Here is a 1153433-nt window from a genome sequence, read left to right on the forward strand (position 1 = left end):
TCTCGTGTAGCACCGCCCGCGCGCAGCGTCTCGCGCCGCTCGGTCCTCCCGCCGGGAAACATCCGCGAGAGCAGCGGCCGCGGAGGCCGCCACTGCGCCTTCCCTTGCCTCGCTCCCGCCCTCGCGTCCGGGCCCGCGCTCCGGTCAACGTGCTCTCGCAGCCTCTCCGGCCCCGCCGCCCACCCCCGGGCCTCCGAATCCCCCAACCGTCGCGCTTTGCCTCGGCGCGCGGCCCGCCGCCTGCTTCCGGGGCGGGCGGACCAGGCTCCTGGTGCCGGCGGCCGCCGCGACAGCGCCCCCGGGAAGCCGAGGAGGAAGGAACGAGGAGGTGGAGGTGGCCGCAGGCTGAGTCGCGGCCGGGATGTCCGGGCAGCCGCCGCCGCCGCAACAGCAGCAGCTGCCGCCGCCACCGCCGGCAGCCGTGGCCCCCGTCCCGGGAGTGGTCCTGCCGGCGCCCCCGGCCGTCAGCGCCGGCTCCTCTCCGGCCAGCTCGCCCGGCGGCGGCGGCTTGGGGGCCGCGGCGGCCGCCCTGCTCCTGCACCCGCCGCCGCCGCCGCCGCCCCCGGCCACCGCGGCCCCGCCGCCGCCGCCCCCGCCGCCCGCCTCGGCGGCCGCCCCCGCCGCCGCGCCCCCCGCGCCCCCGGGCCTCGCCGCGGGACCCGGCCCGGCCGGAGGCGCCCCGGTCCCCGCCGTGGCGGCGGGCAGCAGCGCCGCGGCCCTGTTCCCGCACGGGGACTCGGCCCTGAACGAGCAGGAGAAGGAGCTGCAGCGGCGGCTGAAGCGCCTCTACCCGGCCGTGGATGAGCAGGAGACGCCGCTGCCTCGGTCCTGGAGCCCGAAGGACAAGTTCAGCTACATCGGCCTTTCTCAGAACAACCTGCGGGTGCACTACAAAGGTACTGGGCGTGCGTCCTGCGGTGGGAGTGGGGCCACTGACCCGACGTGTCCGCCGCCGCCTCCGGCCCTCGGCCCGCCCCCGCCCGCCCTCCCGGGGCTCGGTGCCCTCCGAGGTGACCCGCCGCCCGCTCTGCTCCTGCGAGGGTGGGATTGGGGTCACGGTGAAAGGGGAGACATTCTTGGAAGCGGAAGGTGAGTGTAACGCGCGAGGTCTAGTGCAGCTGGTCATACTAGGCCAGGACTAGCACACCTTGAGGGAATCCAGGATGACAGGACAGAACTCGCTTTCTGATTTCCGTTTAAGATAAACCTTAGGGCTCATGGAGAGGAATCTATGGCCTCGGAGTTGGGTTACATTGTTCTGCAGGTGATGATGGGTCAGGCGTTCTCTTCTAACGTGGGAGGAGAGAGGCACGATTCCGAGGTATGATTGCTGATGAAGGGAGAGCGGGGGGGGCGGGGGGAGGAGAGATCTGTGGAGGATTTGGGCCAGAATTAGGCCAGATATTGTCCAGGGAGACAAAAGGACCAGGGGCCCAAGTTCAGCACCAGTGTGTCTTACTAAAAGCAACCGGCAGCGTAGGGGAGGTGAACCCTCGGTAGTACGCGTTTCTTAACGCGAGCAGAAATCTACCACTGCTGTTCGGAAATGCCCTGTTTACATGCTGGAATTACATGAAGTCCTGTTGTAAACAGGGGTTTTTTAAAAATTTTACTTAGGATTTTAAAGGAAATTCGCTTATGTTTTATACCTGCAGTTAAAAAAAAACAAACCTTACGTTTGTGCTTGTTTCTCTCCTCCCTCACCTACCTTTCTTATTTTAAAACAAAGCGTTAAGATCAGGTGTATATAAAATTCTAAGTTGCTATGGGAATTTTTGAAATGTAATCCAAATTAATAGCATGCCTCAAGTTTATTTGTTTGGGGGGAAAAGAAAAATCAACCTAATGTATTCATCTGTCTAGGAACAAATCAAGTATTTTAGGCCCCAAATCTGAAGCAGGAGCCTTTACATTCAAAGCAGCCTCATTTTGATTGGCTACAAAGGGAGGGTCTTAATCAGATGCTAGTGACATGGATTTAGAGGGTATAAGCAACCTTTGTGGTTAAAGTATACAGAATTGAAATTTGAGAAGAACCTTGATAAATAAGTAACTATTTAATCAGAAAGAATGGTCACAGGAAATGTACCAAGTGATTTGGCTGCAGAAAATCACACACAAAAACAGGCCTTGTTGAATATTCCTTTTTATCCATAGATGCAGAGAAATGCTTTCAATTTAAAAATGTTAGGTTACATAAATGGCTGAAAATTATCTTTTTTTTAAGGACATTTTTGTTAATACACTGGGAAGGCTATTATTTATTTTGTGTTTTAGTTTGTATGAACTGTTGTCTGTTGTGAAATGTTACTTCTGATCTGGCTACAAGAAAGATTTTTGTTAGACTTGACAAGCTCGTATTTTAAATTTATGGTGAATGGTTAATAATTAGCGTAAAAAACCAAAGGTAGAAGATAGGGAAGATTATGGAACAAAGAATCCTAGCTTTCAGGAGTCCTGCAATCATTTGTAATTTTAGGCATGTTACAAGATAGGGCCTCGGTTTCTTCCTCTTGAGTAATGAGGGAGTTGAGCCTTCGTGGTTGGTAGGGAAATTTCCAGCTCTGAATTTCCATGATAACTAAGATTTGTGATCACAGCTAATTTAGTATTGTAACATACCTTTTTTACTTCTACTAACTCCTTTTACATAAAATTGATGATTTGGGTCAGAGAAAAGTGCATGGTCATGTGAAATTGGTTGGAGTTTGGAATATTTACGACACTGCTGACTCAATTACTTTTCATGTTGGCCTTTTCATTACTTTTTGTTGTGTAATACTAAGATTCACTTTCTGGAAACTTCACTCTTTTGTAAACATAAATCATCATCTCTGGAAGAACAGATGTAGTTGTTTGTCATACTTTTTCTTTTCTCTCCCTCTCTTCTGTCTCCCGTTTGTCTCTCCCTCCCTCCTTGTCACACACACACAGTCCCTTTTCCCCCTTCTACTGCTTCTTCCTCTTGTTTTATTAATGTGTGGGGTTTTTTCCTGTTGTTTTTCTGTGTGCCTTCCGAGTGGACCACACCAAAAGTACCCAGCTGCTCTTCCCAGAAATAAGGGGAGCAAAGGGGAAGTGTCGTAGGTAGTTGGTAACAAAACTTTGAAGTCAAAGAATACCCAGAGTGAATTTTGTTTAACTTGTTATCATGCTGCATTGACTTTACCTAAGGATTTTGAAACACTATTAAGGTTAAAAACTACTGTACATTAAGTATTGTTGATAATTACAGAATGTCAAAAGATTGATGAAAACTGTTTTCTGGAATTCTGAGGATTTTACTTACCCGTGAGGTAGAAATATCTTAGTCTCCTTTGCTTTGAACATACTCTCTTTTTAAGATGTTTTTCTTCTAAGTTGGAATTACTGTTTTTGGAAGCCATATGGTTCCTTAAATGATTTGTGGGATTAAAGTTAAACAATGCCAGACATGCAAAGTTGATTGGATTGCAAAGGAATAGCAGTGTATATACTGTATGTTAAAAAATTTTTAGACCTTTTGCTTAGCAGTTACACACCAACCATTGATACACTCAGGCATGGCCCCTTTTATTTTTAAAATCCTTGTCATCTTTGAATAAGTACCAGTGTGACAATGTTAGAGTTAGTTATAACTTTACTCTAGCTTAAAGCATTTTAGCGACTAAGGACTAAGGATTTGATGTCTAAGTGTTCACTTACATCTTGAATTTTTATATTTGAAGTTACTGCTGTTTTGGATACTTTACACAGCATTTTGATAGATACCCACACACATACATGCACGTGTGTTAGTGGATTTGGACTAGATGGTGGAATTCTCATCTTAGATGTGAGAAAGTGGGAGCTCTTGCAGTTTAGATTTCCCAGTCACAAGTAAGCCAGAATTGAAAACTAATTTTTATCAACTCTAAATGTAGTGCTCTTTTCACTATACCATTTATACTACTGTTTAAATTTGTATGAGACTTGTTTTTTCAAATAGATAAAATCCAGTCATCATATTTAGAACTTCTTGAAGAATAATTGACATTAAAAGTACTTCCTCTGGGGAAAAATGTTATCTGGCACCCACTTAACGCCATGGAAAAGTCCAGACACCTTGATGATTTTAGGGCTGCTTGGAAGAAAAGCAAGATCTGTGAAAGTTGGGAATGATAAGCAATGAAATAGTGAATTGCATTTTTTAACTGATGCGTCATTAAGGGTATCTAACCAAATGGGTTTATCTTTTGGTGTGCCTAACTTCATGCCCTCAGTATCACCCATCATTAGGTCTTTAATACTTTCTAAATTTAATTTTTTATCTAATTTCTTGCACTGAAGGTTGAACAAAATCTCAACAAATATCTGCTTGCCTACCAATACAAAGGTATTTTAAGAATTATGGGGGTGATATAAAAATGTTCCTTAAAATCAAACTGAACTTTTCCCATGGTTCTTTGGCCAAAATTTGGGAAATTTAGCTTTTAAAATGCCAGTTGAAAACTGCAAGAATTCAGTGAATCTAATAAAATCATACTTAGAGGAAAGTAGATAGTAGTAATGGTAATTTATTGAGTAATTGCTCTAATGCAGATTTTTTGTTAGGTGCATTGCATGTATGCCTTGCTCTCTACTTTTATTTTTTTATTCAACAAGTATTTAGTGAATGTTTACTTTGAGCCAGGCTCTGGGCTCTCAGGGGTGAATAAGATACTGTCTTTGAATTCAGAGAGCTTGAGGAACATGAATGCAGTACGGAAAGTGTTGTGAAGAGTACCAAAGTGTTGTGAAGAGTACCGTGGGAGACCAAAGGAGCGTGCCCCTCAGGCCGACACTGGAAGGGATGAACTTGATGTGTCAGGGACAGCTTCTTGGAGGGGATGAGGCCAGTGGTCGGTCTTAAAAGTTGAATAGGATATGGGGGGAAAAGGAAGGTCTGGTCATTGCAAGTGAAAATGCACAAGCAAAAGCATAGAGGAGAGAATTTTACAGTGTATGTTTGAATCTATAAGCAGTGTTTTGATTGTTGGAATTTAAGAGTGTGTGACAAGTAGCAGCTGGGAAAAGATCATGAGGGGCCTTACAGGATATTTTTTTGAGCTTAGATCTTATTCTGTAGGAGATGAAGAATCTTCAAAGGATTTTAAGTAGGAAGTGACTGGCTCATATTTTCATTTTTGTAAGATTATACAACTAACGAGAGGATGAACTTAAGGGGTATGAAACTGGAAATAACAAACAACTTAGAAGGCTGGTACAGCAGACCCTATAAGAAGGACCTGAACTTGGACAGTGGTAAGGGTGCAGCAGAGCAGGCATTTTTGTGTTAGTTTTAAAGTAACCCTGACAGGATATGACAGAATGATGGAGAGGGAAATCTAAGATGACCACTTGGGTTTCTAGCTCTGTTGGGTTCTTGTAATGAGCCAGGAAACAGTACAATGTATTTGGAGATAAGTAAAAATGGGAATCTTAACTATGTGATTTGACTTCGTGGAAACCAGAAGAATCCAAGGAAATAAGCCTTAGAGAAAAAACAGGAACAGGCCTTCTGGAGTTAAGGTGGCTCTAAGTAATCAAACCGCTGGAGTTTGTGACCCTCCACTTCATTCTGCTGTTAAAGTGATGCAGTTACAGTGCTACTTCCTGGTGGTTTTCTTCAGTTCCCACTGACCGGCTTCTCTTCTATTTGAGATTCCTGAGGGACTTGGCAGATGGGCCTAGCTAATTGCCATCTCTCTTAGTTGGGGTAGAGCTTTTCATTACATACTGTGGTGTGAACTGCTGGCCTTCACATCAGGTGCTGCTAACCTGTGTTGAATCCAGCTGTCAGGGTGGGAGGGTAGATGTGAAATAAAGAACATCTTCCTGGTACAAGGATAGTGTGGGCTCCACCTCTTTCAGTAGGGACACCTGTGTGAGGCAGTTTGTCCTAAGGTATGTGGGCACCCACCATAATTGACCTGAGCTTGGGAGAGCGGTCTAGGTCATGACTGATTTGTGAGTCTTTCTCTAGTTGGTAGTTGAACTTGGAGTCCATGAGAGACTAGGTAAAGTGGGAAGAGCAGTGGGCCAGAGGTGGAGCCCTGAGCAACACCAGCATGAAAAGACGGGATGGAACCCAAGAAGGAATTGTTAAGAGGTACCTGGACAGGGGGGAGAGGGGTCACAGAAGCTGAGCAGGGAAGTATCAGAAATGAGGAAGTGATCTTTTAGTGTCAAATGCAACAGATAGGTTTAGTGAGATAAGCACAGAGAATTTCCACTGGATTTGGGAATAGACCATTGTAAACGTAGGGAGTGCAGTTTGAATTGAGTGATGGGGGCAAAAAGAGGTAAAAACAGAGAGGATAGTGAACATCCATGACTCCTGAGAAATAGGAGGAAAGAGATTAGGAGGACAATGGTGTTTAAGGCGGGTTTTTTTTTTTTTTTAATATTTGATAGTGAAGTTACAGTGTACCTGGAGATCAGCTTCTAATGTCCAGGAAAACCACCAGGAAGTAGCACTGTAACTGCATGACCTAGAAGATGAAAATCCACATAATCAAAATTATCCCTAAAAACCCTATTGGAAAGTTACCATGTTAGAGACTGCTGTATCGTTTCTAAGTAAGTTTCGTTTCAGTTTGTGTGGGTAAAACGGAGTGACATTAGAGTATGAAGTTCATCCAAGATAATGGAGTCCCAGTAAATGTCTACAGATTTCATATATATTTGGACAGTTATACTCCCCATATTCACCAGCAGCCCCAGTGCATTACTGTCAGTGATTTATAGCACAGAGGCATACCAGTTTATGGAAAGTATGTACATTTTGGAGATGCTGTGCCCCTACAGATGGAGGGGAAGAAGAGTAAGAGGGTAAGGGTGAAAATACCATCTTGGGGGACTGATGGCATGTAAGGGCTTGGAGGAAGGAAAGTGTCAGGAGCATAGGTTGATTAGTCTTGAGGAAGAAAGAGGTGCACCTGCTGTTTCTCTGGTATCCGTGGCAGAGGTGAAGACTGGTATGGACGCAGACCAGTTGGTAATAGAGTGGAGAGTAGAACATGACCATACATATAATGGTAAAGTTCTGTTTCAAGATTAAGACCGGGAAGGTAGTTTGCTCACTGATTTCAAGTAGAGGACAAAGCTCAAGGTGGATGATGAAAAGGTGGAGTAGCCATTGATGAGAATGGGGAACAAGCTAACTTAAAGATTTCTGAGTATGTTGTTGACAGCTGTGGGAGAACCCAGCTGACATCATGAATTCGTAGCACTGGCTACTGGCATAATTGTTGAATTCAGCGGACACTAACTGCCCAGAGCAGGAGTAAAGAAAGTGGATTATAATACTGATCTGAGGCTGTGGATTTGAGGTGGGTATGGTGGAAAGATAGTCATATGAAGGAAATCAAGGATATTTGATAACTTTTAAGTTAATTACCATGTAGCTTATCCTGGAAGAGTAAAAGGGGTAAAAAAACCCTAAGAAAAGGGTTCAGTGAATTGGAGTTCCCTTGATGTTGTTGAAGAGGAAGTGTAGGAGTGAAATCATTAGAAAGGGGGGAAGACAGAAGGTCACATCCTAGAGGAAGAATATAGTCATTTCCGCTATAATGCCACAAATGTGTTAATGGAAAAACCATGTTTTCTGCAAAATTGTGAATATAAAGTAATAGGGCTAATGGGAAAAATAGGGCTGGGGAAGACCACTTAAACTATGGAACTTCATAACTAGAGCACTACAAAAATAATAGTTCCAATAAAATACAAGCTATTCAGTTTCCACTGGCATTTGTGCCCAGTATCATACATAGGCTGCTGATCCTTTCCAGCCTTAAACCCAGGCTTCCTTCTTAGAAACATAAGTGCTTGACAACTGTTTAATCAGAAACAAGAATCTGACTCAGGGGGCTAGCCCTTTTCATCACCTTTTTTTTTTTTTTTAACAGAAAATGCATACTTTTAGCTATTAGAATGGCTAAAATCCAAAGAGAACCTGACAGTGACTATTACTGGTAGAGGATACAGAGCAACTGGAGCTCTCATACTGCTGGTGGGAATGCAAAATGGCACAGCCACTTTGGAAGATGGTTTGGCAGTTTCTTACAAAGCTGAACACAGTTTTGCCATATGATCCAGCAATTAACTGATCTGAAAACTTATGCCCACACAAAATCTACCTGTGAATGTTCATAGCAACTTTTCTCATTATCACTAAAAACAAGATGTCTTTTAATAGGTGAAGGGGTAAACTGTGGTATGGCCATACAATAATGATAAAAAGAAAAGACCTACCTATCCATGCAAAGACACATACAGATGTTAGATGCATATTACTAAGTAAAGGAAGCCAGTGTGAAATGATTATATATTGTGTAGTCTCCATTATATGACATTTTGGAAAAGGCAAAAGTGTAGAGACAGTAAAAAGATGAGTGGTTGTCAGGGACTTGAGGGAATGGGGAGAGGGTGGGATAGGCAAACCGGGGGATAGATTTTTTAGTGCAAAGTATTCTGTAATTGTGGACACATGACCCTATGTATTTATCAAACTCATGGAATTTTACAACATAAACAGTGAATCTTGATATGAGCAAAATTTAAAAAATATTTAGGAGGAGGGGGGAACCCCAGGATAGAATGCAAAATGTGACAAAACAGTGTAACTGTATTACAGATGTATGAATCAACCTCAGAGAAGAGGGAGGAAAAGGTGCTGACCTAAGTAACTTTGAAAATCAGTGGAGTCTGTAAAACTAAAGGTGAAAGAGACTACACAGCACTGAATTCTTGTTCATGAAGTTGTATGCTAAGGGGATGTATGAGTTAACAATTTTGATACTGTTATACATGTATATTGGAACTTTTAAGTAAATAGATGGTAGGGGAAGGCAGATTTCTTACTGGTGGAGTGGAATTTTACAGATAAGCAAAGGGAGGAGGCTGGAGTGATCCATGTTGTAGTGGATTAGAGTTGGAGACATCAGTATGAACTCAGGTTCTACATGTGATTACATATGGAAATACAGATAAGTGTATTTGCAGGAGTTCAGCATACATACATGTATTTCCTTGTCATCAGTGAGACGCCCAAAACAGTGACATCCCAATAATAAGGAGCATACCTAGCATCCAGAGTTTCAGTTCCAAAGCCACTGGCTGATGAAAGGAGCTGGGCTCCTTGGAGAAATGGCTGATGCCAGGACTGTGGCAGGAAATACACAAGATGTGATCCTCCAGCATCTTGTAGTGCCAGAAACTAACAAAAAACATATAAAGGAGGTATGTCAGAGCAGCAGAGCAGCCAAATGAAAAAGCTCCCAATGGCAACAGTTTGAGCAACAAAACAAAGTAGTGTTGAATTATAATGCGAAGTATAAGATAAATATGTGTGCGTTACATGAGTCCATGCTGATAAAAACCAAGAGGAAATACCTTAGTACTTTTTTATCTGTACTACACTTGAATATTCCCCAGAAGGCTTACTATAGGGGCAGATGTCCTGTGGCTGAAGCCTCTGAGAATTGGGCACTGCGGAATGTACTTCTGTTGGAATCCAGTTTTTTGGCTTTGAACCTTTTGTGTATTGCTGTTTTTCTTTTTAGTTCATTAATGTACTAGGAGAAGCTGTGCTATGAGCAAAATGACTTCTTTATTAATGCTCACATCATTCCCATATTTATCAAGTACATGTGAGCTAATTTGTATTCAAAAAACGTGCTTTGTAGCAAAACAGACTTTGTGAGAATTTAATATTTCTGAGGTGGAGTAGTTTCAGGTGATGTCAGAATCTAGAGTGTAGCTCCAGGAAGGAATGATTGAAGTTTTAGTGGAAGTTAGTGGGAATAAAGATGTCTAGGAATTAAAATGCAAAAACAGTCAAATAATCACAGGTAAATGCTAAGTGTGAATATTGTGTGGGAAAGGTACGTGTTGCTATGAAGGCATATAAAAGAGGTTAGAGGAAGAAACACCGAGGAAGCAGAGCTTGAGCTAAGTTTTGCAGTCTGAGCATCAGGGCTAGCTTCCAGTGGGGGCGGGGGTTAGCTTAGCAAAGAAGGCCGCTACTGTGAAGAACTGGAATAGGCATCTGTGGCTGGAGCTGAAAAGAAGCAGGGGACAGGATCTCACAAGGTTTCAGGAAGTTTATCTTTTTCTTAGGCCGAATGGGAGGCTTTTAAGAGGGAATTTTAGTTGTATTGAGGGATAGCGAGCGATACAAGGCAGTCTGATTTGTATTTCCAGAAAGGCACTCGGCTTTGTGTTAGAGACTGGAAAGGAATGGGGTGGGCTTGCAGTCAATAGATTGTTTGAATAGAAAGAGCTAAACTTGCTAGATTTAGAGTTTTGAAGTAATAAACGTATTGCTTCTTGAACAGTGTTAAGAAAATACTTAACATTGTAGTCGGTGTGGTTTTAAAAGTTTGATAATATGAGGTTGTTTTTTTGTTTACAGAATTTAAGGTAACCTTCCTGCTCATTATTAGAAATAGGCCCTTCATTCTGATACTGCTGGTCTTTCCTAAGAAATAGTATGAATCCTTTTAGTCTCACATCTAAATTTTTTCGTAGGTCTTTAAATTTAAGTTTAATTTAGAGAATTTTTCTATAGTGTTTTAGGAGAACATAATAAATATAATGGAACCTTGAAGGTTTATGGTTGTGTAGTTCTTTACAGTTACTTTTGCATGATGGAAAAATGTAGATTCTAATTCATACGAGCATTAATGCATGGTTCTGCTAACTTGGAACAAGTTATATAACCTCTGTAAGAATTTCTCCATTTTTAAAGTGAGGTTAAATAATGCCTGTCTCAGAGATGAATGAGAAAAATCTAATTAAAAGCACCTGATACTTTGAGGGATTTGTTTGCTCTCAAATATTAGTTTTCTTTCTCTCTTCCTGTAGAAGTAGCAAGAGTACATGTGAAGTGATCCCAGAATGTTCACTATAACTGACTCGTTCTGTGGGTTCAGAAATTGTACTGGATCAGGCTTCTTGAATTAAATCCCAGTACAAGTCCTGGTTTGGGTATTCTTGCACCACAGTATCACCCTGGGAGGGTTTCTTTATCTTTCCTTAATGTCCTCAACTGTGAAATGATTAATAAATAGTGTCCACTTCATAAGTTGTTTTGAATGCTAATGAGTTAATAAGTACAATGCCTTTGGAACAGTGCCTTTCACATAATATTAAATGTATGCTAACTATTATCACTTATTATTTTTATTAAGTATACCTTGAGATGATCCCTAAAAATTTTTGGTCACTTCCAAGAAAACTGAAACCAAAATAAACCTAGTTGATTTATTAACTTCAGGATTAATCAGGGTTTTCTTTAGGTTTATTTTTAACTGTCTAAATTTAAAAAATGCATTTAGTTTAGATGACCTTTTCCTACACAACTCAATTATTTGAACATATTTTTACTGAAAAGACGTTTTGCTGAAACCATAATTTATTTTTAAAAAGTGACTGGTATTATTCTGCAGATTTGTGCTGTTTCTTTTTTCTTCTACTTAGGTCAGTATGAATCTGTTGCCTACGTATGTTACAGCCATTTTAGGGGCATCTATGTATTGCTGCTTTAATTTTTACCTTCCTAACCAGCTTTATTACCTTCCAGTGTCACCAGGCTGAGAACTTGTGTCTGCCCATAATACATACACATCTGTGGACACATTTTCTTGGTAATAAAAGGGACTGACTGAGTTCATTAATTTCTTTTGGGCTGTGTGAGCATGTGCTCACAGCATTGCAAGTGTAAACTTAACTTTAATGGTAGGGTGTACATTGGTAATTTGGTAAAGTGAGTGGTAAGGGAAGATTTGATCTCATTGGTATGTGATGTGATGGTTATTGTATAGCTAAGATAGAATTTTTGACTTTTAAAAGAAGGTATTTCGTTTTAAAACAATGGTGGTAAATTTGAGAAGGGGATATGCTACCCATGAAGGTAATGTTATAGTATGACTAAAAGATTACTGGTAGAAGATTGTATTGGGTGAAGTATACCTAACACGGACACCTGAATAACAGTTTAGAGTTCTGCTTCTCATACAGTCTGTTTGGGGTTATGGAGACTTGTCTCTCCCACTCTGAGGACTTTGTGACATGCTATTTCTGTCTTTATTCTCCTGTGATTTTATGGGCATGTTTTCCCTTGCTTACTTGATACTGTTCACATTCTGTCTTTCAAAGTAATTTGTGTTTTGGGCAAGGGACAGGGGAGGTGATTGTGAGTGAAGGAAACCCTCTGTAATTAGAATTGAGAAATCACTATTTAAAAAGTTTAGAAGCCATTATCTAACATTTCCAAAAGATGTCTGCAATGGTGTGGTGTTCTATTCCTTTTTTTAAAAAAGAAAGAAAGAAAATACAACTAGAGGTTAGACATATTTTTCAGTCCGCTGTAATTGACCAAAGAAATGTTGTGGATCAGCCTTTGTATAGGATTAAAGATAAGAGTATGTCAAAGAATAATATTGTAAATTCTTAAAATAAGAAAGCTGTTTTGTTAATTCAGTCTAATTGTATAAAATTATACAATTATATATATATATACACACACACACATATATATATATATATACTCTATGATACAAATGCTTCTGGTTTAAATGTAAGCCATTTGGCAAAAGAGTTGCTTAGGAATTTTATAAATTATATGCAAATCTAGATCTAATAAAATTAAGATCATAATCTTACTCATTAAAATATAGTCTACTCTGAAATACTTTAATAAAACTATTAATAAAATATTTATTTGCAAAAGGACTGCTTTGTTCAATGTGTTCAGTTTCTGAGTTTATCAAGACTAATAGTAGTGTGGGACTTACATGGCTAAATTGGGTTGCTTTGCGTATTGGATTATGATAAATGTTTCATTCAGTCTTTAATTATATCTGCTGATAAGAGCAGAAATGTATGTCATTCTAAAAAAGCATATTTGTTCATCAGTTGTTTAAGATTTTCATTTGAATATCTCCTTTGATTTTTGTTTCCCTTTCTGTTTCACATACAGGTCATGGCAAAACCCCAAAAGATGCAGCGTCAGTGCGCGCCACGCATCCAATACCTGCAGCCTGTGGGATTTATTATTTTGAAGTAAAAATTGTCAGTAAGGGAAGAGATGGGTAAGTGTAAATTTTAGTGAGAAAAATCATTTGCTATTCTTGGATTATGATTTTTGTTTTGATTTATAATGTTTATGATGTAATTGGAAAATTGGAATCTTGGAAATTGTCGTAACTGGAAAAGTGGAATCTGAATATTCCAGTATAGCAGGATGGATCTGGTTGTGCTTAAATTAGTTGAAGCTAACGCTTGAGCTGGTGAAATTAAGCAAGTGTTTTTGGTAGGTTTGTCACTAAAACAGAGAACTGGAATTAAACTAGAGACCCTGACTCATTTTTTAATGCCTTTTTTTATACTGCCTTTTTCTGAATTGTGCTGAGAAGTTAAATTAAATCTTCTCAAAGTTAATTATCAAAGCCAAAAGGTGATTCATATGTATTTTACAGGGGCCAGAGCTTAGAATTTTAGGTTTAGATCAGAAAAATATATGTTTGCATGCTCTCAATTGGAGGTGATTCCCATGGTTTAGGATGTCGTTGAAGCTCCCAAATGAGAATTCCAAATAGATCCTGGAACCAGATTTTCTATCACTGCTTTTCAGCTTGGGATCAGTGTGTAGGGTGCATATATCAGAGTGTATATAGCAGTGTGTATATAGCAGAATCACTTATGGAACTATTAAAAATATAGTAGTTTGGGCTTTACCGCCAAAATTTCTAAATCAGTATTTTAAGGTATAGAACTTGGCAAGATCGGCATTTCTGAGAAAGCTCCACAGGGAATTTTGCTGGTTAAGAACTAATTACCTAGAATCATTGGACCTGTCCTGTCATACTTCCTGGTAACTTCTCTACAGTATCAGAGATCCTTTAGAGCATCCATAGTCATTTGTCCAGATACCAAGATAAAGTTATTAGGCTGTGTAAGTTAACTTCTATTTGAAGTGAATCATTTAATCCCTTTAGCACTTCTTGTATGTTTAATTGATAAAATAAATGTATTCAGTAGAATATTCATTGAACTTTATTTGCGGAATATTCTCATCAGCAGTATGGAAAGTAGAACATGAAACGTTGGAATTCACTGATAACTTTTTATTTAACTGCCTTAGTTTACCCAGGGTGATCAAGCCAAAAGTAAAATTAAAGAAGTCAAATATAAAGTGGTTGAGAGACCCCTGATGGAAATAGGCACGTGATCTTAGCCATTTCTAACTCTGCTCTGCATACTCAGTAAGCCAGTTCCTTTTGTCCTTTGGCTTACATCATCAACCCCATACTGCTGGGTGTTGCACAAGATGATTCCCAGGTTCCCTTTACCTGTGTCACTCTATGTATTCTATCTTTGCATGATCTTGACCTTGTATTTTTATGGCTGCAAATATACTGGTGAATCTCAAATCTAAAGCTACCTCTGCAGTTCTTCCCTTGAGCTCTAGACCAGTATGTCTGAACAGATGTTTACATTTGAATGTCCCACAGGCACTTAAATTTAGCTTGTGTAAAATCTTTTTCTCAACACCAGCTTAATTAGTGGTTCTATTGCTAGAAACTTGAGAATTTCCTGCATTTGACTTTCTCAGTCCATCTCTGTGGCCTCTGCTTAGTCAGGTCTTGCTAACTTACTGCTAAAATACCGAGGTGGTTGGTCTCCCAGTTGCTCCCTGGTTTGCTTTTACTCCAGCCTGTAACTATTGTCAGTAGTCTGTCTGATACAGAACTGAATTGCGCTGTCCCCTTCTTGAGATCTTTTAGTATACCTGTTGCTTTGCTGATAAATCTAAAACTTTCTGTTGTGACTAACTCATTTGTAATTTTTCAATCTTACCTCTTGGTTGCCAGGATTCCTGATTCTCTTTTTTTCCTTTTGTTTTTAAATTAGTATATATTTATAGTAAAAGCATCATTTTTAGTGTGCAGATCTGAGTTTTGACAGATGTGTACTGTTATGTAACCACCACTAGTCATTACATAGAACAGGTATGTCACCCTGAAATACAATTCCATACCCTTTTTGTAGACAGTCCTTCCCCATATCTAGTTCCTGACAACCACTGATTGTTTTTTTGTTTCTATAGTTTTCCTGTTCCAAACATGGTGTATAAATGGAATCATATAAACTGTAGCCTTTTACATTTAGCATCTTACACTTGGTGTAACATGTTTGAGACGCATCCTTTTTGAGTATATTAATAGATAAGTCCTTTTTATTGCTGATTGTATGGTGAAACAAACACTGAAATGATATCCATGCTTTAGTTGAAGGACATGTGGATTTAATTTTGGCTATTAGGAATGTAACCCCTATAAACATTTTATGTACTGATTTTTATGTAAATACAAGTTTTCATTTCACTTGGGTAAGTGTCCAGGAGTGAGATTGTTGTGGATCATTTTTTAAATGCATTTTTAACTTTATAAGAAACTGCCAAGTTGTTTTGCAAAGTGGCTGTACTAGTTTGCATCTCCACCAGCAGTGTATGAGAGTTCCCATAGCTCTGTCTCCCCAGTAACACTTAATATTGTCAGATTTTTTAATTTAACATTTTTAGCCATTATAATAGGTATCTAGTGATTTTTTTATTCATTTTATTATTAATCTACAATTACATGAAGAACATTATGGTTACTAGACTCCCCCCTTCACCAAGTAACACTCCCCCCACAAACCCCATTACAGTCACTATCCATCTGCGGACTAAGATGCTGTAGACTCTCACTACTTGTCTTCTCTGTGTTGCACATCCCTCCCTATGCCCTCATCCACATTATACATGCTAATCATAAGGCCCCCTTTCTTTTTCCCCACCCTTATCCCTCCCTTCCTGCCCATCCTCCCCAGTCCCTTTCCGTTTGGTAACCATTAGTCCATTCTTGGGTTCTGTGATTCTTCTGCTGTTTTCTTCCTTCAGTTTTTCTTTGTTCTTATACTCCACATATGAGTGAAATCATTTGGTACTTGTCTTTCTCTGCCTGGCTTATTTCACTGAGCATAATACCCTCTAGCTCCATCCATGTTGTTGCAAATGGTAGGATCTGTTTTTTTCTTACAGCTGAGTAATATTCCATTGTGTACATGTACCACATCTTCTTTATCCATTCATCTACTGATGGACATTTAGGTTGCTTCCATTTCTTGGCTATTGTAAATAGTGCTGCGATAAACATAGGGGTGCACCTGTTTTTTTCAAACTGGACTGCTGCATTTTTAGGGTAAATTCCTAGAAGTGGAATTCCTGGGTCAAATGGTATTTCTATTTTGAGCTTTTTCAGGAACCTCCGTATTGCTTTCCACAATGGTTGAACTGATTTGCATTCCCACCAGCAGTGTAGGAGGGTTCCCCTTTCTCCGCAACCTTGCCAACATTTGTTGTTTGTCTTTTGGATGGTGGCGATCCTTACTGGTGTGAGGTGATATCTCATTGTGGTTTTAATTTGCATTTCTCTGTTGACAAGTGATGTGGAGCATATTTTCATGTGTCTGTTGGCCGTCTGAAGTTCTTCCTTGGAGAACTGTCTGTTCAGCTCCTCTGCCCATTTTTTAATTGGATTATTTGCTTTTTGTTTGTTGAGGTGCTTGAACTCTTTATATATTTTGGATGTCAACCCTTTATCGGATCTGTCAATTATGAATATATTCTCCCATACAGTAGGGTACCTTTTTGTTCTATTGATGGTATCCTTTGCTGTACAGAAGCTTTTCAGCGTGATATAGTCCCATTTGTTCATTTTTGCTTTTGTTTCCCTTGCCTGGGGAGATATGTTCATGAAGAAGTCACTCATGTTTATGTTCAAGAGATTTTTGCCTATGTTTTTCTCTAAGAGTTTTATGGTTTCATGACTTACATTCAGGTCTTTGATCCATTTCGAATTTACTTTTGTGTATGGAGTTAGACAGCGATCCAGTTTCATTCTCTTACATGTAGCTGTCCAGTTTTGCCAGCACCGTCTCTTGAAGAGACTGTCATTTCCCCATTGTATGTCCATGGCTCCTTTATCATATATTAATTGACCATAAATGTTTGGGTTAATATCTGGGATCTCTATTCTGTTCCACTGGTCTGTGGCTCTGTTCTTGTGCCAGTACCAAACTGTTTTGATTGCTGTGGCTTTCTAGTAGAGCTTGAAGTTGGGGAGCGAGATCCCCCCAACTTTATTTTTCCTTGTCAGGATTGCTTTGGCTATTCGGGGTCTTTGGTGGTTCCATATGAATTTTTGAACTATATGTTCTAGTTCGTTGAAGAATGTTGTTGGTAATTTGATAGGGATTGCATCAAATCTGTATATTTCTTTGGGCAGGATGGCCATTTTGACAATATTAATTCTTCTTAGCCAAGAGCATGGATGAGGTTCCATTTGTTAGTGTCCTCTTTAATTTCTCTTAAGAGTGTCTTATAGTTTTCAGGGTATAGGTCTTTCACTTCCTTTGTAAGGTTTATTCCTAAGTATTTTATTCTTTTTGGTGCACTTGTGAATGGAATTGTTTTTCTAATTTCTCTTTCTATTAGTTCATTGTTAGTGTATAGGAAAGCCACAGATTTCTGTGTTAATTTTGTATCCTGCAACTTTGCTGTATTCCGATATCAGTTCTAGTAGTTTGGAGTAGAGTCTTTAGGATTTTTTATGTACAATATCATGTCATCTGCAGATAGTGACAGTTTGACCTCTTCTTTACCAATCTGGATTCCTTGTATTTCTTTGTTTTGTCTAATTGCCATGGTTAGGACCTCCAGTGCTATGTTGAATAACAGTGGGGAGAGTGGGCATCCCTATCTTGTTCCCAATCTCAGAGGAAAAGCTTTCAGCTTTTCACTGGTCAGTATGATGTTGGCTGTGGGGTTATCATATATGGCCTTTATTATGTTGAGGTACTTGCCCTCTATACCCATTTTGTTGAGAGTTTTTATCGTGAATGGATGTTGAATTTTGTTGAATGCTTTTTCAGCATCTATGAAGATGATCGTGTGGTTTTTGTCCTTCTTTTTGTTTATGTGGTGGATGATGTTGATGGATTTTCAAATGTTGTACCATCTTTCCATCCCTGGGATGTATCCCACTTGGTCATGGTGTATGATCCTGTTGATGTATTTTTTAATTTGCTTTGCTAATATTTTGTTCAGTATTTTTGCATCTACATTCATCAGGGATATTGGTCTGTAATTTTCTTTTTTGGTGGGGTCTTTGCCTGGTTTTGGTATTAGGGTGATGTTGGCTTCATAGAATGAGTTTGGGAGTATTCCCTCCTCTTCTTTTTTTGGAAAACTTTAAGGAGAATGAGAATTATATCTTCTCTTTATGTCTGATTAAATTCTGAGGTAAAATGATCTGGCCCAGGGGTTTTGTTCTTGGGTAGTTTTTTGATTACCCGTTCAATTTCTTTGCTGGTAATTGGTTTGTTTAGATTTTGTGTTTCTTCCTTGGTCAGTCTTGGAATGTTTTATTTTTCTAGGAAGTTGTCCATTTCTTCTAGGTTTTCCAGCTTCTTAACATATAGGTTTTCATAGTAGTCTCTAATAATTCTTTGTATTTCTGTTGGGTCTCTCGTGATATTTCCTTTCTCATTTCTGATTCTGTTGATGTGTGTTGATTCTCTTTTTCTCTTAATAAGTCTGGCTAGAGGCTTATCTATTTTGTTTATTTTCTCAAAGAACCAGCTCTTAGTTTCACTGTTTTTTTTCTATTGTTTTATTCTTCTCAATTTTATTTATTTCTTCTTGATCTTTATTATGTCCCTCCTGCTGACTTAGGCCTCATTTGTTCTTCTTTTTCCAATTTCGATAACTGTGACGTTAGACTATTCATTTGGATTTGTTCTTCCTTCTTTAAATATGCCTGGATTGCTATATACTTTCCTCTTAAGACTGCTTTTGCTGCATCCCACAGAAGTTGGGGCTTTGTGTTGTTGTTGTCATTTATTTCCATATATTGCTGGATCTCCATTTTCATTTGGTCGTTGATCCATTGACTATTTAGGAGCGTGTTGTTAAGCCTCCATGTGTTTGTGAGCCTTTTTGCTTTCTTTGTACAATTTATTTCTAGTTTTATACCTTTGTGGTCTGAAAAGTTGGTTGGTAGAATTTCAGTGTTTTTGAATTTACTGAGGCTCTTTTTGTGGCCTAGTATGTGGAACATGCTCCAGAAGAGACCACATACTAGGCCACAAAAAGAGCCTCAGTAAATTCAAAAACACTGAAATGGAGCATGTTCCATGTGCACTTTAGAAGAATGTGTATCCTGTTGCTTTTGGGTGTAGAGTTCTATAGATGTCTATTAGGTCCATCTGTTCTAGTGTGTTTTTCAGTGCCTCTGTGGCCTTACTTATTTTCTGTCTGATTGATCTGTCCTTTGGAGTGAATGGTGTGTTGAAGTGTCCTAAAATGAATGCATTGCATTCTATTTCCTCCTTTAGTTCTGTTAGTATTTGTTTCACATATGCTGGTGCTCCTGTGTTGGGTGCATATATATTTATAATGGTTATAGCCTCTTGTTAGACTGAGCCCTTTATCATTATGTAATGTCCTTCTTTATCTCTTGTTACTTTCTTTGTTTTGAAGTCTATTTTGTCTGATACTAGTACTGCAGCACCTGCTTTTTTCTCTCTGTTGTTTGCATGAAACATCTTTTTCCATCCCTTGACTTGTAGTCTGTGCATGTCTTTGGGTTTAAGGTGAGTCTCTTGTAAGCAGCATATAGATGGGTCTTGTTTTTTTATCCATTCTGTTACTCTGTGTCTTTTTATTGGTGCATTCAGTCCATTTACATTTAGGGTGATTATCGATAGGTATGTACTTATTGCCATTTCAGGCTTTAGATTCGTGGTTACCAAAGGTTCCAGGTTACTTTCCTTACCAAGAGTCTAACTTAACTCACTTAGTATGCTGTCAGAAACACAATCTAAAGGTTCTTTTCTATTTCTCCTCCTTTTTCTTACTCCTTCATTCTTTATATATGAGGTATCAAATTCTGTACTTTTTGTCTTTCCCTTGATTGACTTTGAGGATAGTTAATTTAATTTTGCATTTGCTTCCTAATTAGCTGTTCTACTTTGTTTACTGTGGTTTTATTACCTCTGGTGACAGCTATTCAACCCTAGGAGCACTTCCATCTATAGCAGTCCCTCCAAAGTAGACTGTAGAGATGGTTTGTGGGAGGTAAATTCTTTCAGCTTTTGCTTATCTGGAAATTGTTTAATCCCTCCTTCAAATTTAAATGATAATCTTGCCAGATAAAGTGATCTTGGTTCCAGGCCGTTCTGCTTCATGGCATTAAATACATCATGCCACTCCCTTCTGGCTTGTAAGGTTTCTGCTGAGAAGTCTGATGTTAGCCTGATGGGCTTTCCTTTGTATGTGATCTTATTTCTCTCTCTGGCTGCTTTTAGTAGTCTGTCCTTATCCTTGATCTTTCCCATTTTAATTACTATGTGTCTTGGTGTTGTCTTCCTTGGGTCCCTTGTGTTGGAAGATCTGTGCATCTCCATGGCCTGACAGACTATGTCCTTCCCCAGATTGGGGAAGTTTTCAGCAACTACCTTCTCATCCCTTTCTCTCTCTCTTCTTCTTCTGGTATCCCTATAATGCGAATATTGTTCTGCTTGGATTGGTCACACAGTTCTCTCAATATTCTTTCATTCTTAGAGATCCTTTTTTCTCTCTGTGCCTCAGCTGCTTTGTATTCCTCTTCTCTAGTTTCTATTTCATTTATTGTCTCCTCCACTGTATCCAACCTGCTTTTAATACCCTCCGTCGTGCTCTTCAATGATTGGATCTTTGACCTGAATTCATTCCTGAGGTCTTGGATGTCTTTCCATACCTCCATTAGCATGTTGATGATTTTTATTATGAGGTCCATATCATTTAAATCTTTCTCCGGAGTTGTATTAATAATTTTACTCTGGACGAGGTTCATTTGGCGGTTCATGTTTGTATATGGCGCCCTCTAGTGTCCAGAAGCAGTGGTCTCTGGAGCTGCTCAGCCCCTGAAGCAATGTTGGGGGTCGCAGGGGAGTGGTACTGGTGCCTGGGGGGAGGAAAGAGCTGTTTCCCTGCCTCCCCACTGTTGTGCCTGTCTCCACTGCCTGAACCAGTGGGCTGAGCCCACAGGTATAAGTTTTTGTCCCAGATCAGCCAGATATGGATCCCTGCTTTCCACAAGATGCCAGAATCCCCATCTCCCCAGGAACTCTGCCAGTATTAACTTTCCAACCCGGTAGTCATGCGAGTCTCATGAAAGCACTGTGAAATGTAGGTTTGTGCTCCCAGAGCAGATCTCCGGAGCGAGGTATTCAGCAGTCCCAGGCCTTCCACTCCCTCCCTGCTCCGTCTCTCCTCCTCCCACCAGTGAGCTGGGGTGGGGGAAGGGCTCAGTCCCAAGCCACAGCTCTGGTACGTTACCCCGTTCGCTGAGGTCTGCTCTTTTCTCCAGGTGTGTGCAGCCTGACGTCCTCTTCCCTGTTGCTCTCTCAGGGTTAGTTGTACCAATTAAATTTTCTAATTGTATCCAGTTTTAGGAGGAAGCCACTGTCTCTCCTCTCATGCCGCCATCTTTAATCCCATCCTCTAGTGATTTCTTATTGTGGCTAAAATTTGTATTTCCATGATGACTGATGATGTTGAAGAATTCTTAATTCTTACCTGCTTTTTATTTTAAAACAAAGTAATTCCTTTATTTTGATTTTAATCATTTGCTGTGGAAGTGATTAAGAAATGACTTTCAAGATACACTTGAAAGTACCGAATTGATAGCTAAATAGATGTTTCTTAGGGCTGTTCTTATTTTGTCATTTACTCCAATTAAATTCAAGGCTTTTATACCTCATCTCTTTTTTGAGTAATGGGAGCTCTAATTGGCATCCAGTTAATGTCCATTTCTACTTTGCTGCAACCTTAGCCTTGGAGAAATAAGCTGCAGAAAATGGAAAGCAGGATGCTAAACAGAGTTGAATCAACATAAAGTGACTCGAAAAAAGAGGGATGGAACAAATTTTTTAGATTAAAAAATACTCCTAAGGACCTAATTTCTCATCAGAATTGGCCTCTGTAGAAAATCTGTTGGGTAGATGACAGTTACGTAGCCCCATGAGGTACTGTTTGTAGTTCTTGGACCGTATCCGCTGGCTCATATTTCTAGTTCTATGTGCAGCCCTTCCTTTCTTCTTACATTTACCTTTCTTGTCCCTTTTCCCTGTTAGCTTAACTAATTACTCCACAGTTCTGGTTTAAAGGTACTTTATTTGTGGCACTTTCTCCTCCTCTAAATAGGATTGTGCTTTTCTGTGCTCCCTATATGTTTTGGGCAGCCTGTAATTATATCTATGCTACTTCAGTTGTCTGCTTACTGCTAGCGTATAACTACAGATTCAAGGGTAAGGGACTACATTTCTGTAACTCCAGTACTTAATTTATAGGTGTTCATATGAATGAATAAATGATGGATGAGTAACAGTACCTACCTCTTCTATATTCTTGGAGAAAGCTGTGGTAATTCTTTGGTCAGATTCTGTTTATTTTTCTGGTAAACTTTCTGAAGTTTACCCAATGCTTTTGGAAAGGAACAACAATTCATTTATGGAAGAAAAGCAAATCTTGTTCTTAATTTTGGCCAAATAATGTCTTTCTGGAGATGTATTCAAGAAATAAAAAATTCCTTCCTAAATCCTAAAAGCTTCTTAAAGAATGATTCAGAAAGAGCACTGTTAGTCACCTCTCATTTTCAGTGATAAGTGCTCATCTGAGAGTTTATTATACTGAGATTAAAACTGAATTTTCTTTTAAGCAGTATGTCTATCCAAGATTAGGACAGGTAAATAAATACTTGGAGAAATTGTCATTGCAGCAAATTTTGTCATGAAATGATAAGAATTTTGGCATGATGCGCATTATTTCTAGGTCAGCCTTGGAAAATTAGGACTATTACCATGATGACTGTTAGTTGTGTATCTTTATTGCTTGAGAAATAAGAACTTGAAGGAACTTCTTTGTTGAGTGAAAGAAATAATGTAATAATGGAAATATTTTTTTTCTGCCTTGAATTTTCATTTAAACATAATTTTTTTGTGTATGTTCAGAATAAGCTCAATTTATTAGGACAAAATAAACTGCCTGAATTTTATGATTAATTTAAAAATAAATTTCTAAATGATCTTGCGTCAAAAGAATTAAATCATCTTATCTGCATACCTTTCCTTAGGAGACACATTTAAAGGGTATATATTTGTGTTTTTGTTAATGATTGTTGACTGACTAGCTGAATTTCCAAAAGCAGCCTCTGTCTCATGAATGTACTTTCAGTTCAGGAATTTCAAGTTTTAAATTATGCATACTAATAGAAGCAGTGGAGATCTATTTCATTTTAAATGTGAGAGGTAATAAATTTTTTATTTGAAAAATTTTAGAATTATAATTTAGTATGAGTGGTATGTTTAGCTCTTCAAACAAAATATTGATGCCACTGTGCCAGCAATTCAGGAGAAACCAGCAAGTAATCCAGTGCCTCTGTTCTATTCCTAAATTCTGCTGATAATAAAGTGCAGTCTTCAGAATGTTCCTTTTATGCTTGCTCACTTTCTGGATTACTTCTTGGAGTGGAAAAGAAAGGCCTTTCTTCCCACTTCAGCTTTAAAAGGCTTTTAAAAGTTCTTTCCTTCTAGTTTCAGTTGGTGATAAGCAGCAAAAGGAAATACAGATGGAAAATGTGACCAAAGACATCAAGTAAGCAACATTTTAAGTTAACAGATACACTGAACACATATGTGTCAGGCATTGTCAGCACCTCAGCAGCTGACTGAGGACAAGTAAATTATTTTATTCATTTCTGTCTTAGCCATAGTCCCTAAGAAAGGACCTGACACTTAGTAGAAACTCAGTAAATATGCTAATGGAACTGAATGTGGGTCCTGACCCTCAAAGAATGTTGAATAGAGTGTTGGAGGGTGCAGTGAGAAGGGCAGGGAGCAGACATACGCAGATGACTCTAGATTAAGACATTGTATGTCGAGTGCTTTCAGAACAGGGGAGCGTATGAGAGAACTGAGGAGAGAATGATTCTGACTCAAAGGAAACAGATTGATAAAAAGTAGTGTTTGATAGGCCTATAAAAGTGAGCAAGATTTTGAGAGCCTTTGTTGGGGAAAAATATTCTGGGCTGTGATAAATGGCAGGATTAGTCTTATGGGAGGAGTGGAACTGGATGGCATCTTTGGCTAAGATAATGGCTCTGTATTGTTGGAGATTTGCAAGATTACAGTGAAGAGTGTACAGAAAAATGGAATCCAACATTGGAGTCCCTTAATGTAGTTCTAAGGTGAAATATTCTATAGGTAGTAGGGAGCCTTCAGTCTTTTTGGGCAGGATAGTGATAATACCAGTTTTAGAAAGACAGTCAGGTGGGGAGGGGATGCGGTACATGATGACATTGTGAAAGATGGCTAGAGATAGGAGTTAGGTTATGATGTTGTTGCCCAGGGATAGATTGTGATAGAGAGTAAAAAAAAAAATAGCAGAGGAGATGGTTTAATTTGTTGGCCGCCTGTTTAGTGCCAGATACTGTGCCAGGAGCCTAGGATTTTCAAGGATGGATTGGCTGAGACAGGGTCCCCACCCTCTGGAATTTTTCAGATAAAAAGGGAAATGAACATATCAATAAATAACTAAAAATAGTATAAAAATATATAGTAATAGACTTATCAACAAAGTAGAGAAGAAGTATGGGTGGAGGAAGTGACAAACTACTGGAAGATGGTGTGGCAGGCGGGGACACCTCCGGAAAGTTTGCATGCAGTTATGGAAGGGGAAGACTTAGTTAGACATAAGTCTCTCTCACTTCCCCTGACCTGCTTCTCCTTTTTCCTCCTTAGACTAATTTCCTAGGACCTCCTTCACAGGCAGTCTATGAGCAGAATTTTCAAAGATGAAGCTGTTTGAGAAGCTGATGAGTTAGTTACTTTTGCACGAAATATAGTGGAATACTAGGGGATTGGAAATAGGGAGATTAGAATATTGGTTCTGCCACTTAATAGTTCTTATACTTTTTCAACAAACTCTTTTTTTCTCATCTGTGAAATGGAAATAATAGTACCAACCTCATAGGATTAGATTAACCATTTAAAGCATTTAGATTAAACCATTTAAAACCTGGTACGCATACCTGATGGCTATTGCTGCTGGAGCCAAAAAAAAGCAGCAGTTTTGTAAGTAGAATGTGTCTAGAGATGACCATGAAGGGACACCTAATGCTGATGGGTGTTACCTTTTATCTTTTAGGTGCTAGTTTAAAAGCAAGGGAATGGTAATGATTGAATTTGCATTTTAGAGAGATTACTCTGATAATAATATGGAAAATAGAGACTGACATCAAGAGGGCCAGTTGGGCTATTACGATTTTCAATTATCTGTGTCTTAGAGCTAGTGAGAAAGTAGACAGATTTACCAGTTATTTATGAGAGCAAAAAAAACTTGGGCTAGGATGGTGAGAGCAGCTGTGAGATGAATGACTTCCAGGTTTCTGCCTTCGACAGTTGATAAGATAGATGTTGCTGTGACCGAACAAGATAAAAAATACTGGAGGGAAGGAGCTTTGAAGTTGCAGATGACTGGAACACTGAACTGTTGTGGGACATTCAGATGAGTAATGGTAGGGCTTTGACTAAAAGTAAGAGGGATTTTTGGAGAGAGGGCAGATTTTGGGGTCTTCATAATGTAAATCGTTGAAGCCACGGGGTTTGATCTGATCACCTAAGTAGGTCATGTAAAAGGGAAGAGGGCTTAGGGTGGACACTTGACACACCAAATTTATAGCATATATATAGGAGAAGAGTCTCTAGCTTAAAGCTTCTGAGAAGGAATGGCCAAAGAGTTAGAAGGAAAGATTCTAGAGAATGTTGTGTGTTGGAAGCCAAGGAAATAAATTGAAAGGAGAACTGAAATGTGCATTGGTTTGTCGTTTAGGAGGTTGTTAATCCTTGTTAGTTTCCTTAAAGTTAGCATGGAAGCCGGTGTAGTGCATCAGAGTTGGGTATAAGGAAGGGAGATAATGGATCCAGAGGATTGCCTAGCCGTGTTGCTCTTAAGCAAAATGTTAATTCTTATCTATTCAGCTAAATATTGCACTATCAGTTGAAAAATTCAAAGAGTACAGAGAAATACAAGGAAGAAAAATTATGACCTTATATAATCACTGTTAATAATTCAGCTAGCTGTTCCCTTCCAGTTTTTAAAGTATATATACTTTTAAAATACATATACTTTAAAAACACAAAGGTACATTCTTAAAAAATTTTAATTATACTTCTCTTATAGATTTTTACATCCTGTTTATAATTGACTTAGTTATATGTATTTATTTTTATGTATTTCTTACATAGTTATAAGTATTTTCCTATAAGATTAAAAGCCCTAAGAATCATTTTTCTTTTTGTTTTTTTTGTCCTGGGTACATATAACAAGGCACATCCATGGCTATTCTCCTATTGCCTTTCTGTAAATACTTTTTTATGTATAAAATCTGTCTCTATTTCCTTAGGAAAGATTTCTTGAAGTAGAATTATTGGATCAGAAGAAAGGGTATACACATTTTTAAGACTTGTGATACAGTGGGCAGATTACTCTCCAAGAAGATGAGTCCAACTTCCAGTTGGGTGGGAGGGACTTGGATGTATGTGTAAGTTGATGAGTGGAAATTACTAGTGGGTCCAAGGAAAGACTGAGAAAGCAAATTCCTTTGCTGAGGTGGTAGAGTTGGGGATTTAAATAGAAATTAGGAATGTGGGATAGAATATGGAATTGATCAGAATATAATTTCTGTACTTCGGAGAGCCTGTTTTGACAGGCTTTTTGCCTCCAAACTGGGTTAGACTCTTTTATCTGTTCATAGCACCTCTACTTCCTCTTCATAGCTTTTTGTCATATTCATAATTACTTAAGATGTGTCACCTTTGTTATTAGAGTGTTAGCTCTACAAGAGCTCAGACTTTTGTCTTTTTCACAGTTTAATCTATGCTGTCTCACACGTAGATAGTTACTTAGTAAATATTCATTGATCAGGGAAGTAAAAGTATCGAGGAGCTCTGAGATTTAAAACCATGAATTTATCGTGCCAGCAGTTTACATGCATAATACTGTTTTCTCTCTACTCAGCTTGTCAGGGAGGAAAGTTGAATTGTATGGTTGATGCAGGGTAGGAAATCATAGGTTAGGTAAGGCTGGAGGAATGGTTGCTATAGTTGAGGTTACTGGTGAGGGAGCTTTTAAATGGACAGCTTTAGTTCAGCCTGGGTAGGAAAGAAATGAAGACAGTAAGGAACTGATAGACAAAATGGAGAGATTTATATGTTCTGTCTGTAGTGAGGTCTAAGAAGACATGTGGTGGGATTTCCAAGGTGGAGTTGGCTAGGTTGGATGTATCAATGAAAGACAGCTTACAAGAAGAAAAGTAGGCCAGATTTTTGGTCTGTTTTGTTCACTAGTCTATCTTGAATGTATAGGTACAGTGTAGGTGTTAGATAAATATGGTCACCTAGAGGAAGTGAGTAGGGATAACATCTTTTCTTCTGTTTATCCCTAGTCCTGTGCCTTGTACAGAGTATAGGTACTTGGCATTTATAGAATGAACAAAGTGAGTGTTGGATTTTGTATACCTCTTTGCCTGTGATTGGAAACCACCGAAAGTGGTGGCAGCTGCATTTTTGGCGGTGAGGAAAGTGACTTAACAAAGTACCCAGTGAATGGGGAAAGTGACCTAGAGATTTATTACTACTATCACATTTTAAAAATAATTCCTGGGTTAGTTATCTTCAGTGAAGTTGAAATCCCAAGTCAACCTTACTTCTTACTCCATCAGTTATTTTATCAAATACATGTGGACTTTTTTTTTTTTTTTTTTTTTTTTTTTTTTTTTTTATTTTTTTTTTTTTTTTTTTTTTTTTTTTTTTTTTTTGAGAGGGCATCTCTCATATTTATTGATCAAATGGTTGTTAACAACAATAAAATTCAGTATAGGGGGGTCAATGCTCATTGTACAATCATTAATCCATCTCAAGCCTAATTCTCGTCAGTCTCCAATCTTCTGAAGCATAACGAACAAGTTCTTACATGGTGAACGAATTCTTACAGAGTGAATAAATTCTTACATGGTGAACAGTACAAGGGCAGTCATCACAGAAACTTTCGGTTTTGATCATGCAATATGACCTATAAACCATCAGGTCAAATATGAATATTCATTTGATTTTTGTACTTGATTTATATGTTGATCCCACATTTCTCCTATTATTATTATTATTTTTATTTTTAATAAAATGCTGAAGTGGTAGGTAGATGCAAGATAAAGGTAGAAAACATAGTTTAGTGCTGTAAGAAGGCAAATGTAGATGATCAGATGATCAGGTGTGTGCCTATGGACTAAGTATTAATCCAGGCTAGACAAGGGCAGCAAGACATCCACGGATGCAGAAGATTTCTCTCAAAGCAGGGGGGGTGAGGTTCTGAGCCTCACCTCTGTTGATCCCCAAATTCTCACCTGATGGCCCCCCTGCGACTGTGCCTGTCTTAGGTTGTTCCTCCCTTGAGGAATCTTACCCGTCTCTGGCTAACCAGTCATCTTCCGGGGCCATACAGGGAAATGTAAAGTTGGTAAGTGAGAGAGAAGCCATATTGTTTGCAAAGGTTAGCTTTTTACTTCTTTGCAGATTTATGCCCTGTGGCTTCTATGCCCAGCACTTGTCTCGAGGTATCTTTACCACCTGGAGGAATTATGATACTCGGTAACTTCGATATGAGGCACGAATTCTATTTAAAGTTTGTAATTAGGAAGGAAGAAGAAAAGCTATAGATGTAGCATATGAAGGAAACTTGGGAGGATTGATTATTTCTTTGACATATCTTCTTGTATAGTACCTTAAGTATGTATAGGTTTTAAACTACTAACTAATTTGCACACACATATTGACATAATAGGAATACGGTGACATAAACAAAGCAAATCTATAATTACCAGCCATCTCCAGTGAAGCCAAGAAAACCATTTAGGCACCCTAGGCATTTGTGAAAATTTATCTATGATCTGATGGATATTTTCCAACTGTACTTGAACCATCAGACAAATTAAAGCAGCCCATTTCTGGGATCTGTTCACATCCCATATGTTCTTTTAACCATAGATAGTCTATAGTCATGAGATTTTGGGGTGCTACAACTTGCACCCCTCCCAACTCCTGGTTGAGTTCCAACAGTACAGATCCAGTCAAATTCGTTGTCTCACTGTATGCACATGCCAGCCTAGACATCTCCCTCCTCCTTCTCATGGCAAGTCCAGGAGATGGTGGGCTGGATGCAGCCACAACCGCAGCATCGTCCGGATCCCTGTGGAGGCTTTTTGATGATCATCCCCCGGCACGAGTCCTCTAGAGAGTGCTGATGCCGGAAGCTCCTCCTCATATCGTATCTTAGTTCATTTTCTGGGTATCCAAGCTAGGCCTTGATCTTCTGCGTAGAAACAAACAGACCCTTTGCCCACACTTTGACATGCCCTCTATACCACTGTGCAGAACTCATTGGAGGTCAGCACACAGTAACTGCTTTTTTTTTTTTTTTTTTAATTAAGAGAAAGGAATATTATCAGAAAAGAGTACCTCCATAGCTGATCATCTGACACCCTTTAAGTGATCAACATTAAGGATATTTAAAGCATGCGTTGATCTTTGATTTACCAATAGTTTTATCCTGTTAAGGAGTAATCCCCCTTTTCTTTCTTTCTTTCTTTTTTTTTTTAATTTTTAATCTACACTTACCTGAAGAATACTATGTTTACTATGCTCTCCCCTATATCAGGTCCCCCCTAACAACCACATTACGGTTACTATCCATCAGCTTAGCAAAATGTTGTAGAGTCACTACTTGTCCTCTCTGTGTTGTGCAGCCCACCCTCCCCTTTCTCCCTCCCCCCCATGCATGCTAATCTTAATACCCCCCTTCTTCTTCCCCCCCCTTATCCCTCCCTGCCCACCCATCCTCCCCAGTTCCTTTCCCTTTGGTACCTGTTAGTCCATTTTTGGGTTCTGTAATTCTGCTGCTGTTTTGTTCCTTCAGTTTTTCCTTTGTTCCTATACTCCTCAGATGAGTGAAATCATTTGGTATTTCTCTTTCTCCGCTTGGCTTATTTCACTGAGCATAATACTCTCCAGCTCCATCCATGTTGCTGCAAATGGTTGGATTTTTCCACTTCTTATGGCTGAGTAGTATTCCATTGTGTATATGTACCACATCTTCTTTATCCATTCATCTACAGATGGACATTTAGGTTGCTTCCAATTCTTGGCTATTGTAAATAGTGCTGCGATAAACATAGGAGTGCATCTGTCTTTCTCAAACTTGATTGCTGCGTTCTTAGGGTAAATTCCTAGGAGTGGAATTCCTGGGTCAAATGGTAGGTCTGTTTTGAGCATTTTGATGCACCTCCATACTGCTTTCCACAATGGTTGAACTAATTTACATTCCCACCAGCAGTGTAGGAGGGTTCCCCTTTCTCCACAGCCTCGCCAACATTTGTTGTTGTTTGTCTTTTGGATGGCAGCTATCCTTACTGGTGTGAGGTGATACCTCATTGTAGTTTTAATTTGCATTTCTCTGATAATTAGCGATGTGGAGCATCTTTTCATGTGTCTCTTGGCCATCTGTATTTCTTTTTTGGAGAACTGTCTGTTCAGTTCCTCTGCCCATTTTTTAATTGGGTTATTTGTTTTTCGTTTGTTGAGGCGTGTGAGCTCTTTATATATTCTGGACGTCAAGCCTTTATCAGATCTGTCATTTTCAAATATATTCTCCCATACTGTAGGGTTCCTTTTTGTTCTATTGATGGTGTCTTTCGCTGTACAGAAGCTTTTCAGCTTAATGTAGTCCCACTTGCTCATTTTTGCTGTTGTTTTCCTTGCCCGGGGAGATATGTTCAAGAAGAGATCACTCATGTTTATGTCTAAGAGGTTTTTGCCTATGTTTTTTTCCAAGAGTTTAATGGTTTCGTGACTTACATTCAGGTCTTTGATCCATTTTGAGTTTACCTTTGTATATGGGGTTAGACAATGGTCCAGTTTCATTCTCCTACATGTAGCTGTCCAGTTTTGCCAGCACCATCTGTTGAAGAGACTGTCATTTTGCCATTGTATGTCCATGGCTCCTTTATCAAATATTAATTGACCATATATGTTTGGGTTAATTTCTGGGGTCTCTAATCTGTTCCACTGGTCTGTGGCTCTGTTCTTGTGCCAGTACCAAATTGTCTTGATTACTATGGCTTTGTAGTAGAGCTTGAAGTTGGGGAGTGAGATCCCCCCTACTTTATTCTTCTTTTTCAGGATTGCTTTGGCTATTCGGGGTCTTTGGTGTTTCCATATGAATTTTTGAATTATTTGTTCCAATTCATTGAAGAATGTTGCTGGTAATTTGAGAGGGATTGCATCAAATTTGTATATTGCTTTCGTCAGGATGGCCATTTTGACGATATTAATTCTTCCTAGCCATGAGCATGGGATGAGTTTCCATTTATTAGTGTCCCCTTTAATTTCTCTTAAGAGTGACTTGTAGTTTTCAGAGTATAAGTCTTTCACTTCCTTGGTTAGGTTTATTCCTAGGTATTTTATTCTTTTTGATGCAATGGTGAATGGAATTGTTTTCCTGATTTCTCTTTCTATTGATTCGTTGTTAGTGTATAGGAAAGCTACAGATTTCTGTGTGTTGATTTTGTATCCTGCAACTTTGCTGTATTCCGATATCAGTTCTAGTAGTTTTGGAGTGGAGTCTTTAGGGTTTTTTATGTACAGTATCATATCATCTGCAAATAGTGACAGTTTAACTTCTTCTTTACCAATCTGGATTCCTTGTATTTCTTTGTTTTGTCTGATTGCCGTGGCTAGGACCTCCAGTACTATGTTAAATAACAGTGGGGAGAGTGGGCATCCCTGTCTGGTTCCCGATCTCAGTGGAAATGCTTTCAGCTTCTCGCTGTTCAGTATAATGCTGGCTGTGGGTTTATCATATATGGCCTTTATTATGTTGAGGTACTTGCCCTCTATTCCCATTTTGCTGAGAGTTTTTATCATGAATGGATGTTGAATTTTGTCAAATGCTTTTTCAGCATCTATGGAGATGATCATGTGGTTTTTGTCTTTCTTTTTGTTGATGTGGTGGATGATGTTGATGGATTTTCGAATGTTGTACCATCCTTGCATCCCTGGGATGAACCCCACTTGGTCATGGTGTATGATCCTTTTGATATACTGTTGAATTCTGTTTGCTAATATTTTATTGAGTATTTTTGCATCTACGTTCATCAGGGATATTGGTCTGTAATTTTCTTTTTTGGTGGGGTCTTTCCCTGGTTTTGGTATTAGGGTGATGTTGGCTTCATAGAATGAGTTTGGGAGTATTCCCTCTTCTTCTATTTTGTGGAACACTTTAAGGAGAATGGGTATTATGTCTTCTCTGTGTGTCTGATAAAATTCCGAGGTAAATCCGTCCGGCCCCGGGGTTTTGTTCTTGGGTAGTTTTTTGATTACTGTTTCAATTTCTTTGCTTGTAATTGGTTTGTTTAACTTTTGTGTTTCTTCCTTGGTCAGTCTTGGGAGGTTGTATTTTTCTAGGAAGTTGTCCATTTCTTCTAGGTTTTCCAGCTTGTTGGCATATAGGTTTTCATAGTAGTCTTTAATAATTCTTTGTATTTCTGTGGAGTCTGTCGTGATTTTTCCATTCTCATTTCTGATTATGTTGATTTGTGTTGACTCTCTTTTTCTCTTAATAAGTTGGGCTAGAGGCTTATCTATTTTGTTTATTTTCTCAAAGAACCAGCTCTTGGTTTCGTTGATTTTTGCTATTGTTTTATTCTTCTCAATTTTGTTTATTTCTTCTCTGATCTTTATTATGTCCCTCCTTCTGCTGACTTTAGGCCTCATTTGTTCTTCTTTTTCCAGTTTTAATAATTGTGATGTTAGACTATTCATTTGGGATTGTTCTTCCTTCTTCAAGTGTGCCTGGATTGCTATATACTTTCCTCTTAAGACTGCTTTCGCTGCATCCCACAGAAGTTGGGGCTTAGTGTTGTTGTTGTCATTTGTTTCTATATATTCCTTGATCTCTATTTTGATTTGTTCATTGATCCATTGATTATTTAGTAGCATGTTGTTAAGCCTCCATGTGTTTGTGAGCCTTTTTGTTTTCTTTGTAGAATTTATTTCTACTTTCATACCTTTGTGGTCTGAAAAATTGGTTGGTAGAATTTCAATATTTTGGAGTTTACTGAGGCTCTTCTTGTGAGCTAGTATGTGGTCTATTCTGGAGAATGTTCCATGTGCACTTGAGAAGAATGTATATCCTGTTGCTTTTGGATGTAGAGTTCTATAGATGTCTATTAGGTCCATCTGTTCTAGGGTGTTGTTCAGTGCCTCTGTGTCCTTACTTATTTTCTGCCCGGTGGATCTATCCTTCGGGGTGAGTGGTGTGTTGAAGTCTCCTACAATGAATGCATTGCAGTCTATTTCCCTCTTTAGTTCTGTTAGTATTTGCTTCACATATGCTGGTGCTCCTGTATTGGGTGCATATATATTTAGAATGGTTATATCCTCTTGTTGGACTAAGCCCTTTATCATTATGTAGTGGCCTTCTTTATCTCTTGTTACTTTCTTTGTTTTGAAGTCTATTTTGTCTGATATTAGTACTGCAACCCCTGCTTTCTTCTCACTGTTGTTTGCCTGAAATATGTTTTTCCATCCCTTGACTTTTAGTCTATGCTTATCTTTGGGTTTAAGGTGAGTTTCTTGTAAGCAGCATATAGATGGGTCTTGCTTTTTTATCCATTCTATTACTCTATGTCTTTTGATTGGTGCATTAAGTCCATTTACATTTAGGGTGACTATTGAAAGATATGTACTTATTGCCATTGCAGGCTTTAGATTCGTGGTTACCAAAGGTTCAAGGTTAGCTTCTTTAGTATCTTACTGCCTAACTTAGCTCGCTTATTGAGCTGTTATATACACTGTCTGGAGAGTCTTTTCTTCTCTCCCTTCTTATTCCTCCTCCTCCCTTCTTCATATGTTGTGTGTTTTGTTCTCTGCTCTTTTTAGGGGTGCTCCCATCTAGAGCAGTCCCTGTAGGATGCCCTGTAGAGGTGGTTTGTGGGAAGCAAATTCCCTCAGCTTTTGCTTGTCTGGGAATTGTTTGATCCCACCATCATATTTAAATGATAGTCGTGCTGGATACAGTATCCTTGGTTCAAGGCCCTTCTGTTTCATTGCATTAAGTATATCATGCCATTCTCTTCTGGCCTGTAGGGTTTCTGTTGAGAAGTCTGATGTTAGCCTGATTGGTTTTCCTTTATAGGTGACCTTTTTCTCTCTAGCTGCCTTTAAAACTCTTTCCTTGTCCTTGATCCTTGCCATTTTAATTATTATGTGTCTTGGTGTTGTCCTCCTTGGATCCTTTCTGTTGGGGGTTCTGTATAATTCCATGGTCTGTTCGATTATTTCCTCCCCCAGTTTGGGGAAGTTTTCAGCAATTATTTCTTCAAAGACACTTTCTATCCCTTTTCCTCTTTCTTCCTCTTCTGGTATCCCTATAATACGAATGTTTTTCCTTTTGTATTGGTCACATATTTCTCTTAGTGTTGTTTCATTCCTGGAGATCCTTTTATCTCTCTCTATGTCAGCTTCTATACGTTCCTGTTCTCTGGCTTCTATTCCTTCAATGGCCTCTTGCATCTTATCCATTCTGCTTATAAATCCTTCCAGGGATTGTTTCACTTCTGTGATCTCTTTCCTGACATCTGTGATCTCCTTCCGGACTTCATCCCACTGCTCTTGCATTTTTCTCTGCATCTCATCCCACTGCTCTTGCATTTTTCTCTGCATCTCATCCCATTGCTCTTGCATTTTTTTCTGCATCTCTGTCAGCATGTTCATGATTTTTATTTTGAATTCTTTTTCAGGAGGACTAGTTAGGTCTGTCTCCTTCTCAGGTGTTGTCTCTGTGATCTTTGTCTGCCTGTAGTTTTGCCTTTTCATGGTGATAGAGATAGTCTGCAGAGCTGGTACAAGTGACCGCTGGAAGAGCTTCCCTTCTTGTTGGTTTGTAGCCTTTTCCTGGGAGAATAGCGACCTCTAGTGGCTTGTGCTGGGCAGCTGTGCGCAGACAGGGCTTCTGCTTCCTGCCCAGTTGCTTTGGGGTTTATCTCCACTGTTGCTGTGGGCTTGGCCTGGCTGGGGCTGTTCCTCCAAAATGGTGGAGCCCCGTTAGAGGGGGAGCAGCCAGGAGACTATTTATCTCCGTAAGGGGCCTCTGTGCTCCCTGCTGCCCAGGGGGTTAGAGTGCCCAGAGATCCCCAGATTCCCTGCTTCTGGTCTAAGTGACCTGTCCTGCCCCTTTAAGATTTCCAAAAAGCACTCTCCAAACCAAAACAACAACAGCAACAATGAGAGAGGGAACAGAAAGGAAAAAAAAAAGAAAAAACACGCGATTTTTTTTTTTTTTTTCCTCAGGTGCCGGTCCCAGGCACCCGCGCACTGGTCCTGCTGCCCTGTCTCCCTAGCACCAGGGTCCCTGTCCTTTCAAGGCTTCCAAAAAGCACCCACCCACCGGTCCCGCAGGGAAGGAACGCTCAATATTCTTTGTCCTCAGGCACTGGTCCCACGCACCCGCTCACCAGTCCTGCCGCCCTGCCTCCCTAGCACCGGGGTCCTTGTCCCTTCAAGGCTTCCAAAAAGCACTTGGCAAAAAGAGAGAAAAAAAAGGGGAAAAACGCGCGATTTCTTCCGTCCTCAGGTGCTGGTCTCAGGCACCCACCCACCGGTCCCACAGGGAAAAATGCGGGATATTCTTTGTCCTCAGGTGCCGGTCCCAGGCACCCGCTCACCAGTCCCGCCGCCCTGCCTCCCTAGCACCGGGGTCCCTGTCCCTTTTAGGCTTCCAAAAAGCACTCGCAGAAAAGAGAAAAAAAAAAGGGGAAAAACGCGCGATTTCCTCTGTCCTCAAGTGCCGGTCTCAGGCACCCGCCCACCGGTCCCGCAGGGAAAAACGGGGGATATTCTTTGTCCTCAGGCGCCGGTCCCAGCCACCCGCTCACCAGTCCCGCCACCGTGCCTCCCTAGCACTGGGGTCCCCGTCCCTTCAAGGCTTCCAAAAAGCGCTTGTCAAAAAGAGAAAAAAAAAAAAAGGGGAAAAACGCGCGACCTCCTCCGTCCTCAGGCACCGGTCTCAGGCACCCGCCCCCAGGTCTCGCAGGGAGAAACGCGGGATATTCTTTGTCCTCCGGCGCTGTTCCCAGGCACCTCCTCACCGGTCCCGCCACCCTGCCTCCCCAGCAACGGGGGCCCGTCCCTCTAAGGCTTCCAAAAAGCGCTCGCCAAAAAAAAAAACTGCTCCGGTTTCTCTCCACCCGCCGGGAGCCGGGGGGAGGGGCGCTCGGGTCCCGCCGGGCCGGGGCTTGTATCTTACCCCCTTCACAAGGCGCTGGGTTCTTGCAGGTGTGGATGTGGTCTGGATGTTGTCCTGTGTCCTGTGGTCTCTATTTTAGGAAGATTTTTCTTTGTTATATTTTCATAGCTCTATGTGTTTTTGGGAGGAGATTACCACTGCTCTACTCACGCCGCCATCTTGGCTCCCCGCGCATGTGGACTTTTTAAGAACTTTTTTTCTCCTGTTATAAGGCAATACATTCTTTATTTCCTTCAGTTATATGCTTTACAAAATCTTCACCACAAAAAGTGTAGTTACCATCTGTCATCATACAAAGTTATTAAAATATTATTGGCAGTATTCTGTATCTGTACTTTCATCCCTGTGACTTACTTATTTTATAATGGAAAGGTTGTGCCTCTTTATTGCCTATTTTTGCCCATTTCTCCATCCCCTTCTATGTCAACCATCATTTTGTTCTCTATTTTAGTATTTGTCTTTGTGTGACTTAATTTCACCCAGCATAATGCCCTCTAGGCCCATCCACATTGTGAATGGCAAGGTTTCATTCTTTTTTATGACCGAGTAATAGTCCATTGTGTATATGTACCACATCTTCTTTTCCATTCATCTATTGATGGACTCTTAGTTTGTTTCCATATCTTGGCTCTTGTAAATAAGACTGCAATAAACATAGGGGTGCAGATACCTTCTCACATTAGTGTTTTTGTTTGCTTTGGGTAAATACCCAGAAGTAGAATTACTGGGTCATATGACAATTTTAATTTCTTGTGGAACCTCTATACTATTTTCTATAATGACTGTACCATTGTACAGTCCCACCAACAACACAGCATGCAAGGGTTCCCTTCTCTCTGTGTCTTCACCAACTCTTGTTATTCTTGTCTTTTTGATACTAACCATTATGACTGGTGTGTGGTGATACCTCATTGTAGTTTTGATTGGCATTTTCCTGATGATTAGTGGATACAGAGCATCTTTTCATTTCATTTGTCTGTTGGACATTTGTATGTCTTCTTTGGAAAAATGTCTATTCAGTTCTGCCCATTTTTTTAAATCAAATTATTTGGGTTTTTGCTGTTGAGTTGGTTGAGTTCTTTAAGGGTTATGCATTCACAATGCAAAAGGGGAAGTCGAACTAACAAGTCCTGTGGAATAGAAAAAAAGAGGCATAACTACTTTAAAAAAGTATCTGTAATCCCACCACTATCTGTAATCCTACCACCCATAGTGAAATACAGTTGACCTTTTTGGTATATTCTCCCAGCCTTTCCTTCCTCCATTCAGACAAATTTAAACATTAAGGAGAAGAATTGGTTTAATTTAAGGTATCTTTAAATCACAAAGGAAATTTAAAAAATACATTATTCTCCTGCATACCACTCACTACTTATACTTTCACCTTAATATAGGTTTCATTTAAAGTTCAGAGAGAAAATCCCAATTTTATAATGTCTTGAAGGTATCCCTAATCTTACAACATATCTGTAAAGTTGTATAGCTTTGTTGTAATGAGTATATTGCCTGAAATCATTTTTCAGTTTTTCAGAATCAGAACAACAGTCTATAACCAGTGTATTTATGTTTATTTCAGATATATTAGTGTTTGCTGTTCGCCTGCTGCTGGAATCATTTCCAGAGTAAGGAGAAATAGCCTTTTGGTCCCAGACCTTTTGACTTAACTGAATGATTTGGCAGAGTGGGTAGGCTTTCCTGGAGTGTTTGAAATGTTTCAAATGATTACAGAGTAGTAATTGTTTTTAGATAGAAGCATAGGCTGGTTAAGAATTGAGCTTCATCCCAGTGTTTCTCTTCTTGTGATTTAAACATTACAGAAAGTTAAGCAGTTTTCTTCTCCAGCTCTTTCACACATAGACAAGAATTAATATAGTGAGCACCATGTACCTACCACCTAGAGGTTAGAGTTGAGATTTTGCTGTATTTGCTGTGTGACAGTTGTGTCCATCCATTCTCCTGTCTTATTTTTTAATGCATTTCAGAGTAAGTTGCAGTTTCCAAATTAGTTTTGCTTAGATTCTCTAATTTTACACTTGTGTCTCTTTCTTACTCTTTGTTTGTAATGTTATTGGCATAATTTTTCATTTACCTTGTCCTAAAATATAACTGTACATTTCTAAATTAAAATAACTATATATTTTTTTGCTTGATTTTTTTTAAATTTAGATATAATTTACTGACTTTACCTACAATTTACCTACTTTAAAGTAGGTAAGGGTTTCCTTTTCCTATGCATTGGTAAACAGATGTGTGGCCCATGCTTTTTTAATACTTCTTCGTTTTCCTTAATGTCCTATTTCTGTGCCAGGATCCCAGCCAGGGTACCACTCTGCATTTAGCAGTCATGTCTTTTTAGGCTTCTCTAGTCTGTGACAGTTTATCAGACTTTCTTGTTTTTAATGACCATAGCAGTTTTGTAGGGGCTCTGGTCAGGAATTTTGTAGAATGTTCCTCAATTGGGATTTGTCTGATGTTTTTCTCATAGTTAGACCACGGTTATGGGTTTGGAGGAGGAAGAGCTAGAGGTAAAGTGCCGTTCTCATCACATCATGCCAAGGATATGTAGTATCAACATGCACATGGATGTGAGCCTTGATCACCTGGCAGAGGTGGTGTTTATCAGGATTCTTCACTATAATGTTCCTCTTTTTTCCACTTTTCATACTGTACTCTTTGGATGGAAGTCATTATATGCAGCCATACTTAAGAAGTGGGGAGTTATGCTTCACCTCTTTGCGGGCAGAGTGTCTACATTATTTATTTGGAATTCTGCATGGGAGATGTATGTGGGAAGGTTTTTAATGACACTTAATTTCATTCATAGATATGACTATTTAGATTGTCTACTTCTTCTTGTGTTACTCTTGGTACCTTGATTTTTGTCCCTAGGAATTAGACAATTTTCATCTAAATTTTCAGATGTAGTGGTTTAATGTTTAAAATATTCTTTTACTATCCTTTTAACATTTGTAGGATTGTAGCAGTGTCCTGATTTTTATTCTTGATATTGAGAAATAATGCTCTTTCTTAATCAGTCTTGCTAGGAGTTTATCAATTATATTGTTCTTTTAAAAGAACTAACTTATGGCTCTGTCAATTTTCTCTTTTGTACCCATTTTCTAGGTCATTAAGTTCTTTATTCTTTCCTTCTACTTTCTTTGCACTTAATTTTCTGTTGTTCCTCCATTTTTGAGATGGGCTCTAGGTCACTGAGTCTGTGGGGCCCTCTATGTGTTTTTAGCTGTACATTTCCTCTAAGCACAGCTTTAATTGCATTCCAAAAGTTTTGATTCATTGTATTTCCCTTATCAATGAGTTCAAAATATTTTCTAATTTCCATTGTGATTCTTCTTTGACTCATGGGCTATTTAGAAGACTAGTGCTTAATTTCAGGCATTTTGGGGTTTTACTGTTTCTCTTTTTTGTTTTTTATTTCTAGCTTAATTCCACTGTGGCCAGAGAAGTAGTCTCAATGATTTCAGTCTTTCTAAAGTTAAGACTTGCTTCATGCCACAGCATACGATCAATTTAACCCTTCTAGGGCACTTGAAAAGATGTATTTTATGAAGTCATGGTGTGTAATAAATAATCTATATCTGTAAATTAGGTCAAAGTTGTTGTTTGGTTTGTTGAGATCTTCTACTTTCTTCACTGAGTTTTTGTTTGCTATTTCTCGTTTCCCTAGAGAGAATATTAAAATGTTGCACTGTGATTATAGATGTGTCTATTTCTCCTTTTACTTCAGTCAGTATAGACAGGTATTTATATTTTTCTTGTGGATATAATGACTCATTATTGTCAAATGTCCCCTTTATCTCTAGTAATGATCTTTCTTTTGATCACTGTTTGCATGACATTCTTTCCATTCTATTTTCAACCTTACTGTGTCTTTATATTTAAGGTATGCCTCTTTAAGCAGCATGTAGTTGGGTTTTTTTTTCCATTTAGCAATTTTTTAATTGGTGTACTTAATCTGTTTGCACTTAATTTAATTATTAATATACTTGTGCTTATTTTTGCCTACTATTTTGTGTCCTCTCTGTTTTTGTCTCTTTTTCTTTCCTTCACTTCTTTCAGATTACTCAATTTGGCGATTATCCATTTACCTTTTTATTCATTTATTTAGTTGTTTAATCTATTATTTTCGTGGCCACCTTAAATATTACACAATTTTTTATTAATAAGAATGTTATACGCCGTGCCTCGGGGAAGATGGCTGCGGGGGCGAGGTGAAGTGTTGGCATTGGAAAGCGGGGGCGGGGGCGGAGTGATGGCCCGCGCCGGGCCGGATAAAAATAACAATATTTTTACTAAACAAAATACTGATTGTATGATTTTATCATAGTTTTTTTTTTTTGTCTTTACAATATACCCCACTAGGGATAGATATTCAACATTCTGTGCTTGAAAGTCACTTGAAGTAATTTCTTTGTGTTTTTACCACCAACTTGTCATATTACTAGTTTCACTTTTTAAAATTTTTATTCCCTTTTTAGAGATTGTTTTTTTCTTTTTGATTTTTGTTTTCTTTAATTATGCAAAACATTGAAACACATTGTTCCAAAATAAAAACTGTACAAGTAGATACTTTACTAACGGCTCACTTCATCCATGTCTTTTTCCCACCTGCCCTCACAAGTAACCATTTTGACTAGTTCTTGGTTTATCTTTCCATTATTTCCTTTAGAAAATAGAAGCAAATATGCCATAGAAAACTGAACAGTTATCGCAAGTAACTGGTGACACTAGTTCCTTCTAGATAGGGGAAGTGGTTAGCTGGAGACAGGAGTGAAAAGAAACTAAACGTTTTGTCCCTTTTGAGTTTTGTTTTTTTTAGTGGTGTCTATTTTCTTTGCTCTTTTGGGGGGAAAGGCTAATATATTTTTACATATAGAAAATTATTTTTATATGAGTACATGTAGTCCCCTCCGTATAAGGTACTCTGTTGTAAGTGATAATGGAATTAGCTAGTAACCTCTTCACCTTTTCTTCCTTCTTTCCTGGTATCTATTCTTTCAGCATTTAAAAATTTATTACTGATTTACATGCAGTAAAATTACTTGTTTGGTGGAGGGTGAATAATTCTGTTAGTTTTGACAAATGCATGTAACTACCACAATCAAGATACAGAACAGTCCCCTCACCTCCCCAAATTCCTTCATGATGCCCTTTTAAAAAATCAAATCCTCCTCCCACCCTTGATTCCTGGCAACCACTGATCTGTTTCCTATTGTATAGTTTTCCTTTTGAAGCCACAGTGCCATGTAAGTGGAAATATGGTATAAATGTAATCTTCTGGGTATGGTTTTTCTTCACTTTACATGATGCATTTGAGATCCATCTAGGTCACCAGTGTACCAGTAGTTCATTCTTTTTCAGTAAACTCTCCTTCTCCACTTTGTTAATTATTTCTATGTTGTAAAAGGATACTACATTTGCATACTGTACTGTTACCTCGTCATGTAGCATTAGTTCTAAGTTCCGTTATGTTTAACACTCACCACCACACCTTATATGATAAACATTCTCTTAGGGTTTTTGGTTGTCTGAATCTCATTCTTTATTAGAGAGCTCAGAAATTGCTAGTATGAATAATATTTAAGTCCTTTCTGGTTCATAACTACTTGTTTATGACTGTTACACCCCTTACACCCATTTTATTTGAAGGTTTGATTGGAAATAAAATCCCTGGTTTGTATTTTCTTTTGAGCTCCATGGACTTTAATATGAAGTACCATTGTCAATGTCTTATGCCATTTTTTTCTTCATAAGAAACTTGGTCTTTTGCTTGGATATCTAAAAGATTTTTCTTTAAAGAGCCAGTACTAGAATATATGTTGTGTTAACCTTCATATATGGCCTTAAATAATAGGGTCAAATCTTTTATTTTAGAAAAGTTTTCTTGTATGAAAATTTTTGTATTTTTGCCCTGTTCCATTACATAGGTTTCTTTTATGGGGACTCCTAATTATGAGTCCCCATAAAAGGGATCTTTTCTGTATCATTTGCTTACAAAATGTTTTTCTTTTCTTTGTTTATTAAAAAAAAATTTATTCCATTTTGTTCCTTCTTTTCCTGTATGGGGGTCTGTTCACGCTTGTGTTCCATTCAGTTTGTTTTCATTTCTGATATAATTTTTTTCCCTTTAATTCGTATATGATGCAAATAAAAATACTACTTTCCCACTTATTTATACTAATAATTGGAGACTTCCTATGAAAAGGTCTTAAAGACCCAATGTGAAGTTTAAGTTCTGACACTTCTGAAGAGAAATGTTATTGCTGAAAGACCAGAGAATAAAATACACCCCCCGCCCCAGTCTCCATACTTTTTATAGGTACACCTCACTTGGTATGATGGATAGTACATGTAAAGCTTATAAAAGTGAAGCAGTTTCTTACTAACTTATGTGCATAATTTGGAGTTGATGTTTTTGTTAATCAGTTTTGTAGGGCCATGCTGAAGAATAAGAGGATTTTAAATGAGTATAATATAAATTTTATCAATGATAATTTCAGTTCATTAAGAGTCATAAGTAACTTAGTGCCATTGAGGTGAAAAGTAGGATGTATTTTATGCACATAATGTGATGGATTATTTTTTTCACCCTACATTTAACACTGTAACAAGTCCCTTTAAAAAGTCAGGACACCAAGTTGTGCTTCTGTGTTGTGATAAACTACAGATGAGATTCTTTGACGAAGAGCTATTAGAGGAACTGTCAAAACTACTAGTATTCTGCTTTTGTTGATCTTAGAGTTTTATTTAATTATTACTTAAAAGACAGGCTAAATGCAGGTGGAGAAAGACAAATGCCAAATGATTTCCCTCATTTGTGGAGTATAACAATGAAGCAAAACTGAAGGAACAAAATGGCAGCAGACTCAGAGACTCCAAGAAGGAACTAGTGGTTACCAAAGGGGAGATTGTGGGAGGGTGGGTGGGGAGGGAGGGAGAAGGGGATTGAGGGGTATTATGTTTAGTACACATGGTGTGGGGGATCACGGGAAGAACAGTGTAGCACAGAGAAGGCACACAGTGACTCTGTGGCATCTTGCTGCACTGATGGACAGTGACTGCATTGAGGTATGGATGGGGACTTGATAATATGGGTAAATGTAGTAACCACATTGTTTTTCTTGTGAAACCTTCATAAGAGTGTATATCAATCATACCTTAATAACAAATTAAATTAAAAAAAAAGACAGGCTAAATGGATAGCTGAAGGCCAAAGGTGCTTAATTTAAGGTATTGTGTATTTATATAGCTGTTTGAGAGGTAATGGGAGAAATATGCAGCTGGAGGGTTGATGCATATTCTTGTGGATTTTCCAGAGGCAAGAAGTAGAGCCTGTTACTTTTTGTTTTCCATTATCCTGCTTTGGGAAGAGGTGTGGAGGGGTGGCAACATAGAGAGAATTAACAGAGTGGAAAGGAGAGTTTACTGAAAAAGGAGGTAGCTGCTTTGCTGTCAGCATAGAGTTAAATTTGGAACAAAATTTTGTGTCACAGACAAGTCAAAATTAATGCTTTAGATTTGAAGAATAATTCTGAGAAGTACTTCTGTTTTCTGTTACTTCATTGATAAATTTCTTCAATTCTCTTGGCTCAGATAATTAGTGATTAGTACTTAATTTGTAATATTTTGGGTGTGCCTATTCTTGAATTTCTTTTTGTTTATTAATAGTGGCTGTTCCAAGAATGTACATGTTTGGATATGGTAAAGTTGTTGTGGCCACAGAAGGAAATAAGGACGCTTGGAAAGACATTTGTTATACTCAGGCCCCAGAGGAGGGGTCATACATGCCAATCAGGATCACAGGGGAAGCACCAGGTTTTGGTCAGTTAGCAGAAGACAGCAGTGGGCAAAGGCCTAGGCCAGAGTCTTCATTGGGGTTTCCTTGGGAAAGACAAGTCAGGGCGGGGTAAACAGTTTAGGATTGTCGAGTTTGAACAATTCCAGTGGGCTTTGGTCTCTTGTCTGGTACCTGACCCTGGGGTCACTTAGAGTAGGGGAAATTCTAGCTTGTATTGTTGAAAATTAGCTAAGGAAATGGCTGGGGCTGTAGACTCAGAATTGGTTGATTTGTATCTGAAAGGCATGGTTGGAGCAAGTCCTTTGCTGTCTCTCAGAAACGGCTAGCCTTGCTGCCTAGCCAGCAAGCTTTTTAAGATGTCCAAACATCATATAAAATACAGAAAATAAAACATGACTAGCACAGTGGCCAAGTGAAATTTCATCTGTTTATACTCTGATCTTATAATTTCTGAGGTGTTCATTATCTTTTAGAACCTGAGCTTTCTAGACAGTTGTTTTTCTTTCGTTTACTTTTAAATCAGTTCTTAAACCTTTAGGTTAGTGGTTGCCTTTTTCTTTTAACCCTGTAATAATGCATCTTTAGAAAACTCAACTGAAATATTTTCACAAGAGCATCTGCAAGTTCTGATGAAATGTTTTTGGTTTAATTTTCTAGCACAGCCATATAAATCACCGGTTGGGTATATATATCAGCAGTTCACTTAATGATTGGAAGTAGTTGTCCATTTTTTCTTCCACATGAAGAAGAAATGGATGTATGATCTTATCGTTTTAAAATGTTTAAAACTGGTAGCTATGAATCATAGATTCAATGCCCCGAGTTTCTGTAATAGAAATAGGTAGATAAACATACACCAGTGTATCTTGCAGCAATAATTATCTTTTGGTGCTCTTAAGAGCCTTTTTTCATTACAGTCATGCCATTCTGCCATTTGGCAGAAATAAAACATTTTATTCCAAAGGTATTAAGTTATTTTCAAGTCTTGTGAGACAAAAAGATCCCTCTTGTAGCTGGAGTAACATGAAGAAACTATTAAAAATTTGACATTTTAAAATTAAACATCAAGTAAGGAATTTTATAGATAACCATTATGCCCATTGGATAAATGCTTACTGAACAGCTAACATTTAATATACTTTGAAATTTATTTATTTCTGAAATGTAAACATTTGTATTAGGAAATTATGTTCACAAAATTGCTTTTGAGTTTCAGCTAAGTCATTGGTTTAATCGATTAGCTTATAAATTGAAAGCTAACTCCAGTCTTATAGGACAGAATTGTCCACCTCACCAGTCTTTTTGAAACTGCTAAAAATTAACATTTTTCACTTGAAAGTGCCAATCTACCCTCCATATTTATCCTTTTGGAAAACATTACTACATTTCCAACAAATGTACACCCTGTTTTATAACACTAACCTCCCCATTGTCTTATGTCTTTACATTTTATTAAATAGTACTTTTATACCAGTATTTATAATGACCACATAGGTTTGTTTTGTTTTTAAGGCTTTAGGGACTCTTGCAGGGCCTGGCCAAAGTTTGGTGGCTTCTCAGTTGCAGAATCATCTCTTCCTCTACCTATCAAGTTTGCACAGTAGATACTTGCAAATAGGTTGTGATGTGTGAACCTTTTTCTTTTTTTTCCTCGCAGTGTTTTTAAGCATACAGTATATTAAGAATATAATCCTTCATTAAATATACTGGAATGTTTATCCTAACTTGTTTGCTCTTTATATTTGTTTATGGTGATTTTTCCCCCTAATTAATAGACTTTGCTTTTTAGAGCAGTTTTAGATTTACAGAAAAAATCAAGTAGACAGTATAGTTCCCGTGTGCCTCTCCATCCCCCACAGTTTCCCTTGTGAAAGGCATGCCTTAGTATGGTACATTTAAAATTGGTGAACCAATATTGATACATTATTATTAACTAATGTCCATAGATTACATTAAGATTCACTCTGTGTTGTACAGTTGCATGAGTTTTGGCAAATATGTAATGTCATGTATCCACTGTCACAGTGTCGTGCAGAATAGTTTCATTGTCCTTGGTGCACCTGTTTATTCATCCCTCCCATCTTTACCCTCCATTGCCAAACTCCTGGCAACTTCTGTTACTGTCCATAATTTTACCTTTTGCAGAGGATCCATAATTTGAACCACAAAGCATCTATGTAGCCTTTTCAGACTGGCTTCTTTAAAACTTAACAATATGTGTTTTAAGATCCCTCTGTTTTCATGGCTTGATTGATCGTTTCTTTTTATTACTGAATAGTATTCCATTGTATGGATGTATCACATTTTGTTTATCCACTCATTGAGGGACATTTTGGTTATTTCTGGTTTTTGACAGCTAGAATAGAGCTGCCACAAACATTCATGTACAGGTTTTTTGAATGGACATAAGTTTCCAGCTCATTTGGGTAAATGCCTAAGAGAACGATTGCTGAATCATATGGTAAGACTATTTTTAGTTTTGTAAGAAACTGTCAAATTAACGTCTTCCAAAGTAGCTATACCACTTATATGCCCACCAGCAATGAATAAGAGTTGCTGTTGCTCCACATTCTCATTGGCAGTTGGTATGCCAGTTCTTTGGATTTTTAACCATTGTAAAAATGAGTGTGTAGTGGTATCTCATCATTATTTTAATTTGCAGTTCCCTAATGACATATGATTTTAAGAATCTTTTCATACACTTATTTGCCATTTGTATAGTTCTTCTTTGGTGAAGTAAGTATCTGTTCAGATTTTTTACCCATTTTTTAATTGGGTTGTTTTTTTATTGCTGAATTTTAAGACATCTTTGAATATTTTAGATACAAGTCCTTTATTGGATACATGTTTTGCTATTATTTTTCTCCCAGTGTGTGGCTGCCTTCATTCTTTTAACACTGTCTTTTGAAGAGCAGAGTTTTTAATTTTAAGCCAACTTACCAAATTTTTTTTCACAGATCTCTTGGTTTTATATTTAAAAGTTAACACTGGGCCCAAGGTCACCTGTGTTTTTTCTGATTCTGTGTCCTAGACATTTTATTTTGTGTTTTACATTTAGGTTGATGATCCATTTTGAGTTAATGTTTGTGAATGGTGTAAAGTCTGTGTCTAGATTCACTTTTGCAAGTGGCTAATTGTTCACCATATTTGTTGAAAAGACTCCTTTTTCCACTCTTCTGTTCCATTGATCTATTTGTCTTCTCTTATGGCAGTAGCATGCCGTCTTGAATTCTGTAAATTTGCACTATGTCTTCAAGTTTGGTTATGTCAGTTCTCTGGCTTTGTTCTCCTCTTCGATATTGTTTGCCCTTGTGGATCTTTTGCCTTTCCATATGAACTTTAGAGTCAGTTTGTTAATATCTGTACAGTAACTTGCTTGGCATTTGATTGGGATTATGTTGTGATCTGTAATATCAATTTATCAATTTGGAAAGTACTGACATTTTAACAATACCAAATAATCATCAAAGTTTGGTAATTTTCACCATAAAAAATCTTGTACTGGTTTATATCTTGCTAGATTTATACTTACGTATTTCCTTTTTCTTGGTGCTAATGTAAATGGCATCATGTTTTTAATTTCAAATTCTAATTGCTCATTGCTAGTATATGGGAAATTGTTGCTTTTGCATATTAACCTTGTATCCTGCAGCCTGCTGTAATTGCTTATTAATTCCGAGTGTGTTTTGTCAGTTTTTTGGGGATTTTCTGCATAGACATTCTTGTCAGCTGCAAACAAAAACAGTTTTATTCTTCCTTCCCAATCTCTATACCTTTTATTTCCTTTTCTTCTCTCATTGAGCTTCTAGGACTTCATTATGATGTTGAGTAAGAGTGGTAAAGGAGGTTTCCTTGCCTTGTTCTCAGTCTTAGTGAGAAAGCATCTAGTTTCTCACAATTAAGTGTGTTAGGTGTAGCTTTTTTTGTAGATGTTCTTTGTCTAGGTGAGGAAGTTTCCCCTCTATTCCTAGTTTACCGAGAGTCAATATGAATGAGGGTATTAGGTTTCGTCAAGTGGTTTTCTGCATCTGCTACAATCATACGTGATTTTTTTCTTCTTTAGCCTATTGAAATGGATTATATTGATTTTCAAATGTTGAGCCAGCTTCATATACCTGGAATAAATCCCACTTGGTTGTTAGATTTTATATGCTAATATTTTGTTGTACTTTTCTTACATATGTGTTCATGGGAGATATTTGGTCTATGGTTTTCCCTTGTGATACCTTTATCTGTTTTTAGTACTAGTGTAATCTGGTCTCATAAAATGACTTTGGAGCCATTGTATGCTTATATTTTCTGGAAGAGATCAACTTGTGTCATTTATTTTTAAATGTTTTATAGGATTCACCAATTAAACCATCTGAGTTTGGTGTTTTCTTTTTGAGAGGTTGTTATTGATTCAGTTTCTTGAATATGTAGAAGCATATTCATTCAGATTATCTATTTCTCCTGCTGTGAATCTTGGTAGATAATGTCTTTCAAGGAATTTTTGTCCATTTCATCTAAATTACCAAATTTGTGGGCGTAGAGTTGATAATATTCCTTTATTATCCTTTTATTGTCCATTGAATCAGTAATGGTATAATTACTGATAATAATTGATAATAATTACTCATTTCTTTCATTCTGATATTAGTAATTTGTCTTTTCTCTGTTTTCTTGATTAGCTTGGCTAGAGGTCTATCAATTTATTGATCTTTTAAAGAACCAACTTTTAGTTTTGATAATTTTCTGTTTTCCTGTTTTCAATTTCATTGATTTCTGCTCTAATTTTTATTATTTCTTTTCTTCTGTTTGCTTTAGTTTTATATTTTTAGTTCCTAGTTCCTAAAGTGGAAACTTAAATTATTCATTTTAGATAATAATATTCAGTGCTGCGAAGAAGACAAGTAAAGACTCTATAGCATCTTAGTACGCTGATGAACAGTGACTGCACTGGGGTGTGTGAGGTGGGTTGATAATATGGGGAATATTGTAACCACAATTTTGCTCATGTGAAACCTTTGTAAGATTGTATATCAGTGATATCTTATTAAAAATTGAATAAGATATCAGTGCTGCAACTTCCCCCTGCATACTTTTTTCACTGCATCCCACAAATTGTGGTGAGTCATGTTTCCATTTTCATTCAGTCCAAAAATATTTTAAAATTTCTCTTAAGACACTTTTTGCAACCCATTTTTTAGAAGTGTGTTTTTAATCTTAAATATTTGGGATTTTTCAGCTATCTTTTATTGATTTCTAGTTTAATCCTATTGGAATCTGAGAGCATATTTGTATTGCTACAACTTAAAAAACTCGTTCAGGTGTTAAAAGTCTTATGGTCTAGAATGTGGTCTGAGTGAAACTTCTGTGAACTTCATTCTGCTGTTTACCAGATGAAGTATCCTGTACATGTCAATGAAGTCTAATTGGCTAATGGTGCTGTTGAATTTGACTATATCCTTACTGCCAGTTACTGATGCAGGTTTGTTGATGTGTCCAATTATAATAGTGTATTTAACTACTTTTCCTTGCAGTTCTATCAGTTTTTGTCTCAGATCTTTTAGTATTTTGTTATTGGGTCCATAAACATTAAGGATATCCTTTGAGAATTTTTAAATCCTTATCATTATGTAATACTCTGCAGTAATTTTCTGTGTTCTGAAATCTGCTTTGGTTTAAATTAAAATGTATTCATTTACATTAATAAATATTAATACTTCTTTTGATTAGTGTCAGCATGGTATTTCTTTCTCCATCCCTTTACATTTAATATATCTGTGTCTTTATATTTAAAGTGGGTTTCTTGTGGACAGCATATACTTGAGTCTTGTTTTTTTATCCACTTTGTCAGTTCTGCTTTTAAATTGGTGACTTTTAAAAGAAGTCACATTTAAAGTGACTTCTTATAGTTGGGTTGATATCAACTTTATTTGTAACTTTTCTATTCATTGCATTTGTTCCTTGCTGCTTTTTAAAAAATCTTTTCCTTCTTCCTTCACTGGTTTTAATTAAGCATTTTTTATGATTGCATTTTTTCTCCTATCTTACGATATCAATGATAGTTCTTTTAAAATTTGTATTGATAATTGCCCTGGAGTTTGCAGTAGATATTTTCAGTTAAAATATAAGTCCATTTTAAAATAACATTTTATCACTTTACAGGTAGCCTTATAACCGATTATAACCAATTCCTCTCTGTCATCTCTTACAATAATGCTCTCACTTATTTCACTTTAACCATAAACTGTAGTTACTGAATTCACTGTTACTGTCATTAATTTGAAATTATCTAAGATTATGAAGAAAAATCAAAGATGTATCTTCATTTATTCCTTTGACTCTCTTTATGTAGATCTGAGTTTCTCAACTGTGTCTTTTCTATCTAAAGAACAACTTAAACATTTCTTTCAAAGCTTGTTTATTGGCAGTTCTCTCAGTGTTTATTTGTCTGATAGTCTTTATTTGTCCTTAACTTTTGTGGGATAATTTTGCTGGGTATCAAATTCTAGACTGGAAGTGTTCTTCTTTCAACGTTCAAATATTTTACTCCAGTCTCTTCTTCTTTGCATAGTTTCTGAAGAGAAGTCTAATGTAATTCTTACCCTTCTTTCATATAGGCAAGGTAGTTTTTTGTCCTTTAGCTTTTTTTTTTTTTACAAGATTTTCTCTTTGACTTCCTACAGTTTGAATATGATATACACCTTAGGTGTTGGTGTTTTGGTATCTGTCATAGCGTTTTCTGAGCTTTCTGGAATTTTAGTTTGGTGTCTATCATTAATTGTAGAAAAATTATCAGCCATTATTACTTAAAATACTTCTTTTTCTTCTCTGATATCACTGTTATGTGTGTGTTCCACCTTTTAGAGTTTTCCTGCAAATATAGTTGTACATTCTATTACAGGTTTTTAAAATTCTTTTTTCCTCTGGGGATTTCAGTTTCTACTGACATAACTTCAAGCTCACTGATTGTTTCCTCAGTTGTGTTTAGTCTAATGATGACCATCCAAACCATTCTTCCTGTATGTTAGCACTTTTTATTTCTATCATTTGTTTTGATTCTTATAGCCCATGGCATATTAATCACAGTTGCTTTAAATTCTTAGTTTGATAATTCCAAAATATCTACCATATCTGAGTTTGGTTGTTATGCTTGCTTTGTCTCTTTAGAATGTAATTTTTCTTTCTTCTTAGCATACAGTGTAATTTCTGTTGAAAACTTACATGATTTATTGGGTAATTGGAACTTAGGTAAATAGATACTGTGAGGTTTTGTAATTATCTGGCTAGGAGTTAATATGTGTTTAATGTTTGCTAGGTGTTTGTATTGTTTGTACGTGTCAGAGGCTTTAATTTTCTCTACTTCTCTTATTTTTGTCTTCCTTGTTTTGGGTTTCCCTAGCAACTCCTTAAATAGAGTCTGTATCTTACAGCTCTCTAAATTATAATCTACGGTTATTATACCAGAACCTTGTTGATGTGGTGGAAAGGTACTCTGGAAATGTTCTATAATTCTATGGTTACATCTCAGTTACAGTGGACCAGAGTACCTAGCCTGTGGTCTTCAGGTGAGTTCTAGCCTTTTTTCCCTCCCCCCTTACTTCAGTCAGGAAGGTTAGCTGGGACTGGAGTTGTCTAATTGCCTTTTCTCTAGGTTGAATAAGGCTCTGAAAAGTAGTTTTCCTTGAAGGCAGGCCTATGTTAAAGAGAACAGATTGCTCTGGGCATTTCTCAAAATAGTAACTTTTCCTTTCCTCATGCCCAAAACTAGAAAGGATTTTTTTCCCAGGTGATAACTTGGTAGGGCTTCTGAAGGAAAATCTCATATGAGAATGTAGAGGCTTCGCCAAGACTGGTCCCCATGGGAGTTTTAAAGCCAAGCTTGTTTACATTCAGCCTGCAGTAATTCATGAGTTACCTTTATAAAATAGTCTTACCAGTTACTATCTTCAGAGGCTCTTGCTCCTGGTAAGCTCTGATTCTTTGTAAAATGCACAGAGAGTTGTTGCATTTAAGTTCAACTTTTTTTCTTGTTGAGTGTGGGATTCCATGCTCTTTATGTATTAGAGCTAAAACCAGCAGTTCTTATCTACATTTTAATGAGCATTTTGAGACGTAATTCACATACTATAAAAAAATTTACCCTTCAGAAGCATATAGTTCATTAGATTTTAGTATAGTCACATAATTGTAACCCTAACCCCTATTTAATTTTACACCATTCTCATCACCTGAGAAAGAAATCCTATACCCATTAGTAGTCACTGCTCTCAGTCCTTGATAACCGCTTACCAATTTTCTTTTATGGATTTGCCTATACTGGACATTTTATATAAATGGAATCATCCATTTTTTGTTTCTGACTTACTTATCTTAACATAATATTCTGAAGGTTCATTTATGCTGTAGCATTTATCAGTATTCCATTCCCTTACGTTGCCAAATAATGCTCCATTGTAAGGATATATCACATTTTGTTTATGTACTCATCAGTAGGTACAACGCCTTTTTGGCTTTTACGAATAATACTGTTACAAATACTTGTGTAATTTTTTTGTGCGGATCTTTTCATTTCTTCTGGATAGATTTCTAGGAGTTGAATTGCTGGGTCATAAACTCTATGATTACCATTTCAAGGAACTGTCAGACTGTTTTCCATAGTGGCTACAGCATTTTACATTTACACAAACTGTTGAAGTTCTAAATTCTCCACATCCTTGCTAACACAAGTCTTATTGATTCTAGCCATCCTAGAGTGTGTGAAGTGAGATCTCATAGTGGTTTTAATTTGTATTTTGCTAATAACTAATAACATGGATGAACATTTGTTTATCTATTTTGGAGAAATATTTACGTTCTTGCCCATTTTTTAGTTGGGTTTTCTTTTTATTGTTGAGCTGTAAGAGTTGTTTATATATTCTGGATAGAAACCAACTATCAGCTAAATAATATGCATGTGTTTTCTCCTATTTTGAGAGTTGCTTTTAACTTACTTTTCAGTATCCTTCAAAGCACAAAAGTTTTAAATTTTTCTGAAGTCTTGTCTTTTTCTTTTTTTGCTTGTCTTTTTGGTGTTACATCTATGAAACCTAATCCAAACTCATGAAGATTTACTCTAATATTTTTGTCTAAGAATTTATAGTTTTAGCTCTTAGTTGTTTAATCTATTTTGAGTTATATTTTTGTACATGATGTGAGGTATTGATCCACTCTCATTCTTTGGTATACATACATTCACTTGTCCCAGCTCCATTTGTTAAACTATTCTTTCCCCCACTGAATTGAATTGTCCCTCTTGTCCAAATCAACTGACCATAAACGTGTAAGAGTTAATTTCTAGACTCTCAATTCTACTGCATTAATATATGTCTATTCTTAAGCCAGTTAATACACTCTTGATTACTGTGAGTTTATAGTGAGTGTTAAAATTGGGAAGGGTGAGTCCTCCAATTGTGTTCTCATTTTTCAAGATTGTTTTGGCTCACCTGGGCCCCATTGCATTTCCATATTAATTTCAAGATCAATTTGTCAATTTTTGCAGAAAAGAAAATTAGACTTTTGATAAGAATTGCCTTGAATCTTAGATTAATAAGGGGAGTATTGCCATCTTAACAAGATTAACACTGCTAATTCTTCCAGTCCATGAACATGGTTTTCTTTCCATTTGTTTTAAGTGTTGTTTAATTTCTTTAAATAATGTTTTCTAATTTTTAGTGTTGAAGCCTTGCAATTTTTTTGGTTAAATTATTTTTAGATATTTGGTTCTTTTTTAATCTATAGTAAATGGAATTGTTTTCGTAAATTCATTTTCAAATTGTACATTGTTAGTGTGTAGAAATAAAACTTATGTTTGCTTATTGAACTTGTATCCTGCAATCTTGATGAACTTATTAATGTTAATAGCTTTTTGGTAAGTATTTTTTTATATACAAAACTGCTTATGTGAATAGAGGATATTTACACCTTCCTTTACAATCTGGACAATTTTTATTATTTTTCTTGCCTTTTTTCCCAGGCTAGACCCTCCAGTACTATGTTGAGTAGAGGTGAAAGAGGATATCCTTTTCTTATTTATGATTTTAAGGGGAAAGTGTTCAGTCTTTTGCCATTAAGTATGATGTTAGCTATGGGTATTTTTCATAGGTGCTTTTTATCAGGGTAAGAGGCTCTCTTTTATTCCTAATTTGTTGGGTGGTATCAAAAATGGGTGATGGATTTTGTCTCATTCTTTTTCAGTGTTGGCTGATTGTATGGCTTTTTCCTTTATTTCATTATATGGTGCATTTTATATTGGTTTTGTTTGTAAACCAACCTTGTATTCCTGGGATAAATTATTCTTGGTCATGATATATAATCCTTTTTGTGTGTTGCTGGATTTGGTTTGCTAGAGTTTGCAGAGGATTTATGCTTCTATGTTCATAAAGGATATTTTCCTTTCATTTTCTTGTGATGTCTTTATCTGACTTTGGCAACAAGGTAACACTGGTTGTCGCGACCCTTCAGGGACCGAAGCAACACGCCCAAGGTCTTGATTCTTCTCTTGGCTTTATTGTCTAATCTCTCACGGTGGTTACAGCAGTTGTCGGGAAGCTCTTCTCCCTCCCCGCGGGCTCCCTTATATTCAGTCACCCAACCAATCCGGGACAGTATCGTGCGTGACCTTTAAGCGGATAGGTGTCTCCCGCCACTCTAAGCGGGCAGCACGAGCTGTGCACGGGTACGGAAGTCAGCTGGGCCAATCCCCAACAGGGAAGAGGGGAAAGGGTGGTGAGCAGGAAGCAGGCGCCATCTTTAGGGCGTTGTCCAGCTAGAGTGGGGCTCAGCCTCCGCCGTAGGCCGGGCCCCCACACTGGTCTTGTAGAATTAGTTAGGGAAGTGTTCCTGACTTTCTGAGAAGTCTGAGGAGGATTGGTGATATCTTCATATGTTTGAAAGGACTCACCAGTGAAGCCATCAGAGCATGGGCTTTTTGTGGAAAGTTTTAAGATTGCTTATCCAGTTTTGGAAGTTTATGATTCCCTAGGAATTTGTCCATTTTAAGTAGGTTATATAATTTTTTGCTATATAGTTCATAGTATTTTCTTGTCATTCTTTTTATTTTCTTATAATCTTTTCATAGTTTGGCAGTAATATCCATTCTTCCATGCCTGATTTTTAGTAATGGGAGTCTTTTTTATTTCTTGGTTAGTAGAACCAACTTTTGGGTTCATTTCATCAAGTCCATCGTTTTTCTGTTCTCAATTTATTTCTGCTCTGATCTTTATTATTTCCTTCTTATTGTCTGCTTTGGGTTTATTAGTTCTTTAATTCTAGTACCTCAAGGTGTAGAGAGTTGGATTATTCATTAGAGATGTTTCTTTTTTAATATAGGCAATTGCAGCCATAAATTCCCTCTATTTAACTGCATCACTTAAGTTTTGGTGTGTTGTGTTTCATTCTCATTAATTTTTAAGTATTTTCTAATTTCCTTTGTGATTTCTTTATTGCACTGATTTTATGAGTGTGTTCAGTCTCTACATTTTGTGTATGTTCCAAATGTCCTTCTGTTTGTGATTTCCAGTTTAATTTCCTTGTTGTTAAAGAATATACCATGTATGATTTCAGTTCTTTTACATCTATTGAGGCTTATTTTTTTGGCCTGATATATATCCTGGAGAATCTTCTGTGTGCATTTGAGCAGCATATATATCCCACCATGATTGCTGGAGGTTGTATAGGCATCCATTGGTTCAGTTTGGCTTACGGTTGTGTTCAGGTTTTGTATTACCTTGTCAATCTTGTGTTAGTTCTTTCATTTATTATTTAAAATGGGTTATTGATGTCTCCAACCACTATCAAGAATTATATTTCTCCTTTTAATTCTTTAATTATAACTTTAAATATTTTAGGGCTCTGTTATTAGGTTCATACTGGTGGATAATTTTTATGCCTTGATGTACTGACCATTATATCATGATAAAATATATTGTAATACTTTTGTCTTAAAGTTATTTTGTCTGCTATTAGTATAGCTGTTTCAGCTTTCATGTAGTTACTCTTTCCTTTTTCCTATCTTTTACTTCAACACATTTGTGTGTTCAAATCTAAAATTTTCCTTGTAAACAACATGTCATTGTATTAAAAAAAAAACTATTCAGTGAAACTCTGCCTTTTGATTGGATGATTTTATCCATTTCTTTTAGTTTTTAATCACTGATAAGGTAGAACTTAATCTGCTAGTTTGATATTTATTGTTTATATGTCATGTCTTTTTGTTTCTGTGTTCTTCCATTGCTTCCTTTTGTTTATAGTAGATATTTTCTAGTGTACCTTTTAATTTCATTGTGGTTTCTTTTCTGTACATTTTAGTTATTGGTGGTTACTGTGGAGGACTACTTAGTATCTTAAAACAGTATAATTTGGATTAATAACAATTTAATTCCAATAGTATATTAAACTTTGCTGCATAATATCTCCATTTTTCTCACCTCTCTTTTTTGCTATTATTTTCATAAAACTATGTCTTTATACAGCTTAATCCAGGGAGTTAAAATTATTACTTTGTCTTTTAAATTAGGTAGAATCAAAGAATTACAAACCCAAATAGATTTACACTGTCTTCTGTGTTTACCTCTACAGTTGTCTTTAACTGCTATTCTTTGTTTCTTTGTGTGGATCTGAGTTACTACTGTCTCATTTGCTTTCTTTTCCACCTTAATTTCTTTTAGTGTGGGTGTGTTAGTGACAAATTCTGTTTTTGTTTATTTGGAAATGTCTTAATTTCTCCATTTTTGAAGTATAGTTTTGCTGGATATAGAATTCTTGGTTTATGGTTTTTTTCTTTCAGCTTTTTTACTATGTCTTCCCACTGCCTTCTGGCTTCCATAGTGAGAAGTGTGTTGTTAATCAATTGGGTTAAGTAAGTAGCATTTACTATGTAAAGCATTAACAGCAGCACTCTTTCGTGGAGTTTGTGATGTATAAAGAGGTAAAACATGACAAGAAGCAGCAAAAAATTGGGGGGGAGGAAAACAGGGTTTTAAAAATTGTGTGTTGAGTTGTTAGCTTGTGATAAATGTACTAATTCAATCAAGAATATAATATATTAAAGGTGGATTTTTTAAAAAGACTTTTATGGTACTCATTAATACAGTGCCAAAATGTATAGGAAAAAGCTAATAGCAAAGGTACTAAAATAGGAAATAGAAAACAGAAAAGAATGGAGAGAACAGATTGGAGAAGTAACAAGATAGTAGACCTAAACCTTCCTATAATAGGAATTACACTAATTAGTCCTCTTAGTCTCTTTTCATTTGATATTTGGCACAACTATTATTTGCTTAACAATGTGTAATTTGAAATTACCTGTATTGTTGTATTAATCTGAAACATCTTGGTGTTCATTTCCCTTTCTAGATGTATAATAGCACAGTAATAAATTTCTTGTCCATGAATTTAAGCAAATCTTGCCACTCTCTCACTGCTGTTGAATTTGAGCTTGTGTTTGTATGTCGTGTAACACCTCAAACATTTACCAGCTTTGTTGGTTCAGTGTGTTATGCACCACACCCATCAACATCTGGTGTTACAAATTTTCCTCTGCAAGTAACTCTTCTTCCATCACTTCACAATAACTTAACTAGCTGCAATCCTTTAACCACCCACTTCCCCAAGTAAACTTCAGGACTTTTTCAGTATAAAGTGCCGTATTTATGGTAGCATTTGTTTTTGTTAAGAATGTAACATTTAAAGACATTTTTATTTAATTTTTCAAGTTTTTATTAGGCTCTTTTTTTATGTGTTACTGATGAAGTTTTGGAATGCTGTGTCTTAACTCTGTTTTTCTCATAAATGTTGTGGGTTTTGCATGATTTTATATATAGTATGATTTTAAGGAACTCAAATGTCATGGTATAGCATGGGTTCCCCTCCTCTCTGCACTTTGATATTTTGTTCTGTGGTCTTCTGGACTTTTTTTTGTGAGAAGTCAATGAATTTTCAGTTTGGTATTTCCTATGAAAGTAATACATCTTTTTTTTTTTTTTAGCTGATTTCAATGTCTTGTCTTTATTCTTAGTTTTAAGCAATTCAACTGTGATTGGCACCTAGGTGTGCTTTTCTTTGTATGTAACTTGCTGATGTTTGCCATGCTTCTAAAGTCTGTTTTTTCTTTTACAGAGTTTGGGGAATTTTTCAGTTTTTTTCCCCCATTCTCTTTTTTTTCTCCTCGTGGAACTCTTGTTACATGTATACTAGGCCTTTCAGTAATACCCCAGGGACTCTCTTTTTATTCTTTCAGTATTTTTTCTGTGTTTCAGATTAGTTCTGTCTTCCTGTTCACTCCTTTGCCATTTTCAATGTGCCATTAAGTACATCAGTAAATACCTACTTCAGATATTTTTCAGCTCCAGATTTTCCATTAGGTCTTTGTGATTGTTTCTTTGTTGAAATTTCTTGTCATTTCATTCAGTACAAGCGTATTTCCCTTCATATCCTTGAGCATTATAACAATAGCTGCTTTAAATTCTTTATTATTTAATTGCAGCTGCTTGACTATGTCAGGGTCATTCTCTTCTGTTTCCTTTCTCTTGAATAGGGGGCATGTTTTCCTGTCTTCATGTCAAATAATTTTGAATATACCTAAAAAAAATTTTTTTGATCACACTGTCCATTGATTAATGTCAACTAGAATGAATTGTGTTCTAGTTGTATATTTCATTGGGTTTATTTATATTTTTGGTATATTTTAGAATTTTGTTTTGCAGCCTCATTTTGATTGGAAAGCATAAATTTTTCTCTATCATTCATCTCTCCTTTTCTGTACTTTTCTTTATTACTTATGTCCTTTTTTGTACTTGCTTTCTATTCCTGAGCCTCCTTATAGAAACCAGGTCTATGTTAGAATATCCACATTCTTTCTTCAAGGTGATAACGGGAATATTGCAGATAGGTCCCTGATCCACTCAGCAGCTGCATTCAGGTGCTAGTCAGGAGACTGCCGTGCTCCCTCTCCCCTGAGCTAGGCCACAGTGTCCAGTAAGCTTAGCCAAGACAACAGGTGGTATCAGTAGTTGCTTATCCTCCTCAGGAGCGGAAGCCTTTTTCAGTCTTGGGCTTTAAGCAGTGAGCAGGGCTGATGCTCCTTGTGGGGCGTTTTCCTCAGAAAGGGGAACATTTTACACAACAGTGAGTCTTCATAGACACAGAGCTTTGCAAGTCATAGTTGATTCCCTGCTCAGAGGGTTGTGTTTCTTCTCAAAGATTTTCTTGTGCCTTGTTTACTCTTTTTTTGTTTGTTTTTAATATTTACATTGTACATTGTATTTTGAACAAAGAGACTGAATCAAAATACAAACTAAATTTAGTCTTCTTGACTAGACATTTAAGTGTTTACTAATGTTTTGTCATTCTTGTTTCACTTGACACCTGCTGTTATTAGTAATGTTGCTTTTGTGAATTAACACTGAGTTTTAATACGTGCTTGAACAAAAACTAAGTTATTATTTTTAAGATTTTGTCTTTTCACATCTTTATTTTTACATAGGAATTTTAAAACCATTATTCCCAGTTTTAAAAATGTACTTGTAATCTATCTTTAATTACATACATGTATTAATTTTAGAATGTTTGCCATTTTTATTTGTCATGTTATCCAGATATGTGGTATACCAATTTGTTTATGATTTTTAATATTTCATTTGGGAGGGGGCTAATAAATTTTTTTTATTAAGGTATCATTGATGTATAATCTTATGAAGGTTTCACATGAGTAACATTGTGGTTACAACATTCACCCATATTATCAAGTCGCTGGACACCCCATTGCAGTCACTGTCCATCAGCCTAGTAAGATGCTATAGAGTCACTACTTGTCTTCTCTGTGCTATACTGCCTTCCCCATGACCCTACTACATTATGAATGCTAATCATAATGCCCCTTAATCCCCCTTCTCCCTCCCTTCCCTTTGTTAATTGCTAGTCCCTTCTTGGAGTCTGTGAGTCTGCTGCTGTTTTACCCCTTCAGTTTTGCTTTGTTGTTATACTCCACAAATGAGGGAAATCATCTGATACTTGTCTTTGCAAATGGTAGGGTTTGTTTTCTTCTTATGGCTGAATAATATACTGTTGTGTATATGTTCCACATCTTCTTTAGCCATTCATCTACTGATGGACACTTAGGTTGCTTCTATATCTTGTCTATTGTAAATAGTGCTGTGATAAACATAGGGGTACATATGTCTTTTTCAAACTGGGCTCCTGCATTCTTAGGGTAAATTCCTAGGAGTGGAATTCCTGGGTCAAATGGTATTTCTATTTTTAGTTTTTTGAGGAAGCTCCATACTGCTTTGCACAATGTTTGATCTAATTCACATTCCCACCAGCAGTGTAGAAGGATTCTCCCTTCTCTGCATCCTTGCTGGCATTTGTTGTTTCTTGTCTTTTGGATGTTGGCTTTCTGAACTGGTGTGAGGTGATATCTCATTGTGGTTTTAATTTACATTTCCCTGATAATAGCAATGTGGAGCATCTTTTCATGTGCCTGTTGGCCATCTGAATTTCTTCTTCAGAGATGTGTCTGTTCAGATCCCCCACCCATTCTTTAATCGGGTTATTTGCTTTTTGGGTGTTGAGGTGTGGGTTCTTTATGTATTTTGGATGTTAACCCTTTATCGGATATGTTGTTTACAAATGTATCCTCCCATACTGTAGTTTGCCTTTTCATTCTGCTTATGGTGTCCTTTGTTGTACAGAAGCTTTTTAGTTTGATGTAGTCCCATTTGTTCATTTTGCTTTTGTTTCCCTTGCTTGAGGAGATGTGTTCAGGAAAAAGTTGCTTGTGTTTATATTCAAGAAATTTTTGCCTGTGTTTTCTTCCAAGAGTTTTATGGTTTCATGATTTATATTCAGGTCTTTGATTCTTCAAATTTACTTTTGTATATGGAGTTAGACAATAGTCCAGTTTCATTCTCTTATATGTATCTGTCCAGTTTTGCCAACACCAGTTGTTGAAGAGGCTTTCATTTCTCCTACTGTATTACCATGGTTCCTTCATTGCATATTAATTGGCCATATATATGTGGGTTTATATCTGGGCTCTCTATTCTGTTCCATTGATCTATGGGTCTGTTCTAGAGCCAGTACCAAATTTTCTTGATTACTGTAGCTCTGTAGTAGAGCTTGAAGTTGGGAGTGTAATCCCCCCAGCTTTATTCTTCCTTCTCAGGATTGCTTTGGCTATTCAGGGTCTTATGTGGTTCCATATGAATTTTAGAACTATTTGCTCTAGTTTGTTGAAGAATGCTATTGGTATTTTGAACTAGGGATTGCATTGAATCTGTAGATTGCTTTAGGCAGGATAGCCATTTTGACAATACTAATTCTTCCTAGCCAAGAGCATGGGATGAAGTTCCATTTATTAGTGTCCTCTTTAATTTCTCTCAAGAGTGTCTTGTAGTTTTCAGAGTATAGGTCTTCCACTTCCTTGGTTAGGTTTATTCCTAGGTATTTTATTCTTTTTGATGCAGTTGTGAATGGAATTGTTTTCCTGATTTCTCTTTCTGCTAGTTCATCATTAGTATTTAGGAATGCAACAGATTTCTGTGTATTAATTTGTATCCTGCAACTTTGCTGAATTCAGATATTAGTTCTAATAGTTTTGGAGTGGATTCTTTAGGGTTTTTTTATGTACAGTATCATGTCATCTGCAAATAGTGACAGCTTAACTTCTTCCTTACCAGTTGGATGCCTTGTATTTCTTTGTTTTGTCTGATTGCTGAGGCTAGGACCTCCTGTACTGTGTTGAATAAAAGTGGGAAGATTGGGCATCCTTGTCTTGTTCCCAGTCTTAGAGGAAAAGCTTTCAGCTTTTCACTGTTAAATATGATGTTGGCTGTGGGTTTGTCATATATGGCCTTTATTATGTTGAGGTACTTGCCCTCTATACTCATTTTGTTGAGAGTTTTTATCATGAATGGATGTTGAATTTTATCAAATGCCTTTTCAACATCTATGGAGATGATCATGTGATTTATGTCCTTTTTGTTGATGTGGTGTATTATGTTGATGGATTTTCTAATATTGTACCATCCTTGCATCCCTGGTATAAATCCCACTTGGTCATAATGAATCATGTTTTTGATGTACTTTTGAATTTGATTTGCTGATACTTTGTTATGTATTTTTGCATGTATGTTTATCTCAGATATTGGTCTGTAATTTTCTTTTTATGTGGTGTCTTTGCCTGGTTTAGTATTAGAATGATGCTGGCTTCATAGTATGAGTTTGGAAGTATTCTCTCCTCTTCTACTTTTTGGAAAACTTTAAGGATTATGGGTATTAGGTCTTATCCGAATGTTTGATAAAATGCAGTGGTGAAACCATCTGCTCTAGGGATTTTCTTCTTTGGTAATTTTTTGCCTACCAGTTCAATTTCATTGCTGTTAATAGGTCTGTTCAGATTTTGTTTCTTCCTGGGTCAGTCTTGGAAGGTTGTATTTTTCTGTAAAGTTGTCCATTGTTTCTAGGTTATCCAGTTTGTTAGGATATAATTTTTCATGGCATTCTCTAATACTTCTTTGTATTTCTGTGGTGTCTGTAGTTAATATGTCATTGTTGAGCCGTACTTGAGATCTTTATTCCTGTTTTATGATTTCTTTATTGTGACTAGTATATTTATGCACACTTCTTTTCTCTAGCTGATTATTACTAGAAGAGAAATTAAAATCTTTTCCTTTTATCTATTCATTTTGCCAAAATACATAATTGGTTCTAAAATCTTTTAGTAGATCTGTAGTTTGCTATGTAATAATCATAGCAAGTACAATAAAGGTTATTTCATATCTTCATATTTATGTTGGTTATTTAACTTTCTTATTTTATTATCTAAAACCTTGACAGTAATGTTTAGCAGTTGTAGGCATTTCCATGTTTGTGATTTTAATGGAAATGGCTTCGTGTTTTGCTGTTGAGTATCTTGCTTATTGTATTAAATTTGGAAAAAAGTGTGTCATATTTAAGTGGTTCCATTTTATTTCACTTGAGTTTTTATTAGGAATGGTAGCTGAAATTTGGTAAATGCCTTTTTAAATTTTGATACAAACACAGTTAATTAACCTCTTAACAGATTGGATTGAGTTTGCTGTTTATTTAGTTTTCCTTTTTGCTTCAATACTTAACAAATGTATTGCTTTATTATTTTCTCTTGTTTGAACTACATCAGATTTTATTAATACTTTATGAGCTTGTAAAAATGAATCACATACCATAAAATTGCCTTTTCCTCTTGTACTTTGTGAAGATAATTTTATTCTTCTGGTTTCATAAATTAGTAATTAAGAGTCCCTAGTTTATTAGGTCAGTTTTGTCAATTTGCCAAAACACTTGTAGAAAACCAATATATAGACACCATATGATACACGCTTTTTCTTTTATAATTTTATTATGTTATTTTGTTAAGTATTTGAGATGTTTTTATATGAATTGGACATTTTTTCCAAATACGTATCCATGTCCCTTTTTGTTTTGTGAGTTTGTGGTCTAGATTTTTACTGTCCTTTTGAAAACACATTTGTTTCTTATTTGATGTTTCTTATTTGATGTTTCTTTTTATTCCCTGTAAGTTATCCTGTGCTTCTTATTAGCAGTCTTAATCCTAAATATTTATTTGTAGATAAGTTGGAAAGATTTTATAATTGTAAGAGTGCACATCATCACTAATATTTTGGGTGTATTTGTGATTGATTACTATAGGAATTTGCTGTGAATCTAGGCTTTATTGTTGCTTAATATTGCTCCTTTAGCTCTTTAATGAAGTGTAATATCTCTTTTGTAGCTACCTTAACTTGGGCTTGGTTCTGATAATGTTTGAGTGTGTTTGGTAATTTACATATATACGACTATAATAACCTGCTTTTCTTTCCTTTCTTTTTTTTTTTTTTAAACAGTTACATGGGAATTGGTCTTTCTGCTCAAGGTGTAAACATGAATAGACTACCAGGTACTGTCTATGTTTTTAATCACCTGTGAGTTCAAAGTGGAAGCTGAATAGTTTTAATAAATTTAAATGTTATGCTATTTATAATTATATATTCCATGCTTTTTTGTGTTTTGTATTTTGGTATTTTTAACTGGTAGTATATAGTCTTACCATCTGCTTTAAATGTCTTAATGTGGTTGGTTCTGCTTGCTACCCAACACACTTGTGGCATTCAACCTTTTTTTTCAGTTCTTTAATATTCTTGGAACATAGGCTTATATTAAAAGTAAACTAAAGAAGGTATGAATAAGATGGCAGAACTGTTTCCCAGAACCATTGATCAGATGGAAGGGATTCTTGCATTACATTTTCTAGTATCCTATTTATAAATGTTAAAAACTAATTTTGGGGAAAACTTTCAGAAAATAAAAAGCAAAATAGAAAAATTTTGTGTTAAATTGGGTGTCTGTGTGTGTGTTTAGACTAAAAGCAAAATTCCTTTTGTTCTGTTAACAAAGGAAATATGCTTGAAAAGTGTCTTGCTGTTTGTTTTGTAGGAGTTCTCTCTTTAATATGTGTGTTTTAGTGTTCTGTGTGATGTATTTAATTTCCTTAGTGTTGTAAACAATATTGTAATATAGAAATTATGTAGTGTAATTGTTCAGAATTTCAGTGTACATTTGAGAATTTTTGTACTATTTATTGTAATGATCTTGTTAGCATGTCATCTTAGTGAAAAGCTTTAGTACAGAGGAATCTTACTTTTCATTGTAAATATACCAGAACTTTCTCTTTAGGCTGGGATAAACATTCATATGGTTATCATGGGGATGATGGACATTCATTTTGCTCTTCTGGAACGGGACAACCTTACGGACCAACTTTTACAACTGGTGATGTCATTGGCTGTTGTGTTAACCTTATCAACAATACCTGCTTCTACACCAAGAATGGACATAGTTTAGGTACTAAGATAATGGTTTGCATGTAAAATAACCAAATATTGTAATTATTGTATTTACAGCATGGTGATATTATGTAATTTTCCTTTATAAACAGATGCCTCTGGAAATGATTTCCTTCCCCCTTCCAGGTGGAAGTTGAGGAAATAGTATCAATTTGTATTCAGTGAAGGCCACATTGTATCGTATATATAGGAATAACTGTAGAAATGCTCCCTGTGGTCACATATTTATTCTAGTAATAGAATGCTTAGTATTTTCTGCTTAGCTTTAAATAAAGCCCTTCACAGTATGATCCAATTCTCTAAGTAACAGGTGCTAAAACAAATAGGGCTTTCAGTTTTTAGTACAGTATGGGGCTCATAGCAAAGGACGGAAAAGCTACCAACCAAATGGACATTGACATACTAAAGTACTAAAGAGTCAGGCCTCCCAACGAAGTTTGATAAAGAATAATTGCAAGTCAGTTCTGCAAAAGGAAGCAGAATTAAAGCAAGCAAGTAACAAAACTTCTAAGGATAAAAGACAAGTGGCAAAAATGAGAAATAGATTAATGAAAACTTGAAGAAACCCGTTCATTTCAAGACTAAAAGAAAATTGGGGTTTTTAATTGAATATGCTCCTGTGGCACTTCAAATTTAAACTTGTATATGATTGTTATATGCCTTTTTTTTTAAGAAGTCTTGTTTTTGTGTTTTGTATTACAAAGTATGAAGGATAGCAAGACTGATCCTTTAAAAAATGAAAGGCTTCACATTACTTTTACTGTTTGAAATGGCCTTGATTCATAGCATATTGTTTCTAATGAGGTAAAGGGAAAGGAGACAAAAACCAAGTCAACCAAGAAGGCAGACATTGCTGTTTGCTTATAAATAGTACTTAAAATGAGACTGCAGAGCATATGCTTATATATATAGTGGGTGTTCTTTAATATATATAACACAATAACTCTGTCATTTCAAAGTGGAAAATTGTAAGTTTCTGGCTACATTGGTAGTAGGTATTCTTTTTAGTGTCTCACCATATTCTAATGTAAAGTTAGTGTCTTCAAATTTATATTCAGCCTAAAACTTTCCTTTTGATTATTAATATTGATTCTGAAGTCCTGTGTTATCTGACTTAAAGGCTGTCCCAAGTCAAAAAAGATCCTTATATTCTCATCAGTACAAGAATGTTGATTAAGGATGTAAGGATGCCATCCAAAAAATGTGTATTTGTGCTTTGATTGTTGTGACCATCTGGTTTCTAGAAGGGTACAGCCCCTTGAGCTAGTTGTTAGTATTCTAGCTCTGACTTAACCACAGCAGTCAACTGGGATAGTCTTAGTTGGTAGACTGCTTAAGATATTTCAGGTCTTAAACCAGGAGAAGTCTTCTTTTAAGTATGACTTTGGTTCAGAAATGCAGAAGAAAACATATTTTATAAACCAAGATTAGTCTTGTTACAGTTCTTTAAACTTTATTCCAGAGAAGAAATTTTATTTGAGAGATGGGAGGATCATAGGTAATGTGCTTTCATTTTCTTTTCCTGTTATATTTTCACAAACATATTAAAGTAAACTTTTCTCTTGAATAAGAAAACTATTTTAAAAATGTGAGATGCTTTTCAAGAAAAGACTGCATAATAATTGAAGCACATTCTAATTTTAAGTAAATCTGGAACATTGGGCTTCATTCATTCATGTATTTAATATTTATTAAGCACATAGAAAGGCAATATAATAACAGTGATAAATATATGGCTTCTTTAGTTGCTGGGGTTTGTCTCCTGGCTTAGGCCATGTGACTTTATGCAAGTTACTTAACACTTCCATGCCACATTTGTCAAATAGGATCATTTATAATACCTATCTTATTGAGGTCATTAGAGTAAACTGAAATGGTGTACATGAAGTTCTTAAGTGATTGCCTGGCACATAATATTTACTAAGTGTTGTTTACTATCCTTATTTGCCTACTTTTGTGCTAGGTGCCTGGGATATAGTGGTAAAACATTAGCGAGCAAAAATTAATTCCTTTCCAATAGAGGTCAGGAAGCTATGGCCTATGGGCTAAATAGGTCTGTCTGTTTCCTTAAGTAAAGTTTCATTGGAATACAGCCACACCCATTCATTTGTGTTCTGTGTATGGCTACTTTCCTGCTATAATGGTAGAAATGAGTAGTTGCAGCAGAGACCATCTGGCCTAGAAAGTGGAAAATATTTAGCTCTCTGGCCCTTTATAGAAATGGGCTTATCCTGGTCTAGATTCTAGCATCTAGAAGATAAAATATTGTTCAGATACTGTTCCTTTCTACTTCCCAAAGTGGATAATTTCTACCCAAAAGCTGACGTATCTTTAGTTTCTGTCTCATGAAGGTTTTCAAAATACATATTTACTTACCATTAAAGAGAAATGGAAAGGTTTTTACTTGAGAAAATAAAGGAGAAACATTTCAGTATGTAGGTTAACTTAATTAAAAAATTTTTTACTTTGTTTTATTGAATATCATTCATTTTTTGGAGGTTGCTTTTCAAAAAGCCTCTTGGTAAATAAGGAAATTAGAAATGTGAAAAGGTTGTTTTCTGTGTAAAATTTAAATAATTATATAATCTTGTTAAAGTGGCATCTTTTTGTATAGCCTTTGGTAGCTATGTTTGGTCATGTTCAAAAATGTTATTCTATGGAATTAAGTTGGATTTTTCATTACAGTTTTTGGTAAGAGTAATTTCAGTAATTACTAAAAAAAAGGAATTTTTGCTAAAACAATATAAATTTAGACAATCTTTGTAATAGACACCTTTGAAAAAAGTTGATTAGGCTACTATGTTATGAAAATGGTAAAGATAGGGATGGTAGTGTTCTACTAAAATATTCTATTCACTATTGTTTTCTGTATTCTTTTTAGTTTAATGAAAGTTTTGGAATAAATTTTCATATTTGTTTGACCCACAGTCACTTTGCTTTCTATTTATTAATGAAACTAAAAGTACTAAGTATGTCTTATGGGGAGTGGAGGAGGAATCTCCAGCTTTTCTCTCCTTTTGACAAAACAACCTGAATTTGCTAGTCATACTAGTCATTTTAAAAGTCATAAAAACAGGACTTTAACTACAAAGCATGAGTTTTACACATTCATTTAAAAATGTATATATATAGTAGAAATTTATAGTCTGTCTTTTAACTTTATTACTTTAATAGAGTCAGATAATTGTATTTTCTGATGGTACAGCACAATTAGTCAAGGAATCTCAAGTGGGAAAGGCCTTAAGATAATCTAAAGGAAATGCCCTCATTTTTTAGATGGTGATCAGCATCTTAGAGGTAGTGGTTCTGGTGTGGGTTTTTTGTTTTGTTTTAATATGTGTTCAGATTGGAAGAATTGAGATTAACCGATCTACCAACACCACTTCCTTCTGTTATTCTAGAGCGCAATCTCTTTAAACATATAAATAGGTCCTATGGAAATGATTGGTTTATTTATTATTTTATTTTCAGCTAAGTAATATATTTGAATATTTAAAGGGAGATTATGTAATTGTCACTTTAGGATGCCAGTAGACTTATTCCAAAGATAGTGCCATTTTGCAAGTGTGTTTGGAATGTGACTGCTGAATTACTATCAGAGGACATTCAAGAGAAATTTTCGAAGGATAAGTCTTTATCCTTTAAAGGAAGAATTGATTTTTTTCCCCACAGTAATCAAAAGTTATTTAAGAATGTACCTATATAAGAAAAAATTTTTAACTAATAGAAATACTCTACTGCCCATTGTTTCCCTTTTCTTCTGTCACAGAATATCTCTTCTTTCTCTCCCCCACCCAGCCCCCCAAATTACTAGGAAGTCAAAAATCAGATGTTTACTAATTGGCAGCCAGTTTTTTTATGTTTTCTAACATAGCTTTTAAGATAAATCTAAAACCATTTTAAAAATCCTGGAGGCAATAGCAGTCCCCTAGAAATAAAATTGTTGTGTGACAAGGATAATAATGATCTTGAAAGGAGAAAGCATCCATTGAGGCCTATGTTAATGTTATTGAGAAAAAAAGAGTCTTATTATTCTAGATCTTAGGTTTATAATTTTTTCCTTTAGAAATTCAACTTGTCACCTTTGAAAACCATCTTCTAATGCCTTTTTTTTTTTTTTTTTTTTTTTTTAGGTATTGCTTTCACTGATCTACCGGTAAGATATAATTTTTTGTAAGAGTAGTTCTGCCTTCTTAATGAAAAGAAGTGTAAGGAAACTTGTGGAGAATGTTCATATTGCAGTCTTAACTTATATTTAATAAGTTCATACACCATGCATAGAATGGAGTTCCTTTCTCTAGCCACTGTTGGTGTGGACCTTCAGAAATTAAGCTCCAAATTGCACTGGACACCATTGTACAAGGGAAACTTCATTGTACTAAAAAATAAATCAGAATTGATTACTTAAAATACACTTTTTAATGTACCAAATTAAAAGTATCTTTCTTTGGTATTGTTGGACTTTTCAGTTCACCAAGTGGCTGTACAATAACTGTAGTCATTCATTAATTCAGTATATACTGAGTGGCTGCTGTGTGGCAGGTATTGTGGTTGGGATACAGCATTCAACAAAACAGGTAAAGGTCTCTGTCCTCTTGAAATACTCAAGCTGGAGAAGTAAGGGAATAAGCAATACATTGAAAATAAGTAAATTAAAGCATATTTTTAAAGGTTTTAAGCACTTTTTAAAGAAAGAGAAAAAGTACAATGTGGGAGTATGAAAGGCAACCTGGGTGGTGCAGCTTGCCCACCTTTGCCAAGGTAAGACTTGAGCAGAGACTTTGGAAGAAGTGAGAGAGTTAACTAAACTAGCATGTAAAGCATGAATGTTCCAGGAAGAGGGAACAGGTAGGGAAACAGTACTAAGGCAGGGGCACATCTAGAGTGTCTGAAGAACAGCATCTAGTGAGAGCCGTGAGGAGGCCGAGAGTAGTGGGTGAGTCTGAGGACGGTGGAGGATAGTGACCTAGATTACCTAGACTCTGAGGGCCTTTGAAAAGCCTTCAGTATTTCCTCTGAGTGAAATACAAAGATATTGCAGTTTAGTTTTAACAACTTCAGTTTTTAAAGGATCACGGACTGCTGGCTTGAAAAACAGCCTGTACTGGAGAGTAAGGGTAGAAGCAGGCAGACCTGTGTGTGAGGAGGCTGCTGCAGAAAGTTAGGCAAGAGGTGATGGAGGCTCACATCATTAGAAGTGCTTTGATTTTAGGTGCCTTAATTACCAAATCTAAGACTATCAGTTATAATACGCATCACATACAACACTGAGCAGAAAAAACACTATGAACTATGACACTATACTTTCTTATCACTTACAATTTTTAGTTTATTTTTACTGGATGATCTCCCAGGGTTTTTAAATATAGATTTTTAAATCAGTATCACTTGTTGCACACCTAAAAATGATGAAATAAGCAATATAAATTAAGGTATTGCCCAAACTTAATGTTCAGAGTCCAACCTTTTAGACCACTGTTTTAGAGTTGATGTCTGTGTTTTTCTGTGTGATACTGTCTTCTGTGTCCACAGGAACACTTCTTAAGAGTTCTCCATTATGTCTCTGGCATTTGGTCCTAAACCTCTGATCATATTGTGCAGGTTTTGATGCTATCACTTCCTTAATATTACCAGAAGGCATTAACCAGAGGTTTTCTGACACTGGGACTCTAACATTCTTTTCTCAGTTAGTCAGTAAGTGGCTTGTTGACTAACATGTCTGAGAGGTTGCAATTATCCAGCTGTTTCTCCAGGAAGAAATTCAAGTCCCAGGTTTATGGTGAGCTTATCCTTTAACAAATTCACACCTGTGCAGGCAGACAGCAACCTCCTGGCAGCCTCCTGACCAGATGCAAGGCGCCATCACTTGGAAGACACATTCCAGTTTCAGAGATGTTCTGAGAGAGCTGATAGGAGACTCAGGCAGAGAATAGACACCCAGTCTAGATTATTAGTATTCCTGAAGTATCAAAGTTCTAATAGAAGACAACTTTGCCAAGCCAAAAAAATTCAGCGTCTGCAGCTCAAAATTGCTCTCAGCAAGAAGCAATATGTAATAAGCAGCAATGGGACAAGTGTTTATCTTGTTGAAAAAAAATCTACAATCTTAGGGTTTTTGTCTTATATTTATACCAAAGTAAGTTAGTATTAAAGAGAAAAAAAGTAAAAAAGAACAAATAAAAAAATTCAACTGAGATCCAAGAGAACTTTCTGATGGACTGATGTGAAAATGTGACGAAGAAGATCTTACTTCAAAAGTTGTGGCCTGAGGAATTGAAAGAGTGGAAATGCCACTTACAGATAATGGAGAAGGCTGAGTATAGGTGAAACAAGTTTTTGAGGGGGGAAATTTGGAGTTCAATTTTGGGTAAGTTAAGTGGAGCCGTCAAGTATACAATTGGCTATACAAGCCTGAAGTTTAAGAGCGTGGTCTGGGCTGGAGATGAAAGTTCGGGAGTTATGGGCATTTTGGTGTTTAAATTTATAGTCATGAGATTGGATGAGATCAGCAAGGGAGTGCCTGTAGGCAAAGAAAAATGGGCTAATGGCTGTTTGGAGGCATGCCAAATTTGGGAGGAGGGAGGGAACCAGAAAAAGGAGAAGCAGCCATCAGTGAGGTAAGAGGAAGGCTAAGGATTGGTGACCTCAAAAGCAAGCCAAGAAAATATCTCAAGAAGGAAGGAGTAAGTCGGTTGTGTCCAGTGCCACTGTAAGACATCCCAGAAGCTGAGGACAGAGAACTGACTAGTGGATTTAGCGGAGTGGAAGGCACTGGTGACAAGAAGGTTTCAACAGAGTGAGTGATGGAGAAATCCTGATTGGAAAGGGTTTAAGAGAGAATAGGGAGAGGGAGATTATAGAGTGTGGACAACTTTGGAGGATTTTGACCATAGTGGGAGTAAAGAAATGGGAGGTAGTAGCTGGTGGTAGAAGGTGGGAGGCAATTAGGGGATTTTCTGGTGATACAGCAGGATGCTTGTTTGCTCATGAGAAAGACTCAGTGGCAAGCCAAGAAAAGAATGTAGTATGGAGAAAGGGAAAGTAAGGAATTGATCATACCCTTGCGTAGACAGGTGGAGGTGTGATTGAGTGGGTAGGTGGCCGTGGGCGGGGGGGGGGGGCGGCAGAGCCGGGGTGTGGACGCTGGTAGGTGGGTTGATGTGGTTCGGAACCACTGCACAGGCTTTGGTAAGACTGTTCATTTGGGTTGGTTAGAGGGCTTGGCTGTGTGTGTTTTTCCCTTTTTTTTGTGGCACTAAGCAGATGAAACCAATTTACTAAAGCAAGCAGATTTTTTTGTTTTGTTTCTCATGGGTAGATTAGTGATGATAATTTGGAAAAAGGCTTAGCTTGTTATAGACACGTTTAACTGTTTTTGTGTTGCCTACTAGTTATTTTTTGTCCCATTTTAGAATCACCAGTTAGGTTTTCTTGCCATGTCTGAAATTAACCAGTGGTGATGTTCAATTTTGTAACAGGTGAAGTCGTGGTTACTATGGTTGTTAAAAAAAAAGTTTCCTTTCAATATAGTGGTTCTGAGAGTTCCTCACTTTTATGACTGTGAGATCTTCTGGGACTTCCACATGAAACATATCATTCTTCTACTTAACAGAGCAGAAAAAGTTAAGTCTTTCCTCTAAAGGCACTCCCAGACAGATGTTTAAATGTTCTGTGCCTGTGATAGCTCTTTAGCCGGTTGGAGCATTAAATCCTGGTAGAGAATATATTTATGGGAAAAAAAAGTGTGTTCCACCTATCATAGAACCTAGAGTATTTATTCAGCTTTGAGAACCTTAGATCTTTTTCAGAATGACTTTTCTTCCCCAGCTCACCTCACGAGTTTGAGAAATGTCCATCTATAAACTGACTAATTCAGGTAAATTTCTTTCTTAAAGAAGCTATCTTATTTTAAATGATGCTGCTTTCCATTGCTATAGGCTGATTTGAACTACTTTCTAATAGATACATTATTTTCATTTTCATTAGAATAAATATTTTAAATGTATTAGGTCAGAACTGTTACTGAGAATATATTATTGTATATATTTAGCTTTTGTATAGTATTTTTACTATCTGTCTTAATTTTTCATAGCTTCATAGAAATGGGATCTGTTTTCCTGTTCTCTTCATAGAGACTTGCTGTTCTCATTTCTAATTCTACATGGGAATGACTTTTTTTAAAATTCAGAAATAGTTTCCTAGAAAACATTGTTTTATATAAGTTCATAATCTAGACATATGCTACAGCATGGATGAACCTTGAAAACATGTTAAAGAAGCCAGACCCAAACACCACATACTGTGTAATTGCTTTTATACAAAATGTCCAGAATAGGCCTATTTGTAGACTCACCGAGTAAATTAGTCATCAGGAGTTACAAGGATGGGGGAATGGGAGTGACTGCTAATAGGTACAGAGTTACTTTTTGGAATGATGAAAATGTTGCAAAATGAGATAGTGGTGATAACTGCACTCTATAGGGGTTATACTAAAACCAACACTTTGTTACATTCTATTTTTAGAAATCTATACTCCAGCAGGTTAAAATCTGTCATTTTTATTTATAGTTTAGCTAGTTAAGGGCTATGTCCTTAATCCCTTTCCCTGAAATTCTGAAGTTTTAAAGTTGAGTAAGTGGTATAAAAATAATAGTTACTTTGAGCTCAAACTGACTTTACCATTTTGTTATTTATCATTTTCTGATTATAGATATAATATATAATGTTAAATATTTAAATAGTAAATGTTTATAAATAGGGAAATGTACAGCAGAGAACTTCCTCTTAATCCCAACCTCTATATATGATGACTGTATTAATTTTGAGTATATGTCTTTCCAGATCTGTTTCTGAACTGTTAGGTGTGTCCATTATTTAAATGTTTACAGAAAAGATGGGATCATAGTTTATTTTTGTCATTTTATGTTTCTTCTCAAATTGCTGCTTGAGAAAATTAAGCTAATAATCTTTGTCCTCCTGTATTGTGAGAATATGTTTTCATATTTGGAATATTGATCCTTTCTTTTATATGTGTGATACTTTTTTTTCCTATAAAAGTCCACTTGTCTTGATATTTTATGACGTTTTGTCACAGGGTAGTTTTAAATATTTTTATGGCATAATATTATCAGAGTATTCATGAATGTTGACTTTCTTTATAGTACTATTATAATTTTCCTGAATTTGTCTGGAATATTTAGCTTAAACCATTTTTAAAGCGCCTCTGTTTGGACAATGCTGAATGTCAGAATTATAAACTCAGCTTAATGAACAGGATTGCTTTTTGATCTTATTAATATCTTTATTAAGAGTATTTGGCTTTATGTGCTTTTGATTTATAGCGTATTTGGTAATGTATTGTCATGGAAAGACTACTGTGCTAGAAGTAGAGGCAGGAGTTTTTTCCTTTATTGTGTCATTAACATGCTGTGTGCTTCTGAATAAATCCCTGCAACTTCTTAGGTCTCAGTTTTCTCATTTTTGAAATGAGAAAGTTTCAATGTAAGCATCTCACTTGTCTTCAGCTTAGAATTCTGTGAACCTGCTCATTTTGTTGATTATTAAAACTTGGTACATTTACATACATTGCGTTACCATTTATGGCCCTAATCTAGTGTGACTAGTGCTCACTACTTTGATGCAGTTACTCTTTTGTTTCTGATTTTGGTTGCTTGGTTGATCAGTTTTTAAGTATACCCTCTTTTTGCTGTGAAATCTATGTAAGCATCTTATATTTACACCCAGGTTATCACCTCTTAATCTTTGCCTGATTTTGTACTGAAAATATTTGCTAACAATTTAAAAAAAGAAATAAGGCATAAATACAGAGAACAAAGATAAAGTAGAATTTGGAGTAACAGGAAGAAAAATCGAACTCAGATTTGGTGTCAGATAAACTACTGTTCCAGTTCTACTGCTACAGTGTAGAAGGACCATGAGCAACTTAATTTACCCTAAATCCTCCATTTCTTTTTTATATAGAAAATCCCCACTCTTAATGGCATGGTGTTTTGCTTATAGTTAAGTTATCACATCCCTTTATAAAAATGTCCCAAATGTCCAGATAAGTGGAATTTGGTAAGCTTAAGATAGTACATGCCCATTTAGAATTGTATTTCAGTGGTAACTAGCTTTCACATGCAGTTTCTAGAAATGGTATCACATATACATAAAAGGATAAACCTGAGTATGTTTAGACTTGAACCTTTGAACTACTATGTGACATGCTTAAGAGTAAAAATTGTGCCTTTGTTTATTAGAAGCATAATGGCCCATAGTCTCTGAATAAAATAGGTGCCTTAGGTTATCTCATATTTTTCTTGATCATTGGATTACGGGAGGTAGTATTTTTCATCCAGTATACAATGGGTTTTAGATAACTTGCTTTAGTTTTCCTCTCTTAGTTTTTGATTGAGACTTTAAAATATTCATGAAGTAAATTTACAGTTCTGTTACTTTAAAGTCAGCATATGAAAGAATGGGTAAGTCTTTAACACAAAGGGATTTGATGGTTAGTGAAATGTGTTATCTTACAGCCAAATTTATATCCTACGGTGGGGCTCCAGACACCAGGAGAAGTAGTTGATGCCAATTTTGGGCAGCATCCTTTCGTGTTTGACATAGAAGACTACATGCGAGAGTGGAGAGCCAACATACAGGCGCAGATAGACCGGTTTCCGCTCGGAGATCGAGAGGGAGAATGGCAGACGATGATACAGAAGTAAGTCAAAAAATCTGAATTGACATGACTCAAGTATATTTTTTATAAAACATTACTCTTCAGGTATAAAAGAATATTTGTGGATACTTTTTAATTTATATCCTCATAGTTTTAATGTGTTACTATATTTTAATCTCTGTGTAAAAACTAATTTACTTAAATAGTTAAGATAATTTTTTATTTGGTGGTATGTGTATAGAATTTTATTTTAGTCTGATATTAATTTAATGAAGGAAATAAAGTGATACTAGGTCACCTAAGTTAAATTCATTTGCTGTCCTCAGTAATAGGATTTAATGATTTCCATAGGCTATATGATTCAACTATTAATAGTGCCAATGCAAAAGATAAATTCAGAAAAATTAGATTTTATAATGCTGGACCTGTGATTTTTGGACAGGAACTTGGCTGTGCTGTTCAGCAGTAGTTCATATATTCACAGGGAGAAGAATGATTGCTCAGTAAGAAAAGCCGAGTAATGGTGTATGTAGTTCATGTGCTGGAATACAGGCTTGATACATACATATCTCATGTCAGGATTTATCTAGTGAGTGGGTTACTCTGTAAGAATAATACCAGCTATTTTTGCTTATTAGGATCCCTTTTTTACTAAATATTTGTATTTTATCATATAGATTCAGGGAGGTATAATTGCCCCTGTTCTAAATTGGAAAATCTGACCAAAAACCTCCAGCTTAAGAAAAATCTTAAAAAATATCTTAGTAATTATATTTAATGCCATTTACTTGTATATGTTATCATTAGATATTTAAGAGAAGGTAAAGGGAATGAAGACATAGGAACAGTGGATAAGGAGTTTGGATTCCTAAGTTCAGGACTTATTAATAATAGTGGTGGAGGATCGGTAGCAGCAGAGCGAACAGTGGGTGTTAGGAAAATTGCTATGAAATTAATAACCTTTATCCCAACTCATTCTTTACCAAAATTTTTCAGCTTATTTTATTACGGAGCTTTTTATGAAAAAGAATAACGTTATGGAAGTCAGAAGGAAAATACAGTTCCTATCACAGTCAACTTTTTCAGACTGTGCCTTTGCTGAAAGGCTAGAGATGACACCTGGATGTCAGTACTTAATGGTAGCTTTTAAAGCTTGACATTGAATAAATTAAATTAAAAATTAAATATCACTAAGTTTAAATAGTCATTTCAGTACTGTAGCTTAACCCAAGAAAATAGCAGTCTTTCCGATAACATCAATCGGACATAATTCTTCTTAAATGTCTGTATAACTGCTTTGAATAATCTTAAATTAACAACTTAATAGATTCTTGGAGGAGCTAATGAATGGAAAATGTGATGATGATTCCAAAAACATGCTTCTTGCCTAGAGCTTTTATCATCTGGTATCACAGAAGCCTCTGCACTAGAATTTTTGTCCAGCAAAGTTGAAAGAATAGTGAATCCTGACTCAGGACCTTGTGGTGCCATGAGTTAGAGTTTGGGTAGGTTGCTCTCCTGGGTCACGTCCCCTTAATGCTTTAATTATGGTTGCCACTGAGAATCATAGTAGGATGAGGAAACAGTATTTATCCTAATTCTACAGCCAGAGTTCAGTGAGGGCTCCCACTCCCACTTGACGAAGTTGACACTCATCATGAGCTCCTAGGAAGTCCAATTTCAAAGGTTCTTCCCTACCCTCTTAACTTAATTTGAACAATCAGATGAAATTAAATAAAAATCTATTTCTTAGAGGTATCTCCACTCCCCAACTGCTGCCTGCTCAGTCCCTCTTTCCTATAAACAGCTGCTTCCTGTCATTTTTCTAGTAGGCCCTTAATAGTGTCAAATGGAGGCAGGCTTAAGGGTTGAATATTTGGATATATTGGATATATGGGTTAATAATGTTGAGTCAACAGTTTCCTAATATTTTGTGGTTAGATGTAAATATGTGTTCTGATCACTTGTTGGCTTTTTAAAAAATTAATTTGTTCTTTGAAGTTTGTCATTTCCTTGTAAATCTTATTTGAGTAATCAGTCTACCATATACAGTCATACTAAATTGATTTAGATTAAAAAGCCAACTTCTCCCTATTATCTCCCTAATAGGCTTTGTTCTGGACCTTAGTATTCCTCATGTTTATACCTTATCATCCCATCCCATGTAATTAACTGGTGGATATAAAAGGGTTGAACTCTGAACACAAAGAGTTAACCTGTTGTTTTTAAATTGTTCTGTTTAGAAAATGCTAACACTTTACTGGGATAAGTCATGGGAAACAGGTAAAACATAAATTACAGTTATTAGGATTGAATATAAGGATGAGGAATAATAGGAAAGGACCTGCAAATAATGGGGTGCCAAGAGTCAAGGGAAGAGTTATTTAATGTCCTTGATTCTCTAGTAATATTTACTTTTAGGGAGAGTTGTTTCAATATAGCATTTACAGTTATCTTTTGGGGAATACTGCATGAATACAGCAAAATGTTTTTTCAAACTTAAATCCTTAATTGCTTCAAGAGGAGAGGTTGGTTTTGTAACATCAGAGTAGACCTTGTTTATATAAATTGTAGTATGAAGCATGTATTCTCTCAACTAAAAGATGTGTGTTTCTTCTTTTTAAGAATGGTTTCATCTTACTTAGTCCACCATGGGTACTGTGCCACAGCAGAGGCCTTTGCCAGATCTACAGACCAGACCGTTCTAGAAGAATTAGCTTCCATTAAGAATAGACAAAGTAAGGACCCTGTGGAGCATGGTTAACACTTGTTTTCAGATTATAGGTCTCATTATATTGATTTTTAGAAAATTTAGTTTTTAAATTAAAAATTTTTTTCAAATATATTAATGTAAAGTTGATACCTCTGAAAAAGATTTTCGTTGATATTATTGAAGATTACCTTTAAAAAAAGGGTCACATAGGACTGTGTTAGTCTTCTGAATGTAAAAAGCTATACTTTTGGAGAAGGTTCTGTAAGAAGTATTTACATTTTTTTCTTAAAATGTTTTCTTGAGCTTTGAAGAAGTTAATACTCAGTAATTTTTTTTAATTGGCAAAGTAGTCTCACAATTAGAAGTTAGTGGAGATAACATGTGAAAAGAAATTTAAATATTTGTGTTTAAATGGATAGTATTGATCTTAAAACTAGGGCTTATGGCCAGAGCTGTAGGGCCTGTTCTAACAAGGGCGAATCAGCATGATAACTGGCCCACAGTTAGCTATCCTAATATTCTGACAGTTCGTCAGTCAGGGAAAGTACGGACTTGAGAGAATAGGCATAAAAGTAAAACACGTGGGTGAAATCGTGATGTATAGAAACAATTTTTTTACAGGTCAAACTGCTGTAATAACACTGATTACATTTTGCTGTGGCTAATTATATGCTTGTCTGTCATACTACATTATAAACTCTGGCAAACAGGAGATCACATGTATATTGTATCCTCATCATCTAATTTAACAATGCTAATGCCCTGACACACAGGGAATGCTAGCATTCTTTTAGTACTGGATTCAAAGGTTATATTTGATGATACATTTTGACTATAATTTCTTTAATGTTTATTTTGGTCTTTATTTTTTTTTAATGTTATTGATATGGTTGACATTAAAAGTTGTGCATATTTAGTGAATGTAACTTGATGAGTATGGAGAAAAGTATGTATCTATGAAACCATCACCAGTGTATACTACAAAGATACCATATTTTTAATCTTAGTGTTTAATACTTTAATATTGCTTAACAGATGTTTTTCCTATATGTTAATTGTGATTTTTTAAGTATTTGTTTTTTTATGAAAGCTTGGTTTTCATGAAAGTACTTATTTTTCTAGTTTTTTAATGTCTGAAGTTTTTCCTCGATTGCCTAATTGAAACTATAATTTTAGGATTATATACAGTAATTAATACAGTAATTTATTTAAAGATCTTTTTATTAACTTTTTTTTGATGGTCTACTAACTTTATGTTTCTATCCAATTAGTCTCTTGCTTTCTTTTTCTAAATAGGAATTCAGAAATTGGTGTTAGCAGGAAGAATGGGAGAAGCCATTGAAACAACACAACAATTATACCCAAGTTTACTTGAAAGAAATCCTAATCTCCTTTTCACATTGAAGTGAGTTTAATAAAACATGGTATATTACATTTATGTGTGTGGTATATGTAACCAAAATTATCTTCATGTTAATAGTCTCAATTTTTATTTTACTTTGTTTCAAATGTTTGCATATAATTTTGTAATGTATTAGTACATGTAAGTAACAGATTATTTAAAAAACTTGTATTGAGGACTGTAAGCAAATGGCATCTTTTGCTGTATGTTTGTTCTTCTCTCTTTTTATCTCCATGTTTTAAAGTGTGAAAATCTTACTGAAGATGGTACCTATTTTTCTTCCTGTAGAGTACCTTTTAATAAGTCTGTGGACTTTAAAAAAATTGTGGTAAAATATATATATAACATAAAATTTGCCATTTTTACATGTAGTTATGTAGTACTAAGTACATTTGCCTTGTTCTGCAACCATCACCAATATGTCCCTGGAACTTTTGTCATTATTCCAAACTGAAGCTCAGTATCCTATAAACCCTAACACCCTTCTCTCTCTCCCCCTATCTCTTAGCAACCACCATTCTATCTTCTATCTCTATGAATTTGATTGTGACTACTCCAGGGTACCTCATATAAATGGAATCATAAAATATTTGTCCTTTATAACTGGCTTACTTCCTTTAGCATAATGTCTTTAAAGTTCATCCATGTTGCAGCATGTGTCAGAATTCCCTTCCTTTTCAAGGCTGAACGATATTCCACTGCACATATACGTCACATTTTGTTTACCCATTCATCCATCAATGGACATTTGGGTGCTTCCACTTTTGGTTATTGTGAATAATGCTGCTATGAACCAGGGGTATACAAATATCTGTTGGAGTCCCTGCTTTCAATTCTTTGGAGTGTGTACCCTGAAGAGGAATTATTGAACCATATGATAATTATATATTTCATTTTTTGAGTAAATTAATCCTTACAGTTCCATAGCCTCATACCATTTTACATTCCCACTAACAGTGTGGAAGAGTTCCAGTTTCTCTACATCCTCACCAACACTTTTTATTTTCTGTTCCTTATTCTTTTTTATAATAGCCATACTAATTTGGCTTTTTAAAAAAATTGAACCCTCGTTGTTTTAAACTTCAGGTGTTATTAAGCTTTTTTATAATAGCCATCCTAATTTGGCTTTTTATTTTTATTGAATCCTCATTATTTTAAAATTCCGGTGTTATTAAAATTCAGTGCTTAAGATTGCAGCTCTTTAAGCACTAGAAACCCTTTGTAAGCCAAATGTCAGTATTGTTTTGCTTTAGAGTAAAAGTTGAAATGTGGCCCATTTTGGTTAAGAAGTTGCAAATGGTATTAGAGATGAGGAAGGGTAGGGAGAAAGGCTCTTTCTTTGTATTTATCATATGTACATAAAAGCACATCATGTTCTTACATATTCTTTGCTACCAAGTGCAAATATTATTTAAATTCTTTTAGCTAAAAAATGAGGTCTATTTTTATTATTTGTTATAGCGACAGATTTTCATTTTCTTAGTAAATAACATACTCTCTTACATTACACTATCATTTTTTTCTGGAAAATTTTAAATTCTAAGCAATACAACATATGAAATGATATTTCTTATTTTTAGCATATTACCTAAAGATCAAACTTAATGGTAAATATAAGTTCCTAAAATATTTCCTTTGAGAAATCTGTTGGCTATTAAATAAACAGCTACTTGAAGATTATCTAAGTAAATTTGTCTTGTCCTTTTTAGAGTGCGTCAGTTCATAGAAATGGTGAATGGTACAGATAGTGAAGTACGATGTTTGGGAGGACGAAGCCCAAAATCTCAAGACAGTTATCCTGTTAGTCCTCGACCTTTTAGTAGTCCGAGTATGAGCCCAAGCCACGGGATGACTATCCACAGTCTAGCTTCAGGCAAAGGTGGTACTGCACATTACTCTGGTGAGATTCAATCTTATCTTTAAAATTTTACCTTTCTATGTTTTTGAACCCAAATAAAATTTTAAAATCCATACATTCTACATAACTCTTTTGCACATGTGTATACTTGGTCTCAAAGTAGGTGCATCAGATTTGTGTGTTTTTAGTACCAGGGAGTAACTTGAGAACTGTTGCTGAGAATAGGTTAATAGCAGATCTTCATAAACAAAGGTCAACATTGCAGTTGTCTCTAGAAAGTAAATCATAGATATTTGGTAAAGAAAAGGTAGTTGCATGTTCTAAAGAAGTATAAATGTGAAGGTGGATATCTTAGGCCATCAGTCACCAGACCTTGCTGGACCGCCTTCTGTCTCATTCTTTCTCAGCCAGGCTTCTTGCAAGAGTCTATTCACCCAGTTCGTTTTCTCCTAATCCCTTTTTGGCTCAGCAGTCTTACTCTCTGAGGCTTTTGGTGTTCTTTTAATTAAAATTTTCTCTCCTTTCTTGGCTTTCATGACCTCACTTCTATAGGTTTATTTCTGATCCTTCTCGGTCTTCTTTCTTGTCTCTTTAATTCTTTTTTCCAAGGTGTTACCTTTCCTCTGTGCATTTAACTTTCTAAAAGTGATGTCATATACTGTTTCCTTTCCTTGCATAGAGTAAAATAACACCTTTGTTTTTTCTCGGGCAGCATATACCTTTCTGTATTACTCTCTCTTGGTTTATTTATACTACCATTCACAAAATGAGAGTGATCTCTTATATTTATGTGGTTAGCCAGCACCTTTCTTGACTATCATATAGTCACTGCAGGTACAAATTCTTAGCCTCAGTGTGTTCTCATGTAAAATGGGGGCTGATGATAATACTGCCTTTCAGGGGAATTGTAAGGATTAAATAAAACCCCTAATTAAGCCTTCAGTAAGTGTTAGAGGAGATGACAGTCACAGCTTACAATTAAATACCTTTGTATTCTTCCCAAGAGGTTATCTGTTTACTAGTTAAGTAGTCCGTTGACTCCTATATTACGGAAGTTTTAAATACAAGATCAGAATATGGGTTCATTACTTGTAACCTTACAGTGAGTTAATATGTTTCTATTTTCATGACGTGTCTTTCTTCATTTTTTTCCAGGTTTTGAAAGTTGTAGTAATGGTGTAATATCAAATAAAGTACATCAGTCATATTGCCATAGTAAACACCAGTCCTCCAATTTGAATGTTCCAGAACTGAATAGCATAAATATGTCAAGATCACAAGTTAATAACTTAACCAGGTAAATGATTTCCCTAGCTTTTACATCACTATAAGCAACCTAACTGTAGGTGTCATCATTTTTAATAATTTGGAAACATTGCCCATATGGGACCTGGGAGTTCCTAGGCCCCGAGAGAAGAGAGAGGTAGGGAGTCGAGTTCCCGAGGCGTTTCCGTCTCCCAGGATGCACACAGGCTCTTCCCTTCCTTCGTCTTCCTCTCCATTCCCTCTCCCCGCTGGTGGGCTTATAGGGACAAATTCTGGTCTTTCTACCACCACAGACCTATTTAACATCTCATGTTAACATATGATCTGTTTACAGACAGCTATTTTTTTCTCTGTACGTGGAATGTTATTTGATGTAAATGTGTAGAATATTTCCTGAGTTCCAAATAACCAGCTTTACAAAGGATCTTTTCTGAGAGCCTGTCTTTAGGTACCTTGCATATAACAGATCATGGTTGCATCATTTAGGAAACGCACACAGCATGAATACTACTGAGGACCTTTTGGGTGTCAGTTGCTCTGCCGGGCATGGTCTGGGCCTTGGAAGAGCTTTGAGAGAAGAGACGTCTTTATCAATATACTGTGACCCTTGATATGCTCAGGTTTAATATTCATTGAACCTAAAGGTTTGTGAAATGTAACCATTTGAATTAAGTTCTAGTGTGTGAGAGCAAGTTCTTACAAATTCAGCCTGCCTAAATTATCCAGAATCTGAATCTCAGTTTGGTTCAGTACTAGTAGAATAACTTTTTTTTCTCCATAAAAATAATTAGTAGATTTTATCAATTTGATATTGGTTTAGTTTTATAACATGAATTGATCGGTCACACTGCATTTCTGGGGAATGTTCATCCTTGCACAATTCTCTCACCACAGGAGAGAGAGGCTAAGTTGTAGTGTGGAATCTTAATGGAAATACAATTCTGGAGAAAGGAGTATATGTAAAAATCTGTATTTGCAAATTTGAAAGTCCCCAAGTTATCAATCACAAGTGACAAGGATTTACTGAAGAAATGGTGGTGTGAGGTACAGGTTATAGTGGAAGCCCACAGAAGTGGTATGAGAAGACCAGTAGAAAAAAATGACTTGATGATTAGGTCAAGGTAGTTGTTCACAGTAGAGATGACATATTGGGAAATACAAAATGAGAGTACTGTATTATAATAACATGTATGTAAGTTTAGAAAGTTAATGAGTCCTTAGTGTTTTATTGCATTTTATGGTACATTAGTACTTTTTTGCTGTAGAGGGTTCTGCCACTGTTTGAAGGTAGGATGGTTGTCAAATTGGGGGTTTTAAATACTATCCTCATGGCAGGAAGTTGCTAAAGAGACAGACGTACCTGAGTTCAGGGAAGCAAGCTTAAAGGAAGGGGTGGTTGACACACCATCCTCCCTGTGTGCTGTGTCAGTCACAAGAAGAAAGTAAGCTTTTAAACTCCCTTAAACTGTTTAGCAGTTAACTGTTATTTTATAGTTGGTAATGGCTTTCCTTACAATATTGTGGATTAGGCAAAGATGATATTAACTATTAAAACCATTTTACAGATGTAGAGCTGAATACTGAAAAGTAATGACTTTTTTTTAAGATTGCTAAAGTAGCTAGTAAGTTGCAGAACTGAGACTACTTCCCAGGATTTCTGACTTCCAGACTTGGACATTTTCCGTTAAACTTCACCCCATCTGAAATGCTCTTTCCTCGCCCTCCTCCTCCAATCCTGACTTCTGTTCAGGCAAACTGTCAGAAGTCTGTTTCAGATGTTACCTTTTCCAGGATGTTTTCCTTGGTACACATCCCTGCCAAATGTTGTGTCTCTCCCTGTGACTGACTTTCACTGTAGCACTGAGCCTCTGTAATATAATAACTTCATTAGCTTTTCATAGGCTCTTTGCTCCTGGAGGGTAGAGACTGGAGCATTATATCCTTAGCATCTAATATGGAACATGGATCAGAGGCTCTTAAATGTCTGTTGAATGAAAGAATCCTTCTTAAATACTGTGTTGAATTGTCCAAAAGGTATAGTATATTTATTAACATCATCAAAAGCTGTGATTTTTAAGGATTTCCATTCAATCAAACACTATTTTTAAAGTTTGATTTTTCTTACCAATTCTCAAAGTTTTGTCAAGATAGTAATAAACAAACTTCCCTGACTGACAAAGGAGTCCTAGAACCATTGATCCCTTCTTCCTAGATCTCTGTTTATGTTACAGGTTCTACTGATAGAAATGTGTATGCACCCAGGCACCCATAGTTCCATTCCCCCCTAAGCCCAAGTGTTAACCACTGCTTACCTCTGGGGCATTATGCATAAAGTGCTTTTTGCTTATTTGCATTAAGTGTTTTTTTTATTCCCCTACCAATGAATATAGATTGCCTTTTTAATGATAAAAGGTCATTTTTATTTAAATACTCCTGAATGTGTATCAAGTGTTTCCTCTGGGTTACATAGGAGAAATCTTATAGATTAGATAGATATTCTCTGTGGATGAATCTGAAGGGCATACGTGACAATTCCAATATGTCCAGATACAGTTATTGTACATAGTTATTCCTTCAGTAAATGTGAAATGAGCAAAAATTGGAAACATCCTACATATCCAAAACAACATTTTTAAATTAAGATTTGGCAGTACTTTAGAATCTTTAGCCAATAAAAAAGCCTGTGAGAGGAAAATAGTGTTGGGTACTGGAAAGATATGAAGAGGATGTGACTGGGTAGTTTTTAAGATTATTTATTTACCTTTGAAAGAAGGTATATTTTTAAGGAGTGAAGGCAAATAATAAAATGTTGAGACTACTAAAGAAAAATAATTTAGAAGTGAGCTGAATATGAGGGCAAGAAAGAGGTGACGTTAGTTCCAGTAGGAGCTTGTTTGGGGAGTGAGGTTTCCCCCTACATACTGGAAGTGAGTGCTGACATGAGGGGCTTAGATTTTGGGGCAAGAGTTGATTAACAAAGAATAAAGTGCAGATCTGAGTTTGGAAACTCTAGTGGTAGTATATGTTGAAGTCTGATTTCTCCATATGGATATCAAGTCATAAACCCACTACATTTTTCTCCCTTATCTCAGGAGTACAAATTTGTTGAGTCAGTTACATACTTGGCTTTGAATACATTCAAGATTTAGCTAACTACCTTTTGTTCAGATTGTTATTGCCTTGTGAAGTCAGTTTATAAGTAGGCTATGTAGTTGAGTAGTCATTTATTCTAAACTAAGCTGAAAGTGTGCTATTTCTAAAATTAGGTTTGTTTTTTCATTTTCAGTAATGATGTAGACATGGAAACAGATCACTACTCCAATGGAGTTGGAGAAACTTCATCCAATGGTTTCCTAAATGGTAGCTCTAAACATGATCACGAAATGGAAGATTGTGACACCGAAATGGGTCTGCAGTGATACTTCTTACATTTTTAATAAAAAATGATGACTACATGGTTATGTTTTTATTTGTACTGATTCACAGCTGATGAGCATAAATCAAACTTAAAGATGTATGTGCCATTGGATTTGACAGTGATATGTTAAGTCTCTTAATTTCTTGTGAGAATGGGTTGCTGGAGAAAGTAAAGTAACTTTTCAGCGCCTTCTGAAGTTAAGTGCTAAACAGTTTTCTTCACTGAACTCTGTTTTGGCTCAATGCTAGTACTGTCATCAGTGCTGCAGTACTAACGTATTTATCCCTTAGGATATTTAAAGTTGGAGATATGAAAAGTTTTTACACTTCAGTATAGCCAGTAAAGGCCAAATGGATAGAGCGGATTTTATAAATTCTAATCAGACACTTTCTTAAATTCATTTACTCTGAGTATATGTGACTGCGCATAGTTCAGTGCTTGGCATAGAGTTAAGTGCTTGAGTATGGCCTCCCTCCCCTGCCCCTCAATTATGTGGCTGAAGGATACATTAGCATCATAATTTTACTTTGTTGACAACTTGTGGAGTGAATTGTACCATAAAGTTAAACCATCAGCAAACTTTCCCATCAACTGAAACATGAAAATTATTGAAGCTTATAAATTCTCATTGGTCAGAATTCTGTGGTAGCATTAGATTTCTTATTATTTTGAAATTAAAAGGTATTTTTTCAAATCATTAGAGTATAAGAAACTACGTTCTGTATACAAACTTATTCTTTTATTACTTACACAACTACCTTGTTGAGGATTATGTGTTCCAATGTATAATTCACTTTTTGAAGCAAGGAATATGATTAAAAAGGCAGGTTAGCTCTATAGGTAAGGCAATCACAATATTCAGTAATTTAAGCAAAGTGACTATAAGGAGTTCTAGAGCCAGATTACCTAGATTCCTGGATTTGAATTCTGCAACTGCCATTTACTAGCTATGTAACCTTGGACAAGTTACTTAAGAGCTTTGTGCCTCGGTTTCTTCATCTGTAAAATGGGTATAATAACTGCTTCATGGGTGATAGTGAAGATTGAGCTGATCTCTAAAGTTAGTAACACCAAGTAATGCTTAGTAAATGTTAATGATCATCATCATCATTGGTGATTTCTATGTTGTGATTTATAGGGTTACATTATTTGTCAGTGATTATTGGCAACCAAGATAAAAACTATAAAATTATTTTGTAAAAGAGTTTTTTTATGGGAATCATTTAGCCTCGCAGTCTATAGGAATCATTTTACTCCATCTATATTCTCTGTCAGTTAAAGTAGCCTGAGAAGCAATTACAAACTTTTTTCTGTTTTTCCTAATGCAGTTTTAGACAGTTGTACTAGTCATGAAATTTTCCTTGACATATAGGTAACATCCTAATACTGAAAGGCTGTCACCTGACTTTGAACTGCATGCTACATTTTGTATTCTAGACTCTTAAAGACCTAGATAAAATACACCTTTTAGCTGTAAATTCCATATTAAGTTAAAAACCTGCATATATAGATTAAATACTAGGTAATAGTTACTAGATGAAGTAAACAAAGTTTTATAAGCAGCCTATGTTCATTTCTCCGTTGTACTCCATTTAGTGAAGTCGTGAATTACTTGTTCACTTTGCTTACAGAAGTTGATTCGAGTCAGTTAAGACGCCAGTTGTGTGGAGGAAGCCAGGCCGCCATAGAGCGAATGATCCGCTTTGGAAGAGAGCTACAGGCGGTGAGCGAACAGCTGAGGAGGGAATGTGGGAAGAACACAGCAAATAAAAAAATGCTGAAGGTAAGTTTGTTTTGCCTCAAAAAATTATAAATGTGTCAGTGTACTAAGATGTAGTTTTGTAACTCATTGAGTAGTGCTAGAAATTCCTGTTGAAAACCTTGGATGTGAACTTCCAGGCATCCTGCCTATTTAAGAATGAAGGTGTTTGGTGGGGTCAGTCAGCTCTGTTTCACTTTGAGTAAGAACAGGGAGTGAATTCCAGGTCTGCCGCCTATCGGTGTTACATGCCCTTTGTCAGCTCACTTTCTTAGTCTTATTTTCTGCTGTAAAATTGGCAAGGTTATTAGAAGAAATGTGTATAATAAAACCATAAATTTGAGTTAGTTTATTTTACTGAACAGTCTTCGAGGTTGTAGCAAATTGAATGTACAGTACATGCTTTTGTTCTTCTGAAGGATTAGGTCATCTCTCAAAGCCCAAAGAATAGTTAAAACACATTTTCATGTCTATTTTTGGTGGATGTTTATGATGTATAGGAAGATATGGATAACATTTAAAACAGTTTAGTAAGCCACAATTTTGTGTTCTCAGTTGAAGATGGAGGAGTTTTCCCTACCTTAAGTCAGCATTGCATTTCGTTGTAGAGATGTTTCGACTCTTTAAAAGTTTCTTTTCCCCATACTCATAAAAGTCCCAACAGCCCTGTAAGCCTATGAAACATTAACCCAGCAAGTAAGTATGTGTGTGTCTTTACCCTGCGTTAGGTTGGGCTGAGAGGTGATTGGTTATAAACATTTTCTCCTGAATATTTTCAAAGAAGTCCAGAAAACAAAGGGGAGATGTACGTAGTGGCCATGAGACTGTGGTTAGATGTAGTGAGAAAGGGCAAGACTCCTGCCATTCCTCTGGACCCAAACTGAGAGAGAGTCAGTGCAGACAGCAACACCCAGGATCAACAAATTTGACCTAAAATGGTCACAACAGGACAGCACCTGTGTAGACATACCTGCCTGGTCTGCAGGTCAGGGAGCCTCCTTAAACACACTTCCTGTTACAGCTGTGTACAGCCGTGTAGTGTAGCAGGGGCTGAGGTGGGAATACAGGAGCCGTACTTGCTACATTTAGTACTACCTTTACTAGGTAGCACAGCTGTTGTTCTAATGCTGACCCTGAGCTATCAAAAAAAAGTTAGGATTTTTATGCTAAAGAAAGAAAACTGGTAGATTGTATAAGCAGTTTTTCATTTAACAAGTCAAATCAGACCTTCATATATTTGGAAAATAGCTGTCCATGTTTCCCTTGTAAGACTAAGAGTTCCTTAGGTCAGTCTAGATTTTTATTTAACTTCTCCCCTTTTAAATATGTCTAATGCATGCAACACATTGGTATTCAATGAATGTTTAATAAATTGAAGTTGAACTCATATGAAAAGTGTAATTGATTTTCCAACTGTGAATTTTCATCACTGTGCTACTCAGAACCTTTTCTCATACCAAGAATGCTAAGAATAAACTTGTCAGCCTTTCTTAAGTTATTTTAAGTATCTAAAGTTGTCCTTTTGGGAAACTGAGTACTTCTTTGCTAGGTAGTGAGAATGTTTTAGGGGAGTGTTTCTCAACATTTCTGGCATCTACACAATTGAAAAAAACTATTTGAAGATTCCCAAAGAGTTTTTATTTATATAGGTTATATTTATTGATTTTCACCATAGTAGAAATTAAAACTGAAGCTAAAATTATTAATTAATTTAAAAATAATCCATTAAATATTTTTATGAAAAATATCTTCCTATTTCTTTATGAAAACTATCTTCCTAAAAGTAAAAAAAATGAGAGGTGACATTATTTTGCATTTCATAAATTGTATTTAATGGACAATAGGCTGGATTCTCATCCCTACCTCTACATTCAGTCTACTCTCATACCACACATTTCTGTAGGCTCTGGAAAACTGTACTATGTAGTTGTGAAAGAATGAGAAGGAGAAAAGAGTAATATTTTAATGTTATTATGAAAATAATTTTGACCTTCGAAACCTCTGAAAAGGGTCTTGGACCCAGGGTCCCTGGACTATACTTTGGGAACTGCTGTTTTAGGGGATATTTGGGAATATGAGATGTTTTTAAAAATTCATAGACTTTTAAAAACTAGGTCATGTGACTCTTTTCTTGTTACGACTGTATGCCAGTTGAGCATGCATGATAAAGGAACATGTGATTTATGTAGTGCCTTTGAAAATTTACAGTTTCACTCAATCAGCTTACTGTCTGGTTCTAATTTACATGAAGCTTGAAAAATGGCATCACATGGCCTTATTCTCACAAATGTTTATTCCTTGATTATATATTCAATTATGTGATGATGTAATTCATCTTTTTCATCTAAATAATAGGGATTGCTTTGGTTTTTGTTCCTCTGACTACTAAGCAAATGCCAGCTGCTTTAAGAGTCTTTCTCAGTATTCTGAGCCTTTTCCGTCCCATTTGCCAGACTTAATCTTGACCTAAATAGGGGTGAGTTACTGATCCAACTTTTATACATACATAAAGAACAAGGCTAGAGGTTTTGAGGACAACATGAAGAGAAGCTTTTCTTGGCCACAGCTGAGAAGGTTTAAAAGTTACTTGTTTTGTTTTTGTTTTTCACTTCAGGTCACATGTGATGGTAGTGATGTATTTTTAGCTTTATTTTTAAACTTTTGCATACTTTTGAATCATGCATATATATAGAGAGAGAATGATTTGGTTCAATTTGAAAGTAAGATTGACCTAAGTGCTTTACTGTAAGGTACACATGTGTTTTGCATCCTCGCAGCCGTGGAGAAGCAGGCCTTGTGCAGATGGTGGGGGGCTCACTGTGGAACCACGGGAGGAAGTTCCTGCAGCAGCCCCATTTCTCTTGACTTTTCTTACCAGTTTTCTCAGACTTCCTTTCTCATTCTTGTTGTCTTTTTATTCCTTACTTGCGATATTTTCAGTTTTGTGCATTAAATCTCATGTGGATATATTGTCATCCCTAGTTAGTAACTGTAGTTGTACTATTTGCATTGTTTTATTATATATTTATTATATATCGTCATAAAAACTTCTAGTTTCTGGCTCCTTGATACTCTGTGTTGCTGTATCAGTTCAGTTAAGCATTGCTCTCTCATTAGATACTGTATTTGCTTTTGCTTTTATTCATGTGCTTTAGCAGCACCTCTATACGTGTAACTTTATGTTTCTTAAAATATTCCAGTGGGCTAGAGTCCTAGGAATAGAAATACTGAGTCAAAGGGTATGATTGTTGTGGCTTCTGCTACATATTGCTGAATTGCTGTCCAGGAACCTGCCAACATTACCAGCAATGATGATGGAAGGTGCCATTGGCACTGTCTTAATCTTAACCTCAGTGGGTTCAACATCAGTCACATCTTAAAATTTCTTATTTGCATTTCTTTGGTTACTATCACCAATTAAGTTTTATAGAAGGATTTAAAACATTAATGTTGCTTTGCTGACTTTATTACCTTTAGAAGGGAAGATAAAGTTCTAGATATTTACTACTGGGGACTTGATGTTAACCCCTCTTTTTTGTTTTTAAAATTTTATTAGATTTTTTGCTTACAACTTCACTCTCTTCTCAAGCTCTGTTTCATTGTGTTACTGTGTGGTCCTTCTAAAATCAAGTCTAATCCATACCACTTTTTTATTTATAACATTGCCTTCGTAGAAAAAATTCAGATTTTCTTGTGTGATTTTGGGAGGCACTTGAGGATCTCACCCCTTATACAAGGTTCCAGCCAGGCCCTTTCTGTTCCAGCCAGGCCCTTTCTTTTCCTCAGCTTCAGTTTCCTTAGACCTGGAGCCAGTTTTTGTGATTGTACGTGTGACACAATACATTGTATGTTAATGAGCTTATTTGTACATGCATGTATGTGCTGTATGTATGTAACTACCTTGTTTATTTACATGTCTGTCTTCCTTGAAAGACTACATGAGCCCTCGAAACAGTGATGAGGTCCTGGTGATTGTTCTGTCTGCAGTGTCTCGCAGCTGTGTCTAGTAAATATTTGCTCAATTGTACTGAAAATATTAGACCAAAATTTTAGACTTTTTTCCTCTTAATATGAAAACTGTGTCTGATAAAGGAAGTACAGTCCTAGCTGTGCGATCTAACTTGTCACTGTCTCAGTTTGCTTCTCTGTAAGGAAGTGTTCATGACAGTATGCACCTCATACAGTGATCCCCGTAGTGCTTGAAACATTGCCCCACCCAGTATTCGTGTATAAAAAAGTACTACCATCAGTACCTTTTTCTCTGAAGTTCTTGCTTTAAATACTAGAAGGTCTAGACAGAATGATCTTGATTTGAAATGTGGATCTGCAACATTGCACCTTTTAGGTAGCATGTCCATCATGATATGTAGACACAAGAGGATAGTTTTGTGCATAAAGTTTTTGTGTATAATTACTCCTTGCACAATTACTTAATATTTCTAAAATGTATCTGTTCTATGGGGATGGTACCTTTTAGGTGGCAGTGGGGTAAATTAAGTGTTGAGCAAAAGTTCAGTCTTTAGAAATAATGTGATTGATTAGAATTAGTGTTATAGAATATCACACATTAATATTCTTTCCACCAGTAAATGTGGATTTGGGGGAAACCAGAAAATAGAACCTAGTCACTGATCTTCAGAGAACTTTCATTATAATTGGGTGGGCACAAAGTCCAAGGTGAATGAAACACTCATTAGTATATGGTATTTTAAAGGCCCATGTTCCCTGTCTGGTAGCCTCAGACCGCGGCTCAGCTTTGCTTTGTGGACAGTTCTTCTCTTTAATCACCGCAATATAAAGGCCAACTTGGATGTGAAAGGGGAAAAGTATAGGCCAGGAAGCCTTTCCCCTGCCTGTGGTTTCAGAACACTGCGAAGCCAACTAGGGGAACGTGGGAGCAGCTGTACTTCAGAGATAGTATTCTTTAGGAATTTCAGTCTTCCACGTTTCAGTAATCAGCATTTTTAAAGTGTTACTGAATTCACTGATTTACCTCTTCATGTATGACTTCTGATTTGGGAATGTGTCCTGTATCTACTCGTTTATATCTGTATTATATTACTCTGCATTAGGGCATCAGTTTTTATTTTATTTCCCCCCCCCCCCGGCTTTTGTTTTATTTATTTATTTAAAATATTTATTTATTTATTTTGTTGTCATTAATCTACAATTACATGAAGAATATTTTGTTTACTAGGGTCCCCCCTTCACCACATGCCCCCCACAAACCCCATTACAGTACTGTCCATCAGCGTAGTAAGATGCTGTAGAATCACTACTTGTCTTCTCTTGTGTTGCCCAGCCCTCACCGTGCCCCACCCCACTATACATGCTAATCATAATGCCCTCTTTCTTCTTCCCTGCCCTTATCCCTCCCTTCCCACCCATCCTCCCCAGTCCCTTTCCCTTTGGTAACTGTTAGTCCATTCTTAGGTTCTATGATTCTGCTGCTGTTTTGTTCCTTCAGTCTTTCTTTGTTCCTATAGTCTTTGAGTTTGAGGTGAGTCTCTTGTAAGCAGCATATAGATGGGTCTTGCTTTTTTATCCATTCTATTATTCTGTGTCTTTTGATTGGTGCATTCAGTCCATTTACATTTAGGGTGATTATTGAAAGATATGTACTTATTGCCATTGCAGGCTTTAGATTCGTGGTTGCCAAAGGTTCAAGGTTAGCTTCTTTAGTATCTTACTGTCTAACTTAACTCGCTTATTGAGCTATTTTAAACACTGTCTGGTCATTCTTTATTTTTCTCCCTTCTTACTCCTCCTCCTCCGTTCTTTATATGTTGGTTGTTTCATTCTGTGGTCTTTTGTGCTTCCTTTAACTGCTTTTGTGGGTAGTTGATTTTATTTTTTGCCTTTAGTTAGTATTTGGTTGGTCTGCTTTCTTTTCTGTGATTTTATTTTCTCTGGTGACATCTATTTAGTCTTAGAAGTGCTCTCATCTAGAGCAGTCCCTCTGAAATACCCTGTAGAGGTGGTTTGTGGGAGGCAAATTCCCTCAACTTTTGCTTGTCTGGGAATTGTTTAATCCCTCCTTCGTATTTAAATGATAGTCGTGCTGGATGCAGTATTCTTAGTTCAAGGCCCTTCTGTTTCATTGCATTAAATATATCATGCCATTCTCTTCTGGCCTGTAGGGTTTCTGTTGAGAAGTCTGATGATAGCCTGATGGGTTTTCCTTTGTAGGTGACCTTTTTTCTCTCTCTAGCTGCCGTTAAAACTCTGTCCTTGTCCTTGATCTTTGCCATTTTAATTATTATGTGTCTTGGTGTTGTCCTCCTTGGGTCCTTTCTGTTAGGAGTTCTGTATACTTCCATGGTCTGATCGATTATTTCCTCCCCCAGTTTGGGGAAGTTTTCAGCAATTATTTCTTCAGAGATACTTTCTATCCCTTTTTCTCTCTCTTCTTCCTCTTGTACCCCTATAATGCCGATATTGTTCCTTTTGGATTGGTCACATGCTTCTCTTAATATTGTTTCATTCCTGGAGATCCTTTTATCTCTCTCTACGTCAGCTTCTGTGCATTCTGGTTCTGTGGTTTCTATTCCATCAGTGGCCTCTTGCATCTTATCCATTCTGTTTATAAATCCTTCCAGAGATTGTTTCATTTCTGTAATCTCCCTCCGTACTTCATCCCTTAGCTCTTGCATATTTCTCTGCAGCTCCATCAGCATGGTTATGAACTTTATTTTTGATTCTTTTTCAGGAAGACTGGTTAGGTCTGTCTCCTTCTCAGGGTTTGCCTCTGTGATCTTGGTCTGTATCAATTTCTTCTACCTTTTCATGGCGATAGATATATTTGTGGGGAGCTGGCGTGTGTGTTGGGTAGGAGAAAGTCTCTTCTTGCCTGTTTGTGGCCTTCCTCTCCTGGGAGAACAGCGGCCTCTAGCGGCTTGTGCTGGGCAGCTGCGTGCAGACGGGGCTTCTGATCTTGCCCGGCCGCTATGGAGTTTATTTAGCTTTGCAGTTGCTGTGGGCATGGCCTGCCTCAGGCTGCTTCTCCAATATGGTGGAGCCGCGTCGGAGGGGGAACAGGTGGGAGGCTGTTTATCGTGGTGAGGGGCCTCTGAGCTGCACTGCGGGGGTTCGGGCGTCCAGAGTTCCCCGGGATTCCTGGCTGCTGGGCTAAGTGTCCCGGGGCACTTCCGTCCAGCTGTGGGGTCCCTGTCCCTTTAAGACTTTCAAAAAGCACTCGCTTTTCTTTGTCCCAGGTGCGCCGGCTGCGGGGACCCGCTCACAGGTCTTACTGTCCTGTTTCCCTAGTTTCCAGCACTCCACGCATGCACTGTGTGTCTGTGCTCCAGTGTGGATGGCTAGGGCTGGGTGTTTAGCAGTCCTGGGCTCCCTCTCCCTCCCCGCTCCGACTCCTCTCCTCCCGCTGGGGGAGGGGCGCTTGGGTCCCGCTGGGCCGCAGCTTGTATCTTACCCCCTTCGCGAGGCGCTGGGTTCTCATGGGTGTGGATGTAGTCTGGCTGTTGTCCTGTGTCTTCTGGTATCTCTTTTAGGAAGAGTTGTCTTTGTTGTATTTTCAAAAATATATGTGGTTTTGGGAGATTTCTGCTGCTCTACTCACATCGCCATCTTGGTTCTCCCCAGAGCATCAATTTTTGGCAAAATAATACCACTTACTGAGATTAGCATGAACTAACACTGGTAATTTCACAAAGCCATCAGTCCTCATTTGACTATGAAATAGGACCTCTTGAGAATCGCTATTATACAAATCTTGAAACTGATACTTAGAGAGATTGTCACTTTCCAGAGTCCACACAGCTGGCTGCTGAGACAGCCTGAACTTGAGGTCATTGTCTAAAACCACTGTAACCTGGGCCCCCCATGGAAGACAGAGTCCCTGATTGAGGAGACTGGATCAGTTACTTTGGAGGGGTGGCATAAGGGTGGTTGAACTGTTGAATGTTCCTGGAGGGGAACAGTTTAGTTTTATTTTTTTGAGTACTGAATTTGAGATGATATATAATGAAGTATCCTGATATCTGTTCAAAATGTATATATACGGAGGCCCTATTCTTTCAGTGTCAGATTCCTATCAATGATAATAAATTGTAAAAAAGCATCTGAAATTTTTTCTTCCTTTCACCTTAACCAGTAGTAGCTTATTCCACAAGAATTCTTTTTCTTAATGTCTAATTTTTCTAAATCATAAAATATTTTTTATTTTGCTCTTCTGTATGCATTATGGGATGGGGGAAGATGAATGAGAGTGGCTGTTTACAAGAAAAAACAGACTAGGCTTTGTTGCCTATCTAGCTAAAAAATGTATAGCCTCAAAAGATGGGAAGTGGGTTCAGATTTCCAGTGGTCCTAGTGCCTTAAAGCCCTATTTTACCTGTCTCTCAGCTTGTTACCATGATGAGCACAGTAGTTCATTTGAATTAAAAGCCAAGTTGCTGTGTTTTCAACAGGATGCATTCAGTTTACTGGCTTATTCAGATCCTTGGAACAGTCCAGTTGGAAACCAGCTTGACCCAATTCAGAGAGAACCTGTGTGCTCAGCTCTTAACAGTGCAATATTAGGTAAGTGAAGCCCGAAGGCGCAACAGCTAGCTTCTCTGAGTATTTGAGGTGGTGTTTATGCTGTCATTTATGTTTTGGTAAAATTGTAGGGTAACTAACCTTTTCTACATTTTGAAAATTAAAAATAACCTCAAAATGTAGAAACCTTCCTCCATTATCTCAATTCCAGATTAAGTGGATTCAAATGGAATAAAAAATAGTATATGGGGCTGCACCTTGGGAAGTTTAGGAAATTAAAGTCTTTGCTTGTATGTAATGATTTCTGGCCTGAGCACCCATATCACAGCTCCCACCTCACTGAAACTACAGGCACTGGGGGTGGGGGCTTCTGGGTACCGTGTGAGTGCCCCATCAGCACCACCCTCGTGGTCAGGTTCTGTTTGCATTACAGTTGAGCATATTCAATTACTTGCTCATAACCAGATGGAAAGGGTGGATGAAGAAAACAGCCCTGTAAGCAGTGAGGCTCCGCCAGGGGCGAGTGCTAAGTGAGGAGCTGGAACCCACTGTTTCCCTGGTTGGTTGCTGTTTTGTGAGGAAGTCACTAGCGTTAGTTTGTGTACTGAACAGATACTTTTTATATATGAATTCTGTAACATTCTGTACATTTATATGTAAATTCTTTAGCATTGTTTATATAAAACTGTCTTTTAATTCCTGGGCAGTTCTTTTCAAAGGTTAGGTAATAGTTTTTTCTATTATCTATAGAAATTTTAGTTTAAGTTTTTCACCTGACTTGACAGTCTCATTTCCTGGATAAAATGGAAGCCTTTTCCGTGTGTTGAGTGTGGGGGGGCTTTTAGCAATATATTTCATACTATTGTAGGTAGATAAGAGTAGTACCAGAGAGAATATTTAGACAGGAAGACTTATAGAGGGCCAGGGCCTTGCTTGCGTAGCTCCAATGTAAAGGAAACAAAAATCTTCAGATTTGAGCCTTATTAATCTGTTTCTTTGCCCTTTACTGTGTGTTAAGATCTGATAACTGAAGTCTTGGAATAGGGAGAGTGTCCTTTGCATTGTTTTCTTAAATTTAGAATTTGTATATAATAAATAACTTGAATTTTCTTTGGTTAGTATGTTGTATTTCCTTTGGTAATGTGAAATTCATTTGGCTCTATTGGTAAAAATAAGAGAATTTTTAGTAGCCATGCTGGAATTGTACAGCAAATTATGGTCTGTTATAATTGTCTTTTTGAAATTACTACATTATATGACTTTAAAGCATCTTACTATGCTGATAGACAGGAATTGCAGTTGAGGGGTGAGGACTTGATAATATGGGTGAATGTTGAAACTACAGTATTGTTCATGTGATACTTAAAAAAATTACTGTATTGTAGGTAATCATGAAGAACTAATTGGTTTGTATTTAGGTAACACTCATACTTGGAAAGAATTTTTGAAGAGAGGTTACCAGTTTCTTACAACAGTTTTTTGTATCTTGGGTTCTTCAAGGGAATGAAATATTTAACTACTAAATTCTTGAGGACCATTATCCAATATAAATGTATTCCTATACTAAGTTCATGTAATTCCTGCAAAATTAATGACAAATTATTAAATTATTGTGGATATATATTTATAAATGAAAGTTTCATCTATAATTAGTGGCTAGTTATTTTATTAATTGTATGTAATTCAGTTTACATACATGATGTCTATAACCAAAGTACCCCCTTGGCCAGAAGGTTACTTACTTCCCTGTGGAAACACTGAAATGTTTTTGAGAGGATGTTTCGATGTTTCCTTTTCAGTGTTTATTCCATTACAGTGATTTTGTGTAAAAATTAAATTGTTGTAGAGTCAAGAAAGAATTAAACTATAAAGTTAATCCTGCTTAGAGTCAGCAAAAAATGTTTACCACCACCAAAATTCAGCTAACTTGTTAGTGTCTTGCCACATAGTCTAATAACGGTAGCCCAGACTCTTTTCCAGACCATACTTTTCCACAGATCTGTGTAACCTTTTCTTGCATCTTTATTCTTATATCCTTAATCCTATTCTATTTCCTCTTGCACCTTCAAATCCTGAACTTGCTTCCTTTGTTTTTGCTCTGTTCTTCCTGGAACCTTTTCTTCCTTCCAGCACACTGCAACCGCAGAACCAAGAGGGGAATTAGATCAAATGGAGCTTTCCCAGCCATATGTCACTGTTTTTGCCATTTAACTATGCCTGAGAAGGACTGATTATAGTCTTTTTATTAATTGGGGGCTACCTATATTAAAATTTGGACATCTCTACACAAGGAGAAATTACCAGCTTGAATGAATTTAGCCACTTACACCATTAGTTCATTTTTTCATCTCTGACAAAGAAAAATTTTGGTAATTACTATATTCATATGACTGTTTGGTGGAGAAATCTCTGGTATGTAGGACCCTGAAAACTGTACTGGCGATTTTTTAAACATTTGACCCATCAGTTGTAAGTCAGCCCCTCCAGGGCCACAGGGTGGTCTTGCTCAGTTGCCATTCACAGTCACATCAGCACTTGCTCCTTCCTACGCCAGTAACTCACCAGTATGCCTCAAAGACCATTAGGAGCCTCAGTTGGATCTTATCCCCAGATGGGAAGAATCCTTCAGTAAAACTTCTGCTGAAAACCTGGTGTCTGTTTCTGTTAATGTCAACTGACCTTGGTCAAGTGGAAGAGAAATACTATTTCTTACTCTTTGCTGCAAATAGGAGGTAAGAAATTACACCATTCCCATTACAGTGAAAATGTAAGTAAAATTTTTGAGTATCTAACAAACACTTCATCAGTCTAATTCTGCAGGCATTTTTCTTATATGTGTATCTCCAATACCTGTATTATCTACTTAGAGTAGCGTGTCCACGGTGTTCGTTTGCTCAGAAACCATCTTTGCTAGTTCAGCAGCATAGGCATTGGTAATTTTGTAAGTAATGCTGATGGAGGGATTTTTAGGAAGCATTTTGCTAATTGCTATTTCCACTTGTAATTTTTCCTCAGAAGCCCACAATCTGCCAAAGCAACCCCCTCTTGCCCGAGCAGTGGGGCAGGCCACACAGTGTCTGGGACTGATGGCTCGGTCTGGAACTGGATCCTGTGCGTTTGCCACAGTGGAAGAATACCTACATTAGCTATGCATTGAAGGAGCTCACACTCACACCGTGGCATATAGTCAACATGGAAATAGACCAGCTCTGCTGATTTGGAACTTAGATTTTTTAAATTATGTCCTGGGGACAGGTTTTCGTCGCTTTACATGGCTTCCTAGTTCACAGCATGATGCAAATGATTTTCTAACTCGGTGTTAGGAGAAATTATTTTCCATCTTTAACCTCTTAGTTGTCTAAGAGTTAAATATCACTGAATTTCAGACATTTAAATTGATCATTACAAATCCCTGAAAACAATTACCTAAAAGAAACCAAAAAATCCTGCCGCCTTTGTTGGGGAAAGAAGAGGGGGAAGGAAATGGAACAAGTTGTGTTGTGTTAGCATGTGGGTGATGTAAACTTCAAATTGGGAGCTGTTCCGACCCCCACTCCCACATAAGCATTCAATCAGTGTAACTTGCAAAATGCATAAACATTGGACAGTTTGAATTTATAGTGTTGATGGAAGAAATCATTTTTAATGTGTACTGTAAAACTTGAAATACTCAGGAGCTGAGTGAATATGTTTGTTGCTACTTACAATCCCAACCTGTTAGTCCCAGTAGTTTTGTTTTAACATCGTCCTTTTCAACTTCATTTCCTGTTTAACTACAGACAATTTGTTATAGACTCACAAGTTTAACTGTTGTATTATAACAGTATTACATGTCAACAGTGTGGTTATGACCTTTATTTATATAAAAACCAAATATTTAGTCAATTTACTGTGTCTTAATTTAATCTTTGTACACCTTCCATTTTTAAGTGCTTAAATGAGTACTATATTGCAATAAAATGTAGTGATATAACCAGCCATTAAAAATTTACTATTACAGACGCTAGAGTGTCAACTGAGTTTATAATATAATATATATAGGTACTTGCATTATATTTACAATATAAACTAGGGCAATTTAAACAGATGGTTTCTAAAATAAATCAGCTCTATGACCTAAGACTGCCTTCAGTTTACAATGGCCTCCCTGGATCAGGGTCAAACTTGGTATTGTGGGTTGATACAGAAAGAAAATTAACAAGTTGTTCAAGACAATAACCATTTCCTTTGGTGGGCTATTCGGTACACTGGGGCCTGAACCTCTTTAAGAATAGGTATTTGGGGAGAAAAAAGCAGATTTATGCAGTACTTGTATCAGACAAAATAGACTTCAAAACAAAGTAATGAGATAAAGAAGGTCATTACATAATGATAAAGTGGTCAGTTCAACAAGAGGATATAACCATTATAATGCACACAACACAGGAGCACCAGCATATGTGAAACAAATACTAACAGAATTAAAGGAGGAAATAGAATGCAATGCATTCATTTTAGGAGACTTCATTCAACATACCACTCACTCCAAAGGATAGATCAACCAAACAGAAAATAGTAAGGACACAGAGGCACTGACCAACACACTAGAACAGATGGACCTAACAGACATCTACAGAAGTATACACCCAAAAGCAACAGGATACACATTCTTCTCAAGTCCACATGGAACATTCTCCAGAACAGACCACATACTAGGCCACAAAAAGAGCCTCAGCAAATTCAAAAAGACTGAAACTCGACCAACCAACTTCACATATCACAAAGGTATAAAACTAGAAATAAATTGTACAAAATAAAAAAGGCTCACAAGCACATGGTGGCTTAACAGCATGCTCCTAAATAATCAGTGGATCGATGACCAAATTAAAACAGATCAAACAATATATGGAGACAAATGAACACAACAGCACAATGCACCAACTTCTGCGGGATGTAGCAAAGGCCATGCTAAAGAGGGAAGTATATAGCAATCCAGGCCTATTTAAAGAACAATCCCAAATGAATAGTGTAAAGTCACAGTTACTGAAAGTGGATAAAGAACAAATGAGGCCCAAAGTCAGCAGGAGGGACATCATAAAGATCAGAGAATAAATAAAATTGAGAACAATAAAACAACAGAAAAAATTAAGAGCTGGTTCTTTGAGAAAATAAACAAAACAGATAAGTCCCTAGGCAGACTTATTAAGAGAAAAGGAGAATCTACACACATCAAAAGAATCAGAAATGAGAAAGGAAAAATCACGATGGACACCACAGAAATGAAAGAATTACTAGAGAATACTATGAAAATCTATATGCTAACCAACTGGATAACCTAGAAGAAATGGACAACTTTCTAGGAAAATACAACCTTCCAAGATTGACCAAGGGAGAAACAAAATCTAAACAAACCAATTACCAGCAACAAAATTGAATTGGTAATCAGAAAACTACCCAAGAACAAAACTCCTGGACCAGATGGATTCACTGCTGAATTTTATCACACATTTAGAGAAGACATAATACCCATTCTCTTTAAAGTTTTCCAAAAACTAGAACAGGAGGGAATACCCCCAAACTCATTCTATGAAGCCAGCAACATTTTTAATACCAAAACCAGGCAAAGGCACCACAAAAAAAGAAAACTACAGACCAATATCCCCGATGAACACAGATGCAAAAAATACTCAACGAAATACTAGCAAACCAAATTCAAAAATGTATCAAAAGGATCATACACCATGATCAAGTGGGATTCATCTCAGGGATGCAAGGATGGTACAACATTTGAAAATCCATCATCATCCACCACATCAACAAAAAGGACAAAAACCACATGATCTCCATAGATGCTGAAAAAAGCATTTGACAAAATTCAACATCCATTCATGAAAAAAACTTTTAACAAAATGGGTATAGAGAGCAAGTACCTCAACATAATAAAGGCCATATATGACAAACCCACAGCCAACATTATACTTAACAGCGAGAAGCTGAAAGCTTTTCCCCTAAGATGGGGAACAAGACAAGGATGCCCACTCTCCCCGCTTTTATTCACACAGTACTGGAGGTTGTGGCCATGGCAATCAGACAACACAAAGAAACAAAAGGCATCCAGACTGGAAAGGAAGAAGTCAAACTCAGTTTGCAGATGACATGATATTGTACATAACAAACCCTAAAAAATACACTCCAAAACTACTAGAACTAATATCTGAGTTCAGCAAAGTTACAGGATACAAAATTAATACACAGAAATCTGTTGCATTCCTATCCACTAACAATGACCTAGCAGGAAGAGAAATCAGGAAAACAATTCCATTCACAATTGAATCAAAAAGAATACCTACAAATAAACCTAACCAAGGAAGTGAAAAGACCAATACCCTAGAAACTACAAGACAGTCCTAACAAAGTAAAGAAGACACTAATAAAATGAAAATTGAATTGGTAATCAAAAAACGACCCCAACTTCTGGGTAGGAAGAATTAATGTTGTCAAAATGGCCATCCTGCCCAAAGCAATATACAGATTCAATGCAATCCCTATCAAAACACCAACAGCATTCTTCAATGAACTGGAACAAATAGTTCTAAGATTCATATGGAACCACAAAAGACTCCAAATAGCTAAAGCAATCCTGAGAAGAAAGAATAAGGCAGGGGCATCTCCCTTCCCAACTTTAAGCTCTACTACAAAGCCACACTAATAAAGACAAGTTGGTACTGGCAAAAGAACAGACCCACAGACCAGTGGAACAAAACAGAGAGTCCAGATATTAATCCAAGCATATATGGTCAATTGATACATGACAAAGGAGCCATGGATATACATTGGGGAAATGACAGCCTCTTCAACAGCTGTTGTTGACAAAACTGGACGGCTACATGCAAGAGAATGAAACTGGATCATTGTCTAACCCCATATACAAAAGTAAACTCGAAATGGATCAAAGACCTGAATGTAAGTCATGAAACCATAAAACTTAAGAGAAAAACATAGGTAAAAATCTCTTGGACATAAACATGAGCAACTTCTTCATGAACATATCTCCCCGGGCAAGGGAAACAAGAGCAAAAATGAATAAGTGAGACTGTATCATGTACATCAAAGGACACCATCAGTAAAACAAAAAGGTATCCTACAGCATGGGAGAATATATTCATAAATGACAGATCCAATAAAGGGTTGACATTCAAATTATATAAAGAGCTCACGTACCTCAACAAACAAAAAGCAAATAATCCAATTAAAAAATGGGCAGAGGAGCTAAACAGTTCTCCAAAGAAGAAATCCAGATAGCCAATAGGCACATGAAAAGATGCTCCACATCACTTGTCATCAGAGAAATGCAAATTAAAACCACAATGAGATATCACCTCACACCAGTCAGGATAGCTGCCATCCAAAAGACAAACAACAACAAATGTTGGCGAGGCTGTGGAGAAAGGGGAACCCTCCTACACTGCTGGTGGGAATGTAAATTAGTTCAATCATTGTGGAAAACAGTATAGAGGTTCCTCAAAAAACTCAAAATAGAAATACCATTTGACCCAGGAATTCTGCTCCTAGGAATTTACCCTAAGAATGCAGCAGCCCAGTTTGAAAAAGACAGATGCACCCCTATGTTTATCGCAGCACTATTTACAATAGCCAAGAAATGGAAGCAACCTAAGAGTCCATCAGTAGATGAATGGATAAAGATGTGGTACATATACACAAAGAAGAAAACAAATCCTACCATGTGCAACATGGATGGAGCTAGACGGTATTATGCTCAGTGAAATAAGCCAGGCAGAGAAAGACAAGTACCAAATGATTTCCCTCATCTGTGGATATAAAAACAAAAGAAAAAACTGAAGGAGCAAAACAGCAGCAGACTCACAGAACCCAAGAATGGACTAAAGTTGCCAAAGGGAAAGGGACTGGGGAGGATGGGTTGGAGAGGAGGGATAAGGGGGAAAAGGGGGCATTACGATTAGCACACATAATGTAGTTGGGGGGGAACAGGGAAGTCAGTATAGTAGCACAGAGAAGACTAGTAGTGATTCTGTAACATCTTACTACGCTGATGGACAGTGACTGTAAAGGGGTATGTGGTGGGGACTTGATGATGGGGGGAGTCTAGTAGCCATAATGTTGCTCATGTAATTGTACATTAATACCAAAAAAAAAAAAAGATTAGGTATCCGTCTATACTTAGACATTGTACTGTTTCACAGCTGCTTCTCTTTATTATTATTCCATATTCTGTGACACAAAATCTCATCAACAGCACCAAAACATCTGAGAGATGAAGGTGTGTGAGAGCCGCAGGTGACTTTTCCTGGATGTCCCTTTCTCCTTTTCCCTCTGCAACACTGCTGGGTGGGCAGATGAGGTTCCCTGACTCCTGTAGGTGTTGCTTTCAATTAAATGGAGAAACACAAAAAGAAAGGAAAACAATTCCTTTTAAGCTGCTTTTTCTTCCAGGACCCCTGTAGATCTCAAGGTCTGATTCCAATCCAGAAGGATGACCTGTGGTGAGGTTATACTGACCCTTTGAAATGATTCATAAATGCTTTATTAAGTTTTCAGAAAAATCAACCCTCTAAACTCTTAAGTTCTGTACATACAAGTTCTCATTCTTCATTAAGCTTTGATTTACTTCTTAGATGTTTTCATCTTTCTAACCATCCACCGTCTTTTAAACCTCTTGGCATCTTGTTTTTTCTGGGTTCCTAAAGTAGAAAGTTTTGTACACTAAGAGAAAATTCCTTAAGTACAAATAATTAAAAAATGTCAAGGCTGTCTATATGAATATAAATACTAAAATTAGGCCTATTAAATTAGATTGTATATTAGATTACATGCTACTTGCTGACCTTTTTTCAGAGGCAGTGTTAAAATACTTATAATTACAGGAACAATGTAAAAAAATTTGATACTTCATAATTATTTGAGTACTTATTATTGCCTTCAAAAAGAACATTATTTAATACACTTGACCTCTGAATCATGCAGGATTTAGGGACTCTGAACCACCATCCCCCACATGGTGCTGACAATCTGTGTGTAACTGACTCTCCCAAAACTTCACTAACAGCCTTTTGACCAGAAAGAAGCCTTACCAGTAACATAAGCTGTCAATTAACACACATTTTCTGTCATACATATTATTTCCGTCTGTATTCTTACAATAAAGCAAATGAGAGACAAGTTTTTTTTCAAGTTGTCAAAAATCTCCCAAGATTATTTCCAATATTAACTATTGAAAAAAACCCACGTGTAAGTAGACCTGTACAGATCAGACTGCATTGTTCAGAGGTGAACTGTATATAAAAGAAAGAAAACTAGACCTTACCCCAAGCATTAGTCAAAAACTGGACTGCAGCTTTTTTCACTGGTGACCTCTTGTTGTCAAGAGACAGGAACTTATTTACTGGAAAAGAGAATCACTTATGATTTCTTTAGTTTGCAGTAAAAAAAGAGAAAAACAGTCCATAAGGAAATTACCGGTAGTTCTGCTGGTTCCTGGACCGTACAAAGAATTCTGTATGAAGGCTTTGGCTGCTTGTTGCCTTGAATCTCTCAGATCTTGATCTTTTAGCCTTAGAGCTAAGTAGCTTTTATTCTGGCTGGTGATCAACACAAAAGGTCAAATGAATGAGGTTGATAACACACTCGCTTTCAAAATATTTTTATTAGTTGTCTCAAAAAGTGAAATAAACCCAAATCCTAATCTTATACACAGATAAGATAATGAACCAAAACTAAATTCTAGGGCTGTTTTGTAAGAAATAGATTAATGATCACATTTTATTAGAGGAAATGTTAAGTATCAAAATGGGTTTCCCCACAGAGGATCCAGTCTGGAACTGGTACTAATTAAAATATTTTCCCACATAAGCCAAAACTTGAACTCTTCAAAAGGTCACTTCTACATTCTACATGAAAGGAGATGACTTCTTACCCAACAGATTGTACTTTCTGCACTTGAGCTTTCTTGGAGTTGCTTCCTTTTTCACATTCTTCATTTTTCTTTTGCAGCAAACTAACTGAAAAATTGAGTTTCATTTCTAATTAGCACTTACATAAAAATAAATCAAGATATTTACTGGAATTCACCTTAAACATCCACTACACACCAGTTTGGTTGCAGTTTTTATTTCAAAGACATACAGGGAGCAGGCCCAAGCTCAACCTGGCCAGGCCTCATGAGCCCACACTCTCTTATCATGTAGTAAATTTGACTGCAAATACCAGCAGATGAATTGTAACACCTACAGGAGCAGCTGTTTAAATTAGAACAGTTCATACCTTCTTTCAACTTTCCTGGTGATTTCTTTATGCTAAGGAAGAACAAAAAAAAAAACACATTGGAATGTCAGACAGCAAAGATTACTCAACTTGTTATATAGCTGTAAATAAGATAATCCCTTTTCATTACCACTATCCTCAGTTTTTACACAGGATGTTTCTTTCATCAGTTTGGAAAAACAAAAGTCACTGCCCAATGGGCCACCATCAAGTCCCAATCAAGAAGCTAGTGGATGTTAGGATGGGAGTATGTTCTTAGAACTCAGGATCTGAAAGCTTATCGTAAGGCTTCCAAAGATGCAGACTGCTGTGGTTATCAGAATTACAGTGACTTAGGAATGAGTTATGTGATACAGTGTTTATGATATTAAATGAAAGGTGGTAAGCCTGCCTCATTTTATCTGGAGAAATCACACATGATTAATTCAACAGTTTGGGCACAAGACACAAGGAGTAGCCTCAAGAAGTCTGGTCTAATGGAGAGACAAATATAAACTGACAGTACAGTAAGAGACGCCTATAAAAGCATTTGCAGAGCAGAGAGCTATACAGAGGAGGAAATGATGGGCGGGGAGAGTGAGAGAAGGGAGAAGTGACATTTGATCTTGGTTTTGAAAGATGAAATGCCATCAAACATATTTGTTTGTTTAATGGATTCAGGATCTGAGTAACTCGTTGGAAAAGTTCTCATACTGAAAGATTTGCAAACCTTTGGCCAAGATAACAGGGCTAAACTTCTGAAGATTAAGCAACATAGAGGAGAAATAAGAGGAATGGGAGAAAATATACCTAGAAGTTTAAATTTGGTAATTTTTGATTGATTCCATGGGATGAAGCTTTGGATGACTAGAGCATCTGGCTTTACAGTCAGTGGATGCCAGAAGTTCCCATGAAATGGGAACAAGGGGTGAGGATGGCTTGGCGGCAGTTGAGTATGGGACAAGTTGAGTTTTAGGAGCCTGTGGATAAATGTCTGCTGCTCCACTGAATGATAAATTTCAAGACACTGTTTTATTCACCACCATCTACCCTACTCCTAATACAATGACAGTGCAACAATTTAAAGAACATACTGGGATAGGAACCCAGAAAGTAGAATTAGCTATGGAGATGAACACAAAGAAATGGCAAAAGACTGAAAACAAGTGGTGTATTTACCTCTACCTTTCCCACCAAATTGAAATCATCTACTGTGCAGCTTTTTAACTTCGGTTTTATTATCTCTTCAATTATGTGGATTCAAATAAACACCATTTTTATAATGCAAAGATGGTGTATGTAAACAAGTAATATAACAAGATCCATTACTTACTCAGTCTGTGAAGCTGTAGTTAACTTCTCTAGAATAGTATCTGGAAGGAGTTTTCTTTTCTTAGATAAAGACATTTAAAAAATGAGAGTCAGGTACATGACAATTATGCCCTGGGCTGCTTCTGAAGTTAGCCATTTTAAGGATAGCCTTTTATCTACGCAAATAAATGAATCAGGCTGAACACCGCCTCCCCTCTCTCAGCTCAGCTGTGGGAAGACTGGGATCACAAAACCCAAAAGCTATCCCACATTCTTTGGAAGAGCTGGTGAAGACTGGAAAGGATGCCCATGTGTTCCAACCCTCAGGTCATGGACACCACTGAAAGCAGCTAAGTCATGTCCATCTGGAGTCCATCTCCGTGGCCAATCTGCCCAGCATCCGACAGCAAAGCAATCATACTGTTTGTACAGACCAGTTTACAAAGCACCTCGTTTAATTTCACAGCACCCGGTTTCTGATAAACTACCTCGGCGGGACTAAATGAGTGTCTCGGTGAGCTGTCAGAGGCGGCATTCACCCTAGGACTTGAAATTCACACCTCTTCCCACTCCCGTTTTCCAGCTGGACAGCAAATAGAAAACCCTTGTCTTCTCCGTTGTCAGAAAAAAAATTGGTACTTGCACCCCCAAATCCTACCAGCTTCGGCCTCAAACAGGGGAACTGTACCCCGAGCCTGGCTCTCTGAAAGGACGCGCCTCTGCCCGCTAACCTTCTGTTCGATGAACAGCTCCTCGCGTCGCTTCCTCTTCTCCTTCAGGAGCGTTTTGTCCCTGCGGAGAGGGGGACCCGTCAGGGCGGGGAGAGCCTAGCGGGGGGAAGGGGCTGCCCCTGGGTCGCCCGCAGGCTCCGAACCTGCGCACCGACTCCCGAACGCGCTGCTGCTCTTCCCTCGCGTCCGCCTGGGCGCTGGCGAAAGTCAGCTCCTCCGGGGCCTCGTCGTCAAATTCGTAGGCCCCGTCCTCGTCTTCCCGCAGCGGTTCGGCGGCCGCGCCGCTACTGGGCTGCGGGAGCAACAGGCCGTGCTCCGCCGCCGCCTCCAAGGCGGGCGGGCCTTCATCCACCGCCGCCGAGACCGAAGCCGGCGCGCATGACACGCGGGGCCGGAGCTGCACCATCGCCACGCAGCGTCAGACCGTCTGGCTCCGGCGCGGAAGCAACCTCGGTGCGTATCCGTGAAGAGCAAGTGGCGCGGGCTCCGGCGCCCCCTGCTGGCGCGGAGGCCCCACTGAGCTGCGCAGACCCGGGAGACAGCGCCACGACCGGGGCAGGCGCGTGCGCAGAGCATGGAGGCGGGTCCGAAGGGAGCAGGGGGCGTGTTCTTCCCCCAGGCGGGGAGGCCGGTGCCTCCGCTTCTTCGCGGCAGGGCCGGCGCTGCTGCTGTGAGAGCGGGTGCGGAGCGGGCTGGCTGCCAGCCCGGGAGGATCCCTCGGCTACCTCCTCGGGCGGGGTGTCGAGAGGGTTGGCTGGGTCCCCGCGCCCCTCGTGGCGGACTGGCGCGGGTTGCGACGCCTGGGGCCCATAAATCCGGTGGCCGCAAGCTACCGTCGCCGCCTCTTCTAGCACCGGGATCTGCTTGGTCGATGCATTTAATGAGTATTTGCAGATTTGGTTCTCGCTCCCCGAACAAGTGGCGTTTCAAAGGCAAGAAATGCGCCGTAGCGGCAGGACCTCGAAGTGTCACCGCCCAGGACAGACGCAGGGTCAAATCAACTCTCGGAGCCAGGCTTGTGCCCGGGTGCCGTTTCGCAAGCTTTCTTCAGCACCAGCCCCCTGCCCACGCCTCTGTTTTCACTCGTCACCGCTGCCACCTCCTGCCTGCCATCTGATAAACCTTTAGAACGTAAGCTGCTGTGCCCCCACGTCCTCGAACAGGGCTGGCTCTCGCAAGCCTGAATCTTGCGAAAGAACGACTTTTTCACGATTACTCGGCGAATGCAACCCTAGTGCTGTTTATATTTGTTTTCCAAGTGTATTTCATTTCTTGGCCCACATGGCCCTTGGCAATTGCTGTGCTGCTTCTCCCACCCGTTGTACAATAGCAAACGAGTTGAACAAACCAAGCTGCTTCACACTTGCTATGCATTTAGACATGCTGTTCCCCTACCGACACTACCAGAGCTGAATTTCTCTTAAAGTCTCTCAAGCCCCATAACACTTATTCCATCCCCACTCTGCCCATCTCTAATTGCATTCTCCTCTGAGTCTGGCACACATTTCTATTACTGTAGCTTCCACACTGTATATAATAGATTACACAACAGTTGTCCCAGCTGTACTGTGAAATCCTTGAGGGGATGGTCCATGTCTTCCTAATCATTTTATTTCTAATGTCTCTCATATGGTAGATGTTCAAATATTAAATTGAATTGAGTAATTCTACCTCACATACACTTTGTGTTTTCAATTCTCTTCATCTTGTCTAACAAAACCAAAGCATGAACAGAAATGTCAAAACACAAAAACAAAAACAAAAGCTGCTGATACCAAAGGCCCAGTATGAGAAGAGCGGGAAAGAACAGCTCTGAAATATCTGGGCCTTGGCCAGGGAGAAATTACTAATTACAAATATACTCAGACTCCCTGAGGCAGTGTGCTGACTTCCATCATTGCTAACCCTAGGAAAATGTATAGAGCTGACTTTGAGAAGCCCAAGGACAAACCTACTGAAAGTGAATGATGGTATTTCATGAACAAAACTGCAATGGTACTTAAGTATTACAAGTGTACCCGGGTTGACTCGCTCATGTGAAGTGTGAAATTAAGTCCTAAGGGTGTTTGACTGGTCCCTCAGATTCCTCATGGGTTATGAACATCGCTTTTGCCCCTGTGAAGAGCCTTTGGAACTTATTAGAAGGTACGACTTGCAAATACAGTACAAAGTATATGTGATAGGGTCGTGCCTATTTCTATAAAAGCCAAGAGCATGACATTAAATGAAATTTTATAAGGGGCTGTGGTGATGTGGACCAGGTGGGTAATCACCCAGACAGCCACCTGATCTGAAGGCCCTGTTATGTACGACTTCCCTGCACTGTTTATAAAGACCTGTCTTCTGAGTCAGGCCACACGGCGGGCATTCCAAGGGCCGACAGTCCTGCATTAGGTGGTAAGGCTTCAGGAGAGAACTCTATTCTCACTGTTTACTCCAAGGTAGCATAAGCATACTTTTGTTTCAGTCCCCTGGGAAAAACTCCCTGCAGAATTCAGTGTCTGGGAAAGCTTGGCAGCTCCCGCAGGGACTGTGTGGCTCCGTGTTTATGACATTGAGAAACAGTTGGCCATCACCTCTCCCTGTCCTCTCTGGCTGCATAAATTTTAAATTTTAGGCAGCTTTGTTTATCCTTGGAGTACATATATTTGCATTGTTTTTTTTCTCACCCTGATTTTCTACATTATTACTACTCTACTCTTCCTTCCTTGCCTGAGTTCCTGTTGGAAGCTAGCCCACCTACTCTGAGGGGAGGCAGCCCAATAAGGTAAATACTGAAAAGAAAAACCCCCAACAAATCCATCTCTTGGGGTAACATCTTTACACACTAAATTATTTTCTGTAAAGAGGGACTTAATTTTCCACCAAAACTTGTACAAAAATCACAAATACCAAGGTTTCACTCTGTACTTCTATCTTTGCCCAAATAGCACAACCACAATAGGGAAGAGTACGTTTTTTAGACAATCGAATTACAAAACTTCTTCCCTCCCAGACACATCAGAGGTATCTTACGTTTACATTCACACCAAATAACATGCATTAACTTTATAGTTCTCTCACTTCTCCCTCTAAATACTTATACATGTTGCTTCTAAGAACCCATCATTTATCATCAGGTTGGATTCCAGCCAGGGAATCAGAGGATTTTTTAGATTTTCCAGTCTTCAGCTCACCATCTACAAGATTGTTTCTCCTCGATTTGTGGCCTGGTACTCAGACATAACAGTATGTGATCTCTTCCTTCTCCAGGACAATCAAGAAACATTTTCGGTTTCATGAGGAGCAAGGGCTTCAGGAAGAGTCGTACCACAGGGCCCCTGGAAATGAAACCTGGAAGAGAAGGGCAAAGACAGGAGGGTCCTGAGCAACATGACAGGGCTTCTCCAGCAAGGCACACGTTTCTTAGTTATACCCAGAGTAAAACCGAGACCCAAATTCTCACACATCTAGTATTCCAGACTTTTATTCCCACTTCTTTCATCCAGTTTCTGACAATGCCAGAAGTAGACATTTCCCCATGAGTTGCCCCTGTGGCCAAGGGAACCTAAGAAAACAAATTGCCTTGAATTTAGGTGCTATAAATATGATCTTAAGGGGCAGGGAAGACATGATTGTAAAGCATATTTCATGATTATATTGCTGAACTCATAATTGAAATTTTAAGTTTCACAAAATCTATCTGCACTAAAACAGATTCATCCGTACTAACAGCAGGAGAAGAACCACCTCATGCACTGTGCAGGCTGCGAGGATTTTGCCTGCGTCAGCAGGCCTCAGACCATCCATCAACGGCTCTCAGGACAAGCTCTGATTTATAGTCAGAAAATAGGAGAAAAAAAAGGAAAGGACAAGCAAAGACGAGGAACAAAGAAGATGCAAAAGATCAGTGATTTCTGCTTCCTTCAAGGGAAAACACTTGGGAAAGGAAAAAAAAACAACTAACTCTGAGTAAGAAATAAAAGCAGAATTTTCTAGTGTAATGATAATAAGAAAACCAACTGAGCACAATTAAAATGGCAAAGGCGTTTACTCAATGCAATTCATCATTCATAGTATTTATTCTGGACACAACACAAATCGGGCATGCCTTAGCCCTCAAATACCCTGTTATCTCGAAAAGGTGCCCCCAGTGGACATCCTGGACCAAATGGCATCTCCACTCCTGCCACTGCAGCAGGACACTGGACACTGCAGCCAGAAAGCTCCTTGCCTTCACAGTGGTTACGGTCCCTCAAGGGCTTTCCGAGAATGGGGAGCCAGGCATGCGGAGCTTGAGGCAATTCGCATATCCTCAACTTCCACCTGTTCTCTTTCCTAAGAAAGTGGCTTCTGGGTGCTCCCTTCCACATTCACCCACCTCCCATTCACAAAAGCAAGCTGTGCCCCTCACCAAATCTCAACAATGGTGCCTTATCCCAGGACGGGGAAACTTACAGGGTGCCAAACAGAGACCCATGAAACATGTGAACTTCTGAAGACTGGCAAACAGATGCAAGCAGGCCTGCTGTGTTCTTACTCTCAATAAAACTGAAAGAGGATCTGAGAGGACTGCAATTAACAGATCACTGCATGTGATACAAAATTACTCTGTGTATTTTAGCCTGTAACTTGGAAGGAGGTCCAAACTCTGAGAGGCAATGCCCTAACTTCCTTTCATGCCTGGGAGGAAGCAAACTAAGCAGAAACAGAAAATTACAACTGACCTAGAGAAGGTGAAATTTAGCTAAATCAGGTTAAAAGGAAATATTACTCCAATTTTTGCTTTTCTCATTCACCTAGAACAGAAGTTGGCCAACTTTTTTCTGTAAACAGCCAAAGAACAAATATTTTAGGCTTCGCAGGCCAGGCAACAGTCACTGTTGGAGCGACTCAATTTTGTCATGATGCAAAAGTAGCTGAAGACAATACACAAACCTGTGGCCAAGGCCGAGCTCCAGCAACACTTTATATACTGATACAGCAGGTCGGTGAATTTGGCCTACCAGCAGTAGTCTTCTGACCCCTGACCTAAAGTAAAGTTCAACCCAATTCTGTTACACACAAGATGTAAGAGAAAAATCCACCGTTGTTAAGCTGTGTTTAAATAAACCACTCAATCCCCATTTCAAAAACTTGAGTAGGAAGAAAGGGCATCACCATGTCTCCTCTAAACGTCAGCTTTGATGATGCTTAGATAAAAGCACTGATGGCTTCACTGGTCAGTTATACACTGGTCAGAAGATTCCCAGACTTAGCAGTACAGACAGCCTCGGCTCCACAAGGAAGCCAATGAACAGACAGTGGTTCTTGTGGTAGGTGCTGGTCGATGAAGAGCTTGTCCAGTTTGAGCAGTTTCTAACAAGAAAGTAGCCTGTTTGTCTGAACAGAGACATCGGAGGTTTGCAGAACATGAAGCTTAAGAATTCTGTTGAAGAAGAGTGGCAGCTGAAGCAGGTCTGTGATTTTAGGAGGCCCAACTTAAGAAGTCATTTTATTACATGCCCAGAATTATTCTTGACTTGCAGGAAAAACTACAAAGTTCAATTTCCTTTTACACAAAGACATACAGAGTGGATGCACAGCACCACTGGGCAGTCCAGGGCATGAGGGGGAGAGGCCAACTCTTACCTAGAGGTTGTAGAAACACTCGAGCTTTATTTCCTTCTATCTGCATTTTCTTATTTTTCTACAGTGATGGTTTGTTTTAATTCTTTATACTTACTAGAGACAAGCTGGAGATCAAATGACTGAAAATAAACCACCATGGAAAAAAACAGAATTGGGGCTGTAGGTCATCTCCTCCTGCAGAAACTTGATCCTGTCCCCATCTTGGAGCATTCTTGTTCTTTCCAGAAGAGGCTTGAGTTACCTGGCTCTGCTATTACTTTGGATGATGTATCTAGCTCAGGTGCTACACATATGGGCCATGAGGCATATTAGAGATTTAATGTCTATTTTTCAAAGGATAAGTTAGAAGATAATCTAATTTTTAGTAGAACAGTGTTACTGAGATATAATTCACATATAGTCTATTCATTTATAATGTATAAGTAACATGTTTTTAGTATATTCAGAGTTGTACAACCATCACCACAATCAACTTTAGAACATTTCCATCACCCCAAAAGGAAACATGTGCCTGTTAGCAGTCAATCCGCATTCCTCCCTACCTCAACCCTAGACAACCATTGTTCTACCTTTGGTCCCTTCTGATGGGCCTATTCGGAGTTTTTCGTATAAGTGGAATCATACAATATGTGGTCTTGTCTGTCTGGCTCCTTTCACTCAGTAGAATGTTTTCAACATTCATTCATATTGTAACATCAATACTTCATTCTTTTTATGGCCAAATAATATTCCATTGTATGTAAATACCAAATTGTGTTCATCCATTCAACAGTTGAAGGACAGTTGGGTTGTTTCCATATTTTGATTATTAGGAGCAATGCTGCCATGAACATTCATGCACATGTTTTTGTGTAGACATAGGTTTTATTTCTCTTGGCTGTCTACCTAGAATTGCTAGGTCATCTATTAACTCGGTATTTAGAGGAACTGCCAGACTATTTTCCAAAGCAGTTGCACCACTTTACTTTCCCATGTGAGGGGTCCAATTTCTTCACCAACACTTGTTATTTTCTGATTTTTAAATTATAGCCATGCTAGTTAGTCATTGTTCATCTCATCATGGTTTTAATTTGAATTTCCCTAATGATTCAGCAGATTTTCAATGTGTTTATTGACCATATGTATGTATTTGGAGAAATATCTATTCAAATCTTTGGCCCATTTTTAAATTGGTTTGTTTTTTTATTATTGAGTTGTAAGAGCTCTTTATATATTCCAGATACAAGTCCCTTATCAAATATTAGACATGCAAATATTTTCTCCCAAACTGTGGGTTGTCTTTTTCATTTTATTGATGGTGTCATTAAAGTACATACATTTTTAATTTTGAGTAAGTCCAATTTATACATTTTTCTTATGATTCTTGTGTTTTTGATGTTAAGGAGGCCTTGACTAACTCGAAGTCACAAAGATTTACTCCTATATTTTCTTTTAAGAATTTTACAATTTTAGCTCTTATATTTAGGTTTAAGATCCATTTGAGTTAATTTTCATTTAATGGTATAATGAAGGGGTCCAATTTCATTCATTTGCATGTGGCTATCCAGCTATTCTAGCACCATTTGTTAAAGACTATGCTTGCCCTGACTTTCTACCACTTTCAAAAATTGGTTGACCATGAATATGAGGATTTATTTCTGGGCTCTCAATTCTATTCCACTAATCTATATGTCTATCCTCATGCCAGTACCACACTCTCTTGATAAACTAACTTTGCAGTAGGTTTTGAAATTAGGAGCTGTGAGTTCACCAACTCCTTTCTCCATTTTGTTTTGGCTTTTCTGGATGGATCTCCTGCATTTTCCTATGAATTTCAAGATCACGTTGTCAATTTCAGCAAAGAAGCCAGCTGCATTTTTGACAGAGACTAGGTGAATCTTTAAATCAATTTGGAGAGTACTACCAACTTAATATTAAGTTGTCTGATCCATAAACATGGATGTTCTTTCATCTATTTAGGTCTTCTTTCTTTCTTTCCACAACACTCTGTAGTTTTCAGAGTAAAAGTTTTTACATAGAAGGCAATTTTTTAAAGGATGTCTTCTTAGTTCCCACCACTTACATGCAAATGAAGAACTACAGACTGAGGACATAGGCTGTAGCTGATTAAAAATACTGAAGGACACTAGGAAGAAAGCTGGCAAACTCAACTGAAGAGGATCATGTCTCAGTGTGTTCTACACAGTCTGTGGCAGGTTTTTTTTTATCCCAGTGAAGACTCAGGACATGGGTTCTCATCCTGGCTGCACATTCACACCACCTAGGGAGCATATAAAAATCACGGTACCCAGGTGTGGATAAAGTGAAGTTTCCTGTGGCCAAGATTCTCACCTGGCTCTGGTCGGTTAGCTCACTACACACATGTGGGCAATATGTTGCTACTGACTCTATATAAAGTGCTCCACCCAGTGCTCTGGGTGACACAGTGACATGGCTGCTGCAGGGCTGCAAGGCTGCAGGAGAGCAGAGGCTGGAGTGGTAGCAGCGCTGAGGACAGAGACTGAGATGGCTGCAGGGCAGAGATGCTCTGAGGCAAAGACTGGCTTGCTGCATGCAGACTCACTCTGAGTGGATGGGATTCTAGTGACTGACCTGCCACCGTGGGAATAAAGCTGGGTATAAACCCTTCCACCCTAAGAATGTTCCATAGTTATTTTTTGGTGTCATTGAATCCATAGTGAACTTGTCTGGGGCTGAAACACACTGGCAAGACAACTGGTGACCTCTGCGGGATTCACTGTTGACGGAAGAAGACAGACAGGCTGCCCTCATGGGAAGAGTGTTCCAGCGGCTGCACGTATGGATGGGGGGACCTTTGAGTGTCCGCCAGTGGATGTGTGGTCTGACGTGGCTTGCCTCCTAGAGGACTGGGCCCCACACCAAGACTGAAAGGGGTGGAGATGACACCTGAGGCACTAGGGGTGGTCCTCGTTATAATAAGTAGGTTCTTTGAGAAACAGAGCAACCCATGAGACTGCAGGGACTGTGGGGAGTTTTCTTCTCACAATATTGAGAAAGGCCATAAGGGAGAAAGATGCCCTCCCACAGGAGGCATGAGAAGAGGCAGCACGAGAACGTGAGCTGCGAGGTGCTTTGAGGAGGTAAAAAATTTGCTGGTGACTAAAATGGCATCACTACGAGGTGCTGTGGAGATGGTAAAGGATGTCATGGTAGCCTGAGAAGCAGCACAAGAGCGTAGGCTACCAGGTGCTGGGGCGCAGGTGAAGAAGGGAGTGGAGCCATCAGCCCCAGAAATGGAGGAGTGGAGGTTTGACGAAAAGATTGGGGTGGAGGCCCTGCGGGCACCGGAAACATCAGCCCCTCCTCAGTTGAAACCCCACCAGGTTGAAAGCTGGTGGAAATCCCGAAAGAAAATTAACACTCAGCAAATGCAGGTTCCTCCAGGAGAGGTGCAGCCCCCTCCCAGGTTGGGGAGCACTCTGTGCTGTGCTCCTGTCCTCGGTCTCAGGCAATGAAAGCACAAAAGGATATACAGTCTGCTACTCAAAGGAAGAATTTAAAGGGCCCCGTGAAGGTCATGATGACCCAGATGTGGGCTGATGTGATAAAGGCAGGAGCAGACAGAGAGGAATTGAATGGAAAGTCAAATACACTTTTACTGGAGCTGCGGCAACAACTGAGACAGGAGCGGTGGTTCCAGCTGCTAAGGACCAAGCAGAAGCCAGAGACAAAGTGCCAAGACTGGCCTGTATGTCTGCAGGACTTTCTGCTGGAGAGGCTGGAGAAGGTGGGTAGTAAAGCCCATCTATGGTCCTTTTGGTTAATTCATTTGAGTAGAACTGGTTTGAATACAGCCAGAATGACCACTTGGTGGCAATGGATCTCTTCATGCTTGAGGGTTATTATAATTTGTTATTTTTGTAAGTTGTTTATTGTACAATGTTCCAGCTTCCTTGCACAGGGACCATTACAGAAGATTGAGGGCACGTAGATTGAGAGGTGAGAATCCTGGAGGGGTGGAGTGCGGATAAAGTGAAAGTTCCTGTAACCAGGATTCTCCCCTGGCCCTGGTCGGCTTGCTCACTCACACATGTGGGCAATATGTTGTTATTGACTCTATATAAAGAGTTCTGCCCAGTGCACTGGGCTGCCCGGCTGCAGGAGAGCAGAGGCTGGAGTGGTAGCAGCGCCAAAGACAGAGACTGAGATGGCTGTGGGGGCGGAGAGGCCCAGAGGCAGAGACCAGCTTGCTGGACGCAGACTCACTCTGAGTGGACGGGATTCTAGTGACTGACCTGCCACCGAGGGAATAAAGTGGGTATAAACCCTTTCACCCCAAGAACATTCCATTGTCATTTTTTGGTCTCATTGAATCCATAGTGAATTTGCCTGGGGCTGAAACCCATTGGCAAGACACCAGGCTACACCACAGACCAATCCCATCAGAATCTGATGGGTGGCAGCCAGTCCCCAGGATTTTTAAAATATGCAGCTGAGGTGAAAGTAATGTCAAGAAGTTTCAGTGAACTTTCATATTTTCTTTGTTCACATTTATTTGTCAGTTATTTATATTCTGTCTTATTCTAGAAAGGAATTAAGCAGACAGACAAAAATAGATAAACTAAGTTAAAAGTGAAGACAGAGAAGCCTGGGTGAAAGGGAAAGAACAACAAAGGTAAAGACAGAAAACGGCACATGGGGGAGACCAGGGATGCCTGCTCTGCTGACCCACATGTTCCACGCAATTTGAGAAACGGGAGCAGGCTCGTAATGTGGCTGAAATACAAATATTCCTGGCAGTTGGACCAACGAGGAGTTCGCCCAGGTAGCCTCACAGTGAGCAGAGCGGGGCCTGAATCCCGCAGGCACCTCCCAGCTCCACGAGCCGAGGATTGGCGGGCCCGCCTTGAGTGCCCCCTGACTAACCCAGCTTAAACATACGCGAGAGCCAAGTCTAAGGAATCGAAGAGTTTTCCAAATGTGAGAGAGCAAAAGCCCTATGGCAAACACCCCAAAAAGGACACAGGTGCCTTAGGCTACACACAGAATTTGTCCTTCCATCAAAGCAAATAGAAAAGATGAACTCCATTGTGTTTTTTTTAAATTTGTAAATAGGTGAAATCTGTTCAGATAGCTGTGTCTAAACTTGCTCAACACCTTCCATCCCCCACCTGGGGAGTCCTGTACCTGAATCTGTTCGTGGCGGGGGTGGTTTCCATGTTAAATTCGGCCACTGGCACCCCCCTGGCAGACACCTGGGGGGCAAACATGGCTGCGGGATAGACCAGGGAGGAGGTCCCCACCTGCAAAGCAGACAAATGGAAATGTCAAATGATGACTGCGCTGTGGATCAAAAGGGATGTTTTTCAGAAAACCTTACCTGAAGTCGGGCGGTTTGTGCTTGAGGAAAGCTAAGCAGGATGGGACAGGTGGAGAGTGCCCAAGGGACAAGTGGGCCAGGGAGGAGGTGTCCTTTGGGTGATCACTGGAATTCAGGACAATGTGCAATATGAACAGGAGAATTGTGCACATGAGCAGAGTGGCAAAGAAAAGACTCATTTGTCACCTTCTGGGGGTTCCTTTTACTTTGTTTCTGCTCTTGGAAATAAATAATCCATGTTCTTTTTTTTTAAGTTAGAAAATTCAAAGAAAAGCCTCTACAGGTCATTCATAATCCTACTACCCCCATATAACCGCTGTTCACATTTTGATGTATATTCTTCTGAGGTTTTCCCTATGAACAAATGTTTATGAACATTCTTTACAAGAATGGGAAGACCAGTGTATATTTTACAATATAAATAGTTATTTTCTCACTTAACCATCTATCCTGAATACTGACACTATACTCAATATTGGGATGCACTCAATAACAATGGACTAAATAAATGCCTCATGAGAAAGTGCCTTTGCTTTTAAAGACACATTAAAGAAACTGAAATATGTATACCCTTTGTCCAGTTAATTCTACTTCTAGGAAATTTGTCCTAAGGAGATAATCTGAAGAGCATGCTGGGAGGTATGTCTAAGGATATTCACTATAGCATTGTTTAAAATATCAAAATTTGAAACAGCCTAAATGTTCAACAATAGAGGATTAAGTATATCACTTTATGCCCATACAATGGAACACCATTTCATTAAAAAAAAACAATTATTTAAATATTTATTATTTAAATTATTTAATAATTAAATTAGAAAATAATGCAGGTTTGGTTGTATTGACATGGCAAGTGTCAGGTGAATCGCCTACAGGCCACGGTTTGCTCAACTCTGCTCTAGAAGAAAACACACCAAAATGCATGGTATTTTCTGGATTGTGGAATTGTTGGTGATTTCTAATTTCCACTTTATAATTTTATACTTTTTTATATTTCCTCAAATTTAATAATGAGCATGAACTACTTTCAAAATCAGAACTAATAACATGATCTTTTCATTATTTGTTTGGGGGAAGGCTTTGCAAAGCCCAAGATAATCTTCTTTTATGGTTTCATATTTTAATCAATTCTCATTCACTGTTTCTTAGGTTTTCTGTAAGGGACTTCAAGACCTCTTTAACACACACCTTAAGAGAAGGAAGGAAGGGGAGGAGGAGAGAGGGAGAAAATAACAACAAATTCCATCCCAGTCCTGGTGTTTCACAAAATCGCCAGGATCGGGGAAAGGTGTGACATACCACTAGACATAAGTCACAGAGAGCCAGCTGTCGGTCAACCTCCTCCAGGATGGCAGGATCCAGGTTTTCTCCAAACCACACCACGTGCGGTCGCAACAGGCCCCTGCACCCTGCCTCTTCACACCTGTAAGAACGTTACCCTTAATCCAGCCCAGGACCTGCCCTGGCAGGGGTCTGCCGCGGTGGACCAGAGGAAGGAAGGGGCCGCCCCAGATCCAGTCTACCCAGACAGGTCACTCTGAGCCTTCTTATTCCCTATCCCTCACCTGCCAGCCCATATGAGCTTGTCCTAATTTTAACTGCCCTTCCAAAGTTTTTATTTTGTCTGGAGGCATTGGGTTGATTTGTTGACAAGTATGTTTCAGCCAACCTTGATGTTCTCTTTCTAAACAGTGTTTAAAAGGAAACAACAGGCCCCAAGTGGAGTCACCTGTGCTAAGCCCCATGTCAGCAAACCAAAACTTACACCTAACCTAACCTCGGTTTCAGCCTCTCCCAGGAATGTGACTTTTACCCAGTCCATCTGGAATTACCTGGTTAGCACTAGTGAGGTCATCTGCCTGATAGACCGCCTCCCCCCATGGGAAGGTGACCCTGCCTGAAACAGTCCACTCTATGCTGGAATAACATCCTTGCTCCACCTCCTTCTGCCTATAAGCATCTTCCATTTGTACAGCTCCTGGAAGCTCCTTTCTATCTGCAGAGGTGGGATGCTGCCCAATTCATGAATCATTAAATAAAGCCAATTAGATCTTTAAATTTACTCAGTTGAATTTTGTTTTTTAACAACAGCTTTCTCTTCTCCAGTTACTGTGCTCAGTTACCCAGACCTGGGAGAAACTAGATTCAGATTTACCGCCAATGCCCCATCATCCTCTAATTTCATCAACAGCCCCCTTTCATTTTCTCTCAGGTTCACCTCTCTCTTGCCCTGTCAGTTGCCAAGTTCTCCAGGGCCATTCACTAAAAATCTCTCATCTTGCACTCCCTACTACCTCTAAGCCATCATATATATGCCTTCTAAAACAGTCTCCCCCAGATGCAATTTTCTTCATATTAATCTCCTACTCAAGAATCCCCCAGGATTGCCTATTCTTTTAGATTGAAACTTTAGAAATTAGTAATGAGAACTCTTATTAAGAAAATAAAAAGCATCTGTGGCTAAATAAATCCGTGAAATATGAACATAATATAACCATTTCTTAGAGAGCAACAATGTACTTGAGCATATTAAAGGCTCTGAGAAGTCCTGCACTAAAGCAAACATTTAACTTTGTTTAACCTAGTTTCTATATTTACTTAAGCACATATCTTTTTATTCAACTAATGCCTATCAACCTTACATGGATCTGGTTCTCTATGAAACACTTTTGGAAACACTGTTTTAATGTGTTTTATACATATATGTACACATATACAAATATTCTGTTTAGTCCTATAATTAAACCTTTGCAAGACCTTTTACTGCCTCCATAACCCTGGATTAGTAACTCTGACAAGGAGGGGGAGGATGAAGACGATGACAGCAAACCCTTATTGGCCAGCTACAGGACGCCAGCCTCTCTGCTCTGCATAAACTGGATAAGCATCTGTAGCACAAACCGTTACGGCAGAAGCTTTCCAGACCTCAAATTCTCCTGCCACAACACAAAGCAAAAAGGGACTAGAGCAAAGCAGTTCTCTTGAGCTTTGTTTGGCTCAGTCTTTGTCCTTTTGTCCTTGGACTTGTAGGGCTCAGGGTTGGTTTCGCATTTGCGCACCTAAGAGGCATCTCACCACATGAACTTCCGTTTTGATTCCTAATTTTCTTTTTTGCAATCTAGGACACCAAACACAGATCAAAGCTTTTTACCTACCGGGGAAGTTCCTCTACTGGGATTCTGGCATCTTGAGTTTCAGGTTCTGGAGCACTGAAGTACATAATATGAGAAAGAAAGATTGCCATTGGTATAATCAAAGAACAAAGAAATAACATAACTCAGTAAGTTTGTATATTTGCCTGGCAGTAAATGGTACAAAACTCCTAATTAATACATGCTGACTTCAAAGGGTGCCAGAAAGACAGACACCAAACATTTACCAGTGGTTTTACCTCAAGAGAGAGAATTTGTATGTGGGGAGGGGTGGAGTCGCCGAGGTGCTAAGGAGGAGTTTCACGGTTTGCTTTCTATATGTCATCAAAATTTGAATCTTCTGCAATGAAGATGATTAATATATTAACAATGAAGATTAATGTATTATATTAACATGTTACTTGTATAATTTATACTGATTTAAAATGGCCAGGTAGAATTTTTCTCAATATTCTGAGGCTACTTAGTTTTTTTCCTAATTATAATAATAGTACACGTTCATCATAGAATTGTTGGAAAATTCAGAAAGCTATAAAGAAGAAACCAAAATCATCCACAATCTTGCCACTCCTGATAATTGCTGTTAATATTTTGTTGTATTTTTTCTGGGCTTTCATCTATATACAGATACATCAGCATGGGGGTATGTGTGCGTGTGTGTGTGTGTGTGTGTGTGTGTGTGTGTGTGTGAGTGAGTGTATGTGTATGTGTGCAAGCATGTGCTTTAATACAAAATTGGGATCATTATATAGAGCTAGGCCCCGTGCTTTTCATTTAACATTATAAATTATGAGCAAAATATTCATTTATCATATGGCTGCAGTGGATCTAATCTTATTTCTCATAAATATCTATGGGAATCTTAGATTAATTAATCAGTTTGCTCACAACTATGTTCAACTTAAAAGAGAAAACAATGTGCACTTATTCTGCAGTGCAGGATAATTACCCTTTTCCTGATAAAGCTGGACAAATTGGACTCTTGTAATTCTCAGCCACAGCACCACAAGAGGTACATCGAGTTTTAAATAAGCTACCTGAAAAACACAAGCTAATCAGCACTGGAATTCAGTATAATTAAGAGCAATCATCTCCATATCTAACAGAGTACAAGATAATTGAGTTTGTATATGTTCACAGTGGGCCTACCCTGGGTATCATGCATGGGAACAGTGGGGCACGCAGGATTACTGCACAAGCCAGGAGCACCTGCCTCCCTGGACTCTGTCATCTGGAGGAGAGAGACAGATGAAATAACTTACTACGTGACTCAGGAGCCCTCAGGTTACCTCGACTTTTAGGTAGAACTGAAGTGGTCAACAGACCAGATGAAGCCAACCTACACCCGAGGGCATGATTGGCTTAAGTATGTTACTAATAAAACCTCAGTAGCATGGGATGTGTTTACAAACCTTAATTTCGACTTAATAAAGCTTGAGTCTTTTATACAAATGCAGCTCAATAAAAATAATCAACTAATAAATGAAAAAAAATTAATGTTAAAACTAGCAACGATTTCCTGAGCAAAATCCAAAGTGGTGACCACAATTCCCTCAGTATGCACCGTGTGCCCAGAACACACCACAGAGGACACACCGCAAACCCAGCTGAGGGAAGGGCAGGGGGAGATCCCGGGGAGAAAAGGAGCCTGCTAACCCAGTAGCTCACCCAGAGCACCTCAGTGGTGTGAGACAATATACATATTCACCAGTTTCAGTATTTATTCAGCCATTTATTCCCATGTTAACATCTCTGAAATTCAGGCACATCCTACAGGTGATGGTGGATGTGAGATGGCTATCACAGCGCACATTTTCACGGCCTCGCCAAAGGGGAACAATGATGACTGAATCTGGTGTCACTCTCTCAACTGAACCGCTGTACTCCCAGTAGCCTGGCTGGTAACCCCAGGATATTCCAGGTGACCAACATTTTAAGGGCCATTGGAGGAAGGCAGTGAGTCCTAGTTGTCCAGAACCATTCTGCTGACATCTTTTGGTAAGACCAAGAAAGCCCTAGTATCAAACTTGCAGAATATGTGTCAGCAGCCTGGAAGAGACCCTGAGAGATAAGAGGGCATCCTGTTAGGACATGCCACATCACCAACCCCCTTGATGGCCCAGAGCATGCTACTGTGTGGGCAACACAGTCAAAGAAAAGGTAGAGAGTGAAAATATCATAAACACTTCATTTCACTCACATTTTATTTTCTATATGCATAAGAATGATATAGTTTCTAAAAATCTGTGTCTAAGTAAGTTTTAACAAGCCCTTTCTGTAAGTGTAACAATTCTAAGGAATAATAAAATACCATGGTTTAGCCACATTAAAAACATGATGCATCTTAAAATCAATGGCTTCTCCATTTTGATGAAATATGAGTTTTATTTCTAACCTAAATTAGAAGAGAGTTCTCACCACCTGCAACTCCAAAAGTCCCAACTAATATGCACATATTATCTTAGCTAATCCTTAAAACAATTGTTAATCCATGAAACAAGTATGGCCATTTTATGCATATTATATGGCAAGTGACACAGCCTACATTCTGACACTGCAGAGAAATGAGAGGAGCCGCATGGAAGGTGGCGCAGACCCAGCAGAAGGTGCCAAAGAACTCGGTTAGTAGGTGGCTAACTGTTGCTTGGACACAAAAGACAGACGGAATCCAAGTGACCAGTGCCCGAGGATCATTACCAGGGTGACCAGAAGCCTAGGCCAAAATGGGCAACTTCACCGCACGCACACAAAAACATTCCCCTTGGCTCACTGCTTCTGGAAGTTTCACATTAGAAATGCACTCCTTGAGATTGAAGTTCTAAGACTTTTAACTGCAAATATCTTCCGGAAGTAATCCTTGTATGCCTGTTTCTGCTTTCGTATAACTGGAATTATTAGATTTTTGGTGAGAGCAAAGATGGGAGAAGGTTAAAAGATAAGAGGGAAAAGGAGGGTGCCATCAAGAGCAGAGAAGAGAAGCCCCAGGGACCCAAGACAAACTCCTTGGGCACCACGAACTTAGTGGGCTTGCTGCAGTGATGATCACGGAGCTGGCAGCTCCCCAAAGGCTCAGGGCTGACCAGAAGCACAGCCCCAGTGGGGAGAGCCAGTTGGGGACAGAGGGCAAGAAAATGGGTACTCCTAGGAGTGCCAAAGTCTTCCCATGTGGCATCCTGCTAAAGCCACAGCTGTTCAATGGCCCATACCTCCCCTTTTCCTGCAGCCCCCCTGGGCAGTTGTCTGGGAGCACAGCCCCTGCCCCCAGAGGAGCTCGAGGGAGCTCATGCAGCTGTGCAGACCAGCACTGCTCCAGTACAACGTGCAGGCACCTGGGCGTCTTTTCAAAACACAGATTCTGATTCAGCTGGGGCCAGGTGGGGAGTTGCAGGGCAGGGGTTTTAAAGTCTGGTACCCCTCCCCATGGGAGGCTGAGGGTCCCTCACCATGGATTTCCAGAAGGTTCTTGGTGCCAGCCTTGCGGTGCAGCTCATCGATGTTTTGGGTGATGACCGTGACCCGTCGGCCCTGCTTGCCCAGCCGGGCCTCACACTTGGCAATGGCAAGGTGCCCAGGGTTTGGCAACTTGCTCTGCATGACCTCGCGCCGGTAATGGTAGAACTCCCACACCTGGGACGGGTTCCGGGCAAAGGCCTGAGGGGTGGCCAGGTCCTGGGGGAGAGAGGAGGGAGGAGGCAGGGAGGAAAAGCAGCAGTGATGCTCCTCTCCAGAACACGGGCAGCAGGGGCGCCGAACCTGGGGGGTGGCAGCGAACACGGGGAACACCCGAAGGCATTTTTCTCTGACTCAGAGGCAGGTGGCTCTGGGAGGCTGCAAGCTGGGACATGTCTGCTCAAGGTTCAGCAGTGTGGCAGACGTAGGACAGGGGCCTGGCCACCAGCCTGTGTCCCCATCCTGGAAACAAGCAGGGCCTTGAGAAATTGGTTTTAATTCCCCCAATTACAAGACAGGGACACTATGACCTGCCCCATTCACCACTCAAGTGGATTATGAACACAAAGTAAAGTAATATGCAGGAATGTAATTTAGGGTGAATCTATTTTTTCATGGAGCCCCAAAATGTACAAAGGCAATCCCATGTAGCCAGGCAAAAAGTGAAGTGCAAAATGGCCAAGGTTAAGAAACTCGGTTTTTTGAATAATCATATCTGACCTGATTGTTTATAGTTCATGATGCGTGATCAAAACCAAAAGTTTCTGTGAGATGACTGCCCTTGCACTGTTCACCATGTAAGAACTTATTCACTATGTAAGAACTTGTTTGTTATGCTTCAGAAGATTGGAGACTGTTGAGAATTAGGCTTGGGTTTGATTAATGATTGTGCATTGAGTCCCCTACACAGAATTTTATTGTTGTTAACAACCATTTGATCAATAAATATGAGAGATGCCCTCTCAAAAGAAAAAAAAAAGAAACTCAGTTTTTTAGCTATAATAATAGCTACACATACACAACTACACATATAAAACAGTGTATATATTAACAAAACATATAAAAATATATTTCAAAGTACAAGTTGTCTTCTAGGAGAGACAAATCTCACCTATGGTGAAAGAGGGCAGAGTAGCAGTTGTCTGGGGCTGGAAGCTGATAGGGAAGGGACACAAGGGAACCTCGGCTGTGACTGAAATACCCGGTATCTTGATTGTGGCCGTGGTGGCATTAGGCACTTTGTGTTCTACTGGTAGTAACGTCAGCCTTTGTTTGGGAGTGGATGGTCCGTGCTGCAGATTACCCACTTTGACCCTGTAACTTTCTTCCTTCCTCCCCTCCACTTAGAACACAAGTGGCCTGAAACAGTTTACAGGTGGTGCATGAACCTGCATATATGTGTCCTTGGAACAGAGCTGAGGTTAAACACACTCTCTTGACTTCTCTGCTTCCACGCAAGCTCTGCGCTGCCCTGACATACTGCCCACCCCTCTCCAAGCTCCTCCTCATACCCTCCGAGCCCCCAGGCCCTGCTTCCCCGATCCAGGGCTGCTGTCTGTGTCCTCTTTCCTGTGGGATCCTAATAGCCCTCTGCTCTTCTTTGTCCCCTGCTTCACCTTTAAGGTGATGATCCCCACGTCCACATCCTGAGGCCTTGTCAGGAGGGCAGCAGGGAGATGATAAAACACCCTAAATATTTCTCTGCCTGAGACACTTATAAGAGGAGGAAGGGCAGGCAGGTGCATTAAGCCTTCAAGTAACAAGAAATTACCTACTAAATGTGGAGGCCATATATTGAAGTAATTATTTATGATTGCCTTCATTCAATCAACAAAAATGTATTGAATATCTATCTGTGCCAGAGTTCTGGGAGCTGGGGATGGAGCAGTGAATAAAGCAGATAAAATTCCCTGCCCTCCCAGCCCAGAGATTTCCTGGGCCAGAGAGGAGGAGAGGGGCTGCAGAAGGCCTGGCAGGAATATTCTGGGCACAGAAATGTTCTACATTGTGATGGTGGTGGTGGCTACTTAACCCGACACGTTTGTTAAAAGCTGCTGAATTGCACACTTCGAATTGGTGAATTTTATCATAGGTATATTATACCTCAATAAAAGCTGAGTTAAAAAAAAAATCCATGCCCCCATAGAACTTACCTTCTAATGGCCTTTATATAAAGTTTTGAACATGAAGCCCACACCCTTCAAAAACTCAACTTTGGTGTTAATATGAGAAGTTCACAGAAACTAAAAACGTATAATACTTGATCTCAATATCTGTAGAAAAGTAATGAGTTAGGCTAACCAAGGCTTTCAATTCCACTTTAATTACTAGAAGAATTGAATTGTTATCTGAATAAGTGTAATCTATACACACAAATCTAGAAAGTAAGGGAAGTGGCTGCATTGCCTAAACCTGAGACCTTGATCACATGGACTTTGTGTTGATGCCAAAATGAACAGGAGCAAAGAGTAACAGCTGATTTCACACCTTTTTCCTCTGGGTTTCAGGCATCAGTACAGCTTCTGAGTCAAACTCTGCCATGGCTTCAGTCAGCAGAGCGTGTTAATGTTCTGAAAACATCACTAACCTGGGCCTGCCACCTTCTCCAGTAACCTCCGGCTCCTCTGAAAGTTGGAACCCCACTTTCAGCACTCACGCCAGCCCCTGAAATGATGACTACGTGCTTTGCTTTTGCAAAAAGCTTCCGAAACTCGGCCACATCTAAAGAGAAAAATCAAATCTTTATCAATCCAGTATACCATTTGGACATCTACATCCCATATCAATTGTCTAAATTTTGAAATTTGACCTTGTGTGAAATTATACTTTAAGATACCCAAATAAGGGAAGAACCAAGATGGCGGCATGAGTAGAGCAGTGGAAATCTCCTCCCAAAACCATATATATTTTTGAAAATACAACAAATACAACTAATCCTAAAAGAGACTAGAAGATACAGCACGAGAGCCAGACTACATCCACACCTGCAAGAACCCAGCGCCTTGAGAAGGGGGTAAGATACAAGCTGCGGCCCGGCAGGACCCGAGCACCCCTCACCCCAGCTCCTGGCAGAAGGAGAGGAGTCGGAGCTGGGAGGGAGAGGGAGCCCAGGACTGCTGAACACCCAACCCCAGCCATCTGCACTGGAGCACAGACACACAGTGCATGCGTGGGGTGCTGGAAACTAAGGAAATAGGACAGTAAGACCTGTGAGCGGGTCCCCGCAGCCAGCGCACCCGGGACAAAGAAAAGTGAGTGCTTTTTGAAAGTCTTAAAGGGATAGGGACCGCACAGCTGGACGGAAGTGCCCCGGGACACTTGGCCCAGCAGCCAGGAATCCTGGGGAACTCTGGGCGCCCGAACCCCCGCAGCGCAGCTCAGAGGCCCCTCACCATGATAAACAGCCTCCCACCTGTTCCCCCTCCAACGCAGCTCCGCCATATTGTAGCAGCAGCCTGAGGCAGGCCACGCCCACAGCAACTGCAAAGCTAAATAAACTCCATAGCGGCCGGGCAAGATCAGAAGCCCCGTCTGCACACAGCTGCCCAGCATAAACTGCTAGAGGCCGCTGTTCTCCCAGGAAAGGAAGGCCACAAACTGGCAAGATGGGACTTTCTCTTACCCAACACACGTGCCAGCTCCCCACAAATACATCTATCACCATGAAAAGGCAGAAGAAATTGATACAGACCAAAATCACAGAGGCAAACCCTGAGAAGGAGATAGACCTAACCAGTCTTCCTGAAAAAGAATTCAAAATAAAGCTCATAACCATGCTGATGGAGCTGCAGAGAAATATGCAAGAGCTAAGGGATGAAGTCCAGAAGGAGATTACAGAAATGAAACAATCTCTGGAAGGATTTATAAACAGAATGGATAAGATGCAAGAGGCCACTGATGGAATAGAAACCAGAGAACAGGAATGCACAGAAGCTGACTCAGAGAGAGATAAAAGGATCTCCAGGAATGAAACAATATTAAGAGAACTGTGTGACCAATCCAAAAGGAACAATATTGGCATTATAGGGATACCAGAAGAAGAAGAGAGAGAAAAAGGGATAGAAAGTGTCTTTGAAGAAATAATTGCTGAAAATTTCCCCAAACTGGGGGAGGAAATAATCGATCAGACCATGGAAGTGTACAGAACTCCCAGCAGAAAGGACCCAAGGAGGACAACACCAAGACACATAATAATTAAAATGGCAAAGATCAAGGACAAGGACAGAGTTTTAACAGGCAGCTAGAGAGAGGAAAAAGGTCACCTACAAAGGAAAACCCATCAGGCTATCATCAGACTTCTCAACAGAAACCCTACAGGCCAGAAGAGAATGGCATGATATATTTAATGCAATGAAACAGAAGGGCCTTGAACTAAGAATACTGCATCCAGCACGACTATCATTTAAATACGAAGGAGGGATTAAACAATTCCCAGACAAGCAAAAGTTGAGGGAATTTGCCTCCCACAAACCACCTCTACAGGGTATTTCAGAGGGACTGCTCTAGATGAGAGCACTTCTAAGACTAAATAGATGTCACCAGAGAAAATAAAATCACAGAAAAGAAAGCAGACCAACCAAATACTAACTAAAGGCAAAAAATAAAATCAACTACCCACAAAAGCAGTTAAAGGAAGCACAAAAGAGCACAGAATGAAACAACCAACATATAAAGAAAGGAGGAGGAGGAGTAAGAAGGGAGAAAAATAAAGAATGACCAGACAGTGTTTAAAATAGCTCAATAAGCGAGTTAAGTTAGACAGTAAGATACTAAAGAAGCTAACCTTGAACCTTTGGCAACCACGAATCTAAAGCCTGCAATGGCAATAAGTACATATCTTTCAATAATCACCCTAAATGTAAATGGACTGAATGCACCAATCAAAAGACACAGAATAATAGAATGGATAAAAAAGCGAGACCCATCTCTGTGCTGCTTACAAGAGACTCACCTCAAACCCAAAGACTATAGGAACAAAGAAAGACTGAAGAAACAAAACAGCAGCAGAATCATAGAACCTAAGAATGGACTAACAGTTACCAAAGTGAAAGGGACTGGGGAGAAAGGGAGGGAAGGGAGGGATAGGGTGGGGAAAAAGAAAGTGGGCATTATGGTTAGCATGTATAATGTGGGGGGGGGCATGGGGAGGGCTGTGCAACACAGAGAAGACAAGTAGTGATTCTACAGCATCTTACTATGCTGATGGACAGTACTGTAATGGGGTTTGTGGGGGGCACGTGGTGAAGGGGAGACCCTAGTAAACATAATATTCTTCATGTAATTGTAGATTAATGACAACAAAATTAATTGATTAATTAATTAAAAGGAAAAAAAAGATACCCAAATAAAAATCATTCCTGTGCCACGAAGACACCTTCCATGCAACCAGATATACGAGGGTAGAGGGTCTTAATAAAGAAGCAGGGGCTCTGGGCACACAGCACCCACCTTGAAGCTCAGCTCATCTCTGCCTCCCATCCATCAGACCCTCTGCTGTCCCGGGTTCCTCGGCTGCTTGTTGTGAACAACAGTGCCTTCCCCAGGGCAGGGCTGTTAGGAAGACTTAGAAGGGCTAATGGATGAGAACTCATCTTTCTTCATAAAAGTACAAACAGGCTTGGGTGTGTGAGGCCTGACCCAAGGCCTCTGGACCCCACCTTACTGAATTCACTTCCCTCTGGGGATGCTGCCAATCCCAGCTTCCCTCAGCACTGCCAGCACGGTGAGCAAATGCTCTCCCCCAAACCTGGACACACCGACCTCTTCCTTTATAGCTCAAATAAAAGCTGGACTTTTCAATAAGATGTCACCAGAAACTTGGGTAATAGGAGGGAACTGTACACAGAGAATAACCCCATAGCAGGTCAAGAAGCAGGGGCGGCCCTCCAGGATCAAAGTCCTTGCCCTGCACCTCCGGGCATCCTCCTGCCTGACCTCAAGCCGACAGGACAGCAGCCAAGACTGAGGGCTCACAGTGCCCCAGGCTCTGCACCACGCACTTTACACGGATCACGGGTGGAGTCTGCCCCTGAAACAAATGTCCTCATCACAGGATAAGACTGAGGAGCCAGACCTGGAGCTGCCACAGCTTCTCTAGGGCAGCAGCTAGGTGAGGGCGCGGCATGTGGCTGAGAGCAACACCCTTCTGCCCAGGCCCTGTGGCTCTGCAGGCCCCCATGCAGGGGGTAAGTGCTGTTGCATGACCCTACAGCCAAAGAGGCCCAGAGCTGAGCATAAACTGCCAGGAGAAGAGAGGCTCCCTCTTCTGCCCTCCGCCTGGAGAAGCCAGAGCCAGACCAGCATTGCCTTGTGGCCCTGGACACAGACATCTCCAGGAGTGGCTGACCTGGGCGGGATTTCAACAAATGCAGCAGTGAGGTCCTCAGCTGATGGCCAGGCTCTCTATTCTGTCTCCCGGAGGCAATGGCAGCCAAGGTCTACCGTTGGCCTGAATGGGTGTCTCTGAGAGCTGGAACCGGTAACAGGCGGGGGCTGAGAGACACTGAACTTGAATATTCAAGTGCATGTGACCTCATTTTGTAACAACAGTCTCTCCCCTCCTCCCTTCCTCTCTGACCCCTGGTTAGAATGAACAGAGTAACAGCAGGCTCTCTGAAACCAAGAAGCCGGACTCAGGCACCCTCTGCGGCCACATTCCCAAACCTCTCTGGAATCACAGTTGCAGTAGCATAAGGCTCAAAGGGCTGAAGACGGCCCAGACATCCTGTTCACTTGTCCTATAACCAAACCTGCTAAAGCTCAGCTGAAATTCACGTCCCCTTCACGGACAGACTGGTGTGAAAAATAAGGCCCACTGAAAGAACAAGAGGTTTAATAAGAAAATGTACAACTACTTTTCTAGGAACTATTATCTATGACTCCTGGGTTTGAATCCTACAAACATCCTTAGGACTTCAAAGTTCACCCACAAAATTTTTCCCAGTTCTAAAGGTCTTTTCTACCCCAATGTAAACCTTCTTAACCTACTGGTAAATTCCTATGTCAGAGTGATTTCTTTTAAGGTACTGTGTTAAGCAATTTCTAGAAACAAAAAAAAGGCAACTCAGGCTTGATTCTTGGAAAATAGAATTTAAGACATAATAATATTAATGGGGTATAAACTATTTTAAAAAAATGACATTTCCTAATTGATAAGAAAAACACACCAGCATGTTTTGTGGCTCCAAACCCAGATGGCCCCCTTCTGGGCGAGGTCAGGCACGTGCTTCTGGGTCCCACCACAGCCTCTAGAAGCCTGCCCTGCACAGCTGGGAACAACAATGGGTTGGACAGCCAGCTGGAACTGGGGCTTTGGGGCTCTTTGCCATTCCCGAGGTTGGGCAAAAATGAAAGGGGAGTTACTCTGCAAGAGCAAACTTAGGGCATTAGGAAAAGTTATCCAAAAATTCACAATGGGCCAAAAGAGTTCAGCTTGGCCTCTCAATGCCACAGGGAAGCAGTTTAACAAGCCCATCTAAGTATCATTTACTATACCCATCTGGTAGACTCTATACTCAAAAAGGATGGAGAGCCCGGATATGTTAACCTGTAGGCTTCTGTCAGGTAGAGATACAAATCATTTCTGTCCAGCAAGAGGTTTAACCCATATTGCCCTGTACAATAATCACCAGCTTTCCTCCCCTGCAGAGAGGTGATGGGTTTCAATACAACTCATGGGTGAAAAGGGTAAATGCAAATATTCTGGAGAAGCAATAAAATGTTTTAAATGAACTTGACTATTAAGAGATAATCCCTGCCCCTGCCCCGCAAGGACCTCAACTAAGAAAAAGAGAACAGAGCGACTTTCTCCACAATCTTGCCTAGAACCCACTTCAGCACAGACATGCCCTTTCAAAGTGTTGGAACTTTCAGGCACTTTAAATCCCACTGGAGATGAGGAGATGGCAGGCTAAGGAAGACCTACTTGAACTCGGTCGAGCCATCGCCGGGCAAATCTTGGCTTGTGCGGAGGCCGGAGACTTCAGTCCACAACAGAGGTGGGAAAGCAATCGTCTGGGGACAACCTGGAGAAGTCGCATCAGGCCTTCCTCGTAGGACTAATTCTAGAGAGGGGCTTTGGGAAAAACACAAGAGCAAATAGAAACAATCAGAGAATACTTGTATTTCAATCAATGAATCAATCAATCAACGTTAAGAATGCCCTTCACAAACATCTTTCCTAAGAGATCCTCATGTCATTCACCCTCTACACCAACTTTTCTTTGTGTGGCAAGTGCTCCTAGGTGCCCTGGAGTGGTGATTCTCGAAGTGTGGCCCCCAGACCAGCAGCAGCAGCTGATCTTGCTAAAAATGCAAGTCACGGCTCCACCGCAGACCCACCGAGTCTGTCTCCCTGTGACTCTGCTGAACGCTCGAGTCTGAGCACCCCGGCCTTAGAGGTTTGGGAAGGGGTTAGATGTGAGAATTCATCTGAAAACCAGGTTCTGCTGCTTTAAAAAAAGTATGAAAACCACTGGCCTTTCAACTTTTGGTCAAAATGCTGTTTCTATGAGAATGTAAATTCTGACAACTGAACTAGGCAGAGAAGGTAAGTACTATGATGACAAATAGAATTAAGATGACATCATGCCAAAGAAACCTGTGAGTCTTAAAGCACATTTAGTAGATCTTTATCTATCCCTGAGGAATTTTATAAAAGAAAAACAGAGAAAGGCAATACATGGATCAATGGCATCAAAGAGTTATTGGCAGAAATGAATTTTATCTAGTGGGACAAATTGTTCAAAGTGCTCAGAATTACAGGTCTGTAGATATATAGGAAAAGTACAAAAATAACACATTTCCCAAAACTTAATAGTCCCTTTGGATGGGCAACCTATCAAAATTATAAATGCATTTTCCCTAGTCTGGAAATTTTTATAACAGTGAGGCTTCCATACGTCCAAAACCTTATCTGCAGGGTTGTTCATTGTGATTAACAGGAAGAGACTAGGAACAACCTAAATGTCCACCTGCAAGGGACAAGTTCAGTAAACAATGGCACAGTCACAATATTCAACATGGCTGCTATGAAAAGGAATCTATGTATGAGTCTGCCCATATGACATTCTGGAATAGACAAAACTCTGGGGACAAAAAAATGTATCAGTAGTCACCCAAGCATGGAGGAGTGAATACTCAAAGGGGCGGGAAATTTTGGGGGGTGACGGAACTCTATACTAAGAAAGAGTTAATTTTACTGTCTGTAAACTATAATATAGTTTAAAAATAAAAATAATAGGTATAGGGTTTCAGTTTTGCAAGGTAAAAATGGTTCTGGAGATTGGCTGCACAACAATGTGTAGAGAAAATGTAATTTCCTATGGTCAGGATTCTCACTTGACCCTGGTCGGCTTGCCCACTACACACGTGTGGGCAGTACGTTATTACTGACTCTACATAAAGAGCTCCACCCAGTGCTCTGGGCTGCACGGCTGCAGGAGAGCAGAGACTGAGATGGCTGCAGAGGCAGAGAGGCCCAGAGGCAGAGACCAGCTTGCTGCATGCAGACTCACTCTGAGTGGACAGGATTCTAGTGATTGACCTGCCCCCATGGGAATAAAGTTGGTTATAAACCCTTTCACCCCAAGAACGTTCCATTGTCACCTTTCAGTCTCACCAAATCATGCGTGAACTTGCCTGGGGCTGAAACCCACTGGCAAGACAAATGTGAATGGTACTCTTAAAAATGGTTAAGATGGTAAATTTTATGTCACGTATATTTTAGTACAATTTTTAAAAACTCAATGAATAAAGTCCAATTAAATGTGGTTTGCTGACTGATTCAGTATTTATAAGCAGACAGCTTGCTAGCTTCAGAAGTGAGTGTTGGGGGCAGCAGAGCAGAGGATATTCAGAGATCAAAAACATGTCTGGAAGATGAGACTCAAAAACGTGTTAGTGCCAAATCAGATTATTTAATTCCATAAATCATTCCAACGTTCAGATTTCACGTTTAAAAAAAAAAGAACAGAATGCAGACCCTCTCTCTAATCTGATAGAGATCTCCAGAATGTAATGTTGACGGGAAGAGTCCACTGCTAATAGTGCTTGGTAAGAGAAAGGGAAGAGGATACAAGTATATGCCATAGTACTTTTTAGCATTTGGGTTAAAAAAAAAAACAACTGAAGAATTCCCAAGAAATTAGTAAAAAAGAATTGGAGATGGGGTCGGAAATATGACGTATGGTGACAAAAGTGAAAGCAAGGATTTTCAACACGTGTTCTATTTCTTTGCACGGTCAGTGCTCTCCGGCCAACGCCCAGTGACACACCTGCAGTCCAGCGAGCTGCAAGGAGAGAGCCGCCCACCAGGAACCCTGCAGGGGTCCCAGCAACGGTGTCCAAGAGGATCTATTATAGGACTTGTGCTTGTGTCAGGTAAGGCTGGGAGGGTTCATGGGAGTGAGGCTTGGTTCTGCACTGGGCACTGTCAGGAAACAGGATACTTTGTTCGGATATTTTAGGGAATCTTACCTAAGTGGTAGAGGGAATAAATTGAGGTCAGATCTCTGATGGGTCAAGACCAGCAGGCCCTCATGTTAACCAGGACAGGAGGATATTTTTCCATTTTTGTGGTTTAAACAATGCTTTTTTTTTGTCTGGGTTCAGACCTAATTATGGAGTTGTCTTATTTCTGTCCTGATTCACTGTTGTTACAGAGTAGGTGGGTAGCCTTGTCTAAAGTTGGTGTTCTGAGAAACTATTTGTGTTCAACCAAGGTCTATCGGATTGTGCCAGGCTGAAAACTAAATGTCCATCAACTAATAAATGGGTAAATAAACTGTGGTTCATCCATACAACACTAGTCAGCACTAAAAAGAACAAACTGCTAATATATGCAAAACAAGTTTTAAAGTATTATGCAATAGCAACTTGACAGTGGAAAACCCTGGCAGACAGTACTTAGGTGATCAGTGTTAGTATCACCAGTAACAGGACATAAGACTTCATCTGCCTCTTGCTATGATGCAATGAGAAGGGCAAAGTGTTGTTTTCCCCAGATATATGTTACCTCAATTTAATTTTAAGAAAACACCAGACAAACCCCAATTGAGGGGGGCATTCTACAGCCAAATGGGCCAGTACTTTTCAAAAACATCATCAGGGTTATGAAAGATAAAGGCTGGGGGCTCGTCCCAGATCAGAGACTAAGGAGCCATGACAACTTACATGCAGGATGGCGTCCTGGATTGGATCAGAGATGTGAAAAGGGACGTTAGTGGGAGAACTGGCAAAGTCTGAAAGAAGTCTGCAAATTTTCTAACAGCACTGTATCAACGTAAATGTACTAGGAAAGCTAGGGTAAGATGTTGACCTTAGGGGAAAGTGGGTAAATAGTATATGTGTCCTATTTTTGTAACATCTCTGTAAACCAAATTATTAAAGTTGCTTTTTTTGAAAAAGAAAAGCAATATGCTAAGTGAAAGAAACCAGACACTTTAAAAAGGCTACATTGAGTTTGAGACCATTAGGATATTGCCATTTAGGAAGGGCACACTACAGGTACAGAAATCACTTCCATGGTTTCCAGGGGCATAGGGTGCGGTGAGGAGGGCCAGGAACTTTTTTAAGCAATGGAAATTCTGTCTTCATTTTGTGGTGGTTTTTCAAATCTTGTAAAACAGTGTAATTCAACCGGTAACTTTTACACTATATAAGTTGTATTTCAACAAACCACACTTAAAAAAGAATAAGTAGTGTGCATGTTGACAAATTTTCATTGTAACCTATCTCTGCTATAACCAGAAAGAGTGGACAAGATGCTTGGAATACTGGAGGGGAAAAAAAAAGTTTAGAGAAAAATGACACAGTGTTGGTCTCCAGAATAACTTCAGGGGACAAGACCCTCTGGCTGCCTAGAGTCATTTCTGCAAAAGAAGAATGCAAAGTTAAGAGCCAAAGGGAACACCAAGAAAGGCCTCTGGCTGACCAGCTGCTGCAGGAAAAGGTGAGCAGACTCAGAAATGCCCACTGCAGCCCAGCAGGGCCGCTCAGGTGAGCATCTGCAACCTGTAACAATGGGGAAGCCTGACACCATGGAAACAGCTCCAGTGATCTATTTAAAGGAAGCATGGGGAAAATGACTTGTCATGATTTTCAGCCAGCATGGGCATGATTAGGTTTTGACGAACTTCAATTTATTTGGAAAAACTAATTATCAGGAACATCTCAGTAAGGGACAAGTGTTACTACAGTTTTTTTTTCATTATGGAAAAATTTAAACATATACAAAAATAGAATGATATAGTAATCCCTTATGTTTCTATCACCCAGCTTCAATAATCATCAAGAAAAGGAATTTTTCTCAAATCCATTTGAGGCTGTAAGTACTTTTATAGGTGATAATTGTTAACTTGCGTATCTGGATGAAAACTGCAATTCAAGTTCCCAATACTGCCTAACTTTACTAAAAATCTCCTTACATGTTGCATGAAGTTACTTATGCTATCATTTTGAGCTTAATATGTATCCTTCAGTTATTTCTCTCAAAGATGGAAATGTTTAAGTCCACTGTTGCTTTGTAATATTTAAATCTGGAGACATCAATTTGATCCCCAAAATTCATTTCTTCTTATATAGGTGTTTAAATGTAAGGGAACCTTTCTACTTAGTGTCAAAGAATCCTGAATAAACTGTCGTATTTCTTCTCACACAGGAAGAAATGGGATTTTAAGTCATTAAGAATTTGAGTTAGGGATTTTAAATCCAATAAACAGAGGCATTCCATGTAAAGCAGTTGACTACACTGCGGTTATAGTTCTTCTCAATAAAGGTCTAAATGATGGGTCTTCTGCTGGATAGCTATGAAAGGGAGGCAAATCCTCATTCTATTCTGAACATGAGTGTTGAAATTGTGAATTTTAAAGAGGTGCCCCAAATTTGAGAATATTAAGGAATTTTTAATTGTATGATTGACAAGATTAGGACTATATTATCTGGACTAATTTTTCATCTAAGCTTTTCTATTTGATGTTTTCATTATTGAGTAAGACTTTCAATATAACACTGAACTCAAAATAATAAAAGAAAAAAGTTGTATTTGCCCATGTTTCAACATTTCCAAAAATTGCTAGTTTCTAGAGTTTTTGCCTAGGAAATGCAGTCAGCAAGTACTTTTTGGGAAGATGGCTTTATTTCTCAGGTGAACTGCACTGTCTAATGACATATACATGTATTTATATGCATATATCCACATTCATGGATTATATACAATTAAAATACTTTCTAAACATGTATATCCTATTTCAAATCTTGCATCATACTAACTTTTTAATGTATTAGTGGGATCTAAGTTTTCTATCTGAAGAAATAAATTAGTGAGATAATTTTAGTCTCATGGGTTACAAGACCCACTCTATTGCCTGTTTTATTAGTCAACATTTTACATGATTTTTTTTTAATAAAATGAATGTTGGAATTGTTTTGCCAAGTTTTCCATCAATTTACAAGATATTCTCCAAGTCTCTCAGAAAATGTGAAAACAAAGTAAAGTAGAGATTAAAAACAAAATGTTTACATTTTTTAACAGCACCACCTGAAATTTATTTCCCAGATGGGGAACGCTCAGGGCATGAGACTATTTTCAAGCTGCTACAACAAAGTATTTATTGGATGCATCCTCTACACCAGCACTTATCTGCTTTCCTGATGGGTTGGGGTGGGCAGTGGCTCCACCTTGCACAAGCTTACAACCCTGTTCAAGTGGAAAAGCAAGTTCCCAGGGGGTTAGAATAAGGCCACCACAGTGCTGTCGGAGGACGCCAGAACTCGTTTATCCAGTCCAGAAGCCTTCAGGGGTGAAAACGCCTTTGGGTGAACGCACCAATTACTCTTCCTTGATTGTATCTCCAGGGTGGGAAGACAGGACTCAAGGAAAGAAACTCATTTATCAGACAGGCATTGTGAGCTACAGGTGCCAGAATGTCCCACGGGGTGACTTTACGCTGGAAGAACAGCAGTGTCTTTTAACCAGGCTTTCTTGTGAAACTTGTAACTCACCTACCAAATCAGAAAAAAATGAAAAAAATGTGTCTACGTTTCCTGTGAAAAAGGACCATCCTACCGATTCTGAAAAAGGCAATAAATGATAGGTTCCCTTAACAATTCCAGAGAAGAAAATTACAAGTATTAACTTATAATAACATAAGCACATTGCAGAGGAACTACAGAAACTTAACACCGGTGAGCTAAGCAGATGCGGTGCCCCAGGCCCCAGCTATCAACATCAGCAGCCTCATTCCCTCCCCCTTCTACCACCTGCTCTTGTCAAGGTCACGAGTGACCTCCACCTTGCTAAACCCAACGTGATCGCAGTCCTCCTGCTTGATCACGTCCAGCCTCTGACTCATCTGTCACCTCTCCAGGAAAAAACACTTGGTTCTCCTGGCTGCCAGACACCACCCTCTGGTGGTTTTCCTCCGTCCTCTCAGATATCCCATCCTCCCAGGGTCTCCAGACCCCATCCCCCCTCCAATGACCAAGAGCCCCCTCCCCAAGCGCCGCACAGCCAAGCCTGAGCTGGGGAACTTCCCCAAACCTGCACCCCGCAAAGCCTCAGGCACCATCCTCGGGGCCCCACTGGTCCGGTTCCCACAGCTCATACCCTAGTGGAGCCAAGCTGTCCGCAAATTCTGACCGACGCCCCTTTCGGCTTCGTCCGAAGTTGACCCCTCCTCCCGTGCCCACAGCCAATACCCAAGCCTAGGCCACCATCGGCTGACCCGCCCCCCGCCCCCAGCTGCAGCAGGGGCCACAGGAACCCTCCCGAAAGGGGGATCTGTGCTCCGAGACTCCACCTTCCCGGCGGCCTACCGGGCCGACGTGCTCCGGCCGCGTTATTTTCCAACCGCGTTTCCGGTCCCCTCCCCAGTCTCTGGGGCTGCTCCAGCCCCCGCGCTGTGCCCTGAAGACCGCGGACCTCGGGCCTCCGTCCGCGAAGCATCCCTGACCGGGAACTCCCCGCGGTCCTCCCGCGCGCCCCCCGTGGCCCCGCAATCACCGCCCACCCGGAACCCGGAAGCGGTTGCGCATGCGCATCGTGGGCGGGCCGGCCCCACCCCTGGGAGCCCAGGGCCGCTCTGGGCTGCGTGCTCAGTGGGGGCCCTTGGACCGGAGCCGGCGAGGCCGCGGACACCCCGGCCCGGCAGGAGACGCCCCTGCAGGCGGCGGGAACGGCAGCGGCGGCCCTGGCGCGGGGCGGGACGCGGAGGTCGGGGCTGCAGCGGCCCCTGCCGGACACCCGGGCGCGGCCGGGCTCCCGAGACCCGCCGGGCCAGGTCGTGTGTATCATTGGACGGGTGTTCCTTTGCTGCTCTTTCTTTGGGGTGCTGCGGGGCGGCGCAGGGGGCAGCGCCTTGCCCCCTCTGTGTGAGCTTCCGGGATACACCGTGAGTTATTACCCGCGTTCCTCACTGGGCCTCAAGTCGGGTCCCCCAGCGTCGGGACAGAGCATTTCAGACGCTGGGGCTGCTTTCCCGGAAACGGTATTTCCAGAGATGGTTCTTCGGGTTTCCAGGCTAGCCCAGGGAATTTGAAGGCTGGTACCAAGATTCTTACCTGGGTGTCCGAAGGAAACATTTTCAGGGCCTTTAGGACTCGGTGACCCCATAGCCCCATGTGTCTGATTTTCCTTAAGATCAGTCATCTTTTCTTTGACTCAGGCTTACCACCAGCACTGCTTTTCCTGGAAGGAATTTCATATGGCAGGCCAATGAATGGGAAAGGGAAGTGGTTTAAGAACTTGGGTGCAAAAAATGGTAGGTTAACATTGTTTTCCCAACTCAAGTGTCAAACACTTGCCACAGTTTAGCTGGAAATTCAGCCCACTTTGGAACCCTTTGCTCCTGTGAGCTGCACCAGCTCCTTGGCGGCTCACAGAGTCCAAGAACATTGAAGGAGGGCTGCATGTCCGGTTGCTGTTTTAACCCCAATATGTGTATGGCCCTTACTTCATGCCACACATTTCTAGGAACTTCACATATATTGACTTATTTATCTTCCCCACTACCTGATACAATAGATACTGTTATCCTCGCTTAACAGGTTGGGAAACTGAGGCCCAGGAAGGTCAAGTACCTGCCGAAAACAGAAAAAACTGTTAAATAGAACTGGGGTTTGAACTTGTACCTTGACTGTAGATACCCCCCCCTCCGCATACTGCCTCTCATTAAAGTGTTGTTCCATTGCCTTTGTGCTAATGGTATTAATCATTACTTTTTTTTATTAAAGTATTGATACACAGTCTTATGATGGTTTCAAATACACAACACAGTGGTTCAACATTGACCCACGTTATCAAGTACTCACCCCTCCATTGGGGTCGCTGTCTATCAACATAGTAAGGTGTTACAGAGTCATTAATTGTATTATCCATGCTGTACTGCCATCTCCGTGATCCACCTATATTGTGATTGCAAATTATTGTGCCCCTTAATCCCCTTCGCCCTTCCCCTCATCCTCCCTAAACCCTCCCCTTGGGTAACCACTAGTTCCTTCTTGGTGTCTATGAGTCTGCTATTTTGTTCCTTCTGTTTTGCTTTGTTTTTATATTCCACAAATGAATGAAACCATTTGGTATTTGACTTTCTTCTCCTGGCTTATTTCACTGAACATAATACCATCTAGATCCATACATGTTGTTGCAAACGGCAGAATGATATTCCATTGTGTAAATAAATGTACCACATCTTCTTTGTCCATTCATCTATTGATGGACACTTAGGTTGCTTCCATATCTTGGCTATTGTAAATAGTGCAGTGATAAACATAGGGGTGCATATGTCTTTTTGAATCAAGAATCTGTTTTCTTCGGGTAAATTCCTAGGAGTGGAATTATTGGGTCAAATGTTATTTCTATTTTTAGTTTTTTGAGGAACCTCCAAATTGCTTTCCATAGTGGTTGCACCAGTTTGCAGTCCCACCAACAGTACAGGAGGGTTCCCGTTTCTCCGCATCCTCACCAGCGTTTGTTATTTCTTGTCTTTTGGATAGTGGCCATCCTAACTGATATGAGATAATATCTCATTGTGGTTTTAATTTACATTTCCCTGATGTTAATCGTTAAATGTTTATCCTTTCCTCCATTCAGGCACTGAGGCCAGGGAACGGGGAAGGCACAGTGGCCCTCACTGCAGCCTACCATGGTCCGAAGCCCTCTGCCATCACCCACAGATTTGGCCACCTTGAAGGCAGGATACTCCATCCAGGTCCAGGAGCCCACCACCCACAGCTATCCAGCACACCACCACTCAACCCCGTCCTCTCTTCCACCCTTGGAAGAGCGACTTCCTCAGCAGTGTCAGGCTGCCGCTTAAAGCATCAGCCACCAGCTTTTCCATCCTTCCGGCAATTACAGCTTAATTTCTAGATGTCTTGTCCTGAATGTTCTTTTTCCATCCCATCCGTAGTAATTCCTCTCTTACTTTCAGTCTCAGCTCATTTGTCACTTCTTCCAGGCAGCCTTCTCTCCCCCTGCTCTCCCTACCACCAGTCCTTGAGACTCCTTGTCCCTGATACAAGCACCGTAGCAATTACCCCAGGGATGATGTCAGATGTATTTCTGCTTACTTGGTTAAGTGTTCTCTTCCCCACCAGTCTGTGAACTTCCCTGAAGGTGACCTTTTGTCTCTATTTGCTCACTGTGATATTTCCAGTTCCTCACAGTGCCTGAGAGTGGACTTTCAATTGACCGATTCCTTTAATATATATAAAATGAATGAGTAAATAATTTTCCAGGAAAAGCAGCCCCAAACACATGGAATAATAGCTTGCCATCTACCAAAATGCAGAAGCGAATTGTTTTGTCTTTCATGTTTCTTATAAGTCCTTAGAGGCATAAAACAAACAAACAAAAAATCTAGTGATAACTCACTCGATTTATGGAGGTTTTCCTGGGATGACTAGGTAGGTGATATAAGAGTTTAGGAGCAGATACACTAGAAAGTAATATTGTTTTCTCCCTTGAGTGAAATTCAGACATGCCAAGCTATACCTCTAGAAAGAGACTGTCCCCCAACCCTGACTTTTAAATCTTCTCCCATTACTCACTTAGCTGATAATCATGCTGTCCCTCAGGGGTGGACTGTTGTTCTTTAAGCCTCTTGTACAAATATAAACATGGACCTAAACATCTAGGCTTGGTGTCTTGTACTGATGGATTTTGACATAGTAGAAGACTGAATCTTTCTAAGGGTTTTTTAACTCAATACGAAGAGAGAAGAAAATAGACATCAAGATTACAAAAATAGAAGAGATATAAACACAATGCAGAAATTGGGCAAAATCCTGGCCTCACTAGATCCTGTATTTTCCAGCTCCAGCCTGTTTCCAGAACATGCCAGTGTAACGCTTATCACAACCCACTCTGCCCCCATGCATCTTGGGCCCCATGGAGAGAGGCAAAGAGAGCGAGGCACTCTCCCCCAGCCTCTTAGGTCCTGCAGGTTTTAGTGTGAGTGAGGCCTGAGGGCTGGTTAACACCAGGAATGGCTCTGCCCTCAAAGGGGTGCCCACACAGCACCCGAGGGCTTCGGCTCTCACCTCAGACAGCGCATCTGCCTACCACATGCTGCATATGATACCGCAAAGGTGCACACAGCCCGCACTTAAGAGGAAAAATTGACATGAATAACTGAACCGTGAGATGGAGACAGGAAAGAGGGTGGGGGTGCAGGTGTGGGTGCGTGCTCTGTGGCAAGGAAACGAGGAAAGCAAGGTCATGAGGGAAAGGCTGCATCAGACAGCAGTCTGGAGTGCCGAAGACACTGTTCTTGTTCATTGGGTGGTGGGCTGTGGGGAAGCCAGTGCCTGTATTCTTAGCACCCAAAAGACCTATTCTTTCTTTTCATGTTTAAAACATCCAATTTGCTTTCTGGGTGTTTTGGTGGATGCAATACTTTCTATCTTTTTAAAGATACTGGAAGAATGACAGTGATTCCCCACTGGCCCACTTCAGATGGTCTCTCAACTGGGTCTTTCCATGTCCACCCAGATCTGCAGTGTAGTTCCCCCTTCATGCCTCCTCCCTCTGTGATAGTGTCCAAGCTCTCCACATACACTTGTGGTCGCCGTTGAACAGCAGATCGGTCACACCTGCTGGGAAGGGGAGGCAAGGGTTGAGTTGGGGAAGGCCCATGCTTGAGGCCATCTCGCCCTGGAGAACCCTTCTCCCTGCTCCTTGGTCTCTATGGTCCTGCAGCAGTTAGATGGAAGCCCCAGCAGGGCCCAGGTGCTGATTCATCCGTCCTCTTGTGGGAGACCTGTGACTTTGGAGAGTTCTTTAACCTGGTTCCCTTGACGCAGTGGAAGCCTCCACTGCTACATCCCAGTATGTTCGAACTTTGCTCGCTGAGGCTACCTCATTCCTGGTAGAAAGCGCATGGGACAGGACCCTTTCCACGAAAGCCACCAGCCAACTCCCCTCACGTCCAGCCCATGAAAAAGGTGCATGAACCCTTTCCCTGCCAAACTCCAGAAAGGAAGGCATTTCCAGCACAGCCCTAACTCTGTGCTCTGCCGCCTCAGGCCCCTCCAGCCACATCTCCTCACCTTCGGGCTTTGTCAGGCACATACTGGACATCAATTCCTGCTTCCTTCTCTAAGGGGACACGGGGCAAGCTCCCTGCGTGCTTATGGAAGCCATCCTCACTTGGCTTGAGGTGAGGGCAAAAGCTTCCCTCTGCCCCCCGACCCCGTGACAGTGCAGGAAAGACACCCGTGTTTTAACAACTTTACCCAGGGACTTATTCCTTTTAATATGCCTGACAGTGGGTGCTTTTATTTTATTTTTTGGTTGCAATAAACAGCTCTACTGGGTATCTGTTGTAAAGGTTAACTCTCCCTCTAGGAACACAAAGCATTTTCTAATAACCTTCCATCAGACTCTTTAACAAGTTTAATATGATCTGAAGAGATGTCAAGGCAACCGCCCCTAATTACCACACGTTGCTAGACTAGTGGTAACAATTAAACCTCCTCCAAAAACAGGAAGAAAAAAGCTTGTGGTTTCAGTTTAATTCAAAAGACATTTGTCCATTTTTATTATGTATTCTGCATATCTTTATTTTGTAAAAGTGTATTTGATCACTTGCTCCACCCAGATTGTGATAATCATTGGGGTGTATATAACTCTACAGGGCTTACAAATCCAATGTCCATCACTTCTGTCTTACCACCCTGAGCCTTGGAGTTTTGACCTCTAAGATGGGGCTAATCCCATTTTTACTGGATTGTCGTAAGGAATAAGTGAAATAAAATATGTAAAATACTGCATATAGTGCCTACTCTACAGGAACACCGATAAGCAGTTGCTGTTAATCGCTTACTTTCCAAAACTAGTTCACACAATCACCTTAAAGATTTCATTTTGAAAGAACGTCAAGTTATAACCAGTTATGCACCCCCTTATCCTTATGCTGTTTTATCAACCTCCTTGAAAAAGATACAGTACATCAACCCTCTTGGAAAGATAGGAAACAAATATTTATCGGATTCTGAATTTTGCTTTATGGCGATTAGGTGTGATTCTGGGACCAAAACCATCAGCAGCCCTTGGAAGGTTGTTAAAAATGCAGAACCTCAAGCTCATCCCAGAACTCTCCATCAGAATCTACATTTTAAGAAGATCCCCGCGTGATTCCCATGAACTTCAAAATTTGAGAGGTATTGCTGTTTTTTTACCTACCAGTGGATGGAAAATTATAGTCAGAACTTGAAACCAGGGTGGTGCAATATGGTGCTATATAAAAAAGTCAGAGCATCCTTGTTCTTGCCGAATGGAAAATTTATCTGTTTTCAGCTGGAACCAAAATCTAGAAATTATATTTCTCATCAGAAAGAGCAAATAAAATACATAGCCTTTATTTCAGTGCCTGCAACGGGTACAGAATGCTGATCTACAGAGCAAAGAGCATTAAAGTTAGGAGGGAAATGGTTCAGAGTGAACTTAGGCACTTTTCCCTGGATGTTAAGTAATTAGTGACTGATGTTTATGATTTTTCTTTGGAAGTATCATTGATAAAGTCTCCAGTTAGAAAGAGCTCTGAATTCTTTTAAATGTCCCTGTATTTTGCCTTTCTTCTGCAACATGTGAGGGTTTCATTTGCTTCATATCTTTTCCTGCACTTGATACTGTCAGTAGTTTTAAAGCTTCTCTTAGGTATATGGTGCCATCTCACTGTGGTTTAAATTCACTTTTCTCTAATGAATAGCTATCTTGAGCATCTTTTCATGTGCTTACTTGCTATCTAAGTCTGGTGAAGTGTCTCTTCAAATTTTTTTTATATTGGGCTGTTTGTTTCTTGTTATTGAGGAGTGAAAGTTCTTAGTCTGACATGTCTTTTGCAAATATTTTCTGTGGCTGTGGCTTATCTTTCCATTTTCTTGCAAGCATCTTGCAAAGAGTAGAGATTTTTTAGTTTTGATAAAGTTCAGTGCACCAATTTTTTCTTTCATGGCTTGTGATTTGATTTTTCGCCCTAAGTAATCTTGGCCTAAACTAAAATCACAGAAAGATTTTCTAGAAAAAATGAAAGTTCCTATGGCCAGGTTTCACACCTGACCCTGATCAACTTGCCCACTATACACACATGTGGGCAGTATGTTATTACCGACTCTACAGAAAGAGCTCTTCCCAGTGCTCTGGGATGTGCGGCTGCAGGAGAGCAGAGGCTGGAGTGGCAGCAGCACCCAGCACAGACTGAGATGGCTGAGGGGGTGGAGAGGCCCAGAGGCAGAGACAGGCTTGCTGCGTGCAGACCTGCTCTGAAGTGGATGGGATTCTAGCGCTTGACCTGCCCCCGTGGGAATAAAGTTGGGTATAGACCCTTTCACCCCAAGAACATTCCATTGTCATTTTTCAATCTCACCAAATCAAGACTGAACCTGCCTGGGGCTGAAACCCACTGGCAAGACAGATTTTTTTTCTATGTCTACTTCTAGAAGGGCATTGTCTTATATGGTAGCCACTAGTCAAAGTGTAGCTACTTAAATTTAAATTACTTAAAATCTAATTAAATAAAATTTAAAATTCAGTTCCTTAGTCACATTAGCCACATTTCAAGTGCTCACTAGCCACATGTGGTTACTGACTACTGCACTGGATAGTATAGAGTAATCAAACACCTCCATCATTGTAGAGGGTTCCATGGGAAAATTTTACAGCAGCAGTTTAATAGATTTAGGTTTTACATTTAGGTCTGTGGTCCATTTTAATCCAGCAGCCTCACTCCTGGGTATTTCGACAGAAATGCAAACATATGTCCACAGAAATGCCTCAAAGCTAAGGTTTATAGCAGCTGTATTCTTAATTACCAAAACCTGGAAACAACCCAAATGTCCATCAACTGTGAATGGATAAACAAACTGTGGTACAGCCTTATAACAAGTTAGTACTCAGCAATAAAAAGGGATAAATGGATAAAATGGAACATTATGGCTGAATCTCAAAAGCATTATGATTATTGTAAGTGATAAAAGCCAATACAGGCGGAGCCAAGATGGCAGCATGAGTAGAGCGGCAGAAATCTCCTCGCAAAACCATATATAATTTTGAAAATTCAACAAATACAACTATCCCTAAAAGAGAGACCAAAAGATACAGGACAACAGCCAGGCTACATCTACACCTGTGAGAACCAAGTGCCTCGCGAACGGGCCTCCCCCCCATTTCCCCTCTGATGCCGCTCCGCCATAGTGGAGTAGCAGCCTGAGGCAGCAGGGCAGAGCTTCTTTCACAGCAGCTGGGCAAGAAGTAGAAACCCCGTCTGTGTGCAGCTGCCCAGCACAAGCTGCTAGGGGTCGCTGTTCTCCCAGGAGAGAAAGGCCACAAACCAGTAAGAAGGGATGTTCTCCCAGCTGACACATGCGCCAGCTCCCCACAACTACCTCTATCGCCATGAAAAGGCAGAAGAATTTGATACAGACCAGACTAACACAGACATCCTCCCCTGAGAGGGAATCTGGGGAGATAGACCTAACCAATCTCCCTCAAAAAGAATTCAAAATAAAGGTCATGACCATGGTGATGGAGCTGCAGAGAAATATGCAAGAGCTAAGGGATGAAGTCCAGAAGGAGATTACAGAAATGAACAATCTCTGGAAGGATTTATAAGCAGAATGGATGAGATGCAAGAGGCCATTGATGGAATAGAAACCAGAGAACAGGAACGCATAGAAGCTGATGCAGAGAGAGATAAAAGGATCTCCAGGAATGAATCAATATTAAGAGAACTGTATGACCAATACAGATGGAACAATATTTGCATTATAGGGGTACCAGAAGAAGAAGAGAGAGAAAAAGGGATAGAAAGTGTCTTTGAAGAAACAACTGCTGAAAACTTCCCCAAACTGGGGGAGGAAATAATCAGTCAGACCACAGAGGTACACAGAACTCCCAACAGAAGGGACCCAAGGAGGACAACACCAAGACACATAATAATTAAAATGGCAAAGATCAAGGACAAGGACAGAGTTTTAACGGCAGCTAGAGAGAGAAAAAAGGTCACCTACAAAGAAAAACCCATCAGGTCATCATCAGATTTCTCAACAGAAACCTTACAGGCCAGAAGAGAATGGCATGGTATATTTAATGCAATGAAACAGGAGGGCCTTGAACCAACAATACTGTATCTAGCATGATTATCATTTAAATATGAAGGAGGGCTTAAACAATTCCCAGACAAGGAATTTGCCTCCCACAAACCACCTCTACAGGGTATGTTAGAGGGACTGCTCTAGATGGGAGCACTCCTAAGGTTAAACAGATGTCACCAGAGAAAATAAAATCACAGCAAAGAAAGCAGACCAACCAAATACTAACTAAAGGCAAAAAATAAAATCAACTACCCACAAAAGTAGTTAAAGGAAACAAAAGAGCACAGAATAAAACGACCAACATATAAAGAATGGAGGAGGAGGAATAAGAAGGGAGAGAAATAAAGAATCACCAGACAGTGTCTATAATGGCTCAATAAAAAAGTTAAGTTAGGCAGTAAGATACTAAAGAAGCTAACCTTGAACCTTTGGTAACCACGAATCTAAAGCCTGCAATGGCAGTAAGTACATATCTTTCAATAATTACCCTAAATGTAAATGGACTGAATGCACCAATCAAAAGACACAGAGTAATAGAATGGATAAAAAAAAGCAAGACCCATCTATATGCTGCTTACAAAAGACCCACCTCAAACCCAAAGACATGCACAGACTAAAGGTCAAGAGATGGAAAAAGATATTCCATGCAAACAACAGGGAGAAAAAAGCAGGTGTTGCAGTACTAGTATCAGACAAAATAGACTTCAAAACAAAGAAAGTAACAAGAGATAAAGAAGGACATTACATAATGATAAAGGGCTCAGTCTAACAAGAGGATATAACCATTATAAATATATATGCACCCAACACAGGAGCACCAGCATATGTGAAACAAATACTAATAGAACTAAAGGAGGAAATAGAATATAATGCATTCATTTTAGGAGACTTCAACACTCCACTCACTCCAAAGGATAGATCCACCAGACAGAAAATAAGTAAGGACACAGAGGCACTAACAACACACTAGAACAGATGGACCTAATAGACATCTATAGAGCTCTACATTCAAAAGCAACAGAATACACATTCTTCTCAAGTCCACATGGAACATTCTCCAGAATAGACCACATACTAGGCCACAAAAAGAGCCCCAGTAAATTCCAAAAGATTGAAATCCTACCAACCAACTTTTCAGACCACAAAGGTATAAAACTAGAAATAAATTCTACAAAGAAAGCAAAAAGGCTCACAAACACATGGAGGCTTAACAACATGCTCCTAAATAATCGATGGATCAAGGACCAATTTGAAATGGAGATCCAGCAATATATGGAAACAAATGAAAACAACAACACAAAGCCCCAACTTCTGTGGGATGCAGTGAAAGCAGTCTTAAGAGGAAAGTATATAGCAATCCAGGCACATTTAAAGAAGGAAGAACAAACCCAAATGAATAGTCTAACATCACAATTATCGAAATTGGAAAAAGAAGAACAAATGAGGCCTAAAATAAGCAGAAAGAGGGACATAATAAAGATCAGAGAAGAAATAAAATTGAGAAGAATAAAACAATAGAAAAAAATCAATGAAACCAAGAGCTGGTTCTTTGAGAAAATAAACAAAATAGATAAGCCTCTAGCCAGACTTATTAAGAGAAAAAGAGAGTCAACACACATTAACAGAATCAGGAAGAGAAAGGAAAAATCATGACAGACCACATAGAAATACAAAGAATTACTAGAGAATACTATGAAAACATATATGCTAACAAGCTGGAAAACCTAGAAGAAATGGACAACTTCTTAGAAAAATACAACCTTCGAAGACTGACCAAGGAAGAAACACAAAATCTAAACAAACCAATTACCAGCAAAGAAGTTAAAGCAGTAATCAAAAAACTACCCAAGAACAAAACTCCAGGGCCAGATGGATTTACCTTGGAATTTTATCAGATATACAGAGAAGATATAATACCCATTCTCCTTAAAGTTTTCCAAAAAATAGAAGAGGAGGGAATACTCCCAAACTCATTCTATGAAGCCAACATTACCCTAATACCAAAACCAGGCAAAGACCCCACCAAAAAGGAAAATTACAGACCAATATTCCTCATGAATGTAGATGCAGAAATACTCAACAAAATATTAGCAAATCAAATTCAAAAATACATCAAAAGGGTCATACACCGTGACCAAGTGGGATTCATCCCAGGGATGCAAGGATGGTACCACATTCAAAAATCCATCAACATCATCCACCACATAAACAAAAAGAAAGACAAAAACCACATGATCATCTCCATAGATGCTGAAAAAGCATTCGACAAAATTCAACATCCATTCATGATAAAAACTCTCAACAAAATGGGTATAGAGGGCAGGTACCTCAACATAATAAAGGCCATATATGATAAGCCCACAGCCAACATCATACTGAACAATGAGAAGCTGAAAGCTTTTCCTCTGAGATCGGGAACAAGACAGGGATGCCCACTCTCCCCACTGTTATTCAACATAGTATTTGAGGTCCTAGCCACAGCAATTAGATAAAACAAAGAAATACAACCAATCCAAATTGGTAAAGAAGTTAAACTGTCACTATTTGCAGATGACGTGATACTGTACATAAAAAACCCAAAAGACTCCACTCCAAAACTACTAGAACTGAATCGGAATACAGCAAAGTTGCAGGATACAAAATTAACACACACAAATCTGTGGCTTTCCTATACACTAACAATGAACTAATAGAAAGAGAAATCAGGAAAACAATTCCATTCACAATTGCATCAAAAAGAATAAAATACCGAGGAATAAACCTAACCAGGGAAGTGAAAGACCTATACCCTGAAAACTATAAGACACTCTTAAGGGAAATTAAAGAGGACACTAGCAAATGGAAACTCATCCCATGCTCTTGGCTAGGAAGAATTAATATGGTCAAAATGGCCATCCTGCCCAAAGCAATATACAGATTTGATGCAATCCCTATCAAATTATCAACAACATACTTCAATGAACTGAAACAAATAGTTCAAAAATTCATATGGAAACACCAATGACCCCAAATAGCCAAAGCGATCCTGAGAAGGAAGAATAAAGTGGGGGGAGCTCACTCCCCAACTTCAAGCTCTACTACAAAGCCACAGCATCAAGACAATTTGGTACTGGCACAAGAACAGAGCCACAGACCAGTGGAATAGAATAGAGACTCCAGACATTAACCCAAACATATATGGTCAATTAATATACCATAAAGGAGCCATGGACATACAATGGGGAAATGACAGTCTCTTCAAGAGATGGTGCTGGCAAAGCTGGACAGCTACATGTAAGAGAATGAAACTGGATCACTGTCTAACCCCATACACAAAAGTAAATTTGAAATGGATCAAAGACCTGAATGTAAGTCATGAAACCATAAACCTCTTAGAATAAAACACATGCAAAAATCTCTTGGACATAAACATGAGTGACTTATTCATGAACATATCTACCCAGGCAAAGGAAACAAAAGCAAAAATGAACAAGTGGGACTATATCAAGCTGAAAAGCTTCTGTACAGCAAAGGACACCATCAATAGAACAAAAAGGTACCCTACAGGTTGGGAGAATATATTCATAAATGACAGAGCCGATAAAGGGTTGACATCCAAAATATATAAAGAGCTCATGCACCTCAACAAACAAAAAGCAAATAATCCAATTAAAAAATCGGCAGAGGAGCTGAACAGACAGTTCTCCAAAGAAGAAATTCAGATGGCCAACAGACACATGAAAAGATGCTCCACATTGCTAGTCATCAGAGAAATGCAAATTAAAACCACAATGAGATATCACCTCACACCAGTAAGGATCGCCACCATCCAAAAGACAAACAACAACAAATGTTGGTGAGGTTGTGGAGAAAGGGGAACCCTCCTACATTGCCGGTGGGAATGTAAATTAGTTCAACCATTGTGGAAAGCAGTATGTAGGTTCCTCAAAAAGCTCAAAATAGACATACCATTTGACCCAGGAATTCCACTTCTAGGATTTTACCCTAAGAATGCAGCAGCCCAGTTTGAAAGACAGATGCACCCCTATGTTTATCACAGCACTATTTACAATAGCCAAGAAATGGAAGCAACCTAAGTGTCCATCAGTAGATGAATGGATAAAGAAGAGGTGGTACATATACACAATGGAATATTATTCAGCCATAAGAAGAAAACAGATCCTACCATTTGTAACAACATGGATGGAGCTAGAGGGTATGATGCTCAGTGAAATAAGCCAGGCAGAGAAAGACAAGTATCAAATGATTTCAGTCATATGTGGAGTATAAGAATAAAGAAAAACTGAAGGAACAAAACAGCAGCAGAATCACAGAACCCAAGAATGGACTAACAGTTACCAAGGGAAAGGGACTGAGGAGGATGGATGGGAAGGGAGGGATAAGGGTGGGGAAAAAGAAAGGGGGTGTTACGATTAGCATATATAATTAGCACGTAGGGGGGGCATGGGGAGGGCTGTGCAACACAGTGAAGACAAGTAATGATTCTACAGCATCTTACTATGCTGATGGACAGTGACTGTGATGGGCTTTGTGGGGGTGGACTTGGTGAAGGGGGGAGCCTAGTAAACATAATGTTCTTCATGTAATTGTAGATTAATGATAACAAAATAAAAAAATAAAATAAAATAAAGCCAACACAAAAGGCTAGGTACTGTATGATTCTACTTACGTCACATTCTGGAGAAGGTAAAACTTGGCATAAAAGTCAGCTGTACTCCAGGGGATGGCAGTGGAGTATGGTACTGAATATAAAGGGGCATGAGAAAATTTGGGGAAAAGAGAAATATTCTATATCTTCAGTGTCATGGGGGTTGTATGACTATATGCATTTATCAAAACTCGTAAAACTCTTCACACAGAAATGGTGAAATATTACTATATATAAGTCATATCAATAAAACTGAATTTAAAAAAGAAGACCTCAGAGTATTTCATAAGTAAAGAATGAGAACACAGATTTATATTCGTTATCTATCACTGTGTAACAAATTACTACAGAACTTTGCAGCTCAAAACAGACATTATTTCAGTTTCTGTAGGTCAGGAATTTGCAAGCAGCTTAGCTATGTGGTTCTGGCCCAGGATCACTCACGGAGTTGCAGCTATTATGTCAGTTAGAGCTACTGTCATCTGAAGGTTTGTCTGGGGCTGGTGGATTTTCATGCTAAACTGCTCCTATATATTCTTGACCTACAGAAACTGAGATATGAGATAGCAAATATTTGCTGTGTTAAGCCACTAAATTTGGGTTAATCTGTTATGCAGGCATTGACACATAATGCACATATCAATACCAGAGTGAAAATGGGAAAGGCCCAAATCAAGAGAAATAAATTAGTGCCCGTAGTAATTTGGTAGGAGAGGCAGCCGCCTCTCACCTCTGAGTTCACCTGGGAATCTCCAAGGTAGGGGATGAGGTTCTCAAATACACAGGCATAAAGACAGGTTCCCCTGATGTTTTTGAAAACGAAGGAGAAGTCAGAATAGGATGAAAAGGAAGTAATGGATACTCTTGGGACTTTCCAAATGCTCAGGCTTCCACCCAGGTGCAGGGTCCTCTGAACTTGTTCGTCCACCACAAGATGACAGCCTGATGGTAGAAGGTACCACCAAGAATGTCAGTTTTGGTGAATGGGCAGAGGAATGGGAGCTCAAAAAAAGAAAGAACAATAAATACAGAGCTTCTGAGAATGAACTTTCCTAAGGGAAGAAAACTTCAGGACCTGAGCAGGACTGAGCACAGGTCTGGTCTGGAGCAAAGCGCCATCTCCAGGTAGAGTGTAATGCTCAGTACATGAGCCTGCCCCAGGCCAGTGTCTAAAGAGGAATGAGCCTATGTAAAATAAAACCATTCAGCTCATGAAACTCTGTGATGCTGGTGGTTAAGGATCCATCCCGGCGGCCTCTAAGAATGTAGGAGGAGAAATGTACGTAGGAGAAATGACATGTGAACAATGGCCCGAGAGACTGTTGAGCTATGATGGGGCTTGAGTTGTCTTTCTGAAATGGGCAATCGCATAAAGGGGTTTGGAGATGTCCATAAATACAAGAAAGAAGACAAACACCAAACACCTGGAGGGGGAAAAAACCAACAACCCTGGGATATTGTAGTTATACAGATGTGGGCTATTTAACAAAATAAGTGTTTAAGTAGTAGAGTGACCTTTTTTGTACTCTTAGCTGGTGAGGTCTGGGATGTTACAGTTACAGAAGAATGGCAGTCTGGGTCTTAATTTTAAGCAAGAGAAGTCAAATTCTGGGTGGTTTAATCAGAAAAAAGTTTATTTTTAAAAGATATTGGATAAATAGCTATAACTATGATAACTTGTAAATGGATAGCAAGGTAAAAAGATGTAAATTGTGACATCAAAATATAAAATTGGGGAGGAGGAGAGTAAAAATGTAGAGCTTTAGAAAGCATCAAACAAGTTGTTATTAACTGAAAATAGACTTATAAATCTAAGTTGTTTTATGTAAGCCTCATGGTAACCACAAAGCAAAAACCTACCGTAGATACACAAAAGATAAAGAAAAAAAGAACCTAGTTGTACCATTATAGAAAAGCGTCAAATCACAAAGGAGGAGAGCAGGAGGAGAAAAATAGAACAAAGGAAATACAAAAAAGAACCAGAAAACACTCAACAAAGTGGTAATAAATCCATACCTTATCAGTAATTACTTTGAATGTAAGTGGACTAAATTCTCCAATAAAAGACATAGAGTAGCTGAATGGATAAAAAAAACAAGACATAAAATTTACAAGATGCATCTTTTACAATGATGTAAATATTAATGTATCCAACATAGAAGCACTTAAATATATAGAGCAAATATTAGCAGACCTAACAGGAGAAATAGGCAACAGATACATGAAAAGAGGCTCAACTTCACTAATCATCAGGGGGAATGCAAATCAAAACCACTGTGAAATATCACCTTACACATGTTAGAATAGCTATTGTCAAGAAGACAAGAAATGACAAGTATTGGTAGGATGTGAAGAAGAAAACGGAACCCTTTTCCCTTGTTGGTGGGAATGTAAATTGGTGCAGCCATTAAGGAAAACAGTATGGAGATTTCTCAAAAATCTAAAACTAGAACTATGATTTGATCCAGCAACAATATCAGTCATACTTCTCACTGGTAGTCAAGGGAGTCACAAGGAAGGAGAAAAAAAATGAAACTGTAGTATGGGTTTGGAATTGGCGGTATTGGGGAAACCATATAGTTTTCATTAGATAGATAAATGGTGATGATAGATGACCAATTAAAATAAGGAAAAGAGAAAGGAAGGAAGAAAAGGACAAAAGGAAGGGGATGTAATGTAAGTGTGTGTATGTGCACATGCATGTATATTTTCCCCAGTTCTGTCCCCTGAAAGACTGTGAGCGGCAATAACACACTTGACACAGGAAAGAACAAGATGACCCTGGATCGTGTTATAGTGCCAGGAAGCAAGAACATGCTAAAGAAAGGTGGGGACATCAGAAGGACACAGGAGCCGGTGTGGAGGGGCTCCTGACAGGCCAAATCTGCAACAATTTGAGCATAAAAATAAACAATGACAATAAAGGATGATAACCTATTAAATAAAGTAGAAAACCATAGAAAGATAGATATACAAAAAGATATCTACCTACCTACCTATGCACATACATATAAACTTAGTTGGGGAACAGGTTATCTATAATTTCCAAGGTGAACATCACCAGTAATGGACAAACAAGAATTATAGGATACAATCACTTCCCAAACCTGAAAGTGATCATGAGGAAACATCAGAGAGACCCAACTTTCATTCTACAAAAGCCCTGGACTGTTAATCTTGAAAGTGTCAAGATCGTGAAAGCCACTGAAAGACTGAGGGACGGTTCAGACATAAGGACACTAAAGGAACATGGCAGCTCAATGCTCCGTGTGATTGTGACCTGGATACTTTTGCTATAAAATTCGTTGTCGTGTCACTGAATAAACCTGAACAGGTCTGAGGATTAGGCGGTAGTGATGTTACAAGGTTAATTTCCTGATTTGGGATTGTTTTATGGCCATACAGGAGAATGTTCTTGTTTGTAGAAATATACATGCTAAAGTATTTGGGGATTATGGGACATCAGATCAACAATCACTCTCAAATGGTTTAGAAAAAGGTTATTTGTGTGGTACTCTCAATTTTTCTGTGTATCTGTGATTGTTTCAAAATGTAAACTATTTTTTAAAACATTAAAAAAAGATACTGGACTGTCACTCTAGTCATAATTGCTCCCTCCCCCAAAACCCAGAAATAAGGCAAATGTCCATCAAGAGGTGAATGTATAAATAAACGAAGTATATCTATAGACATGATAGTACGCAATAGAGAGGCACGGACTGTTATTAACACATCAGCTACTTGGATGCCTCTCAGAGACACTATGCAAAGTCACAAAAGGCTGCCTTCTGTGTGATTCCACATATATGACATTCTAGAAAGGACAAAAGTCTAGAATTAAAGAATAGATCAGTGGTTTCCCAGGGGCAGAAGTGGGGAGGGTACCATGACAGATAGCAGGAGGGAAAACTTTGAGATGGCAAAAACAGTCCTGATTGTGGTGCTGACTAAATGAATCTCTACATGGGTCAGAATTCCTAGAACTGTGTACTTGAACAAACCCCAGATGGGACTAGATTGAGCTGAAGGTTATACAGTTCTATAAACTTACTAAAACACATTGAGTTGTTGAACCATACTGTGGGAATTTTATGGGAAGTAAATTACACCAGGAGGAGTAGAGGGTAAGGAGAGAGGGCTGTACATGTTTGGAAATGTTCAGATTAAAAAGTTAACTAACAACAAAAGGGTCCTGGGTAGCTCATGGTATCCTGGTCCAGGTTGGGACATCCATCTGGGAAGAGTGCTCAAATTCCCCATGTGGAACTGCTGTGAAGGGACACTCCTGTGGCCAGGAACCCCATCTGAGCTTGGACTGTGGACTCTTCACTTTGGGTACCAGTGCTGCCATAGCGCCACTCTCTCTGCTGCCTGGGAAGCTGGGCCTCTGCGTCCTTTGCCACTGTCAGAGTTCCTGTTCGTCCTTTGTGTCATGAGTTAGTTTTCCAAGTCCAGGGCAGGCCCCCCCATCATGCCAGGCCCCTGTCCTGTGGGTGTGCCCTGGAAAAGCAGGTATCTTGTGATTTCCTCTTCTAAGGGGGGAAGGCAGACTCTGCCTCCACCCAAACCCTGAGATGGGGGAATTCCCCAGATATTAGAAGGGGGTAACGAGAGAGTCCTTATACCCTCCAAAGAGAAGGACATGTCCACTATGACAATAAGCAGCATCTCTTTAAAGTGTTGTCTTACATGGGCCTCTTCTGATCTAGAGATGCCTCACCTTACAGCAGAGCACCTACACATTTTCCTGAGCACTGAAGAGGCTTGACAGGTGTCCCCTTGTCTTCTCTGCTTCCACATACACCACTAGAGTTCTTAGAGAGAGCCCTTATGCCCTCCAAGCCTTTGAGCATTTTCTGCTCCAACATGATTAATAGCACAAGCTTTACTTTCTACCTTCTTGGTCAAAAAAGACAAAAGGCAATGGAGACTCCAAACTTTCTGACATACGAAGCTGGCTTTGACTCACATCCGGTTGTTAGAGTAAGCCACAGGAGATGGGAGAAGGCAAGTTCACAAGGGTCCACTTCCTTCCGTGTATTTGCCCTTTGGCGAAAAACCTCATGGTGGAAAAGGGATATCCTCCTTTTCTTAAATTTCACAGAACACCAAAATGGCACCTATGTGAGTCATTTCTACGATGGCTATGGGCTGTTGTGCTTCACTTTCCTGGCCAGTTATTACTACAGGAGAGAATTTTATGGTACTTCATAGGTCCTGAGTGCTTTCAAATCATTAATAACTTATTCACCCCTGAATCTTTAGGTTAATGTTAATGTCTTACATTTCAAGTACAAGCTACCAGGACATAGAGGTTAAGTATCCAGCCCACTGTCAGAGGGTGAGGCATTGTCAGACCTGGGATTGTGTAATTCGTTGCGAGAGGCTGTACTTGATACAGGCCACTTTAAAAGTCAATGGAAAGAAAAGAATTAATCAAGGGCTAAGCTGCTTTGTTTCAAAGCTTGGCTGAGGGGAGGGCTGGCCAGGAAGGGTCAATAATCTCTCTGCGATAGGAATTCTCAATCAATCCAGTTCATCACCTTAACCACAGACACTAAAACCGTCACTCAAGATATTCGTCCCTGGGTTTGTATATATTTACACTCATTCTAAAAGTGACCTTCTGATGGCTGAATGGAAGAGGTGATTTAGACCTAGGGTCACTAAAATTGGTATTAAAAAGAAAGAATTTTAGCTTACTGCAGTAGTCATTCCTTAAATGCGATTAGTAGCTAATGTTCTGCTATTCTTTTTGTAATAGGAGGGTCAGTTCAAAATATATTTGACAAAAATGCCATTCCTTTTTGTAGGACTGCAAGGAAGGTTAAAAGCATGAAAGGAATCCCAGGCCAAATCCACGCAAAATCAATAGTTGCTACCTTGGGGCTTTAGCATCAGGATAGTGCTTGTCTTGTAATATCCCTTCTTATATTCCTCAGAGGGGCTGAAGGAAAGCTCTAGGAGGGAATTCAAAGTCAGTTTCCTTTGCCTTTCAGAGAACCCTATAATTAGGCAAAAGCAATTTAATGAGATAATCTAAGAAAATAGGTCATTCTTCAGTCTCAGTAGAAAAAGCTTCTGCCCACATGGACTCCTTTGTTCACTCTTGGATTCCTCTGGGCACCAACTCGTTTTCCTAAGCTCTTTGCTGTTGGTTGTTTATTTCTGAGGCAGCACAAAGCAATATTCTAGAGAAGGCAAGGATGTGGTTATTTGACCCAGAGCAGGTGGGAATGGAGTCTGTTGAGTGTGGCGAAGCAAAACCCATCAGCTAAACTATTGAAAAAAGGTCCTTTTCCAAGTAGATGACTGAGTGATCCTGTTAACGGCTCAAAAAGAAAATAAATTACCTTTGGGTTCTGCCACATTTCAGCATCCAGGCCGCAAAAGGTAAACAGGTATGGGTGTTGGAAAGAATATTTTAACTGGAAGGCTGGGCTGAGCACAGCCAAGCTCATTGATGTATTTTCCTGGCTGGTTAAATCAGAGGACTGAATAGATCATTTTCAAACTTTTTATAAGATGCAAAATCTTCCCTTTAAATGATACCTTCATACAAATCCGATATGTAGGATGTTCCAGATATAAAGATGTATGTGAACAAGGATTACTACAGAATAGAAGCCACAGACTGTTAGCTAAGTAAGATGAATATTCTATCTCTGGGGATTACATTTAGCATCCAATATAGGTGATATGGAGCATTTAATTAGGCCTCGTAACTCCTCTCCCTCTGACAAAATATTAAGGGGGAGGCAAGAGGAGGGATGGGAAATGTTTCTCTTTAGGCCAAATAAGGAAAACAAAACAATTCCTTTTCTATTTAATTTTTTTTGTATGCGCTAATGATAAGATAACCTAAAAATAATTAACATGTGTTGAAGATTTACTATGTGCCAAACACCACGTGAAGCATTTTATATAATGCTTTAATCAAAACTTCTATTGCAAGAAGCAGAGACCTACATCAAACTGGCTTAAGAACAAGAGAAATGTTCTCACGTGAAGCTGTGATCAGGAGGGTAAAAATTTTCAGAGATGGTAAAGTGCAGAGAAGTCAGCTCTTTTTCCTTTCTTTTGGTATCGTTCTCAGGTAGGCTCTCCCCTGGTAATGGTAAAGATGGATACCAGCAGTTCTAAGATTTTACCAGTAGGAAGAGAATGTCTCCTTCCCAGTGGGTCTAGCAAATAGGGACTGAATCTCATTGGTTTTGCTGAGCTAATATGTCCAAAAAAACTAACCACTGGGGCTTGGAGGCTGGACGGTGGTGATAGGTCACACATGGGGCACATGTCCTCCTAGGGACTGTAGCACGGCGATGGGCTAGCCCCACTTATGTAATACTTACGAACAGAAAAGGGTGATCACCCAAGAGAACTTTAGAAGCTATTGGAAGTCAAAGGGGAAATAGATGCTGAGGCAGGCAAACAACGGATGTTACTACAGAAGTCCATTTTGTATATGAGGAGACTAAGGCCTCATAGCCGGTGGTTCAACTAGGCCTCAGACAGCTCTGAGGAAGGATGAGGAGGCTTCACTTTGGAATCATACAGGTTTGAGTTTAAACTGTGGTCCCACTGCTTATTGGCTCTGTGGTCTTGGCTAAGGGACGTAATTTCTCTGAGCCTTAGTTTATTTGTAGAATGGACTAATAAGACCTGTTTCGGGAGTTACATAAAAAAACACAACTGGTTGGCACACAGTGAGCTGTTTGTGATAGAAATAGTAATAGTTATAATGTCATCACTAACATTATTTTCAGCCTAACCTCAGAGCCTGTAACTCTAAAAATATAATGAGTATATTTTGGCAAGAATCACTAGCAAATTTAGAAATATGTAACCAACTTAGGGTCAAGACATTTAAAATAAAATTAGACATTTGATTAATTTTTATTACATGCTTTCTGCTATTTTCTTGTGGGCATCTTTCTGGTGGAAATATATATCTTTTCTCCTATTCCACTTTTAAATCTTTTTAAAAAACAGGATGTCCTATTCTGTCGCTAGGCAGCCCTAAGCCTAGGGTGATGGCTTGGATCTCCTGTTGGCTTATGTGGTGAATGGCTTTCGCCTGTGAGCGAGGTTTTCACTATGAATCCTCACATCACCCAATCTCAATTCAATTTACTAACACCTAAGGCTGACAAACATTGGATAGAAAAACTTCTAATAATTAAAATTCAAACCATGTACAATCAGTTTTGAGGTAAAACAACAGATACTGTTCCTTTGTCAGGCTACAGCTCCTTTATTTTGAACTGTGCCGGCAATTGCTCCTCTATAAGGCGACACGGAGGCAGGGCTTATGGCACTATTACATTTACTCGTCTGTTTTTTCCTGAGGATATTTCCTGAGGGACTGGGGAATGCACGCTATTCTCTGAAAAAAAAGTAATCTTAATTATTTTAAAAAAGATCTCATTATTTTGAGAATTAAGGACTATCTGTTGACTTTATGTATCATCCTGTTTCAGTGATAAATATTTCCACTACCAGTAGCAGTTTGTTACTGTTGAAACTGGTTAATCTTCAATCACATGTCATCTTGGGAGCCATGATCAGTCACTGCTTGTGCCTGGCACTCCTGCACCTGAGGGCCGAGTTCTGTCTCTGGCCTTTCACCTTTGTCTCAGCCCGCATCTCCTGCAGGGAGAAAGGGATGCTTAAGGGCCATCTCCGCCTCAGCTCCGGGTGGGTCAAGCAGGATGCTAGTGGCTCTGAGCCCAGCCCCGGGAGATCGGGGGCGGGGCGACCTGAGGACACAGACATCTCTGTCTCAGCTCGCAGCCTGTGCTTGGAGGATGGGAAGGCTCCGGGAAGTAAATCAGGGAGAAACACAGAGATGACCAAGGGAGTAGAAGAAAGTTGTTAGCTCACATACTTGGAGGAAGGAAGCCTGAGAATAGTTCTAATTAGAGATTTTTAACATCAACTTTAATCAAGCAATATTTGAGAGCCCACCATGCCCTGGTGAGGGTTGCCCGGGAGCAGTGCCTATAGCAGTTCCCTCTCCGCTGAGAACAGAACAAAGGCAGATGGGTCTGCGTAGCAGAAGAGTTTGAAATTAGCCATAATGGAGAATTTTCTCCATCACATAATACGAGCTGTTAAAGACTGGGATGAGACGGCCTGCCCGGGCAATGGAGGGACCTGAATTGTGCCTGGGGCTGGCTGGCGCAGATCAGTTCTGGGCGGCTAGAGGTGTAGTTTACAGCCATCTATTGTTAAGTAAAGCCAGGGTTGAGATGTGGTTGTGCTGTTTCTCTCTGTGATATTTTGAAACTTACTTTTTATAAATACGACTGGGAAACCTCTCAGAAGTGTTAAACACAGGTTACTCTGAGAAAAGAGAAGTGAGTATCTGAACTGTGGTCGAGAGAAATCAGAGTGGAAAATACCGGGAGGTTTAAATAAACGTTTTCAAGTATGAAAAAAGTAGTCAAATGTTAAAGGGAAATAGCAACCTGAGGACGATATTGAGATTATGACCAATGACAGAGTAGTTGCCACTTAATTATTCATTGAAATTAGATGAAATTGGTTAGAAAAACATTAAAGCCTCAATAGATAATTGGATTTTTAAAAATTCATTAAACTGGATTTATATCTGGCCAAAAGATGAATGAAAAAAATCTGACCCAATTGCTTACAAAGCAAAATTAAATTCAACCCACTTACTATTCAATTCCTTTCTTTAAAAAAATCAATTAAAAAATAGTAATTTCCATGGCTGAAGATACAGAGATGTTTACTGCATTATCCTTAATCATAACTAAAAGAAGTTCAACATTATCCACAACTACAAGAAACTGTTAAGTAACCAAAATGTCTAATGATAGGTGAATTTTTTATAAATTATGGTATAACAACTCAGAATATTGCACAGTAATTATGTTTAGGGTTGTAACGTGGAAAAGGTACTGTCGATATTAACTGAAGAAAATAGGATATGCCTACTTCTGCCACTTACTAACTCTGGCTACTGAGAGACTCAGTTTCTCATCTGTAAAATGGGTGATAATAACAGTATCTTCTCCATAAGATTGTTTTGATCATTAAGTGGAATTATGTACATGAAGTGCTTAGCAATGTGTCCGGCAAGTAGCAATTGCTCATTCTTATTTTTTTCTAAAGCTGAGACAGGGACCATGGATCTGTAGTCAGAGTAGGGTGAGGGCCTCCGGAGGGGGCAGGGCAGGATATTTGCAGTCAGAGCAATGTAACTACATGCAAGGAAACCCCCCTGCTAAAACTCTGTGTTAAACATTGAGCTCTAGAATCATTCTTCAGTGAAATCAGTTAATGTTCCCCAGATAAAGAAGAGTAGCACATGTTTTATTATGCTAACTATTTATAATCATGTGTAAGGTTCTCTTTAGCATACTAAAAGGCTCAGGCCTATGTGCTCTTTCCTCCTTCAGATCTGATGAAGTGATTTGGCAAACTGGGCAACTAATTTAGCAAGTAAGCCCAGGCGTAAACAACACAGTAAAAGGCAGGAAGGATTCCACCTTAAAGATAAGATTGCATTTTAATACCCAAGAAGTTAAGACGTTAGAAATTCTTAACTTACTCTTTAGCAAACAATACCTCAGCCCACTTTGGGGGCTGAGCAGGTGGCCTTGTTTCATATGCTCCTAGACCAAGATGCTGGTATCTCAGAAGTTGCTTGTGTTAAGTTAATTCTAAATACTCAGGGACCACTTAACAAGTCCACACCCCTAAGTTTTTTTCATGTTCTCAGAAAAATTCTCAGCTGCCTATAAAACCCCCTAGACAACGCACCAGTACGGACTCTCTTGTCCCCTCCTGGAGTGAGCCAGGAGCTCTATTCTCTCACTTTATTTCTAAATAAAAGCCTGTACTTTGCTCTCCTACCTAGAGTGTTTGTGAAGCTCATTCTTCGGCTCCGCAAACAAGAACCCCAGCATCAAAGCCAGATATAACCTTGCGTTTAAAGAGTCATTACAAGATTTCAATCCAAAAACTAAGCTTAATTAGAGAAAACTCTGGAAAGAAGTAGATCAAAAGCTGTGGTTATCTCTCTGAGTGTTCAGTTAATGGGTTCAAATATGGCTGAACTACTATTGTCTCTGTTTTACTTTTTAAAATATATTTTCTGAGGTTTTTCCCTTGGGTATCTCTACCACCTTTATAAGGCATGGTAAGGTCAGGTTCTTTTTTTAAATATATATGATTTAGTTTGCAGTACTTTCCAAAGATGAGAGAAATAGATTGTCAGTAAAGTTCCAGTAGAAATTGCAAACATTATCTGGCAGTAAACGCTGTGACTTTACTGTACTGACACGCAGTGGACAGTCTTGGGGTGGGGAGGGAAGGGTTGCCGTCGCCCCCATTCCCAGCTCCCCACCCGACACTCACCTCATTTTGTTATCTAGGTCACAGGAGGCTACAGCTGAGCTGAAAACGGGCTTTTCTGTGTTTGTAAAGCTGTCTGCACTGCCCCTCTTTGGCTTCTTGCATTCTTTTCTCCAGCAAGCAGAGACCAGCAGACAGGTTTTCCAGAAGAAGCCAAGCTTTTATATAACCAAAAGCCTGATTCATCTTGCTTGACTTAATGCCTGAATGGATTTTTCTTTTTAAATTTTCAAAAAACCCTGGTCTCTATCCTTGAGAAAGCAGTTAGTAATTAAAAAAATAGTTTTTATATTCCTTATTTAAAAAATGAATAAAGTAAAGGGGAAGAAAAAAACCAACCAGTATTTTTTTCTTCCCTCGGGACACCAAGGTCTATGAATCGGGTGGGTGACGTCCATGCTCATTGTCTTTGCACGTGTGTGTGCGACACAGGGTCTGCTGGGAGGGAAGGAAACGGGTCAGTTGTTGCAGAAAAGAAGCAATTGCCCCTGAATTCTAATGTTCTGATATTCATTTCAAGGACAACTGTGAATAGGGCTTGAGATAAATATGCTCCAGGAACCTCCCATGAGTTTATACACATCTCACAACCAGAAAACATTCAGAGCCTTCCCCACCCCTTTGCTTCCTTCCTCTCCTGGTCTTTCAAAAGTTGTTTGATTAACAGCCATGACGTACCATCCCCACCTTCTGCGGCCTGCTGCCCTCCCACCCCTGGGCCAGAAAGAAAGCATCCCTTCATGAGAAGAGTAGCTGTGTGTGGCCCACAGCCCTCTCCTCCTGGTCAGGAAGATGGAACTCCCCGCTTGAATGACGCTGAAGGTTCCCTCCACCCTCCGCCCCCCCCAAGTCTGCTCTGTGAGGCTGCCTCTGAATTGGGGCTCTACCAAGATCAGGCCCAGGGGCATATGCAGGCTGGCCCTCCCGCACCTGAGCTTATCTTGGCCAGCACTTCCTGGGTCTGCTTACTATATACAGAACAAAACTGAGAAGGAAGGTGGGAGTCTTTGCTGCGACCATGGAAAATACATCATGCTAAGATTTAAGAATAAATAAATGTGCCCCACCCCGGGTGCAAAATGTCAGGCAGGAGTTTGGAGCGTTATTCTCCAGAGAAGCTGAAAGGGAAAGGCTTTGCCTCAGAGCAGGGTGTCTCAGCTTGGGCACTGTCAACATTCAGACCAGGTAGTTCCTCCTGGCGGCAGGCTGTCGGGGCGCCACGGGATGTTGGAGAGCACCGCTGGCCTCTTGCCACCCCTGGAGTGTGACAACCAGAACTGTTTCCAGACATTGCCGAATACCCCCTGGCTACCCCGGGTTGCCAGATAAAATGTAGGATGCCTAATTACATGTGCATTTCAGATCAATAATGCGATATTTGGAACTCACTTGTACTAACACATTTTTTGTTGTTCATCTGAAATTCACATTTAAGTGGGCACACTTTCTTTATTTGCTAAATTTGACAGCCCTACCTGGGGAACAAAATGCTCCCAGTTGAAAACCACTACCTTCCTGTTCTCAGCAAGTGGGGTCATCTTGATGCGTGCGGTTGTTGCCAGGCAGACGGTTGTTGCCAGGCAGATTGACTACCTGATCCATCTGAAGGCCTGGGAATGGCATAGTTGAAGCCCTGACTCCCTCCCCTTTGGCAGCCACTGCCGCCTACTCCAGCTCCAAGGACTCTTTCCGGGAGCAACTGACAGGGCCACAGATACCACTTCCTCATACTGATATTTGGGTTTCTGCCAAAGAAGGACCAATTCCTCCTAGAATAAGGCATGCCCCACAGTAAGCCTTGCCCAATGTATGCCAACTGCCTGCCAGCTTTTTTTGACACCTCACTGTTAGATAAGCATGGACAACCAGTGATAGAGGAAAACTCCCAGTATGTCAGGGAGAAACTACAGCCTACCCTGCCACTCCCCATTTCTTTCGTTTAATAGAATGCCAAATTTATACAATGTGGTAATGTGCCCAGTTGTAGATAATGAGTTACCATTGGTCCAAGCCACCAATGAATCCTATTCTCTTTGGGGAGCCAAATGACCCAGGTTAGAGAAATCTGTTAGGGGGTTTCTGGAAAAGCTTTTTTTGCCTTGCTGATAGAGCATCAGAAATGGCCAGTGCTATCTATTCTATCCTTTTTTCATTCTGTAAAATACAGGTGTGATACTTGGAGTTCATGAGGAAAAGGGCAAAAGGCTATCTGTAGAGATACCAGCCCTAACCAATGCCCAATATCTACATACCACCATATTTTTGTTATATGAGAAAAATAAACTGCTCTTTTTTTTTGCTGTTGTTGTTTGTAGCTGAAATATTCCCAGATACACAGACCAAAGAAATTAATTTAGGAAACAGAAAAACAAAAAACCCACAACACACTCGTATCTATTTAAATATCCTTAGAGAAACTGAGTATTAATTCATTATTCCTCCAAAAGAGAATAGTTTCATTTCTTATTTATCTTTCCAGTGTTTATTTATACAAATGAAGATGAATAGATATTCTTATTCCACTGAAGGTAGCATACAATATACATTCAATCAAGTAATATATTTTGTACAGTTCTGTACCTTTCCTTTATCACTTAATGATATAGCCTGTAGATAGATCTCTTCACATCAGTAGAGATCTCTCCATTCCTTTTTACAGCTGCATAGTAGTCCATCAAATAGGTATACCTGTGTTTATTTAACACAGTTGTTTATTTAACTAGTACTTACTGCTAAATACATGGGTTGTTTATAATCTCTAGTTTTCACAAAATTATCCCACAATCAATAAACTTGTACACACGTTCTTCCATACTGTAGAAGATTGTATACAATATACTCCCAGAAGAGGGATTTCTGGGTCAAAGGGAAAATATGTCTGTACATTTGATAGATATTTTCAGATTCCTCTCCATAAGGGGTTGTATGGTTTTTGCACCAATAAAACATAGGTGTGCCTCTGATGGACAGTGACTGCATTGGGGTATGGGTGGGGATTTGATAATATGGCTAAATGTAGTAACCACATTGTTTTTTCATGTGAATCATTTTTTTAATAAAATAAAATAAAACATAGGTGTGCCTGTGTCTTCTCAGCCTGCCCAACAAAGTCTGGTACCAAACTTTTAGATTTTTTTTTTTGATGAGGAGTAATCTGATAGGTGAAAAATGGCATCCTGGCACAGTTTACATTTATATTTTTCTTATAAGTGAAATTGTTCATATTTTCTTACATTTAAGGGTCATTTGTAGTTTGTTCTATAAATTTCCCATCTCCTTTGCTCTTTGTTTTTGTTTTTGTCTTGATTTCTAGGATAGAAGGATAGAGGGATAGATGATAGATAGACAAATGATGACATATAGCTGTTGATATTTATATCTATCTACATATATTGGGGAGTTAGTTCCTTAGGATCTAATTTACAAATATTTTCCCACTGTCTTTCAATTTCTGCTTTTGATGTTTTTGCCATATAAAAGTTTTTGTTATTTATGTTGTTAAATTTACCAGTCTTTTCTCTGATGACTTGTGAATTTTTAATCATAATTAGAAAGGCCTTGTCTATTTCTTAGTGAAAAATGGATTTACCTTTTTTCTTCTCAGGTGATTCTATCATGCAACAGAGGTGAGAAACACCAAATAATGAAGAAAAGAACTTTTCTTTTGAAATATAGTTGATATACAATCTTATATTGGTTTCAAGTATACAACACAGTGGTTCAACAGTTACCCATATTCTTAAATCCTCACCGCCACTGTGCAGTTACTATCTGTCAACAGGAAGATTACAGAATCATTGGCTATATTCCCCATGCTGTACTACCATCCCTGTGACCAACTTATATTATGATTGAGAATTTTTGTGCCCTTTTATCACCCTCACCATCCCCACCCACCCACCCCTACTCCTCCCCCATAGTAACCACGAGTCACTTCTCAGTGTCTATGAGTCTACTGCTATTTTGTTCATTTTGTTTTGTTTTGATTCTATGTTGCACAAATAAGTGAAATTATATGGTATTTGTCTTTCTCTGCCTGGCTTACTTCACTGAGCATAATACCCTCTAGGTCCATCCATGTTGTTGCAAATGGCAGGATTTCTTTCTTTTTTATGGCTGAATAATATTCCATGTGTATATGTACCTCATCTTCTCTATCCATTCATCTATTGATGGAACACTTTGGTTGCTTCCGTATCTTCACTGTTGTAAATAATGCAGCAATAAATATAGGGATGCATGTATCTTTGAATCAGAGATTTTAGTTTCTTCTGGTAAATTCTGAGAAGTGGTATTACTGGGTTGGGTGGTATTTCTATTTTTAGCTTTTTGAGGAACCTCCATACTGCTTTCCACAGTGGCTACACCAATTTACATTCCCACCAGCAGTGTAGGAAGGTTCCCAAGAGAAGAACTTTTAATCATTGTGATTGAAACAATCATTTGCTGCTTTTTGTGTGTTTTTCAACCAGATCTGCAGATCAGAACTTTAAAGTACAAGTGACTTCCATGTGTGGTACAGAGCATTTATGTTTTCGTTTCTAGCTTTAAATGATTAAGATTCAAAGGGAAAGTCTATTTTTTAGAGTTTTTCAATAAGCCAGATGGGAAACAAAAGGGTAAGAATAAGATGCAAAGATTAGGCTATTGAATATTTCTAAGAAATTGCAAGAAAGTAGGGACCTCTGCTCTTTGAAAGGGAATAGTGGACCTGCAGCAGAACCCCCTTGGCCCTGTGATGGTGAGCTGAGTGCTGTGATTAATTTCTCAGAGGGAATCGTCTCCAAAAGAAACTAAGGGCACAACTCACGGATTCTAAATAACAGGGATTGATTTGCTTTTCCCTGGTGAGACTAACACCAAGACTTTCCCTGTTCTCTTCCTCCTATTGATGTCTTTGGCAACACCGAAGTATTGGTTTCCAGAACATAATTTTTTGCCTGGTAACTGCTCTAAAGGTTTTTTTGTTTGTTTTTGTTTACCAAGTAGGTGTGGGGCCAGGACCACCCACAGGCTTACCTCTTGTGAACACTTGGGACTTTCTGAAAAGTGTATGGATGACATTTTAGATATCCTGAGGGATCACAGTCATTCCAGGCTGGAACTCCTAGAGGAGTCCCTCCATCTACCCAGGCACCAAGAACCCCTCCAGCTGGAACTGAGTAGAAGTTGGGGAAGACTTAAGTTATCCTAAGGATTTTGGACCTTAGCAAAATATTTCATTATAATTATGATGTTTAAGCTCATGGCAGAACCTCTGGTGGGTGGTACTGGACAATACGACTGGCTTAATTTGGGTTGGGAAATGGTATAGGGAGTGGATTTTTAGTCTTCCAGTACTTTGGCATGAATGGGAGAGGTGGGGTGTGGATCTATGTTTTGGGAGGCCTGATTCTTATGCAATATGGGGGACTCTTTTAAGAAAAAGAACAAAATTATGAATACAAAATTAGATATGAAAGTAAATATTTAGAATGAAAAAAGAAATCACAAGTCACAATTTTATAAAGACGAGAGGCACCACAAATATCACAAATCCAGAAATTAACATTAATTTTAAGGTTAATAAGTTGCTTGAAAATCTAGTCTTCTACCATGTTAATTGGAATTTTCCTTAATTGCACATATTTCCTTAGCAATGAAACTTCACTTGAAGATGTAGAGCTTGATCTTAAGTGGAACATTAAAAGGACAGTGCTTTCTGCATAACTCTGTCCCAAAGAGAAAGGCATAAAGGAATTACTTGTCCCAAGTCACCAATCTGATGAGGGAGTGCTCCTCCCCTGAGGAACAATGATGGGGAAGACTGTTTAGGGAAAATCCCTCCCATAGAACAGCGAAGTGGGGGATGAGCAGTCTCTCCTACTTTCTCTAGCTTTTGTTCCCTAACCTATTAGGCTTAGCCATTAAATTCATGGTCCAAAAGAATAGGGTTGGCACCGCTGGGGGAGCCACAGTTGATCAGGGGACTCCTGCCTCCACCTGCCTTCAGAACCAGGCCCTGCTCCTGGGCCCCTCTTGGCAACGCTAGCCTGCAGCATTGACTTTGTTCTCCGAAAGTTTCCCCAGCAGCTCGGAAGCCCAAAGGTGGATTGACTTTAAAGCTAATGAAACTGAAGGTCCAGGGCTATCAGTTGTGCAAGGCTCTCTGAGGCTGGCTGTTCTGTGTTCTGTGGAGAAAGCTCCTGGATCTTTATTTGCCTTCGCAAAAACCAACGAAGATCGGGGCCTTCATTTACTCAAGGCATCTTTCTTCCTGGGGGAAAGTGGAATTTGTTACAGAAATCATGCAAAGAGAAAGATAATACTCTGCTTCTGACATGCAAAATAGCATTATGCCACAAGATTTCAGTCTTGGGAGGTGCGCTAGGGCATTAGGAGGGGATTTTCTAAATTCCTTTATCTACCACCTTCTCCTTCACCCTGAGACCAAGTATGTTTTTTTCCTGATAAAGTCCTACTGCCTCTCTAACTCCTGAGGCACCACTGGCACTCAATCAAAGCCCCATTGTGCATCAAAGGATACTATCAAGAGAGGGAAAGACACCTTGGACATTGGGAGAAAATGTCTGCAAATCATATATTGATAAGGGATTAATACCCAGAGTATATTAAGAACTAGCACTGACTAGCAAAATCCCCCACAAACATCCCAACTCAACTCAAAAATGGACAAAAGACTTGAATAGATATTTCTCCAAAGAAGATATACAAATGGGCTTACATGGAAGTAATGCTTACATGGAAGGATGCTTAACATCACTAGGGAAACAGAAATAAAAACTGCAGTGAGACATTACTTTCCACCAAGTCGGATGACTAATATGGAAAAACAAAACAATAAATCTTGGCATGGATGTGGAGAAATTGCAACCTTCACACAGTACAAGTAGGAATATAAGCTGCAGAATGCAATTTAGCAGATCCTCAAGAATCAAAGCACAGAATACCAGATCCAACAAGTCCTCTGCTGGGTGTATATCCAAAGGAATTCAAAGCATGGACTCAAATAGACATTTGTACACAGTGTTCATGGCAGCATTATTTCCAATAACCAAAAGGTGGGAGCAACCCAGGTGTCCGTTGGCAGAGGAGTGGCTAAATCATACAATGGGATAGTATGCAGTCATAAAAGGGAAATTCTGACACATGCCGTACACTGATGAACCTTGAAGACATTATGCTAAATGAAAGGAGCCAACCCAAAGGACAAAGGACAGATACTGTATGAACATACAAGGAGGTACCTCAGGCACACTCATAGAAACAGCAGAATGGAGATTGTCAGGGTCTGTGGCAGGGAGAATGGGGAGGTCGTGTTTAGAGTTTCGGTTTGGGAAGATGAAGAATTTCTGGAGATGCAGAGGGGTGATGGTTTCACAACATAAAGTACTTAATGGCACAAAACTAAACAGTTAAAAATGGCTAAAATGGTAAATTTTATGTGTTTTTACCACAATAAAAGAAATGAAAAAGAAAAGAGTCAGCAGATCACTTTGGGAAAAAAGAGAATTCAGTCCTATTGATTCTACTGTGTAAGAATCTCTCAAACAGACCTGCTCTTTCCCTTCCTTGCTGGTCCTGGGCTGACCCAGCTCCCGGTCGGGTCTGCCTAGATTATTGCTATGGCCTCTTCATCGTCTCTGGGGTTCAGTCTTACTCTTGTCCCTTCAGTTCTAGGTGGAGCAACCAGAGACCCTCAGAAGTGTAAATCCAGTCGAGTCAGCCCTCTGCCCACTAGGTACTACACTGAGGAAGGTTAGAGGATTGCAAGCAAAGGAGGGCTGTGATTAGATTTATACTATTGAACAAACACTGGTTTCTGTAAGGAAGTCAGATCTGAAAAAAGACAAAAGTGTTTCTCAAACTTCAGTGTCATCAGCACTTTTTCCTATCTTCTTTCACTTCACATGTTTCTAAGGTTAATCCTTGTAACTTGTAGCATGTATCAGTACTTTGTTCCCTTTTATGGCCAAATAATTTTCCATTTGTGGGTAAAATTGTAACATTTCCAGAGTATCTCACCTGGCTTTAGGGCATTTGCATATCTTCAGGGGTGGAGAGAAGTTCATCTCCATGTCAATGGGTAACAACTACCTGCGCAACCGAGGGTGTGTCTGAATCTGAGAGGTTAAGGGGAGGGGCTTGCTTGCTTGCTTCTTCAGGAGCAGAGGAGAGAGGTGTCCCTGGTCTGCAGTTTGTAAGCAATTAATGGGTTTTAAACTTTATTCTCCCTTTGACTGATTTCGGTTTTTAGAGGTATTTTGCCCCTGGATTTTCTCTCCCCGGACTTACACCATTATGTGGATATACTGTCTTTTACCAGTTTGTCTCCTGATGAACTCTTGGGTTGTTTCCACTTTTCCAGTTTTGCAAATAATGCTGCTATAAACATTCATGTACAAGTTTCTGTGTAGACATATTGATGCTGGGGTTCTTGTTCATGGAGCTGAAGAATGAACTTCGCAAACACTCAGGGTAGGAGAGCAAGGTAGAGGCTCTTATTTAGAGAGAAAATGAGAGGACAGAACTCCTGGCTCATGCCAGGAGGGGACAAGAGAGTGCAGGGTGGTGCCTTGTCTAGGGGATTTATAGGCAGTTGAGGATTTTGGGGAGCTGATAAAGGGCTTAGGATGTGGACTTGTACCACCTTCCCTGCCCCTAAGGTGGGCTGGGTTGTTGTCTGTTTGCTAGAGCTGTTTACAGTGAAGTCATGGGTTATGCTGAGATGCCCTTCTTTATTTGCGGAACACTCAAACATTCCAGGCCAAGTTGCTCCTGGCCTTTTGAGCTTTAACTGCTCTCACTGAAGATGTCTATATTCCTAGGTATCTTAACCCTAGAGAATTAGTGTGACCTTGACTTTGCATAATGCTTAAAACAGTTTTGATAGGGACTTCTTTGCACATTGTTACATTGCTCTGACTGTAAATAACCTGCCTTGCTTTTTTTGGGGGGAGGCCCTCACCCTACTCTGCCTAAACCCAACATGTTTTGTCTCTCTTGGATATACACTACCTAAAAATGGAATTGTTGAGTCATATGGTAACTCTGTGTTTAATCATTTGAGGAACTGCCAGAATGTTTTTCAAAGCAAATGCACCATTCTGCATTCCCACCAGTAATGTAGGAAGGTTTCTACTTCTCTATATTCTGGTTAACACTTGTTATCATCTGTCTTTTATTATAATCATTCCAGTGGGTGCAAAGTAGTATCTCCTTGTGGTTTTGAGTTTCATTCCCTGGTGTCTGATGGGAGGGAGCAACTTTTTATGTGCTTATCAGCCATTTGTATATCTTCTTCAGAGAAATGTCTGTTCAGATCCTTAGCCCATTTTTAAATTAGGCTGTCTTTTAATTTTTGAGTTGTAAGAGTTCTTTATATATTCTAGATTCAGTTCCCTTACCATAGATATATGATTTTCAAATATTTTCTCCCATTCTGTGGGTTATTTGTTCACTTTTCTGATGATGTCCTTTGAAGCACAAAGCTTTTAATTTTAAGGAAATCTAGTTTTTTTCTTTTGTTGCTTGTGTTTTGATGTTATATAAGAATCCTTTGCCAAACCAAGATCATGAAGACTTACCATGTATTTTCTTCTAAGTGTGTCATAGTTTTTGCTTATACATTTAGGTTTTTGATACGTTTGAGTTAATTTTTTTAGATGGTATGAGGTGGGGCCCAACTTCATTCTTTGCCATGTTTTATCTCAGCACCATTTGTTGAAAAGACTATTTCTTCCCTCCTGAATGGTTTTGATACTCTGGTTGAGGCCAAGTTAACCATTGCTGTGTGGGTTTATCTGTGGACTGTCAACTCTATTCCATTGATCTATATGTCTACCTTTTTGCTACTCCCACACTGGCTTATCATTTCTTCTTAAATGTTGTTACAGTATTTCATCAAATGAATGTTGACGTTGGAGATATTAAAATGTGACAAAGAATAGTGTTTATTTTATCTCAATTTCAGAGATGTTAAGGTCTTAAAACTGACTTAATATACTGTGTGGAGAAACTTTCTCTGTCCCCACCAACTGCTCATCATAGCATTTATACTGTTGTGACTATATTCCTCTAAGAGCCTTGGTTCTCAAAGTAGGGCCCGCAGGCTAACAGCATCACCATTACCTGGAACTTATTATAAATGCAAATTATGAGACCTCACTTTAGCTCTACTGAATGAGAAATCCAGAGTTGGGGCCCAGCAACCTTTTTAAACAAGTCCTCAGGGGGATCCTGATGCATACCACATTTGAGAAACTCTAGTACATAAGGTCCACGAAGGCAGGAGCCATACCTGTCTTCCTACTATTGTGTCCCTAGTACAGGGTGGGGGTGGAGTGGTGGGGAGAGCAAGTGGTGCTTGGCATGGATTGACAGCCAATGAATGTTTGGTGAATAAACAAATAAATGAAGTGGTGTGACTTGCCCAAGGTCACGCAAGCAGTAAATGAATGTTTAGAGCTAAGTTAAATTTTGTCTTGCCAGTGAGTTTCAGCCCCGAGCAAGTTCACTCTTGATTCAATGAGATAAAAAATGATGATGGAACGTTCTTGGGGTGAAAGGGTTTATACCCAGCTTTATTCTCCTTGCTGTAGGTCGAGCTCAGGAATCCTCTCCACCTCAGAGCAAGTCTGAATGCAGCAAGCCAACCTCTGCCTCCGGGCCTGACCTCTCCACTCCTGCAGCTGTCTCAGTCTCTGTCCTCAAGGTTGCTACCACTCCAGTTTCTGCTCTCGTGCAGCCATGCAGCTCAGAGCACTGGGCAGAGCTCTTTGTATAGAGTCAGTAATAACATATTGCCCACACGTGTGCAGTGGGCAAGCTGACCAGGGCAGTGAGAATCCTAGCCATAGGAACTTTCATTTTCTCTACACCTCTTTCCACCTTGGTTCCCTGGTTTATGGTGTGAGGTTGGTAGGAATAACCTAACTCATTCAACAAACATGTTGAGAAATTCTGTGTATTAAGTATTTTTCAAAATTGGCAAAATATTCTAGCTTTGGTAATGATTTTGGAGGCATCAATGGATAACTTTTTAGAATAATTGAAAGAACTTAGTAAAAAAGAATGGGGAAAAGTTGGACTTCATTAAATACCAGGGGGAGCCTTGTGAAGAAGAAAATAGCAGACCATGTAGGGCAAGTCAACCCAGCATAAGGATAGTTATTATTATTTAGAATGAATTTGTTCATAGTTGCCCATAGTGTGAATTCCTATAGATAAACCCTTCATCCCCTTGGATTTTGTTATCTGGATATTTTCAATTACCTAAGCATAATACAATCAGTCTTAAGACAGCAACAGATCTTTAAAGAATACATTTATTGGCACAGTCGCAGGGGGCCCATCAGGTGAGAAATTGGGAATCAACAGAGGTGAGGCTTAGAACCTCACCCCCCCTGTTTTGAGAGAAATCTTCTGCATCCATGGATGTTTTATTGCCCTTGACTAGCTTGGATTAACACTTAGTCTACAGGCACACACCTGATCATCTACATTTGCTCTCTTACAACACTAAACTATGTTTTCTACCTTTATCTTGCATCTACCTACCACTTCAGCATTTTATTAAAAATAATAATAATAAAGAGAGAAATGTGGTATCCACATATAAATCAAGTATAAAAATCAAATGAATATTCATATTTGAACTGATTGTTTATAGTTCATAATGCATGATCAAACCGAAAGTTTCAGTGATGACTGCCCTTGTACTGTTCACCATGTAACTTATTCACTATGTAAGAATTTGTTCTCCATGTAAGAACTTGTTCGTTATGCTTCAGAAGATTGGAGACTGACGAAAATTAGGCTTGGGGTGGATTAATGATTGTGCATTGAGCATTGACTCCCCTATACAGAATTTTATTGTTGTTAACAACCATTTGATCAATAAATATGAGAGATGCCCTCTCAAAAAACAAACAAAAAAAGTACAGACTTCCAATTGTAAAATAAATAAGTAACCAGGATGTAATGCATAGCATAAGGAATATAGTCAAAATATTGTAACAGCTTTGTATGGTGATAGCTGGTAGCTAGAATTATCATGTATATAAATGTTGAATCACTGTGTTGTACACCTGAAACTAATGTAATACTGTGTGTCAACTACCCTTCAATAAAAAAAATAAAATAAAATAAAAAAAGAATACATTTATTGGAAAAAGCAATTTTCTAGTTTTCTGAAATAATAAAATTCAGTTAATCACAAAATAAATGCATGACAGCTAGGGCTCTTCATATGTTTTGCACAATAGTTTTAAGTTCTAAATGGGAAATGGAATGAGAGATTAACTCAACAAAGCACATTGTTCTTCCAGAGCTTTGAATGGTTGTGTGTAGTTCATGATTTTATTTTCATAACTATTAGAATAGCGATACTTTTCCTATCAATCTGAGAGTATTTAAAGTATATTCTAAGGAATATTAGGTACAGCAGTAGAAAACTGCTCCTGTGAGTTTTATTAGGTTATTTTAGGAAGGCAAAGGTTATCATTCCACAGGAAACTGAGTGACTGGAAGGCAGAACACACTGTTCTTGATCAAGTTCTCATCTGCACGTGGTCTCATTACTGAGGAAAAGCCTTCTGTATCCAACTTTAATTTTATAATACTGCTTTAGTAGAAGCTCATACACTGTTCTGCTATATCCAAAATAGATCCAGTTCTGGTATAAAGTGCCAGCACGTTGTGGGTGTCCAACAAGCAGCATATGAATTGAGTCAACCTTGAGTTCTCCCTGGAACCTCCCAACATTTCTAACGGGGCTTAGAGGGCAGAACATACAGCTGTTTTGTGTGGACTGGTTGCTGTAAAGCAAGGCAGATACTACAAAGAGAAGGCAAATTTAAAGCTACAAAGCAAAGACTTTCAGATCCAAGTCCAATGCCCAGCCAGTTATTCTAGAAATAGCCTACCATTCAATAAGAAACAAAAATTATTCTCTAAAAATTTTCAATGATAAGATTTTAATTGAAACTAAGATTTAGCAAATTATTGGATTTAGATAATTTGAGGCAAATTGTTTAGCCCATCTTTGGGTAAAATTGAAGTATTTCTGGAATCTCTTGCCTGGCCTTACTGCACCTCTGTATCAATAGGTATTTCTAAGGGGAGCAGAGAAGCAGTCCATCTCCATATCAGTAGGTGATTACAAGGGTTGGGGGAGTGAGGGTATATCTGGACCGGAGAGGTTTGTTGGGGTCCCTTTTTTGCAGCTGGGTTACAAGAGACACGGGTGAGCAGAAGTGGACAACTGCTTGTAAGCAATAAACAGGTTTCTCCCACTGTATTTCTCCCTTTGACTGATTTCCTCTTCAAAGGTAATTTGCCCTGGGTTGGGAACATAATTTCTCCCCAGAGTTATGCCATCCATGCCTCAGATTTCTGATTTTGAGAGTAGGGATAATAATACTTATCTTGCCAAGTTCTTGTGAGGGTTATGTGCATCCAGAGCTTTGCAGAATGTCTGGCAAATATTCACTGTCCAACAAGTGTTCATAATTACATACATATATTTCTTTCCTTTGATGCTCATCTCCACAATCCCTTATCTGCAACTCCCAAATCTCCAAAAGCTTTGAGAACCCCAAGTTTGATGATATGACCTGGCCTGAATTAATAAGAGGCTGATCTCAGGCTTCATGACCCGCTCAGTGAAAATAGTAATGTTCTGCTGTAGACCTAGTAATGTATTATCTCGCCTGAGGGGGCTTGCCCCAGGGCAAGTTCACTCTGGATTCTGTGAGACTGAGTAACAATAGGAATGTTGATGGTGAAAAGGTTTATACCAAGCATATTCTCACAGTGGCAGGTCGAGTGCTAGAATCACATCTGTCTCTGGCAAGTTCACAATCTGTCTCCATTTCTGCCTCCAGGGCCAAGCATTGGGTGGAGCTCTTTATATAGTAACACTGACAATAATGACCCATTGCCAACAGGTCTGTAATTATGAATCTACACAGTAGGCCAATTATATCATCAATTAGATTAAGGTCAGGTGAAGATCCTGGCCATAGGAACTTGCATTTTTCCTAGATGTATATACCTTTCTAAAATCCCCAAATTTTAAGTTCCAAGTTACTCTTGACCCCAGAGGTTTCAAATAAGCAATTGTGGGCCTATTTCAACATGATGCCAACACAACTCAGAGAAAAATAAACCAACTTTGGATTCAGACACCTGGCTTTGTAGCCAGGCCTAGTCATCCACTCTGTGGCCTGGGGAAAGCTACTTACCTTCTTTGAAGGCTCAGGTAGTTGATAGATAAAACCTTCTACTGCATCAGGTATGATCTTCCTCAAATACTTGTGTTCCCCTCACTCCCAGGAACACATCTTTCTCTTCATTCATCTTCACCAGCAACCACTCATTTTTAGAGACTGCCACATGCCTGAATTGCTCAAGGCAACTCTCTGTGGATAAAATGAAGGTTCCTGTGGCCAGGATTCTTACCTGGCCCTGGTCAGCTAGCTCACTACACAGGTGTGGACAATAGGTCGTTATTGACTCTATATAAAGAGCTCCGCCCAGTGCTCGTGATATGGTGGCACAGCTGCAAGGCTGCAGGAGAGCAGAGCAGAGGCTGGAGTGGTCACAGCACTAAAGGCAGAAATTGAGACGGCTGCAGGGATAGAAAGGCCCAGAGGCAGAGACCAGCTTGCTGCATGCAGACTCATTCTGAATGCACGGGATTCTAGTAATTGACCTGCCACCGTGGAAATAAAATTGGGTATAACCCTTTCACCCTCAAGAACCTTCTGCTGTCATTTCTTTGGTCACATTGAATCCATAGTGAACTTGTCCAGGGCTGAAACCCATTGGCAAGACACCCTCCCACTTCACTGCATGCTTAAGTAACTCCACCACAGGTGGGTAGTTAGTGAGGCAAATGAGAAAGTTCTGTGGAATTCTGAGAACTGAGTGAATGGTTCAGTTAAAGGAATCAAGTTGATTTGTTGGTATTTCCTGTTTGCCTTCCTCTGCACCTCTTGAGAGCCTCTAGCAGTCTGATGAGTTAGCTTCCCAAAGACCTACTGCCCCACTGCAAAAACAGTATAAATGCACAAAGGTGTGAATGGCTGATGGCTTAAGGTGTTGTTGGTTTTAATTCACTGCCTTGCTGTCCTGCCAATGGGTTTCAGCCCTGGACAAGTTCACTACAGATTCAGTGAGACCAAGGAATGACAATGGAACATTCTTGGAGTGAAAGGATTTATACCCCACTGTATTCTCAGCAAAAATTTTTTACCTCTTCAGCAGCACCTCGCAGCTCACGTTCTTGTGCTGCCTCTTTTTGTGCTCCCTGCAGGAGGACATTTCTCCCATACGGCCTTTCTCAATATTGTGAGAAAAAGAACTCCCCATCTTTTGCACTGCCTCACGGATACTCTGTTTCTCTAAGGAATTCCCTATTTTGCTGAGGGCCAACTTTACAGCCTCAGGTGTCACCTCCACCCCTTCCCAGTCTTGGGGTGGGGCCCAGTCCTCTAGGAGGTGCGCCAGGTCAGACCACATGTCCACTGGGGGACACTCGAATGTCTCCCCATCCATAGGGGCAGCTGCTGAAACACTCCTCCATGAGGGCAGCCTGTTCTATTTCTTGGTCAACAGTGAATCCTGCTGAAGTTGCCAATTGTCTTGCCAATGGGTTTCAGCTCCAGACAAGTTCACTATGGATTCAGTGAGACTGAGGAATGACAATGGAACATTCTTGGAGTGAAAGGGTTTATACCCACTTTATTTCCACAGTGACAGACTCAGAGCAAGTTTGCATACAGCAAGCCTGTCCCTGCCTCTGGGCCTCTCTATCCCTGCATTCATCTCAATCTCTGTTCTCAGTGTTGCCACCACTCCAGTCTCTGCTCTCCTGCAGCCTTGTAGCCATGTCACCATGTTTCCCAGAGCACTGGGAAGGGCTCTTTATATAGAATCAATAACAATATATTGCCCACATGTGTGTAGTAAGCAAGCTGACCACGGCCAGGTGAGAATCCTGGCCATAGGAACCTTCAGTTTATCCACACTTGTCAATAGGTTTCAGTTCCAGACAAGTTCACTATGGATTCAATGAGACTGAAAAAAAATGATAGTGGAATGTTCTTGGGGTAAAAGAGTGTATTACCCAGCTTGTTCTTCAGGTGATAAGCTGAATGCTAGCATTATGTCTGCATCCAACAGTCCGCAGGTCTGTAATTGTCCTTCGACTCTACCTCTGCCCAGAGCACTGGGAAGGCCTCTTTATAGAGTGACTCAGTCACTAATAGCTTATTGCCTACAGTTGTGGAAGCAGTAGCCTGACAGCAGGCTACTTACATCATCATCAAGTAGTTTAGGTTCAGGTGAGGATCCTGGCCATAGGAACCTTCATTTTATTCACAGACACAGGATATATTTTCACATACTGCTGTATGTTTATGTAGAGAAAATGAAAGTTCCTATGGTCAGGATTCTCAATGACCCTGGTCGACTTGCCCACTACACACATGTGGGTTATATGGTATTATTGACTCTATATAAAGAGCTCTGCCCAGTGCTCTGGGCTGTAGGAGAGCAGAGACTGTAGTGGTGGCAGTGCTGAGGACAGAGACTGAGATGGCTGAGGGGGCAGAGAGGCCCAGAGAGACTGGCTTGCTGCATGCAGACTTACTCTGAGTGGACAGGATTCTAGTGATTGACTTGCCACTATGGGAATAAAGTTGGGTATAAATGCTTTCACCCCAAGAATGTTCCACTGTCATTTTTTTTTCAGTCTTTTTAAATCCGTAGTGAACTTGTCTGGGACTGAAATCCATTGGCAAGACAGTGATGTCGACACGATTCTTTGCTGACCGAGGACCAGAACAGGCTGCCCTTATGAGAGGGGTGCTTCAGCAGGTTGCACCTATGAATAGGGAAACAGTTGAGTGTACCCAGTGGGCATGTGATCTGAGGTGGCTTGTCTCCTAGAAGGCTGGGACCCACCCAGGAATGGAGGCAGGTGGAAGTGACACCTGAGGCAGTAGAGGTGGCCCTTTGTATAATAAGCAGGTCCTTTGAGAAACAGAGTGCCCATGAGGCAGTGGGAACTGTGAGTTGGCCATTTCCCAAAGTATTAAAAAAGTCTACAGATGAGAAGAACGTGATCCTGAAAGAGATACAAGAAATGCAGCATGAGAATGCGAGCTGTGAACTGCTGTGGATTCATTGAAGACTGAAATGGCATTGATATGAGAGGAGGCAGCACAAGAATGCCAGCTGCGAGGTGCTGCGGGGGAAGTAAAAGGTTTGTTAAAAAAATGAAATGGTGTTACTGTGAGGTACTGTGGAAGAGGTAACAGCCATGAAGGAGAAGGATGCACCCCTGCAAAAAGTACAAGAGGCAGAGAGAACATGAGCTGTGAGGGGTCCACTGGAGGAGGTAAAAGATTCTTTACAAAACGAGACAGCAGCGCTACAAGGTGCTGTGAAGGAGGCAAAGGCCATGTAGGAGAAGGACATACTCCTGAGGGGAGCCCTGGAAGAGGCAGCCCAAGAATGCCAGCTGTGAGGTATTAAGGTGAAGGTAAGAGAGCTGTTGAAGACTGAGCTATGAAGCACTGTAGAAAAGGTAAAGGGTGTAGCAGAGGAGGACTTGGGGGAGTGCAGAAAAAGTTGCCATCAGCCTCAGAAATGGAGGAGCTGGGGAAGGACGAAGGGGTGGTGCCAGGGGCACTGACCCCTCCTCTATTGAAAGCACACCCAGTGGTTGTAAAAGACACAGCAACCCAGGGTTCCTCTAGGAGAGGTGCACCCCCGACCCCAGGTCATGGAGCACACTATGCTCCACCCCTGTACTCAGGCTGAGCTGGTGGATTTGGGCTCCCAGTTTCAGCAGAAGCCCTCAGAGTCGATATCAGCTTGACTTCTGCATCTTTGGGACTTAGGGGTGGGGATGGAATTGTTCTGTCTGATGAGAGTTGGGAAAGCTGGCTTCCCTGACAATTCATTCTGTCTCAAGGCAGCAATTACAAAGTGCACATCAGATCCTAGGAAATCACTCCCTCCTCAACTGGCTTATGGCTGCACTCCATGCAGTGTGGCCCAATCAGGGTGATTTACCATCCTCCTCTTCTAGAAGGCAGATATATGCTGAGCTCCAAAAGGCATTACAGGAGCTAGGCATCAAAAATGCCATCCATAGTCCAGAGAATTATGGCCCAGATGAGGAGCCTTTTACTGCAGGGATGAGAAATGTGCTACGAATGGCTCCCACATCCCTCTTTGGGCCTCTAGTGGCTATCCTGGCCTCTCAGGGCAGCCCATAAGTGAGGTTACCTGTACAGTACCAAACTTGCAAAAGGCTGAAGCAACTAGAGCATGGAAAGAAATAATGTCTGCTATTCAGAGGAAGAATTTAAAGGGTCCCATGAATGAAGGTTATGAGGACCCAGATGTGGGTTGATTTAATACAGGCAGGAGCAGACAGAAGGAAATTAGGTGGGAAGTCAAATAGAATCTTACTGGAGCTGTGGCAACAACTGAAACCAGAGCAGCAGTTCCAGCCACTGAGAACGAAGAGGCAGAGGCCAGAGACAAAGCCACAAGTCTGGCCTGTGTATTTTTAAAAAAATTTTGATATCATTAATCTACAATTACATGAGGAACATTATGTTTACTAGACTCCCCCCATAACCAATTTCCCCTCACATACCCCATTGCAGTCACTGTCCATCAGTGTAGTGAGATGCTGTAGATCACTACCTGTCCTCTCTGTGCTGTACAGCCTTCCCCATGGCCCCCCCTCACATTATGCATGCTAATCATAATGCCCCCTTTCTTTTTCTCCCCCCTTATCCCTCCCTTCCCACCCATCCTCCTCAGTCCCTTTCCCTTTGGTAACTGTTAGTCCTTTCTTGGGTTCTGTGAGTCTGCTGCTGTTTTGCTCCTTCATTTTTTTCTTTGTTCTTATACTCCACAGATGAGTGAAATCATTTGATACTTGTCTTTCTCCACCTGGATTATTTCACTGAGCATAATACCCTCTAGCTCCATCCATGTTGTTGCAAATGGTAGGATTTGTTTTCTTCTTATGGCTGAATAATTCCACTGTGTATATGTACCACCTCTTCTTTATCCATTCATCTACTGATGGACACTTAGGTTGCTTCCATTTCTTGGCTATTGTAAATAGTGCTGCGATAAACATAGAGGTGAATATTTCTTTTTCAAACTGGGCTGCTGCATTCTTAGGGTAAATTTCTAGGAGTGGAATTCCTCGGTTGAATGGTATTTCTATTTTTAGTTTTTTGAGGAATCTCCATACTGCTTTCCAGAATGGTTGAACTAATTTATATTCCCACCAGCAGTGTAGGAGGGTTCCCTTTTCTCCACATCCTCACCAACATTTGTTGTTGTTTGTCTTTTGGATGGTGACAATCCTTAGTGGTGTGAGGTGATATCTCATTGTGGTTTTAATTTGCATTTCTCTGATGACTAGCAATGTGGAGCATCTTTTCATGTGTCTGTTGGCCATCTGAATTTCTTCTTTGGAGAACTGTCTGTTCAGTTCCTCTGCCCATTTTTTAATTGGATTATTTGCCTTTTGTTTGTTGAGGTACATGAGCTCTTTATATATTTTGGATGTCAACCCTTTATTGGATCTGTCATTTATGAATATATTCTCCCATACTGTAGGATGCCTTTTTGTTCTGTTGGTGGTGTCCTTTGCTGTATAGAAGCTTTTCAGTTGGAGGTAGTCCCAATTGTTCATTTTTTATTTTGTTTCCTTTGTCCAGGAAGATATGTTCATGAAGAAGTTGCTCATGATTATGTCCAGGAGATTTTTGCCTATGTTTTTTTCTAAGAGTTTTATGGTTTAATGGCTTACATTCAGGTCTTTGATCCATTTAAAATTTACTTTTGTGTATGGGGTTAGACAATGATCTAGTTTCATTCTCTTACATGTAGCTGTCCAGTTTCGCCAACACCATCTGTTGAAGAGGCTGTCATTTCCCCATTGTATGTCCATGGCTCCTTTATCATATATTAATTGACCATATATGCTTGGGTTAATATCTGGACTCTCTGTTTTGTTCCACTGGTCTGTGGCTCTGTTCTTACGCCAGTACCAAATTGTCTTGATTACTGGGGCTTTGTAGTAGAGCTTGAAGTTAGAAAGTGAGATGACCCCTGCTTTATTCTTCCTTCTCAGGATTGCTTTGGCTATTCGGGGTCTTTTATGGTTCCATATGAATTTTAAAACTATTTGCTCCAGTTCATTGAAGAATGTTGTTGGTATTTTGATAGGGATTGCATTGAATCTGTAGATTGCTTTAGGCAGGATGGCCATTTCTACAATATTAATTCTTCCTAGCCAAGAGCATGGAATGAATTTCCATTTGTTAGTGCCCTCTTTAATTTATCTTAAGAGTGTCTTGTAGTTTTCAAGGTATAGGTCTTTCACTTCCTTGGTTAGGTTTATTCCTGGGTATTTTATTCTTTTTGATGCAATTGTGAATGGAATTGTTTCCTGATTTCTCTTTCTGTTAGTTCATCATTAGTGTATAGGAAAGCAACAGATTTCTGTGTATGAGTTTTGTATCCTGCAACTTTGCTGAATTCAGATATTAGTTCTAGTAGTTTTGGAGTGGAGTGTTTAGGGTTTTTTTATGTACAATATCGTGTCATCTGCAAATAGTGACAGTTTGATTTCTTCTTTACCAATCTGAATGCCTTGTATTTCTTGGCCTGTGTTTTTGCAAGACTTCCTGCTAGAGAGTGAGCCATCCTTGCCTGAACCCACACAAAAAGATGATTGGAGGACACAGTTTTACTGAGGGGAAGGTCAAGGTACCTGCCCTCAGGGATCACAGAGGACCGGAGGCCACATGTTGAAATGTCTATCCATTAGTCCCCAGTGAACATACAATGTGTTCTGACTCTGGTAGACATAGGGCCTGAATGTGTACTGATTTATGGCAACCCTGAGTGGTTTCCTGGGTCCCCTGCTATTATAGATGGATATGGGGGTAACGCTATCAAAGTGAAACAAGCCCATATCCTTTTGGGAATAGGGCATCTACCCCCAAAGGAGTATAGTGTGTATATCTCTCCCATCCCTGAATATATTGTGGGGATAAATATCCTGCAGGGCCTATGGTTGCAGATCACTGAAGGTGAATTCAGACTGAGGATACATGTAGTGAAGGCATTTCTGAGGGGACATAAGCACCTCCCCAAAGCTTTGCCTGAGCCTTGGCAGGTGACTAATACCAAATCATACAAATTGCCTGGAGGGCATAAAGAAATTGGAGAAACCCTCCAGGAACTGGAAAAGGTGGGTATTATAAAGCCCATCCATAGTCCTTTCAGTTCCCAATATGGCTAGTGAAAAAGCTGGACAGCTCCTAGCATATGACCATGAATTACAGAGAATTAAATAAAGTCATACCCCTATGCATGCTGCTGTCCCCTCTATTGCAGACCTGTTGGATACTCTCAGTCACGAACTAGGAACATATCATCGTGTTGTAAATCTTGGTGATGCCTTCTTTTGCATTGACATTGAGCAGGAAAGTCAGGAAGAGTTTGCCTTCACATGGGAAGGACAGCAATAGACTCTGACTGTCCTCCCACAGGGATAACTCCACAGCCCTACCATCCGTCATGGACTTGCAGCCCAGGACTTGACTACACGGGAGAAATGCCAACAGTGCGGCTGTACCATTATATTAATGATGTCATGCTCACATCTTATTCTCTTTCAGATCTAGAAGGTGCAACACCTCAATTGGTACAACATCTACAGGAGAAAGGATGCACTGTGAACAGTACCAAGGTTCAGGGACCTTGGTTTGTCTGTCAAATTCGTGGGGGGTCATCTTGTTGGATAAGACTAAAGTTATCCCAGAAGCAGTTGTAGATAAAGTCCAGGCCTTCCCTATCCCTACAATGGTGGCATTGTTACAGGAGTTTTTGGGTCTTCTGGGCTACTGGAGAGTGTTTATCCCGCACTTGGCACAAATTCTGAAGCCCTTACACTGTTTGGTACAAAAGGGCATCAGGGGGGACTGGGATGAGACGTGTGCATCTGCCTTTACTACAGCAAAATGGGCAGTCAAGGCTTTGCAAGCCTTGAGTGTGATAGACCCATCAAGGCCCTCAGCCTATAGTTGACTACAGACCCAGGTGAGTAATTGAGAGTGATCAAGGCACACACTTTACTGGACATGCACTACAAGAATGGGTACAACAGTTAGGAATCAAATGGAAGTTCCATGTGCCGTACAATCCTACTGTGGCAGGCATGATAGGTACAATAGTTTGTTAAAATCTGGACTGAAGTCAGACACCAGTAGTCTGTGGGGATGGTCAGTTTGCTTATGGGCAGTGCTATAGCTTTTGAAGCAGAAACCCCAAAAGGGAGCATTGAGCCCCATAGACATGCTAACGTATATTGCTGTTTCCCCTATACAACTGCAAGTTCAAACCAAGGAGGAATCATTGAAGCTGAGGTTTGGTCACCAGAATAATATCTTGCTGCCAGCACCAACTGCACTAAACCCTGGAAACTCCATGGAGTGAACATGGCCTTGGACGTTTTGACACATGGACCAATGATGGCTGGCCTTTCTGGAACCTTGGGGACAAGTCCTGGGAGCTGTTGTCTTACCAGTGGGTTTCAGCCCCAGACAATTTCACTGTTGATTCAATGTGACCAAAGAAATGACAGTAGAATGTTGGGTGAAAACGTTATACCCAACTTTATTCCCACAGTGGCAGGTCAATCACTAGAATCCTGTCAACTAAGAATCCTGTCCACTCAGAGTGAGTCTGCATGCAGCAAGCTGGTCTCTGTCTCTAGGCCTTTCTACCCCTTAGCCATCTCAGTCTCTGTCCTCAGCACTGCCACCACTTCAGTCTCATCTCTGCTCTCCTGCAGCCTTGCAGCTGTGCTACCATGTCTCCCAGAGCACTGGGTGGAGCTCTTCATATAGAGTTAATAAGAACGTATTGTCCACACATGTGTAGTGAGCTAGCCAACCAGGGCCAGATGAGAATCCTGGTCACAGGAACCTTCACTTTATCCATAGCCGGCCTCCTGTATATTCCTGAAATAACAGCAAAGTGGCCCGCAAAGATCACAGTAGTATATCCTAAATGGCCAGAAGGTAGAAGCATCTTACCAGGGAATTTTGTTTTATCATTATGACCAGTAGCACTATATATAGAACCCTGAGTAACTCCCATGGGGAGAGGAGTAAAGGTATGGTATACTAGCCCTGGACGGGACCTCCTTCCTGCTACAGTCCTATTACAGGACCACTCTCTTGCATGCATCCTCCCTGATGGACAAGATTTGCCTATGTTGGTGCCATTAAAACATGTGTCTTATTTCCCTTAATGTCTTTGTGGATTGAGCACACACCCTAGCAAAAAAGTTGTTAACTCGCTGGGGTGCATGGAACTCACTATCAGTACCACTACAAAGTGTGAGTCATGAACTCATCTGAGTAGAACTGGTTTTGAATACAGCTGGAATAACCTCTGCAGGCTTAAGGATTATTATAATTTTTGTTACCTGCATCAAAATTTGTATCATAATTTTCATTATTATCTCTTATGTTGTTGTTATTCTCTGTTGCTATTGAGGGGAATCTGGTTACAGTGTTCCAACTTTCTCGCACAGGGACCACTGTGGAAGATTGAGAGCGTGTAGATGGTGAGGCGAGAATCCTGGAGGGGTGGACTGTGGGAAAAATTGAAGTTCCTCACCTGAAGCTAAGCTCCTTGATGATGTCACTGGCCTGCTGCTAGGCTACTGCTCCCACACCCATAGGCAATGAGCTATTATTGACTGAGTCACTATAAAAAGAGCTCTGCCCAGTGCTCTGGGTGTAGACAGAATTGGGGGTGGATTATGGATCTGCAGACTGCTGGGTGCAGATATTATTCTAGTGCTCAACCTACTGTCTGTGAGAATAAAGCCAGGTATAACACCTTTCACACTAAGAACATTCTGTTGTCATTTCTCGGTCTCACTGAATCAATAGTGAACTTGCCTGGAGCTGAAACCCTCAGGCAAAACGCATGCTCTCCAGTAATCTAGCTTCTAAGTCCTGGACCAGCTATGTCATCAGTGAAAGAGAATGTTTCTGGGACATGGGACAGGCAAGCAGCCCAAACAGAGGAGAATCACCATTTTATATATCTCATCCAAACTTCTCTTTAGCAAATATGTAACTAGTGTCTGTGATCTATATGATACTAACTTAAGTGTGGGAAATAACAACAGACCTCTATTTTCATTTTGGGATTGAGGGACATGAGTGTAGTCATGCCTACCCTCTCCTGGCCAAATTTCTGAGTACACAGCTGAAGGGAGCTCTAGGCTGAGAGACGCTCCACAGCGTAACAGCCCTGCTCAGGAGCCTGCAGGCTGGGCCAGCCACAGTTACTCCTCTCCAGGTGAGGTGAGGAAAGGAGGTGTGTGCTAACTGAGAGAGCAACAAGACTATCCCTTCATTCAAAAACCTTCCTGGGGACCCTGATGGGGGCAGCACACTGGTCAGTAGCCTGGAAACACCCACCTCCCCAGGACCCCTGACCATCCCAGGATGTACAAGCGGCACTCAGTGTAGGCATGCAGAGACCAGGAGTGAGGTGGGGCTCTTCCTCTTCTAAGTGTTCACAGCACTTTTAGTCATGATCTCACTGATTGTTCAGAATGAACACCTGGAGCAGACTTGTTTCCACCCCATCGTGTAGAGGCCGTGGAGTAGTTAAGCATAGAAACTTCAAGTCAGGTCTAGCTCATTGTCTTGGTTCTGGAATTCATCACTATGTGACTGGATAAATTCCTTCATCACTTTGAACGTTGGTTTCCTTGTCAGTTAAATAGACACATCCATCTCACAGATTGTGGAGAAGAAATGTGTAAACTGTCCCAGAAACTGACACATAGTGTCTGATGACTGTATTTACTGCCATTAGATAGGGAATCTCAGTCACTCAACGTCCAGCCACTGACTACAGCCAGTGTGTACCTGTGTGGGCCAGGCTATACCTCAGATCTCGCTTTCTGACTTCTGGGAACATAAACACTATGCACATTCATTCAGCACCCCCCAACCTCCCCAAAATGCACAGGATTTTATTCCATTCTGGACCAATGAAGAACACTCGGTTATTGTAGTTTTTGGGTAACAGGCAGGGTCTGTTAACCATCCTTCGCTAAAACAATCACAGCAATCATTGAAAAATAGTTTTCAATGTTCACAGCCAGTTTCTAGAGAAAATAAATTGTCCTCCAAATAAATTAGTGGTTGTGTCAAATTGCCAAATTAAGAACCATTAGGATTCTGCTGTGGCTGTTGGTTAAGATTAGAAAGTACTCTTTATGGTAGACTTGGCTTAGAAAAAAATGCCCTTCATACCTGCAGTGCTTGCTGGCCACAGGAAAAGGAAAATTGCTGGCACTGGGCCCTGGACAGGCCTCCGTAGAATGCTTAAGCACAGGCTGGGGGGGTGGGTCACAAACTACTTCTAAGTCAGTCTTTCTAAGCATTTTAGTTAACCAAGATTTTGGTGAATTCTGATGGCATGGGAAGTAGGATCTTTCTCACCAGGTTCCCTGGCCTGTTGTGCCCCAGGCTGGTTTCAAACAAGGACGAAACTCTCCCTGTCCGCTCCCTGTGGGACTTCTGGAGTTTAGTGCATCACTTCTGCCCCTGTCTCTTGAAGGCCCTTGTCCACAGGTCAGGAGCATGAACACATGTCTCCACCCTGAGACCCCTCCAGCCAGAGCACTCTCTCTCTTCTTTTCTTCCAGACTTCCCAGAAGCCCCGATTTGTGGCTCCACTCATGTCCCCCCTGCTCATCTAGCCCTTAAGATCTGATGCCACGGCCCCAAGTCAGCAGAAGGAGCTTCGCCAAACATCACTGATGTCCTCCTGGTTGCCACATCTGAGGGGAGTTTCTCAGCCCTCCTCTGTCTGGCTCCCCGTGTGACATCTGACTGCATTCACCGCTGTTCTGAGTATCTTCTTCCCTTGTTGCCAAGCCCCTGGACCGTTGTGGTTTTCCTTCTGCCTCTGTGACTGCTCCTGGGGCAGCTTTGCTCTTTTCTCCACAGCTTACCCTTAAATGTTGCCTTGCTGTTTGGCTTCTTACTCCAATATCTTAAAGCCTGCCATACCTGTACCTCCAGCCTCCGTCTCTGCTGGTATCCCAGAGCCTTGAGTAAGGCATGCTTCTCCCTCGCCCTAACTTGCTCATCTGCAAATGGTGGGCTGGATGATGTTTTAATGCTTTAAGGTGTAATTGTGTTTAGGCAAACCATGACACAAACGTTATGGTCGCAGAGCTTCACCTTGGCTTGCTAGAAGAGGTCTAACCTTGGAAAACTGCCAATGCTCTGCCATGCCAGGGTTTTAGCTTTTCCTAGAGGTGTGCCTGTGACTGGGTCGCACAGTTGAAGTGCATGACATGTGTGACACATTCACACATGACTGTCTATACCTATTAATATCCCTTTGGGGGAAGTAAGAATTAAAGCCATAGTCCCTCTATTATCCAATAAAAGTGTACACAGGTTTGCTTAGAGGATCCCTGCTTTATATTGACTTAGGTTGGCAAAAGCAAAGTCTTTAGCTTTCCTAGCACAGGAGAGTTTTATTTTTATTTTATTTGATAAAAATGAAATTCAGAATATTAGGTGGGGCCTCTTAGGAACCTCTGACTGATTCAGCTCATTGGTAAATCACATGGTTGAAATAAAGATGCTTTTGGGGCGAGAAATCATTCTGCCTCTTTTTTTACAGGGCCAACTAGCTAGAATTATAGCAAACAACTCCTTTGACATCTAAGATTCTGTCTGGTAAAAATGATAATACTCAATGAGTACCAGCGCAGATTTTGTGAAGGAAAGTCATTCAGCAAATAAAGACTTGGCCTGACAGTGAGGCATGGGCAAGGTGCTGTGCTCACCTTCAGAGATCTAGTTTTGAAATTAGTCCTCACCCCCTCTTCCTCCCACTTTCTCCCAGACTTTACTTTCATCTGTGACCTGTGTGCCCACTACAGGCTTTAAAGTTTCCAGATACTGCTTTCTTTTTTTTTTTTAATTTTTTATTAAGGTATTGTTGATATACACTCTTATGAAGGTTTCACATGAAAAAACAATGTGGTTACTACATTCACCCATATTATCAAGTCCTCACCCATAACACAATGCAGTCACTGTCCATCAGTGCAGCAAGACAGGCATTACTGTTTTTGATGCTCAGATTGTCACATTTTGGGACCATGCAAGCCCCTTCAACTTGGCCTCTGAGTCCTCTTCATATAACTCGGTAGTCGATGAGAGCTTTCTTACTCATTTATTAACATTTTTAAGGAGTAGAGAAGATTATAGGTATTAAAATCTCATTATTCTATTTGTCTGATAGGTTTATTCAGAGAAACTGAGCCAGTTTACCCTCTCCTTTTTTTTTTTTTTACTATCTATTTTCCTATAATTGTTTTATCTCTTAAATTAATTTTTAGGGTATAACATTGAGAAATAAGTATCTGTTGTTTCAAATGTTTCATAAATTTTTTTTTTTGAGAGGGCATCTCTCATATTTATTGATCAAATGGTTGTTAACAACAATAAAATTCTGTATAGGGGAGTCAATGCTCAATGCACAATCATTAATCCATCTCAAGCCTAATTCTCATCAGTCTCCAATCTTCTAAAGCATAACGAACAAGTTCTTATATGGTGAACAAATTCTTACATAGTGAATAAGTTCTTACATGGTGAACAGTGCAAGGGCATTCATCACAGAAACTTTCGGTTTTGATCACGCATTATGACCTATAAACAATCAGGTCAAATATGAATATTCGTTTGATTTTTATACTTGATTTATATGTGGATCCCACATTGCTCCCTTTAGTATTATTATTAGTTTTATTTTTAATAAAATGCTGAAGTGGTAGGTAGATGCAAGATAAAGGTAGAAAACATAGTTTAGTGTTGTAAGAGAGCAATTGTAGATGATCAGGTGTGTGCCTGTAGACTATGTGTTAATCCAAGCTAGACAAGGGCATTAAAACATCCACGGATGCAGAAGATTTCTCTCAAAACGGGGGAGTGAGGTTCTAAGCCTCACCTGTTGATCCCCAATTTCTCACCTGATGGTCCCCCTGCAACTGTGCCTGTCTTAGGTTGTTCCTCCCTTGAGGAATCTTACCCGTCTCTGGCTAACCAGTCATCTTCCGGGGCCATACAGGGAGATGTAAAGTTGGTAAGTGAGAGAGAAGCCATATTGTTTGAAAAGGTTAGCTTTATACTTCTTTGCAGATTTATGCCCTGTAGCTTCTATGCCCAGCATTTGTCTTGAGGTATCTTTACCATTTAGACTGCTTTCTTTTAAACATAGAATGCAACTGGTGTTTGAGAAACAGTGTGGTGCAGTGGTGATCACACAGAGCTGAACCCAGTTTGGGCTCAAAACCTGGTTCTAGTACATACAAGTTCTGTGACTGTGGCTACGCATTTAATTTCTTTTTGCCCCAATTTTGTATGTAACATAGGCTTCAAAGTCTAATCTCTAGAGACTTGGACATTTACAACTTAGGGAGTGGTTAACAGTTGGCCATTCTGGGTTCCCAAACCTTCTTTTCTGTGCCTTATCTATCACACCTTGGCCTCAACACACCACAACCATGCGCATGCTCACTCTTTATCCTGGAACCCAGCTTCTGCCCTGCAATTCACTTCCTTTCCCACCCTGAGATTGAGCTGGAGCCCTAGAGCATCACTTACCTGCCGCTTTCTCTGAGCCCAACAGTGATCCTCTTGGTTCTTGAAAGCGTAAGATGTACCAAACCCCAAAATGTACTCCCACCCCAAAACATATTTCAAAAGCCTATTATCAAAAGCCCCCTTCCCTTGTACTTTTAGCCTTTTTTGTGTGTGCATTTTCTTTTCTTTATTTTTACTTTTTTATTTTGCTATCATTAATGTATAATTACATGAACAACATTATGGTTACGAGACTCCTCCTATTATCAACTCCCCACCAAATACCCCATTACAGTCACTGTCCATCAGCATAGTAAGATGCTATAGAATCACTTCTTGTCTTCTCTGTGTTGTACAGTGTTCCCCGTGCCCCCAGACACATTATGTACGCTAATCATAATGCCCCTTTTCCCCCCCTTATCTCTCCCTTCCTATCCACTCTCCCCAGTCCCTTTCCCTTTGGTAACTGTTAGTCCATTCTTGGGTTCTGTGAGTCTGCTGCTGTTTTGTTCCTTCAGTTTTCTCTTTGTTTTTATATTCCACAGATGAGTGAAATCATTTGATACTTGTCTTTCTCCACCTGGCTTATTTCACTGAGCATAATACCCTCCAGCTCCATCCATGTTGCTGCAAATGGTAGGATTTGTTTTCTTCTTACGGCTGAATAGTATTCCAATGTGTTTATGTACCACCTCTTCTTTATCCATTCATCTACTGATGGACACTTAGGTTGCTTCCATTTCTTGGCTCTTGTAAATAGTGCTGCGATAAACATAGGGGTGCATATGTCTTTTTCAAACTTGGCTGCTGCATTCTTAGGATAAATTCCTAGGAGTGGAATTCGTGGGTCAAATGGTATTTCTATTCTTAGTTTTTTGAGAAACCTCCATACTGCTTTCCACAATGGTTGAACTAATTTACATTCCCACCAGAAGTGTAGGAGGGTTCCCCTTTCTCCACATCCTCGCCAACATTTGTTGTTTGTCTTTTGGATGGTGGCCATCCTAACTGGTGTGAGGTAATATCTCACTGTGGTTTTAATTTGCATTCCTCTGATGATTAGTGATGTGGAGCATCTTTTCATGTATCTGTTGGCCATCTGAATTTCTTCTTTGGAGAAGTGTCTGTTCAGCTCCTCTGCCCATTTTTTAATTGGCTTATTTGCTTTTTGTTTGTTGAAGTACGTGAGCTCACTCTTTATATAATTTGAATGTCAACCCCTTATAGGATATGTCATTTATAAATATATTCTCCCAGACTGTAGGATGTCTTTTTGTTCTACTGATGGTGTCCTTTGCTGTACAGAAGATTTTTAGTTTGATATTGTCCCACTTGTTCATTTTTGCTTAAAATTCCCTTGTCCAGGGAGATATGTTCATGAAGAAGTTGCTCATGTTTAGGTCCAAGAGATTTTTGCCTATGTTTTTTTCTAAGAGTTTTATGGTTTCATGACTTATATTCAGGTCTTTGATCTATTTTGAGTTTACTTTTGTGTATGGGGTTAGAAAATAATCCTGTTTCATTCTCTTACATGCAGCTGTTCAGTTTTGCCAACACCAGCTATTGAAGACACTGTCATTTCCCCATTGTATGTCCATGGCTCCTTTATCGTATATTAATTGACCATATATGCTTGGGTTTATATCTGGGCTCTTAGTCTGTTCCATTGAAGAACAAGTCTATGGTTCTTTTCTTCTGTCAGTACCAAATTATCTTGATTACTGTGGCTTTGTAGTAGAGCTTGAAGTTGGGGAGCAAGATCCCCCAACTTTATTCTTCCTTCTCAGAATTGCTTTGGCTATTTGTGGTCTTTTGTGGTTCCATATGAATTTTAGAACTATTTGCTCTAGTTCATTGAAGAGTGCTGTTGGTATTTTGAACTAGGGATTGCACTGAATCTGTAGATTGCTTTAGGGAGGATGGCCATTTTGACAATATTAATTCTTCCTATCCATGAGCATGGGATGTGTTTCCATTTATTGGTATCTTTTTTAATTTCTCTCATGAGTGTGTTGTAGTTTTCAGGGTATAGGTCTTTCATTTCCTTGGTTAGATTTATTCCTAAGTATTTTATTCTTTTTGATGCAATTGTGAATAGAATTGTTTTCCTGATTTCTCTCTCTGCTAGTTCATCATTAGTATATAGGAATGCAACATATTTCTGTGTATTAATTTTGTATCCCGCAACTTTGCTTAAGTCAAATATTAGATCTAGTAGTTTCGGAGTGGATTCTTTACAGATATTTATATACAATACCACGTCATCTGCAAATAGGGACAGTTTGACTTCTTTCTTACCAATCTGGATACCTTTTATTTCTTTGTGTTGTCTGATTGCTGTGGCTAGGACCTCCAGAACTATGTTGAATAAAAGTGGGGAGAGTGGGCATCCTTGTCTTGTTCCCAATCTTAAAGGAAAAGCTTTCAGCTTCTTGCTGTTAAGTATAATGTTGGCTGTGGGTTTGTCATATATGGCCTTTATTATGTTGAGGTACTTGCCCTCTATACTCGTTTTGTTGACAGTTTTTATCATGAATGGATGTTGAATTTTGCTGAATGCTTTTCTAGCATCTATGAAGATGATCATGTGATTTTTGTCCTTCTTTTTGTTGATGTGATGGATGATGTTGATGGATTTTCGAATGTTGTACCACCCTTGCATCCCTGGGATGAATCCCACTTTGATCATGATGGATGATCTTTTTGATGTATTTTTGAATTCGGTTTGCTAATATTTTGTTGAGTATTTTTGCATGTATGTTCATCAGGGATATTGGTCTGTAATTTTCTTTTTTTGTGATGTCTTTCCCTGGTTTTGGTATTAGAGTGATGTTGGCTTTGTAGAATGAGTTTGGGAGTATTCCCTCATCTTCTACTTTTTGGAAAACTTTAAGGAGGATGGATATTAGGTCTTCACTAAATGTTTGATAAAATTCAGCAGTGAAACAATCTGGTCAGGGGTTTGTTCTTAGGCAGTTTTTTGATTACCAATTCAATTTCATTGCTGGTAATTGCTCTATTTAGATTTTCTGTTTCTTCCTGGGTCAGCCATGGAAGGTTGTATTTTTCTAGATGGTTGTCCATTTCTTCTAGGTTATCCAGTTTGTTACCATGTAATTTTTCATAGTATCCTCTCATAATTTTTTGTATTTCTGTGGTGTCTGTAGTAATTTTTCCTCTCTCATTTCTGTTTCTGTTTATGTGTGTAGACTTTCTTTTTTTCTTGATAAGTCTGGCTAGGGGTTTATCTATTTTGTTTATTTTCTCAAAGAACCAATTCCTGCTCTCATTTATTCTTTCTATTTTTTAATTCTCAATTTTATTTATTTCTGCTCTAATCTTTATTATGCCCCTCCTTCTACTGACTTTGGGCCTCATTTGTTCTTCCTTTTCTAGTTTCGTTAATTGTGAATTTGGACTGTTCATTTGGGATTGTTCTTCTTTCCTGAATTAGGCCTGTATTGCAGTATACTTTCTTCTTAGCACAGCCTTCGCTGCATCCCACAGATTTTGCGGTATTGAATTATTGTTTTCATTTGTCTCCATATATTGCTTGATCTCTGTTTTTATTTGGTCATTGATCCATTGATTATTTAGGAGCATGTTATTAAGCCTCCATGTGTTTGTGGGCTTTTTCATTTTGTTTGTGTAATTTATTTCTAGTTTCATACCTTTTTGTGATCTGAGAAGCTGGTTGGTACAATTTCAATCTTTTTGAATTTACTAAGGTTCTTTTTGTGGCTTAGTATATGATCTATTCTTGAAAATGTTCTATGTGTACTTGAGAAGAATGTGTATCCTGTTGCTTTTGGGTGTAGAGTTCTATAGTTGTCTATTAGGTCCATCTGTTCTAGTGTGTTGTTCAGTGCTTCTGTCTCTTTACTTATTTTCTGTCTGGTTGATCTGTCCTTTGGAGTGAGTGGTGTGTTGAAGTTTCCTAAAATGTATGCATTGCATTCTATTTCTCCTGTTAATTCTGTTAGTATTTGTTTCACATATGTAGGTGATCCTTTGATGGGTGCATAGATATTTATAATAGTTATATCCTCTTGTTGGACTGACCCCTTTATCATTATGTAGTGTCCTTCTTTGTCTCTTGTTACTTTCTTTGTTTTGAAGTCTAATTTGTCTGATACAAGTACTGCAACTTCTGTTTTTTTCTCCCTTTTAGTTGCATGAAGTATCTTTTTCCATCCCTTTACTTTCAGTCTGTGTATGTCTTTGAGTTTGAAGTGAGTCTCTTGTAGGCAGCATATACATGGGTCTTGTTTTTTTATCCATTCAGTGACTCTATGTCTTTTGATTGGTGCATTCAGTCCATTTACATTTAGGGTGATTATCGATCGGTATGTACTTATTGCCATTGCAGGCTTTAGATTTGTAGTTACCAAAGGTTCAAGGGTAATTCCCTTACTATCCAAAGTCTAATTTAACTCACTTCATATGCTTATTACAGACATAACCTAAAAGTTCTTTTTTTTCCTCCTTTTTCTTTCTCCTCCATTCTTTATATGTTAGGTATCATATTCTGTACTCTTTGTCTATCCCTTGATTGACTATGGGGGTAGTTAGTTTTATTTTGCCTCTGCTAGTAATTTATTGTTCTACTTTGCTGTGGTTTTATTTCCCCTGGTGACAGCTATTTAGCCTTAGGAATACTTCCATTTATATCAGTCCCTCCAAAATGCACTGTAGAGGTGGTTTGTGGGAGGTAAATTCTCTCAGCTTTTGCTCATCTGAAAATTGTTTAATGCCTCCTTCAAATTTAAATGATAACCTTTCCAGATAGAGTATTCTTGGTTGGAGGCCCTTCTGCTTCATCGCATTAAATATATCATGCCATTCCCTTCTGGCCTGTAAGGTTTCTGTTGGGAAATCTGATGATAGACTGATGGGTTTTCCTTTGTATGTGATCTTTTTCCTCTCTCTAGCTGCTTTTAAAAGTCTGTCTTTGCCATTTTAATTATTATATGTCTTGATGTTGTCTTCCTTGTGTCCCTTGGGTTGGGAGATCTGTGCACCTCCTGGCTTGAGAGACTATCTCCTTCCCCAGAGTGGGGAAGTTTTCAGCAATTACCTCCTCAATAACACTTTCTATCCCTTTTTCTCTCTCTTCTTCTTCTGGTACCCCTATAATGCAGATATTGTTCCATTTGGATTGGTCACACAATTCTCTCTATATTCTTTCATTCTTAGAGATCCTTTTTTCTCTCTGTGCCTCAGCTTCTTTGAATTCCTCTTCTCTAATTTCTATTCCATTTACCATCTCTTCTACTATGTCTAATCTGCTTTTAAATCCCTCTATTCTATGTTTCATTTCAGATATGGAATTTCTTAATGATTGAATCTCCATCTTATATTCATCCCTGAGTTCTTGAATATTTTTCTGTATCTCCATGAGCATATTTATGATGTTTATTTTAAACTCTCTTTCAGCTTTCAGGAAAATTGGTGAGTTCAGTTTCATTTGGCCCTTTTTCTCGGGTTTGTGAGATTTTGGTTTGAACCAGGTTCCTTTGATGTTTCATGATTCTATGTGGTGTCCACTAGTGCCCAGAAGCTCTAGTCTCTGGAGCTGCTCAGCCCCTAGAGTGAGGCTGGGGGTCACAGGGGAGCAGTGCTGGTGCCCTGTTTCATGAGGTCTGCTCTGTTTGTGAGGTCTGTATGCAGTCTGGTGCAGCCTTCTTTCCTGTTGCTGTTTTAGGGCTAGTTGTATTAACTATATTTTCACACTATATGTGGTTTTGGGAGGAATTCTCTGTCTCACCTCTCATGCCACAATCTTGAATCCTCCTATTAGCTTTTGTAGTTATTTTTCTCCTTGCAAATGTCTTAACCCCAGCTGATTAATTTATTCAGCCAATCAACCCATCAACCAGTTTTCCCAAACTCCACAACCCCTCACATCCACTATGGGAATTCTGCTCCTATTTAGTTAAAAATGATGTTTTGGCAGTGGACTTAGGGATGTGGGAGCACAGAGGAGGAGGGACCTCCAGTCTAGCTGAGGGGTACAGGGATGGAGTAGTAGGGGAAGAATGCTATCATGGAAGGCTTTTCAGATGAGGCCACTGTGTGGTGAGTCCTAAGGTTAAGTGGCAGCTGGGCCTGGGAGGAGCTGGGGATGCAAGAAAGGTCTCCCAGGTGGAAGACAAGCAACTGGATTGGAGGGAAGGCATGGCTCCTTCTGGGAGCTGCAGGGCCTGACTGCAAACCTTGGTTCCACTACTTCCTTGTCGCATGACTATGGGAGTGGTAGACAGAAAAATGGCTCCTCAAAGCAACAAATAATGGCTCCTCTAATATCTGTTCCTGTCTAATGTTCCTATCCTGATATCTGTAAGATAAATTCCAGCCAAAACAAGCAGGCGAAGAGAGGCAACAGAGGGCCAGGCAGTTTATTTGAATGCAATCCCAGGTGAAGTTCACCAGCCTGTACAGACACAGGCTAGAGAAGTCGCACTCAGCAGGGCAGGCAGTGAGCTTTTAAAGAAGGTAGGGGGAGGCAGAGCTTAGATTTACAGCGGTGTGAGGATTGGCTAGCCTAAGGCACATTTTTCAGGTTGGGAGGGGGCAGCAGCCAGGGACTTCGGCATGTCATCAGTGTGACGTGCTCACCCCTCCCCCTAGTGCCTTCAACCTTACATTTTAGCCTTTTGGTCATAATGGGTAATGATTTGATCTGGCTACTTCTGGCTGACAAGGGGCGTTGTGGGGGTGGGGGGCGGGTTTCATAGCATGTAGTTATATTGCTCTGACTGCAAATATTTTGCCTTGCCTTCTCTAGAGGCCCTTACTCTACTCTAAGCTCATGGTCTTTGTCTCATTTTTTCTTTTATAGATAGAGACTTTAGCTGCTGCCAGGGAAAAGGGGCAATGACCGCTCTGGGTGCTTCATGCTGAGAAGGGGCGCAGTAAAGGATGCAGCTAGGTCTCCATCACTGGTCAGTTGAGAGGGCCTCAGAAAGTTGGCACTTTTATTCTGACGTGCTCACCCCTCCCCCTAGTGCCTTCAACTTTACAATGTGACTGTATTATCTGACACGGCAAAAGCAACTTTGTAGATCTGATTCAGTTAAATATCTCAAGGTGAGGAGATTATTCTAGATTATCTGAGTGAGCCCAGTGTGAACTCAATGGTCGTCGCAAGAGGCAGGAAATTTTTGGGCAATCCAATCTGTGGAGATCTCCCTGGACACTAGGTGGGAGGGTTGTGAGCTCTGATCAAGAAAGAATTGACAAACAGAATAGTTTAATAAAGCAGACCACACAGTCAAGGAGGGAGTGTGGGAATGCTCCAGAGGTGAGCAGCGCAGTGGGGTTCAGGTTGGGTGGTATTATAACTAGAGTTGAAGTAGGGGTGGAATATTCAGCAGGTTAGGTGGGGTTTTCTCAGAATAAGGAGGAGACTTCTAGGAAATGGGGTGACACACTCTTTTTGTCCCTAGATGGTCTTCCTTGGAACTTGTCATGGTGCCAAGGGATGTGATGTTTAGTGTCTAATGAGCATATAATGGACTTTGAGGTGAAGTCAGGGTCAAGTTCTCCTTCATGTTGGAACCAGCCAGTTTTGGCAGGTCTGGTATCTATACCCTCCCTCCCCACATCCTGTGAAAACATTTTGCATAGAGTGTTTAGAATATAATCAAGCCTCTAACTGAATATAAACACCAGCCAAAGTCCCCACCCCTCTCCCTGCTTCTGTCTACCTACTGTAACAAAATCAGAAAGGAGAGAAGGAAATATGTTAATGGAAACATAGGGTGAATGGTATGACCACATGGCAAGGAATATGGGCAGCCAGTAGAAGGTAGAAGAGGCAAGAAAATGGATTTGCCCCTAGTGCTCCAGAAGGAACCGTCATTGTGCAGACACCTTGATTTTGGAACTGGTTTTGGTCTTCTGACCTCCGGAACTGTGAGGTAACTAATTTGTATTGTTTTAAAGCACTCTGTTTGCCGTGGTCTGAGAGCTGTGTGTCTATGGATGGCTTTGCCAGGCCCTTGGCCCGCTGGCTTCCTGGAGTTTTCTGCTATCAGGGGTACCTGAAGGGGTGGAGGGTGAAGGGAAGCTCAGTCGGTGGCTGAGGCCCTGGCTCCTGGCAAGCAGTCCCTGTCCCCTGGTCACCGTGTTCTGGTGACGCCTTCCCTCTCCTTGCCCTGGTAGGCTTGGTGGCAGTAACAGCTTCCGGTGTTTGTTTTCTCTTGGTGCCGTCTCATCTTTGCTGCTTCCTTTAATCCTGCCTTCAGCTGAACACTTGGGAGTGTGCCCTCTGTCTCCTGCGGGCCCCAGTCAACACTGTCACTAAACCTCAAATAGGTTGGTGTTGCTGGTCTACCCAGATCTAGTAGCCAACACCTGCTGCTGCTTGTGGGCTGAGGTGAGCACCCCCTTGTCAGGGTCCTAGCCATTGGCTCTGTTTCTCCTGTATTGTCTATTTGGGTTCTTATCTATTTATTACTTCATTTCTAGCCTGAGTTTATGCTTTGTAGTGGAGTAGGAAGAGCAAAAGTTTAGACCGCTATAGGATAGCATAGGATAGCTGTGTGACCTTGGGCAGTTACATAACCTCCTTGTGCCTCGGTTTCTCATCCCTAAAATGGGTATAATAACATTACCTTATCCGATAGAATTTTCCTAAGGCTTGACTACATTTATGTGTCTAAGGCATATAGATGGGGGCATGGCACATAGTCAGTCTCAATAAATGGTAGCTATTATTATCTCACTGGAGAAAGGATTTTACTTGGAATTAAATGACAAGATTTGAATTCAAGTTCTGCCATTGAGTAACTGGGTGACCTTAGAATGGTCACGTGTAAACTCTTCACATCTAAGAGTCTCCATTCTTTGCATGGGATTAATAATGTTTGCTTTACTCAGTGGTGGCCAGAACAAAATGTGAAGATTGTGAGAAAGGTCTCTGTAAACTCTAAAGCTTCACAAACAGGAGGGTGGAACCCGCAGAGTAGAAAGGGCTCCTTCCTGTCATCTGTAGGCCTTGACTCTGGTTCCAGAGTTATCATCCCCCTGGGAAGGCTTCCCAAAGAGAATGGGTGTTTCATCTGATACTTGTGGGAATATAGCTTTACCCAAGGAAGAGAAGAGAAAGGCAGGATGGTGGTTGCAGAGGCCATCTGTGGAGGGTCTGTGGTGTGGGGTGGGGTGCAATGTTTTCAGCTCTCTGGAGGTGGGACGCCTGTCGAAGCCGGAGGCAGCACTCCTTGGCTGAGACTGAGGGTGTGTCTGATACCCGAGGGACAAGGAAAGACAGGGCCCAGAGCAGGCCTGGAATATTCATACGGCCATCAGTGGAGGGAGAGCGCAGCCTGGCTGGAATGGACAGAGCTGACAGGAGCTGTAGAGACCCCTGCTGGTGGCCTGAAGGGCCCAGCCCACGTGGGACCCTGCGGAAGCCTTTGGCTGTCACATGGGATCTGTGAGTGCATGTCCTGGTAGGTGGCCCTCTCTAAGCCAATATTTGGAATGCTGCCTAATGAGTGGAGCCTCCTCCCTGCTTCCCAAAGTGGTCCTGTTCTGTGGGCATTTCTGGTAAAAAGCTGCAGCATGATGACTACTACTACCTGGTTCCCTATCCCTGGGACTCTTGACTCTGGCCCTCCTTATGTAATATACCCGGTTCTCCTTGCTCTAGTTGATTCCAGGAAAATCCTGCCAGCTCAGCATCCACAGAGCCACGTGGCTCCCCTGTGAACTTGCTGGCTTCCTGTAGAATGGCCCAAGGCCTGCAGGACAGCTGCCTCAAATGCCACCCTGTCATTGAACCAAAGACTGTTTATGAAACTCTCCCAGCATCTCTCTGCCCGGGGCATTCGTGCCAGCCTTTGAGTGACCTGAATACGATTTTGCCCGTCTCCAGGCTCTCCTCCCTTCTCCTCTAACCCTTTTCTTTTTCTGGTAAACACACTCTTCAGAGCTCTGGGGTGCTGAGATGATTCCATGCTCTTCCTTGGGTATTTTTAGGCACTGATGGAATGACCCGCTCCCCTTTCCTGGCATATTTTGTTTTGTTTTTGAGTTTACAGAGGCACCTGCAGGCACTGTGTGACCCTTCTGTCTCACCTGTCATGTGGCCTTAGTCCGTCAGCCCCATTTTGGACGTGCTGCTGTCAGCCTGGGAGACCTAGAGTGGCAGCCCCTCCTGCAGCCCAGGCAGGTTAGCATGGGCCCTGGGCTGTGGGCCCCAGGGGAGCTTGGCTCTGGCCGTGCCCAGCCCACATCTCTCAGAACAGGAAAGGACAGCCGGAGTTCTGGAACTGTAGACTGAAATACCAAATCAGGGCACCTGAAAGGTAAGGCTCTTACTATACCAGTTGGGATTTCCCACCAAACAACTCGCCTGAAAACCCAGTTTCCACTTAGTAACAATTATGCAGAGGCCTATTTTTCAAGCCTACTAGGGCCCCACTGATGAATTATTCAGGGAACAGAGCAGAAGGGACACTTCCGACGTGTGCACTTCAGCAGGTTTTCTGACCCTATTCTGCTTGGATGGAAAAATTTTTAATATTTCTCTGTGGAAATTTTGTTTGTGGAGTATGAGATTTCTAAAAATACCTATTTCTAAAATAGTAAAAATGCTTTTAACCTTCAAGAGTTCATTAATTATTAGGTGAAAAGTCTCCTGGTATTCTTAAGGAAAAAAATTCAAAGACCCTAAATAACAACTTTGCTTCTGATTACATCATTTAGCATTCAGTCAGCTAAAACAGAAATGTGGTGATAGGAAGTAGCATATAAATGTTTGCATTTATGTAGAAATTCAGAAGACAATATTCTAAGCTTTTGCTAGGCAAAGGATGAGATCAGTATAACAATACTATTTAATGTACTTTGAACCTTGTTACAGGGATGTATGATAATATGGTACATTGTCTATATCTTTGGGAGGCAAATCTCAAATACCCTTATCAACTATTGTGGTTGCAGTTGCAAAAAACCCTGAATGGCATGTACTGCTGGAGACAGAGAATTTTTTTTTTGACGATATGTTCCCGTTGCATGGTATGGTGATCACTTTAATGACCTCCATGTCCTCAAGTCATATCTTAATGAGAATGTGCTGGCTGAATAGGAAAAAGGAAGCTACATATCAGAGCTTGTGAGAAACACACTCACTGGTCCAAATTCATTAAGTGAACACAGAGACAAAGAGAACAGCGGAGCGAGGCTTTAATGAGGATCTTGCAAGATCAGGTGTCTGGTGGGCAGGCACACCTGGGGAGTTTGGCGCCAATAATTTATCTCCTAGTATGTGAGTCCCCCTCCCTGGTTCCTCATTGGCTGAGTACTACAGGGTTCACAGTCTTCCCCGGACATGGCCTAAACCTGTTATATCTTTCCTTTACATTTGTCTTAATTTTATTGGTAGGTTTAAAAAACTCAAACAGGTATTGCCAGGCCCTTATCAATTCCCCCACCCCTACTCTCAGCCCGGACAGCTTCCACCGCGTGGCCCTTTGTTAATACCTTACTGTTAAAGTGTTTAAACATCCTAGTAGGAATAAATCACATTTAGGTTTTATACTCTTTCCTAACAAGCTGGACAAAAGTTCTTAAAGAATTTCATTATTAAAACATTCATCTGGCAAGTGTAAAGAGGATGTGTAAATTATTCTGTCATTATTGGATTGGAATATTTCCTTCAAATGGTTTATGAGACAAATTCAGATAATGCAATAATGAAACTTTTATATCACCCAGTTTTAACAGTTATCAGTATTTTGCCAATCATGTTTATCTGCCTTCCTGTTTAAAAAAATATATTTTTCATTATTTTAAAGTATATTTCAGATAAAATAAATGCTTATGTGATGGCTAATTTTGTGTTAATTAGGTTTGGCTACTGTATTAGTCCGCTTGGGCTGCCATAACAAATACCATAGACTGGCTTAAACAATAGCAATTTATTTCTCGCAGTTCTGGAGGCTGCAAAGTCCAAGATCAAAGTGCCAGCAAGGTGTATGAGCTATAGGATTTTTACATATTGGATATGTTTGATTATTAGTTTTTTTGGTGTTCAGATTGACCCAACTGTGGCCAGGAAGAGCCCCTTCAAATTAGTTTCTATATCATTTTGCCATGACCCCGGAGTCTTTGATAGTGGCTTTGATCTCAGGTATAACAACACGTTCTAGACTTATCTTGAATAATTCCTGCCCTAGATCTTGATCAGTTGTTTCTCCGAGGAACCCTGGAAATGGTATTGAGAAACTATATCTAGTGCTAGGGTTAATTACTGCTACTGAATTGTTACTGCTTCTCTGTCTAATGAATAATATTAAATAATTGAAAATATCTTCAGTAATGAATGAAACTAAATATCTCTTAAATTACTCAAAGGCTTTTTAAGAGGTACTTTTTTTAACTAAGTAAAAAGACAATAGTTGAGAAAACAGATTTAGCAGAAAATAAGTGTTAGTAGAAATCAAACTATCAAGTTGGATAGATGAATGTTTTATAAAAATGGCACAAATACTGAATTACATTTATATATCTTGCTGAGTGTCATATTTCTTCTCATGTTATTTTATTCTTTCTAATTACAGTGGTTTATTCAATTTATAATATTATTAATTATATGATTACATAATGATATAAATAACATTGGTTATATAGTTGTGTAATTATATTAATGATTATTTAATAATATTATTTATTAGTAAAGGCCCAATATAGGCAACTAAAAATGAATGGCACTCATAAATCAGGTTAGAGTTCTTTGTTAGGATTTGGGGCTCAGAAAATATCCTCTTTCTAGTAGAGAATGGTGACAGCTGGATTATTTGACCAGTAAGTTTTATTGAATTCCTGCTCATTCATTTGCCTTCTGATTGGCATTTGCCCTTCCTTTTGAACTGCTTTGCAGGTAAAGAAGTTCATTGGCCCACAGACATGAATATTTCAATTGGCTAGGTAGTTGAATTTCTTATGGCAAAATTATACATAGGCATTTTGATTTATACATCTGTTTTCCATGACTTTGGTCTATGTGAATCAATCCCCTGAATCTGATTACTAGATGAACTGGAAAAACTGAATTGCTGGACATTCTCAGACCAAACTAGGGACTGACAACCCCACCAAGAATCCACCATCAGGAGGGAGGCCCTGCCTGTAAAGCAGACTACCTCTCTTTTTGAGGTAATACATTATTTTTGTCCTCCATCTAAAACATCAAATGGAGCATTAACTTTATTTTCTTTGTTTCTAGTCAGTTTACCCTTTTTTTTTTAAAGTATAGGCTTGATTTTGTGTTCTAAGGCCCTGCATTTTTCAACCTCATTCCTCCGTGGTTCTGCCTCAGAGTCTTTTGGTGCCACTGTTTCTGCAGCCTGGAGCATCTCCCTCCCACCTGAGCATAATTACTCCCATTCACCCTTGTCCTCAGCTCCATTATCACCTCCGCAGGGAAGCCTCCCCAACCCTCAGACGAGGAGGTATCCTTCTGCTACAAGTTCCCAACACACACTGCGCCTCTCCTTTCCAGGCTCTGTCACAGTCTGTAATTAAACATGTATTTGTGTGGTAACTAGGTCAGGGTTGAGAGAGAGGGACCACCTCTGTCATGTCACCTTTGCATCTTCCGTGCCCAGCACAGGACCCCGTACAGCAGTGTCGGTTACCGACATCAGTCACTGAGAGGATGACTGACGTCTCCTAGGAGAGGACAGGAGTGCAGCACACCAGGAGGCCAGCTCACTCAGGCCGCCATGGTGGATACTCTTCCTCATCTAGACTCTTCCTTTCTCCACCTGCTGCTCAGCACCCCTCAAACCTGGCTTTTAGTGGCATCCTCAGCCTCACCGGCTGGTTTATCCATGGGGTGTCACCTGTCATCCTGGGTCAGTATGTGCTGTAGGGTGGTATCATGTGTTCCTGGGGTCCCCATCCATGTGGTTTTCTACTCTTATCATACTGGCCTCTGGTTTCTGACCAGCTTTCCTCCTAGAACCCCAGTTTTCTTGAACATGCCATGTCCATTCTCTGAGCCTTAGTTTTCCTTAAAATATAGGGCTTGTAACTCTGGGGGGAAAATCCCAGGCAAATACCTTTGAAACCAAAATCAGTCAAAGGGAGAAATAAAGTTTATTTCTTTCCACATGTCTCTTGTGACCAGGCTGCAGAAGAAGAGCCCCCCACCCAACCTCTCCAGTCCAGATAAGTCCTTGCTGGCCTATGTAATGACCTACTCATATGGAGATGGCTACTCCTCTCCATCCCCTGGAAACGCCTATTCTATTGAGATGCACTGGAACCAGGTAAGAGAGTCTGGAAATACTGCAATTTTACCCACAGGCTTATAGCGTGCTCTTCTACGGCCATGCCAGGGTGCTTGAGGAAATAAGTAGAGAACACAGGAAGTAGAAAAAGAGAATCTGACACATCTAGATTTGTGGAAAGCATCCGTAGAGAGGTGATATTTGAGGTGAGAGCTAAAGGACAAATGGAAGTTACTTAAAAGGTACTTAAAAAGGCATAAGATGATGGACAGTGACTGTAATGGGGTATGTGATGGGGACTTGATGATGGGGGAGTCTAGTAACCATAATGTCGCTCATGTAATTGTAGATTAATGATAGATAGATAGATAGATAGATAGATAGATAGATAGATAGATAGATAGATAGACAGACAGATAGACAAATGAATGAATGAATTATTTTTTTAAAAAGGCATAAGATGACTATGCTGGCAACTAAGTTTACCCCGACAGGCAGTTTATGGAGCAACTGCTATGTTTCTAGAACTGGGTTGTTAGTTTGGCATGTGAAAAGGAAACATATGTTCCCAGCTTCATGATGACACTTGAGTTATAGACCACTTAACACGCGTCGACACGGGCTTCTCTGCCCCAAGTGATTTCCCCACAATGGGGAAATGTGGAGACATTTTTGGTTGTCCTACCTGGGAAAGAGGGGTGTGCTATTGATGCCGGGGTTCTTGTTTGCAGAGTCTAAGAATGAACTTAGCAAGCAATCAAGGTAGGAGAGCCAGGGAGAGGCTTTTATTTAGAGATACAGTGAGAGGGCAGAGCTCCCGGCTCATGCCAGGAGGGGACAAGAGAGCCCGTAGTGGTGCGTTGTCTAGGGGATTTATAGGCAGTTGAGGACTTTGGGGAACCAGATAAAGGTTTAGGGGTGTGGACTTGTTAAGGGGTCCCTGAATATTTAGAATTAACTTAACACAAGCAACTTCCTGCTCTGATGATTTCTTCTTGAGATACCAGCATCTTGGTCTGGGAGAGTATCAAACAAGGCCTCTTGCCCAGCCCCTAAGGTGGGCTGAGGTATTGTTTGCTAAAGAGTAAGTTAAGAATCTTCTTAAACTTCCTGGGTGTTAAAATGCAATCTTATCTTTAAGGTGGAATCCTTCCTGCCTTTTGCTATGTTGTTTACAGCTGGATCTGCACGCTAAATTAGTTGCCCAGTTTGCAAAATGACCTCCTCAGATCTGAAGGAGGAAAGGACAGCACATAGGCCTGGGCCTTTTAGCATGCTAAAGTGAATCTTACACATGATTACAAATGATTAGCATAATAAAAACATGTGCTACTCTTCTTTTTCTGGGGAGTATTAACCCTATTACTGAAGAATGACTCTAGAGCTTCATGTTTAACGCAGAGTTTTGGTAGGGGGTTTTCTGCATGTAGTTACATTGCTCTGACTGCAAATATCCTGCCTTGCTTTTTCCCCGAGGCCCTCATCCTTAAGCCCATGATCCCTGTCTCAGTATTGGCATCTAACAGGTCAAGGCTGCTGTTAATCATCCTATACTACACAAGACAGCGGCCACAACAAATGTTATTTGTGTTGAGATGGAGAAACCCTGATACAGCCAGAGCAACTGGTCAGAAACACAGTACTGAACATCACCGAGTGCCTGTGCTTTGAGCCCCATCCTCACCCTTGGCTACCCTGCCTCTCTATTACTGTTTGTTATTTAGTGTCTAACTAAGAGGGATGCAGGGTTAGTATGCCTTTATTCATCCTTTCATTCTTTCAGTAACATTTGTTTTTGACTGTACAGGTACTTTGCTAAGGATGGGGCGGGGGGCGGTGCTATACAATCAAATACGCTTCAGATTCTCCTCACTGCCTAGTGAGGGAGACATGCAGATGCTAGTCAGTGATTACAGGAATGGGTGATAAATTCAAACATATGGCTGCTGCACAAGGAGCTGTGGGGTACAGAAGAGGGAGGTTTAGGTCAGAGTGGGAGGGGGAGGGCTTAGGAGGCAGAACCCGACTGAATCCCAGCTCTGCCACTTACTCGTGTTTCGGACCTAGCCCCCTTTAAGGCAGCCCTGGATGTCCAGCTTGTCCAGGTGCCGCTGGAGGGAAATGGGGGCGCTGAGGACCCACTGTGACTCTCACTTCCGGAGGGCGCCTGGGTTTGGGTGCAGACGGGCTACGTCCAGATCTGGCTTGGGCACCAGGACTAGCTGCCTGCCCTGAGGAGATGGTTAAACACCTCTGAACTCTATTTTCTTATCAGTGAGCTGAGGACAGCGGTACTGTAAGAATATAGTAATTTATCCTCCATTTGCCCCATGGTCCCAAGCACCTAAACTGGTGAGAATTATGCCTGGGCTTGCCTGGATCTTTACTGGACTTACCCCGCCTTCTCTCTAAACATCCCGACCCTCCCCCAAAGCAACAGGCCAAGCGGATCCACCACAATAAAAGGCACCACGCAGCTGCTCTCTCTGTCTTTGTCTCTGTCTCTGTCTGTCTCTCTCTCTCTCTGTCTCCTCTCTCTGTCCCACTGCTCTCTCTGCTGCTCCCTCTCTCTCTCTCTCCCCCCACACTCCCTCTGGGGCAGCCACTCTCTCTTTCAGATAATAAAGTCTCTTCCGTGGGCCCGTGGCTCCTGAGTCATTCTGGGTAAGGAGGGTCGCAGCGAGATATCCTTTCAGGTACCTGTTTTGAATGTTTGTTTTAAGGCCTGGAGATAATGTCTGTAAAGGACCTTCCACAGAGCCTAATAGCAATTGTTATGCCATAAAATGGTCATTATTACTGCTAAATATTTGGCTTTGTGCTCTGGAACAAAGAGGGGCTATTTAACATTGCCCTTGGCTGCTGGACTAAAAAAAAAAAAATCACAATTAAGTTCAGTCCACATTTTCCCTCAACAACAACTCTATTTTAAAAAATACTAAATATAAAGAACAGCATAAAAGTGCACAGATTTTAAGTACAGACCTTGTTAACTTTTTATAAAATGAACACACTCAGTAACCAACACTCAAAGAATAGAACAGAAGCCCACCTCGCACCCGCTTTCAGCCAGCCTCCACCACGTTATTCAGACTTCTATCACCATCACTTAGTTTTGCCTGTTTTTGAACTTTCTGTACATGGAATCTTAGGGCATGACACTCTTTTGTGTCTGGCTTCTTTCACTCTGCATTATGTCTAAGCCTTGTCTATATTGTTACTTATAATTGGATTTGGTTCATTTCTCATTGCCACGTTGCATTCCACTGTGTAAACGTATTGCCATTTATCCCCTTTTAATTGCAAACTCCAAAAAATAATTTTTAATGTAGGATATCTAAACAGTTTTCTTCACTGGCTACTTAGCCTTTATAATACTCATATACACCAAAAAGTTGAAACTGCTAACGGTGGGACTTTGTTATTACTGGCAAGAAAACAGTTAAGGAACTGTGGGTAAAATTGTAATATTTCCAGAATATCTTGCCTGGCTTTAGCACATCTGCATATCAATAGGCATTCAGAGGTAGAAAGAAGTATGGCTTTAGTGCATTTGCATCATTCCTCAGGGGTGGAGAGAAGTTCAGCTCTGTATCAATGGGTAATCACCTGGGCAAGGAGGGCTTATCTGTACCTGAGAGGAGAGGGGAGGGCCGGGTTTTGGCTTCTGCTGGGGCAGGAAAGAGAGAAATGGCCCCACACTGCAGTTTGTAAGCAATAAACGGATTTTAAACTTTATTTCTCCCATTGACTGATTTCGGTTTTTAGAGGTATTTTGTCCCGGGATTTCCTCTCCCCGGACTTAGAGGAACGTAGGGGTCGCTCGTGAGCTCATTCTCTCTGAGTCCAGCAGAGAGCCAATTCCTAGCTCTTCGGGAAAGAGAGCTCTACACTCAACGATCCCATTCATAGGGGAGTCCACTAATGGACATTTTAGTGTTCTTTGGAAAGCTTCTCCGTTTCCAGCTGCAGTTGTTTCTACCTGTCTTCCATGTCAAGGAGAAGGAAACTTCCAACCTTAGAAACTTTAAAAAGAAATCTTTAACCTGCCCCACTTCTTGGGGGAGCACAGCTAATTGAAAATATTTGCTTATTTGCTTAAGTTCATGAGAATGACATTGCTTTGATACTGGGTTCCTAGCTTCTCTGTATTTTGTTTGTTTATTTTATTGAAAACCTCAGGATGATATCAGGTCAGAGGTTGGCTGGCCCAGCTGTTGTGGATTATTTGAGTTGAGCAGCTGGAATTACTTTTCAGATATTTTGGCAACAAGGGAATCCCAAATGTATTTTGGCCCAAGTAGTTATACACTTCTTAAAAAAAAAATGTAGTTTAGAAAGAAACTTAATCTCTAAACCCCCCTCAAATAGTGTTTGTAAAATGATGTTTTGTTCCAAGAAACCTGTAAGACGTTAAAAATCCTACTCAATCAACTTTCCCCTGCCAGAAATAGAAAAAGAGTGACTGCCAAGATTAAATGAAACTTCACAACCACTTTGTAAAACTGTTTGGCACTATTTCTCAAAATGGAACATTCATATAACCTATGACCCAGAAGTTTGGTTCCTGGGTTTATTATACCCAACGGAAATCCATGCAGAGGTGATACACACTAAAACACATGTACTGGCAAGTAAGTTCACCCCAACAAGCAGTTTATGGAGCAACTGATGTTTCTAGAACTGGGTTGTTAGTTTGGCATGTGAAAAGGAAACATATGTTCCCAAGCTTCATACTGACACCTGAGTTAGAGACCACTTACACGCGTAGACAAGGGCTTCTCTGCCCCAAGTGATTTCCCTACAATGGGGAAATGTGGAGACATTTTTGGTTGTCCTACCTGGGAAAGAGGGGTGTGCTATTGGTGTCTAGCAGGTCATACCAGCATAATTTCTAACAACCCCAAATCATAAGCAAGCCCAAATATCCATGAAGAGTAGGATGAATAAATTACTGTATAGTCATATTATGGAACTGCATAGCAATCAAATGAATGAACTGGAGCTATGCATAACACCCTAGATCTCCAAAACAATGTTGAATAGAGGAAGTCATATGAAAAGAATACACAGTATATCACTCCATTTATGTACAATTTTTGAAAACTATCAAAATGAATCGTTATTAGCGATGAACATAGTGGTTAATTTCGGGGAGAGGGGACGGGATAGCTATAGAGGGGGTTGGAGCAGGCTTTCTCAGGTGCTGCTAATGGTCCACTTAGGGACCTGGGGAGTGGCTATACAGATGTGAGTACATTGTGATAATTCAGTTTCCACTTTTCATTAGTGGACACATTTTTAAAAGTACATGAGTAAGTAAGTAAATTAAATGCCTTCTTAATCATGAATTTTAATATTTTAGAAGAGCAATTTAAATCTGAAAAAATACATTCCTTTCCTCCAAATTTCATCCCCATGACTTCATCTAATTAGAAGGGATCCTCTATTATAAAGTACATATGGTGTATTTGAATCACTTGGAATACCCAGCATGGACATCAATAGAACAGTTTAGATTAGAACAAAAGCAGTTAATCAATTAGTTTCCTGATTACAGAGTAGATAAAGATTATTGTAATTCTCTTCATAGTTTTCTTATAGTTCACTTAAAAATTCACTTCTCTGTTAGATACAAAGATAGAATTCATCTTGGACAACTCACATCTTTTCTAGTACAATATGTATTTCTAAATCTTGACACAATCTTGACATGGGATTGGAACTCAAATATATGTATGAGAAGTTTCCAGGCCTTCAAATGATAAAATGTTTTCTGTATATTTCAGTTTGCTTACTGATGAGTTACATGTTCCTGCTTAGAGTAACTATTTATTGAGCTTTTGAAGGAATAAAACCAACCACCCAAGTTTTCCTTCCAAAGTCTCTTTTTTCTTTTTCTGTCATCTCATGAATGCTAATGATGTTGGCAATGTGTCCAACAAGGGCACGTTTGGGGGAGTTAGGTCCTCACACAGTGGATATAGTTTAAGGGCTTACATTGTTCTCAGAGAAAAAGATGTGGTTACCAAGTTTTGGAGCCAGTTTTCAGGGAGTGTTTTGCTCAACCATTAAACCGGTGCACAGGTATTATAAAGAATATGCAATGGTTAAAGGGAGTCTCAGGGAAGAAGAGTACAGCCTCCAGCTTCCAGCTCAAACCTGGACTGGGCAGTGGTACACTACAGCCACTTACTTGTGAGTACATTGAAAAAACAAAGCTATTGAATCAGTGACCTTTTCAGTATTTCTTCTCTTCTGCCCTATGGCACAGACACTTCCAAATAGTCCAGCACAGGCCTGACAGTTATTAACTGCTCATGGATGCATGGACCCAAGACAATGGATACTGGCTTATGAAAACTGAATGGGATGTTGGATACATATTAACACAAACAATCCCCTCACTTTTCAGATAAGGAGCGTGCAGGCCAGAGCAGCCAATAGTAACTGACCGTAATGTTGGGGAGAGGCTACAGATGCCCTTTGCTTACCAAAGGATAACTGACCCTCTATTTGGTCAAATCTGGCTGTTGGCTGCCACACTACTGAGCAGAACTTTGGGTACAGAAGCTGGTCTGAGAATTAGAGGCTGCAGTAAAGGCTTTCTTAGCTCCTGTCATACTGCTGCCTACTCGTACCTGGTGTGACTGACTTAGAAACCTCTTATCTCATCCTTCCATCCCAGGTCTCTATTCCAAATATACCCTAAGCCTCTATTCCAAAGCTGGGTTTTCAAGTTACCATCTCAGATGTTGCCAGTTAAAGTCCTACATGCTTATCTCTGTAAGAGTTCTAAATTAAAAAAGGTGTGATTTCCATGTGTGTACCTTTCTCCATTCTAATGTGTTCCCCTTCAGCTCTGGACAGATTTGAGGTGTTTCAGTTACTACTCTGAACTATTCTGACTCTTTCTACAACATAAAATAAAACGTGACTGCATTTATGTTTCTGCAGTGTAGGCAAGAAGAAACAGGTCATCTGCTGGGCACTCAGCCCAAGCAGCATCTTTTGCAAGTTGAAAGTGACTGAAAACAAAAGTTGTCTACTGAATCCTGAGAAGTTAAACAGCCAAGTAATTAAAAGTGAAACTGGTGCTTCTACCTTTGCAGACCCTTGAGTAACATGGCAAATGCCAGCTCTGGGACAACCCCCCGACTTTAATATAGGTGCTCAGTGGTCACTGGCCATGAACCCTGCAAGAGCACGCCCTGGTAACTAACACAGGTGCCACCATTGACAGTGGACATGTCACCTCCATGAATGCAGGTCTCATTTCAAAAAGGAACCAGAATTTGATTGGCAATTCTGGGTGTCTTCAAAGAGTGTTTGAAATTAACATATTTAGCTACCCAAACAAGATGAATTTCCATTAGTCTAAAGGGAAATGGGACCTTAGGACTAACCCAAATATATATGTAATGATATTAACTCATTGCACAGCCATCCATTCTTGAAACAAACACATAGGTATATGTTTAAAGATTTTTCATTCTGGTGTTGGTGTAGGCAAAACTTTATGTTATTGATCAAAGATTTGGGGATTTTATTAAGAATTTCAGGAAACTAAAGCCTTCTTTGAGGTAGTAAGCAAAGCACAGAGATGTTGGTCAAGGCTTAGAGGTTCCACCTTTCAGCGTTGGCAAGGACTTAGGGAAGTGTAAATTGGTACAACCTTTCCAGAGGGAGGGTAGTTTGCACGTAAGTTTCAAAAATTATTAAAATGTAGCTATCCTTTGAGTAAGCAACCTAAGTTCCAGGAGTTTATGCTTAAGGAGATAGAAAGACAAGTATATGTATAAACAAGGCTTTTCATTGCAACAATATTTGTTTAAAGGTAATCTGGAAATAACTTAAATATCTATGAATAAGGGCTTGGTTAAGTCAATTAGACTTCAACCATTCTCTGAAACATTATTGTCTTTAAAAGTATTGATGTAGAAAAATGTCCATTAAAAATATTGAGTGAGAAAAGCAGGCAATAAAACAAAATTTTTAAATTTTGTTTTTGTTTTTCTTTTGTGGGGTCAGGGGAATGAATATGTATATATGCAAGTGTGCTCCTATGTACGTGTAAAGAAAAAGTCTAGAAATACATATGCCAAAGTGCCAACAGTTATGGAATAATGAGTAATTTTTTACTTTCTTCTTTATGCTTTACTTTCTTTTTTGTATAAAGGGCAGTTTTTTTTGGGGGGGAATTTCAAAAAATAGAGACAAGTATAAATACAACTACCACCATATATCCACAGCCCAGTAGTGACAACTATTAAAATTGTATTACATTTGCTTCAGGTCTTCTTTAATAAAAGAATTAAAACACTGAAGTCAAAGTTGCTATGGCAATTCCTTCTCCCTGCCTGAAGAACCAACTACTATCAGGTATTTAGTGTGTATCTTCTGTATGCATCAGGGTTCTCCAGAGAAACAGAACCAGTAGGATGTGTGTGTGTGTGTGTATGTGTATGCACATATATGAGGGTGTGCGTAGGATGTGTGTGTGTGTGTGCCTATAATGAGATTTATCATAAGGAAATAGCTTAACTGAGAAGTCTCAGGTATGCACAGGGTGAACTGGCAGGCTGGAAGCTGAGAAAGAGCTGATATCTCAAGTCCTAGAACAGGAAAAAAGCCAAAGTCCCAGTGTGAAGGCAGTTAGGCAAGAAAGAATTCTCTCTTATTTGAGGGACAGTCAGCCTTTTTGTTCTATTCAGTCCTTCAACTGCTTGGATGAAGCCCACCTGCATTAGGAGGGACAATCTGCTGTACTCAGTTTATCTCAACAGTTAATCTCAACCACCCCTCACAGAAACACCCAGAATAATGTTTGATCAAATATCTGGGCACCCTGTGGCCCAGTCTAGTCAACACATGAATTAACTATCACAGTCTTCCCAAACTATTGTTTACAGTCTTGTATTGAGGTTTAATTTGCATGCAATGTTAATGTATGGTCCTATGAGTTCTTTCAATCTCTTTTAAGCACACACAAACCACATACATAGCCATAAAAATAAAGAATTGTAATTTAAAAATCAATATAAATGTAATTATATGTTTATTTTAATCAATATGATATTTGGGGGGCCAATCCATATTGGTATGTATAATTCAGTAATAAATAGATTTCAGAATAAAAATGCAGTTTATTCCTTTACTATGGTGTAGGATTTAGTTTAAATATACCATTCTATTTACGGACATTTAGGTTTTTTGAATATTTCTCTACCACAATCAATTCAGCACCAATTTTATCCTTGCATGGCTCTTCTTGTGCAATGGTGACAGAGATTTTCCCAGGAAACTGGATCACATGTTTAATTTTCCTCCATACTGCCAAATTGCTTCCACAATGTATGAGAAGCCCCATTTGCCCACATCCTGTCCAACACTTGATATTTTTAGATTTATTAATTTTTGTCAGTCTGAAGGATGATAAATAGAATCTCATTTTGGTTATTTTGCATTGTCCTGTTTACTACTGAGATGGTTTAATGGCCATTTAGGTTGCCTCTTCCATTAATTATCTATTTATTATTTTTACTTACCTTTCTAATGGGCTGTTTGTCTTTTACCTAATTATTTGGTGGGATGAGTTATGTGTTCTGCATCCTATATATTGCAAATGTCTTTTCCCCGTTTGCATTTATCTTTTAACCTTGGCTATCATGTCTTTTCCTTTATGGCATGTGTCTGATTTAAGAATCTTTTCTATAATCACAGATACTGTCCCAATATTATCCTCTAAAAAGTTATTTGCATGAGGTATGAGCAGGGATCCAATTTTATTTCTTTTTGGATGTGAGATATTGTGTCAGTCACTTATTGCTACATCACCAATTACTCTAAAACTTAACAGCTTAGAACCACAAACACTTATTATCTCACAATTTCTGAAGGTCGGGAGCAACTTAGTGGGGTGGTTCTGGTCAGGGTTTCCCAAGAGGTTGCAGTCAGATTTTGGCTGGCATGCAGTCATTTGAAGGCCATGCTTTCGAGGTGGCTAACTCTCACGGCTGTTGGCAGGAGGCCTCAGTTCCTCCCCCTTAAGGCCTCTCCACAAGGCCTGCCTGAGAGTCTTGATGTGCTAGCTAGTTTTCCCAAGAGCAAGTGATCCATTTAAGAAAGAGAAAGTGTGAGTAAGCAGGAAGGTGCAGTGCTTTTCATGACACAGTTTCTAAAGTCACACATTGCTATTGCCATTTATTCTCTACTTAGAAGCAAACCCACTTCTATTCACCATCTAGTCCACACTCAGTGAGAGGGGAATTACACTCCACATCTTAAAGGGAGAGTATCAAAGAACTTGCTGAAATCCACCGTAGTATAAAAAGTCATTTGTCCCATCCCTACTTCTAAAACCTACCCTTCCTTACTGATCTATAATGACACATCTATCATGTTTCAGGTTTATCAGGTTTCCATGCAAGCACTTCTCTGTTTCTGGACTCTGTTCTAATCTATTGATCTGGTCCTGCACCCACATTACACTTTAACTTTACAAATCTTGATGTGTGATCTCTCATGATAGCTAGCCAATAAACCACACCTCCTGTATACAGAGCCATGGCGTCCCCAACTCTTAAATCTAGGTTGGCTTGGTGACTTGGGAGGAGGTAGAAGTAATACTATGCCAGTTCCTGGCCTAAGCCTTGGACATGTCAGCTCTGGGTTAGTACTGTTGGGAGCTCTGAGCCACCATGTGACTAGTCTGGCTACTCTGCTGGAGAGACCCACAGGGAAAGACTGTGTAAAGGGGGAGAGGCCCCAGACTCCCTAGAGAAGGAGAAACTGGGCCATCTCAGTAAGGCAGCTGACTCCAACCCTGAGCTGTGTGAATGTGACTACCTGGGTGACCACCTGCAAGGACAGAAGAACCAGCCAGCTGAGCCCATCCCACATGCAGAGTCACAATGGTTGTTTTAGGGAGGTTTGCTATACCCCAATAAATAACTAAAACAGCTCTCCATTCTGGCTTTTCTTTTTCAAAATTATTTTATATTGAACTAATAATTGCATTAGGGGAAAGAATATTGAGTCTTTTTGCTTGTGTATTCTGCTTTTCTTTTTCAACGAGTATTATTTGGAAAATGAAGTCCTGAATGTCATTTGCTTAATTTATTCTTAGATTCAGTATAATTACTATTGCTATTTTGAATGAGAAATTTTTCTACTACATTTTCTAATTGGTTATTGATGGTATAAAGGAATGGTAATTTTTAATGCTGATCTCATACATAGCAACCTTGCTTAAAACCCGTTTATTTTTTCTGCAGTTTGAAGATTCTCCAGGATTTTCAATGAAGACAATTTGCAAATAATGAGCATTTAATCTCTTTTTCCTTGATGTTTTGCCTTTCTTTTCTTGTCTCTTTTCATGGGCCAGAACTTCCAGGAGAGATAATAGGCCCCCTGCATTATACCAAAACTTAATAGGAATATGTTCAAAAGTTTCATCACTATGATATTATCATAGGTTTTTTTTGGGGAAAATGTTTTATTACGTTAAAGTAGTTCTTTTCTATTCTTTGTTAAAAGTTCTATTATTTTTTAAATGAATGAGTGTTGAATCTTATTGCCTGCATTTTTCTATATTTGTTGAGATAATCATATGGTTTTCTTCCTTTTAATATCTTAATCATTTATAGTAATTTGATACATTTTTCTAATGTGTGTCATACATATTTTTACAGGATAAAACCAATTATGCTTTTTTTTATATACTATACTGCTAAATAGATATGCTAGGCTTCATTTAGAATTCTTGTATTCATATGTTTTATATTAATAAATGATATTGGCCTATACTTTTCATTTGTTGCTTTTTAAAAAAAATATTGTCCTTTTCTAGTCACATGATCTTATAAAATGAATTAGATAACTTTTCTTTTTTCTACTACCTGGAACTGTTTGGTTGACATAGAAATAATCTGTTCCTAGAAGGTTTGGTTAAACTTGCCTATTAAGTAGTCTGAACATGTTGCCTTTCTTTATAAAGGAGAGATATTTGACCAGACATTCAATTATTTTATTTTAGTACTTACTGGTATATTTAGATTTTCTATTTCATCTTGGGTCACTTTATAATTTATATTTTTCTGTAAAGTCCATTTCTTGAAAGTTTTCAAAATTATAGACAAAAATTTGCTTATAGTCCTTTTTGTCCCTAATTTGCTTCTTTTTTTCTAGTCAGTCTTTCTAGAGATTTGTCTATTTTGTTTTTATTAACAATCTTTTGGTTTTATTGGTAATTTTAATATTTTTGGTTTAGATTCTATTATCTGTGTTTTATATTATTTCTCCTAAATTCTTTTCTTTCTAGATTATTTTCTCTTTCTAGATCATTCAGTTGAATTGTTAACTCATTCATTTTCAAATCTCTTTTAATTTCATCATGATTTCTTTTTCAATCCAGAGATTTTTTAGAATGATATTTTTTATTGTCAAATTTATGCAATGGGAAATACATATCTACTGTTGGTTTCTATTTTTAGTGTATTGTGGTGAAAGAACATGACCTGCATGACATCATTCCTCTGGAATTTGTTGTGATTTCCTGTGTGGCCTAACAAATGGTCAAGTGTCTAAACGTTCTGGGTGGGCTTTTAAGAGATATACATTCTTTATTTGCTGGGTGAAGCTTCTTTCTAAATACCTATTATTGTTTCTAAAATAATATATTGCTTTCAGAATAAATACAAACTTTGATTGTTTGGAAAATATCTATCTTTCAGGAACCTCATCTTATCAAAAAGGGAAGAAGAGTTCCAGAAGGAGAAGCTGAGTAACATCCGGGGAAACGAAGGGTGCAGCCTTGACCCAGTCCTGGAAAAACCAAGCCCTGTCTGCAGGCGGATGGATGTTAACACTCTTGCCCTTGGAAATTCCGGAACAACAGCTTAGGGCGGAGTGAACGTCAGCTGCGCAGGTGACACAGAAGTGGTCCCTGCCCAGACAGCATAGTTAACGGCTGCTGGTTAATTGGGCCCTTCCTGTTTTGGATATGTCCCCTTTGCCTATACTCAATAGGGGTTTTTAACTTCAGATATTATCTGCTTAGATTGGACTGGGTTGAAGTGAATTTAGGTGGACTGAATATTCATTTAGCTTGGCCTGGGGTTGGCATTCTACGTAAGGGTGGCTAGGGAAGGTCTCTGCCCTATACCCAGACCTTCTTTCATTCCATGCGAGTCCTTGAGGGTTTATTTCTCTCTTTTAGCCAGGAGAATTGTCACTAGAAATTCACTGAGGGCAACTTTCTTTCCACTTCTTTCTCATTTTCGTAGTTTGGACCCTCAGAAACAGGCTTTCCTCCTCAGGCACTGTTGCGATGCTCTTCAGCAGCCGGGGCTCCTTTGCTCTATCTTCCTTCATCTTCCTGCCTGTGATTACGCACACTCATGAGTGCCCCTCCGCTGCCAGATGGTCTTCCTTTGGTTGGGGCATAAGCAAGCTTCCCAGCTGGAGGCCAGAGAACCCAGCCAGTGTCAGCAAGTGAGAGACCTGATGGAGAGATGGTCCCCAGTCCCTCAAGAGCCCGAGGGCCCACAGGCCAGCCATCCCCGGCTGCGTGAAGTCCTCCCGTCCTCCCTGGCTCACCCCGATGTGTACTGTCAAATGCAGGTCTGCCTCGTTTGACGGCCCTTCACATTATTGCACTTAGCAGGTCCTTCATATTTTACAGAGTGAAGGTGTGCAACCCTGCATCGAGCAAGTCTGTGGGTGCATTTTTCCAACAGTGTCGTTCACTTTGTGTCTCTGGGTCACATTTTGGTCGTTCTCACAATATTTCAAATGTTTTCGTTATATTTATGTTGGCGATCTGTGATCAGGAATTATGATTTGCTGCAAGCTGAAAAGATGGGAAGCATTTTTAGCAATAAATATTTTTAAATTAATGAATGTACATTGTTTTTTTAGACATGATGCTATTGCACACTTTAATAGACTACAGGGTAGCATACATAGAACTTTCATAGGCACTGAGAAACCCAAAAGTTCATCTGTCTCACCTTATTGTGACATTTGCCTTACTGTGGTGGTCTGGAACCAAACGCACAACATCTCCAAGGTATTTCTGTACTATTTTTCTGAGTACCGCAATCAGAGGGAGTGGAATAATGCTCCTAATTTGAGTTGTAAATTCTTTCTCTCTCCAATAGTATTTACTTTCTGCCAGACTGAGGGATATTCTTCTGGTGTGCCAATCTGTGTATGCAAGCATTGTGTTAATGATTTGGTATGCTAACTAGTTTTCCTATGTGCTTACTGATCTGCCTGGAAAAAGCTCCATGTTTACTTTCTATTTATTTAGAGCAATTCTATCATTTGTCTCTATGCCTTAACCCTCTGACTGAGGCAGCAGAAAGTTACACAGAACAATATTATTCTAGAGAAATTGTGGGCATGAAGAGGCCAAGTGCTCTATGTTTTTTCACATATCCAGAAGCAAAGTTTCTCATTTTTTGCATAAGTTTGGATGCCCAAGTCCCTGTGTATTTACTTTAAACCCATGCCCAAATCCAGGAGCTACATTTTGGTGGTGGTACTTAAAATAGTGTGTGTTTCTTTTGGCTTGGTGAGTGACACAGGTAAGACCTGTTGCTGTACAACCTAGTTGAGTCAACTAAGGATTCTAGAGGACTAGTAACTAGAGGACTGGTAACTAGCTAGACACATTTAGACTCTGTCCCTCAATAGTTCATTTACTCAGAGTTGGAATTGAAGACAAAAGACATTTCCCAGCATGTGACTAGAATCGCTAGCTTGTTTAAACATTTCAGTGTTTTTTCTTTATTTTAATTGTAAGAAAAAAAGGAAAATACAGGAATGTATTAAGAAGTGGTTTTCATATAAGCCAGGTGGAGAAAGACAAGTACCAAACGATTTCACTCATCTGTGGAGCATAAGAACAAAGCAAAAACTGAAGGAACAAAACAGCAGCAGACTCACAGAACCCAAGAATGGACTAACAGTTGACAAAGGGAAAGGGACTGCGGGGTGGGGGTGGGGGTGGGTGGGAAGGTAGGGAGAAGGGGAATAAGAGGCATTACGATTAGCACACATAATGTAGGGGGTGCACAGGGAAGGCAGTATAGCACAGAGAAGACAAGTAGTGACTCTATAGCATCTTATGCTGATGGACAGTGACTGCAATGGGGTATGTGGTGGGGACTTGATTATTGGGGGAATCTAGTAACCACAATGTTGCTCACGTAATTGTATATTAATGATACCAAAAGAAAAAGAAAAAAGAAGTGGTTTTCATTTCACTTAAAATTATTTCTTCTTAAAAATACAGTTGTATATTATATGGTCAATTAATATTTGATAAAGGAGCCATGGACATACAATGGCGAAATGACAGTCTCTTCAACAGATGGTGCTGGCAAAACTGGACAGCTACATGTAGGAGAATGAAACTGGACCATTGTCTAACCCCATACACAAAAGTAAATTCAAAATGAATCAAAGACCTGAATGTAAGTCATGAAACCATAAAACTCTTAGAAAAAAACATAGGCAAAAACCTTTTAGACATAAACATGAGTGACCTCTTCTTGAACATATCTCCCCGGGCAAGGAAAACAACAGCAAAAATGAACAAGTGGGACTATATTAAGCTGAAAAGCTTCTGTACAGCAAAAGACACCATCAATAGAACAAAAAGGAACCCTACAGTATGGTAGAATTTATTTGTAAATGACAGTTCCGATAAAGGCTTGACGTCCAAAATATATAAAGAGCTCACATGCCTCAACAAACAAAAATCAAATAATCCAATTAAAAAATGGGCAGAGGAACTGAACAGACAGTTCTCCAAAAAAGAAATACATATGGCCAACAGACACATGAAAAGATGCTCCACATCGCTAATTATCAGAGAAATGCAAATTAAAACTACAATGAGGTATCACTTCACACCAGTAAGGATGGCTGCCATCCAAAAGACAAACAACAACAAATGTTGGCAAGGCTGTGGAGAAAGGGGAACCCTCCTATACTGCTGGTGGGAATGTAAATTAGTTCAACCATTGTGGAAAGCAGTATGGAGATTCATCAAAATGCTCAAAACAGACTTACCATTTGACCCAGGAATTCCACTCCTAGGATTTTACCCTAAGAACACAGCAATCAAGTTTGAGAAAGACAGATGCACCCCCATGTTTATCACAGCACTATTTACAATAGCCAAGAATTGGAAGCAACCTAAATGTCCATCGGTAGATGAATGGATAAAGAAGATGTGGTATATATACACAATGGAATACTACTCAGCCATAAGAAGAGGGCAAATCCTACCATTTGCAGCAACATGGATGGAGCTGGAGGGTATTATGCTCAGTGAAATAAGCCAAGCGGAGAAAGAGAAATACCAAATGATTTCACTCATCTGTGAAGTATAAGAACAAAGGAAAAACTGAAGAAACAAAACAGCAGTGGAATCACAGAACCCAAGAATGGACTAACAGGTACCAAAGGGAAAGGGACTGGGGAGGATGGGTGGGTAGGGAGGGATAAGGGGGGGGGAGAAGAAGGGGGTTATTAAGATTAGTATGCATGGGGAGGAGGGAGAAAGGGAAGGGCTGTACACAGAGAAGACAAGTAGTGATTCTACAACATTTTGCTATGCTGATGGACAGTGACTGTAAAGTGGTTTATAGGGGGGACCTGGTATAGGGGAGAGCCTAGTAAACATAATATTCTTCATGTAAGTGTAGATTAATGATAAAAAAAAAGAAAGAAAAGGGGGATTACTCTCTGATAGGATAAAACTAACTGTAAATCAACGATTAATGCATGCTTTAAATATCCTTAATTTTGATCACTTAAAGGGTGTCAGATGATTGGCTATGGAGGTATATTTTTCTGATAATATTCCTTTCTCTTAAAAAAAAAAAAGCAGTTCCTGTGTGTTGACCTCCAATGAGTTCTACACAATGCTATAAAGGGCATATCAAAGTGTGGGCAAAGGGTCCGTTTGTGTTTATACAGAGGATCAAAGCCTAATTTGGCTACCCAGAAAATGAACTAAGATACGATATGAAGAAGAAGTTCCAGCATCAGCACTTTCTGGAAGAGTCATACCAGAAGATGATCATCAAAAAAACCTCAACAAAGATCCAGGTGATGCTGCAGTTGTAGCTGCATTCATCCCACTGGTTCCTGGACTTGCCATTGGAATGAAGAAGGAGATATCTAAGCTGGCCTGTGCATACAGTAAAACAACAAATTTGACTGGAACTCAACCAAGAATTAGGAGAAGTGCAAGTTGTAGAGCTCCAAAATCTTACAATTACAGACTATCTACTGTTAAAAGAACATATGGGATGTGAACAGTCCCCAGGAATGGGTTGTTTTAATTTGTCTGATTTCTGTCAGACTCTTCGTTTCACTGGAGATGGCTGGTAATTATAGGTCTGCTTTGCTTATGTAACTGTATTCCTATTATGTTAATGTGTGCATGCAATTTAATTAGTAGTTCAAAACCTATACATGCTTAAGTTACTCTACAAGAAGATGTGTCAAAGAAATAATCAATCTTCCCATGTTATCTTCCATCTGCTACTCCTATAGCTTTTCTTCTTCCTTCCTAATTACAACCCTTAAATAGAATTTGTGCCTTGTATCGAATTTACGGAGTATCATAATTCTTCCAAGTGGTAAAGATACCTCAAGACAAATACTGGGCATAAAAGCCACAGGGCATAAATCTGCAAAGAAGTTAAAAGCTAACCTTTTCAAACAATATTGCCTCTCTCTCACTTACTAACTTTACATTTCCCTGTATGGCCCCGGAAGATGACTGGTTAGCCAGAGACGGGTAAGATTCCTCAAGGGAGGAACAACCTAAGACAGGCATAGTTGCAGGGGGGCCATCAGGTGAGAAATCGGGGATCAACAGAGGTGAGGCTTAGAACCTCACTCCCCTGTTTTGAGAGAAATCTTCTGCATCTGTGGATGTTTTATCGCCCTTGTCTAGCTTGGATTAACACTTAGTCTACAGGCACACACCTGATTATCTAAATTTGCTCTCTTACAGCACCTGACTATGTTTTCTACCTTTATCTTGCATCTACCTACCACTTCAGCATTTTATTTAAAAAAATAATAATAATAATAAGGGAGCAATGTGGGATCCACATATAAATCAAGTATAAAAATCAAACAAATATTCATTTTTGACCTGATTGTTTATAGTTCATAATGCGTGATCAAAACCAAAAGTTTCTGTGATGACTGCCCTTGTACTGTTCACCATGTAAGAACTTATTCACTATGTAAGAATTTGTTCACCACATTAGAACTTGTTCGTTATACTTCAGAAGATTGGAGACTGACGAGAATTAGGCTTGGGGTGGATTAATGATTGTGCATTGAGCATTGACTCCCCTATACAGAATTCTATTGTTGTTAACAACCATTTGATCAATAAATATGAGAGATGCCCTCTCAAAAAAAAAATACAGTTGTATGCACAACAATGTTTTAATGCCATTGAATTGTACCCTTCAAAATGGGTAGATGCTATGAATATGTTGCCTCAATAAAAAAGACAAAAAGTAGATATGCAATATATTTTTGGCTTTTTAAACAAAATATCGTGTTATAAGCTTTTGTCCATGCTATTACAGGATGTTAGAAGATGTTTTACTCCCCATGTGATCATTCATTCAACAAGGATTTATAATGTTAGGAGTGAAGTACCAAGTACTATTTTAGGCTGCTGGAGATACAGCAATACATGTGACCAACGAGACCCCTGGACCCAGGGGGCTTCTGTTCCAGCCAGAGGGGCAGGCAAGGGTCAAGGACACAAACTCGGGATTATGGAAGTGCTGTGAATGGAGTTGACAGGGTGGTGCGACAGAGCTACTGGGGCGTTAAACAGAATAGCTACCACCATCGGGTGGGGAGGATAACTGCATGAGCTGAGCCCAAAAGGCTGAGAACAAGCCAGCAGGTGAATGAAGGGCTGAGGAACAGCATTCCTGGCAGTGAGAAGAGAAAGTGCGAATGTCCGGAGGCAAGAGAGAACCAGGCAAGGCTGCAAGATCAAGAGGAGGTGAGTGGGATGGACACAGGACTGGCGCTCAGCTCAGGAGTGAGGGGTAGCAGACAGACGAAGGAAGGGGGCAGGAGAGAGAGCCTCCTTGGCTGTGGTGATGGGCTCTGTCTGTATACAAACACAGGAGGAAAGCAAGGCAGGGTTTTAAACAAGTCAGTGACATGGCCAGTGCTTTTCAAAGCTTTCTTTGATTACTTATGGATCAGAGGTGGAGAGAGTTGTGAGACTCAGTCCTGGAGGCTACTGTAGGAGTCCAGGGGCCAGAGGACAGTGGGCAGTGCTGTCTCATGCCCCTTGCCCATCCCCAGGGGTGACAGCACAGGCACAGCACTGCTTTTCCTGGCCAGCAGCTGGATGAGGCCCTCCTTGGTGTCACTGACCTTTGTCAGCAGAAGGGGATAAAGACATACAGGAGAGAGGCAAGTGTGCTCCTCTTTGCTAGATGGCCAAGGGCCCTGTTGTCAGGAGGAAATAGGAGCTGTGGTATCTCACATAAGTTCAAAGGCAGCCGGCTTAGTGGTTTGCCTACTGTGATTTTGGAGTCAGATAATTTCAGTCAAATGCTTCCCTTTATGACCAACCTTAGTTACTTAACTTTTTATGTAGCAGTTTATTTTTAATGGGAATAATTGTACTCACCTGAAAGAGTTATGAGGCATAAATGCATACAAGGTGCTCAGCTTTGTGCCTCATATATAACAAGCATACAGTAAATGGTAGCTATGATTAACCACAACAAAAAGAATCCCCAAAAACGATTTACAGGTACTTTGAGAATTCTCTACTAATGAAAGTTTAGGAGTGCATTCAGCACTATGCATATTAGAATTATTTAGCAGAATTGTTCTAGGATCTTTAGTAGTCTACTCAATGTTTTCAACTTAGCAAAGCTTTATTTCTACAATGAGCAAAAGTATTTTATTCCAAATATTAAAACTTATAAGGATATTGGGTATTTATGGATACTCAGCTAAAAATAACCAAAGCCCATTTTTACTTTGTATCAAAAGGAACAATAAACAAAGCTAACCAAGATTTTCTTTTAATTTTCATTAAAATATTAAAATATTTCCAAAATAGTGGAAGCAAATCAGCTAAATTACTTACAGGGGCTATGTAGAACAGAGAGATTAAGGTAGAATCCATCTGATTTTTTGAAATTTCTGTAATAGATGTAAATGACTTTTATAATGAAAAGTATTTTAAATTATCTTTAAACCAACTTACTATGAGAAGAAAGTACATTTTGTCATCATCTTAGGGCTGTGAATGAAAAAATCAATCCTTTCCATTTTTATTTCGAAAAGAAGGTTTATATAGCACAGAGAAGACAAGTATCAACTCTATAGCATCTTACTACGCTGATGGACAATGACTGTAATGGGGTATGTGGTAGGGACTTGATAATGGGAAGAATCTAGTAACCACCATGTTGCTCATGTAAGTGTATATTAATGATAGCAAAATTAAAAAAAAGAAGGTTTAGAAGGTTCTTTTTTGAGTCACATTACAGTTATCTAAAATGACATTAAAATGGGCCTAAAATCTTCACCCACATGCAAATAGTAGTGGTTGGCAGCTAAATCATGGATTGAGGGGAAAGAAAAATTTTGGTTTATTTTCAGAACTGCTTTAAAATGTCAAAATTGTCAGTTGTGTTGGGATTCAGGACCCAGGCTTAAGGTCCCACATGAAGAACATGAAGAATGACCGCAGGATGTTCCTGAGGGCGTCGTGTGCAGAAGCACAGAGGGTCAAGGTTTGTGTTATCAGAAGCTCAGAACAGATGGTTGCTGAGAGGAATCCTCCCATGCCCATTACTGATGAAGCAAGACCTGCTGAACTAGTGGGACATAAGGGTTCACCCAGCTTCTCTGCTAGCCCTACCTGGGCAGTCTCCCCAGTCCTTCCCACTCACCATCCATGTCCAGTTAGCTCCCAGGCCCCGGAAATATTGTCTCCTTGTTTTACAGCATAAAATGCCCGGTGTTGCCTCCAGTACCTGCACCCACATCTCAGGTCACCACGGTTATCTACAGGGCTGGTGGGCGCACCCCTTGCACCCAACCCTCCGTAATGGGTCCTGCATGATGGTTCTAAAATGCCAACCTGATTATTCACTCTCTGCTTTGTCTTTTTTTTTTTTCTCCAGCTTCCTTCTCTCTTGGATATTCTCCTTTCTTTCTTCCTGCTAACTCCAGCGAGATTTTCAAAACCTGGGGTCCCTCACCCCTCTCTCTGCAGGTTTCAAAGACTTCCCATTCTGAGTTCAAAGCCTTCCTTCTCCAGTGCCTTAACCTTTTTTACACATAGCACTTGGCACCTTCTAAGAAGTTTGTAAATATTAATTCATACAATCCTCACAATAAGACATAGTTATTAGAATAACATAGAAGCATTTGTCCAACAGGTATATTGAGTGTCTAGTGGATGCAGATACAATTTTAGGCACTGGGGATTCAGAAGTGAACAAGACACATAGACTTCTGATCTCAGTGAGTTTATAATCTGTTGAGGATTATAGTGGATGATTAAACAGATAACCAGGTATATAATATGATGTGAGGCAGTGAGAGGAGCTGTGAAGAAAAATAAAGAGAAAGGGATGACATATGACTGAGAAGTCATTTTAGATTCACTAGTTAGGAAAGGCCATCTGAGGAGGGGACATCTGAGCACAGACCTGAATACAGTGAGGCATGTGACTGGGTACAGGGTGGAGGGGAAGGGGTTCAGGCGGAGGAAAGAGCAAGTGCAGAGATCCTGAGATGAGAGCAGGCTCAGCGGGCAGTCAGGAGGCCAGTGTGCTGAAGGCAGCGTGTGGGGTGGAAAGTGGTCAGCAATGAAATATGGGAGGAGGGAATTAGGTCCGGTAAAGGTTTTGAGTCCATCCTGAGGACTCGGGGCGTTATTCAGTGATAGGTGTCAAGCCTGGGGACATGCTCTGACTTATCTTTTAAAGGTCCACTCTGGCTGTTGAGTGGAGAGCAGGTTTACCAGTGAGGAGGCAGGTGCTGTGGTCCCGGTAGTGGGGATGGTGACTTGCACGTCCCCACCGAGGCAGAGAATCTGTCAGACTCTGGCTGCATTTGGAAGCAGAGCAGACAGGATTTCCTGACGCTTGGCTATGAGCGTAGGACAGTCCTGGGTGGCTCCAAGGCTTCTGGCCAACTGGTGGGCTGCTGGTACCATTTGTTGACATTTGGGAGAGAAATCATTTGGGGGGAGGGTTGGAAATGAAGTCTTCCATTTTACACCCCTTAATTTGAGTTGCTGCCAGGATTCAATTTTGTCTCTAATGAAATGGGGATAATGTTTACACATTTCTAATGAGGATTAAATATGATCATTTTCTTTTGATATTATGTAAATAGAAGGTTTGTGTTTATTCACATTAAAGCAAAGGGTAGAGTTTCCTTTCAAAGACTCCCTCTGATGGGCCAGATTGTGCTGTCTTGTGCAAACCCTCGTATCAAGAAATGATGTTGGTAACAGACTCACTCTCCATATTTTATTTAACATTTATTTGGAGCTTATTATGTACTGGACACTATTCAAAGGACCTTATGAAAACTAGCCCCTCCTTTGTGGTGTATACCATTATTACCCCCATTTTACAGAAGAAACTGTGGCACAGGAAGGTGAAGTCATTTGCTTAAGATCCCAAACCAGTAAATGGCAGAGCTGGAAGTTAACCCTAGTGCCAAGCTGCACGTGCCCTTCTCCATGTGAGTGGTGCCATCTCTGACATGTGACCTGGTCCCCTGACAGCACTGCCTTACTGTGGGCCCTGTAGTTGTTCTGTCTGGGTTCTTACAAAACTTCTCCTGAAAAGAAGCCTGTCAGTATTGATGGCAACACCCCTTTTGTCTCAGATCTTCCCAGGCCACTGGCAGTCACCCCAAGCACTCATCTCCTCTGTGTCTTTCTTCTAAAGCCCTTAGGTCAGTCTCCTCCCCGCATTGTCACACACAAGCGTTTTTGGGATCCTGCCCTCCCCACGCTCCCCGCCTCCTGGCCAGTTGTTACAAGTTGTTCCAAATCCTTGCAAGCATCACGTTTTCCACTCATGCGTTGAAGCACACCACGTGCCACATTGCACTGAATGCCGACGACAGCAGATGAACATGACAGGAACCCTGACCTCTCCAGAGACTGAGCTAGAGGCCGGATTCTAAGCCCATCTGCCTTGGGTCCCTCCTCCTAGCACCAAGTGAGTGCAAGGCGGACATTCAAAGAACATTCATTCATTTATTTAGCAAATGTTTACCGAACGCATACTACATGCCAGCAGGCAACGTGGTAGATGCCCAGCATATGGCAGAAAACCAGACGTGCGCAGGGTTCCCACTGCTCCAGGGGTGCAGAGAGAGCCTCGGCCTGCCGCTGCTCCTCCGCGACCGTTCACGAGGGGGGCAGAGGTTGGAGGTGGGGGACAAGGGGCGGAGGCCGCAGGGTCCAAAGCGAGAGGTAGAGAGGCTGGTGTGGCTTCTGGCGACCTCTCGGTCTGGAAAGCCAGACGCGAACCCACACACACCCCAGCCGCTTCGGGGCCCCCCTCCCCGGCTGCGGCGGCGGAGCACAACAGCGTCTAACTCCAGCGCCCGCCTCGCCCGGAAAGCAGAGCTTGTCAAGACAAGATTGTCGGGGAGCAAGGCGGCCGGACGCTGCGTGCGCGGCCGGAGGGCTGGCGCAGACAGCAGCGGACTCTCTCGGGAGAGAGGACGGCACGGCTCACCGCCCAAACTCCGGCTGGAGCCTGGATTCCAGTCCCAGGCCTGTGGCTTACCTGTTGTGTGACCTTGCGCAAGTCACTTAACCTTCTCACTTAACCTTCCTTAGTTACATCATCGGTTAAGTGGGTCTCTGATAATCTTAGGGTGGGTGCGAGATGAAAAGAGAAAGCCTGGGAAGCTTCCCCAGCATGGTTTCCAGCACGTAGGAATCGCTCCCGGAGCGGAGGTTGTAATTACGCGTTCCGACACCTCTCTGGGTCTCCGGCCTCCCCCGCGCCGGGGCACCCGCTGCAATCTTCCAAGGGAACGCGACTCGCTTATTGGGGCGCGCCCTGCCTTGACAGATTTATTCGTTTGCTTGGGGCAGGATTTGGAAAGAGGCGAGGAAAGGGAGGAGGCGGTGGAGGGCAAAGAAAGGGAAGAAGTGGAGGGGCAGGAGGCGAGCGAGGCGGGGCCGGGGAGGAGCCGGGCCGGGTTCCCGGGCCCGAGCGCGGCGCGCACCCGGGGGCGCGGCGGCCAATGGCGCGCAGCGCTGCGGCGGGGGCGGTGCAGGAACCCCGGCGCTGACAGCCCAGCTCCCCAACTCCGCCCTCCGCCCCGCGGGATCCCGGAGCCCGAGCCGGCCTGGGGCCGAGGCCGCCCGCGCCGCGCCGCGAGCGAACATGGCAGCAGAATGAGGAGGCTGGGGCCGGGTCCTGGCCGCCGCCGCCTTTGCCTCTGCGCTGCCGCTCGAGCTCCGCGCCCGGCGCCCTACGACCCACAGGCTTAGCCGCCCTCCCGGTGGCCGCCGGCTTATTTCACTCGGAGCGCGGGGCGCGGAGGAAGGGGACCCCGCAGCCGAGCCGGCCGGTGCTCGGGCAGGGTGGAGAGGCTTGTGCGTGCGACTCGCCGGCTGCGGACACGACGCGGGAGAGAGGGTCCCTGGCTGCCGCGGCGCGGGCGCGGGCATGAGCGCGCCATGGGGCGGCCTCGGCGGGGCGCACGGAGCGAGCCGCCGCTGCGGCGAGGGTGCCGCCTGAGCAGGGGCTCCGCGGGGTTTCGGAGCCTCGGGCGCCCTGGCGAGGTCCCTGCCGCCGCCTCAGGGGAGGACAGGAGCCCCGTGTGGCGGGCACTGCAGCAGCTACAGTACTGAGGCGCCCCGAGCAGGCGCTGCCTGCAGCTCGGTGCGCCCGCGGCACCCGGGCGCCTTGCCCGGTGCACCCCCGCTGGCGCACCGCGGCGAGTCGAGGGCAGGACTGGCTAGAGGGGTGTGCGTGCGCCTGTCGGACGGGAGAGCCGAGCTCGAGCAGAACCAGGCGGACCTGAGCAGCCATGCTTCCCGGGGTGGGCGTGTTCGGCACGAGCCTCACGGCCCGTGTCATCATCCCGCTGCTGAAGGACGAGGGCTTCGCGGTGAAGGCACTGTGGGGCCGCACGCAGGAAGAAGCGGAGGAGCTGGCCAAGGAGATGAGCGTCCCCTTCTACACCAGCCGCATCGATGAGGTGCTGCTGCATCAGGACGTGGACTTGGTGTGCATCAACCTGCCGCCGCCGCTCACCAGGCAGATCGCGGTCAAAACCCTGGGTGAGCTACCCCCTCCCCCGCTCCCCGCCCGCCGGCTCTCCTTTCCTTCCCTGCTGCGTTTCTCCTCCTCATCCCAGAAGCTTACACGGCATCCACGCTGACGCGGGTACCTGAGAGCCCACGTCGCAATCGGAGCACCCTCCTTCCTCACCCCCCGCCTTCCCCTCCTCCGAGCCTCCCTTCCCCCTTCTGGCACCACCTGGCCGCGCTTCCCCACGTGTGTGGCGCGGAGGCTGGAGAAGGCGTGTGTTCCGGGGATGCGAACGAAGCAGATCAGCTGCTGACAACTGGGGAGGGGCTGCTCTGAGGGAGAGAAAACTAAGCCCCCAGCTGTGTGTGTTGGGCCCGAGAATGTGCGTGCTCTCGCGCCTGTGAGAGGCGAGTGCGCGCCTAGAAACGCCAGAATAAAGCGCCCCGTACGTGACTCCGGTTTTCCTGGGGGCTATAGACTGATTACCGGACGTTCAGCAGCTGTGGCGCCCAGCTGGGATAGTTTGTTTCTTCCTGCTGTGAGTTAGTTTGAGATCAGAGATGTGACAATCAGCTGGAATTATTTCCTCTTGACTGAAAGCAAGGAGGGCAGGGGTGGTTGGATGGGGCTGGGGATCTATTGGGACGTCTCCAGGGGTTCATAGGTTGCATAAAACCAGAGGGATTTGACTTCTGCGTGCAACAGGCCAGGAATTGTTTTCCTTGTGCATTTGGAGTAAGAGTTCTAAAATTTTGGGGCAATGGGCTCAGTAGTTGCAGAGGCACAGACGCTTTGCATAGGAAAGGCTCAGTGGTGGCCAGTTCCACGTGGAAGCCTTCAATGGTTCCTCTTTACGTCCTGGAAGGAATAGTTGCTAGGCTTGGTGTTGACAAGTAAACTGGGGATGAGCTCACTTCTGCCCACCCTCCAGTCCCCCCACCTAATCTGGGTAGCCTAAACAATCTCAGAGCACCGAGGATCAGCGTTGCTGCCATGCCCAGAGGAAAAAGTATGTATTTTGTCCACATATACTTAAGTCAGCCCCAGGAAGATGGCTCGCTCCCTACTCGCCAGAGAAAACGTATTGGCCACCCTTGAAAGTTGGAATTGTTAAGGAGTGAGGAAAGAGACAGAGCTTATGGTACAGGCTGCTATGTGGGAGAAGAGTTAGAGGGAAGGGACAGGGCCCAGAAACCAGTGGTAATTTAAGTAATCTTGGGAAGAATGTTTTATTTAAAAATGTTTAAATCCAGGTATGGATCTAGGGTAGGTGAAATGTACATGTATTTTAATTCTGTCTTCAGAGACCTATGACCAGAATGTAGAACTCTTTCTCCCTAGAAAACCATTTTCTTCAGGCCATCTGCTATTGACTCAGATGGGACATCTTACAGAATTCCTAGGAGGCTGCTCCAGTTTGTCAGCTTTCACATGTATTTTATTACATTTCTGACCTTTATTGCCTGTTTTTTTGGCCTTGAATTGAACATCATTGGTTCTAGCCAGTGTTTCTTTTTTTCTGTTTGATCTAATATATATGTTGGGTAGCTAACCACTGTGCTTACAATGAATCTGTGCATATCAGATAGATTACAACCATCCTGTAGCATAAATCTACTAGGACAATGGACATAAAACAGGTCCATCTTGAGCTCCATCTCTACTAGAGAGCTTATGACTGGTCATATGGGAAAGATCTTGTAACCTTGACCTTGTGTCTCTCTAGGGCAGGCAGCACAGCAGCCCTAGAGCTTGTCTCCAGGAGAGGCAATTGGGGGAACAAGGATTTGCCTGTTTTTCTGATCATCTCTGGTACTTTAACCATGAATGTATTTGGGGGTTCTGGCTTTGAGAATATTGGCATGAATTACACACTTCCGGATGCTTCTGTTCTTATTTTCAGAAATTCTTATGATTTTTTTCCCTTGATGACAACATGAATTTTCTCTTCAAAACCAAGCCTAAGAGGCATAAGAAATTGATGTAACTTAATAATCAGGGCTCAGGAATAATGTTTCATTCATGTTTTCATGGTAGGTCTGGGGCTTCTTTCTTCATTTTCTTCTTAAACTCCTGGTTTTGCAGGTCCTTTGTAGCAGTTGGTGATTACAGAAAACGTTGGGGCCTTGGAGTTTGATGTGGCTCGGCTTTAGTCTTGTTCCAGACTTCATCTTCAACTAGGAAATACCCAGAGGTCACTTTCTTTTACATTTGCTCTTTTGAGTACATAACAGGAGTCTTGTTGGTTTGCTCTGCTGTCATGGTTAAAGGTTCAACACACAACACAGGAAGTGAATATCCCAAACAGCTCTTGGGCTGCGCTGGCCGGTGGGGGCGTAGAGATGTTAGTGTTTGCCTGAAATTGAAACAAGTCCATCTTGACCAGTCCTGGTGAATTGTCCTTCTTTTAACAGAGGCCTGGGCTTTAAGGGGCTCATCCAGCAATGGCAAGGGATCTGTGGCCCTTCACCCATTCTTGTAACTGGTCACAGGCCTGTCAAGGTGAGGGGCTGGTCCAGGGACCATTGAAGAGGAATGAAACTTGGAATCAGTTGAATCACACACAGCCTCCTTTAATTTCTAAAAAATTGCCTTGAAATCCCTACCTTGGTGAACTGGGCATTTCTCTGTTGTAGAGTCTTTCCTGCAATGTGCAAATTCTACAGTGTCCAGGGCTGCCTCTTGTTAAGTACCTACTGTGTGCCGAGCAGTGTGGTAGGTGCTGCATATAAAATAGTTCATTTCACAATGAAAACAATCTTCTAAGATGGATATCAGCCCCATTTTACAAATGAGGCAACAAAAATTCCGAGACCTGAGTCAAATGCTTAAGGACATACAACCAGAGATTCGAACCCCCTGTTCTGCCTCCCCCAGAGTCTTTCCTTCCTCTTCCATCTGCTAAGCCTGCTCTTTTGCCTTATAGTTCTTTCTCCCAGATAATGGCAGTCTGGGTGAGATGGTTGCAGTTATTGTTTACTCCTGTTTACCCTGTCCATAAAATTAGTTCCCAAATCTGGTTGATGCCAACTCCTCAGTCCCTCTTGTATCCATTCCTTCTTCTGCACCTTGGCTTCCTCCACAGAAGGAATGAGGCCCTTCCTAGTTTCTGAATTCGGTTCCATCCTGCCACTCCTCATCCCGCTTCTGTCCACCATCCACTCTGCTGACGGCCTTAACCTTGAAGAACTGCAGGCCTGGTCCTATCACTGCTCCCCTTTTCATTACTTCTAGGAAAAGCTCCAACTTCTTGGTATGGCAGGGGAGATCTGCTGGTGGTCCTGGAACCCTAGGGGCTTCAGCTAAACTGCTGTGTTTCAATGAACGGACCCTGTTCAATGGTATGTCCATGCCTCTACGAGGAGCACCCTCTGCCTTGTGTTTTGTGATGGATGCCTGTTCATGTTTCCACACTCAGTCCCTGGGTCTCCCCCTCCCAGAAATCTTTCTCTTCCTCAGTCCCAGCCCTGTGCACCTTTCTGTGCTCTCCGTGGCATGTGCCCCCATCTTTTCTTGCACCTGTTAGAGTGCACTTGTTTAAAACTTAAATTTTGTTTAGTTATTGTGAACAGATTATATATTCACATGGTATAAATTTCAAATGCTATAAAAGTGCAGAGTGAAGAATAAGTGTCCTCCAGTTCCCTGTCCTTCAACTGGTGGTGATCACTGACCAGTTTTTTTTTGTGTCTCCTTTTGAAGATTTTCCTAGGTATGTGCTGGCAAATATGTATGTGAGAACTTTTGAAATCTTTTTTACACAGTTGTTAATATCCCACATGTATTATATGCTATATATACCTTTTGTCATGCAACAATATTACCTTGAAATTTTATGTATACACACACATACTCCTATACATTTATATGCTAAGAACTTAGAATATGAAAGTATCCTTGTTCCTATTTTTGGCTGCATAGTATATTATTGTATGGATAAATCAAAATTTATTTAACCAGTTCCTTACTACTCAACATTTAGGTTGTTTGCAGTTGTTTGCTTATACACACATGAAAGGAATAGTCTAGAGCATGTGTCATTTTGCACACACGCCAGTCAGCTTTTTGGGTAAATATGTGAACTACTGGTCAAAAAGTATGTGTTCATTTCCTTTAACCAAAGACATTGCCAAATAAATGGTTATCTGAAGTGACACTGCTATTTGTTGATTTCCTTGGGTGCCTCTCTCCAAAGGCTCCTTGACTGCCAGGTTCCTGAAGGCAGACAGCCAAAGATGGTCTTGCTCACCTTTGTTTCCAGAGCAGCACAGTGTGCAGGACACAGCACAGCTCCCCAGGCAGACGTTGGGGTCAGTCAAAACATGTCTCCAGTTTGCCCTCCTGCAGTGGGCCACACCCCCTACACTGCAGGAAGCCACCCAACTGCTGCTCTTGTTTCTTACCCAGTCTCTTCTCCATACAACAGCTAAGGGACATATGTATGTGGCGCTGTCTCATTGTCTGGCCAGAAGCTTTCAGTGGCTCCCATGGCCCTTGAAATGACATGCAAGCTCCTCACCATGACTCACTGGACCTACAGTGGCCCTCCTCTTCGGTGACTGTGCACTCTCTTGGGCTCACTACCCTCCAGCAACTTGCGCCTCTTTCTGTTCTTCAAACACTCTAACCCCTTTCCTAACTCTGGGCCTTTACAAACTGGTTCTTCCCTCTGCCTGGAAGGGGTTTTGTTGAATGGCTAGCTTGTCCTCGCTTTCAAGTTTCAGCTGCAATGTTAAATTGGGGGAGAGGCCTTTCCCATCCTCTCCTCCACATTAAAAGTCTCCCTCCCCCCACCCCGATCATCCCTCTGCATCCTCTTTATCTTCTTGGTAGCACTCTGCAGTTTGGGATGCTCACTTTTATTTGCTTGCTATTAGTCTCCCCAATGAGAATGGAAGTTCTCTGTGCTGGGACCTGTGTCTGCTTTGCTCTTCAGAGTGGCCTTATCTCCCCTAGACAGTGCCAGGCACTGAGTCACCTAGTAGGCACACTATAAATCTTAGTTGAATGACAAATGGAAGCCTTTTCATTGAATGAATGAATGAATGCTTGGGGAAGGCAGAAGGTTATAAACAGGATGTGTCCAGCATGCAATAGCCTGGTACCTCTCAAACTTAAATGTGCTTCGCATCATCTAAGGATCCTTCAAACTGCAGATTTCAGAGTGGGACCCAAAATTCAGAATTTCTTCCCAGCTCCCAGGTAATTTGGATGCTGTGGCAGCCAGACATGGAGTTATGATGGCTGTCTGCCCTCGGGAAGAGAAGGCGTCCCCTGCTATGAATAATTAACCCGCAGGGCAACTGTGTTCAATTACCTGTTGCCTGTGTATGTAATGTGACATCTGTGTTCATGGTCTTGCCCTGGTTTTGGAGAGGGAAGCGTAGACTCTCTTGGGGGAGCCCCTTTGGGGGATGGAAGGCTCCTTTGGGTTGGTGAAAAAGACTGTTAGGCTGTTGAGCTTTGATCCTGCTGCACATTTACTTGCCCCAACTTGTTTGGCATTATTAGCTGAGGACCTGGAGCGGTAAGCCCTTTCCTTCCCACCTCACAGGGTCAACAGTTGCTCAGGGGTGAGGAGAGCTGATGGGACTGGCTGGAGAACGGGAGGAAACTGGGTGGAGACATGGCCCCCCAGGTCGTGATTGCCACACCAGCAGAGATATAGTGGCAGATAATCAAATGTGTACTTGGACTTGATAGGAACCCGTCTGAAATTCCAGCAAGCCTTGATTTTCCGGTTCTTTTCTGAAGTCTCTTCTGGATCTGTTTCTATCTGAAGACGGCATTGAAAAGGTGACTGTGTTTTTCTCTGAGTTTCTGCCCCCAAGCACTGGGTGACAGGATTTCAGTCAATCAGTTTGGTGGAGGGCTGAGCAAGCCCCGGGGTGTTGTGTAAATGAAAGAAATGGCTTTCTTTTTTTGTGAGGAAAAGTCAAGCATCACAAATCTTGTTTCATCTGACTGAGTTAAGGCACTGTTGAGTGGTTGTTTTGTTGATGATATCTGGCTTTGAAAATGTACAATTCTGCAGAAATTAAATTGGAGTAAGAAGGAGCCAAATAAAGAAGTTGGACATTCTGATACCTGAAACTGGGGAAGAACCAAAAAGAAAACAGAACAAAAGTGAAAATAAATAGCATAAATTTAGGGTTTCACTGATAAAGAAATACACAGGCAATTAGTTATATATTTTGTTTCAGGGCAATCACAGCCAGCAAAGCATACCATCTATAAGGTGTTGCAACTCACAAAAACTAGCCAACAATAAGAAAGGGTGGCAGGGTACAGCTTCATAAACCATCCTTCCTGCCCCTCAGTTTTCTCATCAAGAAAATGGGGTTAAAGATACCATCAGGGGGGTGCTGGTGTGACAATTACCAGGAGAGGGAGTGTGCAAAGACCTAGCGGGTGGCCCCCCAAGTGTCTGCATGAGCTCAATGAGTGTTAAATTACCTCTCCTCAATGTGATCAATTCTCTTAACCTATTTGAAATAGTGCTTTTAAAGATTTTTTTCATACTTTTTGAAGAGATGATTTGCTTCAGTTCAATTAGAAACTACAGCAAACTTTTCTTCTTTTTGAAAGGAGTGTGCGTAAGCCTTGCATTTTCTAAATGACTAATGACGTCAAGCACCTTTGCATAAACCTGTTAGCCAGTCGTGTATCTTCTTTGGTGAAATGTCATTCAGATCTCTTGAGTGTTTTTAAATTGGGTTGTTTGTCTTCTTATTATTGAGTTGTAAGCATTGCTTTTGTGATTTGATCACGTTGTTAAGTTAGGGTAGAATTTTGTGGCTTTCAAAGGCTTCCCTTTATTTTTTGATTTTGGAACTAGACACAGCGGAACTAATTCTCCAACCCAAGTAAAATTAGCTTTGCCAAATATTCATTGAAGTGGTTCAACATTTAGAAGAGCGAGACAGCCATGTGAGTGGATGCTGATTACTGGGCTCCAGCATTGTTACCCTGTCCCAGTAACGCACTGAACCTTCCTAGAGGGGCATTTCCAATCTGAAGATTCTCTGAGGTGGTCCAGGGTCTTTCAAGCACTTATTTTGCCTAGTGTTTAGAGAGTGTTGCTCTTTTCTTCATTTATTTTTATTTTAATCAGTGCCTTAGAATGCCTGGCACTGTGTTAGCTGTGGTGAGAAATGCCCCAGATAGTATGATGTGATGTTTATTCTGGAGAGAAGGTAAGCATGGGCAAGCAGCCAGCAATGCAGTGAAATATGTGATTAAGTACAGCATGAACTCTTAACACAATAATGCCAGGAAATGTTTGCTGAAGGCAGTCGTGTAACCCCAACGTATCAATATTGGATTAAGGGTCGGCAACCTGGGCAGCTGCCCAGTGCCAATCTATAAAGGGTACTAAGACAAAGGGGAAAAATAGAGAAAATGTTTGAATGGGATTCTCCTTAGAAAAAGTGCTGTGTGTGACTGGGAGATTCGCTGCAAAGTGATACCTGGGCGGGGCTTCCTCGCATAGGTGGCAGATAGTTGCTCCACTGTCTTCTGGAAGGGCTGCCTCCACTGCACTGCAGAGCTGTTGTTTGGCTGAGTGGGAACTTGAGTTTGAAGTTAGAGATAAAATGTGTGGGGCCTGTGAGGAAAGGTCACACTGGTCCCTGGTGTCCTTACCCTCAGGCAGCAAGGGCCCCTGAGGAGGGGGCTCTACAGGTAATGGATGCTGCCTGAGAGCTGAGGGAAGAATTCCTGAGGGCTGGAATGGTCTGGCAAAACCTTTGGAAACAATGGGGCTTATACCGGACCAAGAAGAGGAGGTAAGCATGAAATAACTAAAAAGGAAGATGGAGAGGGCTCTGTGATGTAAAATCCTCTTCAAGGAACCACTTGGTTTGTAGCAACATTCTGAGGAAGATTGTGTTTCCTACGATCAGCGGCTGAGGATAGCTAGAGTGGTTGAAGCATGTCCAAAATAAAAAAAATTTTTTTTTCTTGTCTAAAATTAAAAAACATTACTTTTTAATGTTTTAAGGCCAGCAAATCCTACCCTCCCCTTTCATCAGTAGTAGGTCCCACTTGTATCTTTCTCTCCCCTCGGATCCCAAATGGTGACAGTCAAATATGACACAGCTCTGGGGCAGGCAAAGGAAAGAGCTTGCAGAATGTCTGGAAAGAGCCCTGTTGAGAGAAGCACAAATGGCCACCTTACGGGGTGTGAAAGGAGCTGCAAAAATTGGTTCAGCAAGAAACATTGTAAAGAGAAGCTCCTGTGTGATTAAATTGGGGCATGCACTGGGGGAGAGGAGGGTCAGCCTAGGAGAGGGGAGCTGGCCGAGCTCAGCTCCTGGTTTTGTGCTGTGTCAGAAAGTGGTGACTTTTCATTGTACAGTTGAGCCCCTACATGGTCCAAGGGTCAGTGCTGGGCTGGGCTCTGGTTTACTGGAGAGGATGATGGATGTCCCTGGAGAAGGACACTCAGTGTCTGACGTGTGGATGTGCTTGTCAACACCAGGAGGCAAGGGTTCATGGGGATTATGGTTGTAAGGCTGCTGCAGAGTAGCCTGCGGTCATTGGAGGTGGTTTCAGGCAAAGGCCACTGTGGAGGAACAAAGAGTTAGTTCCTGACTTGGGACCCAGTAGTCAGTCAACAGTCACCTTGAGTGGTGAGAGCACAGGCTAGCCAAACGTGACCCGTCGCATATCTCCATTGCTCTGTTTCAAAAGGAAAAGTGCCTGTTGAACTTGGTGTCATCCTGTAGAAAGCAAAGTGAGGCACCCAAATGCTTTTTCATCAGTGGAGACGTTGACCAGTTTTAAGAAGCTGCCTCATCATGCTGTCTGGGGTTGGGCCCTGGCCTTGCCACATTCTGCATGGCTATAGGGCCCCCACATTACTCTTCTGAACCTCAGTTTCTTCATCTGTGAAACATAGATAAGAAAAGTACCCAACTCAGGAGGTGGTTGACTTACACAAGGATTTGTTGAAAGTGAGTGCTCAATAAACACGAGAACCTTGCTTAATCAGAACTTATGGTGGGTTACTGTCCACTCATTCTTCCCTTGAACAAACATTCATTGAGCATCAGCTGTATACCAGGCACGCTCCCAGTGTGCACTTTGCAATACAGTAGCCATGAGCCACATGTGACTCTTTAAATTTACATCAAGTAAAACTAAATCAAAGAATTCAGTTCCTCAGTCTCCCTACCCACATTTCAAGCATTCAGAGACCACATGTGGCTGGCTGGTGGCCACCATATATGTAGGCAGTGCAACATGAAATGTTACCATCATTTCAGAAAGTTCTGGGAGACACTACTAATCTTGAGGCTGGAGGTTCAGCAGTGAACATGGCTTGATTTAAACATGGGTTTTTGAGAATCCAAACTCTTGGGTGTGTATCATTTTCTCCCAGAGATGGGATGATAGGGAGCAACACTGTGGGTTGAGTGTTGCATAATTCATAAATGAGATTTAATGAGGTATAGGCATGAACTTCATTATAAATTAGTAAACCCTATTATTAATAAGGAGGAGACGTGCCATGCAGAGTTTCTCAAAATCCCCATCAGATGTTGGGAATGAGCAACCAGGTAAATGACCCCATCCCCATGGCGGGGGGGTATCTCAGGTTCCTTAGGGCGCAGATGGCACAGATGGCCTAGAAGAGGCTGAGGGAGAGCAGGGCAGGAGTGCAGCCCTGACTTGCAGGAGACATTTCCTTAGCCCTCTCAGAAACCCTGCAAGGTTTCCCTCCTTTTGGCCAATGTAGGGCCCAAAGCTCAGAGAAGCAAAGGAGGGCAGATGGGGTGCGGTGGGGGGACTAAGTGCAGGCCTCTCAGGCCTTCAAGAAGCCAGGAGAAAGCTCCCAGTCAGTTCCTGAAGCCTGGGCGAGGGAAGACATCGGCCTTCCCAGGAAAGTGCTCTCTGCTCTTCTGCCAGCACACCGTGACCCTGGGGAAATGAGCTTCTCCTGGGTGCCTCCTCTCTCCATCCTCCAGCCTTCCCTTCCTCCAAGGGGAAAGGCTAAAGAGGTCCTAAAGCACGAAGCCTCCAGGGATAGGTAATTCTGATTTTACTCATTGTTACAGCTTTTCATTTTTTTCCTTTAAGTCCCCTTAAGTTTGTGAAAGCAATCTCCATGTTGTGTATGCTCCTTGGGGAATGGGGACTGTGAAATTCCAGCTAATGAGCCTGGAGGGAGAGGTGAGCCTGCATTGTGTGTGTGTGTGTGTGTGTGTTGGGGGGTGAGCCCACATGTGCCGAGAGTGCCTCCCACAGAATGTCTCTTGACCAAAGTCAAGGTCAAAGTAAGGATTTTAGATTCCCTCTTATTTAAACTTGTCTTTACCAGCTCCTCTCATTTTCTCCATGAATATGAATGATCCAAAGTGGGTGGTAGAAAATGAGATTCTTTCCCCTGCTCTGTCTCGTCCCCCTTTTTTCCAAGAGAGCTGGGGCACCAGATGACATAAAAGTGGGTACAAGCATTTAGGGGGAAGAATAATGCCACGTGTCTGTGTTCATCTGAATTTCTTCTACACCACCTGCGTGGGACCTTTGTCTACATGGCACAATGCCGCTCTCAGAGAACCCAGGGGACATAGCCTGTGTGACTCAGTGTGCACAGCCATTCACATGGAGGGCACAGAGGCACCCCAGGGCACCAAGGGGCACTTGTCGAGCTGAGGCCGAGCTACTGGTGCCTACTCAAATGCAGTGGGCCACTGCACATGGCTGCGTGCATGGCGGGTTCCGTTTCTAGATGTGTACCTGGCAGCTGACATTGGCTTTTCTCCTTTCCAGCCCGCAAACCCAGTCAGGACCAGGCTGATAGGTGTGTTCGTCACTTCCAGGTGCTGGGAAGCCAGTGAGATCGCACTGACCACATCCGCCAACAGGGATTCCCTGCTTGGTTATTTATTAGTTTTAGGCTAGTTCTACATTTATATTCACTACCCACTTATTGAGTGCCTACGATGTGTGGTGACCTAGCAATATTCCAGGTCATGGGTGGGGTGAGAAGCAGTCATAGATGTGTAAGACCTGGTGTCTGCTCTGAAAGAGGTTATAATCTACCCAGAACCTGCCCATCACTTTCGAATGAGAAGAGGAGCTAATGTTTATTGAGAAGCTACTGTATTCCAGGTCCAGAGTCAGGCATGGTACGTGTCATCTCATTGCCATCTTGCAACTAACCTGCAAGGTGGACATTTAACATCTCCATCTTATAAGTGAGAAATTCAACTGTGCAGAGGTTAAAAGTCGCATGTCATTGATTTTAAGACATTTGTTTTCATGCTTTTAACATCTGGAATAGGAACATGTCTTACAGTCGAGGTCATGTCATAGTTTAATTGGCAGTGGCTTTTCTTTCTTGGTAGTAAGTGAAATAATCCTGTTTGCAGTGGTGTCTTAGCTCCTGTGAAATGGGGCATTTTGTCATGTTCTTCCAGCTAAGAAGCAGCAGAATCTGGATACCACACAGGCTTGCCTGACTCTTAGCTTGTGTGTTTGCCAGCGCAACGTGCTGCAAAATCTCTTGTGCACACGCTTAAAGGCTGTGTGATTTCCACAGATGCGGCAGGAGGGGGAGTGATGACTGAATTGGGGCTCATGTCATTAATTCCACACCTGAGGGGGACAACAGCGTGAGGAACTGCATGTGTCAAAGAGGGTGTTGGAAATTGGAGAAAGTGTTGTCTGTCTTCCCTCTGCTGTTGTTTATAATTCATGTTTCAAAGAGGCCAAGAATAAATGGCAAACGGCTGTATGGATAAGACAGACACAAGAGTGATATAGTCCTCCGTGCCGGTGTGTTCTGGGCTGCATGTGGCGCTTTTAGCTGCGGGAATCCATCAGGGATGTGAGCGGTGGTGGCAGGTGCGGTGGCCTCTTTACTGTCCTGGAGAATCACCATGGCAGATGCAGGCTGACTCCCTCTCCCGCATGACTGGTTTCTGGGAAGGTCCCAAGTGCAGGCCTGTGTGTGTTTATCGCTGTCACTGTGCCCTGTGGTCACCCAGGTCTCTTGCCACCACAGCTGACCTGGATTCTGAAAGTGATGCTGGGACTGCAGGAGGAAGAAACCGCCCCACCCCTGCCGCATTTTGCACACATGCTGCGCACATTTTGACTTGATCTGCATGGCCCCCACATGCTGAAAGAAATCTGGTCCCACAGTGGGCTCTGACCAAGTCATTTTCCTGAGCAGCTGCTGTGGAAAGGGGAGATGTGGAAGGGGGCCTGGCTGGGTGATTCAGCATCTCATGGAAGGCTGTGTGGAACAGCATAAAGAGGACATACCTGGTGGTCAGGACACCATGACAGACCTTGGAGGGTTCCATCCCCTGATGCCCAAGGGAAACTGCGTCTCAGAGGCATTAAGTGATTGTCAGTGTTCCCACAGCTAATTGTTGACAGGCGAGTCAGGACCAAACCTGGGTCTCTAGAGTGTTCCTTTGACCTTATCAGATCTTTAATCACTTGGGGCCTGTGTTTCTCCAACAATGAGGAAAATGGGGAAGTTGACTTCTGGAGAGCTCTCCTAAGGAAATAACCTCAGATAACAACTGTGCAGAAACATGCACACACAAGTGTTCAGTGAAGCTTTATTTATGTTACTGCAACACTAGAAACAAACAAAAGCTCCACACTAGAGCAGTTAGGGAAATATGGTAAATACAGTTGATTAAATAATGAATAACCATTTGAATTATGTATAGGAAGCCAGTAGCAATATGGGAAATTTTTTTATGTTATAATTATAGTGAAAGAAAAAGGATATACAGGTATTAGGATGTTATGATGATAGCCTTGTTTAAAACACACATGTCCACACACCCCCCCCAACAAAATTAAAGTCCAGTAGGTCATAAACCAAAATCCTAATGATGGTTAGTATGGGCTTGTGGGAGTATGGGTTTTCCTTCCCTCTAAATTTTCCATTCTTAAAAATATGGTTTAATGGACAAAAATGAATTTACTTTCCAAAAGAGAAAGACAGTTAACATGGGAAAAAAAGTGGTGGGGGTGATTGTCCAGTTCTTCTGTGACGCTTTGATTTGGGACAGATGCGCCTAGGTGCTGACAAGTGTCTGTGGTGTGCATAGAAGTCCAGCCTTGGCCCAAAGGGAAAGTCAGTCTTCTAGGAAGTGGAAGTGGGTGTCTAAAGGTCTAGGAGCCCTGCTGAAGCCAAGGGCTCTTGGCTGCAGGGTAATTTGTTGGAAATTCTTACCTTGCATGGTCCAAACCCAGACACTGCTGGAAAGGGCTGGTGCTGCCCTGTCATTTTCCTCTGCCTCCTGCCTGTGCCCCAGGGTAGGGGTGAAGCTCCTTTGGGCTTCAGCCTTGCAAAGAAAGGAAGGAATGGTACACCTGCACCACTCCCAGTTTCCACCTCCCCATTACTTTGCAGAGAGCTAGCTGTCTGTCAGCCACGCCAGAGCTGGTGTGGGTGCTGAGCAGCTTCAGAACCCACACTGCAAAATTCATCACCACCTGCTGGGACTTCTTTCTGGGCTGTGGGGACGGTGACGTGGCGCTGCCGAAGGGGTGTTGGCTGGGAGCTGGGACAGGTGTTTCTTGTCTGGGCACCACAACTAATTAGCTGTGTGACCTTCAGCAGGTGACCTCACCTCTCTAGACTTTCATTTCCATAACCATAAAATGCTGGTGCCAGAGACAGTTTAGGAGTCCCTGCCAGTTCCCACCCCATATATCTCTTCCAATAACTCATTTTGAAAGCTTGGCACTGACTGGGCAAAATTATTTGGTTTGGTAAATATGTTTAAGTGCTGTTTTATTGCTGTTGCTGTCATACGGTTGATGAGCTTGACTTCACATTTTTTTTCTTAATCTCATGTGCAAACATGCACAGCTTTCCTTTACACCATAAAGCTTTCTTCTCTTCATCTGCAAGGGATGAGATGGCTTCAGGGCCAAAGTGGCATGACTGGTGTGGCTTAGTGGGAAGGCTGTTTGCCAGCAGTGCATGTGTATGTGTGTGTATATATGTTTACATATGCACACATGTATGTACAGGTGTATGTATGTGTGTATGTGAACACACATGCCTGCCCATGTGCATGGTACCCTAGATGGTGTGGGTTTTTTGTTTTAGTGTGAGTGCTGAGATTGCATCTGTGTGGGTAGCTGTCAAGCTAGTAATTCAGTGGGTTCTTTGTCATTTCTGGGCCTGAATTTATGTGCACTGTGGGTGTTTGGGGTTAGCTTTTTCTGTAGGTGCCTTACTAAGTGGACTGTACTCCCCTGTACTACAGGAAGATGCAGATTTGGCTAAGAAGAACGACTGCGTTGTCAGCAGAAGATCAAAGGGGTATCATTCTAAGCAAGTCCTGGCCAGAAATTGTGCTGGGGACAGTTTATAGGAGGCCAAAGGGAGGGAGATGATAACATCACCCTGTCATTCTTGAGCAAGTGGCTGGGTGCAGCCACTTTCCACGCCCATGTCCACTCAAGACGGGCTCCTCTGCATGTAGTCACCCTTGCTAAAAGGTGGAGCATGCACCGTGAATAAACTCTGGGTGGGAAGCCTGTTGTTACTGATCATAACCCTGGCAGAGGAGTTCGTAGACCTCACCAGGTTTGTGTAAAGATAAAATCCAGGGAAGATCTTGGAAGAAAAATAACGCTGTTTACTTCTTCCATCTTTTCTTCATTACCTCTTAACTCAGACTAGACCCACGCCATAAGGCAACACTGAGGAGGCACAGTAACAGCATCATCTTAGACTCCCGCAGCAGTTACATGAAAATGCCCTGCACCGTGTGACGGTTGGATGACCCAGATTTCACTTTAGATTTGCTGATAGTGCCTGTGGCTTTTTTTCTCATTCCTGAACATTTTGCGGAAGACAGGAAACCTTGATGAGGTCCTGTTCCTGATACTCACTCACTCTGTGGCCTGACACAGTCTCTTAATTTCACTGGTCTCAAGTCCTCATAGAGCGAAGGGTTTGTTTCCAGTGGTTTGCAAGCCTGGCTACAGACCCTGGGAAGGGTTTGAACATCCTGATGCCTGGGCTGTGTCCCAGACCAATGGCATCAGAGGCTCCAAGGGCAGGAACTAGTCACTGGTATTTTTAAAAGCCTCTCCAAGTTAAGGAACTTTATTTAAAACAGTGCTTCTCAAATTTTAATGTGTTGTGGATCACCTGAGTGCCTTGTTAAAACTTGGATTCCCTAGGTCTGGGGTGGGGCCTGAGAGCCTGCACTTCTAACAGGTGTCCAGGGGGTGCTGATGTCACTGGTTCATGGACCAAGCTTTGGGTAGCAGATTTAGAATCTACATCTTAACCATAGTACAAGGCACAATAAATACCTTCGCAAAAATGTGACATGAGCAATATACTATAGATGTGGACACAGGAAATCAGGGATTGCTACACAGAGGTCGTTGCATTTGAGAGACCCTTGAACAATAAGAAGGCTTTTTGGGGGTGGTGGTAGAATGAGTGTGAATTAGGGAAACTTCTGTTTCTCCAGAGAAACAGAATAGGATATGTGTGTATTTATGCATATATACATATACTAATATGTATGCATATATACATATACTTGTATATATGTGTACATATACACAATATATGTATAAACACACACACACATATATATATAGAGAGAGATTCAAGATGCTGAGTTATGCAATTGTAGACACTGACAAGTTAAAATCTGTAGGTTGGAATAGCAGACTGGAGACCCAGGGAAGAGTTGATGTTGTTGTTCAAGGCTGAAGGCAGTCTACTGGCAGGATTCCCTCTTTAGGGGAAATCAGTGACTGTTTCCATTAAGGCCTTCAACTGATTAGATGAGGCCCACTCACAGGCTCATCTGCTTTATTCAGTCTGCTCATTTAAATGTTAATCTCTTCTAAAAATACTTTCACAGAAACATCTAGAATAACATTTGACCAAACATCTGGGTATCATAGCCTAGCCAAGTTGAGACATAAAGTTAACCATCACAATGAGGGGAAGGAGTCCAGTTTCTTTTGGCCTCTGTGAACTTTAGAACTGCAGCTGAAGAGGGAGGAGCTTGTGACCCAATGGAAGACGAATGATTTCTGGGCACTTCTTATTCTTTGCTGTTGATGTTCCCACAAGTCCTTGTTCTGCTATAAATGTACAAGAGCCAGACTCAACAGGCCACAGAACCGGTGTCAGCTCAGCTACGGGTCTCTCTACCCACCTGCACTCCTGCCCCTGCTCATGTGTGGATACTGGAACCCAGACAAGTGTCTGGATGCTTCCAGTTGCTGGCCACATACTCAGGCGAAATGAATTAACAGGGCAGAGTGCACAGGGAAAACCAGGTCTGGAGGAAAACCTGTGTGTAGTGCCTTGGAGCCGACACTGTGTCTTATTCTTTCCTGATTTGAGTCATCTGGAAAAAGGGAAGATGAGTGGGCACAAAAGCAACTAAATATCTATAAACAGGAAGCGTGCTGTAGTCCCAGAGGGTCTAACATTTTCTGACCCTGATCCACAGGAAGAAATACATTTTACATCATGGCCCATGGATGTGTAACTACGTGTACATAGATATAGGTGACGTGTGTGTGTGTGTGTGTGTGTGTGTGTGTAAGTTCTATGATATGGCACACTTACTTCATTGGCACATGATTCACAATGATACTTTTTATTCTGTTTCATTAAGAAGAAAAAAGCTGGTCCTGTCCTATTGAAATGACTTCATGATGCTTAACGGATGGATGTCTGCTGTAAAAATGAGCCCCAAACCCTGGCGGAGCGGAAAGAACTTGGGGAGTCTTGTGATCCGAAGCAGCGCCAATCTAGGAGAACTTAGCTGATGGAGATGTGCTGTGCTGTCCAACATGGAAGCTGCTGGCCTTAGGTGGCTATTGAGCATGTGAGATGTGGCTAGTGCAGAATGAGGAACTGAGTTGTACATTTTATTCCATTTTAATTAATTTAATTGTAAGTAGCTGCATGTGGTTAGTGGCCTCCATGGTGGACAGCATGGGTTTGGGGTACTGTCCTGCCTCTAACTAGCCATCTAACTAGCCATGTGGGGGTGAGTCCGCACCCTCACCACCCACAAGGCCTCTGTAAACTGGGAAGCTGGACTCAGTGATCTCTGCCGTGCCAGCCAGCTGTACCCTTTTGGATTCTGGTGGTCAGGAAAGCTAGGCTTGGAATTTACATGGGGCATACAGCTAATTATGTGGCCTGGGTGGTGTTACAGAGAATGTGCTTTGCATTTTAAAATGCTCCTTAAGAAACCTTTCTCTTCTTCCCTTTCAGTTACATAATTGCTCACCTGTGTGACTTGACAGTTTGAAAGGAGAGATGCTTTCTGCTTAATGAAATCTTAGCAGCCCATCTTCATGACTTGCTGAGCTCTGTGGGTGGCATTTGCAACCCGAACATGAGGTGCTTGGCATCAGCAGTGGCTTTCTTCTTGAGTAGAGGAACCCTCTCTCCAGACAGGTGTAAAGGTCCAGAGGAAGAGAGCAGTGGAAATTTGGGCCCGTAGGTTTACTGTCAGGATTGGTTTATTTTGTTTTTGTTGTATGTGGTTTACAAAGCTAGTTGATTACATTTGAGTCTCTAACAATTGGAATTGGAAAAGTCTCATGATTTCGCTGACCTCAGGGCCCTGCTGGGAAAACTAAGGGACCCAGGTAAGGATGGGGAGATGTGATTTCTTCCTCACTCTCTGAAAATTTCAGATAATAAGAGTCAACCTTGACTGAGGCGGGGTTTGGCAGGGCACATACTTGCCCTTTGGAAAGCAATTTCTTCTTCCAGCTCCCCATGGTAGATGGACCGAAGGTGAGTGGGGGAAACGCTCAAGCCCGTTGATTTGTGCTGAGCCCAGAAGTGATCTAAGATGTTCTGCCAGTCCACTTGGGCTCTGATGAGAGAGGTAAGAGGGACAGAAATTCTCGGAAGGGCCCTAATTCATGACATTTAGAAACTGGAACAAAATAACCCACTCTCATTGCAATTAAATGGTCCCAGGCTACTAGGAGCATTTATCTTGTTTACTTCTCATTTTCTCTGTGCATAGATAATGAGAGTTTAAAAAGTGAGGCAATGATAGCATTGCAGATGAGCTAAGTCAGATCCCTCCATACATACATGCAACCCCTTTTGTCAAAAGTATATTTGTCATATGCGAGGCATCTCAATTCTTACCACCTCACTCTGAGGAAGTGGTGATTTTTATTTATAGATGGAGAAACAGAGAGGTTAGGTAACTTGCCCAATGTTACACAGCCAGAAACTGGCAAGGTCAGAACTCAAACCTGCCATTTGGCCAATTAAACTGCTCTGTGCTTCTCTGCTTCAGGCCTGACAAGCTGAAGGTGGCCTGCTGTGCCCAGGGTGGGGGTGACTCATGGCACCATCCTTGGTACACACAGATGGCACTTGAGGCCCATGTGGGCGTCCTCAGTGTGTCGCTCGGAGGGTGGGCGTGCTGATCCCTGCTTGCTGGCTTTCTTGGTGGAGGCTGAGCCTGGCTTGTGTGTTTTCTGAAAGCGCTGTGTCAGGGGCGAGGTGGAGCGGTGGAGTAGAGGCCTGCTTGCTCTCTGAAGTGGGAGCGAGGAAATTCAGGGTGAGGGAGAGAGTGTCCCCCACGCATACCAGATGAAGGAAAGAAACAACAGCTCACCACTCATGGATGCAGCTGACAGGAAACAGCTGCCGAAGGGGCAACGGGCAATGTGGGGGCAGAGCGGTACCTCCCTGCTCTGGGGGTGGGAGGTGTGAGCTGGCAGAGGGTGGGCAAACCAGTGGGGTAAGGCTGGCCTGCCTCCTTAGACTGCTGGGCTCCACAGGAGGGGTCACAGCTGCGGTGGCTGACTCGGGAGACCCAGGACTGTGCAGTTGGCATTGTGGCACGGGTCTGCTCAGGGCTGGCCTGGGCGGGCAGGCACCCCGTCTCCTGTGTGCTGGGGTGCCCTCCCTCATCCCCGGCTGCTCAGCTCAGTGGCACAGCAAAGCATAGGCCTGGGGGTGCTGAGGGCTGCCTCTGATCGTCAGCAGAGCAGCGCTGACGGAGGATCCACCGTGCACAAGGTGCTCCGCAGGGGCTGTAAAGGAGACTCAGAACTCTGCAAGGTGGATCTGGCTTCCAAAGCATCAGGCTGGGAAATCAAAGCTAGATATTATGCAAAAGGAGAGCGGAACGCAAACTGTCAGAGCCAACTTGACCCTGCCTTTGGCCCCTTGACACTGCCCCACTGCGGTGCTTCTCAACTTCAAGCATAAGGAGCTCAGGATGACCTGCTGTGGCCCAGGCCATTTGTGACTCATTGTGTGCCACTGATGCCTTTGGTCCCCACAGACAGGGGCGCTGTTGGTGTGCACCACCCCGAGAGGTGGGAAATGAAACCTGAGGGAGCTATGGCACCCCAGAGGAGTGATCCAGTTTCCTTTCTCTCTCCTTTGACAGCTCTGTCCAACACTAGTCATTTGGGGCCTCAGGAGAGGGCTGCTGGAATTACTAAGTTGGGCTCAGCAATGATCCAGCCAATGTGTAGTCTTAAGTCTTTTAGAAGCAGAGAGAGTTGGGGTCCCTGTCAAGGTGTTTACAGTCCCTCAGGGAGATGCTATGATCTAGAGGGCTGGGCAGGGCCAACCTGGGCCGATGGCCACAGGAGGCAGCCAGGGTTTGGGGCACAAGGGATCCCAGAAGCAGTGAATGTTTGAGCAGAACTTCAGTGGGGAAAGTGTTCCTGGTAAGGAAGCAGCATGTGCAGATAGGCAGCTGCCGAACAGGGCATGGTGGGTTCCGGGGTCCGGGCGGGCTTGAATTCAGGCCTATGGGTGCAGTGATGGGTAGGGCATGAAGCTGCAGACGCAGAACAGCACTGACTGCATGGCTTCACACCAACCCAAGGAGTGGAATGTTCTCCAGGCAGTGACGAGTGACAGGGTGAGCCCCATGTTTAGAAGACCCCTCAGGTGGCAGCGCAGGAGACCTAGAGGTGGTGGGCAGCTGAAGTACTGGGACTCATTGTGGCTACTGAGAACATAAACAGAATAAATGTGGGCACTGGAAAAGTTGACACGCTGAGGGCAGGCCTGAGGACAGAGGAGGCGGGGGTAGGAGGCTAAAGGAAGGGTGAGCTTCCTTTCAGTGGGCTCTGGGATGGCTGTGTGTGTCACTGACAGAAGAAATAAATGTGAGTGTTGCTCTGACGCCCTGGAGCTATGACGCATGCTCCAAAACAGTGGCTTAAAACAACAGCGAAAACAATGACAATCCTTTATTTCACTCAGCGACCTGGAGGTGGATAGTTCTGGTGCAGGGTCCTCCATGCTGCTGCAGGCAGGTGGCGGGTGGGCCTGGGGTCTTCTATGCACCTGTCTGGTACCCGGCTGGAAAGACAACCTCAGCTAGGGCTCCTTGGCTTCCCCACTACCTTCAGCCTCATTTTTGCACACTGCATTTTCGGGATAGCTGGACTTTTTACATAGTGGCTGGAGACTCCTAGGGTGAGTGTCCCGAAAGAAGCCAGCAGATGCTGCTGAGTGACTTGCTCACCTAGGCTCGGAAGGCATGCGGTCTCTCCTGCCGCATTCTGTTCACTGAGGCTGTTACAGAGATCCTGGGCTCAGGGTGAGGGGACAGAGCTGCCCTCTTGGTGGGAGGAACATCAAGGAATCTGTGTATTTTCAAACTTCCCCCGCAAATGTAGAATTAAATTCACCAAGGCCTGTTTTTCGAGGGGACCGAAAAGTGGTATGACTGTCGGGAGCACTGAGTGTGTGGGCAGACTGAGTTCTCCTCTCTCAAGAAGGACGTGGAGACGGACCTCGGAGTTAGAGATGTAGGCATGTTCTTTAGGGATGTGAGGGTCTTTGCCAGAATCAGCTGTTATCTTAAATTGATATTTTGTTTCTTTAAGGAGCATATTTGTATCCCACGTCTGAGCTCTGAGGGAACGGACTTTGGTGGGACCATTGCTGATGAAGGTCGCCCCCAGGGGGGGTTTGCGCTGGGGCCCTGAGGGAGGGATACTGGGCTTCAGAGAGTCGGGCCAGCATGGAGGGGAGGTGCATTTCAGAACTGATTCTGTGAGTGGTGAGGACGTGCTTGGATCCGTAAGCCCGGCCCCAAGGTGAGCTTCGGTGCGGGGAGAGGGCACCGAGTTACGGGAGCTGTAGTGTAGGTGGCAGTGGCCAGGGCGACAGTGATGAAGGAGGGTGTGAAGGGCAGCCCTTCTCAGCGTTGCACTAGTGCCCAGACATGTTAAAATATAGTAATGGTAGTAGTAAAGATAATAACTATGGCAGGGTCTTCTGGTTGATTGGTGTGTTCATTTCCTGGAGCTGCTGTAACAAAGTACCACACACCAGGGGGGCTTGAACAACAGAAATGTGTTGTCTTCCAGCCCTGGAGGCTGACGTCCAAGATCCAGGTGTCAGCAGGATAGGTTCCTTCTGAGGCTGTGAGGGAGAATCAGTTTCATGGTTCTCTCCTACCTTCTGCTGGTTTGCTGGCAATCTTGGTGTTCTTTGGCTTGTAGATGCATCATCCTGATCTATGCCTTCATATCCACCTCACGTTCTCCCTGTGCATATGTCTGTGTCCAAATTCCCCCAGGGACACTCGTCATCTTGGATTAGAGCTCACCCAAATAACCCAGATCATTGGCAAAGACCTTACTTTCAAATAGGTTACATTCTGAGGCACTAGCCGTTAGGACTTCAGCATCTTTTGGGGAGACACAGTTCAACCCATTACAGCTGGTAAAGATGGGACAAACCTCTGGGTCCTTCCTGCACGTCCCTTTCTTCCTCCTGTGTCTCTTTGGTGAATAAACACTGGTCTAATCAATTGGCTGCCGCCACGGCTGCCCCTTGGGCTCTTCTTCTCACCACTTCATGTCACTACTTTGAAGAAATCACATAAAAAATGCTCCCTCTCATCCACTTTCACTTCTCTTCTTTTGTCCAAGGGGTGATAGGACCTTCTGCTGGCAGCCTGAGTGGTGACAGCTAGGACAGTACAACCCTCACAAAACAGTTCTGCAGGACCTTGTTTGTATCCTCACACAACCCTATGACGTGGGCATCAGAACCATTTATAAAGGAGGAAGGTGGGGCCCAGAGAGCCTACATCTCTGTTGAAGGTCACACAGCTAACCAGGAGGGCCTGGGACTGAGGTAACGCTCAGTCTGTCTCCTCTACCATCCCAGATTGCCTTACGAGTTCAGCGGGGAGTATTATTGATTCCATCTCCATTTCAAAGGAGTTTAGAAGTCGTTTGTAAGATGATATATAATAGAAAGAGGGCTTAAAAAATATGGATGAGGAAAACAGAGCCGAGGGACTAGGAAGCAATCGATTTGGTTTGGATTTTAATTGTCCTGAGTTCAAACATCCTTTTGGATGAGCCAGAATTGCTAGGCTTGTAGGATGGGATAGGCTGATGGAAAAGATGAAACATCCCTTTTAACCACTGACCCCAGTCCGAGCTCCAGAAATCGTATCTGGACCTTTGCAGTTGCCGGGACAGAAAATGCTTCTTGGTTTCAACTGAAGGCTGTTGGTGAAGTAGCCCAAGCTGATGATTTAAGAGCACTGAGAACAGAGCCGGTGAAAGCCCTGTTCATTTTTCTTTCGAGAACCAGTCAGCAGCCATTTCCAAAGAACATAGTTACAGAGTCCAGTTTGGAACCCCATTGATGATGTCTTGTTTACTCTGAATCACGTCCAGCTGCAGGAATTAATACAGATGATTGCTAACACTTGGTGGGAGATACCTGCTCTCCATCAATAACCCCAATGCTTCTAGCATAGGAGGAGTATCAAGTGTGGCATTATTCAGACCCAGGCTCCAACCCAGCTCTCATTCCCTGGGCATGTAACTTTTTCTCTGCATCAGTTTCTCAATGTGTTTCTGAGGATCCTGCATTGTGAGTGGACAAGGGACCTGTTAAAAATGGAGACTCTTGGGCCCCATCCCACAATATCAGGAACTACTAGAAAAGCCAGGTCCCTTGGTTGGCTCTCTGCTGGTGGCAGGCTTATTAAACACCCCCAAACATTTTCTGTGCACCTGCTCTCTGAAGGACAGGTTTACATGCTGTCAGACTTCCTAGAGACCATGCCTCCATTTCAGGCTCTGGAAAATTACAGCCAGTCCAGGTCACCCCTCAAATCCCTGGCAGGTCCCGATTTGCTCCCGGCACATCTGACTGAGGATCCGCAGGAGGGAGCCCGTCGGAAGGTTAAGGACGCCTCCAGGCTTTCCCATTCTCCATGTTGGCAGATGTGTCCTTGGTCTGCACAGCTGTGCGCTGTAGGCGATGTTGTCCCTCTGCCTTGATCTTCCCATGTGGGCCACTAAAGTCACCTGTTAGTCACGGAAACTGGGAGTAGTGGGAATATCCCCCGTGTGTCAGCAGAATGAATTCCCCTGCACAGTGCTCCCCAAACTCCTCAAGCACCCCAGAGTGGGGGAGCAGCACAGTTCAACACCTCCTGCAGGGACAAGAGGTCTCCTCTTCTTGTTTGAAAACTCTGTGTGAACTTTTCATTCTATTTGGTGTTCCTGTGATTGTCTGAACATGAACCTTTATTCCCAGGAGACTGCTATGTGCCTGGTGTGGTTGGGGAGCAGAGCAGGGGCCCCACTCGAGGAGGCTGTCCATTAGGACCTAACCTGTTCAGGACTGGTCATCTGCAGTAGGAGAGCCATCCAGATCTGTCTATATATTATTGAGGTTCTTGCTTTTTTTTCTAGAAAGGATTGGAGATGGCTGCCATGGGTAGTTTAAAAATTAACCTGTATTCAATGGGCAAAAGGTAGTGGAATAAACCTGATCTGTCATGACAGTCTCATTACTTTTTAAAAAGCTGAAGCAATCTCTAAGAAGCCTCACTTCCTCTTGACCCTTGAGATCTTGCTGAGGGATGGGGCAGCTGTGCTTTGAGCCACCTCTGAGACCCGTGTTCATCTGGGGACGAAGTAGTTGCCACGCTGAGCTGGGCTGAACAGAGTCCCTAGCCTGTCACACCCAAAATCACACCCAGCTGTATTTAAAGAATGAATGGCAGTCAAGCAAGGAATCGTTCCGCTGAGCTCCTGTACCGTCTATTTGAAAATGCTGCCCACAGAGGGCTGACCAGGTAGATGTTCACCTGCGATCATTGGGACTTTGAGGGGAGGGTGATGAGTGTCCCCTGCCTTTCAGCAGGGCTCAAGCCCGTGGGTGTATAAACACAAAAGTGCTTGCAGGATACCAGGCATTTGCCTTCTGTGCTCTTCCTGATCTGTGGTGTTTCTTCGTGTGGGTGTCTGTGCCAGGTCTAGCTGAGACATTTCTTTCTGTTCTGCATGGACTTCCCTGGTGCAAACAGAGCGGCAGGCGGCCAATGCAGGGCGCTGTTGATGGGCAGTAGCAAGACTTTGAGTTTGCTACTGTTTGGGCTTAATGATGCTCTTTGCCTGCAGTTTCAGGCATTTCCTTGTCAATCTGTCAGCCTTTGGTGGGACCTAATGAGGATTTTCTTATTACATAACATGTGTTTGTATCTTGGGTATTTCTACAGCCAAATTCAGGCAGGAGATGAGGGCTTTTCCACTCACGGTAGGCTTCTGCGTAGAATAGTTCTCCACAGCTTCTTTGAGCCTGGGCTTGGCTTCCCTCTCAGGAAACAAAAGCCTCGATGGGCGTCTGGAATTACCCAGGTGATTCCGTGATAGGGACTTCTGAGAGAGCCAACCCCGAGTGTAAAACTCAGTCCAGATCGGGTTAGAAACCTGACCCACTGCTCACCTCTCGGGGTGTCCCTGCTCACTGCCAAGCTTCTGGAGTCCTTAAGGAGCTGTTTAGGTGCTTGCCTAGACAGGAGTGTGTGTGTGTGTGGGAAGAGCCCCAGTATGACAGAAACACATGCTGAGAGATTTAGATCAGAGGGCCTCAGATGACAAACCCTAAACTCTAGTGGGAGCTATAATATTAGATGGTATAAAATCTCATTCAAATGCATTTATGATCTAGTTGAGGTTTTTCATGTGGAGCCAGCCAGAGGTTCACTGTGAGTGACAGTCAGAGGGTGAAGCCAAGGTCCTGGGGTCTGAAGGACCCCCTCCCAGACTCCTTCTGTGATATCCCACATGGGCCACCTCTCACTCCCTCCTGCAGCCTACCGAAGAACTGCAAGTATTGGCCTCAGTCCCTGGCTGTCAGCTGTCATCTCTGAATCACACTCCTGGGCCTCTCCTCTCCCCTGGGAGGTAGAGGGCACCAGTGGCTGGAGCAGTGGAGAGGGTGAATGTGAGCGGGCATGCACTCTTGGGCAGGGGTTGTGCTAATTCTCTAGTGGAGTTAGTGGGTAGCATGACTGGTTCTGAAAGAAATAGTCATTGAAACACCAGGAAGCAGGATTTGGTGACGTGGTGGTGAGCAGGAAGCCCTAGTATCCTGTAACTCGTGCTCTTTGGTCCAGCAAGTGTTGCATGTGTGCCTCTGCAGGAATATCTGTGAGAAGCAGACATTGGCCTTGCTGGTTCCCGTCAGCTTGTTTTATCAGCTTGATGGGCTTGTACGCATCCCCTGGGCCTGCCGTACCGGGCACCACACACTGCAGGGCTTAAACAGTAGCGATTCTTTTTCTTGCAGTTTGGAGGCTAGAAGGCTGAGATTAGGGTATTAGCAAGGCTGGTTCCTCAGGCCTGGGAGGAAGCATCCATTCCAGGACCTGTCCCTCGCTGTGTGGTTTGCAGTCCATCTGTGTCATTCCTCAGCTTGTGGAAGCATCAATCTGTCTCTGCTTTCGTGTTCAGTTGTGTTCTTCCTGTATGCATGTTTCTGTGTCTAAATGTCCCTTTTTATAAGGACATCACTCATATTGGATTAGGGTCCATCTGAGTACCTCATTTTACTTGATCATCTGCAAAGACCTCATTTCCAAATAAAGTCACCTTCACAGGTGCTGGGGGTTAAGGACTTCAACATGGTTTTTAGAGGGCAAGGAGGACCCAATTCAACCCCTAAGAGAAGTCAAGGGTTTTTATGTCCACTTTGTGTGAAAGACCTTGAGAGCATAGGTTTTGGGATCTGAAAGCTACCACTTAACTAGCTGGGTGTCTGGGTGAGTTGCCTACCTTGCTTCCGTGTCAGTAAAAAGGGGCAAATCTTTAAGAAGTGGTTGACAGAATCCAATTAAGTCCATACATATTAAGTTCTTTAAAAAACACTGGGCACACTGTAGCTCTCACTAAATGTAAGTTGCTACTCTTACTACCTCTACTGTTGTTTGTTTAAAGTTGTGAGAGCATTGTAGTAATCAAAGATGCTGCAAAAAGGGGTAAATTGAAAGGAGGAAGGATGTTACCATCTGAATTGCTAGATGTATACATCTTCAAATGACTAAATAATTGTCCCTTTCAGGTAATCTGCAAGGATTTTGTTTTGAATACTGAAAAAGTTGTATCTTTGAAACTAGATTTATTCGTTTAGCAAACATTTCTTCAAGCCCTGTTGTGCACAAAACACTTTAGTAGATGCTCAGGTGGATTAAAAAAACGACTAAGATTGTATCTCTGGGTTTTCAGGGGCTTGCAGCCTAGTGAGAGATACACAAAGTGATGTAATCACAGGCAGTAGCAGTCATTGTGCGAAGTGCTGAACCTGGATTAACCTGTGCAATCCGCTGATGAGATAGATATAGAGCCACCATCCCTAATCCTCAGTTCTGAGTCCAAAAAACCCAAAATGACAAAAAAAACCAACTGAAAATTGAACTTCCTCTTTGGTTTGGTGCAAACTTCTTTGATTACAGACCCTGAGCTGAACTGATATGAGGCAGTGTATTGTGTTTTGTTTTATTTTTTACCCATACATCATGTGACTGTTCACACATTGCTCTGCAGAAAATTGCTGGGGATGATACGTAATATCCAGTACATGCACCATGTTAACCTTTCTAAAATCTGGGACATTCTAACTCACATCTGGCCCCATCTTGGAAAAGGGATGGTGGCCTGTACGATGAGGTATTTTACAGACAAGAAACACTGAGGTCCAGAGGAGTTAAACCATGTGCTCAGGTCTCAAAGCACTGAAGGGCTGGAGGCGGCCGTCAGAGCTGGCAGCCGGGCTCCAGGGCCCCACGTTGTCACTGTGGGATTCTGAGCTGGAGGATCAGGATGGGGAAGCACTGAGGGCAGACATCTTACCTACTGGGCCTTCCCACCCCTTCCCTGTCTTTTTAGACTCCTTTAATCTGGGACATACCTACAGAGTGAGAAAGCTAACTCTGCAAGCCTTGAACTGGTCAGCCAATGGAACTGATATTCATTAAGCCTGTTTTGCTTACAAGTCACAGACATGAGCCCCAGGAGTAGGCACAAAGGGGCAGGGGTGGTGGGAGAGGTGCGATGAGGTACAGGGGCCTCACACCGAGGGGCTGTAGGGAACCAGGGCATTTTCTCTGTCTCCCCTCTAGGCTTCCCTTTTCAACCACTGACTCTGTTTCCCAGTCCACATGTTAGAAAGCCTGGCTTTGTATCTTCTCAAATTGAGATGATAGCCAGACTGAGCTAGAGTCTCTTCAATCCAGTACACGTTCCCGTGTGTCTGCTTCCATTCCGTGTGGGAGAATGAAGAATTGGGGTGGGGTTGGGGGTCTGTTTGGAGAACACACGGCATGTAGGCACCCTTCCTCCAGTGATGCGTTCGATCCAGTCTTTCCAGTCTTATCCTAGTGTCCGGTGTGCCTTTGGGGTGAACACCCCCCAACCCTTGATCCTTTACTGCGTGGGTCTGTTGCCTTCTGTTTCCTTTGCTGATTGGCATTCCCGCTGCCCTGGGATGGTACTACAGCCTGTTTGCCTGGGGCCATGGCCAGCTGGCTGCTTGGCCGTGGGCCGCCACAGCTTCCAAGTGGCTGGCTTCAAACTGATGGGCGACTGCTTGACTACTTCTTGGAGGGCTTTGCTGATCAAGGCTCGAGATGCCTGTGGGGTGACCCCGTGTTTATCAAGATGCTCTGGACTTGACCTGGCATGCTCCACGACTTCTTGTTCATTGATCCAGAACTGCTGGCCACTCCTCCCTGACTTCATCAGGCCCTGCCACACAGGCCACTCCTTGGGCTCAGGCCTCCACACTGCTGGCCTGTTCCCCTTTCCACAGGCCTGTGGGTCATGCCTGAAGGCCATGGATTAGGGCCTGGTCAGTGCCAGGGCCAGAAGACTCTGGCAGATTCAAAAAGGGAGCTTTCAAATCCAGACTTACCCAGGAAAAGTCACTTCTGCCTGTGGACCTCTTTCCTCATCTGTATCCTGAGGGAATGAACCAGATGGCCTTTCAGGACCCTGCTGGTCCTGAGAAATTTTCTGATGTCCCGTAAGAACTCTGGCAGGAGTTGCCAAGCATGTACAAAGAATGAGCATCACAGCTTATAAAGAAGATGGTGTATGTGTCCAATTGGGCCAGCTACAAACGAGAGCTTCTCTGACATCAAGGCCTGGTGGCTAAGATCAGCAAGAATGATCCTAAGGCAGCCATGGTCTGGGATCCACATATGTTGGCCTGAATCTTGGTTTACTTGTGCAGGCCCAAGACTGTCAGCGTTAGAAAGGCCTATTTGAAAGGACCCTTGGCCCGCATGTGCAAGCTGGACTGTAAACAGTTCTGTATGTCAACATCAAACTTTCCCTAAGCGCTGAACATGGCTGTGGCTCAGCATGCCTAATCTGTTTGTGCAAACAGTATGGTTTATATTGAACACTCGCTTTCCTTCCGGGAGCCTGGAAATTTGCTACATTCCAGGCAGAGAGTGCCTGCATGACCGGCCTCCAGGAAGAAATCCTGGACACCAGGTCTCTAATGGGCTTCCCTGATAGATACGCCTCACAGCTGAGGGCATGGCTGGCCACTGAAGGAGTGGAGCGGGCCCTGTGGGACTCCGCTGGGCAAGGAAGCTTGTGCCTGGTGCCCTGGACTTTGCCCCACCAGCCCTTTCCCTTCTCTGCTTTCATAATCAGTTGTAACCTTGGGTGTGACTCTATGCTGAGTCCTGTGAATGGGCCTTCCAGTTCACTTCCTACCAAGCCAAGCCTGGGGGTGTCCTGGGGACTCCTGACACTCAGGGACTTTAAATTGATTGAGAGCAAGTAGGGATAAACCCCACCTGCTGGGCGCTCCCCCAAGGCTAATGCACGGCACAGAGTTCCTCTGTTTGTAGAGGAGACTCAGCATGGTTCAAACTTGTGAAAGTTGTGTCCCGAGCACTAATGTTCCCACCAGCCCCACGTGGAATCCAGCTGTTGGACTGTCCATGGCAAAGCCAGACTGTTTGTGGTCCACACATAAAAAAAATAAGTGAGGAATTCTTGGCTCAGCTTGGCATTTCAGAGCATGGGGGGAGTTCTCTGAAGCAGTTTGGCTGGCATGTTCCCCAGCAAGGAAACTCTGGCAGTAAGCTTCAGGATTCTTCATCAAATGAGGATGTAGATTCTCTAGAGCCAAGTCAGGAAAATTAGTTTTATATAAGTTGGGAAAAAATTGCTGATGGAGGAAAGATCATCTGTGAGAAAATGCAAGGTCTTAACCTTCTCATATTTAGACTGTTTGGTGAACTTGGAATAGAACCCACATACATTCTTCTGAATGCTTTATGTAAGGAGTCTATTTGGAATCAATTCTCTTCTGGAATATAGAGTCTTACACCCTTTGCAGCAAGAACTGGGAATCTGTAAGCAAGTGAACTACTGTGTTTGGCTGTCAAATCTCTTATGGGCCATGAAAACCCAAATCATGGTATTTGATTCTCTTAAGCAGCTCTCTCTTCTGTTTGCATGAGCCCTGTCAATATCTTGGTCTCTGCCTTCTGGAACTGTGAGACAACACACTTCTGTTGTTGGAATCACCCAGTCTGGCACTTCGTTACGGCAGCCCTAGTGAGCCAATAACCCTTCCACCTTGAATCTTTGACCCTTTGTAATGATGGTAAAATAGTGATTTGCTTAGCATCTAGGAGGGCCCATAGGTTCTAAGAATAACCCTGAAACATTCCCTTTCAGATTAGTAAATTCTTGCCAATAAACTTTGATACCTGGCACAGGTGGGCCTAGAATTTGGGACGCCCTGCTGCTTTGGGCCCCTAGAAGGAGGACAGAGAAGAGCTGGTGTGTATAAGAGATGTGCTGCTGCCAGCTGGTAAAAATACATGCTTCCAGCCTCTAAAGGCCCTTTTCAGTGTCAGCAGGATGGATTAGCGGGAGTGTGCCAGCCCTCACCCTCTTTCTTAGGGCCCATTTTCTTGGGAGACTTCCCTGGCTATAAGGAGTTGGCCATCTGCATGCATGGGTTTGGGGAATAGATGGAGCCTGCACATGTGATTCACCACCCGTCTTGGGGGTGGGGGTCTCTGCTGACACTGCCTGAGAATGTCACTCTGGGATCAGCAGGTGGCCACAGCAGCCTGGGTTGACCCTTGGCTGTCACCCAGTCTCTCCTGGCTTCACCCTCCTGTCTTGGGACTGCAGCTCTGGCTCTTCCTGGGCTGAATGGCTCTTCCAGCAGGGTGGGCCTCCCGACACTGTAGCCTCCAGCTTAGAGGTCAAGTCACCAGATGCTATAATTACCCACCCTACAGTGGTCCCCATGGTTCTGAAAACAGGACTCTCTAGTTTGACATTTTTGCTTTATTCTCCTGGGGTAGACTTGGGCTGCTCCTTAAGATTTGATTTTGAAGTCACAGGGCAATAGACCTGTATTCTGGGGTTTTAAAGGTGAAGTAAATTCTGTTGAATGACATGAGCATTTCAAAGGCTGTCCCCTGTCCTGTTCCGTCCCCACAGCTGTGGCTTTGTTATCTTTCGGTTCTTGGCTTTGCTAGGATGCTAGCAGTGTGCTTGCTCACGAGGTGGGTAAACTGGTAGGTCCCAGCTCCAGCACGGTGGCCTCTCCCTCTGCTTGTCATGTTTAGTCCCTGCCGCCTTTGCTGTCCCCCTTTTGCAGCTGAACATTCTCTACCCTTCACTGTGCTACCCGGAGTGATTCCTTTAATCAAGGCTGTTTCACTTGGCTGGCTTCTGGGCGTGGTGCTCTGTCAAGACCTGCACTGTGGTGTCTGGCCCAAGAGGCCTAGGATCGCCAAGTGTTGGATGTATGGCCTGTGTAACCCAGCAGGATAGGTGATGTCACACATGGCCTGAGGCTATTGGACTCTTAAAGATTAGACCCACATTTTCTATGTTCCTGTTTGCATCTTATAGAGTACATCTCTGAATTCTGCAGGAATATGGGAGAAATGTTGCCTTTCTTTTGAAAGAAAGCTTGTTAGAAAGAACCGTGATGTTAAAACTAGCGGTCACTCCCTTTGGTTCTTTGGCGGTAGAAATCCTCTCTGCATTTCAGAACCAAGCCAGAAGGAAGCCAGGCATTGCTTAGGGACAATATCTGTTTGCCTTTGGCTCTGGAAGATGTGAAACAAGCTTGTTTTTCTAAATCATGGCCACACAGTCTCTAGATCTCGTTGAGATGCACATTAGTTCCTGAATATTCACATATGAATATGAGAAGTGGTGCTCAGCAAACATCAGGAAACCTGGCCTGTTAAGGAGGCAGGAGTTGTGAGCACCGGCAGGCCTAGAGGCTGCCAGCCTTCACCTTCCCCGGAATGCTGATGTCTTCCCTCCTCACTCTCCTTCCACCTTGCCTTCCACGGGGGCTGTGCTCTATTTCTTTGCCTCTACTGTGTCCATAAACTGGTACCATACTACATTTCAGCAAATAATTGTGTTGTTATAGAAGGACTGGTATATGTGTTATTAATCAAGTTGCCTTTGCGGGTGTTCACTTGGTAATTACAGAGGAGGTTGATTGTTATAGTGGAGCTGAAAAGATCAAAAAACAAATTTTTTGCACAAGTATGAAATTGAAGAGAACTATAAATTCAGGTATTTCCTCCTTTCCTTTTGGATTAAGTGTGTATCTGTGGGTTGTGTCCACTGTGTGTGCTGCATTTCATTTTAAAGAGATCGGTCCATCTCAGGTTTGCTGTTTTCCAAGAGGTTTTTCACTAAAAGCCCCACCAGTTCAGAAACAAGGGCAGCCAAAGCCTGCGTGTCTGTGAGGGCAGCATGAGTATGAGGGTCTGGGAGGAGAGTGGGTGTCCTTGCTGGCCACCATGACCCCGGGGAGCAAGCAGTGTCTCAGGATCCAGAAAAAAGCTTGAGCCCTGAGTGGTTTTAAGTCGCTTGCCTAAGGTCACAGCTGGTTGGAACCAGAAATGGTTGGCAAGAGAAGCCTCCTAGTGGTTCCCGTGACACGGTGGCCACGGCCACTTCACTGCGAACAAAGGCAAACCACTAGAACCTGGGGGGGCAGTATGGGCTCTGGGCTACAGATGTGCCCCTTTCCACCGCCCTGCCCTGCGGGCTCACAGTGAACATGTTTGGCACCCATTTTGCTCTTCATTGTTGAGGGAGCCCCTGTGGGCACAGCACTTTCCTGGCCTTTAGGGAGGGCTGGGAAGGGAATTCAGGTTACATGTTGAGAAGAGGGTGAAATTATATCAACCTAGGGAGATGTGGGTCGTGGAATGATTTCCTCCCAGTGGTCTGATTACTTTGAGATCAACAGATGAAGTAATCAGTGCACAGGCCAGACCCTATTCATTTTATTCCTGTCCAGCTGAGTACCCAGATAATTGCAGCGGTTCTCTGCTGTCACATGGGGAGGAACAGCAGGGAAGAAAAGGGACTGGAGAATGGATCTAGACTCAGGGGCAGGACACGCAGTTGTGGTACAGCTGAAGCCTTAAACGATAACAATGCAAGCACTTACTTTCAAGTTGAGTATTGAAAGGGTTTTTCTGCATGTCTCAAAATGGACTAGGGCTGCTTGGGTAATAACCCATGTGCTGTTTACATTGAAAGCTGTTCTTTGGCTTAATTGGAAACATACCTGGTTTTGATTTCTGAAAACATCTGTTAGCAAAATTGCTGCAAGGAGACTTGGTTTTCTGGAAATGAGGAGTGTGGCCCAGCCCAGGGCTTGGAGGGTAGTCATCTGAAGCTCCATTACAGTCCTGGAGGTGAGCATGGTTCACGAAGAACTCACGTTAACCATTAAGTTGAAACAACCTGGCACTGCCTGGAAGACCTGGGAAGCCTGGAATGCAAGAATGGGTCTAGGTTGAACTTCCTATGGCGATTATTACTGATGGCCAGCACCTGATTTCACATGGAAGGCAGCATAGGTAAGCAGTTAAGATCACAGGTTCTGGAATTAGAGAGACCTGGGTTCAGATGTGACCTCCCCCACTTACTTGCCTCAGTGCCGTGGTTTGTGATGTTGACTGCACGTTAGGACTTCCAGGGAGCTCTTAAAACTCTGGATGCCCAGGCTGCATCCAGGAGCAAGTATGTAAGAATCTCTGGGAGTGGAACACAGCATAACTATTTTCTAAAGTATACCCCCTCTCTCTCCATAATGGGTAACCACATAGAGAACCACTATTCAAGTAAGACCATGGAGAAGTTTATTAGTTAATAGCTGTTTCCTGTGGGGATACTATTATCTAACATATATGGTTCCTGTGAACATAAAAATAGATAATACATGTCAGGAGCACATAGTAAGTGCTCAATAATGACCTGCTACATCACTCACCCAGCTTCTCTCCATGCAAAGAAAATTCCTAAAAGGCAAATGTGATATTTCTCACATTCACAAAAGAAAACTCTGGACGACGGTTCTTGCATTTATTTCAGACAGACAGGCAGAGGGGCAGCCTTTAAGCCTAAGAGAACTTTGCACAGCGAGGCCGAGCTGCTGCGGTCTGACTTTCTCAGACCTGCACGCATGCCCAAATCCATTTGAAATCATGGAAACAGGTCATCCTCTTTTATTTTCAATTGCTTATTCTCTGCTCCCTCTCCTCTGCCTGAGTGTTGGAATGCCTGCTTAAAATTGACCCAAGTCTAGTGTTTGTCAAGGGGCAGTCCCCAGAAAATCAAATATGAGTCAAATATGGGTAATATATTTCTTATCTGCTACCTAGCACATTGGGAACAGTTCATTTTCACATACTGTTTGCAGGAATGATGTCTCCAGAAGTGAATGACACTGGTGACCATTTTTGCAGGATGGTGGGTGATAAAGATTAGAAATAATATAAATAACACCGATCAGGTCCACAGTAAGTGCTCAGTAATGTAGATTATTAATAATATAGGTATATTACATGCATAATGTATTTCATATAAAACATTATTATATTATTAGTTGAGAGACAGGTCATTCATGTTGTAAAATTAAAGTGTATTTTTTCTACTCTTTTTTCAGAAGGTATAACTTTATATTCATACTTGGCACTGCATTTTCTCTGAGTCTTGGAAACTGGTTTTGGGTTGCTTACAAAGTAGTGTAAAGGTCTTGGTGTGACTGCAAGTGGTTTTCTTTGAAAGGAAGGTAATTGCATCCTAAGTTCCTCAGCATTTTATTGCCCTTGCCTCCCATGTTGAAATTACTTTTCTTTCCTGCTCCTTCTTGCACAAACACTGCGTACCCAGTATCCTTTATTCTAGGTTTTAGCAGAACGGGCACAGCTGGGGGTGGCGATGGGGGAGGGGGACATCCAGGGCTGGGATTATTCATATAAAACCTACAATCACACTTTGGGGTGGAGGTAGAGGCTCAGCTGTTGGATGCCCCTTAGGTGCCCTGAGTTCTTCTACATTGACTGCCAACCCCTGTGTCATGTCACTTTGTCATTTGGCATCTGTCTCCTCCACTAAGCTAAAGAAATGCAACGGCCTGTGGAAAGCCCCCAGTGAGGCTCCGCCTGTTTTTGCGTTCTCTCCCTTCTCTCTCCTTTCTCTCTCCCCTGTTCACTCCCTCAGCATCTCATGCCTCTGTAACTCCAGTGCCCAGCCCAGAGCAGATGTAATAGAGGTTTGCTGAGTGAAGGAAGAATTAAAGTGTCTTTTCTTCCCCAGGCTCAAGTGCACAGTAATGTGCCCCTGCATGCTGCCAGACACGAGCAGTGATGTCAAGGGTTGTGGTCAACATTTTGGCCCATGGTATTCGTTGCTGTACATCTACATATTATATGATAGCTGGAGAGTTTGTCTTTTTAAATGGGCTGATTGAGAGATGTGGATTAAAGTGGCATCTATAGTTTAAGAAGCCAATACAGTTGCCCTGCCCAGTACAATAGCCACCAGCCACATGTAACTATTTACATTTAATTAATTACAATAAAATGAAAAATTCAGCTCAGTGGTCACCTGTAGCTCGTGGCTCCCATGTTGGACAATGCAGACCGAGAGCAATGTCATCACTGTGGAAAGTTCTGTTGGACAAGGCTGCATTAGAGGCTGGGTAGGAAAAGATTTAAAAGTGACTTTTAGAGGTAAGAGGGTCCCCGTCAAGCATGTCTCCTGCATTCTTCCTGGTTAGAGGAAGAAAAATCTCAAAGATAAAACTGCAGTGAAGCTTGGCATGTCCTCTGGGGTGCTCGAGGACCTATCAGGGTAAAGGGAAAAGCAGTTGAAATCCAAGCTTTCTTGGATTGTCTTGGATTTTTCCAAAGCTCTAGGTTTCGCAGCTGGAACTCCTTTTACTTCTCATCACTGCTGTCACCAAAGCCCACTGCCTTTGCCTTGGCCTTCCCCCTGTTCTCGTACCCTCCTCATGGCAACACCCTTTTCTGTCTGAAAGTGATCTTAGGCGGAAACCGAAAGGCCCCCCCCCTGGATATTGGCAAACCTGTTACTTGGCCACAGGATGTCCAGGGCCCCTGAGGCCAAGGCTGTGGACCAGCAGCCTAGCCGGGTGTCTGGCCCCAGCCACAATTCTGTTGGAACTGAATGTTTCTTTGGATGTTTCTTATAATGATCCTGCTTTGTATTTCTCAGGCTAGCCAAGCCTTTTACGGGGGTAACCTGATAGCCCATCAATATTTTCCAGATTTACAAATGGAGAAAATAAAGCCACAGAACGATTGAGTATATACCCAGCAATTCAGCAATGGCAATCAAATTTAAAATCAACCTACCCTTCACCCCTCAATTCCACCTCTGGGGATTGATCTAGCTACATTAGCATTACTGTTTATTGCAGCATTAGTTTTAATATTGAATAACTAAGTGAGACTGTGTGTAGGGGTGGGCTGTGTGATTGTGCCATATTAATACGATATCCTATGCAGCCTATAAAACCATAATTTACATTTACATATGCTGATATGGAAAGATCTCCAAGATATAATGTGAAGTGACAAATTAAGATGGTAAATAGAATGTATACCATTTGGGTTGATTAATTTTAAAAGATAGATATTCTGAGAGGGTCTACAAGAAAGTATTCACAATCATTTTATTTGGGGAATGGACAGGCTTGGGGATGAAAACTTATTTTCATTTTATACCCTACTGTAGTGCAACAAATTTTTAAGAAAGAACATGTCCATAGTTTGCTTTCATTGTACAAATTTTATTTACATTTCCAAAATTTAATTTTAAAAACTTGATTCGTCTGTAATTTTTTTGCACAGGGCAGGTGTATGCATGTGATTCAAAACTCAAAGAGTACAAAAGAATAAATTATGAAATGCTTGTTTCCCTCTTTCTCCATCCCCTGGTCATCCAGCTCCCCAACTGTTACCTGTATTATGTAAATGCTTCCAGATCTATCCCATGCATATACAAAAAGAAGTTCCTTAAAGTAACTTTCCAATTACACATGTAAACATGAATGCACAGAAAATCCACTCTCTCATACCTCTCTTCTTCCCTCATTCCTGTATTTATAATATTTGCTTTTAAAAAGAAAGCTAGTTGGGGAAGAAACCCAAAATTTCCAAGTCTGTTTGCCATGGATAAAAGCCAAGAAGAGTTGAGAGTCCTGAGTTAGCCTATTACTTAGGGCTTGCACTTTTTCTATAGGAAATACAGTGAAACCCTATTATGAAAAGTCATTGCATGGTTTGAACTGAGTCTAGGTCCTGGGGAAGGCATACAATGGATTTGGCACAGTAGCTGTTTACCAACCAGTGTGGAACAACTGCTTGGTTATACCGGGGGGCACACCTGGGCAGCCCACCTGGAGATGTGGTGCCTAAGACTGCCATAGCTTTGTTTGGAGATTACAGTTTAGTGGGAAAACACACAATTGATTATTTAATTACAATTGTAGTAAGAGAGGTAAAGGGAAAACAAGTGCCTATACCAAGAGTCTGAATTAAGTCATCAGTAAAGGAATAGATGAATAGGAAGGAAATTAGCTCCGAGAAACAGCAAGGGTCGGGGAGGCGTAGCAAACAGCATTCCAGGCAGAGGGAAGCCGTGAGCGAAGGCTTCACACAGTACATTTCCCATGATGCAAACGGGATTTAGAGCATCTCTACCACAGCCATCTTTTTGCAAATCCAAAATACATTCTTCAAGGGCTCTCTTCCTCCATGAGCCTAGTTGCTTGGTTTTTCTTTACTAGCACCTCCTTCCCAGGTAGGCAAACAGAGCTTGCAGTTATAGCCTGAGGCCACAGGCCCCTGACTTGCTTGCCTGGGATGGGGGCAGAGTGGGCCATGGCAAGGGCCACACAGCTTGCACTCTAGGAGGGCGACTCTGAAGTTTCCACTGGGATGTTTGCTTGGCTACATGTGCCCCTTGGGTTGTGTGAGTCTGTGTGGTGCCCTTCTGCTCTGGACAAGTGGCCTGGTCAAGTGAACCAGATGCTGGCTGAGCATGTGGTGAATTCTCCAGGCCTCTGACTTCCCAACCACATTGTGTTTGCCTTGCTGTTTGCTTCTGATGCCTCTGCTGTGCACAGGCCTGCAGCCCGTTCTTCTGGGCAGCCACTGTGATTGCCTCCACCCTGTCTTCGAGGAATGCCCTCCCTGCTCCATCTGCCTAGCTGACTCCTACTGGTCTTTCAAGATGTGGCATGAACATTAATGCTCTGGGGGGATGTCAACTCCTTCCTCGTCTCCTCTGAGCCCAGAGCTGGGCCCTTGACTCCTATGCTTCCACAGTGCTCTGCACTGCCCCAGGTTGTGCTGTGAAGCCATCTGTCTGGGACTTCCATGCTCCCCCAGGACGTAAGCTTCTCAAGGCTGTGCTTGCTTCCTCTTGGTGTTCAAAGCCTGAAAATGGCTCTGAAAAGGCTTGTTAAATGAATGGTCCACAGACAAGCACCTTGAGGACCAGAGCAGGCGATGTGTGGACTGCAGGGACCCACAAGGCTTTAGTGAAGGGGCCTGTTCTGTGCTGACCCTCCTGGGAGAGTGAGGAGGAAGCCGTAGGTGAAGGAGGTGGAAACACAGAGGGGAGAGGAAATGTGCTGTGGGCTGGGGGTGGTGGAGAGAAAGGGTGGGCACCCTGGAGAAACCACTGCAGGCTTTGCTCCATGGAAGCCCTCTTGCAGGTCAACCCAGCAGTCTTCAACGGGGTGGGGGAGATTTTGCTCCCCAGGGCACATTTGGCAATGTCTGCAGCTACTTTGGGTTTCCTACCTGGAGAGGTACTACCCACGTCTAGTAGATAGAGGCCAGGGGTAAGGCTGAGCATCCCACAGGGCACAGGGCAGGCAGTCCCCACAACGAAGAATGATCCCACACGCAGCGTCAGTTGTGCTGTTGAGAAACCCTGGGTTAGCAGACCATGGCTTAGCCACCTGTTGATGACATAGACTATGTCTGGGTAAGTAAAGGATAAATGTTTCTAATTAACTTGTATATATGCCCAGTGACGTTCTACAGTGTGTTTTGATCAGCGATCCTGAGAGAAAGTTCACTTGGGGGCAGATAATAGTCTTCATTGACACCTTCTCCCACCATGCAGACCCAGGTTTGTTGAGATACATGGTCAAGGTGTGGGACGGGGAGGCATGCAGGAGGCAGAGGCTGCAGAACCCTCTGTGCTGCCCATCCCCAGGACAGCTACGTGGCTTGGCATGAATCGTGCACAGGCCTCTGACAGGCATGGAACCATAAGGGAAATGGGTAGGAGGGTGTCCTGATAAGAAGAAGGTGGTGTGGACTGAATGTGGTGTCCTGCGCACATCCTATGTTGAACCCTACCCTCCACTGTGATGGTATTTGGAAGTGGGGCTCTTGGGAGGTAATGATGTTTAGATGAGGTCATGAGGGTGGAGCCCCAGGATGGGATTAGTGTCCTTCTAAGAAGAGACAGCAGAGAGACGATCTCTCTGCCCCACATGAGGGTACAAGGAGAGGCAGCTGCCTGTAAACCAGAAAGAGGGCCCTCACCAAGGATGTGACCACACTGATAGCCTTATAGCCTTCTAGTTTCCAGAACTGTGGGAGATAAATGTTTGTTACTTAAGTCACCCAGCCTGTGGTGTCCTGTTACAGCAGCCTGAGCTGACCCAGACAGGGTCGAGGAACTGGATGGGGACACTTTGTTTTTGACCCTGCCCTCCTTAATATTTCACTTCAGACATGGAGATAGGAGTTCCGCCTTGTCTCCTTTTCTGTTTTCCTCCTAAGATTCTTATGTCTTTAGAAGTCATTTAGCTAGGATGAAATCCAGTTACTGGTCATGTGGGATGGGTGTCTTCTGTTTCTTGACTGATGCGTGTGGGTGCACCTGTAGCTTGTTATTTTGACCTTTGGCTGCTCAGGGTGGGTTCTGAAGCCATCTGGTATGCAGGGGGGATGGGGCTGGGGGCAGAGTCACTGATACGTGAGGAACCCCTCCTCTGTGAGCCACATTAAGAGAGTAGAAGGAGGCTGCGGCTGGGGGGAAATGGCCCTTGTTCCAGTGGTTCTGAATTTTGGGGGTGGAGAGAGTTGCTTTTTCCATGAAATATGCGGTCGGAAGCTCAGGCTCTGAACAAGTGGTTGTTTCTGCCCAGCTTTGGGCTTTGAAGGCTGGCGTGAGGGAGGTGTGACCTCGGGGGAAGGAGTTTTGTGACAGGTTCCCAGCTGGTGAGGTTTCATACATTTGTGCTGGCAACCTGGGAAACAAATGCAAATGGTCATTCTGGTTTGTATTGAGGTGTATTTTTTTTTTCTCATTCAACTTTTGTTTTCATGGACTCAAAATTCTGTGACAGATTTTGGTGAAGTTGTTTCCATTAAAAAGCATTGATTTTAAAAACTAGTCACACACACACACACACACCCCCCCCCATCCCCCCACCCCCCACCCCCCCACCCAAATGGTCCACAAAACATTCTCTTTCCTCCTGGAGGTTTTGCACTGCCTTGTTATCATTAACCAGTCTCTTACTATTAAACATAAGGGGCCAGTTGAGACACACAGTTCCGAGACTGCCCTTCCCCCACAGTTTAAGGTGGAGGTTGTTGCTTTAGGATTTCTCTCATCACTAATGAAAAGCTTTATTTTAAGAGGCAGTTTGCACAATTCTACCTAGAGTTGGGTCACATGGAGAAAAGAAGGGGTGCGGGATCTTCTAGTTAGAAAAGTGTAACTAAACTCTGTGGCTAAAATGCTATCTGGCCCTCTTGGTGAGGGTGGGAGTTGCCTGGAGGGAGAGTTCTTTCAGCGTAGAGTTGGGATTCGGGAAGTCCGGGGTTGGTGCTGAATGGTCCATCCCCGTGTGAAGTGGACGTGTGGCAGCCGAATGAAGGCCGGAGAGGGGGTTGGGGCCTGGGCTTTAAAGAAAGAAAATGAAAATCTGAACAAGTCCTGTGGAAGTACCTAGTCGAGGTGGGGCGGGACCATGCTCTTTCCATGGTAGCATGTGAGAGACAGAGTTCAAGGGACAGGAGGTCTGGGGATGAATCCAGACTCTGGCTCGGTGACTTTGGAACCATTGCTTAATGTTTCTGAGCCCCAGTTTCCTCTTCTGAAAGTGAGCAACGATAGTAAATCCTTACTTGGCTAGGTTGGAGAAGAGGGAAATCCATGACCAGGCACAGACCGGGTCCATCCCCTGCACCACCGCCGCCACCACTCTCGGCGCCACAGGTCACAGTTTCCCTTTTCTTCACGGAATATAGCTCGGTGTTTCAGAATGAGCTAGCAAAACCCAACCTCCCCTGTTCAGTCCCCCTCTCATCCCTAATTAACTGTTTGGCCCTAGGCACATGTCTTGACCTCTTTGTCTGCGCTTCTGTTTCCTTCTGTGTGAACCAGGCTGTGAATATCAAGCGAGGTGAAGCCCATAGAAGGTTTCAGCGCCATGGCTGGATTGTAGAAAGGGCAGAGTCAGGGGTTCTTGGGAAGTTTGAAGTGGAGAACCCTCATGCTGGTGGCCTGATGGGAGGGAGGAGTCCTGTTTGGAGAGGCAGGGGAAGGTGGAGGTGCTGGAGTTTGGTAGCCAGGCTGCAAGGAGGAAGTGGAGGCAGGGTCAGTACTCTGGACACTCATTAAGTGCCCCCTGGTTTTCATTGTCTGCAGGTCCTGCTGGGGGTTGCAAGACCCATGGGCACAAGGAACACGCCGTCCTGCCTACTGCCCTGCTAATCTTGCAGTAGCTGAGTCCCAAAGCTTCTTTCATTTCCTTTCTTTAGTAGTGCCCTTGCCATGGTACACAAGTCACTGGTGTCTGCGGGAGGCCTTAAGAGGGGCATTGGGAGTATGGATAGTAACCTGCAAACTCCTGTCCTTGAGTTTATTCTTGAGGGTCGTCTTCCCTTACTGTCATTGCCATTCCTTTTAGATGAAGATTATTTACAACTGTAACTACATCAGAGACAGGGCTGGGGAAGTGCGGGGTGGTAGAAAGGACTAGACTACTAACCGGGCTATTGGCATTTTGGTTCCAGCTCTGTGAACTTGGGCAGGCACATCTCTTGTATTTTCTGGCATCTTTGTAGAAGGAGGGTTTGTGTTAGATGATTTTTAAGGCCATTCTGAATTTAAGTTATATGAGTAGCTTTTATGAAAACTACATATAAAGGACAGCTCTTCTCCCTCCCAAAGGGAATGCCCTGAGCTCACGGAGACTGCCGGATGGAGTGTGAGGGAGGCAGCAAGGAGGTGAGCTGCAGGGGGCCTGCAGTAGTGTGCCTGGGGGGCCTGGGGGGCCCTCAGGGAAGGCTCTCTCTGCCTTCCTGGGGGACCTAGGAGGAACTGTTTTCTAGTTTCTCAGCATCATAATTTAAAAGCTGAAACCTTTACTTCTTGAGGCGGCTTTAATGTGCTGGGTGTACAAGGTGGTGGAAATGGAAAGCCAGCCATCACCCCTTGTGCCTGAGATGAGAAGGTGGCAGGAAAATGAAAGCGCCAAATTGGCCTTTCTACTGCCGGCCACAGGGCTCCTCCTTCACTTCCACGCCCTCCCCACTTCCTCCCCAGCCCCCAGTTTTCACACCGCTCAGTGACTAGTGTTACCTGGGCTGAGTAAGGCCCACATTTTGTCAAAAGAGGTGCTAGGACAGAGCAAAGGCAGCTTGGCTTGAGGTTGCCCATTGTGGAAGGTCCCAGCCAACCTCAGACACCGGAAGTGGCTGATTTTCCTCTTCTAATGAAGAAGAAAACTGGTTGAAAGAATTAAAACATGGCTGATAGAAAAGGCTGCTTGTTTCCAGCTGGACTTTTCTGTCTGTACTGTGCCTGGGGCAGACCTGTGTGTCTTTGAACGTTGTCAGTCTCTTGTGCTCTGCCGAGTAGCAGCCATTTGAAGAGGGAGCAGTCCACAGCCCCCCATCAGCTACTGGTCATTTTTCTTTTTGGCAGAGTTGACCTCAAAGTGCAGTAGTCCCTTCCCAAGCTTGGGGGCCACACATCAGAAGGCTCAATCTAGTGTCCTGGGGGCCTGCTGATGATGGAGAGATGCCCTTCAGGGGCGCCTGGCGTCCCAGATGGGCAAGGGAGCTCCAGGCATGGTAGATGGTGGCATAAACCTTCCTTTACTACCAAATGTGACGGTGACATCTGTGAAACGTAGGTATCTCAGACATATGTAAATTGAATGTCCCAGAGACATCAGAGGAATTTGCTACAAATGGTACTTTTTAAAAATTGTGTTTTTAACTCTTCACAGTTTGCTCATATCTGCTATCTCCCTTGAGCCTCCCATTCTGTCAGTTCATATTTTTTGCAGTTACTGGACTTGCTGAAAGGCAAGCCCTCCCTCATACACATTTTCTCTCTCCTAAAGCCTTGAGGTATACAGAAGACACATGGCCCATGGTTCTGGGCAAACCTTGTGGGACCTTGAAAACGTAATTTCAAGATGATTAAGTCAAACTGGAAAAACTCAATGTGCTGAGAGCCCCCGTTACGTCGTGTGTGTCTGTGGGTTCCCACAACACACCACATGGAGGCCGTGTCCAGCTTCCTTGTGTCTTCTAAAAATACTTTCTCATAGTCTTGCTCATCACAGCAAACACATAAAAAATAAATCATTATATTCCTTCTTTGCAGAGGAGAAAACAGGCCAAGATGTTAAATAACCTTCCCCAAAGCAACAGGTAATGAGAGGAAGAGCTGAGCCTGAGGCCCAGCCTTCTGGTGCCAGGGCATGCTCTCTCCCCAGCGGCCACTGCCAGCCACTGCCAGAGCAGCAGGAAGCTGCGGAGGACAGGCAGCATGTGGCAGAGGGCGCTCTGGCCTGTGGTTAGCGTGGTTCCCAGGCTCATCCTGCTTGTGGGGGATCAAGTTGTCCCTTGCTCGGGTTTGTCTTATCAGTCCACCCAAACTTCTGCTTCTGGGTCTGTGAGGGAGCATTCTTCTGCCTGCCCCAGGCCCTTGTTTTGACTGTACACTCTTAGGGTACCTACAAAATACCAGCAGCATATTTATTCAGCGTCCTGGGGAGCAGAAGGTAACTTCCTAGGCTTTAAAGGGCAGGCCACGGACCTCAGCAGGCTTCAGGAGGCTGGAGGAGAGGTCATAGTTCTGGCCACCAGGCAGGTTTGTGTCTCAGCTCCTATTAGAACTTCCACCTCACCTTGTGACCCAGGTTGGGGTCAGAGGTAGGATAAACTGGGGTGTCCTGTGGACGGCCATTTCTGAGGCTTCCTACTCATGTCTTCTGTACTGTAGGCCAGGCAGGCTGGGTGTGAGGCTTGCCTTGCTGGGTGTGGCCTCCTCGGCCCAGAACTTTCACAAGGGGGCACAGCAGAGCCAGGAGGCAGGCGAGAAAGCTGCAGACCCAGCTCAGCCAGACTCACCTGCTTCCTGCATCCCCTGGCTCCCAGCCTGAGTGAGACATGTGCCTGTGCCTACAGCCGTGGGAGCAGGGCGGCCCAGACCTTCCCCTCTCTCTGCAAGGAAATGGTGAACATGCCTGTCATTGTAATTTTAATTTCTAGAAGAGCCACATGGAGACAATTCCTTGTTGGCTCTCCAGTGCAATTTGCCACGAGCCAGGGTGGAAGAGCTCGTGGAGTGGAGGCCTTGAAGCTTTCACACCCGAGTGGGGCCTGTGACCCTCCGTGATCTCCGAGCAACCCACAAAGGGCACTAACAAAGTCACAATCTTCAGGTGGTTTTTCTCCTTTTAAAATTGTTTTCCAACTTGTTCTTATTGTGGTATAATACATGTAACAGTTACTATCTTGTTAGCCATTTTAAGTACATAATTCACTGATATTAAATACATTCATAATGTTACCCAGGCATCACCACCATCCACCTCCAGAACTCTTCTCATGCTCCAAGACTGAATCTCTGTACCCAGTAAACAGTAGCTCCTCATTTCCCTCTCCAGCCCTGGCAACTGCCAGTCTAGTTTCTCTATGAATTTGGCCACTTTAAGTACCTCATATAAGTGGAATTGTGTAATATTTGTCCGTTTGTGAGTGACTTATTGCTTAGCATAACATCCTCAAAGTTCATCCGTGGTGGCAACTCATGTTGAAGCATGTGTCAGAATTCCATTCCTTTTTGAGGCTGAATAACTTTCTTTATCCCTTCATCTGTTGACGGGTATTTATGTTGCCTCAACTTCTTGGCTATTGTGAAGAATGCTGCAGTGAACATGGGTGAGCAAACACCTCACCCAAAACACCTTGAGATCCTGTTTTCACTCCTTTGGATATATACCCTGGAGTCAGTCAGATGGGTTTTGAGCCATTTTCTGCTCTTCCGAATCCTGTTGATCTTAGCTCAGGTCTGGTGAAACACAGACCCTAAGGTAGTGGCTGAGAGCATGGCTCCCTGGAGTCAAGACTGCCTGGATTTGAAACCTGGCTTTTCCTCTTCCTCGTTCTGGGGCCTTAGACAAGTGACTTCATCTTTCTGACCTCAGTTTTCTCATCTGTAGAATGGCAACAATGACAGTACCTAACTCAAAGGGTTGTGGTGAGGATTAAATGTGTTAGTATGTTTTATAAAGTGCTAAGAACATTGCTTGGCAGGTGGTAAGCTGAAATGTAGGTGTTAGAGCAGGTACAGTCATTATTGTCGTTACTCTTACAGTCTTTAGATGAGATGTGCTCAAAGGTAGCTCTCTAGATTGGGTGGATAAGTCCAGAATACTTTTTTTTAAAGAAACCTAGTAAGATTTCAAAATGATGTAGAAATGTAAAAGGAAGAAGTTTTTTAAAAACCCTCTGCATCAATCAAGGGTAACCATCAATTTCATCTCCTTCTATACATTTTTATATGTATACAGATTTTTTTTTCCTAATAGTGATGATACTGCTTTCACAATGCTCTCATTGCTCATTAACAGCATGTGGTAGACATTTTCTTATGGTGTGAACTATCCTCTGAAAACTGATTTTAATGGTTTCATGATAGTCCATCATTTGGATGACTTTATGTATCAAGTATTCTTTTGTTCATGTCTAAATATAGCCAATATGTACTTGGTGAGTGTTGGGTTTGAAAAGGAACCCCTTGACATCTGGCTTCTCTGTGTAAAGGGGATTTAAAACGAATAATGATGTCATCATTATCGTCATCACCTTCCTTGAGTTCAGCAAATGTGTTACAGAACTGAATGCACCGTGGACCAGTGGATCAAAGTCATGCAAGGGCAGCCTTCACCACCTGAAGAAACAGGACTTTTGGCCACTGGATCACAGCTCAACCACAGAGTTGCAACTCTTCTGCCCAGTGTCACTGTAATTATTTAAACAGGGTCAATAACCATCTGCTGGGGATATTCCTGCTTTGGGTGAGAGGTAAGTCAGAAAAGGATCTCTCAGGAAGGGCACTTTATCCATGAGTTACTTTAAAAAGCCCCTTCATGTGAGGCAGCATAATGTAGTAGGAAGAGCATGCATTCTGGATCAAAGTGGGTCCGGTTCTGGCTTTGTCTGTTATTTCCTGAATGACCGTGGCTCAGTAACCTGGGCATCCTTTGTACTGTGGGTCTGACTGTATGTATTCTCAGGGCAACATATAATGCTTATGGAGAGCAGCTAGCTTAGTGCTTTGCACATGGTAGGTGCTCAGTAGATGGACCTATCCCATTTTTTCAGGAGTGTCCGTGCCAGTGTACCTGTTTATAAATTGCAGCTGACATGGGAGCTGGTCTTAATTGAATGCTGTAATGTGAGGGGGCCTTCTATTTATGTTGCTTTCTGCCTGCCAGGTACTATGCTGGACATTTTTGACTTTTAAATGTAATGCTGTTTGGGGGTTCCTTCCATCATTTTAATTTTTTTATTCTTGGGGAAAGTGAAACTGACTTTGAAAGGCATTTACTTGGTTTTCAAAAAAGTTTTCAATAAACCATCTGCTGGGAGCATTGGGGCACACTCAGACAGGCAGCACGTTATGGATGCCAAGTTCACTCCTCCACATGCTCTTCATCTTGAGGGATGTGAACTTAAAACAGCATTCAATGGAGAAAAAATAGCCAAAGCCAAGTGGATATAAAAGAGTTCCTTGGGTCAAACCACTAGCACACGCATTCAGTCCACCCTGATAGCTGCGTTTCCAGAATTGTCAAACCAGGGGACCACATTCCCAGCAGAGTACCTCCTGCTTTCACTAAGAGAAAACATTTGTTGAGAATCCTTGCCCTCTGGTTCCCTGCTGCTTTCAGGAAAACCTTTTGTTTGAACAAAGGAACCAGCCCATTGGTATCTGGGTGAACACCTGCTTCCTATTGAGATGGGAAATAACCTCCATCCAAAGGAACATGGGTTTCTTTTTTCTTTCTTTCTTTTCCTTCTTCAATCCACCTGCAACAGGTAGTGACTTGCTTGGAAAGGGTGGAAGTGTAAACACACATCTCTGCTTTTGGAGACTGTCTGTGTCTGTCCTGTGGAGGCAGTATTTACATGACAAGTGCAGAAGTGGAAGGACGAAGGTGCGGATTTATTGAGTAGTGACTGGAGTTGAAACTGGGGAGCTGTCCCTCTGTGTGACATCTTGGGCCTAGTAGGCATCAGCTGGTAAACCTCAGTGTCCTCCTCTGCAGTGGCTGGTCTCTTCAGCCTCTTCCAGCTGCACCATTATTGGCACCTGCATAGCGTTTTCCTCTTCTGAGAATCAAGCTGGGCAGCATGTGTTTCTTGGGCCTCTAGTTCCACTTGGAGTTTTTGCAGCATCACAAACCATAGAAGTGAACTTCTTGTTTGTTTCGTTGTCACTAGAAGCTCAGGACTGAACTGCTGCCTTAACTAGAGAAGGGCACGATTAGAGGGAAGGGAGATCATGGGGTGTGTGTGTGTTTGTACACTCTGTATTTCCATCTGTGTGTGTGTATGTTGGGCATGTATGTGAGTAGGTCTATGTGTGTGAGCGTGTATGTACCCATGGAGTATACATAGAGGTGAAAATGGAGAGGGGCCTCACCCGATCCCTAGTATTCTGAGTATCTATTGATAAAATTTCCTCCTTCCTTGGATGTATTTCTCCTCAAAGGAATCGTAGCTCTGCTTCCAGATTTTTGCCCCTGAGTGCTTCCCAGAGGAAGAAGCCAGCCATTGATCTGTCCATCACAAGTTGCTGTTCCTGTTTGATTGACAGCCCTCGAGAAAGGCCGCACTTGCCCAGCAGCCCTGAGCTCTCCCAGAGACGCTCCTTAGACAGAAGAGGCTTGCAGCCCAGTAGTCTGAGTGGCCTCCCCACAAAGTTCATCCTGGCCAATCCTCCAAATGTGATAGATGTTAAAAATGCTGATGGAATTACAGAATGAGTTTTTTTTCATCTGCCTCTCAGAGGGAAAGCTAATAAAGACTAATAAAGCAGTAGTTCAGGCAGAGAGAAGAGATCCTGTGGGTGGCATAAGCCTTTTGTGCAGCTGTCAAATATGGGGGTTGGGGTGGTAGAAAAAGATTGATGGGGCTTTGCTGCCCACAAAGGTGGAAACAGTCTCCTGCTGAAAGGTAATTATTTAAGTATTTCTTTTACTCAGATTTTTATATGTCTGTGACAATACCAATAGGGGTGGGAACTTAAGAGAAAAAGCACAAAAGCTTTAAAAATTATCTATCATGCAGTGTTCCACATTTTCTTTAATTATCACAATAAAAATCTTGTATCTACCCCTTATTGAACACTCACTATGTGCCAGGCACTGGGCTAAGTATTTTACGTGCCTTGTCATTCTTATTTTTAGAGATCTAGCTTTTTTTCTGTTATAAATACTGCTTTGATAAATATCTTTGCATAGAACTTTTTGCCTGATTTATGATATCCTGTTTAGAGTGCATTCCTCTGAGCACAATTGCCGGGCATGGAATTTAAAAAAACACCCTTGAACCACGTTGCAGCATTCCTTAGTGCCACAGGAGGAGCACGCCCATGCCCTCTTCCAATACAGACTCGTAAAGTCAGCCCTTTGGTAAAGTAGAGGCATGGGCTTCTATAGAAGTCCAGAGCGTTTAGATAAATACCTAACAAGGTTTATTCTAGAGACTAGGGAGAAAAAACAGCAGCTCTTTCACTGGGCGTCCGTACGATGCAGATGGGAGGTATTGGAAAGGGTTCGTTCATGCCTTCTTTCTCATGGAGTTGGGATGTGTTGAGGGCGCTGGGTTCCTCGTGGTTTATGACAGATTTATCTTTTCTCCACTCCACTCTTCCATTCTAACTTCCTCAGCATTCCACTCTTAAGTCCACTGTATCTTGGAAGGTGATGGGACGGGATCTACCCCTGAGACATGCTTGAGAGTCAGGGCCCTGCTTGGGTCTGAGCAGTAGAAGGCCTGAGCTGAGGGCGGCTCTGGAGGTCAGTTGCTGTGATCCTGCTCCCTTGGTCCCCCTACCAGGCCTCTGTGTAGCAGGCCTGGAGGTTGGCTGTCACCCTTTCAAAACAACTAGGTGGACTAATGGGAGAATATCTGTTCCCCCTAAATCCTGTGCATATAAAGAAGTCAGACAGCCCCACTGGCCTTGGCTTTTCCAGTGGAAATTGTGTTTTCTCCACCCAGACCTAGTGCAAAGGCATGGGTTCTTTTCATGCCAGCCACCATGTATGTATTGAATTCTCTGTGCCAGTCATTGTGTCCACCACTAGAGACGGAGCACAGACAGACCAGGTCCTGCCTGCACAGAGCTTACCACCTTCCTGTGGGGGGGAAAGAGGAACTCTAAGGGAATGATTGCAGCCCCTCAGCTGGCCATAAATGCACTGACCCAACAGGGGAGTGGGGAGGGGCTAGGGGTGGGTGGAGTGAGGGAGGTGCAGGCTTCCCTGGGGTGCAGAGAAGAGCTCTCTGGAGATGTGACATTTGAGGAGAGAATTGAAGGAAGCAAGGAAGCAGGTATGTGAGAGTGTGGGGACACTCCCAGGTAGATGGACCAGGTGTTAGCGGCAGCAAGCACCAGAGGGGCGGCAGCGCACTTGGCACATTCCACAGCAGAAAGGGGGCCAGTGGGCTGGAAGGGAATGAGCAACAGGAGAAGTTGCAGGAATGGTGGCCTGGGGCTGCAGAGGAGGGAGGCGGAGAGGAAGACGCAGTGAGGATGGGAGTTCTGTGTTAAATGCACTGCAGAGTCATCACAGGGTTGATAGCAGGAGAGTGTTGCTACTTGATGTCCTGTTTTAAGCGGCTGGCTCTGGGTTAGCATTCAGCAGGGGTGGAAGCAAGGAGGCCAGCAGCTCCTGCCAGAGACCAGGGGGAAGAGGACGGTGGCAGCAGTGGAAGGGGAGGAGTGGCCACTGGGGAGCACACGCTGTAGGAGCTCAGGTGTCCTTCACCTTCACTGAGTCCTTTGGGACTGGTCGGGCCTGTGGAGACCTGGGCAGTTCTCTGGCCTCCTTCCCCAAGAAAGGGAAGAACTTTTTAAATAGTCTGTTTCCTTTTTGGAATCTTGATCTCCAAATCTCAGTCCTATCCATCTCCTTTTGGAAAGATGCTTACCTCTCGAATTGGCTCCAAGCTTTCCAAGTTCTTCCATCAACAGGAAATGTGGTAAAAGTCCAACTGGCAACCTGCACTTGCGCAAGTACCATCTGTTTCTTTTCCTCCATGCCAAGCCTTCTTCTGAGTGGGAACTTAAGAGAAAAAGCACAAAAGCAGGAACCACCTGCTGGAGCTCCCCAGCTACACGGCCTGATGCAGACAATCACCAGGATGCATTTGGAACATCTGTCAGCTTCAGCACCTGTTTGCCTCTAAGGCTTTGTATTATCGATAACATTAGAACAAAAGACTGAGACACATTTCCCAGTGTGACAGGAAGCTCCTTGCTAGACCCATGCTCAGGAGACCTGTGTGCACGCAGGCACACGCTCTGCCAGATGTGTACCAGCGAGCATTCATTCTCCCTGGGGCTACTTTGAAAACTTGAACGTGAATCCTGGACAGCTTAATTCCAAGATGCCTTTCAGCTTTAACATCTTACAAGTCTGAGTAAGAGTATGAATAAGAAATAAGGAGTAGAGGTAACTGATGACACCAATACTCTGGGTTTCAGGAGAGAGATTCCTTGAAGTGTAACCCAGGTCTGAATTTAGGGCAAACATCTGTGCCACCATGTAGGGCTGCCACATTCATTATTTTCAGGACATCAGAGGCTTCATGACTTGACTTGTTCTGCTAAAGGAAAGATGAGCAAACTAAAGGCTGGGATAAGAAAATAAAATAATTTCTGTGCAGGGAGGCTTGTCCCCGATGGCTTCATGTTCTTTAAATGGATCTGTTCAGCCTTGTGTCAACCATAATGTGTGTCTGGGGTGAACTGTTGCATCTCAGGAGAGTCATTGATAAGAGTGCGACAATTACCCAGCCAAGAGATGCCTGTTTCTTCCAGTTCCATACATCATTTTTGGGATCCATTCTCTGCTTTGTTATGACTTACAGTCTGTCTGGCCAGTGCCTGCAGTGGCTTTGATGTAGTTTTACTGAGTAAGTGAAAGGCTGGCTTCCAAAAACGACAGCCTTAATTTAGGTCTGGGGCTGAAGCCAGGTCAGCTGAGCCTGATCCCATTCTCTCTTCTTACCCACAAGTTAACACGTCCTCCCAGGCGTGGGAGGATGGGTGACCCAAGGCACTAAGCTTTAGAAAGTCCCCTTCTCCTCTTACCTCTTGCTTTCTCAGTATGCCTGCATACTTTGTGAAATCTATGTGTGCATTGGTGAAAGTGGTCCAGGATGCTTTCTCACTAAAACAAGCATGTGCTCTGCAGCGAGTGGTAGATTAGACTCTTTGATCTTAATCACTGCCCAGCCGGTTCTCAAGCTAGACGGGCATTGTTTCAATGATGACGTGGCAGCTGGTAGTGTTATTCATGCTGTGGTTCAAAGAACCTGTGTTCCAGCAGTTCTTTTCCAGCAATTCACTTATGCAGTGCTGTCTCCAGGCTCAGGGCTTTGTTGCTGTTTTGGGCCTGACATTGTTCTGGGTCTTTGTCTGACAGGCTACGTGACGCAGTAGGAACCCTTCCATGCGAGGTGACACCGTCTGAACCAGTAGCCCCGCTTCGCTGGTCAGTGGTACTTTGCGTTTCTAGGTTAGTTCTCTGCTTTGCTGTCGGAGCCGGCTTACAGCCATTGGACCATTATTCAGCAATTGTCAGGCTCTTTGGGGAACAGTTGCAAGACTCAGCCATTGGAAGTAGGTAAAGACAGAGAACCCGAGCGTGGAGTGCTAGAGTACTCTCGGTTATAGATTTACTGAGCACACTGTCTTCCCAAGGGCAGTGGCTACAGTCGGTGCCACAGAAGTTGACTAGTAGATTTAGTCTTGTACTTTGGTTAAATGATACTTGTGACTTGCGGATGATGACAGGAGTTGGAGAAGCGGGGGCCAGCGTATCAGCCAGTTTCTTCCCTGGGTCCCCTTCACTCTATCAGCAAAGCCTGATCACCCTCTCCTCTTGGATTCTTCTCAAATCTGGCCACTTTGTCACCATTGCCATCCTCTTAGGGCCACTGCTGCCATGTCACACTTGGAGGGTGCAGTAAACTACTTAGCGCAGAGCACTCAGTATGGGGTAGGTATGCAATGTTTATTGTGGAATGATTGGAGAAAGGATGGTATATCTACGTGAGGTATCATTTCCTGACCAAAACCTTTCTGAGACTCTCCATCATTGTTAGGATAAAAATCAAAACTTCCCTCCCAGGACTACAGGTCTAGGCGCTGCCCTGCTCTCCCTGTCTACCCAGTGACGCGTTCCCTTTTGGGATGGAGCACCCGCCATACTGCCTCTGTTCCATTTCTTGGACCTGTCAAGCTTCTTCCTGCCCCAGGGCCTTCATGCATGTGGTTTCTCCTGCTCAGAGAGCTCTGCCCTTCCTCTCCACGTGATTAGCTTACTCTGATCCTTAAGGTTTTAGCTTCAGCGTCCCTTCAGAGAGGCCTTCCCTGATCACTCTATCGAAAGTTAGTTCCCTGTTGTTATTCTCCATCCCAAACTCCCTTTGATCCCTTCCTTGCACATCCATGACCTGAAATAATGTTTCGCTCTTTGCTGACTTCTTTGTTGGCTCTCGCTAGACCCAAAGTTCCATGAGGGCCTGGGCACATCTGTCGTTCACCACTGCGTGCACGGCATGTGGTCAATGCTAGAAAAAACATGGTTGACGTTGGTTGAATGAATGAATAGAAAACTGGGCACTGATCATAATAACCGTAGATAATAATGTTAATGATTGTTTAGGCAAATGGCCGTCATGTGTCAAACTCTAAACTCTGTGCTTTGTGTTCCTTATCTGATTTAGCCACTTCCACAGTCCAAAACAGATAATTCATCTGATGAGGAAGTGAACCATAAACAGGTCGGTTTACTCAACTGTTGAATCCAGAGCCACAGAGGGCCTGGTCTGCTACTTGATGCCCTCAGAGGTTAAGCTGGAACCCCCTTGGATTCAGGATATGGACAGATAACTCACCTGGAGGAAAGATGAGGCGCAGGAAGGCATCAGAGGTCTGCATCTGCCCTTGGGGCTGGGCCATGCTCGGTAGGAACCGTGCTCTGAGAATGCCGTTTGGTGCTCTGAGCATGAGTGGCTAAGGCAAAGTGGGTGGAGGAGGTGGGGTGACTCCGTGATGCTGCGTTCATTTCAGTAAAGACAATGCCCTCCCTAGAGGGGATGTCAGTGTGGAGAGGGGCTCAGTGGGTGGAAGGGCAGGGCAAGTGGGCAGAAAAAGGCCATGTTTGCCGTAGTCAAGCCTATTCTAGACTCTCTTGTGAGGAGACCTATAATTTCAGGTTCTGGAAAGGGTGGAAGAGGGGAGGAGATAGACTTTAAAAGGACATGAGAAATGTTGGGTGTTTGGGTCTAGCTCCTGGGGAATATTTTCAGTGTTCTCACCAAAAAGGAAACTGTGCTGGGGGGTGATCTGAATCTGGTCAGCAGAGAGTAAGGAATGAATTATTTGAGCAGAGAGCTGGGCTCATTGCTGATGCTGGGTTTTCTGGTGCATCGTCACTGACATTTCCTCTTCAGCACTGACTTCTGTTCCAGCAGGACCAACAGGCCACATTTTGGTTCCAGCCAGTGCATTAGCTGGGCTCACAATGCCCTTTGCTTTGAGTTACATCCTCTTTTGACTAATACCATGTTCAAGGGACCCCAAGGCCTCTGCCTCCCTTGTCTTGTTTAAAATTAAAATTACTTCCTGTAGTCTAATCTGTCTTTTGACTTAAACTGAATATCTAGTTTCTTGCTATTAACTGAGGGAGTTCCTTTAGGAGTTCAGGCCCATGGTACTAACAGCTACGTTCATCAGCCACGTACTGTGTGCCAACTGAAGTTCTTTCCATAACAATCTGATGATGTACATACCATTGATTGGTCTCCATTTCACAGATGGAGCTGTGGAGGCACAGAGAGATCATGTGAGGGCCTCAGGTTGTACCCCTAGCGGGCGGTGGTGCCAGGAATGGAAGCCAAGCAGAATGACATGCTCTCCTCAAGTCTGTGCCAGGCAGCATGCCCCACCAGAGAGGACCGTGTAACCCTGAGTTACCAGATGCATCACCCTCAGCTCAAGCAGACAAGCAGCTCAGCTCTTGGCCTCGGAAGTGTTTGCTGGCTACTTTTCTTCGGGAGGTTGGAGGTGCAGTGAGGCCCGCTGCCTCTGGTGCTCTCTGACTTGTAGCAGCCACAGATCTGTGCCATACCACCTGGCACTCCATCCCATGTGACCATGCTGCCATTCCGAGTCATTTCCAAATATGCACATCTTTCCCCCGATCTGGAGTGTAAGATGCTAACAAAACTAGACCATGCTTTGTTTTTTTTCCAGTTTCCCCAGAGCACTAGGCATGTTAGTGTAGTAGATGTTCAGAAGTGGTTTAATGACTCTCAGCCTGACTGAGGGACAGAGTAGCCTCCTCTTATGTGGATAAAACTGCTATAGGAGGATAAAACTTGCATTTGACTAGTATTAACAAGCCCTTCTGTCTTTGTAGAACAAATGTGGTTTGCTTTGGCAACTGTGAGCCCAGGGAAATGTCATCCGTAGACTCCAGAACCTGGTTTCTGGGACAGTTGCAGCCACGTGGCATCTTGTGCATTTTATATTGGCCTCTTTGTCATGAACATCTTTGTGCTGTATAATTCCTGAAGGGGCTACTGCTCTCAGGAATCTCTACAAAACACACCACCAAACTGAGCTCTGAGATTGAACCTGGCTTGTTCAGCCGAGCCAGGATGAGGCAGGGAGGTGGTGTGGTGTGTGGTGTGCGGGGGAACCTGCCTTTCTCTCTCTGGGTGGTTTTGCTGTCCGTTGCTTTGTACATAGGCCCGTTTGAGAAGGAGCCCAGACTGCCTGATGGGCTGGGGGTGGCTGGTGCAGGCTTGGAGGGACAGGGAAGGCGTGCTGCAGAGTGGTGCTGCACCCCCACTCCCCACCCCCTTTTGGCTAGAGAACATAGACATTCTTCACAGCCTGCCTCAGCCTTGGCTCGTCTTGGATGAGGAGAGTAAAGAGCTAAGTCACAGCTGTCTGGGAGGTCACTGCTCTTCAGGAGCAGAATGCCACTGTGGGTGCCTTCCATTAGAAGGATTTTACTGGCTTTCTTGGACCAGACCTCTCCTTTGGATTATCCTTGGGCAAGGAGTGCGTGTTTATTCCTTGTCATCATGCATGCCAGCTGGCTGCGCTCATGCACCTAGTGGCAGAAGGGAGAAGGGAGGCCAGGGGCAGGCTAAACCCCAGCAAGTGGGTGACCCAATCCCTATGGTACCTGTCCCCAGGCAGATTTTTAAGACTGACACTTAAAGTCACTTCTGCTTCTTCCTCCTGCTACCCAAGAGAGTGTGAAAGGGTCAGGGTACTGTGGGCAAATGTTCCACCAAATTGTGTGGCCAGCAGCCTTACAGAGGAGAGAGGATGCCACGCACAAATGGCACATAGTCACAGGTACAGGCATTCCAGAGGAACATGTGGGCAAAGCTAACCAGTGGCACAGACATTGGCCATTGGGGGTGGGCCAGCAGCCCAGGTCTACCTGATGCTCCCATACAGCTTCTTTCCCAGTTCAGATTTCTCTGGGTTCCTTGGGTGCCACTGAGACCCATGGAAGACTGAACAGTGCTGAGCAAACAGCGGGCATGCTTGTCGTCATAGCAACCCAGTCCTATTCCTCAGATATGTGCACCCCGGGAAGCAGGCAGGATCTTGGAGGGCTTCTTGGGTGAGGATGTGGAGATGGCTCTGCTCCCCCTCCTCCCTTCACTGTACTGGGTTGTAGCAACTCTGCAACTTCCATGTTTCCATGGAAGGACTGGGAGGTGAGCCTGAAAGGGAGACGAGACGAGGCGGGCAGAGCAGATAGGCACACATACATGTCGGTGGTCCTTCATGGGGAGAGCTTGAGGCTTTCCCATGCAATTATGTGGGACATCCTGGTTACTTTGTATAACTTCAAGGAGAGGAAATCCTGGGGCAAAATACCTCTAAAACCAAAATCCGTCAAAGGGCAAAATAAAGTTTAAAACCCGATTATTGCTTACAAATTGCGGTTCACAGCCATTTTTCTCTCCTGCTCTGACAGAAGCAAGCAAGACCTCCCCAACCTCTCAGGTTCAGATAAGCCTTTGGTTGCCCAGGTAATTTCCCATTGATATGGAGATGAACCATTATCCACCCCTGAGGAATGCCTGTTGATATGCAGATGCACTAAAGCCAGGCAAGATATTCTGGAAATATTACAATTTTACCCACACTCTGAAAGCATTTGCCACTGTAACCTTGGAGTTCGACTGCTTTGCTGTGTGAAGAATTATGTGGCCTTAGTTGTCCAAGGCTGTAACTCTGGGGCAGGGGGTATATTTTCCCAGCCTAGGCAAAATACTTTTGAAACTGAAATCAGTCAAAGGGAGAAATAAAATGGGAGAAACCCATTGATTGCCTACAAGCAGTCGTCCTGTCTCTCGCGACCCAGCTGCAGAAGAAGTGACCCCAACCAATCTCTCCAGTCCAGATAAGCCCTTGCTCCCAGTTTTAATTACCTATTGCTATGGAGATGGACTACTCTCTGCCCCTTGGAAACACCTATTGGTATGGAGATGAACTAAGGCCAGGTAAGTGATTCTGGGAACATTGCAGTTTTACCCACAGAGGCACAGGGTTTAGGGGTAGGTAAGGTTTTTGTCTCAAAGTCGTGAGACATGTCTCCCAGCTTTGCCCCCCTCCTCCTCCTCCTTTCTCTCTCTTCTCTTTCTCTTTTTGATCCAGACTGGTCAGAACTCCATTGGTCTCTCCTGGGAGTTCCCTGACACTAATTCTGAGCTTTCAAATTGTTCCCCGCTTTCTTCCTGCCAGCATATTAGGTGATTGACATTCTGATTTCACCTTCATTGCTGTGTTCAGGGTTTACTGAGCCCTAGGTGGGTGCACCCTTCCTCAGAGGTCAGATAGTGTTGGAGCCAGGGCCTTGTGCTCCCAGAACACTGAGTCCAGAATAGCTTGCTACCCTCTCAACTGAAGGCATCTCTCCGGAGTGCCAAGGGAAACACTCTCAAATCACTTAGGACTTAGAACTTCATTTCCCTGTGTTATCTGTCTTTCTGAGGTCATTTACCTCAGTCGGCCTGGGCCGCTCACCCTGCCCTCAGCATCCTGCCGGGCTACGATTCTGTACCATTTCAGAATTCAGGTAACATTTCATTTCAGTCTCTTTCCTATCTGTTCCGTTCAAATAATGGAATCCTCTTTATTGAAAACAATGTGTGGTATCCTTCCTTTAATATTATTTCTACCGATAAATCTCTCCATCTTCCCAGCTGTACCTGTCCAGAAAGAGATGATGGGACTATAGTCACCTGACTTAATGGTGGAGCCTTCATGGGGGTGGCAGTGTCCTTTCCTCTCCAGATTTGCCTGAGCTGCTTAATTAAAAAGAAAAAGGAATATGCGTCATTCCTCCAAAAAATAATAAAGCCGTTCCAAAATCAGTGAATGTTTGAGTAAACACATCTATCAGGCCAGCTGTTCCCTTTACGGAGCTGGGTCAACCATTTAGCACCAAGGGCCAAGAACGTGCATAGAGTGGAGGGCCCTGGGTCTGTGCCAGAATCAGGTCATCTTCTGTTTATTAGGTCTTTTGTTTGCTTGTGGCTGGATTTTATTTCGACCCACTGGCCTACTTTCCTTCAGGGCCTCAATTGCTCACCTGAGCTCCTCCTGTGGCCACTTTACCTTTTTCTCCCCACCAGGTCACATGGGAGGTCCTCACAGAGAAGGAATGTTCATTTTTACAGCTGACATTAGGAAAAGCACTTTCTCTTCACAATTAATGCTGGTTTTTTTTTTAAAGCAAATGTGCCCTTTATTAAACTTCCACTTCAAACCACAGGGAGGAACTTGCACTGGTGCCCAAGATAAGGTGCTAATACATCGTGCAGAAAATTTAATTAGGCCAAGACAGACAACTGGAACTGGGTCCTGCCCTAAGGAGGAAAGGAAATTAACCTCTGCCTGCCACAGCTGGGCCCCAGGTCATGCTCAGTTGTGTTCTGATCAGGCAGCTACTTCCTGAGCTAGAGAGAGAATGTGTCAGTCCAGACACTCCACACGGAAGGCAAATGCTCCTTTGAAGGGCTCTGGGCTCTTCTCTTCTGCAGTGTTCGGTAGGGAAGGGCACATTTCTCGCATACCTTTGCCAGACCATAGTTTTTCTGGGAGCAAAGCCAAGTGCTCCCATTCTTTGGAAGCTGATGCAAGAGATAGTGTATGAACTTAGGCTCTTAGGTTGGGCAATTTCAGAGAGTCGGTTGGGTATGAGGAAGGAGTGGTTGAGTTGGAGTCACCCCATTTATTTCATCATCATCTACATTAACCAAAGGGTTTGTGTTTGCAATTCTTTCCTGATGAAATCGAGTGACAGGAAAAACCATCTGGTTGAATCCTGTTGTAATAACTGATCCTCTGAGCCCCATTTGACCTGAATTTTCCCTAGAGTCTGCTACATAGAACCTTCAAGCTATGCAGAAGGTGTTTATACAAAATCCTAATCTCTGCTTTGAAGCTGGTTTTGATTCTGAGATAAGCCCTCTGAACTTGGCCATCTTGGACACTCTTCTCAGCCATTGTAATAGTATCTCAAAGGCACTCCAGAGACAGGATACAGAGTTTTGTTTCTAATATGATCCTTTATTCCAAGTGTCTAAGTTGATCTGGTCCAGGAGCGTTGCTCTGTGTCCAGCCCTGGAGTAGGCAGCATATAGAAGGAGGTGCAGATAAAAGAAGGCAATGAGGAAAATGAATCTCTGCAGCCCAAAATCCTAGGGATGTAAGATCCTTCGATTGGTAACAGAGGCAGGAAGAGCCAGGGGCTGCCTCTCCTGAGTGAAAGGGTTCTCCAGAGAAATAGCCAATAGGGTGTATGTATACATATGTCACAGTATGGTGTAACTGACTTGTTTGTCTCCCCACTGACTGTTGTCAGGACTGTGTCTTACATACCATTCTATCTCCAGTGCCTAGGGCAGGTGTCAGCAACGTAGAGGTGTAGCACACACCCCTGGCTATCCCTCCCCTCCCCCTAATCAGTTCTCCCCTTCTCTAGAAACATTAACTTTCACCTGCACTCATAGTTGCCAAGAATAGAAGAAGAGATTTATTAAAAGGAATTGGGCCGTACAGTTGTAGAAACTGAGAAGTCCCAAGATCTGCAGTCAGCGGGTTGGAAAGCCAGGAGAGCCAGTGGTGTAAGTTCTGGTCCAAAAGTCAGCAGGCTTGAGCCCCAAGAAGAACTGATATATATTTCAGTTCAAGTCCAAAGGCAGGGAAAGAGGACTTCCCTCTTACTAAGACTTTTTGTTGTATTTGGGTCTTCAACTGATTGTATAAGGCCCCCCATCTTGGGAAGGGCAAACTGCTTTATTTAGTCTACCAATTTAAATGTTAATCTCATCCAGGGACAGCCTCCCAGATACACCCAGAGTAATGTTTGACCAAAGTCTGGGTACCCTGTGGCCCAGTCAAGCTGGCACATCAAATAACCATCACAGTGGGTTATCTATTTTAAAGGTGTCCTCCGTTCTTCTCAACAAATAAATCCTAAGCATGCAATTTCAGCTACTATAACCCAGATCCAAAATAATGATTTGTTTCTTGCCTAAGTCCCTCTAAAAACAGTCTGTCAGCTCCATAGTGTCTGGGATCCAGGATCTTCTATCTTACTGCTCCACCATCCCTAGGGTGTTGTCCTTGCCTACATGGCCCCATAGGGCCCCACTCCATCAGTATGCATAGAGTAAGGGGGAAAATGGGGACTTTACCATGGGAAGTGTACACAGCCCTCCCATTCATACCCTTTTGGCCAGAATTTGGTCAAATGACCATACTTAACTGTACAGGAGATTGGGAAATGTAGTTTTTATTCTTGGCAACCATGAGCCTAGCTAAAAATGAATAATTTTGTTACTAGACTCTTTGGAGGGGGAGGAGGGACAGCCAGGGGTCTCTGCCTCACCTGTGATTTTCAGGACCCGTGCTGGGTTCTGGAAATAGGGCAGTGTGTCAGTGCGGTCCTGATGGTGGTCAGTGGGGAGGTAGGTAAGGTGCTTATTACCCCGTTGTGTAATAATCCTAACGTGGGGTTGAACATAGGCAGTCAGCCTAGAACTGGCCTGTCAGAGACGGCTTCCTAGAGATTTGCAGCAATAAGTCACTTTAAAAGATACTTGTGTTAGGCCCAGTGGGTTGTGAGCCATTTTCTTAAACCCCAGTTTCAGCTGGACCTGTATTTTCCTTTCTTTGGCAGTCAAACAGAATTCGGAAGTTGAGGCTCAGATCTTTATATTTTATATAAAGTAAAGAGATGCAAAATAGTCTTAAAGCATGAATTAAAAACAAGTAAGTTTCTTTTCTTTCTCTGTCTCTTCTTGCCTGCCTTTCCCAACCATTTAGTCTAGGATTAAGGAGTTGCGCAGTCCTAGCAGGAACACAGGCAACCCTTCTGAGCCTTGTTACCCTGTAAGTGTGGGGCCCTAGCAGGCTTCGTGGAAAAGGTCCTTTGGAGGGTTTTAGGGTGGGGGTTGTAGGGAGGAGGACTGGTGGCACAGAGAACACTTGTGTAATGTGGTAAACAAACAGCAAACACGTGTTTCATTTTCCATTAGCCAGAGAGGCATTTTATTTCCACTAGAAATGGGAGCAGACGTGAAAGCAATTAGTGTTAGTGGGTTTATAGTGACGTCCCTGGAGCCAGCAATATCCTGGGGCCAGATGTCTGTACTTTACTGCTTCCTTGTTCAGAGAACATTCAAGAGTTATTTCCACCCCTGCCCATCCCACCTCCTGCCAAAAAGACCCAAAATATCACAGTTGGGAGAACATAATATTCCTTGAATAGCAGAAGCAGAAGGCCTGTTCTTTGGAGATAGAATAGGCTGCCTGAGAAGTGAGGGAAGGGTGGTCAGGAATGGCAAGAAAAACCCTTGCCAGCCTTGTCCCTGGCCCTGGGACCCTTCAGCTCAGTGATGAGCTGGGAACAGGGCTTGAAGCAGAGATTAATATTAGGAATGGCGATCTCTCAACCCTCTTCTACTCTTCTTTGTTTGCTGTGGCTTCAACCCTGCCCTATCCAACCCCAATACACATGGGGTAGAAAGGATAGAAGTACAAACAGCAGCTGAAACAGAAGCCCTGAAGATCCTCTCCTCCTGTCTACACTGGAATAATGTGATCTCCATTTCTCTTCATTTCCAGCTTCAACGTGACCTTGTCACCACCCTGACCACCAATGCCCCAGAATCTGCCACTTAAATACTTCCCGATATAAATGTTCTTTTTCTGTATAACCTCATTCTTCCCTTAAGGTCTTACATTACATGGTTGTCTACAACTCACTGTCAAGTTTGGGAGCTGCTCCTCAGTTCCAGAGCTGTTGAGTGCTTAAAATGTTGCCATCCCAGATTGAAATGTACTGTTAAGTGTACAGTACACATCAGATTTCAAAAGCTTCGTTTGATAGAAGGATATAAAATATCTCAAATTTTTATACTGATTATATGTTGATAGTATTTTAGATATGTTGGTAAAATGCATCGTTAAGATTTGCCGGTTTCTTTTTACTCTTTTCATTTAGATATAAGAAAATTTGAAAGTACATGTGTGCCTTGCTTTTGTAGCTTGTATGATACTCCTGTTGGTCTATTGGTCTCGGTTATCTTTGAAAATATTTTACAGCTTTGTATTTTAAGTTGTTGAAAATATTAGAAGGAACTTTGAAAGCTTCCCAAACTTGAAAAGTGTTTAAAAGAAAGGAGTTCTTCAAACCTTTTTTGAAAAGAAAGTTGGATAGCCAACAGAGATTTCCTAACATTGATACAGAGTCTAGAAACATAGACACTTTTAGGAACCAGGTAATGATGTAAATAAGTGAGATGGGCATGAGGTTAGACAATAGGGCATGGTGAGACTTGTGGTTCACTGGGGTGAAGTGACCTATAAAAAAGCATCCAAATTCAAAATTTCAAAACACTGGGTGCTCCATAGCAATGTTTTCAGGTGGAATTTGCCCCAGAAGACTCCAGCATGCTACTCCTGGGGCCTTTAAAACTTTTAAACAAACTGTTGTATTCTATAGATCCCATGAACATCACCCATTGTAGGCAATCCAAACCAAGCTTTGTAAATTGGAATTTCTTTTTTAAATCTGGAAGTGACATTATTTTTTATTTTTTACCCAAGTCCACACATAGGCTCCTTTTACTAAGAACATACCTAACAATTAACTGACATTGATTGAATTCACATTCTGGGAGATGCCAAGATAGTATTGTCTCATGCAGTTCTTCTGACAACCCTATGAGACTGGTCATATCTTCACTTTCATTGAAACTCAGGCCGTGGCAGCAAAGCGGCAGAACTGAGAGGTTCAAGCCCATGTATTTCAGATGCCACTGTCATAATCTACTAAGACAAGGTCTCAAAGTTTTGCCCCAGTGTTTTCTCCTTAAAGTTTTATGATTTTAGCTCTTACATTTAGGTCTTTGAAGGTGTGAGATAAAGTTCCAACTTCATCCTTTGGCATGTGGATATCCAGTTGTCCCAGTATCTCTTGTTGAAAAGAACTGTTCTTTCCCCATTGAATGGGTCCCCATTGGCACCCTTATTGAAATCAGTTTACATTGGTGTGAGGCTTTTTTTCTGAATTCTCAATCCTATACCATTGATCTATTTGTCTGTCCTTATGCCATAACACAACATCTTAATTACTGTAGCTTTGTAGTAAGTTCAAAATGAGAAGTGTTAGTTTTCCAACTTTGTTCTCTTTCAAGATTGTCTGTTTCTGGGCACCTTGCAATTCCATATGAATTTTAGGATCAGCCTTGTCAATTTCTACAAAAAGAGGCAGCTGGAATTTTGATAGGAATTATGTTGGGTCTGTAGATCAGTTTGGGTAGTATCACATTTTAACGATACTAACTTTTCTAATCCATGGGCACAGGGCATCTTTCTAAATTACTCTTCTCTAATTCTTTTCAACAGTGGCTTTAGTTTTCAGAGTACAAGTTTTGCATCCCTTAAATTTATCTAAGTATTTTATCCTTTTTGCTGCTGTAATAAATGGACTTTGTTTCTATTTTCAGATTGTTCATTTTTCTGCAAAATTTTAAATAGCATCATACCATCCAAAATACTTAACGTGACATTTCACCTGCAAATACCTAAGCTAGCATTCCTGCCTTCCTCCTTCCCTTCTTCCCTTCCGCCTTCCTGCCTCCTTCCTTCCTTCCCTCCTCTCCTCCTTCCTTCCTTCTTTCCTCTTCTCTCTCTCTCTCACGGTGTTTCTTCCTTCCTCCCTCCCTCTCTCCTTCCCTTTATCTTTATTCTCTTCTTTTCTTTCTAAATAGCCACTATGGCACTATTGGACCTATAGCAGTTAACAAGATTCCCCTGCTCTTGTCCATTACACACTCCAGATTCAGATTTCTTTGATTGTCTCTAAAAATGTGTTCTTGTTGGCCTTCCAACCAAGCCTTCCCCTTATACCTGGGCATTATATCTTTGAAGTCACCTTCATTTGCTAACAGTTCTCTTTTCCCTTTTTTGTGCTTTGAGGATTTAAATGTATGTGATGCAGGAGCAGTGAGTCTCTAACCTCATACAAGGCTAACATCTACAGTCAGATAATCCTCATTAAATGGACCTCAGATCCATCCTGTTTCATTTCATAGAAAGAAATTTAAAATATAAAATTACTTTCCCCGGCAGTAGGGCCCCTGGTCTGCACATTGCTGTTTAGGGCTCTGTGTAAGCACCTGCTTGGGAGGAGCCACCCTTGCTGAAGATGCTGGACAGCACACCATTGTTTCCTACCCCTGCTCCCAGTACTTGAGAGTCAATGACTAATTGTTATGAGGAGTGACAAAGAGGGCCCTCACTCTCTCACTTAATTTAAGAGGGGGGATAGCTGGGTGCCCCCCACTCCACCGAAGCTTCTCATTCGGGCCTCTCCTGCCCTCACTTCTCACCCCTGGCCTCTTTTCTTTCTCACTGCTGCTTTTTTTTTCTTTACTTCCATGATCCTTCCCTCTTTGCTTCATTTAAAAAATAAATGTTGATCTGGAAGGGAGACACAATTAGGGTCAAAGCAGGGCTTACAAATGGAAAAACCTCTTAGAATTTGTACATGGCATATGCCTAAATACACAGTTTTGTGTTTATCCCCCTGGCAGCACTCCATTCCGGCAAAGGGTGCACTCTTTCAGTCATAATATGATTGTGGATTATGCCTGACTTGCAGCGCTCTAGGGGATGAGGGCGTTAACAATATTCCCCCATCCACCATCGCCAGATGCCAGCCCTTGGCACAGATGCCACTGTGGAGCGGGAGCAGGGTCTTGTGCGGCTGCCAACCCTTCAAGCTGCTGGCCCATGGAGAGGTGGGGAGGTTTTCTGGGTGATGGGGAGACACTCTAGAATCTCAGGGGGCCCTTTACCACTTGATAAATATGTGTTCAGTTTTTTTCCCCCTCCAATGTGACTGCTGTTGTGTGCTGGCTGAATGTCAGCCCAGGCATGGTGTGTGCGTCAGTATAATAGCTTGTACTGTGTCCATTCTAGGGCTTCCATCTTCCATAAAGTCTTTACTCTCATTCTTGAATTTCAGAAAGCTGGAGGTCTCTCCCTTAAAAACAGAAATCAGTATTCCCATGGTTTCATAGATCATAATCCCTGCAGGATGAAACTCCGATTTATAGTGAGTGTAAATAACTGTGAGGAGGATTTCGGGAGGAGGATAAATGGCCCCAAAGGGAAACATGCCATCAAAGACATCAGCTTACTTTATTGTGGTACAATTTACATGCAATAAAATGTACTCATTTTGAGTGTATAATTGGATGGAGTTTAATACATGTATACCCCTGTGTAACCCAACCTCGATCTCAAGATCGAGAATATTTCCATCATTCCAGAAAGTCTCCTGTGTGTCCTGTGGTCCACGTTCCACCTCCCAGCCCAGTACCCATTGATGTGCTTTCTGTCAGGATAGCTTACTTTTGTCTGTTTTACAACTTCATATAACTAGAGTCCTATAGTATGTACCCCTTTGTACCTGGTACCTTTCGCTCCACATAATGGTTTTTATATTTCTCCATATTGCTGCATGTCTGATTGGCTTGTTTATTGTTAATTGCTGAGTGGTATTCTGTGTTATGGATATACTGTAATTTATCCATTCAGCTGCTCATGGACATTGGGTTTCCAGTTTTGAGCTACTGTGAACAAAACTGATATGAACAGTCATGTTCAGGTCTTTTGTGAGGACATACATTTTCTCTTCAGTACGTTTCTAGGAGTGGAATTGGTGGGCTTTAGCATAGATGTGTGTTTTACGTCATTAAAAACCTGCCTGTTTTCCAGAGTGCTCGTCCAGCCCTCTCTTGTAAACTCCCAGCATTGCTATCAACTAGCTCTTGCTTTGTGCCAGGGGCAATCGAGAGTGAGAAGTCATCTGGTGCCTGGGGCACTGTTGTTACCAAGGAGGTTTGCAAAAACACCCGAGCCCCCAGATGCCCCTCTGGTTCCTGTGCTGCTCTTGGTGGCAGCCAGTGGCTGGCACAAAAGGGAAGGTGCAATTCATTGAGGAACCCAGCAGGCTGAGCAGGCGGCTGCAGGGGCTCACTGCTCCCGGGCCTGGCATCATGCATTACTTCTTTTTTGAGGGCAGGGAAGCCCATTAATCAAAACTAGTATGGGTTCTCATTTCCACTGTACAGATGAGGAATCTGAGGCCCAGGGGTGTGACTAACAATATACATGTAATAAAATATAACATGTATGTATATTCTGTAATATATATGAGATATATAATATATAATATATATTAATTATAAATATTTAAATAAAATACCTAAATACTATATGTGTGTGGTATTTTAAGATATATAGTATATAAGTAGTATTTAAATATTTACTTAAATTTAAAATAAATTAAAAATTTTAAATATGGCATATATATTTAAATATGACATAAATTTTAAATACTTTGAATATATGTATTTTAAATATACTATATATGTTATGTATGTAACATATACACATGTGTATATAATATATAACATGTAATATGTCATGTAATACAGTCACACCACACAGCCAGTCGCTGGCTGCACCAGGAGTTGAACAGCAGTGAAGGCTCCAGTGTTGGCACTTTCCCCTAAACCTAAAGGCTTCTGACTTTCTTCTGAGATGTTTGCTAAGGACAGAGAAAAGGGAGTGCATACTTTGGGAGACAGCCAGAGTATGTAGGGACATGGCCTTTGGTCAGAAATGTCTTCTAAAAATTAATGTAAATTTGTATTCTGTTCCAAATGTGCCTGTGTTTATTCTAATGTGATGTATTTGATATAGAAATGCCTGCCCCCCTCCCCTCATGGTCAAGTCAAAGGACGCTCCAGAGAGATGCGTGTCGTTCCTGATACACCCACTGCAGGACACCACCGTCTTCCCATGATCATCAGGACTGAATGGGTGTCCGGCCAAATAGGTTTCTATTCCCCTCTGCTCACCTGTTTTGCTTAGGCTTCTAATGTGAAAACAGATGGAGGCAAATGTTTGCCCCACCAGGTGGTGACAGGGTCCTCAGGTCCCCGCCCCCCACCCCCACCCCCGTGGCCCCGCTCTGGGTGATATGAGAAAAGCGCAGGCCCCTGCCTTTTCGATGTGGAGACGCTGCCCCAGAAATGATGCAGGGCCTGGGGGCAGGAGAGGAAACGAAAGCCGGGCAGTGAAAGTGCAGGAAATCTCTCACCTGACGGCCCCAGGCACGGCGCCTGGAGCCTGCTTTCCATTTCCCAGCAAGGGCCTTACTGGGATGCGGGGGTGGGGGTGGGGCAGGGGGAGAGACCTGGGCCGGTGTCACCAGTCGCCGCTGTGAGCTCACTGAATGACAGTCACGGGCCCTCGTTCTTCCTGGAGCCCTTGGCTGCAGCCAGTCACTGTCGGTTCTCCAGCGAATCGCCCCCGCCTGAGATTGCTGCCCTCCCTCTGCCAGGATGCAGCCCCAGGTGTGTGACCTCCCTGTTGCTTAGGTAGCCCATCATCACAGGCTTAGTGGCTTTCAACAATGCATATTTACTCCCCTAACAGTTCTGGAGGTGACAGGTCTGGGGTCAAGGTGCTGGCAGGGCTGTGCTCCTTGGTGGCCGGTTCCTGGCCTCACTCCAACCTCTTGCTTCCACAGCACAGCTCCTACTGCCCATTCTGATCTCCTGCCTCTTCTTACAAAGACCTCATGATTCCATCGGTCCACCTGGATACTCCAGGGTAATCCCCCCATTTCAAGATCCTTAATCACATCTGCAAAGTCCTTTTTGTTATCTTCTAAGGGAGCATGCTCAGATTCTGGGGATGAGGATGTTGACATTCAGCCTTCCACGCCAGGGACACAGTCTTTGGCACCACCTTCTGGGAAAGGCCACCTGTCCTGTAGGGGACAGTTCTGCTGGTAACCAGACAGCATGGCACTCACTTTCACAGGTGCATTTGGGAGCATGTGGGTGCTCAGACATGAGTTCAAATTTGGACCCAGTCTTGGGCTGTTTCCTCTCATGGATTAAATATACTATCCCTGAGCTTCAGTTTCCTCATCTGTAAAATGGAGGCAGTAATTAACTCTGCAGGGAAAATGGAAATGAAGCATCTAGCACTGTGGCCAGCAAAGAGTAGGTGCTCAATAAATGATGCCTGTAATTACTGGGAAACTTGCTGGTGAGCTGCAGAGTAGAACTGATTCTATTCCTCAGCTTAGCAGGCTTGTTGGGTGGCTTCATGGGTACTTACACAGTTACATGCAAAACAGACTAACTGAGCATGGAAATGCTGTTCCCCAGGCTCCCAAATTCTTAAACTCACAGCTGTAAGTTTGGAAAGGGCATTGATAGTGACATATTAGGATTACATTCCTGCATTCCCTTTTGCCTGCCTCTTACTGACCCGGCCCCAGTGGCTGGCATGTTTAGTTCCACGGTCAGGTCTTCTGGGTATGAACGAACTCCAGGCTGGACCTGGAATTGCCCTGGACCCCTGGACAAGAGATAATACAACCTGAGTGTGACACCCTCCCACCCCCACCCGCCATGGCTCCCCTGGGGAAGTTCCCCAATTTTCCTTACTCATGACTGCGGAACAAATTCAGGATGAGGGTGGTAGGGGTGGTATTTATGCCAAGGACATTTCTTTGTGGGGAGCAGTGACCTCTGCCTGTGGTGGCCTCTGGGCTCTTCATCTCTCGTGGGTGTGTGGGCAGCTGGCCACTTTACGTAAGTTACCTTTATTTGCCCCTTAGGATATTACTGTTCACATTTTACTGATGAGGAAGCGAAAGCCCTGAGATGTTAACCCTTTTATCTGAGTTTGTACAGCTACCAAGGGGCAGGTCTGGCATCTATCCAACCCCTGAGCCGACACTGCAGTATCTGAATGTCTGGGTAACTCATGAATCTTATTGAATTACAAGAAAGGGAAAACAAGATTCCCTATCAGAGGCAAGGCCATGATATATGAGTTTTATCAGGTGATTCATAGGCTCGTTATCACGCATCCAGGGCCTCTTGGCAGAGGGCCATGCTGGAGGCCATGGCTGTCACCTGCTGGATATGCCCTTTCCTCCTCTAATCAGCCCTGACCCTCCCTCCCCCCCTCCCTCCTGAGCCACAGGCCCCACCTCCATCCAAAGGACATTGTAAGGGTTCTTTTTTCCTTTTTGAATGAAAACTAATTTTACCCTTTCATTTTTGAATTAGGAACGAACTCACCTGGTTCAAAATTCAGAGCCCAAGAGCAGATATGCTGAATTAGCCCTCTTCCTTCCTTTTCTCTGAGACACCCACTCTCCTGCCCAGAGGAAACCAACTTGCTGCTTCTCAGTGTTCCTCTCCAGATATACTTTGTATAAATATAAGCAAATGCACATTTATCCTCCTCTTCCTGTATAAATAGTAGTGTATCATGCACTTTGTTGTGCATCTTGCCTCTCTAACTTATATGTATGAAGAGCTTCCTCATTGTCTTATGTGAAATACAAAAATTTATGTAAGATTGTGGAAGGGGTAACATTTAATGACAATGTAAATCTTTTAAAAACAGGCTACCTATTTATCAGTTTGCTAGCTATTTCTTTAAGAAATTGGCCAAGTAAAAAAGAAATTGGCCAAGGAAAATAATGTACCAATATGTAGAGTCCAGATTAATTGAATAAGTAATGATTCCCTACTAAACACAAGTTGTTTTAAATCAATTTTGTTTAAATTTTGAAACTCAAGCATGGGTTGGCATTATTAAGAAAGGACAGCAGTATGTTTTGGTCTCGCTGGATTCTGGATAAATGAGAGAAGGAGGGGATGTATGTTTATGGGACCCCGTTGCTGCACCTCGGATAGGGAGCCCTCCAGGGGCCATGCTGCCATGGGGTTCCACTGGATTGGCCCTTGGGTGCCTTTCCAAGATGGTGAGCCAGGGAGTGTGACCACAGAGAGCCTGTGTCATGTCTCACTTCTTGGAAAAGTCCCTGGCTTCTTTGCTTCAATCCACCACCTCATTTGCTCACCCTTTCTCCCCAATAAGAGATGACAAGAGTCAATTACGTAAGAGGACCCAGAGGCAATTGATGAGAAAAAGGAATTATTAATGATGCAAGACGTGGGCCGCATACATGGTCAGCAGAGTTGTGCTCCAACACAGCGGCCTGCGGCCTAACAAGTGTCAGGACCTCAAGTAGTCCCCCATGAGCCGTGTGCAGTCCTGGTCACCAACTACCTACTAAAAGGAACTGTCTTTCAACCATTTTAAAGAAACAGACTCCACAGCACCCAATAACATCATGACCGTCATTAGTATTTATTGAGCACTTACTGTGTTCTAGACTCTGTGCTAAGCTCTTAGGATGGTTCTCACAGGTCTTCTAGGAAGTTGACACTCTTATCCCCATTTTCTGGATGCAGACCCAGACTTAGCAAGGTACAGTTACTTATCCAGGTGAGTACTAGAGCTCTGAGGTTAGACTCAGTCCTGGGCCTGGCTCTTCTCCAGTGCCCCTTGTCAACACTGTATTCTCTACTGTGGTTTCTCTGGTACCATCAGAAGTTGCATCCAAGATTACTGAAACTTAAGCCCATTTCTCATTTCCTGCCTTTCAGGAACAAACAATCTAATGTCCACCACCCTTTGTAAAATGACCGTTAAGATCTTTGAAGAACAAAATTCAGTGTCCTTTCAACATACCCTCCTCCGGATTTCTTTCCTCTTTCCCTGGTTGGGTTAATTTCAAGCAATGATCTACTGAAGATAGTCATTGTGCCAGGCCATTGGAGGACATCAAGAAATTTACATGGTTCCTGATTTTTCTAAAGGGTTTTACCATCTGGTTAATAATGGCTACCACTTATTTATGCACAACTGTGCTTGGCACTGTGCTAAGGAACTTAGATGCATTATTTCATTTGCCATTCATACCAACTTTTTTGAGGCAGATACTGCTCTTATCTCAATTTGATATAAACTAAAAGTAAACGGAAGCCCAGAAGGGGGAACTTGCTCACAGTTACAGAGTTTACTGTGTAACTCTGTTGTGGTGTAGAGATTCAATAGTGTACATGAAAATATGACTAAGAATTCCAGATGATACATAATAAAGGCTCAAAAAGTTGTAACTGATCAGGCAGCAAGTATTAGGCTTGGGGACCTCAGGGAAGATATCCCAGAGGAAATGGGACCTACCTTGGGCCTTGGAGGGGGGTTGAGCAGTAGGGACTGCGGAGGATGGAGCAGAGGTACGATGTGGGAAACTGCATGGTGACGTTGAACCTGTTTGAACCTGAGGACTTAGCATTAGGAATCTAGAGAACCCCTTTGGAGAAGTAAATCACAGCCGAGTCATGGAACATCTCAAATGCTGGGCAAGGGTGAATATTAGGGTTCCGAACAGGAGTGTGTATGTGTGTGTGTGGTGATTAATGTTTGGAAAAGCTTAATAGATGGAAAGGGGTGTTACACATTTTTTAAAGACATGGTATGGTCTTTTAGAAAATTGATTGCGTATCAAAGGCACCTCTATTTGAATTTTGCAAAGAGTTGTTTACATGTCCAGTTGCTGAGGTTTTTTTCTGAGCAGTTTCCCATACAGACGCCTTTTATTCCTTACTCATTCAACCTGAAGGTGTGCATGTAAAGAAGGGTGGTTGCATGTGTTCCCAACACGTTCTTAAATGCTCTCATGCCCCCTAACTTTCCCTGACTTGTAGCTTCTAAAACCGCTAAAGTGCTCTCCTCTCTGGAGGCTGTGTGGAGAGCAGGCTGGTGGGACCATAAATAGCCTTGACTTAACATGAAAGCCCTCTGCCCCGCCCCTCATCTCCTCTCCACTCCTGTGCCCCCAAGTAAAAGCATATTGGCTGTTTAATTAGTAAGGCACTACATGGAGAGTATAAATCACGGGTGGCTATACTTGGAAGGACCCTCTAGAACATGTAGTCCAAACACTAGCCATCTTCGTTCCCTCCAACATGAGTGTCAGAGGATTCGGGGATTGGTCTGTGTTGGTGATTTTTAGAGATTCATGTAAATGTTAATGGCTCAAAGAAGCACTATATTAGGGAAACGTTTTCCTTATGGAGAGGCTGCTTATACCATCATTTTATTGTGTGTGTGCCTAGGTAACTGGATGCTTTAAAAAAATTGCTTTAAAAAAAAAAACCATCAAAATAGAAACACCCAAAAGCATATGAGGCAAGGGTGGTCACTGGCAGGTCTAATCTCTGGGGACTGTGAGGAATGAAATCTAGGTTGGGAGTGTGGCTAGAACACAGAATTGAGATCTTTTAACGTTTTTTATACACAGTTTCCACACTTGTTGGCCCTGGAATCCCTTTCTCACGTAGGGCCCAGCAAAGAACACCCTTTAGGACTGGTGTTCCTTAGGAGCACTTTGGGAAATGTTGCTTGAGCCTACTCCCCTCACTCTGAGTGGCGGAAATGGACAGTGTCAGACCTGAGACTGGGGCATGGGAACAGGTGTCCACATAAAGTCTCCACCTCATGTCACCTGCCTCATGACCACATATACCGATTTCTCAGCCTCTGATCATAGAGCTGTGTAGAGGCGTGCCTGCTGAAAACCACCAGGGAGAGCAGAACAAGAGGTGTTTGGGAGAAGAGCTTTGTTGGGGGCTGATGCTCACAGGTGGGGGAGTAATGATGGCTGCTGAGAGCGGGTTCTGCCAGGTGAATAACACTTCTGCTGACTCTGGCTGGTGGGGCACAGCTTTAAGCTCCGTTCTGTGAGCTCTTACACAGTTTCCAGTGGCTGGTATCACCTTGTAGGTTGCTGAAATGAGCAGTAGTTTATTAGGACCAGAGCCCTGTGGGGGCAGGTGCCTGGATGGAGCCTCTCCTGTCTGCCCTGAGATACCAACACAGAAGACTGGCACATGCCTTGCACTGGACACATACCTGCTCTGCTCTGGCGTCAGGGTGCAGCTGTTGCTAAGCAACCAGTTTGTCTCCTGGTCAGGTGACACAGAAGCCGGCTGGCCCCTCCTGCTGGAGAGTTCTAGCTGTGAGAAACCTGAGGTCTGGCACTGGAACTCTGCTGCCCACCAGCTCTGATCCTCCCCTGCGTGCTGAGGGTCACTCCTTACTGGACGTGTGGGTCCGCCTTTTGAGACTAGAAGGAGTGATCTTGATCAATGACATGAAATAGCTTCAGCGCAGATAAAACAGAATGCTGCCCTCATGGACAAGGAAGTCTTCTTTTTCCAGAGGAGTTTTAAATGGTTTACCCCCCAAATTCTGTACCTTCGTTTGCATTCAGAACCCTGAAGAGGCTGCAGGAAGCTTGAAAACCTAATATGCCAGAGGAGCATTTTAATTGCCAATAACAAACTACCTGGCTGATGTTAGCAGAATAGAATTTTTTGAAAGGACACTGGTTCATCACAGACATGTTAGGTAGGCTGGGGAACTAGGCTTGGAAATCACGAGGAACAAAGAAGCCTTGGCAGCTGGACTCAGACCAAACTGAGCAAAGCAGGCCCCTGGCTTGGCTTCCACAGGGGGAAGGAGGCCTACTCCACACTGAGACTCACACGTGGGGCGTTTCCCAGGCAAAATAAGGAGAGTCAGAAGCTGGGCAGCCCCTGAAAATTACAGATCTCCCCTAACTCTCCCCCCACCAAAAAAACACACAGGCACCTAATTTCTGGTTACCTGTTTTCAGCTGTCACCACCTCCCCACCACTGCCCACTCCTCGTCACAGACTTGGTGTAAGGTGCGGGGACAATGAGGGTGCGAGTGCCTTGGGAAGGGTTTGTTAATGATCATCCCCGCCTGATAACCCAGGAGCCCTGGAGCCTCTCTGCCTCCTGGCTGTGCAGGGGGCTCGTCGCTGTAGTCTGCCACCTCGTTGGGAACCTGTGTACGTGGGCTGGAGACGGTCTCGTGGCCAGTTGCGTACCTCTGCCTGTGGCTGCCTGTGGCTGCCTGTGGCTGTGGGGCGAGAGCCGCTGTGTCTCTGAGGAAGCAGAGAGCGCTGGGCTGCTCTCCTTTCCTGGCCACACTGAGGAGATCATTCCCTGGAGGATCTGCGTTGCTGGGCCTGGTGGCATGGTGCTGGTGTGGCCCCACCATGGTGGTGCTGCCGGCCCACTGTTGCTGAGGTGTGCGGTACGCGGCAAGCACAGGGCTACCTGGCCGCCTTTTGCCAAGAGGGTGGGTGCCACCCTGGTGGGTGCCCCCCACCCCCCGCACCCATACAGAGGCCAGAGCCCGTGCAGGGTTTCCTTCGTTCTGTTGTGGGAACCTCGTCCCCACAGTGGCCTGGTGCCCTTGGCCCCTTTCCTTCCTGATTCTGTCAGTTGCTCTGACCAGTTCATTGCCACAGGTGTGGGGCAGCTGGACAACACCTTTCAGAGGCAGCAACTGCCATGTCCTCCCCTGCCCCAGCTCTTCCCCTCGAAGCTCTAAGGACCCTGGCCCTCCCTCCACTGTCTTCCAATCACATCTCAGCTCAGTGCTAGGCTCAGGGGGACCCTAAGGGCTTGGGGCTTCTTTTCTGAACCCAGCTGGTAGCTCTGAGGTTCAGCTATTTAGTCCTGCTCCCCCTCTTCCACTTGTAGCAATTCCCTAGATGGGAAATAGAAGCAAAGGACTTTGGGATCACGAAACTGAATTTGTGGCTGGGCCATGCCGTGGAGCTGCAATCTTGGGCAGTCGTAGTCTCTCTGAGCCCCAATTCTGCATTCTGGGCAAATGGGGATTCTGGAGCCAGTGTGACCTGTAACTGAGCTGATGAGAAGCCCAGACTCCTGTGTAACAGTTTCAGCCCTTCTTCCCTTCCTTGTGCTTATTTCAGGCCCTAGAGACTGAGGCTGCCACCGTACCCAGCACTGTTCCCATTCCCACTGCCTACAGGGAGCCCTGAATTGGGGACACAAGCTCCGTGCTAACAAGGAGACTAATAATAGCCTTTTAAAAGCCTGCAGTACCACACCAAGTCTATCTGATGGAGTAAAAACTACTGAAAGGACAGCAAGAAAGGAACGTGAACACGTGTCTGAGGTGCCTTACGCTGGGAGAATACTCAGCAGTCTTCCTGTCAATGAGGGCACTGGGCTGGGTGATTTTAAGATGACTTTGACCCCTGGTGTCTCTCCTGTGATTAGTTATATGACCAAAGGTAGATGAGCTGGGTGTGCCTAATCTAATCTCAGGAACCCTTTCAGGACAGAGAGCTGGTGGCCCAAGAGGAAGTCAGGCAGATCCCCTGCCTGAGGATTGAATTCCACATGCAGTTACTGGCCTGGAGACGGTGTAGCACGCAAGGAATGCACTCCAGAAGCTGGACAGCCAGCAAGGACACCAGCAGGTGACCTCAGGCTGAGTTCAGCCAACAGCCTTATCACCTTGGAAGCACATCTTTTTTCCGAGTGGTTTAGAAAAATCCTAAGCAGAAACCCAGCTGAGCTGCCTTGACTTCTGTCTGATCAGGAGAACTGATCGGGAGAACTGGGTGTAAGCTGCTGCAATTGTGGTAGTTTGTTAAGATGAGAGAAGACTAATGCAGCCACAGGGACTGGTGGGGACTGTGGTATGCCGGAGGTGCATGTACCACCTAATTGTGGAAGCCACTGTTCAGCTCCAAATGATTCTTGACACACCAGAAGCTCTAGGGGGAGAAACCGAATGTTTCTGGATCTTTCCATTATTTTAAGACCATCCCAAACTTAGACTGTGTGAAATATCCTGATTTTAAAAAGTTTTTTAAAAGCTGCTGGGTACCTGAGATCCCTTCACTAAAGCATAACCCCTCTTGAATGGAGGGTTTCCTACTTTGTTGGTTTCCTACTTTTTGCTTTGTTTTGAGATGTTGCCTAAAGTCTGTTGTCTTTCAAACTATCTGCACAGTGAGGGTAGTGTTTCTCTGAAAACAATTGACTTGCAATGGACAATTAGGTACTGAGGTTCTGACAGGGACAGTGTGGAGGTTTAGGGAGATAACATGAGGTTCCCACCTGTTTGGATGTGTGATGAGAATTCATTCTATATTTCTATACCCTTCTAGGCCCCTATCCTACTAGAAGGGTGGGTAGGGAATGGAATTATTGTTCAATCCAATAAGCTTACCTGACCTAATCATTTACATTTTAAGTAGCTTAGTCTCTTTTAGATGATTTTGGTGGCCTAATTCAGCATTAGGTGCTTGGCTCCCTCCACTGCAGAAGAGGGCTGCTTCCATAGGAGAGGTATGGCCATGACTGGCTGTGTTCCCTGGATCTGGCCAGTCTCCTCTGATTCCTGGCTTGTCTGGCCCCTTCCCGGAATAATGTTCCAGGTCCCTCCCCAGAGTAATGACTCCAAAGGTACAGTGGGTGTCACTGGGCTATTTCGGACCAGCATAGCAGGACTCAGTTGTTTTCCTGTTTTCCTCTGTCCACAAGTCCCTGAGCACTGCAGCCTCTGCGTTCCGCCTCAGGCCTCTATTCTCCCCAGCCTCTCAGCACCTCCCTGCTCCCCACATTGGGTGTATATGTATCATCTCTGAGCAGGGAAGGGTCATCTCAGGCCTTCCTCCGGGGGAAGCTGGCCACAGGCCTGGCAGGTCTCTGGCTCCCAAACGCCTCCCTGCTATTTCTAAACCTTGAGCCTTGGTCTCTCTGGGGCTAGAAGGGCAGGCTTTTCTTTTCTCTACTGGGAAATGCTCAGGCTGGCTAGTGACTTCCCACCTTCATATCCACATTCTCAATGTGTCTAAGCCACAGAGATGGGAATGTGTGGGGTTCACCAATAAGGAAATTGCTTCCCTGATGCTTACCCTGTCAGTTACGACTCAGGTTTCTCCTCTGAGCCTCCTGTGGTGTGTGTGCTGCAGGCATTGCACATGTGTGCACTGGCACACATAGCTGGCAACAATGGGAGCATGTTATCAGGGAGGTGGAGGTCGTCTCTGGGTGTTGTACACAGTTTCGATACAGGTGCGAAGAATAACCTAGCCAGCTTTAACACAAGGGTGGCCAGAAGGAGTAGCCATGCAGAGGTTAAGTCTGGTCCTGCCCGGGAGCCAGGCAGTCTGGGTCCAAGCCCCAGATGGACTACTCGCTGAGCTGTGGAGCTGCGGCTCAGCTTCCACACTGTGCAGTGCAGACGGTATCAGTACCTGCCTCAGGGGTTGTGTGCACTAAAACACGGAAATGTGTGGGAAATGCTCAGTGCTGGCCAGCACAAGGGAAGTGCTCCATGAATGGTGGCTGCTGCTCTTTTAAGTTAGGTCATTATTACTGTGAGGACTTCAGATGGGTGGCTGGAGTTGATCGGGGGCTCTCATGGGGCAGAATGGTGAGGAACTTCTCCAGAGCTGCTGTCCTCCCAGTTTATATGGAAGAAGGGCGAAAGGACACCGCACAGGGTCTGGACAAGTTCCCCGATAATGCTGCCACTTCTCTTGCATGTGTGTGTGTGTGCACGCGCATGTGTGCGTGCTGGGGGGCTGCGAGGAGATATGGAGCCAGGGGGAAATAAAGGCAGAAAGAGACAGAGCTGTTCTCAATGGAGTGTTGCAGTAAGTGAATGAAGCCGACCAAACGCCCGCGTCCCGCGTCTCAGGCTGTAGGGAAGGAGCAGTTATGAGAAGCCCAATCTGTTCAGACACTTCTGTTAAAACCAGAGATTTGCTTTTGACCTGCTTTCTTTTCCCCTTCACTCTAAACTCCAGTTCTGCTTGATCGCCTTTGAATCATAGACCCTTTGAAGACTGGTGAATCTGTGCTTAAGAAAATTGAGTGTCATGATATATCCATGCAATTTTTAACAGCCCAGTTTCAGCAGTTTCTCAGATCCTGGTTAAACCCTTGTTTTAGACCATTTTCTAAGTGGGACCTGAGGTTCCTGATTGAATAGGTAAACTCCTACACATGCTTCAGAACCCTGCCCAAATACCACCTGTCTAGCAGAGCTTTCCTTTTTTTTTTTAGATAATTATTTTTTATTGAAGGGTAGTTGACACACAGTATTACATTAGTTTCAGGTGTACAACACAGTGAATCAACATTTATATACATGATAATTCTAGGTACCAGCTATCACCATACCAAGTTGTTACAATATTTTGACTCTATTCCTTATGCTATACATTACATCCCGGTTACTTATTTATTTTACAATTGGAAGTGTGTGTGTGTATATATATATATATATATATATATATATATATATATTTTGTGTGTGTGTGTGTGTTGATCAAATGGTTGTTAACAACAATAAAATTCTGTATAGGGGTGTCAATGCTCAATGCACAATCATTAATCCACCCCAAGCCTAATTTTCATCAGTTTCCATTCTTCTGAAGCATAATGAACAAGTTCTTACATGGAGAACAAATTCTTACATAGTGAATAAGTTACATGGTGAACATTACAAGGGCAGTCATCACAGAAGCTTTCGGTTTTGCTCATGCATTATGAACTATAAACAGTCAGTTCAAATATGAATACTCATTTGATTTTTATACTTGATTTATATGTGGATACCACATTTCTCTCTTTATTATTATTATTTTTAATAAAATGCTGAAGTGGTAGGTAGATACAAGATAAAGGTAGAAAACATAGTTTAGTGTTCTAGCAGAGCTTTCTACCACACCCAGATCAGCCCTTCCTTCCTGCTGTCTTTGTTCAGCCCACTATTAGATTCCCTAATCTACAAGATCCTGTAATTACTCATTACCTGGCTGGTCTCTACTAGACCATGAGGTTCTATTCATCTCTCTTAGCACAGAAATGTTGAAGGAATGGAGTATAAATGAAGATAATAAGTTCCCTGCTTGAACTGAAGAAAAGCCCTCTTCTGCCTATTATGAATGGGAGAAAAAAATAGGAAGCTGTACTTGATGGGACTTGCAGAGGCTCTGCCAGACTGCTGGACCAGCATCCACTTTGGCCTTCAGAAGATAAAGGACTGTTAACACCAGTGGAATAATCAGGAAGAACTGGTGGGAAAGTGGCACTGGCCTCATGATTTTCCCCCATTGATTAGATAAGGGAGTGTGTAATTGGGAATGTGCTGGCAGGGAGGGATGCTTTGAAGTTCCAGGCCGATTGCTGTGTGGGATGGCTCTGGTCTCTGGTGGCCAGGTGGCAGCCATACTCCAGGCACCCAGGGATAACCTGCCTGCCTAAGGAAAGTACAGTTGCTCTGTGAACAGCAGAGAATGTGCCTTTCCCTGGAGATAATCGGTGGGAAGCCCATCTGGATGGAGAACCGGCCCCCACAAAAGCCTGCGTCTCTGGAAGGGAAAAGGGCAGGTACTCAGCCGTAGCTTGGAGTGGGAGCTGCCTGAAGGTGGCTTGGGGTCTGTTGGTTAGAAGCTCCTTCCCGGTAACACTAACTCCTCACGAGGGCCATGGATATTTTGGCTCTGGTACAGAGAACAAGGCTGGCTTTGGAGGGAGCCAATTTTCCATTTCCCTATGAGGGATCTCAGGAGGCCAGTAAAGCTCCTTCTGAAATTATTTAATTTAAAAGCTTCTGACAAAGAGCAGGACTCTGCCTTGCACATTGCCCTTTCACCTTCCAGAAGTTTCCACCGACCTCCTTTGCTCCCTAACCTCAGCTCCGTGACCTAGGGGAGAAGGTGTCAGTCCCACTGTTTCATGGCCAGGAGCTGTCACTTTTTTTTGGCAGAAGAGGGCTTCTTGTTTAAGAAGTTAAGTTGGTTCTAGCCCCAGGGTCCTGTAGGAGTGGAAAAATTTTTCCCTTCTTCCCTTCTAGGTTTTTTGGCCTCATAATTAAATTGACATAAGACAGATTAACAGGAGAAAATCAAATTTACTCACATATGGGTGCCCCATAAAAATAGGAGACTCCCCAGCAGTTGGGTAATTAAAGCGTATAAGCCGTCCAGAGCTAAGCAGGTGTAGGAATCTGCACCATCAGGGGAGGGTGGCGCAGACGCTGGGCAAAGCAAATGTTTGGTAAGTGAGTATGTGCTACGCCACGCAGATAAGTCTCTCTGATATAAAAAGTTATGTCTGGTAACAGCTCCTTCCCTGGTACATTTAAATTCCTTCAGGCAGTCTCAGGGGGAAGTAAAATGCTCTTCCTGAGTCTGCTGCGCCCCGGTTGTCTTCAACCTCCAAAAATCCACATACCAAAGTGGCCTATTCAGGGTGTGTGTGCTATGTGCCCCTGCTGCCTCCCAAACGCCCAGCTTAAGCTCTCTGTCCTCACGCAAAGGGCCTCCGTGGAGGCAGTTATGACGACTCCCCCAGAATGCCCAGGCCACTCCCCACATGTTCCCTGCCGCCCACCCGAAGTTGCACTGGAGTGCATGAACAAATGTGGCAAGATTCCAAGATGTCCAGTTCTGGGAGCAGGGACAGGTCCCAGCGTGGAGCAGGCCGAGCATGGGGCAGCGGTGTGACAGCTCACAGGGCCCGACTGGGGGAGGCAGCAAGGCGGCCCCCTCCACCACAGTCCCCCAGTGCCCAGCAAGCTCCTGCTCTTTGTCTACAGCGCTGTGAGCACCACGGGCTTCACTGCCACTCTCAGCTGCTCGGGAGGTGTTTCAGGCTTGGCAAAACACAAAGTGCTTTTTCTAGGCAGTGTTTTGTCCTCTTTGCATCTCACACTGCACGTTTTTGTGGTGTGACATGCGGCCCAGGTGTTTCAGGTCCCAGTGCTTGATTCTCTGCAGCATAATTTCCTCTAAGACTGTTCGAGGTCCCCAAGTTTTGTATCTTTTCCCTTAGAAGGAGGGACACCACGTCCTGCCCCAAGAGAATATGAACATAAGCCAAAGGGAGTGTGTTTTGTGTGGCGTTAGGCAAGATGCCTGCCTGCAGGGAGGGGGAGCTGGCCTGCCTGTCCTTGGGTAAGGTGAGGAAGCGCAGATGGGCCTCTCAGGGTCTGTGGAGTGGAGACCAGAGCTGTGTTTTCTCCCTAGGGTTCCGCATTCCCACAATGTTTGCCAGAAACTGAGCCCTTCAGTTTCTGGTGTCTCTCTGTTGGGATCCATTTACCTTCATGTCAGAGGAAGCCCAGAGGCATGGGAAGAGTGCAGGGTTTTGCCCACCCTTATTATTTTCTTTCCAGCACAAAATGAAAAGAGAGGGCTTTCCTCTACAGAGCCCTTCCAGCACTTTCTCTGGGGTGTCAACAAAGGCATTTGCCAACACACATGGAAATCATGAAGATACCAAAGACCGGTATTTTTCTGGGGAGCCAGACCCAAAGCCCAGGCTGACAGAAGCGCTTTGGAAGGCAGGTGTCAACGTGCTTTCTATCGGAGAAATCCTAACATATGTTCAGGCCTCTGACACACTCAGGATTGCAGGGTACGTCAGCCCTATGCCCAGACAATGCAACTTCGCTCAACATTGCATGTGACTTTAGGGGTGAGGGGAATGCTCTGTGACACCGTAGCATACCTATTCACATTTTACACACACACACACACACAATGTCTGATGACTGGAAATCTACAATTAGAAGTGTAATCCTTTAAATATGAACTTTTAGCTGTAAGATGAGTAAGGTCTGAGGAGCTGACATAAAGCATGGTGATTATAGTGGATAACATCATATTGTATAATTGAAACTTGCTAAGAGTGTAGAACTTAAATGTCCTCTCACACACAAAAATAAATATGAGAGGTGACGAGTGGTTTAATTAAGTAGATGGGGAAATACATCAAATCACCATGAGGTATACTTTAAACATCTTACAATTTTATGTGTCAATTGTACTTCAATAAAGCTGAAGTAAAACAAAAAGGAGAGAAACCTGAAAAAACCAATAACAAATAGAATTATATTTATTTGGCCTAAGCCCTTGGTTCTCATAAACTGCTAAGAACCTTAGAACTTCAGGTTCTGGGTGTGCTGGTAGTGTGGATTTTGATGGGGAAAAGCTGGGGAAACTAAGCATCCTGGGAGTTCCAGAATGGGTTTTGCAGAAGCCCCCACCCACCCCCGGAAGCAGCCTTGCGATGAGACTGTCCAGAACAGAGAAAACAAACATTGCTTTGCAAATCTGGGAAGGGCCGCTAGCTCTGCATTTGGTGTTCCTTTTAAAATTAGAGGCTTGATCTTCTTTTTCTTTTTTACTATTATTTATTTACTTATTTTGGTATCATTAATATACAATCACATGAGCAACATTGTGGTTACTAGACTCCCCCCATTATCGAGTCCCCACCACATATCCCATTACAGTCACTGTCCATCAGCATAGTAAGATGCTATAGAGTCACTACTTGTCTTCTCTGTGCTATACTGCCTTCCCTGTGCACCCCCTCTACATGATGTGTGCTAATCGTAATGCCCCTTATCCTTCCCTTCCCACCCACCCTCCCCAGTCGCTTTCCCTTTGGTAACTGTTGGTCCATTCTTGGGTTCTGTGAGTCTGCTGCTGTTTTGTTCCTTCAGTTTTTGCTTTGTTCTCATACTCCACAGATGAGTGAAATCATTTGATACTTGTCTTTCTCCACCTGGCTTATTTCACTGAGCATAATACCCTCTAGCTCCATCCATGTTGTTGCAAATGGTAGGATTTGTTTTCTTCTTATGGCTGAATAATATTCCATTGTGTATATGCACCACCTCTTCTTTATCCATTCATCTACTGATGAACATTTAGGTTGCTTCCATTTCTTGGCTATTGTAAATAGTGCTGCGATAAACATAGGGGTGCATATGTCTTTTCAAACTGGGCTGCTGCATTCTTAGGGTAAATTCCTAGGAGTGGAATTCCTGGGTCAAATGGTATTTCTATTTTTAGTTTTTTGAGGAACCTCCATACTGCTTTCCGCAAAGGTTGAACTACTTTACATTCCCACCAGCAGTGTAGGAGGGTTCCCTTTTCTCCACATCCTCGCCAACATTTGTTGTTGTTTGTCCTTTGGATGGTGGCCATCCTAACTGGAGTGAGGTGATATCTCATTGTGGTTTTAATTTGCATTTCTCTGATGATTAGCGATGTGGAGCATCCTTTCATGTGCCTGTTGGCTATCTGAATTTCTTCTTTGGAGAAGTGTCTGTTCAGATCCTCTGCCCATTTTTAAATTGGATTATGTGCATTTTGTTTGTTGAGGTGCGTGAGCTCTTTATATATTTTGCATGTCAATCCCTTATCAGATATGTCATTTATGAATATATTCTCCCATACCGTAGGATGCCTTTTTGTTCTATTGATTGTATCCTTTGCTGTACAGAAGCTTTTCAGCTTGATATAGTCCCACTTGTTCATTTTTGCTTTTCTTTCCCTTGCCCAGGGAGATATGTTCATGAAGAAGTTGCTCTTCTAAGAGTTTTATGGTTTCATGACTTACATTCAGGTCTTTGATCCATTTTGAATTTACTTTTGTGTATGGAGTTAGACAGTAATCCAGTTTCATTCTCTTACATGTAGCTGTCCAGTTTTGCCAACACCAGCTGTTGAAGAGGCTGTCATTTCCCCATTGTATATCCATGGCTCCTTTATCGTATATTAATTGACCGTATATGCTCGGGTTAATATCTGGGCTCTATATTCTGTTCCTCTGGTCTATGGTTCTGTTCTTGTGCCAGTACCAAATTGTTTTGATTACTGTGGCTTTGTAATAGAGCTTTAAGTTGGGGAGTGTAATCCCCCCTGCTTCATTCTTTCTCCTCAGGGTTGCTTTGGGTATTCTGCATCTTTTGTGGTTCCATATGAATTTTAGAACTATTTGTTCCAGTTCGTTGAAGAATGCTGTCAGTATTTTGATAGGGATTGCTTTGAATCTGTAGATTGCTTTAGGCAGGATGCCCATTTTGAGAATATTAATTCTTCCTACCCAAGAGCATGGGATGAATTCCCATTTATTAGTGTCCTCTTTAATTTCTCTCAAGAGTGTCTGGTAGTTTTCAGGGTATAGGTCTTTCACTTCCTTAGTTAGGTTTATTCCTAGATATTTTATTCTTTTTGATGCAATTGTGAATAGAGTTGTTTTCCTGATTTCTTTTTCTGCTAGGTCATTGTTAGTGTATAGGAATGCAAAAGATTTCTGTGTATTAATTTTGTATCCTGCAACTTTGCTGAATTCAGATATTCTAGTAGTTTTGGAGTGGTTTCTTTAGGGTTTTTTGTGTACAATATCATGTCATCTGCAAACAGTGACGGTTTGACTTCTTCCTTCCCAATCTGGATGCCTTTTATTTCTTTGTGTTGTCTGATTGCCGTGGCTAGAAGTTCTACTACTATGTTGCATAAAAGTGGGGAGAGTGGGCATTGTTGTCTTGTTTCTGATCTTAGAGGAAAAGCTTTTAGCTTTTCACTGTTAAGTATGATGTTGGCTGTGGGTTTGTCATATATGGCCTTTATTATGTTGAGGTACTTGCCCTCTTTGCCCTCTATACCCATTTTATTGAGAGCTTTTATCATGAGTGGGTGTTGAATTTTGTCAAATGCTTTTTCAGCATCTATGGAGATGATTGTGTGATTTTTGTCCTCCTTTTTATTAATACAGTGGATGATGCTGATGGATTTTCGAATGTTGTACCATCCTTGCATCCCTGGGATGAATCCCACTTGATCATGATGTATGATCCTGCAAACAGTAACAGTTTGACTTCTTCCTTACCAATCTGGATGCCTTTTTATTTCTTTGTTTTGTCTGATTGCCATGGCTAGGACCTCCAGTACTATGTTGCATAAAAGCAGGAAGAGTGGGCATCCTTGTCTTGTTCCCGATATTGGAGGAAAATCTTGGTGTATGATCCTCTTGATGTATTTTTGAATTCGGTTTGCTAGTTTTTTGTTGAGTATTTTTGCATCTGTGTTTATCAGGGATATTGGTCTATAATTTTCTTTTTTTGTGGTGTCTTTGCCTGGTTTTGGTATTAGAGTGATGCTGGCTTCATAGAATGAGTTTGGAAGTATTCCCTCCTCTTCTATTTTTTGGAAAACTTTAAGGAGAAGGTATTATGTCTTCTGTAAATGTCTGATAAAATTCAGCAGTGAAGCCATCTGGTCCAGGGATTTTGTTCTTGGGTAGTTTTTTGATTACTGATTTGGCATGATCTTATTTTTAACAGTATGTCATAAAGGCTTCAAGAAGTTAGCATACAATTTATGATGGAGATTCCTGTTACCCAGGACGTGAGAGGACTGAGCGTAAGCTTGGGATATGGGTAAGGTTTCGTGTGTACATTTGAATCGCATCATCTGGAGATAGTCCCTAGCTTCCTCCAGAACTGTAAGGAGGTCTGAGAAGACCTGGCAGTGTAGCGTGAGCCTCTGAAGCATTCAAAGTTCAGGGTCAGCGAAACTTTCCCCACCTCTCCAGGGCATAGGTACTGGGACAGATTCCTTAGCTCTGGGACGTGCCTGCCTACCCTGGGCTTTGGAGGGCCCTTCTGCCATCATCTAAGCACTGTTCTTCAGAGGTAGTCAGAGCTCATTTGGGATTAGAAAACAAAAACTAGCATTTTTTTCTGACCATAAAAGTAGAAACTTAGAAAATATGGGAAAATGTAGTGAAGAAAATAAAAGTTTATCATAACCCACCTAATCAACCAACCACTGTAAGCATTTTGAGGTATTCCCTTCCAGGTCTTTCCTTTTCCTTTTGTCTTTTTAAGAAAGAGTTGAGATAATAGTATATCTAACAATAGAGCTCTTTTCATTTGACATTACATCATACTCATCTCACTTGCCATTAAAAAGTCTTTATAGGCATCATTTTCAGTGGCTGCACAATATTCTGTTATATGGTTATACTACAGCTTACTTATCCATTTTTCTCTTGTTGAGCATTTGCATTGTTCCCAGCTTTTTGCTTTAATAATGCAGTGAGAAACATCATGGGCATGAAGCTGTGCTTTCATTTTAGATGATTTCTTTATGATAGATTCCTAGAAGTCTCTTGACTTGAAGATACCATGAGTTAAGATGTTGCTGGAGACCCATCTGTCAAGTGTGGATGTCACCAAGGACTTCAGGCAGAGAGGTGGGGCTGGGCAACAGCCTTCACTGGGTACATGTCTGTAGACTCTGTGGGCATAGTGGAAACTTAGGATATGAGAATACTCAGCCTTTATCCTTGCAGAACTTACAGTATAGTATAGAACCATAACATATATAAAGAGTCTAAAGGAAGAGATGCCTGTATCTCAGAACCTTTGGGGAGCCGTGCATGAGTTTCAGAATGGGGTAAAGTTGTGTGTGTATGTTCACACTAAATTTTCTGGAGAGGGAGTCTATTCTCATCAGAATCTTTTTATCTATAGAGCTGCAAAGAATTACCCATTTAGTGATTGTTTTGGTTGTGTGGAAGAGTGAATAAATTTTCTCTATTTTTTTCTTTATAGTTTTTATAATACAAAAAACAAGATACACTTTTTTTCATGTGCCATTAATATGACCAGTGCAGTGTGTACCAAGATGGTAGTCAGTGGTCCTGGTTTTGGGGACCTCAAGGTAGTAGGGTATAGGAGAGGCCACAACCTGTACCCAACAGGTACAAGGCAGACTGTGACAGCATTTGTCACCTGTCCCTTCAGTGACCTACCAGTTCATTTACATATGAATCTCCTGCCAGTAAGAGCTGGTGTTAAATGAGCCTGATGTGTACAGGATCATATTATCAGAACATTGCGTTACCTGGGTACATGGCACTTTTGGTAATGTAAACCAGTGGTGCCTCAGCCCTCTGCTGGAGCCTCAGTCCTCACCTGATTTCTAAAAGTTAAAGGAGCTCCATGTTGCTCATTCATGGTCAGCAGGAAAGCCGGCCAGCGCTGCCAGTATGGAAAAGGCAAGGAGCTGTGGCCGTGTGCAGCCTCCAGGCCTTCCACTCGGCAGAATTCAGTGTGCACATGGAAAGTGATAGCCATTGATTGTATTTATTTTCTATAGTATTTTCTATTGTTTGCATAGGTCCTCCAACAGGCAAATGAGAGAGCCCTGTGCTAGGCTACCTATAGCCTTGTTCAGGCATCTCCCCTGGACAGACACCTGCGGTTGCAGGACCTCCACACAACCCCATCTTAGCTCAGAGGGTTGTGAGATTTCATGGATTTTTGTCAAGCTGAGTATGCACAGTCAGGACAGCTGGGATGGGTGTGTGTGTCTCATCACCTGGTTCCCCTTGTGGTGTCTCCCTCCCTTGTGGCTGTAGTGTCCAGGTCCCATTTGAGGATCTATGTGTAGAGCATGATTGACAGCAGAGGCCTGCCACAGGCAGGAATGTGCCTTTCCTCAGAAGTTCCCCAATCTTTCCACCAGCATCTTTTAATCTAGCTTGCTAATGAAATCCATCTAATTCTTTTTTTTGAATTCCAGTTGACTGTTTCTGCAGGTTTGGCTGAGTAGTTTTTCTTCCCTGACTCTAGGCCTCTGTGAATTAAATCCCTTTCTCATTCCCTGTCACTCACCTTTCCTTTGCTCCTTCGCTTTCTCCAGACCCAGAATCACTTAGTCTTCTAAAGGGCTTGAATCTACCTGTAATTCATGCATCCGTTACGGTCATTACCTAAGCCTAATTCTTACTTGGCTTCAGTTCCATTGACCAAAAGCAGTGAGCCCCACATAAGACAGATGGGAGTGGAGGAGGAACTGGCCACTGCCCATCCCTCAGATACACGCACAGTATCTGCTCTTCCCAGAAAGAGTGGGAAAACATTAAACACACCTGTGACCGCTGCCAGCCCTCATCCATAATGCAGAATAAGCAAGATAACACTCAAAATATGACCCTTTGTGGTGGTGGGGGGGGGGATGGCTAAAAGCTTAGACCTTCAAAGGATATCATTAAGAAATTCTTCCTCATACTTAATCAGATTTGCCTGGCAATGATTTTTAAGCTTATGTATTTTGATCCTGATCAGATTGAGGTACTATTTTCTTCTTTACAGATAATATTTTTAATAATATTTTTTAATACAGAATTATTTTATAGTAAAGAGAACTAAACATTTCATATATAATTCTAATAAAACTGGTGAAAGGATTATATTGTGTAATTTAATAAACTTATATTTAAATATATTTCATAAGTAAAATATATTTGTATATAAATTGTTATAGACTTACAGACATAAAATATTAAGTGAATCATTTTATATTATAGTGGGAAATATTTTAAGGTTTCCAAAATATAGGCTATTTAAATAATGTCAAAGGTTCAGTACTAAATTAAGTAATTTGACTTAGGTATTTAATCTTAAAATATACAGAACATATTATATTTGTGTAAGTAAGAGCTATTATAAGGTATTTCAAATTGCAGTAAGGGTATCTGATGGGGTCTGGTTCCTGGGCCAAGAGTTACTGTCTGGGGGCCCCAGCCACCCTGCTGCTCCCCACGCCCACGCGCTGACCTGCCATTTGTCCTCCCGCTCGCAGGCATCGGCAAGAACGTCATCTGCGACCGCACCGCCACGCCGCTGGACGCCTTCCGCATGATGTCCGCTGCCCACTACTACCCCAAGCTCATGAGCATCATGGGTAACGTGCTGCGCTTCCTGCCGGCCTTCGTGCGCATGAAACAGCTCATTGAGGAGGGCTACGTGGGTGACCTGCTGGTGTGCGAGGTGCAGGTGCACAGCGGCAGCCTGCTGGGCAAGAAGTACAACTGGAGCTGCGACGACCTGATGGGCGGCGGCGGCCTGCACTCGGTGGGCACCTACATCATCGACCTGCTCACCTTCCTCACCGGCCAGAAGGCCGTCAAGGTCCACGGGCTGCTCAAGACCTTCGTGAAGCAGACCGACCACATCAAGGGCATCCGCCAGATCACCAGCGATGACTTCTGCACCTTCCAGATGGTGCTGGAGGGCGGGGTGTGCTGCGCCATCACACTCAACTTCAACGTGCCAGGTGAGTTCAAGCAGGATGTGACGGTGGTGGGCTCAGTTGGGCGCCTGCTGGCAGTGGGCACCGACCTGTACGGGCAGCGCAACAGTGCCCCGGAGCAGGAGCTCCTGCTGCAGGATGCCACGCCCATTAGCAACTCGCTGCTGCCCGAGAAGGCCTTCAGCGACATCCCCTCGCCCTACCTGCGCGGCACCATCAAGATGATGCAGGCCGTGCGCCAGGCCTTCCAGGACCAGGACGACCGGCGCACGTGGGACGGGCGGCCGCTCACCATGGCCGCCACCTTTGATGACTGCCTGTACGCCCTGTGCGTGGTGGACACCATCAAGAGGTCCAGCCAGACGGGCGAGTGGCAGAGCATTGCCATTATGACAGAGGAGCCTGAGCTGAGCCCTGCCTACCTGATCAGCGAGGCCATGCGCCGGAGCCGGATGTCCCTGTACTGTTAGTGGGGACCAGGGACCCAGGGGCACTGGGGTCTTCTGCTTGGGGCCCAGGGCTGGGGAAAGGCATGGGGCAGAGTTGGTCTCTGGGAGTGTGGGAGCAGGGAGGTGGAAGGGCAGTGAGTCAATGGCATGTGGAAGGTGAACCTCAGCTCAAAGGAGGGGCCCCAAATGAGAGCGTTGGGAGGCTGAGCTAGTAGCCTGGGAGTGTTCAGACGGCCTGCCATTCCTGAATCATCTGGGCTGGGCATCTGCGTGACAGGGAGAAGGTCCAGCTGCCTCTCCTGCCCTTCACTATGAGAAGCAAGGGGAGCTTGGTTGCTTTCCTCACTTCCTCCCCTCCTCTCCCTCCCCACCATGGCCTCCTCTGCAAGCCAGATGCTCCTGCCAGGCCAAGGCACTGCATCTGATGGCAAGCCCGGTTGGTGCCGGCTTCCCACCAGGCAGAAGGCACACCTTCACGTGTCCACAAGAGCCTGTAGTCTCGGCAGAGGGGTGGGTGCAGCAGGCTAATGAGTAGGTTCAAATTCCAGGAAGTCACCGGAAGAAGTCCTTGGTAGCAAAACCTACAGCTTTCTTGGTTGATTGGTCTTCCTAATTGGTTATTGTCCATCACCTGGGCTGCAGTAGGGTAAGGGGGTGCCAGGAATAGCAAGCCGAGAGAAGCCTTCTTCAGCCACAGTGAGAGCGCACGAGCCTACACTGCACTGAAACAGAGGGGGGCTAAGAATAAAATACCCCCTGAATTTATCAACAGTTACAAAACCGCAAGGAGCCCCCATATAACAAACACGGTTTCCAGTGGACTGTGGAATTGAGTGCAAAAGGGACTTGCTACAGAAGTGTGAGTTTGTCCTCTCGTGTGACGCCCTGGGCAGGGCCCAGGGGACAGGAGAGGGGTGGGCTTGCTGCCTGCCATGCTGCAGAGGGAATTCCCAGTGGAAGGGAAGGTGAGCCAGCCCTGCACCTGCTTTGGACTCCCAACACCCATTCCTCCTACCTGGCTGGGGAAGGGCTTTTAGGAGATTCACCGAGTTTTGCAAATTTAAAAGGGAAGCCTTCATTTCCACTCACATATTATCCTTTTCCCTTAAAAAAAAAAAAGTCAAGGCTCTTTTCCTCAGCTTTGACCTTTGCTTTCACAATTTTGACACCTGAAGATTTTTGGATACGTTTTAAACAAAAGGGCAACAAGGAACATAATTTGCAGCGTTTCTAAAATGGGGTTTTAGAGCCCTCTGAGGTGTATCTTTATGTAGGGCCGAGAAGGCTAACATCGGAAAAAGCATCATCTCCCTCTGCCAGGCCATCTCCGTGCCCCTCGCCTCACTGCCCTCTGCTTGCAGACGCTCACTGCGGATGGAGGCCTGCCGGCTGGCAGCGAACACCACCAGGAGGGGAAACCAGAGGCACACAAAACACACAGAGGGTCTGCAGAGGCCACCTGCCTGCCACCATGTGCCCCTGGACCACCCGTAAAAGTTGAGACCTGGTCTTGAAAGAGCAAGTCAAGTACATTCTGAAATTGGGGGATTTTAAATACATCCCGAAAATGGGGAATTATTTTGTTATCTCTTTTTAATCCTTCATACCCCAGAAGACCTTTGTCAAGGTTGATTGTGGAGACAATATTCCTTCTAAATCTACGCAGCTTTTGTTCACAGGTCATAGAAATCCAGCAGTTGTCTTTGGCACCCTCCTGAGGGTTTGGACTTACCTTCAAATAACCGGCAGGTGAATGAGAAGGGAATGGAAGGGGCGGAGAGTCCACCCCAGGCTCTGGGTGGGCAGCGTCGGAAGCGGCACCCTCCCCTCTCTTCCCAAGGCCAGTGTTCAGTGACGGTGTGGGTGTGGCCCGACACCACCAGGCCGGCCGGCCTCGCACGCCAAGGAGTGCGGGCTGCCCTCCTGGAAAGAATGCCGCCCTTGGCCCTGACCGCAACCCCGGAAGGCCGGGCAGCCGAAACTCCTGGAGGTACATTTCCGCCCTGATCTGTCGACAGACTTCACGATGGGCACGCCACCTGTTGTAGCTATCAGTTCAAACCTGGAGATCTGATAGCAGGGGAGCCTTCCAGGAAGAGCGGGAGCAGCGGCCCTGCCATGGATTGTTTTGGTTCAGGTTCTCCTAAACCGCCCTTGAGATAAATAGCTTTTGTGGAAATCGAGAGGAAATAATTTTTTTTTTTTCTAGCTGACCTGAAAGGCTGTGTTGAAGGATAAGGGAAAGGAAACTAGATGACTCTATGGGTCTCATTTTTCTAAGTTGTTTATAATGTTCCTGGGGTTTCCTTCTTATGTTTTGGTGCTTAACTCAAGTACTTGGGAGGTTTTGTCCCCCAGAGGCCTCTGAGCTCTGTGACAAATATTCAGTGTCTAAAACAGAAATTCTCCTTTGAGGCTGTGGTATATCGGAAGAGTATACATTCTTCTAAAGAAGCATGAAAAATATTTTAATGACTGTACTCAAATGTTATCTGTTGAGATGCATGTAGTAGGTAGATGCAGGAACAAGAGGAAGAAAAGACCTAAGTAGTTCATTTTTTAAATATAGAAATGGCAGTAAAGGGGTTTAAGATACTTCTTCAGTTCTCTTTTTGCCCCCGTCCTACCACTTGCAAGGACTTGACTGGGAGCGCATGGGGAGCTGAGATCTCAAGCTTTCAACAAATATTGCCGAAGCCAAGTCCAGCACCTAACAGTGTCCCAGGGGTCCGGGCACCCTCAGCTGACTGCCCTAGGATGCAGTCCCAGCAGGGAGCCAGCCCCTTCGGCTTTGTTGAATGGGTCTCAAGTACCCAGTGAAGTGGCAGTGACACTTTAGAATAGTTGCATTCAGTCCCCCTTGACTTGTTCCCGTTATTGGGTGGATTTTCCCATTGCACCAGTGCCTCTGGCACTGGAAGTTTTGGCCCATGGTGCTGTTTGCCTCTGTTGATGTCCCAAATTCCGAATTTTGAGAGACAGTGTAGGTCAGGGGTTTATACCTGATACCCACAAGTGTTTAGGAATGCTCTGGGTTTATGTGAAAAGTCTGGATTCTGAGTTTTCTTCTGGAGAGAGAGAGTCCGTGACCACTGTCAGCTTCTCTGTGACTTCTCCCCATAACGGAGAGGAGTTGCAGGGCACCAGACACTCCTCAGCCTGTCTGGCAGCAAATGCCTGTGCGCCAGGTGTATCTGGACCCTCGAGGAGCAGTCTTGGCCCACTCTCCCAGACTCTTTCTCTGTCTGCAGAGAGCCATTCAGGTACACCATGTACTCTAACATTTTTGATTAGCCACTCTGTGCAGGGTATTTTAAATGCATTATTTCATATAATCCACAGAACCACTCTGGGATATTGGGCATTGTTATGCCCATTATATACCTGCAAAAATCGAGGCTCTGGGAGGAATAGTAACTTGCCCAACGTTGCACAGCTCTTAAGCAGAAGTGGAGTCACCTAAACTCAGAACCAGTCTTCTCCTCCAAACCATGCTGTCTCCCAAGATTTGTGCCTCCACAGGTCCCTTCAGGAAGGAAATCACTGCTTGTTGAGTGCTGCTGGGGGCTGGTGTCACACCCTGTGGAGCAGCTGGGACTAGAGCTGGATATGACCTGCCCAGGGCTCCGCCACACTGCTGTCTTCACCCTCCTGTTGAACAGGAGCCACATTTGATGTTCTGCCAAAAGGTTCATTTCAGAGCTGCAAAATAGAAGTAGTCGATGTTTCTTCTCCTTCCAGAATGGAAAGATCACTCAACTTCTTTTAAAATCGACGTCCTAAGTTGATTTTGATTGGAGGTGATGCAGCAAACCACAGAGGGGGGGATTTTCAAAACGTACTTGGCCGGCTCTTAGAGGTGGGCTTGGATTATGAGGGCAGCAGTCTGAGTATAAAGGGAAAGTGGCTTTTTCTCAGGGAGTGGAGTTGTACAGTTTATTGGTGACTCAGGTTGTAGCTGTGCTTTGCATTCACACTCTGCACTCTCTTAACTCTCATCTTTTTTCACAGCTACAGCTGTTGAATTTGACCTGCAGTCATAAATTAGGTTCCCAATGGGATCTCTTTTTTTTCTGGTGGGTATGGGGGGAAATTGAGCATGGTAATGATTTCATGTGGAGAAAGTAAATCCAGCAGCATCTGAAGGGATTTCAGAACCCGGGATATTTGCTTCCTCTCTTTTATATCCCAGAGGGTGAAGTGGCGACCAAGATCACACTGCTTCTACTGGTAGGTCGGGACTAGAAGCCCACGGTTCTGACTCTGAGGCCCTGGCTGAATCACCCAGCACCTCACACCCTCAGATGCAGAGAGGGGGGCTCAAGAGGTGAAAGGTCTTGTCTGAGGTCCCATGGCTGGTAGGTAGGGGCATTGTAATTAGAACGCAGACCTGCAACAGCCTGCAGACTGTATTCCACTGAATCCATTTTTTTAGTATGTCCTGAATGTACACAGAAAACTAGCTGTTTAAAAAGTCCTGTTGTGAATATAATGTGAAGTTATTTCTAATACAGTGTTTAGCAAAGATGGGGGCTATAAATCCACATGTCCCCCTTTGGGACTCCCTGAGGCCAGCTCCACTTACAGTGCCCCCAGCCCTCCCCCACGTACAGGTCTCAGCCTTGACTAGCTTGGATCCTGCTCCACCCGTTGCCTCCCTTTCTGGCCACCAAAGCCCTGACGGGCAGAGGCCATGATATTGGGGAGCTCATTAAAAAGAAGTTACTATCATAGCCCCACATTTGGGTTCCCTTTTGGGAACAGGGATAAAGGCAATGGAAGAAAAGCTGTGTGCGTGTGGCTGGAGTGCCCCCAGCGGCCAGCGTGCCCCACTCAGCTGGCCCCGCCCCAGGCGGAGAAGTGGGCAGATGGGGGCACTCTCCAAGTTTCAGGGCGCAGCCCGGACTGAGTTGGGGCTCCCAGGCCGCCTCACCACAGGGAAGCCCTCCTGAGCTGTGTCAGGAGATAATGGGCTCAGTGGTCTTGTTGGAGTCGGTGACCGGGGGTGGGGATGAAGCCATGGCTGTATCTGGGTCACCACTGTAGTCAGCAAGGGAAGACGGTGGCCTACTGACGTCTTTCTGCCCCTTGTCACCGTGCCTATTTGCTGGGGCCCTTGAGAGGGCCACCAAGGTGACCGGCGTTCAGGCTGCTAAAGTGTTGCACTACTGAATAGTCTTGAATCTATTGCACCCATGTCTGTTTACACCAGCAGTGAGTACAGTGACAGCAAGACTATGCAATGGCTCTGTGCTTTGTGTGGCATCAAAGCTTGCCTGGGTGGGTGTGGGCGGCCTACAGCATAACCGTGGTGTCATCTGTCTGTCTCTCTCCTTCCCTGCCCAGGTCTCTGCCGTCCCATGTAGCCATCACAAGGGCTAAGTTGTTGACAGAGCCCCTTGGCTTCTTATAAATGTGATGACTTACCTGTGATTCTAATCCAAGGTTAAGAAACAAAACAAAAGCAAGTGACCTGACCCGCTCCTTGGCTTCCCTCCTCCTCTTTCAGGCATCCAAACGTGTATAGTATTCTGCTCTGTGCCTTGCCCAGGGGAGGGAGAAGTTTCTAGCAATTACAGCTTTCTGTTTGCTGCCTGGTGCTTTGTGTACTACTTTTTTTTTTTTAACCAAAATTACATTTGATTGGTTGTCACTGTTGAGTATATATTTATTGTTTTACAAACATGAGTATATATATGTATGTGTATGTATAAAACCAAACTATATACAAAAAGTCAAGGCATGTATCCTAGGTATTTTAAAGAGTTATTTATCAAGGGAAAAAGATGTGTGTTATAAAGTAAACAGAGTCTATATTTTATATATAATGTAGATAGCAAAAAAATAGCTTATAAATTATAGAAGGTTTTGGTTTTCTTTTTTTATTATTAAAGCAAAAAAAAAAAAAAAAGGACAATGAATGCAACTGTTTTTAGTATTTTAAAGGCCAAACTACTGTGGGAGGTGGTCTTCCCTACCAGGCCCTCAGCCCTGCGGTGTGAGGCCCGCTGTTGCCTCTGCAGGCTCAGGGGGCGTGGCCAGCATCACTCAGCCAGCCGCCTCGTGCTGCCTCGGCACGTTCCCTGCTGTCCTGCCCAGTTTGCAGGGGTGGGACAAAGGAATGAAAGTAGCAAATAAAGATTGAAGATATACAACGTCAGCTGTTTTCCTGTTTATTCGGCTCAGGTATTGTAGCTCATGAATTAGGTGCCTGGCCAGTTTGGATCTGGAGCAAGAATGGGGGTGGGAATGATGGTGGTGCATCTGGTGTGTGTGTGTGTGTGTGTGAGAGAGAGAGAGAGAGAAAGAGAGAGGGAGAGAGAAGGAGGGGGAGAGGGGGAGACGGAGAGTCTGAACCGTTGCTGAGAAAGAACAGATGCAGTTACAGAACAGGTCATTGAGGTGCTCACTTACTGGTTAAACGAAGAGGAATCTCTATCCTTCTGTGACCATCTACACCCACCCCCCACCCCCACCCCCATGTACAGAACCATTTTTCATTTATCTTCTGCTTTTATCTTGTGCATTTTCGGCACCTGTTGTGACAAGCCTGGGTGGTTCAATCTGAAAAATAAAATGACCGCAACAAATTATTGTAGGAATGAATTGCACATATGCAAAGTATGCAAAATCTTGAATAGAAGTGAAAAAAATCACTAAATAGCAGGCTCCCTTTTTGTTAACCTACGCTTACCTTAATCTTATAAGCAAAAAAGCTCCCTTGGCCTAGGTATTCCCAAGCAACCCCCAACACGCACTTGGTGGCAGCAGCGCCCCCTGCTGGAAGGCTGTCCAAGAACTTCAGACAACAGAGACGAAAAAGATGAGTTTGGGCCAAGTCATGACCAGATAGACAGGGTTACAACTTCCTCGAGCCAAAACCTCTATAAAGAAGCTTATGCAAAACATTCAGGATCCTTTGCCTTGTTCATTCAAGTTCAGGCTTCCTCTAGATTCCTATTTCTGAGTCTACATCTGCTGGGTAAATTCCTGAGAGATGACTTGAGTTATGATAGCTTTTGTAGCATGGCTGTGGTCCAACCACAGCTCTGCAGGATGAGCCCACCATGTCTAAATTGGTTGTTGAACTTTCTCTGAAATGTCATCCTAATTATGGGAACACATTTCTCTCCTAATTTTACACAGATTCTAATTACCTTGTACCAAACCAAGCTCTCTCCCTTTAGCCATGAGTGAAAATGAAAGACAGTAACTTTTAGGATCCCTTCTTGGGCAATTACAGATTAATTCATTTCTTGGTCTATCACTTGTACATTGATGGGGCTCAATCCCAGGATTGCAATCTGAAATATATATGCACGTAGGTCCCATTATCTCTGACTCATTCATCATTGGTCATCAGAGCCTTGGAAGAAGGATGCTCTGGTGAGGAGGATCCCTAAGAAGACCCTGAGGGCAGCTGATGTGGAGACCATGTCCACAAAGCCCACAGTGCTTTAGGCAGACCTTGGTTTTGAACCCTGTCCCCCCCACCCCCCGCCAAATCACTAATCCCCTCTTGGAGAGTGCTGAGGGGTCTAAATCAAAAGTCAGACAAGAACTATTTAAGGCTGCCTTGGGAATGACGATCACTCCACACTCCTCAAAATGCAAGCCGAGAAGTTGTAATAGCTAGTCAGCCTTCAGGGCGAGGAGCAAGCCCAGAGCCCCACTGTCTTTCTGGGCCTTCTGAGGCTGCTTGTCTGGAATGTGATAGCTAACAGGTGAGCCTGGAGAAGTACTCTTCAGTGTACTAGGCTAAGGGCTCTGGTCTTGACATTTAGGTTTCTACCATGGAGCAGAAGAGAGAGCTAGCCTGGGGAGAATGGCTGTGTTTCAATCTGGCTGTGAAGGGCTGAGACTATATATGTATCACTGAGGAAGCAATTAGGAGGGAAGGGATGGGCAGGAAAAAGAGAAGGAGCTGGTGGTAATGGGGGCAGCAGGGAGGAGAGAGGACAGGAGCAAAAGTGGTACTTATGCCAAGGGTATGATGGGCCGGAACTGTACACTGAAGATATGGAAGGTTCTGAAGATGAGTAAATATTACATGAGGTATCTGAAAAATGGTTCCTCTGTGGCTGACAGACCTATCTGTGCTCTGAGGTCAGCTTGTATGAGGAGGAGGATAGCAGCCGAGAATGAATGAGGGAGGAAAAGTCTGGCTGATTCACTCCTAGAGCTGTTCAAAGCTATCAAACTTGGCATTTCCTGGAAATTTTTCAATACCAACCACTGTGTTACATGAGCCCCAGACCCCAAGCACATCTTGGATCCTACCCCCCTTTCCTGTTGCCTTTCCTATTTGCAATTCACCCAAATCTGAAGTCTGCCAGGATTCAGCATCTGCCATTTCACCCCGCCCGTTCCTCCTGGGCCCCGTGGACACACTCTCCACTCAGGAACCTGCACTGAGCCTTTCTTTCCCTCACACAGGCTCTCACGCCTCCTTAGCTTTCAGAGACCCTGCCCACCAGGCCATCCCTGCTGCGATCTGCTTTCTCCCCTTGCACAGGTGCATTTCCAAAGAAAAGGCCCAGATGGAGCAGGCCTGGCCCAGCAGGAGGGGATGCTCAGAGCTGCGCCTAGCCTGGCCTCTGCTGCCTTGGAGCTCCTGGCTCAGTTCTCAGGTCTGCCCTGGCCCCTCTCTCCCACCAGGTTGCCTTGACATCCAGGCTTCTCCCTTACTTGTTTACAATGACCTCTTGCTTTCACTCATCCAAACTGAGGCCATCTGATGAGGGTGCCCTACCTGCTTTCCTGATCACCTGATATGTTGGTTGCATCTGACTTGCTTCTTCCCTGTATGGGGAAACAAAGGCAGGCACTTTCCCTTCTGACGCTGGAGCTCATTCCTTCTTGCATCTCTCCCTGCCACTGACCTCTTCCCTCATCCTTTAGGATATCCTATAGGCCAGAGTATGGACTCAGGGAGTCTTTGAACTTGGATGGGGGAAAAAAGATGCATCTCAATTCTCATTAACTCTAACTGAAATTAAGCATTTTCTTAAATTATGGCATCAGGTTACAGTTTCATTAGCAGTGTCTGTGACATAGTACCAGTAGAAATCACATAGTTTTCAGGTCACATTACTGGTTTTGCAGATATCTTGAAATATCATTTATACTCATCACTTCTCTGAAATTATGGGAATCATTAGACTACAACCAGATCTTAGTATTTAATATTTCAGTTAAAAGTGAGTATTTCAGTAAAAGGTGAAAATATCACAATTTTTTAAACATTTGGCATAACTTTGATTACTTTGTAATCATATGTGTATTATTTTATACATTTGAAAACATTATTTCAGGGGAAAAACATCATTTCAAGAAGGGGTCCATCTGGAAATCTTCACCAGACTGCTGAAGATGTACGTGGCACAAAAAAGCTGAGAACCCCCAACTATGGCAAAAAAAGCCTTAGCATGATGCTGACTCTGGCCTATAAAATTCTCGTATGCTTAATGAATAGGACTTAAATAATGACACAGTTAGCTTAAAATAGGTGCTCTGAAACCCAGAGACCCCGTCTGGGTGTCTGAACCCTCATCTGTAGGAAGCTCTTGCTCTAAAGCAGTGTTTCCCAAACAAAGCTGGGCACCAGAGTCAGAAGGGTTATTTTAATATAAGCAGGTTCTTGGGCACTGCACCACTATGTGAATCAATTTTGGGGCAGAAGAGGTAGCCGAGCATTTTCTGGATGTGTACAACACAGGCATCTATCAAAGAGCCCCTGCTATGCGAAGAGGTAGGCACTGCAAGTTTCCATCCCAGACCCCCATTTCCACTTCTTACAGGTAACCCCCATAACAATTTGAATAACAAGAGTAGCAATCTGTATTCTCTCTCTGAAGGGATCTGGGCATACACACAAACGTTACACATGCTGTGCATGCTATTCTGCGTCTCCGTTGTTTTCTCTCAATAATGTGTTTTCAGCATCTTTCCCCATCAGCATATAGATCGACCTCATTCTTTTTAATGGCTTTACTGAGGAAAATCCCCAATTCTAATTAAACAATTCAAGAGCTCTGGAGACAGATGGGGGTGATCATTGCAGAATCACGTGAATGTACAGAGCGCCACTGAACTATTCATGTAAACGTGGTAAGATGGCATATTTCATGTTTTGTATATTTTACCACAATTCAAACGAAATGTTTAAAGCTCCCCAGGTAATGGAGCCATGGCACCAGCCTCTCCCCCACCTCTCTTTCCCTGGTCAGGCCAGCCAGCCTGACATTTTGGGGATGCCTACCTTCATTTGCCCCTTTCCAGCACTCCAAGCCCTCTCATTCTGGAGGACCTCAAAGCAAAATGACGATGTGCATTTCTGTTAAGGAAACAAATGATCTCCTTTCCCTGGCTGACTGTGAAAATAGAGTTGTAGAGGCCTGAAAGGTTCTTTCCTAAGCCTGTCAGATGTCAGCAGAAGCTGGCATCACCACTGACAGTCCTAGCACTGGGGACGATAGGATACCTTTCAGCTCTGGAATGCCTTTTATCCTCAGTTTTGAAAGCTTTGCAGAAATTAGGCCAGGGCTTGTGAAACAATTCATGTCTGGTCACAGATAACCTCCAAAGTCTGCCCTAAAGCCTTCTTGTACTTCACTGACTTGCGTCTCAGTGTCCTTGACCCAGCTACAGAGCTTGAAAAAGGGCTTTTCACAAGTGACATGTTCAGATAAGTTAAATCCCCTGAAATTCAGTGCCATGTGGCCTATCTGTATGGTTTAATGTACTTCCACTGATCTCAGACCCTGGAGCCATTCAGATCTTAGGGAACAAAAGCTGGTTGAGACAAGAGCACAATGAAAGCTTCAACCTCAGGCAGATTCCCGCTGCACCTCCGTCCCCCTGTGTCACACAGCGAAGTCCGTGGGAGGTACTGCCTGTGCTATAGACTGATTCAGGGCACCGAGTCAGACATTTGCCTGAGGTCCCTTAATGCTGGAAAAGTTACCGTGGTACCCAAACAATTGTCTCTCCCTGTTAAGGAATCACTTAAAATCTCAATTTTAAAAGTCACAATGCCTTCCACACCAAGTAATTTGGCTCTCTGGGTACCGAGTCTCATCAGTAAGTTTCTGCAGGGAGGCCACTCTGTTGGAGATCAGAATTTTCCCACTGTTTTGTCACTCCTTGGACTGAAATGCCTCATCACTGCATATATCAACATTTCAACATTTCATGGGAGACCTCTTTTGTTCGGTGAGGCATGGCTGTGAACTTCTGAGTTCACTGGAGGTTCTTCTCAGTTTTCTATTTCCTGGCAGCCACGTCTTGGGAGCAGCTGTCATGCAGCCTTCTCTGCTGCATGGCCCACACCGCCCATGCACTTGTGAACCCTACTTCACTACTCCCTCCAGCAGATTTTTCACCAGCTGGTGCACCATTCCTTTGAGCCACTGTGGCCCCACCTGGCCCGGACATGGTCCATCTACAAGACATAGAACCAGGGAGCAGCAGAGACCCGGCTGTTAGATTCAGAGGACTGTGAGGCTGCCATGCCCATCGTGTTTTCCTCCCATTGCTGCCTTCCTTCTGAGATCAGATGTTCTCAGACCTCATTTCGTGACTGCATCCTGGCAATTGCCCTGTAAGGTGAAGAAGTAAAGGAGTCAGGACAAGCCCCATGGAGTCAAACAGGCCCCAGATCTCCTGGCAAGCTTTTTCTTGAGATAAAGCTCTTGCTCTCCATTGCTGGCTTGACAATGGTGCCTGATATTAGACCATTTATAGCCCTTTCAGAACAGTTTTCTGAAAATTAAATAGTTCTAGTGTGAGTTACAAGAGACTGTACTTTCAGCTAAAAAAAGGAATACCATCAACTTTCAGTTCTGGGTTTTTATGCTGGGCAATTTTTTCCTACTCCAGGACACCTGGGAGAGATCACAGACTGCAGAGGTGTCGTGTGCCCTGTAATCACTTTTCCTTGGGTTCGTGATCAGGACAACACTCTCCCCCACTCTCGGGGGCACAACAGACTAAGGCTGGGCACAGGCAAGTGCAGTGTGGAAAGCTGCCTCTAGGTCAGCCCTTCTCAAAGTGTGACTCCTGGGTCAAGAGCATCAGACTCGCCAGGGAACCTGTTAGAAATGCAGATCCTTGGTTTCACCCCAGACCTGCCGAAGCAGGAATGCTGGGGGCTGGGCGCAGCAGGCCCTCCAGGGGAGCACAGTGCACATGCACTGAGGCCCTGCTCTTGGTCTGTCCTCCATCTTTCCCCCATGGAGAATCACAGTTCTAGGACGGCAGCTCTCAGCCCTGGCTGCATCTTCGAATCACCTGCAGAGCTTCCACAAAGAGGTTCCTCCACACCTAGAGGTTCCGACTTAACTGCCAGGGGCCCAATGACAGCTCTTCATATGATTTGAACAGCAGGGCTTCAAGATCCACTCATGCTGTTCTCTGCAGATTTTGGCAGCCCGGTGAGTAACCACCTGTGTTCCCCACCGCCTCCTCCCAGCAAGGAAGGAATTTATTCCTTGTAATTCATCATGATCTCTCATCAACCAGAGAGACAACAGGACCTAAGACTGAGCATTGCCAGAACAGAAGACTTGGATTCCTACCCCTCTTTCTGGCTGCAGGACTTTGGGGGAATTAAATCCCCCCTCTTTCTGGGCCTTGGTTGCCTTAACTCTAAAACAGAAATTAAATACAAAATTTCTTCCTTTCCTCAAGTCAGAGAGCCAGCCAATAGTCTCTTAAAGTCTTTTCTAGCAGAAAAATAAATCTTAGATTCTACGAGCCTTTAAAAAGGTTGGACCTTGTCTTCAGCCTAGAATTACTGGTATTGACTTTGGTCCCTCTGGATGGGCAGAAAATACTGTGAGCTAGTCAGTTTGTGCTTCTCCAGTATTTACAAATATGAGTTATATCTAAAAGAAGTTGGTACTCAGGCAAACAGTTGCCAAAAGGAAGCCATTACAACGGGTTTGTGCTCTAACTCTGTCTGCAAATGTTCTGGGGGAACTGTGCAGTCTGTCTGAAGAGCAGCTTACCTTCCATGTGCAACCCAGCTTCCCCATATTCATGGACCTCCTATTCCGTTCACTTCTACCCAGCCACCCGCCTGTCCTCCTAACTCCCTTCTGCTATTTCTTCCTGGCTCTGCAAAAACTGTACAATTATCAGCCTGTGATTACCTTTCGTGGAGTTTGTCTACCTCACTCCACTAATGTACAGACTCCCTTGAAAAACAAGTAGAGTGGGCCAGGATGGAGAAAATGAGTAGGTCAGGTGTCCTGAGTCAAGTACTTGATTCTCTTTGGTATGCTCACTTTCTTTTGCCAGAAAACACAATAATTTGGTATTACCCTCCTTCCTACACTGCCTCCCAACAATAAGTAATGAGATTAGCAGGCAGAGAGAAGATGGCAAATTCTTTCAAGGTGATACTGTTATCGACAATACTATGTAAATAGCCAAGTAAACCTGTAATGCCTAGGAATTCCTTCAAAAGGAAAAGCAAGGACTAAAACAGGAACCCAGGGATGTGGCCAGAGGACACAGCTATGGCCTGGGTCACCGTGGGGACAGCACAGATCTGGGGACAGTGTTCCACATGCTGGTGTCCTAACTTAACACGAAGCCCATTCCCTATCTGAGAACTTCCTTTCCCAGAGGAGATGTGTGGGAAAGGGGCTTTCAACAGCCAGTGAGACATAGAGGTTTAACCCCTTTAGCCCTTCCTTGGCTTGAACTTGGGACACTCGAGTACAGTGCCCACAAATGATAACCATGCTTTTTATGTGGTGTTCTGGTCAAGATGAGGACCTTTTGTTTTCTCTTACATATTCTCCCCTTGCTGCTGCTGAGCCTAGGATTCTGGATCCCAAGTCTACAGTCTCATCATGCCACCTGGAAATTTTCAAGAAGGTAGGTAAGGGTTTAGACGTACGGATGCCACACACTAATTCTTGGAGTTCCTACAACCTCCACGACTAATGGGATTTTGGTGTACTCTTCAGTTCTTTGATTCATTCTTCTGATTCATTCTTTTTCCTAATAGAGAGGATGTTTTAGCTTCTGCTGTTAGATCCTGATGAGAGACAGCAGCTTCCAAGACAACTTCTCTGTCCTTTGGCATGTTAAGACATTGTTTCAAGGTTACTTAGGTGACAAGCTTGGAATTGCTTAATAAACAAAGAGATCATTAATTTGAGCCCAGTTCCCCAAATGCAATTTGTTTTATGTAAAGAATTGTCACCTAAGAATCATACAGTTCTACAGTGCATAGAACCTGTCTTGTGGTGAAATATGCAGGTCTGGCTGGTATGTTCTCCTCAGTTCTGGAACTGCCCAGGCCCCCAGTTTTTCTCTTCCATTCTGCTGTTTATACCTGAAACTTCATCCTGCTGGCTAGAGACTTACCCATCCTAAGGTACAAATACCCCTGGAGAAAGCAGCTTACTGATTTTGCCGGAATGATACTTGATTGATCAGATCCTTTTTGGTATGGCACCCATTTGAGAGCTGGTTTAGGGAAGGGGGAGAGGTGGGCAAGCACTTTGTCTATGGAGAGTTAGCCAGGGAAGTGTGACTGTGCTTGCACTTAATCCTTACAACCACCCTAGCTATTGTTAACCCTCTTTTTCCTGTCCAGAGCTCAGAAAGGTAAAATAATTGCCAACGGTAACACAGACAGCAAATGATAGATGTGGTAGCCAAGCCAACACATTACACAGAGGGCACATTGCCCAGTGAACTGCCAGTGATGTCTGCAGCAATCCTATCTTTACCTTCACTCATCTAATCAATGTTAAGCATCTTCCATCTATCTGGCGACAAGGTAAAGGTTCTGGACACACACAGCTCCATGCAGTGTTTGAGAGACAGTCTCAAAGAGAAATTGTTCCAGTGATCCAAAGCAAAGAGAACTCTTTGCAACCTACGATTTGCAAACTGGGGCTTTGTATTATTTGATAAAAAAAAAAAATCTAATCAGTTTGGCTCCCCTTTGGAATTGCTTGATAAAGAGATCATTAATCTGAGCCCAGATCTGCAATGCAATTTATTTTATATAAAAATGAATTAATGATCAGTGTAGCAGAGTCCATGCTAGCATACTAGCATGTAGATTTCTGATAATGTCCCACATCCTAAATTAGCTTGCCTTTATGGGTCCCCACCACCCACCTGCTTAAAATTAGGCTTTAATCCTTCATATTGTTGGAAATTCGGCTCCAATCCCCTGCACAAACATTCTCACATACTCCCCTTCCCTTCCCTCCACTACAGTTACTATCTTAGAGGCAGTAACTTGTAGACAGAAGTGAGTCTCCACTGTCTGTGGCATCAGCTGGTATCTGTTGTACAGATGATGCCTGGAATGATCCCTGGCAAGGATGAAGAGCTTAATAAATCTTTTCAGGGAGAGGGTGAAAGGGTGAACTTGTATTGGGTAAGCTGCCTCCTGGTTCAGGAAATGGCTGTAGGGTCCTTCTGGGAACCACCCGTCAGGGGAATCCAATCCTGGATAAATGAGGACGTAAATGAGGGAGTGTGTTGAGAGTTCTTTGGGAAACCAGAGTTGAGTCTCCTCTGATTTGAAACTTAGGATAATTGGGTCAATTTAAGAGCTGAAGCATTAGATTGCATTTCAGGTATTTTGTAAGTGGGGTGATGGTTAGATAGCTCGGGCAAGGGTGAAACGATGAAGAGATTACAGCCTTCATAGAGAGGAAGAGAGAGGATTAGATTCAGAATAAATTCAATGGAATCAGGGGTCCAAAAGCACTTAGAGATGGGTGATGGGGAGGAGGTGACTCATGCTTAGTTCATTTTTCTTGGCCACAAAGAGCTAGGGTGTCTCCCCTTGCAGCTGCACCTCCCAGCTGGCACTTTTATGTATGTTCACATCTCTGTTCTAATTGACTTTATGGCACCCAGAGCAGTGGTTTTCAGGGAACATTTTTGTTGAAACCTGTATTCATTTGGTTATGTTTGGTTGCACAAAACAGAGTCTCAAAATAACAGGCTTAAGCAAGATAAGAATCTCTTCCTCCGTATACAACAGCTGACAGTGGGATGATGGGTGTTCTCTGTTAAGTTGTATCCGGTTGCTTCGTCTTCCCTATGAGGTTGCCTTTGTCTGGATAGTTCTAGATGGCTCAGCATTCCTGTGTCTGCTTTCCAGCCAGCAGAAAAGATGAAGCAGGAGAACACATCCCTTGTCTTTAAGGACATGACCCAAAGTTTCACACATAATATTGCCCTCACATTCGCTAGCCAGGACTTGGTCTCATGCTCAGACCTTCCAGCAGGTGAGGCAGAGAAATGCAGTCTTGAATCCTATGGCCCTAGGACACCCCGCATGAGGTTTCCCCACTCTGACCTCCCTAAACCTAACATCCAAGTTCTCAGCTGCTACACATGACTAGACTTTCTATTTAGATCACTCCCTAAAGACCTGACTTCAGCTATTCTAGTCTACAAGTGGACATATCCTCCTTTCCTTAATTCAAATAAGACAATTTTAAAAGGAAACAAAGGGAAAAGGAACATTAAAAATCTTGACTACCATCATGCTGTTTACATATATGTATCAGCTGCAGTTTTAAGTATTCTATTGAGTTTAACTCAAAACTCATTTAATCCCCATACAGCCTTGGTGAAGGCACAATAATTATCAGGATTGCTGTCCCTAGCAGTCTGGTGCCAGGCCCTGGGGTGAATGGGGCAGGTGGATAGTGAGAGGGGCCTGGAGTATGAGGGCCCGTTAGGGAGATGGTTGGGGTGTGGGCTCTGGACTGGCTGGGTTGCGCCTGGGAGGAGGACTTCTCCTGAGGAGGGGGACAATGAGGGAGACAGACATATTCAGACGAGGTGTGTCTAGCAGGTACATGCAGGGCAGATGTGAAACATCAAGCGTACAGAAGCTAGAAACACACTTCGTGCAGTTTGAATTTCTGCAGTGCTGCTCCTGCTTCCACCTGCCCCTCTGAGGTCCGTTCTCAACATTGCACCAAATGGGCTTTTTAAAAATAGGAGTAAGTCTGAATCCCTTCTCTGCTCAAAACTCCCCATTTCACTCAGAGAAGAGGCCGAAATCCTCACAGTCACCGACGTGGTGCAGCCCCCTCCCCGTTAGCCTTTCTGACTACTGCTGTTACCTCCCTGCCCCTCTGTCACTCCACTCCAAACACAGTGGCCTCCATGTCATTCTTCAAGCAAACAGAGACATGCAGTCTCACCTCCAGTACCCAACCAGCAGCACCCTCATCAAATGTTTCTTCTTTCCAAAGAGTTAATTTACTTGTTTATTATGGATAGTATTTGTTGTTCATGTGCTCCACTAGAATGTATGCTCCATAAGTACAGGGGTACTTTATTTTTTATATTAGTTATTTACTTAACTATTTATTTGCATATATGGACATACTCCGTCACTTAGGAAAATACCTGCAATACAAAAAACATTATTATGTACCTGGGCTCAATAAACATTGGGTGGGTGAAACCTGGAAACCTGGTGTGTGTCCTCAACAGAGGGCGGTGTTTTGTGGCTGCACTTCTGCCAGCTTATCACATGGCCTGTGGACAGTTATTTTCTTTTCCTGTTAAAAGTTGTGCTGGCACCCAAGCCTTTCCTTAAGTGCCTGCTTCTAATCTAGGAACAACTCTTTGCTCTGTCCAGAGCTCTCAGTGAAGATCCATTCAGGTGTCCGCCTGCTGTTCTTTACCATGGATATCACACTGAAGCAATCCTAGATAACCACAGGAATCTTCAGCACTTCACATATTCATTTTATTTAATCCCTATGATAACTGTATGAGGTAAACAGTTCTATCATCCCCATTTCCTAGAAGAGGCAAATGAGCCTGCGATAAGCAATTCGCCTAACTAGCAAAGCAAGGAGCCAGAATGTGGCTGGGCCCTCACGCGTGTTTTATGTCACGAAAATGACAATTACTAACTTGGAGAAAACTAAATCTAACTTGAACTTGAATTAAAAATTGGTTTTGAGCTGAAGTATAGAGGGATGGACGTCACATGTGATTTTTCAAAGTAAACTGCCCTTAATTAGTCTTATGATCTCAAATGGAACCAAATCAGAGCAGCCTGACACCATCCTGGGCTGCAAGCACAGCCCCCCAAGACTGGTGTGCAGTGGCTCAGACTCTCATTTCTATACCCGTTGTGTCACCTCCAGGAGTTACCCTTCAGTGTCTTCCCATTGCTCTTAGAACAAATCCCCACATCCTCATTTTCTCTGAGTCCTCCCAGTTTGAATAAAATCCCTGATATCCCCGCACATACCATGGATACACAAAAACGCGACGGGAGGTTTTCTGGTGGCGTTTGTGCCTCTCTCAGTAGGTAAGTTCCTTAAGGGTAAGGACGTATATTCCCAGATCGTGGTACATAGTGGTGACTCAAAATGTTTGTTGAAGATGAGTGAATGCTTGCAGGCCCCTCAGGTCCTATCTCTCCTATCAGATCAGTCTCTCTGGAGGGGATCTGATAAACTCAAACACAACAGGACACAAATGATCAATTTGGTTGAATGCATTGATCCTCCCAGGGTTTCCTGATTTCTAAAAGTAGAAAGAATCTTAAGTCAAAGAAGTGGCATTAAAATGCAGAGCAGGATCAGAAGAGGAAATGTTTGCGGGTAACTGGGAAACACATCCTGGCAAGTCATATCACGTGGATGAACATCTGTTCTGTGTGCAAAGCGAAGCACTACTTGTGAATCAAGATGCAGGTAAGCATTTTCCCCTTTATTTCCTCAGAGAAGGAAAACACCTACAAATGAACAAGAGCTTGCATTTTTTTCTTCCTGTATTCTAACAAACTCCACCCTCCATTTTTTGTGTTTGATTTTTGTTTTTCTCTGAGAAATTCCACTTCTAGAATTTTCTCCCCCGCAGTCTCTAAATAGCAATGTCTTGATGCCAAAACTGGAGTAGACAAAGGGCTCATCTTTCAACTGAGAAGCAGGTATTTTTCATGGTTAGCAACTAAGAATAAATCAATGTGGAGGCCTGGTTTATTACATGGATCTCAGGATCCTTTTCTGTGTCAAATGCACATGCAAAATATGCTGCAGCAATACCTAACAGCAGGTTTTAAAAAAATTACTCCATGTTACATCTGTTTCTTCATAATTTTGTGCTTTTCTGGTACTCACTGCAGTGATCTGGCCAAAGCCCAGAAAGGAAGAGGATGCTGTTCCTCAAGCCTTATCAATATTTCTCCTTCCTCTTTTTCCCCCTCTGCCTTCTCCTTCTTTACTACATATTAACCATGAGCATCGACGGAGCTGTTGGAAGATTTAAAGGAGCAGCTCCTCCATGTTTTGGTAATTGTGCTGGGTATTCATTTCCCCTGTAAAAGGAAGAAACCTAAAACACTACAGACTTTTACGTCTGTATTACAAACTCCACTGCAGTGCTTTCCAAGCAGTTTTGTGGCAAAGAACCAGCTTTTTTTAAAATATAAAAATTCCAAGTTAAGTCATGGACTTAACTTGTCTCAAATACAATAAATGTGAATTAAAGGCCAAATTAAAATTTAAAAACATATGAAATACAAGCTCTCAATGTTTATTATTGGATTCAACAGGCATAAAATCACTCTTGTCAAATTGCTATAACAGTGTCTAAATGCTTGCTCTGAATTTCTGTACTTCCTCTGTGCAGATCCGTAGCAGTTCATGCACCAGCAATAGTCAGGGGACCGTGCTGTAAGCAGCTCTGCTCCAGCAAACCAAGGGATATTATTTCTGCCTTACAGTTTTTTAGTTTAAAAGAAAAGACCAGAACACTTACAAGTGCTCCATCTTACCCTAATCAAACAAACTAGTAAAATACCTCTGTGCCCCAAAGAGAGAGCAATTACACAATTACACACACACACACACACACTAATAACAATACCGCTGCATAGAGAAGTTTTACAATTTGTGTGGACTCTGGAGCCAGATATTTATTTACAATTTATATCCAGTTGAACTCGTTTTGTATAAACTATGGATGGTAATGATAATACCAACTTCTTCATGTTAAGACAATGAAATGGCATAATATGCATACAGCTCTTTGAACAGTAGGTACTCAATAAATTTAGCTATTATTCCATTTACCTGAGGGAATAAAGAGGAACCTGTTGTCTTGCTCAGTCACCATTTCCATTTGCAAGAATAAGATGAATCTGTGGTTTACCTGGCAAACCAGGGCCGGTCTTCTTTTACCCAGCCTCTGTTACCTACAACCAGTTAGTTGATGGAGGCAGAGTCCCAAGTACTCCTTCAGAAATGAAGTTCCCCTTAGCAGTGTGAGGAACATACCAACTGCCTGCTATTGCTGCCCTCTGCTGCTGCCCTTGAGAATTACACCAAGCAGAGTTTCTACTTTTGCCAGAAGACTGGCAAAAGTTAGCACAGCACGAAGGCAATTATCGGTATGTGCTTTGTTCTGGACTTGATTGAATACCCTAGGATTCATTTTCACAGTGCCTGTAACATCATAGCTTTGCATTTTTTCATGGGCATACAATCTCTGACTGCTTCTGGACATTGCCATCAAATGCTGAGCTTTGTTCTCTCAAGCTCAGCTTACTTGTGACTGAATAAGGCCAGTTCTCAAACCCGCTCTTCACTAACTTCCTTATTTTGTTTTTTTTTCATGCCACCATATCCCAGATGTCCAGATTTGAGCCCCAAGCTAGCTGTGACCTCTCTTTTCCTCTCAACTATCCAAACTTTTCCTTTCCTCCCTCTGGAAGGGCTTTCAGCATCTCCAGAGAGGCCCTCTGCCTCCAAATTTCCCCCCTGGCAGGTCTTTGAGATCCACTGTTCTAAAGCTGCTCTCTAGTCTGAGTCCCCGCTCTACTGTCCATTCTCGGTCTCAGTTCCTTTAGCCTTCTACATCTGACACTTCCTGTTCTCAGGCCTTATCTCTCCTGACTCCCACACAGCTGCCACAGGCCAACTGCCCTTCTCCATATGCACATGATCATTTCCTTTGTGCTTAGTGGGTATTATTTCGTTTGTCAAAAATACTCTCTTTTCTACAAAAATTCTTTACTGCTTAGCTCAGACGCTATTTCCCCCACAGTGTCTTCTCTTACTGCTCCAGGAAGTGGTATCTCAAGTTCTGCAGCATTTTTTATGTATCATTCAGGCTGCCCTCAGCAAATGCATTGTTACTTGGATAAACTTCTTAAAATTTTTCCTGACAAAATGCTTGTTTGAAATTTGGGCATTTAATAAAGAAAATGATGAGTAAAATAATTATTAGGCCTCTGCTTCTAACCAAGATGCAGAATAACAAAGATTGATTTATCTCCTACCTGAAGCAGCAAAAAAACTGAACAAAACATGGGACAATGGCTCTTAAAACACTGGATATCAAGAAACACAGGACAGTGATTCCATGAAAGCGAGGAAACACATGAGGTAGGCCCTGTGACTACCCCAGCTGACTGCCTTGAGGGGCTTCTAAGCTCCTGTGCAGAGGGGTCTCCCTTGAGGAGCCTGGTGGACTCCTTGAGTTGAGATGGAGCAGAGAGACCAGGGAACTCAAGACAGCTAGAATTCACAGGACAAGAGTATTAGAGAGGAGAGAACTGCAAGAGAGCAAACTACAGGGATCTGCAGAGGGTTCTCTTAAAGTTTTCAGCAGAGTACTGATCAATACATGCCTGAGAAGAAACAACCTGAGGCTGGGGAAAGAAATGTACCAATCTTTGTTATAGTTGGAGATTTCAATAACCCCTCTCATAACTGATAGTCCAGGGAGTGACATCAGCAAAATGGTGGAATAGGAGTTTTCTAGTATCTTCCTCAAAAAGTACAGCAATTTTGACCTTCACCCAGTGTCAAGAGTATCTTTGTGGAAGTCTGGGAGTCTAGTGGAGAAATTCCAGCCTACCATTGGAGTAAAATACTCTGAGGTTGAACTCACTTAAAAGGGTAAAATGAATTTTCACTTTACCTGAGTCACCCCTCCCCTAAGGCAGCACAGCTCAGTGCCACAGAGACCTCTTGGCCCGTGATTTCTCCCAAAGGGAAAGTAAGAGCACCACTGAGTACCTGATTTCCCCAGTTATCCCCCAGAGAGGCAGACTGCCTTCTCACCTCCTCCAGAATACTAGGGTGAGCTGCATGATGGGGCAGGGAGAAGCTGAGAGAACAGCAGTCAGAACCTGGAATGTATCAAAGGGATGCAGATCATAACAGCTGCTTCGCAGACTCCATCAGAAAGCCTCCCCATGAGCCACTGGGGATGCCTCATCTGCAGATACTCTCAACTGGCCCATGGGCACCCCCAGTGCTCCATGTGCTTCTCTCACCCTCCCACCCCCTCCCCCAACACACATCCTTTGGCTGGCTCCTTATGCATGCCCCTGAAGGCAGCAAGTGTGAGTCTTTGCAGATGGCTGGCCCTACTATGCAGGACTGAGAGAAAGCACAAACTTAGCATTCAGTACTGACCTAGAGAAAGCAAATGGGAGGCTTTCAGCACCTGGCCTGGCTTTGCAGGATTGAGAGAAGGCACACAATTAATTCCACACCTACCTATCACCAGAGAAAACAGGAAGTGTGAAGCAGGGGTATCTATAAAAAAAACCCAGAAACCCTCATAATCCCTAGAAGGGATGACAGAAAGTATTCCTTTCCTAAAGCCAGTTAGTAAAGACTGGAGGGGTGATTGCATCTTCAAATGCAAAAATCAAGGAAACATGACACCGCCAAAGAAAGAATAATATTCCAATAACTGACTCCAAAGAAATAGAGATCTATGATTTGCCCAATAAAGAATTCAAAATACTTGTTTTAAGGACGCTTGGTGTGCTACTAGAAAACCCAGAAACACAATCCAAAGAAATCAGGAAAACAAAACACACAAAAAAGAGAAACTAACAGAAAGATATAAATCATAAAAAAGAAGCAAGCAAAAATTCTGGAGCTGAAGAATACAATTAATGAAATGAAAAATGCAAGTAGAGCATCAGACTTGATCAAACAGAAGAAAGAATGAAATCAAAGACAGATCATTTAAAACTACCCAGAGAATTAAAAAAAAAAAAGTAGAGTGAAGAAAATTTATGTGAATTACATAATACAACTAAGCAAAACAATATATGCATTATTGGAGCTCCAGAAGGAAAAGAGAAGAGAGGGGCAGAAGGCTTATTTAGAGAAATAATATCTGAGAATTTCCCAAACTGGTAGAGATCTGGACATCCAAGTTCATGAGGCTTATAGGTTACCAAACAGATTTAACCCATAGACATCTTCTCCAAGACACAATAAAACTCTAAAACATTCAATCAAAAAGCAACTGAATACACACTTCTTCTCAAGTGCACATGGAACATTATCCAAGAGAGGTGAGATCATGTTAGGCCACAAAACCAGTCTTAATATATTTAAGAAGATTGAAATATCAAGAATCTTGTCTGACCACAGTGGAATGACAATTACAAGAACAAAACTGGAAAATTCACAAATATGTGATCAAACAACATGCTACTGAACAACCAGTGGGTCAAATTAGAAATCAAAAGAAAAACCAGGAAGTATCTTGAGACAAATGAAAACGGAAATACAATATACCAAAACTTATGGGATACAGCAAAAGCACTTCTAAGGGGGAAGTTCATAGCAATAAATACCTCTCATCAAGACACAAGAAAAATCTCAAATACACAACCTAACTTTACACCTCAAAGAACTAGAAAAAGACATCACAAGAAGGAAAAATGAACAAAAACTTATAAAACAAGCCAGAAAACAATAAGAGGGCATTAGTAAATCTTTACCTATCAATACTTTAAATATAAATGGATTGAATTATCCAATCAAAAGAAACAGAGTGGTTGAATGGATTAAAAAATAAAAACAAAAACCAAGACCCAACTATATGCTGCCTATAAGAGACTCATTTCAACTTTAAGGATACATACAGTTGATTGTGAAGGAACAGAAAAAAATATCCCATGTGAATGGAAAACAAAGGAGAGTAGAGGTAGCTATACTCATATCATACCAAATAGATTTTAAGTAAGAAAACATAACAAGAGATACAGAAGGTCATTATATAAAGATAAAGGGGTAAGTTAATCAAGAAGATACAACAATTGAAAAAATATATATACCCAACATCACAGCATCTAAATATAGTAAGCAAATATTAACAGATCTGAAGGGAGAAATAGACAATGACAGTAATAGTAGGAGACTTTAATACCCCACTTTCAACAATGGATAGATCATCCAGACAGAAAATCTATAAGGAAACATTGGACTTCAACTATATTTCAGACCAAATGGATCTAGCACACACATAGGAACATTCCATTGAAGAATAACAGAAAACACATTCTTCACAAGTGCACACAGAACATGCCTCAAGATAAATGATATGTTAGGTCACAAAACAAGTCTGAACTAATTTAAGAAAGTTGAAATCATACTGTCTTTTTTGACAAGAATATGAAACTAGAAATCAATAATAGAAGGAAAATCTGTTACACACAAATCAATGAAGGATAAATACCATGATCATCTCAACAGACAGAAAAAGCATTTGACAAAATTCAACAATCACTCATGATAAAAACTCTCAATAAGTTTGGTATAGAAAGAATATACCTCAACATAATAAAGGCCATGACAAAATAATAGCTAACATCATACTCAACAGTGAAAAGCTAAAAGCTTTTCCTCTAAGAACAAGAACAAGACAAGAATGCCAACTCTTACCACTTCTATTCAACATAATACTGGAAGTCCCAATCAGAGCAATTAGGTAAGAATAAAGAAATAAAAGTAATCCAGATCTGAAAGAAAAGAGTAAAATTGATTCTGTTTGCAGATGACATGATAATTTTCATCAGGCATACCTCAGACATATTGCAGATTTAGTTCCAGACCATTGCAGCAAAGTGAATGTCACAATAAAGCAAGCCAAATGAATTTTTTTCATTTTCAGGTGCATATAAAAGTTATGTTACACTGTATTATAGACTATAAAATGTGCAGTAGCATTGTGTCTAAGAAAACAATGTATATGCCTTAATTGAAAAATACTTTATTGCTAAAAAATGCTAATCATAATCAGATCTTTCAGTGAGCTATAATTACTAATCACAGATCACCATAATATATAATAATGAAAACATTTGAAATATTGTGAAAATTACCAAAATGTGACGAGACATGAGGTGAGCAAATGCTGCTGGAAAAATGATGCCAGTAGGCTTCCTCAATGAAGGGTTGCCACAAATCTTCAATTTGTGAAAAATGCAATGTCTGTGAAGCACAATAAAGAGTGCAATAAAACAAGGTATGCCTATATACAGAAAAGCCAAAGACTGCATCAAAAAACTGTTACAACTAATAAATGAATTCAGTAAAGTTGCTGGATACAAAACCAGTATACAAAAGCCAGTTACATTTCTATACACTAACAATGAACTACTGGAAGGAAAAATTGAGTAAACAATCTCATTTACAATAGCATCAAAAACAATAAAATACTAGGAATAACTTTAACCAAGGAGGGGAAACATACATACACTGGAACTACAAGGTATAAAGGAAAGACATTGAAGACACAAATAAATGGAAAGATATCTCATGTTCATGGATCGGAAGAATTAATATTGTTAAAATATTCATACTACTCAAAGCAATCTATAGATGAAATGCAATCCCTATGAAAATTCCATTGGCATTTTACAAAAATAGAAAAAACAATCCTAAAATTTTTAGGGAACCAAAGATCCCAAACAACCCAAGGAATCTTGTGAAAAAAGAACCACGCTGGAGGCATCACACTTCCTGATTTCACACTATATTATAAAACTATTGTAATGAATATAGTACAGTACTGGTATAAAAATGGACACAGAACCAATGGAACAGAAACAAGAGCCCAGAAATGAATCCTTGCATGTATAGTCAACTAATATTTGGCAAGGGCACCAAGAACTCTACTGCCTTAATGTTGATAAATGGTTCTAGGAAAATGATACCCACATGCAAAAGAATGAACTGGACCTCAATCTTATATGATGCATGAAAATTAACTGAAATGGATTAAAGACATAAATGGAGGACCTGAAACCATAACACCTAGAAGAAAACGGGAACAGCCCCTTGACAGGGGTCTTGGCAATGATTTTTTGAACATGACACCAAAAGCACAAGCAACAAAAGCAAAAACAAGTAAGTGGGACTCTGTTAAACTAAAAACTTCTGCACAACAATGGAAACAATCATCAGAATGAAAAGGCAATCTAAAGCAAGGAGAAAATATTTGCAAACCATATATCTGATAGGGTGTTATTATCTAAAATATATAATGACCTTATACAACTCAATAGCAAAAAAAAAAATGAGTAACTCAATTAAAAGGCCTTTTCAGGGCAATGGACCTTAAAGGACATTTTCCCAAAGAAGACATACATGAAGAGGTGCTCAACATCACTAATCAGGGAAATGGAAATCAAAATGACGAGATATCACCTCACACCTGTTAGAATGGTATCATCAAAAAGACAAGAGATAGCAACTGTTGGCAAGAGTGTGGAGAAAAGGGAATGCTGGTGCACTGTTTTTTTAATTAAAAAATTAAAAACGAAACTGCCATATAATCCAGCAATCCCATTTCTGGAAATATATGGAATGGAAACAAAATCAGTATCTCAAAGAGATATTGGCATTTCCAAGTTTATTGCAGCATTACACAATAGCCAAGATATGGGAACAACCTAAGTGTTCATCAATAGATGAATGGATAAAGAAATTGGTACGTACACATACCCCCCACACACTGGACTATTATTCAGCCATGAGAAAGAAGGAAATCCTACTATTTGTGATGACATAGATGAACCTAGAGAACATGATCCTAAGTGAAATAAGCCAGAGAGAAAAACAAATACGCTATATCTCACCTATATATGGGCTCTGAAAAAAAAGTTGAAATCATAAAAACAGAGAGGAGTATGATACTTATGAGGGACAGGGGTGGGGTAAATGAGGAGATGCTGATCAAAGGGTACTTCAGTTATCTGATATATAAGTTCTGGTCATTTAAGGTACTCCATGGTGACTCTAAGTGATAATATTGTATTGTATACCTGAAACTTGCTAAGAGCTTTAGTGTTCTCACAATACAAACAAAATGTATCTGAGGTGATAGAGGTTTCAATTAATCTGATGCAGTAATCATGTCACAAAGTATACATATATCACTTTACAGTTTGTACACTTTAAATATACACCATTTCATTTGTCAAATATACCTCAATAAAGGTGGAGAAAAAAAATTAACTGAACAACTAGACAGAAAAATCAGTAAAGATACAGAAGATTTGAACAACAGAATCAACCAACTTGATCTAACTGACATGCATAAAATCCTCCACCAGACGACAGCAGGAACGCATTAAGAGGACATGAAACAATTACCGAGCTAAACCATTAAATAATTCTCAATAGTTTTAAAATAATTCAAGTCATAAGAAGTCTATTATCTGACCAATTCTACATAAACTCTTTCACAAAATAGATGAGAACACTTCCCAACTATGAGATCAGCCTTAATCTGATATTAAAACCAAATGACATTACAAGAAAAAGAAACCTACAGAACATTACCCTTCATGAAAACAGATGCAAAATTTATAAACAACATTTTAATCAATTAAACCCAACAATATATAAAAATAATACATCATGATCCAGTGGAGTTTATCCCAGAATGCACAATTTGTTTAACATTTCAAAGTCACACCATATAAACAAAGTACATGTGAAAAATCATGTGTTTATCTGCACATATACAGAAAAAGCATTTAGCAAATTCCAACATCTGTTCCTAATAAAAACACCTTTGACAAGTGCATTTTGCTGGCTCTTTCTGACACCTATGGCTTTGGAGCCTCTCTTTGCTTTCTCTTACATATGCCTGCCTGATCTCCACTGCTTTCAGAAATGTCACCATCTATTTTATAATCTTTCCTAGTTTCACTGAAAATGGGGTTTTAATTTTTACTCTGTTGATTAGACATGCCATCTGGACACTAGAAGTGTCAAAGATTCATGCAAAATATAAGACAGGGCCAAGGCCAAATAATTACCACTGGTTAATGGATTCCTTATTTGTTAAATGACCCCGAACCCCATCAGCACTAAGCAACCTATGGCTCTAATCAGAGGTTCTCATATATGAGGACAGTACAGGAAGTCTATAATCACATCTACACTATACGTATGTTACCAGTTTGACAGGTAAACTAATTTTTTCTCCCTCTAACAGGACATTTCTCTATGTCATTATGCATCCTGGACAAGATGAAAACACCACTAGTGCCAAAGAAACTAGATGCACGTATAAAATAAGGTTTATTAGAAGGAAAACTTACAAGTAGTCAAGTGCATGTAATCCCTCAAATCTAATTATCCCAGAGCTTAGGCCAGGCATAGAGGGTCTACATACACTGTGGCCAATATTCCAGATGAGAGGGGTCCTTGTGCTCTTAATTTTTTGCCTATTTACAGCAATGGGATCGGGGTGGGGTAAAGGAGAGAATTGCTATGACTCTAAAGAAAGCTTCCTGGTTAGAGAGGTGGGGGTGGTGGTGCTCTGAGTCCCACAGTTGTTACCTACCAATCTGATTGAGTCATCTTGGACCTGCTGAGCAAGTTCTCTGCCAAAGAACTAAAATGAGGGAGAAAAAGAGCTCCAGGACCATCCAGATTTGCCTCCATTTAGATGTTTCAGAGATGTGATTTGATACATTGACTACCTGAATTTACATATTCACCAGTTGTGTTGTAATGCATTTTCACTATATTAATTTTGGTTGCTACTTCAGGTGAAGACAGTTGCCTTGGGTCTATAACCTCACTGGGTCTCTGTTTCCTTCTCTCTCGAAAAAAGAGGGGCAAAGGTTGAGGTTGATGGCATTTGACAACTACTCTCCTCCCACAAGTGACTTTAAAAGTTGAAAGATACGATGCCATTCCTGAATACATATGCTCTTTATACCCTGAAGGCTAGCTCTCTGCACCACATATAACCGGACTGGCTGACCTTTGTGTCCCTTTCAACCTGAGATTTGATTGTTTGCCTTGCAGTACAATTATTTCCATAATTTAGTAAGAACTGTTCACCACCAGAGGGCAGTCAGGTTACAAGGCAGTAAGGTGTGATGCCAGTCATAACAGACAGCAGGACACACATTCAAATGAAGTGGACCTGTAACTTCTATTAAAATTCTTGTTTTAGTAATATTCCACAAAAATTGTATTGCCTGCTAAGACCATCGCCCAGTTCTCGCGTGTATATATGTGTGCGTTGGGGGGAGATACCTCCCCACACCACCAAGTCAGTCTCGGGCACCAGTTGGGTGTCCTACAATTCAACTCAATTCTAACATTATCCACCCAAAGTTGGTATCAGATTCCACAGGTTACAAGACTAGCCCCCACCCCCACTTCAGATTCCAGTCGAAAGTCCAGGTTGTCGGCTGGGCTTCTGACTCACTGATTATAGAGTGGAGGTTGCAACAATCTCTGCCCTGGGTTTGATTAATTTGCTAGAGCAGCATACAGACTCAGAGAAGCACTTTACTCACTAGATTATTGGTTGATTCTAAAAGGATTTAGCTCAGAACAGCCAGAATGAAGAGATACACAGGGCAAGGTATAGGGAAAGGACAAGGAGCCTTCATGCCCACCCAAAGTGAACCACTCCACTCAAGTCTCCAAGTGTTCGCCAGCCTTAGGTGTGGTCCAAAAGTCACTCATTAAAATAACAAAAGACACATTTATTCCTCTTGTCGCTTAGGAAATTCCAAACGTTTTAGGAGTTCTGAACCAGAAACAGGGATGAAAACCAAACATATAGTTATTATAAATCACAATATCACACCTGCCTACTTCGCTGTATGTTCTCTGTTGTGCTGGGAGTCCAACGACTAATAATGTCCTCTAATAGCCCACAGCCCAAACATATGACGGAAGAAGGAAAGACTGGCCTGTCCACCAATTCACAGGATGTGGAGTGTCTTTTCATTTATTCAGCAAGTCTGCATTAAGCACTTACTGTGTGTCAGACACCATCCCATGCACTTTTTAACACAACAGAGAAGCCTGACCTTGTGGAACTGACACTGTGGGGAGAAAGAGCCAATAAAAACTAAAATAAGTAAGTAAATTATGTAGTATGTTAGGTGATAAGTGCTGTGGAAGAAAGGAAAAATAGAGTTGAATATGGGAGAGCTGCGATTAAGATAATGGGTTTTTAATTATCCTAGTAGGGTGGCTAGGATAGGTCTTTGGAGGGGACATTTGGTCAAAATTGAGGTAGGGGAACAGACCATGAAGCTCTCTGGGGGAACAGCATTTCAAGGAGAGAGAACAAACATGAGAGGGTCCTAAAGCAAGAGGGTTTTTAGTAGTAGATGAAGTAGAGATAAGAGGAGGCAAATTATCAAAAGACTTTGATTTTTACTGAGGGCGATGGGGAGCCACTGCAGGATTTTGAACAAAGGAAGAATTTATTTTTATTTTTAATTTTGGTATCCTTAATCTACAATTACATGGGGAACATTTTGTTTACTAGACTCCCCCCTTCACCAAGTACCCCCCACAAACCCCACTAGAGTCACTGTCCATGAGCAGAGTAAGATGCTGTAGAATCACTACTTGTCTTCTCTGTGTTGTACAGCCCTCCCCGTGCCTCCCCCCAGATTATACATGCTAATCGTAAAGCCCCCGGAATATTTTTAAAGGTTCATTATGGCAGCAGTGTGAAGAACAGTCTCCAAGATTTATTTCCTATCAAAGTGTCTCTGTTTATCGGCTCATCAAAAAGCACAATGAATGGCAGTTCAAGGCAACCATCTTCTGCCACCATTTAGCCCATAGCAGCAGATTCGCATATATCCTCACTGTGCCAAGCACTTTAGACACTTTCTCGTTTAATCTTCCCCATACTTTTATGATATTGTCACCATGATAGCTCTATTTTAAAGAAAAAGGAGATTGTGGACGTTAGTGACTAATCCTAGGTTTACAAGAAGTAAATGGAATTCTTAAAAGTTATACCTTGAAGACCTCTGCTTATTAATGTGAAGAAACACTGCTAAGCAAGGTTTAGCACTCCAGGACTGAGGAACTAAGAACGATGATGGTAGCAGCGGTGGGAAAGCAAGACACAAATGTTTTAGTTCAACACTCCTTTGCTTCTTATTTTAAAGTTCTGTCTAGCCATGGCTCCACACTTACCCACACTGTCACTGGACTGACTTCTGCACTGTTGCTTCCTAAGTTTCTCTCTAGAGCGTGGCCTCTGCGTGTTCTGTTCTGTACAGATTTGGGCTTCTACGGAGGCAGCAGCCGTCACTGAACAGACTTTTCTCTGGGTTTTCTCTCAAGCTCCAGTGCTTCCAAAACCTGCCCAGGCAAAGCTGCTGAGTGCTGTCCTGGGACAGGTGCTGGTCTGTGAACTGGAAACATGTGAACTGTTGATAAACTTTAATAGCCATTTTAAAGAGTAATTTATATCTGCTGAATCTAACAGACTGGGGCTTGTATTTAGTATATCTTGTGTAAGTACCTCTTCATTTTTCTATAATCTATTTTTATAGTGTTTTACCCGAGAGACTAAATTACAAGGAGACAGTGATTAGACCATATACGAAAATATAATTCTGACCCACAACCTGCAGCAACCTGCCTAGAAAACCAACTTTCTATCTGCAATAATCAGCCGAGGAAGCCAGCCTGCTGTAAATCAGTTTTACCGGAAGCCAGATTACTAGCTTTAGTAACAACCCAGGAAGCTGAATAACCACTGTTAACAACTGGCTCTAAATGGCCAGGACTCAGTCAATAGACAGCTTCCTTAATTTTTGTCCCTGCTTCCAACTTGGGACCCACCAGAGAAAGCCAAAAATGGCGAAGGAATGACGGCTAACCCATCGCACGGGACGCCCGCTTCTAATTAGCCTACCTGCAGCCCCCGTGCCAAAAGCCTCAACAAGGGCACACATTAAGCCTTCCCTTTCTTCACTATTGACCTTTCCCACTCCTCTCGCCGCCCCCGAGTTTCTGCCAAAATGCAAGTGATGGGGGCTGACTCTCTTGCACAGCAAGCTCTGAATAAACTGCCTTTGCATTTCCCATTTGGTTGGACTCCATTTATTACCACATTCCGAAAAAAAAAAGGAAACAAAAAAACAAAATCAAAACAGGGGTCCTCCACCCACAACACACAGTCATTGGGGCTCCAAGGTCTCCTCCAGGCAGGGGCCTTAAGGCGAGAGAGCATCCCAGGCACGGACCGTCGGCGACAGCAGGGAATAAGGGGGCTGCAAGAGTCCCCGAACTAGAAATGGGTCGGAGGAGCGAGAGAAGGGTGTCGTGCGCTGGAAACATGGGCCACCCGTCCGGAGGGTGTTCCGATCTTCCGGACTTCAGAGCCCAGGGACCCAAGACGTGGGTGAGGCTTCTGCGCAGGCTCTCGACGCACGTGCATTCTCGGCGCCGCGCCTGGCAGTGACGTCACGTCCGGCCGCGGCCGCGACAGCTGCAGGGTGTGGGCTGCCCGGCGGGCCGCGAGGGTCGCCGGTGTCCCGCGCCTCCCTTTCCCCGGTAGGCCCCTGGCGCGCCGGGGCCCTGGCCCTCTGGCTCTGGGCGGCTCGTACGTCGCCCGCCGGTCGCTAAGCGTGCAGAGCCTGGTTTCGGCTGCCTCCGCCGGACCGCTTAGTCTCAGGCCGGGTGTGGTTTCCACTGCTAGAGGTGAAGCGGAACAGGGAGACCGGGGCCTGGGGGCTTGGACCAGGGAGGGTGTTTACCTTCCCGTCTGGTGGATGTTCGGAGGCAGGCATATAATTTACAGTATTTCCTCCTGGAGGGCGCGTTTGCCCTCGTACTGCAGCCTGAGAATGGTGTCCTTAGACAACAGGCACCGAATCGCCGTTTAAAAAATAACATCCCCGAGTTCAGTTAGCGTTTAAATGCTTCGGAATTTTGTTTTTAAAAAGTATTTGGTCCCCAAAACTCAGAACTCATTAGAGTTTCTCATTTTAAACGAATCCTAACCTTTGCTGTGACTGACCGGGCTCAGAACACATCTTTGCAAGAAGGAAGACCTTGGCTGTCTGGAACTCGGCCTTCCCCTACCCACTGGGGACAGCTCAGGATTTCTCAACCCTGATGATTATGCTCTTTTTTTGCACTGTCATTTTTAAGCATTTCGGTTGGACAGTGCAATACTTTTTGGAAAATGCATTACATACATTCTGTTTTAAAACACCAGCCTAATTTGACCTTTTCCTTAGTCTTGGGAAGGTTATTGTGAAAGAACCCGAGACTGCTGATTTTTTGAGTTCTGATGACAGATTTTAAGTCGCTCTTATGTCTCCCAACTCTGACCTGTCACTTGTCAGCCGGCTACATTCCTGCCCCTCTTGTGGTTTATAGTTTAATGCTGTTAGTCTGTTGTGAGTTTTGAATTTTAATTATTACATCTCATAGGATTGTGTTTAAAGGAAAATGAAGCGAGGAACTTGTGACTTTTTAATTTTTTATAACTTTGTTTTTCATTTTACAAAAATGGCCCTTCTTGAAAACAGGGCTAAGCAAAAGAAAATTAAAAGTCATCTGGAATCCTACTGCTTAGAGATAACCGTAGCTAACATTTCAGAATATAGTCTAATTTTTTTTTAATGAATAATATTTTTAAACCAAAACCAATCTAAGTATACACTGTTTGGTAACTCCTTTTGCATGACATCTTGTCTGTCTTCCTATTTCACTGATTTTTTTTCTTTTGAATATGTATAATGGCCAGGAGCTCTTACAGGAAAAGTAGGAGTCCTAGTGCATGAACCTTGTGCCACCTATTCTAGCAGCTCAGAGGACTTTTATGTCTTGGTTTTTGGCCAAGGTGAAGTGGTGTTAGAGTTGTGCAAAAGATTGATTTAATATTGAGCCCTGCCAAGAGCAGACAGTTTATTACAGTGTATCAGGTTCATGGAAAAGTTGGAAAAAATACTTGAAACATTTTGATTCTTCATTCTTTGCTTCTAAGCTTATTTTTCCCCCTCCCCATACTCTCTCTCATCCAAGAATGAAACATGACTGAGGACTCTCAGAGAAACTTTCGTTCAGTATATTATGAGAAAGTGGGGTTTCGTGGAGTTGAAGAAAAGAAATCATTAGAAATTCTCCTAAAAGATGACCGTCTGGGTGAGTTTTATAAGTTCAATTAACACTTGTTGGTTCTTAATCATCCCAGATGTTCTGGAATAAATGTTACCTTAGAAGACATCCAGAGGGATGTTACCTGTGGTATTTTTTAGTGGTATATCTTGGGAGAATTTAAGGATTTTTCAAGTTATATTTCACTGGCACAGAGTCATATTTTTGAAAGGCCTCTTAAGAAGTCAATATTTTTTCTAATTTTAGAGCCGTGTATTTTCTTTCTTCAATTTTCAAAGGTGTTAGCATAGCTTCTAGATGAATTTTCAGCAGCTCTTGCCATGATTTTCTTTTATGGGAATACTGAGACCTCATTATGTATTGACATTTAATTTCTTCTAAGCCAGTAATAATAAGGTCTGTTCTGTGTCTGACTAAAGTAAAATAAACTGAGCCATAGTTAAAAATAGTACTTTGTATGCATAAGGTGCTCTTAAAATTTCAAAAGCATTTCCCACCTGATCTTTGATCCTCACTAGACATGTATGTCTGGTGGTGTTATTCTCACTTGAGGGAATTGAGGTCTGGGACAGCAGAGTGTGGTTGTTGGGAACTGGGGGGATTTGAGGGCTGACTGTGCCACGCATAAGCTGTGTTAATTCAGTCAAGTCACCTAACTGCTTTGAGTTTGTTTCTGCATCCTTAAAACAAGGACTACCCAACAAGCTTGCAATATGGAGTAAGTGAAATAAGTTCTGTAAATAGGAACTATTGCTGATGTTATAGAGATGTACTAGCTTAAGCAAAATGCATCAGCTATGCCGTGAAGCACTAATAGTTTTTAAATAGCTAGTTGGTGTCAGATCAGTGTTGCTGTTCCTAGATTTACTGACTACAGTAAACTTCCTCTGAAGAAATGTCTTACTGTAAGTTTTTAAAAAGTGAAATCACTTTTACATATTGTGATATTTTACATATTGTGATTAGCATGAACACCTTCTAACCAATTGTTTTTTTCTTCCTCTAGATATTGAGAAACTTTGTACTTTTAGTCAGAGGTTCCCTCTCCCGTCCATGTACCGTGCATTGGTATGGAAGGTGCTCCTAGGTATGAGACCCAAGATTTGGAAGATTTCTCTTAGAAAATGTTGAATGATGGGATTATTTGTCATCAGTTAGAAAAAGGAGGATTTGTTCAGGCCCTTAACTGCATATTGGGTCTAACCTCAGGAGACTGAATTACTACTCACTATGGCAGCCTGTAAGAAAGTGACTTCAATGGGTATACATTAAATATTACTCTAAGAATGTCAGTTTATTAATGAAAGAGGAGGAAGTAACATGGTTCTGAGACAGGGTGTGGGAAGAGCATTGGACTGGGAGAAGGAACTGGTGTAGGCATTACTGTCACCTGGGTAACCCTGAGGAAGACTCCCCTAGGCCTCATTTTTTTGCAGCCATAAAATGAGGCTATTGAGCTAAATTAACTCCTAGGTGTTAGCTCTCAAGTTCTGATGGCTGTGACTCCCAGCTGTAGAAGTATAACTGCATAGTGAGTGCCATCAGAGTCGAAAAGGAATTGGAGAGCTTTTACTTTCTAGAAGTATAAATGAATAAATTTCAGTGATGAATGGCTGAAGGACAAGGGAACACAATCCTGCTCTGTTTCTGTGGAAGAAAAAGAGTTTCAGGTGCCACAAGTGACTGGGACATCCCTTTTTGAACCAAATAATTTTTTTTCTATCATTGCTGAGCCTGCTGATGCATATAATACTCATCCAATATCACCCTCCTTTTCTTTTTTTTTCTCAAAAAACAATTAGAGTAATTCTAGGATTCTCCTATGGGGTGGGCAATATCCCAGTTTTACCGATGGGGAAGAGACTGCAGGGCTCAATAACTTGCCTGTAAATGGCAGAGCTAGGATTTGAGCCCAGGTTTGGAGAGCCCATTTGAAGGTAGGATGGATTATAGACCTCGTTTTCTTTCTAAAATGTACTGTACATTCAGGACTTGAGAAATCCGCAGCCCTAAGTCTGATTTTGGCACGTGGAGGCAGTGAGGGAACACCATCCATACTAGAAGGCACCACACAATGACTGCTTTGTTGTGCATCTCGGCAGTCTTTGTACACTTATATTTCTAGTTGTCACCATGCGCTAAAATCTGGGGAACAAGGGACAACTGTTTTAGTTTTTCCTTCAGCATTTTTTCTTCAATCTTAGTGTTTCCAGGGGCCATCGAAATAAATGCTTTCCAGGAGTGCCTTTTAAAGGTGATGTCAGACTGTTCCTGCTGGGAAATCCTGTGTGTCTTACTGATCAGCGGTCCCAGTGGGTGAGTGGGAGGTGCACAGCTGTACTTTGTGGCACTTCCTGAGTGCCAAGGCTTGCTCCCTCACCTCATTTTTTCCTGCCTGTCTTATCAAGTAAGTCTGTTGCCCTTTTTGAAGTAGTTAAAGGCCCTGGGAGTTTACAGCTGCCACACTAGGTAGACAGATTGGCTCTTCCACGCACAGGTTGGTGATTTCTCAGGGACCTCAGTATGTCTGCTTCCTGTTGCCATTGTAGGTAAATATCAGAAAGAGACTTTGTGGGACTATCTCTTACAAAACAAGTTTGAGGTTTAGCATGGTAAGCACTGTGTGCCTCTCGTAGTAGTTGTGGGTTTAACTACAGCTCTTTAATCTTCATTAGCCAGATTTGGAGGACACTTTAGTGTATTCCCCTGGATTTTCTGGAAGCCTGGCATATAATCCCATAGGTAAGGTAAATGGCGACTTACATCAGGAATAAGAATATTTAAGCAGGTTTGATTCAAACAGGAACATGGCATCTTGTTAGCTAGAGTCTTTCAATTTCACCCAACTTTTGGTTCCCAGAATGTTCTTTAGAACATTGGGTCTCTGGTGCTTTGCACCAGAGCGATCCTTAGTCACGTGTACTAGCTAACAGTTACGCTAGCTTAGTATGTGCCATATACTTTCTAAGTGCTTTATATATACATAATTTTTATTCATCACAACAACTGTATGAGATAGGGATTATTACTCCCATTTTTCAGATGGAGAAGCTGAGGCATAGAGAGATCAATCAAGTAAGTTGATGGTCACCTGGTCAGTTAATTGTAGAGCTAGAATTCCAACCCAGAAACTTTGACTCCAGAGGCTGTGCTGCTATGCAGTCCTGCTAAGTTTGTGAGGCAGGAGTAAATAAAGATGTTTTTCGATACAACAAAATTGAGAGTCTTGAAAATTCACTGTCACTGTTCTCCAAATCTGTTAGCTGTGGTCCTCCTTTCCTAATGAAGACTCTCAGGCAGGCGATGTGCCAAGAACATTTGGTGTGAAATGCTTATCCATCCGTCTCCCACCTCTGACAGATGGGGGAACAAGTACCTAGAGAGACGTTTGTGGGTCTTGGTGTTAATCACATGTGTGACTAGAACCCAGCTTTACTGAAAGTCTGTCCGATGCTCTTTCCACTATGTTTACTGCATGCCAAAGGTGTTCTTGCTCCAAAGCCTAATGGGTAGCATCATTTTTAATGGATTAATGAGACTAAAGTGGCATTGAAATGTCATGTAAGGGGGCCTCCTCAGTGAAGATTAGCTATTTCTCTGGTCCTAAAGATAAGATACTTTGTGAGCAGGTTTTAGTTTTTGGGGAGGAGAGTGATTTGATGAGTTGGTGGTGGTTCTAAGATAAAGGGGGCTCATTGTCGGCAAAGGCTGCCACAGCAAAGTCCTGTAGATTGGGTGGCTTAAGCTATGTTCTGGTGGGTCTGGTGGCTGGGAAGTCCACAATTAAGATGCTAGCTGGTTTGGTTTCTGATGAGGCCTTACTTCTTGGCTTGCATATGGCCTCCCTCTTTCTGTGTCCTCACATGGCAGAGGGAGGCGAGGAAGGGGGAGGCAGAGGGAGCATGAATGAGCTCGCTAGTGTTTTTTCCTTTTGGATTTTTTCCCATTGGATTAGGGCTCTTCCCTTATAAACTCAAATGACCTTAATTAGTTCCTTATAGACCCTCTCCAAAAATAGTCACACTGAGGATTATGGATTTAACACATGAATTTTGGGGTGACACAATTCAGCAGGGGCCAAATACAAAATCTAGAGATAGACTTCGCAGAACTAAGGGTGGCCCCAGGCTGACAACCATAAATTGAATTAAATCATTGTAATTGGTGTGGTTATTATCTTGAATTTAGGTGGCGTACCTATTCAAGGGCTTTATGATGCCATTTCATTTCTCTTTAGTATCAGTGATGCAGTTGCCATTCAAATATCAATAGTATTTAAAATTTAAGACTTTTATAGTGAGAATTTCTAGAAAAGAACCTGGTACTTAAACTTGTGCGAGTCTCGTCTAATTGCGCTGGGCACCGTCTCACAGGATCCTCTGTAGTGGAGGCATCTGGATGGTGTCTCAGTGTTTTGCCTTTTTTTCTGGGTTTCCATGTAGGGATCCTGCCGCTGCACCATGAGTCCCATGCCCAGGTGATGATGTATCGCAAGGAGCAGTACTCTGATGTCCTTCGTGCCCTGAAAGTCATTCGCTTTGTCAGTGACGCCACGCCTCAGGTCGAAGTCTATCTCCGCTTGTATCAGCTGGAGTCAGGAAAGTTACCTCGAAGTCCCTCCTTTCCACCGGTTAGTGGTACTTTTGTTTGACACTTTGCATCAACTCTAGGCTGTTCCGTCATGCCAGCCTTCAGTTGCATCATGTTTGTCTTTGAAATGTTGAATGGCTCCCCCTAGTCTATAGAATAAAAGCAACACATCTATTCCTAGCATTCATGGCCCTCTACGTTATGACCCAATCTGCCTAATTTTTTAAAATACATTTTATTTTGAGGTAATTGCAAACTTACATAAAGTTGTAAAAACACTACCAAGAATTCCCACATACCCTTTATCCGGGTTCCCTAGTTGTTGACTTTCTTTTACCACATTTGCTTTGTCATTTTTCCTCTATATATTTACATATTTTGTTTCTAAACTATTTGAGAGTAAGGTGCAGACATGACATTCCATGACTTCAGACTCCTTTGGTGTGAACTGCTTACAGGTAAGAACACGCCCCTATGTTACCACAGTACAGTCCTCGAGACCACGAAGCTGACACACATACAGATACTAACATCCAGTCTTCAGACTCCATTCACACGGGGCCAGTCCTCCCAGTAACACCCTTTATCAGAAATAAACAGAAGTTTGGTTCAGAACTTATCAAACTTTCACTCACTAGTTTTTCCATTTGTTGATGACTTAGATGTTTTTTAGAGTTTTAACTCTTCATTTAAAAATAATTTTAGACCTAGAAAAAAGTTAAAAAAGTAGTGTAGTTCCCATGTATCTTCACCTAGCATCCTCAGATGTTACATCTTGCCTATCATAGTTCAGTTATAGAAACCAGAAATTACCACTGATACAATACCATGAGCTAATCTTACTGAAATTTTGTTGATTGTCCCACTGATGCCCTTTGTCCGGTCCAGAATCCCACTGCAGATCACACATTACATTTATTGCGTCTTCTTAGTCTCCATTAGTCTGGAACAGTTCTAGTCTGTCTTTGTCGCTCGTGACCTTGACACTTTGGCAGAGGTCCAGGCAGTAGAGTGTTTCTCAGTCTGGGTTTGTTCAGTGTTTCCTCGTGATTACAATCTGGTTATGTGTTTCGGGCAGGAATACCACCTATGACACTTCTGTGGCTGCCAACTTTGGTCACTTGGCTAAGGTGGTCTCTTCCAGGTTCCTTCACTGTAAAATTACTATTTTTCCCTTTGTAATTTAACAAGTCACTTGTGGGGAGGTACTTCAATACTGTGTAAATATCCGTCCACTAATGAGTCTTGCCTGAAACAAGTTTAACTTTGCTGCTTGCCAAATGGTGATTTTTTCTAGTTTCTACATTTGTTCTTCATTTATTAGTTGTCATTCTTTAATAAGGGGGGTTTTTACTCTTCACCATCATTGATTTATATATATCAGTATGCATTTATAGATTCCTCCTTTATTCAGTGGCCTATAATCCATTACCACTGTTATTTATTTTGGTGTTCAAATTGTCTCAGATTTGGCCACTGGGACCCCTTCAAGCTGAGTTCTGTGTCTTTTTGACAAGTTCCCATCATTTTGGGCATTTCTTTAATTTCTGACACAAAATGATATTCCAGGCCCCTCTTGTACTTTCCCTGCCCTGGGCCTGGAATCAGCCTTTTCTTTATGAACAGAGTGTGGTGTTTAGAAACCAATAGCCAGGCACTAGATATGCTCATTATTCATGGTGTGTCATTGCTTCTTAGTTCTCTCAGCAAACAGAGTTGGGAAATCTATTTATGTATACATACATCCACATACATATTTGCACGCACCTATATATGATTATATATCTATTTAACTCTAAATATTAAGAACTACAGTTCACACTAATACCTCCAGTTCCAACCCAGTATCACAAGTTCACTCTAGCTCTATATTTACAGCTTCCTTCTCTGACGGATGCAAATATGAAAAGGCTCCCACTACCCTCAGTATATTTACTTCTTTGCTCTTTCTTCTGTTTGTAACCAACACTGCCAGCCACAGGCCCTAACCTGCTTTTTGACCTTTGCCTTTGACAACTCCTCACTCTCGTTACTTGGATTGCTTCTATATATTTACATATTTTGTTTCTAAACTATTTGAGAGTAAGGTGCAGTCACGACATTCCATGACTTGGGAAGAGAAGGAGAAAAGAAAGAGTTCAGGCAAAGGAATGATTATAGCTCTTGAGCTTTGGCTATTTTAATACAATTCAGAGTTCACTCTAGGCACTCTAGGCATTGTAACAACTTCCTTTCTTTTCTGAAACAGAGTGAATTGTTCAAAATAGGGGTTTGCCTGCAAGCTGTGCTGTCCTATAGAATTTATTTGATTTTTAAATTATGGATTGCAACCTACCAGCATATCAATTTGAGTTTTGGTTTGTTCTTTCTGAAGTTAATGATGTGGTTCCCACCGACAAACTTTATGTTGTCCGCTTTTATTAAGTTCATCAAGAGAAAATAGTTGGAACTCTTAACAAATTTCTTTGAATTTTACTTATCTTTGCAGAGCGAAGTTGGTATTTCTATACAAGTTCTTAAATTGCATATTAAATTAGGTTAGATTATCTGTTAGTTCAAAAAGCCTAAATGCTGGGTAATCGTTTTCACCTCATCCCTCCTCATCTTGTCCATGCTTCAAGCTGACACCTGCACCGCAGTCTTGGCGTGTTGCTGTCAAATAGTTTGTTTTGGGCTCTGCCACTCACATCTCCCCCATCGCCAAGCCCTACTCAGCATCATTTTTCTTATCTATTAATAAGAGTGTGTGACAGTGCTCGGTGCAGGGCTGGGAGCATAGTCATGGACATTGGCCCTTTTCCTTGGCCTCTCAGAGTGGCGGGGGGTGGGAGTGGGGGGCAGTAGTGAGACTCCAAGTTCAGAAGCACCAAGTGCAGGGCCGGGTGTCAGGTGGGAATCCACGTAAGGCGACTTCCTTCCTCTTTGCTTCCTTTCTGTTCTTCTTTCCTCTCCTCTCTGACACATTAATTAATGTTCAGAAAATTTTATTTTCTACAATACTGTTACTCTCAACATTTTATGAAATATTAACAGATTGGAAGGAAGCCTAAAATGAAATACTGTTATTAAACTAAGAATTTCAATTTAACTTGGGACTCTTTAGGGGAGTAGATACTTATAGTTTCTTTTTAACATGAAAATCATTCAGCTATTAAATCCTAGATGAAAACGTATTTTTGTGTAAGATATGGTGTTTGAAATCAAAATTGATTTTTCAAGTACACTGCAGTTTTTATAAGATTTCTTTGTTGAAATTTACCTGAGGCTTTATTTTCATGTTCTGAGTGTGAATACAAGGTTTGGAAAATGCCATTATTTTGATTTCTAGAGTTTTGATTCTAAGGACATTTTAACTTTTTAGGTGCTTAAAGATAGAACAGAACGACAAAGGTATGTATGAATTCTTTGAAATAAGGAAAATTCTTTATTAGTCCTTTTGGAGTCATTTAATTTTTGCAAATTACTGTATTGACAAAGGTTTCTAGTTATTATTTATAATGTTTATCACATCCTTTTGAAAGAAATTCTTCTCTAATAGTGAGAATATTTTTGGGTGCAGAGAGTCAGCACCTTGCTTGTGATTCATGTTGCCTCTTTGACGGCCTTGGTGTCGGGCACGGGGAGGCTCTGGGTGCTCAGCCTGCCACCCGGGAGGTCGTGAGTGGCGCTGACTTACATAGAATCTATGTTACTCACCCTTATCTTTCCCTTCATCTTCGCTTTGGTGGTGAACTGTGTGATTTGTGGTTCCACTTTGATTTATTAATGAAGCCTCTTCAGAATTTAGGGGGTGAGGTTTCATGGTTAGCAAAGAAATAGTATTCCTCTCTTCCGCTGCCTCCCTCCTGAGATCTATTATTAATCTTTCAGGAGCCAGAAGATGAAGTGTTTCTTGCCATTGCTAAAGCCATGGAAGAGATGGTGGAAGATCATGTCGATTGTTACTGGATCATCCGATGCTTTGTGAACCAATTAAATAACAAGTACCGGGACTTTTTACCCCAGCTGGTGAGGGATGATTTTTTGGCTGTTGTGGGCGAAGTAACAGATTCCTTAGTAATATACCCTAGAAACAGATTGACTTGATCAAAGGGTAAATGCATATGCTATTTTTCTAGATATTCCCAGATTCCCCTTGTAGAGCTCCTACTCTTTTGCACCCTTTGACCAGTAGATGAGAACTTGTCTCTTTATGGCTTTGCTAACATGGAATGTTGTTTTGCCAGTCTGAGAGGTGAGAAATGATTCCTCAGTTTAGTTTTAGATTGCATTTTCTTCATTATAGCAAGATTGAGCATCTTTCATATGAGTAAGAGCCATCTGCATTTTTTCTATTAGAGTTTTTGGCTTTTTTTCTTCTCTACTTTTAGAAGCTCTCTTCATTTGGTGATATTCACCCTTTAAGGTTGTTTATTAATGTGGGAAAATACCCACACTATCTTGAATGCAAGGAGCAAAATAGTAAGTTGCTAATACAGGTGCATGTGTAATGTGTACAGGGAAATAAATGGATGCTGCACAACTACCAGTATTATCTTTGTTAAAGAAAAAAAGTAATATCTTTGATAAAATATTATCAGTAGTTATCTTTGGGTAGTGTGAGTATAAGGTATCTTTTATATCCTTCTTTATTCTTTTCTGCGTTTTCAAGATTTCTGACAATGAACATAATGATAAATCAGGAAAAATATAATAAGACTGGCAAAAAGATGATCGCATTGAGCAATTATCAAAAGGTTGTATGTATTGAATGATTACTATGCCAAGTGATATCGTCGGTACTGGAGAAGAAGCAGTGAACAAAACAGATACAGGCCTTGCCCTCACTAAACTTACAGTCTGAAGGAAAAAGACAATATTAAATTGTTTAAAAGTTTCACTCATCTGTATCTTGTTATTTGTACTAACTTCTGGATGAAATTTTCTTTGCTGTGAGACATAATATAGAAATGTGCATATAGGTGTTTTCACTCACATCACTTTGTGAAAAAACATTCCATTGATGGGACCAACAAAATTTGTAGAGTAGGATTTCAGAGGTGAGAGGCCAGGGCAGGAGTCCTTTGGCAATTTGTAGAAAAGGCCTGGTTTGGGGCATTGTATGTAGTGTTGTTGAGAAGCTCTAGGAATTAAGTAGTATAGGGACACATGGGTAAACAGAAGAAAGTTGGAGATACTCTGAAAAGAACGGGTGGGGATTAGAATTTTTATTACATAGTATTTTAGTTATCTCTTTACTTGTCTGCCTCAACCAGGCTGTAAGCTCCTTGAAGTCAGGGACTTTATCTTTGACTCTTATCCCCTGTCTGTTGCACAGCGTCTGGCTAAAGTGGACATTGAAGGGGTATGAGTTGCCTTTTGGCAGAGATGCAGATGTTTAGTAAGAAACACATTCGTGTTTGCTTAGGGGATGTGGGATCTGGTGTACTTTTCCAGATAGGGAGTACAGACTTCAGGGTTTCATCTTAAGGGTCCAATCTTAGCCAGTGGCCCCTAAATAGAGCAGCCTGTGTGAGGTGGGTTCGGCTGGTCTGGGGAGCCAGCTGGGTTAGATCTCTAGTTCTCTCAAGTCGGCTGCTGCTTAACCTTTTATAGGACAGGCTACTGGATGGAATCCAGGTGCTCTGTTCCCTGTTACTCCTCTGTCTCCCAGAAATTCTTACCCGTATTCTTTTGGGTACAGAGTCCCTCCTCTGACACCCCTGTTTGTATGAACCTCCTTGGCATGATGCATAGTAGTGGTCAGTGTGGTCAGTGATGGATGGGCCCCTTTCATCTCCAGCTCTTTTTCTGTCTCATTCTTCCTAACTTCCTCTCCTCATTTTAGTCCCACTCTCTTTCTTTGGTCTTACCCTTCCTCTTTGCCTCTTTTTACTGTCATCAGTAGTCTGCTGCCTAGAGCAGCCAGGAATATCATGGGCTTTTCTTTGACTCTTTAGAATGAATGGATTTTGCTTTGCCCTCTGGCCTTAGGCTGTTGAATCCTGTTAGTGCAGTTAGCATGGGGATGACCAGCAGTTGTGTTTTCCCTGGGACTGTCCCGGAAAACCCCTCAGGCCGGGACACACTTGTTCTGGTTTCTGCTGATTTGGGAGACTTACATCACCAGGGGCTTAAATGATGCTGAGGTTTTGTTTTCTAGCACTCCATTGCATTCAGCATGTATTTTTTTTCAGCATAGGCTGTAAGACTGGGTAATGGTATGTCACAGGAAACGAGTAATCTCTCTTTCTGTTTAATCATTAGCCAAAGGCTTTTGAACAATACTTGAATCTGGAAGATACCAGACTCCTGAGTCATCTGAAGACATGTTCTGCAGTGTCCAAACTTCCTTATGACCTCTGGTTTAGGAGGTGCTTTGCAGGGTGCTTGCCTGAGTCCAGTTTACAGAGGTGAGTATTTCTTTCAAAGATGTACTGAAGTTTGTGCTTAGAGATGAAACCTGCTTTTTCCTGTGATCATCTCAGAATATAAATTTGCCTTAGGACAGTACAATAATTTGAAGCTAAGTGCTCCAGCAGCTAACCTAACAGCATATGATTCTGCTTACTATTGACACAATTAGAACTGTTAGAATACTAGTAATATTAATTTGACACAAATGAATATTGATATTAGAAGTATCTGAACATATGATTACAAAACTTCAAGTCCGTCAGTGTGTTAGATGCTATTCTATATTCACCTCTCAAACAGTGGAGCAGAAAGGCAATACACAGAGAACATTACAAGACAATAACAACTAAGCCCATAGAGTGCCTTGTCAACTTGGAGAGTTATGGGAATTATCAGAGTACTTATTTTAGAGTCGTTGCAGATCAGTGACTAGCTCCTTAAGCCCTTAGAAAATTTAAGGAATTCGAACCACTGGAAAATGAATTTGACTTTATGTCATTTCATATGCTGCTTTTGTTGTTCCTTCATAAGTAATGATTGTATTAGCATTACAGTATTAGTAAATATTAGCAAAATCCAAACATAGGACTTTCCTGCCCAAAAAAGTCAGATTTGAAACATTAGGGAATGGGCATTTGCTAGATTCCTAGCAGAGAAGTACTTTGTGATGATAATTCCCTTTTTCCTGCCCATGCTGATTGTGTCTGAAATAGATTTCAAATAGTTGCTTTATTTTATTCTGTTTTTTGATGACTTTCATTATAGCTATTCTCTGAAGTTTATACTTAAAAAGGAATAATCTAATTTTGTAATTTGGGATGTCTAAGTAAATATAAATTTCAGACTTGTATAATTTGATTATATCCTTTTATTTTTGTAGGGTTTGGGATAAAGTTGTAAGTGGATCCTGTAAGATCCTAGTTTTTGTAGCTGTGGAAATTTTATTAACCTTTAAAATAAAAGTAATGGCACTGAACAGTGCAGAGAAGATAACAAAGTTTCTGGAAAATGTAAGTGTGCTTTATTTTATTTGATTTTGGAAGTCAGTTCCACAAGCCAGATTATCCCATTGCATTATGTTATTTCAGAGAAATAATACAGTCTATTTTTACATTATAAGAAACAATTCTTTCCCTTGAACAAGTTTAACTTAAAGTTAGCCTGTGGGTTATAGCTTATATCCTGTTTGGGGGACAATGAGAGCAGCGAAAACTTGCTGTGAGTATGTGCACTTAGGACCAGAGCCTTATCCCTGATGTGACTACTAGAATGCTTGTCAAGGCAAGGAAGGTGACATCTGTCACTTTAGGATAAGCAATCCTTATTGGTGGAAAAGGAACCCAGATGTTTTGGGGGATTTTGTAAACCCTTTCATTTCTGTTACTATCTCTTTGAGAATCCCAGTTGGGCTTGTTAATGTGCTTAAGCATAAACTTAGTGCATGTTGAAAAGGTCTAACTGAAGCAACTTTTCCTTCTTTGTGTATCTTAGAATACCCCTAACCAGGCAAGAGGTAGAGGTAAAGAGACTTGTGCCTGTATGAGTTTCACTGGATGCAAAAATCTATTCTTTTTTTAAATCAGTCAAATTAGCACTTGACCAGTGATCCAGTAAACAATAAGTAGTAAATGTGTGTTGAATAAATGGAGCATCATCATTATAATAATTAGTGGCTAACAGTGCCAGGGTCTATGCTAAGTAGTTTTCATGGATTATCCCATGTAATCCTATTATGAACAACCCTATGAAGCTGGGCTATCATTTGCCCCATTTTAGAGGTGGGGATCTGACCTCAGGCAGCTTAGGTGACTTCCCAGGGGCACAGAGTTAGTGGGCAGGGCAGGATTTGAACCCAGGCAGTCTAACACCAGAGCTCCTTAGTATGTCCCCAGGTGACTCGAGAAGCAAAGTTCCGGCGGCAGCCTTTATGTGATCACCTTATGAAAGACAGTGAAACTCCAGTGGAAATTAGTTTATGCCACAGTGAATGAGGAAGATCCTACTGGAGTCCTAAACACTGAAACTTCATGAAGACTGGTTTGCTTATTCATAGATGCCCCAGGACAGCTCGGATGCGATTGTGAGCAAGGCCATCGACTTATGGCACAAACACTGTGGGACCCCAGTACATTCAGCCTAAGTGCTCCTGACGGCAGTGGACGGCCTGCCAGGCCTGCTGGAGCATCGTGTTCTTGGGACATGATCTGCTAAACTGTTTGAGAACAGGGTTCTTGCTTTGGTGCTCAACATGTACATTTTTTTCCCAGTGAAATTATCTAAGATTCCTGGTGATGTGTTGTGGAGCAGCACCTTTGGGTTACATAGAAGTACAGAGTTCAGCTCTGAATAGCATTTTTAAAGGGTTCTTTGAAAATACCTCCAAGTTTTAAAGCGATTCAGTCAGGGTGGGTGGGTGCTTTAATGAGCAGTGTGTAACCAAGCCTGCCCACTTCTCTCTAATTAGCACCAAGCTTCTCACTTTCTAAGTTCTGTTTCTGGAATAAAGAACAACTTCCTTTTGTGGACAACTCAGATTTGGCTTTTGTTGATGCAGTACTTGTTCAAGCTGACTGTTTTCTGAGGCTTCATCTTGCCAAATAGGTTTAAATAAAGGCCTTACATTCTGTTTCTCCGTCAGTTGGGATGAAGCAGTTAGCGAACGAAGTATATCTAAATTTACCTATCAGGAGAGAGTACGTGTTGGTGTTTTGCTGGGTTCCTGCTGCCTCCTGCCGAGTCTTTAAATGTTGGGTGGGCTCTACTCTGTCACCCAGAGTAGGAATGGGTTAAGGTTAGTAGCTAATGATCACCGGGCCATGTTGTGCACGTACTGTTAACTTCACTGGACAGTAGCAGGCCTTGAGATGGTGAGTGAGATAAGGCCTTTGGTTTAAGACTGATCTACTGTCAGACCTGCAGGATCCTGAGTGGTGAGTTGGATTTTCCAATCCCACCCTGCCCCCAACAGAAGACAGAGACCACGAAATTATTGAGTTATAATTCTGAGAACTCAGTCCCTCCTTCATGCACAAAATTGAGAAAGAGTTCATAGGAAACTGAGTTGTGGAAACCAGATGGTACTTGTTGTAGTAACATATCCAAGAGTATTTAATTTTTTAAAACAAAAACTCTCAGAAGAAAACTCCTCAAACCAAATTGCTGCCTATAGTTAATACTTTATATTTATTCAGTGATTGTCTCTGCCCGTGAAGAACTTCCAAGCCAGTTGGAGATGTAAGAAAAAAGACACGAGAAGGAATCTCTTCCTCAATTGTCTGCTGTCTGATGATCGTGGGAGATATGTGAAATCCACAGAAGTCATAAAACAAAGGGATTTTACTTCTGGTTAATTTATGAACTACATATCGTTAGTACAGCTTTTTAGTAAAATAGAGATTATAAAGTCGAGTGATGGTAGTGAATCTCCGTGCCAGGAAAAGCGATGTCTCAACAAGAGGATGGTCTCAAGGTAAGCGTGCCTGCTTATCCCTAAGTTCTGGGAGAAGACTGGCGTGTGACAGAGCAAGGATGGAGGCAGAGGGAGACAGGAAGGAGGAGGAAGCTCAGGGGCTGAAACGTTTGGGCAGGTCCAGATGAGCTGAAGGGCAAGACCACTACTGTCCTGCCAAGCTTATCAGGAGATGAGTGTTCCTCCCGCAAGTATGTTCTGTCTAATCCAGTTCAGTAACGCCTTCCTGGCTAAAGGGTGTGGGGTGGTGATTTTTTAAAAAAGTGAGTCAATCTGATACCATCAAGAGTTTTCCTATTAGAAAACTAAACTGTTCCATCTCAGAAGGATTTTTTAAGGCCTGCTGTGAGGACGGTGGTAGAATAAAGATCCAGTTTTATTTTGCTTAGAGCTAAGTATTTTGAAAATGTTTCTGCCCACTGCCTTCAGTGTAAAGCACAGCTCCTGATGAAAATACCTCTACTCCCTTTATTCAGAACATTTTGCCAGGATACCACAGACTTTTCCCTCTATGTTAAAGCCCAGGGTTTCTGTTACAGCCAAAACTGTGGCTCATTTGTGGGGTTCTGCCTCTCCCTTGGAGAACTGGGATTTAACATTATTAAATTTAATCTCTAGTCCTTCCCGTCTACAGTGTCTTCTTAAACGCGGATGAGGGAAGCTCTGAGTCTGCTCTGCTGGGGCTCTGAGGGGGCCAACAAAGTAGGGATGTGTGTGTGGCTTTTGACTGATGACAGAAGGAGTTGACAAATTGTGCACACAAGGCTTGTGTGTGTGTGTGTGTGTGTGTCTGAGGCAACTTCAGGAAATGAGGTCAGGGTTCATTAGAACAAAGTGCTTTTTTTGTTCATGGCAAGTCTGCCTGAAAGTCATGGGGCAACACAAATCACGTGATGTGTAGAAGGACTTCTGAAGGCCTCCGTCCTCTCTTGCTGTGGGTGTGAGACATGCGTGCCCTGGAATTGCTCAAGAATCCTCCCTTGGCTATGACCCATATCAAGTTGTTATCACCTCCCCACGTAATTTGAGGTTTATTTTTTTTCTCCCTGAAAGTGAAGCATCTGGAGGAAGTCTGTGGGGGTAAGGAGGGTGAAATAGAACACATGCCCAGGACAAGGTCAGAAGACTAGTCTTGCTCAGAGCGACAGCTTTTGTGACGCTGTGAGATTTAAGCAAGAGTGGTGTCCCAAGTTCAGCCAGAGGCGGCCTTTGGGAGGAGCAGGGGCATGGACAGCTGGCAAGGTGTCTGGCTCTGCGTTTTGCATCTGCCAGAGGCCACATAGGACAAGCAGCTCTTGTCTCCAGCTGGGTGTTCTGCGCTTGGAAGGGCCAGAGGACGCTCCCCTCTGCTTTGACAGAGAGGAGTGTGGGAACTTATGTGGCAGGAGCTGGTGGCATTCCCTTGGGTGGATGAAACAGAGCAGTTTCTCCTCTAGACTCTGCCAAATGAAACCGCTTGAGGCTCTTGGCACAAGCTGCCCTCTTGAGATCAGCTGTTGCTTATCCAGAGTCAGCGCTGGTTTGGGTGGGAGTGGGGGTGGGTGAAGGAAGAGGGGCTGAGAACAGGGAGGCAGGGCTTTCCTGGAGGCCCACGGGCCAGGGAGGGGTGCTGTCTTACTACTCCTGGCCAGTTCCTCCCTTTCCTCTTCAGTCTCTCAGCCTCAGCTTGCGGAGCTTAAGAAGTAGGTGGGCAGGTGGTTGCTAGGCGAGGTGACAATTCCCCACCTTACTCCTGGGGTTGGTTTTATTGCAGGGCAACCCCAGGGGGAGTTGGAGAACGTGACCCAAGGAGGACGTGAGGAAATCAGGAAGCTTGTCCTGACCAAGCAGAAGTCCAATTAAAATATCATAGCAGGGGCTAAGTGTCTAGAGCTCAAAATTACACCTAAAATTTAAGTGTTGTCCTGTAGTTTTCCAAGAACTTATGAGCATGTGTGCTAGGGACTGCTAGGGCTCCCGCTGCCCTCTGTCCTCCTGCTGAGCCTCCTGCTGCTGCTCTTTTCTAGGGTGTTAACAAGTGGCCCCCTGGTGTTTGCTGGTTGCTTTGGCATCTCTTTCCCCTCTGCCTTCCCTCCGGACACAATGCTGTGCAGGCTTTGTGACAGAGGCAGCAAGGAGGTGAGTTTCAGATGTTTCGCTTCTAAACGTCAGAAGGCCATTCTCCACGTCCTGTGAGCCTGCAGCCCCGACTCCCACTTCTTCCCCTTCCACTCTGTGTGGTTCATTTGTTCTGTTCTCATTCAGTTATGACATCAGTTTGAGTGCACCCCTACTTATGGGCCAGGTACTGGGCTTAGTTGCTGATCAAGTCTTATGGTCTTTGCCTTCTTGGAACTTACAACCATGCAGGGAAGACAAATATTAAACAAGTACATATTTTGTCCTCTTTGTCTGTAAGCTGCCGCATGAGGGAGGAGGTAACCTGGGTTGACCCAGGAGGGCCAGAGGAAGGTTGGAGTTACTCTGAGATGTGTGGCTCTTTGTCCTCTTCCCTTACTATGGACGGGGCAATAGAGCCTTGGCTGGCAGAGGGGTGGGACTTGGGGAGAGGGTTGGAGCCTCTCTCTCCTGCCTAGTTCTGTGACCCAGGGGGATCACTCAGCCTGTCAGCTTGTGTCTCAGTTTCCCCATTGTCAAGCACAATTCTGGTTCATTCCTTATCCCTCAGTGTGCTCATGTGTATCCAGGGAGTTTTCTGTGAGAAAGCACTTTAAGAAAGGGACTGCACAGACTGTTGCATTTTGTTGATAGCATGATTTGCAAAGATGTGGCCAGGTATTGCCTCTGAATATCCTCATCTTTGACGTGCTCCAAGCATCTTCTGTGTTCTCTCTCCTGCACTCTCCTGCGGACCACTCCTCTGTAGCCATGCAGCTGGAGGGGCCTTATAGCAGACACATGGCCACCAGGAGCCTACCTGTGTCCGCGCAGCGTGGGGGTGGGGAGTGAGGGACATCGTTACATGGTCCACTGTGAATTGGGAGGATGCTCTCAAAAGCTTTCCACTCCATTTAGCAAATCTGTTGACTGGATCTGTGCCCTGCAAAGGAGTTAGCAGGGGCAGCAGGCACCTTCTGCCTTGAACTTTGAATGGCTTTTCCTTCACCACTGATTTCTGGTTTCTGCCGAATAATCTGAGGGTGGCACAGCCAGACCCAGCAGGTGGGGGCAGGCAGAGTTGGGAATACCCTGCTGGCAGCTTTGGCAAATGCTGTCTCACATGGCCAGGTGTTTCCTTTGTAAACAACTCTATCAAGTCTAATTTTTCTGGAAGTCTGCAGAAAGTGGGCCTCGCCTAGTGCCTTGCCCCCACCTGGGCCGCATGGGAGGGCTTGGTGAGTGGTGGGCAGCAGCTGTGTTTATATGCTTCTGATTGCTTGGGAGGGTGCTTGTTTCCTCCAGTTGTCCAACATCTGGGCCTCTGGACTGAGTTGGGCTTGGGCCAGACCTGGTAGCTGTTGGGTGAACCTGCCAGGAGGGTAGGCAGCTGCTCATGCCAACTGATTTCCAGATCACAGGGAGGCACACCTGGGCCAGAATGTCAGGGCTGGAGGAGACTTTGAAGGTCATCCAGCTGACACCTCCCTTCCCAATATGTAGATAAGAAAAGTGAGATTCCTGGCAGGAAAGGGGGTTATACAGGTTCACCATAGCTAGCCTCTAGGCTCCCTGTCTAGAGCGTACATACTCCACTCAGCTATTCCCTCATCCTGAAACGTTGCCCCTGTCCGTTCTCTGAGCCTTAAAGCCCAGAAGGTCCAGCTGTCCCAAGGCGATGCCTCTGGCTGGGTAACTTGGCACTGTTTCCTCATCTGTAAGATGGGAAGGCTGACAGTAATAGTAGCCACCTCACAGAATTTTTGAGAGGATTAGTGCAGAAAGACACAATACCCTTAGGTTAGTGCTTGGCACAGAACAAGCTTCTGGTAAACTTTAGGTATTATTGCATCACAAATGATGACAGTTAAAATGTGTGTTCTCAGTTGGCATTTAGTCTCACTAGAGATTAAACATTTTAGGAAATTGCTTCAGGAGAGGAGGTTTTTAGGAGATTAGAGGCCCATTACAGGTTCTTTAGGTCCTGCATTTGAAAGGGGTTTTGTAAACTTTCCTGTGAGCAGGAATCCCCTGGGACCCTTGTTCAAATGCAGATTATGATTTAGTAGCTTGGGGTGGGGCCTAAGGTTCTGTATTTCTAATATGCTCCCAGGTGGCGCCAGTGCTTCTGGTCCTGGAACCACAGTTTGAGAAGCAAGGACCTAGGGAATGTAAATTTCCCTTGGTATGAGGTTTATCCCTAATTGCTAAAGAAATAAATACCCCACAGAGGATGCCACTGCCTGTGCCATTTTCTCATTTTTAAGTGATTAGTCTGACTTCATTTCTAGACAATAGGGATATTGCTAAAAGTTTGTCCAGTACTTCATCAAAACCTGCATCTTATCTCAGTACTGAGATGTGGATTTTCTCTGTGAATTTTTCTCAATACCTGCTGGTCCACTGAAAGTGGTTTCACTATAACCTTACCCCAAGTCAGCTCATTACCAAGAATAATAGCTCTGTGGCACTTACCAACCATATACATCCTCCCCTTGTTCACTAACTAGACCTCAATTTTATTTGAAGTAGGAGTGTATGAATAGAACTTTATTTCTCAGCCTCTTATGAAAAAAGGGATAGACAAGATGGAAAGCAAAGTCATTATGCAGGATTTCCAGAAAAGGTTTTTATTTAAAGAGAAATTTACTCAGCTGGCAGGTCACCTTTCCTTTTACTTCCTGCCTGGAACACATACATAATGACTGGAACTCCAGAAGCTAGCTTGGACCATGAGGCAACTTCAAGGATGGATGCCATATGACAAGGATAATGGGTTAGAAAACAGAGCTGTGGTACACTGATGGGGTTGCAAACTCTTACCTACTTAACTCCAGGCTTCCTTTACATTAAAAAAAAAAAAATTCCAGTTGTTTCAGCCACTATTTGGGTTGCTTGTTATGTGAAGGCTGCTAAATCCAATGCTAACTGACATTACCAGAGTAGATACAGTTCAGCAAACTGTCATCCTTCTGAGCACCCTTTGTGGGATTCCCTAGTCTTGCAGGGGGCAAGGGAACCAGTTTGAGAGTCAAGCCTTGGGTTCTTAGTGCCACTCTGCCATTTCCTAGATGTGTGATCATGTTCCTTTTAAGCCCCCATCCCCTTGCCTGTATAATGGGGATGACGGATGAAAGGGTCCAGCACAGTGCTGGGGTGTGGCACTCATGCCCGCTGGTGTTGGGGGCGTCTCAGAATGATGGTGTGAGGACCCTAAGCCCCACCAGCAGCAGCCGCCAGTGCTATGTGGGCAGGGAGGGGTGCACAGGGGTGAAGCTTAACGTAGGCAGTTGGACACCTTCCGGCACTTCCATTAAGGTTGCCCACTTGGGCATGCTGAGGGCAGCAGAGCCCTGCTGCCTCTGTTGTAACCAGAAGGGGTTGGACTACAGGCCCTGTCACCATTAATGCCGGTGTGGTTTTATTGGGAAAAAGCTGGGGCTGCACAAACAGCTTTCAAGAGGGCCTTGAGAAACTTCCCTCCAGCAGCTCAGGAGCACTGAGCTGAGGCTGGAGAGGTGACCCAGCGGGCATCTCAACTCCCCGCACTGCTGAGACCCGAGTGACTCCACCCCAGCCACTTGCTCCGAGCCAGGTGAGTGGACCTAGTGATCGGCAGTTAGTGTCTGCTCTCTCCTACTGACGAGAACCGACAGCAGGATTGTCAGCCACAGCTGAATGGTCCACACTTCTGTACAAATCAGAGAACTTTTTGTCTTCAAATCTCTCCCAACCACCCTCTAACCCCAAGGCCAACACTCTCTGTCCTTTGCCTCTGCTCTGCTCCAGTTAACTGTGTTTGGCACCTGCGCTGATTCCGCTCCTGCAGAGCCAGCTGGTTCCTGGGGGCCCAAACCCTGTCTTTGCAATGAATTGCAACTAGCGAGAGGCATGCCTCTCCCCCCATGGAGGCTGGTGGGCAGAGGCCTGTGAGAGGAGCCCTTCGCCGCTTGGCCTGATGGGTTCCACTTTTCTACCAGCTGCTAGATGGTCTGACGAACACCTGCATCCTTAGTGTGTCCTGAACCTAGATTTTAAAATCTGCTATGACTGAAATAGGATTTGTCCAAACAAGCACATTATATACAGGTAAGTTTCCTTGTTCAGGTAAGGACAAGGAAAAGGTAAAGGTAAACAGCACTATATGTACTTTAAATTCTTCCTTAAAAAAAAAATAGTGGTAATGAAATGTTTTAAGGGAAAGGGGATAAGTGCCTGTGGGGATAAAAGGCGACCAGGACAAGAGGGTGTGCAGTGAACAGTGACTCCCCACCCAGCACTGCGTTCCCATCCCCCGTGGCTGCTGGTGGCCTGAACACGAACATGGTGTAGCACGTGCTTCTCTAGGAGGTGAGAAGGGGCAGCCAAGGGGTTCGTCCTGCCCACTGTAGGGCTGTCATTACCAGGTCAGGGAGACAGACTGAGGGAAACCCATGAGAGTCAAACTGCAACAAGGGGCTCCCGCGGCCATGGCTGGAAGGTTGTTGAGCAGGGAGGCTGCGGAGGAGACAGTAAGCATTTGAATGCTGGCTTGGAAAAGTGTCCCCCGTGCTCGCCCCTGCAATGACAAGGGGCAGCACATAGTGCGAACAAGGCCAGCCTCTGCGTGATATTTTGCGATGTAACTGCAGGGCCTTGTAGGGACAGCACACTAGGCTTTCCTTCTGGGAGGCTCAGTGCTAAGGCCACAAGCCCCAGAGACATTCTTGCACGGGCACCTCCCAGGCTACTCAGTGGTGCTGGCCCACCGGGGCATGGGGCAAACGCCTTCACCCTGATTCCACCCACGGAGGGGACTTCCTGAGACAATAAGGTTAACCAGTGTGTAAGATTTCTACCTGTGCAGCTGAAGAGACTGGCTTGCCCCCTTCTTGGTGTGGGTCTGAAATCGCACGCCTCCCAAAGCCAGCCTCTCAGGGACCTCTGAGACCCCCACTGGACCGGGTGTTAGTGACAGTGTTCCTGTGCCAATTGGTAAGTCAGAAACAGACCACATTTTTCTCCTTCCCATTATTCTGTCTCCTGTTTTTTATTAAAGGAACAACAAGAGCAATGATATCACTGAGCCCTGGAGATCAGGAGATGCAAAGTCTTGACCGTTTGTAGAAGAGCAGAGAAACAGGTGTCTGGAAGGCCAGTCCGGTGCAGCGTGCAGCCTCACTGGTTCGTCATAGCCTGGAAGAACAATCAGTTAAATTCTGCTTTTGTGGTTTACTCCCCCTCTTTGCAAACAAATCCATTAATTCATTTAACACAGGGTCTGTGCCTTCATCTGGGGTGTTGCACCATGGAGATATTGGGTGACTAGGGCTTTCTCGTATGAGATAAGGAGCATTTTTTGATTAATGGCACATAAAGAGCAGAACCCCTTTTTATCAAATTCATTTAGGAAAGGAACTGGCTGCCTGCCACAGTCGATCAGATGTCAGATGTGTTCTCCTCTCGGGCTTTAGGCAGCATGCTGTGCTCATCCTGCTTTTGCCACGGCCATAGGCGGGACCCAAGCTGTGCAAGTGCCGCCTCCTCCAACCTTATTTCCTCTGCAGGAAGTCATAAATATTGGCTGACTGTCTCCTGGCTGTGTGAGGTCCCTCCTGCTGGGAGGCTCACCCTGCCCTTAGTGCTCTGGGTTAAGGAAACAGCTTTTCTCTACCTGGAGAGAGCTGGGTATCTTTCCTGAACTGTGGTTCTTGGTGTCAGAAAATGATGCTATTATGTAGAGCAGGCCCCTGGGATGACTGGGTGGAAGCTGAGTGTGTGAACTCAGGAAAGTGGAGGTGAAGCAATGCATGCATAGCCTGCAAGGCGGTTAAGAGCAGTTTTAGTCAAACAGACCGGGTTTGGAAGCCACATGGTGGTTTAAGGATTCAATGAAACCGTGCACAACAACGGCATAGCACCATGCAAGGTATGTAGTGTTTGACTGGAACATGTAACACTTGGATATAAATGTTTTAATATTTGGGAGCCACAAGTGGTGGTATCGACAGGAATCAAGTTCCCAGACAGGCTGAGTTAGAGGCTGTATGCCACACACCAGGTACCACAAGGGACAGCTCTTTGTTCCCACCATCGGGTGTTTTTTGCCCACATGAGTACCTGGCTCTTCATTAGAGTCCTGAGGCTGCCTAAGTGGGGCCTCTCGAGGTCCGTTCAGGGAAGCTTAGGTGCTCAGTCCCTGAAGCCCCCTGTTAGCCCCAGTTGTTCCCGAGGTGATCATCACAACACGGCCACGTCAACAGCCCCCTTGTAGGGCTCCAGGAAGATGTGGCAGGAGACAGGCCACACCAGCACTGAGGCTGGTGCCCTGGGGATTGGCATTTTATTGGTAGGACAATGGGGCTTCTGTAGATGTCCAGCAGGAGAGGGTGCGAGTGGGTCTGTGTTTGGGCAGAGGCCACAGGCAAGGAGACCATGATCACACCCATCCAGGCAGACAGGGCCTCAACTGAAATGCAGTGGACTAGCTTCTAGAAGTAACTGGTGGGTGTTCACCATCAGCTAGAAGTGGAAAGGAGAAGTGACTTCTAGGTAGTGCCATTCACTGAGAAAGGAAGAGAGGAGGCACAGGGTTGGGGGAGAGATATGGGGCTTGAAAATCTGACAACAGTCTGGCACATACTGGGTTTGAGGTGCTTGGGAGACATGTATGTGTAGGAAAGAGCTGACACCTAGCAAGACCTGTCTATATGTCACTCACTTTTATTTAACCCTCAAGCAGCCTGATAAAATAGGTGCTATTATTCCCATTTCACAGATGAAGAAGCTGAGGCACAGTGTAAGTGACTTGCCCAGTTAGACTGCTAGTAAGCGTTGAAAGCCAAAATTGGACCCTGGGGCTTCTGGGCTCAGCACCATATGCCCTTGACATCTACACTATGCTGTTGTGACATTTGGAAGCCTGGGTCAGGTGCTCTAGCTGTAGAGATGGGGGTCATCTGAGGCCAGGAGAGCGCTTAGGACCTGTGGCCAGCCAGCCAGGCAGCGTTCCTCGAGTCCAGCCAGTCCTGTGGATTAACAGTCAGCTGTAAGCAACCCCATCACTGAAGTGCCCTCCAATGTGGAGTGCCGCGGGGCAGCAGGCTGTGTGGTGAGCGGCGCTGCTCGAGGCTCACAGGCCCACCCCAGGTGCTTTGCCCAGAAGGTGGTGGAGACAGGACAACACAGGGTGATCTGGTTGTTAGCAGCTTCAGGATGAGTACCCCAGAAGCTCATGGAGAGGCCAGGGCCCTGCCCACCAGCTGTCCAGTAGGCCAGCCTGAGGCGGGGAGGGATCCAGACTGTTCTTCTGGAGACTGCCTGGCAGGACTCCCCTAAAGCTTACTCTTTCCTAAGGGCTAAGTTTAGTGTTTTAAAAGTTCATGTAAACCCAAATCATAGAAAGCTGATGCCCTAAAGGACATTAGAGGACATCCAATTCAGTGCCCCCACTTTCCAGATGAGGCCCTTGAGGCCCAGAGAAATCCAATACCTTGGCCAAAATTGCCCAGTTAGTGTTGTGGCAGAGCCACCACTTCTCTCTGCCACAGGATGGTGGAACAGACCCGAGGAGGTCATGCCAGGCTGCCTCCACCTATTGAGTGTGTAACCATAACCTTCACTTGCTTCAGAAAGGAATCCCTCAGGATGGTGTCCGGTTTCCTTCCCTTTTGCAAGGCAGAGCCTGTTCGGGGGCCCTACTGAAGCTATTCTTTATAGGCTTTTTACCCCCCTAAATAACTGCAGATTAAAGTCAGAGAGCTCAGGAGGTGAGCAGAGGGCAGGAGGAGAGACATGTTCTTCACCTGAAACCTGACCTTCCTGTGAGCCTCGCACCCTCTCTGCTTCGGCCGCTCCTGCTGCAGTCCCAGCTGCACAGGTGAGAGCCGGCGCTTGGACCCTCGGTGTGCTGCTGCACAACACTGCTGTCCCACGGCTTTGCTGCGGCTGAGCCAGGAGACAGGCAGTGCCCATAGGCACTCCGAGGCTGGGGATTCCCAGGCAAAGGAAAAGTGGCTCCCCGTGGACTGTTCTCCCACCCCTTGATACTCAGAGGCCTGGTTCCTGGACCACCAGCAGCCGCATGTCCTGGAAGCTATAGCTAGGGGTGCAAAATCTCAGGCCCACTCAGACCTACAGAGTTGCGTCCACACTTTGACCAGAATCCCAGGGTGATTCCGCTGCAGGGGAGCAGTGTTGTTCTCAGTTCCTCTTTCCCAGAGCCACCTTCCCACACTGCTGGACCAAGATAGGTCATCCACTAGCTTCACCCACAGAGAAGGCAGCCAGCGATCACTAGAGCCCCTCCTGCTTTCCCCAAAACATTCAGAAATACAAGTTTGGGACCAGAAGGTAAAGCAATTGAGCTCCTTGCTTTATAGGACAATCAGGCTTCTTAAGAACGCAGAGGTAAGTACTCAAAGAGCATCAAAGAGCAAAGTAGTGTCTGGGGCTTTTGCTTTGGGGCAGTGACATGCCGAAGGCCCCCGAGGTAATGTTGCTGTATAAAGCTGGCTGGTATCTGATATTGTAGATGACTAATTTTACAAGTTAATTTACATTCATCATTGCTAATTAAAGGGGATAGATACTTGGGCAATACATTTTAGATATTCTTTAAAAAAGTTAGGTAGAAAAAAGTCCTGGGCTCCTAGGACTTCATTATGTATATTATCTAGAAAGTTAATTTATGTGCGACAACCCTTCCTTCCTCCAATAATACCAGATACACAAGGTGGGCCTGTATCTCCATAACTCTTACTACTGTGCTGACGACCTGACCCTCTCCTGTCCCCAAGCCCCCTTCCCAAGCCAAAGAGTTTCTGGTGGTTCCTGCTGGCGGCAGATAAAACACACAGGAGTCGAGATTTTTTAGACATTTTTTTTTTTGGTTTGTTTTTAAAGAAACTGCATACATCATCAAGAGACAAACAATAATTTAAATACCATGCAGTTTCTGTATGTACAAAACCTAGGCCATAGAGATCCAGTTTAATTTGTATTCTATTTACATTGTCTTCCTCACACAGCCGTCATGTGTCAAACTAGGACACAGGGGAGTCCTCCTATACAAAGACAAACTATGTACAGACACCTGGGAAGCAACTGGAAAAAGCAATTGGTTTGTGGATTAACCGACAAACGGGAAGAAAAGAGTCATTTAAGGTGACCTTCACCCACTGGCTGTGCACAGGGAGAGCCCAAAGTTCCATTCATCAAAGCACACACCATGATTTTCATTCGGCAAATATAAATACACGTTTGTAAGTGGGAGAAAAATAAAACTCAGAGGTTTTCATCACATCTACTGTCACGCCGTTTGGTTTTTCTAATCTGACATAAAGGCTAAAGTGTTCAAAGTTTTACAGAGCTCTGAGGGCCTCTGGAGAGGAACACATCAGCAATTTCCAAGAAGCAAGTAGCCCCTGGTCATCCTTCCTGTCACGGATAGAGATGGGGAGCTCAGGGCAATGTCTGATTTGGAGAGGGAAACATTTTGAGAAATACTGCATTTTTCCTTTCATGCTAATCCAGACGACAAAAGGCTCAACTGAGAATTTATACAAAGATCAACTTTTACTTGGAAACTGCAGCTTTTTCAGAAAAGGAATGCTTTAAAAAATATTCTAAGTAGAATATTTAAATAATAGAATTAAATATTCTACCTCATCTCACATTTTTTCCTAATTAATGTCAAATTGTCATCGTGGAAAGTAACACATTTTTTTCAGTTGCCCTAACAATGTGGCAAAAAAAATTGGGGTAGATCTCTGTTAAAATCTCCAGATTTCAAGACAGGAATGAGACAGCAGAGGGCCTGCCCTGTGGTCCACTGAGGTTACTGAGCCGCTTACATGGGGCTTGAACTAGCCCCACTCCGGGGTGGGCGGGCTTTCAGTGGCGTGGAAGGTGCACCCCCAGCTCCTGCAAGTGCCTTCGGGAAGGGGTGCTTTGCAGGGAGAGAAGTGGAAATTGCATTCAATTTCTTCCACGTACCAGGTGGACTGCAACAATAGGGCACTTTGGGTGGCAAACTTGGGTGGCTGGCTGCAGGGAAATCTATTTGGGTGTTATGTTCCCAGGGAATCTGAAAAGCCCAAGAACCAAAGCCAGCAGAAAGCCATTGGCCTTTGTGGGAGAAGTCGAGGCAATGCAGTGATTCCCTTAGCACCAGCTCCTGGGCCAGGGAAGGCCCGGCCATCATGCCAGGGCACTGCGAGCTGCCTGAAGCGCAGCTGTGAGTTAGAGGAAGCTCGGACTCAAATCCTGGCAGGGCAGGCGCCTCAGCCTGGACACGTGCCTGCCACAGAGAAGTTAAACGAAAGAGCCCTACATCTTTCATCATACCATTTGCACATTCAAATGTCAGTAAGCCTTACAGGAAGACTATGTTTATAGCCACACTAAAATCCCCACTACATTTTCCCTGAACAATAACCATGGTAGTTAACTATTCAGATTCAACATTCAAAGAAAAAAGGAACTAGTAATGCCATCCCTCTCAGGCTGGGCAGTGGTGCCCTCGCTCCAGGTGCTGAGAGAAAAGCATAGGACAGCTTTGCAATGGGTGGTGGGCACTGCCTCAAGAACTGCCCTGAGCTTCCCCCAAAATATGCACAGCTCCTGGGTTAGTGTTGGTCCCAGGAGCTGTTAATGCCTGCAGAAAATTAAATGGCCTCATTGATGGGTGTGCTCCCAAGAGTAATTTGCTTCCCACGCGGTTTGGTATGGGGAGCGGTTAACTCTTTTATTGTGAAGGCCAAGCTGGCATCTTTCTAAATCCTGGGCCTGTGTGGTGGGGAGCGAGCGCTTACCTGGGAAGAGCGTGGTCACTACGAGACCACTACAGAGCTTTGCAACTGTGAGCCCTACAGGGTTCGTCAGGAAGGAACACAGAAGAAGCCACAGTGGGCTTCGTGAAGGTGGATGTTAGGGTTTGGAAGCTGTCCTTCCTCTCATTGCACATCCTATTCTCGGAGGCCCTTTGTCAACAGAGCACTGCCTTCCTGTGGTCCCAAGTGGGTAGGACAGAGATGCATCCCCAGTCACCTTCACCAGCGCAGGGAGGGAGAGGTCGGATCCTCTCCAGATGAACAGGAGTGGGAAGGTACAGCATGGGGAGGCATGGCTGGTGTTTGCACAATTCTAGTATATGCGGAACCCTGGGGCCTCTTCTCAAAACTTGTAAGTGCAAAGAAAGGAGACTGGAAGGCCATCAGTGGCTGGAAAGCCAGTCTTTCAGGAATGGTTTCTGGCTTGCATGCACTGGCCCTATACTCAGAGGCCATTAACTTCAAAGCCTTATGGTCACTGGCCCTGAGGCACACACAGAAAATGAACAGCAGCCAAGCAGTCTCTTACCTTGACAGGGACCCTACACTCATACTCATGGATACCATTGAGCCACGGCTGGCTGTGTGCGTAAAATCACCCGTGACATTTGGCTGTTTGAACAAGGAATGTGTCAATTAATTTGAACTGAGCAGATGAAAACTTTCTCCTTCTAAATCAGAGCTTCCTGGAAGGCAGCTCAGCTCAGTCTGAGGGGACAAGATGGGAGCTTGGAGCCCAGCCTCCGGCCCCTGGAGCCCACACACTCTCAGGACCAACAGCCAACCACAGACTTCTCCAGAAAAGGGCCTTCCCTTCTGTCCACTGTATGGATGGTGGCTGAAGGGAGAGGAAGGGCAGGGGCAACTGAGAACAGTGCTCCCTCTCAGCCCCTTCCTTCTAAGGGGCTTCCCAACCAGATGCAATGCCCAGAGGAGTGTGGCTGGCCAAGTCTAGAAGGCCAACCACACCATTTGTTTTCCACAGTCAATTGCAGGCCAAACCCCGCCTCAGCTTTCTTTGGACTTGGGTGATAGACATTTTCGGGGAGGAGGTTCACTGGAGCCTAAATAAATGCAGCGCTTGCCAGGCCTGGCCAGAGAGGACCAGGAATGCTCCAAGTGCTGGGAAGTCTTCGCTCAGGCCCTGCCAGTTCCTCGGCATCAGCGGTGCGCCTGCAGCTCTGACCGTGGAGCGGCAACCGTCAATATTTTCGCAAATAGAATCCTGATTGTGTTTCCTTTTATTTTTCTTCTTCTTTTTAAAAAAGGCAGTTCAGAAGATTTACATTGTAATGGGGAAGTGAATAAATACCAGCACTTATGGTTCTTATAAATTTATGTTTTGAAGACAGCATAACATGACTGTTAAGGTCGGTGAAACCTAGGAAAACAAATAATGAAATCAATGGGCTTCCAAGGCGTTGGATCCCACAGTCCAAGCTTCCCACCCACCTGTTTCTCACAGCAGCTGGCTAGCCCATAGGCACATCCCCACAGAACTTCTCAAGTATGTGAGCCTCATGGAATTTGCCTTTGGTTTTGGAGCAGGGTAACATGGAGATCCGGGGGCCAGCCCAGGCGGCCTCGGTGGCCCTGGGCCCGTGCGCGCAGCCTGGACTCAGCAGCAAGGTGGGGAACCCAACCCAGTGGCTCTGAGTCCAGACCAAAGTACTTGGTATGTCCTGTTTCTCTCAAAGTTCCCCATAGGAGACAGATGTAAGAATTAAGTCAATGGCTCTGCCACCAACTAGCCATGTGACCTTAAACCCTTTAAATCTCTGCATGCTTCAGTTCCCCAAATACCAGCACACAAGCCTGTCTAGGATAAGGACATGGAATCACAGGCATGAACCCCCTGAGTAAATACCATGTGAATTTGGCATTTTGCCCAGGTGTGGCCTTGGCTGACTGGCTGTACACTGGCAACGATCTTTTCTCCTCGGCTGAAATTTTCATAAAAACCCACTTTGGGCTTATTGGTAAGTGGTCTGGCCCTTACCAGGTCTTTATTTCCAATGAGTTACAAACCAGGCTTTCCAAGGGCTGCTTTCAGCCTGGGCCCTCAGTGCCCCCTCCCTGGGTTGCAGTGGTCAGGAGGCTGTCGCCGTGACCTTTCTTATCTCCTCCCATATTGCAGCCACCCACCCACACTGCTTGGGATCCCGAAGCAGATGGGATCGTTTAGTTTGGAAGTAAACATTACAATCTGAAGGGATAAAAAGAAAAAAACAACCCAAACCCTCGATACTAACCTTGTTAAATGTCTACTCAACTCATGAACTTCCATCTCAGTGCTTTTAAATTCATTGAGCTCCTTTCGAATGGCAGCCTGGAATGAAGAGAAGCCCATGGGTATGCACAGAAGGAAGGTGGGAAGGGGTGCTCTTTCCATTTCAGTTCTAACAATACTTTTTTTTCTTTGACAAGCTACACAACAAAGCCCTTTCTATGACAAGGTATGTAAAGTGGATTCTTTCACTGGGAGAAAAAAATACACCTGAGACTTCCTTTAGACACTACTGAGAATCCCTCCTCACCATTCCACATTGTAAACGGTATTTGGGATGTTGCCTGGGGCATTTTTTCCTTCCCCCATCTAGGCTTTCATAGCGCATGTACATCTGCCTTACACTTGAAGGATCCCGAGGACATATTTCAATGCCAACCTCCCATTTTCCTTAGGTAAACAGTCTAAGCCCATCACAGGCACAGCGGTGCCTCAAAATGGACACTTCTAGAAGGGGTGGATCACATTCTTGAGAGAAATTAAGGGAATGGGTGATGGCCAGCTGCCCTTTTCCCTTCAATTTATAAGGCCTTCACTCTGTTGACTCTGAGACAGGTTTTGAATAACCTCAGATATCCTGAGATGAACCTGAACAGTCTCATCCTTCCAGCACTGCCCACAGATGTGGCTGAAGCCAAGGGGACAGCCGGTGCAGAGAGGTGGGGTGGGCCTGGACTAGAGAAGTGCCTGGGCTTAGAGAAATCCTTGCGTCTTTCTTGGGGGCCAAAACTGTAAACATGTGCCCTTTTCCATAGCTCTTTGCAAGGCTGATATTTGCTTTGATGGGACTGTGAGCTAGAGGGTGGTAAAGTCATTACTGGGTAGGATCGGTGTAGCTATCCCCACGGAAGTGCCTGCTAACAGCTGCAGGGGGAACACCACTTTCTGTTCTTCTGTCCCCAGTAGCCTTTGAGGAGCTGGATAGTTCCCTGCCTACCAGCTACTTGGAGCTTCAGCACAGCTTGTACTTTGCCTTGACATCAGCTGATACCCTCATCCTTGGTAAACAAGTAGATTACAACATGTGAATGAAAGACAGCAAGGGCAGAGCCCCCTTCTCATTCACAGGTACAAGACACACGACTGGGGACTGGTCTGGTCTGGTGCATGGTGATGCCAGGCCCTGGGGTCACTCACCACAGATTCTTGTGCAGGGAAGGTGCCAGTGCTCTGTTTAAGAGGAAGGCAGAGGTTTCCATTCATCAGGATCTGTGCAGTTGACCCACTGCATGGAGGCATTTTGGGGGGTGTCTGCCTCTGGCTACGTCCCTCCCACCCGAGCACAGCAGCTTCCCTGCACTTGTGCTCCCTGCAACTGGTCCAGCTGGAGTCTGTGCTGTGGATGACCCCTCCTGCACTGGGGCACGGATGGGTGGGTGAAGGCAGGACCCTAGCTGAAGGTCCCTGGTGTGTCCGGGAGTTTCCCACTGTCATCTGCACATTTTGAGACTTTTGTTTGAAGAAATAAAGACCCTTAGCCCTCCAGCTCCTCATGGTGACTGTACGAGAGTCTCAAAGGAGCACGAAGCACAGGCTCACATTGATGCATGTTCCCATGGGAAGAAGGAATGATTTTTCATTTGCATCACTGCATTCCTTCTAAAACAACTTCAGATTATTATTACTCTTTTTTCCAAACGGGTGAGGGCTTAGTTTGGTGCTTTGCTATCTGATCTGTGTCCTCCCATCAGGCCGTGGGAACTGCAAGCACAGCCACTTTGTCTCCCCTTGGCTTCACCAGCCCCTGGCTGAGTGCTGAGGACAGGGTGCTCTGCAGGGAAGGTCTGTGACTAGCTTGCAGCCTGGTGCTCTTGAACGGTTTTATCCCCATGCAAGTGCTAGCCTCTCTCTCTGGGCACAGCCTCCATGCCACCTGTCCTCTATCGTACGTCTGTCTCATGCCTTCCCTGGAGCAGGGCCGTCAGTTCAGTGGCTTCTCTGCAGACTCTCTGGAGCCTGTGGGCACAGGTGCTGGAGCAGTGGCCCTCCCTGCCTGCCCAGCGGGTACTGAGCACTCCGCTACAGAGACTGCAGCTCTGGCCTCCTTGTTCTCAATACAGGCTCCCGGCAGCAAGCTAGGAAGCCCCTCAGGGCAAGCCGATGCATGAGGACCCACCACCCACCTCCTGGGCCCTCTGCTCACTTTGTCGGCCGCGGTGAGGCGGGTCCATGGCTTGTCGGCCCTGCGGTCATAGTCCTGAGCATCAGCCACCTCCACATAGTCACTGAAGCGGATAAGGATCTTCCTTTCCCGAAGCTCTTCCACCGTAGGTCTTTGGCTGAGCTGCAAGACGAGAGATGGACCCGGTCAACCAGAGAAGTTTAGATCATTGGCTCATCTGTGAATTTGTAGGTGTGAAAATGAGGTCCAGAGAGGCAGTGGACACATCACACAGGATGTGCAGGCAGGGTGCTGGGCGGGGACCCAGGACTCCTGACTCCTGGGCCTAGGACTTGTCCAGGATTCTAAGAGAGAGAGCTTATTGTCCCTTCAGCTACCTCCAGGCCTACCCGTACAGACAGCCAGGCTGTCTCTTTCTTAATAACCCTGTGGCGTCTTGGTCTTTACAAGCAGCTTGTCTTTCTGTGTGGGTGTCCATTGTAGATTTTCCATATCAGTCCTTTCTCCCGTCAAGGCACAGGAACCTTACACAATGCTTCTGTCTCATTCTGGATTTGTGAACCCACGTCCTTGTGTCACATTTAGTGCTCTCTGCAAGATGGATTTGTTAATCCTTTCAAATATGTGTGTGTTTTAGAAACAAGAAGGTGTGTGTGCAGTCAGCCTGCAAACTCTAGGGTACACAATCATGGGAAAATGCTAACTTAGGAGGTCAGAGCAGACCCTGCACCTCAAAAAGTTCAAAGGGCAGGTCAGTTCACAAATGCAGAGCTATGCCAAGTTTATGCCAAGTGAGATTCGAGATGGGCCCTTTGCACAGGTCTGGGCTGGAGGAATGAAACAAAGAGAATTCGTATTTATTTAACCATCTCCCAGGGTTTCTCACTATCACCCTTTGTACTTTAACAACGTAAGGCTGATGTTTCTATTATCTCTTCCTGTCATTAGGTTTATTTGTTCTGGAGCAACACAGTTGCTCTCTTTAAGATGCTGTCAATTCATGTTTAACCGATGTTATTTAAAAGCAGTTTTTCCTCCAAGCCCTAGACTGTATTTAATTCTATTAATAGAAGATACAGTCAGATACAGTCTTTCCACAAAGGTCTACAGAACAAATGTACAAATAAATCCAAACCAGCCCTGCTGCTCTGACTATCATGCAGCTGCCACACATCTTCAGCTGTTGCCAAAATGTTCCAACTGGCTGCCAACTGGTCAACAATGGAAAAGTATAATTAGATGACTGCTTGGCTGGTATTAGATAGGATGGAGACAGGTACTGGTAGGCCCCAGTCAGGGCCAAGGCAGCCTGCAGCTCCCCCTGGGCCAATGGCAGGAATTGCTGGGTATCAGAGGCCTAGTGGGCTGCGGCTCTGGCCACTTGCCCAGCCTACATGTAGTTTTCCATCAAGGGGTTCCAGTCGGCCCCAAGGCCGCCCTGGCTTTCCTGGGATAGGACACTTTAGGATCAGTTTGGGTGGCGCATCCTGACTCCAGAATGTGAGTGTGGGGGACTTCTGAACTGTCATTAAAACAGATCCAAACCTTTACTGTTTACCATATTTACCCCAGATAAATAAGGACTCCAACTCAAAATGCCCAGTTTGTCTTTCTTAGGACTAGCAGGTTTGCCCTGGGGTGTTGGACAAATGATATGATTTTCCAAGTGATACTAAAAAGGTGGTTAAGCATGGCAATTTCTAGTTTATACTTCTGGAAATCATGGTCTGAATTTTACTAATAGACCCTATGGCAGAGTCTGGAGTAAACAGAAAACTAAAAGTTAGGTCTGAAGGTCAGAGCCTATTTCTCATGCCTGAATCCACAGAGACCTTAGCCTTGGCGTCTCCCAGTCAGTGAGGCGCTGTGCCTAAGAGCGGGAAGGGAGTAAGTGCGCAGGGGCCTGGCCTCTGCCCCCAGGAGTCTCGAGTGGTGCGTGGGCCAGGGCCTGCCCGGACTCTGCCCTGTGAACCGGGGCTCAGCTCCCCGGCCCTGCCATGTGGCGCTCTGCAGGGTGACTTTGGCTCTGGCTCGGGGCTGGCTGCAGCCTGGGGGGCACAGGAACCCAAGGTCTCTCCTCAGTGCATTTTTCCCTGTGGCCACGGTTGGTTTTCTAGGGAGGATGGGCTGGAAGACAGGAACCCAAGGTCTCTCCTCAGTGCATTTTTCCCTGTGGCCACGGTTGGTTTTCTAGGGAGGATGGGCTGGAAGAAGGGCTAAGGAGCATTATGTTCCAATGTATGGCAGCAGTAACGTCATTTGCAATCAGATACTCAACACAAGAGTTTACTGAGACCCAAATTCCTCTATGAATATAACCTGACCCAGGAGCATTTCCTCCCCGCCTCCCTCCTCCCATTCACTTATCCAGCTAGCATTTTTTTGGAAGGGGGATTTATTAAAAGACAAAGCATATGATTTTTAGGCTAGTCTCAATTTGGCTGAAGAAAATGACTCATCTGTTGCTATCAGCATCAGTTACTGTGTTTTATTTTTCTCACTGTACATTAAAATTAAATAGATCTGTATTGAGGAAATCCTGGGGCTGAGGCTAAAGAACTGAAAAGCAGGCACCATCAGTGGCATCTGGTCCTGGGGTGATAAAGTTTTCCCAGGAAAAGAACATGCCCTGGGCTAGGAGGTGATATGGAATTCCCTACCCGTTGGCAGGCTCACATCTCTGTTGGGAAAACAGATGTGAGCACTTCTTCCAGTCTTTCCCTTACAAACAACCACCCCCTTCTTTACATCTCATTTTACATTCTAATTCCCCAAGCCAGTCCCAAGGGGGGGCAAGTGCTGAAATGACAAGGTAGTTTTCCTAGAAGAAGGTGAGGTAGCCAGCAGGAGGAAGAGGCATTTATCTTGTCCTGGAGGCTGGCAAGAACTGTGGATTATTCGGGAGTACCTCCCCCTAGCATTAACCCCCTAGGGGAGATGGGCATGGGAGGGAACCCTCCTCCCTTGCCCTATGCCAAGCTATGCAGTCAGTTGAGTTTTTCTCTACTAAATTGTATACTCTTTTTTAAAGACATTAGAATTAAATTTATGTTTCTTTTCCCCTCAATTATCGTTTTTAGCAAGAAACCCTAAAGGTTAGGAGAATTTGTGGGTCCAGCGTTCAACTCAGCGAACTTCATGAAAATCTGATTTAATTTTTTTTGAATGTCTAGACCATCTTGGGTCACAAATGAGGGGTTGTCACCAGCCTCCTTTGATACCCTAGTCATCTCAAGCTCAGCTAAGGCATCTCCGCATGAGTCCATGCCAAGAAAAAGAGGGCCTGTGTCCAAAGACTGGGTCCTATGGATAGAGAATCAGACCTTGACAGGGGAGAGGGCGCCTGGGTGAAGTGAGCTCAGAGCTCTTGTCTTGTTCCCGCCAGAGGCACACCATCCTGCCACCTGGCCTTGCAGGCTCTTGTTTACCCTCATCTGTAACTGGGACGGCGTCTGGCTTATCACCAGATGTCTGGGAGGCTCTGAGGGAGAGAAAGTGTTGAGAGACACAATCATCACCTTAATAACTGCTCTTGATATTTTGGGATCTCTGAATTTCTCCCTTTGCATAAGATTTCTAGGGAGAAAAATCCATTAACAAAGCTTTTAAAAATCAATTTTAATGGGTCTCTTAACTGTCTCTAAGATTTGAGTATCTTTCTCTCAAGATGGTCACTGTAGGAAGCTGATTAAAAACACTCTATTCGGCAGAATATTTTATCTTGTGTCATCAATTAATTAGACTTGTCAACATCATCCAAGAATAGCCCCAAATAAGAGCTTATTATTAAAGAGGCTACTCATATAGCATTGATCGATTTGGGTCTACATTGTACTGCCAAGCCATCCATGTTTGGGGTTAAAATAGATGAAAGTCATAGAGCTAGAATTTTTATATAAGTGCTTTTTCAAATACTTTGATTAAAGGTTAGTACTTTTTGGCAGCTTCCTAATTCAGTATTTCAATTTGGATTTAACATAGTGAAATTAAATCGCTCCTGGTTAGTAGGTCAAGAACAGTATCAAGGTAAGGCAAGTAAAGTATATACTTCCCCAGGGTCATATCAAATAATTGCATTACATTTGAACTACTGATTTTGAGGATGAATTTCCAGTTGTTGGATGGGGTTACAGTGAATGATTAAAAAAATATTCAATGTAACTGAAAATATAATGCACCTGATAACTAGTTTCTTGGGGTAGGCAGATGTCACAAAATCAAGCAAGACTGAATGTCCCCAGACAAAAGGACTGAGAGTCACAGAGCTGAGCTGACCACTGCCCCCTGGAGAGTCCTGGAGAGTGGAGAGAGCCGCCTGCTCTGACACCCAGGGAATGGAACCATGAACGTCACTTCCCACGGGCCAGGCACTGAGGCAGCCCACCCTCTCCGGGCCCAGCTCTCAGCATGGAGAAACCTGCTCACCTTACGAGTTAGCCTCCTCTTGATCTCCCTTTTCTCCTCTTGTTCCTCTTGTTCGTTCCGAGCTGCAAGAAATATTTAAGATGCTTTTGATTTTGGTAAGCAGTGCAACACATAGGTGCATCTGTTGAGCCTTTGCAGGCTCTGGCCCACGCACCTCACAGTTTGCAAGGGGGAAGAGGGAGCCCCTGCCCCCTGCCCTGGCCACCTCCTGCCTGGGGGGATGCTTTCCAGCTGGCCTGCATTGTTTCAAGCTGCTGGTGAGCAGGCTGACCTTCTTGTTTGGTTTTCTTTATGTCACGTGGGGTTTTGAGTCTCTAGGCAGAAATGCTGTGTTGAGCAGTGTGGCCATAGGCAAGGAAGTCAAGTTCCAGAAGGGTGGTGGTGCTGTTAGTGGTGACAGGGCATCTGGGGGGAGGTGAGGCTCCCTTCTTTGGATTAGACTTGGGCCTCACTCAACTCTGCCTGCAGCCTCACAGCAACGGAGGGGCCTCACTCTGATGTGGCCTTGTGCCTGGTGCACTGTGGGGGTAGCACAGAAGACCGGCCAGCCGGGGTGCCCTCCGCCTGCTGGAAACGCAGTGAGGAGCAGACAGCCACCGCGAAATGCAGTGCTGGCTGCGCTGAAGGAATTTCAAAAAGCTCACCGTTAGTAAGCCCTGATTCCATTGATTCTTTGAATCTTCCAAGAAATCCACAGTGCGTGTGTGAGGCTGCACTGTGGGACACAACTGCCCGCATTCAGAATGTTAAGGAGCGCCTTAGGAGGCCAACTGCGGGGCCTGAATATTCTCAGCTTACTGTGTCAGGGGGCTGGCTCTTCAGGTGCTTAAAGAGCCACAGGGAAGAGGGTCTGGGGCAGGGAGCAGAGATGTGTAGGGCAGAGTATGTGGGGTTATTTCTGCTTTTCAGCTAACTGAATGACCTTGGGTCCATCACTTTCTGTCTGGCCTTAGAATGGAAGCATGGGTAGAATCCTATTATTGCCCAGTTTGAAGGAAATCATGAAAGTCCACCTGTGTCCAGCTTCTGGTTCTCCCCCACTGAATTTGGAGTGGAGGCAGCAAAATGAATCTGCTCCAGGTTGATCTGGGCATCCAGTCCGTTAAGAGTGCTTGTTCTCTCACTTTTAGATTGTTAAATTATGTTTCTATAAAAACTTATCAGGAAGATTGTTAAATTATGTTTCTCTAAAAACTTATCTTATCAGGAGAGGACAGATCTTCAAAAGAGGGAGGCCACTGTGCACAGAAGCGGCCTCCCAGCCTGCCCTTCCTCGCCAGCGCCCGCAGCACGACCACAGCCACAGCCACAGGCGACTGGCACAGCTGGTGGCACACCTCCCACTAGAAGGAAGGATGGCAGTTCAGAGCAGCACTCAGGCCCTTGCGTGACACCCCCAGGGCATGATCTGGCCTCTGTGACTGCCTGTGGGGTTCAGGATCTTGTATGGGGGTGGCACCAGAGACGCCCACATCACCAAAGGTCCCCACTGCAACTTGCCGGACAGTGTCCCAGCCCCCACCCCCTGACAGAGCACCTTCCTTTGCATTTAAAGATCCTATCTCCCTTCCAGAGTTCCCTTAACAAATGCAAATCTCCATCTTTTAATGGATTAAAACCCATTAAACTAGTCAGCTATTAATATCTTAGTATGAACTAATCTGCCAGAGCTACACTGAGTGGCAGAAAGCAAGACTCAGAAGAAAGGAGATGCCAGGCTGGCTGCATTTGAGGTGGGAGCAGGGATGGACGGGAAGGTCTGTTCTGGAAGGTGAGTGCCCAGAGGCAGCTGGGGTACTTGCTTACCGTGCAGATTCCCAGAACATCAGGGCCTGGAGGGGCCCACAAGACCTGCCTAGTCTTCCTCTGTTGGTTTGTAAACGAGGATGTGAAAGCCCAGGGGAGTAAAATGACTGGTCACACGCAACAGGGCTAATTAGACAAACACTCCAGCTTTTTTTTCTTGCTAGAACATGCTGCCTCTTCCCCATCATGGTTTGCTTGGGGCTGGCCCTCCTGGTTCCCCGTCATTCCTGGTTCCTGGCCTCAGACTCCTCTTGTCCTTCAGGCCCCCTCCGAGACCTGAAGTTTGGCATCTGTCACAGAGCACAGGCTGTCATCTCCGTGCTTGTTCGGTCCCTCTGGGGGGTGGGGTCACGAGCTACCACCTGTGGTATCTGTACCTTTCGTTCAAGCCATTTACAAACCCAGGGTCATGAATTCTCATGCTGAGGGTACCAAGATGACCCCATTAGGCGACTGGAAAGAGAGGCCAGGAGAGGCCCCCGATGCCGCCATCTGCTGAGATCCCCGAGACCACCAGAGTGCGCTCACTGTCTGCTCGAATGAGCATCCGACGTGCTCGCGGGCTGCCGCACAGAGCAAGCGCGGGGCAGGGTGGGTCTGGAGTCAGACACGGACCCTCCAAGCCCCCTGCCGAGCCGTGAAGTCTCTTTGTACCTCCCACCAGCACCTTCAAAGAGATGGTTCCTCAAAGGATTGAAAGCCCAGAAAATAAGTCTTAGAACAATTTGTGGGCAGTTTTCTTACACTGCGGAACATTTCTTGTTTAGCAATCAGAATAGATTAAAAAAGAAAACATATTTGGGAAAACAAAGTTCCAGAATGCAGGTTAAAAACAAGCACCAACAGGAAAACTGAGTTCATTTCTGAAAAGCTGTGAAACTATGAACTGATCAACCTCTTTGGATCTGGTCAAGCATCTCTGGAATCCGAAGCTCTGAACAGGGTAAGAAGAGGGAAGAGAACAAAAGAGAACCATGGCAATGGTCTGTGAAGCCACTTTGGTCCCTGAATCTAAGCCCCCGGGCTTACCAGAAATAAGGAACAATCTGGAAGATCTGAGTATTTTTGTAAGTGGCAATAGAAACCCAATATGAGGGACTTGCCGGGCCTCCCAGGGATCCAGTGAGCCAGAGCTGAGCCGGGGTTGTCAGACCCTCTCTTCCCAGAGCCCTCTCCATGCTGAGAGGAGCACTGTGTTCTGGAACCTGAGCCATCTCTCAGAGGTTGTCAGCTTTTGGCAGTTTTGAGTCAGGTCACTGGCCATACGTACTGGTGGCCCCATAGGTAAATTGTATGGAGATTCCTTCAGAAGACAAGGGGTATGTGTTAGCTACGTGTGTGAGGAAGTGACAGACAGAGAAGGAAGCAGGTTCACCTGATATCTGAGTTTAGGAATAAATGGACGCCTGTTTTTCTTTCTCTCCAGCAATGGAAAGGTTATAATGGATCAGGTATCAGACAGGAGCATAAAGGGAGACATCCTATAGGCTAACCACTTCCCTGACCACAGAAACAGCTGAAATTATTCTAATTTGTATTATAGCATATTAATATTAAGCTTGGAAACCTTTGAGGGCACCCAGTTAGAAAAAATATATATATATATATATACACAAATTCCTAAAGACCTAGGAAAGATGTGCGGTGCACTCACAGCTGAGGGAGGGAGGCCAGTCCTGAAGTTAACACCTATGGAGGGTCATGGAAGCAAGCAGGTAGGATGCTGATGGCAAAGGTCACACAGAGGGGGCGAGGGTGACAGCCCTCCTGCCACAGCCCTCCCTGTGGGTGAGAGCAACAGCGCACCCTCAGCAAGCCTCCCAGAACACGCTGTGTCCCGAGACCACATGCGGAGGGGGAGATAAGTAAAAACAAGAACAGTGTAGTCTGGTCCAAGCGGAAATCCCCAGCCACTGGCGTGTGTGTGTGTGTGTGTGTGTGTGTGTGTGTGTGTGTGTGTGTGTGTGTACTCAGTGCACACAGCATAGCATTTCTATGAAGCTCCGTGCAGCATGTATTTCTCTTTTTTGGAGAAAAATCAGAAAAGAGTGCATGGTGGGGGGAGAAAGGGTCATGGGTTAAACTAGAAATTTCGACTATCTTGAAGAAAGCATTGGGGAGAATCGTAATAATGATGGAGTGGATGTGAGCAGAGAGGTTTGAGGTTTTATTTTTTAATTGTTTAATCTCTCCCAGTACACTGAGGCATATTGGTGTCCCTAAGATGCTTCTTTCTTTTAGTTTTATGTATTTACTATATATATAATTTTATGTATTTATACTATATATTTATATATATCTGTGTCTATATATATTTTGAGCACCAAGTGGATTTTCTGTACAGATTCCAGTATCTCTGTGTCCTGAACCCAGCACGGGCTCATTCATTTTCCCCATCCAGAGCCACAGACAGCGGGTTTTCCCTGCATCAGGCAGGCGCACCATCGGCCAGCTGCGGGTGTCCTGAGAGACAGACATGAAGCACCTTCACTTGGAACTGCTTTCTTAGACTTTAAATTTAGTGCTCAAAGGGAGGGGAGTTTTCTCCACAGCAGCCGGATGCAATGGAAAGTCATGTTTTCTAGTCCCAGTTCAAATGGCAATTTGCTTTATGTTAGCCATCAATAGAGTATTTGCAGTTTTTAAGCTAATTTTGGCTTAATGGTGAGCCTGATTCTCCTTAAAATCATTCGATAATAAGTCCTCTCAAAGACTTCAGCTTCCCTGACTTTCCAGCCACTGCAGGAAAGGTTCTCCTTGTAGTCTGTGCGCCCCTACAAGCCACGGGGATCCCAGTTTGTCTTCTCTACTGGGAGGCTGCCCTACATATTCAGACATACAAGGACAAAGCCTCGGCCATCAGAAAGGTCCTCGAGCATCTCCACACAGGCACATGGGAGAAACCCTGTGGCCTACAATTAAATACTAACCAAAGCCACCACAAAATATCAGCAATTGCCATGGGTTTAGTCACTTACGTTTCAAAATGTTCCTCTGCTCCAATTCCTCAGCAGTCGGCCTCTGGCTCAGCCGCCTGCGGAAAAACACCAGGAGAAGTTTTTGGACCATATCATATCCTCCCTTCAGCCCTTGCAGCCACACGAGCCGGAGTCAGCGGCTGGAGTTCTTGCTCCATCCTGTGCTCTGCAAGACTGACTCTCACCACCGCCGCCTCCCCAGTTCCTCAAATTCAGCCCCGGGAAAGGCACCGTGCGTCATGTCACGCCGAGGTGACCCTCCTCCTCCTTCCTCCCCCCTGGCCCCTCCCCAGTCCCGTGCCTCGAGGGCCTCCAGGCGAGGGGACTCTCCTCACAGAAGTCCCTTTCTTTGGTGTGGCCTCCTAACTTTGGGCCTCTGCCTTTCCGCCCCGGCCCTGAGGCCAGAGCTCGCTCCTTGCCATGTTTGTGCAGACCCAGTTAAGAGCACGGAGAGGCCCCTGGCCCCGGGGAGACGCGAGAGAGCACGTCTGTCTGCCAAGAACAATAGCTGCTCTTCTTCTTGTCCCCACCCATCACCGCCAGAGCCTTGTTAGACGTGGAATGACAAATGAACAGGAACAGAAATGACACTTCTGTTGCCGGGTGCCCAGTTTAGCTATAAAAAGTGAGCCATCGCCGCAAGGGCATGAACCTGCTGTGATGCAACAGTGGGGCAGCTGGGACAGGGAGGGGTCACAGATGATGAGCGGGCCCCGCGTCAGGGCAGAAGTCACCAGGGAGTGGGAAGTTACTACGGGGGAACTACGTGCCTGTGGAAAGTTCTAGGAATGACCAGCACAAGCACAGTGGGCCTCGGCACTCAAAGAGCCATTTGTAATTTGGCAGCTCTGGGAAATTATTTAGCAGCCCTACAATTACTCAGCATTCTGATTCACCCATTGGTATGTGATGTGTGTGAGATGAGGAAATTGTGGAAGGAATGAGGCCTCTCTCAGGACTCCACTGGCCCCTGAGGGGGGATCAGCAATGTACCAGATGTTTATCTCATGAAATCTGAAGAGCCCAAGGGTGACAGTATCAAGTCATGGAATCGCCAAGTGTAAATATTTGAAATTCCATGCTTACTGTCACTTATCAGTTCTCTTCATTGCTCTGGGCCAGAGAATGATGGATTCTAAGATACCACGATACCACCACACATGCTTCAGATGAAGAATGGGCTTCAGTTTGAAAGAGAGGATTTCTGGGCAGGTGTCTCTCTCTAAAATCTGTACACCCCGGAAACTGCTGGAAGTTGTATTCCGAAGTCTTTTAAAGTTTAAAAGAACATTTTTACATTCATTACTCATTTTCTCTTCAAAACATCCCATGAAGGCATTATTTATCCTTGATAAGGGCCAGCTATGTATTTGGAAATTCACAATATTGGACATCCTAAATTTGGACTCCGTGGTCTTTAAGTCCTTCCTAAAACAGCATTCTCAGACTATAGGAGGCAATTTGAGGTTGCACAGCTCAGCCAGCTGGTGTCACTTAGGCCTGGAATGCAGCTCCTGATGCCACTTAGGACAAGTTTCTTAGAGGCTGTGCCCCACTTTCCCATTTCTTTGCTTCAAGAATACTTGAACATTTACAGGGATGGGCAGCCAACTTATGGGACCATTTGGTAAAACACATGCTTTAAATGAAGCTAGGGTTTGGGGGGTGCTTGACGTTTTGAACAAGCCCTCAATTCAAGGTGAACCTTGCATCTTGGAAGTCAGGCCAGCGTTTTGGAGTCTTATGCCCAGAAGTGTCTGTAAAATGTCCAGCCCATCACCTTATGCCAAGCAGCCCATGGATTCCATTACTATTGCCTGGCTCTGTGCTGGCCTTTTGTTTTTATTTATCTTAAGGGTCATGTTTGGAGGGGACAAAACAATAAGTGACTGAACTATAACCAGAGAAAGTTCTGTTATTAACTAGACAGCCGTATCATCAAACACACACGATTTCACATGAGGCCCTCTATCTGTGTTTGATTTCTCTTGAAAGGGTCTGAGAACATAAAGGCTAATCATAGCTAAGCTCTCCCAAAGGGCATGTGCTATAATTAGTTGTTTTGACTTTGAAAATGGGTTTTGGTAGGAAAATGGTAGTGTGGCATTGTAGTAAGAAAGCACTAAACCACTCAGGACTCAGGGGATCTGGGTTCTAGTTCTGGCTCTGCTCTGAACCCCCTTTCTTAGGACAGGGTATTGGACCCCGCTGGGCCTATGTTTTTTTCTTCACAAATAATAAACAGCAATTTGTAATAAGCTAATGCTGATTTCATGCCTATAATGTGCAGGCATAGTTTTAACAACTACATATATGTTAATTCATGTCATCTTCATAGCAGCCCCTTGAGGTAGCACTGTATTTCCATTGTGAAAATGGGGAAACTGAGGCACAGGAAGTTGCATACCTTGCCCCAGGTCACACGGCCTTCAGCTGACAGAGCCAGGACTTAACCCTTGACATTGTTTCTTGAATACCCTTAACCAGTGTATTCGTTCCCTGTCACTGTGGTAACAAATTACCATCAACATTGTGAGTTAAAACAATAAAAATCTATCTTACAGTTCTGGAAGTCAGAAATCCAAAGAGCATTTCAGGGGACTAAAATCAAGGTGTCAACAGCGCTCTGTTCCTTCTGGAGGAAGGGGAGAACCCGTTCCCTTGCCTTTCTTCAGCTTCTAGAGGCTGCCTGCATTCCCTGTGCCTCTTTCAGTCCAGCAGTAATGTAGTATCTTTCCCATCCCTCTCTGACTTTGACCCGTCTGCCTTTCTTCAGAAGGACAGTTTGAGATTATGTTGAGCCCCCTACCAGATGATCCACAATAATCTCATCTCAACACCCTTAACTTAATCACAGCCGCAAAATCCTGTTCACCATGAAAGGTTATGTGTTCACAAGTGTGGGGATTGGAATGTGGACTTTTTGGAGGGGGACTGACACTCTGTCTTCCACAACCATAATGCCTTACTAGTCAGAGTGGAAACTGACGTCCAGTGGGCTGGATCTGATTCTACAAATTCTCCTTGGTGTGCTCAGAGGTTGCCTTTATATAGGGTGTGTGTGTTCCAGCCAGCCCAGTCCCCGGCAAATGAACATTTCAGGTTTACGATAGAACACTTTGATTGTTGTACAGACAAGGGACTGGGGGAGTCTAGAGGAAGTCTGAGAAGCCTGAGGAGGTAGAGGTTGATGGACACTTGGGTGAGGCGGTGGTGTAGATGTGTGAGTTCTTAGGAAGCCATGCTGACAGGCCACGGAGACAGCACATATATGGACAGAGGTGGAAGAAGGACATATATAGAATATCTCTTAGTTTTCGTAACACACACTGGATGGATGGTAATGCCATTGACCGAGACAAGGAACACTGGAAGGGAACCAGGGCATTTTAGGGGAGGACAGGGGAAGGATGGGAGGGAACTATGAGTGGAAGTTTGGATCTTGTGAGTCAGAAAGGCTTATGTTCATGCAACAGTGGAGATGCCAAGCAGGCAGCTGGACGTATTGAGCTTTGGCAGGAAGTCTGGGCCAGTGACAGAAATTTGTGGCGAGTCTGCAATACAGACTAATATTTGAGGCCAGGAATATGGGCAGAGCACAGAATGAGGAGAGGAGGGGGCTTATGGTGGAGCCTTACAGAATTCCAATATTTAAGGTTCAGACTAAGGAAGACATACCTGCCGGGAGCTAGAGCAGGGACAGTTCATGAAGGCAGGATAAACAGAGTCGTGTTCTGGAAGCAATGTGAGAAGATGGGCATGGCTGATAAAGTGCTAGGTGCTGCTGCAAGGCCAGAGAAGGTGTGGAAACCACCCCCCTACCTCGGGTTTAGTACCAGGAAGGTTATTAGTAGCCTCACTGAGTTCTTCCATGAGAGGTGGTTGGAATGGAAGCCAGGTTGGCGTGGGTTGAGGAGAGAGGTGAGGAGATGGGCATCACAAATATGGAGAAACCTTCTGTGAAGCCTGGCTTTCGATGGGATGAGAGAGTTGGAGGTGAAGGAAGCTCTGGTGAGGTTTGTATTTTTTATTTAAAACAATTTTTTATTAAGTTATGATTGATATACACTCTTATGAAGGTTTCACATGAAAAAAAAGGTGGTTACTACATTTACCCATATTATCAAGTCCCCACCCATACCCCAATGTAGTCACTGTCCATCAGTGCAGCAAGATGCCACAGATTCACTATGTCCCTTCTCTGTGACACACTGTTCTCCCCGTGACCCCCACACCATGTGTACTAAACATAATATCCCTCTATCCCCTTCTCCCTCTTTCCCCATCTGCCCTCCCACACCCCTCCCCTTTGGTAACCACTAGTTCATTCTTGGAGTCTCTGAGTCTGCTGCTATTTTGTTCCTTCAGTTTTGCTTCATTGTTGTACTCCACAAATGAGGGAAATCATTTGGCACTTGTCTTTCTCTGCCTGGCTTATTTCACTGAGCATAATGTCCTCCAGCTCCATTCATGTTGTTGCAAATGGTAGGATTTGTTTCTTTCTCATGGCCGAATAGTATTCCATTGTGTATATGTACCACTTCTTCTCTTTCCATTCATCTACTGATGGACACTTAGGTTGCTCCCATATCTTGGCTATTGTAAATAGTGCTGCAATAAATATAGGGGTGCATATGTCTTTTTGAATCTGAGAACTTGTATTCTTTGGGTATATTTCAAGGAGTGGGATTCCCTGATCAAATGGTATTTCTATTTTTAGTTTTTTGAGGAACCTCCATACTGCTTTCCACAATGGTTGAACTAGTTTACATTCCCACCAGCTGTGTAGGAGGGTTCCTCTTTCTCTGCATACTCACCAGCATTTGTTGTTCCTAGTCTTTTTGATGCTGGTCATTCTAACTGGTGTGAAGTGATATCTCATTGTGGTTTTAATTTGATGATTAGTGATGTGGAGCATCTTTTCATGTGTCTGTTGGCCATCTGAATTTCTTCTTTGGAGAACTATCTCTTCATATCCTCTGCCCATTTTTTATCAGGTTATTTACTTTTTGGGTGTTGACGTGTGTAAGTTCTTTATATATTTTGGATGTTAACTCCTTGCAGGATCTGTCATTTACAAATATATTCTCCCATACTGTAGGATGCCTTTTTGTTCTGTTGATGGTGCCCTTTGCTATACAGAAACTTTTTAGTTTGATGTAGTCCCATTTGTTCATTGTTGCCTTTATTTCCCTTGCCTGAGGAGATGCATTCAGGAACAAGTTGCTCATGCTTATATTCAGGAGATGTTTGCCTATGTTGTCTTCTAAGAGTTTTATGGTTTCATGACTTACATTCAAGTCTTTGATCCATTTCGAGTTTACTTTTGTATATGGGGTTAAACAATAATCTAGTTTCATTCTCTTGCATGTAGCTGTCCAGTTTTGCCAACACTAGCTATTGAAGAGGCTGTCATTTCTGCATTGTATATCCATGGCTCCTTTATCGTATATTAATTGACCATATATGGTTGGGTTTATATCAGGGCTCTCTAGTCTGTTCCATTGGTCTATGGGTCTGTTCTTGTGCCAGTTCCAAATTGTCTTGATTACTGTGGCTTTGTAGTAGAGCTTGAAGTTGGGGAGCATAATGCCCCCAGCTTTATTCTTCCTTCTCAGAATTGCTTTGGCTATTCGAGGTCTTTTGTGGTTCCATATGAATTTTAGAATGACTTTCTCTAGTTTACTGAAGAAAGCTGTTGGTATTTTGATAGGAATTGCATTGAATCTATAGATTGCTTTAGGCAGGATGGCCATTTTGACAATGTTAATTCTTCCTATCCATGAGCACAGGATGTGTTTCCACTTATTGGTATATTCCTTAATTTCTCTTAAGAGTGTCTTGGAGTTTTCAGGGTATAGATCTTTCACTTCCTTGGTTAGGTTTATTCCTAGGTATTTTATTCTTTTTGATGCACTTGTGAATGGAATTGTTTTCCTGATTTCTCTCTCTGCTAGTTCATTGTTAGTGTATAGGAATGCCACAGATTTCTGTGTATTAATTTTGTATCCTGCAACTTTGCTGAATTCAGATATTAGATCTAGTAGTTTGGGAGTGGATTCTTTAGGGTTTTTTATATACAATATCATGTCATCTGTAAACAAGGATAGTTTAACTTCTTCCTTGCCAGTCTGGATGCCTTTTATTTCTCTGTGTTGTCTGACTGCCATGGCTAGGACCTCCATTACTATGTTGAATAAAAGTGGGGAAAGTGGGCATCCTTGTCTTGTTCCCAATCTTAAAGGAAAAGCTTTCAGCTTCTTGCTGTTAAGTATGATGTTGGCTGTGGGTTTGTCATATATGGCCTTTATTATGTTGAGTACTTGCCCTCTATACCCATTTTGTTGAGAGTTTTTATCATGAATGGATGTTGAATTTTGTTAAATGCTTTTTCAGCATCTATTGAAATGATCATGTGGTTTTTGTCCTTTTTGTTGATGTGGTGGATGATGTTGATGGATTTTCGAATGTTGTACCATCCTTGCATCCCTGGAATAAATCCTACTTGATCATGATGAATGATCTTTTTGATGTATTTTTGAATTAGGTTTGCTAATATTTTGTTGAGTATTTTTGCATCTATGTTCATCAGGGATATTGGTCTGTAATTTTCTTTTTTTGTGGTGTCTTTGCCTGGTTTTGGTATTAGAGTGATACTGGCCTCATAGAATGAGTTTTGAAGTGTTCCCTCTTCTTCTACTCTTTGGAAAACTTTAAGGAGGATGGGTATTATATCTTCACTAAATGTTTGATAAAATTCAGCTGTGAAGCCATCTGGTCCAGGGGTTTTGTTCTTAGGTAGTTTTTTGATTACCAGTTCAATTTCATTGCTGGTAATTGGTCTGTTCAGATTTTCTGTTTCTCCCTGAGTCAGCCTTGGAAGGTTGTATTTTTCTAGAAAGTTGTCCATTTCTTCTAGGTTATCATATAATTTTGTTAGCATATAATTTTTCATAGTGTTCTCTATCTGTGGTGTCTGTAGTGATTCTTCCTTTCTTGTTTCTGATTCTGTTTATGTAAGTAGACTCTCTTTTTTTCTTGAAAAGTCTGGCTAGGGGTTTATCTATTTGGTTTATTTTCTTGAAGAACCAGCTCTTGCTTTCATTGATTCTTTCTATTGTTTTATTCTTCTCAATTTTATTTTTTTCTGCTCTAATCTTTATTATGTCCCTCCTTCTACTGACTTTGGGCCTCATTTGTTCTTTTTCTAGGTTCATTAATTCTGAGTTTAGACTGCTTATATGGGATTGTTCTTCTTTCTTGAGGTAGGTCTGTATTGCAATATACTTTCTTCTTAGCATGGCCTTGGCTGCATCCCACAGATTTTGCGGTATTGAATTATTGTTGTCATTTATCTCCATATATTGCTTGATCTCTGTTTTTATTTGGTCATTGATCCATTGGTTATTTAGGAGCATGTTGTGAAGCCTCCATGTGTTTGTGGGATTTTTCATTTTCTTTGCGTAATTTATTTCTAGTTTCATACCCTTGTGATCTGAGAAACTGGTTGGTATGATTTCAATTTTATTGAATTTACTAAGGCTATTTTTGTGGCCTAGTAATTACCTATTCTTGAAAATGTTCCATGTGCACTTGAGAAGAATGTGTATTCTCCTGCTTTTGGGTGTAGAGTTCTGTAGATGTCTGTTAGGTCCATCTGTTCTAATGTGTTGTCCAGTGCCTCTGTCTCCTTACTTATTTTCTGTCTGGTTGATCTGTCCTTTAGAGTGAATGGAGTGTTGAAGTCTCTCAGAATGAATGCATTGTATTCTATTTCCCCTTTTAATTCAGTTAGTATTTGTTTCACATATGTAGGTGCTCCTGTGTTGGGAGCATAGATATTTATAATGGTTATATCTTCTTGTCAGATTGACCCCTTTATCATTATATAATGTCCTTCTTTGTCTCTTGTGACTTTCTTATTTTTGAAGTGTATTTTGTCTGATGTAAGTACTGCAACTCCTGCTTTTTCTCTCTAATAGTTACATGAAATATCTTTTCCATCCCTTCACTTTTAGTCTGTGTATTTCTTTGGGTTTAAAGTGAGTCTCTTGTAGGCAGCATATAGATGGGTCTTGTTTTTTATCCATTTGGTGACTCCATGTCTTTTGATTGGTGCATTCAGTCAATTTACATTTAGGGTGATTATCAATAGGTATGTACTTATTGCCATTGCAGACTTTAGATTTGTGGTTACCAAAGGTTCAAGGGTAACTATCTAAGAGTCTAACTTAACTCACTTAATATGCTGTTACAAACACAATCTAAAAGTTCTTTTCTTTTCTCTTCCGTTTTCTTCCTCCTCCATTCTTTATATATCAGGTATCATATTCTGTACTGTTTGTCTATCCCTTGATTGACTTTGGGGATAGTTAATTTAATTTTGCATTTGCTTAGTAATTAGCTGTTCTACTTCCTTTACTGTGGTTTTATTTCCTCTGGTGACAGCTATTAAACCTTAGGAACACTTCCATTTATATCAGTCCCTCCAAACTGGACTGTAGAGATGGTTCGTGGGAGGTAAATTCTCTTAGCTTTTGATTATCTGGAAATTGTTTAATGCCTCCTTCAAATTTAAATGATAATCTTGCTGGATAAAGTAATCTTGGTTCCAGGCCCTTCTGCTTCATTGCATTAAAGACATCATGCCACTCCCTTCTGGCCCGTAAGGTTTCTGCTGAGAAGTCTGATGTTAGCCTGATGGGCTTTCCCTTGTATGTGATCTTATTTCTCTCTCTGGCTGTTTTTAATAGTCTGTCCTTATCTTTGATCTTTGCTAATTTTATTGCTATATGTCTTGGTGTTGCCTTCTTTGGGTCCGTTGTGTTGGGAGATCTGTGGATCTCCATGGCCTGAGAGACTATCTCCTTCCCTAGATTGGGGAAGTTTTCAGCAATTACCTCCTCAAAGACACTTTCTATCCCTTTCTCTTTTCTTCTTCTGGTATCCCTATAATGCAAATATTGTTCCATTTGGATTGGTCACACAGTTCTCTCAATATTCTTTCATTCTTAGAGATCCTTTTTTCTCTCTGTGCCTCAGCTTTGTATTCCTCTTCTCTAGTTTCTATTTCATTCATCATCTCCTCCACCATATCCAATCTGCTTTTAATACCCTCCACTGTGCTCTTGAATGATTAGATCTCTGACTTGAATTCATTCCTGAGTTCCTGAATATCTTTCTGTACCTCCATTAGCATGTTAATGATTTTTATTTTGAACTCCCTTTCAGGAAGAGTCATGAAGTCCATGTCATCTTTCTCAGGAATTGTATTAATTGTACTCTGGACCAGGTTCCTTTGGCGTTTCGTATTTGTATATGGTGCCCTCTAGTGTCCAGAAGCTCTACTCTCTGGAGCTGCTCAGCCTCTGAAGCAATGGCGGGGGTCACAGGGGAGTGGTATTGGTGCCTGGGGGGAGGAAAGAACTGTTTTCTGCTTCCCAGCTGCTATGCCTGCCTCCACTGCCTGAACCAGTGGGCCGATCACACAGGTATAAGCTTGTCCCAGAGCAGTCATATATGGATCCCTGCCTTCCACAAATGGCTGGAATCTCAGTCTCTCGAGGAATTCTGCCTGTGTTAGCTTTCCAATCCCCTAATCACAAGAATATCATGAAAGCACCATGAGATGTAGGTTTGTGCTCCCAGAGCAGATCTCCAGAGTTAGGTATTCAGCAGTCCCAAGCCTTCCACTCCCTCCTTGCTCTGTTTCTCTTACTACCGCCAGTGAGCTGGGGTGGGGGAAGGGCTACAGTCCCGCCAGGCCACAGCTTTGGTACGTTACCCTGTTCCATGAGGTCTGCTCTTTTCTCCAGGTGTATGCAGTCTGGTGCCATCCTCTTTCCTGTTGCTCTTTCAGGGTTAGTTGCACCAACTATATTTTCAAGTTGTATGCAGTTTTAGGAGGAAGCCTCTGTCTCACCTCTCACGCCGCTGTCTTTAATCCTCTCAGAGGTTTGTATTTTTTAATAGAGAAGACTGAACATGCATAATGGGAAGAATCCAGATTAAGTGGTGGTGGAGGTGGTCGTGAGAAGCTAAATATATAAGGAGGAAGAATGCTCAAGTGACAGCTCAGGAGCTCTGAGAAGGCAGAAGGGGCTGGGACCCAAGGCACAGAGAAGGCCTTTCAAACAGAGGGACAGCTCCTCCCTGTGGCAGGTGGGGGCAGGATGGAGGGCCTTGTATATAGGTGTGTGTGTTTGGTATTGGAATTAGTAAGTGAGTTCCCAACATGACCATTTATATACTGATAGCTTTTATGTACTCCCTCAAGCTGGGCTATAAAAAAGATGACTTACGTTAGTTTAAAATATGACTTTTCCTTGAGGGATTGTCTTTACCTAGAGTCAGATCCACATACTGAAGGAAAAAGGCTCTGGCTTCACAATCCCAGTTACTAGAACTTTAGGGGAGCAGCCAGGCAGCTTGCCATCTCCACCAAGTGAACCGACCACCTATTGGTTCCTAAAATCTACCTTTCAAAGAAGTATGGGTTAATGAAAAGCTGAATAGCAGAGCAGAGCTTCTGTATTAATGAAGTGGTCAATTTTATGAATAAGCCCAAGGAGCTGATAACTACAGGCACAACATAGAGATGCCTTCTGAATGTCTCATATCTCTCACCTCACCTTGATAGATTTAAGGAACTGTATCTGATTTAGACTAACAATAAATTAAAAATATTTTCTAATTATATATTTAGACATGATCATTTATATGCTAGATGACAAGGGAGACCTTTTTAGGAGTTAAACTTTTACATAAAATGAATGATCCAAAAGCAAAAATTTAATGCACTTTAAAGTGATCTATTTAAATAGTTTTGCTATTACATATGTGACCCTGGTTTTTAAGATATCTCTGAGCCTCAAAATTGCTTCCACACCTCAAATATTTCTTCCTTACTATGGACCATGGCTAAATGATGTCCATTTACTATAATCTGAAAAATCACTGAGTTCGTGTTTGAATGCCACATGCCATCAATCATCAGATCCGAGCCTTCTATTTTCTTTCAAAATTTAAGAATGGATTTTACTTTTTATCAGTCTGAACAACTCTATACTAGTGGCCACAGCAAACATCCAAATAAACTAATGCTTTTCTTTCTGCATGAAAAGACTGTGAAACAAACAAACAAATCCCAAACAAATGGCACTTCCGCTTTGGCCTTGGAGACAGGGGACTGTTGGAGGATGCAGTGGCAAGATGCTGAAATCTATGGGGAGCAGGGGGGTGTTGTCGTGGAGCATTACAGCATCTCCCCAGGGAAGTGACCAAACCCTTGTAGGTTTTGCTGGCCTGTCTCTTCCACACTGACAAGAATTCATTCTTCTACACAGCATCAATGAGCCTTCTGCAGGCTTCAGAAAAGCAAGGTCCCAGCTTCCATTAGCGTTGACAACTGCTTATTGTTTTGAAGGCCCTGATTTTAAAGTTTAGATCTCAGAAGCTGTATCTGCCTTTCAGGAAAAAGGAAAGCAGAATTTATGTTGGTTTTCTGCATCTGAGCCCCAGAGGGAAGTTAACTGCGTTTTCAGACAGATGGAAAGAGGACATGCAAAGGTAGGTGTGGAGAATGATGGAGAACAAGGCCCTCCCTCCTAAGACAGGAAAAGATGGAGGTTTCCCAATGTATGCCCTAGACGGGAAATGAACAGTGGAGACAGACATGGTGGGGCCATGGGAAGGGGAGAAGCACTGAATTCTGTCCCCTCCACCTCCTTTGGCATCTTTCCTAGAGAGCCTGTCAGTTCCAGGAGGGCATTTCTGTCTGGTTGTGATTATCATTGCAACCCCAGTTCCCAGGAGACCCCAGAGAGCATAACAGGTGCTCATTTAGTAATTAGTGAACCCAGATCCTACCAGTTCTGATGCCACACAGTCCCTGGATGATCTCATCAACACTCATGACTTCATCTATATGCCAATGACTCCAAAATCTTATCTCCAGTTGTATTTTTGAGCTCCAGACCACCTTTCCAATTTACACTCCTACAGGCCATCAAACTGGAAGGGTCCCAAATTAACTCACCCAGCTTCTTCCCCTTCTGCCCAGACAATTTTGCGGCCCATCCCACCCCCTGCTGTGAGCTGCCCAAGCCAGGAAATTAGAGATCATCTTCTCTGCACCATATCTTCGACAGCTTTTCAACCACCAAGTGCAAACCATCTCATGCCACCCTACCACCCACTCAGGAAAGCTGGCCACCACCATCTCTCCTGGTTGCTGCCAGCCTACTTACTGCTCCTGTCCTCCCGTACCCCCCACCCCAGGCAGAATGGTCATCCTGAGGGGCGATGCTAGTCATACCTTCCCTGCTTGAAAATGGCACATGCCCTCCAGTGCCTGCAGGAGGGAGTCAAACACCCCACATGCTGGACAAATCTTCACGATCTAGCTGTGTGCCAGCAACCTCCCCCATCCTGTGCTTTAGATGTCATTAACTCGTCCTGGTTCCTTCCGGGCTTGCATGCTCTCCCTTATATCTAAACATTCTTTGCCTTCCTCTTTGTCTATCTGATACTAATCCCCAAGATTGCAGCTTAAACCTTAAATATCACTTCCTCAGTTCACCAGCCTCTGGTTAAGGTGCCTCCAAAGTCCGCGACGATGGTCTCGTATGTCCCATGTCTCCCCATTATTGCCTGTCTTGTCTGTGAGGCCAGACCTTAAGCCCGCAGGGTGGGGGCCAGGGCTGCCCATGCACCCCCAGGGCCACTTCATGAGCAGATGACCTGGACAGTGACCCAGGAACCCCTGCTTGGACAGGCCCCAGGCTTGGGGTTGATGCTCTGCTGCCATTTTGAAATTTGCAATAATCTGTGAACCAGGAACCCCCCACCTGTTCGGTGTGGACTGTCCTGGCAGCCACCCTGCAGGAGAGGCACCCTGGGGCTCTCAGCTTACAGGAAGCCTGCTGAAGAGCAGGAACCAAGGATGAGGACAAAGAAGCTGTCAGGCCTCTGAAAGTCACTGTTTCCTGGCGGGACCTTGACTGACAGGAAGATCATGGTAGGGAAGGTCTTCCTTTCTGAAGAATCTGTTCTGATCTGAGTCACTGAGGAATGCCAGGGGAGGAGACACCTGCTTTGATAGTCACTTAAATGGATCAGTTCTGGTGATCAACAGAGTGACAATTAGATTATGTTTGTATTATTTCTCTTTGAAGGTAGAGGCTCAAAGTGGATACACTGCTCCATCCAAGAGAAGTAAGTCAAGAAAAAAACTTAGATGACTTATGCACAGTATTCCCCCTGTCGCACACACACTTAATCTCCAATCTGCAAATTATCCCAATTACTTCTGGAAGTATCTGCTTGGTTTTTACCATGTCCCCAAAACATGTCCTGCTATTATCAAATGGGATTGGCCATTTTCTTCCTTTTATGCCTTAGCCCCTTCACCAAGGTCCTTGCCTTCACTGCTGGAAAAGCCAGCAGATAATAATACATGGTCACTTTGAACTACTGCTAAGGATGTCTGCCCAATGTGCAGGCACAGGTGTTTCTGTAAATGGAGCTGATTTCCTGCAGAAAAGCAGACCTCTGGTGGACCTAGGACTCATCCACCAAACATGCCCACAACTGTCTGAATCAGCAAAAGCCCTGATTTAGGCTCAAGCAGAAGCTTCTGATAGTCTTTCGTTAACTTAGCCTTTCTTAGGTATCCTGTACTTACTATCTTTTCTCCTTTGAAGAATATTGCTTTTGATGAACACAGATCTCTAGGGCAAGGACCAAGAGTGATCTAAATGAAGAGGGAGGTCCAGGCGTCACTGCTGAGCGACTGTCCTGAGCAATATTGTGGTTAGGTTGACGTTCACAGCCCGGGCAATACAAAAACGTCATGAGTCATATATCTAACACTAATATTAAATGCCATATATTTAAATCCATTCATCTATTTATTCAGAAAATAATATATACAACCCTATTATCTTCCAGACCGAGCGAAGTGATGTACAGTTGCACACAGGCCCCCGGATGCCTCTTGTCAGGCCCCGCTCTGTGACACCAGGCCCTTTCTAGCAGCTGCAGAGTGTCAGCTCATGCTTTCTTCACGTTTACACCCAAAGGCCAATGTCTCTTCTAGGAGCCATCAGCACTTCCCAAGGAGAGGGCTGTGGGTAGAAGCCGGCAGGTATTCCTGCCTCCTCTCCCCCCTCCGTTCAGTGGGACTGCTGCCGGTTCCCTCCAGCTGCCGCCCAGGACCTTCTCTAAGCTCCTATTCCTGGAAGAAATAACAATTCAAGTTCACCTGAGATCCTATGCTGTTTATTAGAACCCTTGAGACAAAAACACAAAAACCCCAAAGAGTCTCACGTGCTTGAGTGGAGGGGGTTTTGGTTACATTATTTTGCAGTTTTCTATAGTTCTCCTTTACGAAAGCCCCATTTCCCCATCTCTTTCCTGATCCTCATTCCACAATCTGAAACATAAAACTTCATTTTAAAACCAATAACCTTGGAGCCCAAAGGAGTGGTATAGAATGTAGTTATTTCATTAAACTATAAGTGCTTTCCCAGAAAAAAAATACATTTTCCATGTATGTAATGTAATAAAAAGGAAAGACCCATCCCACCTTTTTGTGCCAGCAGCATGGCAGATTTTAGGAATGTCTGATCAGTCTGGGTTTTTTTTTTTTGCATTCTTTGAAATCTTCTTGTTAATTCTAAAAGGATCAGGAACAATGGAGGTCTCATTATGGAAAGGGCTTATTTGCCTGGAAGAGGATCTATGTCCATGGGAAAGGAACGGAGGAAAAAGCATGGGGAATGGAGTGTGATCTGGATGCTTCAAACAGCCTTTACCTGCATCATACCAACAATTTCCCACTAGTTTCTTGGCCTTATCTGCTAGTGCACTGGGAGATCCCTTGTGAGATGAGCTGTTCTTCTGCATGTACATTCCCAGAGACCATGAATTAAGAAATGCATATCTAACCGTGGGGTTGTCAGCCCCCAGCTTGGTGAAAATCCGTCCAAATTCCCTGCCCTCTCTGCTTTCTGTTTATTTCCTCACATCGTGGTCCCAGCAGATACATACACCACCTCTCACTCGCCTGACCTGTGAGCCCGCAGCAGTGCCTCCACGCTGACAGCCCCAGAGGCACAGGGAGAGCTTGGGCAGAACCCATTAGCAGCCCAGCTGTGACTGGAAGGTCCCTCACAGGAGGCACCAGCTAAAGCACCTCCTGAGGTGTGAAATAAACACCTGCCTCTATCCTGCCAGAAAGGCTGACTAGAACCTTCCCTTCAGTCAGGAGCACCTCCACCGCCCAGGAGAGCTCGGCTCATGGCCAGTTTAGTGGCTGGCACGTCTCCAACAAGCAGTGGTTGTGAGGCTGAGCTTGTCTCAAAGCAGAATCCCCCAGAGCAGACAGGAGCCCTTGGTGGCTCAGAGCCCTGAAGGCTGCGCTTCTCAGGCAGGCCTGCACTCCCGGGGGTGGGGGGAATGCAGGTGCAAAGGGACAGAGAGTGAGCAACTGCAGCAAAGCACAGGTGCCCCACTCAGTATCTCCTTTCAGTGGAAGACGGTCATTCCTAGTGCATGCGTGTGTGTGTGTGTGTGTGTGTGTGTGTGTGTGCGTGCATCTGTGTGTAGGTGTGGTGGAGAGGTTCATCACTCTCCCTACCAAAGTTTTATACACATTCCAACATCTACTGTTGAGATTTGCTGGAACTGCTGCCACACCTCTCTTCAGGTCTGTGATGCTTGGTTTAGCAGTCACCCGTACCACCTGTCCTGAGGGGAGGGTTTGGAGGAGAGGCCTATATTGTGCTCCAGTGTCATGTGTTGGTATTTGACTTTCACCCACTGCCTCTATCCATCTCAAAAGCCTACACCTGCTCCTGTGGGTGCTTCAGCAGCAAAAAGAAGACTCTCATCCCTCCCAGTGATACTTATTTTCAGGCAAGGCCTTCCTGGCACAGCATGTAGCCTTCCTTTCTTAAGGATGACACACATCTGCTAAAACTGGGTTCCACCTCTCATCTCCCCGAAGAGCCAGTGCCTTCTTAGCTAGTCAGCAGCTGGGCGGCTTGCTTCCGATGGTCACTTGGAAAAGCTTTGATGGTCCCTGAAGAAGCTTTTCTAATTGCGCAGGTAATAAATTGAATGTTAAAGAATGGACTATAATCCTTGGTGTAATCTGCAAGGCAATATGGTGCCTCAGATTTGGATGAATAAGTATAAGTAAATTAAATTATTTTGATGATTAGAGAAATGAGCACAGAAACCCCTATTTGTGTAAAGATGAATATAATGCCTCCTCTAATAAGATACTTAAAGCTTATGTACTTCCCAAATGGATATAGTGTTAATAATACAAGACTAAGTCCATCTTCTCTCAATGTCCTCAGTCTAGGTCCTGAAATGTGTCACCTTTTTCTTCTTCAAAGGGCCAGATAGTAAATTCTTTACATTTGGCAGACCATACAGCTCTGTCACAACTATTCAACCCTGCCTCTGTAAGGTGAAAGTAGCCATAGACAATTCACAAATGAATGAGCATGTTTGTGTTCTAATAAAGTTTTATTTACCAACACAGGCAGAGGGCCGGATCTGGCCCTCAGGTCATAGTTGTCTGGCTTCTGCATAGAGTGTCGCCAGTGCCTGAAATCTCGGTCCTAGTGGCATCACCCAGGGCAGTGGAACCCCCAGAGTTGCCGTAGCTGACTCAGCGAGAGTTATTTCGGGCCCTCAGTGCAAAACAAAAGGGGTGATTTCTTCGTCACATGCTGTGCAGTTCTTAACTCCCTTAAGAAAGCTGTAATACAGTGAGGTCCTTCAGCACGTGAGGCAGCAAGACTGAGCAGGGCCAAGAGGCCACAGGGAATGATGCTGGTGGCTGACAACAGTCATGCAAGTCTTTCATCATCGTAGAGTCCCATGTACGGACTGGGGGTGGCAATACAGGCAACGTACCTTCTTCCTTTCATCATCATCATCATGAAAAAAATATCTGAAAGCGGTCATGTCTCTCATGCCTTGGTGTTTCTTGGTGCCCTATTTTGATAACTGCTGAGTGTTTTTTATACCAGTCTCTCTAGAGAGTTCTCCTGCACTGTGGCTTCCAGACTTCCATCCTGGCCGATGTGCAGGCCCACATGAGGCTAAGGTTTTTGGTGGCTCTACAGCTGGAACAGAGCTGCAGGGCTGTGGCTGCAGCTGTGAGCTCTTCCGCTTAGGGCACATAAAAGCATGCTTCTCTTAATATGATTTATTGCCCCCTCTATTAACTGGCCTTACAATGATGATTCAGTTCCCTAGGGCTGTTTTTGTTATCAACTAATTCAACATGAAGATGACTGTGACATACACAAAGGAGGTCAGAATTTCCCCTAAAACCAAGTTTACTTGTCAAACAGGCAGTTTGAAAACTGTTGTAGAAATGTATAAGAACATATTCCATATGTTTTTACATAAACCTCAGCAGAGTATTTTTAATAATTCAGTAAACAGACGTAACACTTGATGTAAATTAATTATAAATGATAACATATTTCTTAGGTAGTCTAAACCTGCATATATATATATATATATATATGCTTTTCTTCATTTAAAAAAATGAATAGGCCTTATCATATGTTGCCTGGACAAAGTTACACGAATTTATAGTTCCTTTGGGGGAAATAAATGCCTGAGTATATACTGGCTGCATTGTTTGTTGACTGTGGGGTAAGAATCAGATTTCACAAGCGGTGGCCCCAAATGGCTCTGTTGGTTTCCGACCGCGAAAAGAGAGCAAGGTGACAGCAAGCTGGGACAGACGAGAGCTCGTGGTGGGCAGGGACGTGCTCCACGGAGCCATGTGTTTTTTGACTTTTGCCTGTCAGCCTCCCTCTCACCAGCCTACACCTGCTCCTGTGGGGCTGGGAATCTTGCTTCAGTAGCAAAAAACAAGACTCTCATCCCTCCCGCTGGTATTTATTTTCAGGCAAGGCCTGCCTGGCACGGTGTGTGGCCTTCCTTTCTTGAGGACAGCACACAACTTCTGCTAAAATGGGCTCCCTCTCTCATCTGCCCGAAGAGCCAGCCCCTTCTGCTTTTGATGGTCACCAGTGTCCTTGTGATAGATTTCCTAATTCTAATTAGAAATGAGTTTCTGATTTTAACTGGCTTTTCCTAGCACACTATCTTGATAGTGTCGAGGCTCCTGGCAGAAGTGCTCCTGACTTCCAGGAATACCAAGGCGGTGCCAAGTCATTTAAGGAGGCCATGCTGGTAGCATGTGGACTCGGCTGCTTGGGGTGCAGCCTGCAGGCGGCCGATTCATTGGTTCAGTCAAATCTGAGGAGGGCAGTTCCTGCATGGCGTCATTTAATGCATAGGAAGATGCAATTCCCTGTCCTAGCATCTTTCCAGAGGGGGACTGATAAGTCACCAAATGAAGATGAGCACAACAAGGGACAATCATAAGTGTCAAAAGGGGGGCTGAGATTAAGGTAGGCAAAACTCCTTTCAACACACTGATTACCTGTCAGCACCCACTATTTATCTGTTTGCCTACCTTTTTTCAAAGGAACTAAGCAGCTACCCATTTTGAAGAACTATTGTTTTAATGATTCAATGGGCACAGAACATAAAATTTTCATGACCATACTTCCTAAAATGGAAGCATATTCACTTATATTTCAAAGGTACTGCCTTTAGGATCACAGAGAAAAGTGGTTTTCCAGGGCTCATATCTTTGGATGATTTTTCCTGTTTGTATTCTGTCTAAAAACCACCATTTAGTTAGCATAGATGCAATTTTTGAGGCTATTATAAAAATATTTGCCTTCTCACCAAGAAGACTGAAATGAACATAATAAAGATAAAATAAATTACTCTCATTAGCACTTTGCATGTGATTTCAGGTATATTGCCAGTAAACAAAGATGTATGGGGACACGGGGAAAACAACTGGCCTGCCAGTTGGTCAGCTGTCACAGTTCTGTGATTTAAATATTCAGGACTGTGTGCAAGCTCTACAGAAGAGCTGCAGAGAAATCACCATCAAACCTGAAGCCACGTTTGGTGGGTGAGGGAAAAAGAGCACCGCATACCATGGAAATTGCTCTGGAGACTAGAAATGCCAACTTCACCATTGAAACAAAGAACAAAGACATCTTAAGTATAAATGATTAGAGCTTCATTTATCATCACAATGACAGAATCACAGGACTAGGCCAGCTCCAAACGAAGGCACCAGCGAGGACTCTCCCACAATACCCGCTCAGTCTTCACGAGTATTAATGGAGCCTCTCAGCTGTGATTGACTATTAACCTTCACAATGGCGAAGCCTCTCTCTTATGCATTTAATGTAAATGTTCTTTTAGCTAAGCAGGATCAACATAGACACAGCGCCCATACAAACACCTACCCATGGGAGAATTCAATTCTTTTCTTATGGGCCTCTTGACTACTGAGAACAGCTTCTTAAAAATTTAATTCAAAGCTTCTATTTTAAGTCATTTTATTTTTCTTTCAGACATGAATTGAGAAATTAACTGAGATATATGACTAATTCTGCTTTCTGACTGGCTTGTTTCTTCCAGTGAGAAGTGAATACATGTCTCCCTTTTTTGAGGGACAGTAATTTTAACACCAGCTGGGGGTCATGGGATTTGGTTTCAGATCCCAGTGTCGCCAGCTGCCTTTGCGAGATTGGCCAGCAGCTTAACCTCTCTGGCCTCAGTTTCCTTTACTAAACTGGACCACAGGAGCGATTCGCTCATGGGTGCGGACCACGGGCAGGTAGTGATGTGGCCCCTGCAGAGACCTCAGACTCTCCACATGATCTGCTCCCTTCAGATCAACCAAGAGTTTCTGCATCCCAGCTGCCAACTGGCTGCCTCCTTCCTTCAGCCAGTTGTGAAAAGGCTTTTATTTTTTTTAATTTTTGACAGATGGAAATTGTAGATATTTCAGGTGTACAATGTGATGTTTTGGTATATGTATACATAGTGAAATGATTACCACAATCAAACCAATGAACATATCTGTCACCTCGCAGAGTAAGTTACCACTTTATGTGTGTGGTGAGGGCACTTGAGATCTACTCTCTTAGGAAATTTCAGGTACACAACACATTACTATTAATTATAGTCACTATGATGGAAAATATTTCCAGAATTTATTCATTTTATAAGCTGAAACTTTGCACCCTTTGATCTACTGGTAATCACCATTCTGTTCTCTGTTACTATATGTTTGACTTTGTATTTTATGATTGTACATATAAGTGAGTTCATGCAGTACTTGTCTTTCTCTGCCTGGCTTATCTCACTTAGCATAATGCACTCCAGGTTTATCCATGTTGCCACAAGTGGCAAAATGTCCTTCTTTTTAAAAGGCTGAATAATATTCCACCACCCTTTCTGAAAAGTCTTTTAGTCCAGTCTTTTTCAGATGGTCCCTTTCATATGGCTGGAGCCATGATTGGAAGAACCATCAAATAAAGGTGACCCTCCCACAACAAATGCTGGCTCGGTGGAGCTGTGCTTGAGACGCTTTGTGCTCACCAGATGCTCCAAGTGCTGCTCTGCCGTTTCCAGCCTCCTGGACGGGGGTCATGAGCTTAGTGTCTAGTGGATTGTGAGCAGAGCAGATGTGCACCTCCTCTACTCCCTCATCCCTGGCTGTGCAGATGTTGGAGCCAAGTGCTCCAGAAGCATGGAATGGCTACATGATGGATGGAGGCCATCTGACCCACTAATTAGGCTTTACTTCAGTGGAAAATAGGCCTTTATTGCCTTCAGCCATTGGGGTCTGGGATTTAGGATTTACCTGTGAGGGCAACTAGCATTACTTATTCTGCCTAATAGAGTCTGGCATAACATAGCATTAAATTCTCAACGAGAGGGAGGGAACCATTATCATTCTATCATTATCAACTAGAGTGGAGAAAATTACTCCTTTAGTGCTCGATGCCCTTGGGAGGGAGGTCCACCTTACAGATGTGGAAACTGAGGTGCTGCAGGAACCCAGCTAATAAATGGTGATGGAGCTTTCAACGAAGGTCCAACTTCATAGCCTTTGATTGCTCTTTCTATTAGAGCACCATTTCTCGAACTTCAGTGTGCATCAGAATCATGCTTGCTAAAATGCTCATTTCTGGGCCCTATCCTCAGAATTTCTGATTCAGTCATGTGTGGGGTCTGAAATACGCATATTAGCAAATTCTCAGTTGGTGCTGATGCCACTGACCCAGGGCCACACGTGGGAGCCACTGCCCTGGACCATCTTGCTTCCCATACTGCATCAGGCATGAGTGTTATAAGACCCAAACCTCAGTATCAGGTATTTCACACCTTCCTACTTACTGGGGAAAGTTACTGAAATGCGATAAAAAGCCCACTTAAGTCCAAGATGGAAGAACATTTCCTATTCCATTTTCCTTCCAAGACTTTTCTCTCTCTTGAGGATTTGCACACACGAGCCTGAGCCTCTGATCTAGAACTCTACCATCCCACACACTCCCTACCCAACTGTAAGTACCTGGGAGGAAAATTCTGTCCAACATACAAACGAAACCAAACTACGTATTTTCCTCAGCGTTGTTTGCTTGAAATAGGAAAGCCTTAGATTTGGAAGATGTGTTTCTCTCTGCTGTTTATGATTATTAGCTCCGTTTCCTCACCCACAAGAAGAGACTCCTAATAGCAGCAACCTTGCAGGGCTGCGGTGAGAATGATCAGATGAGGCATGGTTAGGAAAGCACTGACCAACAGCAAGGACTCTGAAGTCTTAGAAAATGTCATGTCAGGGGCCATCACCCTGAGTGGCCGTCTCTAAATGTAGATAGGTCGACTCTTCTCTTGGCACAAAAATCCATGAAACAGCCTTTCTTTCTGCCACTGGCTAAGATTCCCTACAAACAGGAATAATCACTGTAGATTACCCCAATAATTAACAATCAGGGGAAAAATCACTGCAGAACTAAAAGGGCTCCTCTTACTGAACTATTTCAGGTTAAGAGGAACCTCTTGAATGTGGCCATAGAGCAGCCTAGAGGATTCACCCATTCTCTGCTCAGTCTACAGCTGCATAGAGCTGTTCCCACCCCAGCACCCCAATCTGAAATGCAGCTGGAATAATCAGCCATTTAAAAAAGCTATGAAATGGGAAATGAAATGGGACCCTCCCCCTACCCCCCTCCACTCTGCCAGTGATAGCCACTTTTTTTTTTTTAACCTTTACAACTTTGAAATACTGGTATTGATTCTGTTTCTGCTGGGTAAAAAGCAGCCCTTTTGTCTTCACACTTACTGTATCACTGAAAAATGCATACGCGGCCGGGGCAGCTGCGAGTCACACTGCACAATGCGGTTAGTGCCTGATAAGATGAGGCTTTGTTCCTGGACCTCCAGTGTGGGGCTTGTGAATCGTGACTCTTTGCGTCAGCGCACACACATGTGTGCACGTGCACACAGAGCGACAGCATCAGGCTCAGATACCCTGTCTTGGTAACAGGATGACAAGAACGCAGTCTTCACTGCATTTCTTAACAGCTGGAAGCTTGGGTAAGAAGGCAGGAAGCTGCAGATGGCTCTGCAAGGCTCTGAGATGAGGTCGCGGCTGTGGTTCCCTAGGATGGGCGTGGCTCGTGCTTCAGGGCCAGAACTGTGGCACATGTGGTTTGGAAGTTTTATTTCACCTCCTCCCAGCACTCCTCACTCAAATCTTATCCAGACAGCTTTTGCATCTTTCATTTAAAACAAAATCAAAGAGTGTGGGGTTGTTCTTGACTTTTTATCAGACAGGTGGTGCTGCAGTCTCCACTCAGCACCTTTCAGGAGATGTCAGCATTTCTGAAGGGCTTTTAAAAAGGATTTTCAATTTTGTGCAGTGAGTTAATGGGAGATGTCAGATGATCAGAAAGCAGCTGAGCTACTCGGAGTCCATGTGTCTGTTATGCAAATACTGCAGACCTAAACAACTATGGTCAAGGTCAAGTCAGAGTTGTCCCGATTCAGCTTGTTCCAGTCACTCAGGGCAGCTTGGTGGCTGGTATCTAATTTCAGCCTTGTTTACAGGAGGTCTCAGACTTCACAGAAAACGCCCACCAACCTGAGCCCCGCCCGTCCAGGCATGGGTGTGAAGACGAGCGCATATAAGTGTCCTCTTTCCATTCCCCTTTGGGCCCCTCTAAGCTGTGTGGCACCCACTGCTATGACCACAGCTGGTGTGGTGGTGCTGGTGACAAGGCTGCGGTGCACAAGGCTGTGACGGCCGGTCTACAAGGAAGCTACACTGACACTTCAGTCTGTTTTCCTCCCTTGCATTCCAGCAGTGCTTTATGGTGCCTTGTGTCCAGGGCGCACTAAGTTCAAGTTGAACTGAATTCATAGAGCCCTTGATTGTTACTCTTGCTTTAGAAAGTGCCTTTGTAGCAGCAGCAATTACTAGCCTGGGGAGATGCCAGCTCCCACAGCATAAGTCCATAAGCCTAAGTCCTTAGGTTTGGGGGCGAGGTGGCATTTGCTACCTTGGATCTAGGCTCTGGCGTGTCAGACTCCGAGCGCCAGAGCCTATCATAAACCGTAAACAGTGTGCGGCTACAGCTAGAAGTCAGGATGACTGTATTTTATTGCCTGTGCTATCAGCATAAAAAATGAATTTCAATTTTCTCCCTTGAACACGATATTATGATTTAAAACAGCATAAAATCCTCTGAACACATTACTTTATATTCTGTTTACAGTGACTATGGTGTGAACTACTTAGGAGCGTAACAGATTGAGATGACTCTTCCCTCCTGGCATTTTAGTAAGTTCTAAATAAGAAAGAACAACATATTAGGTTTTGTGGGGATGATCAGGCCCTATCTCATTTCCAGCCTCCTCCTGCATCCTCAAAGACAACAGCTTTTTAAGCTGTAAATGGTGAGATGAAGAGCAGAGGGAGAATTCTGGTACTTTTCAAAGGAGGGTCCTGTATCCGATCTAACACATGGAGGCTAGTGCTGCTTTTCATGCCTTAAGTATAGATTCAGTTTATCAACAATCACCAGGTGCTTTCAACTTAAATCCTGCTGATTCCCAGACTCATGAGAATTAAGGAAATCAGTTAACAGCTATGTCAACTGATGTAATGTCAACCGACCCCAGTATCACCTGCAAACATTCTGAAAACCATTTGATTAAATTCGTGAAAAAGAGTGGGCTGGGTCATGAGTTCCTTTCAGGAGTATGGATTGCTTTAATGATCAATCTGTATAAATAACTGCATTCATATTAATTTGGATCCTACAAGATATTAATTCCAAACTGCTACAGACACACACATGCACACTGCTGCATTTACAATACACAGAACATTCCTGTCTCGTTCTCTCTCCTGGATGCACAGCCCACTCCCATAGAATGGATGACTGTCCTGCAGATAAGAAAACCCATGGCTTCCGGCTGAGAGATGTGGCTGCCTCCAGGCGGCTCAGGCTGAGATGCGGTCCTTGGGTTGAATTTAGTTCACAAATATGTTCTGCTCAGTCTGTACAATGTTTTTAAAATTTGGAATTTTCACTTTTAAAAAATCCAGATTTTTTTCAGAGGATCTGAGAAACTTAGTCCTTCATTTTTCAAAGCAACAGGGTGCTGAAGCTAAATAGGGCTTGCCCCTTTAGATAAGAGGTCAAGTCCCACCTTGCTTCCAGCCTAAACTCTCCTTGCTAACCATCAGGTTCAATGTCTATCCAGCACTGGCATGCATTTCAGGCTGTGCCTCCTCTCCTAGGTGCTCCCACTTTCTGCTTCCCAAATTGTTATGGATTGGATTGTGTCTCCCCAAAATTCATAAATTGAAGTCCTAACCCCAGTACACCATACTGCGAACTTATTTGGAGAGAGGTCTTTATACAGATAATAAGGTTAAAATACAAATAAAGTCACTGTGGTTGTGCCCTAATAGAATATGATTGGTTTCCTTATAAAAAGAGAAAATTTGGATACAGAGATGCACACATATGGAGAGAGGGCGATGAGGGCAAAGGTTGGGGCAATGCATCTATAAGCCAAGAATGCTAAAGACTGTCAGCAACCTGCCAGAAGCTGGGGGAAAGGCCTGGAACATGTCCTCATTTGCAGCGTTTAGAAGGAACTGACCCTGTGAACACCCTGATACGGGCTTGCAACTGCTAGGACTGTGAGACAATGAATTTCTGTTGGCTAAGCCACCCAGGGTGTGGTACTCTGTATGGCAGCCCTAGAGAATACTCCCAGCTGCTTAAATCCATCAGTACCTCCCTTTGATCACTGGGAAGAATCACAGTGAGTGGCCTGAATCACTGGATACCAGGAAAAGGAGATCACGAGGAGAAACATCCTTTCCAAAACCAAGGATGCTTCCCCACAGAGCGTGATGCTGCCAGTTACTAGTGTGGGCTCTGCAGCTCAGGTGGGTGCTGAGAAAGTTCCAGCCAACCGTGACAGCAAAAAGGATGATGCCAGTTCATGCCTGGAGGGGAGGGTGGTGTGTAAGGTGAAGAGATACTTTAGGGGGACCAGTGTTGTGTGTGGGGAGCAGATTGCCTCAGTCCTCATTTACTCCTGAGCTTGATTTAGATCACATACTCCTACATATGCTGCAAGGCGCCTTCCACTCCCTTTTTCTCCCCATGCTTTTTCTCACTCTGTTTGATCTAAACATTCCAGAGCGGACTGGAGGGATGGAGGGAGAGGATCTCAGATGGCGAGGACTGAGCCAGCTGGGTCTGAAAGCTGGCTGCGCCCCAAGGGGGGACCCCAGTGCCCCAGTTGGTAAGGGCCACAAACAGATCATGCTTCAGAGTCTCAGTTCCTTCCTTTTAAAATAAGTAGTCTTGGTGACTTACAAAACGGTTCACTTTCTAAAGGCTGTTTCAGAACCAAAAGCATTCCTTCTTTAAGGCATCAGACTTCCCTTTAGTTTGAAACCCCATTCCCTGTGGTCCTGAGTGCCAGCCTCTGGGGAGGGGGTTCAGTGCTTCAGCCCATCAGTGCACCAGCTGGAAAAGGGGGAAGGGCCAGGCACTTTCCCCAGCTGAGTCATCCTCGCTGTGAACACAGAGAAGTGTGGCTTCAGGTCTAATGTTTGAAATGATGACTGTTCTTGGTGATGATTTTTTGGAGTCACGTGGGTTGGACATTTCGCTGGGGAGAATAGAAGGCTTGGTGAATGAAGGAAACTAGAAGTGGATCTGAGAGCTAACAGTCAGGCTGACCACGTCCTAGGATTCAGGTTGAAGGGTCCTGAGAAGAGACCCAGAGAGAGGGCAGCATGGCCTTGTGTTTGGGTGGGGGGGTCCAGGGGGCTCAGGGATCACTGAGGCCTCCACATTTCCACTGACTAGAGGTTGCTGGAGATGAAGAGACCTGCTCACACAGCCCCAAGGAGGGACCCTTAGACCTGTGGACTCCATCAATACAAATCTCGGCACGTGCTCCACATGTGCCATTTCGTTAGAAGCTATATCCAAGTACTGCTGCACTGATGTATCATGCACATTGTAACACAGATACAATCAACTTGAAAAGAACAATATAAAATAAATTTAAATATAAGTTCTACTATTTTCATTCCCTGCACACCTCAGTGGATGTCTTGCTGCCCCTTGGTCCTGCCTTCACCCTGAATCTGTATACATGAGGCGCAGAGCAGCGGCACCCGGTTGATCATGCTCATGTCTTAAGGGCAAACCACGCTTCTCAAATGGCAGTTGATTGAAATATTTATTGTTAAAACATCCAGATGACATGTTTTTGGAGGTTTCGGAGGGTCTGCTCAATAGCATCAGTGAGAAAACACTTGTCATTTTTGCATTCTTCTATTATTCTATTTTGCGTAAGAAGAATATTTTTGCATTCTTTGCAGAAATTGCCTTAATGCTTGACATCCTTTTCTCTGGTGTTTTTGCTCCCCATCCCCAATTTGGGATTCTTTTTGGAGTGCTGCATTGTTCTTTCTTTTTTATGCTATTAAAACTCTCAGCTAAAATTATGTTTTATATCTTGCTTGTTACTCCATGAGGACTGCAGACTTGGCTGCATGCTTTTCCAAGCACTATAGATTTCCAGCACATTTTCACTACCTCAAATAGCTAAAGCTAGAAGCCTATATGCTTCTACCTCAAATAGCTAAATGCTGCAGCCTAGAAGCTTCAGAAATGCAAGCTCTACAACTGATTCCTACATTCTTCTAGTGACTTTTTATGATCATGAAGCTCCCATTTTGCAGTGACCACATGACCTGACCTAATTCCCTTGGAAATGAAGGCCCAGGAAGTGCAGATGACTATGAGGGAAACTGCAGAAGCAGAGCCAGACCCGAAGGTGCCTGACCCCAGATTAGTTCTCTCTCTGCCACGGTTGCCTTCTGGTTCTGAGATACCCCTTTCAGTCTGCCCTGGTTGCAGGATAAATGAGTGGCTGGAAGCACAAAGAGGGGTTCTCATTCTAAAGGGAATATTCCGTGAATCTCCATGGGTGTGAATCAGTGGCTACACCCCTCAAAGATGACCTTGAGATGCAGGCTGGTCTGTCTGCCTGATTTGCTCTTACAACCTTGCCAACTGGCTAAACTCTCCTGATGACGTCTCCCTCAGGCCCAGGTCCTGTAATCTGGCGATAGATACCAATGCATAGCACGGATGCAGGCCAGCCCAACACCTTGACCATGTCCAGCACTGCCTTCTCTGCTGTCTGGTCAGCATGTCTTAATTTACTGACTGGGAGAAAGAGGGCTGGCAATGGATACACACTACAGTGAACTGACAGGGGATTTTAGGCATTCCAAGCTGCACTTCAGCACTGTTAGAAGAATCGGAAAAGGGTTGATTTGCAAGGATAAAGCTTGAAATGCAAAGAACTTCTCCCAGGACATGGGTGGGCTCCTCCCACCTCTGGGTGCCGTCCTGCCATTGCAGCCGGTCACAGTGGTGGTATGTGGATATGGATTCAGGCGAGAGAAGCAAGAGGTGTCTCTTTTCAGGAGAATATTCTGAGACAATGGTCTTCTTTACTTCACCCATTACCTCTGGGTGGGACAGCTCTATAGCAAGTAAGCAGAACGGCCAGCTGCACACATCTGCTTTCTCTACATCCCATTTTTCTCTCCCTGTCCATAGAAGGTGCCACCTTGGGCAGCCAGATGCACTGGCCTCTCACACCTGCAGAGAAGTCTTCAATTGTCCCCTCACACACTCGGGGCTCTGCCTGTACTGTAGCAAAGCTGGGGAAATGGGGGAGGAAGTGCAATCAGGATGCCCACCCTTGGGGGTGGAGCTAGACTCTGAGAAGAGGGTTGGGGTCAAGGATCTGCTCCTTTTTTTGCTTGACCCCTGAGGCCTCCACATTTCCACTGACTAGAGGTTGCTGGAGATGAAGAGACCTGCTCACACAGCCCCAAGGAGGGACCCTTAGACCTGTGGACTCCATCAATACAAATCTTGGCACGTGCTCCACATGTGCCATTTCGTTAGAAGCTATATCCAAGTACTGCTGCACTGATGTATCATGCACATTGTAACACAGATACAATTTGTGTTAGATGTATAATTGAACAAGCTGGCTTGGGAAGCAGCCCAGAATTACATACTCCCCTTCCCCCCACCCCCAGAAGGAAGGTCTGGTTATAGCCTGGGAGAAGGGACTTGGGAAGGCCAGGGTCCCTGTCTCCAGGAAGGTTGTTAAATGGGATGAGGCTTTAAGTAGCTTCCCAAGGCAGGGAGTAAGACTCCCAGTGGGTGGGAGATCCATGGACAGAGGTTTTCTTTTTTTCAGTGGAAGGAAGAATGTTTAACAATCAGGTTCCCAACAATGAGATGGACTCTCCAAAGCACTGTGAGCAACAAGGGCTGTGGTATTGAGAGATCTGGGTGACCAAAATGTGGCGTGTGACTCTACCCAAGGAGAGGGGACTGTGTGTGTGCTTGTGTGGGGCGGGAATGGGTGGTTAGATATTTTCATTCTCTGACTCTAAAGGCTGCATAACACAAGGCCACATCAGCCATCCGTGGGGCCATCTTACACAGTCCCATACCACTATGACAACCTCTTCCAGGAGGAAACCAAGTTAATTATGAGAAAGAGACTGCCCTTAAGTCACAGAAAAACCTGGTGGGAGGGAAGATTAGCAGCGGCCGTTGGTTGATGTCTATGCCACTGTCACCTCTTCAGGTCCCAGTTTCTTCACTTGTCCTTGTGAAGGTGACAATACAAGGTACTGGACAGGGTTGTTGGGAGGAGACAATGAAGTAACAACAGATAACTGAGTGTCTACTATGGGCCAGGGGCTGTTTTAAATGCTTTACGTTGGTTGTTTAATTTACACAACTCCCCGTTTCACAAAGGCAGAAACAAAGACAAAGACCATAAGTGACTTACTCAAGGCTGCACAGCTAGTAGGAGGGAGAGTCAGGACTCTACCCTGAAAGAGTTCTACACATGGCATCCAAACCCTGGGCGCTGAGCCTGGGCTCGATAGAGCCTTCTGGAAACATTCAGTGCAACATTACGCACAAAACTAAGGTTCTCAGTAGGCTTGGTGTTCTTGTTTGTAAAATGGGGAGGCTCAATGATGAAAGGATTTATCCCATGTAAAATGTTTAGAAGAGTGCCTGGCAAATAATAAGTGCCCCACAAATGTCAGCTCATACCATATAAACATGCCCTAGACTATAAATGCACACACAGGTGTTTAATATATTAACATAGCATACTCTATATGTAATAGCCCTCTATCAGGGTAATCACACAAAAAGAGTCACAGATTAGTAATGAGGCATCACTAGCAACCACTGAGCCCTTCTAGGTGAATATTACAGTAGAAAATGTGTTTCTTTGATTCCTTTGGGTTTAACCAAATCACAACTCTTTTGTGGGTAGATTCTCAATTCTATTGGATGGTGGTGGTTTTTCTACAGGTGGTTTTCTCCCTGGAAATCTGCCTCTCAGCTTCTCCCTGAACCTTTAACAGAGTGAAATTTCCCAGAAGTAGATGAATGAAGGGGAGGGGATTATAGAGTCAGCCCAGGAGAAGAAATGGGATGTTTCCCACCTACTTTTTCTGCAGGAAGCCATTTGAGAGACACTCAGGCCTGCTCTGGGGATGGAGTCTGGATTCTCCCAGTAAAGTCTGTGGAGCTGACCACTCCACTGTCCTACCTGGTGAGCTTGGTGCCGATCTGCTGCCTCAGCTCCAGTCTCTCTTCATCCGTCTGCCTGGGAAGTATGTTCTTCTCTTCTAGCTCCCGCTTGGAGGGCCTGTTGCTGAGTTTGATGGCTAAGGAGTCCTTTCTGCACACCTTCATGGCCAGGGAGCCTGCAGGAGGGAGAAAGGAGCTGTTAACACTGACACAAACTGGTCCCTACACAGCCAACTGCGGGCCACGAGGTAAAAGACAAGAAGACACACAGTGGGCGTAACACCTGAGAGTGGTTAAGGCCTCACAAAGGCCTCAGGGATAGCTGTCCTGTAGGCCACACATTCTAGGTACTTAGCCTGTGGAGGGCACGTGAGGAGCATGTGTTGGGGCCTGCGGTTGAGTCTCTGCCATCTAGGAGCTCCCAACAGGCAGGCAATATCACAAAGGAGGGCAGGACAGGCTATGGGGTACAACAGAATGTTCAGGGGACAGAGGGAACAGAGGCTATCAGTGACTAGGGAATGCTTCCCGTAGGCGCCAGCACCTGAAGGAGAGAGGAGATTCAGGGAGCGGCTGGTGGCCACTGGCAGGTGGGAAAGCTCACAGGTGATGGGTGAGCCAGGTAATCACAGGAGACAAAGGAGGTCAGTGAGGGTGGAGCTGTGGGTTTGTGAAGAATATCATGTTGGGCAAAGAGGGGTCAGCTTGGGGTATGAGTGGAAGTGAGGTCACTGAAAGAGGCATCTTCTGGGATTGTTTTTTCTTTTTAACATAAGAGATTCTGAGCAGCCAGGGAAGGGCTTCCTTACATGGAATAAATCCACAGTTCTCAACCAGCAGCAATTCTGCCCTTACTGTCGACCCAGGGATGCTTGGCAAAGTCTAGAGACAGTTTTGGTCATCAAAAATGGGGTTTTGGAGGAGGGTGCTCCTGACAGCTGATAGGTGGAGGCCAGGGATGCTGCAAATCAATGTCAGGACAGCCCCTACCACAAGGACTATCTGGTCCTCATGTCGGTAGCATCGAGGTTGAGAAACCTGCCATAAAATATCCAATTTCCTGGGCAGGAAACAGTGGACAGAGGCTAAGCAGCTGCTCCTTCCACCAGGGGGTCATTTGGGCTTTTGGCTGCCCCCCTGTGGGTCTCTCCTTGACATTACTTTGATCATGTCATTGCTCACCAGCACCTAACCAGCTCCCAGATTTAGCTAGCTAGCTGAAGCCTGCTAAAGGTAAAGCAAGAGGAAGCGGCAGCCTAGTTTGGAGGAATCCTTTGGATTTTATTTAGTAGCGTCTGTCTTCTTTCTTCCTTCACTAGTGAGAGAACACGGGCTTTGGAATGTGACACGGCCATCGAATCCCACAGCTGCCACTCGGTGGATGTGAGGCTTTGAGCAAATCCCTTACTCTTTCACTTTCTTCCCTTATCTGTAAAATGGGGCAACAGTAGACTCCTTCCACAAATGTCTATGCTACTGGGTGTTGTAAGACTGAGAGAATAAAACCTCAGTATGTTGTTGGGCCCACAGTATACATTCAATAAAAAGTTGCTTTTATGTTAATTCATTTATTAATAAATGAATTGACCAAATTATCAGTCTATACTCACTTCACTAACATGTATTTATTATTTATGGCCAGAATGATAGATTTTGAGCTTGGTTTTCTTTGTTTCTTCTCTTGTCTCTCAGCACATTTAAAGGCCTTAAATATGAAATTTGAGTTCAGACCTAAAGTTGTAGAAGCATGCTTGAAAGCAAACTTGCTGCATGCACAAGTTAGTATTTCTGAGTATTCTGTAGACTGGAACTGAATTCTAGGGCCCCCTCCCACTATTTCTGAGGGAGGGGGTTGGATCCCAAGGGAAGTAATCAGAGAGAGAAAATGCCCCCTAAGAGGCGGGAGGTGGTAGCATGGCGCTGCAATTGGTAGGGCTATGGGAGGACGTTTACCCTCTCATTTTCCTAGTGAAGAAACGGAGGCTCAGAGAGGTTATGTGAGCTGCCCTATGACCCCAGGTCAGGTGACCCCAGACGCTGGATTAGAACCCAGAGCGCTGGGTGGCTGTTCAGCTCTCCTTCCACCAGCCGTGGCCCGCCCCCGCCCCCACCCCAGCGCGGAGGCTGGCCGTACGCACTGGTGTACAAGGAGCTGTCCTCCTCCTCCTCTTCGTCCTCCTCGTCCTCTTCTCTCGTGTATAGGCAAGAAGAGTCTTCATAGTCTGATTCATGAGGCACATTTTCTTTATTGTCATCACATTCAATCACAACAGTTGGCACTTGTCTTATTTCTGGAAGGCCCAGAGGTCCTGCTTTCGTGACACCGTCCCCCGAGTGCAAACCAGAGCTGTGGTAAGATGTGGAACAGGGGACCCGCTGCTCAGAGCTGTTGGAAGAGGAGGAAAGAGGACTTTAATTTGGCTGACATCACATCGAGGCATTGGAACCCTTTTCAAACTCGGTTGTTGGTCCTAGAGGCAAAGGGTGTCCTGGACCATTCAAGTCTCGTTTCTCATCTTACAGTGAAACCCTTTAGGACAGCAGAGTCCCCTGCTGGTGGCAGCATCATGGAACGGGAAACAAGAACTCGAACTCCCTGCACATGGGTGGTGGTGATGGTTGCACACTCATGGGGATGGACTTAATGCCATAGTATCACGGGAAAGTTCTTTTGCAACCCACGTCTCCTAGGAGAAGTAAAAACATTAATGCGATGGTGAAGTGAGAGATTGCAGAAAGAAAGAGAAGATGCGTAGCTTCCAGCTTTTACAGCGACATAGCATAATTGTTAGCAACTATGGGTGGGAGAGACTGTTTGAAATGTCATGGGCAGAGATGCAGAGGGAGAGAAGGGTTGCATCCGTAAGGCTGGAGAACTGCCTCAACATCAGGGAGAGCACGGTCAAGGAGGACTCAGAGAAAGTTCTCTCCCAGGCATGGTGCCAGACCCTCAAGCAGCCACAGATAAAGCCAGCCTGCTTTTTTTATAGGTCAATTTTCCAGGAAGCAATGACAATGATATTCTCATTTTTACCTCTTAAGTTGAGCCAACTGAGATAAAATATATTTTTTAATTAACAATGATCTCCTTCATAATAAAAGCCATATAAGTTCATTGGAGGAAAATTAGGAAATGCATATCATCAAAAGTAAAGTAGTTATTTCCTTAACAGAGTCCATCTTAGGTTCCTATAACAATTTAGAATCCTTTTTATGACAGGCTCTGAATGAGGTCCAGAAAGAATAATGGAGCCAGAAACACACAGTTAAATTTTATAATTCTTTTTCAGATTAGTTGGAAGTGGAATTTATATATTTCATTTAAGGAATTTCTAAACATAGGAAACTCAATGCATCTTACCATCCAAAAATGTTTGACATTCACAAGGAAATGGAATGGGAGGTTATACTACACATCAATCAATTTTACATTAGAATATTTTATCTAAAAGAAAAATCTTCCTCATGACATATGAATGCATGATAGTCTTCTCTGAAACTTTCAATTATGTTTTAAATTATTGCTATGTCTAATTTAAATTCAATTAACTTTCTCCCTTCCATTGTTTCCAAAGGGCTGTTTTTCTCTTTGTATTTTTCACCTAACTCTTCAGTGACACAAATGGGAAATCTAGTTAACACATTATGAGCTATGATGTTCAAGGCAATGAACTAAATCAACTTAAAAAACAAAACCTGCAACTACTGAGTAAGATTAAATCATGTATTTACAAAAATTCAGCATCTTATTAGATATTATCAGTTTCTGGGGCCCATTTCCCACCTAATTTAATACATTCAGAGCAGGAAGCTGGAGTACATGATAGATGGTGACTGGGGTGACAAATGTGAAAGGTGGCCGCCTGGGAAGTTGCCACCCCACCTCAAAAGGCCCTTCCTTGGGCAACGACCTGCACTGTATTCCAACTGTGCTTGGTTATGGTTCAGTAGAGATGGAAGAGGCAAAAATGTCATCCCATGGCTCCTACTTTGTCCCACCCCTGCCTTTTCCTCTCCTCTCATTTACAGTTTAATGAACAAATCATTCCTACAAAGGCACAGAGCTGGGGATATGATAGATAGGGCCAGAGATGAAAAGCAACCAACAGATATTCTTGTTAAGTGGGAAGAATTGAGGAAAACAAGTTGGAACTGGAAAGCACAGGAATTTGTTAAGGTAGAACACCCAGCTGCTCAGGAGGCTAGAGAAAGGAGAAATATATGCAAAGGAAGGTAAGAAACTCAGTCTCACAGGTAGTCTGTGATAACAGGAGACTGTGGTTTCTCCCCCCTTCACAGATACAGGGGACGTGTAAGACCCCGGGGGAATGGGATTGTGAGGGGGATCTGCCAGCCACTTCAGCAGGTACTAGGTATCATGCTTCGAGGGATGTAAAAGAGGGAAACGGTCGTGGTGATCAGCGACTGCCTGTTGGAGTCCTCCAGAAACAGCTGGAGACCTCCCCTGGCTAGTCAGGCCATCGTTCTCAAGTGTGGATCTAGCAGCATGTGACAGAATGTCTGATTTACCGTAAGGGTGAAGGTGTTTTCCAGGAAGCTAGGGTTTTAAAATTGTGTATTCATAAATATCCATTGATTGCGAACTGTGTGTCAGGATAGGTGTTAGAAGGAAGACAAACACCCAGCTGATTCCCATCTGTAACACTGCTGACCCACAGGAGAGCTGGAAGACAAATGGGCACAGCAGAGGTAGCTGAGGAGGAGGCTGGGGAAGTTATGGTGTCTCAGTCTGAGGATACAAGGTATGATTCAAGTCCAAGTCTTGCCACTTACTATTTCTTTATATTGGGCAAATTATGTAACTGCTCTGAGCCCTTTCCCTTGGGCAAACCACACATTTTTATTAGGGCTGGTGCATGTGAGGTGGCCCTTCAATGAGACCCTTACTTCCTATGTATAGAAATGGCCTTCTAAGTGGTTTCAAATACTCTCAGTTACAGTCTATTCTCCACACTATTGTTAGAGTGACTTTCTAAAACTCAGATCTACTTGTCTCACCCTTTGGAACTCTGAATGCCTGCCTGTCTACACCACCAGTGCTCCAGGAGTGACACCCGTGGAAAAGCCAGTTAACACATTATGAGTGATAATTCAAGGCAAAGAATGAAACCCACTCAATGTCGCCCCTTATTACATTTGGCCTCCACCCCTGGCGGCTGTGGGCAGGAAGGGGAATACGCAGTGGACCACAAGTTTTAGTAACGCTGGTTTTATATAATGCCGTTGTCACTTAGAAGATTTGCTCTAAATAAGAGGTCTTGCTGCTAAAGAAAAACGAAAAGCATCAGCCTAGAAGCAGTAGTTCAAACACAGCATGATATGCAGTATCTTGCACAATTTGACCCATATTATTAACTCAGACTCATTCACCCTTCCCATCTCTGTCCCCATAAAAACTCACTCTCCGTCACATGCAACAGTGAGTGACACGCTCCTGGCCTGGAATGTGTTCCCATTCGGCCATCACCTTGTTAATTTCTATTTATCTTTTAATAGTTGTCTCAGGCCATTCTTTGCCTATGTTCACTGGAGATTCCATGACTGTGAAAATTGTGAACATCTGTTTACTAACAACTATCATCCCCTGGAACCAAGCTGTAGTCTCCTTGAGGGGCGGGGCCATCCCTTTTTCATGTTTGTAGCGGGTGCCTAGCACTGTTTCTGACACAGTGGCACTCAGTAATTAGTATTTGTTTTTGCTGAATGAAAGAAATAAGGCTGAAGTCATTGATGCATGTATGTGCATTTGTAAGCAGTCAACAAATCATATTCAAAAGTATTGATTATGAGATCATTTTGTTTTTCATTCCCAGGGAGGCCTCCAGCGGTGTACTGCAGGGCTACAGGTACCCCTGACGCAGCACTGCTGTCAATGATGCATGACAAAAAAGACATCCTCATCATATATGCAGAAGAACTGAGGCAGAGAGGGTAGGAGGGTGGGAAGAGGGCAAACATTTACTGAATGTGCTGCCCCCAGTTCTACCAACGTCCACATCCGTATCTCATTTCCTCTTTATGCAGGAGAGGTGTCATCACACTCACTTTATTAAGCAGGAAATTGAAGTTCCAAGGAGGTAATTGACAGGCCCATGAAGACGCAGGCACTGGAGGAGGCAGTTAGAATTTGAATCTACTCTGTCTCAATAGGCTGTGTCCAGAATTTGAATTGTGATACCTGTAAGATTGTGGCCCTTCATTAAACACAAACCCCACTGACTAACATGCCAGGTGGGGAAACAGCAAGACACATAAAACATAGGCATTATTACTTTGTAAATATTTTCAATCTTACTAACCAGGTTAAGTAACAATGCCCTACTCAGACCACACTGGGGGTACTGAGTTTAAAGGATTCATCTTGGACACTGGACTGTGACAGCCAGGACACTGAGCACGCATCTGCTGACCCATCTGAGGACCTCATCATGCTCCGTCACAGCCGCTTCACTCCAAAATGGCAGAGCTGAGCAGAGCTGAGCCTTGTACAACATGAGTGTTAGGGACACCGACCCACTGTGCAGTCAAAAATACGCAAATAACTTTTGACTCCCCCAAAACATAACTGCTAATAGCCAAGTCTTGATGTTATATAATGATAAAACAGACTAGTACTTACATATATTTCATGCATTCACAACATACCTAATTAAAAAAAATCTTCTTGATATTTCTGGGTTACACAATTAACCTAGGAAGTTTTTTAAAACTGTTTCAAATCTCCAAAAATTTTTCTAATCTATGTATTGAAAAAGAAAATTCACACATATGAGGATTCACGGAGTTTAAACCTGTGTTGTCTGAAGGTTGACTGAAGTTGCAACAAAGCCTCAAATATTTCCTATCCAGTTCTTTACAGAAGAAGCGTTCTCACCCTTGGCCTAAACTAATGTTTCCTAACCTTGATCAAACCCACACTCATTCCTTTTTGTGTGTGTGCCATATCTAGTTAGAGTATTATTTATAATAGTCCATTTATACTGTTATTTAGTTTGTGTCTTTAAGTTAACATTTAAAGATACAAACACTATTTTAGCCTCACCTTAAGCAAAAAATTCTTTGTAATCATAGGTTTTTATGTTAATTTTATTTTAACTTATGTTAAAATAAATATGGGGCTGATAAAACTTCTTTAAAAGGTTGTCCTAAACTCAACTGATGCATCAATAAGGTATATGCCACCTTTGATTAAGTGAGGGCCTAGACCTGTTCTCTCAGCCTCACCATGATTGACATTTTGGGCTACACAGTCCTTGTTTTGGGGCCGCCCTGTGTTACTGCAGGATCTTTAGCTGCATCCCTGACCTCTACCCACAGATGCCATTGGCATCTCCTCCTGTCGTGACAACCAAAAATACCACCAGACATTGCCAAATCGTCCATTCGGGAACAGCTGGAGCACTCACAACAATTTGGCTACTTGCTGAATTCTCAGAAATGGCCCATGTGAGTCTCTTCCACAGCAACTGCAGTCTTGACCAGGAGGACTCTGCAGTATTCGCTGAGTGATGAAGAACTGCCCAGATCCTTCTCTAAAGTTCCTGACCTGCTGTGCCTCTGGCTGGCACTCTGAGGGTGCAATCACCCCTCTGATGCTATTAGGTAGAGTTCCTTTGAGGTGATTCTTTGCACCCCTGCTCCAGTCCCCGTGCGGCATCGCCATTAAGCAAGAACTCCATGCGGACTCTTGAGGGAAGCAGTTTTTCTCACTATGTTGTCCAGATCAGTGACTTACCATAAGACACTCTAGTGGCCCAAAGAGGCACCCGTCTTGCAGAGTACCTATCAGCCTCCCTGAGGAAAAGCTGACTCATGTAATAAGATCTCATCTAGACCCCACAGGTCAAAATGCTTCAGGATTAAGCATTTAGTTTGCTGGGAAATTAAAAGAGTCTCATGGTGTATGGTTTGTGTTCATTGTTCCTTATTCTGGCAGCTGATGAGGAACTAAAGCTACAAGTAGCCACAAAGCCTCTCATCTCAACCTCCTATATGGAGCCTTCCTTAGCCCTGCCTCAGTGGGGGCTGGCTCAACGATAAAAGCCCACTTTTTGAAATGTTCACACTATGCCATGTATTGGCTCATGTAGGCCTCACAGCACACCTATTTGATGGGTACTGCTCTTACCCACCCCATTTTAGAGATGAAAAATGAGGCACAGGACCAAGAGTAACCCTAACCCTGACCCTGACCCTGACCCCAACTATAATCCCAACTCCAAACCCTAACGTCACTCCTAATCCTAACCCTAACCCCAACCATAAACTTAACCCTAAAACCTTACCCCTAACCCCAGCCCTAGACCTAACCCGACCCTGACCCCATTCCCAACCCTAACCACTAACACCTAAGTCCTAACCCCTAATAACCCTTAACACCTAACCATTAGCCAATACCAAAATCTTAACTAAAATCAATCCTAATCATATCATTATCCATAAACTGCAATCTTCCATGTAATCTTAACAATATTTCATAAACATAATTCATAAGCATAAACTGTAACCATAATCCTTAAAAAACAACTATTAAGCAAAAAAATAACCATTAAACATTACTATAAACTATGAACATCAACCAATATTCACAAACCTTTAAAATCAACCATAACCATGAACAGTAACCAGTAAGCATTAACTACAAGCAGTAACATTAAACCATAACAATAGCTTTAAAGGATGAACCATAAGCCCTAACCTTTAACCATAATTTGACACCATATCTATAACCTATAACCATTGTGGCTAGAGGGGAACAGGCATGGAACTCAGGCTGTGAGACGACAGAACCTGGTCTCTTCCTAATGTCACTACGCTGCCCCTGAGCAGGAGCACCAACTGAGCAATGGCTTTGAACCTTGCTCTTCAGACCTTCCCCTGCCCCCAACCCTCTCTACTGCTGTCAAACAGGTCTGACTGTGTAATTCTCCCAATTAAAAGACCTTTGAAGGCTCTGTCAGCTGGATAAGCCCCACCCTCTGTGGCAGAGACTAGCAGGCGCCTCACAGTCTGGTCCCACGATCCCTTTCAATCTCATTTGTTCCCACGCATTACCACGGCATACTCAGTGTTCCAAACACATCGGGCCACTTGCCACTTCCCAAGCACACTGAGAACTTTCCTGCCTCCTTCCTCTGCTCCTGTCATTGCTCAGAACTATCCCCTTGCACTTTGACCCGGAGCATCCTACCCACCCTTCAGGGATTGCTTCAAGGCCATTTATTTTGAGCAGCCCTTTCTGGTACTTCCAATGGCAATTAGTCCCTCTGTGCTTCCACCTGCTATGTTCCCACCTCTGTAATAGCTGCTGCCACATAATAATTATGTGTCTAAGCATTTATCCCCTGTCCCACTGAGTGTGGGTCTCCCAAAGACTGAGCTTTATTATTATTAAAAAATTTTTTTAAATCCATGTATCATTGGTATATACTCTTATGAAGGTTTCACATGAAAATCAATGTGATTACTACATTCACCCATATTATCGAGTCCCCTCCATGCCCCATTGCAGTCACTGTCCCTCAGTGTAGTAAGATGCCAGAGTCACTGCTTGTCTTCTCTGTGCTACACTGTCTTCACCATGACCCCCCAACATACCATGTGTACTAATCATAATACCCTTCAACCCCCTTCTCCCTCCCTTCTTCCCCACCTGGCCTCCCACACCCCTCCCCTAAGGTAACCGCTAGTCCCTTCTTGGAGTCTGTGAGTCTGCTGCTGTTTTGTTCCTTCAGTTCTGCTTTGTTGTTATACTCCACAGATGAGGGAAATCATTTGGTATTTGTCTTTCTCTGCCTGGCTTATTTCAATGAGCAAAATACCCTCTAGCTCCATCCATGTTGTTGCAAATGGTAGGATTTGTTTCTTTATTATGGCTGAGTAATATTCCACTATGTATATGTACCACATCTTCTTTATCCATTCGTCTACTGATGAACACTTAGGTTACTTCCATATCTTGGCTACTGTAAATAGTGCTGCAATAAATATAGGGGTGCATATGTCTTTTTGAATCTGAGAACTTGTATTCTTTGGTTATATTCCAAGGAGTGGGATTCCCTGATCAAATGGTATTTCTATTTTTAGTTTTTTGAGGAACCTCCATACTGCTTTCCACAATGGTTGAACTAGTTTACATTCCCACCAGCTGTGTAGGAGGGTTCCTCTTTCTCTGCATACTCACCAGCATTTGTTGTTCCTAGTCTTTTTGATGCTGGTCATCCTAACTGGTGTGAAGTGATATCTCATGGTTTTAATTGAGCTTGATTATTATCTTTATATCCCAGCCCCAATTCTGGGCATGTTTTTGAAACTGATGAAAAGTTAACTGAATATTTAACCGAAGGCTTTTGGAATCAGAGTAGGGCCATATTACAACTCCCATCATTTAATTCACTAAAATAATGATCCTTGACTCTCACAGTCTTGCAGTTATAGGGAAAGTATCCTTGCGAAGGAAGAACGAAGGTTTTGGAAATAGCAATCTGGAGCTGTTTCCTAAGATGATCTGAAGAGATGAGGCACAGAGATCTATGCAAGGAAGAATACCACGGTCCCTGTGTGCCTTCCATCTCAGGACTACCTGAGCACAAAAGACGGAACAGAGGGGGCTTTAGGTTGGTTCATTTTCCAGTTCTTCACACACAGGCTTCAGGCCACTTCAGTTCACTGTCCAGAGTTAGGATGCTCTGTCAGGAAGGTAGTTGGGCTACATGAGATCTAGAAGGTTTCTTCTTATATGACATTCAGTAATGAATTTGAATAAATACCAAAGGCCCTAAATCATTCTCCAGGGGGAAAAAAGATGAGATTCTGTTTCCCATCTAGGAATGATGTAGCTCCGAATGATGCAATTTTCCCAACAAATGGAATAGGATGAACATGCAGACACCTCACGGGATGTTGGGTAGCAGCACCATTCTGGAGTATTTCCGTTCTACTAGTTAAATGTTCCAGGGGCTCCAGAGCTCAGGATGCAAGATCAGGGCATCTTTCAAATGAATGCAACAGCTAACACGTGTGCTCCTCTATGGGGCCTATAGAAGTAAATGTTCATTATCTCATTTAATCTTCAGAAAAACTTGCAAAATCAGGAAGGGTACTGTTATGATCTTGATTTTATGGGTTAGGGACTTAAGTCTCTGTGAAAATAAATGATCACTTAGTTTCAATCCCAGCAGGATGTGACCATGGGTCTTCTCACTGCAGAGCCTGTGCTATTCCCCTTAACCACCCTGCCTTTTCCCTGACTGACAGCCCGATGCCCCTGATATTTTTGTACATGCACATGCTGACTATAAATGCAATTTATACCATAAATTCAAGAAAACATGGGCTATAATAATCATCTATGCAGTGAAAAGTAAGGATAACAGCTGTTCACAGAGCCCAACTACTCTTTTGCTATGAGTTTAGCTGTGAAGTGCCCCAAGGTTAGAGGCTATTATGGAACCCAAAGATGGGGTTGTATTCCAGCTGAGGCACAGCAGTTTTAGTGTGAGTTGGACACGACTGTGGGTGAGTAGGAGGTGTGTAGCAAGAGACTAGGATACAACAGAGAAGAGAGAATATTTACCATGATGGACAATCCAGCCTTAGATAATGGATACAAATCCACTGCTGGATATCAGATCCATAGATCCAGATAATGTCAGTAAGAAGGGGGAATGCAGTGGGTTTATTGTGGCCACGTTAATGACGTATTCCCCTGAGGGCAGAAAGGCATCACCATCATCTCCCCACTACCCTGTGCTTTGCTTTTCCTCCACACCCCATCCCCACCATATAGCATATCACTCATTCACTGGTGCACCATCTCTGTCCTCCACTGGAAGGTAAATTCACAGGGATGTGGTCTTTGTTTTGTTCTCATGGTTTCCCTGGAGGGTGGAATAGCCTGAATATCTTCCTTCAAGAAAAATATGAACCAATAGAAAGAATAAACAGAAATTTCCCTAAAGCAGAAGGCCTGCTACTTATTAGAGACACATTAGAAATGTGAAAATCAGAGTAAGATGGCAGCCCTAATTTGCTAACAAGTGTGCATTTCAAGCTCTCTTCTCCTTCGTGATGTCCCCACGACATGACGGCATGTCAGGGGAGTGAGCAGCTGTATTCTCTCCCCTGGGGCCTGTCTGCATAAAGGATAACATTTAATGGAGTCTTCTTTTCAGAAAATTCAACTCTCTTCCTCGACACACCTAGACCAAGTAGGAGACACCTAGACTGAGAATACAATGGCATGCCTCAGATCTTCATTCCCTGCTCCCCCATATCTTCCCATCATTTAAATAATGCATATTTCTAGGGAATCCCTAGACTTTGCAAATTAAGAGACTGTCTTGCCTGCCATGTTTACTACTGGTGGGGAGAGGCAGTTTATTTTAAGAATTCAAAAGGAAACGAATGCCAAATATCTACAACAGGTCAATGTCATTCCAACGGCTGGTCCCTTTTCAAGGGAGCTTAACCTCCACCAGGAGGTGACAGGAGGAACGCGGGGCAGAGCACCGAGGCTCACCCACGGGCGGGGGACCACCGGTCACCAAACACCTGTGATGTTCTTTAGGCAATCAGAGGCAGGTTTGGAAATTAAAAACCTCCACCTACTTTAAATCCTTACTCTTCCTTGAAAATACTTAGGAACCATCTAACCATCACTTATTTCTACAGAAAAATGTGTAATAATGGGATACTACTTTCTGGCATCTGATTTCAAATGCAATGGTTGTTAAAAGTGAAAAAAAAAAAGACATTAATCTCCTCAAAGGATGGAGAAAATTTATTATCAAAATATGACACTGAAGATCAAAACCGAAAGTATCTGTGACGACTGCCCTTGTACGGTTCACCATGTAAGAACTTATTCACTATGTAAGAATCTGTACACCATGTAAGAACTTGTTTGTTATGCTTCAGAAGATCCGAGACTGATGAGAATTAGACTTGGGGTGGATTAATGATTGTGCATTGAGTCTCCTGTACAGAATTTTATTGTTGTTAACTGTTAACAACCATTTGATCAATAAATATGAGAGATGCCCTCTCAAAAAAAAGAAAATATGACACTGAAAGTGAAATGAAACTTCCACAGGAACAGCATTTGTCATTTAGTCTGCATGGGATATGAAGGGAGTTTTCAGAGAGAGAGAGAGAACAATCAGCTGCTTTCTTCGGGGAGACCAAAAATGTGTGAGAAATTATGCTACAAATTGCAATGCCTGAGGCTGAAGAATGACAGAAATAACCACCAAAGCCCAAGAAAAGTTAATCAGCCTCATTTTAGGAAAGCAGGCACACATTGTGGGTTTTGTCATGGCCCAGGATGAGCCTTCTAAGATAAGAAACTCACCATTAGGGCTTTTGTTTATTGTTGAACTTTCATCAGCAAGAAACTATGTTGTTCTATATATAGATTAGGGCACTTGAGCTTTCCTGAGTAGGGAATGTGTTTTGAGCTGCTTTTTTGTGTGTGTTTTGAGCAGTGGTAATGAATTTAAATTGATTCATTCATAACATTCCCTCAGTCCTTTCAGGGACCAGTGACCCATATTTCTGAAATTATGGGTGTAGCATGTGATAAATAAAATCGTAAGACATACAGAGTCTGACCAGCAGTCCACCCCTTTCAGCGTTCTCCATTTCTGGTGGAGGAACCAAAACAGCTCTGGCTTTTCCACATGACTCTGCCCCCAGACATCAGTGAATGTCCTAGGTCACATATGGCTGGATGGTGGTGTCTGGACAGTAGCACGAAGAACGAGCAGGCTTATGTTTGGGTTCCAGCTGGGCTATTCACTAGTTGTGGTCTTTGGTTCTTCACCAGTTAAATGAAGAAACCTATTTGCTCACCTCACAGGCTGCTGCAAGATCAGCGTGTAATGTCGTATGCTGCATGCTTGTAAACATCAATGATGGCGGTTTCATGTACTCGAACACTGACAATTTATCATGAACCTGTCATTATGGATATTATTCATTAATTTATTAAAACACTTCCTTAAGCATTTTTGTATTTTTGGCTTGCAAGATATTTCCAGATAATGATTTATGGGGGGATCAAAGAATCAGTTTTTATGCATTGGGCAACGGCAGGACTTCTACTGATATACACATAGAAATTTAAGAGCAGATTTTGTCTCGAAAATATTCTTCCTTTTTTATCTTCTTAAGACTTCAGACGATGTTGATGGTTTTCACAGTCTCACTGCAACCTTCCTCTAACCAGTTTGCTCACCAACCTTCCAGGGGAGGATCTGTCTTGCTCACAGTGACATCGGTTTGTACTGAAATCATACCATGCTCCCGGGAATATCAGTTAAACTGCAAAGCAATATCATGCAGCCAGTTACAAGTGACAATATATGCTTTAAAGTCAAAAAGCTGGCCTAAAGTAGGAGTTTGACAATTCTGGCCTCGAAGGGTTAGGGAGAAATATCTAACCGGAATAGCATAAGATTTTGAAGGGGTGGGCGTGAATATAAGAGAATCTTTCCTGAAAACACATTTCATTAAAAAATATATTCCATTTGCTATAAATGAACAAAATATTGAGCTGCCTCAAATAAATATCAGTTCATAAGTGGACAGCACTTAGGTATTCAGAGTTTCATTCTGCTAGGGCACATCTGCTTATCATGGGAGACTCTGATTTACAGGTGGAAACATTAACATAAGCCAATGCAGTAATTACGGCAGACTGCTAAGAGAAACTATGGGCATACCTAGTTCAGGACCAAGACTCATTCTTCGGAATTTCCTGTGACCCTGGAGGTTACACGAAGAAAAGTAATTCTCACCATGAAATGTATTTACATGAGGATTATAAATGAATAATACTTTCTGAAAGGCCTAAAACAATCACAGCATAAAGGAATTTAAGAAATTGAAGAGATTTAGAGGTTACTGATTTCAATTTCTTCTGTTCAATGTTGAAATTATTCCTTTTTCAATATTCTTGACAGGCAATAATTTAATCCCCAGCTGATATATAAAATATAAAAATGGGGATCATATAAGCAAACCAAATTAACTATCTATATATCTAAATTTATTGATATTATTATTTAAAGGAAAGACTGTAAATGTTTTGTTATTTGTTGTGTGTCTACCACAAAACTCGGCATGCAGTACTCAAGAAGTGCTGCTTAGAGTTCAGGATGGTTCTGGAAGCCTTTTTGAGTCTGGCTGACCATAGCTGGTCTGGACTGTCTGTGTTAACACAAATGTACACCTAATATCCCAGAAGAGGTAAAGCCATGCTATTTCTAAAAACACTGACATTGGAGTTGACCACAGTGTTCAGTGGGTCTAACAGGGAGTCAGAGAGCTGGGCCACTCCTTAGCAGACAATCTCACCCAGAAGGTTTTTCTTTATGAAGCACTCGAGCAAACCATTTGGGACAGCCGTTAAGCCGGACCTTTCCTAAAGATCCCTGGTACTCTAAGGTTCTTCCTACGTCAGATGACATTTCTCCCATTCTCTACCACCGGTCCCCTAAAAAACTGGAAAATAACTGCCAACTTCCTTCTTTACAAAAATCTCATCATCTACTTGGAGACAATATATCACTCCTCCCTCTAATGTGCCTAGAATGTTCTCTCATTCCCTATCTCCTGCTTTATTTGGTTATTTCTATCTTTTAGATGTCAGCTTAAAAGCAGGTTTATGGAGCAGCCCGCCCTGGACGGCACCCACCAGCTGACCCCTGCTGCACGCTCTGCTCCCTCCCTGTCCCTTCACGGTTCTGACTCACACAATTTACACTCCCAGCAGACCCTATGCCCCACTGAGGGCAGCCACCCTCTACATTTTGTTCACTGCTGTATCCCCACTGCCAAGCACAGAGCCTGGTCCAGAAGAAGAACTCAGTAAGAAACTGTTGACTGATTCTGTGGCTGCTAAGAAAGCACAGGTGCCTTTCTTTTCCTCTGCAGGGCTTGTTTTTCACTCAAGATTTACAAATCCTTAGCATCATCAATTGCATGAAACATAATCCTAGCAAATGTTTCCTGATCTATCTGTTCAGGCACTCCGGGATAGGAAAGGGTAGAGGAAGCATGAATTTATTAGAAATGTATTTATTTGTCTAGGGTTAAGAACCATACGTAGTAAGTAAATTTATCTCATGGAACTAAATGTATAGTGCTTAGAGTTTCCTAAATCAGAACCCAATGGGTGAAAATAAAACACCAGCAAAAATATCAATTGTTGATACACGATGGTAACAAAAACTCAGTAATTTTTTGCTTTTGTAGTTTAAGCCCAGAGATTTCTATTATTATTCCCAGGCGCACTTACCTGGTTGCTTTCTAATGTCTCTCCTCCAGTCTGCCCAGGCCGCCCTTCATTCTCCCCACACTTACTTATTCCTATCTTTCAGGTCTCCGTGTAAAATTCTGAAAGTTAATTTTTAGTTTTAGTCCAAGAATACTGAAGACAGCTGGACAATATGAAACCCTACACCTCAGCAGTTTGCAGGATTTGCTACAGATGATCACTTTCCAGCAATTTCTCATATATGGTGGACCTGCTCCAAGAGAATTAAGTGAAAAGGCAACAAACTTCAATGGGTAAAGCTCAGTAACGGCATTACTGTATCTTTAAGTCTAGCTTGATATCACCAAATGTGATGAAGAGTGAGGTTCAGCTGTCAGGGAGGAACTTTTTACTTTGCTCCTAAGGTCTTCAAAAACAGACAACACGGGCCCAACAATGGAATTGGCAGTATACCCAAGGCTGGAGCTTATTCCATAATTAAGGGCATTTCTAATAACACATTAAACATTAGATCAAAACACCCTTTCTATTCCAAGATCAGAAGAACTTTTAATAAAATTCATTTAATAAATGTCTATTGACTACTTCCTCCAGCACAGGTACCATGATGGACTGGGGATTGAGTGGGAAGACAAGGACGGCTCCTGTCTACATCCAAGAGAGAATATACAGAGAAACATGGTGCATCATGTGTAACGGGGGTACGTATAGATAGAGGCAGCCAGAAGGAGGCAGAGCTTCCTCTGGGAGTCTGAAAAGGGATTGTGGAGGGTGTGGTATTTTAATAAAGTCTTGAAAAATAAGAATTCTTCTTTGCAAAAGAAAGGTACACAGGTGGTAAAGGAGAAGGGAGAGATGAGTGCATTCCAGACAGAGGGAACAGTTCAAAATTTTAGGATGATAAAAATTAATACACAAAGTTAAAGACAGGTTCTGCCCACCACCACCACCACCACCACCATCACTTGATATTTACATAACATGTGTCTTGTGAGAACTCTAAACTCAACAGTGAGAAAGAATATTAGAAGCAACCTTTTTATCCATCAATAGGATATTTAATGTTACCTAAGTGCCTGTCAATAGGGAGTGGATTAATAATCAAATTATAGCAGAACCATAGCAGTTACTGGGGATCCTGTATTCATTCATCCATTCAAACATTTATTCATTCACTGAAACATTTATTGCACACCTACAGTACCAATAAGCCAGGCCCTGCTCTAGGCACATGGGATACAAGCACAAACAGTTTTTGCCTTTGCAGATGGTATATTCCAGTAGGTGAGGGGGCAATAAGCACAATGAAAGGGAGACCATGTAGGATGTCAGATGGTGAAAAATGCTATGAGAAGAATCCAGGGGGCTGGGAAATGGGCTGTGTGGGAGGATTGTTCCCAGTTCAGACAGGGAGGCCCAGAGGGCCTCAGGGAGGAGGTGGCCTTTGGGCAGAGTCCCAGGGAACATGAGGACATGTGAGGGAGGAGCGGTCCAGGGCGAGGGAACAGCCGATGCCAGGGTCCTTCAGCAGGAGGGTGTCTCGTGTGTCCAAGGCCGTGAGAATGGCCTTGGTGGTGGAGAGAGCCAGTGATGCGGGGAACAGTAGATGAAGTCAGGGAGACGACAGGGGTCAAGGCCCTGGTGGGCTTCCAGGCCATGGTAAGGACTTTGCTTTTTACTCTTAAGGGAGCTGGAAGGCCAAAGGAACATTTGAGCACCGTCACTATTATAGACGGAATTGTGTCCCCTCAAAATTTGTATGTTTAAATCCTAACTGCCAGTACCTCAGAATGCAACTGCATTCGGAGAGAGGGTCTTGAAAGGGATAAGTAAGGTGAAATGAGGTGATTAGGGTGGACCCTAATCTAATAAGACTGGTGTCCTTGTAAGAGGACATGAGGACACAGACACGCACAGAGGGAGACCATGTGAGGACAAGGGGTGTAGGTGGCATCTCCACGCCAAGGAGGGAGGCCTCAGGAGAAACCTACCCTGCCGGCACCTTGATCTTGGGCTTCCAGCCTCCAGTACTGTGAGAAAACACATTTCTGTTGTTTAAATCGCCCAGTCTACGGTAGTTTGTTATGGCAGCCCTAGCAAATTAATGCAGTCACGATCTGAGTTTTGTTCAACATTATCTTTCTGTGTGTTCAGAACAGACTGAAGGGGCAGGAGTGGAACAGGAGACCAGGCGAGGGACAAAGGAGGCTTAGAAAGTGAGGCAGCAGGAGCAGGTGGGGAGTGGCCAGTACCAGACATAGTCTGCATGTGGACCGGATAGGATTTGCTGACCCATCAGACATGGGGTTTCAGACAAAGGTGTCATGGGTGACCCCAATATGTTTGGTCTGAGCAGCTGGAAATATTAATTTGTGTTTTCCTTAATTGAGAAAGGAAACACTCCTTTAAAGTGTATTCCCTTAAGAATCTTCCTAAAATTCCTTCAGAGATAACAAGGGTACGTATCCCATCTTCGTTTTACAAACAGGAAAACTAGAGCACAGAGAACTGATCAACGGAATCAAGATGTGAAAGAAAGTTAGTGGCTGATTAGGCTTTTAAGTCTGAATTCCAAGGTTGATGCCAACTAGATCACAGAGCTTACTGCAGATATTCAAAATAAAATTTTCACAATATTTAGAATGATAAAACATCACCTTCAGAAAGATATGGATCATCAGTGGAAAGAAAACAAAGAATCTAATTTGAGGAAACTGACACAAAATCTCAACAAGAGTGGATCTAACCTATTGCATATGCCTTTCTGGGGGCACTCAAGGCAACTTTTGCATTATCTAATTTTTACTTAACATTCACTACCACTTGCTGGACACTTACATTGCATGCCATGGGAGAGGATAGCTGATTTGGGCTGATTAAGTCTTTGTTCCTCACAAACAACCCTAATGAGGCTGGTGGTGGTATTATTATTCTTGTTTTATAGATGAGGAATCAAAAGCACAAAAAAGTGGGATCTGAGATTGAATTCCTGGCAGTTGGGTTCTGGAAGCCATGCGTGTACCGCAATGCAGAGGCTGCCCCTGGCTTGGCCACACTACCTAGGGCAGCCCTCTGGCTTGGGTAAATACAGAACTCGGTAAGTCTGCTTCAGCTGGTCTCTAGTTCCCTCCTTCTACCCCTCCTCCCAAATCTGGGCAGCCAATGCTCTAAGTCCCTATATGTTACTTTTTTGTCACCAAGCAGGTTCAGGTTAGGGGTGATGGTTAAGAGCTTCTTCATACGAATCAGAACAGATTTAGAGTAATCTTGGGAGAACACAGACAAGACAGTGAAGGGCGTAGAAACCAGCTCAGTAAAGGATTACCTGAATTTGGGATTATTAGCATGGAAGAGAGAAGCCCTTAAAGTAAATGGTAACTCTCTTCAAATATTTGAAAACCTTTCACAGGAGAGGGAAATTGGACATAAAATTGGAGGGGGGGGGGCGGTGGTAAAAATTAGAGGAGTAAAACTTTTAACTTAATATAAGAAAGAACTTTGTAACAATCAGACCTTCTGGACAATGGTGTGGGCTAACTTGGGAGGCTCCCATTCTTACAGACACTGAGGATAATTAGGAATGTTTGCAGTGGGCACTGGGCTGGTTGCCTACATGCTCTCTGTCAGTCACAAGGTAACTATTGGAATTTATGGTCCAAAGTCAAGCATTAAGGCTGTTTTAATTCTTCATTTGATTTTCACATTACCTACACTCTTTCATCAGAATCCAGCTACGGGTCTGGACTAACGCCCTTCCATGGCCACCCTCTGAGATCTCTGGGTCCTTGAAGGCCGAATGTCTAAGTGTTTGATAATGTTTCTCCCTTCTGGCAGTGTTTTGTGTGGTTCCTGGAAATTGCCAGAGAAGAACTAATTCTTTCTTTCTATATGCAGCTCATTCAGAACAACAATGAAATCACATTGACTGGCACCAGGGAGCATTTCTAGACAGTGAAAAGAAGGCCAGCCTCCCTGGAGAAAGCGGCAGTTTCCAAACTACACTGAAAGGTGGCCTCTGACCTTGTTCTGCTCCCATATCCTTCCAGGATTCCTGGAAGACGATGTGGATATTCTGAAAAATCTCTCAATTTTGATTTGTTTGGGAAGAGGAGATGGCTTCCTTTCCTTCTCTGGAGGGCGATCTTGTCAAAGTGAAGTACACATTAATTTCCTATGTCCTGGCTGGTCATCAAAACCACCCTGTGCCTCGACCCAGGAAGGGGGTGGGAAACAGAAGGTGGCAACAAGAGTCTGGGGGTGGCACAAAGCAGGAGGATCGACAGCTCATGCTGTCCCCCTTTCCACCTCCTCCTTGCATAATATCACAGTATCTTCCCCCACCTGTTCTCTTTGATTCATTCCAGTGAAAAATCTGACCTAGTTTAGGACCAACAGTCCTACCCACTGGTCTACACTCACCTGAAATATTCTATAAATATACACGGAAATTACTGAATGAAGGAACAGTGTACTCCTTGTTGGTTAGTACTTTCCACGGAACCTATTAAAATGGCCTGCTTTACACAGCGACATACTTAGCAATGTTCTGTTAATCGGCCGTCTTGAGTATCTTTCTCAATCCAATCAATTAAGGCTCCTGAGAGATACAAAAACTTACTGGCTATATAGTAGATGTGGGGACAGGAAATTTTGTAGACTGTCAGCTGTCTACAGAAAAGCAGTTGTACTGCAGGAAAGAGAATTCTGGGTTTGCAGTGGGAAGACCCAGGCTTGCAGGACGGTCCCTTGACTTACTACCTAGGGTTGTGCTTTTCAACATGTGTATGGGGAGGGCCAGTTTTGGTAGGTTGACTTACATGTTTTAATTTTCAATCCATCAAAAATTGATGCTTTTGTACAGTATAATAAAAATACATAAAAAATGAAAACATTTTTACTATAATATTCCCCTGACATAAAATTTTCCTGTCTCAAATTGCTATGAAAGTGTCTAAAAACTCGTTCTCATTGTCTGTACCCATATGGTTGCAGATGGGCAGCACGCAGTTTGTGGAGCACTCTTTGAGTAGCTGGCATTGGGGAATCACTTGGCCTCTCTTACTTTCTCCACTGTGTCTCCCTAGGTGATATTAGGGCTCAGATGATAATAAAGGGGTATGATAGCTAAGAAGTGCCATCCAAATTAAAAACAAATTTTTTTTTTTCAGCAGATCCTGGTGTGTGGATCATTCTTTGACGAGCAAGGCTGTGGTCCTGTGTTAGAGTGAGTTGTAGGTAGTTCGAAATAGTCTGAACCCAAACTGTCTTGTACGTATGTGCCATTCAAGTGTTAAATTATTACCGTCCTCATTAACAATAATAATAGTTGAAAATGATGGCAAGGGGCCAGATCAATTTTTTTTTTACTGAAGGTAGATATTAATGCGGCAAAATCAAGTCAGAATTCCTGGTGACAACTTTCCTTGGAGTCACAAATTTTCCAAGTGCAGAATAACTGGCTGAGGGCAGGAAGGGAGAAAGCCTCTGAGGGTCAGGACGCTAAGCTCCTGGCGCTGTCCCTCGTGCCCAGCCCTGCCTGGTCACCAGCTGGGCCCTCCAGACTGCCACTTCCCAACTGCAGGACCCAGGTAACAGGGGTCACGAACCTAGCTCAGACACATCCTCGGCGCCAGATGGCAACACTTTCTTCCCGTCATGCCAGGGAACTAGGTCACGCAACATGCCTTGGAATCATGTTGGGAAATCTCAGCCACCTCTTGGGCATAAGGGGGTGGCATCTGACCACACACACTCACACATACTCCCACCCTCCCACCCACACATGCACACAGCCGTGAGAGTGCTGCAGACCCAGCCCCCTGGGCCCTCTTTGCAGATCCCCCAGTAGTGTTATTGGACGCAGTCTGGTGAAAGGAGGGGCCCAACCAGCTGTTGCTGAATACGAAGGGCACACATACATAATCAGACTACAGCACTCTGCTATCCCCGTCAGCAAGAACAGGGCCACACCTCCCCACCTTTCTATCCCTCTGGTTTCCCACAGTGGCCCTGCCAGCTCTCACTTTTTCTTATTTTACACTCATATTTTATATTATGAAAGTAACCTATACAAAGTAAAATACTGATCAGCAGAGAAAGATATGAAATATAAAATATTTTCTCTCCATCTCCTTGCCTAGGAGTAGCCACTATTAATGATTAAGTGTATATGTATGCTTTCAAAAAGTGTGAAAGCTTACAGAAGCATACTATGTGCTAGTCTATATACATAAATGGAGTGCTCTCTCTTTTTGATAAATGTGACTGTTCCATAGTTTGGCAATTGGCAACATTGCTTTTCTCTTCTATACTTCCCTTGACAATCAGTTTTTGGTCTGATGTTACTTTCAAACTTTTTTCTCCCCAGTGGCGATGAGCCCTTACCCTGGCCTTCACACCCCTTAGTCACGGTGGGATCCTCAACCCTCCCCACCGAGCCTACCCTCTGCGCCAACCCCTTCCCCCCAGTTACCTTTCCAGCCTCTGCATGGTCATGGCCAGCGTTTTGTTCAGCTCCTCGATCATCCTGCAGCCGGAGGGGTGCATGGGGAGGGAGCCGGTGGTGGAGGGGAGGTGCTGGCCGAGGCCGCCATACTGCAGCTGGTGCTGGATCTGGGACGGCAGGACTGTGTGGTGGTGCTGGGGCCCGGCCTGCTGGCTGCTCTTCTGGGCTGCGTAGGATGCCAGGGAGAGGTCTGGCCCCCCTACAGGCATACAGATCATGACTTTCTTTGGAGGTAGTGGAGGCGACAGTTTGACTGGCAGACAAGGCAATTTCACAGGGGCACCAGGATCTGCAGTGAGAGGAGGGAGGGGGCAGATGTGAGATGGAGGCACTGGAATGAACCGGGAAGCCCACACTGTCCACCGTGGGCCCTCGGCTGAGGACACCCACAAGTACTACCCCACTCTAGTTTGCTATCTAGTGTGCTAGCTGCAAGGGCCTCAGAGAGGTGGCATCTGTCACTTGGCTATCAGGTTTGAGGCTCACCAGCAGCAGGGAAGGGGAACGAACACAATGCACTCTTCTGCTCACAGAAACCTGCGGACCCTCAGAGAGACCTTTTCCAGCAGATGCCAAGATGCCCACAATTTTGCTATTATAGTGTGAAACCATCCTCTCAGCTGGCACTTTCCAATAGGCATGGGATTAGAAGCCAGCCCTACGTTCAAGTCCACTAACAGTGCGTCCCTCCGCAAGAGACTTTAATGCTCCTAACCTCGACTCCCCCATGTGTAGTCTGGGACAGTCACCCCACCCTGGGATGAAGCTTTATGAGGACTCACTGTCACAGAATGGGCCCAGGTGCCCCCAGCCAGGGCAGGGAGTGAGCGCGGGAGCTGCTCCCCTTGCTTGGCATCCCTGGTGGGCTATGCAAATTGCAGGGTGGTTCTAGCAGGCACCCGCACACATACAGCCCCTTGGATCTGTGACTGTGGCACTGGAGTCACCTGGAGGTGTTCCAGTTTCGGGGGGCTCAGGGCTGGTGCAGCACTCAGGCTGCCATTGGGATGACCCTGTAGTCTCCCCTGGAAAAATCACATTCCCGGAAATCACCCAGCACTTGGGGCAGGGGCGGGGCACAGGTGAATCTTGAGGTGGTGGTGGTGGGCATGGTTGAGTCTTATGTGTGTGTGGGGGCACGTCTGAGTCTTTTGGGTTGTAGGCCTGCTCAGGAGAAGCATGGCCAGGAAGGGCTTGGCAGGGGACGAGGAGCAGTGCACCGACCGGACTCTTGACCTCCTGCCCGGTGCCCCCGCTGGGGGCTCGGCAGGGTTCTAACTCTTCCTTGAGCCTGAGGTTTCTCTCCACTTATCTGTTTCCAGTGTGGCCCCTCTGGTTTAACTTCCACAGTTCTGCCAGAGTGACATTCTTAGAGCACCAATCTCATCATGTCACTCCTCAGTTTAAAAACCACCAAGGGTCTAGAAATAAAGTCCAACTATCTGACACATCATTCCAGGCCCCCATGGCCTGTCTGCTGTCTAGTTCACCTCTTCATGTCCACACTTGCCCTCCATGAAGTCTGCTCTGGATCCAACTGTTGGAAATGGCTTCTCCAGTCTACCTGAAAAGCCTCAGGTCAGTCTCTTCTCTGACACGTACCGCTTTTCTCCTGTGATTTGGCGTAGTTGCTGACCCACACCTTCAGTCTCCACCCTTCCCGACATCCTACCAGGTGGCCTCTGTCCTCGTGTTCTCCCCATGGAGAAAGTTGTAGTCTTCCCTGGCCTCTGCAGGGTTGCCCACCCCCAGCAGATTCCCTCCCCTGCTTCACGGAGAAACCTGCGGTGCGCACTCAGTCCTCTGAGGCCACCTTTGGATCTGCCCCTGTTCTCACCATTACCCACGGCAGCCACCTTCCCTCCTAAGCTGCTGATGTCTCTACACCTGGGGCCTTTGCCACTTTCCCTCAGTGTGGCATATTCTTCTCTGTTTTGTCTTCTCGTCCAATTCCTGCTCTCCCTTCAAGATCCGGCTCAAAAATGACCTCTCCTGGAACATTCCATCACTCCTTGCATTGCACCTGCCGGACCTCCTGTGCGCACATGCAATGTGTCAGTGCTTACAGTTTCAGTGCTGCAATTATGCTGACAGTGATAACCGCAGCCGACTCCCACCCCACACTTACTATGTGCCAGATACTGTCCACGTGCTTTTCCTATCTGACCAACTGAATCCTTGCTATGCCTGCAGTATAGACGCCAATAGTATTTCACTTTTAGTGATGGTGGCCTGGGACTGTTTTATGGAAGACTCTGTGCTGCACTTCCGGTTGACACAGCTGTCTCCTCTCCTAGAGAACAAGGACCATGAACAGTTTGTCATTATAGCCTTAACATCTTGTACGGGTCCAGCTCATGTATCAAGAGGCTCAAAATATGTTTATAACATGAACTGAAGCTATGAAGCTCTGTTGTGGGATCAAGTCTCACCTTCCCCAGAAACAGATACCCTAAGAGGGAGGTGTGAGCACAAGATGATCAAAATTTCAGGATTGTGCAGCTGTGGGTGTGAGGACACCAACATGCTGATCCTACAGCTGAGATAGGGAAGAGCCTAATAATTCTAAAGGTCCTGATAAGAAAGCCCCCCAAACACCAAATGCCCACCAGTCATAACCACACAGTTCCCTCGTGCTCCTCCCCCGCAGCTCATCCTGTTCATTAGACTCTCAGTGCGGGACACAGGTAACCACATCCAGGAGCCTGACAAATGGTGCTACTTCCAAAGTGGCTGAGATGCAGAAACTCACCCCATCATCCAGCTCCTGTTCCCTGGCCCACTCCCTCGGCTGGGCAAACCTAGCAAGTACAGCATGTCCTGTAGTGTTAAGGGTTTTCATCCAGGGACCCTTGGCCCATTAGTCCTTCATTTTCGGGTCTGGTTGTCTGTCTAAGGCAGGTAGGTGCTCATTGGCAGGAGAGAGGAGAGCCAGGAGAAGAGCATGAACTCTCTGCTCAAGGAGCAGTGACTGTGGTGGGCTCCACTCATCTTGCTAGGCTGTAACTTCTAGCACACACTCCACCACTTGGTGCTTCTTGTCACAACGTCCAAGGCAAAATTTACTTGGTTATATCCCTGGAAAAAGTAGCCAAGCAGACACCAGGAATTCTATCAAAACAGGCAAGGAAGAAATGACCAGTGGGACCAAATCAGTAGAGATGGTCACCTCTATTGTTCTAGGTAAGACAGGTGGGCCCTGGAGAAGACCCTCCTTTTCTGCCTATGTCTCCCTTCTGATTGTCTCACTACACACGGTCATAAATTAACACAGGTAGGGAACAAAAGTGAGTCACTTCAAATAATTGTTAGCTCATGAATTTGGTAAAAAGGGAGGAAATGAAGAAAAAGGTAAAAACTCAAATCACATGGAGTTGTCTGCTTTCAATGAATTGGCTCTGCAGTCCCCACCTTTCTCCAGCGTGGCAGGTAACTGATAAGCCTGGGCTGCTCGGATCTTTGGCCGTGCCTATTTTTATATCTTTATGACATCTTAACACCAGGCCATTCCTCATAACAGATCTGGAGGCAGAATTTGGAGCCAGCTGTACATAAACTGTCATTCTGAGTTTCTATCTAGTGCTTTATCTTTCTATCCCTCCCAAATTTCTGTGCTCTCTGCTCCCCTGACCGCTACACCAGCCTGGGACCTTCTCTCTTCTTATTGTGTGGATAACAGGGTCCCAGCCTCCTAGTCCATGTCACCCTCTACCAGACATCTCCCCAAAGTGCAGGTCACACTTGAGGTCTCACAATGGCTCCTTGCTCCAGCCAACGCTGCAAGTCCACGTGCGAATCTCTGGGCGATCCCTGTCCAGTCCCACCACGTGTCCCCTGCCCTGCCTCTCTCCTGGCCCACTCTGGGCCCATCAGGCCAGCTACCGCACTGGGCTTCCCAATAGCCATGCTCATCCCCTCTTTCGGACCTCTGTTGTACCCCCTGCCTAATGATCAAAATGGCATTTGCCCCTCAAAGCACAACTAAAGACTCAATTTCCTCCTTGCAGCCTTTCCTCCCCTGAACCCCTGCTTGGCAGCAGCCGCATCTGATCTGCTCGGTTCTGTGCTGCTTACTGCTGGCTGCTCTTGGGTTATAGCCCTGTTTTCCCGGCCGGCTCCTGGCGGGCTCCCCAGCACACATGCCAGCTTGCCTGCAGGGTGGCAGAGCAGACAAGCCCAGGGCTTGAGGCCCAGGGCTCCATGGCCAAGAGTTCTTGCTGCCTCATGGTCCTCAACCCCATGCTTTAGGATCATGCCAAGTCCCTTCCCAGGGATTCTACGGGTACAAGGGAGCCCAGCCTTGCACTTTAAAACAAAAAACAAAAACATCATCTTAGCCTCTTACTTGTTTCCTTTTCTCTGAAAACAAACAAAAGATGGCACTAATTCTAAGAGCAGAGTTCTTGGACCACCTGTAACCAACCCTCAATGCTTGCTAGAAGCTTGTATCCCTGGGCTCCACCTCTGACCTCTTCAAGCACTATCTCTAGGCCAGGTGTTTGGATTTTAAATGCTTCTCAGGTGCTCACCTTACACAGGACGGTGAGGATTACTGACTCAGGGTGCTAGATTGGGACTAGAGTGCTGCCTGATGCTGGGGTTCTCCAGTGCTCTATGGCTAGGGTGCACGAGATCCATCCAGCCCCCGGCAAACGTCCATCCTGAGAGGTCATCAGCATCGTTTCTAGGTTCTATATCTGTGCCCCCAACATGTAAAAATGAAAAGACCAATTTGCAGGAAACAATTGACTGAAAGCTAATCCACCTAAATCTGTTCACCTAATGGCTCGCTCGCCTAAATATAAAGTTTGCAATTAAAGGATGCATGTTTAAAAGTTTGTCTAATGGCACTTCCAATTTAATTTTACATTTATAAAAATCATTTATTATCATACTTTTTGTGAATGACAAGATTTCTTAACATCCTTGTATGTGGATTTTTCTATTTATTTGCTTTAGAATACTTTAAGGACATTTAGACAAGTTTGCCTAAAGAGCCTTTCTTCAAAATTTCATTTCAAGCCGTAAGTACTTAATTAAATGCTTCTCTTTTCCTAGAGAGTTGATTCAATGTGTTGGAATCCTCTTGCCTCCTTCTTACTGGTTCTTGATCTGTCCTATGTGTGCTCTATGCATTTATTAAACAAAGAAACATATACCCAACCCTCATTTCTGTCTCATGAGGCACTGACATTTTTGTAGTAAGGATGGCACAGTGCGAAGAGTGGCTTGGGACTGTACTGTGTGACGCCCTGTAGAGAAAGGGAAAGTTCTATGGCCAGGATTCTCACCTGACCCTGGTCGGCCTGCCCACTGCACACGTGTGGGCAATACGTTATTACTGACTCTATATCAAGAGCTCTTCCCAGTGCTCTGGGCTGCACGGCTGCAAGAGAACAGAGGCTGGAGAGGCGGCAGTGCCGAGGACAGAGACTGAGACGGCTGTGGGGTGGAGAGGCCCAGAGGCAGAGACCGGCTTGCTGCATGCAGACCTGCTCCGAGGTGGACAGTATGCTTGCACTTGCCCTGCTGCCGTGAGAATAAAGTTGGGCATAAGCCCTTTCACCCTAAGAACGTTCCAGTGTCATTTTTCTGGCTCACTGAATCAAGAGTGAACTTGCCTGGGGCTGAAAACCACTGGAGAGACACACCCACTTTATCTTTCCAAGATGTCAAATTCTCAAGCTAGTGATTTCACTAATCTCACTAGGGAAGTTTGAGAGAGGCAAATTCTTGGGCCTCACTTATAGACAATTCAAATTCAGTAGGTTCAGAATGGGCCCAAAGTCTGCTTTGTAGATAAGCCCCCAGATCAGAAAGTGCCATGTGTTATTTATGATTACCAAAATTTGTCATACTAAAAAAAGCAGAAACTCATTACCAGAATTTGGCATATTTAAAAAAGATTAACTATAAAGTCACACGCTCATTGAGCTCTGTCAGTGCCAGCAAACTGTTTCATCTGTTTGATGTCCAGTTTTCCAATCTGTGAAATGGGAATGAACTAACATGTTTTAGGACTGCTGTGCAAATTAAGTGAGTATGTGGACTATGTAGCAGAGCATCTGGCACTTGGCTATAAACAGTAATTAGCATTCTGGTTGCTATCATTGTCATCCTTATTGAATTATTTATCATGAGGTCTCTCCATCTACAAGGTCAGTTTGAGTACCCACCACAGGGTTCTCATGGACTTCCCCATCACAGCATTTCATCCAGCATTGATTTAATCCATTTCATTTTTGACATGTTGGCGATTTTTCTTTGCAGGTGGATCTGATGCATAAGTGACACTGGGTGTGGCTGGTTTCTCACATGTCCACGAATGGGGCCTGCGCCTCCTGCATAGTAGGTGCTCCATAAATATTTGTTGGTTTTCCTTCTGATCATGTCTTTAGAGCAGCGGGTGAAGGCAGAACTCTGGAACCAGTTTCTCCTACACTAAGGCTCTGCTAGTCCAAGTGTGGTCCCTGGACCAGCAGCAGAGCCTCTTGGGAGTGTGTCAGCTATGCAGATTCTTAGGGCCCAGCCCCCACCTCCTGAATCAGAACCTGCATCTTCACAAGGTCTGGGGGCACTCTGCAGAGTCATGTCTGAGAAGCCATCCTCCAAGAAGCCTCTCCATTGTGAGGAGGCTGCTGTGTCCACGAGTAAATGGCAAGTGCCCAGGGCCCTCTGGGAGACCGGACCTGGGGCCTGCTCTGTGAGGCTGGGCGGGGTCTCAGGAAGGCTCTGTTGAAGGTTCCGTGTACAATGGCTGGTGGAATCTCCACTGGGTTAGAACTCAGAAGAGCTGGGGTTTAGTCCCAGCTCCAAGACCAGGTAGCTCTGAGCCTCTAAGTCATTAGGCTTCCTGAGCCCCAGTCCTCTCACCTGTAGGAGGGGAGCATCACCCCCCTCATAGGCCTGGTAGCAGTAAATAGCAGCAAATGGATTAACATCTACACAGCTGCTATGTAAGGTGCTGTGGAGATCATGGGCTGAAATCCAGCCAGGGGTCTTCCTGACATGGGTCTGAGTCACCCAAGAAAAAGGGGAAGCTTTTTGTAATTCGTTCTTTCAAAGGACACCTTTTTATAATCTTACTAAGTCCCAGAACAGATCCGCAGAGGGTATAAAATGTCCCCAGTATAGCCCTTAATATGGAACAAGAGTTCATCATATATAGTCTTGATAATGAAAAAATAACAACATGTTCTCTACCTCTCCCATCAGGGTCAGGCTAGAAGATGTGGACATGCTTTGTCACTGTAAAGTGCCATACACACTTGCAGTGTGACTGACAGGACTTCTGCCACACCAGTGGGAGTGAACCTAGCCCTGCACACCCCAGCCTGGCCTGGGAAGACCGAAGCCAAACAAGCAACAGAATAAGTAAGTAGGTGAAAGTGAATCAAACAGTGGAGTAAAGAGGCTTCCAAAGGACCGGCTTAGTAGTTTTCCATGTCTGCAACAAAGCACTGCAGGAAAAGGCGAGCTCGCAAAGGTTTCATTGATGGCCTAACACACACCGCACTGCATCGCTATTGAGCGCTAGTGGCCAAGAATGCAGACCTGGAACAAGAAACCTGGACTCCTTGCTATTAATTTAGCTGGGAAAGACATCCAGCCTTTTTGGTATTCAGACTCCTTACCTCTAAAACTCCAGGGGTAAAAATGCCTCCTTTTACCTTGATAGCACCTCACTGAATAAAACGCTTTGCAACCTTTGGAAGCATGATGTTCATGGACTGTTGGAGGATACACGCTGTCCCCTGCATTTGTAATGACAGTCGGCTGTCCCTGATGGGGTACACACACAGCCCTGTGCCTGCTGACTTAAAAATGGATAAGTCTTCTGCAGCCAGACTGATCGAGTTGTGGTGTATTCATAAAACTGTCTATGTTGATGGAGTGGGGAAAGCAAAAACAACCAGCTCCAGGGAATAAGGAAAATAAACTCAAATTGTGAGTGTCACAGAGCCATAAAATCCAAGAAGGCTGTATTTCCAAACATGATGCAACTCTGGCTTATGACTTCAGATGGGGAAATGAAAAGCCCAGATTACTTCTGTACTTGATTCTCCTGCCACAGGACTGCTATATTACAGAACAAGTGTGGGCTAAATGAATACATCCCTAGCCTCTCTCCTCACATTTTTATTAACACCTGCTGTCAAAGCCCATTATAACTGATGATGCATCGCAAGTATCACCAATGATAGTAGCACTTAGTGTCTTAATGAGCAAAGAATTTCTCAGTCATCTTCCACCTGGTTCCAGAGGGACAGAATCTCTGATCTCCTTTGCACAGATACAGGCCAGGCATCCCACCCAAAGATATAAAGGGCCTATAAGAACTGGATTTATAACTTCAGAAGTTCAGTATCACTAAACTACTAAGTCAGATTCCCCCAGGCAGCAAGAAAGGCTCATAGGAGCTTCAATGATTCCTTCATGCCATCCTAGGGATCCTAAGGTAGTCTGGCCTTTTTCCTTAGTCAAATGCCTGGAAAGGCAAAATGTGTTGACTGACCCCATGTGTTAGGCGGACAGTGTGGATGGAACAAGAGCAACAGAGAAGGGGTTCGTGTTAAATGCCCTAAGCGCGGCTCGTTCTCCCAAGCCGGGCCAGCACACGCAGCCCTCATGTGCGTGAGGAGTATGTGGAGGCCTTCCAGAATCCCAAGATGCAGGGCTGGGCTATGAGAGCGTACACATCACCAGCACCTGACTTTGTTTCAGGGCCACTTTCTACAAGCAAACATTTTTGTTTTTAAATTTACCCCTTCCAAGTCTACCAGGCAAGATGACAACAGGTGGGGGAAGAACCTGCCTCACTGAGATGGGGATGGTGGGCGGTACACGGGGTCACCCACCAGCTGAGTCACCTGGGCGTGCCACACTGCAGGGTACACCTTCATATTTGATTTTTAAGAAGTAAAGTTATACATTATTCATTGTCAGTAGACTGCTCTCATAGGGTAAAACCGTGGGTGTCCCTATAACCACGAGCATGTTTGTGCCGTTGCTCCCGGGTTGACCGGGCAAGGCGAGTACCATTCCACAGAGAACTGAGCTGCTGAACCCGGGCCTTCTGCCAGACAGGCAGGAAAGATGGGAGAAGGTCAAGAGACGGACAGCTGAAAGGAGCATGGGCCCCACAGCGCCCAGCAGGAAGGGCCGCTCTTTGTGACTCTCCAGGCCAAAGCTGACAGGGAATTGAATCCAGATCCCACAGTCATGAGGACTAGCATAAGCATGCTCACCTGATCTCAGATCACTAGGACCAGGGATGACTATGAAGTCTGAAAGCAGCAGATTTAGGTCATATAAAATGAAATACTACCTAGAGCATATGGGACTATTAAGAGATAGAATATTCGTAGTGAAGGTACAAATAAGTTCATGTTAGATCCACAAATATTATAAAGGAAAAACAAGGATGGCGGCAGCAGCTGGTCTTGTCTCTAACCTTGCGTATGTTGGGTGCATGATCCCTAAGCATTGCTGGAGGACACACTCAGATTTCTTGCGCCCATAGTGATGGTTGTGGCTGGCCATCTGTGGCTGGGGTCCACATCAGCATCCTAAGTGCCCCCAGAAATTCCCAGCGTGCTCCCTGAGACCTGGGGCTGGATCACAAGTTTGGCCTGTGGATGACTGTCACGTTCTAACTGCTACTCTTGTAAGGGGTTGCTTTTCCACCAAGGTTATCACGTGCCCTTCAAACACTACAGAATGCGAGAGAATCTGATAGCATTTATGGTGGAAGGCAGAGCCTGAGAACTGGTGTCCTGCTGTGGGCTCATGGGCAAATCACCACCCCACTCCTCCTCCAATGCCTAGCCACAGGGGCTTCTCTTCCTCACGAGGCCCCCTGTTCTCCTGCTGCATGGGGCTAGCTAAGGACACAGCAAGGGACAAGGCCGGCTAATCTCCGCCCTCAGGAGATGTACCCCAGTGCACCTAAACAATGTTCCAAGAGGAAAAACCATGGACAGCATTTTGATACCTTTTCAATTTTGGGCTGATGCTGGGCATCCCTCAGGGACAACTAAACACCCAGTTGTAAATCCACCCAACAGTGTTACCATCCATCTTCTCAAGAATGTCAGGGAGACAGGCTTGGTTGACATCAGCAACTGCAAAGTCCACAGAAGATGCGCACTTTCTCCTCTTTCAGGAAACCCCTCACCGTGGCACTGGAGGCTCTACAGTTTCCTTTCAACCCACTTCTGACCTGATCTTTCATTACTTTCCTACGAGAATCCCACATCAATCCCCAGCTGGGCTATCTCCTATTTCTGGAACATACCACGCTTTGCACTCATGTGCCTCTGGGTACTGCTTCACATTTCAAAGTAGCCTCCTCTCCCAGGCCTACCGATCACAATTTTACTCAACTTTGAGGCCTGTCTTATACACCCTCCTTTATGACTCTTTTCTGATTCTTTCAAAAGGGTTTGATCTCTTACTATTTGAATTTCTTTTGAACCATGTTCATACATCTTCATGTTAAATATTTTCTGTAGCTTAAAACTGCCTACAACCCTTATAGCCAATGGCAGAACACCTTTTGTAAATTATTTCAGGGCTGCTAGAGCACCTTGCACATAGCTGAGCCTTACACAGGAAGGAAATCCTGTCACATGCTACAATGTGGATGTACTCTGAGGACATTATGCTAAGTGAAATGAGCTTTTCAAAAGAAATACTGTATGACTTCATTTATATGAAGTGCGTAGAGTAGTCAGTTCACAGAAATAAGGAAATGGTGTTCACCAGGGTCTAAGGAGACAGGAGAGACAAAGGGGAGTCATCTAACAGATACAGTTTCAGTTTTGCAAGATGAAAGGTTTTGGAAATCTGTTGTACAATGATGTAAATATACGTAACACTACTGAGCTGTACACTTAAATGGGAGGTTAAAGACGGTCAATTTTTTAATTATTAAATTATCATTGATATACAAACCTTATGAAGGTTTCACATATATAACACAGTGGTTCAACATTCACCCATATTATCAAGTCTTCACTTCCTCCATTGTGGTCTATCAATGTAGTAAGATGTCAGAGTTGTTAATTTTTTTCTCCGTGCTGCACTGCCTTCCCTGTGGCCTACCTGTATTGTGATTATGAATAACAGTGCCCCTTAATCCCCTTCTACCTCCCTCCCTCCCCACCTTCCCCAACACCTCCCCTTTGGTAGCCACTAGATCCTTCTTGGTGTGTCTGCTATTTTGTGACTTCTGTTTTTCTTTGTATTTATACTCCACAAATGAGTGAAATTATTTGGTCTTTCTCTGCCTGACTTATTTCACAGATCCATCCATGTTGTTGCAAATGGTAGGATTTGTTTTCTTTTTATGACTGAATAATATTCCATTGTGTATATGTACCACATCTTCTTTATCCAGTCATCTATTGATGGACACTTAGGTTGCTCCCATAAAAGATGGTCAATTTTATGTTATGTGTTTTCACCACAATAAATAAAAGTGCTACCCCATACACAAAAGTAAACTCAAAATGGATCAAAGACCTGAATGTAAGTCATGAAACCATAAAACTCTTAGAAGACAACACAGGCAAAAATCTCCTGAATATAAACATGAGCAACATTTTCCTGAATGCATCTCCTCAGGCAAGGGAAATAAAAGCAACAATGAACAAATGGGACTACATCAAGGTAAAAAGTTTCTGTATAGCAAAGGACACCATCAACAGAACAAAAAGGCATCCTACAATATGGGAGAATATATTTGTAAATGACATATCTGACAAGGGGTTAACATCCAAAATACATAAAGGACTCACACCCCTCAACAAACAAAAAGCAAACAACCCGACTAAAAAATGGGTAGAGAATATGAACAGACACTTCTCCAAAGAAGAAATTCAGATGGCCAACAGGCACATGAAAGATGCTCCACATTGCTAATTATCAGGGAAATGCAAATTAAAACCACAATGAGATATCATCTCACACCAGTTAGGATGGCCAACATCATAGAGACTAAGAATAAAAAATGCTGGTGAGGATGTGGAGAAAGGGGAACCTACCTACACTGTGGGTGGGAATGTAAACTAGTTCAACCATTGTGGAAAGCAATGTGGAGGTTCCTCAAAAAACTAAAAGTAGAAATACCATCTGACCCGGGAATTCCACTTCTAGGAATTTACCCAAAGAATACAAGTTCTCAGATTCAAAAAGACTTATACACCCCTATGTTTATTGCAGCACTATTTACAATAGCCAAGATATGGAAGCAACCTAAGTGTCCATCAGTAGATGAATGGATAAAGAAGATGTGGTACATATACACAATGGAATACTATTTAGCCATAAGAAGAAAACAAATCCTACCATTTCCAAACAACATGGATGGAGCTAGAGGGTATTATGCTCAGTGAAATAAGTCAGGTAGAGAAAGACAAATACCAAATGATTTCCCTCATTTGTGGACTATCACAATGGAGCAAAACTGAAGGAACAAAACAGCAGCAGACTCACAGACTCCAAGAAGGGACTAGCGGTTACCAAAGGGGAGAGGTGTGGGAGGGCAGGTGGAGAGGGAGGGAGAGGGGGGTTGAAGGGTATTATGATTAGTATACATGGTGTTGGGGGGGGTCGTGGGGAAGACAGTGTAGCACATCGAAGACAAGTAGTGACTCTGTGGCATCTTACTACACTGATGAACAGTGACTGAAATGGGGTATGGGAGGGACTAGATAATATGGGTGAATGTAGTAATCACAATGTTTTTCATGTGAAACATTCATAAGAGTGTATATCAATGATACCTTAATAAAAAAAAGTGCTATGTGAATTAAGTCTTCATCCTGAAGAAGGGCTACAAAACAAAGACAGGTATTTTACTACAATCTTTACCTAAAGCCTAAAGCACCATTTAAAAAATATTTTTATCAGCAGATCATCCTTACACAAACTCAGAAAAGAATTTCTGTGTTTTGGGAAAAGAAGATAAAAACTGGAAAAACATGGAGAAATGGGTATAAAGAGTAAACTCAGGTAAATTTCCCATTCTTTCACGGTACCAGTTATCAAGAGACTAGAGCCTTCTACCTCTTTATGAGGCTTCTGGGCTACAAGTCCGTTTTTCTATTTAAAGGCACCGGTGAAGTCCAAGGTCACAGTGGTTTAATCATTAGTTTTCTTGCATTAGATCAGATTAGAATGCTGGGAGAGGGGGCAAGGACAGAGGCAGAAGTAGATGACTTTTGTAGGTGTGGAGAGGAGGCTGAAAGAGAACAGGAGGGTTAGGTGAGATTTAGGGGGAAATGGGTATAGATAAAGGATCAGAGATCGACAGAGAAATATCGTGAAATTACAGATCAGAATGTGACTATGGTGTGTCAGTCCACTGAAGACAGTGTCCACTAAACTAGAGAGACAGCTATCAATAGGGATATCGGTTTTGGCTTGACAGGCTCTGGATAGAGGATTCTCATTGCACATGTGCTGGGGCTGAAAAATACCACAGGGCACAGTTGCTGATTGTCAGGTAAATTTGCTGTTGCAAATAGTTCATCATGTTGAAACTAGAAAATAACCAAGTTCTGATAATACAGTAAGTTTCTTGTATTTCAGGTTCTAAAGATAGTGTAAATAAGTCCTGGACAGGTTCATACTAGTAGAAGGACTTGTTTTTAAGGACCAGGAACAGTTTCCTCTCTTTGCTGACCTGCGAGTCTCTAATTGTGGTCAAATGCTTCCAGCACGTTCTGTGAAAACCAATGCAAGTATGTTCAGGTCCTCCTCTTTATCATCAGTGCATTAGAACATTACTTATTTTTGAAAGACTGGATATGATTTTGTCTTTGAGTTATACAGATAAAGAAAAAGTTTTTAAGCAGAGTAAAACACACAAACCACAAACAACCCAAAGGAAGCAAATGATTCCATTGTTTTGAATTTGAACAATAGATACCTTAGTGAAGATGGTACAAGCTAACGGTTGTAAGCAAGGGCTCCAGAGTAAAACAAACTGGGTGGAGTCCACCTCTGGCACTTAGCTATATACCACGACCATTGAAAATCATTTAAGTTCTCTGAATTTCATTTTCCCCCTCTAGGAAAAGGAGAGAGTGATGATAATAGTATCTAATAGATAATAGGACTAAATGGTATGTTATAAAGCTCTCAAAAAATGTCAGCTGTCTTTCTATTACCCAAGTGTAAACATCAGACTGTGAAGTCCAGCTATCATCACATGGCTGTTGATTATCCTTCATTCAAAATGGCATTTAAGGAAACCTCATCACAGATACACAAAGGCATGGTTTATTCATACAGTGTTTAACATTTGACTTCTGGAGCTAAGAGGGCTGGAGAGGTGACTGACAAAAACTCAGAAAGGTAAGGAGACCACTTTTTTTTTGGCTCCTATTACCCTTTTCCTCTGGAGTCAGCCATCATTTCAAAAAGGATGCATTTTGAGATCATCATTCATCTTAGATCCTATTCCTTAGGCAATGGGCTCTGCTGGGCACTGTACTTCCAGAATGGAAGTGAATGTGGTGCCCGGCAACTGCTGACCCTGTGTTGCATGCCACTGTGCATGCTGGAGAAGACGGAAGAGGATGACACCGAGAGAAGAAAGGAGCGCTCAGGAGAGCTAGAGGGCTTCTCTTGGCGTCTCTCTTGGTTGAAGAACAGAGAAAATTTCCAAGACAAAGAGTCTCTAGCTTAATAATGGTTTTCCTGATAAAGTGGAAGCAAATACCAAAGCAGAGAGATTTCTGCATGCCTTTCCCTGGCCGTGTGCCTGGAAGTGGCCCTAGCTCAGACCCCTGCTTCCTCCAGCTTTCTATCAGACCATTCACCACGGTCACCCTCTATGAATCATGCTCAGTGTCTTTCAACTTGCCCTGTGTTTCCCTACAGAAATGTCAACAAAACACCAGACATTAAGAACATGCTAAAAAATTGTAAGTCTCAATTTGGAGTTCTAGAATGCTTAGCTTATTAATTCCTTCTGACATGACTCAGATGTCCCCAGTGTAATTAGCAACAGAACGGGGTTAATGTAGCTGCCTCATGGTATGCAGATTCATCAGGACTGATTGCTCACCTGCAAAAATTAAGCAACTCTAATTGACTTTAGACCCAAAAGGACAGCACCAGACTTGCAGCCCACAGGCATGTCCACCTGTCTGGTCTTCATATGTAAGAGGCTACCAGGCACAGTACAGCACAGTAAGGATCCCGAGCTTTTACGTATTTTTATGTTTGATCCAAGCCATTTGGAGGTGAGGCTTACAGATCACAGATAAAGTCCACTCACTCTCCTTGGGAACCGACAAGGGAAGCCAGAGAGACTGGGATAATTTTCAGTCCCTCAGATATCAAAAGAGTCTGGTGGATCCCAGGCTAGCCAAGTTCAGGGCTCACAGCTGGAGAATGAATGAATGAAGTGTGCCTTCATTAACCAGATAACAGATAAATCAGAGGTGGTTACACAGTTTGTTGTAACCAAACTCCTTTGAAAATGTCTTATCTATTGTTCTGTTCGCTTTCTTGTCCTACTGCTGTCAGCCAGATGCTTGTATTTCAACAGCTGGAGCACTGGCCTTGGGGGCCCCTCTTTTAGGCCTTCAACCTTCTCTTTCTGTTCCTTCTACACAGTGATCCAGGAAAGTTTTGTAAAGGCTAGTTTTCATTACGCCACTCCTGCTTGAAGACTCCAAAGGCTTTCTACGGCCATAGGAATAGAATCTAAACCCTCTCTCTCAATACATTCTGAAATGGACCCTCCGCCCCAGCTCAGACACCTTGTCACTGACCTGGAATACTGCCACCTCTGGGCCTTTGTCTTCCCTCCTGGAGTGCCCTTCTCTCCTTTTCTACAAATGCCCATCATGCCTATGGGTCAGCTCGAACTTCAGCCTTCCCCAATAACCATTTCATCACATGGCACTGAACTGTAAGTATTACTCCTGACATTACTTATTTGGGTACTGCCTTCCTCTCTAAAATATATTTGTTATATGTATTATATACACACACACACACACACACATGTATTTATTATACAGTTCTATATTTGCATCTGCTTTGATACCTACCTAGCACAGTATTCTGCCTAGAGTAGCCGGGTTGAATAAATATGCAGTACATGTAGGAGTTTATGTTGCAATATTTAATCTTTCTCAAGGGAAAATTGGCATAAAGCCTTAAGAGGTGTATAGCTCTTAAAAGGTCAGTAATTTATTTCTGGAATTAGAATTTGCAATTCAAATTCTAAAAATACATTAGGGAAAACTCAGATGCTTATAATAGAAAAGATGGGAAATCCTTGAGGGATCAATCAAATAAATCCTGATGTCCACTGAGTAGCTAAAAATATCATATTGTGGAATAGCTACTAATATGGCAATCAGTTCACAAGATATCACTACATCAAATAGTATACATAAAAGAGTATGTATAACACTATCTCATTTTTAATAGATAATAGTATTTGAGTTTTACTAGATAGCTACAAAAATGTACAGAGACCAACACTGTAACATAAACTCGTACATGTAGTGCATATTTATCCAACATACTCATGAACGAATGAATGAAAGGAAAAGAAAAAGACAAGTAAATAAGTAAATAAATATAGAATAGACAGAAAGACAAAGAAAGAGAAAAGAAAGAAAAAAAGAAAGAAAAAGAAAAAGAAGAAACAAAGGAAAGAAAGAGAGAAAGGAAGGAAGGAAGGAGGGAGGGAGGGAGGAGAAGAAAGCCTGGACAGTGGTTTCAGGGCATTTTCTCCTTTGTGGTTTTCTATGCATTAAAATTTTGTGGCATTGAACTAAAATGTTATGAATGTCTTGAACCTTTAGATGGAAATTTGCTCTTTTGAAGCCCAAACACCTGACTTGGATGGCTGCATACAGTGATAGTTTGACACAACTCTGTGTTTAAGTTGGGCTCTAAGAAAACTCAGCACCAGGTGAGAGACATCCTTCTACCATGGAAACAGTCCAGTTTGTTTAGAAGTAGGGGTTGGGAAATCCAGGGTCTAATCATAGCTCTACTGTATAATTCCTACCAGCCTGGAAAAGTCATTCATTTTCTTGAACTTTAGTTTTTCTCCTATAAAATAGTTGACTCTCCTTCCCTACCTTCATCTTCATTATATTGTACAAAAACGTACAGAGACCGGTTAGAAACTACTTACAAAAATACCCGACTCACTGAGAAAATGCAGTTTAGTATCAGGTGGGATTACTACCGTGGTTGGAGAAACACCCTCTGAAATCTTTAATCTCGGATTATACCACAGTCTTAGATCACAAAGTTGCACCCAATTCATGTGCTAATGTGCAGTCAATTTCACTAGATGCCCAATGTAGTATCTGTGGCTATATTCATTAAATAACACTACAAAAGTGCAAATGTAAACATCATTTTGGGACAACATTCCTAAGTTTATTCTTCTTTTAAAGCTATTTCCCACAATACTTTGCAGATTGTTGTTTTTGCTTTTCGGTTTTTTTAAGGGGACAGACAGCAAAGGCATGAATTTTTATAGAAGAAATCCACTGGGCTTCCCGATCAATAATGTAAAGACAAAAAATTTAAAGCTTTGACAAACTCATTAGGAAGGGAACAAGGTACCGCTCTTTATCTTTGCAAAGACTGTGACACTGAATCTAATTCACCTAGGTGGGCAAATAATCTTGAGTCAGTCACATGAACACCACTGTGCCTAAATACCCATGTGCATAGTTAGATGCACACAACTGAAGGCTCTGGGCCTGGGACTGGCAGGTGGATATTGATCACTTCTTGACACAAACACACAAACCCAAGTCACGACTGTGCGCACCCAGACACACACAGAAATACCAAACATCCCGAAGGGCAAGCTTGCCAGGGGCTCATCCGGGCTCAGAGAAAAAGAAAAAAGAGCAAGAGAGCTTATTCCTTGAAGGAGAGGCAGGGCTGCAGCCCCCAGAAGACGGCTTGACTCACCTGTTAAATGGTTGGCAATCCTGGCAGTGGGTTTGGGAGGCAGGGCAGGGGGTTGCTTGAGAAGGGACAGCTGCTTCACTGGGGTCTCTTCATGGTCTCCAGAGAAAGCAGCAGGTTTTTTGGGGGGCAGTAGCAGGACTGGTTTGGCTGAAGGATCCTGGGACAGGAGGACCCCAGACTCACTGGCACAAGGACTCTCTTCAGACACTGAGGGGACAACCACACGACACACAGGAGACATTACACAAACGCAGTGCAGGTGGGGCGGGCAGGGCACACAGGACACGGGCGTGAGTCGGCCACACAGCAGAGCACCGGCTATTCCAGGATGGCATGGGTGTGCGTACAGGTAATGAGCACAGCAGAAATCCAGGAAAGCTGGGTGGGGGGACACGGCAGGGAGGCAGAAAGGGGGGCAGTGGGAAGAGCAGGAGGGAGAGCAAGGAAGAGGACATTTTCTCAAAACCATCCTACACTTCACTGCTTCCACCTCAGCGTTCGTAACACCAATTGTACAGCTGCTCCAAAATGTCACTCATAGGACCGCAGCTACAATCAACAGACGGCAGGCGTAGTGGGCCAAGGACAAGAGCCCCTTATGAGCCGGACCAGTGCCAATGCCAGCGCCTGCCTGTGGGCCTGTTTGCCCTTCACTGGGAAGACGGAGTGGCTTCTGGGGTCTCGCTGTTGCCTGGTGGGTGTCTCTGTGTCCGCCAGGCCTGGGGCACCGGTTAATGCAGTTAATGCAGACAGCCTAGAGGCTGACCCAGGCGGGCTGCCCTGCACCCAGGGGGACACTGCTCCTGCAGATCCAGGGTGCCAAACAGGCCAGTAGCCTGAAGCAGGCGTCCTGCCGTTCCGGGGCACCGTCCTGTCCCTGCTGGCTCCCATAAACCCTGAGGAGGCGCCAGACGCTCCAAGTCAACGCCTTTGTGTCGTTCCCCCTCCTCCTCTCCCTCGCCAGAATTAGGGTTTTCTTGTATGGATTCCTTTTGTTTCTCTTTGCTCTGCTTTGGGCCTGCACAGGCCTTCCCACCATGCTGGCAGCCTGGCTGATGATGGACCACAGCTCTGAGCCTTCACTGGGATGACAGGTCTCACTATGACATTCAAATCGCCCTGATTCCAGTGTCACAAGGAAGGTTAGATTCACTGCTTTATTTGGAAAAGACTCCCTGGCTTGGGGGCTGGATTGGGGGCAATGAAATTCAGATGCATATCCCGCTTCCCGCCAACACTGTTACAAGAAGAACGCCTAGAATGCCTCCTTGCTGGGCTCCTCTTCCTCTTTAATCTGGGAAGCAGTGTTCCCTGCAGCATCAAAGCCCAGCAGATAATTCTCACAGGCATTAAATCCTCCCTCTGTCTCAAGGGACACTATTATTATCAGTGTTAGACACACTGATGGAGCCATGATTCACCAGGCCCCAAAGTGAAGCCAGGGAACTGACTCTGGGAAACACCATCTCTCCCATCGTCCATCTGAGCTCTGCCAACATAGACTTTGCACATGGGGTGGACAAAGGACACGGCCTGTCTACCCATACTCCAGGGCTTCCAGGTGGTGCCTTTCCCCAGGCTCGGCCTGACAACAGGCCCAGTCCTCACTGGCTGGAGGGAGGGGACCGTCTTCAGGTGAGCGAGGACCCCTGTGAGAACCTTTGGAGGGAATGAGTATTGGCCACTGAGAGGGCTTTGGACCAAGGAGGGAGTGACAGTCAGATGATGCAAAGATCATCTGCTGTCAGGATACAAGTTAACCGGTAAATTGTATACAACTTAACAGCCAATGAACACATTAATTGATTGTATAGTGTAAATCGACACAACCATTAACTGTTTTACTGGGGCTAGGATTCCAGGGCAGGGCCTTATGAACAGGCGAATTCAGTAAGTACCAGATAAAAGCGTAGGATTCTTTAGCTTGATCTTAACAAAAATGAGTTAGTTAACAGTGACATTTTAAATCACCAACATTATAAAAATAGGGCATACCTTCCTTTAAAGAGATTAAGGTTACAAAAATGTTTTCAAAAGCTATAAAACAGTAATTGTAAATATCCTCTATATTTTTATACTCAGTATATACTAACTGGGCAGTTTTGTCTTCATTTCCAGGAGATTCTTATGCTCATGGTGGTCCAAAATAGAACTCCTAGTCCAGCTGGGCTAAAGCTTCCCTAATGCCATGTGCTGGGGACCTGCTGTACAACCTGCCAGGGGCATTACCTGTCCCATCCATGATGTCTGACGGTTGGAGCACCTCGTATGAGCAGGGATCCCTGGGCATTGGCACTGGCTCCATTTCAGACAGGGCAGGCAGGGACAGCTGGCTGGAGCTCAGGGACTGTCCGTTTTCCAGGGAATCGTCTTCATTCGAGATGGAGAGCTCCCCGTCTGTCAGAGCAAGAAGGAGATTGCAGAGTTAGACAATGCCTGCCTTCCAGGGGAGGGTGACACTTACACCCTGATATCTGAATCTAGATGGTTTTGAACACTCTTTATCAAGGTCAGTATGTAAATTCTACACTTGTTCTTCTGCTTTTAAAACATTTATTTTTTAGACATATGGCATATAACCCCCAGGGCAACAATTTCCAATGATCTCAGCAAACTCTTTTCCCTCCATCTTTCTATCCATAACCTACCACTTTTTGTGTGTATTTTTTAATGAAAGTGAATTAAAATGGATCTTTTTTTCATAGTTCTTGAAAACTTGGGAAAATTGAGCAAGCCCCAGAGACTGGAAAGCCAAGATTAGAATTCTTACTTTAGGGAGAGGGTTTCATATCTTTCAACCAGCACCAGAAGTATGATACTCAAAGGCTCCAGGAAAAAACTCAGCTGCTTTCTCTTGACCACTGCCAGCATCCAATTTCTCTAGGTAGGTAAGTGTTTAGGAGGGCTCTAAGCTCCAGCCACAGGGCCACAGAAGCTCAAGGATGCTAGGAAGTACTGGCAGACTTTGATCTTGCTTAAAGCTCAGCAAAACAAGGGGCAGCTAGTTTTAATTCCACGGTGGAAGGATCAAAGGCTTCTGCACAATGGCCATTTGTCAAATCAAAATTCCCCCAGTGTGATTTCATCCTAGCCCAGGGGAATCCTAGATAACTAGACATTAAAGTCGAATTAATTTTTAAAGAGGACTGAAAGCTGTTTCACTAAGAGGAATAAATATCCAGGTGAAAGACTTATGCTTAGTCAGGAACACAGAAACAGTAAAGCATTACCTGTTGTAAAGCTGGAAGATGATTTACTTGTGGAAATGAAACAGTGAAATGACTCCAAGGTTAATCTTGGATAAATAATCTTTTCCTTCTGCTGTGCCCCTCCCACCGCCTTAATTTTATACACAGCGCTACGTGGTGGCAAAGGATCTCCTGCCCTCCTGCATCCCCCATCACGAGAATCAGCCCGATGAAACGCATGTTCAACAGAGTAATTTACAAACTGACAGGCATTAGTCAGCACATGGCTCAAGGACATATGATATTTGACCTGAATCTTCCATAGCCATAGAAGAAAATATACAATGGATATAAAAAAATCATCTGAAGCAGATGATATAAAGCACCGGGCACTTGAAGATTGTGGGTTTTTTCCCCCCTTCTTTTCATTTGGTTTTTTTGTAAGCCTCAAATGTTAGTAGTAGTAGTTATGACTGTGATTAATAATATGCTTGCTACTTCTCATTAAGAAGAGTAGAGCAGAAGGCCAATGCTATGGAAAATATACAGAGTCTTCAGAGTGGGAAGGGCTGCGGCTGTGAATGTTAATGCATCGCCATCCCGTAACGGATGCTCCCCAGTCCTCGCGACATGCTTTAATGTAGCGTGATCAGACTGACCCCGTGGGAAGTATCTCTGCTTAAAGTTCACAGTTGCTGGAATAATGATGCAGCTGCCATTCAGTTGAACACATCCCTAGGAAACCACTTTGACTTTTGATGTTCCAAGTGTAATAGAAGTTGTGGGTAAGACAATCAGAGGAGAAGGGGCTTCAGTGCCTTTGCCAGGTTCTGCTTCTCCGCAGCAAAGATGAAATCAAATGACTGCTGTACTTTTTGAAACTTCAAAGTACCACACATCCAACACTGGGAAAAAAGATATGCCTGCAGCTGGATTACTTTAGATTCTCTGCATGAATCTCGGTTTCATTCACGCAGCTGGCTTAGTGGTAGAGCCTTTTCTAGTAACAGAGAGGCCCTCCTTGGGATGTGATTAACTCTCTATTTAGCTCCCTATGGAGTAAAACTACCTTTGCTAAGTCACAAAGGCCCAAAACACTTTGGAGAGGAAGCTGTCTTGGGGATTCCACTGTTGTAATTTCTAAATACACATTTCCATTGAAAAAATAAAAACGGAGGAAAAAAAAAGAAATAAGACATGGAAAAAAAGAAGAAATACGGAACAGTTTATTTTTTGCATAGTTTTCATAGTTGTAATCTCACTATGTATGAAATTTTGTGTTTTTAAAACAATTAGCATTTTAATGATTGTATTGGATCAATAAACTGACATCTATTTAGCTATCTCCCTGTGGTTGGTTACCAAGGGATTTCCAGTGTTTTACGCTACTATGAAAAAAAAAGCTCTGCTGACCATCATCCATCTTCCTGTATGAAATCTTTTCTGAAACTAGAATTCTGAGCCTGTAGAAGGGATTCCAATAGAGTGAAATTTATCTGCATTAATGTTCTCATATCTGATGATACCCACTTGGACCTTGTGAAAAAATTTCTAAAGGGTTTTTCTATTTACCCAGCAGCAATGTAAAGACCACACAAATTTTTTAACTGATCATTTCTTTAATACTGACACTGATAACCATGTTTTATCTACCTACCTACCTATCTAGCTACACACACACACACACACACACACACACACACACACACACACACACACACACATCCCTAATAGAAATGAATTAAAACCATTCAACAGGTACAAAAAATTCATTATTAATGTCATTTATGACCGAGATTGGTAATGACAAGTGAAAATCATTTGATTTGGCTGCATATAACATGGAGATAGACGATGCTGCCACTGTTAAGTAATTATTATTTTAAAATTCCTAATGACATTTCCAAACATACACTAACATTAATGTAGAAACATTAATGTAATGGACCCCATAAACCAATCAAGCTAAGAGGTTAGCTGGGAATTCCTAACACTTGGTAATTCCAAGATTGGTTAATTTAAAGATTATTCAACTCTCCATGTCTTCTTGTTATTTACCAGCACTGTTTTATCAGCATCTTTACCAGCATTTTTAAATTGGAATTATTAGAAAAACTGTTTTTTTTTCTTAACCCTCCTGATTTAGATGAGTCTCATGGATTATTTGTACCTTTCTCTATCTAGAGCATCACCATCACTCATTATCGTGGATGAGAAAGAGTTTGTGATTTTCTAAAACTATCTGTAATAATGGTTTTCACGATGGCACACAATAGCCTCCAGTGTTTCCTACCAAAATTAGTAAAGTCTGAATAAGGAGAAGGGAGAGGGCAGGAGAAGAGATGAGATGGGCTGAGGTGGCAAATCTCAACTTTAGAGAACATCACAATTCCCTGAAGGGAAATTAAAACACAGATGGCTGGGCCCTACCCTCAGAGATTCTGACTCAGTCCCTCTGGGATGGGACTGGGAATATGCATGTCTGACAAGTTTTTGGGTGATGAGGAAGTTGCTTTCACTGGTCAGGGTTCCACACTTTGAGAACCACTGGACTGATGGTAAGGAATCCAGGTAGGCATGAGAACCTGGAATGGTAACAGTGCCTGGTCATGATGAGGGTCAGGGCAGAAAATGCTGTTTGCGTGGCGAACATGGAACAGAGACAGCTGGTTGAAGCCTCAGGGAGGACCAGGAAGCAGCAGGCTGGCTTGTCAAACCAGAGAGAGCAGCAGGGGCGGTCAACCAGTGAAACGTGAACCCGAGGCAGACAGAGGCGACAAGGTAAAGTCAGGTCACGGGAGCGGCAGGGGAGAGAACACACAAGAGAGGGCAGCTCAACATCATGGATTTAAACGATGAGACAGAGAAAGCAATGGATCTAAGATAGAGAACTGGTCAAGGAAGTTGTACTGGCCTTATTTTCCTCCTCAGCTTGTGAGGCACAAGAAATGAAGATCTTAGTAGAGTCAAGTAAACACCAAATCAAGGAGAGGGAATGGAAGGTGAGACTGAATTAGTTCACTCCACTGACAAACACCCGTTTACAGCTTCTAATGAAAAGCATGCATCCCAAACGAGAAACTACCAACTCTTACAGTGACCTCGAGAGGAAGGGAGCCATGTGTTTTTAGGTGCCGGTGATTCTTGTAGAAACTACTGCCTAGTCAGCTGCCTCCAGGGCCCTGCCAGCACACCCGCCACTTCACCTCCCATAAGCCAGGCATTGTGCCAATGGCAGAGGAGAAAACAGGCTTGCCTGGGGGTCGGGGGGAAGAGCTGGTTCACCTGTGATGAAGAAATGCAGAAATGCAGAGACAGAGGGACTCAGGGTGAGTTCTATTGGTGGGCGCGTTGGGAAAGAGAAGCAAGAGTGAGAAGTTAAGCCCTGAGAGGCAGGTGAAGGAAAACAGAAGACGTGTGTTCAGAGTAGATGGAGACCACATATCAGAGGAGGATCCTGTTTTTCAGAGAAGTTTTATAATGCTCCTGAAGTACGATTTATGTAAAAGTTGTATTCCAGAGGATTGGCTCAATGATACATTGAAAATTTTGTTTTGTTTTGTTTTGTTTAGGAATTGATTGTACCCACCTATAATAAGATGTCACCTTTGTCACAATATTCCAAGTAGTTTTTGTTGTTTTTTTTTTGGTGGGGTTTGTTGTTTTTGTTATTTTGATTGTTTTGCTTTAGGAATATTCCCTGGTTTTAGGATGATTGGCATCAACTTCTGACCAATTAAATTTTGTCAAAGCGTAAGGTTAACTCATGTTTTTTAGTACATAAATGACACCATGGAGAATAGGTAACAGGAATTATGTTAGGTTCTTTTGTATACCATGTAATAACAGTTACATTAAATAACATTAAAAATTATATGAAGGAGGGGGGCGGAGCCAGGATGGCGGTGTGAGTAGAGCAGTGGAAATCTCCTCCCAAAAACACATAGATCTATGAAAATATAACAAAGAAAACTCTTCCTAAAATAGAAACCAGAGGACACAGGACAACATCCAGACCACATCCACACCTGCAAGAACCCAGCGCCTTGGGAAGGGGGAAAGATACAAGCCCCGGCCCGGCAACACCCGAGTGCCCCTCCCCCCGGCTCCTGGCGAGTGGAAAGAAACAGGAGCGGTTTTTTTTTTGCAAGTGCTTTTTGGAAGCCTTAAAGGGACAGGGACCCCGGTGCTAGGGAGGCAGGGCGGTGGGACCGGTGAGTGGGTGCCTGGGACTGGTGCCTGAGGACAAAGAATATAGCGCGATTTTCCCTGCGGGACTGGTGGGCGGGTGCCTGAGACCGGTGCCTGAGGATGGAGGAAATCACGCGTTTTCCCCCCCTTTTTTTTTTCTCTTTTCGGCGAGTGCTTTTTGGAAGCCTTAAAGGGACAGGGACCCCAAAACCAGCGAATCAGGGCAGCAAGACTGGTGAGCGGGTGCCTAAGACCGGCGCCTGGGGACAAAGAAAATTGCGCATTTTCCCCAATACTAGGGAAGCAGGGCGGTGGGACTGGTGGGCAGGGGCCTGGGGCCGGTGCCTGAGGACAAAGAAAATCGCACGTTTTTCCCTTTTTTTTTTTTTTTGCGAGTGCTTTTTGGAAGCCTTGGAGGGACGGGGACCCCAATACCAGGGAGGCAGGGCAGCAAGACTGGTGGGCGGGTGCCTGGGACCGGTGCCTGAGGACAAAGAAAATCGCGCGTTTCTCCCATTTTTTTCTTTTTGGCAAGTGCTTTTTGGAGGCCTTAGGGGAACAGGGACCCCAGAGCCAGGGAGGCAGGGTGGCAGGGCCGGTGAGCAGGTGCCTGGGACCGGTGCCTGGGGACAGAGAGGGTCATGTGTTTCTCCCTTTTTTATTGGTAAGTGTTTTTTGGAGGCCTTGGAGGGATGGGGATCCCAGTGCTAGGGAGGCAGGGTGGCAGGACCGGTGGGCAGGTGCCTGGGACCGGCACCTGAGGACAAAAAATATTGCACATTTTTCCCGTTTATTTATTTATTTTTTTGGCGGGTGCTTTTTGGAAGCCTTGAAGGGACAGGGACCCCGGTGCTAGGGAGGCAGGGCAGCAGGACCAGTGAGCAGGTGCCTGGGACCGGCGCCTGAGGACACGTGTTTTTTCCTTTTTTTTTTTTCTGTTTCCTCTCTCATTGTTGCTATTGTTGTTTTGGTTTAGAGAGTGCTTTTTGGAAGTCTTAACGGGGCAGGACAGGACACGTAGACCAGGGGCAGGGAATCTGGGATCTCTGGGCACTCTAATCCCCTGGGCAACAGGGAGCACAGAGGCCCCTTATGGAGATAAATAGCCTCCCAGCCGCTCCCCCTCCAATGGGGCTCCACCACTTTGGAGGAGCAGCCCCAGCCAGGCCACGCCCACAGCAACAGCAGAGATAAACTCCATAGCAAACGGGCAGGTAGCAGAAGCCCTGTCTGCACACAGCTGACAAGCATAAGCCACTAGAGGTCGCTATTCTCCCAGGAGAGGAAGGCCACAAACCAACAAGAAGGGAAGCTGTTCCAGCGGTCACTCATACCAGCTCTGCAAACTATCTCTATCACCATGAAAAGGCAAAACTACAGGCAGACAAAGATCACAGAGACAACACCTGAGAAGGAGACAGACCTAACCAGTCCTCCTGAAAAAGAATTCAAAATAAAAATCATGAACATGCTGACAGAGATGCAGAGAAAAATGCAAGAGCAATGGAATGAGATGCAGAGAAAAATGCAAGAGCAATGGGATGAAGTCCAGAGGGAGATCACAGATGTCAGGAAGGAGATCACAGAAGTGAAACAATCCCTGGAAGGATTTATAAGCAGAATGGATAAGATGCAAGAGGCCATTGAAGGAATAGAAGCCAGAGAACAGGAATGTATAGAAGCTGACATAGAGAGAGACAAAAGGATCTCCAGGAATGAAACAACACTAAGAGAACTATGTGACCAATCCAAAAGGAATAATATTCTTATTATAGGGGTACCAGAAGAAGAAGAAGAAAGAGGAAAAGGGATAGAAAGTCTCTTTGAAGAAATAATTGCTGAAAACTTCCCCAAACTGGGGGAGGAAATAACCGAACAGACCATGGAATTACACAGAACCCCCAACAGAAAGGATCCAAGGAGGACAACACCAAGACACATAGTAATTAAAATGGCAAGGATCAGGGACAAGGAAAGTTTTAAAGGCAGCTAGATAGAAAAAGGTCACCTATAAAGGAAAACCCATCAGGCTAACATCAGACTTCTTGACAGAAACCCTACAGGCCAGAAGAGAATGGCATGATATATTTATTGCAATGAAACAGAAGGGCCTTGAACCAAGGATACTGTATCCAGCACGACTATCATTTAAATATGATGGTGGGATTAAACAATTCCCAGACAAGCAAAAGCTGAGGGAATTTGCTTCCCACAAACCACCTCTACAGGACATCCTACAGGGACTGCTCTAGATGGGAGCACTCCTAAAAAGAGCACAGAACAAAACACACAACATATGAAGAATGGAGGAAGAGGAATAAGAAGGGAGAGAAGAAAAGAATCTCCAGACAGTGTATATAACAGCTCAATAAGCGAGCTAAGTTAGGCAGTAAGATACTAAAGAAGCTAACCTTGAACCTTTGGTAACCACGAATCTAAAGCCTGCAATGGCAATAAGTACATATCTCTCAATAGTCACCCTAAATGTAAATGGACTTAATGCACCAATCAAAAGACACAGAGTAATAGAATGGATAAAAAAGCAAGACCCATCTATATGCTGCTTACAAGAAACTCACCTTAAACCCAAAGACAAGCACAGACTAAAAGTCAAGGGATGGAAAAACATATTTCAGGCAAACAACAGTGAGAAGAAAGCAGGGGCTGCAGTGCTAATATCAGACAAAATAGACTTCAAAACAAAGAAAGTAACAAGAGATAAAGAAGGATACTACATAATGATAAAGGGCTCAGTCCAACAAGAGGATATAACCATTCTAAATATATATGCACCCAACACAGGAGCACCAGCATATATGAAACAAATACTAACAGAACTAAAGAGGGAAATAGACTGCAATGCATTCATTTTAGGAGACTTCAACACACCACTCACCCCAAAGGATAGATCCACCGGGCAGAAAATAAGTAAGGACACACAGGCACTGAACAACACACTAGAACAGATGGACCTAATAGACATCTATAGAACTCTACATCCAAAAGCAACAGGATATACATTCTTCTCAAGGGCACATGGGACATTCTCCAGAATAGACCACATACTAGCTCACAAAAAGAGCCTCAGAAAATTCCAAAATATTGAAATTCTACCAACCAATTTTTCAGACCACAAAGGTATAAAAGTAGAAATAAATTCTACAAAGAAAACAAAAAGGCTCACAAACACATGGAGGCTTAACATCATGCTACTAAATAATCAATGGATCAATGAACAAGTCAAAATAGAGATCAAGGAATATATAGAAACAAATGACAACAACAACACAAAGCCCCAACTTCTGTGGGACGCAGCAAAAGCAGTCTTAAGAGGAAAGTATATAGCAATCCAGGCACACTTGAAGAAGGAAGACCAATCCCAAATGAATAGTCTAACATCACAATTATCGAAACTGGAAAAAGAAGAACAAATGAGGCCTAAAGTCAGCAGAAGAAGGGACATAATAAAGATCAGAGAAGAAATAAACAAAATTGAGAAGAATAAAACAATAGCAAAAATCAACGAAACCAAGAGCTGGTTCTTTGAGAAAATAAACAAAATAGATAAGCCTCTAGCCCAACTTATTAAGAGAAATAGAGAATCAACACAAATCAACATAATCAGAAATGAGAATGGAAAAATCACGACAGACTCCACAGAAATACAAAGAATTATTAAAGACTACTATGAAAACCTATATGCCAAGAAGCTGGAAAACCTAGAAGAAATGGACAACTTCCTAGAAAAATACAACCTCCTAAGACTGACCAAGGAAGAAACACAAAAGTTAAACAAACCAATTATGAGCAAAGAAATTGAAACGGTAATCAAAAAACTACCCAAGAACAAAACCCCGGGGCCGGACGGATTTACCTCGGAATTTTATCAGACACACAGAGAAGACATAATACCCATTCTCCTTAAAGTGTTCCAAAAAATAGAAGAAGAGGGAATACTCCCAAACTCATTCTATGAAGCCAACATCACCCTAATACCAAAACCAGGCAAAGACCCCACCAAAAAAGAAAATTACAGACCAATATCCCTGATGAATGTAGATGCAAAAATACTCAATAAAATATTAGCAAACAGAATTCAACAGTATATGAAAAGGATCATACACCATGACCAAGTGGGATTCATCACAGGGATGCAAGGATGGTACAACATTCGAAAATCCATCAACATCATCCACCACATCAACAAACGAAAAGACAAAAACCACATGATCATCTCCATAGATGCTGAAAAAGCATTTGACAAAATTCAACATCCATTCATGATAAAAACTCTCAGCAAAATGGGAATAGAGGGCAAGTACCTCAACATAATAAAGGCCATATATGATAAACCCACAGCCAGCATTATACTGAACAGCGAGAAGCTGAAAGCATTTCCTCTGAGATCGGGAACAAGACAGGGATGCCCACGCTCCCCACTGTTATTTAACATAGTACTGGAGGTCCTAGCCATGGCAATCAGACAAAACACAGAAATACAAGGAATCCAGATTGGTAAAGAAGAAGTTAAACTGTCACTATTTGCAGATGATATGATACTGTACATAAAAAACCCTAAAGACTCCACTCCAAAACTACTAGAACTGATATCGGAACTACTAGAACAGCAAAGTTGCAGGATACAAAATTAACACACAGAAATCTGTAGCTTTCCTATACACTAACAATGAATCAATAGAAAGAGAAATCAGGAAAACAATTCCATTCACCATTGCATCAAAAAGAATAAAATACCTAGGAATAAACCTAACCAAAGAAGTGAAAGACTTATACTCTGAAAACTACCAGTCACTCTTAAGAGAAATTAAAGGGGACACTAATAAATGGAAACTCATTCCATGCTCATGGCTAGGAAGAATTAATATTGTCATAATGGCCATCCTGCCCAAAGCAATATACAGATTTGATGCAATCCCTCTCAAATTACCAGCAACATTCTTCAATGAATTGGAACAAATAATTCAAAAATTCATATGGAAACACCAAAGACCCCGAATAGCCAAAGCAATCCTGAAAAAGAAGAATTAAGTAGGGGGGATCTCACTCCCCAACTTCAAGCTCTACTACAAAGCCATAGTAATCAAGACAATTTGGTACTGGCACAAGAACAGAGCCACAGACCAGTGGAACAGATTAGAGACCCCAGAAATTAACCCAAACATATATGGTCTATTAATATTTGATAAAGGAGCCATGGACATACAATGGCAAAATGACAGTCTCTTCAACAGATGGTGCTGACAAAACTGGACAGCTACATGTAGGAGAATGAAACTGGACCATTGTCTAACCCCATATACAAAGGTAAACTCAAAATGGATCAAAGACCTGAATGTAAGTCATGAAACCGTTAAACTCTTGGAAAAAAACATAGACAAAAACCTCTTAGACATAAACATGAGTGACCTCTTCTTGAACATATCTCCCCGGGCAAGGAAAACAACAGCAAAAATGAGCAAGTGGGACTACATTAAGCTGAAAAGCTTCTGTACAGCGAAAGACACCATCAATAGAACAAAAAGGAACCCTGCAGTATGGGAGAATATATTTGAAAATGACAGATCCGATAAAGGCTTGATGTCCAGAATATATAAAGAGCTCACACGCCTCAACAAACAAAAAACAAATAACCCAATTAAAAAATGGGCAGAGGAACTGAACAGACAGTTCTCTAAAAAAGAAATACAGATGGCCAAGAGACACATGAAAAGATGCTCCACATCACTAATTATCAGAGAAATGCAAATTAAAACTACAATGAGGTATCACCTCACACCAGTAAGGATAGCTGCCATCCAAAAGACAAACAACAACAAATGTTGGCGAGGCTGTGGAGAAAGGGGAACCCTCCTACACTGCTGGTGGGAATGTAAATTAGTTCAACCATTGTGGAAAGCAGTATGGAGGTTCATCAAAATGCTCAAAACAGACCTACCATTTGACCCAGGAATTCCACTCCTAGGAATTTACCCTAAGAACACAGCAATCAAGTTTGAGAAAGACAGATGCACCCCTATGTTTATCGCAGCACTATTTACAATAGCCAAGAATTGGAAGCAACCTAAATGTCCATCGGTAGATGAATGGATAAAGAAGATGTGGTACATATACACAATGGAATACTACAAAGCCATAAGAAGTGGAAAAATCCAAGCATTTGCAGAAACATGGATGGAGCTGGAGAGTATTATGCTCAGTGAAATAAGCCAAGTGGAGAAAGAGAAATACCAAATGATTTCACTCATCTGAGGAGTATAAGAACAAAGGAAAAACTGAAGGAACAAAACAGCAGCGGAATTACAGAACCCAAAAATGGACTAACAGGTACCAAAGGGAAAGGAACTGGGGAGGATGGGTGGGCAGGGAGGGATAAGGGGGGGGAAAAAGAAGGGGGGTATTAAGATTAGCATGCATGACAGGGGAGAAAGGGGAGGGTGGGCTGCACAACACAGAGAGGACAAGTAGTGATTCTACAACATTTTGCTAAGCTGATGGACAGTAACCGTAATGTGGTTGTTAGGGGGGACCTGATATAGGGGAGAGCATAGTAAACATAGTATTCTTCATGTAAGTGTAGATTAAAGAATAAAAAAAAAAAGAAAGAAAGAAAGAAAAGGGGGATTACTCCTTGATAGGATAAAACTATTGGTAAATCAAAGATCAACGCATGCTTTAAATATCCTTAATGTTGATCACTTAAAGGGTGTCAGATGATCAGCTATGGAGGTACTCTTTTCTGATAATATTACTTTCTCTTAAAAAAAAAAAAAAGCAGTTACTGTGTGCTGACCTCCAATGAGTTCTGCACAGTGGTATAGAGGGCATGTCAAAGTGTGGGCAAAGGGTCTGTTTGTTTCTATGCAGAAGATCAAGGCCTAGCTTGGATACCCAGAAAATGAACTAAGATACGATATGAGGAGGAGCTTCCGGCATCAGCACTCTCTGGAGGACTTGTGCCAGGGGGATGATCATCAAAAAGCCTCCACAGGGATCCGGACGATGCTGCGGTTGTGGCTGCATCCAGTCCACCGTCTCCTGGACTTGCCATTGGAATGAGGAGGGAGATGTCTAGGCTGGCATTTGCATACAGTGAGACAACGAATTTGACCAGATCTGTACTGTTGGAACTCAACCAGGAGTTGGGAGGGGTGCAAGTTGTAGCGCTCCTAATCTTATGACTATAGACCATCTATGGTTAAAAGAACATATGGGATGTGAACAGATGCCAGAAATGGGCTGCTTTAATTTGTCTGATTTCTTTCAGACTGTTCAAGTACAGTTGGACAATATCCATCATATCATAGACAAATTTTCACAAATGCCTAGGGTGCCTAAATGGTTTTCTTGGCTTCACTGGAGATGGATGGTAATTATAGATTTGCTTTGTTTATGTCACCGTATTCCTATTATGTTAATATGTGAGCGCAAATTAGTTGGTAGTTTAAAACCTATACATGCTTAAGGTACTCTACAAGAAGATATGTCAAAGAAATAATCAATCCTCCCATGTTTTCTTCCATATGCTACCTCTATAGCTTTTCTTCTTCCTTCCTAATTACAACCCTTAAATAGAATTCGTGCTTCATATCGAATTTACCGAGTATCATAATTCCTCCAGGTGGTAAAGATACCTCGAGACAAGTGCTGGGCATAGAAGCCACAGGGCATAAATCTGCAAAGAAGTAAAAAGCTAACCTTTTCAAACAATATGGCTTCTCTCTCACTTACCAACTTTACATTTCCCTGTATGGCCCCGGAAGATGACTGGTTAGCCAGAGACAGGTAAGATTCCTCAAGGGAGGAACAACCTAAGACAGGCACAGTCGCAGGGGGGCCATCAGGTGAGAAATTAGGGATCAACAGAGGTGAGGCTCAGAACCTCATTTCCCCTGCTTCGAGAGAAATCTTCTGCATCCGTGGATGTTTTGCTGCCCTTGTCTAGCCTGGATTAATACTTAGTCCATAGGCACACACCTGATCATCTGATCATCTACATTTGCCTTCTTACAGCACTAAACTATGTTTTCTACCTTTATCTTGCATCTACCTACCACTTCAGCATTTTATTAAAAATAAAAATAATAATAATAATAAAGGGAGAAATGTGGGATCAACATATAAATCAAGTATAAAAATCAAACGAATATTCATATTTGACCTGATTGTTTATAGTTCATAATGCGTGATCAAAACCGAAAGTTTCTGTGATGACTGCCCTTGTACTGTTCACCATGTAAGAATTTATTCACTATGTAAGAATTCGTTCACCATGTAAGAACTTGTTCGTTATGCTTCAGAAGATTGGAGACTGACGAGAATTAGGCTTGAGATGGATTAATGATTGTACATTGAGCACTGACCCCCCTATAAAGAATTTTATTGTTGTTAACAACCATTTGATCAATAAATATGAGAGATGCCCTCTCAAAAAAAAATTATATGAAGGATAGATATGGCCCTTTGAATTTAAGATAAAAATATCAATTTTAATTTTGAAGAAAATACTTTAAACTTAGGCTCATGACTGGACCTAATTTTCTAGGCTATGCATTATGGTTTATATAATTTTTTAAACCTATGTTTAAAACCATATTTCTAGTTGGATAAGAAATACTTATTTAATAAGTAATAGTTGACTATGAGTATAAAGAGTTACTTTATATCTATATATCAAATCATTAAAAGTTTAATGTTATAAATGTATACATACACATACACACACTTATTTATTCAGGTTGTATAATACGGAAGCCAGATGGGTAGTTCTGACTCACTCACAAAACTTTGATTTTTAATTTGTAAAATAAAATGCTGTACATCAAATACAAGGGGAAAAAAAAGGAGCATAATGGGAAAATATGAGCTAAACATAGCTAATAAAATAAGTATTTCAAGTATGAAGAGTATTTGTACGAATAAATAATAATTAAGTCCCAGGTGCCACTTGTGAAATGCAGAGCCTTGCTAGGAACAAAAGAAATGCAAATGAAACAACCATGTGGGTGATGCTGATACATAAAACTATGTTTGAAATAATGTCAAGTACAGAGGCAGGATTGGAGAACAATATGTACATGTTGGTTATGATGCCATCAAAATGAAATGTGCATGCAGGTTGGCAAAGTTCTGAAGTAAACTTGGCAGGATACAAACAGGGTTTAATAACCACTAACGTTTTTTTCTGTACAGATGCTTACATTTATACAAAAACAAAACCAAAAAAATTGCATGCAGCTTTGTTAAACTAAGCAAAAAAAAAAAAAAGTTTTTGTTGGAGGGGAAAACTTCTTCCTCACACCTCTGCTGGTTGCTTGAGGAGGCATTGTCCTTAAGCCTTCCTTATCTTTTTTGCCCAGCGTCTTGCCCCTCTCCAGTCACCTCACGGCTGGGATGTCACCTCTGGTTCCTCTTTCTCCACCAGGTGGGGCAAATCTATCCATATGCTGAGCAGGGGGTGTATTCTGCGTCCTTCCCTTGGACCAGTGTTGACTCAGGACTCAGACTTTCCCTCTTGGTGGGCTGATCTGAGGTCCAGGCTTGTGCGGTGGGGCAGAGTAGAGAGTTATCCCCCAGACCAGCCTTTATCAGTAATAAAGGGGATACCCTACTTTGACCTCCCATTTGTCTCACCTCTCAAATGGTTCGGAAACTCAGAGAGGAAGTGAGAGTGCTAATAGGGGACCCCTCAGATCCTTAACAGTCTTGAGACTCAAGGGAAGAGAATGATTGTTCCGTTTCAGGTAAAAAGAAATCAAAGGACCCACTGGTAGACGATAGAAAGGGTATGTCCTAAGCCATGCTCCCTGGGAGGCCTGCGTCCTGGGAGGTGGGCTGGTGAGCACCCTTAACTCATTCTCAGGGGAGCTGGGGGAAGAGAGCAGCAGCAGGCAGAGGAAGGAGTCAGACTGAGCGTGGGGCCAGCTCTTGTTTTTTGCCACCACTAGCTTGCAACAAGTCACTTAACCTCTGGGACTTCAGTTTCTGTCCGTTGAAAACAAAGGACCATGTGCGATAATGCTCACCTTCCTTCCAGAGCAGTGTTAGCTGTATGACAGCCGGAAGAACTGAGAATGAGGCCCGCAGAAACTTGCAATTAAGCCTGAGATAACAGATAAGCTGAAACAGCAAACCGTTTTCCATTTTGGTTTCCTTTCCCTTGTATTATCTTGCTCAGTTTGGATACATGACAGCATGAATAGAAAGTGCATGATGGATTTCAGGTTTATTGTTAGCTAATAAAGTGTTTTTCTTTTCTTTTTGACACTCCCCCCTCCCTGCTAGGCAATCAAGTTTTTATATTTTTATTTTTAAAAGCTGATAAGTCAAGTCTGGGTATAGCCCTTGAGGCTGTGCTCTACATAAAAAATCTCTATGCTCAAAGGGAGGAAGAAAGAAAAGGTGAAAAGCCTAGTGAAAGAAACATTTTCGGAGCATCTGGGGCATGTCCAGTGTCAAGCACTATGCTGGACACTGTATATATAATAGTAATAATAACCCCTTAAACAATATTTTGGGAATTTATTATGTGCCAGGCACTTGTTCATTAAATAAATATATAAGACAATCTGAAGAAGCTGGCACCAAAATTGTCCTCATTGTAGAAGGGCAAGTGAACAGTAGAAAGTTTAAATAACTTGTGTAATGTCAGATAAATAGTGGGCTCTGAGCTGGTATGTGGTGATGGTGAGTTGTGTGATCTCATTTAAAATGACTTGTGTTGAAATTTTAATTCTTTACGGATGACACAGGATCACTACAGCAATCCTTTAAAAATAAGGCATGCAGTTGTTATAGTTGCAACTCAAATTCTGTTAGTACTTGTAGAGAAGAATAATGAAGGACATCATGAGATAAGAAAAATTATCATGTAAGTGAAGCATCATGCGGCAATTTTAGACTTGAAAACATTAGGCTTTGTTAGCTGAACTGCATCTTTCTTGGTAATGCATATGTGTAGACTTTATACATGCACACTTGTGAAAATTCAAGCATATTTGAATTTACTGGTGCTCACCAACAGCTATAATTAAAGCAAAATAAAAAAGTGAAGCCACCTCTGTTAAAGCAAATGATTGTATTTGTGAAGACATGTCAGAAGAGCCTAATGTGAGCATTTGCTAATTGTTTTTCCCCTTGGACAAGAGCTGCTGTTCAGCCTGTTCCATGTTCTCAGTTTAGCCTCTCAGACATGCTCTTTGCCCAAAAAGGGCATCTCCATTGAGTGCCTGATGAATTACCTAGAAGATTAAGGGTGGTTTCCCAAGAAGTGAGACTTTGGTAGTGGCCCTACTATTAAAGAGCCATGAAACAGACTTCATCCAATGTCTTTGTTTTGTTTTGACATTGATAAACTTTTTCCATTAAGTAGGAAAAACCCTCCCACAAAGGGGGCATAACTATTGTTTTGTAACCCACAAAGGTGTCATTTAGCAACAGTATATAGAGCTTTGAAAAAGCTTCTGTTAATCCAATAACCTTTTAAGTCATTGCAATCAAAGCCACTGGCTGCTCTCATAGTCTATAAAATGATGTGCCAAGCAACAGTTAGCTAAGAAATAATTTATCTAAGGATTTCATTGAAGGATTAAAAGCTATAAACCTAAGAAGCTGGAAATGGCTCCCTGGCATTTGTCAACTTTTGATGGAGATAATTTCTTCAGTTTGCCTGAGCTCAGGGAATGGATGTGATTAAACTAAATGGTGCTACAGATACCATTTTGTAGAGTTTTAAACATACATAGAAAGCAATACACTCCTATTAAACACTGCCTACTTAGTAATTAGTATATTTGTTCTTGAGCATGTAAAAAGACTTGAACTGAAAGTCTTATTTGCAAAGTGAAGAACTATAGTCTTTCTTTTTCCCTCTTCTGGCACATTTTCTTTCCCAGTGAGGGAAAGTCATTGTGAGTGTGTCTGTGTGTCTCTCACTGTGTATATGTGTGTGATCAAAAGTATTTGTGTATCATAAGATTTAAGGCAGACACTACAGGATTCTGTGAGATTAGGGAAGCTCTATTTTGGATCCACAAGTTAGAGAATCTCTACTTTCAGCCAGAAGTCTGGATTATTCTGGCCAATTTATACAGAGGAACAGCTGTGCAAGAGCCCTGAGGTTCCTTTCTGTCTGATACAGGCATCTTTATAACTCAGAGAATTCTTCTGAACCTACTTTCTTGAAAATCTGTGCAAGATGTATTTCAATCTCAGGATTTAATCAATTCTGTGGTACTACGATTGAATGATTTCATACATGGAATGGAATCTACATGTTTTTGAGCTTGAAGAATCACCTTGCCTTTTCTTATTGCTGCTATTGTTCTGGACTTAATATCTTATTTTGTGTTAATAATTTTTTCCTTCTGTTCACAGGAAGGTTGGTAGCTGAAAGGATTTTGCTTAAAACATTAAATATGTGAGTAGCAATGACTTCCCATCACAAAAGTGGCATTGACCTTGGGTGACTTGTTTCAGTTGCACTTCCCTATCACTGTTTCCTGTTGGATTTACCAAACATTTTCTGCCTTTTACTGGCCCTCATGGTCAACAAACCATGGTTCAACACACCATGGATTCTCAGCTGCTTCCCTGACCACAAACACCTCATTGCATCAAACCGTGGCATCTGTCAGAGCTATTTCTTCCATCTGTCCGGGTGCGGCTATGTCTCCACGCCAAGCTTCATACCACAGCCACTGGTTGTTACATGATCTAGCCTGAAGATATATGATGGCTCTGGCCACTGTTTCCAGTAATGACTGTGGCTGTAAGGCTGGTAGCTGAAAGAGGGTTTTAGCATCTTGCTGATGCTGGGCATCTTTATATCACCAATCTAACTGGGGCAGAGACTGAATATAAAACAGACTGAGTGTCTCCGTTTCTCTCCTATACTTCTGTATGATGGTGTGAACCTTACAGAATCACATCGTGTGCAAGGGGACCTTTCATAGTTAAGAGGGTAACTGGAATCCAAGGTGTGAAACATCCTCGATGGCTAGACTCGGGAAGGAAAGTGATAAGGGCTTCCCATTTCAAAGTTTAAGTAGCTCTGTTTCTCTAGCAGAGCTCCAGTGGGGTATCCACTGGCCACATGTGGCTATTATTTGAGTTAAAGTTAAAGGAAATTTAAAATGCAGTTCCTCATTCAGACTAACCACATTTGAAGTGCTCAACAACCACACATGGCCAGGGCCTGGGGGACTGACCAGCACAGATGGTTAACATCTCTGTGACTGCTGAAAATTTTACTGGCCTGTACAGCTCAGGACAGACTTGAGAATCACAATATTGGGTCTAATGAATATGCAAAAGTGACCCCACTCCTGGAACTGAGAGGTTACTTTGGTGTTGCTAAACTGGTCCACATCACAATGAGTGGCCAGTTTGGTGGCTAATCTTTCCTTTAGAGAAATTTGCTGCAGTGAGAAGCTGAGAGCAAGGGACAGGGGAACGTACTCCAGGGTGTGTGGATAGTGGGAGCCTGAGAGCGGCAACATGGAACCACAGAGTGGACGTGGCTTGCAGAGAAGTCCTGAGGCCTCACAAAGGAATCTCAGCTCCCCTTGCTCATGGGAAGGGGAACCGGTGAGGGGAGGTAGGCATCTAAGAAGAGCAGACTTGCAGTACAGGCCAGATACATCTGTCTGGTGGAGGCCATCGTTGACATTTATGGAGCACTTTACTCTGGACAGGCTATGGTCCAAAAGCCCACACTGGGTTATGTCCCTCGAGAGAGCAAGTAGGGGCAGCACAGAATGGAAGAGAACACTGCCGGTCTGTGGGTATTCCCAGAGACAGCAGGAGGGCCAGCCGGCTGCAGACAGACTGCTTTCATCAGGCAGGCTGGGAGCTGGGAGTAGTGAGAGAGGATTAAAGAAAAGCATGGCTCTGCTGCAGCAGCCTAGGATCCTGGGGTTACATTCAGTCAGAAAAGCGCCCAGGGAGATGAAAAGCTGCCCTGTACCTTGAATAGCTAGAAGGCAAGCCAAGTGGGATCAGAACCAGAGCACCATTATTTTACAGATATTTAGGTGAGGACTAAAGTTAAATGGCCCCTGACTTGTCTAACTCTACACAAGTCTTAGGCAAAAGTATGAGTTCTGGAAAGCTTTCCTTAGTATATGACCTTCTGTTAGCTACAAGCCTTCCAAAGGCTGATGTGCCTTCTCATTACATCAGTGCAGGTCAGTAGCTGTGGAGGAATCAAGCCACACAAGGCTGGGGCATGTGAGTGAGGCAGTGGTGCCCACCTTGCCCGAGGTACAATTCCCTACTTTGATTTCATAGGTGGGGCCCAAGAGAGGAAGTTGGAAAGGATGGCATGTGGTGGGTCTTCCAAGGATAGCTCATATTAGGCAGCAGCTCCCAGGAACTGACTGTGCCTGGAACACTTTGATTTATGGAACGGTCTGTCAAAATCAGGGGAAAAAAATCTAATGGTTATCTCCAAAAATTCTGGTGAATGAGAAATGAAGAGTAATTCTGGAGAACCCGTGGGCAAGATTTTCTTTATTTTAGGAAAGGATACCGAGAAGAGATAGCTCTCTCTTTCCCCCGGATATTGTGTCTGTATGTGTTCCTGGAACCACTGCAGCCATCTTGCTACCATGAGGGGTTAGAACTGTCCACCCACAGATTTAATTATGTGAGATTCATTTACTAATTCACGCAATAAATATTAAACGAACACTGACAAACGCCAAACATGTTCAAGGTGTTTGGAATACTTCAGAGGACAAAACACACGAAGATCATTGGTCTACATCTGCTTTTTGCTTCAGCCTCCTTGACGTAAGGTTTTTGTTACCTGAAACCAGAAGTATTTAAACTTTAGCCTTGACCACACATGGGTTTCACAGGTAATTAAGAGCCTACAAATTAAATAGCATAAAAATAACCAAAAGGACAGTTCTTGGTCCTTATCTTATCTGACATGTCTGTTCAGACCATTTTCCTCCACTGAAGCACCACCTCTTGTCTGGGCTTCCACAGTGCCATGTGTTTCTGGTTTACTTCCTATTTTTCTGTCTACTTCTCAATCTTCTTTCAAGACCATTTTTTTTTAACTCCCAGACCATTCAATGCTGGGTTCCATGGGATTTCCTATGAGAGCCATTTATTTTCTCATTCTATGTCCTCTCTAAGAAATATCAATGTGTATGACTCCATGACTATTTACACGATGGTTCCAAGCCTGTGTCTGCACACTGGATTCCCTCTTGAGCCTCGTATCTCTATGTGCAGTGGTCTGCTTAGACATTCAGATATCTCACACTCAGTGTGGTCAAACCATCATGATATTCTGTGCCCTAACCTCGCTTCTCTTGGGTTCCCAGTCCAGTGAACATCCCCTGTATCTGTCCCCCAGTTGCCCAAGCTAGAATGCTGAGTATCAGCCTTGCCTATACCCTCCCCTTCACTCCTCAAATCTAAGCAGTTGCAGGGCCCTCTTGACAACATCACCGATAATTCTCCAGTCTGTCCTCTCTTCCCCACCCCATGTTCCTATGACTCTCATTCCCACTACCTGTCACTACATCATCTGAATCCCAGCAATGGTCCGCTAACTGGTCTCCCTCCAAGGCCTTCTCCACATAGACAAAGTGATGTGGCTGCAAATCTGATCATGTAGAAAACCTGCTAAAGCTCCTATTGCTCGCAGAATAAAGAAGGACCAGACAATAGAGTTCTTCTGCCCTCATGATCTGCCCCCATGCCCCTGACTACACGGACGCACTGATGCTGTCACTCTCATGGATCCTCTGCATGTGTTAGTCCTGCTTCTAACACTCCCTCAGCCCATCCATCTTCTCTAGGATAATTCTTGTCATACTTCAGGCTTCCTCTACAGCACCACTCTGCTGAGGATCCCTCTGTAAGTCTCCAGCCTGAGCGAGTGACACTTCCGTGTACATCCTGTGGTAACCACTGAGCGCCAGAACCCACTCCCGGGACTCAAAGTTCCGTCAGCCGGGGGCACCTGGCTTGTCCCTCCTGGAGGACATTCTTATTCCCAGAATGGTGCCTGCAGTATCACAGGCATCCAAAAACATACAAGAGATGCATACCTTTACTGGGGAATGCTGGCTCATAACTATAAGAATTCAATTCAATTTTTGGCTTGTGATAATGATTTTCTGAAAGAACACTGTTGCTTAGAGAATTTTGTTTATAATATCTCTTTATTCTTTTTGTTGTTCAAGTCACTTTCTACCTACCCACTATCGCAATCATTGTATTAGGTGCTATGCTAATAAGTATATGCTGCCAATGCTGGAAATAAACATTCTTTTGATTGGCACACAGTTACTCCTCATTACAGCTCTCAGAAGATGCCATTCCTAGGCGAGCCATCAGATATAGCTCAAAATGTGACAAAAGAACAGTGCCTGGTAAAGGTTGTGAAAAGCATTTCCCATAAACTTCAAGCCTTTAAAAGTCTATGCACCTCAGATATAAGATAAACAACAGGACTTAAAAAGGCTCATGTCTACTACCTTTGTCTCTTCTGAGATAGGGGGAAGTTTCTATTTTTAATAGATGATCACCTTTTAATTATCAGACTTTTTTCTCTTGAATGCCAGAGAGGGGAAAATGCAGGCTCTGCATAAGAGAGTTGTCCACTTCAGGGAGCTTCTGTTTGTGTTTATAATTAAAACTAACACCTTCCAAAGTGTTGCTCTAACTCGATTAAGAGAAAAAGGCACACCTTAATGCACTTTATCATTTGCTGTGAAATGTTATCTGCGATTCCCAATTCCCATGGTTTGGCCACACTGAGTCTGAGATATCCGAAAAGTGAATCGCTCACTGGCACATAATCAGTGCTATTCTTACAGTGCCCCCTGATTTTCTTCTCTCCCCTCCTGTGGGATTCTCTCCCCGCACCGCCCTGGGTCTTGGTGTGATTGCTGTGGAAACAATGAGGTGACCTGAAGCAGTTTCAACTACATCTCTGCCACACATTCTAGCTTCACGCTCCCAGTTAAGGCATGGAAATGGGTAAGAAGCAAGGGTGCTGCTGATCATCCATGGCAGAGAGATGGTCTCCTTCCCTTCTCCTCCCCTCCTGGTAAGTGAGAGACATATATATATATATACACATACATATCCATGTGAATTTAACACCTAAACTATACAAAGCATGTGGAATTGTGATAGAATTGAGGTTTCACAGGAAAACCCAGTGATGAAAATTCAGTGCAATTGCCACCGTTATCTCTTTTAATATTCTTTACGTAGAGCATTATGTTTCTTTGTAGAGATTATTTGCAATAGCCGCTAATAGCAAGGTTGGCCAAGATCCTCTGGCTACCGATGAGAAACATACTACAAGGTTTTCATGTGTTCCTATAAATTCCAAATAGAGGGCATGTGGTCTGAGCAGGGGTTTTAAGAGTCCACAAGTAGCCATGTACCCTTAGCCAAGTCACTATGTATAACCTTGCCAGCTTCAGGTGCTTCAAAATGACAGCAACTAGGCCAGGAGACCTCTTGAGATCCTTGCTAAGTCTGAGAAATATCATTGCTATTTTGCTAATAGCCAAATGGTTCCTTGTTTTCAGGATATTTTTCTCTGCAACACTTAAAAGCCACTGCTTGAAAATAGAGTGTTTGGCATCCACATACATAAATATACCATAATATAATATTGCCTATTTTAATAACTGGCTATAAAGTTTAATAGACCATAAAACTGAATAAACAAGAGGGATCAGAGTTCCTAGATTTTGCCAACCCAGGTGAATAAATCCAGTGGTGTGAACATGCGCGCACACAGCGTCAGGTTTGCATTTGATGGTCTTTCGGAAATAATTAACTGAGCATCAGTTATGTTCCAGGCATCACTGTAGGCACTCAGGCTACATCAGAGAAAACAAACCTGATGAATATCCCACCCCACCTGGTGGAGCTTGTGTTTCAGTGAGGAGAGAGAGATGAGAAAAAGAATACAGTAAGTAAGTAATTGCACAGCATGTCTGAAGGTGGTAAGAGAGAGAGAAAGAAAAGAACAAATAGTAGAGCAGGGTCATGGGACTAGGACTAAAAATCTGGTGGTCCCAGGGCTGGCGTCCTTGAGAGAGTGACATCTGAGCAAAGACTTGAAAAAGGCATAAACCATGTGGATGGCTCTCTGGGGTGGTGGGGGAGGGGGAGGGGCCAATGCCGACCTCAAGGGGCTGCTGAAGCGCCGCTGACAGAAGGTCACACAGAAGTATGGCCAGGGAGCCGAAGCAAGCTTAGGGGCTGCAGGGCAAATCACCAAGGGCTTCGTAGGCTGGCATAGGAACTCAGAATTTCTCTCAGTGAAATGGGGAGCCACTGCAGGTTCTGAGCAGGAGGTGAAGTGTTCTGATTTACAAAGAACTGAGAGGCAAATGTGATACAGAAGTTTTAATTTGAAAGAAACATGCTGAGTCAACTTAAAGAACTTATGAGCCCGTGAATTAGGTTTCAAGTTCTTTTAAAATAGTAGAAGCACTACTGCCCGCCCCCGTTTCAACCACCAATCACTTCATGTAGGTCTCTGGGCAAACATCACCTCCTCCAGAGGCTCTCCACGATTGCATTTACCTAAAATCATGGATCCCTCTCTGACTTTCTCTCTTCACCCTGCTGCTTTGTTTTTCTTTATAGTGCTTTTTCATTCATTAAATATATCACATGCTTATTTAATTATTTCCTGTTTCCTCTAATAGCATGTAAACTCTGAGAAGGCAAGGGTTTTGCTTTTTGGTTATCCCTGAAGCTCAAAACCTAGGAGACAACCTGGCACAGAGTGGGCACTCAGTACCAATTTGGTGAATGAATAATGGATGTTATAGTAGTCTTGGAAAACCCTGAAGTTCTAATTCAAACAAATAGGGCAACAAATAGTTAAAAATAAGCTGCCAAATTACAGATTATTTTCTACCATTAATTGGTTTAACATTTTTACTATTCACAGTGAATACATGTTTCATCTTAATGTTTACACTGTGTTTATTCCTAAAACTACTACACCCTGATTGTGGAAAATGGCAGAAAAAGAATTTACAATTTTATGTCCCTACTACGTTGTGGTTAACAAGTAAAAAATTTTATGTAGTTTTCAAAGTTTGCTGCATCCTTACATAGCCTCAGTATATCCAGGGATCAAAAAATTTTCTCTGAATTTTAAACTTTTTTCTGAACTGCCTTCTGGACTCTAAACTTTTGTGAGTCTATGTAGAAAACTATAATAATAAAAAAAACCCCAAGACATTGGGTAGCTTATGTTTACTTCTAACCCATTCCATTAAGTGAAAAATTCCTGAGCTAGTTCTTATAGACATCTGAGATACTTTTCCCTCTTTGGCCCAAGCTTTCATTTTATCAATTTGAATTTATGGACCAGTTTGGGATTTTTAACCGGCTATGAAAAATATAAACAATTTTTGAGGAGAACTGTCTGAGTAATAAAACCACATGAATTCTGTGTTGCCCTTGCTCAAATATTTATGAGTCTCCTCTCACTATAGTTTATCTTGATGCTTTCCATGAGCTAGTGGGGTAAAATTAAGCAAAATCAGTAACACAAAGAAGTCAGAAGAGGAAAGCTTACCTACTAAACATAAACTGCTTTCCACCACATTAGCAGTATCATACACAAAACAATGTAACTTCAGTGTAAACAGGGGCCAGTCCTGACAGACGGGCAGAGAGGCTGACAGTAATTACAAATCAATGGGCAGCTGTCAGGAGCCACAGATCTCCAGTGGAATCTATTTTGCTGCCATGTGACTAGAGCCGTGTGTGCTAACACAGGACGCAGTGCGGCATGAGGAATTACCGGCAGAAGGTATGGAATGATTGCTCCAAATCTGTGAAATTTATCCTTGAAACAAACAACTTGAGAAAATGATTAAAGTCTCTTTGTCATTTGTTGTTCATTCAGGTTGTTGGAATAAATTTTATTTGTTTTACCCACCAGAATCCTGGATAAAGCAAGGTGAATGGTATTGTAGAAAGGGAAGAAAATGCCTAGAAAATGCCCCTTTCAGAGGTTCAGAGATGGCAGCTGGAGATGTGAGAAGGCACAGGAATCAGGTCTCAGGGGGCTGGGCTCCGGTCGGAGCCCCACATTGGTAAGGCCATCAGATGAAAGGGGCCGATAGTGTCCCCTAACTCTTGGGCCTGCTGACCTAGGGTGCAGCACATAAACGGATCCAAAAACATAAAACGATGCTGTCGCTCCTGCACCAGACTGCTCGTCATGATATTAGGTCAGCACGTGGAGCATTTAGGGGATGATCTGCTGTTCTCTTTACACGCAGTTATAGACTGAATTGTGTTCCCCTTTAAATTCCTGTGTTGTAACTAAAGCCCCAGTGTGACTATTTGGAGAAAGGGCCTTTGAGGAGGTGATGCAGGTTAAGTGAGGTCGTAAGGGTGGGCCCTAGTCCAACAGGACTGAGGTCCTTAAAAGAAGAGGAAGAGAGACACCAGGAGTGTGCGTACAAAGAGAAAAGACCATGTGAGGACATGGCAAGAGGGTGGCCATCTGCAAGACAGAGAGAGGCCTCACCACATATTGGTCCTGCTGGTCCTCGATCTTGGACTTCCAGCCTCCAGAATTGCGAGGAAATAGATTTTTGTTGTTTAAGCCACCCAGTGGCTTTTGTGGCATTTTGTTATGGCAGCTCTAGCAAACTAATGCACATGCGTTATCTCCTGTAATCTTCATTACAACAATGTTCTCCACACTTTCAGATAAAGAAATAGAAGCACAGAGAACTTAAGCAACTTGACTAAAGTTGCACAGCTAGTCAGTAGTGGTCCCGGAATGGAACCCAAACAGTCTGATTCTAGGGCCCATGTTCTTAACTGCTGAGGTGATATAACATAAAATAATGTGATTAATATCCACAGTGATACAAAATGGATGCTTTTATCAGAAAAACCCACAGCAAATACAAACTTCTATAGGTACTATGTGGAATGGGCTTTTATTTTTAGTTCCTCCCTTCTTGGCGATGGGAAACCATCACCCAAACAATAAACCTATTTGGAAGCCTTACCTATTGCAAGCATTTGATGCTTGGGAGATCTGGCAGTAAGACTAGGAGGTCATGTTCTCCTGGAGTTTATGTGCTAGTAAGGAAAGGCAGCCAGAAGCCAAATGGCAAGAAGCAGACAGTGCTAAGACAAAAATAAAACAGAAAGTCGAGGGGACAAGTGGGGTGAGCCTGTCCTTTCCTCCACAGCCAGTCATTTCATGCACTGTCAAACAATGTGGACAGAACAGGCTCTGGCTCTTGGGGGTCTCCTAACTGCTGGCGTGGTGCCGGCGGGCCACAGCATCAATGGCTGCCGTTTCTTCCTCTACAAAATGAGGCTGTTGTTCTCTGTCTATGACTTAAGTCAGGAAGTCAGTTACTGTAACCCAGTTGTTAGGTGCAATGGAGATAATCAATGCTATGGTAAAATGTATTCTCTCGAATATTCCTGAAGTTTTAGAGTGAGACAGAAAGGTTCCAGAAAGAAAGGAGGGAGGAGCAAAGATCACTTCACTGGATGTGAAGCTTCAGCTGTGACTGGAATTCGCATTTAAGCACTTGGATGCTTGTTATGTAATCGTATACCTGTGTTGGATACCTCCTGCCTCTCCTGGGGAGTGAATATGAGGAAAGGAGCTTGAAATGAAGCGTGCAGACTGAAGGCTGATACAAGGGAGGGAGTAGGGGTTTGTACATAAAGCAAGCTGCTGGAGAAAAGTCACAAAATTGTGGCTTCTCTTCCTCCTGCAGGTCTTAGTCAACCAAAGAAGTTGTGTTTTGGTACATGGCTTTGCCCTGAAGTAGAAGGATAAAGTGGCTCACCATAGGGATTCCCTGGCCCTGGGAGGCTCTGATAATTACAGGAGCTAGTTTGAGAGAGTACAGCTTTACTCCTACCTCCAGCATCCCTTGCAACCAGGCCAGGCAAGAGTGGTGCCTGCTTGTAGCATTTCAGGGTGGCAGTTTGTGTCGGGAGAAAAATACTTGGAAAGTGCCTCCAGGAAGCCCCAGAACAGGAGTGGGTAAGGTGAAATGCCCCAGAGGAATAAGAAACAACTCCGTGAAGACAGCTGACGCAGAGAGAAGCACCCGAGTTAGAAATGTGACCCGCCCGTGTGTATGAGAACACGAACTAGGCCTGCGGGAGACTTACAAAAACATGGCAAACTCAGAATTATAGGATCCCATTGACTCTCAGGATGGACGTTTCAAGAAGGATATGTGATTTAATAATCTGGCCCACCAAAGAACACCAGCCCGCAGCAATACAATGACCTAGAATAGGCAATTACTCCTGATGACCGTGTAGACTGGGGGCAACCAGTGTCATTTCACTTAAAGCCTTAACAGGGAGAGGAGGGGATGGGGGGGAGGAGAAAAGGGGAAAGGGGGAGGGGGAGGGAAGCAAACAGGCCAGGAGAGAGGGTATAATTTAAAATAGAACAGCTCTTAGAAGAGGGTTGGTGGTGAAGAATATTTATTATATTGTGTAAGCCACTGCTTACATTCATATTTAAAGGCAATAATTTAATAAGCAAAAGAGTGGTATTTCTTGGCAAATACCTATGGATATACTCACAGAGCACTTGAGTCACTGTAAATGTTATCACTCAAAATATCTGATGTGTACAGTTACATTTTATAATTTTCTCTACTTCTATTTCTTCCATTGTGGGATGACAAACTGCCAACTAAAAAATCTGTTAAGGAAATTCTAGATGCCTGTGGATATTCAACATTTGTCTTGGGAACCCCTAGTGCCCAAAGAGCCTAAGCAATTAAATTCACCCCAGTTGTGTGTATTCGAATGCCACCAGGCTCACAACCAAGTACCTACATCCTTGCTGGGGCCTCATCATTCTTCTTAGTGTCCTGTGGTTTGACTCCAATGCTCAGAACAAGGGAGTTTTATTTCCTTCCTCTAACATAACAGTGACAGCGCTGGCTCTGTCTGCTACATTCTCTTTTCTCTCCAGAATTGTCTGGAGTTTTAAACATTCAGGAAACGGAATCCAACACTCAGAGGTAGGCACACACACTCCATGCACAGCTTTCTGGACCATGGACAGTAGGGAGACTAGACCCCTTACCTTTATCATAGATTTCCTTCAAGACCCCTCGCTTTATCAGCTCCTCTCTGCTTTGCCTCATCGATATTTTCCTCTCCAGGGCTACAAGCAGAACACAGAGAAGCAGGCCTGAGTAGGTAACAAAGATGTTGTTTAAAGGAATCATACTTTCATATGGATCAAAATGTAATGCATATGGGAAAGCTCCTGTAAATTAAGCTTTACTAATGTAAGGTAGTGATACCAGTTCACATTTGTGGATACCGTGATGAACATTTTAGTTACATTGTTCATTTAATCATCAAAACTATCTTCAAAATTGCCTATAAGGTGGCATTTTTACTTCCCCTTCTTTAACCCCGATTTATGGTTGAGGGAACAGTAGCACACAGAAGTACAACTTCCCAGAGGCCCAAGGCTATTGAGAAGAGGGACCAGGATTCAAAGTTAGAAACACTACCTCCTATCTTGGCTTAACCTCTGCGTCCTGGCACATTTTCCTGAGTGTGGCATTTCCTCAAAGGTGGGATACCTTGTTTAGTTATCTAGTTCATACAAACCATGTCACACTGAGGATTTTGATGCTTCCCAACTCTTCTCTGGACTGAGAGACAGTAAGTAGTAGGGGGCCTCCACGGGACAGCCCACCCCCTGCCTTTGGCTCTCGGGCTCCAAGTCTCAGCAGCAGCATGAGGAATGACCTGTGCAGTCACCAGATACACCTCCCCCTCTGCCGGATGCTCAGGCAGGCGGGGGCTGGAGGAGGGAAGATGGGGCATTTCCTCTCGGATCAGTGGGCACAATGGAGGGCAACTCCAGTGGAAACAGAGCCCAGGAATGAGCGGCAGGCACAAAAGGGCAGGCCTGTGGCTTAAGGTAGGGAGGAGGAAAATGGCAGAGCCTACAGAAGGGGAGAGATTATTTGGATTGCTTTTGTCAGCTGGAGAATCTGCACATTCTTTGGATACACAGTTATTCGGGGAGAAAATCCAATTACAAAATAAGGAAGCTATTTTAGGCAGATACAAAGTACACACACACACACACACGCTCAGAATTTAGTCCAAAGAATACGATTTGAAAACCAGAAAAGCAGCAACGAAACAGCAGTTGTGATTCTAACTCCGCTGCCCACTGGCTGTGTGACCTCAGTCAGGTGACTTTGCCAGTGTAGGGAAATATCAATGCCTTAGAGCCAGTGTTGCCAATATAACAGGACCAGGGTGGGACCTGGGCATCTACATTGTAATAAAAGCTCTTTGGATTATTCTCAGTGATATTGAGGCTGAAAACACTGATTATTTTCTTTGGGACACAGTATTTTAAAAATGTTGTATTCTCCTCTCTCACATTATAAGAAATAAGTGGTATGAGACAGAAAAATACATGTTGAGTTGCACTGGCATATAGCTTACTGAGAATATATTAATAATAAATGATACACATAATAGGAGGCTTGTACAGAAGGACAAGCATTGAAGGTGGATGCAGAAACCACTGGAGTGGTGGCTGTTTTGGGGGGCAAAGGAGTTTTATGTCCTGTATCATGTGATATGGTGGCAGGAGAGCAGAAGGATGTTCTTTATGCAGAAGCAGAAAGAATTGTGTGCAGTTAGTTTAGAAAATCCTGCCAATTTTTAAAAAGAGTTGCTTAGCAGCACAGTGGGGAAAGACTGGATGGGCAAGATGAAACAGGGGTTTTTAAGCAACGAGTTTGTTAACAGATCTTTTGAGTGACATAAGGCCACCCAAAAAGGATGCATAAAGACGTGTTTTGCCATCCTGTATCGAACCACACAAATTAACAGATTTCTCTCAAACAAAATGAGCTTTCCCAGGGGCTTTTCTAAGCCCCAGATTGAAGTGGATGGATGCGATGCACAGCAGAGCAGCGGGTAGCTGGAAGTTATTGCCACAGGCACAAAAGCCGGGACATGAGGGCTGAGATCGAAGTTATCAGGATATTGTGGATGCCCTCAGGTCAACCTCTAGACCTCAGTTGTCCTGCCATATTCAGTAATGGATCCATTGCCATGGTGAAAGGCAGTCTGCTAGGGGCTGCAGGTGGTGGTGACCGAAGGGACAGCCCCTCCCCGCACAGAGTTTACAGACGAATGTGCGACTCAGACAGTTATCAAAAAGTGACATTGCCTCAGGTGTGATTACAAATGGAGGTAAGACCTCTTAAAAGAAAGGGACATGGTTCCAGAACTTATGATAAATAACCTTCTACACAGGGTAGTTAGAAGATGCTTTTCTGAGGAAGAGACCCCCCCACCCTATGCCTGAGTTTGAAAGATGAAAACACGTTATTTCAGGGAAGTTCAGTGAAGTAGTGGCTGAGGGAAACACTCCAGGCCCAGCAAGCCAGGGAATGGCTCCTGATGGAGGAATCCTGGTGCCGTGGAAGGAGAGAAGTAAACTGATGTGCCTGCGGCCACCACCACCACAGAGAACATGGTTTGAGATGTGGCCGGAGGGGCAGGGGTCTGGGTCACGCTGGGACTCTTGGGCCCTGTTACTCTGAGGGCAAAGGGAACAGGTGATCAGACTGAGGATTCAAAAGATCGATGTCCACTTCAGCGTGGAGAATGGGATGCAGAGAGGCCAAGTTACTAGGTGGTTATAGCATCTAGGCAGGAGATGATGGCAGCTGGCGATGGAGATGGAGATGAAGGATGCATTCAAGATGGGTGAGGGAGGCAATGTTGCCATGATTCGAAATTAGGGATTAGGCGTGGGATGTGAAGGCAATAGAGGGGTCAAGGGCAGCTCTTTGGTTCCCAGCTTACATAGTTGAATGAACAGTGGTGTCCATTACCAAGGTCAGGAACGCAGGACGAGAACTAGGTCTGAAGGGATGACAGCGAGCTCAGTGTCACCAAGCCTAAGAGTCAAGTATGCGCTAGGGAAATGTAGTTGAATACTTCATAAAAAATGGATGGGCAGTTAAATGAGACTGTGCTATGTGGCACAGACTATGCTAGACTTTTTCATGTACCTACGCTTCTCAAACTTTCCCATGGAAACACTTCCAGGGGCTCCCAGGGTATGACTAGAGTTGCCTGCCTCAAGCATGCCATTTCTTTAATGCATTGAGTTTTTCTTGAAAAGCTAAGGTTGACCTCACATAATATATCTGCTCTTACTTAAATAAGAAAATACTCACCTCCCCCAATCTCCAAGTTTAATTGACAGTCAGGTAAGAGATGGCTTATTTATCCTTTGGTGGTGTCCATTTCCTAGTATGGAACTCTGTGCTCTCAGGGGTACACAGATCGGGTTGAGAAGGATGAGACATCAGGTTATTTAGCTTAATCCTTACCATAATCCTATGAAGAATCGCATTCCCATTTTATAGAGGGGCACCTAAGGGCTAGCAAAATTCACTTGCCCAGAGTACCACTGCAGTAAGTAGAAGAGCGGAAGGAGAATTATATTTTAATGCCTGTTTCCCCCCCCATGACACCACATTGCTGTGAACACCATTTACTTACTGTATATAGGCTCTAAATATAATCTCATATATATGGCTCTGAAAACGGAAGGCGATTTTATCATTAGTTTATGTGGGTTTCCTTTTCACTAACAAGGCTAGGTTCAGTCCCCCCCTCCAACAATTTTGGGTTTGGGTAGAAAAAAGATGAACAAAGAAGGAATGAGAAGAAATTATGAAATGTTAAAGAAGTCAGAGGAAGAGGGGCAAATACATCAGGGAAGGGAACAAGTGGAAAGCGGGCTACACCTGTCAAAGAGACAGCAGGGGCAAGTTGGGTAAAGGGCGGTGAGCTGACTAATTGGAGAATGTTTTGTCTTTGGGAGGTGAGAAATTCAAGTTAATTTCCAACACAGAACCATCCATCTCTTGTAAGAAAAGGAAACTGAAAAGCTGTCTCACTGGACATGCAGCAAAAAGCATGCAAATAGGTCATATTTTTACTTAAAAGAAAAAAATCAGTAAAGACTAATTTGCAAACAAGAAAATCTACTGAAAATACAAGGATCACTCACTTTAACGTTATTCAGTTACTAAAGCACAGGGCAGGATAAAGTCTGAGTGAGCACATGTGGTAAACTGCGCTGGTCTAAACTTGTTGGTTATAAAACTGGATTGTGGTGATGGTTGGACAACTCTTTATATTTACTAAAATCACTGATTTGCCTACTCACAATGAGTTTATTTTATGGTGCGTAAATTATACCTTAATAAAGCTGTTAGGAAATTTAAAAAACGTAGTCATCACAAGGGAAAATTCCCATAAAGGCAAAAACATCAATTAAAAACAAAATAGTAAATCTAAGCAGCCAATTATAATAATAAAATAGAGGCCACAATAAGAAAGGGGACAGCATTAAAATGAAAGGATTAGAAATACAGCATATAAAGATAAATTTCTAAAAATAATTTTTTATCCTCTAGCATAGTAGAATCAAAGTAGGAAACGCAGGAATCTGATGCCCCCCTAAAATGAAAATAACAGCTCAGGAAGCAACCATGTAACACCTTGATCTTTAGAAGAGAACCAAATTTCCAGGCTGCAGGAAATGCAGAACGCTGTAATAGGATTTCATGATGGTCCTGGGGCAGCTAAAACATCAAAACAAGACCACACAATCCAGCAAACGTACAAAGACTATCTCAGGGACATAGAATCTAAAATCTTATGCCAACATATGAGATAGTGTGATGAGGAGAAGGGGAAAAAAATTACCGATCTGCTTTTATAGACCAACAAAGAATTAGTTGAGTAGATTCAAACACATAAAAAGAAGCTTCAAATACCCCTCTTGCCTGAAGGGAGTGGGAGAGGGATTTCTCATTACCATACCAAAAATAGCCCAAAACAGTCCCAGAAAACCATACACAAAGGTTATCCAAGGAAGATTCTCTAAGCTTGCCATCAAAATGCCTTAATGTAAGAACTGCAGAAAACCTTGAAAGGCATGGTTATACCTGAATCTTTATCATGATCTATCAATCATGCCTTTTTACTTTCAGTGTTTTTGATGCATTGGAATCTTGGGATCTTATTGGTCATGGTGAGACTGTCCCTCCCAGGGCCAGCCGGTTGCTACAGATCGTAAATGACTAGCCTGTGTACTCCCCTTCCATATGCAAACCCACCATTCTAGAGCCACCACTTCCTTTATGGGGCTCGTACACTACAGGCCATTTCCCCCTGCCTATACCAGCTCAAGGCCAGGTACCAGACAACCAGAGATAGTCCCTGTGCCCCAGAAGCTGCTAAAATGATTTAAACTAGCCTGCTAAGCCTGCTTATACTGTCCTGCTATGGAACAGTGGAAGCCACAATAAAGGCTCTTGCCCACATCTCCTGCCCATTCTGCCCCCTGACTGACCCACACTGGTGCTGCCCCATGTGGCCCTCCATGGCACAGTGTGGGCCTTTCTCTTGGGATCTGTGACTATAACAAATTATCTTCTCAACAAGCTGTCTCCTGATCTGTTGGCCTCATCATTCCTGGATAATAATACAACCTGCATTTTCAAACACACCTATCCTTGAGCTGGTTTGTAAGTGACTGTACACATCATAATGGTGTATAGCTAACCCGGATGAACTCTTCATGGCCCATGTGGTAGGAGATGAGACTGTTTATTTACTGTTGTTTGTGAAAACATCCAAGTCATCCAGATTAGCACTTTTCTAAAGTCCGTTCTGCAGAACAGTAACCACCAGAGATGGTCTGAAGAAGGGCTTCCAAAGACAGTAATTTGTGGAAATGCCATGTCCCGCTGGAGAATCGGTGTTCATTAGCACGAGAGGACCCACAGTACAGAAACCGATTTAACTCAGCTTACCCAGTGTTTCTCCCAAATTCAGCTGACAATATGACCCTTTTGGGGAGTACTTTGAGACTTCACTTTGAGGAAAATCGGGAAACGCTGATCTACGTGTCAGTTTGCAGGGAAGCAAACGTGGTATTCTATTGTAAAAATGAACTGGGGAGGTCAGCCTGTCTAATTCTGCAGGGACATACAGGGGCCAAGCTCTTTCGTAAAGAGCCCTTGGATAAATGTTTGAATCAAACTAAGCCCCAAACCCAAAGCCCTACAATATCAGACAAGCAGGCATGCCTGACCTGGGAGATACCAATGCAGTAAAGTGACCAGCCATCTACCTACCTGGCCTCCTGTGGCCCTGGTGGAAACTTCAGTTAGCAGAGAGATCTGCCTTCTGATCAGCTCCTAGGATGGGCTGGGGCCCCATGCATTCCCCACGGAGTTAAGGAATAAACTTGATTAGCCTTGATCAGGTAAATATCACATAGCACCTGCCCAAAGTAACAATTTTGGCTTCGACAGAATTGACATTAGGTGCTTCTTTCTGACAGCAATTCAGGCAGTATAGTTTCCTCTGGAGTCACAGAGCAGGAGAGCAGGGCCTTATCATTAGCATGGATGTGGTCTTTGTTTCCCTCTTGCTGTGGGCGTACGGGAAAAAGGAAGGCCCACAGGCTCGTTTTAAGTGGTAAGTTGTGCTGTTAACTGTCATTCCTCATGGATCTTAACTGGATCCTGGTTTGAACAGACCAGCTGTAAAAGCATTTGGGGTCATTTGGGAAAATGTGTCTATGGACTGGGCATTAAATGATATTAGGGAATTATTATCCATTTTGCTATGTACAATCATGGTCCTGTGGCTGTACAGGACATTCTCCTTATTTGTTAGAGATGCATATTGAGAGATGTCTGTAATTTACACTTTGGCAAAAAAAGGCAACAAATAAGGCCAGACCTTAGTAACTGTTGGCTATATGACTATACAGTGATACAATAATATAATTATACAATTCTCTCAACTTCTCTTATAACTGAACATTTTCAAAATAAAAAGTAAACATGAAATGAATGAATGTGACAAGTAATACTGAGTAAGAGGAACAAGACAGAAGAACGGCATCCTATTGATTCCATTCATACAAAGTTCAAAGCTGGCAAAACTAAATATAGTTTAGAGATGCATATCTCTAAGCTTTAAAACTACAAAGTAGAGCAAGGCTCTAATCACAATAAAAATCAGGCCTGTGGCTACCTTTGATGGGGAGGAGAACTGCAATCAGAAAGGCGAGCAAAGGAGCTTCCAGGTGCTGTCAGTGTTTTCTGTTTTGACTTGGGCAGTGGTAACACAGCGTTTACTTTATACCCATCTGTTAAACTGTACGATAATGCTTCAAGCATTTTCTCATTGCGTGTTTTATTTTTCAAAATAAAAACATGAAAAGGACATGTTTACCAACTCTGTTTCTTTTTGTACTATTGTAATTGTCTCTGTAATTGAGATTGAATAAAAATCTCAGCCACCATATCATGAAACTATGCAGTTGGCCAGCAGACTACTCCACGAAAGACCAGATGATTATAAGGCAGTAAAAGCCATTAAGTCTTTTCCTGGTCATTTCTTCAAACAGGTTAAACAAGACAATGCTTGCTGAGTCTCCAGGTAAGCAGGACAGAGACTTGAAGCTTTGTGGGGAGAAAGCTGGCAAAGTTTTAGAGGTAATTTTGCAGAAGTCAGGATTCTGAATTTTGAAAATAGAATGCACTGTTCTTGGAGTCCATTTTTGAAGGGACAAGGGAAAGCAAACAAGGGGAAGTAATTTTTCAAGGGTCAGGCTCAACACTCTCGGGAGTGCATGGAGGAAACTGATGTTACCATTTGCAGATCCCATTTTGTATTTCTACTCCAATCTGCACAGGAAACTTCAAATCAAATTCTAACACAGTAAGTGTCAGTTTTCCCTTCTGAGATCTATGACACACAAAATAAATAATTCCTTCTCCATTCACTGGCTCTCCATTATGAGAACATGGTAGAACATGATTTAGTGAACCAAGATCTTAGAAATAATTTACGTTAAGCCCACTTTATAACCTTCCCTTTGTCCTTTCATCTCTATATCACCTATTATGACAGATATTTCCCTTCAATGTGAAATGGGTGCACCTCCAGTGACAGAGAATGCAGCGTGATGGAAGTGTTTATGTTAGAAATGAAAGTTCAATGCTTTGGGACTTGCTTCTATTTCTTGTAGGAAAGTGTGTCATAACATCTCATTTTTTGGTGAGTGTCACACATTCACATTTCCACTGTGTTCTCTGCTGCCTCTAACACCCCTGCCCCATCCCCCAGGAATAAAAAGAAAATGCATTGAATTAGAGCTAGTTAAGTGAGTTTCACTTCCAGATGCAGGAAGCATAATGCTGTCCTGTATTTCATTCCAGACACCTAATTATTATTGATCGCTTTGTGATTGAAGTGTTCTGCCTAAAGCACCGAAGAATGGAAATCTGAAATCCTGCCCAGAACAGCTTAACACCCCGGCTACCACCTGTTACCTAAAAGATAATAGGGCCCTTATTCAAAGTGTTTTGTGGTGCCAAGTGGATGGAAATAAGCTTGCCTGCTTCACTGCTTGTTTTTCCTACTCCTTGTCATATCAACCCGACTACACTGCAGTTTTCAGAAGGCAGTGTTAAGACATGTAGGCGTTAAAATCTTACCTGACAACTTTATAAAGCTGAGAAAGACGGCAGCATTAGATTGAGGATTTTTATTTGTTCTTAGTTTCTACAGTCAAGACTAAAATCAGCTAATATCGAACACAAATTTAAAAAATCAGAACCATGCCTCAGTTAGGTCAGATGTCTACTCAGACAGAGACAGCTGCCTGAAATGTAGGTAATTTTGATTTCTCCCTTCCATGGCCATGATGACATTTACTCTGTACCAGGAGCTACTCTAAACAAGTTTTCCACATAGTACTTAAGTCTCAAAACAACTCTACAAGGTTGGTACTATAACCTCTGTTTCACAGATAAGGAAAACGTCCAAAACTCGCCCAACGGTGCAAAGTTGGACTTGAACTCAAGCCAACGTGATTCAATGCATGAATCCTTAAATGTGACATTATACTGTCCATCTGTGCCTCACAATTTGTCCAGTCTACCTGTGAATGAACAAACTTGTACCCATAGGCTATAGTGTATATGTAGAAGAGCTACAGATACAAATTTTGCTATTTCCTGGACAGAATTTGGTCATTTGTAAACTCTGATCATTTAAATCATTTTATTAAGTTAAGGATTTATTTACTTGTCAAATGAGTGAGGTTTCACATATGCAGACTAAGCAGACCTCCTTGTACATAAGACTCAATAAACTGTGTCATTATCACTGCTCTCCACTTTAGGGGAAAGTTAAGCTTTTCCCCAAGGAAATACAGAGTGACACACAAATTTACAACTTCACTCTCTTCTGTTATATGTATACAAGTAACATCCATGTTTAGGAAGGTGAGTATCTGCTGGGTTACTTCCCATCAGTTACTCCATGTGGAAAGAATGACACAGGAGGGGAACGTGCAGATGCTACAGATTTTTATGCCTATCCCTGAAATACTGAGTTACAGCAAGACTTTCACACCAAAGCAGAACAGAAATGCCCCTGAAGAAATACTCATTGTTTGTAATTGAATAACAAAACTTTCCAAATCTAAAACAAAAATCCAAATAATTTAGAAATGTCCTTTCATAGTCTGCATGCCAGACCCATTTTTTCATTTCTATCTCTATCTTCTCCTCTTGCGTAATAGGATGCTTCACCCAGGAACAGGGACTACTGGGTTTGGCTGTACTTCATTCAAGCATTTTCCAGCTAATGATAAAAACAATGCGGCCAAATATCCATTATCTTCAAATGAGGAGACATGAATTACTGATCTGTATTTTGGGGGAAAAAAAAAACACCTTTAGTGCCTGGATATTATCCTTGAAAAAAAAAAAGCCCTGAATATCTGAACAGCAGGGTAAGGAGTCAAATGTTTACTTTCACGGCAGAAAGTGGAAAAATTGAAAAACCTAATATCCACAAAAACAAGGAACCTACGACATATGGGATCAAGAAGAAAGGTCTAGAAGCACAGTGAGAATCAGCTTTTCTTGAGGCTCTGCTTGTTTGTACAGATGGTACTGGTCCTCACGGTCATGACCGGGTAGGGAGACCTGACAAGCAGCAAGTGGCTCCTTTAAATGAACGTTCAGACTTGTCCACTGGTCGCTTGCGACCACGACTTCTGAGTTTTGTTTCTGATGGGTATTTTTGCATCTCTTTTGAAGCAACTGCAGCCTGTCTAGTGGAAGCAAACAAATGGGCGATCGTTGTCTCACCAATAATTTCTTTCATTTGCTCGAGACAGATTCTTTATGACATCGTGAATGGAACTTTGTTCCATAATATTATCCAGCAGTTTCCTGTTTCCAGGGATTGACTCCCAGTTATGGGTTGATTTACATAAAGGTTTGGGCCAAGGTAGCAGTGTACAATGCAAATTCTGATTCTTGTACTATCTTCACTTGAGTGAGTGGCAGGATGAAATACTCAGTGGCCTTGGTACTGATGGGAACCTGGTTGAACTCACGGGTGTTCAAAGGCAAATATAAACCATCAACCCATTTTCTTCCTTCCTGGTACTTCTATAAAAAAAGCGCTGTGCTGGCCTCATCTTCAGGTTAATAGAAAATCTTGCCCAAGATGGTACCTACACAGTATTACAGGAACAAGTAATGAAGAGATCAATCAACTTGATTTGATTTCTCTCCTTTAAGAAAACATCTTGTCACCTGATGGAGCTAACTAAATCAGCCAATTGCTGTGAAACCATGAAGACAGAGCCTAAACTGCCTGGACTCTGTCACACGCTGTGCTGACATTATTAGTTCAGTGAAGCCATCAGCTCAGTATTTTTTTAAACCGTGGTACACTACCCATTACATAAAATTTACCTTTGTGACCATTTCTAAGTGTAGAGTTTAGTAGTGTTAAATACATTGTTGAGCAATCAAGCTTTAGAATGTTTTCATCTTAAAAAACTGACATTATATACCCATTAAACAACTGCCCATCCCTCCCTTCCCCCAGCCCCTGGCAACCACCATCATACTTTTCATCTCCATGAATTCGATGACTCCAGGTATCTCATTTAAGTGGAATCACAGAGTATTTGTCTTCTTCTGTGACTGGCTTATTTCACTCAGCATAATGTCATCAAGGTTCATCTATGTTGCAGCCCATGTCAGAATTTCCTTCCTTTTTAAGGCTATATAACATTCCACTGTACGGACACACTGCATTTTCTTTATCCATTCATCTGTCACTGGATACTTGGGTTGCTTCCACATCTTGGCTGCTGTGAACATGGGTGTGCAAATATCTCTTCAAAATCCTGCTTCGGTTCTTTTGTCTATACACCAGACGTGGAATCGCTGAATCATATGTTAATTTTATTTTTAATTTTTTGAGGAACTGCTATAGCATTTTTCACAGCAGCTGCACCATTTGACATTCCCACCAACAGTAGACATGGGCTCTGATTTGTCCACCATCTCCTAACATTTGTTCTCAGGGTTGCTGGTGCTATTATTCATTTTTCTGTAACAGCCATCCTAACATGCGTGAGGTGATGAGCTAAGTTTTAAGACATTAAGACTCAAGGAGAGGGAGATTTTGAGCATCTAGAGTAATAACACTTGGCAGTAATTTTAAGAGTTGCCATTTCTTCACCGAGGTTACAGAAGCAATATATAAAATTAAAGGCCTCCTCTGATGCTTTGGGATTCTAAGAGTTGATTTCTTTATAGAGAAAAAGTGGGGATGGATTTTATGGAAAGGACAAATAAGTAAAGGGGAAAAGTTACATTTTTTAAGGAAAGAAATAATGGTTTTGTTATTGTTGATTTTATTTTATTTTCAAAATAACTTACCCATACATTTCTTCATATTAAGGAAGGACAGTAGCTTCACTGAGAATATTTGAATCTCCCTCCATTGTGAATGATGAGCATCTTAATCATGTGAGCCAAAGTTTGTAGTTTATGAGGCAACCTGGCTGCCCGGCACACATCTGGTCTCTGTCCCTGAAGTCACCCTGGGGCCTGAAACAATGCTGTCCATCCAAGATGGATTCCGCAAATGAAAATTTTGAGGGAAAGACAATGAAGTCCTGAGGTATCAGCATGGGTTCTGTAAGCCTTCCAGTTCCACATTTCAAATAGATAGAAAATGTACTTATAATGGGAAAAAAAATAATTTGTGTATGTGTACAGCAGGTGTTAGCACACTTTTTCTGGAAAGCATATAGCCACAGTCTGGAAACTGCTCAATCTACCATCGCAGCTACAGGTAGTGTGCAAATGAACGAACATGGCTGTGTCCCAGTAAAACTCTGTTTGTAAAACAGGCTGATTTGGCCCATGGGTCATAGTTTGCTAACCCCTATTACAGAAGACTCAATGGAAAGAACTTTAAAATTTAGAAGTTTCTCATAAGTTAATAAAAGAGGAAAAACCTTAAAAACAAACAAACAAAATAAATGGCAAAGTAAACCCTGCTGATGTGATTTCTTTAAAAAATAAGTATAAAACTGTGGCTTTCATGTAAAAAAAAAAAATGCACTTCATGGTTCCCTGTCATGTTCAAGCTGTCCCTAATCTATAAAGGCTTAAAATAGATGAAAATCAACATAACCCTGGATATGAAACCTTGAAATCATAACTCCTAAAAGCTACAGTTTGACTTTACAGAGAAGAAAATCTCACAGAGAAATCACACCTTTAACCACAAGCCACTTAACAAATTCTTGTCATCAATACAAGGAAATGACATTTTCCTCACTGAAATGGATGGAATTGGAGGTGCCATGCCAAGGTAGCCCCTAGAAGGATATGCTCCCCCTCAGTGGGCAGGCAGGCCGGTGTCCTTTGACATCCCATCTCATTTTCCCCCTGGAGTTTCTCCTAAGGGGTGACAAAGACTCTCTGTGACCAAACGTGGTCAGGCCCCTCTGACCCCCTCCCTGGCGAGGTCTCAGCCTTGGCCTGTAACCACTTTCAATACAAATGATTTTGTTCACTCCAATACCAAAAAATGCGAAGAAACATTAGGATACTTTCAGGCAGCTCAAGGCCATGTCCCCAGTGTGATGAGTCTAGTCCACTGAAAAGCCTGTCTGAGGAAGCTCAAGGCTGCTGAAAGAATTTACTGTTTTTCCAACCAACAAATGACACAGGCCTCTGAGCATTCTTTTCTTAGGGCATTTACTTGAGAAAACGCAGTGATAAATCTTTTCTCTGTTCCTTTGAGATGTATATGTATTTCTATAACCTTCTTAAGGACTGGAAGCCATTCCTTTGAAGTGTAATCATCACGAAGACAGAGCCCCTGTTGCCCAGTCTCTGTAAGAGCACAGGAGACTGACTTCAGCAGGGCCAGTTAGCTGACCCCATAGCCCATTCACACCCCTTACATGCCCTTTGTTAATTTTCCTTTAGCACAGCCCAGGGTTTAAAGGCCTCCTGCCTTTGGTTTCCTCGGTGTTAAGCTCAGGTCACACTGGCGCCTCTTCTGTACTGAAATAGTAAGGAATAAAATCTGCCTTACTGCCTTTAACTAGCCGCCAGCTTTGTTTCTCTTCAACAGGTTACTGCTCCACATTGCCTTCAGGGGACACGGTTCCATCTTTAATGTTCAAGCCCTCAAAGGGACAAAATCCTCTCCTTTTAGTTTCCTTAGCAGGTCTCAAGACATGTCACCCCTTGCAATCCCAGGAGGCCCATGCAGACTTTCTGACTGATGCTTCACAAATAAACCCAAGAGATGTATTTCCTGTCCTGCCACCCACAGCCTGCCTCTGTTTCAGATTCTGGGCAAGCAGGCCTCTTTGTCTAGGTGAATGACACTGGGATCCGGGCACCCATTCCCATTCCCAATCCAGATTCCCATTCCCAATACAGAAGTGCATGGGCCGCTTGTACAGTAGAGCCATGTCTTAGGACACAACTACTAAGGAGTCAAACAACAGGAATCACCACATACAGAAGCCTGACTCTTGTTTTATTTTTATTTTGGGCAAAAAAGGAAGGGAAAAATACGTGGATGATTTACTCCAAATAGTTTAGACCTACCAGTAAGGCAGGTTTGGAAAGTACCATTTTGTGCCTAATCTCTGAAGTCAGAAGGCTGTGTCCAGATAGTTCACTCACCCATTCATTTACTCAGTCATGGAATACTAAGTATCTTTACAGTTAATACACTGGACTAGTTTTAGGTAGCAAGCACATTCCATTAACTTGATTGCTAGGTACACCTTGAAAAATTACTTTTTATCTTCAGTATTTACTAAACAAAAACAGAACTGAACACAACCAAACCAAAATCTAATGCTTCATATTTCTCAGCTTAAGCTTGCATATCCTGGGCACAAACGATTGTGTACTGATTAACTCAGAAGCCTTAATTGCTAATTTCCCCCTTGTGCTTCCCAAAGACAGCTACTCTCCCATAATAAAATCATGGTAGTCATCACTATATCATGGACCACAGGTCATGAAGAGACACATGCTAAGGATCTGCTATGTGTGGGTTTGGAGAATGGTGGGAAGCTGTGGTATATGCAGAAAGTGGGGACTAAACAAGGCCATAGGTCTCAGGTCTGAAGAAGGCTAACTAGCTAAGGGCCAAGGGATGGGAAGAGAGAGTAGGGACTGCTGTGGGTTCAGAGGAGTGGGGGGTTACCTGGCAGGTGCAGCTAGGTGGGACTTGGGCTGGGACTGGAAGGGAAGGCAGAGCTCAGCTCTATAATAACCCCAGCCAGGAAGTTCCACTAGTCGATCAAAACTACAACAAAGGCCTTAACCAATTCTCCCACCAAGTGATCGCAACACTTTCTGAGTTACTAAAATTCTGAAAAGTTCTTTTGACAGGGTTAGCAAATGAACTTCTACATTTAATAGAAGAAATTGATGTCTGGGAGGTGAGTCAGTCTTCAAAGTTTCATGCGTGTTTCCATCGTGTGGCAAAGGGGCTTTTGACTTTCTTTTCCTTGAGGGGATATAGTGCACTATTTCACTCACAATTGTTCTTAAAAAGGGTTGGGAAGAAAGGAGATTAGGAAATAAAAAGAAGGTCAAATTTTGAATGACATCTGGATTCAAGTCTCTCTTTTTAAACTTCTGGCTTTGTGAAAATTCCTTCCTACATTATTAAAAGAACAGGGGAAGATTTTATGTTTGTGTCCGAGGTTCAGGCAAATCATTGAGATGAATCCTTAAAAATATTGAACAGGTCTACCCTGAAGATCTAACAACCTGAGGTGGCTTTTAAAATATTTTAAAATAAAATAAAATTTTTATTATTGTAAAAACAGAACACCACAGGTTATCAAATTAAATGAATATAAAATTTCTCAAAAATTTAAATAGGCTTTTGAAACAGGGAAATACGAAGACATTGAAAAATTAACCTTGCACTTCACTTACTGAGTTGTAGGAATTAAATGTAGCATCTACATCTCTTGTGAGTCAAGTTTCTAGAGACACACCAGGGAAGAAGTGCACCAGATGTGCCCTAGCTCAGGAGAAGGTTCATCCTGACCAGAGGCTGGTGTTCCCCAGGCTCCCGTGCCATCTTTGGTACAGGATTTCACAATACAACTAGACCTCAGCTGTCTGCTCTGCTCAAATCAATGACCAAATTTTAAATATTTTATCTGTGGATTTTGTTCATAAAGATCAAAAAGTTAGCAGAAGGAAGGAAATAATAAAGATCAGAGCAGAAATAAAGGAAATAGAGGCTAAATAAAGTATAAAGATCTGCCAACAATTTTGTGTATGTATTGGTTTTAGCACATCCACTATTCCAGGCACACAGCTAGGCACTGGAGACCAAGTGGACAGAACCAGACACCCGTTCTGGAATGAGAACTCAGGGCAACGCCTGCTCTGTCTGAGCATTGTGACTCTGGAACTCCAGTTCCAGGAATTTAGTCTTTTTCTCAGTTTCATCCTTGAACTCTCTGTTCTTCGAGAATAAGAGTCTCCTGTTTCTTTTACTTTTGCTACAGATTTCTTTCCCCTGAGGATTTTTGCCAGGGGATGCAATCACACACTTGGACCTTCAGGCCTCTGAGTTTCTGCTCTGTACCTTCCTAACTCTGATTACCCACCTACCTATGTGTATTCAGATAACTTTTCATTACATCTCCAGTGATGTAAGCACCTAATTTCCTATAGTAAATCCTTTTTTGAGCTGACTTGACTCCAACCATGAAGGAGTGGCTGGGAAGGGGTCTGCACTGGGCTGGGCTGGGAGAGAGGAGGTGGTGTTATCTTTTGAATGAGCTGGGATAGTGAAATGAAAATGTATTATGGTCAATCGAATATATATAACTGGAGAACTAACAGAAACAAATCAGAAGCAAAGAGACAACCAGAGTTCAGTAGAAAATCAAGGGAAGGAAGGGGCTTCTAAGGAAAATGAAATCAGATGAGAAACAACAGAAGTGGGACACCAAGTCTTAGAGACGACCACAGTGATGGGGCTGGAGGGAAAATCCTTACCAGAAGTTAGAGAGAAAAACAAAGCTGCAGGGAACGAAGCTCTAACAACTTCCAGGTATTCAGAATATTGTATGCACGGAGTACTACTGCTCCAGTTCCTAGAGGTACTCTTCTTCATGCAAGGGTTGTGTAACTATTGTGTGAACAGCATCTGCAGCGGGATTTACTATGTAATTTGTGTTTCAAGTATCATTTTTACCTTTTTAAATGTTCACTTTAAAGTTACTATCATTTCCTAGTTTGCATGCAGTTTAATATTTCAGATAAGGAAATTACACATCCAAAACTTCTATGGATACTCCGTTTATGATCATTACCTACAATTGACTACTCAGATATAGAGAAAATCCAGAATTTTATTCTACCATCAAGACCCCGAAGAAACAGATTTTCTGAGGAAAAACAGGGTTAGAAAAAAAATAAGTCTCAGCTGACAAATCTGAGGTGGGCATTTTATAGAGTTGCCTTCATTTAAAGCGTACAGGTACCCCCTTGGCTTTTTCAAAGTTTGCATTATGCCACTGCGGTTTTAGCGCACATCTACATTAGTACCTGTTTCAGCTAAAGATCTTAGGGTTACCACTCTGTTGTGCAGGGAGCTGCCTTGGAGGGAGCCAGAGGGGCACGGCCAAGCTCCTTCCCAGAAACTACACTCAGCAGGCTCAGCCTCAAACCACCAGAGCTGTAAGCTGGGTCAGCACTTGAACTGGAGCATCCGCTAGCAAGATGAGTCCTAAGGTATCAGAAAAGCTTAAGAAAAGTTATTTTGTGGTTCTGGGAATGCTCAAAAGTGTTTCCATATAAACTAATAGTAATTGCCTCTTTGGTTTACACCATTTCAGTTTACAAAAAGTATCATAGGAATGTTCCACTTTTGGCTAGAGGGGGAAACCTGTACCAGGCTTTGTTAATTTAGAATGAACCTGAAAGGTTATTTTTAAAGCCACCTGTTTAAAATCACAGGCTGGATGAAATTTCTAATGAGGTTAGTAAACTATTTTCAAGTTACACATTGTTGATTTATGAAAAGGTTCAGTTAAAGTTTTATTTTGCCCCAATGGAATTGCAAAATTTATAGTGGGCTCATGCTTGCTTAGCAAAAATGTGCAAAAAAATAAATAAATAAAGTAAGTCCTTCAGACTGAGCTGAAGGAAGAAAATCTTCCATACTGTATCATTTTTTTCCCTCAATTCAGAGAAACCACCAGAAGAGCAGGTGATCCAATTAAATTTGAGTATGATTCTGAAGCTGAGTCAGTATTTTTTCTTTATAGTGATGTATTTACAATTAGAGGAATTTCACCTATATTAATGATTTGTAAGAGTTAACAAACTGTCTTTCTCTACATGAATCCAAGAATTACTTTAAAATACTTCCCAGAGTTTTAAGTTACCACAGCATTCACTTTATCTAGATTACAGTCAAGTTTCTAGCTATCAAGAAGCCGAAAAGCAACGCAGCCAGCAGAACGGATGGCACAAATCCATGCATTCAAATTGAGACACTTAAATCATTTTGAGAACTCCCCAAGCTCCCACTCCTAGCTAGTTTACTTTAATTTTAGTTACCATTTAAACGGGCTTCGCAGTCTGGTTCCTAACCTATAACAGATTAGAAACGTAAATTAGAAAGTAAGAGGGAGCAGGCTGATAGAAGTGGCAGCTTACAGAAATTGAGATGGGGGAAGGGATTTAAAAGCAAAAAAAAGACTCATCAATGGTCCTACACTGGTTATTAGTATCATTAATCAGGGCACAGCATAGTAAGAAATGTTTTCATAAGGACCCTGAAGCATCAAGAAAACATAAAATTTGGCTTACTTTAAGGATAAATGGGAAAGTACGTATTTTTAAAGACTTTTATTGAAGATTGATTTCAAAAATTCTTAGGGCATTTAAAAGAGACAATCTTTGGTAAAATCACTCATGCAGAACACCTAATTTCTTAATGCTTAAGGAAGCATTATATTTCCACAATGATATAAATTGACATACATCACACGGAGACATTATAGATAGAGTAATACTGCATGCCTGTGCTTCATTAAAAATATCAAAGAAATTAACAATGTAATGAAAGTATATTGATGTTACTGTTTTCTAAGCACTTCAGCAAGCTTAACATGTATGTTTGAAGTTCAGAATAACTTTCAAAGTGATGAAGCCAGAACACTGTTCTAATCCCACAATGTAATTCCCATTAAGCCTAGTTCACTTAAATCTAGATTCCTAAAGGCAGGGGCAGTTAAAGTTCCTGATAGCTGTCACTAAAGCCATCTACCATTTAGAAAGTAAGAAGATAACTTGGAGGTCCCACTGGTCTCTAACTCTGAGCAATATATTCTTTGGTCCAAAATGAAAGAATGCAAATACAGCTCCAAATAAGTCATAATCTGTATCAACTACTCAACGCAAAGATGGAGCAAAATCTAGCACAGAAAAAAATACTATGGCCTTGAAGCATAATGAACCATCTCTACATAATGACATCAGAGATACATATGTGTTTATATTTTACAAATAAGTCACTTTAACCTCTATGTCACAAATACAGTGTACATATATGGTAAATGTCAAAGAGCTATGGAAGCAAACTATTTTTTGAATGGAGGAGAAGTCAAGAGTTTTCTATTTCAAACTTCTAAGAAACAGAGGCTGAGAGAGGTTCCAATGATGTATGTGCACAAAGTTAATTAACACAGAAACTAAGACCGAAAGCTGAACTCTAGGACACTTTCAACACCAAGAATCAGTCTCAGAAAGGTCAGATGCATACAAACATGTCATACACAAAACTCTCTTAGGCATCTTCATTCTTCAAGTCTTCTAATTCCTTCAAAATAACTGTCCAGATCTAACATGGAGGCATCAGGTGGAGAAATGGGAAAGGATGAGGGAAATTTCCAATGGTTAACAGATAAATTTTCTCCAGGTAGTTAATATCTGTCACATTTTTAAAAACTTCTAGTTGGATGATTTACTTCTACAGCCAACCTCCATGATTCTCTAGACACAGTGTCAATTGCTCACCTTGTAGAGTCTTCTAAAAATACAAAACACATTACTTCATGCCCCTTACTACAGCACCTACTACAGAAAGAAAGGGCAAATAAGAATATTGAAGCATATCTCCCACAAATCAAACAGGCATCTAGAAAAATGAGTTGAGGTTTATGGTAAAGCTTCCATATTTGGTTAGGGGCACAGATTTTGGAGCCTGGAAGACCTGAGCTCAAATTCCATTTCCACCATTTACTAGGTGTGTGACCATCGCTAAGTTACTGAGCCTCTCTAGGCCTTGTTCCTTGTTTGTAGATTAGAAATAATGATGGTGGCCACATAAGTTGGCTTTAATGTTTAAATGAGTACAGACAGACACTCAACACGTGGTGGACATTTAACTTGGATACTCTTGTGGGGGGGGGTGGTCACACTCTTTGGTTCTAGGGCTAAGAGGCTTATTCAAGTCCATTCCAATGTTTAGTGGGAAGGCCTCTGTCTCCTGGTGTAAACCAGTTGCCCATTTTCCCAATTTGAAGAGATGTCTCCAGCATTTAGCACACTTCCATTAGCAAGTAGTCTTTTATGGGCATCTATGGTTACTTACTTTCTTGCACATTTGAAGAACTAAGTAGCAAATTGCTTTTCCTTCATTCCTCCCTTTCCCTTTCTTCCTTCCCCCCAAAACCCTTATTTGGCACTTACTAGATTTCAGATACACTGATATTTATTATTACTTAAGCACTGTGTGATGAATTATCTTCACAAACAGGTACATTAACCGAAATGATTTCTAATTCACACACACACACACACACACACACACACACACAGCTAATTCAATCCTATTATTTGAACTAGTGTTTTTTTCTTCTGGCATAGTTATCCAGTGGTCTGAATCCCAAGAAGGAAAGCTTCCTTGAATAAGAGAAATGCTTATAAATATTATTAAATTATTAATATTAAATATTAACTGAGCACTGATATACAATCTAGACATCTTCCATGTGCAAATATCTTCATACAAAAGGTATTTATTTAACCTGGACCGTATTCACCATAATATTTTTAAAGCACAAGAACTATGCCTCTAAATACTGGGGATTTCTCATTTAAATCCTTTACCACAGAGCCAAGTTTTTATGGATTTTTAAGAATGATATATTTCTTCCTCTGCTGGAGGGAGACAGAAGACAAAGTCATAGGAGCAGCAATTATAAATTATCGTTCACTGGATTTCTTCCACTGAAGGTAACATTAAAAATGACTGAAAGGTGAACTAGAACAACCTCAAGAAGCTGCTGGCCTTGAAAACAAGATGAAGTGCAGTCATAAAAGTAATCAGAAAAGAAAGACTGCCACTGGGTTTACTAGTTACAATCTAAGAATTATAAATAAAAACTAGAGCAGAGCAAATACACAAGAATTTTCAAGAAGATTCCTCCTAAAACCACCTGAAACTGAAACTTAAGGAGGAAGTAAATCAGTTCGCATTACTTGTGGTAGTTACGGTCTATAATGTTGGTACCAACCCTGGATGAGCAAATACTGACCCATTACTCCCAGGGGAAATAGAGGGCTAGGCTCCTTCTAGCCTCTGGTCACAAAATTTTTGCCAACTGATCAACATAATTGTGTTTTTTGGTTTTTTTTCGAGTTTTATCAAGGTATAACTGACAAATTACATTTGTAAGATACTTAAAGTGTACAATATGATTTGATTTATGTGAATGGAAGGATTCTCGCCACCATGCTAATTAGCACATCCTCACATATTTAATGAATGTATGTTATTGTTCATTAACCTTGAACTCACTGCCAGTGGGCCCTGTTACTCATGCCTAAACGAAGTTTATCAAACACAGGTATTTCTTTCATAAGGCACATCACAGCCTTCCTGCACTTAGGAATACTAGAGAGCATGTTAGCACTATGTTAGGGGTCACGTTAGAGAGATCACTTGAAGAAAGCACTAAATAACAAAAAATATGGCACTAAATAGACTGCAAAAAAGGACACTTCTTTACCGCATAAGAGCTGAAATGAGAAGGCAGATTCTTGCCTGTGTTGACCTCAGCTGGGAATGTGCACATTGAGAGACTAAAACTTTTTGCTGCCCTGCCTGTGACTGCAAATGATCACAAAAACATCGCAAGTGTTAATTTGGCGGCTACAAAAATTCTAGCTAGTAGGTGAATCCAAAAATATGATATCTGTGAATAATGACCAACTCTATTCTCATTACAAGCAAACTCACAAGGGATGCCAATCAAACTGCCCTACTACCTTAAATACAGAGAATTACAGGAATAGGATTTGGAAGGAATCCTGCTTTTTTTTTTTTTTTTTTTACAAGATAAAGCCCAAATCCACACCCAGGAAAACACTAACACATTGAATCTCCAAGGCAGACACAGTTACTTGCTCATAAATAGAAAATTTTACACTTATGTAGAAATACCAAGTCCTGCGGTGGCAGAAAGGATTTGAAAAGGAGGAATCAGAACAGAATCAATGACTTCCACAGTAAGTATGTTCCCCTGGCAGAGGGGTAATTCCTCATGAATTGTTTGGTCGGTATAAAACTTAGTATCATTGTTTCAATAAAAACTGAGGGCAGAGCCTCTAGAAAAACAAACTCTCAGTTATCTATGACCATGCTGTCTAGTGTGGGAGCCCCTACCCACATGTGGCTATTCGAATTTAAGTTAAATTCAAACAAAACAGAAATAAAAATTCAGCACCTTAACATGTCAGGTGCTCAGCAGTCACACGTGGCTCAAGGGCCCCCGTACCCAACGGCACAGGGTGAGTGGCAGTTGTCAGGTGAGGTGCCTCCTGCAAGGACCCCTCTGTCTGGGGCAGGATCCCAGACCGCCTGTCTCTGGACTTCTTTGCTGCGGCTTGAACACACTCCCTAGTGAAAGGTGCTCTAGCCTGCTGGCATTCCCAGAACCTGGGGGTTGAACGGAGGGGTCCCACCAGTCAGTGTGTAGTCGTCCCCATTCCGGGCAGGCCCCGCACCTCAGTGAGCCAGGTCCACGTGGCCAGGACCACTTTGGGTCAGCCTCCACAAAGATTATATCCCATTTCTTTTGCCAGTGTTGGGGTGGGGCTGTTGTTTTTCTCTATTGGGTGAGTGAGGGGATCTAGGGGTTGAATTGCTCCTTATGTGATCTTGCAAGGAATCCATCGTGAGAGCTACCTGAAGCTTCCAGTCCCTGAAGCTCTCTGGGGTAGTGCAGCACAGATGGGCTGGCCTGTGACATTCCCCCACCAGCAGGTGGTTCTCACCTTTCCCTGCTCTGCTCAGTCCATGCATTGGCTTTCCAGCTTTGAATGTTTGTTGGATTTTATCTCTGTTATTGTCTCTTTGCTGTTCTCTTCACCCTAGTAGATTCATACCTCTATTTCCTTTTAATATCATCTCCTGGTATTTCAGGAGCATTTGAGGACAGTCATGTATTCCATTCCCCATGTTACCTGGATGCACTTAACTTGCATTTCAAGACTGAGGTCTAGTCATGGGTGGAACATATTTCCCCAAATTCGTATGTTGAAGTCCGAACCCCCAATGTGATGGTGGTAGCAGGTGGAGGTGGAGCCTCTGGGAGGTGATTAGGTTTAGGTGAGGTCATGAGGGTGGGGTCCCCACTGTCCTTGTAAGAAGAGGCACTAAGCTCACCTCCTTTCTGCCATGTGAGGACACACCGAGAAGGCAGCTGTCTGCAAGCCAGGAAGAGGCTCTCACCAGAGCCCAACCACACTGGCACCCTGATCTTGGACTTCCAGCCTCCAGAGCTGTCAGAAAATACAAATAAATGTCTGTGGCTTAAGCCCCAACCCCCCACCCCTCCAGTTTATGGAATTTTGTTGGGGCAGCCTGAGCAGACTAACACAAATTCTTGTCTTTAGTCAAAAGGCCTTTACAGATATAAATGAAACAGTATGTGGCTAAGAATAAATACAACATTGAACTATATCAACAGCCACAATGCCCACAGCAAGCAGGGTACTGTGGAACGGTAAACTAAGTGGGGTAAGTCATGATGGGACAGTACACTGGGTTACCACTGGCCGCTCCGCGCGCACTGAATGCTCTCAGGTGGTTTCATTCTATAGGGAACAAATTTCACTGATTTTAGAAAATAACTGCAACAGATATTACAATTGCTTTAATGACCTGAACCCCAGGGAACATCACTGTTGGAGAACCCCATGGTCCAGGAATCCATTCTCTGTGGTTCTTCCAAGTTGGTTGGAGACGCAGTCCTGCCCCGGTGTCTGCACCTTGAGGTCACCTCGAGAAGAGCACCCAGGAAGAGGGAGCCCTGCGAGGTGTCAGAACGACTGCTCACGAATGAGACCCTGGGGCTCCACACCCCCAGGCCTCCTGGAAATTTTTGATGAGGGTTTTACTCAGATTTTGGATACTGGGCATTCTGTTTTCTTGGGTTGCTTGAATCTGGGAGGCCCTGTTCAGAAGGCAGGTTCTCTTGCCCATTTGAGACTTGGGCTGTTCACATTGGGTCAGAATTTGCTGTCTTTACATGCAAACTAGCAATTTGAACCACGGTCCCTCAGGACAGTCTGAGCCCCCAGCCTCTGCCATCAGACCACAACATGCCACTCTGACGGTGTTAACGCAAGTGCCATCTACCTGGTGTAGGAAATGAGAAAAAGTGATGGGATGGGGGCCAGCATTTCTAGCAATGCATACAAAGGCAATCTGTAATAGCTTTAACTTTAATTGGTATTGTTTTATCTGTTTTAGAGGAATGGTTATGGGCACTGGCATGCTTTTCAAAATTGCAGGGATTAGCAACACAACACCCCACCCTTATCCATTTGTCCCATCCCTAGTCATTTCCCTGCCACCCTCCCGCCTCCACCCATTATCAGCAAGAACGGATACCTGCCGATTTGATGGAGGACAGTAATGACTCTCATTTCCCCCCATCAGAGCTGGCTGTAGGATCTAAATTTAAGCGGTCTTGCAGTTCTCATTTTAAGAGACACACCTATTATGAGCTTTTAAATGTTTAATGTTTTGCACCTGGGTGAGAGATGGACCAAGTGGTTAATCTTCTCTCTCTTCTCCTTGTCCTTCACTTGTATTCCTGTGATGAACCCCTATTGGTGCGCAGGACTCTCTCAACTGCAAGAATGTGCAAATTTGGATTCCCTCAATATCTTCAAATTGTTCCCACTACTAAATCCGATCCCTTGGGAGCTTAACTGTAATCTGGCCAGAGGAGAAAAGCAATAAAATTCTCCTTCTAAATCATTATCTACATCCAGGAACTAGATGCAGGCTGAGCTGGCTTTGAAATTAGATAAAAAACATTTGTCTTCAGCATCTAAACTACCTATTCTTGTACTTTTTTTAGGATCCATTTTCTCCTTCCAAGTTCTGGAAGGCGTACTCATTGAGAATTTTGCTAAGTTCTTGGTCTTCCTTTATGTTGCTTCTTCAAAATGTATCTCATGAGCCGTTTTCTGAGACACCCAACTTGTGTCTCTGGCTCTTAACAAGACAGCTAATTAAACAAGCCAAAGACGCTATGTGCTACCATCTGATGAATATTTGTAGGGCATGGTGTAAACTCACAGGTAGTAACCCTTGTTCATTATTAAAAGAACTAAGAACAATGACCTTTATGGATGGAGTCAATCTAACAGTAGAAACATTAGGCTAGGTAGGAAAACTGGTCCTTCCAGTGGCCCTAAAATCATGCCACAGGCTCTCTATAGAATAGTTATAACAGTAGCTTCCAATTTCCAAAAGTTTAATTCTCCTTAAAATTAAAGAAAACAGTAAGAAAGTTTTTAAGTATTGAAAAATAGAGGTATTAGGACAATGAAGCCCCATCTACTCATATCCCATTTTCAACAACTGCCACTGTAATTACTCACAACTTTAATACATAAGTTAGCCCGTCTCTAGAGTAAAAATCCTGTGTCTGGGTAGAACAGTATTTAGACAGTTTGACATTGTCAGGCTGTCTTAACCTACAAGGGCCATGCTGATGTACACGCATATTTTCAGCCTTATTTTGTATGACAGTTCTTCTCAGATCAGGTGTGGTGGAAGCTCATTACACTTTGTCATCCTTCAGGGGAGTTACATACATAGACTTTATTTAATTAAAGACATAGCCCAATATGTATTTGGGGGTTCAATCAGTAAGCCTAATTAGAAATAACTCTTGAAAGCAAAAGATACCTATGTATAAAACATGAAATCCTTAGCTACTGAAATTCTTAGAAGTGATTTTTTTAAGTGACTTGAATTGTTATTGGATTGCTTACTCAGAAAGTGAGGGCACATATTTCAGCAGGGAGATGAGCCCTTACTGAAGAACGGTGGCCTTAGGACTTAGGGACAGACTGCTCCTACATGACACACAGGCAAATGCACAGTCACACCACAGACACATGGCATGTCACAATACTGCCTATGGTTTTTCCTTATAACACTCTACATAGGTGGGTAAATATGGACATGGATACACAGTATATACGCACATAAACATATGTATTTAAAGCCCGCAGTAGCCGTGGACTTTGTGCTGCATGATATATATCTGAATACACTAAATCCCTCTCCTCCCGGTTCCCTCATCAAGTCACTGCGAAATCTTGTTCTTATGATCTCCAGCATTTCAGCCAGCCCTGCTTCCCAGGTGGGCTGCTGCAGCCCCGGTGGTGGCCCTTCTTACATCCTGTCTTGATTGAAACAGGCATCTAACATGTCTTGCTGTTGCTGTCTCACCTGTTCCCACCTATCCTTTACACTGCTGCAAGAGTTATTTTCTAGAAACCACATAGACCATATAAAATGTACCTCAAGTGCCTTTTGAGTCTCGTCATTGCTTACAAAATAAATTGGCATTCATTAACTTAGCATATCAGCCCTATGCTACTGAATCTCAAGTTATAATAGCTATTATACTATATATAGTATTATATATAATTATATAATAATCACATATTACATGATCAATAATGTAAGATATATGACATAATAGGGCTTACTGTACAACAATCCTATGAAGGGGGTACTATGGATTCCATTTTACTGATGGGAGAACTGAAGCACAGAGTGGTTAAGTAACTTTTCCAAGGTCACTCAGCCATAAAGTTACAGAACCAGGAGTTGAGCCTAGAGAGTCTGGCTCTGGACTTGGTGCCCCTAACCATTATGTTATACTGTCTCCCCTGCCAGACCCCCCCACTCTCTCCCTTCACCCCTAAGCCCTCCAGAACTCGAGTTATTCCCTCTAAGCCCATTGCTTCTCCCACCTGGAGAACACCATCTTGAATCAGTAGAAAGGTAGAAAGTCTTCCTCCTGAATGCCTGGAGCCTCAGTCTCCGTCACCAGCTCCCAGGTGAGGCGCCCATGACTCCTTGACATACTTACCTGGCTCTGCCCTGTGCTGCTGTCAGCTGGCTGCCTGTCTGAATTCCCCACAGCCCTCAAGTTCTTTAGATTAGGGAGCACGACTTGTTCATCACCAAGTGCTGGCATGAGAATATTCAACTTCTGGCCACTAATTTGAATGATACAAATGTGAAGGAACACCGTGGCCACAGGTGCCACCATGTGGGGTGAAAGTTTTTCCCAAAAGAGGCAGACACATACTTTAAAATGGCATCAATAGCAAGGCCTGCAGGAGTCCTGACACACTATGGCTTGTCTTTCCTCAAACCCCGATTTTCCCAGAGGTGATCGGGTGGTGGCATGAAGGAGCTGAAGAGTGGCACGTCCTTGGCCACCACCACCCTCCTTGTCCTGCAGAATTAAATGAGAGTGACGGGCCCAACAGTCTATGGAAGAAGAAATGAGGCCCCATACTCCATGGCTAGGATGACAAAGAAAGAAAACCAACCCTCCTTGCCATATGCCCCCTTCAAATGCCTACCCTCCCACCCACCCTCACGCCACCTCCTCCCTGCACCAGTGAGGACAGAAGCCGGCCAGCAAGATCTTCCTGACTCTGCACTGAGCAACTCCACGCCAAGAAGCCATGACTCAGCAGCGAGGGTTTAGGAGGCCACAGCAGGGCACGTCACCTCTGAGTTTTATGGGGTATTCTCTTTTCCGAGTTTGTTTAAACGGATTGTTTCCCTTTTATGGAGGCAAAGAGGGAGGGAAGGAGAGACTGCTTTAGAAAACTAGGTGCAGACCAGGAGAGAAGCCCTTTACTGTATTTCTGCATTTACCCTTTATACGTGGTAACAAGGCAAAAAGATTTGTAAACCCTTAAGACACTGCCAAGGGGAAGCGTTTTCCCCACAGGGAATGGGGAGGTAGGCACTTCCAGGGTTCAGACGAACCAGAAGATGGGACTAACCAGAAATGGGTCATGTGACCACAGGCCCCTTTGCCAAGTATTTCATGGAGCAAGCTGATGTTGACAGAGTGTTTGTCAGTAAGCAGCTCCAAAACCAAGGAGAGGAGAGGGCTTGCCTTGCGTGCCTCCGTGTAAGGGAAAACCTTTGGCACCACTCAGCGTTACAAGTTTAGATTCCTCGGAGATGACACAGGGAAGAGTGGGTGGGAGAAGAAAAATGCCAGATTTTCATGGAACTGTCTATGCTGCCGGAAGTGTTCCCGTGGCTAAATGTGTGCTTGAGATCCAATGGGCTAATCTCCAGCACACGCGGGGGTCTGAAACTTCTCTTAGGAAGCAGAAACACAACCAGCCTTGTGCTGCAGGCAGGAGCTGCAGGGGCTGGGCGCGGGCCCTCCTCCTCCAGCACCTGTCGGGACTCAAGGGCCCCGACAGGCCTCTAGGGGGCGCGGGGGAGCCCTGGGCACTCCCTTGCATCATTCAGCATCAACTTCCTCTAATTTGGGGAACATTCCATTTTAACGCTGAATAAGCCAGTGCGTGCACAACTCCGGTGTGGCCTTTCCGTGTTATGAGAAAAGTGACCAGCTGTCATGAAAGTTGGTCCTCTTCGTAACTGAAAAATCTCAAGTCAATTCTGAAGTCAAATGGTGTTTTCCAACAAGTGTTACAAGCTGCAATTAATCTCACTGGGGTTTCACAAACACACTGCATGCCACTGGGACTTCTCTGGAAGAGATGCCTTTCTCCCCATGCATAGAGCCTAATTTGCTATCTTTGGCCATCTGAAAAACATGCTTGGGAAGAAGAAAAAGTGATGTTAAAAAAAATACCTCACTCTGATCCTTGTCAGTTAGGAAAAGTAAAGAGAGGCCGTGAAAAAGGAAGACAGGGAAAGGTTTCATAGAAACTTTTCAATAAGGGGAAGAGAAATTTTATGTGCTAGGTGCTTTCAATTCATAGAGACTCTCATAATTCTGAGTACTCTGATTACCAGTTTACAGATAAAGCAACTAAGGCTCCGTGCTTCAGGCACAGGGCCAAAAGAATGGGTCTAAAACGCGGCAGGGTGGAGGTCACACCTGCCGGGTGTAGCTTGAGTGACGGGCTCCTTCCCCTGCACCACACTGCCCGCCTTAGAAAGGGCCCCGGTGGGGCATACATCAGAGCAGTGACCTTAAGGAGGGGCTGAAAAAGGACGCGATTTAATGAGCCACTAGGACCTGGGTAAAACTCAGGCAAATGGCTCCTTGATTCCTTGCTTCTCTGAGGCCAGGGCCTCCGTTCCGACCTCTCCCTTGAAGAGAGCACATAACTGGGGATCAGCGGGAGACTGTGTGCAATTCTTACAACACATCTACAAAGCCTAGCTGCTTCCAGGCAGTGAAAAATGGCTGAAGCAGAAAATCTAACACATTCAGTTCCCTTTCTTTCCTCATTTTGGAAAAGTGTAAAATATTTCTCTGAAGTTTTAATTCATTGGTAGAAACTGCCTGAATATTGATTTTTTTGTTTGATTCCATTTAGCGCCTAGGATCAGCGCTGAGGACTACATGTTGATTTAAGGAAGAGAGTAATATGAGATTCTACATACAACATGAATATTTAAAATTATCCTCCTGCTTATAAATATCTATAGAGTTGGGTGGATAGGCTATGGTGTGCATTACTTTACATGAGATGTCTGCTGAGTGATTACCAGGTGCAGAGCTGTGCTAGTTGCTGTAAGGTAAGTAACAAAGTGAGGAGGGAAGGTGGCTAAGAAAGGAGACTGCAATAGCTGGAGCATGGCAGGACACAGTGCTCCGATCACTAATAAATACGACAGAAAGACAGGGATGTGATGTGCGTGGGCTGAGATTACAAGGTGAATTACTGAAAATGAGGTTCTGCCTATTTTAAGGCCTAACCCAGTAGGATTTCAAATATGCACACATTTGCATGTATCCTATCTTCCTGACCAAGGACCACATTTTTGTGAAACAACAGGTACTAACTAGTCACAAAACAGATGCCAAATAAATACTGGCTTGATTGAATGAAGCATGTCAGATGCAGACTGGGATCCAAATTTTAGCCCTTGAAGAGCTTAGGATGTATTTTAATTTGGTATTTACCTCCCTTTATTTACAATCTTTCCAGATTATTCACAGACATCCCTTTCACAGACGCATCCACATGACATCACGACTGAAGCGACGAGCCCAAGTGTTGAAAATGACTAGAACTGACAGAACGGAAAGGCCATCAACTGAGACCACGCCCAGCGAACATGGCACCTTGCTGAGGTCAAGTTGGCAGAAACTAGAATAGGTGGTCTCTTGTCTTTTCTGCTACAATTAACCAGGGACTCTTAATTTAAAGAGAAATCCCAGAGACCAAGGAAAGTGACATAGTTCTACAGAAAAATGTCAGCTGCTCTGAAACAACACTGGCTGACTGCTTCCCATGGTGCACTTTGCTTCAAGTTGTGTTGGGCTTCGAGGTCCTCTGAGGGTCTGAGGCTCAGTCAGTGAGTGGGCACAGGCTTGCTCAAGCTTTGAATAAACTAACACGCTTCTGAGCACCCCACGCCAATGGGCCAGCAATGGGCCAGCTCTGACATTTTAAAGTGAAAGCATTGTGTCTAGTTAACAAAATTTACCACTTACCTGCAGTGTGCCCTGGGATGAGTAATTTAATCTCTGTGTGCCTCAGTTTCCTCAAGTGACAATGGGGATAAGAACAGTGTCATCTACTCCTTACGGCATTAAGAGGATGAAATGAGAGAATGCATAGAGAAGGCTTAAAATGTTTCTCACTATTCTCTCTTCAGGAGTGGTAGTTTGTCTATCTAGCCATTAAACACACTTAATATTTTCACCTTCTTCATATTGGAAAAAGATACACTTAGAAAAAAATACATAAAGCATGAATGTATTGTTCATTATGAAGAACACAACTCTGTACCCACCACTTGGAAATAAGAAATAGAATCATGCCAGCTCCACAGAGACCCTCCCAAGGCTCTCCCCGCCCCAGTTCCCTCCAGTCTCCCTACAAGTAAGTACTGTTCTGTCTTATAAAATATTTAATATTCCTCAAGGGGGCCTTAAAAGGTTTAAGTCCTCTATAAATGCTGGCTACTATTTTTTTTTTTAAGAAAATAAAAGGTACAACCAAGCAGTTTTCTGCCTCCTTCTATCACATTAATCTCACTTTGTAATTGCACTTGTATGTAATGCCTCTTACTCTAGCTTGTCTCAGGGCATAGCCAGCAGGCATTTGTCATTCTGAACCCGGTTGTCAGACTTCACAGCTTGTTGGATTTGTAAAATGGTATTAATTCAATGCACATCCCTCCAATTTCAGTCTAGTTAACTGCTATCATTAGCTTCCTCAAGGGCAGCAATGAGGAACTTGAGCCTTAATGATTACCTCTTGTTGATTGGACTTGTTCAGGACTTTTACAGAGAAACCAGGTAATGCCAGCACCATTTTGAAAGAGAAAGTGAAGGGCTACTGTGTCGAGAAAGTCTGGCTGCAGCACGCCAACCACAGTGGGGCTCATCCAATCACATGCCATGACTGCTCTACATTACGCCAGATCTTTTCCTATTTATCTGAAGCAGAATAGTCAATACTTCGCTGAGAAATTGCTATGGAACCTGGTGTTTGTCACTGCACTTGGTGAACCTTTCAGAAGAAATGGGTTCATACCCCTTCGGCCTAACTGAATTGTGCTATAGCTGCAGAGGACAGTTCCATGTTAGTCAGACATGAATTCACTGAAATTGTCACTTCTCAGCATACAGTGCTCATCTGCATCTTCCCACATTCTGCCCTTGTATGCTAAACCCAAGTGCAGCCAGGAAATGCACGGACTTACAGCAACAGGGACAGGAGCTCTCACTGCTCCAGGTGGCAACCTGAATAACACACCTTACACTTACTTTCCTTTCTTCCTGACTGACTCTGCCTCATCTTGCTTCCTGGGATCACCCCCCAAATAAAGAACCTGAACCTAAACCCTTGTCTCAGGCTCTGCTTTCAGGCTAACCCAAACTAAAACATGAGCAGAAGAGAGAAGATGGTGTAGCTTCAAAAAGCATTCATTTGGAGAGGTGCAGAATCAAATGCCATAAAGGCTGATACCTGGGAATGTGTGTAATAGAATGGGGATACACTTTTGGGTTCCACATTTAACCAGCTATATGGCCTTAGGGAGGTCACTTAGTGTTGAGTTGAGTAGTAGTAAGACAAGAGACATGTAAGTCTTCAACGGGACAGTTCTCTGGCAGTATAAAAACAATTCTGGGCTAAAACTGCCCCATGTCATTAGAGCATTTAACTGTAAGAAAGAGGAACACGAGCCCATATAGTTCTCTCACATACAAAATGAGGACCGGCCCTAACTCGGGAGGCAGTTTAGCTTAGTGGGAAGTTCTAGTCCTGGAGTTGGTGAGACCAGTTTGAATTCCAGTTTTATGAGTGTGTATAACACAGTGTGCACTGGGGGGAAGGGCTCCACTTGTAATCAATCCCTTAATCATTTCTCAATCTTACATAATTATTTTAACCTTTTTAAGCCTCAGTTTTCTAATATGTGAACCAGGTATAAGAACAGTATCTTCTTCATGGAAGTAGCAGTAAAGGATCCATAAGAACATGTATGAGTTTATTTAGCACCACATTGGGATATACTAAGTGCTCAATAAATGTTTATTGTTGTTGTACTGATGACTGTTTACATTTGTTACTAGAGTCCAGTTTCTCGACTTCAGCATTACTGACATTTTGAGGCAGATCACTCTTGGTTGGGGGCTCTGTATTGTATGTAGAGTGTTTAGCAAGCTCCCCGGCCTCTATCCACTGAGTGCTGGTAGCACCTCCACCTGCCTGCTACCTCCTCAAACTGTGACAACACTGCTGAATGTTGCCTGGCAACAGAAATACCCCAGGTGAGCACCACTGAGCTAAAAAAATCAGGCTCTAACTCTTAACCTGTCGATTAATCATTCTGAAATGTCATTTATCATGAGACAAATGTTTTCCTGCTGTATTGGTGCAGTTTATTCCCTACTACTTCTGGTATCTTGAGACTCTCATCCTCTGCTAGGATAACACTTCCTGGAGGACAGGAGGCTTAACTAGATGCCCCAGATCAGGCCAGAAAGGAGCACCTGCCCCTGGACAGACCACCCAGTTACTCTTGGGAATGTACTGACAATGAGCTCTAGGGAGGGCTGAGCTCAGAGCAGATGCTCTCCCCACTCTAGAGACTTCAACTCAGAGAAGGTCTCAAGGGGAACACAGAGTTTTTGCAAAGAAAAGAACTGTAGTCTTCTCTCTTCTTGAGCCAGCCCATGAGAGCAGCTGGAACAGCTCCTGGCAGAGGGGAGAAGGAGAAGTGAAGTCATCTGGGGGACCCTGCTCTGGGAGGCTGGGAGCGGCAGTGCATGGAAGCTAAGCCTGAGGGCAACAGACACCTGCACCCAGTACTAGTTACCTTTACTGTCAGGAATCTGCCAGTGCATGGCTCTTAGTGAAATGTTTTTGCAGGTCTTCTTTATTTTTCCCTAGTATTGTTGTTTCTCCAAAATTAATACAGTTTAAAATTGCTCTTTATCCAGTTGGAACTTGGCTAATATAGCTTATCTTTAACAAAATTTTTTAAAATAGCTTTATTGAGGTACAGTATGAAGATTAACTTTTCACTTATTTATTTTTATTAAAGTATCATTGATATACAATATTATGATGGTCTCACATAAATAACATTGTGGTTTCAGCATTCACCCATATTATCAAGTCCTCACCCCCCACCCCATTGCAGTCACTGTCCATCAATGTAGTAAGAGGCTGTAGAGTCATTACTTGCCTTCTCTGTGCCGTACTGCCTTCCCCGTGACCTACCTGCATTGCGATTGCCAATTATACTGCCCCTCAATCCCCCTCTCCCTTCCACCCCCACCCCTCCCCAACCCCTTTCCTCTGGTAACCAATAGTCCCTTCCCAGTGTCTGTGAGTCTACTTAATGTAGCTTATCTTATTCAATACTTTTATTATTTCTAATAACCAGTCTTAGAGCTTTTTGTGTTGTGTTTTTTTGTTTTGCTTTGTTTCACCTAAACTATATAATCTGCAAACAAAGACAGTTTCTTCCCTTTGCCAACAACTGACATGCCTGGAGCCATTTTACAATAGAGCTGGAGTGACCATGCAGAGAAACTGTTTTTGTTTAAACTGGGCCAAAACCTCTGGACTGGGCAAAACAGTGACTGTTTTAAGCAACTGGCAGGAGAACGGACATCTTGATCACAAGACTGAAGGTTGTGGACTTTCTAAAGATAAAATCGGTAGTCAACCAACGTACCACCCAGAGTAGCTTGGCTTAGTTAAAACACCCATAGAAAACATTTTTCTTCTCTTCTTTATTCATGTAAGTGTCCCCATTCCTTTTCCACATAAAACTCCTCTGCTTTCACCCTACAAGCAGAAACACTATTTAGGTTTCTACTTGAATCTGTGCTCCTCAAATTGTAATTCTTTAATCCCAAATACATGTTCATTTGCCTCTCATTGCGGCTCTTTATTTTCAGGTTCATGCCTTCTAATCCTTGTAATTAAAAAAAAAAACATTCATCAAGCAAGCATTTATTGAACTAATGGTGAACCAGTAGCACCTCCGGAGAGAAATCACTGGCTCAAAGTTCCACACTGGTCAGGGGGCATATGATATTAGAATCTAAGCATATATCCTCATTATTTTAACAGAATTTTTTTGACTTATATACCGGCTGGGGCCACTGGTGCAATGGTGAAATAAAAGCCCAACTAGTGGGCATTCCTGTCTTGTTCTGCATTTTAAATGCTTTTTAACATTGTGGCATTGAAAAATGATGCTTACTCCTGTTTTTTGCTGCTGTTAGTATGTTTTATGAATGTAAGGAAGCTCCCTTTCTATTTCTAGTGTTTTTCTTGTCGTTAATCATGAGTAGGTGTTAAATTTTCTGACAGAATTTTTCTGTGTTGACTGAAATGGTCATATGTATTTTCTCCTGTAATTTGTTAATGGGAATTATGAACTGAGTCCATTACAATGAGATAGGGTGTATCCCTTTCTTTTTCCTTTCTCTGCAAGACATTGGTTAAATTCGTAATAACTATTTCTTGAAAGTCTGGTAAAACTTGCTTTAGAAACTTGGATGTATTTTTTTGTTGAAAGATTTTATGTATTGATTCAATTTATTGAATAGTTACAGACTGTGGGTAAAATTGCACTATTTCCAGAATCTCTCCCCTGGCTTTAGTGTCTCTCCATATGAACAGGCAGTTCTAAGGCATGGTGAGAAGTAGTTCATCTCCATATTAATGGGTAATTACCTGGGCAACCTAGGGCTTATCTGAACCTGAGAGGTTGGGGGGAAATTTTGCTTGCTTCTGCTGGAGCAGGAGAGAGCCGGCCTCCGGACTGCTGTTTGTAAGCAATAAACGGGTTTTAAACTTTATTTCTCCCTTTGACTGATTTTGGTTTTAGAGGTATCTTGCCCTGGGATTTTCTCTCCCCAGAGTTATAAGATATATTCACCTTTCTATTTCTTCTCGGATCAGTTTTGATTAGTTATTGTTCTAAGAATTTATTTCATCTAAATTTTAAACTAAAGTTGTGAAATAGAGTCTCTTGTTACCTTTTTAAACTTTGCCCTCTTTTTTATTTCTATTATCATTTATATGCCTTTTTGCTTTTTCCCTTGATCTCTTCACCAGGTGATTCTATTTGTTGATCCATGTATTGTATATTTTTTCTATTTTATTAACTTCTGTCTCTGTATTTTTATAATCTCCTTCCTTCTACTTCCTTTAGATACATTCTTTAACTCTTTACTTTCTTAAGTTGGATATTTTAATCTTTGATCCTTTTTTCTATGAACACTTAAGGCTATGAATTTCCCTGTATTCCACCAATTTTAACATGTAGTTTTTAAATTATCTTTTGTTCTAAATGTTTTAAATTTCCACTGTAATTTATTCTTTTGTCCATGAGGTGTTTAGATGTTTGTTTTTAAGTTCCACATTTAACAGAAATTTTTACATTTATCTTTCTGTTGCTGCCTTTGATCAAGTATTTGCTTTCTTGATAAACCTACTTTAATTTTTTCATTCCACTCAACAAATTCCACTTGGGTGTCAGTGTAAGACTTTTGGTTTTTCCTTTTTATTGCAGTGGTTGCTTTATGGTGGGAGGGGAGCTTGAAAATTTTGTTACTTCCTACAAACTTAGCAATGCATTTTACTGTGACTTATTAAAGATCTAATTGTTTTTTTGCAGTAGAGCCCATTAGAGAATCAAATCCAAAATAAAGCTGTAAATGGAAATCTCAAGGCCTTACTCTTAAATATGAACTCAGAGCCATGACCACTTGGAATCTGAGGGGAAATGCCTCTATGAAAGAGGGATACTGTGACAAGTCAGTCAAATTTTTAAATAATTGGCCTTAGAAATAGGCAATACAAAAACCAACAACAAAGAATACCATACAAATTTCTTTGAGTAAAGATAAACTACATGCTATAAAAAAGGAATACAAAACAAGATGCTCTTGAAAATAAAAAATGATTACCAAAATAAATGAAGTCATATGAATGTGTTAGAATACAAAGTCAAGAAAATATCTCAGAGATTAGGAAGAAAAGATGAAAGACAGAAAATAAGAGAACGAAAAGACAGAATCTTTCAATGAAATCTAGCATCAGACAGACAAAATTTTTAGATTGTGAGAGTAGAGAAAGGCAAAGGGAGTAAACTTTTAATAGAAATGGTGTAAGAAAATTTCCCAGACCTGAAGGGCAAGGGTGTTTATATTGAAAAGGCCAACCAACGAATGTCAAGCTGCACAATTAGGAGATCTGAGATCATCAAAGATAAAGAGAATATCCCCAGATAGTCTAAAGACTAAAAGGTCACATGTAAAAAAGTAAGAATTAGAATGCATTCAACTTCTTAAAACCACTCAATGCTACAAGGCAATACTCTCAAATTTTAATTAAAATTTAAACTTGGCATTCCATGTTTAATCAAACAAAGTGTGAAATTCTTTAGAATTACTTGATAATATGATGCAGCAAACCACACAAAGAGAAATGATGTGGGATCTAGAAAAAAATGAGTGGCATGCAAAGAACAGCTAACAAAGTCTCCTGAGGGCCAAGGTGCTCATCTAGAGAAGCAGCAGCCCATATTTACATAGAAAGATGAAAGTGAGGTGGTCTCACAGAAAAAGGGGGTCATTCAATAAATGTAAATATGTTGGAAATAGAAGATGAAATTCTTTTAAAGAAGATAGTACAGGAAGAAAAAAAACTAACAAACACTCAAGGAAGGAAACGAGAATTGTATTAACACAATATCAGCTGCACAGAGATCATTACACAGAGACAATAATGTAAATACTGTGTATTGATTTAACCATATGACCATACTGAAGGGCTAAGTAAAGGAAGGTAGAGGACTGGAATAAGAGGTTAACCTAAACAAGTAGAAATAAAGAATAAGCCTTCAATTAGTATCTGAAGCAGTAGTATTATAAGATCTAATTTAGAAATATAAAGAGTTAAAACTTGTTTTCTTTGAGTAATAGGACTGGAAAGATGAGAAATAGGACAAGAGAAGGTTGCTTTCATGGTAAGAACTTTTCTACTATTTGGTATTTTAAAACATTTTAACTTGATGGGTTTAAATAACCAATATAAATGGCCATCAAGTGTTATGCAAATTCAAGCTTAGCAACAAATGAACCTCAAGATAAATGACATTCCAACAATAAGAAAGCAATTTTTTGTTAAACTGCATACTTTGAAATATAGCTGAATACCAAAGATTAACAAGGTCATGGTGATATGCACACTCTCACTAAGTGATGCTGAGTGAAAACTAAAATAATCTTTCTGGATGGCAACTTAATTTATGCAAAGAGTAATGCAAATATGCACCTCCTTTGACACAGCAATTTTATTTTATCCTACAGAAATAATTTAAGAAATGTACATTAATATCAATATGTTTTGGAGTCTATATGTTTTGTAAATTATGGGGGATTCTTATGTAACTGATGGTATATCCAAAGGACTGTTCTCCAGTCACTCAAAGGCAAATTTCTTAAGAGCATGAAAAACACTTCAAATATAAAAAGGAGAGAACAAAAAGGTACTAAATTCTTAAAGGAGGGCAGAATTTCAGCTTCTAGACATGACAGAGAAACCATAATAGACTTTTCATGGTAAAAGATCTGGACAAATCAGAAAACAACTGATTCCAGACAGTTTGGACAGGCAGAACAAGACTGTGATTTATGAGAAAAGTAATACAAATGATGTGAGCCCTATGATCTTCCAAGCTTTCTGTCTGGAGGCACTTTCAAGACTGTGGTACAGAGATGTGGATATCAAATAAAGTTTAGTGGTCCTGTTGAGTTGAAGAGACAGAGATTGGAGTTCACAGAGAGGCTGAGGCAAATGGAATATGAAAGCAGAAATCCTCTTGAGTTTTTAGCTGAGATTCATAGCTGTTGAGTAAACTACAACTTCTGGAAAAAGAAAGCCTACCAGAAAGCTGGATTCATTTAAATTCTGACCCTTGTGAGTAGAAAAGGTTCAGTACCACCTGAAGTATTCTGTACAGACCCCAGAAGACCTTAGTAAAATGGCTCAAACAGTCCTAGAAGAAAACATACCCTAAACCCATCCAAAAGAAACTTAAAAACAAGTTGTAGGATCATGCAAATAATTGCTAGCCAGAAAAAAACCTCAATCCTCTATAAGGGAGTAAAACAAAATCCAGAGAGTCAACAGTGTGAGACTCAACATTCAATCAAAAATCACTAGGCAAATGAAAAAGCAGGAAACTGCAAACTACATTCAGGATGAAAATCAATCAATAGAAACAGACCCAGAAATAACAAATAATAAATTTGCAAACAAGGCCTTAAAAAAAGTCAATGTATTTATGGCCAAGGATTGAAAAGTAAACATAAACATGAGAGAAATGGAGAGAAATTTAAAATATAAAAAAAGAACCAACAAAGATTTGTAGAGGTGAAAAATAGTATATCTGACTTAATACTTTCACAAAATGGGATTAACAGATTAGACAATGCAGAAGAAAAGAACAGTGAACTTGAAGACACAAGAATATCAACTATGTAAACTGAAAAACAGGAAGGAAAAGGGCTGAAGTACATGAACAGAGCAGTCTATGGAATACTATGAAATGTCAAATACACATATAAGTTGAGTTCCAAAAGATGGGAGATGGGGGAAGGTGCTAAAATTTCTTATAAAAATGATTAAATTCTTCCAAATTTGATAAAACTATAAGTATAAAACCAGAGGCCCAAAATATTCAACAAACCCTAAGCAGAATATTAAAAATGTGATACCAGACACATCATAATCCAATCATTCAATTTAATGATAAGGAGAAAGTCTTTAAATAGTATCCAGCCAATAATATGTATTATATATGAGGAACAAAAATAAGGATAATCTCTGATTCCTCATTAGAAATAATGTGATCCAAGAGATAATGGGATATCTTTAAATTGCCAAAAGAAAAATAAACCCATCACCTATAATTCTATACCCAGAGAAAATATCCAAAAAATTGAAGGTAAAATAAAGATATTTTCAGTTAAATAAGAGTTGTATGAATTCATTTCTAGCAGGCCAGCACTATGAGACATACTATAGTTCCTTTGGCTGAAGAAAATTTTATCAGATAAAACTCAGATTCACACAAAAGAATAGAGAGTAGAAAAATGGGAAAGATATCTTAATCTCTGTTTTAATTTATTTAAAAGATAACTATGCAAAAATGCATTGTGGGGTTTATAATATATGTAGAAATAAAAGTCATTTTAACATTAGCACAAGGATTGAGGAAGGAGGTGAAAGGGTATCTCGCCGGGACCCTCCTTACGCAGAATGACTCAGGAGACACCGGCCCATGCAAGAGATTTTATTATCTGAAAGAGAAAGTGGCTGCCCCCAGAGGGATAGAGAAAGAGAAAGAGTGAGAGAGAGAGAGAGAGAGGGAGAGAGATCAGGGAGAGCAGGGGGAGAGAGAGACAGAGGGACAGTGAGAGAGAGAGAGAGAGCAGGGGGACAGACAGACAGAGACAAAGAGAGAAAGGGAAGCAGCGTGGTGCTGAGCGAGCGTGGTATCTTTTATTGTGGCGGATCCGCAGGGCCTGTTGCCTTGGGGGAGGGTCGGGAAGTTTAGAGATAAGGCGGGGTAAGCCCAGGCAAGCCCCCAGGCAAGTCCAGGCATAATTCTCACTGGCTTATGTACTTGGGACCATGGGGCAAATGGAGGATAATTTACTATTTTCTTATAGGAGGAAGTTTACTCTTAAAGGTTCTCCCTAATACATAAAGTAGCAAAATATTACATAGAGGTAGACTGTGATAAAATAAAGATGAATATAGTAAATCCTAGAGGAATAAAAAAGTACTAAAACAAGGGAATATGCTAGAAAGCAAATGAAATGTTAAAAAGAAACCACTCAATCCAAAAGAAGGCATGAAAGGTAAGAAAACAGAACACAGAATAGACAGGACAAGTGGGAAACAAGTAGCAAGTAAGGTAGATTAAATCCAACCATACTGATAATTACATCAAAATAATGTCCTAATTAAAATGCAGATCCATTATACACTGTCTACTACAAATAAAACACACTTTAAATATAAAGATACAGATTGGCTAAAAGTAAAAGGATGGGAGAAAAACACACTATTCAGACACTATATTAGGAAGCTGGAATAGCTACACTGATACCAGACACAATAACTTTCATGCCAAAGGATAGTACCAAATATAAAGAATGCCATTACATTATGATATGAGTCCATTTTTGAAGAAGAGAACTCCTAAACAACAGAATTTCAAAATATATTCATCAAAAACTCAAAGTATGGAAAGGAGAAATAGACAAATCCATAATTATGCTTGGAAATTTCAAAGTTGTTTTTGCAGTATTTGCTAGAAAAGTATACAAAAACACAGTAAGAGTATACAAAACTTGAAGAAATTATCAAGCAGCTTGACCAAACTGTCATTTATAGGATGCTTTCCTCCTTTCTGCAAAGTAAACATTCTTTTTAAGGCACATGAAACACTGACCAAGATATTTATATGCTGGAAAAAAAAAAAGATATTTATATGCTGGACTATATATAAATCTTGATAATGTAAAACAGCTGAAATCATATTGAATATGATCTGTGACTACCATGATATTAAGTTAGAAGTCAAAAGCAACAGTACTTTTAAAATATGTATTACAAAATTAAACAAAACCAATATGTAACCAATGGGTTCCAGAAGAAATCATAAGGGAAATTAGAATATATTTTGAACTGGATAAGGATGAAAATATAGCCTATCATATTTGTGGGATGCAGCTGACAAAGTACTTAAAAGGGAAAATTACAAAACTTTAAATGATTGATACAGAAAAAAACCAGCTATATAAACTTCCCACTTTAAAGGACATGGAGAAGCAAAATTAAACTGAATTCAAAGTATGTAGAGGAAAGAAGTAATAAAGACTAGAAATCACTATGATAGAAAATGAACAAATAATAGATAAAAACAGATAAAAGTAAAAGTTGATTCTTTAAGATCAGTAAAATTTATTACTCCTTAGCAAAACTGATCCAGAATAAAACACAATTTTTAAAATTATCAATACCAGGAACAAAAGAACTAAGGGACATTATTGCAGACACTACAGACATTAAAAATAATAACAGAATATTCTGAACATTAAGTCAATAAATTCAACAAATGAAACCGGTCGATTGCTTGGGAGACAAACTGTAACTGATTCGCCTTTACTGCCTAATTCTGATGTTAGGTAGAAAGACAGATATGAGCAGCCAGGGAAGGGGAAGATAAGGTTCAAGGAAAAAACTACCCAAAATGTCCAGGTAGGAGGTCCCATGTAAAGAAAACTAACACTTTGCAGGAAGATAACTTCTTGCCTATTGGAACCAAGCCAAACTGGTTCCAACCAGGTCCCAACATGGGCACAACTGAACAAAACTAAGAGCCACCCAAACCACATATCCTCATAATCTCATTAAAATAAAATGGCTGTTTTGCTCCCCTACCTCCATCAGCTTTTCTGTGTACATTTTGGGAAAAGACATATGCACCAAGAGGAATGGGTGTATGACTAGAGCTGTCAATCAAATGACCTCACCCTGTCAATCAAAAGAAGTGCCTCCCAGCTAGGTAGTGATAAATATACCCTCCTCTAAAAGTTCAGTGCCTTTGTCTACCTTGACTCTGGCCTACTCTTCCCTTGGAGTGTATTCAGAGAAAACTTTCCCTCTGTTTTTCAGTTCTGTGTCTCTGCCTTTCAATTCTTTGTTGCAGTGGAGACAAGAACTGAGAAGAACAAACTCAATCCATAACACTGTAAGACATTTGTAGAAGGAAATAATAACAATTTTATATAAACTCATTGAAAAAGAGAAGGACAAGCTGTACTACAAAGCCACAGTAATCAAAACACTTTGGTACTGGCGTAAGAACAGACCCATAAATTAATGGAAAAGAGTAAAGGGCCCAGATATAAACCCACACAAATATGGCCAATAAATAAATGATAAAGGAGCCATGAATATACAATGGAGAAAAGCAGCCTCTTCAACAACTGGTGCTGAGAAAACTGGATAGCTACATCTAAGAGAATGAAATTGGGTTACTGTCTAACTCCATATACAAAAGTATACTTGAAATGGATTAAAGACCTGAATGTAAGTCATTGAAACCATACAATTCTTAGAAGAAAACATGGGCAAAAATCTCTCGAATATAAACATGAGCAACTTTTTCCTGAACACATCTCCTCAGGCAAGGGGAGCAAAAAATGAACAAGGGGGACTGCATTAAACTAAAAAGCTTCTGTACAGCAAAAGACACCTCAGCAGAACAAAAAGGTATTCTACAGTATGGGAGAATATATTCATAAATGACAGATCCGATAAGGGGTTAATATCCTAAATATATAAAGAACTCATATGCCTTAACTCCCAAAATACAACCCAATTAAAAAATGGGTAGAGGACCTGAACAGACACTTCTCCAGAGAAGAAATACACAGGTCCAACAAGCACACGAAAGATGCTCCACACTGCCAATCATCAGGGAAATGCAAATTAAAACCACAATGAGATATCACTTCACACCAGTTAGGATGGCCACTATCCAAAAGACAAGAAACAACAAATGCTGGTGAGGATGTGGAGAAAGGGGAACCCTCCTACACTGTTGGTGGGTATGTAAGTTGGTTCAACCATTGTGGAAAGCAATATGAACATTCCTCAAATACTATAAACAGAAATACCATTTGACTCAGTAATTCCACTCCTAGGAATTTACTGGAAGAAAACAAGATCCCTGATTTGAAAAGACAAATACACCCCTATGTTTATCACTGCACTGTTTACAATAGCCAAGATATGTAAGCAACATAGGTATCCATCAATAGATGAATGGATAAAGATGTGGTACTTATGCACAATGGGATATTATTCAGCCATAAAAAGAAAAGAAATCCTCCCATTTGCAACAATATGGACGATCTAGAGGGTATTATGCTCAGTAAAATAAGCCAGGCAGAGAAAGACAAATACCATATGATTTCACTTATTTGTGGAGTATAAAAATAAAGCAAAACAGAAGGAACAAAACAGTAGACTCACAGACACCAAGAAGGGACTTGTGGTTACCCAAGGGGAGGGGTTGGGGAGGGAGAAAGGGATTAAGAGGCACTATAATTCTCAATTACAATATAGGTAGGTCACAGGGAAGGCAGTATAGCACAGAGAAGACTATTAATGACTATAACATCTATGCTGATAGACAGTGACTGCAATAGAGGGGGTGAGGACTTGATAATATGGGTGGATGTTGAAACTACTGTGTTGTTTACATCATAAGATTGTATATCAATGATATTTTAATTCAAAAAAACAGAGGAGAAAGAAACCTTTTCAACTCATTTTCAAGTCAGCTTTACCCTGATAAAACCAAAGATATTATAGGAAAATTACAGACCAAATTATCTCTTGTGAATATATCTTAAGATATCCAGCAATATATATACAAAGCATAGTATAGCATGATCAAATTAAGTTTATCTCAGAAATCCAAAGTTGGTGAAACATTCAAGCTATCCAATTGTGATCCATCATATTAGTAAAGTAGAAAAATAGCCATCTTAAAAGATGAAAGTGATAATGTACAACACCCATTTATGATTTTTAAAAATCTGTAGAAAACTAGGAATAGAAGGAAACTTTCTTCCTTAGTAAAGGAAGTCTATGAATACCTACAGCTAACATCATACTTAATGGCGGAAGACTGGATATAACTCCTCTAAGATCTAGAACAAGGCAAGGACATACATTCTCACATTTCTTAACATTGTACTGTATCATGAAATGCTCTAAAAATTATCTCAGGTAGCTGGCACAATGAAGCAAGAAGAAGGAATGCAGACTGAAAGGAAGACATAAAACTTTATTTGCAGGCTACATGATCGTATATTTGGGGTATCTTAAGGACTGGATCAAAATACAGAAATTATTTGTGTATCTATATACTAAAAATAGTGGGGAAATGAATTTTTTAAAGTATTATTTACTACAGCAGCAAAACATTAAATACTTAAGGATAAATTTAACAAACTGTTAAAAAAATCCTATAAATTATGCTCCAATATCACTTAAAATGAAAAGAAAAAATATTGTTAAAATTTATGTATACCAGAATATTTATATTGGTGTTATCACTATGTAGGAGTATAGATATTTTTTATTTTAATACTTTTCCTGTTTTCTAAACAGTATGCAATGTCATGTTCTTTGTTATTAGAAAAAGATAAAATGAAGAATTTGGCCCTTATCTTGGGAGGAAATATCTTAGTCCTTGCCATTTCCTGAGTGGTAAGAGTGTCTTTGTTATTCATGGCTGACCCTGAGAGTTTATGCTAATGTGGTGACTCGGTAGCTCATGAGATACTTCAGATACTTCAGAAGATCCTGCTGGAAAGACAAGTGATTAGAGGGTTAAGGTTCTGAGCCACCTAAAGCCAGCTCGGATTTCCAACCTCTGGATAGGGAAGAGGGCTATGGAGACTGAGTTTAACCAAGTAGTCAATGTTCAGTCATAATGAAACCCTAATAAAAATGCCCCTCAATGGAGCTTTCTCATTGGTGAACCCATTGACGTGGTGGCAGGGTGACTTACTGATTCCATGAGAAGGCATGGGAGCTCTACCTGCAGGACCCTCCATGGTTCTCTTCATTTGGCTGTTCCTGATCTGTATCCTTTCTAATAAGACTGTGGTCATAGGTATAAGTGCTTTCCTGAGTTCTGTGAGTCCTTTCAGGGGATTACTGACCTGGATATGGGAACCCCCCAATTTGTAGGCATTTAGTTCAAAAGGGTAGGTGGTACTTGTTGCTGGCATATGAAGCAAGTGTGGCCTCATTGTCAACTGTGCACTTTAACTTGAGGGTCTGAGCTCTTAACTATGGGTGGTTCAAAACAGCTGAAAGAGAATAGAAGAAAAGGGGGAAAAAACCCCACCAGTGTTTGTGGAGCTGCGGCATGTGTATGTATCTCCATTCAATAGTCATTTGTAAACAGAGGTGAGGCATGGAGAATTCTTGCCATTTTTACCCATTATGTTAGAGTAGATACATAGTGAGACCTGGGGTAGGGGAACTTCACCAACTGGTTGTTTACATTCTATACATTCCAGGTGAGCTGTTCTATAGCATGTGGAGTGAAGGTATAGATAACAGACTGGCTTAAACTGGCTAGTTCCAAAATAGAGAAGAAATTGATCCAAACTTCACCTCAAAATACATTAACATAGTAAAAATCACATCCCTCTGTTGAGTAAATGGAAGTTTTCAATGAGAATCCCTGCCTGGCCTTGAGAGTGATGTGCATATAAAGTTCTGTTTGTACAACAGTGTGATGTTTACCAGGGCAGAGCCTAGTTACCATCATAGGATTGCCGGTAGATGAGAAGGAGGGGAGAGTACTAGCCATTCTCTCCTCCCTTCCACTACTGGTATGTAATTGGTCAGGCACCTGCCAGTCACCAGACACCCACCCACAAAGATCCTCCCAGAAGGGGTGGAGAAAGGAGAGCGCACTGTGGCTGGAGAGGGAGGGCTTGGGAATGCTCTAGGAGAGAGACAGCACCTAGCAGCTGGGGTTTGGAGGAGAGAAAGACTGAGCCATGATAGATAAAGCTTTAATCCCCACCTATCCTTTCTCTGTCTTCCTTTTGTCTCATGGGATTCATAATGAACTTGCCTAGGGCAGGGAACCCCCTTCCTCCAGGAGCCACACCTCTGTCCTTAACATAGAAAAAAATCACACCTCCCATGACAGTTCCAGTGGGAACCAAATATAGTAAAAAAACCACCCCCTGCCCTACAGGAAGGTGGAGCAAGCCTGAACTCCAGTAAAACTCCTCTTGTTCCCTTTGAACCTCACCCCACTTAGTGAACATTCATCTCCTTTTACTCAAAAAAGGCTCCCTGTTGTTTCTTTGGCCCAACTCTCTCTGAGTCTGCCCCTGACCCCTGCTCTTGCCTTTCTCTATAGTCTTATTTTCCAAATACACTCTTAATGTTTTACAGAATTTTTTTTATCCATTCTTGAATTCTTTCTTGCAATGAGACCAAGGACCTGTCTCTGTAACAGTTCAACTATCCATAATCCTCATGTACACATGTTGCTGAGGTGGGAGAAAAAAGAGGGACACTAAAAGGATTAGAGTACTTTGTAAATGGTTCTACTGCTCTCCAAAAACATATTTTAGTAACAACTTTAAGTTCTCATACAATAAAAACCTATTAATAATTGGAATCATACAATTTGAAATTTGTAGAATGTAGGCCAGATTCTGGCCGCAGTATCTTTATTTAGTCAATGATTTTAAAGCATCAAAAAAAAAAAGGGGTGGGAGGGAATAATTAGATCCTTCCTGGGGAGAATATTTAAGGAACAAAATTGTTTTTTGAAATTGAAATCATCTACCACATACAAATATATACTTATGCTAATGATAAATTTACCTTATGTAGTCAATAATAAGATCCCCTAGACAATAATTAGCATGAAAAATCCATATGAATTTACAGTTTTACGAAAACTGATGGACTAAAACTCAATCATTTAAAACATACCAGATTTTAAAATTAAAATTAAGCCTTTGTTTTTAACCAAATTTGGTAGCTTTTTTCTGTTAGTCTGAATTAGCAACCTGTCATGTATCACAATGTATTGGAAAGGCCTCTGTAATACTTTTCTTCAAGCACACAAGTTCAAGTGCTTCTTCATACCCAACTCCCCAAATACACACATTATCTTAACATATATATTTTACCAAATATACAAAACATTTGCTTTAATAAACATTTTTACTAAAGAGAAAGAAAGACTGCTGAATTGTTAGACTACAGGAAATGAAAGAAAAATATCAACTCAACTTGAGGTACTAGAAAGGATCTACAAAAGAAAAAAATTGGTGAAATTTGAATAACATCTGCAGTTTAGTTGATAATATGCTACCAATGTTAATATCCTGACCTTGGCTCAAGCACTACGGTTGTATAAGATTCCAACGCTGAGGAAGCGAGGTATAGGGTACAAGGAAACTGTCATTTTTGCCATTTTTCTTAAGTCTAAAATTAGTTAAAATTAGAAGCTCACAGCAAAGAATAGCTTTACCCCACATTACCATTTTCACATTGTTTAAAAAGTATATAGATAGTTTTGTTGGAACAGTTCAAGAAGCTACTGCAGTTATTGGGGGTTTTGGCAAAATAATGGTAGTCCTGCAAATTGTCACAAAAAATTGATATTTGCTATAATTTCTTACATAAATGTAATACAATCACCAAACATTATGGAAAGTATTTGTAAATTCTCACAGTTAATAAACCTCTGCTAGGTTTTTTTTTTTTTTTAGCATCTTCCTTGTTTTTCCTTAGAAAAGAATTCAGATGCTATTCTGTATCTAAAGCTGGAATAGAGCTCGTGTTCAGCAGTGGTCATGTCTACCTGATATTATGCCTCCAATTATATCTGCTGCTTAACACTAATATTTGCCAGAAAAGCAATAAAATTAACAGCATGGCACTTTTTCTAACAGAGCAAAGTATTTTATTTAGAATGCTTCCAAGCCATATTTGTGACAAACCTTAATCAGTGGAAGTAAGTAGAAATGTATCTCTTTTGTTATTATGGTATCATAAAACCAATTCCAATCACTTTTGGAGCTTGGGCAGGCAGAGCCTCTCCTTGAAGAAACACAACAGCACACTTTAGACTGCATTGCACTGCAAAGAGTAAGGTAAAGGTCATGAACAACTTTAATGAGCAACTTCTTGGATAGAGTAGACAGGCCATCAGGAAGGCAGTCCTGTCAGTTTAAAGATTATTTTAAAAAGCGTGACTTGCATATGAATAACAAATAATGCAACATCATTATGTGTTACATTTTCAAGGTAGTATCTGCTGTTTTTACACCAGGGTGTTTTGTGAGCTTTTCAAAATAAGAGCAGTTTTTGATGCTAAATGTGGATATACACATGGAACAATTTTTTTTCTCCCAACACAACCCAGTACATCCTTGAGATTGCACACAGTCTACTCCGCACCTCCGACACACGCGGCAACAGACTTGGTTGCTCTGCAATGTTCCCAAGACAAAACAAACAAACAAAACATAATGCACAGTGTAATGGCTGTGAATGAACAAGCTATAGTGTTAAATACTAAAATTCTCTCTGCTTTTCATTTCCAATTACAGAATCTACTGTGGAGATTTACAATTTTTATTCATTTTGTTACTGATCCCTTGAGACCAAGAAAATATTCCAAATTGCTAAGGCATGGTTTTTCACAATGCCGATGACCCTCTCCAACCAACCCAGAAAGTCCCCTACTCCAAGCCAAGGGGAGGGGTTTTAAGGAATCTCTGGAATAATTCAGTCGTTGAATTCTGATTAATCTGAAACTTAATTGTACTTATTTCTTCTCCAGTCCAATCGATAGCTCCTTCCATGGGACTTGTTAGAAGCTGATTGTTAACTCCTTGGCAACTGTTTCACCCTCAGGGAAAATACAGAACAGTAGTATTGTAATTGCAGAGGTGCGACTCTGCGTCATTGAGCAATGCAAATGTTTCCCCAGTTAGCCCAGTTCTGACAAGCATCCCCTACTAGTCCAAGGAGGCCCCTCCAAGGATATGTGGGCTTCCACTGGGTTAAGAGCTTGTCGATAAAGTGAAGGTTCCTGTGGCCAGGATTCTCTACTGGCTGTGGTCAGCTAGCTCACTGCACATGTGTGGGCAATATGTCATTATTGACTCTATATAAGGAGCTCCACCCAGTACTCTGAGTGACACAGTGGCATGGTGGCACAGTGGCACGGCTGCAAGGCTGCAGGAGAGCAGAGACAAGACTGGAGTGGCAGCAGCACTGAGGGCAGAGACCGAGACGGCTGTGTGTTAGTAGAGAGGCCCAGAGGCAGAGAACGGCTTGCTCAGTGCACTTGCCTGGGGCTGAAACCCACTGGCAAGACAGGAGCTGAAAAAAGAATTTTTTTCTGCACTCATTTATAGAATGATGTATTTCCATAATTTGGTGATATAACACAGGCAGGCAATTTATCAGTTTTCAGTGTGGGGAATTAAACCATTGGCCAGATCTTTGATCAAGGCTGGTAGTTCTCTTTTGCAAATTCTAGAAAAAATATTTTATTCTGAGAGCTTAAGATGTCTAATGTGACTGCTCAGAGGTTTCAAGATGTATCTTGGCTCAACTGCCTGTATTCCTATGAGGCAGGCAGAAAAAAGAAGATTCACAACAATGTGCAATTTTCACAACCTTCCTTCCTTAATCAAGAAAAACAAAAATGACAGATTCTGCTGCTCGGTCACCTGGGTGTGACAGTATTGCTTGGGCCTTGGTCTCTTGCAGTAGTATATAGCTTCCTCTTCTTAATTTTATTTCTGTTATGCCTTCCCTCACTACCAGAGTTTCACAGCACAATGTTTGCTTGTTTGAACTGATTGGTACACAGTCAAGCAAAGTATAACTAACCCTCGTTGTGATATTAAATCAGCCACCTTTCCTGATTTACCATCATCCATGACACTTAGAAATTAAGGAGAACTTTCAGTGGGGCAGGTGCTAATTTTCAAATGTGTACTTTGTTCCTTTCTCCAAAAAAACACACAAAACACCCAGCTATAAACTATCATGGTAAAGTGAAAGCTGAAAATATTTTTAAGCATGAAAAGCTCTTGTTGAAACATTGCAAGTTACTGCTGTTTTACTGGGTCAATATAACTATGTTTGAGTTTTAAAAGTTATCTTTCATGTCAATTTAGAAATTCTCAAAGATTAAACACTCTTCAGAGCAGAAGGTAAAGGCTCACATACGCATTAACAGAACAGTGTCTCCATTAGGAGTGATTTTTGCTGGGAAGCAGGAACATGCATTATTGCACCTCAGAAGCAGCTGCACACTGTGGAATGGGGCCTGTCCCTTTGCTAACAGCACGAAAGGAGCCTTTCTGAGCCTGCAGAGTTCTAGGTCAGCTCCAGGAGGATGTTTCTATTCATCTCTCATTCATGGATTCATTCAACAACTATCCTTAGGCATCTACCATGTGCCAGGAGCATTTAGGCGTGAACAGACAGAGGGCCCATAGCTGGCAGTCTCCTGTGGGTGACAAATTAGATCATCAGAAGAGAAGACATGACTGTGAACTGGGGAAAGTTCTATGGGAACAAAAAGGGATGATGAACATCGGTGGTAGAGCTGCATGACTTATTACATGACTTAAATTGGAGCATAATCTGTGCAAGTGATATACAGACAGGACTGGAGGAGTAAGAGTTTATCAAGGTGGAGACTGAGAGGACAGGTGCCAAAGCCATAGAGTGGGAATGATGAGCACAGAGAAGGCTGCCTGGCTGGCGCACCTGAGCCGGAGGGGTGGCAGGGACGCAGAAGGCTTGCAGGCAGGGCTAGCTCAAATGGGGCCTTGTAGACTATGTCAAAGTTTCTGGACTGTAAGTGTGTTGGAAGCACTGAAATGTCTTAAAGAGGGAATATGACCATGCTTTCACTTTTATACCATCACTGTTGTTACAGGGCAGAGACTTGATGGCAGGGGGCGCAGGTGGATCTCAGGAGACCAGAGCAGGCCATTGGGATAGTCCTGCCAAGAGAACAGAAGCTGGCCTAGGAAGTCATGGAATTAGAGTCCTACGAATCAAGGAACGTGTCCCACAAATCAATAGGGTTTAGAGACCGACTGCACGTGAGAGGTGGTGGGTCTATAAGGAAATCCGGTAGACCATCTGGAGACTGAGAAACAGTATTCCTTAGCTAGAACGCCCACAGACAGTGACGTTCAGATTCATTCACCATGTCTTGCTTGAGCCAGAGAGTAGATGGAGGAAACAGAGCAGGCTGGGGCTGGGGAGGTAGGTGGTGAGCTTGACTCTGGCCATGCTGAATTTGAACACCTTGACAGACAGAGTGGAGACACCGAGAGTAGGAGCCTGGGGCTTAGAAGAAGCTCTGGATGGAAACATCCGCTGGGGTTTTGTCAGCAGGTGGATGATACCTGAGAACCCGCTAGAGAAGGAGTGCAGGAGAGAAGGGGCTGGGGGCAGTCCCTCCGGGTCAGGGACTGCGGGAGGCAGAGGGGTGGCCAGGGAGGGAGCAGGAGAAGGACGGTGTGCTGAAACAGATGCCAAGAGAAGAGGGCGTTCAAAAGGAAAGGCTGGTCGACTGCGCACAAGTGCCTGGGATGTTAAGGAAGAGGAGAGAAGAGGAAGTCGCGTCGTGGAGGGCATGGGGCCTTCAGGGAGAAGCTTCCGCGAAGCAGTGAGCAGCCTGAGGAGGTGGGCTGAGCGAGAGGACGGCTGCGCTGGGCAACGGGGCCAAGGGGGAGCTGTTGGGACGGCGCCGCAGCACCTTTGGGGAGGCGAAAAATCTAGTAGTGAATGAAAACTGGATTCCAGGAGAGAAAGGAGAGGAAGGAGGTGACATTCTGACAGGGTGGGCGAATAAGATCCAGGTGGATCCAGGTGGCTCCTTAAAAGGAAGAGGGAGAGAAGTCCCTCCCACCAGCCCTGAGGACAGAGAGGACTGGCTGAGGAGACGCCAGGAGCTGACAGCGTGCTTGTCTGAGGACTGCTGTTCCTCTATTAGGCTCATATGGTAAAATCAGTCCCGAGGATGGGAGTAAGGGATTGAGGAGAAGAGGAGAGAGGTACTGAGATACTGGAGAAGCACGAGTCACTGAGGACAGGGGGTACGTGAACACCCTGGGGTCTGTAGCAGGGTTGCTGGGGGGTGTCAGGGCCCCAGTGGAGGCTGCTGGGCTTACAGGAGGGCAGTCGGCCATGGCTGGAGGGCTGGAGGGCTGGGTGTGAGTCTGGTATGGACTCCTCAGTACCCCTTGTAGCCAGGTAACCAGGACAAAAGGACCTCCTCCAACTTTACACCAGTTTCCATGAAGAAAGGCGCATGGTTTTGTAAGGTTCCAAAGTAAAATAACTTTGCTCTAACAATCCAGAAAATAAAACCCCAGACTATTACTACAAATAAGTCATGATTAAGTGTATAAAAATTAATACATGACCCACAGTGAGTTATTTTAGAGTATAATCACTCCTTATTAACCACGGCTGGTGGTAGTCAGGGCAGGAGGTAAATGGAGGGTTGGGGGTGGGGACAGGGAGAGGGGATTCAGGAGGACAAGGCACAGACTAATTTGCATCAACTGGGATAATATTCTCTTAGAAATAAATCCATCTTTAAGAGGTACAATGCTTTCCATTCTCTATAGAGGAGCATATAAAGAATTCTGATAGACCATTTGAGATTTAGAAACAGTATTCCTCAGCTAGATACCAGCAGAGTTCAGGGGAGCTCAAACCGATCCTACTTGCAATCTTGTGAGTTCCAAGGAGTTAACTTTTTTCTGGAAAAACAATGTCTGCCTGGTTTGTCTAAAGTTGCCATTATGGGAAACAGTTTCCAGTTCTTCTTCTACCATATAAATGCTTATGGTAAACAAGAGGCTGAGTCTTTTTCCTTTTTAAATAGCAAGATTAGTTCTTCCCTATGCATCTAAAACTTACGCTATCCTGACTTTCTATATCATCTTTTTTTTTTCCTTTTGAGCACAGATGCCATAAAAGACCTTCTCAGTATTCTAGAAGGTCATGCATGATAGCAGGAAGATGCTACATGCCTCTATACACTATTCATAGAATAGATCCAGTCTTCATTTGTTGTTTTTCCTGGCACCTGTATATATGGAGACCTTCCTTAAAAGTAATAATCACAAAAGCTTGATAAACAAATCTGTCACAATACTGACTTACATCCCAAATCAGAAAATTCTAGAAACGGGTGAAAAACCAAGACGACTGGAGCTTCTGCTCAAGCTTCAATCTCCTGCGTTTTGTTCGGTGCTCAGTCTTTGTACTTGTCCTTTTCCCTGCAGTGCACAAAATAATGTCCACAGCCTGGTAAGTCTAATTACTTATAATAATCTGCACTCACAGTGTCACCAAGGTTTGATTTCTGCTCCTAAGGAGCTTCCCAAGAATAGTTTCCCCACATTTAAAGAGTAAATAAGATGACATGTAATGCAGCCCTCCCTGGTAAGGCTCTCTGCCCTCTATGAGCCATCCAACTATTTCTAGTTAGCCTCTGCATACGAAGGATCTGAAGCATTAGTTTATTCTCTAATCAGAGGACAAATTTCTCTTTCACCTTTAAGGAGTCTTATGAGAGAGACAATCACTTGTATGATCCTAGGGTAACAGAATTAATGCCATAGGAGTGGAAAAGAAATGCCCAATTAATTTCTTTAGCTTATCAATTTGGTTTCTATCCAGGAAAGCCCATTGGTAAAAAGTGGTGCGGGAGGTTGGTGAGTGTAGGTTGGAAAGACTCTCATTTTAGTCCCTTTATGCTGTGAATATAATGGCGAAAGTTAACATCATTTATGGGGAAGAGGTTTAGAACCAATAGGGAGCATTAAAGAAGAGAATGTCCCCCGCAGTTGTGATTATTTCAGACTCTAGCTATTGGAAAGCACTTTGTTAAAAGAAGTGACACACAGACCAAAGAAGACCTCCCTTTTACCTTTTGGGTTTCAAAAACTGAAATTGTTCCTATTTGCTTGATTTCTTGTACTTAAATGATGTAACATATAGACATAAAATGTGATAGGCCAATGGACCAAAACCCAGTTCTTCCTTTTGATAAGTTACCAGTTAGTGTGATGAGTTTTTGATCTAAAAGAAAACTTCAAAATAATCCACTTTAGTCATTAAAATTTAGTATCAATTACATTTACAAAGTAAGGTCAAAGTCATATCCCTTCCTCTACTCTTTGCCTTCATTCTCCATGCACTGAAATCTCTGAGTGGCCTTCTAAGTTGTGGATAAGTTTATTTTTTCAGTCTCCCTATTCCCGCATAGGAATGCCACAGTGAAGTAGGATATTGTGGACATCCTACAACTTACATTTTCTTTATTAAATGACTGAAATTGACAAAAACCCTGGAAGGCAGGAGAAAAAACCATGAGTGTTTTACTTGCACCCTAAAGGCCTAGCAGAGCATCAAGGGAGCCAAAGGGAGCTCCAGAGGACACAGCCAAAGATCACCGACATGTGATTCAAATTACTCGCATTGAAAGATAACGTGTTATTCTTTATTTGCTTATTGTTATAAATCAGTAGGTCACTAATGTAGCCACATCCTCACCTGGGCTTCCTTTTTCAGGAGTGATATTGGAAACAGGGAGGGTGTAGCCTGGTCAGGCTGCCTGAACACAGACCCATGGCTTCAACAACTAAAATTGATTCCTCATAGTTTTTGGAGCTTGGAAGTCCAAGATCCAGGTGTGGCGAAGCAGGTTCCATTGTGAGCTTCTAGGTGGCTCCCTTCTCACTGTATGTTCATATGACCTCTATGTGCAGAGAAAGTGAGCTCTCTGACGTCTCTTTTAAGAACACCAATCCTATAGGATCAGGCCTCACCATTATGACCTCACTTATCCTTAATTAATTCCTCAAAGGAAGTAATTTCATCTCCAAGTTTAGTCACACTTCAACATATGGATTTTGGGGGGACACAAACATTCAGTCCATGACAGGGAAAAAGAAGGGGTGAATGATAAAATAATGATGCATTTTTTTCCTCAAAACTTTGTAGTTTATCAATAACCAACTCTACATATTTTCACACACCTATCTGGGTCGAAGCTTTGTAGTGTATTTGTGTTATCAAATATACCTATCAATTTTATGCTTCCATCTCTGACACTGTCAGCCTTTTTTATGGGCTTCTTACCTATATCCTGCTCAATAAAGATATATTACCATCTGAAAAAAATAATACATTTATGGAAAAAAAGTATAATGCAGGTGATGTATTTTAATTTTAAATTAAAATATTAAAATTAACATTCAAGCAATTAAACAATTGAAAATTTGCTTAGCTCACTTTAACCTAATGTAAAAATAGCAGACTCTGTTCAAAGAATGACTCTAGAAAGAGATTCTTTTCCTGCACCCACGTCTATCTATTTACTGGACTATTTTAATATTCATTCTAGCTTTTAGTCCATACTTGGTATTTTTTGTCTTTGCCTAACAGAAGTGCTCTTCACAAACATACTGTTAACAGAGGAATATAACTGAAGCCCAATATAGATGATACAGATTGGGACACATTTTAGTCACAGCCTAAATGAATTAATTTGGGGCATGGAGGCCTCTGTTAACAGTCTGTTACCTTAGTTTGCACTACATCAGATAAATCGGTGCTGAAGGTATAGCTACTAACTAAATTGGCTTAAAACATACAATATCACTTATTTTCCTGTCATAGTGCTTAATGTGGCAAGTTCGTTGGAATAACAGTAACGGTGAAGGCACTGATGATGACAACAATTGACTTATTGTTTCTGATAACAGGAAAGATAATTCTTACAGAAATTTTGGTTTAACTATCAATTTATGGATTTGGATACATTTGATATTCTTCTGACTAAAGACAGCTGATTGCTAACATATTTTTAAGTTACCACAAAAAAATACACATTCTTCTGGCTGGCCCAGAAGATGCCTCTTCTTTTTAATGCAATATTAATCCACTAAAAAGTAAGTGTGATAAAAACTAAGTGCTTTTGACTTACTTTTATCTTATCCATAGTTCACGACTTACTTTCATCTCACCCATAGTTCACGAAACCTAACATCAGTATTAAAGATATTGTGATGCCAGTTTCTAAACAACAAAGGGGATACACATTGCCCTATATCACTGAGCATTCTCTCAATGACAGAAAGGCAAATAAAGCTTGGATTGAACCTGAGGGATTGCCCACTTATCATTCACAGTATGAGCAAATCATGTGGTGGGGAGATGCACCTAGGTTAGGAAAAGAAGGGGTCAAGCCAAGGGCCAAGGGGGAGGACTACATTTGCATTTTTGTCCAGGCCTGACAAATGTTAGTGGAGGGCCTATCAGAGATCTCTTTGTGATTACACAGTGATAGAGAAAGTAAAGGAGACAGAGGGGATGAAGTAGCATCTTCCTACTAGCTTGTGGAACATCTGAAATAAATTGTTTTACTTTCTGGACCTTTGGAGTTTTGTATAATCCATTTAAAAATATAATTGGCACCCTCTTTTGGCAAGACTCTCTTGTTAGGCTCAGAGGATACAAAGTTGAATAGCAGGCTGTCCCTGCTCTTCAGAGCAAAAGAGGAAATATATTATTGTGTATTACATTGTATCCTCCATTCTTCCAGACAAGAGAGTCATTTAAATGTTAGAGTTGACTGTTAGAAGGCATTTTACAGGATTAGTATGGGGACAATTTTGTGATATCCAAAAGGCACAGAATCACAAGTGGACAAAGTTAGAGAAAAAAGAAATGGGGGTCAAAACAAAGACTATTTGATCTGTGTTTGGAGGGCTATAGAGAGCAGCTGTAGAGAGGAATTTTTCCAGGTCTGATAAAGGAAAACTTGCTAAAGTAGGTGCTGGATAAAAGTAAGTGCCTGAAACAATGGTCACTTTATAAAGACTTGGGAATAAAATTAAATGGATCAATATATACACATACAGAGGACAGACCACAGGGAATAGATATTTATAAAGAAGTCAGAAGGTATGGGGAGACAAAACCAATATAAAGAATCAGTTCCTACAGCGGTGAAATGAAGAATCAAGCATAGAAACCAGAGGCATAGTTCTGAGTGTTTTTGGGAGTCTGTCAAGAATAGAATCTTTCCTTTTGTTTTCTTACTACTTGTAGCTGTTATATGTGACTTCTACTGATCTTTCTGTCTATCTGTCTGTCTATCTATCTATCTATCTATCTATCTATCTATCTATCTATCTATCTATCTATCTATCTATCTATCGATCTTTCTATCTACTAATCTTGTGTTCAGCAATCTCACCAAGTCTTCCATATTAGTTCTAAATTCTCTATGGATCCTTTTGTCTTCATGAAGAAATTATCGAATCTCCTTTTTCTGGGTAGGACTTCCAGGTGACGTTAAATACAAGTGACTAGAGTGAGCAGTCTCCTTTTTTAGCTATCATCAGAAAGAACGTTTCCAATGCTTCACTATTCAAAATGGGGTTTTGTAGGTACACTCTATCCATTTGAAGATATCTGCTTTTATTTGTAACTTGCTACATTTTTTTCTTTAATATGAATGAATGCTAAATTTTATCAACTGCTTTTTCTTCTTCTCCTGAGATAATTTTGGATATTCTCCTTAATATGGTCATGTGGTAAATTATATTAATACAGTTTCTAATGATAACACACTCTTGGATTGATAAACCCTGCTTGGACATGATTTTCTTCCTGATTTTTAATTAATTAAAAATTAAATAATATTTAATCTATGCTTACAAGTGAAATTAATCTACAATTTGCCTTTCTCATAATGTCTTTTTGTATTGTGATTATATCATAAAATGATTGGGGAGCTTTCTCTCATTTTCTGGGTTCTAGAATAATTTGTAGTTGTTCCTTGACAGTGTGGTAAAATTTGACTAAATAAACCCCTGGCTTTTGCTCTTTTCAATCTTTCTTCTTTTCAAAGGTATGTATTTTTTATTTGTTATATAAAAATTTTTATAAGGTTGATAAGTTCACAAAATAAATCAATAAATGTATTAACTGTGCCATTATGAGGATGAATCACACAGAAAGACCATATGTTCCATAAGGGAAAACCTGAATGTTATAAGCCACAGCTGATTAACGTCATATGAGTTCTGTACCATATTCTGATGTCAGAGCCCCTATTCAATGTCTTTGCTATGATGCTGGGTCCTTGTTCTGTGTTCTATGAAGATAAATTTCAATCTGTGGCCTTTGTGGATTTGCTTGCTTAGCATCTTCTATCAGGAAAATGAACAAACTAGTTTTTTTTTAAACAGTCAAGGATTTGAACAAAGACAACAATATGGCAAAAAATGAACAAGAGAAAACATGTGCTCAACATTAATCACTAGGGAAATGAAAAATTTAAACCACAACAACATACCATTCATACTTATTAGAATGACTAAAAGAATGGATAATACCAAGTGCTGATGAGAAAGTAAAATGACTACAACTCAGTGTATATTGCTGATGGGAACGCAAAATGGCACACCACTTTGGAAAACAGTAGTAATTTTTTATAAAGTTACATATACCCTTACCACATGACCCAGCAATCTCATTCCCACTATACCCAAGTGAAACAAAAATATATTTATGCATAATTGCCAGAAACTAGAAACAACCCAAAATCTCTTCCAACTGGTCCAATGAATAAACTATGGTATATCCTGGTATATCCATGCAATGGAATACTACTCACAAGAAAAATCAATGAATTACTGATACACATTGTAAGATGGATGAATCAGAAATGCATTCACAAAAGGATTCTACTTATACTTCTGGAAAGCATGAAACTATAGGAACAGAAACCAAATCAATTTTTTTTGGGCCTGAGGTGAGAGAAAGAGCTGTCTCCAAAAGGACACGAGGGGCCCCACATCGCTGAGCATCAGGGAAATGCCGATCAAAACCACAGTGAGGCGCCACCTCACACCAGTTAGGTTGGCCACCATCCAAAAGACAAGAAATAGCAAGTGTTGGTGCAGATGTGGAGAAAAGGGAACCTTCCTACACTGTTGGTGGGAATGTAAAGTGGGGCACTCCTGTGGAAAGCAATATGGAGGTTCCTTAAAAAACTAGAAATAGAAATACCACACAACCCAGTAATTTCACTTCTAGGAATTTACCTGAAGAAAACAAAATCCCTGATTTGAAAAGATATATGCACTCCCATGTTTATTACTGCATTATTTACAAGAGCCAAGATATGGAAGCAACCAAAGTGTCCATCAAACAATGAACGGATAAAGATGTGGTACATATACACAATGGAATATTATTCAGCCATAAAATAAAAAAATCCTCCCATTTTCAACCACATAGATGGATCTAGAGAGTATTATGCTAAGTGAAATGGGCCAGGTGGAGAAAGACAAGTACCATATGATTTTACTTATTTGTGGAATATAAAAACAAAACCAAGCAAAATGAAATGAACAAAAGAGCAGTAGACTAATGGACACTGAGAAGTGACTGGTGGTTACAATGGGAGTGGGGGATAAAAAGGGACAGAAATTCTCAATCATGATATAAGTTGGTCACCGGGATGGTAGTACAGCATGGAGAATACAGTCAATGATTGTGTAACATCTTCCTATGTTGACAGATATTAACTGCACTAGTGGGGGTGAGGATTTAATAATATCGGTAACTGCTGGGCCACTGTATTGTATATTTGAAACCAATGTAAGATTGTACATCAATGACACTTCAATAAAAAGAAAAGGACATGAGAGAATTTTTTCAATAAAACTGCTCTATACCTTAATTGTGATGGGAGTTACATGTCTGTACATGGTTATCAAAACTCATAGGACTATACAAGAAAAAGAGTGAATTTTACTGTATATAAATTATACCTCAAAAATATTTTAGAAAAGAAGGATGATTTTTGAACTACTGATTTGGATAATTGTTATAGTTTCTTCAAATTTTTCTCTTTCTACTATTTTGTGCCCATTTGGCAATGCATATTATTTTTTAGGAAGTTGTCTTTTTAACCCATGTTTTTTCATTTTGGCATAAAATTGTTCATTTATTTTCTTTGGATTTAAAAAAACTGCATTCTATCTGTAGCTATGCCCTTTCCATTTCTAGTACTTTTTAAAATTTGTGCCTTTATTTTTATATAATTACTTTGGCTAGACTTTAATTTATTTTAGAGATCTCAGAAAAAAAGCTTTTAGGTTTTATGGATCTTATTTACTGTTTCATTGTTTTCTGATTAATTTTGGCCCTTTTCAATCTTTCTTCTTTTCTACAGTATGCACTTAAGGTTATAAATTTTCCTCTATTTACTGCTTTAGCTATATTTCACATAATATGTTTTCAGTTTTAAATATTTAATTTTTTAATAAAGTATAATTTATTCTTTAATCTATTAAATATTTAGATGTGCATTTTCAAGTTTCTAAACTTATGATGGACTCTGGCTGTCTTATATAAAAATATGTGTATTTTTGTTTTCTATATCCTTATTTCTTTTTGTGTGACTAGCCTATCAATTACTGAAAGACATGCACTAATAGATTTGTTCATTTATCCTTGCAGTCTAACTTTTGCTGTATATATATATATATATATACATATTTTGACTTGTTATTGAATTCTTTATGAATTACTCCTTATTTTTATGTATCAATTCATAATGACCCAACTTCATAAATATTTCTTGACTTAAAATAGATTTTTCCTGGTACTGATGTAGATACTAGTTTTTTTTTAACAAAATATTGGTTGATGTATCTTTTTATGCCCTTTATTTTAAATTTTCTATAGCCTAATGTTTTAGGTATATTTCATAAATAGCTTATATCTGGATTTTGTTATATACTTTTTAGCAACCTTAATCTTTTAATTGGTCTATATAGACCACTTATATTTATTGTAATCACTGATCTATATGGACTCACTTTATTCTTATTCTATGCTAATTATGATTTTCCTTTATTTTTTCTACCTTGTCACCTTTTTTTTAGAGTGGTGAGGTTTCTTTTCTTCCTCATTTTTTCTCTTGATTGGTTTAAGTTATACATTCTCCTTTCATTATTTTAGTAGTTGGCCTTAAATATTCAATATGCTTACTTGACTTGGAAAGTTCAAAACAAATTTTCATCCCTACCTCTCTAATAATGAACTTAAAGCACTTTTACTCAGATCATACCCTCCTGTCTCATATGTTTTAACTTAGTATACTGGTTCTGCCTTTATTTAATTAACCCCCCATCCACCCACCAATTGCTTATTAGAATTATTTCTAAACAATCTGCACTTATTCATATTTATAATTTCACCAATTTATTTTTGCTCTTCATTGCTTCCTATATTCTGCGCTTTTAGTGTGGGTTCTAGTTTCTTCTTGAATTATATTCTTTTCCATTTCCTTTTGGGAGTTTCATTGTAAATGCTTTTAGATTTTTATTGCTAAAACTATTTTTATTTAATCAGAATGATGGTTTACCTGGGCACAAAACTGTTTATTAACAGTATTTCCCCTCAGCACTTTGAAGGTATAATTTTCATGCTTAGTCATCTCCAGTGTGCTGACTTTGAGCAAAGTGACACCAATGAGAGCCATTAATGACTCAGTGGAGGAGAAGGAAAGCATGGAGAGGGCAGCAGATAGTCCTATGTGAAGAAGAAAAAGGATGGAGATAAGATAAACAGATAGAAGGTAGAATGATGTGGGTGGATGACAGAGGGCCATCAGCAGTACACTCAAAGTTTATGCCTACACCTAACTGTCCCTTCTTGATCTATAAAGTGTTCTTTCTCTTTAAGTATTAACATCTACTCTGGCTCAAAAAAAAAAGGGTAGCAAGATTTATCTTACCTATAATTCTCTGTGAATAGTCAAACTAGGAAAGGAACTAGCAATGACAAGAGGGCTGTCATTTGTTTATTGTATTCCTAAATTCCTGTAAGAGAAGCCTACTGCTGTACATTTAAAGGGGTAAAATGTACATCTTTTTGGCTTCTTATTGAAATAAGCTTTCAGATAACATCCTACAGTCTTTCCAAATACTTATAACCTGGAGCAGTGGTTGGGGAGGGTGTTGTGCAAAGAGAGACATTTTGCTAACAGAATGGTAAATACTGTTTCTATAATCTCCACTGTTACTATATTTGAATGAACTGAAAACTTAATAAAATTTGACATGTTTTGCCTGCATGTGTTGATTTAGAATCAAAGAATATTAGGGCTGGCAGGGGCCGTAGAGACTATCTATTTTGAACCCTTCACTTTATCCATGAGAAGCAGAGCTCTAGGGGAGTTAATCTAGGAGTATAACTCAGTTCGGGAAGGAAAATGGGTCATGCCTAGGACTTTAAATACTGTCAGAGCTTCACTCATAATGACCATTGTTTTAAACCTCTGTTTTATTTTCTAAGAGTTTTCTGGGTGCAAAGAAAAAAGTGTTACTCTTTGGGTTTTCTTACCCAGTATTTTAAATACTCTATTCTTTACTATTCTCTGCTCATATGAAGAAATAATCCATTGACTGTTCAACACATTCGATTTAATGTTGATGTAACAAATTGTCTGCTAAGTGCTTGCTGTATTTTTCTAAAAATATTCTCATTTTTAGCTAAGCCTGAAAACTCCTATTTTTCTGTTAGGGAAGGAAGCCCTTCAAAACTTTTTTCTTTCAGAAAAAGTTCTAATCTAGGATGATATAAAATTTAAGTGGAGAAAGTTCTAACATTACTACTTAATCCCTAACACCTCTTTATTTTCTTTTCCACCAGGTTTCCTTCTATAAAGGAATTCAGCCTTCACAGATATTCTTGGCTCCTTATCAAAGAGTGTATTCCCAAGATAATTACTTCTAGACATCAAATGTGGGCAGTGCATAGTGATGAAAACCAGCTTTCATCCTATTTTGTTCATTGAGCATTTTAATTATTAGTTCTTAGAAGACCATCTATATACTCATAAGGTTATCTCATTTTAGAGGACTTTGCAGGAGGAAATCATGTGCACCATTGATTTAGTGAGTTTAGCATCCTGAAAGCCTTATCTATTATCTCTTTGGACCCTGTAGACACCCCGGCTCCAACTGAGCCAACTGGGTAAAAATTTCAATAGGGTTAATTTTGGCCTGCTAAGCAAGTTCATGCTCACTGAGACTTCAGGCTCATTAGAGAGGTCTCTGGACCATTCTCATCCTACAGAACCCCAAACTCCAGGACTTGATGTAACTTTTTAAAAGGTCCCTAAAGAAATCCATTCGATTTTCTAAATCAGGAGTGATGGTTGTGTGGGTCAGGGGGGAAGGATGGCAGCGAAGGTCAGGAGACAGGATCTAATGTCAAGACGGACAGCTGGCAACGGAGCTGTTGCAATGGGAAGAATTCCATAGGGGGTGTTTCTTACATAAAGCTGAGTGCAGGCAAAATGTGTAGCCTTCCAACACAGAGATCCTGTTCTTTGCTAGAGAAACAGTGACACTGAGGGAAACTTGCTAAATGACTTTTCTTTGTACTTATAGAGAAGGACACCTGGCTGCTGTCAAAACAAGAGGAGGGTTAGCTATAATGGGCTCTTAGAGATGGTATGGTCTAAGCTTCACATTTTGAAGAGGAAGACGTAAGGTTCACAGAGGTGAACTCACGTATCCATGGTCATACAGCTGGAAATAGCTAGGCCAATGATCTTGCTAGTATATCACACTGCTACTCTTAATTAAACTCCCCAGTTAAAAAAAGAAACAGAAAATGATGGCACACCCTGATATTGGGATATAGTGCAAATTTCTCAAAGTCTAATGGGAACCCAATAAGTTGAGTGCAAGCTGTATGGGCATTTCGCTTGCCAAAAATCTGTGGAGGTGTGTTTCTGAAACCGATTGCAGGGTGCAGCAGTAGCCTGCCAAGCATTCCTTGGCCTGAAATTCCACTGCTGCAGATTTGTGCATCTCCTGCAGGGAGAGGAGTGAAAAATTAATGAGAAGCTCAGAAAAGCTCATTTTCAGGGCTTTAGAGATTGGGAAGGCAATGAAAATGTGAAGTGAAGGGAAAGGTTTAAGCTATCAGCCTCAAGCTCTGGCAAACCATGTAAATGGAGTATAAATGTAAATATATGCACACAAAAATGGAAAACCAGCAAAAGAGATATTTAGGGTAGGACTGGATCTGAATTATAAACATCCAATGTAGAGCTGTGATTCCTTTGTGGGTGTCCCTCCACCCCGGTGGGGCCCAAACCTGCAGCCATGGGGCATCACCAGCCCCGACATCCTTGAGTTGCATCTGCTTTTCATGAGGAAGGACCAGGCATCTTGACCCAAGTGTGTTTTTCTCTGATCCTGCTTGGGTACAAGAGCCCATAGCCTTAGGAGGATAAGGGTTAATTTGAAAAAATCAGGTACCTTTCACAAATTTGGGGGAGAGGATTTTTGTTTTTCTTTTCAGCAAGGTGATATAATTCATATTCCAAGGAGAAAAATTCAGTTTGAGTAAAAATCCATAAGCCAAAAACTATTTTGGACAAAGCTGGATGTCTACAGCAGAACATGGGCACAAATCAGCTCCTACCAGCTCCTGACTGGGACTCTATTTGCACGTGAACCTCGTGGGTGTTTCCAGCTCTGGCTCCAGTCTTCACCTTTCTGTCAAGCTGCTTATTCCCAAATGCGAGTACTTGACCTATGAGCCATGCGCTCCTGGCCACGGAGCTCTTCTGGAATATGATATTTGGAGAAGAATTATCATTCCTCGGAAGTGCTCTAGAGCTGAGAAAACAGGAGGATGTTGACTACGGGACTCATTAAGGTACTAACATTCTATTGCTGATTAAAGACACTTGCTGGTCCAATAATAAGTTGTCAAGAGACTTTCACTCTTACTGACTTGATAAAATGTTTTAAGCCAATAATGACTTGTTCACAAACCTCTGGAATATGCCTAAGGAGAAAAGACATCTGGTTATTTTGAGAACAAGAATATCTCATTCACTCTCATTATGGATTGAACTGTATTCTCTGAAATTCATATTTGAAGTCCCAACCCCCACACAACACATCTCAGAATGTGACCTAATTTGGAAATAAGCCCATTAGATATGTAATCTGTGGATTAAGATGAGGTCATGTTGGAGACAGCACCGGCCTCTAATCCAGCATGACTGAAGGCCTTAGAAAAAGGGGAAATTTGAACAGAGAGACACATACAAGGAGAGGTCATATGAAGATGAAGGCAGAGACCAGGGCGATTTACCCACAAGGCACAGAGCGACAAAGTTTGTGAGCAAACCGCTAGAAGCTAGGGGAGAAGCCTGCAATGGATTCTCAGATCACCAGCCCTCAGAAGGGGCCAGCCACATTGATACCTTGAGCTCAGTCTTCGAGCCCCCAGAAATGTGACAAGATGTATTTCTGTAGTTTACCACTCAGTTTGTGCTATATTGTTACTGCAGTCCTAGAAAATGAATACAACTGCCTCACGGGGTTAAGACTGTTCCCTCTCTTTTCAAGACATGATGGAACCCAGTCTAGGCACCCCGCACCCCTGCAGACGGCCTCTCCTTCACTGTGTGACAGGGCCTTCTAGATTCTCTCTGGCCACGAGGACTCCTTGAGAAAAACAGATTCCCTTTCTCTTCTCATCGCCTAAATTCAACTCTTCCCCAAACCTATTTAAAAAGCACTGCCACTCATGAGTCCCCCAGCGTCAGAACCCTGGCGTCAGCTTGGATTTCTCCTTCTCCCCACCCCCACATCTCGTCTGCCAAGTCCTGTCATTTCCACCCCCTCTGCGTCTCTCATTTCTTCTTTTCATTCCTGATGCCGCCACCCTGCAGGCTCCTATTATCTCTTGCCCCGACTGTTACAATAGCCTTCTAACTGGCCTCCCCCTGCCAGGCTCTCTACTGTTGGTTATATCCGTAACTGCCGGTGAGTCACCCAAAGGCCAGCTGTGATTATGTCACCTCCTTGCTCAAAAGTCCCTAAGGGAATAAAAGCCCAACTCTGCCGTCTTTACCTTCGCATGATCTAATCCTAACTTATCTCCCAGCACTTGCCCGCTGTTAACCCATGTTCCCACTAAGCCAGACTTCTAAAGCACACTTCTTATTTCCCACCCCTGTTCCTTTGTTTAACCCATGTGCTCCGTCTGAGTTAGCCTCCATCCTAATTCTGTCAAATGTCTAGCCACTATTTAAGGCCACACCTGTGGTGCTGTGGTTAAGTTTGCAGGCCGTGGACTGCAAAGACCCAGCTCGATCCTGGTTCCCTGCTCACTGAGCATGACGTTGGTAAGTCACTGAAGTGCCTCTTTCAGCTTCAGTTCCTACAAGTGCACAAGAAGGATGATAATACCACACGGGGCTACAGAGAGCCCCCCGCCCCCAGCCCTCCATTTCAGTTTCAACAAATACACAAGAAAGACAATAATACCTCAGGGGGCTACAGGAGTATTAAACCAGAAAATGCATGAGCCACATTTAGAATGGTACCTGGCATATTAAGTATTCAGACTTTCATCTATTATTCTTATTCACAAGACTTGTGTGGAAGCTGCAGGGGAGAGCCATTCTCCCTGACCTTTCATAGCATGCTGCTAATCTACTCTCATGCCACTTGAGTTTCTTGTATAATTTCTTTTGGACAAGATCCTCCTTAAATCTATAACTGCAGCATTTCTTCCTAATCTGGAATGTCTCTTCTCTCTTACTGACCTTTAACACCAGACCTGAAGTCCTCTCAGACCCTCATCTGTCTTCTCTGCCCCTCGGTGCCCCACTGCATCTACTCCTGCCCCAGTTGGGCCAGACCCAAGTCTCTGAGGGTCGGAACTGTATTTCTTCATCTGTGTGTCCAAGGACCTGACCTTGTGCTTAACACTTAGTAAGTACAAAACAAACACTCACAAAACAAGATGACGAGATGTAGAACCACCAGAAGGTGACACCCCAGTGGGCAGGAGCTCTGTCACACTCCCTTCACGCAACCACCAGTGTGTGCGTTTCTAAGTATTTGTTGTGTGTTTGTTGCCTGTACACATGCACAGGAGAAGGGCTGAATGACCCGAGGTCATTCCCCCAGGTCGTTTTCCAGTTAGGTGGTTCTCAGTTCTCAGGACTAGATCAGGACAACCAAGGAATCACTTGTGCTTCCACGACACTTTGTGGGTACCTCATGATCCCTTATCCAGCAGCTTTGTAATTACTGGCTGTAAACTCTGTTTCTGCCATTAGCATGTGCTCAGTGTGGGCAGACTGTCTTATTTAGCTCTCAATTTTCTGAGCCTGACATTTAGGAGATCTTGGGTAAGTATTTGTTGAACAAAAGAATTTGCAGGAGAAACCTGAGCTAAATATCAATAGAGCACTTTGAGCTATTAATTAGCATCAGACAGTCAGAAGCATCAAAATACAGATGCTCCCTTGCATTGTTTTTCAAATACTCCATTGTGAAGAAGGCATATCTGACCAAGTACATTGTTATTTCCATGCCACAATTCTGGAAGGAGTGAAATTCTTAGCTGCATTCATCTAATCACCCTGGCCTTGGATTTTTAGCTTAACTTGCAGTATTTGCTTCCCCAAGCTTGATAGGCACAAAGATCCCTTGGCATCTGACCTTGAGCTACACAGCACTCTGCTATGGGGTAGTCAGGCAGCCTAGGCTGGGAGCCTGCAACTTTGAATTTGAGAAGACAGATAGGAATGTGTTCTGGCCAGCTGCTGGGGGAGGCTCACAGCACGCCTGGAAGGAATAACTCTGTGGATTCCCCTTTGAGAAAGCAAAACTAGGGTTAATAGAAGCGGCGGGGGATAGGGGGGCTTCAAGGGGGCAGTCCCTGCCTTTATGTAATAGTCTCATTGTAGGCAGAGGAAGGCTGGACAAATTCTGCATTTGAAAAAGAGACACCTGTTGGAGCTGAAGCCAAAACACATACTAGGCTCTTACTACATAAAGCTATTGAGAGACTGAACATAAAGAACTTCAGATGGTAACAAGTAAAGGTATAGGGGTCATTACTAAGCCCTTATTATTCTAGGAACCAGCTTCCTGTTTTAATGTTGATGAATCAAAATATTGAGCAAAGGTACAGCGGGCTGGGGTGTCAGCCTTCTTAGAGTTCCAATCCTGACTCTGCTTTTTTGCAGCTGTGTGACCTCAGAGCAACTGGCTTAACTTCTCTGTGCCTTTGTAACCTCACCTGCAAAATGGGAATAAAAATAGTTCTTGTCTTATATTGGTTTTGTGATCATTAACATGAATTAATTAAGTGTAAACAGCTTGGAAGAATGAATGGCACATAACTAATACATATGTTGATGAACTAAGATTAAATTAAGCAAAGATGATATGTGGCTAAAACTCAGTGACAATGTACCTTTTGTAATTACTTTGTATAAAAGTAACACATGCCTATGGCAATCCATCAAATGCAAAGAAAGGAAAATGATGAAAAGCCAAACCCTCCTCCTTTGTCTAAACTCAATATCCAGTCCTACTCCCCCAAAAACCACTACACTCTTAAAATGTTTCTTCCATATTTTTACAGAAAAAGAAGTTTATCTGAAACCAACATGTTTGTATACAATATCCCTTAGTTAATACATGGCATTTAGCACTGGAAATCTGCTAAGAAGGTAGATTTTAGGTGCTCTCATCACACAAAAATGGTCATTGAGAGGAGATACGTTAATTAGGTTGACTGTAATGATTATTTCACTCTAGTATATCAAGCCATCATCTTGCATACCTTAAATATATACAGTTTTTGTTAAAAAATAAAGAAAATTGACATAAGATCCTAACATACATACTGGTCTGTGCCTCACCTTGCTTTTACCACCTAACTATACATCTTAAATTTCTCTCCATATCTGAAGATCTCAATTTACCTCAAACTCTTCTGTGGCTCACTGGTACTCCATTGTGCAGAAAGACTGTGATTTCCGTAACCAGACCCCCATTGATAGCATTCGTCCTGTTTCCAGGTTTCTGATACTATAAACAATTTGTAATGAACAATCTTGTGCATTCTTTCGTGTAATTTTGTGAGCACACATATGGATTAAATTCCTGAAAATGTACAACTCCTGGGCATACTTTCCCTTAAATGTGTAACTTTGCAACAGCATCTTCTTTTCCCGTATCTGTAATCTTCTTCCTTGCCTTATCATTCTTTGCTAGGTTGACGAATTGCAAGGTCAAGGGAAAGTACATGTAAACTTTTGGTTACTCTTGCCAAACTGTCCTCTAAAGCTTACACTGATGCACCCCTCCCCCAGCACCGTATGAGAGTGGCTGTCTCCCACTCCACTGGCTGACACTGTGTAGTTATCCGTTTCTTTTATCTTTGCCAGATCCATAAGGGAAAACAGTATCTCACTAGTTTCAATCTGTGTTTTTTTTAATTAGGAGTGAGGGTGAGATCTTTTTATGTTTACAGGATATCTGTATTCTTCTTTACTTGCTAGTTCATATCCTTTGTCCAGACAGTTTGTTTTGAATTGAATATATGAACTCTGCTAATTCCCTCCTTAAAACCTTTAATGGTGCCCCACTGCCTATAAGATAAAGTCTGGAATCTCTAACATAACAAAAGAGGCTTGTGACCTGGTCTCTTCTAAGCCCCCTCTCTCATGTGGTCGTTACCCTTGCCTCAAAATTGATGGTCCAGTAACAATGGGCTGTTTGTGGTTTCCAGCCCTCACAGTGAGTCAATAAAGATTTGGTGAGTGGTTGAAGAAATTCCAATTTCCATATAATTCCCCTTAAATAAAGAACTATTACGAAACATTCAACTATTTCCTCAAGTATTTTATTTTTTTCTTGTTTACCTTATTACCAGAGACCATTTACAAATCACATGTCTTTTATAGTTTCTGCTGGTTTATACTGGTAATGACATCCAGATATACTACAGCTGGCTCTTACTGAATTTCTCACTGTAGTTCAGTTACTCTGATGGGGAAAACGTTCAACTAGAAATGGATTGCAAAATTCACATCAGGAGTTTAAAATCAGCTACAAAAAAAGAAATCAGCTCCATATAAAGGCCAATGATCTGGGCTTTGCTGAGGTCACTCTGGACAGATTGTCCATGTTAGAATATCCTAGGAGGCTCTTTCTCACCTGATTTCTCACTGACCACACTTCTAACTTCACACCACTAGGCATCTCTATATTCCACCCCTGCTGAGTGTGAAGTCATTACTCTCCACACCACACCACAACAATTTTAGAAAGCAAGGGCCAAAAAAGTATTCACACCCAGTTACCCTAAAGGAAAAAGTAAGAAAGAAAGAAATCTACAAACACAGATGTTGGTGGCAGTATTTACACTAGCACACACCCCAGGGAGTATTTTACAGTCATTAGGAAGGTTCTCAGCTGACTACGGGAAAAGTTCTACTATGATGTGACACTGAGTCAAAAATTAAAACAAGTGAGTGAGATAAAACTATATTTATATTTTGATTTCAAGTATGTGAAATCATTATAAAAGAATGCAAACAAATATGTATAAATAATCATAATTTGTCAGGATGAAGAGTCGATTTTTTTATTTTCAAACTTTAATGGAATGCATTATTTTTATTGAAAAACAATCCTCAAATTTTCTACTTAGATTCTAAATACAAAATTATGACAGTAATTACCTAATGTAGGGATGCACTTTATGATAACGTTAAATGACTTGTTTAGAGATATTTAGTTTTATATCTATGATGAGAATTCAACATCACAGAGCCTACTGGTCTTCACAGAAACACCAGGACCTGGTGCGATGATGGCCATCAGGGAAGGCACATTTATTATGAACATCTCTGTACACTATCTACCTGGCCCAGATCTATCAAATCATGCTTCAGTCACTCATAAGGCAGGCGAGAATTATCCTTATTGTAATGGTAAATTTTCTGATAATGAATGTTTCTAGTTGTCCATGCATGAAATAGAGTTCTGTGCTATGATGGATAAATTGTGTAACTTTTTCTTTTTCTTACATAGGCAGCTATTATTGTAAAATGATGTGGAATTACAGTTCCTGGGGGCTTCATATAATCTTCACAGAAACATCTGGAAATGAAATTAGCATGGTGCTCAACCTACTGCATTAAATAACCCCTTCCTCTATGCCAGGCAGCTTTTAAGGGCCCTTTCCCTGGGCACCTTTGACACCACCATGCAATGGTACAAGCAGCTCCCTACAATCGCAGAGCATCTCAGCCTCTCAAGAAGCCAGGGAATGTAAATCCAAGATATGAAACAAACCGAACAGCTTTTCAGAGGACACAAAGATGTTTCTGTGCCATATACGAGACGTTCATTCTCTTTAGAAACTCACACTCGGTTAATTTGAGGATAAAAATAGACTAAACGTTTACAATAGTCTTCTATGCCAAAAATCCTTGCTGCATCTGAGTATCATTAACCCTCCTCTCTGACTTCCACACCACAAAGACCTCTCACAGCAGCGCTTAATTAAAACTCACTGTGATTAGACAGGAAAGTCCTCTGAGGCATTTGAGGGTATCACCCACATCCTCCTTCCCCACATCAGACTAATCACTCAAGGCAGGTTCTTGATACACAATGCTTCCTTTCATTCATGCAATTTCATTAATATCTCACATATTTTATATTCACACATTGCCTTGGCCCCTGCTCTCCCTCGGGCTAACCAAAACAAGAAGGAAGACCTTTAAAACTGACCTCCAAAAACTATTTGGTTCATGTGCGGGCTCACGGTCTATTATTCTCTCTATTACAGTAACTTGATATTTGTTAATCAAACAAGCCCAAAATCGTAATGGAGTCATTGCCTAACATTTCCGTATCTTCTACAACTTAACAAGGAAACCAACAACAAAATAAATCAACCAACCTACCCACAAAAGAAATCATCTTAAGAGACAAGACCCTTTTTCGGCTATACATAACATAGGTATCCTTCTCTGCCTCAGGAACACCAGCATTCACCCTTGAAATCACCAACTCTCATTTCCAGTATTATATTGTTTTCCTAATGAAATCAGCTTTCTGAAGGCAAGTGTGCTTAACACCTATCTACCTACATGTACGTACATCTTAACCTTCTTGTTTTTGAGGTCCTCAAGTCCCGTGTGAATGTGATATTTCCAAGCAAAGCCTCAGAAGACCTGGAAGATGGGCTTGCGTTCAGATCCTCTTGGGCTTTGCCATTAACCAGCTGAGTGATTCTGGGAAGGTCCTGACCCTCCTAAGCCTCATTATCCTCACCTATAATCAGACATCAGGAGTAACTGCCTCATGGCTGCTGCTTCCGTGTTTGCCTCGGAGTGGGCACACGGCTCTCAGCTACTACCATCATTAGTAGTAGGGCCAATGTGTTATTATTATGTTTTGAATAGTCAGGGAAAAGGCTAGGAATTCTGCGGAAACACAGGAGACCCAGATGAATGTCTTTATATTAAGGTGATAGTGGAGAAAGGGAGGCACGCATCTGTAATTGGACTGGATCAGGAAAGAGAGCCTTGCTTGACTCAAGTGTCCCAGGCATGAGCAGTGATTTGTTTTGTAGAGTTGGGATGCTTTGGGAGGGGCAGCTTGCTAAGGCAGAAACGAAGCAATGGGTGTACCCACACTTCCTGGGGTCCCTGCAGAGGGCTGACCTCGGGGTGGAGGCTGGACCTGCAAGTGTGGCCTGAGGGCGATGCTGCCACACAGACGCAGCCAGCGAATGTCTGAGGATTCAAGGAGCTCAGGAGACATCAGCGCTTGGGGCAGGACAGATGTGCCCTCCACGGAGGAGAGCGGAGAGACAGAATGAGAAAGAACTAGAGCTGTGGAAGAGAAAGAAAGAAAAATTGAACCTGGATGGGAAGTGCCCGGGTGAGTGGTACGTGCCTTCCAGGCCTGATCCACGAGGGGCAGCGGTAGACTGTACCATGCACACGGGGAAGCAGGAAAGGCCTGGGTCCAGCCGGCGTGGGAGCTGGTGATGGACACAGTCAAGAACTTTGCGGAGCAAGAGCAATGTTGGAGGAAGACAGAACAAATCAGTGGTGGAAGGAACTGGCACTGGGACAGAATATCCAATCAAGACACTGAGCAGGCCAAGTGTGGGAGGGGGGGCAGGAACACAGTTTGAGGGCTGAGAACAAAGAAATTTAATTCTGTGAAGATGCTAAGGGATGCAGCTACCACTTATAAATTTCTCTGGAATGGCCACCAGCTGAGGCCACTCTAATGTTCACATAAAAGGCCTTTCTAGTGCCTCTTGCAAGTTACCTGGCACTTCCTCCCTGTTTGTGAAACAGGCTGGCCTCAGGCGCTGTGACTCAGTCCCAGAGGTCCTGCACAGAGTGACATATTCCTGCCTTGCCTGGTTCAACTCAGGCCTGTTAGGTGCTTGTTGTCCTGGCTCAGGAAGTAACAGCATCTCATTCTACTGTCAAAGCTGTCCAGGTTTGGGAAATTAACATCCTGTTAACATCTTTCTCTATTTTTGCTACTTGCCATAGGTCTCTGATTTTCAAAAGGAGACTACACCCACCATTGTTCCCCCCTCCCAGAACACCTCATAGATCACACATTTTTTTGCAAAGGAGCAACAGGATAAAGCACTTCCTCAGAGGCCATTGTGCTGGTTCACATAATTGCAAATTCATAGAGAGGAGGAAATACTTTAGCTAACTAGTTTGTTGGTACCTAGGAAAACATGGGATAAAATCCAGCTTTGGAGACTTGCACGTGTCCAGAGACAGGCTCCTATACGCAGTACGGAAACAAACACTACCTCACTCTAAGGAGCTCATCAGAGCTGTCATCCTAATATGCAAAATCCAAAGAGGAAAATCGCGAATTAAGACATCTTTTCTTACTCTTGGATGTGTGTTCATTTTTTCTTGCATTTCTAGAAAAAGAAGGTACTATTCTAAGAGTTTTTCAAAATTTACTTCTTTTTGAATCCACAACTGTATGAGGCACCAGTTTTGTTCCTATTTTAGACGAAGGAACTGAGCACAGACATTACAAGTAACTTGCCCGAGGTAACTCGGCAGCTATGCTGCAGGGCCCTAACCCACGGCCCACACCATCTCCTCATGGGGAACTCCTTCCTGCTTATTTCAGACGTCAGTGGCCAAGCACATGTCTTTGATACATGCTTATGATAAATCTTATGATGCAAAGTTTATGTCCTTTCAGAGTTAGTTCTGCAAGTGTTTAGCCCTAAATCTAGAACTGCTCTAGAGGCCTGTGTGATCACTGCCTGCCTATCTGCTCTATGCATGTTTTCCTATATGCTGTAGAGCAGAAAGATGTCGTGTTCCATTGAAAACATAAATGCAATGGTTTTGAACGGTATTTGTTTGGAGCTGAGATCAGTTTACTCTTTCTTAGTCATTCAACAAACAAAGCATCTGCCGTGTACATGGCATCAAACTAGATACTGTGAGATACAAACATGCATAAGATGTTAACCACTGCCTTTATGGTCATTCAAGAAAAACTCACATTATCACTTCCAGTGTCAGTTTTTATTGGAGAGCTTCTGTTCCTTCATATTTCCACTTTATAAAGATATGGAAATCAGGAAAGTATCCTGTAACATTACTGTTAAGTGTAGATGAATCATGTGTTTTAAGGAATCTGAATTATGAGTCCCCATTCTCGTGGATCTGAAATGCAGCACAAGTGATAAGACTTCAGGCTAAATTCAAATTCTAGTTCTGCCATTTCTAACTGGAAATTATTTAGCCTCTCTGAGTCTCAGTTTCTTCCCCTGTCAAATGGAGTTAGTAATATAGGTCTGTTATGAGATTAAAGTCAATAAGGCACGCATATTTCACATATACAGAAAACACAACAGATGATTAGTGACAGCTTTTGTCATCTATGTAAAACTACTGAAGTACATTCTACCCGGAAAGAAGGGAATAAACAGCAATTGTAGTTTGGTTACACCTTGAACAAGGGTGTTAGCCAGATTCCAAAGAGGGCACCCATGAGCCATGCTCCTAGCTCGACACCCTTGTTCAATCTGCTCCAACATTAGTCTGGGTTGGTCCTATGGCTTGTTTTAACCAGTAGAATCCTGTGAGTGTGATACTGGGCCAATTCTGGACTGGAATCTTAAGAAGCCTGGCAGCTTCTACTTTTACAGTCTTGGGGTCCCTGGAGAGACCAGGAGAAGACGTCATATGGGATGGCCCTGGGAATACATGGAAAAGGAGAGGGGCCCAGCTCTCCCCACCTCTGAGTGAGCCTCCAGACGACCCCAGGCCATCTGTGTGCAGATGCATGAGATCCCAAGAGAAACCAGCAGAGGAACCTCCCAGCTGAGCCCTGTCAATCCCCACGTCACAAGAGATAGTACAGTGGGTTGTAGTTGTAAGCTGCTACGTTTTGAGGTGTTTTGTTAACACAGTTTTGTTACACAGCTGTTATCCAGACAACAGTGCTGTCCAAATATCCTGAGATCCAACACATGCTATCATGTAAATAGTGTACAACTCTGGTACATTGAAAATCATGAGTGATGGCAAGTTCTCCAAAGGCTGGGACCTTCTGTTATATGCTTCAATAACTGCCTTCACTTCCTCTTTTAGATTTTAGTAAACACAGGAAATCAAATATATAGTTGGCTGGTCCCCTCCCAAAGGGACCCACTAGGTCAGGCATTCTGCTCAATGCTGGGTGACAAAGGGGAAAAGGCAGGGTCATTATCATTAAAGATTTCATAGTCTTGACGTATAAGAATAATAGACAAAGTTCATGTTGAGAGGAAACAACGGTATTTACAATCCCAGTTGTGGGAAGGTATTGGTTTCCATAGTTTTTAGCCTGTACCTGTTAGAGATTAAAAACAAAACAGGGCCATTAAGTCTACTTTGCCTTCTGACCCCTAGATGTTACCTTTGTGGGTCAGATGGATACACAGGTAAGAATATTCATGGTCCATGCGCAACTTCTTTAAAGAAACTGAATGCTCCCATCACCCAAGAGAATGTATGATCAAGCCAGATGCTGAAGGCTATACAACTTGGTTTGAGGATTTATTAAAATCAGTTGCTAAACAGGGCTCTAGTTATTCACAAGTTTGTTTTCCCTAGTCATGAGAACTGTCATCACTCAAAAATGTGCTGAAATATATTTATTTGGTTTTAATAGTCACTGTGCTGATGTTTCTATTTCCCTCGGAAGGCCAGAGCCTTGTTAAGGCAAATTTTGCATCTTGACACAATTGAACCAATCTTAAAAAACACCTCCCTCAAATTCATGTCCCCTTTTGGTGATTAGTATCTATTTCCATTCTCTCCCATCAGCCAAACTTCTTAAGAGAAGCCCACTGCGTCTTCTGTCCTTCACACGTCAACCGTATGGTATCTAAATCCCAGCTACATGGCTTCCCTGAAACTGTTCTCCCCAAGGACACAAATGATGCGTTGTCACTAAATACATGGGATGTACTTTTCTGCCCGTATCGTCTCATCAAGACCTGGCTGAGTGAACCCTCCTCCTTTCTGGAATGCTCTCCTGCTTTACATAGTTGTTGCCACCAGCCCCTCCTGGTTTTCCTCCTAACTCTCCAGTGGGCTCTTCTCTGGAGGCTCTGCTGCACCTCCTCATGATTCATACATCAGAGGTGCTCAGATACACCCATCAGCTGTACCCATTCTCTTTTCCCACTTCATACTCTTTCCCTGGAGTTTTCATTCCAGAGCTTCAATGCATATCCAGGCACCCAAGACATCTAGATCTACCTTTCCAGCCAGTCTCCTGATCTTACTTCTCTACATCCAGTATCCCTCCATCTTGGATGTCTCAGAAGCTGGCATTTTCCCCACAAATCCGCTCCTCTTCAGTAGCCCTGACAGAGTGAGCGGTATCTCTACCCATCTCCCACCGCTCAGCAAGGGAGCAGAGTGGTTCTTCATTCCTGCCTCATCCTCCCCATCCAATCTGTAATCATGCCTTGCTCATTCCGTCTCCTAAACATCTCTTTTCTGTTCATAGTCTCTAGTTCTTAATACCACTCTTTCAGTCTAGGTTATTTTAATCTCTTCCCAAAATTACAATCAACCACCTGCTAAGCAGCTTCCTTGTTACTGGAATCAATAGGAACACTTAATATTCCATTTGATTCCATGAGAGCAATGAGGTGCTTTCTTAATTCTATCACAAGTAAATTTTCTCTCATGACAGAAACAAATACATAAATTAATTATATTAGAAACTTGAAAACCACACTTGTTTCCACTCCAAACTTTTCCCATAACTTCCTTTATCAAAGGGAAGTCCTCTGATAGCTTCATTAGTATACTGCATTAGGATAAAGTCCACAGTCCATAACTTACCTCCTAAGACAATTTGGGAGCAGACCCTTTTCCATCTCTTCACCCTCCTCTCTCCTACTCACTGCCTCTTCCCCCAGCAATCCTTTCAAACTATAACCCCTTGTAAACTGTAGACTGCCAATCTCTCCCATCTTTTCCATGCTCTTATGTTCTGTTCTTTCCACCAAGAGAAAAGATTCCCTCACCTTTATTGACTAAGTCCTTGGTTGAACATCTAAGTCTCTAGGAAACCTTTTCTGATAACCTATAAGTCAGCTGGGTTTATCTCCTTGGAGTTCTTGGAGCCCTATGCATCTCCTGTATCACACGTACTTTACCATAATTGCTGACTTAATTATCTTTCATCAAGACCACCACCATGGGGCAGTAGGATCCATGACTATCCTCATTGTTTTTGCATTTTTAGGGACAATTGCAGTGCTTGGCACAAAAATAAATGCAACATGCTAGTTGGTATCCTTTCTGAACTACCAATGGTTTACAGCAGTTTGAAAACCTAAGCTCTGACCAAGCAGATAACATCACTTTGTTAGCTTGAAAAAGGAGACATTAAAGTTAGCAGGGTAGAGGTTCATCTCTTTCAAGCACACACGTGCCTGCTCATGATCACCACTGTTTCCAATCTATCGATCTCATCTCTTTGCCTGAGTGGGAAGAAGATAATTTCCAGCTCAGGGGCTGTGCAGTGATGGCCCACAGGGCCTTCGGAGAGGACATAGCTGGTCTTATGCTACTTACAGAGGCAATGATTCCATTTATTAACTGCAATCTTCAATCCTAAACTACAGAAGGATGTCGGGGTAAGCCACCATGTAAACTTCAAGGTTTATCTCTCTCCTCCAAGGACTGCGAATGCACTCCTCCAATCACAGGCATGCTAGAAATTCCTAGTAGGCAGGAATTCCCAATTGGATGAATGCTAAAACCAAAGAGAAAAGTTCCTTTTGTTTCTTGATTGAAAATGGCAAATTAAATCAACACAAAATTTTGCAGATAAGATATACGGGTGTCTGTTTATTAGTAGATGGTATCATGATCACATTTTAACATTTTCTGACTTGTTCCTCTGCCTCAGCCACCTCAGTTTCATGGTTTTAGTCTGTGTTTTGTCATCGATTTGAAAATGCCTAATTCAACAATGCAGCCCTGTACCCACAAGTCCCTACCTTCTAGCTTGCTTCTGGCAGCTGCTCCCAATCGCTGTTTTAAAATTCTTTGACTTCTTGGAACTTAAAGTCTATTGATTTTTCTAATTCCTCTCAACCCACTGGACCTCTCCTTTCTTATCCAATCTAAAGTTCAATACTGTAGTGGGTTAAACTGCATCCCTCCCAAAAGGCATACCCAAGTCCTCACACCCAGTAGTTGTACATGTGATCTTATTTGGAACAAAGGTCTTTGCAGGTAGACCTAGGTTAAATACTTCTGAATGAGATTATCCTGGATATAGGGTAGACCCTAAACCCAATGTCTGGAATCCTTATAAGAGAAAGGAGAGGGAGATAGGAGACACAGAAGGAAGGCCATGAGAAAACTGAGGCAGAGCTTTGAGTTATGTAGCTACAAACCATGGGATGCTAAGGATTTCCCAGCAGCCCCCAGAAGCTAGGGCAGAGACATGGAACAGATTCTCTTTCAGCTTCCAGGAGAAAACAACCCTGCTAACATTTTGATTTTGAACTTCTGGCCTCCAGGACCATGGGAGAATCAACTTCTACTGTCCTGAACCAGTGAGCATGCAGTGTTTTGTTTCAGCAGCTCTAGGAAACTCGTACAAACACCCTAATCCCCTCTGCCCCTCCTTTTATTTTTACTCATCTGGGAAAATTCCAGCCCTGGATGGACCCAACTCTCTGCTTTACCTGTAGCTGTACTTGGACAGCCAAAGCCCCTGAAAAAAGTCACCAGTGCAATGTAGCTTCATACTTGTGCAATGTAGCTTCATACTTGTCAACCTGAAAATGGCTTCCCTCTACCCACGCAAGATCACCTCACTTAGTACCTAGAGAAGTGTAGCTGCAGTGTCACTCCCAACTTCCTACCCACCCAACTACCTCTGCAGCCACTCTACCTGCTTGTTTCCTATTCCAGCAGAAGGGGTCTTTATTCCTTTTCAATACTAACCCTTCCATCTGTGCTTTACATCCCACCTACTCCTAACTTCTCAGCACCCAGACCCTCTCGGTTTGTCCCATATATCTTCTCTTTCTAGTGGACCCTCCAATTGGCTTTTCATGCTTAACGTTACTTCCAAAGCAGAGGACTCCCAGACAGCCCTTCTGATCAGAACACGCATGCGCAGGCCCCTGCAGTCACACGCACAGTTCCTTCATCATTCAATCTAGTCCTATCTCTTTTCCCCATTATACAGCCACACTTCTCAAAAAATTATTCCTATTTTCCCCCATCTATCCCCAATGAATCCACCTACACAGCTTTTGCTAAGTCATCAATGACAGCTAGTGGATCAGAATCACTAAAGTCAATGGACATTTTTCTGTAATTCTCTTGACCTCTTTATGGCAACGAATATGGTTAATCACATCCTCCTAAAAACATTTTCTGCTCCTGGATCCTATCACAGCACATCCTCCTGGTGTCCTCCTACCTCTCTAGCCACTGCCTTTCCATCTCCTTGGGAGGTTCATCCTCCACCCAGCCTCTAGTGATGATACTCGTCTTTTGTCTGTAAGACAGCCTTTGGCCCTCTTTCCTTTCCATTCTATACTTGTTCCCTAGCCAATCTCATACACAGTCATTTCTCTAACATGTATTTGCAAATGACCCAAAATTTACATATCAAGCCTAGACCTCTTCTTTGCATTCCAAATATCCAATTGCCAACTTTGGATACACAAAGTCAACTCAGATACTTAAAATTGGAATCATAGCCCTGTACTCCACCCCATCCCCATGCCTCAAATCTGCCACTCTTTCAAAGTACTGATCTCAGGTAAGGCCACCACCAGAAACCCTAAAGCAACACCAGAATGTCAGTCTTGCCACTTCTCTCTCTCCCTCCTATATCCAACTTGTCATTAAGTCCTAACACTTTTTCCTTATAACATTCCCCAAATCCATCCATTTCTACCACTAAATGTTAGTCCAAGTTACTATCATCTGCAGAATGGCCTGGTCTTTCTGTAGCCACTCACACTTTTGTTTAATTTGCATACAGGATGCAGGCCCAGTGAGGGTCTAGTCTTTGGTTACCTCTCCAGCCTCAGCCCATACACACCACATTCCAAGCTGTCCATTCTCCAGCTACTGGTCTTTCTTGTTTTCCTAGACTGCTCATCCCTGTTTCTTCTACCACAGGGCCTTTGCATACACTGTTTTGCTACCCAGAGTGCTCACTTTCTAAGTTCTCATTCTTCCCTCAGTTCCCAGCCTAAACTTCTCTTCCTCAGGAAAGCTTCTCTGATCCCTCAGACTGAGTCATGTCCCCCTCTCCTTCTCCCAAGCACCCTTCCTTCACTGTCCTTGTCATATCTGTGAGCTTACCTTCCATTCTTGTGATCTGATTGTCTGCCTCTCCTGCTACATTGTCCAGCCACAAGGTCACGGACAAGGTCTAGTTTTGCTCACAGTTATGGTCCCAGAGCCACATACAGTTTTAGCATGTGGTAAGTACTCAGTAAAAGTTTTTTATTTTTGCTTAAGACACTAGGTATGTAGAAAAGCTTAGAAGCACAAAAGGAATTTTGGCACATTATAGATTTCTAGGGCCAGGCCCTGTAGCTTATGATTTTCTGGTAAGAGGAAATAAAAGCATAACTCGGTGGCACCTTCACAGTTTATTCCTGCCAGTTCTGCTTTTCTATAAATGTAGTTCTCATGTTCAAGGAATTTGAATAAGATGGCTGCAGTTGACTGTGTTGGGAAGGCACTGCCAGTTCTGTTTTGGAGGGGATGTTATCATTTCTCTTTGTTTCTGGGGGAGGCATGAGAATATGTGATGGACACCCACTGCTGATTCCCTGTAGGAAGTCAGGTGTGTCAGGCTAATTGCTTTGCAGACTCTGGGCATGGCTTTTGAAGACAGGAGGAAAAGCATGTAGAGATCACTTCCCTGAGGATCCATTGCTTTATATTCTATCTGTTATGGTTTTCTTCCTACTGTCATATGATGCAGGGTAGCTTCTGAGGGAGCTCTTTACTTACAGTGCTTCCACCACCATCTGGAACTCAGTATCTGGGTCTTCCTGCAGAAGGCCTTTTGAGGCCACCACTGGCCTTCAGCTTGGAATAGGAAGGATGTATGAGCAGCATGAGATATGGAGATCTATCTTTGAAAAATCCATATAAGCATTGATGTCAAAATTGAGGAAAATGTTGAGATCATAGTCTTCCAATGTGGTGTTCTTATTGCTATACAACTTACAATATTTCTAGGCGTCCCTGTGAAGATGTTGTATATACAGACACACATGTCCCATAACTAGAGTTACAGTAAAAGTACAGTATAGCTAATTATGGCAAATTATAAATGTAACTCACCATGGAAATAACAATAGATGAAGTATGCACTGTTAGTATTCTTTCGTGTATTCAAAAAAGTACACAATTTTAAATAGAAATGCACAAGGTAAATTCAACATATGGACTTATTCTTTGTATTTAAAATTGTGGGCAATATTGTACATATGAAAGGACATTCCATACATGCACATGAGACAAACATAAGCATGCCAGCTAACCAATTAACATTCTTACAGCCAATCTTCTTGTATATTTAGTCTTTGACTCTTACCTATGCACAGAAACTTTGTACTTCACAGTATTACTAACATACATACAATTTATCCATTAAAAATTCTCATGCTGCTATTTTTTTTTTCTCCTTTGGGCCAAGAACTAAAACAGAAAGACTCTCCTTTCCAATTACAAAGGATACTAGAGTGTAAACGGCTGACTTTTGAAATACTGGAATAGCTTCAGTTATATCAAGTACCCATTCATGATGATATAATGATATTCTATCGAATATTCTCTACCTTCTCTCATTCAGGAGCTGAATGCCTCTTTAAGAAAAAGAAACACATGCAAATTATCTCATTCAGCTGCCAAATTAATCAGTTTGGCCATATCGATCACAAGAACTTGCTAAGAATAGTTAATGATAAGAATGAATCAAGTTGCAACTTTTCCTGTCACACATTTTAATTCTTTCTCTGCAAAGAGTTTTAAGTGAAAAAATTTTCAGGCTTTTAATGGTTAATGAGGAGTTTGATACCACTATATGAATCTATTAAAGGACAAGTTGTCCAACGTCTTTACAAAGTCAGCATAATTGGTCAGGTGCCTTTACATGTGAGAAGCATCAGAACTTTGCCTGTGGCTTTGCCAAATGGACTAAACAAAGCTTGTGATTTTCCAGGAGGAAATGCATCTACCACATCATCACTCAGGGATTCATGCTGATAAGTGGCAATTATTTAAATATATGTTTTTGTTACTATATACCATTTCTCATTGCAAAGTTAGGAAGACCATTGTAAGGGATCTTGTGGAATCTTTATTTTTTCCAGTGCTTACAGAAAACTTTCCTTTTCTTTCTTGTTTGCATGTCTTATACCTCACTTTGCTTAAAGAATATATTTCACTGTGATTTCTCTTCTCCGAGGTAATCATCTAAGTTCTCTTTTCTGTTTCGCCCGCAAGGGGGCTGAGTACAGAGAACTCATCCATTAAGAGTTTCACTTGAATGTAAATCTCTCAGTAGTGTTTAGGAATGTATGAATGACAGACACACTTTATTACACCTTAACAGATCTGAACAATGACCAAGAGGGTGGAGAACTCAGTTGGTTGAAGGGACTCAGTCAGAGGGGTGACAATTGGAGATTCATGGTATTTATTCTGAGGTTCCTTCAAGTCTCAGGAATTAACAGATTATAGCAACAGGGCCCTGGGGCTTCCATCTAAGAAAGAGTCAGCAAACATGGGGATGTCTACTGTGAGAACTGTTTAAAAGAGCCAGACTTTTTGCAACTTTCCCCAGTTTGTTATTGTCTTTTGTTTCCCAAAGCAATCAGCATTAAAATTCTCAGATCTGTGGACCAGTGTTCAGGTACAAGGAGCAGATCCCTGCCTATTTCACAGTTAGCTTGGGGGTGAAGAAAAAGGGAGGGAACCAAGAAATAGAAGGGGTAATGATTCTGGGAAGGAGACCGAGCAGGTTGGGTTTCTGAGGGTGTACAGAAAGAAGGAAATGAAAGCCCTGGAGGATGCCTAGAAGGACCCAGGCACATAATCAGCAAATCAGAATGAAACAAACAAAAAGAACCTGCCCAGCAATTCCATTATTTCACCGCACACCCGAGAGGCAGAACTGTTCCCCTCTGCACACCCTTACTCATTTGAAAAATATCCACATAGTGTGACATTCTAAACTCTCCAGAATTCTAAGTTATGTAAGGTACTATTTTTACCCTTATTTTATAGACGGGGAAATTGAGATACAGAGTAAAATAAATTGAGCAAAGTTGTGTCACTGCCAACCTTCAGAGCTGGGACTTGGACCCGGGTAGTTTGAGTCCAGAGTCCGTGCTCATCACCCGTGGGCTACTGACCTTCCTCTAGATCCTTAGCTGCCCACTAGGCTCTCAACTGTATAGCTGTCTTTGTTATTACAATGAGGCTTCATTCCCATCTCTTGTATTTTTCTGCCATGTCCAAGAGTCATTTGTTCAAGATTTTTCCTCCATGAAACAATTGTTCTTATCTGCCAAAGACCATATACAACTTATTTTCTGCTGTGTGTTGATTTTTACTGGAGCAGTAAAAATAAAGATGCAAAGAAATGGACTGTCCATGCTAGCACAGAAGCATTCAGTTACAGAAAAGGTTGAGTTCTAGGTTCAGATATTTATAGATCAAATAAAAGTGGTGGTTCTTCAACAAAAAAAGAAAACCTGAGACTTGAGAAAACACACATGATCTAAAAGCCATTCTCAATCATATTGAATAGCTCTTAAATACAAGAGCAGGTCTAAGGCCTGATTTTTCTTCTTCTGATTCAGACAGCCTACAATATATAAATTCTACTATCGGACATAAAGAGGTGAAGTCAACAAATTCTCAATGACACATGAACGGAAAAAATCATCTTACCTGCAGATGTGTGTTTGAACTTCTCGCTTTTCTTCTTTCTCCATTTCCAAGGCTTAAAAATCCTTCCCAGGTTGGCAAACTTACTTCTTCTCCGGATGGGTGGCGTGTGGGTGCCTGGGACGAGGGAGTCAGAACGCATTGCCGCCAGCCTCTCCACTTCCTCAGCTTGTTTTCCCAGAGAAGGAGATGGAAATACAGAGATTGAAAAAAAAAAATGAGTGTTAAAATGGGAGCCTCACAGATGGCCAATGTTTTCCATGGTTACAGATGACAGAAACCACAGGACTAAAGTTCCATTTCTCTTTTGGAATGGAAGTCATACCAATGTGTTCTACAGGCCGGGACAGTTAGCCAAACCCTAGGGGTTTGGAGCAGGCCAACCAAATTTACCCAACCTTAACTTTAGACTTGGGAAGGAGGAGGAACAGAGACCTCTTGACACATCAAAGACTCCCCCAGGAGCAGGGGGAGGGCAGCAGAAGAGTCAAGTGACAGTCGGCCTAACTGTTGGTCCAGCAGAATCTCAAGTAAGACTTGACAGAGCAATCACTGTAACACCGCCTGCTGGGAACAGAGGAGGGAGAGAACACGCGCCAACCGTCCAACCCAGTGTCTCCACCACCCACAGCCCGCCTTCCTCCTCCTTGGCTTTCCCGAGGCCTACAGAGGCACTGGACTCTGTGGAGTGCATGGTTCCACCTCAGGGTCACTGAGTAGAGCATCTCTCACCCTTCCTTAGACTTGACAAATGCCTTCATTCCTCTAGATCTTCTTATTCCTGGTATTTGCTTTAATGATAATAAAAAGATTCTTAGAAATCAGAGCCAAGAGTGACTTTAGGGAACATCTAGAGTAATGCCAATAACCTTACACTTGAGGACATTAGAACCTTCTAACTCATAAGTTAGCCTAGGGGACCCTTTAAAGATCACAGCCACCCTGGCCTCTTTTATCATTTGGAATAAACAAACTCTTTTCAAACTTGCATGACAATTTATATACCCTAGTAAAGTATATATACCCTGACTTCAATTTTAAAGACAGGCATAATCTGAGAAAATAACCTTCTTGGTAAAATCAAGGGCATAGGAGGGGCTTGGTTTTCCAGAAAGTCAAAGTATATCTAGAGCTGTGGCCAATCCAAAACCATACCGCTGGGCCTCTAACTCTGTCCTTCAGAAAAGTCACCAGGACCTTTACAACACAGACTGTCCTTGGAAGCTCAACCTTGCAGCCTGATAGTCTGCCTACTGTCACCTGAAATGGTTTTAACTCAGGAGATTCATTCATTCAACAAATACATATGGAGCCTCTGCCATGTGCCAGGGAGGGTGCTATGGCGCCAGGTGATGACAGGTGGGTAACAGGTTCCTGGCAGCAAGAAAGGAGGTAGGTGGATTTGAGAGCTGTCTGGGAAGCAAAGTCAACAGGACTTAGTGACTGGTTGGGTGGTCTGAGGGCAAGGAGCTAGATCCTCCTTGACACCTGGGTTCTCATCAGTGGAGGGGCACCCTTCATTCATGGAAACAGGAAACATAGGGGGGAGCAGTATAGATTTGGAGGTGAGGGCAGCAATGGTTTAGACATGTCCTATGGTGATGGCGAGTGACCACTTACTACTCTGCCAGATACTATGATCATTTCTGAGGCAGATGCACAGCAGAAATGGACATGGTTGAGTACAGGGTCTAGTGGAGGAAAAAAAAAATGGGTCAACATGTGAAACTATGCAGCAACAGGCAACCAAGAAAAAATCAATGGAGGCAAAGAGGAGAGAGTGACTAATTCTGCTTCACAGTGCTGGAGAAGACCCCAGGGAATGTAATTTTTGTTAAGATTTTGAAAGAGGAGGAACCTTTCTCTACTCATGGAGAAGAGGGAGAAGTGGGTCCTAAAGAGAGAACAGACCCAAAAGGGACATAGAGGGCTGAAAAAACATGGCATGTCTAGAACTGCAAGAAACCCAGGGCACTGGGAGCTGGGTGAGATGGAGAGCTGGTGTGAGAGGTGAGGGCTGGGGGAGTGGGGGCCAGGTCATGCGAGCTCCTCAAAGTTTGGATTAGGCACTTGGGTTTTGTCCTGTAAGCAGAGGGAAAGGGATGAGAACTGAAAATGGAAACTGACACTATTACATTAAAAATATATATATTGAGTGCTCACTATGGACCAGACACTTAGGCTATGTCAGTAAGCAAAACAGATGAAAATGCCAACTCGTGGAGCTTACACTGGGAGATAGGGTGGGAAGCAGATGATACATATTGAAACTGAGTACACTGTACAGTATGTTATGAGGTATGTGCTTTGTGGGGGGGGGGGGGAAGAAAAAGGAATGTGTAAAGGAGATGAAGCATGTCTAGGTGGGGAGGGGTTCCGTTTTAATTAGCCTGATTGAGAAGGTGGACGATCTGGACATGGTCAGATTTATTTCTAGGAATAATTTGTAACAGCAATAGGAACCTGAACCGGAGTGTGAAGAAATAGTTGGCAGTCACACTAATAAATACGGAGGTCACCACAATAGTCTTTGAGGGATAGTGCCTAGAATCCAAGTATGGCAGTGACAGAAGGGACACAGTGAAAAAATGAAATTCAGCCAGGTGGTAGGATCAGCAGATCTTGGGAACTTTCTGGACGAACATGAGGGAGGGCAAGAAAGCAAGAATAGCTGAAGTCTTTGCTTTTCATGGCTGGGTAGAGAGTAAAGACTTGATATTTTTAGAAGAACTCTGCTCATAAAAGAAGCAGAATACAGTGGCAGCTCCAAGACAAGGGCTTTGGAGCCAAATCACCGAGTTTTTTGCACCATCTTCTTAGGGGTTTGGATTTTATCTCTTAAGGTGATAGAGAATTACTGACAGGGAAGTTGCCAGAATGGGGATGGGCAGACTGGATCCGGTCACTAGGCTGAGCTGCAAGAGCCAGTGGAGATAAGGGACTGAGGAGGCTGAGGAATTTATGAAACAGGATTTGTAGGGAGGAGAAGAGGAGGTGGGATCAAAAGTACACGCCGAAGTGTTAGCATGAGATGACTCTGCTCTGAGTTATTGAAAGTCTGAACTGAGGTCTCTGATCAGATGTGGACCTCGGGGAGATTAATCTAGCAGCAGTGGGTAAAATGGATTATTGGAGGATGAAAGGGAGAAGATAAAGACTGAAGAGACTTTAAACTTGGTTTACAGAATGGCTGGGGAGAGCAGTTTTACAAAGTCACTACAGTGAGGAATGAGAAGGAAGCCAAATGCACCAAGTAAATGGCTTCTAGACACCGAAGGCAAATAAATTTCTCTCAACAATCATCAGCTGCTTAGGCTGGTGCCGCTTCAACAATGCCCAGCAGCTGGGTAGCTACATAGGTCACGGCAACTGGGGAAACTGTGTCAAGGTTTGAGTCCAGGTTGGAAGCAAAGTCAGGATAGTTTAGTGATCTGATTCCTACAAGGTCACTGTCTCTTTCATGTCCATCATCTTTTCCTTTCTCATTTCTTAGTTTATAATCTTATTGTTGCTTGTCCAGATTTTGCAAGACTCCAAACCTACATATTCATCCTCAGCCTCCTACCTTCAAACCTCTACGTGTTGCTAGATTACTCTGCCAGAAGCTGCTTTTCTCAGAAACTTTCAATGGTTTCCCACAACTTTCAATAGGAAGTTCTCATTTCCTGTTCTGGCCTTCAGGAACCTCCACCTGAGTGGCCTGCCCAGAATTATCTTCTAGGATCTCTCCAAACACACACTGAAGCCAAAATCAACTGCATCTTGGAGCAGTAGTCTCGTCCTGGGATCTACATAGATTCCAGTAGGCTCCCAGGGGCCATCGAAGCCCTGAAAATTTATGCACAATTTCATGTATACTTAGGCATCTGCATTTGGTTGGAAGATTTCCATCCTTCAATTCTCTAGTCTAAGACATAAAATGTCCACAATTTTCAGGTCTGAAATTAGCCAAACTGAAATGCCTTCTGCTAAAGGTTAAAGTGATAGACTATACAGTTAAATCCTGAACAATCTGGTTTTATAACTGCACTTATACACAGATTTTTTTCAACAAATATGTTGGAAAAATTTGTGGAAATTTGTGACAGTTTGAAAAACATTCTTTTCTTTAGCTTCCTTTATTGTAAGAATACAGTATATACATATAACTTACAAAACATGTGTTCATTGGCTGTTTATGTTATTGGTAAAATTTCTGGTCACGAGTAGGCTATTAGTAGTTAAGTTTTGGGGAGTGAAAAGTTTTTTCTCTGCCTGGGGGGTCGGTGCCCCTAAGCCCTGTGTTGCTCAAGAGTCAACTGTCTACTGAATTCTAAAAATTCAAAATCAAAATCAAGAGACGAGTGATTCAGGATTGATACGCAGTTCACTCTCATAGCTGGCACTCAGTAATAAGTTGTTAACCAAGTAAATGAATGAGGTCATTTGATTCAGCTCATTCACACACATCCTGAGGGGTATGAAAATTAGTACTACTACTTGTCTTAAGAAAAATGCACCATTAGGATCAAAAGCTGTTTCATAATCACATCCTTAAGAAATGAATAAAATCTATTCTGAAATTACCACATTAAAATAATTATAAGACATTAGGAGTGCCTTTGAAAAGTCTTAGAGGGCAAGGAGCTGACAGAGCATTATAAAAGCATAATTATAACTCCATAGTTACACGAATTCTTAATAAGCATATTATTAAATTTAAGATGTTTAGCCCTTAAGTACAGTATATTATTGAGTAGACTGGATTACTTTAATTGATTTATTTTCTAATCATCCACATTACTTTTCTTCCCAATTCATCTGACGATGGGGGTTAGCTCTCAACCTGCTCTGCCACCAGATAATGAAACTGGAAAGCTCAAGAGTGAGGAAGGAGGCCAGTTGTGAAGGCAGCTTGAAAAGAAAGAAACAAAGTGGTCTCTGATGGACCGCAGGGACCTGAGAGAGAAGGGGATGGAGACAAGTAGGAGAGCAAAGGCACACGGGCCAGACGTGCTTATAAAACAGACTTCTTTTGAACCAGATCATGGAAAGGCTGCTTTGCCCAAGCCTGCTGCTCTCTGAGGTGGGCTCCTCATGCTACTACACAGAGAGGAGACAGCTGTCTGGAGAAAATGCGCACTTAGACGTGAATCAGCTCAAATGTCCACTGCCAGGATTGAGAATGATGAATCAAAAGGTACAAAGCTGGGCAGCTGAGCTAATTCAGAGAGCTGGGAGAGGCAGGGAGGCCTGTGCCAGATGATCTCTGGGGCTTTCCTGTGCCGCCATCCCAGAAAACACTCCTCTAAGAGGCTGCATAGTCTGGGCCTCCTTCTGTGACATGAAGGCAATTTGTTTAATCCATAAGGACAAAAACAGTTGGGAGGTGATTTTTCTTTTCCTTTAGGGAAGCAGGAGAGACAAGACTTGATCTATGGGTGACTTTAATTATCGAACACCCAAGTACCTATGTCTGGGTGAGTCGGGAGCCAACCCCTTAGGCCCTGCAGTAGCCTGCTTGGGAGCCCACCCCTTAGGCCCTGGAGTAGGCTGGGTTTGCCCCTGGTAGGCTTTTAGAGGCAACGGGGTGGGTGGGCAAGGGGTGCTTCTGCTGGTACCCTCACCATTATACTCCTCATGATGGCTTGGTTTTCAAAACACTTATCCAAAGAAAGCAACAACTGTGGTGTCCTGCTGGCCTAGAAAGTGTGAGTCATCCAATGTCCCCCGAGAAGTTTGGAAAGAAGGAAGCCACAGTATCTACTATCTGATGTCTAGTCAACAAAAGAGGCTGAAAGGCCAGGACATCTGGGCCCTGGCTGTAGATCTCTCCACATGCCAGGAGGCCCTAGGATTTTTGGAGGATCTGATTCTCACAAATTAGATACTTGCTTACTCAAAAATAGAATGCTTATATACCAGGATCTGATAGCATTCACCTTGCCTCCTAATTCTGTTAGAAGGGGTTATGTTTCATACAGGCCTATGTAAGGAGCTCTGCCATGTTGACCATGGAGCTATTCAAGGGTTCAGAGCAAACACAAGATACCGAGAACACACCGATGTCAGTGCCGCTGAGTGCGAGGACCTGTCCTTTCCTTGACCTTCACCACCCTTCCCCAGTCTTCCACCCTCCAGGTACCCCTCTTTGTCCCCATCCCTTACCAGCGAGTCAAAGATGGATCCAATCTGTATAACCAAGGCACATATGCAGATACTGGCCTAGCATGGTGTTAACGAGAATACAGCTGATTTTCACAAAGGGTTTATCCAAGTCTGCTTAACGTGAGTACTGCAGGCCCCACTGAGAATGGGGGGAGGCTCTGGTGTCCCTCAGTCTTCTGGACACACAGGAGGCTGCCTTCTTACCTGGGAGCCTCCAGCAGAAATACCAACTACATGCCACACAAAACCACACTCACACTCCTCACACTCCAGGAACAGCGACCATGCACCATCATGACACTCGAGTCTTGCTCACTGTCTTTCTGGAGGGACACGTCAATGTTCATGTTGAGAGAGTCGCTAGTTAGCCCTGTTGCTGCAAGAAGGGTATTCCTCATGTGGAAGAACCTATCATGTGTGTCATGCATGACTTGGTCCCTCAGGTTGGGAGATGGTGGGAGAAGAGAGTGAGGCAGCTTATACCTGGGCCCAGACTTCTCAGTGTATTTTCTCAGGCACTTGGCCATTTTCCTCCTTTCCGGCTCCAGAGGTTTCTGCCTGGTAAAAGGCAGTTCCACCCACCCCCAGGAGCAAGTCCCAAAGGATACTTTCTGGCTTGATGAGCCTTTGGCTCTATGAATGGGCTGAGACCACCCTTTACTGCCCCCCTGGCAAGAGGTCACCAAGGACACTATGCCAGCATGCAGTGGAGGAGGAGAGAAGGGGAATTCATGCATCCTCTGGAACCAAAGACAGCCCAAGTCATGCTTCTGTTGATCTCATCTTAAAGCAGTAAATAAACCCAAGAAGAATATGACAATACCCCTAAACCCTGTGCCCTAAGATCTACTGATATGCAAAGAGAGTAGCTCTACTGGTTTTGGAATTGTAGGTCATTGTATCAGAAAGAGGTTATATGACTAATGGGGTCCCTCTGCACACTATTGGCAGGGTTTCCAGCTTCCTCATAACAGGAAGAGAGATTCCAAACAGGACAGGGCCCCCTTAAGCACCGATGTGGATGACGACTGTGACAGTATGATTTTCCGAGCCAGGCACTGGCCAAATGCTTGCATTCATCTTTTGAGGAAATGTTATCATCCCCATTTCACATTTTGGAAAATGTAACTGAGGAGTTAATGAATAGGAAGACATGATTTTGAGAAGAAATGGTGCTATTAATTAAGACTTGCCGATTTTTATGAATATCTTCCTATTCTCTGAAAGCCTGGCTTTGCAAATCTCTGTATTACTGACTAAAGTAATAGGGCTTCAGGGATGAGGAAGGAAATAAGCTTCTTTTTGAAAAGACTACAAAGCAAATGTCAATATAAACTGATACAAATCCAATTCTACCTGGAGAAAAGGGATTTTTATCTGCCTTTTCCTAGATGTCATAAAATACACCTGAATGTGGGTGCCCTCAAGGCTACCCACCCTAGGTCACAGGACACGTGGGACCACAGAACATTCTCTACTAGCACCCATACCACAGGCTACAATTAGTAACTCAGCCAATAAGTTTGGCCTGAAATACGATGGGACCTGCTTCATTTAGAAAATGCTATACATTGTGTATAGTGGGAAGAATGTTAGTTTTGAATCCAGGAGGGTGTGCGTTTGTATCCAGAATTTACTGCTGCTGATAGATATGAGTTCTCTCTGACCTCCCTGTAGGTGGCACAGTTTCCTGTTTTCCCCCTGGAGAATCACCCCATCTCCATTTCCAGGCCAGGGGTTCAGGAAATGGTGTTCTCACTCCTGAAGCCAGCGGTAGGCATGTGACCCAGGGCAGGCCAATCAGGACATTGCCTTCTCTGTCCTCCACCCCTAGTAATTCACTCAGAGGTGGGCACGTGACCCAGGGCAGGCCAATCAGGACAATGCGTTCTCTGCCTGCCACCCCTAGTAATTCATTTGGGGTTGAGCAACTGAGCCTAACAAGGCAATGATACTCAATTCTGGATAGGGCTATTGATAGACATGCTCTTTCAACTGGAACTGTAGATTATACAGGCTTTATCTTAATCCTAGACAAAGGAGGGGCCATAAACTTAAAAACCTTTACTTCAATTTGTTAAATATTAGAATCTCTAGGTCACAATGGCAATTCAAATGCTTTGAGAAGAAACAATCCTATTATGTCAAATATTTCCTATTTTCTACTACTACAGTGCTGAGAGGATATTTATAATCCATGACCACAGGCAGTCAATGAACAAAGAGCATTGTGAATAAACCAGACAGGTGGGAGAAACATCTTATTTAAATTTAAATTTATACAGGTCTGCATTCTTATGTTTATTGAGATAATAGATGCTCTTAACAAAGTTCTTCCTGAGATATTCAATACAAAATTCCTGTTTCATCTCCCAGGAATCTACACTTTAAGCATTAATGCATGTGCAGGCAAGTCTCAGAGACATCACAGGTTTTGTTCCAGACCTTGCAATGAAGTGAATATCCCAATGAAGTGAAAAAAATGATTTTTTTGGTTTCCCAGTGCATATAAAAGTTATGTTTACACTATTCTATAGTCTATTAAGTTTACAATAGCATTATATCTAAAAAAACAACATATATACCTTCATTAAAAATACCTTATTGCTAAAAAAAATGCTAACCATCATCTGACCTTTCAGTGAGTCATCATCTTTTTGCTGGTGGAGGGTCTTCCTCAAAGCTGACAGCTACTGACTGATCAGAGTAGGTGGCTGCTGAGATTTGGGGAGGCTGTGGCGATTTCTTAAAATAAGACAACGATGAATTGTGCCGCATCAATGGTTTCTTCACAATTTCTCTGCAGCACATGTTTGACACATATTACCCCCAGAACTTCTTTCAAAATTGGAGTCAGTCCTTTTAAACTTTGCCATTGCTTTATCAACTAAGTTTATGTAATATTCTAATTCCTTCCTTGTCATTTCAACAATCTTCACAGCATCTTCACTAGGTGTAGAGTCCATCTCAAGAAACCACTTTCTTTGCACATCCATAAGTAGCAACTCCTTGTCTGTTAAAGTTTCATCATGTGATTGCAGCAATTCAGTCCCATCCTCAGGCTCCACTTCTCATTCTAGTTCTCTTGCTGTTTCCACCACACCTGCAGTTTCTTCCTCCACTGAAGTCTTGAACTCCTCAAAGTCATCCATGAGGATGGGCATCAGCGTCTTCCAGACTCCTGTTAATGCTGATATTCTGACCTCTTCCCGTGAATCATGAATGTTGTAAATGGCATCTAAGAATGGTGAATATTCTACATGAGCATCAAGTTACTTTGCTCAGGTCCACCAGAGGAATCATTATGGCAGCAATAGTTTTATGAAATGTATTTCTTAAATAGTAAGATTTGAAAGTCAAAATTACCCCTTGATCCTTGGGCTGTAGAATGGATGCTGCGTCAGCAGGCCTGGAAACAATATTGTCCCTCTTCATCAGAGCTCTTGTGGGACCAGATGCATTGTCAACCAGCAGTAATATTTTGAGAAGAATCTTTTTTTCTGTGCAGTCTTTCTTAATAGTGGGCTTAAAATAATCATTAAACCATGTTGCAAACAGATGTGTTATCATCCAAGCTTTGATGTTCCATTTATAGAGCACAAAGTAGATTCAGCATAATTCTTAAGGGCTCTAGAATTTGCAGAATGCTCAATGAGCATTGGCTTCAACTTGAAGTCACCAGCTGCATTAGCCCCTAACAAGAGAATCAGCCTGTCCTTTCAACTTTGAAGCCAGGCATTGACTTCTCTCTAGTCACGGAAGTCCTAGATGGCATCATCTTCCAATAGGAGGCTGTTCTATGTACATTCAAAATCTGTTTAGTGAAGCCACCTTCATAAATGACCTGAGCTGGATCTTCTGGATAACTTGCTGCAGCTTCTCCATCAGTACTTGCTGCTTCACCTGCACTTTTGTGTTACGGAGACGGCTTTTTTCCTTAAATCTCATGAACCATCATCTGCTAGCTTCAAATTTTTCTTCTGTAGCCTCCACATCTCTCTCAGCCTTCACAGAATTGAAGAGAGTTAGGGTCGTGCTCTACATTAGCCTTTGGCTTAAGGGAATGTCCTGGCTGGCTTGATCTTCTGTTCAGACCACTACAACTTTCTCCATTTTAGCAATAAGATTGCTGCCCTTTCTTATTCATGCATTCACTGGAGGAGCACGTCTAATTCCTTCAAGAACTTTCCCTTGCATTCACAAGTTAGCTAATGGCTTGGCTGAAGAGGTCTAGCTTTTGGCCTATCTCAGCTTCTGATGTGCCTTCCTAAATTGAGTACTTTCTAACTTTTGATTTAAAATGAGATACGTGCGACTTTTCCTTTCACTTGAATATTTAAAGGTCATTGTAGGGTAACTGATCAGATTTCAAGATTGCTGTGTCTCAGGGAACAGGGAGGCCAGAGAAGATGGGGACAGATGGGGGAACAGCAGTCAGGAGAGCAGTCGGACATAACAACTATTGACCAAGTTTACCATCTTATGTGGTCATGGTTAATGGTGCCCCAAAACAATGACAATAGTAACACCTATTGTGTGATCACCGATCACAATCACCCTCGGAAGTATAGTAATAATGAAAAAGTTTGAAATATTGTGAGTATTGCCAATGTGACCTGGAGACATGAAATAAGCAAATACTATAGGAAAAATGATAGACTTGCTCAGTGTAGGTTTGCCACAAGATGCAGTATCTGCGAAGCACAAGGAAATAAGTTCTGCCTGTAATGAAGGCAAAAACTTGGAAAACATTCTCTTGTTCATTTAATCCAGTGAATATATTTGTGTTGGGAATGAGACTTATTTAAATTCAAAATGAACTCCCAGGTCTGTTTTAATCCAAAGTAATAATCTTTAAATAATGTAGGTTTTCTTTGTTCATCCTAAAACCTCAGACTCTAGGGTCTGATATTCTTGAAGAAAATAAATAGTGCCTCTCACAGACGCAAATGAAACCTCAACAAAGCTGGTTTTTCCTGAAGAGGTCAGCAAACTGTTTCTGTAAAGCCAAATATTAAATTCCTTAGCCTTTATGGGCCCTACAGCTCTGCTGCAAACACTCAGTTCTGCTGCTCCCCATGAAAGCAGCCACAGACATATGTGCACACATGGGCATGGCTGTGTTCAATACAATTTTAATTACAAAAACAGGCAGCCAGCTCTTGAGACTGCAGTTTGCCAGCTCCTGTACTATAACATGGAGCTGCTGGTAATCTTTCTGCCACCTTGAGGGGACAGGCTGCCTGAGAGCTGAGTCAACAGAGAAGGAAAAGAGCTAAGGGAAGGATGGCTCTAGTGAGACTGTGACTTCCTTATATCATTTGGTCTCCTCGATCCAGCCCTCCCTGAAACCATTATCACACTGGATATTTTCTTTATATGAACCAATAAATTATGTTTTTCACTTAAGCCAGTTAAGTAAAAAGCAAGTGCGTTCTAGGACACTTGCAACAAAAAGTGTCCTAACAAATTCCTATGTGATCTTAGGATCACAAATTCCTATGTGATCAGCTTGCCCTCCTGTAAAATGGGTGTAACACCAACTTGTAAGGATTAACAGGTATGTACTAAAAGCACCCTTTGGCACATAGAACTGTGGCTCAATAAAAGTTATCTAAAAATGAAAAGTCTCCTTTGGCACCAGGCAGACCAACTGGCCAATAAGAGTTCCTATGCAGATTAAGTTTCCTTACCACTTCACGACCAGGAGGTCCCTTAGGAGGATACATGAAGTCTTAAGTTTTGGAGGATCTGAACTGTGCCAAGACCCTCTGGGGTGGATCTCAACTTGTAGTGTACATAAAAAATAATGAAGTATCTGCTATAAATTTTGATCCCTGGTCTCCACCTTAACGTCGAGGACTGTGAACCAGGAATGTGATCACATAATAAGCAGCCCAGATGATTTTGACGTGAACCTTCCGAGAATCACACTTGGAGAAACACACCACAGCATTCCTACAAAAGCCTAGAATCCTACTCCCTTCTTTACATCTATTATTTCATTAGATCTTTCTAACATTCCTGTTATATAGGTAGAGCATCAAATTTCCTAACTTTGTTTCTCTCCAAGCAAGATGAACATACAATTTTCTCAAAGAATCGCATAAAAATTTAGCTTCTTAAGGTTCTGAGAATCAACTTTTTAAACTTTGTTCAACACATTTAATCACAAATATGGCCAGTTGGTGTTTCCCAGTGGACAACCACTGAGGTCTCAGAGGAGACTAGTATTCTGTGGAACACTATTCATGAAATGCCAGGGCAGTGTCTTTTTTGTCCCCCTCTACGGTTGCAGGAAATTAGACTCAACTGACTCACTTAGAATGCATCAGAATGCATCAACTAACCCCAGGTAGGTGCAGTGGCCCAGGGCTCCTGACTCTAGCAATTAGTCAATTACTACTCACATCCTATATTACAGATGGTTTGAGAATGCTCAAGACCAGGGAGTGTAAGTTTTTTGATTCAACTCTTTTCAGTCTTTCTCTCCATTATACTGTCAAGGTTAATACACTCACAGCATTTTTCCTCCAATGAGCTCATTTCAAGATCACATAATAATGGCCACTTATTACCCCCTGAACACAGGATGACAGAAAACCTCACATTCCACTGAAGAATCCTTTCTCGATACTTTCTTTTAAGCTCAGATTTCTCATTTCTTTCTCTGATGACATTACACAGTTCCCTTATTTACCTCTCTTCAGTTCACAGACCTGTTTCTTGGGGCCATTTGTCATTGGTGTAGTGACTGTGAAATCTAAATAGTACTCCTAGAAAAAATATTTTAGCAAGAATGCTGGTCCTTGAGGAAAACATCCTGTTTTCTTTCCCTTGAGTATGTGATTTCCATGTGTGTGCATAATTGCCCTCAGCAGCTCTAACTTGGGCCTGCCTTTCAAGTGGGGGAGGAACAGGGGACAAGCATCATGATGAACTCTTCTGCCTGTGATGAAAAATGCCAAGATGTAAGAGCAGGAGAGACTCCATCTGAAGGCTAAGATTCCATTTTAAAAACCAGAGGGTTAGGAAGTAAGATTCCTAACACATTCTTCAGCAATCAGACAATAACCCACCCTACCTTAAGGCAGAGAAGGCAGCCCTAACTGATATATTCCTAGTGCTTAGGAGAAACCACTATCATGAAAAAGGGCAGGATCAATAAATTCCTTGTATTAAGTTTATCTTACAGAATTTTCTGGAAGACTCACCAGAGAGACATCATGAGACTACAGTCAAGCCTATGCCCAACAACTCCCCACCATCACTGCTGTCCTTTGCCCCATTCTTGAAAGTCTTAAAAGACAGAATTATAAGCCATTAAGTGTGTCTCCTCTCTGAAGTTGCCCGTACTCCCCTTTGAGTGTGTACTTTTTAAACAAAGCCTTCTCCTTGCTCAACTTACTGTGTTTGTCTCTGCAGTCGTCCAGTGGTAAGCATCTTTGTTACTTTGCCATTTCATCCTATTTTCTAAACTTGAGCACAAGTCTTTGCTCTCTCGGTCCTATTTCAAATAAGTAGAGAAGGGCTCCTGAGATCTCTGATTTGGGCTGGCAAGTTCCCGTTGCCTGGGCGTCCTGGACAGGACTGCAGCTGTATGTTCAGGCTCATTAGTAGCCTGCTTGAAAGTCTCCTTTCTTTGCCTTTGGGAAGTTCTCAGAACATAATCTCACTCCATCCAGTGCTCTGCAGCTCCCCCAAATCCTGGGGTGGTGGGGACTTAGTTCCCATTCTGTGCAGATTCAGTCAAACACTAGATGCCAAGTGACCCTGGCTTTAGGAACTGGCAAACAATTTGCCCCATGCTGAGCAGGAGTTCAGTGAGCTGCCCTTCCCTCCCTCTGCTCTCTGCTGCCTGCAAGGCACCTGCCATTCCCTGCTCCTCTCGCTTTAGAATTCCCTCCTTACCTACGCTAGATCAATCTGCTCGAGAATTCTTTATCATTTAATGAGTCAAGAACCCTCCTCCATCCAACCCACAGTTTCTCCTAGTGCTTCACCTGCGTGCAGAGAAAGAACTCCCCAGACAAAGCTGCCCGGCAACATTTTGACCATTACTCAGGGTAAGAAGATCCCCTTAGAGATTTTTTTGAGGCTTTCACGAGGGACTTTTCATTTCTCCATCTTCACAGCACAGAAACTGAGCTCCACTAGTCTTTTTTCAGAGGCAAATACCCTATTCTTTTTGTCCTGTCAAAAATTTCCTTGGGGACATTTTATTATTCTTCTGCTTGAAAGATGTTCAATTTCTAAAGAGATCTCAGCAGAGAAAGTCACTGGTTAATTCTTTCCCATAAGAAGTTCTGAACCCACACTGAATTTGGAGTTTATTTTTAAATTCCTCTATTCTTTTCTACCAACTGAATATATTGACCTCAAAGCCTAGAATTTGAACTCTGAACACCAAGGCTTAAGTGCCAATCATCAGTTATCTCTGTGACCATGGGCACATTAATTAACCTCTCAACTGCATTTCCTAAACAGTAAGGTACAAATAATAATGTCTACTTTTCTGTACAATCATTGTATTAATATAAGAAAACTCTAGACTAATAACTGGCACTTAGTATGTGCTCATTAAATATCTCCTGGCTCCAAATCTAGGCTGCTGATTGATTTTGCCTGTTACTCTTCATCTAAATTCACTCTCAGTTTCACTTAATCTCAGAGGAAGGTGTTGAAGGGTGGAGGGCTGCTGGCTTAGCTGGGGGGCATCAGACAGCACAGCTACTTACTATCAAATAGGACTCATGCTCCCGACCATTTAGGAACCTAACTGAACAGTATCAGGTTCAGCTGGGAAACCCCCAAGTGCTGAAGCTGAATTGTTAGTTATAATTTGGGCTTACATGTGCCCACCAGTTTTTCCCATTTTACTTGGCAATACAGTATTTTAATTTATAAAGCATCTTTTTAGGTTTTCTTTGAGGTTACATAATAAGACTTGTCATAGCTAACTTAGCTCTAATTGTGCTAGGCCCTCTTCTCTTTCCAAAGTTTCCAGGCATCAAATGATAAGGTATCAGGTCAAGGAAAGGGAAAAAGGGATGCCATAAAAGGAATAGGGTAAGTTCAGGCCTCCAAACTCGTGTCTGTCCTTTCAAAGCACCTTTGGGAAGTACCAAAGCCCATGAACACATGAGGTTATGGTACATTAACTCAGCAAACATCTGTTACACAATTATCATACAACTCAAGTTTGAGGAAAAAGGAGATGGAGTCCCTACTTTTTAAAACCCTAAAATGAAAATACCACACAGAAGCAAACACTATTCCTTTTTTTAGAGGAATCTGAAATTGATATGGACAGAAAGTACATATATAATGAAAGATAACAGAAATTCTTTCCTCTGTATGATGGAATAATCTTAAAGGTCATTACTTAAGACAAAAGCATCATCTTGCTGAGCCAAACTTAAAAAGAATATTAATATTCACAGGTGATTCCTGACTACCATAGATTTATTTTAACAGGAAAATAACTTCATTTGCTTTTACCTGCCTGAGAAGCTCCAGGCACATTAAGTAGTTACAGTATCTACAAAGCCCTGCTATCTTTGTAGTCACTTTCTTATGATCACTGCAACTATTTCCCAAAGACAGCCATTCCCTTAAATGCAACCACCACAAGGGACTTGGGTCTGGAATCCTCATTACATCCCTAATAAGTCAGAATGGTGAGGACCAGTTGGTTTAATGACATGAGGTGCTGTCCCCCCAGATACTCTCTTGCTTTATCTACCAGAAAATATTCCATGGACAGTGCCCAGGTTCAGCAGAGACCAGACAATATCGATGGACATTTACTGCAGAGTTAATCAAATATCAATCTTGGCTGTTCAGAAGTGGATTCTGAAAATAAAGGAAGGTTTTGTTATCACCATGCAAGATTTGTAGAAAAACAGTCTCTTCCCAATTCACATTTCCTGCTTTTGAACCTACAAATTGGAGGAAAATCTTTTTTTGAAGATTTTCTCACTCAAAATTAAATGCTTACTGCATGCAAGAAGGGTCAACTAGTCACTCTCACAGAAATTACTTAAATAGCATTCATCATTAATCAAGCATTTGACAGGTTATTATAATCATTTGATCCCTACAACAAACCAACGAGAGGTAAGGCGTAGATGTTAATCCCTATTTTACAAAAATGTAAAATTGATAGTCAGAGATGGCTGGTTGCCTGCCAATGTCCATTCTTCCCTTCCTCTTTAGTGAAAACTTTTTGGCTTTCTGCTAAAAGACTTTCCTAGCCTCCTGTGAAAGTAGGGGTGGCCAGATTACCAAATTTTGACGGTTGAGCTATAAACTGAAGTTTGTGAGTGACATCTATGAAGTCTCCTTAAAGGGAAGGGATGTGCCATTACCTTGGTTCACTTCTCTTTCACCCAGTTTTCTACAGCAGAGATGTGATGGCTGGAACTTGGCAGCCACAGTGAGGACAAGGGCCCCCTCATAGGAATGAAGGAGCAATAAGCTAGTGGCAGAACATTACGTGCAGACATACATGTCTCTACTCCACAAACCTTTTGGCAGAATTTCAGAACCTTTTAGAACCTATTTATTAGCCTGTAAAGGAGCCAAATACTTTTTTTGTTTTTTATTTTAAAACTTTTTTATTTTTCCAAACGCTGACCTTAGGAAGACTTTCTTCCTCACTTCCTCCTTTCCTCTCTCCTCTATAGTATATCTGTACCTCTTGGATTTAAATCACAGAATTTCCCAAAGCTCAGCTGTCCCGAGACAATTTCATCTGTTCCCATGGCTTTAATTAGCCTTGATAAGCTGAATATTTCTAAGTGTATACTTTATTGGGTCATTGTGAAATTCTGATTATTTTATACAAATGAAAGATTTGGAATAGTGTCTGAACTACTGCTACTCTTCATCTCCAAATATTATTTCACAGGCACCTTAAATTTACTTTGTCAAAGTGAATAATTTTACCCTTAATGAGATCATTCTTCAGTAATGGTATTGCCAGCTGTCTAACTGCTCAGAGAGAAATCCATACAGCGTCTTTGATTCCACTTTTTCCCTCACCTCCCCCAGGTCCAGTTCATCACTGAGACTCGTCAAAACTAATTCTTAACTATTCCTCCACCCTCTCCACTTGTCTCTCCTTGTTAGACGAGTCATCCACACTCTCAATTCCCGAGTTTTCATTCTTGCTACTCACCTCCAGGCCCTACACACAGTGGCCTGGCCTCCCACACGCCATGAATTAACACAAACCATTGCTCTACTTGAGACCCCCCAGGAGTCATCCTGCTCTTGGGATAAGGACTCAGAGGTACTTGACCTGCATACTCACTGGTTCCAACCCTGTTGTCCTTTTTTGCCTTAAGGCTTTACACCTGCCACTCCCTCTACCTGGATGATTATTTGCACACCTTCCGAACACCAGTCTCCTCTTCAACAGAGGATGTTGTCCCCCTTTCTGCCCATCTTCTTTCCTAACAGAGTCCAGATTATGCTCAGCCATTTATTCCTTCTCCACAAGACCATAAGCTTCCAAGAGATTGACCCCACCTCTAGCACTAGTGGGTGGCTGTCTGGTCAGAGATTGATTAGAGGGTGGGTAGGCCGCCCAGATCTGCCCGGTTCTAAGCAGCTTCCTTGTTCTTAGGAGATACACAGCAAGAGACAGTCTCATTTCTGGCTCTAGATACTGTGGTGTCAGGATGCAAGGCCTGAAATGTTGTACCATCTTGCAACCAGTCTGATGAAGTCCTGAAGCAAAAGAAGGCAGAGAATCATACGGTAATGGAACCAGGCTTGGAGGCTGCCCCACTTATAAATTTATGACAGATAATAAATGACCTTATTGTTTAAGGTCAAGATGCAAAGGGTCTTCTCTTAGCACAACTAAAAGCATCCTAAGGGCATGCCTCTATTAGATTGGTTACTCTGGAGTCCCACCAGGACCATTTATAGTACATAAGAAATGATCACTGAATATTTTTGAATGAATGAATGTTTCTTAGGAAGAGACAAGACAGGCTCTGGTCTAGGTGTATAATATCTCCCATCTCTTGAAGTGTTCCTGGTTAGGACAAATAACTGTAGTTAAGATTTATCCTTTATTTACTTCTAGGCAGAGCCATGGCTGGAGGGGGGCTATGGAATAGCAGATACTGTCTTCCTCCAAGCCCTAGGTAAGAGATGACACAGAGAGAATTTTCTCACATGCAAGGGAAAGATCAGAGACTTTCATGTTTCTAGAAAGAGTTGTCTTGATTAAAAGCGTTATTCCTTATCTGATCACTGGCTTCTTGCAAAAATTTGTCCCATATGCCACAAGAGATTTGCTGACTTGGGTCAAGTTTGACATATTATTGAAGAGTGACATCACAAACTAAATTTCACTTGTATTTTAATAGCATATAAAGATAGTAACTCAATGTCCAACCATTAGATTGACTAAATTAAGGGACAACCACCGAGTACATGACTATGTGGCCATTAAAAATGATGATAGACATCTCTAATTCTGACAAGAAAAATTGCCATGGTTTCTTTTCAGTGGAAAATAACTTGCCAAATAGTATGCATAGTACAATTCAATTTTTCTAAAAGAGGTTTACTTACCTATCTGTCTATGAATGAATAGGCATAGGATCTGGAAGAAGGAACTCAACTAAATAGTGGTTCTATTTGGGCCATAATGCCCTGGAGTTAAATCTGTGTGTAATTTTATTTTCTGACTGTAGGGGTAAAAATACTGAAGCTAATCCCAACTTTGCTATCTACAAGCCTTGTGCAAAGTGTCAGTATCTACCTTTGCACAATAGGGGAAATAAAACATCTCTTAAATTGTTATGAAAAAGGAATATATGTAAAGCATTTAGTACAGCATATTATTATCAGCTATTGTGATTATATTATGAAAAGTATATAGTCATTATTGTAATATGAACATTGCATTTGTGTATTAAGTCTAACAGAAATCTACATATGGTACTTAGTGGAGCTGTGGTTGAATATGCAGGGAATAGAGGAATTACTGATAACTTTAAATGTTACCTCTCTTCCCAGAGGCTATCACTGGGGTATGAGTGATGCAGCATTTAAAAGCATGGCTTTGGGGTGGGCAGATGGGAGTCTCATGTCCTAAGGCAAATTTTTTCACTTTAAAATGAGAATAATAGTATCTTTTTTATAGGGTTGTTGTATTACATAGGATAATATACTTAAACATTACTATAGCTCCTGGGCATGGTTAAGAGCCCCAAAATTATAACTATTATAAATTCATCATAAAATTATATTTTAAATATTGCCTTGATAGTCCACTATTTATAAGTTTCACCTATCAACCTTCCTGTTTTGAAAAATGGAGTTGTAGGAATGATTTAAACAAAGACAGGAACAGTGCACTAAAATGGTTTGCTGGGTAAAAAAAAAAAAAAATCAACCACAACTTTTCTGGAATACTTGCATTTTGAAAGTAGACAAAGTACCTAAAAAGTAAAGAGGGGAAGCAGGGAGGCTCTGTATGAGAGAAGGGTATGTAAGGTCAAATTCAGTTGAATGCCAAAATTATATTTATCCTATAGAATTTTTTTATTTACATGAAAATGGCATTTATTCCAATAAAAATGGAAGTATAGTACTTTACAGACTAATAAAAACAACAGAGCCCACTAGCTGGTCTAAAAAGATATAACTACAATTTATTTTTGTCTTGGGAAAACTAATTTGGATTTTAATCTTATAGCTAAATTGACTAAACAAGTGAAAATAATTCAAATATACTCACAATGTTATGCAGTGCACAAAGCAAACACTCTGTGAACATTCTGAAGGCTTTGGGGGCATGTATTTAAATGGGAATTGCCTGAGATCTAGTGTAGATCCGCTAAGCAGAAAGAAATTAGACACCATTAAGTCAATATTTTCATAGGTTTTCTAACACAGCATTTGATATCTGCTGAACTACCCTTCAAGAAACAGTGAAGGTAATCTTTTTTGCTGCCCAGAAAAGTAAATTTTTGCCATTTGCGCTGGCTCAAATGCAAACATACTCTCCCCTTTGATGCTTACTTAAAAATTAGATGCAGTTACAGAATTGACTGGATTCCAGAAAGATCCAACTCAGGAGGGCGGCCACGTTAAGGCAATCCTTATTTGCCAATGGAGAAGACATGGTCAGAAAATTTCAGTCTGACAAATGAGTCCTCTCTCTCTGACACTCAGATACTCACAATCACAACCCCACAGCCAAAAACAGGACATTAAAAATATTATCTCTGGAACCCAACCACATATCCATTGTGGGGAAACAGTAGAAAAAAAAAAGAGTTCATTTTGAGCTCTTTTTCAACTCACTGAGAGAGCAGTAACTGGACTGCTAAGATAAAATATGAGGGGAAATGATTGGGAGGGGAAAAACTTTATATTAAGTACTTTAATGAAATTGTTTCCCCAACCAACTGCCTTTTATGAATTCAACAAACATTTATGGAGCACTAGCTCTCTGTGCAAATTTATGAATTAGACTAAGATCAGTCTCTGCTCTTCTGAAATACTCACAATATTGTGGGATACACACACATACACAATCATCTAATGGCTTAGACAAGATATGGAAAAAACAATTTTTCAGATTTTCCTGAAGATAAAACGGTGCACACATTTCAGCAGAAATATTTCTTAGGACTGTTTTGCTCTATTATATTCACTATAGGGTATAGACAATTTTATTAAAAACCATAAACTAGCACTTTATTTAGGGAACTCTGTGGGACAGGAAGAATGCAAGTCAGCTCTACCTTTATAGCAGTAAGAAAGTTATTTTTATGAACAATTCACGCTGTAAAAGCTGAAGCAACTTTTATGCCCATAGTCAGGTTTGCATGAATTAAGCTTCAAAATTCTGACAGATTGAATCAATACCATATACTTCATTTTCCTTTCTGGTTCTGAGGCCAACCAAGTAGGATAAACAGCTGGAAACAAACAGCATTTTATGGTGACCTTAACATCTTCTTTTTGTGTGTCTAATTGCCAGTAACTGTTATATGTGGCTGTTCATTGAAAGAACCAATGATATAATGGTACATTTTAATAGAATATGTCCCTACAAGACAACTTGTCCATGAAACTGGCAAGAATATATTTTTGTATAGTACTATCATAACAGTAACTAGAACAGGTCAAATGTATGCAGTTATTGCATCCTGAAAATGAAAAATAGCCTCAAAGCATTACATGTCTACAAATTAGTTGGGGCTAGAAAGGGGGGAGAATATCCTCACTTCATTCTTCCAAATCAGTTCCAAGCCAAAAAGCAAGGGTAAATATTTTTACTGACATTAAAAATCTAATGTTTAAGAGTTTGAAAATGATCATTTCTAGTTGGCAGGGGGGTGTCTGGCTGGGGGAAGGAGTAAAGAGCACTTAGAAACAGGCCATTGCTTGACAATACGCACCAGTGCTATATTTATACTACTGTGCAGAATCTTTAACTAATTTGGATGTTAATCAGATGCTGTTCTCCACAGATTTTTCTCCTTATAAATGTAGCTGTAAGTTAGGATTAAAACCTTAGCATTCTAAAGAAAAATGAAAGTACAGAGAAAGAGAAGGCATGGGAGGAGTCAGTTTCATTTTCATGACATTTAAGAATAAAAGCAAGTTTCACAAAATTGAGACTTTCTCTAACTGGAAATTTTGGCCACAATCCCAATATAACAGCCACCACCACAAAATCTCTCATATCATCTTCCATTCTCAAACAGAGTAAATATCACATAAACATATAAGGCACAGAGGATAGTCTGGACCCACTAATAAGAATAATTGACAAAGCACTGTTGTATACATGGTAACAACAGGGTTTATTCTGCTGTATAGCTACGACCTCACAAGGATCCAGAGCTCAAAATTAACAGAGATACTTTGTCATTTATTTATACGGTTCCTCTTGTATAAACAAATGCTATGAAGTGGGGGGAATAAAAACACATTTTTACATATACACAAATAGAGGGCAAAATAAATAAGCTGAGCTTAAAGTAACTATATTTAGGAAAAGCCAACATTTAAAAAATATATATATACTATGCACCATTATTATTTTTCAAGGTAATCATTTTCAATATAAAATGTATCTCTTTAATGAGTGGTAAATATCAAATAGGCTATGAATAATTAAGCAAAATTATTCCCAGATTATGTAATATCAGAAAAATATCTTCATGGGTAATTATTTTACAGCTTTAGGTAAATATTTATGTTCCTAAATTTTTCTACCTAATGTTGAAAATTTGGTATTAGACTGGAAAATTCCATAAATCTCAGAATAGTGATATGGAAAGCTGTATACATGTTCTGCCATGAATATATTCATGACACAATTTACATATTGACACCCTTCTCAATACCTCCTATAATTTATCATCTTATTACAGGTTTAATATTCACCCACATTTCCATATAGCACCTGGTACAAGATCTACTTGAAAGTACAAACTTCATTTTCATTTTTCTTGCTACCATGGTATTCCCTAGGCAAGGTGGGTTAAAAAGAAAATTGGTAATTTTTGATACTTGTTTTAAAGACATGACTAAATATCAATCTTACTTTACAAATAAAATGTACCCTAAGGATAAATATACTTATTTCAGGTAATATAGCTAATATCCAAGAATTTACCCAGAAAGATATCCTGACAGTAGACAATACTCTCCTCGTGTGCGCCAAGGGACCTTCCTTTCCCAGCGACAGATAATGTGACCCGTCACTAAATCAGTGGTCATGCAACACGTGAAACCACCAGAAAGTTTTGCCTTAGCACCAATATGGGAAAAATCAGACCAAACAATTGTACTGCTCTGCTTATTCTAAAGTTTTAAATGAAATTCGTTTCAATTAAATGAGTGATGGGCTGATATCACTCTTAGGCAATAACATATAATGCTGTTAACCAGAATGAAGTGCATCAACTATTTGTCCAAGCAAAGTTCCTAAAGACTGAAAGGGAAAGGTAGCACAGAAAATATGTTCAAGCTTAAGGGCCTAAATGAGACAAACTTGGATAGGGAGAGTCATCACATTTTCAAATTTAAGAAAATCAGCCCACGTGGGTTTTCAAGTTAACACATATCTGCTGGGGCGGTGGGACAGGAGATCTGAAACTAAGACTAGCTTGAGAAATCTGGCATGTGTTTTTCATTAAGTTATTATTGTTTGGATATGTTGATACATGGCATCTCCAGGCACCATTTAATCACCCATCTACCTCAGAGGGTTCTCAAGCAGCTGACGACATTTGGCAATATCTGCAGATATTTCTGTTTCTCACAATTGGGGTGAGGTGAGGTGGGGTCATTCCTGGTTTCTCGTAGGCAGAGATCAGGATGCTGCCCTAGCCTACAATGTACAGCACAGCCTCCCATCATGAAGCATTTTCTGACTCAAAATATCAACAGTGTCAAGGCTGAGAAACCCTGTTCTCCAGTCCTTAAAACACAGGATTTGGAAGAAGCCGTGCGCTGCTGGGTAAGTTCCGCTTTCACCTATTGTAGGCATTACCGTACAGTCATTGGCTCAGCACCTATATGACTGTTCATAATGAGTGTTCTCAATATGTAGAACAGAGGCTCTTCTTCATGACCAACAGACAGCTGTTTTGCATGTGTGATTTATCTTGTGTCAGCTATAATATAAACAGATCATTTGGAAAAACAAATGCCTTGATGGGTTTTGAGGTTCCTGGTTTATGAGCAAAGGATTCCACTTTAGGAAATCATTGATTAACACAGCCAAACAATTAATTGAACACAAATGTAAGAAACTAAGTCATTTATGTACTCTGAATGCTAAAATCTCTCCAATAAAATTCATATTTAATTGAAATTCCAGAAGATTTCTAAGTTCAGTGAATTTCTTCACACTTTTCATTTTAAAAACTTATACTTTTCAACTTTCTTTTCCTCCTCCTGTTAGCTACACTATATTGAGTGCTATGTCCCAGGCAGTGTGAATTACAGATTACAGCACATGAATGTTATACATACAACAGTCCTAGTTGGTAGGAACTACAGATGTTATTTTGTTACTATTCTTCAAACTCAAGAAGTCTGGAGATAGAGGACTGCAAGCAAATAACACATGTGACCTTAGCACTAACAAGCATGAATTCAATGTGAATTCACTTCATACAATGAAAAGGGGGAAAGAAAAGAGATAAATGCTTACAATAACAACAATAACAGCCACCAATCATGGAGTGCTTACTAGATGTGACGGTCAGTGCCACACACATTCTCTCATTTACTCCTACACCAGCCCTAGGTGTCGATGCTGTTAGAGTCCCCGTTTTCCAGGTGCAGCAGCTGTGGATTAACCTGATGGAGGCCACAGTTAGGATGCAGCACAGCTGGGATCTGTGCCCTGTTCTGTCACACGTGACAGTCAACATGAGAGGCTGGCACACTATGACCCTCAGTTCAAATCCCACTTCTTGCCTCTCTTTGTAAATAAAATTGTATTGGAACGCGGCTAAATTCCTTCATTTATGTATCGCCTGCTTTCGAGCTACAGCAGCAGAACTGAGTAGCTCAAACAGACATCGTATGGTGAAAGCCTAAAATGCTTCCATCTGGCCCTTTACAGAAAAAAATGTGCCATCCCCTGTCTAAATTCTTCAATGCCGAGTAATATCTTCTCGGCCTCTTCTTCCTTTCTATGAGGTGCTGGTGTTATGGAAAAACCTGGACTGGATTGCTCACGGGAGAACCAAGCAGCACTTGGAGGTCTTGGAGTGTTGAGATTTTAATTTTACATCAGCAGGATCAGAAGGGAGTAATCTCCCAAGGTCTAGCCTCAAACAAAGGCAGGGGGAGCAATATATATCTTCTTGCTTCCTTATCTGCAACATTTCTACATGCACAGCAAGCAAGCAAGGGGGAGTAAGTTTAGGGAGTGAGCTTAGGGAGTGAGTGCCTGGCAGAGGGGGGAATTAAGGGAGCATTCTGTTGTTTTTGCTGAGAAGCAGAAGGGGGCTACCTGGACTAGACTGCTGTCCTTGTAAATTTTTCCCTGTCACTGGAAGTCCTCTGCTCTCACACCTCCTAGCTAAGAAGCTTCATTTCCTTTCAGTATGACTCCCTGCTTCTCTTTCCGCAGCCACCCTGAGGGCTAACACTATCCTTTCCTTCAGTTTACCTAAATGATGGTAATGTTATACAAGTGAAGCTTATTAAATCTGATTTCCTCACAGTCTGAAATCATTAAAAAGCAAAAACAAAATACAAAAACAATTACTGATCTTCCACTGGGAACAAATTTTGTGCCATGAATACAAAAATGAATAAAACATAATCTTGCCTTCATGGAGTTCACAGATGAGCAGGGGAAACTGAGGTACACACTCAGCAAAGGCTTTCTATAAACCATTCTCAGAGGCTAGGATTCCAGAGGAGTATCTTTTCCCAAGCCAGCCAAGGCCTCAAAAAAAAAAAAAAAAGATTGGCAAATCCATTTCTCTTTTTAAGAAAAAAATCCCCATTACATTGAATTAAATAACAGAATTATGTCTGATGTGTCATAGTTAACTATTTATAGACATACCATGTTAGAGCTAAAAGGATAGACAAGCTCAGGCCCTTCATTTCATAGATGGAAAACCCAAAAGATGTGTAAGTGTACCCAGCAATGATAAGAGAGAAAGTTATTCTAAGTGCCCACCAGCTGAGCATTAATATGTGCCTCCAGGGCTGCAGAGCTGGGTGCTAAAAAGGGCACGACTCAACCAGATTTGCAGCAAGCTACCCAACCTCTCTGAACCTGGTTTTCTCACCTGCAAAATGGACAGCATATTTGGAAGTCACTGTGAGAACTAAGTGAGTTCACATATAAAATGTGCAAAGAGCAGTGTCATATACCATATGCTCACAGTATGTGTCATAGGCATGTGTTCTATTATGAAAATTAAAAACAACACCTGGAAATGGACTAAAACTCAACTCTTTGGGTGAGCCCAAATTCCACCATGCTCCTGAGATCACAGCTGCCTCCCTATTACACCCATGTCCTCCCCATGGGTGTATGTGTGTAGGGGAAGTTGGGGTTCCTATGGCCAGGATCCTCACTGAACTTAAACCACCTGATGATGTAACTGGCCTGTTGCTAGGCTGCCGCTTCCACACCTTTAGGCAATAAGCCATTTTTGCGCTATATAGAGAGCTCGGCCCAGTGCTCTGGGTGGAGGCAGAGACGCTATTGCTCGACCTACTGCCGCAGAACAAGCTGGGTAATAAAACATTTCACCACAAAGAATGCTTTGCTGTCATTTTCTTTGGTCATATTGAATCTATAGGGAACTTGCCTGGGGCTGAAACCTATTGGCAAGACAATTGGCAAAGTTGGCAGGGTTCATTGTTGACCAAGGAAAAAGACAGGCTTCCCTGATGGGAGGGGTGCTTCAGTGGGCTGCCCCTGTGAATGGGGAGACAGGGGATCGTCCCCCAATGGGTATGTGGTCTGAGGTGGCTTGCCTCCTAGAGGGCTGGGTCCCACTCCAGGACTGGAGGCAGGTGGAAGTGACACCTGAGGCAGTATGGATAGACCTTGGTATAGTAAGTAGGTCTTTTGAGAGTCAGAGTGCCCGTGAGGCAGCGGGGACTGTGGTTTGGCAGCTTCTCACCGTGTTGAAAGGTCTACAGAAGAGAAGGACACGCTTCTGAAAAATACCCAAGAAATGGCGGCACGAGAACGCGAGCTGCAAACTTTTGTGGATTCCCTGAGGAAGTGGCATTGACGGGGAGGAGGTGGTGCGGGAGGAGGTGGTGTGAGAGCACAGGCAGCAAGGTGCCATTGAAGAGGTAAAGGATTCCTTACAGAATGAGATGGCAGCACTGCCAGGTGTTCTGCAGGAGGAAAAGGCCATCAGGGAAAAGTGAACTCCTGAGGGAAGCACAGGTGGAGGTGGTACAAGAACACCAGCTGCAAAGCATTGAGCTGAAGGTAAGAGACCTTCTGAAGACTGAGCTAGCATTGCTGCGAGGCACAGTACAAAAGGTAAACATTGTAGCAGAGGAGGCACTTGGGGGAGGGGAGAGAAAGGTGGCATCAGCCCCAGAAATGGAGGTGCTAGGGAAGGATGAAGGGGTGGTGTGGGAGGCACTGGCCCCTCCTGTATTGAAAGCACACCCAGTGGTTGTAAAGAAAATAAAGACCCAGCAGCTGAAAGTTCCCCAGGGAGAGGAGCATCCCCCTCCCCAGGACGTGAAGCACTCTATGGTCTGCCCCTATACTCAGGCTGAACCAGTGGATTGGGGCTCCTGGTTTAGGCAGAAGCCCTCGGTGTCAATATCAGCTTGGCTCCTCCGTCTGGGGGACTTAGGGGTGGATGGAATTGTTCTGTTGGGATCAGAGATGGGAAAGTTGGCATCCCTGACAGTGCAGCCCACCTTGAGGCAGTGATTACAAAATGCATATCAGACCCCAGGGAATCACTCCCTCCTCGACTGGCTTATGGATACACTTCATGCTGTGTGGCCCAATCAGGGTGATCTGCCATCCTTTCCTGTTAGATGGCAGACATATGCTGAGTTCCAACAGGTGTCACGAGAGCTAGGCATAAGAAATGCCATCTATAGTCCTGAGAATTATGGCCCAGATAAGGAGATTTTCACTACTGGGATGAGAAATATTTTGCTTCAAATGGCTCCCACATCCCTCTTTGGGTCTCTAGTGGCCTTTCTTTCCCCTCACTTAGGGCTGCCCATAAGCGAGGTGACACATACAGTAGCAGACTTAGGAGAGACTGAGGCAATGAGAACATGGAAAGAAATAAGGTTTTCTATTCACAAGAAGAATTTACAGGGCCCCATGAAGGTTACGAGAACCCAGATGTGGGCTGATTTAGTATGGGTGGGTACAGATGGAAGGAAATTAGTTGGGAAGTCAAACAGGATCTTACTAGAGCTATGGCAACAACTGAAACCAGAGCAGCAGTTCCAGCCATTAAGACCAAAGAGGCAGAGGCCAGAGACAGAGCCACAAGTCCAGCCTGTGTGTTTGCAAGACTTCCTGCTGGAGAGCAAGCCAACCTCACTTGAGCCCACACAGGAAGATGATTGGGGAACATGGTGTGACTGAAGGGAAGGTAGAGGTATCTGCCCTGAGGGACCAGGGGTGGACCAGAGGTCACATGTTGAAATAACTATCCATTGGTCCCCAGTGAACATACAACGTGTCCTGGCTCTGGTGGACACAGGGGCTGAATGTACACTGATTCATGGAAACCCTGAGCAGGTCCCTGGGACCCCCACTATCATAGATGGATATGGGGGTAAGGCTATCAGAGTGAAACAAGTCCAAATCCCTTTGAGAATAGGGCATCTACATTCAAAAGAGTATACTGTGTATATACCTCCTATCCCTGAGTATATTTTGGGGATTGACATCCTGCAGGGTCTGTGGCTGCAGACCACTGTAGGTGAGTTCAGACTGAGAGTACATGTGGTGAAGGCAGTTCTGAGGGGTCATGCTAGGCACCCGACCATAGCTTTGCTTGTGCCTCGGTGGCTAATACCAAACAATACAAACTGCCTGGAGGGCACAAAGAGATTGGAGAAACTCTCCAGGAGCTGGAAAAGGTGGGTATTATAAAGCCCACCCATAGTCCTTTCAATTCCCCAGTGTGGCTAGTAAAAAAGCCAGATGGCTCCTGGCGTATGACTGTGGATTACAGAGAATTGAATACAGTCATACCCTCTATGCCTGCTGCTGTTCCCTCTGTTGTAGGCCTGATGGATACCCTCAGCCATGAACAAGGAACATACCACTATGTGGTAGATCTTGCTAATGCCTTCTTTTCCATTGACATGGAACAGAAACGTCAGGAATAGTTTGCTTTCATGTGGGAAAGATGGCAATGGACTTTCACCATCCTGCCACAGGGATACCTCCACAGCCGCACCATCTGTCATGGATTTGTAGCCCAGGACTTGGCTACATAGGAGAAACCGCCAACAGTGCAGCTGTACCATTATATTGATGTCATGCTCACATCTGATTCTCTTTCAGATCTAGAAGGTGCAGTACCTAGACTGCTGCAACATTTACAGGAGAAAGGATGGGCTGTGAACAGCACCAAGGTTCAGGGACCTGGTTTGTCTGTCAAATTCTTGGGGGTCATCTGGTCAGGTAAGATCAAAGTTATACCAGAAGCAGTTATAAAGTCCAGGCCTTTCCTACCCTTACAACTGTAGCATTGCTACAGGAGTTTTGGGGTATTCTATGCTACTGGAGAGTGTTTATCCTGCACTTGGCACAAATTCTGAAGGCCTTATACTGGTTGGAATGAAAGGGCATCAGGTGGGACTGGGATGAGACATGTCATCTGCCTTTACTACAGCAAAATGGGCAGTCAAGGCTGTGCAGGCCTTGAGTGTGATAGACCCATCAAGGCCCTGTGAGCTGGATGTTCATGTGACTGAAGATGGTTATAGCTGGGGTCTCTGGAAGTGGCTTGAACAAACTTGTCAACCTATTGGATTCTGGTCACAACTCTGGAAAGGGGCAGAGGTATAATACACTTTGATAGAAAAACAACTGGCTGCCGTGTATCATACCTTGCTGGCTACAGAACCCATCACTGGAATGGCCCCAATAAAGGTAATAACCACCTATCCCATCTTGGGGTGGGTACAAGACTGGACCCAAAAGCCAAGGAGTGGTGTGGCACAAATGCCCACACTAGCCAAGTGGGGTGCTTACCTACAGCAGCATAGTGCCCTCTCTAGTAGCCCCTTGAGTGAAGAACTCCAACGCTTATTGGGGCTGACGATGTATACTAGTGAAAAGCAGGAAGAACTTGCTTTTGAACCATTAGTAGTAGAGTGTCTGTATCAGGAGGGAAGAGCCCCTATACCTGAAGATGCATGGTACACAGATGGCTCCAGTCATGGTAGCCCCCAAAATGGAGGGCCACAGCTTTCCATTCCAAGATTGAGACAATATGGACAGAAGATGGTGAGGGGAAGAGCAGCCAATAGAGTTGTTGCCTGTGTGGCTTGTGATCAGCCAGGAGCCCTCCCCTATAGTTGTCTGCACTGACAGCTAGGCTGTATATTGGGGCATGACCCTGTGGCTACCAACCTGGTACCATGCCAACTGGCTGGTTGGTCACCAACCCCTTTGGGGCAAGAATTGTGGCAAGACTTATGGGCCTGTGGTCAGACTAAAATAATTACAGTATACCATGTGACAGGTCATTTGCCACTGGCATCCCCAGGAAATGGTGAGGCAGATAAATTGGCCTAGATACTTTGGCTAGAAGGAAAGCCTGCCTCTGATGTAGCTCAATGGTTATATCAACATTTGTTGCATGTGGGGCAAAAGACAATGTGGGCTATAGCCTTTTGGTGGGGCTTGCCTTTGACCTTTGAAGAAGTTAGTAGAGTTTGGCAGGCGTGTGCTGTGTGCTCCAAAAGGGACTTACACCGAGTTCCACAGCAACATGGGACAATAGCTAAGGGGCTTATACCCCTCGTCAGGTGGCAGATAGACTATACTGGGCCTCTACCTGTGTCAGAAGGATATCAGTATGCCATGGCTTCTGTGGACACAGCTACTGTGCTGGACTTCTGGACGCTTTTCCTACCCATTGTGCAGACCAGCAGATGACTAAAAGAGGCCTGGAGCATCTCTTTGCCACTATGGCTGACCACAGGTAATTGAGAATGATCAGGGCACCCATTTTACTGGACATACACTGCAAGAATGGGTGCAATAGCTGGGAATCAAATGGAAGTTTCATGTGCCATACAATCCTACTGCAGCAGGCATGATAGTGAGGCACAATGGCTTTTTAAAATCTGGACTAAAGTCAGATACCAGTAGTCTGCGGGGATGGTCAGTCTGCTTATGGACTGTGCTACGGCGTTTGAACAAGAGACCCCGAAAGGGAGCCCTGAGCCCCAAAGACATGTTAACACATATGGCTGCCTCCCCTATACAACTACAAGTACAAACCAAGGAAGAATCACTGTAGCTGAGGTTCGGCCACCAGAATAATATCTTGCTGTCAACACCAACTGCACTGAACCCTGGAGACTCCATTGAGTGGATGCGGCCCTGGACCTTTTGACACATGGAGCACCAATGGCTGGCTCTCTTGACACCTTGGGGACAAGAACTGGGAACTGGCCTTCTGTGTAGTAGTCCTGGAATAACAGCAGAGTGGCCCCCAAAGGTTATGGTAGTATATCCTGAATGGCCAGAATGTAGGAGCATCTTACTGGGGAGTTTTGTTTTATCATTGTGGCCAGTGCATGCACCTCCAGTAGCACTATATATAGACCCTTCAGGAACCCCCACAGGGAAGGGAGTACAAGTATGGTATACTAGACCTGGAAGGGACCCCCTTCCTGCTACAGTCCTATCACAGGACCACTCTCTTGCATGCATCCTACCTGATGGACAAGATTTGCCTATGTTGGTGTCATTAAAACATGTCTTATCGCCCCTAATATCTTCGTGGATTGGGAACTTCCTCTGGCTTGAGGATTATTCTAATTTTTGTTATTAGGAACCTCCTCTGGCTTGAGGATTATTCTAATTTTTGTTACCTGTATCTTAATTTTTCTTATTATCTCTAAGTCGTTAGCCTCTGTTGCTGTTGTGGAATCTGATTACAGTGCTCTGGCTTTCTCACACAGGGACCATTTAGGAAGATTGAAAGCATGTAGATTGTAAGGTGAGAATCCTGGAGGCGTGAAGTGTGGGGAAGTTGGGGTTCCTATGGCCAGGATCCTCACTGAACTTAAACTACCTGATGATGTAACTGGCCTGTTGCTAGGCTGCCGCTTCCACACCTTTAGGCAATAAGCTATTGTGTTATATAGAGAGCTCGGTGCAATGCTCTGGGCGGAGGCAGAGATGCTAGCGCTCCACCTACCACCGGAGAATAAGCGGGGTAATAAACCCTTTCACCCCAAAGAACGTTTGCTGTCATTTTCTTTGGTCACATTGAATCCGTAGCGAACTTGCCCTGGGCTGAAACCCATTGGCAACACAGGGAACAGAGCAGGTGTTACCATTCTTCTAGGCTTTTGTCTTTTATGCAATGGAGTAACCTTGTATTCTTCACTTCTTCTGCCTTTATTTCCTGTTGCATCCTGTGAAGCATCTCCCTGATGCCCCATTCTGCTTGAGTCCTACTGTTAACACCCTTGGCCAAGCGCTGTTTATCACACCTGTGTTACTTTATCTTGCACAGCTCCCCAACACCCCAGCCCCCCTGCAGCCAGTTCCCAGTGCCTGCCACAGAGCTGATGCTGTGAGATTACCCAAAGTAGCCTTCACCACCTGTCTCTCCTGCTGGCAGACCTGCCATCCTTCCGTGTAGCGCATCCCTGAAGCCCAGACACTTGGGTCTGTAACTTAACATCCTCTAACATTATCCGGCATTATTTCTAATCATATTAACACAGTCTTGTACTAAGAGACTGGACTGAAAATCCTCCCTTCCAACACATACCACTGGTGAGACCCAGCAAGTAGCTTAATCCCTGAGGCTCAGTTTCCTTTTCTGCCAAGCCAAGATAAACAGTACCTATGTCCAGGGGCTCATGGGAAGATTAGATGCATAATTCTCATCACTGGCACGGGGCTTCGCACAGAGTAGGTGAATCAGAAATGTTAATGTTGTTATCTTAAAAGCAATAACACTTATTGTTCCCAGCAACCCCTGCCATGCCTTTGTCCATGTTCACGTGACTCCTCCCCCTTAGGGTTTCTTCCTTCCTGACCTCTGCCAATCTGGATCAGCATCTGCGCACAAAGCCTTCCCCTGGGACTTCAGTCCACACTGACCTCTGTCTTTGGTGAACTCACTCAGGGCTGGCACTGCCCACATGGGCTCTTAATCAGTGGTTCTTGACCCAGGGATGAATTTTGCCCCCCAGGGGACATTTGACAGTGTGGCAACATTTTTCGTTGCCACAACTGGGAGGTGGCTGTATTAATCATGCTTTTTATGTTTTTTTGTATTTGCTGATGCTCTGTGGTGCTAGAGCTGAGAGCCTACCCCTCCCACGACTGGCTAATTCCCAGACGGGCTCAACAACTTGCCCGCCAGCTCGCCTTTCAGCCTTTCACATGCAAACCAGTCACTCTGAAGCCCATCCCCACAACCACCTCCTTTATCTAAGGCTCACACACCAAGCCAGTATTTCCTCAGCCCTAAATAACCCCAGGGCCGGCTCCTGACAGTAGAGACGGCCCGCCTCTATAGCCCTGAGCTAGTCAGATTTATTCAAGCTATCCAATCCCACACTTGCTCAAACTTATCTACCCTGGCTCCTGCCATTCCTTCCCTTCAGAAAACACAATAAAGATTCCACATGTAAGTGGAATCATATGGTATTTGTCTTTCTCTGACTTACTTCACTTAGTATGTAATCTAAAACAAACAAACCAACAACAAAGAAATAGGCCCATAAATACAACAGATGGTTGGTCACTATAGGCAAGGGGCGGGGGATGGGTAAAATAGGCAAAGGGGATAAAGAGGTACAAACTTCAAATTATAAAATAATCATAGGAATGGAAATAAAACACAGAGAACATAAGCAATAATACTGTAATATCTTGGTATGGTAACAGGGAACTCCACTTTACTGTGATGAGCAATTAGTAATGTATGTTAGTTATCCAGTCACTATGTTGCACATCTGAAATCATATTGTCTACTGACTGTATTCCAATAAAAAAACACAATGAAGACTCTGGGCTATGCTCTGCCCTTGGTCATGTGGCAAGGTGTGCCCTCTCCTCTTGGGAATGGTAAGCAATAAACTCTTCTTTCAAAGGCAGTTGTCTCTGTGTCCCTCAATGTACTTAACTAAAACAAATTCCAAGTACACCTGAAGACAGTGGATGCTGTTAGCACCTAGTGGGTAGGGCCAGGAACACTGCAACATATCCTGCCAGGCACAGAACACATTCCCCCACAACAAAGAATTATCCAGTCCAAAATGTCAATAGCCCTGAAGTTGAGAGACACTGACTTAAAATGTTCCACACACTGAGATCGCCAGGTCTCTGGAAGCCCCGGCCCTCCCATATGGTTCTCGGTACAGCCTGACTAGGAAAAAACAGAAACAGTCAACATAATAGTTTAATTGGCATTCATAGCTCTTTTGACCAAAAATCACTGAATAAATATGCTCAACAAAAATGACAGTATTTCTTCTCAGTTACTATGGAAAGTTCAGTGCTAGTAGCTCTAGGACGGAAAGAAAAATTCATGAACAAACCTCCTTGTCCTGTGTGATTCTCCCTCACAGGCGAGAAACATTCAATCAATACACTATTTTCTATCGGAGGATTCTGAAACAGCACATGAATTTTCCTCTAGGGCATTCGTCATTTGTGACCCACACCAGAAACAGAAAAACACTGGGTGTGACCAAATAAATTTAGGTAAAGACACCTATACACCCTGTTTTGGAAGTTTCACAATGTACACAGGCATACCAAGAGCATATAGGCTTAGGAATTTGTTTTAATTAAGTACAGTAAGGGACAGACACAGATGACTGCATTTGAAAGAAGAGTTTATTACTTACAATTTCCAAGAGAGAGCGATGAAAACAATCTACGGAACTTTGTTTAGCTTCGTTTTCCAAATTAGTTTGAGCTTGAAAATTTTCCCACACTGTCTATTATCATCCTATGGAGCAAAATGTGGAATGCATTTTTGAAAACATCTCATTAAGAGTGACAAAAATCTCAACACTGAATTTTAGAACTTGAATGATAAAGTTTCTCACGCTTGTAATCAGAGCTGCTTTGGGACATGAAATGGCAGAGAAGCATGACACAAGCAAGCTCCCTACCATCAGAGCCTTTGCAGAAACTGCAGTGCTTCTTCGGGTCTCTGTTGGAATGGTGCAGACCCTAGAATTTGGGCAGACCTTATTTCCAAACTTGGAAGAACTTCTTTTCTGCCTTCTTGGCTTGAATACCTTGGACTGGCTAGAGCAGTACAGACTTCAATATATTTAGACACCAGGCAAAAAATTATTTTCTTAGGTGCAAGGAGGGTCATTTAAACTTTTGTGCCTCAGGGGAACCCAACAAATCATGAGCCTGATTAATCATAAAGAAGCCAAGTGAAGGAGCAAATCGAGACCCAAAGTAAAGATGCAAAGTATTCTAATTTCCCCATCCACTCCCTGACTAGTCTCTAATCTGCTCTAACATCTTTTATCCCTAAATCATAGATATATTTGTTCATTTTTAAAACTCTGTGGTATCTATGGATTTTGTTGATTAGCATAGGATTGTGAATTGTGAAGAGGATCTGTACTTCCTAGAGGACCTCAGCCCAGCCACCCTTGCTGAAGAGTGTGCAGCCTTTGTCTTCTGCGCGGGAGGAATGGCCCTCAGCAAGGTACTCTGGTCTCTAGGAGTTCCTTCCGGAGATTGCCCTTCAGTGTTCGCCAGGGCTCTGCGGCCCCCCTGCTGAGGGGGCAGCGGGGTGAGGACACTCACGGCCAGAAGCAGTGTAGCAGCAATGATTCTGCCATCTGTTCACTTCGCTCAGGGGATCCCTCTGCTCTGTCTCCTTGAGATAAAACGACTACGATTTTGCTAGACCTACAGGTCCACAGCCTGTTCAGTCCTCTGTTCACCATGAACACAGAGCAGAATATGAGGAGAAAAGAGAAACTCATTCTCTTCCTTCCTTTGGAATGTGCATGCCCGCACCATGGATATTAAAGCATAGCGCCCCTGTGTTTACTTCTGAAAATGCTCCAGATGCCTATTCTCAAGACCCTCTGGAAAACAAGCACGATCGTCCTATCCTTCACCCCCTTTTGCAAGAAGGAAAGTAGAGGTCGAGACTCAATGACTTGTCTTAGGCCAGTTTGTGGTAAGGCTCCTGAAACCGAGACTGAGGGCCTGATTCCCAGAAGGTGCTCTGTTTTCCTAACCCTCCCCTCGAGGCTGCTAATTCCTTCTCTCTGGTAAACACTGCCAGGAATTGTCCTCTTAGGATTTGGCAATAAAAATAAGCTGTGTTTGCTTTCTAAAATCATGGTGGAAAATTTAGGCTACGATATTTTCAAAGTAAATTTGTGCCACTTCATTTATGGTGAGTTTCATACTCTGAGCTAGTCACACACACTGACCCGTCTGTCATACTTATGGTTTAAATGCTCAATATTATTCCTGTTTGCTCTTCAACACTTGCTTAGAAATCCAGTGCTGAATTTCAGAACCATCGACAATGTTTAGAAGGGAGCAAAAGGGACTGTATGCCTGATCCAATTTCATTTTAAGTAGTTGCTTTTTTAAAAGAGGTGATTATAAATGTTGGCTTGAGATTAAACATTGCCCCATTGGAATAATTTGAATAAAAAAATGTTGTATTCCTACTCATTTGCCTATGATGTAATTCTTCAGTTAATATATACATTTTCTGATAACTAGCTCTACATGAGGGTGTACCGTCCATGCACACACAGTAACTTATAACTTATTTGGATATACTTCATTTATAGCACAGCTGCTCTATTAGATGTTTCATCATCTTCACAGAATTGAAATTTGGGGTATAATCTCCTGTTCTGAGGTGATGTTTATATTCCAGAAATACAATAATCTTTCCACAGTACAGTAAATCTCACCTAAGTGGAATAGAGCAGAGAACAACTCATAAACTGTGGTTCTAAAAAGCTCGAGAAATCTGCGTCTTGGAGTGTGGGGGGTGGAGGGGAAATTCCCCTTTCCTCTGCTTAATATTGTGGGGATCTTCTAAGACACTTGGAAGTTTTCTTCTTCTAAAGAATAGCTCTTCTCTTTGGTTATATGTTTCTTGCCTTTACTTTTACCTCACGAACACAGGTCTTCCTTTTCCTGTGTGTTCCCTTTCTTGCCTTCCAGAAATGCCCGAAGAATTAACCTAGGTATGCAGCCCAGTGACCATTACACTCACCAGGTATTCCAAGCTACTTCTCCTGTATCACCTTGAGAAATCAACATTCACTTTCCTGGTTCAACCTCAGAGACCTGGGGCAAGGATGCGAGGGGTCCAGTAAGGCAACATTGCTGCTTCTACTGCACAGGGCTCTTTCAACAGCTCCCAATACCTAAATCTCCTCTTTTGTATTCAGTTGCACCGTGTGTGGTGGTGTTCTGACCACAGGTTGCTTAATAATGCATGAATAATTCAAACTATGGCCAGTAGGAAACTGCAGCCTGCAGTTCATCCCGGATATTGGGAAAACATTAGGACTTTGGGCAAGCAAAAATGTTCACTGTGTGTCCATTTTGGGAATGACGAACTCTTGGCTGTGGTGTGTTGACTTCTTTAGTGGGCTGGTGAAGGGACTCACCAATCAGTGCATTACTGAAATCTGGAGAGAGTGATTCTCGAATGTGTAGCAGATCCACCATAGTCCCTGCCTTCAAGACCTGCTTTTCTGTGCCCTCTTTCATTGTGTGCAGTAGCCCAGCTTATCGGACAAGTAACAGTTTCCAACCATATAAATAAATGTTACCCACAGTATCTGTTGCATATGTCAGACAAATGCTCACCCATAAACAGACTTTAGGACTCTCAAGAAATAACCTAATTCTGGTGTGTGCCCAGCCTGCCAGAGACGGATGGTTGCTAACTGTGTGGCAGATTTCATTCCTCCCTTTGTGCCAGGAAACCGTGGTGCCAGCTCGTACTGAGAACACCTTCAGCTCTGGAGGCCTCAGTAACTCAGTCTGGCAGGCCGCTATTCCCTTGTTAAGTCTTGTTTCTGATTACTAAAGGAATTAAGTCTTAATTATGAAAAATTTATTAAAAATCTTAAAATTAAGAAAGACATTTGCTCTTCGCTTTCTTGCTTGTGCCCATCTTTCTGCTCATAAACTTGGAGCTGAGCTACTTTTTTCACAAGAGAAAATGATGCTTCACTACAGATTGCTTTTGTACACGACACAAGGCAAGAACGAGGTAAGCAGGGGAAGGGAAGCAAATGTCACAGGCCTAAATATGAAAATTAAAGGACGGGGACTTTTTCTTTTTCCCCCAAGAGCCACTGTCAGGGTTACAGCTTGTTTAGAAGATAATTATTTGATTTTATAATTACTTTTGTGGGTTGCAAAATAATTAGTGTGGAGGCAAATCTCCATGTGCCAAAATAGCAGAGACAATTATTTTAAAGTTCATGCTGAAACAATAACAGAGTGAAGATGGTTAGCTCTTAGGTGGGGATTAGAAATCCATCCCTTTTGTAAAATGTGCCAGCCTGAAGCTGGATAAAGGTCAGAGGGTGAGGGGTGGGCAGAGCAAAGATACTCCACAAATCCAGTTCAGATGAGTTGTTTCACTTTAAACCTGCCCCTCTGAATGTACCAGGATGTCAAGTAGCCTTTAAAAAAAGTCCAAAATTGCAGTTCAGGTGAATGACATGGACACAACTGGGTCAGTTTCAATTCTAAGATCAGATATGGTGCTAGGGTGGTTAGGAGAGGTATCTTCTCATCACAAGAACTTTGATGCAGTCAGGGGTCAGCAGACATTTTCTGAGAAAGGGCCAGAGAGTAAATATTTTAGACTTTGAAGTCTCTGTTGAAACTATTCAGCTCGCAGTTGTAGTCCAAAAGCCACCATGGGTAGTGCGTAAATGATCATGTGTGCCTATATGCCAATAAAAATTTATGAACACTGGCATCTGAATTTCACATTAAGTACCTTGTATCACTAAATATTCTCCCTTCTTTTGATTTTGGTTAACCATTTGAAATTGTAAAAAAAAACCCACAACAATCTGAACCAACAGAAACAGGCAGAGGGCTCATGGGCCATAGCTTACCAACCCCTATCTGGGTTTTAGGTACCTCAGCAAGGTCTTCAGGGAAGAGAAGTAAATTCATTTTATAAGTGGAAGAAATTCAGGACAAAGAGGACTCATGAGCAGGGCAGAGGCCATCAGCAGTCCCCAAGGCTTCCTAATTCCAACTAAACACACACTCCATCTCACGATTTCCTCTCTCTTTTTAATGAATTGAGAGTTTACTTTGGGAGTTCATTTCTCCCCAAATATTTCTAACAAAATTACCTTTCCATTTAATTAATCACTTTAAGAAGCAAAATCTCATTGGCCTCAATAATTAATCTCTTCTTAGAGGTTCACTTCTCTGAGGCAGCCAACTGTGGCGGGTGGAGACGGAAGCAGAGAGGCTGCCCACAGCAGGCAGAGCACCATCAGCGGTGACGGGCAAGAACCACGACCCTCTGATTCTGTTCCACTTCTCTAAAATGGGCACAATCGTGATTCCAACCTCAAGGCTGTTCTGATGAGGACAAGGATATAACACTGCAAATTACATAAAGTGTAATATAAATATACTTAGGTAAGGTGTCTAGGCTTTCAAAACTTACTGGCTTTCTTTAATGGGCTGAATTAACTCTCTTCTTGATCACCTTCTCACTTTCCTTAAAAATCTCCAGGCTGGTTACAATCCAAAACACAGATAGTAACAAGTATGGAAAGGGTGGAGAGAAATGGGACTTCCATATATTCATGGCTGGTGGGAATGTACAATGGTGCAGCCACTTTGCAAAAGAGTCCAGCAGTTCCTCAAATGGTGAAACATACAGTTTCCATATGATCCAGCAAGCCTACCTCTAGGTATACACCCAAGAGAGATGAAAACATATATCCACACTAAAACTTGTACACGAATGCGCAGAGCAGTATTATTCATAATAGCCATCTCAGGGAACCAGCAAATACCCATCAGCTGATGAATGGATAAGAAAAATGTGCCCTATTCACACAATGATTTAGGAAGTAAAAGAAATGAAATATGGATACCTGCTACAGCATGAATGAACCCTGAGAACATTATGCTAAGTGAAAGAAGACAGGTGTAGGGCCATATATTGCATTACTGCATTTACATGAAATGTCCAGAATAGGAATGTCTAGAAACAAAGAGTAGATTAATGGTTGCCTAGGACATGGGACTATAGAAGGATGGAGGGATAGGCTAAGGGGAGTAGGATCTCTTTTGGTGGTAATAAAAATATCCTAACATTGTGGTGATTATGTCCAACTCTGTGAATACACTAAAACCTATTGAATTGTACACTGTAAATGGGTGAATTGTACAGTATGTGAATTGTACCTCAATGAAGCAACTAAAATCCCAAAGACATTTGTCACAGAAACAGAAGAAACAAACCTAAAATTTGTATGGAATCACAAAACGTATCATATAGCCAAAATCATACTGAGAAAGAACAAAGCAGGAGGCATCACTTCCTGGTTTCAAACTATATTGCAAAGCTATAGTAATCAAAACAAGATGGGACTGGTGTAAAAACATAGGTCAATGGAGCAGAAGAGTGTACCATGCATATATGGTCAATTAATTTATGACAAAGGAGCAAAAAAATGCACAGTGAGGAAATGATAGTCTTTTCACTAAATGGTTTTGGGAAAACTGGACAGCCACATGCACAAGAATGAAACTGGCCCACTGCTTTACAGCATACACAAAAATCAACTCAGAATGGATTAAAGACTTAAGTCCTGAAACCATAAAACTCCTAGAAGAAAACATAGGAGGTAGGCAATGTGGGTTTTGGCAATGATCTTTTAGATTTGACACGAAAGGCAGAGGCAACAAGAGCAAAAATAAACAAGTGGGACTGCATCAAACTAAAAAGCTTCTGCACAGTCAAGGAATCAACAAAATGGAAAAGCAATCTACAAAACAGGAGAAAATATCTGCAAATCATATACTGATGAAGGGTTAATATCCACTTCTGGGTATCTACCCAAAGAAAACAAAAACATTATTTCAAAGGATATATGCACCCCTATGTTTACTGCAGCATTATTTGCAATAGCCAAGATATGGAAGCAACCTAAATGTCCATCAATAGATAAATAGGTAAAGATGCGGTATATATACACATATGCACAATGGAGTATCACTCAGTCTTGAGAAAAAAAGGAAATCCTGTCATTTGGGACAACATGGATGGACCTTGAAGGCCTTATGCTAAGTGAAATAAGCCAGAGAAATACAAATACTATATATAGTATCACTTATATGTGGAAACTGAAAAACAAAGAGTCACTCATTGAAACAGAGTAGAAAAGTAGTTGCCAGAAACAAGGGACATTTTAGGGAAGAAGTTGGTAAAAGTATATAACCTTCCAGATGTAAGATAAATGAGGTCCGAGGATCTAATGTAACACATGGTGACTACAGTGGATGACACTGTGTTGTAGACTGAAATCTGCTAAGAGAGTAGAATTTAAATGCTGTCACTAAAAGTAAAAATGGAAATATGAGAGGTGATGTGTTAATTAACTAGAAGGGAAACCTTTCAAAAAGTATTTGCACATCAAATCACCACAATGTACACTTTTCAATATCTTACAATTTTTTTGTCGGTTATGCTCAACAAAGCTGAAACAACAAAAAAACAAATAGAAAAAAAACATTTTGTAAAAAGCTGCTAAAAATCTCCTTCAGGGAATCTTGCAGCTCATCCCAAAGCAAGTCCCAATTCCTTTGTGCGGTATCGCAACTGACTCCCACCCACTAACTCAGGCTCCCTTCACCATTCCCAGGCTTCTATGCTGTAGCCCAGTCACATCAAACTACTAATTTTGTAGCCACTTTAATACATGGATATGTATTTATTGAATAGTTGAGAAATTAATAAATTAAAATGTGTATTCATATGTTGAACTCCTTTTTAAAGTGCCTAATATATATGAGGCACAGAGAAGAGGAGAGACAAGGCAGACCCCTGCCCTATGTAGCTTACATTTGGGGTCCTCCCCAGGCCTCCTAACATTTCTCTGCACATGCTTTCTGTCCTGCCTGAGTGACCCTTTCCCTCAGGCATCTTGGCCAGTCTAATCCTATTCACCGGTCACAATTTAGCTCAGGTGCCATCTCCTCCCATGTAACCTGCCTGGCCTCCTCTCTCAAGGAGATAGTCCCCACCTGCATGTTCATTGCATCCTGTGCCTGTCACTATAACCGTCTCTCACTAGGCTGAGAATTTTTCTAAGGACAAGAGCTCATCATTTATCTTTGGTCACACAGCAACGTCACTGTAGGCATCGATGCTTATTTCGTGAATAAATGAATGACCATGTTCTGTCCTTCCTCTGACCTTGGGTATAGAAAGAGTACAACTGCAAGTACAGCTATCACATTCTTTCATGTCATCCACTGCTAACATTCTGGCTGGGTTTTCCCCAGGGCGAGAATGTCTACTATTCATTTCTTCTGTTCCAACCCATCATCTGGATTATTTTTCAGCTCCTGGTTCTCTTACCCTGAGTTTTGCAGCTTTTGCTTCTTTGGGCTTTTCTTTACCTCCAACCCACAGGTTGGAGGGAAGCTCATCCCTTCTCCTGCCCCCTGGTTTCATCTCTTCTCTGATCCCCCTGGTCTCAGTGTCATCATCACAAATGCCTACTTGCCAGAGACCCCAGAGTCATCGGATGCCTCTATTGGCTCATCATGCCCCTCTGTTCCGACAGGCCTTAAAACTCTAAATGCCTACCGAAGTCCAAAAAGTTCTTGGTGTTCACTAATTAGCAAACTACGGAACAGAATGTTTGGGGCTAGTCAACAAGTATTGATCCCTCCCCTCTCAATTAAGCTTTATGTATATATATTACCTGTTAATCTTTCCTATCTCCTTGAGACATATGGGTATATAGATTTTACAAATATTCTGAACATGTCCTCTCCTAAATTAAGTGAGTATTTAGAGGGTGTCTGTAAGGTGTCAGAAAGATACTAGAACAGAAGGGGAAATTATTAGTCAAATTACGTGCAAGTTCTAAGTTATGCTGAAAACGAGGCAAACTGATACTGAATTGCTGGTGCTTGACAGTGTTACTGGGCCTTTTTATGAGTCTGTAACAGAAAAGCAGAACCTTGGTCTTTTGACATTTACTGCTCAGGGTCTTGAAACGCCCTTTCTTGAGCTATGAGAGGCCATGGCACGTCTGGTTCCTGCCTAGACGCTGCCCCATCAAAACCCACTCACATTCTTCTCGACATAAATACAGGAGTATGTGGGTGATGAGTCTGGAGGGATTCATTATCCTATTCTGTCTCCTCTGGTATAAGTGTACAATTTTCATAGTAACAGTTTTTTTTTAAAGGTACTTTGATCACACCACCTCTGCTTAAACACCAACCTGCCACCTTTGGTGCCAACTGGATGAAATCGAACTCCTTTGCAAACTGCACCAGGATTGGTATGACCTCCCTCTTGCCCATGGTGGGACTGAGCATTATTTTCTGCCTCTAAAACACCTTTCTCAAATACTTTTAAAACTTCTTTGCCCATGTTTGTCTTTTTCCCTATACTACATTAGAAGGTCTTTGAGGGTAAAGACCACACTTAGTGTCTTTCTGATTTTTATATTCCCAGTGCTTAACATGGCACATTAAAAGTGATTCACAAATACATTGGTGGAAAAACATGAATTGCCCCAACATATGTTTCCAGATAAGTTCACGTCATTTTCCCCCCACACTGCACGAATTCTACCTGCTGAACTCAGTGTCTCCCTTTCCCCCAGCCTGCACGCTCTTCTACAGTTTAAATTGCTTGCCTAGGTTTTGTTTTGTTTTGTTTTACTGAAAAGTTCTTCCCTCTTTCTCTGGGAAAACTCCCCAGTTAGGTCCTGTTCCAAACATCACCTCCTGCCTTACTCACAAGGTTAACGGCTTCCTCCAGTAACTTAGCAGTTCTCTTTCCTGCTGGTCTTCCTAAAGACCAAACTCTTCAAGGGCAACAACTGGTTTGTTGTGCCTGCTTGGATCTATCCTTATGCTGAGGGGTCCCTGCACACACAAGCTGCTAATTTTACACAGAAATATGAGAGAACTGCTCAACAGCTTCGCTGTTGGAGCACATGTTACTGTAATAGAATTGTAAGAACACAACTTCACCACAATTCCTCTACTGTCTGCTCCTTCCTACCATCTGCTAGGCCCTCTCTCCCCTAGGAAGCGGGTTCCCTCCTTTATCCTTTGCTTGCCACCATGTCCTCCACAGCCGTCCCTTTGACTCTGAGTACACAGCAGGCCCATGCAGATAAAATTCTCTGGTAATTACCTCTTTCTGCCATTCACCTTTTTCTGTCCTCCCTGTGAAACAGCTGGATCTCAACTTATCTATTTTTTTATTACTCAGCTGAGCAGAAAGTGCTTAGTCACCGTAAACTTAGATATAGATGTGAGTCCTCTCACCTAGAACACACTGGTCAGGATTGTTAAAACTTTAATAACAATGAAATACTTCTGACATGTGTGATGTGGAAAGGGCTCTTCTACAGGCTGACTTTCACTTCACTTACCTTATTAGAAATATGTTCTGTTAAATACGGAGTAGAACTGGGTGCCTTCATCTTGGACCCAATGCAAGGAGTTTAATTACAGAAGAGGCCAAGCAGCGCAGTACAGCAGGAGGAAAAACACAAGACACAACTGGACTTGGCGGCAACAATACAAATGGTAGTAATCACCGCTGGATTTCTCAAGCCGGTTCTCTTGCGAGGCAGCATGCTAAGGGCTTTGTACCAATTCGCTCATTTAATCCTCATAATTCCAGGCAGTGAATAATACCGCTGTATCCTAAAGTCACCCAGCCAGCAAGTGGAAGAGCCATTATTTGCAAACAGGCACTGGACCACCACCCGAAACTGTTTCCTTCATCAAGGCACAGGTTCTGTGAGCAGCCCTGACACCAAACAGTGGCTGGATCTTGCAAGACTGCTCACCTCATTTTCATTCTCCTCAGTTTCCACGATGACTGGACCCACAGACACACTTCAGTCATTCTCTTCTAACAGGCTATCTTTGCTGAATGAAGCTGATAGTCACAGCAACAGTGAAGGAGTATGATACTGTCATTCCAAAGCCCATGTGGGGACCCATTAGAAACTCTGTTAAGAATTTCCAATCCCGAAAACAAAATTCGGAAATGTGTCTGCTCAATCAAAGGACTCACCAATTTGCATGTGAATATTTGAAGAATAAAAATCATATTTAGTGAAATGAAGACAACTTTGCAATATTGATTAATCACAGGAAAAAGGCACTGAATAGCAGCTGCAATCAATATGGCTGTTTCTAAATTTATCAGTTGATTAGTTTTTAAATATGCCGCTATAATAGAGGCCTCAAAATATTTCTAAAAACCTTAAACAATGTTAAAATGTTTTATTTCCATTAAAATTACTTGAAGTTACATTTTAATATGTAATTACTAATGATGTTACAATTCTGACAATAATTCCTCACTATTAATAGACTCAAAAGGAATTCAAATGAGAACAGAAATTATGTATGAAATTATATACAGAAATACCTTGTCTTCTAGAACAGATTTCTCCCTAAAGCTAATTTTTAATTATTATAAATTAAATCATAAGCCCTGTTCTCCTGACAGCCAATACAAATTCAGTGATAATTTAGCTCTGTTTCTTGTTCTGCAACGTACATAACTTCTATCTACTTAGTTAAAAATTTCCTTCCCTCTGTTCTAACCAATGCCTGCCTTGAAAGAGGTAGGTAAGGCAGATTTAAAAAAATTAAGTGTATTGGAAAATTCTGCACTTCCTTCTAATTCCTTATCCTAAAACACCTGGACTATTGAGCCTGCTCATATATATAACATCCACACGCATACACACATCACGATACTTAATTTTCTTCCCTCAATGTAGGGAAGTCCCAACTTGACAGCATGGTGGAAAACACTTTGGTTTTAAAGACAAACAAGGTAAGGGTTTGAATCTTTGTTCTACCCTGTACAGACTCTGTGGCCTTCAGCACTGAAGTGCTACATGAATTTGTTTCCTCATCTGAAAACTGCTTCATTATTGAACCAACACAGCAGAGATAAAGGAAAACACAAACTACCTTTGGTCACTAATGGTGAAATGTAGTCTACAATTCCTTTTTAAACAGAAAATTATTTAAAATAAGTCCAGCAAAGCATCTTTAATAATAGTTAGTGGATGCCAGGAACTTTTGTTTTTAATACTCTTAAGTCAAACAGCAATTGCTAAGATGTCATTTCACCCTTTATATATGCTCAATGAGCCAGGAATACTTATTCTTTTAAGCTTTATTCCAAATTAGCTAAATTGAGTTAGATTGCCTTTAAACTGAAAGTTCTTCAAATTTGCTTTAAATGTGTTTATAATAATTGCCATTTTATATATGAAGAAATGAAGAATGAGAGAGACTCAGTAAAAATGCCTCTGTAAATTCCACCTGTGTAAAATTTCAAGCTAGGGCTTTCCAGTAGGACCAGAATTTTCATTGTTTGCCGCCGAATGGCCTTCTCGGTGCTGAAGGAGAAACCAACACATTTACGGGGCTGGACACAAGGCAGGGATGCCCCACCGTAAGACACATCCTCCCCGTGCTAAGCCCTACCAAATCTGTCGGCACTACAATCTTTACTACACATTTCCTTTTAAAAAGCTGGCTCTCCGGGCACAGAAAAGATGACTCAAATGGGAAAGCGCTTCCAGAAAATAACTGATCTAACGGAACATCCGCTCATGACAAACTATCATGGCAAGGTCAGTTCTTACAGAAAGTGAAATTTATTTGAACTTCCTTCTTTTTACAGTGGGCAGTGCTGCCTTGGGCTCTGGCAGTGAGAGCAGAGGGGGTAAGGCAAAAGGGCACACGTAAATTAAATGGGTGTCTTGCCCTCAATCTATTTCAGTGACTAAATAAGTGTGCCACCCATTAGGAAGCAGGATTAGCAGTGCAGAATTAGATACCACAACATGAGGTCTCCCTATACAAGAATCCTTGAAATTTAGTAGGTATGTGACCATCCTTAGGCAGGTCCTTAAGACATTCCGGAGCATCTGAGACTGTAGAGATGATGCATATGACAAGCAGAAGCAGATGCTCTAGGCTAAAATACATGCCTGCCTCCATTGACATACATATGTCACCAACATGCTTCCCAGTGACAGGGTTCATCGTTACATGCATCAACACATATGTCTGGGTGTAGACACAGACCTTTCCTTACTGCAGCAACGTTTAGAGATCCTGACCTAAATGGACTCCCAAGGTTGTGGAACAGCCCATTTGGGAAGCAGTTCAGTCAACAGAGTGATTTATTCAATAGATATTTGAGCCTGTGTCTCAGGCTCCAATACATTATATATGGTAAAAGTCTGGCTTTGGATCACCCCATTGATGCGTTTATATTCAAGAGGAGTCATCAGCCAAGGGACCAAAGGCCTGTCAGTAAGTGTGTGCCTCTCATACGTGGAGATCCTCCCCGACACCTACAGGAGCAGCTTTAGTGTTTTGAGAGCTTGCCTTCTCTGGTACAGCCCGTTTCCTCTTGGATGCCGAGTGCCTCCCGCACAGCCTCTCCTGCAGTTTAATCAAAGAAGAGTGTAATTAACTAGCAGGACTCTAATTTTGAAAAGACATTAGCCAAGCCACAGTCACTTCATTACTCTGCACTTCCGAGGCTGACAATGAACGGGAGGGGTCCTAAGTAATATTTGCTCTTCCAAAAGAAACAAGCAAAATCCTGCCGGTTGATAGGAAAATCTGCCTCCCAAGCAGGTGTGAGTGTTAAACGCGGCGACGAGCCTCTGGCTGGCCAGTGGCTAATGCTTTCCCTGCAAAATCTACTGCCTAAAACTTTTCCGCGACCTTCAGTGACCCTCCGAAGTCAGCTCTGCGCTGCTTCGCAACCGCCTAGAGGCTCCTGGCGAAACGCACCGCCGCACGGGCGCGCCCACATCTGCAGAGGCTGCCGCCTGGACCGCGCCGACCTGTCCCCTGCTCTGGGCTCCTTTTGCCCAGAGTCGCAGGCAGCGCGGCACCCTTTCCCGTCCCCCTTCAGATCGGATGTGGGGAGCTGTGGGGCTCCCACAGGCACAGGCTCACCTGCAAGAAGCCGCTGCACGGCCCTTCCTCGCCTCCCACGTTTTGACCATTAGGCATCATTCCCAGAGGGGCCAGCGGCGGCACTCCAAAAATCACGGCCATGTTTTACTCTGAACAGACACCATTCAACAACTCCACAAGTCTCCAGGGCGCTGGGCGCCGCAGCCGAGGCCAAACCTCCTCTCCAAAGGGAGCCCACCCGAAGCGCACATCTGGAACGCGGCCCAGCACAGCCCTCATCCTACCGTAATGCAAGGACGCGAGCACAGCTTAAAAAGCCCAAAAAGCTAAGAAGGCAGGTGTAATAATCTTTTTAGAGCTAATGCTGCTCCCGACAAATCCCGTAAAGCCCCACCTTCCCAAAGAAAACCCGAGGTGCCGCTTTAACTGTTTCAAACCCCTTACTGGGGGGCGACATACACATCACTGGTACGTGCACGGAATCGGTTCGGGCTTGGCTCTGTGCAGCACCCTGCAAAGTCCCGGTGGGTGTCACGTCAGGGTAGAGGGCGGATGTTCCCGCAGTTCTCCAGGCAAAGACGCCGGCGCTGCCCCCAAAGCCGCCCCGGCAGGGCCACCTCCCCGCCTCCCGCGCTCGCCGCCGCCCCGACGGGCCCCGGCACTCACCGTCCCGGGCGTCCTCCCCCCGACTGCAGTTGCTGCAAATGTGCTTGATCTCCTTGCCTAGTTGACAATGGATCACAAAGGACACGTTGTTGTTGGGGGCGGGCTCCTTTAGGGGCTTCATCCTCAGCAAATAAAAAGCCTTCTTTTTGGGTCTCTGGGCGCTCGCGCCTGGCACCGCGCCCTCCCTGCAGCGCGGTGAGCGGAGCGCAAACCTCCCCGGCTCCGCGGCGCGCGTGGGCTCCGCCATCCGGCCCCCGGGCGCCCCGGGCCGGGCGCTGCTCGGGCCCCCGCGCTGCCGCTCGCGCCCGCCGCCGGGCCGGCATGCCCCTGCCGCCCCGCACCCGCGCCTCCACGGCGTCGGCCCGCGGCGGGGCGGGTCAGGGGAAGGCGCCGAGGGGCTCTTGACCTCGCCGACCTCGCTGCCCGAGCCAATCCGAATCCCACGGCCGGAGGAGGGTTTCCGGAGGGCGCTGGTCGGTCCTACCTGAGCCGCTCCACTCCCGCCTCGTTCGCGGCCTCACGTGCGCAGCCCCCCAGGGAGCTCCACCCCTCCGTGCGGCTCCGCACCCGCGGTCGGAGCCCGCTGGGTGCGCAGCTACCTTCGCTCGCTCTCGGGCTCCAGGGCTGAACGCCAGCCTCCGCCTCCCTCTTTCCTTCCAGCCTCGGCTGCCAAATGAAAGCAAGATGTACCACGCGGGAGGCAGCTGCGCTGGGAGCCCTCGGGGTGCAAGCGCCTCTCCTGGGCCAGAACAAATGACCCTTTTCCGGTGGGTCAACCCGCAGTCCTTGACTCGCACTGGAGCCTGCAACCTGTTCAACGTAATTGTTTTCACCCTCAGTAGAAATCCCCCAGCCTGAAGGGGGCCTTACACCAGTGTCATTAAAACTTAGGGTAAAAAGGAGGAGAAAAGGCTGCTTCTCCTCAATCCTTGGAAACGACAACTTCAACTTTGGGATCCCAGCCGTCTTGGCCCAGTGAATAAGGCTGAGCAAGGCAAATGACATCGATCGAGATTCCCAAAGACAAAACAGTGTCTTAAGGCAAATCCATGGCTTCGATGATAACAACATCTAGGTTATTGAACCTTTATGAACTTAGAAAAATCACAGTGTTTATGCAATAATTCTGATTCAGATATTGTGGGTCCTACATTACTTTTTAGAGAGCTAAGGTTTAGTGAAACCTCATCCCAATTGCCTTAGGTGCTTACTTATTAAATAGAGAACTTGGGGGTGGGGGGTCCCAGGCCCTGAGACTCAGGGTCAGTGTAGGGCACAAGAATATGTAGCTTCATCAAGCTCCCCAGGTGATCTTGATGCACAGCCTAAGTGGTGAAACAGGTGTTTACAGATAGGTATGTGAGACTGCAGAGCCTCAGTCTTCCCACCACACTGCCTTTCTGGGTGCCACAACCCTTGCCCTCTTTCCTCACCTGCTGAAATGGTGTTGGGTAAAGGATTCACTGTCACCACCAGTTGTTTCCAGGAACTTCCTCAAAGATAATTTCAGAATCTCCTGTGACTGACACCTCCACAAGGGGTGGGTCACTGTTGTCTCTCCTCCAACTGGGCACATTGCTTATGCACAGTTCACCACACAAGTGAAAGTGTCAACCATGCCCTGGGGATATTACATCACTGTTACTATTGCTTCTGATCATCCAGTTCTATCACTCCATCATTTATACTACTTGTCTGAGAAATGTTCTGTCCCCATCAGCACATGCAGAGTTTCATTTTCATTCTGTAGTGAGGAACGCCAGGTGTCCAACTGCCATAGCCTGCCCTGGAAGGAGATGCCAGGGGCTGAAGTGGAATCGGTGGTTGGAGATGTGCTCTCTGTAATTACATCCCAACAAAGTCTCTCCTGGTGCCCATCAGGGCCTTCAGGGACCCCTCCCTTCTCCCTAGCTTACCAGCCAATTTAGCCACAGGGAAATCTCACTGTATCTACGAATGTCAGATCATGTCACTCAGCCCCTGGCTGATCATAAGCCTTATCTTACAGGCGACAAAGGGCCCATTTATCACACTGGTGGGCTCTATGGGGGATTTACTGCATTGTGTTATGGGCAAACATTTGTTACTTTCTTTTTCAAATCCTCATATCCCTTTCCCAAACTGAACTACCTTTTAACTACCTTCTGAAAAGCAAAAACACACCTTTTCTCAAATGGATCTTTTAAACTGCATGCCTTTCCACCTTACTCTCAGCCTCACCAGTCAGAACAGTGACTATAAACCCCATAAGGACCTATTAAAACAACTGAGACTGCGGCAATCTTCTGTTCACTCCCTGAGTACGAAGCCAGCTCTGAGGGCTTTGGGTGGCTCTATTTTGATGGGCCAAGTGGTATCATAGCAGAGAGAATGCTGATAGCACCACCAGCTTAGGCTCAAACACTAAAGACCATGCCCGGCAGCTGTGGGGGCTCTTTTTTCAAGTTAAAGACTACTTCACTCAAGGAAAAGGACTAAGGTGTTCTTCAGAGAGCTATGCCTTTGTTTGGTGATCCATCTTCCTACACTGTCTTCCCTGAGATAGCAGCTTCTAACTCTTACGTCCAATACTATATTCACTAGCCACTTGTGACCTAACTAATTCAAATGAAATAAATTTTAGTTCTTTAGTCACACTAACAGTTCAAGGACCCAAGAGTCAAATGCACCTCGTGGCTACTATGCTGGATGGGGCAGATGATAGAGTATTTCCATCATCATTGAAAGGTCTATTAGACCATGCTGCTCTTAGAGGATGCATGCATTTTAGTGTCTCAGGCTGAATGTGTAGGCTGAGAAGCACATGTTCTGTTGTTATAATAGGAAGTGTGTGGAGAGGGACCAGGATGGAATATCCCTTAGTGCTGTGTCCGGTGGCTTCTGGCACCGCCTCTCCTCTGACCCTCAGCAGATAGCAGAGCAGATGTGCATGCCTGACATTTTTTCTTGACCATCCTCTGTACCCTGAATGCTATCTCAGGGAAGCCTTCTTGTGAAGCCCTCACTATAACATCCCTAGAGCGCTCAATGCCAAGAGATGCCTTAAACAGGGTCGCAGTATTTCTCATCCCGTAAGACAAACCTATGTTTAATTATGATCCTTGTAATTATGGCTCAGCAATAGTGCTGCTATTGATATTCATCTCCCTACATCGATAATGGAAGAAAATGGTCATCCTGCAGCACTCCTGCAAAAAATAAAATAAAATAAAGGAGGAAAACACTAAAGGGAAGGATATGCCAGAACATTCCCTCACTTATACCAGGGATTCTCAACACGGCCTATGTGGCTTGCATGGAATTTTTACCCAGATGATCTAAATGGGAAAGAGTTCCCTGTGATCATTTTCAATGTCACTTAGCTGCATGGCCGCGTTGCTCCCCTCTTCTCTTTAGGATACACTTAACTTGTAGATTCCCTTCTTGACACTTGTTGGGGCTCCTAAAATCTAGCTACTCCAAGTATAATCCTCTAGACCAGCAGATCTTGGACACCTAGGCATTTGAGAGAAATGAGGCATCTCAAGTGCCATCGCAGGATTTGCATTTTAGTATGACCTCCAAGTGATTTGGAGACACATTAAGGCTTGAGAAGCACACCCTGCATGTCAGCCCAGTAATAGTATTAATTACCTACCAGTGGAATACCTATTTGGGTTCCAAAGTAAATTGTGCACAGGACCCCTGATCTCGAGGAGCTTAAAATTTAATAGGAGGGAGGAGACACTCAATGAAAAGACATGTAAGAATAACAGAACACACCCAGCTGAAAACACATGTGCAGATTTCTAACTAGGAGTAGTCACTGAAAAATATGCATTTAATGTCCGAGTGGGAGCTCTGTGGAGAGGGAGTTCTGCAGTGATTAGTTGGAAGGGATGGAGCCAGTGAAGAAGGAGTTCCCTGGAAGGTTGATCCGAAGCAGCTGGGGGCAGAGGGGTGACGCCATGGTGGTGGCAGTGTGAGCAGAATGCAGGCTCAAAGGCTCCAAGGTCATGGCAGGATGGTCACTAGCCTGGCAGGAGCATCACTGCCACCAAGGCAGAAACTGGGCTTTCCAAAAGACAACACTATTGAGCTGATGTGAAGGAACTGCAGACCTTGAGACTCCCCAGATCTGAGTGAGAAACGGCGATCGATCACCTGGGAACTGAGATTTCCTCCTGCTTTCTGCTCGTCTGGGCCCTACCCTAATTGTAATGCTCAAAAGTTATTAAGCTTAAAGGAAGTCAAAACCAAAGTTAAGGGTAGACATTTGAAAATGCTCATTTAGTGCTTAACTCTTCTGAAAAAGAGTAAAAATACAAAATAATAATGTCTTTACAAGGCAAAGAAGTGGAACCAAAGAGAGATATACTTAGATAAATATCTCTACACATATTTGATGTAAGAAAAAATTGATTTTTTTCTTCCTAAATACTTAAAAAATTTTTAAATTCAAACTATCCATTACATTTTATTCCTGCTTCTGTCTGTGTCCTTTTTTGTTCCTACCATCCCTTTAGTGGGTTGAATGGTGACTACCACCTCCCAAAAGATGTCCATGAAAATTCCTGGAACATACCCATGTGACTTTATTTGGGAAAAGACTCCTTCCAGATGTAATTGAGTAAGGACTTTGTGATGAGGAGACCATCCTGGATTATCTGGGTGGGCCCTAAATTCAGTGACAAGTTTCCTTATAAAGGACACACAAAGGAGAGACACACAGAGATGGGAAGACACAGGCAGGAGGGGAGAAAGCAGTGTGAAGACAGGCAGAGCCCGAGCACTGTGGCCACAGGGAAGGCCAACAGCCAGCAGAAGCTGGAAGAAGGTCAGGAATGGAAGCTCTGCTGACACCTTAACTTTGGGGTTCTGGTCCCCAGAACTGCAACAGGATAAATACCCATAGTTTTAAACCACCAACTTTGTGGTAATTTGTTCCAGCAGTCCTAGAAAACTAATATACTCCCTAATTATTAACAATACATTATATTTCTAAAATAAGTAGAGCACCTATTGTCTAAGTTCAATCTAAATGTGTAATATGTTAAAACCAGAACTGTAAGCTAACATACAAAGTACAAATTTAAGAACAGGGTTAAAAATTACTTCCAAATGGTTCATGAACACATAATTTCATTGCACTGCCACTTCGTGTGTGTATGTTGTTTTTGTTTTTATACATGCTGGAATGGAAATACGGAAAGGGATGGAAGTAGGTTGTCTAAGAGGGAGATACAGCTTCTAGGCTTTTTTATATTTAGTACAATGTATTTATATTCTGAGCAAGGAGACATGAGCGGAGCTTGCTGTGGGAGGCCAGTGAAAATTCTTCAGGCAATTCAGTGATGTATAAGGGAGCTCACATTCAGCCCTTGTGAACTGGTACCGCTGTGGGTATTGTTTATGGCCAGCATCTTTTCTAATAGGTTGAGTATCCTTTCTGACTCTTACAAGTCGTTATTAAATATTTTGAATGTCACTCCTGCAGATAAAGGTTAGAAAGCAGCTGTACAATTGGCAAGGTTTTATTCTGCCCCCAAAAGGACTTTCTACCATACTGTTTTTCTTCAAACTATTTTGCAGCCTATAGCCTATAGTAAAAGTTCTTTTGGCTTTAGCTTTTCCTTTATTATTTCTGAATCCAACTTGGCAGGTTTTTGGTAGAAGAGCCAGGGAGCAGTCAGTGGACAGTAGGTTTGAAGAAATAATTTCATATCTCTATTTTCAGAACTTGAGTTCTTAAAAGTAATAGTTGAGACATCTAAATGATATGAGCGGGTTTTTTTGTGTCTTTGTGGGGGTTTGTTTCTGTTCTAGCTAAGGGTTTGCTTTTTTCTCCTAAAATTTGAATAGGAAGCAATCTTACTTCTAGGCTTGTGACAAATACACTTACTAAGGTATTGTTCTGTTCAAATTGTTCTGCAAATGCTTAGCAGATAGCAACCTGATGAGAAGGGAATATTGGAAGCATTTAGACAAAACAGGAGGAGAAAGAGGTGATGAAGGAAAATCACCAGGAGTAAATTCTTACAGTTTCTTAATTGCTGTGTCATTTGAGAATATTTCTTTCTCTTTGTGAACTGCCATGGCTGGAAAGAGGCCTGAAGTGCTCTAGTTCCTAAGGTCAAATAAGAGGACCTTGGCCATGCCGTCAGACTGAATATAACCTTTGTAACTGGGATGGAAAGAAGACCAGGTCTGGTAGGAAGTCTTCTACAAATTCTTGTGTCAAGCATCTTTCAAATCTGTAGTGCCAATACTCAAGGAAGACTCTCAATCTAAATTAAAAAATTTGGGATTGGGTATTTCTGCTCATGTCTGTGGAAAAATAGAGGATAGATTAGGTAGAGGTTGAGAACTGCTAAAGATTAGTAAGTGAGAAGTCTGTTGTTCTGAAGTATTTTGTTTCTTTCCACTTTGCTCCAAATTCTAAATCCCATTTTTAAATGAGATTTATAGACTTATAAACATAGCTTTATGTTTCCTTTTTTAGAAATGGGCCCACTTTGGCAGATGTAGAACTTCTGGATGTTTATCTTTTAGAAATAAAAGCAGCAGAACATAAAGATGTTGCTATGTGTGTTTATTTGCAATAAAACATAATAAAGTCCACCACCAATAAAGAGCTGCATAAATTATGGTATATTTATAGCATGATGCCACTAAATATAATGGGTTCCATCTAAAGAAGTTGGCTTGGAAGGATTTCCACAAGGTATTGTTAATGAGACAGTTAACATTCAGAGAACTGGCTATAAAATGCTCTTATTTTTTGTAAGACAAATACTGTAGACATTAATATTGTTCTCCAAATAGGTCTATCTTCAGGTACATGGCAGTAGGACTGTACATCCAAGTCCCATGAAGGTGAATGGAACTAGGTAACTAGTTCTGACTTAGGAGTGATACATTGAAGTTCAAGATAGTGGCTGCTAATTTTTAGATTCTGGAGTAAGCCAAACCTACCAGTTGACCCACAGGGGCCATGTAGCATGAGAAATGTACTTATGTTGTTTTATGCTTGAAATTTTGGCATTGATATGGAAGATTAATCTAGCCTATCAAGACTAATACAGCAATGACAAATGTGTGTATTTGTATATTATATATCACCTTACTTAGTCATCATAGTAACACCAGAAGATGGAAACATTATTTCCATTTTATGCTTCAGGAAACAGCAGCTCAATAAGATTAAATAAATTTCCCAGGTTTACACAGTTAGCATTTTGCCAATTAGAAATCTAAGCCAAAAAATATGTTTAATAGCAAATACACCTTTCCTTCTCCAGCCATCCCACTGACATGCAGAGAGCTGCTATTCTGTCTTCAGAGGACCCTCAGTACTATTTTAGGACAGAAACATATGGCATCGTGAAATACAACCAAGAAAGGTTATTAGCCCACAGGCACAGGACACAGAAACCTTGCCTGCCATGCAGAGCATCGCTGCTGGTGGTAAAGAGAACAGAGGTAAAAATAGGACGCACGAGTTTCTATCTATCACCTATATTGGCAGATTCCTGTTTCAATCTTGAACACAGATTGCAGTTGATAGTGATGTTACCCTTCTCAGCCTGGGATCGTATCTACAGTGTGGTGAGCACCCCAGGGCTGTTTAACAAAAGCTTATGATCAGCTAATGATATTGGCCATTAGGACAGAATCACAATTGTGTGCATCCAGAGCAGGTGCAGAACAAGATAACATTACAGGATAATGTAACATTAGTAAGAAAGGCAGATTGACCCTTTTTCCAAGTGTGAGAACTTCAGTTATACATGAAATGTAACTGTGGGGGTCAGGTAGCTGTGAGTAGCCAGCTAATGGAAGATTTTAAGTGGGTATTGCTGGTGTATGAATGCATGACATGTAAATTATTTCTTCCACATTAACTGAGACGCTCTAATCTGCTGAGGAAGACACTACAATATGCTCTAAGACTTGTGAAGTAAATGATCAAAGGAATATCTCTACTTCTTAACAAGCCAGGTTTGACTCCACTTTCCAACACTCCAGAATCCTGTGATCTGGTGAGCTTCACAAGTAGTTTTTTACAGTTGAGAGGATGCAAAAGAGGAATTATATTTATCTTTTATATATTATATGTCTATAGAGCTTTACTTCTGTGATACATGTTATACCCACATGAATTATTATAACAGTTTGTAGCCATCTTACACATAAAAGGAATGTTATTTAGAGGAATGGGAGGATAAATAGAAAGGTTAAGAGGGGTCGGTAGGGAGATCATGTTAGAGTGTGCTATTGGAATTTAAGAGTGGAAGAATAGATGAGCATGTATATACAGATAAGGATATGGTCTAAGGGACGCGACCCGTTCACAGTCACAGAGATGAGTTTGTGGGGAAAACAGGCCATTGTAGGGAGGAGGCAGGGTAGGACCCAACACTGGATTGGCTTCCAGTGTGTTTGAGAATTTTCTTGGAATTTTCTTAATGAATATATTAAATATATTATTGATAAGATATATTTACATAACAACTATATTAAACATTACATATTCAAATGAAATGTTATATAACATTGTACATTTTATATATATCTGATATTTCTAACTAAAAAAGGGATCATTTAATCCTCACAAGAATTCCAAGATTTAAGGTGTTCTGACCACCATCTGACAAGGAAGAAGCCAGAGAGATGAAAGAAGGTGTACAAAGCTGTTCAAGTGAATGAGGCAGAGCCCAGATCTGAAACAAATGCTGGCCATTCACCATCAAGTCACTCCCCACTTGGTCACGCTGCTGTCCAGAACTGTGCACAGAGGGGAGGCCGTAGTGAAAGTGAATATATCTTTCCAAGCCATTCCTGGAGGGCTTCCTAAAAATGAAGGGCAACCCTATTATGTTTGCTGGGATCTACACACTAATCCTGGGAGTGAATCTACCTTTCCATTTTATCAATTTAAAGAAAGTACTATAACTACACAGCTATCATGGTGAGCATTTTGTAATGTATATGATTTTTTGTACTTTTTTAACTGAAATATAGTCGATCATAATGTATGTAATTATCAAACCAATACGCTGTATACCCAAAACTACTATAACATGCTACACTCCAATAAAAACATTTTTAATTAAAAGGAGTCCTAAATGACAGTCTTTCACTCCCAAATCTTGTAATAACTTACATTTTTAATTGCATGTCTTTGTTCTTGAAATTTGGCAGGTGAAAATAGAGAATTATTAAGCCTTGACAAAAATTATCAACTCTTAGAAAATGTTTTGAGTTATGATAAAAAAATGAAGGAAATATTCTGTGTGTGGACATTAAAGCAACATTTTTATGTTGTCAAACTTAATGCATAGAAACTATTTGAAGTAAATCTTGTAAAACTTTAACTATGTGAAGTATTTTTCCAGACTCCCTTTTTCTCTTCCTTTTCCAAAATTAGCAGTATGTCAGGAGACCTGGAGCCCCAGGTTAAAATCCTTCTATTTCAAGGAGGCAACCATTATTTTCCAGGCTTGTGTCCCCTTATCTGTCAGTTCCTTAAAGGCAAAGAAGCCTTTCACTCTCCTAAGTCCTAACTCAACTGTACCTTAAAAATAAAACATTCCTGTTTTGCCTGCAAAAGGTAGGTGCAAACCTTGCTCAATAGCCTGAATGTGATGTTCCAAAGTTGAAAGTGGTCAGAAATGTTTGGTTCAAAGGCATTAATGCCCCCGAATTACAATCATAGTTCACAAAGCCTTCCTGTTAGTATGTTCTTGGGCCCATATAGGTTATACAACTGTGTTGGTGTCTCAGGATCTGCTAATATTTCTTAAATGGCACATTAAGTCAACTGTGAGTTGTTCAGAACATTTACACACAGTTTGGGATCTATTACCCATCATCATATTCATTTAGAGTGAACCCCCAAGGCAGGCATTGGCAAAACTGAGCTCAGTTTTTGACAGTTGCATGTAATCATCCAATAACTGACATAATTTCAGTCTTAGGTACACTTTCAAACAGAGACAAGCTTTGTGTTACTAAGCTTTTAAGCACGAGAGTAATACAGGAGACACACAATAATGGTAGGAAATGTTTCTGCCTAAATTTTCCTCAGTTTTCTTAACATGTAAAGAATGAGAGATATACATATTTCCATATGTAATATTGGAATAAAAAGCTAAGCTAAGCAATTTTCCTATGAATAACTATTGGCAACTAACAACGAAAGCAAGCAAAAATGTCTATAATGCTTTGTAGTGTATGGCAGCATTTCCCCAGGTCAAGAAAGAGATCAAATTGCTGAGCTAGTAGTGCAGGCATTTTTGCCTCTGCCTGAGACACTGGATTGTTTGGTAAGACATAAGCGATGTGCTGCTGTTCTCCAAAATGACCTTAGCTCAAACCTATATAGAAGAGGAAAAAGATCAGTGACCAGGAAGGAAAGGGTCCATTACCTGCAAGTGTACAGTTTGAGGTGCTAATTATAAATGCAAGCATAAGTTGGATAACATGAAGAGACTGCTCAGAACTGTTTAGATCACTAGTTGTTGGAAGAGAGAATGAGTGAATCAATAAAATCTTCATTTTCAAATCCAGATTCATGCTGCTACCCATACTAATCATAAAGTTTTCCTATGAGTATGTTCATGAGTCCATACTGGTCATACTAGTGCTTGTGTACTAGATCTGCTAAATTTTCTTAAATGGTGCATATTTTCTTAAATGTTGTCTGTGTCACCTGAGCCAGTATCTCTGTTGATTGTAGCCTTATAAAATCAGAGGAATTCTTCATGGACATTCTGATTTACCTATGGTTCAAGCATGGCCTGGAAGGTCAGGAAATGAAGGTTTCAAACCAAAGTGAGAGGGAGGAGACTAGACCAGGAATAAGAGCACTTCCCTCAGTGGAGGGCACCCTATATATTTATTTTTCTCATGGGCAAGGTTTTCTTGAGAAGTGGAGTTGAATCAGAAAAGACAGAGACAGTCCTTTCATGGCAGAAACCATATTTCAGAATATTACAGAGAATCCTTGAGAAAATCTTGATTATGTTTATCTGAGCTATGGCAAATGGTGGTGCTGGGGGAGGGGCATGAATCAAATTGCTTTGGAATCTGTAGTCATGTTCTGAAATTCAACAGACTCTACCCAAGCCATTTTCATTATCTCTGTGCTAACTGTTCTCCTTCCCAGGTCCCCCATTCCTCCCCATCACCTAGACTTGAGTCCTCGGTCTCAGCTCTGATCACTCCTCTCTGTCTTCATACATGGTGACCAAACCATAAGCATTCTTCCTCTTAATCCTTCTCTCAGGATAAAAATCTCCAAAGTTGGGGGTGGAATGAGATGGCACCCCATTTCCTTCTTCAGAAAATGAATTAGGCAACTTTTAAAAAATGTTCATAATTAAGACTCCATCAAAATAATTTTTAATTTATTAAGCACCTATCTGTATATATCACAGTATACTTTCATGAAAATTTCCACCAGTGAACAATGAACTCTAGAAACAGTCTGTCCCCTGATTCCTTCATAAATTTCCTAGGAATCAGTTCTTACAGAAAGCTAAGTTGAATTGGATGGCCAAGATAAAAACTTTCAGTGTGGTCTGTCCTCAATGGGGACAGTATATTCTTTGCTGGATAAAATGAGGGGATTGACCTAGTAGTTGATTGCTAAGGTCCTTCCAAAAAATGCAACTCTGACTCTAATAGATGTCACATTGTAACTAATGGAAGAGTGGAGAGGAGGAAAGAAACAAAGAGCTGGTTGTGTTGGAAGAGAGAAATGACACTCTAGATAGAAAGAAGCAAGAGTTTGCAGTGAACATTTAACCTAAGATATCAAATCTTCACCTATGGCCTAGACAGAGCTCACCTCCCACTGTAGCCACACCTCCCACCACCTCGCAAATGTCCTGCCACTTTGTTTGGGCTCCTCCGGTGACACACAGCTCCCACAATACCACGGCTGGCCATGGCCTCCCACATGCTGTTTCCTCCTCCGCAAGACTTCCTCTCTCACTGGAGCCTCTTTCTTATCCTGCATGAGAGTAGTATGAGTGCCATTTGGGAAGGCTTCCTCAGCACACTGGGGCAGACCACACCACCTGCTCTGTCCTCAGTGCCAGCTTGGAAACGACATCTAACATCTACTGTAGCATCCGGTAAATATTATGTTTTTATTTATGATACATTTCAAAGATACAGAAAAAGACAGTGAATACTGTATTATTCATGTGTGCATTATTCAGGTTTAAAAATGTTAATATTGTGTCCTAGTTGCTTTAGTGCTTTGAAAAGAATATAAGGGAATAAAAATTATAGCTAGAGCCAAAGGCCACCAATTTTCCCTTCCCCCACCTCTTTTCCCAGAGGCCACGAATATCCTGAAGTTGATGTTTGCATACCTGTACCTTTTATACATTTTTACATTTTCACCATATGTGTATGTACTTGCAAGCATTATGTAATATTGCTTTATGGGTTTCAAACCTGCGTAAGTGATATCACATTTGAAGACTCATTTTGTGACATGATATTTTAATATTACTCTGTGTTCATTCATATAAAGCTAGTCCATTCATATTTCTTGCTATATTGGTATTCCAATATAGAATTATATCACTACTTATTTGTGAATTCCCTTTTCGAGGGTTATTTAACTGGAATCTAAGTTTTTGGCAATTGCAAACAATCCTCCAGTAAGCATGCTGATAAAGTTCTCCTCGTGCATTTATTGTACAATAGTTTCTCTAAGGAATAAAACTAGAATTGGAGTAGCTGGGTCATAGGATATGCACACCTTTAGCTTAACTCGGTATTGGCAGTTCTCAGAGTGACTGTAGCAATTATCATCTCATCAACAGTGTATGAAAGTTCCCCTTTCTACCTCATCACCACTTGGTACCAATATTTTAATTTGTTTTTCAGTATGCTAGGGATGATTTAATCGCTGTATCCTGATTGCTTGTCAGGTGTTCAGAGTTCCTTGTCTGCAAACTGTTTGCTCCTATGTTTGTCCATTCTTATCAGTTGTTAATGTCTTGTTTGGTATTTGGACTTTTAAGGATATTCTTTCTTATGAAGAGGTTATATAACTGTCACCTGTATTCTCTTTTGAAACTTTTAAAGCTTTGTCTTACATATTTAGGTCATTAATCCATCTGGAATTTGTTTTTGTATATGATGTGAGATAGAAATCCCACGTAATTTTTTTCAATATAGACATTTTTTCCCTGAATACCACTTAGTGAATGATTGAACATTGTTTCCTCACTAATTTATAAAGCTACTTTTGTCCTATGCCAATGTATTGAGTTATATTAAATGCTTTCAACAGATCTATTGAGATATCATTGCTTTTTTTCTCTGATAGATTTTAGTGTGGTGAAATCCTCAACAGACTCACTACGTTAAACCAAACTTACATTCTTGGAATAATTCTAATTGGCCTTGACAGATCACTTTCAAATTGTTTTGAATATTATACTTAGGATTTTTGCATTTATGCTTATAAGTCAAAGTGGTTTATAAAATTTCTTTCTCATATGTTCCTCATGCAAGTTTTGTATCAAGGGTTGTACACCTTCTTTTTCTATTTCCTTGAACAGTTTGTATATGATAGCGCTTACCTCTTTATTCTCTAGAACAGCGTATATAATTTACAGGTAATCCCTCTGCAATGTTCATTAAAACTCATCAGCAAAATCTTCTGGGACTAATGATTTTTGGCTAGATGGTTTTGTGTGTGTGTGTGTGTGTGTGTGTGTGTGTGTGTGTGCGTGTGTGTGTGTGTATGTGTGTGTGTGTCTATGGAGTGTGGGTCTGTGTGTGTGTGTGTGTGTGAGCTGTGGGGGTGTGGTTGTGGGTGGATTCAATCTCTTTAGAGATTATACAGATTTCAGTTTTCTATTGCTCCTTTAATGAATATTGGCAATTTATAGTTTACCCATAATATTCTCCATCTTACGTAAGTTTTCAGATTGACTTGCATACAGTTGCTCATAATAGTCCCTTAAATATCTGTTGAATACACCCCCATAATATTCTTTGTATGTGCCTTCTCATGTTTTGTTCTTCATGAATCTTGCCAGAGATTTGTCTATTTTGTTAATATTTTCAGAATACTAGCTTTTGTTCGGTTTGTTTGTTTTTGAGTCTTCTATTGTATTGTGATTTTCCTTTCCATTAAGTTCATCTTTTTTTCCTAATTTGCCTTCTTCATTTTTGGTTTAGTTGTGTTATACCTTTTCTTACTTCTTGACTGGCAGTGTGGCTCATTAACTTTAAATATTAATTATTTCCTAATACATGCACTTAAGACTACAAATTTCCCTCTAAGCACCTCTTGTAAATCCCACTGTTTTGTAAGTAGTTTTAAATTATTATTTAGTTTTAAAGATTTATATTTGATCTATGAATTTTGGGTAATATTTTAGTATTGACATATCTATTGACTTTATATCATATCTTTATAAGATATTTTAGTACTGACTATATCTTATATCGTTATTTACAGAAAATGCTTTGGATGATATTAAGAGTTTGGAATTACTGACTTTTTTATGATTTAGCTTATAACTAATTTTCTAAATGACCCATATATTATTTCAAAAAGCATATAGTCTACAATTGTTGAATGTGTACATTGAATTATACTTACTAAGTTGGTCTATCAATTCTTAGGAAAAGTATATTTAAAACTCTCCATTTACAATTTTAGATTACTCTGTTTTCTCTTATAATCCTAATCATTTATCTTTTTTATATTTGGAGTCTATTTTATTGGATTTTTCTATCATACTATGAAATATCCCCTTTATCATTAAGTAACAAGTTTCTTTACCTTTAATAATGTTGTTAACATGAAAATCTATTTTATTTGATAATAATATCATTATGCTAGTTTTCCTTTGGTTCACATCTGCTTATTGTATCATTGTTGCATCACTTTTTTCTCTGACTTTTAGAAGGGAGGTTTATCTGTGATTTAATCTATGATTAATCTATTGTGATGCAAATTGTCATATCTGGTTTTCTATTTGTCTTTGCTCCTCTTAGTCCCTGGCTTATACAGTTTTCTTTATCCTATTTTTCCTTTCTACTGTTTTGGAAGTTATATGTTTCATCTCTATTTTCTTTACAGGAACCATTAAAATTTTAACATATTCTGGCCTTTTATATCAGCCAATATAGACTGAACAACCCTGGAATGCTTAAATTTGGTTATCCCTCTCCATTTTCCACGTCATTATAACCTTGCTTTTACTTCTACCTTGTTGGTGACCCCCTTATGAAAAACACTCCATTATTTTTGTTTTTGTTTTATTTTTACAATCTTATTTGTCAACTTCACTTCTTGAATCCTATTCTTTCTCTTTGGTTCAATTTCTTTCTTTCTGAATAATATGAGACTTAGTTCCTTTAGTGAGTATCTATGAATAGTAAACTCAGGGTCTGTTTGATAATATCTCTAGTTCATCAATTATATATTTTAATTATTTTTATCCAAGAAATGCATGTAAATAGTTTCAATATTTAAATAATGCTAAACATAGTAGTCTCACTTTCCCAGAGGTAACTAATTTGACTTTTTTGGGGGAACTATTCCTTATGGTACTTACCTCTGTATTTTTAAATAATGTGATTATAACATTCTCTTAATCCACTGATATATAACATTATTTATTAGTGATCTGTTATGCTAGATACGAATTAACTGCTAATAATTTATCTCAAAGGTACAAATGCCAGACCATAAAAATGATGAAAGGGAGGAGTAAATCCAGGAAGGATGAGAGGTGATGGTAAATAATGCATTGCTGAACTGGCTATTGCTTCACGATGACCCATAAGAGGCAGTGCAGGTGGAACCCAAGTGAACATGGAGAAATGAGGCCCTGGAGCCATTCAGTGGGAAGATATCCTCTCCCATATTTCCCATCACTTAACTTCTCTCTGCATGAGTTTTCTCATCTGCCAAATTGGGGCTAGGAATAGTACTGGGCTGTTATGAGGCTTGAAGGGATTAATACAGAGGAACAACGTGGACAGGGCCTGGTATACAGGAAGGACTCAACAGGTATTAGGTATCCTTATTGTTATTATCATCCATGCCTCTCCATACATTGTGTTTTTCTTCTTATTTGTCTAGGCTTCATTCTGGGTGGTTTCCTTAGATCATCCAGTTTATTAATTCTCTCTTTGGCTGTGTCCACTCTATTAAATCCAAACACCTAATTTAATTTCAAAGACTACGTTTTTCATTTCTACATGCTGTATTTGCTTCCTTCTCTAATCTATCTTTTGTTTGTCTTCTTTCATTATATTTTCTATTTCTTCTTTAATTTTCTATTGTGAGCATCTATATTTGTAATAACCTTTAGATTTTTCTCTTATTTCTAGCTCTTCCTTTCTTGTATCTGCTGACCCTTCTTATTTTGATTTTCCTTTCTATTAAGTTCATCTCTTATGTCCTAATTTGCCTTCTTCATTTTTGGTTTAGTTTTATTAGACCTTTTCTTACTTCTTGACTGACAGTGTGGCTTATTAACTTCATTAATTATTTCCTAATAAATGCACGTAAGACTACAAATTTCCCTCTAAGCACCTCTTGTAAATCCCATTGTTTTGTAAGTAGTTTAAAATTATTATTTAGTTTTAAAGATTTATTGTTGTCTGTTTCTTCATGTGATTTGGAATTTTTCATTGTGAATTTATGCTCAACATGATGTTTTCTTAATTCCTATAAAGAGATTTTTCATTTACTTCTATCAGTATTCCAGTGATTCCAATGGCCCACTTTTACGCTGGGATCCTGAATCCTACTGGCAAGATAAATTTGAATCCCTCAAGAAGAATGGCACAGGTTTGTAATTTCAATTTCTCCCAGGAGCCTTCCAGTCTCTACCCAGATCCTTAGAGTTTAAGTCTCTTTGCTACTTCCCTGCCTTTGCAGGAAGACTTTTTTTTTTGTTTTTATTTTACTATTTCCAGGTGTAAGTATGAGCAGACCTTCAAGACTTCTCTTATGCAGGGTCTTAGCTCATTGTCTAAAGCAAGTCCACGGCCACCTCTTATCCCTGGATTGGGCATTGAAACTCCAGCACGCAATGTCTAGTGCATGTATCCAGTTCCGACACCCCACGGAAATGTCTGCTCAGTCAACATTGCTGCTTAAAGTCCTTCTCATTGTGTCTCCATATGTTTCCCTCTCACTGGCTAATAAGTGTTTCTAAGGCAAGAACCACCATTTATTACCCATCATTTCACTCTACTCTGCTCTCCCTACTTAGTATAGTCTTGGCACTTGTTAAACAGGAACTCAGTAAATGTTGAATGAATGGCTTTTATTTAGATTAGTTTGATATCTACTAAAATGTCCCCTACTCCTGTCACTTGTGGCATGATGCAGAATATTTCCAAGACACAGGTAGGAGATGTTGTCAGAGAGTGAGGAGGACTGGAGAGGCACCCCTGGGAGACGTCTGTGGCACCTCATTGTTCTGCCCTGGTCTTCAACTTGTTTTCTTCTTCAGTGTTTGAGACATTGTTTAAATTAAATAATTGATAACATATTAAGATCCAAGAATAGCACTCAGATGCTATATTTAGCTTCTGGCTACCTAGTTATGCAAGTGCACTGAAATGAGGCAAGAAGCTTTTTGACAATTTAATTAACATCTTTCTAGATATTCAATTTCTTAAAAATACTGGAGTGCTTCATTTTCACGTTGCTTACAGTGCAAGAGGAGGGCACCCTGATTTGTCCTTCAGCATCTATCAGTGGAGAATTTGGGCAGGGAATTGGAGGAGGAAAAAAGAGGGAAGAAAAGCCTTGCCTTTTCTTAACCTAGAATTTATTCTTCTCCTCAACTTACTTTAAGTCAGCTGTTTACCTTGTTGTGGACATGGCAAATAAAAATAAAAACTCACACACTGTCAGTACATTTGGGACATAAAAAAATTGCAGATACTAATTAGGATCAAAAGACCTTTCATAATAGTAAAACACACACACACACACACACACACACACACACACACACACAGAAACATAGTACTGTCAGTGCCAAAATCCAGTAAGGCCACATATGCTGATGTGAAATTTGCAAGGTTTATCACATTGAGCACTTGATATTTTCATTATCTAAGCTCCTGAGCAAGCTTTTAATGGAGTGTTTATAAAATATTGTTCATGAGGATGCTCACCACAGTGAGTTGGCTACTTGGAATAATGTGCTTCATCATCCAATCCTCAGCTTCTTACCCTGAGGCTGGCCACCTCCTTATGGCAACAAAATGCTGGTGAGGTAGTTTGAGTTCTTCCGTTACGGTTTTGCTTTGTTTTTTTTTTCTTTTTTAAGAGGAAGAAAAAGATGTAGGAACAGGACTTTGTCAGAGAATAGAGCAAAAAGGAATATTTTTAATGAAATCAGAGAAACATTAGACTACTTTTCTGTATGGTTAGTCACTTCAGAAAGCATCCTGGGCATATATACACACACATATATATATATATATAATATATGTAAAATTGTAAATATTTGTTTATATATATTATATATTTTAGGTTCCACATAAAAGAGAGATCATACAATAATAACAGTATCTGCTCTTCTTTGGCTGATTTATTTCACTTAGCATAATGCCCTCAAGGCTCACCCATGTTGTCACAAATGGCAAGATTTCATGCTCTTTTATGGCTGAATAATACATCATTGTACCACATCTTTTCTATCCATTCATCCATCAGTGAACACTTCGGTTGTTTTCATATTTTGGCTATTGTAACTAATGCTGTAATGACCATGGGGGTGCATATGTCTTTTTGAAGTAGTGTTTTCATGTTCTTCAGGCAATTACCCAGAAGTGGAATGCCTGGATCCTATGGTAGTTCTATTTTTAGTTTTTTGAGAAACCTTCATACTGTTTTCCATAGTGGCTGCACCAGTTTACATCCCTACCAACAGTGCACAAGGGTTCCCTTTTCTCCACATCCTTGCCACCTCTGGTATCTCCTGCTTTTTTTGATAATAGCTACATAATAAATGTGGTTTTGATGTGCATCTCCCTGATGGTTAATTATTTAGAGCATCTTTTCATCTTTTCATGTCTGTGTTGGACATCTGTATGTCTTCTTTAGGAAAATGTCTATTCAGATGTTCAGTCCATTTTTAAAAGGGACTGTTTTTTTTTTTTGCTATTGAGTTCTTTATATGTTTTGGAGATTAGCTCCTTACCAGATACATGATTTGGAAATATTTTCTATCATTAAATAAGGGTTTCCTTTCATTGATGGTTTCCTTTGCTGTGTGGAAGCTGTTTAGTTTGATGTCTTCAAACTTGTTTATTTTTGCTTTTGTTGCTTTTGCTTTTGGTGTCAGATTCAAACAACGCCAAGACCAATGTCAAGGAGCTTACTGCCTACGTTTTCTTTTTAAAAGTTTTATGGTTTCAAGTCTTATATTTAAGTTTTTAATTCATTTTGGATTGATTTTCATATATCATGCAAGGTAGTGGTCCAGTTTCATTTTTTGCATTTGGGTGGGTATTTTTGTCATAGTGGAGTGAGCTGCTGTGATAAAAGTTTCCAGGATGGGACTGTCCCATGGGGACACACACTATCGCCCTGCAAGCCACGGCCATCTCTAGAGTGTGCAGGGTCCTTGTCTACAGAAACCAATTGAGTAACTCCAAAGTAGGGCATCAGTACTGATTTCACCTGATTAACCAAAAAAAAAAAAGCATGCTGTTCAGTAGGAGCAATCTGCTAAGCAGGCAGTCCTCCTCAAAAGAGAGACAGGATGCAGGGCCAACAGCAAGCCCACAGGTGGGAGTTCTGAGCTCCTTGGGGCATCTGGCTGACCTCACTTGCCAGGCATGGGGTGAGATGGTCTTAGAGGGATGGAGACTATCCCAAAAAGGAAAAACAGGGGTCCAAGGCCCACATGGGTTCTGGTCCAGGTCCAGGATTCCCCAGTCAGACAGCTGCCATCCCTCTAGTCCCTGGCACCTGATAAGGCTTTCAAAGACTCCAAAGCAGGGGCTGGAAGGATGGGAGGCTGAGGGGAGTGTCCTGAGATGCACAGTCTGTGTCAGGAACCCTGAGGTTACATTGCTGTACATGGCCCAATATCCTATCTAGCTAGTCTGCCAGATGTTGGTATGACCTGCAGCCCAGAGGTCATCTCCTGGGTGAGACGTTCTTGCCTTTGCAGCCAGTTACTAGCTCTTCCTCCTGTACGCCCACAGCATTCTCTCACTTGGCTTTGTGACTATGTGGTTATCCCTCTCCCTCACTCTGCAGGCTTTAAGACTCTGAGAGCAATTATCTTGTGTAGACACATGGAATAGCAGTGATGTTTGGAAAATGAATGAATGAATGGCTTTTCCACCTGGAAGTCAACTCATTTAGTAGTATTCTATATGCTGATTGCTAATTACCACATATAGGACTCAAAGCTCAAGGACATGCATTGTGATGCTGTGTTAAATATTCATACCGAGTAGTTAAAAAGAGTAGTTTCTTTTTTAAACCTGTATTGCAGCAGCAAGTTGAGCAGGAAGCACATTGTTCTGGGGGATCAATATTCCTTTGCAGAGGGCTGTGCAAAGTTCAAAGATGTATGGGAGCTTTATATTCTAGTCACACCAATGGTGTGTTGCATTTGAACCCTGCCTTCATGTCCATTATTTCTTTGATTACTCAAAAACCCTGTGAGATGGGTAGACTCTTCTATTTTACACGAAAAGAAAGCAAGACAACCTGGTTAATTGGTACATTCCAGACCTCCAAAATTTGAACATGACTCTCCTGACCAATTTACAGTTTTTCCCATTATAAGTTTGCTATTGTGGTGCCGGCCAAGTTGCTTTGCAATTTTTTTACATTTCTAATCTAAAAAGAGGAAAAATGCACTCTACACAATGAGGAGGTAAAATCAAGGAATTAAAAGGATGCTTAAATACTTTCCAAACATTATCATTCTGCATCTTGGTGGTGGTTTTCCATGATTGTCTCATGGACGCGTCATTCACATGCATTTATAATGCATGAACTCTACAAGCATTACTGACAATTTTGTAACCAAGGATCAAGGGGAAACCTTCCTCAATACTTTATTATGAATATTTAACATGGCAACCAGGTGTTTTTCACACCCTTTTGCTACCCTACCCAGAGTGATTGTTGATCTGTGTGATGTGACTTCATGGCACATAACACTTGAGATGATTTCTAGGCCATCTACAGCAACGAGTCTGGATGGAGACTGTTTAATTTATAGTTGCTTATGACAATCCCTCCATTTTTTAGGAAACTCTGAAGAAAGTGGTGCCTTTATTCCCTGTGTCTTTAGCCCAGAAATATATCCTGCAAAAATGGAGTCCAAACTATTTAATTTCCAATATTAATCCACATCATTTACCTTAGGTGGCTGTCACAAGGTATGTATAAGATGAGAGGTGGAGGTGCCTCCCTGTTCTTAGACAGGTTTGCTCTTTTCGATGGCCATAGGCTGACAACCTTTTATAAATGCCCACCATGGCCACTGAGGGGCCTTAGCAGGAGAATATGAGTGGCTAGTCCAATCCAGTCCAATTGCTGGAAACATTTGTGACATTTATGCCTCACGATGCGGATTGGTGTTGCCATTTTTATATGAATGGGATTCTATGGCAATTTATAATTACCTTCAGAACTTCAGAATTCTGTTCTACAGTGAAAGCACAATTAACTCTTCTTATTAAATCTCTAGCCAGTCTTCACCCACTCAATTGATTGTTTTAAATATTAACATGCACTCCCTTTGCCATTCCACTGATTTCATCCACATGAAGATTATAAGTACCTCTCCACCACGCCTCCCTCAATACTGCTGCCCAGTGAACTTCATTTGCTCAAAACCTATTTTTATCCAAACATTCTCTTACTTGGGAATCGACCCTGGCTACACAATCATGTCCCAAACCCCCTCCTGGAACTAGAAGCTGTCTTATGCTCCATGATTTCACCCCATGCATTCCTAGATTGCATTATATCCAAACACAAACTTTCATCCTCATTACTTAGCTTTTGCTTACACTGTACTTCAGCCTAAAATGTTCTCTCCCCCGTTTTTTCTCTATCTAAATACTACAACTGTTTCAAGGTGAGCTTTGATCCTGCGTCTTTCCGTGAAGCCTATCAATAACATTCTGGTCCACATTGTTATATTCTTCTCTGACCTATTGCGTATGTCGATATAACACATTTTGGCGCTGAACTAAATGCTGTTCTGAATTGTCCTCTGGTGTTTCAATTGATAATTTACCCTTTTGTAAAAAAGATATTCCCGTGTCCCCTTTACTTACAGAATAAAATTCAAAACTCCAAGATTCTGATTCTTCTTAACCTAGTCACAGCAGACTGTTGGCTATGATCATAATCTTCCAAACTACATTCTTCTTAAAATCCTACATGCATATTGTTTTTGATTGTGCATAGAGTACACCCTTATTGTAGAAAGTATAGAAATGACAGTCTTTTATGAAGAAGTAGGAAAAATGTACCACTGTGAGGCAGTCCCATTAGCATATTTGTAGGTGTTGATCAGCTGTGTTGTCCATGAAACCATAGGCTTTTGGTTTTCTTGGCCTTTACTCACATCGTTTCCCCTGAACTCTCTTGTCTAGCTAGGTCCTCTCAAAGGAACACGAATCAAGAACTGTCCAAATATCATCTCATGTGTGAAGCTCTCCTTAAATCTCATCCTTACAGGTAGGATTGATCCTGCTCCCCTTCCCCAGTCTTCCATGGGTTTCTACTATGTTGGCATCCTGGTACCTGGCATGCATGTGCATGGGTCATACAGTCACTATGCACATACCCCCCAATGAGACTGAGAGCTCTCTGACAACAAAGAGAGTTTTGTCCACTCCTGTGTCTTTAGCACACTTTCCACACAGGGCTGGCATAAAACTATGCTGGGCGAATAATGAATATATGCATATTACTTATGGCTTCTCACCCAGCCAGTTGAAGGCTGAAACCATACTTGTATGTCATTTTTAAGTTCTACTATAATAGGCACATAGGCATTCCATGAGTACTTGTTAATATACCTATGTTTCTAGAACATGATATCCTTTATTATAGAAATATTACCCAATTAGGAATGAAGACTTTGGAACAGACTCTGGCCAATCCAATATCCAGCTCCACAACGTAGAGTTGTGTACTTCATCACTACCAAGTCCAAGGAATATCCATGCAGACATCACCCAGGTCAAGATAGCACACTTTGGCAGCACCTCAGAAGTCCTCACTACCAGCACCCCCACTGTCTTCCCTACTTCAGGGTAAGATGTTTCTAACAGTATAATTTAATTGTGAATGTATCAAAAAGAATAAAATACCTAGGAATAAACCTAACCAAGGAGGTGAAAGACCTGTACTCTGAGAACTATGAGACATTCATGAGAGAAATTAAAGAAGACACAAATAAATGGAAATATATCCCATGTTCATGTATAGAAAGAATTAATATTGTCAAAATGGCCATCCTGCCTAAAGCAATTTGCAGATTCAATAAAACCTCTATCAAAATACCAACAGCATTTTTCATGATGATAATGCTGACAAGCATTAGTGAATATTCAATTTTAGGTGGTTTCAGTTGGACAAAATTTGAGTTGCAGATGCCAGTGGAATATTGTGGTTTAGCTGATATTAACTTAAGAGACAACTTGGCTTTTGCCAAGTATAGAACTAGTTCCAGAACTTATAAATCAGAAGTTCTAACCCCAAATGACTACTTTAGTTATTTTCTTTTGGACAAATTCTGTTCTTACATTTTCATGAATGTGCTATAAAAATGTCCATTGGTATCCTGTTTATTAAAGACATGTTCTGAAAATCTGATCAATGAACACTCCAGTGTTATAGATCCATAACTGGAAGATTTGCTTTTTCCATATAAAATGAGCTACTTAGCTGTGTAAGCAACACTGTCTCCCCATTCTCTCTCTAGCAATAATACAAAGAATATTAGAAACTACTTTTAGCTAATGTTCTATAAGTGAAAAATATAACCTGGTTAGGTTCTGTGAGGAGACACAAATATATTGAAAGATACTCTTTTCTGGAACACCAGAAAGATGGCTTAGAAATGAGCAATGATTTAAGTTTCTAAGATTTAGGATTGTCAATTTGCATTCAGTCCTGACATCAACTGTTTCTAGAATCTTTCCTCTTCCCTCCAATGCCACTATCCATGCCTTTTGGCCCTTCCAAGCCAACATGGACTTAACTTCTAGGTGTTATTTCTGTAAAGATTAAATGATCTGACAACTTCAGTCTCTTCAGATAACTACAATGGCTGTCCATTTACCAAAAAACCAAAGCTCTTAATGCTATAGCCCCAAACTATTTATGTTTTTCATCTAAATTCTAAATACATTTCTTTAGAAATCCTACATTCTACTTAACATGAGTCTCTTCTATATTCTCAGCACATACTGTGCACTTTCCAGACAGTCTGATTTCACTGTTGTGATCTCCTCTGCCTGGGATGTGTGTCCCTCCCTCTCCTTCTCCATGAGTTCAAATTCCTCATGTAACCATGAAGGCCCAGTTTCAATGCATCTCCTTTTTGAATGGGAGAAATTATAAATATATTTTGCCTTGATTTAGCTTTTACTTCACTCTGCCTCATATCAGTTAGCTGCTGACATTTCTCTGCCCAACTTGTTCAAACTCTTTTTGAGAGCTGACACTAGGCTTTCATTATGCATCTTTAGTGCTTACTTAGTTCAGTTCCGTGCAACAAACATTAATTAATTTGTATTTATTCAGGTCTGCAAAGTCAGAATGTTCTTTAGGAAAAATACCTAATAGATTGGACATCTTGGGGCATGGCCTGTGTACTCAGCTTTGCTACTATCTGATTATGGGATCTTGGGACGCCATTCCCTCACTTGTAAAATTGAAAAATTGGTCTTCGTATCCTTGGGGGCCTTAGCTTTAATGATCAAGGAAGAAATCTAAAAACTGTCTCATTTACATGGGATGTATCATCCTCAGTGCCACAGTTATTGTGAACATATACCTCATTAATTATAACTAGGAAGGAAGAGCATCTTCTGAGGGTCAGGAGCTGACCCACTGGGCAGATGAGAAGAGAGACTCTCACAGTAATAAAAACAGGAGTTTGGACTCAAGTTGGTAGGTTTCAAGTCTAGTGTTTTTATGCAGGTAAACTGTCTCTTGAGAGCAACTTAGGAAAAGGAGCTTTAGATAGGTTGATCTGGATAATGAGTGAATAACTGGCAAGCAGTAGAAAAGCCATCATTCATGTCCCAGAGGTAAGAACTAAAAATGGATTTAAGAGTAGCTGGAAAAAGTTGTGTTGAGAAGGGAACTTTGCAGTTCCAGGAGGAAGAATATAAGGTGTGTGGTATTCAAAAGCAGCAGCATGTAGCAAGGAGAGGCCAGTTTATTCAGGGGAAGTCACATGAGGAAAGAAGGCTTAAAAGCAGGGATGTTGGGACCTGCCACTTAGCTGAAATGGGACTTCACAGCTTACCCGTCTCAGGTCTGGAATTTCAAGTCAATATGCAAACATTTAATCTCCTTCCAAAGACAATGAGAAAAGAGGCTTATTGAGAGAGGAGAAGAAAGAGGAAAGAGGAGACACAAAAGAGATGTAAGAAATGGATTCCAGGGGTGCAAACAATTTGATTGGGTTCAAGTAACTGCCACATCATTTTGACCTGAGCAAGGATTTGGGAATAAAACATAAAAGATTGAAAATATGTGTTAAAAACATGTAAGTCAAGATAAGTAGGGCCCACACTTGAGCTACCTGCTACAACTGTTCACTTATATATGGTTTGTTCCTGGCAGTTTCCTCTCTTTGCTATCCTAATTGAGGAACTTTCTGTTTCCATCAGTTCACTGGTCATGTGATGTCCCAGTGAGGGCTGGAAATGAACATGGGCCAAGCAGGTCACTCCACACTAAGATTCTGAACTGGAAAAGTCCTAACCTTCTAACTAGGGTGAAAATGTCTGGAAGTTGACTAATATGTAGAGAAAAGCGCCTATGTTTGGGGATGCTTTGTGGGATTTTTCCTATAGAACCGGAAAAGGAATCTTACCAGTGTGAGTTTTTCTCAGGTTGCTCACACTCCAACAGGAGAGAGAAGGGACATATATGCTATCTCTCTCTGTCTAAAGGGTGTCCTCCTATTTGTGGTAGGAGCCGAAGTGCCAAGGCATATTCAATAATAAAGACACCTGGTCAAACAACTCACATTAGTTTGCTTTGCAAGGTGGTAGAGACAGGAAAGGTTTTATGGTATGGTCTTCAGAATTGCTTTTCAGGTTACTTTTTGCATTAGGACTTTATACTGTTGTGTTCACAAAATCTGTTCTGAAAAGTCACAGAGTTCTTGGCAATCCAAAATTAGTCACACTGGCCCATTACAAAGGCTGGTATTAACACTCTTTTCCAAAATGTGTCTCTAATGCAGGAAGAGAAATCAATTGCAATGTTGCATGGGCAGGCCGACTGCCACAGGCTGCCTGGCTGAGGACTTGTGATCTCTAATCCTGTTTGGTGAGCATTCTCACCAGAAAACTTGGGAGCAGCCGGCCAGGTTTATGTCAAGCAGAAGGGAAGCACATCCCCAGACATCTGAATAACCTGCACACAGTCACAGATGGGAGGAAGAGTAGGAGGAGCTATCAGTACTTGTGCACAAGTTTAATTTTTTTTAAATTGTGCAGGCAGATTTAGTCCTACATAGGAATTTCTGTAAAATTAAAGTAAGATTAAGGAAAGATTTTATAAAGGCATATGAACAACAACAATGCTGTCTCTCTCTTGGCTGTCATTATCTATGGTATGTACCCGTGTCTCTAGGAAACAGTAAAAAGAACTGTAGAAGACATAGAGGACAGGAGTCTCAAATAAATGGTCTTCCTACACATGCAGTGGGCATTTATTTTTAAACTTGCCCACTTCATCCTAACCTCCCCGCCACAGCCACACAGGGCAGTCACTCTGCTGTGACTCAGAACTGGCGAACCCACACTCACCACAATTTCACCCCTAATGCTTCTAAGCATTCAACCCAATGTTTGTTGGGTGCTACTAAGCGAGTACACTGTGCTCCCCTAGTAGCAGAGCCCCAGGAGAGCTCATTCTCTTCGAGAGCTTACAGTATTAAAATGAGAAAACAAATGGCACAATGACAGCAGTGCAAAGGATGATGATGATGATTAGCATCGTAAGAAAGCCCGAACCAAGTGTTACTAGACTGAAAAGCTTCTGAGTTGGAAGATCAGCACGTGATCCTGTGAAGGTCACACTTAGTAAGCCTGGACAGGCAGCCTGGGGAAGAGGGCAAAAGGATATTCTAAGCATGGAGCGAAGTGTGAGCAAAAGCAGAGAGGTCGCCGGGCACCAAGCACGAGCCCCTCTATGGGGCACATCGCCACACTGTCCTTGACTGACACCCCTGCTGCCCGAGCCTGGGTTTGGGAGAAGGGCAGGGGGTGGGAGGCAATGAATCCTCCTCTCAGCCCAGTGAACTTAAAACCACGGTGGGGATGCATGTGGAGGAGCAAAGAGAATAGAAAAGGTGGAATAATAACCCCATCTAGAATTTGTCACTTGTTGCACACATGTTTGCAGGCTCACAGGTGTGCACGCATGCATGCGTACACACACACGTACACACACATGCACACACACACTATGATTTTCTGAAAGCTCACCAAGGACTTTTCCCACTTTTGTTTTGCTCTGACTCCATAATTTGACCAGGATATCATAATATGCTATCATTGTACCAGAGCAGATCGAACATTTCTATATGTGATGAAGAGAACTCTCGTCGAGGCTAATACATCATAACTGCGACGGTGATCTCAGTGCTGTGCAAAGAAAAAGGAGCCGTCAGGGAAAGCCATCCTCAGAATGAGAAATAAGTCTACATCAGCCATTCCTCATCAGCTGGGCTACGTAACACGTGCTCGATAACTTTTACTAGGATGAGAGAACTTCTATCATTTGATTTTGTTTTAGAAAGAATCATGGCGTCTCACAGAATTCCCAGAATACATGGTCACATTTGTCGCATGGCTTTTGAGGGGAGGTCATTTACTTGAAAGGAAAGCTCACTGTGCTGGATCCCCTACAGGCACAAACATAGCACGGGGATGTTTCTCAAAACAGTAATGCCTGGATGAAACTCACAATGATACCCAAGTTATGCCAGAATGACACAACGCAAGCAGCAAATCAGGAAGGTGCACGCAAGCTGGGTACCCTGCCAGTGCTTGGGCGGGCGGTGCGGAGTCCTCTCCCCGTGTCTGACTGCCGGGGACACACTGCCCACTGCGGACCAGGACGCAGGAGGGCTTCCCGGACCCCCATGACTTTCTCCCCCTGCTTGGGGGAGTTCACATTTGTACTGTGAGCTCCTGAAGGTCAGACCCACTGCGGCTTTGTTTAGTTCAGTGCCTAGCATGGCTTCATTGCATTTAGAGGGGTACTGAGCACACTCAGGAACGCACTTGATTATAATGATGATTAGAAGGAATCTGCGAAAAGAGAAACTAGGGGATGGATGGAAATTTTCAAGTAGCAAAAATAAGGCAAGACACACCCTCCCTCCCCTCTACCCGAAGAAGGAGAACTACAGCAGTCTTGGGTGGGGGCAACCCCCCGGCCCTCAGGAACAATGCGCTCAAAGGCCGGGTTAGAGGTGTGGAGGGGACAGGGCCACCCGACCTCACCTTTCAGGTGACAGAGGTCTCTGGGCCACTCCTTTCTTCAACTTCTTCCACACAGCACTGCGCGTGATGTCTCTTCCTGAACAAATGCTACATTTTGGAAAATGGGGTTAATACTGGACTTTTCAATGGACTAATGTGACTAACCTTGGAATTGCCAAGAACTCTTTGATTTAGAATCAGTCACCATTTTGAGCATATAAAGGACAAAATGTGGGGGAAACATCCCCATCCTCTTTCCCCAGTGGTCCTCATTATCCCCGCTGCAAAAATCTACAAAAGGGGTGGACCGGGTGTAACGAGTATCAGGAGCATTCCAACAGAACTCTGTGATTATGATCCTGCTGTCAAAGGGACATGGATGGGTCATTTTGAGTTTCATATTAGTCCCTTTATTTCTTTCTGAAAGTTGTCAAACACATATCTCCCTTGAGACCTGATACTGCTGCAGGGATTAAAGAGTTAATAGGTCATGGACTTCACTGAGCAAATACTTTTTCCACAACAACTAGGTTCTGGCATTGGGATTTTAAAGACATATGAGGCCATCCCCATGTTTTATATGAGGGAGATGAAGTTGCTCATCAGAGCAATAGTGTCCCGGGAGTTTGGATACAGGTGTGTAAAGGTGAGCTGCAGATCCTGAAGAGACTTTACTGTAGGATGGTTTAGGAGCAGAGTGGGAAGAGAGGGATATGCTAGATAGATATTGGAGAAGAAGCAGGACATGGGGGCACGTAGGCAGGGGAGCCGACCTGCTTCAGAAACAGCAGATGGGGTAGACAGCTGGAGTGTGGACGTGGTTCTAAGGGCCCAGCAAGAAGAAGCACTGGAGGGGTGAGGACTGGCTCCTCCCAGAGGGTCTTGGGTGCATTTCAAAGGCATTTGGGTTTATCCTTAAGATGATGGGGCATTGGGGAACACTTGGCAAAGGGAGGCATGATTAGATTCCGACTGTGAACACCTACTCGGGCAGCCATGGGAGTTAGATCTGTAGAGTGGATGGGACTCAAGGCAGGCAGGGGATCAGGTGAGGATGCTGCTGCAAATCCAGCTGGACAGGATGCAGGCCAGACCTCTTGGGATGGGAAGAACCATGGTGGAAAACACTGGGACATTCGGGTGGATTTATGGTGAATGTAATGACACTTGGGCATGGGCCTCTGCTGAGGCCCTGGGAGGGACCTGACAATGTGCTCACAGGGGCATGGGTTTCCCTAAATATCCAAAGTCAGATATTTTTGTATTTTTTTCTTAGAAAGATTCCTCTAAAACAAAGTATATTTCAAACAGAGGGACACTGAGGTTTAGAGACGTTAAATGGGTGACATTGGAGCAGTTCAGGCAAAGAACTGAGAGAAGCAGGACAGAGAAGACAGAAATGTTGCCTTTTTTAAAAAAAAACCTAAACAGCCTATGGTATATTGCTCAAAGGGGAGATAAAATAGAGACAAGGTCTGGAAAAAGACTGTTTCTGTGAAATGGTCCCCATTCTCCAATAGTGGCTTGTGCCTTCAATGTCTGTCCTTAAGTAACAGTAAATCACTTTCACTGTTAAATGAGTAACCATTACACAAATCCTTGCAGTCCTTATTTGACTGGAGGATTTCAATGTTTTAATTTTATCATGGTAAAGCCAAGGGCAACTTCGTGGCTCTTTTTTTGGCGGGGGCTGTGCATGATGCTGTTACGTGCAGGGATAAGGTAAGAGAAATGAATCCAGGGTAGATATTCTGGCAAGTGAGGTATTTCACTGTTTAAATGAACTTCTTGTGAGAGAGAGAAGGGGAGGAGGAGGAGAAGGCACGGGAGGACCCGTATAGCAGTGGGGCAGGCAGAAGAGCACTGGATGGGGCGTGCGAATGCTACACCTGACTTCATTAGCTCTGTGGTCCTAGTGGACAAATCTCTGGGCCTCTCAAGGTCTTGGTTTCTTCCTGAATCCAATGTCAGGGTCAAATTAGATGCAGTAGAACAGCAACTGTTCTTATGGTAAGATTCTAAGTTGCATATAAGTCAAATCTTATTTAATATTTACCCAAGGAGTTTTTACTTTTTCCAATTTGACTGTTTCCTAAAGGAGCTGTACCTACACTTGTCTTATTAGAATATTCAGTATGCAGTTGCATACCACCTCTCAAAGGAAATCTGCAAGTCAGCAATCCTGCTCTCTTGTCCTGAAATACAAAACGACTGAAGTCTAGAGCTCCTTGGCCAGCCCTCTCCTTCCCCTTTCATTCCCCTTCCTGTAGTGACGGATTGCTAAGCCTCCTCTATATTTTATAGATGTTGGTAAACTGGGTTCTCAGAAATAAAGTTCAGAAGGGGGAAAATGAATTTAATTATTTCCTTCCTCCTATCCCACTTATTTCTAATAGCATCTGAATGCCAAAACCTTTCAAGGAGCAGTGGATGATCTGGGAACTAATTGGACCATTTTGCACATAGCACTGGCTGTGCATTAAAGGCAAGACCCAGAACACGTAGGGAAGGCTCTTGGCCAAACCGAAACTTCTATACCAAGCAATTAAAAATGAGTTTCTGGTTAATTAAAATGTGAGCATTATAATATTTTAATGTCATTTTCCTGAAGAATGGGTAGCAAGGGATAATATCATTGTAAATTTTTTGCAGAGGGGCGTTTTAAGAGTATTTTTGTGTTAATAATATAGAGCATTCATAATATACTAACATATCACCCTTTCTGATCTTGTCAGGATTTTTATGAGCTCTTCTTTAACATTTAGCTACAAATTAATTTTCTTGTCTATGTCCTTCAGGGAGGTAGTATCTATATGCTGCTAAATGATGCAGAACAATGCTTTATAATCTCTAATCTTAAAAGAAATCAGAGCATCAGACCACTGCTTTCTCATTTCCCAATTGACCACTTGGTTCCCATACTTCCTCCACACCTCTCACACACAAAGTAGCAGATGTAGTCAGCACCCATTGCTGCTTACTTCCATAATTCAGAGGCTTCCTGGGAACACCTGCAACTCTAGCAGAGGGACTTTTTCCTGACTATAGGCTTACAGGGGCAAGAAGTGCTGGACAGGCTATGCCCTCCGAAGCAGTGTTCAATCAGTGGTGGACAAGGAGTACATGAATAAATGCCCAGTTTCCACACCTCTAAATTGGAATAACTTGGAGGTGGGTTGCATACAGATGTAACTGGCTTGCTAAGACACTCTTTATCGCCCTCCTTCTCTTTACTGTCTTAACCTTCCCAAACCCCTGCCAGTATTCCCTGAGTGTGTCTCCCAAAGAAACTCCTTGCACTCAAAATCTTATCTTTGGGTCAACTTCTGAGAAACCTGAAACCAAGATTCAATATTTATGCCCCATATCCACTAAATGTTCTGAGCTTAAAAGCTACTGGAACAGAAAGGTACCTCACAGTCTCTTATTATACAACATTGGCCAGCTTGATTTTCATGTGGAAAAACAGATCCAGGCCGAATGACCCCAGGGTCACATGAGCAGTTAACGGTAGACAGCAGGTGTCCTGAGTCCCCCAGGACTCTACTCTGAGAGGGAGACCTAAACCTGGTTAACCACCTAGGACATTTTTGTATTAAAACACTATTTTTAGCAGAAGTCTGTCATGGGATTTGAAGTGAAGAATGGAAAAAGTCCATGCTGATACACTGAGTATAAGAGAACAAAAAATTAAGAGGATGATCTATTCTGTGGTGGTGACAGGCATTACAGAGTAATGTTTGATTGCTATTAGTTAAGGAGAGATGAGCACAGATAGGGAAATTCTGCCTAAGAGCTAAAGGAATATTCCATCTTCTTAACTCTCAAACTCTTACCGTTCTATATTTTGAACATCATTAAAAAAAAAAGTATAGTAAGGTCTCCCACCTTTGGAAGAACACCACCTCTGGGCTCCAGACCCTTGAATAACAACAGGCAAGCCCCTTTCTAGATATTGGGCTCCCAGTCAGCAGACTCAAGGCTGCCTCCTGGCCTCTGGCTTTGTTCTTCATCATCTGCTGTAGTTTGGTGCCTTGACTTTGACAATTTATAGCTGTTGCCATAGGAGGTAAACCTAGCACAAAATAGACACTACAAAACCTTGAAAAAAACAAGACACTGGCCTATTTCAAAAGTGCTTTATGAAGCACAAAGTTGTTTCAAATGACCCTGTAGAAGAGAAAATATGCCTCAAAACAGTTTGTGAGCAATATAAATATAATTTTTATGTGTGTCCATGTTCTCATTTGTCCAAACTTCCATATTCCTTTGATGTGAGATCTCTGTGAGGACATGGCAGATTAAAGTAAGCCTGTAATTTATTAACTAATAATAATACCTTCCAAGGAAAATAATGGTCATAGGGCACATCATAAAGTTATGTCTTTATTTCATTCCTCCAAAGTTTTCAGAGGAGGACATTTAGAATTGGAGACAGATAATACTATTATTTGATTCTAGTCTTGATTTTGGTTGTTATGAATAAAGGGAAGCTTCTGAGTTAATGTTCAAGGTCAAGATATGGAAGACTACCTTTATTTCAAGCTTCCTTATAAACACGCAGGTTCCTAGGGCACCAGGTACATGGTAGAGTGAACACTGGTCCCTCACAGATGTCCACGTTCTAGTTTCCCAACCTGTGACTGTGTTACCTTATATAGCAGAAGGGACATTGCAGATGTGATTAAATGAAGTCCCTTGATTTTCCTGGATTATCCAGATGGGTTCCATGTAATCTCAAGGGGCCTTATAAGAGGGAGGCAAGAGGGTCAAGTTAGAGAAGAAGGAGATGTGATAACAGAAGCAGAAGCTGGCATGATCTCACTGCAAAGTAATAACCCCGAGCCAGGAATGCAGCTCTAAAGAAGCTGGAAAAGGCAAAGAAATGGATTCTTCCCTAGAGCTTCTGGAAGGAACCAGCCTTGCTTTTATCCCAATGAGACAGATGTTGGTCTTCTGACCTTGTGAAAGAACACATTTGCATTGCTTTAAGCCACTAAATTTGTGGTAATTTGTTACAGCAGTAGCAGTAAACGAATATAAGGGATGTGCCTAAGTACTATGTCTGGGTAATCTTCCAAGCAGTTCTATCCCCAAGCTGTGCTTGCTAATTCACCCAATCTCAGGGCAGCAAGTGGCTGTCTCTATTTCAGATCCAATACAATCAAATCTCCTTGCAACAGCAATAAGTCATCCAGATAACGTAAAGGTACCAGTAGGTTGTTGTGAGATTTAAATGAGATAATGTGCATAAGGTGTTGACACCGTTTATCATGCAGTAGATGCCCATTAAGAGGTCAGCCTCAGCCTTCCACAGCACTGGGGTGTGTATGATCCCATGGGGGTGCAAGGGCAGGAATCTACAACACCAGTATCTTCCTGCCTCAGCTGGGAGAACACCAAAACTTTTGGGCAGGGTTTTTAATATGCCTTCTTATTTTAAAAACTTTATTGAGATATAATTTACATACCCTAAGATACACCTATTTTGTGTGTACAGTTCAAGGAATTTCAGTATATTTACAGAGTTGTAAAACCATCACCAGTCTAACTTTTGAGCGTTTCCAACTTCCCATAAATAAAAGAGGTGCCCAATGTACCACCACCACTTATTCTCACCCTAGAGAATTCTCACAATCACTAATCTAATCTATGTTCTGTCGCTATAGATTTGCCTTTTCTGGACATTTCATACAACCATACAATATGTGGGCTGTTACCGTGGCCAATATTTCTCTCTCCAGACTCACACCTTCCCATCTTCCATCTTCAACCCCGCCACTGCCATCACCACACCTGACATGACAGCAAAATGGAATTACTTTTAGTTCTTTTGAGTTTTCACAGTTCACACTCTGCTGCCTCCAGCCATACCTATGCACATGCCCTTCCATCTGGAACAACCTCTGTACACCCTTCGGGTCTCAACCGAGATTCTGCTCTTTCCAGAAGTCTTTGGTGACTTGGCAACATGCTTTCTTAATTCTTTATTCCACAGCTCATCACGCTGTTTATGATTGTTTGTCTGCAGCCCCTTCAAGCTTTGGAAAAGCAGGACCTGTATCTATCTTATTCATCACTGTATCCTTTTCATCTTGCATGATACTTGGTACTGTAGACAGTATCAAAGGAACAGATTAAAAATGTCTCCAATTTGGATATGTGCATACTTCTAAATTCAAAGAAGCTAAGTTTAGGCTATAACTTCAGTGATTCCCTTGGTTCATTTGTCACCTACCTATTACTAAAGGATATTTGATTGTATGTGAACAAATGTACATAAATTAGTAAAATACAACATTATATTGTATTTCATTTTTCTCAGCTAATGTCTGTACAAAACATGGCTAAATGGTTTATAGAGACCTAAGTGGTGTTCAACTTAATTTGGGAAGTATTTCCACATAGGTAGGTTGGGAAGGATCTTTCATTTCTAAATCTCTACTGACTGGTGATTTAAACTTTGTGCAGAAGGTACCTACTGAGTTACAGAGGTACCAAAAAAGTAAAGTTAATTTTAAGCTAGTATTTTTTTAAAATACAAATAAACTAAACAAGTAAATCTGTATAGATAAAGTCATTTGTTCCTATGGGCTTTTCCTTGTTCTTGGACTTTATCATAGAGTGGACCTTTGTTGTTTAATCCACAGGCCCTAGAATGGCATGGTTTAATAGAAATCTAAGGTGAGCCAAAACTATAATTTAAAGTATTCTAGTAGTTGCATTAAAAAAGTAAAAAGTAAAAAGAAACAGGTGAAATTAAATTTAAAAAATATTTTCTTTAGCCAGCATATTCGAAGCATTTTTCAACATGTAATCGGTATAAAAAGTACAAGTGAGATATTTCGCATTATTTTTTATTTCATGCTAAGTCTTCAAAATCCAGTATGTATTTAACACTTAGCACATCGTGGTTTGAACTAGGCACATTCAAGTGCTCACTGGCCTCACGTGGTGGCTGGGCGCCATGTTGGACCAGTGCAGCTGTGGAATGTCCATCCACAGAACTAACTGTTGTCCTAACAGAGAACACAAGAGAAGGTTTCTGGTGGTGCTGGTCCAGTGATTCTCATCTCTCAGTGTGCATTTGAATCATCTGGGGGATATTTAAGCAAGTTCCCATTACTCTGGCTTTCCTCTAGATATTTTGATTCAATAGGTGTGTGATGAATCCTGAAATCAGCATTTTGAAACTGGTCTGCCCCCAGGCTATTCAAATAAGAGCTCCCAGAAAAACTGGTCTAGGTGACTGAGATGTGTCTTTCTGCTGGTGTTCTTCATCAGATTTGGCATGCTCCTTCCTGCCTGGGTAATTTGCTAAGCTTTTTGAATTTCCATCTACTTGGCTTACCTGTCGGTGTTCCTGACCTCCTCAGTGACTTATCTTTTAGGCTGAAGATGACCATCTAATTCTTATTTTCTGCAATTCTTACTACTTTCCTTGTCTTAATTCTTGGTATAGCTTCTGCCCGATTCTGTGTCTGCCCATCCTTTGTTATTATTTGTTCTGTTTTTAAGGTTTACAGCAATTGTCTATGCTGTTGTTTTGAAAACCCTTCTACCTGAAAACATCTGATTAATCACCAAAAGCTGAAAATAGTCTCGGGCTATTAGAATTATAGGGCCTATCCCAGTGATTGCCACGGATGAGATTTTAGGCATTGTCCTTCAGACGGATGCCAAATATGGTTCACCCTTGCTTCAAGAAGAAAATTTCATGATTTAAACAGACACCTATACACCCATGATCTTATTGGTCATCACTGCAAAATTCAACACCAGCTTGTCTTGGTTCAAAAATGAAAAGCTGGGTCTACCTGAAAATAGCCCTGCAGGGAACTGGGTTGTATTGGTCAGAACTTCCAGTATTAGAGGGACCTAAAATTTAAAGGATATGTTTTCAAATTACCATTTTTCAAGAATGTACAAATTGAAAAGTTCCCTTTACTCCTCCTTTCAACCCCACTCCAAAACTCTAGTCTCAGTGGCAAGAGTGCCCCCTATTCTAGCAATGAATATAGATGGACCTGAAGTCCAAGGGCCATCATCAGCTCCCAAGTGCATGAAGGGTGGCTTCTATGCCCTCCCCTCACCCCATTCAGTGATCTGAGAGTCAGATCCATTTCCTTTGCTTATCCTAGGCTCCTAGGTGGTCTGTTGTAATTGTAGCAGGGTGGACCTGGCTAAAGGCCCCTTGGGAATGGGTTCCTTGGGGATGAGGTTGGGCAGAAAGTTCCTAACTGGGGCAGTAGGGGATGTTGTACATCACAGGGTGGCCAAGCCTAAGTCTATGAGAAACACTGAGGTCTAAGTACTGATGAGAACACAGGTGCACAGAGGTCAGGAGAGGAGTTACAGCCTGGTATGGGGTAGAGATGAAATTAGAAAAGAAAAGGAAATCCTAAAGCATTCCGTCCAGCACTGGCTGGTTTGTGCTGCTCACCCTGGTAGATGAGTGGGGTAAGTTAACTGCAGGGGCCAGGACAGAGCATGCAGGGGCTCGAAACAGCACCCTGCCCTGAAGAACAGGAAACATCTCTTCATGACTGTCCCAGACACGTCCGTTCTATTGCTGGTCATTCTACTCATTACTTTGAAGTTTAATTCACGCACATATGGTCAGGAAGACAACTTTTTCAATGATTATTGTTTTGTCAGTTTTAGATTCATAGCCATGAACCATGCATTGCATAAAATAGGAAACATTACGTGGCATCCAACTTTTTAAATCTTTATAGCCTGATCATTATACTATGGCAAAAAAAAAAAAGAAATGAGGTGGGATAAGGATGATTTTTTAGTGGATTTGGTGGATTAAATTTAACTTCTCAAATGTGTTGTGAACTTAAGTCCCCTTTCTTGGGTTTAATATTTAAATAACTTGATGCAGTTATCAGAAACATTGGGTCTATCTCCATCTGCCAGAATTAACACCGATATATCCTTTTCTATCTTGACATAGTTTACCAGAAATTGAGAGTGACCTTAACAGGTAACTGCAACTGTTGGCTAATTATGATGAGAAAGAGAAGTTCAGCTTCTACTAGGTTAAAGCTGAAATAAATGTATTTGGCAAGCATTCTCTAAAGTTTATGTGTATAATATTTAATTACCCCAAGCACAGAGAGCACATCCAGCTATTTAGGGGTGCTTTTTACCAGTGACTCATCCAAGGAGATCCACTGGGGTGCAGTTAGAAGCAGAACCAGATGTTCCACAGAAGTAATATTACATTTATTTTATGCTGGAGACAAGTGGATTGTAACATCTGCTCTTAACATTTTTAAGGCACTTTTTTCTCTTGATGTTTTATTCTGCAGGATTCTGAATTCTCAAATACGTGTTAAGTACTTGAGTATATTTAACATTTTTAAAATTTGGCACTCAGTTGTATCTGTAGCTCACCTATAAAAGTAAATAAGGAGACCCTCTGTAGGATTAAGAATCCAAGTCAGGTAGCAAAATTTTCATAGCTGAATGTCAACTCTGAGGTCATCCCATGTAGGATCTAAAACATTTGTCTACTTCCTTTATCAGCAACATAGAAATAGGCATTTAAGGTTCTTATTGAAGAAGTCAAGTATGAATTCACTGCAATCTAACACTCACCAAAGACTCAGGTGAGACATCTGATTTTGAGAGAGGCAGCCTAGAAATATTAACTCTACTTTTCCAGGTCAGAGCTCCTCAATGCTGGCTGCACATTAGGATAACCTGAGGGGCTTTAAAAATACCATCTTGCCAATGGGTTTCAGCCCCGGACATGTTCACTATGGATTCCGTGAGACCGAAAAATGACAATGGACTGTTCCTGAGGCAAGAGGGTTTATACCCAACTTCATTCCCATGGTGGCAGGTCAATCACTAGAATCCCGTCCACTCAGAGCAAGTCTGCATGCAGCAAGCCGGTCTCTGCCTCTGGGCCTCTCCACCCCTGCAGCTGTCTCCAGTCTGGTCTCTGCTCTCCTGCAGCCTTGCAGCCATGCCACTGTGTCACCCAGAGCACTGGGTGGAGCTCTCTATATAAAGTCAATAGCAACCTATTACCCACACGTGTGTAGTGAGCTAGCCAACCAGGGACAGGTAAGAATCCTGGCCATAGGAACCAGGAACCTTCACTTTATCCACAAATACCTATGCCCACGTCCCGCCCAGAACTTTGATTTAGAATGTTTTAAAGGCTTCCCCACCTCAGGGTTTGTGAACCACTAGTCTAGAACCTTGATTAGCATCATTTGGGAAATTGTTAGAAATGAAGTACCTTGGGCCACACATTAGACCTGCTGAATCAGAATCTGCATATTAACAAGACTTCCAGGCAATTTTAATGCATTTGAAAGTTTGAGAAACATTTTTTAAGAAGGTTCTAGAAGCTCTTTGCATTGTCAGATCATCAAAAACAGCACATCAAGTACCTCCTGGTGAAACGCCTGTACTGAGCTCCAGCTTCATGATTTGCTCAAGGATCAGCATAGTCTATCGGAGTCAACTACACAATTCTCATCAAAGATATTTTCTCAGTATATACCCAATATTCTTTAGGCAAGAATCCACACAATAAAACTCTCTTTATATTTTAATGACAGAAAAAGCTTGTGTCACCAGATGGATTTATTTGCTACTTTTATGTAATTTTAAAGTCTGCAGACCATCTAATTCATGAATGTCTCTAAAAATTATAGATGTTCTTTACATATATTGGCCTGGTGGTACTATTTAATTAGCTAAATCTTTGTGGAGGCCACAGATTTACCCAATCATTCCAATAATTATGTAAACTACTTCATTTCTTTGGCCATGAATAATGGTCCATGCGAATTCTGAGACATGGCATCCTGGTTAAATCATTGAAACACATTCCCAAGTAACCATTGGTGGATGCTTCTGGAATGGTCTCCACTTATACCTGCCATGCAACTGCAAGCCAGTGGTGAGAACTGGAAAGAGTGTGGAGGACTGGTTCTCCAAGAGGGGTCCTGGGACCCAGCAAGTAGCACCTGGAACTTATTAGACATACAAGTTCTCAGGTCATACCCAGCCCTAGTGCATCAGAAACTCTAGGAGTCAGACCCAGCCAAATGTATTTTAATATGGTAATTCTGATGGATATGGAGTCTGAGACCCACGGGTAGCAGATATGAAGTGGACTAGGAGAATTTTTATTTCTAACAATTTCCCATGTGAAGCTTACTTTAAAAAGCATGGATAAACAGCAATGAGGGAGAAAACAACATACACATTATTTTGTTTGAAGTCATTTTAGGAGGCTTCAGTTCTGAGAATTTTCGTTCATTAAAAAAAAAGACAAACCAAAATAGAGACATTTTTTTTCGTATTCCTGGAGTCAATGGTTCCTTTGAAGCTGCTATTCTAACACTTATTTATGGAATTTTACATTAGGTTTTTAAGGGCTAAGACAATAAAACTGTGATTTCAGTGGAGAACTTATCACCTGAATTATCATTTAACAAATAAAATTTGGTGAAAGAGGTGTGAAATTCCATGAGGAATAAGTAGAAATTATGGAAGCCAGTGGTCACTTTCCCTTTGCATTACCTTCCCTGAAGGATTTCTGTAATTCTAGTGAATGGAGACAGACACGCAGCACAGATTCCCCAGAGTCATTATTAAGTCGGCTCTGCCGGATTTGGGAATCTCAGTATCCAGGGTTCTGTCCCCACAACCGAACCCAGAACCTCTGTTGGAGGCATCTGTTAGCTCTTAGCAAAACAGGGCTTCCTGTTTTGAAGATAATGTTTTAAAATGGCTCATAAAAGGTTTCTTGGACATAACTAGTCCTTGCAAAGCAATATTTTGTTTATAGTTTATGATTAAACTATAAACGAATCAGAAACATATGGAGCAAATTTCCCTCGGGTTTGGCAAAACACGCTTTGGACTTCGCTCCATCCAAAATATTTGAAAGATTGTTTTGAGTGTATATTGAATAAAATATAGCTTCATTTTCCCAGTTCCCTTTTACGCTATGACGGTTTGAGAAGAGGACAAAGATTTCTTAAGATTTGTCTTAGCCTTTGTTCCCAAGTCACCAGATCTCTACATGAATGCAGAATTGATTCACCAAAGAGTTACAGTTGACTGGGTATGTAGTGCAGTTGCCCGCTGCATTTCAACTGTCTTTCACTCTTTTGATTTCAGAATAGTTCATGAGGTTTCTTTTTAACTTATAAAGGGAGGGTTTCAGACTTGGGTTATTTCAAAGACTAGAAAGTCCCTTGCCGGTAAACTCTTTCCCACTTACCTACAGAGATTCAAACGAACTGTTCCTACAACCCCCAGCATTTGAACTCTGTGGGTCCAGGTGTTGCTGGAGAGCCATGGCTCTGGAGGGTACCGTCCAGGTGGTCAGAAAGGATGTTCACCCTCGGGACATCTTGGAGGGACTTGAGAAATAAAGAAGCAGCCCAAGATTCTGGTGGGAGGTTTTTTTCCCCTCTTCTATACTGTCAGTCTGTTTTTGAATGTAATAAAAAGCTCTGGTGCTTTTTTGATGAAATACCCTCTGTACTTCATCTGGGGAATTACTCTATCCCCAGATACAGTACTGCTAGGAGTTCTGTGGAAATAACCCTTAATACCTAAGTGTCAGGGAATGTTTAATTTTTTAACATTTCAGGGACATAGGCAAATAAGCCTCAGTGACTAGATTTGGGAAACTTAAGAGAATCCTTATCTTTAAAAAACGTTAAAAATGATATCTGAGATGAAATGCAAAACAAGCACCATGTCTTTTCATGCCAGGCCGTCCAAATCTAATACACAAAGAGAATAATCATGTTTTCTTCTATTAATGAGTGCATCTGTAAAATAAATACACCATAATTCTATTAATGTGAAATGTGAGAGTGATTAGGAGAATAATTCTTCTTAAGTAACATGTATTACATTCTTGGAAACCTTAATATGTTCAAACGTATTTATGAAGCTGAACATTACACAACATAACATGTCCAATTTCTGCTGCTACCAAATAATTTAAACTACCCCTTAATAGCATCAAAATGCAAGCAAATAAAAGAGACCTAAAGGCTAGGAGAGAAGAACACTCCTGTGGGAGAGAAGAATTTTATCAAAAACATGAAGGTAGGAAAATGTGCAAGTGTAAGGAGAGAATATTGGAAAAGATAAGATTAAAAACAAGAAATGAGAAAGCAAAATAGGATATCATTAATATTAATGTTCTCTTCCTCCAAGATATCAAATTCAGAAATTTCTCTCTGTTATTATAACCTCAGGCGTCACTCTGCCTGGGGTTGAATTCTCTGCTGTTGTTTATAAGCAGTATCCATGAGCAAGTTATCATACTTCTTTGAGCCCCCACTCTCCTCATCTGTAAAATGGGCATAATAGTCTATGTCTCATAGGGCTTTTGTGAGGATTAATTGAGGTCACTTAGCTGGAACCTCCAAACAGCACCTGGAATACAGGTGAGTCCTCAAAATATGACTGACATGTCTGTTGTCAAGTCTCAGCCCTCAATCCCTGCTGAACTGGCTGCTTGCCCTCCCTGCAACCTATTGCCCACAGGCCCTCCCAATTCCCGTGGTCTCTCCCCTCCACCTGACTTCAGAGTCCTCTCGATCCCATCCTCCTCTTTGCCCTCCATATTCAATCAGTGGTCAAGTCTATTGATTCTCCTTCTCAAACCCTTTGTAGTTTACCTCTTCCCCTCCATTTTTCATTGCTACCACCTGGTCCAGGCCCTTGTTATATCATTACAGGTGTATGTCACTACATATGACGTGCCAGTCTGGCAGACTGGGTTTATGCCTATTGTATAGCCTTGGGCAAACTCCTTATGTCTCCCAGCCTATTTGTTTCCCTGAGGAAAGGAGATCATTGGTGGATTCTCAATATTTATATTAGCTCTGTTCTGTAAAGTCCTATGAACACTGAATTAGTGAATACTGAATTAGTGAATAATGAACCATTGCTGCTAGGGGAAATGTAGGGTGAGGTTCCTGTGAGTCTTTGGTCACAATGTTTTGATCCACTGATAAATTTATTCCTTGTATTATTTGTGTTTCTGTTTAAAGACACCTTATTTAGTATATATTGTTGATTCATTAACCTTGGTCTTGGCCAACAGTATTGTAACACATGCCTGAACAAAGTTCATCTAATACATATTTTCCCCACAAAGCACACACAACTGTTTCGTGTTTGAGAGCACTAGACAGTGCTTCAGCATTATGCTTGAGGACTACTTTAAACAGCAAAAATGCCAAAAAATGAGTCTAAATACATCACAAAAAGCCACTTGTTTATAGTATGAGAGCAGGAAAAAGAAGGCAGAGCACCACCTTTTTCCATTTCAGCTGGGAAATTACAAGTGGGGCAAATGAAGGTGTTTGCTGCACTCCACATGTCCATGAATGTCTGCAAAAGCCCCCTGAGTATTGATTTTAGGCTTACAAATAAATTTCAGCAAGTAAGCAAATTTGCAAATACAGAATCTGTGAATGATGAGGATCGGCTGTATTTGCACCTACCTCGGTTTGATGTCCAGATTAAAGGACATAATCTACAGGAATGCTCAGAAACTGCTAGGCCCTCAACAGGTGAGAGCTGTTCATCATCCCCATCATCATGTTCTCCTCGGCTGCCACGGCATCATAAGGAATCCAGGCACTCACCATCGTTCTACACTCACCCTATTCTACACATAGTTTTACACTCTGAGCATGTCATTCTCTGCTTGGTGTTCAAGTTCTTCCTGATCTATAGCTGGTGACTTTCTTTTCACCTTCACTTCCAACAAAACTGGCCAGGCCACCATTTCTCACTTACAACCCAGGCATGCCTGCCTTCATGATTTATCCTACTCACTCCCTCTCTGCTGTTAGGAAGGTCGCTGGCCTCTGCCTCCCCACTCTCTTCCTCTGCCTCCCCACTTCCACACTGAAATATACCTAATCATCCCTCAAGACTCTTGTTAAAAACATTTCTTAAGCTCTTTCTAGCTGGAATTAATATTTCCCTCTTTTTAACCTCAATAACTATTTTATTTCTGTTCTCATGAAGCTGCCATTTCTATACTTTATTATGACCATATTTTTTATCTTAATAGATAGGGGAGATCTGATTCTTTCTTACCCTGCAAAACTCTTTGCATGACACCTCATCCTGACTTCAGTAGATTGTTCAGAAGTGCTTACTGATTAAATACAGTAACAATAACCAAAAATACCCCCGAAAAACAAAAACCCAAGGTAGTCATTTTTTGTCTTATAAAAAATATTTATTTGAGAAATTCTATATAGGCAGAAACCAACTTAAATAAGAGTTCTTAATTTATATGGAAGCCAAAGGGAACTGGTACTGGTTTTCTCAGAATCTGATGGCTTGTTCCTGAGTGTGTATCCTTATTCTTTTCAGCCTCCAGGTTCTTTTGTGGGCGTCATGAACCCTAAAATTGGGGCTAACTAATCCAGCCTCCAGCATACTCTGAATTACATCATGCTTGCTTTCAACAGCCTCTTCCTCTTAACCCAAACAGGAGCACCTGACACTTAGAGAGAACATTGCTTCCACGTGGTTTGCCGGCTGGATAAACTAATATAGCACACTAACCCATTGCTTCCCCCGTCTCTCTGAAATGGATCCTGGTTTCGGGGGGAAACTGTCTATAATAATGGAATGTGTTCTTGGTGCTGAAATCACACTGATCGGGGGTACGACATGATGCTCAGGGAACTGATTCTTTCCTCTTGGGCATCAGAGGCACACCTATTTTTAATGAAAAAAGGACAGGGTGTTTTACAAGTTACTAAATATGTGAGTCTTTGTTCCTCCAAATATGATTTTTCACCATCAGTTGTTTGAAAATGAAATCCAAGGTTTCCCCATGATTCCTGTTTGGATCTCACATCCTGGATGCTACGAGAGCTGGGATGTGCCCTTCCAGAGCGTGCAAATGGTCCACCTAAAGGTGCAGCCACCAGTGGGAGGGCAGAGAGGAAGGCAGAGAGAAAGCATGCTCACCCTTAGCCACGTACACCTGTGAATCACCTGCTCCTACCTTTTGTCGCTTCCCCTCTCATGCCTTTTCGTGCCTGTGAATTTGGAACAAGGTTGTCAGTCTCCCTGTACTTCCCATATTTGTGAGGACATCTTAGTCATGTCCTTGAAGTATCTCTGAAATCAAAGATATGAAATTTAGCAAGAAAGTGATATGTAAATATCACTTACAAATCATCTTTTCCTCTTTGCTCACAAAGCTGTTTTAGGTTAAATGAACATGTATATGTGCATGTGTATGTGTACATGTGTGTATTTCAGGCAACCACATCTGAGTATCACTGTTCATGCTGAACAGGAACAGGGAGAGCAGGGGACTGACTCAAGAAATGGTGAACAGTATGCATGGTCATGCTGAACATGGCAGGAACCCAGGCAATAGGGTCAATCTCGAACTTCTTTGAAGAGACAGAATAATGTCAGGAAGGGAGAAATAAGCCAATGAAATGCCATCATCCTTTTGACCTCAAAGGAGCATCTAATACCAATGTTACATCCATCTTCCAAGAACAGCTGTCACCAGAGATGCAACCTTGCAGGGACAATCTGCTTGCCTTTGGACAGAACACCTAAGTGGAAGTCAAAGAAACAAACAAAAAAAGAAGACCTCCACATTTTCTCTTAGTCAAAATCCACCAGGAAGTCAAGCTTCTCTTGAATCTTGGGCCAGGTCTACCAGGCCACCTTCCGTGGTGTCTCCCCATGGCAATCTGCAGCTATCACTTTCCTTTATGGAGATATCATTTTCTTTCATGGACCTGATATGTTCCTAAAACAAGAATATACCTCTCAATGAGTTTTTTTTAACTGAAAGATGTTATGGGCTGAATTGTGTTTCCCAAAAATCATATATTGAAGCCTTAACCCCCAATACCTCAGAACATGACTGTATTTGGAGATAAGGCCTGTGAGGAGGTAATCAAACTTAAATGAGGTCATATGTGTGGGACCCAAGTCCAGTAAGAATGCTGTCCTCAACAGAAGAGGAAGAGACACCGGGGACGTGCACACACAGAGGAAGGGCGATATGGGGATGCAAAAGAGGGCAGCACCTGCACGCCAAGGACAGAGGCCTCCAGAGAAACCAGCCCTGCTGACACCTTGATCTTGGACTTCCAGCCTCCAGAGCCATGAGAAAATACATTTCTGACATTTAAGCCCCTCAGTGTGAGGTATTTTGATATGCTAGCCCTAGCAAGCTAATACAATAGTCATCAGCTGTGGATTATCCAGAGTGATTTCCTTCTGTATTATTAAGAAGAATATCCTGTTTTTTAGTAACACACATATTCCTTCTTTTTGTTCATTTTCTTAAACCTTAAATCGTAATAAGTACCTGTCTGATGGGCCAGATGGAGTTCAAGTTCCCAGGGTGCTGAGGGGAAATCACTGAGGGTCTCGTTGCCTCCTCAGTTTTGACACAGTATCTCCTTGCTCCTCTCAGGGACCCGGGGAGTAGGGGAGGGATTATTTTTATCATTTTGTAGATGAGGAAATAGACTTAACTGAATCAAATGATCTACCCAGGGTACAGGACTGAACTTAGAATCAAGTCTTTCACTCTTACAATCTCTGCTCTTTCCCCCATTTCCACTCCTTTTCCCTTTTCCCTGGCATTATAATATATCCAAGTTTGTGTGTTCTCACATTTCAGAATTTGTTTTTCATTTTTGATTCTTATGTCCTATTTTTCTATAATTTCACTGAATTTTTTTTTCTTTCTTATTTTCCTGATTTTAGACTTTGGTGATGTCTTTGTGTGGGTTTTTAGAAGAAAACAATCTACATTACCCTTCACTCTGCCATTTTATGACTAACCCCGGGAGCATGTTTTATTCTGTTAGTTTCTTTGAAAATCCCAGGCTCTATCTGGAAGATGTTTTATGAAACCCTTTCTTTTAGCTCCTTCCCTGTAACTGTGGATTCTGGATTTTACAGGAAGCTGAATATCTGTGGAATGCAAAAGTAAAGGCCTTTTGACATTTTTACTCTTTAGGTGAATTATATGACTATCTTGAATTTAGTAGTATATTATTGAGAGTTTGCTTTATGGGAGGCAGAGAGTCCCCACGTTAATAAAAAGAAAACAAAGACACAGTTGGTAAGGGACTGGACAAGGGTCACAGATTTGGTGTGGTCTCCAGTGGAAGCTTGGAACTGAGTAGTTATATCACAGTTATTCATCCACATGCACTGGCCAAATGGGTAAACACCTGGGGACTCTGAGCCCAGCAGATTAAGGAGGAGAAAAGGACAGAACCACAACTAATAGTAGGACTGAAGCAGGGAAAATCAAGTCTGCCGCACCACACTATGTCCACGTGAAGGTGTCTGGGGCTCTCCACTGTGCCTTTGTCAGGCCACCTTTGGGGTGGTGCCCCAGTGGGATCATCAGGAGCTGTGTGTTCCAGGGGGAAGGGCACAGGGGGCCCGGAGACAATTATTTCCCATCTGGTGCTGCCCCTGATGTCTGGTGTGGCTTAAGCCAGTTCAATGGACTCTTCTGTACAAACCATGGGGACAATGACGCCTCCTCACATAAAGCAATAGACATGTCAATGACTTAATTCCGGAACACTCTAAGGACCATGCATGTATTTCTTACACTCTGGTATATTAAAAGGAAAAAAAATCTGGTTATTCAAGTATTTTGTGGTCACTAGAGACCATAAATGCTAATACTCATAGTAAGCATCATTTATTAGATTCTAACTATGCCAGACTCTGTACTATGTGCTGTTTTATTCCTATGTTATTTTATTTACTTTCCATGCAACCTATGAAGTATATTCTGTTACTATGGAGTTTTACAGATGAAGAAACTGAGCCTTAAAAAGGTCAAGAAACTCCATCCAGTGTGACTCACAGAATAGGTGGCAGGATTGGAATGCAAACCCAGGTCAGTCTGAACACACAAAAAATTATGCTTTTAACAAAAGTATCTGTATTTCTATGAAGACCGGATTTTCAAAAGCCATCTTATTTCACGTCTCCTGACCAGCTGTCCCATAAACTATGAAACCGTCCCAGAAATGGACATACATGCTACAACTTAGCACATCCAAACTGCATTTCCCAGACTGTCCCTCCCACTGAACGCAACAGGAAAATCCTTTGAAAGACCACAAGGCCTGGTTCTTGGGGTGGAAAGTGTGGGCACTATGATTCTACCAGATTTTAGAGAATTAGAGTGCAAGGCAGTGCCCTCAAAACTACAACTATTACTATTCAGAGTATAATGTTCTGCTGTGACTGGGAAGGCACTGATGGATCCTGCAGGGTCTGAAGGTCATCCTTACGACTCTCCATCGTCGTCGTGTTATTGAAGTGCAGAAATACAGGTTTTCCCAGCAAGTTTAGGCTGATGGAAATCTGGATAAAAGAAACTCACCTTGCTGACATTAATTATTTAAGCAGCGCTTTTCTTGAGGGATGGCCATAGCCTGCAAAGGGGCACCATGAGTTGTTCTCTTCTATCAGGACTATTTATAGTATTATATTATCTATATTTCAAATGTGGGCTTTAATTAGAGACCTCATTATGCTATGCCTTTTGGCTTTATGGTAATTTCTTAGTTTTGTTTGCTGGGCATCAGAAGAGATGGGGGTGGATAGGGTCACAGCAGAGAGAGGACTCTAGAAACACATCAGTCTTTTTAAATTTTATTTTATTTTAAATTTTTTATTAAGGTATGATTGATATACACTCTTATGAAAGTTTCACATGAAAAAACATTGTGGTTACTACATTTACCCATATTATCAAGTCCCCACCCATACCCCAATGCAGTCACTGCCCATCAGTGCAGCAAGTTGCCAGAGATCCACTATGTCCCTTCTCTGTTACACTGTTCTCCCCGTGATCCCCCACACCATGTGTACTAAACATAACACCCCTCAGTCCCCTTCTCCCTCCCTCCCCACCCGCCCTCCCACACCCCTCCCCTTTGGTAACCACTAGTTCATTCTTGGAGTCTCTGAGTCTGCTGCCATTTTGTTCCTTCAGTTTTGCCTCATTGTTATACTCCACACATGAAGGAAGTCATTTGGCATTTGTCTTTCTCTGCCTGGCTTATTTCACTGAGCATAATGTCCTCCAGCTCCATCCATATTGTTGCAAATGGTAGGATTTGTTTCTTTCTTATGGCTGAACAGTATTCCATTGTATATATGTACCACATCTTCTTTATCCATTCATCTACAGATGGACACTTAGGTTGCTTCCATATCTTGGCAATTGTACAAAGTGGTGCGATGAACATAGGGGTGCATATGTCTTTTTTTTTTTTGAAGAACATTATGTTTACTAGGCTCTCCCCTTCCCCAAGTCCCCCCCACAAACCCCGTTACAGTCATTGTCCATCAGCATAGTAAGATCTTGTAGAATCACTACTTGTCTTCTCTGTGTTGCAAAGCCCTCCCCTTTCCCCCACCCCCCACATTATACATGCTAATCATAATACCCCCTTTCTTCTTCCCCACCCTTATCCCTCCCTACCCTCTCATTCTCCCCAGTCTCTTTCCCTTTGGTAACTGTTAGTCCATTCTTGGGTTCTGTGATTCTGCTGCTGTTTTGTTCCTTCAGTTTTTCTTTTGTTCTTATACTCCACAGATGAGTGAAATCATTTGGTATTTGTCTTTCTCCGCTTGGCTTATTTCACTGAGTATAATACCCTCTAGCTCCATCCATGTTGTTGCAAATGGTAGGATTTGTTTTCTTCTTATGGCTGAATAATATTTCATTGTGTATATGTACCACATCTTCTTTATCCATTCATCTACTGATGGACGCTTAGGTTGCTTCCATTTCTTGGCTATTGTAAATAGTGCTGTGAAAAACATAGGGGTGCATCTGTCTTTTTCAAACTGGAGTGCTGCATCCTTAGGGTAAATTCCTAGAAGTGGAGTTCCTGGGTCAAATGGTAAGTCTATTTTGAGCATTTTGAGGAACCTCCATATTGCTTTCCACAATGGTTGAACTAATTTACATTCCCACCAGCAGTGTAGGAGGGTTTCCCTTTCTCCACAACCTCGCCAACATTTGTTGTTGTTTGTCTTTTGGATGGTGGCTATCCTTGCTGGTATGAGGTGATATCTCATTGTGGTTTTAATTTGCATTTCTCTGATAACTAGCGATGTGGAGCATCTTTTCATGTGTCTGTTAGCCATCTGAATTTCTTCTTTGGAGAACTGTCTGTTTAGCTCCTCTGCCCATTTTTTAATTGGATTATTTGCTTTTTGTTTGTTGAGGAGTGTGAGCTCTTTATATATTTTGGATGTCAAGCCTTTATCAGATCTGTCATTTATGAAAATATTCTCCCATACTGTAGGGTACCTTTTTGTTCTATTGATGGTGTCCTTTGCTGTACAGAAGCTTTTCAGCTTGATATAGTCCCACTTGTTCATTTTTGCTTTTGTTTTCCTTGCCTGGGGAGATATATTCATGAAGAAGTCACTAATGTTCACATTCAAGAGATTTTTGCCTATGTTTTTTCCTAAGAGTTTTATGGTTTCATGACCTACATTCAGGTCTTTGATCCATTTTGAATTTACTTTTGTGTATGGGGTTAGACAGTGATCCAGTTTCATTCTCCTACATGTAGCTGTCCAGTTTTGCCAGCACCATCTGTTGAAGAGACTGTCATTTCCCCACTGTATGTCCATGGCTCCTTTATTGAATATTAATTGACCATATATGTTTGGGTTAATTTCTGGAGTCTCTAATCTGTTCCACTGGTCTGTGGCTCTGTTCTTGTGCCAGTACCAAATTGTCTTGATTACTGTGGCTTTGTAGTAGAGCTTGAAGTTGGGGAGCATAATGCCCCCTGCTTTATTCTTCCTTCTCAGGATTGCTTTGGCTATTCGGGGTCTTTTGTGGTTCCATATGAATTTTAGGACTATTTTCTCTAGTTCGTTGAAGAATGCTGTTGGTATTTTGATAGGAATTGCATTGAATCTATAGATTGCTTGAGGCAGGATGGCCATTTTGACAATATTAATTCTTCCTATTCATGAGCACGGGATGTGTTTCCATTTATTGGTATCTTTAATTTCTCTCATGAGTGTCTTGTAGTTTTCAGAGTATAGGTCTTTCACTTCCTTGGTTAGGTTTATTCCTAGTTATTTTATTCGTTTTAATGAAATCGTGAATGGAATTGTTTTCCTGATTTCTCTCTCTGCTAGTTCATTGTTAGTGTATAGGAATGCCACAGATTTCTGTGTATTAATTTTGTATCCTGCAACTTTGCTGAATTCAGATATTAGATCTAGTAGTTTGGAGTGGATTCTTTAGGGTTTTTTATGTACAATATCATGTCATCTGCAAACAGGGATAGTTTGACTTCTTCCTTGCTAATCTGGATGCCTTTTATTTCTCTGTGTTGTCTGACAGCCGTGGCTAGGACCTCCAGAACTATGCTGAATAGAAGTGGGGAGAGTGGGCATCCTTGTCTTGTTTCCTTCCCAGCCCCAGGCCAGCCCATGCCAACTCCCTGACTACTGATCAACTCCCACATGGGATGGAATGGGGAAGGGAAGGCAGCCAGCAGGAGCTGGGGATGGAGTCAACTCATATGGAGTGGGTGGCAAATCTTTTAGGTGGGAAGGGTCCCTCTTGCCCCAACCTCTTAACCCATCCACAGATGGTTTTTGCAGCCTCATTCAGATCCCAGACAAGTTGGCAGATGGCTCCTGTCGTTCCCTGCACACACCCAGACCCCTCCTAGGCGGCAGCCCCCAGCAGGCGGGACACCGACCACCTCTTACCTTGAAAAAGCCCCAGTTCTTAAAAGCCTGACTGGAGTCTCCAAGGAGTCACGTGTTTTACTTGACATCAGAAGCAACCCATTTCAGAAGCAGGGGGCGCATTTTGAAATGAAAGAGAAAGTAACCCGGTTATCCAAACCTCGACCCGCACTGAGCCCTCCGTGGCCTCTGGGAGTTTCCTGACTCAGCCGGCCAGCCAGCTGGTCCAGCCTGCAAAGAGTTCAGAGGAAACTGCCGTTTGGAAGTCTAAAACTTATGGCCTGTGCTTTTTTTTTTTTTTAAGAGTATTTGTTGAGCTTTTTAACATGCAGTTTGTCTCCTTCTGCAGGGAATTACCCAGTAAGCCTGTCACCTGACTCACAGAAGCTCCATTATATCATTCAAACTGTGCTATTTGAGTTCTAATCAGAACACCGAACTCCTCTCTCCAGACCCTCTCCCTGTCCCCCAGGAGGGGAGGGAGAACAGAAGAGGGAGGCACTGAACAATGACAATTGGCCTTTGTGGAAACTTCAGGAGGCCGGGGGGCTACTTGTTTGTGGTGTAATTTTATTTCCCTTTGGTTTGATTCTTCTTGGTAGAAGCAGCCCTCCTACATGCCAATGCTGTGTTAGCGGCGTTTCTCAAGATGTAACATCTCAAGACGGAATTGTGGCAGTCTCCCTGATTTTCCTGTAGGGTGGCTGTCTGCAGATTAGATAAATCACCGAATGGATTCAAATGATAGAGTGCATCATCAGTTGAAAAGCCTCACATAGCCTTGTAACAACTGTTCAAATTAGATCTAAAATGTAGAATGTTTACGGCTTTTGCCACAGATCTAAGTTTTGTGAGATGCAAAGGGGTAGATGGGTTGAGGGGTCCCTGGTCAACCCCCTGCCCTGCCCTTACCATCAGACTCCTTCCCCCAGCTGTCTCAAATAAGCCTCACACTCAACAGAAGCTGCACGCTTGCTATGCAAGCACTCCTAAAGGCCAAGCCCCCAGCCTCTACTTTACACATTGAAATTCTTAAGGCCAATCTATATGGCTATTTTGAAGCACTGTCTTGGGTGACTTAATAAGAATCATTTCAGTCTATCCCAATTTCCCTTTCTTAGCATCTGTCGTCTCTGTCCCAGTGATATATATTGAGGGGTGCACATGTTAAAACACAGAACTGACCCATGAATGAGAGAGAGGGCTCTTTGAGAAACTTAGATGGGATAAATGAGCATCACACTTGAAGCATCATGAAACGCAGTGATCAACCTAAAAAACTCCAACCTGTTTGCTCTTCCCATCCCAGAGAAGGCCCTGGGCTCCTAGTCTGGCCCAGCCATGGGAGCCTTGCTGCTGAATATGAGAATTACTCGAGAAGGACTGTAAACCGTTGAAAGGAACAAACGCTAACATTGATCCCCTGCTTTGGTTTTTTCCTAGTCTGACTTTTTTTTCTCCTTTCTGCATTCCTGTACCCATATCCACTGAAGGAAGCCACCTGCTTCCTGCTGCCTGTCTCCAGCGTTGTACCCATGTAACATTAGATAGCATTACTATATTAAACCGTGTGACATTAGACAGATACAGGGCCCTAAGAATATCTTTCAGAACATTTTGTAACTGTCCGTCTGCATCCTCCTCTGAAGTGGGCATGGGCTAACCACTGTTCTTACACAGACCCAGAGAAGCCAGCGACATAGGCAGGAATTAGAAGTCAGGCTTCCTACTTTTAGCGCTCTGTTTTGCAAAGGAAGACCCAGGTGCACATGAAAAAAATATAAATGTGGAAACCTGAATGACAAATTGATGTCTTTATATCTTTCCTCCAGGTGTAGTAAATACAGTGTGTTGTAACAGTTGCCATGGTAACTATGTTTTTCTTAAAGAGAATAAGGATACTAGATAGCAAGATACTAGAAAACACCAGGTGGTGAGATGCTCCCCAGTAATGGGAAGAAAAGCAATAATATAAACCACACCCTTGGTCTGTATGTAGTCAACTATTAACACTGCAAAATCGAATTCCTAGACCAGTGCTGCCCAACAGAAATACAATGTGCGCCACACATGAAATTAAAAATTTTTTCACATTAAAATAGCAAACTGGTGAAATTAATTTGGGTAATATATATTCTTTAACCCAACATACATCCAAAATATTATTTCAACATGTAATCAATATAAAAGTATTAACAAAGTATTCTGTATTCTTTTTTCATAGTAAGTCTCTGAAATCTGATATGAATTACACATGTTACACTTACATCACATTTCAATTAGGAGTAGCTACATTTCAAGAGCTCAACAGCCACATGTGTCTAGTGGCTACCACATTACAAGGCCCACCCTCAGACTATACTTGGTCATTTTTTGCTCGGAATTTGCTCTTTGAGGACACAATTGTCTCTCCTTATTTGGAACTTGTAGAAAAACAAATTACATACATTTGGCTCTAGCCTTATGGCACAACTCAAGCGGTGTTCTTTTAGGTGGAACAAGCAAATATCAAATAGGCTTGGCACTGAAATGGTATTAAAGATTCAGCTTCTTTCGTGCCACCAGAGGACCATGAAGATCAAAAAATAAACCTCAGGTTTATGAAAAGTTCCTTCCTTGGGTTGCCCAAGTGCTCAGATTAGGGACCTCAGAGTCATGCCTGACTGTACTTCCTATGTACCCACACCCACCCTCCCCCTGCACCTCCTCTGATAGATCACTCAGTCCCAGGACCTCTGCCATGACCCAGGTGATCCAAGAACCCCTGGGGGGTCTCCTGCCGCCACTTTCCACCTAATTCAAGTTCATTTTCTCTCCTGCCTGTAATGTGAGTATGTGTTGAAAGCAGACATTTAATCATGTAGCTTCTCAGTTTAAAGCCTTTACTAAAACCTCTGCATTCCAAATAAAATCCATAGTCCTTCCAGGACACATTAGGCTATCATAAATTGGCCTTTAGGGAACTTTCTGGCCCATCTCCTGGTTTCACATTCTTTGATTTTATGCTGGTCTGTGATCTTGACTGAGCCATCATTTCCATGAACTCCATGCCTTTGACTGAAGTCTGTTCCCTCTGCTAGAAATGGCCTTCTTTAAAATACCTATTCTTTTCCAAACAGCAAAATCCTTCAAGCCTAGCTCCAATATTTACTGTAGCTTTTCTTGACCTTGAAGTTCAAGTGAACAGCCTCCTCATCTGTATTATCCCATCATTTTTATAAATAGATATGTTATAACATTTATCATATTCTATTATAATTGTATGGTGTGCTACACAAGGATATTCTCAGGAAGAGGAACCACATGCCATTTACCTTTCACTTAACCTTGGGACACAGCAGAATCTCAATAAATACCTGAGGAATTCCAATACCCTTTACTTTCCATTTCTTCTCCTTCCAGCTGTCTGACCACTTGGTCCATCATCACCTTCACTACATAGCAGCGCATATTTATTAGCACTACTATGTGCCCAATACTGTGCTATGCAATGAACATACATTTCATTTAATTCCAACAACAAATCTATTGGAATTAGGGACTTACTCTTAATTTTTAATAGCTGTGGCATCTTGAATACCATTTCACTCTTTTGACAAATGTTTTAAGCTCATTCTTACAAACACCAGTTATGACAAGTTGATGTGCAACTTGTGACATCAGAAATGGATTATATACTTGTTTGTTAACTTATTTGTTTATAGGTTTAAACAAATAGCTTTAGTGTCTCCATTCTTTAATGGTTCCAAGTCTTAGCAGAAAATCTAACTTAATAGTATTTTGTGCAGAGTAAGAGTATGGAGGCTTTGAGTAAGGACACGAGAAAGCCTGCCACATGGACCTTATAGGATGTGACAGTTTTGTTACACACAGTCCTTTTTTGCTTTATTCTGGCTTTCTAATCATTTCCACATAATTCAGTTTAGTAGTGCTTTAAAAAAATGGAGGGATCAACACCAAATGCTAGTGAGGATATGGAGCCACAGGAACTTACATTTGTTGCTGGTGGGAATGCAAAATGGCACAGCCACTTTACATGGTGGTCTGGTGGTTTCTTGCAAAAGTAAACATAAGCTTGACATAGAATTCAGCAATTGTATTGGTGCTCAGCACTCCTTGGTATTTATCAAAATGTTTGAAAACTTAAGCCCACACAAAAACCTGCACATGGACGTTTATAGCAGGTTTATTCATAATTGCCAAAACTTGGAAGCAACCAAGATGCCCTTTAGGAGGCGAATGGATAAATGAACCGTAGTACATCCAGACAGTGGAATACTATTCCATGCTAAAGCCACGGAAAGACACGGAGGAGCCTTAAAGGCATATGATGAAGTGAAAGAAGCTGCTCTGAAAAGGCTTCATACTGTGTGAGTCCAGCTATGAACATCATGAAAAGGCAAAACCGTGGTGATAGTGGTCATGTGGGGGTGAGAGGGATGAACAGGTGGAGCACAGAGAGATGTTCAGGGCAGTGAAACTACTCTGTAGGACACTACAATGGTGGGTACATGTCATACATTGTCCAAAGGCACAGAATGTACATGTAGAGTGAACCCTTGGGTAAAGCAGGGACTCCGGGTGATAATGATGTGTCAATGCAGTTATTGTAATGTGTCAGTATAGATTCATTCATTGTAACAAATGTAGCACTCTGGTGCCAGATGGTGATGAGGGGAGGCTGTGTGTATGGGGGAAGGCAGGGGTATGTCGGAGCTCTCTGTACTGTCTGCTCAATTTTGTTGTGAACCTAAAATTGCTCTAAAATATAAAATCTATTTTTTTTAAAGAGTGGAGGAACCAGAGAATGATTTGCTCTGGGCACCCAGCGGCTGTGTGCTCGCTGGCTTCTGATACGATGTACAAGCAGTTTCCCCACCTGGTTTTCAGTTGCTCAAGTTTACTAATTGTTTTCTCTACTGTTTTTCCACACCAGCACAAAATAAAAGGCAGTGCATGTACTAAGGGATTAATACATTCTCATTTAAAGGAAATGAAGAACAAAATACATGGACTGCTTCAAATTATAAATACCCATTTCCACCCAAATAAACAGCTTAATAGCCTTAGTGTCAACAGAGAAATTATTACTGATGTGGTTTCTGCAGATTCAAGAGCCTGGGCAGCCTCAGGTCTGGAGAGGGGCTTGTGCTAAGAGGGCTCAGGGATAGAAGAGTGACAAGTTGTGAGAAAATGTCACCCTTTATTATTTTTTTAATCTTTGACTCAATCCTGGAAGCACTCTGTGTGCTTCCAGTTTACCACCTGCTGGATTTAAAATGCACTGCTCAAAGCAGGCTGTCTCTCCTGGTTCAGGTGCTCGCCCCCTCTGAGCCTGAGTTCCCTCATCTATGAAAGAGCTGAAGATACTGCAGTTTGTGGCAGGCATTACAGGAGATCACATCTATGAAGTGTTCGGCAGAGTGATTGGCTAATGTCTGTTCAATTCATGTGAAATGTTCACTCTTCATATTAAGCATTACTAGATACGACATGATAAGGTGCTGGAGGTGGGATTAGGGAGCTTGAGAGATGGCAGTGCCTGTGTGATTGCTTCTTCTTCTATCTCACCCCACCTTCTTTCTTCTGGACTGCAGCTGGCATATACTCAGATGGTGAGTGTATTGGCTCCTATGAGCTCTGCTTCCTTCCTTCCTTTTCTTTCCTTTTCCCACCCCTCCCTTCTTCCCTATTTATTTTTCTTCTTCCTCCTTCCCACTTCTCTGCCCCCGCCATTTCCATTATTGTGTTTTAAATGAGTTTATTTCGTCTCTTGCTATTCTTGGCCAACTAACTAAGACTCTTTGTATTGAGATCTTCTTGCCAAAGCCGTATTCAGCTCACCAGGTTGCTAAACTTAGACCAGCCTGTTTCTGCTCTTTCTTGGAAGGCCTGCAATACCATAAACAAGAAAGGTATGAGGGCAAAGGATTCCTGTTCAGAGCAAAAGGGACTGCTTCACACGGAGCTTCCCAGACGGCAGGCAGAGCCTGACAGGAAAAAGACCTGAGGCCTCCGGCGTAATCTGTAACAGAGCAGTTCATACCTTACTCCCTGCCAAGTCCACTTGGCTGCCAGTCTTAGAGGCCATTTTTCAAATTGCTTTTTGGCCAGCTCAGCACAATGTCTGTGTGACAGCTTTACTTGGGAGAACAATAGAAAAGGCAGTTACCCAGAGGCATCGTTTTGTTTCTTCCTTTAGTTCTCTCCTAAACACCATGTGGCATTTATCTGATGACATGTGTCTGAAAGGGTCTAAGACCTAAAAAGGCCCAAGAGGGCATAGGAGATACTCAGTGGCCCTTATAATGAAATGGGTCAAATAAATGAGGTTTTAAAAGGGGGAGAATGCAATAGAGAGAGACCTGGGATTGAATTCTAGTTCTGCCACCTGCTCTAAAGAGGTGATAAAAATATTGCCCAGGTCATAGGATTATTTCAAGATAAATAGGGTCAAAACTGTCATGGAATAGATACATGTTAGATATTTGTCATCACCATCAACACCATCAATGCCAACTCCACCACCAACGACCCGATTCCAATTGTTAGGATGGGTTTTTGCTCTGAAGGCCTGTGAGCTGACGGCAGTAGACATTTTTCTTTTTTTAATCACACTTACATTTAGACGCTTCCCCTTCAACCCACACTCTCTATGACTGCATTTGTCAGCCTTCATGCTAATGTTATACCATCATGAGGAATTGTTTCAAACAATCCAATCCATCTTAGCTGCTTTGTGCATCTCAGTCTCAATCAGCCATCTCTTTACCCTCGGTGTTCTCAACTGTCTCTGTCATCGTTATCTACTGATGGCCAAGTGCCCCAGAGCCGGAAGGCTGTTTAAACTAAGGATGCAGACCATCTATCTGTAAGTCTGTTGGGCCTCCGAGTATCTGCAGTGAACCAACAGAAGAGCAAATAAAGGTTCAAACAGATAAAGTACATTGGAAACAGCTTTGTGGTTTAGTTGTTTATTCACTTATTCACTCACATATTCCCTTGGTCATTCATCAAATAGTTATTAACAACTTGCTTTGTGCCAGGCTCTGGACGTCACAAACATGAGCAGAGCAGACATGATTTCTATTCTCATGAAGTCTTCAGACTGGTGGAAAGCAACCGGCTTTATCATTAAATAACTGTGGGTTTGAATCTGACTCTGCCACTTCTACAGATTTAAATTGTTTAAACCTTTTGAGCCTCATCCTTAATCATTGTGAGGATTAAATGAATTAACATAAGGAGAGTACTCACCACAGTACCTGGTGATGTATGTATTTCTTTCCCCCAACATCATGTAACTTTGTAGCCACTAGAGTTTAGATACAAACCCAGGGCTGCTGGCACCCATGTTGGTGATTTTAAAGGGATTTTCTAATTATTACAAGTGATAGAATCCGGAGGGGAGTACTGCCCTTTTGAATAAGCCCACCCACCACCTCAGAGGGACCTAGGTTTCGTCTTCCCTAGGTTACAAGCATTCTCCAGAGCACACATCAGCAAGTCATGGGCCTACCTTTTCCCTGACTCCTCCCTCAAAAAGCCCGCCGAAAAATCAGGCCATAAAAAGCCTCTTACCTTGTAAGAGACACCTTCTTTGTTCTGCTAGCCAGAACAGAGGGGTCTCTCTCAGGTTTAGCAATAAACCTGCTTGGACTGTTGAGTTCACATGCCCTCTTTTCCTTCCAATAATTATTTTTAAGGTCTTACTATTTTTTATTTTGATTTTTCCCCCAGTCATTAATTCATCACTCAGTCAAAAATTTTAAAAATTGTTTTTTTATGTCTTTTTCCACGGCTTTTCTATCCCTCTTCTGCAGAACCTAATGCAGTAACCATGACCTGATGAAAATCACAAGCCCACTAGTGTCAACACAGAAAAAAAACAACAGGAATATTTATCTTTCTTCGGGTCACTTGGGAACCCCAAGGGAAGCATTGGGGTTATGCAAAATGTCTTAACTAAATGGGATAGCAGAGAGAGCCACGGTCTGCTTACAGTCAGAAGGAGCTTATCTGGCCATGTGGTAATTTATGGACATTCTTTCCTTTATTTAAAAGTTGGAAATATTACAAAATTATATTAATGTTCTAGGGGACTGCCATTAAAAATGCACTGGATGTAGACTCTTTCCAGACTTCTGAGCAAGCTCTCATGTTGGACACCGTGTTGCAATTTTTCTCTTGCCTTCTTCAACATCACTTACTCTGAGCTACTTTTTAAATACAAAACAAAACTGTATTTATTTCTTTTTCTTTTCCTGGCTTACCTATTTCTTAAGTGTCGGGTTCTCTCCTCAGCCCTTTCCTGGTCTTATTCGTCACTGAATGATCTCCTTTCCGATCTTTCAATCTACTTTTCTACGGCTTCCTTTCTGTATCAGTTGTAATAACTCTAATTCACATTCATAGCCTCTCTCACTAGAACTATCGCAATAACCCAACTGGTCTCCCATTTGCAAAAGGCTTGTCTCTCTGAGCTTTGTTTTTCACACTGCCACAAAAATTACCTTCCTAAAACCAGGCTGCTTACTATGTGACATTCCTCCTCAAAGACTGACATTACTTCCCCATAGCATAAAGTTCAAATTGTTTAGTGTGGCATTCATGGCCCTTGCTGATGTTGCACTGTATCCCTGTCTCCCCGATGTCCAAATTTCTGCTATGATAGCCTTCTCAGTATTTCATACACTTTTCATCTTTCTGTGCCTACCTTCTCATTAGACAATGACTTCCCTTATTCTCTCTTTTGCAACAGTTCCCACTATATTCTCCTTAGAATACCGGTCTTACGAAATGCTCTGCTGAAAACAAGCAGCTGTGGTCAGCGGTTCTGAGTATTACTGTATACCAGCTTCCACCTACTCCTTGGAGGTTACATGCATATTAGCATTTCAAATGCTCTGAGAAGTCCTGCAATGAAGAAACCTGGTTAGCTCTTTTTAACCCAGTGTTTCCTAAATATTGGATTCCTCTTTTTCTAGAAACCCTTAGATGCTAGAGTTTATTAACTATACTCTGGGAAACACTGATATGTTCAACTCTTCACTTATTCCTGCTTCACTTGGCCATTATTCATTTCCTTGGTAAATTTTTATTGTATACCATGCCAGGAACTGGAGAATGGACTGGGGGAAAAAGAAAAAGCTAGATGGACACAGTGCCTGCTGTCATCAGGCCTATAGTTTTGCCAGGTCAGGTATGAAAACATGCAATGAAGGGAGCCATCAAGGGACATAGAATGGGGCACAATGCTAGGACTTAATCTGCCTTGGGGAGTGGTTAAGGAAGGCTTCCTGAAAGAAGTGGTTTTATCTGGGAACCTAAATGAGAAGTGGGAGTTAGCCAGATAGAGATAAGGGGTGGAAAGAGTCATGTGGGCAGGGTCAACTGCTTGTGTGAAGGTTTAAAAACAGCATGGGCATGAATGAGGGACACTGCACCTCGACCCAAAGGTCCATGACGTCTCTGGTGTCCCTTTCATCCTCACTCCCAAGGATCCTCCTCTGTCTTCCTACCCTATCTGGCTTACAAAGCTGATGTTCAATTAATTTTGTTGAATTGATCATACTATTATTTTAAGGGGACAAATATGATCTATTGAAGCATAGTGCTATACACACACACATACACACACACACATTCCATCCCCAACATTTTCAATAAATCCAAAATTAGAGTTATTTTCTTTAAAAAAGGCTATTGTAAAAATGTATATAGATTTTGTTTTATTACTTTTATTTCTAAATTATCTTTTAATAAAATTTAAATATAGATATGTAATTGTGAATGGTGGGGTGATTTTCTTAACTAACTCCACTGTTGTTTAATCCTCTTTAACATGTTTTCCATTCTTAGGCAGCTTGCTTTTGTCATCTAGCAAATAGAGAGGTAAAATTGTAATTGGGCAAATTTAACCAGATGCTTAGACTGGAGGGGATGCAGGACCCACGAAGCTGGAATCAGCATCTCCCCCTATAGCCACCATATTGGGATTCCTGCCCTCGATCACTGCCTTAATTGTCAGACCCACTAATTCCTGCCTTTCTTTCTGTGGCTGCTGTCTCGTAATAAAAGAAGAGCCATTCCTTTTGTTATCTGTAGAACAGAGGGCAATGTCTCTTAATTAACGAAAGGAAGTGGTTCAATGTAGTGAGAACATAGCAATTGTTTCCAATTAATCCCACATGCAGTTTGGCAAAGCTAATAATCCATAAAATGACCTAGGATCTAAATATGGAGAACAATCATCTTCATCAGTCATTTTTCTATTGTTTCAGAAAAAGTGAGAAAATTCAAAGACTAGATGCTTAGAAGACCTATGGATTTACAGTATCACATATTTCTAAATATAATCTCAAATAGAAATGTACACACAAATAGAAATGGTGCCATCCAGATCCTATAAACTCTCAAGTGTTTTCCAACCTATGTAAACCATCACACAATGACAGGTGTCAACTCATCCACCTGTGGAGTAATTATTTGATTGGATTCACTATTTGTCACCAAAGCAAAGACACCTTCATGGCCAAGGAGAAGCACAAAAGGCGAGTTCCCTTTAATTACATCGGACAGAGCACTTCTAAATTCTTTGACAGTAGAAAATGTGTCTTGCATGTCCATTAACCCTTAAAAATGCTTCATGGAACATCTAGTCCTAGATCTGTAATATCTTTAAAAAAAATTGAGGTAGAATACATACAACATAAATGAAGGGTCCCCACCAGTAAGATGGCGAACTTCCGGCTTCTTTTCGGGGTCCTCGGTTTCCGCCGGCGCCACCTGAAGCCCAATCACCTCTCGCCCCCCTCCCAATCCCAGCACCTAGCCAACAGCCACCAGCCCCGTAGAAGTAACACCACAATCACCCTATGCCCCATCCTATATAACCCAGCACCTTTCCCTAATAAAGGGGAACTCTCCGGTGAATTGCTGTTGTGTGTCGCTCCTTTCCTTTCATTGGTGCCAAAACCCGGGAGACGGGACACCCCAACTGGGCCCCGTCTTCCCCCAACACCAGCAGCAGCTTGCCCTCGTCCTCTTTTTCCGGCGCTGGCTCATCAAACTCACCACTCCTCTATGGCCTTTAGGTAAGTCCCCTCCCCCTCCCCCCGCCCCGGGGTGGGCCACTCTTCCCTGAGCTATCGCAGTGCCATTGACCGTGACCGTCGGGCAAGGCCCTGACACTCGGGGACGAGGAGGGAACGCTCCCCGCCTCAGGCCTTCACGGCTGCGGCGGACCCTCAGACCCCTCCCCCGACAGCCATAAATCCCCGCCTCAGGCCTTCACGGCTGCAGCGGACCCTCAGGCCCCTCCTCCAAAAGCCATAAACCCCCACCTCAGGCCTTCACAGCTGCAGCAGACTCTCAGCCCCCTCCCCCTCCAACAGCCATAAATGAGGTGACTCCTTTGCGGATGAGAACGCTCCCTTTCCCGCCCCTTCCTCCTTCTGTTCCGTCCGCCGAAACCTGTTCGGTCTGCCGAAAACGCCTAGCGCTAGGTACCTCGTGACTCCGGCACTCTGCCTTCTTAGGGAAGTCTGGGTGACGACCCACACTTCCCAAGAAATTCTGACTCGTATACGAGTTTCCGCAGACCACCAAGGATCATCGGGGATGCCCTTTGTCTCCTTGTGGTCTGCCTCCAGTCCGAGGATCCCCGTTCGTCTTCCCCTGTTTGTCTCCCTCTCTGTCCTTTAGCCATTTTGTCTCCTTGTGGTCTGCCTCCAGTCCAAGGATCTCCGTTTGTCTTCCCCTGTTTGTCTCCTTCTCTGTCCTTTAGCCATGGGAGCCTCCTCATCCCTCCCTGAAAGTTCACCTCTTGAATGCCTGCTTAAGCATCTAGCTACCCTCTCCCTGACGCCTGATATAAAACCAAAACTTCTCCGTAAATATTGCTCCCAAGACTGGCCGACATACCCCCTAGACAATAACAACCAATGGCCCACAGGGGGAACTCTTGATCCTAACATCACTCGCAATCTCTTTAACTACTGCCAGCGCCTGAAAAAATGGAAGGAGATTCCCTATATCGAAGCTTTTCGCCTCCTAGCTCAAAATCCCAGCCTCTGCACCACCTGCTCCCCGCCCCAAGTTCTCCTAGCCTGCAAGCCGTCTCCCTCCCCTCCACACACTCCCAGTCCCTCTTCAATTACCTTTGACCCGGCCAACGAGCCTCCGCCATACAGACTTCCCCCTTCAGCCCCTCCCCCTCCTACAACCCCTCCACTCTCCGCCGCCGCTGCCACCTCTTTCCCCATGGCAGAAGCCTCCCGTCCTCTCCCTTCCCCTTCTTCTCCTACAACAGCCCCTCCCCCTTCCTCTCCCCCCCCCACCGCTGCCGCTTCCCCCGAGGCAGAAGCTTCCCATCCTCCCCCTTCCCCTTCTCCTCCTACAACAGCCCCTCCCCCTTCCTCTACCCCCGCCACCGCTGCCGCTTTCCCCGGGGCAGAAGCTTCCCATCCTCTCCCTTCCCCTTCTTCTCCTACAACAGCCCCTCCCCCTTCCTCTATCGCCGCCGCCGCCTCCACCCCCGCAGAAGCCTCCCATCCTCTCCCTTCCCCCTCCTCCACCATCTCCTCCTGCACCTCACCACCTCCTCCTCCGTCCCCCTCACCTTCCCCCCTCCCGCAAATCGAGCCTGAGCCTTTCAGCCCCCCTCTAACTAAGTTCCAAGAGCCTCATCCGTCTTTGCCCCCTCAGATTTGGTCCCGAGAGCCTCCCAAAATTATCGCGGCTTTGCCCCCATTACCTGTTTCCCCTGCACAGACTGAGCCAGAACCCTTCAGTCCCCCTCAGACTCGGTCCCGAGGGCTTCCCAAAATTATCGCCCCGCTCCGGGAAGTAGCAGGATCCGAAGGCATCTTGCGCGTTCACGTACCTTTCTCCTTAGGAGATTTAGCCCAACTAGAGAAACGCCTAGGTTCCTTTTCCACTGATCCCACGACCTACATCAGGGAGTTTCAATGGACCCTCCAGTCTTACAGCCTCACACATCATGACATTTTCATGCTCCTGGCCAATACTCTCCTCCCTGAGGAGCGTAGACGAGCTTGGGACTTCGCCCAAATGCATGCTACCGAAACCCACAGGACTGACCCCACCTGTCCCCCTGGTCCCACTGCTGTCCCCGAACAAGACCCACACTGGGATTATAACACCGCTGTGGGTCTCCACTCTCGAGATATTTTTGCCTCCTGCTTAATAGCAGGTCTAAAAAAGGCAGCTCGTAAAGTAGTCAATTTTCAAAAGCTCCAAGACATAATTCAAAAGAGAGACGAAACCCCCTCCGAGTTCTTAGATAGACTCACTCAAGCCCTATTACAGTATACCAGCCTGGACCCAGAAACACCTGAAGGAAGACAGGTCCTTATGACATACTTCCTAGCTCAAAGCTACCCCGACATTAAAGCTAAACTCAAAAAGTTAGAACAGGGCCCCGCTACCCCACAGACTGAGATCCTAACAGTGGCCTTTAAAGTCTTCCATAACCGGGAGGAGGAGAAAGAACGCCGTAAACAAAAAGCTGATCAGGCCAATTTCCAGATGTTGGCCCAGCTGATAAAACCACAACCTAGGCGCCCCTCTACAGACAAGCCCCCCCCAGGAGCTTGTTTCAAGTGCGGAAAAGAGGGACATTGGTCAAGGGCGTGCCCCTCCCCCAGATCTCCTACCACCCCATACCCCAGATGCCACAAAAAGGGCCACTGGGGGTCTGATTGCCCAACCACCCGAAGGGGAGGCTGGACGAACAACCCCCATCCTAAGCCCACCCTAGTGGGGCTGGCAGAAGAAGATTGACGGGGCCCGGGGGCTTCTCGCCTGACCATTTCCATCACCAAACAGGAGCCCAGGGTTACTTTAACAGTAGACGGTCGCCCCATCTCCTTCCTCCTAGATACAGGAGCCACCTTCTCAGTCTTGCGAGAATACCGGGGCCCTACCACGCCAGCCATTACTCCTATAGTCGGGGTAGGAGGTAAACAGATTTTCCCATTAAAACCCCCCCCCCTTTTATGCACAATCCTAGACAGTCCCATACCTTTCTCCCACTCCTTCCTAGTTATGCCCCAGTGTCCCATCCCTTTACTAGGACGGGACATCCTTTCACTCCTCCACGTTTCCATAACTATATCCAATCCCACAGCCCCCAGTACTCCCTTTCTGATGGCCCTCATAGCCGACAACCCCCCTCTACCCAATGAAAGCTCCAGTTCTGCCCTTATACACCCTGTAAATCCCAAAGTTTGGGACATTACAAGCCCCTCCATGGCCCTATGTCCCCCTGCCTCTATCAAATTACGTGACCCCTCTCAGTATATCTGTCAGGCCCAATACCCCCTAACCACTTCAGCCCTCATAGGCCTCCAACCCATCATTCAAGATCTCTTAAACAAAAACTACCTCAGACCCACTCACTCCCCATTTAATACCCCCATATTAGCTGTGAAAAAAAACAATGGATCTTTCCACCTTGTCCAAGACCTTCGCCTCATCAACATAGCCGTTGTCCCTATCCATCCCTTAGTTCCAAATCCATACACCCTTTTATCGCAGATCCCTGCTTCTGCATCCCACTTCTCAGTCCTAGATCTCAGGGACGCATTTTTTTCTATTCCTCTAGACCCCTCCTCCCAAGATTTTTTGCCTTCACCTGGACGGACCCATACACCAGACATTCTGTACAGCTTACTTGGACAGTTTTACCACAAGGCTTCCGAGATAGTCCCCATATTTTTGGACAAGTCCTAGCTCAAGACCTCAAACAGTTTCACCATGATCACCCCGAGTCCACTTTATTACAATATGTAGATGATCTTCTACTCTGCAGTCCCTCGTGGGAACAGTCTCAACTTGACACTGCGTCTCTACTTAACCTTCTAGCTTCCAGAGGTTACCAAGTATCCCCTGTCAAAGCTCAAATCTCTTCCCCTTCTGTCACTTACCTTGGATTCCTTCTGTCTCAGCAAAGAAAGTCCATTACCTTAGACAGAAAACGACTCCTCTCTGACCTGCCCGTTCCCAAAACCAAGACAGAAATCCTTTCCTTTCTAGGCCTGGCTGGGTATTTTAGAGCGTGGATCCCTAACTTCTCCCTGTTGGCAAGACCCCTATACGACCTCAGCAAGGGCCCCCCTGAAGAACCATTATCATCCTCACCCCGACACTCCTTCATTAAGCTCCGTCAAGCCCTTGTAAAAGCTCCAGCTCTCCATCTCCCTGATTTGTCAAAACCCTTCTCATTATACATTCATGAGAGGTCCAGTCAAGCTCTAGGAGTCCTAGGCCAATATTATGGCCCATCCTTTGCCCCAGTAGCTTATCTCTCCAAGCAATTAGACCCCACAGTTCGGGGATGGGCCCCCTGCCTACGGGCATTAGCCGCTGGACAGCTCTTGCAGAAAGAAGCTCACAAACTAACATTTGGAGCGCCCCTTACCATTCTGTCCCCACATCACCTAAAAGATCTCTTAACCTACAAAAGTTTACAGACTCTCCCCCTCTCCAGACTCCTGACCTTACTGTCCTCTTTCCTCCAAAATCCAAACATTTCTTTCCTCCCCTGCCTGCCCCTGAATCCGGCCACTCTTCTTCCTCTGCCCTACTCTCCTCATACTCCCTCGCATGATTGCCTGGAAGCCCTTCACAACTTCCTTCCGTGCCACTCCACGATCTCCGAAGGAGCCCTCTCACACTCCGACCTCATCTGGTTTACTGATGGGTCCTCCTTTAAACATGAGGGCATCCACTACTCAGGATATGCAGTAGTCTCCCTCGAAGATGTCATTGAAGCACGAGCCCTACCCCCTGGTACAACCAATCAGCAGGCTGAACTCATTGCAGCCACCAGAGCTTGCACTCTGGCCCGGGACACGTCTCTCACATTGTACACTGACTCCAAGTACGTATTCCACATTCTCTTGTCCCACGCGGCAGTATGGAAAGAACGAGGCCTCCTCACCACAAAAGGGAATTCCATAACTAATTCAGCCTTAATTACTAAACTTTTAGAGGCTTCACAACTCCCACACCGACTAGGCATAGTCCACTGCAAATCACATCAAAAAGACGACTCCCCCATTGCAAGAGGTAACAACAAGGCCGACAGAGTAGCCCGGTCAGTTGCCCTATCAGAAAACGCACCAGACAACAATCCGTCTGCCCTTGCAGTTTTAGCCTTATCACAAGACGCCCTCTGCTCTCAGGACAAAGAGTCTCTCTTCTGCCCCTTACATGACCTGTTCCATCCCAGCCCCCAATCCTTAATCCATTTTTTACAATCTTTTTTTCCTCTTTCTCCTGAAGACAAAACCCTACTTAACCAAATCACCTGCAAGTGCACCATCTGCCAACGCACTAACCCTAATATCCCCCTCAAAGCCCGACCCTTCCCAGCTCATCAAGCAAGGGGTAATGTCCCCGCTGCAGATTGGCAAATAGACTTCACTAACATGCCCCCTGTACGACGTACCAGATACCTACTCGTGCTAGTAGATACATTTTCAGGATGGGTCGAAGCTTTCCCCACCACTAACAAATGAGCATCCGTAGTTGCCTCTATCCTCCTCACCCAGATCTTTCCTAGGTTCGGGATGCCCACTTCCCTCCAATCAGATAACGGCCCTGAGTTCACTGCCCAAATTATCCAAAACCTCTCCAAGTTGCTCTCGCTCCCCTGGCATTTACATTGTCCTTATCGACCACAAGCTTCAGGAAAAGTAGAAAGAGCCAATAGGACTCTAAAAGACATCCTGACCAAACTATCTCTAGAACTACACCTTGACTGGGTTCGCTTACTTCCCTTAGCTCTACTCCGCATTCGAGCCCTCCCAAAGAAACCTTCCTTCTTGTCACCCTTCGAAATCATGTACGGCCGCCCGATTCTACCCCCGGGGCTCCCTTCCCACAAAGGACCAATTCCTCCCAATATAGCCCTTCCACTACTCTCTCTCCTCCGCACTGAATTGTGGAAATATCAAGATTGGCTCCTTCCTGATCCATCCGCCTCCCAAAATCCTCCTGTCTTACAGCCCGGCCAACTAGTGTTTTATAAGCCACCAGAAGATCAGCCCTCTCTCACCCCGAAATGGGAAGGTCCACACCCAGTTATTCTCTGCACCCCCTTGGCTGCCAAGCTCTCACTGCCTGATAACTCTGTCACCCCTTGGATTCATATCTCCAGGTTGAAACCAAATACCCAAGACTCACCTTCTCTGGACACCCAAGACCCATCAGTCACAATCCAGAGTCCTTCGGATACAGCCCAAGACGCTGTCTACTCTACCACGCCTCATCCCTCTGATCCCTTGAAGCTCCGCATCTCTCGTGCACCCTCTGTGCCATCCATACCTGAATCATGACTTTTTCCTCCTTTACTGCTCTCTCGCTTTTTTCCCTCATTCCTATTGTCTTCCCTGCCGCCCCACCCTCCTTTGTATGGCAATTCAAAGTCAAGCAGACTTACACACAGCATCAAACAAAAGTTACTGCCCTCATTGCCACATCAGACTGCCCTCTGAAAGGCTGCTCTGAGCCTTTATACCTCCACTTTCCTCCCTCCACTGAAGTGTTCACTAGCAGCTACCCTTATTCTCCCTACCTCTGCTTCCTCTATGACCAAAGACAAGCGTATTGCAGGCGATGGCAAGACACCTACGGGGGATGCCCCTACTGGTCTTGCACCATTCACTACATGGGTGACTTCCAGTACCCACAGTATTACTCCTCCAACCATTTCATGAAATATCCCAACGGCTCATTCTCCTTATTAATCCCAGATCCCTGGGACTCTCGAAGGGCTGCTGGAGTCACAGCCTCAGTTTACTACAAGGGGTCCTCGACCCCCCATGGTACCCTTCATATCTCTCGAGAGTATGTTCCCTCTCGCTCCCAGATCTCTCAAGTTGCATCAGATATCAGACATTCCGAAAAAGTCATTATCCAAACTCTTGACGGCGCCTCTTCATCTTCTTATTCCTCCTACTCTTGGTTACAGCTCATTCAGGACACCACCATCTTTCTCAACCACACCCTCAACACCGCCAATTGTTTCTTGTGTGCATCACTACAGTGCCCACTGCTGGCCTCCGTGCCCCTCAATATTTCCAACTACTCCTTCCATGCAGAAGGACAACCCCTCCGTCCCCTGGCAGACATACCCCTGTGGGAACCAGAATACCCAGATAATCTCACCATCCACCACTGTGTAGGCCCAACTCCACCCACCTCCAGTGCACTTCACTGCCTCTCTATCTACACCCCTACCTCCGGCTCTAAGACTTTTATGCAACCAGGACACTTCTTTTGGTGTAATGGCAGCCTTTTCAACTCACTACCTCTCAACTCCGATACACCCTGCATTCTCGTCACCCTAATCCCACAGCTTACACTTTACAGCATGGCAGAATTCCTTGAGCTCCAACCTCCCTTGCACTCGCGCACAAAAAGGGCTGCTTTCCTTCCCATCATGGTCGGTATCTCTTTAATCACCTCAGCCATTGGGGTGGGGTTTTCAGGAGGAGCCTTGGGTCACTCTCTATGGGCAGTTAGAGATCTCGACGCCAAACTTGAGGGAGCCCTGACATCCACTGCCGATTCCCTAGCCTCTCTCCAAAGACAGGTCACTTCGCTAGCTAAAGTCACCCTTCAAAACCGGTGGGCCCTAGATCTGCTTACAGCCGAGAAGGGCGGCACCTGCGTCTTCCTCCAGGAAGAGTGCTGCTATTACATCAACGAATCCGGCATTGTAGAAACTGACATCACCAAACTCACTGACCTTGCCTCCAGCCTCCACTCTGCTTCCAATTCCAACCCATTCTCTTCAATACTAACAAACCCCCTCCTCACCTGGCTCTGGCCCATTGCAGGCCCCATAATAGTCATTCTTCTCGTCTGTCTCTTCTTACCCTGTATAATAAAGTTCATCAAATCCCAAGTCGGAAAAATCTCTAATCAAGCTTTCAACCAGCTTTTACTCAGGAACTACCAGCTTCTGGCCACGGAAGACCCCTCACCCTCACGTGACCTCCTCACCACATGCTGAGATGGACCCCTCTCTCCGCTGGAAACTGTTCCTGGAAACAATGGCCGCAGACGCCTGGCTCCTGACACCCATATCCTCTTGGCATCATTGGAATCAACAGGTCCTCAACCTATGGTTACAGGGAACCTTCATTGATTTCCAACCTGAAGAAGTCCACATCTACTCATCCTTACTGTGGGGAGTCCTATCAACCCTTTCCTCCCAATCCTCAAACCCTCACTCCCTTCTCCGCCCCTGTTCAGCAGGAAGCAGTCAGAGAGAAAGCAACGTCCACAAACCCATAGAGGAGAAAGGGGGGAATGAAGGGTCCCCACCAGTAAGATGGCAAACTTCCGGCTTCTTTTCGGGGTCCTCGGTTCCCGCTGGCGCCACCTGAAGCCCAATCACCTCTCACCCCCCTCCCAATCCCAGCACCTAGCCAACAGCCACCAGCCCCGTAGAAGTAACACCACAATCACCCTATGCCCCATCCTATATAACCCAGCACCTTTCCCTAATAAAGGGGAACTCTCCGGTGAATTGCTGTTGTGTGTCGCTCCTTTCCTTTCAATAAATTTCACCATTTTAAAGTGTATAAATCAGTACCAGTTAGTACATTCACAAAGTTGGGCAACCATCACCACTATCTGGTTCCATAATATTTTCATCAATCCAAAAGGAAACCATGCACCCAATGAGCAGTCCCTTCCCATTCTCCCCTCCCTCCAGCCCTTGGTCACCACTAATCCGCTTTCTGTCTCTGTGAATTTCCCTTTTCTGGATATTTGATAAAAACAGAATTGTACAATATGTGGCTTTTGTATCTGCCTTCTTTCCCTTAGCATAATGCTTTCAAGGTTCAGCTACATTGTAGTATGCATCAGTCAGTACTCGATTCCTTTTTATGGATGAATAATATCCCACTGTATGGGTATACTACCTTTTGTTCAGCCACCCATCAGCTGATGGACATCTGGAGTGTTTCCATCTTTTGGATACTATGAATAATGCTGCTATGCACATCCCTGTACAAGTTTTTGTTTGATCACTTGTTTTCAATTCTTTGGGTATCTACGTAGGAGTGGAATTGCTAAGTCATATGGAAATGCTATGTTTCACTTTTTTAAGGAATGCACAATACTTTCTCACTGAATATTCCCAGGATTCTTCATAGGTTGAATGTGGTTGGGATAATCGACATTTGCTGAAGTGCCTTAATGAAGATGTTATAAAGCATGGGAACACACCTGCTCGCGTCACGACCTGTGTGAGGAGACTCCTCTCTCTGCCAGCTCATAAGCTACTTCCTTCAGTCCAGCTTTGTTGCCAAGCACTTGGGCACCAGAGTTGGATTATATGAATTTCAATATAAGACCCATCATGTATCAGTGTGAGACCTTAAACTAGTTGCTTAACCTCTAAAAGTCTCATCACTATAAGTGGGGGAACTACCTGTTGCTACAACATGGGTTGCAATTACTTTAAGAAGGGCAGCATATTTAAAAGACTTACTATATATCAGCTGGCTAATGAATGCTTAAAAACCATTCATTTGGATTATATTTACACTTCATGGTATCTCTGTGGTATTTAAGCAGCACAGTCCTAGGCACATAAAAAGCCCTTAATCATATCTGAATAAGTAACATGTTTAATGGAAATGACTTGAGTCACTTTGTGGTTTATGAACTTGCTTCCTCCCTCCCTCACTTCCTTCACTTTCTCTGTCTCTCTTTCATTTTTTCTTTCGCTCTTTTATGCATGTTGGAACAATTCATTTTCTGAAGGGTGCACAGAAAAGGGATTTGGTGTTGGAGGGCCAATGCCTACGACCACAGGCAGAGACTCCCTCACCAATGCTTTTCATTCGATGGTTTTGTGGGTGAGGTCGGTTGTGGGCAGGGTAGGCCAGTCCATCAATCTGGCGCTGCCTGCTCAAAGTTGTGAGTACCTTGGAGAGGAGCTTCTCCAAAAGGAAATCCCTGAAAATTCTCTGTATTAGAGAATGTATTTGTGTTAATTCAAATCTACCTATGGTGTTTTTATTACAAGCCCTATATACCGACATTTCACACTGCTTTGCATATTTTTCTATGCTAGTACATGCCTTCAGTTCTACAAGCATCAAAGTGTATAGACTTTGGCCTGTATATTTGTTTCTGGCTCCAATCTGCTCTGTGTTCTTATAATGCTGTCTCCTTATAACTCATGTCTGCTGGTGGCTCAGCTATCCTGATATATATCCATAATTCACACCTCTGCAGCTTCCTAGAAACCAGTGTTAAACCTGATGGGTTTTTGGCTCCCATGCCCTTTGGGTCAAAGGCAGTTTCAAGTGGAGAGAAGATGTGGTGAGACAGAAGGAATGGCATCAGGTGTGAGCTCTCTGTGATGAGAAAAGGTGCTGGGGCATTGTGCTTGTGGGGTGATGAGAGCCCCATCTTTTCTTTTCCTTCAACTAGCCATCCTGTGCCATGGTTTTCTACCTTCTTCTGTTCATAGTTGTACTATGCAAGGAACAGCTTTTGTCTGCATTAAGGGAGCGATTTATGCCATGATAAATGGTGCTCAGGAGCACCTCTTGCAAATGCCAAGCAACAGATACAATCACTGTAGGAGTTTGGCTAACTTTCATGTATCTATCATTAATCTGCTACTATTCTGGGGGTACTTCTTTTTATAAATTGAGGTACATGCCTGGGTGAGTGGCCTCGACTGTGAATCTGCACAGAAGCAATGATGGCTTATGTGGAACTGATGCCATGGGGAGTCCACTAAGCCTACCGTCTGAATGGATAGCTGCATTCTTGCTACGCAAACACCACTTAAAGGCCGAGCTCCCTGCCTCCTCTTTCAACCATATTGAAATGCCTAAGGCCAATCTATAGAGACATGTTAAAGTCACCAGTGTCTTGGCTGAAGGTCATAAGAATCATTTCAGTCTGTCCCGATTTTCTGTCTTAGCACTGAAATGAGAAGATAACAAGAATCTGTCCAAATGATACATATTGAGGGGCACGCATTGTTAAAACACCCAAATTGAGCTATTCATGAGAGGCTGAGAAACTTAGGTGGTATAAATGAGCATTACACTTAGAGTTTTATTAAACATGACCATCAGCTTAAAAATCTCCAACCTGTCTGCTTTTTACATGGCAAAGCCAGCACCAGCTGCACGCAGGACATGACACAGGGAGGCTGGAAATAGCATTTCAGTCCCTTTTTGGTAGCACGAGGCTCCCTAGGGACCAAGTTCTGTAAGAGCCCACGCCTCCTTCCACTCAAGGTTTGACATGTATTATGAATTCTAAGCAGAGCTCTGGCCAGCCATCTAAAAAGCAATTTTACCTCCACTGAATATTTCACCATCCTAAGCAGAAATGCTTCCAGCCTGTTACCCTGTTATTCAAGTGGCTCTAAAGAAGTCACTTAAAACCAATATGTTGAGGCTCTCATGAGTTAAAACAGCAACCTGTCTCACAACTGTGTTATATATGAGAAATTTATCTTTTAACACCAAAAGATGGAAAGCAGATTTAAGAAGGCTTAACAATTCCATCCTACACCATGAGTTATTTAATTGCGGTAGAACACATATACCAAGAATAGGAACACATACACCAAGAATCATCCCTTATTTAGTCTAACCCCAAGCCAGCAGTTGTTAAATGTGTGATTCAAGCCAATGTAACAGGGTGCCACCCTGTGGCAGAGACAGCCGTGGTGTTCACGTTTATTTTTAACGTTTGGGTAATTATAACTTAAATTAACAACAGGGGAGAAATGAATCATTTATTTGTCTTTCTTATTACAGCTTCTCTCTCTCTCTCAAAAGTGTTTCTTTCTTTGTAACACCTACCTAGGAAGTGAGGTGTTACTCGATGTCCTGAGGATTTAAGCATCTGTGATCTGATCACAAATTGCATAGTAAACATTCTGAGACAGATGACTGCCACCCTAATTCGTTATAAAGTGGAAAAAACTGTACTCATTTAATGCAGTACATTTGCTTGATATGAACGTTGAACAATCAACAAGCAGCTGTTGGGTGTAGGAGGGACAGTTCTGGACTAGATGTCAGGAAACCCAGATCTGAGCTCCCTTCTGCCGGTGACAAGTGGGGACATCTCGGGTCCCCCTCACTGTCTGTACTTCGGTTTTCTATGTGCTTTCTTAGGTCGTGTGCAGCTCTGCGGTGCCAGAATCGTGGTCATCAGGAGGTAGAACAATACAGAGAAGTGGGGTGGTAAGAGAATGTGCAACCACTTGAATAATCAATCACCTTCCTCTGATTAGTGCAACCCATGAGTCAGCCTTAGAGCTGGTTGGGATTTGAGTGATGAGGAAAGCGCTCTGCAGAGGACCAGTGACTTGGGGGCAGTCACACTGCCAGTAAACGTAGGAGAGTGCACAAACCTGGGATTTCTGGGCCAGGTTATCTAAGGCAATCTCTCTTTAGATTATGGAGACACCAGAGGACACTGAACTAACAGCTTTACAACCATATGTTCCTGTGGCTGCTTATTACTGCCAGACGAGGGCAGGGTCACAGCTTCTGGAATCTAGTAGTCTTGCTTCTGCTTCAGTGTGACTTTGCCATTCAATGCAGCATCTGCGTGTTCTATTTATATCTTTTCTTGGAAAGCGGTGTTATGCAATGATTAAGGGTGTGGGCCTGATGCAAAAATTTGTACATGGATGTTCATAACAGCTTAATTTGTGATGGCCCCAAACTGGAAAGCCCCAATGTCCACTAACGGGGGAATGGATAAACAAACTGTGTACATCTGGATGACGGACACTACTCAGCAGTAAAAGGGATGAAGTGCTGATACCCACAACAGTGTGGACAAATCTGGAAATAATTTTGCTGAGTGAGAGAAACCCAACAAAAAATAGTTCATACTGTATGATTCCACTGACTTAAAATTGTAGGAAATGCAACTGATCTGTAATGACAAAAAGCAGCCCAGGGGTTGCTTGGAGATAGGAGTGTGGAGAGGAAGGAATGGGAGGATCAAAAGCAGGCACGAGGAAACCTTAGGGAGTGCGGCAGAGGCTCGTTATTTGACTGTGCTCATGGTTTCATGGGTATATACAAATGTTACAAGTTCTCCAATTGTACAGTTTAAATATGCACAGTTTATGGTGTATCAATTATACCTCAATATGGCTGTTTCAAAAAATAAAAACCCAAAGCCCACAGGGGGCCTGGAGTTGAAACCCAGTCTCCCTAGTCACCAGCCGTAGACCCTTTGGTGAGTTACTAACCTCATCTGTGAAAGGAGGGTAATAACAATTTCTAGGTCACAAAGTGGCCATGAGTATTATATGAATTAATACTTATAAGGTGTTTAATAAAGACAAGCTCTTGTTATTTTTCCAGAACTTCTGGGAAAGGATTCTGTTTTATCCTTTGCATCTCATTCCCGTAAGATTTGAGTTCATTGATCTATTTAAAGAATGTCACAGTGAGGCACGTTCAGGCTATGTTCAGTCTCTGCCGGCACCCTGTCTGGGAGCTATTTCCTGGTGCCCCTACTCCTGTCCCTCCCTACTCCTGGCGCCCCTAGCTCCTTCCCTGGATTTATTTCCTTTCCTAACCCTTTCCACTGTCTGCCACTATGCTTCACATTTCCTTGTTCATTTGCTTAGCCTCTGTTTCCCTCCACTGGAACACAAGCTCCCTGAGACCGGGGATTTATCTGGTTCACTAATACACAAGCCACTGAATAACTATGTTGAATGCTGAGTAAACAAAGGACTGCGTTCTCTCTCAGAACCTGCCTTGGTGACAGTGGCAGTGTGGTGGTGGATGTCCCTGTAATAATGGCAGGGTTCACGCTGGTTGTGTGTATGGGTTTATGGTCCCTGTGATTTAGTGCAGCTGGCCGAACACAGAGGTAGCTGGCTAGAAAGAAGACGCGACATCGGTTAGATCAGAAAAGTCCCAACCTCATTTCCTTTCTGGCTCTGCAGGAGCAGGGGACTGCATAGGCTGCAAAAGGTTTCGGAAAAACTAAGATCAGGGTCTGAGTCTTACTAAAACGATGAATAGATATCTTCAATTTTAGAAAGTTGCAATATGAATGATTTGACATGAGTCATCCTTAGGCACTTTCTTTTATAGCTGAAAAGAAGATCAGGCAAAAATTGGGCCCAACGGTAGACAAAATCATCCTTGCCCTCCAGTGGCTCTTGAGGGTGCAGCCAGTTTGTTGTGGTGTGGTTAAGACCACCCAGAACCAACCTCCAGGCTGTCTTCCTTCCTTCCTTTTTGATTCTGTGAATCCAAATTGCAGATCTAAACCTCAAAGGAGTTAATTTTTCACTTGCTCCCTTGCCAGTCTTATCCTCCACCTGCCATGCTTCCTGTAGACGCTGCTTCTTCAAGTCTGTAGCTTTAGGAGACATGTGGAAACGGCATCAATGATGGTTCAATGTTACGTCTCCAAAGATGCATCTAAACAACAGCTGTGGAATATATGCTTGGGTCTGCAATTGTCATGCAATCAATCCCCGTGTGAGTACTTTTATTTGACATCTATGTGTAAACAGATTGCTGAATTTATTCTGCCTTGAACCCTCTCCTTAGGAATGTGCAAACAATGCCTTATAAATAAGTAGCCCACGTTTCAGTGCATACAAAAGACTTCCTGAGTTAGAATTTGTCATCTTTTATGTTTTAATTATCTCACTTGATCTCTTTATTGTTGCAATTACATTCTAATTTTGTGTGTAGACACTCGAATGCCTTGGGCTAGATTAATCAATTAATATTACAATTATTATTATAGCAATATAAATGTAAGTGGCTAGGTGGCTAGGGTAGCTCCAGATCCATTATTTTAATTCTGAATAAAGAGAGCCTGGCTGTGGGAAATTCTTTCAGACTATTTTGAAAGGAAAAGATGAGATTCTCCCTTAAATCCTGAAGGCAGTGAGGGGTTCAGGTGGATTTTTTTGACTTGGTGATAAATCAACACCCATTCTTTGCTACAATTATGCACAGTTCTCTAAGGGGCAACAGGACTATTTATTTTAATATTACTATTATTTTTGATGTTCAGTCTGAACGCTCAACGTGGTGGCCTTGGCCAAAGGCTCTCAGTGAACAGGGAGCTCGAGCAGGTTGTGGAAACATCTGAATCCAGGAATGATCTCTTTTCAGGCAAAATAAGGAGACATCCCAGCTCAATGCACAGGTCTAACTGAGTTTCCAGGAGCCTATTTCATTTCACACAAGGCACACAGGCTGGCAGCCCTGGGAGCGCAGGGCCAAACGCAGAACAGTTCATCCCTGGGGCTTTGCGGGATCCATGTGGTGACGTGGAAATGAACTGAAGAGGAAGGGGTCCTGAGTTCTTTATCAGTCCAAGAAAGATATCCATTCTCCTGATTACTGTGCCCCCGTCAAACTCTCCCCAGATCCCAAAACACAAACATAAAGAGTTGGCCACATGCACACACACACACACACACACACACACACACACACGCATGCATGCCACAAGTAATAAATCAATATTAGCTACTCCTTTCCTTTGTCTGAACTTTGACACTGTACCATCCATATATATATATATATATGATATATATATATATGATATTGTGCTTTTGGTTCTTATTTGCTCTCTAAACCATGGGTGTGGTTTGTTCACACATCAGATTATAGCAATCAGTTACATTTCTGAGCCTTTGCTATGGTACATACAGTGTCTACGTTCTCTCATTCAATCCTCATAACGACCCTATGAGGAAGGTGCAGCTGTTATTCCCACTTTATAGATCAGGAAAGTGGGGCACAGAAGGGGTACATAACCTGGGGAGGGGCAGAGCTGGGATTGAGGTAGAGACGGGGTTTTGGCATTTGAAGTGTCCCTCAAGAGGCAGTACAAACACATACAAGGTGTGTTTTTTACATGCACACCTTGTAATTTACATTACTTTGTAAATGTGTAATTTACATGCAGTGAAATTTACATGCAAGTGACTATTAATACGAGCTTTAAGCCATTTGATGAGTGAATGCATGATTTCTCAGGGCCCTGGGGGGAGCTGATGCACACCTGAAATCTTCCTCAAAGATATAGCTCACCAGAGCCATGAAGTAAACCCTATGCACCTGATGCACCTGTCTGAGTTGAATTGTACCCCCTACTCCCCAAAAGTTCTAAGGCCTGGTATCTGGGAAGGTGAACTTATTTGGAAATGGGGTCTTTGTAGATGTAACCAGTTGAATTTAAAATGACACCCTTATGGGAAGAGAAGCGAGCCAGAGACAGAAACGTACAGACGAAAGTTAATATGAAGACATACATGGAGAAGACCGCGTGATGATGGAATCAGAGACTGTAGAGATGATTCTACAAGCCAAGGACCCCCAAGGATGCAGACTGCCCCCTGAAACTAGAAGAGGCAAGAGAAGTCTCTTCCTTCAAGCCTTCAGAGAGAGCATGTCTTTGCTGACCCCTTGATTTTGGATTTCAAGCCTCCATATTTCTGAGAGATTAGATTTCTGTTGTTTTACGCTATCTAGTTTGTGGTATGTTGTTACAGTAGCCCCAGGAAACCACTATTCACACCAACCCATATTTTCCTTTTTTGTACTGATCAAAGAAAAAAATGTCCTCTAACAGCTCCTTAAAAGGGTTCATGCCAAGTAGGGAACTGACCAGCTGTGCAAATAGGGACTCAAGCAGGTATGGGCTTATGTAGTTTCTGTAGGAGCTCTCTTGAGGCATCCATGGTTTCTAGGGCACATGATACCAGCGGAAGAGGCCACTCAAGGGCTGGCACTGTGCTCCCACTCTTGCTCATTCACATTCCAAAAAAGGAAAAAGGCTGGACCTTGTGGGAAAATGAAGTCATTAAGGTGTAAGGCCAGGTCAGAGGAAAAGCCATTGTTGGGTGCGGTCAGGTTCCTGATGTGGCACTAAGCCTCGCTTGTTGATTCTTTCTGATCTGGCTCAGAAGATGCAGATGCTGGCCTGTGCTGGTCCACTGCGAATCTTCACAGGCTTTTAACAAAAACAGCCCTTTTTTGGGAAATACTGTCTTTATTCTGGGATTATTATCTTTATTTGGAGATTATGCCCTTCCTGGTTTAAAAAGGTTAACAATCCTTTGTTTTATGAAGTAGAGGTGACTCTATAAACAGCAAGGTTTTTTTTCTTTTAATTTCCTTCCTTGTCAAAATAAACAAAGATGGTAGTCCTATGTCAATCCCTGATTGTTTATTGAAGTTTTGTAATTTGTACCATGGAAGTCTGATCCTCTCGGAGGCAGTTTACAGCCCAGAACTCTATCAGCTGTCTTCTTCCTGGTTCATTCTTTAGCAGGGAGGCATAATGACAGGAAGAAGAGTTGGGAAAACTGGGAGATTTTTTTGTAAATGTGTAATTTACATGCAATGAAATGCAGGAATCTTAAGTGTCCATTTGATGAGTTTTGACAAGTGCATAACCATGAAGGAAAGCTGAGTTTTAGTTCCAACTCTACCCCATCCACAAATAGGACCTTAAATGTGCTACGTGACTTCCTGGTGTCAGTTTGCTCATCTCAAAACAAAAGGATGGACTAGAGGGTCTCTAGGAATAATTCTCATCTCGACAGGCAGTTGTTGAAGCCCACCTGACTGATTTCTTCCTATTTGAAGAGGGAGAATCAACTCTGTTTATTTTTTCTGCGAGTACATGGTGTCCACATAGAGGACTTTTGGGGCTCATCCGCATGATGGCAACAAAAAGAATCATCTTGGAGAGGTCCGGGACAGTCATCAATTCTAACGGATCTACATGCGTCTCCTGCTTCTGTTTTCTACTAGTTTTAAAACATGGCATTTGGATTCTCAAGTTATAATTATTGTGCCATCCTTTTTTGAAGTATCCCTTTAGAACATCTAGTTGTATTCAATAAAATGTCATTTCCCATGAATGTTTTAATTCATGTAATCGTTCTTGAGTACACAGATATTTGTAGGACATTTAAAGCTTATAAATTACAATCGAATTTCCAAACTTAAGAAAAAGATGAAACCATTACTTCACCAAGATTTGGAATAAATTAAATGGAGACAGATAGACAGATACAAATGAGCAACAGTAAGGACTTTGCTTGTGAATTTTGGCCCAGCCATTTCTGACCTCTGTAACCCCAGGCAGTCTGACTGAACCTCAGTTCCTTCATGTGTAAAATGGGAAGAAATAACAGCATCTATTTCTTTAGGTTATTATGAGGATTAATGAGAGAATATTGATAAAGGCTTATGGAACATTCTTAGTCCATTTGGGCTACTAAGAAAATACCACAGACTGGGTGGCTTAAGAAGAACAGAAATTTCTTACTGTTCTGGAGGTTGGAAATCCATGATCAGGGTCCCAGCATCATCAGGGCCGTCTTCTAGGTGGTAGAATTTCTCCTCGTTATCTTCACCCGGTGGAAGGGGCTGGGATCTCGGTGGGGTCTCTTTTATAAGGCACTAATCCCACTCATGAGGACTTCAGCTTAACGATTTAAGCATCTCTCAAAGGCCCCACCCCTAAACCATCATCTTGGGGGAGTGTGTGTGTGGGGTGGTGGTGGTTAGGATTTCAACATATGAATTGGGGTAAAGGACACAAACATTCAAACCACAGTAGAAATCATCAGGGTCATTCAGAATAAAAGATGTTTGTTGTTTAAGGAATTGCAATTCTTTAGCATAGAAGAGAGAAGAATAAACAATGATTTTTAAAAAATGTCTTTGGAAGTATACCAATGTTAACTAGAATGACCAGGGATTGGAGATTTCTTGGAAAGATATTCAAGAATAAATGGGCTTACATTATAATGAGGAGGTTATAAAAGAGGAAAAACATCTTGCCTATATGCTGATTAAACACTGGAACTAGCTAACAGGGAACATTTATGATTTCCACCCTCAGAGATATTTGGGAATAGTGTGGCCACAGATGCTATCTTGTATTGTTTGCACATTTACTGCTACTATGAGACAGGCAGGTGAATACAAGAGTTCTTGTAAAATTCTCCCCTAGTCTAGGATTTCTTAAATCTCATATAGGTTCTGTCACTCTCTTCCTGTGAGATTCAGGCTACCCTGTTTCACTCTGAAGATGCTGAGTGAAATGGCTCAGTAACAGGCCAGAGAAAACAGGTAATTGAAGGAAAGTAGTTGTCTAGAGGGTGGTCCTCAGACTTGAACATGCATCAGAATCATCTGGAGGGCTAATTTAACATAGATTTCTGGCCCCTCCCCTAGAATTTCTGATTCAGTAGGTCTGGGGAGGGGCCTGAGGATTTGTTTTTCTAAAAGTTTCCAGATGATGCTGATGTAACTGGTCTGGGGCCCATCCTCTGAGAACCATGGATCTATAGAGAACGGCATCCTGAGAGTGGGGGATTCCAGTTGTCTGAGTGATGTCTGAGTGCCAGGGGAGTGGTCTTGGTCCCAGGATGGTTGACTCCCCCAGCTGTGAGATGCTGAGACCACCAGTGAATTGAGCGCCAAGCCCTTTCCTCTCTGTTATGCAGCACTCACCTGCCAACCTTTGCTTGCCTGCACTGAGCAGGAAGTACACAAGGGCAAGCGAGTCTTTGTGCGTTCTGTGAATCTGTGTGTGTGGGATTCTGCTTTGTGCAGATCACCCTTATCTTGCTGCAGTCTCTGGATGCTGACATGAACATCTTCATTTCATTCATCCATTCACTCATTCACCCACCAATCTAGCCTTTAAATATGCACTCAATGTTTATAATGCATATAGCCGTATGGTATGTATTATTTAAGCTCTACTTCTAGTTTCCTTCTGGATTTATTTTAGGTTGCTAGGCATTTATATTAACTTGCCATGCTACAGACTGCTGACCCCTTTCTTTCAGTAAAAGAAGCCTCTGGATGTAGTTGAACATACAGCCTTTGTGCTCAAAACTAAATCTGCCAACCTTCCTTGTACTTAGGTTTGACCAGGAGACTAAGTTCAGGCTAGAGGGGAATAAGGCAAAGTAATGTGTGTGACCTTTGGATTATCTTCTTTAAAGAGAAAAGTGCTTCCCCAAACTTGCCTTCTCCCCTTCCCATTCTCCCCAAAGTGCCAGTGGCTGGAACAATCCTGGGAGCCACAAGTTGAAGATGGCACAGCCATGCCACCAACCCTGAACCACTCCTTTCAAGGCTGTTATGCTAGAGAAAAACAAATTGCCATCTGGTTTAGGCCACTGTATTTTAGGGCTTCTTGGTTATAGCAGCTTAGTCTTCACCTTAACTGACACAATTGTTCACATGGTTGTCTGTTGCATTTGTTACCTTTCTGCACTCAGGATTCAGCTCAAACTTTTAGAATCATCATATTGATACATCTTTTCTCATATGCAGAACTGGCCTTGAATTGGCATTTGTTTCCATCCTTTCCAACTAGTTAGAGTCCCAGTTAGAAGGCCCTGTGCCCTCCTTTACAGTTATCATGTAGGGCACTTGTCTAAGAGACAAATAAATATTGAAGGACACACATGGCTGGCAAGGCTCATATGCAGGTGCTGTATAACAACCTGAGCGAACATGCTGATTATCAAGTGCTTGAGTAATTGTTTGAGGCCCTACTATGAGCCCTTTGACACTTCTCTTCCTTTTGATTAGTCCCCAGAGAGGTTCTCCAGACATATACAGAAGCTCTGTTCCAAAGGATTGTCTGGAAATTTAACCAACAGATTAGAAAATCTTTTTGCCTGTGGGATTTAGGGGATAAAATATTTTATTTTAAAAAAGTAGTACAAAAAAAAATTAAAGGGAGACAATAGCCATGTTGGTGACTCAAAAGACATTGCCATTTGCATCAACATTTTAAGACAATGATTACTCAGCCAAGAAGTGCCACGAAGGCATTTCCAGAAGATTAAAATGATTGCTTCTGGCAAGCTTGAATGAGGGAGCAATCTCAGAAGAGGCTGATCAGTTAGAAACTATTCAAGAATATCATCTGGGGATCCTGGGTGTGTTTTTCTAAACTAAGACAACACAGCGATGGAGTTGCAGGCTTTGGCTGTGAATAAGTAGTCCTCAGAAGACGTGAGATTGGCAGCTGTTCATGTGGTGTGACTGAGCAACAGTGAGTCCTTTGTTTCTCAGATTTGTCTCTTTCAGGTCTCAGAGTCACCATGTTGTCTCAGCTTCCTTGGATGAAGCCTCTGTCCTCCACACTCCTCCAGTGAAGGGACAGGGCATTATCTGCAGGTCACACTTCACAGACCATGTGTTCTCTGTCTAGCAGCAGCTCGTCACTGCTTAGGGCAGATCTCCAGAGCAGGGCTTCTCGAACGGTGCTTTGGAATCTCTGTAGATCATTAAAAACTACGTCTGTGCTGCAAGCACCCTCAGACAGTGTGATTTAAGGAGCTTCTGCCAGGAACCCCCTGACTTCCCTCTTGTCTCCTTTAGGACTCATGTGCCTTTCCTCTACGCAGCCCTTCTTCAGTCCCACCTTGGGGTGGGTTAGCACATCAACTCTGCTCTCTGCTGGCACCTCTGCCTCTTCTTGTTACAGAATCAATCACCCTCTAGTGACATTTGCTTTCTACCCATCTGCCTTGCTTGTTGTGCTGGACTCTCTCCCTTAGGCATATGGACAGAGCTGAAATTTGTCTATGCTGGAGCCTGCACAGTGTCTGGCACAGATGACGTTAGGTCTGTTACACGAATGAATGAATGGATGGAACCACAACTTTCAAATGAGCAGTAGGTCCACCAATGCCCTAGGAGTTTTGGAGGGAGCAATCCTTCAGAGCTGGAGCAGGCTTTGAGGGAAAGGATTCTGAAGAAAAGAAATCCCTGTAATGTCCTAGTTTCTTGGTCTGTCTGGAATCCCAGGGGGTTAATTTCAAGTCAATTTTGGTGCTAGGGAGCAGGACGGAAGCTGGAAAACCAGGCATTTTTACTGCTCCTCTTGGCAGCCTTCCAGAAGAACTAACTGGTTTTTAATACACATAGTGAAACTGCTGTGGGAGGAGATTTTGCCCTTCTCCCATGGTCATTTGCGAATGATCACTCATCTGCCAGCAGGCTTTCCTCTCAGGAGGTGTGTGTCCTTTTCCCTGTTCAACTTGTTAATGAATCCTGGGTGGAACAGTGGGGCATGTTGGGATGGGAGCCATCATCCTGGCAGTGCCAGATGGCTCTGCTGTCCCTCCTCATCTGAGCATGAGAGGGGGGTGCCATAGCTTACACAGAGCCTGGATGTGACTGGGATGTGAATGAGGGCCAAGCACCCAGGTGAGGTGCATTGTGGGTAAGAGAGAGATGATGCTGGTGGCAAGAGCCACAGCAAGAGGCACCTGCAGGGGGCAGTCAGAGGCCTAGTTCTCCTAACTGAGCAGTGCAACCTGCTGGGAAGATGATTCCCCTTAGATTCCCAGGAGACAGCAGGAGCGATCTTTCCCTGTGCGGAATGATCACGTCTACCTTTGTAGAGGAGGCCTTCAGGATGCCTCTGGGTTTGCTCTTTATTGCACTTCTTTCTACAAGAACACTTCTTTCTCAGATGGTCCCAAGCCCCAGGCTTTATCAGCACAGGTGTGTGAGAGCCCTTTTGGTGTATGCATGCATGACTGAGTCTATTTGCCATAGTGGTTAAGGACCCAGGCTCAGGAATTAGATAGGCCTGGGTTCAAATCCTGCCTGGTGACTAAGCAAATAGCTGAGCTTCTTACAGCCTGAGTTTTATAATTGGTATAACAGGAATAAGAATAATAGTACCTTTCATAGGCTTATTATGGTAACTTCGTGAGATTATCCACTCATGGTATTGTTCCTACAACAAAATAAGGGATTTAAAATGTTATTATTACTGTTGCTGTTGCTATTATTAATCTTCCAAATGGACCATCATTGTAACTCTATGCAAAAGACTGCACTGGGCCGTGAGGATAAAAAGGCAAGGGAGACATGGCCCCAAAAGGTTCCCAGTCTAGAGGAGCAGATGCATTCAAGAGCACTGGAGTCCTGCGTGACACTGGGTTACCACCAGCCTACACTGCACCTCTGTGTGAGCGAGAAAAATTGATGCTCCCTTCTGCCAGTGGGTTGGATTTTTAGATCCTTGCCCTCTTAGCCAGATGTCCTTGCTCAGTGAACAATGTGAACAACTGTGCATAGTGACCATATATGGTATGTGCTACACCAGTAGCATTATTGTATTTGGGGCAGGAAAGGTAAAATAAATCTTCACAGGGAAGGTGGCACCTGAGCGATTATCTTAAATGATGATTAGATCTAACGAGGCTTGCAAGACTTGCCAGAAAGGGCAGCCAAACAGAGGAACAGAGACATGAAAGGGGTGGGTGACTTCAGAGGTTCTCAAACCTGATGGCACCGGTGTGTGAAGAGACTTGAATGCCACGCAGAGGAGGTTGGTATTTTGTCTACAGCACTGTGAGCTTATGGTCAGCTCTGTTTCATCTTGTTGTCTGGTGGATATTTGTGATAGGGATTTGTAAGTGGAGAGTGGAGAGAGAAAGCCACTCTGTAAATCCTGGTAAGAGGAATGAGGACCACAGGTCACGATGGAGCAGCAGCCAAAGTCAGAAATGCTATAAAGGAAGAATTTTTGGGACTTGATGGGTGACTTTCTAAGGAGACAAGGAATGTGAGTCAAAGGTGAGTCCATGTCGTCTAGCCCAGAAGGCTTGCTGGGTATTGACACTGCAAAACAGGGCAGGGAGCAGGTCAGTCATGGATTGGGGGCAGGCAAGGACATGGGTTTGGGGGAACACAGAGTTTGAGGTACCTGTGGTGTATCCAAATATATATCTGGATCTGGAATTCATGTGAGAATCAGGGCATAGAACTGGAAGCCATCAGTTCATAGAGCCGAAAGGAGGCAATGGGAATGGATGAGATTCACCAGGGAGGGTGTGTAATGTAATGAGTTATGAGTGATGAGGTAAGAAGAGAAGCTTCCGAGACAGTGTCTTGGGAAACACTAGTAAAGGACCAGAAGGGAAGATAAGAGACAAAGGGGGAAAGCAAGAGGGGCCACAGGGGTGGAGAAGGTCCAGGAGAGAAAGGAAGGAGTGACGGACACCAAGGGCAGCTGCCATGCCAGCAGGAAGAGTTAGGTCAGTAGGGGTAATAGCTGCAGAGTTCTGGCACAGAGGCCTGAGAGCAGCACGGAGGAGCCCATGGGGCCCCAACCACAGAAGTTCCCATAGTGAGGTAAAGCCAGAAAGTCACACTGCATGTGAATTCAAGGCAAGAAAGTGGGGGAAGGAATAGAGAAATTTTTTCAAAGAGATTAGCAAAGAAAATACATGATAATGGCTTGAGCTGAAGGAAGGGTTTGTTAGGATAAGTCTGAATTTATATGAGACAGAGCCTCCTAGAAATGCATTAAATACTTTTGCTTCGGGTAGCAGAGATTGGGAGGCCCTTTTCTGGGCAGTGGAGAAATAAGATTTCCCAGGCCATTCTTGGAATTCATTTCTGGGCTTTCTATACTATTAATGCTCTTGCATGATGAGATGTTAGGTTTATGTGTTTTTCTAGTGGGAACAGTCACCAGCCAAATCTAAGACTTTTGGAATTAAATATGAATTCCAAATATCAGGGGGCATGAGTATAATCTTCAGAAAACTACATGATGCAGGAATTTTCCTCTCAAAACAGAGGTCCTTAACCTACGGATAAGTGAAGTTCTCAATATTTTATTCAACTTCTTGTGTATGCACATATGGCATTTGGGAGAGGGTCCCTAGCTTTAATAAGATGGTCAACACGGTCCAAAAAACCAAGACTTTTTGGCTTGGAGGATGGCTCATCCCAGGATATGACCTAGTAATGAGCTTTCCTTTCTAATATATATTTTTTTACATTTAGATTCTTCTAGAGAAGTTACTCTATTTTACATCCCTTTCGTACCCATCCCCATGGTCTTGAGCAACTAATAGGCCCTCAGGACTTGTTGATTAATTATAGGTTATTATTTTATCTAGTGATAGTCTTCTTTCTGATCACCACCTGTCCAACCTGTCCAAATGCCACCCCCTCCAGGAGGCCTTCCTTTCCCAAGGAGGTGGCATTTGTTCTGATTCTCAAATGTACTTGAAGAAATGCACTGAGCAAGTATGTGACAGCTGTGTAGAAACCTTACCTCCCTGCTGGGCTGTCTCCATGGTTTGGTAGGACCGGGGATGGTGAACTGTGTCTTAATATTCATCTGTCTATTCCCTACCGCACCTACCAATAAATGGTTATTGCATTTCCACCTTAGGTCAGGAATTGCTCCAAAGTAAAATGAATTGGGATGGACCTGTTCATGAATGAAGACACCACAAGTACACTGTAGATGTGATCTGGCTCTCAAGATAAAACCCATGACATGGTTAACTTTGAGGGATAGCCTGGGGGCAGGCAGGCAGGGGCTGTTCTGGGCTCAAGAGACCTGGGACCCAGCTTCTGCTTTGCCATTTACTGGCTACCAGCCTGGTGCTGGTGGTTCTTCTCTGAGCATCATTTCTCTTTTGTGCATGACCTCACAGGATTAAGGATCAAGTGAGACACAGCTGTGAGCTCTACACCAGTGGTTCTCATTCTGGAGGAAAGAGTAGAGAAATTTTCACTTTCAACCTCTGGCTGATGTCACAATTTAACTGTGTTATATCATCAGCCATTAATAAGAAGCCCTCGATGAAAAGGTGATAAAGTTGTTGGGAGTTATTTGTGCTTGAAATTTGCGTCGCAGATTTCCTATGAGATACTTCATTGTGTATAAAATACAAAGGACATGGGCTGAGCTTCTGTGTTCCCAGCTCCTGCCAGGAAAGCATATGTCAGGATAAGCAAGCAGCTTAGGTGATGGATCTGAAGGAGAATCCAAGCCAGAGGCACGCGCACACCGGCATAATGCGCCTCTCTCTGATGATTTCTATCAGAATCGCACATACCAAAGGGTGATCTAAAAGAAATGACTAGAAAATGTCTATTTTCATTATGGTCATCAACTTGCAATACAAACCATAAGAAAAAGTACTTGTGCAATTTTAAAATGGGTCCAAATGAATGTAAGCAACTACAAAATATGATTACTTACTATAATTAAAGAATTTCCACATCACTTTATATCTCATTAAGAATTCATGGAAATTAGTGCATTACCAAAAGCTTGGCAAATCAGCGTTAATGGGAAATTGAGGAAGTGTGGTGTGACTGCTTACAGAAACAGACAATAAAACCAATCATAAAACATGTATTTCTATTTGTACATGGTTTAAATAACAAATGTAATTATGAATGTATTCATGTTGGTGTATGTATGTGTACACTCACATACACATTTATCTATTTCTACCTATCTATCTATATCCATACAAATATACACACAAGCACATTTTATCTAGACACACAGCCTCAACAATCTATAACACAGATCAACTTAGTGTGAAGAGCGAATACTTAATATATTTTAAACACTACCAAAAAAATAAAAACCATAATTTGTGTTTGATGACTGTATCTTTGAAGATTGAGTTAACAAAGTGCTTGATGTTCAGAGTTTGCTTTGGAACTTTATTATCATGAACAGAAATTTCTCATTACCCAAACTTCCACATTTATAATGTTGTTCAGAGAAGCAAAAAATCATTATAAATATGTTACATGTAAACCTACTAGTTACTATAAAAGAAGTCATTATCCACATCATTTCTTTCTACTAGTGCCTCTGCAGGCCCATCCTGTCTTGGAAGATCAGTTTCTTCCTGGCATATGATGTTATCTGACAACACAATGCAAATCAACTGTAAAGAGAAGCATCGAATCTTGTGAAGAGTGTGTGATTTCATAAAATGAGTGAAAATGATGACGGAGAACTGTAAAGCCAGGGAAGCATGAGCTTCTGAAAGAGTTAGATCAGTGAGCAATTGAAAAGGGATGAAAAAAATCAGCAAGGATAATGACAGGATAGATGCTTCAGTGGTAATACTTTCCATATCGAGGGATTGGTTATAGGAAAATGCAGGAGGTCTGTATAATCCTGTAGATGTGATCCTCTGCTGGATCGCACGGGAGTCAGATACAATGTCCAGGGTGTTGTATTGCACTATCTTAATATTTGCTGCAAAGTTATTTTCAGTAACACACCGGATGTGTTTATTTTTCTTGAATTACGGCACATAAGTACTTTATCCTAAATTTCATTAAATACAGGATGAAATAGATTGTATAGATCCATTTTTTTCAAGGCAAAATCTGTCATACATGTCACCTATTGTTTCTTATTAAAATATAGCTAATTGTAGAATAGGTTCATTTCCATGGCCTTGTTAGGACCTCTCCATCATTTCCTAGATCCCCTGAATCACTTCATCTCTGAATCTCTTCTAGTCTGGGTACATCCCTAGAATCCTTTAAATTTAATTTCAGGCCATTGGGCTTCTCCTCAAATTTTCACAGCTGCAGAGGTAACAGAGCTCTGAAGGAAGGGTCAGCTTCTGATTCTGTCTTTGTAATCGTCCAAGACATCTGACACAGTGTCTTGCTTACAGGAAATATTTAGTGAATATTTGCAAAGTGAATAAAGTTCTTTCGTTTTACTCCCAAGTCCAGTGTAGAGTCCTGGGACTAGGGTAAGGTTGTGGGCAGAGACACTTCTATTTAATCACTGTGGGACTGACTTCTAAAGCAGTGTCAGTTTTAATACATTTTTGCTCTCAGCGAGTAAGGTATACTTCATCAGAGCCACAGAGAACGCCTAGGTTACTGATGTTAGGGTGTGAACTTTGAACTTTGCTTCATGCATCTAAGAGTGATGGTGGCTCTGCACAGGTTAACTCACATGCTCTTGCGTCATGTGCCCTGTGTGCCAGCACCGTCTTCTGCAATAGACTTCATGCTTGTACAACACTGTAATCTCCTAAGTGTTTCGAGAATATTATCTTACTTGGTTCCCAAAACTGTGCAAAGTAAGATGAATGGGTATCATTATACTCATTTTATAGATGAAGAAACAAAAGCCCAAAGAGACTATATGATTCAGATCCCGGTCTTTGGAGTCCAAATATAAAACTCTTCCCACTTGCTGTACTTACTGCCTGGCTGAGCCAAGAAGGCAGAGTACAAAATAGTCAGGTTTGAAAGGAGGGGCTGACATGCCAGGAGACAAGCCCAGGAACGAGTTTGGGAATTCATATCTGAGAAGGTTGTATAGACACCCTCTCCTTTTACGTGAATAAAGCACCTACATGAGACTGTTTAGATTTGAGGGTCATTCTGCCTGTCTCTTCAAGAGGATGTAGAGGGAGAAGAACAGAGCCCATAAATGCACCTGCCCACAATAGTTCTCCAGGATGTCATTTTTGCCTCTTGTCATAGACTGAAGTTCAGGTGCTGTTTCAAACTATTAGCTAGCTAGTTTATTGAGCATCTACTATGTGGAAGGATCTTTATAAGCACCATATAATCGATCCCTCATGAAAACCCTCTGAAGTAATGTTAGCTCTATTTACACCTGGGATATTAGGGCTCAGAAAGCTTAGGGGAGATTGTAGCAAAGCAGAGAGAACAAAGGCTTAGACTCTGGCTATGCAGATTTACCTCATCATATCATGGTGCTCCACAAAATATTCCTGGAATAAATGAGCTGTTACAGTGTTGCTCCTTATGCTCAGCTAAAACTCACCTTCTGGTATTTTCATTTACTGCCTTCCATAGCATCATTAATATAAGGTTGCAAGTCTCTAAAGCCAGTATCATTGAATGTATACTGATCCAAGTAATAAGACACTGTGAAAAACAATTCTACAAACTTTGCTAAACATTTCCCGCAGTATTTCAGTCACATAATTATGAAATGTTAGAACATTTTGAATCCACGTTTCTCATTTAATGAACGAAGAAGTAAGATATTGCAAGAAGAGTCCTTTGTGAGGTCATACTGGGGGATAAAAGGCAAGGCCAGAATTAGAATCTCAGACGCAGGTCCTGCACACGACACTTGGCATTCCTTACAGAAGGGTCTCATAGTTGCTCCCTGATTTTTTACTTCTCATTGCGACCTTGTGATGAATGTAGCACAGGTACTATTATTCCCATTTTACAGATGTGGAAACTACTTCTCAGAAAGCCCAAGGTTCTGAGCCCTCCCCAAGATGCTTGGTGGCACTAGAGCCAGACAAGCCTGAGATGCAGGGCAAGGCCTGGCCCAGCTGCCTGCCTGCCTTCTTCTCTCCTAGCACACGTGGGCTGTCAGTGATTCATAGCACACCAGCATCTCAGTAGTGAAGACAGGAACCACCTTTCTCATCTCTGTGTGCCCTGCACAGTTACCCTGGGCCCTGCACTTAGCAGTCACTCATTACTTATTGAATTTATTTTCCAGAAAGCTCAGCATGGTTACCTGAACCAGCTAACAGAGTGGTCAAAAATACACACTTTGGATCAGATCTAAATGTTTGACCATTTTCTTTTTCATTGTGTGATTACAGAAGGATGGGAACATGGGTGAAGCAAGGGGTGCAAATTTAAGGAGGCACTCCCTCCCCAGCGCCAGCCCTGCGCTTGCACAGCCGGAGAATGAGGGCTTCCTTAAATTGTGCGTTGAAGGGACCTCATCTGCCTCCCCTTTAGTCCTGGTTCTGGACCTTGGACAAATTCCTTCATGCCTCTGAGCCTCATCTGTAAAACAGGGCTAGTCAGTCATGCCAAATGCAAAACGCCCAACTCAGTATCAAAATCAAAAGGTTTTTTTAAGGATAAATGAGATGTTTTGCACAGTGTCTGAAACAGAGCTAATTACTCAAAATTGGCAGCAATTAGTATTAGGGTACTATTTCTGGGTCCCTTGGCCTTGAAGGCATAATTCTCACCCTTTCTCCCCCCTCCGCAAAGTTACCAACACAAAAATACCCATCTTTTTGTAACTGCTTTTTCTCTTCCATCTATTTTGCTCTTTCTTCACCTTGCCCTGGCCCTAGACACATTTTATGGGGCACTTTGATAATGACAACTCTTCTAATTTCACTGTAATTCTGCAACTTGTTAATTATAATGTAGATAAAAATGTATTGCGTCATTTCAGTACAGCCCCACTTTCAATAGTGCCAGGCAGGGAAAACAGAAGCAGAAAGAAAAGCAAAAGCTTGATAATTGTGGATTACTGTTAACGAACAGATCATGAAAAACATGCATTAACATCTCAGCAAATTCAGGCTCCTAGGTAGTTTATTTTGGGTGACAGGTGTGAAAGGTCTTTAACGCCTCGTTGACCCTTACAAGTGACTCAAACTGGGGAGGAAGGGGCAGCTGAAGTCTAACAAAGGCAAGCAGTAGGAAACCCCAAAGGCAATCTTTCATGATGTGGATTTTTGGACTTTCTACAATGTACAGGGAATTTTTACTGGTTTATGAGTATAAAAAGCTTCAGGCCTCAAAACTCCTTGTCATGTACATTGAGAACAGGACAGAAACCAGCTTTGTTCTTCTCTTCTACTCTCTCTTCACTTATTTATCACCCATTTACATTCAGTTGGAAATGTTCTGCCAACATTTCAGCAGACATTATCTGCTAACAATAATTTATCTGTTAACAATACCAGTAACATTATAATAATGTCAACATTTGTCATATAATCATGACATATAACGATGTCAACATCTCTTGGGTGAATGATGTGTTTGGGGCAAAATATTCACATCATCAGCTTCTCTGCCTCCCCCTTCTTAACAACGTCCTTCAAAGTAGGTATTACTTATTACAGTGTTTTGAAGATGGGACAACTGACTGGGGCTGAGGGCAGGAAGTGATTTTTGTTAACGTCACACAGGCAGTAAAGTCTGGGCTGTTGAGTGGTATCCTGGTCTGTACACCAATGCTCATTTCATTCCCCTGCGCTCAGTGCTTCTGCAATGTTAGGCACAGCGCTGGACTCCAGGCATACACATAGCAGGGGCAAACGTCGCAAGGGTCTCACCTCCAAGAGATCAGAATGCAGTAGAGATAGCGCTGACTTTAAGCATAGTACAGTACTACATGTTTAAGGGCAGGGTACCTACACACATAAAGTGATGATTTAACTGGACTTCAGAATTTCTAGATGATTTCAGTGAGGAACATCAGATGAAACAGAGCTAGAAACCATGGGAAGCATCACAATGGAAAAATGGCCCAGAACTTTGTGCATGAGAACGTTAATCTTGAATTTTGTAAGGCACTTGGGTAAAATATTTATCATGTGCCCTTGAGTCTGAAACACCACTTCCAGATTGTAAGATTATTTTAGCAATGTGCACATTCAATGTGGTTATGTTTCTTTTTTCCTTTAGAAGCCTTTATAATGTCAGCGGTGAGCCCTATAAAACAATGGCGTTTTAGAATCAAAGGGATTTTGAAATTCTTTTCCTGCTCCTAGACGGTCACTAAAAGGTAAAAGTTAACACTCCAGTGACCTGGAAGAATGGTTGTTTCCTCCTTGAGTGCAAATTAAATTCACATGGTTTCCTCTGGCAACAGACACCTGGCCCACTTCGAAGGCCCTGGTTAAGACTATGCTTTTTGCTCCGATCTTTAGATTTGAATAACATGTCTAAGATGTCCCACAGTTTTAGGTGTTGGCCCATGATTTTGTACTATGAGTCAAGTCCTATGGAGCTCGCTCACTTTTACATATAACACATCATTTTATGCACACAAGGACATCACATCAAATTAATGAATATTTAAAAATACAACCCAACAACTTTTTGCAAATGAAATAATGATGGATGACTCACAGCTAATTTTATGTGCAATAGCAGAAGTAATGCCAACAATCACAATTGTAAAGGCACCATCAAAATTTGTGCTCAATTCCTTCTACTAAGTGGAGAAGTAATTATGTATAAAACAATTTGCATTTGCAATCTGAAGTATAGTTACATGTGTGTGATTATGATGGCTACAGCATGAAAAGTAATACTAAGCTGTTTGCAAGGCATAATGGGAATTAAAATGTCAGCCTGGTGTTTCCTGTGAGCTGTCTGCCAGTCCCTACATGAGGAGGAATGTGCTGGGGAGATTCGCAGGTAGGCCAAATGGACAACTCTGGATCTAAGAATGCAAACAAGTCCTGTCTGGTGGACACTCCTCTGTGGCTTCTTGTAGGGGGCTCATTTATAAAGGCCATCCTTCATGCAATGCCTTGGTTTGGCTCAGAGGGCCATGGCATGAAGGGAGCAAACAGGACGAGCTCTCAGTGGATAGGCTGTTCTTGTCATTGCACCTGTTCCCTTTTATTACGGGTGGTGCTAAAGCTCATACCTTAGAAGGCAGGATAGTATTTTTGTAGTTCTGCTTACTATCAGGAACAAATTGGATTCTATTTTTAGCAGTACCATCAGAATAGTGGTGCCTGGATTGCCAGTCATATCAGAATTCCTGAGTTCTGTGTTCTGCGCATGGCTCAGCCGGTAAGCGTTGGTGTTGGCATGACGGGCAACTTCTACTTCTTGGTTTGAGCTGCTTTTCACTTGTGGCTTGCTCCTTGGAGTTGACCACAGGTAGCAAGCTCAAAAGAAACATGGATAATTCTAGAATGTGTAAGCCCCTTCATACAGTCAACCAAAAAAGCTGTAAGTCTGGAGCTAGGCTCCAACCTGGCCTGTAAATGGCATCTGGTTATGTTGACTGGCCGAAGAAAACTACCAGGGTCCATGAAAAAAATTCACTCAATAGCACTTGTTAGCACTCACGCTGATAGAGAGGCTGACTTGGAAAGAATAAACAGGTGTACCACTTGAAGAACCGTCTCCCCTGGTGGAAAGAGGAATCTGATTGAGTCAACATGAAGATTAAGTGAGAGAATCCATGTGCCACACTGAGCTGGGAGCCTGGCATGCTTACTTATTAATAATGGAGGCCTAGATCATAGCCATACATGTGCACTTTGCTACCTCTGTTGCTCATTTTCCACCTAATGTTAAAAAGGTAATATACAGCCTTCTGCTCTGAGCTATCTTGATTCCTGATTACCAGGGGGGAAGTGTGCTAACGGTTGAAAGTAAAAAACATTAGTCATTTATCACTTTGTCCATGCATTCTAATCAGGAGCCCAGGCCCAGGAGCATCCAGTTCTCCTGAGATTTATTAGTTATTAATCATTTTGAGTTAGCAATAGTGAACTTACTGATTGTTGACATTACACTTTAATTAAGGGAGTTCACAAAAGAATGTCAAACATTTTTATTTTCTTCTACTATTTCCCCCTCCAAGATTGTGTCCCAGCTAGCTAAATAATATTGCTCTCAACTGCAGAGATGTTGCCAGACATTTTTAACACAGGCTTTTGATGCTCTTCCCATTATTCATTCATTCACCATTCAGTAAACATTTATTGAGTGCCTGCTCTGTGCCAGATACTATGTTAGGAGCGGGGATAAATAGTAGAATAAGAAACACTCCCTGTCTTCTATTTTATAAACAGGTGACAAAGCCTAACCTGTGAGCAGATAATTTAAAATACTATATGCTAAGAAATAAAATGAGAACAAAGGCCAATAAACACCTGACTTGCCTGTTTATCTGGAAAGGTTTTGATGCAAGTTGACGTCTGAGCTGGGACATGAAGGATGAGTAGAGATTTTGCAGTAAAGGAAAGCAAGGAAGGGTATTCCATACAACAGAAATGCCTTGTTTCGAAGGAGAGCTGTGGAAATTCATGGCTTGGTGTGTGAGATGTGGTCTGATGAGACTGGAAAGATGAGAGTATGTAGACATGAAGGTTAGGAATGACCTGATGTCAAGAGAAGGAATTTGACAAAGCGTGGCCAGAGCAGGGTTTGGTTTTCATTTTAAGTTAATAGATCTGACTTTTTAGAACATTTTTAGACTTACACAAAACTGAGCAGACAATACAGAACCTCCCCATATGATCCTTCCCCCCATTTTTTCCTGTTATTAACATCTTGTATCAGCCAATTAGCTACCAGAGGTTTTTAAATAAGGGCATAATAAGGATGATGTTATTTTAGGAAGATATGTGGTAGTTGTTCAGTGATGGGACTGGAGTCAGGATATGCCCATAGCAGGGCGACCAGTCATGGCCAAAGTCCATGTGATAGCTGAGAACATGAACCCAGGCAGAGGTGGTGGGGATGAGGGAGTGGATGGATTCTAGTCTACAGACACTTATCTGCTAAGTGGTTAGCAAGATGTGGAAACTAAATATGAGGGTGTGAGTGGGAGGGAGGAGGTTTGTGTGGGTAACTGTGCCAGTCATCAATGTATTACTGCCCAGCTCCATATTCACCCTTCAGTACCTGCTCTGCTATAATGGATGGGACCCCTGGAGCATTTCTTATTTGCTGTGTCAGTAGAGGGCACTGGAGGGACACCCCAAGAAGAAGAAGAGAGCTTCTCTTTCTGGTTTGGTGAGCTGTTTTGCTTTTTATTGCTCTTACTGTGTGGTCCTATAGTGGTGCAGATGGGTGGGTACATCTAATGGATCCCTGCCGGAGATGCCCACTTAAAATGTGAAGTCCCTTGATCATCTCACAACTCTGGCTTGGCCCGAGACCATATTGCTATAGCCCTCCCTTTGCAGACACCACACACTTCAGGCCTCTGACTCCCTCTTTGGCTCCATCTGCACCCCAGAGTGTCAGTTCCTGCTGCCCAGTGACTGCCAATCAACTCTTGCCTGGACACCCAGTCAACCTGTCAATCAACCAGGGGGCTGTAACTACGCTTTCTCCAGTGAGATCTGAACCCCAGCCCTGTGGGCTCACTTCCAAGTTTGTTTGTCCTTGGGTTCTCTCCCTCAGCCCTAGGCTGCCCTTTAGCATCCTCCTACATAGTTTAGTAAATCTTTATTAAGTGTCTTCTTTTCAGTTACTGTGAGGTTTCTGTCTCCTGGTTGGACCCAGCTAGTACAGCAACTGAGTGGATAGTGGTCCTAGTTGACAGAGGAGGAAAGACAGCTTTTGGTGTTAAGATAATGAATTCCTACTAGCAAGCACTGGATTTGAGGTGCTGTGGGACCTCCAGGTGGAAGATCAGGCAAGTGACTGAGACAGGGATCAGGAATTGGACTAGTGTTACATGTCTGAGCACATAAACGGCAGTTGAAATAAAGTCACCCTGGGAAGACATAGAGAGTCTCAGAGGTAAGAAATACTGAGAATGGAATCCTCAGGATTCTCAGTTTAAGGACTAGGCAGCGCAAAGGAGTCAGCAAAAGAGGTGAGAGGAGCAGTCCTAGAGGTAAGGCAAGCAGAGCAGGAGCCCCGGTAGGAGGTGCTCCATTCAACAGGATCATTCAACAGGATCAGGCGGGCTTCAGAGTTCACTTGAAGTCCAGGATGTTCTCAGGAATAACATCCTCACGAGTGTAAAAATGGGCAGGATGTCACCGCCATGCCACCTCTGTGGACACTTCCCCTCTGCTAGGAGTGAAATGGTAGTAAGGGATACCAGGTGTATTCCTGCATTTTCTTCATGGGTAAATATGCCCCAGGTTTACACTCGGTGTCTCTGGACTATAAAAGTCATTCAGATCCCTCCAGATTTGAGGCCCTGAGGTCCTCTTTGACACTAAGAATGAACTGGGATACGTTTGCAATGCATTTTGCTACTGCAGAGGTGCAGTTTGATAAGGATATGGAAAATGAATTCCCCCTCTTGGGAGTTCCCTTGGAGGGCATGAGGAGTGGATCTGAAGTCAGCTGAGGGCCCCTGGCATGATCTGAGAACTATCTTACCCATTCAGACATTTCCTGGGGAGGTATGGTCTCAGATGGGAGCTGTTAGTGTTCTAAACTCCCACCAAACTCTGGGCTGCCCACTGCCTGACAGCATATGATTCTTGGATTTGAAGCAAGAGGGGCTTGGGACTTTGCTAAAATTTGCATGTGGTGTTTGATATTTAAGTACCTTTGGGACACAGTGGGGGCGCACAGTCAGTTGGTCTGGCAGCCTAGCTCCATAGACAAGCACTAGGGGAACCTCTGGATACTGAGCTGTTCTGTATTCTGCATGATCTCTTTCCACTGAGACTTGGGAAATCATCTACGCTCTTATCAGATGGGGCCATTTGATTTTTATGTTTTGGTTGTATGCCTACATTGAGTTTTTCTATAGGAAATCTGGGTATCTAATCTGATATGGTTAAACTATGCTTTCCGGGGACTGAGGGAAACAGATATGAAGTCTTTTCAAGAAGGATGGGCACATCCTATAAAATGTGTTTATGATGGCTCTAATATGGCAGGTTATGATGACAACTATTGAAAACTGTCATTTCCTGGTACACAGGACAAAACATAAATGGTTTGTTAGAGAAGGCAGGCTATTGGGACGGAGGGAGTGGAGGGTGTGGTCGCGATGGCTCAGGGTGGATCGTGTCTGGGCCTCTCCTGTCTCCTTTCTGTGTGGGGCACATCCTGGCTTCAATGGACACGTGCTGACAAAACCTTTTCAAAACCAAACTGAGTCTCTCTTTGGATAACAAAATGTGCGTACTACAGGTAATGGCATGATGGACCCTCTGAACTGCTTTAGAGATGGGGCCCCCTGAAAGCCTGCTCCTGGCAGCTCTTGAGATTCAAAGCTGCTGGGGTAGTAGACAGGCATAAAACATCTCCGTCCTCAGTGGGGTGGTTTCCTTCCACTTTCCTCTCTCATGTATTGGTTTTCAGGTAGTTAAGTTAATAGAGCTTTCAAGCAGGGGTTCGCAGTAGGTAGTGAAGGTTAGCTCCCCTGAATCATGCTGTGGTTAATTTGTGAATCTGTTTGGAAAGAGGACAAGTGCAATGATAAAGGTATCCATTAATAAGCACTTGAAAAATAGCAAAAACTCAAAGGCTGTTTTTTTTTTAGCTGAGATGCCTATGGACGCTGTGGATTTTTTTTTTTTTTAACAAAGCATCATTTGGGTATCTTATAGGCTCTGGACCTTGCTTTTGAACTAAAAAAACACCCGTGTCATCCAGCAGAAAAGCAGCCACGTTATTATTTAACATTTGTCGCCCTCTAGCAGACGACTCAGTATTGCAGGCATTTTATTCAGAAAGTTTTTCCTTCCCGTGTCTCTGGCCTGTTACGGAGCTGGTCTTGAAGATGCGCAGAGGAGAACCTGCCCACTCCTCGCCTTTGACTGGCCCGGGGAGCCCCCTACGTGTTTGGTACAAAGGCTGGACTGGGCTCTATTCCACGCAGAACTGAAGAGCAGATGGGCGCAGAATAAGGCGCTGGGCCAAGTGAGATTAAGCAGCTTCATTCCACAGGGCTCACTGCCATGCCCAGCAGAAGGGCCGCACAGCTCGACAGAATGGGGCTGCATGGGCTCTGAGGGCACCTGGGGTCTTCAGACGAGAGACTTGGGGAGATGGCTTGTTTTGTTACAAGACCGGGAATCGTGGGAGGCCTGCCCACGGGGAGGTAGGAGTGGTGAGCAGAGATGCTGACATTTCCTAGGGAAATTGCAAGTTTTCACTGGCGATGCCTGAATGCCTGAATGGGTGTAGATCCCAAGCCTCAGAGGGTCAACCAGGATGCCCTTCTCTTGCTTTGGGCACCAGTCCAGTTTCAAAGTGACCCTCAGGAGGACTCCCTGTGGCAAATGGACTGAACTGTCACTGAACGAGGAGGGAGAGCAAGGGTCGCTGTATCTACGTTGCACTGTTACAGATGAGCAAGGGTTATTTGCAGCTACTAGTAATAATCCTACCTTTAGTCTACCTTTTATGAAGACATTGCATCAGGCTTAATGCCATGCCCTTCATATTTTTTAACTCACTTCTGTGTTCGAGTAATATCATTACAAAATATAAATTTAAAACTAATTAGTCCTGCATCTAATTCTATATCTCACAACTCAGCATTTGCAGATTTAAGGAAACCACTGCCATTATGCTAATAACTCCTAATAGCTTGGAACTGTGACTTAATTGCAGTTTAAGTTGATGCAGTGATGTAAATAGTGACATTGCTATTACTTCAGGATCATTACCTGTGAGGAAGAATAGGTTGCAATTCAATTATGGTAGAAGTGTCACCAGATTGCATCAATATGAAGAAAGTAACCAAATTGTGAGGAGGTGAAAAACAGTAAGGTATGGAGTGGTTGAAAAAGCTGGAGTTTTTAAGAAAAAAACATCAAGCTCCCTGGCCCTGTGTCTCTCTGACTGGGCACTGGGTCTCGAGGACTCTCCCTGAGTCACAGTGTGGCCCCCGCCTTACCTCTCCATTTCCATTGCCTACATGCTGCTGCCTAGGTCTGTCTGCCTTTCCCACTGAGCCATCATCCCTTTTTCTCTCTGCACAACTCTCCAACACATTTCACTGAAATGCAAATCTGATAATGTCACTTCTCTGCTTAAAATCTTTCAGTGGCTCTTTATGACTCATAGAAAAAGTGGTGCTGTCATTGCCAAGCAAACCTATGAGGGCCTTGGAGATAGTGCTTCCTGTGTGTCATGCCCCCCGTCCTCTCTCCCTTTCCTCTATGGCCCAGTGTCCAGTGCCTGGCTGACCTGCAGGTCCGTGAATATTGTTCTTAACCCCCAAGGAGCTTCCCTGCCAAGCCCCACCTCACAGTCACCTGCTTAATTCTTATCTTTCAGGACTCAGCTCAAACATCACGTCCTTTGCCATGCTGTTCTCGAAGTGCCACCTAGCATCTTCTAATCTCTGCTACTGTACCTTGATTACGTACTGTCTCTTTCACTCAACTGTGCCCTGTTATAGACAGCCACCAACCTTCCCGTCCTATTTGTCATGAGAACTTAGCTTCCTGCTTGATCTGTAATACACAGTCTCCATATAATTGTTAAATTCTATTTTTGAAGAGAAGAACTTTGGTCTTGAGAAGAGAGACAGAGGTGGACTTGAGACGTCTTGGAGTATCTGAAGGGTGGTCGTACGGAAAGGGTTGGGCTTGCTCTGCCTGCCCTCTGTGGAAAGCTTGGTCAGTGTTGGGAGATACCCTGAGACAGAGACGGGATCAATATCAGGAAGAATGTTCAAAATGCCAGCTGTTCGAACACTGAACTCTCTTGAGACAGGTAATTGTTCCAATAGCCTGCCTTCTCTAATACTCCATTAGTGGGTATTTAGGCTACGCTGGAGATTTTGTAGGATTATTAAAGTATCAGGTAGATAACCACACTGGTTGTCTTTTTATTTTATGAAATGATAATTAAAACATGACATTGATGGACAATTACTCCAGCATTCCATATCTCAAAGAAAATAAACCCATAAATGAAATTATCAGGACTCAGATTTGCCCATATCATTAACCTACCCTCCCATGCTTGATACAAATTGTTTTACAGTAAAGATATCAATACTTGTTTTTACGAGGCTAGTTACTGAATATATGATGCAGTTCCAGAAAGGTGTGTAACCTACTTTAACATTTAAGATTCTAATTTTTTGCAAATGATATCTCATGGTTACAGGGCATGTCCTAATGATTCTTGAAGATGGAAGTGTTTCCGTTCTCCTAATTTGACTAAGGTGGGATCAAGATTGTTGTTACAGTTTTTTATTTCCAAGTAATAAGCTTAGATTCATCCAAGTGTTTGATTGACTCTTTTTGTTTTGCTAAGAGTTAGCTGTACATTTTGAGAAATAATAGGAATTCATGTGGTGATGTTTCCAAAGTCTTCATCACGGCTGTGAAAGGTCCATCACTATTCAAGATTCATATTTTACATCATCTTCTGCTGCTTTTTTCCCTGCAGCAGTATGGGGCGGAGAAGATGAGGACGGCGTATCTGGCACTGCTGCAGTACCATGATAGCACAGAGCTAACTGATAATTTTTCCTCTCTTTATAAACTCCAGTTTTATTGCAGCTGCCAACCTGTGTGCAGCCCAAATTAGGTTTCTTTATGTTATACAACCTAATAAGTACAACTTTGCATTATCTAAATAAAGCCTCAGAGGAAATTTGATTCTCATTAGCGTTCAAGTGTCCTCTTACAGATGACTATGGCTATTTGAAATGCGATGTGCCTGAAAAGTCATTTTGGCTGCAAATTAGGCAAAGTCCTTCAAATCAGGTTCAGGACAGAGTAACTGACTTTCTGAATGAAGTTTGTTGCAGTATTGAACAGAACACTCATAATATTTTCCCATTTTTCTTGTCAGTCTAGAAATGTACTACCGCTATACTGGAGAAACGTCTCTCAGGATACTGAATCTGCTGGATCAACAAGAAGGAAACCAGCCAGGTGGTGACATTTCAGTCATTTCATGCCTGGAACATGGACTCTTTCTGCCACCACCTCTTAGTCTGACCGTCTAGCCAGAGGTGCCCACCTAGTGCTCAGGGATATCACTCAAGAGAAATGTCTATGGAAGTGACAGCATGGAAAGGCTTATCTTTGGGAGATACTTAATGGCAAGATGGGTTAAGACAGCTCTGATGTTGGTAGGTATTTAAAGTGTTAAGTCCCTTTCCCCTGGTGCCAAATTTCTGTATGGTTCTATGTGTCACTGGTAAACATATTTTCCCATACAGTGATGTGTAGTTTTTAGAACTTCCTTCTTCATTATGCCATCATTAAAAGATATTTATGCTCATGTAGCAGAGCTCAGATACTACTGTAGGCAGTATAACATGGATGTTATACTATGTTGGGTCAACTAGTTAAATTAGTTGAAATACACAGATAAAGAAGGGAATCAGAAGTACATATGTTTTTAAGGGTATTATTCATCTATCTATCATCTCTCTACCTAATTCATCACCTAATCTCCTTAAAATTATCTCTTAAACCTACAGCTGACTTATCTTACTTTGCATAACACCCTCTAGGCATCCATGTCCTTACAAATGGCAAGATTTCATTCTTTTTATGGCTGAGCAATATTTTATTGTGTATATGTGCCCTATTTTCTTTATCCACTCATCTATTGATGGGCACTTAGGTTGCTACCATATCTTGACTGTTGTAAATAATGCTGTGGTAAACATAGCAAAATGCCTCTTGCCCCCTTGTTGAAACCACTGTGTTCAAGCAGTGACACCAGAGTCTAATTTGCAGGGACCTGAGTCCATCTAAAGTGCTCTTTTCTCTCTTAGGTTGTACAGTAGGAAGCTTGATATAAAAACTGAAATTTCATTTTCACTTTTTCCCCGCCCTTTATCCCTCTCTTCCTTCCTTTGCATTACCTTTTGTCTTGTTTTGTTTAACATATTACCATCTTTTGGGGAGGAGTATCCTGTTCTTAGGTCTCCCCGGCTTCACTTACTATGAAGGCCACGGAGCTGTTGCCTGGGCTCTATAATGGTTTAGGTACGGATGTGTAGGCGCTATTGCAAAATTACTCTTATACGCAGAAAATGGTATCCCCGTTAGCTAGCAGCATAGCTCAGCATTCAGGGCCCCCCGAAATCCCATTCCTTGTTTCACTTCCTGACTGAACATTCTTTATTTCTGTATTTGTAAAGAAACTAAGCGAGGGGCAGCCACTGGCACAGGCTCCTGCGTTGGCTTCCTGGGAACAAGCACCCTGCGTGCTCGCCCTCCAAGTACAGGTCACCCTTCCGACTGTCGCCTTTATCGGCATGTTTCTTGAATTGCCCTTTGTAATAATAAAAAGAACAAAATAACAATTTAAAAATAAAAATAGAAGCTAATACTTGTCTGACGAATAAAAGAGGAACAAAGCCACAGAGGCGTAAACATCGAGTGAAATGTCAAATTTAAAGGAAAAACCACACACGCAGAGTCAGGCACGATTGGTGAAAAGGAGATAAAGTCAAAACGAGACAGAGAGTAATTCATAGCCAAGAGTCCACTGAACTTTAATTTAAAAAAAGTCGATAAAATATTGAAAGAAGTGAAGACAAGGTAAAAAGGGCAAATAAGAGACCAGAAAATCTAAAGCTTGAAAGTCTCTCAAAGAAAAGATGAGAGGGAGTAAAAGTAAGGCTAAAAGAAAAATAAACCACAGACAGAAATGATCAGCTAAAAAAAAATGAGAGAAAAAGTCAAAAACAATTGTAAGTAAAACAATGAACTAAAAATAAGTAATGGAGAAGGGATGAACACAAAAAATTAATAAAGAAAAATATTCAAGTTCAGGCAATTTAAGAGACTAGTGAACCTCAAGAAGAAAAATCACGAGAGTTGAAAAAGTGAAGCAAGCCAGCATGAAGAGGCCAGACCAGACCAGGGGTGTCTAAGAGGGTTGCCAGGCCAATGAACATAGTTGCCAAACATTTGCTAAATCTGGCATTCAGGGCTTAAAGAGAGTCAGCAGGGCAAAGTTCGGTCCCTGACTTGGTTTCCTGGAAGGGGGCGGGACTGTGTGCTGCCCAGGAAGCCAGCAGGAGGGACTAAGGCCCAGGACAGGGCCCCGGAAAGGGACTGTGAATCTCCTGCAGAATGAATGAGCTCACACGCTGCTGCGGGACAGCAGTGTCTTGACCGGTGGTAATGCCACACACTTCCATCCCTGGGTTTTCAACTACTCATTCTCGTCTAGAAAGTCTCAGTTGATCTGAACCTAGAACCACATATCGGGTTGATCTGAACAACCAATTCTTTAAGGTCTTTTGCACACTGAAGCTATTCTCAGTCCATCCAGAAGAGGGCGCAGGAAACACTAGCTTGCCTCCCTCATCACCTCGCCACCTAATAGCTTCAGTGCCAGGATTTTATGAACACTTGCAGGTATCTACACAGAGACACACCTTTTAATTATAATTTTACTCACTTGGCCAGATTAAATGAACCATATTAGTTGGGCTATTTTAACAGTTCATGGCATACAGACATGGCTCAAAATTACATCAACTAGTTGAACAGGTAATGGGCCGACTTGCCACCTTTCTTCTGGGGATACTTTTACTGCTTTAATGCTTTTAAAATTATTGTTTCTATTACTATGCCTCATACCATCTCCGCACTAGGAACGTAAAATCATGCTGCATTTATTTATTTGGTATTTATCAATCACTTACTGTATGTCAGACAGGTGACGGACATTGCAGGTGAGGGACGGGTGAGACTCATACTCTACCTTTATGGAATTTACAGTGTTCTTAAAGTGAGTCCAGTGTAAAAGTCATGTGATAGGAGGACACATAGGGGCTCGGAGAACACAGAGGGCGCCATTGCAGCCATGGGGGCGATGGGAGCTTTAAGTGGGGAGGCTGGGTGAGAATAGGTAGTTGCTAAGTAGGTAAGTAGTGCGATCCGGTCGAGGGGTGCGTTTGAGGCCCAAGGAACAGCATATGCAAAGGGCTTGGGGGGAGACCCGCAAGGCAAGCCTGAGGCCTATGCTGGAGCGCAGTGCGGGGCAGCTAGCTGACACAGAAGGCTGGAAAGGCGAGTAGGTGGGAGGTTGGAGAGAACTGCACAGCATGCATGCCAAGGAGTTTGAAGGGGTTTGCAGGTGAGCAATAGGAAGGTCCTGATAACAGACGGATTGCAGTATAGAGAGTGTTCTGGCTGCCATGACTTCAGAGACTGGAGCAGAAAAAATGGAAGCAGTGTGTCATGTCAGAAGGTGGCTGAGGTGATCCCTGGGCAAGCCCACACCAGCCACCTAGAATACAGCAGCAGGGGTTGCTAAGGGGTGAAGGTTTGTGGTGATAACTCTTATTTATTACTCAGTTCAATTAGTTGCTGTTCTCAGAAAAGTCTCCTTGAAGAATGATCACCTTGATTTGAGAACCTGTATTTGGATCCAACTTCTCCCCACCTGCTGCTGACCCTGCTGAGCGGATTTAGGGGAATTCACTGTGACAGCAAACTGCTGGAGCCAGCATACGGGGAACTTAAACTTCAATACCAAGGAGGCGTCAATTGAACTCTTGGCTACTTTACTTTGAATTGTACGTTTAACACGCTGGAGATAAATACAGAACTGACCTTTTTGATTCTCTACAGAGACCCTTCCACCCCTCCAAAAAAAATACAGAAGTGATACTTAAGAGATGAGAAAGAACTACAAAATGATCAAACCCAATTGCATGGGAAGAAAAATCCAAGGAACTGTCGGTTCACTGCAGCTTTACAAATGAGACATTTTATTCCTTAAAGCAATATGGTTAGAGCTGTTTTTGGCACTGAAGATCGTCTCTCCATTGTTTACTTTTATTTTTAACTCGAGTCTCCCAGGAAGCAGGGACTGCATCCAATGCCATTATCTCATTTTTGTCCCATGAGATAATCTGACATTTTGGTCCTGTGTGAAGCACTTAATTGTACCTCGGGGTGGGGTGGGGTGGGTAAGTGATCTGAGCATGCTCAGTCCAGAAAGGTACGTGTGACATGAGAGCAAACAGTCATCAGGCTAAGGGAACTGTCAAAGGAGTATGTGATCTGTGTTTCTAAGGAATCCGAGAAGGGAAACTCCCTCATAAATCTATCAAATGGTGCTGAACCAATTATAACATAGGCATGTAGTTCCCAAGTTAATTTACTCTACATCATAACTGAAGCCTATTTTAATACTCTTGTTGAGTTACAAGTATGATGCCTGCTAATGGGTACAATAAAGAAACTTTTTGTACACAAGGGTTATGATTGGTGTATGTTAAGTAACTGTAGTTTTGACAGGTTTTCTAATAGGTATTTACTCTCTGTGCATTACTTCTGTTGTTAATTTCCAAAAATAGCTCAGAGAGGTTCCAGTTAGCATGAGGATACAGAACTTGAGGCATTGTATCTTAGAATCTAGGACCCCATGGCATTACATTGTTACCTTGAGCCACTCAAGGTGGGCTTCTTTACCAGGGCTGTCTCCTCTCCATGAGGTCTCCCTCAACATGAAATCTATAGGTAGCTCCACTTAAAGGAGAGTTTCTCTATTCTGGCTGCACATTAGAATTACCCTGGAGTTCTGGAAAATATATGTGGGTGAGACCCACCCAAGACAAATTCAGTCAGAATCGCCAGGGGCTGGGATTCAGGCCTGCCTAGCTGAAAGCTTCCCCAGGGAATTCTAATTTTCAGACAGACTTGAGGATCACAGAAAAAAGTTAGGGGGAAGATGGTCTTACTTCGGACTATTTTGATGGGTAAAATTAGCATGAGCCACAGCAGTCTTCTGCATTAGAACTTGTATTTTATTTAGAAAGCAGTCCCTGCCCTTGTGGAGGCTGGACCCATAATCACAGAGACTCTGAGGGACCCCTTTACTATGCATGCTAGCTACTATCTTGTAAAACTCATAAAATTCCACTGCCTTTGCTTATTATAATTTTGTTCATAATAAAACCACAAAGAATAATAGTATCAGATGAGAGTAGATTAGTTACATAAAATAGGATTTCCCCCAAGTGGAATATTATACAGGTATTAAAAGCATTTATTCAAATTGCTTATTCACATTCACTTCTTTAACAACTACTTTTAGAGAAGCCCCTGTGTGCCAAATATTGTTCTAGGCTCTAGAAATATAGCAGCAAACAAGAAAGTGGCATTAACATTTTGTTTTAAAAAGTTAGTTTAAAAACAGCATGCATATTATAACACTACTTTTGTAACATATATGCATAAAAATATGGAAGATATACATTAAAATGTTAGTTGAGATAGTTATTTCTGTGTGATGGGATTAAGGGCGATTTTAATTTTCTTTCATTTGGGGGGGGGATTTTTTTCTATGCTGGGCACTTATTATTTACATAATTTAATGTAAATGAAGTACATATTCCACTATGTTGCTCAGATATTTCACAACTCTAATGGGAACATTTTAAGTGACTTGTCATATAACAGGATTTGTCCAGATCCCGTAGGAATGACAGCGTGACTGGGCTTTAAAGTCAGCTAGCAGCTCCAGATGTTCAATGCCTCCCAAGACCTGGCAGTGTGAATCCGGTCACTGACGTTTAAAGTGTACTAAGTAATGGTTACAATAATACTCCCAGGCTTTCTTTTCATCAACTTATTTTTCTGTGCAGGTAGCCTGCGATAGGAAGGGCTCTAGAAAATACTTTTTGACTAAATACCGAGTGAAGGGTGGCAAGCAAGGCTGGTTAACCTGTGCTGACTCACTCACATGCACTATTGAAAGTAGCCACAAGATGGCGATAAAGTTTACAAAGTGAAAGTGGGGAGAGAGGTTTAACTAAAAACTGCAGGTCAGGAGGGGAAGTTGGGTTCCCATGCAAATTGCTATTGATGTGAGTCACTTGCCAGCACAAGTTATGTTCTGCCTGAGGGAGGCTGCCCTGCCTTGCCCCGCACGAAAGAGAATGCAGCTAGCCTCAAGTAAGTAGAAATGGGGGCTCTTGAATCTTCTCTAAAGATAGGGCTGCATTGCTGAACCTGGAGCCGGTGAGACTCCTGACTTTAAAAAGGGTTTTAGCCTTGAGTGAGCCTGTGTGGAGAAGTACAATCTTCGGGAAGGGTGGAAGAGGAGAGAAGATGAAAGCAAACAGTTTCTTTGCCTTTGGTCAGTCTCAGGGCTGGAAAGAGGCTGACAGGTAGTTGGAGGCTCCTGGTGTTAACATCACGCAGGCTGCAGAGGCCCTGGGGCACAGTGGGGCACAAGGAGTGGGAGGCCCAAAGCACAGGTTTAAAAATCCATGAATTTAATGACGACGGGATCACAGGGCCATGTGGCATGTATCTAGAACCTGGAGCCAGTTTATGAGTTATCATGTAGCTCACTAACGTTTAAGCCATTTTGCTCTTGTTCTGGTAGCAATTCCTGTGGAGAATCTGGAGACAGAGGGGCAGCAGAAAACTTCAAAGCAGCAATTTTCTACTGTTGACAAATAAAAGTTTATTGAAGGCTAAGAGCAATGTCTTGCTCCCCTTGCCTCTAATTGTGGATTTCAGTGTCCCAGCCAACATAGCACTTGTGCATCTAATGCAAAGAGCACAGGCTTGGAGTCAGGCAGCTTGTGAGCCTCAGCTTTGCACGTGCTGGTGAGGTGACCCTTTCTGAGCTGCCAGTTTTCTCTCCTGTACAAGGGCTCTTACAGGCAGTGTCAGTGTTCATAAAGTGCCTAGCACAGCCCAGCACATAGTAGGGACTGGAATAATGGGATTTTTCTTCCTTTCCAATCTCGTTTTTAGCCACATTCCTGGCCTAAGAATATTGCCCAGGTAATCTTTATATTGTCAAGACTCTACAATAATAATTCTTTCCCTCCTAAGTCTCTGGAAGCCTCTACCTCCCTTTCTTGCCTTAAGAAATGCCAGCATTACCTCAAACCCTGGCTCAGGTCGGCCTGCCTCTTCCCCACCACCCCATCCCTGAACAGCCTTCTGGTGAAACCGAGTCTTTACTGGCATCATTTCATCACTTGCAGGACTTGCCCTGTAGTTAGAGATGGTGGTCTCCATGACTCTCAGCCTCCTAAACCCACTTCATGCATTCTCTGAAGACAGAGATCATGGCCATGTCTTATAGATCCTCATAGCTCTTGTAATAAGTGGAAGGATGGACTTATTACTCATTACTCATTCTGTCCTATCTGCATGGAAAGGAAAATGTGTCTGGAACAGTAACTGCCACTGCTTCGGCTCTGTTTTACCATTAGCTCAGGACACAAAGAAAATGAAACATTTCAAAAGACTGTATTATGTTCACTATATTATTTCCAAACTAGATTCTCTACTTGAAGATTCTGCAACTAAGTCCCCCTGTTCCCCGGCCAAACAGAAAACAAAAAACCTGCATGTAACCATAAATCTAGTGGGTATATTTCACAGTTCCCTCTGATGGACCCAGATGTGGTTCTTTCCTACTCTGATCCAGGTCTAAAGAGCCAGTGTCCAGGCAAAAGAGGTCATGCACATGTAGCCTATTATCTGCACAAGGTGAAGTCCACATTAAATACATCAAATCGTAGATGAGCTGGACTCTGTGCCAGACTTTTCAGTTTTTAACAAAGAGAACAATTTTATCTAATGTGCTCCTTTGCCAGACTACTAATTTTGACAACAAGATTCAAACTGAGTGCATCTGCCTGCCCATGCACATCGTTCGGTCGACTTTTCCAGGGCTTTACTGGGAGGGTTAAGGGTTCATGGTCACTACATGGCTCACATAGTCAATGTGGACTTTTGGCATATTCATTTAATAAGCTAGTAGCTTCCTAGGGAAAGTGTCTCTCACATGTAGACTCTCTATATACTCCTTAGGAGTGATTGGAAAGAGTTAACAGACCCTACATGTATGATCTCATTCAATCCTCCCAATAATTTTTCAATCCTCCCATTTTACAGATAAGGCTTTGAGTTTAAACGACTTGCTTAGCCAACAGGTAGATGGAATGCAAGTCCAGCTGATTTCAGAGTGAACTGTTATTATGTGCAAGACCTCGTAAGACCTAGTAAAACCAGATCCTCTTTGGTTCTTTGTTCCTAGCCAAACCAAGGAAGGGTTGTAGGTGTAGGAAATATGGACTGAAAAATGCTGTCATGGGGGCACAGACACTCCGATAGAAGCCCCAAGCACAAAGGGACTTTGTAGGAAGGGTAGGGAGAACAGGAAGGCTTTTTGACAGTGTAAGTTAGGTCACCAAAAACGGGAGCTATTTGGAGTAGCCGTTGGTCAGGTTTATCCAGCAGAGGGCTCTGGTTTAGACAGCATCCTCCAATTTCAGTTTTTTCTTTCCTCATGATAAAATGCACTCATTTCTCAAACTACGTAATGACAGCATCATTTTTGTGATCAAGCCAAAGCATTAAGGAGGTCTCCTTCATCTGACATTCAACTTACATTGGGGTAACCTGGTGGAAAGTGAGCACTTAAGATCAGGTCAATGCTTGACTGATCACAAGGGACATCGCAGCGCCCCCTTGAGCTCAGCGGCAGGTCTGTGAAGTGGGAGGAGGAGCACTTGGTTTTTCACATCAGTCACCTAAATGCCACATGATGCTGCTGAAACTGCAGGTTTTTTTTTTTACAGCAGAACTTGATCCCACTTTGGAAATGCTCCTTACTCAAATATGATAAAGGAAGGCTTCTATTGGAGTATTTAAAGTGCAAAAGATTTTTTTAACAATTTGTTTGTAAATGAAGGGGGTTATCTGAAGATCTAAAAAAAGCCATACATGGTTTTATTTCAAGGAATGAAGATAGAAATTCACTTTGTCACTCAAGAAACAGCTATTGAATATCGACTTTGTGCCAGGCGTCATTACTGGTAAGTGGGATTTATCAGTGAGCGAAGTAGTCAAAAATTTCTAGTTTCATCGAACTTACAAAACAGAGGGGAAGATAGATGTCTAACAGTAAATATGACTAGCAAATTATTAAGAAGGTTAAATGGTAATAAAGTGCTATCGAAAAAGAACAAGGAGAACAGATCAGGGGGACCCGAAGCGGTGGGGCCGTTTTCATTATCAAGAACAATGACCACAGTTTTGCCTCCTTGGGAAGGTGAAATTGAAGTAAGTGAGGGAATTAACCAAGCAGATATGGAGGGGAGGCAGTCCAGGCACAGGGAAGAGGAATGCCTGGAGCAAAGGCCCTAAGATGGGAACCCATTTGTTCCCAGGAGAAAGGAGGCCAATGAGGTTGGAACAGAGTGAGTGGGGAGGATGGGAGATGGAAATGGGGGTGTCAGGGCCCGGGTAAGGTGTGACCTTGTAAATGACTGGAGGAGATTGCCTTTTGCTATGAATGAAATGGGAGCCAGACCAGGCACATGAGCTGACTTCAGATTTCAAAGGTTGCCCTACTGAGAACTACAGGGAAGCGAGGCTTAAGCAGGAGGCATGTGGCAGGATTCCAGGTGATCCGAAGGGCCTCAGACCCGGTGGCCGCAGGGAAGGCAGAGAATCCGGTAAGCTGGAGTTTCACAGGTGGAACCACACAGTTGCAACAGCCCATTTACAAGCTCTGCCAGTTTGGGGATAGTTTAAAAATAGGAAAAGAAAAAGAAAAATTGAACCATGGAAGATTTTATCTGAAATCAGATTTCAGATCTATCTTTCAGGTTATCTCATTTATTAAATGAATCAATCTGTGAACACAGAAAGCTTTAAATGCATCAGAATGGCAATGGATAACACTCAAACACTGGCCAAAGGAAGACAGCTTAGCTCATCAGTAGAGTTCTCTTGATGCCATCTGCTCCCAAATGTCACAGATATTGGAGAGAAGTTTGACAGAATCACTTCAGTTCCTTTCCAGGCGTCCAAAGGGCAAAGTGTTAGAGTGGTAGAAACTTGGTGTCAGATTAGCATACGTTCCCAAGTATGCTTGCCTGACATTTGTAATTCTCCCAGCACACACTGACTAGTACATGTTTCATCATTGTATGTCTTTGAGATAGATACAGCCGTAAATATAGACACAGTCTCAGCCAGCCTGCAAAATAGGCTTATTGAAGGCCTTCCAATTCAGTAAATATTTGCTTTCCTCTTCCACCCTAGCCCCACCCTGTTGATTTTGATCTCGATGTTGTGACTTGCTTTGGACAATGACATGCCTCATGGAGGCAGAGGCTTTAAGAAGCATTGTATGTTTCCACCAGTTCTCTCAATTTCCCTCTCATATCAGCACACTCCAGATCCCTTCAGCATGCGTTCTGAAACCAGAAGATGCTGAAACAGAGCCACAGATGATGAGAGAGCCCATGTGTAACATGAGTGAGAAATAAATGTTGCAACCCGCTGTTAGTTTCGGGTTATTTGTTACTGTAGTAAAATGGACTCATACAAAGTCATCCTGAATCAGTGCCTTTTCTAGTTAGCGAAAGGGTTTATTTCTTAGAATGCAAATCTAGTGAAAAAAACACACTTTCTTTACCAAAAATATGCCACTCAATTCACAGCCTTGATAAAGAGTTAAAAGGCTAGGGGAAATAAAACTCCCTTTTGGAGAGTTTGGGTTTTTAAGGTTTATGAACAATTATAAAATGTCAACCTAGATAAAATGTATTAAAATTTGGGTTTCTGTTCAAAACTGTTCTATTAAATGACATTCTTCTTGAGATTAGGAATAATGTCGTACCCATCTTTGTATTCCTGGCAGTTAGAACAATGCCTGGCACACACTGGACAACATTTCAAATGTTGGTTGAAAGCACAAGAATAAATAAGCCAACAAAGTGCCCGCATCAGCGCTGGAGAATCGCTGCTTTTGTGCCAGCCCACGGGTAGACTCTGCCGGATGACCAAGGTCGGTGGTGGGGTGGAGAAGGGAGACTATGAGGGCTTAGCTTTGCTGGTGAGTTTTGAGCAAGCCAGGAAGATCTGGGGAAGTGAAGAACTGAAGCATTCGACCCACATTCTACAGTCCTAAGGACTCAGCAGGCAAGGGAGTGAGTTTATTACATTTAATCTCCCCCCCACTGGCTTCAGGCCCCAGGCATTCTAGCATGGAAGCCCCTTCTTCCTGCTGCTGCATATTCAACCAAGGGGAGCTTATCACCTTGAACTGCACGCCGGTCTGAAACCAGCTACTGAACTCTTTGGACCAACTTTTTCGCCTGGTGATCTATATCCCTTTAGCCCTCCCTCTACTGTTTCTTAAAGTGGCAGCTAAAGCATTATGTGCGTCTGCAATCCTTCAGTTTCCACTGGTCTCAGTATCTCAACAGTCCTGGTAGAGACGCAAGCACCAAACTCGCATCATGGCAGCACTTCTCTGCCCTGACGCCTCCCCTTTCTGCGCAAGCACCATCCAGGGCTGGTAACCGGTTTCCGTCTGCGGGTTCTCTGTTTGGGTCTGTGTTGTTTGAGATCTATCCCAGCTACTGGCGCCCTACATTGTCTCTGATATTTGGTCCTAATGAATCACCTCACTTTAAAACTAGAATTTCAATTCAAGTAGGAAGCCTGGCCAGCTGTCTTCTCCGCCTCTCCTTTTCCCCAGCCAAGCAGTGACGGGGAAGCAGCGGATGTAGCATTTGAGAGCCCAAGTTCTGCTGCTCCTCTGGCTGCGTGGCCATGAGGAAGTTACCTAATCTCTCTGCTTCTCTCCTGCTGTTCATCTGTAAAATGGACCTGACACGACTACTCCAAAGAATTGTTTTGAACATTAAATATAAAAATGTATTTCAAGTGGTAGTGCTAAGATGCATTCAGTGAGAATGGTTATAATAATGGAAATTATTGTTGAGACACTTCTCTTTATAGGCATCACTAGCAGTGAGAGTGACCTTTGAACTTGCAAAAATTTTTCTTCATTTTCAGGAATGTGTAAGTCTGTGACATTTGAATATTTTTTAAGTTGCATTTTTAGCAAAAAGACAAAAGTTTTAATGTGAGGATATATGTTCTTGTGGCTTACTTTATCACAATGTAACAGTGAGCCAGTCTTACGGTCACAGTAGAGTCAGAGCCCTTTTTATTTCACTAAGCTTCCTGGGACGGGGTTTTAAGTGGATCGTGTTCCCAGACCCTCTGTGTCCCCATCACCAGATGAAATCCTCCTCTGTCTTCTGTACTGGAAGGGTGCAGATAAAGGACAGTATCTTCTGTAGGGATAAAGCTGCACAAGTGGCTGTGTCATTTTAAGGGACACTTTTCAAGCAAGAATCCTTCTGGTGAAATGAAACGAGTTTTTACTAGAAAATCATTTTTCCAGATAATAGGAATTCTCTGATCAAAAGCATGCAGGCATTTCCCTTTAAATGGGTCAAATGACAATTGCCTATATGAAACACCCAAGTTGGGACATTCTTTAGCATTCTGAGAGCCTGCAAGGGACTTGGACCGATGCTTGCTGGCAATCATCCCACAAAACTTTCTCAAACAGCCTCACATGCATGTGGAAAAGCCACTCTGGAGCCATGTGAAAGCATTTTTTTTTCCCATGGGGCTATCTGGGCCTGACTCCAGCAGAGTGCAGGGAACTCTCTCTGCATTCCATAAGGACTGTGGTAACCTTGCTCCAGTCTGTAGATGTAAGCAAATATCAGTGATACCCTTAGATTCTCACTGTCTCCAGGTCGGTTGAAGGGGGATGATGTTAGAATTACCAGGCACAAAGAGGGCTTTCCCCAAGGAAGGTACTTCTATTCATCCTTCAGGACCCTACTCCTTGGTGACCAGGGCTTAATTATCCAGAAAACTCCAATGAACCCCAATGTCTCCTTTATTTGGCACTCCTATTAGAATATGTTAAGCCAGCCTGTAATTATTTATTTATGATTAGTGTTTCCTTTCCAAAACTGAATTACCAGAGAGGAAGGATTTGTGTGTGTGTGTGTGTATGGTGTAATATGCATAGTGCCTGAAGATTACAGGCATTCAGTGGTGCTGAGTGAATGAATCAATGATGTATTTGTGCTGCACTGAGGTGTAAGAAAGGCCAAAAACTCCACAATCTGCTGCTCTAATTTTCTGGAGTGAATCACTATGCTCATCTCTGTGTGTATATGATCGCTTTAATGAAAGTTGGTGCTAATTTACAAAGGAACAAAAAGAAAGTGGAAACAAAATCCATGAAGATTTACTGAGCATAGCACTGTGCCCGGGATTGGAAGATAAAAATGTCTGGGGTAGGTCCTTGCCCTGAAGTGCTTAGGATCTGCTAAGATAATGTGTGTGTGTGTGGGGGGAGGGGGCGGGGCGGGCACGTGGGCAGATAAAAACATACATACTATAACCTTACAAGACAGTACCTGATGGGGTCAAAGGCCTGGTATAGTGCAAAGGGAATGATGACTTGCAGGAAGAAAGGAAAAGCAGCAGGAGAAGACATGAAGGAAGATAGAAAGGCAGGGATGTGAACGTCATCAAGATGGCAGGACCCCCAGCCCCAGGGTCCCAGCGTCACAAACCTGTCTCACAGCTGACACCCTTAGGGGACGAGGGGGCAGCAGGACTGGACCATCCCTGGAGGGCATGGAACTCTGAGAACTCAAATCCCTTGGGGTCTGAAGTTTGGGGCATTTCTTTTTTCTCTGTTGTGTGATTTTTGACTTTGTAAAAAGATCTTGTGCTTTTGGTAAAAAGCTTGACATCTTCGTTTTCATGGATCTAAGAACACATGCAGTGAGTTGGCTCTCCCTCAGGCATGGGCTGGGTGGACATCCTCCTGGGGGGCTCCCTCTCTGTAACTCGGACTTGTTACCTGGGAACATGGGGGGACCCTGCCGCTGGCAGCATTGTCCTGCAGCAGTTAGTGAGCCTCCTGCCGGCCCAGCGCCTCCTCCAGGCAGGTGCTTCCCAGGGCCCCCGCACGGGGCTGCTGGGGGCCCACTGATCACCTCTCAGCGGCTACACACAGAGCTGCCCTGGCACGTCGGGAATAATGAAGTCACTTTCAGCACGACTACGCCAGCTCACATTCATTTATTACGTACTTCTGAACCTAGGCAAAAGCCTCACAAGGAAGGGCCGAGATGGAGCCTCGCCATTTTCCAAGGCAGAGAGATGCCGCTCTGGAAGGGTGAGGGGCTCGCTTCTGCGAGGGGGGCAGCCGATGTGGGGACAAGGGTCCTCAGTCTGCTCTTCCCTTTTTTCATTTTGGTGATTTTCATCTTTCCCAAATTATTCTCTCATTTTGCTGTGGGAGTTCTATTTTGTCCCTGAATTGATCTGAAGCAGCTGAAAGCACTTCTTCCCACACAGCACAGCCATCAGTTCATATTTATTTTTATGTCTTATTATATTTCTCTTCATAGGTTTCTGGATATGACCATATGGCAGTGGGACTGGTGTCTGCAGGTCAGCAGGAGTCCTCCTGTGGGCCCGGCAGCCAGGTGCACGGCTCTGCTGTCAGTCCACCGCCCCGTCGGGTACGCAGCCTCCCCTCCTCTTACCGCGGCTCCTTTCCCTGAAGCGCCTTTAGTCTCCCCCTTTCCACTCCTAATCCTCTCCTACCAGGGGCTACTTTCCCTTACATTCTTCTCCCCTTAAATTCGTATCTCATTTTTCAACCCTGTTTCTCACACCAAGATTCCCAGGGGCAGGCAGGTGATGGCACCTGCCTTCCTGTCCCACGCCTTCCCTCACCTGTAGGGGTCCCAGCCCCTGGCCAAGGCCCTGTTCCTGAATTCCAGGCTCTTCAATGTCTCTGCAGCACGTGGCAATGTTGAATTCCTTCCCTCCCTCCCCCATCCTCCCTCCCTCCCCCATCCTCCCTCCTTGCCTCCCTCCCTCCCACGCTTCTGTGTCTAGCTTCTTTCTTACCTCTTTGATCTCACTTTCTACTCTCTCCTTCCTGCCTCCTGCAGAATGGGTGCTTCCAAGGGGTTGGATTGTAACCTTCTGATCTTCCCTTCCTCAACCCTCTGCCCACCTCCAGCATTATGGTTTTATTCATTCATTTACTCAAATGTCTTTATATTTATGGGGTTTAACAGTAGGTAGGACCATTTACTAGGAATGTCAAGTCCTGCCATGTCCCAGATCCTTTTCTAGGCCCTGGACCTAGTGGGAACAGGACCAGGGCCCTGTTCTCCAGAGGGAGGCAGACAGTGAACAAGTAAACAGACATATCACAACTGCAGATGGTGGTAGGTGTTAAAAGGTAAGTAAAAGAGGCTGATGGGGACAGAGTGGGGGCACTGCTGCCCTGTCTTAGTGGTCAGGGCAGGCTCCTCTTGGAGGTGACACGTGACCTGATCCTGAGTGACAAGGAAGACATCCGCATCTTTGGCAGAAGCGTATTCAGGGTGTGGAGCTGAGATGTCAGTGATGTCTATACAGATGACTATGAACTCAGGGCCACAGTTCATGACTTCTTTTAAATTGAAGTACAGATGACTCACAATATTTTATTGGTTTCAGGTGGACAACATAGTGATTTGAGAATTATGCACATTATGCAATGCCCACCACGGTAAGTGTATTAAGTCAAGACACAGAAGCAACACAGTTCATGGCTTTGAGGGGCTCTCATTCTCCTTGTGTCCCTCCTAGCTGTTACCACTGCCTTGGCAGGTCCCCCTTGTCTGCAACCAAACTCAGCACTCCCACACAAAGGGGCTCCCTCGTTCCTGACTTGGCCACCTCAGCTGCCAGTGCCAGTTAGGCTGGGAACAGTGGTCACCTAGCACATATCCTTGGCCTCCTTCCTGACACTCAGTGTGGTAGAAGGAGCCCCTAGTGTCCCTTCTGTTCCCTTATCCTCCACACTTCAATGCAGCTCCCTGCAGCCCGGTTGCTACCTGCACTGCTTGTCCTGTGAGCCACAGTGACATGAACACATTTACTGCAGACCTAACTTTGACAGGCACTGCACTGGGCGCTCTACCCCCACCACCTCATCCTGTCTGCAAGGTGGTGTGAACAGCCCTGTTTTACAGATGGAGAAGCAGGCTTGGTATCCCCCCTAGATCAGAGCCTTCACGTTGCCATTCCTTGTCTTTTCTTTTAAAAATCTAATGAAAAACAACCTATCTTCTAGCCTGACAAACAAGGCCCCAAGCTTCCTTTTGAGCCACAGCTTACCTGTTGCCCCCAACATGAAATCTTTGACCCCGCTAGTCAATAACTCTCTTCTGCCTTTACCCATCCCACTTTCTCACCCTGACCTTCGTGTCCGGGACGCCTTGCCCTTTTCTTTTTGCTTGTTTGAGTCCTGCTTAACCCTTTGCCCCTCTTCTCAATGACGTGTTCTGCATTCACTTAGGCCATGAAGACCCACATCACATATAATTTGGGAATCAATTTTTTTTGGCTCTTGATCGTGCACTAATTCCCTCAAATTAACTGTGACTGTATCTGTTTTCCAGCAGAGCATGGTGGCTTAAAGTGTACACTCTGAAGACAATCTCAGGGTTTGAATCCCAAGTCTGTCCCAGAGTGGTCCCATGATCTCTAGGGTTCCAGTTCCTCATTGATGAACTGTTGATGATAAAAGGATCCATCTCCAGTGTTGCCACAAGGTTTAAATGAGTGAATGCACATAAGCATGTGGTAAGTCTGGTACACAGTGCACATTCAGTAAGTGTTAGACGTTAGCACCCCAGTCTAGCATGGTATTTGGGGGATAAAGAGGCCTCAATGAATATCCTTTCAGTATTGATTCTTTCAAATCAATAAATATGTGCATAACAGTCTTCTCAGTACCATGAGGTCAGAGAAACACCCTTGTAAGAACAGAAGAATTGCTCCAGTGGACCAGATTCATCACTTTTATTTGTGAAGGAAGTGTGGTATTGGAGTGGGTGTTGTGGAGTCTAATTCCCTGGGTTCAAATACTGACACTCTACTTCTGTGTTGCTTGGTTTTATGATCTGAAAAATGGGGATGGAAATATTATCTGCTCCAGAGAGTTCTTGTGAAGATCAAAGAAAGATAATAACAGCAAAATACTTAGCACTCAGTGTTAGCTCTTGATATCATTATGTGTTAGCTCTTGATATCATTATGTATCGTTACTGATCTAGCCCTGTGTAAGTCTCTGACAGGGGCACACAGATCTGAGGGATGGGTCACAGAGAAGATCTGAAGGAATTAGGAGGAAGGAAATAATTAGAGTAGGAGTCCTGAAGCTTCCAGAGGATTCCAGATGATTCTGGAGGAATGCAGAAGGACACCTAGGAGTTCTCAGAGCCTCCCAGCTGCCTGACTCAAGGCTTCCCTAAACGGGGTTACATTTAAATTAGCTGAGCGGCCTTGGACCATGACATTGTTTTCTACTTTCTTTCTCAGTTTCCACACTCAACTAGGCCAAACAGATCCAGGCTGTCCCTCAGAAAGGTTAATGCTCTCTCAGGTCTCTTCACTCTCTCTGCCTGTGTTTCACACTCATAGTTCAAGTTTCTCGCTCAGATGTCTGCCGCCGCCTCCTAAAATCTTTACTGCCTCCAGCCAGGCCTCTGTGATCCACTCTGCATTTGAGTGAAGTTAGCCTGCTTGAAAAACATGACTGCAAGCAAAAACTGCATGAAAATATTGAAACTGAGCCACGGGCTGCATCTCTAGGCTATTAACCACCCCTGCTGCTACACATGTCGTCTCAGTGCTGTTGATACAAGAAGAGGCAGAGGTGAAATTTTAAGTGGATGAAAAATTGATTGCTTGGAGCCATAAATTCCAAATAAGTCCACAGAAAGTGGTGCATCTGAATCTGTTTCCTGCCTCTTCATCCACCTCCTTTCATTTCAGACAACAGCCTCAAAGTATAATATTTAACACAAGGCAAGTAAAAAGGGAGACAAGGTATCTTAATGATGCTGAGCAGCACACAGGTGGCTCTAAATATTTTAGAAGTGATTCCATCCTCAGAGGCCTGCTCTTGAAGCCCCAGGGCCACCACGTTACCACCCTGAACTCCAACGACACCTGTAGATGTTGGCTGATTACTCAGCCCTTGGTGACATACAGCATTGTGTTTCTTTCAAAATATTCCATGTGGAAGTTAGCTGGGCTTCCCTGCAAGATGGCAAATCCCCTCAGGACAGGCACCGGGCACTCAAGAAGTTTCACTCTCTTGTTCTGGCTTTACTGCCCGTTGGTTCTATGACCTTGGAAATAATTTCAATCTCCTCTCTCTCTCTCAGATAGGGGTTGAATTATATGTGTAAGCCCCTGCTGAGCAGCAGAATTCTCTCAAAGTCTCACCCATAAAAAAGTTCATTCATCCATCCATTTGGATCAATAAATCCATAACAACTTATTATTTTCTCAATCCACAGACGTTTCAAATATCTATGATTTTGTGGGGATCATAAAATTTTGATTTAAAAGGGGGTCCTTATATACATGGCAAAATTAGATAAACTCCTGAGATCCTTTCCTGCTCTAATGTTTATTCATCCCTTTATTTAATAAATATTCATGGAAGACTTCCTCCGTAGGCACTCTGGGACCACAGGTGAGAAGTGGGATTTCGACCTCAAGGAGCAACGGACCTAAAGAGACGATTACAATCCAACATGATGTGAGCAGGAAACACGTACTGGGGACTCCCTAAAATTTTACATGAGGGCATCACCTCATGTTTGCCCAATGTCAGACAGGTACTCTGATCATCCCTATTTAATGAAGTAGCAGTTGATGGCTGGACAATGAATGAGCCCCATGGAAGAAAACTCTGTCTGACTCCAAAGCCTGCATTCTTAACATTCAACCAAAATTGCTCTGATGAAGGGGAGCGTGTGGTGTGCTGGGAGAGCGAATGGAGGAAGGAAGGTTTGGAGGGAGACACGGCAAGCATCACAGGGTGCTGACAGCATCCCATGAATGGGGATGTAGGTAGAGAAGCAGGAAGCACATTCCGGGAAGAAGTGAGAGCAAATGCAAAGCCGTGTAGTGTGAAAGCCCAGGGGACACCAGGAGCATCTGGGGTTCTGCGTGCTGGAACAGGATGATGGGGTGTGGAGTAAGGCTGAGGAGTAAAGGGCCAGAATGTATGCCTCTCTGCACTCCAGCTCTTCCGTATAGCGGGTGGTCTAGTGTACAGTAGGTGCCCTCTCTCCTTGCTTGGTGATTAGGACAGAATGGGGCACATTGTTTTTTTATGCAGTGTTGACCAGTATTTTCATACAGAGGATGCATTATCATGACAACTACTCTACCTTCACCCTAAGTTGACAGCCAGGCCTTTGATGAACAAATGCTGAACTTCAGAAGGAAACAGCCTCATATACCCCAAACGCAGCACATCACAATCATGACAATTGCACAACGGGCGTACATGCAAGTCATTTTAGTGCAGCCCGCTGAAGTGAAGGCTTTTAGTATTCACGCTGATGGCTTGTTGTGAGCCTTGCCTAAGGATGCTGTGAGGGGCATTTTTTTCTTGAAATAATTTTGGAACCAGTGTTTCTGAGTCTGTGTAGAGTCTCTTTAGTCGGACTGCACAGATTCAGGATCTGCAGGCTCAGTCTTGCAGATTAAGTCTTCCCTGAGAAGACAGTGATGTTTTTTCATTCCTAAAAGCAGGGCTTAGCTGAAGCTTAGAGGAACATTTTATTTTTTTTCTACCAGAGCAGAAGTCAAACTCTGACGTTTACTAGACATGTGGCTTTGGAGAAGTCTCTTATCTGTTTCTTATCTCAGTTTCCTTATCTGTACAATGAGAACAATGGTATTAATATGAGTATTGTTACTATTATAAATAATACATCATTGGATCATTATGAAGGTTATAAAATTAATACATGCTTCTTGTAGAAGAGTGCCAGGCTCACCGTGAGCAGCCCTGAATTATGTGTTCCTTGCATTAGGGAGGCTTCACTGAAAGCAGGAGTGAAATCAAGGCTTTGTTCTGCTCACTAAGGCCAGAGCCACGCAGACGGGCCCCATTGCTATTTGGCACAAAGGCACAGGATGGGTTAGCAGCAGTCCTGCTGGAGAGGCACTGAATTTGCCCTCATCTACTCACACGGCTTTGCTCTCTTCATTTTGTGACTATTGAGAAATATTTGTGAAATAGATACACTGAAAAGCTGCATTCGATTGGTTATTGGTTATAAAACATCTCCAATCTTGCCATTCATGTTTTTAACACCCCTAGCTTTATTAGAACATTTGGCCAAGAAACACTTGGGGAAACAGTCTCTCTTGATTATTCTTTGCAGCGTCCCTGGTCCTCCTCTCCATGCACCTACAAGCACACTGATGGCGCCTCACAAGGCTGCTACGGCGTATACAATCACGGGGCATGCTGGGTTCCTCCCATCCCTCTCAGAAAAGCTTGAGACATACTGACGATGCAAGCCAAGCTTACCTAGCAATTTCTCCATTGATGTGAACTAACATTCACTGTGACTGCATGGGAGCCCACACATATCTCCACATTCTCCACAACAGCAATTTCCAAAGAAACAATAGCCCAAACAAACAATAGCACCTGGACAACATGGGGGGTTGGCCTTAGAGGTCAAACTGGACTGGGAAGCTTCTGTTACTCGACTATCAAGAACAACTAATAAATGCCTGATTTTTATTTAGAGGAGCAGCAAATAACATTGATGGAGTCCTTGATTTGGGATCAGAAAGCTGAGCTTGACGTTTGGCTCTGGGTGACCTTGAGCAAATGCACCAAATTCCTCCCTCAGCACTGAAATGGGCCTTAGTGGTCAAGATGCACATACTGAGGTGGAGAGTTTAAGGGTCTTGCCAAACATGACTAAGTTCACAGCGGAGCTGGGACTCCTGCACCTTGGCTCCTGGCCTAGGGGTCTAGGAGAACCAAGCCCCATGGAGCCAGGATGAAGGATAAATGGTTTTTCCAGATAAATCACATGTATTCTATTGAACACATTAGGCATAAAGTCCACATATAAAATTTCTGTGGGAATTCAATCTTTATGTTTCTGAGTTATTCGGAGTTAACCCACCTAAATGGTATCTTTTTTGAAAACTAACGATGTCCAAAATGCCCTTTAAGTTTTTTTTTTTTTTTTTTACTTTTTTTTGCACAGAAATAGGAACTTCTTTGCCAGGAATAAACACATTTGAATGCCAGAGGATTTTTAATTCTCTTTCAGATTCACTCTCTGCCAAATCAAAGTTAGTTCCAATTCTCTATTTAGAAGGAGAGAGGAGGGAGGGGCTGTTCCTGCTCCCTCATAACAGCTGAAATAAGCAAAGCTTATCTGAAGTCATTGGAGTGAGTGCTTTTACTTTACTGAAATGTTACAAGGATTTTGGAATGTGGTAGGTAGAAATCAGCATTATTAGTATATTTGTTGTGGTTCAAGGTAAAGACTCACTGAGGCACTGTTTCTATGTTTTACTAGGTCCTTTCAATGATTGCATTTGGGAATGTGTTTGATCACCAAATTATCACAGCCAAGAGAGGGATGGGCATGGTGGGTGGCTCAGCGAGGATGTAGTGCATGCTGGGAGCCTCGTGTCGCCTACCAACTAGGAGAGGCTTAGCTAAAAGGAACAGACATGGAGACACTCAGAAAATGGATGCAGAGCATTTGGTGATCATGGGATAAGCCTTGTTTTGAGGAAGAAGAAAGACATAATTAATGGTCATTTGGCATTTATAAAACTGTTCTAAAAGCTGAAACTATCATTATAGAAACAGGGCATTGCATCGTAACGAGTGTTACTAAGTCAGGTTGTGAACCGAAATGAGTTCAGCTCTCTCCATAGTGTCAGTGCTCAGGTGCCTTCTCAGATACTACTCATCCCGAACATTCTGGAAGAACAAACCAGGAGAATCCAGAGCTTCCCTAGATCTTGTTACTCAAAGCATCCTAAACTGTCTAGCAACACTGGCATCATCTGGGAGCTTCTTAGAAATTCAGGATTTTAGGTCCATTCAGATCTACTGAATCAGAATCTAGATTTAAACGAAATTCCCAAGTGATTTATATGCACATTGAAGTTTGAGAAATATTGTCCTAAAGCAGAGGTGAGTAAACTTCTTCTGCCAAGGATCAGGTAGTAAATATTTCAGGCTTTTCATACCCAAAAGTCTCTGCCATGGTTCTGCATGGACAATCTATAAACACACAGGCGTGGCTCAGTGCCAATAAACATCATTTACAACACCCAGTGGAGTTGGATTTGGCCCTTGGGTGAAGAACAAGAATGATGAATGATGTCAGGGGCATAGTGCTGATGGGGGGGCAAGAAGTTGAATTACAAATATCACAGTATTGAAATAAACCAGGCTCACAATTCATCAACATGTAATTGGAGATTCTCTTTCTTAGGGGCTAAAATACTTGCATCCTGTATCCCCCTACTTTCTTCCTTTTATCAGGCTACCGGGAGTTATTAAAGAGGTTGCTCTACGTATGTGAAGTCAGAGAGCAGAGAAATGAAAAGGTAGGGGTGTGTGTCTGTGGGTGTGCTATTAGTCTTGCCTCAAGCTTTCATTATGGAGACCTTCAAGCATCCAGTAAAAGTGGAGCTAATAGTATAAGAAACTGTCCTATGTCCTTCACAACCCCTTGTAACAACATTTTCAAGTTCCTTTTTTCATCCCTCTACTTAAAAAAATTCAGGACATTTTAAAATAAATTTAACCATCATGTCACATGTCACTAATAAATATTGCAGTGTGTACCTTGAACAGATAAAAAGTTTTCTTTTACTGTAGCCACAAAACCCTTTTAAATTTCCTAGCTTTTTCTAATGATACGCTTGGAAACAATGAAGATACTGTAGAGATGAGTACCTGTAGCATCTAGATTGTGGTTTTTAAATATCACGTCCCACAGAAAGGGAATGAGGGTCCCCCTTGGAAAGATGGGTGATTCCAGGTCTAGGATGGGAAGTGTACAAAACGAACCAGGTACTTATTAATTATTGCTGCAGAAAACAAAGATGCTATCAGAAATTACTGGAGCCATTTCAGAAGGTGTAGAAACTAACTTGAAGGGACTCTTCTTTGCCAAAGACAGAGTAATTTGAGAATCAAAGGGAATGATGACCACAGTGATTAAAACACATTCAGTCTTTCAAAACCCATGTGTCCTTAATGGTACAAAAACTCACTGGTCACCATCTCACTATCCTGAAAATCTAAAAGTAAACAGAAGTCATATTTCGTGCCTATCACATACTAATTGTATTTCAGGGTATCTAAATGTTTGATGAGGAATCATTTTTCTCTAGAGAAAAATTCCAACTAATAAAGGTAGAAGAAATGAGAGAATTATAAGAGAACAATTTCAACCTCTTATAAAGTAGTGAATCTAGGCAACAATCATCAAATATTTAGACATAACATTGATGAAAACTTCAGAAAGGATAGATCAGGTGGACAATATCTAAGCCCATTAATTAATCTTAACATCAATAAAAGTAGGACAACCAGACATTTCATGACTTCCCACAAATAATTTCTGGCAAAGAATAGAACCTGAATTTAATCTGGCCACTTTACAGGAACTATGAGGAAGACAGCCACATCTTAAATGACACCATTGGGGATGAAATGAGCTAAATCTAGAATGTGGGGAATTCTACAGATTAAATCACTTGACTACTTCCACTATAAATGGTATGATAAAAGAGGGAGCAGTTACGAATTAAAGGAGACTTAAAAAGGCTTATAAACCAAATGCAATGTGAGAATCTTTTTTTTTTTTTTTGGATCTTGATTAGAACAAACCAATTGCAAAAAGCCACTTGGGAGATAGACATTTGAACACAGCTTTGACACATTTGGCAGGGGAATCTGAGATTTGTGAACACCTGGTGAATCAAGTACTCATGTACCAAGGTCCAATAACTCATAGTGCTGGATAAATAAAGACAAATTCTTTTTATCTGTCCTCTTTTCCTTGGATCTAGCAGTCCATTTTGTTATGAAGCCTTTCTTTCTTAGTTTTTGATCTTCATAGTTGCCATGATATGCCTTTGATTCCTCCCTGGGTTGAACAGATTTGGGCCTTTTTATGTTTCAGCCACATGTTTACTGACAGTCTCCTGTAACTCTTGTGACTTCTCCACAAGTCTAAGTTCATTCATTATAGATGATAATTACAGTGTTATTCCCAAGATGGTAATTTTATTTCCTGGGTTTGAGAACTATTTCCCCTCATGCACTGATATTAGCACTTGTCTTTTAGAGCAAGTTGATTAAAAAAAATCACTTTGATGAAGACCTTTAGAAGCTGATAAAAGTCAGTTTCCCATCTCTTGTCAGTCCAAGGATTCCTCTCATGGAATCAGTGTGGGTGGCTGTTCACTCCTAGATGGAAGTGAAAGCATGTGCCATGGGGTTCTCTGTGTTACAAGGATGGGGGATGACCCTTTGATGTACTCAGAAGGGGACGGATAACGTGCTTCAGCAAGCAGAGGACCACAAAGAGAGGAAAGCACATGGGTGCGTGTGTGTGTGCAATTATGGATGCACCTGCTGTAGACCCTTCAGATAAAGTCCCCAAGGAATCAGGTACACTGTGTTTTCTGGATAATTGTAATTTTAAACTTCTCAGAAGCTAACATTTTTCTAATAAGAACCACTCTACCAAATCCCTCTCCAAACAGGAAACTGATAAAATCCCCTTGATGAAACATGTAATCATACATTAATGAGTCCTTCATTTAGGTGAATTGAATTAGGTTGTAAGCAACAGTCTGAAAAAAAGGGAAAAAGAGAAAAAGAAAAGCATGCCAAGCAAGATACACATTTCCTGAAATGAGCATGTCAAAGAATCCCTTTGAATTGACAGAGCAATGTGTTATTACACCTACGTATACTGCTACAGTCTCTGACATCTTATTGAAGAAAAATGTGCATGTTTCCTCTGAGCCAATTAGGGATTTGTTGATGCATGGGAAGCACTGCAGTTTGTTTTTTTACTGTGTCCCTATTCAGCTACAGTGATCATTCAGCCAGCTAATTTGCTTTCTGCCTTTTATTCTATCCAACAAAATGTACTGAGGACCTGTCACTAGCACTTTGTCAGCACTGTAGGGACATATAAATTATCACACTATAAAATAAGGTCATAAAAGGCCACATCTCATCACCTTATAACTTTAGCACCTTGGACAATGTCTGACACAGAGGAGAAGCTCAGGGATGATTTGTTAAAAGGAACTGAGGTAGGGCACCCAAGTTCATGATTTGTTAGAAGGAACTGAGGTAGGGCACCCAAGTTCATCACCTTTGTAACCTTGTATAGGGGGCAAGAGGTACATGAATGCTTATAACTCTACATATAGGATGTACTAAGAACTTCAAGCAAGGTAAAATAAAAGGAGCCATAGACAGAGATGGAAGGAGAAATTCTGACCCCATGGGATCTCAAGCAGGAGGTAAAATCTCAAGAACAGAGTATGAAGGACATTTAGGCAGAAAAAACATTATTAACAATGGCATCGTGGCTGGTGGGAAGGAGGAGGATGGTTTGCTCCAGTTCAGTTGGAATGTGGGGCACAGGGAGAGCGGGAGAGGGCAGGAGGGAGGCCGGGACTTAGCCTGGCGTGGAACTGCAGTGGGACCATCACCGAGTGGGAGCGGGAGTTGGGGCTGAACAACAGGTAGAGTGCAGGGGGCTGAGGATAGGGCTGGGCCATCAGCGACAGGGCAGGGCAGGGGGTGGAGATAGGGCTGGACTATTAGGTAGGGGTCCCAGGAGTCTGAGACAGAAACAGATCAGGCACGTGGGGCGGGGGTGGGAAACAGGACTCTGCCGCCAGGTGGAGCGTGATGATGGGAGGACCTGAATGCCCTATTGGATCTGCCCCGCATGCCACCTGCGCCGGATGCACGGTCAGCTCCAGGCCGGGAATCTGTCGGTGCCCTGGGCGTCTCTCCCAGGGCTAAGAGTTCTTCTACCTTAAGCACCCTGAGGTGGAGGCAGATGAGAAAGAAGTGGGTGGAAGTGGAAAAGGGCTTGGATGAAGGTCTGAGTATGCTGCGCCCTTGATGGTGGTTGGAAAGTAAATTCATGAGGATGAGGTACCCGAGGCCTGGCACTTAAAAGAAGGCAAGTTTTAGTCTATTGTCCTATATGAGGCTCTGTAAAGTGGGTCTATGGGCAGGACTAAGGTTCCTGGCTTTGGGTGAAGGGACTACTAGAGATACTAATTTCTCATTGTTCTAAATGAACAGAACGTCTGCCTGGGGTCTGGATCCTGGGCATGTCTTAAACTGTCCTTAAGTTTTCATAAAGCGCTTCTAACCCTCTGCATGATCCTCTGGGAAAAGGCCACAACGTGCCATCTGCTTTTTCAGGGCAGTAAGAAAGAATGTGACAACTTTCTTCTCTATTCCCTTGCCTTACCCTTTCCCAGAACCCCTTTCTTTCTCCTTCCACTGTTTCTATTCAGTATATCCATTATCTGTCCCTTATGCTGTTTTGGTGAAACTGATGAGAAGGTCTCGATCCACATACCCTGCTGGACTGTAGACCGCCACCCATGCCCTCCTGGCTTCATGTGGCCTCCCCACCTCTCTGTTAGGCTTCTCCATCAATGTCCTCTGTACAGAACACATCTAGATCATGAGAAACAAGAAACAAGAAAATGGTTGCCATTCTGAAGGGAACTGTATTGATATGGGAGGGTCAGAGGGGTCTCTTCAGCCCTGGTCAGCATGTGAACTTCTTGTTTCCACCACACATGTCAGCTGAGAAGGAACATTAGTTATTAGTTGGCGGGAGGTGTGGCAGTGTTAGTCTGAGACCAAAGGGCCCTTCAGTGCACAGACTCCCCTCCCCCCACTCCCCATTCCTCCCTCTCCCCAACAATCTAATTAAACTGAGCAAGAAACAAAAGAAGGAAAAAAGAAAAACACCAGCCCAACCTGTAGAGCTGTCTTTTCCCGTCTTTCAGTCCAGCTCACCGTGACTCCAGAACTCTTACTATCGATCATGACAGTGAACTTTCATTGTGGGAAGGTGTTTGGATAACAGCTGGTTGCTGGAGATAAAATTCTAACTCCTCTGTTTAACAAACTGTTGAAGAGTGATGGAATTATGCTCTGGGGCCAGTTGGTTGCCCTCCCCACATCTCAGTCTCCTCATCTGTGAACTGGGGCACTAACCAAGCAGGAATCATTAGCCACTTTGAGGCTAAATGAATCAGTGCATGGTTAAGGACTTAGAAGAGGGTGAGGCAAGTGAGAAGGACTCAGCCAGGGCGTGAAGCAGCCCTGGAGTCTTACAAATCTCACTATGTGAGCCCAGACAAGCCATGAGGTCTCTCCTGGTTTCTCCCCTCACTTCATCTGTAAAAGCTGGTGGTTAACCCAGATCACCTCTCTCTTAAATCCTGAGATTCTCCAGCCTGCTTCTGATGTGAGTCAGGTTCTGTATCTCCTTCTGGTTTGCACCCTATCTCCTCTGCACAGAGGGTCTGTCCCCAGAACAGACATTTGTGTCCACTTCCCTCTCTTTCTCTAAGTACATCTTTCTCTTTCTCCCCTTCTATTTCTCTATTTTTGTACCTCTTTTTTCTCTCTTTCTGTAAATATACATCTCTATATATTTTTGCTCCTCTCCTCTCTCTGTATCTCTGTGCCTCACTCTCTATATGCATCTGTCTCCTGTGTGTGTGTCTCTTTCTTTCTCTCTCCACTACCAGTTCTTAACCAATAGCTAAGCTCGAGCCTTAGTAAACACAACAGGCGATCGAGAGGAGGGGAGAGGAAGAGAAATGAAAGCATTTTGCCAAGTGGGACTCTAGCCCAGTAACCCACAGGGACCATGTGTTTCCTTTGAAAGCTTTCTTTTAGCTCAGCAACAGTGAAAAACAGAAAGACTAGTTTGGCACCTGTGGGCCACTTGACTTCCTAGCACACAACCTACAGGAAACACCCTGTCTATTGTTGGCATTTCTTTTCTGTCACCAAAGGACTGAGTGTTCTCAGCAGGACAACTTGAATAATGTTTCCTTTGCAGAGGGAAGTTAGGCCCCTGCAGAGGCTCTTTAACCTTTGTGAACAGAAACGGCACGTTTTGAATATGCCTTCTCAATCACCCCACCTCAACCTGCAAAAGCTGGCAGTGGGAGGAAAGAGGATTGGGCAGGCTGAGCCTTTCAGGCGCCAGTTCTTTATGACATAAAGAACCGCAATGCTGGGCTGCAGGGGGAGAGTTCTGGAAACTTTTCTGTTCTATTTTGGGCAGAGCAGGACCAATGACAGAATCTCAGAGATGCCTGCAACCAGTCCTTCATCGAGGGTGTGGGGAAAGAGGAAAAGGTTATAATAGCCTATGAGCGAACTATAAAATGCAACCAAAAATATTTTTCTAACTTCTTTCCTTTACCAAGAAAAGCTCAGGTCCTACAACACATGAAATCTGTTCACTTGATACACCATTTGTTCTGGATGAGAGGAAGCGAGAAGTTTGAGTCTGTAGTCACAAACACCACCATCAGCTTGAAATACTTAGGCACAGTGAAAGCACAAACTCTGGTTTTATTTATATTCAGGGTTCTCCAAAATCTGTTGCTGAGGCTGAAATTTGATGGGTACAGTGCCTGTTCACAGATGATACAAAACACAATTGAAAGAGTGTGTATCTCCTTCCTCTGTCTCTCTGTTAGTCAGAAAGAGGGTAACTCAGAGCCTTTCATAAGGTGAGAGTAGAGGAGAGAAAGGGTGAAGAGCAATGGATAGAAGGAAGGGCCAAAAGTTCAAGTTCTACCATTGAACTTCATCACTGGGCTACATGCATTCCTTGGGGAAAAGAATCATAAGGTTTTATAGCTGGAGGAAAACCTAATATCAAACTTCCCAAGCCCAAACCTGATCAGCTAAATCCAACAAGACCAAGGATATTTGTGGGGACAATGTAAATAAGCTCTCTAAAAGTGGGACTGTCTTAGAAAAATCAAGCAGTTAAAGCCTTTAATTGTATAGTTTTGCAAACTATAATATGTGAATAGTACTGATACGCAGAGAATGAGGAAGCTTTCACAGTAGCCCATGAGGCCAGGGGCAGATGACAGAGCAACTAGCACCCTGCCTATGGGGATAATGCACAAAGATGCCCATTAGAGAGAGTGAAAAGACCAGGGAATCGAAGATGACAAGAGCTGGGAAAGGAGAGGTTGCCTACACATATGTGGACCTATCATGCAATTGCATGGTATTTCCATAATAGCTTCACACTGGAATTCAGACAGGGAACGGCAGGCATGACCTTACTGATATTTGTGAAATCAATTCATCAGTATTGAAGGATATTTTTCTGCTCCCATGATAGTATCATTGTAAAGGATCTCATCAGTCTGAAGCAGCAATATCAGCCTAAATGTCATCATTATCCTCCTTCTCTCCCTCACCCCCAGCCAAGGTCATGGGCAAACTTGTCCTTCTGTTAGAGTGACCAACTCTCTCGGTTTGCCCAAGCTGAGGGGTTCCTGCAATGGGAAACTTTCAGTTTTAACAGCTGGGACAACACTACCGTGGCAAATTAGGTTCTACCTGTTCCCCCTACTCACCACTTCTTGCTCTTGGCTACCTCTAACCAGTACTCACACACCAGCACTAACACACCAGACTTGGCTGTGCAGATGGAGAGGAAGAGTATTTAATCAATGACACAAAGTAGAAAATCAGGAACAAAGAATGCAGCTGATGATCAAATCCTGGGTTGTATAAATCAAAGCTGAAATCTTTTCCCACAGTGGAAACTGAGTCCCACAAGCTAGTCCTGGAGATCTCCATGCTTATCTCATGGTTTTTTTCATCTGATCTTTTCAAAAGGACAAATTCGCTGAAGGAACTATCTCTTGGAATTTGAGAGTTAGTGTTGGTGTGTAATCTTTCTGAATTACATGGTGTTTGAAAGAGCATCACCCTCTGAACCAGCCTTGTGGTATCATCTGGGAATATGTGGGGCAAATTCTTGGGCCCTGCGCCAGACCGACTGAATCAGATACTCGGGATGGGACTGTGTTTGTGTGCCCCCTTCAGGCGACTCTCATACACGCAGCAAAAATTTGAGAGACTGAATGAATGTGCCCACATCTTAACCTTCCTTACTTGTGACCGATGCTCACTGGATTAGTAAAACATCTAAAGAATTCAGGTGTTGAGTCTGGCTTTTATATTATTACTCTATGTCTAGCGTTTACATTACTACTCTATGTCTCATTTTTGTATTACTTCTCTATGTCAAGAACAGGCAATTAAGGATCTTGGATATTACCACCAACAGCACATATTTCTCATGGTATCAGACTTAATGACACCATAGGATCAGACATGAAACTCAAACAAGGCCATCCTCCCTGCTGCTCACTTTTCTGTGTTCGTTCACAAACCTTATAACCACGAACTGCTACAGAACCAACATTTCCTGAACATCCGCTTGCTCAGCACTTAGTTGTTTCTGCAATTCGGCAGAGTTATCTGGGCTTTTCATTTATTCAGAATCACGCTGAAGATACCACAGAGGTGGTAAAATAAGAAGAATAAAGAGTATGAAGGGCATTTAGGTAGAGCAAAGACTGTTAACAGTGGTACTGTGGTTGGCAGGAAGGAGGAGGAGGGGTTCGCTATGCAGGGAAAAGTCCAGTTTCGTTGCAATGTGGGGCACAGGGCTGACAGGCAGGGGGAGCTTCAGGGGGTGGGTATTAAGGCTGTGGTATTTTATTAGAGCAGCTTGAGATGACTAATATATACACTAAGGATTCCAACTTCATAACTTCTCTATCCACACTATTGGATAGTCAATAATGCTGACAATTATAAGACTTTAGAGTTCATAAAGCCCTTTTGGGGATTACTGGGAGTCCCCACTTAATGGTGGAAAACTAAGGTTCTGGAAGCTGAAATGACTTGTCCAAGGACACCAGCTGGTAAGTGGTAGCACTGGGTGGAGCCCATGTCTTCTGAAGCAGAGATCATTGTTCTGTCTATGCAACACAGTTGTTTCAGGTGCACAGTGGTCTCCCTGGCCACCTCTAAACGTGTCTATATAGAATCTGGTACAAGCTCCCTTATATCCTCGCTTGCTCTACTGGTAACAGAACATGCACAGAGATATTCTTGGTCCCTAGAAGCCTCTCAGTTGTCCAAAGTGGGACCCTCTGTGTTTCCTGTCTTTCTTGTCCTAGACCCTGCCGACTACAAAAAGCACGGTACGTGGTGACCCTGTGGTGTGTGCTAATAGAGCAGAGGTGTGGGTCCAGCCACCGTGGGGCTTCTCAACAGTGGAGGGAGTGATAAGGAGCCACAGACCACTTTCCTCCAATCCTGAACTTGAAAGGGAGTGAGACTGTCTCCGGTATAGGACGCACCACAGGGAATCTTCACCCAGGGTGACAAGGGCAGCTGAGATGGTTTCCTCTCCTCTCATCATCTCCCTGTTCTAGTGCTTTCCAGCTGACCTGGGCTGTGACTCCAGGGGCAGTATTTCTTTCTGATGTCTCAGGAAGATACTCCATTGCAAGGGCATGCCATACTGGCTCCAGATCTCCATGGGGCTCACCAACGTTGGCCAATTGAGCAACCTGGACTGAATTTAGAGGTGCTCTCCTTGCCGGCATCCTAATTCAGGTGTTTTCATCTGGAGCACTGGGGTTGGCTGTTTTATGCTCAGTCCATATATAAGTCTTCTTTCATCTACTCGCCTTTCTTTTATTCACACTTTTATGTAGGAATTCATGTTGGTCCCTCTTACTACAATGTAAGCTTCTTTAAAGACACAAACATCATCTGATTCATCTGTAGATTCTTCTTGCCCTTCACCTCCATCAACATATAAATAATATTGGCATAATAGTTTCCATATATATATATATATATATATATATATCTACATGTTACATACTATAGTATATACTACATATTACTAAATATATTACTATGTGCAAAATACTATGTATATATGTATAGTTTATGTAAAGCATGTATATATACAACATATATTCATAAATGTGTGTATTAAAATATGTGCATTCATATATATTTACAAATATGTTTATATGTACATATTATATATTTATATATTTATCTCAAATGTTAATTAAAGACCAATTAATCAAAATTAGTTGTTGTTCTGTGTAATCAGTTTTTGGTTCTGATCAAAATATACATTTGATGTCTAGCTTGCCTGAAATGATGAGGTTTGATCTCACACTCACTACCTGTACACTGGAGAGTATGGTTAATTATGGATTTAAAGAAAAGGGAAAGAAAAGAATCGAGAAGGACAACTTGTATAAGTTGCATTTGACTTAAGTAAATCGGAGGACAACTGTCGCTGCTTTGCCAGCACAGAGCCCCTACACTGCCTCAATATGCTTATTCCTCTAACAGCAGGTAACTCATCTGTCTGGCAGAACAGTGCAGTGATGGGGAAAACAATGCAGCCTCTGGGTGAAGTGTTTGCTCAGCTGTTTCTTCTTTCAACTCAGTATCTAAAATGCATGTTTTAATTTGCGGTTCATGCTTCAGCTGTCCTAGTCTAAGGAAGACTGGAAGTTGGTGTTATGAATCTGCATACGTGTGTTTAACAGGACCTGTATGTAGGACCGTGTTAATGAGACCCAGATTGGCAATCACGACACACACTGCCTTTTCTCCTCTGAACAGGAGAGTTGGGTGACCATTTTTCAGCCCCTTCATGGGACCCTTCTCTCAGGCAATCAGAGACAGGACATTCACCTAACAGGGAGTCCAGAAGCTCAAGAGCTTCCATGTGAGACAGACTGTAACCCCCGAATTTATTTTTAAATGATGACACAACCAACAATGTTTACATTTTGGAAATTCATTTCTAATTTATCGAGGAAATAGTTCTCAGTCACCAGCACATCAAGAGCCTGTGTGATGTTTTGGTAAGAAAGGCACAGCTCCTGTGATCCAGTTCTGTCTGTGCACCACATGTTCTGGGCAACGACAGTTGGAAAGTGGTCAGAAATTGTCAATCTGTGGTATAATGTTGCCTTCCTTACCCCATGAAATTGGTATGGCTTATGTAATACACCAGCAATTGATCTTGTAATTGTTAAGTAATCCTTGTATCATAACCTCAGAAGAATGGTGCACTTAAGATACCAATATAAACCCATGGTTAAAAACATTTATAGAAAACCAAAAAATGGCACCTTAGTGATGTTCATACCTCCTAGATCTAGAAGTCTTCTGTCTAATAATAACAGTCACTTTTAAATGGTTCTTTCTGGAGAACTTCTTGTGCATTTGGAATTTGCACCAGTTGTCCCCATGTATCAGAGCCCTTGTGAGTTAACGATGGTGAATGCACTGGTTCTGGGTGAGGCTACAAAGAAATGGTCAACGAAGCACCATCCAGAGCCAAGAAGAGAACCAAGTAGCATTCCTGGGACAAGCAGGCTACTCGGCTTGTGATCTGATTCACAGCCCTGCCCCTAAGATCTAACTCCGTACACGTGGTCCTTGAAGTGTTTGTTGCTTTTAAACAAAAGGAATCCCTGGATTTTGATCTTCTCTCATTGCCTCTGGACTTTTGCCTACGTAAAACCACAGCATCAGATTTAGATGTCACTTAGTACAGCATCACTGGTACAATACTGAATTCATGAAATATGCTTGAAATACACAAGCCATGGCAAAGACTCACCAATATGTAAAGAATGGGAAGAAAAGCTATAAACTATTATATATACAATATAGATACACTATACATATCTATACGATACATATATTAGTTCTAAGCATCATTCACTGATATATAGCAGGTTTGGGACAGTAGTTTCACAGTTATATCCCAGTGCTATGTATTTCAGTCAGTGAAAATGTATACGTTGGAGGTAAAAAGAAAATAGCCAGTAACTTGTGATGACGGAGTCTAAAACCAGCAGTTACTCTCATCAGCTTTCCTTATTTCTTGTCATGTCCTATTACGTACCTCTTATAAAGAAAGGTGTTTGCAGTTAATAGCATTCTTGCAGATATATTTTTATTATTTCATGGGAAATTGTATACTTAGTGTCTAACACCACAGGCTTTGGAATAAGCCAGCATCAGAAGTTGGCTGTGAGGCTTATTAGTTGGCTTATTAGTTGTGTGATCCCACATGAGTTATTTGAATTCCCTAAGTCTCAGTTTCCTTCCTTATAAAACTGGCACAATACTGTCTACATCCTAACACTGAAGAAGGATTACGTAAAAGAATGCACATAAAACACTTAGCACAGTGCCTGATTTAAACGTGCAGTGATCGTAGACATTCTGATAGCTAGACTTTGGCCTCCAAACTCAGCCACATCCTGATAAAGTCTATAGGGAATGTATTGTCAGTATTATTATTGCCATGTTGACAGATGAGAAATTAAGGCTTCAGGTGTGATTATCCAGCCCCCTGGGCAGTTATATGTGTACTTGTAAATTAACAAAGTGGCTTTATGACTTAGATACTTTGGTCTTCTTAGAGTATGATCAGCATGTCTTGGCATCCCCAAGCCAGGGCCCTGCATCTCGGACCAAAGAGGTTGACTGAGACTGTTGGAGAATTTATCAGCATTACTGTCACTTGTGAAGTCCCTTATAAAGGCCTTCCCAGTCTTTTTCCAAACTCCTTAGTGTCTCCTGTGCCAGCTTCTACAGCCCCCACCACTTGGGCTCTCATGTTGCAGGGTAATTGCATATTTCCCCTACTCTAGAGTACATGTATTGAGAAGAGGCTATCCTTTTAAATCTTTGTTTCCCAAATGCCCAGAACAGGAGCTGGCATGGAAGAAACATTCAGTACCTGTTTGCTGAATAACTGAATTCACCTGACCAACATTACAGGGACTAAGTGGTGAATTCAGGAGGTAAGCCCAGATCTTGTTTTTTGTTTCCACAGACTTTGGCTGAAGCAGGATGATTGAATCTCATGTCTTAAGAGTGGGAGAATCAGAACTCGTCCTGAGAGACATTATTCCTGGGAAAGGGCTGGAAGGTTTAGCCTAAGGCTTTGTTGATATTAAAAAAGAAACCCTCCAAATCCCAGACTCATATTGTTGGTTGATTCAGCACGGTTATTTTTATCACCAGTTGAAATACTACTCTTGCCTAGGAGAATGTTAGCTTTTTTTGTTTTTAATGAACATGCAACCACAGTAGTCTGGCTGTAAGTGCTTTAAGTGTAATTTACAGATTTTTTTTCTTCAGAGAGCACTCAACCTAATTTTTATCTAAGCAATTTCCCATCTAATTGTGGCCCACAGGCAGAAATAGCTAATAGGAATAATAAACACAAATACTCTGTCAATAAGATCAGCATTTGATCTACTTCATACACAGAGATACTCATTGAGGATAGGAGATTTTTTCCAGGTGCTGTTTGGGTAATCATACTTTTTTCAGTTGGCTGCTTGGGTCTGTTTGAAACATGACATTCCTCAAACACAAGAATCCTGTTTCAACAGAGAATGAAGATGACGGAGGCCTCCATTTATAAACTTAGAAGGACCCTGAGATTTCATTACTACCACAGGGCTCTTTCCTGGGGTCCTGCCCTCAGGGGAGTAAGTTCTCTGTCTCCCGTGTTAGCGGAGCTGAGCTTGCTCAAGGTGCTCCTGGCTTATTTCTCAAGTAAACACCAGTATTTGGTTGAGAGCTTGTCCCGTGGTGTAGTATTCCCCTTTCTCCCTGATGCTTCTGAGAACTAGTCAAGGAAAAAAGCCAAAGCTGGAGGAACTTAGGGTCTTCAGAGCCCGGAGTCCAGGTGATCCCCATAATCACAGTGCAGCAGGAAATGCCATTCTTTGGAATCACAAGGCTCTTACATATTTGATTAATCATGAAGGAAGATTTGCATTCAGTTATGCAGTTGGTTTTTTGATAATTCAAGAAAGAGTGAACTTTTGGAATTAAATAGTGACTTAATAAGATGAGGCTAAACAATTATACTCCCTTTGGAATCCAAGCAGATAAGGCAGTAGTTAAATTCAGATTAGCTGAGTTTTTCCACTGGTAGCCTGTGGGGAACTATCTTCATCAAGAATATACATTACCTTTAGTCACATTCTTATTCCAGTCTAGCAGCTTTTGACTGTGATTATTAATTTCAGGATTACTATGCCCTGGGCTGTAAGGCTTTGGACTTAAGAGAACTCAGGAATTTGCTCTAAGTCACTCTGCTGGGATGTAATCTAAGTGATAAATCCTTAACTTGTATTCCCATTCTCATGTCATTCTCAGATTCTGAGCCAAATTTTAAAATACTAGGTATTCAGGAAGGCCCTGGACAAGAGCCATCCATCATACAGTGACACCTCATGGGTACACAACAAAGCATTCATCAGCATGTGATAGAAACAAGGGAAATGCTAACAAGCTGCAAATATTCTTGGAGACAAGCAAGTCAACCAAAAATACATCCCATTGGCCTGGCCTACTACCCTCCCTCTGAGGAAATGAAATAAAAAGAAACATATGCTTTTCCATGGCAAAACTAAGTAGATTTTGGAGGACCCTTGTTCTTGGCAGCTCTTTGAAGAAATGGGTGCTTCCAGTATTTCTGGTTCTACTGTAAATGAATCAATTAAAGCAATATGTTGTTATTTTCCCCCCAAAACCTTCCATTATCTCAGAAAAATTAAGTTTCAAAAATAATTGTAGGTCTTCAATGGCAGGACCCTAAGACACTGTCTGTTCCCACTCTGTCTTAATAGATACCCCATAACCTTGTCCTATGGGATGTCAGTACATGTAGTTCCCCACACATGCCCCATATGCCTGTGTCCCAATCAGGAATATTCATGCTCCAAACATCTACTTACTGACATCATATTCATTCTCAAGGTTATTTAAATACTTTCTCCTCCATGAAGCCTCCTCTGCTCCAACCATTCAGAATAGATTGTCCTTCCTCTTCACTCTCTCAGCTCATTATTTGAATCTCTACTTAGTAATAAAAAAAGAAATCTTGAATTATCAAGGGTGATATGTCAACAATGGTTGACAAATAGCTCTTGCCTTCTTTGTCAAATCTGATCAATGTCTTTTGCCTGCCTGAATGTTGTGTTGAGGATTCTCAAAGTGTGTCTATCAGAGGGGAAAAAAAAATGTAGTGATCAATTAATAATGTCTGCAAGGGGCACTGAAGCAGGGTGATGGGAGCACACTTGCCATAGGTTTGCCATTTCTGCAACCAACTAAGCTTTCTGATGTGGGATTGTTTCTTACTTGATTTTGTACGTTCTATGATGCCTTGTTTCTTTACACTTAGTGGGTGCTTAGTATATGTCCTTCAAAATATCCTGGGTTGCCATGAGCAATGTTGGAGTCTTAGGTTAGAAATAAGGGTAGATGATCGATAATTCAGATTGTGGTATGACAGAAAGGTTTCCGACAGAATCCAAGGACTTTCTGCCCCAGAGGTTTCAGGACACAGGTTATAATCCCTACATGTAGGATGCCTTATGTCCAGTGCTTTTTGTACAGTTTATGATTTTTCTTTGTAAGATTTTTCTTGTTTTCTTTTATTAGTTGTGTTTGTTTTTATGGGGTAGGGTGGAAGGAAGGGGAAAAGACATGAGTCACCCCGGCTCTGGGATACTGCTTGGCATAGTCGGGTCCCTGACACTTTAAATTGGCTTCTCAGGAGTTTTTGTTTAGGACCTCAATATTCCTTCCCACATATTAGAACAGGCTAACAAATGTTGTTCTTGAATGGAAGGACCAGAGCTCATGATATGTATGGCAAGAGGTATAATTGTGCACAGCAGTGCATAATTAAGATTTTTCTTTTTTAAAAAACTCACAGTTTAAAGTTCAAAATGCTTTAGAATAAGTGTGTGGAATCTGTCAGATTATTAAGGTGATTTGGAAGGTCAAAGTAGAGGTATGTGAAATAGGTGTTATTATTCAGATGCTGTGCTTGAATGCTTGTGTAATTAATGAAAAAGTGGTACATTTTACTGCATTAGACTGTTATTACTTATATCTGTCTTATTCTGGAATCTTGCAGGGGGTTGACTAATTGAAAGCACAAGATTTGGGTATAGTTGGAGTGAGTCTCTTGCAGTATCTTCTTATGCCATCACAGCCCACAGCTACTCTCAAAAGTATTATATTCCTTGTATTATCTTACAATGTCCTAGATTGTTATTTAAATCTTCATCTATGTTTGTTTCCCAAGCATCCCTTGAAGTAGGCTATTTAAAGTCTAAAGCTTCATCTTATATACTTTGCATCTTCGGCACAGCACCCACTTCCCTGGTACATGGTAAGTATTCTTATTCAGTCCATTTAGAAGCAAGTCTTACATGATAGGTTTTCATGAGCCTACTGCCAATGTATGAGTGTGGAATGAACATATCCAATTTGAGGAATCTGGATGAGGTAGAATTTTTTAGCTATATGAACACATAAACTATCATAAAATTGGGAATAATAATATATGCCATATGAATGTATTAAAACAGGGTACTGGAATATTGTGGGTTTAATTACATCTCCCCAAAACAGGTATGTTGAAGTCCTAAATTCTAGTACCTCAGAATGTGATTTTCTTTGAAAATAGGATCTTTTCAGATTTAAGGAATTTGGGATAAAGTCATTAGTGTTGGCCCTAATCTAATATGACTGGGTGTTCTTATAAGAAGGAGAAATTGAGACACAGACATTCACAGAGGGAAGACACTGTGAAGACACACAGAGGGTATATCTGGTGACTGCAGTGATGTATCTCCAAGCCACGGAGCACCAGGGATCGCTGACAGACACCAGAAGCTGGAAGAGGCAAGGAAGGACCCTCCCCTAGAGCCCTTGGAGAGAGCAAGTTCCTGCTGACACCTTGACTTCAGATCTACTCTCCAGAACCATGAGACCATAAATTTCCACTGTTTTAACTTACCCGGTTTTTGGCACTTTGTTACAGTAGCTCTTGGAAACTAATGCAAATATTGAAGGATGTCCAGGGCCCCTGGGAGACCCAAATGGGATAGAAAGTGGTTTTCTGCTAAAGTGAGGACAAACAATGATGTGAAGTTCCCTTCTCCAAGCAACGTCATAAAGAGTAATCACAAATCTATTTCATCTTGTGTGCAAAGTCAATTTGCTAGTAGAGTGGCTGCCAGAGTGCAGGCTAGGAAGGATTTTGCATCTGTCTCTGGACTTCGTGGAAGAACCATTAGAACCACCCATTAGAACCTGCAGTGAACTGGAGGAAGGAGCGGTAGCTATTAGGCTGGGGCACCAGCAGCCATTGTTACTCTAGCGGTTTCCCAGAAGCAGTGAAGGAGGCAGAAGACGCAGTACGGACTGTGCCTGGGGAAACAGTGGGGAGTAGCAATAAGGAGGTAAAATTTGATGGAGGCAAAAGGAAAACAGAATCCTTCACTGCCCCAAGTTTCCATCAGGCAGTCAAATCCCATGACATGCTGGGAGAAGGGACACGGGAGAGAAGAAGCCCCCTAGACCTCAAAGTCAGTCCAGGAAAAAGAGGGAGGCCCTGGTTTTTCTGGGAGGAAGTCACCTGGGAAACCTCAGTGACTAAGCAGTAAACTAGCTTCATTTTTTTCTCCCTTTAAAAATTTTTGGTAACAGCCAGTCCCTTCTTGGAGTCTGTGAGGCTGCTGCTGTTTTGTTCTTTAGTTTTTCTTTGTTGTTATACTCCACAAATGAGGGAAATCATTTGGTACTTGTCTTTCTCCACCTGGCTTATTTCACTGAGTGTAATACCCTCTAGCTCCATCCATGTTGTTGCAAATGGTAGGATTTGTTTTCTTCTTATGGCTGAATAACATTCCACTGTCAACTCCCTTCATTTTAAATAAATGTGCCTTTATTTATATTTGGAAAGTTTAAACCACTTAACATAACTTGGTGGCCAAGAATTGTGTATTTTTGTTTTGTACTTCAAAAATTCCCAGGAGTCCTGGGGACTGAGGAGGGAAGACTTTTCCACCATTATCATCTGATTTATCTGCAGGATGGGGAAACCATTCATATGATATTTATGAGCTTAACTGCTGGGGTCATAGCTGGTGAAATCTGAACTACCCCAGGCTTCATCGGCTCTGGCACAAGAATGGAATCAACATGGCAACAAAACCTTTTGCCCTTCCTGCTCACAGGGCCTCTCTGACCTCCGTCCAAGCTTCAGCCCGCTATTCCTGGGACCTGCTGACTACCTCTCCTAGGCTCACGGTCCGTCCATCAGATGCAATTACATGTGCTGTCTGTAACACTCTTTCTCTTCACATCTCACCTGTAATCCATGTTCCCGTGGGGTTTCACCTGCAGCCTCCCAGGGGGTTGCCAACCACCCATCATTCTCTCCTTCCTCCTCCTCTAGTTCAGGGTACCTCTCTTCCCAGAAAGTGCCTGCAGGTCTGATTGGATCACCAGCTGGCCTCACTGCACCTAAATGTAAATGCTTTGTACAGAGGCTCTATTGTTACGTCTCCCAGAACTATTGAAGATGGGGCGAGGTCTTCCCAATTGGTTCCTTCTCCCTCATGCTTCCAGGGAACTTCTGTTATTGCTCATTTGCTGGAGAAACTGTAGCATCTAACTTAGCAGTTCCCTCACAGCCATAGGGCGATCCACCCCACCTTCACAGGGAGCTGCTTTGTAGAGAATGAATTAGGCACCATCTGCAAACTAATGTGAGTTGTAGCAAAGAAGAATATTGCCTGTCTTTGCCATCCTAGATAGAATAATCTGTGATAATTGGGGATGGCCATGTGAAGAATGCAAAAAAAAAAAGTCTCCATTTTCTTGACATTTTAGAGGTTCTACTCTATGTGTTTGTCTTTGGATTTTTCAGCTGTTAATCCAGAACCTCACAGCACTTTCTTAAAAAAAAAATTGCTTCCTTTAAGTGGAGGTGGATTTCTTTCTCATTTGATGTTCTCTCAAAGTAGAAAGCCATTTGAAAATAAGTTCAGAACCAGAAATCTAGCTATTCTTCTCATTTCTGCTCAAGTTCACATGTCCTGCTTTCAAAGGGATGGTCACACTGAAATGTTTATCAGGATGTGGAAGAGTGAGCTATTAAATGTCACTTAGGGCGAGATAATCTTCAGGCATGTTTCAAACCAGTTGTTCTGAGAAACCTTTTATCAAACTCGACCACCACTTTCCTTTCTAAATGAAATGCTATTAAAGTTCCAAATATAAACCTCTACCAGTCGTATTAGATTTTTAATAGAAATGAACTGAGGCCTTGATTCCATCCAAGGGAGCCTAAAGAAGGTTGGGTAAGAGAAGAGAGTAGGAGAAAAGAAAAATGAGACAACTGCCCTGACGTATATTTGTGTTGATATAAAACCTTGTATATTTAAAACACATGTATGTACAAATAAGTATATTTGTAAGACTATAAACAGAGAAAATGGACAAAGCTTGATCTTCCATTAGAAGGTGATCATTTCTGATTAAATGTGAGGAGGTGAAGCGCACTGGCCTGGTCTCAGTGGGCTGGCGGTGAGCTCCACTCCACTTATAACCAGTGTGGGCTATTGGTTCAGCCTAAAGTCATGGAGGGATTAATGAAAATTCAAGTGCACTGCTGCAAGGACAACATTTAATGATTATGGATCATTTACGGTGCTTTTCTTCCTTATACATACAATGTGTGTATACCAGCACTACCCAATGACAGGCTGTTGTTCCCGAGAAACCTTCTCCTAACCACATCAGGATGAGGAGATACATCAAAGTGCCAATAAAAGATAATATATAGGAAATAGTGAATATATTGAAAACCTCACTTAAATGGTATCATTGAGGGATAAATTGCTTTAAAGGTAAAATTTTGAGGAATGTTATTTTGTTCCTTTAGGCTCTCACTTTAATTTTTAAAAATCAACTCGAATGGAAATATCTCCAAATATATTAGCTATTTTCCTTTCTTTGGAAATAGAGTAGCTAAATACTAAGTAGCATTATTTAAATAGCAATAGTACCCTGATACTGTAGCACTGAAATATCTTGGGATGGATTCCTGTCATTTCTTCCTTTTATACCAAATGGCTTCAGATTGTTGTTCTCACTGAGATTTTATGTTTGTCTCCATAGTTTTCATGTTTCTTTCCCTCCAGCCTAACAGACCCTAGTCATTATCCATATCAACATTAATACTAGCATCAATACCAGTAACCAAGTATGTTAGAATTATACTTAAGATAAGAGTAATAGATTCTCAGTGAGTATGAAGAGTACTTAATATGATTAAAATTCATGAGCTCTGTGTTATCTAGTTTGGCTATTGAATGCTCTTTGGTTTGTTCTTTTCTTGATTTTTGACTCATTTATCTTGTCATAGATAAGGCTGCTGAATGTTTGATTTATAAGTAGTCAAGAAGCTATTATTCATTTGTATCTATGATTCTGTGCTAATAATAAATGTATACATATTATTTATCTATAGCTCTATTTATCTTTATCTTCTACCTGTATATTTACATACACATGTATATGTGCATATGTATACAGCTAATACTAAAAATGACATCACTGAATGTAATTATACTAGTTGTTGTAGAATTACCTACAACTGTAAAGACAATATAGGAACATAAAATGCTTATGATAGAATGTTATCTAAAACAAAAAAAAAAAAAGCAGGATGCGGGATGGTGTAGAAACTATAATTAGAATAATCACAAATTCCCTAAGACTATGGAAAAAAAGGCCAAAGGGAAATAGGCAAAAAGAAGCATTCATTACTGGATTAAGGTGATGGCATTATACATTTGTCTATTTCCAAAATTTCTGCAGGGTTAATATTGTTAATTAAGGAAGAAGGCAATTAGACTGAGGTGGCTTTAAAGCCTTAGTAGCCTATGTTAGCAAACCCAGGCATCAGCCTGCAGTGCCTGGATGTTAAGAAATCAAAACCTAAGGACCACCAATCTCAAAGAACCACCTGAGCTTTCTCAAATAATGTGACCACTTAAGCTACAGCCAATCAAATAATTTCCTTTGCTTCCACCTTTTCTCTATATAAGTCCTGTCCCTAGCTCCTGTCTGTGGAGTACTCCTAAACACTCCCAGTTGGGCATTGATTTTCATGCCAAAATACTCTTTAAAACTTTTCAATATTTCAGTATCTTTTAACGTTACTATTTCAAGAGTTACCAAGCAAATGTATAACCAGAGAGTCCAATAAAAAGCTCAAAGTTCTTGCCACACACTCTACACGAAAGAAACGTCCTTTTGATCAGTAAGCAAACCAATGCATGCCTTGCAGTTGTGAATCCTAGACTGAAGGTCTGCACAAGGCTTTATTAGAAAAAGAGCACCTGCCCATCATGTTCACAGACCTATCAGTGGGGGAACCTTGAAATGTGAGAGGAAATTGGACTTTGTTAGAACACAGAGTCCTTAGAACTGAAGGAAATTTGCATAATCCCAAAAGGAGTACCTGATATGGAGCATCAAATTAAAAGTTTCCATTTCCCTAACATTTAAGATCTCTCTCTCAGCTGTGAATGTTTATCATCCATCCATTCCCTAGGAAAATATTTATTAAGCTCTTACTATGTGCCAGGCAGTATACCAGGAACACTGAACAGTAGTCACTTAATGACATGGGGTTCAAATCATCCTTCCAGATGGAAATCTTCATTCCTCAATTTTGTGTGTGTTTTTAAGAAATGGCTTCAAAATGGGTCTCAGCCCTCTCCTCTTCATAGTCCTCAGTTTTGTTACCTGCAAACAAATTGCATTTAAACTATTCACGTCACTGGCTTGATTTTGTTACATGGTAGGGAAGAGAGATACATACTTGCAGCAGGTGCATGACTTCTGCTCCCAAGTAGTTGCTTACTTTGTCAGGTGGAATGTTAAGGACAGCACAAGAGCACTTTTAAATAAAGGAGTCATTTACTCTTGCAGAATCTAAGAGAACATTGCCTTCTGGTGAGACAAATGGCCTTTTAAGAGGAATAAGATAACGTTCATTGCAGGATGGACGCAACAATTCCATATCAGAGCCCAGAGAAGGAACTTAATAAAGCACAGAGCAGGCACTCAGGCATGCAGGGAACATGCCAGACAGATGCATTAACCTCAGTACTTATCTTCCTTGCAGGGGTATTTTTTGTAAACAGTACACAAAAGCCATATACAAGATAATCACTCAGCACATTATATTGTCATCGAGCTGAACAGATAGAGGAATCCCGGAGGTGAAATACCTGTTGTGCCACAGTGACAAGACTGTCATCTGATGCTGCAAAGCAGCAGAAGGCACATTTGGCAGTAAGGCGGGGTTTTCACAATGACACCTTTACACTCCACTCCTCTAACCCCACAAAAAAAATGAGCAAGCACCTGGCAGCAGCAGAGACTAACATGCAAAGAGGAGAGAGTGGAAGGATTTACAAAAGTTCTGGTAACACATGTGATAGGTAACACCTATGCAGCCTGAGATCTGGTGAAGAAGAAAAGACACCAAAATAATTTAGGGCATTTCTTTGCTTTCCCTCATATTGATCATGTGAAGACTTATGAGCATACCAAGCACATAACCACACTGTAAACAAAAAAACCCCAGTTTTGAAAAATACAGACTTTAAACATCCAGATGATGCTGTAAGTAAATATGCACACAAACACACACAGGCATGCTATGCATACTCCATTGTGTTTTTATTTAATATTGTTCTTCAAAATCTTCTTCCAGGGAGAACTGAAACAAAGCAGGTGATGCTTTGTGCAAGCAGGTCATTTGTGGCTGCCTGCTGCTGCTCAAGCCTTGATTGCAGCTATTTGTTTCCACCAATAGGAGGCTGAACATGGGGGAGAGAGAGTTTCTCTCCAAGGCCTAGAGATGCATCTTCCCTGGTTTTGCCAGTAGTACCTTCCACTGCTGCTTTTTAACTCTTATCTCACACACATCTTTCCTCAAGTTTTTCTCTAATCACTGCAGGCTCTACAAGGCACGTATATCAACTCCAGCATGTCTGTTCACTCCATAGGAGTGTTCTGCATCTATTAATAAATTCCATCATTTATTGAACTTAATTACCAATAGATAAACTCCCAAGAGCAAAGATCTGGTCTGTATCCTTCACCTCAGTGTCCCCAGCACTTGGGACAATGCCTGGAGCATCATGCCATACGCATGACCTATGCACTTGGCATAGATGATGGCTGATCCTCAGGGCTGGGTAGCTGATTCTGACAGTTCGATTTTTAAATCTCATTTTACATAAGAGGAAGCCTGGGATTCTGAGACATTAACACAGGGTCACACAGCTAGTGAGGACAAAACTGAAATTCAGACCCATATCTGTCTGACTTTAAAACATATTTTGTTTCTACTATATTCATTCAGAAAGAAAAGGCTTTTCTGACCATATATAACATTTTATACAAATACAAGTAGTAAATTGACATGTTCTCAATGAAGAGCAAAGGGAACTTTATTGATTGCCTACCAGGTGTCATGCCTAGTATAGGGCCCATAGTAGAGGCCCATGACCTTTATTATCTCCTTTACTTAATGTCAGGTTTTTATTAACCATCTTTTGAGTATCTGCAAATCTCAGCTGCCCATACAGGACTGAAATCCTTGATCTTAGTCTCCTAGGCATTGGGAAGAAGTTGTCAATTTATGATGCATGGTCTAACCCATCACTTATAAGAAATCAATGGTTTCCAAGCAACTGGTTTGTTCCTCAGCTTCAAAAGAAATAGGTCTTTCTAGGTAAATCTCTCTCCGTGTTTCTGTGTGTGTGACTGCTGTCCTCTGCTCTGCTTTCCCCACCTGCCACCTTCCCACCTTTTAACATCCTCACCAGATTCTATGGCTCATGTGTGTTTCTTCTTTTCTTCTGGGCTCACATAAAACTGTCATTGAAAAGAAGACAAATCAAAAGACTAGATGTATGAGGTGCCTCCTGTCAAGACTCCCAGAGCTGAAGTCCTTAGTATAGCTACAGAAATGCCTTTTATTTTAATGTCTTTAAAGATGGACTCAAATTGATTTCTGCTCTTAGCTGGTAATGGGAAAGTTCTGAATATTCTCCTAAAAACGGGATTTTAACAAGAGAAGAAGGCACAGACACTTTTAACCTAGTAACACTTAGACCATCAAAATATCACCTCCAAGTCTTTCTACATTTCAATGACAAAAAGCAACTTTGTTAAGAAAATGCTTATTTCAGAGAGCATAGAAAGGGGAGATAAGTTAAATTGTGATAACTATGTGTTAGATGTACATACTCCTTATAGTACACTGAAATTCCTTATAATCCATCTGTAATGATATTTGCAAAATCTAGGGAAAAAACTTTGCTGTTTAAACACATTTGTTATAATATGTTTTACTATTTAGAATAATTTCAAAGATTTTAAATTATATCCCTTCCTTTTAACACATCATGAGTACTTTATGACATTCGGTCACTGGTCAAGGTCACACAGCCCCCTACTTGCAACACTGTTCTTACAGGAAAATGTGACACACTTCCTATAATCTATTTTTCTCAATACCATGAGCAAAAGTTGAAGACTGTCTATGAAGTGTATAATACTGAGGGAAATGGAGCTAGTATGTCATGCAATTATGTTTTAACTAACCATGAGGAATGAAAATTAATAATCTGGTTCTCAGAAATTTTTCAATTAAATGTTTAAGGGTAGAAAACAGAATAAGCAGGATTTTTCCTAGTCCAATACAGTTTTTTTTCTCCCACCTATTTTACATAAGCATTTTTATTTATTTTATTTGTATGTCTCCTATTAAATGGTAGAAAAAGAGAACTGTACGATTCCCATAGAATAAAGCTATCACTAGTGGCATAGAAGTGACCACTTGTGATTGCTTTACACGATGCCAGAAATGGGAAGGAGATTGTCAAGATAATAACGAGAGTTTCTAAAGAGTACTTCTTCATTTTTAAAATAAAGTATAAGAAGCCCTCAGGCAACTGAAATGAGCTGCTTAATTAAGTGATAAGATCAACAGAAATGAACACTGTCAGAGCCCAGTGATTTCCACAAGAGATACACCAGATAAAGCAAGATAATTATCAAAATGAATTTTGGTATAAAATAGAAATGTTTATAGCACTCCTTGGCCAGCTCTATTTAATTCTTTAAATAGAGCACTTATTTTTAAAACTGTCATTTCTAGTCTCCCTTTCTGATAGCTGGATGGCCACAGTAAACATGGAAATACTAAATTATTCTGTTCGACTAACATTTCTTCCCAGGCATGATGGAAATCTGATTTTAATCCAGGTATCAGCATCTCAAAAGTTATTCTTATTTTCCTAGTGATACAAAAAAAAAAGAAAATCTTGATATTTATACTCAGTGTATATATACATATATCATATTTTTTTCTCAGAACTAAAAGCACATAGAGCTGAGAAACTGAAGTTCCACCCACTTTATACTTAATAAAATAAAATTCTCTCAGAATTTAGCAGGTTCAAGGTGGTGGCCGCTCATATCACCCTAGTGCAAACATTGCAGGGGGTGCACTCTTTATTTTTAGTAGGATGTGACTGTACAGCAAATGAGCAAAAGAAGTAAGCACCATATTGGTCTAATGGAAAGAACATGACCTTGGGGTCGGCACCCTGTGGGATGACATAGTAAATGCTGACCTGGATTCTGTCACTTAACTTCTCCAAATCTCATCCCTCAAAGAATAATCAGTAAAACAACGAAGTTAGTTCTTACCGTATTTCTCACTCTACCTCACTCTAATGTACCTGTACCCTCTCCTACAGAGCATCTCCGTCTGTCACGTGTTCAAGGTCTTGTCTGAACATGGCTATGAGAGAGAGCACGTCACCCACCAAGTCAGCTCAGCTGTGAGGCTGAGGCTTTACCTCCACACCCGCTCAATGCAGCACACATTTATTAAGTGTATCCTTCATATCTAGCACTGATAACACTCCTGGAAATTAAAAAAAAGAGGCAAGAGGAAATGGTCACTGCCTTTGAAGACACATTAATTTGGGGGTGGGGGATACTGACTCATACGCTTCCTTTTTTCATAGAGATACTGCTGATGTAGAAAATACAGGTGTGGGTATAGAAAATCCATACCTAAATTACCTATTAATAGTATTTCACTCAGAGCTGCATTATAAGTCTTAGAAATTTCTCCTGCTTGGTGCATTGGCATTCCTCTATGTGGATGAGAAAGCAGGTCCAAGCAGCAGAGAAAATTTCCCTTGCATGTTCACACGTATGGAAGTCTGCTTCTACAAGGCAACCCCTGGACACAGCCTCTATGAGCCCCTTATTCACAAAAGAAAGCCTTTTCTCTGTTATGTTTAGGTTGTGAGCATGAGGGAGCAAGTTAATGGAATGAATGGCCAGCGTCTTAAGAAAACAGATTAGATGTGCAAAATACTGGCTGTTGAAAATCAACTGTTCTGCGTTTTTAGATGAATTTCTGCAAAGAGCTCAACCATGCATTCTTGAAGTAATTAACATCAGAAAGAACAGAATATAAATGTGCGAAATTTTTAGTTAGTGAGATATAACTGGATCTCCATGAAATCTTCTACAGGACACCCACACACAAACTCTGCTTGTGATTTCTCATCACTCCTCCGCGTGGAGCTGGGTGGAAGCTCAGGTGACAGCAGCGGAAGGCAATGATCAGTGTTCTTGCTTTGTGGCTGTATCACACCTACATTCTTGCCTTCTTGCCACAGACCTTCCCCTTCTCCTTCTGCAGAGCCTGCCCTCCCCACATGTGACCAAGGTGAAGTACTGGAATATTACCAGCTGGTCTTACGTTTTTCACTTTAATTTAATGAGATGGGTATCATGTGACATGGATGGACTCACTGTCCATCAAAACATGTACATTTTGACATGTTTGTGCCAGGTATGCTGCTTCTATTAACTGCACCAGACTTTGGGATTCAGTTGGGAGGCTGAGGCCTGAGAGGACAAGGGTACTCTTGGTACCTATACTGTGGGCCAGTGGGACCAACACACAGGGCCTATCGAGCATTGAGAAGTGCCTACCTCAGAGGTGCCCTGGCTACTCCGCTCTCTGGCATCGTACAAGCCTGACTCTTACGGAATCCCACGATGGACTCAGTGGGGAGTAAAGGGGGTTGTGGATAACCAGTCCTTTCCCCGCTAGCACCCAGTGTACATTCAGGTGCACATTCACAGAGTGTCAGAGCAAGCACTGACACCATTCCTGGGCCACAGGGACGGCTCTCACCCACCTTCAACAAGACAGGCCTGCAACGTTTTGAAGAGAATATTTAGGCTTGCCTTTAGCCTTGTTGTCTCTGTCTTAAAGTTCCTGGTTTTTCACAGCAAGTTCTGAGGTTCTGAGATTGAACCTTTCTATGGTTAGGATACAGGCCCTGCCGCTTGCCAGCCATGTGACCTTAATCTCTCTAAGGCTCAGTTTCTGCATTTGTGAAAGAGGGATAATAACTGTTAGGTCACATATAGAGTGACTGGCATGTAATGTGTACCTAGTAAATGTTAGCTATCAACATCATCGTCACCATCATTAATGACAGCCTTAGAACCATTAAAATCCCTTCCATTTTAGGAAACCCGTCATTCTCAGGGACTCCAGAGGTCACAGAGGCAGGCAGGCAGGGCATACCAAACATGGCCAGTCTACCCAGGATGATGAATACCTGCACTGAGGCCATTCTGCCTCATGTTGGGGCCAGTAGCTATTTTTCACCACACTTAGGGGAACAAAATCCATGGTCATTTCTAGGCTACTTAGTGAGATTATTTTGTAGTGCCCATGTTTCATGAGTGCTGGTGTAGTCACTGATTTAGATTTGCAATCATTTTTTGAACACACTACAACAGAACGGCTTCAGAAGCATGAACAAACAGGAGGAAAGAAAAAGCCCACTCTTGTATGAAATTTTACTTAACTATGAATTTTGTTGAACTGATTTATCTTGTTATAGAACACTAATTTTAATATTTTCTACCATGTTGTCTTTTTCTATTTTATTTCTATGAAATACTAATGTATTTTCTTTAACTATGCAGACAAGGTTTTGATGGGCAGGAGGGGTCATGGCCTTCTGACCTAGAAATCAGTGGTAAGATAGGAAACGCAACACAGAGTATCAGATACAGTGGTGGGCAGATTATAGCGAGGACCCAGGATTCTGTCTTTGTTTCTATGTCCTCACGTGATCCCTTCCTTCTGAGTATGGGCAGGAGCTGTGACTTGCTTTGATGGAAGTGAATATAGACATGGTGATGGGATGTCACTTCTGTGATCACACAACATAGGGAGACTCTTCCCCTTGCTGGTGTGACAAAATAAGTGGCCTTGTTGGGGTGGCTTATGGGGCAAAGAACTGGGAGTGGCTTCTAGGGGCTGGGGGGCCTGCAGCCAATAGCCAGAAAAGATCCAAGTTCTTCAATCCTACACCTACAAGGAGCTGTATTTTGCCAAGAACCATGTGAGCGTGGCAGTGAACCTTCCTCAGCTGAACCTTCAGATGAAACTGCTGCCCTGGACAATGCCTTGCTTGCAGCATCAGAGGACTCAGCTAAGCCATGCTTGGATTCCTGGCCAAAGAAACTGTGATTAATAAATGTGTGTTGTTTTAAGCCACTAAGTTTGAGGTACTGTTGTTGTGTAGCTCTAAATAACTAACACAGATACCGATTATTGCCAGTCACTGGATTGTTACTTTCCCATATATAGCTCTACAGTATTCCCAAAGATTCTGTGAAGAAGCCTTTCTCCACATTTTTACAGAGAGAAGGCTTATGCTTGGGGATTAAGTAACTTGCCCAGGGCCATTCAGCTACCTTGGAGTGGGGTTGTCACACACAGAAAGACTTTTATGGCTTGTCTCATCTCTTGTTTTGGTCAAATGGTGTTAAGTTGAATAAATGGTGTCTCTTGCTAATCTTCATTTTTTCCTAAGTAGAATAAAAAGGATTTTAAATACCTGCTCCATTTTTTCATCACATTATAACTAATAGGACTGATGACATAATGCCTTTTAGAAACTCCTTGCTCCCTGGAGAAGCATATAAATGCAGTTAATATTTGAAATCATTTTAAAGGTTTTAAATTATAAGTGAATTACTAAGGATGTACTTGCTTTCTTAGAGCAACTGCTGTTTCTTTGTAACTAAAAGTGATTCCAAAAGTACATAATTTAGATTCCAGAAATATTACACAGAAAGTATTACAACTATCATTTCTAGAAATGGATGCTAAATGAGTCCCTTTCTCTGGGATACAGAGTATCTTTTTTTATCAGTCTTTATTGAGTTTGTTCTGGAAAATTTTCAAAGATGATAGCTCAGTTAGTACTTGAGGATGCTTCCCCACCATTCCATTCTCTACATATTGCTAGAGACTTTCCAATCTGATATTCAGCCTGTGATCCCTCATGCTGGACTAATGCTGTTGGCTGCCAAAAATGGGATAGAGGAAAGGAATAAAATCCTGACAACTAAAAACTTGAAAGAAATTGATTTTGACTTGGCTTTTAAAAATTCAACAAACTCTGCCACTGGAAGAATTCAGATATATTTCCTGGCCAATATAAAAAGGAATCCCTTGTTCCATCATTGATCCTGAAATTGAAACTGAAGAAAGAAACAGAGTGGGCAGATGAGAGAAAGAGAAAGACAGAGGTTAAAATTGAGAGCCAAGCTTTCCCTTAATATTTTCCATCACTGTGGGTATACTTCTGGACGACTTTAGAAGTCAGGTGAGGTTAATGGCTTCCTGGTAAGTTTCAGAAAGCAATTCAACCTGAAACAAAGACCTGGTACTTAATTAATAAGCAATTGTAATCATCATCATTGTTGCTTTTGTGGTATTAAATAAAAGGTCATTATGTTTTAAAGGATTTTATAGAGAAACTTTATCTGGATATTTCCATTAAAGAGTTACTAAGCCTGGGTTATGTTGCCTAACTTCCCTAAGCCTGTTTCCTTGTCAGCAGAATAAAATAATAACATCTGTCCTACCCACCTTACAGGGTCTTGGTAGGATAGCATGAAACTGTGTTAAAGAGTAAACCCGTCTAACAAATAATAGCAAATTATAATAATCCGATCTGTCTCCCATCATATACTTTCTTTTTAAAAATATCTTCCAAAAGGGCTATGCAAAAAGGTGTTCCATTGGTTCATGGGGAGAAAAATACTTCATTTGTACAGCTTTTTGAAACTTGAATTTTAAATAATATGAATGCTTGCTTTTTCAAAAATAATAAAATCAAAACCAACAAGCACATGTTTAAAAAGAATGTTTCCTCAATTTGGCCGTTCCTCTCAAGGCCAGGTCCTTTAGGCCTGGCACACTGTGAGGTTGCCTCCCTGGTAAAGGGTGAGACCAGGTAACAGCCCACACTCCTCTGTGCAGTACTTGTCTGTCCCTGAGTCTCACACTCAAACACAGGCATCCCCAGAAATGTCTCATTTTCCTCTGCCCAGATTCCTCTGGTGGTCTGGAAAAGAAGAAAGGTCTCCATAATTCGGCCCACCTGACTGCTCACCCCTCCGCCAGGAACAGCCTGACCCAGGCTTAGCCTCCCTGTTCATCCATGTCCCAGTCCGCTACTCCGCCCCCAAATCCCCTCCCTCTGGGGTTGCTCTCCTCCATTCCTGTCCACATCCCTTCCAGGCCCAGGTTTCATGTCCTCTTGATGCTTTTGACCCCACTGGCAGTGCTCCTTTATCTGAATTCCCTTCATTACTGACCAGTTGTGAGGCAGACGCAAGTCATTACTCTCTTCTGGGGATCAACCATACACCTTCGGGAAAGCGGTATTTCAGAACATACAGACGCTCCCCTCTGCTGAGAGTCCATCATTCTAGGATGTTCCACACTGTCCCAGAAACTTATGAAAAACGAGTCACCACCAGGAACTTGATGCAATCTATATGCCTAAAGTCGGACACCTTTATGGCACTCTGCCTCATCCAGAAGACAATGTGAACAGAACCATTTATTTTGATGTATACATTCAGACTTTTTAAAAATAGTCTCATTCCTTTATGGCTTGTTATATACCATTCCCAAAGCAAAAATAAATTCTCTTAGTGTTATGTTTTACTTGAATGACTAATATTTTTGTTTCCACCCACTGCTATAGTGACCTGGACTTAGGAGTACACCAATCATATTTACATCTGTCTGAATTTTCTGTCTAAAACAGATACATTGTACATATGGTTTATTCTTAGTTGCTTAATGTGCAGAAAACTATATATAATTTAAAGATGTAAGTTACATGAAGACACCTTGTACCCTCCATTTTAAGTTCTTCTGAGTTGATACTACCATTTCTCTACATTAATTTTAACCTACTTAACTCTGCCCAGAAATAATTTCAATTTACAGTACCAGACTTCAATAGCTTAGGCCTCTTCAGGAAATAAGACTGGGGAAGTTCTACTAATATATATGGACCCATTATGCCAATCAGGCCCCAGAGTTGACCAAACTCTATTATTTCAGCTAAATAGTACATGTTTTTATTCCCTTATAAAGTCTTTCAAAAAAATAGTTATTGAGTGCTTACCATGTGCTAGGCACTGTTCTAGTGATACAATTATGGAAAGAATAAGCAAAATCTTTACAAACATTTATATTTGGATGGGTGGGAATAAAAGCTGTAAGCAAAGGGGCCCATACAAAAATGTTATGATTTCAGAAAATGGTTATCCCAGAGCAGGATGACCAAATGGAGAAGGCTGGAGGACACTGCCAGGGTGGGGCTCAGGAAAGGACCCAGCCACGTGACGATCAGGAAGAGCCATTCCAGGCAGAGGCAGCTCTTGGTGCCGAAGCCCTGAGGTGGGGTTGAGATCGGTGAGGTGGGGGAGGAGCATAAAAAAAGCCAGAGCAACTGGGCAAGGTGAATATGAGCAGGTGTAGGAAGACAGGGAGGTAGGGACAGATCCTCTAAGGTCTTCTAAGCAGGCTAAGGGATTGAGATTTAATTCCAAGTTAGTAAGAGGCCATTATAGGATTTATACTTAAAAATGCTCACTCTAGCTGCCCCATGGAAAATAGATTGTGTGTGAAATGGTGTGTGTGCTTGTGTACTCACATGAGTAGAAGCAAGAGACCAGTAAATAATTCAGATGAGAAAGATGGTGTTTTCAAAAATGATGGAAGTGGTAAATATGGAGAGAAGTAGACAGTTTCAGGTTGTTATTCAAGTAACAGAGATTTCTAGAACGGTGCTCATCTAGTATATAAAACAATAGCTTAGATGTGCCCAGCTTTAACAGAGAAAAGGAAGCACAAAAATGACTACTAGCATGTGCATAGTTGTTTTACATGATAGCATTTCTGAGGCAGAAGGGAGCTCAGAAGTCACTTAACAGATGAGAAGACGGTGAGCCAATGGCGGTAAATAACTTCCTCAAGGACAAACCCTTAATGGCTCCAGAACCACAACTTTATCTTGTTGTATCTTATCTTTCTCACCATATTCAGGCTCATTGCTAATTTGGAATTTGCCGTTTGGACTACATTATTTAGCTGGAAGACTAAAGCTGCAAGTTACTTAAAGAAAATCTCAGAAAGACTACTTATATATATAAGCACCTCAGATTTCCTTAGAGTTTGGTTGGTAGTGATGGAAAAGAAGTCGAGTGTCCTGGCTCATAGAAGGTGCTTTTGCATTTAGCATAGACAGTTTGCCAAACTTTCTATATCCCTGTCTTTAGTCTACTATTGATACTTGTTTGTGCCTGACAACATAAGGGGAATAAAAGATGGGGGGAAATTCTCTTCCAGGTAATAGTTTAAAGATCTGAAACTAAATTATTTCATAAAGCAGAGAACTTTAAAACAAGCAATTGAGTAAATCTTAAGCATTACATTAAATTTAATAACATTTCAATTTTGCTTGCTTTTAGAGTTCATCAACTTTCACATGAGAAATTCTCAACTCTCTAAAGCATTTATTTATATACTGCACTTATCAGGACCAGATTGAAAGAGCCCAGAAGGCATTCCTGTTGACAAGAGATGAACTGTCTAACTATTTGAGACATGCTGCATCCATGAATTATTTTCTAGTGTTTGCTGTTCTACATCCATAACTAGACTATGGTCAACTTTCTTTGTGTCAATACTACAATGTGAAAAATGTGTTAATCAGGCAAGGAGACCAAGGGTCTAAAACTAAACATACAATTCAGTTACAGGTTATACAGTGAGGATCCTATTTCAGACTCCTAATTCCCATAATGTGTTTTTCCAAGTGCTCTTCCCATAACAAATATTGTATCCTGTAATTTTGAATGCTTTCATCACAGAATGTGGGGAGAGAACTACTAGGTTTCACTGTGGTTCTGAGAGAAATGAGCATCACCTTAATCTGCTGGCACATTAACTTTTTCAAAGTATATTGTTTCCTCCTTTATAAAATGAGGGAGTGTCTAGATTAGATGGTTGAGGATCCCTTTCTTTTCCAAAATTAAAAGAGAGCAGCTATCAGAGAAGACAAATAGGGACTCTGTGGCATCTTACTACATTGATGGACAGTGACTGCAATGGGGTATGGTGGAGGGGAACTGACAATAAGGGTGAATGTAATAACCACATTGTTTTTCTTGTGAAACCTTCATAAGAGTGTATATCAATGATACCTTAATAAAAAATATATATAAAGGCAAAAAAAAAGATAGAGCAGCTATTTAAGAAAGCATTAAAAATTGTGTGTGCCACAATCATATTCATGAGAAGCAAGTTTTTCAACACTTAGACTTAAACTTGTCTTTCCTTTTTCTCCAAATAGCTAAAAGGATTTGTGAGCGTCCTTTCATCCCAGGGATAAATCCCATGTGATCATGGTGTATGATCCTTTTAATGTGCTGCTGTTGGATTCAGTTTGCTACGAATTTGATGAGAATCTTTGGATACATATTCATCAGGGATATTGGCCTATGGTTTTCTTTTCTTGCAGTGTCCTTATCTGGCTTTGGTATCAGGGTAATGCTGCCCTCCTAAAATAAGTGTGAGAGCATTCCCCTTCTTCAGTATTTTTGGGTAGAGTTTGAGGATTGGCATAAATTCTCCTTTAAGTGTTTGGCTGAATTTGCTAAGTGAAACCCTCTAGTCCTGATCTTTTCTGTGTCGGGAGGTTTTTGATTACTGATTTACTCCTTACTCATTATTGGTCTTTTCAAATATTTTACTTATTCATGATTCAGTCTTGGTAGTTGTATGTTTCTGGGAATTTGTAACCATTTCTTCTATGTTGCCCAATTTGCCAAGAATGGCTCAACATAATTATTGTAAAAACATAAACAGTGATGATTTTAAAACCTATCACGGTGGCCATCCTTGTTATGTCTCTTAAGGAATGTGACAGACATAGAATATTTCTAGACTCAGACTAGCCAACATGTCCAATGAGGCAAGGAATGCTTCCAAGGGTGAATTTCAACATCGAATGTGAATTTCAACAAGGGGCAGCCATCTGATCCATGCTTTACATCTTTCTTTTTAATTAAGGTATCATTGATATACAGTATAGTAAGATGCCACAGAGTCCCTATTTGTCTTCTTTGTTTTTATCCAAGTACAGCCTACATATCAGTTCCTTAGTTATGAAATGTTTCATAAACTTTCCTACTTTGAGGTTGTCACCCCTTGCTTTAGCTCACCAAAGTGCAATCTATAAAAAATATAGAATTGAGGTCCTGCGTGAAGGTTTTTTTTCTGGAAGATTTTTTTCATTTTGGTGCCACGATGCTATTTGAAAGTTTTCTATTTCCTGACAAACCTAACTACAAACTACAAAGATTATGTCCCCAATATAAACAACAAATATCCCCAATAGTTCACGCGGATCTAAAAAATGCATCATAACATCAATACTTATTCATTTATTTGTTCATTTACCTATTTATTCAGTGATATTTGCTGAGCACCTACAATGTGTTGTGTAATGGATTTTTCATCAGAAAACTAGAGAAAAATCTCAACTTTACTTACTTTTTCTGGGAGAAACTAAAAAATAAGTTCTTTTATAACTTTGTTAAAAAAAAAAGGCCATATGTGTGACCACACATGCTCATCTGGTGCAGGTGCTTCTCCTTTATAGTTGCTCACACTGGCAAACATGTCATCTAAGACACAGTCCATTAGGACCCTTTGCTTACATAATAAATAAATGCCTGAAATGATCTGAGAAGTTTACTCCTTTCTATAAAGTTTGTTCTTAATTCATTGTAAACTGAATGTTAAAGATTTTTAACAGGCTGCCTGTGATGTGGGTTTGAATCTTGATCTGTCACTTACTAGGTTTGCATAATCCAACTTTTAAAAATGTTATATCTTAGAAGAAGTAGATCTTCAGATAGTATAAGCTGTCACTGGATGATAATAGACCGGTTGTCTAAACTCCAGGCTCTTTAATTTTTTATTTCTCTCTCCCTTTTGGTCTCCATCTCTCCATCAATTAACCACTTATATTTATCTATATTTGTTCAATATAGATATTATTGATGTGACCTTTAAATATGTTGATTGTATAAAGCAAAGATTTAAAGAAACAAATATTATAAATGCCTTTTTTACATTCTTTTCTAAGACCCTTGAATCCTTTTTGAGGGCAATCTACAAAGTGGATTGAGTAAGATTCTGAGAAATCAAGTCAGCTGGGTATCAAATCTGATTAGAGTTTTTAGTTCATTTTCAGTTTTTAGATTCAGTTAGTTGTGAATCAGATAAATGGTGTGTCTTAAAGTGAACCTGAATGCCACCTTTAATTTTCTTTTATAATCTTTTATTTATCTTATCCTTTCTACTTATACAACTGGAGCTCAATTCAAAATCTCATCTGGGCTATTATTAAGAGTCCCAACACCTTAAACTCATTCTGCTATTACTCCACTCTCCAGACATTTACCCAGGGTTGCAGATTAATTTTTCTGAAGTACGGCATTAATCTTATCACCCACCTACTCAAATGCTTTCAAATGAATTCTCACCCCCTCCTACATCAAGCACCAAACTCATTGGCCTTACTTTTAGGGCTGTCACAGGGTAAACTCTTCTATTAAACCTGTGAGTCTCTCAAGGCTATGTTAGGCTGAGACACAATTTTGTGTAACAGTTCTTTTCACTACTATAAAGAGTTTTTTCTTTAGCCTCTAAATTTGTCCTTGTACTTTTTATTTTTTAAATGCCCCTCACAGTTCTTCAAATCAGGCATTGCTTCATCTCTAATGACTCCTCTTGGCCAAGGGATGCAGTGTGTGTCTTGCCTCTATTCTAAGTAGCTTTTTAAAAAGGCCTGCATCATTTACAATAGAGCATTATTTCCCCACAAAAATGAAGTTTCTTTTGTTGCTTTTTTGCACATTACTAAAGCAATACATTTCCTTACAGAAAAATCAGAAAACAGAGAAAGTAACAATGGGAAATAGAAATCATTCATAATCCTACCTGTCCTACTGAATTCTCATGTATTTCCTTTTCTACAAAAATATTATACCTTAAAAAATCCTCAAATGTGTATTTAAAGTAATACTAAGATACCAATTATTACAAATTAAAACACCCCAAAATGAGTAGAAACTCCACCATCAAATACCCTTGTTTATCTACTTCTCATAGTTACTTTCTCATAAAAAAACACATCCACATAATTTTATATCCTTTCATACAATGTAAATTTACTTCAGTCTATGGGTTCTCATGTGTAGTGTTTTTGTACTGAATGCATATAAATGCACTATAGAATATGCGCAGTATCAGTCTCAACAATATTTAAGTAACTGTAAAAATCAATGGCAATTTCTAATATTGGGAGAATAGGGGGGCATAATGTTCCACTTCAAGCTGAGAATTTCATGATGTTCTATAAATAAATCTTTTGGCTCATTGGTGTCACATCTAGCAAAATTATGGAATGACAAGTCTATTGTGTACCATAAGCCAACTGTGATTGGTTAGGGTTAGATAGGTAATCAAAGCCCACAGCTACTTCTTTGTATACAGAATTCTAGCTCCCACTAACCTGACAATCACATTCCAAAATCAAGTTTTATGCTGGAAGAGAGAGAGACATTAAACAATTGCTGAAAACCCAAAAGACTGAGTATCAAAAAGACCTAACTATTAAACTATAAGAGCTCCTAAATATTCTAGCTCCTCCTTACATGAGACAGAAAGAAAATAGAGCCCTTTGCATTTTTATGTTGTCATATTATGCGGTTGGAAGTTTATATTAGAATTCATTTCAGCCTTTTTTTAAATATCATTGGTATGCTCACCAAGGGTCAGGCTTCTCAGGAAGACTTTTTAAGCTGGCTTTGCTTCCATAAAAACATCAATATTTGGCAGCTCCAGGAATACTGGATTATGAAGCCGTAAACAGCAGGTTCTGTTAATCTTAGTAAATTGGATTTGCATCTGTATGTGGATTTATGTTGCCTTTTACGTGAATGAAAGCACCTTCTTCGCAGTCAGACACTGGTGCTGTGGGCATTTCCCATTAAGTCCCAGAATGAGATTTTCCACATACAGGCTTTCATTTATGCGTATTTATCTTCAAATAACCAGAGACGAGGTATTTAAGTTAGAATGAATGGAATCTTCACGTTAGAGGACTTCAGAGTAGGCTCTAGGAGGACTACAAAATCTCTGAAATGATTTAAAAAGTTTACTATTATGAATCTTTGTGCACTGCTCTGGGGAAGGGGTCTGTAGCTTTCATCATTTCTCAAGGGTTGGTGACCTCCGAATGTCTAAGACCCCTTGCCCTACATTAAATACACCAGAGTGAATGTGTTTTCATATTTGTGCAGTGAAGTTACAGCAGCTCTTATATGTCAAGTGACTAAGCAAAAGGCAGGGAAAGTCCTTCCAAGAAAACTCTAGGAATTTTAACCAGTAACATTATTTGGAGATGGACTGTTATCCTAGGTAATCATGGCTTAATGCTAATCAGTTTCATAATCTTTAAGAAGGGTGACAAGATGAAGAGAATTGCCTTTATTTAGGTGCTTTGTTAGGTGTTATTAGCAGCCCATTTTTAAGGCTATTAAGATGATTAGTCTAATGCAACTTCTTGATGCTTCTGTCTGTCATGGAAAAAAATACTCATTGCATCAGAGTGTGCTTATCTTCACGAGGAGTCCCAGGGAAATCTCTGCTTGGCCTTTGTTTCAAGATTAATTGTCCTTAATCTAAGTTATTATTTCCTTTATATTGATTCATGGACATTGAGAATTGGCAAACCTGGAGGTTATTTAGCACAGCATGTTTAAGATGTATTGCAAGTGATTTTTATTACCACTAAAGTAACGAAGTTTATAAATTATGTACTTAAGAAATAAATTAGAGAAGATTCAAGGATATCCTATAGCTGTGTCACAGTCATTTGAATTCCCATGGACTTTGTTCTTGAGTAACAGGGAATATGAATAGCAAACTGGCTCTAATTGGGACCCCAGAGAAGAGTATATCTTACAGGTGAGAGTCATCTGTCCTACAAAGTGAGGGGGGAAAATACTAGGAATAATCACTAAATGGGACTAAGTTTCCATTTCTCTAGTCAACTGTGTGAACTCATCCAAAGAAGACATTTGGGTCACTGTGATACATATGTTTAGCCTCTCTGGTCCTACATTGCCTCCAACTTAATTTTTTCTTGTTTTCTTTTGTTGGGGGAAAGGACATCACAACTTTAAATCAGGTTATCTTGTTGAAGATTATATATTCTTGTAAGCTACTCAATTCCATTACAGAAGAAATGATAAGTACATAAATGAAAAAGACATAATAAATGTACTGTCAGTTTTCTTGTTTCTAAGTCAACCAGTGAAAATGTTTGGATTTCTGTAGTTAGCCATGGGGAAAAATTACTTTCACTCCCAATATTATAAGCGAATGACTTAGAGACATGCTAACAAGCACTTCCAATCTATTAGAGTTATTAATTAAAATTCAAAGAAAATCTTAATCTAGAAAAAAAGACCCCATTAGTGATGTAAAGCAAATGTGAAAAACATTGCCTCTTAAAATTTCTTCTTTTCTTTTGCTATTTTTAATGCTTACTTCCTTATGAATGGAGAGGTTACCAAGTAATGGTGAGTTTAAGAAACCTTAATTTCATAAAGAGACAAAGATAAAAAAGGCAATTCCTGAGGAGATGAGAATGCTACAGATAAACATACAAAGGAACGGTGGAAAAGGAGCAAAAACAGAGACAGAAACTTTGAAAAGAAACTGGGAACTCACATGACTCAACACCCATAAAACAAATAACCCAATTTAAAAATGGGCAAAGGATATGAACAGGCAATTCTCCAAAGAAGAAATTCAGATGGCCAACATGAAAAGATGCTCCACATTGTTAATTATCAAGGAAATGCAAATTAAAACCACAATGAGATATCACCTCAAACCAGTTAGGATGGCCAGCATCAAAAAGACTAGGAACAACAAATGCTGGCAAGGAAGCGGAGAAAGGGAAACCCTCCCACACTGCTGGTGGGAATGTAAGCGAGTTCAACTGTTATAGAAAACAGTATGGAGGTTCCTCAAAAAACTAAAAATAGAAATAACATTTGACCCGGGAATTCCACTCCTAGGAATTTACCCAAAGAAAACAAGTTCTCAGATTCAAAAAGACATACGTACCCCTATGTTTATTGCAGCACTATTTACAATAGTCAAGATACAGAAGCAACCTAAGTGTCCATCTATAGATGAATGGATAAAGAAGATGTGGTACATATACACAGTGGAATACTATTCAGCCATAAGAAAGAAACAAATCCTACCATTTGTAACAATGCGGAGCTAGAGGTATTATACTCAGTGAAATAAGTCAGGCAGAGAAAGACAAATGCCAAATGATTTCCCTCATTTGTGGAGTATAACAATGAAGCATAACTGAAGGAACAAAACAGCAGCAGACTCAGAAACTTCAAGAAGGGACTAGCGGTTACCAAAGGGGAGGAGTGCGGGAGCGTGGGTGGGGAGGGAGGGAGAAGGGGATTGAGGGGTATTATGATTGGTACACATGGTGTGGGGGATCACGGGGAAGACAGTGTAGCACAGACAAGACAAGAAGTGATTCTGTGGCATCTTACTACACTGATGGACAGTGACTGCAATGGGGTGGAGGGGGGCTTGATAATATGGGTGAATGTAGTGACCACATTGTTTTTCTTGTGAAACCTTCGTAAGAGTGTATACCAATGATACCTTAATAAAAAAATAAACGAAACTGGGATTTGGAAGGAACAAGCAAGAAGTAGCCAGGGAGAGGCAAAATGACCCGGAGTATCTCAAGAGTGATCTGAGGCTGGAATGCCAAGTTCACCTAAAGGCTGTACTGTTGCAATTTAGCTTCCTGCCGGCTTGGAGTTAATAGCCCCAAATGGTCCGTAACTGAAGGGAAGCAGTTCCTTGTATCTGGACTAGCTGATTACGGTGGGGGGTGGGGGGAGGGTTGTTTATTCGCTCAGTGGGTGAGTCCTCTCAAAGAAGAGGGTCTTTCAAAGGTGTCCAACTGTGGTATTGGCCACCGATGGCAGAGCCCTGGAGATCTTTTATTTCTGGTTGCCATTTGCTCTTCCCATGGTAAAAACAATCTCTTTTTTCAAAAATAAATTGTTTAACTTGGACATGCATTTTAATAGAGAGGCCGAGTTTATCTGTTACTATGAGCAGGCTGAGGGTCTAAGACTGAGTCTGGGTAGTTTCCTTCTAAAAGCTTTGTGATGTAGCTGAGGCACATACACATCCTTGCTTTAAAGCAGCAGCATGCACGGCCCCGTGCGAGACAGAGAAGGCAAGACATGGGAGGAAGGAGGCGGCGAGGGGGCCACTGAGGGTCATTGTTTCTTTCGGATGCAACTTTTAAGATGTCATGTAAAAAAAGACATGTGAAAAGAAGAATGATGAGGTTTATTATTTGCAGCACATGATTTTTCAAAATTTCTTGAAAAAAGAGATAGGCTGTATTAATACAAATTGATATTTTCCAGTCATCTTATTCTCTTCCAATTGTAATATGCCGGTATGTTTCTAAATACAATGGAGAAGCAACACTAAATAATCAGCTCTCATTTCATTCAGAAATAAGAGCAGGGAAATACCTAATAACAGCTAATAATGTCATTAATTCCCCTAAACACTTCAAACATATTAACTGAATTTCCTTTACACTCATTGTAAAGATGTGGAAACCTAAACACAGAGAACAGAAGTTATCTTCCAAGGTCACATGGGTGGTGAGAGCAGACAGAGCCCAGTTTCAGGCCCCCGTACGCTGGTTTCAGAACCAGTGCACTCTTAACCACTACACTATGTATCAGACGGAAATACAAATTGCTAGACTATGTATACTACCATTTAACTTCTGAATCTTCAAGACCAAAGTACATTAATAGATCCCATTATTACATGGTCCAGAAGGGATTACGTGGGCAATGAAAATAGGGCTAGGGATTAGGACAGCATTACCTATTTCCTTTCCAGTCTCCACACATGCCTTCACTACCCCTTCCAAACTTTCTGGAATACTCCTCAAGCCTTCTTCTTCCAGAGAGGTAGATTGAGAATGAAAGGTATTTTATATGACCTTTCTCTTTTTTAACAGCATGCAGATGCATAATCCCATTAGGGATATCAGGCAGCTGATGGCATTGGAATATCACGAAAAAGGTAATCCAGAAATGCAGTGACTCAGTAGGTACTCACATCCCAATGAAGCAGCATATGACCCCAACAGCTAATGAATTCTAGCTTATTTTTATCTGCAAAATAAGAAAATGGGTATAATGCGTGAACCCTAAATTGAGGCTCCTGATTGGTAGGAAACTACTTCCACACTGTTGTAGTAACAGTCGAAACCACAGACAGAAGTTCCAACTAAGATAGGAATTTTATAAAAAAATCAGTTAGTGTAATTCAGTAATACAGGTGTTCTGAACACGGAAGCGGGTCAGCTTCCTTTCAGGGCTTCCGGTGCCATGCAGACCTCCAATCAGTATGAGAGACACCAGGATGCATCTGTCTAGGTCCAGGGCCAGGCTTGCTGTGCACACAGTAGCCGAAAAAGTACACTCAACACTTAATTTCTTTTTCATTTCACTCAAGAAATTCCATGTGTCTTACTGGCAAATGAGCCACTGGAATAGTTCATATATTTTATTGTTTTTAAACTTGCCACTTACTTAGTGGAATGGATGTTTTCAAATTAACTTCTTGATTCACTGTGTTGATTTTAATAAAGTTCATTTAAAATATCCAATTGTTTCCCTTGTGCCATTTACTCTTCTAAGCACTTGAAATAATGAATTTATTTATTCCCCTCCCAAAATCTTATGAAAAGGTGGCACTATTCCTCCCATTTTGCAGAATTAGAAACATGAGCACAGAGGTCATCAGTACCTTGCCTGAGGATGCCAGAGGACAGAGCCTTGGCAGTGAGCTGATGTCTGCCAACGGTCAGGTTTTGCAATTTGCCTTCCTATGCAGCCCTTCTGATCAGACAGCAAGATGTCCGTGACCACAGTATTGTTCAAGAAATCCATTTCCAAGGCACCATGAGGCCTACTTGTTCACTGCTAAGCCATTGGTATCCTTGATCCAAATGTTACTGTTAAGGGAGATCTTGACGGGTAAGCATCAAAAGCCTTTCCCACCCGATAACCTCTCTTGTAGACACCTTCTGTGGCTTTACGTTCATCTACATTCTCAGGGATAACAAATCAAAACAAAAATCCCTTTTTTCAAGTTAGACCTTGAAACAGCCTCAATTCAATAACTAGTGTGTCCAGTTTGGCTTATTATCCACATGTTGAATGTTAGTTGGAATCAAAGCTGTGGGGCCAGGATGGCTGCAAGCTAGACAGACACCTGCCCTGGGAAAGAGAGGTGGCGTCCTTCTGTTCCTTCCTGACTTGAGCTTCTCCTCTCCCTTTCTGGCCTTGCCAACGACTAGCCTCATCGAGAGTCCCCTGCTCCTCCAAGGTGGGAAAGGTGGGGAACGCGAGAGAATGAGCAGGAGAGAGGCTGAGTCTTAGTGGCTTAGAACTCTCGGGAGCTGGCCTTGCCTGCTGGCTGTGGTGATTTTAAAGTCAATTCTCTCTTCTGGAGAGCTTTGTGGGTTATCAGGAGGCCTTTTATCACCTGGTTGTCCCCAGCCGTCATTTACTCAGTATCTTTCCCTGGTAGCTCCCTGATCACGTGTCTGGCTGGCTCCCTGAGGCCTCCTCGTAGGTCCGTGGTTCTCAGTTTATAATCACACAGGCTTCCTGGTCAGGATCTCACTGCCCCTCCAGGTGGCCCAAGGTCCACCTAGGAAAGCTCAGGTCAATTTTCTACTCCTGTACATAACTCATCCCCTGGAAAGGAACATCTTTGACCTTTAGTTGATAGGAGTCCAGTGATATCCACAGCTACAAACCCTTATCCCGCTGCCATAGTCAGGTTCTCATCCTGCAGTTCCTTGGGACCAAATGCAGTAGACCCTGTACTCCCCCAACACCACAGGACCCGAAACAACCTCTGCTCTTGGTTTTCTGAAACTATCTCCCCTGGACTTGAGGCCAGGGGGATGTACATTAATTATGGTTTCCCCATGTGTCTTACAATTAAAATTAGTTTCTTCCAAAAGTTCCTTTCAAGCATTTTTCAGATGACTGAAAACTATTTACAAAGACACAGTAAAATATGACTGTTGAGTTCATTTACTCACAGTTCTGCATTCCAATATGGGTCACCTTGGGCAAAATTTGACAACTTATTTAACTTCTCTTCCTTATTTTTAAACATTAACAAAACTTTTTAAACATTAACAAAAGCATGTATAAAGAATGCAACCCAATATTATGTACATAGAAAACAGTCAATAAATTATTTTCACTAAAAAAAACATTAACAAAAGCATTTTTAACTTTTTAAACATTAATAAAAGCATGTATAAAGAATGCAACCCAATATTATATACATAGAAAACAGTCAATAAATTATTTTCACTAAAAAAAAACCCTAACCTTAATTTTTTTCACAAAATATTTCTTGAGTCACCTCCATTTACATATGGTCATTGAAAGATTAAATGAATGGGTACAGGCTGGAGTTTAGGAGCATTAGAAGCAGGAAATGCCCTGGAGTTTCTGGCCTGTGGTTTAGGATCTGAGGCATATTCATTGATGTTCAACTACTTAGACACTTGTCCGCACTCATCTAGGATCCAAACAGCCACACTGAATCACCACATTGGTAGACCTCAAAAAGACTGAGTGTCTTCCTTAGACAAATGCTCACACATTAAAAGATTTTCTGAAAACTCTAAATCTCCCTACTAGATGTTCCAATAAGATAATATTTGGAAGTGGCTTCACATTTGGAAAATGTGAAGGGGATAAAGAAAAGTACGACATTATTATAATCTCTCAAGAGCAAATTTGGGCAGGTTCTTCTTGTGTTTTTTTTTCTTTTGCTTGCTTTTTTTAGTGATTTTTTTTTTAGAGAGAGCTTGTACAGGCAGTTCTCATATTTTAGCATTTCAGTTTCTATTCTTAATCAGGAAAGGCACACTGGAATATATTTTTAAGTTTGACGTAATAAAGAATTGAAATTTTAAATGAAATGTTTCGCTCTTTGATTAAGCATGAAATTCTATTTTGTCTTGCAACATGGAAGCTGTGCCTCTGTAAATCTCCCTGTTGAGTAATCTTTCTGTAAGGATGTGGTCCTCCAGGGTAAGAAATCAGAGAAGTAGAGATGGGAACAGAGGAGAAGAAAAACACGTAAGTGAAGAGAACAGGAATACAGCATGAAGCATCTCTTTGCTCTGAAACATGTTTTCACTGTTCTAGAAACACTAAAAACACTTGCTAATGATGATATGACAGAGCAGACACTCAATCATGTATGCCGTAAGATTCGGGAGATGATAAGTAATTTGCACTCACATGAGATACTCACCTCCACTCCCTGCCTTCAAATATTTAAGTTCTTAGTGTTTCTTTTATTTCTCATGTCTAAATTAAGAACTGCTAATGTGTAGAGTTGGTTACCTAAGAAATGAAATGATACTAATTTAGGCAGCAAGAGCAAGTAAGTAATCCATGACTTGGATAAAAATAAGTCTCTAAATAACTGAAAGTTCTGAAACCTTGATGATCCCAAGACGAAGCAAGAACAAGGATGATTACCAAGCTGACCTATGGAAACAGCTTTCCATGTTCCTCACCTGGTTAGATTTATTATTTATCCTAATCTGAAAATGAAATGGGTGGGACAGCCCTCACTGCTTACTGCTTTGGGTGATTATGGATGTGACCTTTAGAGGCTAATAATAATAATAATAATAATAATAATAATGCCATCTCTCTCTCTCTCTGTTTTTATTATTGGCAAGACATGATTTCATTCCAGCACATGATTTGATTCAGTCATCACAGTAACACCTCTTGGGATAGGCGAGAATTTATATTTCCATTTTACAGGAGAAGCAATGGAGACACAGGGAAGTTGTTTACATGTTGCCCAAACTCACACAGCAAAGAAGGGGTGAATTTAGGGTTAGAACCCAGGTGTTTTCCAGACTCCTATTTTATTATTTACCAAACTGTGAAGTTATCATCTATATCAAGTACTCTGTCTTAGGCGGTTGAAATAAATGAGTGACCCAAGGCTGGCTGTTGGAATCACTCTGGTATTCGTCACCAGAGCTACTGCAGAAAAAAAGAACAGCTGAGGCACCCCATGCAATGATTTGTTTGCAGAGTGTACAGCTCTCAGTTGTAAATGCAGATAATTTTCCATTCACACGACACACACATATGTCTTGTTTTCTCATCACCATTCTCAGTTGGTAAATGATGAGCCGTGAAAGACCCACAAAAATACAAATAATCCAATAAAAGAGAAGCACCCTGATGCAGAAATAGAACCGTGGACAAAACAAACTGAACAATCTGAAGATGCCAAGGTTTTTAATATTTAAAACTGGATGTTTATTGCCTTCCAGCTGCGAGGACTTAGTGTTTTGGCTGAGAAGTTGGGAAAGATGCAGTGGCAGTGTCGTTTGTTTGGTTCAAATCTTTTCCGAACTCGGCTTTTTCCAGCTATTATCTGCTGCAAAGACATCTCTGGCATTTCCTATGCACGCATTTTCTTGGAAGAATGTGGAGATGCAGAACCACATTGCTCTCCAACATGTTTTTCAAGGAGTCCAGAGGAGCCTGGCTTGTGTAGAGAGTTGTGGAGCAATCTGTTTGGGCTACAATTGCCTTGGAAATCTTATACCTCTATTGGTGGCAGGTAAAAGGCCAAGAAGTAGATATAGATAATGACTCTGTGTTCAAGAAATGTTGCACTTTCCCCCAAGGCTTTGATTTCTTCATTGGATCAAAGCTGTAGACTGACTACAGAATATGCTAATGACCTTTCTTTATGGCTTTGTATGGAGATTAGGACTGGCTAACCTAAAACTCCTGTATTGTCTAGGCTTGAATAGCCACAAGTTCTTTCCCAGGAAGACCCACTGAATGGTGGAGGCTATACTTTTTAATCTTGGTTGGCTGTGTGACTTCCACTGATGGACTAGCAAACAGAAGCTTGAAAAGTGCATGTTTATTGTGCTCTGCCCCTTCTGCATGAAGCCTTTTTGCTATCATGTGAGCAAGCTCAAGCTGGCTTCCTGGAAGGTGAGGAACCACCTGCAAACAGACTTCTAGACAGCTCAGCAGTCTCAGCTGCTCCACCCACAGCCCCAGACATGTGAGCAAGACCATCCTTGATCATTCAGTCCCAGAAGGACTGACCTAGACTAGATGAAGCACCCAAGTACCTCACAGAATCAGGAGATGACAAATATTGTTTTATGCTGTTTTGGGATGGTTTGTTACATAGCAAATGCTAAATGGTACATTCTCACACTCCCAAAGAGGAAAATAATTTAAAAGCAAATGTTCACTTAAAATCTCCATAACACCCAAAGCAGTCTACAGATTCAGTGTAATCCCTACTGAAATTCCAATAGCACTTTTCACAGAAGTGGAAAAAACAATCATAAAATTGTATGGAACCACAAGACCCAAATAGCCAAAGCAATCTTGAGAAAGAAGGACAAAGCTGGAGGTATCACATTTCCTGATTTCAAACTGTTTTACATAGCAATAGTAATCACAATAGTATGAGATCAGCATAAAAACAGACATAGATGAATGGAACAGGACAGAGAGCCCAGAAACAAACCCAGGCATATATAGGGCCAATTAATTTACAACAAATGATCCAATAATATACAGCTGGGAAAAGACAGTCAATTCAATAAATAGTGTAGGGAAAGCTGGAACAGCCATGCACAATGGAATAAAACTGGACCTTATCTTACACCATATACAGAAACCAGCTCAAAATGGATTACAGACTTGAATATAAAACCTGAAGCCATAAAACTCCTGGAAGAACACATAGAGGGTTAAGTCCCTTGACATCGGTCTTGGCAATGATTTTTTGGATTTGACTCCAAAAGCAAAAACAACAAAATTGAAATTAAACAAGTGGGACAACAGAAAACTAAAAAGCTTCTGCACAGCAAAGAAAATAATAAACATAATGAAAAAGGAACCTATGGGCTGGAAGAAAATGAAATCATATATCTATCTGAAGAGGAGTTAATATCCAAAATATAAAAAACTCTTATGGCTCAATTGCAAAAATCCCAAACAATCCAATAAAAAAAATGAGCAGGGGACCTGAATAGACATTTTTCCAAAGAAGGCATATAGGTGGCCAACATGTGCATGAAAAGGTGCTCAAAATTCCTAATCATCAGGGAAATGCAGACAGAACTACAATGAGATACGATCCAACACCTCACAGAATGGCTATTATCAAGAAGACAAGAGATAACAAGCGATGATGAAATGTGGAGGAAGGGAACCTTGTGCACTGCTGGTAGGGATTGTAAGTTGGGGAAGCCAGTATGGAAAACAGTATGGAGGTTTCTCAAAAAATTAAAAATAGCACTATCATATGGCCCAACAATTCTACTTCTGAGTATACAGTCAATGAAAACAGGATTCTGAAGAGATATTTGCACCCCTATGTTCACTGCAGCATTATTCACAACAGCCAAGATATGGCAAAAAAAAAACCCAAGAGTCCACCAGCAGAGGAGTGGATAGAGGAGATGTGGTATACACAAGCAGTGGGATATATTCAGTCATGAGAAAGAAGAAAATCCTACCATTTGGGGCAACACTACAGACCTTGAGGGTTTAAATAAGCAGAAAGAAAGACAAATAAGTCATGGTATCACTTATAAGTGGAATATTTTTTAAAATGTCAAACTCATAGAAACAGAGAGTAGAAAAGTGGTTTTCAGGGATTGGGGGTGGTAGTAAGACAAATAGGGTGAACTGATAAAAGGGTACAAACTTTCAGCTAGAAGATGAATAAGGTCTAAGGAGTAATACAAAACATGGTGACTACAGCTGATAATGCTGTCTTTTATAAGCGAAATTTGCTAAGAGAACAGGACTTAAATGTTCTTTTAGACACACCCAAAAGATAAATGTTATTATTTAATTAATTATTAATTAATTATATGTGTTCATTAATTAGATGTTGGGAATCCTTTCCCAATGTACACATATATCAAATCACCATGAGGTATGTTTTACATAACTTACAATGTTGTTGATTATGCCTCAGTATAACTGAAAAAATAAACACTTCCTTATTTTTATTGAGTGGTAATCTCGTGCAATAGACAGTCCACCTTACTAACAGAAGGTGGATTGACTTCAGTACTCATCTTTACTGAAAAGTATAACCAGTCTTCCAACTTTATTGCCAGAAAAATTCCAAAGATCTGAAATATTTTTTTCACTTTAGGGCAATATAACATAACAATGACAAAAACTATCATTTATTGCATGCTTACTGTATCCTACCACTGTGCTTAGTACTATGGGTGCATTATCTTACCCAGTCATAGCAACAGCATCAGCAAGATTTTATTCTTCCCATTTCCCAGTTTACAAAACTGATACTCAGAAAGATAAACTTGCTCAAGATCTCACAGACTGAGGCAGGGGCAGATTCAATCCTAGATCTTTCTGACTCTTAGCCATTTAAATCTATGGCCCACCAAGCCCTGTGTTATTGCTATACATAAGTTTAAAACCATTTTTCCAGGATTGAATGGGTGGAAAGTCTGGAGGAGGTATAGAGAGCAGTAAGAAGTCTGCAGGAGACTGCAGGTGTGATGATAACCTTCACCTGCTTCATAATTTTGCTTTCTATCACTGTTTCCTTCATTAAAGTCCATGTAAGAATCTATTCTCCCACCACTTACTAAAAAAACCAAAAGGTAGTAAAAGTTTATAAATAATCATCTCTGGATCACAAGTATGACCAAATGTGTACTTCCCTGCCAATTGGGGAAGCCATGTTACTATTACCACTATAAAAATCCTGTCATTACATGCATGCACGCATACACACACACACATGCTATCTCTTCTTTTTCTCTATTCTTCAATGTAAATTATGAATGTCCTTCTGAGTTGCTCAAGTGTTTTTCTTTCCTTTTTCATGGCTAAACCCAGTGGGAGCTCTACAATTAAGATAGACCATAATCCCACTGCACAACCTGCTCCAATGTAAATAATATGGTTTTCTTTCTCAAAAAAGGACTCCTGAAGTCTTTCAAAACTTGTTAACACAGCCTTCTGATCACCCTGGTTTGTTAAGAGGATGAGAAAGATTTTTAAAAACAAAAGGAAAAAAAAATCAAAGCCTGTTTTCTAGGCTGTGTCTATTACAATTTATACAGATGAAAACAAGATTTATCACTTCTGAAAAACTGTAAACTTTAAAGTGAGGATAGAAGCAAGGTGTCAGACAGGATTTAGCTGGACAATGATACACTGACAGGAGGCTCCAAACCATGATGTAATATAATGCAAGGCCCTCAATAAAAAGTGCCCTGCTCAGAGTAATGGCTTCTCCCCTGGGAAGTGAGCCTAATCAGGCTTTATCTCTCCCTGCCATGAAACCCAAGATACACACCCACAGAGTTTAATTACAGAAGTCTAGAAGACTAAAGGGAATGGCTGAATTTACCTTCAAGAGAACTTCAGATTAAGAAAGGGATAAAGCACTTAAGAGATGACACCCATTTGAAACTCAAAAAGAATGGGTCTGAGAAAACATCTCTCATAAGAGGGTAAGTGGCTCATACCACTTTTGAACATGTCAGGTAAAGTCACGTGTATTCAGGAGAAAGGCTGGTGGTTTCTTCATGTTAATGCCAATGTTTATGAATCTCTAAATTTAGAATCACTTACTCAGTTTCAATTCTGGGCTTATAGGAGCCATTTAAGGGGGCACTGGTGGAAGGTTCCAGAACATAATATTCATGTACAATTGTTGATCACATATTAATATGGTCCCTTCAGGGGTGAAGAGTTGTGCTCAGTTAACTTCCTTTTGTCTTGTCCACATTGGAGGGATCCTTCTCTTTAACTTGAGCACAGGTCCATGACAAACTACCTTGCCCCCTAGAAGATGGACATACGCAAGAAGAAGGAAACTCACTTCACTCCGTGAAGACTTCTAGTTTTTTGTGGAAGGGCTCGACATTACTATTCTGTGTTTAGTTAGGTAGTGGAAGTAGGCCAGGACAGAAAAGAGACAAAGTGCCAAAAAAAGGAGAAAAAAAGTAACTGAAGGACAATTAACCAGATCCCTGCTTAGTTACTTTCCCTAAAGGCCTGTAGCTGACCCCTGTTTTGGATGTGAGCTGGGATAATCTCAAGAGTTTGACTTAATTTGGGAGAAGGTGGAGTTAAGTAGCTGGCTCTGCATCTCACCCTTTCCCTTCCCAGCATCTGCCAACCCACACTCAATAGGAAGGGGAGGATGATTATTTTCTTCCTTTCCATTTCTAAAGCACAAAGAAGTATGAGTAACTTCATTAGCACCCGCTGAATACTTGAGAGCAGATTAATCTGTCACATTTGCTGTTGAGTAGCGGTGATCTGCCTTAGAGGGAATGATCAAAACAGGTAAATTAGGTGCAGAGAGATGCAAGTAGAGAAAACCCCAAAGTGTGTGGGTCTCGTCTTGGTAGAGAAAGGAATCTCAGGTAGCCTGGCATTGGGGGGCAGCCCTGGGGGCCAGGAATAGAGGGAAAAGGAATTCTAGGAACCACTGAAGCCACTCTTTGTATTTCCCTGGCTTTGAGAGGGCTCCTTGAGGAGCTTAGGAGAGAAAAAGCAGTATCTACAGGTTGTTAAAGAATTTCTGCAGCTGCTAATAAAGCATGGTGGTCCGCCTGTTGAATGCGCGATGTTTCCACACTGAATTATAATTCAGAGTGAAGCAATTAGAACAAATACCTTGAGCATGATTTTTGATTGTCTGCCGGAGAGACTGTGGCATTACAATGGCAGTTGGTACCATGATGGATAAACACAAAGTACTGAAGCTCAGAATTAATCCTTTCATTTTGTCACAGGGGAATTTGCAACTGTGCTCAACACATGTGAAGTGTGTCCTGCTTTGAGGCAAACTTAATGGAGGATATCTCACAAAGGACTCAGGATTTGGGCTCTCGGTTTCATAAAGCAGTCATAGCAACTCAGAATCAGTAGTGGAGGGGGATAAAAGTCCGTGGAAGTGGCACAAGGGAAATGCATTTGTCTCAAGGGATGGCCCTCAAGCGTTTTACTAAATTCCATACAGTGGAGCTTTTTCACCATTTGTAGAATATCTGGTGGGTGACGGCATCCTCTGGGAGGCAGTGCATAAAACAACAGAGTCAAAAAAGATTTTAGAAAGCTCTGTGCTCATTTTGCAGGCTGGAAAACTGATGGGGAAGAGACTTACCACAAGTTCCCACCAAACTAGTCAAAGCCTGATCAGGTACAAGAAAAGCAGATTCATTAGCTTCCAGGTCAGTGCCTGTTCCAGAGAGTTGAACAAAAATACAAAATTTCAGTTATGCAAGCTAAATAAACCCTGGAGGTCTACTGTACAGAGTAATATCTACAGCTATCAGTACTGTATTGGATACTGAGAATTTGCTAGGAAGACAGACCTTACATTAAATGTTCTTATCCCCAAAATAATAACAAAACAACAATAATAATAATAACAAAAGGGGGCAGGAGGAAACTTTGGAAGTTGATGGATAGCTTCATGGCCATGTTGGCAGTGATGATTTCATGGGTGTAGCTCTCCCCAAACTCACCAAGCTGTACAGGTACAGCTTGTATATTAAATATGTACAGGTTTCCACATGTCGATCACATCTGAATAAAGTGTTTTTTTTTTTTAAAGAAAAGAAAAGAAAAGAAAAGAAACAATTTTGGAACATCTGCTCTGTACCTTGCACAAAGTACTTTTCAAAAGTACCTTCGATCCTTACCACGACCCTATGAAGATGAGGAAATGGAGGTACAGGAGGCCGTGACTTGCTCATGACTGAATGGCTATTGGAGAAAGTGACAGAGAACCTTATCTGATCCTGTTCTCTGTCCTTATCACATCAAGAGAGGGCTGCCATGGGAGTTTGTGCACAGAAAAGGACTGGTGCTCATGTCCCATGCCCTAGAAACTGGGGCTTCCTTGGGGGACAAGAGGGAACAACAGGAATTCCAGGGGACACAGCACAGCTGGAGTCAGGGTGGAGAGGGAGGAGGACATGGCTTCCCCGGGCCATGGGTGAGCAGAAGCCCCTCTGAGAGCAGACAGCAGCTTCCAGAATAGCGCACAGCCATACCAGTGTTTCACAAATGTTACCATTTTTAGGAACCTCTGGGCATTGTGTTAAAATGCAGGCTCTCACCCATTAGGTTGGGGGCATTTCTAACAAGCTCCTGGGATGCTGGCACTGCTGGTCTGCGCTCCACACTTTGAGTTGCAAGGCTCTGATAATTCTCTTCTTCTGCACGTCCAGGAAACTATCTCATGTCACTGACTTGCTTCTAGGGTTGGCCTTCATTAGCTGCTCCCACTCTTCGCAGCCGTCTGTGAGCTGGTTGTACAATTTGTTTTACTAATTAGGAGAGGAACTGGCGGAAAGAGAAAAGTGACTTTTCCAAGACTGTACCCTCAGGAGGGCTCAGAGCCCCTGCAAAGGGGCCAGTGGGCCATCAGGGACTTCACACACTGCAGATGCCCCTCCTCACACTGCAGAGGGAGTTGGGTCCCCAGGCTCTTAGACTATAGTTGGCTAATGGCTCGGAGAGGAAGCTGTGAAGTAGTGGTTCCTAAACTATGAGCTTGATGAAAGGTCTGTACCCTCAAAAATGCATGCATGGAACATTCCCTATAGAATTTTAAGGTGTCAACAAACCCCCCTGTAACTGGTTCGTGAACCCAAGGTTAAGAATGCTGCTCTCCAACTCCAAAAGGGCCCTGATAGCTTGTGTTTGGAGCCAGTATTTCAGCACAAATAGAGAGCACACATCCATAAAAATAAAAATGAGTTTCAGTGGCATGCTATTTGTAAATATTTAAACACTCATTTAAGAAATAATTAGGGTCTCCTGTCTGTTTGCATCTCTCTGTGCATCATTAATACCAAACTCCACCAAGTTTTTTAAAAAGTTTTAATTCTTAATTGTTTTTACTATCTCCTAGTTGACAAAGCATCACAACCAATTAGAGAAATAAAATGGCCTAATGAATTAATTATTAAAATCCACCTCTCTATTGCTGCTTTGGTGATGTTCATACATATGCAAACCACCCACTATTTTCAATAGTTTCAGCAGAGCTTGAAGAGGCCTTCCTCCCTGACGACTGCCAGGCAATGAAGGAAAATTGCTTTTAGGCCTCAATTGGATAAAAATCCAATTACACAGCACTGGTGAGCAATGGAAATTACTGTGATGTTTTCAGTATCCATATTGAGGCCAGACATGTAGTTTCAAACAAGGGAAGTCATAAGCAAAGGGCCTGTTTGGTCCAGTCTGAAATGTCAGGCCGCATCCCTAGCCTGTCATCAGGTGATGGAGAGATAGGGGCAGATGTGACGTTAGGCCCGTGGAGGCATTGGGGCTGCATGAGATACGGATACTCAGGAGCTGAGAAGACAGGTCACTACGCTTGGGGTCAGTAATTTGGATTCTACACCTGGTTGGGTGGTTTGCTTGCTTTATAAACATCGGCCAGACATTTCACTCTTTGAACCTTAGTAATATTTTTATCTTAGGGCTACTACAAGCACTCCGTGGCATTACCTATGTAAGAAGGCACCTGGTACGGTGTTGGGTGCTTTGTGAGTGCTCCAAGCGATATACAATACCTGCAGATGAACCTCAAACACATGCTAAGTGAAGGAAGCCAGACAGGAAAGGCCACATAGTGCAGAATTCCATTTATAGGAAATATCCAGGATAAATTAATCCATAGCAACAGAAAGCAGATTAGTGGCTACCGGGGGCTGGGGACCAGGAGGAAGGGAAGGCACTGGTTTTCTTTTGGGGTGATAAAAATGTTGTAGAGCTAGACAGAGGGGGGTGGTTGCCCAATATTGTAAATGTACTAAGCGCCATTGAGTTGCATACTTTACAGTGGTTAATTTTATCTTATGTATACAAGTAAAAAATTAACAAAAAATAAAAATTATAAAAATTTTATTAATTAAAAAAACTAGTGCTTGCTCATCTTTCCCCCCCAACACCCTGCGGATTAGCTTTCTCTTTCAGAAGAAACAAAGGGCGATGGATTGCTAGGCTTCCTTCTGTTCTGACCTTCTAACTCAGTATGCCCTTGATGAGATCCTACTGTGAGATCAGTCCTGAGCTGGCCGCCATGGAGACAGAGGGAAAATAAAGGGTGGTGCCTGCCTTCAGAAAGCGTACTGCTTAGCAGGCAGTAAGAGACAGGCCCGGGAGTTATATGAACAAGAGAACCTGGTGGACGCAGAACCAGAGCAAAGCTGCATCGGAGGAGGTGATGGTGTGGAGACAGTAACAGGAGTGAGTGTGCTGCGCAGTTAGCCTGGAGCCTCAGCCTGGGGAAGATGTGCTCAAGATACAGATGGGAAGTAAGAAACAAATCATGCAATATCCTTTAATTAAAGGATAGCAAGCATAAAATAAAGTGCAGCAAGTACACTAATCTTAAGTGTACAGCTCAATGACTTTTACAGCTGCACATACCCTCACAACCACCACCACGTCAAGAATATTTCCTGTAAGAACACATGTAAACTTTGAATAAGCCAAATTTCTAAAACTGCCAGCTATTTTCATACAGAAACTATATTCTCTATTGTTGCCTTATATAATCAGGGATGCATTTTATGTAGTGATTTGAAATAAACCCAGAGCTAGATGCCATCCTGCACTTATTTTGAAGGTTTATGTGACCAGGCAAATTGTAATCCACTACATTTTTCAACGTTTTCTCAATTCTGAAACTCCCTTATGTAATCTATGAGTCAGAGTAAAACCAACGAGGCATCTTCCAATCATGCTAACTCCCATGCCACCTTAGAGCTCACAGAATATTCTAGGAAATCAGTCTTGTACTGGACATACTGTGGAAGAAGTTCTCAGAGTGCCTGCCGAGTCTATAGCCATTTCTGAGGTGCTTCTCGGGTAGAGAAACCCCAACAGACATGAGCATGGGCTATGGACACAAAGCCAGTGCGGGAAGCCTGCGGACTTGAGGAGGCCCTCTGCCTGGCGCTTCAGGGTGACAGAATGGCTAACGTGCTCCTTGCTGAGGGGTCTGAGTGAGAAACACAGAGGGAAGCGACGTTCAAGAGAGGAGAAGAGGGGCCAAACAGGCACAGACAGAAGGAAGTAGCAGAAGTTGTGGCCGGGAAAAGAGATGGCAGGGTGGCCGTTGGTGGTAGAAGAGTAAGAAGAGGTACTTAGTGAGGGAAAAGAGTCAAGGACACTGGGGTATGAGCAGGGCGGTTACTGTGGAGGCCCACGAACCAGTCATCTCCTGACAGAGGGAAGAACCTTCCCTCCTGCAGCGGCCGTCGCCCCTAGGGGACCTTACCAGAAACCCCACCCACTGAGAGAACCCAAAGGCATCTCCATTTCTTGAAACCTAAAAGAACTTCACACAAATTCTGCCTCACCTGAAATCTAGTGAGGGCGCTTTGATGAACATCTGGAGGAGGGTGTGAGGTGGGGTGGGGTGGGGGAGGTTATCTGGTCTGTGGGAAGTGGAATATAAATTACCTTAAGGAAAAACATGATGCAGAAATAAGACTACATTGTCATAAAGCTGGGAGCAATTTTGCCCTCATTTTTAAAATTATCAGTGAGAAAAAAATGAGTTTAAAAATACTTAGATTTTGAAATGTGTGTTCCTTATGAAGAGAGAAATAGTCTGAGGGGTTTTTCAGTTTTAGCCCGGATAGATTTCATTTGATTAGTTCTGTTCCATACTGAAACTCAATGTATATTAAGATGTCAGACACTTCTTGAGAAGCAAGTATGACTAGCCAGGCAATAAAGGCAGGCTGTCTAGACACAGGTTTTAAGGAAATCCAGTTCATTTATTCCACATTTCCATCCTCCAGTATTAGGGTCCTAGAACACTTTCCTTGGGTGATGAGAACTTGGACTTTAACACCAAGAATATAAGGATTATTTTTAAAGTATACTTATTATTTTAACCATTAGTCAGAATAGTCATCAAATGAGAAGGTTTGCTATCCACAAAAGACAATATTTGATGTGCTATATTTATTTGGAAGGAGGGACAGTTCAATCCATCAGCCTTTCTGTCTCTATCTGGTCTTGGAAGAACAATTGAACTATAAAGCTTATTAAAAGCATCATTATTTTTTTCACCAAGAAAGACATCTGTCCTTACAGCTACCATTTTATTAGTTTACATTACTTCTCTGGAAGTAAAGAGAACTTTTTGCAAGTGGAAAAATTAAGACATTATTATATTAAAAAACGAAATGCAAGAAAATACATCTCAGTTCCTGGGAAGAGAGTTTTGTTTTGATAGAGTGGAGTTGGTGGATAGGCTGCATCTCTCACACTAACTTGGATTAGTGGATAATGGCTGCCAAGCAAATTTTGATGAGAAAAATTGAGGTTTCATTAAGGGTGCCTGGGTGTGGAGTATCTGCTCTTCCTGCACAGGGTGGGGCGGGGGGAGTTGTTTTTTTCAATGCCATGTGAGAGAATCTATATAAATAGCAGTAATAGCTTTTGTTTTCCTTATTGCTACCCCAATCTGTATTCACTGCAGAAAGTTAGAAAATACAGAGAGCTACCAATAAGAGTAAAAATAAGTGGCAACAACACATAGATATTCTCTCTGTTTTTCTAAAGTTATTTCTAGGTATTACTTTCTAAAAAAAGGGTTGTGTTCATAGAGTTTTGCAAACTGATGTTTACCTTGCTCTGACCTTATAAAAATCTTCCTATGTCACTTAAAATATCTTCCTTGTATTCCATGGTACCAATTTTATGTCATTAACCCTATTTTTGTATATCACGGTGGTTTCTAATTTTTACTATTTTAATAGCCACAATTCCGTGAAATTTTCGCAGCTACCTCTTTTGGTACCTATGTGATGTTATGTCAGAATACATTTTTAGGAGTGAAATTGCTGAAACAAACGGAATGCAAATTACTCTTGATGTGTACTGATGAATAGACCTCCTGAAGTGTTATAAAAATGTATTCTCCACTTTTTAAAAGTTGAAAGTGTATTTTTAAATGTGCCCAAGGACTGAGTAACTGTACTAAGATTTAAGGGACTGATGAAGAATTGTTGTATAGATTAACAATCAGCTCTCCCAAAACTGGTATCTGCACACGTGATCACAATGAATCATATTAATGTCATATTTGGAACTATGTGGGTGACAAAGCACTTTTTTTTAAACACAGAGGTATAATGGAAAAGTTACCTGTTTGTCACGAATATCTTGACTCATTAGATGGGTCAGCACTTGGTACTGAACTCTACTTTGAGACAACTCAGATTAAGTAAGAAAAAGTTCCTACAAATAGGAAGGGCAGAGTTCTACATTGTGATCCCTGTTTCTGATATGACCTGGTGTATAAATTAAAGCCAAATCTGTTAAAATCATGGAAAGAGTCCTGCAGCCTGAAGATAATACTTGTAAACTGTACATCTGCCTAAAATTACTGCAGCTGAGGTGTGACTACCTAATACATTTACCCAACCCAAATCAAATTCAGCAAACTTCACTGGGCAACAGCATTATGCCATACCCAGCAGGTGCAAAGACTATTAAGACATGGTCTCACCCATCAAAGCTATCACAAAGCTATGGAGACAACATCCAAATAAAATATTTGGCAGATCAGGGTAATAAGAACTAGAAAAGATGTAAGTAAGTGCAAGACACAGGAAAAGTAGAAGCAACATGCTATACCTGTTATCACTAGTGACGTCTTTATAAAGGACATTTTATGATGGATTCATGAGGAAGTCTGGGTGGGGATGAGATGTTTGATCAGAGTTCCTGTCTGCTCTTCTGGATTTTTCATGCCTCTGCTTCAGCCAGAACAGTCAGTCTGCTGGGAAACTAAAACTTCTGAAATCAGCACTGATCAGCAGCATGCATGTACCCACTACCCATCCTATCTTTCTCATTGCCTTGTCCTCCCCTAGAATCATGCACAATAATTATCATGGGGAATCAAACTGTCCAATGTGCACTAGCTTCTCAGGGATGCACTGTCTCCCTTTTTAATGTCATCAGCTTGCTGGGTAAGAAAAGAAAATGGCATCAATAAATATTTTTTTTCTTTTCCAGTTGCTATCACACACACAAAAACACTTTTAGAAAGGTATCATTAAATAATCCAGACATTCATTCATTCACTGATACATTCCAGAACTACTCATTGGTACCTACTCTATGCTAAGCACTGTGTGAGATTAAAAAGAAGAGAAAAGCCCATCTCCCCAAGATAATTAAGCACTGGAAAAATCTATGAAAGCAAACACATCTCACAGCATCATCTTTCAGAATCAGACTCTTTATGTTTTGGGAAACAGAGATTTGTTTGCCAAAATACTGGAGCATGAAAAGAGAAAATAAGAATCTTTGTGTTTTTAACCACAACAGCTGCTTTGAAAAAAAAAGTCATCATAAAAATAGTTAAGCATGGAATGGTGATTGCTCAGCTTCTCATCTGATTGCTCGATTAAAAACTCCAGATTTGTAATTGCAGTTATTATGCAAACAAATTCACAATTCTGAAACTATATGTCCTACTGGCTATGTTTTTTAAGGACAGTCGTTTTGCCCAAGGATTCTGATGTATCATAGATATTTTAATCATCCTAAATACTGAATTTACAGCAATTACTACTGAAAACGTATAATACAGATCTTATTTATAAAAAATACAATGTTTGACTAAATAATACTCTATAAAGGATGATTTCTAGTAATAAGACATAATGTGGACTAAAAAGACTTTTAAAAATCCAATTCGCATCATGTAAAGTTTTCTGTTGGCCGCATTTCTGTCATGTAACAGACTAGACCTCTATATCCCATTACAATCCTTCAAAAGATGTGAGATACTGTGTAACAGGAGCTCTCGATGTACTGCAGTCCTAGCATATGTGTTGCCAAATTTTTATCAGTGTGTAAAGCCGATCTTGTTGTAACTGAATATTCCCCCAATGACCGTCAGATGGAGTTTTGAGTTGAGAGGATCTGTAGCGAAGCATAGAGGTGGAATGTGTAGTTAACATCAAGCAGCATCAGAGAAAGTCCCCTTGTTGGAGCGCTGAGACTAGCCCCTGGGACCTGTAAGAGTGCAGTGGGAGCCATACCCAGCTCTGTACCCCATCCACAGGATGCAGAGAGGAGGAAGTCATGGATAAAGCAGGAGAGCTGAGGATGCCCGCACAGCACTCAGACACTTCTTACTGCAGGAGGGTTCATGCTGTGGTTTGTGCTGACTTTAGCTGTTCTCAGTCCCTGAGCTCCTTTAAAGGCACTGGCAACATGTCTAGCATTCAAAAGGGCTATATGCACAAAGGCTGAGCACCACCGAAGTTAATCTTTTAAGGGGAGCAGTTCAGGTTGGAGCCCTGGTGAGTGCATCGTGCAGCCTGCAGACCTTGGACAGGTGTCTCACCCTCCCCAGACTGGAGTACCCTCATTTGACAAATGTGGATGTTGTGTTTCCTTTCTGGGAGGTTTTAAGAACTAAAGAAGCACTGGATGTAGAATATAGATACTCTAACTTTCCTGATTCAGAAATCATTACCTTAGATTCTTTGTGGTCAAACATTAAAGGAGTGAATTAGCCACTACTTTAACTGCCCACCCAACCTCAAGAAACAATAGGAAGCAAGACTTCCAGCAGTTTAGGGCTGCATGTGAAATTGTTGGTTAGTTCCCAGTAACCGGGTGGCACACCCAGACCTCTCTCTTCTGCCTTCCTTTTCTCTGCCCCCCTAATTCTTTCTACTTCCTACCTGAGACAATTTGGCCTGTGAGTATTATTTTATATTAGACATACATGCCTAGTCATATCGACTCAGTCTTGCAACTGAAGAAGACTTAAATAAATCAACAAATATTAATAGTACAAAATGGAAGAGTAAGATGCAGGACAATCAGGTGAATTTAGACATCCTGGTTTAAAACCTGAATTTCCTAACTGTCTGGGAAAACTTTCTTCTTTGCCTCCAGATACCCCTTTGGATAAAACAATCATGCAAACTGCAAGGTAGCCATGGGCTTCATGTGAAGTAAGGCACATTCTAAAAGCACAACTTTATGGCTCCGTGATGCTAATGTGCTGTGGAATATTTTTTCTCCAGAGATCAGAGAGTCAAAATGCTCTGAAGTCAACACCACAGTATCAGACAGGCCTCTCATAACTGAATATACAGGTGTGAACAGAGTGGATTTACTTTATTAAAATTTTAAAGCCACTCTGCCTAGTTTTAGGTGCTATTTCATTTCTCCTAACAACCTTCCAGATTCTGATGAATTACATCACTCACACATTAGGAAAGTTTTATTCATTGCTTTCAATTCTTTTTTAAAAATAGAAAACAAATGACAAATTATGAAGACAAAGCATAGAGCAAAGTAGAACATGCACATGCACACATACACATGCACACACATACACATACACACATACATGCACACACACATACACACACATACATGCACAACATACACATACACACACACAAACACGCTCCCTCTCCTTGAGCTAAAAATCCACCAGGGGAGATCCAACATGTGCATATAACAGAAACAAGGAAGGGCATGAAAATGACATGATAAAGATACAAGATGTAGATGGGCTCAGAGTGGAGAATTGGAAACAATCTCATAGGAGAGGTTAGACTTAAGCAATTGTTCAAAAGACAGGCAAAATTTTAGCAGGGAGAACAGGAAAAGGCATTTTATGTTCACAAATGTTAGTATGCATCAGGATCACCTGGAGGGCTTATTAAAACAGATTGCTGGGTCTCACCTTCAATGTTTCTGACTCAAGTGGGTCTGAGGTTGGCCTGAGGATTTGCATTTCTAGCAAGTTCTCAGGTGCTGCTGGTTCTGAGACAACACTTTGAGGACCATGGTGTAAACAGAAGCCCAGTGATGGCAGAGGGGAGTTTATTCAGGGACTGGCGGGTCGTCTGGGTAGGCTGGGGGTGGGACAGAGTAGACAGAGGTCATTTGAGGTCAGAAAGCAGAAAACATTGAAGAGTCCAAGGGATCACGGTAAGTTTCTGGGCATGGGAAGCCATCTCACATGCTTTATAAAGACAGACGCTGTAGCACCAGCATGTAGGACAGATGAGAGGGGAGAAAATTAGAGAGGTGCTTAGTCCATCAGAGAGGCAACAGGGCCCGATCTGGGATAAGACTGGAAAGAAAGGGAAGGGATGGATACCAGAGACATCACAAAAGTGCCTCCTACCCCATTGGTGACTGACACTGTGTGCAGGAGAGCAAAGGGGATTCAAGAACTTTTAGTGGTGAAGTTTGGGTGATGGCGAAGGGGACTCTGGTGGCAGGGGCCTGGAATTGGAGCTTATCCAAGTGAGAGGGTGGTGGGCTTGGCTATACAGCTCTTGGCGACTGGGGGCCTTCTAGGCCATAAGATGCAGATTAGGGACTCAAAAGATATGTATTTTGGTGGCAGGTACTAAAGTCTTGAGACTGGATAGGACCTCTAATAAAGGCAGTAGAAATGAGGAAGTGGGCCGAGTACACAGCACTGAGATGTAGCGGGAGGGAGAGGAGGCTGGGTGGTTGGGGTTTGGGAAGTGGCAGGAGGAGGAGAACGCAGCATTCGGAAGCCAAGGGATGGAAATCTCGTCAGCTGTAGTCAACAGAGGCAACGCAGATAAGAGTCCATCCAAGTAGACCCTTAGTAAGTCACTGGTGTCTGAGAAATGTCAATGTCGGGCAGAAGTTGGGGACTGAGGTTGGAACGTGGAGGCTGCTGAGGACTGTCTGAGAGAACGCGAGCCAGAATTAAAAGCTACATTTTTCTAGAAAAGTGAAATAGTTGAGACACGATGACCTCAAGTAAACTAGATCATTTAAGAAGAGATTTATTTAAAAAAGAAGTTGAAGAGTTTGACACCTAAAAATGCATTGTTCAATAAATTCCATGCAAGGTGTTAATTGATGAATTCCAAAGTGTGATATTTTCAAAAGCATGGATGAGTCACTTCCTGTGAGATAAAACTTTCTGACTTAACTAACAAGATAGTTGGATAGATTTTTGCCCCAAACTTTACCAAAAAATGTTAAAAAGCCAGATCCACAACAACCCACATGTAGCCAAAAAGGAAAATTCTTTTACAGCACATGGTGAGGGTAAGAGAGGTGGTATTCTGAATACCATATGAAGTCAAAATTGCTGTTACTGTGTAGTTTTGTAGCAATAACCATGAAAAATTAGAAAAAAATTTTTGAATAAATTTCTATGGATTGTTTTCCATTTTTTGGAATATTAATTTTCACACTGTAAGGTACTAGTGTGCAGATTCGCTGTCCACTATAAGTTTGACAAACATGGTATTTAATAAAATAATATATAATAAATAAAATTCTTACAAGGAACTATTTTATATAGCAAAGAATCCTTCTGTAATGGGACCAATCATCATTCCTTAGGCTGTCACCTCCTGGGCCATTCCAAGCAAGACAGAACATATGTGAAGAACTTGGAAAAATTCATGGGTGAATAGAATCTTAATGTAATAATCATAAGTCAGCACCTAACCTCTTACGGGTGTCTGAATAAAATGTAGTGTTGCTTTGAGCTAAACATGAGGAGCGCCGGATAATTCAATTGGCATATAATTCAGTGGACATTTATTCAGTTTTAAACTAAAATAGCAAAGAAGTCTAAAAGGCACAAGATGGTTCCAAATGTTTTACAGGTGATGTGAATCATTTGAAGTCACAACAGAGGTAGCTGTGCTGAGGATGAACTGATAGTGTAAAACAACTCTAACTTGATTTGCTCTCTCTCTGCAGGGCATCCTCCAATTCGAGAACAAGGAACCCTTCTCAGCCTCTGGTAGATGAGCAACTGACCATGTGTTACTCTTGGGGTTTTACTCCACTCCCTGGAGCTTTTCTTCCATAGAGATCAGAGCAGAGGTCCTCCAATGAAGTGGGGTGGAAGGCAAAGGGGCAATGTCCGGAGAGACTTTAGTCGTCACATTTGTGGAAGAGATGCTACCAGCATCTCATGTGCAGAGGCCAGTGGTGAGGCTCTGTTCCTGCAATGCACAGGTGGCCCCCACCCCCTCCAATAAATCATCATTCTGCCCAAAATGCCAACAGTGCCAGAGAAACTATGGATGAGAGCACAGTTTAGAGGAATTCAGAAAGGAATATGGTTGCCTCCCCAATACTGTCAGTATTTTCTAGTACGGAAAGACAGTGATGTCTTTCTTTTTCCTACGGATCAGAACACAGGTGACACTCTGAGAGTGCACGTCTTTCAGTTCAAGGTGGAGTTGCCTGAGAGTGGCTGGGTCGGCATGCTTTTGGGATCTTTCATTTCACCTTCTTCCATTAGGTGCACCCAGCGTGCTTGAGGATGTTCCCCAGTCTCCTCACCTTCCCTCTTCTTCCCCTGCCCCGTGAAGGGTGGTGGGCTTGGACAAACGCAGTGGTGCAGGTGCGAAGGAGGAAGGGGAGAAATGGAAAAGACGATGACTGCTCTGAATCCTGGATGCCTCCTACTCAGCCCTGAGGTCCTGATCGGCTTCCATGCCTGGCTCAAAGGTGCCAGAGGTCAGTGAACCACTGAGTGCCGCAGTATTGACACATACACTTGCAAATAAGGGAACTCACAGAGAAGTGAGAAAATAGTGAGACATAACAGAAGCCGACTTAGAGCACAGATAAGACAGTGTTGCTGGTCAACAGATCACAATTTAATGCCCAAGTTCTGAAAGGGCAGACCGATATTTTAGCATGTGTGTTCATCTTCATGATATTATGGGACATGTCTTCTCCTCCATAAAAATTATACAAGCTATCTTCACATAAGGTTTACATTTTGTGACTCTTCTCATCCAAGAGCAGAGAATGAACTGAATTGTCTTTTGAAAAAGAAAAACAAATGCCAAAACTGTGGTCACTTTAAAAATTGCCCCCTTTGGGATGAAATGACATCGATGAAGATTTGGTGTCAAGGGCTTTCCGCTGGGAAGACTGTCAACATTGAGTTTAAAGAGGTAATCAATTTCTATGTGTTTAAGCTTAAGCTATCATATTTCATCAATTCTACTATGCACATGAAAAAAACATTTTAACTTTTAAGAAAGCAGGAAGCATCTGATAACTGATGAGATAAGAAAGCAGTGCGTCACAGTTTAACTGGTTTTCTTATTTTGCCGGTAGTTAAAATAATGGTTCTTCCTACAATTGATGGCATTTTAGATTGGGTGAAATAAAGTAAATGCCTTATAAATTTCTTAGAATTGCTTGTATCAGTCAGGTCACTTTAAAAATTGCTCCTCTTTTTATATGCACATATCTCTTTTCTTTTTTTAATTTGCTTCTTATTCAGCTTCTATTTTCACCTATTTATATATTCCATTTGCCAGCACATAAACATGATTAATTTTGTGTATAGCTTTTTGTTCCAAAGAGTGTTCCTTTTTCTTTTACGTTATTGTAAGTTGCTAATGATGACTGGAAACTAATAAGGGTTGAACAAATTCATTTTTTCGGTAGCTAACTTAAGCTGGAACTAGAAGAACATAAGTAGAAGTTAGTAACCACTCATCATTTTCAGCATTAACTAGCTCTTATGTTTTACCTTAATTATATAAAATAAAACACAGCTCAATTTTCCTGTGATTTAAGGGTTACCTAAATTCAAAAGTTTGTGTAAGGTTAAGTTATCACACCAGAAACTAGAAATTATATTTTCTCTATGCAATTCCATAAATCTGAATCACATGAGGCTACCAGTATGGCATGAGTAGTTGCAATTTATTACATCACTTTTCAACACCTTATTTTTTGATTCATATAAGTAAACATATTGGCCTAAATGTTGTAAAACAATTTCATATTCTAGGATCCTAGGATATTAGGAGAGAACTGAGGCAGTGTTTATACTCTGCTCAATAAAGCTTTATTAAATAGCTCTCATTTGCAGGTGGTTTTTTCTTGCGTTTTATATCAAGTTTCCCCAGCTTAATTTAGTCTCATTAATTCCAACCAAATCCCCAGATGATCTCCGAGATGCCTTACAGCTTTAAAATTCCAAGACTCTGCTAACTGCTTCCTTCCTCAACTTCTACAGACTTCTTAGCTTCGTCGCAATTAATTCCTCCCCCTTCTGCCATCCATGCCCTGGCACAGCTGTCATCCAAGCAGTGGGGAAATTCTGTTCCTTTTTATTTTTATTCTTATGTGTGAAGCCCTGTAATTATTTTTGTGGCCCCTTTCTGAACTTACTCTCCTTTGCCTACATTCTTAATGAGAATGAGATGCCCAGTCATACAGGGCTGGGTCGTGGAGTTGGCTACCACCTGGTCTGGTCCAGGGGCCTGTAGTCCTAACACTGCTGACCAGGCCATCAGTCCCATGTTCCTGCAGACCATCACTAACTTGCCATGCACAACTGAGTTTTACTGTTAAATTAGAACCTGCTTCCCCATGATTCATTTGTACCCATCTCTTCCATCTTTTGTAGCTTATTCCCTCTAGACTATTACCGAAATATAGTAACATGCTCAAAATCTTTCTTGAAATTACTTTACCAATACAAGTTATTAATTTAAGGCACACTGCTACATTTGCCTATAGCTTCAGTATCTTGAAATATAAAACTCAAAGGTCCTAATGAATATAGTTACATAGTTACTCTACATTTTCTTCCCAATAACTTCACCTTATTTTTTAAAACATTACACTAAAAAAATTATTGGCATAATTCACCACTTAGAAACAGAGAGCTAGAAGGGTCTCTGGGAAATGAAGTACTTAAATTGACTTTGAAACTCAGTATTTCTTAGGTCTCATAGCTCCCTCTCTTTGTTATGCCTTCCCTAATGAACTGCACATATTAAAATTAGGAATTACTCTGCTGACTTTAAGAGAAAAATCCTGGCATCCAATAAGATGTAAAATCAATTTGTTTAACTCGAGGCTAGGAAAAGTTTGTCATAGGCAGAAAATACCACACGGATCAAGTCAGTCTCCCTGCACTCATTACCCATCACTATTCTTCCTCTTGGGTGTAGCTTTTTTGGTGAGATGCCCAGACTTTGGGATTTTTTTGCTTGCACATATGGAATGACAATCCCTGGATTAAAAAAATTAATTCCAGGGATTTAAATCCCCTGAAATTCATTCTAAGCAAGGAAAAGAATAAATATCCAGCCTAAAGATGGTAAAGTTAATGAGTCTTAAATTTTTATTTGCCACCACTTGTTGCTTACATGACTGTTCATTGCTCTTTGTCAATGGGGTAATGGAATGAACATAGGTTGGAGGTCAAAAGATGTGGGTTCTAGTGCTGTGTCTGCTGTTTAGTTTGGCTTCAACATTTTTATCAATAAAATGGGAATAAAAAGAATATTTTAAAATGTGCACACAGTGTTGATGGAAAAACTAAAGCAAACATTGTATGAAAAGTGTTTGTCAAATGCAAAGTGGTCCAACATGCTGTAACATGAGAACATCATAGGTTCTGAGCTATTACAGTAATAATAATGTTATAGTAAGTTTATTAATATTAATGACATGACAATAACATGGCTGAATAATATTATTAATAATAGGACATAATAACTCCAGCTACCTTTCTTCTACATCTTTCAGTATAAATGGCCACTTGGATAAAAGTTTGCCTATGAAAAATTCTATAAAAATTAAGGTCATATGAGAATTAGGCTTGAGATGGATTAATGATTGTGCATTGAGCATTGAACCCCCTATACAGAATTTTATTGTTGTTAACAACCATTTGATCAATAAATATGAGAGATGCCCTCTCAAAAAAAAAATTAAGGTCATATTAAACTCAGGTTGCCTCATGATGAAAACATTCACACTAGATGATCATAAAGTCTAACCACACAGCTGGGTGTCTTGGCCAGGACCACCAAGATTACTGACACATCAGAAATCTGTAACATGGAAGTTTCTAGTAATGAATCTGACTTAGGGGATGTGAATACCTTCTTCATAGGCCTCTTATCAACCCCTGAAGAAATACAGTTTTTTCATTTCCTGTGGAATCTCTTGGAATGTAAATATTAGAGTACTAGTATTTTGAGATGCTTTTTTTACTATAGCAAGAACACGGCATGGTTATTTTTCACCAAGAAAGTAAGAAAAAATATATATTACTTTGAAGAGCTAATAACTGGTTCTAGCTTTGAAAAAGCTAACATTGCTCCATTTACATATGCCTTTTGATTTTGGAGGTATTACACAAATATTACATAAAAAGATGTGAAGGTGAATTCTTTCCAAATGAATGTCACCTCTAGAGTTATCCCAGCAGGACCCCACCTTTCATCACCCTCTGGCATTTGTAAAGCATCCTTCCCCTACATCATGATAAAATCTCATGCTGGTGGAGGTCCTTTTATAAATCTTTTATGTAGATGACTTGAAGAAAACTGAAGTGAATCACATGTACAAAACATGCTTCCAGGAAAGGTCAAATTAAAAAAATGGATATTGCTTTTCCCAAAAGTGACTATGGTAGAACATGACATTTAGAAGGTGTCATGCAGCCTTTTCACAATTTGACATAATCTTAAGTCAATGAAATGCTTCAAGTCGCTACCTGGAGATTTTCACAAAGGGAAGAAAAGAGAACAATTTTAGGGCAGAAAGAATCTGAATATTCTTTTTGAGTGGAATTGTTTGGAACTTTTTTGGAAAGAGCCACCAAATAGAATAAAAGAACAAAGCACCTACCCACTACCACTGTACCAGGTAAAGACCATAAACTGCTGACATTCTGAAACCATGTGCGTTTGTTCTAAACACTTTGCTCCAGTACATATGCTGATTAGGCATCAAAAATTACAAAGCACCACAGAGGCAACCTCTGAAAATTAGCCCAGCATTGCAAACATCTTCCTTTGCCATATGCTGATCTCTTAGGTGACTGTCCAAAGTATACAGGAAAGGTCACCATGGCTCTAATTAGAAAGTGTGAGGTCCACTCTTTATGAAATGCCTTGTGAAGGAAGCAATTGGTGTTGTTACCTAAGCGTGGACAAATTGGTCATTTGTTACTGTTAAATCAAAATTCAGCCTAGTAAATATGAAGATCTAATTGGCTTGACTACCCAGTTCATGAATCGGGCAGGATCCCATCGAACAAATGGAGAGATGTACCATAAGTCACACAAAATGGAAGGTTTTTATAGACAGGAGGGTGGGGCAAAAAATGATCAGCCGAAGAAAAGAAGGGATAGTTCCAGGCAGGGTCACCCTTCCTTCGAGGAAGAGCAGGGCTCTTACATGTAGATTGGTTCATCTTTTGGGTGGTTGAAGCAGCTCATGTGACAGATCACCAGCTTGGTACTGGTCAGAAAATTCCTGGTTGACTAAGGGGACGTTTCTGGGGGACGCTGAAACTGCAAGCAGGGTACGCTTTAAGCTCCAGTTTGGTGTCCTGAGCCAGCACTCACTCTTGGGCCAGGGGCTCTCCTTTGGAACATTCCTCCAAGTCAGTGTGCTATGCTTTATTTAAGAGTTAAGGAGTGGTATCTGGGCTGTGCTCTGAGCCTAGAATGCCTTTTCAATATTCACTGCCTTTTTGGATCATATTAATCTTCTGGAATCTCAAATCACTTCTTACCTCTTTCCTAGGTTTTCCCTACCATCTCACCATCTCAGGCAGGAGTACATTCCACTTTTTAACCGCAACTCCAGGAATCCATTGTAGATGGCAGCCCTCATCCCGACTTGTCTTATTCAAAAAGCAGCTCACACAAGCCTCTTAACACTTGTCAGTGTAACCTTCCTTCCCTTCTTCTTTCCTCCCTCCCTTCAATCCTCTTTCCTTCTTTCACTCATTCAGTAAATATTTATTGACGGGCAGCTCTGAGCTAAGCACAGGGCCAGGCATGAAGGAGAGATACAGTCATTAACTCAAATCCCTTAAGGGATTTACTTACATACTTGTGTGTGTGCACATGTGTTTGGGAGGGTGAAGGATAGGCAGTCCAAGAAAATGGAAATAAACAGAAATGGTGTTACGTTAAATATGAGTTAGTGCCATAAACATGTAATAAAGCCTGAGGGTGGAGAGAGGTCGTTTGCAATGACCTTTTGTTGAAGTGACATTTGAGCTGAGATTTAAACACCCTGCAACCATCTAAAGAGGGAGTCTCCAGGTAGAGAGACAGATGGCACAAAGCCACATGGTAAGAATGAGTTTGATGTGGTGACAGAGAAAGAGGCTGGTGTGGCTGGGGTGTGGAGTGGGAGGAAGAGGGGGGTCTAAGAAGAGGTTGGTGCAAAAGGTGGGCTGAGGTGGACCAGGGTCTCCGCTGGCCATGGGGCACGTAAGGCTTCCCCTTGCTTCCCCCTCATTCCCATTGCACTTGACATCTCCTCCCTCAGAGCTGTAAATTGTTTTCTTGCATTATTATTTTTTATCCCCTTTTCCTATTTGTCTGTAAGCTCCAAAACATTATGGAGAGGATACTCAAATAATTATTTATTGAAAGAAGTAGTGAATGAATAACCTTTTACTTGGATGTCCTATGGTTAGAGCCCCTGCAGTTATCGAGCTGTGAAGGGCTAGTGGGTAATAGATTCACTATCACATGACTGAAAATTCAGGGACAGCTCCTGTCCTTGAGTCACTCACCACACAATAGCAGCCCACAGTGCATGCTTTTTGGTTGTTAATCTGCTATACACCCTTTCCCAGCGCACCAGAAGTGCCCGGATGCTCCTGAGCTACTTGCGAGCTGGATGCTACAGAAATTTCAGTGGGTTTTCATCCCAGCAGTCTGTCTTCCCGCATCTATTGTGCACACCCTAGATTAGTCATCTCTGTTACTCCTGGAAGGCCATAGGCTTTCTTCTCTCCAACTGGAATTGTCATGAGTCACAGAGCTCCCACCCATTCTCTCTCTCTTTCTCTGTCTCTCTCTCTCACACACACGCACACACTTCTAGGCTTTTCCTAAGTTTTTCTGGGTTTGACACACCAGCCCTCAGGTCTGGCTCGCCCCCTGAGGAACTGTGCCCTCATGTGTGCTAGCATTTCTGAACCTCAGTTTTCTCTTTTGTAAAATGGAGGTCATAATAACTCTTTTCGGTGTTGGTGCGCAGAGTACAGGAGAATTTTCCAGAAGTGTCTGCCCATCTGGAACACAGTGGGCAAAGATAGGGGCCTCTTTTTGCTCCTGCTTAAGCCTTGCCAGTGGACTCGCCTTGCAGGGTACCTCCCCCTACTCCCTTACCACGAGGCCCAGGGACAGTTCTCTCCTACCACATTGCCTTCATTTCCCCTAAACCACTCCTCCCACCTCACTTTGTTCCCTAGGTGTTTGTGGAAACTCTGGGCACAAATGCTGAGCAGGTATGTTGGGAATCTGACCTAGAAATCAAAGATCTGAAGAAAATTGGTTATTGGCTGAATAGCACATGTCTGAAAATGAAGGCATCCAAACTCTAAGGTTCATTCGGCACAGATCCATCTCACTGGATACTGCAAGCTTATCAGAGACTGCTAGGACTGTCCCGGCACTGGGTCTCATGAGAGAGCAACTAATGGACAGTCCTAAGCATCCAGCAACTTTCCAAGTAGCAAGCCCTGGGAAAAAGAAAAATTTTCTTGCTAAAATTGTTTTGGTCCAAATTGGGTTTTATATATAATTGCTACAAACCAAAGCATTCACATACTTATGCTTACTAAAGTCAGAGAGTACTCAAAATATTTTAAGAGAAAATGCATATATTTAGAAATGATGGCAATTAAATGTCTCCACTCCATACATCCCCCAAATGGGGTTCTTTTTCTGTCTTTCTCAAGTTCTTTCAACTTAATTGAGAAAAAATAATCAGCTTCATTGGCCTTGGCAAAGTATAAGCTGTAGAGTTTAAATCTTTGGATTCCCAAGAAACAAGGATGTATATGTTGGAATTCTTCTAATTTAAAAAAATTAATTCTTTGTTTACTTAGATTCACTGAATGGCCAAGAATCATTTGGGTATCTTTAGTAATGAATCGTGAGAACAATAATTTATGTTTCTCCATGAGCGTGAAGACTCATTTTCCTAAAATATAAATTCTGGTTAAGAGAAAGCATGTTTTCTATCTAGAATTTTCCCTGAAGAAATTCTTCCCTGAAGAAAATTCTCACTCCCGTGCAAAAAAATAGACTAAGTCAACATTTTGGACTTTAAAACATGGAGGAATTAAAAAGTATCCAAAATAAAATACTTAAAAAACCATGACGTTAACTCTCCATATAGATCAATTAGCCTCTGCAAAATTATTTAATCTATACGGACAGGACAGAAAATTCATTGGTTTTGTTGCCTTCCCCCTTCCCGTTTCTGCTCCATCAAAACTTGGTCGCAACTTTACCACTGCCAAACACTAGGACCCATTAATCATACATCCAACCTTTACATGCGCAATTTTGTTACAGTCCTGTGATTTCCAACCTATTTGTGAATCAAAATGTTCTTCTCCAGGAGCATTAAATCACAGGCAGTTTGTGCTCAAAATGTCTTTATCCTTTTAAAATGAATTAATGAGAGTCCTGGAAAGGTTAAAAAAATGGAAATGCCAGATAATGGTTATCATTCACATCCTTAATTGACACAGCCAGTTAGGAAGTGGGGAGAACTCCAAAGAGGCTCAGTGCTAAGTAGTTTGTTCTGGACTATGAAGTACTCGTGTCATTTGTTTGCATTTGATTATTAACTAGCCTAGAAAATTCTAGATGGAAACTTTTTTTTTTAACCCACAAACAAATAACTTTAATTTCTTTTTTTTTTTTTGAGCAGGAGCTGGGCCTTGAGGGCCCTGGCCCCAGCCCTGTGCCACATTTATGATATAACCCATCACAGCTGGATTTAAAAAATACACACGAAATATATAATATACATTATAAAACCTAGGCTGGGTTTGGAGGTGGCCTAAGTGATATGCAAACTGTGAGGACCTTCAAGAAGCTCAGGGGCAGGGCGGGGAAGGGCAGAGAAGGGTTTCTCCCTTCTCTCTGGCAAAATAATCCTTTGTGTTTTTTTGTTTTTTTTTTTAGGTTTTTTTCTAGATCCTTGCTATTCAAATTGCAGTCCATGGACTGCAAGTACCAGCATCGTCATGGAGTTTGTTAGAAATGCAGAATCTTAGGCCTACCTCAGACTCAGAAAATCAGACTGCACTTTAATGATGCTCAGATTAGCCACATGCCCATTAAAGTTTGAGAAGCAATAGTTTTGGTGGATCATTTGGGACAGCTTCCTAAGTGACAGCCCTTCTTTCACACCGCCTCTCCTCCGGCATGATGTTTGGAAACTGCAGTTCTGGTTATATAGTTCTCCTGCCTAAAAAACGTCAAGTTCATTTCCATAACTCCGCCTACAAGGCCCTCTGTCATGCAATCCCTGCCTTCCTCTCTAATCTCTCCTCTCTCCAAGCCCTGGCTCCTTGACACCCACGTGCCCCCTACTCTCTACCTGTGCTGTCCACTATGTGGCTTTTGAGCACTTCAAAATATGGCTAGTGTCAATTGAGGTGGGCTGTGAATGGGAAATACACGTTGGATCTCAATGGGAAAAGAATGTCAGACATCTCATTATGTTTTTACATTGATGATATGTGGACGTGATATATTTTAGATACATATCTAAGCAAAATTAGTATCAAAATTAATTTCCACTGTTCCTTTTGCTTTAAAACATGTGGCTACCAGAAAACTTGAAGTTTCCTCTATTTGTCCTGAACAGCGCTCTGCTGGATGCCCAGCAAACTCAGGCTTGCGATCTGCTTGGACAGTTCCCTTGCTTTGGGATGCTCCTCCTTACCCTGCCTGCCTGTAAATGTCCTCTCCATTCAAATACTACTGCTTCCCTGACACTTCCTTCCGGGACAGAGCAAGTGCCCTCCATCCTGCCTGTAACTCCCTACACTCACTCACTCGAGGTTTATCAAATTGCAGCAAGATATCACCTGTTCACAGTTTGGTTTCCAACTGATTGATTAATCTGTGAGTTAGAGGAGGGGGAGCTTCTCACACTTGAGGGTTTACCACGTGCAAAGTGGACTAGACATCTTATAAAGTGTCACAGTCCCTTCTGTCCTCACAGGTAGGTCAAATGTGGTGAGGCTCAGAGAGGTTAACTTATTTTTCTAAGGGGACATAGCTTATAAGTATCTGAACCAGGATTTAAACCCAAGGCTCTCTGACTTCAAAATCTGCCTTTTCTATCTCTTTATATGTCCAGGACTTAGCAGGATGCCCAGAATTCTGTGTGTACACAGCAAATGTGCTCTGGATTAAATTTATTTCCACTTCACATGAATTCACACTTTATATTGTCACTCCAGTTATTAACTGCCACAGAGTAATTTTGGAGACAGCTTTGGGAAAGTGACATTGATTACATGGGAAATTTGGTGGCCCATTAAATAAAACAGAAGTGTGAGTATGTCTCAGAAAAGCTGATTTACACTGTCCATTTTCCCCTTGCCTTTAGAAAATAGAATGTTATGGTTAAAAACCACCAGGTTGGTGATAGGAAATTCTGAATCTAATGTGGCTTCTGCCACCAAATTAACTTAAAAAAGACAACCCATTTTCTGAATTTAGTTTCTTAATACAATCAGGATATGTAGCACCAGGTGTCTTCCAGCCCAAAGGTTCCTAAGCATTTCATTTTCTCCCTGATTGCATTTCTTTTCAATGAAGAATGACATATTACATTTTCTTCATGTTCACTTGATATACAAAAAAGGATAGAGAAACAGTCAAAGGCACTGAGTCCTGAAATATCCTGTTCAAATAGCTTTCTTAAAATGCCAGTCATGGAAAAAAAAAACAAATCTGAATAAAGGGAAAATTATATGCAAAGCTTTGCAGTTACTTGATTTTATAACCCAATAATGCTCTGGAATCAGTACTGCTGGGAATGGTTGCCAATTCTCGCATAAGGAAACACTTGACATGTGTTTGGATTTGATTCTAAAACTCATGAAATACTGACTTAATCATCTCGTATCAGAGCACTTGAGAAACAGTGCAGGACAGGACGAACACCTACTGTGATGACCCCTAACAGCCCTCCCTCCCTTCCTTCTCCCCTCCCTCCATCCCTCCTTCCTTCTGTCTTTCCTTCCCTCCTTCACTTCTTTCAAGATGAGTTCAGAGTTGACAATGATTTGAGGAGGAAAAATACAACTTGGGAGATAAAATGACAATGCCAAATTTCACAACGTTGACTAGGAGGAAGAAAAATCTGAAATCTAAGCAATGTCTTTCACTAGGAGGGAGCTTGCCAAAAATACCGAACATGTAGGTGTTGTCAAGATAGAAAAGCTTCAGAATTCCTTTGATGATTGCTTCTTGAGAGAAGCTTTTATTTAAGGTACAAATATAGGGGAATATCAGGTTCTGGAATGTACAGCTGTAGTTAATATCCCTAAATCTTGAATTCCATTTTAATGGAGCCTAAAAAAGCCTTAGAGCCCAGAAGTATCTTAGCCCAAGTTAAATTTTCAGAATCCTGAACAAAGGTTGGAAGAACACACTCAAAATGGACTAATTTCTAAGACACAAAACACTGAATTTTTCACAATCATGGATAGCTTGAAATACATAGCATGAATGTGATTATCTACAGCATTTGAGTTTTTGAGTTTGTATTTGAGTTTTCTCAGTAATAAAATTATTCTGCAGATTTTAATTTCTCCAGAATGACACCAGAATTCTTCATTATCTTACATCTAACCATAAACTATGATGCAAATACATGAATATATAAGTATGTACCTAGGTAAATACACACATTTATATGTATGCCTATGCCTTGTATTATTACTCTTTTCTTATTTTTTGTCTCTCTCCAAAATCATTAGCTCCTGGAAAGCAGATATAATGCTTTAAAATTTTTAGGTGCTCTTCTAAATGACTACTAGGATATTTTGCACATGATGGGTACCCAACAAGGCCTTGGCCACCATTCCCTGGTTAATTTATATTCTCTGATAAGTCAACTAATTTCTTACTTCTTTTGACAGGCAAGAATAATTAACAGCAATTATGAAATTAATATTGGGATCTTATTCCATCTACAAGTCAGAACAGTGTATCAACATGAAATACAATTTCATAGAAAATAAGAACTCAACACCTTCTCAGTGTCCTGATGAATGAAATTCTCCTGTTTGTAATATTTCCTTCCTCTCCATCCCTGAACAAGGTCCTCATTAAAAATATGTGATTTTATACATTATTGCTAGATCACTCAAAACCCCTAAAAATAACTCTGCCAAGATAATATTCCTCTCTTGACCCCAGTCTACAGATTGTTTGTTTCTGCAAACAAGAGAAGGGGTTTCATTTGTACAAAGCCCACATTTTGCTAAATGGTGCAAATTGAAAATATCATGACTAGTTAACACCAGCTACTATAGTGGGGAACCTGGGGAGGGGAGACATGGCTTTGGCAATGCTTAGTTTCTCTAATTCAGTTTACCCGAATCTGCTGGTACTGGACCCAAAAGTCCTTTTGAAACCCCAAGCTTAGTTCCATGGCAGAGGTGACAGCCATGGTCTCTACAGTCTGCTCCCGTCCCCATCCTGAGATGCTGACTCTGGACTAGGGAGGTCACTCTGGGTAGAGCAGTGCAATCGATAAAAGCCCTAGGACTCCACAGGGCCAACATACCAGCCTTATCCTGCCAAACCCCTCAAGGAGGTCTGTGATTTAGCATTTGACCCCAGCCTGACATGTGACTGATGTTCAGCATCTTCAGCCTGCTTGGGGAACCTGCCTCTAAATCAGTACCAAACTGAGCTTTTTCTCACTGCCTTCTGAACCTTTGTGTAAAGGCAAGTTGGAATAAACTCTCGAAATATGCCTTTGCCTGTTCTGTTCATCAGTATTCTGGGAAACCATTCACTCAGGATACATAAGAACTTTTCCATACTTGGCCTTGAATACGTAGGATTGACCCCACCAAATACCTTATGCATTTCCCAATCAAGTCATGGAAGGATATTGGTGTCTTTCTCAAAGGAAGTATTCTTCTACAGAGAAAGTTTAACTGTACCGTAGAGTTTAAATAAAAATTCAAAATGCTCATGCTTTATACCTGCTTTTAATCTCTTAACTACTGAATTCTAAACTGAAATAATAACAATAATGATAAGTTCTAACTTCAAAATACAACATTATTGGTAAAAAGAAACTGACAAATTGTTCCTACCTGGTATCAAAGGGTAGTATCGACTCTTGATACAGCCTCTTGCTTTCTCCTACTACAATTTCCTCTACTGTAAAATGAGGGGGGAATCTCTAAGCTCCCTTCTAATATTCTATGAGAACTGTCCATTCAAATCATCTCTATTCCAGACAATTGGAAAATGGTCCTGATTTTCCATTACTTCAATCCATGAGATATTTTCCTTAGAAGTACTTCACTCATGCCTTACCAACTTATTTCCTAACATTTCTGTGTTTGTATAAAGCTTATGATTTTCCTTCAGTTAAAGAAGTTAGGGCATGATGTCTGTCCCACCGTCTGTTTCCCAAAAGCTCACTACCACAGGTGATTTAACTTGGGAGTTACAAAACATGTCATTGTGTAGATGGAATATTTTTTTACATGACCATAATTCCAAGCATGTCTTTTTCTGTCACTGGTGCTTCTAAAGCAAAAGAAGAAACAAACCAAATGACCACTTTTATCAAGACTGAAGACTGCTCTTATACTCCCGAAAAGCTGTTATTTTGAGCTCAGCTTCAGAAGAGCAATTTCCCGATCCCATGTTCCTTGACACTTAAATACTTCAAATAGTGTGCTAAGGGAATCTTCAGTTAATACCACTCCCGAACAAACCTGAAGCACGTTCTGTACAACCACCAATGGACACTTTCCTGAACCTGGGAGTCTAGTTTTAACTCCTTCCACTCTCCTCACTGAGTAATGATCTCTGAACCTTAGGCCCAATCATAGAGCAAACATCACACACTGGACTGCCTCAATCCCTGGATTTTATGCTTTGAAACTGATTATTAACAAAATATTAGAATTTCTGTCAAGAATCACACATGCATGTGTGCACACACACACACACATGCACGCGTGCACACACACACACACATGCACGCACACACACAATAGAAGCTTCTGGTTCTGGATTACCACCAGTTTATGAGTAGGATAAGAGAACCAGTCACATTCCTTCACAACTGAACCTAGTGTTATAGTTAAGACACTAACAGTTCTGCAGCTAGTCTATTATAATAAAAAGTCCCATTTATGGGGGAGGGCTATGCAGTCTCTCTCCCCGCCATGTGGATATTTTTGAGTACCCAAAGGTAAAGGGAAAAACTGCATTAAAAAGAAAAATCTTTGTTTTCCCTTTGATTAGTGGTTTTAAAATCTCAGAATACTCCGCTGTAATGAGCACAATACAATCTTGACCTCAAGAAAGAATTCCCTCCAGGGATGTGAGAAGAGACTCAGTACTAGGGTGAGTACAGCCAGTGACATACACCCCACCACTTTGTACAAAATAGATTAATAAATAGATAGTGAAAGAATCAATCAGTAAGTAAAGTGATGAGTGAATAATGTAAATGAATATGATATAATAATAAATGTAATCTGTATGACATAATATAAATAAATGGAGAGAACTGTATTAGCCAGGCATGTTGGAGGGCATCTGGTACCTGGCATCAGGCTGCTTGAAGGGTCTCCTCTTTATGGCATCCAGAGCCTAAGAAACTTCTAAATTAGTTTTGCAATGCCAGAGAGTCTTGACTCAACACATTATAGAAATACTGCTGCCTCAACACGAGGGAAGAAATTGGAATTTTTCCATCACTTACAGCTACATGATGTGAGTCTGTGAGTCTGCAGTGATAAGTCACCCCTGTGCTACTCCTACACACTGCTTTGAGACTGCCCGGAATAAGACGTAACTGCTGTCTGAGGCTTCCTTCCTGAGCAAAACAAGAAAAAACTCTTTCTACTCTTACATGTCAACCTAATGCACACAATTATATTTATTTCCCTATGTAACAGTTCTGCCATGGAATAGCAATGGAGACAAAGGGAGGGGTGGATTCAGTAGCCTCTTCTATCTGATAGCAACACATGCAATTATAGTTGGTGAGGTTCAGTACTTGTCCATGTGTCAGCTCTGATGAAATGCATTTTTTTCATGGGGAGGCCCAATATTTCTTCTTAGACTAAAAATTCCTAGGAAGAGTTTAATTTTTGTTTCTTCTTTTTCTCTATAATATATAGATGTCTGTTTATGCCACAATGTATGTATCATGCATGCACATATGTATAAATATCATGTATGTGTGTACACATGTGCATCTATGTATCTATCATGTGTGTATATGCCTATGTGTGTCTATATGTATATGTGTGTATATCATCATGTGTGTGTATTTATGTACATACTATCTTCTAAAAGTGTATGCAGCAAGTATAGGACTAATTGGTTTGCTCTGTGGATCTTTCCTTTCTCTGAATTTCTAAAGCAATCATTCATATAATTGCTATTTTTTTCCAACATTTTATTTATTTAACATGATATAATAGAGAAATGTGGATTTAAATTCAGATAACCTAAATTTGAATCCTACATCTGGTTACTTGGGCTTGTCACTTAACTATGCTGACTCAATTTTTTCTTTTGTGAAAATGAGACAACAATTTGTATTTTTGTATACGGTGAGAAATACATGTAAAGCATCTAATATGCAATAAATGCTCATTACTATGGCAACTGTGATTTCTATGACTGCTTTTCTTCACCAGTTAATCAAAAGCTCCTTGAGGCTGAAAAATGCTATTTTGGAACCCACAACAGATTTGCTTATCAAAGCATCAAACACATGATAGCACTCTACAAACACGCATTTATTACACTGAAATATCCATGTGGTTTGGACTATAACAAGTTAAAAGTAAACTTCAAGCACAAAGTTACAGAGGCAAAGCCCATTCACTTCATTACCTAACCACTGCTCCTCAGCGCTCATTGCTTCCCATGTATTTCTGAGCACAGAGGGCAGAGAAATATGTCTTTAAATAAGCACATTAAAAAAAGTAATGTTATTAAATATAGTTCTTACACTTTGAACCAACACTAGTCCAAAGTGGGTTTAGTTTTTGGAAATGTGTGGCATTTGACCCCCGCACAGATTTGGATCCATGTGTTCCCCAGTTACCCATCAGGCTGCACAACAGAAAAGAATCTGTACATTTGGTGCAACCCACCTGGGCAATGGATGCAGGGAGGTGACAAACCAACCTGATGACTTGAAACCAGGGTTCCTGACATTAGGCAAGTAATACACAAGCAAAGCAACAGGCTCTTGACAACAGCTGTCAGCAGCTCAGACGTTCTCAAAAGGCATGTACACTGAGGGTATTTTTTGCCTAAAAAATGGCTAAACTAAATACAGAGGGCCATGGTTCATAAGGAACATTTCAGAACTGAGCACTGTAAATATTTGACTCCAAAAATGATACAGGTTGAACACAAATATTTTTTTTGCCTCTCTATCTCCCAATTGAGTCTCCAGATGGTTATATTATTTCATAGATTAGGCACTAAGATAATTACTATGTCTACTGAATACTTCTTCTTTTATAATAGCTACATGATCATTTCCTATCACGAGTGCTATCCGAAATCATTATTTTGTTTCTCTGCTACTCTCTCTGTCTAATTAATAGTACTCCTTTTCTTAAATTCTACTCCTGGCCACTGTCCAGCCTCATCTAACAACATTCATTAAAGACTATTCTCATCTCCTTTCAGTTCTTTTACATTGTCATTGCTGCTTTTCCTATCATTATCCCATGTGCCACCAAATCCAAGTTCATGAAAAGTAAAATGCTAGATTTAAAGGCAGGTGGAACAATGGATGTTTTTCAGTCAAAATTTTTATGAAACAACTTTAGCCATATCCTCAATATAGCAAATCTATGTGCAAACATTAGGAACAGTCTTAGATAAATTTATTAGAAACACAAGCCAATTACATTTTGTTCCTGGAAGTAGTCTCCTTATGGCCTGATATGACCTGGGCAGGATCGGTCATGGTACATGCCATCTCTGAGGACACTGGCCTTGCCCACATGCCCTGCTGGAGAAACAGCCACAGCTGGTGCCCTGTGCAGAGGCTGGTGTTCTGTGCCAGGTTATAAACCTCCAGATCTAATGAACTGGACACCTGACAGCCAGCTCTTAGGCTGACCAGAAATCTATGAGATGACTTGGTATGACAGTTCAACCCCAACAGAGTCAATATTCATTTGTTAGGGCAAACACATTCTTGCACTTGGCATTTTGAAATGAACAGTCAGTTGATAATGAGAGAAGAGTAATAATTTACTGCCCTCCTCCCTCCAGGAAGAAGTAGAGATGGCCAGCAGCAGAGCATGGGAGGAAAGATTCATGAACACTTTTGCCACTGATGTGGCCATGAGATGAGAAAGAGCTGCCAGTCCTGGAGGGCCAGTTGCACCAGTGTGCAGACAGGGACTGACCTCAGACTGCCATGAAACATCTACATCCCTATAGCTATGCTGTTCATTCAAATAACTTCCCATGAACTGAGATGACCAAATTTACCATTCCTTCCAAATGAAAAGCCTAGCCAACAGTGGACATGCCTGATGGCAATGTTCTTCTGTACAGGGCAACCGTAGACTCTTTGGGGGTCTATTTGGAAAATTGCTTGCCAAACATTTGCAGACAGCAAACACATCTCAGTTAGAGTGAGCATTGATTTGAAAATGGTTTCACCCATCACTAGAGGCTCATGCACTGGGTGGAATGAATATTTAGCAGTGAAGGAACTATCATAAGCTTTATCACCAACAGCAGTCACAAAAGGAGTCTGAATTTTCTACCCTAAAGTTATCAAAGAGGAGGGGGCTCAGTGAGGCCAGAACCATCCCAGGTGCACTACGTCAGAGACGAGTGAGGTAGAGCTTGGGCTTGGACAAGCATTATGATAAAAAATGCCCAGATATAAATAGTATGGTAAGAATAGGAGGGACTCCACCTTAAGGCTAAGATTCCATTTTAAAACCAGGGAGTTAGGAGGTAAGATTCTTAACATATTTTATAGTGATTAGCCAACAACTGACCCTCCTGAGGGGCAGGGCAAGCGGTTCTAAATGATACGTTTTCACTGCTTGAGGGTAACCATTATCTTGGAGAAGAGCAGGACTAATATATTCCTTATGTAAATTTATCTTACAGAATATCTAGAGAACTGACCATGAGTGGGGACGTAATATCTCTACCACCAAAGACAGACATCATGAGACTACACTGCAGCCTATACTCCCCTGGTGCCTTATCCCATTCTTGAAATCATTAAAAAACCCAAATCCTAAACCTTTAAGCATGCCTCCTTTCTGAGGTCGCCCACACCCTGTGTGAGTGTGTACTCTCTCCTTGAATGAACTTTCTGCTGCTTAAGCCTGCTGCGCTTTGTCCCTGAATTCTCTCTTACCACAAAGACAAGAGCCCACCAGCTTCTACCACTGTGTTAAATGTCTTTCTTACTTTTCTGTTTTGTTCAATTTTCTAGTCTTAAGCACAGTCTTCTCTCTCTCCCTGTTTTACTTCAGACAAATAGGCAAGGGCTACTGAGATCTCTGATTTGGGCTTGTAAGTTCCCACCACCTGGGTGACCCTTGTGGGACTGTGGCTGTGCAATCATAAGGCAGTGGCTGCTGAGATCCCTGATTCGGGGCTTGCAAGTTCCTGCGTGACCCGGACAGGACTACAGCTGTACAATCATGCTCTTTAGGAACCTGCCCAAAAAAGTCAAAAGTCTCTTTTCTTTGCTTTGGGTAGTTCTCAGAACAAAATCTTATGCCTTCCAGTGCTCTGTACCTCCCCCAAATCTTAGGGTTGTAGGGGCTTAGTTCCCATGCAGTGCAGATTCAAGTGGACACTGGATGCCAGGTGAACCCGACTTTAGGAGTTGGCAAGGGATTTGCCCTATGCCTAGCGAAAGTTCAACGTACTTCCCTTTCCTCCCTCTGTTCTCCCTTGCACTCTACTGTCTGCACAGCTGCTGCCATTCACTACCACACTCGCTTTAATGAATTCTTTCCTCACCTACCCTCCTCTGAACTATTGAAGAATTCTTTCCTGGTCAGAGTCAGGAGCCCTCCCCATTCCAGGCTGAGGTGTCACCCAGTCGGCAGGCAGGAGAGACCTCCCCAGGTGGGACTGCCTGGCTACACAAAGGAAGGGAAGACCCAGCACCACAAGCCTCCAAGTCCATGTACAGAGCATGGCAGGGACTCCAGAATATTTGAAGAATTCATTCATTTACATTCTCCAAGACCACCTGTCTACCCCAGGAGAGTGCTAAGGAATTGATTAATGAACATATCCTTCTTGGTATAAAGGATTTCATTTCTTCATGATGACTTCCAGCAATTAGCCTGGGAACAGTGTGAGTTTTGGTAAGGGTCCTTCTGAAGCTGAGGGGAAAGGAGATAAAGCAGAAGTGTGTCTCTCCCCAGTCCTTTCCCCAGTTCATCGGTCCTCAAAATATCTGCCACATAAGGGATGGCAGGGATGTAGTGTACAGTCAGTTTGCACTCTGGTATTTCAGAAATTGTCCATTTAAGATTTGCCTACATTTTCAGACTTTGGGGATCACTTCCCATCACTTTTTCTTAGATGTGCTGAGCAGACCTCAAGGCAGCTGGAATGAATGCAAGCAAACACCAGGAAGGCCGCAAACCAAAGTGCTTGCCTCTAGCGGACACTTGTTTATTTGCATGCCCAGAGGAAGTCATTATGCATGCAAATAGCAGTATTAGGGTTCTACTCTAGGCTTGGACTCTGTAGGTAGAAGACAGCTCAAAGAGCTCCATTTCCTTTGCAGGAAACTGGCAAAGATTTACCCAGTGATAAATGGCCATAATCCACTAGGTAAAATTGCTTCTGCATAATTCTGCTGGGTATGAAGCTTAGAAAAGAGAGGATTTACTATATAAGCTCACAACTGAATAACAGCAATTATCTGTTTCTGTATGTCAGGCCTTGATGCTCATAACATAAAGCTGCCTCTGCAGAATGCTTTGGTTTGTGCCACACACAAAATGCAATGGCTTCTCTCTCTTTCTCTTTCACCCCCGCACACACACACTGGAAGGCTTCCACTGCTCTATCTTCTAGATATGGGGCTTTTTAAAGCATATACCTGGCAAAGATTTTAAAAAATTAATAGTAACAAAACACTGAAATACAGCCATGTTCTTGAAACCATAAATCCTCCTCAACTCCCTGATTTCTACCTCCAGGTATCATTTCAGAGCTCCCTGCCACAGGGTCTTAAATTTCTCTCTTCCTTCCTTCCCTCTGGGTTAGAGCAGGATGGGAATACAAGAGCAGGATGGAAACACTTTCTCAAGGACTTGCACATTGAGAAATGACCTGTAAATGGCATTTAAAAGCTCACTGAGTAATAATCATGTTTACAGTATTCATGATTACATGATTCTGCATGACGTATTCCTATTCGAAATGCTCTATAGCTACGTTGTCTGGTAGCTGCATCTGGGGAGGTCTCTCCCTGCACACTAGGTGAAGCGCGAGGAGAAACTTCAACTTGGTCGGGGAGGGTTCTTGACTCTGGGTGGGAAAGAATTCTCGAGCAAATCAGAGGAGTGCAGGTAAGGAAGGAATTCATTAAAGCAAGAGCAGCAGGGAATGGCAGCTGCCTTGCAGGCCTTGCAGAAAGCAGATAGGTGCAGAGGGAAAGAGAGAAAGTCCTCAGCTTAGGGCAGATGTCCTTGCCAACTCCTGAAGCTCGGTCACCCGGCATCCTGCGTCTGCTGGAGTCTGCACAGCATGGGGACTAGCACCTGCCACTCCAGGATTTCGGGGAGCCACGGAGCACAGGAGGGAGTGAGATTATGTTCTAGGAACTTCCCAAAGGAGATTTTCAAGCAGGCTACTAAGAGCAGATAACACAATGGCAGTTCCGTCAAGGTCACCCAGGTGACAGAAACATGCAGGCCCAAATCTGAGCTCTTAGCAGCCCCTTCCTACTTATCAGCAGTAAAGCAGAGACAGAGTGAAGACTTGGAAATAAAATGAAATAGTAAAGAGACAAACCACAATAATTTGACCAGTGAGAAAGCTTTATTTGAAAGTACGCACTTATATAAAGTGCGGGCGTCCTCAGAGAGGAGGTGCGCTGAAAGTTTGGGGATTCTGTCTTTTAAGGCTTTCAAGGATGGGGCAAAGGGCAGAGCGGGGTTTGATGGGCACAGGCTTGACTTGTGGTCTCAAGGTGCTTATATCTGCTGAGAGACACCATGTCTCCTCCCTCTGTTATCAGTCCTCCAGCTGATTCTGATAAATAAACCCAACACAAGGGATTTATTTATCCAGTTCTTCTCCAGGATAGTGGTTACCCTCAAGCAGTGGGGACATATCAGTTAAGACTGCCTGCCCTGCGTTAACATAGGCTGTTGGGCTATTGTCTGATTACCAGAGAATATGTTAGGAATCTTATTTCTCAACTCTCTGCTTTTTAACAAAGAATATTAGTCTCAAAATGGGGTTCCTGCTGTCCTTAGTATACTGTTTATATCTCAGCATTTTTCATCAAAGGCAAGAAAAGTTAATCATGATGCTTGTCCCATGTCCCTGTCCTACCTCAGCTATATGAACAGGATACTTTATTTAAACTAAACTGTACACACACACACACACACACACACACATATATATATATACTGCCATAGAAGATAGTAAAAATATTTCTGTGATGGTGGGGTTCTTCCATACTAACAAGCAATGCTTGGATACCAGTTGATATGCCTATAATTCTACTCAATTTTGACACTATTTTGATACTATTTACCCAAAGAAAGCACCAGATCCCACAGATGAAGGGCTCAGTCCTGCCCCTGTCCTCACCATCAACCTCAGACCAGTTGCAAACCCAGGTTGTCACCTGCACTTCTGATTGACTATAAACCAGAGGTTCCCAAGACTCCCTCTTTGGGTTCAATTAATTTCCAAGAGCAGCTCACAGAACTCAGAGAAACATTTTACTTACTAGATTACTGCCTTATTATAAAAGGATATGATAAATAACATAGATGGAAAAGTATGTGGAAAGGTATGTGCTCACATTGAGCATGCCACTCTCCCCAAATCTCCACCTGCTCACCAACCCAGAAGCTGTCTGAGCTTTGTCCTTTTGAATTTTTATGAAGACTTAATTACTCAGGCATGGCTACTGATTGATTAAATCTCTGGCTGCTCTGCTCTCCCCAGAGGGAAGGTGGTTGGAATCAAAGTTCCAATCCTCTTATCACAGGAAACTCAATGACTTCGAGGAGCTGTGAGCCAGGAACCAGGGACTAAGACCAAATATACATTTCTTATAAATCACAATATTGCATATAGCAAGGAAATAAACTTCAATAAATAAAAAGTGAACAAGAAGACGTTGGGGGACTTCAAATCAGAACTTGACTACTTGGACAATTATATGGAATAGAAATAAATGGGAAAAATGCAATGAAACTAGTGAAAACAAGTGGAAATGGAACTCATAGGTAGAAAGTGTCTTTTCTTTAAGATGAGGTCACCAGGAGTAATTTCCCAAGGGAAACTGCATGGAGTAACTCCCAGTGCATTTGCTTTAATTAACTGCAGTAAATATGACATTACAAAGAGGCTTAACTTAGCTAATGAGTCAATTTGAGAGTCAGGACTCTTTTCTTTGGTAATAAAATCAAGGAGAGGAATCTTGCTTCTTTAACTTTCTCATACACTGGGTCTGCCATGTACAGTTGTGCAGGTTGTACGCAGCATGAAGGCACCAAACCAGGTGGTAAGTCAGGCTGAAATCCTCCCTGGCCCCTTGCAGCTAAGTCAAGGGCACCAGAAAGGTACCCCTTTTGAATCTGCACAAAGGAACAATGTGGGTTAGTGATCACCTGCAATATACTATGCAGGAAAATCAAATTGTGCATGTAAATGCTTTATAATGTGACACTGAATTTCAAACTTTGTGCTATTAACAGAGACCACCCTCTCGTACAGTAAAGGTTCAGGACAAGTTTTACTATCGTATAGGGCACTGGTTTCAAACTGGTGTCCACGGTCATTGGGAATGGTGCTGGGGCAGTGCCTAGACATGTTTTTAAGGAATTGATTTGATTTAATGGTGTTATTCAGATGATAATCCAAAAAATCAATAGGAACAAGTAATACTCATGAGGGTTACCAGATGGATTAATAAGTAAATGATTTATTTGCACCAAGTAAATGCAAAGTTACTGTGTTCTACCAAAATCTATCACCTGGCACCTGAAATCCACAGGCCTGCTGAAATCAAAAGCCCCACTGCCACAGCAGTCGACTCCATATTCACATTTTGAGTGGTAGTTTAATTTTAGCCAAACATCATGTTTGGCTACATTAAATTAGTTTCGTTAATTTGATTTTAACTGATTTTATAGCCTATATTTGATTGTTAATTTGTTTTGATTTATGGTTGGACACGGCTGTGAGTGGTAAGGAGTTTAGAACCAGGTTTGCATATACATACATTTAACAGGTTTATCATGTTGCACATGTACTTAAAAAAATAATTTAAATCAATTCCAGGGGGTCCAGTAATATGTTTTTTTTCTTTTAGTAGGATTTGTACATTACTCAACCTTGAGAAACCCCCTTATGCCTTCCATATCACACTCTTTCCTTTTGAACTGCTGTGGGACCAGAGTTAGTACAAGAAGTCATCCCATCCATATGTATATGAGTTATTAACTGCAGTTTGAATAAATCTCAAACATATCCATGCTACTCTTCCTCAGATGTATGCAAATACTATCACACTGAGTAAAGTATAAAAATGTTTGAGCATTACTCAATTCTTCATCATTTCCACCACTCAGTGGATATTAAGCTCAAATGTGATCTGTACACCATGCACATCTTTATGGGGAAGGAGGTGTTTGAAATTTTCTAACATTTAAAATGAACGTTTTTACTAAAAAATGAATGCAAGTTGACACTCAAGAGCCTATTGCTTATTTTGTGGAAAAATTATGGGTCATAACTTCTTACTTTCTATGTATTGAAGATGATACTTTGTAACAGGCAACATCATGTTAAAGGACCCTACCTAATTTTCCTTTCCTAAAGAATCAATATTATTCTACAGTTCAACATCTTATTTCCTCAGTTTCTAAGTGAGCAGGAAGAAGAAAGCAAAAATAAATATTTGGTTATAGAACTAATATTTGAGGTTTCCTGTGTTCTTAAACTTGGGAAGATAGTATGAATGGTTAATGCAAATGTGGGGTAAATTGAATTTTTACCCAGAATTAACAGAATTTCTCATCTGGCCTTAGTCCATTTTACATATTAATGGATGTTTACCACAACAGAGCCTCTGGTCCAACCGGGCAAGGGGAGAGAAAGAAAACAGCCATTCTCTCCTCCCCTCTGTTTCTGGTACCTAATTGATCTGGCATCTGTCAGTCACCAAGGACTCGTCCGTGGAGTTCCTCCCAGAAGGAGCGGGCAATGGAAGACGGGGCACATGCAGCGCTGGAGGAGATGGATGGTCCCAGGGCCTGGCTAGGAAACCCAAGCAAGCTGAGGAATAAACCCCTTTAACCCAATCCTCACTTCTTGTCCTCTTTCGGTTTCATCCAATTCATAGGGAACTTGCCCCAGGAGGGGAACCCGCCCCAGGAGGGGAACCCCCTTGCCCCTCCCCCTAACCTACAGCAAATAAAAGCAAGCTTTAAAATAGTACATCCATTTTGTTTAAATAATTCTAATTATTGAGCCAGAATTTACTTGGAATATGTATCCAAATGTAAAAATGGAGTAATAGAACTGACTATAATATACCCAAGGCATTTCTGATTTTTCCTAGATTCTGAGCCCACATCTGTCCAATGAGAACTGCTGTCTAACACTTTTGAAAGCTGACTGGAGTCCTTTGCAGGATGTGGGTGTGCAGACTGCTAGGACCACTATGAGGATCTGCTGGTGGGCGTGGCCAAGCACCTGGTTTACCAGAGGCTGCTGAAGTACTGGTTCAGGCAGCATGTAGAGCGTTAGCTTTCTCGGCATAAGTAGAAAGACTGATTTCTTATTTTGGACTAACTGAAATTTGTAAATTGTAATGAGGAGTGTGTTGAGACAACAGAAGAAATTCTCACTACTTTCTTCAGTCTAAAAGTAAACAGGAAACAGAAAGAAAGACAATGTTGGCTGCATAACCAATGCTTTCTTCTGTTGATCTGGGTATATAGTTAAAAGAAAAAATGGACTTTTATAGCCATAAAACATAGGAAAAACCCTCATGGTTGGTGAAAATAGTGTATATGTATTTCAAAGAAGAAAGATCTTTAGACAACAGTCTTTTTCTTTTTTTTTAAATTTTCAAACATCATTTGAATGTTCAGAGTAAGGTGACTTCCCACCTCAGCAAATAGGAACAGAGTGAGCATTTCACAAGTAATCGAATGAAATAATTATTTTTATTTAGTTTTAATTGATTTTAACATAAATTATTGATGAATGGTTCCTTGCCCCAAGACTCTTTAAGATTCGTTGAGAATCTCTTGTGTTCTATCAGATCTGTACGCAGGTAAGCCTGGTAAGAACAGAATATTCTAGTCAAATCTACTGGCAGGAGAGAATTCTGGATTCTGAGATCTTAAATTACCAAGTTTCTAAAAAATTCATGAGTAAGAACACAGGAGAAGCACCTGCTCCTGGATTCCCATATGTACAAACTGCATTTCATTCCATTTTGCATCTCCCATGAATTTGCACATTATCTTCACCACAATGGATTAAAAAAATCACAACATTAATTTGTCATTTGGCAATTAAAATAAATGAAGTATTTTAGGATTAGCCTCAACTATCATGATACAAATTTAAAATGGGAGTGGTGCTGTGCAGCCCCGTTAAGCCACATGATTAATGAGTTCAGTGAACTGAAATAGATTTATGGCCTCATATTATATTTACTACATGAGTAGTTAGCTAGGTGGCAACAGATGGCCAGACCCAACTACCTCAAAATAAATGTTTAAAAAAAAACAATTAAGAGATTTATTCTTACCTTTTTAAAAACAGGAGGTATTATTTCATTAGGAGTATTTTTTGGGACCAGAATATTGATTTATCATAGGGTTACAAATATGATGAAACTAGTTATTTGAAAAACCTGAGTAAGATGTGATGAACTATAGAAGTCCCTGGATACTTAATGTGTCAAAAAGATCAGGAGAGATGAGGTTAGCTCTGGAGAGAGAAACTGTGGTCCCTAAACCTTCCTTCGCTCAGTCTTTCAACAGGCTATTCTGGCTGGTGGGGCCTGGAGGCTCCTGCCTGGCAACCTCATCAATTCAGCACTTTCCAAGTGGGAAGTCTCCTGGGAGAGAACATAAGACATCAGTGGGTCTTTCAGGTGCAGACTTCGGAATGTCTTAGCAACATCTTCCCTTATTTGGAAATGGCTTTGCTGGTTGAGAACCAAACTGGACCTGATGCCAGAGCCTGTAGCTCTTTCTTACAGCCTCTTCTGAAAAACTATCAGGCAATATGTCTGTGTCTGTGGGTATGACAGTGCCTTTAGAGAGTCCACAGATACCTAATGGATCAAAGAATCATTAGTTTGAGTATCTCCAAATTGCTGTGACATGGCAGGGTGATACCTCCTTCTAGATGCAAGGAATTTATCTTGCAATTGAAAATATAAGAGCTGAGAGCAGTTTGTAATTTGCAGGGGCCCAAAAATACATTTGAGTATAAAACACAGAGTATTTCCAATATAAAAAATAAGTGAAGGGGGGACAAATAAGTGAGAATGTTCAGTATCTCGATCTGGGTGATGGTTACATGAGTTTACATGCATGTCAAAATTCATTAAGTTGCTGACTAAGATTTGTGCATTTCACTGGATGTACTCAAATAAATAAAAATTAAAATATCTTTTAAAATAAAAGAATCATGTGGGGCAATAGCTCAAAGCGATTCCCCATCTGCACAGATTTGGATTCAGTCTACAGAGTGATGGTTGGAAAAAAACAAAAATAGAATGGAACAAAACAAAAAACCAAAAATCTGTATCTGTCTGATCTAGAAGAAATACTATTGCCACATATTTTAAATTATATGAACTCTCTCACTTTCCAGTTGAAGATTTTTCTTTTTAGCCACCACTGCTTTCTCTCTTGTCATTGAATTCTGTCTCTACTCTTTAATTTCCCAGAGTCCAAGTGTTATGCAAAAATTCTGAGAGAGAAATGTGCTTTGTGTTTACAATGCATTTTCTGGGCAATAAGTTTGATTACCTTGTCAATTATTAACCAATCAATATAAAATGGGTGGCAGGTACACTCTAGCCTAGAAATGGAAAGAAAGAAAGATGAACTCATCCAACAAAAAGAGATTTCTGACTCTTGGAACGTGACAAAATTGGATGTTTTAGCTAAAGTTTGATATTTTTAAGTATTACATGAGAAGTAGATATTTTGGCAAAGTGAAATGTCCATGTGGTTTTGAAAGATTTTTTAAATGCCAAGTTGATGCCTGAAGCAAATATTCACAGCTCAGATAAGATCTGTGAAATCTGAGGTTTTATACTAGAATTGACACAAGACTTTAACTGACAGCCTTCTGGTTCTCTTGAACAGGGTTCTTAGGGCCAGTTTGAAATGTGGTGTTTTTCAAGTATCTGATTTAAAGTGAGGTAACAGAATTAATAAAATTGCATTTCCTTTCCTTCTAGGAAGGCGACATATTGTATAAGTCTGAAAAATACACTAGTGAATCAGTGTAACTAGATGGTACAAATTATAGTAGCTGGAAGTTAGTTGGGGAAAATAGAACCATTCATCACAATACCCTTAAAATTGAGTGGATGCAGAGTATATATATATATCTCCATGTACACACTTCCTGCTATGAAATTTCAGTAGCTGAACACCAATGAGAAATTTTGGCACTAAGTGGAATTTAGCTGAGATAACCAGTTTTTTTATTTGGAGATCTAAGCATCTTTTAATATTTACACCCAATTTCCCTTCAGGAAAATACAGACAGTAACCATTGCACACTCATGACTACTTTCCAGCTTCTATTAAAGAGAAGCTTCTGCTATGTATTCAATCAGTTCACCAGCTTGTTTAATTTTTTATTCTTTTCATTATTTTAAAGAGCATATTTTCTTATTTAAAGATGTGATCTTTCTTGTCATATCCATATTGTATCTTTATACAAATGTCTGGAAATCCTACTGGATTCAGTACAAGTTTAAATTAAAAATGGGAGTTGAAAATAGAGTCCATTTGCTATGATCTGTAATCAGTTCTAACACTTTCCTGAGCTGAAATGTCACATCCTACTACAAACAGAAACCTTAAATATGGACGATCATGTATGGGGGGGTGGGGCATGTTTTACTCAGTATAAATCAACGTATTACCTTTCAATTTAAAAGTGATGATGGTGATATTTTTAATCAACAAATTTTTGCTCAGGAAGAATTGGTTTCATGCTTAAGCCTAATAAGAATATTTGCTTGGTATCTCAGAATGATGAGGCCCGGCCCCAAGTACCATTTACTCTACTGAAAGAAAAAGTCAAAACACTACAGAAGGAAAACATACGGCCCAAGCACCAAAGAGAGAAGATGCTACTTAACAGATGAATGTAGGAGAATGGCCCATGTGCAGAGAAAAGTAGGCACAAAATATCTTATTACTTGTTCAAATAAGTCTAGATAAAAGAAAACCTCCAGAGAAAATAAGTGTCTATTGATCCACAATATTTTCAACGGATTCATTATTGTTAGTTAATATCACAAAATATTCTTTCTCCTTTTATGAAATGGGTATATATATATATATTTGTAAAGGTATTAAGAAATTAGATATTAAATTGGTATATGCACAATTAATGTTGTTTCAATAATTCTATGACGGAAATCAATATATGAACCTCCATGTCCTGAATTAGCCTCTGGACTACACCCAGGGCTGTAAGAAATGTGATTGCTTGTTCGGGGAGCTTGTAAACTAACTAGGGAAATCAGATTATCCACACCTCTGTGCATAACTGGAAAACCAACAAAACCTTCCCGATTTTTGTCCCACTCTAGCTAGAGTATTGTTTTCACCTTTCGTTCATAGCCACTTGAATGAGGGATCAATGTTCAGTGTCTCCATTTTCTCACCTCTAGTCATGCCTCTACCCACTGCAGCTGGGCTTCTACCAAGTGATAAGTAGTCTTTGATAAAAGCACAAACCAAAAGACCATGGTTTAGTCCTCTCTGCATCCGTCTGCTGCACGTGAACCTACTGGCTTGCATTTCCGTGGAAAACCTCTTCTCCCCTGGCTTTGTCCCTCTTTGTCCTGTTCCTTTTCATCTGCTACTACTGCCTCCTTTTCTCTGCATCCCTTCAAAGTCATGTCCTCAGGGGTCCATTCCCAGTTCTCTTCTGCCTCTCACACAGATTTCCCTAGCAAGAGCTTCTTAACATTCTGTTAGGTATTGGCAAACATAGAAAAGGATGGTGATCAATGTTAACTACACTACTGTGATCATTTCACAGTATAAACATATATCATATCATTATTTGAACACCTAAAACATACAGTTTTGAGGGTGGCACAATGCAATTACTGATGATACACCAAACAAGTGCTGGTCTAGGAGATCTACCCGCCTCTGTTCTCAGTAAATATGAACAGTTCTCATGTGTTCCTGTCCCATGTATTTACTTCTTGATGGATCCCCCAACAGGATGTCATACAGACACCCTCAAACCCCACTATCTATATATAAGATCATTAACCTATCCCAAGAGCATCTGCTCCAGTCTCTGTCCCTGAGCTGTCAAATAGAACTTTGGTAGCCAAGGAAGAGACTTAGAGGTTCTCTAAGTCCTCTTAACTCCTCATAATCAATTGGTTACTAGGTCTCACCTATTCCATCTTTTAAAATGTCTTGAATCTAAATCAGCTCTCCATTACTGCTATCACTCTCCCACCTCAGGCCTCTTGCCAAGTGCTTAAGATAAACTAAGTACCTCCCTGCCTCCAGAACTGGCCCCCTCCCACCCATCATCCCTACTGTGCTGAGTGTAAGCCCTGCATTAGCCGTCCATCTCCCCAGTCTTCTCTCTGTAGTTCCCTGCCCACACATGTGCTCTCTGAACCCACCAGTTTTCTTGCTCTTTGACGTTTTCCTTCCAGCCTTCACATACACTCTTTCTGCCTCCCTGGGGAACACCACTCACTCTCGGAGCTCTGCTTAAGCACCATCTTCACAAAGAGCCCTCACTGGATCCGTAGGCTCTACCTGGGGACTCCTATTTTCTGCTGACTGGGAGGGCACTTATGTTACAGCATAGCCACCTTTCTTAGCTGTCTTCTTTCTAGTCTGCAAAACTTAAGGGCAGAAATGTCTGTGGCCAGTTCAGTACACCACAGATCATACATGCATGATTTTTAAGGAATACATACAAAACTTTGGTGAACAAGAGTAACCTAAATGCCACGTTTTTATACAGACTTGTTTCCTCTGATTAGAATGCCCTTCAGTTCCCAAGCTCTCTCCTCCACAAAGATCCCCCCAACAGTCCCAGACAGGGCTGCTCTCTTCCTTGTCCGTGTTCACTGATGCTTTGTGCCTTGACTATGACACTACCACTCTGTACATGAACCATCTGCTCACTGTCCCTCTCCCCATGCTGATTCATGCTCTTAAGACCGAGGGCCTGCCTACCTATCTTTGTGTCCCTAGCACAGGGTCTGGGTGTAGGGAATGCTAGCCAGAGAGGGATGATGTTAAAAAGCTTTATTAGTACCCAGAACACTGGTTCCATCATCCCCCTTCTAGGATAATTGTGGAACCAGGTTTAAGAATCTGCACTGTAGGAGGACACTCCAAGGAGCCTTTCCAAATGAAAGGGCAGGACGACCTAAGTCTTTATTGACTCACACCCTGCTGCCCACGTCTTGTGGTATTTTAAATTGCATAAGCATCTCAAGCAGTTAGAATTGCAAGTGACTAAACACTGGTATGTCACATCTTTTACCTGCCTACTGAGTTCAATAAGCCTGTAAATTGAGTTACTTAAAAGAGGCTTGAATCTGAGTCTGCTTAGTCATAGCCTGAATGATGGCTTGGGACAGGTTGCTTCAGCCAAGACTCGACCTAGGGGGTTAAAAAGGTTTTCCTTTTGGGACTCTAAGCAGATCTGTGCAGAAGGGGGAGCAAAGCAAAGCACTGACTCACGGCAGGACGGCACAGCTGAGCCAGCTGGCTCTGCTCACTGGGAGTCTGTCTGAGCGCTTCTCCCAGCAGGTGCTGAGTTCCTGGAGCTTATTAGCCCCCTGGGCTGACGGGACCCAGACCAGCGGTGTTTTGCTGAGTGCTCACTATGCATCAGAAACTCTTCTAAGAACTTTGTACATATCGCTTTATCTAATCCTTACAACTGTAAAATAGATGCTATTGTCATCCCTGATTTATTCAAAAAGAAGTAAAACATGGAGAGGTTCAGCAGTGAATTCAAGGTTCGAGCCTTAGGGAGAGCTGAGGTGCGATGCAAACTCAGGGGGCCAGATTTCAGAATGATCTAGAACCAACAGACCCCAACCCAACCCAAGATGGGAAATCTTCCTCAAAAAGAGAAAGAAGGTGAAAAGACATTTTCCGGCAGTCTATACTAATTCATCCTCCCAAGACCTTAAACAAAATAAAATATTTTCTTAGAATCTTTTGCCCAATGGGTTTGATGGTGATAATTTTTCTTTCCTGGATCTGTTCCCTACAAAGGATTTGATTGCGGTTAAGGACTTGTCCCTACAGAAAGAGATATTACTATTGTACCTAGTCACTCCAAACTTGTCAAAATCAGGTAATTACAGTTCCCATTTGACAAGTCTATTGTCTCCATGTGCCAGATCTCACTTCCTACATCAAAGAGGAATGCAAGCCTGTAATTCAATAATACTTAGGCCACATACACTAACATTTCTGCTTGGTTCACGTGTTCAGCTAGAATATGTTAAAGTAATTCAAACAAGATTTATTAATGCCTTTTAAGCTCATCTTGTCATTTTTCCTGGAATTCTCCATCCTTGGACCATTTTTGTAATTAATGCCCTCTCATTCTGAATCCCTTTATACATTTCTATATGTCACAATGCCCAGAAATGACTGGAGAGTTTTCAAACACACTGAGAGCAAATATTCTCATTTCTTTCCCAACACCACTCTTTTGCATACATGTAAAATTCTATGACTGTCATTGAGTCACATTTTAAAAAGAAAGAGAAGAGTGTAAAGGAGGTTGTTCAAATTCCCAAAGGCAAGACAGGTGCTCCCCTGGGACCCCCATTTCATTTACAGCTGCATTTACTGTAAGTTAACAACTATTCAGACAAAAAACAAAAAACAAAAGCAAAAAACCATTCTCTCCACTGCTTGCATAACACATATGACCTGCAGAAATTGAAATTTAGTTTTAAAAGGCTCTCTTGGAAGGCCTACATGGGATGAATTATTTATTATTATTATTTTGATATAGTTTAGCAATTGTCCTGAGGACAGACAGGCAGGGGGAATTCTAAATAGATATTGACTTCTTTTTTCAAGTTGCACCTTTCCAGTTGGCAAGGCTGAAAATCACCATTTATTTGATTGAAACTGGATTACAAACAGAGTTAATGTATTGCAGTAGTATTAGCTGGGAAATGTGGAAATACTGCATAATATGTTGGAGTCCTGACCATGCTGATCTTATTATTGAATGGACTGCAAAAAATATCCAGTTTCATCTTTATAAGTGTCCAAATGACAGTGTTAAGGTGATAAACGATTTTCTACGAAAAACTGCTAAATTGTATCATACATATTTACATCTAAAGATGAAAGCATATTCTTAATTGACATGCTTATATCCTTTATCATAGCCATATTGATTTTTCCATATTAAAATAACAGTAAAGCATTAATAAAGTGATTTTACCTAGCAATATGTTCCTAGATTCTTTGAAGTAAACAATCATTTGGATGTTATGTTGTCAAATTAACTTGGTCAAGCAAAACTATTCTGATACTTCTCTTTGGATATTTTTTAGCATCTAATAAATATGACTATACCACTTAAATATATACTTAGATGGTGTTTAGAGTTTGTCTATTAACTTACCAGGCTCAACTCTGCTGACTGGGCAGTGGTGTGCTGCTAAATGTTCAACAACCAGTTCTTCAAAGATGTTCTGATTCACAGCAGTATTTGTTGATTTCTATGATATAAATATTCCCTCCATGGCCAATGTCAAGATTTTAAGCTACTGATATGATGTCACTGAGCATGGAATTACAAAGAGATGTGCCTAATTGGCTCTCATGAACCCCTGTGAGCTGGCTGCAGCACACACCTGTAATTGAGCTACTTTTAAATGTTTGCATGCTGGGGAATTTTTCTTCATTTCTCTCTTCTTGGGGACAACAGAACTCTCTAGAATCTAGAACACAATTTTCTCATTTGCAAGCATGTTCATCAGAATAAGTAACCTTGAAACTTTCTTTAAGCCCAATTCTTTAAATATTTCTACAATTTTCCTTACTCTGAATTTAAAGGCAGCTTGAATATGACACTAGAGTTTTCAAAAAAATCTGTTGAGTCCAAGTCTACACTCAATGACTTGAAAATGAAGAATGGCCTCCAGCACAGCATGTTATTCCTATTTTAGTATGGTTTACTTTATAAAATTTAGTTGTAGTTTGCAGAAATATATAAAGTGGAAATCTCCTATAATCTTGTCACAATGATGTCAGTTCCATTAGTTCCACTCAAAAAGAAAAAAATGACCGGCCAATGAGGAGAGACACTGTGGTTGGATGTACCTGCTTCATTTTGACTTCTGTATTTTCAAAATGGGCCAGATCAAAGGCATTCCTATTTCTGATGCATGGGAGAAGAAACAGCTAGTCTTCTTTAGAAGAACTGCATTTAAAATTTTTCCTCGTGTCGAAGGAATTACTTGAGAGGAGACCAAGGACTAAATATTGATGAGGAAAAGTTAAGAGTATCATTGTAACAGCACCATTGCAACTATAATAGGAATAAAAATAGTAGTACAGCATGAAGAATATAGTCAATGATTCTGCAAAATCTTCCTATGTTGACAGATAGTAACTGCACTAGAGGGTGAGGATTTAATAATATGGGTAACTGTTGAACTACCGTGTTATATATTTGAAACCAATATAAGATTTTATATTGATACTTCAATAAAAACAAAATTTTTTTTAAAAGAATAAAGGTCTTGAACCATGCCCCCCCAAAATCAACATAACCCTTTCTTTCCACATTTTTAAGGGCTTAGACACAAACTATAGAGAACATAAGCTCTTTGGACCCTTTGAAGGGGTGGGGGCTGAAGAGGTGCATACAGCAATGCTAAGAGATCTGGTTGGCTTGTAGACATCTCAGAGGGGTAAATCTGTCAGCTGTCTCTAGAGCTTGTGTTTACAGAAACTGTCAGAAGGAAATGAAGACCAGATATATAAAGATGTACATAGATGGTACTAAAAAATGAAGAGGAGGAAATTTCATTCATTGCTGGTAGGACTGCAGAGCTGTACAGTCACTTTCGAAGACAGTACGGCAGTTTCTTACAGACCTAAAACCATACTCTTATCCTGTGACCCAGCAGTAATAATGCTCCTTGGTATTTACCCAAAGGAGATGAAAACTTACATCAATACAATCAGTTGTATAAAGATGTTTATAGCAGCTTTATTCATAACTGCCAAAACCGGACTCAACCAAGATGTCCTTTAGTAGATGAATGGATAAATAAAGATGGTATATCCAGACAATGAAATGCTATTCAGCACTAAAAAGAAATGAGCTATCAAGCCATGAAAAGACATGGAGGAAAGTTAAATGCATATTACTAAGTAAGAGAAGCCAATTTGAAAAAGCTATATACTGCATGATTCCCATTATATGACATTTTGCAAAAAGATGAACTATAAGGACAGATAAAAGATCAGTAGTTGCCAAGGGCTGGGGGAAGGGAGAAGGGAGAACAATGAATAAGCAGATCACAGAGGATTTTTAGGGCAGTAAAAATACTCTGCATGATACATAATGATGGATACACAACTTTAGACATTTGACCAAACCCACAGAAAGCACACCACCAAGGTCAACCCTAAGGTCAACTATGGACTTTGGGTGATAATGATGTTTCAGCGTCGATTCATCAATTGTAACAAATGTACCACTCTGGTGGGGGATACTAATAATGGTGGAGGCTGTCTGGGGACAGAAGGTATATGGAAAATCTCTGTACCCTTCTCTCAATATTGCTGTGAATCTCTAACTGCTCTTAGAAAACAAAGTCCTTTTATCTACATATGTACACCTTAAACTTACATATTATATTTCAGTTATATCTCAATAAAGATATAAAGAAAAATAAAAGTACAAAATAAAGTCCTTTTTAAAAAAAATTGAAAAAGGAATCCAACAAGTTGGGCATAAAGGTGGACTAGTGGCAGGGTGGCCATTTCCCTGACACATTTCTTCACACGGCAGGTACCGTTTGAGCACTCTTATGGGCCATGACCTATGCTAGGCATGAGGATTCAGGGGTGAATAGGCAGATATGGTCCCTTCTCTCAGAGAGCTTGGAGTCCATTTGAGGTTAATGTTCCTACTGATGGACTTGGTTGTTGATGAAACTGTTATATGTTGAGCATGTAGCAGCCCTTTGATGAATATTTGTCATATTGAATTAAATGAAATAAGTCACAATATACAATGCATTCCTTCCTTCTCTAAAATTCAGGTTTTATAAGGGGGAGCTTCAGTGAGCAGTAAAATAATTGTTACTGGGATACAACATCAAGATTTTATGATACTAAGCTAAACTGAGCATGTTTCTTGTGTGGGTTGTCTGAAAGGTGTTTATTGAACACCTACTATACCAGGTACATTACTTATATCCCCCCTTTCATGTCATTCCTTCAAGAGTCTGAGAAATGAATATTCTCATTTTTAGGTAAACAAGCTGAGGTTCATAGTGACTATAATGTCTGTAACTACCCAGGTCTGTCTGATGCCAGTCAGTGCTTATTCCTCTATATGCCATGCTTCAAGAATGTCAGAAGGGTCATTTCACCTTTACCTGGCCAGAGCTCCTCCCATGTGAACCAACAGTCCTCAGTCACTTTTCTATGTATGTACAATGTATCACAAATCCAGAGGGCCCTGGGGATTTAACCTTGGGAAGACTAAATTTCTGCCTTTTACTTGCCACCCTACCTTATCTGCCCCAACTGTATATGGCCTCTACACCTCCATCTCAGTAAGCATTTTATTCTAACACAGGCAGAGCCAGGAATATAATGGGAGAAATCATGTGAACTAAGGCTTGAAACTGTTCTCCCATTCAGGGGAGGAAAATAATTGAACCTGAGCAATAGATTTATGGAAACTGAGGACTTAAGGAAAAAAATTGTATTTTTATGACCCCACATAAATAACACAATTGTTCTTCCTGAGGTTACCAAACAGCAAGCGTGAGAGAGATAAAATCAGTTATAATTTAGAAAGGACACTAAAATGTGCTCAAGATCCATTGTGGTTATTGGACCGTATTTGAGGTTTGCAGAGATTGACAGAGAATAAAGTCCTTCGAGAATCAGCAAAAGGCAAGGAAATCACACCAGCTTTAATGCACACCAGGGTTGCTGAGTGTATTTGCCCAGTTACAGTGACTGCACTAAATATTTGAATCAATGAACTAGTAGCCATAACATGCTCCTCATTTTCCTCTAGTTCTAAATGCCTCTTGCCTGCAGAAAAATCTTTCATTTGATCTTTAACATCTGTTTCTCTACTTGATCCCTTCCTAGACCTTTTTATTATAACCTATGTGATTTTTTTTTTAAACCAATACCACAGTTTCAACTGTGTGGGATAGCAAACTTAACAGGCATAACCTTCTGGTCTGAATCTTGGTATTAGTTTAAAAGGAGTAACATCTTCACAACTGGACTTTTTCCCTTAACAATATATTTTTTATCAAGTATTAATAAATGATATGTTTTATTGCTATTCTTATTTTCCTCTCTGCCACTTACCACCAAAGATCTTAGTTATCAAAGTACTCTGGTGATTAAATTTAATAGCCAACTAATACTTCTGAATGAGTCATGCAAAATTTTGTGTAAATAAGTCAGTGAGATATTGAAAATATATTTATATTTGTGTACAAAGGGACTATTTATCATTTTTCTTTGTGCAAATCACTTATAATAAATGAAACTAGCAACAGAGCAATAAGATAGTGATGGAGTGATTACACCAGCCTTTTCCGTGTTGTCTACATTCAGTCATTGTTTCCCTTCCACCCCAATATTTCCACTTCAGTGTTTTTAATAAGTGGAATCAAGGAGGAGATAGAACGCAGATCCTAGTAGCTATAACTCTGCTGAATTGTTCCCATAATCAGGTTTATGAAAGGACTCTGTAGATGATATATTTCTTTATGAGGTAACTTCACAGCAGAAATTGTTCATACAGATCATATTATATGAGCTGTAACCAAGAGGCCAATGAAGTGAGTTTAAGGCTGATTTGAGCTTTCTTTGGGTTGACCTGGTGTTATTTTTATGGATGGCTCTAGTTGGTCTTAGACTTAACACACACTTTCATTTATGTGGCTGCCATTCTATAAGACAAGCAGTGACACTGTTTGACTCAGATCTTGGTGGGCAAGAAAAAAAAATCTTTTATTTCTAGAAATGTAATTGTTCTTAAGATACCTAAAAGGATATTATTACCTGAACTGTAGGCGTAAACACATGAATCGACTTTGGAGAACAAAGAATTTTCAAATCAATAAACAGAAAATCAAACATCAATTCAGTGACTGTAACAATGCTATCTGGCTGCCTCATAAATGGGGGTGTTTATGGTGCGGATTAGTGGTACATGGAATGTGAGGACCAACCTTTGCTAAAATGTCAGAAAGTACACAAACAACTTATTCCTGTGTATTTAAAATGAGCTGCTTACATGAGAGGACGAAGGAAAACTACCTCAGGCCTTTTACAACTTGAAAAAAGATTTGGTCATTGCGGAGTTTTGCAAAATTGTAATAATGAATCAAGTATCTAATTTGCTTAAAGTCTATTAGTTGAATATCTTATTATGTCAAAATGCAGTAAAATACACTCATGAAAATCATTTTATCTCATAAATTATGCATAACGAGAAATCCATGATTAATCAAAATTTGGTGTGGTCTGTATGACCCATTACATCTCCAGACCCAAAACTGACAATTTTTAGGTTGAAAATTTTTGCTTTTAGATCAAAGAAATCCATAACTTGGAAGAAGCCTCTCAACTCTAAAACTCAAAGACAATCAATCATCAATCAAACTCCAGTCCCTCATAATTATGTTTCCACCTGTTCTTTTTCAATTGAACAAATTGACCATGGAGAAATTGTTTCTGGAATTGAGAAGTTTCTTTACATGTAAAGCAGCTCTGAGTCCTATGCCAAAACTGTGGGGAGAAGTCACTTTTGCTACTGAAAGAACTGCTTCTCTACTGATGATAGCCAGCACCATGACCAGATTTAGCTAAGATGTTACTGGGAGACAGCATGGTGCGGGGTCTGGAGTGAATGCACGGCAGCTGGCTTCACAGCTGTGCACACTGTGTAATTCTGTGGACTGAGTTGGGGATAATGAATAGCCCTACACTTCTGCAGATACACAGAGGACACTGAAGCCTCTCTTTTTCAGAAATGAGCATTTTGCTTTGAAACCTCTGAGTCTGCTTCTTAAGATCAAAACAAATACTTAGGGCATTCAGTTGAGGGAAGAGGAGAGGGCGAAGAAAGGGGAAGAGGAAACTGAAAGAGGGGCATACCTGGGAATTTGGTTGAGTGTCTGCCTAAGGCCAAGTTGGACTCATGACCACGTGGCTTTGCCCAGTGGTTCTAGTGTGCAGTACTTTTAGCTTCAAATGACAGTTAACTTCTTGAGGACTGTTATCATGTGGGAACTTGAAGGGAGGCTGGGACTGTACTAACAGATTTCTAGAGCCCACAAATACTTGCAAAAGTTCAAGAACTTTGTCTCTTCTGGATGGACAAGAACATATCCTAAGGTGACCACACTTCGTACAATGAGAGCTGACAGTGAAGGCATGAATATGGCCTAAATTTATAAATCAGCAGATGCTGTAGTCAGCCTTTCTGAACTATTAGACTGCATTGAATTTTTGACTATGGTTAGAGCAGTATTTTAGATGGCATTAGTCTGTTTTTCACATTTTCGTTCCTGTGCTTTGTGCCAGAGCTGGACACTTAAAGTTGTCTCATTCACCTAGACCACATCTGTTTGCTGCCTTTGTATAGCACTTGGCTACTGGGGAAGCATATTCAATTTGGTCCTCAAAGTCACAGTGAAAATTAGGCAGTGAGTGTTATCCCCATACTACAGGTTTCAAAGATTCAGAGAGATGGTTCTGCTGGCAAGTGGTAGACTCAGATCTGCAGCCAGCAAACCTCCAGCCCCTCACAGAACAGTTGTGTCCCTTATTCCTCTCTGCTCTCAAAAGCTTAAATTCTGTTATTTTTGATGCACTCACCTGACCTACAACAAACTGAATGGATCGGATGTTTTTGCTCTTTCTCCCTCCCTCTCTGCCTCTCTCCTTTCTTCCCCTTGTATCTCTTCTTCTGCCCTTTTTTTCCTTCCCACAAAACACCTCCTCCAAGTTCAGAGGATCATTGTAAAGTCTAGTAGGTGATTCTTCTCCATTTGGCCATTTGCGAAAGATATTTCGAGATCAAACCATTCAGCTCTATTTATAGGATAGGCCATTCTTAATGTAAAAATATCCCTAACTTTCACAGTCTGAGGATGACTTCCTTTCTCATTTTGAGCTTGTCATATTCATTCTGTAGTCTACACAAGAAAAATTAAATAGAGGTAAATTTTAAGAAAATGTGTTTCTTATATGAGAGTTTCTGAATCTGTATCTCATTTGGAAGCTTGTAAGATGGGGACACTAGATGGGCATCTTTTTTGGTTTGTTTGTAGTATCTTGGAGGAAGAGAACAAAGGTGCAGCAGACTACAGAACGTAACGGAGCTCATTCTCCATGGCGTGTTATGAATGCTTCATGTATGCCAGGAATTATTCTAAGCTTTTCACATTTAATGAATTATTTACTTTTCAAAACAAACCTCCAAGGTGGTCACTGTGATTAATCCCACTCTACAGGTGAGAAAACAGAGGCAAGGGGAGGTTTAAATGTCTTGCCCAAGACCACACAGCTCGTAAGTGACCAAGCACCTTACCAGCGAGAGAATTCCTTGCTCCTGCTCCTTTTTCCACTCTTCGTGGGACTGCACTGACGTCCGCAGGTCTTAGGGACCTTTCTGACACACACACCCCAAACTATATTTTATGACTGTGTTGGTATAAAGACAAATATAAACCAGCCTGAAATATATTCACTTTTGTCTTCTGGCTTTAAAATAAATTAAAACATTTTTGTGGGCTTATTATGCTTAATGGCTAAGTTGGCCCTGACTCTGGGTTTTTCTCTTTCACCTTGATTCCTGTCCAGGTAAAAGAATGAATTTACCAGACACTTGGGGGGACAGATGAAGTAGTGAAGTTGAGTTTCCTTGCACATACTTTTCTGAGTTCAGAAATAGTGCCTAGAAGACTACCTATTAAATAATGTTTTTAAAACTGTGGGTTGTAAAATCATTTAGATGGTCATAAATAGCATTTTTATAACTAAAATAGGCTAGAATGGAATTGGGTGGGAATAGATGGGCTAGAATGTAGAAAACAGAGTATATGTGCACCTTATTTTGAGGAATAATTTATCCCAATTGTAAATATGCATGTGTATTGTATGAAGTGATAGAAAGTGCATTGCCTACAGTGAGTCAGTCCTAGCCAAATATTTTTTAAAAAACTGAGCTAGGATGCATTTCTAGTTCCATCTCTTTCTTTCCTTTAGCCATATTCAGCTTAAAATGTGACCTCATAGCCAGGCTGATAATGTAAGCTTGCTCTCTTGTAATAAATCATGGCCATTAAGAATATAGGTTTTGAAGTCACATAAAACATGATCCAAATCCAATTGTTCCTCTTATTCCCCTTATTAGCTATATTACTTTTGCCAAGTTATTTAAACTCTTTGTGACTTCCTTAATACATGGATTAAAGAGGATAGTAAAAATAATGTCAAACTCGTTAGGTTATTATGAGAAATGAATGAGCAAATGCTTATAATGCTTTTAGTCCAGTAGATGTTAGTAAATGCTCTCTCTATGCTGAAAATTCCAATATTTATTGTTGGGCCAGACCTCATGTTTAAACTTTGATTTGTATAACTGCTTATTCAATATCTCCACTTGGATGTCACTAGACATCTCACTCTTGGCATGTCCGTATTTAAACCCCTGCTGGGTCCCCCATGCTCCAAAATGGCCCTGCTGTCCTTCCAGTTGCTCAGGCCTAATCTTCGAGGTACTTCTTGACTCTCTCCTCTTACAACCCACATTCAATCCATCATGAACGCCTATTGGTTGTACCTTCAGATTCACACAGAATCCGGCCACCTCTCTCTGCTTCTGCTGCAACAGGCTGCTGAGCCACCACCATTTCTCTGGATTGCTGCAGCAGCTTCCAAATCAGCTTGAGTGCTTCCTCGCTGCCCCACTATAGTCTGTTCCTAACAGAGCAGGCCCAGTGATCCTTTCAGAACCTATTCCAGATCACGTCATTCTTATGCTCAAACCCTGAATTGTTCCACATTTCACCGAGAGTAAAGTCAAAGTTGTGGTAGTGGTAGCGGCCCACCAGGCCCTGGGTAATTGGGTCCCCATGCCCTCCTGGGTCTCCTCTCCTAAAACTCTCTCTTCTACTCACTCCTCTCCCACCACACTGGGCTCCCAGCCAGCTCGTGAACATACTGGTACACTCCTGACTTAGGGCCTTTACACTTGCCTTCCCTCAGCTCTCTTCCGCCCTGTCCTCCACCCCATTTTGGCTTGCTTGGTCCCTCACTTACTTTGGAGAACTTTGCTCAAATTCCCTCTTCTCAGTGTTGCCTCTCCTGCCATCCACCACTTTCTCTACCCCCACATGCCTTAGACTCTTAGCTTGCTTTATATATTTTTGCCTTAACACTTAAATATAAAATACTATACAATAACTTAAATATTCCATTGTTTTATTGTCCATAACCCTTTTAGAAGTGAAAATTCATGAGGGTAGGATGTTTGTGTTGATAGCTAGTGCATATCCTGTGTGTCCACAGAACGGCCTAAGACGTATTTAACATCTCAATACTTGTTGAGTGAATATTATATTATTATTTCTTCTCACCTTCCTGGACAGCCCCTACCCGCCCAAAAAAACAGGGCCCAGATGAAATAAGGGATAAATTAAAGCATAACAAAGCTTTTTCTATACTTTTGATGAAACCATGGGTTCTCTATGTTCATGAATGGCAAAAATCATACTGATAAAGTTCAGTATAGCTTAAAACAAAGACATATACTGAATCTTCATATCTACAATTACAGCCCATTGAAAGATTCTGCTACTGAATTGCCGATTTAGGAGATAAAGAAGTGGCAGAGAAGATCAATAGGAAACCTATAGACTATAAATTTGCCTTCCTAAATGTTAAATAACTACAAGTGCAAGATTGTTCCTATTCTTTGACCACCTGTGTACAAAGTTGTGTGAATTCATCATCATTCAGTAAGGCCATAAAATTGATTTTGCCTTTTATTTAACTATCCTTTATTATATAAAATATTTAAACTAAAGTAATTAAAATGTCAACATGGCCCACTTTTCCCTCTGAAAAAACATTCACTTAATCACCTTCCAAAGTGGGTGGTGAGAGTGAGGAAACAAAATACAAAAACGCTGGAGTTCTTGTACCATACAATGAGGAAAAGATTCATCTATTGGCAATTCTTCCAGGTCGCTTTTTGTTTATACAACATAACATACTGGCTTTAATGTATGCCCCCTTTTTCATCTCCTTAAGTCATGGAGAAGAACAGTTGCCTCTCTAAGTTATCCTGTTTCGCCTTGAATTTGAACTCTTTTACTTGTACAATAAATAATGATCATGGATTTTTTAAGTTGCATATATCAAAGAGTAACTCTGTAAGTAATTTTTACATATTTTTGCTTAGTATGAAGATGTATTAATATGTATCTGCTACACACTTATTCTAACCAACAATTTATTTGCCCCAGTCAGCTTATATGACTGTGAAAAATAGGTAACAAAGGTCTTTATAGTTCATGGTCAAGTTAAACAGTCAGTCAATGCCTAGAAATTAAGATTACATTCTCTGTGAATTCCAAAGGGATACACTGCAGCTCGACTGAACCTTGCCATTTAGCTAATCTGCATACATATTTACCTTCCTTGTTAGTTTAAAAGGATAAAGAGAAAATACAGATCTTATATAGTCATTTCATTTAAATTATAAAAGAAAATAGGCTAAGTCTTAAAATGCTAATTTGTAAGCAGATTAATATTTAGTTTCCTCACTCTCCATTTATTGCTCAGGTTTCTGCCATACCTTAATCAAACAATAAACATTTATTGAGCAGTAACTGTGTTAAAGACTCTAATCCCTGATTATTCAAATTAAAAACATTTTAGTTAGTATGGTATATAAATGTGCTTTCTGGCACATTATTAATAATAATAATTTATTATTTAATCATTAGTTATTAATATATCTTAATTATTCTTTTAAACTTATTTTCACCACTTAGCTGTGATAAAATATTTTAATTTTTATTGTAATTATGCTAGTCTATTTGTTTTATACCATAAATAAGACTGTATGTAAAAACAGTTGTATAGTGTATGTCCATTAGTACAACTAGAATTAGAAGTGCCAGTTATTCCTGCAAAATTTTTATACTGGATCTAAAATTTTATACTGGATCTAAAATTTTAGATTGGATCTTTAGAGACTTTTAAATCCAAATCCCTCATCTTAGAGCTGAGTGAATCAAACTCAGAAAGGTTATGTGACTTGTCTGTGATCTTAGAAGAAGAGAGACATTAGAATTAAGTTCTTCTGACTCTTGATTCATATTTTTCATATGAAATACACCTCCATGGTCTACCATGAAGTTAAAATATATGGACATATAGATACAAACCAAATAAATAACTTACTATTTAGTGATAAGATAGTAGTAAATACAATTATAGGATGGTAAAAAAAAATGATGTACTACAGATTAAAGATCCTAAGAAAATTTAACTATGGAATACACATTTCATGTTTGAGTTGTCTCATAGCATGTGAATTGCTGTTTAAATGATGACAGGGTAAGCAGCCAAGTTAAGTATTTACAGCAAAAGGCTTCCTGTTTCCTCATGATGTTAATTACTTCTTTCCTGTACCTTGTTTATATTATTTATATTATCTGGAGAAGTCTTAATTAGTACCACCTTAATGCATGACATAATGAGATTACCAGGTTAGCTAGGTTTAACAATGGCACAGAAGAAGGGCAGACCCTCAGAGAGCCTTATAATAGAGGCTCTTGGCCAGGTACATGGTCAGCCACTTGAATTCTGGCTACTGAATATGATAAGCAATAATTTCAAGAAGATTTTGGGCTCACCAAATAAAAACCAGACCCATATGATCTGCCTTCAATTTGCAATCAGTAACAAAATTATTATGAGGAATACATTGGCATTCTTCAGTGAAAGACTGCAGGAGTCTGCTTACCAAGGCCTTTAGACTGTGAAACAATCTTGTGTCAACATGACAATATTTACAATTTTGCCCAGGGATAGTGCCTACTGCTGAGTGATGGTAGCATATTCTATCTAGGCTGTTACTTCTCAGTATCATGGGCTTTCATAAGTTAGCTAAGGGATAAAGGCCTTTTTCCTCAAGAAAGATAGGAAAGAGATCTCCTGAGACTTGGTTTAGACTTAGTCTGGTTGACCTATCCATTCTTACAGTGAGCCAGAACAAGCCAATTTTAACTGCCATTATACTCTCAGCCTGAAAGAGTGGAGGAGAAAGATTGAGGCCAGAAACAGCTGTTCTCGGGTGACATCTGGAGCTAAAACAGATCTCAGACTTCCGAAGAGAATAAGTATTCTGGGGTTGACCATGCTAGTAATTTAAAATCTTCTCCATACGATGCAATTCTGAAATGCCAACCAAAGTTAAACCTCCTTATAATTAGAGAAATACTTAATCTTCTCAAAGGTGCCCAGTACTGGTTTTGTGTCTTAAAAAACCCTAGATCATCAGAATGATGAGCCTTTCTTCTTTCGATATCACTTAAGGACTTTTAGATGTGCTTAAATATTCTTTCTATTTACTAATACTTTCAATTCATTTTAGTATGTAATTACAGAGAACCTTTCAGTAGCAGTGCCTCCTATGTATGGATCAAATACTCTTCTATATACTATTAATACAAATAGAATACAATAGGCCATAGGAAAATATCTACCAAATGAGCTGTGACTCTTCATTGCATTCACTTCAGTGAAGTGAATGAATGACCTCAAAAGGCAAGGCAAGTTCTTACAAGCTAAATATCAGAGATGTTCATTACTAAGTGAGAATACAATTAGAAACACTTGCTACTAATAGTGTGAACATACTCTTCTGTTATACGATGTCCTTTTAACACATTTGAATTTTTCAGGGGAAAAAAAAACCTCTTTCAATATTTTAAATGAGGTCTCATGTGTCTGGGTAACTTTCAGCAAATACATTGGCTGAATTTTTTTCTCTATCATGTATACTGCCTTCAGGAAACAATCACCTAGTAACGTGCATAATATATAAAATGCTGAATACAAGTTAAAAACCTACAAAAGGGAATTTTTTAGAAAAATGGAAATCAGAGTTCAGAAAGTTTGTCCTCTACCCTGTCAGTTTAGGTTGAACCTTGAAATCAGCATCTTCATAAAGTGATGAAAGACCCACATTTTGGTGCTATACATTGACTGACCTGGGACTGGAGAAGAAGTATATCCTTCACTCAAGCTGTGGAGTTATTTCTGAAATGATATTATTAAGTACCATCAGGGACAGGGTGTAGCTGAAGGAATGCATAAGTATTTGATTAGTATTCAAAATGTCCAGTCCACTTTATTTGGCAACTGTACAGATTAGTTTAAGGGAGTTGGTACCCCAAATGATTTCATGTATGCAAATGGAATGAATATATGTATATTTATTTCTTGAAACATTACTAAACCCTTAAAATATTAAACATGAACTTGTATATAATGAGCAGGTATGAGAAAGCAAATATTAAACACAAATAGTTTAAACCAATAAGGAATTTCTCTGGAAAGAATAAACAGTAAACGACTGAGATTAGGAAGAGGGTGGGAAGAAAGGGCAGATGAAAGCTTCCTTAATTGTTTATAAATTGTTGTTAAGAGACAAACAAAATTCTCTATGCCCAAATTATGTAATTTATCGGGAGTGTGCAGGCTCTTCTGTTCAGCAACGCTGATAACGACACTAATAGTTTAATTACAACTTGCTGCTCAAGGAGATAAACAAGGCTGCTTGCTTTTTAAACCAGGGTTTACAATTACTTTTAAACGCATGGGAAAAAGGCACATCTGTGAGTAGATCTTACTATGTCAGGAAAGCAACCAGAAACCAGCTGGGAAATAAACAAAGCACCAGGAGTGAGCAGCCTGCTCAAAATTAGAGCAAACAGCCCAATTTAAGCAGTGGAGCAGTAGGCGTGAGGCATAGTAAACAGGAGGCAAATGTAGGTGGGCAGGGATAGAAAAGTTTTCAGTGGCTGGATCTTTCCTCATTTTCCCTGGGATTCCATTACCGAGAGGGACTAAGCACCCCTCCCTCTGCTGTCCTGCTTAGTTACATGTCTGACACACTCTGCCGTTTCAGCACCACAAGGGAGGACAGCTCCCCTGACCTCAGAACGCAGTCCCGCGGCACTACCCTCTCTTCTTAACCAACACCCTTTTCATCGTATTTCTCTTAACGTTTTGCTTTTAGGGGTTTTGTAAGAGATATATGGAAGGGACTTGGAGCTTGTTGATCTTGTTTATTTCCCGATAAATGGGAGACAATTCCCGTCTGAAAGGTCAAATCTTTGAACAGTCCTCCAGAGCAATTTAACCAGAACAAAAGATGGCAAATCACTGGATTTAATCTGGTGGCAAACGGCTCCATGCAGTTTAGTAGTAGCTGAAAGTTGAAACTTTTTTTTAAAGGTAATAACTTTTACTACCAGCCACATTAGCCTTTTCCACCAAAGGCACTAAGGGAATATATCAGAGTTTCATAAAGGGGTCACTGAAACAATTCATAATATCATGGGCTGAGAAAAAAATCTCAGCCTTAAAAGAAACGCTTCTCAGTTTTTTCCAAAACCCCTCACAGCCACATCCTGAATCCGGAACATACAAGTGGAAAATTAACGTTAGAGTGATATCATAGACTACCACAGCCCACCACAGAAACTGCCGAAGCTTCCCAGAATAAAGTCATCTTTTTCTCAGCCCTAAACCCAGAGGCAAGCATTTCAGGAGAGATATGCAAACATACGATTAAGAAACCAAAATTACTAAGACAGGAAAGTTACACTCCAAAAAACTTGGCTACTTTGGCACATTCAGGTGTCATTCTCCCAGTCATAAACCTGCAGCTGCTTTAGAAAGTGTGTCTTGGTTCTCTGTGCAGTTTTCTCTTTTGCCCAAACTTTTCAACAATGTACAGGATACTCATCATTTGAAAGTTCTCTATGCTCCAACACACACACACACACACACACACACACACACACACACACACACACACACACACTTTGTTTGATTCCGTTCCATTTTCAAGGGTTTAGTTTCCTAAAGAAAAGGGCGTCTTCAGGAAAACACTCTCTTGTAGCATTGCAGATGCCACAGTTGTAAGGAACTCAAGAAAGGAAGAGATGCAAGCAAGCTCAGGTGGAGGCTTAGGGGTCACTCAGGAAAGGCAGCACTGGGAAGTTAGTGATGAGCAACTTCCTCCAGTGATAACCACCATCTCCTAGGAACAGGGAGTTAGGTCTGCCTGTGAATCTGCAGCAGCAAGGGGCACAGCAGGCACTGGGTGCCTCCTAACAGGTAACCCTGAGGGGCCTCAACTGAAGCAATCTGACTCCCAATCTCTCAGTTCTCTCTGCTGCTCCCCCTCCCTCCTTTCCTCTCTACCTTCCCCTCTCTCCTTCCGCCTCCCCTTCCTCATCTTCCTCAGTCACCCTTTTCACCTAATTCCATCTGGGCCACTTTGGGCACCAGTTCCAGTGACAGCATCCGGTCACCTAACATGTACCCTATAGATTGTGCTATTATTTATTATCATAACTATGGTTGCTCGCCAACCGCTGGGTGAAAGGAAAAGGTCCTGATGCCAGCTGTCAACCTCCGCCCAGCCTCCAGTCCAGCCCCGCAGCGGTGCTATCAACCCGGCAAAATCACCAGAGTCCGAATGTCATCCACAAGTTCCATCCACCCTGCAGCCGCCCAGCCAGCAAGCCTCGGCGGCGGAGCCCGGTCGGGCCCTCCGCCCACAGCCCGCGCACTCGCGTCCCGTCCCCGCTCCCGGTGATCCCGACGGTCATTGTCACCGGTGACAACACTTTCTGCTCTTCAGGAGGGGGGAAGCCCGCGTGCGACTCCCGGCGGGGGGAGGGCTCCACGCACCACCCTCCCCCACCTCCGCGACACACACCCCCCGCGCACACACCCTCCGCGCCCGCGACACAAAGGGCGCGAGCGAGCCGCGCCGGGGCCCGGCTGGCCGGGGAGGGGGCGGGTGGGGGGCGCCCTGCCGGAAGGGAGGGGGCTGGGCCGGCCGGGAGGGCGGCGGGCGGCGGGCGGCGACGAGGCCGGGTCCTTACCTGCCCCGAGGTTGAAGGAGATCCTGGCCTCGGCGAGGTACGGCGTGTCGCTCTTGGAGCGAACTCTTCGGATGGGCCGCCGGTCTATATCGTCCTCAGAAGATGCCGCCATTAATGTGGGAGGCAGGAGCAGGGTCGCCCGGCGAGCTGAGAGGGAGAAGGAGCCGGCGAGGGAGAGGGAGCCGGCAGAAAGGGGCGGAGGGGAGAGGAAGAGGCGCACACGGGAGGGGGGAGGGGAGGGGGACAGAGGGGGAAGGGAGGAAAGAGGGAGAGAGAAAGAAAGAGAGAAAAGGGTGCGGGGAGAGAAAGAAAATCCGTTAAGGATGTGCGGACCGGAGCAGAGGCCGGGCTGTCCCTGGCATGCGCCCAGGGCTCCCCCTAACTCCTCTACCAGCCACAGGGCCCCTGGGTCAGTGCTCCGACGTCGCCCCGCCTCCTGTCCGCAGCCCCAATTTTCTGCTCTTGGCACAGACAGGCTAATGCGAATGGAACAGCACGGAGCAAAGATGCCCAGTCAGCACTGTGCCCTCTCCCGCCAAACGTGCCTCCTCTGCTTAAGGGCGCCCTGGGGTCTTCTTTACCCTCTGGATTCTCTAGTCCTGAGGATGCCTGGCGAGATGTCCCAGCCTCAGCTTTTCTTGCGTGAAGTTGCTACTCCTGAGGTGCAAGCCCAGGCCCAAAACCCCTCACAGCCACAGAGGAGGCATTGCACCCTGTACCCTGTACTCTCAACCCTGAGCTCAAATAGGAGTGGAACCAGATCTGAAATCCTCAGAAGTCCTCTTACCTGCCCCCATGAACGTTAAAGGTGGAGGGTAAAGGAAAAGTGTATTCAAGTTTGGAACAGTTTGTCAGTGAAGTTGCTAGAGTTGATATTCTGAATGTAGACTAGGCACATTCACACAGAACTGAGGGGCCCTCTTTTACAAAGGCTAACTCTTAGGATGTGTTTACCTCTGCATAAACACCCGTTCATTTTGACCATCAATTTTCTCTTCATTTGGTGACTTAGAGCACATGTAACAGCCTTTGGGGTGCACCTGTAGTTTCTATAACCCTGAACCATCGTTTCTGAAGGACCGGTGAAGATCAAGAGCACTTTACATTTCTTTGAATGTTTGCCCAGCAACCTTCCCACGTTACACAGAACATGAGAAAGTAGAAAGGTTTCTGGAGTGTGAATCAGTGGTTTGATGCTCCTACTGAATCTATTGATGGGCTAACCTCTTTCATGTTTATCTTTCTGAGGCTTCAGTCACTTGGTCTTTTTGTGGCTGGATGTGGTCATGGCTCTTTCTAATAAGAGCTCACCTCGGGCACAGATAAATGTTACCTTCATTCCTCCCCTGCTACAAAGGAAATTTCAGGGGCAAGTCCTGCCCTTCAGTCTCTGGGGATGAAGTGCTACTCCAGCTTTACCAGGCTTCCCCTTCACTTCAGTGTCAATTCCCTCATCCTACACCCTACAAACCAGTCTCAGCAAGGGCCCCTGATTTCACACATAAGCAGCAACTCTTCATCTCATAGGAAAAACCTATCTGCCCTTGGCCTTGTTGCTTCCTCAATTTCTACTATTTCCTTCTCTTTCTGTTGAACCTTCCATGGAACTCTGGGCCCCACAGGCTCCATTTGACTCTTCTCAATCCCTACTTTTCATCCCCTCCACTGGTTTCTATCCCCACCATACAACCAATGTTATTTTAAAATTCAACATCCTTCTAACAATTTAATCCAGTTCTTTCTTAGCTTCTTTGAGGTAGGTAGTAATTTATCCTTCTTGAAATAATCTCCTTTGGCTTTCCTGTGCTAGACTTTCTTTCTAACCACTTGATTTCTAATTGTTCGCCAGTTCTCTGCATATTAACTTGGCATTTGCTTGTCCTGGCATTTAAGGCCCTTCACAATCTGACTTCAGCCCTGTCTTGTTAAGCTCATTTATCTCCCATTATCTACCTCTAGCCTGCCTGGAGTCCTCCGAACAAGGCTGGCTCATCTCTGATTCTGCACCTTACTTTGTGTTGCATACCACAAAATTGTTCCTTATAAATTTTCCATGTTCTCCCTCAGGAAAGTGAGATGACTGGTCCCCTAGTCTACTGCATGAACCCAGCAGATAGCAAGTGCCCAATAGATACTTCTGAATAAAATAAGGGAGGAAAGAAAAAAGGGAGGGAGGGAGGAAGGAGAGAAGAGAAAAAAAGGAGTGAAAGTGGGTTACATAACTAATGAGTAGCTGCATTGGGGACCAAATCCACGTCTGTCTGATTTCAAGTCTTGTGTCCTTAACCAGTATATTGATCTGCCAAATATATATATTTGGTTGACTGGCCACATTTTACATTCATTTTTTTATAACATTTGACTCATTACTATGTCCCATTTATCTCTGTTAAACATAGATTAAAAATGGATGCCTCCTAGGCCAGAAAGCACAACAGGGATATTTGGTTCATCAAATCAACCATGAAGGTTAATATTTTTAGGTGACTAATCAAGCTGCAAACCAATATTGTCATTATGACATTTAGGTTCAGGCTTTGGGGAAGTGTAAAATAAGGAAATAATTCTGAATACTGTATAAACTGTAGCTCTCTTGGAATTAACGTAGTGCTTTTTAGTTGTTCAAATGTTCGGGATGCCCCACCCCCTTATTGTTTTATTCATCAACCGTGTCTCTAAAGCAACAATAAAGCCATTTGAAGGAATACCTAGCCTTAGCTGTCTCTGTATTTTTTTGATTTTGCATTTAAATGATTCTTGATATAGATAGACACATTTTTAAATTTCTGTTTCTTATTCAACATCATAGAGGATTAGGAACTTAATACTACCTCCACTTTAAGGATACTTTTCTTCAGAGGAGTTTTAAGTGCACTTTCATGTTATTTCCTTATGGACTATATTTTATTACTGAAATAATTCTAGATAGCTGTACTTTTGACAAAAATGACATGCGAATACTATATCTTCATGCTCTTGAATTATTTTATCATATTTTCATTCTGACTATTTCTCCCATATTTTGGCTTCCCTAAGTCACTGCCTTTGTCTCATCTAATTCTTCCCTTTCTCTTCTCACTTCCCTTCTCTTTTCTCATATCTTTCTTAGTTCTTTACAATTTCTTTACAGAGTCAATCCCATTTCATGTATCAACGTCTTATCCTATATGAAGGATTCACCTCTGTGGGTTTGTTGCAAGATCTCCACACTCTCTGGGATTCCTTTCAGGTATAAAACATCCTCTTATAAAACATCTGACTGAGTGACATCAGGAAAGAGCCCTGGGGATGGAGGATGCAGCTCTGAGTACCACCACTACCTTACCAGCCAACACTGGGCAAGTCACTCACTCCACCAGGATGGGTCAGTTACTGTAGCTATAAAAATGCAAGGATCAGGTAACATGACCTTGAGGCCCTCCCTAGTTCTTATGCTCTATAAATATTTGTAGTTACTCTTCTATTTCTACTTCTTTCCATAAATATCCATGGCATATTTAGACTTTTATTTTAAGACAATGCATTATTCCTTTGGTTTATAACCAATGGTATTTAGGAAAATACATGACATTCATATTTCTTAAGTGATTTCATATTACTCGAGTCTGTTTTATGTAACTGCATCTTTTAGAAGCATCCTTTTTTTCTCACACCATTTCCATCATGTGGCAACACCCATATGATTGTGTGTATGCATGTATAAAGTGGGGAGTGTATATAGAAAGTATTGAATTCAACTGTGACTTCAATAATTTTCAAATCTTTGAAATTTAAAAGGACTTTTTTGAAAGAATTTCTCATTTTGGGACAGAATTGCTGACTCAGGATAAAGTCTGTTTTTTTGTTTTTCTTTTTTTCTAAAGCCAGTCACTGATGACCCTTACAAGCTTGTTATATCCAGAGTTAAAGCCAAAGAAAGAGAAGCAGCCCAATGGGGTGCTTGAAAAAAAATACCATTTTACACCTCCATTACTGGCATGAAGAAGGATGGAGGTGGGAAGGAAAGGAAGACACAGGAGTGCAATATTCCATTCTAATAAAGCAAACTCTTCAGGTGACTGAAGCTTATCATTTAAAAATATTACTCAAAGTGTGTTTCTAGGACACCCCTACATCAGTACCACTTGCTATACTTGTTAAAATGTACATTTTCCAGGCCCCCAGCCTGTACCTACCAAGTTTTGAGGAGATGAGACCCGGGTATCAAGATTTTTAAAGGCTCTTAACCATATCTACTCTGACCACTTGATTCAACATTATACCGAAGGGCTCAGTCAGGACAATGAAATAAACTTTAAAAGGTATAATGGTTGAAAACAAGAATAAAATTTTGATTAGTCATATATGTTATGACTGTGTACATATAGAATCCATAAGAATCCAGACTATTAGAAATAAGTGAATTTTACAACATGTCTGGATACAGCAGCCTAAGAAATCAATTGTGTTCCTATATACCAGTAAACTTAGAAAATGTAATGTAAAAAGGACCATTTACAATAGCATCAAAACCATCAAATACCTATGAATAAATCTAATAAAAGAAGAGTAAGACCCTTACATGGAAAATTATAAAACATTCCTGAATAAAGAAGACCTAAATAAATGGAGAGTGGGTTGACTATGCCATGCTCACATTCAGGGATTGAAAGACAGACTCCTGTAAAAGCATCAGTCTTTTCAAACTGATCTATAGATTAAGTGAAATTCCAATCAAAATTCCAGATTAAAAAAAAATTGACCAGCTGATTCTAAAATTTATATGAAAAGTACAAAGTGACCAGAATAGCCAGGAAAATCTTAAAAATAAGGAAATGGCCAGAAGGTTTATAGAAGATATCAAGACTTACTATAAAGGTATAGAATTCAAAAACAAGGTAAGATAATTTGAACAATGGAAAAGAATAAAGCTAAAAACAGACCCATAAATATACAGTCACTTCATTCTGCAAGAGTCCCACTGCACTACTGTGGGGAAAGATGAACTTCTCCATAAACAATGCTTGACCACTTGTATATCCATATGGTAGAAGAAAACAAACTTTGATACCTATCTCACACCATACACAAAATTCAGTACCAAATAGATCATGAACCTAAATGTGAGTGGTAAACAATAAAATTTATAGAAGAAGATCTTTTTCATAGAAAAATATTTTATGACCTCAGCAAAGATTTTTAAATGGGACATGAAAAGCACTAACCATAAAAGAATAAATAGGCATGTTGATACCATTAACATTAAGCTTCTTTAGTCACAAGACACCATTGAAAATGCAACAAACCAAAACATGTGGGATGAAGCTAAAACAGTGCTGATAGGGAAATTTGTAGCACAAATTAGAGAAGAGGGAAAGTCTCAAATCATTGATTCAAGTGCCTAGCTCAGGAATTTAGAAAAAGAAAGGAAAAATAATCTAAAATAAATAGAAGGGAGGAACTAATTAAGAGCAGAAGTCAATGAAATTGAAAACATGAAAACAATACAAAAATAAAGGAAACAGCTTATTCAGAAAAACAAATTTAATAAAATTGATTAACTCCTAGAAAGACTAACAAAGGTAAAATTAGAGGGGGTACAAAAGATTAATTTTGTAAAAGTTCATCAAGTTAATAGGGGGAGTCTAGTAACCATAATGTTGTTCAAGTAATTGTACATTAACGATACAAAAAAAAGTTAATCAAGTTATACATTTTGTATTTGTGTATATCATTCTACATATGTTATACCACTAAAACGTAAGTTTTAAAAGACTTCCAGTTCACAAATTTATGCTTAATTTAGTAAAAACTTGCTAGCTACCATCAGGTATACATGTAGAAATAAGACTGTTACATCATTATATAAACAATATATCCTGGAGAATATCATAGCATGTGGAGTGTCATAGTTATTTGATACCAACCACTATCAATTTAAAAATAAATGTACAAGCTCTTTTTTAACAGCAAAATTTCCAGCTTATTAAAATACACAAACGAATTTGAGAATTACTGCATTTAAGTACCAAATATTTGCAAAACCACACTATTAATACCAATTAATTTAATATGCCTTGATTAATTAAAATAATTTTGGAATGACCTAGGCCATTTTTGTGAATATCAACATTCCACTGTGCCAAAATTTTTTTGTCTCAGCCTTATTTTCCAGCTATCATCTTATTAATCACTTACCACCATTACCTTTTAAATATTCATTCCCACCATTCTGTGTTGCGCTAAAAACAACAAAAAACTAGATTGGAAATGTATATGAGGACTAAAGAAAGAATGATGACAGTGGGCTTATTGTTATGCCAGAAACAAGGCAGCCTTCCTCCAAATAAAGGGGACATGTGACAAGAACATAGCAGCCAGCCTGAAGGGGGCTTGCATTGGCTAAATCAAGGACTATTCGCGCACAGAAAATAATTACATTAACGAATGACAAACCATTAATGATAGGTGTTCATGAACTCTAACGATAAATAGATACAATGGATAAAAGTGATAATAAATGGATAAGTAATGCAATGAGCATATACAGTAAAGGGGAGACCTCCTGCTTAGAGAACAATGCTGACAAATGATGCGACAACGTGGAGGGTGTGCTGGTCACAGTTGTCATCGTTTTGCTACCATCACAGTAAAGATCAGGAGGAACTTGTAATGGATGCTAAGTCTAGGGGGAAATTTTGATGATGGGCAGGATATTTTCATGAGCTTAAATTTCTCCCCATAGGTATAGCAGTTTCAAGGGAGAAATTGGACAACACCTTGACTGGGCACTCAAAGTTATCACCAATAAGGGATGGATAGGCATTGGGTGCTTCCAGGTGTGGTACCTAGAGAAATAGGTAATATTACCTTTGGAGTCTTCCAGCCAGAACACATAACCTGAGTAGAACTTGAGGAAATGTCAGGCAACCTCAAAAGTAGGAATGGACTATTGAAATGGAGAACTGTATTCTTAAAACATGCTCATGTTCTAAAAGACAAATTAAGGCAATGGACATTTCCAGATAAAAGGAGACAAAAGATATCTGACCCTAGACTGGACTTTGTACTGGACCCTGATCTTAGACTGAATTGGCCCTATGCTGGATTGTGTCCTGTGAGGGAAATGTACTGTAAGGGACATTCTTGGATCAACTGACAAAATCAAAATTCAAACAGTTGATCGAAGTATCAGTGTTACACTTGTTGCAGTCAATAACTGCTGTGGTTATGGAAGAGTTGATCCTATTTCTATTCTTAGGAAATGCACAAGAAAGGATTAGGAATAAAAGGCCATGATGGTTCAGAAAAAATTACACACACACACACACACACACACACACACACACACACACACACACACACCACACACACGTATATATTCTCTCTCTCCCTCTCTTTCTTGCTCCTTTCTGTCTCCTGCTTGCCCTGTCTCTATATATTATTCACTTCTGCATGCCTCTCTGGGTAGATCTATCAGTCGATCATCAATCAGTCAACAGATAGAGACAATGATTAGCAAATGTGGTAAAATGTTATTAATAGGTGAATCTGAGTAAAGGGTACATAAATGTTCCTTGTACTATTTTATTCTTACAACTTTTCTGTAAGTTTTAAACTCTTTCCAATAAAAGTTAAAAAGAACTAGTAAAACATGTTTATTTCTTTCTACTAAGGAGAGTTTCCAAGAATTAGAGATGATGTCCACCCTTTGTTTAAATCTTTCTGGAAAACTATCATTGTCAGTTACCCCCATAGGCTGTGGAGAAATACAGTAAGGTAATCTGTCCTACATTTATGCTAGGGGACTTTGAGGTTTTGTTTAAAAATATATGGTATAGTAGAGTCAAACAGATTAAGAAACTGGGCTGTATATGTGGAGTATGTGCATCACTATTTTGCATATCTAACATGAGTTAGAATATAAGAACCTTTACAGTTCAAAGTTAGACCCAGTATGCTGTCACTAATTACAATGATGTTATTGAGAATCATTCATGTACAAAATACAAAATGTAAATGATGAGGATGAATTGTTGCTAACTGCAATTATCAACCCAAAAAGACTGCAGTAGTAAGTTGTGTATCTTAAATAAGTTTAACAAAAGTATGCCAAAAAAACTCTTGGACTTTTTATTGTAACTCAATTTAGTTATGTAGCTGCTGAGACATTTGTTCTTTTCTATACATATGCATACTTTGCTAGAGAACGAAGAATCTGAAGAATTGTTGGTATGTTTTAGTTCTCTCTGCTTAAACTTGTCATTAAAAGTGCTGTCTACCCTACAAAGTTCTGATAGGAATCCTCTTTTCTATCTGGCTAATTTTGTGGGGTCCATAAAGGGGAGGGGGTAGCTGCCTTGCTTTTACAATTTTGAATAGAGCATTCCCACTTCACTGTGTTTACTGATCCCAATTCAGGTCTTTTGTGTTGCACAGCTTCGGGAGTTCACCATTATAGTTTATGTGAATAGAATTATGGAATTTTAAGCCCATAATTTGTGCAGTCATATCCCAAAGGTGGTGGCTTCCCAAAGAGATGGTTCCATGCCTGTGCATTCATGCCAGTCCTTTTTCCTATAATAATATGGATCTAACATTAACTTTGTTCTGACTCTTCTTTTAAGGCTTAAATACCTGGCTTTCCTTGAATTGATACCTGGATAAAGATGAATGTAAGCCTTTAATAGTCACCCTGACATTGTCTTAGTATTTCTTCTCCAGAGGGACTACATTTTGGTTAATGTACAATTGTGCCTAAATTAAAACCACTTGAAGATATGAGATATATTAGCAAAATCTGTTCAAGTGTAGGAACCACGTTCTCTTTTTCTTCTGAAAATGTTCCACTCCCATAAAAACTTGTGGCAGCCAACCTCCACGATGGCCCCCAGTGATACCCGACTCTTGGTATTCATGCCCTTCCACAGTCCCCTTCCATGATGAATCAGGGTTGCTCTCTGTGATTATTAGAATATGGTAGAGGTGATGGTGTATCACTTCCAAAGCTAGATCATAAAATACACCCTGGCTTCTGTTTTGCTTTCTCTTTGCGTCTCCTGCTCTGGAGGAAGCCAGCTACAATATTACAGGGACCCCAGGAATCCCATGGAGAGGCTCGTGCTGCAAGGAACTGAGGCCCCTGCCAAGCACCAGGTGTCTGAGCCACCTTGGAAGCACTAGTAAAGCCTTTGGCTGACGTCCTGATGGCCACCTCAGACCTGGAGCCAGAACCACCCAGCTGAGACAATCTAGAATTCCTGATTTACAGAAACCAAGAGATGAAAAATGTGTGTTGTTTAAGTTTTGGGGTAATTTGATACACAGCACTAGAAAGTAATACCTGGGTTCTCAGTGGTCTCACGGTGTCAATCATGAATGCTTAGATGTCATTTAGGTCTATCAGAAAACCCAAATTTTAACCAGTGTGATAGGTCAATTTGCAGATTTTAAGACAGAAGACCCAAACAAACATTAAGAAACCGTTATCAATGACAGTACAGAACTTTCACTAGAAAACCCTTCTTTCCCTAAGGGGATAGGATGGGACACCTTTGCCTGTCTAAACTCTGCCTATCCTCTATGGTTGAAATGTTTTTATTCTTATCCCCAATGTAGCACCACTGTGTGAATGCAGTATCTTCCTCTTTCTTTATCTCTGTTCACCTGTAGTACTTTGTTATTTTTACTTTGTATGAATATAGGAACATGATAATATAGATACTATTTTCATTCCAGACAATATGAAGTAAAGGACAAAGCACAGGCTTTGAGGTTGGCCTCTGCATCTGTAAACAAATTCCGCACTTGACACTTGTATGATTTCATTCAAGTCACTTTCCTCTTATGCATCTGTATGATGGGCCTTACATAGCATCTATGTCTTAGGGTCACTACAAGGATTCAAACATATAATCCATGCTGCCTTTGGCAAAGAAAATTCCCCAAACATTTATTATTTTAAAACTACTATTACTGGCCAGCTCCATGTAAAGCTGTCACTGTGAAATTAGAACTTGGCATAATTCCCGAGCTTATTAGATCTTGGAAAAAGTTAGTGAGCTCTCCAAGCTTTGGTTTCCTTTAATGTGATCTAGAAATAAAATAAACTCTCTCACTGGACCTTGAGAGAATAAAACATTATGTAATAAATTTAAAACACCTAACACAGAGCCTGACAAATAGTAGGCGGGCAACAAATGCTCATTGCTTCCTCTTCTCTCAGCTTCTTAAAGTAGATACTGTGCAGAGTGGCTGGGGGCTGGGTGCTAAAACATGCTAGGTACAGAAAAGGAAAGTGTGTTTTAGGCTTTGTATGTTGAACTCAGTTGGACCTAAACCCAAATAGCTTTCTATTACTTAAATGTTGAACATGCCTGCTTAAAATATTTAAGTCACTTTTCCAGTTGTATTAAATATCACAGTAGTGTTAAACCCTATTTATTTTAATTTTGCATTTTCTACATGGTCAATTTTCAATACAGTTGCTGTAGTTAATGACATAGTTTAAAATCTGAAAGTTCTAATATTTCTAATTCATGTTCATTGTACGAAATGGTGACATAAACTTGGATATATCTTTTTGTGACCAGCTGCTGGTTTTGGTCACTTGCAAAGTGATCTTAGAAGCGAAAACTATGGACTTGAATCCCATCTGAGTCCCACGTCCACCATAATGTAGAGATTTGGGCATCAGACTAGGCAGTAGGAGACTGGGTTCTAGCTCCCTCTCTTGAACCATCTAGATGTCTGGTTTAGATAAATCACCTCTTTCTAGAAAGTCAGGATGTTTGAATCCTGGCTCTGCCTCTCCATAATTGTGCGATCCCACTGAGCTTTAATTTCCCATAAATTGGGGGCAATCATACCTAACTCATAAGTTTGTGATTTTGAATGAAATATACATGCATAGCTTCTGGTCTATATATTAGATATGTAATAAACAAATTTTTCTTTTCTTCTCTGACCCTCAGTTTTGTCACCTGTAAAATGAGCCCAGTTGGGTGAAGTCCCTTCTGGTTCTAATGTTCTATTAGTGTAAGAATTATACTACTAAATGAAACATGAGATCTGGACATTTGCTCTTGGTATGTAAAAAAGTGGTAGTAAGAATAAAAGGTAGTGTGGTGGTGTAGGGGGATAGCATAAATATTCCCAAACATATTTGTCTAAGAGGAGGCCTGCCCAATATAGATTTGGCAGATATTTTATTTGCATTCTATTGTGTCTACAGATGGCCTGATGACAATGATCAGATCACAGGGTTTTAGAGACTCTGTCTAGTAAATGATCGGAGAACAGATCCTGTAACACCAACCCAGCTGGCAAAAATCATCCTTTGTGTAAAAACAGAACATGGTTGATCTATCTTAGCCCAGTCTGTGTCTGATTATTTCCTACATCAGTTAGACTCAACTACCCCAAGATATGAAGAATTTATGTTTCAAAATGAAACAGAGAAAATAAAGGGTAATAAATATGAAGAGATTGATTTAGGTCAAAAGAATATGTATGTATGTGTGCCTGTGTGTATAAAAAAGAATAAAAGAATACTCACTAAGTTGTAAAGAGTACCTATTTTTAGATGAGGGGTCTAGTTGAGTTTTGTTGTGTTTTGTTGTTTGTGTCTATTTTCTAAGCTTATAATAATTATGTTATATTATTATGCATTATATTGTGTTCTAATTACCATGCATTATTAAAATATACTTATGTGTTGTATTGGTGAGAGGGAAAAACATGAGGTCTTCGGCAGATTGTCTCCCTGCCACTGCAACCTAGTCTAAAGGATGGAGATGACCCAGCATCCGTCAAACAAAGGTAAAATATCACTTGAGGAAGTTGAACTTAAGAGTAGAATTACCTAAAATCATTCCATTGGCACATTTATACCTTATATACTGAGACATTCTACCTTTAAGTGTGTGAAAATACATGAACCATGTGTGCCCACGTGTCTTTCCTAGTATTGCACAGTCGCCAACATAATATAGGACTCAAGATGGAGTGGGAAGAATCAAAATGTTCTAGATTGTAACTCTGACTCCATTCTTCATAGCTGTGTAAGTTTGGAAAGTCATTTGATTATTGGGAATGTGGATCACATCATCTGTAAAATGGGAATAATAACACATACTTCACAGGTTTCTCTTTCCAGGACTGAACTAGACCATACATACTAAGCTGCTGGCATATTTGAGTCCTTTTCTTGTTTCATTTCATTTTGCAACTTCTGTGTACACGTCCAGACTACTGAGCTCTCAAAGGGTGTGGGGATAGTGTAAAAATCAGCCTTGAGGTATAATGTTTGGAGTATAGTCTTGCTTTCCAGCGACAAGGATTAAACTGGGCTAAGCCAAGTAGTTTTTTTTCTTTACCTGTCACCTATCAAGTTTAGTTCCCAAATAATGCATAATCAACTAAATGTAACAGAAGATCTTACTGCGTGGGTTCAAAAGAAAAGTAAGGTCTATTTTTAACCAGCTATAGCTGAAGCTCTCTTTTCCCCCGCCTCCTTTGCAATGTTCTGTGACAGCCTATAGTGCTGCAAAGTGATTGAGCTGCATTGAGATTTTCTTAAAGTCCTGTTTTATTTAGATGATCTCATCAACGTTAATTCAGTTTTGCTGCTTAGGAAAACACAAGCCAGAATTTGAAATAATATTGGTAACTTCAAACATTTGGTTCATGTAAATATTTTAAATGGCCTATTAATTTTAAGTACTAGTGCTAGGGAGAAAGAAAATACTGTATTTGTAGCAAAAACTTTCAATTTAGAAAAGAGATGTTTTCTTTAAACAATCTCCCAATCCTCCAAATAATATGAAAGGAAAATTAAAGGCCCTTTGGAACCACATATTCAGAGGCAGATGTTAAACATTAGTGAAATTATTTTAAGAATTACATAAGCACATAGAGTATTTTGGATGGTTTTCCAAGATCTCTGTATCAAGTCTTACACATACAGAACTTATTCCCTAATGGTAGTCTTCGCTTGGGAATTCTTAAAGGGTCTCCAAATTCAGTCTGTTCTGACTTGAGTTTATCTTTCCCTCTTCTGCTTCTTGATTTTCTTCCAGTGATTTCCAGATGTGTTACTTGTATCTGCTGGCTGGCTGATGAAGCTGTTCACTGAGAGGAAATATAGGAAGCACCCCTTTCTCACTTTCTGTCTCCTCACCCTACCACCATGTAATCTGGAAGGAATCCTCTTAATATTTCCAAGATCCCTCTCTCTTGTTGAATTCATCTGGTCAATTCCCTTATCAGACTGTTTTTACTTCTTTTGGGGATCATGGCAGTAGCTTCTGAATGGTTCTCTCCTCTTCTAATCTTATTTATTAATCCAATCGGTTTTCCATATTTGTGATTTCCCCTGTTTTATGTTCTCCAGTGCATTGCATATCAGGTTTAGAATTCCTTCACTAAACATATAAAGTCTTGGAAGCTTTGGATCTTATCTAATATCCTTATCCTTTCTTGGCCATTCCCCACATCTACAATACACCTCTCATTCTGTAACATACCCAGATTCCCCTAATATGCCATACTCCTAATATGCCCATGCCTTCCTTATCACATGCCATTTCACATGCCCAGAATATTCTTTTTTCTCCTACCTAAATCTAGCTCAAAGGCATATTAACTCATTTTGGATGCCAACTTGGAAGCATGTCTACCTCTCTCCCCAGCGCACACACACATTAACTGATCTCTACTTGATTTGGATGCCTTCGTTTTTGTTTACAGAATTCCCAGTGTGTACATTCTTCCATCATTTATCTTTTGGAACTGAAATATTGATTTATTTATTTCCCCCTACATTAGATGGCTAACACCTTGAGGCTGGGGGATTTTTCTATTTTGTGGGTTTGAATCCCCAGTACATGATTGATGCAAATAATGAATTTTAAATGGATACAATCTTGGATTTTTATTCCATTTCATTCATTTTCTTTCTGGGCTTATCTATCTTTTCCTCATCTATAAAAGCAAAGAACTAGACTAGTCAATGGGTCTCAAATTCTAGATCTCATACTCTGCATACTCTAGGGGCTACAAAAATAAAACAGAACCAACCTTAAAAATAGGAAAAACCCGGATTGCCACAGCTCAATCCCAAAGATTCTGATGAGTACACCTGGGCAAGGGAGGTATAATGTATGTTTCTGATATATAACAAGGTCTGGGATAAACTGGCCTAGAAACTTTCTTTCAGCTTTAGAAATCCTTCAAATACTCTCTGTTTCCTAAAGAATAGATTCTAAATTTCTCAGTCTGGAACTTGGAGTCTTTTTCCTTGAACCCTGTTTTTTTCTCCAGTCTCAGATATTACCTTTACAACTTCTTATACTTTATGATCCAGTCATACTGAACTGTTTACAGAAAGACTTATACATATTAGCTTTTCCAATAAACAATGCCCCACTATTGTGGTAATTCCATGATGAGGCTTAGGCATCAACTTTTCCATGAAGAGTTCTCTGAATCCTTTCTTTTCCCCTTTTTGATTCTGTTTTTGCTTCTATCAGGGTACTTTGTATTATATTTTATTATCTTTGAACTTCTTGAAGACCAAACAGTCACTGAGTGAACATTCTTTCCTTTCCTTATTGTGGCAATGCATTCATTCTTTGAGCAAATATTGAGAAGCTATTATTTAAACTGAGAAACTGCCAATCTAAATTTATTACTTCATGTCATTGTATCTTCATAATAATAGTATTGCAAGAATTGTTGTAATTTTGCAAATGGGGTAACAAAGGCTTATAGAGGTCGAGCCATTTGTATAGCCAGTTATATGGCTGTTCAATGATTGGCTTAGAATTAGCTTCCAGGTATTTCACATTATCATGTTTTTCTTAAGGAAACAAAATAAAAGAATGAAGAGAAGTATGATATAAAGTGGCTTCTCCCAAATCTGTTTCCTCATTCCTAAGTAAACACTGATTCAGTAAAATTACCACCTGGAAGCCACATTCTGATAAACTGGAGTTTGCTGTAAATTCACTACAGTTCAGCAGATGTTTTAAGAGAGTCTGAAGGAAGAAAATTCCCAGCAGTAAAACTACAAAGAGAATTCTCTTGGGACTTGTTAGCAATTTTATTTTAGAAATCAAAGTATTGTTGCTTTTTTCTTGTTCTTGTGTTTTAAGACTGTCTCACCATTTGAATTTAAGAATGAATGGCAACAGAGAAGACCGGAGATAGGACAGTGTAGGGGGTCCCCACTGTGGAAGGCAAGGCACTGCCATTTTCCTCTGAGGCTTGACAAAATGAAAATGTAATTAACATCTGAGCTAACATTTATTAAACGCATATTATGTACTTGACATTTTGCTTAGTGTTTTATATCTATTTGTTCAGTATTTCCAAACACTAGTCGTTCCTATGTCAGTTTTATGGATTTTGTTACATTGAAGTGTTATCTATCCTGTTATTTACTTAACATTTCTCCTTAAATGGACTTTAGTCAGCCTTTTATCCCCCTGTTCTAAGCAGTAGTCCACAAATATTATGTCTAGTTATATATTTTATAATAATTAAATGTTTTCAATTTACATTTTTTCTGAAACAAATTAAAACAAATACATTATTATTATAAAAGGGTTCAAATACCACCTGAGAATCATATCTTGGATCAACATTTGTGAAATGTATTTTTTTTCACTTAATCCTCAAAACTCTTTGGGTTAAAAAATTTTAGTATCATTTGCATTCAAAAGGGAAAAGTGAGGCAAAAAAAGATGAAATAACTTGCCTAATGTCACAAGCTAGGAAGTGGAAATCATAGTTTGAATTCAGATCTGGGTTGCTTCAAAGCCCAAGCCCTAAAACACTGTGACATTCTTTAGCCAGTCCTGGAAAAGTCTGCATTTATACCCTCAATTTTGTATATGCCATAATTGTAACTTTACAAACATATGAATGTGTATGGAAGTGAGTGAAAGTAAATATAGAAAATTAAAATAGTTGTATAGGGTTGATTTTCTCCATTTCTTTGCCCCTAACTATAATATTATACTTGTTTTGCTTTCATAATTGAAAAATGACATATAGATCTCAAAGATAAACTGTGTTGAGTCCTAGCATTTCAGAAGTCCAATTCAACACCGATATTCATTCACTGGTTTTGCATGAGTGTGTGGGTTTAAATGTTTACTGAAACATTCTTGAAAACATTAAAAATGGTATTGGCTGTTAGCTGGTTTTGATGTGCTGGGCTCTCCATGCTCACCTCTGGCAGCTCTATCAGAGGGTGGTATTGAAAAGGTTTAGGAAAACACATTTGTCTGGGCAAATGAGGAGTAAGAATGCCTTCCCAAGCACCTGTGAATTGTTTATGCTAATTGGGTCATGCCTGATGTTGCCTGTGTGTAGGCTGTGTCTGTTTCTCATCCTCTCATCTCTCTCTCCCTGCTGTCCCCATGTCCTACTTTACTTATGAGTCCTGAATCGCAATACACAGCAACATAGCTGCTTGCTAGCGGCAGACAGCGTTGGAAGGCCATGTGCAGGTAACTGTTGACACAAAGAGCACTGCTTTGGGTAGAGAATTGTCCTGGTCAGAGGGCACAGTCCAGAAAGAGCAGGTTGGACTTCCTGGTCATCTACATATGGATGAAATTGGCAGGCTGGCTATCTCTCCAATATTTTTCCTTTTGATCTGCCTTCACCCTCCTCTTGACACAAAATGTTCCCTGTTTTAAACACAGGTTTGGAAAGCCTGAGTGTGAGCAATTAGAGGTCTAAAATGGAGTGTGTAGGAGGTTAGGAGGGAAGGCTTGGTAGTTAGCTTGTCATCAGTGAGTGAAGCACAGCGTGCTGCTTCCTGGCTGGAGTTACAGAGGGGGAAGAAAACAAACCAAAAATCAAATGTCCGAGAAAGGTTATGTGAAAAGTGGCATTTAAAGCACTTCTCAGAGACAAGGGTCAGAAAACAGTGGGATTACTTATAAACTACTTGGTTAGGACATCACCACGGGAGAGAGAGGAGATGTGGCTGATTTGCTGTGTAGTCCTAACAAGATCCTAGGGGCAGGTGGGAGGACATCAGATTGTTAAATAGAAAAGGCTGTGATCCAACTAGCAGTCATACCCCTAATGGGGATCTGGTTGCTTTGCAATCACTCTTCCTGCCTTAGTCTTTATGGAGACAATTTGACCTGCAGGTCCAGATGTGAGCCACATATAAGACAGACCATGGCATATAGGTCTTGGGGGACAGATAATGAGAAGGAAGACAACCTGGCATCCAGCCAGCGAGACTCCTAGATGCACCAGGGCCAGGCTTTCAGTGAATGGTTCTCAAAGTGCATGTCTCCGGTCTGGAGCTTAGTGGGGATATATAGCCTCCTTCCATTCGGTCTGGTTGGAAGCAGGAGTGTGAATGGAAGCTGATTTGAAAATCAGTCAACCCAAAAGTATAAGGAGTGGACTAGGCAGTAAGGATCTAAAGAAGAAAGAGGAAAGGAACCCTAGTTGAAGCTCAGAACTAGTTTCCTGAACATGTTCAAAGCAGCATTTGAATTGATCTCAAGTTTAACAGAGTTAATGTTGAGTGGCCACCTATTCCATAATTCCATTTTTAGGCAGACTAAAAACTCAGTCATCACAGACTACTGTATATTAAAAAGCCCTTCTAGCATTATATCCATTTTGATGAAGAACCGGAGTCATTTATGTAACCTCATGCATCTGGTATATGGTGGAAGTCTACAATATGACAAAGGCTATAATACAGGCATGAACAGAATGCTGTGGAGGAAAGACCTGGAATCATCAGGCAAGGGTTCACAGAAGAGGTGATGTTGGGGTTTGGACAGGAAATACTGAGTGCAGAATGTGCTCATGACTATTGTCAATGATCTGCAACTGATTGAGTGCTACCAAATGTCTGTGTTTCTTGAGGCCATGTTAAGAAGCCCCCAGAGTTTAGAGCTTAGGTGTAGAGTACATTTAACTCAAAGCTGAACAACGAAAAGCCAGCTGTTCTGACAGATTTCACAGGGTGGGCAAAAGATGGAGCTGGAAAGTTGTGTTGGTTAGGGGAGGGAATGGTTGAGAAAGAGGATTTAGCTGAATTTCTATTTCTAAATACAACTTTTAGAGACTATTAGCTTCTAACTGTGGCATTCATCAGTTGTTAAAACTGGCACTTCCCTTTGTTGAACAAGACAATGTGGATGAGAAAAGATGCATTATGAGAGGTAACAATGACTTAAGCACCTGGTTCCAGCCAAGAAGTTATTTAAAATGATTAAAGAAGGGAATTGTGAACAGGAGTCATCCATTTGATTGCTTAGTGACTTTAGTCAATTGGTTGCCTTTTAATGAATTTTCCCTTTTGAAGGGAATTTAGATGTCCAGGTGTATTGATGGTCTTTGAGAAAAGTAACTCAGTGCAGTGGAAGGGGATGCATGTGTGTGGGAAGAGTTCTGGTTTCAGTCTCCACATTCTCAGCATAAACCGAGTGATGATTTGGGCAAGTGGCTGACCCACCCTGAGCTTCTCCTTCTCCTGAAGTATGATTTGCTCAGAAACGTTACCTTCACCTCCTGGGGGAATGAGCATCATAATCCTTTTCTGAAGTTTCTCTGACGATTAATGGCTACAATGAATATGCAAAGTGCAGTACTCCATACATATTCCAGTTTTTTTTTTTAAGTCCAATTGCACCTTGCCAATGGTTTGGATTCATTTAAAGGGGGAACCTAGATAAAGATGCTCAAGCAAGAATAGCTGCATGATGTGCTAAAACCTCCTTATTTTAAAATGAGAACTCAGTAGTTCTCGGCCCTGGCTGCACATTTGAATCACCAGGTACAATTAATAAGACTCCCAAGTGTTGAGCTGACCTCCAAAGACTCAAATTTAATTGGTCTGCTGCGGGACTCCAGCCTTGAGTTTGTAAAAGCTTGTCAGGAGTTTCTGATGTGCATTGGATTCAATCATTGTTTCTCAAACTTTAACATCAATTGCCTGGCAATCTTGTTAAAATGCAGATTCTGATTACGTCTGGGGCACCCACGATGCTGCATTTCTAACAGCACGGGACCAGACTTTGAGTATCAAGTGCTTAATGATCCATGCCAGGTTAATCAGAATAACCCAGAGGCTTGTTGAAAATGGAGCACTGGGGCCGGGGGTCTGGCCTACACAACTGTTTCACTTAGTTCAGGGAGGGGCCAAGGGAATCGCTTGTCCATTTCAACCTAGATGCCCCAGGATGCTAATTTTGGAATCCTATAATGTGACTTTCACTCCCAATTCAATTGTTCAGTAAAAGTATTACAGCGTCTGACCTGGGATATCATTGTCAGGAACTTGAAAGATGAGTGCACTCAAGTTATGTGCTGTCTGGACATGGCTGATCTTTATGCCTTGTGTATCTTCAACCTCCAGAATTCTCCTTTTGAGTTAATGGAACCCTCACAGCGCACACTCTGTTCGGGCAGAATTTACCATTGGCAAAGAGCTCACAGGTGAATTGGGAGAGCAACCTTCACTCCACAGCTTGACCCTGGGCTGAGTTGCTCTCTGCAACACGTCATGCTTTCTAAGGCAGAACCCCCAGAGAGGTGGGCTCACTTTCCCTACTGTGGGATCAAACCAAAGGAAAGTGAAGATGGGAGAAAGAAAACGCTGCTTTATTTCGCAAATGACTGACTTGAAAATCTCAGGAACTTTCTGAAGAATCTGTCCCATGATAGACTAGATCTTTTTTTAGCTTCTTTTTCTTCTTCTCACCCTCCTGGATTCTCTTACTCTTAGCAGCTAAAAACATCCGCTACTTAGGGGTAGACTTTTTCCACTTTCCAAGAAAAATTACAAAACAACAATAATGGGATCAAAAACATTAGAATTCTGGTATGGTCATTTTAGAAAACTATTTTGCATGTAATTAATGCAGAAGGGGTTGGCTTCCAAGAAGTTTATGAATTTGTAAATAAATTGACACCAGAATGGTAATGTGGAAAATAGGGCAACTCAGTTTTTCTTGCTTTTCCCTTCAGGCATTTACTCTTGTAAGAATTCCTGATCAGTCTATAGAAATATCTGCATGGCCTCAAGAATGGACAATTCAAAAAAGCAATAATCACACACCAGTTTAGCTGACCAAGTCCTAGGTCTCCCAAGTTCCAGGTACTCAATTTCATACCGTGTTTGAACTGTACCTTCTTTTAGAAGAGGGCGTCACATCAGGACTTGCTGGCCTTACTAATGTCCCCCTTTCCCCAGGCAGGGCTGGCCAGGCAGAGAGCTGCTGTGTGTTGTGACTCGCAGCAGTACATGGCCCTAACTGCCACCAAAGCCTTCCTCAAGAGCCAGCCACCACACGCCCTCCCTCCGCTGGTCCTCAGAGCCTCGCCATGGGTGCGATACAGGCTTTAGTCCTGCATTCTACGCCATGTGCATTCGGTTCAGGATTGGAGGGATACAAGCACGGTCCTCAGACCTCTGCCCATTCACCGGGAGCCTTTCACCAGGCAAAGGGGCTTGTTACCCAGGAAAGCCTGGGGAGTCTATGCCGAGTGCAGGGAAGCTGTGGAGGAGTTGGAGCAATGCAGGGACAAGCCCCATGCCACAGTGGCAGCAGAGCTCCAACAAGGTGACTCGGGGGTGACTGGTCCTAGGTGGTGGGGCTTCGGGCAAGGTGCAGGAAGGAAAGGGGTTCTCACCTTTCAAGGAAAATGGACTGGGTAGATAGGAAGCACCAAGACAAACTTTTACTATTTTCAATTTTGCCCTGAGTTGCGTTTTGATGTAACAAGAAAATAATCACAGTGGCTATAAATGTATTTAAAATTTATATATATATATTTTTTTTGCTAAAAATAGGAAGTTAAACTCCTGTCAGGCCACAGTCTTGTTTGCAAGGCAGTGGCTTCCTTATGCAATCTCAAACGGGAGGGATGGCCTTTTGCCAGGGATGTTTATGTTATTGATTCTCTTAAGTATAGCATTTCCTATGTGGCAGACAACTTTAAGTACTTTAATGTCTTATTTCATTAATGCTCGTAACATCTTCTGAATTGAGCACTATTACTGTTTCCATTTTGCAGAGGAGGGAACTGAAAATCAAAGAGGTTAATTCATCCAGGTTCACGGTGGCAGACCCAAGATTTGAACCTGGGCAGTCGGAGTCCACCATCTGTAACCACCGTGTTATCCCGCCTCTCCTGCTGAGCAAAGCATTCCTGCTCTGGAGAGGAAAGAGAGAAATTGGACTGGATGGACTGGTTTTTAAATGCAGGTCTGTGGACTGATGCACCAGTGAGGTAATCATTACTGGCGTTCTGGCTTAAAAGGCAGACTCCAGGGATTAACACCTGGATTTCTGATTCAGGAAGTCTGGAGGTTTGAAAAATCGACCCAGATGATGTTTAGGAAACTCCTACCCTTACTTCAAATCCAAGATTCTTTGATTGGAACATCATTCTGATTACCCTCAAATGAACAGGATACCAAGGAACAGCAGGGGCTTATGCTACCACCTCCCTTGCATTTTCTAGTCATTCCAGCTCTGGTGTCTAAACCGCACTCTCTGCTGGCGGCAGTTCTGACCACTCCGCCCCCAGCTCCATCTGCCCACCATCACCAGGCTGCCTCAAGTCCTGTGAGCCTCCCACACCCAGCCTGCTTTCCTTCCGTAAAAGCCCAGAGCCCACAGTCTCCTTAAAGGCTTCAAGCATTCCTACTGCAAAGCAAAGTGGACGTGCTTTTTAAAAATCTGTAGTGAACTGCCGCTTCTCTGCTCTGCCAACAGTCATGCAGCTCAGGTGGACGACACTGCACATTATTCTCCCACTCAGAATGGACCAGACGCAGCAATGTTTCAACATGGGACTACAGACTACAGATAGAGCCCTGCCTCAGCCCCCTTTCTCCATCTACCTTCAGAATCTTCTTTCTTGAATACCCTGAGGGGGCTGGAGGCTCTGGCTAGTCTCTCACTCTTCTATTCAGTAACATTTCACTTCTTAAATGCAGGTCTGTGGACTGATGCTGAGGGGAGCAATGCTGACACCATACAACCACAGGGAGGAGGAGAATTAGCTATTGTGTCACTTCTGCTCATCTGAGCTCTGCTGATGAGCACACGGACCGAAGTAAGTCAGCCAGAACATTTCCAGCCCTTCTTGACTTTAAGAAGACTCGATCATGTCCCAGGAAATGGAAGCAGAGAAGGAAAAAGCTTGCAAGCCCTAGAGGTTTCTGTGAGAAACTGGCCTGAAAGCAGATAGGTACCAACGGGGAAGCCAAGGCAGAATACTCCCAGTGTCAAACACCCATCACCACCTAACAGTGAAAGATACTACCATCATCAAAGCAGCATTTCCTTCCCCATTCTGCCTTGTGACTTTCTGAAGAATTCAGTGACTTTTCTATTTAAGGATATGGAGATTGTCTTTCTTCTTAGTGGGTCACTTCTACCATTTGAGACATGTCCATCAACAGGTTGCCTTGACTGAAAGCCCCAAATATTCCATGGAAAAGAGAAAATATGCTTTCAAAAATCTGTCTGTCAGGAGACCCCATAAAACACTCCAGCTTCTTTCCATACATGAATAAGCTAGCAAAACATTGTAAATCCACTCTGGAACAGAAGAGCAAGAAAACTGGAGTCTAACCAACCACCTTGAGATATGTAATAAAAATGTGCATGTTGGCCACACTTCCCAACAGGCATGTTCCTTACTGCTCCCTGACTGCACTGTTAAGTCCTTGAGGCAGTAACGGAATTCATCTAACATAGATAAGGCAGCTCTAGAAGCTCAAAGCTTATCTCAGGAGCCCCTAAACCAGCTGGATTTCATCCGATAGGTCAGGGTGCCCTAGATCTCCTTCACAGCAGTGGCTGCAAACTCAAACCTTTCCCCGGGGGGTAAAAGCACCTGCGATGTCTTTTATACTCATGCTTTGGGCCCCAGAAGGGAGGGAACCAATCTCTTACCTAGCTTTCCGAAGGGGCATTTGTGGCAAAAGGTGGGTGGCTTGCTTTTTCACCACATTCAAGAATTTTGGATTTATTTATCCTATTACATGCCTGCCTCTATTCCAGCAACATTTTATCAGAAGTTACCGATTTAGAAGTCCCAGCTATTGAGCTTCCACAGTAGAGTGTGAACTGCTAGAGTTGACCCCTGCACTGTTAATATAAAACCAGCATGCAGATGAGAGGAATTTCCTCTTTCAACGGTTTTATTACCTTGAGCTCCTTGACTGTAGAAGAATCTTTGAGCCGACTCAACATCCAAGAGTCTATGAGCAGACTCGACATCCAGAAAATAATCCATTTTGGGATAATCCATCCTTGATGTTCCAAAAGCAGACTTTTAAGACAAAATAGTCACTTGTATGCCTAAGAAAGAGAAAAAAACCCACAATATTTTAGACTGTCAAAAAGATTTTAAAGCCCCAGATTTAACTTTGGAATAAGAAATATTCCACTGTAATACCCATTGTTTGACTGACATTCCCAGTTCTAAAGCCACCCCTCAACATAGCTTTCCTACTGTATGAGAAAAATGCAACATTTAACCAACATTCATGAAAAGTAATATACTCTACTCAGAAAAAAATAGGTAAGGCTAAAGAGATAACATACCAGTCTTTCCTTGCTGTTTATTAACTGGAATATTTACCATTCAATTTATATGCTGTTCATTTTCAAAAGATCTATCTGATAAATGGCACCATTAAGTGCCAGCCATCTGAGTATTGATCTTAATTGATCCAGGGAGCTCTGATTCCCTAGGAACAGTGAGAGTTGCCTGGGAATATGAGTCTCTGCTTATAGATGCCTTGCGTTTATGACACATGCTGACATGTTTGCTGTAAAAATGCCTTGAATTCCTTCCTTTTTAGTGATTCCACACATTTTATAAAGTGTTACAGGATCACCTGCTTTCCCCCAACATAGGCTGCTTTTGAGAAAGAGTTCTGGTTTGTACAGCATTGACAATAATTGTAGAATTGCAATGATCCCAGTAATATTTTCATGCACTAGCCTTTCAAGAAGCTAATACATTTCACTGAAAAAACATTCAGCCTCTTGGGCTCCTTCTAGCATCTATAACCTTTCCCTGATACTTGAATAAGTGAAATATCTTATTTCTGCAGCATGTTTTTAGAAAGAATTAACAAGACAAAGTCATTAAAAATCAAGCTCAGAAGCCTAATCCAATCTAATCCAATTGCTCTAACAGCGCACATTTTAATTTAAGAAACCAAGTCCGGTAAGAGGAAACTTTAAAAAATACCCAGAGGTACCCCAACAGCAAATCATACTTACTGTAGAAAAAAATCAAGGGCTAACTGCCAGCAGTAAAAGCAAGAAAAATTTCAGCCAGAGTGTCTTTGATCTCACTAAATATTCCCGGTGAAAAATAAACAATTTGATTGTTTGATTAGAATGGCAATGAATAATGTATACTGTCCACTGGACTTCCTTTATCAGATAAAATGGCCAGAGCATGTTACCTTAGCAACGGAAGGTGACGCCAGCCTCAGCCTCTTTGTATCCTCCACTGTGAAAGAAGAAAATGACCAGTTTCCCGTGCAAAACTTTGGCAGAAAACCATCACCATCAAAATCTACATGTACCCATCATGAGGTCCTTTCTCCACCCCCATCCCCCATCTCTTAGGCAGAGAAGTGTCACAGTCATTCAAAAATGGTTCTGATTTAATAATTTATTTTCATAGCCTCAAACCCCAGGCTGATTTGCAATTACAACAGAATTACATGATTAGTTAATATGATAGAAAAGTTGTCTAGAAATTGTCAGCGGCACCAGCTCTTACCCTAATGCTTGCTATGTGTGGTAGGCAAAGGCCATTTTAGCTAGCATATGTTAAACATTCCCCCGTTATAATTAATACATACCTCAGTCATCGGCATCTAAGCTGAAAATAACTCTTTCCTTCTGTGAATCAGTCACTGGAAGAAGCTTAAAAGGCTGTCTGAAATTTTCCAGGTTTTGGAAGATGCATTATAACAGAGATCTTTAGGAGGATTCCCTCTTCCCACCCCCAGGAAAAGGAAAGGGAACCCAAAAGAATGCATGCAAGAAAAGAGTCTTAAAGTTAGCAGATACTCACCAGCATGTGTCGGCCCCTTTCAACAGGGCATCGCGGAGCATTAAACAGACCTGTGCAATGCTGCTGAGCCTGCAAGCCCAGATGAACAGCTTCTAATTTTCCCTTCAATCTCAATTCAAGAGCACAGAGCAAAGGAAAGTGATGGATTTGCCCATTTTATATTGTGATGAAATGCAACCCCTAAGAAGAGATCTGAGAGGAGCTGCTCTTTAGAACACATTAGACTGCTAATTTAAGAAAATTGAAAGGTTTTGTTTTACTGTCTTTCATGTGTTCTCTCTGCTACCCCCTCAATTTAATTTGCATTTGAAATTATGCTCATGTCTCCTCAGTTCTCCAAGGTGTGGAGTACTTTCTAATCACGGCTGCTGCTTGGGTAGGGTTTGGTGCTACGCCACTTTTATTCTGAGCTGCACAACAAGGTGGATAATTATAATTATGAGCTATTTTATGGAATGAAATACAGAGTGAACATTTGATTTCACCCTCTCCATCTTCCCTGGCCTTTCTTCTTCTTCCTGCCTCTGACTGCTTGGTCAAATCTCGAGTCCAAATCATGCCAGCCTATCTAAATGCATTCCTCTCTGTCTGAGTGTAACAAAATAATCCCAGCAGCCACAGGAAACTTTGGGTCCATGCCTGAACTATCCTCCCTACGAAATCTCATAAGAACTTTTAGACACATCATGAAAGGCACAATGATAGTGAAATACAAGTCCTAGACTGGGTTTTCCAAGACCCTCCTGCCCCCTTTGTTGACCAAGCAGAATTGGTAATAAGTGCAATGGTTTGCAGCATGTTGAATTGGTTAAGAAAAGAGAAGCTACATTTGAGAAGGCTTGTAGACCACCAGGCTGTGCCTACCCCTGTGTACAGCTGAGCTGACTGCTCTTGAGAAAAACCTGATTGTCTCCTGCTGTTGGTCCCGTGGGCTCTCCCACCTAGTCACAGCAATTAGACACCAAGCTTGTGCCGCAGTTAAACCTGATGGAAAAAGACGTCAAGACTACCAATCCCATCGTCCTGTAGGGATAGTCAACTTGGGACTCAGAACACTCAAAACTTTGCCCAGACCCAAGGACTTACTTCACTAAGGTTACATTTCTGTTCAGTCCCCAGTGGAGACATGCTGAGCACTTGACATTTACAAGAGGAGAAAGCCTTCTTCTGGTTCCTTTAGCTTACAGCAAGGTGTGGGCGGCAGGTTCTGAACTCTATTGTGATTTTACTGAAATTTTAATGACTCATAGGTGAGGGAGAGAGGGGAGAGAGCGCGCACGCTCTACGGCTGCTGACAAATGCCAAACATTTAGGTGAGCACAAATGAATGTGTGAATAAAGGATGTGCTAAACTGAAAATCTGAAAAAGAGAGTTGAGTCTTGGGTGTTCAGGGATGGGTTTGGGAGTTAGTTATTTCTGGAGAGTTGACCAAGAAAGAGAAACTTGAAATGTCTTACAAAGGGAACTTGTAGTGTGAACGGGTCATGATTTAAGAAAACTCAGAGAGGAAAATTTCAACTTCAAGAAATATATTTGAGAAAATGATGATTATTCACTTGCAAAAGGGTCTTCATTCTACTACATAATTAGTGATAGGGTTCTTTAATATAATAGGCCAGCTTCGGAAATAGACTCTCAAAAATGATTTTACTCTTTGGGGAGCATAGCTATGGATTACATATTGGAATATCTGCATGAGGAATTATTTTTAAAGGTGGGGAAGCATTACAATGCTCAAAAGTCAATGCCAAAGTCTGATCAGCTCAGTTCTGCGTTACAACTTCTATCTACTCACAAGCAAAATTTATAATGGCCCATAGTTCTGAGGTAGAACAGAACCAGACAGAGAAGTTTACAGCAAGGTTAAAGCAAGCATCCAGACTAACCGTTATGCAGCACTGAACAGGGTGGAGCTCTTTATATAGCATCAATAATACCGTACTGCCCACACCTGTGCAGTGGGCAAGCCGACCAGGGTCAGGTGAGAATCCCGGCCATAGAAACTTCCATTTTCTCTACACTCAGTGAGCTAGAAGTAGAGAATTATTTGAAAAAAAGACCAGTGTCATATATTTTACACAGATGGCATTACGATATGAAAGTTTAGACCTGTAAAGCTGAAACAAAGAATCTAGAATTTTTAAAAATACATGACATGGCAAAGACGTGCGTACTTTTCCGTTCAGTTTGGTGGTAACAGGTTATATATGAATGTTCTATATTCTCAGGGAAGAAGTATTGGATCAATTTAAAATGGAGACATTTTTCAAGATGGAATCTGCAGACCAGTAAAGGTATCAGCTTGTATTAATTTATCTTTGGGGTATACTTATTTGTTCTATCGGATGGTACAAGGCCCAGACATTCTGGGGAAGAAGATCACATGGTTTGTAAATACACAACTTTCTTTTTTGCTCTTTTTGTATCATCTGATTAACTTCCATCAGAGGCAATCGGTGTTTATTCTGTTTGCTAAGAGATAAAGAAGTTTGTGTTACTGACAATTTTGTAACTCATGTACTTGTTTAATTGCCTTAGTGTATTCCAGAACTTGCTAGACAATGTTTTATATTTGTGATGGACTATGTGAAGTTCTGCCTTTTACCTCTATGAAATCTTGGACAAGTTTCTCTTTTCCCAACAAACCCAGTTAACTTTAACTCTAAAATATTAAGATCTCTCCTAAACTGCAGAGATAGTTTGGACCCCTTGGTGGGGTGGAAGATCTTTGGTCAAGTGCTAGCTTGTTAAACAAGTATAGAAAACAATGTATTCATTGATTTTGCAAATAGTTGGCCTCAACGATATATTTCAATAGCAGTGGTTTCTCTCTGCTTAGCAAGTCACTCTTTTATCTCTCAACCCATCACTCAAAAGAAATCTCTCCTCCCTGCTCATTAAAGCCAGTCCTGAAATAGTAGGAGTTCTGCAAGCATTTTATCTGAGGCTTTATTCAGATTGAAATCATCCTGGGAGAGGAAACTCTTTAAGCCACCATCAGTTACTTTTACTTCAGAGTAAATGAATTTCTAATCTTTTCTTGTGAGATTTTAATAATAGTTGGAAAGCTAAAGAAAATGGGAGAAGTTGGGCAAGTGGAATGAGAAAAAAAAAATGTCTTGCAGAGAGGAGGAGCCTGATTGTATTTCATGTAAGTGTGTAGCCATGTTTTGAGGGCTTACTTACATGTCAGATGCCAGGTACTCAGCTGGCAGAGGATGGCATTCAATTCGTGGAACATCTTAATTTGGCTCAGGGCCTGAAGCTGCCCAAAAGGCCCAGAGGCAGACTCCTGAATCCAATCAAGACCATTAAGTTAAAAGACTTTCCTCCTGGCCCACCTTCACTTGGCAGGAAAATTCTTCAAAACACAATCACCTGGCTCTCTGTTCTTTAAACTGCACAGGACAGAGCCACACTAGAAGACAGGAAGCATGGGATGAAATGGCAGAGACCAGGGCCACGGGAAGCAAAGCCTTTGGCTCCACTTGCTGCCCACTTCCAGAAATATCCTTCCCCTTCTTTTAATACTTTGTAGAAGGGTCCACTCACAGAGTGAAGAGCAAGAGTTGAAAATGTCATCTGACCCTTCTGTCAACTGAGTTCTGGTAAACTGATCCTGCTTATAATATGGTGTCTTGCCAATGGGTTTCAGCCCCAGGCAATTTTGCTATGGATTCAGTGTGACCAAAGAAATTGACAGCAAAACGTTCTTGGGGTGAAAGGGTTATACCCAACTTTATTTCCAGGTGACAGGTCAGTCACTAAAATCCCGTTCACTCAGAGCAAGTCTGCATGCAGCAAGCCGGTCTCTGCCTCTGGGCCCCTCTGTCTGCACAGTTGTCCTGCACAGCTGTCCTCTGGACCTCTCTGCACAGTCGTTCTGCACAGCCATCCTCCAGGCCTCTGTCCTTGGCACTGCTACCACTCCAGCCTCCTCTCTGCTCTCCCGCAGCCTTGCAGCCCTGCCACCGTGGCTTGCCCAAAGCACTGGGTGGAGCTCTTTATATAGAGTCAGCAGCCATGTATTGCCCACAAGTGTGCAGTGAGCTAGTCAACCAGGGCCAGGTGAGAATCCTGGCCACAGGAACTCTCGTTTTATCCACATATGGAAATCTCTTTGCTTGGCAGAAAGAATACTCTGAAGTTATATATCTATCTCAGGGTTTATCTAATGGATCTGGAAATAAGGAAGTGAAGAAATGTTGAGGAGAGAAATGAGAAATTCTCAGGGAACTCTTTATTTACTCTAACTCTCAAATCCCTAAATATGAAAATTTCCACCCCATGATGGAGAAATGTGTTGACAATAGGAGGTTTTATAAACACAAATTTGAGGATATATATAATGATATTTGACTTCATTCCCTCTGGCAAGAAAATTGCTTTGCCCTCAATTCTTCATGTGCATATGTGTAATTTGTTTTCAACTCTGCTGGCAGTGGTGGTGGCGGGGCAAGGGGCATGGAGTGGGCTGAAAAAGTCTATCAGAAGTTCAATTCTGTTTTCCTAGTCCTTCTAAAGATCCAGATAGCAACCTGATCATAACCAAAGACATGTTGAAGAAAGAATGAGGATCTCGGAGGGCCACAAATCTCATAGACCCCATACAAACTGTGTGGAACCTGGACCTCCAAAGCACATTAGGAAATAGGATTGGCTACAGCAGTGAGAGCCAAAAGGGAGTGAGTGTGACTTGTATCAAAACAGTAGAAGTCATTGTTAGGTCATTGCAAGGACATTTTTACAATTCCACACTGCTACGCAAAGTGAGGATTGCCAATAGGTAGATTAGATAGATAGATGTAGAAAAAGAGATTGGAAAGAGGTGAAGATAGAGATAGAAGAAAGTGATGAAAATGAATATAGACACATGGTAACCTCAAACTACCATTTTTTTGTGTTTCCAAATACCAAGGTAAGAAACAGAACAAAACGGTATCAGTCAGAGGAACTCTGGTGTTGTGTGTGAGAAGACTTCCTCCACACCCCCTCCCTGCCGCCACACACATACATTGGAATAAGGTCCAGGAACCCAAAAGGAGTTACACTGCTAAAAATACTATTGTTGTATTTGAAAAAACACAATATCCAATTAATATACAGTAAAGGAGCCATGAATATACAATGGGAAAAAGACAAGTCTCTTCAATAACTGGTTTTGGGAAAACTGGACAGCTATATGCAAGGGAATGAAACTGTATTACTGTCCAACTCCATATACAAAAGTAAACTTGAAATGGATTAAAGATTTTAATGTAAGATATGAAATCATAAAACTCTTAGAAGAAAACATAAGCAAAACTCTCTTGAACATAAGCATGAGGAAATTTTTTCTGGTGACAACTGCTTGGGCAAGGGAAACAAAAGCAAAAATGAGCAAGTGGAATTACATCAAACTAAAAAGTTTCTGTATAACAAAGGACACCATCAGCAGAACAAAGAGGCATCCTACAGTATTGGAGAATATATTCATAAACAATTTATCTGATGAGGGGTTAACATCCAAAATATATAAAGAAATCCTGTGACTCAACACAAAAAATCAAATAACTTGATTAAAACATGGGCAAAGGTCCTGAACAGATATCTTTCCAAAGAAGAAATACAAATGGCCAACAGACACATGAAAAGATGCTCCACATCACTAATCATCAGGGAAATGCAAATCAAAACCACAATAAGATACCACCTCACACAAGTTAGAATGGCCATTATCCAAAACACAAGAAATAACAAGTGTTGGTGAGGATGTGGAGAAGAGGGAACCCTCCTACACTATTCATGGAAATGTAAATTGGTGCAGCCACTGTGGAAAGCACTGTGGAGTTACCTCAGAAAACTAAAACTAAAAATACTATACGACCCAGTAATTCCACTTCTAGGAATTTACCCCTCCCCAACAAAATGCCAAATTTTCAAAAAGATATATGCACCCTTATGTTTACTGCTGCATTATTTACAATACCCAAGATATGGAAGCAACCAAAATGTCTACCAATAGATGAATGGATAAAGAAGATGTGGTACATACACAGGATGGAAAATTATTTAGCCATAAAAAAGAAAGAAATCCTGCCAACATGAATGGACCTAAGGGTATTATGCTAAGTGAAATAAGCCAGGCAGAGAAAGACAAATACTATATGATTTCACTTATCTGTGGAATCTAAAATAAAAACAAAAAAAATTAACAAAATAGCAGTGGACTCATAGACACTAAGAAGTGACTGGTGGTTCCATGGGTGAGGGGTTGGGGTGGGTGAGTGGGTGATGAAGGGGATACGGGGACACAAAAATTCTCAATCATAATGTAAGTTGGTCATGGGGATGATAGCACAGTAGGGAGAGTACAGCCAGTGACTCTGTGTAACATCTTCCTATGTTGACAGATAGGAACTGTACTACTTAGGGTGAAGGTATCTGTTGAAACACTGTGTTGTATATTTGAAACCATATAAGACTGTGTATAAATGATATTTCAATTTAAAAAAGTAAAAGAAAGAAAATTGGCTTGGGGATCCTGGTCCTGCTGCTTATTAGCTGAGCAAACTGGCCTCTCTTGGCCTCAGTTTCCATCTCTGTAGAATAAGAATAAAAATCAGAATCAAATCAGAAACAATACAGAGACTGACATAGGAAGTATTTCCGTTAGGTATTATTTTAAAATATTTTGTAACAGTCTACAAATGCCAGAAATCATGGGAGTAAGACACCCCTATGCACCCTAAGTGCATGTATCTCATCTGTCAGTTGAAATATTACCTCTATCATTTTGATTGCAAATAAGCTCCTGGTCCTATGTAATCCCATAATATTTTCTCTATATTTCTACCTTGTGTTACAGTTAATTATGTATAATTAACCTAGATTACATGAGTTATTATATATAACATGTCTAGAATGGTACCTGGCTCATAGTAAGGTTCCCTCAGTGTTATACTAATTATTTTCCCTCACAGAGAGCTTATGGGCTCTTAGTAAAGTCTTCCTTATGTGTTCCTTTTCTGGAGAGCCATGCTCAGTAGGGGAGCATCCAGGACCCATGTCAAGATATCCTCACCAGAAAAGTATCTGCTGTTCTTTTTACCACTCTGCTTTTCTGGGAGAAGTTTGCAACAGGAAATACAAACTACTGCAGAATTCTGGCCACTGTTTTTCATAAGCTTGATCTTCTCTTTCCTTAGCTAAATTAAATGACATAATATCTGTAAATGCTTGGTGCAGAGTAGGCACTTTATCTACTGGGTAATGAATAATGCAATAACAGAAGTTGCTAGTCTTCCAAAGATAAATTATCCGATCCAAATGTTTGTTCGATATTCATTCATTCATAGTTATTTAATTGGCAAACAATTGTTATCATTCACTATGTGCCAGACATTGCAGGAGTTGCTGGGTATACAATAATAAACTAGACTAATTCCTTTTCTCCCAGGGATTGCAAGTTAGCAGAACTTAGATTCTTGCCACTTTTTACATATTAAGGCATACATTGAAAATGATCATATTTGTAAACGAGCAGATGTACCCAGAGGCAGTCAGTTTCAGGGGCTCAGTGGTCCAGGGCTGGGGAGGCAACATCCTGGTGTCTTAGTTGGGAAGAATTATGTAAAATGCTCAACTTTAAGTGTGTTTAATTTTTCCATAGCTTTCCAAACTAGGTGACAAATACAGTGTCTAATTGCTGGTGCAGGAAAGGGCGAGCAGACACCAGTTAAACTTGGTGCAGCATTTATCACTGAATTTGCAGTTTGGTACTGGATGCCAGTTCTTTGGATCAGTGATGAAAAGGATTAAGAGGGAGACTAATAGGTGAAACACATACAGAGCGGATGCCACCATGTTTTAAACGAATTATCTTTAAAATGGTTTCAGGAGCTATTGGTTTTAAAACAATTTTTTAGTTTTAAAACATTCTCCCATAACAATTTAATGATCATTGCCTTGGGTGAGTTCCCATGAATTACAGGCTTTTTTGTGTATTTCACAGATCCCTCCTGCGGAGGCAAATCACAGAACTACATTGTGTTTCACTCACTTGGAAGTTGTGGGGCCCAAGGTAATCTGGAGAATTTCATGTTCTTGAGCTGTTAGGGCCTTGAAAGTGACATTTTTTCAGGTTAGTGTAACCTCATTTGGGCTGCATGTTTTAAAGAGTTCCTGATTTAAAAAGCTGGCCGTGATAAACAGCAAGAATCCACAATCACATTTTTCACATAGCTCCAGAGGAACTATGATTTAAAATCATAAGTCTTCTCATTCCTATGGCAACCAGCAGAAGTATTCAACTAATGCTACATGCTGTGTACATTAGGACATGCGCACTATACCTTCCCCCACCCCTCACTGCCTCCCTGCCACCCTCCCTCCCTATGGATTCAACCTGAACTTCACTAAACTGTATACCTTGAAAAAGGCTCTTTCCCAGACACAGAGCTGTTTTCCAACATGCAAACAATCTAACCCATGAATGTAAAAGGGAAGAGTCCTCCCAGAGGAAACCTTTACAAACCCAGAGGGAAAATGTGTCCCAAAATAGAGTCACCGTCTGCTTCCCTGATTTGACAGGTTTGAGAGCTCCTTGTTTTAAAGCCAGACAGGAATCTGTGAAGTGATTCCCTTGAGTTACAGCCCTTTTCGGGGCAGCTACCATGAAGATAACATATGTGGTGAGACAGAGCCAGAAAGCGCCCACGGGGCTGCAGCCCAGCTCTGGGAGCATTTATAACACATTCTCAGGAAGCTGGAGTGGTTAGTCATGGGTATGGAGAAAGACCCCCTCTGTACTGACTGTCTCATAGGCACTGGGGTGGCTGTCATTACATTCAAGGGAGACTCCAGTGGTTCTGATCTCCTGGAGGGCTTGCTCTTTCCAAGAATGAGTATCTGAAGCCTGAGATTCAAAGATTCAAAGGCCAAGCAAAGGCTGTGCTTTCTTAATTCCAAGGAAAAAATCATATCAGGGTCGAGATAGACTGGGATGTTCTGCTGAACACATCCAAGATTCCACTATATTGACAAGATGTGGACTAGTCATTCACTGCTGTTCCTTTCAGAAGATTCAGAGGAACATGCGGGGTTAAGAGAAGCATACTTCCACTGGCTTCTCTCTAGAGGCCAACCATTGGCCCTCTGCCTTGCATGCTTCCTTGGTTAGGATGCATGTTTAGGGAGGTGTTGGTTAAGACTCTGTCCTCAGTCACTGTGTTCCTGGTAAGTGTATAAGGATTGGGAGCTGGGAAACCCAGATGCTGACGGTAGATCTGTGCTCTGTAATGTCAGGCACAGTGCTTATTAGTTCTGGATTCTTCTTTCCCTCACTTGTAAGATGGACATGTGAAACTGTTTAGCCTCTAAGTCTAATTTGTCTTATTGTTCAAAAAGTCTAGAATTTCCAGAACTATTGAAGTCAGTGGAATTGGGTCCTAATTAAAGCTTTCTGACCTTTTCTTTCTTCTTAAAGTAAGACTGGGATATACAGAAGGGGACCACACCATGAAGCCCATGGTAGTATAGAGTTTCGCTGCTCAAAATGTATCCATGAATGAGCAGTATCAGAGTTACCTGGGCACTTGGAAATCATAGAATCTTGGGCCCTACTGTTTCAGAATCTGCATTTTAACAAGGTCTTCAGGAAATTCACATGCACGTTAAAATTTGAGAGCCACTGATATGCGGTATTTACAAAGGCTGTGTTTCTATTGATAAATTTGTTGACAGCAAGATCAACTATTTTAAGCAATAGGATCCACCTTCCCCTCACCCTGATGAGGTTATTATTATTATCATTCGTTATTATTCCCATTTAACATACAAGAAAACCAAAGTGCAAAGAAATTAGGTAACTTGCCTATAGTTACACAATAAATAGGTTATGTGGTGAAGCCAAGGTAGATTTAAGGTAGACTTCCCTATCTGGCCACTTAGCTAAAAGGGGTAAGAAGTGTCCACCAGGCCTTGTTTAGATTGTCCATCTTAAACCTTCCTTGTTTATTAACATGTAGGGTGTCCTGGCATAGAAACCCTTTGTCGGATCCTACCCACCTCCCTACTTTCGGTTTTTCAGTTTAAAAATAACCATTTGATTCTCATCACAACATCACATGGAAATCAGGGGTGGGATGATTACTTCATTGTACAGAAGGGGTCAGACTGAAAGCCTAAGAAATGAACTGACTTTGAGCTAATAAGTCATAGAGCCCAAGCAAAAGCCCAGATGTGTGGGTGCCCAGTCCCAAATTATGTCATTGCTTCCATACTGGGTCTAATTCAAAATATTCACTGTGCTGCCCATTTGCTGCTCTGTGTGTGTCCATGCTGACTTGAAAGACCAGAACAATGGATAGTACCATTTTGGAGATGCTTTTTTTTAATTAAAAAAATTAATTGTGGTACAATGTGCATAATATAAAATTTATCACCTTAGCCATTTTAAAGTATGTATAGTTCAGTGGTATTAAGTACATTCATACTGTTGTAAAACCATCACCACCGTCCATCTCCAGAACACTTTCCCTTATGCAAAACTGAAGGACTGTACCCATTAAACAAAACTCCCCACTTCCTCCTCCCTCCAGTCCCTGGAAACCACCATTTTTACTTTTTTAAAATTTATTTACTTTTTATTTTTTAAGTTGATGTACATATAATAAAATGCACAAAGACTAGTGTACAGCTTGATGAATTTTGACACGTGTGTGCTCTCATGTAACCATCACCCAGATCAAAAATATCAAACATTCTCACTGACTTTTCACTTATTTCACTCATCCCTATACCTCTAATCACCATTCTACTTGCTATCTGTATTAATTTGACAACTCTGGGTACCTTATATAAGTGGAATGAGATAGTGTGTTTTTGTGACTGGCTGATTTTTCTTAGTATAAAGTCTTCAAGGTCCATCCATGCTACAGTATGTGTGAGAATTTCCTTCCTGTTAAGGGCTGAGTTATATTTCATTGTATACATAACCACATTTTGTCCATTCATCCTTTGATGGACATACAGGTTGTGCCTACCTTGCACTATTGTGAATAATGCTGTTTTGAACATAGGTATAAAACTGTCTTTTCAAGATTCTGTTTTAAATTCTTTAGGGCTTATGCCCAGAATTGCTGGGCATATGATAATTCCCTTTTAAAGTTTTTGAGAAACTGCCATGTTGTTTTCCATAGTGGCTGTACCATTTTACATTCGCACCAGTAGTGCAAAAAGTTTTTAACTAAAGGTAAATTTAATACCATAATTGATTTTAATGTCCATTTTTCTATTTTATTTCTTTTAGTTAATGTTTTGGGAGATTGAAATCTAACTTTTGGAGACTTAATCCAGCTGAACAGCATTTTCATTGCTAAAAAGGGGTTATACCATATCTTTCTTACTCTTAAGTACAACCTATTGTGAGGCTTTTATATTAGACAAACAGCAAATCTTGACATAATTATTTTTCCTACCAGCAAGTCATTTTGAACACTCATGTTGGAAATAAACTGGCCTTAAAATAAGTAAATATATCAAGGAAGGTATATTTTTTAGATATTAGGCTAAATTATAGTGGTTTCAAAGCCAAAATGTCATTGATACAGGAGAGAAACATACATCAAAGAGTGAAAATGGCCTTTTGGAGTGTTTACGTGGGTTATCTTGTTTCACAGAATGAACTATTGTTGAAATAGATTGTTGGTTGGTATAACAGATATATCATCATTTGGACAACACAATGAACAGAAATATGGTTCTGTGCAATCTGATTTTGACTCTGGCATCCTTTAGCTTACTGCCAATCTGAATTTCTTGCAAGTTGTCTTTAGAAAGAAACATCTTCCCCCAAAGCTCACTTAAACATAGAAGATTTAATGTTTTCCAGAGTTCATTTTTTCCATTTTAGTTTCTTGTTTGCTCTTAAGAAATGTTGAGAAAAGTCACACTGAATGAAAAATTGTTCTTAGGAACAAACATCCCCATATTTAAAACATGTACAAAATTTTAATTCATTTAGCAGACTACAATGAGGCACAGAGATCTTATTTGGTCTCTGTTAAGACTTAGTTGTTTATGTTATAAAAACTGGACAAATCCTCATAGTATCAAGGCAGCAAATGACTAATTGACATTTCCTATCATTTCACGAACATTGTAAAACATGAAAGTCATGGAATAAATGTGGACTTTCCTTTTGAAAAGTCTAACCCTATTAAATAAGAGTAGCATTGTGAAGCAATTGATGGAATAGTAACTCACTAAATATTGAACGGTTATGGGTTAGACAATATGAAAGCGCTGGTATTAAACCACGTTTGGTCTGCAAATCCATCAGACACTGGTGAGGTGCTAACCATTCAGAAATGATCAATTATAAAAACCCTACATTCAAATAACTCATTCTACTGAAGTAAACAGATTCAAAATGTGGGAAGCATGAATGTTCTATAACAGAGTCATGTACATGGCACTTTGGGGGCAAAGAAAATGGAAGGATATTGCCTCAACAGGAATTTTACTGACTGCCATTCACCAGTAAAGGTGAAAGATTTTGATTAAATAATCTGCATATTCCTTTCTAGGCTCACAAATTCATTTTGAAAGTAATAATGTCAACAACCTTATGCAGAATGATAGAGGAGAATTGACTGGGAATGGTATCATCTTTTTATGCTTGAAAATTTTAAACTGATCTGTTTTTCTGTTCTCTTAAATAACTCATCCCAAAATTCTTTGGATATCAGCAAGGAGACTGTTCCTGCTGTACCAAGCGGTGGTGATGTTCCCTCAAGTTGAGTTCTCATAATCAGATCCAAGGTACATAGGACTCTGAATTACTTGGATTATAATAATCCCAAAATTATTGTTTTGGGGAGATGAGTATGGGCTTCCTTGGTGCCTCTGTTTTTAGCCAGATGCACAATTTTACTTTTGTTGGTGCTAACATGTCTTATAATCCTTACAAAGAATTTCTATCTGGTTAAAAACATTACACAAAGAAAATTAAGCTGAAGAAAATACTTTCTAAACATTTAAAAGTCTTAAACACTTACTCACCTAAAAAAAAAAGCAATGGCACACCAAACCTGCTGATGTCACTTTTCATGGATATTGACGCATTTAGTCTGTCAGTTCTATTTCTGTGCACTTAACCATAGCCTCTTGGTTTTCACTTACAGAATTCAGCTTATAAATGTGGCTTTGTTCAACCTGCAATGGTTGAAAAGCCATGTAAAGCATGTTACAATAAAAATACCCTTGAAGCCACCTCACCTTCTTTGGGTGAATCTTGAGTTGCTTTTATGACAAGCGTGACAGTTTTTTTCTGGGGCTAACTGTGGAATAAGGTAGAGTCAAGCAACCACATTACTTAATAAAAACCACCAATTACCCACTTGAATTCATCCTAATGCATGATTATTTGTTTTTCTATTTGCTAAACCTGACATCTGTTAACTCTGTTGCTCTCTAGGGCAGCTGAGCAATCAATTTGAGCTTAAAACAAATGTTTATTGAGCAAAAGAATGAAGCAAACAGAAACCTGAATTGTTTTAGAGAATCAACGGAGGGCAACATTAGTGACCATTTAGTGCTACCATTCATTTTGCCTTTTTTTTAGTTGATCCAAAAGGATTTGTGCTTTAAAAACATCAGCAAAGAAACAACAGAGTTTCTTTCCTCAGGCAGAGGTGGTGGGTGGTTCTAGATTTGTTAAAAGAAGGTGTTATAAAACAAGTAACTGCAATTCAAAGTTTAAATTGCTTTAGCAGGGACACAGAAGAGAGAACTTCACCAAATCATCTTGGGCTTTAGAGAGTGTCCGAGTGCAGGTGTTTGAGCTAAGTTGACTGTGGAGTAGCAGTTAAGCAGGCCAAGTGGGAAGAGGGTCTCCGGCAGAAGGGGCAGCCCGGGAAAGGCGTGGGAGCAAGCCAGAGCCTAGCTTATTTCAGGAGGAATAAGGAGGAGGAGGAGGTCCTCCAGAGGAGGAAGAGAGAAGCAAGATCCATCCACGTTGTGAAGGATATCCTGTTCTGGCTCATTCTGTTGACTGAAATCCACACAGCCACTGTATTAAGAAAAATAGAGTTTATTCAGAGTCTTCCTGAGGGCCATGACCTGGGACGGCAGCTGATCAGGGAGCTCTGATCAGACTGCTCCGTCTGTGTGTGTGAAGATGGTTTACATGCAGTTGATAGCTAGGCATATGTGTGGGGAAGAAGTCACATAACTTAGGACATCAAAACAGTATGTCAAGAATACACTCCGTTTCGTGCCCTGAAAGTGCAGACTATGTACATTCTGGTGCTATCTGTGTGTGAGAGTTGGCAAGGGTTAGGATTGATCATTTTGTCCCTAGAGAATTCTTTCAAGAACATGAGAAACTGACTCCATTCAGGTTTGTTTTCTTCAGACTTCAAGACCATTTTCTTGTCAGTCCTGTGTGAAAGGCTGTGGCAATCTTGCTGATACGGGTGAGAGTGGCTGCAGGGCCCCTTCATGGCCGAGTAAGGGCTGTCCTGACCAACTCAGGGTCTCTGCAGCCCGAAGGGCTCTCCTTTCAGGTGGGACCGCTGTAGGGGACCATAACATTTCATTTTTATTTCACAGTTCCCTAGGCTGGAGGCAGGCAATCTTATTAAGAGGGAAAGCCCAGGTAAATCCAATGTGGACTTTGGAGAATGGAATTCAGTTGGAGTCACTTTGAATTTCAAGTGTCTCAGAAACATCCAAGACTAGATGTTTAAAAGGGAATAAGAAATTTGGATCTGAGAGGAAAGGTCCTAACTATGGATATGGACTCTCAGTGAGCATATTTAGAATTTGAAACAGTGAAATCCCTTGGGAGTGTGATCATGTAGGAGATAAAGTGTTGCACAGAGCAGCATTTGTATCACCTGGCACTTTGGTAGAAATGCAGAATCAGGTCTCACCCAGACCTACTGAATCAGAATCTGCATTTTACTTAGAATCCCAGGTGATGTCCATGCACCTTATATTTGAAAAGCCTGTTTCATACATTAGGGTTGAGCAGGGTCTTGCCATGGCTCAGATCATGGGTCACCCTTAGAAGACAACTGGGCAGACCTGGCCAAACCCAGCTTAAGTCCCCAAATTGCTAACACAGTAGTTTGAACCCTGGCTGCTCTTTAAAAGAACCTTCACAACTTAAGAAATATATGGGAGCTCAGACTTTACCCATAGAGATTCTAATTTATTTGTTCTGGGGTAAGGCCCAGGCATTAGTATTTTAAAAGCTCCCTAGGTGATTTTAATGTACAGCTAGGGAAAAGAGTCATTGTGCTAAGATGTCTTATGTCTTATGGGGAAGCAGAAATCTAAATTCAATCAGATTTTTTTTACAGTGAGAGCATAATGCTGGGAATATATTATTAATAGAACACTTGGTTGCTGTGCAGCAAGATGACATGAAGATAACTTCTGGAAGGTATTGTTGATGACAGAAGATGGCATATTCTTTAGGACACCTTTGAGTTCTTATTAAGCTCTTTACTTGCAAGAGTTTCAATTAACTTAGAAAACTTATACAACAGTTTTTTAAAGTTAGCAGAGACAGGATAAAGACTTGTCTTGTGTTAAAGTAGTTTTGGGGAGAGGGAGGTAGTAAGAAGTCAGGAGAAAGAAAGATTTTTCTCAGTGGTAAAGAGCTGTATACCTCAATTTGCTAAACCTTGAAACGGTGGCATTTTGTAAGACTGAATGACTCAGTGTAGGTGTAAGTAGAATGTCAAGGATGAGTCAAAGATTAATACCTAAATTATAGAGTATGATGGGAATTTTATGCCTCTGCCTTGGAAATCAAGTTGGGGGGAAAGAAGTAGCAACTGATTCTAAAGTACTACTTTTGTTGGGTTATAGTTTAATCGGATGGATCATGCTCGATTCCAAGAATGGAGGAAGACTTAAGCCATGGGTTTTTAAACAGTTCTGCAAAATTTCTCAAGCATGTAGTTTATTCATTGGCAGGCTAGCTCCAGCTATGTAAAATGAGTTCCCAAAAAAGTTTAGGAGTTCTTAATTATTTCAGGATGTGTTATGCACTGATTTAATAAGAATTTTCCAAATGCCCTATAATTAGTGTTGCAGTAATCTTGGAAGTGACCTATCAGCAGAATGTTTATGAAGTGCTTTCTGGAAGGTCTGTATTTTTGTATTCAGTAGCTGCCTGTCAAGTTCTCCAAACTATCCTGGGTACCTATGGATGGTATGAAAGAATTGTAAGACACTCTCTGTCCTTAAAAAGCTGAAACATCTGTTCAAAATAAGCAGTTAGAGTTGTGCCTCTTGGGAAAATATTTCATTTTCAAGGTACAATAAAATTGCACTTAAAATTGAGAAACTCTGTAAAGTCATAAACCTCAAGGTTTTAAAAATTGAATGACAGCAATAATACTCCCAATGATATGGGAATGGAAAATAGCTACAGATTGTTTCATATCTGGTGCAGTACTTGAAATAAATTATGTTAGCTTAAGGACTCAAAATACTGACCTGAGAAGTTGTAATATTCCATAATTCTTTAGCACGTAGGCATAATTATCTGCTCACTCCAATTCTTGAAATAAGATGGATAAAAAACATTGTTGTTTTTCTCACCTGAACATGTTGACTTTGCAAAGATGCTGTCAAAGGAGACCATTCTGCAATATCCCCCTGCCTGTTCCATCTGTTCCATGGTCTTTTGTGATGGTGGCTACTTTTAGAAGTGAATAGGCTATTACAGATTGAAGAGTTCAGTGTACGACAAACTTTTAATGTGCATTTACTATGTGCCCCACTTTCAGATAAATCCATTTCATTTTATTCTCAGAAAAATCCTTTTGGGTGGTATTATATATACAATTTTGATAGACTGAAAAAAAATGAAACTCACAGAGATAAAAGTACTTGCCTACAATCACACCAAGGACAATATATCAAACCCTGTTTTATAACATAAATTTCCTCCAGGTCATGAATTTTATTCACTAGGTTGTGGAAGATCAATCACCACATGGTCAAAAATGCAACAGACTGAACCTACCTCCAGAGGACCCCAAGTGTGGTTCAGCATTCTCACTGAGCAAGTTTCTTTGGGTCTTCAATCTCAAGGTTTAGGATTTAAGGACGTGGTCCCTGATTCAGACTCTGGCTCAGCCATTTACTCATTCTGTGACCTTGGGCATGTCAACTAATGTTTCTGATTAGAACCTATTTTTCCTTTTTATGAAAAGAATTAATACTGGTTCCTACCTCACGTGGATGTCCTGAGAAATTAAAGGTATATACACATGGGTACATCGGCTTGGAAGAGTGCCTTGTGTGTGGCAAATGCTCAGTAAATGTTAGCTGCTATTATCCTCTTGACTCTCAAATTCTAATCTCCAAACCAACTAGCTCTTCTAAGTTACAGACTCATGCATCCTTCTGGTGCTGCTGGGGAGGCTGTTCTCCTGGGAAGTCACAGGCGTCTCACACGCATCATGCCCAAAAGAGAACTCCCCTTTGACATAAGATAATACCAAAAGTTTGGCACAGTGAATGATGAATGAACACTAAATAAATTTTAGCTGTTATCATTATGTATTCCCAAACTGTTCTTTCTCCTGGATTTTTTTTTTGGGGGGTAAATGGTGCCTTCAGGGACTCTTCATCCAGAAAGCTGACAGTCATCCTAAATCCTGTATTTTCTCCGTTCAACAAGATGCAGCCAATCACAAAGTCCATCCATTTTTCCTCCTCATAAGTATCTTTTATACCTTCTGTTCCCACTGTCTCATCATTTTTTGCTTCAGTGATTTGAATAGGTTTCTAATGGTATCTGGGATCCAGGGCATGGTCCCCTTAAACCATTCCCCTCAAAGATGCTAGAAAGAAACCTTAACATTCAAATTGAGCAGGTCATTCATAGGCCTGAAATCCTTCACTAACATCCTCCACGCTGTGTCTGCCACTCATTTCTCTCTGCTGTAAGCAAAACTGCCTCATGCTCCGGCCTCGCCTCTCCGATGTACCAGATGTTGTAGCCACATGATCTTCTCCTGAAATTCTCTGTATACTCTCATTTCTGAGAGCCATTGCCAATGTTCTTTTTTTCCAACCTAGAACACACTTTCCTCTTCTCTGTAAAGAAACACTTTCATCCAAACGTTTGGGAGACACAATGGTTATTTGAAAACGTTTTATAAATTTCAAGTATACAAAATCAAATTCAACACAATGACACTATGGGTAACTGAAGATTTGCCGGTAAGTGGGCGTACAGAGTTCACACAAGAGAAGATTTGGAAGGTTGTTATAGAGGCTGGAAATTGTTATTATTAACAGTTATCTGAGAAACTGGTATGAATCTTTGGATGCTAAGAAAAATATAATCAGATAAAGTCTCTTTCTCAAGGAATTATGATAAAATTCCTTGACAAAAATTCCTAAGACTAAACCAAACTTCAAACATTACTGGTGCCATCACCTTGGAGACAGTGAGAGATTCATGTATAATTGACACGTGTCAGTCTTTTCTTATGGTTGAGGTGTCTTGTTGGACCTGATGTCCGTTTTATACCATTCACTGACATTGATTCAAACTACATGAGCCTCTATGCACCACCCTCCTGCTAAATGATCCCCTGGTACCTAGTGGGGACCACTTGGGTTTGATCCTGAATGAAACTATTAGGAAAAATGGCAGTTAATACATCAACAGAAAAGCAAAAAAATGTTAGAAATCCAGGAGGGAATGATTATACCAACAATTTCAAGGAAGAGAAGGAGTAAAGCTCTAAACATTCCAGTAAGTGGTTGAGACAAATATCTTGCATGCTAAAATTTCATAACAGATCATCTTTGCTTGGTCAATATGACTGTCCTTCATACACAGCTTGTAAAAGTAGCCTTAAGGCATTCACAGTGTGTTTCTTAGAATCATCTATCTTAAGCAGTCCTAAATTGAGGAGTCAGTCTAAAGCCTTCAAAACAGGAAAATTTTGTCTCCGCCTAGCAACAGCAATGTTTGCTGACTCTTCCTTTCTTCAGGATGCAGTTCAAATTCCCTGCTACAACATATGGAACCCCCAGATCTTTCCTTTGAGAAGTTGCCCTACGTCATCACATTTCCACAAGCACTGCCTCCTCCTAGCAGACCAAAACTGCTGGTTTCTAAAGGCATTTTGTTTTCTCGTGCCTCCCTGCCTTTGCGTATGCTTTTCTTCCTGCCCAGTATATTCGTCTCTCCCCATAGAAGTCTCTTGTATTCTTCAACACTCTTATGCCTATTCTTAAAGGTGAGCAGCCTGCTTATGTGTCCCTCTCTGGTATTCCTGTAATACTAGGTCCATTTTTCCACTGTATGTGTTGTATAGTAATGGTGATGAAGAAGATGATAATGATGATAGCAAGTATTTCATTCAGGGATCTGAGATTTTGAAATAAGGGCTTTTTCATTCTTTTCTTTATCCTCAGTTTCTAACATAGAGTCTATAGAATGAACAAGGAAAGCATCATAGTATTTGCTAATATTTGCTTCTGAGATGGCTTTTTGTAGGAACTATCTGTACAATGTATGGTTTGCTCTTAGGTGCGGTCCAAATATAATGGTCAGAAATTCAAATGCACTCTCATAGCATCAATGACATATCATCTTGTATCTGTTATGTGAAAATTATGCTTGGTTTCAGTGTTTGAGAAAACCTCATATTACCCTCCTACTATGAAGCCCATTCCTGTAAGATAAAATTAACTGTTTATGAGATCCATCTCTCCACTGGCATTATACGCAGTAGAGCAGATAAGCCTCTCCCTCCCACCTTGACATTGCATCATCTCTGGGGAGCCCATGGTCTGGCTAGCTGGGGTCAGTCTCCTGTTTCTAGCAGTAGATGTCATTTGTCAAACTTACTAAATAATCTCATCAGATGAAAGAAATAAGAGGGATTCATGGATTGCCACCCAAGACAGTTTAGCCTAACATCCCCAATTCCTTTGGCCTAACATAACTTATGTAATTAGAAAAAATCATTGAGAACTCTCAATGCCTAAATGGCTGTTATAACTATATGGAAAATAAACTTTCATGAAGATGAATATATGGAAACAGTAAAATAGTTAGGCTGTCATGATGGAGTTAGTGACAGATTACTGTAAAGCAATATATTTTTAAAGTTGGTTATTTATGAACTTTTAATATTAAGTCAGAAACCTATTTGCAGTTGTAGAATCACATCGCAAACTAGAACTTTCATCAGGGGTGAGGTAGCCTGTTTCCTTCTAGGCCACTAAGCACTTTCCCCTACTCATCTCCCCATCTGAAGCCTAAACATCTTTGTAGCAATTTTTAAAAAAGGATGAAAATTCTTCTTGGAGGACAAGGTCATGAAAGATTCAACCATTCTGATTCAATCAATTTTTCTCAGACATTTTAGCCATAAAAACAAGTTTATTAAAAAAAAATTAAAAGGATTAATAGACATAAGTAGGAAAGTGATAAACTATTGGAGGGAGAGTAATTTTATTTCGTATTTTACTTTATATGTCCCACCTATAGTTGAAAGTATTTTTGATAAATTGTGAGTAAATGATTTTATATTTGAAAATTTAAAATAAGATGCTCGGAGTTCTTACTTGCTAATTCCATGATTGACCTTACTAAATTGTGCTTGTGTATATTTTATGATTGCTCAATTAATGACTGAGATGGGACAAACACACAATATTTCTCCAAATATTTATATCTATCAAAAGGGTTGCTTTATAGACATAACAGCAATTCTTTGAACAAGAGAGAAATTATTGTGTACATAAGAGAGAAAGCGACTCTATTCTCCCACTAGAAAGATCCACAAAATAAGCAATTTGGGATCCTTAAACTAGACCCTTTCCTGAAAAGGAGCTGTATGAGACTCTTGTTTTGTAGAATACAGAATGAATCTGTACTTTCAGTAAAAATTTTTGAGAGGAATAGCATCTAGAAACAGCCAGTCAATACATTTTACAATTTTCAGATTGTACAAATAGGTTTTTATTTCATTTCAATGGGTGAACACTCGTTTATTAAAAAAAATTTCACATGGCCTTATTTTGCCCCATATGTTGTGAAGAACATTACATTGAAATTTGTCCTTGAATAATCTTGCCATTATAATAGTGAAGATCTCTGGAGGTGAAATTTTTATTTATTTTTAAGTCTTTATGGTGTACCCTGCAATTGATCAAATCCTTGCTCTAACAGGTTGAAGAGAGGTAATGGTGACGATTTGGAGCTGTAAGAAGGAAGAAAACGCTGACTTTTATATGAAAGTGCATTGCATCTATCCAGGCTATTGGTCTCTTTGGGCGCATTTTAACAGAAAAGCATGAGTGTAATGCTGTTCTGTACTTACAGAGATGGGTTTATAACTTGAATATTTCACTATTTGTTGTAGGATTTTATCTTTCCACAAATAGGTTTTAAATTTGAACAATGACTAAGGCAAACAGTTATATGAATAATTTGCAGGTAAAACACATTTTATGCCTTGGTAAAAAAATTGTCTAAAGATCCATTCTATGAAAATTGGTTTATGGGATAAACATAAGCAGGACCCAGACTGGGTATCTTAGCCCAGGCATTAATGGAGGGTAACCTCTGAACCCCCCTCTCTCTTCAGTAACACTAAGAGTGAGACCCTCTCGCTTTATTTTTCTCCTTTCTCCTCCCAGTCTCTCTCTCCCACATACCCAGGAGTGGCCCTGTGCTGCATGTTCACAGTCAACCTAAAGCCTTCCTTTGCATACCCACAGATTCATTAACGCATTCTACTAAGAGTCCTTCTGTTCCAGGCTCATGCTGGCTGCTTCTTTTATCAGTTTTTGAATGTGGAAAAGAGTGATATAAAGATAAATTTCCTTGCTAATAAGATTACAAAAACCTTTCCTCCTTCCACCCAACCAACCCAGAATATGAACGTCAGAACCCATCTTTCCCCCTTCCCCTCCTTTTATAATGGAGAAAGTATCCCTCCTCCAGTCTAAGACTCTTCTCTCTGCATGTACTCTAAATCCTGTCCCCTTTCGTCTCAGTGACCTCAATCTGACAATCATCCCTCCTCTCTCCTCTAACTTCTATTTTGATGTAATTTCAAATTTATAGAAATGTTGCAGGAATAGTACAAGAAATCCACACACTGCGTATCCACATTCATCAATTGTTTACATTTTGGCCCATCTGTTTCTCTCTTTCTCAATTCACAAGGAATCATTTCAGATTCACTGCAGAAACAGGATACTTCTTGTCTTCTAAATATTGCAAAGTATATTTCCTAGGAATAGTGGCGTTCCCTGACATAACCACAGTGCAATGATCAAAATCATGAAGTTTGATGTTGATAAGAATACTTATTTAATCCATGGTCCCTATTCAGATTTCATCAGTTTTCCTAATAATGTCCCTTATAGCTATTTTCTTTTTCCTGTTCTGGGATCCAATCCCAGACAATTATTGTATTTAGATGTCACATTCCTTTAGTTTCCTTAGCCTGAAATAGTTCCTCACCCATTTTTGTCTTTTTTTTACTTTAATGGTTTTATAAAGTAACAGCCATTAGTATTTAGAATGCCCTTTAATTTTGATTTTTGTTTGTTATTTCCTCATGATTAGAATCCAAGCTGTTTATTTTGGGCAGGAATATAACAGACATGATTGTTGTGTCTTTTTCGGGGCATCTTATCAGGTTCACGGAGTTAGTTTGTCCCAATATTGGCAACACTAACTCATTTAAGGTGGTGACTGCCATATTTCTCTGCTGTAAAGTTGTTATTTTCCCTTTACAATTAATAAATGAGGCCACATTAATATCCTCTTCATCAATATTTCACACATGAATTTTAGCACACTGTTATTTCTAGCCTATAGACAATTGCCTATTTTCTCTATCATTCCTTCCATCCTTATTAGTTGACATTTTTCTGAAAGGAAGAGATATCCTTCCTCCTCCTCAGTTAATCAGCTGAGCAATTAATTAAATTGCTATGGACTTATGGATTTTCCTTTTTAAAAAAAATGGAATAACTATTCCTGTCATGATTTTCTAGGTGCTCACATTTTCAAGATTTGGCCGTTGGCAGTCTGTCACCTGTATCTTTAACCTCTCTCTTTCTGCTTCCTCCTTTCCACCAGCATTTAAACATACCCCTCTTTCTTGTCTAGACACACCCCTCTTACTATTTCCATCTCTCTTATTTCTCCTTCAGAGCTCTATTTCTTGGGAGAATTGTCTATACTTGCTTTTTCCATTTCTACCTCTCTCAGTCATTCTTCACCCTGCTTCAGCCTATTTTGCATCTATATCACTCCACCAAAACTATCTCAATAAGGCGAAATAGGACCTCCTTGTCACTAAGTGGAGAGGATTCAGAAATACTCATTTTTCTTGCAATCTCTCGAGTTCTCCCCTATTTCTCTTTTAAGCTCTTCATTGCAAAATAAAACAGATGCAGGTAATCACAAGGAATACATGTATAACTTAGTGAATTATTGTAACTTGAACTCACTGGTAAGCATCACTCAAGCCAGGAAATAGGCCCATGTTGCCACCCAGAAGCCCTCCCCCCCACAAGCAGCCTCTACCCTGACTTTCACACTTCTCATTTCCTTCCATCTTTGTGTGGTTTCATCACTCATGTTGCATCCTAGACACTGTAGCTTAGTCATGGCCGTCTGGAAATACCTGACATAGCATGTAAGTGTCTTTTTATCTAGCTCCCTCATCCATGCCTTTCTTTTCCTTGCAACTTGACTGTGAAAGGAGCCTGGCCTTTTTGCGGTAGATTTCCCACAGCCTGGATTTTGCCGATCTCAGTCTCCTAGTGCAGTGTGTCATGGTCCTCTGTTTTCTCAACTTCTTGAAAATTGGCAGCTGGTACCAAACATTTCATCAGGCTCAGATTTGATGTGGTTGGTAAGACTTGGTGACTATACTTGGTTGTGTGTTCTTTTTGCAGAAAGCACATTATATCTGGTTGTTTATTTTTTTGTTGTGAATTGCCATCAATTCTCAATGCCTAGATCTATTAAATCATAGGAGCTTGCAAAGTAATGATAGTCTATCACTTCTTTTGAATTTATTAGTTGAAGACCTTTTATAGAGACACTTTCTTTCAGCTACTATTCTTTAATTGAGGAAAAGCTGGATAAATTCTTGATGAATATCTTTTATTTATAAGCTTTCAAGAAAATGAGTTGGTTCTCTTTCATCTTCTGAAGATAACCAATTATTGTTTTCAAAATATTATTATAAACTCATGGATTTAACATATTTAATGATTCCCAATCCATTGCAAATCTTATCTTTGTTGAAGGTCAAATTGCTCAAACTTTGGCCAGAGGAGGTCTTTTCAAGTCAGATCCTGAGTCTCTCTGACATGGCCCTACTAGTCTTTAATTTCTATCTTGATAATTGATGTATCAAGGTACTACAGGATCATCCTGTACTCCCTGCTCCAAATCTGGAGAAAAATTTCTCCAACAGGTCTTGGTTTCTTTTTAATGGGAAATAATATTTCAAGACTACAATATGAGTGCTACAAATTCTCTTTCCTCTCATTGTATGTATATAATATGATCATCTGTATTTCTGTTCCTCTTTACCAAGAATCCTCATACATGGGGACACAGGGAATGAATTAGAATTAGCATATCCCATGATTGCTCATTTGTTTATTGGAGTGGTTCTCAACCAGAGTTGATTTCCTCCCTTAGTGGACATTCAGTGATTCCCTCCCTCTGGAGACATCTGGGTGTCACAGTTGGGGGTGGGAGGAGTGTGTTGGAGCTACTGGTGTCCGGGAAGTAGAGGCTAGGAATGCTGCTGAACATCCTAAATGCTGTGAAAGAGCAATCTTAACAAATAATTATTTAGTCCAAGATGGTAATAGTGCCAAGATTGAGAAACCCTATATTGAGAAATCCCATATTACACACATTCAAACAAGCATAAGGATATAAAATATTTAGTTTGCAATCACTTTCCTTGAAGATCTGAAGTAATTTACTCCATATTCTCGTACAACGTTTTGTGGTCAAAAAGTCTGGTGCTTATCTAATTTTCTTTCCTTTAGTAATCTCTCTAACCTTGAGCAAATTTTCTAGAACATGTCTTATTGTTATTTGTTTTGGTTCTATATTCACTTGCACTCTTCTAATATGTAACTTCAATTTTTTTTTAATTTTAGAAATATTCTCTTGAATTTTGGTTTTGACTATTTGTTCCAGTCCCTTGCTTTTGCTTCTCTTTTTCTTTTTGATATTATATGTTTATTGGATCATCTTTGTCTATCTTCAATATTTGTCACTTTCTCTTGAATCTTTTAAAGATGTGTTTGTTTCTTTTTGAGTTAAAAGATTTCTACCTTTGCATTTTTTATTTCTCTTCAGGCATATGTGTTGCGTGTATTCACTTTGTATTCCTTCTAGTTTAGAACTCATTTTTAAAATTAATAATTTTTATTTCTAATTCTTTTTTAGTTCTTCCCCTCATTTGAGATGTTCTAATTCTGATACATGTTGATCTTTTGTGTCTTGTGTGATTTTCTTAATGTCTGTTAGCTCATTTCATGTATGTAGCCATCTGGAACTATTTTGCACATATCTTTTGGCATGCTTTTATTCTCTGTAGTGTTATTCTCCAATTGAATAGGCCATATTCTTATTTATCTTAGAGCAACTTTGTAAAAAAAATGTGAATGTGATCATTTTCTGTTGCTCATTGTTATGGCAATTTAATTTTTCTGAACTTTTAGTAGGAGATTGGTTCTGATAGAATTTCTAACATTCCAGAGCTCCTCTGTCTTTCCAGACACTGTCTGTTGGTGCTATCCTGGTCTCCAGAACTGCCCTCTAGCAACATGCCTTAGAGTCGTGATGGGTAAGGTAGAAGTGTTTTCTCCTCTTTCTCCTTCTTCTCCCTCTCTCTGCCCTTTGAGACCTAGGACTACCTTAAGGGTTGAAAGGGAATGTAATGAACAGGTGTACTAGGGTCCTGTGGGATGATGCCGACAGAGGGGCACATCTAGGTAAACCAGCTTAACCACAAAAATCTCTCTCTGTTTTCCAAGGCTGTGGAGGAGAAAAAAATAAAAGTGGCCTATATTTTATAATGACCTTGCTGCCTCATGACATATGATTAAAGCTGTACATGTACGTTAAGTGATGAATAGAGACAGAGTCCCACCAGTAGACTTGGGAAGCTGGGTGACATTCAGGTCACAAGAGCTTGGAGCAAAGTGAGATCTCATATTTCCCATTACTGCCTTTTTTTCCTGCTCACTTTCAATAATTGAATATACATTTTTTTCTCAGTTAATGTTGCATTTTGTTTTTTTAGAAGGCTGTGTTACATCAGCTAACTACTATCCATCACTAATTCATTAACCTTGCTAATGCAATTTGATTTTCATAAATCTGGGATCTCTTTTCAGAGTTGTCCTCATTTATGTTTCCTTCTAGCTCTTGCTCATCTTCCGTGCACATGCCGCATCTCTGGTGCTTCTCTCCCTCTTCCTGTCCTTTTTTCTTCCCACACAGCTGCCCTTCTGCCTCTCGCCTCAGCCCTCCCTCACCTTACATTCTTCGGTGTGTATGTTTTTGATCTGCAGTAATATCGCTGCCTCTTTAACTTATCCCCAGTCTTGCTCTTCTCCTATTTACACTCTGCTCACAATTCACAGCCCTTCTTCTCTTGTTGCTTCCTGTATCTCTTCCTAATCCCAGTTCTCTTCACTCCCTTGCCTCATGTTCCACTAAAGCCATCCCTATGAACCTCTCCACAGCAGTGGTCTTTACTGCTTGACCACCTCATGGTCAGCTTTACCTGTCTCATGCTGCCACTCCACTTCTGGGAGCTTCCCTGTGGCTTCTGCTGTTGCTAGTGTGGCTTCCTCTGATGGGACACTCACGTGAGAACCTTTATCAGGCCTGACCATGGCCCTCCAGCCTTCCTGCTGCTTTCTTATGCTTGTATTCCAGGCCAGGAAGATGGTCTTCAAAATGGGGCTATAGTTTCAATTTTATAATGGAAGGGAAATTGTAAAATTGCACTTCTCCTAAATCTCTGCGGAGAATTCTATCTCATTCTGTTTTCTGTATTGCTTTTTCCTCTGCTGTCTGGGTTTCCACCCTTCCTTAAGCCATCTCTTGGACCTGTACCTGAATTCTTTGTTGAGCAGGAGACCTATTCTCCCAATTGCACATTGGGAGCCAGGATCCTGCTACTGTCTGTATTGTGGGCTTAAACGGACTCTTTGCACATGGTCATTCAGTCTTCCCATGGCTGGGAAACAGCTGAAATTGGGGTGGAAGTGGGGATGTGTGTGTGTTGGGGGAATGATCATGATTTACTCTCTCCTGGAGTACCCTCGTTGGTGGCTGGCTCTGATGCTCTTCGCCTGGTGATGAGTCTCTGCACAGCTTGAGCTAGTTGTGCCGAGGACCCTGTGGTGCACCTTGCTGCTCTCCACTGCTCTAGCCAAAGAAAACCAGAGGGATTGACATTTCTTCTCCTTCTTAACACACAAGGACTTGACCCAAGGGAAGAAAATTCTTCAAATTTCAGTGTCTTCTCTCCCTTGGGACACATACCTTTGTTTTACGTATACATTTTTCTGTATTTCTCAATCAGTGTAGGATGACCTTTCAGAGTTGTCACTTGCCCAGAATGAGATTCCTGTGGAGATGGGAAGTAGGTTACTGTGAAGTCAGTTAACCCCACAGCCAATTCCCGGCAGGTGAGAAAGGTTAACTGTACAAACCAAATAGAGAAACTGGAGAATGCCATCCTGAAACAAGAGGATATGTTGAGCATGACGAAAGTAAATTTAGACACAGGAGCAAAGGACTCAGAAACGCCTATGCTTCCAGTGTAGGCACAGCCTTCCCACACCCTTCATACGTCATGCTAGTTTCTGTCACAACCCACAGGAAACACCAAGTGGGATCCCTGTGGGACGGTCACACGCAGGCCTCAGGTGCCAGTCATCAGAGGAAGGGAGTGAGAACATTTCTGCTTACCTTGTTTCTCACATAGGGGCTCAGCCTTCATTTCAGAGTTTTAAAGTTCTGGATTTCAAGGTTGATGGACTGTAGGCCCAGGGACCCCTGACATGTTGCAGTAGTACAGTTAAAAAAATCAGTCTACTCTGGCTGCTGTCTGCAGGCTAGCATACAGCATTTCTCCCTGCCTTTTTCAATATTGAAAGAGAACAAAATGTTGACTGTGAATGCTGGTCATAAAAGGCTGGATTGTATCAGAGAAAATAACTTTGGCCATCAAACATCAGTTGTTGTGAAAGCATCTATAAATCTGTCTCAAAATAGGATAGTGAAGAAAATGAACAGTAGTGTGAGGAGTGCAGCGTAAGGAGAGTTGGGCAGAGGGCACGAGAAGGCAGTAAGCAGGGCAAGGACTGTGGCACAGACTGGGGATCCTTCTAGATAGCCTACGCTTTCTGGGATTGCCTCTTCACCTGGTTTTCATGGAAAACCATCTGTGGCAAATGCCTTAGCAGAGAACCAAGGCTGCAGGCCTAATGATTCATCTTTGCAGCAATGCTGACTAAAGAAGAATTAAAATGCACACATAGCTGGCTTACCAGTTTTAATCAACTTCGTTCGACAGTTGCTTAACCATCCACATTGGTTTGCCAGCTTGAGCCATCTTAAGAACACCTGTTATTGGCTGAGACCCATGATCTGAAGGTTGGCTGAATGCCAGGGGTCAAGGGGTGGCTCTGCTACTGTGCGCAGGTGGGGCTACAGGTGATTTGTAGTCATAACATTTTAAACTATGTGCAGTAGATTTGTATAAGCTCCCAAGTTGGCTGGTCCTACTCTTTCACCTACTTGCTCTCCACTCCTCGCCAGCTTATATCTTTGAAAGCACTGATTCTGCTTGTCCTCCCACTTGCTCACATCACATGGATACTCACGTCTCTGAAATTTGCTTCTAGCTCCCATCCCCATAAACTGACATGTGGTCATATTTAGTGAGTATTTTCAGTTCTTGCGTGACTGGTCACTATCACACACTCTCCCTCACTTTAACTCTGATTTCTTGGTTTCCCCTCTGATGTCTCTGAACATTTTATCTCAATGTCCTTTAAAGGATCCTTTGTTTACTGACCCCCTGACACATCCCAGTATAGTTGATATACCCTTGTTCTAGCTTCAGCCCAATGTTTTTTTTTCATTCATTATCTAATGTCTCTTCTCATATGTACAACCACCTCCTAGATGCTGATAAGCCCCAGATCTGTCTTGCACAATTTTCTCCTGAAATTCAGAAGTTCACCTAATTCCTGATGGACCTGCTAACCCAAGTTCCACCCAGGTATTAACTCCGCTACAGTTAAGCTCGGCAAGTTTCATACTGACATCATATTCTTTGTCTCCGTATATTTTTCAACATCTCCTAGGCAACAAAAAGTGGGATCATCCATGACTCCTCCATTCCTCTTTATCTTCCACAGAAAAGAAATCTCCAAGCCCAGTCAGGTTTTTTACTTTCTAATTGTTCCTTCAGGCCATCATGTACTCTCTCCTTACAACCCCTATGCTGGGCAGACACTCTCTGGTGGGGTATGTTGTACCAGCCCCCTCATCATTTTACCAGCCTTTGGTATTTTCCTTCTCATCTTTTGCAAAGCCACTGTGAGTGATCTATCCAAATAATCCCAGACTTCAGAATCCTTCACTGGCTTTCTAGGACCTGCAGAATGAATACCAAAGTTTCAAAGTTTTTAATATGGCAATATTAAATATATTTGTAAAATGGACATATGAATACCAACTCTAAACTCACATCAGGAATGTTGTAAAGGTGAGAAAAATAAGTAGTTAAAACTTCCATAGAAATGTACAATATTCCCCTTATCTGTAGTAAACAGGCAATTGAATTATTAATGGCATGTTGCAAGTACAGCCTTGGAGATTGCATACCTTCCTAAATAAACATTATGAGTTTATTTTCTGGAAAATTTGGTAGAACTGCATTATTGGCTCTGTGTGTTATAGTTTTGTTTTCCTCATTATTCAAATTCTTGCACTGACAAAGTATGAGAAACCACTGAATGTCTTCAATATTGGCCTTTATCATAATATTCTTATTAGTACATTCTACTAATTCAAATCCACTTTATTCATTTAATTTTATTGTTAGTTAAATGGGAGTTTAAGAATAAATAAAAGAACATTAAGGCTTTTCCTCTATGCCCTATAGGTCATTTTTTGATTCTTGCCTCAAAACACCAAAAAAATTAATTGATAGCCAATATTTGTGATCCAAAGTAGTTTCCACCTTGCTAAATTATTCTGGGCATCAAGCATGTAAGGGTTTTCAGATCAATGTCGGTTAGAAAATGACTAATATAGCCATTTTGTATCCATTTAAGAACATCCAAATAAACAGCTTTGATGACCTTTTTATTATTCAAGTGGCTGTTCAGTTGATGGTATATATCTATATGTATGTATATATCTGTATGTATATATCTGTATCTATTATGACTGCGATAGCAGTGATTTAGTCTTGAGATCCTCCATATAAAAGTCACCTTAATTGAAATTAAAATTGAATAAACCTTACTGTTTGCTTGAAGGTCCACATCACAGTGTTCTTTAGGATAGACAAAAATTCAAAGTAACCTAAATATATAGGGAGAGCATTAAGTAACTTATGGTACACTGAACAATAGGATAGTGTATTGTCAGTATATTCATATGTAGACACCTCTGTGTAGTTTGCTTACAAGTTAGCATAGAAAAAGATAGGAACATATGCATTATACTATTAATGCTGTTTGGGATTGTGGTGTTTTTAAATTTCAATTATCAAATTTCTTAATCCATTTTGATTCATTTCTCTCAAGTTAACCACACTACTTGCATAAACTGTGCATTGTATTAAAAACATTCCATTTGTCATTTTCCTTAATTCCAAAATAATGTGAACCTTTATTAAAAAATACAAACATTAAAGGCATGCATAATTTAGAAAATGAGAATTCTAAGAGCCTGGTATTTCAGAGAAAGTTTTTATAAGTTTGTGGGATATTCTTAAACCCCCGACCCCCACCCCCACCGCCATACACACACATCACATAAAAACTAAGAGCATGGAGTTAGTGATAACCGAGCTTTATTCCCAGTGATGAAGTATGGCTTTTAGGAAAATTACTTACTGTCTTAGGCCTTAGTTTTCTCATTCATGAAATGCAAACAATGACAGTAAGACATTTCACATAGTGCCTAAAATAGTATTTATTCAATAAATATACATACAGATGTTTTTACACAGAGATGATATATTTTATATGCTGTTTTTAAATTTTCCTCTTCCTTCACGATATAGCCTGGACAGCAACTCATGTCAGTTTATCATATATACATGTCTCTTTAAAAAATGACTCCATAGTACATCATTGTATGGGCAGAACATAATTTACTTATCAAAACCCTATTTTTTACTATTTGGAAGCCATGCTGTAGTGAAACATATATGTATGTCTTTAATTCTGTGGATATGTGTACAGGTTCAATTCCTAAAACTGAATTGCTTTTTTATGAAGAATGAAAAACATAATGTCAGAAAAGATCAGTTCATAATAGTAGCAACACAAATAGTAACAGCAATGAAATAACTACCACAATTCATATAAAATACTTAGCAATAAATTTAACAAGCTATAAATATATCAAAAATGTTATGAAACTCTACTGAGGGACATGTATTAAAAATTTAATAAAGGGAAGCACATCCTTTTTCTTAGCCAGAAAGACTCATTGTTATAAAAATCTCATTAATATGTAATTGAAACTACAAATTAAATTCACCAGCAAGACACTGTTTTATTCACAATAGCTTTATCATAAATGCTTAAACCTCTTGGGGGAAAGTCTTACTTAACTACCCTTCTCTTTCAGAATTTTACTGGCTGTTTTCCCTTGTTTATTCTTCCAGGTGAAATTTAGACTTATTTTATCAGCTCCTAAAAACATTTTGCTGGGGTATTACGTAGAATCACACTGCATTTAATTAAGTTGATACCCAGATATTACATGACTTATAGTTTTTTCATTGCTCATTGTGAACATCTTTTTTTTTTCTTGTCTTCTTCCTAAATTTGGTTTTCAACACCAAGCATATTTGATATAGTTTAATCCTGTCAAGAAAGCATTCATTTATCTGATAATTTTAATAAACAGGAAACAGTGGTGACTTTTTTCCAGTTATTGTTTTGACAGCTCTTGAGATAATCGAACTTCCCATGGGATCTATTATATTCCCTAGACAGTTGAGGAGCAGAGAAAGCAGAAAAGCAAGGTCAGGAAAGGGAGGTAGAAAGAGCACTGGATGAGGATCAAAAGACCTAAGAGCAAATCCTGGATTTCCCGTTACCTGCCATGACTTTGGTTAGGCTTGCCTGTCACTCTGCATATATTAATTTCCTTTCAGGGCCATCTAATTTATTCTTTATTGGGTTAAAAACCCAAAGCGTGCCAGGCATGGCCCTAAGGGCTGGGAAATCAGCACCCAGAGAGGCTACATAGATCGCTCAAGTAATGTAGTCTTAAGTTTCCGATTTCCTGTGTAATGTTTGTCTCTTTATGTATCCTAGCCAGAGCTGTCAGTTTCTGTCTCTGAACTGTGGTTTTCAGGTGCTGGAGCCCAGGTTTATTTGTCCAGGGTGTAGTTGTGGCAAGGAGCCTGGTTTAGGTCTTCCTGGAAGTCAGTGTATTCTCAGCCCCAGGTTTCTCCTCTGTGACATGTGGGTATTTCCACTTAACCTTCTGTGATTCTTTGACCTTGATACAGGATCACACTTGCCCAACCAGCAGAGGGAATCAGGAACATGATGTTCACCAAGTTAGTGATTCTCATATTTTAACGCACCTAAGATTCACTTAAGGTCTTGGTAAAAATAGGCCTGAAGTGGGATCCAAGACTGCATTTCTAACAAGCTCCGAAATGAGATCTATGCAGCTGCTCACAACCACATTTTAAGAAGCGAGTGGCCAAGTTAGGTCAGAAAAGGACTGAGAACAAGGTGTTCCCTAAACAGAAGCCTACTAGGGCAATCTTGCCAGAGCTCGTCAAATTCACCTATTTGAGCAGCATGAAACAGGTCAAAAATATAATCAATCCTTTCTTGTCATTCAATTTGCCCTGGAGCACTTTTTTCCTCTCCCAGGCAGAATGACTAATACCAAACGGCTCCTGCTGTCTTACATCTCGAAGTGGGTAAGCAAGAACAAGAACAATCATCAGCAAAGGAAAAAAAAATAGTGGAAAAATCCCAGACACCCACCTAAGAGTTTACTGAGCAGTGAGAGTAGATAATTCAGAGAACCCTTCTGAGACAAATAAAAACTATATCCTTCCCTTTACTATTCCCCTAATTTTAATTTTTTAATTTCTCCCCAATTTTAAATTAGCAAACGGTTTATGCTTAATGACTTGACCAGCACTGACAACAATAGAGAGTTCAGTAAAAATTATCTAAAATCTTAAAATTCAGACATAACCTCTTCTGGAAAACATACTTCTATGTCTGACTTTACATGCACACATATACACACACATGCACACACATGTACACACACACCATAATTAATTTTGCATAATTCAATGCATTTTTCATGTTTTATGGCAAATTCACCTTTTTGGTAAAAAATAAAAGTTTACTTATCAGTAAGTCTTAAGCAACACTAAAGCTTTAAATAGCAGCTGCATATTTCCTATTCTTGGTGTAACAGAAGCATGCTTTTTTCAAAAATTAGAAGACACATCTTTAAAAGAATATTTTACTCATTTATATGCCTTACTAATTATATAAGTTCAAACAATATAGATAATTTTAGAGCAGAGAGCAAATATCACTCAATTTTAACTCTATGAATTATCTTCTCTAATGGCTAAGCAGCATTCTGACCATTTTTCCATGGACATATACATAGAAAAATAACTAGATAAAATAAATATTTTTTTAATGAAAATGAGATGATGTGATGCATATGCTTTTAAGTAAAATGTTTCAAATCTAATTATAAGTGAGCATGATGAAGAAAAAGCTGAAGTCAAACTTTATAGAATTGTTTTCATACATGGAAAAACATTACTTCTAGGATCCACCACTTAAGTTTCTGTGGAAACATGGGCAAGTTAATATTTGTGTGCCTCAGATTTCTGATCTGTAAAATAGGATTTATAACATAAATCACAGGATGTTGTGAGGGTAGATAGAGATAATAAGAACAAACATTTAGAACAGTGCCTAGGATACAGTGATTCATAAATGTCAGTTATTTTTATACAGATTATATAAATTACATAGATTTACTTTAAGGAAACCGGTTATGAGTGACATCAGAGATGATAGTCATGTTCTTGGGTTAGATCCATTTTTGAAAACATTTTGTAGCTTTTGGCTTGAAAGATGGAGGAATTTATCATTTTTTCCCTCTTCCTCCCAATCACATCCTGATTTCTATTTTATTATTTTTACTTAGCTCAGAGTTTTAACACCTGCATTCTGCTCTACACCCATAATTCCAGTAGGTGTTCATAAGGTTCCACGTGGAAACGAATTCGGGGCTCAGTACTCACCATTTTAGTTCAGAATCTCCCTCTCTGAGAATCTTTATTTTGATTCATCTCTTGATTTCACGGGCTTCACTTGGGAAGAACTGCTTCAGCAAAGGCCTCGGTGTGCACTACCCCTGGTTGCTTCCCCATGAAGAATGGCTGTCAGTTTAATGCTTGAACAAAAAGTTAAGCTGAGTATTATATTCTTCCGTAGTACTTTCCCTTGGATTTTTGTCTGTTTTTGTACTATATCTGAAATTGAATAGCAATTACTTTTCCTTGTAAGTGAATTGCATTTCCCCGATGATTAGAGATTTATTTTCTCTCATTATACTTAATGTTAGGTAACTTCTTGTGACATGTCTTGATGAAGATCATCTATGAAAATAAATCTTCCAGAGGATATGAAATGTCTTTGTGTTCTATTATATCTTATTTAATATAATTTCTCAAATCTCTATTATATCTTTAAAAAGTTAATTATGAAAGATGTCTTATACATCAGGGGTCTGGGGTCCCCGAGACCACCCTCAGGTTCTGTGATTAACTGGAAGGGCTTACAAAGCTGTGTTATTCACAGGACTGTCTATTAGCAATAGGGCACAGAGTAAATTCAGCAAAGGGCAGAGGCACATAGGACAACATCCTGGGCACCAGTTTCCCATTTTCTCTCCCAGTGGAGTCATGCAGACAGGTAAACGATCCTAGCAATGATGTGTGACAACATGCACGGGCTACTGCCACACAGGATGGCTCAACCATGCCTGGTGTCCAGGATTTCACTGGGGCCAGACACACAGGCATGTCTGAACACCCAAATGGCTCACCTTCACCTCTAGCCTCTCCAGAGCTCAAGTGGTACTGCCTGGTCCAAGGCCTCCAGATAATAAACACACTCTTCCCAAGCAGATATTCTCAGGGCTTAGGGGTTACTTCAGGAGCTAGTCAAGAGCAAAACCGTATTCTCTGGCCAAGGTTAATTCTTACTCTACAACATGAAAGTGGATACATATACACGGATTAGGTGAGACAGATTAGATAGTTTTAAGAACATTAATAAAACAAAGACCCCTATACCCAGTACTCACTACCCAATTAAGAAATAGAATGGATCTCTTAACATTTTTCCCAATTGTCATTAACTGTGGGTCTCCGCCGGAGGGAACCAGTCCTCTGACTTTGGTGTTGACTATTCCCTGCCTCTCTCTCCCTCCTGCATTCCTCTCTTTGTGTCTGTCTCCTCATATACCTACTCCAAACCTAGTTATGGGAGGCAAGAGCTCACTGAAGAAAACATAAGCTGAACATTCACAGGTTCATATTCTGGCTGCAGCTCCCCTTAGAATTCACAACTGCCTGTTTTGGGAAAGCAAGTGGACAAGGTCAATAAGACAGGGCATCTGGCAGGCATGAACTGTGCATCAGGTTCTGGATATCTGACAAAAATGTGGTCAAATAGAGTGGGCTGTTTTGTATTTTCTGCTTCCCAGTTTATATAGTAGAGATATTTATTGCTACCACATATTCCTGTGGTCTGCCACATTTCCTAGAAGGATTGTGGGTAGATGGAGTCATGTTTCTAGTTCTTGCCAACGTGCTGATGGTGTAGGAAGGGTATGTTACTTCTGAGTGGAAGATAAACCAATTCACTTTTAATCCTTCACAGCAACTGTGGAGACAAAATGTTAAGAGCCGGCGTGTCTATCAGCTGGGATGGTGAGGGATGATGTGTAGCAGCATGTCCATCCCAAGGTACGCTGGGCATGTAGTGTGAGAGTGACGGCGCACAACAGTGTAAGAGTTAATTTGTCACACATTATAGCCCTGGATACTCTGATTGATACATTTGTCCGGGTTTACTTTTAGCTCCCAGGTAAGGTGGAGGAAGAGCATTTTTATGGTTTGAAATGAGTGTCTTTAGATGATATAATATTGGGGCATGGTTGGGAGAGCAGGAATTTCCACAGCCCGTGGTTAAGCAGTCCAAAACACGTGAGAATCTGCAGCAGGCACGTCCAGGCACACAGGATTGGATGGCAGTAGGCATATGGGTGGAGACTGCTTTCTAAATAAAATCGTTGCTTGAGGCACACAACTTCAGAATGAGCTGCTGCCTTCTTATCTAGAGCACAACTATCATTCTGAGATTTCCTTTTCCTTGAGAATTCCCTGGGAATTCTCTTTGCCTCTCTCCTGCATTAGATGACCCACTGCCTGCATCTCCCCTCCTTTGCTATATTGGTTTATATGCTCATTTCAAGGAGCACATCCTCCAGCAGCTTCTTGGTACAGAAGGTGAATTTTTGGAGACCTTACATGTTGGAAATGTCTTCATCTTACCCCTCTCATACTTGATTACTGTTTGGTTAGGTACAGAATTCTAGACTGGTGATACTTTCCTTCAGAATATTGAAAACATTGCTGCATGTCTTCATGGTCCTGATTGCAGGTGAGAAGTCTGAGACCATTCAAGTTTCTGATTCTTATTATTGAACCAGTTTTTCCTCTTTTATGTCTATAGAATCTTTTCTCTGTTGTTGGCATTCTGAAATGTGGCAACAACGTGCCTTTATTATATCTATTTTCATCCATTATATTGGAAACCTAGACAATACTTTTTTGAAAATGCTTTAATGATATATAATTCACAGATAAACAACTTTAATGAGAAATAACTTACCTACCATACAATGTACCCATTTAAATTGACAACTAGATTTTTTTAGTATATTCGAAGAGTTGTGCAATTGTTATTATAATCAAACATAGAATATTTTTATTACCCCCAAAGACACCCCATACCTATTAGCATGAACTCCAGCATGATCTGTAACACTAGATATTCCCTAGTCTGTTTTTTTGTGGCTTTCCTATTCTGGACTTTTCAAATAAATGAAATCATATAGTATATGACCTTTTGTGACACTTTCATTTGGATAGTGTTGCTAACATACATTAACATTGTAGCATGTATCAGTGATTCATTCACTTTTGTTGCTGAGTAATATTCCATTGTATGAATGTATCACAATTTGTTTAATGATTTATCAGTTGATGGACATTTGGGTTTTCCCACATTTTGGTTATTGTGAATAATATATAATTTACATGAAAGTTTTTGTGTAAATGTATGTTTTCAATTCTCTTCTGTATTTATTTATTCAGCAGTGGAATTGCAGGCTCATGAAGTAACTCAACATTTAACCTTTTGAGGAACTACTAGACTATTTTCCAAAGCAGGTACACTATGTTACATTCTTATCAGCAAGTCGTGAGGGTTCCAGTTTTTCCAATCCTTGCCAATATCTGTGATTGTCAGTCTTTTTGATTATGGCCATCCTATTTAATATAGTTTTGATTTGCAACTGCCTGATGGCCATTAATGTTGAGATTCTTTTCATGTTTGTGTTGACCATTTGTATATTTTCTTTGGAAAAATGTCTGTTCAGATCCTTTGCCCAATTTTATGTGAGGTTATTTGTCTTTTTACAACATAATTTTTGTCTATAATGTATGTCCTTCTTTTTGGAACATTTTTAATATCATTTTATTGATGATTCCCTCTGCTCAGTTGTATTTATTCTTTCTTTCTGAAGCTCCTATTATTGGTGAGATTCCTGAATTTGCTCTCTGATTTTCTTACTTCTCCCCTCAATCTCTTGGTCATTCTCTACTACCTTACAACACCTTCCCTCAAGTATATTTTCCAAATCAGTCATTGAGTTTTTCAGTTTTTTTTCAGACACTTACTAAACAGAAATTTATTATTAATAAAGGATACAATACTTAATATGATCTCAGTGAAATTCAGATTTCTGTTCTTTTAAATGTTATGATCACAGTCTGCATGAAAAGTTCACTCAAGGCAGAGCTAACAATACAGGCAGACTTAAGTTAAACTTGTGAGTGGTGTCAGGCAACCAGAGATTGTGCCAGTGACTGGACTCAAGATCCTCTGGACAAACCACAAAAGTTGAATAATGCTTATTTCATCAATGAGAGCAACATCTCTTCTCACACATTTGTATCACATTCTCCATGCTGAATTACCTTTTTTTAAATTCAAGTACAATTGATATACAATCTTATATTGGTTTCAAGTATACAACAGAGTGGTTCAAAAGATACCCACATTATTAAATCCTCACCCCAACTAGTGCAGCTACTATCTGTCAACACAGTAAGATGTTACAGGATCATTAACTATATTCTCCATGCTGTACCACCACTCCTGTGACCAACTTATGTTATGACTGAGATTTTTGTGCCACTGTATCCCCCTCGCGCTCCCCACACACCCACCCCAACCCGTCTCCCATGGTAACCACTAGTAGCACTTCTCAGTGTCTATGAGTCTACTGCTATTTTGTTCATTTTGTTTTGTTTTGTTTTTGGATTCAACAGATAAGTAAAGTCATATGGTATTTGTGTTTTGCCTCCTGAGTTATTTCACTTAGCGTAATACTCTCTCAGTGCATCTAGGTTGTTGCTAATGACAGGATTTCTCTCTTTTTATGGCTGAATAATGTTCCACTATGTATATGTACTACATCTTCTTTTTTTTAATTTATTTAATTTATTTTAAATTTTGGTATCATTAATCTACAATTACATGAAGAACATTATGTTTACTGGGGTCCCCCCTTCACCAAGTCGCCCCCACATACCCCTTCACAGTCACTGTCCATCTGTGTAGTAAGATGCTGTAAAATCACTACTTGTCTTCTCTGTGTTACACAGCCCTCCCTGTGCCCCCTCCCCCACTATACATGCTAATCGTAATGCCCTCTTTTTTTTTCCCCTCCCTTATCCCTCCCTTCCCACCCATCCTCCCCAGTCCCTTTCCTTTGGTAAATGTGAGTCCATTCTTGGGGTTCTGGATTCTGCTGCTGTTTTGTTCCTTCAGTTTTCCTTTGTTCTTATACTCCACATATGAGTGAAATCATTTGGTACTTGTCTTTCTCCACCTGGCTTATTTCACTGAGCATAATACCCTCTAGCTCCATCCATGTTGTTGCGAATGGTAGGATCTGTTTTATTCTTATGGCCGAGTAATATTCCATTGTGTATATGTACCACATCTTCTTTATCCATTGATCTACTGATGGACATTTAGGTTGCTTCCATATCTTGGCTATTGTAAATAGTGCAGTGATAAACAAGGGGTGCATCTGTCTTTTTCAAACTGGAGTGCTGCATTCTTAGGGTAAATTCCTAGAAGTGGAATTCCTGGGTCAAATGGTATTTCTATTTTGAGCATTCTGAGGAACCTCCATACTGCTTTCCACAATGGTTGAACTAATTTACATTCCCACCAGCAGCATAGGAGGGTTCCCCTTTCTCCACAACCTCGCCAACATTTGTTGCTGTTTGTCTTTTCGATGATGGCAGCTATCCTTACTGGTGTGAGGTGATATCTCATTGTGGTTTTAATTTGCATTTCTCTGATGATTAGCGATGTGGAGCATCTTTTCATTTTCCTGTTGGCCATCTGGATTTCTTCTTTAGAGAACTGTCTATTCAGCTCCTCTGCCCATTTTTTAATTGGATTATTTTCTTTTTGTTTGTTGAGGTGCATGAGCTCTTTATATATTTTGGATGTCAATCCTTTATCGGATCTGTCATTTATGAATATATTCTCCCATACTGTAGGATACCTTTTTGTTCTATTGATGGTGTCCTTTGCTATACAGAAGCTTTTTAGCTTGATATAGTCCCACTTCTTCATTTTTGCCTTTGTTTCCCTTGCCCGGGGAGATATGATCATGAAGAAGTCACTCATGTTTATGTCCATGAGATTTTTGCCTATGTTTTTTTCTAAGAGTTTTATGGTTTCATGACTTACATTCAGGTCTTTGATCCATTTGGAGTTTACTTTAGTGTATGGGGTTAGACGGTGATCCAGTTTCATTCTCTTACATGTAGCTGTCCAGTTTTGCCAGCACCAATTGTTGAAGAGACTGTCATTTCCCCATTGTATGTCCATGGCTCCTTTATCAAATATTAATTGACCATATATGTTTGGGTTAATGTCTGGAGTCTCTAATCTGTTCCACTGGTCTGTGGCTCTGTTCTTGTGCCAGTACCAAATTGTCTTGATTACTGTGGCTTTGTAGTAGAGCTTGAAGCTGGGGAGCGAGATCCCCCCACTTTATTCTTCCTTCTCAGGATTGCTTTGGCTATTCGGGGTCTTTGGCGGTTCCATATGAATTTTTGAACTATTTATTACACTTCATTGAAGAATGCTGTTTACATCTTCTTTATCCATTTACCTATTGATGGCACTTTGGATGCTTCCATATTTTGGCTATTGTAAATAATGCAGCAATTAACATAGGGGTGCATATATCTTTTTGAATTTGGAATTTTGTTTTCTTGGGGTAAATTCCTAGAAGTGGAATTACTGGGTTGTACAATAATTCTATTTCTATTTTTTTTTGAGGAACCTTCATGCTGTTTTCCACAGTGGCTGCACTAATTTATATTACTACCAACAGTGTAGGGGGGTTCAAATTTTTCAGATTTTTATTTTTATGTTTTCCATCCCTAGAAGCTCTATTTGGTTCTTTGAAAGTTCCTTTTTGAAGAACATCATGATCTTGTTTCCAGGATGTCTTTCCTTATTCCACTGGGAATATCAGTAATACCATTTTTGAAGATTTTTTTCCCCACACGGTTTTACAACTCCCTTTAATTTGGGTTTTTCTCTTCCCTTTTCTTTTTTTACTGGAATATAGTTGATATAATATTATATGGATTTCAGCTGTATCACATAGTGATTCAGCAATTACATGCATTATGAAATCCTCACCATGGTAAGTGTAGTTACCTTCTGCCATTATACCAAGATATTATACTATTATGGGCTGTATTTCCTTTGCTCTTTTTTTCTTGTCTTTTTATTTCCTGTTATTGTTGTTCATTTATTTTTTTTCAGCTCTGTCTTCCATGTTAGAGGTTTTCCTTTAATTCTGATAATTCTGGGTTATCTTTTTGTGATTAAATTGAGTCACTAAAAGCAGATTGGAAGCCTGGAGTTCATGGGCTGGGTTTGTTGTATATAAGCTTCATTGTAGGGTCACCTGGGTGAGCTTTTTATTGAGAAACTCTAAATATTAGTGTCTTTAAATATGTTCTCTTGAACTGCTTCATGTTCCAAGTCTTCCCTTCTCCTACCTGTAAGGCAAAGATCCAGATGCCATCATTCTGAGAGTCAAATGGGAAAACGCTGGAGTGGGGGTCCCTGCAGTCAAAAATCATGTGCACATAGCCACTGAATTTAAGTCTAGAATGGAATGGGAAAGGGCATCAAGAAGCTAACTTCTCCATGAACAGCTCTCTTAGTCATCCTTTTAATATTGGCATCTCTTCCATTTACCTGCCCATTCTAGGGGGATCTGAGGCTGCCAGTTCCTGTACCTTTTGTGAATTCTGTGAAGTAAACTGTGTTGAACCTCACCTTTCTTCACTGCTGGCATGAGATTTGGCTTTCTAAAATTTGTTGACTTTTTTATCATTTGCTTTTCAGCTTCCCAGTAATTTTTTTCCCAGAAAAAATGACAATTTTCTTTGTGCTCTCTGACATAGGGATATTATTAAATTATGATTATTATTACTCTGTGGTTGTAGTGTGATGTTAAGATAGAAGAAAATTATTTACAAGTATTCAGATCACCATGCTTCCTGGACCTATTATATCTTTAAACATACATTTGTTATTTTATTTGTTGTTTTCTGCCTCAGGGATGGGAGTTACATGACAATAGTGTTTGTCTTTTAGATTATTATCCTCTTTCTATTTGTATTATCTGTTTGCTCATTTCCTCAGCATTCCTCATGATTATCTCAAAGGCTCTCCTCTTTGTCAGTAACTTAATATTCAACCATACTTAATCTGTTCCTTAAGTTTCCAATTTATCTAATTTCTTTATTTATTAGCTAGGTAATGGTGAGATTTTTGATTATCAATTTGTTCCCTTAGCTGGAAATAATTTTTCTATTTCCTCTTAGTATTGGCTTTATTGTTTCAATTTGAGTCCTTCCTTTATTAAATTCATATTCTTTAAAAATTTTTCTATAATAGGCACTGAATGGTAAGTTTGGTTCCTTGGTTTATGACTTCTTTTATTGTTGTTTCTTTTCTTCTCTTTGGTTTATGGTTAAGGTGGGCCACTCTACCCAGATTTAAATTTTTCTGATACAGTATGCATTAACATTCACTAACAATATTTCTAATTTGAAACCAATGTACTAATATGGCTTCCCCTTTAACCTACCTTTTAAAGGTAGTGGTACTTTAGTTTTATTTGTTTTTCCAGTTCATGGGGACTAGAGGGTGATGAAGGAATTGGAAAGTAATGGAGAGACTTCTGCTGCGTATATTATTGAGTGGTGTAGACTTTGTTCTTTCTTCTAAGATTGTATGAAGTATCCTGTTTCAGAGTTCATGCCTCCTATTTGGGAGTTACACTCTGCTCCCTGTTTGGGGTACCTTGGGAAACTCCTTTAAGTATATAGCCTCAACAAATGAGCTATGGAGGTTTTTCTCGCTTTTGCTGAGATCCTGTAATGTTAAGCAGATGCTTGCATCAACAATTTTGTCCCCTTGCATTTTCCCTGAGTAGCCTACTTCCTTGGCAGTCTGGTTTCACTTAAATAAGGAAATGGGTATTAATGAGAATTTTCAGGATTTTGTAACTTTTTATTCACTGATATGACTTCTGAGAAGTAGATGCAGGGTCAGGAGATGTGAAATCACAAAGAATTTTTGGTTTCTGAGCTGCCATTTTTTTTGAAGTTTATTTGCCCTTTGCTTGCTGCTGATAATTGTTTTGCCTTAAAATTTTTTATATGCTTATATTAGCTAACATTGATATACATGGCAGATAATTGTTAAGAAAAAATAATGCAATTTAGTCAAGTATGTATTAATAGTATTAAGGGAAGGAGATTATAGCCTGGCTTCATGTTGACAGTTTAACCCAGAAATTTCATTTTCTTTCCTACTGTATGGTCACTTTGATACTTTTTAATAATCTCAGTTTTCAATGGGATTAATCCTAAAACAAGGAATAACCTGAAGATAACCATATTCCAACTTTTACCATTTTATGCATATAGGGTTTCCCCTCAGATCTTCTAGGGCTTCAATTCCTAGAATATAATCTCTAAGTCTAGAGGTCCCATTGAAACTTCTCAGTCTCAGCAGATATTAACTCAAAGTGTAGTGTGCTCTAATAAAGTTTTCCATTATCTTTTTTTTAATTAAAGAAACAAGCTTGTGATTTGTACTTTACCAATGGTATATTAGCTTGTTTCTCAAACCCTTTCCTGAAAACAACTAGAAAAACTGGAAAGCAAAGATTTGCATAGTTGATGCAAGAAAAAAATGGCAAGCCCAGAGAGTTGATCCCTCAAAGCACTGGCCAATTTGCAAAGCAATGTTGAAAGACTGGAAAGCTGGGCAGAGCGGTCAACAGACTCACAAGGCTGGGGTAGGAATGAGGTTATAAAAACTGGAGTTCAAGGTTCATCAATGTGGTCCATCAATGGGCTACACAAATATCCTAGACTTTTGGTTGGGGCTCTGCAAGGTACAGGTAAGAGGGGCTAGTGACAGAACATTGTTTCAGTGAGTCAAGCCCAATTTCAGATCATCTCAATTCCTGATCAGAAAAGTGAATCTTGGATTATTAGTTTGCTTAAAATAATTGTCTTCCAGAAGAAAACTGAAATTTTCTCTGAAGAAAAACAGTATTATGTAGAATTTCCAAACATCTTTATAATTTTTCTTATGGAATGACTACCTCTTAATCAGAAACAATAGAGTGTATGAAAGGATAAGACAGTCAAAAATCAAAAGGAAAACCAGAAAATAGATACCCAGAATCAGAAAATGGACTTCAAAATATGTGATACATGTTCAAGGCATTAAAATAAATAAATGAGAATTCAGGTAGGAAAATGGAGATTGTATAACTGAAAAAAATACAATCTGTAAACTCAGTGGATGTTTTAACAGTTGATTGGAAATAGCTAAAGACAGAATTAGTAAACTTGAAGATAAGACAGAAGGAAATATCCAGGCAGAAGTGCAAAGAAATAAAAGGATAGAAGATACAGAAAAGAGTAAAAGAGATGTGACATGGTGAAAAGGTATAATGTGTAATTGGTGTCCAGAGGAGAAAAGAATGAGAATGGGACAGTAGTATTATTTGAAGAGATAATGGCTGAGAATTTTCCATAATTGATGAAAAACATCAAGGTATATACTCAAGAAGTTTTGAGGACTCTAAGTGGGTCAAATACAAAATACATCTTCTCTACATCTATCATACTAAAACAAATTAAAACAAAGAGGACATCTAAAATCACACAGAAAAATGAAAAAAATAATGCTTACTTGTTATTTTAAAAATATGACAATATTGAAGTGAAAGCTGTCTTTTCAAATTATATTCCTCAACTTTATTTTTCTTACTTTTTAAGAAAAGTAAGATGATAGTACACCTACCATTAAAAAACTTGCATTATTATTTCCTGACCAATATGTCTTGCATATCTTTCAATGCCAGCAAATGTAAACCTGGATTGTTCTTTTTGAATGCAATAAGGTATTCCAATAGGGAGAGGTCTACAGTTGATTTAATCTTCTATTGACAGTCATGAAATAAACAGAACAAAAAAGTTTACATCAAAACCAAAACATTAAATACTAATTTAGCTTTTACTGTACCATCCTGGTACTATAGCAGCTGCTTAACATGCAGCAAGTGACATTTAAGTTATAGGTTATTTCCAATTCTTTCATTAATAATGTTGGTATATATATATATATATATATATATGTTTTTCCAGAAGTAGTATGCAAATATGTACAGATATACATACATACACACACATGGCAGTTCTTCCAGAAGTACATACACTAGCAGATATATCTTTGCCCAGTATTTCTGGAAGTATCTATAGTCTAAGTCTCTGGAAGAAATATTACACTGTGATAGATTTATGCACTTACACTTTGGTAAATACTACCAAGATGTCACATCAAAACTTATAACCAGTACAAGTTCATGTCCCACTCAAGGATTATTTTCTTTCAGGAAAGGTACGTCTTGTGTGTTTTTAATGGTTCTTCAATAGTTTTTGGTCTAGGAGTCATTACATGTCTCAGTTCTGGTCATGAGACTCAGGGGGAAGACTGCTGAATGACCTTTCCACCTAATGGAAAGACAGGGCCTCAGAAACAAGGGTCTTGTGGTTCCTGGAAAATTTTTCCTGTTTGATATTCTCACGAAGCAGCCTGGAGCTGCAACAGCCACCTTTCCATCATGGAATGGTAAGCATGGAAATAAAAAGCCACAATCCTGAAGTGGTGGGACAGAAAGATTGAATGACAGCAGATGAACTAAGGTCAACAACTCATGTTTCCAGACATGTTTATTTTTAAAAAACAAATACCATTTCTACAATCTTTATTAACTGAGGTTTTCTATTACATGCAGACAAAACTATCTTGCAGAAGGTTGTACCAGATTATTTATCCACCAGCATTTTATGAAAATGCCTGTTTCCCTACACGCTTGACTACTACCAATCTTTTAAATTTTTTCCAATCTACTGGACAAAAATTACATCTCATTTTAAGTTTAATTTTTCGTGGTTCGTGCAGTTGTTCAGCTTTCTGTATACATATATCACTTTTGTTTGTGATGTAATGATTGATATCTGTTACTCATTTTCTATTGGGTTGTCTTTAGGGCCTAACAAACACTTGAATTTTCAGGAACAGACTATATTGGTTCTATTTCTCTTGTGTTTCTGGTTGTACTAAGCATATGGCCAATTCAGTGTTCATTAGCACCACTACCAGTCAGTTGGTTGATGAAGAGAGGATGGACTTCAATCTCTCCATCTGTGGGCTTGTTGCATGAATCTCGCCACCCTCACATTCTTTGCTAGAGCATTTTCTGAATTCACAGTGCAAAGCTGAATTGCTTTGCACTGAGAAATGGTTCTTATGCAATCCAAGTGTAAAGCACATGTGCAAAGAAGAGGAGCCAGAAGTGAAATAACATACCCCTTACACAGAGTAATCCAAGAGCGCATAAGTCTGTTTGTACATAAGGCATGTTTTTAAAAATTCACATTTGTAAAAAAGGTTGTATTTTCTAGTATGTCTGATTATTTGGAATAATTGTACAAGTGTGGATTTTTACAACCGCTGGTAGAAATGACTTTGTGGTATGATTTGAAATGTGGAGAACCAGGATCTGCTTGTAGCATTTACTTTTTGTTTTCTGTCAACTAGTTGAAGATGGGCATGGTATAATGTGCATAAGAATAAATGTTACAATAAGAATTAGCCCTTTTTATTTCATAGTGTTTGTTATGTATCTTGCCCTGAATTCTACTAGTCTTTATAGTATTAACCAACAGTAACGCTAGCCTTTGATGAAGTCTTAATTTACTTCAAGGTTTTCTCTATTGTCATTTTGCAACATTGTCTCAGCAGTGTAAGCCTATTACAAAAACTAATTCTATTTGTAAAACATCTATATCCACATCTGTGTTAATCTATCTATCTATAACCATCCTTAATTACCTAGTGTAGTATCTATTTAGACCATTTTTTTCCCTATTAGATATATGGTTATTTTGAAAGTTGTATAAACATCTATATATTTATATGATGGCATATAGATATATATCCAAACCTAGGATAGTATTTCCCCAAATTATCACTTAGTAAAAATGGTGATTTCAATAAATTTCCAATGATAGGAACTGAAATACTGTGTTGGATTATCTGACGCAACTAATTTTTGTCTGTTCTTTACCCAGTTGGCTTATTTAACTTTTCATGTCTTCAAATACTTTTTAGTCAATATTCTTGAATATCCTACATTGAAAATTTTATTACTTTCAAATAGAGATAAATGCATTTTTCACTATATTGATATCTTTTGTTTATTTTAGTATATAATCTCTTACTTCTAGAACACTGCTAGATAATGGCAGTGCCATTATACATTTTGTTTTGTTTGTTTATTTCTGATATTAATGTGATAAGCCAAGTGTTTCATTGAGTATAATGTGGTTTTTGGTTTTAGACTAAAACTTTTTATTATGTTTAGGAAGTATAATGTTATTCCTTGTTAAAGTAATAATTTATGGGAATTATTTTCTTTTTGGCATAAAATATTTTAAGAGACTTTGGCTTAAAGTAATCTGATGTTTTAGGTTTAAACTTTTAATAAATTTTTGGTGTTAGTAATTTTGGTAATTATTTAGGAAAGAGTAGTCTATGTAATTATATATTTTTGAACTTGCTGAAGTTTTCTTTGTGGACTAGTGCATGATCCTTTTAAAAATATGTCAAGGGCATTTAGAAAGATTGCATATATATACAATACAAACACACACACATATGTAATACATCTATATAGACTGCAGATTTATTGGCTATTTGGGTTTCACTTAAAGTTGATTTTTGAGACTGAAAATGAGCAGGACAGCTTTTGAAGGCACCCATTCCTACTTTGTTTTATGGACTCATCTCTGACAGATTGTGATGCTTATTTGTCACACTGGTGATCACACATACAAAAGAGGTCTTTATGAACTGGATTACCCAAGGTTCTGATGGCATTCCATGAAACAAAAGCAGTTTGGGGATTGTTTTCCATGTCTGTAAAATCGTAATGGATGTGTTACATCAGTTCAAGAAAGCTTACAAGGTAATTATCTTAGTTACTTATTGTCATCATAACAGTCACCGTAAAGCTCTGTCGTTGTCTGGTGATACATGTTTTTCATGTGGGTCAGCTTTGGGTTAACAGGAGTTTCTGCTATCTTGTTTGAGCTCACTCACCTATTGGAGGTTGGCTGATCCAGGCTGGCATGGCTGAGATGATGCGCAACTCAGCTTTGCTCGGTATGTGTCTCATTCTTCTGGAAGACTAGCAGGGTCATGTTTTCCATGAGGATGATGGGAGAACAAGCGCCAGCAGTCACTTGCGGGAATCTGTGGTGTTTAGGCTCCCTACTATTCTACCAGTACTTCCACTCATTCTAGAGGCACATAAGAGGAGGAATACTTCATATTTAGAAGAGGGGCTCCAAAGGCACTTGACAAAAGGTGTACAAAGAAGAAGGGGAGAAGAACTGGGGCCATAATGCTATTCATTTAGCTAAGCATCCTCTGCAGGAGGAATTCGATCAAGTTAATCTGTCTTTCTCATGCCAGTCAGATGCACTGACCATCACTTACAAAGCTTTTTTATGAATACAACATGATATAATAAGTCAATACTTAAAATTTGGAGTAATATTAATAAAATATTTTATAACATAGAATTGGTGAATACCCAAAGAAATAAACAAAGAAAAAATGGGTGACTAAACACCAGAAAAGCAGACCTTCATTGTGAAAAGTTTGTGTGCAACTGATCCATTTGATCCTAATAATGGTATGTCAGGCTGAAAAGTAATAAATGTAGTGTATCTATGGTTCTTTGTATTTAAAGTTCCTATTTATAGGCTTATTTTCTATAACTATGGCTAATCTCTCTCCAGTTTTGGACCTGTGGGACCTAGTTAATTCAGTTTGCAGGGCAAAAAAGGGGCAACTCTTTTCTTCAAGTTGTTTAATCGTTTCGTTTTTATTATTCTGGATCAGGGGAGGGTGGTGGTAGGCACTCAGGACTCCCGGAGCTAGACAGCTGTCTCCGCTTTCAGAGATAACAAAAAAAAAGTAAAGTTGGATTCTTCTTTTATTTTGGTATGTAAATCCATGATGAACAGCTGGCTATTCATTGGCTATTGATGGAAATGCCTACTGAGAATGAGGAGTGACAATGTTTCAGGGGAAGACACTGAGGCCAAGAGAAAGTATATGACTTGTCAAAGAGTTGTTAAATAATTAAGCGGCAGAATAAAAATGAAAATTAGATGGCTCGAAATGCAAAATTATAGCTAGAAATCCCAATGGTAGTATGTCCCTTAGTTGACTTTCATTTAAGTGCTGTAATTGACCAAGGTCATTAAAGAGACACTAACCTATTTTGGTTTCCTCATCTGTTTAGGGGCTGCTCTAGACATTGTAAGTTATCATCACATTAAATTATAAAAACAATCCTTGAAAGTGAATACAAACATACCTATTTTACAGGTAAAGAAATGCAAGTTCAGAGAAGTTAAATTACTTGTTTGTGTTTCTTGCTAGTTAAAGAAGTAGCTGATGTTCAAGAGAAATTTCTTCCATTTATAAAGTCTACGACATTCAGTGGTTTCCGTGTCCAACCACAGATCTATATGCAGATGACAGAAAAGTTAGAGCTGATGTTCCCTGATTTAAGGATGGACGTATAGATAAATACAGCAGAATAGCAAATCAAGAAATGGACTCTTATATTTAGAATCAGTTTATTTTCAACAAACATTTCAGGATAATTTATTAGAGGAAAAAGTCTTCTCAACAAATGCCAAAACAATTAGAAATCCATATGAAAAATGAATGTCCAAATTGCCTGATCACATATATAAAAAATTAACTAGGAATGGATCATTGCCATAAATAAGATACTTTAATAAAATAGCATAGTAGCATTTCCTCCCTTGTAGGAAGAAATGATTTCTTAGCTATAACATCAAAAACATAAACCATAAAAGAAAAATACTGAAAACTTATATTCACCAAAATCCAAAAGTACTTTTCAAAAGACACTAAGAAGGCAAGTCACAAACTCAAAAGATTTGCAATATGCCACTGACAAAAGGCTTTTATTTAGAACATACAAAGAGCTCTTTTCAGTCAATAATAAGTTTTCAAACATCCCTGTTGAAATGGGACAAAGATTTGAACAGACCCCACACAAAAGAAGACATACAGGTGATCGACAATAATGTACAGATAGATAGTACAGATGCTAAAAATCATTACTAATCACTCCTTATCACTGGGATGCATAAAATTTAAAAATTAATAATACTAAATGTTGGTGAGAGCATAGAACATCGAAAACTCTTATACATTTCTGTTTGGAGGCTAAACTGATGTAACTACTTGGGAACAGTTTGGTGGGTTTTTTAAAAATAAAGTTGAATTTCACTTAATGCTAGCCAGAAAATTCACTCCAAGGTGTATACCCAAGAAAAACTAAAGCGTTTTTTTCCCACAGAAAAGCTTTATACCAATGTAATTAGAACCTTTATTTATAACAACCCCAAACTGGAAACAATCCACATGTGCATCATTAACAGATTCAATTAACAGATTGTACGTCTTTATGATCAATACTCCTCAATAGTAAAAAAGAACAAACTACTAATATATATGCGTCATCATGTTTAAATCTCAAAACCATTACGCTAAAGAGAAGAAGATAAACATAAGAGAGTGTACACTGTTTGATTTTATATATATGGGATATTTGGAAAGGCTAATCTGATCTACAGTGACAGGGTGCAGATCGGTGGTTGCTGGGGATGGAGGTGGAGGAATTTGACTGCAAATATTCTTTATCTGTTTATGGTGAGTGTCACATTAGGGCGCCATTTGTCAAAACTCACTAAATTCTACTCTTTAATTATGTACATTTTATTGTATGGAAATTTTACCTCAATCAAGTTGGTTTTTTAAGTCTATGTTTTTTTTCCTGATTGTAAAATACAATCTCCTATACAAAGTATGAAAACAAAAAGGTACAAATTAAAAACAAAAGCCATTACTTTACATTCAGAGAAAACAAATGTCAAAATAAGATGTATTTTCTTTAGTTTTTCTGCAGGTGTATTTTAAAAATTACATTGCATTATTGGGTATTTGGTGGTCTATAATATTTTGTTGGGATAGATAATGTCAGAATGTACTTTTCATATATACTCTTTGACTTGGTTCCTAATAATTTCCAGAGGCATATTACTGGTCAAAGGTTCTGTAAAATTTTAATGTTCTTGCTATAAATTGTAAAATTTATTTCTAGAATTCGTATATATTTATACTGACCATGTGAGGTGTGACTTTGAACTTTGCCAAATCCTAACCATCATTAATATTGAATTACTCCTTGCTAATTTGGGCAAAGACCATTTTAATTATTATTTTTTTATAACTAATAGATTAAATGTTTTCTTAAAATATATCCAAGTTGTTCACGCTTCTATAAATTCTGTTTCAGCCCATGGTCCCTTTTTCTGTTAGCATTTTAATATTTTCAATAGACAATATTGCCATAGACATGTGCAAAACATGTATCAAATTTATGAATATTAAGTATGTAATGTAAAAATCAGTGGTGTATTTAAAAATACTTTTGTCAACCCAGAACTTGCAAGGGATTAATGCAAGAAATTTGAAAGATTCTAATCATATGAGTTCTTCTATCTCTTAAGGACATCTTTTATGGGTCATATCTATTGAAAATATTTGTCTTGACATATTTTTCTGATACTTTGGATGTTCAGTATTTCCATTTGAATTTTTCTCTTCAAGGTATAAAGCAACCAACCGATAAAAGGGTCAGAAATTTATCAAGCACAACGCAGCATGATAGTTCCAGATATGAAGACATTAAAAGAAACACTTAACTCTAGTAGGAAGGAAACCTTTGAGAAACTTTTTACCTGCCTCAGCCTTGCAATGACAAATACTTTAGCCACCTTTTAAAATGAAAAATATGTGAAGTTACAGAAAAGTGAAACACAGAAAAGAAAGAGCATTCGGTGGTGTTTTGGCATATGCCACTCCATACAGAGAAGAAATATAGATAAAGAAGTGACAGGGGAGTGTGGCTGCTACATGTTTAAGATCAGATGCTTGAAAACTCACCTGCATGAGTCCTCGGGAGCTATTGCTTGTAACTATGGACCTTGTAATCAGACGGGTATTTAGACATTTTTGCTCACATGACTCTTCCCAATGCATTGCTCTAAGAAGAATAACACTAAACTTGAATTTCAGAGATTACTGTACAAACCATTGTTTAAGTTTTGAGCAAACAGGCCATTAAGTGTTGGCCAAGAATTCGGCGTCATGTAAAAGATGCCTTGCTTGTTAGAATGAATGTGACCACAGAGATCGTGCTGATCTGTGTGTGAGCACCGCCTGCTGGCCGTGCTGGGGCAATTAGGTCCGGAAAAGTGTTTTATACAGAAATAGTCCCTAGACAGTGTCATAGTCTATTAACACACTTTAGTTAGGCATAATGGAAATGACAGTGATGACTCACTATGGAAAGAGATTGTGGTTTTCAAAGTGTCTTGGAATCTGAGGAATCTGAGAACTCAAAGAATGAATTTTCCAAGTGGAGTAAGTATGGAGAAAAGTTACTCCATACGGACTCTGTGGGAATGTAGATTGGTTTAATCTTCAGGAAGTGCATTTGGTCAATGTGTATAAAAAAATTACATTGAACTCTCAAATTCTACTTTTAGGTGTTTATCCTAAGTAAGTCGTCAAAAAAAATTAGCGAAGATACATTACTAAGGTTTTCTTCAGAGCGTTATTGTAGAAGTGGAAAAAGAGGGGAAAGAGAACAAACTAAGCTCCATTATGAAGAGATCATTTATGTAAACAATGGCACAACCATCTGATGGAATACTATGCAGCCACAAAAAGGATGTGCATTTTGATATGTATTAATACGGAAAGGTCTTGGTGATATATTGTTAGGTGAAAAATGCAGATCACTAACAGCACCTAGTGTGTTGTGGGTGAGTGAAGCTGCCTTTTTCAAATTCTGGTTTTATTGCTTGCTGGTCTGTGGCTTTGAGAAAGCTGACCTTTTTTTTTTGCCCTCAAAATCTCTTCATCTCTAAATTGAGGATGGTAACAGTACCTACTCTATAGGTAGCTTTTCAAATTAAAAAGAAATTCAAGTAAAGTTCTGAAACATACTACACCTGAGAAAAGTCAACTATTCTGATCATATTTTTGTATTCATATATATGTGCACATTTATATTTCTAAATTATAAACTAGGAACCCAGAAGGCTATAACAACATGATGGTAAAGTTTATCTTGTAATGTTGCAATTTAAGATAAGATAGTATTTTTCATATTTTCTTTATACCGTTTTATACTTCTTGAATTTTACTTTGAATATTCATTACATATAAAACTTAAAAGTCAAAGCTATTTCTATACCAAAAAGGAACAGTAACCTTCTTACTGCAGGAACCATAGGGTATTATTAGCAACATACTTTTTGAAATGAAAATGAGTCAAATTTGAAATGTCACATCATATTTAGAGAATCATAATAGGTTTGGCCAGTGGTTTTAGTGTTTAACAACAATTGCAAATAAGAGTCCCAATCCTGAATACCTAAACTAAAATCTTATTTTTGTAGCAGAGAACATCCATAAAAGTTGGGAAACAAATTGAATTCTCCAAAGGAATGCCTTCCTCATAATCTCCGTAGTTTAAGCAAGAGTAGGACATGCATAATTAGCGTGCATATGATTCTAATGAGGGAAAAAACTGGTTTAATACTACAGGATGTCGTTCTTCTGTTACATGTCACCACGGAGGAAGAAGAAAGGCAGAGAGGGAAGAGGCCATGTGTGATCATTGTGGAGATGCTGTCTAAATATTTGATTTTTATTCTCAACAAATTCTTATTTAAAATTTGATGTCAGTGTATGTCGAAATAAGATAGTATCTAGATGTGAAATTTCCAAGGTTTTCTTTGTGTTGCTTTAAAGGGTCCCATTCCAAACTATTTGTTTAGCAAATCTTAATGTCCACTCATTGCCTCACACTCGAACTAGGAAACATGTGGCAATTTCTTTGAAGAGGACCCTTCCTAAAAACTCTGCATTTTTACAAGCAGAAGAACAATCCATTCATAAAAATATTGACCACCCTATGGATAAGCATCACAATTAGGCTTGTATGATTATTAAAGTTCATGGTGGAACATGGCCACTTGACTATGCGTGCGACTTGATTTTATTTCAGATCAATAAAATTATCCTGACTATTCAGGTTAGGTGATAAGACGACTACATCACAGTCATCTAATATTCTTCTTCTCAAAATCCCTTTGAGATAATTACAAGAATTCTGTATAGCCATTGGAAACTAGGGAAGGGTAACACTGTTGACTTCCTATAACATCTGAAGAACTTATGGGAGAGATGGTGAGAGGGACCCCAATTGATGAAAGCCCTAAAGAGTGACCCACACTCTTCCTTCTGCATAAGAGCAGCATCCCTGGACATGAGTGCAGGAGATCCTGACAGACCCTGGCTAGCATCCAAAAACCCACAGAGGCAAGAGCTGGAGACAAGCCTGGCCTATTTGGAAGGATTTGTACCCCACCAATTAACTTCCATTATAAGATGTCAAATGCGTATCAACTCCCATGGCAACTCCCACTTATTTATATTGACTATTTGGTTGTGTTCAGAAGGATTTAATGATATAGCTGGGCTGAGCAGTAAGATTGCCAGATTAAATACAGCATGCACAATTAAATCTGAATTTTGGATAAACAACAGGTACTATTTTAGTATGAGTATGTCCCCCAAATTACATAGGACATATTAATACAAAGGAATTGTTTGTTGTTCATTAAAATTTAACTGGACATCTTGTCTTTTTAGTTGCCAGATCTGGTGATCATATTCAGGAGCAAAGAGCACATTGACCATGGCTTTGTCTGCCATGATTACTGAAAAGAGAAACTGGCCACTAAGTGGTCCCAAGGAGATATGAGGTTTTTTACTATGCAGCATGCACAATCATGTAGGAAAATGACAAGGACAAAATTGACTTCTGCAACTGCTTGTGGTGTGAACTTTTTCTGTACCCAGTACTCAGGACAGTTCAACTGACAGAGTAACTTTATCTTAAGATTATTACTTGTTCCCCCTATGTACCTGAACCTGAGGAATTAGTAACAAGAACACAAATAAATGTCTCACAAACCCATTTTAACTTTGACTTGATCATAAATCAATCTAGGCATCAACAGCTTGTATCTGGAAAGTTGAGTAGGTCATACATTCTGCAAAAGAAAATATTTCTTTTAGGTTAAAACATATAAAATTGTTATGCTTATAAACAAAAAAATGGCTGGAATATTAGCAATTTTACATGCTTTGAGCTAATGTGAGGAGCCGCTCTGAAGAATGAAAGCAAATGCTTCCCTCTGAAACAGATTTGCCTCCAGAAACAGGAAAAAAGTTCAATGAGTCTGGCTGTGTTATCAACATGTCTTAAAAAGATTTGCATATATGAATAAAAAATAAATACTCATGAAGTTCTAAAATCAGAGTGGTATATATAGAGATGAAAAACACAAGTATTTAATGAAAGCCATGATGTATATAATGAATAGTAGGTTGGGCACTGAAAACATAACTACTGAAGTAGAAGAGAAACTCAGGAATTTTTCCTGAAGTGAGGACATAAAGTATAGTGATAAAAATGAGAGAGAGAGAAAAAAAGAAAAGGTGTGCAATTCCAGAATCGAATTGGGAGCTCACATTCTTGTCCAGCTAAATTTCAGAGGGAGAGCTACGTTGATCAACTCAAAGCAGTGATTGAAGAAAGAAATTTTCCTCAACACTGGAGCTTACTGGAGAAAGGCTCATCATGTTCTGATGAAAAGAGTGACGACCGCTTCTGATATTTCCACACCAAGGTGACAGCAGGTGTTCTTGGTTCCCTGACAGTCCAGCTAACTGACAAGAAATCAAAACAGGGACCTGGAAGATGTGTAACTATAGAAAACAAGAAATGGCAATGTGCATGACCATTGTACCTAATGAATACTAGAGATAAATCTCACCTAAACAAGCACAGACAATATAGGAAAAATACCAGAGGCCCTTAACAGGAAAATTTTATATGTTACATACTGATAATTAAATAAATGATTGAATAGTAATTACATAATAATAATATAAGTCTGACATTCCAGATTGTATCAAGAAGAAGGGATAGAAGGAGATAAAACTAACTTTTTTCACCTTGCACAGGAAGAATTGAAAGACTTTTCTTTTCATTTTTGGCATTGTGGAGAAGAGAAAAGTAAGTTTAAGTAAAAAGAAAATGTGATCACTAATAAAACATGAACAAGCTATATATAAAAATAAAGTACAAAAAAAGGAGAGAAAGAGAGAGAGAGAGAGTTTATTTGGTAAAAGCAGAAAAAAGCAGCATGGAGGAAAACAAGTTAGAAGAGTAAATGATTTTAACTGCCATAGTAAGTGTCTCAAATGAGAGGGGAAAGATCCAGAATCTACTGGTTCTGTGGAGCTCTTAAGCCAAAGACCTAAAATGAGAAGACATGGCTAAGTCAATAATAGAAATAATGGGGCAGCAATTTCAGGTAAATACAGAATTGAAGAAATATGTGCACATGTTGATACACGAGCTAAGAAGGACACATGCCAGGTATTAAGAGTGGTTATCTCAAGATGTAGATTAAGGGAAACTTCTTTCTCAAGATTTTCTTTTTTTCACTTTCTTTGATTTGTTATTTTTTCCCCACGTTTCATTTTTGTCATTCAAAAAATTGTGGTTACTTTTACTTAAAAATAAATGAATGATTTGAAAATCCATCAACATCATCCACTACATCAACAAAAAGGACAAAATCACATGATCATCTCCATACATGCTGAAAAAGCATTTGACAAAATTCAACACCGATTCATGATAAAAACTCTCAACAAAATGGGTATAGAGGGCAAGTACCTCAACATAATAAAGGCCATATATGACAAACCCGCAGCCAACATTATACTTAACAGTGAGAAGCTGAAAGCTTTTCCTTTAAGATCAGGCACAAGACAAGATTACCCACACTCCCCGCTTTTATTCAACATAGTTCTGGAGGTCGTAGCAATGGCAATAAGAAAACACAAAGAAATAAAAGGCATCCAGATTGGCAAGGAAGAAGTCAAAACCCTAAAGAATCCACTCCAAAACTACTAGATCTAATATCTGAATTCAGCAAAGTTGCAGGATACAAAATTAATACACAGAAATCTGTTGCATTCCTATACACTAATGATGAACTAGCAGAAAGAGAAATCAGGAAAACAATTCCATTCACAGCTGCATCAAAAAGAATAAAATACCTAGGAATAAACCTAACCAAGGAAGTGAAAGACCTATACCCTGAAAACTACGGGACACTCTTAAAAGAAATTAAAGAGGACACTAATAAATGGAAATTCATCCCATGCTCTTGGCTAGGAAGAATTAATATTGTCAATGATATCCCTATCAAAATACCTACAGCATTCTTCAATGAACTAGAGCAAATAGTTCTAAAATTCATATGGAAACACAAAAGAACCTGAATAACCAAAGCAATCCTGAGAAAGAAAAATAAAGCGGGGGAATTACACTCCCTGACTTCAAGCTCTACTACAAAGCTACAATAATCAAGACAATTTGGTACTGGCACAAGAACAGACTCATAGACTGGTGGAACAGACTAGAGAGTCCAGATATAAACCCAAGTGTATATGGTCAATTAATATATGATAAAGAAGCCATGGACACACAATGGGAAACGACAGCCTCTTCAACAGCTGGTGTTGGCAAAACTGGACAGCTACATGTAAGAGAATGAAACTGGATTATTGTCTAACCCCATAAACAAAAGTAAACTCAAAATGTATCAAAGACCTGAATGTAAGTCATGAAACCATAAAACTCTTAGAAAAAAATATAGGCAAAAATCTCTTGGACATAAACATGAGCAACTTCTTCATGAACATATCTCCCTGGAAAAGGAAACAAAAGCAAAAATGAACAAGTGGGACTATATCCAACTAAAAAGCTTCTGTACAGCAAAGGATACCATCAGTAGAACAAAAAGACATCTGACAGTATGGGAGAGTATATTCATAAATGACAGATGCGATAAAGGGTTGACATCTAAAATATATAAAGAGCTCACACACCTCAACAAACAAAAAGCAAATAATCCAACAAAAAAATGGGCACAGGACCTGAACAGACAGTTCTCCAAAGAAGAAATTCAGATGACCAACAGACACATGAAAAGATGCTCCACATCAGGGAAATGCAAATTAAAACCATAATGAGATATCACCTCACACCAGTTAGAATGGCCACCATCCAAAAGACAAACAACAACAAATGCTGGCAAGGCTGTGGAGAAAGGGGAACCCTCCTACACTGCTGGGGGGAATGTAAATTAGTTCAACCATTGTGGAAAGCAGTATGGAGGTTTCTCAAAAAACTCAAAACAGAAATACCATTTGACCCAGGAATTCCACTCCTAGGAATTTACCCTAACAATGCAGCAGCCCAGTTTGAAAAAGACATATGCACCCCTATGTTTATCACAGCACTATTTACAATAGCCAAGAAATGGAAGCAACCTTAGTGTCCATCAGTAGATGAATGGATAAAGAAGAGGTGGTACATATACACAATGGAATATTATTCAGCCATAAGAAGGAAACAAATCCTACCATTTGCAACAACATGGATGGAAGCTAGAGGGTGTTATGCTCAGTAAAATAAGCCAGGCAGAGAAAGACAAGCATCAGATGATTTCACTCATCTGTGGAGTATAAGAACAAAGAAAAAAAACTGAAGGAACAAAACAGCAGCAGACTCACAGAACCCCAGAATGAACTAACGGTTACCAAAGGGAAAGGAACTGGGGAGGATGGGTGGGAAGGGAGGGATAAGGGGAAAAACAGGACTTTATGATGAGCACACATAATGTAGGGGTTGGGGACATGGGGAAGGCAGAATATACAGAGAAGACAAGTAATCATTCTATAGCATCTTACTATGCTGATGGATAGTGACTGTAATGGGGTATGTGGGGGGGACTTGATAATAGGTGGAATCTAGTAACCATAATGTTCAAGTAATTTTACATTAATGATATCAAAATAAAAAAATATATATATACATGTGAAAAATAAGTAAATAAATAAATAAATGAGTTTTAAGAACAAGAATAAACCAGGCACAAATTGCTGTATTTTTAAGGTAGTAAGTTATTCCATTTAATATATAAATAGGGTTTTCAATTTGATCAGAAAAAGATGAATGGATCCTTAAAATTCTGGGCAAATAATAAGAGTACTTTAAAGAAGAATTGCAAATGTTCAAAACTCTATATGTTTTGATTTTAGTTTTTAAACACATGAACAACTTTTAAAAGTCTTGAAAGGAATATTATCAGTGTCATCATAAAACAATGTGAAAGAAAGTGATTTCTCTTAAATAAAAGAAAAAAAGAATATGAGCAATGTGTCCTAAAATTAAAAGTAAGTTTGTGAATTTGAACAAAGTTGCTCAAAACTAAAGGAAGGATCAAGTCTGGGGTTGTTTTCATTCCCTGAGAATGTTTTTCTACCTTTCCCATTTTAGGTAAAACCCCCCTGAATGCTAGCTGGGTGGGAGCCTGGCTCTTTCTGCCAGTTGTACAAGCAGTGGGAGAACTGATCTTAGAGGCCAGACGTGCTGACTCTCAAACCAGAGCAGTATGTGTCAGGATCGCTGTACCTTTCCTGAGTGGTGCTATTCTTGGAGCTTTAAAATGGCCATGCATTTTGTGGTTTCTTACATGACCACTGCCACCCCCCCTGGGCTGACTCAAGTTTCTAGTTATCCACAGCACGGAGGATGCTCTAGCAGTTGAAAGGGAACTTGTTCCTACCCAGCGGTTGTACTCGGGCAGTCTTTTAGGGGTGCAGGACCCTGCGTGACCTCTCTGTGTGCATGGGAAGAGGCATTGTCCATATCCAAACCCAACCAGAAATTCCAAGTTCAGATCAAGATATTTTCCCATTTTAAAACTAACTAAGGGCTGCAAATCTAGAGCTATGTATCTTTCTCTCCCCCAAAGATTTCCCAGCACAGATGGCAGATAAGCCAAAGATAGAAGTAATTTTGGTTCCAAAGGAAGGAATGTGATTTCTCAAGCCACTTCCACCCCTGGAGTAGGCATTACAGAACCAGTCCTGCCTTCTTTACAGCTCCTATAGATCCTTTGGGTGGAGGAGGGATGCGAGCAAAAATCAAGCACAGATTATTTAAAATATGGAGATAGGTTTTTTTATTTCTGTGTAAATTCTTAAATACAACAAGGATAATTGTTTATGACCAAATGCTGACATGCTACCCTAGGCAATTTTCAACTTGCCTTCTGTAGTCCAGAAGGGCACCCCAGGGGGACAGATCAGCCATCAGTCAGAAGGCAGCATGTAGCTCAGCCGTGGGAATGGGACTGCAGGGTTTGAGAAGGCCTGGGAACTCTTCCACAAAATAAATAATCAAGCAAAACAGAAACAAGAGTAACTTACATTTATGTAGCATTTTATAATTTAGAAAGTGCTTCACCATCCTCCTTCAGCTTCACAGAGCTGGTGGAGGAACTGAGCTGGGGGGTCTTCAGTCCCAAATCACAGATAGGGAGATTTCCTCAGGGAGGTGGCGGACTCACCCAGAGTCACACAGTAAATGTTGGAATTTCATCTTCGTTCCACTGCATGAGTCACCATCCTCTCGGGAATTTCTGGTATCTCTCTAGCTGGATGCTAATGAAATGACACATCAGGACTTCATCTCTTGGGCTGGAGCCTGTGTGACTCATTTTTCTGCATGACTCTCTGACGTCAGGGATGCGTGATATTGATTAGTGGAGGAACCAATGGCTTGGGGGGGCTTTCCTCAGATAGCTTTCATAATTATAAGATTTCTTTATAGTCTTGTGTTTTGTCTTTACTATTCTTGAGTACTTTGTAATCTCAATTGACAAAGCTATGTTTCTTGTAATACAAATGTTGAAAATGATATGCCATTAATATTTATATTCAAGAAGATATATCAACAGATGTTTCCCAAGACTGCATCTTTTGGCAGACCAGATGAACTCCTACGGTTTGAAAACGTCATTATGTCAGAAGCTCAGGCATTGCTTCCTGTTAAAATTCAGCCATCATATTGTGGGGAGATACACTGAAGTGAAAGGAACTGTGGGTGAATTAATCCCAGTAGTTATTTCTAAGATAGGTCTCGACAGGTTGAATCAAGTAGGTGGTACAGAATCAGTTTACCCTGGAGAACGGGAAAGAAGCAGAGAAGATTGGGGAAGATTAAGAGCAGACTGAGTAAATACGGGGGCATGGAAACAAATGTTGCCTTTTGACAATTTTATCTAAAGCCAACCTTGAGTTTATGTTCTTTGTATGCACGAGTCAAGAGAAAGGCATTTAAACACCTTGATTAATGTAAAAATAACTTTATTGATATGTTTAAGAAAAATGAAAATAAATAAAGTCCTGTCCTTTACTTAAAACAAGTTCCAGGATGCATAGAGTGTGCTGGGTTATCTGTAGCAACAGGTATGAGAGACAAGGCATACATGTATGTCACAATTTATACTGTAAATATTCTCTACTTAGAGTGGTCATGATAACATGTGTGAAATAATCATTACCACAAAAACAAATAAAAAAGCAGACTATGTAGACTTCTACCATGAAAGCCATTTAAAAAATTACCAATCTTGTTATTCACTTAGATTTCAGGAACTTTTATTGCAGTTAATTTGGGGTTTTTATTTTCTTGTTGGTACTACAGGATTAGAATGACATATATGGCTTTTCATAATTGGGTTTTAAAAGTTCAACAAATATTATTCTTTGGAAGGTGAACATACTTATCTTTCTTTTTTTTCTTGTTAACTGTGATCTAGGGCAAAAATAATGCCATGATTGTAACAAAGCATTGTTCTTTTTGCTCTGAAGAAATTGCTTGTTCCCTTTAATTCCTCCCATTGACTGTAGAGTCCTCAGGACAGCGACAACCTCTCAAAACAGGCTTATCTGGGGACCCATCCTAAGATGTGTCTGGTTCACGAAGAGTGAGGCAGGACCCAGACCTTTGTCAGCTGGGCCCTCTGGTCCCCTCAGTTCTTGCTATCTTGCTGCCAGTGATAAAAATGGCTCCTGTTGCCCTAGATGCCAATTCAAGGTCCTACCTGGGCTGTTGATGTTTGCCCAAAGTGTTCACCCTGAGCCTTGAAGCTGTTGTTTCCCAAGGGTGCTGGTGCCTGACTCCAGGGGTCACTGAAGGCCACCAGCTAGTCCCACTGTCTCTTGTTTCTGCTCCCTCACTGCTTGCTGTGCTACCCCCTTCAATGCTACCTGCCCCCTTCAATTTCTTAGGGAGATTTTGCTGCAATCATTCTCTGGGGTTTTATTGCTCTTTTTGTTTCAGCTGTTTTTCCAGGTGGGCAGAGTTGGAAGATAATATTCCCCCATTGAGACTCAGAATTCTCTCTCCATTAGCCATGAGTTAAAATTGTCTGCCTACCATTTAAGGGTGGGGTGTCTCTCATGGGTGTTTCTCCAGAGTCTGAATCCCAGTACTTATATTACTTAGTAAGGAGGAAAGAAAACACACCAGTTAGTGAAGGTGTTGGTGCTTATTAAAGGTCTAGGAGCATCCGTACTTCCCTATTGTCACACTCACCACACTTTGTAGTGATTAATCGATCAATGTGTGTTTAACTGTTGGTTTAACTGTTACATGAGTGAAATAATAGTGTTAATAGCAATAACACCAACAATGATAATAATAACAGAAATAGCATTTACAACAATGGTAATAATAACAGAAATCATTAGCTACCTGTGCTGTGTGTGTTTATGCATGCTTTACATTGCTAATTCATTTATCTTTGTGATAACCCAGTGAAATAGACATGATCATTATTCTCATTTTGCAAATGAGGAACCCAAGGCGTAGAGAAAGTAACGTCTCCAAGGTTGTATGATCAGTGAGTGCTAGAGCCAGAAAACTCAAGTGTTCAGCTGAAACCTTAAATCTCCCAGATCAAAACCATAGTATTTCTTAGTTTCTTATCATTCCAAAGAATAACATAGAGAAAATGCCCACACATGGAAATCCAGTCAGTTAAAAATTGCTTTAATTCAAACTTGAGTCGCTTGTATGTAACTTTTTATGTATTATTGTTTGACTGAGTTAAATATATTTAATTTACATTGTGTATGTATATATACATTTTTTTTCTTTTTTAAATTTCCAAATCTTTTTATGGGTTTGATGCTGCTAAAGTCTCCCAATCATGGTCACAGTGGCAATTATTGCAGAGACTGTCTTACATGGTGCGCTATGGTGACTGTTATATTTGGAATATGTGGCTGTTACAGAAGCACAGCCACATACTCCAAAATCAATTCAACAGTCCTTTGTCAAGAGCTCGCTAGGCTTGAGGCGCTTCTGTGGGCACCTCCCCATGCAAGCTCCCGTTCACCATCCCAGGATGTGCACAGGCAGGACGGCTGCCACTGAGGCAGAGTACTCCCAAACTCTGCGGGTGCTGTTGCCGTTCTCAGAAGGCAGGGGGCAAAGTCACCCTCAAATTATTCCTTGAACTATTTGCCTTGAGTAGTTAAAAGGTTAGTTTCCTTACATCTCAGTTGGAAAGCCTCTTTTTCTTTGACTTCTTCAGAGGTGAATAGTTTACTGCTAGTCCTGATCTCCTAGTTTCCCTGCTGGGGTTCAGAGCTCAGTCGGATACTATTTGTAAAGTACTTTGTTCTCAGGAGAAAGGTCATACTTAGAAGGGGAAGTATTGTCCACCGGACTGCACCAGGGGCAAATTTAGTCACCAGCCAAGCTTTTTTCTGCCTTCACATGCCGTGTACCAAAAGCATATGAAATAAAGAGAAACCCACTTTTCAAACTCCAGTACAAAAGGATAAAGCGACCATTGAGCCAGAAGGGGTCTTGGAAGGCATGTGAAATAAAGCAAAAGGCAGTGGTTAGTCTTGCAAATCATTTGAAAAGTCGTCAGACCATGATATTCATGATAGTCTATAAATTTTCATTAGCTTTACCCAGGCTTACAAATTAATCTCATAACTCTCCATTTGCTGTCCTGCAAATATTTTCCCTTTTTCTATTCTCTTAAACTGGAGATTAAATGAATCAATAAGACAACTGTTTGACAGGTCTTTGGATTTTAATGAACCATAGTCATGAGGTGTTTGCATGGTGTTGTACATAGATTATGTTCAACAAATGCTAACTTCTTCATTTTCTTCTAAAAAACAGGAATCTTTACTATGAGCTCCCTAAGTGAACTTTTTGTCTTTGTTTATTGTTCTACCTACAATGTCCAGCATAGTTTCTGGCAGCAGGTTGGGGTGCCTATCACAGAATGGTAATTCATTGACTGCTTTTGAGAAATACAACACATTTGTATTATAAACTACATTCTGATTATCATTAGTTGAATAGGCTCCTGAGATACAGAGATTAATAAGACAATGAATAACTTTATTTATTAAATTAATAGACATCAAACAACAATTTTACAGCTTCAATTATCTTAATAGCCAAAAATATTAACTGCAGTGTGATAAATATTTTTTCAATTGGGCATTATCACAACTTTAAACCTATGGCACAATGCCTTGCAAGGTGTTTGGGACATAGAATGCATTCAGTAAATTCTAATTTTTTTTCATTTTCTTCTAAAAAAGTGGGATCTTACGGTGAGCTCCCTGACTGGCCTTTATGTCTTTGCCATTCTTCCTCCACTGTCCGGCATGGCTTCTAGTAGCAGGTAAGTTGTCCATAATATTTGCAGACCGAGGGGCCTATCACAGAGTGGTAGACTGGCATTCAAATTCTTTCCCAGCACTGCTTATGGGGAGGAACTAATAAATGAGACAAAGCACAAGAAAGCTAAATATATTACATTTCTTTTAATTCTGAGTCTTCTGTTATTTCTTTGCCATTTTTTTGTCTCTGGTTGTTGATGGTTATTTCATTTCATCTTAATGTTGATGATATAAATCTAATCTTTTTTTTAAAACACCAACAAAGGCATATTTTAACAGCTTTATTGAGGTGTAATTGGTATACCGTACAATTCACCTATTTATAGTGCACAGTTCAATGGCTTTTTGTTGTTTTTTGGGCATTATGTAACCATTGCCACAATGAACTATAAAATATTGTTATCACACCAAAAAGAAATCACATCCCTCCTAGCCATCGCCCCCAAGCCCTCCTGCCCATCTCCCCCAGCTCTGTGCTTCCATGGATCTCTTTTCCACCTATAGATTTGCCTATTCTGGATATTTCTTGTGAATGGAATCATACAATATGTGGTCTTCGTGCCTGACTTCCATTTAGCATCCTGTTTTCAAGGTTTATCCATGTAGTAACATGGTCAGCACTTTGTTCCCGTTCATTCCTGCTGAAGAGTAGTCCATTGATGAATAAACCACACTTTGTTTATCCATTCATGAGTTGCGGGACATTTGGCTTGTTTCCATTTTTTGGCTATATGAATAATGCTGCTGTGCACATTCATGTATACATGTTGTGGCTACATGTTTATTTTCTTAGCTGGGAGTGGAAGGGTGTATTTATACATCCAAAAACAAAACTAAACAAAACAAATCCCACATCCATTTATTTAACCAGAAGAAATGGCAGGAGAATTTTAGGTATAATGAAGAGAGAATTGACTATGAGTCTGTCAGGGGGCCAGAGCATTCTTTCAGTTCTGGCACTAATTAGTCACATGACCTTGAGCAAAAGACTTCACCTCTGCTTTCTTATGTATACAAGATAGTTGGGTCAGCTTGCAATGCAGGCCATTCAAAGAATCTAATGCAGTAGTGGCCCAGAGTCAGCTTTAGTTAAAATTTAAGCATAAATCCAAAATACTCCATCAAGGAAACTGTAAAAGAAAACTAATAGATCAATAAAACAAATAAAAATACTCCCTTGGTTGCTATTAGTAATAATTAAAAGTTGTATCAGAAAGAAAGGAAGAACTTATATTCTTGTCGTCTTCATTAAGAACTGATGAGCGACTACAAAAGAAGTCTGTAAATGTCTGTCCATAAAAGGAAACAAGGCTCCCTTGGTGGACAGTCTTTTCCACTTTTGACAAAATGCTTGTAGAAACTGGATTTGCAAGCTATCTATTTTTAACCTAAGCAAAATCATTTTTTAATTATAAATTTAAAAGAACATTTCATGAATGCAATAGAAGATGTAGCAGCTATCTCTAAAAGGGAGCTATTCAAGGAGGGTCTTGTGTTTTTATGAGGAAATACCAAAAAATTTTAAATATCTATGTGTAATATTACTTTGTTCACATTATCTGGTGACTATTCCCCTGGGTCCCTACAAAAGGTGACAAAATATATGGGCTTTCTTATTTTTTCCCATCACAGCAGTCAGTCTTTTTCCAGGGAATTCCCTCAGCTTTTCTGTTCTTCAATTTCACTTAAATATTTTGCAATTTCCTATTAAAATGTAAGTAAGCAAAGATATAATACAACCTACAGGTACTAGAAGTGAAGTGGTAAAAAATCTGGTCAGATAGATTTCTGTTTTGAAAAGAAGTTCTTAGTTAATGGCACAAATTAATGTCCTACACATAAAACACATTTTCATTCCATTGCGCGCAGGGGTACTTCCATCTTTTTAAGGGGCATCTGGGGTGGTTCTCTTGGGCCATATAGGTCCCAGGCATTGCCTACCCAATTGTCTATAGATCTAATAAGAAGACACTGAAATGTTCTCACCTGTCATCTTTGTCAAGGGCTCAGTGCTTCCCTTTCTCTTTACACACACACACACACACACACACACACACACACACACACACACACACACACACACACACACACACTGTCTGGGTACAAAGGAATGGCAGATGGGGAAATGGAGAGAAGTTGTGTTGAGGACCGGATAGTCGTCCCACTCCACTGCCCATGCACTGTGCCTCCTGGGGACTGGCTCACTTTTGATCTTCATGGTTATATGAGTCTCAGGCTCTTTGCCATCCCCCTTCCCTCAGCCCCCCAGCAGCTTCCTGGGCCATTGCCTCAAGCTTTCTGCTCACTTGAGAAAGTTGGGGTTCACTTGGGCTAAGAGAGTTGATCCAAATCCACAGTTTTAAGTATCATTTTGGGAATTTTTTTTCATTTTTGTTTTTAGCACTGAAACATATGGCATTAGTTTTCTTAGAAACTAAGCATTTAGAAAAAAATCTTTTTGATATGAGGTTTTGGCCTATCCAGAGTCATTTTCAACCTTTTCTAAATTTTATGTTTTTCCAAAATAAATACTGAAAAAAACTGAAAAGTGAAAAACATCTGTATTAATCAACAGCAGAATGGATATGTATATAATAGTATATTTGCACAATAGGCTGTTATTGCAATTAAAATCAACTATTGCTACATGAAAAATATGTATAAATTGCAAAGACATAATGTTGAGTCAAAGAATCCAGACACAAAATAATACATACTGAAGATTCTATTGATATAAAATTCAAAAAAAATGTAATGCATACTTAGATGGTTAAGCTATAAAGAAAAAGCAAGGAAGTGATTGCCATAAAACCCAAGATGAGGGTTTCCTTCACAGAGGAAGGGGGTGATGTTCAGAAAGGGGCATGTGGGTACTTTCCAAGGTACTAAAAGGTTCTATGTTTTGATGTAGGAGGCAATAGCATAGGTGTTCTTTGTGATAATTCCTTAAAGGTATAAGGAAGGAATAGTTCCTTGGAGGTATATGATATGAAAAAAACAAAACCTGCACTTATTGCAGTTTAGAGTATGGGGGACTCTATCAACAATTCAGTCTGTCTAGTCAATATCCTAGTAGTTTTTGGCAATGATCTTATTAGCGATTCAAAGAAAGTTACAGGAGGTAAGTCTACCAAGGTCCTGAGCTTGGAAACTCATCTAGGCCAAAGCAACAAAGCCTGTGTCCAGAGCCTCCAGGACAGGATGTCATGTCAGACTCAATCTAGTTGGAGTGCAAAGCTTTCCTTGAGTCTGTGTACTTTTCTCATGAGTGTTATATTTTCCAGTAAACAATCTTAACACTGTATGTAAGCAGGTAAGTTGCCATCATACACAGGTGACTTGTCCGCAATTACCTTTTCTTACCAAGTTGTCACAAATGGCAAGATTTCCTTCTTTTTTCCTGGCTGAGTAATATTCCATTGCATATATGTACCACATCTTCTTTATTCATTCATCTATCAATGGGCACTTCGATTGCTTCCATATCTTTGTTCTTGAAAATAATACTTCAAAGAACATAGGCATTCACATAGCTTTTTGAGTTAGTGATTTTGTTTTCTTCAGGTAAATTTCCAGAAGTGGAATTCCTGGGTTATGCGTTATTTCTATTTTCAGTTTTTTTGAGGAACCTCCATATTGTTTTCCACAGTGACTGGATCAATTTACATTCCTACCCACAGTGCAGGAGAGTTACCTTTTAACACCCTTGCCAATACTTTTTTAAAATCTTTTGGACGGTGGTCATTCTGACTGATGTGATGTGATACCTCACTATGGATTTGATTTGCATTTTCCTAAAGACTTAGTAACATTGAGCATCTTTTTCATGTGTCTGTTGGCCATCTATAAGTCTTTGGAAAAAAATCTCTGTGCAGGTCCTCTGTTCATTTTTTAATTGGAGTATTTGTTGTTTTGGTGGTGGTGTATGAGTTCTTTATGTATTTTGGATATTAGCCCCTTGTTGGATATATCATTTGAAAATATATTCCCCCATATGGAAGGTTACCTTTTGGTTTCATTTACTGTGGAGAAGCTTTTTAGTTTGATGTAGTCCCAATTGTTTATTTTTGCTTTTGTTTCCCTTGCCCAAGGAGACATTTCAGCAAGAAATATCTCATGCTGATGTTCATGAGAGTCTTGTGTATGTTTCCTTCTAAGGTTTTTATGGTCTCCTGTCCTATATTTAGGTCTTAAATCCATTTTCAATTTACTTTCCCGTGTGGTGTGTAACAGTGATCTGGTTTCATTTTCTTACATGTAGCTGTTTAGCTTTCCCAACACTGTTTATTGAAAAGACTGTTTTTTCCCCATTGTATAGTCATCGCTCCTTTATCATATATTAATTGACCTTATATGCATGGGTTTATTTCTGGGCTTTCTATTCTGTACCATTGATCTGTGTGTCTGTTCTTGTGCCAGTACCACACTGTTTTGATTACTGTAGATTTGTGCATAGCTTGAATCAGGGAGCATGATCCCCCAGCTTTGTTCTTCTTTCTCGAGATTGCTTTGACTACTCAGGGTCTTTTGTGGTATGAATTTTAAGATTCTTTGCTCTACTTTATTTTGATAGGGATTGCATTGAATCTGTAAATTGCTGTACTTGATTTGTTCTTTGATATGTTTCTAAATCCAGTTATTAGCTCTAATAGTTTTTGATGGAGTCTTTAGGGTTTTGTGTATACAGTTTCATGTCATCTGCAAAAATAGTGACAGTTTTATTTCTTCCTTACTAGTTTGGATGCCTTTTATCACTTTATCGTGTCTGATTACTATGGCTCAGACCTCTGGTACTATGTTGAATAAAAGTGGTGAGAGTGGACATCCTTGTCTTGTTTCTGTTCATAAAGGAAGTTTTTTCAGCTTTTCACCATTGAGTATGATGTCAGCTGTGGGTTTGTCATATATGGCCTTTATTATGTTGACATATGTAGCCTCTATAACATTTTATTGAGAGTTTTTATCATGAATGCATGTTGAATTTTGTCAAATGCTTTTATAGCATCTATTGAGATGATCATGTGGTTTTTATCCTTCTTTTTGTTAATGTGATATGTCACAGTAATTGATTTATGAATATTGTACCACCCTTGTATCCCTAGAATAAATCCCACTTGCTCATGATGGATGATTTTTTTATGTATTTTTAAAATTTGGTTTGCTAGTATTTTGTTGAAGACTTCTGCGTCTATGTTTATCAGGGATAGGATATTGGTATAAAATTATCTTTTCCTTTAGTATCTTTGTCTGATTTTGGTATTAGAGTGATGCTGGCCTCATAGAGTGAATTTGGAAGTGTTCCCTCCTCTTCTACTTTCTGGAATACTTTAAGAAGGATGGGTATTAGCTCTTCTTCACATGTTTGATAGAATTCACCTATGAAGCCATCTGGTGTAGGACTTTTCCTTGTTGGGAGTTTTTGATGACCAATTCAATTTTGTTACTGGTAATCGATTGGTATGTTCAGATTTTCTGTTTCCTCCTGGTCTTGGAAAGTTGTATTTTTCTAGGAATTTGTCCATTTTTTCTAGATTGTCAATTTATTGGCACATAAATTTTCATTGAATTCTCTAGTAATTGTTTGCATTTCTGGGGAATTTATTGTGATTATTTTTCATCTCTGATTTTGTTTATTTGTGTACTCTGTCTTTTTTCTTGATAAGTCTTGCTAGGGGATCATCTATTTTGTTTAATTTCTCAAAGAACCCACTCTTGGTTTCATTGTTTTTTCCTATTGTTTTATTCTTCTATTTTATTTATTTCTGCTCTGAACTTTATTATATTCCTCCCTCTATTATCTTTGGATTTCATTTGTTTTTCTTTTTCTAGTTTATTTAGCTGTGAGTTTAGGCTGTTTATTTGGTATTGTTCTTGTTTCTTGAGGTAGGCCTGTATTTCTATGTACTTCCCTCTTAGAATCACTTTTGCAGTATCCCACATATTTTTAAGTGTTGTTTTTTTGTTTTCATTTGTCTCCATGTTTTGCTTGATTTCTTCTTTGATTTGTTCATTGACCCATTGATTATTTAGAATCATATTGTTTAACTTTTATGTGTTTCTAGATTTTTTTTGTTTTCTCATGTAATTTATTTCTAGTTTTATACTATTGTGGTCTGAGAAGCTGCTTGATACAATTTCAATCTTTTTGAATTTATTGAGGCTTTTCTGTGGCCTTATATGTGATCTATTCTGGAGAATGTTCCATGTACACTTGAGAAAAATGCGTATCCTGCTGCTTTTGGGTGGAATGTTCTGTACATATCTGTTTAGTCCATCTGATCTAATGTATTGTTCAGTGCCTCTGTTTCCTTATTTATTTGCACTCTATTTTCCCCTTTTCTATTAGTATTTATTTTACATATGTAGGTGCTCCTATGTTGGGTGCATAGATGCTTACAATAGTTATATCCTCTTGTTGGGGTGACCACTTTCTCATTATGTACTGTCCTTCTTTGTCTCTTGTTACTTTCTTTGTTTTGAAGTCTATTTCATCTGGTATAAGTACTGCTACTCCTGCTTTTGCTCCCTATGTTTGCATTAAAATATCTTTTTCCATCCCTCCACTTTCAGTCTGTGCATGTCTTTAGGTCTGAAATGAATCTCTTGTATGCAGCATACAGATGGGTTGTGTTCCTTTATCTATTATGCCACTCTGTGTCTTTTGATCGGTGCAGTCTGTCCACTTACATTTAAGGTCATTATTAATAGGTATGTACTTATTGCCATTTTATTAATTGCTTTCTGGTTGTTTTATAGTTCCTCTCTGTTTCTTCTTCTTTTATACTCTTGTTATTTGATGATTTTCTCTAGTGTTGTGATTGGATTTCTCTTCAAAATTTCTTTTACATGGATTTAATTCAAAGCAGTTTATAAGAAAAACAAAGGACACATAGGTGATAAGAATGCAGGTGGCTTTTCTTCCTTCTGTCTCACAGTGTAGCCTATGTTTGGAGGTCTCAGTAACTTATGTGGAATGTAACATCTTTGGGCCAGAGGAATGGAAATTTGTGATTTTTGCTAACATTTTTACCGTCAGCTGCCAGTGTCAGAAACCACTTATACCACCAACAAAATTAATAATTTGGCTACTTGGCAGATCACTTCACCCAGGCTTGATGACTAGATTCTGGGTCTTGATATTCTTGTTGTTCAGCCTTGTTGCAATCTTCCCTCTTCTATTTCGGCATGGATGATGACCCATTCATGTCCATTTAGGGCACTTTTGGTCTTAGCCTACCATGGCCTCAAAGTCACAATTGTCTATCAATAGACGTACAACCATTTGATAGCCAGAGTTTTCCCCAGGTGGTCATTCTTTCTCCCTTCCATGCTATCTCCATGGTTGTCTGCCTGTGGGCTATGGAAAGATCTGGGGCTATTTTAAATGTAAGGAGGGACAATGTCTATATTTGATGAGAGGGTGTCTGGAAGACTTCATGCCCCCTATCTCTCTCTTCCCATCCCAAGATTTTAATGGATATCTTCCCCTTTATGTAATTCCAGAAGATGGTAGAATTCTTTCCTCAGAAGCTGATTGGAAAGAGTCCTACTGGAGCATTTAGGTAACAGAATGATGCATTTTCTTCTCTGGGCATAATCTGAAAAACAGAACATCTTTAGGTGGGAAATCTTTTATCAGGAATGGTCAGTCTCAGCATTGTCAATGTAGTTATGTGTCTTATCACATCCTTGATAAAGACTTTTGAGTTGTTTTAGCATTTCTGCCTTTTGATTTTCAAGACTGTATCCTAGTTTTTCTTTGCCTGGTATTTTTCTAGGAAGCATGATTTTTAAATCTTTCCACTATCAATTGATTCTGCTGCAAGAAATTATCAGCCTTGAAATGATCCAGGTAAAATACAGAACCACCATCCCATTTTAGACCTGAAGAATTTTCAATGAAACAGTAAAATCTCACGTTACTTTCTTCCAGAATTTTCTAGGTTTAAAAACTTTGTTAGAAAATTGTAGAGTTATGTTTTCTTTCAGGTTTTGAATTTTACAGTGGGTTGAAAAGAAATGTGCTCATTCCAATTAAATGCAGCAAGTATTTATTAAACATTTTATGTGTATGAGATGTAATTGGGGGATAAAAATGAGCAATAGTCTATCTCTTTAGGAGACTTTTAGGAAAGGCTGTACTAATGTTTTTATTATAAGGCAGTAAGAAAGACTGTGAAAGAGGAGATGCTCTTTTGCAATAAAATTCACATAGCAAAGTCTCCTGATTTTATAAATGAAGTATTGAAGTTCCAAATCAGTTAAGGGGCTTGACTAACATGAAAAACTAGACAGTAAAAGAACTGGATCGGTACTCAAAATTTATTTCTCGTGGTTAACAGAATGGCTAACACAGAAAGATGCTCAATGTTTGTTCATTAAATGCTCTTTTCATTGCACTATGCTAGTTTATAAAATTAGAGATTTTAAAGAGTAGGACAGCTTTCAAAAACATCTTGTCTAAACACCTCATTTTAAAAATGAAGAAATGTAAACCCAGAGAGGACAAATTATTTACATAATATCACATTCTGGCTAACATCTGATCTACAAGTCAAGTCTGTAGAAGTCTCAGTTGTTTGTACTTTGGTCATAATTTGCTGATACAGAGAAGACCGCACAAAGAGTGTTACCACAATTCAGAAACCAGACCCCTGAAGTAAACTGCTATTCTTCATATTTTATTCAAGTAATAGACACATTAAGCATCTGTTACATGCAGTACTTGGTGCTTGAAGTCAAGGAGGATGTGGTTCTTGACCGTAAGAAGTCTTCACATTCTTTTATTTACTCAGTATTTATTGACTATATATGATGTGCAAGGCTCTGTTAGAAACGAAACAGTAATGAACACAGACTTTGACCTCAAGAGTGTAAAGCATCTGATAGCCATGACAAAACATATTTGCAAATAACCATAATTCAGTGAGGATGTAGTAAATCAAAGATGGGGGAAGTATAGATATCCAGAATGAGGAAAAATTATATCACAATGTGAACATTGTGAGGTACTCTTAAAAGAGCAGCTAAGGTTGTCTTTGTAAGATGGGTGGGCTTTCAACAGAGATGGACAAGAGCGAAGGAGACCTGATTCATGCACCCAAGTGAGGAGAGGCCTGGGAACTGAAGTAGTGGGGACACTTCAGTCATCTTTTGGGTCAGAGGGGTGGTGCAGTTTATGTGGAGCAGGCATTACGTTTTAGGAAGCAGTAGGAGATAAAAATGCAAGGTAGTTTGGAAACAAACGATGCACAACCTTGAATATTTGTCGAGTGTTTGGAGTTCACTCCGTACACTAGGGCTCTCAGATGTTAGTGCTGCACCAGAATTACCGGGAGGGTGACTTGTCCAGATCCTCTAGCTGAGCTACTTTATAAAAGGCCACCACATGCCTTTGGGCTTCAGTGTTCTTAACTTTAAATTGAGGGAGTTGGACAAAATCCATAATTGCCATCCATTGAATTTTTTTAAAGAAAGAATAAGTTGGACCATTTTATTTGAATCAGGCCAGGCCCTTGATGCATCTGTATATATCTCAAGGGGCTTCTGAGAGCAAAGTTTGGAAACCACTGCAATCTCTGTCTTTTTCAGTCCTAGCATAAAATGATTTCTGACTCATAATTGCAAACTGATAGCATTCTTATCTTTAAAAAGAAAAAAGCTGTATGCTTAGCGGCAGCCAGCAATTCTGGGTGTCCAGACAAAAGCTTCAGAAAAAGCCTGCCCAGTTTGTTAATTACACAACAAACAGATTTCAGCGTTTCCTAAAATAGGTATTGCTTGGGTGTTATTTGTACCTATGGGGAGCTAGGAAGTAGGGAGAACATGCAGATCATTGCCGCACTGATAGTTAATTCTCCAGATGTTATATAACTGATTATTAGCTCATCTGTACTTATTCAGAGAATTGGGCTAAAGGAGACTGTATATTTTTAAATGGATATTTTGGTTATATTTTTGGTTTTCTCTGGAAACAATTTTCCAGATTTAAATCACCTTGAATTAGACGATAAACCTTTTGCAATTACTTGTCTTTGGATTAACAATTGAACGTATATTGCTTTTTGCCAGTAGCTAGATCTTTGCTTTCATATCTCTTATGATTACCTGATATAGTCTAGCTCTATCTTCAAAGAGAAATACTCAAAAATCAGTGTAATATTTATCTATTTATGATTAATAGAAAGCTCCTCTCTCCTGGGCACACTGACAACAGTAATAATATTGAATGCTCAGCAAAGAAATTACCAAACACAATTTAATTGCTTCTAACACCAAAGCTGAAGTTGGGTGCCAATAGTTTCTTTTAGAACTGTAGCGCTTTTTATGATGAAAAAGTACATTAGCAATAACAAGTTTCAACAGAAGCAGTAGACGTGTGGGAGGGAATTAAAAACAGGCACAGGCGTAACTTGTAGGTATTTTTTTCCCTTTCCCCCACATGATGTCAGTTCTGTAGAACTTAATCACTGCACATTACCTTCCTTTGAGGATTTTTGTATCTTTTAAAACCCACCTGGTTGCTAATGTCAGTTCCCTTTTTTAAAAAAAGAACAGAGTTTGTTCAGAGTTTGTGATGCTTATTTGAAAATGTTCAGATCTGCTAGGTTCAGACGGGGCCAACTGAAATGAGGTCCTGGACTTCGTCTGGAGGGACCATTTCAGACAAACTTGGCTCATGTCACATCATGGTGGATTTCCCAGAAATGTTCAAGTATTCTTCTTTTCAAAAGAGCTCAGTGATGATGCAAGATATTAGATACCAGAGGGGCTTGAGGGATCAATGCTTTTTCTTAAACTGTTCATACTGTAGAGAAGAAATGGAGTTTTGAGTAAATTTAAGGGCTCCCTCACAATCACGTGACTAGTTTATGACAGAGGTAGGACTCTAAGCTTCTGAACAGGACTCTTTATCATCATCTGCCCACGTACAGTGCTGAAAGATTGGGCTCTTTCTGTATCCCTTAATGCATATTCTTGCTGACAAAGCACAGATCACTAACACAAACAAGCAAGAGTGAGAAGGAAATTTGTGCATGGTACTATGTTGTCTCGAATGTTCCCTTTCTTTGCCTTTTTCAAGTATTTTTTATCAGATGTGTATATTTATCTGTGAGAGAAAGTGAAGAGTTTTTTACTGAGTGACAGAACTGATGAGCTGACAGATTATTTGGGAGTAGGCTCTATATCAGATAATGCGCATCATCCACCCTTTTTTCCAATTGACACACTTTACCTCTAAAAGAAGGAATCATAAAGGTGTTGAATGTTGTATCTTTCAGTTAATGCTAGAAGCTTAAATATCCACCTTATATAGTCTAGAATTACATTGCTTCTTAAAAATTGGCATAATTAGCATACAATATATAGATCTGTGTTTGTTCTGATGAGTTTTTGTTTTCAACATTTTATTATGAAATTTTCAGAGAAAAATTGAAATACATGTACAGCAAACTCCCATATCCTATCATTTAGAGTTGGCTGAGAGTCTTGAACCTACAGATTTTCTCTTTCACCAAATATGGAAAAATTTCAGCCACTTTTTCTTAAAATTATTTATAGGGGCCCTCATTCTCTCTCTTCTTTTGGTATTAGACTTCAAAATTCTGAGTTAGACCTCTGAATATTGCCCCACAAGTTTCTGAGGCCCTATTCATTACTTTCAATTTTTCTCTCTCCTCTTCAGATTGGATAATTTCTGTTTCTTTGCAGCCAATAATTCTTCTGTGATGTCCTATCTGCTGTTAAGGTCATCCATCCATTGAATTTTTTTATTTCAGATATTTAATTTTTCAGTTCTAGAATTTTCATTTGGTTTTTTTTCTATTTCAATTTCTCTTCTGTATTTCCTCTTTTCCTTCATTATCAGCACTCATAGACTTTAGCATAGTTTAATAGATCTTTAAATTCCTCGCTTGTTAATTTCAATATCTGGATCATCTCAAGGTTTGTCTCCATTGATTGCCTTTTCTCTTGAGTTTGGGTAATACTGTCCTCTTTGTTCGTTGAATACCTTTGGATTATATTCTAGACAAGTGATATGTTGTAGACACATTGGATTCTGTAATGTTTCTGCAAGAATACTGATTTTCAGTGTTTGGCAAATACTATGACTGGACTTAAACTGCAAAGTGTGGGTGGCAACTAAAATTTCAGTTCAGTTCTTTTAACCTTAGCTGGACTGCTAGAGTTTGACACATGCATGTGTAATTTTGGAGCTAACAAAAGGCTTGGATAAAGTGGTTTGACAGTATTTTGCTCTGTCTCTCTTTTTTCTGGGATTATCTCCTCACTTCCCAGCTGCACTGGTCAATCCAACCTCTGCTTCTTGTATTTGAAGATAGCAACCAGGTGTGTATATACCTGAGTTTAGCTCCTCTGAATGGTGCCAACTATCGCTTGCCCTCGTGCTAAAAACCTACAAACATGAAATGTACCCAGTTTTTTCTTTGTTCAAGTGTCACACACCTTTTGTTGTCTGTCTGCTTTAGTTGCTAATGCCTTCAGGTAGTTGCTTTTTACATTTTTTTCCAGTTTATAGGTATCTCTGAGGGGAACGGTCTGTTAGGAGTGACTGGTTATTTCCACCCGCAGTGGAAGCTTCTCAAGTCACCGAGTTTTGACATTTGTACACATCCTTGTTACATTCATCCAAAACACGACATAGAGTATTTCCATCTCCACAGACCATTTCTCTGTGCTCCACTTCAGTCAAGATTTCCTCTCAACCACCATCCGATTTCTATAACCATAGGTTAGTTTTGTCTCAATCTGGATTTCCTGTAAGAGAAGTCATACCACATGCGTCATTTGTGCCTGGTTTCTGTCATCCAGTATGATGCTTCTGATACTCATCCAGGCTGTTGTGTGGTATCAGTAGTTCTTTCCTTTTCATTACTGAATACTGTTCTATTAGATACATATGCTGCAATTTGTGTATCCATTTTCCTGTTCAGGGACACGTGGGCTTATTGGGCTGTTTTTAGTTTTTGCCTGCTATGAAGAAGGCTGCCATGACCATTCTTGTACAAGTTAGTCTTTTGTGGGTATATCATTTCTCATATGTAAATACATAGGAGAGGGATTGTTGGAAGTCAAATGGTTCTCCCAAGTAGTTTATCATTTCACTCTCCTACCAACAGTGTATGAGCATTCCAGGTGCTCCACGTTCTTACCAACACCTGGTATTGTCAGAGATTTTTTATTGTAGCTATTCTAGTGAGTGTAAAGTGGCACTTTATTGGTTTTAAATTGCATTTGACTTATGACTAATGATGATGAAAATTTTTTCATGTGCTTCATTGGCTATGTGTATGTCTTCTTGTGGAATGTGTCTATTTAAAAACTTTTGCCAATATTTATTGCATCTTTAAAATTAGCAATTTGTAATAATTCTTTATATATTCTGGATATGTGTCCTTGGTAAGACACGTATTACAAAACTTTTTCTCAGTTTGTGGTATGTCTGTTCATTTCCTTGACAGTGTCTCTTGATACTAAGACTTTAAAATTTTTGATAAAACTCAATTTATCAATTTTTTTTCTTTTATGGTAGTGCTTTTTTGTGTCTTGTCCAAGAAAACTTTGCCTATCCAAGGGTTATTTCTCATCATAATATCATGAATACTGAAATATTTTTCCCTTCTTTGGAGCTTTGAAACTTTGTATGTTGCTTTTTTATCCAATGAAAATGCTTATTGAGGTAAAAAAAATTTTTTTTGCAGATTTTTAGAGTTCTGGGCAAGACAGCTGCAAAATTAAATAGTGTGTATACGATGACTTGTATGAAGATAGTTAATAGATATTTGCAAAACTAAATCAACTTACACTTTCAGGAGCAAACCTTGTTCAGCGGATTTAAAATTTTCAACTTATTGCTGCGAATCTGTGTGGTGATATACTTAGAATAGTCCAGGAGCACCTAGCTGTACAGTTGTGGTGCCAAAATGTGCAGGACTTAGCACTGAGTCTTACAGATACAGCAACTCCGCCAAAACATATGGAGAAGTACCTCACTTCAACTCTTGCTTAAAAAATAACAACACTTTTGCATCAGTGACAGTAATGTCAAGTTAAGATAGAAGTCTTTAACTTTATCTTTCTGTTGAATGATTAGTCTCCTAACTTTATAAATTGGCAAAGCAAACTCCAAATAAAAGTACTTTTTGTAGATTGAATAATGGATGAAATTCTGAATGTGCCAATTTGGCCTGTGCACAGTGGATAATGAAAATTAGCATTTGCCGAGGCTACACTACATGCAGTTCCTAGGGCTGGTTTTAAGCCTGACTATTGCCAAACACTTTCCTCCTGAGCACTACGTTTTGCAGGGCCTATTCCACAAGGGCCTTTTGGGAGCATATCAGAGATGTGAGGAACTAGAGCACAACCATTCTGGTTGGGGACAGTGTGTACCTTCACAAAATCTCCATCATCTGGGTTCCCGGCCTCATTGTGCTGGTTGGATCTTAAATAAACCTTTGTTAGAGAGGTATTGATTTATTTGAGTTCCCAGCCTTTTTCTACTATGTCCCCACAAGAATTTTTTCCCATACTATCTTCTGTAGCTCCCCTTCCACAATGCTCTAAGTAATGGTTAAAGATGCATTCTAGGTACTTTTTGTATTATATCTAGTTCTTTATATGGTAATGTTAGTTATAGATTCTTAAACCCATTTTACAATTGAGAAGTTCAGATTCAGTAATAAATTGCCAAAGTCACCCAGCTGGTAAGTGGCTGTTTGGGGATTCACCCTTTGGTTTGTCTGTCAGCAAAGCCCTTGTCTTTCTCCACCGCACACCAAACTGGTTCAAGGGCACCATAAAATTTACTACAGTGGAAGGAAATTCCAGAGTTTAAACTATTGTCAAAGTAAGTCACATAGGTAGTCTTATTTTAGTCAGCTTGACAAGCTGTAAACAGCTTCATAGATGTTTCCTGTTGTTTCTCTACAGAAAACCTTGACTTATGTTATTATTTGTTTCTCTGGCCAATTCTATTTCTCTTCTGCAGGGGGCAGTTTAGATATGTTATTAAGTCCCTTTTGGTGAAACAAGGAATAAGGTCACTTGTACTTTGACTTATTCAGACTTGGATTGAAAAGACTGGGTAAAAGGCTGGATTTTCTTTGTTTAGCCATTTTTTGGGTGAGCAAATAGGAAGAGAATGCTTAAAAAGAACAGAGATGGTTAGAAGGAACAAGAAAACCATGCAGTTTGGTTTATTTTCTCAAGTTGATTATTTGTGTCTAGCTGTCTACGGATAAAGAATTTTAATGATCAAAACCTAGAAATATGCATTCTGCTATTTTGGGTCTGTTACATTAGAATGTAAGATTGCTGGAGGTACAAAGAGAAAGTTTTTGTGGTTTAAAATAGCACATGCTATTGGTGATCTTTTGAAGTGGCTCAAAATTACTGTTTAACTCAGTGAATTTTATATCTGGGTACCAGAAGATATGGTGATGGTTTTGCCTCTCTATTGTTCATTTTTTTCCAGATAAAACACCACACCACACACTGTCCCTATGCCTTTTCATTAAGCTCTACTGCAGGAAATTAGCTAACATTCTTGGAATGTGCAAGCTTTCACTGTTCAAGGTTTTGTTTTTCATCCTTTTACAGAAAGGATTGTTCTTATCCTACCAAGGGCACATCAATAGAGTCACCATCCCAACTGATGGATGTTTCTGTTCTATTGATAGGGCAGTGTGCAGAATAATTCCTGGCCTTCTTTATGCAACACAATAGGTGTCAGTAGATATTTTTGAAAACAAAGGATAGACATTTTATTATCATCAGGCTTATTATGAATACCAGTAATGGTAATTCAAGTTTTGCACTGGAAAAGTACGTTTCATGGTGACTTCCTCATGAAAGGAGCTTTTCTTTGATTAATATGCAACCAAGTTTCTTGTTTCTGGCTTCAGCACGTCTGTAATATGTATAGTATTTACATATAATATGTAAAATATATGACAATAATATGTTCCCACATATACATTCAATTTGCATTATTCTTTCATATCTAAGTATTTTTTCATCACTAACATAGGTTTAATGAGCTGTCTTCATTAAGAATGTCATTGGGTATACAGCGACAAAACACAGCCAGTATGGTCAGAATAAGTTCTTCATCCACAATACCCTCTTCCTTCAGGTAGCCAAGTACTAATAATCAAAACAGACAAAAGGTCTCATCTTTGCTAGAGGCTAAATTTGACAAATGAGACTGTTTAAATGAAAATATTCAGAATTACAAAAGTAAAAGATAAATTTTCTGTTTTCTCTATTCACAGATTCCCTGTTATGCTCCGGTGTTTTAAGCCTATATCCATGTAGGATATAGATGACAGAGATAGACAATCAATTGGGACATTGAGTGAGTAGGAATAAAATTTACAACTGTAGGCTTTAAATAATTCAGTGGTTGTTTACCAGGAGAGTGATTCTGTGACATATATGTCTTGCATAAAAGAAAGGGGAGATAAATGTGTGAGTACCTGGATCTGTGTATGAGGGAAACTGAGAATAGGTAAGCGTGAAGAGGACTTCTTCCAACAAGTGACCTTCATGTATTCAGAGAAGGTCAGCACTGCAGAGAAGCTCTCCAGGGTGCTGGGCTCAGGTCTTGGTATCTGCAAAGGAGGCTGGTGCTTCCAACCCGTCATTCAGTCAGAGCACGCAATCCCTCCAGCCCACATCCTTAATGTAACACATTCCTTCCCCTTCAAATGCTTCCTCTTCAGATTTTGATAACTTCTGCCCACCTTAACTCCATCAATCAGACTTTATGTAACAGTCCCGTGTTTGCTTCCCAAAGTGAAATCTGTTCTTCGGAACAGCTATAAGTGGAACAGGCTCAGGAAGAAAAGTGGATGTCAAACACTGTTTGCCATATTCTAGCAACAACTAGACCTTTGGAAGTAATACACGATCCAATTGTAACTGATATAAATGGAGATTTTAGTGGAAGAAGTCTAAAATTCAGTGGACAAAATAAGGAGAAATGTCCCCTGTACTAGGATCTAGGATCCCAAAGCATCCCTGAAAATGGCAGATGTGATTCAATGTAAATGCCTTGGAAATTCTCCTAAGACTTTTGCGATTGTCTAACTCGCCTGGTAGGCTTGGAGCAATGAGAATTCTCATAATGGATGTAATGAGCTTTGAAGCTCAGATGCTTGAAAAGTGTAAGGTGGTTTTCTAATTTCGTTTGTAACTGCACCTGTTTCCACATCACTCCCACCTGGCCTCATTCTTATTGTGAGATGTGAATTAGTGAGAGCTGCATCTATGTGATGGTGTTATTGGATCCATGTAGGCACCATTACTGTGCAGCCCGTACATGTGAGCTTTTGCACTAGGGGCTGTCTGGTAAAGTGTCAAATTTGTCCTTCAGTCACTAGATCTGAGTCAAAAGATGACACTGCATCCTGGACACTAGGTGGCAGCAAATTGCTGAGATAAACAATAAGCCTAGGGACAAAAAAAGCTAAACCTGTCGTGGTATTCAATGAGAGATGATGCCAAGCAGGTGGATAAAACTGGAATGAATTGAAGAACATACTCAGTTGCAAAGATGCAAAGGCTTAATTACAATTATTGTATCTCTCAATATTTTGGGGGCTTCTTGAAGCTATGTCTAGTCTTAAACTGCATAGTTATGCACCCAATAGACCCTAACGCTTTTCTGATGAAGACTGTGTTCAGTTTTATTATTTCTCTGGAGTATAAAATAGACATCCCTTCTTCCATTCATCACAAAAGGTTATCTTTAAATCTGTGTTGCCAACTTTAGATATGTGTTTATAGTTGTTCTTAGTGGTAATATTTAAGTTCAAAAAATTAGAAGCAATATGGAAAATAAATTTACTATCATCCCATTGCTTAGCACAAATGCTTAAAAATTATAAGCTGCTCAACTGTGTACAAATCACCACTCAAAGTTGCCCAATAATGTTAATCGCCTATGAAAGACCACTAAATTGTCAATATAGTTGTTGATGTAAACAAATAAAAATTGAATCAATAAAATCTGACAGGAGACTCTACAAGATGCAGACACTACTCTAATTTCAACTTGTTTTTTCCCTATAAATCTTTCCTATAATATTTTTTTTAATGAATTGTTTATTCCATCCCATTCTAGCTCTTAATCAGACTCAGCGTCACTTTGGAGAAGTTAGCATCTTTAACACATGGAATGTCTTAGTGCTCATTTAAACTGAGGACCAGCTACGAATAAATAAGATAAATCCATAAATAGAAGAATAAAGAAAGAAAATAAGAAAGAAAAATATAAACAAGAATAAATCAGTGAATAAGTTTTAAAACAAAACTTTTTATATGTTTCTAATTGGCTATTTCTGTTCTCAGAATGAAAGATTGAATACAAGTGACACTAAATCGAAACCCTAGAAATAAAGGCAACAGAATTCCCAACGCTGGAGCTCAATGGTCCAAGAAAATTCCAGTGACATAGCATTTGGAATTAATCCCCTATGTGCTATTACCAATAAAGTTGTTACAAGGAAGAATTTGAAGTTTTTTGAATTCATTTTGTGGTCTTTAGATTGAATGAAGCTTGAGGAATTTCTACATTTTGGCCAAGTTGGAATAGCTCTTTGTGGTAAGGTCACCACTAGCTTGTCAAACAGACAGCACTAAAGCCTTCATGAAGAGAAGAAGAGAAATAAGAGACACTAATGCTTTGTACAGGTAGCTAAAAATATTCTTTAGCTTTATATTGCCATCAAATAAAAATAGTCAAATTATAGGCATCATATCAGAGCAATAACATGCTCCTCGGGAATCTTACTTTAGCTACAGACTAGCTATATGTTGCAAATATTCTACAAGATAAAAGAGGATCTGACAAAATGTTGTTCTGACTTGTGAACTTAGTTATATGAAAAGTCATAGAAGTTCATCATTTTTACTTGTCTACTTAATGCATTGCTTTTATAGAAAGAAATTTATTGGAAAGTAGAATTATCCCAAATTAAGTGAGATGTATTTGCTAATAAACAAAATAGATTTAAAATGACTTCTTGAAATGATTTTGATGTTCGAGTTGTGCTTTCTTTAACACTGATTTTTAAAAACCATAGCAGAGTGCTTTTCTTTTTTGCAGCCTGGCTGTATGTACTCGCAGCCAATACTTCGCAGCCCATGGGAGAGAATTGTCTTATATCTCAGGCTATGCACATGCTTTATTCAAAGGGCGTCTGGGGGAGCTGTAGAGCACTGGATGGAGTGAGACTATCATTTTAGCAATCCTTGAAAAAATCAAAGCACCAAATGGCAGTCATTCTTTGTACTGACATATGTTTTAGTATATTTTAACAGTTAGATACTTTTTACATACTTTCCTTTCTCAAGCTTTCCTCCACTCCCCCTCTACATAAGGAGATCCTTGAGGACAAGGACCTGGCTGTATTTCATCTTTATATGTCCTTTTCTGTCTAGCACAGTGTCTGCCACATGGGAGGCATCCAACCCATTTTAACTGAATACGAATGAATGACCACCATGACTCAGTAGTACTGGACAGAAACACAGTTGGAGGTGAGGGTCTGGTGATATACAGAAGGGATTATTGAAATTACCACGTGGAGGTAAAGGTTTCATTATAATCTCAGGCAATTCAGTTTAACACTAAATTACTTCCCATGTCATCAACTTCCGAATCTTGGGTTTATAAGCAAAAGAGTAACAGATGCTAGTAGTAATCTTTAATTTGGATGTCTTTTTTTTTTCTCTTTCAGCTTGAAAAAATCAGTACCACTAGAGGTCACTCCAGTCATTAGCAACAGGATGATTAGAATGGTCTTTGTTTACAGGATAAAGCAGCTCTTTCAGGCCCTTAAAATTTATCATCAGCAGGAGAATAAAAGTGACCTTAAAACATTCATAAATGATCAGTGCAAATACATGGTTTGTTCTTTCTTTACCACCATGGTTTGCCTTCCTCTGTGCCATTTCTTGTGTCTCTGACTGAGATTGCCTCGTCAATAATAGTTATAGAAGTTGAGTTTACTGTATGTAAATATGTTTCAGGCAATATTTTAAGCACTTTGCATCATTACCAACTTTACTTTGCCCAGCAATGCTATGAGCCCCATACTGTTACTGTCACCATTTTACAGGATAGGAAATTGAGGCTCAGACACTTCACATAGCTAGTGAGTGACAGAGCTGGGATTCAAACCCAGTGCCCACGTATTTTAACACTAACCTGATACTGTTAGCAACAATGGAGTATGTTTGGCGTTAGCTTCTTTCCATTTTAGTAACAGATTACAGTGTTGTAACAGGAGGATGGTTTAGGGGTGCATATATGGTGTAGCAGGAGGCATTTAGCATTCCTTAAATCGTACTGTATGACCTCAGGCCAATCAATGCCCAGAGTGAGGAGGTATTGGGTGTGTATGTGTATGTGTGTGTGGGTTTGGGAGGGGAGGTGACAGAGGCGAGGGAATGGAAAGTGAATTTAACAAGCTAACTGTGGGATTTGCTGTTCAACATGGTAGAAGTGGCCAGCCCAGCAGATCCCTGAGTCCATCACTTCAGGATGATTTATCCAAAAGAAAATGAAAACAGATCTTCCCAACTCTGCATTAAAGAAATACTACTGGTTCTGTGCAATATCTGGGTTAAATATATCTAAAGCCACAGAAAGTGCCTTTTTCAGAGCATCTTCCAACAATTTGGAGTGAGACCTAGGAGCTCTGATTTGCATGCTGCTCCACACATAAGAGCCCTCGTAGCTAAACAAAGCATTTATTTTTCAAGCAATGAAAATTCTATGTATTTACATAATGCCTGTCCCCATGGCATGCCCACCTCAACAGATGAAGAAATGGAGGGAGTTTAAGGACGCTTCCTCCAGTTTGCAAAGCAAGTGAGCACAGACTGAGTTTAGAATCCATAGCCTTTGAGTTTCTACTCGGTTCTTGGGCTGCTAGTACCCTGCTTTGTTGGTATGCACCGTGGAGCACTCTCTTGATGAAAAGCGACACAGGACGCCTTTCACTCAAGGGGGATGAAGGATTACAGCTCGGCCTGACAAGGCAAACATCTCAGGCTGAAGAAGTGAGAACTCTGCTTTCCCTCTGAGTCCCAGGGAAGTCCGGAATCATGTGTGCCCCTCATCCCGGCAGTCGCCGCAGCTGACACCCGTGCCGGCGTGTGCCTTTGGAATGGAAAGTCAGGATGGTTTCAAAGTTTCATATACAATAACAGGAAAAAAATTAAACAAAGGAACATTTTAAGCAGCAGTCCCCACCTCTGTGCTGTTCCTTTCCTATCTCAGCCGAAGTTCGGCATACCTAAATCCCCTTGAGACGAGAGAAGACTATAAAACCAACATTTAAGGTTTTCTTTGCCCCACAGCAAAGGAAATACAAATTGTTATAAACTTTCTCTTCTAGCATAACTTGCTGCCTTTCAGAACATTCTAGAATTGCGAGTAGAGGGAGTTGAAAGGAAGAAAAAACTGATCTCCAATCTATTTATCTCACACTCTGTCACATTAGAACGAGAAGTAATATTTGCTGGAAAGGTGTTAAAACAGCATTTGCCTTTCAAGCCAACTTTCACATTTTAGCTTTAATACACAGGGCACAACAAAGATAGTTGAAGACTCTTTCCACCTTGAAGGACAAGAAAATAGGATTTAAAGAAAAAAAACCTGGTAATATTTTGTGTCTTAAAATAAAATACTTTATCTATCTACACTGTGTTCTCTAGAATAAGGGGTTCATTAGTTGTTAAAAACCAAGAGCCTTTCTATATCAAAATCATCACTCTCATGCAAGTTTCATGCATGAGGCTTACTGTAGGCAGAGAGGCACTCTTTATGGAAGAAAGTTCTCTGGAGAGGAGATCAGAGAACTGGATCTTAGCTGCACGACAATTTCTCAGGCCCCTCATTTCTTCATTTGTAAAACCTGGGTACCTTTTTCATGGACTTTTTTTTGTCACAACTTCTTATATTATAGATATTTTGTTAGTATCAAGTGTGCCTTCTTAAGTAATATATAAATATAAGAAAAAATTACTATATAGCATCTTTCAATAAACTTCTTTAAGACTTCTCAATTGAGTATTCCCATTTGACCATTTGGAAAGACATATTCAAATGTAGAAGAAGACATCATTGTTTGCTTTAAATTAAATGATTTGCTTTAAATTTCCCCAAATTGAACTAGTATTGTTGCCAGGCAGCTGCATCTGGGGAGGTTTCTCCTTGTGCACCAGGTGAAACCTCAACCTGGATGGGGGAATGTTCTTGATTCTGATCAAGTTAGAATTCACAAACAGGTTGGACGAGTGTAGATAAAGAAGGAATTTATTAAAGTATGGATGGCAGTGAATGGCAGAAGCCATGCAGGTAGCAGAGAGCAAGGAAGGACAGAAGGAGGAAAGGAAAGTTCACTGAACTCCTGCTCAGCACAGGGCAGATCCCTTGACAACACCTGAAGCCAGGGTCACCTGGTGTCCAGTATCTTCTTGAATCTGTGCAGTGTGGGAACTATGCCCCTACCACCGCAGGATATGGGGGAGCCACAGAGCACTAGATGGAGTGAGACTATTATCGTGAGAACTTCCCAAAGCAAAGAAAGGAAAATTTTGGGCAGGCCACTAAAGAACATGATCGTACAGCTGCAGTCCTGTCTGGGTCACCCAGGTGATGGAAACTTGCAAGCTCAAATCACAGGTCTTAGTAGCCCTTCCTTACTTGTCTGAAGTAGAACAGAAAAGACTAGGGCTTAAATCTAGAAAACTAAATGAAATTGAAAAGTAACAAAGACACTTACCATTGGAAGAGCACAAAGAAAAAACACAGTAAGTTGAGCAGCAAGAAGGATTTATTTAAGGCAAAGTACACACTTGAAGAAAGGGGAGTGCAGGAAACCTCGGAGAGGAGGTGTGCTTAAAGCTTAGGATTCCTGCCTTCTAAGGACTTCAAGAATGGGGCCATGGGAAGGTAGGTTCAACATGTGCTCTCATGATGTCTGTCTCCAGTGAGAGGCATTGTGTCATCAGTCATAGTCAGTCTTCTGGATATTCTGTAAAATAAACTTGACGCAGGGAATTTATTGATCCTGTTCTTCTCCAAGATGGTGGTGACCCTTGAGCCGTGAAGACATACCAGTTAGGACTACTTGCCCTACTTTAAGATGGAGTCAAGTTGCTGGCTAATTACCGTAAAATCTGTCAGGAATCTTACCTCCTGACTCCCTGGTTTTTAAAACGGAATCTCAGTCCTAAGATGGAGATTCATATCTTAGTATACTATTTATATCTTGGTATTTTTCACTGTAGGCGGGAAAAATTAATCATGACGCTTGCCCTGTGTTCCTGCTCTACCTCAGTATCACACCAGTGGTTGTAATGCCCAGAACATTCTTTCACTTGCCAGGACAAAGTCAACCTTGATCATTTTTTCTCTTATCCCCAAGTTCATTCCCACGGGAAATCCTGTGGTCCCAACCTGTAAGACGTGCTTGGTCTGACCACCTTTCCCTGCCTCTATTGCTACTTTCCTGGTTCTAACCGCTACCTGACATAGGGCAGTAGCCTCCTGCTGCTTCTACCAGGGCGCCTCTCCACAAATCTGTTCTCACAACAACAGCCAGAGGAACATTTTTAAGATTAAAGCTATTTAAAGGAATACCTTTAAGATGCAAATCAGACCATGCTCCTCCTCTGTTCAGAGCCCCACAATGGCTTCCCGTCTCCCTTAGAAAAGCAAATGCTTTCAATGGGCTCCTAAGACTCCTTGTGTCTTGCTTCCTGCTAACTCTCTGCCCTTCCTTCTCCCAGCTGCACCCTGCCCTTCTCACTGTTGCTTGGTCACATGGTCATGCTTCCATCTCAGATCCTTCATACTGTGGACCCTCGGCCTGGGGGACTCCTCCTCCCGAGATCCTCATGTTTACATCTCCTCTCATTCACTTCCTCATGGAATTTCCAAGTGTCACTCTCTGAGCGAGGACTTCCCTGAGCACCATTCAAGCAAAATGGAAATCTACCACCAACTCCAGACTTCCCTGCCCCTTGCCTGTTTCATTTTTCTCCTTGTTGCTTCCCATCTTCTAATGTGTAATTTACTTGTTTGTTTTTTCTCTTCTTCCAAAAAATATAAGCTCTTAAAAAGAAGGGATTTTTATCTCTTTTGTTCTCTACTTATCCCCACACTTAGAATAGTGTTCAACATATAGTAGGTGCTCAGTGACTCTTTACCGAGTGAGTTCTAAACAATAAAGATGCAAATACCTTGGCCTTATGGTGTGTGGCTTCTCCTAGGAACCAAGGAAACTACCATTTCTGTTATTATATTTCATCTATGTTGCTTATGAAGCAGGTGTTTTTATTCATACTTTGTTGGAGAATCTAACTATTTTCCTCATTGTTGCATAAGCAGTGAGAGAGGAACTGTAATAGAAGACCTATGCTCCTTCTGACTTTCAGACCAATTTCTTCACATCCTTCACTATCCTGCCTTTTCCAAAAACAGGGTAAATTCAAAAGTGAATTATTACCATTTTGCATGGATCACATCTTTTTTCACATGAGGCTTACAACTTCCATTCTGTATTATAAGACTATTGCTTAAAAGATTTTATCCAAGAATTTTTACAGGAAGTTCAAATTCTTTACAAATAGTGTGATTTGCCCAGTCATGTGTCTTTTTATAATTTACCTAACTGGTTCATCGCAGATGCTCAATTGGGTTTTCCAATACCTGCAATTAGATGAAAATATATAATCTCACTAGGTTAGTAACTACCTCTCCATTTCAATTCCCATTTTAGAAGAGAAAAAGTTCTTCAGACTTCAGAAACACATTCATATTTGGATTAATCTAGAGGAAGATATTTTGAACTAACTGCTCAATTAGCACAGTAAATTCATCTCTACTACTCTGTATGCCATAATAAATCACTTCTCAGAAAGCCCAGTGACTCAGATAACTATGGCCTTTTTCAAAATGATTCAGGAGCTCTAAAATTTTCATTCTCTTTATCGAGGCATTTGAGAATGAGAGTAAGCCTAAGCACTGTCAAGATGTCACCTTCAGTAGTGGCATCCATGATGTGGTAACAGAGATGCTGTATTTCCGGATGCTGTTCACAGTGTGGCCTTTAGAAAACAAAGGCACCAGCTATGTGAATTCTGTGGTGAAGCAATGGTGAAAGAAGCTATTCACAGAATTATGGTAGTACAGGCAGAGACTTTTGCAGGTTATCAGATCTACTTCTGTCCCTTCCAGCAGGATGACATCAACCATACAAATAACACCAGAGATAGCTCACTGGCTTATGTGTTCTAGATCATTGTTTCAGTGTGACATCAACTCTCCATGCTATACTAGATTAGGCTCTTAATTTCCAGAAGGGACACAGTTATCTTATGACCATGAAACCATCTGGTAAGGTCTACACGTAGTGGAATGAGTGAACTATTGTAGAAGCAAAGAAGGAAGTGCCTGGGAGATGTGCTTTTGTAAGGTGGAGACAGTAAAGACGAATATCAAGAAAGGCTCAGGAAAGATGTTATTCTTTTTGTGTTTAGAAGAATAACTATAATATTTCCAAGTGGAGAAATTCAAGCAAGATATTCCATTCTCCAATGTAAGCAGAAGCAAAGGCATGAGTGTGCACATCATGGCATGGTTGAAGGATGCTGACATATTTCCCCCAGCATATGCTTGGGCAATAAGGAAGGAACTTAGTCTACTACATTGGAAAGGTAGTTTGGGACAGATCTTAGATGACTTTCTGTCTCATGATGAAAATGCTCATGAGGATTTGGACTTTATCCTGAAGGCAATGAGGAGCCACTCAGGTATTTGAGCAGGGGAGCAAAATGAGAAGATTCATCACTTGGAAAGATCCCTCTAGCAAAGCATGGTAGAATAATTGAAGGATCACCAGAATAGAGACAAAAAGATGCACTTGGGTTTTACTTCTAAACTAGGTGAGAGATAAGGATGGCCAAAATTGAGCCTATTAATTGAGATGCCAAAAGGAAGTTGCCCAGAGAGAAGGTTTCCAAGTATTGGGACAGGATTTTCTCCTTAATATTCAAGTTCACTTGCTTTTCTAGACAATTTGCAAATGTGCTTAGGAGGAGTCTTCATATTAAGTGTTGCTGACGTGGATTAATTTTGAAGTGGTGCCTTGGTAGGAATTAATACATAGTCAACTGAGGAGGATGCCTCTTATAGGAAGGAAGACAACTACTGATGGGTGTGGCAGGTACAGGTTGAAGAGACAACAAAGACATCAAGAGACAAAATGATGGAAGAGTAGAGGGTAGATGAGAAAATGAAGATTGATTTCACTGATTTTTATCTGAACTGGCTTTGGTTTTTTCAATTTGCAAATGTGCTTAGGAGGAGTCTTCATATTAAGTGTTGCTGACATGTGGATTAATTTTGAAGTGGTGCCTTGGTAGAAATTAATACATAGTCAACTGATTAATACATAGCATGAGTTAGCTCATGCAATACCATGCAATGCCCACACATCTGGCAAACCTTTTCCTATGAGAGGAGGTGAGGAGTTAGGACACCTTATGTACACCTCGTAGGTTCCAGACACTCAAGCCTAGGCATTCAAAACAGAGCAAGACATAGGGTTGGCTCTGCCAAAGACTATATCCCAGGGGAAACCACAGTAAATCTAGTTTTGAGGAATAAAGAAGAATTTATAAGAGAAGCAGTAGCATGAAGTGGGGCATGGCTTTGTGTGACTGCCAATTCAGATGGACCCTCAAGGGTTTCTTGTGCTTCTTTCACTATTCTCTGCACTTTCTCTCCTGGAGCCTTCAGTGCCATCCCATATCTACTTACTGTCAGGAGATGACCTAGTCTTCTGTTTCTCAGAGGAAAGGGCAACACCATTTATGAAATTCTTCAGTTTCTCTCTGTCATCACTCTCCCATGTCTCCCCATTCCCACCTCCTTATCTCCTCTCATAGGAAAATGTACTGATCCCTCCTGCTTGACGTAACTGAGACTTCCTTCGAGTCACTGAGACCTGGACCTTTCGTATCTCATCTGGTACCTATGATACCGTAATCTCCAGCTTCTCTTGTGACTTCATGTTCAGCATGGAAAAAGCTCAGCTCTTCTCCCTCTTAAAAAGAAAACACACACACACACTTTTATTAAAACGATTTCAATCTGTTTTTCCCCTATCTGCACTTAAATTGTTTTATTAACCTCCCTGTTAACAAATCAACAAATTCTTCTAGATTCTCATCCTAACTGACCTTTTGCACTATTCGATACTGGTGACCATGTCTTCCCTCTTGCAATGCTCTCCCTTCTAAAATAGTAACTTCCTCTCAGTTCTCTTACCCATGTCGTTAGTCCTTCTAGCTATATTATCACTCTTTATTCTTTGATGTTTGTAGCCCTCAGAGTTCAGGTCGACCTGCTTCTCATTCCATTTTCTTTCCCAAGTAATTTTATTCAATTTTATTCAATCCCATCAGTAGCTGTCTTCCTTCCTAAAAGAGGCATCTTCCTCAGCTGACTATGTATTAATTTCTATCAAGGCACCACTTCAAAATTAATCCACATGTCAGCAACACTTAAAATGAAGACTCCTCCTAAGCACATTTGTTTTTAAATGAGAAGACTGTAAATTGTCTAGAGAATCAAGTGAGCTTGATTATTAAAGAGAAAAATCCCATCCCAATACTTGGAAACCTTCTCTCTGGACAGCTTCCCCTTGGCATCTCTGTTGATAGGCTCAGCTAGTTGCTTGATGGGGAAGTCACCACCTTTTCCATTCTGGGAAAGAGCCAAATCTCAGCCATTATTTGGAAAAAGAGTGCAAAAAAATAATCACTTGGCACACTGCCTGAATAGAGATTGAAGAAGTTTGTATATGGGGGACACCCATGCTCTAGAACACAAATTAGATGCCTCTATTTCCAACTTATTCTGGCAATACCTTTCACCTTAATGAAAAGGTTCTACTTCCCAAGTCTTTAATTACTATGGCATTTATTGGAGTCTGTATTGACAGTGAGAAATCCTTGTAGGTTTCCCTGTCATTCTTTTCATGTTCACAAGTTTCATTATTCCTTTTGCCATATTCAGTAATAGTCTACCAGATGATTTCAAGACTCTTACCTCTTTCTAAGCAGAAACTGAATGGGAAAACTGAATTGCCCATATGGAAAAAAGGCAACCTTAAAGCAAAGAAAAATGAAGACATCACTGACAATGTTTACTGAGACATAGAGGTGGCACTGATTTGTTTGAAATTGTGTGGTGTGTCTTTTTGTTGCTAAGGATCTTTCTTGGATATGATGTAGCATTTTAGAATAATTATCAGTGATCCTTCTAGCCCAAGGAAATTGATACCCAACAACTTAGCATACATAGAACCAGTAAATAAAAATTTCCCCTTCTAGCTAAACCATGATTTGATTTTTCTGATTCATTTTGACTGCCATGAATAGATTAGCAAATGCCATTTTTTCCTTCTCCTAGGAGTGTCTGATTCTAGGACACTGGGGACATGAGCCTTTCTTTTTACTCATGCTCTTGAGTCAAATTAAATGGCTTATCTCCTAGTGACTTCAACTCCATCATTCATATTTTTCCTGTGATCTCCGGAGTCTGAGATACATACTCAAGTTGGATTTGCCTGAGGGATACTGGAACCTGTTCATTTGTATCCTCTTCCCCCAAGAGTTTCCTACCTGGTCCCATCTCTCACCTCCTCATGCACAAACCCACCGAGATACTGCATCTTAAAATGCCAGTCAGATCTTGCCCATCCCAGTTCGGCCACTCTTCAGAAGGAAAAGATGCAGGAAGTAAAATGTGCCAACCACTGTGATATCTTGTAGTTTTCCAGTTTCCATGTGATCTCTTATCACTTCTCCTCAACCCTTCCCACTGTTTCATCTCAGTCCCTTCCTCTTTTTCCTAAAACTATTATTCACCATATGGTTGTACACAGATTGAGATTTTTGAAGGGAAAAAAGATCCAAAAACTTCGTGCCTTGGTCTTCTTAGGAACAGATTTGCAAAACAATGATTTAAGAGCTGAGACCACCCGTGTAGAGGAAAGAGCCCCACGGGACCATTTTGCAGAATTGCAACAAGCTCAGGATGATCTGGGTTTAGCTTTCTGTGGTCATCACACCTAAAAATAGTTTATATTCTTTTGTTAATAAAATTGGAGAATGTTAATAAATTCAACTGGAAGGATCAAAAGAGGAAAGTTCATAAATTACAGCATTCCATTAACTAACAAAGCCACAAGAATGCACATTGGGAAACAGCAATTGCGTTCAGGTCAGGAACTCTGTGATGAGAAAGAGTAAGAAGCTCCCAGCTATTCCTCCACAGACAAGGTGGAGGGCTTGAAACGAATCCCTCTCATCTCCAAATCAACTGACAACTTCAGTTCCTATGTATCTTGTACTCATCTTGGATGAAAGGGAATGGAGGTGTAAAAAAGCCCAGCCATGGTCTCGAAGAGCTCAAAGCAGAAGAAAAGGCCATCAAGGAAATACTAGCTACTCCCACTGCATTTTTCTATACAGTAAACAAATACCCAAGTAATTCTCCTTCTTTCCTCTCCTACTGCTCCTTCCTCCTTTTGTTTCTCTCTTTCAGATGATTTCTTTTAAAGAAGTTTTCTCCATTACTCTTTGCCAGTTAGAACCATAGCAACTAAGTTCCAGATTCTCCCTTTCTGCAAAGTCTTCCTGGGCGAACCCTTCATCTTTCACGGCACCATTACATCTGTCCCTTTATGTGTAGGATGACACATACTTCACTGCCAAGTTGGGACACTTTTCGGAGCGAAAGAAGGTGCTGCTAATAAACTCTGAACAGAAGAAATAGCTAGGGCTCTAGGAGGCAAGCTGGAATACACAGTCACTGTGCCTTCAGGTAGCTCTTCAGGTGACTTAACGTTGGTTACGTTTTTCGCCATGCTGCCTTTGGAATCCTTCTCAAGTCGCCTCTTGAGGGCCAACTAGATTACAAACCCAGTGGCTTCTCTTCTAGGATTCCTTTCCCTCCAGACTCAATCCATGACATCCCAGCAAATGCTTGCTGTTTGTCTGGGTGGAGAGAAAGGTTAAAAGTCTTTTCTGAAAGATGCATATTTAAAAGTTTGAAATGTGAAAAGAGTACAGGTGTACATAAAAATCTTTCTCAGCTGGCTTACTTGATTCTCTGGGGGCCTTCTGTTTGTCTCTGTTTTTTTGGGGGGATTCCTAAACAGAACTTCAGGTAAAATAAAACTGTATTGTGAAATATGTAGTATGTAGAAAAGAGGTTATAAAACGTTTGTATATAGTTTAAAGAATAACAATAAAGCAGTGGCCATGTACCTATCAACTAGATTAAGCAATAGAGTATTGCTAGTGTTTTAGAACCACCATCCTCACCAAGTACATTTCACTGGTCATATCCTCCCCCTCCCCTTGCATGGGGTACATGCTTTCTTTAATGTTAATTATTCTCAGGTTTTCTTTACACACATGCATGTATCCCTAAACAAGATCTCTGCTTTTTGGTGTCAGATGGTTTCTCTCATGCTCTTCCTAGAATGGGAACAAAGTGTTCTTTTTAAGGGAGAAAAAACCCCTAAAAATATGATGTGATTTCCAAATACTTAACTTCTTGGGAAGAACACCAACACATGTGTAAGGGAAGACGTTTAGGGAGAAAGTCCAGCACTTGTACTGCATTTCTCCGGCTCTGTCTTTGTTTTCTACTTCCTTCCATTTTGTGATTAGAATCCAGACTTCCATTATTCAGAATTTACATGAACAACTCATGTCACCAGGGAAGTGGTGACTGATGTGGGATTTCCAACCTGTGGCAATTCTGCAGGCAGTGACCATGTGAGGTGACATTACTAGCTATGTGAAGCATGCCAACAGTGGTGCTCACTAAATTCCTGTCCTCTTACCTTCTATGCCCAACCTGGACAGTCAGTGGCCTCTCTCATTATCTGTCCTCTTGTCCATCCAAACTTTAAAACTCATCATTTACATTTATTAACTTTAAGGCAGGCCTTTTTAAACACTTCCTACAAAATGATCTAGTGTCAAAGAATAACATATTTTGAAGAGCCACTGGGTATGAAAACTGAGATAAACATAAATTTATTTATTTTATTGTGGTGTCTATCATACATACACAAAAGTGCCTGAAATATATTTGTACTGTAACAGATAATAATAAAATGAATACTTACATACCAACCACCCAGCTTTAGAAACAGAACAAAACTTTAGTATAAATCATCCCAAGTGAATCCTAATGATTGATTCCCCCACCTCTGCTCAGGGGTAACTAGTATTCTGAATTTTGTGTTAATAATTCCCTGTTCTTTATTGTTTTAACATAGATGTATACAACCTAAACAAACTATAGTTTTGACTTTTTGGAGGAATTCATACAAAGGAAATGGTGTATTTATATTTTCCTGGGAGTGACTCATTTTTCTCAAAATTATATTTTAGGAATTCATCCACATAGATGCTTGTGTCTGTGGCCCACTATTTTTCACTGTTGTATAGTATTCCATCACAAATCATATTTTGGATAGACATTTGAATTTATACATTATGCTTTATTCATTCTGATTTTGACTGAGGTTTAATTTTTTTCTACTTTCGGACTCCTGTAAAAGCACCAATATGAATTTACTAGTTTCCGGGTGCACATATGCCAAAGTCTTTGAGAATAAACCTAGAAGTGGATTGCTGTGTCATAAACCAAGAGAGTTCAAATTTCTAGGCAATTTGTATTCCAAGGCAGTGGTGCACATTTAAACCTGCATCAGAGGCAGATGGGAGTTCCCATTGCTCAGCATCCTCTTTAACAGTGTGCCATTGTCCAAAAAAATTTTTCTTCCCATCTTGTGCAAGTGAAATGAAACCTCACTGTGATCTCATATTTGCATTTCTCTGATTACTAAAGAAGCTGAGCGTCTTTTAGTGGGTTTATTATAGACCATGTGTGTTTCCTTTTCTTTGTAATTCTCTTTTGGGTCTTTTGTCCTTTTTTCTATTGAGCTGTTCCTCCTTTTCTTGTTCATTGATTAGAGCTCTTAAATAATCAAAGTAGGAACAGCGATAAGCACAAGCTTTAACTATCTGGAATTTATTTACTTACATAAATTCTATTTGAGGTAATTGACTTTCTCTTCATTTTCTCCTTTTTGGTGGGCTCATTTGACAAAGAAAAGTTGTTAATTTTAAAGTCATTGAATTCTTCAATCTTTTTCTTTAGGGTTTGTATATTGTAACTTTTGTTTATAGATAGGGTCTACATTCTCCTCTTTGGATTGTATGGTTTTGACTTTCATATTTATTTCTTTAATCCTGTTTGAATTAGACTTTTGCATATAGTGTGAGGAGAGAGTATAATTTCAGTTTTCAGAATTTGAATGTAGCATTTATTGAATAGTTCATCTTTTCCTCATTGATCTTAAATTCCATCTGACATAAATTAAGTTTCCAAGTATCTGTGGATTTCTTTCTAAGTTCTCCATTCTGTTCCTTTCATCTATTAATCAATTAGTGTGCAACATCCCATTGTTAGCATCTTAATTAGCATAGTTTTACAATGTCTCAGTAATAGCACACATTCCTTTCTCTTATTTTCCTTTCCTAGGATCATATTGGCTATTCATTACCATTTTATTCTGGCACATAAATTTCAAAGTCACATTGTCAAATTCCATGAAGAAATTTTAGAAATTGTTGTTGTAATTATATTTACTATTTTGATCCATCTGAGAACTGACAAATTTGATATGACTTCTTATCAAATAATATGACATAGTTTTCCATTAACTGAGTTCTTTAATGAACTTCAAAAAGCTTTCTAATTATATGTGCCTTGCATACTTTATTCCTATGTGTTTCTATACTTCTTATAATTTGTTCCTTTGTAAAAAGTATTTTAAATTGTACTATATATAAACTTTTTTGACGTCTAGAAATGCAGTGGAATTTGTTTGCTAATTGATTTGTTGTTAATTTAACAACTTGATTTACATGAATTATCTTTCAATATTTTGGTTTTTTTTTCTGTAAATAGTGTCAGCAATTAATAACCTTTCTTTGCAATTATTGAAATATTTATTTGTTTGTTTATTTTTGTTTTACTGTGGTGGTTGTGACTTACACTACAATGTGGAAGAGAAGTGATGACAGTGTCATGCCTGTTCATTATTTTAAAAGAAATAATTTCAAAGTTTTGCTATTTATATTTACTCTAGAGTTTATGTCTTTTTTATTACATTAAAGATATTTTTTTCTATTCTTACTTTGCCAAAAGTTTTATCATATAATGGTTATTGAATTTTATTGGACATTTTTTTTTGCTACTATGGGTACAGTTGTATAGTTTATCTTCTTTAACTTGATAATGTAGTGAATTAAAACAATCCAAACCTGCGATTTTCCTATTTTGTTTTGTTCTAAGCTAGTTTTTATATTTAGGTTGTGCAAGTCTCAGAAAATATGTTGTGAAGTGTTCCATCTTTTTCTATTTACTGGAAGAGTTTGTGTAAGAAATGTATGGTGTAATTCATAAGTATAAAATCATGGGACATGGCATTTCCTTTGTGAGATTTTAAACTACAGGTTCAGCTACATTTTTAATTTCTAGGAGATTTTTATTTTCTTCTGAGTCATTTTTATAAGTTATGTTTCCTACAAATTCATATATCTCATTAGTCTACAAATGTATTAGCCTAAAGTTGTCCATAATATTTTCTTATTTCTTTTTAAATATCTGTGGGAACAATATTTATTTCCCCTCTATTATGCCTAATGCTGTTTGTTTGCTTATTCTCTCTTTTTTTTTCTTGATATAACTACTGGATGTTTGTTTTTTCAAACAATTTTTAGCTTTTTGAATATTTGTATGAAAGTTTACTTTCTGTACTTTTTGTTTCTGCATTTATGTCTATTATCTCTTTTCTGCATCTTTCTCTGAGTTTATTCTGTTGTTTCTTTTCTAATTTATTAGATTAGGTGTTGAGCTTATTAATTTTAAGCCCTTCTTCTTTTCTAATATAAGAATTGTAAACTATATTTTTCCCTATAAAAACTGTGTTTTTGCACCCCACATATTTTGCATTAATATATAGTACTTTGTGTTTTTTGTTAACTCAAACTGCATAAATATTAAAAAAAAAAGCAATTTACCTGACATCTTAGATCATCTGACAATGTTGAGAGCATGTAGGGCACAGAATATGGATTTTGTAATTTCTAATGTATGTATTTCTCTTAACCAAGATATATGTCAAATAAATAACTACATAATTTACTTTCTCTTTTCTATATGCATGCCTTCACAGGGTAAAAAATAATCACACTTAAAATTAGAAAATGTTCTTACAAAAGACCAATGGCCTTTTGTATTTTTGCCACCTAAAACGTGGGGATAACTGAACATATAACAAGAGAAACCAAGAATGGAGAGCTCTCAGTTGAAATTCCTCCCCATCAGGGACCTGTTGCAGTTTAGACTCTACGGAGCCCTTGTCTTGGAGCCTGAGAGCTTGATTTGTTTTTACGCTCAGGCCTTCAACACTCTATACCTTCAGCAGCTTCAGTTTCCTTATTTGTGAATTAATGATCATAATATTAATCTCCTAAGGTTTTTCTGAGGATTTAGTGAATGTGCAGGTACTTTTGAGAAAGTGCTTTGCAAATATAAAGTATTATTCTTTCCCTATGACAGGATTAATCTTCAAAATTTCATTCACTGGTCCTTTCTCTTTTTTGTGCCTTTTCCTTCTTTTTCTAGGAAGCCTTCCCGCTCTCCCTCTGAAGTCTTCTTCTCTAGATGCTGCATCTTACAGATTCTATCTTTACAGATATGAAAGCCCTTGGAGATCATCTATTCAAAACTCCTACATCTGCAGGTGAGAAAACAAAGGTCCAGGCAATGAGTATCCCAATGTCTATAAACAGCTGAGGTGAAATTTCCTAGTGGTTAGTGATGGAGCCAAAACTGAACGTATTTCTCAGTTCTGATTTGGTATTTTCTACCATATTCTTACTTGATGAGTGTTTTTTTTTTAAAATTTTTATTTACTTTTGAGTGTTTTGGCCAGTAATCAGCAACCATTTATGAGGCAGTGTGATGTAATAAATCATAAGAAATACATATTTGGTCATACATATGACCAAATATGTTATTTCCCAGGTATACTTGGTCTTCATCCACAGGTCCTAAAAACACTGCAGAGTCTTAATGGTGAAACAGGTATTTTGTCATGCTAATGAGAGACTTTTGAACCTTTACCCAAGGGCAGGGGCTGGAGGCTGAATCAGCCAATGGCCAATAATTAAGTCAATCATGACTATGCAATGAAGCCCTCACAAAAACCCCTGGAAAGAGCTTTTTGCTCTCTCTCCCTGCTGTGCCCTGCCTGCCGTGCTTGTTGGATCTGGTGTCTTGGTCCAAGGGAGCTTCTATGACTGGGGAACTAGGACGCCTCCAAGTGCTACCAAGCCAGGCCCCAAGCTCCATGAGGACTGTAGCTCCCTTTTGCAGGACCTTGCCCTAGGTCTCTCTTCATCTGGCTCTTAACTTGTATCCTTTACGGCATCCTTTATTTAACTGGTAAACCTAAGTTTTCCTGAGTTCTGTGAGCCACTCTAGCAAATTAATCAAACCCTAGGGGATGGTTGTGGGAGCCTCCAGTCTGTGGCAGTAGGTCAGAAGCACAGGGAACTGCCTGAGGGTTGTAATCAGCATCTGGAGTCAGGAGTGGAGGACAGCTTTGCAGGATGGAGTCTTTAACCTGGGAATCTGGGGCTGTCTCCAGGCAGATAGCATCAGGAATGAGCCGAGTTCTCGGACACCCTGCTGGTGTTCAAAAATTGTTTGGTGTAATAAGTATGTGTGGGAAGACCCTCCCACATACTTACACACACTGGAATCAGGTCTGGGAACCTGAAGGGAGTTACTATTACTGCTGTGTATAATATTGTTATTGTTATACATATATGTAGGGAAAAAGACCATTGCATTTGGTGTGAGATGAAGGGGATTCACAGGCAGCTATGCTCACCACTATATCCAACAATGGCCCCTCTGAGCCTGCTTGAAAGAAATAAAAGATTTATAAAAAGACTTCAAGGTAGCTGTGTGATTATCCCCAAAGCAGACTCACTAATTCAAAAGTGAGCCCTAAGATGACCATAAATTTAAAATAAAGTAAAAGTTATTCAACAAAATACAGCCCTTCATTATGAGGTTAGATACCTAAAATCCATATTAGAACCCATAATGTGGGGCCAGATGAACAATATCCTCTGTTGTCCATGTATTTTTCCCACCCTGGAAGAATAGCCCCTACTGGCAAGTCACATAACTTATAAACTAATAGGCTTCATTCATTTTATATTGATTGACTTGGCATCCACAGTCACCCACTGAAGTTCATTCAGTCCATGTATTTAAAGACATTAGTGCTGTCCTGTTGGCCCCTGAGGTGCCATGACTGGTGCATGGCATGTGATTATTTCCAGATGGACAGTTCACTTAAACCTGAGTAGCAGTGGGGACACCTAATAGAAAGGGCCCAGGTGATCCAATTGCTACAGCATCTTTACCCATGGCTCCGGTGAGTGCTTGCTCAACAGTGGGCTTCAACATCCTTCCTGAGAAGGAGACACCAGGGGTCTGGTCAGGCCCATGCAGTCTGGGAGCTGCAAAGAAAAGTGGTAGGGTTGTTGAGTGGGGTTACCAGCAGTTCTACCTCTGCACTGGAGAGTTCGGGCGTCCACTGATGGGCTCCAGCAACCCTGAGCCCAGTGGCACCAGGAATCTTTAGTCATTATGCACTGTAGAGAAATCAAAGAATTCGAGAGCAAGGCCCTGGAATGCTTGGCTGCCTCCCAGCTCTCTTATGAAGAAGTAAATTCCATTGTTGTCTCACTCTCCTTTCCGCCCCCTGGGAATGGGCAGTTACTGTCCGCCAGCACCTTTCTCACTCCGGGGAGACAGCTCAGCCACACCAGGAAGCACAGAAATCTTAGAACATAAACTCAGAGCACTCCCCGCATTTATCTTCCACATTCTCCCCCCATCTCTCCTGCCCTGGACTGTGCGCTTCGTGACTTTCTCCATGTGCTGGACTGTGGTGTGGTCACCGTTGCTAGTGACTCTTTGAACTGATCCCAAGCCTGTGTCAGAAAAGCTGGTGATGGATTCCCAGTGCCATCCTGAACAGACTGGGATATCGCACCTTGAAACCGAACAGACGAGTAAACAATACAGCATGTACTCAGCTTCATAAACACTCCACGTTGTTACAAAGGGCATTGCAAACTCAGTGTGATAGGATTTGACCTTAAAAGCTATAGACAATCTAGCGGAGCACAGACGGTTTCATAAAGTACAATCACTTCCTGGAATTCTTGGGCCAGTGCAGTCGGAGCCGTGCAAATCCTGTTTTCCTTGCATTGTTTCCTGCATGTGAATATCATCAGTCTAGCAGGACTGTAACCATGGCACTTGTAAATAGCCGAGGGGTGACTTCTGATAAAGGCATACAGTTTTAAGCATTTTTTTAAAGACAAGTCTGAATCAAACCCTACAAATGCCATATGTCAACAACAAAGCTGACAGATTGCAGTCTCAAAAGCACTCACTTCCAGGCCCAGATATGTTTCTAAATCACAAAAGGAAACAAAACAGATGCCCATAGTATGGAGAATAGAGAGAGTTTTCATTTGTAATAATGTAAATTTATACCAATCCTTAGAGAGTGAGCAGATGGATACCAACCAGAATCATAATAAATTCTTTCTGTAATGTTATTCCTTTTCCACTGAATGAGGAGAAATCTTAATTGTTCAGTCATTCGATTTCTCTAATCAGTAATGCGAAGAAAGACAATTGATGTTACCCCTTGAAATATTCAGTTTAAAACTGTTACTCTTCGGGAGTTTGACATCACTGTTAGGCAATTCTACTCCATCTTTATTTGGTACTTGACAGGTTCTTATTTATACTTTGAGATGGTATGAAGGGGAGGCAGGCCAGAACACACCAGTTTAACCTCCAGAGAAAATCCAAAGATATATTTTTCAGATTTTCTATAAATGCTTCAGGATATAAAATTTGGACCTGCTGGATCAATCTTGATTCTTCAGCCTTGTCCATGATTGAAATGTTGGTTGAGCTGACATTGTAAGTTAAAATTTTAGCAGGTTTAAAATATGGTGGATATTGGACAAAATGTTGACAAAAGTGTTACAAGCTTCTGAGAAGGATTTCCTTAGGAGAGAAAGAAAGAAAAGAGAAACTTGTAAGATGCTTAATTGTGTTTTCAATCATTGCATTTGATTTTTTTTAAGATATAAAACTTTATATTATTTGTGAAATAAGTCATGGGATTTAATGTACAGCAGGGGGACTATAGTTAATAATTGGGTATTGTATATTTGAAAGTTGTTAAGAGGGTAGCTCTTAAAAGTTCTCATCACAAGAAAAAAACTTTTTTGTTGCTGTATATGGTGATAGATGTGAAGCAGATTTATTGTGGTATTCATTTTGCCACATATACAAATAATGAATCATTCTGTTGTATACCTGAGACGAATATACTGTCAATAATGTCACAATAAAAACAAAGCTATGATTAATTTCTATTTCTAAATTTTAAATTAAAGCAGTAATATTTGATGACTATGTTCATGTGAGTATCAGGGATCAGTTTGATGTATTTGGGTAAAACTTAGATGATGAATTATGCTAGTCCATCACACACAGTAAGTGCTAAAAGTCTTAGGATGGTCATTAGCAAAATACTTCCCAGTTTAATCCTTTGTCTTACAAAAAATTAGCACAAGTATTTTCAATAGGTCATTCTTCTCTAAACTGATCTTAGAATGATGCTCTGCTTTCATATGCTCACTTCCCATGAAATTACTCTGTGTTTCAGATGTCATATAGCTGTTTTGTACAATCAATAATGCTTTTATAAAACAAACAAGGCTCAGAAAGCTCTCATCTAAAGCCACACAGCTAGCATGTAGCATCACCAGGATTTGAGGCCAGATGTTCATGGCTTCAGAGGCAATTTTATTTAATGCCACCAATTGACAACAGGCACAATCAGACACAAATATTCTGAAGAATCTGGAGAAATAAGAAAAGATCGGACAAAAGTGATGCCCATGGGCAGAAGAGCCTGTCAGGAACAGGAAATAAATGCCTTGGTTCAGTCATGAAGTAATATAATTTTGACTTGACTTCCCTTCACTGCTGTCCTTTCTCACTGTTTGGCTTGTGATGTGGTCATGGTTTGGTCAAGAGGCTAAATTGCTGCCTATTTGGTTTCCTCATGGAAGCAAGTAATTCCTGAAAGATTTAGATCAATAAAATAAGGGAGAATCAATTTCAGTTCCATAGAGGTGAAAATGAGTTTTTAAATAGATGTATTTAATCACCTCCCTACATGAACTAGTGATCTGTTCTCAAAGCACCCGACTTCTCTTTATGAATAAGGTAAGGGACACTTTCCTGGCAGCCGGTGGGTTGGAGACCATATGTTGGCACACCCTGTTGGTAAAAACCACTTAGTGGTGTCCTGTTACCATATTGCCTGTGACTTAATAATGGCGTACCAAATTTGACCCTCTGATAAGCATGAGTAACTTCCTCTATAGCCAAAGGGAAGCACAGAGATGTCTTTGGAGCTAGGCTTGGCTTTATATATTGTATTTACTTTGCAGAATTCATTTACGGGCATAGGCAGGGAGATAAAATATCTCCTTTTCATGAGGGTCCCAGAGGGACAGTAGGCGTACAATGTCGCTTCATACCACACAAACAATGCAACACAGAAGGCTCCTTCTAGCATAATAAACAACTCACAGTCCACAGTCTCTGTATTCTTGACACTGACAATGCTTTTTAAACTTAGATCAAAAAAGTGTTTGAGCTTTTTTATTTTTAACCTGGTGTCTGTCCGAACAGAGCAAAAATTCTCTCCAACAGTGGGATGCATTAGACCCGAAAGTCTAGTGATCAAAATGAACTGTGCTTCCAGCATTTTGAGGGCATTTCTCCTTGGGAGTGGCAAGGTAGAGAGGAATTATCTTAGGCTGAAGTTCTTTCCATATCGATATATCAGTGACAGATTTTTATTATTACTTTTTTATAAAGGAAAGAAAAAATTACTCTTGGCAATTTTGTTAGGCCTGTTAGAAAAGAGACCAATTTAATAAAGAAATGAAATTTAAGTTCTCAGAATGTTCCTGGATACATCCCCGATTTGCAGTTTCAATAAATATTAACTGTAACTCTGACATCATAATGAAGTATATATAGTACTTTTGATAATATTTTTAAGAGTTTTTTAGAGAGGAGCAGTTTTAATGACTTTTCTGTCTTAAAGGCAGCAAGCTTAAACACCACTAGGAACTTAAGACCAGATATGAAAGAAACATCAAAATATTTCCAAAAGTCAATCAGTTTCACTCTTTCTGCTAGCTCTTTAAAAATTTTTTTTGAAAACTGATAATAGAAAATTTCCCCCCAAAGAATTTAAATATCATTTAACCCAGAAATGGGAACAAGGACAGTTGCAGTCCTAAGATTTTTACCTAGAGCCATCAACATATTCCTCTATGTATAAATGCTTGCTTTCTTATTTAGAAGAAAGGAAATATTCTTAGTACAGTATCTATTTACACTCATTACCAATTTATTTACCAAGAGTATGTACTATTACTTATTAGAGCAATAGTATTATGACTCGATAAAGGAATAAAGTTATTACTCATTAAAGTAATAGTGAGTAAGGGAAGGAACGTAATTCAGCTCTGTGTCCAGCCAACCGCTCCTGGTAAAGGAGTTAGGGAATGAGCACATATGTGATGACTTGGACACAAGTCAGAGAGATGATCCCAAAAGGCAGATGGAATGATGCTCTAAGGGAGGCCCTATTTGAGTATTAACAGATTTAAATGCAAAATGAAGCCATTCTGTGGGTATCAGCACCCAGTGTGTTTGGCTATCAGGGCACTATAATCCAACAGAAGCTCTGTTGGACTAACTGTACTTTGTTTATAATCCCCAAGATGCTTGCTTAGTAAGTTACCTGCTTGTGACAACAAGCAAAATTCCACTTAAGAATGGCTTATTTCCTTATTTGTTATGGGTAATTGGAGCTTTTTATAGACTTCTAAGAGATCCATTTTACCCCAATTGAAGAAAGAAGGATCATCTGTTGCAGGCACAACATGTCTGGATAAGCTCTGCAAGGGTTTTCATGATTAGCAAATAAATTGTCCCACAACAGGTCATAATAAGAAATATCTTACTTCAACCATCAGAAATACCCCACTGATATCATGGTTGATAAAGAACCATCTATACAGATGTGATCTTGACCCATAACCATCCATTATATCCAAATACCTTGGAAGAGTAGCTGTCAACCATCTCTATAAATAGCCAAAGCATCATCCACAATTTTCTGAGGTACTTGATTTAAGCTCAGAGACAGACCCAGCCTTCTTAAACGAAGGGCAGAAGGATGTTTCTTCTACTACAGGCAGGGAGGAAAAATTATCAGGTCTCCCTACAACACTGAGCCAACTCAACAATCTAATAGCAGAAACTTTCCCCTGTTTACCAGCTGTGCCACTTTTTATCAGACGTCCCTGCTCCTCATTAGTTCTTTCCAAGAGGTGGGAACAGACGTCTTTTTTTTTCTTCTTAATTTGTCTTTAAGGCACAAAAAGCAGGGCACTCTTTGAAAATAGGTTGTCCATGATATCATCGTTGTACTGTGGAAATGGAGATTGCCTGTTGCCCATTTGGGGTTCCTGTTAAGGCTGAGAAAGAGGCTGTCTCCCCACTCCCTGTCTTTCTAGGGATTTCACCCCATTCAAGGGCAGGATCATCTTTACAAAGTCAAAGTGTAAAATGGAATTCCTTAGAGATGTTAAAACTAGGGAAGATTTATTGGTTAGGACTCAAAGCACAAGTATAAATTGTAATCCAGAGACTTTGAGAAAGAATGCTTCTAGGTTTTCAAAGCATTTATTGCTCCCCAGATGGGAATGCAAATGATTAATAGAATAAGTGGTGATTTACCAATAATAAGATTAGAATCACCTCAACTGAGATATAAAAAATTAGATGGAGATTCATGAGACAGATGTTCTTTGAGGTAATACCTGTCAATTAACACAAATTTGAGCTTAATCCAAGGGGCATTCAGAAACAGACTGAGAATTAGGTAACTGAACCTGGGACAATGGAAGGATGATGAGTATTCTGGTGTATCATCTTTTTAATTTTTTTCTGCAAGTCTTTGGATATTACTCACTTTTTAAAGAACAATAAATAATAATAATGACTCATTTCTGATTTTCTTGGTCACTTAAAATAAAAGGAGTCAACAGAATTCTTGTAATAGCATGGTGACCCAGAAACTATTCTGTATAGTTTCATTAAAATAATTGCTATATTCAGGCTAACAAATTGTGCCCAGTTCCCCTGGGTTTTGTTTTTATTTGAAATGCATTTGAAACAAAAAGAAAAAAATTTCAATGCAAAGTAATGAATTGGATTTACTGGCTGATTCAGGACTGGGCGATGGCTCTAAAATTCTTGCCTGTGAGTCTGGACCTGTTGAGTCACTGGAAATAAGCAAGGCTAGGGTGCCATATACTAGTGTAGGGCAAACCCAAAGCAAGAAAATATTATGTTCTGGATTGCCTAGGGGATAAGGACACTTCAAAATACCTACAAATATGGGGGGGGGGGGGCGGGGATGTCTTCAACCTCCTTAGAATGCCAATTCTTCTGTTTGATGAGAAATGAAAACTAGTGGATATTTCTGGGTCATTTTTCTCAAGCTGACAAGTGATATTCTGACTCTAAGATTAATAAAGATAGGGTGAGAATTGTCCTTAAGATTAAGATAAAGTACTGGATTCAAAATCCAAAGTACTGTTAAAATAATTAATTTAAATTCTTTTGACATTTTTTCCTTATTGGCGATAATTTTGTCATCTCTGTCCAATAGAAGTCTTGGAAATTTGTGGTATAAGGCTTAAGTTACACCTGAATAACCCTAACTACACTTTCAAAATCTTGCATGTGCACATTTTGAAAATTCATGAGTCAAATGCCAACTATTTTTTGTTCAACAACCAGTCCTTACCAAGAAACATATCAAACATGGCATTTACTTACAAAAAGTTTAATTTCATAATCAATGACATATATATATATACACACACATAAAGCAATTAAAGTCAGAGAATGACTTATTATGCAGGGTCTTGGAGGAGGAAACCTAAGATATGTTTGCCTCAAAGAAACAGTTCACTTTATCAACCTAAAATCCTGCACAAATTTTACACTGGAATGTAAATGGATGAGATTTCATTCTTTCTCTAATGAATCAGTTTTTCTCACAGAGGCATTAAAGCCAGGAAGACCTAAGAGCCTGTTTTATTCAGTGCGACTTCTCACTGGAGATTATGCAATGTTTTCTGACCTTGAGGAGATTACAGAGCTGTCTTTTCTTCTCCTTCTCCTCCTCCTCATTTCTCTTCCTTCCTTTATTTTTTGGGGGACAGTGGGGGTAGTTGGCTAAATGGGGCATGATGACTGGGCAATTTTAAGACATTTTCAAATCCTTTTGCTTTTGGTGCCTGAGGCAAAGAAGCAGCCCTGTTTCTGTCCAGAATGTGGGTTAGGATCTTCAACCTGCCCCTGGGCAAAGAGTGAAGGGCAAGAGAAACTGGCAGTTCCAGGGAGCACTGGGACTCACCTACTGGAGCTAAGTGCTCCTTATGAATCCCATACAAGCACTGAAGCTGCCTGTCAGACTGAGCACTCTGGCTCCTCACTCAAAGCCGCAGGCCAACCCTGCCGTGAGGATCCTACATCATTCTGAGCAGCAATGTCAGGGAAGCCCACTGACATTTCATTCCCCAAAGTCACACGTGCCCTGGGGTAGGCATCAAAGGAATAACAGGACATTCTGTTGTCAGGAATGAAAACCATTTCCATTCCAGTCCCTATGTTTTGTTTATTCAAATATCACTGTATTCCTGGTAGCAAGGACCTGCTCAACTCTAGGGGGGATTTCTCCAAGCACTTTTTTAATGTATGTCCTGACCTGGGGAACCTGCAGATGTTGGAAGGCAAAGTGTATACAACTCAGAAAAATCTCCCAGGACTTAGAGGAGTTTGCTTCTCTGAGAAGAGCTGGCTGTAGACGTTATTTTTTCTGAATTGCATCTTGAACAAATATTCATGAGGATTAAATGAATGGCTTTATGACTCATGAGCATTGGGATGACCATTCCCAAGGGGAAAGGAGAGCAGTGCACATAAGCTTTCTTTAAAAAAAATACTTAAAAATAAAAAGGGTAAGGTTCTCAGCCAAGGTCAGTCATCTAAATAGTGGGAACCTAACACAGACCATCAACAGAGTGTTGGTAAGGACTTACTGCTGAAGGATCCCTGCGATGGACAGCATCAGAGGCGGGGCGGCGGGAGTGCAGAGAAAGGACAGTCGCTGGGTCTTGTGGATCTCTCTCTGCATGAGCATAATAGATAAAGGTTAATTTGTTTATAACCAGCCAATTGCTACTGGGAACATCTGGTCTAGCCAAAGTTCAGATGGCTACAGTAGAAAAAGTCCAGATCTTTGCATTAATTTTCCAGATGGAAAGCAAATTGATGAAGCACGCTAAAAACTTTGTCCAAGTTCCACTTTTTGATAGTGATCCTTTTATTCTCCTTCTCTTCACTATCCTTTTCCTCTTAAAAAAGTTTTGCCCATCTGTTCTGTTTTTCTCTTTATTTCTTTTTAAATTACACATGAAACATGAATACATTCACATGGCAAAAGATTAAAATATTAAGGAAGTACATAGAATAACCATGAAAGACCACTTCATGTGTCCCTGTTTTCCCATCTCATCTTCAGAGGGGGATCCTGATCAATAATTTGGTATCTATTCTTTCAGTCATGCATGTGTATATACACACACACATATCTACATACACATATATGTATATATACACCTACATCTAAACATAAAAATACACATATGCATATACTATACACACATATTCATAGAACACATATATACACATGTACATCTACACATACATCTATGCATATATATATACACATAAATCACACATATGCATACAATATATGTACACACATATACAAATACATAGACACACAAACTACGCATACACATATACATACACATATATGCATATACACATACACACACAGCACTATACATACACACACGCACACACACACACACACATATATATAATTTACTTACTTAACCAGAATGATGGTATTTTTCTTTTTTATCAAAATTTTCCAGAAATAGATGAAAAGTTTGGAAATATATCATTTTTTAAGGTCCCCAAGTCAAGTCACACCTGGAAACTAGTGTGTAAAGTGTTGTAATTAGACATGTTCTTTCACGCATTCATGCCTTCCATCCTCATTTAGTAGTAAAAGTAGATCAGGGCTAAATTCTGTTAGCAAATCATAGTTATTTCTTTTTATTTGTGTGTTACATAAACTAAAGTGATTAGAGAGGTAATAAACCTTTGGAAGATTTAGGATAATATTCCCCCAAATTGTTGAAACCAACAATTCAGTTTGAGAATTCCACAGGCATGAGTTCTTACATGAACTTGGAAGTACAAAGATTAATGACCTAAGCATCTCGTTTAAGCTTCAAGTCTAAAAGTGGAAAGAGACCCACCCATAATTAATGAGATGATGTTGACTTAGATAGGCTGGTCGGCTTTTTGCCATAGAGAAAATAATTATATTGGCTTTAAAAATAAAACTCAAGTCTTACCTGTTCAAGAAAATTTGGTATATTAAACCCAACCATATCAGATTCTTAATAAATACTTTTACCATGGGGTTATAGAAATAATAAATGACTTCAGTCATATACTTAACAAAATAAATTAATTTTTCCGGAGGTGATTTACTCTCCAACCCTTAGGGATACCACAACTCTGTAGTACAAATCCTATTCAGAAAAGCTGAAAATTCAGTGTTGCAAAAGCTGTGATGCAATCAAGTCATTGAAGTTGCCTTAGAATATGAGACAGCAAGGCTCTCAAAATTTAAACTTGGAAGCCAATTTCTAACCCCTTTTTATGCCACAAATATGGGTGGGGAGCCAAGAATTATATCAGCTTTTTTAAAAAATGGAAACAACGAGGCAAAAAGAAATATTTTGAACTTTATTTTACTTATATGCCATTCATGTCTTGGTGACTGCCATATTAATATTTTTGGCCAGTCATATTTTTCTGAGTTCAGACTTGTATATACAGAGGCCAACTTTGATCTATCTCCACTTGGATGTCTCACAAGAATTGCAAATGTAACATCCAAAATTACTGAATTCTTGATGTCTGCCCACCCCACCTTATAAACCTACTAGTGCCCAAAGACATCCTTCTCAATAAAAGAACTCCCTGGCTGTCCAGTTGTTCAAAAAAAAATGTAGGCTTATTCTTGACTCCTACATTTCCCTCAACCACCCCCACAACTCAGAATTCATCACTAAACCTAGTTGATTTTACTTCAAAATAGATTTCAAATCTTTCTGGTTCCACCCTCGTCTGAACCTCTTTACCTTTTAGGAAGAATGCTATGAGAATTTGAGACTGATCCAACTTTGGGTGAAATAGGAATAAAATCAGTCACAAATTCTGAATGCTTTTTGAAAATAAGCCATAGGCCTGTCTTTGATTTGTGAACTGTCATTTGTAGATTTTGAAGCACTGAGCTACAGCTTGAGAATGTAAAAGTGAGTGAAATACAGTATCTTCTTCAGGAGTTGACAATCCTCTAGAAGAAATATACAAAAACAAGTTTATTTCAGCACAGTTTGAATGACCTATCCAGACTGGGGTTTGAGGAATCCTTTCTCAAGGAGGAGACTCCAGAATTGATGGAGCCAGAGATAGGTGAGGTGTAACATTATGATTTTTAAAAATAAATTATGAATGAATAAATGCATTAAACAGAAGAGGGAACACTTGCATGCTAAGAACCTTGCATCATATCCTTCAGATACAAAGTTTACAAAGTTTTTGGTCTCAGGACCACTTTATATGGTTATACGGTTACATCCATCTATATTTATACAGGTTACATCCATCTATATTTACTGTTAGAAATAGTAACAGCGACATCTAAAACCATTCATTTTATTTTATTTAAAAATATTTAATTGAAATATAGTTGATATAAAATATTTTATTGGTTTCAGATGTACAACACAAGGGTTTGACTATTATATATATTAGTCGATGCTCACCATAAGTTTAGTTACCGTCTGTCACCGTACAAGCGTATTACAATATTATTGGCTATGTTCCCTATGCTGTACTTCCACCCTGTGACTAATTTATTGTATAATTTGAAGTTTGTACATTTATTCCCTTCACTTATTTCACTCATCCCCCTACCCCATGGTAACCAACAGTGTATTCTCTGTGTTTACAAGTCTTTTTCTGTTTGTTTATTTTACAGTAACAATAGTAAATTTATTATATTCTAACACAAATAATCTATTTTTATGGAAAGCAGCTATATTTTCCAGAACAAGAATCAAAGTTAGTGAGATGGATTTACATTTTTGCAAATCTCTTTAGTGTCTGGCTTAAGAGAAGACTACTGGGTTTTTGTATCTGTTTCTGCATTCAATCTGCTGTGTTATGTTGATTTTTTTCTCCAAGTATATGAAGAAAATCCAGCCTCATAGAGATAAGTAGTTAAAAAAGTCAAGAATTCACAGGCCACCTAAAAGAGGACTGCTATTGTAGACAATAGTGTCTCCCGTTAGATTTTTGACTGGTAGGCATTAAGCAATGACTAGACTTGATTTGTGTTTTAGGTCAATTATTTTAGCAGCGGTGTGGTCAAACACTGAATGCGTGAGATCACAAGGTCAAAGGCTATTCCATATGACGATGTGACAGGACTGAAAGAGCCAAGTCACCCTCAGATGGTACAAACGAGGGAAAGAAAAGTCAACAGGCTGACTGCATGGAGGTAAACACAGGTTTCTTTATGGCTTGATAAAGACTATCATGTTGCCACCAACTAAGGATTAAATTTGGAAGAGTAAATCTTTTTAAGGTAGGAGGAAGGGGTGAAAGTTCTATTTTAGGTATGCTGAGTGTGAGTTCACGTGCAGCATATGGACAGAGGTGTCATTTGATTACGTTAGTCTGAGATACAGGAGAACTGTGCATGGTGGAGATAGACGATTGCGAATAATTAGCAAACAAGGCTAAATATTTGAGAATGGGGCACAATCTCCAGAAAGAACAAATAGAGTGAGAAGAGCAAGCAAGAGCAGACAGCAGGGCATGCCAGAGCTAGGGTTCAATGGGCACAGAGAATCTCACAAGGTGACCAAGAATGAGAATCATCAGGAAGGTGTGGTGTCACTAGAACTGTGTTCCTGAGTGAGGAGCTCCTGAGGGCTCCGGTTAATGGGTCAGCTGCCCCATAAAGATCAAGCAAGATAATAACAGACATGGTTATTGGTGTACTTAGAACTATATTCATGGATTGGATTAGTGGGGAAGCAGGTAGTATAAACTAGATCACAGAAGGCTGAAGAGTCAACTGGGATGCAAGCAGAATGAGTAAAAATAACCTTTTCCTAGAAAGTTGCCTGAGAATAGAATGAGAAATAATGTTACAACCAAGTGAGTCCAGAAAGATTGTCTGATTAGCATAGAGGAGACTTGGACATGCTTATGGAGTGAGGCAATGTAGCCATGTAAGGGAAGAAATTGAAGATATGGGTTATTAATCATCACACAGTATCCTGGAAGATAAAGGAAAACATATAATCAACAGAGCAGGTAGAATGTCTTTCTCTCTCTTGCTTTCTTTCAGACACATGGAATAATGATCCTTCAGAGACAATACAGACAAGTTGTAAAGACCTGAAAATCCAGCAGTAAGCAACAGTCATTTCTATGGTTTCTAAAGGAAATGTTAATAACTTTTCCACCTTTAGTAACATGGGCTGAGAAACAAAAAATACTCTACCACACACAAGAAAAGATAGGCAAGGCCAATGAATAAAAGACAGAAGCAGAAAAAGTAAAGATTAGGTAGAAAAGAAGCTATTCCCTTGCCCCACTGGTTACAGGTCATCACCTGCTCCTCAGGAAGGCTAGCCAGGATACCAAGGTACTTATGCAGAGTAAACTGCATGTAGTTCTCATTACAGAAAGAAACCAGGTGTGGTTTTTGTCAACTGATATATTCATTACCCTAAACAGAACTGAATTTAAAGAATGAACTCCTTAGGAAACCCTTTCTAGATCATGATCCTTAGAACTCTGTTTTGTGAAATATTAATAAATCATGAAAAATAAAAGGGAGTGGTGGCCTATAGGCAAATTAGTTTGGTAAAAACTGAGTTAAACAAAGCTAAACAAAGCTTTCTTAACAGAAGGACTTCTTAGAATCATTACTGAAATATCATGCATTGGGAATTATTCAAGTGAGTGATACAGTAGGTGCCCCTTCCCAAAGTTTCTTTATCATTAGTTTCATTGAGCTGCTGTTTTCATTGAACACAAATTGACTTCTTGCCAGAAACTGGTATACCAAGGAACACAACTTGGGAAACACAACTGTAAGGTGTTAAGCTCAGTATTGCCTACTTGATTAATTAGGGTCATGATTCTTGTGTCTAGAATAATTAAGTCATGAAGATACCTCCTTTAAAAACCTCAGTCATAAAAATTATTTCTAAATAAGTGCATTGCAAGCCATAGTAACACAACCTGTGATTTCCCAGTTTTGGTATTACGATGCTCTGTTTTTGATTCTGTAACACCTAACTACATCCAAAAAATAGTCCATGGACATAGTAGGTGTTCGATTAACAGTTTTTCTTAGATTGCTTTATATTTTATATGAATTGTAATTTTGCCTTTGAGGTCTGGGGTGACATCCAGTGGGAGGGAAAAACCAGAGGAAGGCCTCACCAGTGTTTATGCCCCCAGAAAGCCTGCTGTGTCCAGCACCTGTGTGAGGTCAACAAATAGACCAACAATTGTACTGCCAATGCAAGTTTTTGCCATGTGGTTCCAATAAGAATGAGATAAGCTTGTGAGAAATGCTTCATCGTGATGTTTTGCAGCTCTTGATATTCCTTAATGAGAACAACACTGCGCGAATTTTTTATTTGTTTGAAATTCAAAATGTGTTTGAAGTCCAATTTAACCTAGATGCTGTGGAGATCACAAAAGAGGAAAAAGTATGATTCCGGCTCTCAGTGAACTCACGTTTGGGGGAGAGAGAGAGAGAGAGAGAGAGAGAGAGAGAGAGAGAGAGAGAGAGAGAGAGAGAGAGAAATGATAGAGTAAATGAAAAACCAAATGACATAAATGTTAAATTGTATTAAACATTAAATATGAAGCAGCATAAGGTAATACATGATTCATTGAAATAAAAAGACAATAGATACGGTGGCATGAGTCACATCTAACTGCATGTATGTGTATGAATTGAATTACCAGCCACATGCATACATATTCCCAGAAATGTTCTAAACCACACTGAAAGCCCTCCAAGACAGGCAGGGCTGCTTCTATTATTTTAGGTTCCTGAGAAGAGAGTTGAGACAAGTCTGCGCTTTCCACATCAACTAACAGCCGAGAGCACAGCACTATCCCCGTGTTCCTGGAATAGCCAATCTCCATCCCCACATTGGCTTGGATTTCAACCAGTTTAGTTAAAGTCTGGTCTAAAGGAGTGACTCCATCCCTCAGCCTGGATCTCAAGAATCTAGTCTGACACCCAAACCAGCCATCTGGTGACAGCCAGGCATTCCTCACATGCTTGCTGGATGAGTCATTTTCAGAACTCTCAAATTTGTGAAGTGCACTGCTTTATCTTTCATTCTCTCTCTCTTTTTTTACAGCTAGAAAAGCTTCCTGCTGTTGCTCTTCCTGTAAAAACATGATTAATATTCAGTCTTTGATTAGATCCAAACTTCTATAGAAAACAATGAACAGGTTGTTTTGTTCTTGGTCTCCAGCTGAGAACTCAGGGAAGGAACATCATTTAATTTCTTTTCTACCACAGGGTTGTTCTTGCTGACTTTGTCCACTATGTTATCACAAGGAGGTGCCCTGTGCTTTTAATGCAAGCTTACAACCTACATCCTTTCTGAAATAAACCAGTAAGAATTATACCAAAGAGATGGTGGGCTAAGGAGAGTTGAAAGATTTCAATCTAGTTTTCAACAAGAAACTCAATTTGATAGCTCTTTACCCTATATAAATTGTTAACATTTCTTAAAATGTATACAAATAAGGAATGGAGGTGTTTCTAGCTGGGCTGGAAATTCTAGAAATACTGGAACTACTATAGCATCAAGACATTCTCAGGACATGACAGGACTAGATGAAAGTGAATAAACTAAAAGAAATTGATACATGACAGAATACTGTTCACTGATTTAGGTTCCAAGCTTCCAGTTTCAATAAAATATTATCAGTTGTAATTTTAGTAGCATGTACCATATTCTGAACACAGTGACACTTCTAACTCAATACCATAAATACCTTTTCCACACTTTTTTAAGCTTCATATTTTATTTATTGGATTTATTTGTATCTCATTCTTTCCAAAATGTAATTGTGGCTGTCATGTTTAGTTAACAAATGACACCCTAGGTAGTGTGACAAGAAAGTGATAAAGCAAATCAAGAAATGCATGTGATTGTAAGCATCCAACAGCCATGGAGGGCTCAGATAGAATTGACAGCTGTGGAAAATAGAATATATACATAAAATTTCATATATTATTGTAATGAGACATAAATATATAATGACATATTGTAGTTATGCTACAGAAAATACTGTTACGGAAAATATTGGAAAACCTGGACTGGATCACTGATGGAAGAACCAAGCGGCACTCGGAGGTCTTGGAGTGTTGAAGTTTTATTTCACACTGCTGGGCTCAGAGGGGAGTAATTTCCGAAGGCCTGAGCCCCAAACAAAGGCAAGGGGAGCAATTTATATTATTTTGATATGTGGCATTTCGGCAGGCACAGGGAGAAAGAGGAGCCTGGAGGAGGGGAGGGGGGTAGCTGGGAGGGCTTTGCCAACTGGAAGGATGGCAAGTTTATAATCTTAAACTTTCCTTTCTTATATCCTGTCAAAGCATAGTATTTTTGTTCTATATTGTATATTTTAACCAATAACAAATTATTTTACATAATCACTGTTTGTATAAGTTATTCATATGATTTAACAATTTCTTTACTCATCTATTCCTTCTTGCATCTCAGACATTATATATGGAAATACATAACTATCTCCTTTTCCTAAAGGACTTTGATACTTTCCCTTTAGTAAATATTATTGGTGGAAAATTCCCTCATTTTAGTTTTTTCTAAAAATGTCATTGTTATGTAATTTTTCTGGGTATAGTGGTTTAGGTAAATAATTGCTTTTGCATAGCACTTTGAAGGTGTCATTCAAGGTGCTTAGGCTTCCAATTATTGCTATAGATATCAGTTAATAAAATTGGTGTTAATTGTCATTATATAAGTTTTCACTCAGTAACTCTTTAGATCACTATTTACTCTCTAGTATTTTTAAGTTTTACTGTGGTAAATCTGGTTACAGATATTTTAAATTTATCTTGTGTAGGATTTCTGGAATTTCCTAATTCTAAAATCTCTGTATTTCCTGCAATTCTGAAAACTGTTTTTCTCTATTCAAATATTTCCTCTTTTCTTTTTTCTCCCAGTTATACTCTGCCTTTCTGATACTAGATTTTCTCTTCTCTGTGTGTCTTAAATTCTCTTTCAGATTTTCTCTCTTTGAGTCAGTATGCTAAATTCAGGGTAATTTTTTCAGATCTATTTTCCAATTCCTTAATTCTTTCTTCAGCTTTGCATAATATGCTGTTTAGCTCATCCACTGAGTTTTAAATTACAATTCTTAGAATTTTTACTTTTAAGTGATCTATTTTTATGGAATTTGTTTAGTTTATATAAATTTACTTGTTCATCTATTAATCCCTTTTATTTGTTATTAATACAAGCTATTAAGTATTTTTATTGAAAATTCAATATCAGAAATATTAGATCATTTGGCTCTACTACACATTGTTTCCCTTGGCTCTCACTCAAGACATCTTTTTCATTTGGGTATTTTGTTCTTCTTCAACTGTGAATTCATATTTGTTGGAATGTTATCTGGAGAAAATATTTTGTGGTCAATGTTGGGAGTGGATTTCTGCTGAGATCATTTCCACTTGATTTTGTGAGCTGACTGGGGCATTGGTAACCTAAAGCTATCTTAAAGTAGATTTCTGGGTTGAGTTTTTTGGGGGAACCAAATTGCAATTGAATTTGGAGAGCAAATTCACATGAAAGACAGGTTTTTGGTTATGAATTCTAAGGAAATATTTTTGCCTTTCACACAATACTAAATTGGAGATAGGTTTCTCTGATCTCCCTTTCTTGTGAGTGGGTTTATTAGCCTGTGCTGTCTAATAGCCGTCTCGTCTTAGACACTCCACTTTGAAAAAGCTCTAGGGTTCATTCTTTGGCTGCCCTTATTCTGCAGCAGTCAAAACAGAATAAAAACCACACTAACAATGGTTGCAGGCAAGAATCATCAATGTGTGTTAAAATTAGTAGACACAAAGTTGAAGTAAAACAGGATATTTTCATGATCTTAAGAAATCTCTGCCAAGATATTTATTAATAACAAAGGGAAAATTAGTAACTTTAGTGGAAAAACCCAACCGACAGTACCTTAATCAAATGATCAAGGTAAACATCACCAGAATCATGCTCCCTTTGATACGGTGATGCACAGAATCACTTCTGGGGCATTCTTCCCCAAAGTTAGATAACCAAAAAATGAGATTAAATAACCTCAATCTCATCATGAGAAAACATTAGACAAACTCAAATTGAGAAAATTTCCACAAAAGCCGCTGACCATTATTCTTCAAAATGTCAAGGTCATGAAAGACAAAGAAAGACTAAAAACTATAATAGATTTAAGGCGATGAGACATAACAACTGAATGTAACGTGGAATCTGAAAGATAAAAAGAGCATTAGTGAAAAAACTGGTGAAATCCAAATAAGGTCTGTAATTTAGTTACTTCATTTTGATCACTGGACTATGATTTTGTAGGATGTTAACATTGGAATCTTAGGGAAGGATATTGCCAAAACCTGTATGGTTTTGGCAACTCCATGCTTCAAACAGTAGTTAGAGTGTTGTGATAAAACCTTCTAGCAGTTTGCAGCTAACGACAAGTTCCACGTGATCTAGACCTGTCCACCCCTCTGAAATCAGCCTGCCATTCTTTTATACATACTCCAGGCCACTAAATGGTTGTCAATCAAATGTAGCACCCTCTTACCTTGGAGTCTTTGTGGTTGCTCTTCCCTTTGGCTGGCAAGTTTTCTCTGGGACCCCAGATCTCAGCAAAACTGGCTTTTAAACTCATTACTCAGGATTCTTTTAAGCATCATTACCTTAGAGTGGAAATCCCTAACCTCTCTGCTGAAATATCAGCCCTGTCCTGAATGTCAGTTATTCTTTTATTTATTTAGTTATTTGTTTGTTTGTTTTTTTGTTTTGGTATCATTAATATACAATCACATGAGCAACATTGGTTACTAGATTCCCCCCATTATCAAGTCCCCACCACATACCCCATTACAGTCACTGTCCATCAGCATAGTAAGATGCTATAGAGTTAGTACTTGTCTTCTCTGTATATACTGCCTTTCCCATACCCCTCCCTACATTATGTGTTCTAATTGTTATGCCCCTTTATTCCCCTTCTCCCTCCCTTCCCACACACCCTCAGTCCCTTTCCCTTTGGCAACTGTTAGTCCATTCTTGGGTTCTGTGAGTCTGTTGCTGTTTATTTCCTTCAGTTTTTTCTTTGTTCTTATGCTCCACAGATGAGTGAAATCATTTGGTACTTGTCTTTCTCTGACTGGTTTGTTTCACTGAGCATAATACCCTCTAGCTCCATCCATGTTGTTGCAAATTGTAGGATTTGTTTTCTTCTTATGGCTGAATAGTATTCCATTGTGTATATGTACCACCTTTTCTTTATCCATTCATCTACTGGACACTTAGGTTGCTTCCACATCTTGGCTATTGTAAATAGTGCTGCAATAAACATAGGGCTGCATATAACTTTTTCAAACTGGGTTCCTGCATTCTTAGGGTAAATTCCTAGGAGTGGAATTCCTGGGTTAAGTTTTTTGAGGAACCTCCATACTGCTTTCCACAATGGTTGAACTAATTTACATTCCCACCAGCAGTGTAAGAGGGTTCCCCTTCTCCACATTCTCACCAACATTTGTTGTTGTTTGTCTTTTGGATGATGGCGATCCTTACTGGTGTGACTCTACAGCCATACCACCCTGAACATGCCTGATCTCATCTGTTAGTTATTCTTTATTCTATTTTTGTTTTTTATAGCAATTACTGTTCTCAGTAATGAAGAAACAATTTCTATCCTTTCTCCAAGAGCCAGTTGCAATTGCTTTCAGATACCTTTTTCACATTGAGACATTTATCTTTGAATGGGAATAAATCATTATACAAGCTTTCTTTTATTTGGGAGGGGATTAAATATAGCAATACATATGAAGGACATAACATAAACTGTAGAGAGGAAACTGATTCTGATTTTTAAACTTGCATAACAGCAAAATGGGAGGACTGAAAGAATCTCAGTGTGGCAGTATGTACAGTGTAGTAGTAGTAAAACATTTGGGGCTTATGGATTAAATCTTACTTTGTAAATTACCACTGTTTATTTAACATGACTTTGGGGAAGTTAGTTAATTACTGTACTTCAGTTTTCTTACTTATAACTTAGCAATACTATTAATAATGATAATATGCACTGTATAAAATTTTATGAGAATTAAATAAGAAACTATTTTAATAGAGTAAGCACTTCATTCAAAATGATGTTTCCATTTACCTTTCATTCCTTAATTTGTTTCAGTCTTCTAGAATTGATGAATTCTTTTTTTAATTTTTAATTTTGGTATCATTAATCTACAATTACAGAAATAACATTGTTTACTCGGTTCCCCCCTTCACCAAGTCCCCCCGACATACCCCTTCACAGTCACTGTCCATCTGTGTAGTAAGATGCTGTAAAATCACTACTTGTCTTCTCTGTGTTGCACAGCCCTCCCCATGCCCCCCATGCACTATACATGCTAATCATAATGCCCTCTTTCTTTTTCCCCTCCCTTTTCCCTCCCTTCCCACCCATTGTCCCCAGTCCCTTTCCCTTTGGTAACTATTAGTCCATTCTTGGGTTCTGTGATTCTGCTGCTGTTTTGTTCCTTCAGTTTTCCTTTGTTCTTCTACTCCACATATGAGTGAAATCATTTGGTACTTGTCCTTCTCCTCCTGGCTTATTTCACTGAGCATAATACCCTCTAGCTCCATCCATGTTGTTGCAAATGGTAGGATCTGTTTTTTTCTTGTGGCTGCGTAATATTCCATTGTGTATATGTACCACATCTTCTTTATCCATTCATCTACTGATGGACATTTAGGTTGCTTCCATATCTTGGCTATTGTAAATAGTGCAGCGATAAACATGGGGTGCATCTGTCTTTTTCAAACTGGAGTGCTGCATTCTTAGGGTAAATTCCTAGAAGTGGAATTCCTGGGTCAAATGGTATTTCTATTTTGAGCATTCTGAGGAACCTCCATACTGCTTTCCACAATGGTTGAACTAGTTTACATTCCCACCAGCAGTGAAGGAGGGTTCCCCTTTCTCCACAACCTTGCCAACATTTGTTGTTGTTCGTCTTTCCAATGATGGCGATACTTACCCGTGTGAGGTGATATCTCATTGTGGTTTTAATTTGTATTTCTCTGATGATTAGCAATGTGGAGCATCATTTCATGTGCCTGTTGGCCATCTGGATTTCTTCTTTAGAGAGCTGTCTATTCAGCTCCTCTGCCCATTTTTTAATTGGATTATTTGTTTTTTGTTTGTTGAGGAGTGTAAGCTCTTTATATATTTTGGATGTCAATCCTTTATCAGATCTGTCATTTATGAATATGTTCTCCCATACTGTTTTTTTGTTCTATTAATGGTGTCCGAGAATTGATGAATTCTGAGGCTCAGAAGAGTTAAATGCTTTAGCTATGTGGCTGGTTAAAAGTAGAGTTACAATAGATACCTGCATAATAATATATTCATGTGTTGCTGTTTTCTGGGATTATTTACATTATATAATAAATTGAAAGGTTAAGATAAAAGATTAAATAATTTACAGTAAGATTCAGGCTCTGATCTTAGAAGAACTTTGGGGGTCAAGGCATATTTGACCAAGGAACTGGATTGGATTCAGGTTTCTTTGGACAATGCCAGAAAGGCACAACTGGGTAGCAAATCTGCATATGTATCAGACAGTGGTTATGAATTCTTCAGGGAAATTTTTTTTCCCCTTCCCTCTAAAGCCAAGTTCAAGACAGGCACTTGCCTAAATGTCTCCTTTCATATGTAGGTGTATTTCTCATTTGCCTTGAAATGTCAAGTTCCAGTACTTGTTAGCTAACTATTACCTCTTCCATTCACTTACAAAAGCCATCTTTTTCTTAATGTTGAAACTTGCACTTCAGTGTCAGAAATTATTATTTTATCATTAGAGGTGAGCTCTTTGACAAATAGAGCATAATGTCTTTGAAAGCTGATCTGAGGCATTTGTAGATCAGGAAGGTATTAGCTCTGCTGGACAACATTCAGCCACATCCTTCCCCATGGCAATGACCTTCCTTTTCTTCACTGGATGTTTTATGAAACATTAAACAGCCAGATCACAAGGACAGTTCCAGGGAGCACTGTCATCAGTTTAAGCTATCATTATTGAAACAGCTTCCAACTACCAACATCTTTGAGGGGAGACGTGTGAGGGACAGTGGGCCAGGCTTTCCTTTTTTCCTGCTGGTATTTGTTTTTGCCTCTGATGGTATTCCCTGCTCAGTAATACATACTTTGACCTTGTGACCTGTCTTCCTGCAATAATTCTTTGGTGGAAAAATCCAGCAATACAGCCAAGAGTTAGTCCTTCTTCGGGCTCCATGGGCCTGGCCTAGAGATCACAGCTTTTCAAGTCAGCAAACGCGTCTAGCTGGGTTACTGTGGTCATTCAGGACTCCATCCCCAGTGTTGGGCCAGTGAGGCATTATTCTATTTCCAAGCTCAGCATTTCAGTTAATTAATTATTAATTAATGTATAGTTGAGGATGAATATAACCTAGTCATGAATAATGACTAATAAGCTGGTATACTTATCTTCTATGTTTTTGGAGTAGAAGGCAGGGTGATGGTACTGGGAGACAGCAGGGGCCAAATTAAGGGAGAAGGGGAAGATTTATTATCACAGATGCTTAAACAAAGATAATTAAATTGAGCGATGACAGGAAGTAATTATTTACGTTGTTTGCTTCACTTGGAACTTTGACCCAGTAAATAGAATGATACAGGGCACTAGAGTGTGTCAAGATCTGTGAGCATGTTCCTCTTCGGCCTTGTGTTATCTGTGAGGCTGTAGCATTCATGTTGGTTTCTGTATGTAGAATACTAACAACTTTATAGAGTATTTAAGAATCCCGTTTGACCCTTGTGCAGCACTGGTGGGAATATAAAATGTAAAATGGTGTAGCTACTGTGAAAAACAGTATGGTGATTCCTCAAAAAATTAAAAATAGAGCTATCATATGATTCAGCAATCTCATTTCTGAGTATATATCCCAAATAATTGAAAACAGGGGATATTTGAACACCCATGTTCTCAGCAGCACTATTCACAGTAGATACGGATCTAAGTAACCAGTGTTTATCAATGGATGAATAGATAAACAAAATGTATGTAAATACAACAGAATACAATGTAGCCTTAAAAAAGCAGGAAATCCTGTCACATGCCACAACATGGATGAACCTTGAGGATGTTATATTAAGTGAAATGAGTCATTTACAAAATGACAAACACTAAATAGTTCCACTTCCATGAAGTATCAAAATCAGTCAAATCATTAGAAATAGAAAGTGGACTAGTGGGTACCAGGCGCTGGCGGTAGGGACAAAGAGGGAACTTGTTCTTTAATGGGTATAGAGTTTCAGTTCTGCAAGTCAAAAATTCTGGAACTCTGTCTCATAACAATGTAAATATACTTGACACTTCTTTACTGTATACTTAAAAATGGTCAATATTGTGCAATGTATGTTTTCTTACCACACCTGCAAAAAAAAACAGATTTATAAAATGAGGAAAAGATTTTCTCTCTGCCTATCTCTTAGGGTTGATGTAAGGATCTGATGAAGGTAGAGATACACATATGAAACAATGTGTGGTGAAGGATAATTATTACAACATTGTATGCAATAGCAAGTGATTGGAAATACCCAAGAGTTCATCAATAGGGGACTATTTACACAAACTGTGGTATATCTACGTAATAGAAGACAGTGTAGCTACAGAAGCTAATAATGAGAAAGCTCTCTTATGGAACAGTCTCTAAGGTTAAGTGGAAAAAAATTCAAGGCAAACTACAGAACAAAATATGTAGCATGATACCTTCTGTATATAAAATAGAAATATATATTTGTATATTCTTATATTTTTTAAATTCATGAAATTATTCTGAAAATTTTGTGAATTAAGAAGAAAACTATAAGAAACCTTAATTCATAAAATTATTCTTCATAAAGAAATTCTAGAAGGATACCAAAGAAACTCATAGTTACCTGTCATGAGGAGGGAATGGAGTGGAAAGCTCAAGGGTGGAAATGAGATTTTTCACATTTTTCCTTTTCAGATTGTTTTGATTTCTGAAACATCAGAATCTATTGCTAATGTCTAGAAATGATAGTATGTGAAAAGATTTTTAAAAGCTGCAAAGCATTATATATGTGTAAAGGCCATTATTATTTTCACAATTATTAATAATGTATCAGTAACAATGAAGTACTTGAAGACATTTGTTTAATCAATAACTCATCAATCAAATAAATCCCTTTCTGCTGTGTGATATACCTAAACAGGGAAGATTCTGTTTCGCCACTCTTCCCCACACACATGTAACGTCAGACTGTTTTGACTTGGCATACTCCGATTCATCCCCTTCTCTCTCTCCCAAGATCTCTCTTTATACTCAAGTAGTTTGATTCCTAAATCTCAGTAGGAGGTACCACCAGCCACCTCGCTGACCACCAGAGTTGGTATAGCCAGTGAGGCTGTGAGCAGTCGTCCTTCCGCCTCCTCACTGCCCTGTCACTTCTCCCTGAGCTGCATGCTGGGTAAGGCGGGTGGTCTCCCCAGGGACAGGAGAGGAAGCAGAGCCACAGCTGACTCCAGCCTGAGCCGTAATATTTTCTAGGACAGTGGTTCTAAAGGGAGATGACTTTGTCTCGCAGGGGACATTTGGTAATGTCTGCAGATACTTTTGATTATCATGACTAAGGGGTAGGCTGGCCTTCAGAGGGTAGAGGCCAGATGCTTCTATCCATGCTGCAATGTGCCGGAGGCCCTTCACAGCCAAGAATTATCAGGCCCCAAGTGTCAACAGTGCCAAGCTTGTTGGGGAATACAATGCATAAACCAGTGGGCTGGGCTGCGTCAAGGAACTGTATGGAAAATACACTGAACAAAATATAGTGTGGTCATTCCCTTTCCACACTGACACCTCCCACTACAGGCTGCGCCTGCAGAGGGAATGTGCCTGGACTCTCTTGTACTAACCCCAGGGGCTGCTCAGTTGTAGTTACTGCATTATCATCACACTCTATGGAAAGTGGGACATGTGGCCTTGTGCTGAAGCAAGAATTATCAGGGTATGGTTCCCTGACCAGCAGTATCAGCATATCCTGGAAGCATATTAAAAATACAAATACCCACCCCTAATGTACAACACCAGAGACGTGGAGGGTGGCATTGGAAATCTGTGTCTTCACAAGCCTTCTTGTTGACTCTCATGTACCTCTAAAGTCTGAGAGATGCTGCTCTATAGTAAATATATCATTAGGGATGTTATTTATGACTTATCCAGTACCATCTTTGTGCGGGCTTAAGAGACAAATTTTCTTTCTGGTATATTATATTGAGCATTAAAATAAATCTTAGGAAGACAGTGAATTATGTAACTAATCCGTTTGCTTTTTCTTACTGACTGCTGAAAAGCTCCGAGTCCCCACAACATCTTGTATCATGGTATACATTATGGTATCTGTTGTGTTAACTTCTCTGTTTTCATACCCCTTTCCTTTTTCTCATGTGCTTATCTATTTTGTTGTATTTTCTATGTCTTTCCAAGTTATTCAACTTTTGAAAATATAAAAAATTATTATCTCAGTGTCAAAGTGTTGGTATTAGTTGTGTTTCAGTCAAGTTTGGCAGGACGAGGGCATCTGGCACTCAGGAAGGGTTCAAATGTTCTTTCCCTGTTCCATATTCATCTCCCATCTCTGGACTTAACTGGCTGTGAATCAAGCAGTTTTAAGTATGGTAGTTCTTAGGTTTTCCCTGACCTCCAAGCTTTAAGAGTCCACATACCTTAGAGGACTTTGAAAATGTTTGCTTCTCACGCTCCGAGTCACTCCTGAAACACGCCACATCTGATGTCTGCTTTGCCTACGTTGTGGTTGTCTCTGAAAAGTTACCTCTCTTTTTAGGACACCTCTCTTTAGGAACACAATAGATGTGTTCCTAAAAAACTACAAATAATCTGAGCCATGTTTACCCCCTAGACTTGGTATTTAAAGAAATCGTATGGTGAATCTTCAGTACTACAAAGACATGCCCTCTCCTGCAATGTATCTGATTTGAAGTTGGATTTTCAGATATCAGAACTTACACTTGATGAGATTTACCTACCTATGGCTTATAGTACTCTAAAACCTACTTTTACTGTGAACTAAGGTAAAATAGTTTCCTCAACTTGAGGAATGGCAAAATGTTTTATTAAGAGTAGGGGAAAAGCCTGAGAATGAGAAGATCAGAAATTTACTAAGGTGTCACTTTTTCATTGGTCAAAGGTTGAGTCTGGTGATAACAATGGAGTATTTGTGAAGGGCTCATTTAGCCAAACTTTTTTTTTGTGAAAACAGAATTATGTCAAACCGCACCACTGCATACTAGGAATTTTTGGAAACACAGCAGAACATTCCAAGATAAAATATTAAGTCATTTCGGGGCTTCAGGTGGGGTGAAGTGATCTAAATTGGTCCACAGATTGTTTTTTTGGGTTGTTTTGGAGAGCTAAAATATGTGCTTGAATGGGAAGAACATGAAAAAGGGCCTCGGGAGTCATGCATCATTCTTTCATTCAGTAAATACTTGCTGAGTTCCTACAATATGCCTGGCACATACTAAATTCTGGGGATATCACTGGAAAAGATTGGACAAATGCCCTGCCCTCATGAGCCCACAATCTTGACTGCAAACCTTGCTCTATTGTATCAGGAAAGGGTGGTTTTGGTCTATGGTTTACCTATCTGGCCTTGGTTTGCTCACTTGTCAAAAAAAGTTAGACAAGATGATTTTCCTCTAATGTCTCTCATAGCTCAGGATGTATTTCATCAGAGGCCACTTCTTTCATGATGGGAAAGAACTGGAAGGTCTAGAGTTCCTAGTTTTAGGGCAGCCATTTGACTGGAAGGGAGAGATTGAGGAATGTGTGTCCAAGCTACAGCTCCACAGCCAAGGCAGTGTCTAACTGGGGCCGAGTGCCCTTGCAGAGGATGTGCAGTGGGAATGAAACCGAGGCTCACGTCACCAGCCATCCCTCCCCTTCACCCTGCCCGGTACCTCTTCTCTTTCTCATTCTCACTCCTGTTCTTTGCCTCTTCATCTCAGTCTGGTATGTGGGACAACTAAATTTGAGAACATGACCTAGCAAGGTCAGAGCTAGCTTAGGGCAGGAGAAAATGAACTCGTCCAGTTCCATTCTGGGGGATGGAGTGGAAAGAAGCAGGGGTGTGCCCCAACTTCACAGTCAATCAGCACGGAGAGATGAAAAGCCACATGACCTAAGTCTGTGTTATCCTGAGAGCTCTCTGGCTCTAGGATAAGACTAAGGGGCCCAGGGAGGTTTTAGACAGGGTCTTCACTTTCTGATACTGATGTCCACGAAACATTGGGCTAAGAGGACTTTAATGAATCATCTGGATGACATCTGTGTTGGTAGTCATAATAGCATGCAAGTTATCCTAATTGGACAAGAACTCTGATTTTTAAGGACCGCAGAAAGCAATAATGAGGATGATAGTTATATCCTTAACCATACAGCCTCATGTTGAACATTTCTTCCTATTGCAAATCTCATCCCCTACATTGACCTGAATCTCTCATTCCATAAATTCCCTATTTTCTCCTTCTGCCATTTGTTTCACTGACTGAAGAAAAGGTGGCCCATATATACTCCTTTCCAGCTAAGCACTGTCTATTCCACATGGATAAGAGTCCCACAACTGTGCATTGGTGACCTATCGATAGTGTGAAGTTCACTGTAAACCCTAAACGATTTTCTCCTGCAATATTATTTTCTGTATGTATGCAGTACAGGGAAAATATTCACTAAATTCCTCCCCAACATTAAATAAAGTCATTCTGAATTTTAATTTTCTCTGGGTCAGCCTGGGGTCATCTATTAACACCTATTAATGAACCCCAAACCCAAACGTGTTCTTGGTGCCATCACTGAGTCATTGCTGAAAGTATGAATCCCTTCTAGCCCTGAGACATACCCAACAGATGTCAGTCCCCCATGTTATCACATTTCCTTCCTGGACTCATTTGCACTTTACAGCTCTCTTGCTCAGGAATCACATTGCTAGTCCCTAAAGGCTCTGGACATCTATTTTCTTAACATTAATTTCACGTTCTTTTTCATATTCCCCAGTTCTTTCTTGCAAAGGATACGCCTCGACACCAGTGAACACTGTCCTTTGGATGCAAGTAATTGTTTGAAAATGCTTATTTTTAATTCTTTCAAAGCTTTGTGCAAACCTCTCTAACTCTGTGCAGATACCACTGATGCGCAGAGATTCACTTGGGAGTTGTTACATAGCCTGCAAACAGCTTCTGCATAGGAAAGCAAATTGCGTTATGTTTGTGTCTCATAATCCAAGACAATGAATCAGCTGCACATAATATTTAATAAAAACAGCTACTCATTAGAGAGTGGTTACTTCTGGGCAAGAGTGTCTGGGAGATCATTTTGCCTTTTGCCAGTTGGAACAGAATGCTTTGTTTTAGATAGTAACTCTCCCTGTCTCTTTTGTCAGAGCTTAGCAAGATGACTAGTGTGATACAGGGTCAAAAGACAATAGCACCTTATCAACTGGTTCCCTGTTAGGCAGATGGTGCTTTGGACTGCTTTAATGGGCTCCCAAACCTGGGAATGATGCTGCCATTTTGACAGTAACTGAAAGATTTCTGGCATGTTCCTCTCACTTTCACACCCAGTTTAAAAGTCCTGTATTTACTTCAACCGGTATTCTGTTGTAGTTGCTAAAAACCAGTTAATGGGAAAGTTGCCTGCAGACTGAAAGATATGGAAACTAAGGCACAAAGGGACCTAATACTGATCTAAATATTCACAGTGACTTATTGGGCAACCTAGGACATGGGTCCAAGTTCATTACTTCATAATTCACAGTTTACTATCATAATGACATAGGGTGTACTAGAAAGAGATACACCTGGGTTCAAATCCCAAATGTTACCTGTAGGTAATGTGACCTTAGGGAAACCATTTCTTTGAGCTTTTGTTTCCTTGCCAATAAAACTTTAATAGAACCTCTCTCAGAGAGTTGTGAGGATCAATAAAGAAATGATATGTCATGAAGACAGCATGTGGAACATAGCTGGATGCTCAATAAATGGTAGCTATTTCATCAACTTCCTTACTCCAACTTACTTTATTTAATGATTTCTATTTTAATATAAATACATAAATAAAGAACCACCAAGCTAATTAGCTTCCAAGGTCTAAGACTGCAGGGCAGTATAATGAGAGCAAAGGAGCTTGATCTTGGACTTGAGTCCAAGACTGATTCAGAATAGATGCAAGAAAGCAAACTTGTCTGGATCTCTCCCTGCAACCCTCTCTTCGTCTCTTTGCCTTTTTCCTGTTCTTGTATCCTAAGCTTCCAATCACTACTCACTGCTGATATTATGTTGTCATACTAATTTTCTTTATTTTTTTCTTCCATGATATATTTTCTTCAGTATATATAGCTTTTCACATCTTAGTTCTTTTCCAGTTTCTCTTGTTCACTCCCTGTACATACATTAAGGCATAAAACTGGTATATCTTCAATTGGTGAGGTCATGATTTTGCAATTCTATATCCTGGAGAAGTGTTTCACACAACTTCCTGATAGAAGGAATCATCTCACTAACAATCCAATATTTTGGGCTCCAGCACATATTCACTGAGTCAATCTGAAGTGAGAAGGTCTATGGGTGAGGGTGCTGGGACTTTAGATTTTTAACAGATGCTCCAAGTAATCTTCCTGATTGACAAATTTGAGAAACACTTCTTCCTGTGCTAAGGTAGCTTTACATGGTTTCCTGGCCCCAGGCAGCCACCAGTAAAACTGTGAGTCTGAGAGAGCTGGGTGAGAGAGTATGGATGAATCTCTACCAATCCGTGTCTCTTCTAAGAAAGTGTGTTCTGTAATGCATATCCAATCCATCTTGGGTTGAAGGAGTCATCTTCTTATCTATTGGAGAGTAGGCTGTGGAAGCTTTGGAATTTATATATAATAATATGGATTTTATTTTTTACATTTGAGATGTATAGAGATTATTATTAAAGGAGAAAAGCTTAAACAATAAAAGTCAGCAAAGTGCTTTTCTTAAATCCCAACTGGTCCCTGTTTTGTTGCAGTGATTGTTCAACTTAGGATGGTTTATGTTGTTCTTCCCAACTGCTGGCTTGCATTTTGGACCCCCATCTCTTCTAGGGAAGGAGCAAGTTAAAACATGATCGCTATAAAATAGATTTGACAACTTCATTGTTTTGCAGGGTTGTATGCCTACATCCACTGGGGTAGTGAAGGCTATTTGCAGCCTGTCCCATCCACAGCCAACCTTAGAAGATTTGATCACATCTCCTTCAGTGTGCTTTCAAAAGTCTTTTGAGAAGTTGTCCATTGCAACTTTTTCAGGCTCATAGAAGTTACTGACTTTTTGTAAAGTTGGCCTTGCTTCATGTCACCTCCAAAGGCTCTAACACCCAACTATGAGGAAAGAAAAAAAAACTCCTGCAGAAATAGGTTGAAGTGGACTTTGAGAAGATGTCCTGCCTCATGTGAAACACGCTCTCACACTGGGCGAGCATACCTCAATGGCTCACTAATGCTCATCTTGCCAATGAGGGATAGCAAACCCCAAAACATAAGCCCACCATCCAGCTGCATTTGATGATGGATAATTAAGAAGGGGCGTATTATAGCCCATTGTCGGTAAGATGATAAGGGTTGATGCAGACAAGCAGCAGCGTATGGAAGTCAGCCAGTCTGTTTAGCCAACACAAGCTATGTCAACCAAACTGTGTTCTACTGGAAGAGCCAGAACAATAGAGCTCACCCTGCAGGCAGACCACACACATCTGGTATGATCTGTGTGCTGTTGAAGGGGATTCCATTCACACGTGTCACCAAAAGGGGAACTTTAATTTCTGAACATTTCTAGAGATCAACTGACACTATTTACTACAGCAGGAATGGCAGTTAGCCTTACTGGAGAATATTAAACAGCTCTATCCTGTTTCAACAGTAGCTTATTGTCTCAGCATAAAGACACTTGTTTAAATATTAAACAGTGAAATCTTGCCTGGTTATTTAAACCCATAAAAAAAGAACAGGATGGAAAGTGGTTAATAATCTTAGACTTTGGCTAGCTGAGTGGCTGGAATGCCATCTGTCTTGGTGGCATGTCACCCGCCCAGAGGAAGCCCTGAACGTCACAATCCTGGCTTCGTTCTCACACAGTGTTTACACTGTCCTCTATGATACGTGCTTTTCTTCTTCTTAAACGTGCAGATGCTGAGTAAAATCACTTCCAGTTTTCTCACAGACTAGAATACCCATGAAAGTCTGGGTTCTTAATGTCTATGTACTACATATAGCATTTTGATCTAGGAAAGACACACTGACTAAAAATGCACCTTAAATCAAATGCAAGTCAGATAAAATTTACCAGGACACATTTTTTCCAATTCCATTCCACTCCAAGGTGTTATTGGGCACCAACAATGGGCTAATCTTCTGTTTAACAGGGGGTAGGAAGGCAGGGAAGAGGTTTCCCTAATGCATATGCCACGTATTATCTGACCAGAGGAGATAACACCCTAGTCACTGTGCCATCCTAAACCTGATGACCTTTTTCTGAAACGCCTGTACCAGTATGGCTACCCGTCAGTGAATCCACCACTGGTATGTGGCCAAGAGTCACAATTTCTGTCAAATACAATATTCTGTAATGAATAAAGATGTCAGGCCATGCTTTTCGATCAGTGACCTACTTAGATTTGCAACTTTCTCGAAAATGGGTAGAAAACTGTCATCATTTAATCAATAAAAACTCTATGGCCTCTTTAAATACCTTAAAGGAAGTCAGTGTATAGATAGTATATTCATGAGGGAGGGCTATCTTGTAAAAAGGACTTGATACTTTTGCATTGGAATGGGATCATTTGGATTTAGTATAAATACATTTTCCTAACAAACTTTCAGTCTAACATTTGATAGCATCCTGTTGGTGGTGGTGGGATTTTATTTTGTGGTGAAGATGAAGTTAGATGGTCCAGTTTCCTTACTTACACAGTTATTTGATGAGCCGCTACCAGGTGCCAGGCCCAGCTCTAGGTGTGAACTGACTAAACCAGAGATCCTTGGAAGTCATGAGAAGAGGGCATGTCAAGGGGATTAGACCAAGTGAGTATGTCAGATGCTGCCAGTAGTAAGTCATGCGGCATGAGGACTGAGAGTTGAATGGAGATTTAACAGTAAGGTCATCGCTGATGCTGTTGAGACCAATTTTAGTAGAATAGCTGGAGTGGGGGGTGGGAGAGAATGAAGGCCCAACTGGAAAAGTTTAAAAGGGAAGAAAGAAGAGAAAAAAGAAAAAAAGTCCTGAGGGAGTTTTACTTTAAGGAGATGTTAAAAAGCAGGGCCATAGAGAGAAAATTTTCTCAAGAGAAAGTTTGTGTTTCCTTATTTTTTATCATGAGAGAAAATAAGAGCAGGTTTGTAAGCTAATGGGAATAAATCAATCAAGAAAGAAAAATAGATGGTATAGAACAGAGAGGAACAATTGTCTTTTATTCATCATAAGGTTGTTTGAAGATTCAGATACATAAGAATGCAAGCACTATCTCATAAGCTAAGAAGGAGAGATACATTGCTTATCATAAATCCATAACAAGCAAGAAAATCATGTTGTACAAAATGAAAACGTAAACCATTTTTTAATATGAATATACTTGCTAAGTCCCCAACCATTATGTAGCTTTTAACTGTAGCAATTTGAGCTATACACTAGAGAATGCAGAGTATTTTCACATTAAGATTTTTTTTTTTATCCAGGAAATTTGGGGAATGGGATATTTTGGCTAAAAGAACTGTACTTCATTTACCTGAAGTGGATTTGAATGGTATAAAATATACTTAACCCTAAACTACATAAAGTAAACCTGAGTCTTTTATGATATTTAAGAAACTTAAGAACTTGCAAGCAGTCTCAGGGTTCATATTAAGAAGACTGTAATATTAAAGTGAGTATAATGTATAGGCAGATGAATTCACTTTACATTAACTCTTTTATACTAAGGTGTAAAGGGCCAGATAGTAGATAATTTCAGCTTCGCAGGCACATGGCCTCTGTTGCTACTTTATTCCACCATTATAGTTTGAGCATAACTATGGATGATGCATGAAGCAATGAGTACATTCTAATAAATTTTATTTACAAAGGCAGACAAAGGACTGGATATGTACCATGTGCAGTAGTTTTCTGGCCCCTGCACTAGGAGAAGATTTATTTAAAGAAGTCCCTTAATATTAGATAATATTACATTATAGTTAAAGCTTTAGAGTCTCAGGTACCTTTTGGCATCACACCTCTTTGGAAGTTGTACATTTGACACAAGCAAATCCCTGACATGAATGAGTATTGCAATATTAAGTTCTCAAGTTCTGGAGCCAGTGAAAGGTGATTTGGGATAACCTCGTGCAAGTCACTTAATTTCTTTAAGCCTTGGTTTCCTCATTGGTAAAATGGGGGTAACAACTGCTACATGAGGTGAATGTGAAGAGTTATGAGGGTTTTTTCAGTTGGTGCTTCTTGTATTTACATCACCTTCTTTCCCTGGATCTCAGCTCTTTGTCATAAATGTTGAGTATGAACATTTTCATTTAGAGGTTTTCTAGAGTCTGTTTTATGGATGCCACTTAAGTTGTAAATCTCTTAGATAAGAGGCATCACCATCAACTTCACCCTCTCAAACCTCTTCATTCTTCGTTGATTTTCTAGGTCAAATGAAAATTTTTAGTCTTGATGCGGAAGTTTCTCACAGCTAGTGATAATGTCTCTCAAAAAAATTAATCAACCTTGATTCTTTGGTTCATTAGTATGGCAAACAATTAAGGTCAAAGTTCTCGTCCTGGGGTTTTCCTTTGTGTGAGCTACTGTGTTGAGATGGGACCATAGGGTGCAGGGCGCTCTTTGGAAAAGTAATACTGACTTTTGTCAGTTGTGAGAGTTACAACTGCCTTCTTTGTACTTGGGCCTGTCTGGACATAAAACACTGGACAAGTGGAGGTTCACATCTCATGCCTCCTAGAGAGTCTGGAGATTTGGTGAGCCCCCTCTGCCCAGGCTCTGGGTGATTGGCACTCTATTCCTACCCAGGTGGACAGGACTTGCCACATTTGTGTCTAACAACACTGCAGAGTGGTGGAAGCCACAGGGAGTATGAGTCCTAACAAATGAAGGAAACCCCACTCATTCCCCTTTCATCCCTACTTAGGATACTTATCCCCTTCAGCACTGGGAGGACCGCAGCTCAGGGCACAAATTCGTGCTCTCTGAAACCATTGGGCCAGTGTGATGAGTTATAAGTAGGAGAAACTCACTTTAAGCCAGGATACAATTCATAAGGTGCCTCTATAATAAATACTATTCTTGCCTCCATGTTATAGACGAGGAAGCTGAAGTACAGAGATCTTAAAGATCCTTCAGTTATTTTGTGCTCAAGGTTGTCCCTTCAAGGCTGTTACACTGGACTGTCCACTGGGATGGGCCAGGGGCTTCCTTGTGACTCTCACAGAGCTTAAAGATTGCACTGTCATCCCCTGCCTCCATGTCCCAGGGCTTGGCCTGGATCTGGTGCTTAGGAGGGGTTCTATAAACTTTTGACAAATACATGTGAGAATAAATAGCATCAATGATAAAAGTACTCATGCAAGTAAGAGCTGGCTGAGACAATATTTAAAATAAAGGGGGGTGGTACTTATCTCAAACTCATCAAGCTGTATACATTAAATATATGCAGCTTTTTGGTATGCAATCATCCCTATAAAAAATAAAATGCAATACAATAAAATAGGGGAGTCATTGCTGGGGTGGAGACTCATTGGTAGACAATGCATTCATTTCAGTTGTATTCAGCACTCCCCAATCCCACCCACAGCATAACTCCATTACAAAAAATAAAATAAGTAATCTCAGCAAGATGGCAAAGAAACAATACTAATAGGAGCCAATAGGGAGAGAGGGAAGAAACCACCCTGAGCCCTTATGTATTGCTCGTTCCTCTTTCATTCATTCCTCTTCCCAAGTCACTCTCCCTTTTAAGGAAATGAGCAGAGATGCTCGCCACATTTCCCTTCTGTTGTTACTTATCTAGATGGGTGGTAAGTGCATTAGGCAGAGGTCATGTCTACACTCTACAAAACCGTTAAAAAATATTTACATCATAGGTGGGGTCCAATCCCTGTTCACAGACCTGACCCAGCAGAGAAAAGAATGCAGTCTGTAGGAACCGATCAGCCTCCACATGAGCTCCGGGAAAAGTTCCCACCCCGATGCCAGACCACAGAGAACAGAGCTCCCAGAAGCTTCCTGGAAATTGGGCAGTGCTGAGATGACCTTAAGTCGGTGTTGCCCTGGAAACTGTTGTGTGTTGGAATCAGCCACGGGGCTGAGTGTCCGCTGCAGCTGACCTTCCCAAAGGGAAGGGCAAGGTCAAAAGGCCTCGGAAGAACCAATTCTGTGTGACATATTGATTTGGGCAAGTATGTTTACACATTAAGGTTTTTTGGGGGATGCTTCCATTTTCCAACTAAATGATCTCTTCTGACTTACAGCACAGGCTTCCGCTGTGCGGTGGGAAGGGCTGCTGTAAATAAAAGCTCTGGGTGTTGGACAGACTTAACTCTCCATTTCTGCAAGTGAGGCATTAGAGAGCGGATCAGACACCAAAAAGAGAACCTAAGCAGCCTTTCTTCAGGGCAAACAAGACTCATGACCTCCATCCCTTTCTTTTGTACCATTAAAGGAAGACTGGATCTTGGCACAGAGATGCTGCTCTTAGATCTCGATTCTACTTGCACTGCCTCTGCCTCGGGTGATGCTCCCCAACCTCAGCCTAGCTGGCTGTAACATGGGCTATTAGATCCTTATTATTTATTCTTAAGGAACAAAGAACTTGTCATTTCCCAGGTGGTGGAGAGCACCCAAGCTCTCTAGACATCATCTGTACTGTAAGGGAAGCACTTGCCAGCCGCCCAGTAATTTCAGATATGATTCCTGAAGGGGACATTCTTTCATTCTTCTCTCCCTACGGGCATAAACATTCTGCATTTTAAACTCGAAACATACAATGTTATCTACTTCTGATGTCTTATGTAACTTTCCAGGAATGCTGCAAGACTTTCCGGGCTCTCTGAGGTTGGGAATGGGGACTGGAGAGAAAGGGGCCTGGAGGTACTGGGGTGGGGATGGGGAGGAGAAAAAGAAATCAAGGGTTTCCATACATCACAGTCTTGGCTGTTTGGGACAAGAAGTTATTGCAATTAAGATACAGGCCGGATGTGTGGGCTAAACTATCTCTGCTGATATCACAGGCATTTATTGATAATGAAAACTCAAAGGAAAGGAGCTGGAAAATTTTTGTCTTTAGCAGTTTCCTAGACAAGGGGAAGAACCATATGGAGTAATCAAAAAATTACTCCACCTTATCTAGGAGGAGAGAAAACTGTTTATTTTACTGGAAAAGGAATGCTTCTATCAAGTTTTAAGTGTCAATCTTCTGGCTTAGGGTTTTACACTGTACCCTCCTCCACATAAGCACATTGTCTTGCTTTAAACAATTATTTTGAAGTTGTTAAATGACCTGGTAAACGGCCCCAGAGGTAAGAATAAGGGAGAAACATTTAGAAGAGAACACATCCAGAAATCCCTGATTACGTGGGTCATTTGAATCCAGCCAGACCTGAATTTGCCTATCAGGAGAACAAGTAAAGGCCCCTCCATACCAAATTAAAAAAAAAAAAGGTGGATTTCATTTGGAATCATGCAAGAGATTATCAGGAAAAAGCCTTAAAAAAATGTTCTGGGATGTCCTTTGGAAATGCCGTAGTAAGTTAATGGGAATAGTTAGGAAAAGTAGTGAAAATCATAAGAATCCTTGGGAGAGATATGAGAAGAGTACCTTAGATAAATACTAAACAGAGTGAAAAATCTGGAAATATCGATATCATGTACAGGGAAACACAATTACAGAATAGAGAAAAGGCATGAAGCTTTGCAGAGTTAAGCTTCAAGGTCTTTTACCAAAAAGCTAAATCTGCCTATGAAGTGAGTCTTCATAATTTCACATTCACCACATCTTCATTGCCTCCCTGAAGAAGGCACTATGGAAATGACCACACTAGGCTTTCCTTAGATGAGCACATTAGCAAGTGTGCTGGCATCTCCTACAGTCTGAACAAGAAAGTTAGGTTACTTATGGCCAATAAAACAAAAATTGGATGCAGATGGTTCCTTGAAGGGTGCTTATCTATATGAAAAAGACTGGGCCTGTTGGGTTATTGAATTAATATACATATGGACTCATGATTATACAAATGAAGTAATAGCTCATTGGGTTTTTTATAAAATTCGAAATAGCCCAATTCTAGCCTGCATCAGCTTACATACTTTCTAGATATTGCTCAGGTAAGTTGTTTGAATTCGAACAAAACTGAAATTACAGTAAGAATTTAGGTTGCTTCTGAAAGACCTTCCAATGGATGCTGAATGCCGGGGAATTCAGGTAAGTGGTGCCAGCTTTATTAAGACTGACATAACTTAGTGTCAGTTCTCACTGCAATGTGACCAGCATTGAATTTGTCCAAGTCACAGACAATTACAGGGCCCTTACCAATATGAAATGCATGCATAACAGAAACAGATATTAAGGCTCTTTCGGTCTTGTCCAAGAAATTACTCAGCAGAGGGCCCGTTAGTACCATCTGCTCTTTGGATGCAGTGGTCCACCCTCTACTGTTTGCTTTCCCTCTTTCCATTGAGTTCTCATCAGGCAGCCAGATACAGTGTTCTGTCTGGAACCAATGGACAAATACATTTGTGTAATAGATGCATATGAAGAAAATGACTTTCTTATATATAAAGAGATTCTTATGTACTATAGGACAATCAAAAGACCCAATACCTGGGACCCTGAGCTTACAGCTCCGGCATTCTGATGAGGCCCTCTGTTTCCCTGGCAACTGCAGCTTTGAAGACACAAACTTTGAATTCCCTTAAATGTTATAGAGAAAAACATGTAAGTAACAAACAGAAGGGCTTTTATCCAGGCATGTTTCTAAATTTTTCCTGTAGTTTCCCCTTACACGGGGAGAAAGAGGGAATTTATAATATTTTCTAGGTATGGGACAAATAATCACAAAGTTTAGAAGCTCTCATGCCAAACATGTCTGTTTCATTATTTCTGTAGTGTCTTTGGAGAGTTCTTATGGAAGCTTCCAAAACCCTTGAAGGGGATAGCCCATTAGTGTGACTCATGCCACCAATTATCTATGTACTTGTGTACACACATATTTACAGATAGATCATACTCTTTGGGAAACTGAGGGGAGAGAAGATTCTGTTAGCTGTCAGTATCTTACTTCCTCTCATGCACCCCCTACAATTTTCAGAAAAGAAACAAATGTCAATAAAACACCACTCTTCATTTCTTCCTATTCAAACCATTCCTTCCTGAACAAGGACCACAACTGGTAGAAGTTTCACACCTTCCATACACTTTGGTTGTCTTCTTTAACCCCTTGTCTGGGGAAATCTCTCATCTTGTCTTTAATATAATCTATGCAGAGTTCATTATACCAGTGGTTACTTATCTATATAGCACCAGAGGGTATCAAAATTGCAAATAGTCTTAGTATCATTTAGTCCAATATACTAACCTAACTGAAGTGTGACTTTCCTCTACCATCCATCATTCTGGGAAGACATGTAACTGCAGCAGGATCCTCACAAGGACAGAGAACACACTCCCCTACTTAGCAACATGAATTTTAAAAAGAAGTTTTCCTTGCACCTAAGTTTGATCCTCTGGAGTGGTACAGAATTAGTCTATTCTTCCTTTTTTTTCATATCATATTTTATTTTTGATTTTTTTTAGTGAAGTTTTAGGCTTAAAGAAAAATTGAACAGAAAGTACAGTGAGTTCCCATAAACATCCTCCCTCCTGCACTCATTTTCCCCCATTATTAACATTTTACATTAGTGTGGTATATTTGTTATAACTGATATGGAAGTATTCTTATTACTAAAGTCCACTGTTTACATTAGGGTCAGTCTTTATGCTGAACATTCTATGGGTTTTGACAAATGATGACATATGCCCACCATCACAGCTATCGTGCAGAATAGTTTCACTGCTCTAAAAATTATCTCTGCTCCAGCTATTTATTCCTCTCTCCCCACCCATCTCCTGGCAACCATTCATTTGCTTTACTGTTTCATAAGTTTTTCTTTTCCAGAATGCTATAGAATTGGAATCTTACAGTATGCAGACTTTTCATACTGGCTTGTTTCACTTAGCAATATGCATTTAAAGTTCCACTGTGTCTTTTCAAGGCTTGATAGCTCATTTGTTTCAATTGCTGAATAATATTACATTGTATAAATGTAAGATAGTTTATCCTTTCCCTACTAAAAGACCTACTTTTAGTTGTTTCCAAGTGTTTAGCAATTTTGAATCAAGCTGTTGTAAACATTTGTGTGAAGGTTTTTATGTGGGCATGTTTTCAATTCATTTGAGTAAATACCTGGATGTATGACTGCTGGACCGCATGGTAAGACTGTTCAGCTTTGTAAGGCACTGCCAACCTGTGTTTTAACGTGGTTGTATGAAGGAAATATTTTAAAATTATTTTTGGAAGCAGCAAAAAGACATATATTACATATGAATTTTCATCATTCATATATTGAAGATAAATTAAGATAATAGTAAAGAGCCTATGAATTTTTTTCTTATATTAAGGGAAAGCCTAATACTATTTACATGTGATGAAGAGACAAATACATATTATTTTATTACATAATCCTAAATTTAACCAACCTCTTCCATGGTTTATCTAGTCCTGAAAGAGTGCCTGGCACATAATAGACCAATGGTGAGTGACTCTATTTGCAAATATTATTCCCATGTTTGTTTTTGTCTTATTCCATGTCCTTCATGAGTCTCAAATTCCTTCAGTTTAAAATGGAAGCCCCCCCCAAAGAGCTCCCTGCAGTTGTCCTGGTATCAGCACCATCTCTGCCAAAGAGCACGAGAACCCCAAGCGTGTAGGCAAAAGACTGCAGTGTGCGTCTGTCACTGGGCCGGATCCATGTCCCTGACCGTGGCACCATTACCGTGGCTGACTTCACTGTTGGTGCAGCAAGGAGCACTCTTGCGGGTTGTCACAGTAGGTAGCAGCCCTGCTGCATTCCCCAGCCGCACACCTCCGTACTATGCCCTCCACAATAAATGTACACGTATTTCCTGGGAGCAGAACTTCCTTTCTTCCTCCTTCCATCTTGACTTCTTAACTGAGTGAACTGAGTGAGACTTTGCTGGGGGACAGGCAGAAATAAAATACTGGTCTGTCTGGAAGAGCCAGAGTTTCACAGAGAGGGACAAACACACAACCAGAAAAGCACAGGACCTTGTATTGAGATATATGACCAAGACATGCTCTCAGACCACAAAGAGGCGCTGAAGGGTGTCATGGTGGGTGGGGTGTGCACTGAGCCTTCAAGTGTGGGCAGGAGCCTTTTTAGAATAGATGAGGGTGTGGAGGGTGAGACTGGGTAAGAAGTCAGTGCTCTTGATTAACATATCCCTGAAGAAGAAGTTTAAAAAGTAGCTGGCTAAAAAGAGGTAGAGGTGTGGAGGAAGGAAAGAATGTACTAGAATGTTCTCATAAAGCCTTCCCAAAGGAGAAGCCCAGCACAGCCAGACGCCACCTAGACTGGGCAAGGTGCCTGCTGGTACCCCTGTACATTGAGATGTGTATTTGTCCATGTGTGAGGGCCACTTACTCTCCAATTTTTCCTGAGGCAAGCTCTGCTTTCTGTGAGGACAAAACCTTAATATTCTGCAGAGCTCAGATACAGGACTAAGGCCCCCACTTGCTGGAAGTGAAAACTGAAAAATAAATATCCTTGGTTCTAGAAGAACAAAGTCAGTGCTTTCAGATTCCTGGACTAGCAGAATGAACATCACCAGGAACTTGTTAAAATTGCAAATCTGTGGGTCCCATGCACCCCAGATCTGAATCAGAGCCTCTGGAGGTAGGGCCCAGTGATCTATGTTTTAACAAGTTCCCCAGGGAATTCTAATGTCCTGTTAATATTTGGGAATGCTGCCTTAAGGCAACTGTAGTTGTCAGTGAGAGGAAGACTGAAATTTTAATCAAGGCTTTGTTTCTGTCATTAATAAACCAGATTCTTACTAAAGAAAAAAAACATACAAGTGTAGGAGGGAGATAATGTCAGGATTTTAGGGCAACTGGTATTGAGTAATTTAATTAAACTAATCTAATCTATTGTTCACCTTCTTGGGATAAAGCAAATCTTCAGGACCTATGCAAGAGTATAAAAAGCATAATAAAGGTCACTGAACTGTAAAAATTTACAGTGCTTTATTTATCCGTGTTGACAGTTCAGTTGTAAATGTTTATAGCAACTCATAGACCATATGAGAAAACACATCGACACAAATGAAAGACATAACAGTAATCAGGGCTTGAGAAATGTTGGCAGGGCCTGGGGGCTTAACCACAGTGAAGTCGTTGAAAGGGGACTAAGGGCCAAGAGGTATTATTGATAAATATTTACAAGCAAATCACTGAAGAATAAGAGGGGTTCTATTATAGTTAGAAGGCAGCAGGTCATTTTTGAATAGTGGCATCTGAAACTGGAAACAAATTTGTTGCTGAAATACAAATTGGAGGAAATTGCTTTTGTGGGAAAACATTTCCTCTCCTCAGTGGGTTTCTCTTTTGTGTTCTGCCTGTTCTGATCCTGGAATTTCAGAGGCGATTGGGATCTCCTGATAGGGGACTGGCTTCTGTCCCAAGATCCCCTTGGTGGCCTTAGGCAAGGTGCCTTCTTTCTCCCTGTGTCTGCTTTTTCTCGTTGAAAATGCTCACCTCCATACCTAACTCTCTGTCAAATGTCACTAAATCTTCAGAAGATTGTTTCTAAATTCATAGCATTAAAAAAAAAAAAGCCTCAGGAGCTCACTGCAAACATTCCAGTCTTCCTCTTCTCCCTTCTCTGTGAGTTCATGATTCTGAGGATTTTAAAACGTGGCCTTGAGCTTGGTGTTGTCAGGAATTTTTAAACATAGAAAGGAGATGTGCATCTGAAAAACATGAACAACAGGAAACAAAGACAGCTGTCTTTTTCTACAAAAAATAATCATTACCAAGCTTTCATCTCATGCACAGGAAACTTATTTTTTAAATATCTATTGAGTTCACCTCCTTGGAAGTTATCTATCAGAAGTCATTGGTGCAGAGCTTGAAGAGTGAAGGTATTAGAGTGAAGAGGAGCAAAGTGGGGCAGAACCTTTAAGTTGCTTGTTTCACAAGTTTGGTGAGGCTGAAAGTTTAGAGGCGATGAGAGAATAGAGAGCAGGGCTCTCAAAAGTTGGTGAAGGAGAAAGTACTAATCAGACAAGAACAAAGTTCAATGGAACTTCAGCAAAATTAGAATATGCTCTTCAAACACCATTAAGAAATGAGAAGACAGACTGGGAGAAGCAATCTGGGGACATATCTGATGAAGGACAACTGGCAATCCTAGATGCATAAAGAATTCTTACAACTCAAGAATAAAAAGACAATCTAATTCAAGAAGGCAAAAGATTTGAAGGCACGCCTTACAAAAGAAGATATTTCAATAGTCAATTAGCACAGGCAAAAAGTGGTCAAAATCAATAGTCATCAGGAAAATGGAAGTTCAGACCACACAGAACTACCACTACCTCCCTACCGGAATGGCTAAAATTAAATTAGAAAGACTAGCAATACTGAGTGCTGGTGAGGGTGAGAAGCAGCCAGCACTCTCAAACAATATTGCTGGCAAGAGTAAAATGACACAACTACTTTGCCAGCCAAAATAAATAAATAAGTAAAAAGAATCACCTGTGTTAACTATTGAGGTGATGGATGTGTTAATTATCTTGATCTTGGCATTCTGCAATGTATTTCTATATCAAGTCACCATATTGTACACCTTAAATATACACAATTGTATTTGTCAATTATTCTTTAATAAAATAAAAAGAAGAAGAAAAGGGCTTTTAATATCCAGTGGTTCACTTTTGCCATCATCCCAGTCTCACCAGAGAGAGATAACTGTAAAGGAGTTAAGCAAGGGATCCCAAATATAAGGCATAAAACAAAAGAAGTTAGATTAAAAAGTAGATAGACTAAAAATTAAAAAGTTTAAAAGTTTCTCAAAAACAGAAATGACTAATTAGAAAACATTTTGCAGGAAAAATTTCCATCGGCAATAGCAAAAATAAAAATAGAAGACCTAATAATAAATCAAGAAATGCATAAGAAACCATATAAAACAAAACCATAAAAATGTAGTGAAAGACATTTTAAAAGACCTAAATAATTATCCATGATTTTGGACAAGAAGGTTCAGTTGCAAATAGTTGTTTCTTCCCCAAATATCCCACAAAATTAACATAAACCCAATAAAATCCCAATAAGATGTTTCATGTTACTTTAAAAGCTCTCAATTTCATATGACAAACAAAATTTATGAAAATAACCAAGAGAATTTTTCAAAAAAAGGAAAATAAACTTGCCTTATTAGATATAAGAACATGTCATTAAGCTATAATAGTTAAAACATTGTGGCATTAAATCAAAACATAAAAGCATATTAACACAAAAGAATGAAGAGACCAGAATCAGACTATGTATATGTGCGTTGGTAGCTTATTGTGAAGTGGCATTTTACTTCATGGGAAAAATGAGCAACTATGCATCAAAAGGTCTTAGGCCATTGCCTATCAATTTGAAAAAAGAAAAGGATAGGACTTTTCTACTTCATACCATAAAAAACACGAATTCCTAATGAATTATCAGAACACAATATAGAATACTTAAAAAAATCTATGGTTAGGACAGTCTGAACAAGAGAAAAAAATCCAGAAACTTCCTATATCAGTAAGAGCAATCAATTGATTAATTGATAGAATTCATAGTAATCAATTAAGGAATCTATTAAGATGGAAAAAAGTATATATTTGTGAAAACAAAAATAAGGACATCTGGTAAAATCTTTAATATCTCTGCAATTACTAATTAAAACAAGAAGTAAATGTGTATTTTACCATCATAATTAAAAACAAAATCAGCTGCAGAAACAGGCACTTTTGGTGGAAATGCTAATAAGTAAAAAACTTTAGAACATAATTTGATGCAGTATCTATAAAAAATAAAAGAATTCATACTCTTTCTCCCAGTATTCCACTGTTAGGGAATCTATTCTATAGACTATAGCCTATATTGTATAGAAACAGTTCTGCTATATAAATGTGGCATTTTTTTAATAACAAGGAATTGTAATAAGTTTGAATGTCTATCCATAAATAAATCACAAAATATCCATTATATTAACTATTTTATAGCAGTTAAAGAGAATAAGGTAGATCTTATATACTTAGATAGAAATTCTCCAAGACAAATAAAGCTGCAGAATAATACATATGGTATAATCATGTTTTTGCAAAAACTAGCTAAAGAAAAAGATGTATGAAAGTGGGTGTGTGTTAAAAAGTGTAGGAGGAGACTGGAGAGATGCATAATAAACCACTTATAGTGCCTCTGGGGAGGGGAAACGGAAGTGAGCATAGAAAATGGGTAGGAAGTGATAACGGGGCAGGAGGGAGACAGAAAGGAAATGTTTGCATGATTTGATAGCTGAATTTTCTACATTGAAAATACATTTATACATGATATAAAATTGCATTATGCCTAATTATAAAATCAAAAGATTTTTTAAAAGAATTATAGTGAGCACATTAGCATGGATTTGGGGCTTCAGTAGGATGATATAGATAAGCAAAATTAAAAGCAATGAGATCATTTAGTAGAGTAGCTTAAATTAAAGTGGAAGTGAGAGATAATTGTTGCCTAAACTGAGGAAGTTAAAGTGGGGATGGCCGCCTCTCAAAATAGAGAAATTCTGAAATTATGAAAAAGGCAATATTGAAAGGACTTGGTGATATTATATCTGGTGGACAGGATGTCTAAGGTGATTCCAACTTTCTCATACATCCCTTTGCAACCCCTACCACAACATACATTTCCCAACCTAAGTTCTCATCCCAGGGGCATCACTATTAAAGGTTTATTATGTACCTTATAGTCAGCAACTATACACACACACACATGCACACGCGCACACACACACACACACACACACAATGTTTTCCTTTTTTGCAAAATTGGATTATATCCTATGCATTATTCTACAAATTGATTTTCATTTAATACGAGGCTTTGGAAAATTGTATCTATCATCTATCAATCAATTAATCAATCATCTGTCATCTACTCATATATCTGTATATCCATCCATTCATTCATCTCTCTCTTCCCCCCTCTTCTTCTTTCTCTCCTTCCACCTTTACCTACGTACCGATGTATTTATCTATTTCTATCTATCTATCTATCTATCTATCTATCTATCTATCTATCTATCTATATCTATCTATCTATCTATCTATCTATCTATCTATCTATCTATCTATCTATATCTATCTATCTATCTATCTATCTATCTATCTATCTATCTATATCTATCTAATCAATCTATCTATCTATCATCTATCTATCTATCTATCTATCTATCTATCTATCTATCTATCTATCTATCTATATCTATCTATCTATCTATCTATCTATCTATCTATCTATCTATCTATCTATCATCTATCTATCTATATCTATCTAATCAATCTATCTATCTATCTATCATCTATCTATCTATCTATCTATCTATCTATCTATCTATCTATATCATCTATCTATCTATGCTTTGAGTTCAGAGAAGAGGGCACAAATCAAAAATAGCTTATTAAATAGTTAATGTCATGGTTACAGGCAAGGACTGCTGTCTTAGACCTTACTGTGCAGCCAGGAAGGGAGGGGCAGACTCAGTGAGCACACTCAGTAGGCTCTGTGAAAAAGTAGTGGGGACAACACTGTCTGAAAATACAGAATATTCAACAAATGTGTCCATATGCCACATAATCTTCTAAACTAACTTCATAACCACTTTTATTATTCCTATTTGCTCATAGAATTACTACTCAGACTCTTTTTAGCATTAGTCCAGCTTCCCTTGGTGAATTACACATGGTGGGAATAACCCATCTGATTCTCTCAGTTGAGTGTTCATTTGTTTCAAGGGTGATCTACCTATTTTAAAGAAATTACAATACTTCATTTTTCTTACATCATTTGTGGAGTTAAGACATTTTCATCTCATTGCACTGTATGTTTTTAAGCTTCAAAATGTTGACAAATTTATGTTCTGTCTTTGAGCATAGTGTTTCTTCTTTTTGGAGGTCTAGGCATTATAAATTGGATGATATTTGGGGGAATATGATACCACACCTCCTTTTGATTTCTTTCCATTTCCTTTGTGATGTTTCAATTTTTGTGTTTGCACTTGTCTTTATCAATCTTTGCCACATATTTCTAATGTCTGCTCAAGTTATTGAGAAATTATAAATCCTAATTTGAGTTTCATGTTAATTAGCAGTCAGTGATTCTCTGAATGCTTGCCGAATGAGACCTTATGACAATTATCCAGGTGCTGTGTTCAAAACTCTTTTTTTTCCTTAGCCCTAGTATTAGGGGCTTTAGTCAGGACAGTTGATGATGAAGAGATGACCTTTAACTAGTGAAAAGACTATATTTGCCAATACAGATGCAGTGTGTATAAGTTGCATGCCAAATGTATCTTCATAATGATAAGGTGAAGGTTTATTAGTTACTAAGGCAGTTATTCCCAAATTTTCTGTTTAGGACTCTTTAGGGCCACTAAGTAAAAATGATGTCTATCAGTTAGTCTTCAGTTGCAGATAACAGAAAACGCTCTAGCCGTTTCAAGCAGTAAGGGAATTCAAACTGGAGGAGCAATCTCGATCTCTCCCATAATCAAAATGCTCGGGAATCAGCAAGTCATTGTCCTAAATTTATCTGCAATCCAGGGCTGAGACTGTCACCATCTCTAGGATCCCATGTCCTCATCTATGATCTGGGAGTGAAAGAGCTTCCATTAGAATGACTGGCTCCAGAGGCTGGTCTCCCCAATAATTTCTCTCTCATAAAAATGTCCTGACGCTGCCTGGCTCCCCACTTAACTCAGTACTAAATTCAAACCTCTCTTGTCTCTATCATCAGTAGATCCCAGACCATGTCCAGAAGTCTCAGCTGTAAGGAAATTTGGGAAATATAGCTTTCATTTTAACACCACTGAAGAATAGGACACACCAGGAGAGGGTGAGGACAGATGAGAAGGGAACTGCCATGCAGTAAATTCCCGAGCAGTTCTGCATTTTCATTTTCTTCTGATGCTTCTCTCTCTGATATTTCTATTTCTGTTGCACAGGGCTACTCCCCAACACTTCTACTTCAAAGAATCATTTCTTCCATCTATTATGCTTTTTTCTTTTTCTTCACCTTTTCCATCCTGTCCGTTTCTCTTCTGTATTGTCCAATACTCTCAGCTACCTAGAGTATGACAGATTGCCAAAAGGTTTAATAAGACCCCAGAAAGCTCGATAGAATACCTGAATTCTTGCAGAATCAACTAAAATTTCTAGTATCTAAACATATATACCCAATAAATGTAAAAACCTTAAAAATTTAGACCTCATCTCTCTCTGACACCAATGCAAAAATTAAAAAAATTGTGTTCTGCAATGTGTTCTGAATGCTAACAAAAGAATTTTTGTTAGAATTAGGGAAAAATTAATTTCAAAGCAAAAGCTCATCGTCTTTTCTTAGACAATGTAAGTTATCCAATTCCATGAATTTTCAACCCAAACATTACAGGATACCTACAGGGGTTTTCTCTTCCTTTAACTACCTAAAAATGACTTCCTCAAAATGTCGCTATACTTCATCCACATGGATTTTTTTTCAGACCTGTAACATAATCCTTTTTCAGTTAGGATGATGCATTCAATGAAGGCTAATTGTGCTTACAGATAAGAGGTCTGATTGAAAAGTAAACTGCAAGGAAAAGAATGGATGCTCTTGAATAACAATTTCACTGGATAAGGCTCTAGAAAAACAAAAATGTGGGCAATGAGGGCAATGTGTTCAGGATAAAGTTATCTCATACATTCAGCAAAGTCAAAATTAGAATATTATTTGACAGACACCTATGTATGCCTACCAGTTATTTGTATATGTAGGGTCAGGTTCCTGGTTCCATCTACATTAAGTACTTTCTGGACCAACGACCTTGGCCAAGTTAAATTGGCCGTGTGGTTTCCCTCTGTGGCTTCCAAATCCCCTCATCCTAGCATCTGTGATATTTTATCTCTAACTTTTCATATTCGGCTGTAAACCTGTTGACTAACTCGCTGTCTTCTTTGTTTCCATAGCAGAGTCCTTTTATTTGCTCAATAAGATAACAGCAAAAGAATTGCTGAAGGAGATAGAACTTGATCTGCATCTTGAGCCAAGAGTACCTTTGCTCATATTTCTTCCTCTGCCCAGAATTCTGCCCAAATCCTACCAATTGGTTTGGAAAAAAAGCCTATGAGTTATGCAAAGGCTGAAAAATAAGATCATGTTGATTCTGAGTGTAGAAGCCCTATGATCTCTTATTTCTCCTTATATGTAACATTCTTTTATAAAATCTTCCTGCTGGTAGAATTAACATATACATTAGAATTTGGTTAAATGCTAATTAAGTACTATATGATTGGAAAAATAATACTAGTAGGGCATATTTAATCTAATGCCTTTGATTGTGACTATAATAAATATATTTATATTCTGTCTTGAGCAACTTGCATGTAATCCCTTGATCGTTTATATACTAATGATGGATAAAGTTGGCTGCCATAGGAGCAAAGAAGCCTAAAATCTACTTGGGGTTGAATGGATTATAGAGGAAATATTGAACACCTACTATAATCTAGACACCAAAAAGCATATATAGTTTATACAATTTCATTGTTCTGTATGGCATCCTGTATGGTAGGAATCACTAACCTCATTTGCACAAATGGGGAAACTAAAGCTCAGGAAATTAAAGTAACATCCCAAGATTACCTATCTATGAATATAGGAGCTTCACTTCAGCCTTAGGCCCACAGAACTGAAAAGGAGAAACAAAATGTTATCCTTTTTTTTTAGTATGCTATAAAAATTATTAGAAATATATCTTACACCACACAGATTATTTTAGCGCCTTAGTTATCAGGGGAACATTTCTAATTCTAACAGAGTCCATTCTAATTCACAAAACCATGTACTTTTTGTGAATAATGTGGAAATAAAGGTTTGGGGAAGGAAAACAGTTATTAGCCTAGAAATGTTGATTAAGCCAGTATTTTGTAGCCCTCTTAAATATATGTGAAATTTAGCTACTTCAGTTGATTTAGGTGTTGCATATCACACAATTTCTCTAGAAAGTCCTGTCTTAGTATATTTGAAAAACTCAGTCTGAAAGTCATAGAGTGGCTTCTAACAGTAAAGAGTTGAATTCTTTCACCAGCTTTAAAGGAAGACTGGGAGGGTGACATTCTTTAGTCAGGTGTCCTGCACTCTTTGCCCAATCCTCTTGCCCCGCCCCTGTGGCAACAAGTAAAATGACTATAAAACTATCTGGGCTTTCAATACCATAAATCTTCATGTAAATAACACAGAGCTTAGCAAAATCAACTAGCAGGATTCTTGGATATTCTCTTAGTAGTGCTCCTACTATTTCAAAATCATTTGCTTTCCACTCTTCTTTCTTGAAAACATAATTTAATTGAAATATGGGGTATTTCATTGATTTTTATTACTGTTATGGAAACAGTGTCTTTAATTGAAAGAACTGATTCTATCAAACCAGTTTTCTATATTGTATTGGGCAAGGATTTTGCAGTCCTTTGTAACTCAACTGCAGTGTCCTTGATGTGGTCTTACTTTTTGGTTATAAGAATCAAGGCTTCTTAAGCAGCAATGACTCACAATTTGAATAATATAATAAAATAACTTTGTACATCTATATGATTAAGTCACGTCTTAGGTAGACTGTAAACCACTCAGGTAGATTTACTCCCCAAAAAGTAACTTTTTATATGTGTCCAATTTATAATTTATAGCCTTCTATAATATTCTTTCTTAAATGGGTGTGTCTTTGAATAACCACAACCTGTATTTCAAAACTGTTGTAAACTATTTGGGCTTAAAATATAATTAAGCTACATTGGTATTTATTAATGTGTGTAACTATAAATGTCCATTTAAGTCTTCTGAGCAAGAAATTAAGAAGTTTATGGCAGAAGGGAGGGAAGAAGTTAGATTTAAGGAGTTTTCTTTTTTTTTTTCCTAAATATGAGTGAGTAGTTTCTAATATTTCATCATCCTGGCAGGACAGAGTTTATAATGTTCATGACAGCCTTGGGTGAACTCGTGTAACACAGATAAATTCCACAAGTAGCTAGGAAGTGGCAGCTCCATTGATAAGCTTTCCAGTTCACAGAAATTGAGCCATAACATTCCCATTAACTTTGTTTGGAGCAGGGATTAATGATAAAGGGTAGAGACAAATCCAAGCTCATATAGATAGGGAACTGTTATTTCCCTCATCTTCCAAAGCTTGGCTATCATTGGATAAACATCCCTTCGGTGCAAGCCTTTCTTGTTCCCTTACACTGGTATGCCAGCAATGCTGTGGACACTCTATAGAAGGATATAGAATCTATCATTGCCTGACTTATGACCCCCATAAGCAAGTGTTCCCTCTACACTATCGCCTCAATTTCCCCCAAACCCACCTCCAATTTTACAATACTTTGGCTTACACAGCTTCTAAACTTCTCTAGAACACAAGCGCACAGAGGATTATAGGAATTTAGTACAGTTTTCACATGATGATATCTGAGAATTGCCTCCAGGAAAGCCGACCAGCAGTCTGACAGCCTGAGAGGGCCTTGGAGAAATTACTTACCACAGACCTGAGTTTGACATTCAGTCATGTGGATTCCGGAACCAGGTGTTGTTCATTCAATGAGAGCAGGTGGACTCACATTAACCAATGTAGAACACCATTCACATGTGTCCAATGTATTAATTTGCAATGAGAAATAACTGTCCCAGAATCAGAATACTTATCATTAGTGGTATCATTAGAGAAATCTGTCCCTGTAGTCAGACTACAGGGGAGACAAATCAAAATCAGAACTTGCTTAGACTAGAACATAGGGAGATAGATACGCTGAGTGCTAAAACCTCAATCTCTCTATAGGGAGGTCTCAGCTTAGAAAGGATTTCAGAATTTAAGGATGTTTGCCAGACTCTCTAGGAGTTTTGCTAAAGCATAAAACCTGAATTATATTTAACTGGGCAATTGTTTTCTGGTTGGTAACACACACAGAATGTGACGTAGATGCAATTTCAACTAAAGGTTGATCCTTGTGCAAACAAAGAAAGCTTTTCAAAATGTTCCTGGACAATTAGAAGAAAATTTCAAACATAAACCAATTCTTTGAGGTGCTGACAAACCAGAAATTAACTCCAAAAGCCAAGTCCTGCCACTTGACTGAGAGTTGCCCTAAAAACAGCAGAGAACCAAGAGTAATGCCTACTTGCTAGCATCATGACCCTTCCAAGGGAGGGGCAATATCATTGGATATTCCTCTGCTAACCAGAGAGAGAAAGTCCTGGAAATGCCACCTGTAAGTGCCAAGTAAATATACTAATAAATAATTACCATAGTTTTCATGTCTTAAGACTTCTTTCCCCACCTATCTGTACCCTATGGGATTTGATAAATATTCTCAAATAGGCATTTCAGTTTGGGCAAAGAATAAAAGGAAAGAGCAAAATGTTCATCCTAAATGGTGCTTTCCCCCAAAGATTACCTATCTGAAAGATGGACGTAGAAATATCCCTCTTTGAGAGACACTTTAGCATTGACTGCTCTGTGCAGTTTATATCATGTCCAATTACTTTATGTCAAAAACAAAAAGTTGGCTCTCTGAAGTTGTTGTATAGAACAAGCCATTGCATGCAGCCCGATTCCTGTTACTTCTCTCTAAGGTGAGATCAGGCATCACAAGTGTCAGAAGTTGGAAATGGATTTTTATGCCCATTATCGCTACATGCTTATGCATACATAGGGAAAATTCTCACTAGCTGTTGCCAAAAGGCTTTTCTAAAATGTTTTGTAATGCATGGTTGCTGGGAAACATTTAAATTTTAAAATAAATAGTTCTGCCTTATCCAAAATGTGCACAAATTACACTAAACATAGATACTTGGTATCCTACAAATCCCTGAGTTTGACATTGAAAGCCTTGCTTCAAATGCACTTTTGGCAAAACCAAAATCCTTCACTTTTTTTGAAAGAGTTACTTGTTAGAAATGTGCATACGATTATCCCTAAAAAAGCACCATAAGAATATAAAGAAGTCCTTTCTCCTGACTACCCTAGGACTGCTGATCTGGATGTTAGGACGTATATAAGAACTCTACCACAGACAGTAATGAATCACTCTCCAAGCACTTGGGTCTCATCCATTCTGTTATTTACAGGACTCAGCAAACTGATTAAGGAGCAAAATTCTGTGTTCTTCCTAGTAATCAGTGTTGCCACTGATAATAACTTGACATTGTTTTGCCATTGTGTCACTGCACAGAAGCATGCCCAAGAAGCCCTGCTTAGATCTGACATGTCTACTGTCTTAACAACCAGAAATAAATTATAACGTAAACACGGAATGTGCCAAGAGAAATTCATGTAGGTCCGTCTAGAGCTGGGGCAGGTAGCTGGGTATGCTCATCATGGTTTAGACAAAAGAAAAGGACAATTTAAGTATTTCTACCAATTCCTATTTTGGTGCAGTTATTGAGGGACACTGTGGGACATAAAAATGACACAGTATCACAAAGCAAACTGAGCTAGATGGATATGTAGTCCAATCTTTAAGACACCCTTCCAGTCTTATGTCACACAATTTGCTAGATGAACAGCAGATAAACTGTTTCCAACTTATGTGAAGTGAGATGATTTGTCTTGACACCAAATATAATTCACAATTATCATATTTCTCTGGCATCCAGCTTGGAAATGCTTTTAGGGGATTGGTAATACAGATACTAGCTTCCAACATGATTTCCCTATTAACCATGGACTTTTTTTCTCCTTCATTTCCAATGAGATAAAAATTTCAAGAATAGAACAAATCCGTGTACTCTCTGTTCAACTCTGAATCCCCATGGCCTTGTTTTGTTAGACTTTAAAAAGGCCTTAAGAATAGTTACATAATACAAAATATCTGGCTGATACAGAAACCAAACATACATATCTCCAAAACAGACAAGCCACATTTATTTGTGAGCAAGGCTGCCTGCCTAATTGGGATTTCTATCGATGAGGTTCACCCCTGGTTAACTAACAACAGAAACTTGACTATTTTTGTGAAGCTCAGTTTTTCCTTTTCTCATCCAATGCTCTGAAAGTTTCTAGGTTTTCTCTTTGAAGAGGAAAATAGTTTCAGAGTTCATAGTCATATCAATGTGCTTCTAATTAACTGATTTTGGTTCTCATTTTAATCTTTGTAAGTGCACATTTCCATTTCTGTGTTTTAGATAATGACGTTACTTTTATTTGTCTGTCAACAACATAAATGTCAGAAAGAAGAAAGTCTTTGGTAACACCAAGCCATGGTCAAGCACTTAGAGTTCAGGCAATGTGTTTCTTTTAGGTTTACAAAATGCAATCTTATTTCAAATACATTTTTCAGTTGAGCATGAATTTTCAGCAATTCTATAAATGCAGCTGTGTTATTGTCTTGTCATCTCTTTAAGCAATAATCCCAGCCATGCTGGGCTATGGGGGCCTATGTGGAGGGAGGTGATGATGAGATCAGCTGCCTGAGTAAGGATGTCTACACTTCTGTTTTTTGTGTGACCTTGTGGAAGTTGCTGAACTTCTCTGATCCTCTTTCTCTCTTTAATGGAGAAAATCATGTATATTCTGCATCTATTAAAGGGCATTTACAGGAATCACCATCTTCACATGATGATGACAATATGTGCTATGTACAAAGAGAAAAGCATCTTTTGGATAGTGTCTCATTGAACTCATAAAAGATTAAAGTTAAGTGAAAGTTGAACAGGCTTCTTTATTGAAAGTCTTATAGATATGTTAATGTATAATATGACTCTCTAATGGAGGTATGAACTACATAGCATGACCCAGGCTTATTTGGAGACCCAGAGAATACATATGCATAAGAGTTTCTGCTTCCTAATGTTGCTGTGATAATTAAGCATAATAATGTGCATTAAATGCTTAGCTCACCGTTACTGACCACTTTCATGTGCCAGATACTGCCTGCATCTCTGTGTTGAGTTACCACATCTAAGAATCCTTAGAAGGTATCCCCATTCTCATCTTAGTGGTTTCCTTACTGAAATCTAGAGAGGTGGACCACCTGCTCAGGGTCCTATGGCAAGAAAGAGGCCAACTTTGGGTGCTTTGACTCCACAGAATCTGTCTGACTACACTTTCATAAACACTTTTGCCTGCTAGCCCTGATGCCCCTCTTATCATCCTCTAATGCCTATTGAGAAGGGGGCCATCAGAATCAAGTTCCCCCTGCAGCAGGTATCTTCCTTCATAGTTTATCCAGAAAGGTCGTTAGACAACTCCAGGCCCCACATTCATTCAGCCACTCTTTCCTTCAACAAAGACATATTAAGTGCTTGTTGTATACCAGACACTGTTCTGGGTAATGTGAATGTGGCAGTGAATAAAGCAGACAAAAATTCCTGCTCTCATGAAGGTAGATCAAAACAAGAATTTAAAACAAACAAAGAGCACAGTAACAGGGGCTATGTAGAAAAAGGAAGCAGGGAAAGGAACAGAGAAGGCCTTCTTAGGAGAGAAAAAGGAGGAGGGGTGGTGGCAGTTGTGTTTCTGTAGGGTCCTAAGGGGATGCCCAACTGAGCAAAGACCTAGAGGAAGCCATGCTGTCACTGGTAGCCGAGCTCCAGGCAAAGGGAATAGCAGGTGGAAGGGTCCCATGGAGAGGCATGCATGGTGTGGTTAGGGAGCTGCAACAGTTTCTCTCTTTCCTTAATTTGATTTCAAGATGATGCAAAGTATGTGAGCAAGCAGACCCCATTTAGCCTATCTCATACACCAGTCTTCCTATGCTGCTTGGAATTGAAAGAACCATGCCATAGGATTTATTTTTACCTGGAGCAAAGATCATTCTTGGGAACATGAATATTGAAACTGATGAAAGAATAAACTTTAAGTAGCCTGATAATTTGTGATATTATATTGTGATATTCTATAATATTTTTTAATGTGATTGCACTTGAGAGTTTGTCTGTTGAGCCCGAATTATTTTAGAATTTGTGAAAGTTTGTGATTAATAATAGATCATTTATTAAAGTATTTTCAAACTGTTAAACAGCTAGCAAATATAAAGGATTATTTTTATTCTTAAAAAAATGGACTTTATGCTGGGCATAGAAGCCACAGGGCATAAATCTGCAAAGAAGTAAAAAGCTAACCTTTGCAAACAATATGGCTTCTCTCTCACTTACCAACTTTACATTTCCCTGTATGGCCCCGAAAGATGACTGGTTAGCCAGAGACGGGTAAGATTCCTCAAGGGAGGAACAACCTAAGACAGGCACAGTCGCAGAGGGGCCATCAGGTGAGAATTTGGGGATCAACAGAGGTGAGGCTCAGAACCTCACCCCCCCTGCTTTGAGAGAAATCTTCTGCATCCGTGGATGTCTTGCTGCCCTTGTCTAGCCTGGATTAATACTTAGTCCATAGGCACACACCCGATCATCTGATCATCTACATTTGCCTTCTTACAGCACTAAACTATGTTTTCTACCTTTATCTTGCATCTACCTACCACTTCAGCATTTTATTAAAAATAAAAATAATAATAATAATAGGAGAAATGTGGGATCAACATATAAATCAAGTACAAAAATCAAACGAATATTCATATTTGACCTGATTGTTTATAGGTCATAATGCATGATCAAAACCGAAAGTTTCTGTGATGAATGCCCTTGTACTGTTCACCATGTAAGAATTTATTCACTATGTAAGAATTCGTTCACCATGTAAGAACTTGTTCGTTATGCTTCAGAAGATTGGAGACTGATGAGAATTAGGCTTGAGATGGATTAATGATTGTACATTGAGCGTTGACCCCCCCTATACTGAATTTTATTGTTGTTAACAACCATTTGATCAATAAATATGAGAGATGCCCTCTCAAAAAAAATAAATAAATAAATAAAAATAAATAAATAAATAAATAAATAAATAAATAAATAAATAAAATGGACTTTAAAAAATTGCCTGCAATGTTTCCCTGGCTATAAATTTTGAATATATTTTTACATTCTTGCCATTTACTAGTAATTTAAAGATGCCTTCTTCCTCATTTTGTCATAAACAAAAATATTTCAATGTGTCTTTTACAATTCTGTTTACTAAATTTTCATAGAACCAAATTAAAGAAAACTAAGTGCATTCTCTTCTTACCTTTATAAACTTCCTTTGGCACATAAATTGGCACAAGCAATTTGGCAATTTGTCTCAAGAGTTGTAAAAAAATTTTGACCTTGTAATTTCATTCTTAAGGATCTTGAAGAAATAATAAATAATAAGGAAAGGGATATATTTGCAAGGACATTTTGCACATAATTATTTATAATAAACTGCAAACAATCTTGATATGTCAATTATAGTGCATCCATAGGAATGGATCCATTAATAAAAACGATCTTTGCCTAGAATTTTAATAGTATGGGAACTTGCTTATGATATAAAGTGGATATAATAGCAAGATATAAAATTTTGGGTAAATGTGGGCTACTATAGGTAAAAAGTAAAATACATAGCAAAATGTTAGCAGTGACTGAATCTAAGTTTGGGGACTGGATTTTTGGTGCATTATTCTGCATCTTCACCAGTTCCATAATAGTTGAAGCAATAATACATTCAATCAGGTACTAATCTGACCCTCTATTACTTGGTCTCAATAAAAGTCCACAGTTGTTGACATAACCACATATTAAAAATTATTTTCTCTGAGTCTTGCCAGCAATGACATCAGTGATGTCTTAGTAAACAAGGACACTGATCACCAGTTGTCATGATTAAAGAGCTGAAAACCATCACCAGAAAAGCATCTTCGAATTATAACCTAAAAAAAATCCCTCAGTATACCTCTTCTGATGTCAATATATGCTTAGAAGGTGTGCTTTGTGACATTTGTGTCTTAAACAACCTACTGGCTTTCTGACCTCACTTTCTTGTCCTTTTCAAAGGTATTGAAGAAGATAAACTTAAAGTGAAACACACATGCATCTCTAAGTACATTTTCTGTTACATCATAACTTGAGAAAAGTGCGGGAAAGTGTATTTTAATAAGCCAGCTAGCTGTTATACTTGAATTATAAAGTATGCAATAAGCAAATATGCCCTGGCTTGGATGGAGTAAGACATCTCCTTGTATATCCAAAGGAAACATCTCATTTAAGGCCACTGGTTGCTATTATTTCTTCTAGTTTTAGAGAGCAGCTGAACTGTAGTATCTCCAGAGTCCTTTGGAAATTACTTCCATCTGCTTAGTTAATTGCCCACTGCCCTGCTTCAAACTGTCTAGAATGTTCTCAGGGCAGAGTGGCTCCACCAAATGACCAAGGCTGAAATGGCTGGCACTCTTGGCAACAATTTCTCTTCTGTCAACTTATTTTTTACCATTTTCTGGAGTAATGACAAATGTATGTGTCTCCCCCACCAGAAATAGAAGCTACAGTGTAAGTCACTCTGCCAAGACTATGAACTAGACAGTAATTTATATTTCTTTAACAGTATGTGCCACATGCCTGCAAAAAAAACTCTACTATTCAGTTCTTATCTGGCAAACTACAGAAATAGGAGTTTTGTTTCCTGTTATTGCAGTACTCGTGGAGTTGGAGAAACGCTCTTGATTTCCTTTCATAAAGTTTTCTTTCTGAAACAATCAGGGTTGTAGTAAACACTGACCCAAAAAAGAGGGTTCACTTCATGAGTTTCCAGTAATGCCCGTGCTCCGAGTATTGTTTTTGTCATAAAAGATATGAAAGTTTAATTATTAATGTCACAAGGATATTTCATTTGTCTCGATTGCTGATATTTCCACCAAAGATTTCCCATACCCAGGGCACTGTTGTGTTCCAGGGGAAATAGGTCGGCCATGCCACACTCCTGACTCCTCCCGCCTCATTGCTAAATGAATCGGTTTAGAAATGACATGACTAAATTTTGTTGCAATCTCAAGTAATCCTTCCTACAATCTTGAAGCACTACCGAATTTTAGTCATTCCCTACTGTGTTTATTCTTGGTGGGGATTATGTCTCCTGGATCACTACATGGTTCCCTTGGAACTCAGTCTGCCTTTTCCATTCTACTCTCGCAAAAAAGTCTTATCATTCCTACTCCATGGCTCAAGCCACCCATTTTGGTTTTAGGACTAGCATCCTTGGACTCTGTTAGGAGATACGGCAGGGTTCCGTGGTTCTACCAGGTTTCAAATCTGTGAATGAGGCAAAGGTGGAAACTCCACCGTGATTTACACAACCTGGTTTGAGCTTCCTCAGTCCCAGAGGCATTTCTCACTCTGCCTGTGTATAATACTGAGATTCTATTAAAGAGCCCTTTGACCAAACTTTGTCATTCTTTCAGCTCATTTCTGCTTCTCCTTAAAGCCTTCCTTTTCTTTCTTCATGATTTCATTGAAATTTTCTCTTCCCCTCCCTAAATTCCTTACGGTTCATGATCTCATCCAAATGTGACACCTTTTCTCTCATGGTGCTTAAAAGGTGCTTTTCTTTGTCATCAATGGAGCTCTGTGACAGGAAAATAGTAATGATACTGGCCATTTTTCTGGGGGAAAATTCCTACTGATTTCTTCCTTCCAAACTTCTCACTGAAAGTATAAAACATTCCTTCTGCAACTAACATTGAATCTTATCAGAACTGGCTTGTCCTGCCCACCTGTCTGACATCCTGAAGCCAGTTGAGTCTCTATTGTTCCAGCTGCCCTTCTCTGTCATTTCCAGGGACTTGAGTCATGACTTATTCTCTATGGGGATAAATTTCTATCTTGATAATTAACTCAGTAATTCAGTGTTTCTGAGAATAGGGTCTTGCTTCATGGGTCGCCTGGAAACTGCCAAATTCAAAATATGGTCAGGGTCCTTTTCACCACCACACACCCCAGGCACAAACCCCCTGATGGCCAGGCTGGGATTCATCCCTTGACGATTCTGTTTTGTGTAAGTGCTCCCCCTGCTGGTCTGGAATCCTTCCTGTCCCCTGCGGCCACCACTAGGCTCATTCAGGACGTGTGCAGTGTTTGAGTTCTGACCCTTCTATCTGCCTTCTGTCTGAAGGCTGGCTTGAGTCCTGGTTCGTATGAGTTCTGCTTGGTCATGGGATTTCCTTGCAGAGTGGAGCATTAGCCAAATTCCTTCACCTCTTGAGTCTCAGTTTCCCCTTCTATGGAAAATTATGTTGTGCTGTTGAAAAGTTCCTATCAAGGATAATTCTAGTGTGTGTAAATTCTACTAAAATCCATAGCCTGCATCTCAGGCCGGTTTGTTAAAGATAGAGGGATTATTTATGTAAATGGTATGAAAGCACAGTGGCCATAAAATTCTCACTGAAGAGACATGTCCCCCAAATTCCCATCATTAAATTCTTTGAGGTTCCCAAACACTAATCTTTAGGGAGTGCTAATTTACTCATTTGGGATGAAGCGTTAAATGATCTCTGGCACATTTAGAATATTTCAGTGAGTTGTCCAAAAAAGTTGCAATTTTTTATAATTTAAGGAATTTTCTTTGAATATGAAACTAAGCCCTGACCAGAGTTGTTGGTATTAAAAGATCTTCTCTTTTATAAAATTTTGGTGATATTAAATAGCTTTTGTTGCAGATTTTTTAAATTAAAGTATCAGTGATATACAATTTTATGAAGGTTTCATATGAGGAACATTGTGGTTTCAACCATTCACCCATATTATCAAGTCCTCACCCCCACCCCCACATTTGTTGCAGATATTTTTAAGGTCCTTAACTTATCAAAATAAAATACTTTAAAACACTAACCTAGTCCTTAATATTTTCTCTTCTTTTCCCCTTCTCTTTCCCTTCTCTTCTTCTTCTACTGAGGTATGGGATATCAGGACCACATAGTTTGAGAAATATAAGTACTTTCTTTGTTGGGCACTGCATAGGGAAAGGGAAAGAAAAAAGGAAGACTGAAATAAAAGATAGAAACCCAGAACCCAAATATAATTAACAATCTCATCCAGGACCAGACCAACCAGAAAAGTACTTAAAACTACTTGAGATCAAGTGTGTTCAAAACACAACCCATAGTCCTATCCCCAATTCACATTTGACTTATGCAGGTCTCATTCGGGGCCCTCTACATCTTCAAGCACTGAGAAGCTCATGGTTTCCTGCAATGAATGCCCCATCAAGGTCCTCCCATATGTGCAGTAGACCAGTTTTTCTGTATTTCTAGTACTTTCTTAAGGAACCAACTGTCCCTCAATCTTTAATAGCACCTTTTGGTCCAGATGATTCCAGAGATTGCCAAATTCCTATCTTTATCCAATCCCTGACTAGTCTTAATCAATTTTGGCCACTCCCCTTCTGGCCATGGAGGTTGATTTAGGGGTGCACATGTGATCCAACCCAAGCTAATCAGAGCCTTCTCCTGACCTCCAGAGCTAATGGGAGAGATGGTACCTCTTCCTCTGAGATGGAAAGTTGGAAGATCTACATCTGCAGCATTGCTAGGAACTTGCCTGTGAATGTAAGAGTAGAACGGGGCTATGCGCTGCTGAAGAGCCTTCAAATTCAGGATCCAGTCACATCTCAACTTCCAAAAGGTTCTCTCTTTTTCTCTTCTTTTTTAAAGCAAGATTGAGTTAGGTTTCTTTCCCTTATTACGGAAAGTCTCATTGGAGTGTGCAGCTCTGGGAATGAGGGCCTTTTCTCTGAGGGATTCCTTTCCTTAAGAGAGTCTGTCTGAGATCCCTGGAACATTCTCCATCAGCTTGCTGCCACCTATGTCTCTATCATACTTGCTCTCTGGGAGTCCCATCAGGAGACACAGTGAGGAGCAGAGTGGAAAGAAACAGGTCTCTCTCCAGGTCCATTTCATCTCCCTTGGTGTGTGGTTTAACCAAGAAGGAAAGCCCTGTTAGGCCAGCATCTCAGAGGACCTGTTAGAAAGTGGGCTGTGTGTAAAACTCATGACAAAGACTAAAAAGGGACTGTTATTTATTTTTTTAATTTTGTTCCTCTCTGGCATTATTTATATTTCACTAAGAATGGACGGCAGAGCTATTCTCTCTTTGCTAAGTGCCAAATCTGGAATGTGCCCAGCCAGCTTACCGGAGAGTTCTCTCAGAAAGCCAAGGGCTGCCATGTGAGAGAAGACCCCATTCTGATGGAAGTGGGGTAGCTCATTTCCCACCGACAGCTGTCTTTCAGTAAACAGGGAGGATGGCTCTGGAACGCAGACGGCTTGGTTGCTTGGGATCGGGGAAGCGCACGGTTGCCTCCTGACTGAAACACTCCAGTGAATCTTTTTTGGCCTTTTCATTCCCAGAAAGAATAAGTCTTAATCACAATAACATTTATTCTCATGTCAAGATTTCTTGACTACTTTACCCAAAAATGAAAGAAATGAAAGAAAAACAAAAAACTAAAAGAGAAACTAACATTAGGTTATTTTGTCTTCATGTCAACCTCTAACATATGGTAATTTTCAATGACTGACACATGAAGTGACCAGCTTAGAGGAAGAAGGAGAGTTGTTTATTCATGGCAGCAATCGACAGAAATTTTTACAAAAGGGTATCAGACTGTTTTAGTAATGAGAGACAGTTCACTTAGACATGAATGCAACTACAATCCTGAAATCTAAAGTACAAACATAAATGCACAATCAAAAACTAAACTTTGGTAAAACATGTCATTATTCCCACCAAAACAGCTAGCATATTACTCACTATACAAGAAAAACTTTGCTTATATCTGAAATTATTTAGGGACCTGCTAACAATGTGCTGCTGAGAAGAGGATGGAGCTGGACAGGCAGATATAACAGAAAAAATGGTAAAACTCTTGATAGCGTATTTATTAATACAAAGAAATTTATTATCCTGAATTTAAAAGCATGAAAACATAATTTCCAAAATACTATAAGTCACTAAAATGCCAGAGTATTCCCATAATAGTAATAAATTGGAAGTGATAATAATGGACTTGGAGTGATTTAGACTTGGGTTCATTTTTGGTTGGATCACCCAGGGCTACCTTTAGCCTCAATTGCATCCTAAGTATATATGGTACTGAAATCCCAACACCTGGGCCATTAAAACATGTACATTGACTTCAAAAATCTGACTTCTGTATATACACATCTTGTTCCATAGGCCTCAACGTTAGCATTATCGACAGTATCTCTCACTCATCTCTTTGGCCACTTTAAAGCTTCTTTCCAAAGCAACGTCCATGAAACTTGGATACAATGAGCAGATTGCTTTCTGTGGAAACTTCTGAAAAAGGGAGAGCTGATGACAGGGTGTGTGTCTTCTCATCATCAAACCACCACCAAGAAGGGAAAATACTCATCTAGGCACTGTGGCTCCTTTGTCAGAGTTCTCCCTCTGTCACATTTTTTAAAAATCTGGGAATCAGTCAATCATTCCTCTCCCCAACATCCATCCCCTTTGAAACACAGTGAAGGTATGGTTCAAGCGTAGGCAGCTGTAGAGATGAAAATTAGAGAGTATGATTGAAGATTGCTGCAAAGAAGTAACTCCACTTCTTTAAGCTCTCAGAGTGCTGTGTGTGCACAGCTCCTTGCTTGTTTCATTACTTCCTCCCATTGCCGTAGAATCCGCAGAGCCCGTGCAAGGTGTGGAGCTGTTTCTTTTCCCAACTCCAAATAACGTTATGCTTCTGAATCTTCAAGTGGTGCTGCCCCTGACTCCCTGCCCTCCCCCACATCAGTATTTGCCTCTGGATATGAGAGCACATCTACTTAAACCAATCCAAGATTGTGACCAGAGCAAAACGACAGGGTCTGACAGCATTGCACTTCTCCCAGCACTGCTGATAGATTTTGTGTTGTGTATAGTTGGTACATGTATGTCGCTGTAGTTGTCTGTAACTTTATCATGCATTTCCATGGATATGACACTGTTGAGCAAGAGATCCTGTTATGTTGCCGTTGCTCAAGAAATGGAAATACAGGAAGGTGAAGTTATTTGGCTCGGTTTCACAGAGCAAATTTACTGTGCCATGCCCCTCAGCCAGACCTGGTTTGGGAGTCAGCATGCTCCTTACCTGCATTGAGAAGAGAATCATATGATCCTTTTGCCCTGGAAAATGAAGTGGAATTTGATGAGGAAGAAAACTGATGTAATTATGCATGGCTATCAAACTTACTGGAGTAAAGAAACCCTGCAAGGAAACGCTGAATTAACTCAAAACTAACTTAAAGGGATTTGGGTTTTATGATTTCACTGGCCGGGTTGGACAGTCACCTGTGTGCACAGAGGACTGCTTACTTTATGGAATATTTTCATAGTTCTGAAAATTGATAATGTATCACTGTCAGCTCTAATTTTGTTTCCTGTTCTAGGAAAAGGTCATCCCCCTCCTACTTATTAAATTTGAAAAATAAATAATGAAAGCAGTATCTCAACAGACTTAATGTGTTTATTTTACACTACAAGAATGTGAAATAAGTGGGCAATACGTTGTGGGGGGAAAAGACTAGGAGAACAATTTGTTGTGCTTATTAAACTAACTTTGACTCTATCTGCTGAAAAGATGGTTATTGATGGTTATATATCTTCATCATGGGCACTGGCCTAAAACTTTATCAGGAGGAAATAAAAATACTCAAAGCTGTGGTTGATGAAACAGCTTTTACTGGCTTAGGGCAATTGCTTCAAAGAAAGAGTACAAATGTTTCAATTTCCCATCCATTTGTTACAGGGGAAGAAGGAAACATTTCACAGAGATAAGCTGCCCTGTTGAATACTGAAGGAATTTAAAAAGCAAAAATATCAGTGTTGACTCAACTGCAGACACAGAACTACAGATTGCTGTAGGACACATTTACCCCTTTTTTTTAAATTGTGGCTTAAGGAAAAAAAATTACTTTGCCAATACCAGCCATTCCCATGCATTTAATACAATGTGGAAAACCTCTCTTCGATCTTCAAAATGTAAGAAATATTTTCCTTAAAATGTTACCTAGAATGGTGGTTGCCAGGGACTGGATAGTGGGGAAATGGTTGGAGGGTACACAAAAAGTCTCAGCGAAGCAAGACAACAAATTCTGAAGACCTAATGTACAGCACGATGACTTTCGTTAACAATACTGGGTTGTACTCTTGAAATCTGCCAAGAGAGGCGATCGTAAATGTTCTCACCCCACACATAGAGCTCTGGCAACTATGAGAGGTAATGGATGTTATAATTAACTTGATTGTAGAGATCATTTCACAATATACACATAGCAAAACATCCTATTTTACACCCTAAATATATACAGTTTTTGTCAATTATACTTCAATAAGGCTGGAAAATATAAAAAATAAAATGTAACTCACCTTCTAATGAATGAGGCTGAGTAAGTAAGGAAATATTAAGGGATACCTCTGAAACAAATTATCACTGAATTGCTAATGTATATAGATGACTCACCTGTGATGAAAGTTAATTACTTTAATAATGATAATTATTATTTTAAGTCTATGTTTTGAGGATCTTCCAGAGCTTTCTAATTCTGACTGCACCTATCAGAGGGAGGTAATGGGGAGTAACTTGTCTCCAAGTCACGGAATGTTTCTGTGGCACGAAATGCCAAAGGTCACAAAGTCCCCAAGGGAACAGAAAGTGTACCCACAACTTCTCTCCAAGAGGCGTGCTCTTCAGCTGTGAGTGTAGACTTAGTCACAACAGAGAGGTGAGGCCAGTAAGCCAGAGTGGAGATAGGATTCCTACAGATACCCGACCTATTACCCAGAATGTGGTTTTCTGCTAAAAATACCTCCTTGTAGATTGCTTATCAAAAGGGAAACTGCTCTCCATGGGCAACATACAGCTCAAGGACCAAACTGGAAATGTGAACTACTGCTTAAAGAAAAAGAGCCCCAGAACCCACATGAGATTTCCTAGTCTGATAGGGAGTAGTCCGGATTTCATTCCAAATCCATAAGGCACATGGGAGGCCTGAATATGTCTTTATTCCCAGCTTAACTGGTTGTTATAAAGTTGTGCGAATTCAGCAGCCATCAGCTGCTTCCCTGACTGCTGTCTGACAGCACCACCACCCATGGGCTTTCCCATCTGATTCTGCACTCCCAACAGACTCTTCAGTTAAAAAACATTTTATGCTTATGAAGTTTTTTTCACCAGAATGAATCTGCTCCTTTCTCAATCTTCTGTAAAAATATAATGATGTGAAGTTAGAGTGGGGAACAGGCCAAGTCCAGTACAAGCCTGAGACTTCAGCCCTTCTACCTCAGGACAGGAAGTGGCTAAGCAGTCACACAGCTCATATGATGGCAGGTCAACGACATAATAAGAGTAACAGCAAAAGAAAAATCTTGAATAACAGCTGTCATTTTATACTTATGCCATAGTCAGAAATTTCCTCTAAGGCTCGGAAGTAGGATCTCATTTTACAGAGGTGGGAAGTGTTGCCCAGATGCCTGGGTGGCTTTCCTAAGGCCTTGGACCTCAGTGACGACAAAGCCGACTGCAGATCGGGCGGGCTTCCGCACCGAGTTCGGTCCTCTTCCTTTTCCCACTACAGAGATTCTCAGCCAGTGAAACGGAACCCTTTGAGGAAAGGGGGATTTTCATAACTCTCGTCTGGCTATGGAAGGGACTATGTTCCCAAACTGGTCTATTCCTCTTTGAGCATGTATTTATTTTTCATTATTATTACCTTACTTTTTAAAATAGCTCTTAACTTGGTTGCCTAATCTGGTGGTATGAAGTCCAACAGTGCACCGTGGGTGGTGTGAACCTGCATGAATACAAAGATAAGGGCATAAGTGTACTCAAGTGAGACTTGGTAGAGATTTGGATTTTGGAGTCCATGAGAGGTAAAGCCATAGCTCTTCAGGATGATGTGTCATGCTAGTTCTGGTCCTCATTAGCATCTTTTGTCAGGAGGTGAGAAGGAAGTCAGGAACTTCAGGCTCTGATTAATTTGTGCATGTGTCATAGGCCAAGCTCTAGATCATGAGCTGGTCTCTCCCTGTCCTCTTAGTAGTTCCTTCTTCTCTGATCCCTATGCTTTTCCCAGCAAAGCTTCTTTCAATAATTATGCTTATGAAGCTCTAGTGCAAGTGGCTAAAAAGGAGCAACATGTAATTAATTAGAGTTTTATTCTCACTCTCCCTTCCCACTCCTCATCAGTGAATATGCTGGCGGTCAGCAGAGCTGACATATTCTCTACATGACACCATCTGCAATAAATTCACGGCTTGATCTCTTTCATCCTTTTCAAAATCCAAACTTCTCCACCAACTCTTACATCAGTTTGATTAAAATATTTATCGACTGCTTGCTGCCAATCGTTTTGGAGCCCTCTGTGTCTTTGATAGAAAATATGTACATCACACAGAAACATCAGCAATTGTTTTAGGGTCATCTCTTCCCTAAAGTTAATTCTGCACATGGTCAGAGTTCAATAACTATCTGTTGATTTAATCCACAGAAGGCTGAAAGTACAGTAAAATGTAATCATTTGGATAACTATAAGAAAGGTCGAAGTGAGTTAAAAGCTTAAATCGGAAAATACAGCCATTGCTGTCAAAGGCATACAGAATGGATTTAATAGGCCTAAGTGCAATATCATATGGCAATCCTCCAGATTTCTATTTTGATGAAAAGATTGAAAGGATTCATAATTAGAATGCTAGTGGGAATGGAACTGGTATTTTACTGCTCCAGAAGCCTTCCTTTTGGAGTCTTGTTTATTCCATTTGCTTTGTCAAATCTTCTCTTCTCAGATGGAGCAAATGTAAGTGTAGTTCACTCCCTGTCCAAACACCTGCAGCGTCAATGAGCTGGACTCGGGAATGATGGTTTAGGTCAGAAGGATGAACATTCGCCTGCTGTCATGGAACTCGTAATAGCCCTGATTGATTTTACTAGCTGGACAAGATCCTTTGGCCTCCAACAACTAGTTAAATTGCTTCATTGTTTTTTAAGGCCATAGCTCATAAGGAATTCATCTGTAACGCTTAACAGCTAACAGTGTTCTCTCCAGGTGCAAAGGACTTCTTCATATTTGCAAGCTGTTCCTCTTACTGTCCCTAAAACATGCATTGCCTTTTTGACCTCTTTGCTTTTATCTGGCATGTGGGTTTCCTTTTTACATATCCAGTCTTCACTCAACTTCTAAAGAGTCAATTTCAATTCCTCCTTGAAGCCTTCCATGACCATCTGAGATTCAGGGGCTCTCCCGGGAACCTCAGAGCCCTCATTCTTTTGCATACTCAGCATGTATTCACCTCCTGGCTATATTTTCTTGTGCACACAATGTATCTGCCTCCGAATTCTTGAAAGCTCCTTGAGAAGGGAGGACTCCTTTGCTTTCTTTTTCTGGAATCACTGATTCATTCATTAGAATTTTTTTTTCTGTGGGCTAGCCATGTTAAAAAAGATGGAAAAGTTTCTTTGGCCACAAGGGCCTTACAGTCCATTTATGAGATAAGTCAAGGTTCAGAAGGATTAAGTGGACTATGCACAAAATTAAGTAGTGGAAACTTGAGTGTGAAAGTGTTGTAATACTCATTTTTATCAAAACTTTCCACTCTCCTCATGACCCTTATGTTAGATTTGACCATGGAAGTTTGAGTCACTCCTTTTCTGCCTTTAAATATCTTTAGCCTTCCGTGGTGGAGTTAGTTTGCTAGCACTGCCATAACTCATTACCACTCAGACTGAGCAACAGAAATTCATTTTGTGAGTTATGGAGACAGAAGCCTGAGATCAGGTGCTGATAGGGTTGTTTTTTCTGAGGCCTCTCTCCTTGGCTTATAGATGGCTGCTTTTTCTCTGTGTTTTCTCATCTTCCCTTTTTCCATGTCTGTGTCTGAATTTCCTCTTCTTATAAGGACACCAGTCATGCTGGGTTAAGGCCCATCCATATGGCCTCATTTTAACTTAATTACTGTGCAACGACCCTGTCTCCAAATAGGGTCACATTCTGAGACAGAGTTGGGACTTCAACATATGAATCTGGGGGGAAGGAGAGAGACGATTCAGCCCATAATGGTCTCCCTCACATTTTCTTTCTTCCATCTACTTTGGGGGGGACGCTTTCTAAACCTACTAACATAAATCTAAACTACACATAATGTGCCTCCTCCCCTTAAGTCAGTTCAATATCAGGAGCTAATTTCTCCCAACAAATTAATTTTTCTCAAGAAGAAAATGAGTCCTTCATCTTCGAATAAAAACAGCAGTGCTGTCCTAGCTTTGAAAAGGTCTCTGACATCTTTAATGTCTGCTGAGGCCCCACCCACCTTCTTATTCCTGTAGCTCTTGTTGCCTGCAAGCTGTGTCACTACAATCCCCCATGCTGGGTCCACTCCAAATGGGACCAAGTCACACTTGGTTTTTCTTCATAGCTAAGCCTTTGGTGGGCATCAGGCAATTGCCACAACATGTCAGAAAATATCTGTCAGGTAATCTCAGTCTATACTCCATCAGGCGGTGAAATAGAAAAACTTGAGTAACTAACTATGTGGAATTAAAAATAAAACACACACCAGAGGCAGTCCATTCTACTCAAGGGCTTTCTGACCCCATGGCATTACAAAGGGGCTTCACCCAAATGTGATGGAGGGTAAAATCTGTGGATCAAGAAAGGTATGGGTGGAACACCACGACTCTGTTTTGTATCAGGCTGTGGAGCAGTGGAATTTAGTATCATTTTATTTTTCATCTATACAGTCTTAGAGGACTTTATGTGACTGGGAACATTTTAATTAATTATCTGTGATAGCTTGGGGCATGGATCTGTCCATTCTGTGCAGAAGGCCACCATGACAGTTAAATATTATGAGAGAAAGAGGGAGGCAGGGACTGACCAACACAATATGAGGTGACTGAGTTGGGGAGGACATCAGTGTTGACAAAAGCAGGTGCACAGGAGATTCCCACAGGCATTGGCTCGGGCTGAGCATTACTCTCCAGCTCCTTTCACTGAATTTTCAATGATTGGATTTGTGATAAAGTGGGAATAAAGATATGAGAGTGTAAGCATCACTGCTTGATATATTCATTCAATATGGAGCCACTCATTCACCAGATAGTTTTTGAAAGCTGATCCTGTGCCAGACACCATGCTCATAGAAGCTGTGTTGGTGTAAATATTTTTATATATGCCAAGGCCTAAACTTCACTCTGATCTAAAGATATAAAGGGGGAGAAAAAGCTGGTTCTGAGATAACAACAGTAAACCTTTATGAAGTGCTTTCTGTGTGCAGGTACTGTTATAAAGATGTTACGTGTAACTTAGGTCATCCTCATAGCAACCTTCTAAGGTGGAACCTATTATCATCTCCACTTTCCAGCTGGGGAACTGAGAAGCAGGCAGGGGATGTAAGCGGCCCACGGTCACCCGGCTAGTACGTGGGGAAGCAAGGGTTCGGATGTGGACAGTTCAGCTCTGAATTTAATGCTTTTATCATTTGTAGAGGAAAAAATGCTGTTTACAAACTCTGATATACTTTGATTCCAGAATATAATTTTTTTTGTTGTTTAATCATGTATTTGTTCTTGGTCCCTAGATTAGGGGAAATTTGTTAGGGACAGCTTTGTCCCAGTTTTTTTGTGTAAGACAGGTCAACATTAACATCATCATGGATTGTAAAGACATATTGTCTAGGTGATTATCTAAAACTGTCAGAAGCCAAAGAAATGCCTGTTTATCTCAAGCAAATGGAAGAGATCAAATTCAATTTACTTTCAATAAACAAATCTTAAATTTATACGAATCTCTGGAGGGTAGAAGCATCACCCACTAAAGCTGTCTGAATAAATTCTGTGAACCTGGAGTATAAAAGATTGGTATCTTTCCTGGCTTGAGATGGGGAAAGCATAGTGAGTAAGAAAAATGAAAGAGAAGAGAACTTAACATTTCAACAACTATTTCTAGCAATAAAACAACAATACTACTGCCCCCCAAAAAAGACCCCACTACTCAACTAGTATTTATCTATCACCAGAAAGATCTGAATTGGACCAATTCCTTTTCTTTGCATCCTGCATTCCTTGGGTATCCTTTGCCATCATGTAGACTTTAGACTGCCTCCCACCACCCAGCTGCCAACACCCAGGTCAAGGGCTTCCTTCCCAACAAGGAGAACAAATGATCTTCCTTTTGATCATTCATTTATACTGGTGTCTTTCCATTCATGTCAGTCCTTAAGAAAGGCAACTCTATTTACCCTTCCATATTTTCTTGTAACTAAGTATATTTTGCAAAGACCTTCTCCAATTGGTTTTCTACTTGGCTGCTAACTTTACTAATAACCTCAGTGCAAATAGAGATTTGTCACTTTAGAAAAGTGACTTTTCTTTGTATTATTCTCACCTTTATATGTTTATATTTATTAAACAGGATATGAATCCTACTCACATCATATAAATTAAGTAAGATTATATATATTACAAAGAAAAATTCATATTGCAATGTTACTTCAGGGGATTCATAACATTCAGTTTATAGAATCTGACATGACATGGAATTCACTTTTAAAAAAATATGTGTATGGTTGGGAGACAGTTCTCAATGGATTGCTTATGTTCTGCACATTTTGTGAGTGTAGGTACTGACTGCCTTTGTTCTGAACTACCTTTTCAAAGATTTTGTTGCCTTTGTTGATTGAAAGTACCTTCCTCTGGAGCAAAGGACAGGCATGCTTATTATAAAAGATTCTGGTCCCCTAAGCTCAGGGTTCCTATTTTGTAATGCAACTCACTGTGTGTACCTGTGTCACATGGCTCTCTTTGAATTGTATCCCATAGTTGAGGCTGTGGAATGGCACAAGAGAATGCTGATACTTGGATTACTGTTATTGCTGTGTGTCACAAAGTTCTTTGTCTTTGACCCAGGGGTCTCATGTCTGCTGCCAGCACCTATGAAATAACAGCAGCCCAACTTTTTTAGCTTCTAAGTAAGGTAAAACCTTAGATCTTTTACAGTTTTTGACACATGGAATTTGTAAAATAATTTCATTTTGAATGGGCACTCTTAGTAATGAACCAAACTATTTCCTCTGAGATATTATCTGTAAATCAGATCTACTATTTTATGTCAAATAGTATTTCAGAGAAGAATGAATATACCAATTTAACAATTGGCTCTTCATCCCAAAACTTCAGTAGTGCTACATTCCTAAAGCCAGTCGTTTCTGAGTAATAGAGGGAAGCGGGGAGTGATGTAACACATAAACATTCTTTCTTACATGTTGGCTTTAATCTCCTTATGATAAATTTTCCAAAAGCAAGTCACATGCCAGCAAAAGACAATTTCAGGCATTTTCAAGCTTGTGGAAGGCACAATAAATAGGAGAGGAACAGCTGCAAGAACTTTGTTCAGGTTTCCGATCATTGTACTAACATAAGTAGGATTTGGATCAAATGTCAGATAATAAAAGAGAGAAAGGTGGAGATTGCAGGACTTCTTTTAAAGGGGCAAATCTTTCTTCACTTGTTCACTTGGTTAGAAGAAGCATGCTTATATGAAGCTGTTAATAATTAAGAGCGGTGCGTATTAACTGAATCTCCACTTTATTACTTGCCTTGCTCACACAGCAATCAACCAGCTCGGCTTTGCCTGCACTGAGCCAGGAGGAGAGGCAAAAAGCAGCAGAGTGTGCGTGGTCTCTTCGAGTTCCCCTCCAGGCAAATGCAGGGCTTCATGTGGAAGCAATATTCCACTTGACTAACATCATCTAACCTCACTTAGAATGTTTCCTTCTGCTCCCATTCTCATCAGTCCAGGGATTTATAACTCTCTGAAGTCACTTTAGTAACCAACACCTCCTAACCAGCGTAGAGAGATGAGAAACGGCCGAGGACGTTCACATCATTCACCCAGTTTTTTCAGGACAGAGCCAGGCTCGGAGCCTTTCCTCCTCCTCCGCCACTCAGCCGGCTCCCTCTCTGACTAGCCCTCTCCTAGCTAGAAAGAGCTGCCTCGCCAACATTCTCTTCAGAAATGTTGGAGAGACTCCAAAAATCAGGTCAGGAAAATCATCTCCAACATGTGGGTACAAATAAGGTCATGCTGAGTAATAGGCCCTCACCTTGCCACCCCCAAAATGCCTCCGGGTTGTTTCTGGGCCTCCCGTGGTGGCTGCCACACGTGCTCACCAGAAGTCTTCTTCTGCTTGTCCACACGTGAGACACCCCTGCTGCCCGGCCCCTTTAGCAACAGGATGCACAGCTAGAGGATAAATCCTGATGTCCCCCAACCGCACACCTGTGGGCACCCAAGCTTGTTCATAGGGAAAATGGTCGGCTCCTCATACTGTACTGTCCCCATTAGGCACGGTCCTTGTCACGGCAGCCAAGAGAGGCTCTGCTTAAGCCTCTGTCTCTCTCAAGCCCCCTGCAGTTCTCTTTTGAGAAAGCTCTTCCCTGGTCCTGGACGGTGCTGGGAGACAGGCACTGGCCCCCAGAGCACCTTCCTTACCTGAACTCCAAGCTTTCTGTGGGAACCTCCTCCTCAAAGGCCCTTCCCTGTAATGCAAATTAATATGCAAATAGGCCTTGAGGCTACCGCTCAACCATCAGTTCATCATCCTGTGAATAATTTGAGTACAGCCTCCCTGAAACCCAGAGAGTATTTCGCAATTCTTTTATGACTTTCACAACCGCCATCAGGGAGCTGAGAATAGCAAACCACACGAGCCAGAGTAAGTGGATGCTTGCTGACTGGCTGCCTGTACTGATAAATAAATGCCCCTCCTGCTGTCACAGTCAGAAGAGGAAGGTAGGGGCCAGGCCTGAATTATAGAAATCTGTGTGCCCGACATGACCACTGATTCTAGAGAACAGAATAAACTTGCATTAATCAACAGAACACATAGAACCTCTTAGTCGGTGAGATGAGCACCATGCAGCTGGCTGGTTTACAAGATCTTACCAAGTATCTGTGCCCAAATCCAACTCACCTGAGTCATCCGCAGCTGTACCAGGCAAGGCATCCCCATTTTGAGATGCCTGTCTCTTCATGTTCGGGCAAGCAACCACTGGTTGTCTCCCCTTCATCCCAAATGCATGTCAGTTGGGTGCTCAATATTAAATGTGGGCCACAGGGATTCAGATAGTGGTTACATCGGCCTCAGCTATGCAAGGACTTCTGGGAGTGGCTAGTAGTCAGTGAGTCAGGAGGTCGCCAAAATGCTGTCTAGCGGGTCAAGCTCTGCTTCAGGTCCATGGGTTATGAAAGAATTGCAGCTTAGAGAGTGACGTCATCCCTTTACCCCACTTTTTATAATGTTAAGGCTTTCCTAGTCATCCAAGGAGTTAGAAATCTGGGGAAGAAAGTTAAGAAATTCTACTTTGAAGCATTTGGAAATAGGAGAAATGGATACAGGAAATGGGAACTATATTAAAGGTTAGATAGTCTTGGTGAAAGTTAGGGCAAAGGGAAAGTTTATTGGAAGGGTTTGGCAGTATAGTTCAGACAGGAGATAAGTGCAAGTCTGTCAGGTAAATTCAATAAAGTAAAGAACATTAGGATGAAATGCAAAGACATCTCTTGCATCTCCATCTGATCATAAACAGAAGCTGAGTAAATATTATTTCCCCAATACTCATGCAGAGAATGTCACAAAATGATGGTGTCAAAAGAATTAGTGCAACTTTGCAGGTTTCAAATGCTTTGTTTTATTTTTCAGTGTCTAGAAAAATAAGTGATATCTAAGAATCAGGTTTGTTTTGAATATCTTTTAGGACCATGCTACTTAGGATTGCTGAGTATTAAGTCACAGGCTTTTCTGTCATGCAGTATTTAACAAACTTGAACAAATGCTTTATTGCTAAGGTGTTCACTAAGCATGCACACTCTTTCACACAACACACAGCTTTGGACAGTGCTGGCTCATTGAAGGGCTGTTACTTCTCCTTCATCAGCCTAAACCTGACCATTTGCTTCTGCCCAGTGCCTCCGCCTGAGAGTAGGCACACAACCAAGTCAGCCTGGACAGGTCTGACAGGTAGGTGGTGCATTCTGTTCCCTCGCTCAGGCTGCTGGGAGGGTGTGTCCCGAAATATTCCCTGGAAGGAGGTGCTGGCTGCTCCCCCCTCTGCTGCCTCTCTTGCTTCGCTTCTATTCTCTGGTTTGGTCATCACCACCACTCCTCCTTGGCCAGCTGGAGCAAACATTACAACCTAAGATGGTCAATACTTTGTTCATTCAACAGCACACTATGTGCCACCGCCATTGCCAGCCAATGTCAGCTGAAAAGCTCTGGCTCCACGGACTGTTTGACCCTGGGGCTGGGGAAGGGGAGACAGTTAACAGGCAAATACAAAAAACATATTGAGATGTAAAGTGCTGTGGGGAGAAAATAAGTAAGGATGAAGGGGGGCTGGGGTCAGGTCCAACTTTAAATGGGGTGCTCAGGGAAAGCTTCCATGGGCAGGTATCCGCTGAGCAAAGACTCGACAGAGGCGAGGCAGCAAGCTGAGTGTGAAGCTGGGAAAGCCTCCAGGGAGAGATAAGAGAAACAGCAAAGGTGTGAGGCAGGAGTGAGCCGGCCAGGGCATCAGTGTGGTGGGCATTGGGGTGAACCAAGGGGAGGACATGAGGTCAGGCAGTGACTAGGGCAGAAAGAAGTAGGAAAACGTCCATGCAGGGCTAGGCCCCATCGACCCTTCTAAGGGGGTTGCCTTTCCACAGTGACGGACAGAGGAGAACACTGCCAAATGGCTCTTATAATTTGCTATCAGAAATATCAGTTTAGATCTTAACTTGCAGATAAGGTTAGAATAAATTCCAGATTATTAAGAAATTAGATATAAATGAAGCTTAAAAACTAGGAGAAACCAAGAGTTTATGTTTAGCAAGGCAGCAAAAAATGCAGTAAGATTACATGTGACAAAAAAATAGGAAAAGTGTGAGAAGTTTGTATGAAAATTCTAAATGTCTCTTTGCACCAAAATTAATAAAGATTCAGGGGTATTTCAAATTCAGATATTCAATAATTAAAGGATCAACTTATTTTGTAAACAGCTCACATAAATTATATAATAAACATCAATGAAAATTCAATCAAAATATGCAAAGATACGAATAAAAATTTAAAAGGTAGAACTGTAACTAGTTCACAAACATGGAAAACCGTTCAATTTCCCTAACAATCAAAGAAAGGAATTAAAAATTTTTTTTCACCTGCAATATTTTTTTTGTACCTTATCAATCTTTTACAATAATACTGGCCATCACTAACAAGGATGCATAGAAGAAAAAGGTTTTACTTTTGTTGATGTGCAGTTATGTAGCTTATTAATGTCTATGTTCCAGCTTTAATCTCTCTTTGGCACAGGCTTTTGCTTTTGCATGAAATGAAATTCAAAATGACTGTTTTAGTATACAAGAATTTTAGCTGTAGCAAAATCAACAGACTATAATGAAGTACACCTGGAGCTCCTGGCAGGCCTTTCGCTGATGGTTATTCTTGAATGTGCTTATTTCCTCTTCACCGAAATGTACTCATTGAAGAGATCCTAAAGATTATGCATTCCTAGAGATAACAGGAAAGAAAATTCTTTGCAAGCCACATAATGGCTAGGACTGACCATTTGATGTTTCTGAAAATTCCTATTTAATGTTTCATTTGGAGACCAAAGAAGAAAGGTCCTTTAGATAGTTGTTGATGATTAGGACTTTCCACCCATCTGGATTCCAAACTCAGTGTCTGTAAAAGCTCTGTTACTCGTGCCAAGAAGCTCTTCCATTTGCACATGTATGACTTTCCTATTCACTCAGCCTTCCCCGAGTCTAGAGAATGATGCCCATGGGAAAATCACATGGCATGTTCCGGTCAAGATGTGTCTTAAGTGAGAGTCCCATGGGAAATACCACTTCAGAAAAAATACTTTTCCTCACATGATCTGCTGTGTCTCCAATGTGCATATAAGGACGACTTTTTAACAGTGGTCTTGAAACAACATTTAGAATATATGTATTATTTTGATGAAAGCTGTTAAGAGTTTTGTTTGATACCAGTTAGTCCAAGGCAAGTTGGTTTGGCAAAGAACAACTTCTTGAATTGGTACTGGGGTAGCTTGGGAAGTGAGGTTTCCTAAAAACTTCTACAGTCACCCTCTTGGTCTTTATAATAAATAAAAGAGACCAATTTATTTTCCCTAAGAAGATTTCACAGTGCCTTATGAAATGCACACTCAGTATAAGGGGAACAATTTGTTTGCTAGAAAACCATACCTATGAAATATAAGGACAACTCATTCATATCTGAAGTTTCTTGAACTCAAAGCCCTTACTTATACTTTGGAGTACACTAAGCTGTTTTAAAGAAATAAAGTTCAAAGATGTTTCCATGAGTCTTGGCTATAAGACAACTCATCAGGGGAAAATTGAAAAGACTAGAGAATATCCCCCAAACAAACAAAACAAAAACTCTGAAATTTTATAACAAAATTAATTTTTAAGTTATCATACACACTGTTTTATGAAAATCAAATTGAAATCATGTATTTTAAGATATTGTTAAAACTAAAATGGTGATGTAAGAAATTTCTTATTCTTTACTATGAATTTGGATGTCTGATTATGTGATGAGAAATAAGAATCTGGATGATAATTCCCACTATCACAATAGTAAGGTCTGTAGTATCATTTTGCATTGTCCAAAAATCAGGCTGTGGAGACTGGGATAAGAAAGAGAAAAATTAACATTTTCAAAGTGCCTAATATCTGTCAGGTACTATTACATACTTTGTTTCATATTCAGTTTCAAAAATCTTGCAAGTTAGATGTATTCTTCACTTGACATGAAGGAATATTTTGCTCAAGATTACATATTTGATAACCTAGGTCTTTCACACTCAAAAATTCCATGCAATTTCCAGTGTCACTGTATTTTACAAAGTGCTCTATTAGAGTATTAATGTGTGCTCTACTGTAAAAACAAAAACCAAAAAAGAAAACTGATTCCACAGTTACACACATTTAGTAACACAGGAAAGCAAAGTTAAATAGATTTTTCTTACAGACATCTCTACAACTTTAATATGTAAATAGTTTTTTTGTGTGGTTGTGAATGTTTTACAACCAACTCTCATTTAAATATTATTTAAATCTAATCAGGAATAACAAAGCCTGATTTGTAGAATTTGCTTATTGCCAATTGCCTATTTTCATGGTGTAAATACTTCCAACACAGCAGATTTCAAGCTACCAGTGTGGAATTGGGAAGAACTGTGCTTTTGGTTCTTGTGAACCAGTATGACCCAGATGTAGCACTCTACTGAGTCACTTTATTATTTATTGGACCTTAGAGCACTCACTTCACTAACTGTCTCCTAAGCCTGGGGTTCCAAAGAACATACTTTGGGAAACATGGAATTTTAACAGGAATCTGACTTAGGCCATTATTTTTTTATATACAAGATTTGAATTCAAATGTTGATTTACTGAGTGTCTAAACATTGTGCATACACAGTTGTTTAAATTTAAAAAGAATCCATTCCTGGGATGAAAGTCTGCATTAACTGAGTTCTTTTGGTTTCTGTTTCCAGCTGAGGTATATTTTCACTACAATTGATAAGCTAAACCTGAACTTGAAAAATTTACACTTCTCCCTTGGAATAGAGTGAGATCATGGTTGGTGGGAGAATTTCTGCACCTATAATTTTCCCAAAGACTGACATAGAAGAGATGACTACTCTGCTCTCAAATCAGATTCAGCTCATTTTCAGTTCATTAATTCAACCAGTCACTCAAAAAATAGCTATTAAGCGTCTACTGTTTTAAGTACTTCTGGTAATCACTGAACAACACAGACAAATATTCCCGTCCTCAAGGAGCCTATATTCTAGTGGGTGAAGGCCGATGCAAAATAAGTATAATTAATAAAAAAATCACACAGAACATTTAAAAGATGGTAAGTGCTGTGGATAAAAAAGAAGTAGATCATATAAGGAGGAATGGAGGTGCTGATGGTGGGCTAGGGAGCAGCATGAAGCATTGAACTGGATGGCCTGTAGGGGGTCCTCATTAAGAAGGTGGCATGTGTACAAAGACTGGAAGTTGGTGAGGGAGTTAACAGCACGGATATCTGGGGAAAGAATGGTCCAAGCCAAGGAACAGCTGGAGCACAGCTCCTAAATCAGAATATGTCTGGCTTCCAAAAACAGAAGGAGGGTAGTGTGGCTAGCATGGAGGGCAGCAGTAATAGGAAATGGAGACCAGGAAGGAACAAGGACTATGTGACACTGGACCTAGTAGCCACTTTAAGGACTTTGGCTTGTATTCTTCACGCAATGGACAGAAATTGCAAGTGGTCAAGAAAAGCAGGAACGCGATAATCTCGCATTTTGGAAGATCATGCTGGCTTCCAAGTAGGGATCAAGGGTAGAATTCTGGAGACTATTGTGATAATCTAGATGAGAGATGATGGAGTTCTAGCCAGAGTGGTGGCAGTGGAGGTGGTGAGATCCCTACACAATCTGAAGACAGGATTTCCTAAAAGATTGGATGTGCCATGTGAGAGAACAACCAGTAAAAGTGACTCTAAGGTTTTTGCCTTGAGCAACTGGAACAAATGGCCATCAATTGTGATGGGAAGCCTGCAGGAAAAGCAGATTTCTTGGGATGGGGTGAGGTTGGCATTGAAATTTTAGTTGTAGACATATTGAATTTGAAATGTCAAGTAGACATCCAGGGAGAGATGGCGAGTAGGCAGTTGCTTGGTGAGGCTGGAGCTTAGGAGAAGGTCTGGTCTGGGCCCCTATATTAATTGGCATTGTCAGTATATAGATGTCAATTAAATCCAAGATTGTAATAAGATCACCATGAGATTGTATAGGTAGAGGGAAAAAAATGATGGCTGAAGTCTGGACACTCCAACATTTGGTGTCTGGGGAGATGAGGAAGGACTGGCAGAAGAGATGCAGAAGGAGTGACCAGTTGGCTAGGAGAAAAACCAAGAGGGTGAAGTGCCTTGTAAACTAAGGAAACAATTAATCAAGAGGGAGGAAGTGACTAACTGTGTCGCTGGTAGGTCAAGTAGGATGATGATGGAGAATTGACCTTCAGGTTTATCAGCTTGGAGGTCAGACTGCAGTGCCAGTGAAGTGATGGGGTGAGAACCTGGCTGGAGTTAGCTCAAGGAGGAACAGGACGAGAGGGATTGGGGGCAGGAGGGACAGACAGCAGGTTAAAGGGGCTTTCCTGGTATAAGTGGAACAAAGAAATGGCCCAGTAGCTATGGGAGGGTTGGGGCCAAGAAAAGGTTTTCAAATTTCATTTTGCTTTGTTTTCATGACAGTTTCAGTAGAGAGGGAAAAAGAGATTTTGTTGAGACAGAGGACTGGCCGGGGGCAGACGCTTTAAGGAGTTGCAGTCTGTGTTTGGTACCCCAAAACCCACCTTCCGCTTCCTCAGAACACCCATGGAACACAGGAATCACCAATTCTACTGATGAGGAGAAATGATTAAGAAGAGGTTACATAACTTGCCTAGGACACACACTCTCCCCATGCCCATCAGCAGTGCTGGGCGTGCCTCCCCCAGGAGCACAACCTCCCCCAGGGTCTGGCCTTCCCACAGTTCATTAAGAGCTGCTGCCCCCCCTTCTTGGTTTCTCTTTCCATCTGCCATTAAACTTTTATGGCCAATTATCCTTACATTTTCAGCCAGGTAAACAATTCCTGTAGAAGGCCTGAATATGTTGCTTCTTGAGGGGAATTTATGTTTTGAACAGTTATTCCTAGAAAGACAAAGCTGCTTCTGCAGGCCTGGGTCTACGGGCCAGGTGTACCATTTTTAGCTTTGGGACCGAAGGCAAGTTATTTAAATGCTCTGAACCACATGTTTGCAAATGTAAATTGCAAAGAAGAATCTCTATCTTTCAGAGTTTTTGTGAAGTTTAGAGATAACATATAAAAAGTACCATTTTGCGTGTTTCACAAATTCTCAGTATTTTCCTTATTAATAAAAATGATTAGACCAAAAAAAAAAACTTTTGTGGTAGACTGGTACAATATGACATGTACATGAGGGAGATTCTTTGGACAAGGAAATGTCCCAGTTTCTTCAAATTCTTACACACAGCAGGGTTTGTTAAAGTAATCTGAGATCTAGAGTCCAGTTGCCCTACTTTCCAGGTGTAGGACTCTGGATAAGTCCATACCTTCCTTGAGCTTCGGTTTCCTCACCTGCAATCACAGAAACCAATGTTACCGAAGTGCTCTGTACACCACAAAGTGGAGTGAAGACAATGAGTGTGAGAAGATTATGGAAGACTCACTAACAATTTGTATCTGGCTGCAGGGATCGCCTCTATCCCCCTAGGTTCCTGAAGCACCTACCAATTGCCTTTCTGCAAGGTGGATTTTGTGGACAGGAGATGGAATTAGCTCTGAAACTGTCCTCCGAATGAACCCATCTGAACCTTCAGGGAGGGCTCCATGTACTTTTAGATGCCTGGATATTATCAGTCTGCCTAAAGGGAATGCTCCCTTTTATTCCTTTTGCTGACTGTGCATAACTTTTTTAGATAAAGAGAATACTGTATGTATTTCAAATACAGATATTCTCGCTGTTGTAGCTGTAAGGCATTAATGTTTGTAGCACTTCTTATGGTGTATAAGCAACTTGACTTGCTCTTATCTTTTGAGCTTCCATGACAAACACTAAGTAATTAAAGCAGCATTTTCCTCAAAAGTTTTACTGCCAACATTTAATACCAGGCCATTTCTGTTAATAGAAGTTTCTGTATCTGTAGAGCTCAAAACTAATTCAGCTGGCACAGACAATATATAAGCAAACACTATACCTTTTCCACTAAATTGAAGTTTATATTTCAGATCGTTTCTGTAACCTGAGATTTGCTGCCTACCCTAGGTTGAATTGCTAACAGAAAATACTCCTTTAAAAAGTAGCACTTTACATTTACATTCTGGTTTTTTTAGCACATCTATGGGCCTTAAGGGCTCTTGGAGAATTGGGAGGTGAAGTCAAGTGGAGAAAAATGTTCGGAGATGGGAAAGATAAACTGGGTGAAAAAGCACCATGAAAAACTTGGCATATCCTCTCAAGTAAGACATAGTGCATTCTTGAAGATCATTTACTTCCCAGTAAGAAGCAGCCAAACTCTTTTATTCCCTTTCCTTATTAGCATAAACTTCCAGGAAACTCTAATGTGGGTGTTTCATGCAGTTCTTTAGTTATGTATTTGTGAAATCTTTGGCTCTCATTCAAGAAAATAAGACTGCCAGCTACTAAAAAGTACCCCCAAATACTGCAAATATGAAGATGTTCCTTGCAGTGTTATATACTGTAGTGAAAACAACCTAATAGAAAATAATTCAATATGTGATGGTATTTTGGTAAGACAGAACATTGTCTAGTAATTTAAAATTATGTTTACAGAGAATCAGAAATTACAGTAGACAATACTTACATTAAATGAAAGTACATGGGTATAAAATTATCTTAATTTTGTATTTATGTATGCTTATGTATGTTTGTATATGTATAATAGGAACACATATATAGAAAACAAGTTTAGAGGGAAATCAACACAAATAACATTATAGTTGTTTTGGCTGTGTTGCCATATTAGAGAGAGATCCATATACATTTATCTATTTATTATTATGGATACACATTTATACGTACCCATATACATACATTCATCCATATATATTTCTAGATGGTTAAGTCTATTATAAATGTTATTACTGTATTTTTTAACTCATTGTGTGTATACATGCATTTATACTCTGCTTTGTTGTGAAAAGGATTAAAGTGGCTACTTTCAGATCACTGGAAGAATCTAAACTGAGCACCAAAAAACCAAAATGTTTCACAAACCAAAAAAAAATGAAGTTTTCCAGGTTTTCAATCCTCTTGCCCAACACATACACACACTCACAATATATGCAGTTTTACAAGTGATATGTGTTCTCAAGGAACAGGCAATCTTCTATTTTAGGGGTCTTGTAAACCACTGCCTGTGGGCCAAATCCAGCCCTGTGACTGTTTTTGTGTGCAGGGGTCATCATAAGCTAAGAAGAGAATTTTTATACTTTTAAAGTGTTGTTGGGGTTGTGGAGAGGAGAAACAAAGCAATGAAGAATATGCAGCAGGGCCAGATATGGCCTCAAAGTCCGATATTTATGCTATGGCCTTTTGCAGAAAATGTTTGCCAGCTCCCGCCCTATTTCTCAGCATACTTCTGGAATCTCTGTTGCAAATCCTGGGAAAGTCCTTTGCCCTGGGCTTTGCTGAAAGAAAAGAAAGTTACTGAGACATGGAGAGTTCATAGAATAATGTTGAGACAGTTCTTCCTATGCCCCTATATTCTTATCTTTCCACTTAATTCTAAGAACTATAGCTCTCACTTGGATGAATAGGAGAAAAAATATCTCTAAATTCAAATATGAATTATAGAAACATTTAAAAATGAATTCTTATTATTGAACATACATAAATTAATCTAGACAAATTGAGCAAAGTGCTTCCATAAAGAAATTTTGTTTATAACTAAAGCAAAAGACACCTGTTTAACAGGAATCATCTGCTTTCAAACAATGACTATGTCTTTAAAAGTCTTCCCTGAGGTAGACTCACTGTTTCTTCAAACTATTTTAATCTTAAATTTACATGGGAAACTTCATTTCACAGAGGGCAGAGTTAAACTGCAGCCAAACCTGAATTTTCAAAGTTGCCAAGTAAATGGTGTTCAACACAGACACTCACACACAACATAGTCCATGAAGAAACAGGCAAGATAATCACAGCAATGACAGGGGAGAAAGAAAATGCATATGTGATACAAAGTGCTATGAGTGACAATTTGAATTACAAAATTGTGCTTTATATCAAAATAGGTTAATAGCAAAACAAACAAGTGCACATCACTCTTTTTAGTGTGAGCAACATTTGGCTCCAAGCTAGAGGCAGAAAAACAGGCATACAGAGGGATTATCTCTGATTTATTAAGAGGATTCAGATGTTTTCATTGACTCGTACACTGAAATGATGGAAGAGAACATAATTTATGTACACATGACTAAAAGTCTTTAATCCTTGCCTTGCAAAACAATCACCTCACCACAACTGTCGCCCCGACAGACAAGACCTTAGATTTCCTTATTGAAAGAAACTTTCCCCTATTGCTGTTTTGTTCTGTTTTTAGATTCCACATGTAAGTGAAATCATATGATATTTGTCTTTCTCTGCCTGGCTTATTTCACTTAGCATAATACACAATAGGTCCACCCATGTTGTCACAAATGTCAGGATTTCTTTCTTTTTTATGGCTGAATAATACTCCATTGTGTATATGTACCACTTCTTTATCCATTCATCTATTGATGGATGCTTAGGTTGCTCCCATATCTTGGTTATTGTAAATAATGCAGTGACAAACATAGGGGTGCATATATCTTTTCAAATCAGGGGCTTTCTGCTGATGGCAAGAAAACTGTAGGTACTAGTCCACTAAGCACTCACAGAAAACTTCACAGAAAACCTAAATGATAACAGAGACTCATTAATTAATCAAATCTAAAGGTATCCCAGAATATTTGAGCATGATCAAACAACAGTACTGGGAAAAGCAAAAGCATACACCAGGAAGCCACTGACCCTTCTGGTAGAATTCTACCACAGGACTTTTAGACTGGGTCTATAATACGCCACCATTTGTTATTTTGGTTTTTGACCCACACTGTTGGTTAATGCATGATTGGATGACTGAAGTAGAAAATCATTTGGAGATCAATCAGTCATCAAGCCAGCCACTCAGTAGAAATGTATTTATTTGTTTATTTATCTATGCCTTTTATGCAAATATAATTGTATATATTTAAAATGTACACAAAAACCTACTAGAACTAATAACAGGATTCATCAAAATTGCAGGATACAAAATCAACACACAGAAATCTGTTGTATCCCTACATACTAATAGTGAACTAGCAGAAAGAGAAATAAGGAAAACAATTCCATTTACAATTACATCAAAAAGAATAAAATATCTAGGAATAAACCTAACCAAGGAGGTGAAAGATCTGTACTCCAAAAACTATAAGACACTGATGAAAGAAATTGAAGAAGACACCGACAAATGGAAATTCATTCCATGCTCATGGATAGAAAGAACTAATAGTTAAAATGCCATCCTGCCCAAAGCAATTTTTAGATTCAATGCAATCCCTATCAAAATACCAATGGCATTTTTCAATGAACTAAAGCAAAGAATCACAAAATATATGTAGAACCACAAAAGACCCCAAATAGCCAAAGAAGTCTTGAGAAAGAAGAATAAAACTGGGGGTATCCTTTCAAGCTATACTACAAAGCTACAGTAATCAAAACAGTATGGTTCTGGCATAAGAATAGACCCATAGATCAATGGAACAGAATAGAGAGCCCATAAATAAAACCATGCATATATGGTTAATTAATATATGACAAAGGAGCCATAAATATACAATTCTTCATAAATGGTGTTGGAAAAACTAGCCAGCTACATGCAAGAAAATGAAACTGGATTATTATCTAACTCCATCCAAAAAAGTAGAATTGAAATGGATTAAAGACCTAAATAAATATAAGACATGAAACCACAAAATTCTTAGAAGAAAAAACAGGTAAGAGTCTCATGTAAATAAGCATGAGGAATTTTTTTCTGGACATAACTTCTCAGGCAAGGGAAACAAAAACAAAAATAAACAAGTGGGAAAATACATCAAACTAAAAAACTCTGTTCAGCAAAGGTCACCATCAACAAAACAAAAAGGCAACCTACAGTATGGGAGAATATATTCATAAGTATTCTCTTTGATGAGGGGTTAACATCCAAAATATATAAAGAACTCATACTCCTCAACACCAAAATAACAAATAACCTGATTAAAAAATGGGCAAAGGACCTAAATAGACATTTTTCCCAAGGATATGTACAGATAGCCAAAAGGCACATGAAAAGATGCTCCACATCATTAATCATCAAGGAAATAAGACACAAGGAGATATCAGCTCACACCAGTCTGAATGGCCACTATCCAAAAGACAAGAAGTACAAGTTTTGGCAAGGATGTGGAGAAAAGGAAACCCTCCTACACTCTTGGTGGGAATGTAAATTTTGTTGCCACTATGGAAAGCAGTATGAAGTTTGCTTATAAAATTAAAGATCGGAATACCATTTGGTGCAGTCATTCACTTGTAGGAGTTCATGCAAAGAAAACAAAATTTCTGATTTGAAAAGCTATTTGCACCCCTGTGTTTATTGCCACATAATTTATAATAGCCAAGATATGGAAGCAACTGAAGTGTCTGTCAGTAGATGAATGGATAAAGAAGAAGTGGTACATATGCAGACGGAATATTATTCAGCCATAAAAAGAAAGAAATCCTGCCAGTTGTAACAACATGGTTGGACCTAGAGGGTATTATGCCAAGTGAAATAAGCCAGGCAGAGAAAGACAAATCCCATATGATTTCACTTACATGTAGAATCTAAAAACAAAGCAAAATGAACAAAGCAGAAATAAACTCATAGACACTAGGAAGTGACTAGTGGTTACTATGGGGAAGGATTTGGGGTGGGTGGGTGAAATAGGTGGAGAGGATAAATAGACAAAGAAAATAAATATAAAAGAATTTATCATAAAGATTTTATGATAAAAATCATTTGCAGCAATTATAAAATGAATTAGCCATGGGGATGAAAATACAGCATAGAGAATATAGTCAATAGTTTTAAAACATCCTTGTTGACAGAGAGTAACTACATTAGTTGGGGTGAGCACTTAATAAGGTATGCAACCGTTGAATTACTATGTTGTATACCTGAAACCAATGTGATATTGTATATCAACTATACTTCTATTAAAAAAATAAAAAAAGTGAATAATGCAATGATTTGATGTACATATACATTGTGGAAAGATTACTGAGATCAAGATAATTAACACATTAATCACCTCCCATAATTAAGTCTTTTTGTGTGTTTCTGATCAGAATGCTTAAGGTCTACTCTCAGTAACTTTAACATATACAATATCATATTGACTATAGTCACCATGCTGTACATTAGATCTTCCAAACTTATTGTTTATAACTGAAAATTTGTACCCTTTGACCTATAGCACCCCATCCTCTTCTCCCCACCTCTCTCAACCACCATTCTATTCTATGTTTCAATGAAATTTTTTTTAAGATTTCATATATAAGTGCCACCATATAGCATTTGTCTTTCTCTGCCTGGTTATTTCACTTTGCATAATGCCCTCCAGTTTCATCCATTTTGTTGCAAATGGCAGGATTTCTTTCTTTTTATGGTTGAGTAATATTCCATTATAGATACAGTGTCTGTATGTCATCACTCTTTATCCATTCTTTTGTCAAAGGACATTTTGGTTGTTTCCATATCTTGGCTATTGTGAATAATGCTGCAGTGAACATGAGTGTGCAGATGTCTCTTCAAGATACTGACTTCAATTCTTTTGGATAAATACCCAGGGGTGGGATAACTGGAGCACATGGTAGTACAATTTTTAATTTTTTGAGGACCCATCCTAGCATTTTTCCATAATGGCTGTACCAATTTACATTCCCACCAACCATGTACAAGAGTTCCTTTTTCTCCACTTCCCTGCCAACATTCCTCTCTTGTCTTCTTGATGACAGCCATCCTAATGGGTATGAGATGATATCTCACTATGGTTCTGATTTGCATTTCCCTGATGGTTAGTGATGTGGAGCACCTTTTTATATACCTGTTGACCATTTGTACATCAGTGGGATTTTACTAAGAATTTACCATGTTCAAGCCTATCATTTGCAACAACATGGATGGAGCTAGAGGGTATTATGCTCAGTGAAATAAGCCAGGCGGAGAAAGACAAGTACCAAATGATGTCACTCATTTGTGGAGTATAAGAACAAAGCAAAACTTAAGGAACAAAACAGCAGTAGACTCACAGACCCCAAGAAGGGACTAGAGGTGACCAAAGGGAAGAAGTTGGGGAGGGTGGGTGGGGAAGGTGGGTAAAGGGGATTAGGGGGCATTATGATTGGCAAACACAGTACAGGTGGGTCATGGGGAAAGCAGCATAGCACAGAGAAGACACATAGTTACTCGATAGCGTCTTAACTACAGTGATGGACAGTGACTGCAGTGTGGTGTGGGGGAGACATGATAACACAGATGAATGTTGTAACCACAATTGCTCATGTGAAACCTTCATAAGATTGTATATCAATGATACCTTAATAAAAGAAAAGCTGCCTTAGACACAAGGAATTGAAAAAAAAAGAGAATTTACCATGTTCTGGGGAGTATGCTAAGCCCTGGGACTACAGAGATGAGTAAGAATAGCTTCTTCTGAGGAGCTCATAGCATAATGTGGAGACAGTTAGCTATACCCCTGCAGCTAAGTATTACAGAATGTACAAAATGCTATACAAGTATGCAACAAGATGAGCAGAAACCACTTGTTTGGTGTGGGAATCTAAGGGAGATCATTCTAGGGTACCTCAGGAAGTCTGGAGTTGAAACAACTGTCAGATGAACAAGTGTGGGCTGAAGTAGCTTAGCAGAAGATAGGCAGGTATGTCTAGAGTAAATACCAGTTGGAAATCACATACACCTTAGAAAGACTTGAAACAAATCTGTCTATGCAGAGAACTTTGGGAAAACATGACAAGGCAGTATTTAAAACTTCAATTAAAAAAAAACATGATTGAATACAAAATGGTTGTTTTGAGGATAATCCTCAAATATCATACGGGTGTATGTGTGAATGAGTGTTGTGGCCTGTGTGTCCAGTCTTTGCAGTAGTGTATATATGTCATGTGTGTGTTACTGTATTGTTCGTAAGAACACTTACATGCTTAAAAAGAAGGATCACATCTCTTGTCCTAGGATATGGGACAGCCATATGCCCTGTGAAAGGATATTATTTGTTCCCATGATAATGGCTTTCCAAAGTAGACGGAATTAAGCCTATCAAAGCAAGGATCTCTGCGTGAGTGTTGCTGGTATAGCAGGTAAGAAAGAGTTAACGTTTTCTGCTCCAAACCCAGTTAGCAGTCTGGATTCCAGAGAGGTGGCTGTGTGTCAGTGTTGAAGGAGTGTTCGAAATTGGGAGCAGGAAAAGGCTGCAAGAGAGAATGTAGGCTTCACTGGAGAGCAAGTATCCAGGCTGCCTGACCGCTAGGAAGCTAGAGCAGTCAGTGGAGCCACAGAAGACCACAGGGATCTGAGGGTCAGAGGGCGGGCCCCAGGGTCCTGAGGCACGGCTGCGTAGGATAGACTCTGGATGGGCAGGCTGTCGAGCCAGGGCCCACTCAGTGGGACCAGAGGCCAGAAAAAAAACCCTAAAAGTATTCAGGATGGACGCAGAGAGAATTAGAAATGTGATGAGTGAGGTCATGGGCTTGTGGTCCAGGGTGGAACCCCTCAGAGGCTGTGAGGCTAGTGATCTTCCCTTACAGTGCCCAAAGGAGAGCACAGCCTTGTGTCAAGCAGGCTGATGTGCAAGGGAGTCAGAGCTCACACAGAACAACACAGAGCTCGTCCAAAAGCACCACTCAGTCCAGGCCATGGCCCAACCCTTTATTCATTGAAAGGAGAGCACATAATTATGCTGAAAATATTATGATTCCAGCAAATTCAAAAGGCACAGATTTCTGACATCAAAATGTAAAGAACTAGAGAAGTACCCAGGAAGGTGGCAGAGGCAAAATCAAGGCACTGTCATCGGAGAAGCAGGTCAGAGACTCAGCATCTTAGCTAGAATGACGCCATTCCTTAGGAGGAGAGATGGCCTGGGAAGGAGGGAGGGGGGGTGGCAGGAATGACAGGGAGCACATAGGGATGAAAGTCACAAGTAATTAATTAGTTGGCATTATGTACAAAAATAAATGAATATAATCCTGCCTTGCAGGGAAAATGTACCTGAATTGAGAACCCAATGGGCAATCAGGCAGAGTGGTGATACCCACTGAGGGCGCCTCGCTGGCCGAATGAGCTGCACGGAGCCTGAGCAGATGCTTGCTTTGATCTGGGATTTCTAGTTCTACATACCAGAAGCTCTCAAAGCGGATTCCAGATCTCACTGCATCCTGAAACTACACTAAGTGCTTAACTCCTCAGGATCCCAATTTCTTCCTTAGCAGAAATGAAGTTCTAAGGGAAATGGTGAAACTCACGCAAACAATGGGGTTTAATCAAGAGATAAATGAAAATGTATGAGAACTTGTAATGGCCAACATACACACTGATCAATTATAAACCAGGGAATCCAAAATCATTTTACTTCCTAGAGCTTGGATTTCTTCGTGTTTCACATGCAGAGATTCTGATGTAAGACTCTCCTTACTTTTTAACTAATTTACTCTGAAGATAGAATACTGTTGTTTTTTTTTTCATTCCCGATCTGCATTTCACCTAGACTCCTCATTGCATCTAGTCATGCAACGGACTTAAGTAAGGAAAAGAGTCTCCAAGCACGGACAGTATCTGCTGGGAGGAATAACGGTGTAAGAGACCAGGAAGACAGCTTTGGTTAGGGTAGGAGTTCCAGTATTGTCCAAATCTGTCAGCCTCACAACGTGGTGCTTCAGTAAGGGTTGAGTCATGACTCCATTTCAATTACTCCACAAAAGAAAGAAAATTGTACGTGACAGTAAACCATGAACACACTACAGCCACTAAATGTGCAAAAAGAAAGGGCAGAGGTTGTGCACTCTAACAGTGATGTGGCCCAGAGCAACCCAGTGTTTGAAAGCCAGGTGTGAGGTGTATTTCGTGGTGTGTGTGTGTGTGTGTGTGTGTGTGAGAGAGAGACAGATAGCCAGAAAGGGGGACATAGGAAGAGAGAGGAAAGGAGAGACAAAAGGTAGAGAGAGAAAATGCAAAGAGACGGAAGTAAAAATCAATTCTGGCAACATCACAGAAACCACATTGTCACTAATAATCTGCATGTCATCCTGCTAATTAGGGGGAAAAATGACAGTAATCATAATTATTATTAATATACAAGCAGAGATAATGGATGGAAAATGAATATTTTAGGTAAATATCCTTCTGAAATCATTTCAGTATACTCAACAAGGTGGATAAAGTGCTGGTGGAATTAGGGTGTCTACAAACTCTGGGGCAGTTAGCTTTTCTGATGAAAGAATGGGTGTCAATTCAAGCCAACTCAGTCACACAGGAAGACTTCCATTTCCATGACAATGCTGGGTACGAACTAGGTGCTGGAAAAGTATTTGTTGTTTCATGAATTCCTCCACTGGAGGGTGGGACCATCTCATTCTTCCCAACCTGATAGGGATGCACAGGTCCAGACAACATGCTTTCTGCTCACTCACTTCCATGTTCTTCCTCCAGCATCACACCTAAAATCACCCAAGGGCAGACTTGCTCTTCCCGAGCCAGGAGTGACCGAGCTCTTGCTGGTTAGATGAAAGGAGACGTGACAACCAACGGAGCCCTCAGGCCCTTAGACAGGCCCAGGAGAGCCCCTCCAATCTGGAGAGCAAAATGCCCTTCCCTGCCCTGGGGCAGTCACGGGCACCAAAAGAGAGAAAGCTTTTCTCTTGACCTCTCAGCTCCCCAAAGGCTCTTCTCCCTCTGCTCTGGGTGTCTGGCCACCGGCTCCCTCACTGAAAAGGGGAGAATCTCCACTCGTCCCCTGGTTGAAGCTTCTCCCCTCTTGTTGCTTCGCCCTTTTGTCAGCTCCCAACTCAGTTGACTTTTAGTTGAAAAGCTGAGGGACGCCTGTGAAGAAGCTGAATATCCAATTATAGGAAAAATAAAGAGCTTGAAGTGCTTGATTACAAATTTGACGTCCAACACTGCGTCTTTCACACTCTTCGAGTGTGCAGCCCGGTGTCGGATTACCTCTTATTTCTGTGTAGCCCATTAAAGGTAGGGTGAATTCCCAGTAAAATGGGTGATTTAGAGAATAATGGCCACAAATAAAAAAATGCAAATTTGAAATCTTCTGGCCACGGCCCGTTCTTGGTGTGCCCTGTGACATGGGAACACTGTGAGTTTCCTGAGGCTCAGTGTAACCAATTACCACAAACTTGGGGTCTTAAAACAACAAAAATGTATTATTTCATAGTTCCAGAGGCCTGAAGGATGAAATACGTTTGTTCTGTTCGGGCTGAAATCAAGGGGCCAGCGGCACCCCGCCCCCTGCAGCGTTTGAGGGAGAATCTGCTCCTTGCCTCTCCCACCATCTGGTGGCGCCAGCATTCTTTGGCTTGTGACCTCTCTAATCTGCCTCGGTGTGCATACTGCCCCCTTCTCTGCTGGCTATAATCTCCCTCTGTGTCCTTCTGATAAGGCTGCCTGTGTTTGCATTTAGAGCCCATCTGGATCATCCTGGTTAATCTCAAGATCCTTATCTCAATCATATTTATGGAGTCTTTGACATATAACTTACTGATTCCAAGGAGTAGGGCACAGACATTTGTGGGGGTTGAGGTCATTATTCAGTCTATCACAGGTATCATTGTTAATACCAAACTACATCAGGCTAATGTCACAGCAGGTTCTCATAGCACCCTGTTGTGTTGGTAATTCGTAGTTCCAACAACTGTATCAAATACATATTTTCTTGGTTGTCTGTTTATATTTCCCATCACTAAACTGAATTTCTGAAAATAGGAAACATATTTATTTGTCTGCCTGTCATGTTTACCACTGTATCTCCCTCACCATCCCTCATCCCAATCCATATAGATTCTAGCATATAATAGCTGCTCAATAAATATTTATTGCAGTACAGAGAGATCTCCATTTTGAAGATGAGAAAAGAGATTAAAATTATTTGCTCAAGTCCATAGCTAATAAGTGGCAAGCAGCCCTTCGACTCTAAAATCCATGAGCTCTATTCTGCCTTCCTTGGCCTGAGTCTGACCATATTCAATATACATCTTTCTGCTTTTGGTATTTGGATTTTCAAACCTCACAACTTTCCCTTTAAAAGAAACAAAACAAAACATCTTTCTTCCTGCTTTATTTTGAACACAAACATAGTCATTCAAAAACGAAGGACTGTATTTAACCACCACAGATAAGAGATAGGTTTAACGAGAACTTGTTAGAGATGTTGCATATAAAATACCTACAAATACCCATTTTTCCACTCTGTGATTTCTGTCTGTTCCCAGACCTACAAGAGTGTGCCTGAACACCTTGATAGAAATCCACAGTCAGCCTTGGCCTTCATTCTCAGAAGTTGGCCCTTTTGACATTTGTGGAAATGATAAAACCAATCTATCCTTAAAACCAAATTGTATAACTTAAGCATCTCTTTTTCCAAAGTGTCACAGGTATTCTAAGACTGCTCATGAAATTAGTCAGCCTAGCGAATGCTGGTGTTTGATGAGAAACCGAAGGCCACTAGATCTTTCTGTCAAGTCTCAGAACAACAACTAAGATTTTGTTTCTCTTCCTCTCAGCAAGGTGTGCCTTTGAGAAAGAAAACTTGGTCACTGTCTGGAATGTGTTAGTTCATTGGCCACACACACGGCTGTCTCTGCATATGTAATACTGAGGGGTTGGTTGTTGATGGGGAAAAGAAAGAATTTTTATGTGATATTTAAAAAAACTTGATTATAGTGTATTTCTTCTGTAGCAAAATCTTGGTACTTAGCACTCCTAAGATATTCATTTCTTTTTTCTTCCTTCTCTAGAATAGAAGAGTACCACATTGTGATATCTTTAAAATAAGGAAAACCCTGAAATAAAGTGTTTTCACCTGGGTATGTAAAATGTGTTCACATCAAAACAACAGTAATAAAAACATGGTCCTCAGGGAACCAGGATTTGAGGCCTGACTAGACAAAAGGATGTCCTTGGAGGAATAATTGACCAAAGAAGGCCCCAGTGAGGATTGAAAGGGTTTCTAGGAAACACAGAAAGGGCATAGGGAAAGGAGGAGAAGCACTGAGGTGAGGAAAAAAGTCTTAAATATTCTTGCCTTTATAAAATCGAAGGCAGTTCTAAATTATTCAAAGCAAGGAAGGAGAGTGTTTGAGAGAATGGGCAAATGCATGACCATAGTTTTCCAGAAAACAGCAAGTAGAACCCACTACACCTTTTTTTGTGATGACATTCTATCAACTTGGCTTTTTTAGATTCAGCAGCCACTTTCCTGGTCCTCATCACCAGGAGATGGAGACAAGCAGAGGGGTTCCAGGGATATTTAAGAAAGACTTCAACAGAAGGTAGTTAGGAGATAGGTTGAATGTGGAGGATATGGACAAATCAGTGACACTCCTTAGCTCATGTCATTAACAATTGTGTGGCTGGAGGTGCCATTTACTGACATGGAAAAATTGGAAAGAGTACATTTTGGTTGTGGAAAAAAGCAAGCTTATGAGATTGTAAGTACAAATGGACTATAAGACATTTGGATGTATAAGTCTGGAATTGAGAAGAGATGTTTGATCTAGAGATGAAAATTGGGAATTGTCAACATAATAGGTGGTCTTCGTGCCTGGGGAAATAGAGGTTGTCCAGGTAAAGGATGTCCCAGAGAAGAAAGCTCAGTCCAGAGCCCCCCAAAACTCCGAAAGTTATAAGTGAAATAGGGGGAATGAGTTCAGTAAAGGGCATGAAAATGTCTGAGAAGAGAGAGCGCTATCTTGAGATAAACAGGGTGTTTCTAGATGATCTCACTTGGGTTGGTGTCTCAGCTCTACCCCTTCTCATCTCTGTACACAGGGGGAAATCAGGTAGCTTCTCTAAGCTCAAATCACTTTTGAATTTGAAAAAATGTTTCACACATTCCTAAGCCTCACAATGAAACCATTTGTAGTTCCCCGAGGCATCTATGAAAACATGAGCAAATTCTCTTTTGATTTGGTAATATAACTTTTCTTAAGTGTGAGGAAATTGAAGGGACAGATAATATATATCCACAGGTTTTATGTAATGCTCATCAAAATGTTATTCCTCCTTTAAAATGCTTTCATTTCCAAGGAAATGATTGACATATTTGCACAGTAGATAGAACAGGTTAATATATATGTAAGTTGCTTGATCCCTTCATATCTAAGTGTGATTCTCTTTACCTGAAGCACTTGAGATAACCTGGCTCACTAAATCTTAAAGAATTTGAAAAATGTCTTTGGAAAGGCCAGCTTGTCAGCCAAGTGGTTTCAAAACAGTTTTTGATCAATTCCCATTTGAGGAGGAAAATACATGAATTTCTCTGCTACAAAGAAAATTCATCTAATTATACCCATCTCATATAATTTATAACAAAACACATTGATGAATTTACCTGAATTTCTGGATAAGATTCCCAAAACTTTAAAAATGCATGTCATATTTGGAGAACAAAATTTTGTTGTCCAGATAGAAATTTAAAATGTTCATTCCTTCAGGTCTGAGCAACTCCTAATTTCAGCTATGTCTTACAATATCCCTGCTTTCTGCATTTAGCAAAGCTGATAAAGAATCTTAAGAAAAATAACAATACCATGTTGCCTCTTTTTAGTTTATTAGTTAGAAACACAGTAATTTTATTCACATACATTGCATTGAACAGTAATATGAACTGTCAACAGCGGATGATATGTGCACCTTAATTCTTATGCAATCTCAGTTCTCACAACAGTCCTCATTACACACCCAGGATGGTTTTCAAAGCCACTAAAGATATATAATTTATCCACACAGAGAGAGCAACACTTTACATTTTGATATTAATGAAATTCATATAAGTAGCATTTGTGGCATATAAATTACATTATAAATTAACATGCCTACATGGTACCATAACTTAGATCCAGTGTCCCACTGGGACTCTCTGTGCTTTATGGAGGGTCATTTATATGTTTCTTTCAGGGAATATATATGTAAATTAGTTTTCATCATGTTCTGAAAACAGAAAGTGATGCATTCTTGCATTTCAGTTTTATTCTCCTTGCAATCTATAATTCCTGATTGGAAAACAGTATACATTTAGTTCAGAGCAATTAAAACTGATTAGGAGAATGAGCATTCTTAAGTCTATAGCCATCTGATTGGGTGGAATCAACTGACACTGTGTTAAAAGATGTAATTTTGCAGGTGCACCTTGCTAAAATAAATGACACACTCAATTTAAAAATAAATGAACAAACTCCTTCAAGAAGGTTGGATTACACACCCTTGAAATATATCAGAATTAGGGATGTTCTTCTTTAAGTTAACCTCTCTTTATGTGGTTTCTCACTTACTTCTGCCTTCACTCTCTGGGATATAGCACAAGTCTAGCCAATGCAGAAATGTGGGTGGAAAGATTATTACATAGATCAGTCAGATTCTGAAGCCCTTGGCAAAAAGGAATTCACTCCCCTGCTCTCTTGTTAGAATGACTTGAATATAAGAAAGCCTTTCTTCATGGTAAAGCAAAACTACCTCCCAGGACCTTCTAGTTAATTAGTATTAATTCTTTGAATTAACAGCATCTACTATCCTAGTCAGCTCAGGCTGCTGTAACAAAATACTATAGACTGGTGGTTTGAACAACAGACATTTATTTACTAGCAGTTCTCGAGTCTAGGAAGTTCAAAGTCAAAACACCAGCAGATCTGGTATTTTGTGAGGGCTTTCTTGGCTTCCAGGTGGCTGCCTTCTTGCTGTCTCCCCACATGGCTTTTCCTTGGTGTGAGCTCTTGGGGGCAAGAGGGAGCTCGTGTGTTTCTTCCTCTTTTTATAAGGGCACTGATTCCAACATGAGGGTGCCACCCTCATTACCTCACCTAAGCCCAATTAACTCCCAAATGTCCCACCTCCAAATACCATCATACTGGGGATTAGGGTTTCAACATATGATCTGGGGAAACACGTTCAGTCCATAGCACCTACTCTATGCCAGGCAGTTTTAATACCTGTCTTTTAATCCTTCAAGGTAGGCACAGCTATCCTCATTTTACAGATTATGATATTAAAATTCAAATAGGTTAAAAAAAAGATCCAGCCTCACACAGACAGAAGGTGGTGGGAAAAACTCAGTTCTCACTTCAGTCTTTCCTTTCTATCCCCTGCTACCTCCCTAAAACAAACAATAAGCCTTTCTTTGACATATTGGCCCACCAAACTATTCAGCCCTTTGTATTCCTTCCATGTCTTTTCTCACCCAAGCTAAATATTCTGAATTTACTCAGCCTTCCTTCAAATGACTTGAGTTCAGATCTCTTCACCATTCCAGTTTCTCTGTTCTGGATACACTCCATGTAATCAATGCCTTCTTTAAGCACAGCACCCAGAACTGAGCACACAACTTCAAGTAAGTTCTGATTAAGACAGATAGGATCAATCGTACCTTGTTATGAGTATTATACTTCTTGTAATGCACTTTACATGAAAATTAGTTTATGCAGCAGTCACTGTGCATCTTGTCTACAAGATTATCATAAGATTTTGTCAAATACCTTGCTTAAAATAAAATTCAATATCTGAATCATACCAGAAGCATGTTATGTCAGATATCTGCTCCACACTAAGCTTATCAGACAGCTCTCTCATTATTAAATAAAATAAGTTAGTTTCAATTTTTCAGGTAGATAGGTGAGATTTTTTATTTGTCTCATCCAGAGCCTGGGCCATGTCCCTATACACAAATTCTTTGTGCCCTTGGAAGAGTCACTTTTCTAATGCAAGAAATATTATACATTCTGCTCCTTGTTTTATAGACAGGAATAATTACACAGAAGGAGATGTAAGTGACAACATATTTTAATAGTTGAGTCGATAATACAAAGGTTGAGCAGAAGAATGTCATGGTAATTTTTTTTTATTTTTTATTTTATTTCATTTATTTCACCAGGCTAACAGTTTTGGCAAGAAAATAATAATTATTTCACTTATTCAAAGAGTCCTGAGGGAAACAGCAAGATTCTGGACTAACATCTCACCAGTTAAAACCAATTATCTTCAAGATACTATCTCAATTAATGACAATGAAAATAATCTTGAAATAAAGTTCATGGTTTCATTGTGTATAACTGCAAATGATCAAAATAAAATAAGTGAGCCCTCAGGAATTCTAATTGTGTGTCAAATTCTAATAAACTAGTGTCACAACCCTATACGAACTCTAGTGAAGTCAGTCTGTCTATTGAATGTGTATAGATGCCAGTCCCAAAATTCACCACAGAAAAATCCGTCTCAGGAAGTTGTCCCCCAGAGGTATCTTCTGTGTTTACCCTGGGATAGACAATGTGGTTGAAGTCTATAGGAAGATTACAATGGGGAAAAGACTACTCCCTTAAAAAGAAAAGAATGAAAACCATCTAAGAATTAGATGTCATGCTGCCAATCATGCAAAAGGCTCCTTCTCGGTTGACATGCAGCGTGTCAGCATCGCCTCCCCAGAGTGCATTGTCTGAACACTCATGCTGGCTGTTCTGTGCTGAAGGAACAGGAAACTCTCCAACAGTATGTCCTATAGGATACCTTGATGACATCAGCAAGCAGAGTACCGAGCACACACTGCCTAGTCACAGACACCCCAGATGAAAAGGTAATGAAGGCAGGAATTCTCCTGTGTTCTTATCAACAATGAAGTGGCATACCCAAGCAGAAGAATTGTAAAGATGACCTTCTTGGCCACTGAATGTGTGCATGATAGAGGGAGAAAACACCCAGTTAGCAGTCAGGAGGGATTAAGCCAAACGGGACCTTTATAGTTTGCGAAGTGTGGCATGTCTACCATGCCATGCCCTCTCCTGGCTACTTCTTCATCAGTTTCTCCTCTAGTGTGAGAGAGACCTGGAGAAATTGACATTTTGAGTGATAGTTCCCATTCTCTCGTTACCTAACAATGTCATAAAACAGTAAGGAGACATGATCCCTGTTCACATCCAGAGAAATACCTAAGCAGTGAAGATCCAAAAGAGAAAAGTAGACAAACACAATCTCTACAAATTACCCACAAGTCACCACTAATTTTGAATAATAATGGAGCTGCCTATTTTATTCTTTTAAGTGAAAAATGTATTGCCCTGATGCCTGAACTGAAGCAGAAATAGGGAAGTATCATGGAAGTCAGCCCTAAAGCCTGACTTAGTGTTGACAGTGTGATGTCTCTCACTTGTAGGTGTTATTACATTTCAGCCCTAAACACTATCATCCTTTTTACACACTAATGAATAAGTCAAACGTAGAGCCTGAAGAAAGATAATTAGTTAAGATTTGGGCCTGTAAAGCAATACCAAAATAAAAAACTCAAAGCAATATTTATATTAGACTAGTTGCCTAGGGCTGCCATAACAATTACCATAGACTCGGTGGCTTTAAACAACAGAAATGTATTATCTCATGGTTTTGGGCACTAGAAGTCTGAGATCAAGGTGTTGGTAGGGTCATGGTCTCTCTGGAGGCTTTAGGGGTGGAGTCCTTTCCTGTCTCTTCTAACCTCTGGTGATTGGCAGTAGTTCTTGGTGTGCCTTAACTTGAAAGTGCATCACTCCAATCGCTGCTTGTTTTCACAGGGCCTCCCCACTGGGTGTCTATACCCAGATTTCTCCCTTGTTATGGTATCAGTTAATCCAGGATGAGTCATCTTAACTTGAGCACATTTACCAAGACCCTGTTTCCAAATAAGGTCACATTCACAAGTTTTCAGGGTTAGGATTTGAACATATCTTTTTGGGGGACACAATTCAATCTATAACAGTATGTGTTCAAATCACTGACTCACTCAAAAAGCTACAGCTAGCAGTATTGATATAACTCTTGGGTGCTGTAGGATAATAGAAATGGGGAAGGAGGCACATAGCTCACAGAGAACAACCATGTCATGCTGTGTATTTTTTGCATCAGGACCATGGACAGTAGCTCATATTCTTCCAACCACCTTCCCCATCTCACCCCAAAATTAGTTATGCCGATGGAAAGAAATGCCTTACACTAAATAAGGCTTATCAAAGGACTATTATACTGTTCCTCTACTATTTCTAACCTATTTCTTGTAAATCAATATATCTCACTCCCTGTAACTTCATCTGGTATGGTGAAAATATTATAGTAATAGAGAACAGTTCACTGGTTTATAAAGATGGCTGCTACTTTTCTTCAATCTAGGGTTTTAGCTTCATTGTAAAGTCTTAAAATCTAAATAATAAGTTTAGTAAATGACGGTCTACTGGAAGAAAATGGTTCTTAACATTTAAACTTAGATGGAACTAGTTTGTTCTTGAAAATCAATGGAGTTGTTATAAAATATTTAAGCTGGGTAAAGTGATCAACATTTATGTTACTTTTCTATGATGATGTACATCAAAGCAGTGTAAAGAAACACAAATGGCTTGAAACTGAAATGTTCTAAAGCCACAAAGGTAGGATGGAAATGGGAAATGGATAAGGAAGGGGGAAGAGTAGCAGTGCCAAAAGGGTCAGGTAAGTGAAGGCCTTATGCACACTTCTGAGGAGGTTGGATGTCTGTCGAAGAACATGAGCTACGTAGGGGCTCTAGGAAGAAGAGTGATATGATTAAATTTGCATTTCATTTTAGGTAATCTGTTGATTGTATAAGGATGATTTAGAGGTTGGTAAGATGAAAGGCAGACAGACATTTAACTCAGGTAAACAATAGGATGGACTTGAGAAATATTTAAGAGATAGAATCACTATGCCCTAGTTACTGATTAGGTACAGGAGGTTACATTCTAGTTTGGGTGACTTAGAAGAGGAATTGGTTTGGGGCAGGGAAGTGGGGTGGGAAATAATGAATTTGGTTGCTGACATGTTAAATTTGAATTATCTTTGGGAGTTCAAAATCTGTATCCCTGTAGGCTCTACAGCAGAAGCACGCCCCTATTTCCTAAATCCCTGGTATCAGTACTTCACACTGTTTTCAGTCTTAGATAATAAACTGGCTGAAGGTGATCTTCTCATGTTCAGTGTTGTGTCACTCAGACCTTGAGAAAGTGCTTGTTTGCTAACCATGTCTGGAGCTGTCCCCAAATCCTGAGCTGCGTTAGGTGGAGGGGCAGAAGAATTTATTTTTAATACTTTATGGATTCTTAAAGAGGAATTCTTAAGTGTTCTTCCATCTAGGACAAGGACTTTTTTCTTGGGATATAAGACAAAGAGAAAGGCTGGGGATGCTGGGCCTCCTATAGGTACTAAATTATTGACAGTATTTAAAGGTGCATCTTTCTCAACACAAGCTGCATGCATGCTGTGACTCGTCAGCATTTGATTTCCTCTGAATGTCAGAGATTAACACGCCCCTGACAGAGTAGGGCAGAGTCTGGTGCCTTGCTGAGGAGGAGTTAGCAGCTTAACATGGCAACCTACCCTTTATGAGATTTAGATGTGACAGTAATAGATTGTCCTGGAAGTCCCTACGCAGGGGACAGACACCCAACACTCAGAGCCAAAGAGTCGAAGTTGCTATGGCTGTGGCTGCCAAGACAGGTGTTGTGTTGGAGTCCAGGCTTCCTGGTAATTCAGATTCTCACCCTGTCTACCTCCAAAAATTGGTGGTGGGGCATGGTGGGAGGGGGTCACAGGGACTTATAAGTAAGTTAAGAGGCCACCTCTTTTCTAGATCTACTGCAATTCTATGGAGAGAGAGCAAAGGAAACAGAAATGGCCTTTCGTAAATTTCATTATTAGAAGACACCATGAAAACCATATGATTCTATATCTTTATTTTAAATATGTGGGAAATTGACTGGAGAAACAGAAAAAGAAAGCCCAGGTAGTTGTAAAATTTGAATCAGAATCTGATTCCTCTGATTTACAGAGAAGAACTCTTTCTGCTATCTCATATTATTTCTTATACCTTCTATTTCTTGAATTTGGACTCAGGGCAGTATGTCAGAAGGAGCTCATCTAGCTACCTTAACAAGCCATTATGCTCTGTTTTAAGAAAGTTCATTGGAATGAATCCTTAGTTTAGAGAACTCTTGGATATTGCTAGCTTTTCATTATTAAAAATCAGTCTTTTCAGGTAACTAAAGATATGTCTCCTTAAAGATTTAATCTTTTCCCTCCTGGATCATTTTGATCTGTAAATCTGTATCTTATTTAATTGTAGTAGATATTTTTATGTCTTCTTATTGGATCTGAGAGCTTATTCCTCGTAGAATGCTCATCAGTTTATGAAGTGCTTACCCGCATATGGCTTTCGTATCTCTGGTATTTGCACAAATGATTTTATTGTCAAGACACTGATGAGAAAACAAATACTTAGAGAGTTTAAGTGACTTGTCCGAGTGGCAGTGTCAGGACTTAAACTCCCACTTGTCATTCTATGAAGAGGTGCTACTTCTATAGGATGAACAATTCACTTTTCTCAGACTGTCAGTTATAATTGTGCAGTTACATCAAGATGATCCAGGGCCTGCTGCAAGAGTCAAGGATGTTTGCACCCGGCTTTTATGGTTTTCAATATAATTACACAAGCTCTTTAAAATAAATTTGCTATCTTCTTTCTTGCTTTTGGGTTGTTGCTTATTGCTACTATCAGTTTACCTGATTAATGCCATATCTTTCTGTAGTCACTGTTTCTATTTTCTGCTTCAAAGCTGCTGTGAATAATGTTATGGGCTGGAGTTTATCTCCTGAAGTTATATGTTGAAATTCTAACCTCCAGTACCTCAGAATAGAACTGTATTTGGGAATAAGGTCTTTGAGGAGATGATTAAGATAAGTGAGGTCTTAATGGTGGGCCCCAATCCAATATGATCAGTGTTCTTCTAAAAAAAGGAAATTCAGACACAGCTTAGACACACACATGGAAGAAAGACTGTGCGCAGACCAAGGGAGAAGATGGCCATCTACCAGCCAGAGAAAAGGCCTCAGAATGAAATCAGCCCTGCCAACCCCCTGATCTTGGACTTCCCAGCTTCCAGAACTGAGAAAATAAATTTCTTTTGTTTAATCAGTCTGTGGTACTTATTATGGTAGCCCTAGCCAACTAACACAAACAAGAAATGAAAAATAGCTAGTTTTTAGAATTGTGCATGAACAAGAATAAATAGATTTTTCAGTGGAGCCTGCTTCTGAGTCAAGTTCCTGGACTTAAGTGCATGAACACTGTGATACCGATTTTAGTTTGCAGGAGCAATGCCTTTGGCTTGTTTCGTGATTCTAGCTTATATTCTAAGCAGGAGGTGAGTTTCAAGAAGGTAAGATCATAGTTTCAAAAACAAGGAATTATTGATACACTAAGTGGTTCTTGAAATACAGAAGTTTTTTTATTCTTAGTTAGAATGCTGTCTTGATATGTTCCCTCATGCGTTTAAAATGTGGTTTAATCTCCCGAACCTTACTCTACCCATCCTCTCTTAAGCACATACCAGCTGTAACTATCATAGCATATGCACATATGTCCCATTTTATTTCCTTTTCCCAGGCTGCACAGGTCATTGTGGGCATCATACTTGTACTGCTTTTAATGCCTGCGGTTCCAAATAAATACTGAGCTGAAGTCCGTGGAGGCTCAGAATTGCTGACTGAAGTTCACTTGCAAATGAGTGTGCTCTCCTTTGCCTGTCCAGGACTGCTGCAGTATTTTGGATGGAAATCAGAAACCTTTAAGGCAGCAATGGAAGAACAAACACAGTAAATGTCTTTCTGTAGTAGTAACACAGACCATTAAATAGACCCTAGCAGACAGGAAAGCCTGTATGGATTTCAAAAATAGTACCCATCTGTCTGAGAGCTGCTAAAAGAAATGAGGTTTAGGCATTGGAACATAGCCTGGAAGCAAAATCTGACTTAGGTTCTGGAAAAGCTATGGAGGAGCTCCTCAGAGAATTACAAAAACATGTACCTTTTGCATTCCAAAAATAATAACCAGGCACAGGAGGACACTCAGCGCCAAGTTTCACATTTGAATCAAGCCACACACACAGAGTTGAGAGCTGAACTTTGGCTCTTCCCCATTGAGTGCTGGTAAAACATAATTCAAAGGGTCAAAGGTCAGCACTTACAAAGGTGTCTTGACAAGACCCTTCAGGCACACACACATTTATTCAAGACCTACAAATTAACCACAAGTGAAAAGGCAATATAGTTTAAATTACATATACAGATAGGCTGATAGACATAATACATTTATGGAATTTAAAAATCAAGAGGAGAACTCTAAGAAAACATATTGACTGGGGTTGACTAAGTCAAAGACATTATTTGGGGGAAATAGATAATAACCCTGTGATGTTTTATTAGAAATGAAATACCATAACATTCCTATTCCTGGTAATTAAAAAAAAAAGAAGAAGAGATTACATATTACATGTGTTTTGAAAAGCACATGTGTTAAAAAATAGTGTTAAATATGTGGTTCCAGGTCATTTGCAAGTCCAAACTTCCTTTAATTTTGTTATCTCTCACCTTCATATACAGAAATACAGAAATAGGAAGTACTATATCTATTTTATGAAGTGTAAAGGTTGCTGGAGATAAAATACCAGAATTTGCATGTTATGCCTAATGATTCAAAGCTTTTCAATGGGCAAACATCCAGGTAAAAATAATTTGGCCATTTTACCATGCTATAGAAAAGTAGGATGAAGTATCACTTTCTTAGAAAATAAAAGTGAGGCCTAACAGACATCTTTAAAGGCGAAGTCACAAAAAAATTCCATGTCTCCTACGTGCTATTAAAGCTTATGAGAAGTTACAGCGAAGCAAAGTATAATAAAATGCAATTTTTGCTTTCAAAAACTTCACAGTCAGGTATTAAAAATCCTGCAGGGACATACATAATACAATAAGAATCGTAAGGTCAGGATGTAAATGCAAACAGCACTCATGTATTACAGTCTAAATATCTAAACTTCCCCATCATTAACAAGTTAGTCAATTGGAATTTTGTATGGCTTTCAGGGTTTTAAAACCTTGAAAAACTCCAACTTTCCTATTTATCATCTGCAAGAAATATAGACCATATTTGTTTTGTTTGCTATGATACCTTCAACACCTGGAACATTTGCTTGTACATAAGATATCCACAGTAAATATCAATGAAATGAATGGAAATAAGATTCTGTGCACAAAATGTAGATGTAGAACTGAATTACCAGTACAATTGGATTGAGAAAATAGATCAGTTCATGAGATGCTATCTCTATTGGAAGACAAATCATGGGTCTCTCAAAGATTTTTGTGTCTTGGGAGCAGAGGCACTAACTGCCTTTGGTTTGGACTATGTCTTCAAAGATATTTGTACAAAAAACAAGAGAGGAAGTGTCTCCCTACCCAATTAAGGGAAGATATACTGCCCATTATAAAGGATTTTGTTTCCTTAAAGTTGGGGTCTCCTGTAACACAATCCACTGCATGTGTAGATATCACTTGGCCTTCTGCTTATTGCCCCATGGGAATTGATGCCTGGGGAGTGGGCACAAAAATGATTATGTTCAACACAAACCCTACTGCTATCAGTAACAAACTAACCTTTGTCTGACTCAGGAGTCTTGTGTCTTTGGTGTCCATGAAATAGAGGCAGGCTACCCAGTTAATTTGCAAATAGGATAAAATCTCAAACCCTTCACAGTTTTGACAGTTTCATATAACAAATAGACACTGACTTGAAGTTTACAACTCAAATAATAAAAAGAATTTCAGTTTTTTCTAGGAACAGCATTGCTTCTACTCTGGAACAAGAAAAACCTGGTAAGCTATGATATCAGAACTTACTTTCAGCCCTTCAGGGAGCTGAGGTTTCAAGGCCACCGAGTGAACTGAAATCCAAGGAGAAACCAATCTCTCCAAAGAGATAAAATGTGGACATTGGCTGAAAAAATAATGGTTGAAAATTTCCAAAAATAGAAAAAGATATCAAACAATAAATCTAAGAATCTCAAAGAACCCCAAGCAGAATAATCACCGAGCATCACAAACATACATACATACCTAAATACATAAGATACACACTTCTGAAAACCTAAGATGAATAGCAAATTTGAAGGCAACCAGAGAAAAAAGATACATTGCATAGGAACAAAATTCAGAATTATTGGAGACTTCTCTGAAACTATGCAAGCCAGAAAACAGTGAGTGACATCTTTAAAAGCTTGAAAGGAAAACAAAAAGAACCTGTCAATCTAAAATCCCCAGTAAAAAATATCGTTCAAAAATGAGGGCAAAATAAAGACTCTTTCAGGAAAACAAAAAATGAGAGAATTCATTTTCAATAAAACTGGATTACAAAAAAGGTTAAAGAATGGTATTCAAGTAGAATGAATATGACAGCAGACAGAAATGCTATTTTGGATCTAAATAAAGAAATGAAGTTTTTCAGGAATGATTAAAATGAAGTTAATCTAAAAAACATTTTTTCTTATTTCTCATTACTCTAAAAGGTGTTACTGTCTAAATGAAAAACAGTAGCAAGTTACTGTGGGTTTATACCATATAGAATATAAAATGTATGACAATGATAGCACAAAGGTGAGTAGTACTACTGGCAATATATTGCTGTAAGGATTTCATGCCTTGTTGGAAGCAGTACAATATCATTTGAGGGTAACCTGTAATTGATTAAATATGTATTTTATAAATGCTTGGAGCAGTCACTATTTTTTTAAAAACACCTCTAAGTAAAAAGCCAATAATGGGAATAAAATTGAATCACAAAAACACCCAATCCAAAAGCAGGCCAAAAATCAGGAGAAAACATACAGAGGGTAGATAAAACAATTACAAAATGAATATCCCTGTAGTAGACTGAAACCTAATCATATTAGTAATCACATTAAATCTAAATGGTCTAAACATACCAATTAAAAGGCAGAAGTTGTCAGATTAGATAAAAAAGTGAGATGCAACTCTATACTGCCTGCAAGAAATTCACATTAAACATAAAGATAAAAATAAGTTAAAGATGAAAAATGGCAAAAGATATACCATGATAACACTAATCAAATGAAAGCTAGAATGGCTATACTGGTATTAGACAAAGTAGATTTCTGAGCAAAATAATTAACCTGGAATAAAAAAGATCTTATTGATAAAGGGGTTGATTAATCAAGAAGACATAATAATCCTACATGCCTATTAACAGATCTTTAAAATATATGAATAAAAACTGATAGAACTACAAGGGGAAGAAGATACATACACAATTATAGTTTGAGACTTTAATAAGTTTCTCATGGTAATTGATAAAAACAAGTAGAAAGAAATTCAGTAAATATACAGAACACCTGAACAACACTATGAGCCATTTTGACCTAATTGACATTTGTAGAACATTTCTTCAACAACAGCAGGATATATTTTTTTTTCAAGCACATATAATAATAGGTCATATTCTGTGTTATAAAATAAGAACATACAAAATGTATTTGATGACAACCGTAGAATTATGCTAGAAATTAAAAATAGAAAAATCCCCAAATTATTTAAATGTTTAAACACTACTACTGAGTACCTCATGGGTCAATGAAGAATTCATAAGGGAAAATAGAAAATATCTTAAATGAACATGACAACACAAAATATCAAATTGTAGGAAATACAGCTAAAGCTGTGCTCAAAGGAAGTTTATGGCAGAAAATGTTCATATTAGAAAAGAAGAAAAGTTTTAAATCAAGCTTCCATCAAATAACAATAAAGTCACAATATTTTAAGTCATTTTGATTTTTAAATTCTTTATTGAGATACAGTTTACACATATAAGGTACCAATTTTAAGTGTACAACTCAGTGAATTAATGGATAAATATACACCAGTGTGAATGCTGCTAAGATCAAGAGATTAAACTTTTCATATCCCCTATGTGCCTCACTAGTCAATAATCATCCTCACTTTAATATCCATACACAGGGAAAGATAATCAGTACAAAGTTGAACATTTTAAAATGAGTTTCAAAAGATCTGTACATTCATTCCACCACGTGGTAAATTCTCCATTGTTATTAGGTATTACTGCAATACTTTCCTCAAAATAACACACTGCTTAAATTACATAGATTCAGTTGTCTTCAGTAATTCAAAGACTCAGCCACCAAAAGTATTTATCATGTCAAGAAAAAACTTCATTTAGGCAATATAATATTTGGCCTAGGGAACTTTGGAGCTAGCTAGACATGGGTTCAAATAATACCTGACACTTAATAGCTAGGTCACTTACCTGAGACTCACTGCTCCACTTCCCTTGTAGGGTTGCTATGAAGATAAAATGAGATAGCATAGATAAAATGCTCTGTAGAGTGTCCTGTAATGTGCCTTTACTAGTATTAGTAAAAGCACTATTTTTATAGAGTTATTGATTCACCAGTCCTGGTCTCATTACCTGTTCAACTCATAGGTAAAATGCTAAGCCTTCAACTTCCTGCTCAACATATACGGCTATGCTAAGGTGAAGGCATCATTGTCAGAAATCCAGTGCTTAAGAGGCTGAGTAACATGGCCTTGGAAGCTGGGCTTGAACCCTTTCGGTTCCAGTTCCTTAGTCCATGGATTAAAATTCCCTCCATGGCCCTGGGTTCTTTGAAATCATTATTGAACTTCATTATAATACAGATCCCTGCAATATGTCCAGAACGGCCCCTTTTACTCCCTCATGGGCTGTGCTGAGACTATGGCCTAAGGCACCATCATCAGCCCTTATGCCTTGCTTGGGGAAGGGGGTTGTTTCCGTAATGTGTTTGGACAGAAAGCATGAGTTAGCTCAGGCCTCCTAAACATTATAATAGGATTACTTATAAGACATCAAAATCTATGTGGTCTGCACTTTGAAATAAATAATGAGGCAAGTTAAAGCTCTATGAATGCATCTCATTTTAAACTAATAAAATTTGTATAAACTCAAATCAAAGTTGCCAGATGAGGAAAGAGATGGAAGTTTCTAGGGATTGTTTAAAAAATGCTTTATGTATTATTCATCGTGACTTTGCTCTTGCTGGATCTTATTTTCTTCTAGGCGCACTTTAAATGCCCCTACTGAAAAGAAAGCAGTAGCGATTCGTGTCTAGAACGACCAGATTTCATAGACTCTGCAGCAACCTACAGCAGACTTCGTCAGAGGACCGCGGTGCTGGAGATGGCTTGAGTGGTGCCTTCACAGCATGGCCTGGCAGGCCGGAGGGAGGCAAAGCCCTACTTATCCAGAGGAGGAGATGTACCCACGAGTTCATGGTGGTTTTATAATGTGACAAGTCAGCGTGGCAAAGTTCCCTTTTCTCCACAGTGCATTAAATTAAAAACATAAACCTGGGGGCTGCTATTTGCAAAATTCTGTTCTACATGCTGAGGGAATATGAAGACAGAGTTTCTGTCCTCAACAAACACAAATGATTTAGCAGAATAGACTAAACATGCAAACCTAAAAACTTAACAATGTAGGGCAGTTCATAGTAAAGCCTAAATTAACAGTCTGGACATGGGCCATGGAGAGGAATTTTAATGCTAGGCGTGAAAGAAAGCCATTGTGATTTCTTGAGGAAATGAATTAGATGATCAGATTCAGTTTTTAAAGGGCTTTTCTAGTTGTTGAGTGTGAAATGGACACTAGGAACGGTAGAAGAGGAAATCAGAAGAGTATTCCAATTGTCAAGGCAAAAGATGTAAAACTTTTGACTAGCGGGACAATAAAGGGGGTGAGAAGTGCTTAGTCTCTGGCTCTATGCTGAAGGTTGGACTAACAGGATTTGTAGAGGGATTGGATAGGAGTGTGACAGAAAGAAAGTCTGGGCTAATTCCTAGGTCGGCAGTCGGAGCACCTAAGTGACCCAGGTGCCACTGACTGGGCTGGGAATTCCGTGGGGGTAAATAAGGTGAAGACTAGGACTCAAGTGCTAGGTTTGGTGCATGGGGAAGAGAACCTGACCAGACTAGAGTTGAGTAAGAGAGCTCAGGCATCACTGCTTCCAGAAAACTACACCCAAACTTCCTGCTCCTCTCTCCAACACACACACAAGGGTGTGCACACACTCATACACATACACATATACCATACCCAGCCACCCCACACACTGATCACACTCATGTTTGCATATGTACCAAGTATGCCAATACCGTGTATGCACAACTACACACTCCACAGACACTCTCACTTCATTCAGTATGAATCGGACACCTGACCCACCGTGCTACCTGAGCTTCTGCCTTAATTCACTATTCACTGTTGGTTGTCCACCCTCAGGGTGGCTGCAGGGCGCAGCTCCAGAAAGCAGCATTCACACTGACTGCAGTATGGCTGGCACCACTGGAGTTAAGCTGTGTTATGTGGCCTGTCACCGCATTAACCTTCTGCAACTTCTGGAGAGAGCCTGTGTCTCATTCATTGTTATGTGCTCATCACCTGGCTGATGTGGGAACCTAGGAGATCATTTATATGTAATTCTTAAAAGAAAGAATTACCAGACAAATTGGCCAAGCCCATATTTCTCCCTTCATCCCACTCAATATCCCCTAACTGTGGATCCCCAAATATAAACAATATAAAATTCAACAAATAAAAGTACTGACAGCACCATTTTTGCATCCCACTCTAGTATGGACACTGTTCTACATGCTTTCACATATTGTATTCAGTTGACTTTACAAGTTGGAGTGGTACTTGAGGATCAGTAAGATCCCAGGAATTTATAGATCTATCCAGAGAAAACAAATAATACAGTGAAACATTCACCAGCGCTCAGAGTGGATGCTTTCAAACACAGTCAGTAATCACCAAATATTAGTAGACCAAGTTACACTTGTGAGTAATAAAAAAGTGGGAAAATAAAAAAAGGAAAAACATTTTTAGTAATTGGAATCCTTTAGGCACCATAAGCAAGGTGCAAAAGAAATGGGAAGGGTGCATACTCTGGCCAAGACTGGCTCATGGGCACCCATAATGGAAACAACTACATGATAGATGGCACTTTCCAGTAATCTGAAATTTCAATTCACATCCACATCCACAGAGGAGCTTGTTACAATTCAGATTTTCATTCAGTGGTCTGGGGCCTGAGATTTTGCATTTTTAGCAAACCCCAAAGTAATGCCGATGATGCTGGTCCCCGAGCCATGCCTGGAGTAGCAAGCTTCGTAGGAGAGATTTGAAGTAATGTGACTTCTTAGTTCCCTATCTAAATGAATTTCTATGGCTCATTACACACAGAATCTGCTTCAACAAACCGGTATTAGTTTTCACATGTGATATCACTTTACAGTCAACAACTTGGGGGCAATAAAGAGGGCAGTGTGTGGGTGCAATGAGCAGATTTCACCAAGTTAGCTCAAATGAAGTCAAAAGGTTTCCTCTAAGTAAGCATGTTTGGTAGGAAAAAGCAGGCTGCTGTTCCTCCAGAATCAGAGGCACCGCCTTTATAAAAGTTGTCCCTGGCCAGGACTAGCCCTAATCATATTTTGTGCCTAATATACTATAAGTGTTTTTTCTTTGTAAGTGAACTTGGCAATGTAGACAGCCTCCCTACTGAGATTTCATAGCTCCTTGGCTTCAGCCAAGCTGAAGTTGGCTTTGATGTTGTGGGTACGTGCCCTCCTGAATTAATGTACAGTTGTACAAGGGATGTGTAGAGACAGACCAAGGCAGAAACAAGAAGTAATGAAAGAGCCTGAACCACTCAAAGAAAGAATAGTAAGTAGGAACTGTTGAATGCGGATGGCAGAACTGCTGAGCCAAGTGGCAGTAGTGATTGACAAAGAAGTGAAGGGAAATAATGGCAATTGCTATGTAATGTAAGGATGTCAATAATATCTGTATCACTGAGTTGCTCTGAGAATCGAATTTGATTAAATTTTTGAAAACACATTGAACATTTTAAAGAACTAGACAGACATTTAGAGGGATTATAAGAGCATCTGCATTTACAAAATGCTTTGACACACTCTGTATGCGTCAAAAGGGAGCAAGGCATAAAGCATGATTGCAAGGCATGCAGTTAGAGGACCTGGGTTAGCTCTGTTACTTAGCCTTTTTGGGCTCCAGTTCCTTCATATGCAAAATGAGAATGTGAAATCAATAATATAAAATACACATTTTATGTTATTTCTGTGTAAAATCCTTACAACAGTCTGAAGAGGAAAGGGTCACCACATAACAGTGTGTTGGGCTGCAAGAAAGAAAATCCCTGACTGACAGACTGACCAAGGTCTAAGTAAGTTGCGGGTGCATTGTGTTGTTCTTAAGGGAAATCAGGAGATTGGTCATTACTGGAGTCAACTCAGTTGCTCAGTGATCTCTTCCAGGATTCAGATTCTTTCTAACTTTTATTTTATCTATAGCACTTGGATTTTGCCCTCTTCTTGTCACCTCAAAGTCACAACATGGCTGTCACACTTTAGATATCACAGTTGCATTCAAGGAAGAGAGAAGGAGAAAGTGTGGCTAAAAAGTTCCATTTTACCAGGATAGTAAATGTTTTCCAGATTTTTCCACTCCACCTCAGCAGATACTGTCTTACATCTCAGTGGGTAATCACAGCTCTACCTGCATCAACTTGCTACATGACACACCCACCTCGAGCTGCAAGGATGGCTGGAAAATTCATATTTAGCTTTGAAAGGCTTTAGTAGAGGTGAGCAAGAGAAGAAAGAGTGAGAATGATAGGTTGACACTGCCGGCTACAGAAGGCAGGAATTACCAGCATTTAACTTGAGTGAAGACTCAGTGGTGTTAAGTGACTCACCTAAATTTGTTGAGTAAAATTAGAAATTGCACCTTGCTTTTGGACCGGCAATAAGTTGAAAATATTGCATGGCCTTGTTTAAAACATGGCTTCAGTTTTAACTTATAATTTATGAGAGTACTTTTTAACACATCTTTTGTTATATGATTTTATATTTAATTTATTTGGAATAAACCAGGTTCTTTTTATTCTAAGTGATTTTAATCATAGTAAAATTTTTGACATGTCACCTTTCTCTTCTTGATGAAGATTTTTTTCTCCCTTTGGAGATAGACAGCCAGAATCCTACGTCTGAGGCTTTGGGCATAAGAACACAGTGCCCCACTCCAACAGTCAGATCCCACTTTACTGCTGGTCAGGCATGATTACCTAATGGCTCTCAGTTAAGATGTGGCTGACACCATCAGGGGAGGAGGTAAATGATATGGGCAAAGGCCCAGAGAAGCCAAGCAAACTGCATATAACATTTTTCACTACTCAGTGATATAAGCCAGATGCATCTGCTTCCCTGGTCTTGCCAGGCAATGCAGAATTTAAATGGTAAGCAATTTATTTGGAATAAACCAGATTCTTTTTTTTCTAAATGTTTTTTATTGTAGTAAAATGCACATAACATACAATTTGCCATCTGCACCATTTTTAAATGTACAGTTCAGTGCTACTAAAGAGCATTCATTATTTTGTGCTACCATCACCACCATCCACAACTCTTCATCTCATAAAACTCAAATTCTTTACCCATTAAATAATAACTGCCTACCCCTCTCTCCCCCCAACCCCTGGTGATGACCACTCTACTCTTTGTCTCATGGCTTTGCCTACTCAAAATAACATAGGGGGCCTAATGTTATAACATTCCAATTTGAATTTATACCAGCTTAATTTCAATAACACACAAAAATTCTGATCCTTTATATCTCCTTCCCCCCTTTTAGTTGCTGATATCATAAAATTGCATCTTTACACATTGTATACCACAAAACACAAACTAATAATTATTTTAAATTCATTAATCTCTTAAATTATGTAAAAGAGAAAATGTGGAGTTACAAACCAAAGTGACAATAATATTAGCTTTTAGGCTAATAATTTTTTGATGTATTAGTGCCTTAAATCATGTAAAGAAACAAAAGTAGAGTTATAAATCATTTTTACAATATTACTGGCTTTTATAATTACCTGTGTATTTACCGTTAGTGAGATCTTCATTTATTCATACGGCTTGGAGTTACTGTCTGGTGTTCATTCATTTAAACTGGCAGGACTCGCCTGAGCACTTCTTGCAGGACTGATGTGTGGTAACAGACTCCCTCAGCTCATGCTTCTCTTAGAATGTCTTAATTTTTCTCTCACTTTTGAAGAACAGTTTTAATAGATATAGAATTCTTGGTTGACAGTTTTTTTTCTTTTATCACTTTAATATATTGGCTGAATAATATGTATATATATTATTCTTTATAATAATGTCTTTTTTATCTATTCATTTGTTGATGGATACTTAAGTCATTTCCATATCTTGGCTATTATAAATAGTGTTACTGTGACATAGGATGTAGATATCTCTTCAACCTAGTGTTTTCATTTCCTTTGGATGTATTTCCAGAAGAAGAATTGCTAGATCATGTAGTAGTTCTATTTTTAACTTTTTGAGGAACCTCCATACTCCTTTCCATAGTGGCCATATCAATTTGCAATCTCACCAACAGTGCTCAGGGGTTCCCTTTTCTCCACATCCTCACTAGCATTTGTTATCTCTTGTGTTTTTGATGATAGCATTGTAATAGTCATGAGGTGATATCTCATTGTGGTTTTGATTTGCATTTCCCTTATGATTATTGATGTTGATATGTATGTTGGTGTTCTAATATCTCTTTGTATGTGCAGCTGCCTTTGAGTGTCCTAGTCTTTAATATCTGACTCTCAAAAGGGGGAAAAGAGAAGAATGAAGGAAGGGGAAAAGGGCACCAGCTCTTTAAATACTTGGAATTCATTTCAGCCAGAAGGGAGGGATCTTCAACAGAGTGGGAAGGGTACAACAGCAATGGCTTCCCACCTTTTTGCACCTCTGAGATCAGAAGCAGCAATCGCTGATTGAATATACAATCCCTTATATTTGTAGAATAGGGTCCTTTTCTCCACTGTGATGATAAATGTTATGTATCAGCTTGAGTGGACTAAGGGATGCCCAGATAGTTGAATTATATCACCATCTTTCCTTGTTTTCCAGCTAATAGACACAAGATCCTGGGACTTCTTGGCTTCCAGAGCCACATGAGCCAATTCCTATAACAGCGCTCCTCTTACTGTATCTAGATATAGCCTATTGATTCTTTTTCTCTGGAGAACCCTGATTAATATATCCACCCTGTCTCCCACAAACTGTGTGCAAGCTGCTCCTGGAACATGGGTGCAGCTGCCTGCCCTGGGGCTTAAGGGTGGAGGAAGGGGTTGGGCTACTGGGCTAAGAGATGAAATTGATTGAAATTAATCATAATTTAATATCCAAGTCTTCCTTTGGAAGTTGCAAGCTTTCTTCAAACCCCGGAGTCCAAAATGGTTACATCAGACAGACTCTGCCAACACAATTATTGTCTGAGTAGGGAGACAGATTCCTCATGTTTCCTATTTTTCTATCTTTCCAAAATACCAGGAATAATGATTTGTATAACAATGGAGTCCAAATATCCTTTTCAAGCATTCACTCTCTCCACATTTATTTTCTGGGATGTGATAGCAGTACATTGTAGAAAAGGGGACTGAGAGACAAACTGAATTAAGCCACCTAGAGAAAACCTTCAAAATCTTCCCTTAGAAATGCCAAATTTTTCTTCCTCATTAATAAAAAGTTGCTTTAAACTCTTCAAGAGGCAGTTTACATTATTCACTGGAATTTTAAGAGCCCAGCCCTGAGATGCAAATGTGTGCACAAAATATAATAAAATAAAATAATGTGCTTGTGTAGTGTATATTATATGTTACATAATATATATTACATATCATCAAGTATAAAGCCATTATGTAGAGTGGTCTTCATAACATTCACTTAAAAAATCAGTCACCATAATAGAAATGTTCTGATCCAATTGGGTATATTAAATAGATACAGCAGATGTGAACCTTGTTACAAAAAACAAACTCCGCTGCCCATAGCATCGATTAAAGTATGTCCCTCTCCACTGCAATGTTCAATTTGATGAAATACTATGAGCCTCCTAGATCTGGTCACTTAGTCTCTATGCTAACATTCCATCCTCCTTGCCTCCCCAAGTACTGAGTCGCTTGAACATCTGTCATTGCTATGGAATAATCTCTTGTTTTTGTGGTTTATATTTGGTAGTGAAATTTTATAAACTCTTCTAATTGAACATTCTTCAAGGGCAAGAGCTATGACTTCCATTTCCTATACAATTACCAAATAACAATCAACATAAAAGATGGTGTTGACTAAATTATGCATCTGGGGATCAAATTAGATATCAGTTTATTGAATCGAGGGAAATAAAATTTATTCCAACTTCTTGACAATAGTTCATTACAACTTTCTTGAGCTCTGTGTCCTTCTTTCCGACTACCTGAAACAAGCAGTTTAGTTAAAAATTTAATGAGGTAAAAGAAAGATATTCTAAATAGCAGGGCATACAGCACTATGCAGATAAATATATCTGAACAGCTGACCTAAATTTATTTAGATTTATTTAGTTTATATTCGGTGATGTGTATTATTTCAATGCACTTTGGCTCAAAAGTGATTAACGTAGTCAGTTCCCTTTTCCTTTCATTCTAAGAAACAGAGGTTGTGAAACAGAGACACCTAGTTTTCTTAAGTGATGTATAAGGAAATAGTTACTGGGGTCTTAATGGCCCATTTGGCTTGCTTTCAATCCATAAACTCTCTTTTACATTCTTCTCATTTTCTTATTCCTCCAAATCAAGAGCTACATTCATCATTCATCATGGGCTATATGGAGACTTACGCTGTCATAGTTGTGCTCGTGTTTGCAAGCCAACTTTGGGATCCTTGATAGAAGGTGCTATCACAAGCTCCAAATATTTGTCTTTTATCACTAGGCAACACAACTAAAAATTGTTCCAATAGATTGTAATATAAATGTGTTAATAAGCCCCACAATGGGGGAAGAAAAGCATCTATGGATGGACAAATCTGCTGCATTCAGGGTTCAGAGACAGTCTCAAACTCAATTTCAAAGGAGATTTGTGTACTGAAAACAAATAGGAAGTCACAGTTTTGGCAGATGTGAAGAAATTCAAATCCCAAACAGTGGCAAAATTCTGCATTCACAAAAATTGAGTGGGCTTGAAACTTGGCAAATAAAGCTATTTGAGCCCCCTTTCAAAGAGGGAGAACATGCTTTAAGAGGCTAAAAACCAAAGTCATCTTGAACATTCAATAGATTATTTTTTCCAAAATAAAGAATCTGATGAGTTATGCGTGAAGGAATCAAAAACACATGGATTAAGCTTTGCTTAAAACAAACATAGGTTTAAATGTGAAGAGATATAGGCAAAGCCTATTAAGAGCTCCCCTCAATCCCAAATATTTGCAAAAAGTGTTGATTTTTCTAGCATACCACAGGTTTTCTGTATCTAGTTTGATCATTTCACTAGAAATTACCATTTATCTAGTATTTTTCTGGCTCAAATATAGCTGCCATTTGCTCTCTATGGCACTTCTTCCCCAGACTGCAATTGATTGCTCTCTATGCCATGCTACTCTGCATTTACAAAAGCAGACTCAGAGCAGCAGATAGGCAGCTCCATGTTCTTGAATTTGAAGGCACGTTCTGGGCCTGAGCAATGAATGCCTATAAACATTACCAGGTGCATCTTCTGGGCATTATTTCCAGAATGGCCACCTCACGATGCTTCTGATGCCTCTCCAACCACTTTGGTTAAATTGATTTCGTGTGCCATTCACTCTGGTTTTGTGGAAGGCTGGTTTTACTCTGGCAATGGGTGACATTTTCCTGGCCCAGCAGTCACATGCCTAAGAGGTTTGTACTCTTGCATGAAGACAAATTCTGGCCAAAGGAGCCTGGCTGACATGCAGGAAGCTCAAATCCTCCAGACACACAGAGCACAGACAGAGAGCAACTGGCGCCATGCTGCACATTCCCACCCATCTTTAGCATTCCCAGCACATTAGGGTGAGTCAAAGGTCTTCCTTTGTTTTCAACAAATGAAATTATGTCTCCAGCATTTAAATGCTAAGTTAGAGCTCAGCTCACAGAGGAAATGGTGGGATTGGCATACAATCATCTAAGTTCAATAACTGGAGCATTGAGTCTCTAACTTGACTGTGCACTGGAATTACCTAGGAAGCTTAAAACGTACTGATGCCTCTATCCCATGCCCTACAGATTCCGATATAATTGGCCCAGTATGTAGCCTGGACATCTAGATTTTTAAAAGCTCTACAGATGATTCTGCAGATGATACTACAATAGGTAGCCAAGGTAGAGAACCTCCCAACTAAGGCTTCAGGGTTGATTTTCATAATGAAGCTAAGTATTGGGATAGAATAATGGCACTAAAACCTGGCTGCATTATTAGAATCACCAGAGGTGATTTTTAAACTGCTAATACTAATGCCCAGACCCTGGCCCCAGAATTTCCAATTTAGTTATATAATATTTACTGTGGTTTAAGCTCTGCTTTAAATGTGAGTTGTGTATACATATATACATATATATACAAATATACACTATACAATATATTATGCTTTGGTCTAAGTGTGTTCTAAGCTATTGGCCCAAGCTCTATTCTAACTATGTGTGTGTGTATTTCTTATATATATATAAATATATATATTATATGTGTGTGTATAATATATAGTATGTCTTTTCAACAAGCCTATAAACTAGGTACTTGTAGTGGTTACCTCTCCAATCATCCCCAGTGATCGTTGCTTCCTTGTACAAGGTTGTAGTGTCCTTTCGTATGGAATCAGGGCTGATTGGGGAATACTGCAGGAATGATGGTGTATGACCTCAAGGCTAAGTCATAAAATGCACTGCAAGTTTCACCTTGGTCTCTTGTGTCACCTGTGTTGGAGGAAGTCAGATGGCATGCCATGTGGATCCAAGCAGTCCTGTAGAGAGGCTTTCATGAACAGAAATCGAAGCTTCCTGCCACTAGTACGCACCATTTTGTCATTCCTGTAAACAAATCACCTTGGAAGTGGGTCCCGCAGCCCTAATCACACCATCAGTTGAGCGCAGTCCTAGGTTTGAGAAATCCTAAGCTAGAACCTGCTGGCCTAGCAGCTTCTGCATTCCTGACTGAAGAAACATGAGCTCTTAAGCCTTTAGTATTTCAGGTGATTTGTTATGTAGCATTAAAATATCATTATTGTTCACATTGTAGAGCTGAGGAAACTGAGTTGTGGAGATGTGAGGTAACTGACCTAAGATTACATAGGTACAGTGTATTTGGGAACTAAATTAGGTGATTTGTCTCCAAAATGTGTGCTTTTAAAAATGATGCAGTAACCTTGCTCATGCATATTGTTAAGTATTACTTGATGGAGACGATGCTACAATGGCAATAATAAGCCAAAGGAAGTGGTCTCGTGCAAACATCCTATATGTTGTGTATGCATTGCCAATAGTTTCAAAATTATTAGACCATCAAAATGCTACCCTTGCCCTGGTCATCCTATGCTCTATTATTTCCTTCAGCATATAGGTTTGAAGGAGCTCTTAGAACATTATCCACTCCAGACATGTGGGCTGTTTTCTTTAATCAACACCCTAAAATACAGACTATGGATCTATGTTGCAGAGGGGTCAACAAATACTAAAATTTTTCTGATTTAAGCTCAGCCTTCATATAGGTTTTGGCAATTTTGAGAACTAAGCAGCTGTTTCTATTTTAAAGAATTCCTTCCACATGGTATTGGAAAAGCCCAGATGTTGAAGCAGCAGAAAGACCTGTGCTCTGTCTTTGTTGCGTAACTTTGGACAAAGTATTGGATGCCCAGGTGCCACTCTTAGGAATTCTGATTACACTCTTCTGGGGTGGGGCCTAGGCGCGGTTCTTTTTAAAGCTCCCTGTGTAATTCAATGTGCCTCCAGAATTGTAAACCACTGATATAATCTCAAGCAGTCTCAGTTTCCTCACTTGGTAAGTGGAGGTGATACTACTGAACCCTTGGTGTTTTTTGTGAGGATTAGGGCTCAGTAATTAAGACAAAGTTCCAAGCATGGTGTTGCGCACAAAGTTAGTACGCAGTGAATGACACCGATCAGTGTTTGTGGTTTGTTTTAAAAAATTTTAGTGTGTTGAACAAAGGTTTAATACTTAGATACACTTATTGATTTATTTTCCCCAGTGAGCCCTCCTAATGCTTTTATATTTAGAAATCCCTTTACATTTATGGAAAGTAAATATACATCTAAGTTTCTCATAGGAGATTTTTCAAGTCTCTTATAATTTCTTTTGTATGCTCATCACATCTACCTAGAATTTATCTTGGTATATAAAGTGGGGCCAGGGATGGATTTTTCCCCCAAAGAATCAATTTTTCTATTGACATGCATGGAATTCATTCCTCTCCTCATTAGCTGGTAATAACTTCTTCTTTCTATATTAGGTTTTTAAGTAAAGACCAGTATCAATTTCTGGCACAATGACTCTCATATGTGGATTGTTTCTTTATTCTTGTCCTACTTTTTAAAAAATGCTGAATTATTAGGGCTTTGCAATGCCTTTAATCTCTGTTGGGTAAATTCAAATATTTATCATTCATTTGCTAAAAAATTCAGTATTCTTGATTGAGGTATATCTTTTTAAAATATCCAGATCTTACCCTGCCTATCATCCTTCAGCAACCCCTCATTAACTGAGTCACTTAATTTCTTCACTAGGGTACCCCAAACGAAGAGAAAGTAAATATTTACTCAAGTCAGGGGGTATAATGCCAAGCAACCATCAGAAGGCCAATATTTCACTTACATTTAATGTTCCATCTTTAAAAGTAAAGCAAATTTACAATCCATTTTCCAATATATATATTTTTTTCAAATAGACATTTTTTTTTAGGACCATTTTAGGTTCACAGTAAAGTTGAGCAGGAGGTACAGAGATTTTTCTATAAATCCCCTACCCCATACATGAGAAAAATCCCCTATTGTCAACACCCCCCATCAGAGTGGGGCTTCTGTTACAATTCATAAACATTCTCTGACATATCATTGTCACCCAAATTCCACAGTTTACATGAGAGTTCATACTTGGTGGTGATGTACATTCTATAGATCTGGACAAATATGTAATGACATATGTCCACCATTATAGTATCATACACAATAATTTCACTGCTCTAAAAATCCTCCGTGCCCTCCCATTTATCCCTCCCTCCCTCCCAGACTCTGGCAACCGCTGATCGGTTTACTGCCTCCATAGTTTTGCCTTTTCCAGAGTGTCATATAGTTGCAGTCATACAGTATGGAGTCGCCTTTATGGATTTGCTTCCTTCACTTAGTAATATGCATTCAAATTTCCTCCATATCTTTTCATGATTTGATAGCTCATTTCTTTGCAGTGTTACTTTTTTTTTCAGATAAAATGGTACTTCAGTAGATATGATGTGTGTTTATCCTGTTGTTTTAAGTAGCACTTGTTCTCTATTTAATTTGGAAAAATGCAAAAACCGTATCATGACATACTAGGATTTCCTGTGTATCTTACACACTAATTTTCTATCACACCTCACAAAAGCCATGAATACAGCACAACTTGCAATTTCTTAATAACAGTGATATGGATAAAGATCATAATTGTGATGGTACAATGGCTAACATCTTTTGAGTTCTTCCTATGTTATGTTAACTACATGTAGAACATGAATTAAGTCATGTGGTTATGTTAAAATTCTCTGATTCTCTTCTTTTCCAAAGGTGGAAACTTATTCTCCTTCCCCTGATTTGTAGGTCAAAACAGTGATTACCTTCTAATGATTAGAGAGTGGCAGAAGACAATATGAGACTTTTGAGATTTACCCAGCAGGCTGTTGCAACTTCCTTCTTCTTTCTTTCTTGGATCCTGAGGAAGCCAGCTGCCATGCTAGGATACTCAAGAAGCCCTGGAAAGGAACTTAGACTTCCTTCCAAGAGCTGGCACTGACTTGCCAGCCACATGAATAATCATTTTGGAAGCAGATACTCCAGACCTAGTCAAGCCTTAGGTGACTACAAACTTCGATGACATCTTGACCAAAACATCCTGAGAGACCTCAAGCTAGAACCACCCAACCAACCATTCCTGAATTCCTGAATAACAGAAACTGTGTGAGATAATAAATGTCTGTTATTGTTGCAAGCATTTAGATTTGGGTTGATGTGCAGCAATAGATGACTAATAGAGATTCTTTAATCTTTACAATAATCTGTAAGATAGATAACATTACTAATTCCCATTTTACAGAAGAGGAAACTGAGGCATAAGAAGATCAATTTACTTGTCCAAAGACACCCACTTACCAACACATAGAATTTACCAACACATATGACACTCTGGGATTCTATCAGTTGGTAGGAGAGCAGAGCCTGCACACTTACACACATGCCCTCCATGTCTCTGTGCATTTCTCCACATTGAGGCTCCAGACCAGCTTATTCCTCTACCCTGGCTCAACTTTAACATATTAAGAATATAGAAAGTCTGAAAGAAAATGACCAAGGTTACTACACAAATGGGAATTGAATTTATATGAAGAGTCCAAGTAAGCATGATCCTAAACCTGAAAGAGCAACAGTACTTGATTCCAGGCTCATATGAAATTATAATGCATCGTCCACATTTTAAACAACCTATTAGGTGCCTAGTAGTTAGTATATTCAGCATGTCTAGTTTTTATTGCAACCCTAGAGAATACTTATTCTTGCCATCATATTACAAATGAGGACACTGAAAAAATGCTAATATAATCCACATATGAGAAATAAATAGATTTCACACAAAGACCCTATTTATAAGAAACAGAAATGAAGAACAAGAGTAGAAGTGCCCTAGAAGAAGTACTAAGAGTTACTAAACAATTTTGGGGAAAAGTTCTACCTCAGTATTCAAGGCAATGAAAATTAAAAGAATAAATCCCTTACTAATCAAATTAGCAGAGAATAGTTTTAATTGAAAATTCTGAATGCTGAGATACAGCTCTGAAATGGGCCTTTTTGATATATGTCAGTGCAAGTACTACATTGCTATCATGTTTATGGGAAGTAATTTGGTAACATATATTAAGAATCTCAAAAAATTTCATGCCCATTAATCCACTAACTCCATTTCTACATATTTATCCTAAAATAATAGTCAAAGAACAAATATTTACATACCAAGATGTTTATTATAATTCTATTTAGAACAGAAGAGAGAAAAAGAAAAAAAAGAATGAAAAATCAATATCTAAGAGAGACATTATAAAATAAATCACAGTGTCCACAAAGCAGAATATATAGCCCTTAAGAAAGACATTTCCAAAACATTTTTTTATAAAAAATGTTAAACTCACTAAAATATTGAAAGTCATTCTAATGAGATTGCTGAATTTAACTGAGGGTAATTTTATATTCCAGTTTATCTGCATTTAGGGATCGGGAGTGATATATTAGTTTCCAAGGAGTTTCATAAAAGACACCACAAACTGGGTGTCTTAAAACTACAGAAATCTATTCTTTCACAGTTTTGGAGGCTAGAAATCTGAAGTCAAGGTGTCACCTGAGTCACACACTCTCTGAAGCCTCTAGGCGAGGATTCTTCTTTGCCGCTTACAGCTTGTGGTAGCCTCAGACATTCCTTGGCTTGTGGCTGCACAACTCCGATTTCTGCCTCCATCTTCTCATGGCTTTCTAGCTGTGTCTCTGTGGTTTCACATGGCTGTCTTCCTATACGGACACTAGGCATATTGAATTAGGAGCCCAGTCTACTCCAGTATGACCTCATCTTGACTAATAATACCTGCAAAAACCCTACTTTGAAATAAGTCACATTCAGAGGTACGAGGGGTTCAAACATCAACCTATTTTTTTCTGTGGGGGACAGGGAGACAATTCAACCCATAATAGGAAGAAAGATACATGACACAAAATAGGCTCACAGATCTTGGTTTACTGAAGAGATATCGTGATAGGTATCTGTTCAGAGATGTCCTCAGTTGCTTCCTGCTCTGGAATGATTATGCTGCATGAATCTGGGTGGCAGTTAGTCCAGCTATTAAATGTATCCAACTCCTTTCATAAGTGTGTGGTATCAAGAGTTATTGTGCAACTAGGCTAGCATGCTTACTCACTTTGCTTCACTTTGCATTCCCAGCATCTTTGTTTATAAGCTTTTGAACTCTCAGTTAATTAGATGAGAAAGCAGGACCACACACCCACTTTAATTGCAAACCAAGACAAGGATCCATATCCCTACCTCTCCCCTGTTAAAAACTGGAGAGATTAACACACATTGCTAGTATCTCCATCAAGTTGCGAAGTTTCTTTCTGCATTGCACGAATTCTTGCAAACGTAAAAGCTTTCATACACATGAAACCATTTTTGTAAATTAGCATTCTAATTTTAAAAAGGGATTTTAAATACACAAGCCCTTGCCAAGCTTCTCTTTCAAAGAATGGAGACTACCTGAAGTTGTTCATAGTTTGAAGAGCTCATCAGACCAGTGCAGAGTTTACTATGATCAAAATGGATATTATTTGGGGGCTATTATAGTGTGGCTGTTTATCCATCATATACGAAATTAAAATGGCCTCTATATGCTTTTGTGAATGCCAAGAATGATTATCTGGGCTGAATAAGAATGAGGGCTATATTTCGTAAAATATATTGAGACCCAATACATTTTAAAAAGCTCTTTTCTTCAGAAAGTATGGTGTAAGTGGAGGCTTTTAAATAAATCATCTTACTCAATCTTCTGAACATACTATTGTGCCAAAGTAATCAATAAATATTTATTCAATTCCTCTACTGCACACAACAGTCATCATACAGGAGTTAAGGAGTTTATTTATGAGTTTTAGGATTCTTCTTGCAAAATATTTGAAGAACTACTTCTTCACTGTATCATCTTCTTGAGATGGCTTTGCCTCTAGTATCCCCTGCTTCAGGAAGTAGAGAACTACCCTCAAGACTCTTAAATGAAAAAGCTTGGAGAAAAACTTCAGAGCTTCCAGGACTCTTTGTGCTCTGGCTCCTGTCTCACCCATATGCTTCATTTGCTCTACTGCCCTCCTTCATTTCTGTGCTCCAATCTACAGAATGTTTTGCCATTTCTAAAATAGATCATGTCACATATCCATGACCTTCTCTGAAATATCCTCTCTGTTTAAAATGACTACCCTTTTTCTATGACCAAGGGGAAAAAAGAAAAATATCCTTTAAAATACAGCTTAAGTATTGCATCTTTAAAAAACTTTTTATTATTTCTCCAGAATCAGTCATAATTTTTTTTTTACAAAGTTAAACTTTTTAGAGTGGGTTTAAGTGAAGAGGAAAGGTCTTCCACCAGGTCATCTGGTCCCCAAACTCACTCCCAAGAGGTAACCATGTTTAACCTTTTGTGTTCACATCTGTTGTTGTCACCACATTTCTAAGTGGATTTGTCTCTGCACTGCACTAATTTCACAGAAACCCACTACTTACACATTATGAAGTTTTATAACATTTGTACTGAAGATATATTTAACTTTCTAGGCTTATGTATAAAATAATTTGTCTTAATTAGAAATCCATAAAAAATAATTCTTTTTCTAGTAATGACACCCTAGGAAATTCATACCCAAGAAGGTAAAAAACCAGCATTTGGGATTGCCTTTTCTTTAGAGGTAGCTTCTAATTTAAGTGTAGATTGCTGAGGAGATGAGCTAGACTTTTTCAATAGTCTTACAAAGCTTAGGGATACAAATTAATGTTGAGGACTTAACCTGGATGGGGCCTGGTAAATTACTGAGACTTAGACCTTGGACCCTGGAGGGCTATACTCTAAGAAAAACAGTAAACAAGAAAGAGGATGAAACTGAAGCCCAGCTCTTGAAACATCCCAATCCCTTAATCTTCTCTAGACAAATACCACATTATCCTAGGCCACAAATTAATTCTATAATTTTTCATAAACAATGTCTAACACTTAAACAAAAATAATCAGGAATAAAGGAGGTACTAATTGATTGAAGAAAAAAGATAAGAATGAAGAAGAGGAAAAGGAGGAGGAGGAGGAGAAGGGAAAAGAGACATAACATACAATAGATATAGACCCACAGGAATCAGAAATAGTTAAGAGATATAAACTTTAAAATAATCATGCTAAATATGCTCAAGGAATTAAAAGACAAGATTGAGAATATCAGCAGAGAAGTGGAAACCATAAAAAAAAGAAAACCAATAAACAGCACTTAGAATATTTTGTTTGCAAAATACTGTTTACTATAAAATCAACTAGTATGATTGGAAATAAAATAAATTTTACACCTTTGAATCTCTGCCATTCAAATTAAAAATGCTATAAGAACAAGGGTAAATGAAATCACTTTTATTTCACTACATGTGAATTTTTTCACCACACTTGAATTACTCCAAAGCATGTCAAATGTTTGTTTCATATTTAGATTATAATTAGCTTATAAAAATGTAAGTTTTCCCTTTCCTTTCTGTCATTTTTTTTGTTGAGAAAAGAAATACAAGATACCTTTATTACATCACTGAGATAGCCCAACTTCTTAATTACATCATTCAGTTAAAGTACAATATTTTCATTTTGAAATGATTTTTTTTCTCATTTTGGAATGAACACGTTTTCATGTTCAAAGTTGGACTTAATGTTTTCTTTTTCTGCTGCATAGTTATTGCTCAGTAATTCTTCTTTACCTGAAAGAGTTCCCTTCTTTCTTCAACTCCATGTTCTTTGGTGTATTCTCTTGTTTTGCTAGTTTATTCTCATATAATTTTTACAACATGGGTCATAAAGTTTGCATTTCTGAAAATGCAGAATGCAGACTTCTAGGATTATCTTATTTAAACTATTCTGAGATTTTAGCATAATGTGTCTGGTTTTGCTTTTTTTTGTTTGTTTTTCATTTATCCAGCTCAGTATATAATCTCAAGATTGATAACATTACAATATTTACCTCTTACATTATTTCTTTCTCTCATTTTCTCTTTTTCTCAGTTCTGAGATTTTTATTAAACAGATATTGGGCCCTTTAAACTAACTCATCTTTCATGTCTTATCAGTTTTCTTAATTTTCAATCTCTTTATCTTCTTGTTTTCTCTAGCTCTTCTTAGTTTGTTTCTATTTAACAATCATATTTTATTTATCAAGAAGGCTCTTGTTTTCTGAATTCTCCTTTTTGTCTTAGGTCTGTGTTCATAAAGATGCAAAGTTATTCCAATCACTCTGATAGTAAGATGCAAAAAATAAAACCCTTTTCTTATCTATCATCTTTTTTCTATCATTTATACAACTTATCATTTGTACCATCTATTCTTGTCACTTTCTTGCTGTTGGTTTTCATAAAATATCTGTTAATCCTTAATTATCTGACTATATTTTTAATGAGGATTACATGTTCTTTAACACAAAAAAGTTAATTTTATTTGCCATTGTTTAACTCTGTTTGAACCCATTATGAAACTTGTAGCTGTATTTCCCCTCAGGTGATGCATTCCTTGAAAGCAGAAACAGTGTCTAATTCACCTTTTATAACTAATACCAAGCAAATACACAGGTCATAGTTAAGACTTAAATTAAAAACCAACTAAACAAAGAGGGAATAGTTATATAATTTTCCCACAAGCTTCCTAAGTGCACTACGATAAATGCTTTTGGAAAATTAATTATACTTGATTCAGTTGCAGATTGACTTGTAACCTACTTTGGATTATGCCTCTTTCCTCTGATTATTGGATAAATAAAAAGTATAATTTAATTTAAATTATGTTATCTGCACTCTGTATTATCTTTGTGAAAGATAGTTTACCTGCCCTAATTAAAGCCTGAATTAAAGAAAAAATATGGGCTTTTAGTTCTATTTCTGTTCCAAAGAGAAAAATCATTTGTCAGATGGCTTGCTAAGACTAGCACTTAAAAGGATGAATAGTCATAACAGGAGCCTCCAGAATACCTGTGATATGATTTTTTTAAAGTTAGAAATATGAAAAATAAATATTTTGGAAGTGTGGTTTCATCTAGACCTCTGAGGTAGAGAAAAAGATCAAATTTAGAGGTAAGAATTTGAATGTCAGTATATAAGTAATTCTATAAATAAAGCCATGGGGGTGGGTAAGACTGTTCAGGTATAATAAATACAGTGAGAATAAGTTAAAGAGAGAAGACAGCTAACTAATCTTCCTGGAAAATCATCTTCATTATGTCACTTTTGAACAAAAACTTGAGTTGCTTCCTATTTTTGGCTCTGTGGTTCTCAAACTTTTTAATCCAATATTTAGATTTTATAGTGTTCTTTGTAGATATAATAAAATTTTTTAAATTATGGCATAATATTAGGGACACTTTTGCTACTATAAAATAATCAAGGCTAATACCTATTGATAACTCCTTTGTTGCCAAGCACTATTCTAAAAACCACACACAAACACACACACACACACACACACACACACACACACACACACTTAATCCCATGAGGTAGGCATTATCATCACCATCCTCTTCCCCATTTGTATATGAGGAAACTGAGGCACAGGTAAGTAAAATAACTTCTTGAAGGTCATATACTGATAAGAAGTGGAGCTGAGATTCCATCCAATCTTAGCTGATTCTAAGTCTGTGTTCCTAGTTATTATACTTAACAGCTGCTATATCTGACTGTAATAAATACATGTAACGAGAGTTAGAGCCTCAAGCACAAGCATTCACATCACTACAGATTCTTCTGCCTTCATTTCAAAGCTCACCATCACCGGGCCACACGTTAGCTCCTGACTCCCTCATGTTTGTTACTCCCTCTACTCCAGTCAGGAAGGTTTTTTTTGTTGTTGTTTGTTTTAATGTTACTTTCTGTTTCTTTGTTTGATTAAGTGTTTCTCACTGGCCACGAACAGAATAACTTCTTTCCATTGTTTATTGCCTACAGGTCTGTCACGAATGGAATCCATCTCAAAGAGCATTTCAGGTCTTACTTCCTCCTGAACATGCATGCCTTCATGGCTCTGATTCCCATTAATGTACCTCTTACCCTAAGTATTATGACTGAACCACAAGTCAGATCTTGTTGCTTATTTAGGTCAAGTGTAGGAATCCTCTTTCCCTGGCAAGGTGGGAAGTTCTTTGAGGGTCTACACTAAGGCTCACTTTATGTATCAGAGTGATTAGCACCTGGCTGAATACATGGTCTAACAAATAATTGCAATCTGTTTAATTTTTTCCAAGTAGATGAAGTTGGGTGCTGTTATCCATCTATTTTTCTTCCTTCTGCCTTGTCCAAAACATCAGGATAAAAAGCTATATTGAAACCCAATTATTTAGAGAAAAAATTAAGTTAGTGGGATAGCATCATTCTAATAAAATGTTTAAAATGATAGGTCAAGCAAAAACTATTACTCTATCATGAAACTAGTTTATAACAAATAAATATTGGGGTCTTTTATATTATTAAGAATGTTCTCAACAAAGAGAAATCTTCTATCAAAAATGTATATGAGTGGCCTAGAGAATATATATTACTTACAAAAATAAGAGAAAAAATAAAGAGAATTTTATTCACCTATTTAATTTTAACAGAATCTTAGTCATGTTCTATCACTGAATCTGGATTATTTGAGGGTCACTGGAATTTTACGTAGAAAATATGACACATAATTGGTGAACAGAAAATGAATGAACTTTATGTTTACCAAATGTTACCAAATGCAGTCCAATCCCTGAAATTCTCCTTATTATTCACATTATTTTAGAAAGAACCACACTAGCTATTCTCAACAGTTTCAAAATGATGGAATCATCGTCCCTTTGTTGATACTGACCTAGAGTTTCAGAGGCATTTATTTGCCTCCAGCTGTTTCTCGTTATTTTGATAACAGTTATGTTGAAAACCCTTAAGATTAAACTGAATGAATGAAACCAAGATGCCAAATCATTACCAAGACTCTTGAAGATTCGTGAAGATATGAGTTGTCAATAAACAACTTTGTCCTTCCTCCATCATGTTAACTTTCTAAATTCTAGCTGTCCTACAAATGCCTTTCTGGTTTATCCTTTACCTTTCTGCTTACTTCTGTGATCCTCTGAGAGACAGGCAGCAGCCAAAGGAACTATTATTCTGGGCTGATTACTGATTAACTACCAATATATAATAAAATAGAAGCAGTGGGAACACATATGTAAAAAATTTCTTCAAAGGTGATGGTTCAGATCCCACTTCTTTCATGAATGATTTTCTCAATATCATAGCCTGGAATGTTCTCTCCTCTATGTGAACACCCACATTAGCTACAAAGAGGTTTTGGCAACCACTATGTATTTAAAAATTAATTTTCTACCTATCTGTGTCTAATTTTTTCAATAGATATTTCAGTTCATTGAAAGTGTGGGATAATGTCTGTAGTATCTTGTTATCCAAAATGTTAAGTATAGTGCCTTATACATTGCATACATACACATGATAAATACAGTTGACTGGAGGGTCATAAACAAGAGTTTTGTTTCAGCCAACAACAGACATGCTACAGACTGTCAATTTCAATTTCCTTACTTGAATTGTATGTTAAAATATATAGGGATGCTTTTATTTAAAGGAGTCATAGAAAAACTGGATCTTAGATTTAACATAAGAAGTCATCTAGTGTAGTTTCCAACCCACAAAAACATGCCACTCTATAATGTTCTTTAAAATGGCATTGAGCCTCTGTTGAAAAACTCCAGTGAAAGAAAAATGGCTGAAAAATCCCTTTCCTCCTTTTGTGAATGTTCCATAAAACAAAGCATCATTTGCAATCTATGTTTTAGAAAATAAACTGAATTTTTCACATGTTTATTTATATCTACCTCTTGTTGAACAGACTACATTGTACCTGCTCATATGCTTCTCAATTGAATAGGTGTTCCAGAAACCTCGAGAAATTTAAAAAATCCTTTGAACAACAGAAGATTTATAGTTGCCAGTTAGTAGCCTGAGAATCAGCCAGCTCTAAGACAACAATATCTACAACAATCCAGTAAGTGCTTGCAGTCCCTAGAAATGAAGGAACAATGTCTTCTCTTGGCAAGGAGTCTCCGCCAGCTCCATGGAGCCGCAGGTAGAATGCAAATTTGGAAAATTGTGCCGCCAATATGCTTCAGCTGAAGAAAAATCTGTTGAAAGATCCTTATCAGACATCCTTTTATTGTCTCCCTAACAATGGGGAGCAGTTCCACAAGGAGACATTTCGCATGCCATTCTGAGCGAAACAGAGGTCGCCAAGTAAGAAGAAGAATACAGGTTTTCCCCGCTATCCAAAAGCAGAGCGTTCCTGTAAGACCTTCCATACGCCAAAATGGCATAAAAAGAAGCAGCAATGACCATTTCGTAAAAGTGAAAATTTCAGTCTGAAGTTATTAAGGATTGAGTTCCCAATCAGTCCATTCATGATAAGAAGCCCTCACTGTTTCTTGTGGAGCTCTCTGGGGCTCTTCAGGTAGTACTGACCGGCCAGCCAACTTCACTCTTTATTCCAGAAAGGGAGGGACATGGGCAACCCCAACAATAATGCACTTTGGTGGTGTACTTTAGCACTAATTTTGTCAGAATCGTACTGCATGAACTTCAACCCAAAAATCCCCATGTAATATTTTGAAACCTAATCTCCAATGTGATGGTATTGGAGGTGGGACCTTTGGGGAGTGATCAGATCGTGAGAATGGAGTGCTCCCGAATGGGAGGCGGGCTCTTGTAAGAAGATGCTAATGAGCTAGGCAGCATCCTTTCTACCCTTTGAAGATATAGGAAGAAGATGGCAGTCTGCAACCTGGGAGCGGGTTCTCACCAGACACAGCTTCTGCCAACACCCTGACTTTGGACAAATTCTGTTCTTTATAAGCCCCCCAGTCTGTAATATTTTGTTGTAGCAGCCTGAGCTAAGACAGAGACAGGGAAATGATCATATCAGTGACAGACATCAGGGTGAAGAGTCATACAGGCTGGTCTCCATGCCATCCTGGGCTCCAGCAGGCACGGCCATACCTTGCTCCTTCTCTTGGATGCCCTGTGAACCTGTCTGTACGGTAAGTGTATGCATTCCCAGAAGGAAAACCTCTTGTGGGCCCTCCCTGGCTAGTCTCACTAACAAAAGTAACTGGATAAGAGGGTAACATATACCTGGAACCATCTGTATTGGCTTTAGGGATACACAGAAGACACTGAAAACTACAAAGAGCTGAATCTAGCACAGTAGGCAGACACATAATTACAATTTTAATGTGTGTTCTGTACTAGAACACCCATCAGCCAAAGGAGCTGTGACTGAAACATGTGCTGGGGTACTAGGATTTTGTGGATTCACCTTATAGTAGTCAGTTGACCATGTCCTCATGCCTTTTCTGTCCTTTCTTTCTTTTTAAGTATTGTGTGCTGAGAGAGAATTTGGTTCTTGGTTTTGGACAGTGCTTGACATGGGACACAAACCAAAATTAATAGACAGAAGTACATGATGAACCAAGCCAGCCAATTAAAGAATTGCATTAGAAGGACAGCCGAGAGGAAGAAATGCATGTGCATTTGTGCTCGACTGGACAAAAAGAACCACCTCAGGGCCAGAGACAGTTGCTGGAGCTAAGCCCCAGCTACATGGGTCCCAAAATGCCCAAAGGGAAAAAAGGTGACCAGCTACTTAGTTGTTATCCTTTCAGTTTAGAAACAAACAAATACAAACAAACCACTGTGGGCACCATTCCAAAAATAGGTCCCAATTCTTTGCTCCTCAAGCCTCAGTTACTGGGTGCAGGAGGGATTTGTGTGTGTCAGATGCTTTTCCTATTGCCTTTTTCTGCATAGTCTCCTCCAAGATAGTACTATTTTTCTGACACCCATTTACAGATGGGGAACACTGAGGCACAGCTAATTTAGGCCACTTTTCCAGGTACTTGCTGACAGTCAGGGTACAGGGCAGGGGCACTTCTGGATTGGCTGTTTCTTCCCCAGAGAAAGAAAATAAGAATGCTTTGCAGGTGGACTTTTGATAGACAGCTAACAGGAGCCAGCGATGGTCTCGTTTGAATTCATACCTTTCAACTATCCCATTTGAAGTAGCCTTTATCTGAGGAAGGAACAATCCTGTGATTTCAGGGAAATTTTCCTTGTCCCCAAAGAATTACTTCATCTCTGCCAGGAGACATGACTTTCCCTGCACCTTTTCAGGAAAACATGAGAACGACAGTTCCACTCAGAACAGTAGTGGTCAACCTAAGTTATAATGCCAGGAGAAGAGCAGCACCTTTTCTGAGTGATTTTGGGTAGCGGGAACGTCAAGAAACCTTGGAAAGCAGGAAGAGGCCACACAGAGTAGAGAAGGCAGCAGGAGGGAGGGGGCCAGAGGACAAACCTCACAGATGGCCAAGGGTGCCAAGGCCTGACTTATTCTGACTGGCAGCCTCAGCAGGAGCGACCGGGGCGCCCGCAAGTCTGGGAGCCCTAATTAGCCTCAGAGCCTTGCCATGCAACCAACCCACAGTTGGTGCCTCGGCCGATTGTCCTCTTGGTGCCTATGTAATCCTGTGGCCTCCAGACCTCTGTCACCGGTCCCTTATCCTCTGCCCCTGGAGGGAGACATGTAAACTGTCAAGGCCAGATGCTGACAAGCCAAACCATTTCTAATATAAAGGAAGAGGGTTATAGACAAAGCCCTTTCAGATGTTGGAATTAATATCCTCCACACATTACATAAATCACAGAGAATTCTTAAATGCTCTGAAGGCCCAGGCATCACAGTGACTGCCTGGTGGTTGATTACTAGGTTTTCTTCTCAGGTCCTAATTAGGAATTTTCTCATAATCATTAATTCCCTGAAGATGGAGATGATTAAAGAGGTTCCAAACTTCTCTTTGTTTTTAGTATTTCTGTGGAATACAGATGCATGGTGATTGAAAAGGAAAGTTATGTCTCAGAGATGAGAGATGGCTAGTTAAAGAACCCAGAAAATGCAAAATCACGAGGAAACGACAACAAAAATCCACTATTATGGGATGTTGTCCACAACCAATCCTTTATTTCTTTCCTGTTCAGTCCTGGAGCAGGGAAAGAGAGACAGAGAGGGAGGAAGGAACAAAAAGAAAATGCAGAAAAGTTATCTGAATTTGTGCATGCTTCCTTCAGAAGAAGCCTCTAAGTCTGTCCCCCCTACTGCATCCCTGAGAGCAAAGTTCAGAGTCCTGGGTGAACCAATGAAGCAGATTCTCTCATTTCTCACTTTCCATTGTTCAGGAGACCCCTAAACTCACAATGATCTATAGCATTAATCTGGTTCATCAGTGACCCTCGGACAGACTGCTGATGCTAAAATGAGAATCCTTTCCTAAGTTCTTACAGGCAGTGCAAGGCCATAGATTTTCATTTTGCATAGAGCCAATCTACTAAGTAAATTATTACAAGTTTGCCATCATAAACCAAGAATAGCCTATGATTGGATTTTACTGAGGGCTCTAATCTTATTACACACACACACACACACACACACAAAATGGAGCTTCATGGCAATACTGCCCAGGCCCTATGGCACAGGCAGACATGCCAATGTTTGAAATTCCATAATTTTTGAGAAGGTGACTTTCAAACGAATACCTCATCATTTTTGTTTTGATTGGATGGAGTTTTCAATGGCTGTCCGTTTTGCTTTTCAGTGATAAATTACTCTGGTTCTAGCTTCATTATTACTAGTCTAGCCTGATGTAGTTTCTTTGACCCTGTAGTGTGTAGTGTTACATTTTTGCATCAAGTTTATTTTTGGCCTACAATTTCTGAATTACTAAGCTAAGATATGTGTATGTTCTGGTTCAAGCAAGACTCACCCATACTAGAGCAGATGTAAGCCCCACAATGTGCTTGAATGGTAACACCTCCAGGTGTTAGGTGCCATCTGAAAACTTGTTTTATTTAAGTAATTTGCAACTTATTAACAAGATAATGTAATAATACTGCTGGGGGTGGTTTTAGGTTTACATGCCATGGCTTTATAACTTGAAATCATGTGGATAAGTTCTGGTGCTTTTCACATAGGAAGTGATTCTAATATATTGCCATCAGTAAGTTCACTGCAATGTGCTTATTTTGTTTCTTTCCAATTTTCTATGACCAGTGGAGAGTGGGAACAGACAGATGCGGAGGTGATGGGGTGTCTCCTGATTAATTAGGCTTCAATCTAAAAAATGTTTGAGACCTATTACCTTCAGGTGGTCTAGTAGAAATCATTAAAAAAAAACATCATATGCTCGATGAAATTTACAATAGACCCAAAAGACTGGAAATGCTACATGTAATAAATCGTTAGAGCATGAGCCTCTTCTATATTTACCGCTGCACCCCATGTAAAGTCTAGCAGTCTAGCGCACTACCTTACATCTTCAGCTTGTTGGGACTAGTCCAGAAACATAGTAAAGGAAGAAACAGACTTAAACTTTAAACGATATTTTGTCTTTATATAAAAAATAACATATGACCACATTTAAAATTTTGGAAAGCACAGCAAAACACAAAAGAAAGTATATTAATGACCCAGTCATTTTACCACCTACTCTCGATATATTTTGATATTTAATCTAAGTCCTTGTTTTAAACAAATATAGATATAAATATAGATTTTTGTTACAAGATTAGAATCATTCTGTAGATGTTGTTTCATAAAGTGTTTTTCCTGAGTAATTTATCAAGAACATGCCCTCCAGGTTTTTAGATGTTTTTCTAAACATCATTTTTATGGTTGTAAAATGAATGATGATATATGAATATATCATCTTTATTTAAACAGTTTCCCTGCATCCAAGATCTTGTTGTTATAAAAACAATACCATGTTTAGCTACCATCCTTGTAGCTAAATCTTTGCTCTCATCCATATTCTTTCTTCATGATTAACTTCTAGGTGTAAGGTTAAAAATCATGAATATTCACTGAGCTTTTGAAACAATAGTCAAATGTCCTTCAGGAGGGGAATCAGTCCTTTTTTGTGTTTTAGAGAGAAATGTGGGATGTTGAGTGGCAGAAAGCCTAGTTTCCTGCCCTCCTGGAAAGTCTGCCCTATGGCCAGGCAGAATAAGAATTGGCCAGTCTGCTTTGTGAAGGCAACTCTAAATAGTTCTGCCATGCCCTTGAACTATAAGGACTGCCTTTACTTCATGCCCATTGTTGGGAATCTAGCATGCAGTGGGAAAGGCACCGGGTTGGGAGACAGGATGTCTGAATTCAGGTCCCGAGCTACATACTAACCATGTAAAAAGATTGAGCAGATAATCTATCTCCAGGCTTTGTTTCCTCACCTGTAAAGGGAAGGGTTTGTTCTAGATGATCTGTATGATGTTTTATGACTTAAAAAATTACATGATTCTGTCATATGTTTCAGAGAAACCATCAGTCTATCCACTAGCACACATAACTTTGTGGACCATGGGCTCAATTTCTGAGAAGTTCCAAGTCTAGGTCCCCTGAGATTGTCGATCATAATAGAAGGCATGATGACCTTCAAGATAAGATATATTCCATGCTTTATCAACGTCACATGGATTTTATTGCTCTCAGTTGGTGATATTCACAAAGAACAAGGCTTTTGGATACTCATCATAAAACAACCGTACAACCTATATGGAATTCCTCTGTCATGGGGCATCCTAAAGTTACTGTATGTAAACATGACATTTTAGGACCATGCCTGAATCAGAGGTGAGAAGCAGGATCCCATTCAGCACAGTTAGTTGTCCCAGTCATCAGCCAACTCACTCACCATGGATGGAGACATCATGTTCTTTAGCTTTTCAACTGGAAAACAGCCCAGAAATGACACAGCCTCTTACCCATATTGAAGTGGTGGTTAATTTAAGCTAAGACCAGCTTTTATTCTTTGCTATCCGTGCTAATTTATTATTCTCACCTATTAGGTATTTTCTCAGGGGTAGGAGAAGATGCCACCTGCTCAGAGGTGGACCTCTGTGTTGGTTTATCAGCTATTACTTGGCTGGTTCTGAACTTAGGCCTCATAAAAAGAAGGGAAAACCATTTAATTTTCTTTTAACCCTAAGAATGATCATTTATTGAGTACTTATATGCTAGGGACTGGGACTAACCCTTCATATATATTGGCTGCTAGGGGAAAACCAACTCTGCAACTCATACCAGTCAGATTGGCTAGTGTGAAAAAGATGAGAAATAACAAGGGCTGGTGAAGATGTGAAGAAAAGGGAATATGTGTCAGTAGGAGTGTAAATTGTTGCAGCCACTATGGAAAATGGTGTGGCGGTTCCTTAAAAAAAAAAAAATAGACATGCCATTTGGCCCAATAATTCCACTTCTGGGTATTCACCTGAAGAAAACAAAAATCACTAATTTGAAAAGATATATACACCCCTACATTTGCTGAAGCATTATTTGCAATAGCCAAGATATGGGAGCAACCTAAGCATCCGCTGATAGATAAATGTAGATAAATGGATAAAGATGTGCTATATATGTATATGTATATATATGTAACTAACTCTGGGGAGAGGAAATCCCACGGCAAAATACCTAGCTGAAACCGAAATCAGTCAAAGGGAGAAATAAAGTTTAAAACCCATTTATTGCTCACAAACTGCAGTCTGGGGCTGTCTCTCCTGCTCAGGCAGAAGCACGTGAAGCTTCTCCCCAACCTCTCAGGTTCAGATAAGTCCTTGGTCACCCAGGTAATTACCCATTGATATGGAGATGAACTACTTCTCTCCACCCCTGAGGAACACCTGTTCACATGGAGATGCATTAAAGCCACACGAGAGATTCTGGAATACTGCAATTATCTATATATCTATATATCTATATATCATTTATATATCTATATATCTCTATCTTTATATATCTATATATCTCTATCTCTATCTGTATCTAATGTATATCTATATAATGGAATATTGCTCAGCCATAAAAAAGAATGAGATCTTGTCATTTGTGACAACAGGAACAGACCTAGACAGTATTATGCTAGGTGAACTAAGTCAGACAAGGACAAATGCCATACGATTTCACTTATATGTAGACTCAAAAAATAAAACAAATGAACAAGCAACAGAACAGGACAGATGCATAAATATATAGAACATTCTGGGATGGGTGAAATAGGTGAAAGGGATAAGTAGGTACAAATGGCCAGGTATAAAGAAAATAAATTACAGGCATGAAAAGTACAGCATGGGAAATATGGTCAATAATATTGTAATATCTTTGTATGGTGATAGACAGTAACTACACTTATCATGGTGAGCATCTCATAATGTATATAATTGTCAAATCACTATGTTGTATACATGAAATGAATATAATATTGTATGTCAACTATACTTCAATTAAAAAAAAAAACAACTCTGTGGGCAAAGTCCAATTATCCTCATTTCAAAGGTAAGGCAACTGGACAGAAAGACGCTAAATAATTTCCCCAAAATCATACACACAAGGAATGGTGGAATTGGAATCTGGACCATAAGAGAGATTTGCTACAAGTTCCAAGGCAAAAGATTTGGTGTCTGTGGATGGAAGAGAACATATTCTATTTCTTCAAGGTAACTATATCTGCAAAACTTATTATTCTGATTTATCTGTGTGTGAGTTTTGCCTATTTTAGCCAGATTTTAAGCCACAATTTCTGTGTTAGTGTATCAATATTTTAAACATTTACCCTAAGAGTAAGTAGTTTGATCACTTAGACTAATATTTCTCAAAATGATTGAACCCTACATATAGTTAGAAATGAGTTTTATACTGTGATTCAGTATACACTACAAAATTTTGTGCAAAAAGATTTCTTCTAATTACACGGACTGCATGCTGTTTTCTATTTTGTTCCATCTTATTTTTCATGCTATTGATAATGCAATCACAGATATCATGACTTACTAACAGGACCTGTAGTTTGACACACTCTGCTATAAATTAAGCATTTGATTAATAGTGAATGTTTGCTCACAATTAGTGGGCAATTCCTTCATTACTTCCCTTGTGCCCCTCCATGCCTCCCCTCTCCGATGCTTATCCACTAGGAGAAGAAGTCAATGTTTCCATCAGATATTTTAATCTCGGAAAACTTTCCATTTCCTACTCCAAGGGAAGTCTGCCCTCTAATGATGCAAAAGCACCATTGATTTCAAACACTCATTTCCTAACAAAAGAACAGACAATTCTAAATATGAGAGGGTTGAAAAAAACCTTAGTGTTCTTAATCTGAGCTTCTTAACTAGGAACAAGGGAAACTGAGGCCCAGAGAGGTATCTGCTCCCACAATCTCAGGTGGAGTGGATGCCTCCATCCCACTGAGGACTAGCAGGGCACCCTTGCGGACTCTGAGAAGTGTCTTTGAACCGCAGCATTGAGTAAGGAGGAGTGATGGGGGCCGCAGCCCAAGGCCCATACCTGGTGATGGAAAACAAAATCCAATCTGTATCTTAAGTAAGACTCATTAATTTGGACATAGGAGAGCAAAGCAGGAAGGTGTCTTTAGCCCTGATTCTGAGCATTTTGACCAAAATGACATTAGACAATTGTCGTAAGGGACTGTAAGCAGCGAGTCGATAAATTACTGTGAAACAGTAAGAGAAAACTCACTCTGCCTTTCAGGCAGGGAGGGCCAAAGAAGCAGTGAAAGTAAGAATCTAGTTTTCCTTATTCTTCTACCCTGTGCCCTCACAAGTCCGTTTTAGTTTTCATCAGACTATGTTGTAATTATCTCTTTACCTGCCTATAGACTTTAAACAGCATCATCTTGTGTGATGAAAACTTACTAACCACCATATCCCCAGCTCCTAAGGGCTTCTCTGGTGAGTGAGTGATGAATATGTAAGCCTGCCTAAACTGCACTAGGTGTGTTTGGAGAGGAGGTTGCACCTATTTCCTGCTCATCTTTCAAGATCCAGCTTAAATACCATCTTTTGTGTAAATTAATCCTTAACTGGGTCAGAAATTGCTTTACAGGGCTCCCTCTCTACCTTGTGAGTGCCCTGCTTACAGCCACTAGATTATTCAGGCACTTTTGGCTTCTTTACATTCTTCCAGTTAACATTGCAAAGTATAAATAACAAATTGGTGCTAAGTCCAGTGCAGAATCAGAAGTCACTCTATAACCTAAAGGGCTGCCACTCAGAATCCTGCCCCAGTTGCTAACTTGTTTACCATCTCCCTCTGGGGTCACTGGCTTGCTTGGTGTCTGAGGATGACTATGAGGAGGAGAACTGTTATGTGTGTGTGTGTATATGTATATGCACATAATGGGCACTACTGTTTAAGGGGGACAGCATCTGACATACCCCCTCAAAAACAGTAAACAACTGCAAAACTTTCCTGGGATCCACTCAGTTGTTGTCATTTGTGATTGGAATAACACACGTTTGAAACAGATTTTATCACTGCCTTCCTGCCAACAGGCATGTGGTGTGAAGGCATGTCTTAATTATTATATGTCTTAATTGAAGGGGCACTTCAGATAATCCTGGCCCATGATGCAACTGAGAGATGCTACCAGGTAGCATCTACAGTAAGTCTTACCTCTCTTGGCCCTTGCACAGCAAGAACTTATCTTGCTCCCCTCCCCGAAAGAGCCATAGGAAAGCAAAAGGAATTTGCTATTATCAGTATGCTGGTTTATCAGATATGAATTCACTTGTTTTTCTCAAATGACTTATCAGCATGAACAGAGCTGGCTGACCCAAGTGTGAATTGTGCTGTAAATACCCTTTCTGAGCTCCCTGGAGCTCAGGAATGTTATATCTGCCAGTTTGTTTCCCCTGTTTGTGTTTTTTTAACTTCTTACCTATTGAGGTGCATTTCTGGGCAGGATCTCTGTAAAGCCACTCGGAGTTAGTGTAGCTGAAGGAAACGACCAGCTCAGGCTGTGTGGTCAGCAGAGTACTGGGTAGATTTTCAGCTCTCATGGGAAAACACTGGACAGTTGGAAATGAGGTGGCTTGCTTGGAAAGGCTTCCGGGGCTGAGCACTGGGGTCCTTCCTCACACAGCCTTTGCTTTCTTTATCTATCTGGACCCATTGAAAAATGTCCATCACGAAAGGCAGGGCCGAGACCCATCAGCCTTGCTTGTTAAGCCAACATACCAGGAGAAAGAGAAGGACTTCCTTTGGCTTAATTCTAGCACTTTCCTCCCCTCCCCTCTGAGGGGTCCTGCACGTGAGACGAGGTGGGCAGGGTCTCCTTCCCAGACAGCCTCTTTGATGTCCAGCGTCAGTTCATTTTGTTCTGCGTTTTGCAGACATGCTCCTCTTGTGCATTTTTAGGCCACAGAGTCTGTCTAGCGAAGACTTCACTGCTCTCTCCTTCACGCGGATAAATGTGGGGAGGCCTCATTCAGGAAGGCCGGATTTTTCAATCCCAAGAACAAAAATCAAACCACAACCATCCAAATAAAAGTGTCTTCGAATGTTGAGAAATCTCTCTAAAGATGAAATTGATGATAACGGATGCCAATTTAGAGTTTTTACTAGAAATCTTTAATGGTTTGAAGGGAAATAGAAGTCCTTCATTTCTGTGGTTCTTGCTTGGGTTTTATACCATAATTCCCCATTTCTTTTAATGTTTCTAAGACTTACAGCCACACATACATGACATATCTCACGTGAGGGGAACCTGAAATGGAACCGGAGATAAGGTCATCAGAAATGTCTGTAACCCCAGAAAAGCCTCCTTTTGAGCATGGCACTGTGCAACTCACAGCAATAATGCTAACAAGGATCATAGCATTATAAGGACACTTTGGAATCCAAGCTGGACTCATAGAACCAAGCAAGTTTTTTCAGCCTGCCTTATGAAAACTTCCCAAGGAAGTGACTCCAGAAACCTCCTTAATGAGGTCTGATGGCAGTGTGGTGTCTGAGAACAGCAACTGAGCGGGGAAATGACAGTCCAGGTCACCACTAGTGAGGCTAACAGCTGTGGGAGTGTGCTCCTGGCTCAATGCAGGCACTGGCCAGACGTCAGGAGTCCAGGTAATCACAGAATAAGACCCACAGCTTCTGCAGTCACCAGCGGCCAGAGGAGGAAGAAAGGCAGGAGTCCAGGGTCGGAGGTCATTGGGAAGTATCTGAGGTTATGGCAGGAGAAATGCTGCAAAGCTAAGAAAAAGTCAGTAGAAACACCGGCGAGGTAACACGGATGTAAACCTGGTTCTTAGTTGAGGTCAGTTACAAACAGAGGCTGCTTATGTGGTCCTTGACGCAGGGCTTTGGCTAGGAGGGGAAGCAGAGGCATTTAGGGACAGTCAGTCTGCCGTGCCTGGAGTAAGGCAAGGATCCCAGGCCGAAGCAGTTTACAAACAGCAGACCTCCCTGGGAATGTGAAAGCTGCCTTCGCCCTTCAGCCTCATGCGAGGTGTGCTGCTCAGGTTCCATTTTTCTCTAAGCTACCAAAGTCATTAACAAGTCCTGTCTTGCTTAGATTTTTCTAGAACAGCTGCTATCCAAGTTCACTTAGTGCATTAAGTTGTGAGACTGAAAGTCTCAACAGGGGAAGAGATCAAGTTCTCCTAGCAGAAGCAAAGCTCTCCCAAACCCATTAAAATTCTGAATAGATTCGTTTTGTTGAAGTTCACTTTTAAGGCAAGTTACGTTTCTAGTGAGGGCTAAGGTTCCTCCTCTGCAAACCCAGGCAGATTTAAATGGTCTCTTCTTACTTGAAAGTTGAAGGACTGTGGATATATGCTTATGAAAAATCATGTATCTTTATAATCCATGGTTAGAACACTGTGATCATTCTTTACATTGCCAAAAACTCAATTGGTTACTTACCGGCTCTCACTGCCTAAAAGGGTATAAAAATGATGGAAAAATTCTGTCTGCAGCTTTCATTTCCATTTTCACTAATATACAAAGAAATCTTAATTATTTTCAATCACATGTTTTGACTGAGGGAGAGAAAAATGTTAATGTCCTGTGTGTTAAGTGTTAACAACTATGCTGGTTTTTCCCTCTGATTTTTTTCAAGAACTTGAAAATAATTTAGATTTTTTCTGCATGACTCATGATAGATTTGGAGCCCTTGAAAAACACTAATAGCGCTGTTGGAGGCTGTCTGGTGGCCAGTGTGTCGGGGAGGATTTCAGCTCTCATGGGAAAACACCGGATAATGAGATGAATTGCCTGGAGAGAGCTCCGGGGCTGACCATCAGGGCCATTCTTCACACAGCCATTGTTTCCTTTCTCTATCTGGGCACAGTGTAAAGTGCCCCAGGTGAAAGGCAACACTTGGGCCGGGCAGCCCTGTGCACTAAGCCAACATGGATAGAATCAACTAGCATGCCCTAATCACACATTCATCAGAGCACCAACCACTTTTGCGGCACTTATTCGTGTCTGTGCCTGCCCGTAACTTGTGTCTCTAGCAGTCTAAAGTATCTGATAACCAAATGAAATCTGTAACAGGATAAAAAGTCTGAATCTTCCTTTGGCCTCCCAAGCCTGCACCCTCTGCTAATGCAATCCCTTCACTATGCCCAGAACACACCTAATATATCTCCATCTCTAAGTCTTTACTCTTGTCATTACCCTGCTAAGAGGACCCCAACATCTCCAGGGATTGAAATCCCACTCATCTTTCAACACGCTGTTTAAATTCAATCTCTACGAGGAGGACTTTTCACTGCTGGTTTGACATTTACTACCCTACTTAATGTTTCTATTAGATTGTACATTGTCTCCTCACCAACATTTTAAAACTCTTAGGGAAAGATGCCGTGTCTTTGAAACTCAGTTTTAATCTAAGCTTTAATTCTTAGTGATTCATTTCTCTCAGAAAATGTGCTGAGTATCTGTCATGTGCAAATACAATGTTATAAAGGAAAGAAACGATGAAATAGATTTAAGCCCTTAGCTTCAAGGACCTTAAAATTAGCAAGAAAGCTCTTTCCACACAACAAATTTCAAAATATAACAATTGGTTAATGATTGATTACTATTAAAAGAAGATATAGTTCTCCATTAACAAAGAATGTAGAGGAATCTTGCATCAGAATCATGAAGGCAAGATTACATTTTAAAAATTTAATATATGCTTGATATCATAAAAAGAAGAATGTATGCCAACTCAAGAAAACTGTCAAAATAGATCACATATCCTAAACTAGTGTGTCTACCTGAGAAGAAACCAAAGTGGGCCAATTATTCAGCAGCCCATCGATAATAACTTGACTGTTTTTTAAAAGCTGCCGAAGACCAAGATCCTAGGCAATGGTCTTTTAAGGACAGATAGAAAGTAACTATCTGATTCATTTTTGCAGTATCTCATTTATGTCCTGGAAATGTGTGACTTCGGGAATACTGTGAGTCGTGTGTGCAGCTGGTGATAGCTGGTGCATGCCCCTCTCCGGCAGGCCTTCCTTGCTCATGAAAGAGTGGTGCAGAGCAGAGGACGCAACTTAGAGGCACCATCGTCCCCATGCCTTCTTATTTCCTCTGTTACATTTAGGACATTAGATTGATACAGAAGAGAGGGGAATATCTGTGCCATCAATTCCTTTTGGTGAGCATTTTCTGTGAAGATTGGTGATAACTCAGATTGTATTTCTGCAGAAGTTATTCATTATCTACTGAAAAACCCTGCTCTTCATTCACCCTTCAAAAGTTAGACTATTTTGTAAGGAAGAAATTTCCCCCAGTGTTCTCTGCTTTCTAAAGTAATGTTACCCTAATGCTGTTTTTCTTCTTTACTATTATCCATAAAATGTCTTTTTGCCTCATTGGATTTGGCCAATCATATTGTTTCCTAAATTTTCAAGGGCACCTCTGGAATTTAATCTTTCAAAAACCTAGTGTCTCAATGGCTTCCTAGGTTACCTTCCTTCTAGTTACTTCCCTATGGCAATAGAGAATCAGTGAAATCATTTCTTTGAATCTATGTTATTTCCAATTCTGTACTGATGAATTTACCCTCTGTAAGGACTTAGTGTAGGAAATGTTTAGATCCTCCCTGTGTTTGAGAGTCTTTATAACAGAGCTCTTATAACATTCCAGGAAATAAATCATCAAAAGAGAATTCTTCTAAATACATTTTCTGAAACTTTAAAGATGCGTAAGTCTCCAAAACTAAATAATTTATGATGAAAGCCCAAAATATTTCTGGTGAAATCTTTCATCCTTTTCTCAAATATATATCAAAATGACAGTATGACACCTCCCAAGAAGTCCTAGATTTGGGTGAACCAAACCTCCCTTTCCATATGTTATGAGATGTCTGTAAAGTCTACCACAGCTAAATGACAGTAAAAATGATAGTTAAATTATCATTTATTAACTTTAAGGATAACACACAATGTATGCATTTATTGAAATATTTATTAAGCCCAATTATGTATCAGGCAGTGTTCAGGCATTAGAAATGAATAAATAAATTTTTTCTGCCCTCATGGGACTTAACAGCATACTAGAGGATGACCGACTTAAGGCAGATAAATAAAATATATAGTATGTTGGATGGGATAAACGACTAGGGGCTAAATAAAGCAAGGAAAAATGGAAGCAGTGGAGTTGGTAGCCAATGAAAGCTTCACTAAAAAGTCAATAGTTGAGAAGAGGTGTGGGTAGGTCAGGGCACAACCATGTGAGAATCTGGGAACAACAGTAGCCTGAAGCAAGAGCTGACATGTCTGAAGAGGGTGGGAGAACTTAGTTGAGGCTGGGAGGGGAAAAGAGAGAAGAGATCCTGTAGGTCTTTCAAGGCCCTGTGAGGCATCCAGACGGGAAGGCAGGGGCAGGTGTGAGACGGGGAGGGGACCGCTTAGCCTTGTTTCACAGTATTAGAATATTAGGATGAAGCCTGGCTGCCATTTCCATTTCTAAGGACAGAATAGAGGTGCCATTGAAATTAGAAGACATTCTAAAGAGACAATCATGGGCGGGAAGGCATAGACAATTTATTCCTTTTTACGCATTATACAATGATTCAAAAATGTTCCTAATATAAGTCTGTAAAGGAATATGCTGCTTTTTCTTTTTTCTCTCAAAAACACCACCTCTAGCATCTTTTCTGGCCATTTATTCCTATCAATACAAAAGTACTAAACAAATACATCTGTATATGCACAGTTCATTATTTTATAAATTATATATGTGCATCTACATCATATATGATAATTATTAAAGGATACATTTTAAAGGGATAAGATAAAGTTAAATAAGTTTTAAAGCAATTTTTATTTCTTATTGGACAATTTTGTAATGTTTTTTTTTCTATTTATTAGTGGTACCAAGTAGTTTTAGCTCCCACTTAAAATATTATTAATAATGTCCTGGATTCTTTGTTTTCAAGTGTCTTTCTAATTGCACTGGTTAATACTTCAAACCCCAGATATACATCCTTGAACAAGACTCATTCTTACCCACAACGACTTTAAATCTATATTATCAAATAGACTTCCTGCTTATTTTCTATTCTTTTTTGAGTCTTGATAATTTTAACTTTGTGTTTGATATCAGATTAAACTTTCACCTCCTAATTTAGCTGACGAATGCTTATTGGGACACAGCAGAGACAGCTCTACCTTTTTTCCCTTTTGTGAGCATTATTAGCATTATCTTAGTCAGTGGTCTCTTTATAGTGATTTTTTGCATGCCACGTAACCATGTTGTGAGATTTAATTTAGTAAACCAGGTAATATAATCTGTAATCCACTTAACTAGGCAAACACAAATGACAACCAGGGATCAAGTGACTGTCAAGTCTCCAGCACCCTGTTTCCTCCGGATCCCTCGTGGACCATGTGTGATGGGGCACCATTTGCCATTGGACACAAGAGCAACAGTATTAAGACACAGAACAGAGACTATGAAGTTTACTGTTTACTTCTTTTTAGGTGAATGTGAATGAAAACAGTACATCAGTATTTTCTTCCTCTGCTCCCAAAAGATTGCCTTGCTCACCAACAAGGGTATGAATTCCCCACTTGGAGCCCTCTGGATAGGAGAGCTTCCAAGTGCAGCTGCATGGCACAGCCTCAATATAGGGCTGTACATGACCTCATTCAACCTCATGATAGGGAACTGTGTCCTAGGAAGGGATAATAGTCTAAAAACACTAGTCAGAAAAGACAGAAAAATGGGGAGACCATATTGGTTGGGCAAAAGTGGGGTCTTTCAGAGTACGAAGACCTGGGTTTCAGAGTCTTAAGATTGAACAAACGATCATTGAAATAAGAACACAGGAGAAAAGTCATGAAAAAGTAAGAGGCCATGTCCCAGAGCAAGGGCCGAGGTGAACGCCAAGGATTTAGGAATGTCTGGGTCAGTCTGGAGGACCCAGTGGAGTCAAGAAAGATATAGTGACTAGACACGCTGAGGCTGAAGGCTGAAGCACAGAAACAGAGGCCTCCCAGAATAGAGGGCTCTCCTAATGTCCGGGCCTGGTGCCCAGTAGGGAGAGAGGTGGCCAAGGTTGGCTGGAAGTTCACTGTGGGGCACAACTCTCAGATTATCTTCCAGATGGCCCTCAGGGAGAACAAACTTGGTGACTAGAGAACGAGGGGACCATAAAGAAATGGGTGATAGAGCATGGAGTTGCTGAGAACAGTAAGAAACTAAGAACTCAATGCAGGTTGGTGTCCCAAGAGTGACAGTATGAGGCTGCCACCCATCCAGTTAAGTGAGCTGAAGAGAGAGGCCATGAGGATCATAGCAACATCGTGGCCCATGTGGAAAATGAGCAAGAATGCCAGTTTGGTGGCTGCCATGAGTGGGGAGAAAGCAGGAGATCAAAGACTACCATGAAGGGCTGGGAGAGAAAGCCATCTCAAGGGGTGGAAGGACATGGAAACCCCTATAGGGAAAGTTCTCTAAGGATCCCGGGATTCTGGTGATCTACTGGTAGTGATCTATGATGTAATCTAAACCATAGATTCCTGTTTCATTGCTGTTATTTGTCATAATACTGTTGAACTTCAGGAGACCTCTTGAATAAGAATTTTTCATAAGAGAAGTTACTCTAGATATGCTGAAGGGTAGGCTAGTAGAGAAACCTAATGAAAATGTAAGCTTCTCTTTCTTTCCTTCCCTAATTTAAATGTAGGATCGAGACAGCGAGCCCCTTTAGCCCAGGCTAATTTCAGAACTTGGGAGAGTCTAGCACAGGGTTGGAAGTATGTATCTTGGGTCCAACAGACCCAAGATCAGACTATTCACAGGCCCTGAGACTGAAGCCAGGGTAACCTCTCTACTCTTCAAGTTCCTCAACAGTAGAAAGGAAATTGTAAAGGGACATAATTCCTAGGATAATCAGGAATGATAAATGATGACATGTTCTCATTATACCTACTATATCAACCCTATGGAACATCCAGAGCCCGTAACTAAAAGGGAGAAGCCTAGATAAGGAGTAAATTTCCAAACATTGCAAGTCAGATTCTATTCAGTCGAAGTAAGGGCAGCCCCAGAAAGTCAATGAAGCACACACAATGAGCCAGGAATCTGGGAAATCTGCCTCTATTTGTTACACACAACAAAAGACATGCCTGTTAACCAGTACATCTTAATCATCCTCAGGGCAGAAGGGCAGACTCCTAAAATGCAACTCTTCTTTTCAACCCTTTCAAATGAACCATGAACAGGCTCTAGTACATGGACTATGCACACGGCACAAGGTGTATTTGGAGAAGAAAAGAGTTATCCTGCTGCCAGCCCCTGAACTAGTGTCTGTTTGTGCGTGCACGCATGTGTGTCTGTGGACACATCTGCATGAGCATATGTTTCTCTTGGTGGGGCTGAGTGTGTTTCAGTGAGCATCTTTAACAGTTTTGCTTTATAGACTGAAATAATTCAGCTAGTCTTAATCCCTGATGAAGGTAAAATAGGAGACAATGGAATTTTATAATCTGCACAGGACAATCTTAGATTCCTCCAGATAGGTGCAAAATTAATTAGTGAGGATAATTAATATATAAGAACAGTAACTCTAAACTTGCCCCAAATGGATATGCAGCTATGGATAAATACCCTTTGGTTTAGGAAGACAAGACAGAAATTTAAGATATTTCCCACTGGAGTTCAATTTTCCACAGTTTTTGCTTTAAAATTTGAAGAAGTTGCAATGCTGGCTCCACAGTGTTTTGTGTCTCTGTTATTAGGATTAATTTGCATCTGTGTTTTGTTCATCCCTAGTTAGAGGGGAAATGGTAAGAACACTCTTTCAGAGAGTTGTCCCTCTCATGGGATGCAATGGTGAGGTGTTGGCCATTTCACAAGACCCCAGCCTTCCCCAGTGGGCTCTTGCCTTCCACATGGTGGACTTAGAATATAGGTTTACATGCACATTGCTGAAATAAAATGTAAAGGGATCACTAGGAAAACATTTCTAATCAAATTGGATTCTTAAAATCATGTATTCATGTTGCCCAAGGAGCCCATGTTTCCTGGTATCTCCTTTTCGTGTGACTTCTCAGAGCTGGTAAAATCAGGAATTTTTGTTTCTCAAAATTAAAAACATCTAGTTTGGAGAGTAATAAATGTACAAAATTATTATTTTGCCCAATTTTAGAGAAAAGAGCAAGACAGGATCTAAACATCTTAATAGTGCTTGATCCACAATGATAGATCATAAATATCTGCTCTTTGTAGCCAAGATGACACTTTCTCCTCTTGTGTTTCTATAATTTACTGATATCTCCTTCCCTACTTTTGCCCAAAGTAAGAGGTAGGCAGATCCATAAAAGTTAAAGAAACAAGTAGGATAATTTGAAATTTGGATGCAGAGAATTTGTTTATATTCTGTAAAAGTTTAAATAAAAATAAGACTCGCTTCACTTAGATCTCCATGAAATCCTGATGCACAGGGTGAAGCAGCAGTGGACCTGTGTTGTCTTAGGTTCTAGTTCGGACCACGATAGCATTAACATCTATAGTTTTGTTATCTCTGCTGAAGATGCCTTGAAATGGACACCATTACAATTCTGACCTCACAGTCAAGCCTCCAGGAGAAGGCATGATTAAATGAAGGTTTTTGTGACAATGTAGGGACTTCCTAATTACGCTGGTCATTTTAGCTCAATACCTGACCTGAACAAACCATTTAACATTGCCAGCAAGCCACTTGTCAGACAGGAGGGTTGCCCAGATGACCAGGAAGATGGCAAGATTCAGACTTGCAATTTGGCTGCCAAACTGGGACACAGCCAGGAGGAAACTGGGGAGGGAAAGGGAGATGGAGACTGAGTGGGTGTGCAACTACAGTTAGAGGTACAGCTTCCAGAATGATCCAGATGTCATATCCCCAGGCAAACCAGTACAGAGAACACTGTCTCAGTCATGGACAAGCCTCCACCAGCTGAATGGCATGAAGCTGCAGCTGCCACGGCGGAGAGCTCAGGGCTGCTCCCCGGAAAGGTCCTGTGCTGTGCCGTGATGGCATGAGACTGCAGAGCCAGGGTGCATTGGTCCTCCTCCAGCAGCCTTGTGCAGACACTGTGGAAGTGTTCCAGATGTGTGGCAGGCTGGTTATGCTTTACACATAGGCCTCTTGCATCTTACTCACTGGAGGGAGTAAAAACCTCACAAAGACCCCCTCAGAGAGAGGAAGGAAAGCCTGGATGTTTCAATGTCCATACTTCAGGTCCTATGTGGATGCTGAGTTGTCTGCATCTTATAAACAATTCAAAAGACTTCCTTTGATGTCTGTCTGGCACTTCAGCGAATTCAAGAGCAATGGAAAATCCTCTGAGTGTTGGCTTTAAAAGGACAAGGGTCTGAGATAAGAGCACACACCATGTTTTCAACCCCACCAATTTCCAAGGTCCTTTCCTAAATACACAGGGGAATTACTGAGGGAAGAAATGCCAAGCAGCTTTTGGTGGGTGGGATGGATGCGGAGGTCCTTGAAAGAGAAAGAAAAATGAGAATGGTTGGTATGAAAAGAAGAAAACAATGACATCAGCTTTACATTTTGGAAATGCAACTCAGCAAGCTGAAGTTTATGCGTCCCTCTCCAGGACTTGCCTGAAAAACAGCAACTGAAAATGTGAAGAGAGAAATCACTAATTTCAGCCTTATGGTGGTGTCTCCTTCACATGGCAGGGGTCTGCACCAGGGTGTCCACCTGCTGCATTGAAGGCTTACAACCTGGGTGCAAATCAGACCATTCCAGCATTTTATCAGGCAGGTAGAGTCCTACGTTCTCTATTCTGAGCAGCAAATCATCTCCACATATTTTTAACTGTGGTTAGAACACTTAACTTGAGAGCTACCCTCTTAACAAAATTTTAAGTGTACAATATTGTTAAGTATGATCACAATGCTGTCCAGTAGATCTCTAGAACTTATTCATGTAAGTGAAATTTTATACACATTGAACAGCAACCCTCTCTTTTTTCCCTTGCTAATTAACATTCTACTTTCTGTTTCTTTGAATGTAACTATTTTAGACACACATAGTGAAATGATTACTAGTCAAGCTAATTAACATATCTTCTCACACAGTGTGTATGAGAGCACCTAAAATCTACCCTCTTAGTAAATTTCCAGTATTCAGTGCAGTATTATTGGATTACAGTATTACAATATCACTACAGTATTAACTTTAGTCATCATACTGTGCATTAGGTCTCTAGACTTATTCATGCTACGTAACTGTCACTTTGTACCCTTTGACCAACACACCCTCTGGTCCACATCTTCCCCCACCCTCGGTTACCACCATTCTATTCTGATTAGTATTCCATTGTGTGTATACGTGTATGATGTACACATTTGTGTATGTTTCCTTCTTTTTTACTGCTGAATAATATTCTGTTATGTATGTATGTGTATGATGCGTACATTTATGTATGTACAGATATTTTTCCCATTTATGTTTAATTTTGCCTGACAAAGGGTACCCAGAGATGGGGAGAGATGTGTGCAGGGAAGCTCCTCTCAAAGTTATAACTATGTTAATCCAAAAGCATTTCCTAAATACTGATGTAAACTGAGTTGAAGAGAATATGGGATAATTAACTCAGTGTAACAGATACATGCGGAGGACCTACTATGAGTGGTGGGTGGTAGGAATAAACAGATATGTCCAATATATCCCCCTCCCTCCAGGAGATGAGAACTAGGAAAACAGGTGTGTGAGGGAGAAGAGGAAGGCAAATGAGAGCCTGTGCATACACATCCATTTTGTTCAATACAGATTTATGAAGCATCTGTCTAGGTGCTGTGAATACCATGTTGAATCCCACATAGTTACTGGCCTTCAGGAGCTTTACTTTGGGGTACAAATATTCAAACAAATAAATCCAGCAGAATGACATAGGTGTTATTACAGAGGACTATAGAACTTCATGAACTGTAGATCTTCATTTCAGGTCTCTAATGTGAACTCCTGACTTACATATACAACTGTCTACTTAATATCTCTGCTGAGACATTTAGCATGCAGCTCAAATTTAATATGTCCAAAGCTGAGCCCCTCTTTCCCTGCCAAAAGCTGCTTTTCCATGGCAGGAAAGAGCAACCCCAACCAATCGTGTGTGCGCATGTGTGTGTCCCTATTTCCTTCACATCTAATCCTTCAGTGTATCTGTTGGCTCTACTCTCAGATACATCCTGAATTTATGCACTTCTCATCACCTCTGCTGCCACCACCCTGGTCTACATCTCTGCCATCTTCTTCTAGAATACTCCAGCAGCCTCCCATTCGGCCTCCTTGTCTCTGTCCTGGCCAGGTTACAGACCACTCCCACCACAGAGCCAAAGTGATCTCTGTAAAATAAAAGCCAGATCACATTAATGTTCCACTCAAAACTCCCCAGTGGCTACTCATTACTTCCGGAGTAAAGTCCAAACTTCTTCCGAGTTTCCCATCTCTCTGCTCTCGTTTCCTATGAATCTTACACCAGCGACATCTTTCCAACACACTGGCCACCTTGCTGTTCCTTTGAAGTGTTACCATGATTTCACTTATATGTGGAACCTAAAATATAAAACAAACAAATCAGAAATAGATTTATAAACACAGACAACAAATGAGTCTTTGTCATGGTGGAGGGTGGACGGGGGAGGATTGAAACGGGTGGAGAATTAAGTACAAACTTCCAGCTATAAAATAAATAATCATGGGGATGAAGGTGCCACAGAGGGAATACAGTAAATAATATTGTAACATGTTTGTATGGTGACAGATGGTAACTACACTAATCATGGCGAGCATTTCACAATGTAATCATTGAATCACTGTTTGTACACCTGAAACCAATATAATATCATATATCAGCTATGCCTCAATAAAAAAAAGTAAAGTGTTAAGTACATACTTGCTACAGCTCTTTTGAAATAATAGGGCTCTCTGCCTAGCATGCTGCTCTTTCAGTTACCCACCTGGCTTGCGCCCTTACTTCATTAGGGTCTTTGCTTAAATATCACCTTATCCATGAGACTTACCTGTGTAATATACATATGATAATATGTATACATGTATAAAATATGCTCCTATGTAAGAAAGCATCCCCTTTCATGAACCCCACTCCTCCCCAACTTGCTTCATGTTATCCCCTAGCCTTAACCACAAACTTACATAGTACATATTTAAATGATTTTTATTTGTCTTTAGGTTTCATAGGTTGCAAGCTCCAAGAAGAGTAGAGACCATGCCTGTTTTGTTCATTGTTAAATGTTCAAGGAAAGAATAGTGCATGGGGATTAGAAGCTTAAGCAACCAGAGAATTGTCCAACAGAAAGAGAAAAATCCATAGAGAGGGTGATTCTTAAGAATAGGAAAGTACAAAATATAAGGCACCATAAAAGGCAGCCAACTAATCAATGAATTGAAGGGTTTACTCCTGGGGGAATAAAAATAAATAGTTACTCTCAAAAGGACTTTAAAATAAGTATGTTCAAACTTGTCACAAAGATAAAAGGGGATTAAATTTTAAAGCCAAAGAAAATAAAGTTATGAAATGAGAAGCACTTAGTTGTAAATCTAAAATAAGTAATATATAGTATTTGAAATAAAACTTAATGGATGGGCTACGTGGTTCAATGAATGAAGAATTAAAGAAAAGACAATGAATTGGAAGGTAGAATTGAGAAAAACGCCACAGAAAAAAAGTCAGGACCTGACAGGTGAGATGAGTTTAATGAATGTCCACTGGGAGTGCTGAAAGAATGGGAGAGAGACAAGAATCCCAGAGACAGTGGTTGCAAATTTTCCTGAAGTAAAGAAAAACACAAGTCCTCAGTTTGAAAAGCATCCTAGCATACGCCAAGCCAAATGAATCAAAACAAACTGACAACCAGAATGACCACAGTGAAGCTACTGGACAGCAAAGAGATGCTGTCTGTGAAAGAGAGAAACGGAGTCAGAGACAGATTGCCATCTACCTTCTCATTAGCAGAAAAATACGGCCAAACTCAGTAGAAAACCTGCAATGTATTGAAGGAAAAGAGAACAATAAAATCATGACCCTCGATCTCCAAACTGCCTTAAACTTTAGGAGCAAGTGAAAAATAGGGACGTTTTCAGATATAAAAGTAAATTGACCAAAGGAGGTTTGATGCTTGCTCATCAAAAGAGTATTAAAACAAGCACTTTTGAGAGAAAAAAAAAATGAATGAACACTAAAGGAAGTAGTAAGTTCCAAAACCAGCGAAGAAAGTGATAGAAAATCATGGCAATTTGAAGGGAATGTTGACTAGAAACATAAATAATATTTACAATACTTTTTCTTTTGTGCTTAAAAATGCACTGAACCTAAAATTCTATACATCATTATCATGAAAGATGGGGAGACTGGAAAGAAGTTAGCACATGCTCGGAACCTTATCTTATTTAGGGAGGAGGAAAAATACACTGATAATGGTTTGGTTTAGTTTGGGGATATTTTTGCATGTAAAACAGTGTTTATTTTATTAATGAAAATTGTGTTTAAAGTGTACAATGTGATGATTTGATATACATACACATAGTGAAATGAGTACTAGAGTCAAGCTAATTAATATATCTCCTCACATAGTGTGTGTGATAAGAGCACCTGAAATCTATTCTGTTAGCAAATTTCCAATATTTAATACAGTATTATTGAATTACAGCATTACAATATTACTACAGCTATTAACAATAGTCATCATACTGTGCATTAGGTCTCTAGACTTATTTGCGCTACCTGTCACTTTGTACCCTTTGACCAATACCCCTTCTTACCCACATCTCCCCTGCCCCTGGTAACTACTGTTCTATTCTCTGCCTCCATGTATTTGAATTTCTTTATTTCCACATTTAAGTGAGATCATACAGTTTTTTACTTGCTGCCTCTGGTTTATTTCACTTTGCAGAAATATCCTCTAGATTCATCCATGTTGCAAATAGCAAACTCTCCTTTTAAAAGGCTGAATAATATTCCATTGTATACATATACCATCATGTCTGTTTCCATTCAGCTATTGATGAACAGTTAGCTTATTGCCATATCTTGGCTATTATGCTGCAATGAACATGGAAGCACAGATATCTCCTCGAGGTACTGATTTCATTTCCTTTGGGTATATACCCAGATGAGGAATTGTGGATCACATCGTAGTATTTTTTAGCTTTTTGAAGGAACTTGATACTATTTTCCATAATGGCTCAAATGGTATTTAAAAATACCTTTTAATCTGCCACCCAACATATGAGAGTTCTACCTGTTCCATATCCTTGGTATCCTTTATTATTGTCAGTTTTTTAAAATTCATTTCATTACCATTAATCTATAATTACATGAAAAACATTGTTTACTAGATACCCCCCTTCACCAAGTCCCCCCACAAACCCCATTACAGTCACTTCCCATCAGTGTAGTAAGATGCTGTAGAATCACTACTTGTCTTCTCTGTATTGCACATCCCTCCCCATGCTCCCCCGCCACATTATACATGCTAATCATAAGGGCCCCTTTCTTTTTCCCCACCCTTATCCCTCCCTTTCCACCCATCCTCCCCAGTCCCTTTCCCTTTGGTAAATGTTAGTCTATTCTTGGGTTCTGTGAGTCTCCTGCTGTTTTGTTCCTTCACTTTTTCTTTGTTCTTATGCTCCACATATGAGTGAAATCATTTGGTACGTGATTTCTCCACCTGGCTTATTTCATTGAACATAATACCCTCTAGCTCCATCCATGTTGTTGCAAGTGGTAGGATTTGTTTTCCTCTTATGGATGAATAATATTCCATTGTGTATATGTACCACATCTTCTTTATCCATTCATCTACTGATGGACATTTAGGTTGCTTCCATATCTTAGCTATTGTAAATAGTGCAGTGATAAACATAGGGGTGCATCTGTCTTTTTCAAACTGGGCTGCTGCATTCTTAGGGTAAATTCCTAGAAGTAGAATTCCTGGGTCAAATGGTAAGTCTATTTTGAGCGTTCTGAGGAACCTCCATACTGCTTTCCACAATGGTTGAACTAATTTACATTCCCACCAGCACTGTAGGAGGGTTCCCCTTTCTCCACATCCTTGCCAACATTTGTTGTTGTCTGTCTTTTGGATGGTAGCCATCCTAACTGGTGTGAGGTGATATCTCATTATGGTTTTAATTTGCATTTCCCTGATCATTACCAATATGGAGCATCTTTTCATGTGTCTGTTAGCCATCTGAATTTCTTCTTTGGAGAACTGTCTGTTCAGCTCCTCTGCCCATTTTTTAATTGGATTGTCTGCTTTTTGTTTGTTGAGGTATGTGAGCTCTTTATATATTTTGGATGTCAACCCTTTATTGGATCTGCCATTTATGAATATATTCTCTCATACAGTAGGGTACTTTTTTGTTCTATTGATGGTGTCCTTTGCTGTACAGAAGCTTTTCAGCTTGATATAGTCCCACTTGTTCACTTTTGCTTTTGTTTCCCTTGCCCAGGGAGATATGTTCATGAAGAAGTTGCTCGTGTTTATGTCCAAGAAATTTTTGCCTATGTTTTTTTCTAAGAGTTTTATGGTTTCATGACTTACATTCAGGTCTTTGATCCATTTCGAATTTATTTTTGTGTATGGGGTTAGACAGTGATCCAGTTTCATTCTCTTACATGTAGCTGTCCAGTTTTGCCAGCACCATCTGTTGAAGAGACTGTCATTTCCCCATTGTATGTCCATGGCTCCTTTATCATATATTAATTGACCATATATGTTTGGGTTAATGTCTGGAGTCTCTATTCTGTTCCACTGGTCTGTGGCTCTGTTCTTGTACCAGTACCAAACTGTCTTGATTACTGTGGCTTTGTCATAGAGCTTGAAGTTGGGGAGAGAGATCCCCCCACTTTATTCTTCCTTCTCAGTATTGCTTTGGCTATTCAGGGTCTTTGGTGTT

General features: G+C 41.1%; 6 protein-coding genes and 4 long non-coding RNA genes across 36 annotated transcripts; 6 read left to right on the top strand and 4 right to left on the bottom strand.

The window, feature by feature from the left end:
- The first annotated feature begins 215 nt into the window (after positions 1-215).
- Positions 216-100816, top strand: RANBP9 (RAN binding protein 9). Of its 2 annotated transcripts, XM_037011064.2 has the most exons (14): positions 216-896; positions 12983-13094; positions 64226-64278; positions 65055-65222; positions 69358-69380; positions 75760-75944; positions 78528-78640; positions 79912-80020; positions 81727-81917; positions 83031-83172; positions 86428-86549; positions 88191-88342; positions 96745-96856; positions 99830-100816. In XM_037011064.2, exons 1-14 carry the CDS (start codon positions 362-364, stop codon positions 99958-99960), a joined length of 2148 nt encoding a protein of 715 aa, XP_036866959.2. In that variant the 5' UTR covers positions 216-361; the 3' UTR covers positions 99961-100816. The 2 variants fall into 2 exon arrangements, with proteins under 2 accessions (XP_036866959.2, XP_073081055.1); XM_073224954.1 differs by lacking the exon at positions 96745-96856.
- A 4524-nt stretch (positions 100817-105340) lies between these two features.
- On the bottom strand, positions 105341-110654 carry NOL7 (nucleolar protein 7). Its single transcript, XM_017679990.3, has 8 exons — positions 109257-110654; positions 109114-109174; positions 108405-108463; positions 107093-107124; positions 106746-106830; positions 106289-106410; positions 106137-106214; positions 105341-105513 (listed from the first exon to the last, which is right to left on the bottom strand). Exons 1-8 carry the CDS (start codon positions 109517-109519, stop codon positions 105437-105439), a joined length of 777 nt encoding a protein of 258 aa, XP_017535479.2. The 5' UTR covers positions 109520-110654; the 3' UTR covers positions 105341-105436.
- Positions 110655-111917: 1263 nt separating this feature from the next.
- On the bottom strand, positions 111918-141620 carry SIRT5 (sirtuin 5). 3 transcript variants are annotated; one of them, XM_017679985.3, is made up of 9 exons: positions 141481-141620; positions 134591-134740; positions 129254-129387; positions 126660-126885; positions 124166-124253; positions 123220-123273; positions 121364-121487; positions 119872-119987; positions 111918-112446 (listed from the first exon to the last, which is right to left on the bottom strand). In XM_017679985.3, the coding sequence occupies exons 2-9, from the start codon at positions 134703-134705 to the stop codon at positions 112371-112373; spliced, it is 933 nt and encodes a 310-aa protein (XP_017535474.3). In that variant the 5' UTR covers positions 134706-134740; positions 141481-141620; the 3' UTR covers positions 111918-112370. The 3 variants fall into 3 exon arrangements, with proteins under 3 accessions (XP_017535474.3, XP_017535477.3, XP_017535478.3); XM_017679988.3 differs by lacking the exon at positions 141481-141620 and adding an exon at positions 141272-141399; XM_017679989.3 differs by lacking the exons at positions 134591-134740; positions 141481-141620 and adding an exon at positions 132115-133397.
- Positions 141621-202769: 61149 nt separating this feature from the next.
- LOC108395892 (uncharacterized) lies at positions 202770-222719 on the top strand. Of its 3 annotated transcripts, XR_012126367.1 has the most exons (4): positions 204664-205364; positions 209192-209333; positions 222029-222222; positions 222581-222719. It is a non-coding gene; the product is annotated as an uncharacterized lncRNA (long non-coding RNA). The 3 variants fall into 3 exon arrangements; XR_005059346.2 differs by lacking the exons at positions 204664-205364; positions 209192-209333 and adding an exon at positions 202770-202973; XR_005059347.2 differs by lacking the exon at positions 209192-209333.
- Positions 222720-233697: 10978 nt separating this feature from the next.
- On the top strand, positions 233698-329742 carry GFOD1 (Gfo/Idh/MocA-like oxidoreductase domain containing 1). Of its 3 annotated transcripts, none has more exons than XM_017658494.3 (2): positions 233698-234663; positions 322684-329742. In XM_017658494.3, exons 1-2 carry the CDS (start codon positions 234411-234413, stop codon positions 323601-323603), a joined length of 1173 nt encoding a protein of 390 aa, XP_017513983.2. In that variant the 5' UTR covers positions 233698-234410; the 3' UTR covers positions 323604-329742. The 3 variants fall into 3 exon arrangements, with proteins under 3 accessions (XP_017513983.2, XP_036866863.2, XP_073081057.1); XM_037010968.2 differs by lacking the exon at positions 233698-234663 and adding an exon at positions 237956-237975; XM_073224956.1 differs by lacking the exon at positions 233698-234663 and adding an exon at positions 301806-301836.
- A 26022-nt stretch (positions 329743-355764) lies between these two features.
- On the top strand, positions 355765-372862 carry TBC1D7 (TBC1 domain family member 7). Of its 3 annotated transcripts, none has more exons than XM_017658498.3 (8): positions 355765-356215; positions 357695-357814; positions 358794-358874; positions 362230-362417; positions 366248-366385; positions 368624-368769; positions 369654-369783; positions 370655-370805. In XM_017658498.3, exons 2-8 carry the CDS (start codon positions 357703-357705, stop codon positions 370667-370669), a joined length of 810 nt encoding a protein of 269 aa, XP_017513987.1. In that variant the 5' UTR covers positions 355765-356215; positions 357695-357702; the 3' UTR covers positions 370670-370805. The 3 variants fall into 3 exon arrangements, with proteins under 3 accessions (XP_017513987.1, XP_017513985.1, XP_017513986.1); XM_017658496.3 differs by lacking the exon at positions 370655-370805 and adding an exon at positions 370827-372862 and having other exon boundaries at positions 356087-356215; XM_017658497.3 differs by lacking the exon at positions 370655-370805 and adding an exon at positions 370827-372862 and having other exon boundaries at positions 356115-356362.
- A 13511-nt stretch (positions 372863-386373) lies between these two features.
- PHACTR1 (phosphatase and actin regulator 1) lies at positions 386374-896351 on the bottom strand. 16 transcript variants are annotated; one of them, XM_073224522.1, is made up of 16 exons: positions 895845-896351; positions 895225-895271; positions 893951-894103; positions 870759-870905; positions 584670-584834; positions 500167-500247; positions 471889-472056; positions 469660-469866; positions 451654-451975; positions 431020-431267; positions 428901-429057; positions 398769-398824; positions 393985-394046; positions 389581-389721; positions 387403-387479; positions 386374-386531 (listed from the first exon to the last, which is right to left on the bottom strand). In XM_073224522.1, the coding sequence occupies exons 3-16, from the start codon at positions 894051-894053 to the stop codon at positions 386516-386518; spliced, it is 1950 nt and encodes a 649-aa protein (XP_073080623.1). In that variant the 5' UTR covers positions 894054-894103; positions 895225-895271; positions 895845-896351; the 3' UTR covers positions 386374-386515. The 16 variants fall into 16 exon arrangements, with proteins under 16 accessions (XP_073080623.1, XP_073080624.1, XP_073080630.1 ...); XM_073224523.1 differs by lacking the exon at positions 895845-896351 and adding an exon at positions 895630-895647; XM_073224529.1 differs by lacking the exon at positions 469660-469866 and having other exon boundaries at positions 895845-896346.
- On the top strand, positions 742047-761261 carry LOC108408340 (uncharacterized). 3 transcript variants are annotated; one of them, XR_012126117.1, is made up of 7 exons: positions 742047-742135; positions 744951-745026; positions 746862-747008; positions 750463-750576; positions 751571-751622; positions 752518-752701; positions 754588-761261. It is a non-coding gene; the product is annotated as an uncharacterized lncRNA (long non-coding RNA). The 3 variants fall into 3 exon arrangements; XR_001855979.3 differs by having other exon boundaries at positions 750463-751622; XR_005059381.2 differs by having other exon boundaries at positions 750463-751622; positions 752521-752701.
- On the top strand, positions 870690-874771 carry LOC140846794 (uncharacterized). The gene is made up of 3 exons (XR_012126201.1): positions 870690-870795; positions 873988-874100; positions 874626-874771. It is a non-coding gene; the product is annotated as an uncharacterized lncRNA (long non-coding RNA).
- Positions 896352-1058887: 162536 nt separating the features above from the next.
- On the bottom strand, positions 1058888-1070491 carry LOC140846828 (uncharacterized). The gene is made up of 3 exons (XR_012126271.1): positions 1070315-1070491; positions 1060440-1060474; positions 1058888-1059857 (listed from the first exon to the last, which is right to left on the bottom strand). It is a non-coding gene; the product is annotated as an uncharacterized lncRNA (long non-coding RNA).
- Positions 1070492-1153433: the final 82942 nt, after the last annotated feature.

The sequence above is a fragment of the Manis javanica genome, chromosome 16 (assembly GCF_040802235.1).
Source record: "Manis javanica isolate MJ-LG chromosome 16, MJ_LKY, whole genome shotgun sequence".
Lineage (NCBI taxonomy): Eukaryota > Metazoa > Chordata > Mammalia > Pholidota > Manidae > Manis > Manis javanica.

Bases quoted from the DNA above. Each gene is read 5' to 3' on its own strand.
- PHACTR1 (XM_073224521.1), bottom strand. From the start codon at position 633,652: ATGGCGGAGCCCACGCGCGCCGCGGAGCCGGGGAGGTTTGCGCTCCGC. The intron at 632,254-633,405 runs GTGAGTGCCGGG...ATTAAACTGCAG, and splicing joins GGGGGAGGACGCCCGGGACG to GAGAGGCTGTGCGGGAGGCA. The intron at 389,722-393,984 runs GTGAGCAGGTTT...CTCGTCTTGCAG, and splicing joins AGAGGAGGCTAACTCGTAAG to CTCAGCCAAAGACCTACGGT.
- SIRT5 (XM_017679985.3), bottom strand. From the start codon at position 134,705: ATGCGACTTCTCCAGGTTGTCCCCAGACGATTGCTTTCCCACCTCTGT. The intron at 119,988-121,363 runs GTATGTCACACC...TCTGCTTTGCAG, and splicing joins TCTGTGACTTATGTCTAGTG to GTGGGGACCTCCTCCCTGGT. The intron at 112,447-119,871 runs GTACAGGACTCC...CTTCTCTTCCAG, and splicing joins CCCGCCACGAACAGATTCAG to GTTTCATTTCCAGGGGCCCT.
- NOL7 (XM_017679990.3), bottom strand. From the start codon at position 109,519: ATGGTGCAGCTCCGGCCCCGCGTGTCATGCGCGCCGGCTTCGGTCTCG. The intron at 106,411-106,745 runs GTAAGAAGTCAT...GTTGATCACCAG, and splicing joins CAGAAAGTACAATCTGTTGG to CCAGAATAAAAGCTACTTAG. The intron at 105,514-106,136 runs GTAAGGTCTAGT...TTTCTACTTTAG, and splicing joins GTTTTTGACTAATGCTTGGG to GAACCCAGAAAAAACAAGAT.
- RANBP9 (XM_037011064.2), top strand. From the start codon at position 362: ATGTCCGGGCAGCCGCCGCCGCCGCAACAGCAGCAGCTGCCGCCGCCA. The intron at 13,095-64,225 runs GTAAGTGTAAAT...TTTTTTAAACAG, and splicing joins GTCAGTAAGGGAAGAGATGG to TTACATGGGAATTGGTCTTT. The intron at 86,550-88,190 runs GTCTGCAGTGAT...CTTTGCTTACAG, and splicing joins AGATTGTGACACCGAAATGG to AAGTTGATTCGAGTCAGTTA.
- TBC1D7 (XM_017658496.3), top strand. From the start codon at position 357,703: ATGACTGAGGACTCTCAGAGAAACTTTCGTTCAGTATATTATGAGAAA. The intron at 366,386-368,623 runs GTGAGGGATGAT...TTTAATCATTAG, and splicing joins GGGACTTTTTACCCCAGCTG to CCAAAGGCTTTTGAACAATA. The intron at 368,770-369,653 runs GTGAGTATTTCT...TTATTTTTGTAG, and splicing joins CCTGAGTCCAGTTTACAGAG to GGTTTGGGATAAAGTTGTAA.
- GFOD1 (XM_017658494.3), top strand. From the start codon at position 234,411: ATGCTTCCCGGGGTGGGCGTGTTCGGCACGAGCCTCACGGCCCGTGTC. The intron at 234,664-322,683 runs GTGAGCTACCCC...TCCCGCTCGCAG, and splicing joins GATCGCGGTCAAAACCCTGG to GCATCGGCAAGAACGTCATC.